This window comes from Sphaerodactylus townsendi, linkage group LG16 (assembly GCF_021028975.2).
Source record: "Sphaerodactylus townsendi isolate TG3544 linkage group LG16, MPM_Stown_v2.3, whole genome shotgun sequence".
Taxonomy (NCBI): Eukaryota; Metazoa; Chordata; class Lepidosauria; order Squamata; family Sphaerodactylidae; genus Sphaerodactylus; species Sphaerodactylus townsendi.
In genome coordinates, this window is record NC_059440.1 from 7,995,557 (window position 1) to 9,084,915 (window position 1,089,359).

Here is a 1,089,359-nt window from a genome sequence, read left to right on the forward strand (position 1 = left end):
ATCTCCATTTATAGTCAAGGGCTGAATTTCTGAGCTATTCCTTCTATAGTCCACTATAAGCTCCTTTGTCTTGTTAGTATTAAGAACCAGCCATTGTAGCCATTGCAGCTGAACTCCTCACACTTAGTTGCCTGAACGGAGAGACACTGGGAAGAAAATGGGCCAGCTAACCAAAGCTTAACCCAGGAAAGGGTAGGGTGTTGTTGACTGGAGCAGTGGCGTAGCTAGGGAAAATGGAGCCTGGGGGGCAAAATCTGAATTTTAGCTAGGAATGCATCTCAATCATCCTAGATAGCGTTCTCCTGACTCTTCGCCAGCAATTTCTAATTACTCTTTGAGATAATCTGGAAGAGGCATAGATAATCCCCTCTTTACACACACCTGTGTTTGCAGAGGTTTTAACAAAGCAACCCACCTCTTTAAACTGGCGTAAATTCCCACTCATCTTAATGGGGTGGCTTTAAGAAATGCTGGATTTTGAAGGGAAGAGCTGATTACGGAGGCCGGGGAAGGGGAGCTTTACGAAAGCTTCTCATTTCTTATTGCCAAGATGTTCCTCGGTCTCCTGATCCACCTGTGGTCTTATAAAGGGGACCTGCAGCTCTCCAAGGTTGGTTTCCAGTTTTGCCTTGGCTGGTCAAGATCTTCGGCACCCTCGAAATGCAAGCTGCAAATGCATCCCAGGCTTACCTGAAGAACAGGACCCCCAGTCCCTTTCATGGGCCGCAGTGGCCCCACCTGGCTTCACGAGGCGTCTACACCTCAGTGGCTGTGCTCATGGGGGTCGTGGTGGTCTCAGCCACTCTGGTGAACGGGCTAGTCATTGCGGTCTCCATCCGGTTCAAGAAGCTTCGCTCTCCTTTGAACTACATCCTGGTGAACTTGGCCTCGGCCGACCTTCTTGTCACCTTCTTTGGAAGTACCATCAGCTTCACCAACAACACCTTTGGCTTCTTCGTGTTTGGCAAGACGGTGTGCCAGTTTGAAGGGTTCATGGTCTCCTTAACAGGTAAAGCTGACCAGCACAACGGTCGTGTCTATACTGAGGTGTGGGGAGAGAATTGTCAGTATTACTTCCATTTTGGATTTGAGGTGGGCCTAAAATTGAGGGGGAGGGGAAAGGGTGTGACGTCATGAAATAGCAGCAGGGACAGAACCGACACGAAACCATGGGAAGCATGGTGTTTGGAATATGTGATTGGCGTTTGGAATATGCTGCCACAGGAGGTGATGATGGCCACTAACCTGGATAGCTTTAAAAAGGGCTTGGATAGATTTATGGAGGAGAAGTTGATCTATGGCTACCAATCTTGATCCTCCTTGATCTCAGATTGCAAATGCCTTAGCAGACCAGGTGCTCGGGAGCAGCAGCAGCAGAAGGCCATTGCTTTCACCTCCTGCACGTGAGCTCCCAAAGGCACCTGGTGGGCCATTGCGAGTAGCAGAATGCTGGACTAGATGGACTCTGGTCTGATCCAGCAGGCTCTTTCTTATGTTCTTAAGGCCATTGCTTTCACCTCCTGCATGTGAGCTCCCATAGGCCTTCAGGCCACTGCGAAGTAAAGCAGAGTTGACCAGATGACCTTGGTCTGATCCAGCAGGCTCTTCTATGTTCTTAAGGCCATTGTTTCACCTCCTGCATGTGAGTCTCCCATATAGGGCGCCTGGTGGGCCACTGGCGCAGTAGCAGAGTGCTGGACCAGATGACTCATCTCATTCCAGCAGGCTCTTTCTTATGTTCTTAAGGCCATTGCTTTCACCTCCTGCATGTGAGCTCCCATAGGCGTCTGGTGGGCCACTGCGAGTAGCAGAGTGCTGGACTAGATGGACTCTGGTCTGATCCAGCAGGCTCTTTCTTATGTTCTTAAGGCCATTGCTTTCACCTCCTGCATGTGAGCTCCCATAGGCGTCTGGTGGGCCACTGCGAGTAGCAGAGTGCTGGACTAGATGGACTCTGGTCTGATCCAGCAGGCTAGTTCTTATGTTCTTATGTTCTTAAGCAATGGGGCATAGAAATTAGAGTTCCAGATTTGGACTAAGGAGACCCAGGTTTTGGACTAAGGAGACCCAGCTCCATGGGGGGCGCAAACTAGGGGTTCCCAGTCTTTTTGGAGCAGTGGGAATCTTTGGCATTCTCACACAGCATACTGCGTTCAGCCACAAAATGGATGCCGCACAGATAGAGCCAGCCACGGAATGGCTGCCACAGCTTACATTCAGTCCTAAAATAAAAATGTATGTGTTGGGGTGGCAGCTGCAGCCAAAGCAATGTTTTAAAAATCTGCAGAGCCAATCAAATTTCCAGGGACCACTCAAAAGTCTTCCTGAGTAAAAGCCCCACCTTGACCCCCACCCCAACCTTCTAAAATAGTGGGCATCAGAAAAAACACCAGTGGCTACCACTTTGGGGACCCCTGTGTTAGCAGTGCTCAGGTTGTGGGGAGGTCTCAGCACCTGAGAGTCAGACCTGCTCTCACTGGCGTAATGCCCATTGGGCAAGGTGGGCAGCTGCCCAAGGCATCACCTTGTGGGGGGGGGCATCAAAATGCTGGGTTCGTTTTTGGGTATTTTAGTGGTTTTCCATTTTTGGCTGCAGGGGGGCGCAGTTTTTAGGCTAGCGGCACCACAATTTCAGTGAATCATCCAGAGACTGTCCTTATGCTACCCCCCAAGTTTGGTGAGGTTTGGTTCAGGGAGTCCAAAGTTATGGACTCCCAAAGTGGGTGCCCCTATTCCCCATTGTTTCCAATGGGAGCTAATAGGAGATGGGGCTACAGTTTTGAGGGTCCATAACTTTGGCCCCCCTGAATCAAACTGCACCAAACCTGGCGGGTATCACTAGGGCAGTCTCCTGGTGAGACCCTGAAAGTTTTGATACTGTGCCTTCAGAAATGTGCCCTCCCCCCCGCCCCCCAGCCTGCAACCCCCATTAACAGCAAAGCAGAAAACTGAATGCAGAACAAAGATTCTTGGACAAATTTCGGGATGTTCTTGCAGGGAGGGCATTTTTGGACGTATCAGCACCAAATTTTCAGGGTATCATCTGGAGACTGTCTTGATGGCACCCCCCAGGTTGGTGCAGTTTGGTTCAGGGGGTCCAAAGTTATGGACTCTCAAAAGGGTACCCCCCTGTCCTTAGCAAAGAATACACCTTAGTACACCTGCCTTAGTACACCTTAATACACCTTAGTACACGATGGCCTGGCTGAGAACTATCAGATACTGGCTACGTATCCACTATTTGCAGGATCACTCCAGTTTGTTACACCTCATGCTTTCCGACTATGCAAATTCTAGGTGGCTGAAACTAGTTGAGGGAAAAATCAACACTCTTGGCTTTTCATTAGAGTCGTTAGTCCCTCTTTCCCTATCAGAAGCATATAGCTGCTTGAAAACTAAGCTATTAGAACAAGAGTATCGGGATATGATAACAGTTGCGAGGAAAACGTGTTCCCCCCTGACCCTGCTTATTCCAATTGAACAAGGACACATGGCCAATTATTTACAGTGGATCACCAACCCTAAATTAAGAAGAGCTTTAACACTGGCCAGATTCAATCTAATGCCTTCTATGCTGCTCTATGGCAGATATCAACAAATTGATAAACAGAGGAGGCTATGTCCATGCAATATGGGTCAGGTGGAGACACGCTCTCATACCCTCTTTCATTGTGTAAGGTTTGCAAAAATCAGAATGTCACAATCTGCACTTTATCCCATTTTCTGTATAAATAAATCTAACTGTGATGCTCTTAAGATACTCTTATGCTTTTGAACAACATGGGATCCCACAGTGTGTGAGAATGTAGCAAAATTTCTGCTAACAATAATAGACGTAAGTCTAGATGAATACCAACCAATGTCTATGTATTATGACCACATATAGCCAGCAGTAATTTTGCTAGCTTCTGTCAGTATCCGATGACGTTTAAGTGAGTTAACTTAGCTGAAGGAATGTCCTATAGTTACAGAAGGACCATGTATATATTTTAGTATTTAGTATTTTAGTACCAGTGTCTATAATTGTGAGCAATAATGGGCAAATTTTGTATGCTGATTTTGTATGTTTATTTTATGCCAATAAAGGCTTGTGAATTAATACACCTTAGTACACCTGCCTTAGTACACCTTAATACACCTTAATACACCAGCCATACTACACCTTAATACACCCACCTTAGTACACCTTAGTACACCTTTATACACCTGCCTTAGTGCACCTTAGTACACCGTGATAAACCTGCCTTAGTACACCTTAGTACACCTTAATACACCTGCCTTATTACACCTTAATACACCTTAATACACCAGCCCTAGTACACCTTAGTACACCTTAGTACACCTGCATTAGTACACCTTAAAACAGCTCAATATACCTGCCTTAGTGCACCTTAATACACCTTAATACACCTGCCTTAGTACACCTTAATACACCTTAATGTACCTGCCTTAGTACACCTTAATACACCTTAATACACCTGCCTTAGTGCACCTTAATAAATCTTAATACACCTGCCTTAGTGAACCTTAATACACCTTAATAAACCAGCCTTACTACACCTTAATACACCTTAATACACCTGCCTTAGTACACCTTAATACACCTTAATACACCTGCTTTACTACACCTTAATACACGTTAATACACCTGCCTTACTACACCTTACTACACCATAATACACCTGCCTTACTACACCTTACTACACCTTAATACACCTGCCTTAGTACACCTTAATACACCTTAATACACCTGCCTTAGTACACCTTAATACACCATAATACACCTTAATACACCTGCCTTACTACACCTTACTACACCTTAATACACCTGCCTTAGTACACCTTATGCATTTCATGTTCCTACTACACCTACCTTAGCACACCCAGTAATACACCTTAATACACCTGCCTTATAACGCCTTAATACACCTTAATACACCTGCCTTAGTACACCTTAATACACCTCTGCCTCCAGTACAATCTTTAATAACACCTTTTAATGCACCTGCCTTAGTACACAATCTTAATACACTTTTTAATGCACCTGCCTTAGTACAATCTTTTAATACACCTTAATACACCTGACTTAGTACACCTTTTAATACACCTTAATCACACCTGCTCCTAGTATGTCTTTTAATACACCTGCCTTGTGTAATAACCTTTTAATACTACACCTTTTGCATACACCTTCCTCTTACTACACCTTACTTCACATACACCTTAATATACCTGCCTTAGTACACCTTTGCATTTCACACCTTAATACATACACCTGCCTTACTTTCATGCCCTTAATACACCTTTAATGAGCCTTTTAATTCACCTTGCCTTAGTACACCTTAATCACAACTTAATACACCTTAATGCACACCTGCCTCTAGAACACCTTTTTTAATACACCTTTTAATACACAAGCCTTAGTTCACCTTGTAATACACCTTTAATACACCTTAATACACCTTTTTGCCTTAATTCACACCTTTAACACACCCTAATACACCTGCCTTTGTACAACTTTTACTACACCTTTTAATACACCTGCCTACTACTACACCTTAACTACTACACCTTTTACTACACCTGCCTTTAGTACACCTTAAAACACCTTAATACACCTGCCTTAATACACCTTTATCACATCTTTTAATTCACCTGCCTTAGTACACCTTTTAATACACCTTTTTAATACAACTGCCTTAGTAACAATCTTTAATACACCTTTAATTACCTGCCTTTAGTACACCTTACTACACCTTAATACACCTTGCCTTAGTAGTACACCTTGCATACACCTTGCCTTACTACACCTTAATACACCTTTAATGCACCTGCCTTAGTACACCATAATACACCTTTAATACTGCCTAAGTACAACACCTTTTTAATACAATCCTAATACACTTGCCTTACTACACCTTAAATACAATCTTAATACACCTGCTGCCTTACATACACCTTACTACACCTTAACACACCTGCCTTAGTACACCTTAATACACCTGCCTTAGTCTTCACCTTTTTAATACACCTTAATACACCTTGCCTTACTACACCTTTACTACACCTTACTACACCCTGCCTTAGTACACCTTTACTACACCTGTCACACCTGCCTTAGTACACCTTTTAATACAATCTTTTAATGCCACACTTGCCTTAGTGTAATAATCTTTTAATACACCTTAATACACCTGCCTTAGTACACCTTAATACACCTTACTACACCTTAATACACCTGCCTTAGTACACCTTAATACACCTTAATGCACCCTCCTTAGTACACCTTAACACACCTGCCTTACTACACCTTAATGCACCTTAACACACCTGCCTTACTACACCTTAATACACCTGCCTTACTACACCTTAATACACCTTAAGTGCCAATCTTAATACACCTGCCTTAGTACACCTTAATACACCTTTTACTACAGCCTGCCTTTACTACACCTTAATACACCTTGCCTTAGTACACCTTGGCAATACACCTTAATACACCTGTCTTACTACAATCTTTTAAATACACATTCCTGCCTTTAGTGCACCTTAATACACCTTTTAATACACCTTTTAATTCACCTGCCCTTTAGTACATCTAATACAACTTAATACACCTTAATACACCTGCATTAGTACACCTTTAATACACTCTTACCTTACTACACCCAATACACACATAATACACCTGCCTTTTAGTTCACCTTTAATCACATCTTTTAATACACCTCAATACACCTGCCTTTAATACACCTTTTACTAAGCACCTTTTTCATTGCCTTTTACTACACCTTACTACACCTGCCTTACTACACCTTACTACACCTTAATATACCTGCCTTACTACACCTTACTGCACCTTAATACACCTGCCTTAGTACACCTTAATGCACCTTAATACACCTGCCTTACTACACCTTACTACACCTTAATACACCTGCCTTAGTACACCTTAATACACCTTAATACACCTGCCTTAGTACACCTTAATACACCTTAATACATTTGCCACAGTACACCTTAGTACACCTTACTACAGCTGCCTTAATACACCTTATATCATTAATCTTTAAAAACACCCAATTTTAGTACACCTTATCATTAACCTTAATACAATCCTTAATTAACCTTTCCTTAGTACAATCTTTTAATACACCTTAATACACCTGCCTTAGTACACATTAATACACTTTAATGCACCTGCCTTACTACACCTTAATGCACCTGCCTTAGTACACCTTACTACACCTTAATACACCTGCCTTACTACACCTTAATATACCTGCCTTAGTACACCTTAATACACCTTAATACATTTGCCATAGTAAACCTTAGTACACCTTACTACACCTACCTTAGTACACCTTAATACACCTTAATACACCTTCCTTACTACACCTTACTACACCTTAATACACCTGCCTTAGTACACCTTAATACACCTTAATACACCTGTCTTACTACACCTTAATACACTTGCCTTACTACACCTTAATACACAATAATACACCTGCCTTAGTTCACCTTAATACATCTTAATATACCTGCCTTAATACACCTTAATACACCTGCTGTAAAGGATTCAATGGTGTTGATGGTGAAGTAACCTTGAGTGCATTCCACAGCCCATGACAATAAGCTCGGGCGGAGACCTTATCTCAAAGCTGGAGATGAGGACCCGCTCCCATGGGAAGCAAGGGAAGGGGGATGGGTGAATGGTGTTATAACCTGTGCTTCTGGCGGGAAGTGTCATTCCTGCCACTGCGTGTACTTGAGCTTTCTAAGATGTCTTAATAAATGGACTTTACCTCCCAAAAGCCTTTTATTTCTGCTTCTATGGAATTCTTATTGTGGCAGGAATCCTAATACATCTATATTCCAGTGCAGTGGACCTCTGGTGTCTTGACATGGAGAGGTTGAATGTTTCTGGCGGAATTGCGCGGTATTCCCCAAAGAGGGTTCCTAAATCTTCCTTTCTGGATCTGGAGAGTGTTCGCAGGAGAACGGGCCTGGCCAGGTTTCTTCGCCCTCAGATCAGCACGAAGTCTTCCTTTACTCCGCTGAACCAGGGACGGACGCACGCACCATGGGACTTCCCATGAGCCGCTTTGGGCGCTTGAAGTCTATGGATCGAAGCCTGTGGATCGGATCTCTACCGCCTCGTGTGGATTACAAACCTCAGATGCAACCTGTCATGGAAGAGACAGGCCTGACCACCTCATGCGGCAACCCAGGAATCCATTGAACGGTTCCTGGACTGTGATGGCGGGATGTTCTAAGGAACCACCGCGGCATTACACTGGGGTCTGGCCCAAAGGACACCGACTAAACCTGAATTGAGGGTATCCGCACTGCTTCCCAATCGGGACTTCTGATCCTGCCAGCGACCGCACCTTGAGGTGCTCGGGAGCCACCGGCTACCGGGCGCTACGGTGTTCCTGGCGTCTCGCCTAGATGAAGAAGAGTCCTAAGAAAGCCTGCACTCCCAGCCGGATCTGTTCCTCTCCCTTCAAGGAGACCTGGATGAGGAAGTAGGGCGACTCGCGAGATGCCCAAGAAGCATGGGACCCGTGAACGCCAGCTATGGGAGGAGGAACGGGTACGTTGCAGCAAGAGCGCCAAACCTGCAGAGGGACCGAACGCAACGCAAAGAAGTTCAACCGAGTTGGACCGTACAAGATGCTTCCAACGACAATATGCCTCCAGAATCTGTCAGTCCATGATAAAGTCCTGGAACACTCCAGACTGGATTTACAACGGCAACGCCAAAGCGTTTCAGGCCTGGCGCATCGCAGTGAGCTCACTGTGCTCCTTCCAACGGGACGAATCCGGCTAAATTGGAACGAAAGAGAAAGCTGCTGCGCGCGCATCAGATGTACTTCGACCCGCAAGGAGAGGGAGCTGGCTGCGTTGGAGAGGGAGTTAAGGAGGCAGCAGACCAGGAACCCCAAGTTGGAGTCGGCGTTGTTACTGACACGCTGGTGTTGTGGGGTTGACGTGATCTGGGTCCTGCCACCCAAACGCCAGCCGCACCGCCAGCACTCCCCGCATTCCGCCCCCCCCGCACAACAGCCGCTCGCCCAACCCGCCCAACCCGCTAAACCACCACCCCAGCAGGCACCAAGAAAGCCGCTGAACGGGGCTACTATCGCCCCTCGGATACCAGCCCGCTTTGATGGGACCGCCTAAACTTCCCTACTTCATTTTGCAACTCAATGCCCACTTGGAAGCATCTGCGATGATTTATAACCGGGTCTGAGCGCCAAAAATACGGGACATCGGGTTCGGGCCCTGGATGGGGCAGCAGCCTAATTGGTTCGTGACTCTTCTAGATTTGCAGGATGAAGTATTCCTCGCGACGGGTGCCCCATTCTCCGTCTTAAGAGCTGGCTTTCCAAGATCCTGCATGTAGAATGAAGCTATCCGCACTCCATCAAACTATCCAGCAAGGCAACCGCCCGCTTTGCAGAATTTGCCCGCGGAATTTCGCGGCGCTGCTGCTCGACTCTCCTGAGTGGCCTGGAACGCATGAAATGCTTAATACTGGATGCTGTGGACGGCAAGCTGAAACGGTGTTTTTAATTCGGTCCCTCGCATTATTGCAGATTGGATCCAGTTGGGATCCCAGGTGGCATCTCGCCTGGAATACCGCCGTACCGGTGGCCTCTACACGCCTAAAACCCACTACTGTGTCCACTCAAGTCAGCTTCCAGCTGCCCCCCTAACGAACCACACCTCGGAACGCCACGCCGACCATTGTGTCTTTATTTCGCGGAGGGCCAGAAATACCAGCCGCCAACCGTCCCAAGAAACAAAAAAAACCAACCGCCCAGTTCAAGCATCTCCATCTGCTGCTTTTCACCACGCAGGTTTCAGTCACGCCGACGGTTCAGTTTTAAAGCGTCATCGAGGGCTTACCCAGAGGAGGGAAGCAGCTGTTTGCCTCTTCTTCCGCTTCCCATGGACATGGGCTCGACTCCCCGACGCGGTGAAGTGAAGGCAGCTTCCCATTACTGTCCAAGCATTTCTGGCCAACCCCGCTTAAACACACTGCGACGCAGCCTCGCCCTTGTGGGATTCTGGCTGCTCCCATCGCTTAACATGCCCCAGGTGGCAGAGGAGCTTAGGTCTGGACCAAATTCCCTGGCTGCTTCCATACCATTTTCCACTCCAAATGGACGGCAGCTCTTGGGAACGGTAATAAGGACCGCCCAGTACAAAGCCACAGCCGTAGTTCTCCTCCGTAATTAATTGGGAGAAAATTAGCGTTTTATCTTGGCACCAGTGGCCAAACACTCCATAGTTTGTAATGCCTTGCTTACTGCTTGGCATGAACCAAAAATTCATTTGGAAAGAACGGATCTTAGAATTTACTCGACCCTCCCCGCGTGAACACATGAACTGGGGAAAACCCAACTTCTCCTGACACACCCTCCCTCTGGCTTCTTCAGCTTATTGCTCCCCGATCTTATTGGTATCCCACCTGCATATCATGATCTAGCCAGAGTTTTCAGGAGCAAGAATGCTATCATTGCCACCCCACAGAGACACAGACTGCAAACAGTTATACAACCAGGGGCTAATACCCAAAGGTAGAATCTATCGCATGAGTCCCAATGAGGAGAAGGAACTCCGTACTTGGACAAGAACTCGTTTCGGTTCATAATGGCGGGCTACCAAACACACACACACGCCAGTTCCCGTTTTGTTTGTAAAAGAAAGATGGGTCCCACGGCTTTGCACAGATTATCGAGGTCTCAACGCTGCCCTGTCCAATAAATATCCTTTGCCTTTGATCGACCTTTAGATGCACTCGGCAAAGGGCTTATTTTACTAAATTGGACTCTGAGAGAAGCTTACTACAGAGTCAGAATTGAAGGCTATGAACACTTGACCGCTTTAACACAAAGTTTGGACAGTTTGAATACTTAATAATGCCATTCGTTGGGTGGGGCCCTCGGGCTTTATGGCCCTTATCAACGAAGTTCTATGATTTATTGTACAAGGAGCTTGTGGTATATACTTAGGATGACGCTTTTAATTTACTCTAAACCATGGAAGAGCAGCATGAGACATTGGTTCGGGAGGTATTGAAACGCTTTGCTCCTAATAACTCTCTCTTTGCCAAACTCTCCAAATGCAGTTTCACCAGACCTCCATTCATTTGTTGGTCGATTCTTCCAGGGCTTGAAAAATGGATCCCGTTAAAATTGACGCAGTCCCCTCCAATGGCTCGCTCCCCACCAACCGCAAAGAACTCCACCTTTCTTTGGTTTTGCTAATTTCTATCGCGGACTTTATACCCCACTCCGCTGAACTGACTTCTCCCTCACAGACCTCTACGCACTAAGGGTAAAGATCCACTGTCCTGCCAAGCCTCGGGCCCCCCCTTCTGGTCTGAGAGTGTCAAGCAGCCTTCAGCCTCTTAAAGTCTCGTTTTACCACCCAACCTATCCTAAAGCACCCTGACCCAGATCTCCCGCTTGTGGTTCACGGGATGCCTCGGACAAAGCACTGGGGCAGCCCCATTGCAGAAAATAAAGATGGTAGGCTGGTTCCGTGCTTATTTGTCTAAGAAATTCTGGTGCTGAACTCAACTGGACTGTGGGAGATAAAGAGACTGCGCCATCAAAGTGGCACTTCCACTTCATGCCACTGGCTGGAGGGAGCCAAACACCCCTTTCAGGTTTGGTCGGATCATAAAACTTGGCAGCTCTTCCACTCTCAAGATGTCTGCAAAACAACTGCAATGCATTTCTTTTCTCGCTTTCTTTACAGTCCATTTTTTCCCTGAAAAAACCAATAACTGGCTGGACGCGCTCTTCTACCCGGGAGGGGGGTGGAGCTGCCCACGAGACATTCACAAGACTGTTCTTTCCTCCCAGTTAGTTGGCTGTCACCCGATTCAACGTCAGCCCTTCCCTCCTCCACCCCATTCCTAGTCTTCAGCCCTTTCCCAAGGGAACTCGGCAGGCGGGCTGCACGAGCCTCTCAGCGGAAGAAAGTGACTCCCCACCGCGCTTGAGACAGAGTTTGGCGGAGGGGGGACTGTTGGCACGCGCCTCCCTCCCAGCAGGTTCTGAAGCTGCCACCATGCCCGCTCGCTGGACATTTTGGCTTTAAAACTCTGCATTTAGCCCGCCGCAGTTCTGGTGGCGCTGCGAATGCGCAAAGACATTGAGGCATACATTATACGTTTCGCTTGTGCAGAAGCCAAACCATCTCTGAAAGCTCCCATGGCTGCTGTAAATCCTCTCCCCGGGTGGCCTCCCGCCCTTGGGAAGTCATCTCCATGGATTTTATTACAGATTTGCCCGAAAGTCATGCAACACGGTTTTATGGGTGGTAGACTTATTTTCTAAACAAGCCCATTTTTATTCCATAAGGCCCATCCCTCCGCCCTAAGTTAACGGTTGTTCATTCCAACATCATATTTACCGCTTCCACTTCCCATTAAGGTGGTCTCCACCGCCGCCCCCAATTCATCTCAAAGTTCTGAAAGCGCTTTTAGTTGTTAGTCAGCCTGCCGTCACCTACCATCAGCTCTTCCTTCAAAGTGACGTACAGACGGAGAGAACTAACAGAACCCTGAGCAGTATTTACGTTGTTACACCAACCACCAAGACAATTGGTGCGTAGCTTATTCCGCTTGCAGAGTACTTACAACAATGCAGTTCATAGTAGTACAAAGAAAACCCCTTTGAAATTGTATCTGGTCGCCTTTCCACCTGCTACACCACCGCAGCAGCTTTGGACCCCCCAGAGTTTCAACAGTGGGATTTCATCCCAGTCGAGGGATGGAAAACGGTCCAGACCGCTACAAATAAGCAAAGGACTCCCAAAAACTGTAAGCGGATAAACACCGCCGGATTTTCCTCTCCGCGCAGGGGCTCCTGGGTGTATTTATTCACAAAAATCTCTGTGAGACGCGTATAAATACTCCAAACTTGGCAAAGATTTGTGGACCTTCAGATTACTAAAGTGATTAATGATGTCACTGCTCGCTTTAGATTTGCCCAACTCTCTTGGTAGTGTAACATTCATCCTGTCTTCCATTCCAGCTTGCTCAAGGAGGCTCCTCACCGATGCTCGGCACGACTACCGGGAGAGAGGCCCCCACCGACTACTGGCTGATGGTCACAAGCACTACTTAAATTGACTTATTCTGGACTCTCGCTTTAATCTCCAAAACGCTTGCAATATTTAGCTCTGGTGGGATATTCCTCTGGGTATAATCAATGGTTTATTCCGAAAATATTGAAGCCCCCACCCTTATTTCTGCTTTCCACCGGCTTTCCTCGCATAAACCTGGGAGGGGTCTTTAAGGGGAGGCAGGAGTGTAAGATTCATGGCAAGGATGGTGAAGTAACCTTGGAGTGCATTCCACAGCCCGGGCGACAATAGCTTCTTCGGGCGAGACCTTATCTCTCATGCTGGGAGATGAGGACTCCGTTCCCATGGGAAGCAGGAAGGGGGGATGGGGTGAATGGTGTTATAACCTGTGCTTCTGGCGGGAAGTGTCATTCCTGCCACTGCGTGTACTTGAGCTTTCTAAGATGTCTTAATAAATGGACTTTTACTCCCAAAAAGCCTTTTATTTCTGCTTCTATGGAATTCCTTACACCTGCCTTACTACACCTTACTACACCTGCCTTACTACACCTTACTACACCTTAATACACCTGCCTTACTACACCTTACTACACCTTAATACACCTGCCTTACTACACCTTACTACACCTTACTACACCTGCCTTACTACACCTTAATACACCTGCCTTAGTACACCTTACTGCACCTTAATACACCTGCCTTACTACACCTTAATACACCTTAATACACCTGCCTTTGTACACCTTACTACACCTTAACACACCTGCCTTAGTACACCTTAATACACCTTACTACACCTTAATACACCTGCCTTAGTACACCTTAATACACCTTAATTCACCTGCCTTAGTACACCTTAATACACCTTAATTCACCTGCCTTAGTACACCTCAATACACCTTAATACAACTGCCTTAGTACACCTTAATACACCTTAATTCACCTGCCTTACTACACCTTACTACACCTTACTACACCTGCCTTAGTACACCTTAATACACCTGCCTTACTACACCTTAATACACCTTAATGCACCTGCCTTAGTACACCATAATACACCCTATCACTTTGCCTTAGTACAATCTTTAATGTACACCTTAATACACTTGCCTTACTACACCTTAAATACAACTCATAACACACCTGCCTGCCTTACTACACATTAATACACATTAATACACCTGCCTTAGTACACCTTAATACACCTGCCTTACTACACCTTTTAATACACCTTATGAGCCTTTTAATACACCTCCAAGCCCTACTACAATCTTAATACACCTTTTACTACACCTTTAATACACCTGCCTCTACTACACCTTACTACACCTTTTAATACACCTTGCCTCAGTACACCTTTTTAATACACCTTGTAATACACCTTTAATACACCTGCCTTACTAAGCACCTTGTAATACACCTTAATTCACCTGCTCTTAGTACACCTTTAATACACCTTAATTCACTCCGTCTTAGTACACCTTAGCCTACAATCCTTTAATACAACTGCCTTAGTACACCTTAATACACCTTAATTCACCTGCCTTACTACACCTTACTACACCTTACTACACCTGCCTTAGTACACCTTAGTACACCTTAATACACCTGCCTTACTACACCTTAATACACCTTAATGCACCTGCCTTAGTACACCATAATACACCTTAATACGCCTGCCTTAGTACACCTTAATACACCTTAATACACTTGCCTTACTACACCTTAAATACACATTAATACACCTGCCTTACTACACCTTAATACACCTTAATACACCTGCCTTAGTACACCTTAATACACCTTAATACACCTGCCTTACTACACCTTACTACACCTTAATACACCTGCCTTACTACACCTTAATACACCTTACTACACCTTAATACACCTGCCTTACTACACCTTACTACACCTTAATACACCTGCCTTAGTACACCTTAATACACCTTAATACACCTGCCTTAGTACACCTTACTACACCTTACTACACCTGCCTTAGTACACCTTACTACACCTTAATACACCTGCCTTAGTACACCTTAATACACCTTACTACACCTGCCTTACTACACCTTACTACACCTGCCTTAGTACACCTTACTACACCTTAATACACCTGCCTTACTACACCTTACTACACCTTACTACACCTGCCTTACTACACCTTACTACACCTTAACACACCTGCCTTAGTACACCTTACTACACCTGCCTTACTACACCTTACTACACCTTAATACACCTGCCTTAGTACACCTTACTACACCTTACTACACCTTAATACACCTTACTACACCTTACTACACCTTACTACACCTGCCTTAGTACACCTTACTACACCTTAACACACCTGCCTTAGTACACCTTAATACACCTTAATACACCTGCCTTAGTATGCCTTAATACACCTGCCTTAGTACACCTTAGTACACCTTAATACACCTTAATGCACCCTCCTTAGTACACCTTAACACACCTACCTTAATACACCTGCCTTACTACACCTAAATGCACCTGCCTTACTACACCTTAATACACCTTAATACACCTGCCTTAGTTCACCTTAATACATCTTAATACACCTCAATACACCTGCCTTAATACACCTTACTACACCTGCCTTACTACACCTTACTACACCTGCCTTACTACACCTTACTACACCTTAATATACCTGCCTTACTACACCTTACTGCACCTTAATACACCTGCCTTAGTACACCTTAATGCACCTTAATACACCTGCCTTACTACACCTTAATACACCTTAATACACCTTACATTTAAAAAAAATAATCTTTAATACAATCTTAATACACCTGCCTTAGTACAATCTTTTAATACACCTTTTAGCCACCTGCCTTAGTACACCTTAGTATTAATCTTTTACTACAGCTGCCTTAATACACCTTAATACACCTTAAAACACCTGACTTAGTACACCTTAATACACCTTAATACACCTTAATACACCTTCCTTAGTACACCTTAATACACCTTTAACACACCTGCCTTAGTACATTAATACACCTTTAATGCACCTGCCTTACTTCACACCCAATGTAACCTGCCTTACTACACCTTTAATACACCTTTGCATTACACCTGCCTTACTACACCTTTTAATACACCTGCCTTAAAACACCTGCCTTAATAGACCTGCCTTAATACACCTTAATACACCCGCCTTTACTACACCGCCTTTTACTACACCTTATCACACCTTAATACACCTGTACCTTAGTACACCTTAACTAAGACCCAATCTTTAATACACCTGCCTCCTACTACACCCAGCATTACACCTTAATACACCTGTCTTACTACACCTTAATACACCTGCCTTACTACACCTTTTAATACACACAATACAATCGCCTTAAGTACACCTTAATACACCTTTTAATACACCTGCCTCAGTACACCTTTGTAATACACCTTTAATACACCTGCCTTAGTACACCTTACTACACCTTAATACACCTGCCTTAGTACACCTTACTACACCTTACTACACCTGCCTTAGTACACCTTAATACACCTTAATACACCTGCCTTACTACACCTTACTACACCTTAACACACCTGCCTTAGTACACCTTACTACACCTTACTACACCTTCCTTACTACACCTTACTACACCTTGAAAGACCTGCCTTAGTACACCTTAACACACCTGCCTTACTACACCTTACTACACCTTACTACACCTTACCACACCCGCCTTAGTACACCTTAATACACATTAATACACCTGCCTTACTACAATCTTTTAATACACCTTTTAATACACCTGCCTTTACTACACCTTAATACACCTTAATACACCTGCCCAGTACACCTTGCATTGCCACCTAATGTACCCTCCTTAGTACACCTTAACACACCTGCCTTACTCCACCTTAATACACCTTAATCCACCTTGCCTTTACTACACCTAAATGCACCTGCCTTTCTACTACACCTTTACTACACCTTAAATACACCTGCCTTAGTATACACCTTAATACACCTGCCTTAATACACCTGTCTTACTACACCCGGAATACACCTGCCTTTAGTACACCATAGTACACCCCACCACCTGCCTTAGTACAATCAATGCTAATACAACTTAATACACCTTAATACACCTGCCTTAGTACACCTTAATACACTTGCCTTACTACACCTTAATACACAATAATACACCTGCCTTAGTTCACCTTAATACATCTTAATACACCTCAATACACCTGCCTTAATACACCTTAATACACCTGCCTTACTACACCTTACTACACCTGCCTTACTACACCTTACTACACCTTAATACACCTGCCTTACTACACCTTACTACACCTTAATACACCTGCCTTACTACACCTTACTACACCTTAATACACCTGCCTTACTACACCTTACTACACCTTAATACACCTGCCTTACTACACCTTAATACACCTTAATACACCTGCCTTACTACACCTTAATACACCTGCCTTAATACACCTTAACTACGCCTTTAGTACACCTGCCAACTACACCTTTTAATACACACCTGCCTTAGTACACCCAATACACCTACTACACCTTAATACACCTGCCTTTAGTACACCTATCTACACCTTTTGTAATGCACCTGCCTCTTAGTACACCTGTACACCTTAATACACCTGCCTTACTACACCTTAATGCACCTTAACACACCTGCCTTACTACACCTTAATACACCTTAATACACCTGCCTTACTACACCTTAATACACCTGCCTTAGTACACCTTAATACACCTTAATACAACTGCCTTAGTACACCTGCCTTACTACACCTAAATACACCTGCCTTACTACACCTAAATGCACCTGCCTTACTACACCTTACTACACCTTAATACACCTTAATACACCTGCCTTAGTACACCTTAATACACCTTAATACACCTGCCTTACTACACCTTACTACACCTTAATACACCTGCCTTAGTACACCTTAATACACCTTAATACACCTGCCTTAGTACACCTTAATACACCTTACTACACCTTAATACACCTGCCTTAGTACACCTTAATACACCTTAATACACCTGCCTTAGTACACCTTAATACACCTGCCTTACTACACCTTAATACACCTGCCTTAGTACACCTTAATACACCTTAAAACACCTGACTTAGTACACCTTAATACACCTTAATACACCTGCCTTACTACACCTAAATGCACCTGCCTTACTACACCTTAATACACCTTAATACACCTGCCTTAGTACACCTTAATACACCTTAATACACCTGCCTTACTACACCTTACTACACCTTAATACACCTGCCTTACTACACCTTAATACACCTGCCTTAGTACACCTTAATACACCTTAATACACCTGCCTTAGTACACCTTAATACACCTGCCTTAGTACACCTTAATACACCTTACTACACCTGCCTTACTACACCTTACTACACCTTAATACACCTGCCTTACTACACCTTACTACACCTTAATACACCTGCCTTACTACACCTTACTACACCTTAACACACCTGCCTTAGTACACCTTAATACACCTGCCTTACTACACCTTACTACACCTTACTACACCTGCCTTACTACACCTTACTACTCCTTACTACACCTGCCTTACTACACCTTACTACACCTTAACACACCTGCCTTAGTACACCTTAATACACCTTAATACACCTGCCTTAGTACACCTTAATACACCTTAATACACCTGCCTTACTACACCTTAATACACCTTAATACACCTGCCTTAGTACACCTTAATACACCTTAATGCACCCTCCTTAGTACACCTTAACACACCTGCCTTACTACACCTTAATACACCTTAATACACCTGCCTTACTACACCTAAATGCACCTGCCTTACTACACCTTACTACACCTTAATACACCTGCCTTAGTACACCTTAATACACCTTAATACACCTGTCTTACTACACCTGAATACACCTGCCTTAGTACACCTTAGTACACCTTAATTCACCTGCCTTAGTACACGTTAATACAACTTAATACACCTTAATACACCTGCCTTAGTACACCTTAATACACTTGCCTTACTACACCTTAATACACAATAATACACCTGCCTTAGTTCACCTTAATACATCTTAATACACCTCAATACACCTGCCTTAATACACCTTAATACACCTGCCTTACTACACCTTACTACACCTGCCTTACTACACCTTACTACACCTTAATACACCTGCCTTAATACACCTTACTACACCTTACTACACCTTACTACACCTTAATACACCTGCCTTACTACACCTTACTACACCTTACTACACCTGCCTTACTACACCTTAATACACCTTAATACACCTGCCTTAGTACACCTTAATACACCTTAATACATTTGCCACAGTACACCTTAGTACACCTTACTACAGCTGCCTTAATACACCTTAATACACCTTAAAACACCTGACTTAGTACACCTTAATACACCTTAATACACCTTAATACACCTTCCTTAGTACACCTTAATACACCTTAATACAACTGCCTTAGTACACATTAATACACTTTAATGCACCTGCCTTACTACACCTTAATACACCTTAATACACCTGCCTTAGCACACCTTAGTACAGCTGCCTTAGTACACCTCTGTACACCTGCCTTAGCACACCTTAGTACACCTTAGTACAGCTGCCTTAGCACACCTTAGTACACATTAGTACACCTTAGTACTAAATACTTAGTACAGCTGCCTTAGTACACCTCTGTACACCTGCCTTAGCACACCTTAGTACACCTCAGTACAGCTGCCTTAGCATACCTGCCTTAGCCCCCATCTCCCATTCTTTCCAATGGGAGCTAAGGAGATGGGGGCTACCCTTTTGAGGGTCCATAACTTTGTCCGCCCTGAACCAAACTGCACCAAACTTGTGGGTAGCATAAGGACCGTCTCCTGATGATACGCTGAGGTTTTGGTGCCAATATGTCTAAAAATGTATCCCCTGCAGGCACCAATGTCCTGGTGCAAAAAAATAGTTTTGGTTGTGGTGGGGTGGCCGCCCATTTGGGGGGGGGGGGGCATCCAACAGGTTTTGCCCAGGGCTCCAGTTTGCCTCGTTACACCCCTGCCTGCTCTGGCTGCTCCATGAACCTAATTCCTTGTTAGGGCCCACCCTGGTCTGAATGGGAACCCCTGGGAGGAAAACCGAGATAGAGAAGAGGGGACAGTGTTGGTTCCAGGTTCTCAGGCGCTACCTGTAGATGCAGAGACTGAGCAGCCAGAAGTTCCTGCAGGACCAGGTCCCCAGGCTCAGGTAGAGCATTCAGGCTGGGATCCACAGCCAGGTCCAAGCTCTGAGATTCCCCGGCAAGAGCTCAGCTCTGAGACTCTTCAGCCCCTTGATACAGAGCCAGAGGGGACCCTGACAGCTCCCTCACCCCCCTGTCTCCAAAGCCCCAGGAGCAACACAGCAGGGGACTGATGTGCTAGCTTACAGCAAAGGAGACGCAGCAGCAGGTTAGCAGCTATAGGGCAAGCTAGAGTAGATGCAGAGTCTTTTCAGCGGGCAGCCTAGAAGCATCAGATAATTATTTCGTCCCCTTTCTTAAATGAAAATGTCAACACAGATCTCTGCAAACAAATCTCTGGTAGATATCACAAACTCAACAATGGTTAATAAAGGTTTGTGTCTTGTCAATAAACAAAGGCTTCTAATCAGGGAAGGCTCTCTGCCCAGTCCTATATTACCTGCTCTACAAAAGTCCTATATTACCTGCTCTACACCCCCCCCCCCAAAAAAAAAGATAGTTTAGGACAGTGGTGGCAAACCTATGGCACGGGTGCCAGAGGTGGCACTCAGAGCCCGCTCTGTGGGCACACGCAAACAGAGTAGCCCCCCCCCCCCATCTAGGCTGGCCTGGGCCGCTGGGCTCAATTATTAGCGTTAAACCTAAGACCTAATTTTGGGGAAGCAGTGTAGGTAACCCTGTTAAGCGCTGTTAAACCCCACTGATTTTCAGGCGAAGAACTAAAGCGCGATCCTTTACCTGGGAGTAAGCTCAGTTGCTGGCAATGGGGCTTGCTTCTGAGTAAACCCTCCTAGGGTCGTGATTCACCCGTTGGAAGAGCTGCACGGTTGCTTCAAAGCAAAGCCACCAATTCCACCAATCTTACTGCCGAGTAATGCACGTCTCAGAGCCAACTGTTTTTTCTAAGCTAAAACCTCAGTTTTCAGGTTAAATTGCCGTGTTGGCACTTTGCGATAAATAAGTGGGTTTTGGGTTGCAATTTGGGCACTCGGTCTCGAAAAGGTTCGCCTTCGCCATCGCTGGTTTAGGAGAAGTATCAGATAATTCCCTTCTCACTGGACACAGTGTGTAACAGACTTCCCTCTGTGATACACCTCTGAAGATGCCAGCCACAAATGCAGGCGAAACATTAGGAACAAGATCCACCAGATCCACCAGACCACGGCCACACAGCCCGGGAAACCCACCACAACCAGTGTCAGATAATTATTTTATACTATTAAAATAAAAACACACAAGCTGAAACCAGCAACTACTTTTGGGAGGTAATTGCTCAGCTAAAGGGAACTTTTCAGCCTGTCTTTCAACCATGGTAAAAAAAGAGATCCAACCACTCAGAATATGTTCTCTCCCTCCAACCCTCTTGAAAAGAAGGCAGAACGATCATCAAGGACGAGGCAGCAGCTCAAGCAAATGAGCACCGCCCGCCGGCTTCACGCTCAGGAGAGAACATTCCGCCTCCTCCTCGTGGTTGGCGAGACCGATCACTTTCAAATGCACTTCTCTAGTTGGAAACTATAGAAATGATCCCTGAAAGTATAGTCTTAACTGAACCTCGCCATGGCTCCGCCACCAGGCTCCCCGCCACGGCTCTTCAGCTCACAGCAGCCCAAGTTCAACTCTCCTCCCCGGCCCCGGCTCCGTCGGAGGGGTCGGGCTAGGTCACATCCCGAATCACCGGGGCTAAAAACACCTGTCAGGGGAGTTCAACCCACCCGCCTTTTAAAAATATCATCCCCAAAAAGACGTCCCTCCGTTTCTAATTTACATACACTTGGTGACACCATTTGCCCCGGTTTCCGTGAGTATTTACAGGTACGTGTGTAGTTTCCTCTAGTGAGGCAAATAATGCCCCAAGGAATTGGTTCAGATTGGAGATACTGGCACATGGAGCGGCTGAAGCTCTGTGATTCTACAGCAGGGGTCTGCAACCTGCGGCTCTCCAGATGTTCACGGACTACAATTCCCATCAGCTGGCAGGGGCTGATGGGAATTGTAGTCCGTGAACATCTGGAGAGCCGCAGGTTGCAGACCCCTGTTCTACAGTGAATTGGGCCCTTGTATACCTGGAAACTAAGGCTCGTTCCGCACACGCAGAATAATGCACTTTCAAACTGCTTTCAGTGCTCTCTGAAGCTGTGTGGAATAGCAAAATCCACTTGCAAACAGTTGTGAAAGTGATTTGAAAACGCATTATTTTGCATGTGCAGAAGGGGCCTAAGTTTGAAGCAGGGAATATGAATGTGTGCCTGATATTTAGGATAGAGGGCAGACTCAGGCACAACCTGGGTAAGACCCTCAGCCTTGAACCTTGCGGACCTTCTCCCATGCTACCCTACCCCACAGGATTGCTGTGGGTGCACCAAATTGGCGGGTGGGGGGGGGTGGGGGTGGCATCATGTACGCTATCCCAGGAGGAAGAGGCAGGCTCCTGGGCAGGGAGGTGAGGTTCCTAGTTTGCTCCCATAGATGTGTATATTTTATATTTCTTAATACCACCCGCTCAGTAAAAATCCTCAAGGCAGCTGTTCAAAAATGAAAAAAAACCGCACAGTAAAATGACATTTTGGCACACCTGATTGACTAAGGGAGGAATTTCTTCTCTGAATGCTGTTTATGAAAACACCCTAACAATATTTTCACACTTCCTTGGAGAACTTTATGGGTATGGTTAACTCGGCATGCTCTAACACTGGACTGAGTTCTTCTTACATCTGACAGATGAATCCTAGAAACAGGCCTGTAGGTTAAACTTGCAAGCCGATGTGGGGGTCCCCAACAGGAGACTGGGGGCTTTAAATCTGCTTCTGTGTGGGCTGGGAGAGTTCTGAGAGAACTGTGACTGGCCCAAGGTCACCCAGCAAGCATCATGTGGAGGACTGAGGAATCAAAACCAGTTCTCCCGAGTAGAGTCCGCTGCTCTTAACCACAACACTACACAGGCTCTACAAACTTTACTATGAGGGCTTGAAGCAAGAGAAGGCTCCCTGTCTACGGTAGCAGCCCAAGTAAGGAGGCAGAGAAGTGGGTTTCTGTGCCTCAAGCACTGCAAATAAGGATATTTCTCCAGCCACATTCCCTGTGCCCAGATGCTCACTGCAGTGCAAGATGCCCAGCTGTAGCCCAGCTGTGCCTCCCGTTTCTAATCCAGCAAAGGGAACTTGCAAGTCTTTTTTGGTGCTCCAGGGAAAAGTCACCAAATCAGAGCTAGATTTGAGTCCAGGAGCACTATTAGAAAGCAATAAGATTTTGGGGGTAGAAGTTTGGGGTAGAAGCTTGCTTTGACTCTCAAAAACTTCTAGCCCAAAAATCTTATTGCTTTCTAAAGTACTCCTGGACTCAAATTTAACTCTTCTTTTACAGAAGAGTTGGATTTGTATCCCCCCTTTCTCTCCTGTAAGGAGACTCAAAGGGGCTTACAAACTCCTTTTCCTCCCCCCCCCTCACAACAAACACCCTGTGAGGTAGGTGGGGCTGAGAGAGCTCTGAAGAACTGTGACTAGCCCAAGGTCACCCAGCTGGCATGTGCTGCAGTGCACAAGCTAATCTGGTTCCCCAGATAAGCCTCCACAGCTCAAGTGGCAGAGCGGAGAATCAAACATGGTTCTCCAGACTAGAGTGCACCTGCTCTTAACCACTAGACCACACTGGCTCTCTCAGACCAACAGGCCAACATGGCTAACTTCTGAAACTAGAATTGTAGCTAGCATGGGTCCAGTGGGTGCCCACCCACTTGGCTTGCCAATTAACTCCCCCAAAGAATGTTTGAAATGCTTTTAATTTGCGAGATGACATTTTCTATTCTAAGAGTGGAACTTTTTCATAAACACAGTTCTGGTTTTTAAAAACAGATTCCCTCTCCTGAAAGACCATGCACTTGGCAGGATTCTTCAAGGGTGGTAAGGGATGATCAACATCTTCCACTTCGGGTCTGAATCCTCCCAAGCAGAGATGCCTTGTGGCTGAATTGCCCTCCAGCCATGTTTCCACCCCACTTCCTCTCCACAAAGTAAGATCTGGAAATAGGCAACCCCGCCAATTGAGGACAATCAACTGAGCCCATTGTCTTTGTGGGCGTAGTGGCTAAGAACAGTGGCGTAGTGGAGCAACAGTGGCATAGTGGCTAAGAGCAGAGGAGCAGCAGTGGCATAGTGGCTAAGAGCAGTGGCTAAGAGCAGGTGCACTCTGATCTGGAGGAACCGGGTTTGATTCCCAGCTTTGCCACTTGAGTTGTGGAGGCTTCTCTGGGGAATTCAGATTAGCCCGTACACTCCCACACACGCCAGCTGGGTGACCTTGGGCTACTCACAGCTTTTCGGAGCTCTCTCAGCCCCACCCACCTCACAGGGTGTTTGTTGTGAGGGGGGAAAGGCAAGGCGTTTGTAAGCCCCTTTGAATCTCCTACAGGAGAGAAAGGGGGGATATAAATCCAAACTCTTCTTCTTCTTCTTTAAAATAATTTAAAAGAAGAATTTGGATTTATATCCCCCCTTTCTCTCCTGCAGGAGACTCAAAGGGGCTTACAATCTCCTTTCCCTCCTCCCCACCCCACAACAAACACCCAGTGAGGTGGGTGGGGCTGAGAGAACTCCGAAGAATTGTGACTAGCCCAAGGTCACCCAGCTGGCATGTGTTGGAATGCGCAAGCTAATCTGGTTCACCAGATAAGCCTCCACAGTTCAAATGGCAGAGTGGGGAATCAAACCCAGTTCTGCAGATTAGAGTGCATCTGCTCTTAACCACTGCACCACGCTGACTCCCAAAGAGGAATATGGTTAACACTAGCGTAGTTTTATCACGTCCAAGTGTTCTTAGAATATTATTTGTGCCAAATGTTTATTTTTCAAAGGGTAGGCAGTGACGTTATTTTAAGGAGGCACCCAGATAATCAAGAAATGTGGGGCTGGGTTATGGACGAAAGAGCCGCTGCCTCCATTTTCCAGAAGAAGAATTCAAAGAGAACTTGCTTGATTGGGAACTTGGACTAGCTTGTATTTTTTCTCCCTCTTTCAGGAATTGTGGGTCTTTGGTCCTTAGCAATCCTGGCCTTTGAGAGATACCTCGTGATCTGCAAACCTGTGGGAGATTTCCGGTTCCAGCAAAGACATGCAATGGTTGGCTGCCTTTATACGTGGGTATGGTCATTAGTTTGGACAGTCCCCCCGCTGCTTGGTTGGAGCAGCTACGTCCCAGAAGGTAAGCCTGCTGTGTACACTTTCATGAAATCTGTACTCTCGTTAATTACCCAGATACCCTGCCTTTGCTAGTGTGAGACCTGGAAGGTTTAAAAGGGATAAGACTCATGGGTCAATTCCGCACAACAAATGTACAACAGGTTGTGGTCACCGTTCTCCTTTTTCCCATTCACAGGCATGCCGTGCAGCTAGCAATTGGAGTCCACGGAAACCATCCAGGTTGCTTTCACGCCTTTGCACAGGGGTCGTTTCCCCACTTACCATCTGCTGTGCACTACTCTCGCCAAGTAGCGCGGGGTCCCGCAGCACTCCCCACTACAGGGGCGGCGACAACGCAGCCGCCCCGACGCTGCCGCTCTCGCGCCCCCTCAGTGCGCATCATTCCTGGCGCTCCTCAAAACGGTTCATAACTTCTGGCTATAATTTCACAAGTCAATCTCTAAGAACAGGAATTCCTCCATCCCAGATGTTTTCTCTTGTTTGTTTCTTCACAGCACAACATAGGTGGTGTCTGCACAGTTCACTAATATCGTGTGTAACACGTTGTTAATGAACCCGGGTTGCCCTGTTTGCCTTCGCACTGGAGATTTCACCCCCCCTCCAGGAAGTGATTGCAAAAAGTCCGGGTTGCTGTGGCTCCTTTGATTTCTCCAGAAAGATTGCAAGTTTAGCGATATTTGTAAAACTCGGGTTGAGGGAAATGTAAAGGGCAGAACCCTTCTTGGGGAAGAGCTCTGTGCATTTGCCATTGCTTTCCCCGGCTATTCTTTACTCCCTAGCTATGAGCTAGGTACTCATTTACCGACCAAGAAATGGATGGATGGCTGAGTTGACCATGAGCCAGCTGCCAGGATATCTGACCCACAGGGGGCTCGAACTCCTGACCGTGTGAGTGGCAGTGCAAGCACTTAACCACTATGCAACGCGGCTCCTTCTCTTCCCCATAACAGGATAGCTTTCTCAGCCCATTATATTTGGGATGTGCAGAAACCACCATAGATTCCCAGTCTGAAGGCCCTTGTTTTTCTGATGACTGTGAATTGATTTTCCATTTGATTCCAGGCTTAGGAACATCCTGTGGACCAAACTGGTACATGGGTGGTACCAATAATAACAGCTACATCATGGCCTTGTTTGTGATGTGCTTTGCTTTACCTCTGAGCATGATCCTCTTCTCCTACACCAACTTGCTGCTGACATTGCGAGCGGTGAGTCCCACTGTTACTGTGTGTGTGTGTGTGTGAAGGGATTGTATTGTGTTGTCGAAGGATTTCACGGCTGGATTCAACTGGTTGTGGTGGGTTTTCCGGGCTGTGTGGCCGTGGTCTGGTAGATCTTGTCCATGTCCCAGGGTGGGGACAATATATACCCCACTAAATATTCTCTTCTCACTAGATAGACAGTGTGAAACAGGCTTCTCTCTGTGATACACCTCTGAAGATGCCAGCCACAGATGCAGGCAAAAAGTTAGGAACAAGATCTACCAGACCACGGCCACACAGCCCAGAAAGCCTACAACAACCAGTTGAATCCGGTCGTGAAAGCCTTCGACAATACCAGGATTGATACACAAAGGAAGGCAATGGGAAGGTACCTCTGTTAATCTCTCACCTTGAAAATCCTACTGGGTCTCCATAAATCAGCTGCGACTTGACAGCACTTTACATACATACATACATACATACATACATACATACATACATACATACATACATACATACATACATACATACATTCATTCATTCATTCATTCTCAGCAGCAGCAGCAGGAGAGTCACCCAAAACATATCCCTGCGTGAAAAACATGGCTAATGCAGCTGAATTACAAAATCAGATAACAATTTTTTTAAAACCCAGCATCAGGCAGTGTTATTTGGAGAGAGGGCCATAGCTCCATGGAGTGGCGGCCCCTGATTTGCAGGCAGGATATCTCAATTAAGGAATATGAGGACCCATGGGGAAAAAACTTTTCCTGCTTCCAGTAGTTAGTTAGCTAGATGGCCCAAGGGTCTGATTCATTATAAGGGGCAGACAGCCAACGGCTCAGCATCTGCTATGCAGCCGGGAGGATTCAGTTTTTGACCTTGGCATCTTCAGTTAACGGCTCTTGTGGAAAAGAGTTGGAGAAAGTCTACCTAACGCCAGAGAGTCCCCAACAGTCAGCTGACTATACAAAGTCATCTGGACTCAGGTTTGACTCCAGAGCAGCTTCATATTCATCTTTGCATATGTTACAAGCATGAGTGTGTATATGTGTGTGGACATACATGTTTACAACCCCCCTCAGTGCACAGGTCAATCTTACTGTCCCTCTTTAGAAAAGGCTTGGTTTCAGATAAGTGGGTACTGAATTCCAAAGTAAATACCGGTATTCCCAACTGAACAGTACTAATCAAAGTAAATATTCCATAGTACAGTGATAGCGTACCTTTTCGAGACCGAGTGCCCAAATTGCAACCCTGTAAAATAAGAGCCAGCATAGTGTAGTGGTTAAGAGCAAGTTCACTCTAATCTGGAGAACCAGGTTTGATTCCCCGCTCTGCCACTTTAGCTGTGGAGGATTTATCTGGTGAACTAGATTAGCTTGTGCACTCCAACACATACCAGCCCCACCCACCTCACAGGGTGTCTGTTGTGGGGGGGGGGGAGAAGGGAAAGGAGTTTGTAAGCCCCTTTTAGTCTCCTTACAGGAGAGAAAGGGGGGATATAAATCCAAACTCTTCTTCGTCTAAGATAACTCTCCCTTCCCCTTTCACTCTAACCCTGGGGGGCGAGTTCCCCCATTTCTACTGGAGTGGGAAAGCGGGAAAGCAGATGTAAGTGTGTGTATGTTTTAAGCTGGGTTCTTGGCAAAAGGGTCTTCAAATGTCTTAAAATTTTCTTTTAAAAAGAGATGCGCCAACAAGCAGAGGAAACAAGAGCATAGTTGAAACAAAGAGACAGTTTATCATGAAGAAATTTTGTAGTCCGTTTTTCAGGGGCAACTCATGTTGTCAGTCTAGGACAGTGATGGCGAACCTTTTCGAGATAGAGTGCCCAAATTGCAACCCCAAACCCACTTATTTATCGCAAAGTGCCAACACAGCAATTTAACCTGAATACTGATGTTTTAGTTTAGAAAAGGACAGTTGGCTCAGAGGCGCACGTTACTCAGGAGTAAGCTTGGTGGTAGTCGGTGGTTTTGCTTTGAAGCAACTGCAACTCTTCCAACGGGTGAATCATGATCCTAGGAGGATTTACTCAGAAGCAAGCCCCATTGCCAGCAACCGAGCTTACTCCCAGGTAAAGGATCGTGCTTTAGTTCGTCGCATGAAAATCAGTGGGGTTTAACAGTGCTTAACAGGGTTACCTACACTGCTTCCCCAAAACTAGGTCTCAGATTTAATGCTAATAATCGAGCCCAACATCCCAGGCCAGCCTAGATGTGTGGGGGGGGCACTCTGTTTGCGCTTGCCCACGGAAAGGGCTCTGAGTGTCACCTCTGGCACCCGTGCCATAGGTTCGCCACCACTGCCATAGTAATTCCAAAGTAAATATTCCCAACTGAAAAGTACTAATCAAAGGAACAGCCAGTATTTGTTAGTCATGCATCAAATATCCGTTGTTGGAAATATGTTCTCTAAAAGCCCCAGTGTTTTCTTCCAGGAGAGAATCTCTGAAGAATGTAATGCAATTGAGTATCGTTAGTAATGGATTTGGGTTAGGGTGTTCCATGTGATTGCCAGAACATTGGTACACAAAAGCCATGCAAATCTCCAAATCCTTCTAATTTCAGTAGAAGTAATAGCGACGTCTTCATGAATGTGCCTGGCTGATTCTGGCTATGCCTCCCCACCCCCTCACCCCCCACTGGCCCCAGAAACCAAAAAAGAGAAAAGGTAAAGGTGCGATCTATGTGAATCCTGTCCACCTAAACAAAAATCAACACACACACACACCCGAATCTGTTGTCGGTTTTTAATCGGTCAGTCGACTTACGGCATCATTTGTGTACATTCTTTCTGTCTCTTCTGTATCACTGATCTGCACAGGTTTTACAGACAAATACATTTTATTGTTTTTACTTTGTGAGCTGTCCTTGAGTAGGTCTCTTGAGAGGTGACCTAGAACATTTATAAATAAGTAAGATTTTTAATCAAAAATATTAGACATAGACAAGCCTTTATTGGCATTCCAAAATACAATAAAACAATTGTCCATAAAAGACAGATAGATACAGCAGCCATTCAGAGTCTTATCAATAGTTTAGTCCAAATGGACTCATCAAAAGTGCCATTCCTATACACCTCTTCACAGACCTGATTGAAAACCCACCAACAGAGCCCAGGCATCACAACAGCAGACAGTATCAACACTCCACTATAAAACACAGAGTTTGTTAGAGTGGCACCTAACACCGAACAAGGGATAGGGGGCGAGGAAATGGGCAAACAATTGATTTGACTCCCATAGGTTGTCAATCAAAAATATTAAGATTTTCTGATTTGAGTTCAAGGCACTTGTCCAGTGAGAGAAAAGGGAGATGTGTCATTATAAGCAAGAGTGCAAAAACACATCTGGATGTTTTCATCTGGATGTACCATCCAAGGTTTGTGAAAATGTAATCATTGCATAAGAAGGATTGTTCATTCCAAAGGCCCTCTTCCTTGTTAAACTGTTCTAACAGTTTCCAAGAGGCCTGTAGCTTTCACAAAAATATTTTTATATTTTTATAGGAGCTAAAGAATCGTGAGTACAAATATTATTGGCTATAACATATGAGTAAACATTTGAACAGGTCTTGTTTAAAACAATTTATAACAGTTGAACACATTTGAATTCAGTTTTTGCTGCCAAAAACAACACAAGGATTCCATGCTAACAAAAAGGAGACTTCAACTGCCTTCCATATTTTGGCAGGATCAGAAGGAAATAAAAACTAAACTGAACCCCCTGAGATCCTGCGAGAGTCAAGGCTACAAAACGGAAAGCAAAATAACAATTGTATTGGGGTGGCAGGATAGGGGGACAGAAGGCTTCTTCCAGTGGCCAATCAAATGCAAAAGCCCTGCAACAATCAAAGTACAGGAAGGATTCACAATAGCAGTAATTGTTGATGACAATATCCCTAGTTTTGCTAGGTTGCCTGAGACAGCAGTTCTACTTATCAGGGAGTAAGTCTTATAGAACGCAGTGATACACTACACATCTTTATGCTTGCACTGTCACAGGTATTTGGTGAAGCCTTAGGAAATGCAATCAGATAACGAATTCTAATGCAGCGGTGTCACATTGCTGTCTTCCTGAGAAAGACTTTTGTTGGCGAGTGGTGATTTCTAGGTCTCCAACAGAGTGTATTGAGTGTGGCTGAAATGCTGGCCCCCGAATAGAGGCATTTTCAAAGGTCAGGCTCCTGTGCAAGATTGCAATTGTAAAGGAGCAGCAGTGGCGTAGGAGGTTAAGAGCTCGTGTATCTAATCTGGAGGAACCGGGTTTGATTCCCAGCTCTGCCGACTAAGCTGTGGAGGCTTATCTGGGGAATTCAGATTAGCCTGTACACTCCCACACACACCAGCTGGGTGACCTTGGGCTAGTCACAGCTCTATGGAGCTCTCTCAGCCCCACCTACCTCGCAGGGTGTTTGTTGTGAGGGGGGAAGGGCAAGGAGATTGTAAGCCCCTTTGAGTCTCCTGCAGGAGAGAAAGGGGGATATAAATCCAAACTCTTCTTCTTCTAAAGTCTTACACGTTTTTTAAATTTTATTTATTAATAACGTTTATTACAATAATATTGTTGAAATATTTAGAATCATTACAATAATATATTGGTGGTGAGAGAGAGAGAGAGAGAGAGAAAGAAAGAAAGAAAGAAAGAAAGAAAGAAAGAAAGAAAGAAAGAAAGAAAGAAAGAAAGAAAGAAAGAAAGAAAGAAAGAAAGAAAGAAAGAAAGAAAGAAAGAAAGAAAGAAAGTGTAATGTTATTAGTAGCAAAATTAGGTAAAAAGCTACATAACATTATAGCTTGACAGAAATATAAGATAATATTATAACAACTTCCCCTTTAAACAACTATTTAGACTGGGAGTGTCCAACTCTGGTGCCCCAGATGTTCATGGACTACGATTCCCAACAGCCGTTGGCCATGCTGGCAGGGACTGTTAGGAATCGTAGTCCATGAACATCTGGGGCACCAAAGTTGGACACCCCTGGTTTAGACTAATCAGGTGTATGTAGGCAAATGGTGATCATATGCTCAAAACAAGGGTCAATATAAGCAGAAAAGAGAAGAAAGGAAACAAAATAAATTGTTTCTAGTTACTCATTGTTAGATAATTTTGTATATTATATCCTTGGGCTATATAAGATAGCCAGGGTTTCCAAGTTACACTGTAGGTTTTAGATGAATCATTTTTTAGCCACTGTGACAGTCTGTCCGCCATAAATGAACTTTATGTATCCAATCTTCTTACATGCTTACATTACTTTGGTGGAAATCTTTACAACTGCCCTGTGAGGCTGGCCAGCAGTTTGACTGCCCTGTTCCACAGGGGGAGAGTGGTTTACTTAGTGGGACTATATCCTATCTATCATTACTCAGGGGTAAGCCTGGCTATATTCAGTAGGATTCCCCAGGAAATGTGCTGAAGATTTCAGCTTTTTCGAGAGGAGGAAACAGTTGAGCGGCGGCTTCCTGGCCCACGGAGCATTTTCATGCAATATGACTCATTGGCAAATAGCTGCATACAAATTTCCCAGCATTGAACTAGTTAAGTTCTACGCAGCCGACCTCTTTTAGGAGGGACATTGGAAAGCACGTGGCTTTTGGAGGGCCAATGAGCAAGCACCAAGGTAGCGAGTTGCGTGGGGAGGGGGAGGAAAGAACTGAAGGAACGTGATTGGCTGTTCGGGTCTCCGTATGTAAATTTGAAGCGGAGAGACACGTTTTCGGGAACGATGTTTTTAAAAGACCGGTGGATTAAAATCCTCGGACGGGTGTTTTTAGCCCCGGTGGTTTGGGATGTGACCCAGCCCGACCCCTCCGACGGAACCGGGGCCGGGGAGGAGAGTTGGGCTTGGGCCGCCGTGAGCTGAAGAGCCGTGGCGGGGAGCTTCATGGCAGAGCCGTGGCGAGGAGGAGTTAAGACTATACTTTCAGGGATCATTTCTATAGTTTCCAACTAGAGAAGTGCATTCGAAAGTGATCGGTCTCGCCAACCACGAGGAGGAGGCGGAATGTTCTCTCCTGAGCGTGAAGCCGGCGGGCGGTGCTCATTTGCTTGAGCTGCTGCCTCGTCCTTGATGATCGTTCTGCCCTCTTTTCAAGAGGGTCGGAGGGAGAGAACATATTCTGAGTGGTTGGATCTCTTTTTTTGCCATGGTTGAAAGACAGTCTGAAAAGTTCCCTTTAGTTTAGGAGTGACCTTCTGGAAACTGTGCTTGTGCGGGTGGGCAAATTTGTGTTCACATTTTTATTTACAGGGATGAAATAATTATCTGAGGTTTCTAAACTATCTTTTTTTGCATGTGCTTTTGTAGAGCAGGTAGGGTAAGACTGGGCAGAGGGCCTTCCCTGATTAGAAGCCTTTGTTTATTGACAAGACACAAACCTTTATTAGGCATTATTACATTTGTGATATCTGCCAGAGATTTGTTTGCAGAGATTTGTGTTTACGTTTTTATTTAAGAAAAGGGATGAAATAATTATCGGATGCTTCTAAACTGTCTACATGGGCCTTTGTTGAGCAGGTAGGAAAGCACTTGACAGAGGTCTTTCCCTGATTGGAAACCTTTGTTTATTGCGTTTGTGATATCTACCAATTTTTCACTCTCTTTTGTGCTAACACAAGAGCAAATACAAAAATTAAAATGTAAATCTTAACAGCAAGTTTAAAACAAAAAGCTGTAGTCCACGTACAGGTCTCTATTTTTCAATTGTTGAAATAAAACTTTAAAAGTACTTTTTTTGTGTAATATTTTTTTAAAAATAAAGCGGTGGTGGTTTTCAGCTTCAGTGTTTATACATATCTGGCAGCTACTTACCTTTTAACTTTAAATCTGATCAGGGTTAATTTGTTTCTATGGAGACTACAAGCTACTTCCTGCCTGTCTCACTTTCATTTACCTCCTAGGGCAGGTAAACCATGCCGATCTCATCTAAGACATTGTTCAGAGCAACAGCTATGGGAGACTGTTATTTTAAATAGGAGGGTTTTGTTTTTCTTTTCTTTTTTTTTGCCCTGACCTGAATCTAGGAAGCTAAGCAGGATTTGCCCCGGTTAATCTTTTGCTGGGAGACCATCAAGTACCGTGTTTCCCCGAATATAAGACAATGTCTTATATTAATTTTTGCTCCCAAAGATGCACTATGTCTTATTTTCAGGAGATGTCTTATTTTTCTGTGTTCTGTTCGTCGGGCATGCTTCCAAACAAAAACTTTGCTATGTCTTACTTTCGGGGGATGCCTTATATTTCGCATTTCAGCAAAACCTCTACTGTGTCTTATTTTTCGGGGATGTCTTATATTAGGGGAAACAGGGTAATACTGGGGTTGCTATGGTAAACCACCTCTGAACGCCTTGAAAATCCTATGGCACCATATGCTGAGTGTGACTTGACGGCAAAAGAGAGTGTACTTTTACAAATTATATAGAACATTCTTTTTAACATACAATACTTGCATAACTATTCAGCTTTTTCTTTCCCTTCAGTGTTTCCCCACATGAATAATTTCCAACCAGGAAAGGATTTGTAGAATAAATTCCTTATAAGCCGCGAGGCATAGGAGAATGTTTTGTTTCAGTTGTAAAACACGTAGGTTTCTTGCTCTGGGAATTCTGACACCTCGTGGCGGAGGCAGGCAGGCACAAAATGCAAGAGGTGGAGCAGGGATTGAGGTTAGCATAACTCTTAATAGCAGATCTTCCGCATTTCAGGGAGAAACTGTTTAGTAGGCTGCTTTTCAGAGGTGTGGCTGGGCCATACTGCGCTCAGTGTGCACTCTGTGTTTTCCGCCCGCCCCCCCCTGCGGTGCCCTGCCCTGCCCCCCCTTACCTTAGTGAAATAGTGCAGGCTGGAAAAGCAGCCTGTTCCCTTCAGGCTGAAAACAACCTGGTGGGAACTACACTTCCCAGGAGACCTTGGGGCTCGCAAGGTCTCCTGGGAAGTGTAGTTCCCACCAGGCTGTTTTCAGCCTGAAGGGAACAGGCCGCTTCTCCAGCCTGCACCGTTTCACTAAGGTAAGTATGGGGGGGCGCCAGGGGGGATTTTCCGGGGGGAGCCAGGTGTGCGCCTGGTGCAATGCGCCCCTCTCCCACCCCCTGGTAGCTCCACCTTTGCTGCTTTTTGCTGCTGTCGAAGTGACTTAAAAAAATCTGCATAGCCAATCAGATCTGTATCACACTTGTGTGGGATCTCCACTAAGCCTGTACAAGTCATATCCTGGGCTACAACAGTTGCGATCTTAACTTAAATAAATGCAACAGAAAGGATGGCTTGACTACACAAATTCAAGCTACAACTGTAGGCAGGAGCAGAAGGCTGCCAACCTTGGGAAATTCCAAGGGATTTGGGGGCAGAGCCTGGAGAAGGCAGAATTTGGGACAGGAAGGGAGTTTGGTAGGGTTAAATGCCATGGACTCCACCTTTTAAAGCTGCCGTTTTCTCCAGAAGAACAGATCGCGGTGGTGTGGAGATCACTCTGGGAGAATTCCCGGCTCCACCTAGAGGTTGTCTGTCCTAATCAAAGTCCAAAAACAGGATTGCCAAATAGTCTGTGGGGATCAAAAATACAGCTCCTGTGACCAGCCATTAAAGCCTGTGTAACCTCAGACTGTGGGTTCTGTGGGGCAGTACTTGGAATGAGTTGCAACAACAATTTTTAAACAACAAAATGGTTTACTTCTCTTTACAAATAACATTAAACATCAACATTTAACATTACAATTCAAGGCCCTGTTCAGGTTGCATTTCAAGTCCTTCTGGTTACAGTCTACTGATACTGCCAAGTCCAATTCTTCTTTGCAAGTGGGTTGGCTCCTGAAGACTCCAAGGGCTTGATGAACAGGATGCAACATGATGAAGGTTTCCAGGAGAACTCTCACCCATTACAACCACAAAAGAAAACCCTGAAACAATAAACTCCAACATTTACAACATAGCAAAAACAACTACCTTCCCAGTAGTTCCCAATAATATTGCAATTACCTTAACAAGGTGTTAAGGGCTTATAGAAATCAAGGTCCGAGTCTGGTACCCTTGTCTTCTCCAAAGAGCTCTCTCCTGCAGCCTCTTGCTGCTCTGAGTCTCCACCCCTTACTGGGTCAACCCATTCTGGGCCAACCCATTCTGGGCATGGGGGTTACACCTGCAGCACACTTCGTTGCAGAAGTCATCAGCCGTTTTTGTGTCCAGTATTTACCCCACGACTGTTTGCTTCACAGTGAGGTTTTACCACGTTCTTTGTTTATACAGGGATTCTCCTCCTGCTAAAGTGCCCCTAGCCAAGTGGATCCACCATTTCACCTGCCTGCTGCTGCTTCCTTGTTGTTTCCATGCAATGTCCATTTGGGGAAGTTGCCTGTTGCTTAGTGTGTGTGTGGCCTTCTTTGGTCTAGCATTACTTTGCTAGACTATGTCAATTTCATGTCAATTTCACAGAGTCTATGGCTCCAGCAATAGACTTTTCGCATTAAAAAAGCAAAGAAAGCCTTTCTGATTGCTCTGAAATGGTGGCCCAAAGAGTGAGTGGAATTGTGGTGGTTTTAGGAGCAAGAAAACCTGAAGAAAGCTTAACACATGCAGATCTTCTTTGCTTTCACTGTGAAGGAAGAGCACTTTCAGAACTTTGGGGAATCATGGGGATTCTCTGATCTGAAGGCGTGATTGCCAAAGAGTCAAACCCAAAGAGTCAAATCCAAAGGGGATTTACACTCAATGAAAAGAGACCACGGGTATGTAAAAGCCATTGTTTAAAATCTACCAGCAGTACAATGGGAGCAAGCTGAAGCAAGTCAGAATTAAGTCCCATGGGCTTCCTTCCAGGTGAGGATCCTTAGGATGGTGCCTCTTTCAAGATGTTAGACTGAGTTTTGCAGTAAAGCACAGCGCACATGGATGAGAAAAGAAGAGTGTATGTGTGGGAGTGTACAGGCTAATCTGAATTCCCCAGATAATCCTCCACAGCTCAGGCGGCAGAGCTGGGAATCAAACCTGGTTCCTGCAGATTAGATACATGAGCTCTTAACCTCCTACGCCACTGCTGCTCCTAAGACTGCTGTGAACATATCCACTCAGCTCCTCCCCCTACAAAACCCCTTCGCCAGGCACTTGTTTGGCCTCTGTGGAGCAGAAGTTCAAAAAGTATCTCCTCGCTAGGAGCTAGAGCAGGGGTAGGGAACCTGCGGCTCTCCAGATGTTCAGGAACTACAATTCCCATCAGCCCCTACCAGCATGGCCAATTGGTAACCTCAGACTGTGGCCATGCTGGTAGGGGCTGATGGGAATTGTAGTTCCTGAACATCTGGAGAGCCGCAGGTTCCCTACCCCTGAGCTAGAGACAACAGTTGGCCACCAAGCTCAGACAAGTTGTGTAGACATCTAACAAACAGGATCCTAGAGCTGCAGTAGCCTGAAATGGGGCCTTAAAATTCCTACTTTTTAGCAGAACATTCTACTTCCAGAGATGATATCCTCACCCTCCAACTTAGGAACCCCAATCTTTTAAAACTTGTGGACGCCTTTGAAATTCTTGACACAGCCACCAAACGGCTGCTCGGGAGCAGGCACAGCCGCAAAATTAAGTCCCATGTTATTCTCTTTGGGGGTGGGGCGGTATATCAAATGTGATATATAAATAAAGATAAACAAACTGACTGCTGCAGCTTCCCTCAGTTACACAGTGAAGGTTCTTGCGGTGACATCTACCACCAAAGCAGCATTTTTAAAAATAGAATAGAATAGAATAGAATCTTTATTGGCCAAGTGTGATTGGACACACAAGGAATTTGTCTCCGGTGCATATGCTCTCAGTGTACATAAAAGAAAATACATTTGTCAAGAATCATAAGGTACAGCACTTAATGATTGTCATATAGGTCTAGTAAGCAATCAGGAAACAATCAATAGTAATAAAAACATAAAATGTAAAATCATAAAATAAAATGAAATGTCAGCACAGGCTATAGTCATACAGTCATAATTGGGAGGAGATGGGTAATAGGAATGATGAAAAAAAGTAGTGCAGTAATTATATAATAAATATATAATAAATAGTTTGACATTATCGAGGGAATTATTTGTTTAACAGAGTGATGGCATTCGGGAAAAAACTGTTCTTATGTCTAGTTGTCTTGGTGTGCAGTGCTCTGTAGCGACGTTTAGAGGGTAAGAGTTGAAACAGTTTATGTCCAGGATGCGAGGGGTCAGTAAATATTTTCACAGCCCTTTTTTTGACCCGTGCAGTATACAGGTCCTCAGCAAAATTCTGCACAATCACTCAAAAAGCTTTGCGAAAACCTCATTTGGCACCAGCCGCGTTCTAAAACTCTTGGCAGGTGCCAAAAAATGATACGAAAAAGAGACATCATATTTAATGGGAACATAAAATTTTGTTAGCGTGATCGAGGGAGAAAAAAGGATGACGGCCGTTCTGACCTGAGGGAGAAGAAGCCACGTGAGGGAAAAAAAGGGCTTTTAATAATCAAGATGGTGTGTTCAAGAAACCTGGTAACATTCCCCCTTGCTTGTCTTGCAAAAGATAATTTGCAGAGCAGGTAACAATACAGAAGTAGATTAAGAGAGTCAGAGGACGGATGTTTAAGGGTCTGGGGATTTTCATTTTAGAAAAAAAATATGGATGGTATAATGATGGAACTCACTGCTGGCGGATGTAGATGTCTTTAAATGGGAATTAGACAGATCTATGGAGGTCCAGCCATGGCGACTAAAGGGAATCTCTACATTCAGAAGAAGAGTTAGATTTATATCCCCCTTTCTCTCCTGTAGGAGACTCAAAGGGGCTTACAAACGCCTTTCCCTTCCCCCCTCACAACAAACACCCTGTGAGGTGGGTGGGGCTGAGAGAGCTCTGAAGAACTGTGACTAGCCCAAGGTCACCCAGCTGGCATGTGTTGGAGTGCACAGGCTAATTTGAATTCCCCAGATAAAGGCTCCACAGCTCAAGCGGCAGAGCGGGGAATCAAACCCGGTTCCTCCAGATTAGAGTACACCTGCTCTTAACCACTACGCCACTGCAGTAAACCTCTGAGTACCAATGCTAAAAGGCAACATCAAGGCCTTGGCCTCTATGCCTTGTTTGTTGGCTCTGCAGGGTTGGGCCCTGTGTGATACAGGATGCTGCAGTGGACGGGCTGCTGGTCTGATCCAGCAGGGCTCTTATGTTTTTAGCAAATGAACATGAAAGTGCTACCTATGGTAATTAATTGGCAATGAGCAATACACACATGCAGATCATCACTTCAGTGAGTGATGAAATGATTTGGGAACTGGACACAAGTTCTGCAAGAAGGAGCATGTGAAATTAAGATGTCGCAAGTGTCAGCAGCAGTGGTATAGTGGTTAAGAGCAGGTGCGCTCTAATCTGGAGGAACCGAGTTTGATTCCCCGCTCTGCCGCTTGAGCTATGGAGGCTGATCTAGGGAACTAGATTAGCCTGTGCACTCCCACACACACCAGCTGGGTGACCTTGGGCTAGTCACAGCTTTTCTGAGCTCTCTCAGCCCCACCCACCTCGCAGGGTGTTTTGTTGTAGGGAGCGGGAAGGGAAAGGAGTTTGTAAGCCCCTTTGAGTCTCCTTACAGGCGAGAAAGGGGAGATATAAGTCCAAACTCTTAGTTGGTCCAGCTATCCTCTGCTGGAAACAGGGAACTAGGCTGCTGTATCAGGGAATGGCTTTATTATGTTCCTGTATAGGCCTGACTTTAAATGCCTCTCACGTTCCAACACAGCACTGAGATTTTAATTTGATTCTTTAGATATCCCCCATGACCTTATCTGTCTTCCCAGAGGCTCATCCCATGGGAATGCTACTTCTTTAGCCAAGCATCCCCTCGATCTGTGCCATTATACAGACCAGTGAGGAGTTCTCTCATGGCTGTACTCATCCATCTTCAGGTAGCGGCTCAGCAGAGAGAACAAGAGACAACGCAACGTGCTGAGAGGCAGGTGACCCAGATGGTCATCGCTATGGTGATGGCCTTTCTCATCTGCTGGCTGCCCTATGCCACTTTTGCCATGGTGGTTGCCACGACCAAGGACCTCTCCATCCAGCCGGCACTGGCCTCACTGCCGTCCTATTTCTCCAAGACGGCCACAGTGTACAACCCCATCATTTATGTCTTCATGAACAAACAGGTAAGCGCCTTGGGAAGAAGCAATGAGCAAGGGGGAAAGACTCATGTGGGTTTGTTTGTAAGCTGTGGCATACAGAAAAACGCTCTCGCCCACATTCCCTAACAGTGGGAGGGACAGAAAAGCTCTCCTCTGTGTACACCAGGGGTCTGCAACCTGTGGCTCTCCAGATGTTCATGGACTACAAATCCCATCAGCCCCTGCCAGCATGACCAATTGGCCGTGCTGGCAGGGGCTGATGGGAATTGTAGTCCATGAGCATCTGGAGAGCCACAGGTTGCAGACCCCTGGTGTACATGAACTGGAGTGCCGGGAGGTAGCAGGGCCAAGATGCAATCCTTTGCTCCCACCCCCTTCTACATGTTGGAAGAGAAGCATTTTACACTGTTTCCTGCCTCAACCACAGAGGGGGTTTTACTAGTAAGCCAGATGCTAGATAGGGACCTAGGGATTGTCACCCTTACTCTATCATGCTGCCACTATCCCTTTGATGTTTGACTGATATTCTCAGGAACTTCCTTCCTTCTGGCTCTCTCTCCTACCTTTCTTCTTGATCTCAAACCTTCTACAGCCCCATGTGCGTAGAGAGAATGGATGCCAAATGCATCCATTCCCATCCAGCTACATTAGATTACCACAGGCCCCTTCCGCACCCGCAAAATAATGCATTTTCAAACCACTTTCACAACTGTTTGCAAGTGGATTTTGCTATTCCGCACAGCTTCAAAGAGCACTGAAAGCAGTTTGAAAGTGCATTGTTCTGCATGTGCGGAATGAGCCTTGGCCTCGTCCGATTTCATTGTCTGTCTTTCCACCACGTACAGTTCCGCAGCTGCCTCCTGAACACCATGAGCTGTGGGCACATCCCGCTGGCAAAGCCGGAAACGACACCAGCCGCGATTGCCGCCCGTGGGGGCTTTGCCGTGACCTCAGAAAGGAATGGGAATAAAGTGGCCCCTACATAACCGCAGGGCTTGACAGCCGAGCGTGGCTCTGATTCCCAAGACTTACAATTTCTGTTGGGAGCATCACCATTTGGAGTCTGATGTGCTAGTTTTTTTTACTTCTGGTCAAGGTACAAGCTATATTTACCATGAGAATTCAAATATATGGCTTTCACTTCATCACTACTGCACAGAGGATTATCGGCTGCCCTCTCCCCTCCTTGGAAGAACTCTATAATTCCCGAAGCCTAAAGAAAGCCCAAAATATTCTGAGAGACCCGTCTCATCCAGCACACTCTCTTTTTGAACTGTTACCATCCGGCAGACGATACAGGTCTATCAAAACTAGGACAAAGAGGCTTAGAGACAGCTTCTACTCTAGAGCTGTGGCGATGCTGAACTCCGCGGCTTCGTGTTGATGTGTTTGGGGCTTTGTAGGGATGGGTGGAGGAAGGGGAAAGTGAGTATGGGGTATGAGTCTGGAGTTGTGTGCATCGAGGAATGCTGCTGTAAATTTCGTTGTGCGTGCACAATGACAATAAATGTTTATGCTTATCTACATGAACCAATGGACTAAACAAGCAGCCCTTAGGGCTGTTACTTATTTACTGCAAATTTATTTCCAGTCCACCACCAAAGTGCCTGGGTGGGGTACAATCGTAAAAGCACCATAAAAATACAAACTTATAAAAACCATCCAAAAATCAGCTTCCCCATCCCCCACTGTAGCCTCCCTCCTAAAAATACACAAGCCCCGCAACCCATATACAGCCCACTCCAACAAATTTCAGCGTTTGGGCTGGGGCTAAAACCTGGAGAAAGCTGGTACAGGTACCAAAAACAAAAGGGACTATAAAAGGGGGGGGGCACCTCCCCGAGGGGGTCACCCATACGCCTGGGTACAGAGGGTGTTTTTAGCCAGGTGGACTGTCCTTTAACAAATATTTTACAATATATGCTTTGGCATGTTTATCAGCCCTTCGTTTCACTGCTCAGTTCTTTCTTGCAATAATTTTATAACAGGAAGGACCAGGTAGTTTCAGCAGCTTCCGAGTTGTCAAGGCACCCACCACAGATGGCATTTCCTAGATTCAGACTGAGCCACACTGAAAACCTGCTGAACCATTTTGTTTCCTGAGATAATGATCAGGTTTGAAAGGTTGCCGAAGTGCTTTTGAGCCATTTCTGCCCCTTTCAAAAGGTTTCACCTGTAATTTCCTGCATTCATACCTGCCAGTACTGCTCTGATAATAAGTCTCCTTTTTCGCTCTGCCTCTCAAGTTACGTGTAACACAGGTTAGGAAACGGGTACCCCAATCAGCTCTCAATCAAATGTTCGTGCAAGGGTGGGTGGGTGGGTGGGTGTGGGTGTGGGTGTGGGTGTGGGTGTGTGTGTGTGAGCTGCTTTGTGACTCCTTATGGTTTAGAAAAGTGGGGTGCTGCTGTTATTACTCTTAGTAGATGGTTAGGTTTGTAGTGTTAAATCGCTTTATTTTTAGTCTTATGTATTTACTAGTCATAATAACATGATTTGTTTACTTATGTTGTTAGCTGCCCTGAGCCCTTTGGGGATAGGGCGGGGTACAAATTAAAATAATGATGATGATGATGATGATGATGATGATGATGATGATGATGATGATGATGATGATGATGATGATGATGATGATGATGAATGTAAAGTGCCATCAAGCCAGTGCTGTTTCTCCTGGCGAAAATGGTGCAGGAGAAAAAAGCTTGCTCCTTGCTCCATTTGGAATCACGCGGAGTGACGAAGAGGTTTTTTATAGGTTAGTCCCCAAATCTACAAAACAGTTGTTCGCCCAGAACCACTGTACAGAGCCGAACGCTGGCCAGCGACAAGAAAACATAAACAAGCCCTTCATGTTATGGAAATGGGGATGCTTCGATGGACGCTAAACCTGACGCTGTTCGACCATGTGCCGAATGATGACATACAGCAAAGACTTAAAATAACACAATTGACCAGTACATGAGGCAGGCACGGCTAAGGTGGTATGGCCACGTCATGCACCGTGAGGAAACATCCATAGCAAAGACAGCCCTGCGCCTTGAACCTGGTGGATGCCGCCCATGTGGCAGACCCAAAAAATGGTGGATGGACACAATCAATGAAGACCTGCAGGCAAAGAACCTTACCCCAGTAGACACTCAAAATCGTGACCTTTGGAAGAGACAGTTACAGAACCGACCCTGCACGTGCAGGAAACCAGTCCGGAAAGAAAAAGAAGTCCCAACTGAATGTGTGACTGAAAGTCACGACAGGCACCTGTGACCCAAGTTGAGTTGCGCATAATTTATATTTTGGCCCAAACTTCCTGCATTTCCCCTCTCATTCCAGTGGTACTCGAGACACATCTATATTATAAAACTTAAACCTTGACATTCTGTCACACTCTAGACCAAGAAGCAGAGCCCAGCTTCAGAGCGTGTTTCGTCTTGCATTGCTGGGGAACATATTCCAACCTTAACTCTTGCAGGGGGAAATGCAGCCCACAGTGGGGGATAAACCTGTCCCTCAGACACCGGAAGGCACATGGGCAGGGATTTTGGCAGAGGCGGAGCACTCACAGGGACATCTGACTCCACATGTCCCCAGGTGCATGCCCGAAGGAGCAGTCTGGTGGGGCCAGGCTGAGGGGCGGCCCACAGCAGACTCCTGCTGGCTAAAGTAAGCAGGGGGGGGGGGGGCACCCAGAGCAGGTGTTGCCCCGGGCGTCATTTCACACACACACCCATGCCTCTGGATTTTGGGGTAGGCCCAGATGCCAGATCAGTGGCGTAGCGCCAATGGGGCCAGGTGGGGCGCGATGTCTCAGGCAGAGCAGCAGAGGGGGCGTGGCTGGGCCACATAGGGACCATGGCGTTCTGGGTCAGGGGACAGTGCTGCAGCAGGGGTGCAGGGTGAGCACGAAGTTCCCCACTTGCTCCGCCTTTGTGCCAGATGTCTTTATGTTCAAAAGAAGAAACACATTGCCCTTGAAACACAAACCCTCTACTTTCATACGCACTCTGTGCATCTTGTTGCTGAACATTCTGCTAGTTTGCTCTTCAGTTCTAATTCACATCAGCCAAGACCCACCTGAATGTGAATGTCAGTCTTCCCCGGCCTGCCTTCATCTAGGAGAAATCTGATCATTTGAGTCCACTGTGTCTCCAAGGAACCAGTAAGAAATTCACCTCTGACAAGAACATAGTTGATGCAACTTTCAGAGAAAACCCAACAAGATGGAGAAAATCGATAAGAGAAAGAAAGGAGGCATAAAGAGTTAGGTTTATTTATAGGCCAGTCAACAAGGAAAGGCCGGGCTCTCATTGATTTTCCAATAGAAGGAACGGCTTTAAAAAAGAGCTAGAGAGGGCCCACCAGGAGATGTAATAAAAGCCACTGGGGCTGTAAAGAGCTGAGGAGGAAACTAAACAGTGCTGAACGTTGGCAGTAGATGGCTATCCTCATTGACGAGTGAAACACAGTCTCCCATGAGTCTTGGAAGAGGGCAAAACAACCCATTTGAATAAAATACAGGGGGGAAAGTGAGAGCCCAGCTGCTAAGTGAAAATATAATCACACTTCAGCTGCTATTGAGACACAATGTGTTTTATGGCAATGCCATGATACTGGTTATCACCAGCTTGTAAAAGGCCAAACCGAACGACAGCCCTAGACTCAGTCTTGGAACTATCAGTTCAGGCAAGTTGCAATACTTCACAGGCTGTAACTCCTGCCTCCTCTTCTGCCACATTCCCTTTCGTTCCCCGCCTTCCAGCACCAGTTCTTCAGCATCAAAGCTGCCTCCTCTTCCTCGCCCAGTCCAGGGCACAAATAGGGCTGCCAACCTCTAAGTAGGATCTGGAGATCTCCCAGTATTACAATTGATCTTGGTGGTAAGAACCACAAAGGATTGCGAAGAGCTCCAAGTGGACCTTGATAAATTAGGTGAGTGGGCTAAGAAATGGCAAATGCAGTTCAATGTAGCAAAATGTAAAGTGATGTGCATAGGGGCAAAAAATCCAAACTTCACACACACGCTACAGGGATCAGTGCTATCAGTCATAGACCAGGAAAGGGATTTGAGCGCCTTAGTTGATAGTTCCATGGGAATGTCAACTCAATGCATGGCAGCTGTGAAAAAGACAAACTGTATGCTAGGGATAATTAGGAAAGGAATTGATCGTAAAACTGCAAAGATTGTCATGCCCTTATATAAAGCAGTGGTGCGACCGCACTTGGAGTACTGTGTTCAGTTCTGGTCGCCACATCCTCGTGCTGATATCAAGAGATAGAAACGTGCAGAGAAGGGCAACGAGGATGATTGAAGGATTGGAGCACCTTCCTTATGAGGAGAGGCTGCAGCGTTTGGGACTCTTTAGTTTGGAGAGGAGACGTCTGAGGGGGGATATGATTGAAGTCTATAAAATTATGCATGGGGTAGAAAATGTCGACAGAGAGAAATTGTTCTCTTTTTCTCACAATACTAGAACCAGGGGGTATTCATTGAAAATGCTGGGGGGAAGAATTAGGACTAATAAAAGGAAACACTTCTTCACGCAACGTGTGATTGGTGTTTGGAATATGCTGCCACAGGAGGTGGTGATGGCCACTAACCTGGATAGCTTTAAAAGGGGCTTGGACAGATTTATGGAGGAGAAGTCGATCTATGGCTACCAATCTTGATCCTCCTTGATCTGAGATTGCAAATGCCTTAGCAGACCAGGTGCTCGGGAGCAACAGCCGCAGAAGGCCATTGCTTTCACATCCTGCACGTGAGCTCCCAAAGGCACCTGGTGGGCCACTGCGAGTAGCAGAGAGCTGGACTAGATGGACTCTGGTCTGATCCAGCAGGCTAGTTCTTATGTTCTTATGATCGCCAAGCTACAAAGATCAGTTTCCTTGGAGAAAATGGCTGCTTTGGAGGGTAGCTTGAATAGCAGCCCTTGATGAGGTCTCTCCCCTCCCCTAACCCTAACCTCTCTCCCCAAATCTTCAGTTTTTTCCAACCTAGTTGGCAACCCTCGGCACAGACCACTCTCTGCCCTTTCCAGGCCAGGCCCTGGCTCTAGAAAGCGGCCAAGACAATAGCAGATCCTTTGCTTGCCATTGTCCAGTCAGGGCAGAAAAGAGGGAGGAGCGTGGGATTGGCTGGGAACACTTTACAGACAATAGCAGATGCTGCTGCTGCTGCTGGGTCTTGATGTGTATAAGTGCTATCTCCTTGAATGGGATGTCCCAAGGGCTCCCTCCCGGCCAACAAACCGTATTCAGCTCTCCTCAAGCGCATGTGCCAAGCGACCAACAAGAGTCTGTCGGTTCTTTGCTGTGTTGGTCCAAATTCAGCAGACCCAGTCAATGGTGCCACCTCCTAGAAGACAAGCCCAATTACTCAGCTCTCTTTGCGCCCCCTCCTGGCAACAAGCAGAACTACTCAGCTCTCCTTGCGCACATGCACCGGTGGTGACCGGAACGAGAGTGTGGGTTCACTGTGCACCAATACATTGGTTCAACTGCACGCAATTTTAAAAAACCCACACGTCATGGGGGAAGGCAGAAGTCTGGGGCATCAAAAGTTGAATCCTCTGCATAAGAGGAATTGACATCCTGCAGTAGACTTGGGGGAGAGGCGGGGAAAAGGGGAATGTAAAATTAATCCAGATGCCCTGGGGTGGTGGAAGCACTGGATCAACGGAATGCTAAACTCACAATACATTAAAACAAATCGACCATAAAAGCACAAACCTATCTACTGTGTTTCCCCGAAAATAAGACAGTGTCTTATATTAATTTTTGCTCCCAAAGATGAGCTATGTCTTATTTTCAAGGGATGTCTTATTTTTCTGTGTTCTGTTTGTCAGGCATGCTTCCAAACAAAAACTTTGCTACGTCTTACTTTCAGGGGATGCCTTATGTTCGGGGAAACAGGGTACCTATAACTGGGCTAAACAGACCTATCCCTATTGGTGAGTCTAGCCCAGTGCAGAGCCAGCGAGGTGTAGTGATTAAGAGCATGTGCACTCTAATCTGGAGAACCGAGTTTGAGTCCCTGCTCTGCCACTTCAGTTGTAGAGGCTTATCTGGTGAACTAGATTAGCTTGTGCACTCCAACACATGCCGGCTGGGTGACCTTGGGCTAGTCACAGCTCTTCAGAGCTCTCTCAGCCACACCCACCTCACAGGGTGTTTGTTGTGGGGTGGAAAAAAGGGAAAGGAGATTGTAAACCCCTTTGAGTCTCCTTACAGGAGAGAAAGCGGGGGGATATAAACCCAACTCTTCTTCTCTTCGTCCTTGTGACCCTACATGTCCCCATGAGCGCTCCGCCCGACTAAATACCTGAGGTGCATATTGCCTCCACTTCTTCTACAATGGTGTATATCTTCCTCCTCCGTCCTCACTTCCCCTTTTGGGAACATGGGAAGTTAATTGAAGGTAAACAAGGCTGTTAAAAAGGTAAATCTTCAAGTAACTGCGCACGGTCGTGCACAGCTGCCCTGAGGTTCCTACCCAGTCTGGTTTATATGCACACCTGGATCCATGCAGTTCGGTATTAAATGACAAGCAGGAGCTAATTGCAATGACAGGGCTGAGCTGTTCATAATTATTCAAAGAGAACTTTGTTGCAAATCAATTAATTAAGAGTGCACTTCTGCTTTTAATGCCACAGTGTTCTTACACCTACCCCTGCCTCGGCCACTTTGTTTCCCCCCAATTAATACAATTCATCCACTGTTGTTTACAACCATCAAGACCTAATCCAATTAATTAAATGCGAAGTGTCGCTCCGTTGACTATCACTAGAAAAGGGGGAGTTTAAAATTACAGAGACAAGGAAAAAAAGGATTTGTTGCTGATAAACGCGGCACAGGCAGTGGGGGAAAAAAGACTTGCTGATTCTCTCTGAATGGACATGATAAGGAAGAGACCAGCTTTCAAAAGCAGCGCCACACGATTTGTATCTCCCTGTTTTGCCTTCCGTTTCTTTAAACGTTTAACCTTTATTTTCAGCCGTATCAGTTGTCCTTTCCTCATAGTGCATTTTCTAGATCAAAATTAACACATTTCTCAGTGTTCGTCTTTGTGCCATTTGCATATCAATAGCATACCATAGATTAAGTATCATGAAATTGGCACCAAACACAAGAGGTACCATCACCAGCAACAAAATGTAGACAAACTGGTGGAATAACAAAATGAAAATGGCCACAGTGGAAGTAACAGCACTGGGTCTCCAGACTTTTCTGAATCTCTAGCCCTGCTGCATCTAGATGTAAAATACTTCAGAAGAAATGGACATAAACTGGTTACATTTTAAAACGTTTTATATGCAGTGGCGTAGGAGGTTAAGAGCTCGTGTATCTAATCTGGAGGAACCAGGTTTGATTCCCCGCTCTGCCGCCTGAGCTGTGGAGGCTTATCTGGGGAATTCAGATTAGCCTGTACACACCAGCTGGGTGACCTTGGGCTAGTCACAGCTTCTCTGAGCTCTCTCAGCCCCACCTACCTCACAGGGGGTTTGTTGTGAGGGGGGAAGGGCAAGGAGATTGTAAGCCCCTTAAAGTCTCCTGCAGGAGAGAAAAGGGGGATATAAATCCAAACTCTTCTTCATCATCATCTCTCTTCCCCTCTCTGAGCTGAGAACTCTATGGCCTGCAGTGCTCTTCCCATTGTGAAATAAAGAGTTTGCTTCAGAGGTTCTGTGTCACTGCAGGGTTTGGGGGGCTGAGTAGAAAGGAGCTCCTTGTACATGACTTCCTCCAGTGTTCCCAAGTTCAGGCAGGACCTCTGATGGGCTTTGTCAGATGCTCTTGACCCCGGCCCTGCGTTCACCAATAAGAAGAACGTAAGAACATAAGAGCCTGCTGGATCAGACCAGAGTCCATCTAGTCCAGCACTCTGCTACTCGCAGTGGCCCGCCAGGTCTCCTTACAGAAGAGAAAGGCAGAGTATAAATCCAAACTTTTCTTCTTCTGTTTCCTCCATATTCCTGAGTATTTTGCCCGGAACTATTTTCACATCTCAAATATTCTGTTTCAGACTATTTTATTTTCTTCGTACGTGCCTGAAAACGTCTCATGCTGCTTGTTCCTTGTTCGCCACTGGGTTAAACCTTTGCCAGGCATAGAGCCTTCATCAATCTTTCAATATAGACATGGGCGCCAATGTTGATCTGTGCCCCACCGAAGATGATAGACACATTGAACGTTGGTTGGTGCGTGCATTCATCTCCAGGGCTATGAACTGCATGTAACAAAGCACAAATGGAGATGGTTGGGGGCCTTAGGCCCTCAGCACCATACTTTTCAGGAAAGGCACGCCTGTTACATTTCTGCCAGCTGTATTTCTGTTGAAGGCATACAACAAGGGTACAAACTATAATGCAGGGAGGGATAAAGGGCTAGTTGGAAAGCTGGGGGGAGGGGGGGCTCTTCCAAAGAGATGCCATAAAGTCATACCCAATAATATGAGTACTTGGAGAACTTCTGCTCACCTGAGATACCTAAACGTTGTGATTTGGTGGCAACTATCGGGACTTAATGAGTGAGAGCTGGCTGGCCTTGTTTGGTTTTTTAATGTTGTCACTACACTGATTCAACACCATCACAAGAGAATTCTGGTTTCCCTTGACTCCTAGACCAGTGGTGGCGAATCTATGGCACGAGTGCCAGAGGTGGCACTCAGAGCCCTCTCTGTGGACACGCGCAAACTGAGTGCCCCCCCACCACACATCTAGGCTGGCCTGGGCCGCTCAATTATTAGCATTAAACCTAAGACCTAGTTTTGGGGAAGCAGTGTAGGTAACCCTGTTAAGTGCTGTTAAACCCCACTGATTTTCATGGGAAGAACAAAAATGCAATCCTTTACCTGGGAGTAAGCTCAGTTGCTGGCAATGGGGCTTGCTTCTGAGTAAACCCGCCTAGGATCATGATTCACCCCTTGGAAGAGTTGCACAGTTGCTTCAAAGCAAAGTCACCAACTACCACCAAGTTTACGCCTGAGTAACACACGCCTCGGAGCCAACCGTTTTTTCTAAACTAAAACCTCAGTATTCAGGTTAAATTGCCGTGTTGGCACTTTGCGATAAATAAGCGGGTTTTGGGTTGCAATTTGGGCGCTCGGTCTCGAAAAGGTTTGCCATCACTGTCCTAGACAGCTCTCTCTGTGGGCACGCGCAAGCACAGTCACCCCCCCCCCACACACACATCTAGGCTGGCCTGGGCCGCTGGGCTCAATTATTAGCATTAAACCCAAGACCTAGTTTTGGGGAAGCAGTGTAGGTAACCCTGTTAAGCGCTGTTAAACCCCACTGATTTTCATGCAAAGAACTAAAGCGCGATCCTTTACCTGGGAGTAAGCTTGGCTGCTAGCAAAGGGGCTTGCTTCTGAGTAAATCCTCCTAGGGTCATGATTCACCCATTGGAAGTGTTACACGGTTGCTTCAAAACAAAGCCACTGACTACCACCAAGCTTACTCCCAAGCAACGCACGCCTTGGAGCCAACCGTTATTTCTAAACTAAAACCTCAGTATTCAGGTTAAATTGCCGTGTTGGCACTCTGCGATAAATAAGTGGGTTTTGGGTTGCAATTTGGGCACTCGGTCTCGAAAAGGTTCGCCATCACTGTCCTAGACTGACAAAATGAGTTCCCCTGAAAAACGGACTACAACATTTCTTCATGATAAACTGTCTCTTTGTTCCAACTACGCTCTTGTTTCCTCTGCGTGTTGGTGCATCCTTTTTAATCTCTTTTTAAATCTCTTTTAAAAAGAAAATGTTAAGACATTTGAAGACCCTTTTGCCAAGAACCCAGATTAAAACATACACACACTTACATCTGCTTTCCCGCTTTTCCACTTCAGTAGAAATGGGGGAACTCACCCCCCGGGGTGAGAGTGAAAGGGGAAGGGAGAGTTATCTTAGATGAAGAAGAGTTTGGATTTATATCCCCACTTTCTCTCCTGTAAGGAGACTCAAAGGGGCTTACAATCTCCTTTCCCTTCCCCCCCCCCCACAACAGACACCCTGTGAGGTGGGTGGGGCTGAGAGAGCTCCAAAGAACCGCGACTGGCCCAAGGTCACCTGGCTGGTATGTGTTGGAGTGCACAAGCTAATCTAGTTCACCAGATAAATCCTCCACAGCTAAAGTGGCAGAGCGGGGAATCAAACCTGGTTCTCCAGATTAGAGTGAACCTGCTCTTAACCACTACACCATGCTGGCTCTTATTTTGCGGACCTGAAACAGTGCAACCTGAATCCCCCAAAGCAAGCAAATGAAACTTTTACTATTGGTGAGATTTTCAGCTTATGGACTGGGAGATTGCGGGGTAGGGGTTAGGGTTCAGTAATATCTGCTCGAATGACCTGCGCGTCTCCAGAATCTCAGGCTGCAAAAAATTTACAACAGCTGCTACTAGCAGTCCTTTAGGTACATACTGGGAACTGAATTTGAGGCCCTCTGCATGCAAAGTACTCTACCATTAAGCCACAGATTTTGTTCAGAACAGGTGTTCTGTAGAATGAGCATTTGAAGTTGCCATTTGTCAATCAAGCTCAGTTCTGCCTTCTTTGAACCAGAGACCTTTTACAAATACTGTGGCCACTGAGCAAAGTTTGACGAACTTCAAGCACGAGCGCCATCAAATATAGTGCTGTTTACTTTGGCTCCAGCTTTCTGGGGGGTCTCCGATCCCTTAAGTGGAAGTTTTAGAGGTTGAACGTGGCTGGAGACTCCTGTTCTGTTTTATGGGCCCTTCTCCCCCATGTACAAAGTTCACCCTTACCTAAGGATTCCATGAGTGTACAGCTTGGCTCCATAAAGAACACACAAAGGGAAACACAAATAATAAACCAGTCATAAGAACATGAGAAAGAGCCTGCTGGATCAGACCAGAGTCCATCTAGTCCAGCACTCTGCTACTCGCAGTGGCCCACCAGGTGCCTTTGGGAGCTCACAGGCAGGAGGTGAAAGCAATGGCCTTAAGAACATAAGAAAGAGCTTGCTGGATCAGACCAGAGTCCATCTAGTCCAGCACTCTGCTACTCGCAGTGGCCCACCAGGTGCCTTTGGGAGCTCACAGGCAGGAGGTGAAAGCAATGGCCTTAAGAACATAAGAGAAAGATCGTGCTGGATCAGACCAGAGTCCATCTAGTCCAGCACTCTGCTACTCGCAGTGGCCCACCAGGTGCCTTTGGGAGCTCACAGGCAGGAGGTGAAAGCAATGGCCTTAAGAACATAAGAAAGAGCTTGCTGGATCAGACCAGAGTCCATCTAGTCCAGCACTCTGCTACTCGCAGTGGCCCACCAGGTGCCTTTGGGAGCTCACAGGCAGGAGGTGAAAGCAATGGCCTTAAGAACATAAGAAAGAGCTTGCTGGATCAGACCAGAGTCCATCTAGTCCAGCACTCTGCTACTCGCAGTGGCCCACCAGGTGCCTTTGGGAGCTCACATGCAGGAGGTGAAAGCAATGGCCTTCTGCGGCTGTTGCTCCCGAGCACCTGGTCTGCTCAGGCATTTGCAATCTCAGATGAAGGAGGATCAAAACTGGTAGCCATAGGTCCAAGCCCCTTTTAAAGCTCTCCAGGTGAGTGGCCATCACCACCTCCTGTGGCAGCATATTCCATATATAGTCCCTCCGCTAAAATAAATGGAGGTCCTGTGCACATAAGCTGAGCTGTTGACACAATGCTGGATTAGGTTGGAAATTTGTAGAAGCAGAAGGCTGGAAGTTCGTGTTGCTTGGAGCCATCTCTGCTGCACGGTAGAAATGCAAAGGTGCTCATGCAGAACAGCCACAGAGAATAGGGGAGGACAACCACACACACACAAGAATGCAGCAGTGCGTCCAAGGCTAAAGGAAGAAGGCAGGGCATTACACCTAGCTAAGGTGATTGCTCTACGCCACCGGGCCTCAACCAGGAGATAAAGGTACTGGGCTGCAATTAGTCTATCCATAGGTATTCCCAGAGAGATCGGGGAACAGGTTTTATTAGCTTCCTCTAGCATCTGTTGAAACTCTCTGTCAAAAAGTCTCTTCTTGATAGCCCCATAGACCTCCTGCTCTGTTAGCATTAGCAGGTCCTCCAAGGAAATGCCCAACTCATTAAGTTTGGAATTCCACATAAAGAAAGGAAATGCCCGTGTGGCATGGGTTCTGTGGAAACAGTATCTCATATGCTGTTGGATTGTCCCTTTTATGAGATAGGTAGGAAGAAGCACATAATCCCCTTCCTGCATGGAAGTGAAGGCATTACAGATAAACAGAAGGTTATATATCTTTTAAACAGCCACAACTACGAGCTGTTGGAAGCGGTGGCTAAATTTTTTAATGGTGTTATTTTAACTCGTCAGAAATTGTAAAGTTGTAAAGGCTGTTATTATCTTGCTAAGCTAATCTTAAACAATCTATATGCCATTAAAGGTATTCGAAATCGAAATCGAATCGAATGCAGCAGTGCCCCTTTCCACCCTACGCTATATAACTCCTGCTGCTGACTGAACGCTGCTCAGGGAACAAGCTGGCATCAATACACAATATTTCTTCACACTTTCCTGTATAAAACTAACAGTGTTCATTGAGTTATCTTTCAAGCATATGGCTTGTGTTTTCACCCTCCAGGCTGTTTTCATTTTTGTCGTGAGGTTTGCAATCTACCTTTTCCTTTGGCACACGTAGCCAAGCGCAGCTCGAGAACACAGGAAAAATTAGAAGCCGTTCGTCAGACCTGAAGATGGGGGAAGTTATTTTATGGGATGGATTGCCTTGAGAGCAAGGACTCAGGCAGGAAGTTCAGGTCAAAGGAATTTCTGTGTGGGGAGAAATCACGCACTTCCCCCAGATGTGTGCATTTGTGTGTCTCTCTCTGCTCCTCACATAGCTACAGTTTTCCGTAGCAAGGGGCTATGCTTGAAGATTCCAAACTATATAAAGGTAAAGTTTCCCCTTCAGTCGTGTTCAACCCTGGGGTATCACTGGGAGCAGTGATTTTATAGGCAACCCTCTTTTGTGGGGTAGTTTGCCGTTGCTTTCCCCGGCCATTCTTTACCCCCTAGCCATGAGCTAGGTACTCATTTACCGACCAAGAAATGGATGGATGGCTGAGTTGACCATGAGCCAGCTGCCAGGATATCTATCTATCTATCTATCTATCTATCTATCTATCTATCTATCTATCTATCTATCTATCTATCTATCTATCTATCTATCTATCTATCTATCTATCTATCTATCTATCTATTCCAATGCTCCTAATTCTGTTGGTAATTGCCTTGGACCATTTGGAGATGTAATTATCTTTAAGTAGGTGTACGGTAATGTCGTCATCCTTGGATCTAAAGTGGATCTTGAGCCAGAATTTTATTATGAAAATCCAAGCTAGGGTTTCGACTGTGGATACCAGGATATCTGACCCACAGGGGGCTCGAACTCCTGACTGTCTGAATGGCAGTGCAAGCACTTAACCCACTATGCCACACAGCTCCTTCCAAACTATATAAGCTACAGAAAAATCTTGGAAATAACCACATGATTTGCACCAATATGAAAATGTGCTATGTTAATATTCTCTCCTTGTGAGGTCAACTGGTGATCACAGAGGTAGGGCATGAACACCTGACGGGCAGATAGACTTTCCTCTTCCCGCTGTACATAATCTCTACTGCACAGAATGTTACCTAAATTGGCACTAAGAGGTTTCATCAATAACTTCTCTCCCGGCACCCCATGTTTGTCATATGCAAGAAAAGAAGGGTGTGTATTATTTTTTCCAAGAATTAAAGACCTATTAGATTGGGGAGGACGGGAGTGGAGAATGAGCTCCAGTGAAAGATTGTATTTGGAAAAGAAAGCCCATTTTGCAAAATAAATGACCCGTTCGGCCTCTCCTTTCCAAGGATCTACTACATCAACTGGATGTGCCAGACACATATGAGCAGATGTGAAAAATAGTCTCTTTATAGTTGCTGTTTTCAGTTCCATTGCTGACTTAATCCCTGCAAGGCAGCCATCTGCAGGCTGTTGGAAAGCCTTCCTAACATGAAAGGTGGAGGAGACATGGCACCAACACATCAAATATTTATTTGCCATCCTCTTTGGTCCCTAAGGGTACGGTATTCCGGTCCAGGATCGTTACTCAGTGGTGGTGGTGGAAATCTTTTCCATACAGACTTTTATAACCTACTAGGATGGCAATTGACAAATTTTAAAAGAAGAACAGTTTGGATTTATATCCCCCCTTTCTCTCCTATAGGAGACTAAAAGGGGCTTACAATCTCCTTGCCCTTCCCCCCCTCACAACAAACACCCTGTGAGGTGGGCGGGGCTGAGAGAGCTCCGAGAAGCTGTGACTAGCCCAAGGTCACCCAACTGGCGTGTGTGGGAGTGCGCAGGCTAATCTGAATTCCCCAGATAAGCCTCCACAGCTCAAGCGGCAGAGCAGGGAATCATTCTCCTCAGAACAGGTGTTTTGTAGAATGAGCATCTGAAGTTGCCATTTGTCAATCAAGCTCAGTTCTGCCTTCTTTGAACCAGAGACCTTTTACAAATACTGTGGCCACTGAACAAAGTTTGACGAACTTCAAGCACGAGCGGATTCCATGAGCGTACAGCTTGGCTCCATATAGATTGCCCTAGTGCCTAGCCTTTTAAAATGGAGATCACTGAATAGAACACACAAAGGGAAATACAAATAATAAACCAGTCATTAAGAACATAAGAATGGGTTTGATTCCCCACTGCACCCAGTTCTGATAGCGGAGCCAGAAGTGATTTTATTCCACTTCTGGTCTTGTTTTGAATAAAGATGGAACAATGGTTTAATTTCTGTATACGATAGGAACAAACTGTATTAGATAGAAAGTAGGATTTATAGCTATCTTTTTGTATTTGCGTCTGCATGGAACCTCCTTGGCTCAAGGCAGGAATCCACCCCTGCTGCACCTGGGCATGCTCTTTTCATTTGTAAAACTCTGAACGGACGTTAACAAAAGGGACCCCGGAAGAAGCGCCTCAATCTACCTAATCCCACCAGCAGGCAGATAAGGATGCCATCATCGCTAAATTTCGTTTCCTGACCCCAAGCACCCAAAATACTTTTTGTGCTTTTCCCACCATACTCCAGCCGCGAAATTCAAGAAGGGGCTGCCCACTGGACTCTGATTGGTTCCCATGCCTTGTAGCTGTATGATTGGTTGTCATGTATTTTGTGAATGAATGGTTGTAGGCTGTCCTGTATTCTCCCGGACTCCCAACGGGAGAAAGGGTATTTAAGATGTTGTAAAGCTGCTAGGCAGTTGCAGTTGCCGGGGTGTGAAGGTGCTGACACGTAGGTCAGCATCTCAATAAAATCTTTTATTATTTACTTTACTCGCTGTGTCGGGTCCGGTTTCTGTTCCCCTGTGCTGCCGAAAGCTGGTTGGTCTGGGAATATTAAAAGTTACCAGACAGCGCGGTAACAGTTCCTCCAGATTAGAATTAAGATTAAGCTGGGTAAACCCTGCCATGTCAGCCAAGTGACTGGAGAAGGTCCCAGCATATGGAGAGGAAAAGCCATGTCACCTTGGAACCAAGAGCAGCTCCAACACAGAACAGCATCTGTTGTACAACACTAATTAGAAAACACCTGCACAGCTAAGCCTTTGTAACTTTCTGAATCACCTTGAATCTTTGAAGAAAACTGGGACCTGCGATGCATTTTAAAGGCAAGGTCTCACCAGAGGCTTGGTTACTGGCATACAGCTACACCTGTTCAACAAAAGCCATCAGCAGACCATGAGTGGACCCCTGGCTCGTTGTAACAGTCTCTGTGCAGTCATTAGCATATTGGCTGAGAAGCAATACTCACCTGGAAGATGGGTGAAGCTCTCATTGGAAGAGAGAACATAGCCATTTTCCCCACTGACCTCTCCCTACTTAACGTTTACATCCACAGAGTAGTGTCCGACGGTGCCCTCAGAAGACTAGGTTGCCACTCAATACATGACCTGCAAAGGAATGCCCTTCATATACATGGTCAACATGGATTGTGCTCTGGTGGAGTGAATCCGAACATTAAAAGGTCAGTTTGTTCATAAGATGGACAAATAATCCACCTGGACAAGGTTTGCGCAGATGCAGCCTTCCTGTTCAAAGGTCTGGAAAAACAAACAAACCATTGCCGTGGCTTCCTAAAACCTGTTGTTCTAACACTGCCCTTTTGACAGCGAACGTGTGTAGAGTGGTCTCTGACAGGGAGGCAGGTTTAGGGAAGAAAACCAGACGTGCTAAATCCTGTCCTAAATGGAATCTAGATGTAACTTTAGGAAGACACTCCATACTCAGTCATTAAATGGCCCTATTCTCATGGAAATTAATGAAAGGCAGTGGCGTATCTGCCTAGGGACAAGGCCACTCTTCTGGTCACGTGGGGGGCGCAAGATCGCCCCCCCCACGTGACCAGGAAGTCCTGCTGTCTCATTGTTTTCGCGTGCCTCGACCCCATCCGAGGCATGCAAAAAACGACGAGGCAGCAGGACTTCCTGCTGCCTCCAAGTGCCTCAACCCCCCCTCTCTTCAGAAGTGACTGCAGGCTGCCGGCTGGGAACCCAGCCAGCAGGGGGAGTCTGGGGGGAGGTGGTCACCCTAGACCTTGCCCATGTCCATGGTGACATGGGCAGGGTTGAGGGCAGTGGGGGTGGAGCCTGGGGGCATCAGGGGTGGAGCTAGGGTGGTGGGGGGCAGAGCCTGGGGGGCGTCCTGGAGACTATTTGTCTCCGGGCGCCATTTGCCCCTGGTACGCTTCTGATGAAAGGTTGGTCAGCATTTACGGCTGCTAACTCTCCAGACCTCATGGAGGAAGTAAGGGCCATCAGAAAGGCTACCTTCACTGTCAAAAAGGATAGTGAGCAATTTGCCAAGGGTTCCAATGGAATATTGAGAAGGCGGAAAATGTGGCTGCCAGCAATGTTTTTTGAAAGGCATCTCCCAACAACTGTGGGTTGATGCCAACTCTGGAACAGAACATGAGAGTTTTGGCATTGGCGCCGAATGGGAAAGCGATGATCCCAGGTGAATCTGCACCAAGCCTCCCAAAGATCTTGTTCTTTGGTTTAGGATCAGTGGTGCAGTGGCGTAGCATGCAGGGATAGTTGGAAACTCCTTAGGTATCGAAGGCCTGGTCTTGGTTCCGAAGGGGATCACTGATGAGCATAATTCTCACATTCTTGTGGACAATATCCCCGGGGGTTGTTGGCATGATTGTTGTTGCTGTATCTGCCGCCCCGGATCCAATGGTTCTGTTAGGCAGCATACTTTGGAGCCGATGTCACATTTGAAGAGTGAAGGTTTGGGAGACGGTGACTGCTATGATGAGATTTGAGGAGCAGGAATATCTGCTGGTCCCAAAGGAGGCCCCAGAGCTGAGTATTTCTTGGGCTCAATTGGAACAGAGCACTATTTCTCCTTATGCCGACATACGTGCTTGGCTTTCCTAACAGGAAGTCCCAAGATGCAAACACTTACCTGCAAATGTTATTCATCAAGTTGTTTTTTATGTAGGAACATACTCCCTCCCTTCTGCCCTGCTGCCAGAGCCATGGGGGGGGGCAAATGGTGCCCGGGCCCCACCCACTGCAGGCCCCAGCCCTACCCCACGTGGGGCCCCCACCCCACTTAGTTCAGCCGGCTAAAACAGCAGCCTGGCTGGGCCCGCCAGTCTGCTCCAGGCTTCTGCTGGACAGAGGTGGGGGTGGAGGGGCGGGAGAAGGGTGTGGGGGCAATTTTCCGCCCCTCATGTGACGCCAATGGGGCACACCCGGGTTGGGGGCGCCTACTGGAGCATGTGACCGTTCAGGCAGAAAACAGGCTGCATGCTCTAGAGGGCAGGGGCTCCCTGCAAGTGACTGTGTCTGCACAGAAGGAAGTTGTAGCAGGGAAGGAGAGAACAGCCCCCATGCCCACCCACCTATTGCTTCTCCTCTACACTTTGACATCCCGTGTTTACTTGCTGCAGCCATGTCAACTGGCTCACACGTGTCTAAGGAAAAGTAGCTGCGGGAGGGCTGTACAGGTGAAAAATAGTGGCCAAGAGCCTTTCCTCGCCTACCGCTTCTCTCTTCCAAATTGCGCACACCTCCCCTGTTTCTCTTCGGATATTCAGCAGAGTCCTGAATCTGCTGATGAACATCATGTTCAGCCTAAGCTGATAACGTGTGTGAGTTCTGTATGTACAGGAACTTATATTCAGTCCTGAGCATATCCATTAAAAAAGCCCAACAATTAGCAGGGCTGGAGAAGATGTTAAAAAGTCAGCGAAGACAGTCTTAAACCAGTGGTCTGACTCGAGAACATGGCAGCTCCTTAAGACCACTTTCTGCTCAAACACCCCCCTTTTGGGGGGGTGAAAAGTCATACGGGTCGCTGCATGGACAGTGCTGTAACAATTCTTCCAGGGTCCTCACTCCTTCCAATTATTTGACTTTGGCTCTCCATTCTAAACAAACGAACAGACCTCAGTCCAAAGCCACCCTTCAATTTCCTTCTGTAGCATGTTCCTTTCTCCTTTTTACTTGCAACACTTCTTTTATGGTTGAGTACTCTGATATCCTAATTACTAAATCTAATTTTTTTTTATTTAACGCCAACTGGAACAATGTATTTAAATAACTGGAGCCGTTCCTTGGCGATGCACGCTGTGGCGCTTTATTGTACTCTTTCACAGGATATTTATAGTTTAAAGGAGACACTTTCGTTTATTCAAGTTCCTTTGATCGAAAGATCTTGAGCAGTAAATAGGGAGCTTTTTATTGTTTTAAGGAAAAGGTGGCGGAGAGATACCTAGCCACTGCCGGCATGACTCTTGGATCTCTATTCAACAACAAGCAGGGGCAGAGGTGGGATCCAGGAGGTTCTCACAGGTTCCTGAGAGTAGGTTACTAATTATTTGTGTGTGCCGAGAGGGGGTTACTAATTGGGGATTTTGCCACGTGATTTTTGGCTTAGTTACGCCCCTCCCCTCAGCAGTAGCGCGCAGAACTTGAAGCAGTCTAGGAGGAGGTGCACCGGCGTGCGTGGCAGCCTGCGCCTGTGTGCATTTGTTTCCTGCCCAAGGATGGGCGCAGCGGCTGCATCCTTGCCACAGCCCCGCCCATGAATGCCCCGCCCCCAGAATGCCCGGCCACACCCCCGTTGTGCCCGACCCAGCCCCACTGGCACTACGCCACCACCATGGGAACCTGTTATTAAAATTTTTGGATCCCACCACTGAGCAGGGGACTATATTGTCTTTTATTATGATAGAAGGTAGCTCATTTAAAATAGGGGCAATCCATACATCACAATAAGGACTATAATGAGGGCATTCCAAAATTATGTGGGTTAGTCAACCTTTTTCAAATCGCATTGGAAGAGCAAAAAGGAAGCCTTGTTGGAAGTGGGAGAAGTAATGGTGTGCAAAGAAAGAGTGGGGTGGGGGTTAGGATTCAAGTATATTGGACCTGAAATGTTTTGGGATGCCTGAATATTCCTAAATCCCCATACCGGTTTGATTTCCCCCCAGGAATCTGAAAAATTCAACTCCATTACATGAGGAATCTTTTTGGGGGGGGTGGGGGTGGGGGGAGTGTTGTTTTTTTAAGGCAGAGGTGCCAAATCTTCAACGTAGCTTTGTGTAACTCTTCTTAGAACAGTGACGGCGAACCTTTTTGCGACCGAGTGCCCAAATTGCAACCCCAAACCCGCCTATTTATCGCAAAGTGCCAACACGGCAATTTCACCTGAATACTGAGGTTTTAGTCTAGAAAAAACAGTTGGCTCCGAAGCCTGCGTTACTCGGGAGTAAGCTTGGTGGTATTCAGTGGCTTGGCTTTGAAGCAACCATGCAACTCTTCCAATGGGTGAATCACAACCCTAGGAGGGTTTACTCAGAAGCAAGCCCCATTGCCAGCAACCGAGCTTACTCCCAGGTAAATGATGGTGCTTTAGTTCTTTACATGAAAATCAGTGGGGTTTAACAGCACTTAACAGGGTTACCTACACTGCTTCCCCAAAACTATGTCTTAGGTTTAATGCTAATAATCGAGCCCAGCAGCCCAGGCCAGCCTAGATGTGGGGACTCTGTTTGCGCGTGCCCACAGAGAGGGCTCTGAGTGCCACCTCTGGCACCCGTGCCATAGGTTCGCCACCACTGTCTTAGAAGAACCATTAAGTTTGGTGAATCATGAGATCCAATTTGATGGGGCCCAAAGAGGGCGTCCCCATCCGCCACTGCTTCTGGTGTGTCTTCAGTTTCCTATCAGTTGTGTATCTCAATGTTCCAGGCCAATAATGAAACAGAGAGGCAAGAGGTCAACGTAAGTGAGCTTTAAGTGGAGGGTGATGATACCTCCTTGTTTGGTTCCGCCCGGAGTGAAGCGCTGGGGATGGTGCACGCTTTCTATTTTTACAGGAAATTCCGTGGGAAACAGAACACATCAAAGCTGAAAAAATGGCTTTTTAAATTGTAGCTGGTAATCCCGATTGTGAAAAAGCTGGAAAATAAAAACAGTCTACCCAGACCCATGGAAAGTTTCCCATAGGCTATAATGGAGCAGAAGGGTGGGAGGGTTTAAACCTTGAAGAGCTATGTTCAGAACAAATGTGCTGTGTGTTTCCCCTTTTCAAAAGCGTTGCTCCCTTTTAGAACATAAGAACATAAGAACAAGCCTGCTGGATCAGACCAGAGTCCATCTAGTCCAGCTCTCTGCTACTCGCAGTGGCCCACCAGGTGCCATTGGGAGCTCACATGCAGGATGTGAAAGCAATGGCCTTCTGCGGCTGTTGCTCCCGATCACCTGGACTGTTAAGGCATTTGCAATCTCAGATCAAAGAGGATCAAGATTGGTAGCCATAAATCGACTTCTCCTCCATAAATCTGTCCAAGCCCCTTTTAAAGCTATCCAGGTTAGTGGTCATCACCACCTCCTGTGGCAGCATATTCCAAACACCAATCACACGTTGCGTGAAGAATTTTCCATTGCTGTAGCTGGTGTTCCCAAAAAGATCCACCCAAAATGCCAATATCTTACTGAATGCACATCCCTAAAGATGACCATGTTTGAGTTTTTTGTGACCCTTTGGATTTTAATTGGAAGATCTCTGAGGAGACTGAGAAGAAAACTAGTCTTGGCCCTCTCATAGAAATTAATTGAAAGATATGCATATTGACCTTGGTGGTCCTTATGAAAGCAGAAAGGTGGGATACAGATTATATACTATAAAGAAACAAATTGTCATGAAATGGCTGGTCAAAAGTAGGAATTAGACTGAATTTTGAAGGCTGTTTGCTTTGAATTGTGTGTACTTTTTCTACTTTATTTCTCCCTTATGAGAAACAAACATATTTTACATCGTTTTCTCTTTCTCCATGTTGAATATCCTGTTAAAGTCATTTGCTTAATTTATACCTTGCCTCCAAAAGAGACCCCGAGCGGCTTTCTTCTCTTCTTCATTTCATACTCACAAGAGTCCTGCGAGGTAGGTTAAGCCAAGAAGTGTGTGACTGGCCCAAGTTCATCCAGCAAGCTCGTGCAGCAGAGTAGAGATTTGAACCAGATTCTCCCAGATTCCAGCCTGACACACATTGGTCAGAGAAGTGTGTGCTTCAAGCCTGCTACTTAACTAGCACAAGTCCCCCCCGCCGCCCCCCCTGGAAAGAAAGGTGCAATTTAAAGGGAGAAACATTCGTCATTCATTCATCTTTCCTGCTGAACAGATTCAGTTTCTTTGGCCAGCTGAGCATTGCTTGGCAATTCTGCCCAAGATGGATCTGAGGCCCTTAATGAGTTTAATAACCTCCAACTAGCAGCCTTGCCAATCTGAGGATAGAGTAGTGACCTGTGGGCAGTAAGGATGCCCGTTGCTCTCCTGGCTCAGTGACCTCTAATTTCACTTCAAAGCCGCCGCTCTGTCATTGAATGACAATAGGAGAGCGACAAAGAAAATAACTTCCTTAGAATTCTCTTGAATGGCAGCTGAGATAATGCCTCAGCTCGAGGAAGAAGGAGGGGACTGGTAGAGGTTGCGCTGGAAATGGGCAGAGTGAATAGTGCAAGGGCTGTTTGACACAGCAGCACTGATAATGTCACCTCAAGCCTTACTGCAAAATGGGCAAACTAAAGGCCTTTTTTGTTGCGCTGAAGTTCTAAATGCTCCAAAATGCCTCTCTGCCGTTCTTACCCTCAGGAGACTCCTCCCTGCAAGCTGCTGCATGAGTCATGGTTATGCCTTCTACTTAGAAGGAAGCAAGACCCTGTGGAGGGGCAACAGACAACCTCCTGCAAGAGCATGTCATTCTGCTGAGGGTTAGAAGCAACGGATACGACGATTGGAAGGACGACACGTTCGGCAGCCTCATTGGCAGGCAGATAACTTTTATGGATTGATTTTCGTAGCCCTTTGGTGCTTCTGTCATGCCCCACAGATTGGGAACAGCTGCCTCAGAGGACAACCAAAGCCCCAATTTGCCCTTTCTTGTCTGTTACCTGAGTTCTGCAAGTTGCTACCATCAGTTGGAGAGCAACTAGTTCTAGGAACCTTATAAGCCAGCTGCCTGCAGGTTCTCTATGGGGATGCTGGACATGGCCTGAATAACCATAACCAAGATTAGTTAGAGCTGGTGGACGGGGGGAGAGTGGGATAGAATTATTTTCAAACTAACTCGGTATCATCAATAATGTTACAACCCTCTTCTCCTGCCCTGTACCCACAAAGTGACTTAGGAGCTTCCCAGAGCCACAATTTACACTGAAAAAAGCCACTGGGACTTTGTTTGGGATCTTGTTGCGTTCAGTCCTGGAGAAAGTGCATTTTGCAAAACTTCAGAAAAAATATTCCCCCCAAAAGGTGTATGGCTTTCCCCTCCCACAATGGTGGTTTCGTTCATTTATTTTTAAAAAAATTAAAATGATGCCTTCATTTTCCTGCTGCGTGCCTAAGGAAGGGAGCCTGGACTCTTAAAATCTTACACCCTGAAAGTCTTGCTGGTCTCTTAGGTGCAACTGGACTCAAATCTAGCTGCAGATCAACCCTCTGAAACTTATCTGCATGTAGAGACACCAGTATCTACACTCCCACCCCCACCCTGCCTTGCAGCAACTCAGCATCTCATTACATTTATTACTGGGAGGGAGGCTCACAACTGCTTTGAAGTCGACTAAGCCCAACCTGGCTTGTTTAATCTTTTATGCTCATCCTGCTAAACTCATCATGATGAAACAGTTTCTTCTCCTCTGCTCTGCCCTCATCCTCTTCTCACTTTATAAGCCCCCCATCCCTCCTGTTTGATAGCAAGCAGCTCAACAAGCTTGCTGGATCTTCCCTCTGAAGTGGCAAAGGGAGAGGTCCTTACACCTCGTCCTCTTTGAACTCTTTCAGCACCTCACCAGGTCTCCTGTCTTGTGAAGTTGACCTTGCCAGCTGGAGAGCAAATAGAAGGGGCTTGCATTAATGTGAAAAAGCTGTGAAAAAGGCAAACTCTATGCTGGGGATCATTAGGAAAGGAATTGAGAATAAAACTGCAAAGATTGTCATGCCCTTATATAAAACAGTGGTGCGACCGCACTTGGAGTACTGTGTCCAGCTCTGGTCGCCGCATCTCAAAAAGGATATCGAAGAGATAGAAAAAGTGCAGAGAAGGGCAACGAGGATGATTGAGGGACTGGAGCACCTTCCCTATGAGGAGAGGCTGCAGCGTTTAGGACTCTTTAGTTTGGAGAGGAGACGGCTGAGGGGGGATATGATTGAAGTCTATAAAATTATGCATGGGGTAGAAAATGTTGACAGAGAGAAATTTTTCTCTCTTTCTCACAATACTAGAACCAGGGGGCATCCATTGAAAATGCTGGGGGGAAGAATTAGGACTAATAAAAGGAAACACTTCTTCACGCAACGTGTGATTGGTGTTTGGAATATGCTGCCACAGGAGGTGGTGATGGCCACTCACCTGGATAGCTTTAAAAGGGGCTTGGACAGATTTATGGAGGAGAAGTCGATTCATGGCTACCAATCTTGAACTTTTTGATCTGAGATTGCAAATGCCTTAACAGACCAGGTGATCGGGAGCAACAGCAGCAGAAGGCCGTTCCTTTCACATCCTGCACGTGAGCTCCCAAAGGCACCTGGTGGGCCACTGCGAGTAGCAGAGAGCTGGACTCGATGGACTCTGGTCTGATCCAGCTGGCTTGTTCTTATGTTCTTCTGTTCTTAATGCATCCTCTTGGAAAGCTGCAATTAAAAAAAGCTTTAAAATGTAAAGTACGAAGGCGGTGGAAAAAACTTGAGAGGGTTTCTCCAATAAAGGTTAAAAATGGAGTCTTGGCTGGCTTCTGCTCCTTGTTAGTTTCTCAAACCAAGGTAACCTGGAGGAATAAAGAGCTATAGAGTCGAGCTAATGGCCCATCAACTTTAATTCTGAGCAACTTCAACCCAGCAAGTATTTATTTAAAGCATTTATTCCCACCATTTTTCAAAAACCCACAAGGGCCTTTTGGCAAAAGTAATAATCCAGCCAATTTAAAAAGGCCTGTAACATTCAAATGCTAAAGAAGAAGAAGAAAATAACTTGGATTTATACCCTGCCTTTCTCTCCTGTAAGGCATCTCAAAGTGGCTTACCAACTCCTTTCCCTTCCTCTCCCTACAACAAACACCTTGTGAGGTAGTTGGGGCTGAGAGAACCGTGACTGGCCCAATGTCACCCAGCAGGCTTCATGTGTAGGAGCAGGGAAACAAATCCATTTCACTATTTCCACTCATGTGGAGGAGAGGGAACTCAAACCCAGTTCTCCAGGTCAGAGAGCACTGCTCTTAACCACTACACCACTTTAGGGCTTTATGGAACTATGATCATGTCAAATACCATAAACATCACAAAAATGTTGCACAATCATGTCAAATACCATAAACCATGGTATCATGTCAAATACCATAAACATCACAAAATGTTTCACAAACTTCCAAAAGTTTGGGAGTACGGAAAGAGCAAGGAGAGATCAAAATGCACATGTCAGATTACTACTCTTACTAATGCAGGCTAAAACAGTGATGGCGAACCTATGGCACGGGTGCCAGAGGTGGCACTCAGAGCCCTCTCTGTGGGCACGCGCAAACAGAGTGCCCTCCCCCCCCCCACATCTAGGCTGACCTGGGCCGCTGGGGTCGATTATTAGCATTAAACCTAAGACCTAGTTTTGGGGAAGCAGTGTAGGTAACCCTGTTAAGCGCTGTTAAACCCCACTGATTTTCATGCAAAGAACTAAAGCATGATCCTTTACCTGGGAGTAAGCTCAGTTGCTGGCAATGGGGCTTGCTTCTGAGTAAACCCTCCTAGGGTCGTGGCTCACCCGTTGGAAGAGTTGCACGGTTGCTTCAAAGCAAAGCCACCGACTACCACCAAGCTTACTCCTGAGTAATGCACGTCTCGGAGCCAACCACTTTTTCTAAACTAAAACCTCAGTATTCAGGTTAAATTGCCGTGTTGGCACTTTGCGATAAATAAGTGGGTTTTGGGTTGCAATTTGGGCACGGTCTCGAAAAGGTTCGCCATCACTGGGCTAGAACATCTTGAGAACTATGAAGGAATAGTCAGGGACCTCATAAAAGTGGCCAATATTTATTTGTTGAAAGATTTAAAGCTTGCCATCTACAAGCTATGAAGCGCTAACAATAAAAATATAAAGTGAACCATGTTAAACAAATATTAAAAGCACTCTTATCACGTTTTCACGTTACTATTTTTAATTGCGAGTTGACATGAACAGGCCTCTCCGCAGGAGCGACATTTACATTCTCGAAATAAAAATAATAATAAACATCCAACCACAATACAAAAGTCCAGAACTTCAACAATAACAGAATAACTGCACTGGACCATTCAAAATCGACATCTTTAACCTTATACTAAAAAAAATACATGTGGAACTGCTAGTTCAAAGCCAAACATGAGGCATCCTCACCTTCCACCAGAAATCAGATCAGCAACTCATCAAAGTCAATTTCCAAAGTCACACAGGTGTAAAATGACATTTCCCAGCATTTGGAATCTTGTCAGTGAAGGTACCCTCTGCACCTCCTCTAGCAAAACCATAACAGGCTGTGGAGGTATGAGTTTCCCATGACTGCCAAACTGACTGACACCAGAGAGTCCTCCTACTTCAGGGAACATCACTGTGGAGATGAGTGGGACCTTTTCCAGAGCTGTTTTTATCCCCCGGTCCACCCCTGGTTGCTTGCCCCCATGGGTTTGCTATCCAGATATTAAGGCTTAGAAGACTTGGCAATATTGTTGTGGTTGCCTAGCAACCCCCAACAACTACTGTGAGCTCAGCCAGCATTCTTAAAGGAACAAGAATTGTTTCTGTTATTTTGGAGGGATTTTAATGCCCAATGTATTTTTTTTTAAATTCAGATTTTTCTGCAACACAGGAACTTTCTTCAGATTTCTAGCGACATTAGTCTGTTCCTAGCTCCATTTGGCTGCTTTGCTAGTCATATCCTCCATGGTGCAACTGAGAACAGCTATATGGATGTTTTCTAGAGTGCCTAGATTTCCAGTGAAAATGCACACATGTACACAAGCCTAACAGCAACTGATTTGAGCACTGTGATTTAGTCATATTCATGTTTGAACAGACAAGATGACAGAAGGCAGCTTTCTACCTGGTTGCAGGTGTAAATAAATCCTCTCCTGGCATATCATATTGGAGATGTGGATCCTCACTACATTTTCCTCCTGAATAAAAAAAGTAAAACGTCTTCACTTACCGAATTTTCAAAAAATGGCATAACTTATTGAACAAGAAAAAAACAGGTTGCTTACCTGTATGTGTTGTTCTTCAAGTGGTCATTTATGTGTTTGCACAGATAAGCTTTGCATTTGTGCAGAGCAATGATTTCGGAAACTTTTAGAGCTACAGCCTAGGTGTGAAAACCCCCATCATGCAGACTCAGACTGAACATACTCAAGGGGGAGGAGTTCCTTCCAACTTATGAAAATATGCCACAGTATATGGAAATTTTTGCGTCAGGGAAGGTGGATAGGTCATGTGAATGCACAGATGACCTCTCAATTAATACATTCTAAGTAAGCGTTGATTAGGATCTCTATCACTTTTTTGGAATCGCGTGATTAGCCAAATGCTTCAAGCCACCAGGTGCAGAATGTTCAGAGAGGACAACATGTCTGGCGTCTTAGGAAGCTATATACCCGTGGCGGCGAACCTTTGGCACTCCAGATGTTATGGACTACAATTCCCATCAGCCCCTGCCAGCATGGCCAATTGGCTATGCTGGAAGGGGCTGATGGGAATTGTAATCCATAACATCTGGAGTGCCAAAGTTTCGCCACCACTGCTATATACTGTTGGTATTGAACAGATGCAGAGCTGTCAAGACCCATCCTGTCTACATATGTAGGAAGGTACCTGCCATGGACCCAGTTTCAGACGGACAGCTGAGTTAGTCTGCAGTAGTAGAACAAAATTCAAGTTCAGTAGCACCTTAAACAAAATTTTCCAGAACATAAGCGTTCACAAGTCAAAGTTCATTTTGTCAGATACAAATAGAATGAATGCCCATCAGCCCTTCCATCTATGTCAGAAGGTGGGAGGGGGCATTGCAAAAAAGGGGGTTGGAATCAGGGTACAGAGGTACAAGGCAAAATGTAGCCAGCTTGATTAGAGCACAGGTCTCTCGTGGAGCCAGAATCCACACCTGCTCTGGAACAGTAGTAACTTCACTCCTTGTTGATTGATGTTGTGAATAGGTCTACGGTCAGATGAAAGGATGGATCTATGACCATTGTATGACTGACCATTCATGAGCTAGTTGTGTTTACCTCAATGGCATGTTCCCCTGTGATAAAGACAGCAACTGGGGTTATGCCATGCTCAGCACATCTCTTCCACAGAAGGCAAGGTAACTGAGGGTTAGTGCTGCTGTTCCAGGTTGCCTGTTTATATAATAAATGATGGTTCGTCATTTGAGGTCCCCTGTACCACTCTGCCTTGCAACCAGAGGCATAGCTGGGCCAAAATGCGCCCAGTGCGCAGTGTTTTTTCCGCCCCCCATGGCCCCTTGCTGCCCCCCCACAGTCCCCCCGCCCCCACTTACCTTAGTTCCTTTTCTTTTTCTAGAACTTTTTCAGGCTGAAAAAAGTGGCCTCTTCATAGTTCAGGCTAAAAACTGCCTGAGGAACTATACTTCCCAGGAGATCTTGTGAGCCCCGAGGTAGTTCCTTAGTTCCTCATGGTAGTTCCTCAGACCGTTTTTGAGCCTGAACTGTAAATAGGCTGCTTTTTTCAGCCTGAAAAAGTACTAGAAAAAGAAAAGAAACTAAGGTAAATGTGGGAAGGGGGTGGGGGGCACTGCTGGGGTGTGTGTGGGGGTGCAGGGGTCGCAAGGAAAAGGGGGAGGGGCCAGGGGGCTATTTTCCACCCCCCTAGGTGTGTGCCCGGTGCACGATGCACCCACCCCCCATCCCCTTGCTGCTCTGCCACTGCTTGCAGCCTAGGAAGAAAGACACAAAATAACTAAGAGCTAAGAGCTCTAGGTGACTTATGTAGACATCCAGCTCTTTCATGGAGCAGAGCTGGGTAATACAATCTGTGTCACAGTGGGTTTCCCAGCAGCATCCAGATGAACCTCGGAGTGGAAGCAGACAAGGGCATTCTCTGGTTTACGCAATGTGGTCAGGCCATCACTGAAGGGAAGTCAGAACTTTGTGAGGAAGCAGCAATGTTTTGTCTTGGTGGTTGACCACTGGTTGGAAATGTTGTAGGAACCAATACTGAATGGTCACATCTTCAGAAAAGAAAAAGCAAGGCTCATGGCCTCCATCAACCCTGAAAGTCTCTGTACGGAGTGAGCACAGAACAAAGGTCACAGTTGTCTGGATAAGTGTTTGCTGACTGTTCTGTGGCAGGCAAGCTTTTCTGTAAAAAAAAAAAGGGGGTACGATCAATTGAAGGCATTTTGTGGGTCTCTGGCATAGCTTCTCTCCACTGGCACGAATTTCTATTAAGGCTAGGATACATAGATCTGTTTAGATATGGTGAAGGATTGCTTGGGAAGAAAGTGCTTGATTATTTGGAAAGATCCAGGAGATCGGGCCTGGTGACAAGAGCTTCTGAATCCAGTACGACCAGGACAGGATCAGGCTTGGCAGGAGGCTGCCTGGTAACATGTAGGCCAACGGCAATTGCCTTTTTCATCACCTGTTCTGGACATGGGCAGCCATCCTCCAAAGGACAAGGGTTAGGGCAGAAGGTAGAGGCTGGCGATGCGATCAATCCGCAAAGTAGCTTGCATCGCAGTGAAGGTGATGGATGTTTCAAATGGTCATCCAAAACAAGGGCAAAGGTTAAAGGACCACCTGCCCTCTCAGTAGGCTCTGTGTAGGATGTCCCACCAGTACCATGATTCACATCTGGCAAGTTCCCTTTAGTATCACGAATCCTCTCAATGTCCTCTCAATGACTTGGAACGAGTCCTTTTGATGTGGGGGGCTCTGAAAATCAGAACGTTCCCCCTGTTTTGCATCTCAGTAGAGTGCCTTGTCATTCTGCAGAGTCCTCTTGGTACTAATGCTTTCAATAAAGTAGTTAACCATGAAGGGACTGAGTCGCCAACTCCATAATGTGGAGAGTAGCACTGCACTTGAAGCACAGGACAGTATTGTCCTTCAGAAGAGGAGTTACTTCGCAGAGAGACTTCCTGTTGTTTCAGAGGGTTCTTAGTATCTGCAGTGCAACAGTCTCCAAGGGGAGCACCAGTCTGAGTAAAATCTAAGGCAGCTCACTTGTTAAATCTAAGGCAGGAATGTGGGATGCCTCAACAGCCAAAGCTACGGATACCAGAGAGGCTGATATCTTGGCCTGGGATTTCTATTTTTTCTTCTGCTTTTCTGGCTGTAGGGATTTGGCCTTTCTCTCCTTCTGCTTTGGAAAGACTCCAAGATTTTCCTGGTGGGCTCTATCAGGATCAGTTCTTCAGTTTTGAGGGGGTTTGGTCATCCCATGAGACATCAAGAGAACCAGATCCTATCAAGGGATGTGCAAATGGGACTGGCTATTTCTTCAAGCCTGTCTAGTAAAATTTAGACAGTAATTACAGTTCTTGGTGTTATGGGCCTTGACCAAACATAGGAGACAACCATCGGGGCTGCTAGTTGAAGGTAGTTTTCCATCACATGAATGGCACTTCTTAAAAGAAGGGGTCATTGCCTTAGGTGGTTGGTGCAGAACACCCCAAAGGCCCTCTCAGTAACATCAGTGACTACTAGAAGAACATGTTAAAATGATCAAAATGATATGTAAAATCTATAAGCAAAAGAAGAGAGAGGGGAAAAAAGAGAACCAGACTGCAGCTCTCAGGCAAAACTCTCATGTTGTTTCTGGTGCAACTTCTCCCTTTGGGCATGCATCATTCAGTCCACATCTCTGAGAGGAAGAGAAGAAGAAGAGTTTTGGATTTATACCCCACCTTTCTCTCCTGTAAGGAGACTCAAGGTGGTCTACAAGCTCTTTTTCCTGCCTCTTCCCATAACAGACACCTTGTGAGGTAGGTGGGGCTGAGAGAGTTCCAAAGAACTGTGACTAGCCCAAGGTCACCCAGCAGGAAAGTAAGAGCGTGGAAACAAATCTGGTTCACCAGATAAGCCTCTGCCACTCAAGTGGAGGAGTGGGCAATCAAACCTGGTTCTCCAGATTAGAATCCACCTGCTCTTAACCACTACACCATGCTGGCTCTCAGAGGGAGCTTTGACTAAATAATAGCTATACACGTTTTTTAAATTTGTTGTTCAGTGCAGGCACAAAGCCCATCAGTGTGATGCATAGAAACCATGAAGTAGTAATTATGACTATTATTATTTTTTCAGCCTCAGAGACTCCTGCTTGCAGCTGCTTGTAAATACAAATGCATTTTAAAGAGCTCTTTCTGAAGAAATAGTTTTAAAAATAGTGCTTTCTAAAACACAACCAGACTTCCCAAGAGTTCTGAAATATTTACAGGTCCTCGGCGAATACAGTCAATGTCAGAGCAGATGTACGAGGCTCCTTTTCCCCCTCTCCAGAGGAAAAGATGGCAATCAGAGCATTACATACAAAAATCTAACTCAATTTCCCAGCCCGCTCCTTAAGTCAACGCACAGGACCGCTGAATCAGCAATGGGTTGTCATGGAGGTTGCGAGCAATAATAAGATTTGTAAACTGCAGCGCTGCGGGGATAAGGGGCAGAGCTCGCCACTATTCAGGAGAGTCTATTTCTGACCCTTCTAATTCTCAGTAGTCATTTGATCATAGTGCCGGAAAAAAAGAATTCACCCCAAAAACTGATCTACCCGGGTGGACTTTATAAATGGACTTTCTGCCCATCAGAGGCTTCTGAGAGTAGCACACCACATAAAAGGCAGAGACCCACAAAGGATGCGTCTACACTAGAAATTTGCATTGGTTTTATGTCAGATTAACTGTCAGTGTTCCTCCTTCCAAAGAATCCTGAGAACATGGGTGTTGACCCAACGAGAAGACTGATTATGGTCTTAAAAGGATCCTTGGGCCTGGCTGCCTATCCTGATCTTGGAAAGTGCTGTGGCATCTGACGGGAGTCCTTGGATAGGACTCATACCACACTTTCCATTGGAAGCCTCTGTCGTTTGATACAGTACAATCTACGAGTTGAAGACGCAGCTGCAGCTCATGCCAGTGATATGCTCTTTGGAGGTGGGCTCCCTTCCTACTCTGTCTAGCTAATGGGAGAAGGAGGGTAAGAAAAATGTCAGTTGTGGCAGAAGCCAAATAAGAAGAATGGGGACTCAAGAAGGGCCCTGCTGCTGTGGCACTAGACACAGTGGTAGCGAACCTATGGCACTCCAGATGTTCATGGACTACAATTCCCATCAGCCCCTGCCAGCATGGCTAATTGGGGCTGTCATGGAGGTTGCATTAGGAGCTGCATTAGGGCTCCTCACACCAGAAGAGACCAAGCCCTTGCATAAACAGTATAGATGCCATTAGCCGAAGTGTGAGGAGCACCCCTTACCACGATTCAACCAATGGAAAACATGCAGGAAGGATAGACATGTGTCCCCTTCGGCTGCTTCTCTCTCCCCCTGGATCCTGTAAGCAGTTTGAGAGACACACCCAAGAATAAACTTCAAGCTAGATGCAATTCTGTGTGACAAAACCAGTTGAATGTGGTAGAGAAATGGAGGGCGTCCCTCACTCAGATCTTTGCTTCCTTCTTTTTAGCCTCAGTTGCAACAGTGTGCTCTGTGCTCCCAGAGTGGGCCAGGATCAGGCGGGATGTCTAACCAGCATCCAAAAATGAGAAAGTCACTGCTTCTCTGCTATTTTAGGGGGGGTGGGGTAAGTGGAAATTCCTAGTTGCTTGATTTGAAGTTGAAGAGCAAGTGTTCAAAGATGTCCATGTTCTGTACAGCAGACGGGACCAGAACTGGGAGAGGCCACCTCCCATTGGATGGGATACTGAGGAAGCTAATGAAATAGCCCTGCCCATTGGAGCAGTCGAGAAGCATAACCCACTTACAGGAACCCATTCTCCACCAGTGAAAAACTCTGCCCTGCTACCTCTGTAGCATCATCCGATTAAGGTGTAAGGGTCTGTTACTCTGGTCATCAAACAAGACTCAAGAAGATTTCAAGAGCTTTATTGGAACCGTGTCAGCCCAAGGCTCAGATAGTTTGCCTCTGTGGCCTCGGTATATACTTGTAGTTTACAGGAAGGTTCAACCCAGAATTCCCCCACCCTCGCATTCCCATAATATCAGCATCTGAAAGGACAGTGGGAACAGAGCCATTGTTTAGGACAGACAGTTCACCCCCTCGGAGAAAGGCAGATAAGGATGACCTTAATAAGCTCACTTCACTAGTTACATGCAAGCAGGGGGAGGCCTCCTTAGCCTCCGGTGATGATAATGGCAGAGCCATCTGTGACCTTGGTGTGGAAGTGTAAGCTGACAGGCCGAGTATGGCGCAGGCCTGACAGAAGGCTGGCCCAAACTTTGGCCTGAGTGTTTCCTACAAGTAGTATGAATTATTGGCAATGGTGTTTGGTAAAAAACCACTGGTGGTACAGTTTTGTTTTCGTTTCTTTTTCAATCAAAACAGAACAACTGGACAAGATAAAGAATTACAGATGAGTAAATTTGTCTGATGGAGGAAGGAAAAGAACAGATCATTTCCCTGCACGAAGGCAGAAAATATGTACAATGGAGGAACAGCAGATGATGAAACAGACTGCTTTATATGTTCCCTCTCTCTTCAACACCTAGAGCTTTTAGGACCGTGGTGGCGAACCTCTGGCACTCCAGATGTTATGGACTACAATTCCCATCAGCCCCTGCCACCATGGCCAATTGGCTATGCTGGCAAGGTCTGATGGGAATTGTAGTCCATAACATCTGGAATGCCAAAGGTTTGCCACCACTGTTTTAGGACATGGAGGGCAATGCAACAGAACTGCAGCATAAACTAGGTTTCACCCTATCAGCTTTTCAGCTGGTGAAAGATAGGTCCCTTTTCACTCCTGAAGATGCTGCACTGGAGATTCTGGGAACTATGTGAACTCAAACCATACAGGATGGCGAGCACAGAGAAGAGGGGAATTGAGTAAGACCTGGTAAGAAGTCCACCCAAAACAGCAAGTTGCCAGAATTCCAGCCCTCACTAGAATGGCCAAGAATCAAGGATGAGACAACACCAATGAAGACGAAGAGCTGTGAAGATCAAAATGTGGTAGATTCCCAAAGGTTGGAATCAGCTGGGACAAGGAGTGTTCCAAACCTTGAGTGTGCCCTTTCGTGATGAATTGTACCACTTCCTCTTCCTCCTGGATATCAAAGTCTTCCCTCCAAAAGTCCATCACCAACGTGAACTTTTTGAGAGTTAATAAACAGTGAACAGGATGGGCTGGGATTAAAAGATTAAAAGCCTACTTACTCTGTGCTGCATCGAAGGGGAATTCTTGCTGTTTGCTGGCTTCATGTGAATCTTCTTTATCTTCGGGACTTGAGTTCTGAAGAGACAGATGTTGGACTTTTGAGAGCAAGCTGAAGTTAGAAAATCATATTACTACCTAAGAAAGAGCCATCCCTCGGAAATACTGAGGTAACCCAGATTTGAATACAGGAGGTTGCCTTATAGTCCAGGGGTCTGCAACCTGCGGCTCTCCAGAAGTTCATGGACTACAAATCCCATCAGCCCCTGCCAGCATGTTGGCCATGCTGGCAGGGGCCATGCTGGCAGGGGCTGATGGGAATTGTAGTCCATGAACATCTGGAGAGCCACAGGTTGCAGACCCCTGCCTTATACCAAGTCACATTACTCATCTGTTCCAATTGCCAGTGACTCTCCAAAGGCAGAAGAACTCCTGAGCCCTTCTAATTGAAGATGCTGGAGACTGAACCCAGAGTGTACACATATGCAATCAAGGGACATCACAAATGGCCAGATGGCTTTTTTGCTGTTCCATGCTGTTGATCCTGCTACAGACCAACATTCTACCCACTACTCCATAACTCACTACCCGCCCTCTGAAGATGCCAGCCACAGATGCAAGCGAAACTTCAGGAGAAAATGCTACTGGAACACGGCCATACAGCCCGGAAAACCCACAACACCCTACTCATTACCCATATCTGGTCACTTCAATGTCTCATAGTACACAGTGCTTTGGGAGAAGCTCCATGTTTTCTCAACTGTGCTTTCATTCCTCTTACCTCTGTTTCCGAATATTCCCGAGTGGTGAAAGAACAGCCAAAAATATCTGAATCAGGAGTTAAAAACTCTTCTGATGCATCAGGAGATGAGGTCAGTGAACAACTGAGGTTTTCTGGCTGCACCTGCAGATATGAAAACTTTATATATCTATAGCTGTACTTGTCTGTATTTTCTCAAGATTTTTGACACACATTTTCACCAACCCTGAAACCATCTTTCTGCTCCCTGCATTCAGTCGCCCAACTTCCCAGTGCCCAAGATAGCTGTGAGAATCCATTACAACATTTGTTCTCCATCAAGAAGAAGAAGAGTTAGAAGAAGAGTTAGAAGAAGAGTTAGAAGAAGAAGAAGAGTTTGGATTTATATTCCCCCCTTTCTCTCCTGTAGGAGACTCAAAGGGGCTTACAATCCCCTTGCCCTTCCCCCCTCACAACAAACACCCTGTGAGGTGGGTGGGGCTGAGAGAGCTCCGAGAAGCTGTGACTAGCCCAAGGTCACCCAGCTGGCGTGTGTGGGAGTGTACAGGCTAATCTGAATTCCTCAGATAAGCCTCCACAACTCAAGCGGCAGAGCTGGGAATCAAACCTGGTTCCTCCAGATCAGAGTGCACCTGCTCTTAGCCACTGCTCTTAGCCACTACGCCACTGCTGCTAAACCAGTATAAATACATTCAGTTCCAAGATGATCGGGCTGAGGGGACATGATAGTGTACTATTCTACATAATAAGTAGTCAGAATTCTACAGCTACACAAAGGAAAACAGAACGAGGTGTAGTTAACAGATCACATGATGTAGCGCTTTTTCCCTGACAGTTACTTTTAAAAATTCCCCTGACATCAAAAGGGTACTCAGTTCAATCCCCTTAACTATCCGAGTGTCTGCCTGAACTGTTCAGTTGTCAGTTAAAAGTTGAAAGACTAGGGGTGGGAGGCAGGAGAAAGAATAGAAAAATCTAGAGAAGTATATGTTTATTTCACCTAACCAGTTAAATGAAGGTCCACTAGTCAAATTGTAACAGAAGAAGAGGGGTTTGGATTTATACCTTGCTTTTATCTCCTGTAAGAAGTCTGAGGCCCCTTCCGCACATGCAGAATAATGCATCTTCAATCCATTTTGCAGCTGGATTTTACTGTGCGGAATAGCCAAATCCACTTGCAAACAATTGTGAAAGTGGATTGAAAGTGCATTATTCTGCATGTGCGGAAGGGGCCTCAAAGCAGCTTACAAACTCCACTCCTTTTTTCTCCTCACAACAGACACCTTGAGGTAGGTGGACTGGGAAGTTTTGAAGAACTGTGACTAGCTCAAGGTCATCCAACAGGCTTCTTGAAAAGGAGTGGGGAATCAAATCTGGCGCTCCAGATTACAGTCCACAGTTCTTAACCACTATACCACAATGGTGTTACTCTCTGCCAAGTGAAAAACAGATATGGCAGCCAACAGGGGAGCCAGACAGTACTATTCAGTTGACCTGAAGGGGCAGAAGACTAGGACCAGAGATTTCTGTGGGATCTACCCCAACAAGCTATGTGGGTTCAAAGTTTCCTACAGGGGCAAGTGGGAATGGGGGGTTATCGTGACCTTTCCCTAGATTGTGGGGTGCAAGGAACTTTCGGAGGAGGAGGAGGAGGAGGAGAAGAAGAAGAACAACAACAACAACAACAACAGGAAGAGGAGGAGGAGTAGTTTGGATTTATATCCCCCCTTTCTCTCCTGCAGGAGACTCAAAGGGGCTTACAATCTCCTTGCCCTTCCCCCCTCACAACAAACACCCTGTGAGGTGGGGCTGAGAGAGAGTCTCTAGCTGTGGCTGAGTTAGTTTAGAACCTGTGGTCAGCCTGAACTGAGCACTCCCCATCAGCTTCCTACCAGCATGGCCAATTGGCCATGCTGACAGAGGCTGATGGGAATTGTAGTTCCTGAACATCTGGAGAGCCGCAGGTTCCCTACCCCTGGCTAGCCCAAGGTCACCCAGCTGGCGTGTGTGGGAGTGCACAGGCTACTCTGAATTCCCCACATAAGCCTCCACAGCTCAGGCGGCAGAGCTGGGAATCAAACCCGGTTCTCCAGATTAGGTACACGAGCTCTTAACCTCCTACGCCACTGCTGCTCCTGTACTAAGAGAACTGTACTAAGATTTTGTTATTTTCGCTTGAAATAAAAAACCTTATGAAACTTAGCAGGTTGCAGTGCTGGATGGGAAAAGAACTCACAAGCGATTGCGAGATTGCACCCCACAATCTAGGGAAAGGTCGCGACAGGGGTGCAACCACTGGCCCCTGTAACAGACAAGTAGTACAAAGCCTCTGGATTGCCAGGTCAAGCAAGAAGCTCTTTCTGCTTGCTGCGGTTCTGCTTACAGATCTTATAGTTGGGCACCCTGAAGTAGAGAACATACTCTCCTGGTCCTAATATGTGGTATTTTATGCATTTCTGGTTTTGCTGCCCAAGGACTGAAAAAAAACTGGATGAATTGGTGGAATTGTCTACCACCTGGCATCCCGTAAATACACAGTTGGTGTACCACATCTTGTTTGTGTAGGCTTATTCTGCATTTGCTAGAAATGGCCAGCTAACTGAGAAGTGTGGGCTTATATTATACTGAACAGATGTACCCTTCATTCTAAAACTGAAGTGGAAAAGGAGTCAAAAGCAGAGTTTTGTGTTTCGGAAAATGAGTTATCAAGACTTATCAAATGACCCATAGCTGCTTCTGGCAGATAACTAGTCTGTGTTCATCCCATGGGTGGAAAACTGACCCTAGAGTTTTAATTAGAGACTATACTTGCACAGTCCTAGCGCGGAGCTATTATTTGTCTAGTAAATGCTGCAGATGTGCGGTTTAAAAAAAGCCCACGCCAGTTTCTTGAAGGTTCCGGCAAACCTCTCGTTTGTCTACAGTGTCTGGGAATTGGAAGTTCACAGGTCAGAGAGAAATACTGTATTAATCAATACTGGAGAGTTTATATTTCGAGAAATGTGCAAAGTCTCTTAACTACTACACAGTCTTGGAGGCATGATTCACTGGGAATTTCATATATGCAAGATGCCACACCAAAAATAAATATGGGATCTGTGCAAAACATTTGAAGAGAAGAAGAAGAGTTTGGATTTATATCCCCCCTTTCTCTCCTGAAGGAGACTCAAAAGGGGCTTACAATCTCCTTGCCCTTCCCCCCTCACAACAAACACCCTGTGAGGTGGGTGGGGCTGAGAGAGCTCCGAGAAGCTGTGACTAGCCCAAGGTCACCCACCTGGCATGTGTGGGAGTGCACAGGCTAATCTGAATTCCCCAGAGAGGCCTCCACAACTCAAGCGGCAGAGCTGGGAATTGAACCTGGTTCCTCCAGATCAGAGTGCACCTGCTCTTGACTTAGCCACTGCTCTTAGCCACCACGCCACTGCTGCTCCCTTTGGGTATCTGTGTGCAAGTCCTATCCTTCACAATGGGGTTTGCACAGGAGAAGGGGACTGTGCCTATTGCAACTTCAGTATTGAAAGCCTCCATAAAATGACCCACCACACATCAGCCATGACTTCTGTCATATGGAATGGGCAGAGCAACCCCCTGGGTTGCACTGGGGAAAAAATCCCCTTCTGCCAGACAAACATGAATTCTGCAGCAGAAAAATCTGAAACATTGCAAGAATACTGCTGACATGGGGTGCTGTGTGGTTTCCGGGCTGTATGGCAGTGTTCTAGCAGCATTCTCTCCTGACGTTTCGCCTGCATCTGTGGCTGGCATCTTCAGAGGATCTGATGGTAGGAAAGCAAGTGGAGTATATATATACCTGTTGGAGTGTCCAGTGTGGGGGAAAGAACCATTGTCTGTTAACAAGTAAAGGGTGCAGTTAGCAAGCTAGATTTACATGTGTTGAGTGGGATCCACCCATTAGCATGTGAGTAGCAATGAAGATAGCAAGGTCAATAGGTGAGGGCATCTGAATAGAAGTCGCCTGGCCTTTGTTCCCTTTGATTGTTTACTGTCTATAGTCACCCTGTGTTTGTGTGGAGCTGATTGGACAGGTTGGACACTCCAACAGGTATATATACTCCACTTCAGACCCTCTGAAGATGCCAGCCACAGATGCAGGCGAAACGTCAGGAGAGAATGCTGCTAGAACACGGCCATACAGCCCGGAAACCACACAGCACCCCAGTGATTCCGGCCTTGACAACCTTCGACAATACATATGCCTGGGTTCTTTCTGTATGTTGGGCTCCTTTTATGTTGTACACCGCCCAGAGCCCTTCGGGGGTGGGCAGTATATAAAATGAATAAATAATAATAATTAACAAAAGGACTTGGAAATGTTGGTCTTATTTGCCAGGTGTGTGGCCAACACACAAAGAAAACATTCTTCCTTCTTCAAGAATCCAAGTTTCAGAGGGGAGTTGTGTTGATGTGAGTACAGCAGTTCCATTCAAGTCCAGTAGAATCTTAGGCCTCCCTTCCTCGCTAATAATAATGCTTTCAAACCACTTCTCACAACTGTTTTGGTAGTAGATTTTGCCATTCACACAGCTTTCCAAAGAGCACTGAAAGCAGTTTGAAAGTGCATTATTCTGCATGTGCGGAATGAGCCTTAGAGACCAACCAGGGTTTGGTGGGGTTTTTGGGGGGTATTCACTTTTAAGAGTCAAAATTCCCAGAGCTTTGACACTGGAAAGCTTATACCCCCAAAATCCTGTAGGTCTCTGGGGTGCTGCTAGACTCAAACGTAACTGCTCTCTTTCAACAAATAAGTCTTACTGATTTCTCATATGCTGAATCTGCAGGTCAAAAAGAACTGCATCTCAGAGTAGATCAAATTTATTTCTTTCCTCTTCGGCTTGTCATCTTTAACCTGTTATCTAACTCTCTTTCTCAGAGTGGTGCAAAGGATTCCTCTCACTCCTAGCTGCTTAGTGTTCATTTAATTTCTTGTGACTTAATAATGTTTCGCATAACCCAATAGTCCTTATTTCACCAAGGAATTGCACCAGAAAATAGGGTTTGTCCCTGGTAATCAACATGTCTATTTTGTCCTGTTTTTTGCCTTCGGGGAGTTTCTTGGTATACATTTCTTAAATAGCAATTGTTAGGGCTCAGTTCTCTCTGCAGAATCTCTAGCAGTTAAATCTCTAAGAGCATAGGTGTCAAACTCGCGGGCCTCCAGATGTTATGGACTACAGCTCCCATCATCCCCTGCCAGCATGCTGGCAGGGAATGATGGGAACTGTAGTCCACTTAACTGGATAACGTGGTTACAACAATGTCTGAATGCCAGTAAAAAATGGACAAGAGTGAAACGTAATGGACCGGGATCTTCCCCAGATTTCCAAAAAAAATGCTTACAGATAATACCTTACATAAGGGGACAGCTAATTCTTACAGTGGGCGCCTGACCTGGATGGCCCAGGCTGGCCAGATCACAAGCTAAGGAGGGTCAGCCCTGGCTAATGCCTGTATGGGAGACAACCAAGGAAGTCTAGGGCTGCTATCCAGAGACAGGTAACCAATTTTGTTCATCTCTTCCCTTGAAAACCTACGAGGTCACCATAAGTCAGCTGTGACTTCACACAGTACTTTCCACCACCAATCTGGAGAATGTGGGTGTGTGAGAGTGCTTTAAATCTTCCCCACTGTGCAGTATCTTCATTTGAATCCGGCACACATGTACACACACCTGCGCCATTATATCTCAAAGGGAAAAACACGGGCAAAAGACGGTGCTTTCTTTTTTTCCTTTGTAAAGTTGATGGCAGTGCAAGTAGGATGGTTTCGATAAGCAAAGTTGTGTGAGGATGGAAGGATTGAACAGGGCTGAGTTTCATGGGGATCACTTGTGTCTGAAACTTGCACAGAAAAAAAGACGTTGGGGGATCTGTGCTTTCTGTCACATCCACTTTTGACTCCGTGTGTAAAATATTTCTTGATTTCAGCAAATATGCAAGGAAGCATATGAGCATGAACAGAAAGACATCATGCAGTGCATAGCCTGCAATTTCACACACTGGCAAAGCTCATTTTAATCAGCTGACAACAGACTGCAAGGCAAATGTGAAAGTGACAGAATCCCATCTACCCTCTACAACAGGGGTGTTGAACTCATTTGTTACTGGATATGACATCAATGTGACATGGTTGGGCCAGGGCCGGGAGGAGGGGTGATTGCATTAGCTGGTGAACCCCCAGCAGACCTATTAGCCAGCCCAATTCAGGGGTAGAGGATGGCTGACTCAGCTAACAACCTCACAGCAGATTTGCCAGCCCAGATCAGGCCCTCATGAGAGGTCCCAAGCAAAGGGGGTGGGGGTTGTCTCAGCTGGCTCACAGGCCAAACACACCCTCTCAAGGGGCCAAATCTGGCTCTCAGAGTACATGTTTAATACCCCTGCTCTGCAAGGTGGTTTCATAGGCCTGTCAGGGCAAGGTACTGAGGCATGGGTGTGCTAAACCACCATCGTGAAGGCAAAGATGCTAGAATAACACCCTAGGGACAGGTCACTCACAGCAGGCAGACTGCAGGAGTTGCCATGACGATTGGACCACAACAAGCAAATAATTGAATCTAAACAAATAAACAAACAAGTACTGAATGCCTCACTGTGAGGCATCCAGGGAGGAGCCATTGACAATACAAAGCTATGATCACATTCCAAAGGAGGGAGGGGGCCTAGGGTTCTGACACAACCCCTCTCTGTTGTCAGTAGCCAAAGGGGACTGTTGCCCACAGAAAGGGAGGAGCCTATCAGTGACCCAGGCAAGAAAGGACAGAACCAAGAGTATTTTTGGTGTAAGTTTTCGAAACAGTAGAGGATAGGCTACTGCTGAGTAAATGAATACAAAAGAGAACAGAGCAAAATTGGCATCTGCTGCCTTATTTCTTTTAACCTTGGTTACTGATAACATTTGCTGCTATGTAAAGGGTAAATGCTGCAGATCTTGGGCTACCGAAGGTCCAAAACAAAACAGTGGCTAGATTAATATCTAATCTAATTATGGATGAACAGTTCACACATCCCTAATAATAAAATCAAACCCTCTAATTGATATTTATGAATTCACTCAGTGCCGCTTCAGACAGGTATAGCATTTGGATAAGGCCAATAAACTCTGGGCATTGATCTAACAGCTGTTCCTTCTGGGCCATCAGTTTGTCATGAGATGCTGTCAGTTTCTGTGCACTGTTAACCACTGCAGGCACTGACAAAATAGGGGAAGAGGGAAATTGGGAGTGTGGGAGGGGCTTGGGCAGAGGTGTAGGGGGGGAATGGTGCCACGGGAGAAAACCTGCTCCCCCCACACCCAATTTACCTGGTTGGCAGCCATTGGTTCTCTTGGCCCCACTCCTCTGCCAGGCTGCTCCTCACTTCGGCTGGCGGAGCTGCCGAGGGAGGGGTGTGGGGAGATTCTCCTCACCACCATCGCATCCAGCTGGCATGCGCCCAGGGATATGTGGTCCCACATTGTCCCTGTGAGCATTCCACCTCTGGCCTTGGCCACTCTTTGTGCTTCAGGGAGTGACTGAGAGACTAGATAAACCAGATCACCTTATCAGCTCTGCCAGCATGGCCAATTGGCCATGCTGGCAGGGACTGATGGGAATTGTAGTCCATGAACATCTGGAGTGCCATAGGTTTGCCACCACTGCTCTAAGGCTTCTTCTTGTTGAACTTCCTCATACTTGAAGAGCTGCTAGGTGATATTCTGTATAACCAGGAAGGCAAACAGTCACAAGAATACTCAAGGGGACGGGACACAGTGCTTTCAATAAGCAAGCTCAGAAGGAGGCCAGTGCCAGCTATTGTTAAGCCCAAAGGTTGGGTCTTGAAATAAAGATGTAGAAGTCTGGGAGAAAAACAGAAACATAGGGGGGGAGGGGGGGGCGCTCTGTTTTTTTCTAGGACTTAAAAGCACTTCCAACAGGAAAAATTGGCAATTTGGGGGGGGGGTGTGAAAAAAACATGTTTTTGTTTCCTTCTGGGATGAGCAAAATGCTTCTTTAAAAAAAAAAACATCGACTGACAAAGTTGTAGCATGATTTTTTGTTGAATGTAAGACAGTGCGTCACATTAGATAATGAAAGGCAGGGAACCTTTTCTCAGGTCTGCAAAAACATTTGCCTGATCTGTCCATGGCACCAGCTTCCAGATTTAAGAATCCACAAATTATGAATTTCACAAACTATGAAATCCACAAACTATGTAGAGAGTTGCATATGTTGATGATAATACTTAGGTATACTTTAGACATATACAACATATTTTCAAGGTTCCATTGTTGAAATATAAATGATTTTGGAAGCAATTAATATGCAATAATGTGTTTAAGTGACAGTGTGGTGCAGTGATTAGAGTTTTGGGCTGAGTGACTTTAGGCCAGGCATACTCTCAGACTAACCCACTTCACAAGGTTGTTGTAAGGATAAAAATTGAGGAGAGAATGATATAAGCTACTATGGGCTCCCACTGAGGGGAAAGGTAGAGTGTAAATGAAGTTAAGTACTAAATACATTCATTGACAATACATTCTTAAAGAGTTCAGTGTTTTCAACATTATAAAGTTTAATTTTATCAAAATACACTGGATGCCTTACCTACTGCGACTTCAAGAGAGTTTTCCTGTATAGATGATTCACTTCCTCCCTGTTCACTGCAGAATTTGTTTTCAACTTCACCTCTCTGGCCCCCCACAGACACCTCTGAAGCCCTAACTAGATGTGACATGTGTCACATCAGGCTGGGAGTCAATGTACACGCAACCCCTACAGTGGGGCACCCCTCACAGCCTTCATGGCTTGTAAAAAAAACAGTACAGGAGGGAAGGCTGAATTTCCCCCCCACCCCCATGCTGGGCTTTTGGGACGCTACATCTTATCGTTTTGACATTGAATTGACTAGTTTGTGGGATATTTTTTTCCAAAGGAGATAAACAGACATTAATTTACTTTATGTACCCTGCAAAGGTCTTCAGCGCTGACAGAAATGGCTGAATTCTTGCACAAGGTTGTGTCCCACTCAGTTTGCGCCTCATTTGCTAAAAGCTGGCTGCTCTTGCCTAATAAACATGTACAACATGCTGAAATGGAAAAAAAAATTAGTATGCAAAGGAAAATGCCAGTTGACAGAGTATGAATGAGAATAAATCAGAAAATGGCGCAGGAAGCTATACAGCCTGACAGGGCCTTGTGAAAACAGTGGCAATTAAATGTCCAGTCCATAAACCTAAGGATATGAATCATTCCAGGACAAAAATCCTCAAATAAACAGTGCCACTGTAAAGGTACCTAATAATTCATTTATAAAGTCCTTTTGTCATGTACTTATACCTGAACAAGTACTGATGACATTTGCAACAACCACCACACCATCATCTCAAAGGGGTTGGCAGGACATAACCCACAAGAATGCATCTGGGCAGCTGCCTCAGTCCCTCATTTTGCAGCCTCTCTGTTGCTTTATAAATCCATTACGAAGATTTTTGCAGTAGCGGTAACCAACAGCTCCACCTTGTGGAAGTTGGAGAATTAGAACTATAAGGCGCTTTAATAAAGATTGGTGCTGTACAATTAACAAGGTGGCTCAGGCTGGACAGAAGACACGAGAAGCAGTTCTAGTGCAGAAGAAAAGCAAGTCTGGCCCGGCAAGCCGCATGGCTACAAGACCACATGGAAGCTACTCTGATCTCTTGGCAAGAACAGCAGAGTGTAGCGAAATGAATGCTGTTGTACGTGTCATAAACTAAGCACTCCTTTACCGCACCTGCCCTTGCCCGACCTTGTCCACTTTCACAGTTTTCTTTGTTACAGTGCCATGACTAGATTCACTTGGGGCTCCAAATCAGCAATGTCCTAATACAGAGCTCATCATGTCACCTATACTGAGGAAGATTCTTTGGTTTTGCTGAACCGGTGCTATTTGAAAAACAAATGCCTGTTTTGCTCCTGATAGATGTTTTGTGAGTTAGTGGGAGCTAAAATGGTATAGTGGTTAGAGTGTCAGACTGAGGAGACCTAGATTCTATTACCCATTCAACTATATAGCTGACTATCTGATCCACTGCTCCTGTGTATGTTCCAAACGATCAAGTAGATGCATACTGGAAATTTCTGGGTGAAATTGGATTCCTGGATGCACATCAGCCCAAGTGGTAATCCTTAAGACCTCCTCTCCCCACACAGTGCAGTCCCAATTTGAATCAGCCCCCGGTGCGTCTGGGCATCTAAGGCCCCTTCCACATGAGCAAAGTACAGCAGGTTGCAGAAGAAGAAGAAAAAGAGTTTGGATTTATATCCCCCCTTTCTCTCCTGTAGGAGACTCAAAGGGGCTTAAAATCTCCTTGCCCTTCCCCCCTCACAACAAACACCCTTTGAGGTAGGTGGGGCTGAGAGAGCTCCGAGAAGCTGTGACTAGCCCAAGGTCACCCAGCTGGCATGTGTGGGAGTGTACAGGCTAATCTGAATTCCCCAGATAAGCCTCCACAGCTCAGGTGGCAGAGCGGGGAATCAAACCCGGTTCATCCAGATTAGATACACGAGCTCTTAACCTCCTACGCCACTGCTGCTCCTTAACCTCCTACGCCACTGCTGAAGTCGGGGTTGCCATCGGGGCATTCAAATGTCTCCATGCAGGCAGCGAATGGAGCCCATGGAGGCAATGCGGACTGCCGTCGCACCTTTGCACGGAGGCACTGTTTTTTTCACTAACCTCTACAGCCATGCAGTCATCCCTTTGCCCCTCCGTAGCTACACAGCAGAGAGGTGGGGACTGGGAAAAAAGGGAAGCGCAACCAAGTAATGCACTTCCTGGGGCAGCCGTTCACACGGCTGCGGCTGCAATCCACAGTTAAACTAAAAATCTCTGATAGTGCGATTCTTGAAAAACCCGGGTTTTGTGGGAGGGGGTAAGAAATGAGGAGCGGACTTGCTTTAGGAGCAGGATCCGAGCAAAGTTCTCCCCCAAAATGGGTTTTATACTGTGGTTAGCCCATGTTAATTAGCCTGTGCGGACGGGGCCTTGGTTTCACCAAGGAATCCTCACATCTGCTTAACAGTTGCCAAGATGGGCCTGGCAACAATGTGTTGTGTAGTTACCATGTTTCCCCGAAAATAAGCCCTATCATGATTTTTCAGGATTTTTGGAGGAGGCTTAAAATATAAGCCCTAATCCAAAAATAAGCCCTATCAGTAGTTACAGATCAGGATGGTGTGATCCAGCAGGGTGCTCCCTGCCAATGAGGATGCGGCTTGCATCACACGTGACAGGGAAGCAACGGGGCTACCAAGAGCCCGCCTTAATGAATTGTGAAGGCACCGTATTTCCCCTAAAATAAGCCCTACCCCAAAAATAAGCCCTAGTGCATCTTTTGGTGCAAAAATTAATAAAAGACCCTGTCTTATTTTCGGGGAAGGCTTTGATCAGTAATCTGCTGCAAGTCTCTCTTCCTCAACCTACCTCAAAATATTATTGTGAAGTCAAAACGAAGGGGTTGGGATCTGTGTGCACCACTGGATAAAAAGCTGATCAATAGGGATAAATTACGAGATCATCTGGACAGCGGGGATAGTGATACCATCTAAATAGCTGTAGTTCCTTTCAACCAATGCCGTTACTTGCATAGGAAAAATGATAGCAGATTCCAAATTCTGGGCATGGCCATAGCAGGACAGGGCTACAGCATCTTCAAAAGAAAGATACGAAGAAAGAGAGAAATGTTGGTATCACAGCTGGTCCTGCAAGAGGGAGAAAAGCTATGTCTTCTGAATGTGCTGTATTGTGCTAGCAGACAAGCACGCCCTAAGAGGCTCTAGCTTCCTCTGAACAACATGGCCAGGGGGGTCTACTGAATGCAATGAGCAAGGGAAGGAGCAGACACCCATTTTGTGCCTCTCTGTGATACAATCCAGCAATGCCCTGTCAGTGGCTCTTTCTTTCAGGCACAAAAAAAATCATTTCAAAGCATCCCTCAGGTCACCCTCACCTTCAGCATTGCAGACTTGTTTCTGATCTTCTCTCTCTTTTGCAGCCCGTGGCCATTCTTCCACACTTTGCTGGCAGGCTTTGATTTGTGCCCTGTTGCTGGAACTCTTGATGTTCTCACTGTCGGCCTCAGAAGTCCATTTGCTGGGAGGGCATGGAATCAGAAGGTCCAGGTGCCCAGAAACTGCTTTGCTCGCCATCTGACTTACTTCCTCTGGGAAAAGAACAAATAAAAATCCGCCCAGGAAGAGGCCTTTGCAGTTCTTCCTATTCTTTGCAAGCGAACATCGCAAGGCAAGGAGGAACATTCACAGCTCAGAGATGGGAGGACATGCCCTGCATAAATCAGGCTCGGATCTGAACTGCCCATGATGATGGGGCAGACACAGCTCTTTAAAGTCAATATTGATCCTGCCAGGGTAGTGGCATAAGAATCAGTTGGAATTGATGGGAATTGTAGTCCATGAACATCCGGAGAGCCGCAGGTTGCAGACCCTGTCCTAGGTAAATTTGCTTCCTGCTTCTGGATAAAAACAGTGGTGGCGAACCTATGGCACGGGTGCCAGAGGTGGCACTCATAGCCCTCTCTGTGGGCACACGCAAACAGATTCCCCCCCACCCCCCACGATCTAGGCTGGCCTGGGCTGCTGGGCTCAATTATTAGCATTAAGCGCTATTAAACCCCACTGATTTTCATGCGAACTAAAGCGCGATCCTTTACCTGGCAGTAAGCTCAGTTGCTGGCAATGGGGCCTGCTTCTGAGTAAACCCTCCTAGGGTCATGAGTCACCCGTTGGAAGAGTTGCACAGGTGCTTCAAAGCAAAGCCACCAACTACCACCAATCTTACTCCCGAGTAACGCACGCCTCAGAGCCAACCGTTTTTTCTAAACTAAAACCTCAGTATTCAGGTTAAATTGCCATCTTGGCACTTTGCGATAAATAAGTGCGTTTGCAGTTGCAATCTGGGCACTCGGTCTCGAAAAGGTTCGTCATCACTGAGATAAAATATGCTTGTAGCAGCTTACGTTGGAGGCAGTGGGAAAAAATGAATAAAATACATTTCCGTTTTGTACAGCCAATTTCAGCTTTGAAGGGGCTACTTAAATCATAAAAGAGGCGGGGAGGAGAGAGGGGATACACAACGAGGTCCTGATCTTCAAGGCAGCTAACTGGGGTTGCTAATTAGCTATTTTAAAGCCCAGGGGAAACAGGAAGCGTGGATTTCTTCAGTCACATGTGGCTCCACCCCTTACAAGCCGCTTATCTGTCCAACAAGATGGTTAGCTTTTGGTAATTAAATTACAATTTCTTGAATTGCCTTAAGTATCACAAAAGAGGGTCTGTAATGTAAATGCAGTAGATTAATTGACTCATCTGTTCAAAAGGCAGAAGATTAGTCAGCTAACATATCTCTGACCTGTAGGCAGTTCTAAACAGAAAGCTCTAATGAATTAAAAACTGTATAACTTTTTTAAGCTTTATATTTTTTGGAATGTTACAAGCAATACAGAAATGAGAACACCACAAATGTTAAAAAGCAACAACTATAAAAGTTAGAAGGAAGGGGGAGGGAGAATGGAGGGATAAGCAAATATATGTGATAAGCAAAAATATCATACATCAAACACACGTGATGGAAGTTTTTCAACTGGAAAACTACACGTTTTTGGCAAAGGAGAAAAAGCTGGTATGGAGGGGCAGTTAACTTCCCCGAACACAATGAAAATCCTACCCCCTTTTAGCCTTGGCAGGGAGAAAATCAAGAGAGGTATCTGTATTGTGAATGTCTTCGTTCCCTTAAAGCAGAAGGGAGGACCATTTACTGGAGAAATGACAAAGGCGGGGGTGTGTGTGTTGTATGTACCTCCTTCCCAGTGCTGATCCATGAAAGGGACCACCACACTGCTTTTTAAAGTTTGATTATACACTTGGACTTTCAGTCACAGAAACCAGAACGTCAGACTCACTTTGCCCCTTTGATTAACAATTTATATAATGGAAACACCAGAAAGAGTAAAATAATTTCCCATCCTTTACCTTGCACTGCCATCAAGTGGCAAATTTGAGCGAATGTTTCTCAAACTTGTGTCCAGGAATCCCTGGGGGTCCATGAGTATAGTCTGTGCGTCTGAGTGCCAGGAGAGAGGGCCACTCATTTTTTCCAGAAAAAGGGGCAGAGACAAAGTCTCTCCCATACACAATAACCACCAATGGCATTTTAACATTGAAATTCGGAAGCTCAATTTGTTTGATTCTCATCTTTTTTTATTTGTGCAAGGAACTCTGAAAGTTTTCCAGGCCTTTCTACAGGGGCAAGGTTGATTAGAACTTGATTCAGGGTGTTTTCAACTGCCTCCCCCTAGAATCAGCTACTCTCTGAGACTTCACTATAAAGTCATATCTAGGCAATTCAAATGTTTTTCTTAGAAATATAACTGATGTGGTTCTCGTTGTGATGTTCTGGGGATTCAAGAGGGTCGAGGCCTCTGCAGAGGATGTGGTTTCCTTAGCACAATTATAAAAGGAACAGTCTGATGTGTGGTGGGTGCCAAAAGAAAGAATGGAAAGGCGAAGGGTCAAATCGAAACTGTGGTCTTCAGGTTGCTATGCTGGAGAGCCACTGAATTAGTCAACAGAGTACAATGTCTCTTAGCTTTCAAAATATTTCTCATGCCCCTTAGGTTGACTGCCCACTTTTTGCTGGGGCAATTCTCATCGTACCACAGGGCAGGGAGCCCATCATCCACTTCCTATGATGAAGATGAAGGAGGAGGAGGAGGAGTTTGGATTTATATCCCACCTTTCTCTCCTGTAAGGAGACTCCTTACATGTTATACTGTGCTGGGATTCCTCAGAAGCTTATCAAGGACCTTCCAATGAGAAAGTGAACCATAGTGGACAAAAAGTATCCCTTGAAGATAGAAGGGCTCTGTTCTAGGGCCATAGTGCACATGGAGGTGGAAAAGAGGTATAACAAGCCTGGCCAATTGCCTGCATGAATGGACCATGCAATGAACATGGGGGTTTGGTGACAAAGGAAAGAGTGGTACATCTCTCGATGCCTGCAGCTTGCCCCTTGCCCCGCCCAACCAGGCATCACTCAGTGGCCGAAAGGGGTGAGGACTTCCCCCTGCAATTCCATACAGACCCCCAATCTGTAATAACACAGTCATTAGTCTGTGTTATAATAACACAGTCATTAGGCTGTCATTAGGCTCCATCATCTACAATTTCAAGGCGGGAATAGGCTGGGATACAGGATAACATAGCTCAAGTGAAAAAGACCCAACATTGGATACTCACTTGCCAATTCAGACTGCGCCACACTCCTCTCCTCGAATCTCAAAGTTGCATCACACGTTTCAGACAGAGGTTTCTGACACACCCTGTAAAAGGACGGAGCGTATAAAGAGGCCAGGTGGAAAGTTGGAAGAGCATAACAATCCAGATGTCTGCCTCTCTTTATATTATAGAATTCTCATCCATTCCCTGTGAATATTAGCTAGGTTGCAAGAAAAGGCATCTCAAAGCGGAGGAGTGAGGAATCAAATCCAGTTCTCCAGATTAGAGTTTATCGCTCTTAACCACTGTACCATGCTGGCAACATACTTAATAGTACAATAATACAATCAGCGATGATAAAAATTCAAAGCAGAATTAAGATGCAAATCTATCCTTGTTGCTATACTCAACTAAATTCTCCAGAGTTAGAAGGTCATGCCTCTCCAAGGCTACCAGCAGACAAGATTTAGACAAGACAGAATAAAGCATACAAAATAAACAAGCCTACACGTATTTCTTTGACCTGCATCATTATAGGTCACAGAGTCCCATGTTTCTTTGTGTGGGATTCTCAGGTGTTCTAAAAATACAAAGTATGTACAATCATATTTAACAACAGGTCTGGGGGTTGAGTCCACTGAAGCGTCAATCAAGTTCCATTACCTTCTCCCTCTCTCAACTACTTCCTGACTCTCTCCCACTATCTCAGATGCAGCACGGCTAGGAATTAAAAGCCAATACTCACTTTATGGCCTCTTTGATTCCGTCCCCTGCAGAGCTCAAGTCGCTGCCTCGAAGTGACTGTGCACTTGCCATCCTTTCCCTCCTGGTAGACACGCTCGGGTACAAGAGCTGGAAAACAGCTACAGGTAATCATGGCTCAGCACTGGCCAACAGTCACAGGGTTTAACTATCCACTGCCTCATCCTGTAATCTATCATTTGCTTTCTATAACCTTCTCATAACTTTTTTTAAAGCTTTAAAGCTTTTTTTTTTTTGCTTTTGAATGAAATTTTCTATACCCAGGGGTCTGCAACCCGCGGCTCTTTCAACCTTATGCTGCGGCTCCAAGTGGCCTGGAGGTCGAAGGGTAGCATGGGTGTGTCCCTCCAGGAAAGGTGAGTGGAGTGGCCAAACTGGAGGCGGCTCCGTGCAGAGCCGCCTCTCTGGCTCAGTAGATCTTTGGGGCTGGGGAAAACGAGTCCAAATGGCTCTTTGGGTGGTAAAGGTTGATGACCCACCTGTCTGCCAAGAAAGCCCAGCAAATGAGCATGTGGCAGAGGTGCTGGGCCATGAAGTGGGGCACATGTTCAGTTCATGTGGAAAAATATTAAGATACCCGATTTATTGTAAAAGGGGTAGCACATGCTCTCCTTGCAACTGCCCTTAGCAAAGGTTGTCTGCCACTGCTGCTTTTCCCATCAAGAAATTCCTCACAGGTTTCCTAAGAGTACAGTTTGAAAATCATTCTCCTACAAAGAAGAAAGGGAAGCTAGCACCTGGACAATCTCTAAAGCTTCACTGCTTCACTATATGCATATTTTCTCCACTCCAGCACCACAGTCCAGGACAGCATCTGGATATCCTGTTGTATTTTTGACTGGCGTTTCATGACACTTCCTAGCATGTGGATTGATGGGGGTCATGTGAGTTTGGAACCCAAACTAGGTTGCTTGCTACCATCTTTAAGTTAAAGGCCTGCACAAACTACAGGCCTTAAAGCCCATCACTGTGGCCTAACAGCTGCTAAGGGTTCCATAAACCTTATTTGTACTGCCTGTCTAAAACTGATAAAACAAGAGCTGTGAAACTGATAAAACACCCTGTGAGGTGGGTCGGGCTGAGAGAGCTCAGAAGAACTGTGACTAGCCCAAGGTCACCCAGCTGGCGGTGTGTGGGAGCACACAGGCTAATCTGAATTCCCCAGATAAGCCTCCACAGCTCAAGCAGCAGAGCAGGGAGGTGTACCTCTTGCTGGGAGCTGAATGATCTAATGTAAGAAAGCTCACAAGACACATAGAACTTCTTACGCGCACACCTTTATCTGAATCAGGCTTGACTACAGGGATCCAGAAAATCACTCCCCAGCTCTGCGGCCAGTGTTTTGATGGCAGGGTTCAGTGGGCCCTTCATAGTATCTCTGTGCGTCATGCAATGGATCACACGTGGTTCGCTCTTTTTACCTGACAGCTTGGTTCTGCTGCTCCTGAGTCTGAGGGAATTTTGGCCAGAGCCGATCCCAAATCATTCTGAAAAGTGGCGTCTTGGCTCCTGTTCTCATCCTTGCATTCATTTTCTCTGGCTCGGAAGTGGTGAGTACCCACTGGCCTCAACATACTCGAGACACACAACGCTGGAGGGATGTAGAAGCTTGATGGAGGGCCGGCTGCCTTCCACAGCAATGCCTTGTCTCCACTGTAGGGCCCACAGATATTTCCCAAGGCTTCCTCCGTCCTCTTCAAGTAGGCCTCCTCAAGAGCACATGGGACAGCACACTGCTGCCTTTGGTCCCCTGCAAGCAGCTGCTTCTTACAGGCATCCACTGCATCTAATTCCTTCACCCTTTCAATCTCATCGGAAATTCGCTGCATTAAGTTTTGACAAGTCTTTAGGTCTAAGTCAATCTGGCCATACTGCCTATCCCAATTCAAACAGCCGGCCTCTATGTCATGGATGTACTGTGTTGCTTGGGTAAAAAGGTGGGACTCAGACCCATCAGTAAAATTATCAGCGCTGTGCTCCGCTTCAGGGTCTGAAGAGCTGTCTTCCTCACTCAAGTTGATCTGCCTGCTCTGAACTTTGGCAGGTGGTGACAGGACGTTTGTCCAGCCCTTTGGAGTGATTTGTGTCTTCCTTTGGGATTCTGAATTCGATCCAGCAGACTCCTCTTCCTCTGTGCTGCCCTCACACGACTCCGGAGAACGCGTGTAGATCTCATTGATTTCGAAGCTGCAGAGGCTGTCGTCCACGCTGCTGGCATCATTCTGGGGTTCGGGAGCCGGGTCCCAGATCGGGCTTGGTTCAGCTTCACGAATACCAGGCTCGATCTTGGAGAAAGTAGTGGCCTCCGTTACAGGTGAAGAAACGGCACATCCCGACACAGTAAAGCTTCTGACTGAGAGATCAGGCAATTAGTTAGAAGAGAAGAGTATTTACGAAGAACTTTCACTAATTAAAAATCTCTCACACGCTATTTTTACTACAAGCGAATACTGTCAGTGCATAGCTGAACATGAATGAGAAACCAGACGGCGCTCTTCTGTTCACGTTTTGCATTCATATTACAAATGCAAACAGTGTGTAGCACTGTCACTGATCAGACAAAAGCTACAATTGTAATACAAATGAGCATCTCACTTCTTCATCTGCATTACTAAACAGCACTAAGCAAAAATCACATAAAGCCACATCTTAAAGACCAGTCTCTTTGGCTGCACGAGGCAATAGCTACATTTAACAATAAAGGCCATGAACAAACAGGGCTATGAGATCCCTATGTTGCATACTCTCATTTTATTGTTCCCAATTCTCCACACAGGAGGCAAAACTTTTGCAGAAGAAGAGTTTGGATTTATATCCTCCCTTTCTCTCCTGTAAGGAGACTCAAAGGGGCTGACAATCTCCTTTCCCTTTCTCCCCATCCCCCAAAAACAAACACCCTGTGAGGTCGGTGGGGCTGAGAGAGCTCTGAAGAGCTGTGACTAGCCCAAGGTCACCAGCTGGTGTGTGTTGGAGTACACAGGCTAATCTAGTTCCCCAGATAAGCCTCCACGGCTCAAGCAGCAGAGCAGGGAATCAAACCCGGTTCTACACCACTGCTGCTCCTATTGCAGAATGCTTGCGAATATAGGAGAAATGCTAACCAAATTTACTCAGACACCCCTCACCTGCTGCTTGAATAGGACTTTTGGGTTGTAGCATTAGGGCATAACTATAAATCTCAGACACATTTATGTAACAGATCTCTAAAAGTCATCTTCTAAAGGAAATACAGCTTTGGAAAGGGAGCGATTTAGAACAGAGATGTCCTGGAAGAATGTGGATTAACCATTTCCCCTCCTCTGATGTAAATAGCAATCAAGTGGCTTGAGAGGGGGCTAAGTGGAGAAATGGGAGCAAGGCAGGGGAATTGGGTAGTGTACACACTTCTCCTTCCAAAAATGCTTTTCTTTGGTTGCAAAACTATTATTTTCTTTGGTTGCAAAACTAGTTTGAATCAGATGTTCAGTTAACCGTCTTTCCGGAAAGCAGCTATTCACATATGCTAGGACAGTTGCTCTTTAGTCAGCAGGGAACTATTTTAATCAACAAAGGTAACATTTAATTGACACGGTTTTCGCATGGGGTTTTTCAAAGACTATTTTGTCTCTGGCGTATTAGTGCAATGGGTTATGGCAATAACAGCCCAATCCGGAGCTGTCAGGCAGGCAGGGACGGCGCTGCTCTGGTGGCGCCCCAACCTCTCCAAAGAGTTTTCTCAAAGTGCAAGAAGCCCCCAAAGTTTTTTTTTAAGTCAAGGACACCCCCATAAGGGAAAGTGGAGATTTGCCATAAAAACCGAGGCATATCTCCAAGGCCAGCTCTGCCGGTGCAAGGCAGTGGATGCTGACTAGGGTTACCTCTACCCAGTGGTGGGATTCAAATAATTTAACAACTGGTTGTTTACAAGCACCATTTTAACAAACGGTTTTGCTGAAGTGGTGCGAACCTGCTGAATCCAACCACTGCCTCTACCCCCAGGAACACCCCCACCACACTGATGCAGCTTGGGGCAGAATGGGAGCGCTGATGCAGAGCTAGATACCATGGCCAGGTTTCCCAGGGTCCTGCCATGATCGGGTGCTGGCAGATTTGCCCTTCCACTGGGGTAAGTGCCCCAGGGAGGGCAAATTTGCCAGTATAAGCCTGCACCACCGACAGAGGGGGATTTGCCCCCGCCTGGATTGGGCTACCTGAGTACAAAAATGACCTTTCTATTAACAAGAATTAATTGTCATGTATTACATTTCTATGTTATTTCATTGTTTTTTTAAGCGCAGTCCTAAGCATAGTTGCACTCTTTTAAATCCATTAAAGTCAAGTAGCTTAGAAGAGTATAACTTTAGGATTGTACTGCTAATATAACACACACGGCCAAAATCTGGGTTGAACAAATGTATTCCAATTTGGTTGATTAAATTACATTGATTGACTGGCTACAAGTCAATCAACAAAGTTCTTTACGTACAACTAGCTGAAGGAGACACTGATACAAATACAAACTTTGAGGCATTTGTATTAGGCTTAAAGTACAAAAAAAATAACCAAGAACATGGCAGATTGCTTTCAAGCTTTTCTTGCTATCCATTTAAAACTCCCCTTCTAAGAGGATCCAACACATTGTATGGGGCTGGTCTTCTAAACAGGTTTGAAACAAACTTTTAAGGTGTGACTATTCTGCGTGAGGACCTGCTGACATATAGGAATATCAGCCTACATTATTTCCATTGATCGATGGATAAAGTGGATTGTTCAAAGTGTTCTTGGTCAACATGTTATAGATGCATCTCTCCACTGTTTGTGATTCCACAGACAGGTACATCGCAGCCAATTTTGCTCTTCACACAGAGGGAAGTACCAGAAAAGGAAGTAGCGAAAGGGAAAGGGAAAGGAGATTTTGTGCTCCCTAAGCTCACAAAATTCCTTAAAGTTGGTTTCAGTCTCTGCCAGAGAACTGCCCCTCCCCTTCTATGAAGCATGGCACGCCTGACAACTTGGAAACAGACCGACTCGGGTGGTCTCCTCTCCTTGTGGCTTTGGTATCTTGAGCTGGCAGTCTGAGCTGGATGGGAAGCAGATATTAATGTTGCCATGTGCTTCATTCTTGGGCGTGCCGGAACCTTTGCAGGGGTGGTCCCTCTGGGACACAATCAAATCCTGGAATGAGAAGAATGCGGTCAAAAATGTGGCCTTTGTTCTAAAATGCTTCCCCCAACAACAAAATTATGTAGTCAGAAGAACACTGGAAATTAAGTAGAACGACCACTGGTACTCACCTGTGAAGGGTTCTTCCCCTTTAAGCGGAAGAGGACATCTGGGTGTTTCTCAGCAACCAATCAGGAGGCAGGAGATGTCTTGGAGCTCAAATGGGGAAAAGCCCCTTTTCTACACTCTTACTGGAAAAGACTGGGCTTGGGATAAATGTGACATAATGTCTGACTGATCTGCTTGACTAAAGGAGGTCCCTCTGTCAGGATGGACTGGTTGTTGGGGGCAGGAAGCTCTGGACTGTGTGAATCTGCCATGTGAAAGTATTTTTCGTGTTCCTCTGTGAATGTATTGCTCTGTTGCTTCTTGCCTTCCTATCTCTCCGTTCGCCGTGAAGGCCGCATACCTTAGTCTGTAGCACAGCTGTGGAAGTGTATGGTGGGCGGGGGATGGGCTTGCTGATTGCTTTATAGTAGTAACGGCTCTGCTGGGCCCAACAGAGCCGTCTTGGCACCGTACGGGACTTATCTTACCTGCAATAAAGAAACCTTTGTTCTCTAACAAGTGTTTCAATTGACTGGTAAACGGAAGTTCTGACACCCTATCACTTCATACTTCAGCAAATGCAGCACACACCTCATTTCATCTTCCTGCTGAAATGCGTTAAGAGCCAGAATCTCAGATCCATTTTTCCTTTAACAATTGAGATTCACAGAATAGTGATCAGATTCTGCTGTAGCTATGCAATGTCTATACACATGGGCAGTGGCGTAACTAGGCAAACTGTAGCCCTGGGCAAAACCTGAGTTTGATGCCCCCCCCAGGCACGTGCCCAATGCAACACGCACCCACCCTTGTAGCTACGCCCAGTGGCGTATCTAGGCAAACTGGAGTTTGGTGCCCCCCCATGGGCAGCCACCCTCCCCCACTGTGACCAAGCAATGTTTTTTTACACCAGGTTGTTTCAAAGTCACCATCACATTATGGAACATGCCCCAACTCACAAATCTGAGCACAGCAATAAGCCATGCCACACAGCAGAAGTAATTTTTTGAAAACATTTTCAAAATGCTTTCGAAATGTTTTATTACTGCTATGAAAACATTTTATGGTGTTGTATCCATTGCCCTTCAATTGGGGAAACAGCATCACTTTCAATGTTAATTTTCAAGGAGAATCTGGGCTCCCTAGTTTAAACAAGTGATGCTGGAATCCACCCCCAAACAGCATCATTTTCAATGGTCTTTAAACTAGGGAGCCCAGATTCTCCTTTTAAATCCACCTTAAAGGGAGAATCTGGGGTTCCCAGTTTAAACAACATTGGAAGTGATGCTATTTTGGGGTTGATTCTCCCCCACCCTGAAACAGCATCACTTGCAATGTTTAAACTGGGGACCTCAGATTCTCCCTTTAAATCCATGCCAAAGGCAGGGGGATTTAAAAGGAAAATCTGTGGAAATTTGGGAGGTGCCTGCTGGCAGGGGTGCAATTGTTAAGCTAGCAGCACCAAACTTTCAGGGTATCTCTAGGAGACTCCCCTAATGATACCACCCAGGTTTGGTGAAGTTTGGTTCAGGGGGTCCAAAATTATGGACCCTCAAAGGTGTAGCCCCCATCTTCTGTTAGCTCCCATTGGAAACAATGGATGATGGGGCACCTTTGGGGGTCCATAGCTTTGGACCCCCTGGACCAAACTTCACAAAACCTGGGTGGTATCAGTAAAAGATTCTCCTGATGATACCTCCCAGGTTTGGTGAAGTTTGGTTCAGGGGGTCCAAAGTTATCGACCCTCAAAGGTGTAGCCTCATCTCCTATTAGCTCCCATTGCAAACAATGGGGGATGGGGCATCCCCTTTGGGAGTCCATAACTTTGGACTCCCTGAACCAAACCTCACCAAACCTGGGTGATAGCATCAGGAGAGTCTCCCAAAACATCCCTGCAATTTTGGTGCTGCTAGCCTAAAAACTGCGCCTTCTGCAGGCCAGAAATGGAAAAACACTGAAAATACAAAAAATCCCACAAACAAACCTGCACCCCCCACAGGGCTGCGCCCAGGGCAACTGCCCATTTTTCCCAATGGGAGGAACGCCTCTGCACACGGGGAATGCTATATGGAAGAGCAACACTTCTGACTTCTTAGCACACAGGGGTTATGTGGATTGTTTTTATGTACTTTGAGTATGCAGCAACAATAAGGGAAAGACACATCCCAGAAAGGCTTTTACTAGCCAGTCACACACATAAATGCCTGCAAACTATGTCACAACAAAGGTTTCTTTTAGCGGCACAGAAGAACAGCCAATTCCTTTTCAAGTTCACAAATGCTCCCCCAGATCTAGAAATGTAAAATTTCTGGAAATTTTAAAGCTACAGAAAAAAACCCTTTTTTTCCTTAAAAAGAAAAGAAAAGGAAAATAATGTTTTTCTGTAGCTTCAAAATTTGAAGAATTGAAATATATTTCATAATTATTAGTACTATCAAATCTAAACCTAAATTAACATTACTGCTTTAACAAAATCAAACACATAAATTACAACGTAGAGTATAAAACTGCAATAATTGACATATTTTTGGAACTTAGTTCTGTACAAGCAAAACTGCTAATATACCCAATACTACAAGTTGATAAACCCTATGCTATATTAGTACATGTACCTTAATTTTCGCTATCTGATTAAAGAGAGCGACATTCTCAATTAAACTTTCCATTTTCCTCTGAGGTTTTGGTGCAGTTTCTGCCTCACCCCCTTCTGATCGTTTTTCTCCCTCTTGCAAGGTAGGGCAATAAGCTACTTTTTGCCCAATCTGTGGGTATATCTGTCACAGTGGTTTGATGGAGAGATGTAAAGGACAACCACCAATCAGGTCAAACAGATGGTAGAAGGTAAGCAACAGCTGAAAAGCAATGACAGCCCTGTATGCTCCCCTCATGAAGATCAGGTAGCATTCTAGGTGCAGAAATGCACCTTGGATTTAACAGCTGTATATGGCCCCTTCCGCACATGCAAAATAATGCATTTTCAAACCACTTTCACAACTGTTTGCAAGTGGATTTTGCTATTCCGCACAGCTTCAAAGAGCACTGAAGCAGTTTGAAAGTGGATTATTCTGCATATGCGGAATGAGCCTATGTTTACAACATGCCGATCTTGTCTTTAAAGCATTTCACTCATTTGAAAAGAGAAAATATTTCATAGGAGGTTTTTGGGGGGCAGGGGGAAGGTAGTGTACCAAATTTCCAAAATTCCCATCAGAAAACTGAGGGGGGAGGTTTCACATCTCTACCCCTAACCCCAGTGACCCAGAGGAGATTCTTATCGCCAGTGCAGAACAGGAGAGTGCCTATTTAAAAGACTATCTAAAGGAGAATTGAAACCCTTCAGTGGTGAGTTGGTGGGTTATAAACGCTAATAAATAAATAAACATTCTGATTCACCTTTAAGTCATTTTGTAGGCTGTAACGAATATCCTCTAGACTTATAGCGCGGTCCTTCTTCCTGTACTCCAGGCCAATCTTCACAATATCATAGTACAGTTTCGGCAGCCTAGCATCAGCTTCCAAAGACTGGCCAGAAAATATGTAATCCTTAACCACTGAACCTTTGATCCCTTCCCAGGGAACAGAATCTGAAACACATTTCCAAATCATGTCACATTTTTATGTGGCCCAGGATCCAAAGAAAACGAAGGGATCAAGATGATCTCATTGGATAGATACCCTTGGACAAATGACCTTGACTAATTTTGTAGCAATGGCCCCATTTGGGGTGGAGGACCCCTTGTGCTACAAGGTCCAGCTTCATCAAGATTGCCCACAGGTCAGAATACCTTGGCAATATTTGCTATAGTTTCAAACATACTTAATGGTTAACAGGAGAGCACGTTCAGATGCTTCGACTCTGATGAGCTAAAAATGGCAGAGATGTCAAAACCACTGAATGCGTGCAAATCAAGATAATTAGACAGGCAGGTGATACTTTGCTCAGCTTTGATCACTTCTTGTCTGCTACGTTAAGCAGATTTAAAATTGCTATGAATTAGCATGGCTGTTTTCTGTGATAAGAAAAAAATACAACTACAGTGGAACCTCAGTTTTCACTGCCTTCGGTTTTCATTGGTTTCGGTTTTCATCAATTTTTAAAGTGAAAAATTTGTCTTGTTTTTCATTGATTTGCCTCGGTTTTCATCAATTTGTAGTAAGGTGCAGGGGTTGGGGAGAAAAATCACCCGGACAAAGCTGTTGCGGGCCGTGTCTGCAACTTGTTTAATGACAATGTCTTGCCCCATTTCAGACAAATCTTAAAGAGGCGTCAGAAAGAGACGTCTTTGGACAGCTTTCTGGTGCGACATTGGTCCACTGGCTCTGAAGCTGGTCCAAGTGTTATTGTTTGTTACTGTTTTCAGCATTAAGCACTATGTTTATTCACCAAAAAAATGTGTTTTTGGTATGTTTTTTGGAGTGCCTAGAACGGATTAATTGGATTTACATTGATTCCTATGGAAAAGTTTTCCTCGGTTTTGGTTTTCATCGATTCTTTTCGGACGGATTACCAACGAAAACCGAGGTTCCACAGTGAATTGGCTTCAAGATTCTTTTGTATCCAGCGCACACACACGGGTAAGCGTCACTTCTGGCCTCAGCACACTTTGCTTGTAATGCAAAGGTATCTCTTACCAACAGAATTGCCAGAAAACTCTGGAGTCTTCTTGAGCTGTGGAAGGACCCCTCCTTTCTCCAACATAGAAGCTACTTTGCAGTTGAAGAGGTTTCTTGGGATGCCTCCTTAACTATACCTGTGAGTGCCTCCTGCATCACGGCACAGAAGCTGTAGATGTCTGATTTGGCAGTAGGCGACTTTTCAAGGATCACTTCCGGTGCGCACCAGTTGAACAACTGAGAGGAGATGGGCACCCGGCTCAGGTCGCTGTGTTCTCCCCCATCCTTGCTGCCAGAAAGAGAAAGCCAGTGAGCACAATTTGTGGAGGACATCTGGCCTGTTATTCATATTTATCTCCAGGAGACCCCAACATTGGAAGGGAGGGAGGGAGGGAGGGAGGGAGGGAGGAAGACTGTATGCTACTCTTCAACCTATGGACTCCTGAGGCAACTGATGGACTAAAGAGCCATCCAGAAGGCTCTGACTAGTGACAATGTGGTACACTGGCCTACAAAACTGGGACCCTGTGTCTCCTTGCAGATGAACTAGATGACGCATGAGAAGCCCCAGAATTTCAAAGTGCATGGACATTTTCCAAACACCATTTGAAGAGAAGGGCAACTCGTCAAGGAGAAGCCACGTGCTAACAGCCTTGGAACGTCAGGGCGGAGAGGGCAGAACGCAGTGGCCAAACAGCAGCATATTGGCCTTCCCAACTCCTGGGACCAAGGCTGATGCAGCAGAAGCAGCAAAGCCTTTCCCATCCCTCACAGTATTAAAAAATACTCCCCAACATACTGGCACACATCTATGTGACCAAGAAACAGAATCCATGATGGGTTTACACAGATGAAGGAGTGGGGATGAACGTACAATTTAAATCAGGTTTGATTCTTAATGGCTGGGGATAGCAAAATTAAGTTGAGCCCAGGGGTAGGGAACCTGCGGCTCTCCAGATGTTCAGGAACTACAATTCCCATCAGCCCCTACCAGCATGGCCAATTGGCCATGCTGACAGAGGCTGATGGGAATTGTAGTTCCTGAACATCTGGAGAGCCGCAGGTTCCCTACCCCTGGTTTAGCCCCTACTCCACTGGTGCTCTAGTCCTCCCCTCCCTGAGAGTTTCCCCCATGTATGTGGAAAAAGATACAATGAGGTCCACACCTGGTTGCCAACATCACAGAATGGTCCACAGGGATGCTCTGCACCCAAGGGGTCCAAGTCTTCCTACACACACCCCACACTACCTATCATAACTTAGCGGCTCAGTAAGTTATGAGACTCAAACCTTTCAACCATGTACTCCAAGTTGGTGAGCTGTGCTTCACTCGTAGTTACAATCATCACTGCGTAGGAGCTGACTGTGCGGTGGACGAAACCTTGTGTGTGCAGGAACCGCAGGGCCTCGATCACCTGGAGCAGCAAGTGCACAATCGTTTCAACGCGCACAACCGGAAACTCCAAACGCTGCAAGCAATGGAACAGGGTGAGAGTGGCAACTAGTACCTGCAGAGGGCGCTCATTCTCTTTAGTTAAACTAATGGAGGACAGAATGAATACTGGCACAGCTAGTGCTGCCCCTGGGAACAGATGAGTGGAGCTAACTTGTACAAAAATATCCACTGAGAAAGAATGTGTTAGAAATTCCTGTGATAAAGTATATCTTCCTCAGCTGCACTACATTTTTTTTATTTATTCAAAATAAGTAGCTGGTATGGCACAATGGCCAAGAGAAGGGGTAATGCTATTGGCAGTCACGGGTTCAAATCCTTGCTCAACCAAAAACAAATCTGGCAGCGTTAGGCAAGCCACTTCCTTTCTACTTCAGTTGCCCCATCTGAAATGTGGAGAAACTAATAATAATGGCCTAACTCACAGTCTGTTGAAAAGATTGACATGATAAGAGTTAGGAAGTGCTTTAAACACTGGAAATATTATACAAACTAGCAGCAAAGCCCATTGCTGGGGAGATGTAATGGGCACTAGCAAAGGGTCGAAGAGGAAGCATCTCCCTCACAATAGGCTTTACTGGGGCTGGAGCATCCCACCACCTCAGCTGTTACTCCAAGTGAACAAGATGGACAGCAGGGCCATTGCTACAGTCAAGCGACTCAGGTAACTTGGGTGCTGTGTGGTTTCCGGGCTGTATGGCCGTGTTCTAGCAGCATTCTCTCCTGACGTTTCGCCTGCATCTGTGGCTGGCATCTTCAGAGGATCATCTTCAGATGATCCTCTGAAGATGCCAGCCACAGATGCAGGCGAAACGTCAGGAGAGAATGCTGCTAGAACACGGCCATACAGCCCGGAAACCACACAGCACCCAAGTGATTCCGGCCGTGAAAGCCTTCGACAATACATTGACTCAGGTAACTGCTGGAGACAGCACAATGAGGCAGACACCAATTCACCCTAGGTCAGCTTAATCCCAGATCAGGTGTTTCTGGACCCATGCTGCAACAGGTGGTGGAGGAGGAGGAGTTTGGATTTATACCTCGTCTTTCTCTTCTGCAAGGAGTCTCAAAGCAGTGTACAAACTCCTCCCCTTCCTTTCCCCACAACAGGCACCTTGGAGGGTTGAGAGAGTTTTGACGGAACCGTGACTTAGCCCAAGATCACCCAGCAGGCATCATGTGTAAAAGTGAGGAAACAAATCCAGTTCACCAGATAAGAGTCTGCTGCTCAGGTGAAGTGGGGAATCAAACCCAGTTCTCCAGATCAGAGTCCACCGCTCCTAACCACTACACCACACTGGCTCTTAGCTATCAGATGGATGCACTTTAGTTGGAGAGACAGAATACCTTGGAACACCCCTGATGGAGGGCTTTGGGGAATGGAGGAAGATGTTCAGTTCTTCCTCACACAAATCCTCCCAGTCTGCAGCTAGTTATATGTCTGTTTTATTACTTGCATTGTTTTTACTGCTGCAAGCTGCCTATGAAGAGTAAGAATGGAAAGGTAGTGGCGTAGTGGTTAAGAGCAGGTGCATTCTAGTCTGGAAGAACCCAGTTTGATTCCCCACTCTGCCGCTTGAGCTGTGGAGGCTTATCTGGGGAATTCAGATTAGCCTGTGCACTCCAACATACACCAGCTGGGTGACCTTGGGCTAGTCGCAGCTCTACGAAGCTCTCTCAGCCCCACCTACCTCACAGGGTGTTTGTTGGGGTGGGGGAAGGAAATTGTAAGCCCCTCTGAGTCTCCTATAGGAGAGAAAGGGGGGGATATAAATCCAAACTCTTCTTCTATTTCAACAACCAGAGTTTGAAAAAGCAAAACGAAACAACCTGGGACCCAGGGATCTGACTGAGCACAGGCAGTGCTGACAATACTCTGAAGAAAACACAACAGAGGCATTACCCTCTCGTGAAGGATGCTGTAGAGTGAGCCAAAGTTAACCCTCTCATACACTAATCGGACTCTCTCCAAGTCACTGGATAAGGACTCAGCCATCAACAGCAGCAAATGAGGGTGGCGAAGTTTACTGCAGAGGGAACAAAATGCCCCCAAACGTGAAAACAAAAACAAATTACACAGAAAAGACATTTTCGGCAAGGCAACTGCAAAACTTTGGTACCGTATCTCATTTCTCATGGCACAGAAATTATTCTGTCATGGCAACTTGTGCACGTACACACACACACACCCCACCCTGCACAATCTGGGAACCACTGTTCAAGCCACTTCACAGCACTGGCTCTTGACTATTATCCCACAGGTTGATGCATACCTACTATATTCCTTTTCTGCAAGCAGCAGGTCAGCCAGGTGCACCTTGCTGCAGTTCCGATGGGGTTTCAGATTCAGCTCCTTCACTGTGACTCGGGTCACGCCCCACATCAAACTAAGGAAAAAGAGCACAAATGAAACTAATCCAAAAGATCAGGCCTCCACTCTCAGCCCTCACTGTTTATATTCAATTCTAAAATTTAAACAGACAACCAAACAGACACTCTGAATCAATAGTATTTTTTATTTTATTTTCACTCAGAGAGTCCGCAATTGATCCCTGCTTTCCAAAGTAATATGAAGTTCAGAGGCTGCCTGTGCAGTTGTTCAACACTGAAACAGAAAACACTCAAAGTACCATGTAAAAATCCACCTCTATACAAGTTCACAAGTGAAGGAAAACAAAAATTAGAGGATACTCCGTCTAGCATTATCAATTCCACGGTTGAATCAATACAAGACCGTCAGTGCAACTCTGGGCAACTTCTTTTAAGAAGGGGTGAAAAGTAATAAAACAAGGGTACGGGCAACAGGGAAGAACACGTCATTGAGGATATACAATTACAAATCTATCTCCTGCAAAGCGTACTTGGTCATAACCATGTATGGTCCAGCTGGAAATGAGAATGTCCGTTCATCATCAGCCTGGAACAGTTCTTTATCCGTGATGAGTGGGAGCGACGATAAGTAGCTCACTTGCTTGCTGCCAGTGAGATAAAACTGAGGTGGAACAGACAGAAACACAAAATGAGCTCAAAGCAACTTCAGATGGAGAGAACGGGGGATAGACAACAATATGAGTCATAACTTCTCACATGAATGCAAGAATAAAAACAGGGGGTGTGAGTAATTGCCCAACAATCCCGAATTATGTTGCAGACTTCCACTTCACTTCCCGTTCCAGCTCATCTGTTTCTAGAAAGTTACACCATTGTTACGGATGTTCATTAATGGAAAGTTGTGGTAGTGGGAACACTCTGCTAGAGACCAGCTGGGGTCCTTAAACCAATTAGGTTCTGCTTGAGGGCCACCAGTTTACAATCCCTATACTCAGGAGATATATTATGGCACTATAACACTGATTTTGATATTAGTTAATGAATTTTTCTCCCACTTTGTTCAAGAACAGCAGGAACTTGTCTGTATTTTGCATTTTAGCAGCTTACCTTCCCAAAGCCAAAGCTGAAAGCTCGCCCAAACTGTTTGCACTTTTCAGAACTGTTCGAGCCTTTTAGAAATCTTCCCAGTGGGCTGTGGTCCCTTCTGAAGGGTAAAAACAAAAAAAGCAAAGCATGGGGGACCTCTCTCGTGACATACAATTTTGAGGAAACTTCCCACTTGGAGAGAACAGGCATGTGATTTGAGGAGCTATTGCTTTTGGAATATGTCACTCTCCCGGAACCCACCCACCCACCCCACACACACTTTCTGCTTAGGTAAAAATAAAGGGAGATGAGTGTAACCAGGAAACACACTACTTAAATTTCTATTGTAGCTAGTCTAGAGAGGAGATCATGAGAAAAACCATTTGCATGTATTGACTTAACCCAAACGTATCTCCTTGATGCAAGAGAAGTCACTGTCTGCCTGGTGCGGTTAAATGGTTACAAGTGAAAAAGCTCAAACTAAATCCTGACAAGACGCAGATAATGCTGGCTGGGAAGACAGATCTTGAAGGGATTGCACCCCCACTTTCAGCAGACCCTGGCTAACTCTGTTAAGGCCTAAGTGTTGCCAGACTGACCTGGGGTGGACCAAGGGACCCTGATTTAATTTAAAAAACACACACACAGAGAGAGCACCTCTACAACCTCAGCCAACCCTTGGATGCTTGCCAGCACAATGCCTCAAAACAGGGGAACCTATTTTGGGCATTGGTTCAATGTACCTACAAAGAAAAAGAATTTCGTCTGGACTTGTTTCCCTCCAAAGCAACTTGCATAATGTCCTCTCACACCCTTCCTGGCAGGATTAAGTCTGCACAAAAAATCTTGTGTGGAGAGAGTTCCCATCTCCAGCCCTGGACCATATGCACTAGAGAAGACAAAGGATGTATTAATGTGCTTACCTGTCCTGTATTGTACTAACTAATGTTTCTTCCTCTGAGTAGCACTTTTAACAACCATCTTACTTCACACTATCATTGGTTCACAGCTGTAATCTCTTCAGCTAACTTCCCTGGATGCATCAGACTGATGTCTAAAACCATTAGACTGATGACTCCCCATGAAAGTTGATATCTGTCTCTTGTCCTTCCCAGGAAGGGCAGGAAATTTATTTTGTCTAAGGAGATTTGGGATCACTCTGTGTAAGCCTGAGGGTCCATTTTTCCCACAAGAAGCCCACTGTCCCAATAGACAGTGTTCAGCACCTCTGGACAACTCTCAAGTCTGTAATATTGTTCCACAGAGCTAAGCATGGGTTGCTCGGTTCTGTTCCTTGGACCATGCCACTCCTAGGATCAGGTGACTAATTTTTTTTTTTGCTCCTCTCTTTATTCCTTATCTATTCAAGATATATCCCCTCACAACTGTCTATGTCCTAGTGTGTGTTCTATTGTGTTATTGTGTACCCCCATTTCATGTTGGAAGTTCTGGCATTACAAGAGTGGAAGAGAAATGTCTCTCTGCCATCATCTCCAGAAAACCGCGTACCCTTGTGTGATGCCCCCAAACTTGGAAGGATTGTAGACAAGGTCTTTTGGAGAACAAACTTTGTGTAGCAAGGTGTAATTCAGCAGAGTGGCTTGCATGTGGGCTGTGCACCGCTGGATAAACTCCAACATCTGAAATGGACAAAACAACAGAGAGGGAATGGTTCAAGTTTAAAAAGGCACCTCAAGGGCAGGAGGCATGGAATGTAGAGAATGTCTTTGGTGAGAGGTATTTCAGTAGTGAAAATAATATATTGCCTCATTCACATTAGTTGCAATTTGGGATAAATATTATAACCTATTTTTGAGCAGCACAAAGACACTGACAGGTTACTATGGTTAGTTTTAGTTGCATGTATGTACACATAGGCAACTAAAACCAAACTTTCAAGGTCACACACTGGCATTCCAGCTTCAGCCTCTTGGAGGCTCAGACCAAACCCACCTGCAGGGTTGCAGCCCACACATATTCTGCGTTTCCACTACATTCCACAAAACAAAGAAAATGGTAACGAGCAGGATCCTGAAATTGTCAACTTTTTTTTGGCAGAAAGTTGTTTTGAGTCCTTACGTCAAGCTTAGAAGAACATGAGCAAAACTAAAAACATTAAAAGCCATCAGGCAAAGAGTGGTAAAAAGAAACAGTCTTGTGCAGCTTAGGGCTACGCAGGTGGTGCTCGCTATCAGTCTGCAAAATGGAGACTTAAGATTTGCTCCATAAATTCATCCTCAAACAGGTTTAAAAGATCACATACCTGGATACTACTTTCCTTTGCAGCAGACATTGCCCAGCTCGCTGGGTTCTTTCCGTTCTCATCATGGATTCTCAAGTCTCCACCTGCCTCTAGCAACTTACTAAGAACTGACTGGTTGCCTGAGAAAGCTGCAGCGTGCACCGGAGTACTCCCATCATAACAGCGACTACAGAAACACGGACAAAGCCGGGGAAATGTGCAGTTTAGGCACTTCATGAATATCCTTCTTCCCTAGCTCAATAGGGATGATTACTGATTATACTGCTAGAGTTACTGAAACAATGACAAGTTCCAAAGTCAGTTCTTATGAGTGTGGTTTTCTCTGGATGAGGAATCCCAGAGGTTTACAATACCTTCATACTATTTACCTTATTTGCAAATAAGCACTTAAAAGGCATGAGCAATAGCCAGACAACCCAGGAAAGCAGTATCACTAAGGAAGTGTTCAGACCACTGATTCTACACTTCAGAAACTCCACAGTCAATCTGTTTGCCCCCGAAAGCAATGTCAAAGTCTTGAGTTTGTCCACCAGAGACAGCAGTAGAGTTCTCATTAGCAATACCCTCACAGAAGGGCTCCATCATTCCACCCCCTCCCTTTCCACTGCTGTTAAGGGTGTTCAGCAAAACCTAACAACAAGAATGTATTGTCGAAGGCTTTCATGGCTGGATTCAACTGGTTCTGGTGGGTTTTCCGGGCTGTGTGGCCGTGGTCTGGTGGATCTTGTTCCTAAAGTTTCGCCAGCATCTGTGGCTGGCATCTTCAGAGGTGTCCCAGAGGGAAGTCTGTTACACACTGTGTCCAGAGAGAAGGAAATGTTTGGGGTATATATTGTCCATGTCCCAGGGTGGGGAACCAATCAGTAAGTGTTTGGGTGGAACTTGTTATGCAAAGATATGGTTGATAGTATTGTATGCGGGTGGGGCTTACACCCTCTGTGATCCACCTCTGAAGATGCCAGCCACAGATGCAGGCAAAATGTTAGGAACAAGATCCACCAGACCACAGCCACACAGCCCGGAAAACCCACCAGAACCAACTAACAAGAAGAAATTGAGACTACTCCTGGTTTGCAGACCCTGTCAAACTCCAATTTCCCATGAAGCTAACAGCCAGGACCCCATTCTTTGCCACAAGCTAGACATTCTTCAGTTATATGCCATTTGACTGAAAGGGCTAGGCTTGGAGATTTGGGGTATCAGGTTAGGTGCGGAATAACCAGCTCTCAGCTTGATGCGACTAGAATAATAGAGTCTATCAGGGAACATGGATGAGCTTCTGCTCTTGGTGCCAAAGAAAAGGAACTCCTTATCTGTCAGCTGAAAAGAACGTCTTAAGACTAACACATTACACAAGATGGGGGCAAAATTGGTGTTAGTGCTTTCTATTCACGTGCTTCCTCAGGCTCTTACCTCCAACATTTGGCATTTCCTGATAGCAGCTTCCCCGATTATAAGCTCCCTACCTGGCTAAAGCAGTCTTTGGCAAGAAGGTTCAGCAATGTCTTATTGAAAACGCTGACCCTCCTGATCCCCCTCCCCTCTCTCTCTCTTTTCTTTCTCAGAGTTTAGTCACTGCTCTGCAATACCCCATGGAAGAAGAAAGAATGGAACACTGGAATCATGAGGAATTCCTACTTGTCAGCTGGCAGAAGGAATCCAAATCAAGTTATTCTTCGCACTTGTTCCACAGGCAGGACTATCCCAATGAGCCAACTCTTTAGTTTTGGATAACATCCCTCTCACAGAAAATCAAAGATAACAAAATCAGTGGAAAGGAAGGACAGAATGAGGATTCTACAGGCATATGCTGCTGTAAATGCAGCCTCTCTACCCTGCACAAACAAGTTCTAAAGAGTCATAGGTTGAACAGGTCTGAGATTTGCCAAGGAACACCATGGCAAGAAAAAGTACCAGTTTCTAAATAGAAGCCTCCCTTGATAAGGTGGTTGTTGCAACAACGTTTGCAAGGACTCTTGCATTATGGCTCCCTCTGACTGATACACTGATATCAGCAAGTGGCGGGAGATATAGGTTTTGGGCATGACCACATACGTTGTACTTCAGAGCACAGGTACTGGCAGCTGTGGCCACTTGAGATCTAGGAATAGTTTTGCAATCCGATGTAAACTTGTAGACTCTCTTGGGAGGTTTCCCACGAAGCTATGCCACCCCAAACTATTACCAGGGGGTATGGAATGAGATGGGGTGTTCTGTAGAACATGCACTTTCTTACCTATCTTCTCTCTCTGGTAATTTTTTTTCTGTCCCTGGAAATCACCTGTAAATTGAACAGACTAGAAATATCTCATAACAGCAGGGGAAAAGTAGCGTTTCTACTTACTGATTTGGGTCTGAACCAAAATCCAGAAGAACATCAACCGCTTTTCCAAGGCCAAGTAAAGCAGCTGTGAACAGGGCAGTCTGCCCCAAGGAGTTTACAGCATCAGCAAAGATCCCTGAAAAAGGATAGCACCACTTAAAAAAATATAATCGCTAGGCTCCCTTTAAATCCATGGAGCCCACCATGCCAGTTTCTGACTCTTGGTAATGCTTGGTTTAGACTGTAATTCTACATACACCATGGAATTCAGTGACTTTTAGTATACAAAGAACTAAGTTATACACAGCTATTTAAGGATACACTGCAACTGAATAACTAGTTTGACACTTTGTCAGGTCTGCGGGAACCTATTATAGGTAAACTATTCATATTACAAGCTGGACCATAAGAAAGCATAGAAATTTCCCTTCACCCCAACCTCTCCCCCTCTACGATTCTACAAGGTTTCAAATAGGTTTATTTATACTCTGTCTCTTTTTCAACTGACTCTTGACTAATCTCAGCATTCACGCCTCCTGTGACATGCTCAGTTTTCATCAGGTTGTTTTTAGCAATTATCTTCAATTCACAAGGCATCATTTTTTCTGCATACCTGGGGAGCATGTACAGTACTAGATCAAAATTCTCACCTTGTCCCTTCCTTTCCTTATCAGAGCGTCTCTTAAACAATGACTAAAAGAATTCTAAATTAGTTTCTAAATGAAAACATAATAGACAAAAACTTAGTAACCAGTAAGGTTATATTCGGATTTAAATTTTGTAATGATCTTGTGTTAGCACAAAGAGAGTGAAAATTGGTAGATATGACAAACACAAAACACAAAGTATTGTTGAAGGCTTCTAATCAGGGAAGGCTCTCTGCCCAGTCCTACCCTAGCTGCTCTACAAAAGCACATGCAAAAAAAAGGCAGTTTAGAAATTTCAGATAATTATTTCATACCCTTAAATAAATATGTGAACACAAATTTGCCCACAATAACAGTTTCCAGAAGATTACTCCTCAACTAAAGGAACCTTTCTAGACTGTCTTTCAACCATGGTAAAAAAAGAGATCCAACCACTCAGAATATGTTCTCTCCCTCCGACCCTCTTGAAAAGAGGGCAGAACGATCATCAAGGACGAGGCAGCAGCTCAAGCAAATGAGCACCGCCCGCCGGCTTCACGCTCAGGAGAGAACATTCCGCCTCCTCCTCGTGGTTGGCGAGACCGATCACTTTCGAATGCACTTCTCTAGTTGGAAACTATAGAAATGATCCCTGAAAGTATAGTCTTAACCGCACTTCGCCACGGCTCCGCCACCAGACTCCCCGCCACGGCTCTTCAGCTCACGGCGGCCCAAGCCCAACTCTCCTCCCCGGCCCCGGTTCCGTCCCAGGAGTCGGGCTGGGTCACATCCCAAACCACCGGGGCTAAAAACACCCGTCCGAGGATTTTAATCCACCGGTCTTTTAAAAACATCGTTCCCGAAAAGGTGTCTCTCAGTTTCTAATTTACATACAGAGACCCGCTCAGCCAATCACGTTCCTTCAGTTCTTTCCTCCCCCTCCCCACGCAACTCGCTACCTTGGTGCTTGCTCATTGGCCCTCCAAAAGCCACGTGCTTTCCAATGTCCGTCCTAAAAGAGATTCCCCGAACTAAAAGTTAACTATGCCAATGCCGGGAAATTTGTATGCAGCTATTTGCCAATGAGTCATATTGCATGAAAATGCTGCATGGGCCAGGAAGCCCCCGCTCAAATGTATCCTCCTCTCGAAAAAGCTGAAATCTTCAGCACATTTCCTGGGGAATCCTACTGAATATAGCCAAGCTTATCTCTGAGTAATCAGAGATAGGATATAGTCGGACTAAGTAAACCACTCTCCCCCTGTGGAACAGGGCAGTCACAGGGCCAGCCTCACAGGGCAGTTGTAAAGATTTCCACCAAAGTAATGTATGTCAAAAGCACATAAGACTTTACAGTTGCAATCCTGCACAGTAGCAATTCATGATTAGCACTGTAGCATCCTTTACACATACTCTCTTTCTTAAAATTCCAAGCTCAACAAGGCTGGGGACCCCTGAAATTCTAGGTTTAACCAGTAGGTGTTGCCTGCCAGGCCTAACTAGAGCACATGGATTTTCAGAGCAGCACTGAGCACTTGTCAAAATAGATTTTGCTTCACTGAAGCATACTGGAAAACTTTTCATTCAAACATCCATCAACCTGAAAATATTGTATCTGTACACGTTTCCCAAATATTATTTTGCAAAGTTTCTAAAAGCTATGATTCCCAATAGCAATGTTCACCACAAAACTACCTGTAAAAGACAAATGTCTTTAAACCATCTATTATTTTGTGTTGGTCTGGTCAGACAGTTTGTGCCCATTTGTCATCTTTATCTTTCAATTAATGTCTTATTTTACTATTGATTTCTATTGATTACTATTGATTATTTTACTATTGATTTACTATTGATTACTATTGATTATTTTACTATTGATTCTCAGCATAACTCAGCCCTGGGAGCGCAAGAGGGCTTTCACAGTGATCCTTATAAATCAGGCAACTCGTATCACCATATTATAAATGGAAAATGGAGGGCAAGAGAGATGTCTTGGCCAAAAACACTGAGCAAAAGTCAGATTTGAAGACAATAACTCCTTGGTAAAAATTCACACTTGTTCACCACGTTGCTACTTCAAAACAAAATCAAAGCAATTAAAAAAGCTACATATTAAAAAGAATAAAAACTCAATTTTGTATTATAATTGGTTCACATTATCTACTACTACAACAATTATTATTATTAAACTTGTGCCCTGCCCTTTCCCAGTAACGAGATTCAGGACAGTTCACAACATGTAGAAAAAATTTATAAACATTTTTAAAAATCAGATTTGATTACAGCATAATCTAATCCTGTATATTGATAGTGCTCTCATTACTCTACCACCAGAAGGAAGAATATTGCCACATGGTGGCAAGCCAATATGGTATAGGTGGCCAACCTATGGCATTCCAAATGTTCATGGACTACAATTCCCATCAGCCCCTGCCAGCATGGCCATGGGAACTGCAGTCCATTAACATCTGGAGTGCCTTAGGTTGGCCACCCCTCAAATAGGTGAACACAGTTGACTACATTTCTGTCCCACTTTCCTCCCCACAAAGATTAGGGTGGTGTGCATGATTCTCCCCTCCTCCTGTTAAACTTCACAACAACCTTGTCAGGGAGGCTGGCTTGAAAGAGCAACTGACCCAGTGAGCATCCTGGCTGAGTGGGGGATTTGAAAACAGCTCTTCCCAATCATAACAATACATAAGATAGGGTTAGTTAATGGGATATTTGATGTAGAGTGCTTGACCGTGGTTGTTGATTCTTTTGCCATGATGATATTCAGGCTGTTTTTTAGGCAAGGTACAGTTTCCTGGTAGTGAATTGTATTATTGGTTAGAATAGGTTGTATTGTTAAATCTTAGCCCGTGTTATTCTGGATTTTTGACGAGAAGCTGCTATCTGGTTTTTCTTAGGTTGTATTATGCTAACCTTGTTACAATATGATTTTTGTTGTCTTCCTGTTGGGTTTTTTACTATTCATCATTATGTTATTATATGGTGGTGCAATTATTATGAGATGTTGTAGTGATATTAGGATGTTATTATATTGGCATGTTATGTGATGATGTTATTATTGAGGATTGTGATGTTATATCATGTTGTTAGGATACTTTGATACTGTTATTTTAAGAACTGTTATGATGTTGATCATGTTTTGTTATGAGGGTTTGTTACATGTTGATTACGCTTGAGTATTGTTGATATTGAAATATTGTCCATGGTTTATTGATTTACTGTTTATTGCTGATGTTATGACTATTGTTATATATATTGTATTATTATATTGTTGTGCCCTAAGCCCTTTGAGGGTCCATTCCATACATTCTGTTTGCTCTTCACTACGTGTGCTATTACATAAAAATACCCTCACTAAATAGCTCAGAGAAATACTGAGGTCCCTCACCTTGTTTCAGAAGCCTCTTCACTTTCTTGCAGTTCCCTTCTTTTACATATTCGTGCAATTCTGCCTCCAGAGAATTTGTTTTGAACTTGCCAAGCTGGACAGGGCAAGGGATGGGAAGAGCATGGGCCATGATTCCTGGATAACAGAATGAGAGTGGGGAATATTTTTACAACCCTCTTACTGTACAAAGAAAACCAAAAGTCAATGTTGCAGTGACTCAGCATTGCACACTTTACTCTGATTCTATGGAGTTTACTCCCTGAGTAAATGCACACAAGGACTAAATTGCATGTGTCTACTCTAGACCATGGGTCCTCAACCTTTTTGAGCTCACAGGCACCTTTCAAATTCTGTCATAGGGTGGTGGTAGGTACAACTACAATGTCTGCCACAGAAGGTGGAGCCAACCACAAAAAGGATGCCACAGGAGGCAGAGCCACACATACAAAGTCCAAGTGCAGGGGAAAAGGACTAATTTTTTTAAACAGTGGATAAGTGAGAGAGAATAAACCAACACTATAGTGGGCAGCTGCTACTGGAACATTATTCTAATCTGCCCAACCAACTAGATCATCAGCAGCCAATTAGAGGCTCTTCTGGACAAGTGTCTGATCTGGCCCCACACACTTTCTAACCACAGGTGGTGGACACCATGGTGCTCATGGGCCCACCATTGGGATCCATGTCAAAAGGATTTTTAAAAAGGATTTTAAGAAAGGAATCAGCTTTGTACTTGCTGTGTATTAACTGTGCAAAGCTATTCTCCTGTACTATACAATGAATACCACATTTAAACTTTTAAAAAATCAATTTACACCCTGTCTTTCTCCTCAAGGAGGATCGACAGTGGCTTATATTGCCTTCCTCTCTTTTTTACACAGGGATCAATTTTTATACCATTTTTCCAGGCAAATCCAACTTTTGAGAATTTTAAGTACATTATTGGAGAAATAGCCCTGATGATTTTCACTGTGCCCCCTTTTCAAAGCCTCTATATGTTTAATCCTTCCTTAAACTACCTCTTCCATTCCCACACTCTTACTCTTTGCTTTTCTCTACAGCATCTCTTCATCTTCAGCTAAACGTCAAATGTCTTTATATATCCAGGGAAATGCAAAAAGTCCCCTCTAAATCACACACAATTTCTAGGTCTTTTGCTTCCCCTTACCTCCACATCACCCTTACCCCAACACACCATCCCTTTTATGTCTTATCCACAGCCATTCTACAGTACTCACTGACCACTTCCCCCAGGGTGGGCTGTTTCTCAGCTGTCATAGTGGCTGGGCACAGATTGAAACTCCCAATTGTAGACTATAACTTGCACATGTATGATGCAAATTTGTGAGTGATATCTGATGCAAATTTGTGAGTGAAGGCACTCTAGAGTAGAAACTGGGTTCAAATAAAGTTTGAAAGATCATTTTCAAAGCACTGAGAAATAAGACTGCTTCCAGTCAGAGATTTTTCCCAACATAGAAGGTAGGAAGTGACTCTTTTCACATCTGCTTTTGCACATGTGTGACACAGGAAAAGGCACAGTGGCAGCAAGAGATGTGAGAACAAGGGGACTGCTCTTATATTGTCCCATTCTGTTTATTGCTGTAGCTACCCTGGAGATAGTTTTCTGACCCCACCCCATAAAGCAGGTGAAGACTGCACAGGATGGGTTTGCAAGAATTTGGAAACTGTACTCTTCTCACATGCTATAAAATATTTGGTAGTTACAAGAGGATGCAATCTAGTACACATTTTCTCCCATCCTTGCAAGTAAGCCCGCGGCCTAATTAATTTTGAGCAAACAGTTTGACAGAAGCTTGAAACATGTACTGTGGACAGCGGCTTGCTGATTATATTCATATGTGGTAGTCCTGCCTGATTCTGCAAAAATTCTGGAATTCCCAGCTGCCAAGAAATCTTAAACCATTCCATTAGTTATCATTTCTGCATGTGAAAAAAGAGCATCTAAATATAGATTCAGAACATATCTTGGCAGCCAAAGTGTTAATACCAGAACTGGAAATTTGCAGCAAATATGAACATTAAAAACTGAAGGGGGGTGGGGGTAAAAGTAAAGGCATTTGGGCACAGCGCTTCTCTTTGTGGCAAGCCCACTCCCTTTCAGGGCAGATTTTCAATTACGCAACAGATTTGCAACATTATCCAAGTTTGATTTTCATTTACGCAACTGGCACAATGCCCTGCGCTTATACTGAACAAAAGGACGTATTTTCTCAATGCAAATTCCAACCTTTTCCCTCTAATTTACAGGGAACTTGAACCTGAATGAGTGCACCATGCCTGCCTCGGATCCCCCCCCCACCCCTTCCCACCTGTTCCCCTCCCAGGGAGCATTACATTTCTTTCTTTCTTCCACCCACTCTCCACCTGCTCTGCTGCCAGCATTTTCAATTCGTCCTCAGCATCCCCCACTTGCTGCTATGGATTGATCAGAGTTATGAGTTGTATTTCTCCCCCACTTTCCGCTCAGTTGGGGTTTCCCCTAATTCCCCCAAATCTTGATTGGGGCTGGCAGAGATGCATGTGAATTCCCATGCCTTAATTATGACTGTTTGGGGGCTTTCACGTTTGATTGGCGGCTGGATGAAACCTTCTATCCCTCTGTCCCACTAATTCTTTTGCTTTCGCCTACGCTTTACAGTTTTGACCTTCGCACGATCACAGGGTGTTCAGTTTAATTTTTATTTCCTCTTAGTTCTACTGAAACATGGAAAGCAGTTAAAGTCTACTTTTTGTCAACTTGGAATTCTTGTCTTGTTTTTGGCAGCAAAAACTGAATTCAAATATGTTCAACTGTTATAATTTGTTTTAAACAAGACCTAGTTCAAATATCTACTCATATGCATATAGAAGAGTAATTCCCACTCCCACCCCCATTTTTGCTATTGCCAATTATATTTGTACAAATGCTTCTTTTGTTCCTCTGTAACATATTTTTGTGAAAGTTATGGGCCACCTGGAAACTGTTAAACAGTTTAACAAGGAAGAGTACCTTTGGATTGAACAATCCTTGCTACCTAATGATTTTATGTTGTCAATTTCAGGTTGGTGCATCCTGATGAAAAAATCCAGGTTTTTACACTCTTGCATACACTTACACTTCTCTCCTTTCTCTCACTGGGCAAAGTGCCTTGAACCCAATCAGCAAATCATAATATTTCTTCTGATTTAAAAAATCCTACTTATTTAGAAAATTTCTAGGACAGGTTATCTCTCCAGAGACCAGCCCAAGGGCAACTCACCAAGTAGGGTGTGCCAAGCGGTCGTTCTTTGTTAAGCTCCCCCACCTTTTTAAGATAAGTTTTAAACTTCTCCCTCCCTTTGTAGTTTTTATCTTTTAGTACTTATCAATTTCTTTTAACCTAAAATCTTCCACTTTAACTCACCAAGTAAAAATAATAAAACTTTTTTGTCTGCAAAAGCTGTGCAGGTGGGTGATATGGAGGCAGAAAGAATTCATACAAATTATGCCATTAATGCACAGATTGATTAATTAATAACTAACGGATTATGAGCCAGTAAACTGGCTTTAAATTGTCGGTGGTTTATCTCACCTGTGCAGGTAAGTGATACACAGGAAGCAGAAAGAATACAAATGATATCATAAATTGACTGATCGATCAATTATTAATCAACTACTAATGGATCATAAGCCAGTAAACTGGCTTTAGATTGTCTGTGGTTTATCTCACCTGTGCAGGTAAGTGATACACAGGAAGCAGAAAGAATACGATTTGCGCGGCCTGGGACCTCCGTACCTACGGGACCGTCTTGCCCCATATGTCTCAAATCGACCTCTGCGGTCAGCAGAGGCCAATCTGCTGGTGATCCCTGGCCCCTTGATGATGCGGCTGGCCTCCACCCAGGCCATAGCTTTTACAGCTCTGGTCCCTGCCTGGTGGAACGCTCTATCTCCAGCTACGCGGGCCCTACGGGACCTTAACGAATTCCGCAGGGCCTGCAAAACCGAGCTGTTCCACCAGGCCTTTGGGGAGGCCGGCCGCTGATGCCCCCCCCCCCCCACCACCACCACCTTTCTCCTTTATAACATCTGTGGATCCTACCATCCCTTCCCTCTTTTTCTTTTTAGGGGATCTGTTAGTAGGACGCCATCTATTTATTTATCTGACTGAATGCTGCTTTTAACGGGGTAGTTTTTAACATATATAGAGCCACTATTTAATTCAACTTGATATTATTGTTTTTATTGTGTGCTCTATGAGTATGTTTTGCTCACCGCCCTGAGCCCTTCGGGGGAGGGCAGTTTATAAATATAATAAATAAAAATAAAAATAAATAAATAATAATAATAATAATAATAATAATAATAATAATAATAAATTGACTGATCGATCAATTATTAATCAACTACGAATGGATCACAAGCCAGTAAACTGGCTTTAGATTGGCCGTGGCCTATCTTTGTGTAGGTTGACAGAAACCAGGTAGATCCTACTTTACCTTTTCTCTCTCTATTTTTTTGGCCTCCGAGGCCTATTTAGGGGCGGGGAAGTAGCCAAAACCAGCCAACCTCGAGTGCTGATTTATTTACTTCATTATAACCCGACTTTCCCCTCCAACGGACCCCTAAATCAGCTTACAGCGTCGTTCTCCTTCCGCCTTTAACATGCATGTTATACCCTCCCCGACTGGATTTGGAGAGATTTGCCTGGGACCGCACCGCGGCCTCGCAGGGCCACGCAGGAGGGAAAGCAGCCGGTCCGAGGGGGCCGGCCCGGGGCGGGGTCAGATCGGGCTGTCGTGAGGCTCCTTCATGGAGCAGAGAGAATTGGGCAGCTTCCCCTTGCCTCCGAGCCTGCGGGCCAAGCTGGTCGCGGCGGGCTTCCAGACGGCTCAGGAGGTACTCGACGTCGGGCCCTGCGAGCTCAGCAAAGGTAGGCCTCAGGAGAGGAGGCCGCGCCTGAGGGAAGAAACGCGCAAAGGCCTTCCCGCCAAAATTGCCCCCCTCCGTTTCCTTCAGACGAGCAGCACCCGCCTCCCCCTTGTCGCGACTGATGGTTCGGGCCACGGTCGCAACAGCGAGGGAGGCTGTACCATTCCGTGCAGCAGATGGGGGGAGGTGGAGGATCGCTACCTTTAAAAAAAAAAAAAGGTCCCTTGCACTTAAAACTAGCCCGCCTGTTTTCCTGATGGGCTGCTTTCTATTTCATTAGGAAGGGAGTTCTCCCATGGAAGAAAACGATAAAAAAAAAAACCGTAGTCTGAGCGGATGTGTTCCTGTGCTACAGTTTTATCCGCTCAGCTGTCTGGGTTTTGCTCCTAAGTCTGTTGTTTATTTATGTGTTAATAATGATGAATGTATACAATGACATTTGGTGCATGGCATCCCTTGCTGCTCTTCTGTGCTGTCGGTTTTATGGCTGCCAAATGGAACTGGTTTATTGCTCCCTGGGCTAGCTTTCTTTCGGTTTGTTGCTTTGATTTAAATCGTCGTTTTCTCATGATGTCAGTTGCCTTGAGATGGAGAAGCAGCATTTAAATCTTCTGGATAAATTGGGAAAAAAAAACATCTGTGTTTTGTTTTACAGGCAAGGACAAGTGTGTGTGTATGCATGGCACACTTTAGATTGTAAGCTCCTTGAGGCAGAGACTCTGTTCTTGCTTGAATGGGTGATATAAATCACATATACACTGTCACATAATACCAAGCTCATTTGGCTGCCTCCAGTGAAACTTCTACAAAAATATGGTGCCCCACACCTTTTCTCTCCTACCTGGCAGGGGAGACACCATGATCACATTTATAATGATGCAGTTGCAGGAGAAAAGTGTCTGTATGAATTTGGGTACTGATTTTTAGGGAGAAAGTGGTGTTTAAATAAGTTAGGCATTTTTAAAAGACCGCGAAGACCTTTAAATAAAATAACTTTAAATAACTGTAGTCCAGAGGAAAGTGACTGAGATGGGATATAATATTTAGAAAATGCTTATGGCAACCCCTCATGGAGTTTTCAAGGCAAGAGACATTCAGAGCTGGTTTGTCACTGCTCGGTGGTCTCCCATCCAAATATTAACCAAGAGCAATCCTGCCTAGTTCCCAAGATCAGGCTATTTGTGTCCACTCACTTGAAGACTGCAGACTGCCAATTGGGGCTCCTTTATCATCTCATGAGACATATTTCTTCCTTTCTCTTCTGTGTGCGCGTGCGCACACAGGTGTGTGTAGGTATCAAACATCCAGTCTGACGTTGGGTTTTTGTACTCTTGTGGTCTACCTCACAGTGAGCTTACGTTCCCTTCGGGTTAGATTCTTAGCTTTGCATTCATTTTGACCTCTTCCAAACTCACCGTGCCTCAGGTCAGAGAAGACCCACAGTTTTCTACATCTGGTAGAGTGTGACTTTCCTCCCTCTTCATTCTCTCTAAAAAGGAAATCAGGATGCATTCTTTTGGTTTTCTCACTCCTCCTTGCTTTCACCACCCACCAAGCAGCTCTTTTGGCCACGTCCTTTTTATTTTCATGTTGCTGGTATACAAGAATTGCCGTGAGTTTACATTCGGCACCCTCCAAAAAAGGCAGGAGGCAAACTCCCCAGAGGGAGGGTGCCTGGAAAGGAAAGGAAAGGAAGCAGCTGCCATAAAACGGCAGATGTGTGGTTAGAGACACTTTGCAGCAGTCCCTTTTAGACAGAATACTGTGGAAAAAAACCCAGTGTGAAGCACACAACCGCACTGCAAGCAGTAGGTGCACAAAAGAGATCTGGTGCACTTGAATTTGCTATTTTTGTGGTATTTTTGTTAGTCCTTGTAAAACATTATATCCACAAAGGTATTTGCATTGCAGCTGTTTAGGGTTTTTAAAAATTCAGCATAGCTTTGGTCCATTCGGCACCACACATCTCATGTGAGCAGGGATACAGCTTTCATAAGGGACTGGTGAAGGATTTGCCAGCATGAAGCACTGTAGGAAAGAATTATGCAGTTGGGGGGGGGGTGGGGGATGTATATGTGGATTGGGTACACAGTGTACTCAGATTTTACAATACTTCAGGGAGCCTCGGGGGATCTTTAAGGATTCTACTGTATCTGTTGCAAACCTATAAAGAGAGATTCTTGTTTGATAGTACATTTAAGCATTCATTAAAAGAATTACGTGGTCATCAACTTTCTATCCAGGCACCCTGCTATGCCATTTTGTCCTGTCTTTACACTTCAAATGCATGGAAAAGCTTTTTGCAGACATGGTTAAAGTTCTGGACGGTTTGTTCTCAACAAAGCTGTTTCTAGGCTAAGGAAATAACAGATGTTTTCTAAAAAGAAGCAACTATTTTTCTGTTTTAACTAAATATAAAATAGACCTAGCCTAGTATGCATCATTTTGTTCATTGCTGTTCAAAACCACTAGATGACGCTGTTACACTTCAGATGTTTCTTCCTGCATGTAGATTTCATTTCCACTAATTTTAGTTAATGCTTTTAATCAGTTATACTTAAATTACAAGCAGCTTTAGTTAACAGGCTGTTGTTTAAAAATATTTTCTGTTTTGATTTTCAGAAATTGGAATTTCTAAACAGGAGGCATTAGAAATTCTTCAAGTGATCAAAGGGGACTGTCATGGCAATGGAGAGGTCTCAGGAAATACAGTCAGAAAGTACACGGCTCTTGAACTCTTGCAAGAGGAGCAAATCCAAGGTTTCATAGTAACCTTCTGCTCTGCACTGGATGATATCCTGGGAGGAGGTGTGCACCTGATGAAAGTCACAGAAATCTGCGGAGCCCCAGGTGTTGGCAAAACACAGTTATGGTAATCAAAAAATAGTCACAACTAGGGGTGAATGTATTAGGAGCAGCAGTGGCGTAGTGGTTAAGAGCAGGTATATTCTAATCTGTAGGAAACAGGTTTGATTCCCCGCTCTGCCGCCTGAGCTGTGGAGGCTTATCTGGGAAATTGGTAACAGGGCAGACATGAAGACCACAAAGGGTTGAGGCAAGGAAAATGCAGGGGAAACTTCTATATGGTTGCTTGTTTGCCACTGTGAATGCCACAGCACTTGTAGTGACAGAGGTCCGCATGTCTCCATGTGGAAGCAGCCAAACTCCACAAACATGATGAATGAATGCAGGACGACCAGAGTTGATACCTCTGCTAACCTGAACTGTGTTAAATTTTGCTTGAGAATCATGGTTAGGGTGGAGAAAAAAATCTAGTCAAACCAGAGTACTGCAGTTGTACAATAGCAAGAGTCTAATCAGCACTGTAGGAACCCAGGCAATCAATATTGCATGGGGGAAAGACAGGAGTCCCTCCTACTTCTGCAGTATTGATCCAAATTTGGTTCCAATTCCAAACTTTGTTCTCATAAAGAACTCACAACAGCCCTATGGCTGAAACTCCATGTAGCACATAGTTCATGTAGAATGCATTATGTGTAGTTTGTCCCTAAGACATCAATGCCCCAAGTTCTAAGCATGCTTCCTAAGCACCTGAGTCTACCTTGGGTCGCAGTGAGAAAGGTAGACTAAAAATAAAATAAGCAGCTTGTTTTTAGTTTTTGGTTCCATTGAAATTAATTGGAGGAACACCCCAATGTTTTCTTAGAATCCCCACTCTGTTCAGTGGCTTCTTAGTACAATACCAGATTGCCTGTTCAACACTGCAGAAATCTCTCTGTAATGTTGTTTCCTGTCTGATGTACTCTTTCCCAGAAGAAGAAACGATTTCCCTGGAGATAAGCTAGGAGTGGGTTTTTAATAACCTTTATTTATTGATCTTTAATTATCTCTGTTTGCATGTCTGTGATTTTCTTTTATGTCTCCTTGCTCAGCATGCAGCTGGTGGTGGATGTGCAGTTTCCAGAGTGCTTTGGAGGGCTGGCTGGAGAAGCTGTTTTCATAGACACCGAGGGAAGCTTTATGGTGGATAGGGTCGTGGATTTGGCATCCGCCTGTGTTCAGCATTGCCGGTTGATAGCAGAAATGCACCCTGAAGAAGGTTTGTTATCCAACTGCATTTATGCTGGAATTATCAGTACATTGTGTCTGCCTCTACCAGGATTGGCTGGAATTTTGTTAAATTTATGGTGCTTCTTTTGAATTATAGTCAGGGACAGAGTACTGAATCTTCCTCTTGCCTTTCCCAGCCACTGGAAATCTTATACAGTATCCTTTCTCAGATTTCAGCAGGCATTACTTCCTCATTCAGCATATCTTCAACATGCTAAGGGCTAGCAGTGGCTAAGAGCAGTGGTTAAGAGCAGGTTTATTCTAATCTGGAGGAACCGGGTTTGATTCCCCGCTCGGCCGCTTGAACTGTGGAGGCTTATCTGGGGAATTCAGATTAGTCTGTGCACTCCCACACACACCAGCTGGGTGACCTTGGGCTAGTCACAGCTTTTCGGAGCTCTCTCAGCCCCACCCACCTCACAGGGTGTTTGTTGCGAGGCAGGGAAGGGCAAGGAGATTGTAAACCCCTTTGAGTCTCCTACAGGAGAGAAAGGGGGGATATAAATCCAAATTCTTCTCCTTCTTCTTCTTGGAACTTGCTTTAAGTGAATCTCATGATACTGAATTCTATAGCCTGCATCACATTCTGGGCACTTCTGTATCAGGCATAGATAGTTACCATATGGGAGTGGGTTTGTGTAGTTTCCCCATAGCAGGATCCACTGCTGATAAAGTGCCATGGCAACAGAGCTTCCACATGGCAGGCTTCCCTGCAGCTTCCTGCCCCAGCTTCCCCAGCAGTAGCCAATATTTCCTCCTCCCTGGTTACCAGGGCTTTTGCAGTAAAAAAAAATCAGCACTGGAATGTCATTATATCAATACAACAAAATGTGTAGCAGATTTTCTGAATTCCCATCTTTCATTTTTTTTTAAAAAAAGGTTCTATCCCCTTCTCTTGCCAGAGATATAAGTGGGAAGGGTTAGCTCTGAAATGGAAGAGGATGGAAATGTACTTTTAAAAATGAAAGCTGGGAATTTAGGGAACCTGTTACGCATATTGTCACAACAATATAGCTACATGACAATACTCTTGGGCTGCTATTGTTTAAAAATAAAAAGCCCATGGTGGGAGAAGGAAATGGCCCGTGCGGAGACAAGGTCAGAGAAAATCCAGGCTCACCCATCCACATAGCTGTCATCTGGGTTTTACTGCAGTCTTTCCCAAAACTTTGCAGCAAAGGACGTTTGAGAAAGATTGGAGAAAGGTCAAGGAAACACCCAGAGGTTTATGACTGCAGTATGAGGCTGTGAGGAAGCAGGTACTTCCCAACAGCACTGAACGTGCGGCAGATAATTTTTGTGGACATGGCTGTGGTCCTACTTGTGGACTCTCTGTATTTCTTGTGTTGCTGTGGCGGATCCATTGAAGAAGTAAATAGGTCCTGAACACCTATGTAGCCAGAGCCTTTTCTTATGCCTAGGAATATGTTGAGTAGTTTCATCTGATGGCTAACAGGCAACTTCATACCAGAAACTCATTGCTATGAGGGTTGGATGGGACATAAATGTGACTTGGTCAGACCGAGCCATCTCGGCTAGTGAGCCCCCAACAGGCTCACCAGCCCAGATCAGCACTGGTGGGGGGCGGGGGCTGCTTAACTAGCAAATAGCAGGCTCACCAGGCCCAATCAGGGCTCCCTGAGTGGGTTTATCAGGCCTGTGAGCCAACACCCCCTTTGCTCTCAATCAACCCAGATCAGAACCCCTAGAGATAAGGCCTGCGAGCCAACTGAGGCAGCTTCCTCCTGATCTGGCCAGGCAAGCCCTCTCAAGGGGCTGAATCTGGCCTCCAGGCTGCACATTTGACACCCCTGCACTAGCTGCTCAGGAGAACAAAGCACTAATATCTTTTAGCATATGTGTGTGTTGTGTGGGAGCGGGAGGGAAGGATAGGCAGTGTTAAACTGTTTTGTCACTACGCCGATAGAACTCGTCTAGCCCTACACAGCACAGTCCTATGCATATTTTCTCAGAAGTTGGTCTCACTGTTTTTAAAAATAATACTGTGTTTATGCAGCCCTCTGACCGTGAGAATAGTTTACGCCTGCTGTTTCAGTTATTGTATATGGTAGGCAGGACTGTTGTTTATGTCATACTGCATGCGTGAGGATGGAAGCTGAGAGAGATCATGTCTTTCCTGAGGCAAGAAATCCAAAATACTGTTCCCACTATTGCTACTAGTGCTAACCAGATTTTGCTGAATATAGTTAAAATAAGGAGCTAAAAATAAATTATTAGGAAACCAAAATTATTTCTTTTGCAAACCATCAAAAGTATAGAAATTGGACAATAAACAGCCCAGGACTGGACCAGGTCAAAAATTTACTTACTTAAGAATGGTCCTACAGTCTCATGGCTCGAAACTAGCAATCATGTGGTTGATTTAGGGACCAGATCTGCTATTAACATCCTTAAGTTCTTTCACACGAACAGAGGATTTATTGTCCCTGCAGCTCTTGAGCTGTTTCATGCAAAAACGTTTGCTCGACTTTTGTACGCTTCCTTTTTAGGTCCAGCTTCTTCTTGCTTTGCTCCTCGTGAGCACACGCAAGCATAGTTTTTGAGAGCTGTATTACTGGTCCCGAAATGTATGTCAAATTCGATTGTTAGACTGAAACCTGGACAAATAACAATAGAGACAGGAGTTGCCCTTTTATCTTTTTATGTATGACGTAAACTGAATTTTACATCCTGTGGCCTCCTCCCATTAATTTTGAATTATAATCATTTATTAAGTTGGCTTAAGGCCATCAAGACAAAATTGAATGGCTTGGGGTGGACAACCTATGGCACTCCAGATGTTCATGGACTGCAATTCCCATCAGCCCCTGCCAGCACGGGAGCTGATGGGAATTGCAGTCCATGAACATCTAGAGTGCCATAGGTTGGCCATCCCAGAACAAGCCTCATTATCACCAGGGTTTGACACAGCCAAACAAGCAATAAAACAATTATTTTATAATTCTTTCTTGCAAATGTTATAATTTTGAGAGTTAAATCAATTTTATTAATTCATTTTAATCAATTTTATAATGATATATACAAGATTCTTTGTATTTTATCTTTTTATGCCAGTAGTTAATATTAATTTTTAGTATTGGTCATTGACCATAAACAATGAATCTGATCAGATCTGTTGCCATTACAGCTAAAAAATGTAAGTCTGGAAACCATTCTGAAAACTCTGTTTTGGGGTTTCAAGTCTCTCATAATGTACCAAAGCCAAGTTTCTCTCTTTTTAAAAGAGTTATACAAGCAATATTCTACCTCTGTTTTTAAAAAGCGCATAAACACAAATTATTTCCAGGCAGAAGGTTCAAGAGGAATTTTCACTTTGTCTCTGTGGAACAGGAACGTTTATTTATTTAAAATATTTATTCCACCTCTCCCCCCACACCCCCAGCAAAGGGCTCAAGAGGACTTAAGACAAAATGCTGAGACAACAGCAATAAAACAATTAAAATCAAACAATGAAGACAAGAAATGACAAAGCTGTGCCTCTCCAGAGACTAGAAATAATTAGTTTGCCCCTATGCCTGGTCAAAAACTGTACCTAAGGTTAACCTAGCAGATTCATAGCTGTTTGAACTTGGGGCATCCTACCTCCCACTGCTACCCTCACTACAGAAAGATGTATAAAAAAAACCTTTAGAGACTGAAGCAAATGAATTACTTTGAAGTATAATATTAGAAAGTTACTGCTTTGTCTGCTTCCTAGAAATCCTCTGTTGGCCAACCTGTTAATCTCTATAGCTAAGAATTAAGCGCTCCTTACTGTACATGACTGTTTTTGCAACGAGATTTAAAAAACAGATAAGGGGAGGGCTGGGGATGTTGGCAAACCTTGCGCCCCACATATATTTTAACTTTCTCTTCAGACCAACAAGCAGCACTGGAGGCTTTTACCCTGGAAAATATTCTGTCTCACATCTATTACTTCCGTTGTCATGACTATGTGGAGTTGTTGGCACAGATCTACCTTCTCCCAGATTTCCTCGCTGAACATTCAAAGGTACGGGTTCCTGGAGGTGCTGTATGTGTGTGCATGTTTCAGAGACAGAGAGAGCTTAGTATCAACAGCCTGCCTTGATACCATGAGCAACAATGAAATAGTCTGATCTCTGAGTTGCTTTGGGTTGGACTGAAGCTAAATTTTTTAAAGTTGAATCACTCCTATTTCTTTATCCCTTTACACACTCCTGATGGCTACAATTCAAAATAGTCAGGTGTTCTGAAGCATTTTAGTTTCAGAGATCAGGTGTACTTGGGCCTAGGGTAGATGACTTGCTGCCCAATTTCCTAATTCCTAATTCCTAATGCATGTGCCTCTTGGGTTTTCAGAATCCTTCCTACAGTCCATGTAGCGGGGAAGAGTGTTCTTGAACAGGGAAGGGAAGGAAGGAGGAAATATGTAGGAAAAGAGAGGCTGTGGCTTACAGACAGACATAAAACAGCCTGGAGAGTTTGTGAGTTCTCTCTGCTCCATGCTCTGGCTTGACGTACTTTTTAACATGATAAATAGGGGAAACAACGACCCCTGGTCCCATCCTGTAGTGCCCTAGTGAAGACCTTTGGATCCCCCAAAAACAGTGTAAATAAAAAACAACGATTGACATGACAAAATTAAATATATTTAATTTGTTGGCATTATTTTATGTCAGCTCTCTGTGCTGTTGATATTTTCTGTTCAGGGCAGAGTATTGGCTTACAGAGACTCAGATGGGAATTCTAAACCTACAATAACTCTCTCAGTGGCTCATTCCGCACATGCAGAATAATGCACTTTCAAACTGCTTTCAGTGCTCTTTGAAGCTATGCGGAATGGCAAAATCCACTTGCAAACAGTTGTGAAAGTGGTTTGAAAATGCATTATTTTGCGTGTGCGGAAGGGGCCAGTGTATGGTTGGACTCGTACAATCTGTGGTGAATGTGCCTCCTAGCATACTGGCCCAACCCCAGTCCAGATTCCTTTGCAAAGGCTCCGGCTGACTGTCAGACACTTTGAGTCTTTTTTTCTCTCTTTCTCACAATACTAGAACCAGGGGGCATTCATTGAAAATGCTGGGGGGAAGAATTAGGACTAATAAAAGGAAACACTTCTTCACGCAACGTGTGATTGGTGTTTGGAATATGCTGCCACAGGAGGTGGTCATGGCCACTAACCTGGATAGCTTTAAAAGGGGCTTGGACAGATTTATGGAGGAGAAGTCGATTTATGGCTACCAATCTTGATCCTCCTTGATCTGAGATTGCAAATGCCTTAACAGACCAGGTGATCGGGAGCAACAGCCGCAGAAGGCCATTGCGTTCACATCCTACATGTGAGCTCCCAAAGGTACCTGGTGGGCCACTGCGAGTAGCAGAGAGCTGGACTAGATGGACTCTGATCCAGCTGGCTTGTTCTTATGTTCTTATGTTCTTATGAGTCATTCCTCTACCAATATGTGAGCTGGAATGCCCCCCCCAAAAGGAAGAGTAGTTTTAGGGTTTGAGTAAAGCACCGTGTTCAACACAACATGAAATGTAGTCCGTATCAGATATTCTGGTTAGGAAGACAACGTTTCCCAGAGGTTTGCTTATGCTAAATGAAGAATGTTTGCATCATTAATAGATGCAGCAAGGCAATTGGAATAAATAATAATTAAACACCATGACGGGAATGAGCTCCAAGCATTCTTATTTACTTCCTTCTAATGAATGAATTATGAATGAAACGTTTATGAAAGCAAATACCTGAAGGGACCAGGAACTGAGCTCCATAGCAGAGTGTCTTCTGGCATGTACATTTTGGTGTGTTTTTAGCTTTGTTATATCTGAAGGTGGTTAGTACTGGAGGTATCCTTTTGGCTTCTGTTTTGAAAGACAGGAAGTTGTCAGATTGCATGACTGGGAAAGAAAGCTTTGAAATAGAAAAACAGGTTTATGAAACCTCAGCAGGTTCTATTATGTTGGTCTTGGCTGCTGGTGGTCTGGACCAACCTATACAGCTCCTTGTTTCCTGGTTGATCTCCTCCATCATCCAAAATAAGCTGGCTAGGTCAAATTTGGGCCTTGTGTCTCTCCTCACCCCACAGCTATCTTGTCAGAAAATTTGTTGTAAATCCTTCAAAATATGACTGTTGTAAGTAAAAGCAGTTCTGCGATTTTTATTTATTTTATTTATTTATTTCATTTTTATACCGCCCTCCCCCAAAGGGCTCAGGGCGGTTTACATCATAATATAAATACAGAATAAAATGCTAAAAATCATATCAATTAAAATGCAGCATTCCAGATTCAAACAGTTAAAAACAGATGGCGTTCAACCATTGACTCCTCGACTCCTCTAAGAGGGGGACAGCGGATCTTAGCTGTTAATGGGCACTAATGCGTTAACTTCTGAATTTGGGTTTTCTAGTAAGTTGGTGACTGTTGAACAATCAAAAGATACAATGCCTGTAGAATTTCAAATACTTGAATACAATTCTAGATAAGGTCATTTCCTTCAGTACACTGAAGCAAACTTCAGATTGCTGCAGAGATCTGGTTTGTGACTTGCCCAGTTCTCCTCTTCACTGCATGGCTTTTGTCCATGTAGGTCCTGGGATTCCCCAGTATAGTTTTTTGGGGGGTGGTCAAAGGGGGAACACCCCTCTTTTGACCAGCAGAAGAGCTAATTGGCTACCACACATTATGAGTGAGCATCGGGAATATTTAGGCTTATGTCACACACTTTTGTGCATAGCAGTTATTGAATGGCTTCTCAATTTGCAGCAAACTGCAGTTTATTAAGAATACAACAGTCCTGCTAGACCAGAGACGTGGTCCATTTAGTCCACATTGCTTCCCCAAGCAAGCCTTACGTTAGTGGCACATTCTGGGAGGTAACAACAGGGCCAAACCATACTTATTGCCTTCTCCCTTGGCAGGTTTGGCACCCTGTGCAATTCCCTGGGAGGTGAACGGACTCTATCTCCAAGCTTATTCCTGTAGTTAAGAGAAGCTGCAGACAGCCACTGCTCCCTGAAGAGCACAGCTGCATGAATTACAGTTGCTGCATTCATTCTTTTGGGCTTGCATTGAATATGTGTTAAGCATACATCTAACAATATAATGTGTGAAATGGCCTCAAAAGCAACTGTGTAGGAAAGGTTAAGGCTCCTTATTTGCTTTCCTTGTATGGCTGGAGAGCAAACGTCATTTAGTTCCTTGCACAAGGCTCTAGGAGGCCCAAGCTGGAAACCTCACACTTCCATGGAATCTCACTGGGTAACCTTGGGTCAGTCACTCTCCCTTTCCGTTTACCTACTTCACAGAGTTGTTGTGAAGACAAAATGGAGAAATTTAGGACAATGTGGTAAACCTTTTTGGGTTCCCACTGGGGAGAAAAGGCGGAATCTGTCTACTTAAATCATTTGATTTCTGCAGAATGACAGTTCTCTTCTTTTAAAAACTTCCTCCTTCAGGTCCGACTGGTTGTGATTGACAGTGTTGCCTTTCCTTTCCGCCATGACTTTGAGGACCTCTCACTGCGGACGCGCATCTTGAATGGTCTGGCCCAACAGCTGATCACCATCGCCAATGATCACACGTTGGCTGTGAGGCTTCCTGGGTAAAGGGAGGGTGCCCCAGCAGAAAGGTTAAGGCAAAGGCGCATGGCTTTGCAATACTGAAATGACCAAAATGGGGTTATGGAGCTGCCCAGTGGCATAAAAACAGCAGAAATCTGCTTTTGAAGCCATGAATGTTGAGATGCTTCAGTGGCTCTATTCTAAACACCCACGTCCACGCTTATGTGATGCACTCTTGCAAAACATGCAATATAGACTTGAAATTTGGCTTTCTAAAAATATCCTTCTGTGATTTTGAAAAGTTTCTAGCCCTGATAATTTAAAACAGTCACTGAGCTGTTTAACTAAAATTTCAGCTTTCGTTCCTTTTGTTATTTTGTGATCCAGGTTTGTTTTGAACTATACACTTTCCTCTGGACTTCCAGATGTTCCACAAGTAGTGGATATGTAGGATTTGGGTTCATTGCTGTGAGTAACCTTAGTGGAGCACAAGGAGATTATTGAGATCACTGAGCCTGGACTAAGAAGAGTTGTTTATTTACAGGTTGCTTTAAAAGAAACAAACAGCACAGGTCAGGGTCTGCAACCTGCGGCTCTCCAGATGTTCATGGACTACAATTCTCATCAGCCCCTGGAGAGCCACAGGTTGCAGACCCCACAGAAACCTGGCTAAGGCACAACATTTTAAACCAGTTATTACTTCAGAGTAGCTCTACAATGCTTTCAGACATGAACAGACATTTAGTGACGAGCTGCTAGTTTGGATCTTCTCTCACACACAGGATTCCACACACACCAGCCTGTCTTTTCCCCAGAGTCAAACTAAATGGTGCAAGGTCTGCTCATCACCAGAGACAGGCCTAATAGTCAAGCACTTTCTTCTCTCCCAAAGATGGAGCTAAACCGCTCTGCTACATGACTAGGCAGAGCCACCCTTCACTCTTCTCTTTTCCTTGAGCTGTCAATGCTGTCTCCCTGACCCAGAGCTCAATCCCCCCCACCCTTCTCCAGCATTCCCTCCAATATCTCATCCCCCTTCTCAGTGGTGTTTGGATTCTGGAGCAACACTCCTATGAGCTCATCTGTGTAGCTAATTTTCCTTTCATGGGCAGGGCAACCTCTTGTCCATCATACTGGTCTTAAAAAAATTAACTCCTGGCCTTCACAAAAAGGCCAGCTGTGCCAAGAGAAAACCCACTTTACTGGCAGAGGCATTTGTGAAAAAGTCCTCAACATGACCAGCATCCTAACCAGTGGAGGGCACTTTTGAGCCACAGTTATTTATAGGTGGGCTTTTTTCAGCCCTACTGCGTTGAACAGGAATGGAGCTTACGTAAGTTCTGGAATGGTGCTTGTCTCTCCCCTGTTTCCAGGTAACTCAGCTCCTCCTAAATTGTGATTCTATGTGCACGCTGGGATTTCTTTTTTATTGCTCTGTGGCTAAAAATAAAACCCTTCGTGTGTTTTTACTCAGCAGTGGGGAGGAAAGTGGAGGAAACTGATGTCTTGTCTTGTTGCACCATTGTGACGTTCGCAATTGACATCTTGGGCCGTTGAATGTGCTGTGCAGGGCCACAACAATTCGTCACAACAAGGCTTTGCTTTTGGGATGAGTAGGGTGGAAAACATGGAGCTATTAACAACTGATAATATTTCGCACAGACTTTCCTGCTTTGAGTCCCCTGGCCCATAAATAAGGTTTTCTAGCAAATAGAACAGTAGGGGCAGATGGGACCCCAAGGTCATTCAGTCCAGCACAGTCCTCTTGTGTGTACATATCCATAGTCAGTTCACTTTTCTTGTAAAAAGCTCATTGCTGATACTTCAGACTTATTGAATTATGTTTGTGTGTTTTCTCCCTTCTCTGGAACAGAAGTACAGGTGAACTGTTCTTCAGCATTTCATTTATCCAATCCCGTTCTGCCCCATATACCTTCCCTTTTATTTCCCCCCAGTTCTCCATTCAGGCTTCCATTCATCCAAATGTTCCTTTTCGCCCCACCCCACCCCCACCCCAAATTCCCCATTCCCCATTCAGGCTTCCACTTATCCAAACATTCTGGATGTTGTCATCTCTACACCCTACATCAGGTCGCTTGGATAATAACAAAATGATAGAGATCTGAGATTTTTGCAAACTGATGGTTCCTTCTGAGGTTTTTGCAAACTGATGGTTCCTTCTGGGTGGCAATCCATCTGTTGTACACCTGCATTCTGTGATGCAGACTGCCATTTTAAGTAAGGTAGAAGTGTGAAACCAGGTGTTCTCTCTCTCCCTGAGAGTTATGCAGAGTATCAGAGGCACATCTGGGCCAGAGTGCGCCCGGTGTGCACTCTGTGTTTTCTGCCGGCCCCCCAGCGCAGTGCCCTGCCCCTTACCTTAGTACAGACTGGAGAAGCGGCCTGTTCCCTTGAGGCTGAAAACAGCCTGGTGGGAACTACACTTCCCATGAGACCCTGGGGCTAGCAAGGTCTCCTGGGAAACGTAGTTCCCACCAGGCCGTTTTCAGCCTGAAGGGAACAGGCCGCTTCTCCAGCATGCACTGTTTCACAAAGGTAAGTGTGTGCGGGGGGCGATTTTCCGCCTGCCCCTCGGGCACGCGCTCACTGCAATGCGCACCCCCAGCCCCCTGGTAGCTCCGCCTCTGCAGAGTATTCTGTAGGAATCAGCCTTTCTGTTTGCCTCCCATGTTTTATGCTAGTTCTTCTTTTGCTTTTTCCTCCTTTCAGGTAGTTTTGACCAATCAAATGACAACAAAAATTGGACAAAAACATTCCTCTTTGATTCCTGCCTTAGGTGAGTATTCAGGCTACAAGTAGAAAGAGTTTTCTATCTGCTTAAGGTCTTTCAAACACCATCAACAGCACCATTGATCTTGCTTCCCAAATGATTCTTTCCAAAGATGCATTTGGTTGAAGGATATTCTCGATGATGCAGGCATGTCATGGTTGGAGATCTGCTTCTCTGGACCACTTCCATGGTTGCCCCGGCTGTCAAAAAGAAAGTTCAGAGTTTACAGTTTGCATGGAACATTTTCTGTGCTAGTACCTCACTGGGGATACAAAAAGAACATTTCATGAAGACAAAATCTGTCTTAAACCCGCCAAAGAACGGGCATCAGGGATACAACAGCTACAGGGTCAATGGGAACATGCACAGTTAAAGCAATTCATATTAACATGAACATCATGGCTTTCAAGAGTCTCTTAATAAACTCCTAGTAAACCGAAATATGGCATTCAAGACCTTGTCGGAGAGGGTTGTTTTAATTGGCACCATTTTTGAAGACAGTAGGGAATGTTTTCAATCAAAATGGAAATACGGTTAGCCTAGCGTGTGTGCTTTCTCTCTCTCTTTCTCCCCCCACCCCCCGCGAATCACCTAATAATTCCCTGGATTGTTGGGGGGGGGGAGGCAGTACACAAAAGAAATGGCATTCTTAATGTGTATGTTCAGCAGTTCGGCTGCTCAGTGGTGATGTAAGATAAATTGAACAAAATAAAAGGCATGTCCTTGGAGGATGCTGGATTTGAAATGTGCATGCAGATAAAGACCTCGTTTTTCAGAGGCTGACCTTTTTGTCTTCCGCACCTCCTTCCTTCTGTTGTACACATGATTTCTTTGGCAGATGTTCAGACTACAAAGCAAATTAGGTCTAATAGATTTAAGGGTCGGCAACTGGCAGTCCCTGGGCGGATTCTGGCTCCCTTACGGGTGCCATTTAATCACTGAGCTTTCCATCCCCCGTCTCTCTTCTCTGTCTCCTCCAAGCTTCTCAGAACAGCTTGAGGGAAGGGAAACAGGGACTTCAGCCAGTAAATAGAGTAGTTTCTTTTTCTACTTTATTCCTGACTTGTCTCCCTCTTCCTTTCACCCGCCCCATTTTGCAGGTTTTGAAAAAAGGTATATCCTGCTTTTCTCTCAGTGAAGTTAACTTGAAACTGCTTACCTAATTAAAACCAGCTAAAATTTCAGTTCACAGAAATACAATATTATTCAAATTTATTCATTTAGAAAGCGAACAAGCTTTTATTCATCAGACTAACTGACCTTCATTCATGAGTCACCAAGAGCACCTTGGGAACACCTCTGGGGATTGGGCGGTATATCAAATTAAATAAATAATAATAATAAAATAATTTCAGAGCCTCCAAAACCTGTGTATAACCAGGCCCTTCTGCATGTCCTTATCCATAACATGTGTCTGTTTATACACAGAAGCTATTTTCTGAGTAGCACCTGCCACTGCTGCCCAGACATTGTCAGTTGCAGCAGAGAATCCGCGCAGCATCCTCTGCTCCTGCCGCCACCATTTCTTCCCCCTCCCTTGGAGGGCTTTTAAGAAAAACATTGGGAATTGCTACATCATTGCAGAGGTATAAATGATCAATTGCTACAATTTACTAGTTTCTAGTTTTGTAGGCCTCTTTGTGTGTGAAAGGTCCAGTCTGAAAACCAGGTTTTTGTTCCAGAATGGACAGGACTTGTCATTTCTGCTGCCTCCTATTAGATTTGTTTCCTCTTTTCACTGTATTTATTGCATTAGTTTGCGGACATTTAGAAGAGGCTTCAGCAAAGTTTGTTTTTTTTTCAAAAACCCAGGAACCTTAGTTTTGTTGTAGGGCAGTGATGGCGAATCTATGGCACGGGTGCCAGAGGTGGCACTTGGAGCCCTCTCTGTGGGCATATGCACACAGAGTTCGTCATGTGGTGGGCGAAAAATCACACACACCCCACACACACACACACACACATCTAGGCTGGCCTGGGCCACTGAGCAAGACATGCGCGCACCGCAGTGAGCAGGGAAGACTCGGCTGCCTGTGCTCTGGGTGGCTGCTGCCCGAGGGTGTGTGTGCAGAGGATGCAGATATGCTAGAGAGGAACAGAGCAGTCCATGTGGGACTTGCTGGAGGCTCGAGCGGATGGGGCAGAGGAAGAGGGAGCCAACCAGTTTTTTTCTAAACTAAAAGCTCAATATTCAGGTTAAATTGCTGTGTTGGCACTTTGCAATAGATAAGTGGGATTTGGGTTGCAATTTGAGCACTCGGTCTCAAAAAGGTTCGGCATCACTGTTTTAGGGTGTGGGGGGGACGGTTAGTGGAAGGAAAGCTGTGAAGGTGCTTAGATAGTGCAAGAACCGTTGGAACTTCATTCAGACGCCTCCTTTTCATAACACTGAGCTCCGAGCTGGATAATCTGAGGCCGCTTTTCCTTGGCACATTAAGTGATCGAGCCAAATATTAATCTCCCGCCAGCTTAATTCAAAAGCACTGCCTTTTGCTGCAGTATATGAAACCGTTTTGCCCCCTGCCTGGGAAGAAATATAGTTGGGAATGGAAAGCGGCATTCATTTGTATAATTTACACTCTAATTTCAGCTTCTGAACCTTAAATCTCATGCTTGCGCAGTGAATGAGGGTTGGCAGCATGCCTCCAGGGTCTAGACACTTAATTTTGAGGATTCTTCTATTGGAGTGATACTGCTGCTTCTTTTGGATGCGCTAATGAAGATGTGAGTGGGTGGAGCTGAACGTTTGTCTGCTGAGAGAGGACAGATGTGCTGGAGTTGGAGATGCCAAAGCTGTCTGCAGACAAATTGGGAGGTGTGTGTGGGGGTGGCGGCAGCGTTTTCCTTAGATGACTGCTTTAAAATCCAATCTGTCTTCTGAGTACAGAGCCCCATCTAGACTGTACTGAAAGACCAGCTCAATCAATCTGTCTGGAAATCAAACCTCAGGAATGAGATGAAAATAAGATTACTTTCCTTCAAAAGCACCTTCAGTTTCTCGCATTCCTCTGATGATGTTCTGTTGCCATCCTTTTCCCGACCTTCTCTCTGCTTTTTGCTGGGTGCCTGGGTTTTCTCTTTTTGTGACTGTGGGCACCCTGTTTTGGCCTGCTTGTGGTTACTGTGAGTACTATTTTAATGGTACAAAACAAAGATATGAATCAAATAGATGTGCAGCTGCATCAAAAAGACTGGCCAAAGGTTGGCGGAATCTTGAATATACAGAGCTTCTATATGCTATACTGGAGCCCTGGGGCATTATCTTTGAACAGTTGAGTATCCACTGGCAGCAGCTCTCCAAGGCAAAGTTTTTTCTCTTCTTGAGATCCTTTTAACTGCAGATCCTAGGGACTGAATCTTGGACCTCCTGAGCACAAAGATATTCTGCCAGTAAGGTGAAGTCACATGTCTGTTTTTATGCTGCTTGCAAGTGAGCGGGAAGCTCTCTGCAAATCAAGAATTCCCTTGAAATAAACAGTTTTTGTGGGGGAATAATAGAACAATCAATGAATGTTTTACTAAAGATCAAGGAGTGGTATCTTGATTCAGATTTACCTCACCCTGCCCTTGCTTTCCATATTGCATACTTAATTTTTATCCTGTGCCTACCTGAGGTTCATTTTATTTGATATTTTCTAAGGGTGGCTTCTGGCATGTCAAAAAATATCATCATTAAAATCATAAAAACATTTATAGCAGTAGATTCCCTAAGGATCACGATGCATGCGGTGATTGTCTTACCTAATAGTAATATTCCTGCCATGAATGTATACAGTGTTCTTTTAAGGTACCTGAATATTGGTTTCTTCAAATAGCAGCAAGTTCCACAGATCATTTTTGAGATGTTAACGAGTTTGAGTAGAAGGAAAGATGTGTAGAAAGCTCTTCTAAAATAGATAATTGGTGCTAAGGGCAACAAATACACAACAATGTACCTGGTTTTGTGTTTCTAGGAGAAAGCTGGGGCCATGCAGCCACCATCCGCATAATCCTGCATTGGGAAAATAAGCAGAGGTAAGTAATAAATACATAAAATGAGATGCAGGTCTGAGTCAATGCTAAATTGTGAGTGATGTGGGCGATCTAAACTTTCTGCATGGAGGGATTAAACCTTTTTTTCCTCAAGAATTCAAAACATTTGTGAAGGCTTCTGAATTCTGTTAGGGTTGCAGGACGCCACTAGCACCTGCTGTGGGTTTTGAGAAGTTCATTTCTGCTCTTTAAGGTAGTGGAAACTGGTGAGTTCTGCTAGATTCTCTGCTGAGAATGGAAAGGGTTGCTGTTCATCTAAACGTTTCAGTTTGAAAGAGGGGCCATGACTCCAGGTTAATGATCCTGCTTTGCGTGCAGAAGGTTCCAACTTCAATCTCTGTTGCTTACGGTTTGGGAAGGATCTTGGGTTAGCAGGTCCTGGGAAAATCTTTTCACTGGCAGAGATTGCGGTGAGCAACTGCAAATCAGAGCAGCATAGTGGTAAGTTAGTGGTTAGTGTTGGGCTAGGATCTGGGAGACCCAGATTTGATTTCTTCTATTCTTCCTGCTGAGAAGACTGCCTCAGAAGACTGCTGAATAACTTGGGTCAGTTACACACACACGGTCTAACATATCCTCAAATGGTTGTTGTGGGTTTTCCAGGCTGTGTGGACATGGTCTGGTAGCTCTTGTTCCTAACGTTTCGCCTGTATCTGTGGCTGCTTCAGAGGTGTATCACAGAGGGAAATCTGTTACACACTGTGTCCAGCCTTCCAGACTGTGTAACAGACTTCCCTCTGTGATACACCTCTGAAGATACATGGCCCGGAAAACCCACAACCAGTTGGATCCAGCCGTGAAAGCCTTCGACAATATATTGAGTATCCTCAAATGGTTGTTGTAAGGTTAAAATGGAGAAGGGGACCCCTTTGGGTCCTCATTAGAGAGAAAAATGTGGTGTAAATGAAATGAAATAAAATAAAAATAGCTAAAAAGACCAAAAGCCTCTCAGCATTTCCCTACTGTCTTCCCAGATGGTTGGGATGATGGGATGGATTCACTGTCCCTAAAAAATCCACTGCGGTACCTCTGCCAGGGATATTTCCAAGTCTTGACTGTTGGAGAGGGTTGTTCTTCCTTCAGGATCCTTTCATTTCCCCACTACTGCCCATGCAGGGGAAAAAACAGCTTGGGAGTACAGATCTACCACACCCTGCTAGAGGTGCTCAGTAGTTCTAGCAACAATACATTTTTCATAGAAAATATTGAGAAATTAATACGAAGCCCAGGAAAGTTGGTACAGCGACGTTCAATAAATGTCCAAACAAAAGATCTGCTACCACCACCGATACCAACAAACTGTACAAACACTGTGCAGTGAACAAAACATTTTGCTGGCTTTTTACGTTCAAAAAAATGGATATGGGAGGTTACTGAGCAAAGACTAATAAAATTATTTAGAGACCTTTATACTTTGTCAATTGAGATTAAACCTTCTGTTCTAACTAAATTTACTTCGATATTTTAACTAGTGCAGCTTTACCACTGGTTATTAACTTCTACTTGCTCATGCAATGAGACCTTGTTCCCCATTGATATACAGTCTCCCCTCAGAACCTGGGCTCCTTCCAGCATACTTTTCAAATCTTACCTCTCCATGCTTTCAGCATGTTTTTATGCAAGCTGGACTTAGCATTCTTCCACTGGCTAGCTATAAGGGAAGATTTGCAAATATCCCGTAGAGTGAGCGGCTTTGCCCATGCTCACAGGGGCATATAGAGACCACTGAGCATGTATTCTTACATTGTAATTTCTATACATCCCCAAGAGACACGTTCATCAAACCCCATCTAAATGAAGCTCTACTGACCTCCGACAAAGGAAGCCTCAAATACTTACTCCATGACAAAACCCACATTCCTAACAAGGGCAATGAAGATCCGAAACGTGTCTAATCATATGGACAATCAATTAAAACTAGGTTGCATATTTTCTACTTCCCCCATCTGCTATCCTTAGTGGGTAGTTTTATGCTATGTTATGTGTTTATATGCCAATAAAAGGTATTGTTAAAAAAAACTTCTACAAGATTACTTTGGATGGCATAATAATTAAATTCAGGAGATCAGCAACAATACATTTGATGCCTTGGTTGCAGGGTGACATGCATGCTCGTACAAGCCTTTTTTTTTTTTTACATAGTTCATGCTGGTCTTTGTTCAGATACACAGTTGCGCAAATGTGGTGCGTGAATGTTGTCATGATGAACGCTGGTTGAGAATGAGGGAAGTGCACGTTTCTCCAGAGACGTTTTAAAAACAAAACAGGAGAGCAACACTCTAGGAGACAAGGAAAGAAACCGAACCTGCCCACCTATTCCTGGGGGCTGTCCAGATTCCTCATCAAACCATTGAGGTGTGCAGATGCTGTAGAAATAGAGAAATGTAGGTCAGACTTGGGAGCAGGAGCTGCTGAAGTCAAATGAGAACTAGCGTAGCCATGGAGTGAGTTGGGCTAAGTTCAGTCTTCATGCAAGGAGGGTTTTTATTTTAATTGCGGTTATTTTGTAAAATTCAGCTGACTGATGATTATTCCAGTTCTGGTACCGTTCTGCAAATGCTGGCTCGACAAGCCTCGTGGTTTTTTTCTCTACAGACAGCTGGCTGGTATTCGACCTGCATTGCAGTAAGGTCGGCACTGGGAAGGAGGCAGTATTAAGCTATATAGCAGTGATGGCGAACCTTTTTAAGACCGAGTGCCCAAATTGCAACCCAAACCCCACATTTATCACAAAGTGCCAACACGGCAATTTAACCTGAATGCTGAGGTTTTAGTTTAGAAAAAAGGGTTGGCTCCCTCTTCCTCCACCCCACCTACTCGAGCAGGGACCAGCCTGCTCTAGCCTTCAGCAAGTCCTGCATGCACCGCTCTTTGCCTCTCTAGCATCTCTGCCTCCTTTTCCCCCCCCCCCCCCCCAGGCAGCAGCCACCTGGAGCACAGGCACCAGGCCCACCAGCCGAGTCCTCCCTGCTCACCGCGGTGCGCGCATGTCATGCTTAGTTGCCCAGGCCAGCCTAGATGTGTCTGAGTGTGTGTGGGGGGGGGGGGGGGGGTGTGATTTTCCGCCTTCCACATTATGATCTCTGTGTGTACGTGCCCACAGAGAGGGCTCTGAGTGCCACCTCTGGCACCCGTGCCATGGGTTCGCCATCACTGCTATATAGTGTTCTGTGACACTGTGTTTGGCCGTTAAGTGGGATTAATAAATCAATTTTAAACCATAGTTTTATATCCTGGACCCAGAATAACTAGTTTGTTGAGTGGCCCTCATTCAGATGATCACACTAATCTTCCATTAATTAAACCATAGTTTTGTGTGATGTCTGAACTAAGCCATGTCATATATCAAACCCTTAAAAAGTTCATCTCTGGAAATTATTTCCTTCTGTTAGCCAAGGCCACTAATTTCTGGCATTTAGCTGGTGTTCAGTAATAGAAATCTGTCTAATAATTCACATTACATTGGCAGAGAGAGAGAAGTTAGGTCTTCATGCAGTATTGTTGACTGAGGCTGTGTTTGTGTCTCAGGATTTGAGAATGGAATTTAATGGAATTTGAGAATTCCATTAAAGGCTGTAAATGTAGAAGAAAGTCTATGAGCTGGTGAAGATCCTCCTGTAGCTTACAGTCCATTTGGATTCTTATCGCGTTGTTTATGCGACAGCTGGAATATACAAGCCCAGGGGTCTGCAACCTGTGGCTCTCCAGATGTTCATGGACTACAATTCCCATCAGCCCCTGCCAGCATGGCCAATTGTAGTCCATGAACATCTGGAGAGCCGCAGGTTGCAGACCCCTGTACAAGTCTATCAATTAAAACTCCTGCCCCCGCCACTAAATCCAATACCTGTCGCTGTTCTCATTTCTCCTCCAGCATTGCAAATGTTAGTACATTGGAGGGTTTTGAGGGGTGAAACTATTGTTGGGTGAACAGGGTCCCTGTTGAGTTGGAGGCCAACAGTGGAGCTCCAGCCGCGAGCTTCCAAGAATTTTGCTTAGGATGTCTCAGAATTGAGCTGTAAGTACAATTTAAATGTTCTAAGGAATTCCCTGTGTGGCTACTGCGAAGTAGTAATCTTCCTCAGGCAGTAATTATGTGCTACTAATAGAATGGCACAGAGGGGAGGGAGAAGCAGCCGAGGCCCTAAAAATAATTAGCGGGAATGCTTGGTAGGTTATCTCCGAGCAGAGCAGAATGCTTTCCTAGGGAAGGGTGAGGAGAGCAAAGCGTTGTTCTCTGCTTTCCGAGGCAGATCCCGATTTCACCCAGTGCACTAAAATGACAGAACTCGCCTCCGTTGGCATGAAATATTTTATACCTCACCCTACGAAGCACTCACAAAAACCTGCTATGTAAAAGAACAAATGAAAATCCTAGGGCAGCAAACCACAGAATACCAGCTTTGTGTGTGTGAGTGCCCCCAGGTGTGCTGGCAAATCACAGCTTACATAGAGCAACCCCACAGGGTTTTTAAGGCAAGAGGCATTCAGAGATGGTTTCCCGTTGCCTGCCTGTACCTGGGCTGAGAGAGTTCCGAGAGAATTTGGCCAGCTCAAGATCACCCAGTAGTCTTCCTATGGAGAAATGGGGAATCGAATCCGGTCCACCACTCTTAGCCACTACATTATGCTGGCTCTCAGAATACCAGCTAAACATACATAAACAAGTCCAGCAGACTTGCTTCATAAAATCATTGGTCTCCTTCCTCATTCACATATTTTTATTGCAGTCCAGTATGAAGATATATAGCCCAGCTGTTGCTGGCAATTTATTCATTTATTTATTTTATTATCTCGATTTTTATACCGCCCTACCCCCAAGGGGCTCCAGGCGGTGTACAACAAAACTAATACAAACAAGTTAGAGGGCAAACCATACAATTAAAACAACAACAACCCATAAAAGCTCCAACATTAAAACATACTAAATTTCATTAAAACAGCAGTAATGTCATAATAGAAGGCATCCGGTAAATCCTTTCCCTTAAAACCCTCCCCTGGGGAGCGGCCGGACTCCTCCATAGGAGGATAATCTAGATGTAATCGAGCAGGGGCGCCATACTCAGCGGCTGGTTGCTCCAAAGGCCCGGGGGAACAACTCGGTCTTACAGGCCCTGCGGAATTCACCAAGATCCCGCAGGGCCCAGACAGCTGGAGGAAAAGTGTTCCACCAGGCTGGGGCCATAAAGGCCCTGGCCCGCGTGGAGGCCAGCCGCATCACGGTGGGGCCGGGGACCACCAGTAAATTTGCCTCTGCTGAACGCAGAGGGCGAGTAGGGGCATGTGGGGTAATGGGGTCCTGAAGGTACGAGGGTCCCAGGCCGCGTAAGGCCTTAAAGGTCAAAACCCAATGGAATGACTGCTGTTCTCTCTGTAGCTGAATTTATTTCTGTGGCTGGTGTGTATGGTTGTTTATTTCAGTAATTTCTATTCTTTTCCATCAGAGATATTTGAGATGGCTTACAGACATTTAAAATACAATATAACAATAATCACACATTCTAATCACTATGTAAACAAAAACAATCAGCAGAGCTAAAGTATGTCTTCAGCTGCCACTAGAGACATTCAGTAATGCTTGTGAATCTGTAAGTGAGAGTGTTTCTTTGTCAGTAAAATAGCTGCTTTGCTTGACCACCCACCTTATTTCAGGTGATGGTAGCACTCCGAATAAGCCTTCGTCAAATTACGACCACAGTTATTGTGTAGATTCCTATGGAAATCTTTTAGGATCTCTTGGAATAACTCTGGTCCAAGAGCATAAAGGAATTTCATCAGCACTTTGAAATGAGCCCAGAAGAGAGTAGGCAGTGTAAGTGGTTTTGTTTAAATTGACATCTGAATGTTGCTTCATTTCCCCTGTTTTGGGCCCAGTACACAGGAATTCTCCTACACAAGTTGCTCTAAAATACACAGGAGTGTTGCAAAATTCTTTGAGCCTTGTTTGTCAAAAAGACACAGTTGAAAAGGAAAACTATCATGGCATGGCAGTTTGCTTGCACAGCCCGAGTTCCTTGCAGCGGGGCTTAGAGAAGGAAAACTTCCACGGGTAGATTTTTGCTTTCTGAATGTTAAACTTAGCAGTAAAAATCACCTCTCCTGTGCCTTTTAGCCTGCGATAGTGATATGCAAACAGTGTAAAATATTTGTAGCTGTTCCCTCTAAAGACATGAGCAACTTCTGAAAGGCAGTGGTTTTTGTCGTTTCTAGGTTGGCAACACTGTACAAGTCCCCGAGTCAAAAGGAGTCAACTGTACCATATTGTGTTACGGTAAGTTTGGGAGTTAGATTTCAAAGGCTAGGCATCAGCCTCTAGAACAGATAAGTCCATCTTGGAATAGCCACGAGCATTCAAGGTGAACCCTTGGTAGAAAGCTTCATAGTATGTCCTGTTCAGCAACCTCCTGAACTGTCCACACTTCCAGACTCTCCCACTATCTCGCCCTGGCTGTGAAATGTGCATTCCTTGTTCCTGGCAAAGCAAAGAATGTACACCAGTATGTCAGGATACAACACAAAATCCAGCTTGCACTGTATAACACTTACCCCTCTCCCCTTGGAAGCTACTGTGATGCCCTTTGGGCATTACTGTTTGTAGCACAACTGTGTGATTTGCAGTAGAGTCTCCCTGCATTTCTTTATTTACATGAGAGGAGGTGCCCAGCTTCTTTCCCTGAGCCTAGCCACCATTTTGCCTTCCCCCTGCTTCTGGGTGGGGAGATTGTTTGCCGCCTTTTTAAAAAGCTGTTTTTGCGATCTGTTGCTCCTGCAATAGATCAAAAGTATAAAAAACTCCATCGATCACATGGAAATGCTGGCAGGGGAGTGGACAGAACTGCTTTTGCATGGGCAGGGAGGGGTGGAAAACATGAAGGAAGCAAAACACATTGGTCTGTTTCACTTTTCCTGTGAAGGCAGCAGGGGGAAATCGCACATTTGCCAGCTTTCACAAAACACAGGGCTTCTCTGATCTGTGGTGCAGTGAGTTCTGAAGAGGGGGAAATACATGCATAACTGAAAATCAACCTAAAGCGGATGTATTCTCCATGTGAAGGAGACCACAAGTGCATCAGTGGCCTGAGACAGATTAGTTATGGTATAATGATGTCATGCAGCTGGACAAATGTAGATAACTTCTGGGGTTGGCCAATGGCAGGATCTTCACATTGAAAGGAAATGGCATGATCCTGTGCCGCCAGTTGAACTTGCAAGACACCATGCAAGTAGTCTGGCTGACTAGGGAACATAACATCAACACCCACTCGGAGTGACCAGGATCCATCCACAGGATCTCTCTAGATATGTTTTCTGAGCTTTGAAATGTCCTAGAACAGTTCCATGGTAAATATTGTGATAGCAACACTCTGTCATCTTTGTGGACAGCTTCTGCCAGAGAGACAGCCAAGAAAAATCAGTTTTAAACTGTTCCCTTGAAATGTCACGAGTATAGCTTGCCGTATTATAAGTGTTCGCTTGCCATGTGTGCTCTTGGTAACAACATGTTGCTATAGCATTCCGTAGAGGTTTTTTTTTTACAGTTGCCTTTTCAGAAGTGAGGTTTTTCTGTGGCCTGAATAGAAACTGAGTATTGGAGCTTTTTTATATGAGCGTAAGAGCCCTGCTGAATCTGACCAGTGGTCCCTCTGGTCCAGTATCCTGTCTCACACAATGACTTACAGACTAATGGCTGTAATGGCTAATAAGTTACTCTGGAGGGCTAACCGCAAGGGTTCAGAGGCCTTGCCCCGATTTTGCCTCCAGGCACTGGTATTCAGAAGTTTACTGTCTCTGAAGGTGGAGGTTCCTTTTAGTCACCCTGGCTAGTAGCCACAGGCAAATCCTCTATGAATTTGTATAATCCTCTTTTGAAGTTGTCTGTGCCTGTGACCATCACTACATCCTCTGGCAGCAATTTCCACATTTGAATTACTCCTTGTGTAACGAACTGGTACCTTTTGTCCATCTTGAATCTTCTGCCCACTGGCTGCCTTCTAGTCCTAGTATTCTGGCAGAGAAAGTTCTCTCCATCCACTCTCTCTACCCCATGCATAATTATATAAACCTCTGTCATTTTTCAGCTTAGCTGTCTCTTCTCTAAACTGTGTTCCACCACCCCCTACCCCATATTCATCTGTATTACCCTCTTGTACAGGGGAGCAGCAGTGGCGGAGTGGTTAAGAGCAGGTGCATTCTAATCTGGAGGAACCGGGTTTGATTCCCCGCTCTGCTGCCTGAACTGTGGAGGCTTATCTGGGGAATTCAGATTAGGCTGTACACTCCCACAGACACCAGCTGGGTGACCTTGGGCTAGTCACAGTTCTTAGGAGCTCTCTCAGCAGCACCCACCTCACAGGGTGTTTGTTGTGAGAGGGAAGGGCAAGGTGATTGTAAGCCCCTTTGAGTCTCCTTACAGGAGAGAAAGGGGGATATAAATCCAAACTCTTCTTCTTCTTCTGTAGTTTTTCGAGCTCTGCAAATGTCCTTTTCGAGATACAGTTACCAGAACTACACACAGTATTCCAAGTGAGGTCTCACCACAGATGCATTATAATAATGCTTGTTTGTACAGGTGCATTATAATATTGCTTGTTTTATTTTCAAACCCTTTCCTAATAATCTCCAGCAAAGAGTTTGCTTTTCTCCTTGCTGCAGCACACGGGGTTGACGCTTCCATTGAACTTTAATATGACCCCAATGTCTCCTTTCCCCTCAGTCTAAGCAAATTCATACCCTAATAACCTGTACTTGAAGTTGGGACTTTTTGTCCCAATGTGCATCACCTTACACTTGGCTTTATTGAACTTTATTTGCCACACTGTTGCCCAGTCACCCAATATGTAGAGATCCTCCTGGAGCTCTTCAGTCAGCCTTTGTTTTCATTATCCCGAATAATTTTGTTTCACCTGCAAACTTGGCCTCTTCACTGCTCACCCCCAGTTCCAAAATATTTGTGAACAAGTAGCACTGTTCTGAATACAGCTATCCTTCTACATTGCTGGGTTTAGGGGCACAGCCCCTCCCCCCCGGCAATCTGAAAATCTGCATACAATTTTTTGGCCCTCCATTCATACTAGAGAATAATTAATACCGGGATAATTAATACAACATTCTGAGAAAATCCAGTTTTTGTAGACTATTTGAAAGAAAGGACTTGTGGTTTTCTCAGCAGTGGTGTAGTGGTTAAGAGCATGTGCATTCTAATCTGGAGGAACTGGGTTTGATCCCCCACTCTGCCGCTTGAGCTGTGGAGGCTTATCTAAGGTATTCAGATTAGCCTGTGCACTCCCACACACGCCAGCTGGGTGACCTTGGGCTAGTCACAGTTCTTTGGAGCTCTCTCAGCCCCACCTGCCTCACAGGGTGTTTGTTGTGAGGGCTGGAAGGGCAAGGAGATTGTCAGCCCCTTTGAGTCTCCTACAGGAGAGAAAGGGGGGATATAAATCCAAACTCTTCTCTTCTCATGTCCTGCTCTTTGCAGTGTTTAACAATTGACCAGTAGAATCTCAAAGGATTTCTGGCAAATGGCTACTGAGCTACTCCTGGGAAAATGCCAGAGAAGGAGATTCCACAGCCTCCCTGGGCTGCTTACATATGGCTCTAATATTCTTAATATTTTTTGTTCTCCCCCTTTTTAGGATTATCCCTTAACCTCTTTGTTCAGTGCGGTGATTCATCTGCAGAAATCACAGTTTTCTTAATTATCCACACAGACCTAAGCGGATTCATAAAGATGTGAAACTCCTCAAACTCTTATTGGGGGCTGCTTCCCATTTCCAGCTTAACAAGAATCTTGTTCAAATCTTTAGCTGAGGGCTGCTGTTGTCATGATTGCAGAGCAAGGCGCAGAACGAGGGCTAGATGATAGCTTTTAGTCGTTGGCAGAAATGATAGCTTTCAAGTTCTTCAGAGTTCTTCTTTGTACAGATGTGATCACAGCAAACTTTCCGTCTTGCTCAGTGACTGCTTGTATTCCTCCAGAAGAAATGTAGCTCACAATAGAAAATGCCGTCTCAATCCACGTTCTTGGATCTTGAACCATACAAGTTCTTTGTGATGCAGAGATCGTAATATTTAACTTGCCTTGCCAAGCTTTTGAACAATGGAGAGCTATTAGTTCATGATGAAAGCTTAGAAACTTAAGTGCTAAATTCTGTACTTACATGCGGTTCAAACCTGTTTTTGGCACAGTTAAGTAATAAGATCACAACTTATTGCTCCTGACCAATTAATGTTTACATTTTTGACCAGAAGATTTTTTTGAGGCAATTTCCTTTCCCCAAAAGTCTAGGAAAGAAAATGCAAGCATTACATTTTAGGATAGCAGAACTTCTTTCCTCAATGTATTATCTCTGTGCACATATTAATTTCCTTCCTTTCCATGGCTTTTAGCAACCATAGTTTGCAGTATGGCTTCCATTTTTTATCTACATGCACTCTGTGTTTAGTGCAACCCATGGTTTTGCTTGGCTTAGGTTTACCTGCAAACTGGTGTGCCACATACCAAGATAGGGGAGGGAATTGGAGCTTGAGAGTAAAGAAAGGATCATAGGAGTCTAAGGTGTGTTAAGAACTACAGTTGGCATTATGTCTGAACTGAGATATAATATCTTTGCTGCAGTGCCTAGAGCAGTAGTGGCGAACCTATGGCACGGGTGCCAGAGGTGGCACTCAGAGCCCTCTCTGTGGGCACATGCAGAGTGCCCCCCCCCCCCCCCCACATCTAGGCTGGCCTGGGTCACTGGGCTCAAATATTAGCATTAAACCTAAGACCAAGTTTGGGGGAAGCAGTGCAGGTAACCCTGTTAAGCGCTGTTAAACCCCACTGATTTTCATGCAAAGAAGTAAAGTGCAATCCTTTACCTGGAAGTAAACTCGGTTGCTGGCAATGGGGCTTGCTTTTGAGTAAACCCTCCTAGGGTCGTGATTCACCTATTGGAAGAGTTGCATGGTTGCTTCAAAGCAAAGCCACCGACTACCACCAAGCTTACTCCTGAGCCACCGACTACCACCAAGCTTACTCCTGAGTAACACACGCCTCAGAGCCAACTGTTTTTTCTAAACGAAAACCTCAGTATTCCGGTTAAATTGCCGTGTTGGCACTTTGCGATAAATAAGTGGGTTTTGAGTTGCAATTTGGGCACTCGGTCTCGAAAAGGTTCGCCATCACTGGCCTAGAGTTTGTGGATCTATATTTCTGTCTTTAAAAATTTTTTCAATAACAGCTAGAATGCTTTTGTAGTACTTCTTACCTACAGGATAACTTTTTGGCAGATTTTTTTGTGTGTGCATGTAGCAAAGGGAGATTATAACAGCAGTGAAGCATCACACTTTAAGATTACCCAGTTTGCAGACTACTAGATGACCCAAAGCAGAGCAGAGGACTTGTCTAGATGTCACCCTTCTAGCCTCTCTTTCCATGCGTTCTTTTGAGAAGGGTGTAGGGAGGCCAAGCTTTGCCGTCCCAAACAAGATGGCTCTTAATGCAATCTACAAGGAGGCGCAGAGATCAGCAAAAACATGTTTCCTGTTTTTGTTTCAGATCAACTTGGTCTTGTTCGTAAGACCTGCTGGCATTTTATAAAAGTCAGACGCTTGATACTAATTCTACCTGATTTTTCACACCGCACCAGCTTGAAATGTCATCCCTTTGAAGGAACTCTGCTATATCCCTGAGCCACCTGAAACACAGCTTGCCTTTTTTAAGGGAAGGCAAGATAACAGAATGACTTCAAAGTGTGCAGTATTTCCCCACCCCCTTTTCAAATTCTAGTCATAACCACCGGAACTCCGTAATAAGAAATACGCAATTGGTTGCCCTGAAGTTTCTTTAAAGCATACTATTATTTATATTCTCCAGCCTCATGGATTCAGAGATATTCAGCATCCACCTCCAGACCTGGCAGAAAACAGGACAAACCCTCGCAAAAGGCCTCGGGTAGAAGAACAGTGAATCATTTTCTCTCTCTGAAGAAGCTTGCGTACGGCTGGACTTCATGGTTCTTGTAAGGCTATTTAACTTGGACAAGGGAACATAATTTTAATCCATAATTTTAATAGTTTGATGGTTTTATCTCTGGCTGTTTTTCCCCCCTTCTATGTTTTTTTTTTCAAATAAAGGTTGGAAATAGTATCTTCAACAAGCTTTCCCTTTTCCTTGGAATAAAGAACAGAAAACCTACTGACTCAACATGAGCCACTTACATGGGAGGTGCAGAAAGCTCAATGCTTTGGCCCTCTCTGGGGCAATCTGGCCTTCCTGTGTCAAAATTACCTGGCAGGGTCTGCTTCAGCTACAGTGATGTCTTTCTTTATGATTCTGGAGACTCAGGTTCAAATCCCACTCTGCCATAGAAGCTTGCTGGGCAGGTTTGGACCAATCACACATACAACCTAGCATACTTTACAGTAGCCATTCTCAACCAGGGTTCCGTGGTACCCTGGGGTGCCGTGAGCATGTCCCAGGGGTACCGCGGCAACACTACCCCCCCCCCCTCATTTTTGTGGTGTCTCCCACCGGTGCCAACAAGGACATGGAGCTGGCCCATGGGGCAGGGCCTGCCGCAAGGTCAGCAGCCACCCCTCCCCCCAGTGCTTCCCTTCACCCTGGGAGGGGAAGGTGGGGTGTGTGGCAAGCAGGAGCAATGGGAGGGGAAGGTGGGGGGTGGCGGCAGGGGTACCGTGAGATATGAAGAGTGAGGTCAAGGGTACCCTGAACTCAAAAAGGTTGGGAAACACTGCTTTACAGGGTTGTTGTGAGGATAAGATGGCGTCAAGGAGAACAATGTTAGCCACTTTTGGTCCCCTTTGAGAAAGTAAACATGAAGTATATTTTATATTGTTATACATGTAACTAATTATGGGTCTGAAACCACTTTCAGGAACAAACCTGCATCAGGAGATGGGTGGGAGTACAATCTTGTTGATTCTCTTGGATTTTGTGGCAGCATTTGATACTATCGACCAAGGTACACTTTTGGACGGCCTTTTGGTGTCAGAACTGGGAGTTCTGACACCAAAAGGCAGTCCCATCCATCTTCTTGTGCAGGTTTGTTCCTCAAAGTGGTTTCAGCCCCATAATTAGTCCTGAAAGCAGATTGTAAGGAATCCAAACAATCTCTTGGAGTTGTCCAGCCACCATTGGTTCCACCTAGAGGTGGGATCCAGCAGGTTCTCACCAGTTCCCGAGAGTGGGTTACTAATTATTTGTGTGTGCCGAGAGGGGGTTACTAATTGGGTCCGCTTTTCCATCTCCATGCCCTCGCCTCCCCGAGAGGCATCCTGCCTTTGAACGTGAAGGTTCCCATGCAGTAGCAATCTGCACATACTAATAATGTAACTCCCTGAACTGGGTTAATCCCTTTCAGGTACTGCAATTCATGGATTCTCAGCCTTTCGTACCTTTATCTCACCAGTCTCTATCAAAGAACCTGGGTGTTTCACCATTGCTGTGTTCAGATTTGTGAGTTGGAGCATTTTCTATAATGTGATGATGATTTAGAAATGACCTGGTGCAAAAAAAAATTGGGGGGTTGTGGTGGGGTGGCTGCCCATGGGGGGGCATCCAACTCAGGTTTTGCCCAGGGCTCAGGTTTGCCTAGGTACGCCTCTGCCCCCTTTGCTGAGGGGGGGCTGGCAAGGGAACCTGTTACTAAAATTTTTGGATCCCACCACTGGTTCCACCACTTTGCTCAAGAATGGCACATTGGAGACCAAGAGTAGATCTCTTGAGGAGAAGGAGGTACCACTGCCCTTTTCAAGATAGGACCAACCAGTCCCTCTCAAAGAGGCCTTTACTGGCTCTTGGACCGAGTGAGCCAGCAGATTTAAGCAACCAAGAGGAGCAATGATCATGAAAATAACTGGTATGTCTCAGAATCTTGATGCACTCTCAGACTGAATGAACTGAGATGGTTGTCCTCTTTCATTGCCCACATCACTTCAGGAGAGACACATGTGGAGCCGTGAGGGAGGAAGGGGACCAGCATGGTGTAGTGATTAAGAGCAGGTAGATTCTAATCTGGAGAACCGGGTTTGATTCCCTGCTCCTTCACCTGAGTGGCAGAGGCTTATCTGGTGAACCAGATGCATTTCTGTACTCCTACATTCCTGCTGGGTGGTCTTGGGCTAGTCACAGTTCTTCGGAACTCTCTCAGCCCCACCCACCTCATAGGGTGTTTGTTGTGGGGAGAGGAAGGGAAGGGAGCTTGTAAGCCACCTTGAGTCTCCTTACAGGAGAGAAAGGTGGGGTATAAATCCAAACTCTTCTTCTTCCCAACCAATCTGATTAGCCAAGTCAACCCTGGTGATCAGTGGAGTGATAGGAGTTGCAACCAGATCATCCTTATGGAGGCAAGAGGTTTAGTCCACAGTGTTGAGCAAACTGGTCACAGTGGGCCACCAAGCAGTCCGCCTCCCCCAATGGACCAGATTCCCATAGGTCCTTGACCAGCTGGAGGAATTCCACAGTCTGACACTGTGTGGACACGGGGGTGATGGGGAATCTTTTATGCCAACATCACCACCATAGAGTAAGCTTTAAATTGAGTTTTTGTCCATGACTTGCCAGATTTATCCACAAATCTTTCTCTCTGGTTGTTCTATCCTCCTTCCCTCATCTTCTCATAGTCTCCAGCCTCTTAGCAAGCCAAGGGGCTGCACAGTGTCTAGGAGCGATCAATTGTGTCAACCACGTGAGCTATTTTCTGATTACAGAGATCTGTAGCATCAACCAAGGACGTAAGTAATGAAGGGGGAGTTTCTCAGTTTCAAACCACGCCCCATTACATGTCCGAAGCTCCACCCCCCATTTGTGGTTTTTTAAAAAATTTTGGTATGTTTTTTCAGTTTGTGGCCTGCAGGGGGCGCAGTTTTTAGGCTAACAGCACCAAAATTTCAGGGATTTTTTGGGAAACTCCTGATGATACCACCCAGGTTTGGTTCAGGGGGTCCAAAGTTATGGACTCCCAAAGGGGGTGCCCCCATCCCCCATTGTTTCCAATGGGAGCTAATAGGAGATGGGGGCTACACCTTTGAGGATCCATAACTTTTGACCCCTTGAACCCAGCTCCACCAAACCTGGGTGGTATCATCAGGAGAGTCTCCTAAAGATACCCTGAATGTTTGGTGCTGCTAGCTTAACAATTGAACCCCTGACAGGAGGCACTCTAAATCCACCCCCTTCAGCATGGATTTAAAGGGAGAATCTGAGGTCCCCAGTTTAAACATTAAAAGTGATGCTGTTTCAGGGTGGGGGATAATCCATCCCCAAACAGCATCACTTTCAATGTTGTTTTAACTGGGGAGCCCAGATTCTTCCTTTAAGGTGGATTTAAAAGGAAAATCTGGGATCCCTAGTTTAAACACCATTGAAAGTGATGCTGTTTGGGGGTGGATTTCAGCATCACAGCGGTTGCCCATGGGGGGGGGGGCGCAAAACTTTTTTGCACCGGGCTCCATTTTCCCTAGCTACACCTCTGTCCAGAGGGGAGGGCAGAAGGGACTGCCGGCTGCTGTCCCTGACCTCGGAGAGCTGCTTTTATAAGTACTGAGGGCGGGGGCAGGGCTTGGGGAGGCGTGGCCACCCCCCAGGGGTGGGGGGGGCGTGGCCCCGCCCCTGAACTCCTCCACCTAAAAAATCTATACCTAGATCAACCATACATTCTCTGAGGTCATCTGAAAACCATTTGGATCCATCTCAATGTATGAAGATGTCAATACAGTTAACCAGAATCATACACAGTGTTACCTCAAGCAATGGGCAGTGTTTTGGCTTCACAGCAGGTAGGAAGGTTTCTATTTCATTACTTTTGAGCTATTCACAGAAGCTATGTAACACCACAGTATAGATCAGGGGTAGGGAACCTGCGGCTCTCCAGATGTTCAGGAACTACAATTCCCATCAGCCCCTACCAGCATGGCCAATTGGCCATGCTGACAGAGGCTGATGGGAATTGCTCAGTTCCTGAGCACATCTGAGAGTCAAGAGGTTCCTACTCCTTGGTATCAGATGCAGGAGAAAAGTCAGAAGAGGCAGCTGGGGAAGGCAAGACAGAAGAAGAAACCTATGAACATTTAGGTCCTTGTCCTGAAAGAAGATCTTAAAATGTAGCTTTCCCTTGTGTCCATTTTAGCATTGGGCACTAATTATAGGGTACTTATTTTTTGTTTGAAATGCCAGGAATTCAGTTTAGCCAGTATTTCTGGAGCACAGCAGGAGGTAACATTCAGGAGTGATCTGCATAATAAATTATTCTGGTTCCATTTTGGGAAGGAGATGTCAGATTTCAACAGTCGTGAGTCAGGAAGAGAGCTTTCCTGCCGGCATGAGACAAAAGGAAGGAAGACTACTTGGGGAAGGGAAGCGGTGGGGGGCGGGGGGGGTCTGAGCTGTGACTCAGAGAAGCTTTTTGGTGCAGGAGACACCAGCAAACAAAAGGATTCTACCGTGGGTGATGTCAACAAGGAGACGCTTCATTTAGGTATAATAGCTGCTTACGTCTTGGTGCTGCCAGCTGAGAAGCGTGTTTGACATACTTGCACACACCTGCTCAGCTACGTGGAAAAGGGGCACTGATGGGGGAGGGGGGGTTGTTGTGATGAGGGTTTTTTTTAAAAGAGCTGTTGATTACTGCTGGTTTGGGAATTGATTGGTGAGGGGAAGGTTTCTTGATTTTTTGTTTTTTTTCCCTGTGTTGAGCTTCAGAAGATTATCTTTTGATTTGCTGTGGTTATATGGGTTAAGGTTTTTTTGCTTTTCCAGGGAGAATTTAAAGACCCTGCTTGAATGTGTTGTATACCAGCACTCTGTATGCTCTCTGCCCACCCCGGACAGCACACAAGGTCATTTCCAATTACATTTTTTTAAAAGTCTGTGGCACCTTTCTAGACTAACAGATTTAATGTGGCGTAAGCTTTAGTGGATTAGTTGGTGATTAAAAGGGATGGACTCTAATCTGAAGAACCAGGTTTGATTCCCCACTCTGCCACTTGAAGCCTGATGGCCTAGTCCAGTGGTGGCGAACCTTTGGCACTCCAGATGTTATGGACTACAATTCCCATCAGATCTCCCCTGCCAAAGGGCATGACCTCAATTGGCTCTGGCCATGCCTGGCAGGGGGGCCTGGATGGGAATTGTAGTCCATAGAGGCCATCTGGAGATGCCAAAGGTTTACCACCACGGGCTATCTAGTCACATTTCTCTCATGTGAACTCCTCTCAGCCTCCCAGGCAGAGAGGAGACACTACAATGGGTGGCAAAGAAACTCTGGCGATCTCTCTTTGCCCTGAAAACTCTATGTGGTTGCCATAAGTCAGCTGTGACATGACAACACTTCACATATACACACACTGTCTTGTTCTCGGTCTTGCTTTCCCCAAACCCAACTTGCATTTAATTATCATATTATCAATACCAGTGGTGGGATCCAAAAATTTTAGTAACAGGTTCCCATGGTGGTGGGATTCAAACAGTGGCGTAATGCCAATGGGCTGGACGTGGGGCCCTTAAGACAGGGCGCGCTGGCCAGGCATTCCAGAGGCGGGGCATTGCTGGAGAGGGGCTGGGTGGCAAGGACGCTTGGCCGCTGCCATACCGATCCTTGGGCGGGAAACGAATGCACGCAGGCGACCTCCTGCTAGGACTGCTTCAAGTTCTGCATGGCGCTACTGCTGAGGAGCCATGGAGGAAAGAGGCGTATGCACTAAGGCAAAAATCACGTGGCAAAATCACCAATTAGTAACCCCCTCTCGGCACACACAAATAATTAGTAACCTACTCTCAGGAACCTGTGAGAACCTGCTGGATCCCACCTCTGAATACCCCCCACCAGTGGTGGGATTCAAATAATTTAACAACTGGTTGTTTACAAGCACAATTTTAACAATCGGTTCTGCCGAAGTGGTGCGAACCGGCTGAATCTCCCCACTCCCCGCCCCCACTCTCTTTTCAAACTCTCCCTGACAATACCAAGGCTGGAATTTTATTTTCTCCTGCTAGTCCTTTCAACCAGTTAGATTCACTGTCTCAGGGCTTCTTCTCTGGTTCTAAGCTGAAGGCCAGTTATAGTGGTTATGCCCACCTGTGCAAAGTGATGCATTTTGGAACTTTCTGATCACTGAAAACCTTAGAGAAAGAGAGAGTCCTTTGGCAACAGTAACTAAGCATCAACCTCTGCACATATGCCCAGGTGCCTGCTTCATCTGTATTTCCTTTACAGAAATAAGTTCTCATATTTACTTTCTAATGTTATATTTTCTTATTAATTATTTCCATTTTTATTCACAACTGTTATTTATCGTCTTTACATTTGTTAACATTCTAGGAAGGATTTTAGCTGTTTTTCCACACTTACATAAAAGCAGCATTATTGTTGTACGAAAAAGAAATATAAATGGATGAAAAACAGGGCAGGAAGTGTTTTGTCCAAAGTCATAAACCAACTAGCAGGAAAGCTGAGAATAACAGCTAGGTTTTCAGAATTCTGGTTTGTGCACAATCTTTATTTTGTTTGATAAGAAAAAGTTCTTGTGCTCAAACCCTCAGTGTCGTCCAGGGGTCTGCAACCTGCGGCTCTCCAGATGTTCATGGACTACAAATCCCAAATCCACTGGTGGGATTTGTAGTCCATGAACATCTGGAGAGCTGCAGGTTGCAGACCCCTGAAAGCTAACTGTAGATATTCTCTGTAGCAATAGAATCCCTCCCACATATGGGCTCTGTTATCAGGTATCCTGATTCCTTGCATACACGTGCATATATGATCAGAATGCTAGAATATACTGGCATCAGTGATTCAGTCATACAACAAGATGGCTACACAGAAATACTGCAGTGGTGTGCTTTGTTCTCCTATATCTCTTTCCTAAGTCCGAACCGCTCTCTTTTCCAGTTCCCAGTTCTTATGTGGTCCTCTCACAGCAGTGTGAATGTTTGTCCATTCAGAGCTGCCCCATCAACCCAATTTTCCTCTCACATCAGTGGACTTTAGTACACTTGTCTTTTGTCTGGTATTCTAATTCTTTATTGATTCTGACTTTGCGTGCCTTCCTACATACGGCCTTAGCTTCACCTTTAACCTTGGCCAAAGGGTCCATACAGGGCAATCATGCATCGGCATCAGCCAGAGCAGAATTCAGTTATAATCTGTTTTTCTGCAGATATAATAATCCCTCCATAACTGAGGCTGAAATGCTATATGTGGCCTTGAATGGTGCTGAAACACACAGCAACACACTTGCCTGCTGTACAAGAGATTGTTCTGTAGCGGTACCAAGTGAGATGCTTTAAATGCCCAATTTTGCCATGTTGACTCAAAAAGGAAATGTCAGTTTGTTTTGGATTGTTGCTTGAAATGCCACGTGTCTAAATTTGGGGATTTAAAAGATCCTGCTGACTTTTAGAATGATTTAATCTAATGCTTCAGCAAAATCTATTACTTAGGGTGCTGAGAATCTGTAATCATTACCACCATGAGCCTCTGGTCTGTACCACAACACTTGGCAGTACGAGTGCCCCATACTTGTGGCATATGTCGAAATCCCAAAAGCTGCCTTTAAATTATCTCCTTCAGCAAGAGAAAACAAACTACTTAATTTCTGTATTGTCGAAGGCTTTCACGGCCGGAATCACTGGGATGTTGTGTGGTTTCCAGGCTGTGTGGCTGTGTTCTAGTAGCATTTTCTCCTGATGTTTCGCCTGCATCTGTAGCTGGCATCTTCAGAGGATGGTAGTAAAGCAAGTGGAGTATATATATACCTGTGGAATCTCCAGGGTGGGAGAAATAACCATTTTCATGACTCCTTGCAGGACTTTCTGGGGATCAGGATCAAATAATCTGTAACATAATGGTGACTACTAACTGTGACTTCTAACTGTGAGTGTCTCCAGCACACACACTATCTTAGTGCGCGCCAATGCTAGCCGCTCAACCCCACACGAGACCCAATGCCTCGACCACTTCTACTTTCGCGGACCAGCAAGGCCACATCGCTGGGAGCGGGGAGGAGGTAGGGACCATTCCCGTGCATTCTCGAATCGGCTGACAAAAAAAACCCTAAACTGCTTAATTTCTCTTGGTGATAAATATTCCCTGCTTTGGAAAACAACTTTCTTCTATTTTCATTGAGAACCTCTCTGGGAACCAATTAGCTTCTAAGCAGAATAACCTTAATGAAACAAGGAAACGAAGCATTCTCTGTATAATCAGCTATACCTCTTTTGCAGTATGAGCGAAGTGCCTTCAAAATCCTGGCCAGTGAGGTGATGGAGGTCTTTATAGGGCAGGGGAGGCATCTCTCGCATTTTGGAGCAAGCAAATAGAAAACCGGAACAGCAACGAAAGAGGGAAGGGTAGACCCTTCTTGCTGTCACAGTTTTCTGTCTTCAAAAGCATATTTCATCCAAGGGAAAATTCCAAGCTGGAATCTACGTCTGCAACCTCAAGTGGAGCAGTCCTATCCTCCTTCTTATTCTCTTGCAGGTGTGAATCCAGCTTAAAGAACAGGAAGAAAACTTTCTGCTGAAGTTGTAGAAAAAAGGACTGTTGCTGGTTCAGGCAAAGAAAAGGAGCACATGTTTTTGGAAGGGGCTCTTTGGATGGTTAATAAGTAATACTTTGAAGGAAGGACCATTCTTATGGTACTATAACAAGGCTTGCCCTGACCTGAATAGCCTAGGGCTAGACTGATCTCATCAGATCTCAGAAGCCAATCAGGGTCAGTCCTGGCTAGTACTTGGATAGAAGACCAACAAGGGATGCTAATGTCGCTATGCAGAAGAGGACAATGGCAAGCCAGCCACCTCTGCTAGTCTCATGCCTTGAAAACCTTACTGAGTTGCCATAAATCAGCTGTGACTTGATGGCAGTTTACACACACAGTAACAAGGCTCAAATACACCTAAAATTATTATTTCGTTTTGTTTACTATCAAAGCTGCCAGATCTTTGTTGGCCTTTCATTACCATTTGAGCCCCACCCAGAGGCCTAGGACACGTGCATATGTGTCAAACTCGCGCCCTCCAGATGTCAGCATCATGCTGGCAGGGGACGATGGGAACTGTAGTCCATAACATCTGGATGGGCGTGAGTTTGACACCTGTGCAATGTATCGGCATCGTATTTATGTGGATCCCAGCAACGCTGCCTCTTGAATCCGACAGATGTTGACTCTGTCAGTTTGAAGGTGTCTCAAGTGCAGCCCTAGTGCTGTTTCATCATTAGGACTGTTATTGTTATTATGTTATGTCTTGTATGATTATGAGTGGCTGGATGGATTAGAGATGGGCTTTCATTTTTTAAAATTGTTTTCATTTATGAATGTGTTCCTTTGAAGGACTACGCATTAATGTCTTTTTTTAAAGGGTCTACACTAGACCTACCGTAATCCTTATTCTCAATCAATATCTGGAGCATATGCCACAAAAATGTTTTTTCTTTATAGAAAAGGAAATAAAAGGAATTCCGAGAATGGAGATTTTATATGCTGTGCATTGCAGGTTGAGGTTTCTTTTACTGTGTTTGAAACTGTAATTACATGGAAGAGCTAATTAATCAGTATTATTCTGCCCCGGTGTACACTAATTATATTTGTAATTTATTTTTATAGTGTTATGAAGGTTTGTCTGACACTGCCTTTTTCCTGAGGCAGCATGACTCCATTCAATAAAATAAATCAAGTGCCATTAGCTAGCACTGTTTAAGTGGGCAGAGGGCCAGGGCAGAGTTTATACATCAGAGAAGACCAAAGTAAGCCGAGGGCTGAGAGGGGAATTGTTCATTATGTGTTGGCTCTTTGCACAGGACGTATTAACATAGAAGAAGAGTTTGGATTTATAGGCCGTCTTTCTCTCCTATAAGGAGACTCAAGATGGCGTACAAACTCCTTTTCCCTTCCTCTCCCCACAACAGACACCTTGTGAGGTAGGTGAGGCTGAGAAAGGTCTGAGAGAACTGTGATAAGCTCGAGGTCACCCAGCAAACTTCATGTGGAGGAGTGGGGGATCAAACCCAGTTGTCCAGGTTAGAGACCCCCGCTCACTACACCATGCTGGTGGCTTGTCCTGCAATTTAAATATTGTTAGGCCAGTGTTTTTCAACCTTTTCGACGTCACGGTGCCCTTGATCTCACTCTTCATATCTCCCGTTACCCCTGCCATCCTCCCCCCACCTTCCCCTCCCAGTTCCCCTGCTTGCCACCCCCACCTTCCCCTCCCAGAGTGAAGGGAAGCATGGGGGGGCGGGGGTGAGAAGTGGCTGCTGACCTTGCCGCAAGCCCTGCCCCCTGGGCCAGCTCCATATCCTTGCTGGTGCCGGCGGGAGACACTGCAAAAGTGAGTTGGGCTGGTAGCATTGCCGCGGTACCCCTGGGACTTGCTCACAGCACCCCAGGGTACCACATAACCCTGGTTGGGAATCGCTGTGCTAGGCACTCTTCTGCAATGTTCTTATTTCCTACTCAGTAAAAGTCTGCTCTACACATACAGGAGAATTAGGCAGCAGTGGAATTAACGACACTGTTCGGGGGGGGGGGGGGGGGTAGAGTTCCATAACTCATGATGTGGAAAATGCCCCACAAATAGAAAACGAGCACAGCCAGGAGAAACCGTTTTTTTAGCCGTCTGTGCTGTTTTGCTACTATCAAGAAGTGGAAAGCATGCAAAAAAATGTGACTTCATGTCAGAAGTGGTGCAGTCCACTCCACTGCCTCAGCATGAATCCTGATGAGGTGGCACATGGGCCCAAGTTATTTGGAGCAGCAGTGGCGTAGGAGGTTAAGAGCTCGTGTATCTAATCTGGAGGAACCGGGTTTGATTCCCTGCTCTGCCGCCTGAGCTGTGGAGGCTTATCTGGGGAATTCAGATTAGCCTGTGCACTCCCACACATGCCAGCTGGGTGACCTTGGGCTAGTCACAGCTTCTCGGAGCTCTCTCAGCCCCACCTACCTCACAGGGTGTTTGTTGTGAGGGGGGAAGGGCAAGGAGATTGTAAGCCCCTTTGAGTATCCTTATAGGAGAGAAAGGGGGATATAAATCCAAACTACTACTCTTCCTCTTCTTCCTCTTCTTCTTCCTCCTCTTCCTCTTCTTCTTCCTCTTCTTCTTCTTCCTCTTCTTCTTCTTCTTCAGAAGGTTACAGGGCGCTGAGTTCTACTGCCCAAAGGCATATTGTAAAAAAATAAAAAGGAAAAAAAGGCCAATTTCTAATACACTTCATGTTAATTGTAAGCATGTTTAGTTGTCTTTGTATTCCTCGGAGAAACCTAAAATGTGGAGTTTCTAAAACATGAGCACCGGACATGGTTAACTTTGCACTACTCAGTTTTATTAGAAGATACAGTGGTTTAGTTTTTCAGCAAATTTTCAGGTTTTCTGCCTACTGAGGTGGGTCCCCCCCTCTGCCTTCATTTTCTTCTTTCCTTGGACTTTTCTGCCTCTCTGTAGAATATAAGAAGTTCTAGACCATTGCTACAGGAAATTTCAGCATTCTTATCCAATCCCTTAGAGTTTGTAACTATGCTATATGTGTGTTATATATAGAGACAGCCTGGAGAAAGGGGAACACTCACCAGTATGTTTTGATTTTTCCATTGATTTCTTGTCACACATGAGAATTTAACATAGTTCAGAAGGTTTTAGCATCTCTTGATGGATTGTAGTGCAACATATGTTTGGGTACAGAAAAGCAGGTTGCTCTGTTTTATTTTAATATGTTGAATTCAGAAGTGTCTGCCTCTTAGAACAGAGAATCTCTGTGTAAAGGAGGACAGATTTTGTTATGTAGAAGATCCTCTATACAAGAATGGTCTTGTCTTGTTTTTTTGTATGTTTGTTTTCCTGTCCTTGAAAGGATCACAATAGAATCCATGTATAAGTCTTTTGGGATCCTAGAGCAATGGGTCTACTCTCATTTCCCAGTTAGTATTTCTATACTTTTCAGGCAGTTGTTATTACATTGTTTATATACTGTTAAGGTGAACTATAGAGTAAGATTAGTGAATAGATCCTTATTAAGCAAATAAATATTAAGTAAATAAATCCCTATTCAGTTGCTGTTTCTGCACCCAATCCCACATACACCTGGACACATTCTGAGTATTTGTAGGCAAATTAGTATTCTTAGTTTGCCATAGTTTCCAATGGAACCCTGCTTGACCATTCAGTGACATTAAGCCAACCACTTCAAACACACAAAGACTTGTCTGGAAGTTCTCTCTTTCTTTGTCATTAGAAAAAAAAGGAGCAGCACATAGGGCTATTTTGTTTGTTACTGATCTTCTCCTCTGACTCTAGTATTCTCTTCAATATTCTCTTCCCCTGTCCCTTGAGAAGGAAATGCTGACTTTTGGGTGGGTTGGGAATAGCATAGGCAAAAAGCCATGCACATCAGAGTGCTGTATCTAAGAAGAGGAATGGGGCAAGCTCACCCCTCTGTCACATAGGATATAACCCTACATTTCTTATCGCTACTTGTTTTGAAAATACATTTGAGTGGTGACCAAGCAGGATACATTTGCAACACAGTATTATTTTGTTGAATGGCAGGTGTTTTTCTCTGCCCTCTCTCCCTGCATCTCTGCCTGCTCAGCTGCAGGGAGCAGCAGAGGCAGCAATTCCTACAGTCCGTTCCCTGCTCACATGCAGCACTGTCTCCTCCAGTTATCTTTGCTGGTTAATAGAACTGCATTGTTTGTGGCTGCACAAACAACACTAATCTGTTTGAGGGGAATTTTTCCCTCTTTTTCCTTTTTAGATTTGTTGGCAAACCTGGGGGCTCCCTAAGTTTGTTAAAGAATATCCTACCTGTCTACATGGTCCCAATCTGAGGATTTAAGTATCTGTTGATTTGACTGTTGATTTTGTTTACTTCCCTGTTGACTATGTTTGGAATATTAATTTCCTTCACAGAACCAGGTAAACACATAGTTATCCTCTGCAATAGCAGTTGCTATATCATAAAATCAGTGTTAGTAAGTTACACACCACATCTACGATTACAATATGCAACCTATGCCAGATTGATACCGCTTTTCACTTCTTTACCGTCCTTTGTCACACCTACAATTATAATATGCAACCTATGGCAGATTGATACCGTTCTTTCACTTCAATTGGCCATGCTGTTAAGGGATGATGGGAATTGTAGTCTATGAACATCTGGAGTGCCATAGGTTCGCCACCACTGGTCTAGCTAATGATAAACATACTGGCCTTACAACAATGTTAAAATTGCTAAAATAATTAGCTTTCTGAACAGTGGACATTTTCTATGTAAAATGTATTTCTTTTAATTCAGAAAGCTATGGAAAACCCACCCCGCTCAGGGGTCTGAAACCCGCGGCTCTCAGGATGTTAATTGACTACATTTCCCATCAGCCCCTGTCAACATGGTCAATTGTCCATGGTGGCAGGGGCTGATGGGAATTGTAGTCCATTAACATCTGGAGAGCCACAGGTTGCAGACCCTGTGGGCTAAAACAATAGCAACTGAAAAAGACAGCTTTTCTGCTCAGTATGATATCCCTCTGCACTGTGACTTTTTCCCACGTGCCTTTGTCTGGGCTATGATCAGGTCATACTATCTCTTGTGGGATGGAGACAATCATGAGCAGAAAGAAGAACATGTCTGTTGAGCAGCAACCGACTCACAGCAACCCCCTTCAATACAAGAGATGAGCAGAGGTGGTTGTGATATCGGCTTCCTCCTTGTAACTATGTCTGCCTTCCTGGCCGTTCTCACATCCACTCATTATGACTGACTCTGCTTAGCTTCCAAGCTGGGCTGTTCCATTAGAAGGAGAGAAAATGTTATGAAGGTGTGAACATGTCTATTACTTCTCAGGGGCTTCTTGAGGAAAGTCCCAAGATAGTAATTTTCTAGCAGAGCCTCCTCCACATGGTGTGCGTGTGTATGTGTGTGTAGACAGACATCTGTAGCTGCAAACAGCCTGTTCTTCCTCAGTTCTTAAAATAACCATGCTGTTTCCTAGGTTCTTACAAACGCTTTTCTAGACCTGGTGTCTTAAGGCAGCCTTTTAACTTCTGCTAATTTCAAATACAACAGATGTAATAATCAGACATTTACATGGCATGGATGCTTGCTGGCTCTAAAACTGTGCCTCCAGAAAAGGGGGAGACAAAATAAAAGGATTTATTTCCCCCCCTCCCCCGCAACAGAGTGTTTATGTCATTCCTATCAAGTCCGGATTTACTATTTGTCATGGAGATGAAGGTAAGCAGCAAGTCCGTTTGCGGGAATGCCCCATACTTTGTCTAACAGCATTAGTATAATTGCATTAGTGAAACATCCAAACCTCTACTCTGCTACATAGCTTGTTTTGATACACTGCAGGGCTGCTTAAACAGAGCAAAGAAACCTTAACAAGAAACTACAGCCAAGACATCTAAAATGCAGGAAAAAATCTGCAACAAGAATCCCAAAATTAAATAAACCAACTATATTGCCTATGTAGGTCAAAGGAATCCAGTAAATAGCTGTGATAGATTCTGAGAAGAATCGTTTGAAAAGTACTGGGAAGCTCTTTGCTGTACAGAATTATGTGTCTGAGAAACTTTTTAATATTTCATCTCTTCAGCTAAACAGTGTTTATCCGGATGAGTTCTACATTATCTTTGGGTAGTCCATTATAGCAAAACCAAAGGAGATTGGGGGAACATCACAAAAGTCAACTATTTGTTGTAGCAAGGACCTTTTGCAAGCTAGATCTCACGACTGCTAGAAGACCCTTCTACATCATACTATACAAGACATTATACATCACAATTTTATAATTTGCCCTCCCCTTGTTTAGCAAGCTCATGGCAGCCCACAACAGATACAATACAGGTAATATGTTTTTCTCTTCTTCCATATTATCCTCACATGCAACCTTGTAAGGTAATTTAGACTGAAGGTGACTAACCCAAAGTCACCCAATGGGCATTTGAATCAGAATTTCCTTGTCTAATTACTCTAATCACAATAGTTCACTGGCATCCAATTATGCAGTTAAAGGATCTGAGAATCCCACGCTTTTAAATTCTGTTTGTGGCTGAAGTTGAAAAGATATCGGTCTGGATATTATTTCTTATATCTGCTTTTTTTTGCACTTGAAGAATTTAAGTGATAAATTTCAGAACAAGTTTAAAACCAGCATCAAGTGATTTGTAACCGTTACTGTCAACCAATTAAAATAATGTATTTTTACAAAACCTTTTCCCTGGGCAGTATTAATGAAATGCTGCTATGGCTATCACAGTATTTCAGAACTTTACCATTAAACAAGCTTTTCAAACCAAAACAACCCCCTTTATGAGTTCTGAAATAAGCCATGTAATACAAACATTTGTGAAAATGAAGTTTGAAATTATCTAGTTAAAGCAGAGTTATAATAGATAGGAAACAGCTAGTGTAGGTAACAGCAAGAGTGTTGCATCTAGGGATGTGGGTTGAAGTTCCTCTCAGCCACGGGCAACTTCAGATTAGGTTTCTCAGCCTAGCCTACTTTACAGGATTGTTGTTGGGATAAAAGGTGTGTGGTTGGGGAAGATGATGTGAGGTATACAGTCTTGAACTTATTGAAGGGAAAGTAGCAAAAAAGTAAATAAAAAGATGCTATCCAGATGCTATTTTTAACATTTCAACTTGGTGTGTCTTTGTGTGAGGGGATATTTTAAAAAGTGTCAGTCAAATAATGTGGGTGAATCCCAACTGACTTCCCCCATTGCTTTTGCATATTTATTAGCTACTGCTGGGGGTATTAATCACTTTGTTGTTAAGATGTTGTTGATAGTTTAATTATGTAGTTAAATTTAATTTACTTCTCGGGGAAAGGGTGTTGAGAAACTGTACTTTTAAAAATCCCTTAAATTAAACAGATAAAATAAATGCCTTTCTATCAATAATAAACACATTCCAACTAACTTGTGATAATAACCAACACAGTTCAAAAAGCTGCTAAAGAGTCCAGTTATCATAAGTTCCATTACCTAGTGTTAATATTTGTTTTTACTAAGGGGTTTAAACTTGGCTGATTCTGGGATCATTTAACAATAGCACAGTAAACAGAGTCGCAGTTGATAGACCTCACTTTACATTGCCGTGGAAACTCAGTGACAACCTCTAGTCTTTCGTCTTAATTTTGAGGCTTGTTTTGTATTTCCCCCCCCCCCCCCTCTGGCTTTACTTGCTTTTTTTTTGTTTAATAAAGAAGAATCTTTTACTTCAAAAGCCCAAATTTAAAGCTGCCATCTTAAACCCACATATCTCTCATATCTCTTCTGAAGTCGACATGACCAAGATTATTCATACTTCTTCAATTGTATTGTTTGTACAGTGGAACCTCGGTTTTCATTGCCTTCGGTTTTCATCAGTTTCGGTTTTCATCGATTTTTTTCAGTGAAAAATTTGTCTAGTGTTATTGTTTGTTACTGTTTTCAGCATTAAACACTATGTCTATTCACCAAAAAAAATTGTTTTTGCTGTTTTTGGGAGTGCCTAGAACGGATTAATTGGATTTACGTTGATTCCTATGGAAAAGTTTGCCTCGGTTTTCATCGGTTTCGGTTTTCATCGATTCTCTTCGGACGGATTACCAACGAAAACCAAGGTTCCACTGTATTGTCTAAAAGGGTCTGCAAGCTGCGGCTCTCCAGATGTTCATGGACTACAAATCCCATCAGCCCCTGCCAATTGGCCATGCTGGATTTGTAGTCCATGGATTTGTAGTCCATGAATATCTGGAGAGCCACAGTTTGCAGACCCTGATGGGGCGGGGGGGGTGTGTCATTCAAAGAAGGTTTCAAAGTCCCAGGCAAGCGGCTCTTAAGACTTTTATTGCAATTTTAAAAGCCCTCCAGTGTTGTTTTTTTTATGGTGATTCTATAATTTGGAGTCGGTTGTGATACATCAAGTTTCTTCAGGAGCGCATTCGCTCGCCAGGGCTATCAATCGTCTTCTGATGTGACTGCCCCTGTTTCAAATAAATTGGCCTTAAGAGTTTTTGCATTGTAAAAATTTTTAAAACTGCGTTATTGTTCACGATACGCAGCTATTCCTCACATCGGGCTGGAAATGTCCTCTGTTTTAAAAGTGGGCGAGAGGGGCAGATAAAGAAGTATTTTTTGTTGAGAAATTAAATTAATTTTCATTTTTGTCCCCCCCCCCCCCCCCCCCCCCGCCGGTCCCCTCAGGCGTCCTTTGCTCCCTCAGAGGGCCGTTCCCGCTCTTTGGGCGTGCGCGCGCGCGCAGCCCCGACCGAGGGGAGGCGCCCCCTCCGCCCGACCATCTCCCCCACTGGAGGGCCGGCGGTGGGCTCGTGAGCGCGCACGTCCCGGCTAGGCGGGCGCGAGCGCGAGCGTGCCGGGCAGTGGCGGAGGGGGGGAAGGAGGGAGGCGTCGAGGCGTGAGGAGGTCGGGCGGGCGCTGAGGGGAGACGGGTGTCGCTCGCGCTCGCGCTGTCTCTCCCGCCGCCGCCGCCGGGAATGCGAAGCGATGGCCGCGGGCGGCCCCAGCGCTGAGGAGCGCGGCTACTGCCGCTTCCTGGAGCTCTTCTTGGTCGAGTTCCGAGGACCTTTCGGAGCGGAGCCGCCGCCGCCTTCCTCCTCGTCCTCCGCCGCTTCGCCCTCCTCAGCCGCCGGCGGGGCAGAAGGCGACCCCGGGCACGCCGACGAAGCCGCCGCCGGCTGCGAGGGAGAGCAGGCGGAGGAGGCGGTGAGGGAGGAAGAAGCGGAGCCGCCGCCGCCGCCGCCGGCCGAGGACGAGGAGGTGGAAGAAGGAGGAGGCGGCGGCGGCGTGGGAGGGGAAGAGGAGGAGGATGGTGCCCCTCCGGAGGAAGAGGGCGCCGGGGAAGAAGCAGCCGGCGCGGCCGCCGAGGAAGCGCCGCCGGAGCAGCAGACGCCGCCGGAGCTGCCCCCTCAGCCCTCGCCGCCGCCGCCGCCCCGGGCCGCCACCCCTCCGCCGCCGCCTCTGCCCTCGCTGCCCCGGCCGCTGTCGGAGCACATCACGGTGGAGGAGGTGGAGGGCGAGTGCCTGGACCTCTGCCTCCAGCAGCTCTACAAGTAGTGAGTAGTAGTCGCCGGCGAGGGGAGGGGGGCGGGGTGGGAGCAGGGCGGCAGCGCTGAGACCCGGAACCCCTTTGCCCCCCGCCCCCCCCCCCCGGCCCGGTCCCTGCTTCGGAAGCAGCGCCCGCTGGCTCGGTCTCAGGATGTCCAGACAAGGGATGCGCCCGGGGGGGGGGGGCACAGAACACTCCCATCTCCAGGTCCCCCTTGCAAAGGAGGAATGGGACTGCTCAGCCCCCCACCCACCCACCCACCCACCCACCCACCCGCATGCACGCTTTCTCAACTCGGTCCCCGGGTGCGCAGGTGGAAATGTGCCCCAGAGCATGGGCAGAGTGCGCACCTCCCTCCCTCCAGCTGTAGGGCTTTGTTTCCGAAGATGAAATGCGTCTGCCCCACGCCCACCCGCCCACAAGCATGGTTTCTCAGCTCAGTCTTAGAGTGTGCAGATGGAAGTGTGCCTCAGAGCATGGACAGAGTGCGCACACACCCCCCCCCCGCTGTAGGGCTTTGTTTCCAAAGATGAAATGTGTCTGCTGAGCCCTCCACGCCCACCCGCCCACAAGCATGTTTCCCCACTCTGTCTTAGAGTGTGCAGATGGAAGTGTGCCTCAGAGCATGGTCAGAAATGTGCACCCTCCTTCTCCCCCAGCTTTAGGATTTGGCTTGCAGTTGCTCAGCCCCCCACACCATGCTTTCTCAACTAAGTCCTGGAGTGCACAGATGGAAATGTGCATCGGAGCATAGACAAAGTGTGCGCCTCTCTCTGCCCATCTCTAGGGTCCTGCTTCCAAAGGAGAAAGGTGTCTCCTCAGCTCCTCCCTGCACCAACCACCTCCCCTCAGGAGAAAGAGGATGTGGGAGTGTGTAGATAGGGTATGCCTCAGTTCTGGAGTGCCTGGGTAAGAATGTGCCTCAGAGAATGGACAGAGTGTGCACCCTTCCTCTCCCCAGTTCCAGGATTCTGCTTCCGAAGGAGAAATGTGTCTCCTCAACCCACACTCTCTTACATGCATGCTTTCAGAGCTCAGTTCTGGAGAGTACAAATGGGAACATGCCTTAGCATGGACAGAGGCCCTCCCCCCAGCTCCAGGATTCTGCTTCTGAAAGGGAAATGTCTCCTCAGTTTCCTTCCCCAAAACTCCCAGCTTGGTCCTGAAAAATGTGGATGGGCATCAAAGGGAATATGCCACTGAGCATGAACAGAGTTTGCAATGTGCTCCCTTCCTCCCCCCAGCTCTAGGATTCTGCTCCCAAATGTGTCTCCTCAGTACCCCCTTCCCAACATGCATGCTTTCCCAGCAGATTGGAGTGTGCAGATTGGAGTGTGCCTCAGAACATGGACAGAGTGTGCACCCTTTCTCCAGCTTCAGAATTCTGCTTCCAAGGGAGAAAATTTTGCCTCCTTGACACCCCCCCCCCCCACATGCATGCTTTCCCAGCTCAGTCCTAGAATAAGCAGGTGAATAACTCAGTGAGGGCAGAGTGTACAACCTGCAAGCCTCCTCCAAACTCTAGGATTTTGCTACCAAAAGATAAATGTGGCTCTCTCTTTGCCCTATCTTAATTCTGGAATATATAGATCAGTGGCAAAGAAGAGCTGCTCCTAAGAGTTTACAGAAGGTTCCTGGGTTTCTCCCGAGCCCCATCCTAAGTAACTATTTTTTTCAAGAGAATAATTTTTCTGTCTTCTCTTACCTCTCCCCCCCCTTCCCAGGTTAATTGCCGATTGCAAAGAGTAAGGTGTCTATGAGTATTACAGGAGAACTACATCTTTTTAAATTCAAGGAGAGACAGGGCTGCCTCTCCCCCCTTTCTCCCCTCAGTCTTTGAATATGCAGATAACAAAAGAAAATTATCACTGACTGCATCATTCACAGAGTGTACCGCCTTCTTTTCTCCTCACCAGCTGTAGGGCTTTTTTAACAAAAAAAAAATTATGCATCCCAAAATTTTCCAGCTCTGGAATATGCAGATAAATTAATAAAATGAAGGTGTCCTTAGGCATCCAAAGAGGATTCCTCCTTCTTTCCCTGTGTTTCCATATAGCTTTGTTTTTGAAAGAGGGACACACCTCTCTAGTCTCATCCTCCCTTTGAAGCTTAAATCTTGGAAGCACAGGGTAAGGCAACTGTGAGCAGGAAGAGTCCTATCTTTCCTCCACCTTTCTTTTCAATAAAGAGAAGTGCTTCCTTCTGCTTTACCTTTATCTGGACTATACAGCTGTGTTCAACAGGGAAGTGCTTCTGAGTTCAGACGGTGTATTAGCTCCAATATGTTATATTCTAAAGACAATGTCTGTGCTTCTCCCTACCCCCAGCTCAGTCCCGGAATATACAAGTGGATAATAAAGGAGTCCTGCCCCTGCCTTTGTACAGAAGTATCATTTCCTTCAGCCTACTACCTTCCCAAAAGAGCAATTTTCTGTGTGAAATGGATGATTCCCAGGCAGAAATAGCATCAAGGAGCATGTGGAGCTTAGTTTGAGCCACAATTCTGTCCTGGAGTTGGGATTTTATAAATCTCCCTGTTCTTCTTTTAATAAATCTGGAATATGCCAGATTGATAAGAAGGGGCATGCTTGTGTGTGTGTGTACATGTGGAGTGGGCTCTTTGAGTGCTCTCTGGGATTGGAAAAATGTTAAAGACTGGTATTGGAAGGTAGGGAATGGGATATTGGTCTGGGTGACAAAGGGGATATGGGTCAGTTTCTTTCACAAAGTGTTGCTGGATCTCAAGCCTGCTTGGAAGTGTTGAAGGCTGATAAAGAAGCCCTATCAACTGATTCCTTTTCTGCTTTTAATTTGAACCATTGTTTTGTTGAATTGTTAAAGCAAGTTATTAGATATCTAAAATGGGTACTTGGAATAAGAGGGTTTTTAAAAAGGAAAAATATAGTTATTAATAAAAGATCACCACTCTGGGTGGTTCTCTTAACCCTTCTATCTGTTCCATGGATGAGGGCTGAAAAAAAGATGCCAGGATTGAGCTGTCAGGTTCTGGTCAAACATTGCTGGTGAACCATTCCTTGAGTGTTGGTGGAAGGACAAAGGTGTCTGATGGGCTACCTGAGTTGAAAAACCCAAGATGGTTTGTGAATTAGAAGGAAGTTGGTTTCCGAAACTGGGGGAGGAGATCAGTTTTTGGTGCAGTGGATCATGTGCTAGACATAGGGAATGGGGAATAGAGAGCATGGGCCTAGCTTGTGTGGGTGAAAGGTCTTTACTAGGGCGATAGAAGGAAGGTATGTGGATAAGCAAAGCAGGCAGTGAGATTATAGGCTCTGCAGTAGAATATGGAGGACAGTGTATGAAAGATCTGGCAGAAGCTGGGGAGACTGTTGAGAAGGAGCTGTGCAGTGATGGAGGCAGGGAGCCTTATTTGACCTAAAATATATTTGGGTTGGTACAGTGGTCTTAAGTATAATGCTGCTTTTCTTCTTAAAGCAAATATGGATAAATTGGGGTAAAACATTAATTTTAGGTTGTGCAACAACTTGATTGGTGTGTGTGAGGGTCAAAATGTGCTTCACAGATATGCAGCCAAAATAGGAATGAGTATTCCACGGCTGTTTATTAAGACATAATCCAAGAAAGAGTGAGAGGGAAAGAGCACTGTATTTGCTCACTTTGTCTCCTGGGGGAAAGGTTCAGAATTGTAACAATCGGAGTGTTCTGAGCTATATGGGATTGGTTTTTAGATCTACGCTTTGTGAAAGATTTGAACAAAGCGGAGAAAGATAGATTCTACTGTCAAGAGCCTGTGGATTGAAACTTTAAGAGAAGGGTGTTGAACCCATTTGTTACAAGGGCTCGATATGACATAAATGTGACTTGGTCGAGCTGGGGTGTGTGTGTGTGTCTTCCTCAGCTGGCCCCAGAATGGCACTGGGAAGGTTTCCTGGACTGGCGAGGCCACAGCAGGGCTTGAGAGGGCTTTGAGCCAGCTGAGGCAACCCTCCCTTGCTCTTGATCTGGCCTGGCAAGGCCAACCAACCCCCAGGCCACATATTTGACACCCCTACTTTAAGATGCTTTGTTCAGCTTTAGCTTGGTAGGCTGGAAGGAGCAATGGTTGTTAATGCCATTCTCTTCAAAAGGCACTGTTTAAAACTGATACTGCTGGAGGAGAGAAAGGAACCTGTGAAAATATGCACAGCAGGCCAGAGAGCTTTTTGCCACTGAGCTGGTAATTGTAGTAAAAGGTGTTACTCCATTGCCAGGGAGAGAGAGAGAGAGAGAGAGAACGAACAGATTCTACAGTGATACTATTTATGTTGTCATCTTTGCATTGATGGGCATCAGGATGGGAATTTATATTCTCATATATCCATGCTCCCACCACCCCCTCCCTAAAATACATCAGAAAAATGGCTTTTTTCTCAACACTGCAGTAATTTAATGACTAAAATACCTATTTCAAGTTAGTAAAATATATATAGAAATGGATGAATGGTTCTTTTCGGTTGTCATAAGTGTGTAACATGTTGTTCAAGATTTGGGATACTCAATACATTATTCCAGCATCCTTACAAATAGCTGTTCATTGAGGATTTCTAGGCGCATGAGGACTGATTCAGAGCATGACCTTAAAATGTTGGGGAGGAAGGGGCTTAAGCTTCCCACTGTGATGGTTTACCAATCTGTTATGGCTGTTTGCCCTGTTGAGGAAACATGTCTGTATTGAGGAGTGCTACATGCAAGTTCCCTCTGTGTGTGTGTGTCCCAGTCTCAATTGGACCTCCATGCACCTTGGAATTCCAATCATTAAATGCTGAGAATATATTTGGTTGACAAATCTGAAGTGAGGTTGAAGGAGAGGCACATGAGTACAATGTATTATGAAGTTGGCCGTAATTTTTAAAACTTTCCCTCTGTAATTTGTTGGTATCTGGAAAAACTGGATGAATAACTAACAAATGCAAAACGTTGCATACAGGGCTATCTATCTTGTGTTGGCTTTAACATGTTCAAATATCTTTGTGGGGTTTAGAACGAAATACTTCACTTTTGTAAGTATAGAGATTCATTCCAGGTCATCTACTTGTAAAAGCAAAAGCTGCATCAGTACTGCTACAGATGAGTATAACACGGCACATTAAGGCAACTAAGCTAGTTTGAAAGGATTCTCTCACACCATATGTGATGACATCAACTAGAGAACAATGAAATGACTTGTCTGAAATGTTTGAGGTAAGAGCAGCCGTGTACATTTGGGTTCGAAATCACAAAGGCATTTATGTTTCACATGGAAATTTCCTTCTTTAAGACAGGAACATTGTTCTTGTTCACAAAGTATTTTGTTCCAGTTTAAATGTTCCTTCATTCCTTTCCCAGTTATACAGGGAAAGCTACTCCCCTACTTCATCCCATATGCTGTGCGTTGAACTACTTCATTCCCAGAACGTAGTGTGTCATCCTACCTTTTACGTTATTTTCCCCAGGAGGCAAAAATTTACAAGATGAGCATTTTTATTAATTTCATATTTAGTGTGCTGCTTGGGTCCTTAAAAATAATACTACTATGAACTTTCCAAAGTTTCTATGAAAAAATAAGTATCAGCTTCTTGACAAAAGGTAAGATTGTACAAATTTTAAATTTAAAAAATGAGGGAGAAAGGCATGAACTGAGTAGGTTGCCAGCTATGTAATTGTGAGAGTGAGGCTGAGGTGCCTGGTTTTTTTGTATTTATGAATACCTGTGTCTTACAAGGCAATATGCATACACCTCAGGAGGGCAAACTGAGCATCAGGGGAGCATTTTATGACTCCTTTGCTCCCTTTTCATTTGCTGTGGGATTTTTTTCTTTTCTCCCTTTCCCACTGGCCTTTTTTCTCCTTTCTGTTCTAATCTTGGATAGATTTTTTCTGTTTCAAAATCAAGACTTTTCTGACACTATGTCTTGCTTCTTTCTTTTTTGTTTAGACTAAAGTTGTACAATGTCCAACAGTGACATAATATTACAGTGTACCATGTAAAAGGGCAGCATTAAGACACCACAAAAACCTGCAACATCAATAAAAGGCAATAAAACAAAAGTAACAAATGATTGAAAGCACCATAACATTAAGCAAAAAACCAACATTAAAACTGAACTAAAACAGTATGGAATACTAAAACAGTATGGAAGAATGTTTGAACCTTAAAAGTATATCATGGTTAGCCTTTGTTCATCTTTGGAACATTTCCCAAAATTACTTTCTAGACATGACTTAACAAAAACATCAAAGCAAGAACTGAGCTAAAGAAACATGCTGTTTTGCCCTGCTGCCAAAGATCAACCAGATACCTGACACCTGTAATGAAATTTCATCACTGAGATCCAGTCACTGAGTATAGAAGATAATGCGCTTGAAGAAAAAAAATATGCCTCATTTACAGCATGAGCATTCTTGAAGATATGACAGTTCGCCTGGTGGTTCAAACACATCTCCACTTTTTTCCACTTGTTCTTTGACCTCTTGGTCCTTTTCCTAAAATGATTCTGTGCAATAAATAGATGCAGGATCAGACATTTTATTCCTAGGCCTGGCAGTTAAATGTTACTCATTTGAGCATCAGCTCTAGTTCTGTTGCATCCTTCTCTTTGACTGCAGATCAGCTATTCTGATGAAAGCAGTCAACCTGCCTACTTTATACAATTAAGGCTGTTTTAGTAAATCATTCTGGCAAGAAGTCTAGTCACTTCATTAGAAAAAATGCACTGTGCTAAACTGTTTTAATGGGTATTTCGTAGAGAAGCAAATACTACAGTTGTATATTAAGCATATAAGGAAAGCTGCCCTTGGGGGCTTCAGTAATTAATCCTGCAGTTGGGCAAGTTAACCAGATTGTGTGTTAGCTCTATTTATATTTATACTCAATAAAAACATAGCTGCAGGGAACTAACCGCTGAACAGGGGAATATTTTCATATGATCTTTTTGCTCATCTGTTTGGGAGATGTGTACAGTTGATTTGAGGATTTATAGATTCCAGATCGCTTGCTAGGCCAGATCCAAAGGTGCCCTTCTATTTTCCTTCTATTGTCAAAAGGATTGTTTGTATGCCTCATGCTTGGGGGGATTGCTTACAAACCTGTATGAGTGCTTGCAGAAGCATGAGGACTCCTATAGAAGTTATATATAGCAATTTCTGACTAGTTTGTGGAACACTGCTTTCATTCTATGAGGTTCTTTGGATCCAATCCCTAGTGTATCTTAAATGTACTACTGGTAGAATAGCTTCCAGATCTGGCAAAGTTAATTTAAAAAAACTCGGATTTTTCTTAAAATGTTTCCCTGAAGGCTTCCTACTTAAACATTTTCCCTGAAGGCTTCCTACTTAAACATTTTGCTATTCTAGGAGTTCAAAGAAAAAGTGCTGAAATATACATTTCTGCCTTGTTTAGCAGTCTCACAAATGCTTTGCTTAATTAAAAAAAAACTTTAGTTTCTCTTCCCTTCCCTGACTTTTTGTTCTAGTTCTGGTTGTAAAAGTAGATGGCAGAGAGAGCTATTTTTTATTTAAGGGGTAACGGTATTCTTAATTTCAGTTGTTCTGCTCATACAAACTGTTATGTAACTATAGTTATAACTGTTCAGATGTCATATTTGTATGTTACAGGTTTATGTCTTTATCCATTTGAGATCAAATCGTTAAGATTGCGTTCATACCTAATTTTTCATTTTCTTTTCCAAATCCAAATCCAAAAACCTTTATTAGGCATAAAACCAGTGCCAAGAATTTCAAATACAATAAAAAGATCATTCCAAAACCGCGCCTTCATTCCAAAACCGCGCCTTCATCCCCCTTAACGTCTCCCTCGGATACGCGATCCTTTCATTTTCTTCATAAACAACTGAACTGAGCATTGGGCTTTGTCAGTGCTTTATGTTCTACATTTAGCCTATGTAACATGGTTGATTTACAGCACAACAGCTTCACCAACTATGGATAGACTGTATTTGCATACGTGGGGTGGAAAGCTTTCATAGAAAAATATAGGTTCAGAAAAGTTTTCTGGTTTGGTAATTTTTTCACCCCACATCATTAATGTTCATCTTAATTTCTAGAGTGTTTCTGTCCTAAAAATCTAGCTGAGTTGCATCAACCAGCATGCTGTAGTGGTTAAGAGTGGCAGACTCTAATCTGGAGAACCAGGTTTGAGTCCTCACTCCTCCACATGAGTGGCAGACTCTTACCTGGATGAACTGGATTTGTTTCCCTGCTCCTCCACATGCAACCTGCTTGGGCTAGTCCCAAAGCTCAGAACTGGAGTCCCAAACCCACACTCTGCCATGGAAATTTTCTGAGTGAGCTTGGGCCAGTTGCACATTCTCTTTCAGCCTAATCTGCTTTGTAGGAATGTCAGGAGGATAGAATTGAGAGGAGCCACTTCTGTGCTCCCATTGGGAGAAAATGCACAGCATAAGTGAAATAATTTGTATTGATTTTATTGTTTTTACTTTATTTCAAATTACTTAAAGACTTGTAGCAGCGTAGAAGTTTTATTGAAAAACTGTACATGTTCAAAATGGCTTCCTAATTTATTTAAATTGAGTGAGTTTATCTGTATTAGAAAATTGGCTCCCCTAAGTGAAGCTAATGTGAACCTATGGCTATACAGGAAATTTATTTATTTATCTTCAGTTAGGTTTGAAGGAAGAGGTCATATTGGACAGCTCCAAGTTCTGAAATTCTTGAATATCGTGACAGATCAGATGTGAGAACTACTTTTCAAAAACATTTTTTGATTTCCAGAATGGCGGAGTATGTTTCAAGCTGTCAAAACTTGCTCAGATGCATGGCCAGTGCTTTTGTAACATTTCTGTTATTTTAAATGCTGAACTCACAATTACCCAAGTGATTTTGCTTACTTTGAAAGGAATACAAAGAGTATAAGCCAACAGCATTCTCATTGCAATGCTCATTATTTCAATAGTAAGAATGTTTTCTCTGTTAGTTTTTTAACGAAATGCAAACAGAAGAGAACGATAGAACAGACCAGTAACACTACCTCTTATTTTTCTTTGAATCATATTTTCTGTTCTTCAGCACCCTAGGCTGGTAGTTAACATAAGCAGTAGTTAACTCCATGCACTTGAATGGAAGAAACTGCTGGAGTTAATAACTGCCTACATCTGCTAACTCCTTTATTTACTGTACTTATAGTCCACTCTTCTCACTGATATTCACAGCAGATTACATAAGCAATAACAGTCAATACAGTGAGACACCAGGGAGGGGCAGTAGCTTCATGGAAGAGCATCTGTTCCTCATGTAGAAAGTCCTAGGTTCAAGTGCTGGTATCTCCAATCAATGTGTTTAGATATGGTGTGATGTAAAAGACTTATCAGATATTCTGGAGAGCCACAGCTAGTCTGAGTTTGGTTTGGTGAGTAGAAGGTTTGGTTCAGTGAAAGAAGAAGAGTTGGATTTATATCCCCCCCTTTCTCTCCTATAGGAGACTCAAAGGGGCTTACAAACTCCTTTCCCTTGCCCCCTCACAACAAACACCCTGTGAGGTAGGTGGGGCTGAGAGAGCTCTGAAGAACTGTGAGTAGCTCAAGGTCACCCAGCTGGTGTGTGTTGAAGTGCATAGGCTAATCTGAATTCCCCAGATAAGCCTCCACAGCTCAGGCGGCAGAGCGGGGAAGCAAACCTGAACAACTCAATTTTTCATGTGTGCAGGCATGCCTACCTACTCATGTTGGATATGTGAAAGCAGGGAGAAATGTTGCTTCTGATGCTTTACCAGATACAAAACATTATTCTGTGCTGTGCATCTGTGAGGCATGAACTAGTTCTTGGTCAATGACCCATCTAGCCCAGTTGCAAGACTCTTAACTGGTGGCAGGTCCTGAAGTAAGCCTGGTTGTCAAGTGGGATTCTCCTATGTGATCCCCTTTACCCGGATTTACATATTCAGCATTTATTTGTAAGACAAATTCAGTTGATTCACTGCATACTCAAAAAATCTATGTCTTCCCATCAAATTATGGTCCTTTCAGGAGATTTAGGGATCCACTGCTTCCTCTTTTCCAGATTCAAAGCCATGAAACTCCCTTATACTGGAACATGCCTGTTGAACTGCAGCTGCTATAAAGCTTTGTTTCACTGCTTTTTCAACAATCTTTAAGATAGGCATTGTGTAGTTGTCTTTCAAATACAGTCTGCTGTCTTCCAATCCAGAAGTTGCGGGTGAGCAGCATATGGGGCTTGTCACCAGGCCATTTCAAGTATTGAGGCATGGCTCTCCTTGCTGTCATTCCCCTCACTAACCTAAATGGCCCTCTAGGGTTCTATAGAATGTAGTGAGGGTCTCTATTATGTATGACAAATGCCTGCTTGCCTTTTAAAATAGCTTGGCAAACTTACTTTTAAGAACAGTTCTGTTATGTGCGTGGAGTGCATCTGACACCGCCATGATATAAAATGAATACTTGCAGGGATTTTTCTTTGATGTATCTATAGGTGATAGATAAATCCTCTTATTTTGGGTGGAAAATCATTTTAGGTCTATCATAAAAATTCATTTAAGTAAAGACCAGATGCTAAAACTTAGGTCATCCCGACTGCCTGCTAATATTTGACCACAGCTAGAGAAGTACAAGTGGAGATGTAGATTAAATGTAACTGCCCATCAAGAAGACAGAGGAGCCTGCTGTACATCTTTTTGTGCCGTAACAGTGCAGCCTTCTACTTTTCTTTCTAACTAAATATTGAATCTCTTTTGAAAGAACTGTTTTTTCGTGAACAAAAGGACTCGTTCTCTTCTGTATCAATAACCAGCTTTAAAAGCTGGTGAAAGGAAAATTGAGAGAAAGAAGAAAGGTGGAGAATTGAAAAGCAATTGATTACAAAGTTTGCATGTGTATGGTGATTGTGTTAACAGTTTCCTTGAAGAGTGCATTCTGTATTCTAAAAAATATCCAACTGGCTGACACTACTACTAGCTTCTTCTTGCTGAAGGAATGAAGAGAATGTGGTTGTGAGCTGAGATGTAAAATTTCAGGACATTTTGAAGCCACAGGGGGAAAAAATGTTTTCTCTGCTTTTTCCCCAGAAAAAGGCAGAAGTTTGGATAAAAATTGAAAAATGCAATATTCACTGTCCAAAGAAACCTAGACTAACATTAGGGCTTTAACAACATCAAATAAATAAAGTATACATTTTCCCACATAAAGAAACCAAGTGAGGTCAGTAGTGGTGCGGTAGAAATGTGTTCTTCCTAGTAGAAAATGGTCCTGAAGGACTATGGGTGGTTGAGTGAGTGAGCGGTGAGTTGTGTGTGTGTGTGGGGGGGGGGGATGCAAGTGGACCCAGCTTGGTGACTGGGTTGGTGGGGGGGGGGATGGGGAGGCTGACTGCCCTTCTTGCTTGATCCTCCTCAGCAAGGAGCTGTACCCCCAGTGACATTTGCAAACCACAGGGCTCCTTTTGCAGCCTCCTGACTCCTCCTGTTGAGTGACTATAGCAAAGGGTGCGGCTGAGCAACGGCAGCTCCGGAGGATGACGTAGAAGCTTGGAGGAGAGCAGACTCTAGTCATGTCCAAATTTCTTTTCACCTTCCTTACCATCTCAGGATTATTTCCTATTTCTAAGATTCTGGCAGTGAGACCAGAGGGAGGTAAGACATCTTCCTTGGACTGTTTTGCTCTTGGCCTTTGTAGCCCTCCTCCTTTTATTTTGCTGTCTTTGGAGAAGCGATTCAAACTTACTTCAAACTCTTGCAGCTGCCCCAGGGGGACTGGCTCTTTCAAGGTTGGCTGGCTAGGGCTTGAATCTCAGCCTGTAGGGATCAAGAATAACACAGGTGCTTGCCCACGCTCTTCCCAAGATGCCCAATGTGGCCAGGAGCATTGATTTGCTGTGCCTTTTTTTTCTTTTGCAGATGGGAGTGTGAGATTTGACAGGGTTAGGTTGAGACTCGTGCAGGCAGCACTTCCTCTTGCTCTCTGAACCTGTGACACTTGGCTTTTCGCAGGCTCACTTAGTTTTTCTTTCCCACCCACTAACTCCTTTTGCAAGCTGAGCTCCTGCTTGCTGCTGGCGTCCAGGGACTGATTTGCTTCTTACCTAATCTGTCCTCCAGAGGAGAACTTATCCTTCCCCCTGCATGCAAAGGATGGCTGGACTGTGTTGCTCCTATATGCAGGGAAAAACAATAGGTCAAAAACGTATCTGCCTTCTGATTCTTAGCCAGAGAGATTTGCGACCTGGTAGCATCCAAAGTTGTACTTCATCAGATGACCTCTGTGACTAGGTAGGTTCATACTGGAGGCATCCTGGTCCTAAATTGTAACTGCTAGAAAACCAATTGGTAGCCAATGCAGTCTGATTAGAACTGTTTTAATATGATTTTATTTATTTACATTATTTATGTCCCACTTTTCTCACAGGGGCTAAGGTGGGATTACATGTAGTGTTAGCCCCATCCAATAAGTGTGCAGATGAATTTGGGATTAACTAAAGTTTTTGTGATTAGGTGCATTACAGTAGTGTAATCTGAAGGTTTACGTGTGTCAGTCTTCTTTAGGAAAAAACACAGCTGGTATACCAGCTTGAGTTGATATAACCTGATCTGTAGATGCTGCAGCCACCTAGCTGCAAAACTGAGTAATCAAGAGGAGTGTGAACCTGTGCAAAATTTGTTGACTCCTGGATCAGCAGAACCTTCAACCAAGAATGCTTCTATCTTCTCTGGGGTAAGCTTTAGCTTTATTATCCTCACTCACCCTATTGCTGTCCTCAGGCAATCAGACAATTCACTGTTTCCTTACATACATATGTGCCCTCTAGTCACAGCTGATTTATAGAAGAAGAAAACAAACAACAGTGAAATAAGTACATCTAAAAAAAAATAAAATGATGGGAACAATACACTGAAGATGTATATAGAAGAGATAAAAATGACAGGATCTTCAAAGAGGAAACTTCTGAAGAAAAACAGGAAGTTTTAGAAAGTAAAGTGAAACTTGCACTGTAAGGAGTTGGGAGAAACAAATCACCAGACGTTTATGGGATATAGATAGAGGTAAGGCACAGAAACCGACTCAGTCTACATTGTACTTCTCAAAAATGGAGGCATCAAAGATTGCACCAACTATCAGACCATCGCGTTAATTTCTCATGCAAGTGAAGTGATACGCAAAATCTTACAACAAAGACTGTTGGCATATATGGAATAAGAAATGTCAGATAATCCAACTGGATTCAAGAAAGGAAGATGTGAATTTACATTGGTTACTGCTGCATACAAGAGAATTTCAGAAGAAAATCAGCTTGTGTTTCATAGATTAAACCAAAGCTTTTGACTTGGCATAAGGTGACTCGTTTATTAGGAGTCTCCCCGCCTCCCAACGGGTCACCTTAGAGAGAACTGAGGCATCCCAGGTTTATTTCTCTAGCCAGTATTTTTCTTTAACATTCTGTAGTCATTAATGCTATCTATTGGGAAAAGTGTGTATGCCCGTAGCATTCCACAGGTAACCAACTGAGAGTAGCTGAATGCTTGTTGGAGCAGACTCTTCAACAGATGGGTAAGCTGGAAGGTTAAAAAAAAAACTCTCTAAAACAGTGGGTTATTGAAGCCTATGATTTAGGATGTACATTCAGGTCAATAGAAGACTTGCAGGCCTCAGCAGAAGAAAACAGTCTTGAGACTTAGAGAAAAGCAACAGCTTTGGCAGATTTCCCTGTGGCACAGATTGTGAGCAGAATGTCTCAAAGCCTTTGCCAGCAATAGAAGCAAACACAAAACCTTTAAATGATGTAAACAGGAGTGCTGCTAGCTCAAAAACAAGCTATTGTCCAAGAAGAAGTAAATCAGCTAGTGACTGAATAGTGTGCTTCTTTCTTTACCCCCACTCTTTAAAAAAAAGGGAAGAATGATGTATAAAATGGCAGCAGAGATCTGTTCAGCTCTAGATTGGAGGAAATAAAATCTTATTCATTAGTTGGAAACAAAAGGAGATGGGTCTGTACAGATTATGTATGTGGATAGTGGAGTTCTGGATTTCCTTGGACGCCAAGGGGAAGGGCCAGAGGAATGAGGAGGAATGGGGTGTGGTAAATATGTGGGAATGCCAGTACTGGAGTTGGAAATGGACAACAGATGAGCCAATCTAGGACCAAAGATGGAAAAAGGGGGAAATGGTAGAAAGAAGTGGGGCGGGGGTGGGAATATGTACCATCTCTCTATTTGTTCAGGGAGACACATTTCCATAAAGTCTTGTGTTTCAGCAGTACATTTTACATCTCTTAGTAATGTGTTGGGCAAAAGTAGGATACTTGACTTTCAGTTTGAATTAGTCCAAGCATGTTAAACAAAGCTGAATTGGAATGAACATTTTACCCTTGAAAGAGGAACAAGTTATTGTTCAGAAAGGAAGAGCCAAAAATGGCAGCAGCAAAATCAGATGACATTTTAAACAGCTGCATATAGTGAGACATTTATTCAGAAAATAGATGCTGGCATCTGTTTCTAGTGGAAAATTGCTTTTACAAGGAAATGGAAGAAACCAACAGAAGCCAAAGAGATGGCCTCAGAGTATCAGGTTAAGGATGATGAACTACCAGCAAATGAAAAATAAAGTGTGTTGACTTTACAATAATTAATATTTTGGTTTTAAGCTGAACATCTGGTAAAGCTATGAGTAGTTTTTGACTTAAGAGGTCAATGGTCAGATGTTGACGGGAGTGCAGTGGGAGTACAGTGATTACCCTGTTTCCCCTAATATAAGACATCCCCGAAAAATAAGGCATAGTAGAGGTTTTGCTCTAGTGCGAAATATAAGGCATCCCCCGAAAGTAAGACATAGCAAAGTTTTTGTTTGGAAGCATGCCCGACAAACAGAACACAGGAAAAATAAGACATCCCCTGAAAATAAGACATAGCACATCTTTGGGAGCAAAAATTAATACAAGACACTGTCTTATATTCGGGGAAACACGGTATGTTAAATGGAAGCTGTACATCTTTAGTAAGAAGGTATGTGGGGGAAAGCAGTGTGAAAATAATTGATTTCATGCAAATTATTGAATATTACAACATTCGATAGGTATTTACTACAACATATTCAGTTAAGCTTATTCTAGAATGCAAAATTTCAGCCAGTTACTACTGAAAATGTTAGGTTTGCGAATCTTATCAGATTTTATCCAGAGTAACTGGAGTTTATTAACCTGAAGATTACTTTGGTATATGAACTCTTTGGTAAGCTACTCTGCTTTCACCTGAAAGATTCTTAAATGCAGAAGTAGAAGTGAGATAAACACAGCAGCACTTATGCATGAATATAATTCTCCCCCTTTGTGGTGGATATTTATGGTTAGACTGGCTAATCTGATACAGCTAAAATGTTGCAAACAAACTTTGTTGGATTATCCTAAACGTTTTCACTGTAAAGATACCGGTAAATGAAAACATAATTATTTCCATTTGCTTTTAATCTTTATGAGGAGCATGTGCCATTGAATTCTGCAATGGACCTTTGGGGCACAAAATATTTTGGATTTTCAGAATTTGCCATAGTGTTCCTCTTTTGGCCTTTTTTATTCAATCAAACCTGCTGAGTTCTCTTGCCAGAACTGATGATAGTGACTAACGTGACCAAAAGAGCTATAATCTGGGAAAATAAGAGATCAGCTATCAGTGGAGATCAATAATCAGCAACACATAAAAGGGAAATATTTCTGTAATTAAATGAGTTTCAACATGAGCTGAAGTATCACTTTGTTCTGGAAAACGTTAATTACATTTGCTATATATAATCTACCTTTTGGGGAAAAAATCTTTAGGTAAACTCTGTTCCACATAAAAATGTTTGTAGATTGTATACTCCTCCCCCACAAAACAAACATGCCGGATCTTCTTTGTTGTAGAATGCTCCTCCTGGATCCTAGTGTCGACCTACCCCTTCTCCCCCTGCCATCTATTTGAAAGTAAAAATGCATTTCTTTCAATGAACTATAAAACCCTTGTATCAAAGTACCATGTTTAGTAATGCTCAAAATAATGGTTTTGACAAAGGCAGCGCGTAAAAATGAATAATTCTTGTATTTGTTTAGGACTATATTCTAATGCGGAAGCATACAATATTCTCCTCCACTGCACCTCAGCTGACCTTACTAACATCTTTATGTGAAATACAGTATAGCTGATGTTACTGAGAATGCTGTAATACTGGAATGGGTCATCTGAGCTCTCCATGAGTTGAGTGACAGAAAAACTACATCTAAATATCTGAGCTCTCCATGAGTTGAGTGACAGAAAAACTACATCTAAATATATATATATGCAAAAAACTACATCTAAATATATATATATTTAATTGCCTGGTCAGTAACATAGCTGTCAAATCACGTCTGTGCAATCTTTTGGTGAAGGCAAGAATTTGGGGAGAGGGGGGTTGGAAGTTTATTGTTAATCTCTCCACCTTGCGATATGCATCGAGAGCCAAGGGGCTCATTTAAGACCTACTTCAGATTGGGATAAAATGATAATGTAATCTGCAGTCAATACTTCTTAAAGATCGTGTCTCAGAGTTTATGGATTTTGTCTGTGCTTGGTAGCCAAATGTTTTTTTCTAGTTCCTGGAGAAGAGTGGCTCTTTGAACTTTTACGGGGGGCCAAGCAAATGCCTGCTGAAGGGATTTTGTAAGGGAGGAGCTGGCTGGATATCTTCATAGCAGTCTTTCGTCATCCATTCTAGGACATTTGTGCTGTGTTCGAACTCAAGACTCAGCTTAACACCTTGAAAGAGCCACTGGCTGCAGTCCTAAGGACCCTTTCCTGGAGGTCAGGCCATTGAATAACATAGGACTTAATTCTGAGTAGACTTGCTTCAGCTTGCTCCCAATGTGCTTCTGTTAGATTTTAAGCAATGATTTCTGCAATGGAGTGTGCTTTCAGGCTTTAACTGCTGATCACTGGAGCCCTATTTGTGGTCCCCAAAGACCATTTGACAATTTCATTTGGGAAGTTCTGATCCTATCTACAGTTGTAGCTTGAACTAGTTGGGATATAGTCCTTTTTGTTGCATTTATGTAAATTAAGATGGCAAGGATATGAACTGTACAGGGTTAGAAGGCCCCCCTGCATACATTCGTGAAGACTTCATTATTACTTCTGCTGAAATTGGAAGGATTTGAAGAACATTAACATGGTATTGGTGCACTGATGTTCTTGCAATCATACAGAAACTCAATGTGAACAACTTGACCCAAACCTGTTTCTAATTATACTTGATTGCATTACATTCTTCAGACATTCTCTGCAGACTCTCCAAGGAGATATTTTAACTTCATGTACCATTGGAAAAACAGATTCTTACTACACAACATAGCATAGTAGTTAAGAGTGGCGGACTCTAATCTGGAGAACCAGGATTGTTTCCCCACTCCTACATATGAGGCCTGCTTGATGACCTTGGACAAGTCACAGCTCTCTCAGAACTCCCTCAGCCCCACCTACCTCACAAGGTGTCTCATGTGAGGAGGGAAAGGAGATTTTCAAAAGGAAAGACTTTTCATGTAAATCCATTAACTGCTTTTAGTGAGAAACAGTCTTGTAGCCCTTGTCATCTCTTCATCTTTAAACAGTGGCAGCTACAATCCTGGAAGTTGTTTTAGCTGTTCATGTGTAAGCAGTCAGTTCTTGGTGCATTTGAGTAGCTTAGTAGAAAATGCGTGCTGTTAGTTTATATAACTATCTCTTGGTTTCTTTTGGCAACAAAGAGAAATGTGATGAAAAAAGAATTAAAAGAGGATAACTGAGGAGGGGCATAATAGATGTTTATAAAATTATGCGTGGAGTGGAAGGCATTAACAGAGAGAGTTCCCCCTCTCCAAACATACTAGATCTTGAAGTTGGTGGGCAGTAGATTCAGGACAGACAAAAAGAAATACTTCTTTACGCAGCAAGTGATTAAAATGTGGAATTCACTGACAAAGGATGTAGTGATGGCATTAGACAGATTTGTGGACGATAGGTCTATCAGTGGCCATGGTGACTAAAAGGAACCTCCATGTTTAGAGGCCGTCAACCTGGATCTCCAAGGCAACCTATTGGCCACTGTATGTGACATGATGCTGGATTTCATGGACTGCAGGTCTGATCCAGCAGGGCTTTTCTTATGTTCTTAAGGCCGAATCGAGTCTATCTGTATTACTAACTCTGCCAGTTGTTTGGTACTAATTTGTTGAAGCAGCTAAAACATGTAGCTAAATTATCCAAAATGACTAAATGCAATTAGTTTAAAGCAGTTAACTGAGAAAGAGTTCTGACTGACATAATTAATCAACAGATATGAAGAGACGGTTTCATATAATCCCAATCAGAATTCAAGTGGGTACCTCCCATGGACAGGGTCTTTATAGTAGTGGCACCCTTCCCACAACAATTTGCTTGGTATCGAATTCTGTTGCCAGGCATATACTTTTTACTGAAGTGATTAGGTGAATTTTTTTGTCCTTCATTTTTGACTGAATAGTATTTTATTTAATGAGCTTGATGGTTTGGATCTCTCGATCTTTTTATCATGCCACTGTGGGAATAATATGATGAGCAGGTAGTCTAAACTGATTTTACAATAAGTAAAACATTGAGAACTTATCTCCGGAGGGTTTTCAAAGGAATTAACATCAGAAACTGATTGTGATAGCAGAAGCTACTGAGTACTCTTTTTTCCTGTTGTAGTATGCTGTTTTCATTTAGCCCAGTGATCTCAACCTTCCTAATGCTGCGACCCTTTAATACAGTTCCTCATGTTGTGGTGACCTCCAACCCTAACATTTATCCATTTTACAGATGGAGAACACTGATGCAGAGAGTCTTAGGTGACCCAAAGGGGTCCCAACCCACAGGTTGAGAACCACTGATTTAGCCAGTCAATGCATTCTGGCATTTTTCATCCTTCAAAGCCTTGAATTCTTGATATGATGCCTATGTATTGTATTGTATTGGATCTGCTCCTGTTTTATGTTTATAATATGTTGTTCACCGCCCGGAGCCCTTCGGGGATCGGGCGGTATAGAAATTGAAACAATTTTAAGAAATATATATTTTGGCCCCTCTATCAGAAATAGTAGAGCTGTATAATACTAAGTTCTCAAAGTAACATTAATTTTAATGTCCTGTTCCCCAATATGAATGTTCTGTTCCCTGATAATCTTAAAGCACTAGAGAGTGGAATGTCCTGACAATGAACCCTCCACCAATGGGTTGCGAGTCCCGCTCCCCCATTGGTGGGACACATTAGATTCTCCCCTGTCCGCAGAACTGCACTGCTGGTCTCCGGGCTCCAGGAAGTCTTCCCGACCCTCCACCCCAACAGCCAGTCCTGCCCAGCTCTGCAGGCAGGGGAGGCCTTCCCACCTCCCTCTTCAACCCCCAGGATCGATGTTGGGGCCATGGAGGGCCCAGTGAGGCTTTCCTGCTTCCCTCCCGCCTCTGGGATTGATTTTGGGCCCATTGCAAAGTGGCACATTGTTGCTGTTATTACCATGCCTATACCTAAGTATTGGCTGCCTTTTATACAACCTGTATTACATAAAGGACCTGTGCAAAGCTGTTCAGATGGGGAATCTGAATGGCTAACTTTTGTGGGAATGGAAGGTAACAGAAAAAGAGGTACAAAGTTTTTACAAGGATAAAAAAAGAAAGAGATGCTTTCTGATGATCAGTAAGGGTTTCATTTGCCAATGTATTGCAGCCTGAAGGTTATTTTTTGATGTTTCAGATTAGATTTGTGAACCACAATAACAACCTCCAGAATCTAAAACCGGTGTGTTTTCTGAACCAGTCTTGTGAAGCTATAGATGTCCTTGATCTCTGAGGTTGTCTTGTACTTCTTGGTGGGGAAGGAGGCTATATGGCATTTCATGGAGTCTTTGCAAAGGAGCTAAATAGTGTGGGAGGAGCCCAGACGGGAAAAGTACTGCTCCTGAGACTGCCATTTGGTTTGTTGGCTGCTGCATTAGCTACAAGCAGTGATTGTGCCATCTGGCTACGTGTTCCTTTCAGTGCCTCCCATGTTAAATGTCTGTCAGTACTGGATTTTTCTAGGGCAGCTGGGCTGTTCGTGGATACTACATGGACGCGGACTGCGTTCAGGCAACTTCCTGGGATTTCTTTGTGCTTTTTTCAGAATCACTGGGCAGATTATGGAGAGATTTATCTGAAATTTGTGGTGATCCTTTTTTTCTTTAATTGAGATGGGGGGGCGGGGGTTGGACAAGAAAGCAGAGATTAAAGGTGGTTAAAAGGGACACAACCGACTGCCACTGACTGCAGTAAAGCCTGATCCATGAATTTGCATCCATGGCCATTTTTTTTCATCATTGCATGCTCCCAGAAGGAGTAAAACCAGTATCATACTGAAAACTGTATCAGCTTTAAAAAGACAATATGGTGCCTATCTGGGTTTCTTGGCGTTTTAAGTGCTTAAAGCACAAGGGAAAGACATGTTATATGTGCAAGTATGTTTAACTGAAACGCAAGAGTGAGGGATTAAAATACCTAATTTATCTTTATTGAGAACCAGCGTGGTGTAGTGATTAAGAGCAGGTGCACACTAATCTGGAGAACCAGGTTTGATTCCATGCTCTGTCACTTGAGCTGTGGAGGCTTATCTGGTGAACTAGATTAACTTGTGCACTCCAACACATGACAGCTGGGAGACCTTGGGCTTGTCACAGTTCTTTGGAACTCTCTCATTCCCACCTATAACACAGGGTGTTTGTTGTGAGGGGGAAAGGGAAAGGAGTTTGTAAGCCCCTTTGAGTCTCCCTACAGGAGAGAAAAGGGGGGATATAAATCCAACTCTTCTTCTTCTTCTTCTTCTTCTTCTTCTTCTTCTTCTTCTACTACTACTACTACTACTACTACTACTACTACTACTACTACTACTACTACTACTACTACTACTACTACTACCGCGTTTCAAAAATGCACATGACTTGATCGGAATATTATCAAGGAAGCAGCATCTTTTACATTGACTGCAGCAAAACAATGTTGAGCTGACCTTGTCAGAATTTCTTTGGCTGTAGGAGCTAGCTCAAAAACCTAGTAGGCAGAATCATAAGGTGTGTATTTGAATGCGTATATGTTCTACTTATGGCTAGCACAAAACCTAATCTTGACTTCTTCCGTTTCTTGTAATTTTATTAAAACTATGTTAGTGTTGTAGCACAGAAATAAATGTAGGCATAACCTACAATTGCTTTTACCACAACAAAAAGCTAATGCATTATCCTACTTTGAAATCTCTGCATTTTGTTCCATATCATGTTAATACTTTGTTTCAGATTTTTTTCACATTTCTGCTTGCATTTAGATTGCTGCAGTCCTAATCCTATTACATTACTTACTGGTTGTCCCATTTTCTTGACTGCATTGATTAACACTGTATATAGTATAGAAAGCAACTGATTAAGAAGTGAATTCATTCTTCACCACTGAACAGTCTAAAAGTTAAACAAGGAATGATAAGAATTTTATGTCCTGATGTTTGGAACCAGCTGCCGCTGCCATCCCAGATCTTCCACCCCTGGGCTTCATGTGAGACCAGGCTATGTGAGTAGGGGTAGCCATGTGAGTAGGGGTAGACCACCACCTGTGAGGGGAAGGAGAGATGACTGAACGCCCCAACCCCGGATTGGTGCAGCAGGTGCTCTACAATTGAGAATGACAGAAGATGCTGCAATAAAAACATGGTTGTAAATGCTAGGCATCTCAATTAAATTTATAGGCACTTTGTTAACCTGGTACCTGGAACTGGTTGAGTTCTGATGTAAAAGTAAATTGCTATCAAGCTGAAAATAGTGGCAACTGAAATTGTTGTAGTTAGGGAATAATTTGTATCCTGCAGAACAATGTGATGTGGTTATCGATGATTTCTGGGCTAAAAAAAACCTGAACCCCAAATTTTCCTACCTTTTTAAATCAGTGCTGAAGCCTAATGATTTCACCTAGGAGTCACCCAAATGGATAACAAATGAATCAGTATTTTCTGTCACACCTTGAAATAATACCAGATCTGCAGCTCAGTAGGGAAATAAGTCATACTCTCTTGACCATATAATGTCCTCTTCTCTGAGATCTCAGAAATCTCCCTTTTTTGCTCCTTTTCCATATGCTTAGTCAAAGGAAAATGCTTCTGTTTTTCCCCCAAAGACAGTCTACACAAGAAGGTGGCCTTATTATTGTCTGTCTCTTCCCCTTTCCCCTTTCTCTTGAGGAAAGCAGTCTCCCAAAGGTGGAAACTGTGCTAAGACAGCAATTTAAACTACTGCATAATGTGTTTTGTTCCAGAAAATGCAAGATGGAGAGGATTAAAATAGGCAACTGATGTGGTGCTTTACTATCTGCCTTTTGTTGTTCATGTCTGGGGATTTTATTAGGATAAATATTTTACAGCTATTTTCATCATAAGCCATTACAAATGTATTCTTCATAGGGAATGGTGTCTGAGTTACTGAGTTCTTTTTCATTCCAATATCTTATAAACTGTTGTGAATTAGTGAAATGTTGATGATATATGCAGCTATGTCCTATTTATTGTACTTCAAGAGAGAGTTCTTAAGCATTAGCATAATTTCCTCAGTACATAACGCTCATTTCAATAACTTCGTAGTAATTTTTAAAAATAATTGAAATGTCGTGTTTACAGAATTTTACGACCCTAAATATAGAATACTTTATTGTTTCAGGCAGAAGTTGTAACAAGCAATGCAGTGAAAAATGCCAAGATAATAATTAGTTCTGTTTAAAAATATTCCCCTTATAATCTCTCCATGCAGTCCCAATCTGAATTGGAGCAGTGTGCAGCAGTAATATGTTTAGAAACTAACATGGTTCTGAGACCACAGTAGTTTTCCTCTGAGCTTTTTTCCTGGTTTGGATACTGTTACGAAGTGGGCTTTTTCTTGCTCCCATACAGCAGTGTGATCCTTTTGAGTATCTCCCAGATTTTCCATGGCTTTGGTGCATTTTATTGACATCTGTTTGCCATTATCCTTTTGGAAAGATCACAGCCAAAATCTCATTCTGACTACTTTTCATCCTTTTCCACAGAAAGATGTAACTGCGGTGAGTAGTGGTGTGACGGAAGTAGCGGTGTGTGCTTCTACAGTAGAAAATAGTCCTGAATGACTATGAGCAGGTGGGCAAGTGAGCGGTGAGTTGAAGGGAGCATTGCTTTGGGGAGGCAGGCAGGCCTAGTTTGGTGTTTGCAGTGGTGGTATGGGGAAATGGGGAGGCTGTTGCCAGGCCCAGGGGGGTAGCAGCTGCTTGCTGCCGCTGTCTGGCTAGGGCCGCTGCTGTCCCACCAGACTTGGCTTAGTGTTTGGGCTGGGGACACTAGGCACTAGGACCCAGTGGGAGCATTCTACAAGGAAAGAGGTCCAGGAAGTGGCGACAGATGAATTCACAGTTCCACTGAGATTTTTCTGTGGAAAAGAGCATAGCCGCTTGCGTTCTGCTGTAAAAGGAGGACAGATACAGCTGTTGGTTACTGCTTCTACACTCTTTTCCACCAAAAGATCAAAGTAGAATTGTATATCCATCTGCTGCCACTTATGGACCTTCTTTGTTGTAGAATGCTCTGCTTAGGTGCAATTCCTACCTTGTTCTGTTCCCCACACTCGGTTCAAAGGATCTGCTGCTTTTCATAGAAACAGGCAATATACATAAATGCATGCATGCTAATAGATTTTAACACATTACGTTCCTGAGTGTGTGAATATATGCTGTGCAGACATGGCATATAATACACTCCAAAGCCCATTCAGTTCGGTTACATCTTGTGGTACTCATGCATGATAATATTCCGCTAATACACACAGTTTTTTAACAGACTTTAGCCACAGTGGTGAGGGAGCGCGTGCATCTGTCTTTGGCTTCCAGCCTTCCTCTCCTTCTCTCTTTCTCCTGCTGCTGTCTCTACTACTCCAGAGAAGGAAAGTATGTGAGACTGCAACTGAGTGGTGTTGTTGCGCTGGAAGTGGAGGCTCTTCTGTTCCTTTCGGAGCTGGGGAAGCAGCTGGAAAATGCCCTGATATACTTTCACAGCAGTCAAGCCCAGAGAGCCCTGACTCCCCCTCTCCCTGGCATGGCCAGGCCTGACTCTTAATCCAGTCCTGCAGGCTGTGTGTGTGTGACTCACAGTCACACCTGCCAGGTGACGCCAATGACCATGGTGGCAACTGGGGCTGCAGACCTTTCTTCCTCATCTGGGGCCAGTTGCTTATCGCTGCACCTGGTTATGTCTTTGGAGGTGGCAGAGCATGGGCTCTCTGCTTTCCTCAGTAGTGGCAGCAAGAGAAGCAGCAACACTAGCAAGTGAGTAGAGTGAAGTTACCTGCACGAGGACTGTTGCATTGGGGAGCAGGAGCCCACAATGTATTGGCCTCAGTACTTTTCCTCAGCCTGCCTGCCTAAGCCGGGCCATTGCCACTGCCACCACTTGACACAACTACCACACAACCACACCAGGAGGGGGGAAAGTAAGGGAGAGAGAGCACAAGCGGGGGAAAAAGCCAGCAAGATGAAGCCCACCAACCCAAGCTTTCAGCAGGATCTTTTCAGGCAAGAAGGTTAACACTTGCTCTGTGTTGAACCTGCAGCAGCTGCGCCTGCCTGTGTCTCGGGCCATGACCATCACTGGCTGATTTGGGTCTGAGTTGGTTGGGGCTTCTGTGCCCCAGAAAGGAAAGGTGGGGTGGGGGGGAGAGGAGAGAGAGACAGTTCCAACTGACCTCTTTGCCTGCAAACACCTGCTTGTGCTGCTGGGTCTTGGGAGTTTCTCTTGGTGGATGCATATTTTTCTGTGGCCACCACCACCACTACAAACACAGATAAACACACACAACGTTTCAGGGAGGCAGAGTTCACTTCAGAGGTAGACATGCCTGCTCCCACTCTGTCAGTCATTTTTGCAGAGGAAATGTATGATGCCATTCTACAGAGGCAAGTTTGCTGATAGTTCTTTGATGCATTTTAAATGGTCTTTTATCAAAGTGCCATGAAACATTGCACAGAATAATGGTTTTGACAAAAATGAGTTAATGATGCTCATAGTCGTTCAGGACTATGTTCTACTATTGAATCACTACTGATCGTACTTAGATCTTTCGGTGGAAAAGAGTGTAGTGATTTTTCTATGCTTTGTTTGAAAACCAGTAATATACTTAAAGATTATGTGTGCATTATGCTTGTTTTTGGTTTTATTTCCTCTCCCCCTTATTTCCTTTCCACCATTATTTATTTATTTATTTATTTCCTCTCCCCCTTATTTCCTATCCACCATTAAACAAAACTGAATTTTGTTTCATTACTCACTGTAACTTTTCTGTAACTAAAAAATGCTTTGATAAGAAAAATATTTTATATTTTAAAATGCATAATCTTAAAAGCTTCATTTTAAAAAAGTTATTCTTTTCAAAAATAAAAAAACTCAATCCAACAATTGAAATAATTTTTAAAATAAACTTATATTTGTTCCTATACATATATACTAAGTCCATATGTAGTTGTCATCTGTATATCATGATGTTCAAATATTGATAAGTTGTAAAGTTCTCAGTTCATTGATTTACAGGAAATGGGCATTGTAATATGGACATTATTCCAGTATTGTAATATGAACATTTCAGCTGAAGTAAGGGCATGGAGCATCTATTTTCATTGACTAGTAATCCTCTAATAAACAGGCAGATAGTTTAAAAGTTCTCAAAAATCAGTGCATGTTCTTTTACAAAATTGATGCAAATTTCTTTCCAGAAAAACCAAATGATTAGACATGCCCACAATATAGGCTAAGGGATTTGTCATGTAAGTTACAGTATCAGCAGTTAGAAGCTTTGTGAGTTGTCTGTCTTATTCCACAGAATCATATTTTAACACTTCCTGAATCATCATACACCTCTTTGACCAAAATTTGGACTACATGCTAATATAACTGAGATTTTCAAAGGCCGTTTCTGCATGGCCTTTTTATAGCGCCCTGGGGACGGGAAAAACGCCATCCCCAGGGAGCCATTCGCACAGGCGGCGCTGGTGCAACGCAGCAGCGCCGACCTGACTGCGCTTCCCCTCCCCCAGGGCGGCGTCAGGCCGCCCTAAAAAACAACCCTTTAAAGGGTTGTTTTTGCCGCAACAGCGTGTTCCCGGCGGCGCGGTGCGAACCGCACCGCCGGGAACACGCTGTTTCCCTTCCCCGTCCCACTCACCTTGTCCCCGTCGTCGGCCTGCTGGCCTCTGCAGCCCCTCCCTCACTGTCCTCCGACCCCTGGAGGTCGGAGGGCAGCGTGGGCGGGGCTTCAGAGGCCAGCAGGCCGACGACGGGGACAAGGTGAGTGGGACGGGGAAGGGGGCAGAGGCGGCTCCATGCGGAGCCGCCTGTCCTCCGCCTGCCTCCCCGGAGGCCGCATGCCTCCGCCCCCACACCGGCAGAATTCTTGCCGGCGTGGGGGCGCCTCGGGGGCCGTGCGGAAACGGCCAAAGTTTTGTTTTAGGACAGTGGTTCTCAACCTTCCTAATACTGTGACCCTTTAATACATTTCGTCATGTTGTAGTGACCCCCAACCCAAATATTTTTCCACTTTACAGATGGAGAACACTGATGCAGAGAGTCTTAGGCAACCCCTGTGAAAGGGTCATTCGACCCCCAAAGGGGTCCCGACCCACAGGTTGAGAACCACTGTTTTGGGAGCATCAATCTGCCTTTCTCATTTTTGACACATGTTAACACCTATACAAAAATTGTTTAAACTTTCTGTTTCTATGTTAGCATAAGATCTTATTCTTCTAAGCATCTCCTTCAAATATTTCTTATCTTTTGTCTAATATGTTTCCTATATAAACATATCTGTCTCTAAAACTTACCAGTTCTCTAAATGACTATTTAACTGCCACATGCAGTTTTCAGTGTTTGTTATATTCTTTATCTCAACAGTCCACAAGAGTAAATATTAATTTACTGTGTCATTAACTAGCTGAGGAAGATATATACTTTTATTTTTTGCTTTTAATTAAATCTTTAAATGTTTGCGATAGTGTTTTCCTTTCACTACTTCTGCCTTTCAACAGTAAAACTGTACTTTGCCTCCAAACCGTCTGGAAAGTTATTTGAAGCCACATCTTCTACTGTAGTGTCTAGCCTTTATCTGTTGCCTCTCATTCTGCTCTGACAATTATTTCTTTCTCAGAAAACCCCCCAAATATACAATATTTTAGGCATGTTCAATTTTATCTTTTTAACGAAACCCCATGGGGATCCCCTTTTCTTCATTGATGAAAAATTGCATAATATTGAAATAATCTTCTGTGATTAAATTAGTATTTATTTAGAACTGAAGTATTTACTAAATATTCCAAACTGAAACTTTGAGATTTCATTTTTTGACATTTCTTGCTTCATTTGATCATTCAAATCTTTATTTAGAGATTTCCTATGCTGCTCACCAGGGAACATGCTTGAGGCGGTTTACAATATAAATCTTAAAAAATAGATAAGACACCATAAAAGTTGTAAACCCATCACAAAAACATAGGCAGGACACAAAAACATAAAACCCCTGAACAGCTTAAAATGAGTCTTACAGTTTTCCGGTTAAAATAGACCATAAAAATTGGGTTAAAAATAACTCTCTAATTTAAAAACCTATGTAAAAAGAAACATTTTGACCTGGTATGTAAGAGAAGCATAGACACCAGGTAAGCCTCAAGGGGAACAGTGTTCCATAAGTAAAATGTTGCCACTGGAAAGCCCTGTCTGTGGTTGCTACCCACCTGACCTATGAAGGCACAGTTACAAAGAATAGGGCTTGTAATCAAGGTTTTAGTTGGCAGGTGAGACAGAATGGGAGAAGGTAGTCCTTCAGGTACCCAGGCCCCAAGCCGTATATAGCTTTAAAGGTAAGAACTAGCACATTGATTGCATTGTATTGGGAAACAAATGGACAGCCAGTGGCAGCTTTTCATTAATAGCTACAACAAGAAATCTCTTTAACAGATTTTTCTTAAATATGTTTAAATCTCTAAAACTGGCCTTATTTTTGTGTCCTGTTAGTATTACTTTCAAAATGATCACATTAAAAAACTATACAAATTCTTTTTCAGAATCGTCCTTCAAAGTTTAAATGCTGTATCTAGTGTTGAAGTTGGTGGTTCTAAAATTTAGCAGAAGTTCTCAACTTTTGATATGCTTAATTTAATTTGACTCATCCTTTTTGTTGTTGATTGTTGGTCTTTCCCTCTTCTAATTCCATTAGCTGTTTATAACAGTTCTTCTGTAGATTTTGTAATTTTTCAGCAGAATTGTCTTAGTTTATGTCTAGAACTGTTGTCCTAGGTGAACGTTTACCTTGGGTGTACTACAGGACCACACCTGGCCACACATGAGAGAAAGTTTTGCATTTACAGATTATCATACCTAATATGTTTATTTCTGGATGGTTTGTATGACCACTGGGATTCCCTGCATTGTTATGGTTGCGTGTCCCCCTTCTTGCCTGTTCATATTTAATTTATTAGAACATTTTGCATTTCCCCCAAAAAAATAAATTATAAAAATAGGTTTATGTGAAGGTTTTTTCTTTGCTATGCAGTTATTTTAACTATTAAATATAATATATAAGTGTCTCTAGGAAGAATGGAATGTCTGATTTGATTCACCCAAGTCAGCAGAATACAGTTTCACATGCGCTTTAATAGAACTGGCTGGTTACAATTCAGTTAGCTTTACAAATGCCAATAAAACAGCCCACAAGTCCTGTAATATGAATGCTTCCAACAGTATTTTGGTCATATAAGAGGGCAACATAAGACAATGTGCCTCTGGTTGCGTGTGAGTAGAAATAGTCCCCTGAATGGTAATTCCACTTTGGGCTGAACAGTTCTGACTATTCCTCCCCTTGCTTGATATCCAGGGTGATGGTCGTGGAGCCCTTTGCAGAAGCCAGCAAGTCAGCAGAAACTGGTGGCTTTTTTCATTCACTGTGATAGACCAATGAGAAAGCATCAGTTATGTCTTTTTTTCTGGAGCCTGCCAATCCTTCTCCTTTCATACGTAGAAAGTAGAAAAATTCAGTTCTATACACATTCTAATTGGTATAATTGCATTCTGGTAACTCAGAATCGGTACTGAGTGTACACTGTTCAGGAAAAATAATAATTACCATAGCAACATTACATGCTACCTCATGAAACGTGATTCACCCTTTCAAAATCACCGAAACACAGAGCCCAAGCTCTTTGCATGTTTTTGTGAACAATTAGTCTTTTCTGTCAAATAATTTAGATGCAAGCTGGAGGTAAACAGCAATCAGTTCTTGCTCATACCTATTTTTCTGTAGCTATGATCTCTCCCCTCCCACACTAGATGGAAAGACAGTTTGTAAGATTTTGGTAGGATACATATTCCACAAGGAGAGGTTTAAGCACCTTGTCCTCTGCTGCCCTAATCTAATTTATAGCCTTTAAGAACTGCTTTTCGTTTAAATAAGCAAATTTGTCCAGGAATTAAACACATCTGCAGTTCTATATTTGCTATGATTAACTGGCATGCGTTCAGTTTGTTTACCCTTGTAATGTAATACTTGACCTCATGTTTAAATGCAGATGCAAGCATTCATAGCAGGATGAGCTTCATCAGTACAGGTGTGTGTTGTGGGAGGGATATTTGTATGATTAAAAGCCTTGTGTTAGGGAGAAGGGCTTATGACTGTAATTATAGTAACTAGCAGTACTTATTATTAATTATAATCCACTATAATTTGCAAATATTACTAAAATTGTCAGTGTTAAAATACAAAAGGGAGGGTAAAGAAAACCTTACAAAGCTATCATTTTCGGCCTCCTACCATATTTGAGGCTACTTCTCTCTCACCATTGTTTGCTTACTGGTTGCAGTTGCTTTAGTGTTGGAACTATTGTAAAAAGTTCTGGCAATGAAAACTTAAGTGTGGTTACTTCCTTAGTATATGATATTCTGTTTTAAAAATGATGACTGACATAGCTGTAACAGAGGTGAAGAAGCCTTTGCCCTGCAGGAGCTAGAGTGCTGCTGAATTGGGTAAATGATGGATAACTAAACTCATAATGGTGGCATTTCTAAAATGAAATTTTGTAGGTCAGTGGTCTGTACCTTAGGGCCGGTTAGTTCTGTGAAGACATATACATTATTTGTTTAAATGCAAGGTATTGATATGTAAGCATCTGTCTTCTAAGAGGGCAAGTTTATTTTATTGTTCTGTTTGTTTTTGTTGTCTTTGTGTTATTAACTTTGAGCTATTGTGGTACAGTGTACAAATTTGGGAGATTAATGTCATTAAACCATTTTACTCTGCTTTTCTCCTGTTCTACAGGAGTCACAGTAGCTTATCTGATAAAATCTCTCAATTAAATTTAAAATAGAAACACTGAAAGAACAGCCTCACAATTAACACACAAGTAAACTATCTTTGTATCCAGTCTGGATAGGTCTCAGCCTTTTCTTTAAGCAAAAGTTTGTACTGCCTCAGGTACAGGGGTTGGTAGCACTGAGTGCTTTGTCTTGAGCAGCCCTGGCGGGAACACATTCAGTTCCCTGACAGTAGATGTTACTTCCTTTCCAACACTTTATGAACTAATAAAGCACAGTATGAGGAGGGACTATTTCTCCTTTTGTCCCAGTATCATGGCAGTATCATCCTGCTCTGAATGGTAGCAGTTTTCTGTGGTCTTAAACAGAAGTTTTTTCTGTTACTGCTACCCAAGAACTTTTAACTCAAGAGCACAGCATGGTTACTTGTGTCTCATTTAGTGTTTTCTCTGTCACTTTTCTTTTAAAAATATTTCTGGATTAAGTTTGGATGTTTGGGGTGCTTGAGTGGCTATGTGTTAGGTCTTGCAACCTGAGGCCAATAAACGGACAATGAAGTATTGCTTAGTAGCATTGATCAGTAGCATTGAATCACCATACTTGGCAAAGCAGTTCTGATGAAGCTGGCATTCACAATCCCCTTTATTCCCCATAGAGAACCCCCCTCCTGTTTTCCCAAGAGTTTGTGAAAAACACTCTTTGGAGCTAAGGCGCACCAAGGTTGGCAGCAGATAGCAAGAGAAAGCCACCTGCCCTACGAGATAATGGATGTAATATAGTCCACATGGGACAGAGGTACCAGGGAAGCCTAGTTCTCTACAAAGTGTATGAAGCCATAAAGATCAAGGAAAGAATGTACAGGTGGAAGTGGATACATATAGCAGGCTGGTTACATATATCTTTCTAGCAACAGTAATTATTTTAAGTAGTTGCCCGGTTCCCGGAATGAATCTCAATCACTTAGATAGCATCCCCCTGACACTACGGAATGGTTACTCCTAGTCTGAAGGGAGAAAAGCAACTTTGAATGAAACACTTTAACCCTACAAGTAAGCATACCTAAGTCAACCTGTAAGGTTGGGGGTTAGTTTCTGCTCCGCTTTCCTGACCTTGGCGAATTCCACGTTCTGGGCTGCGTGCCCGGGATGGTTGCTGTCTTTAACCTTGCTGCACTTATCTTATGTGTTTGAAGCCTGTTTTTCACTCTGCCGTGGGAATTGCGCTTGGGAGTTCGGGGAGGGGCTGGATTGTCCGTATAAGCGACACCTCAAGCCCGGGAAAGTCAGAATCCGCATTGCGTGTATTGTGATCGTTGAAGTTTATGAAATAAAAGAACTGAAACCAGTTGCTATATTTCGAGTCCTTTGAGGTTCCTTACACAACCCAACTGAGCATTTGAAGCCACTGGGATTTGATGCTTTTCTTCTGCATTATGTATCGTTTGCAATTCCATTCTAATATTGCAGTTCCATACTAAATATTGTAGTTTGCAAGACCTGAGCAAGGCTGTTAACAATAGGACATTTTGGAAGACATTTATTCGCCATGAGTTGCAAGTGACTTGATGCACACACACATGAATATTGCTCACATGGAATTGGATGATGGTTGGTGATTGTTCAGGATGATGGTTTTGTGTGCAAGTGAATCCTGGTTCATTGTTTGCACCTGTCGTCTGCAACGTGTGTGGCGGTTGATGGTGGATGTTGAAAATTTTACTATGCTGAACCTTGTTGGTATGTTAGTGGAGCCTCCCAGTTTTACAATTAGTGGCAGGTCAAAACGAAATGTGTTACACCATCAACAGCAAATTCTCACAATTCACATACCTTCAGCATAACTCCTTAAAAATAAGTGATGTTTCCTTTGGTTCTTTTGCACTCTTCGAACTGTCACACAGAGGACACATTAGGAGGTGTAATCACTCTTAAGGTGGTTGGGTGGCTCTTGTAAGTCTGTAGGCGTATTTTTTTCTTGCTCAGCTATCTGAGTTGAGTTGTTCATAAGGCATCTTGCCTCGATTTATCTTTGGTCTGTGAACTGCTTGATTTGCTCGTAGGCTTTTCTCCCTCTCCTTTCTTTGGAGCCTCCCATGCTGCCTCCCATGACGAAGGTGATAGAAAGCCAGTTTGGCTGTCTGTGTGACTTGGGCCTCCATCGATAGGGAGGCATCCAGGCTCTGGACCACAGGTGCAGGTGCCAATGACAACCCATCCAGTTCCAGCAGTTGGCAAATCCCCCGGTCCTCCTTGACCCAGCCACAGGACCTTCGTCTTCGATGGATTTAGTTTCAGCCTGCTCTGACACAGCCTGCTCTGACACAACACTCAGCCATATTTTTGGAGGTGGTGTCCAGCCAGTCTCCCATCAGCAGATAAGCTGTGTTCTGATGGCACCCTAGCCCAAAACTCTAGACCAGCTGGGCAAGAGGTTACATGTAGATGGTAAATACAGTGGAACCTCGGTTTTTGTTGATAATCCGTCTGAAAAGAATTGATGAAAACTGAAACCGATGAAAACCAAGGCAAACTTTTCCACAGGAATCAATGTAAATCCAATTAATCTGTTCTAGGCACTCCAAAAAACATACCAAAAACACATTTTGGTGAATAAACATAATGTTTAATGCCAGAAACAGTAACAAACAATAACACTAGGAACCGCTTCAGAACCAATGGACCAATGTCGCACCAGAAAGCTGTCCAAAGAGGTCTGTTTCTGACGCCTCTTTAAGATTCGTCTGAAGTGGGGCAAGACATTGTCATTAAACAAGTTGCAGACATGGCCTGCAACAGCTTTGTCTGGGTGATTTTTCTCCACAAACCCCTGCACCTTACTACAAATTGATGAAAACTGAGGCAAATCAATGAAAAACGAGACAAATTTTTCACTGAAAAAATTGATGAAAACGGAAACCAATGAAAACCGAAGGCAGTGAAAACCGAGGTTCCACTGTAGTTGTATTTTTTCTTATCACAGAAAACAGCCATGCTTATTCATAGCAATTTCAAAACTGCTTAACGTAGCAGACAAGAAGTGATCAAAGCTGAGCAAAGTATCACCTGCCTGTCTAATTATCTTGATTTGCACGCATTCAGTAGTTTTGACATCCGACGTTCCACTGTATTATTAGGGGAAGGTTCTCTCTGGGCGAGAACTTGGTCAGTTTAAATTTTTGTCTAAGCTAGTAACAGTGGTTCCCAACTTTTTTTCACTTTTGTACTCTTTAGCAACCCATTTCCTTAAAATTGTTCCCTCATCTTAGTAAACCCATTACGCACTTTTTTCGTGTACCCCCAAATGCTCTGGCACGTACCTTAGGGGTTACACATACCCCAGGTTGGGAACCACTGAGCTAGTATATGAATGTAATTCAGGGGTCCCTAGTGTGGCATCCACTGACACTTGTTTGGGAGCCCCCCATGTGTTTTTAGGAAGCGGATGGGGCCAATAGGCTTTTGTCCAGCAAGGCTTCTGATTGACTATTGGAGAATTGATTGACTGTGCAGATGTTTTGAAATGTTGCTTTGACAGCAGCTGTTACCATAGCACAAGAATCTATACCGTGTTATTAAAGTTAAACTGTGGCAATCATTTTGTGGCTGGCTTTACCTCTGATGGCAGTCGTTTTGTAGCTGCACTTACCGTACCATGTCAGAATTCCAAATGTGCAGGCTCAAAAAGGTTGGGTACTCCTGGCATAGTGGCTAATTTTAAGTTTTGCCTCAAGTCACTTGGCCTTTCCTCCTACATTCATCAGATCATATTCTGATCCTTACTGGGTCATTGAGCTGAACAGGAAAAACCTGCTGGTTGTGTCTTTCCACCAAAGTTTATCTATGTGGGGTTTTTGTCCTGTTGGACATTCCATTGTGTAAGAGCTACAGAAGAGCAATCAGTAGATGTTGCTTCTGATTTCTCAGTCTTTTTGTTTAATAAGTAGAAACATAAAGAAGGTACAAAAACAATTGTACGGCCGTTTGTGTTGTGAACTAGAGGGCTGAATGCCTGCAGCTGGTGAATAAACTGTAGAGGGAGCAAAATGATGTCAGTTTTGATACCAAACTTATGCAAAGTATTAACTCAGACAACTCTCAAAACTTGAGCAAGCTGAAAACCCCTGTTCTGGGGGGTTTCTTTTCACAGTCTCCCCCAGTCCACTCTTCCCTTCCCCCTCACCAGCACCTGCTGTGTAGTTTCGCGTGCTTCATGGAGGCCTCCATCATCAAAACAGTAGATTGAGAACACATCAGCAATGCCAGGGGTCTGCAACTGTGGCTCTCCAATTGGCCATGCTGGCAGGGGCTGATGGGATATGTAGTCCATGAACATCTGGAGAGCCACAAGTTGCAGGCCCCCTGAGCTATGCTTTAAATCAAATATAAGTTAAATGTTTGTGTTTTCTGTATGTTTCTGGTAAGGCTGGATTTCAAAGCTTGTGGTTTCTACAGGACCATGCCTCCAAAAGCCCTGATCCAAATTCTAAATCAATGTTATCCCTTCATTGGAAGGGACCTTGTAAGACAGCAAGAAACTTCCTGGAAATTTTTCTATTTCTGTGTCCTGTTTTGAAAAAGAACAGTGTCACACACAACCTGAATTTCTTGCATTCAACTGAGAACTGCCATTGGCAATTGTCTCTGGACACAGAGTACTATTTCTGTATGCCTAAGGTGGAAATCTTTCACTGGAGAACAGCGTGGAAACTAGTTCAGTTGTACTCCTGAAATAAGCGTACCTCCTTGGTGCTGCTCAGCCAGCTAGAATTCCTAGGACTGAGCTGTTACATCCTGGCAACCAGACAGCATCTTCTGACTAGTGCTTTGAGGTGATCTGGAAGCTAGTTGAGTCAAGTAGTTGACAGTTCTGCAGGTTCCCACTGACACTGATTAAAGCTGATTTCTTTTCCCAAGGGGGAGAGTCCTGGCCCCATTCTTAGAACTGAGATGGCTTTGTTTTCATGCTGGCCCTGGGGAGCATGGGAGGGACTTGCCCTCTTTCCTTGCAAAGGATTTGCAAACTTCCTGAATCACAAACTCCCAGGGGTATCAGGACCCCAGTTTGAGAAATTAGTATATTGTTTAAAACATCTATATGTTTATATTTAAGTGCATGTATCCCATACACACCTTTTAAGGCCCTTGCTTTAATATCACTAATCATCAATAAACCTATTTCTTTTCCCATTTATTTTACAGGTAACATTCCAGTGTGTGATGAGAGGACTTCTCAGTGTCTAAGCTAGTAACAGTGAACAGTGAAAGTATTATGCCCCCCCTCCCATTTTTATTTAGATGTTTAAAAATCTAAATTTGGTGTTTGAAAACTATGTCACAACTCAAGAACTATTCCTTCTTATTTTAAGACTCCCCCCCCCCTGCTTCTACTCCCTAATATGAACTATATATCCAGAGTCATATTAAGTAAAAGCTCTTTTTACTTTTGTAACAAGATTTCTGCTTTCTACTAGTGGAAAGATTTAATCAAAAGGGATACCTTGTATACTTTTGGCCATAGTGTAATGTTTTGTATATCATTTTTGTGTACATTTATATTTAAAAAATCAGGAAAACACCCCTGCTAATGTCTATAAACGGTTTTATAGCTTTTATTTCCATTCCTATTTAACTTCTAAGCTTTTCTCTGGGCATTTCTGTAGGTGGAAGCTGCTTATTATTTTGAACCACTGGGTTGAGTAAGTACAGTTGAAGCCTCTCAAGGGGAGGTGTGGTGTTCTTTTCCGAAACACACATTAGTATGGGTGGAGGCAAGAGCATCCTTTCACTTGCTGTTTCAACTGCTTCTTTGTTCATTTTCTTCTTTTCTCCTCCCTTTGCTTTCAGTGTTTCCATAACAACAAGAAACAACACTTAAAACTTGCCTTTAGTGTTCCCACCCCAGTGAAGTAGTCAGTTTCGCTTTCCTGTCTGTCTTCTCTGATTTTGTCTTGAAGTTGAAAGGGCTTCAGATTGGAGCTATTAAAGGGAAGCCCACTGTTTTTCCCATTGCCTGGAAAACAGGGGCTGCACTGTGCTGCCAGGCTGCAAGCTTCTACATTGCCAACTAAGGCTTGGCTGGGATTGACCTTCAGCAAGTAGTCCAGCAGTGAAAAGTGACAGATGTAGGTTCCAAGGAGTAAGATCTACACAGGATCTGAGAGAAGGCCAAAAACATTTTTGGCTTGTGGTCATCATGACTGCAGCAACAGTTAAGGTATTGGTGCCAGTGCTGGCCTGGGAAGTAGCTCACCTAAGTCCTAGCAAGGTTTTAAGAGAAGTAGCACCTTGGTTTCCATATATCACTGAGCCATTTCTGTGGGTGGTTCTTTGATTGTTGTACAGATGGTCTAAGATTACATTAATTCTTAGAAAGGGGGGTTCTGTATGAGCTAGCTGGAATCAGGGCATGAGGTATTTGCATGTTCTTTGTGAAGTCAAAAACAGGTGTGCCTACTCTGATGTTACCCAGGTCTGGGCTACTGAACCTTCAGAGAAGGCATTTTCTGCTGGTATGCATACTTTATTGGGAGGGGGAAAGCATGTTCAGTCAAACCTCTCTTAGTACCAAAGTCCAAGAATTATGATGGTATCCATCTTAGTCTGAACTGTCTATGATACCAAGATATGACTGATAGGACATTTTAGAAGATGCCCTCTTGCTATGTCTTGCTGTGGGCTTGAATGCCAAGACATGCCTGAGCCCAGCTCCATCCCATTTATATCTGTTGCAGCTGCATTGTCTGCCTAAGGCACTTCCTAGATCTTAACAGATTGGTTCTTAGCCTTTAATCCATAACCATCCACCCAAGTAAATAACATCGTTTGAGGCTCTCAATTAATTAATTAATTGAAAGATTTCTTTGCTTTCTTTCCTACTGATCACAGAGGCTCAAGGGTGTTTACCCATGCACCCTGGAAGTAACACAGCTAAAAAAGAAAACAGATAAGCAAACATGCAGCTATGCAGCTTTCCCTCAGAATAATACCCTCCTAATGACATTAAGGCCCTTTCTGCGCGGTGGCGCTTCTCCACTGGCATAATTTATGCCGGTGGAGGTGTGGGGACTGCTCGCACAAGCAGTCCCAGCTCCCTCCCTAGTCGGGTTGCCCTCCCCCACTCACCTGCCTTTCCAGCGTCGTCCACGCTGCCCTCCAACCCCTGGAGGGCAGGTCCCTGCAGTCCTCCAGAACTACGCTGGAGTGGTAAGTGAGTGGGAGCGACGGGGAAAAGGGCGGCTTCCCTGCGGTGCGGTTTGCACCGTGCCAACGGGAAGACGCCCCTTTTTAACAACCTCGCTCCTATGTGAACAGCTCCCTAGGGACGGTGTTTTTGCTGTCCCTAGGGCGCTGTTTTTGGCCCGTGCAGAAAGGGCCTAAGTGTGAAAGGCCTGTTTAAAAAGAACAACCTCAACATAACTTTCATGGAAGATAGAGGATATAGTTGATCTGTGCCTCTGTGGATAGGGCATTCTGTAACACTGGAACAGCTGCCACCGAGGAAGAATTGGCCTGGTCTGTGACTGAAAGGGCAGTTCAAAGAAAGGGCATCTTCAGAGGGAGGGAGGTTCTGGGGGGATATAAAGTACCAAACTGGCTCACAGTAGCTTTCTGTAAGTATCTTTACGTTATGTACTCATGACACAGAGATCTCGGGCATGCCTGATTTCCATCAGCCAACTTCTTAATGTTACGTTTGATTGGATTTCCGGTTCCGGCTGAGAAGGTTGCAATCCTTCAATCCTCCCTTGCTCTTCAATCTTCCCTTGCTGAGATAAGTTTTTATTAATTTTGCTAAGAGTATCTGACTGCAAAGTCCATTATTCCATGCTGCTTTGATTGGAGTGAGTCATCCTACTTGAAGTTTGGGTCCTAAGAAGAGACAGCCTGGATGGGAAGCATCAAGTTCTCCCCTATTAGCTAAGCAGCTTAAAATGGGGGATTTCTATGAAACCGGGAAGGATTTATCACTAAGGTGTGGCTTGAAAGAGTGTGCAGTAACTTTGGCAAATCAATTTGCTCCCTTGGAATGTGAGGTATGTGGAGAGGCCCCTGGAAAAACTACTAACATCCTAATGGTTGTAGAGTGTGACAGTAATAAGGAAAAAAATCTTAAAGATTTCATGCAGGGTATCTGCTCAGACACCGGACAGACTGATGAAAATAGTGTTGGAATGTCCAACCTTTGCAATCTAATAGCGAATACCTTGAAGATTATTTTTAAAGATCTGAGGGATATCACTTTCAAATGAACGAGGTTATAAAACTGATTCCGAGACTATCACTTGACCCTCCCACAAACAAAGATATATTGAGGAAGATTTACCAAGTTCACGGAACAAACAATGGCTTGTCATTGGAGGGAATAAAATCTGCCTTAATGTGTTTAATTATAGAATAGCGCCCTTTATGGACTCCTTAGACCTTGCTAAACATCATTTAGGCACCCTATTGAAAAAGAATTTAAGCTTTTTGGACTTAGTTGCAATTCATGATTTGGGGAGTATACATTCTAATTATTTTTATCAAATAATTATATTGGTGTTTAAGTTCACAAAGGTGCCCACCTGCTCTTTGAGACACTCCTCAAAACGCAGGTCCAAAGAGTAATTCCCAGTCAAGTCTTTTCTAATTTAAATATCATTCCCCTGATCAAGAGGGCACCAGCTAATCAGGATCAATGTATGGACAAATCACAGGATGCTGAATTGATGCAAAGTAATGGCACATCATTTGTGGAAACAGATGGGCAACCAGTGGGCAGGAAGCTAGCTTTTGGAGGAGAATATAAGATAATCATTTGGTTACCTGCTGGAAGCAGAAGAAATGGAAATTCTGGAAAGATTAGACTCACTCAAGAATAGACTTTTGACAAGTAAAAAGAGTGATGCTGGTGAATTTTCTTCAGGTGAGCAACTTACAAAAGGAATAATAGCACATCCCATCTAATAATGCCCATTGTAGATGAAATGCGATTTCCTGAAGAATCAATTCAGAACAGTACTCAGATGGGGGCTATTACTACTCTTGAGGAAAGACAAACCACCTCAAAGCTTTTTTCACGTGTGTGCACGACTCTTCAGGTTGAGCTCAATCCTCCTCTTTCCTCTAGGGAGTCACAGCAGCCAATTGAACAGGAAATAGAACTTGGATGTACGCTCCAACAGGGTGATAAATTATGGGGAGTTAAAAAAACCCGAAAGGCAAATCAAGGTCCCAGAAACTTGTGGAAATTAATGAAACACTTGCTTTCATCTGTCTTGGAACCCGAAATTCAGCACAGTCTTTCACCCTCACAGGCCCAAACCAAGATCCCTGGCCTTGACATGACAATTCTGGAATTGCATGAGGATGTGATAAGGTCAAGTAGCGGTTGTTTATTTTATGATTCCAACAGAGCCCTAGAACAGCTAGAAATAGTTGGATGATGCCAAGGATACAGTTCAGATCCATCTCCTCCCCTGGATCTTTAATATCATGGAACATTGCAAGATGAGAAGTAAAATTAAAAACTCGGATTTTAAATCATTTTTAAAAAATTTAAATTTATTTTATTGCAAGAAATAATTCTTTTTCAAATTCAGCCTTGGTATTTTCAAAACCATACAGTCTTTTATCTAATTTAAATCTCTCAGTTGTAAATAAGAAACCCAGTCGCAAGTAATGCCTTCTAACAATAAATGTTCCCTTGCTCTCATTTGTCCATTTTGGAGTGAAGGTGGGAGTAATTCCAAGTATGCATTCTGTTAAAAACAATGCAATGTGAATGGATAGCATTCAACTTGTCCTTTTTGGTTGTAGATACAGCACACAGAATGCTGCCTTGTGTCAACCTCTTCAGGTGAATTGATCAGAAATCTTGGATTGGAGGGAAAGAGTTGGTAAAAGAAGGAAAAATATTTGTTGTCTTGTCCTCTTTCTCGTCTTCTGATTTTTTTGGGTGGGTGGGGAGGTCTGATACTTTAATGATACTGTTCATGCAGCCACTTTGGCTTTGAACAATGTCACCCTAAGACTAAAATATGTGTGTGTGTAAACAATAAAAAGCTAATGATTTTTAATCTTAAGCAGGTTGGATGCAAAAATGGGGAAATAAAACTAATGGGCGCATTCACAGATGCTGAATAGTGTACTTTTAATCTACCTTCAGTGTACATTGCAGCTGGATTTTACTATGTGAAATGGAAAAATCCACTTGCAAGTTATTATTAAAGTGCATTGAAAGTGCAATATTCAGCATGTGTGAAAGTGCCCCATATATCCAAAGAACATTTTCCGCAAGATAACTGCACTGATTAAACAAAAAACCAAAGAAACAAAAGAGCAGGGGGGAAAATAATAGAGCAGCTTTTTTGTGAAACTAAAGTGCTTTTCATTTGTTTTTTGCTTCAGAGGAGTTGGTGTTTCTTCTGGAGGAAATAATTGCTAGTTTCATGGCAGGAGAAATAAATTTAGTTTTGTCTGTCATTCAGAGTTTAACATGATGATGCAACTTCCTGCTCTTAATTAAAGACCAAAGCATACGAAATAATAGTATTACTTTTATCTGAAACATTGCAGTTGATGTTTCTTTTTAGGAATCATTGCTAACCAAATTCAGTTGGTTTTGTCATCTTGAAGCCATCCTGAGGCTTTATATTCAAAAAGGAAGAGGGATGTAGTTTGAAAAGAGAACAGCGTAATGTCGTGATGGTAATCTCACCCCTTCCAAATAACAAAATGCAATCTTTTCCATCTTGGGAATACATTGTTGCATGGGTGGCTTTGAACTCTGCTAGACTCTAAATGATTGTGGGAATACCTTACTTGTAGAACATCTTTATCCTACTTGCCACTTTATTCAGGGTCAATGGAAAAGAAAGTATAGCATTTAAATTGCTTCTCAAGGACCTTCCTTATCTGCAACCAAAGACTTGTATCTAAAAGAATTCTGACAGGCTGTGATGTTTAAATGGGTTATCTCCTGATTTTGTAAATAAGATGAAAAAGCTTTGTGTGTGCGTGTGTGTGTAAATTATTAGGCATGCGTTAAGCCGCATTTCTATATATATGGGCAGTAGCAAGCCCGATTTCCATATTCCAACTGCCAAATCAAAGGTACATATCTGCACACAATACTGTTTCAATATGGCTAGCAGCATATTTGGATATTAAGTTAAATGTTGTAACATTGAACTCTTCAGTAGTTATGATATGTGTTATAGGATATTTTGTTTGAACAGTAAACTTAAATATGTCTGGTATACACAGGAATTATAATTGTTGGGTGTTCTACGGTGTTTGAAATCAAAATTTTCATGCTATACAATTTGAGAAAAGAAAACCTCACCTTAAAAGGCAGTTTGCTTCAAGGGAGAAACCATTTTATAGGGGTCTCCAGTTCTCGTCAACTTTATGTTAAAAGGGGAAAAAGAAGAAAAATCTCACAATCCCCCTGTTTCTCCTGGATCTTCATACCTGTGGAAGACCCAAGTTTGTCATTCAGGATCTGTTAGAGTGGAAGCTGATCAGTTATATTTTCGGAGGATCAGAGCATTATGCTATGCTGGCATCTCCGCTTCTGCATTTTTAGATCTATATCAAAAGAGGGTGCTGTGCTGAGGGATTTTGAACTACTGCACACTAGCTGTGTCCACTACATTAGGTACTGAATTATAGAATGCTTAATTTTTTAAAAATCAACATGTTTCAAAGGAATACCTCGCTAAAATACTTTGGAAAATAAGAATGATAAAATAAGGGGCGAGGGAATCTAGCAAATAGCAATTCATGACATGGACGGCTGAAAGTGTGACTTGTAACATTTATCTCTCGTGTTTATAGATCAAGAATTTCTGGCATTGTGACCAGCAAGTTGTATTCATGTGACGAATATTATATCATAATGCTTTATGCAGTCAGTCATAACCAAACTATTAAAAGAAAAAATATAATAGAGAGTGATGTCTGTGGCTTCCCCCCCTTTTGTAATCCCTTTGGCCTTTAAGCTGTGGGCAATTATGCAACTGTGAAGTGTTCTGTGTTAAAGACTGGCCAATCTGCCTGGCTCTGTGTCACACAATTGTTGAGTAGCAGGCAGTTTTTGTTAAGTTTTTCAAAAATGGCATGGGTTTGGGTTGCATTTATTGTCATGGTGTATTATCATCTGGAAAAAGAATATACAGAATCCTGTTCCTTGTCCCTTTACACTTTTCTCTTTGAAAGAATGAAGGAGAAAGTCATGACTCCTTCTGTTGTCATGTCCACTGGCGCACAGTTTCTGAAAGTGCATTTGTGTGACTGCTGGGTGACGATCAAAGAACATGAGCTACAGGTAGTCAGTCTGTCCTAATAAGTAAGACTCAAGGTGCTTTTAGCAGGGGCTTGCAAGGACTCTGCCCCTGCCCCAGGGCCTTCCGTATGGCACCGGATTGGCCAACCAGGCAGGAATAAGATTGGCAGCTGTGCTAGGAAAGTCTCCAGCCTGGAAGAAGAAGGGCCAGGCATTCAGAAACCAGCCACCATTCTCCCTGATGGCCAAACTTTGTGCGGGCCCCCAATCCTCACCAGGAAGGTGCCCTTCTCTCCTCCCAACCTGTGAGCCTTCAAAGAGGACTCAGATAAGTCTGGGGCCCTGAGCTTGTGGTGCCTAGCATTGGTACCAGAAAAGGGGAGGGTTGTACAATCTTGGTTTCAGAAACAGCCCTGTCTCCCACTATTGCAGAAATGTTGATTATTTATAAGCTTCCCCCAAGTCTTTTGGGACCAGTGCAGACATGACATTATTTAGGTCTGCCTATGAGTAGGAATGTTTATACCAAGGCCGTGTTATTAACTTTGAGTTCTGAGTTACTGTAAGTCTGCAGCTGCTGTTAAAAATACAGCCTTGCAGAATCTCCAGTGTATTATCTTTCATGTCAATTGCTTGATTTTTAATCAGAGAAGTAACATTAAATGTGGAGAGAGTATTTCCATCCTTCAGCAGGAGGAATCTCATAACTGAGTGTTCCCCCCCCCCCCTGCATTGTTGGTTTTTTTCATACTTGCAAATTTTTGAGGCAAGGATGTAATATACTACTCCTGCAGATGGCTATCACCACATCCTACATTGTGATACCTACGTAAATGCCATTTATCTTACTCCAGAAGCAGCCAGTAATATTTTGCTACAATACTGAGAGAGAGAGAAATAAAGCACTTTTGTCGTCTTAGGAGTGAAATTCAAGCACACAAATCCAGCTGTTGTATTTAAAAATAGCTCACGCTGTCCTTGGCAATAAAAGGCGTTTATATGTTGTTATAGCAACTGCAAAAAAAAAAATCAGAACTTCATGATAAGGAATGTTGCATGCATGTCTTTCATTTAGTTCTTTATTTATCCAAGACTATTTGAATGTTTACTGTGATCAGTAGTCGTACCTAGAGATACAAGAATGTTATTCATCTTGTTTTAGTATGTTTTATTAATCATGTTTTTCTGCAGAGTCTAGCTTGACGCAACACTTAAATAAGCTTTGTCTAAATACAGTGGTGGTTATTGAACTACTTTATAGATGCCCTCCACAGTATATCTGTTTTTCACTTGTGCCATCTTATGGTTTTTACCATTTTTTAAATTTAGTGCATATGTTAATTGCCTTTCACCCAAGGCTGTTTACAGCACAAGATAAAAACCAGGATAATGTGATACTTTACTATTATTATTGAGACTAGGTTGTCATCCAGGACCAACTTTACTACTATTCATAATATCTAAAAGTCTCTTCTCCTGACAGTGCCAACTTATAAAATAATTCTTAATCACAGCCAATTAGTATAAGTCAAGACCATCGAGAAAAGAAACGTTTAAGACCAGTAGGGAAATCCCATTGCTGGCCTCTCTGCCGCCATGGGGACGGGCCGATTGTTCTTCCCACTCAGCTCTGCAGCTGCCTGGGGAAGAACGAGAAGCTCTAGCCCAGGGGTAGGGAACCTGCGGCTCTCCAGATGTTCAGGAACTACAATTCAGCCAATTGGCCATGCTGAAAGGGGCTGATGGGAATTGTAGTTCCTGAACATCTGGGGAGCCGCAGGTTCCCTACCCCTGCTCTAGCCGATGCCCTGGTGTTCTCAGCAGCAGAGCATCAAAACCCTTCTCTAACAGGAGAAAATGGCGCCGTAGCCATTCTCCTGAGGTGATAGGCCTTTTGGTGGGAAAGGAGGGGGAGCATAAACACACCAAAGAATCTCCGACGAACAGGTCCCTGTGACAGGAACCACGACAAAAAACACAAACGGACAAAGAATCGCTCCACAGGAGACAAAAAGACAAATAAGGGAGTGAATACGACAGAGCTCTACAAAAACACTGCTCTCCTCGATGAGGCAGGAAAGATACTGGGTCTAAAATGGCTACATCTAGGCAACAGGAAGTGACTGAGAGATATTTCCTGCCTCTTCGACGGTGGGTGGGAAATCACCCAACAAGATGGCCTGCGACCACCCAGGAGAAGACCCCTCCACGGTAAGTATCCAATGGGTCATTCTATTGGGCCTGGAATCAATTTTGGAAGACATTTTAGAAGATAAAAGTTGATATGGTTATAGCACACATTTCAGTATGAACCCTAACTTTTCACTTTGTGCTAATTTCTGAGCTTTCTTCAAGGGCAGCCCCATATAGAATGTTCCAGTAGTCACGTCTAGATATTGCTAGGCATTGAGAAGGTGGCAAGGCTGCTGGAATGGACAGAGGTGGTAATCAAGCCTCAGCTGGTGAAAAGCATTCTGGGGAACTTTCAGCACTTGGCTGTCCAAAGATAAAGGCAAGTCCAATAGCACCATCAAGTAACCACCTGATCTTTCTGGGAATTATAGCCCCAATCAGAACCAGTCAAGCTCTACTTCCTGTATCAGCTTTTGCCTCCACCCACAACACTTCTGTCTTTTTTAGTTTAAGTTTCAGTATGTCAGCATTCAATCCTTCACTGAGTCCAGACACTTGGTTGATCACTTTTTGATGAAGAAAGCTGTGTGTCATCAGCGTATTGATGTCACCTTTGTCTAATTCTCTGGCTAATATTTTCCAACAACTGCTTGTAGTCATTAAAGAACATTGAGGGACAAGCTCATCCTCTCTGACAAACCATAAGGTTAATGGCTTCAAGGTTGAATTTGCTGATCTGTAGGAATCTGGGGTGGGGGAGGGATGGCCATCCTCACAGAAGGATGGAAATGACCGTGGACTGGGATATTTTAAACACCGTACATTTTATGGATATTTTAAGTACCATATATGCCTGCCACTAGGTTTGTATTAGAAGTCCCTTTCTGCAGGAGCCTTTTCTTTGGCAGCACCTGAGCTGTGAAATCCCCTTTCTAGTCATGTTTGCCAGGTGCCTGGGTTTATTTTTAAAGTGCAATGTGAAGTCTATTTTCCTGTGCCTTTAATCACACATATGTATTGGTGGCCCTGTCAGGTCAGTAAATTTTGTGTTTTGCTGCTGATTTTTTCAGATTTTTTTCTTAACGTAACATTGCTTTAGTTGTTGAATTATATTTGTTTTTAGTTGGATGTTTTCTTACTGTGCTTTTTGTATTTGTGTGTGCATTTTTCGAGTGCCATATTGAGTGCCTCCATGGCAGTTATATAAACAGAAGGCCTTCTAACCATATCCAGTTATGTGGTTCTGGCCTCATTCAAACATGCAGAAATTATGGGTGGCCCTTCTTTAAACAGATTCTGTCACTTCAGATTGTAGCTTCACGGAGTTGTGTGCACATGGGGGGAAGTTATTTGAATATTGGAAGCTCGGCTGAAACTGATGGGCTTTATCATAATGTACAAATTCAGTGTACATGCAACAATGACTTCTGTTACTTCAGTTATCAGATTAATTTCCATCCATGAATAATAAAAGAAAATAAATAATACATTAAAATGGCACTACCTTTAATAGAATAACCATTTAGCTAATTAGTTGCTAAGTGTATAGTTCCTGTCAAATTTAGCTTCTTGCTTAGTTACCTAATATGAGGTGTGCATGTACTGCTCTCTGCAGTGCTCTGATTAACTATTTCATGTATTGAGAACAAGGTAGTCTAACTGGCGGTATAATCCAGAATAGGATGGGTAGGTGCACTGCAGACAGGGGTGGCATGCCTTGTTTTCTCCTGAGAGGTTCCTTCTGCACCATGGCCATGAACCCGACAGCGACGCCACCCCTACTTCCATGGAAGCACCCCATGTAACACAATGGGCTGCCCCACTGTTTTTGCTGGTGTAAGTTTGCACTGGCAAAAAGGGGCATTCCTGGGCTAAAAGAGCTCAGGAAGCTGACTAATGCTGGCCCCACCCCTGGGAATACCCTCTTTGAAATTGGTACAAGCTCCTGTGCTGGAGGAGTGGTGCTGCCATGGCTGTACTGGTGTCCAGGCATCATGCTGCTGTGTGGCTCCCCAGCACCAACATAAGTGGCCCAGCGCTGGCGTAAATGCCCTTTACTCTGGCACAAGTGACATTTATATTGGCTCTGGGGTCATTCTGCCTCCTAAGCCCTTTCAATCCCCGTCCTTGTGGATTGCGCTAAAATATATACACTTTTATTTTGTGTTAGAATATTTGATTTCTTAAATTGGATCATTTGGTTAAATATTTTTTTTAAATGGTCTTGTCTGATGACAGTAACACTTGATGACTTGAAGTTCTGGTCCAGCTTCACTAACATACCATGTATAGAAGGCGTCACAAGATACTGTTCTTGGGCTTTTGGGAACTTTTTTTTGATTAAAATCCACACACACAGTTTCTCACCATGTGCTTTTCTGCCATCTTGTCTTTATGCTGTGGCTGTTGTTCAGAGTACTTCTACTTGGTATGCATTTGTAATAAAAGCTGAAATGACTAGACGTCTGGCCTTTAAAGCACTGTGGAAAGCAATCTTGCATTAAGATTCCTACCATTTTCACTAGACACATCTTGCATACATGGAGTAATTGCAGACGAGGTAGAATTTGGGATCCAAAAGAAAAATATGGGAGAATAGGGGGTAGTAGCACTGTAAGGAGGAGAAATGCAAAGGGAAGGTGAAGCCGTTGTGTGAACCTTTTCATGTGGATTAAATGTATTCTTTAGGTAATTCCTGTATCAAAGAATCACAGTAGCAAGGAGAATCATTTTGTGGAACTGAGGTGTCTTTATAAAAGAATGAGTGAATGGTGAAATATCTGAGTGCATATAAATCAATAATATTGTGAACAAAAATGATGCTTGTTATTCAATCAGCAAAATTTTGTTCACAATATTATTGATTCATATGTATATGAATTACATGACTGTATGTCTGTGATAATGATATTGCAATAAATCAATTTTGTTATTATTGTTAGCCAGCCTGTGTACAACACGTTTTTTGGGGTTTTTTGACATTATGTAGTATACATTCCTTTGCGACTTTGAAATATCTGAGTGAAAATGCAGAAATGTAGTATTGGTGCATCAAAATACCTGTGGTGAGCTCTGTCTGTGTGGGAAGTTCTGAAATAAGTGGGTTGCAGATTGCTGAAGGGTCTTCAGAAGCTTATTGAAAGAAATCTGAATTGCTTGAAAACAATTTCACTGAAGAGCTCTGAGTGAAATCTATTCTCTCAGATTTGTTCAAGGCTTTAGTTAGAAAACAAATGGATGAGGAGAACTATAGTTACCCTACTGTTTTGTAATTCTGCAGTGGAGTAAACAATTTCTTCCTAAAACATTAGTTGATAATTGGTTTCTTAGGAACTATATGGTGGAAAATCATCTGTGAAATGGTTGAAATAATTTCCTTCTTTTTTGAGAAGAACTGGCAGCCAAGGAATAGAAAACGTCCTTATTTTGTTGTGGGTACACTTCTGGGGCCAATTTTCCCAAGTGTAGGCAGGTTTTTAAAGGACCTCATGCAGGTGGTCTCCGAATCAAATAACACCCTGCCTGCTCTGTGATCTCTTCACAGCTAGTAGTAATTAGAAATGAAAAGGAAAGTTAATTATTGGACCTTTCAAGCAAGAGTTTTGTTTTATTTCCTTCTTTTTTGCAGCAAATGTGGGTGAATCACAAGATCTTTAATTATACTCAAAGTTGGTAGCTTGTATTATATAGGCATATGCTATGCAAAGCAGAATAGCCTAGCTATTTTTTTTTAAAAAAATGTTCTATTGTAAGCATGATGGATTTAGTAATAAATTTAAACAGAAAAATCTGCCCTCGTTATTCCAAGTTCAGATCAGTTCTACCACTGAATGAAGTAAGCTTATCTGTGGCCAGAAATACATATTGTTCTGTGGTGGTTTATGAAATTCTGCCCCTCAGCAAGGATCACCAAAAGATGACTGTGGAGTCTTTCATCGAGATGTACTATGGGGAAGTATACACCTTCAAAAGGAATTTTACACCATATAAATAATGATCTTTCAACACTCAGACAGCAAAGCTATTTCAACCAAAACGATGTATTTGGGAAACTTCTTTGGGAATTGGATGGGGGTGAATTTAAATAGCTCAGGGGTCTGCAACCTGCGGCTCTCCAGATGTTCATGGACTACAAACCCCTTCAGCCCCTGCCAGCATGGCCAATTGGCCATGCTGGCAGGGGCTGATGGGATTTGTAGTCCATGAACATCTGGAGAGCTGCAGGTTGCAGACCCCTGAAATAGCTTATAATGACCCATTTTGCCATCTCCGCTTTGCCCCAAGTTTAAGTGACTAGTGCGTACACATGGGTGCAACTTAGAGGGACCAATGTATGTGAACAATTATCCTAGTTGCTTGCCTCTTTCTTTACATATTTAGTGGAGGTATCAGAGACCTTATGTTCTGAACACTGGTTGCTTTGCTTTTTATAATTTCAGATGTTTATTTACCACTTTGAAGATCAGATCTAGTTTTCATAATTAAGACTTGTAAACATTTTTTTAAATTTTGTGGCCAGTTATCACACAGTCTCTAATTTGCCCTTCCTTAGGAAAGTTATTGAGAGAGCAGTAGTGGACCGGCTGCTGGTATTCTTGGATAACTAATGGGCTGTGGAGTGCTTTCCATCTGGTTTCAGACCAGACAGTGGGACAGAGATGACCCTGATGGCTTCAATTGATGATTTGTATTTGAATGTGGACAAAGCTCATGCTTGTTTGTTGCTTCAACTGAATCTGTCTGTGACCTTTGATACAGCAGATCATGCCAATCTGTTGAGGTATTTGGAAGCAGAAGTGGGCACTAGAGGGATGTGCTTTAAACTGGTTTAAACTGTTCCTCACAGACTGCAACATTCCTCATAGATCACTGGAGACCAGCTATCTGCAGTGCGGGAGCTGTCTTGTGGACTTCCATAGGCCACAATCTTATCCTGCCATGTTACTCAGCCTCTATGTAAATCCTTTAGGAGAAATCATTCATAGTCTGGGAATTGGATGTCATTAGTATATTGATGACATCCATCTGTGTACCCATCCACCTGGTGTTTTGGTAAAGGTACTGAGCTGTTGCCTGAAAGTGAACAAACTGAACCTAGAAAAGAAGGATGTGATGTCGGTTAGAAAGATGAAGATCTTGAAGGACATTGTATGTCCTACTTTTAGTTGGGTTCAGTAACAGTTGATTCTTGTTTGGCTTGGTTTGGTTAAGAATCTAGGGGTTATACTATATCAGTGGTGGCGAACTTTTGGCACTCCAGATGTTATGGACTACAATTCCCATCAGCCCCTGCCAGCATGGCCAATGAGCTTTGCTCATTGGAAAAGGGAATGGCCTGCCTGATTAGGTCAGGAAGGCTCCTATTCAGGAGGGCTTTTAATACAGGTAATTAGGGTTGTATGGTAACCAAATATTTCAGAAAAATGCTTTGATAAAATTGCAGGAACTATACTAATGAGAATACTATACTAATGAGAATAGTGCTTCTACATTTTTTGTTGTAAGCACAGTCCTACTGTGTAATGTTTGTATCATTTAACGTGACATGTTAATAAGCTTTGTTTAATCTCTGTTTTCAGATTTCTGCTTGTTTTCAGATTTTTGTAATCCAAACTTAATTGCTTTGTTTATTGGTTGTCCCAGCATAATGATCCGGTTTGACTTGTAATCTGTGAGTCTCAGTGAGAAAGGTGGACTGTAAGTGATGCAAATAAAAGTAATCCAGAATCTCACTATGTATTAATGTATATGGTATCCACTTATCCTTTTGTACAGAGTAGCTTATCAGTAAATACATGGCTCATTTAATTCAGGAGACTGTTAACCACTCTCAAAGCAGTTATATCAGTAGAGACTGTACAGTGCTTCACAATGTTTTATGGCTGTGTTTTGTCCTATGGATTTTGAATAAGGGGATGTATTTGTAGTAGCAGCCATACCAGGAAAACAGTTTTAGGCATTCTGTGCTTTGGCCCCTTCTGCACACGCAAAATAATGCGTTTTCAAACCACTTTCACAATGCAAGTGGATTTTGCTATTCCACACAGCTTCGAAGAGCACTGAAAGCAGTTTGAAAGTGCATTATTCTGCATGTGCGGAATGAGCTATTGACGTGTGTCTAGGACTAATAGGTTTACTGCATTCTAATCCTATCAGAACAATTTCTAACATGGAGCATAAAATAGGTAACTTTTCTTTCACATGTATCGTACCCTAGGAAATTTTGGTGGCAGTCGATGAATTAAAAAATCTCCTGAGATCTTTTGGTATGAGAGATATCTCACATACTTTTTATGCAAGACATGGTTCTTGGGAGGGTTTGATGCAAACTCTCCTGTCCTCCTAGTTTCCTCCTATCATGAAAGATGAATGTTTGGGTATTTCCAAAAAGCCATGCTTTCCCATAAACCTTCATTGTTTTAGGCCAGTCAAGAGGTTTATGTGGAAGCACCTCTGTGGGCATGTTGGTTATTGATATAATACCATTACCACTTGTATATTACATATTAGTCCTTGAATGGACTTTTCATGTTGCGTGGTAGCAACAGAGATTCGCTTTTCAAGTTTTTCTTTTCCGCAAAAAAATTAAGTTTGCATCTTCACGAACCGCATACAGTCAACAACGTATAGCCTCTATTCAAGTAATCCCAATATAATTAAAATACTAACAGTTGGCTATAGTGATGCAGTAGCTCAAATAAAATGTATCAGCGGTTATTTAAATTGCTATTATAAATTGCTTTCATTTCAAGGAGATTTGTGAAATAGCATTGGCTATCAGCGTAACTTGCAATGAGATGGATTTTTACCAGCTGAATGGAAGGGAATAATATGTTTGGTCATCAGTTTTGGCTTTTCTTTCTTTTAAAATAATAATTATAGATCTTAAAATGATTTGAAAATAATTCTCCTGTAGAAAATACTGGTCTAGATCCTGCCTTATATCAGCGATCCTATAATTTCAGTATGTGGATGCCTATATAGACAGAGTATATGCTAATAGGATAGATTGTTTTCTCTGTATGAGTCTAATTGCTTGTGTCAGCATGATTTTCTTACTGCAAGATTATAATGATGTAACCAAAATAGTTTCTATTTTTCTTTTTAATAAAAAATAAACATTTATTTTACTGTGGCAAATAAAATGCCTGTTAAACTATGCAGAACTAATAAAGTTGCATTAATGAAGCACCCAAAAAACTGCCAGGATTTAATGCTTTCATTTCCCTGCAGTTTATTCCGTCTTCTTTTCTGTGTTCTTTCCTTTCTCCTTTGGTCTTCCTAGCCTCCCCATGCCATTCCAGTAAATAGATACATATGTACAAATCTTCCATTCTAGCGAGTTTCCACTGGTCACTTCTTGGCTAAATGTGTAGATTGGGGAAGCAACTCTAAACCTTGTCTGATACCTTTTCTGCATGCATTGCTGGCAAATGGCCTTTTTTTTTTTTCCACATGTTTTTCCCTCTGGCTCCGGAAACGTTTGCCCTTCATTTTTGCTCCATTGTATTCATTCATTCATTTTCCTGGCACTTTTACTGCAGCTTAGTCAATTTCACACGGAACTTGTTATCATAATGTTCAGGCAGAGATACAGACTAGCACAGTCGATTGTGTCAGCTTTTGCAATTTCATATCAAACTACTGATGTAACATTAGGGCAGAGAGCAATTTTGATGCTGAGGGTGATTGAAAAGAGTACTAGAAGAGTTTGGATTTATACCCCCCTTTCTCTCCTGTAAGGAGACTCAAAGGGGCTTACAATCTCCTTTCCATTCCCCCCTCTCACAACAAGCACCCTGTGAGGTGGGTGGGGTTGAGAGAGCTCCAAAGAGCTGTGACTAGCTCAAGGACACCCAGCTGGTGTGTGTTGGAGTGCACAGGCTAATCTAGTTCCCCAGATAAGCCTCCACAGCTCAAGTGGCACAGCGGGGAATCAACCCCCATTCTCCAGATTAGAGTGCACCTGCTCTTAACCACTACACCACTGTTGGTCTCTCTCGTTGCATGTATAGGGGGACTGCTGCAGTAACGATCTTGTGTTACTGCTGATCACATTTGACCAAAAAAATTGTTTCTTTGTGGAGGCGGTAGGTTGCATGGATTCTGTTCATTCAGGTTATGGTGCCTGCTGAGTTGTTTTTACTTCCATTTTGGTTTGGTAGTTCTCAATAGAAGAAATGGAGGCTGAGATGTTTTTCAGTTGCCACTGCAAAATGTGCACCTGCACAAAAGATGTGTGGAATGATTTCACAGAAAATATTTCCAAGACACAAAGTTGACCACTGGGGAAATCTGTGGTAACCTGTGCATGTGGAAAAGACCTGAAATCTGATCAGTCAAAGCTGACATTGCTGGTTTCTCTGCCTCTGTATGAAGTAATGCCTTATTTACTAGTTAAGACACTTTCTAGAAAATAGAATTTCTCCCAGCAGGAAGTGCAGAGAAAATCCTGCAGGAATCTCTCTGTTAATAACATCACAGACTTTTGGCAGAAAGCCGCAATGTGTCAGTGCTTAGTATGTGTACAGTGTGCATTGAAAGAGAGAGAGACTTATTGGTAAAGGGAAGAGTACATGATGTGTACATAAAGTGTGCCTTTTACATGGTGAATTTTCTTCATGGATTTAATAGGGTACATGGATTTAATAGGGTACATGTATACTTTTTCTAGTCATTTCTATGGAGCAGCAGTGGCGTAGTGGTTAAGAGCAGGTGTACTCTAATCTGGAGGAACCGGGTTTGATTCTCCGCTCTGTTTCTTGAGCTGAGGAGGCTTATCTGGGGAATTCAGATTAGCCTGTGCACTCCAACACATGCCAGCTGGGTGACCTTGGGCTAGTCACAGTTCTTCTGAGCTCTTTCAGCCCTACCTACCTCACAGGATGTTTGTTGTGGGGGGGGGGGAGGGAAAGGAGATTGTCAGCCCCTTTGAGTCTCCTTACAGGAGAGAAAGGGGGGATATAAATCCAACTCTTCTTCTCCTTCTATGTATAATAGGCAAGGTATATTGGTGACCACTCAGTTTTTAAAGAGCTGTGCAAGTATGCAAGCAGAGGAGTAGGCTATGCTGATGTGAGTACACGCAAGGCATATTGGTGACAGTTCAGTTTTCTAGAGCCTGTCTTATGTTGTCACGCAATAGGATTTATTGCTAGTTCTTTCATATCTGTGCATTTATTCTGCTAAATATACCTTTAAATATAACATCTATTTTGTACCACACATGGTCGCAGATCCAGGGGCAAGGAGGGGAGAAAGCTGGAGGAGGAAAAACCACACACAATCAGTGTTGAGGACAATTATTGACTACACCAGAAAGAGCATGGGTGCAGCATGGGGGCAGATCCAGCATCAGGCACCTCTCCTGCCAGCCAATGCTACACTCTCCCCACTGTCCACCTGTGAGGGTGAAAACTGTGGAATGGCAAACACGGGATCCGCATGGGCGAGAGCCTGTACGTAGTTTACTTGCCAGCTGACCCCAGGTGAACTCTGAGGCTGGGGCTCATACAGAATTTTCCCATAGATGATGTTTATATCCCTCAAATGTATTTCATTTGTGTTCAGCATATTTGAAGCAATGTTCAGAATACAGCCATAAGTGTAAGTCCTACGCTAACATTTTGTCTGTATCTCGGACTTAGTCATCAGCTTGACATCTCTCTGGAACTTCCAAAGCCTGACGTTGCTTCACGCTTTGCAGGAAAAGTGGTGTCCAAGTACAAGTATATGATCGGATTAAAACGTGATGTTTTTGACTGTTCTTATTGCAGAACTGAATCTTTATCGTTCTCAGCTCAGAAGCAACATGATTATAGTTATGCACCAGATAGTTTTTCTATGGAGTTACTAACTTTCTGATCTCCTGTGAAAACGGTGTGCAAAGTGTAAAAAAGTACATTTTCCTTCACAGCTTGGCATTTGAAGATTGCACAGTTCATTGGATATGCTGTAATTGATCAGGGTCATGGAACGTTGGTTGGATTAGGTGGAAATAATAGAAAACTCTTCTCAAACTTTGTAATTTCTAGTTATTTGGGCAAGAAGGAGAATGTAGATGCATGGTCCCCTGGCAGGGATCTCTGTTGCAACCCAGGCAATAGAGTGAATACTTCATTGCTATCAGGCAGTAAATAATATATACAAACCCAACTTGTTCTTTTTAAATGTGTCCTTTAAAAATTCAGGATTCTTCCAATGCTGAATTTTTAACAAAAAGTTTAGGATATATAAAGTTTTGTATCTGCCCCGAAAGCTTTGGGCTGTTGTTTTCTATCAGGGAATGCTGATAAGTAATTCTTCCTACAGCACATCAGAAAATGAAGTAGTGTATCAGATTTTTTCTTACTTTCCTTTTGCTAGATGAACATCTCAGGTAACAAATTCCTATGCCTTCCTAATGGAAGCTGCTGCTCATGCCATAGATCTTACTGTTTTTCTTTTGGCTCCTACAAACCATTTCATAAACATCAGTCTGGTGCTATATTTCTCATTCTGAGCACATTCTCATCAGAGTCAATGACTTTCTGGTAAGGCTTAGCTTTATAAGGATTTCTGCAGTTTTGTATTTTACAAAATGAAAAAAATAACATCAAATGATAGAATTGTAGAATGCTTTAGGGACTTAGTCCTGCTGGAACAGAGGGCTGAAAGAAATATATAATGGGATCCTTGCAGACTCCTAAATTAAGCTTATGTATTTTCATGATGTCATGTATTTCTGGTGACTCATCATTGTGGTATGAGTGCTAATATTCTCGAAAAATATGAAGATTTGGTACTCTCTTTTCATAATACTGTGCTAAATATAATAAAATTCAGGCTTCTCTGTCACAATTTGCCCTTCAGGCAAGAAAATTAGTGGTCTGCCACAGATGTTAGCAGAGATGGCTATGGGAGAAAATATGATGTTGGGGTACTGCCATTATTCAAATAAGCTTTGTGGTGTGCCTTGGTTTGTGCTATTTCTGGTACTTCCAACGTCTGATATTTTCTTGAGCAGTTATTCCTTCAGTTACCTTCTGTACCATAATAAAACATTACCAGACCCTGAAATGGTCTTTACAGATTTGTAGAGAGAGGCAGGTTTGGGTTAAAGAGCAGGTTTTATAACCGCCTTTGGCACTAATAGATTTATAATACTAAAATGAGCCATTTTGGGAGAAATCTGCATTGGTCTGATTATGTAACCCAAACTTGATAAAGAAGGAACAGATTGAGCATCAAAAAACACAAACAGCTTTGCTTTAAAAGGGTGGCATTTTCTCACAGGCCTATTATTTGTTTCATTCGAAAACTTGTTTTAATTCTTTGTTTTAATTCCCCCTAACATCCAAGGGCAATCCAAACTGACAAAGATATAGTGCTGGAGTCTATAAAGGAAGCCAGGTCTCAGGCTTTTCCACACGAGTTGTCTACAATATATCTTGCCCGTCAGCTTCTATATTCTTTTTTCTTTTAATTCTGCACATTTTTTCAGTCGTTTGGTTCTGGAAATGTTTTCCCTTTATTTTGCTTACTATTGCTTTCCTGACCACTTCAACCACTATTTTAAAAATCAGTTTCCAAAGCATCTTTCCTTGAGCATGTTTAAATGGTCTTTATTTCTCAGCCCCATCAAACAACTGATGTAAAATCCACGCCTCCCAACCTCCCCTTCCACCATCTTCTGCTTCCCCTCATCCTCTGTTTTCAAGAGGCATTTTGAAATACTGTTTTCTCTTTGTCATATCCATTAGACTGGGGAGGGGTGAGATATAACATAAAATAAAAATAAATTTGCAATGGAGTGTTAGGGCACAAGCCAGGTCAGTTGTATCATCTTTTGTCAATTTCATCTTGCATTAACAATGTGATGTTAAGGGAAAGAAACACTGTGTCTGCTATTAGGAGCCAGTGCAATTGACAAGGGAAGTTGCTTTTGCAAGAGAAAATTGACAGTGGACCCCTGCCATGATGATTGTGTGTTGCTGAAATTCTAATTTGGCCAAAAAATGTGTTTTTTTCTGAGGGTGGGCAAGCTACATGTTTCTGTTCCTTCGGGTAATGATGCCCTCTCTCGTTGTTGCTGTTGTTAGGGTGGGGTTTTTTTTTGCTTCCATTTTGTCCAAAAACCTGGCCCTTAAAAAAAACCCCAACCTTCCCTTCAGCCATTTTTTCCTCTCCATTCTCCTTGGTTTTCAAAAGGAGTTTTTTTTTTTTTAAAAAAAAGTCTTTGTCATATTAAACTATTGATGTCATGTTAGGGCAGAGAGTGATTTTGAAGCTGAGGGCAATTGAAAAGAGTCTTAGGAATAATTGCTTGTAATTGTGCATTACTGCAGGAATAATTTGGCTGGAAAATATGTGTGCATGTGTGTGTGGCTACGGTTTTATGTTCTTTCAGGTAATGGTGCCTGTCCAGGAGTTGTTTTGACTTCTACTTTGGGTTAGTAGTTCTCAGTAGTAGAAATGCTGAATTGCTGCTTCAAAATATAACTGTGCAGTAACACTAGAGCCTCTGCACAAAAGAAAAAAATATGTGTGTTGTGGGGTGTGTGTGTGAGTTTTTTTGCATCACGAATTACATCCCACCACCATCAGGGATAATACATTTTCAGCAGTAGAATAAATGTGAAATGAAAAAGGGACAACCCCCCCCCCCCCCATGATGGCGTGGGGGAAAGGAGGTGTGCAGCATGATTTCACAGAAAACGTTTCCAAGAAACAAGTTTTGACCACTGGGAAAATCTGCAATAAGCTATGCTTGTGGGAAAGGCCTCAGTTAGCAAGACTTGAACAAGTCTGTTAATGATAGGGTGCTTTGAAGGACGTCGATTTATAGTTACTGTGAGTAACATATGTTTATTTGTATTTGAATGTTATGTTGTTCACTGCCCAGAGCCCTTCGGGGGTTGGGTGGTATATAAGTTGAAAAAAATAAATAAAATAAAAATAAATAAAATAAACAGTCTCCAGGAAATTGTGGTGCTGTCTTTCCATTTCCTCTTGTGTGAACTTGCTGCAGTTTATTAATTTACACTGCTTTTTTTTAAAAAAAGTTTGTTTTCAAAAGAGAAATAGCTATTGAATCTGTGTGTCATCATTATCGTTAATGTGATGTCCCTGTTTTTCTGACATTAGCAATGTTTCTGATGGGGAAGGGGGAGACAGTGTAGTGTAAATAAGGACAAATTTTGTAATGATACAAGACATTTAATTCCAAGTACTCTACTTCTCCTGCAGACACAAATCCATATCAGCTTTCATTTTCTGAATTATAGCTAGTCTTCTTGGCTTTCTGAGTTTCCCATCAGTTCTGCTCACCACACTCTGGTACAGTTTGTTTCTTTGTCTAGCTGACTTTCTGTTTACTTGGCCCAGCGCCCACACAGTTGAAACAACCTCTTGTCTATCCCACCTGGGGCTGTCAGATATTCTTGGTTTATAGCAGCATCTGACATTTATTGATGGTGTGAGACAGAGGGGAAATGTACAGCCCTGAGTGACAGTGCAGTTTGAGTACTGGGGATTTGAGAGAAGGTGCAAAGAGCTTGCTCAACTATAATGAAATCTGAACATTGATTTTGTTTGAAAAGTAACACCTCTCAAGAAAACAAACAGAGCTGGAATGGGAAGAAGAATTAAGCTTAAAGTAAGTATCAGAAGTAAGCTTAAATTTAAAGTGTATTTGAATGTTTGGCTATCAGAATACAACACTAGAGAACAAGTTCACAATAGTGGATAAAGGGTTAAATGAATGGGAGATACCTGTTTAAGCAATGAAGCTCATTGGGCAAACTTCGGCCAGGCACAATCTCCTAGCCCTATTTATCTCGTGGTCTTTTTGAGGATAACATGGGGCTTAATTCTTGTAGTGACATGTTAACACAGGAATACAAGTTACCTGTATTAGTTAATGTCAGCATTATTTTTCCTTGTATTTGCTGTGTTGATTAAGCAGCATTCTTTCAGATTTCCACAAAACTACTTGCTGCAGTGAAAAATTATGGTGTCATTTTTAAAGTATCTTACTGTAAAATTTGTCCAGTTCTGCCATTCCCAGTTATGCTTTCTTTGGCAATCCGAATTATATTTCAAATACATTTGAAATATGATACAGGTAGGAATAGAATAGAAATAGAATCTTTATTGGCCAAGTGTGATTGGACACACAAGGAATTTGTCTCCGGTGCATATGCTCTCAGTGTACATAAAAGAAAATACATTTGTCAAGAATCATAAGGTACAGCACTTAATGATTGTCCTATAGGTCTAGTAAGCAATCAGGAAACAATCAATAGTAATAAAAACATAAAATGTAAAATCATAAAATAAAATGAAAAACAAGCCAGTACAGGCTATGAGTCATACAGTCAAGTAATTGGGAGGAGATGGGTATTGTGAATGATGAAAAAGTAGTGCGCAGTAATTATATAATAAATATATAATAAAATAGTTTGACATTATCGAAGGGAAATTACTTGTAGGAGCCAACAGAGTGATGGCATTCGGGAAAAAACTGTTCTTATGTCTAGTTGTCTTGGTGTGCCAAATGCTGTGACCAATCCAAATGGCTCCTGGGGTGCAAGGACTCTCCACCACCCCTCTCCCAACTGCTCTTTAGAGGAGGAGTCCAGGCAGGATCTGCTGGTGCAAGTCTTTCTATTTGTCTTTCTTCCTACAGATAGCTGCTTGACTACTGTGTGAACAGAACACTGGACCAGATGGGCCTTTGTTCTGACCCTGCACAGCATTTCTTGTTTCTTATGTCTTCAGTCTTTCAGCATAGTATTGCCACAGACTTGGTATCTGTCCAAACAACACATTTGCACTCCATTAACAGTTACATGCAGACATGCCCCAGATCGAGATTCTTGAAAAACAGGGTCTAGACCAGTGCTCTCCAGATGTTCATGGACTACAAATCCCATCCGCCCCTGCCAGCATGGCCATGAACATCTGGAGAGCCGCAAGTTGCAGACCCCTGTTCTAGAATGAGTAGTACTTTGTCTGAATTTCACTGGATACATGGGATGAGAATCACAATGATCCTTGTCCACAATGCTCAAGTTTTCCAATAGTGTTATTTTTAATCATTAAAAAGAAAAAAAAAGTGAAATTGTGAGTCCCTAACTCCTATGGGTTCAGACCACCTAGTTGCCTCAAAGTAGAGATGAACTGGTATGCATTTCTAACAGTTCTGCTTTTATCCTGAGCCCTTCGGGGGTAGGGCGGTTTATCAAATAAATAAATAAATAATAATAATAATAATAATAATAATAATAATCCTATCCTTCCTTTAAAAAGTTCAAAAAGGTATACATCAGGGGTATTAAACATGCAGACCAGGGGCTGGATTCAACCCTTTGATGAGAGGGCTTATTGGGCTCACAAGCCAGCTGAGGCAAACTTCCTCTTCTGCCTAGTTAAATAACATTTGAACTGTGTAAAGGGCGCAGGCAGGTATGCAAGTGTGTACACACATGGTTCTCCTGCACCCAGCCATAGGGTTAGGTTGAGAGAGAATGGTTGGCTCAAGGTCACATGGTGAGCTTCATCAATGGCAATTTGTACTTGAGTGCCCCCAGTTTCATCCGACATTCTAAACAATACCCCACATTGATTCTCTGGTATGAGACATGAGGAGGAGTGGAGCATGGTTATGTGTGTGTGTCTGTGAACCAGTGCAGCTCATAAGGAAAAATGTAATATAAGGATTTAAGTGCTAAGTAAACATGCTCAAAGGCCTGGGACCTCCGTCAGACTCAAGTGGACTGCCCGCCCCATATGTCCTAGGAATCGCCCCTCTGCGGCCAAAAGCAGAGGCCAAGGTGCTGGTGATCCCTGGCTCCCTCAGACGATGTGGGTTGGCCTTCCACCCAGGCCAGAGCCTTCCATAGCTCTGGCCTCCCCTGCCTGGTGGAACGTGCTCTACCTCCAGCTGGCGCAGGCCCCAAGGTAGTCTTAATAAGCTCTGCAGGGCCTGCAGCACCAGCCACCTCACGGGCCTGGGACCGGCCTTATTCCGCCTTGATGCCCCTTTATAACACCTGTGGATCCTACGCCCCTCTCTTAGGGACTGTTAGTAGGATGCCATCTGTTGTAATTGGTATTAGGATCTGCATTTTAAATGGGGGTTTGGTCTTAATGTATAGAGCCATTTATTTAAATGACTTCATTCATAATTAACTCTTCTGATACTATTGATTCTATTTATGCTCTCTATTTATATGTTCTGTTGTTCATCACTCTGAGGTCTTCGAGGAGCGCAGAGACAAAATATAATAAATAAAATAAAATGTAATGTGGGTTTTTTTTTAATTTATGTTTGTAGGCCATGGAATAACACTGAACACACTTTGGCAAGAATAATGGGTCAACTTCAGAAGTTTGTGGATCAGCAATATTCCTGATATAACCAATATATTCCTGATACAGTGAGAACCAGTGTGGTGCAGCAGTTAAAAATGTCAAATTAGTATCTGGAAAACTGGGGTTTGAATCCCCACTTGTGTCATAGAAGCTCTCTAGGTAACCTTGGCTTGGTCTTACTCTCTCTGCCTAACCTACCTCGCAGGATAAAATGGAAGAAAGGAGGATAAAACGGAAGAAAGGAGAACGATGTAAACCCATTGGGTCTCTGTATTGTCGAAGGCTTTCAATAGGTTGTATTGGAGTTAGGTTGTTAGTGAGAGTTTCAGATCGCTGGTTCAGGCATCTTCAGAGGATCCTCAGATGATCCTCTGAAGATGCCAGCCACAGATGGTGAATAAACGCCAGGAGAGAGAATGCTGTTGCCAGGAACACGCCGGCAGCCCTCGGAAACCAATAATACAGCACCCATTGGGTCTCCATTGAGGAAAAAGGTGGTGTACAAATAAATCAGTAACTAAAGAGAGCAGTATAAATGAGCTAAGTTTGGGAATATAGGCTGAAATATTCTTTGGACCCCAGACTGCATTTCCCAAATGCTCCATGCCATGAAAAACTAAACAGATGCTAATGGCTGTATGCATTTCTCCAGGCACTTTAGTGTGGCATGCAGATTCAAAGCATACTCTGCACACTTCTTCCCTCTAATTCCTCTTGTCAGGACCATGCAACAGTGCCCTCTCTTTCTACAACAATACAGCATAGAATAATTAAGCCCAGGTCACCTCCAAAAGAAAACCCAGATGACGACATTTGCGGTATATTTTGTTCTCTGTGTTTTGTCTTCATACATCCACCTATGCTGAAATTTTTTTTAAACTGTAAGCAAGGTTATAAACATTAACTATTTAGGCGGAGACATGCTTGTGCACCAACTGTAGGTATTACAAATCAGAAGTCATGTAGTATTCAGATGGTGTTCTGTGAGATTTGTTTCCTGTAGCAACTGTTGCAAGGAAAGATTAATCTTGTACTTAACTGTGCAACTGTCTATCCCTTCTTATGACACTTTACAGATAGCAGCTTCATCCAGTAACATATTTTCAACTTTTCCAGAAATTGGTTTTATCAGGCTTCCTTTGCTGTCTCTACACTGTCATTTCAGATGGCTTTTCACCACCTTTTAAAAGATTAATCTGTTCTCTCCCCCACCCAGAAGTTTTCACCATGTATCAGAAAAATGCATCCTCCCATTTTGCCAGCGCTGTGAGCCTTTAAAAAATCAGAGATTTCACCTGCTGTGGAGGCACCACAAGACAACGTAGTTTAGATCTGACTCAGGCCAGTGTATATGATGCCCACTGAGAAGAGAGAGAATCTACAGCACATCCCAATGGCACTCTCTCAAGTGGCTGCTTTATGAGTGCAAATAAGCTTATCTGGGTTAAAGCCACGGGCCACAGCAAAGTGGGATGCTCTTCTGATCATCTCTGAGTCAAACAACTTTGGATAATATAACCACCTTCTAGCATTAGGGAAAGGCCAAAGGCCTTTGGTGGTCCTATGCCTCCTTAAAAACACAACTGCAGAAAATACGTAAAAATATTAGCACTGTGGATCAATTTAAGAACTTTCAGCTAACTGACCATCTATCGTTTACCCCAGTTAAATGCACCTGTATCTACTTGAAATTTTATATAAGATAAATTTTATTTAAGATGGCATGTTCAAATAAATAAAACTGCCACTGACAAATAAAGATGACTTTTTATTTTACCTAGGAACAAATCTTATTAAAAGAAATGAGTCATTTCTTTTACCAATTCTCCGGTGGAAACAGAAATATAAATTAAGTGATCAGGGATATACTTGTCCACCACCCAAATATTCCAAGAACCTGGCTGACTTCTACTCACACATGAGCAGCAAACTCATTCTGTTAACTGGATTTGTTTCCCACTCCCACACCTGTCCTGCTGGCACTCTGCCAGTCCCAGCTTTCAAACCTTCAGGCCCCAGCTACCTCACAAGGTGTTTGTTGTGAGGAGAGGAAAGGGAAGGAACTGGTAAGCTGCTTTGAGACTTCTTACAGGAAAGAAAGACAGAACATGAATCCAGACTACTACTCCTTCATCATCATCCCCAGGAAATTCTTTTTAGCAATGCTTGTTAGGAAGCAAGCATATTTGGTTCAATAGAACTCAGAATAAATTAAATATTTTATTAATACTTGGACCGTCAGCCAATCATTTGCATTTTAACAAATTAATTTTAAATACTTAGAATATTTCCCGGACTCACTATTTATGACTTCCTGAGATTTTGTGGGAAGTATACAATCCTGGGAGGGAAGGTGGCCTGATATAGCCTGATCTCATTGGACCTCAGAAGCTCAGCAGGGTTGGCACTTGGAAGGGAGACCACCAGGAAGACTCTGCAGAGGAAGGCTGTGACAAACCACCTCGACTTCTCAATTGCCATGACAGTCCTTTGCTGAGGTCACCATAAGTAAACTGCAACTTGATGCTGCTTTACACACACACACACACACACACACTGGTATACAGAGTCCTACAACTTAGTTAAACAAGCTACCATTCATAACTGACATATGTTTTAAGTTAGATACACACAGAAATCGAAATAGCCTCAAAACAAAGTATGCTCTGTGTCATTTACAAATTTAACTGATAGCAATCTTCAGGCTGACTACTATCACAGCTTGTTGGTCTTTTTTGGTGCTTTTAATGTTCACAGTCTTTTGTCTTCATGCTGCCTTCTGTTCCCTCTGTACTCTTATAGCTGGGGAGTGAAGGCTGAGAAATATTGACTTTTTCAAGGTCAGATAGGAAACCAATGAATGAGCCAAAGCTTTTGGTATTTTGTACAATAGAAGCAGAATAGTAACCTACACTGACCTTCATCCTTATCCCTTACTGTTGGGAATTCCTTCTCTAATTCCTCTACTTGGCAGAGCTTTTTTCATTCTAGTGGTATTCACTAGTACACAACCTCACCTTGGAGCCATGTCCCACCAGAGCTCTTTACATATGATGCTTGCTTTTAATACATAGGGAAAAACATGCACATCATGGGCAATACAAGTATTCATTTTGACACATTGCAAGGGAATATCACACGGGGGAAATGAAAATGTTTTTTATTACCAGTTTTATTACTATTGCAGTTTTTCTTACTGCTTTTATTACCAGTTAAACTGAAGGTAGGTCCAGGCCAATACAGAAGATGGAATGATGTGGGCTTATTGCAGTGTAACAACTGGGACCATTTCATTGTCTGGCGGATAGAATGCTGGCAAGTCTAGCTTGACAAGTGCAAAAAATAATCATTTACAACCCTTTAACAAAAGCTGCTGGAAAGACATTTTGATTCTTACTAGTTGAGAGCAACTTCCATAGCTGATCACTTCGCTGCTTGCTTTGCACGGTTCTAGAAAGCCTTCCTAAGAAGATTTACAATGTACAGATGTCAAAGGCAATTAATTCTATTGCCATCTGTTGGTATTATTAGAAGAGAATATCCTGACAGAGAAAGGGAGCCTTCCTGGGATTGTTTTCCTCTTCATCTTAACCAGCAAAGTTGACAAATAAACCTTGACTGTATGTTCAGTGCAGAGGTAAATGTGCTATGGCTTGGTAGATTGTTGGTAGATCAACATGTGGAGTGAATTTTTTGTTTAGGCTGTGATCAGGAGGAGTGGTAGTGAATTCTGACTTCTTGTGCTTACCCTGTGATTGTCACATGAAGGCTAACCTGTGTTTTTTAAAGCTTTTATTACTACCATATGATCTTTTAATTTCCTGATATTAAGACCAGTAGAAATTAATTGAAAGTAGAAATTAATTGAAAGAAACCCCCCCCCTCACTTTAATGAAAGGTTGCTATATAACTGTCCTGTTAGGAGGTTGTCTGGAGTCCAGTGTGAAACCACACACTCAAGCATGTAAACAAGTATTATACACATGAAAGAGACTTGCATGTCCTTCTATAAATCACAAAATATAATCACACATACAACAAAGGTACTTAATTTGCAGAGTCTGGTTTCAGAATTTGGCCCATCTTAGGACTAAATGTGGATTTCTTGAAGAAAAGCACATACATTATTATCTTACCATTATTTTAAAAACGTTTAAACTTCCAACAGCCTGCCTTGATAACTCTTGCTGAAGTCTAATTCTCATGAGTACATTATATAAGTAGTACAACTCTGTGCCTTTAACAGGGTTGCATGAGTTCATGATAAATGTGTAAACAAAACCTTTTGTTCATCCCAAGTGCATCCAAAATAGGTGATTTTATTTATTTATTTATTTATTAAACTTCTATGCTGCCCTCCCCCAAGGAGCTCAGCTATATATATATATAGTCCAGTGTGAAGCAAGGACATATATATATATATATATATGTCCTGTTTATATATATATAAGCTATGTTTGAAAAATTGGATTCTCTGTTTATTGGAAAATGAGAGGGCAGGTCCATGTACCAGTTTGTTAATTTTTGCTGATGGATACTGAGTCTCAGCATCTTTGTTTTAGGTTAAACAGTATCTGAGGAATCATCTTCTAGTGCTTGGAAAAGCCAGCTATGGACAATTAATATCCCTTGATGATTGTGGCTTATTACCATGCATATTAGTGAACTTTGAAGTAGCTGTGTGGGTGGATTGCATGGCTGCTGATGTTAGGAAAGGCCTTGTGTTGTTGGCATTTAAGTTAAAGGGGTAGTGTTTTTCAGCTTGACAGGATGGTATTGCTGGGAATAACTTACATGAAGATGAAATGCTGAATATTGAAACAGCTGAGAGACCTAGCATGTACATCTAAGTTAAAAATCTCTAATGGAATAGCATTCTAAGTTTATAGGTTTTTTTCGCCTAAGAGATAACCTAAGCTGTTCAGAGGAGAATGTCTGAATGCAAGGAGTGAAATTAGAAAGCTGTTGCTGCCGTCCAGTGCTTGTTCTGAGCTCTAACAGTTAGAGTGAGTGTGCTGTAAGATGTCCTTGCTTCAAAAGAATATCTGGAGGAGCACAGTTGCCTCTGAGACAATGACAGGTTATTGTTTTGGTAGCTGCAAGCCTGTCCTTCTCAGCATCAGCTGGAAGAACTGAGCAGGGCAGCAGTTGGAACAGATAACAGATGCTGGGGGATGGGAGAGAAGATAGATGCAGTTCCCATCAGCTGGCCCACTGGTCTACAAGCAGCCTGGCAAACTGGGTGTATGGGCGTGGGGGATCCTTAATCTCTGTGCTCTCTGCTTGTAGTATCATCCATTAGCTGGTGGAAACAGGCATGCTGCTGTCTCTGCTCTCAAGCTTCCTGGCTGGTGTGAGAAAGCTCTGGTGAACCAGATTTGTTTCCCCACTCCTACATATAAAGCTTGCTGGGTGACCTTGGGCTAGTCACAGTTCTGTCCAACTCTCTCAGCCCCACCTGGCTCACAAGGTGTCTGTTGCGGGGAGAGGAAGGGAAAAGGAGTTTGTAAGCCACTTTGAAACTCCATAAAATGTAAAGAAAGTGGGATATAAAAACCAACTCTTATTCTCCCTCTTCCTTGTCACATCAGCAAAGAAGTGCTAATCAGGTGAGAATCCACCACCCAGCCCATCTCAGTTATTATAGGGGGGGAAAGCCTTGTTTAAGGACTAATTAGTTGGATTGAAGGGTATGCCCAAGCTGAGAGTCATCATGTTGAAGGTAGAGTGAAGCTCTGTCTCCCTCTCGATTGGCTGTGGGTATATATAAGATTTTTTTAAAATACAATGCACAGTGACTATACCCTTTAATAAAAAGCTGCTGTTTTCAAGGTGTGGGTATGCTTATTACCTAAAATGAATTATCTTGTATCCTTTCTCTTCCAGTAATTGCCCTTCACTTTTGGCGGCTGCTTTAGCTCGTGCAACAGCAGATGAAGTACTTCAGAGTGATCTCTCCGCACACTACTTACCCAAGCATGAGGATAGCCCAGATGGGATCATACGTAAGTGCCTATACATATAATAAATTACTGTGTGTGTGTGTGTGTGTATGTGTTGTGTGTGTGTTCCATTCAACCACCTCATTGTTACCTAGTCCCAAGATCAGCATGGTACCATCACTGTCCTACAGAAGTAGGTCATATATCTTCCTATGAGGCAGTTTCTCATCCCTATCCCAAGTGGGTGATTTAAATTCTTCCCTGCATCCTATAACAGGTTATGTCTCAGGCACGCAAGGGATCAAAATATTAAATGACCAGTTTAGGATCTGTGGAGCAGTTATAATTCTCCCTCCTCCCATCTTTTTTTGTTACTTTGCTTAATTTCCCTGCATCAGTCTTGCCAGAAAACAATCTGGTAGGAAATAATGTTAAACTTCTTTAGACCTCAAATTCTAATGAATGCAAAACAAAACAAACCATAATTCTTTGCAGTTATTGGATATTTAATAGAGTTTTTGGGTAGGGATCATCAGACATAATAAGCTGTTAGAGAAGTAAGTGCAAATTTAGCATATATGTTACAGCTATGACCAAGTATCATGCCAGTTTGGTTAGAAATTAATAAGACAAATTAATTTTACATTAGAATGTTTTTTTAAATTCCACTAAACTCAGTGTGGGGGAAGACACCTTCTTACTGGTACTGCTTGAAAAGGTCATAGCTCTGCATTCTACAAGCCTCAGTAATCACTTTTTAAAAATCCTTCAAAAATTAAATGCAACATCGGTGTCACACATTGAGATATGGAGTGAAGTAATAATGTTGCCATAGAATGAGTTGCCTTCAGTAGACAAGAAACAAAAATGTGAAATATCACAGCAATATTTGGTCTAAAATGGTTGATTTTTAATATTAATATGTATAAATGTGTATTATATTAGTTTGTTTATAGTATGGGATTAACTGATCACTTTGGGCTGAGCGGAATTTTTTGTCTTGAATTTTCTCTGTGAGAGTGAAATCTTTCTCTTCTTCCAACTGTGGGCTTAGTTTTTTTCTGACTGTTTCTCCTTCTACCAGTCCTTGCCTTACTAGCTATTTTGGGGGACATTTTGTGAACAAAAAAAATGTTTTCCTCTCCACCAGTATAAGACTTACGATAAGAGGTGCTTACAGTCAGAACTGTAGCAAGGGGGAACTGCGCCCAGGGTACGTGTGTGCCCTGTGCCCCTTGCCACACCCCATCCACCCCCACACTGGTGCGCGCCTGGTGCAAAACGCCCCATGTCCCCTGGGCGCTACGCCACTGCTTACAGTGTCAGGGTGAGGTGTCCTCCACCGAATCTGCCTTGGCGAGGGGAACTGTTGTTGACTGTAGATATTGTCAAAAATTAGAGAACAAGCTTTCTTTTCAACTGTGTGCCATGCCTTTAGCAAAAACATTTAATGTGCATGACAAGAAGTCTGAATTGGTTTCTATGGTTTCAACTGGGTTAGTTTGCTGTGTACCTAAACCAACCTGAAATTGAATGTCCCTGATTGTGATCCGGCCTCTGGACCCATCAGATACCATGAGATACATAGTCAGCGAGTCTCGTTAAAACTAACCTGCAGAAACTGAGCTGCCTACCGCTTCCTCCAATTTCAAAGAAAAGGGCAACGCATCACTCAGAGGTGACCAAACAAATGGTTCCATCTCTCATTATGATGGCTTTGGCATTACCTTCTTTATGGATTTCCCATGCCTTAGACCCTGAGCTGCTGGACACTGTCTTGGACAAAATCAGAGAACTTCCTCTAGATCCATGTACTCCCTCCATTGTTAGGGAATGTCCATCAGATATCAAAGTTGTAGTTCTTTTCCTCTTATGGGTGGACTGATGACTCATCCAAGGATGTCCTTCCTATACTCAATCTCCCATGGAGGAACCACTCACTGTTCTACTAAGGCAGGCCTCATGACTAGAGTCAGGCTTCCCTTGCAGCATCAGTACTCAGAGTTCTCTTGCCTGGATTTGATATTGCTCTGTTGACTATCAATCCTTCGGATCAATACTACTTGCCATGCTATTGACCACATTATTGAGACTATGAAGGATACCATGCCAGTGGCTGGGATGTTTGTTCCACTGTATTTTGTCATTCCCAAGTCTTTCCACAACCACTTGTTTGTTGACTCCTGTTCACCTCAACAATTGAGATCTCTGCATCTTTCTCATCATCGTCCACCTGGCTCCATTTAATCTATGACTTTGAAGACAGCATCTTATCCAAGTACTCTGCCTACCACTATAGTGTCTTGATCTCCAATTCTTCTGCCTTCAGTGGTCAAGCCTATGGTATGTTCTCTGATTCCCCTGTTCAACTCAACAGTTGTAGAAGTGGCTTAAGGCATGGGCCATCATGTTCCATACTCTGTGCCTACAGATAAGGAAGGAAGGAAGCTGGGAGGAAGATTTACTCTTTTGATCTGTTGTCTCTGCAAGCTGTTAACAACACTGGCATGCTTATCCGTATTTCCTGTGGAAAAAAATTGCTGCTATCCTTGATCGCTTATTAGACAAAAAGGACTTGACTACAAGGACAAAATGTTCTGCCTTCCAATGTAATCACCACCTCCTGTTATGTAGCTGTCTGTAGCTCAGGTCGTGGCCACATCTACAGCTATTTGCTGGCATGCATAGGTGTGATACACTAATTTAATGCTTGAAAACAAGATAAGAGTAGCCTGAAATTCTTGGAAAGAATGTGGCAACTGCATTCTGCTGCAACATCAATGGGGCTCCCCTCTCTAACCTCCCAGGTCACAAGCAAACAACTCTGGTATGCAGTCTCCCACTAATCTAAATCTTTCAGGTAGTCTATAGACCAGAAGGTCCTATTTTACTGCTTCTCAGAAATGTAGCTATTCCAACAGCCTGGTTCTCCATGCTCCATTCCTTTGGAATTTAAGCGGAGCCTTGGGTTCCAATTTTTCCTTTGCCCCGGGAGGTCATCACTAGGAGCACATAAATGATTACCCTTATCAAGGTATGATACGCCAAAGAGCTCACTTCGCTACACCCTTTCCAAGAGTTTGAGCTTTCAGCTACCTTTGTCTTGCAGGGTATAGGTGGTGCCATATACTCAACCAGGAAATCTAGTGAAGTGTGTACTTTGCATTCTGACTGTATTACCTCTACACAAATTTAAACCTGACATCTCCTTGTCTTCTAGTTTTCTCTGCAAGTGGGATTTGGTTCTGCTGCTCTTTCATAAGCCATCTTACAAGGCAGAAGCATTCTTCACTCAGGGGATGCTAGAATGGTACTACTAGCATCCTATTAGGATAAGATGACTACTTCTTGAAAAACTGCTTCCCTTCTTATGTCGTTTTGGACCTAACAGGGCAAAATGGCTCTTCCCATTTGGGTATTAAATGCTATTTTATGAGCTGGCTCACAAACTGCTGTGAGAGATATTGCATGAGAGGTGTGGCAACGTCCATACCTTTCGAAGAAGGGATTTCTACTTCAGAACCCTGCAGGGTGGCCACCTACTCTTGGCTTTCTGCCTTTGTGTAAAACTTGGCCGCGAATGCCAGTGCTTTCCTCATGTGACTGCCCTGCATGAGGTCGTCCTGCTTGCTGATTTGTTCTCATTTGTGTGATGCATTGAAACCACCACAAATTAAAACAGGTTGCTTTCCTGTCATTTGTACCTTTGACTGGCCGTATATGCAGTCACACAGCCCACTTTCCTTTCCTTCAATAAGTGCCTTTTAACTTAATGTGGTACTTTTTCAAAAGAACTAAGGGAAAATCTGCAACCTTTGCCTTGGGCATGTGCAATAGTGTGCAGGCTCAGAAGGGGGTGGGGGTGGATGGGGTTTCTCGCTCTCCCTACTGCCCAATATTAAAGAGGGAAATAAACTTGATCCTTCTCACTTGTTCACCTTTATGATGCTGCAAAACTTTCCATCCACCAGCTCGCCACACCATAATTCATTCAGAGTTCTGCTGACTAAGTTGCTTTAGTTTCCTCCCTGGAACACTTGTTATTGTGAATGACAGCATCCCACAGGACAAGCTGACAAGACATTTGTTGTTCAGCTTGGAAAATGTATCATCATCCTTCCCTGCCTTACTCTTGCTTAAAATATAAAAGTGAAGTCCTCGACTGTAGCAGAATTTAGAATGGTGGGTGAGAAGCTGGATGGCACAGCTCTCCTAGTTCGTAGGCGTTGCAGTCTTTCCCATCCCATGCAGGTGAGTGAAGCAGATTTGTCATTGTTCTGGCTGAGCAGCTCTCATTAAGTTCCAAATAGAGATCTGTTAAATTCGCATAAATATTTGACGGTCTCCAAGGAAATGTTGACATTTTTCAAACTAATCACGTACATGCAATATCTTAGGAAACTGGTGTTTTAAATGGAAATTCCTGTCGCTGCTGTACTCAGAATGCCTTTTAAACTTATAATGTAGAGTACTAAGAACACGGATGTAGCAATTAACTGCATGAGAACATAAATTTGCATCCGTCACTGTATGGCAGCTGGTAGAATCTTATGCCCAGCTTAAGAACCAGTAGAAGTCAGAGGCTAGTATGTATCTGGAGTTGCTCATTTTGTGTCTCCTTCTTGGCTGTATCCTAACCAGTCCATGTTGGACAAGGCAGCCTTGGTTTAATAAGGTTCTCCACCAATCCAAGGGCAAATCTCTCTGCCTGCCCGAGGATCTGAACCTCCAGTCTCAATATCATTTCAAGGTAATGTACCCCGACACTCTGAAGTTGGTCGCTTGGGGGATTCTTTTTGAGCATTAGCCTTGGATGCCCTGAGGGAGATATTCTTGATGCAAGGAAATTTTATCCACCAGGTGGACATGTTTCACAGTGGACATGTTTCACAGTGCTTTCCTCCTGCCCTCCAGTAACATCAACAATAGCTGCTGGGGACCTTCTGCTTGTCTTTGCCATCTCATAAGCAAATTGTTTGAGCCCTTAGCCTGAGGCAGCCTATATGCAATGTAGCTACCAATCTTGATCCTCTTTGATCTGAGATTGCAAATGCCTTAACAGTCCAGGTGCTCGGGAGCAACAGCCGCAGAAGGCCATTGCTTTCACATCCTGCATGTGAGCTCCCAAAGGCACCTGGTGGGCCACTGCGAGTAGCAGAGAGCTGGACTAGATGGACTCTGGTCTGATCCAGCTGGCTTGTTCTTATGTTCTTAGCTTTTCTACGGCATTCTGCTCACCTGGGAGGGCTTGTGACTGCTGCACCGTTAGGTTCAGGCTTTCTTTACCACTAGATATCTGGGTGATAACTGAAAAGGCATGGGTGGGAAGGGGTGATCTGGGGCAACTGCACCGCACTCGCAGTCTGCATTGGGATCTCATGACAGTTTTTAAAGAACTACAGGTGCCATGGGATGTACCTGTGCCCTTGGTCACTTGTAATTTGGCTCTGGGTCTCATCTCAACCAAGATCTGGCCCTCCCCACTTACTTTCTGAATCCCACCTCACAAGCTGAAAGGACCCTGCACTAAGGAGATTCAGAAATCTAAGAACTACAAAGGGCTTTTCTTTCTGGACAGAAATACTTCTTTTAGAAAAGTTGTTTGCATGACTGAGTTCTACTCAGACTAGAAGAAGGGACTAAGAATGTCCCTTCAGGAGTTCAGCCAAGAGGTCACAGGTGCCATCAAGTTCTGCTATAAACTGGTCCACAAGCCTCTTTCTGGGACATTTGGAGCTCATTCGAACAGAAATGTTGCCACATTCTTGACCTTCATCAGGGGAATCCCTCTTCTGGAGCTCTGCAGAGCAGCTACCTGGTTCCGGTCTTCAATGATTGTGCAACCCTTCATCAGACTCCATCATGATGTGATAGTGGATGCATCCTTCAGAAGGGCAGTCTCAACATACTCTTTTTAGGTTCTTCCTCCTGGTAGGAAGAGACCAGAAAAAAGTAGGAACAAGTTGCTTTCCTTTTATCTCAAACTGCACAGGATGTTGTCCTAGAAAATGAAGAAAGCCACTTTAATTACTTTGCAATAAAGTTGCTTGAATCCACCATGACTCACATCACAGTTGGACTGGCTCGATTTCAAGATGTTATGGGAGCGCAGGCTAGTTCTGATTGTAGGGATGACTTTCAAGTTAGTGAGGTCTGATGAAGTGGACAAGGTATTTCAATGTGTGCAGCCTACCACATGTTGCTTTACTTCTTGCCCCTCAAAACTAATAGTGTAATGTCAGGCCAGATTGGTTGGCTGGGTCCAGGAGGTAATAAATGGTTTTCTGCTGGAGGGTGTCATTCCGTCACTTAGGAAGGGTTGAGACTCCCTCCTGGAGAAGGTGTCCCTCGACCCAAATGACCTAAACAACTGCTTCCTCATGGATAATATTCCATTTGAGTGGGGAACCTACTAGCCAGATTTGCAGATGGCATAAAATTAATTGGGCAGGTGAAAATAATGGATGGTTGTGAAGAGCTCCAGAAGAAATGAAGTTCAAGGCACATTGGGATAGAAGATCACAGCTTCAGAAATATAGGCTAATCGGGTCTGAACATGCTAAGACAGAGGAAAAAAGTGCTTGGAGGCATAGTATGTTCAAAGAAAATGTCAACTCAGTGTGCTGCAGTGGTGAAAAAGACAAACTGCGTTAGGGATTATTAGGAAAGGGATTGAAAATTTAAAAAGTTGATCTTATAATGTCCCTTTATAGTTCAATGGTACGGCTTCATGTGGAATACTGTGTTCAGTTTTGGTCACTGTATCTCAAAAAGGACATTGCAGAGCTAGAAGAAGTACAGACGATGATTAGGGGGTTGGAGCTATGAGTTTAGAGAAAAAAAGAAATAACTTAGGGGGGACATGATAAATGTTAATAAAATGATGCACAGGGCAGAGAGAATCAACAGAACTTTTTCTCCCTCTCCCAAAATACTAGAACTCAGAGGCTTTCAATGAAGCTGATGGGCAGTAAATTGAGGGTGGAAAAAGGAAATGCTTTTTTACGGAGCAAGTGATTGGCAGCCCAGTCCTGGGCGGGAGGGTCGGTGGGATGCACAGCAGCCAGGCACAGAGCAACCTCTCTGTGACACCGCACCCAGCAAGAAAATAGGTGACCTCTCCCAACAGCAGTGAAAAGTCCTTATGCATCCTGATGGGCTCCACTACCTTTTTTACTAGCATAAGCCCATGTCAGCAAAAGGGGCTGTTCCCAGGTGGTAAGGGCTTAGGAAGCCAACTAAGGTTATCTGTGCATGTGGGAATTGGCACTGATGAGGGTTTCTATGCCACAGGAGTGCTGGTGCTGAGACTGTCAGAACCTAGGCATCACGTAGCTGTGTGGCTCCCTGGTACTGGCATGCCACTTACACCAGTATTGAGCAGGGATTACACCGCATCCAGTGTCCTTTCCCTACTCTGCCACTCAGGACTCTGCTGTAAAATGTGGAATGTGCTGCCTGAGCATGTAGTCAGGGTCATCGGCATAGACAGCATAAACAAATTCATAAAGGATCTATCAGTAGTTACTAGTTATTGTGACTAAGGGAACCTCCATGGTCAGAGGCCACAGAATCTCCATCTTTGATGAATGAAGTTTCAGGCAGCTCTGTTTCTACCATTCCACCAGGGCCCCCAGACACTTGGCCAAATGACCTGTGATGGTGTATGGCTGGCCCTCCATCAGTAAATATAGCTAGAGTATGTTTAGCTAGAAGCCTTCAGCAAGCAACGCTTATTCAAGAATCTGTTCCGGCTGCTGATCATCTTGTATTTTGATTTGCTTGAGTCTGTGCTGAATACACATCCCCATTATAGTATGTTTCTGTGAGGATGAACCAAAAATCAGCCTCCTACATTCTGAGGAAATATTCCTCAGGGAAAACTATAAAAGATACACTTTTTGTTTAACATGTTCAGTTAAAAAGCAATGATCAATAATGTAAGCGTGGCTGTGGCAACTGCAGTTCTTGGCGAGTGCAGAGTCCATGAAACGTGCCTTTGTATAGCGCCTTCTAAGAACCGATTCCAGGCTTCATGACAAGACTGTCCGGGCAGCCACAGCAAGGGCAGATAACTGCAGACCATTAAGTTTCTTTATGTATCAAGGTGGCGCTCCCCAAGCGCATAACATGCACATCGCCATTATTTCCAATAGTAACTCCACCGAGGCTCATGCTAGCTTCAGAAAAGAAGCGCATTCCTGCAGCTTTCATTCATGGCACCTAAAGACAGTGTGCAAATCAGCTCTTAGAAATGGGGCCGCGAGTTTTTGCCTCCTTCTCTTCTCCTTGTTTGCAAGCAGTCCTCTGCTAGCAACCTCCATTGGGGGGTGAAATGGCTGGGCGGGTCTCTTGCTGCAGCCATGAAATTCATCTTCCCTTGCAGCACTGAGGGCTGTCTGGCAGCGGCGGGAAGATGAAACGGGGCATGACGTAGCCTGGATGACAGCTGACTCAGCCCCCGCTCTGCAGCACAGTATTAACGATTGATGAGTAATTTGCAGCTGTGCGGGGGAGGGGAGGCTGGGGGGGGGGTTTTCTAAAAAAAAAAATCAGAAGCTGTAATTATTGATGATGCCAGCAACGTGTGTGCCGTCCAGGAGGGGGTGTGTGCATTTAATATCAGCCCAGCAAATGGGCACCTTTCATCACTGTTGGAGAGATTTCCACAAATGTACCATGCTGAAATAAGCCACTGCTTGTCATCTGTTGGAAAGAGTGGCAAAGAAAACAAATTTCTGACTAGCAGGGACTTCCTAGTTTCAAGTGTTGCTTCACAGTTTTATGAGTGGTGATTGCGTCAGGTAGAGGTGTTAAGAGAGTCAGCATGGTGTTTCCGAAATACTTGGATGGATCCTTGTTCAGCAATGACTGTTTCTTTCCCTAACCAAACCAAGTTGTTGTGAGAATAACTTGGAAAGAGGAGGGGTTATGGTACCCTGAGTTCCTTGAAGGAGTGAAGAAGAAGAGTTTGGATTTATATCCCACCTTTCTCTCCTGTAAGAAGACTCAAAGGGGCTTACAAACTCCTTTTCTCTTCCTCTTTCCACAACAGACACGTTGTACGGCAGGTAGGCCTGAGAGAGTTTGGAGAGAACTGTGACTGGCCAAAGTCACCCAGCAGGAATGTAGGAGTGGGGAAACAAATCTGATGCACCAGAGAAGAGTCTGCGACTCAGGTGAAGGAGCAGGGAATCAAACCCGGTTCTCCAGATTAGAGTCCACCTGCTCCTAACCACTACAAGTTGCTGTCTCTCAAATGAAGATAAATGAACATATAAATAACCATCTGGTTGCTCTGATAACCTTTTGGTATCAAAATGGCCATCACTGCCTACTAAGAAGCTTTCCTGGGCCTGCAAGAGAAAGTCAGGATGTTTGGAAAGAATGAACCTGCCAACTATTGGGGACCATGTTGAGAATGTGCCAGATTAAAGAGCTTGCAGGAACTTCTATATTCTGGGTCCCATGATTAATCTCATTTTCATCAATATGGCAGATTCCAGAGTGCTGATGTTGTCTTACCAGATGAATTTTCCGGCCAGTTGCTTCTCACTGATGAGGAGACTCACTATTAATTCCAGGCTTCAAGATCATGGTGCTTTGGCTAATTTAAACAGGAGGTAGAATTCATTTAAAAAATAAGTGAATAATAGGACTCTACTTGCTTTGTAGTTATTTGTCATGTTTTCACTTCCACTGCTGAGCAAATAGAAAAAGACTGGTCATCTCTGCCTATTACTATGGGCAGATAATACCTGCTTATTGTCTGTTGCGACGATTCTTCAAACACAGGTGAAGCAACAAGCGCTAGTAATACTAGGGGCTTCTGCTAGTTGCATGAAGGGCTCTTTTCACAGCGTGAACACAGTGCAGAAGTGTTGGGGATAGAGACAGGCTCAGATTCACCGGCACTCAGTGGCAGTACACAGCATTTTATACATACCTGAAAGTTTTGATAAAATAATACAAACTGACAAAAATTCTTCAAAGTATCTGGTCAACACAGTTTGGCTCCCTCTTTCCACAGAGACCAGAAGTCTCCATTCTTAGCAAGGATTGTGTCACGTGTTGGTTTCTGTGTTTTTACAGAAGTGGAGACAGTGAAGTTGGCCCGCACAGTGTTCAGCAAGCTCCATGACGTTTGCAGCAGTTGGGTGAAGGACTTTCCCCTGCAGAGGAAACCTCATCGTTATTATGAAACGTCAATTCACGCCATTAAAAACATGCGACGCAAGATGGAGGACAAACACGTCTGCATCCCTGACTTCAACACACTTTTCAATCTTGAGGTAAAAAGCCTGCTCAGAGGAAGGGAGAACTGGGGCCAGCCTCGATAGGTCAAGTGACCTCTGAGATAGGAGTTCCCAGGGTATTCTTTGATATGTAGTACTTTCTGGATCTGCAGAACAGCCTAATAAACAGACATGGCTGGAGAATAACAGTAACGGAGCTAGATAAGTTACCTATCCAGTCATTTATTTATTAGGTTCCTATTTTTGAATCTCTAGTGTTGCAAATGTCTCTTTTGTTAATACTTTTCTGTTAGCTGGTTGGTTGTCTGTCGAGTGTAGCTTCAGGACCCAATATTAGGCACTCTTTTAAAATGTCTAAAGTTGTCTACTTGAGTCACTCGCATCATTTCAACCGTCTTCTTTTGGCAGGACCAAGAGGAGCAGTTCTACTTTGCAGTATTTGATGGCCACGGAGGTGTGGATGCTGCCATCTATGCTTCCATCCACCTGCACGTAAACCTGGTGCATCAGGAGATGTTTCAACATGACCCCGCAGAGGCGCTGTGCAAGGCTTTCCGAGTGACAGACGAGCGCTTTGTGCAGAAGGCAGCCAGAGAGGTGAATTGAGTGGACTGACGTTTAAGAATTAAAATGGGAGTCCTGTTGCAGGCAATGCTTCCAGTTCATTATGGTCTTTCCTTGTTATTCTCATTGGCTTGAACTTGAAGAATAGATCATTGAGAATTAAATGATAAGAATTAATTAATCTCACAAACAAGAACAGTTGCTTCAGCATCCTGAAAACTGTGATTACTACATGTTTGATAACTCACACCAGAAATGTCTGCTTGCTTCTTTTTGCCTGTAATAAGACTAAAGCTACGTTTTCTCCCCAGAGCTTACGATGTGGAACCACTGGTGTGGTGACGTTCATCCGTGGGAACATGTTGTATGTAGCATGGCTGGGTGACTCCCAAGTGATGCTTGTGAGAAGGGGTCAGGCTGTGGAATTGATGAAGCCACACAAGCCAGATCGAGAGGTGAGAACAGTTTGGATTGCAGAACATACAGAAAAGTACTGATATCCTCGTACCGTTTTTAACTGAGACTGTCAGTCAGGTACTAGATACAGATTGGCCGCTGCAGTGGCTAGCATAGCCATACCAATTGTTATCATTATGGGAGGTAGTCTCTTGTGGAGATAAAATTGTAGTTATAATAGATTTCTTTATACCAGAGATGAAATATTGCATTGTCAATCAGTGTGGCTGGGCAGCTGCTAAGACCCGTGGGTTGGCAGAGGATCCATAGATGGAAGATGGCCACAGAGGCCTTTAGGTTGATCTCTCACTTCTTACTGAGAGGAGTATCTGGAAAAGGAGTGGGGCAGCCTTGGTTGCCGCTGGTCCTCCCAGCACTAGCCAGCTGGTAGGGTGTGTCGACACATGTATGGTAGAAACAGATGGAGAGAAGTAGGTTTTGCTTATTATCAGGCAACTTGCGGTGATATTGCCCCAGGTTGCCCCAAATCTGGAGTCATCCCTGCGTGAGCACATCAAAATCTTTAGGAGGTGGCATCAACGGCTCTGATCACCTTCTGTGTTGCTATGTGTTTTAGGATGAGAAGAAACGCATTGAAGCCCTTGGAGGCTGCGTGGTCTGGTTCGGGGCTTGGCGAGTCAACGGGAGTCTGTCTGTCTCCAGAGCTATTGGTAGGAAATACTGACCTATTGTCCATTTTATTTTCCCTTCTCTATCCTCCGTTTTTTGTTCATTTTAATTCCACTTGGTCACACGTGGAGTCGAATTGGCTGGGACCAATCAGGCAAGACATTTTGGGCTCAAAGACGCCCTGAAAACATCCACTCTTGTGTGTTGTGGCAGTGTTGTGAAACCAATAACATGTCAATTGAATACACTTAATTATAACCGATAGGTGAGATGTTCAGTAAATGTAAGAGTTTTTTTCTTCTCATGGATCCAGGGCTTTAAGTGACAGCAGAGGTTCTTTGCCAGCCACTTCAATGGGCCAGGCCCTCTACTAAGAACATAAGAACAAGCCAGCTGGATCAGACCAAAGTCCATCTAGTCCAGCTCTCTGCTACTCGCAGTGGCCCACCAGGTGCCTTTGGGAGCTCACATGTAGGATGTGAACGCAATGGCCTTCTGCGGCTGTTGCTCCCGATCACCTGGTCTGTTAAGGCATTTGCAATCTCAGATCAAGGAGGATCAAGATTGGTAGCCATAAATCGACTTCTCCTCCACTTCAATCTGTCCAAGCCCCTTTTAAAGCTATCCAGGTTAGTGGCCATCACCACCTCCTGTGGCAGCATATTCCAAACACCAATCACACGTTGCGTGAAGAAGTGTTTCCTTTTATTAGTTCTAATTCTTCCCCCCAGCATTTTCAATGTATGCCCCCCTGGTTCTAGTATTGAGAGAAAGAGAGAAAAATTTCTCTCTCTGTCAACATTTTCTACCCCATGCATAATTTTGTAGACTTCAATCATATCCCCCCTCAGACGTCTCCTCTCCAAACTAAAGAGTCCCAAACGCTGCAGCCTCTCCTCATAGGGAAGGTGCTCCAATCCCCCAATCATCCTTGTTGCCCTTCTCTGCACTTTTTCTATCTCCTCAATATCCTTTTTGAGATGCGGCGACCAGAACTGGACACAGTACTCCAAGTGCGGTCGCACCACTGTTTTATATAAGGGCATGACAATCTTTGCAGTTTTATTATCAATTCCTCTACTATACTTTTAATAGCTGAAAGTGACCAGAGCATGATGAATGTGTTGTGAGCAGGGCAGAGTTGCCTAGCTTTCCTTCAGAACATGTCACCTGTTCTATTGAACTACAGCAGCAGCCCAGAATGTGGAAAGCTGGACCTTTGGAGGGATCTGATGCTTTGATTGCAGCTGAAGCAGTTCTCATTTGCCAGCAGAATGTGCATCCTGTAGCCACAAAGGGTGGTATTTCACGTGTTTTCTCCTGGGACAACCCCAGCATCCCCTCCTTTTATAAACAGCCTGACTTTGTAGGTTCATTCCCTGCAATGTGCATTTTTATTCCTCCGTTTCCGGCACAGTGCAAATCTAGCTGTAGGGCTGTTGAGTTCTGGAAGCATGGGGCCTGAACCTCAGAAGGTTCAGAATTGCAAGATAGTCACTAACTGTGCAATCCTAAACAGTGTTACCCCTTCTAAGTCTCGAAAGGGTGTGACTCTGCTTCGGATTTCACTGAGCAATCTTTGAGATCCCAAAGGTTTCAACTTTTATCTTAAGCAGTTTTGAAAAGGGCTCTGAAGTTTGTTTCCCTCCCACCTCAGCCAGTACATTTTCATCAGAGTTGGGGACTAGAAACAAACAAGTTGAATTGGAAGCGGAGGGTACTGAGACCTGCACGAGAGAGTTTATATTCTTATACCTCCCCTCAGACAAACTTGTCCTTGTATATAAACATGCTACATCCCAGCAGTCCCATTACCTCAAAAGTAAGGTCACTGATCTCTCATCCATGCCAGCAGCCTAAACTTTCCCCGAATGATTTGCTTTGTCCAACTGCTCCAGGTGATGCAGAACATAAGCCATATATCTGTGGGGATGCAGATTCTGCTTCCACAGTTCTGGATGGATCTGAAGACTACCTCATTTTAGCCTGCGATGGTTTCTACGACACCGTGAACCCTGACGAAGCGGTGAAGGTGGTGGCGGACCACCTGAAGGAGAACAACGGGGACAGCAGCATGGTGGCACATAAGTTGGTGGCTTCTGCTCGAGATGCTGGCTCCAGTGACAATATCACTGTCATCGTGGTCTTTCTCAGGGACATGAGTACAGCGGTCAGTGTTAGCGAGGAGTCAGAGTGGACAGAAAACTCATTCCAAGGCGGGCAGGAGGATAATGGCGACGACAAAGAAAACCACGGCGATTGCAAGAGGCAGTGGCCTCAGCACCAGGTCTCGGCCCCTGCAGACCTAGGGTATGATGGGAGAGTGGATTCTTTCACGGACAGAACTACCTTGAGTACAGGTTGCAGAATTGACTTGTTGGAAGACCCAGGGTATATAGACTTGAGGAAAACAGAAGCTAGCAAACTTCAGAGTGCCAAACGCCTGTCCTCAGATCAAGGGTTTAATGCTGGTGTACCAAAGAGAGCAACCATGGCTAATGGTTTATCAGCAGAGAACGAGACGCTGCCTGACGCTGCCCCGCCTACACGTGGACACAGCAGTCTCCAGGGGCAGATCTCTTTCCTTAGTCTTGGGTCTGCAAGCCCACACGAGTACAACATGGTGAGTGAGACTCCCATCTGTGTGAGGCTGGAGGGTGAGCAGTTCAAATCCTGGGCCCGAAGAGCCTCCATTTTCTCTCATTTCCGCCTCTGTGACACCAAGCGGTGGCCGCGGCTAGCCAGACTCAAGCCAAAGCTGCACACGCTTCTCTTTGAGCACAGGCCACTCCCCCACCAGGAGTGCTTTGCTCTGCACTCCCCTAGCAATGTGAACGTGCGCAGGAAGAAGTCACTGAGGAGCCGTTTCTGGCAGGGCTTCTCTAGCTGTTACCAGAGTCACGATGAGGGGATTCTCCTGAGCTACTGTATACCAGACCCCGGGCTTCTCTGGAGCTGTAAAAAATAATGTGCTCCACTGTGTTCCCCTGTCCTCCTTAAATAGTTAGGTTAGCCATTCACAGAATGAGAATTTAAGACAAGAGTGGGCAATTCAGAATTACTGTTTTGGAATGCTCCACTTATGTAAATAGATCTAGGATTAAAACAGTGTTTCAGTCTCAAAAATTAGTAGCTGGCGTGCCAGTCTCTCTCTCTCTCTCTCTCTCTCTAAGCAATGTCACAGACATACATGTATCTAAAGCTTCATTTGCTCATGGAACTAGGAACTGTCATTGGCTCACCTGGACTAGATAGGAAAGGGCTACTTGTAAGAGACAGCAAAAGAAAAAGAAAGGTGAAACCTGTTTGAGAAGAGTCTGTGGATCAATATTTTCAGAAAGTTCCTGTTTTAAACCTGACAGTTTTCAGGTGTGTTTGAGGAATGAGCAGGAAGACTTGGGTAAACTGGTTTGCAAAGGGCTTGGGGGTGATGGTTGAGGTTAACAGCAAAATGTATAGTTAGTGAAATGCTTTGCAGGTATGTTTTTAAAAGCCATATTGGGGGTTTAATAGGTCCTCTAGCACTACGTTTCTGCCCAGCCTCTGTTAAATATCTAATACAACTCAGATCATGGTATGAATTCAGACTCCAGTGATATTTTCCCCACCCTATAACATTAGACGTTAAGGCTTACTAAACATCGCTATAGGTTTTTAAGTAGCCATTTTCTACGGCTGGAGTCAAAATTATATTGACCTTTTAGTAGCCTGGGAGGATTTGGTGCTTAGTGACTTCTTACTTTTAAACTAGAAAAGTAATGTTAAATAATGTTCATTTAATAGAATTGTGGTCGGTATTTCCCAATATCACCTTCTCTCTAATATTTTTTTTAATCTCAGGTGTCCAACCAATCTAGAGCTAGTCCAGACACAAACATGCTGTCCACGAACTTATGGAGCCAAAAGCTCACTGGCAGTTCTGCTTTCCCAATTCACTCCAGGGCATCTAAAGGAAGGTGGCAGGAGACCACAGAAATGCTGCTGAACTCTCGGCTCAGCTGTTAGTGCATTTTCTTAGCTTTGTTTTTTAGAGGAGACTAAAGGGAAGCCTTTAGAGATGCTACCAGGCACTGGAGTAAAGAGAAGATTGCAGTAACCTGCTGTTTCAGCAGCTGAGCAATTCATTAGGAGTCTTCAGTCAGTAGTAGGGGTGGGTTACCTCCTTGGACCTTCATGCTAATAGGAAAGAACACTAAATATCAAACTTAAAATGCCCAAATAAATCCAAGACAGATAGGTACTTAGAGGGTGTTATAGAATGATCCCACTGCGAGGCATTTAATTTATACAGCACTGAATATTGCACATAAATCCCAAGGAGGGTGCTGTAGACTGAGTGTGACAGTATTGCTAACTAGTCTGTGTTGCCATTAGTGCAACTACATAATACCAATAGTTTGCCTGCAGACTGAAAATGCAGCCAGGCCAGAGGAATTTCCTAATGATAAAGTTGCAGACTTTCATTGGTCCGCTTCTTGGGAGTGACTTAATGAAACTGTCAAGGAAGGCAAGCTCAAAGTCCCTGCTGTCTTTTGTCTTGGGGGGGGGGGGGGGAAATTAAGGGCCGACTGAATGTACCGTGTGTCCTCCTCTGTGAGCCTAAGGAGCCCCGTGTTACCAGTCAAGGACTTTGGAGGAGTGGTAAAAGAGCCAACTGTGCAACACCATGCCGTCACTGCTGCTGCCTTTAAAATACTTCACATGAACAAAGCTGTGATTCAAGTCTCTTGCTCTGCTGGACACTTGCCTTCACACAAATGTACTTAGCTCTTCTCCACAAAAGATGCGCATCAAGAATTAAAAAAATGTTGCAGGTGTCAGACCTCTCCTCTCAATGCAGGCATAATTGAGGAACTGTAGCCTCAAAAGTATGCATTTGTGTTAAGCAAAAAGTTACCTCCCATCTCTGTGGATTCATACATATAGGTTATCTGCTGCTCATCCTGTTGATTCCTTCTGGAGGGAAGCTGCCGTCCATTCTTAGTGTGGCCTGTTACAAGATAGTTACAAACAGCAAGTGTTTATTCCTTCATTACATAGTGGTAGAGTACGTAGGAGCCATTTGTGGAGCGAATTCTTTAATCATGGTAGAATATGTACTTCAAATTAGTTGTCGGTCCAATATATGCTGCTCAACTCTACACACTCGGCAAAAAAAATAAAAGCCGTGCTTTGTGACAGTGTTTTTCTCTTAATGCCACTAGTGATAGGAAGTAGTTCTCTTCAGTTCCAACTCCTGTGCCCTTATTTGCTGCTTGCTGACGTAAGCAATAAGTCCCCTTCCTCTTTTTAATTAAAAATGGTATCTCACTGTTCTGTATCTTGTTCTTTGACCCTCTAGCTGGTGATAATGTACAAAAATATAGGTATCTAATTGTATTTATTGTTAACGTTACTTGTCTGAAACGTTTTGTAACTCTGTGTATTTTAGTAATGGTGACATTTGCGTAACAAGGACCTTTCCAATAAAGAGCTTAAGTATCCCTGGAGTTTACACAATCCACATTAAATTATCAAGTTGGGTAGAAAGGTGGTAGCGCAAACAAGATTAAATAGTCTATGATGGCAGGAGACTCATTGGCCGTTCAAAATCTGCTTGAGTTTATTCACTGTGAGTTTCGAGGGGATTCTCGCAATCTCCATTTATGTACAAATTCTGAGTATCTCCTATGGCAGAAAAGGGAGCCGTAGCAGAGCAGGAAGCCATTGATCTAGTCCAGTTGCACTAAAATATTTATACTTAGAAGTGCCATCAATTGTCTGTGTGAGTTTACAACCCTACGAGGCATATGATTTCCCTCTTCCCTATTCCTAATCTCTCCAGTTCAGGCATTGTTCTCTTTGTCTTTTCATGCAGGCTGGAGCACAGTTCGGCCACTCCCTTACTAAAATGATGTCCTCCTTGTAGGACAGAACAAGGGAGGTAAGCCACTGGGTACTCACAGCTCCTGGCTCAAAATGGCAAGACAGAAGAAAAATAGGACACACATAAGTGTTCTTTCCCCTCTCCTTGGGGCTTGCCTTCAGAACCTTCAATCTACCCAAGAAAGCATTAACCGCCCACCCACCCCCAACCTTGTGTTTATGTATTCGACTGCCAGATAGAGCTCAAGTCCTGGAACAGTCTGTGAAGCCAGAAAAAACTATGCAGAGGAAGTTCAGCATTACATAATGTGAGAGCTGTACTCCAAGTAGCCCTTTTGCCCTGCCAAAACGCTGTGGTAGCAGTGGAGAAGCTGAACATCTTCTCCCCAAAGAACTAGCTCACTTGTAAAGGCAGACCCCAGGGCTTTTGGCTGTGTCTGAAAGTTAAGCCTTTCTGCATGTAACAGCTCAAAAAATTCTGCACCTGTCTGTCATGTGCAACATAACATCTTCAAGGAACCCAAGTGACAAATTGATTTTTATTCTTGTGTCACACTAAAGAGTTTCTGTAACTACCAGTATTAACCCTGAAGTTTCATGCAAATACAGCCCAAGGAAGATTCAACTGAATAACACCTAACAAGTTTTGTGTAACCCCTTGGCTGCTGCATTGTCTCTTCTATAAATGAGGAACAGTAACACAAGACTAGCTAGGTGCAGCGGAAAAACAGAGATTCAGCTTATTACTAAAATGTTAAAATGCCAAGTGTATTATTGGGCTCCTGTTGAAAGATACTTATGCTATTTTTGAAATTAATGAAGTGGATCAGTTTAATACAGAAGTGACTTAATACTACTGTGGTAAGACCTCTTGGGACAGTTTTTTCCTGTAGCTCACAAGTTCAATTAGAATGATGTATTAGCCATATTTTATTTATTAAAGCTGTTTCACAAAAAGGTAAGGACTATGTTCAACTTCTAGCAGTATCTTAATAAAACAGCAATTGTTACTCTTACTGGTGTATTTACTTTTTAAAACAGACACTGAAAGCTATTTGCTCTTGTCACCGCCAGTCCAAGAATTGTGCAGGCTGGTACAAGATACATATGCAAGAGAAAGTGGTCACCTGACACACAAGAGAAAGGACAACAGCAAGGAGAGAACGGGGGATCAGCACACGGGGAAGATGGCTGTAAGATCCACCCTCTGAAACAGGCCCAGCTTTGCATAAAGTCCTTTAAGACAAAGACCTTCCCTTTGGGCCTGAAGATTGACTATTGACTTGCACAAGGAGAATCAGTTCCAGGTTCATTTTATTAATTTAAAAAAGTGCAGACAACTCATCTTAACTATATGAATTTTTACAGCACTTTAAACATCACTTAATAAACTGTTCAGTACAACGTTCAGTAGACATCAGGACACACAACATTTATACAGCAATTCATGCTTAAGGGAACAGCCAATTCAGCACAGGCTCACCGTATCTTTAGCAGCTGAAGTGCGATGCACAGTGGTGCAGAGTTTGGCAACAAGTGTTCCCAATTGGCCAAAACTGGATTGGGGGAAGGGGCAGAGTATAGAGACATCTCTTTTTAAAGTAGCTTAGGACTTGCCAGCGTAGCAGCTCAATTAGCATCAATACATGCCATGTCACAACGGAGCAGGGAGACTCCTATTTCCATCCCTCCAAACTATGTCTGTAGCTGAGGTTTCAGCACCACTAGGAGGCACACAGGACATAGGTTATTGTGGCAGCGCTGGCAACTGAGCAGGTTCAGAAAAGCAGTGCGGGAAGACGCTCAGCGCTAAGAGAGAGAGAAAAGACAAGATGTGCGCAAGATGTTACCGGAAATAACCCCTGGGCTGGGTCGTGCCACCTCCAAGGGACACAGGCTGGTGTGTGCCAGTCCAGCTTCAGGCAGGCTCTCTCTGCAGATGCTCTACCTGGCAGAGAGAGAGAGAGGATCATGGGGAGTTCTTGAGCTTCCATCAGCCTCTGTCAGCACAAAGCCACAATGCAAAATTTCAAGAATGTGTCTCTCTGCCTTGCACCCTAGGAAGCTCCTGTTTAAGAATCCCAGACCAGAAGGGTGAATGAGAAAGGAAGCAAAGAAGATTGGGGCCTAGCCGAATAAGACCTGGTAACACTTGCACAGACCTCTCAGATCTGGGGGATGATCTGTATTGTAGTCATAACACACAAGAGTCACCTGCCTTCAGCAAAATGAAGGGGCAAGAAAGACTTGCCCGTCTTCCACGATTGCAAGATGCTGGTATCAAAGGCAGTTTCCCTGAGGCAGGGCTTGGTTCACGGCTGGCTGTACTGAAAGGTGCTGCAGGGTCCTTTCATGAGCAGCTTCTGTCACTGTTCTTAACGCGACTGATAGCGATGGGACCAATTACCTTGTGCAGTCTTTTCCAGTGGCAAAGGGAAGATCATTAGAGCCCACTTCATCCCCTTCAGGAAAAACAGAACACAACTCTAAGGCTGAAATACAAGCAGATATGAGAAAGCAACACAGTGAACGAGAACTTCTTTAAAATACAGAGCAGCAGAGGCTAATTTTACAGTTTGGGAAAGTTCATTCATGCTGGCTTCCCCAAACATGATGAAGGGGAAACAAACCCACAAATTACAGCAATGCTGTGCAGTCTACTCGTTTCCCATTATCCCTGCTATTTAATCATGCTTTCCAAGTTGCATATCCACATCCGTAATAAAGCAGGAAGTTGCCATTCTCTCCCCCGCCCCCAAAATGCATTGGGCACAAGTAATATTGTGGTACATGGTTTATTCTAAGCACAAGCCTTGGTGGACTAGAACTCACATGGGTTTTAGTCCAGGCAAATAGGCAAGGACAATGTGTTCGTCTTGAAGGTGCTGTAAGACTACCTTACTCTCTCAGAATGTATAACATACATTGTGGCTATTCTAGAGGAAGAAGAGATTGATACCATATAGTCCTCTGTGATTCCCTGTGATAACAAGTCTCACTTGAGGAACCTTGGTCAAAGAAGCCCACACAATACACAGAAATCCAGAGGTGTAAGTTAAGCTCATGAGGAACTGCCCTGGAGGTGGAGAACTAAGGAGCAGAAGAAAGTACATAGATCAACCAGCTGAGATAAAGTATTTCCTGTGGTCTCCTCAAAGGAGCCTTCCTACCTTCACTGGAACACTGGGCCTGGAAAGCCTGATTGAGGACATCTGGAGAGGCCCTGGCAGGTTCCCCGCCTTCCTGCTCCTCATTCTCTGTGTCACATTCAATGTCGCTGTCACTGCTCATGCCTGGCAGGAGGTGGAGGACGTGCTTTGGGCAAAGCCCATCTATAGGCAAGAGAAGAGAGTGTGTGGGGCCCCAAGAGACAACAGGCCTCAAAGAGCACCCCCTGTGGGAATAGGGCGAGGTATAAATCAAAATACAAATATAAAAACATGGGCATGCAAGGTGTCCTGTGTAGTTTCTTTACCTGCCTGCTCCAAAGCACATGGGCAGCCAGAGCTCCACCTCCCCTTTCCCTTTTCTATCCAACGTCTGAGTCCCCCTCAGATCCTTAATTCCTTTTGCCTCTTGTGATCTGGCCTTTCTTCTTCCTGTTAAGGGCAACCATTCCCGCTCCCACAGCTTTCCTAGTATCCGAAATCTTCACACAGCTTTCAAGCCCCCTCCTCCAAGTGATCCAATAATGTGCTGGGGAAGTGTGTGTGCAAATTGTGACATCCTCGTGGTTTGTCTGCATTTGACCCAAGGATGAGAATTTGAGGGCTCTCCCATTTAGTCAGGTTCATGTTTTTTCCCCTGACCTCTTTTCATTTATTATTGGGGAAAATCCCTATTTTGTGCCTTCACAAGGGCCATCATAACAAATTAAAACATACATCATAAGAGTACATCTTAAAGCCATTTAAAACCACTAGCATCCCATGAAAAAACACACATTATTAAAACAAAAACAGTTAAAATATGTCCAAAGGCATTAAAACAACAATTAAAACATAGCCAGGGAGAAAGAACCTGAGGCAGAGGTCTGCAACCTGCGGCTCTCCAGATGTTCATGGACTACAATTCCCATCAGCCCCTGCCAGCATGGCCAATTGGCACTGGCTGATGGGAATTGTAGTCCATGAACATCTGGAGAGCCGCAGGTTGCAGACCCCTGAAACAGTCTTCACTCGCTGGTGGAAGACAGAAACAGAAGGGGGCCAACTAGTCTTCCAGAGTTTTTGTGCCATGACCAAGAAGGCCCTTTCCCTGGTCACCACCTGCCAATTTTATGCTCACTGTCGCAAAACCAAAGGGTTTACACTTATTTCCTTCTGCCTGGAATTACACTGCTGAGTTACATTTTTGGAGTTCACACAGCGGTTTTATCTGGGACATGGCCTGTCATCTATGGTACTAATAAAGCTGAAGATGGACATTTACATTGGTGGATGGGGGAAATTGCTCTTTTCTGGATGTCCTGCTTCATCTATTGAGTAGAAAATGTCCTCTTTTCCTTTCTCCTTTCCCATTCTGATTATTAAGAACATAAGAAGAACATAAGAACAAGCCAGCTGGATCAGACCAGAGTCCATCTAGTCCAGCTTTCTGCTACTCGCAGTGGCCCACCAGGTGCCTTTGGGAGCTCACATGCAGGATGTGAACGCAATGGCCTTCTGCGGCTGTTGCTCCCAAGCACCTGGACTGTTAAGGCATTTGCAATCTCAGATCAAGAGGATCAAGATTGGTAGCCATAAATCGACTTCTCCTCCATAAATCTGTCCAAGCCCCTTTTAAAGCTATCCAGGTTAGTGGCCATCACCACCTCCTGTGGCAGCATATTCCAAACACCAATCACACGTTGCGTGAAGGAGTGTTTCCTTTTATTAGTCCTAATTCTTCCCCCCAGCATTTTCAATGTATGCCCCCTGGTTCTAGTATTGTGAGAAAGAGAAAAATTTCTCTCTGTCAACATTTTCTACCCCATGCATAATTTTATAGACTTCAATCATATCCCCCCTCAGACGCCTCCTCTCCAAGCTAAAGAGTCCCAAACGCTGCAGCCTCTCCTCATAAGGAAGGTGCTCCAGTCCCTCAATCATCCTCGCTGTCCTTCTCCGCAATTCTCCTACCTCTTTAAGATGCTTTGTGAGATGTCATGACCAGAACTGAACACAGTACTCCAAGTGCGGTCGCACCACGGCTTTATATAAGGGCATGACAATCTTTGCAGTTTTATTCTCAATTCCTTTCCTAATTATCCCCAACATAGAGTTTGCCTTTTTTCACAGCTGCCATGCATTGAGTTGACATTCCCATGGAACTATCAACTAAGACGCCTAAATCCCTTTCCTGGTTCAGACTGATAGCACTGACCCCTGTAGCGCAGGTATGTGAAGTTTGGATTTTGCCCCTATGTGCATCACTTTTACATTTTGCTACATTGAACTGCATTTGCCATTTCTTAGCCCACTCACCTAATTTATCAAGGTCCTTTGAGCTCTTCGCAATCCTTTGCGGTTCTCACCACACTATATAATTTGGTATCATCTGCAAACTTGGCCACCACGCTACCCACCCCTACTTCCAGGTCATTTATGAATAGGTTAAAGAGCACTGGTCCCAAAACGGATCCTTGGGGGACACCACTCCTTACATCTCTCCATTGTGAGAATTTCCCATTTACACCCACTCTTTGCTTCCTGTTTCTCAACCAGTTTTTAATCCATAGGAGGACTTCCCCTCTTATTCCTTCATTGCTGAGTTTTCTCAATAGTCTCTGGTGAGGAACTTTGTCAAAAGCCTTTTGAAAATCCAAGTAGACAATGTCCACTGGTTCCCCCTTATCCACATGCCTGTTTACACCCTCAAAGAACTCTAGTAAGTTTGTAAGACAGGATTTGCCTCTGCAAAAGCCATGCTGACTCTTTCTCAGCAGGTCTTGCTTTTCTACATGTTTAATAATTTTATCTTTAATGATAGATTCTACTAATTTACCAGGAACAGATGTCAAACTGACTGGCCTGTAATTTCCCGGGTCCCCCCTAGATCCTTTCTTAAAGATTGGTGTGACATTGGCCATCTTCCAGTCTTCAGGGATGGAGCCTGATTTCAGGGATATTCTTCCTGATCATTTTTGAGACCTAACCATCTTGAGAGCCAGATCCTTTGTGACAATTGGAAGGTGGCTGAAGGTGGTCACAAAACCACGCAAGAGGGCAGCACGGAGCAAGTCTGTTTATTCTGGCTAATAAACCTGCAAGGGCCAGATGGTGCCATGAAGGAAATTAAGTTGAAGCCCAAGGCTCTACCTGGACTGGGCCTGAGGAAGAAAACGACCACGGGCACTGGACATTCTGCAGCACTGAAGAGTTGGCTGTACCTCACCTGCAGGACTGGCAGCAGGAGGCACCAAGCAGAGAGCTAACAACCAGAGTTAATGCAGAAGCGGCATCAGCATAATCCCGTAATGAGTTCAACTGGGTTAATTCCCCAGGCAAATGTGCAGAAGACTGCAGTGTACACTACAAGCTTGAGCATACTTATTTCGCAGCAAGCCCCGTTGAACCCAGTGTGGTTGACTTCTGGGTAAACATACTCTCCTGATCGTGATCTTCTCAGATCTCAGAAGCTGAGCAAGGTCAAGCCTGGTTAATGCTTGGATGGGAGACGAGCAAGGAAGTCCAGGCTTGCAAGGCAGAGGCCGGCAATGGCAACCCACCTCCGAGGGCCCCTTGCCTGGAAAACCCCATTGGATCATTTTGAGTCCGCTGTGACTTGACAGCAACAGAAGAAAAACCAAGCAAACTCAACAGTTGTACAGCAATCTTCACTTGGACAACCATCTCAGAATGCCTCTGTCTAAGGCACAGGTGTCAAACTCGCGGCCCTCCAGATGTTATGGACTACAGTTCCCATCATGCCCTGCCAGCATGATGCTGGCAGGGGGTGATGGGAACTATAGTCCATAACATCTGGAGGGCCGCGAGTTTGACATCAATGGTCTAAGGTGGTCTAACAGCCACATGAATTTATCAGGGGATCCAATTCTCAGGATCCCAGACAGCTCCCCAGGAAACACAGTGATTTTCAACCAGCACAAACGGCTTGTCCCTGCTTTTGTTAAAACTAAGCAGAAGACTTTTTGAAACTGAGATCGGAATCGCTGCAAGTTGCCTGCTTAAAAAAACCCAAAAACTTTCCACAGACCCAAAACAGATTCAGTGACAATAAATAAAAACAAAAGAGAATTCAGAATAAAATTCTCATATTTGTTTTTGGAGGGAAATTAATGTTCTGAATTTAAAATGCTGTTACTTTTTTCTCTGAAAAAGAAGTTTCTATCGTTCTTTACATTTTTTTCAAATCCAACCTTTTGTCCAAGGAACTTAAGATAGTATACTTTAGTTTACCTTCACAGCAGAGGCGGAGCTACCAGGGGACTGGGGGGTGCGCATTGCACTGGGCGTGCGCCTTGGGGGGGATCGCCCCCCCCCCCCACACACACACTTACCTTTGTCAGACAGTGCAGGCTGGGGAAGCAACCTGTTCCCTTCAGGCTGAAAATGGCCTGGTGGGAACTACACTTCCCAGGAGACCTTGCAAGCCCCAGGATCTCATGGGAAGTGTAGTTCCCACAAGGCCGTTTTCAGCCTGAAGGGAACAGGCTGCTTCTTCAGCCTGCACTGAGGTAAAGTAAGGGGTGGGGATGGGGGGCATTGCGGGTGCACTCTGGCCCAGCTACGCCTCTGCTTCACAGTGATGCTGAATACTGTAACTGTGTTACAGTACATTATGAGCTGTACATTAAAAAGAAAAGAAAATGTATATATTTCCCTTATTAAGGAAAAAAGTAAGGTCCAATTAGTCAAGGAACTATCTTATTGTTAAAGCTTTACAATAGGCCTTTTAGCTACTAATAGAAACCATCGGTTCTGTGCTATTCATCTCCTCAACGTCATCAATTGAAATTTCCCTGTCGGAGTATCCGTCATGGTTAGAAAGCACTTCAAGCGCTTGAAAGCTTCTAAAAGCCTTCTGGTCACATCTCTGTGGCCGGCCTGCACCTGCGCAATCCCCATGCAGGACTGCACTGAAAACATGATGATGAATTGTTTTTGTTACAGAAACTGAAAGGCATTTTGCAGGCACAGAAATGCTCAGGAAAGCTTCTGTCAAGCATCCCTTTATGGACGATTCTCCTCAATTCATAAAACCCTAAAGGTTAATGTGGGGCTTTTCTTGCACATGGCAGCATGCTGATTACCAGACTCCGAGTTCCTTTGTCCTTGCTAATTAACCAGAGGACCACCTATTCTCCGTCTCTATGGCTACAAAAAAGCAAAACTGAAATGGTTTTGTTCTTTCCAGCTTTCTTATCCGGAAGGAAATAAAACAGCAATCTTTGTTTCCCAGGGTTTTTACAACTTCTTAAAATTAAGTATATTCTCCCTTCTTCCTCCAGGAGCCAAGCTGCAAGAGCTGGTGATGCTTTAAGCATAATGACTCAGAAGGAATTTTCAGCCGACGGCAGAGATCCCTTTTGTAACGCCCACAAAGGCCTGCCTGCTGCAGATAATGATGGAGGCTGGCTTTTCAACCCCAGCTCCAAACAGCAATTCGTCACGTACTGAAATTCAAATGTGTTGCAAACCTTTCAAACCTGAAATGGTCAACTTTAAGCTCCCGGAAGGGGATCCACTCTTGTTCTGAACCCCCCCAAATGTGGGGGTTTTTTGCAAGGGAAGGCAAAGATTCCACCACCACTAAGCCAAACTAGGTTAGTTTGGGAAGAAGCCACAACCTCAGGACACAAACCTCAGGATACAAACCTCAGGACACAAACCAGCCCTTCATTCAATCTATGCTCAGCCTGTTCCTCTGTAATGTGGACCATTCTTCTTAAGTGAGAGGTGGGGAGACCCTTCCCAAATTCATGGCTAAGCCACAATTTGCTCCCAGCTCTCCAGAGATACACATATAAGACTCTATGCATGGCACTGAGTAGTGCTGCTTATATGATTAATCTCCATAACCAACCTCAGAAACATGATGCATCCTGTTTAGTGGACTTTCCCGAACAAACCTCAGGATACAAACCTCAGGACACAAACCAGCCCTTCATTCAATCTATGCTCAGCCTGTTCCTCTGTAATGTGGACCATTCTTCTTAAGTGAGAGGTGGGGAGACCCTTCCCAAATTCATGGCTAAGCCACAATTTGCTCCCAGCTCTCCAGAGATACACATATAAGACTCTATGCATGGCACTGAGTAGTGCTGCTTATATGATTAATCTCCATAACCAACCTCAGAAACATGATGCATCCTGTTTAGTGTTATGATTTCCAACTGATGGCAGGCATGGCTCTCCAAAGTCTCATGACTCTTCCCAACCCTATTCAACCCTCAGCATAACCTCAACCCTACACAACCCTCAACATAACCTCAACTGAGGTTGCTGGAGACCGAACTGGGGATCTTCCAAATGCAAAGCATAAGCTATAGGCCAAGCCATGCTAAGTACTGAACTGATTAAATCCTCATCCCCACCTTGCTTTCATGACAAGTACTGCCAAAAGGCTTTAGGCACAACCACAGACTACAGCAGAACCATTAGAACTGGAAAGATGGCAAAGGCAGAAGTCCATTTAAAAACTGCATCTGCACTGACAGCCCCCATAGTTTTGTGATCATCTCTAGTACATAAGAAGGTGCCAAACAGTCAAGGCATGGGGCCTGAACTCAGGATGCCTACAGGCGCGTTTGGTTTCGGAGCCCTTCTCTAGCAGATCAGCCTTGGACTTACCGTCCTCTGGGCCAGCCAACGCTCCATCAGAGAGCCCAGGCTGCAGCTCTCCAGCTTCTGTGTTGTTTTCCAAGTCAGCTGACTCGGTTCCGTCCAGATGGCATCTATTTGAATTGAGAAAGAGAAAAAGAGAGAGAGAGAGAGCAAATTATTCCATCCATGTGTCCAATCAGGATCCTTGGCAATCACTGCTCAACAGCCCTGAAGTCGCAAAGCCTCAAAAGTGGACTTTCCCGAACCATTTTCCTCGTTGGACTTTATTACCTCACTGCCCTGAGCCAAAATGAACAAGGTCTGCAGGCTGCAAAATAAAATGGGCAAAGCAAGAAAATCTTCAGAACACTTCTGAATTCCTGTGTGTAGAAATTTAAGCCGCCAAAAAATGCAAAAATTCCAGTTCTGCAAACAAACAAAAAATGAGTATCTTGTTCTTCCTCTTGATCTCAAGGGACTTGGGAGGATTTCTCAAAAAACCCCTGGCAGAACTGCTGGCTGCAATAATGTGTCGCAACAAAGTTCTGCAGGTAACAACTAAGAACGAAAGGCAAGAAAAGAAAATACTACTGATGATGGGCAGAGGTTGCCCTTTAAGAGAATGGAGGTAAAACTTGAATACGGTCAATGTGAACTTACCCCAACGCCATCATTTTCCTGGCTTTTTCCACAGGCGTGATGCCATTCAAGCCAGACATGCCGGCATCCAAGTCAGAGGTTTCACAATGCCTGTCTTCAGGCTTCAGCAATGCCTCTGAGGCACAGCCGCCAGTCAGACCCCTGGGGGAGCCATGCCTGCTGCTGGGCTTCATCTTCCCTAGGCATCCTACAACAACAGAGAGGCGGGTCTGTCAAGCGGTAAGGGTGGGTTTTTAACACTACGGCAAGTCATTCTGGGGCTCAAGGAACCATCTGGGACAAGGATGTTGTTCTGTGGCTCTAGGAAGGACCAACAGGCCAAAGTGACCCCACAGAACCTCCATAGTCATCACCCTCTACCCCAGTCCCAGAGGCTGGAAACAGGTTGCCATTCCTGTCAGGCCTTCACCTGATCCAACATGGCTCTTATTGGGAGTATATTGGGCAGCCTGTGGATCCGCCCTTTGTTTAGAGGGCAACCCCTTGCCTCCCCCTTTAAAGCTACATCTGCAATTGCCTTTAGTCAAGTCTCTACCACAGAGAAAAGTGAATGCAAAGGCAAGCTAGAGGAGGCTGCCTACCACCAGTGCAGCAAGGAAGCTAAAGATAGGCCCTGCCTCCTAACTAGAACTAGAATTTAGCATGAAATTTAGCATGAAATTCTAGAACTAGAATTTAGCATGAAAGCTTCTCTTTGGTGGATGGATGAATGCCAGGCATCTTTCTATATCTGCCTGCAGAGGCAACACCATGCTTAATAATAAATTGCCATTAAGTAACAACCGATCATGGCAACCCCATGAACTTGCCACTTCATGAGGTTTTCAAGGCAAGAGGTGAGCCAAAGTGGTTTGCCTTCCTCTGCATGGCAGCCCCAAACTTTCCATGGTGGTGTCCCACCTAACTACTGACCATGGCCAACTGGCTTAGTTTCCAAGTGCCAAGCTCACGATAATCCAAGATATTTAGGCTGCCTCATACTAATTAACCCTAACCCTTAACCTGTTAGAGGAAAGGAAAGAACTACCTCAGAACATAAAATAGCCACCTTAGCATGCAACTGGAGGACCACATGAGAAGGTAAGGTAGTAAACAAAAGGGACACATTATTTATGACTGTTCTCCAATTATTAGCCTGGTAGCAAAAGTAGCAGGGCTGGACTCCACTCATCTAACAAGAAGAAACCTAAGTTCCAATGTCCCATTTTCTGTCAGTGGAGCAGGGAATCTAGGCTGGGATGTGGAAGAGCAGCATTTTCTTGGGGGAAATGGCATGAAACACTCTCCTTTTGAATCCTCTTGTCAACAGAGGTGCCAAAGACCAGCTTACAGTGCTGCACCAGAGGTGCCTGGGTGCTGAATGCAACCCCAACTGTAGCTCCCCTTGGATGAAGTAAAGTCAGGATGGGACAGCAGTGAGCGCAACCTCCTGGGCCAGGGGTCTGCAACCTGCGGCTCTCCAGATGTTCATGGACTCCAACTCCCATCAGTCCCTGCCACCGTGGCCAATTGGTTGCAGACCCGTCCCTAGGCTAGTGAGATTCCTCACACCTTGAGCCAACTTGCCGGTTTTACTTCTTCTCATTTAAGTTGGAAAGCAAAAAGGAGCAGGCTATGCAGATGCAGAGACCTACAAACACTCAGCTTATGCCATTCCTTTTCCTGTGGGGAGCTGGATGGCAGTATCAGCTCTGAAAAGAGGGAGCTGACCCTTGAAATCAGGAAAAGTTTATCCTGACAACTGCCTGGACTCAGAAGAACATGCAGAGCAGCTCCTTTCCAGCTGATAGGACACCCGGTTGAGAAGCACCCCTGGTTCATGTTCTTAACAGCTCATTCTGGACCACAGTGACACCGTTGCTCCCATGTGCAAGTGTGAACTGCTGTAGCAATTTGATAAACTGAAGGAATCGCTGTGTCCAGAATGAGCACACACATGTGCCAGATATAACATTCTGAAAGTTATTTTCACTTTCGTATACATTTGGAAACGCAATCCTATGACCTTACACAGCTTACCCCAACACTATATCTTTTACCTTGTGGGCAAGCACAAGTAGACTGTGACCACTGAGGAAGACCTTCTTGGCCAAAACACATTTGGTTCACATTTGTTATTTCACTGGATTAATCTGTGGTATTTTAAAGAACTGCGAGAGGTGAATAGTGTATTGCACAGATGGCCTAGAAGTCTGTTTTGTTTCTAACGTCTTTTTAAAAGCAATGCCGGATTAAAGATATACTTTGCTTAATTCCTTTTTATAGAGCTTGGCAGACGTTACGTACAAAACACGTACCTCTTCTGCAAACCTTCTTAAAATAGACAGCTCTGGAACTTCTTGCATATTAATTCAGAGCTGCTCTCTCCCACCAGCTCCCAGGATGCAAGAAGTTCCAGAGCTTTCCATTTAAAAAAAAGTTTGCCAAAGAGATGTCTGGTCAAAAGGCATTAAAAAAATCTGCAGGGTGGCCTGCTTCCCCATCTATACCTTCAGAAGTATTCTGGCAGTCTCCTTTAGGGCGAAGATTCCCATCCCCACAGTCCATGGCTCTGCGCAGAGACAAGCTGCCGGCTGCCCCACTTCGTCCAGCTTTGGATGAATGGCTTCTCTTGGGTGCAGCTGCAACACAAACACAAAAGACACAACCCTGACTCACTTTTTCTTAAGGAAAGGGAGAGTTCTCATTTTGACTTGAAGAGCAACCAAACGACCACATTTTGCAGGAAGAACGTTCAACCTTGCAAGCAAATGGGCATTCCCTGCCTTAGGGGTGTCCTCGTTCAGTCGGCTCACTCCAAGACAGTCTGTCTTTGGACTCCTGATGCTTCTCAGGTCCAAGTCAAGCTTCTCTGACTATGCCTGCAGCACTGATTCAAGTGCTCATTATTCCAGCTCTGGCCTCATTCAAGAAACTGCTCGTCTTGTGACTCACCAAGATAAATGCAGCTTGATAAACTTAATTCCAGTCTACCCCAAATAGCAAAAACTAGAAAGAGTGTCAAGCACCAATGGGCTTCTCAGAAAAGCTCAGCTTGGTGGGCCACAAGTTGTGCAGCTTTCGTCTATGCCAGAAGTCCACAAGGAGTGAGTGGCCGCAGACTGGTACTGGACAGCATCTGTGCCCCACACTCTGGCCATTTCAGGTTGGAAGGCAGGCAGACTTGGTGGGAAAGGGAACAGGAGACATGAGAAAAGGTGAAAAGAAACGGGGCAAGTGAAAGGCAGACAAATGCAATACAATAAAAAGGCACTGATAGATCCCTCCATCAACATCTCTTTCTACGTCCCAGAGGATTCAGGTATGTGATAGAAGGAAGGGAAAACCAGTGACCCCACTCCAACACGGACCTCATCCACCCACTGGTGCTGGCAGCTCTTCTAGCTAGCCCAGGGGTCTGCAACCTGTGGCTCTCCAGATGTTCATGGACTACAATTCCCATCAGCTCCTGCCACCATGGCCAATTGGGCTGATGGGAATTGTAGTCCACGAACATCTGGAGAGCCGCAGGTTGCAGCCCTCTGAGCTTGCCCATCCAGGTATTCTCACATCATCACCCAGAGTTCTACTCTTCTGGGCCCTCTGGCAGAGCACTTGTACAGTCAGGCCGTTGCTGCTGCTGTTTAGATGGAGGAGAGGAGAACTTGGGGCCGGCTGGCAGAGGGGATATGAGAGGAGTGCCAGAGCTGTGCCATTGCTCATTCCCATCACATTTCCCTCTTCTTGCACCTGGAAGCAAAGCAAATGCTGACTCAAGCCCAGAGCTAGCAGGAGTCTTGGTTTTCTCATGGAAGGGTGGCTTGAGGCGCTGGGTGAGCGCCAGAGGCTGGCTTAACTCTAGTGGGAACCAGTGCATGGACCAGCTCCACACTCCCTTCTCCTTGGCCTGAGGTGACCAGTCCCTGCAGCCAAAAGAATGGGCAACACCCCCCTTTCCGCTGCTGGCTCAAAGAAAACTTCTGCACAAGGAACAGCTAGTACCAGTCACTCAGTCTTCCTGCTGCAGGGGTTGCTTGTATGAGGACCCAGGAGATACACTTTCAGGGGGAGGGGGAGGATCTTGGCCTGCTCTGATCCTCCCCACCTAGGAAGCCTGATACCACATCTCCTGTAAGAACCACAGAGAGCCTTGTCAGAACTCTAACTTGGCCTTGGCACCAACAGCACTTTGGTTTGGTTAAAAACCAATTAAAGTTTGTGCTACGCATACAGTATGAAATGGGATGAAATGACTTTCTGTGTTCCACAATCCGTCCTAGCAAGCAGGACTTGGAGGTCTTCTTGCATATTTTAAAAATAGCTCTTATTTGAGACGTTACTACTAACTCTGCAGAGTGAATTTTACTCAGTTCCAAAAGCAGCACACGGCTTCTTCCGTCTACCAGTTCTTTCAGCACCTCATCTATGGATAGGAGAGATGCGTTCAGGTATCGGCTATAAAAAGACTGAGTGCCTTTTCTCAGACAGCTAGACAGTTCCCCCTCCTCCTGAAGTGACAGCTAAGTCCGCCCCCACTTACCGGTATTTACGCCGTAGCCTGAGAGCAATGACTTCATCAGCACCTCCCGCGCAAGCTCTTGCAGCTTGCTGTAGCTCTCTGCCCCACATGCAGCAAAGGCTCCCTGGTCGCCAGAGAAGTAGGCGGGTGGCCCATCGGAAGACGTGGCGTTGCTGCTCCGGACCTCTGACAGCTGGTTCTTTACATCTGACATTTTACTGCGGACCTCGGCCATCTGACTTTTCAGCCTCTTCAGCATTTTCAAGTCTGGTGAGACGCGCCACATGGCCTGGTGCCTCCGCTGATCCCGGTCTTTCAGAGAATAAGACGCTGCGTGGAGAGGAAATAGGAAAGGAGTCAGTGCTCACTAACAGCATCCCTTGAGAACACACATGCCGCAGCATCTAAATGGGACTTTTCTGTCCGGCAGTTATTCACCCTTCCCAATCAAGTGCCAATGCCAGAGAACAGAATATCAGCCCTCACTACCCATTACTGGGCAGGAAACCGTGGGGTTGGTCTCTTTTTGTCCCTGTTAGTTCAGACTACACCACAAACTATGGCAACTGCAAAACTGGCATGAACCCTGAAGTCTGCAAAGGGGCTGATTTATGACCAGTTTACACGAACAGCCTCAGCTGTGCTTATCGATGAGCTCAGTCTTCTGGATGGAGCCTCAGACTCCAGTTAAGCCCCTCCAGTTCTTTGCTCTCCCATTGATATTCCCAATCAGAATATTCAGAAGTCTGCAAAATGTGAAGGAAAGCTAAGAAAGGTGTAGGTTGAAATTGTTTAGAGGAGTAAATAATCCCAGCCACTGCTGGCTAGCTTATAATAAAGTTTACTAAGAAAAAATAGATAGTAAAGGGTACATAGACAGAAAACAACAAAACATCCTTTCTAAGATGAGTTATGAATTGCTTCTACATCGTGAAAAATGTGACTGCAAGAACAAAGAAAGTTACTTTTCAACTTCCTCTGAGGATGCCGAAGTGATTTGTTACATAACCTATATAGCGATATAGTTATTCATTAACCATTGACAATCAGGAGACTAATGTAGGTAGCCCCTAACTTCCAGAAAGAATGAGGCTACTTGACTCCCCATAGTGTATATGTTTAGCTATTTGTTTATTCAAACAGCATCTTAACTCCTTCGTGACGGAACCGCTGATGCTTGCATTTACCAGCAAAAGAAGAAGACATAGAATTTGAATTATTTGAAGCAAGGCACGTTTAATTTAAACAGATATAAAGTGACTTATTAAACAGACCTCTGTATAGTCTGTTGTATAGCAAGTGGCTTAAAGATTAAGCTGATGGCTTGTGAATTATTGCTAAGATTGGCTTATGTCGTTTTTAGCCAATGTTTTGAGCAGTTTGGTGGCTAATCCTGGCATGGAAAAGTGTGCAGTATCCATTATTAAATAAAATAATGTTGCAGCTGAGTTGGAAGAGATTTTCTTCCCGAAGCTGCTCTTCAGTAAGAGGATCCCATTGTACCAATAACAGATCAAAATGGAAAGCAGCTCTCCTTCTATCAACCTGCGTTCATAAGACTACAAAGGAGTTTGGCACAACAGATACTCTATCTACACTACAACACAGAGAGCGGGCTAAACACCCTCCTCTGCCCACCCAGGGGGATGAAGACACGAGAGTTATTTCTTTAAAATGCTTTGCTAGAAGAATCTTGAATCAAACTATTTAGCCATTTTTCTTTAGCAACCGCATGAGGTAAAATCAAAAGCAAGCAGCCAAAGTCTGTTTCTGCCACTCTCCCCCTATCATTACGGGGAACAGTAGTATGGAAAGAAGATGTGCGCATGCGTGCACACCAGATGGATCAACATTTCTCTTCTGCTCTATTAAGTCAACAAAACAGTTGTTTCAAAGTGACCTGAAACAAGATATTGCTGGCTATGGGCCAATTAGCCTGGAACAAATGCGTCACTCCTGCCAAGTCTATTTACCAGATGTGATTTAGTTTCCCGATCCTTTGCTAACAAGACAAAAATCTAACCTTCACTGGCCTGTAGTAAATGAAGGACATGTACAATTGAAGTCACCTTTTCCCGCTGTATATATTCCCTTAAGGCTTGGTATAGGTTGGATTTTCACACACATACCAAGTGCAGTTAAGGTTAAGTGGTCTTTCCCCAACACAGCTGCTTTCTGAGAGCTAAAAAATGCAGTCCGATGCCTCAGGTACATCAAGGATGGCGATTGACTATAGGCACCTCAGAATCTGGAAGCATCCGAACGGGACTACTTTTCCCCCCACGGGCTGCTATTTGAGCACAAAACTGCCAAGTTCTGGAGGCATGCTGTGCAAATCAATACTAATTTGGATTCATTTAACCTACCACAGCCAAATCAGTGCATATCCCAAACAAACTAAAACGTACTCTGTGAAATGTGTCTACTGCAGGGATTCATGTTTTGGTTTTTGCATATGGTTTATGGTTATCTTCTCACCAAGAGGAATCAAACTATGACTAAACCTACTCATTCCCTCAGGGTCATTGGAGAGCACATATGTGCACAAGAGCATATATGGAGTTTGTGTGTAGGGAGCATAATAAAATTTGAGAAAAACCAAACAGGAGTCTTATTACAGCTTAAGAATAACTTTTGTATTATAGGGTAAGAATTCTGTGAACTAGAATGCCCCTTGCTCAAGGCAACAAGCCCCACTCTACAAAAATGTATGCTGTATCTTTCAGTGCCACAAGACTCCCATGATGGTCCTTCAACAGGCTAACACTCCTCCCGCATTTGACCTTCTATGCTACATAAGAACATAAGAACTAGCCTGCTGGATCAGACCAGAGTCCATCTAGTCCAGTACTCTGCTACTCGCAGTGGCCCACCAGGTGCCTTTAGGAGCTCACATGCAGGAGGTGAAAGCAATGGCCTTCTGCTGCTGCTCCTCCTGAGCACCTGGTCTGCTAAGGCATTTGCAATCTGAGATCAAGGAGGATCAAGATTGGTAGCCATAGATCGACTTCTCCTGCATAAATCTGTCCAAGCCCTTTTTAAAGCTATCCAGGTTAGTGGCCACATCTACCACCTCCCCTGTGGCGGCAGCACCATCTCCTAAACACCAATCACACGCTAAGTCCTATGGAAGAAGTGTTTCCTTTTATTAGTCCTAATTCTTCCCCCCAGCATTTTCAATGAATGCCCCCTGGTTTATTATAGCTTAAGAATAACTTTTGTATTATAGGGTAAGCATTTTGTGAACTAGAATGCCCCTTGCTCAAGGCAACAAGCCCCACTCTACAAAAATGTATGCTGTATCTTGCAGTGCCACAAGACTCCCATGATGGTCCATCAACAGGCTAACACTCCTCCCGTATTGGACCTTCTATGCTACCTTCTCTCCCCAGTGGCAGTGGGGTTTTAATTCCTTTCACACAAAACAATGCTCCTTCTGCAGCTTTCCCCTTTAAGTTGCAGCAAAACCCCCCCACAAAACACATCCTTCACTCCATCTCAAAAGGGAAAAGACAAGATTGCTACAGGCAGGTGTCCAAATGAAAGCTCAGACTGCAGTCAACCCAGGGAGGGGAAGAACTGATACCCGCCTCCATCACCTCAACCTTTTTACAGGCTTGGTTTTAACGTGATGGCCAATCTCAGTTCAGCTGTCAAGGGGAGAGTTGATGAGTTGTGGAGGGGGGCAGGTATCAATCTCCCTGCAAAGATTTTCCTCTGCAAAAGTGCTCCTGCTCAGACATAGCAAAGGGGAATGTGTGGTAACAGCAGTGAACAATGCAGGGAGAAGGAGCATGGAGGCCAGTAGAGGCGACCCCACCCCCCAGAGGCTACCCCATCATTGCTCCAGAACAAAAATGTTATTAAGCAGAAGGGACTTGAGCCTTCCAAGTACCACAGAAAGCAGAACTAGTGAGATGGCAACAAAAATGGACATTTTAATGGAATTTCTTGCCCTTGGTCTGAAACAGTCATGGAGGGGGAGACATGGTACAGATATTTACTGTCTAAATTTGTACTGAATAAATCCTTTATGTACAGCTTTAGCTAACATCAATATATGGTCCTCAAGTAATGCTGACATTAATATATAGTCCTCAAGTGCATCCTATTACTTTAAATACATTTTAGTATATCACAAATATATTGAAGAGGTGGTCTTTGCAAAACTCTTACAAAGAAGAGTAGAAGAGACTTTGGATTCATACCCCACTTTTCTCAACCTTAAAGAGTCTCAAAATGGCTTAAAAATTTCTTCCCTCTCTCTTCTCGTAACAGACACCTTGTAAGGTAGGTGGGGCTGGGAGTTGATATAACTAAGACAAGCCCAAGCTTACCCAAGAGGCTTCATGTAGAAGAGTGGGGAAACAAACCTTGCTCACCAAATCCGGTTCCTCCAGATTAGAGTCCACCGCTCTTGACCATATTAGAGTGCACTGCTATTAACTATCACGCCAATTATCATAATGTTGATTTGCCCCTTCATCACATTTTGTGGGACTAAGACTTGCTGATTCCAGTGGGATTACTTGCACATAAAAAGGTTTAGGATGGTGGTTCTTATCAAAAGCTCAGAGCCACAAAAGAAAGAATATTACCAAACTACTACCCAAATTTTTTTTATAGAAACACAATGCATGAGGAAAAACCACACATGCAAACACATAGCAATGATTTTCCAAACAGAGAAGAAGGTGAGTTCTAGAGGTGGCCACTCACCTCTGTTCTGAAGAAGTGAAGCTGGAGGGCGTGGCTGTAGACCCCATAAGTTTTCTACCCCATTTCTGTCTTTCAGGTCCAACAAGTGTATTAAAGTCAAGGGGTCTATATCAAGTAAACTGGTACTGGAAGAAGAGGCCAGCGCGCTTCCCCGCCGCCTTGATATAGGGGTGCTTGAGATAGGACAGCCATTGCTCCCGCCTAGAAAAATAATACCAAGAACTTATTTTGTACCGTTTTGTTGACAGCTAAAAGCACATGACACACATCAGTCAGTGGGTATTGTGAAGGCCATCATTTTAACTTCCCGTATCAAGAATGCGTGACTGCTGCTGAAGAGTGGTTTGTCTAAGGCAGTGTTTCCCAACCTTTTCGAGGTCAGGGTACCCTTGACCTCACTCTTCATATCTCACGGTACCCCTGCCGCCACCCTCCACCTTCCCCTCCCATTGCCCCTGCTTGCCACACCCCCCACCTTCCCCTCCCAGGGTGAAGGGAAGCACTGGGGGTGGTGGTGGCTGTTGACCTTGTGGCAGGCCCTGCCCCATGGGCCAGCTCCATGTCCTTGCTGGCGCCAGTGGGAGACACCACAAAAATGGGGGGGGGGGGGCGGTAGTGTTGCCGCAGTACCCTTGGGACATGCTCACAGCACCCCAGGGTACCACAGAACCCTGGTTGAGAATGGCTGGTCTAAGGCTTGGCTGAGAAGAGACTGGAACAGCTGAGTTACACGTTCAGGGCACAGTATTATACTAGAACAGCTCTAGTCAAAAACCAGGGAAGACTTGGTCTGATGCATTAGGTGATTTTGCAACCCCTAGCTTGCTAAAGAGTTCAAACCTTGTCTTCTTGCCTCTCCTGTACTGCGCCTTACTAAGCACTATCCTGATGGCAGAATTCTCCCACTGGCAGGCAGTACAGAAGCATTTTGCTTGTTGTGAGGTATTTAGCTAGACTCGCCATTTAAGCCCAACGAGAGAGATCCCAGCACCCACGAAAAGCTCCCCGTCAAATCAGGTCAACTGAGACACGTAATTAAAATCCGGAGAGATTCCTTTGGGTGGCCTACAGGCATCGTTGAGTAAGGACTTTACAGACAGCCACACTAAAAGTGAGGAAAACAAAACCCAGAACATTCAGTCACATTGTTCTGCACATATTACACCCCTATCTCTGCTCCAGTAAAGGGGGTGGTATTAATCAAATATGAATTAATTTCCTGGCTCAGAATGAATTCCATCAGAGGTATAATTTGCCTGTCATATGCCAGTGATTGCTCTCTCAGCCACAATAGGGTTTAGACAGTTAAGAGAACGGCAATATAAACCCATCAATGTCTCCCCCACAGAATAATTGGCAGATCTCTGCTACAACATTTCCCAATAGATCCTGCCAGCGATGGCATTTCAAGTACCAATTTAAAAACAAGTTGTCTGCGATTCTGAGGGGAAAAAAAGAAGAGTTTGGATTTATACCTCACCTTTCTCTCTTGTAAGGAGCCTCAAAGCGGCATACAAACTCCTTCCCTTCCTCCCCACAACAGACACCTTGAGAGACAGGTGGGGCTGAGAGAGTTCTGAGGGGACTGTGACTAGCCCAAGGTCACCCAGCATCTGGATTTAGTCAAACTTGAGGTGCAAAGAACTATTCATTTACTCACATGCTTCATCTCTTCCTCAGCATAATAAGCAAATTCAAACCATATTTACTGTATACAAGAAAATGTATCACATCTTATGACAGCCCAGAAATGTTACTCAAGTTGAGAATGACGCTACTAGTTCTATTTTAAACAAAGTATTTTAGAAAGAACACACCGGGAAGTGCGGGTATTCCACTGATGTACTTAAAAACAGAGCCCAGCTGCATGCAATCTACATCTTGCAGCCAATGGGAAACACTGCCCTACATTGTAATAATCACAACACAGTGATGCAGCAGTTCCAAAAATAGAAAACCCTGCAGAATACACAGCTCTGCCGTGAAACCAACGGCAGGAAAATGAGGGGGATTAGGCCCTGCAACAAGATACAGGTCTGTGGAAAATGGGCTTCCCGCATACCTGATGCACCAGCCACAGTCCCGGCTGCTTCATCCATGAGATTTCCTTCCTCCAACTCCATGTGGTTGCTGTATTCTACATCATTCTCTCCAGACCTTACAAGCAAGGTGAAAAAATGGGAGGGGGGGGGGGGGAGAGACAAGCCACCCAGTTAAGACTCCTATCTCAAAGTTATTATTCAAAAATAGCTTAATGGATTCTAAACTTCACAGACCATACAACAGTGATGGCGAACCTTTTTGAGACCGAGTGCCCAAATTGCAACCCAAACCCCACTTCTTTATTGCAAAGTGCCAACCTAGCAATTTAACCTGAATGCTGAGGTTTTAGTTTAGAAAAAAACTATTGGCTCCCTCTTCCTCCGCTCCACCTGTTCGAGCAGGGGCCAGCCTGCTCTAGACTCCAGCAAGTCCCGCATGCACCACTCTGTGCCACTCTAGCATCTCTGCCTCCTCTGCCCCCTCCCCCTTTGGGCAGCAGCCACCCAGAGCACAGGCACCAGGCCCGCCAGCCAAGTCCTCCCTGGTCACCATGGTGTGCGCACGTCATGCTCAGTGGCCCAGGCCAGCCTAGATGTGTGTGTGTGTGGTGGGGTGATTTTCTGCCCCCACATGACGAACTCTGTGTGCGCGTGTCCACAGAGAGGGCACCTGTGCCATAGGTTCGCCATCTCTGCCATACAACATTTAATGCTATTGTATGAATCTGGCTAATTTGACCATGGATGGATGCCTGCTCAACATTTCTTAAGGTAAGACTGGCCCATTTAGTTCAGCACCATGTTTCATGAAGTGGCCAGTTCTTCAGCAGAGCATAGAGACCAAGGCCTTCCTCCAAAAATCAATATTTAGAGGGTTGATGCCTCTATTTAGAGGTTAGTAGCCATTCACAATGTTTAGAGGTTAGTAGCCATTCACAGACCACCCCAAGAACCTGTGTAATCCCCTGCTAAAGCCATCTAAGGTTGTGGCCATCATGATATCCACTGGCAGCAAGTTCCACAACTTAATTACTCACTGATTAAAGTATTTTCTTTTGTCTGTCCCGAACCTAATGTAAGAGGGACATTCTATGTACATTCACCATCCAAAACATAATTTTATACACCCCGCCATGCCCCCTCCTCATTTGTCTGTTTTCTGCTCTGAAAAGTCCCTGCCCCTTCAGCCCTTCCTCGCTGGAAAGGTTCTTAGTCCTCCAGGTTATCCCCTTCTGAGCTTTTTCCAGCTTCCACTCAATAACACACATCTTAGGCTTAGTCTAGACCGGGGTCGGCAACCTTTAGCACCCAAAGAGCCATTTGGCCCCACCTCCCCAAGCCCCGCCCCCGGCCTCCCCAAGCCCTGCCTTCAGCCAAGCAGGCGGGATAGAAAGCGGCGGCAACACCAATGATGGAAAGTTGCACTTGGGATGCAGCGAGCGTGCCTCCTTCCCCACCCCCTCCTTCCTCCCTCCCTCCCTCCCGCGTCCTTTCCTCTCCTTCCCAGGCGCCAGACGAGGGAAGAAGGGGAAAGGACGCTGTAGGGAGGAAGGAAGGAAGGAAGGAAGGAAGGAAGGAAGGAAGGAAGGAAGGAAGGAAGGAAGGAAGGAAGGAAGGAAGGAAGGAAGGAAGGAAGGAAGGAAGGAAGGAAGGAAGGAAGGAAGGAAGGAAGGAAGGAAGGAAGGAAGGAAGGAAGGAGGCGCGCTTGCCGCATCCCAAGTGCAACTTGCCGTCGTTGGTGTCGCCACTGTGGAGCCGCAGTATGAGGACGAAAGAACCGCATGCGGCTCCGAAGCCGCAGGTTGCTGACCCCTGGTCTAGACAAGTGGCAGAATAAGGTGGTCAAGGGGAACTATAACAAACTCAGGCACAGGACACCGTTTCAAATAATAACCCAAAATGGAAAAAAAACAACATTCCTGCAAGTTAATATAGCACATCAGGGAGAAAGCCACCATAACTTACTTCTTGAAGTCCTAGTTTTCTACAGGCAGCGAGTTTTAAATTAGGGAAGCATTAAAAAGCATAACTCACCCACCTACAATGTGAAACAGTACATCGGAGAATTCATTCCCCTGCATGCAAAGTCTAGGTCTCAGACCATAAGAACCAATGCTATTGACAAGAATGTGGATAAGCACCTACTATATAGACTAGATGGACTACAATTCCCATCAGCCCCTGCCAACATGGCCACTTAGCCATGCTGGCAGCGGCTGATGGGAATTGTAGTCCATGAACATCTGGAGAGCCGTAGGTTGCAGACCCCTGGACTAGATAGAGACAAAAGCTTTCGAATTGCCTCAGACACAACACTCTCTGTTCAGTTGTTTTGACTACGATAACAGCTAGTCCAAAGACACCTGATGAGTTCCTCGGTTGAACCAATGAAGATCTGGCCCTATAAGCTACCTTGCAAATGCATATAATTACATTTATATGATATGAATGCAGTTCCTCATTCCATTACAATGCACACAGCTGCCTATATGCCAATAAAGGCTTGTGTTGTGCACACAGCTGCCAAGGAGATGAGCAATGGACAGGAAAGATTCTTGCAGTCACTCACATGGTCTCTTCATCGATATCATTCTCCTCTGTGTTGCTGGTGGCTGTTGAACTAGCAGAAGAACTGCTGCCGTCCAGGTACTTCATCTCATCTTCCAGATCTCCGTCTGAGAGGTCATGCTGTAGTTAAGGCAGGCAAAACGAACAACAACAAAAAAAAGCAACTGAAATAATTTCCTATGAAGGCATAGCCCAATGAAATTATATTTCATTGTAATTGTGTGTCAAGGAGCAGCAATGACGTAGTTAAGAGCAGGTCCATTCTAATTTGGAGGAACCGGGTTTGATTCCCCACTCTGCCGCTTGAGCTGTGGAGGCTAATCTGGGGAATTCAGATTAGCCTGTGCACTCCCACGCACGCCAGTTGGGTGACCTTGGGCTAGTCACAGTTCTTTGGAGCTCTCTCAGCCCCACCCACCTCACAGGGTGTTTGTTGTGAGGGGGGAAGGGAAAGGAGTTTGTAAACCCCTTTGAGTCTCCTTACAGGAGAGAAAGGGGGGATATAAATCCAAACTCTTCTTCTTCTTCTTAGTCAATTGACAAGAATATAGAAGATACTCCCTTTATTTGGTTAGCTGCACCCGGCAAATGACTTCTTCCTTGGACCCTGCCAATGCAACAAGCCTTCCACTTTTGCAAGATAATGCAGTGGAATGGAAACCAGAATCCAAAAAAAACTAGTAACTTGTGTAACAGAGGAAGAAAAAAGGAAAGATTCTGGATCCAAATTACTCCAAACTACCGTCCATGGGTATTGGAGACATTTCCCAGGACAAATTCCTTAAACTTTTGAGTCATAGTAACTTTACTAATTTACTTTGTTCGTATACCACCTTCTTCCCCTATGGGGACTCAAAGTGGTTTACACAGCTTTACACAATTAAGACAGAATATAATAAAAGACTAAAAACCATTCTATGCCTCTTCCGATCATGGGTTGAAAGAACAGTATATTTAGGTTGGCATAACATCATTTCATTGTAATAGGGTGTCAAGACTTAAGATGAACGAGAGTATCTTCCCAGAGATTATTATGTAGTGGATGTACTCAAGAATGGGTTTGAACTGCCACCATCATCAAGAAATGGCTGTCAAAGACCAAATAATACTCCTGCCACTCACTGACCTCCAAGAAGTTTCATCTGATGTGTTAGTTTCTCTCATATCCCATTTCCAAACCTAGGCTCATTCCGTACATGCAGAATAATGCACTTTCAAACTGCTTCAGTGCTCTTTGAAGCTGTGCGGATTAGCAAAATCCACTTGCAAACAGTGGTGAAAGTGGTTTGAAAATGCATTATTTTGCGTGTGCGGAAGGGGCCCTAGTCATGCTACAGGTCCAGTTTAAGTCGTTTCATAGATTTACCGTGTTGGACGTTTAACAAAGCTTTTATTGCACCTTAATGCTGAATGAACTCAGCCCTCAAAGCAGTTAATATAAAAACAAAACAATCTACTGAATAAAATAAGGTAGGACAAAACCAAAGCACAGCAAAAAAAAAAACACACCACCACCACGATCCTAAAACCATTTGTAATAGTAAAATCCAGCAAAAAAGCACTTAACATTCATTATGCCTCTTCATGGTGGTGGGGGAAGAAGAAGAAGAAGAGTTTGGATTTATATCCCCCCTTTCTCTCCTGCAGGAGACTCAAAGGGGCTTACAATCTCCTTGCCCTTCCCCCCTCACAACAAACACCCTGTGAGGTGGGTGGGGCTGAGAGAGCTCTGAGAAGCTGTGACTAGCCCAAGGTCACCCAGCTGGCGTGTGTGGGACTGCACAGGCTAATCTGAATTCCCCAGATAAGCCTCCACAGTTCAGGCGGCAGAGCTGGGAATCAAACCCAGTTCCTCCAGATTAGATACACCAGCTCTTAATCTCCTATGCCACTGCTGCTCCTTAAAATAAAATGCTGGCACATCAGGAACAAGGTTCTAGTACAGCTCCTTCCATGCTGGGCTAATTTCCCCACTTCTTAGGACTTTTTGAGGTAGTGGAACTTAAAAATAATGAACTGCTGGCTTCTGTTCTGATGTGGTCCAATCCATTCTCCCTCCACAACATTCTGCTACCGCATTCTGAGGAGTGCACAGAACAGTCTTAAGCTTGCCAGCAACCTTGGAGGCAAGATACAAGGGCTCTTACGTTAAAGTCTTCATAATGTGCTTTCTCCTCTTCGTCATCCTTGGTATCTCGGGGACCTGCGGTTGCAGCCACAGCCTCAAGACACACATCTGAGTTTGGTCCGGGCTTTCTGGGTCTTGCTTCTGGGCCATCATCACTCTGTGGGCTGAGATGAGTGTCCGGAGGAGACATGCCGTGGGCTTTCTGGGTACGGGACAGCTCAATGGCAAGCCTCTTCATGTTTTCAACAGAAAAAAGAAAACATGTTTTATGTTAGAGATGAAGCATTGCTAAAGCATTCGTAGTTTAATATAATTCGAGAACAGCCATTTCCCAACATAGAATGTTTGATGGCACACACAGAAGTATGCCATGGAAATTGGATTAAACAAAACAATTAAAGGCACATGTGAGCATGATGTAAAGAGGAGGATGACCACTGCATCTCTGCATGATTCAATGCAAAGTCCTTACTCGCAGCAGGTGCTTTTGCCAAGTCTCAGCACTGGGTGTAACCAAAAGATCTAGTGAACATGGAAAAGGAAAGCTACATATATTGTAGCCGGTTATTTATGTACTCAGGTGTAAGAGTGAAAATGTAAGTCCAATTCAGAAGACAAGGATGCCACATTCAGCAAAAGCCGAGGGAACAAAAAAAGGAGATACAAATGGGGGTAACATTTTGTTGCTCAATAACTCAATAACTTGCGTGCCACTCTGATGCTTACTTACCTCTTTGAGATTATTTATTTGTTGGACATTGCTTGCCTGAGCAGCTTCTAGCTGAGAAATGTACCAGTGCTGGTCCCGACATTTCTGGAAGAAGGTAGGGGAACGCACCTGGAACCTTTAGAGAAGAGGTCATGAAGAATGATGGAAGGTGCCAGACATCAAGAAACTCAGAGAAGCCCCATGCAACAATTACCAAATATTAGAGAAAGTGGTTTTCATGCCAATCACAGAAGCAGAAAATCAAAATACCAGTGCGGTGACATGCTCCCTCACCTTAATATGACTGTGTCATTTTGCCTGTTCAGGTAGCCTTCATTTGCAAGCAAGTCTAATCGAAAGAACCTGTTGTAACCCCAGCATTCCCCAACTTCAAAATCAGATGCAAATTCTCGAATGATGTTTTTAGCAGGATCGTTTGTCGACTGATGGACCATTTCAACACGGTATTCATACCTTGAAGGGAAAAAAAGAACACACACCATGAGCAGATGGAAGTCAGATTTGCTTATTGTCCACAACAAATATCCAGAATTGAGCTTTTTGTACAAAACAGGAAGCATTTTTAGCGAAGATGCTGAATCCAAATATTCTGTTTACCAAACTGAATTCTACAAGATGACCTAGAAGAGTTCAACTAAATGGTATTCAAACCACAAGATTCAAGCAGGACTCAAAAGGTTAAAGTTCCATTTCATAGATTAGCATGTTTCACCCTGCACATCCCCAAATTTTATTTTAGGTTAATCTGATATTAGCAATGGCTGGACCTCTGTTGTACAGTTTTTAGTATAAAGATATCTTCTTGGGCAGAGTTTTCCAATAGGGTACTTGCAAAATATTGTTAGAAACCAGGAGGGCCTTCATTTTTCTGTTAAACGGGGTTCCTGTCTAGCAGGGCTTCTGATTGATGTGCAAATTAAAATGATGTTGCTTTGGTGGCAGCTGCCACTGCAGCGTTGGTTTTATTCTCTTTCTCACTCTTTCCCGGTGTATTTTTAAAAATTATTCCTCTTGACCCCTGCACTTGGGCTTTCTCTGTGTGTGTGTGTGTGTGGCCAATTTGTGGTTGGCTCCACCTCTTATTGTGGTTGGCTCCATTTTGTATTGCATTCACTACCTTGTGTCAGAATTCAAAAGATGCCTAAAGGCGTAGGACAGGGGTGGGCAACTATGGCCCTCCAGATGTTTGTGGACTACAATTCCCATCAGCCCCTGCCAGCATGGCCAATTGGCTATTCTGGCAGGGGCTGATGGGAATTGCAGTCCATAAACATCTGGAGGGCCATAGTTGCGCAACCCTGGCGTAGGAGGTTAAGAGCTCATGTATCTAATCTGGAGAAACCGGGTTTGATTCCCAGCTCTGCCACCTGAGCTGTGGAGGCTTCTCTGGGGAATTCAGATTAGCCTGTACACTCCCACACACGCCAGCTGGGTGACCTTGGGCTAGTCACAGCTTCTCGGAGCTCTCTCAGCCCCACCTACCTCACAGGGTGTTTGTTGTGAGGGGGGAAGGGCAAAGAGATTGTAAGCCCCTTTGAGTCTCCTGCAGGAGAGAAAGGGGGATATAAATCCAAACTCCTCCTCCTCCTCCTCCTCCTCCTTCTAAAAAGGTTGGAGAGCCCTGGCCTAAGGAATATACATTTTAGGCATCTGATGAATTGACCTCTAAAGAAAAAAATCCTTTCAATTTGGTTTTAAAATGCACAATAAATTTAACTAGCCCGTCAGGTGCCACTGACTCTTGTTTATTTTTGCTGCTACGGACTAATACAACTACCCACCTAGAACCATCACGTACCCAGTGGCAATGAGTTTTGCAAGTTAATAAGTATTTCAAGTGAAGATATACTCTCCTCTGTCAGTTTGAAATCTACTGCCCATCAACTTAATTTGTTGCCATCCCTAATCTAGTTGTATTTGAGGTGAGAGAGGAAAGTTCCATCCATTTTCTCTACACCACATACTATTCTATGAGCCTCTAGCATGCTCCCACCCCGTTTGCCATCCAAAAAGGGAAAAGCTCTAAAGTCCTTTCAAGGCTTACTTGGCTAGAAAGATGATCCAGCCCCTGACAAGTCTTGTGAGCTCTGCAAGTTCCCTGCTCTGCGGCACTATTGAGATTAATACAGAGAGCACAAGAGAAACAGCTAGCCATTTTTCTTACTTGGATGTTTCTGGCAATCCAGCAGAAAGCTCAAGAAATACAGACAAATAGTAGCCTCGAACAACTCCATTTCCATCCTTTAAAGACAAAACGTTAATGCAAATAAGTCTGTTGGAAAGCGCCCAGTGGCTATGAAAAAAAGGTATGTTGTACTACAGTTTCCTCAAATTGAAAATATAGCTAAAGTAGATTTTTGCCTCATGAAGAAACCTCTGTGCTAACCAACTGTCCAGTATGCACTCTTCTAAATCTAAAGGCAACAGAGGCAGAGGAGCCCATGGTAGATCCCAGCTGCATGCTTCCCCCAAATCTCCTCACTCATGCCTGGATGCTAATATCAATGGACCGCAGAATTACCACCTTCAGGAAACCATCTCCCTACTGAGCCTCTTCAAAGCCCCTCCGCCACTTCATCCTCTCAATGCATCATGATAATCCAGCCACTCCGGTTCTCTCAACTGGTTGCAGAGGTTTCTTAAAAATGGAATTTGTAGTGCTATCTTGTAGTCCATTCAGTGGCAGGGCACCCCACCCCCCAACATACAGACTTGAAACTAGAAGACTAAGATATTATAGAACAGGTTTTCTGAGCAAAACAAAAGTGCATCTCTGTGTTGTCCCTCGTGCATACAGTGTTCTGAAAGAAATTCACACTCTCAAAGATCCTTTAAGTAGGTATTCCACAAATCTTTGGCTGACCTACGTAAATAAAAAATTGACGCTCATCACCATGGGACGTCATCCTACATTAAAAACGCAAGCATTCCTTCCATAGTATATGCCTTTTAAAAAATAATGCTCAAACACAAGACACTGCAGGTTAGAAAATATTGTTGTACACCGGGAGAGGAATTCACAGGCAAAGTTTTTTATTAGTATCACCAACGAAACTCACTGGATAAACCTTTAGCCTCCAGCAGAGCCCGGAAATTTGAAGAGGTGGACTATAGACTGGATCTGCCCGCTGGCGCAAAGTGCTGCAGGGAAAATGCAAAGAAACACTGAATGAAGCGATTAAAGTAAGGCCCTCGGCAAAAAATGGAGATGGACAACTTTATAGAATGAGTGCCTCTGAGCATATTATTTCAAACCCTGAAATTAAAGAATTATTCCCCAGAGTCATTCTTCCATCATATACCGTAAAATTACCCCCTTTCCATTATTTAAAACTACCCTTTCTTATGCTTTTATGATCCATCACATCTCATCTTCCAAGACAATCCAGACAAAACTAAGTTCTTTTCTGATAAAACTCTAGCCCTCAGATTCTTCCTGCACAGGAGTAGTTTGTTATTTGCGAGGAAGGTGTTTAAAACTCACACTCCAGCTAAGCAGCCGTTCCATGAAAACACAGTCCCAGCAAAAACAGGATAGGGAAAACCCAAGTTTTAAAGATAACGGTTTCCAGAACAGATTTTGGGACTATGGGGTTAGTTTGCTCCAGACTGAACCAATTCTTCTCTTCCACCTGTAAAAATGAGCTGATGACATGAACCTAACAGATGGGTCATGTACGACTGACTGATTCTGCTCAATTTTTCAATGTGCCCTGTTACAGAAACAATGACTCAAAGAGTGTTAACAGACAAACATCTATCGGAAGTTTCCAAATGCCTAAAAATATGCTCTGTGTGCAATTGTCTATATGCCTTATTTTCAAATGCTGGTAAAGTTGTAAACTGCTCAATCCACTGGATTACTGGAGGTGGGCATTTCCTTTCCAATACTGTAATATAAATCTTTTAGTAACAGTAACACCATGGAGTCTCCATTTCTGTTGACCATCAAGTTAGTCTCCAGGTGACAGGAAAATAGTTTAAATGTTCATAAGCATCCATAAATATCAATTAATATTCTAATACAAAATTGGTATAATTACTTCCTCCCCAAGAGACCTATTAGCTGGACAGACCAAAAGCACATGGCCCCTTTCTCTTTGCCATTATAAACCTGTTATTATCTATTGTTGTTGAGGGAAGGGAGGGGGAGAGGTGGCATGCAAGGGAAGGGGAGTGAGGGAGGGGAGTGAGTGAGAGGTGGCATGCAAGGGAGGGGAGGGAGGGGGCCCGGCATCTGCACATGGTATAGGCCCTAGGGGGAGTTTTCTTGTATAGAAGTGTATTACCCATCACAGTTCATTTGTTCTCAGAATGAAATATCAGCCCTGTCAGCATGCCTATCACTTCTAGGGCTTAGGTCCTTCTCATCTTTTGTTCCTGGATTAGATCTATACAAGTAAGAACTTCATATTCATCATCTTCCTACCTGAAATTCTCCAAGACAAAGGTAGTTGAATCATAGGACGGTACTAATTCACTGCAGGGAGAAAAGCAGATGATAATTAAGACAAGCACTAACACAGTGGGATCTCCAGGTGACACTGAAAACATGAGCAGGTATACAGCTCATGGCATTCTGGACATACATCAACAAGGAGGAGGAGGAGGAGGAGGAGGAGGAGGAGTTTGGATTTATATCCCCCCTTTCTCTCCTGCAGGAGACTCAAAGGGGCTTACAATCTCCTTGCCCTTCACAACAAACACCCTGTGAGGTAGGTGGGGCTGAGAGAGCTCCGAGAAACTGTGACTAGCCCAAGGTCACCCAGCTGGCGTGTGTGGGAGTGTACAGGCTAATCTGAATTCCCCAGATAAGCCTCCACAGCTCAGGCAGCAGAGCGGAGAATCAAACCCAGTTCCTCCAGATTAGATACACAAGCTCTTAACCTCCTACGCCACTGCTGCTCCCTAAGGGATGCTTCACATTTATCCACAATATTGATAATCAATTACATTTTCTTAGGCTGTCTATCATGTAGGGATAGCAGTATACTGCCACCCCCATGCAGATCATGCTGCAGATACCAGACAAGTCCAGTTCAGTTGTTCCCTTCTACCGGTGGGGGAGGGGGGGGGCATTTCACAGCATGAAACCACAGCTCACAATTTCTCCCAGGTTGTATTCCTATAGAGAAAAAGATCTGAGCAACAGTCCAGTCAGGCATACAAAAGACAGCCTCCCAATGTTATGTTTCAGTTTCTATCCATGTGATTTAAATGAACCTGCTGCGGAACTGAACAGGAAGCCATTTTCGCTCATCATATACAGCTGATGAGCCTTGGCTAAAGCACAAACCCTTCTACCCACTTCACACAGGACATGTGTCACCTGCCTAGGAGCTATGTGCACACACCTGGCCCACAATCCCCAGTGCAGATGAACAATAATCGCTTATACAAGTTGGACTCTTCAGTAACCGCGCTCCACACGTGGATTGTGGGGCAACACATACTGCTGCGAGGCTTGTGTAAACCAGCCTTGTAATTTCTTTTACAATATTCACCAACATAGAGCGAGCCCGTCAGAGGCAACGGAAGCTGTACCTTGTAAAATCGGGAGGGACAGGAGTCGTGACAAAAGAAGCCATGGGTTTCCTGTGCACTTGCTGGAACATCATCAAGATCTCAGAGCTTTTCAATATCAGCTCACTTTTACTGCATGAGCGTAGCTGTGATGAAGGAAATGGGAGACACCGTTAATCAGGTTAGGCAATAATTTAACAAGTTTTAAAATAGTAATGCTTTTGCTAGATTCCAGATGAAACAGCAATAGCACCTATAGGTATAGAGGGCTTGGGATGTCTAACACAGGGACACCTAAACATTAAAAACTTAGCAGGAAGGGAAGTTATTTAGGGCTTTGAAATTGTGATCTGTAAGCCTCCGTGAGCCATGACAAAAGGAGTATATATATTTTATTCAATACATAAATATGCATCAAGAAAAGGTAACTGAGCAAATAAAGTGGTACAAACTTGGCCCGGCAAGATACTTTAGTATTTCTGACTACATCTTGGTTTGGTGACGGGAAAAGGCACAAGTATTAGTCGGAAATGCCAAACTTGCATAGCAGCTTCTAATAGTTCATCAAAAACCTCTGAACATAGTACCTCATGAGGAGAACATGCTTCTCAGAATTTGCACGCAGATCTAATTTCAAACCAATCCAAGATGACATAATAGGGAGGAATTTACAGATTCAAGAAGGAAAAATTTCCTCAGCCAGCTTAAAACTTTTTGTTCCCATTACCTGGTGTTCTACTTCTTGCAACAGGGACTCCAGGAGTTCAGTTTCTTGGGTGAGGGAGGTCTTTTGCCCTTATTAGAGAACAAACAGAAAATGTAATTTTATTATAATAGTCTTCAGACATTGTTTGCAGCTTTATTCTTTACTCCAAGAATATGCAGGAAAAATGTGAAATGTAGACGTGTGTGTGGTTAGACAGGAGGACATTGATCAATTTACCCAGAAGTGCCTAAGAGGACACAGAAGAGTGCAGCAAAAATGCTGGGTTGGCTTTATTCTGCTGAGTAACTGACCATGAACATCACAAAGAACAGCACAAAGTTTTAATACTGAAGCAGATGCTTTGTTTTAGAGAAGGGATGAAAGGGTATGTTACAGAAGACATCATCTTTGAAGAGGTATTCCCTCTTGTAAGTGAAAAAAAAAAGGGAATACCTCTGAAGCCAGTGGTTGCCAGCACTCTGGTGATATTACAAGTGGTTGTACTAAAATAATTTGGCTAAAAATAATATTTTTCTTTTTTAAAATTGCCAATTAATGGGAAGCACCAAAAGTTTCTTTGATTGGTTAAACACTGCAACCCTGGTAACCATGTTTAATTGGACTGTTTTTCAATCATGCCAACCCAATTCTAGAACTGAAAGTTGCATACCGGTGTGGCATAGTGATTAAAAGCGGTAGACTCTAATCTGGAGAAGCGGGCTTGATTCCCTCCTCCACCTGAAGGGCAAACTCTAATCTGGTGAACTGGATTTGTCCCCCCCACTCTTACACATGAAGCCTGTTGGGTGCCCTTGAGTTAGTTGCATTTCTTTCAGAACTCTCTCTGCCGCACCAATCTCACAAGGTGTCCATTATGGAAAGAAGAAGGGAAGGAGTTTGTAAGCCGCTTTGAGACTCTTTACAGTTGAGAAAAGCAGGTATAAATCCAAACACCTTTTCTTCCACAGCTCAGTTTTATCCCCAAAGGAGAATTTTATTTAGATCAAGGTTCCCCAATCTAAAATCCAACTAAAAGCAAAAATAAGCCTACCCATTAGTGTTATAAGTTTGTTCTTCAGCTGAGTGTCTAACCTAGCAATCATCATCTCCACTGCATTTCTGATTTCCCGAACACGCTCATCTTTTGCACTGCGCACAGCTTCTACATTCCTTTCCTGAAAGACACATGCAGTATTAATTTAATTCTCGCCAGCAATGCCTGCATTCATTTGGACAAGAAATAACTTCAAGAGAAATTGACAAATTGCACTGTATTGTAGTAGTCATTAAAGTAAAAGGCTTCCCGTGACAATAAACTGTTAATTTATTCTTATTTGCTTACAAAAGTTCTATGCTGCCCTCCAAAGAACCGGCTTGAGGGGTTTATAAAGTAAAACAATATGAAACGCCATAAAAGCTGTTCATACTTAAAAAGCAATTGTAAATCCCAGGACTAAAAACCCAGCCATACCATAAAACACTGTGAGGTTCAAAATGAGTCTCAAAACACTTACTACTAGAAGCAGGCTATAAAAACCATTACCGAAGATCAGCTTGTTAACTAAAAGCCTGGGTAAAAGGAAACATTTCAGCTTGGCCCTTAAAAAATAAAGAGCCAGGCAAGCCTCGGAGGGGCAGCATTCCACAAGCAAAGCGCCACTGCTGAGAAGACCGCCTCCGGTTGCTACCCGCCTTACCTCTGGAGGCACAGGGAGCTGGCCTTGTGAAAGAGATCATAATCAGCAGGCTGAGTGGACAATATGAGAGGAGGCAGTGCTTTACGCACCCAGGTGCCAAGCCATTTAGGGTCTTAGAGGTAAGAACCGGCACTCTGAATTATGTCAATAAACAGAAAGGCACCAGTACTGATTTTTCAGTACAGGGATATCAACATCTCTTTATGTGTCTCCTGACAGCAGCCTGGCTGCTGAATTTTGAGCCACCTGAAGTTTCTGGATGGTTTTCAAAAGCAGTCCCCCATAGAAACACATTACAATAATCCAATGTAGATGTGAACAGAGTACAGATCACCATGCCCAGATCACAACAAAGGCCACAGAATCTTAGCAGTCAAAGCTCATAAAAGAAGCTACATGCCCGGGAGGAGAGCTGTGTCTCAATTATAGGCCAGGATCAGCAGCATCCCCAAGAGATACACCTGCCCGGGGTGTGGGGGGGGGATAACCCCCTTGAGCAGCTTTGTCACTGACCAACAGCATGTCAGTCTTCTTCGGACTGATCATCTGTTTGCTGGCCCTCATCCATCACCTGATGTTTCCCAGTCATCAGTTCAAGACTTCCAGAGATCTACCCAACTCAGCTGTTCAGGAAAAATACAGCCGGATGTCATCCCCATGACAGCGGCATTTTACTCCAAGCCCTCCAACGGTCACTCCCAGCAGCTTTTTGCAAATGGTAAACAGCATGGAAGACAACATGGACTGCATAGCTTAAATGCCACAGGGCTAATCAGCAGTTCCCCAGCACCACCTTCTGGGGTGGCCAGTCAAGCAATAGCACAAAAGCACGGTGACACCCACCCCCCCAATCTCAAACCAGTCAGTCCCACAGAACACCACTGTTGAGAAGTTTAGGACAGGGACACACTCTCGTTGTTGCCCACCTAGCAAAGATCAACAGTCTGGGTGATAAAAGGCTGTTTCTCTTCCAAACCCATGTCTGAATCCAGACTGAGAAGCGTCTAGAAGTCAGGCTATCATTTAATCTTCATAAAAACATTATACACACTGTCTAGACATAAAAATCCCAGGCAGCATACATGATCACATCCCCAAAAGCGCCCTCTGGTGACAAAAAGTGAAAGCTACTTTCAAGCAGAATGCCTTTCTATAGACTTCCTTTCAGGCCTGGCTATAAGAAGATCTACCAAACAAAGCTATCTGTAATAGACATAATCAAATCACTGTTTTTGAGAAATGCTGTAGTTCCAATATCAATGTGTTGTGCTGACATTCTTGTGTTACAGGATGAGCTGAAGGTCCCAGATGGAGAAACTCTGGGGAATTTTCCTAACTTTTCACTTTATTTACATTTCTACTTAAAACCTTAAGGAACTGAAAACATCTATTTCTCCATCTTCCTCCATCCCCACATCCACCAAACCTGGCAAATTCCAGTCCCACAACACACAAACAACATTTGTGAAACCCAAGGATGGTGATTTTGATTTTGGCCCCACCAATGGGAACTCAGCCATCAAATTAACTACCGTGTTTCACTGAAAATGCTCCAAAAGATGCATTAGGTTCTTCAACGTTTATCCAGATAAAATTCTTTTGATTCACTAATTCCCATCAGTTTCTAATCAGGCCGATGGCCAATTGTAGTCCATGGAACATCTGGCAGTCGGGCTGATGGGAATTAGCACCAGGAACATCTGGAAAGCCGCAGGTTGCAGACCCCTGCATTAGGGCTTATTTTCAGGGGAAATCTTATTTTTTCCCCATGATTTTGTGCCACCCATATGACCAGATCAGCTGTGCTGGGGAATCTGTAACTAGGGCTTATTTTTGGAGTAGAGTTTATATTTCAAGCATCCTCCAAAAATCCCCAAAAATCATGCTAGGGCATATTTTCGGGGAAACAGGGTTATTAAAAGTGAAGATACATTGGTCCAAAATAAATGGGAAAGGGCTGTCCCCTTACCACTTCCTGTTCCAAACTGATTAGCTCCATGAGTCTCCGGCGAAGCTTTGCCACTTCTTCATTCACCTTGGTGACATGCTGTTCGTAAATTTCAGCTAAGGGCTTGAATGTGTGCCCCCCGTGCTGTAATAGAGAGATACTTGTTTCAATTTTATCACACCAGTTCAGTTTTTTACACCAGGCAAAGGATGCTTTCCTTTGCCTTATTTCACAAACAGTGCTGCCTAAACGGTGTCTGACGCATTAGTATTCTTCCAGACTCTTCCAGGAGGGAAGTGATTCAGAGTACAACCCTTGACAAAAATGAGATTCACGGTGCAGTTCTTTAGCTAATGAAGAGAAATTGGCTGAACACATAGAGCCTGTAGACATTTACAACTCTTGTTCAGTAAGAGGGTCAAATTAAATACCCCAGGGCATGCTTATGAATGCAGGAAGTCTATTTCACAAGCTTAAAAGAACTTTTCTTCCTTGTCAAAGCAGAGATTGCTCCATCAAGAATTTTTCTCTTTAAAGCAACAACGTACAACAGAGCAAAAGCTACTAACTGCAACAATCACTAATATTTTAATATACTGTAATAAGCGTTTTTTTATTTTAAAAAGTTATGCTACAGTGGAAAAAGATATTTCAACCTGAACTGTTTTGAAATAGCACATTTGTCCCGTTTCATTTTCCTCTAAGAATTCTCACTGTGGCGGATTCTGCATGGGCCAAAAACAGTGGTGTAAAAACAGTGTAAAAGGGTTTTAAAGGGTTTTCACACTGCTGTTTTTGGGCCCATGCAGAATCTGCCTACAATAGTTGTTAAGGTTTGCACATTTAAAGTTTACAAGAGCTGCAGAGCATGCAAGTTCTATGCATTCCACTTTCAAGAGTCAAAGTACGCAGCACAAATTTAATACTTTCTTATTCATATATCAAACTGCCTTCATGCTTTGACACTTTGGGGGAGGGTGTTTAGAAACCAGCTCCAAAATTTAAGAGTCAGGCTCATTCCTCAGCCTGTGGGTCTTGTGTTTTCATTAGCATATTTTCTGATTATTTCTACCACAAAACATAAACTGAAACTCTTCACTGTTTCCCACTATTTTTATTATAGCTTTCACAAAAGTGTGGTAGTACCAGTAAATAAATAAATATGAGGGACCCTTAGCAGACATCACAACAAAAAGCTATCCTCTAACTTTGACATAACCTTCTCAAGTTTCTCATACTTTCATTATTACTTCCAATATTGGAGCCAGTACATACACACTCATTAACATGGTGAGGGAGGTTTGTGTGTGTCACTGAAGCTTAGAGCGATACCGTGCATGTGGGTCCAGGTGACAATCTGCTCCAAGAGGCTAAACTCTTAGAAATGCGCTTCTGCATCGGTTAATGCCAGGGGTTTGGTCTGGCGTACATGACGACTTACCAACTCCAACTCTCGACCGCTTCTCGCATCTAACGGGTCCCGGGTAATCTAATGGGAAGACAGCGCCGCTGGAGTGCCACATCGCTCCAATCGATCTACCTTCTCATGCGACCGTCCGGGTGGGCGTCAGCCGAGGCCAGGGGATTAATGCCTCTGCTCGCTTGGCGCGAACCGGGCTCCGGAGTCGCAAGGCGGGGGTGTGTGTCCCCAGGCCTCGGCAATGCACCGGACGCTCGCAGAGAAGGTAGGTTGATCGGGCAAAGGGGGGAGGGATGGCGCCTTCCAGCCGCCGTTTCCCGAAAACCTCGCTCCCTGAGCAAGGTGGGAAAATGGCGGCTTCGCACCGCTGGGGAGGCGTGAGGGCGGCGTGGCTGCAAAGCAGCTGCACCCCCCATGCGAACAGTTCCCTGGGGATGGCGTTTTTGCCGTCCCCAGGGCGCTGTATTGGGCCCGTGCGGAAAGGGCCTTAGAGTCACTCAAGGTGGAATGGTCACAGCTGAGACACCAGACTAAGATGCATCCACCCCCTTCATTAGATCAACAGTCACCTCAGCAGAACAGACAATTCCAGTGGTAATGGAGGTGGAGGAATCCTTAAAGGCCAGCAACTGGGCAGCAGCAACAGTGAAAGGTGACACTTGTGGAGGATCTTTCATGACAACAGCAGTGCCACTATAGCTAACACTGGTTAGTACTGCACAGAAAGCGGCAAGGGCAAACCACTTCTCACCAATCCTTACCTCAAAAACCCTACGATGAGACAATCCAAAATGAAAAAAAATCTAGTACTGGAAGATGGTACCCCCAGATTGGCACTCAATCAGCTACTGTGGAAGAGCAGAGGACAAGTACAAGTGAAAAGGCGAAAGGGTAAGAGAAAAGGGAAAGCATCAGGGAAAGAGAAAGGATAGAAAGGGAAGAAGGAAAAGGAAGACTGGGGAAAGGGAGGCCAGCCTTATTGAACACTGTCACTGCTCTCAACCACAGACCTGCAGAGGCGATCCAGTAGAAAACAAAACAATGGCCCTGTCAGGGTCATGCCTGGTATGCCTTGGGTCTATATGCTTTGCACTTTTGAGTATGTAACCATTGCTGCCTTGATCTGAATTTATGGCTCCTTTGCAACTTCTAGAAAACTAGGCCTCCCACAACATGCTGGTGCCATGGGAAAGAGTTATTATCTGACCCCTGGGCTAGGTGGCTTCACATTGTTATCCGCTGCTGATAATATAACCTTGCTGCTGGTTACAAGCGGATTCAACAATTAGCAGATGTTCTGCTCTGAGAATATGGGAGAGGGGATTCCAGGAGGATAAATGTGAGACCAGAAGGCTTGCTTGGCAGAACTGGCTTTGACCCGGTGTTCTTGTGCTTCCATAATAAAGACTACTGAACAATATACCAGAGTCTGATTATTGGACCAAGTTCCAGGGATCTAACAGACTGGAAATGGTCAAGTTACATTCCAATTTCAAAAAGAAAATGAGACATCAAAGATTGCAGCAACTATTGGACCATTGCATTGATTTCTCACACGAGTAAAGCAATTTTTGGCAAAGGTTACCATATAAGGAACAAGAAAAGGCTGATGTTCAAGTTGGATTCAGAAAAGGAAGAGCCACTAGAGATCATATTGCATACAAGTGAATTTAAGAAAATTGGCTTGTGTTAAGAGGTTACAGTTAGAATATGGATAAACAAATGGTTTCCAACTTACAAAGGTATTGGACAAGGATGTATTTTATCTCCCTATTTCTTCCATCTGTATGCAGACCACATCATAAGGAAAGATGGACTAGATTTTGACAAAGGTGGAGTGGAAACTAGGGGGAAATCAGCATAAGCCACTGATAAAATTAAACAACGTGAGATATGCTGATGATACTGTACTACGTTACTGGCAGAAAATAGTGAAGGCTTGAAACGACTATGGCTGAAAGGTGGACAATGAAGAAGCTGAAATTGTTCAAGACTTCCTATTCCATCATCAACCAAAAGGGAGACTACAACCAAGAAATCAGGAGATTGACACTAGGAAGGGCAGCCATGAAGGAGCTAGAAAGAATCCTTGTAAGAATGTGTCAGTGGCAGCCAAGGTGAAGTTAATTCATCCCTATTACTATGAATGAGTGTGAAAGTTAGATAAAGAAGAAAACTGACAGGAAGAAATGCCACGGACTGTCAACAAAAACAAATAAGTGGGTTCTACATCAAATCAAGACTGAACTGTCCCTGAAAGCTAAAATGACTAAACTTAGACTATACTGATACCATACTTACACACGGGCTTTCTACTCCTACTCTCATTCCCTCTCTTTCAGATGAGCACACACTTCGGTGGCAGGATGCATTTTATGGTAGGTCCAATGGTAAAACACAATTCCTCTAGTTTCTCGTGATGATTTTCACATCTTTAAAACAAGAATTTTTAAAATGTAAGTTGTTTTAATTACTTTGTAATTAAAACAAGCTTGTTTCTAGCAGATACTGACAGTCAGATTTAGATAAATTTCCGATTTGCTAAATTACAAAGAGGAGTTGCACTAGAATAGGTCCTTATTCATACAAGCATGAGGAAGATTCTTTGGATTTCAGAATCTTTCCCAAATTCTTTCTGGTATTTCTCATTTGTACACAGTCCTCCATATCTTACAGGTCATTTTGCTTTTGCTTCCCATCTGTCACCCTATCGTGCATTCCTGTTCTTCCCTAAAGCTGGATTAAATATTGCCCTAAAAAAGTTAAATGAAGAAGTTATCCTGAAAATGCCATCACTAGAGCCAGCACTGCTGTATCAAGATGGTGGATACAACAACTTCATTCTGCCCGTCATCCAGGAAACTCAACATAAAGTTATGAACCAATACCAACAGACTCATAGAATCAAAGAGTTGGGAGGGACCATACAAGCCCTCTAGTCCAACCCGCTCCTCAATGCAGGATCAGCCTAGAGCAGTGGTGGCAAACCTATGGCACTCCAGATGTTCATGGACTACAATTCCCATCAGCCCCTGCCAGCATGGCCAATTAGCCATGCTGGCAGAGGCTGATGGGAATTGTAGTTCATGAACATCTGGAGTGCCATAGGTTCGCCACCACGGGCCTAGAGCATTCCTGACATGTATTCATCCACCCACTACTTGAAAACTATCAGTGAGGGGGATTTCACCACTTCCCTGGTCAGTCAATTCTATTGCTGAACTATTCTTAGCGTAAAACGTTATTCTGGTTATGCCCCTGTTGACATACCCCAAGGCCACATTAGCCTTTTTTGCTGCTGCATCACACTGACTGCTCATATTCAGCGTGCTACTAATTTGATGTAATCTAAAAATGTAATGAGTAGTCTCTCCACATCTTCATTCAGACCATTTATAAAAATACTGAAAAGTACTGGGCCTAGAACCGAACCCTGTGGCATTCCACTGAACACCTCCCTTCAATCAGTCAGTGAGCCTCAACAGCAAAACACAGCAGCAGCAGCAAGAGCGCCAGGCTGTCATTTTTATCAGTGACAAAAGCAACAAAAAGCTCTCCAGGCTACTGACAAACTGCTTCTCTATACTCCAGGCCTAAATTCTTTGGCATTTCATTTAACATTATAATACAATTATTGATCCAGTCCCAGCATCACAGCTACTTTTGTCTAAGCCAATTATTTAAAGAACCAAAGACTGTTCTCTAATTGAAGCAGTCCTTCAGGCAAAACTTTTCAGAATCCTTTATTCCCACGTACTTGTCCTTTTCGCTTTCTTCCTGCTTGTTGAGATTGCACAGCTGAAGCGTGTCAAGCTGCTGGGTCACTTCCTCAGCCCAGCGACAGTTAACCAGCTCCCGCAGCTGGAGCGGAGCCCTGCAAGTGAGAGTAAAAGAATTCAGTTCAACAATCTGGAATCAATTCTGGCCTTCTGGAAAATATTTCAGTGACTGCCACCTGTACTCCCATGTAAGACTGACAACTTCTAAAACATCACTTACCCAATATGGCATACTAGATATTTCAGGAGGCAAGTTTAATACAGTGTTACATGGAGAGGCATGGGTGAAGCTCAAATAAAGAAAGAGTTGACTGGAATTTGCCTTTTAGCTTCTCACGCACACAGTCTGTTTTTGCCCAATAATATAGTTCACTGATGGCGAACCTTTTCGAGACTGAATGCCCAAATTGCACCCCAAAACCCACTTATTTATCGCAAAGTGCCAACACGGCAATTTAACCTTAATACAGAGGTTTTAGTTTAGAAAAACTGTTGGCTCCGAGACGTGCATTACTCGGGAGTAAGCTTGGTGGTAGTCAGTGGCTTTGCTTTGAAGCAACCGTGCAACTCTTCCAACAGGTGAATCACGACCCTAGGAGGGTTTACTCAGAAGCAAGCCCCATTGCCAGCAACCGAGCTTACTCCCAGGAAAAGGTTTGTGCTTTGGTTCTTTGGATGAAAATCAGTGGGGCTTAACAGGGTTACCTACACTGCTTCCTCAAAACTAGGTCTTAGGTTTACTGCTAATAATTGAGCCCAGGCCAGCCTAGACGTGGGGGGGGGGGGGCACTCTGTTTGCATGTGCCCACAGAGAGGGCTCTGAGTGCCACCTCTGGCACAACTGCCATAGGTTCGCCACCACTGCTATAGTTCCTGTATCGATGTATAATGCTGATATTCTCATGTTTCGAGACAAGCTGAAGGTTACAAATAATTTTGCATTTACTTTGAGAAGTTCTCACCCTGTCAGAATTTTGGGGCTTAAATTGTCAAAAGTATCTTCCAAGAAAGCCCAGCTCTTTTTTTCTGTCGTCTTCTCTCTTTTTTTGCTTCACTTTATAAAGCAGGGGTCCCCAAACACCTTGAGCTTCTGGGCACATTCAGAATTCTCACACAGCATAGTGGGTGCAGCAACAAAACAGCTGCCACACAATGGCTGCCACATGGAAGTGAAACCAGCCACAAAAAATGATTAGCACAGCTTAACTTCAGTAACACAGTGTAGATTCTTGGGCTGAGGGGGCAGCCACTGCCAAAGCAACATTTTTAAAAACTGCACAGCCAATCAAATCTCCAGTAATTAAACAGAAGACTTGTGGTACCTGCCACCACCCCAGAAAAGGTGTTGGTGGGTGCCGTGGACTTTGGAGATCCCCTGTTATAAAGAATATACATTTAGAAGTGACCAGTGCAATAAACACAAGAACAGGGAAGGGATTTCGAAGATAATCTTTATAAGCTTTGTGGGAAAAAACCTCCTACATGAATTAAGAGCAACCACACCTTAACTTTTAACCTCTCTTGACTTGACTGAAGGTTATTAGAGGGCAAAAAACATCATTTCACACATGAGATCCTGCCTTCAGGCTACCAAATAACAAATACTACTGCCTGTACACAGATTGCAAGGGAAAGTTTCCCAAGAGTGAGATAGCTTACCGACAGTGAGGGCACTGGGCTCTTTGTTCTGTCAGCCAACGCTGTCAAACAAAGATACACAGCTTGTAAGATACAGAGGAAAGGCACAGATATTAGAAGATAAAGTCACAGTCCTCTCTGTATCTAGACTCTTAAGCGTCAGATGCAAACATAGGTATTTACCTTGTTCAGAAAATAAACATGCAAGTTACTGAGGTCTTGGTAGGTAGCTTACAGTGCAATCCTAAAAAACACTGTCCTCAGAGGAAGCCCCAGTAAATTAACCTGACTTGTGAGTAGATCTCTTCAGGATTGCAGTTATGCTACAGCTAACTGTACAAGGAAACTGTATATCATTCCATTCTCCATGCACAAACCTTTTACACCACAAATGTGGAGAGTAGCAACTGTGGGCTGATAGCATGAGAACTGTACAGATAGTTAGTACAATTCCACCTGCTGATGTAGCAGTAACAACACATGACCAGAAGAGCACAATAAAAGTTGGTATGAGTGTTAAATGCCCTCAAGTCCTTTCCAACTTACAGCAACCCTATGAACTAACGAATATGGTATCTGTAAAACTCTTCTTCAATGCCACATTCCAAATTAATCAACATTCTGCCTATCAACTGTCTTCATCAGCCAGTTTGCACACCTATAAAAAATGCTATAGTATGAACTATCTTGATCTTGGTTATCAGTGACACATCCTTACACTTAAGGATCTTTTTTCTAGTTCCTTCTTGGTTGCCCTTCCCAATCTCAATCTCCTTCTAATATCCTGGGTACAATCTCCCACTTAGTTGATGACTGAGCCAAGGAATAGAAAAGCTTGAACAATTTCAATGTCTTCATCAACCTTAAAGTTGTGCAATTGCTCAGTAGTCATTATTTTAGTCTTCTGGATGCTCGGCTGTAATCCTACATTAGCCTTTTCTGCTTTAACCTTCATTCAGTGGTGGGATCCAAAAATTTTAGTAACAGGTTCCCATGGTGGTGGGATTCAAACTGTGGCGTAGTGCCAATGGGACTGGGCGGGGCACAACGGGGGTGTGGCTGGGCATTCCGGGGGCGGGTCCTTGGGTGGGAAACGTATGCACGCAGGCGCAGGCTGCCACGCACACCGGTGCACCTCCTGCTAGACTGCTTCAAGTTCTGCATGCTACTGCTGAGAGGAGGGGCGTAACTAAGGCAAAAATCACGGGGCAAAATCACCAATTAGTAACCCCCTCTCGGCACACACAAATAATTAGTAACCTACTCTTGGGAACCTGTGAGAACCTGCTGGATCCCACCTCTGCCTTCATTAGCAGTTGTTTCAAGTCTTCGCTATTTTCTGCCAGTAATATGAAATCATTTGCATATCTCAAATTGTTAAATGCTCTTTCTCCTAATTTTCACTCTATCTTCACCTAAAATCTAATGCAGCTTTCCTTATGACATGTTCTGCAAATAGATTAAAACAAAAACAGGGAGATAAAATATATCCCTGTCTGACACCTTTGCCAACTGGAAACCATTCTGTTTCCCCATATTCTGTTGGTAGCAAAAGAAAAAGATCTGCAGCACTTAAAGCAGTGGTGGATATCAGCTTCTTCATTTGATTTACTCATACACATAAGCTGGAAACATCCCAGTCCGGCTTACCCGAATGCAACTGAAACAGCACAGCTTGGAACAATGTGGACACAGGCGTGCATCACGCAATTTCTCCATACAAATGAAACATCGGAACACTTCAGCAATACTCTGCAAAAAAACCCCAAAACCAAATAAATTATATTCATGGCTAAGACAACAAAAATCAATTCAATAAGTTCCCCCCAGAACACATAAATGCACACATTAATCTGTTCTTTCTGACTTGTACAATACGGATCTCAGTGGTACATTGCCCCTATATGTGGGTGAGATCTTAAAATATGGATTTTAAAATCATTAAAGTATAATACTGACAAAGGAGATTTGTTTTTAAAAAACCTCTCCTGAGGTTTTTTACCCATCCCAGATTCATAGCTCTATGTGTGTGCTCGGTCATCAGACTACAATGATAAGCAGCAACCTTCTCTATCATCTGAATCAAAGGTAAAGCAAACAGATGTCAATATCTTCCACAGAAGTAGAGCAACACCCACAAACTGGCATCAAAAACATCTTTTGTAGCATCTTGGTCTGTGGCTGTTTGTTTACTTGCCACAATCTTAAAGGAAGACATTCCAGAAATCTTCCCTCGGCTGTAAAATATGTCCTAGTTTTGCATAAGTTCAAGCATTGAGCAAGTACTGCATTTCTTCTTATTCTTTCAGTTTTAAACTGCCATTCCTCTCAACTGGTAGCCAAGGTAGCTCACAATAAAAAAAATTTAAATAAACACAATCAAAATAGAATGAAAGTTAATATCATAAGCAAAAATTAAATGCTTTCAGAAGTCTCCTTTAATTGGCTCCTCTAATGTGCCTGCAAAGGGATTCATGTTCTCCTGTTGTACAGAAAAAAAGCCCACATCTTCATGCCAGGAGAATGCATCCATATTGTATGGGGTGTTTGAATGAAGAAGACAAGTATTGTCTCATGTGACCCTTTTCTGTTGGCTTTTTAAAAAATTAAGCAATGATTTTAAAAAATGCTACATGGTATTAGGTTTGCCCCAAAAGTGTTCAGAGGAAGTAGGAATGGCAACATGATCTTATCTGAATGGGGAGATGGCCATTCTTTACAGTGGTAAGCTTTTAGAGACAAAAGCAATCTCTAGGCCCCTTCCGCACACGCAAAATAATGCATTTTCAAACCACTTTCACAACTGTTTGCAATTGGATTTTGCCATTCCGCACAGCTTCAAAGAGCATTGAAAGCAGTTTGAAAGTGCATTATTCTGCATGTGCGGAATGAGCCCTACTCATATAAAAAGAACCTTTGGTGCCTGCAGAAATACTTTAAGTCTAATATTCCACCCTACAAAAATGTGTCCCATAACTTGTGCCTTTCAAACTATTAACTGTGTGTCATAGAACCCAAACATAGTGGGGAAAATTGCACTCACTCCAAAATTTACAATTATGGAAGCTGGAATTCAAGGCTCATGATGATACAACAACCTTCAATTTGAGGAACATCTGATCCCCCCCCCCCCCGACTCCTAACAGTAAGGTAACCCAACCTACCTCCCACAGGAGACAGAGAAGTTTCAGCCTTTTTTCAAGTGAGAAATGTACAAAAGCATACTAAACCAAAAAAGAGAACCCAAAATTCAATTGTCAGCCTTCATACAAAGAGGGATAATCCAGAAGATCAGACACCAGCTGGTGTGCATGTTGAGTGCCCAGTCCACACACATTTCAGAAGGATACCACCCAGAGCTCCTGAGGCTATCTTTATACCCAGCACTACCCTTCCTGAATGTATTCACATATGTGAGGGAGAGTACTTAGGCACCAGTAACGCAGATTGGGGAGGGGCAGTTGGCACAACTGCATTTGGGTCATAATCCGGTTTGCACAAAACACCTTTCAAGCAGTCACCTCTAAACTTCCATTCTGTTGAAGGGCTCAGAAGTCCTGGCCGCAAAGCAGCATGCAGCCACTTCCATAAGATACTGGATTGTCCGTTTCACCATGCAGGTAGCAACAGAGCAGTGTTGTTCTCTGACTAGAGCACAGGAAGCCCAACACCATAGCACTGGCCTCAACAAGCTGGCTTTTAATAGCCCCAAAATTCAAGAGCCAGATTCATTTTTCAGCCTTCAGGGTTTTGCATTTTAATAACTATACTTTCCAGTTGTTGATATCGCAAAACCCAATCCTAAATTCTTCACAGATTCTAATAATTAAATTATTCAAGATATAAAAGCACTGTACATCACTGGGATTAGGGGTGTGGCACCCCCCACGATCTGGAAAACCACTTGAAACATTTTTAGCGAGGCAGCTGCCTCCAGGTGGAAGGAAGAATTGGGGTTGCAGGTTTTTCTGTTGGCCTGTGTGCTGTGTGTGGTGGCTATTCGGTTTCTCTGGGTCTGCTCTAATAGCAGCATTGGCAGCAGTGGCCCACTGATAACGGCAGACGTGGTAACCAGGCCTGCTTTGGGAGGTGCTCGTGTTCAAGTTGAGGGTGAGGTTTGGTGCTGACCTGCGAGAAGCCAAAATGACAATGGGGGAAATTTGTTATTTGGAAGGGACAACTGTAAATATGATGCAACCCTAGGAGTCATCGCAAAAAAACTAACCTCTGACCCTAAACTAACTCCCTGATTTTTGATAATTTAATCGTTGGTTTAAAAAGCTCCTTTAGTTGAATTGTGACAACAGTATAGAACACAATCATTTAAGAAATGAATGGTGCAAAGTAAACTAATAAACAACAGCAAAAGCTCCACACATGGGCATTTTATGTCATACAACAGAACTTTCAAAATGAAACTATAAATCATAGAATCATGAAGAGACCATAATGGCCATCAAATCCACCCCTTGCCATGCAGCAATACACAATCCAAGTACCCCTGACAGATGGCCCTCCAGCCTAAATTTAAAAACCTCCAAAGAAGGAGACTCCACCACCCTCTGAGGCAGTATATTCCACTGTCAAACAGCCCTTACTGTCAGGAAGTTCTTCCTAATGTTTTGGTGGATCTCTTTTCCTGTACCTTGAATCCATTACTCTTTGTCCTAGTCTCGGGAGCAGCAACTAATTTTTGTAATTCTACTGAGAACTGCCAAGAGGCACTACAATAAACTCATTGCTGAAAACAGTAGGCGAGTGCCACAATGAAATTTCCAGGCACCATGGCCACCCAGATTTGTGGAGCTCTGCCATAGCAACTTCCAGTCCCAGCCCTTCCACTTTCTAAAGCATAGGTGTCAAACTCGCAGCCCTCCAGATACAGTTGACATAGGTGTCAAACTCGCAGCCCTCCAGATACAGCATGATGCTGGCAGGGGATGATGGGAACTGTAGTCCATAACATCTGGAGGGCCGCGAGTTTGACACCTGTGTTCTAAATGGATTATATCTCCCTGTGACATACCTGTGAAGATGCCAGCCACAGGTGCAGGCAAAACATTAGGAGCAAAAACTACCAGACCATGGCCTCACGGCCAGTGGTGGGATCCAAAAATTTTAATAACAGGTTCCGATGGTGGTGGGATTCAAATAGTGGCGCCGCAGCACACACGCACCTCCAGTTCCTATTGGGCAGGGAGGTTGCTTTAGTAACCCCTTCTCGACACTCAGAAAAAATTAGTAACCACTTCTAGAGAAGTGGTGAGAACTGGTTGGATCCCACCTCTGCTCACGGCCCAGAAAACCGAAAACAGCCAGGTTATTTTATCCTTCCATTCTTACACCAGCGCGGTATAGTGGTTCAGAGCTGGTGGACTCTAATCTGGAGAACTGGTTCCCCACTGCTTCATATGATTCCCCACTCCTCCATATGAGCAGCAGACTCTAATCTGATGGACTGGGTGGTCTTGGGCCAGTCACAGTTATCTCCAAACTCTCACAAGGTATCAGGTTGTGGGAAGAGGAAGGGCAGGAGTTTGTAAGCCGCACTGAGATTCCTTGCAGTGGAGAACTGCTTGCAGTATGCATCCAAACTCTTATTATTCTCAACCTTTATTCTCTCCATTATCCCAAGTCATCTCCATGTTGCAGTATCATGAAAGTGATATCCCACGTTATTGCAATTGAAGGGATGGTGCTACAAGGAATAGGGTCATCCCTCCCCCCACCCCACTCCGGAAACCTTAATAATAGGTATCGTCGAAGGCTTTCACAGCCGGATTCAACTGGTTCTGGTGAGTTTTCCAAGCTGTGTGGCCGTGGTCTGGTGGATTTTGTTCCTAACGTTTCGCCTGCATCTGTGGCTGGCATCAGTGATACACCTGTGATACACCTCTGAAGATGCCAGTCACAAATGCAGGCGAAACGTTAGGAACAAAATCCACCAGACCAAGGCCACACAGCCCGGAAAACCCACCACAACCAACTTAATTATAGGGTTCCTGAGCCCAAGCGCAAAGCAGGCACTGGAGCCATCAGGCATGGACTCTGCCTATGCTGCCTAGCAACCCAGGGGGGGCGGGGGGCGGGGAGAGCCACGCTGCCCCAGAAAGACAGCTGCACTTAAGCCCCACCCCTCCCCCCACTTTACACCCATGAGTGTGTGTGGGGGGGGGGGGGAAGAAGCTGAGATTAGGAGTTTTGCACCATATCTGGAACCAGCACTGCGTTTCAATCCCCCAGGAGTTCCCCAGAGGCACCCCCCCCCCAAATCAAAACTCAAAAACGACAGGAAAGGCGAGAATGGGACCCAGGAGTCCTGCACCAGCCCCAAGCACTCCGCCACTTGCGGCTATTTAGGAATTAGGGGTGGGGTGGGGGGTTGAAAATAAAATGACAGCCACCCTCCTGCCAAAGCAGGGTGGGATTAGAAGAGACCCCCCTCCCAACGCCCAATGCCATCCCCACTGCAACCCCCCACCCATCATACCTAGCCCCCCCAGGTCGGAAAGAAGCCCACTCCCCGGCAACAGGCCTGAGGGAGACCACCGCCCCCCCCTCCCCTCATTTATATGTTACCTCAACGCTCTGCTCGTCCATGGCTGCCTCGTTTCCTTCTCCGGGAGGGGTTTCAGCGCCCCCCCCCCCCTTGCCAAAGAAAATCGGAGGGGAAAACAGCTATGGGGAGCGGGGGAGAGAATGAAAGTGCAATATTTTTCTTAGGTAAAAACTGCGAGGAGGTCTCTTAACGGACTCGCCGCCCCACAGATTCGAGATCTGGGGTGGGGGGGAGAGAGTGGATTTGACCGCCCGCCTCTCGCCTAGTGCGCCTGCGCGGTCGTGACCGCCCGCGAGGGCTAACTCAAAGCGAAGGCGCATGCGCCTCTCTAGAGAACCGGCTTGGTACCTTCGGCGGCTTTCTGCAGGGAGCGCAACGCAGCGCGCATGCTCCTCGGCTGTCTCTTGCTGCATTGGGCACGGAGTCTTCGCTTTCCTGATGGAGGAAGACGCTTGGGCGTGTGGAGGGAAAGTACCGCCGTTTTTGCAGTCTCTAATCTAAAACAGAGTGTCCCTCCAGATGTTCATGGACCACGGTTCCCATCAGCCAATGGCCATGCTGGCAAGGGCTGATGGGAGTCGTAGTCAATAAACATCTGGATGCAAGAGTTGGACACCTCTGGTAAAAGGTGATTGGTTTTCTTCTGTTGCAAGGGAATAGGTGCTAGGAAAGCCACTACAAAATTGCACTAGCAAAGTTCTGGAACTGTGCAGTCTTGCTCCAAAAGTTTTGCTAAACTGGGAATAACAATTCCAAAATGCAGGAAGCCTGGTGATGGTACATCAGCCTTCTTGTGAGGCAGATTCTACTGCATTTATTTTGCACCCCGCCTTTCTCCCCATACATATGGTCTTCTCCACCTTTTCATACACACAACAATCCTGTAGGTGAGCCTGGGTGACTGGGCCAAGGACACCCAGCGAGCTTCCACCAGAAGAGTGGGAATCTGAATTGCCCTGAAACCAATCCAGCACCCTAATCACTACACCACTGGCATAAATGGGCCAAGGGTCTGATGCAGCATGACTACTCTGATGTTCTGAACTGTATACTTCTGAGTTTTGCATAGAAATATCAGACTCTTGTTTCCAGTGTTACATCAAACAAAAAAACAGTAGTGTCGTAAAGACTAACATCCTTTATTGTGGCAATTCCAAGGAAGTAAATGCAAACTCACAAAAGTTCTTATTGAAATAAATGTTAATTTTTGAAGCTCTAGTGGATTTTTGTTTTCTTTGACAAGGAAGGACCAATATGGCTACTTTGCAATGCCACTGTTGGAGATATGGGATAGAAAAGGGGGGAGGAAATGTCTGCTGGCCGGTGATAGCACTGCATGCATCTGACAAAGCAGGCTCTACTTCACAAAAGCTTCTGCCACAATAAATTTGTTCCTGAAGCTCATGATTGCTGTAACAGAGCAACTTGGCTGTGGCTGCCCCTCTCGAATCTTCCATTTATATCAGCCCACAGTGAGTCACTCGCTGAACATACAAACCTGCTAAAATGCTCCTGAGTTGCACTGATTTTGACAACAGACATCCACAATGCAGAGCTACTCCGGTTTCTGCCCACTGATTGTAACACTGCACAAGATTATATTTGCTTTGTCTCCCACTAGTTTGTCTTCCTTTTGTTTGGCATTCCCTCATTAACTTATTGGCTCTCCTCCCTGTTATTATGTTTGCATTTTAATGGCTTTTAATTTTTTTAATACATTTGTTTGGAATGTTTGCCACCTTGGGGATGCTGAACTGACTAGAAGGGCTGCATAGAAAATGTTTTAAGTACATAGTTAAGTGTTTGTTTTATATTCATGCTCCTCCGATAGCAACATGTTTAACTTTGAGCAGACTGTGGCCCTGGGCTTCAGCAGCACTGTGTACTCAATGCAGTGGTGGGATCTAAAAATGTTAGTAACCGGTTCCCTCGCCAGCCCCCCCTCAGCAAAGAGGGCAGAGGCGTACATAGGCAAACCTGAGCCCTGGGCAAAACCTGCGTTGGATGCCCCCCCATGGGCAGCCACCCCACCACAACCCCCCCAAAATTTTTTGCACCAGGTCATTTCTAAATCATCATCACATTATAGAAAATGCCCCAACTCACAAATCTGAACACAGCAATGGTGAAACACGCAGGTTCTTTGATAGAGACTGGTGAGATAAAAGGTACGAAAGGCTGAGAATCAATGAATTGCAGTACCTGAAAGGGATTAACCTAGTTCAGGGAGTGACATTATGAGTCGCAATTGCTATATGGAACCTTCACGTTCAAAGGCAGGATGCCTCTCGGGGAGGCGAGGGCGTGGAGACGGAAAAGCGGACCCAATTAGTAACCCCCTCTCGGCACACACAAATAATTAGTAACCCACTCTCGGGAACTGGTGAGAACCTGCTGGATCCCACCTCTGACTCAATGCACTAAAGAACCAGGAAGCTGTTCCCTGACAATTAAGATGCAAATGGAGTAACTCTGAATCATGAGAAGCGTCTTCCAAACATTGCTCCATAACTTGTCTAGAACTTCACTTTTAGAGAAAAAAATCTTCCAAGCTGCAGGACTAACGGCCCAATTGAGGGGGAGGGAGGAGTTGTGGGTACGGCGGGGCCGTACGCTGGCAGATTTGCCCTCTCCAGAGCACTTACCTCAACAGGTGGCTGGTGGCCACGGTAGCCCTCCACAATAGTCTGCCACAGTGCAAAATGCCTCCCATGGGCATAATGGGCGTTTCGATCTTAGTTGGCTTCCACCCCGGCTTTGCTTGCTGGGACACTGACAATGGAGGGCTTTTCAGCAGCACCAGTGTAGTGCTGCCTCAGTGCTCTGGATTGAGCTGTAAGTTTACCAACAGCAGACTCAGACATTAGGGCCCATTATGCATGGAACCCTTACACTGGAGCTCTTAGCTGCATAGTGGGGCTGTGGTGTCGTCTCCTCACATTTCTCTGTTTACATGTGTGCAACCATTCACTGTCTGTCCAGCAGCTGCTTGGAGGAGCCTCTGCTTTTCTTGGTTCTCATAACTCCGCCCACCAAGTTACCCTTAAAGGCACAGATCTCATCACCCCCAGTAGCTGCAAGATAAAGGGCTTTGTCAAAGTCCTATAAATTGCAGTTATATTGATATTGTAGCAATAACAAATCGGAAAAGGAGGAAAAAGAGAAGTGTCCATGAAAGCGGGAAGGTCGTGGGCAGAGGTAAGATGTCTGGGGTAAAGATGGGCTGACAGGCAAATCTGCCCTGCTCTGGCAGTGAACAAAATTAAAGTTGCGCTTAAAGTGGTGCCGTGTGGTGCAGGGAGAATGGAAATTGAAATCAGGGCTTGGGAAAATACTTCTGCACAAGAAATCTTGCCACAGAGCAGACACTTGGTGCATAATAGGCTAGTGTCTCACTTGTACAATCCACAAATAGATTAGGGCATATGAGAGCTGCAGCCAACTGCAGAGGTTCAGTAGTGCGCAAAAAAAAAGGCTAAAAGGGAGTCAGTCAAAATTAAAGTACATGAACGACAGAAGCACCATGTATTGGATCCAGCAACTTTTCTGCTGGCACAAAACAGAAGAGAAGACCATTTTACCCCTCAGAATGTTATGTTAGGGGCGATGGGATCTGAAGGAGCAAACAACCATGTGAGAAACATTATTAAGTAGTAAGAATCAGCCTTTTATTCTCACATACCAATGGAAAGATACCAGTTCTAACCTTCTATAATCTTTAAGAAACTTTTTAAAAAGTGTTTTGCATGTCTGCCTTAACTGGCACTATAAAAATTTGAAAGTCATAACCGTTTCATTTTTTCCTTGAGTTCACAAGCTATGACTTGGATGACACTGGTAGAAGCAGGTAAAATTCATGTTTGTTTGAATGAACCATTGTAGGGAAAAAAGAAAAGCTTTTAAAAAAATGTTTGTGTGATCTTTTACTGCTAAGGGAAGCTTTATTTTAGGGCATGTCCCATCTTGTCATTTCTGAGGATGTGTAGTGTTTAACACATGTCATTATTTTACAGCAACAAAGATGTGGGCAAGGTAGTCTATAAATATATTGGCTGATTTAAGTGCAACTCACCAAGCCCAGCTCCAAATTGCTTCTATTCATGAAACTCTAGAACGTGGGCCATATGGAATCTGTCACAAGTGGAAGCAAAACCATGAAACAGTCAAAGCTGTCAAACCACAACTTATTTCCACTGATCAAGCAGAAGATCCTACCATGGAGCTAGTAATTCAAAAAGAAGAGCCATTTTTTCTGACTTAATCCATTTTAAGGCATGAAATAAGACTTGCAAAATAAATTATGTACACATGCAACTTGGAGTTCACATCATCATGATGCAGCAGATTACCACTATTGGAAAATGTCTGTAACAGCTTCCAACATAAAAATATCACCAGTTTGAGAGTTACCCATTTTCAAAACGTTACACAATATCACGATGACAGGCACGTATTAACTTACACCGCAGCGATCTTCGCTGCCAGCAAAGAGTTTTGGAACTATGTACAGAAAAGCTGGATACCAAAGATCAACATGTGCAAATCTGAAAGCATCACAATCTTTTCTGGCTGCTTAAAATCCAGCCAGGTTCTTCCGGAATCAGTGGATTTGTTATTCTTTCAGACATTTCTAAGAGAAAAAAAAATTAAGTTGACACATATTAGAAACTCCATATATTTCTGTCTCAGAAGAAAAAAATATCCTGCACTTCAAGTAAGCTGTTGGAAAGCATCAGAAGCTTAGAATTTGATTTGTATGCCCTGTTTCTATTGGACTTGTTCAATATTTGCAAAACCATCATTTAGCTGAATATTTCAAAAACAAGCAGGGCTCATCTATGAAACATTCAGAGGGCCGTGGCAAGAGCCTCCAGCCTGCTATTTCTGCCACTGGAATTCATTAAGTCAGGGGTCCCACCTTTATGACCATGTGGACACCTTTGGAATTCTGAATCAGAGTGGTGGGAACAAACTCAAAATGACTACTGCAGGAGGCACAGTCACACACACAGAGGAGGCCCAAGTGCAGGGGAGAAGAGAGGCAAACTTTAAAATATTCTAGAAAGAAAAGCAAGGGAACAAAGACAAACACTGTAGTGGCAGGTACCACAGAAACAATATTATTTTAATCCCGACAGCCAATCAGAAGTCTAGTCGGGCAGCAGCCATACCTAGCACCTACCCACTTTCTAAAAACACTTAGTGGGCACCAGAAAAGGTCTTAGCGGACACCATGTTGGGGCCTGTCATAAGTGTTTATGGAAAGACCAACAGGGCGCACGATGACTACCTTCATGCCTACCTTCATGTTGATCAAACAAATGTTTGGTCAAAATGTGACAAAGGAGATTGCTAGACATTATGATGTGCCCTAGAACAGTGAGCCATGGTGCCAGCCGGAGAGGAAATTTACCTAGCCTGAATTGCAAGCAGAATCTGGGATCTGGTGCAGAAGGTAAAAGTGACTGACCCGCAATGGACGAGCGAATGAGATGTACAGTGCTGCATATTTGCTTAATTTCTGTAGGCTGCAAAATTAGGATATAGACTTTTCTGCACGGAATCCACCCAGTGCTGAGCACAACAAACTCAAGAAGGGACACCAAGAGACACTAGCAAACTGAGTAAACACCATAAGCAGCACATACTGGTAGCCACAACCTATTTACACATGTGCGTCATGTCTTCATAACGTTATAGGGCTCCCCAGCAAACATACGAACTGGCAGTTGCCTTTTCATCAGGTGAAAACATTTTCAGAACGTGGTCAAGATGCTATTTCTGAGGTCCAAGTTACCTGTTTTGACAGAGCGTCTGTCTTTTGAAACGCTTAGCATTTTAACTGCTGCATTGCAAGCTGCTGCTCTTCAGATAGAGGCAAGGTCTAGGGAGAAAAGAATTCAGGTTATAAGTCTTGTGGAACGTCACAACCGCCATGGAAACTCAATGCTTTGCAAAATATTTAAGGTTATATCTGAAGCACACAATGAGGTTTGTCCTGGTGCTGGCCCAGGTTGATGTGGCCCAGCATGGACTGAGCCCCATAGTGTTCCCCTGAGGTTTCAGACTGCTATGCAAGACTGGCAACAACAATCAAGCAGGCTGGTGCTCTTACAGAAAACTCCCTCATAAATCTCATGAAAGGAACACGCAAAGTCCCAGATGTATGTATTGTCGAAAGCTTTCACAGCTAGATTCAACTGGTTGTGGTGGATTTTCCGGGCTGTGTGGCCGTGATCTGGTGGATCTTGTTCCTAACGTTCCGCCTGCATCTGCGGCTGACATCTTCAGAGGTGTATCACAGAGGGAAGTCTGTTACACACTGTGTCCAATGAGAATGTTTTCATGGGGTATGAATTGTCATATCCCCGGGTGGGGAACCAATCTGTAACTGTTGGGTGGAACTCAGATGTATGTTGTCAGGACTGCCAAGTTTCACCCTTGGTAATGCAATGGAAGTTCAACAGGGGGCGGCACAACTCAGCCCCCCCATCTTCCATCATTGCTGTTGCCACTGGAAGACATTTGGCAGTTTTGTGGGGGCAAACAAGGGGAAATACAGCTCTCAAGTATTCCTTCAAAAACCATATGAAAATTCTGAAGACTTCCTATGATTTCATTATTTGCTCTGAGCTCTATTGTATTGTGATGTTTAAATTGTATGTTTAACTGCTTTGAGCAGGATTTGCTGGAGAATCAGTGCAGAGATTCCACAAATAAATTAATGGCTCAGGCCAACTGTGGGAGGCTCAGAATCATCCATCATACCCAGATCTCACTGAGAGGCCTTACTCCTGCAGCTATCACCAAGGGGCTACTATGGCTGGATCCAGTGGAGAATCCCCTTCCCCAAGGAAGATTTGTATTTATATGTGTTTCAGATGTCTGTAAGCAGCTCAGGGTAAAAAGATACAAAATGAAATATACCAAGAAGCACTACCTCAATCCCGGCATGCTGCTGTATCTTCTGAACTAGCCTCAGTGTTTTATTGAGGGTCGCACTGATGGAACGCATCGACTCCTGCTGCTCTGCGGAAATCCTGTCTAGCCACTCACACAACGTTCTGTAACGCGACTTCATTACCGACAGCTGCTGGATGAGAGCCAGAGGATTTTCCTGGTACAGAAGCAAAGAAGTATATATATTTGAGAGTCTAAAACCAATGGTCGAAAGCACTGTCAAGTTATAACTGACTTATAGCAATCATATGGGGTTTTCGAGGCACAAGATGAACAGAGGCAGTTTGCCATTGCCTGTCTCTGTGTTGCAACCCTGGAATTCCTTGGTGGTCTCCTATCCAACTACTAACCAGGACTGACCCTGCTTAGCCTCTGAGATCTGACAACATCAGGCTGGCCTGGGCCATCCAAGTCAGGGCAAAAGGCTAAACTGACATATGCTAATTTCAATTGTATTTCATTCAAGTGCTCCTTGGCACGAACCAGAGTGTCTATGGGAGCACATTCAGATTTGGAGTAGCACTGACATGGCGAATTACAGACTCTGCCAAGGACAGAACAGGTGACCCCCTTAGTTAGCTGCATTGCTCTCCCCTTCTCTATAATTCTGATCAGGTATAAAAAGAAATAAAGAATCAACATCACTGGCAAAGACAACACGGGCAGCCAACTTCACTAAATAGTTATAGGCATACCACAGTCGGCCACCAACGGACAAACAAATGCCTGTGATGCAGCTGTATCGTTTCAGGTTCCAGGTGAATGCTCCTCCTACCCTGTTTCTCCGAAAATAAGACATCCCCTGAAAATAAGACATAGTAGAGTTTTTGCCGAAGTGCTAAATATAAGGCCTCCCCCGAAAGTAAGACGTAGCAAAGTTTTTGTTTGTAAGCATGCCCGCCGAACAGAACACCAGAGCACCTGAATTCTTCTTCGTGGAAAAATAAGACATCCTCTGAAAATAAGACCTGGAGCATCTTTGGGAGCAAAAATTAATATAAGACTTATTTTCGGAGAAACACGGTACCATATTAAAACCTCCCAGCATATAGAGAAACAGATGGAAAAGGCTAGGCAGGAGCTCAGTCTCTGTATGCATGAAGGTCTACCCATTAAGTAAACAGCACAAGAGTCCCTTCTGGATTACACAAAAGGCCCATGTAGCACAACATCCTGCTTCCTGCAGTAGCCAACAGAAACCTCATAAGGTCCACAAGCAAGGGCAGAGGCCAAAGCTGCTGTTTGCTGTTGCCCCCCTCCCACCCAATAACTGGTATTCAAAGATATACTTACTCTATGGAGATTTCAGTTAGCCATCATAGCTGATAGCCACTGATCTACCTGTCCACCATGACTTCTTATAATCTTTTTCAAAAAGGCATCTGGGTGACACCAATCAATTGAACACTTTGTAAAGGAGTATTTTATCTGCTCTGTCATGTTTCTACTGCACAGCTGAATCGGGTCCCCCCACCCACCACAAATTATGTATGCTGTGTGTACCAGGGCCTCTTACGATCAGACCTACCTGCTGAAACCTGTTCTCATACAGATGGTGTTTGCTAAATGAAGGCATTCTTCTATCCAACAAGCATATTTAAGCTCCCTCCCCACAAAACCATGGGGGCTGCTGTTCTGTGCAGCAGCTAAGGCTTTTTAAGAAGCCTCACTCAACAGATCTCCGGATTCTTTTGGAGAAGAGGTAAAGGGAGAAGGTTAAACTGACAACTGGAACATGCGTACCTCTAGCTATCAGCAATATCATATTCTTTCTTGTCAAATTGCAAAAAATGAGCTCCAGTTAGCCCAGCTGCAGTATTTAAAAGCCAGTGCACATTTAGTACAGTTAAAAAGTGTTAAGTCTGAGAACAGTACCTCTTGAGACAATTCGCCAGGAATCCCTTTCATCGTTTCATATTCCAACACACTCTGAATGTTGTCCAGATCCGATTCAGCCACCTGGAACTAGAACACCCAAAACGATCGATCAGATCCCACTCTGTACATTTAAAAAGAGAGCGTGACTACCGCTCATCCTCACGCAACTCTACAGCACTGGGAAGAAGAGCAATTAACTTAAACACACACTCAATGGATATTTGACCACACAACAGCAATCAGTACAAACTTCAGATGACTCTGCAAGAAACAACCTGGTCTGTTAGGTTCCGAGAATCTACTGAAACAATTCAGAAAAATGAGATCAACGGTCTGAGAATCAAAGCCATACTTGAAAGGAGATCCTACTGCCAAAACTGGCATGAAGTAATCTACACATAAGAAGGCTTGTTAGGAGTGCTACATGCCCAGCCACCAGGTACATATGTTCTAAACACCTATTTCAGAGTTTTCCCTAAGTTTCCCTAAGCCAGCGCACACTACCTGTGCACATTACAACTGGAGGTGCCTTGCTCTTACACCCAGAAAGCCCAGAGAAACAGACTTATTCAGACCTCCAAGTGGCTCATCCAGGTAACTATGCTCTCATTCAATCAATCCAAGCTCTGTATTGGAGTAGATATCATTGGGCACAACTGTATTATTCAGAGGATCTTCATAGCCCCACAACAGAGGTACTGACCAGTTAAGTAAGTCTAAGGTTCATGAAAACCAAAAAAATGGTCTCTATCTGGGGCCGTGCCGGGTCGGCGTTTATGACGCCGACTAACGACGCCTAAGGACCGTCCCACATGGACCGGTCCACAGGAACAGCCGGGCAGCCGGCGCCATGCGGAGCGCCTTGGCACCCGGCCCGACCCGGCATGTCCCAGGCCTTTACCGGCGCGCCGCTGAGGTGCTCCGGGGACACGCCCCCTAGCCCTGCTGGCGCCTGCTCCAGCGGCGCAGGGCAGAGGGCGTGTCCCTGCAGGCCTTCGGCCGACGCGCCGGAGGCCCGGGACAAATTAAGTGCCGGATGGGAAGGGCGGGCGTGAAGTTGCTGCCGTTCGCTCGGCAGCGGCTTCACGGCGGCGTTTCCCCAAAAAGAGCGCTGGGAAGCGCTCTGGGGAAACGCTGGCTTCAGGCTGGGCGGGCGGCGCGAGGGCGGCGCGGCTGCGTTGCAGCTGCGCCCCCCGTGCGAATGGCGGCCTGGAGACGGTGTTTTTACAGTCTCCAGGCCGCCATGAATTGCCCGTGCGGAAACGGCCTGGGTGAATAAAAATCCATTAACTTTTTTAAATTAAAAATTGTTCAATTTAATCTCTTCACAGAAAAAAAATCGTTTAGGGCAGGGAATAGCTGCCTTTTAGCTACATTAATTAATAGGGTTGCCGTGATTCAGAAATGACTTGGTGGTACTTAGCACACACAGCTACCTTCTGCATTCCCAGGGACTACTAAATTCTCCAGGCGGCAATTCAAGAGGTAGAAGAGAATTTTGTTGCCAAAACTGCTACCCCACCATGCAGTCATGTTCCATCATAAAGACTACCCAGCAACAAAGAGCTTCCAAGTTACTTGCCACACAAGCTCAGGCTTAGCATTACAGACAAGTACCAAGAATAATAAAATAGTCATGTAACATTGAACTGCGGAATCTACTGCTTACAACCTCACCAACAGATATTTTTGAACAAGCAAGCAAATATTTTTGATTGATTAAAACTGAATGGGACTGGAAGTGGTTAGAGAAGACGTACACTGTCCTGACTTGGGCGCATTGAAGACTCAGTGGAGAATTAAGAAAGTGCCATGAGCCCAAAGATACTGACGATGGCCAACTTGTGGTTTGCTTAATACTCAAGGTGTACTATACCTTGAGACAAAAACAGGGTGGGCAAGGAGAATGGAGCCACTATACCTCCTGCTCCACTCCATCAGCGGTCCTCTTGTTCACTCTTTGCTCCCAATAGCTGTTACAAGCTTCTCTCCATTTTTCCTGCCAGCAGGTCAGGAGCAAAGAGAGCAAAAGAACCTGTTAAAGAAGCAGGGCAAAACATACAGAAGCTGTACCTCCCTGCTGTCAGGAGCCACTTAAGGACACACAGGCTTTGCCACCAAAACAGAGTTTGTGTGCACTGACCACCTATCAGCTGGCAGATCTGTTTGAACAACATGGCATTTAGTTCACAATAGTTATCAATTAACAGAGCAGTTCTAAAACACTTTTCCAGGAATAAGCCCTATTGAACAGACTCGAGAAGGATACTGAATAGAACTGATTAGACTTCTTCCCAACATCTTGTTGTTCTAGTAACTGACCTAGGGCAGCCTGCCCTCAGACAGATCCACTTGCGTAGGTTTTGCAGAAGCTGATAAAAGACCGAAGAGAATTGCTGCAGATTTTGCTTGCAGGTGCTTTGACAATACTATTGCACTGCTAGCTGGAAGGAACAGTAGTGCAATGAAGTCAGAGCACCCGTCAGCAAAGAGTTGCTTCTACAGAGGTCAACTCCAGTACGAACAAGAAAGAAGCTTTGGTCAGTACAGTCAATTCCCCATCCCGCCTCCCAAAAGAAAACCAGAAGTTCCAGGGGTGGGAAATCCCCATGCCTCCTGCCATCAGTCCATTTGAAACTCCTCTCGCAGCCGATTGCCAGGGTCCCCTATGTGATGCCAGTGAGCACTATGACACCTGCTAAAACATTTCCAGGAGCCCACCAAATGTTCCCAGAAAGTGGGTGGGACCAGGTGGGGCTTTTGCCAGAGGTGGGATCCAGCAGGTTCTCACCAGAGTTCCCAAGAGTGGGTTACTAATTATTTGTGTGTGCCGAGAGGGGGTTACTAATTGGGTCCGCTTTCCCATCTCCACGCCCTCGCCTCCCCGAGAGGCATCCTGCCTTTGAATGTGAAGGTTCCATATGGCAATTGCGACTAATAATGTAACTCCCTGAACTGGGTTAATCCCTTTCAGGTACTGCAATTCATGGATTCTCAGCCTTTCGTACCTTTTATCTCACCAGTCTCTATCAAAGAACCTGTATGTTTCACCATTGCTGTGTTCAAATTTGTGAGTTGGGGCATTTTCTATAATGTGATGATGATTTAGAAATGACCTGGTGCAAAAAAAAAAATTGGGGGGTCGTGGTGGGGTGGCTGCCGGGGCATCCAACTCAGGTTTTGCCCAGGGCTCAGGTTTGCCTAGGTACGCCTCTGCCCCCTTTGCCGAGGGGGGCTGGCGAGGGAACCTGTTACTAAAATTTTTGGATCTCACCACTGGCTTTTGCTCACTTAAACGTATGACTGGCTGTAAAGAATAAAACAATGTTTCAGCAGTAGTTGCCACATTACTGGTTTTATTCTCTCTCATTCCACTTCTCCAGGGCACTTCTTAAATTACTCCCTTCTCCCTTGCACATCCCATTTATAGCTCCACCTCTTATGGCAGCCTCTTTGCAGCTGTACCCCCACCCAGTGTCAGAATTCCCAAGTTATCCACATACTCAAAAAGGTTGGGGACCCATGCTGTGTTTATTTATTAATGTCATTTACAGTCTACGTTTCTCACGGACTCAAAGCACAGCAAGTCAATACAATCGACACTTGGGGTACTCAATAAACTTGAGGTACTCAATAAACAATGCAACAGGATTAGGGTTGTAGAGCCAATCAGAAATCTAAAAACGGAAGTGACGTCTTAACATGAAACATTAAATAATGCAAAATTACATAGGGGGATCCTAGTTTCAGTAAGCTAAATATGGAAATATGGACCAGAGCCCCTAATAATTTATCCAAGTAACTGTGTGAATCACTTAATAAAATGCAACTCTCTTGCCTGAGTAGAAAAGCTCTTGAATAATTCAATTTTTCAGTAAGCAAAGAGAGTGAAAGCCTTCTTGACCTTAATCTTAAACTAACCTGTCTTCAACCAAGAGGAAAGGGAAGACAGAAATGTTCAAATAAATAATAATCTTGCCTTAGCTTTGGCTTGTCCCTTAAATTCCCCTCAGCCAGAGTTGGGTGGTCTGGTTCAAGAGCTCATTTTAAAGAGAAGGCTATGCAGGAGACTTAAAGAAGCCCATTCCTAGCAACAGATTCCAAGCTAGCATAGCATGCAGACACACAATGAAAGCCCACATTTTTGCTTCCTGGGTGTGTCATGCACCCACTTGTCTGGCCTGAAAATAGCCACCCACCTGCTGTCCAGCAGCAAGCAAAAATGACCTGCAAGTGACCAGGCTGGGAAGCTTTTACTGATTGGTAGAACAGATTCTTGTTTAAGCTTCTGAAGTGCTAATGTGGCACCTTGTGGTACATGATGGCATCCAAATGAGCAACAGATTTGAAGGTTGGCAACTTGTGGGATTATTTGGGTGGCTGCTGTATGAGCATTAGGATGAAATGCACATGCAAACACACTGGAGCTTTTGGTCACGGAGATCACAGGCAACATTCCAGTTGATATATGCCCACTCTAGAGACTCTGAAAAAATGAGCACTTTCAGTTTTAACAACAGAAAATCAAGGGGATTTGGGGGAGTACAGAAACAAAATTCCTCTGAAACATTTCTTCTTTTGGAATGAGAATGTTATGCAAGGCAAACTCCATAATAAGATAATAATATCTCTTACATATGTTGCAGGCAACATACTTTCAAGGATATGTTTATTGTTTAACGTGGCCTCCAAAAAATTAATATGCCATAATTTGTCTATTGCTTTATTCAAGAACCCAAGTGCTTGCAATGCTAGCAGGTTTACTGCATAGCTAAAAATCTCAGTATTCCCGCTGTATAGGAACCTTTCTGTTCAAGCAACACTTTTGCTTACTGCAAAATATACTTTCTAATTTCAATTGTTTGGACCTCTCTGATGGCAATTTTTTTCATATAATTTTTATTTTATCAACAAAAAGTTACAGAAAAAGGAAATAAAGTTAAAAGACAAAAACAAACATGAACAAACATCACAACTATAGCAATAACAATAGTAATACATTTTAGAACTGATTATATTAAACAGATCTGCATGTATAATCTTGTCGTAGTAAGAATAATAAATTAACATTAGGTAGTATACTAGGTAGGAACAACCTTAATCAACTAACTATTATAAGTTTAATAGTCCTCTTGTGGCAAAAAATTAGATATGCCTGTTTAAGGAGCAGAGTGCAGAATTTTGCAATTTTCGCTCTCAGTATTGGGTAATAATGGCAATTTTGCTTATAAAAAGAATGCATACTTAAATTTTATGAATGGGAACTTGTGGTTTTATAATTAATAGTATATTTTATATCATTATTAAATTATTATTATTTATTAAATTTAGTATACCGCCCTATCCCCGAAGGGATAACTAACTAACTAAGTTATATAAGTTACAACTAAGTTATATTTCACACATTTCACATTGCTAAACCAGAAAAATCTTTAGGCTTCTTAAGAAGAACTGAATTGCATACATGTCACCCATCTATATAAACCATGCTCTGCCCCTCTTCTAGTCATGAACACATCACTCGCTAACAGGCACTCCAGCAAAATAGCATACTCCCTTTCTGGTTGTATTTTAGCTGATCGGGCAAGGCCATTCCGAAAAATGCAGTGAGGCGAACAACACTGCTGGCCAATGCCCTTTTAACATTGCACTGCTTTTTGTGCAGGTTTGCGAGTAGCACAACACAAAAAGGGCAGTGGACAGACACTTCTCGCCATCCAGAAAGTAGCAGAACTAAACAAGGTCAGAAGAACATTCTTGGGCTCAACACCACCAACGCTCAGAAAGAAAAAAAACCCAGATAATTCCAAAGCAAATGATTGCAAAATGTTTATATAATGAGAATAAACCCAACAAATGCAATTTGTAAAGAAGCTAATTTCAGGCCTCCAATTTAAGGGGGAATAGATAACACCAGCTCTCATTCACACAAGATTCATCTCCAAGATACATAAACTTTAAAGGCAAAAGAATAGAGGGATGTGAGACAGCAGCCCAGCTCTTCCAACAGTAACCTGAAACAAAGAACTTCTGCCTTGGATATCTACATGGACATAGAACGCCAATCCCCCTTAACTTTCTCTGTGAAGGACACTGTATAGGAACTCCAAATCTGCAATATTCAGAAGTCCATTTCATGTTTTATTATGGTTTCACAGTATGAAAATCTGGAGCAGCTCCAGATTTTGCTTGCAGCTCAGGGTAAGTTGACTAGGTAAATTGTTATGACAGACTCACTAACAACTAAATGTAGCACTCTGATAGGCCTGGTGTTCTTTTCATTCTTTATTCCAAATCAAGATTATTTAAGACACTCAGCATATTCCTAAGTGAGGGCAACGTCTTAACTAGCAGTTCTGAACTCCTGAAAACTAGCAGTTCTGAACTCCAGTCCCAAAAACACATGGCTTGCTTGCTCTCCGTATGTGCCTTAATGGAAAAATGAAAATCTGAGATGACTCCATGGAATGACAGTTCTATATCCCGCTGCAGCTTCACTGAAAGGTGTGGAATCTGGGGAGCCACCAAGCCTTTGGTTGGGATATATGGGGATCTGCTGATCCTTAAATGAAAAGTGGAACACTATATATTGCTTAGGCCTAAATTTTAAAGCATGCAGGTTGGATACGTGAGGGATGGAAGTTTTGTGTAAGCAAAGTTTATTTCAAGAAAGAATTGTTTACCCTTTTGGAACAAACCCACATACAGAAGAAAGCTATCTACTTCTTCCAGAACTAGGAAGCCTAAAAAAAGCAAATCAGGATTTCTTCAACATAAACATTTTGCAGGTGTCTAAATGAGAGGAAAACATGAAGAATTAGTATGCCAAAGGCTCCTATATGTTAATACACATTATGAACCATTAAAGCCCTTAAACAGCGACAATAAACTGAGATACCTGGTCATGTTGTCATCTTCATCAGAGCAGAGGATGCAAGTAGGACATCTTGCCAACTCAAGTGAAAATAGATGTGAATTGGTTGGTCCAGGCAATCCCCAAATGCATCCACGTATACAGAAAATAGACAGACCAGGATATCAACACTTAACTCATTCACCCTGAACGGGCCCAAACAGGTTTTCTGTATATGTCGAAGGCTTTCACGACCGGATTCATCTGTTAACAGTGTGACACAGTGTGTTAACAGACTTCCCTCTGTGATACACCTGTGAAGATGCCAGCCATAGATGCAGGCGAAACGTTAGGAACAAGATCCACCAGACCATGGCCACACAGTCCGGAAAACCCACCAGAACCAGGTTTTCTGTAGTTTTTGCCTATTTCAATACCAGCATGGTATATACCGGCTCAAACATGATCTGTTACTGCCTTTCACATGGCAAGAATGTGGACTAGACTAAAACTGGGACAAGAACAGAATACCGTAGACTGGTTCAGGCAGACATTGCACAGTATTTACCCCTATACATGAAATAATATATCTTACATAGTATTACCCTGTGTGCATTTCCAGTTTTTTATTTCCATTCACTGAAAATTGCAGGCCAATAGTCTTGCTGAGCACACAAGTGGTTCATCATTTATAAAACACAGGTCTCTGTTCTTCAGCTCCCTTCTATTAAACTGAACCAGCAATTTAGTGGTTAACAGTGTGGAATTACAATCTGAGAAACCGAGGTTCAAATCCCAACCTGCCATAGAAGTTTGCTGGGTAACCTTGGCCAGTCAAACACACATGGCCTAAACTACTTCACAAGATGGTTGTGAGGATAGCACGTGGAAGAGGAAAGCAATCTGAGCCACTCTGGGTCCCCATGGGGAAGAAAGGCAAGGTAAGTTATAAATGCAGTAAATAAATTTGCTCCAGTAGAAAAAGGGTTTTTCCTCAGAGCAAGCCTCTTTCACTTCAAAAAAGAGAGCTACAGGATTATTATTGAGAGCCAGCGTGGTGCACCAGTTAGAGTGCTGGTCTAGGAGATCCAGGTTCAAACCCCTGCTTCCTGAGCAATCTTGAGTTGGTCACATAATCTCGCCTTGCCTACTCACAGTGCTGTTGTGAAGATAAAATGGAAACAGGAGGTCAATGCAAGCCATTTTAAGTCCCCACTGGGAGAAGTGAGGGCAAAAAAAAACCCTGACTAAATATTGGTATGCCCAGTTCACTTCCAAGAAACAACTTCCAGAGGGCTCACCTTTGGCCTTTGGAGAAAAGAGCAAAGGCGACTTTAGCAGTGTTTCTTCAGAATCTAGTTACAGATGCAACTACCAAAGCCACGTACGGCAGCAGATCCTCAAAAAAGCCAGATTCTGCATACCCGACGTGCATTAGACAACTCACAGCAACAAGTGCTTCTCCTTAAAGAATGCCCTCTTCTCAAGCAGACGCACACAACTGTTTCCTCCATTCAGTTGTTCCAAGTTGTGACAGGTATTTGGAGAGAACCATTTCCCCACATTTCAGTCCCGCTGAGAAGATCCCTACACACATTAAGCAGGGGGAGGCATTTTTTGTCACGGCAGAGATTAATCAACAAGAGTCATAAAACAAGCTGATAATAACCCCTCCCCAAGCTGCTAGGGGTCTGCAACCTGTGGCTCTCCAGATAGAATAGAATAGAATAGAATCTTTATTGGCCATCCCCTACTGGCAGGGGGTGATGGGAATTGTAGTCCATGAACATCTGGAGAGCCACAGGTTGCAGACCCCCAATGGACTGGTCCAGGAAACTTCCATACCCCCTCCTTCTTGTTTTCACCAGCACATTTTAAAAGAAAGCACAGCACTCCAACAGGACTCTTGCATTGAAACCAGGAGAAGAGGGAATTAAAGACCAGTGTAACAGGCCAAGTCTTTTCAGCTTGAAGCTATTCTTTCCACAGAGAAAGGACTGGTGGGGGGGCTGCAGACCACACCCCCTCACAGGACTAGCCACGCCCCCTGGGACAGATTACACCGCCCCAAGCCATCTATTTCTCGACGTTTTCTTGGCCCTCTCCTCCTTCGAAAGAAAGTGGACTCGCCCAATGTAACAGCCCCCCTCCCGAATGCGAAGAATGGTTTAAGCCACGCAAAGAGTGGCGCTTCGCATTCTTCTCTCTCCCCCACCCTGTTTGTGCCGTTAGTCGATTCCACCTCGCCAGGACGGAGCTTTCCCCTCAGCCTCTTTCAAAAAGGCCAGCGGCCTACCCCCTGCTTCAGCGCCTCCGGCACTCACCATAGCCTCGAGACTGTTAACCGCCGCCTCCATGTTGAATCGTTGACGCTCCTGAAGCGACACGCCCCCCCTCCCATTCGCCGAAACCGACACCGCCTTTGTAAAAGACCGAGAAAGAGAAGCGACAGCCCTTCCTACTGGTCAGCTGTCATTCGGAACGCCGTCTGATTGGCTCTTCTCAAAGACATGTCGGAGGGTATTGGACAATACGAAATGTAAAGCCCGAACATGAGAGGAAAGACTCTATTGGGTGCCTTTGAGACCGAGTGCACTCTGATTGGTCCGTAACGGCAGAATTGGGACCTGTGAGTGAAACCAGAGGTTTATTCGTTTATTGGTTGCTAGGCTAGGCACTAGGATGTGTATTGGTTACGCCTTTTTGTTTAAGGCCGTTGCGGCCTTACGCTTGTTTTGTACTCGCTCCGCCCTTCCATTTTTTGATCTGATTGGCCGTTGCTTCAAGTGGGAATGCTAATTTGATGGAGAGTCAGCCAATCGGGTGTTTTATTACATAACTGAGCGTCCTCCGTTCTTTCCAAAGGGACAAAGAGAAGCGTGTTTTGATTGGTTTTCCCACACAGTGAGCTGTGATTGGATCTGCAGGAGGCAGGATGTCAGTTTGAACTGTTGGGCATGGGAAGGGGAAGATGCTGAGCTGATGCAGCCGGGGCCACAAAGGCTTCAGGGTGGTTTTTGTACTTTAAGAGGTATTTATTTATTTATTCATTCATTCATTCTTTGGACTTTTATACCGCCCTATCCCCGGAGGGCTCCGGGCGGTGAACAACATACAGTCACAATACAATCATAAAATAGCTAAAACCTTTACAAGCAGCGATAGAAAAAATGAAAGACTAAACCTAATAAATAGGATAAATATAGGTGGCGTCCAACAGCCCCATTTAAAAAAATCTCCTCACCCAAGAGGGCAGGGCAGCGAGTCCCATCAGATGACAGGATGGGGGCAAGAGGGTGGTGCATGGTCTGTGGTGGAAGACAAGCAGGATTATTGGTTGTATTTTCCCTTCTTTTCCCCTCCCTAAACCCTATCAGAGTAGCTCACCCAAATCGAAAGCCTATGTACTTGCCAGGTAGAATAGAGTGCTCACCTGGATCATCCAGGTCAGGACAAGGGGAAGAAGAGTTTGGATTCATATATCCCACCTTTCTCTCCTGCAAAGAGACTCCAAGGGGCTTACAAACTCCTTTTTCTTCCTCTCCCCGCAACAGACATCTTGCGAGGTAGGTGGGGCTGAGAAAGTTCAGAGAGAACTGTGACTGGCCCAAGGACATCCAGCAGGAATGTATGAGTGCAGAAACACATCTGGTTCATCAGATAAGCCTCTGCCACTCAGGTGGAGGAGTGGGGAATCAAACCGGGTTTTTCAGATTAGAGTCCACCTGCTCTTAACCAGAGGTGGGATCCAACCAGTTCTCACCACTTCTCTAGAAGTGGTTACTACTAATTTGTTCTGAGTGCCGAGAAGGGGTTACTAAAGCAACCTCCCTGCCCAGTAGGGACTGGAGGTGCGTGTGTCCGGCGGCGCCACTGTTTGAATCCCACCACCATCGGAACCTGTTATTAAAATTTTTGTATCCCACCACTGCTCTTAACCACTATGCCATGCTGGCTATCAAGCAGAATGACATCCTTTTAAATACAGCTGAAAGAGACTAGTGAATAGCCCTAGACCCAGCTAAGAACTCAAGTTCTCAGCTGGGTCGTGTGGGTCGTGTGTTCATTATCCCTTTCAGTGTGTGAGTGTGGATAATATGTTTTCACTCATAACTGGTTTTCACTCAATTCCCAGTCGTTTTGGAAGAAGGAAACAATATTGGGAAAATGTTTCTAGTTATTTAAATGTTTTGGCTGCTTACATTTCCTTCTTTGCAGGACCTGTGACAAAGATAAGGGCAACTGTCCTCTGTCTCCCCAAATGTTGTTATAGATAGTTTGAACTATGACTATATTGTATACACTATATTATATACATATAACATTATATTCATTGAAGTGAAATGCTGTAAGTTGTATGCATTAAAATAGGCTATTGACAAAAGGCATAACTGCTGGAAAGTATTTCTTGATATGCTTAAACTACTGGTATATACTTTGACAAAAATATATATAATTCTATGACAGGCATCCTGATGAAAGTTTGCCTGGACTTTGGGGTGAAATGGCTAAAAATAAGCACCGATGCAGAAAACAAAGAGTCCGTGTGACGTTCAGGTTTACAAAGCAGAAAAGTATCCTTCCTTCTTCATGCTCAAGTATTCTGCCTCCAAAGTGAGTGGACTTAGCCTTGTTTAATATTTATATTAATGTATTTCTCAGAGAGCAACACCAGGCAAATGATGGATTAACAGTTGGAGAGATCTGTTTTGCTTCACCTTGTGATTTGTTACTTGTGAATTGTCTCCAGCCGTAAGACTATTTGTGAAAGAAAAAAGTATCTTCTATAGCTGAGGATCTTTGATCTGGCTGGTGAAACAAAGCAGGTCTTATTGGCTGAATTCAGGCATCACAATAATCCATTATCTGTGCAACAATTGCTGGTTAGCTTGTCAGACCCAAGTGGGGCAATATGACAAACCTCCGTGTTGCAGTCGACAAAAGCAGTTTCCTGTTTTGCTCGCTTTCCATTTCCTTCCCTTACACTCAAAGCATAACTGAAACTTCTCAGTTTGTGGAGTCTTCAACAAACTCCCATTTACTGAACAAGCATCTGGGCCAATGGAATTTTTGTCTCCATGCCAAAGAGGATTCTGAATCTCAGTCCACCAGTCTTAGTTTGTGGGAAAGAAACAAGCTCTGATTTGGCCAGGTATTTGCCTATTTACTTTGTGACAGACTCCCCAAATCAGGAAGCCTTTAATTACACTCCATGTGCAGAAACTCCCTATGGTGCCATCTCTGTAACCTGAAAACTGCAAGGAGCTATGCTGTTCAACAAACCTCAGACAATGGTATGAGCTGTAGTTGTCAAACTTTAATTTGAAATCCTCTCCACAGTTCTTGGGTATTGTCCGGTCAGATTACTGTGCTAACTATTTGTACATTCTGTGCAATCCCAAACAACGCAGAGCCGCATTACACTTTGGCTCGTTTTAACGCTCTGCCTAATGCTATGACTCTTGGCAGGTATAGTAACACTCCATACGAGAACAGGTTACACCTTAATCATGACCCTTATATCTCCAGATAAGGGTTGTTGTTTCCATCAGCCCCGCCAGCATGGCCAATTGGCAGTAGGCTGATGGGAATTGTAGTCCATAACATCTGAGTGCCAAAGGTTCACCACCACTGGTTTATGTCAATGTAATATGCCCGTTGTTGAGACTGTTCAACATGTACTCTTGGAATGCCCTACATACGAATCATTACGCTCTATGTACATTTATCCATTGATAGAGAGCTCAAACGCTGTCTGGCTACCATCTGTTATGAACTTTCTACTCAACGGTTCCTGTGCTTTTGTATGTGAGAATGTCGCGAGTTTTTTGAGGCACTATCTGGTCAGGCGCAATCATTGTCTACAAAGTAGTAATGGCTAATTTATTTTTATGTGTGCGGTTTACAAGGCTTGGTTGCGAATGTTTAATGTAGATTTTAATTTATTTTAACATTTTAATGTTTTAGTCAATAGACAAATGCCCTTTTTACTAATTCTGTAATTTATAATGCCAATAAAGGCTTTGGAATTGTAAATTTGAAATCCTACTTTGGTGCCTGACTACCCAGTCAACCAAACTTTTTTGGGACGGTCTGTACTGATGTTTAAACTAACACAGATTTCTTCAAGCCAGTTTGTCTGAATGCCGTCTTTGTGAGACTCACGCACTGGTGTTCTACCAGTGTAAGACTTGGAAGGAAGTAGTTAAGAAGAGAGTAAGTAAGACTGTACCTGCACCTTTTGATTCCTACAGTAAGGATATACGTGGACTCCTCCTGGAATAGAGGACTCCTCCTGTTTCTAGTTCTAAATACGTTTTCAATTGTATTGAAAGTAAAGTTCCTGTTTCTGTTTTGCATTGTCTTTGACAGCCTTCCAGTTTCACCTTTAAATCAAAGTAGCTCTTTTAGTTCCTGGAGTTTGACTCTTCCTACCATAGCTAAAGTAGTGAGGCCTTTGGTCACAGCCATGTTCTGTTGGTACTGCTGGTGCCAGAATAGTGTTATCCAGGTAAGGCTTTATTATTTATATTTATTTATATTTTCATTTCTATCCTACTCCCTGCCCATGCTCAGGGCGCCTAACCACAACCATTGAAAACAATACAGCAGACAAAATCCCAGTCTATAATTTAAAACCAATCAGCAGACAGCAATTTCAATTTCAATTTTAACCTTTAATGGCATATAAATTATTAGTATGTTTCCATTTAAAAAGAAGAAAACATTTAAAACATTTAAATACGGGTGTTTAAAATGCTTTCCAGGAATTTAGCCACTGCCAAGGTGATTGATGGATTACAGTCACTTAGCAAAAAACGTGTGGTCTGGAACTTGGAGTACTCAAGTCTTGGAAGCAACAAAGGGTAAATTAAAATCATGCGCAGGTTACTGTGAAGGCAGCATTCCAGAAGAATAGGAGTTATGGTTTCTATAGATCCACATCTGCAACGGCATAGTCTCTGATGTTTAGGGATCTGGAGGTATCTCCCTGAGGTTTCCGCTGAGGGGAAAATATTGAGGCGTGCTAGCATGAATGCACGACAGCAGAGAAGCAAACAGATGACCCGCTAAAAATTTCACTGTTATCTCACCCTGCTCTATTAGGCCCATAACCGTCTGCTAAAAAATATGAGGCCAAACAGGGGTGAAAGCAGAGGGAGGGTTCTGTCTGGTGGCCAGTGTAGTTTGCAGAGTGCCCACAAAGCCCTCAACCATATGCCTGGTGGAACATCTCTGCCTTTTGGTTTTTAGATCCTCTTCATTTCTCCTTTGTCTCCAACTGAAGTAAGTCCCAACTGAAGTAAGCCCATGCGTGAACAGTACTATCACGCATGCGATTAAGAAGCAGTGCTTTCATTAGCCTGGAAGGGCCCTTAACTCACTGATAGAGACTTACTTATTTTAAATCCTTCTAAGGACACTTTTCTCCTATGACAGCTGAGATCTGAAGCAGGTAAGCAGTTTGGAAGATGCTGCCACAGGAGGTGGTGATGGCCACTAACCTGGATAGCTTTAAAAGGGGCTTGAACAGATTTATGGAGGAGAAGTCGATCTATGGCTACCAATCTTGATCCTCCTTGATCTGAGATTGCAAATACCTTAGCAGACCAGGTGCTCAGGAGCAGCAGCAGCAGAAGGCCATTGCTTTCACATCCTGCATGTGAGCTCCCAAAGGCACCTGGTGGGCCACTGCAAGTAGCAGAGTGCTGGACTAGATGGACTCTGGTCTGATCCAGCGGGCTAGTTCTTATGTTCTTATGTGCTTAAGAGCATGTGACACTATAGTAAAAGAACAAAACCATATAACAACAATGGACATTAAAAAGAAGTCGTACATATCGCTGGTATCTCCAGGGAAGAGCGTTCTTCAAGAATTGTTCTCTGTCTGATGCCACGGAGGAGTCTGGTTTGCCTGATGATCTGAACATGACACATTCAAATATATGTCAGGGACTGCCTGCAATGGGGTCTTTTTTTCAGAAGCCCCCTTTTCCAGTAATGAATACCCAGTGAACTTGGGCCAGTGTGGCAAAGTGGTTAAATGTGTCAGACCCTGCCTCATAGGGTTGTTGTAATGATACAGTGGAGGAGAGGAGAGTGATGTGAGCTACTTCAGGTCCCCACTGGAGAGAAAGGAAGGGTGTAAATGAATTAATGACATCTCATTAGTTCCCCTAAGAACTATCGCTCTGACTTGCTGCAGAGTTTAAAATGCAACACGGGGCAGTCCAGCCCAGAGAGAGAAGGTCTGAAGATAATTACCAGTTTCTTGTGGCAAAGAGTTGTGATACACATTGGTCCTGTGCACAAACAAACCAGCTTGCTTTCTTTCTCCTGCAGTTCTCCCAGATTTTTCAAGTCATCAGGAATACGGTATTCAGTTCACACGCGTGCCTGGAGGAACTAAACAAGCTCAGGGACCGGTTGGAAAAGCTAGAAACAGAATTTGCCAGGCTTCAATCAGCAGTTCAGGTAGATAAATGTGTTGCAGACTTCTTGGTAGTGCAATTTCTGACATTCGCACTTCAGTTTCTTTCTCATTTAAGGAAGTTATTCACTTAACTGGCAACTCAATTCTGTTAGAGTCTCCTAGAAGCAAAACGACTGATGAATAAATGCAACAACTGAGAAGTCCATTGGTTCACTAATCTTCTGGGCACTGACATAGTAGCCTGGCCTAACTGGAAGTGGAGAGAACCCTGCCATTGCTTCTGTCGCTTCCCAGAAAAGCCCGACTTTGTCTGTAGCTTAAGTTCATTTATTTGTTTATCTTCATCTATCGTATTTATTTGTTAAAACATTTATATTCTGCCTTTCCTTGTGGCAACTTGCAAATAATTGAAATCTTGCAGAATAAAGTGAAAACCCAAATAATTCCCCAACCTTCTAAAAAATACCTGAGGTCCGGACAATAAAAGACTGAATAAATTAGTCTTCTAAAATGTCTAGAGCAGTGATGGTGAACCTGTGGCACGAGTGCCAGAGGTGGCACTCAGAGCCCTCTCTGTCGGCACGCACACACAGAGTTCGTCATGTGGGGGGCGTAAAATCACTCCCCTCCCCAATGACACACACATCTAGGCTGGCCTGGGCCACTGAGCACGGCGTGTGCACACTGCGGTGAGCAGGGAGGACTCGGCTGGTGGGCCTGGTTCCTATGCTCTGAGTGGCTGCTGCCCAAGGAGGGGGGCCCCAGAGGAGGCAGAGATGCTAGAGAGGCACAGAGCAGTGCACACAGGACTTGCAGGAGGCTAGAGCAGGCTGGCCCCTGCTCGAGCGGGTGGGGTGGACGAAGAGGGAGCTAACCGTTTTTTTCTAAACTAAAACCTCAGCATTCAGGTTAAATTGCCGGGTTGGCCCTTTGCGATAAATAAGTGGGGTTTGGATTGCAATTTGGGCACTCGGTCTTAAAAAGGTTCGCCATCATGGATCTAGAGGTTGTACCCTGCTCGCTTCAGGAGCCTTTTCCACAGGGTGGAAGTGACAATTCAGAAGGCATGAGCTCTAGTTGACATCAGGCCTTAAGTGGTGAAACTGCCAGTAGGTGACAACCTGAGGATTGTGACAGGTGTATCCTAAACCATGAAGGGCTTTCAACCTTGAATTGAACTCAGAAACGAATGAGCCGCCAATGTTGCTGTTTTAGAATAGGCGTGATATGCCCCTGACAGATAGCTCCTAAAAATAATCTGGCTGCCATTTTAGTTCCTGGGTCGACTTCAAGGGTGGCCCAGTAAAGGACAGTAATCTTGGCGCTTCTTTCATCCTGGCACTCAAAGTGGTTCCCAGGAAGTCTCCCATCCAAGCACTAATGGGCCAGTTGGTCTGTAGCCAGACTTTTGTTTCATATTCAGCTATATACTGTCAGAGCCAAATGCAGGGAAGGTTTAAAAGACATACAGACTGGATTGCTCTTACTTGTTTGGATTCCTCTTACCAAGAGCTGAACTTCTCTGTCTCTCAGATTTTGAGGTCCAATTTCCAGCAGCATTGCATAGCAGAGATTCTACACTGTAAGAAAAATTCTTGCGGGTCTCACTTGATTTGATTCCATCCAGCTTTCAAACGTGTGCCAAAACTTGGGAGAATTTTCACGAGCCACTCAAAACCTCTGCTTCAGATTAACCCTTCAAAAGCTACTTACTTATGGGGGAGATGTTAATCATTCGTGGTTAACCATTCCAATGTTTTGTAAAGATGCTTTGTCCTGTGGCCTCGAGGTGACTTTTCTCTGCCACCAACAAACGGCTATTTATAAATCTTGGTTTGGTGTTGATTATTTCTTATAGAACTTTTCCAGCAAGGAATGTGTGTTCAGTCGAGCGGCATGATAAACGACTGTTAGTTAGCCCAATTGTAAGATCTTCTTACTGTGTGCTGGAAATGCTGAACTGGTTGATCACAAGAATTCTCCTCATGGTGTAAACACAACCTGATCTCTCTTTTTGTGTTTAATAGGAAGGGACTGTTGTGCCCTCAGGAAAAACATCTTGCCAGATATTGGAGGGCAGCCAATGCTGGCGTGCCCATGAAGCACATCTGGGCCTTGTGGAATTGGCATCCTCGCATCCTCAAGTTTTGCTGCCAGCTGTGCCACCCCCTCCTCCCCCTCCCCCTCCCCCACCCCCTCCCTTGCCACCTCCGCCAGTACCCCGGTGTCTCAGTAAGACTGATGGTGCTAAGAAACAGGTAGTGTATAGCGGCAGAGTTGTGAAGTTGTATGAACTGTCCGTCCAAAGGTCCATCTAGACAAGCATTTTATGTTTTGGAAACGTGGAGTGGGGTGAAGGCAGTCCGACTTTCAGAGGTACCCTGCTTCTGAAAAAGGTAAAAGTAGCTCCCTGCGTAATCACCGGGTGATTACTGACCCATGGAGTGATGTTACATCATGATGTTTATTAGGCAGATTGTGTTTATGGGATGGTTTGCTATTGCCTTTCCCAGTCGTCTATCCTTTACCCCTAGTAAGTCGGGCACTCATTTTACTGACCTCAAAAGGATGGAAGACTGAGTTAACCCTGAGCCAGCTACCTGAAACCAACGTCTGTCAGGATCAAACTCTGGCTCCTTCCGCACATGCAGAATAATGCACTTTCAAACTGCTTCCAGTGCTCTTTGAAGCTGTGCGGAATGGCAAAATCCACTTGCAAACAGTTGTGAAGGTGGTTTGAAAACGCATTGTTTTGCGTGTGCGGAAGGGGCCTCTGACTGAGCAGAAATGAAGGGCCTGTTTTTAAAGTTTCAATTACTTATATGATTGCTAGTTCACGCAGAGGCTCAGGCATAGCTTCTCTCTCTCCTGTTTTATCCTTAACAACAACTCTGTGAAGTAGGTTCAAAATAAAACATGGTGATTGATCCACGGTTTCCCATTCAGCATCATCGCAATGTATGTTTGTTCTGTCAGATCACTGCAAACTCATGGTGACCCTGTGAATCAATGGCCTCCACAGATTCCTATCATTAATGGCCTTGCTCAGGTCTTGCAGACTGAAGGCCGTGGCTTCCTTTATTGAGTCAATCCATCTTATATTGGGTCTTCCGCTTTTCCTCCTGCCTTCATGGCGGAGCCAAGAAAAAGCTCTCTTTTTTCAAAAAGGGTCATTATCGCAGCCATACCTTGTAGTATCATGCAATATGGCAATCACTACCTTTAAGAAGTTTGGATGGAATCATGTAAGTGCTGTAGGTTTGCTCGATGAGATTTGGAGTTCTAAAATGTTTTTCAGTGTTTTTAAGAGGGCAGTAGGGTGGTGTGGACAGGTAAATCAAAATGGGACCTACATCACACAGTATATTCTTCAGTATGCAAATCAAATAAAGCACAGTCCCCTGAAGTTCTCCCAATAGGGTTCAGTCCCAACTATTGAGTTCAACAAGATCTTATAGATCAGAGCTCAGCCATGCTGACGTCTTTCTTGGAGGCCTCCCCGTGTCTCCTCATCTCATCCATTTTCTGCTTTTGGTTCAGGAGGCCTTGCTAAAAACAGAAGTGCCCATGCAAGTAACCCTCAAGGATCTCCTCAATGTGAAATTAAAGAAGACACAAAGTTGTCTGAAAATAGAAAAGGTATGTTAATTCAGTTAATATTAAAATACTTTTGCCTGGGTAATTTGGAGCAACAGCCCAACAATCCTTTGAGGTCCCTCTAGAGCAGGGGTCTGCAACCTGTGGCTCTCCAGATGTTCATGGACTACAATTCCCATCAGCCCCTGGCAGCATGGCCAATTGCAGACCCTTGCTCTATAGCAGCAAAAAAGAACACAGAATCTGGAATCTGGCAGCCAGAGAGGCAAGCTGTGGTGTTGTAATAGTGAGGACAACTCCCTGGCTATGTACAGACAATCATTTCTGAGGGTCATGTGGTTTCTTATTCTTTCCACTAGTGCAGAGGTCCACAACATGGCACCTGTGGGCACCAGGGCTCCCACGGACAACTTTTCTGGCACCTGCCAAGTATTTTTAAGAAGTGGGTGGGACCAGGTTGGGCTATTGCCAGGCAAGGCCTTTGATTGGCTGTACAGATTTGATGGGATCTTTGAAAAACACATAATTTTCTTCTTTTTCAACATTCAGAAGCAATTGCCTTTGCAGAAACAGAGGGCATTAGTTACCATCTCAGATTTGCAAAGCATTAGTCTGAAGTCCAAAGCTCCAACCCCACCTAATTTTGCCACAAATAGTTCAAGGTGAGGATCTGCCACTTTCTTTGAACTCATAGATATCTGCGTTACTGGCACATGTGTCCAAACTGTCAGTTCACAGCGAACCTACTTTTCAAATCTGTCCCTAATTGTAATGTTTGCTCTCCGTTTTTCCTCCAGCACTCCCAGCAGTTGCCTGGATTTTCGAAAACACCTGAGAAGGGTCTCTGTTAAGAGGTAAATTTATCTTTCCTGATGGGGATGTGGTTCAGGGGTCTTTCAGGTAAGCAGAAAACAAAAGGGAAAACTCTCAGGTATCGGATGCTTACTCTGTCGTCTCTTGCAGGAGCCCAGGTGGAACCCCTTTACTCCACAAAAAGAACCTGGAGACGGGCACAGGATTGACGCCACTCATGACCCAGGCACTGCGGCGCAAATTTCGGGTAAGGCAACCCATGTGACCATAACTGCACCTCAAGTTGCAGTTGTTGGAGCATTTCCAGTCCCACGCAGTGCATGCACCCAGTGGTAGAATATGAACCTATGTCCAACCAGCCAGGTCTGGATGCTCAGGAAAGAACCTTGGGAGAACCCAAAAACTTGCAAGGAACCCCAAGAGCTGATCGGCTCCAGAAACAGATTCATCTGTGTCAAATACACAACACAGAAACAGATCAGACTAGGAGCCATAATACTAATATGAACCTATGAAGTTGACTTATGAGTTAGATTACTTGATCCAGCATGCCTGATGTTAGTTGCTTGGCCTGGCACAGCTCTCCAAGAGCTTGTGTGCAAAGGAAGTGCTGTGCCACTGAGCCAATGCCCTTCCTTCTATGAACTTAAGAGGCTATGCCCTTGGTGGCGAACCTTTGGCACTCCAGATGTTATGGACTACAATTCCCATCAGTCCCTGCCAGCATGGCCAATTGGAATATGCACCAATTGGCCATGCTGGCAGGGGCTGATGGGAATTGTAGTCCATAACATCTGGAGTGGTTCGCCACTCTATGCTGAGCCTGACCTCTATGCTATGCTGAGTCTGACCACTGATCAGTCTACCCAGGGCCACCTGCTTTGACTGACAGTAGCTCTCTGACGCCTCAGAACAGTGTGAGTCCTGTGGGAGGCTCCTGGGGGCCAAGCCAGCCAGATGGGCATGCCATAGGCCTCAAACTGCAGCCAAGTCTTGGCCTTGGAAAAAATTCATTCTGTATAAACCTGCAGTTTGTTTCCTTTTGTAAGTTCTGCCCCAATATCTCCACCAAAGAGGGTCAACACAGATATGGTAGAAAGCGCTGTCAAATCACGGCTGACTTATGGCCAGCCCACAGGGTTTTCAAGGCAAGAGATTAGCAGACGTGGTTTGCCAAGATATAGTTTGTGGACCCTGTTTTGGCATTGGGGAAGCCTAGCCGATCCTTCATAGAGGCTTCACCACCACCATCCAAAACCTCTTGCCATATTAACCTATCAACGAATCCATCAGAATCTGAAACCTTTTCTGTTCTTTCTTCTTCTTAAACAGCTGGCTCACCCCAAAAGCCCCTCTCCGTCTCACTTGCCCAGAGGAAGCAGCTTTGAGGAGCAAAGTTAACACCGCATCACCCAGCTGTGTGTTCAAGACCTTCTTGCTGCTAATCTGGACTCTGTTGGTTACCAGTAACTCTACTCGGACGTAAGGAACCTGTTGTTAAGAAAGTATGGGGGAAAAGGATCGGCTTGGTTGGCCTGGAGAGCAAAGCGCTCCTACTCCTAGAGAGACAGGAAGGAGGAGAGTCTGCCCGTCATCCTCCTGTTCCTCCCTGCTGTATGTGCTAGAGTGGCTTGGGGAAACCAGTGTTGTGACCAAAATGGCGCCTGGAGGCTCCTTCAACCACAAGAAGGTGGAAGTGTGTCTAAGACCAAGCTGGATACCTTTGTACTTCAACAGAATTTCCATGTACCTCTGCTTTAAAAGTAATTTTAAAAAACAACGTATTTTTCAAGACTTTGATATTTGTAAACCCAGCTGAATTGTGTGTCTTTAGAACTCAGAACTATACTAAAGGTCTGCCCAGATTTAAGCAAGCCGTGCATCTGAGCCCAGGCGGAGGTACTTTGAGTTATGACACTTCCTCTGGGTGGATATAACACAAAAATGGATGGTAAGAATAAGATATTTCATGACGAAGCTGAGTAGAAGAGAAGAAGAAGAGTTTGGATTTATATCCCTCCTTTCTCTCCTGTAGGAGACTCAAAGGGGCTTACAATCTTCCGTCCTTCTCTCACAACCGTAAACACCCTGTGGAGGTGGGTGGGCTGAGAGATTCCTGCAGCTGTGATTCGCCAAGCCCAAGGTCACCCAGCTGGCATGTGTGGGAGTGCACAGGCTAATCTGAATTCCCCAGATAAGCCTCCACAACTCAAGCGGCAGAGCTGGGAATCAAACCCGGTTCCTCCAGATCAGAGCGCACCTGCTCTTAGCCACTACGCCACTGCTGCTCCTGAGCTGACCATAGTATCACGAGGTATTGCTTTCATTGTTCATTTTTGCGCTTGAGGAAGCAATGCCTCAGACCATACCCTTATCACAGAGAGAAGTGTACACCGATAAAGGCAGCGGTTCCTGAGGTGTCACTAAAGAAGCTGGGAAACTGCTTCTCTCTCTTACTGTCTGGCACTCTGGAGCGAACGTTTTTGCCGGTATGTGCTGTCTTTGGTTTCGCAGCTCCCTCTTGTAGTCAGGACTTTTCCTGAGCAGCTTCTCCAAAACAAGCTCCAGTGGTAAAAAGGGACCCTACAGCTCAGGCTGGAGCTGGTGGGGACTGAAACTCAGCAAAATCAGATTGACAATCTTGCCTGGCAGCACTGGTTTTCCAAAAATAGAATAAAGAGAGTAGTTCTCCACTTTCTCACTAAGCCTGCTTGAGATTCGGCAGAACTTTTCTTCTACTTCCTGGACGTGGGCTGACAGCTGGAAGGCAGATACGAGAGTGTTTGTCTTGGCCCTTCTTTGGTAAAAGATCATTCTGGTAGGGGCCATTTGGTACACAACCTTTCAAAGCAGGCAAAGATTCCTTTGCACTGGGTTGACTTTCCACTGAAAGCTGAGCCGGCGATTCATGCTGTTATCATCCTCAACAAACCAGAAAGCCATACAATTAATGTATCTGTTACCTCTCCTGTGAAGCCCTTTGTCACAGTACCCTTATACTTTCAGTGACGGCCTGCGGTTTTTCAGGACATTGTCTACTACACCCTGCACCACAGGGATGGTGATTCCCAAGAGGCATTCTGGGATGTCCAACATGTGGCTGTCAATGAAATTGTTTGATAGAACTGTAAAGAGTAACAAAATAGCTTCCTAACAAAATGGCTTCCAGAACTTACTGTAAGTAAATACAGGAAGTGACCAGTTCTTTAGCAGAGGAAATGGTCAATTCTTCAGCAGAAGCATTTTATCCTCAAAGCTGTAGACAGTAGAAATCTAGGGGGAGGTGTTCAAAAGAGGTGTAGCCCTGAAAGCAACCCTGGGTTAGAAACCATGTTTTTGGGTCACCTTCATGACAGGCAGCATACGATCTGAGATATTAAACCTAAGAAACTGTTATCTGGCTGAAAACAACTTACCGTGTTTCCCCAAAAATAAGACAGTGTCTTATATTAATTTTTGCCCCCAAATGTGCGCTAGGTCTTATTTGCAGGGGATGTCTTATTTTTCCGCTCCACAGCTGCATGCTTTGGTGTTCTGTTCTCTCATGGGGAAGCAGGCTGGCTTCTTTTCAATGAAATTAAAGGCCAAAGGACTGGTTTCTTTTCAGTGAAATTAAAGGCAGAACGAAATCTTGGTCCAACATCATAGCTGATCCCTTGCATCTGTGTCAGGGCTGTTAACTGCATGCACACATGTTAATATGGTATAGAAGAGCCTGTGGATGCTGTGGGGGTGGGGGAGAAGTGCTCATTGGCTTCCATTCCCTTCCCCTGCAGTCCTGCCTGCCTCCTGTGCCAGGGCCTGCCAGCACATTTGGCTGGTGGCATTTTCTATTTCCCCCATACTTGCTTACCCCTTTAGTTTAAAGATAAATCTTACTCCAAACTGCAGTAACTCCAAGTCAGCTTGTTGTTGTTGTTGTTATATTGGTAATTTGGATAAAGAATGTACTCTGTGCTTTGACTTAGCACTTGATAACACACAGTTTGTGCACTTCTGCACAAGTTGATTCCCTGTGTTAATCTGAGTATAGATTCATGTCTTTGAGGGGTGGGGGTGGTAATAGAGACCAATTGAAAACCTTATCCATTTGATTTTTCTTCTTCACATTGGTACATCACCCTCATTTTTCCATTTCTAATTGTGACATGCCTCTACAGATGCCAGCCATAGATGCGGCTGAAACATTAGGAGCAAAAAGTTGGCGCCACAGCCTGGAAAACCCACAACAGCTAATTATCTGAAGCTTTACAGAAAAGGACAGTGCTGGAGCTAAAGCCCTGTGGAGTACTAACCACTGCTGGCAGGCCCTTAAATTATGGGGAGGGTGTAGTGGAGGGCTGGTGGAAAATACTTCTTGAGAGAAAGTTTGGAGAGGAGGCTGGTGGAAAATACTTCTTGAAAGTTTGGAGAGGAAGAAATAAAAGAATGTCCAAAAAAACTGAAGTATTTTCTTTATGCATTTTATATTTCAACTTCTGCACTGACCTGAATGGCCCAGGATAGCCTGATCTCGTCAGATCTTTAAAGTTAAGCAGGACTGGCCGTGGTTAGTATTTGAATGGGTGAATCAAGTTCAGGGGTGCTATGCAGAGGCAGATAACGGCAAACCACCTCTGTGCAACTCTCGCCTTGAAAACCCCAGGGGTGACTTGATGGCACTTTTCACTACTATTCCAATTCCTGGTATGAAAATACTTTCATTCCTTGCTGCTTCTTGGCCACGGGGCAGATTTCATCTTTGGTTGTACAAAGGTTTAAGCTTTGTACAACTACACCTCTTGCACTCCCAACACATGCCAACTGGGTGACCTTGGGCTAGTCACAGTTCGGAGCTCTCTCAGCCCCATCTGACAGGGTGTTTGTTGGGGGGGGGGGTGAAAGGAAAAGGAGCCTGTAAGCCCCTTTGAGTCTCCTTACAGGAGAGAAAAGGGGGGAGTGATATAAATCCAACTTTTCTTCTTCTTCATCCCCAACTGGCCCAGGAAAATTCTTTGTTTTTACTTATGTAATACCATGCTCTGCATTGTTAACATGTCGTGTTTAACAAGTGTTTGCTCAGATGACAGCTTCGTTTCAAATTCCTCCAGTCGTAATCCAATTACATTGCTTATTAGATGTATCATCCTACCAATGGCGTCAATTTGCATGGTGTAATCGGCCCTGAGTCTCAGTGTGAATGGTCAATAAAGTAAATAAATTAATATTCGAGAAGGGCCTTGTGTGAGACCGAGGGAGAAAGCTGGCTTGATCCAACTTCAAGAGCCGACCAACTTGGAGAGTGATGCTCCCAATATGTACCATCATCATATTGTGTATTTGAGTAGTTACCATGTTGAGTAGTTACACAGCCTCAGTATACACAGCGAAGCACCTCCAGCAGCAGATGCAGCAACAACCACCGCCAACCCTGGAGATGGGCCCCCTGGACGCTTCCGCCTTTACGGCCAATCAAGCGGCAGGAGGAGGAGGAGGAATAAGTGGGCGGCGGTTTCATCGGCGCAGCTCTGGGATTTCAGCTGCTGGCTGGACGGTGATTTGAGGGAGGGCCTCCTTCGTCATTGGCTTTAATCCCTCTCTCATCTTGGCCTGTTTGCTGCTCTGGGATTCTCTCGCGAGCCATAGGATCGGCAGAATCTTCCCCACAGTGCTCCGGAGAGCCGACCCCCATCCCTCCCCTGGACCACGCCACCCTGACTTCCGCCTTCGCACGAGACCGCACGTAGATGTTATGGGGTGATTCCGCTGTCTTCCCGAGCCTCTTTGAGCTGGCAGCCCAGGGCGGCCTTTCCCAGGCGCCGCCTTCGCACGAGGCCGCACGTCGAGGTTGTGGCGTGTCCGAGTCTCTTTGGGCAGGGGAGCCGCTGGGGACGCTGCTGCTGCCCTCCGGTGGCCAAAGTCATTCATTACAAGCGCCGACACCTCCCCCCCCCCCACCAACACACGGCATTTCTCAGATGACGAGTGTTGTAAAGTTATAAAGAACTATAATTATGATTCTCATAGTTACAACGTTCTCAGAGAGCGTTACAACGTCTTCAAAGAGCATTACAACGCTGACAGAGAGCATTACCACGCTCTTAGACAGCGGTGTAATGCTCTCTGTCAGCGTTGTAATGCTCTCTGAGAACGTGATGACGAGCGTTGTAAAGTAATAACGAACTGTGGTTATGGTTCTCATAGTTACAACGTTCTCTGAGACCGTTGTAATGCTCTCTGAGACTGTTGTAGCTATGAGAATCATAACTACAGTTTTTTATAACCTGAGAAGGGCGGGGGGGTCGGCGCTTGTAATGAATGACTTTGGCCACCGGAGGGCAGCAGCAGCGTCCTCAGCGGCTCCCATGCCCAAAGAGACTCGGACACGCCACAACCTCGACGTGCGGCCTCGTGCGAAGGCGGCGTCTGGGAAAGGCCGCCCTGGGCTCTCGGCTCCGTTGTCTAAACCGGCTGCCAGCTCAAAGAGGCTCGGGAAGACAGCGGAATCACCCCATAACATCTACGTGCGGTCTCGTGCGAAGGCGGCAGTCAGGGTGGAGTGGTCCAGGGGAGGGATGGGGGGCGGCTCTCCCGAGCACTGTGGGGCTGATTCTGCCGATCAGGACGTAGCGGGGCGGGGGTGTCCCGGGGAAGCCAGGCCAAGTTGCGGGGGGGTTTGAAGCCAATGACGGGAGCCCCTCCCTCCCCGTCGCCTCCGGCGTGACGAGTCCCGAGAGAGCGCGCCCATTGGGTTGCCGCCCTTCCTCCTCCTCTTCCTCCCGCTTGAGGACTATAGTTATAATTCTCATTATAATTCTCATAGAGAATTATAACTATAGTTCTTTGACCATAACCTGAGAAATGCCGTGTGTGCTGGGGGGCGAGGGTCGGCGCTTGTAATGAATGACTTTGGCCACCGGAGGGCAGCAAAGAGCAACCCTGTGCAGGTGCTGTGTCCTTTTGGGTAACAGAGTTTTAGGGAGGCAGTTTTCAGTGGGAAGCAAAATGTTTTGGGGTCGTTTGGGACAAGGTCTCCCCTCAGTGGATTTGGCTGGTGCCCTCCATTGTATGCATTATCTCTAATTAAGTTCCTAATTGCGTTTCTGGCACGTTTAGGTTGCAAAGAGCAGCTCTGTGCTGCTGCTGTGCCCTCTTGGGTAATAATAATAATAAGAAGAAGAGTTTGGATTTATATCCCCCCTTTCTCTCCCGCAGGAGACTCAAAGGGGCTGACAATCTCCTTGCCCTTCCCCCCTCACAACAAACACCCTGTGAGGTGGGTGGGGCTGAGAGAGCTCCGAGAAGCTGTGACTAGCCCAAGGTCACCCAGCGGGCGTGTGTGGGAGTGCACAGGCTAATCTGAATTCCCCAGAGGCCTCCACAGCTCAGGCGGCAGAGCTGGGAATCAAACCTGGTTCCTCCAGATTAGATACACGCGCTCTTAACCTCCTACGCCACTGCTGCTCTAAGAACATCTTAAGATGCCTGCAGGGTTAATGCAACGGTCCCATTTCATTCAGTATCTTGTTTGCTTCAGTGCAAGTCAGATGCTTCCAGGAAATGGATAAGTTTTGCTGTGTCCCACTTCCCTTGCTGTTATTCAAAAGTACATCACAGCCATGTCGTCTATTAACCGTTACTTCCGTCACAGTGACTTCCATAAGTGAATCGGGAGCTGGGCAGAACTGGGCACGTTGCACCCCACAGGGTGGGGTTGGAGCGCCCTGGGCTCCCCTGGCTGAGTCTGCAGTGACACCCTGTCCCCTGGGTTATCCCGAAGACCTCCTGTTCGCTCCGTGGGGAAAAGTGGGAAGTTTTCGGTTTGATGGGAAGTGACCCTGGAAGCTTCATTTGAAAGATCTCCCCTCTGTGGGTTTTGCTGGTGCCCTCGATTGTATGTATTATCTGTAGTTGTATTAGTTTAAGTTCCTAATTGCTTTTTTTGGGAGGCACATTTAGCTTGCAAAGAGCAAGTCTTGTGCTGGTGCTGGGCCTTCTTTGGTAAGAGCATCTCAAGATGCTTGCACGGTCAATCCAATGCTTCCATTAGTTCAGTAGCCTGTTTGCGCATTTTGCGGTGTCCCGCTCCCCTTGCTGTTATTCGGAAGTATGTGGCAGCTGCGTCATTTGTCAACCATTATTGCATCCTGTCACAGTGAGTTCCATAAGTTAATCATTACTTGCATGAAGATATGTTTTCTTTTTTTAGTCCTGAATCTACCCCCCCACACACACACGCACAAACATTTCATTGGGTTACTCCACAGTGGGAGGAACAGTTAACAAAGCCATATATAATATTATATAGGTGCGGCTGAAACATTAGGAGCAAAAATTACCAGATAGTTGGCACCACAGCCTGGAAAACCCCCAACAGCTAATTATCTGAAGCTTTACAGAAAAGGACGATGCTGGAGCCACAGCCCTAAGAGCCTAGGCAGTACTAACCACTGCTGGCAGGCCCTTAAATTATGGGGAGGGTGTAGTGGAGGGCTGGTGGAAAATACTTCTTGAGAGAAAGTTTGGAGAAAAGGCTGGTGGAAAATACTTATTGAAAGTTTGGAGAGGAAGAAATAAAAGAATGTCCCAAAAAATGAAGTATTTTCTTTATGCATTTTATATTTCAACTTCTGCACTGACCTGAATGGCCCAGGATAGCCTGATCTCGTCAGATCTTTGAAGTTAGGCAGGACTGGCCGTGGTTAGCATTTGAATGGGAGACCATCAAGTTCAGGGGTGCTATGCAGGGGCAGATAATGGCAAACCACCTCTGTGCGACTCTCGCCTTGAAAACCCAGGGGTGACCTGATGGCACTTTTCACTACTATTCCAATTCCTGGTATGAAAACCATGCTGCTTCTTGGCGCCAGGGCAGATTTCATCTTTGGTCGTACAAAGTTTTCAGCTTCAGATGTGAAGCACAAATTGAACTTGCCGCCAAAGCAAGAAAACGACATCTCCAGGAAACATAAAAGGCTTGCCAGGAAACATAAAAGCAGCCCCAGATTTCAGGCCAAATGTAAACTTGCCCCATAGTGAGACTACCCAGTGAAATTTCTGAAAAATGGGGGGCGGGGGTGGGGGTTTGGAACCTGGAGAGTGTAGGCATTTAAATGGGGTATAATGTCATAAAGTCTACCTTCCAAAGCAGGCATTTTCTCCGAGGGAACTGATCCCTGGAGTCAATCTGGAAATCGGTTGCAATTCCAAATCTACAGGCCCCACTTGGAGGCTGGCAGTTCGATGCCCCTTCACCCTCCTGCCTGTCCTTGCGGAAGAACCATCTCTGCCTAATGGAGGCGGCTCTCCCTGGGAGAAGGAACGATCCCTTTCAACATCCTCTGAAGCAGAAGATGAGGAAAGGAGAGAAGAATTAGCCAATTGGCCATGCTGGCAGGGGCTGATGGGAATTGGAGTCCATGAACATCTGGAGCACCATGGGTTGGCCACCCGTAGGCTATTGTCTTGCAAACTTGAGCCTTCCTTGGGTCATGGCTATGAGGAGCTCCTCGATTAGTGTTCTTCTGGAGGATTTTGGCAGTCCGGCTACCTCCCTGAATTCCCTGGGGGAGTTCCTAGTGGAAGTGGAAATATCATGATTTAGTATCAGACTGGATGGATATCATCCCAGCCCTCTACCCTCTGAAGAGATTCGGAGTGCAGAAAGACAGAGGTCACCAAGGGAGTTCTGTGAAGCACTGGGCAGGTATGATTCTTCCTCTGTGTTTAGGCAAGGATAGTACTTCTGACCCCTTAGGCACCACGACCCTTCAGACTCTGTAGAACAATACAGTGTGTCTGTGTGAAACCTCAACTTGCCTTATGGCTCTTTCATCCAAGTACATGACCTCAAGTGATGAACATACAGGGGTTAGAGAAGGAGGAGGAGGAGGAGGAGAAGAAGGAGGAGGAGAAGAAGAAGGAGAAGGAGAAGAAGGAGAAGAAGAAAAGAAGAAGAAGAAGAAAAGAAGAAGAGGAGGAGGAGTTTGGATTTATATCCCCCTTTCTCTCCTGCAGGAGACTCAAAGGGGCTTGCAATCTCCTTGCCCTTCCCCCCTCACAACAAACACCCTGTGAGGTGAGTGGGGCTGAGAGAGCTCCGAGAAGCTGTGACTAGCCCAAGGTCACCCAGCTGGCATGTGTGGGAGTGCCCAGGCTAATCTGAATTCCCCAGATAAGCCTCCACAGCTCAGACGGCAGAGTGGGGAATCAAACCCGGTCCCTCCAGATTAGATACACGAGCTCTTAACCTCCTACGCCACTGTGCTTAGGATTGGCAGAGCTGTGCTTAGGATTGGCAGACTCCAGCTGGTGAGTGGAGAGCATGTGGGATTGCACCTGATCTCCAGGTGAGAGAGGACTGTTCACCTGGAGAAAACGGCTGCTTTGGAAGGTGGACTCTGCGTCATTATGCCATTGAAGTACCTCCCCTCAAACCCCACCTTCCTGAGGCTCCTCTCCCCAAATCTCCAGTAATTTCCCAATCCGGAGCTGGCAATCCTAGGCATTATCCCCTGCCCCTCCCTTCCCCTGCCCCTGGCACCTCTGGATCCGCCACCAAAATCTCAAGGTATTTCCTAACCCAGAGCTGGCCTATGCGTATAAAAGGTGCAGCCGGCTGGGTTGAGGGTCCCTGTGGCAGAGAGCCAAGGAGTAGGGAGAGACCGCATTCGGTTTGGAGATGGATTAACCAGCTAAATACTGGACTGCTGGTCTCCGTTGGGAGGGACACTGAATTGGTTTCAAGGAAGGACTGCTCTGTGGCACACAAAGTCTCAAAGGCACAGATCCCAGCCACAAGCACAGTCACAGTGGCCACTTCCACTGTGGTTTTCCTTGACTTTTTTCCGATGGAGCTCTGCTTTGGCCAAAGGCTTTCACTGCTACGCAGCAGCCAAGTTCTCCAGACGTTTAGTGTCTTCTTTGCCTTCCTCTTGCTCATTGGCTGACGTGACAGCGTCTACTCCTCTGGTGAGGATGCCGCAGTGGGCGTAGCAGTCTTTGCCTGCGACACCCAGCTCCACAGACTCTTCTCTGGAAAGGGAGACAGGACAGGGCATGATGGCAGCCTGGGTGCAAGTCAGGCAGACGCGCGGTTTCATATTGTCTCTGAGCAGCACATTCTCAAAGGAACCAGACCAGAAGCGGACTCTGGCAGGAACAAAAGCCTTTCCTGCTAGGTATGTGCCAGTCTACCCTGCCCATTCACAAGACGTCCTTGCGACAGCTCGCTGATATAGCACCACCATTCTGGGCTGGATTTTACCCCTCTCTTCCCAGGCCACGGGACAGAGTAAAGCCTTCCTCCAGCCTACAGTTGCAAACCCACAGGTAGGCCCTGGAGACAGTGGCGTACCGCTAATGGGGACACGGGGTATCCCATGTCCCCGGGTGCATGCCGTTTCGTCACATGGGGGGTGCAACGGGCATCCCCCACATGACAAAAGGGCGTGTGCCCGAGCCACATGATACCGAGCCCCTCCCTGCCGGCCGGCTCCTGGGGAGGGCACAAGCCAGCCTGCAGGGAGGCCGGGGGGGGGGGGGTGCAGGGCTTGGTGGCAGGCAGCCCCGTGGCATCCATCCGAGCTGCCCATCCGAGCACTGCCCTCCCCCAGCCTACCTGTTGGCTGCCATAAGTGGGGTGCATGGAGCCGGGCGAGATGGGGGGGGGCGGGGAGGCAGTCATGCCCCCAAATGCCATTTAGCCCCTGTATGCCACAGCCTGGAGGTCTCCTAGAATTACAACTACCGGTAATCTCCAGACCACAAAAACCAGTTACCCTGGAGAAAATGGATCCTATGTCAGTAGGAACCTATAATTCAGATATGGATCATATATCAGTTCCCCTGCCAGCATGGCCAATTGACCATGCTGGCAGGGGCTGATGGGAATTGTAGTCCATAACATCTGGAGTGCCAAAGGTTCGCCACCACTGCCCTATGGCATCACATCCCACTGAGGTCCCTTAGTCTCCTAATCCTGATTTCCACCAGCCCCCCCGAAAGTTCCAGAAATTTCCCTACCTGGAACTGGCAACCTGAGCCTAAGTAACCTTCTCTACTTTAAATAACTCTTCCATTAGTAGAGGAAGAACCACTCAAGCTGCGGGGGAGGCTCCTTGAAAGATGGCCGGGCCACTTTGAACGTTTAAATTTACATAAATAGGAACACTTAAACTAAAAGCTGCAAGGATAAAAGTGGCAGAGGCAAAAACAGCAATTGAAAAACGTAGGAGAAAAATTTAAAAGCCAAGGCAGCAACATCAACCGCATAAACTGGAGTAAAATATATATAGCACTTAAGAAGTCAAGAGAGAGAGAGAAAGGAATCACCCCACTAATGTCTAGCTTCACATGAAATTCATTTTTGAAGGGTAGTGAAGCCGGCGGGGGGGGGGGGGGGGGGCAACCAAAAGCTGGTGTAAACCTTGGGGAAATAAATGCCCTGCAGCCATCTAGTGGTGGATATTGGCACTGCAGGCAAAGTGGGAAACGGTGCAAAAGGCCAAACTAGATGTCATTGGGTCGCTCCCCACTTACCTCTTCGTGTGCAACTCCGCAGCGTCCCCGCGCCGAAAAGCCTCCGCGGCTTATGACCACGGAGACTATTTGCTCCCCACTCATTTGCCATTAAGGAGCTAACACGGGCGGCCAAGAACGGGAGTTTCGTGGAAATAGAGGCAATGAAGCGTTTTCATTGGCTGGCACAGGTGTGCGTCATGGAGGGAGGGCGGGCCTCCATTTTCATTGGCTGGGACGAGGTCGTTTTTGATAGGCTCGGATGTCTGCACGTCATCAGAAAGGCGCTGGAAGCTTTGGAAGCATTTGTTTGAGACGTCTGCACATGCTGACGTCAGCATAAAAAGAAAGTGAAAATCAATTCTTGCCGCCGCCACCGACTACTCGTCTGGTCTGCTCTGCAGCACCTCGCTGTGTGAATTCGCAAACTAAATTCGCTGTGAATTTGCCGCATTATACCGCAAACAAAGGGAACAATATCACACGCCACGCTGTGCACACGCCTCAATGCCTGCATTGTAATATAGGGTGTCGCGATGATTCTACGTCTTCATGTGGCTTCATTCCACGCACTGACGGGGACGCCCTCCCCAAACAAAATGGAGGATTCTTTCCCCTGATTGGCCGGAAAGCTCTGCGCCCCAGCGAATCAACCGCGCGTCATCTTCCGGGTTCCCCACCACCCCACCACCCCACGCCAAGCGTGGGGTTTGGGAAAATGTTGCTGTTTTTTGAAGAGCAGATTTGACACGCGCCAGGGAGGAGGAAGAGTGGCAATTTCTGCGCAGCCGCGCAGTGGACGCTGGGGATGTGGGGAACGTCCTGGCTCCCCGCGTCTGATCAAGAGAAAACCCCACAGCTAATGGTGAGTGGGGAGCGACCCATGGTGTTCTTGCTACATTAACAAGGATCCACCACTGAGTTCCCTACAGATCTTCTCTAGTAAGAATGTAAAAAAAAAAACCTCTGATCACTGTGCAGTGAAAGGGTGGAACCACGGTTCACCTGCGGCTTCCTTGTTGCCAATCACTTGTTCCGTATTAGATCTTTCATTATTTCGACAGATCTAATACAGTCCATGTGTTTAAAGTTTAAGCAAAGTTTTAATAAGTTTTATAAGGTGGAATTAGAGAGGGGTGGATCCAAAAAAGCCCGAAGAAAAGAGTAACACAGGACCATCTGTTTCATTTTCCCCACTCTTTGCCCCCTCTCACAAACAGCGGAGGTTATCGGATCTCCTGCGCAGCGTGAGAAGGTGGGAAAAGCATCCATAACAGAAATTCTTCCCCAAAGAGTCTACCTTCATCACAGAGAAAAACACCAGTATATAATAAGCCTCATAGGCTGCAAAGTTACACAATCTATCATTATTTCTCCCATTTTTTAAAAAAAGGATATGACCCTGGACTTTAAAGACCAGCATAGTTTTTCCTCTTTCCCCCTGAGTTATTTTCTGGCCCAACTTTGCACACTTGGATTGCTTAGGGTGGGTGGGTGGGGGGGGGGCGGGGAGAATAGTTCCTCAAAAATAAACTGGGGAAAATAACCGTGGAAAGACACAAAATATGTTCATTCTGAGCAAGCCACGCGGCCTGGGTCCAAAATGAATTTTGGGGTGGCCGACTGCAAGATCTTACCTTGAAGCTCCACTCCAGAGTCTCCAGAGCTCCCAGGATCCTCATTGAGGACTCCCACGTCTTTCTCCCAGTTAGCCCAATTGATCTCTTCCACTCTAGAACACACACAGAGAGAACACACACTCTAGAACACACGTATGACAATGCACTGGCTTGAGAACTGGCACTAATATTCATGCTAGTGACGAACCTTTGGCACTCCAGATGTTATGGACTACAATTCCCATCAGCCCCTGCCAGCATGGCCAATTGGCCATGTTGGAAGGGGCTGATGGGAATTGTAGTCCATAACATCTGGAGTGCCAAAGGTTCGCCACCACGGTGCTAGTCTCACACCTGGACAAGCAGCTGGGGTAGGGCTGCCAGCTCCAGGTGGGGAAATACCTGGAGATTTTGGGGGGGTGTCTGAGGAGGGTGGGGTTTGGGGAGGGGAGGGGATTCATTGGCATTCCATGCCATAGAGTCCATCTGCCGAAGTGGCCATTTTTCTCCAGGGGACCTGATTTCTGTCCGCTGGAGATCAGTTGTAATAGCGGGAGATCTCTAGCTATCACCTGCAGGTTGGGACAACTGAGGCAAAGCCGGACTCAGCAAAAAAAACTTACCGGAAGACCCATCTTTTGTCTTTTTCTCCTGAGCCGACCGGCAGCAAGCAGCCAGATCTCTGCGGCTTCTTCCAAAACAAAAGCCAGTTCTTCTCGATCTCCAGGATGGTAACAGCTCTCTGAGAATACAGGATGTGGAGACAGGATTTTTACACCGCATCACTGCCCCCTTGGGTTCCTCAGACCCGGCAGGGGGTGGAGAATGGCATGTGTTTTGCTTCTGTATCCCTTCCCCTGTGGAAGGAGCCTCTGGCCTGGGATATTCTCTGCTACGGTGTCACCAACACATCTGGCTAGGAGGCACTGTAACTTGGGGAGACCTCAATTTTACTATTTATTTCTCTGTTTATTTGAATTATAGCTCCATGTTCTCCTCAATAGGGACCCAAAACAGTTCATATTGTTCCCCTCACCTCAATTTTATCCTCACAGTGACCCTGAATAAGAAGACTTTATTTACAGTCAATGACCAAATATATTACAAATCTCCAAAATATCTACAACAAAACAAGAATGCAGATCTCTCTCCCGTATTCCAGCACTATCCATCTATATATCATTATACTTTGTAAACACACTAAACAGCATAAAAATATTAGACAAAACAAAAGTATCTAAGGGGGATGCCATATTCAGATCATTTTTTTCTTTTTCATAATGAATAGACAGAATTTTGCTACCCATTTAGTAATATTCTCCTTCTTATCTTGTAATAGTTTTTCACAACAAACTTTTATCAGAACAATAGGTCATCTCGTGTAGTAGATGTGACAGGCATTTTTTCCTTGCCTCCTCATAAAGGGGACACTTTAATAACATATGCTCTATAGTTTCTACAGAATTCAGAGAGCAAGAACATAACCTTGCAGCATCACAGGGACCCTGTGAAGTAAGGTAGACTGTGTGACTAGGCCAAAGTCACCCAGCAAATATCCAAGGCAGGGGCGTATCTGCCCGAGGGACATGTGGGCATATGTCCCCAGGCGCCACCCATTTGATCACATGGGGTGCACAAAATCACGCCCCCCCCATGTGATGAAGCTGTGGTCAAGGGCCAGGAGCCTGCCCATGTCCCTCTGGCAGGTACAGACACGGCAAGCCCCTCGAGTGAGAGGCAGGCATGGCCTCCAATGTAGGTGGGGAGCCATCTGCGGGCCTGCTGGGTGCCCCTCGACTCGAGGCAGGCGTGGCCTCTGATAGAGATGGGGGACCCCCAGCTTCTGGGAGGCCATAAATGGGGGCAGGCAGGGGGAGGGCTTCCCCTTCAGACACAGATGGGCACAGAGAATGGCATGACCTTTCAGCTCAGCTGGGTTTCTGATTGGTAGAGCACATGGCTTACTGCTTGATCTGATGCTAGCTCGAATTAAGTTGGGTACAATCATCTTCCAGTGAGTGATCTACCTAGATTACTCTGGTCATCAAAGTTGGCATCGGCTACCGAATTAAGTTGGGCCCAGCATGAAGGGCTTACCTGGAGCTTCCAAACACTTTGGCTGTATCCAGAGATCTTGTTGACCGTCTCGCTCATCAGGGCGATCAGCATGTTCAAAAGGAGGATGTACGTCAGAATCACAAAGAGGAGGAGGAGGAAGATGACAAAGTAGTTGAACTTCATGTGCTCGTGGAATTCCAATTCCCCCATCCCAATAGTGAACTTGAAGAGTTCCAAAGAAGTCGTAAACAGGCCGGTGTACATGGTTTTACTCTCTTCTGCGACAGAGGCAGAATTGTTCTGGGCTGGCTGCAATCCCTCACTGGTAAGGATGAAGAGGGCTGGAACAAGAAATGGAGAAGTCAGACGCTTCCTTTGCAGACCTTTTTATAATTTTAAAACTTTGTCTGCACCAGCTGTTTTTCTTTAGATATGTCCCAGGCTAAGGTGACCAGATTTTGTTCTTTAGATATGTCCCAGGCTAAGGTGACCAGCTCACCTTTTTAAACCGGGACCGGGGGGGGGCGCAGCCGCAGGAGCGCACTGCCTTTTGGGGCGCTCCCCGGTTTCCCGCTCTGTGACAAGGCGGGAAACTGGGGAGCGCCCCAAAGGCAGTGCGCTCCTGTGGCCGCGTGCACGGGAGGCTGTGACAGGGTGGGAAAAGGGGAGCGCCCCAGAAGGCAAAATCGGGACAGTTAAAAAACCCCGCGGGACAGATTGGTTTAAGGCGGGACTGTCCCGCCAAAAGCAGGACATCTGGTCACCTTACCCCAGACATACTGGATGTAGACAGTGTACTCTGCAACTTGGAAGAATGCAAGCACTCTGTTGTGTGCAGGATAATTCATCAAACCCTGTCTGAAAGTGCAGCAAACCCTGCATTATCTGCGTTTTAAAAGAAAAGAGAGGTGGCCTTTAAAAATTCACCTTTTTTCCTTTGCAATGTTCTTTAAAGCAGAGGGAGACTGATTTCATTCAGAGAAACTGAGTGGGGTTTGAAAAGTTAAATATCAGACTTCTCCATTCTATAGAACCCTGATTCGTATTAGGGGTACATGTGCAAGCTACCGTACCTTTAAAAAAGACTGATGGAGCTCTAGAATGTGCATCATGTTGGTAAGTTCTGACCCCAAGTCTTTTGCTTATCCAGGAAGAGAGTACAATTTCCCCACGCTCTTCCTGTCCATCATCCCTTGAACAAATGAATCTCCTAATACAGAGTTGGACCATCAGTCTTGGGTCAGTATTCTCTACTCCAGTGATGGCGAACCTATGGCACGGGTGCCAGAGGTGGCACTTGGAGCCCTCTCTGTGGGCACGCGCACAGAGTTCGTCATGTGGGGGGCAGAAAATCACCCACACACACACACACATTTAGGCTGGCTTGGGCCACTGAGCGCGACATACGTGCGCTGCGGTGAGCAGGGAGGACTCGGCTGGCAGACCTGGTGCCTGTGCTCCAGGTGGCTGCTGCCCAAGGGGCGGACGCAGAGGAGGCAGAGATGCTAGAGAGGCACAGAACAGTGCGTGCGGGACTTGCTGGAGGCTAGAGCAGGCTGGCCCCTGCTTGAGCGGGTGGGGCGGAGGAAGAGGGAGCCAACCGTTTTTTTCTAAACTAAAACCTCAGCATTCAGGTTAAATTGCCGGGTTGGCACTTTGCGATAAATAAGTGGGGTTTGGGTTGCAATTTGGGCACTCGGCCTCAAAAAGGTTCGCCATCACTGCTCTACTCCAACCGTTGGCTCTCCAGGGTCTTAGATCAAAGTGTTTCACATCACCTCCTACCTGAAGCAATTCTTTTAGCTGGAGATACTAAGGACTGAATCAAGGATTATCTACCTGCAATGTTCTGCCATTGAGCCAAACTCCCCATCCTGGACTCAACGAACTCACCCACTGCAAAGCCAAAAAGGAAGATCAGGTAGACTGAAAGGAAACGCCGAAGGTCCCTCAGGATTGTCTGGAATGAAGGGCAGGAAGCAAATTATACATAAACGCCACCAGCTGACTATGGATCAGTGTAAGGTTGGGCTGGCTGCAATCCTCACAATGACCCTGTGGTGGCGCCACTGTGAGAATTTTTTGACCAGCATAGTTTGGCCACCCATGACAGCAATTGGTGAAAATTACTACTACAAGCAGGATGCTGTCTTTTCTTCCTGACTGAAGTTCTCCATGCAATTTCCATAGCAAGTGGACATTCAACAAGTACCATCTGGCATGGAAATGCCATGAAAGGCCTGTGGAAGGAGCTGCCCTTGTTGAATTCCTCTCCCTTATCCACTCTCTCTGGAAGATGTGTTTGTTGAGACCAAGCCGTAACACTGAGAAAAGGGACAGACCATCCACAAAGGAACGCTTGGCGAAGATGCTTCTCCAGAAATACACACTCCTATGAGAACAAGGAGCAAACATCTGATATTCTCACCTATATGATCCTCCTGTTGCTACTGGTTGGCCACTGCGTGAGACAAAATGCCGGGCCAGATGGACCATTGGTTTGATCCAAGAGGGGATCTTCTTTTCTTACATAAGAATTACAAATCATGATCATCATGCGGTGGCATCTTTCCCAAAACTAGGGCCCCTTCCGCACACGCAAAATAATGCGTTTTCAAACCACTTTCACAACTGTTTGCAAGTGGGTCTTGCCATTCCGCACAGCTTCAAAGAGCATTGAAAGCATTGGGGTGCTGTGTGGTTTCTGGGCTGTATGGCCGTGTTCTAGCAGCATTCTCTCCCGACGTTTCGCCTGCATCTGTGGCTGGCATCTTCAGAGGATCTGAAACCACACAGCACCCCAGTGATTCCGGCCGTGAAAGCCTTCGACATAGCATTGAAAGCAGTTTGAAAGTGCATTATTCTGCATGTGCGGAATGAGCCTTAGACTGAATAAGCTTGTTACTAGAAAGGAAGTCACCTCAGCCTCTCCGAGAAAATCAAAATGCCTTAAATTGAGCTGCACTGCGATGCAGACTTCAGGGAGCCACACCTCGGTGCGGTTCCCTCCACCTCTACAGACGTGATCATGAATAAACTGCTTACTGCTGACTGCTGCGTTTGTGAGTATTGATTTGATTGGGGATATTTGAAAATGCTCCATAACAATTTGAAGAGAAGAAACAGTTGAGATGCAGACGATGCATCCGTGTGTAAAATAGAGATGGCAACTTCCTGGTGGGCCTGGAGTTCTCCCAAAATTACAACTGATTTACAAAACCAGTTCACAAAACTAAATGTTATGCCCTTCGGGGGTTGGGCGGTCTATTAAGCCGAATAAAATAATAAAATAATAATAATAAATGGCAAAACTGCAAAATGACCTCTATGGTATCTAATCCACTGAGTTTACATCCCACCCGAGCGCTGCCTCTCATCAGGCGTCATTCCCAAATCTCCAGGTACATCCCAATCCAGAGTTAGTAACCCTATTATAAAAGGCTTGTTGGCTTATGAGACCCCGGTTTGCACAGGTAGGGAGGGACTTCACCTTTCAATCTCCACATGTGTTTACAGAAACTGGGCTAACTTCGCCTCGTTATTAGCATTTTAAAGTGGAAAAGAGGTGTTTTTAAAGATACTCCTTTTCTCTTTCAAATTCTAATAGCAAAATAGGGGAGCTTACTTTGATTAGGGAAACTAAGGAGAAGTGGAAGGGTTAAATTCCCTCTCTGTTCTCCGCCTGATTCCAGCGAACACTGAGGCTGCACGAGCCTGAAGTTTGAATTTTATAGACAAAGGGAAGTTTTCCCCTCATGGAAAACAGGAAGTACCCAGTTTAAAGGGAGCAGTGCTTTCACACCCACCTTCTGTATCATGACACTGTAGATTCCTGTCAGCTGGAATCCTCTGGTGTAATACAACAAGTTCATCCAGCCCAGCAGCAGGGAGAAAACCATCAAAGGCACATATTCTTTCATCCCCATGAAGTACAATGGCACTGAGATCAACAGCATGAGTGATTGCACCAACCTGCAAAAGACCAGGGGGAAGCAAGCATCACTTACCATCCAGGATGCAACAGAGTTTCACAAGAGAGCTAGAGAGCCACAGGCCTACAGGAAGCCTAGCCAACTTGCTATAAAGGCCTATGATCCATTTTTCTGTTCCATCTCACTCCACATTAAAACAACAGTGTGCAATAAAAATCATATTGCTATCCTGTTCATTGATGCTAAAACTATTACAGGGGCTAAATCTAAAGTAATTTCTTTTTACATTTTGCTCAGTTTTGAGACACCGGCACAGGAAAGTCACTATTGAGCGTTTTAAGAAAGTCACCAATGCCCTACTTACACCTGCCTCACACCCCCAATGATTCTGTGGGCACTATGAAAATTCTTCTGTTTCCCTTATCTTGATCCCTAACCTGGCATGGTGGCCTCTTCAACCAAAAAGGTAATAGAGAACCCCCTAGGATAGCCTGTTCCTCCCCGTGCTCAAATCCCCAGTCCCGACGTACAACAAAACCTGTATACAGTCATCTGAAAGCAGACTTTTCAAGGACAGGCGCCGCCTCCACAAGAAAAGAGTCTAAACAAATGGACAGGGGCAGTAGATTAGAACAAGAGAAGGGTGAATGGCTGGTTCACAGCAATAGAGTCAGTTGCGTCGGCAGGAGGTAGAGGAGGGCAGCCTTACCTGAGCGATGAGAAGATAAACGGTACCCACTAAGACAATCACCAGGCCAATCAGCTGAAACATATCTCCTGCTGTGTACTCCCGTGGATGCGCAGACTGTGGAAGGAAAGCCAACACAGGTGAAAAAGGGGCTCTCTCTGTCCTCTTCTCTTGGATGCATCCACAAGAACAGAAGGTTCTTCAGAATATATTTTGTTTTACAAAGGTGCACCAAATCTTGGGTTATCATTAAAGGGCAGCACTTTAGGTATCTCTTTTCTTTCTTTCTTTCTTTCTTTCTTTCTTTCTTTCTTTCTTTCTTTCTTTCTTTCTTTCTTTCTTTCTTTCTTTCTTTCTTTCTTTCTTTCTTTCTTTTTTCTTTCTTTCTTTCTTTCTTTCTTTCTTTCTTTCTTTCTTTCTTTCTGGATTTGTATCCCACCTTATCCCCACAGGGCTCACTGCACATTTGCCTAGTAGCATTTCTTTACAAAAGCAAGCTGCACATGTCTCAGGAGGCTGGTTTGTCTTCTCTTCCCAGGAAAGATGCTGAGGCCTTTTGTAAACCAAGAATGGTGTAAGGTTTATTTTACGGAGAAGAGCATAAAACTTCTTCCTAATTAAGTGTAATGATACACACACTGATCTGTGCTCTAACTATCCTATGCACTGGGTTGTCCAAATGAAGCAAGGATTATGGACAACTTCTGTCTCAGACCTCTGACAATGTGAGATTAAAACATATGCTCCTACACTTTCTCAGGGGAAAAAAATTACCCATTCTTATGTATGCGGACGATATTGCTGCCCTTTTACTAATCAAAGTAGGGATCAAGAGAGCCCTAAATGCAATAACCCAAAAATGTGCTGAGGAACATCTAATAATGAATTATTCTAAAACCAAAACAGTACATTTTAATGCCAGGTTCAAGAAGGAAAGATGGACGATCAAAGGGCACCCAATTGATCAGGTCAAATGCCTCAGATACTTGAGGGTAATCTTCCAATATAACGGTAAACCTACATCTCATATCCAATCCCTTATCCAATCCGCTCAAAAGAGCGCCCAGCTGCTGTTAAATTGTTCACAGCAAAATCCATTTCACAATTAACATACGGAGCCCAATTAGTTATATCTCCAACTTTACACCTCTGGAAAAAGTCATAACAACATTCCTTGGATCTCTATTTAACACTCCAAAATGTATGCCCAACACTGTATTGAGACATGAGGCAGGAATAGCTAAAGTGGAAACTACAGTTTGGAAGAGAACCATTAAATACTGGATCAAAGTCCATCTACACCCCCAGGGCCTATTATCATCATTTTTGTCAACATCCCATATCCAACCTGGTCGGAGAAGATTATGCTGAAGCTTAAACAGATTGGGCTAGACCCTATGTTGGGGCTTGAATGGGACTTGTCCTCAGCCATTAAGATGGTCTATCAACGATTGGATGACGTTGATTACCAGAATGATAAATGCCTCATTTCCTGCTCTATATAGACTGCTGAAATCTTGGATTGGCATGGTAATGGCCCCTAGCATTACCATAGCTAAATACCAATAGGCCTTTTCTAGAGCATAGTTTGATGCATTTCTGTCATCCATACTTATGGGCAAATTTAGGAAAACCCCATGACGTTTGAGGAAATGTGTTTGTAACTCTGCGGAGGTGGATTCTATGACACATATTTTGCTGCACTCCATGCTGCTGCACTCCATGCTGCATAAGACAGAAAGACAGCTCTTCATCTTACCTCTACTTGTTCAGCACGGCTTGATAATTGCAAAGGATCCTGATCAAGAGATCAGAAAAATGTTGTTAGACAAGGATGTAACCGTCTCTCAGCAGGTAGCAAAGTGTTGCGCATTAGCATATAAAGAACGCAAGGTCCTACTTAGCCAGGGAATGAGTTGAAAGTCAAATATTTATTTAACTAGTTAGTTGTTTAATAATTGTAATCTGCTGTTATGGATGTGTTTTGTGGTTGTATTGTTTTTGTTTTTACTGGCCTTTGGCCATATTAAACTATTTCACATTTTTTTCATGTGCCATATAGTCTTATAAGCAGTAAATTACTGGTCATCTCAGCAACTTAAAGTAAAAAGGGTGTATATGAGCAAGTTCCCATCAAGTGTTCCCTTTTTATCTTTGATAATTAACACTTTTCATTACTGCCTCATAGTAAATAATTGAAGCTATCATGTAGGATATGATTCCAAAAGAGACAATAGACATTTACCATAATAAACTAGCCTGTCTAAATAATAAACCAGGAACAAAGATGGCACAAAATACCTCAACAGCCTGGCCCAAACTCCATATATTAACATTGTTAACTGAATTTATGATGCTGCTTTACCAAAACAGAGTGCATCAGTCAGTCTTTATTACAAGCAATAAAGAAGCGAAACAAATAATACCAATTAATTATCTAAAATCATGTCTCTCTGCATATATCTTCATCCTAGGACATCAGGCAATGAAAATCATACACAAGACATTTTCTCAGCTTGTATTTACACAGAAGAACAGGACAAAAACTTCGCTGCTCAGTACACTGGTTCTTTGCTCAGCCCGAGCCAATGCATTTTTAAGAATGTTCTGCTCAGAAAAAAAGTTTTTTTTATCAACCAAAGAAGGTTCCAGTAACCCCAGGTGTGCTTAATTCTAAAATCTGCAGTGAAACAATACATTAGAAAATCTACAACTAGCTGCGATATTTTGATATGGAATGCTTTCACAGTGAACAATTCTGAGTCCATTGATGTTTATTTCTGTGTCAACCAGGACACAGTGAGCCTACTGCCACTTAGTTCAGTAGAATCTTGTCTGTTGCGCTTGCTCTTTCTTAGTATTACATTAAAGCACCGTGTACGCATTTGTGGAGCTTATATTTAGCAGCCTGAGTACAGTTTACTTAATATTGTGGTGTTCCCTCCATTGTACTCCCTTTCTTCCCCCCCCTCCCCTCCCCTTCTTCCCATCTGAGTTTTTTGAAAGCAAATGCCATCACAGTACAAGGATCTACTCGGTGTTACTGATGTTAAGTTGTGGCAATCATTTTGTGACTTCCTCTACCTCCCGAGGCAGCCATTTTGTTGCTGGCCCATCGTGCCCTGTCAGAATTCCAAATGTCTCCATGGGCTTAAAAAGGCTAGAGACACTTATTCTAGAACAGTGGTTCTCAACCTTCCTAATGCCACGACTCTTTAATACAGTTCCTCGTGTTGTGGTGACCCCCAACCCTAACATTTATCCATTTTACAGGTGGAGAACACTGATGCAGGGAGTCTTAGGCGACCCCTGTGAAAGGGGCATTCGACCCCCAAAGGGGTCGCGACCCACAGGTTGAGAACCACTGTTCTAGGGTCTGAGACAACTGTGTTAGAATCCTGACTTTATCATGGAAGTTTGCTGGGTGACCTTGGGCACGTCACAATCTCTTACTCAGCCAGAACTACATCAGAGGGGTATTGTTGTAAGGATATAGTAGAGCAGGGGAAAATGCTGTGATAAGCTACTATGGGTCCCCAGTAGGGAGAAAAACAAACAAATGAATGAAATAAGTGATACCCTTCTATCCATAGCATGCCAACAAGCAACGCCTGTGAAGACCACCATGAACATCAAGTAGGTCAACAAGCTTAGGTTAAATCTCCTGGAAGCAAAGGAATCCCATTTGCACTGGAGCAGTTTGTTCAACGGTTCCAAAACCACCATTTTGTATCGATTCTGTATTCATGAGAAAGAAAGAAAAAGCACAGTGGTAAAAATATACACCATGAAGCTTCCCTTCTTACAGCCTACATATATGACAATATGCATCTAAATTGGTGTCATGGTTTTCTGTAGTGAACCCTGGAAACTAGCGCTACATTCATGTATTCAGATAGTTTCGGAGGGTAGCTGTGTGTATTTGATGAAGGGAGTTTGGAGTCTCGAAGCCTTATACTCTGGAAATTTTGTTGGTCTCTAAGGTGCAAATGGACCTAAATCTAGCTATTCATGTATCCAGAATTCTTTACCAGAGGTCTTCCACAGAACAATTTTAGCTCTTCTCACTCACTCTTCATACCTTTTTTTAAAAAAAAGACATCCTTAACATTTTTTTTCTTGCCTTCCTCTCCTCCCACTGTGCAGGGCTAATAGCAGAGGTGGGATCTAGCAGGTTCTCACCAGTTCCCGAGAGTGGGTTACTAATTATTTGTGTGTGCCGAGAGGGGGTTACTAATTGGGTCTGCTTTTCCATTAGAAATTCCATTAGGTCCAAAAATCATAAAGTCCTGTTGTTTCCTATGTGGCTGGTTAGCGAAGGTAGAAAACGGGATAATTCTCCCTGTTGGGCTGTTTTCAAAACATGTTTTAGTAATATGGTAAAGTTCCATGTTTAAGGAAAATATCCTTCTTTTGATTTCTAGAAACAAAATTAAGTATTTGAAAGTATTAAGTATTTGACAGGCAGTCAATTAGAGGAGAAGTCGTCGTTTCTGTTGGCAGCAGACGATAGGACTTGCTATAATTAGTTTAAATTATGGACAGAAAGATAGCAGCTGGAAATTAGGAACTTTTCTTTTACAGTAAGAGTTTTTTACAGTAACAGAGAAATTATTAATGCCCCGCCCCCGGAATGTCTGGCCTCGCCCCCGTCGTGCCCCGCCCAGCCCCATTGGCGCCACGCCACTGTTTGAATTCCACCACCATAGGAACCTGTTACTAAAATTTTTGGATCCCACCACTGGCTAATAGCAACAGGGAGAGGATCTCTCGCAGGGAAATAGAATGGCTTCTTCTAAATGAAATTCAAGGCAGAAAGAAATCTTGGGTCCAACATCATAGCCGATTTCTTGCATCTGTCTCTGTCAGGGCTATTAACTGCATGCACATGCATTAAAATGGCATAGAAGAGCTTATGCATGCTGGGGGGGTGGGGGAGAAGTGGTAATTGACTTCCATTCACGCCCCCTGCAGTCCTCCCTGCCTCCAGTACCAGCGCCTGCCAGCATATTTCTGCCTGTCTGGCTGGTGGCATATGCTGCATCTAGCTATGAAGTAGTGGTAGAGAAAACTTGTGGCATTTGCCTCTACCCGCTCTGCTGCCTGAGCTGTGGAGGCTTATCTGGGGAATTCAGAGTAGCCTCTGCACTCCCACACATGCCAGCTGGGTGACCTTGGGCTAGTCACAGCTTCTCGGAGCTCTCTCAGCCCCACCTACCTCGCAGGGTGTTTGTTGTGAGGGGGGAAGGGCAAGGAGATTGTCAGCCCCTTTGAGTCTCCTGCAGGAGAGAGAGGGGGGATATGAATCCAAACTCTTCTCTCTTCTTCTACCCTCACGGTTTGTGGGGCTGCTTTCCTCTCTACAAGAAAAACATTTACCTCTGTGTCTAGCTGAACAGCAAGCAAAAAGGAACAATTGCGTTGTTTACATAGACTCCAATCTAAGCCTGCCCTCTTAAAGTCAGTGATGAATGTCAATTTATCAGCACAGCCCTCTCTGGTGACAAGATCGGCATGTTAACACTGTTAAGTTGGAAAATATCCCTACAAGTTAAATATCTCTCAAGTCATGATCTTATTCTCCCTGCTCTTACCCTCAAACTGCAGGACCTTGAATTCTAGACAACTGCACATTAGAACTGCAGCCAAACATTTCTTAATATTACAGCTGTCATCAATATTCCAATATGCCAATTTGAATTTGCTGCAATAATGATGTCAAAGAACAGTGTGCACTCAGTTTTGACTAGTTACCATCCAATTGCATATGACTCATCATGGCTATCTTGTGCAGGGACCATTTTCAATCTGGATTAATTTTTCCATTTTCGTGTAACATTGCCACCAAATTTGCTACTATTTGGACTCCAAAGTCCTCATCTTCATTTTGCTTGCTGGTTGCATGAAATGAACCCGTGAGTATTTTCCCCATTAAACATTCCACTATATTTGTATCGATCATGTACAAAGGGTTTTTAAAATGCCAGGAAAAAGACAAATGAATTGGTAGCACCAGCAACAAAGATGAACAAAATTAAAAGGCGACAAAACAAAAATAGAAAGAAATGAAAACGGGCACATTTGTACACCCCTGTTTCCTACTCACCGGAGTGTCACTGCTGTAGGCCAGGATTTCTAGAACAGAGTTTTTCTCGTAACTATCGATAGAGGATAAGTCATACAGAGAAACGTGAACTGGTCCATAGGTCCACTCGGTGAACTTGCGTGACAGATGCTTGAACTTCGGATCTTTGATCTCTCGTTGAAGAAGGTGCTTGAAAATCTATGAAAGACAGAAACGATCTCTTTGGGCCTTGTCTTCCAACACAGTGTAGCTTGAGACTCATCTACAATGCTGGAAACTTCCAGTTTGTATTCTGCCTCTGTATGAGTTACTACATGGCTGCAGCCAATCATTCTTTGCCCCAGCTCCCACCCCCAATTTTTTTTGTCTGATGCCGCCTTTTTTCAATTGAGAAAGGCTGTATGCTTATTATTTAATTAGTTGGATTGAAAGAGCTACAAGATCAGCAATTATATAAAAGGCAACAACCTACTGCACAATTTGGAAAGAAAAATACTTTAAAACTAACTCAAGTTAGAATCAACCTGTCGGAATGAAGCCACACGCAGGAGGTTATGTTGGAACATGTGAAAGGGATCTGGGAGTCTTAGTAGACCACAAACTGAACATGAGTCAGCAGTGTGATGCAGCAACCAAGAAACCCAATGCTATTCTGGGCTGCATCAAAAGGAGCATAGTGTCTAGATCGGGGGATGCAATAGAACCACTCTATTCTGCATTGGTCAGAGCTCACCTGGAATACTGTGTCTAGTTCTGTGCACCACAACTCAAGAAGGATATTGACAAGCTGAAACAGATCCAGAGGAGAGTGACCAAAAATGGCAAAAGGCCTGTATTCCATGCCATATGAAGAGAGGCTTAGGGAGCTGGGTATGTTTAATCTGGATAAGAGAAAGTTAAGGAGTGACATGGTAGCTATGTTTAAATAATTGAAGGGATGCCATGGTGAAAATGGAGCAAGCTTGTTTTCTGCTGCAAGACTAGGACAAGGAGTCATGGATTCAAGGTGCAGGAAGAGAGATTCCACCTAAACATTAGGAAGAACTTCCTGACAATAAGGGCTGTTTGATAGTGGAATACACTGCCTCGGAGTGTGGTTGAGACTCCTTTGGAGGTTTCTAAACAGAGGTTGGATGGCTATCTGTCAGGGGTGCTTTCTGTATTCCTGCATGGCAGGGGGTTGGACTTGATAGCCCTTGCAGTCGCTTCCATTTCTATGATTCAAGGCTCATATGGTGTACCTCCACTTTGCCAGTTTTGGCAGCCAGTTTCAAGGGAGTTAACCCTTGGTTGTTCTCTATTTCCTCCAGTTTCAATTGTGGATCCAGCTTGCAACCTTCCAAGAGGATGTCATCATACATCCTGACAACGACCTCTGTGTTCTTCTCCGTGTCATTGGCCACCATCACTAGGGCATGGAGGACTGTGTTGCCCAAAGTGTCTGTTGCTGTCAGGTTGGCCTTCTGATGTGGGTTGTCCAGAAGGTACTGCACTACTTCCAACTGATTCGTACAAGCTGCCAAGGACAGGGGGAGCTCACCTGAAGGCAGAAAGAGACCTTAAAGTCAGCCTAGAATCTGTGGTGGCGAACCTATGGCACTCCAGATGTTCATGGACTGCAATTCCCATCATCCCCTGCCAGCATGGCTAATCAGGAACCTATGTCACTCCAGAAGTTCATGGACTACAATTCCCATAATCCCAGCCAGCATGGCCAATCAGGAACCTATTCACTCCAGATGTTCATGGACTACAATTCCCATCATCCCTGCCAGCATGGCCAATCAGGAACCTATGTCACTCCAGATGTTCATGGACTACAAATCCCATCATCCCCTGCCAGCATGGCCAATCAGGAACCTATGTTACTCCAGATGTTCATGGACTACAATCCCCATCATTGGCCATGCTGGCAGGGGCTGATGGGAATTGTAGTCCATGAACATCTGGAGTGACATAGGTTTACCACCACTGGTAGGTAATGAGAAATCAGGGGCATATTGACCTAAAATGGCACTCAGGCTTGCCAGACAGGGTGCAGTTGAAGGCTGGCGAGCAAGGCTGGCTAGCCCAATCTCATCAGAACGTGGGAGCTAAGTAGGATTGGCTCTGGTTAGTATTTGGATGGGATGCCACCAAGGAAGTCCAGAGTAGGTATGCAAAAGGCAGGCAGTGGCAAACCACTTCTGAATGTCTGTTGCCTTGAGAAGCCACCCACAGGTGTCAAACTCGTGGCCCTCCAGATGTTATGGACTACAGTTCCCATCATCCCCTGCCAGCAGGACTAATTGCTCGTTCTGGCAGGGGATGATGGGAACTGTAGTCCATAACATCTGGAGGGCCATGAGTTTGACACCTGTGGGTGGGTCACCATAAGTTGTGAATGCCTGCTTTGATGGCAACTGCATAAAAAACTCCACAAGTGAAAGGAACAAACGAGGAATACCAGGAATAAAAATGGGCAATATTTTAAAAAAACAACTTTTAAAACATCTGAGCATAAACAAACATGAGAAGAACTCCTATTCAGGGTTCTTCGCTAAACAAAGAAATCCTTCATCTATTAAGGATCCCTGAAAACAGCCGTGGGGTTACATCGCCAACATACCAAAATAGAAGCACACTCCTCTCTTCTTCATGTGGAAGAACTCTCCAGAGGCTCTGGCATGGACGTTGGCACCGTTCTCTACCAGGAGCTTCACTAAATCTAAACTCCTCTTTTCAATGGCAATGTGCAGTGCTGTGTTGCCTGGGGAAACAAATGTTCACACAAGAAATGCATTGGCTGCATCCAGTGTGGGACTAACACCAACCGCTCCACTACCTCTCCTCGGCTGCAAAACTCAAGTGACCGAGGAGGATGCAAAAAAAAGCATGTGACTAGTTACAGAAGTTCAAGCAAACAATGTTCCATTTGATAACCAGGGACTTGCTTTTAACACACACTATTTTCCTTGATGTGCATGTAACGTGATACACAAGCCCTGCGGCACAGAGTGGTTCTGCAGTCAAAACTCTCATCATGACCTGAAACCAACAGAAGTCGGTTTCAGGTAACTGAAATCTACCACCTACAACTGGCTTCTAATTTGCTTTCAAGTTCAATTTGAAGTGTGAGTATTGACCTTTAAAGCCCCGTATGGCCTAGGACCGTGGTGGCGAACCTTTGGCACTCCAGATGTTATGGACTACAATTCCCATCAGCCCTTGACAGCATGGTCAATTGGCCATGCTGGCAGGGGCTGTTGGGAATTGTAGTCTATAACATCTGGAGTGCCAAAGGTTCGCCACCACTGGCCTAGGACCTACATAGCTACATGACTACTGTCTCCCATACAAACCTACCCCCTGGTCATCCTGGGAGGCCTACTTCAGCTGCCCCCACCATCTGAGGCTAGATGGGTACTGATCCAAACAAGGGCCTTCTTTGTCATGGCACCAAAACTTTGAAACTCCCTCCCCAGGGAGATTCTTGTGTCTCCCTCCATCAGTGCCTTTCACCAGCAGGTGAAGACCCTTTTGTTTTGTTCGGCATACCCCTAATAACAGTACTGATTCTCCTTCTAGTGTTGTGTGTTTATGTTTTCAGAAGAATTTTAAATTTTTAACTGTATTTTATTGTTAAGTGTTTTGATTTTTTTAATGTTTGCGGCCTTGTGGCCCGTGTGACAGAAATATTGAAACTTGCTAAGGCTGAAGAGTGCCACCTTGACTGTCTGGGATTTTGAACCCCTAGAGCAAGGGTCTCCAAACGTATGGCATCTAGATGTCCAAGGACTACAATTCCATTCAGCTCTGCCAATTGGTCCTGCTGGCAGGGGCTGATGGGAATCATAGTCCATGAACATCTGGAGGGCCACAATTTGGAGAGCCCTGTCCTAGAGAACGAGATATTCCATTCTATATTGGACCATCCTGGCAGAGACATCATTCCAGGAACACTTACCTTGGTAGTAGCTGTCAGTGCAAGCGGCATTGACTAGCGGGGTTGGATTCCCACTCTCGTGGTCTATCTTCAATAGCAATGCAACCGTGGGGTTCGTCACATCTTTCAAATTCAGCAGGGCCTTCATTAAGCAAGTCTTCCCAGTTTTTCCATCTGGAAGAGAGGAAATTGTCCTCAACGCATCATCTCCTGTAGGTTCCCCTCCTGTGGCGATATCTACCTAACTCTATTAACATGCAGAATTTTGTATCTAGGAAGAATATGATAGCTTCTTCTCTCCCCACCCCCGACTCATTTAAAAAAATGTAATTCGGAAAGGACAGCTATTGCTAAAAGGTGTACAAACAAATCAGGAATGCTTTCAGTCCTCTGGGACAAAATGAAAATGCTCATAACAACATACAAAAACAGAGAGAGAAAGGAGAGAACAGGTTTGTACATCTTAAAAGCTATGAACGTACAGGTTCTCTCCATGTGGGGTGCTGTGTGGTTTCCGGGCTGTATGCAGAGGTGGGATCCAGCAGGTTCTCACGGGTTCCCGAGAGTAGGGTACTAATTATTTGTGTGTGCCGAGAGGGGGTTACTAATGGGTGATTTTGCCACATGATTTTTGCCTTAGTTACACCCTCCTCTCAGCAGTAGCGCGCAGAACTTGAAGCTGTCTAGCAGGAGGTGCACCGGCGTGTGTGGCAGCCTGCACCTGCGTACATTCGTTTCCCGCTCAAGGACCGGCGCAGCGGCTGCGTCCTTGCCACAGCCCCGCCCAGGAATGCTCCGCCCCCAGAATGCCCGGCCACGCCCCCGTCGTGCCCTGCCCAGCCCCATTGGCGCTACGCCACAGTTTGAATCCCACCACCATGGGAACCTGTTACTTAAATTTTTGGATCCCACCATTGCACATACGCACATATAAGACCGCACCAATTTTATGTTCTGCTTTCGGGCAGGGAAGTGCAGATAGCTACCTCTGTATTCAGAGTTGGAGAGAAATTTACGGTTTCGTTGGAGGTACTCAGCCAAGCCTTCAAGCTCCTCAGATTTGCCGCTTGCAACAGCAGCAAAGATACGATCTCTGTTAAAGGGGTTTGGATCCTTTGGACTGTGGAAGAAAAGCAATGTTACTTACTCTAGTAATTACAGGAGTCTGGGGATCTGGGGTACCGGGAACTTGGGCCTGGAGGCTGGAGAACCCTTTTATCCAGGTAGGGTTGTCAGGTTCAGATTGCAAAATACTTGGAGATTGGGAGGTAGAGTCTGAAGAGGGCAGGGTTTGGGATGGGGAAGGGACTCCAATGAGGTATGATGTCATAAAGCCCACCTTCCGTTTTCTACCGATTAACTGATCCCTGTCACCTGGGGATCAGTTGTAATCCTAGGAGATCTCCAGCCTGCACCAGGAGGTTGGCAGGCCTATATCCATGTCCTTCACTAAGCAGTGCATAACCTAGGTCGTTTTCCCACTTACCATCTGCTGCGCGCTACTGTCGCCAAGTAGCGAAGGTTCCCCCGGCACTCCCCACTACAGGGGCAGCGACAACACAGCCGCCCCGACAGTGCCGCTCTCACGCCCCTTCAGCGCGCGTCATTCCTGGCGCTCCTCAAAACAGCGCCTTTTGATGACCCCGCGCAGCACGGGGTCGTGGGGAAGCCCGGGAGCGCGCCAGAAATGACGCGCACTGAGAGTAGCGTGCGGCAAAGGGAGGTCATGGTAAGTGGGGAAACGACCCTTGTTATCCTTGGACAGGTGAAGCATTTGTCATGCTACAGAGACATAAACAGAACTTCATGTCCTCAGGGAAAGCTGCCCATTGAATCTCTGTGCGAGTCACTGCTCTGAGCCAGGTTGTTGCCTGTCAAGGGCGGCATACCCAAGACAGTGCTTTACACGGAAACGAAAGGACATGGGCATTTCCAAGGAAGATAATTCTCCACAGCAACTTGTAGGACGGAAGTTTGCCTCCTGTTTTAATCCCCTAAAGAAGTGTCCGTTGAAGTGTTGTGAGGTTTCCGGGCTGTATGGCTGTGTTCCACTAGCATTTTCTCCTGACGTTTTGCCTGCATCTGTGGCTGGCGAAACGTCAGGAGAAAATGCTCCTGAAACACGGCCATGCAGCCTGGAGACCCCACAACACCCCAGAGATTCCGGCCATGAAAGCCTTCGACAATACAGCGCGTCAGTTATCAGAAGTTTGGAGAGGAGATTCATCAGGCGAATCCTTACCTCACATTTTTACCCCAATCTTTTCTTATCATGATCCTTGGAGCAGGCTTGCTCTCCTCCTGGAAAGGGGTGTCCAAAGGTCGTAACTCATCTCCCTGATCATCTTCCCAGTTCCTGGCTGCCTCCGATTCCTCGGTGATACTGTCGGCAACCTCCAACAACGGCAACATTGTCGAAGCAGAGGGGCTACAAGGAGGATGAAGAGAAAGTGGCATGAGAAGAATGTGTTAGTTCCAGCAAGTAGATTGAATGCGAACTCAGAACACACAGAATGGAATGTGAATCTTGGGTTTTGGCTGACAATGCAAACCAGTAACTACGCTTCTGGCTCTTGTGATTGGGGAGAAAGATTTGGAAAAGTTTTTGGCACATCCACTGACCAAAAGGGTGAACATTTTATGTAGTCTATTTTGGAAGTGCATTTGCCGTGTAGTTTGCTGTCCTGATTTGCATAGCCCAAGCTAGACTGATCTTGTCAGGGTCAGCACAAGGTGTCTGTTGTGGGGAGAGGAAGAAGCAGAAGAGTTTGGATTTATATCCAGTGGTGGGATCCAAAAACTTTAATAACAGGTTCTGATGGTGGTGGGATTCAAACAGTGGCGGCGCCGCACACACGCACCTCCAGTCCCTATTGGGCAGGGAGGTTGCTTTAGTAACCCCTTCTCGGCACTCAGAAAAAATTAGTAACCACTTCTAGAGAAGTGGTGAGAACTGGTTGGATCCCACCTCTGTTTATATCCCCCCCTTTCTTTCCTTTAAGGAGACTCAAAGGGGTTTTCAATCCCTTACCCCCTCACAACACACACCCTGTGAGGTAGGTGGAGCTGAGAGAGCTCCAAAGAACTATGACTTGCCCAAGGTCACCCTGCTGTGTTGGAGTGCACAAGCTAATCTAGTTCACCAGATAAGCCTCCACAGCTCAAGCGGCAGAGCAGGGAATCAAACCTGGTTCCCCAGATTAGAGTGCACGTGCTCTTAACCACTACATCACACTGGAAGGAAATGAGTTTGTAAACTGATTTGAGTCTCCTTACAGTTAAGAAAAGTGGCGATAAATCCTCTTCTTGCTAGTATTTGGATGGGAGACTTCCAGGGAATCATGACGTGGAGATAAGGAACTTATCTTGCCTTGAAAAGGTCTCCATGAGTCAACTGAGACTTGATGGCACTTCCCACCACAATATTCTGCCTAGATATCACTTCATCAGGGACCGGTCCTGCCAATTTGTAGCAGGGGGCTGTTACCCAAATTAGTGGTCTGCAACGAAGTAAATTTTTGTGGGGAATTTTAATTTATGCAAGAGGTGGGTAACTGCAGAATATCTCCACTAATGTACACCAGGATCCTTCTAAAGGAATTAGTCCTTTGAATAATGAGAGCTTTATTGTCAACAGAGAGAGGATTTACTGAGTCTCAGAAAAATAATAAAAGTTACTACAGTCACGTTAGAGCAGAGGTGGGATCCAGCAGGTTCTCACAGGTTCCCGAGAGTAGGTTACTAATTATTTGTGTGTGCCGAGAGGGGGTTACTAATGGGTGATTTTGCCACGTGATTTTGGCCTTAGTTACGCCCCTCCTCTCAGCAGTAGCGCGCAGAACTTGAAGCAGTCTAGCAGGAGGTGCACCGGCGTGTGTGGCAGCCCGCGCCTGCATGCATTTGTTTCCCACCCAAGGACCGGCGCAGTGGCTGCGTCCTTGCCACAGCCCCGCCCAGGAATGCCTCGCCCCCGAAATGCCCGGCCATGCCCCCGTCGTGCCCCGCCCAGCCCCATGGGCACTACGCCACAGTTTGAATCCCACCACCATGGGAACCTGTTACTAAACTTTTTGGATCCCACCACTGTGTTAGAGTGAGTCATTCATACAGAGTATAAGAATAACAGTACTGAATGGGGTTTGGAAAAGATACAGAGCAGGGTTATACCTTACCAGTCCAGGTCAGGAAGCAAAAGAGCATAGGTCCAGGTCAGGAAGCAGCGTGCATAGAAGAGGAGAAGCAACGTCGGGGTGAGAGCAGGCACAGGCTCCTATCCATCTATCATACAGGTGGAAGTTCCCTACTTTATTGAAAATGTATCTAAGCGATGCTGAACGAGGCTCATTTTTTAATGAGAACAATAGCTGAGCGTCCTTCGTGAAAACAAGATGTTCCCTCAATTGTTCTTTGTTATTAGGAGATGGTGGCCAGTGTCTTTAGCCTTGATAAAAGACACACCAGGCAGCTGAGTGAAACTTCCCCCAGGAAAACTTCTGATGAACTTCTGTGTTAAAGGACAGGTATTTATCAGGGGGTGCTAGTAATTCTGTTTATGAGAAAATATGTCATAGGGAAGACCTGTCATCAATATTGATGAGACTGTTATAGTGTAATAGGAGACTCGTGAGATCTATAGCAATGCATACCATACAAATTGTGGATGGGAGTGTTGGGGTTAGTGTCTGCCCTCCTAAGCCATTAGGTGTCTGTTCAACCTCCATTTCTCTCTGATGTTGCCATGTGGGACCACGCCTGTCCTTGTAAAGGGGCATTATTATAGTATAGCCCTTATAACTGCCCCTAAGGATTATGGGAGAAGTCTGACCACTAACAGTGACTGATGGTATCCATAACCCCAGGGTACTTTGGCAGCTCTTTTAAAATGATATTTTCCTTTTTAAAAAACAACAACAAAATGATGAACAGTTACCGGCTGCACTTAAAAAAACCCTGAAAGAGGCAAAAATCCAACCTGAAGACCGTCACGAAAGCCAGACAATTTACTGAGATCATCATTTCAATTGCTGATTTAATCTGCTTAATGTATTCAGGAGGTGGGGGAAGGGGGGAAGTCATTCCATGGGAGACCATTTCTGCTTAGAAGGGCGCTTTGGGCGCATCAAATAATGACGAATGAGAATGGTTTAGGTGTGGGTGTGTATGCTTGTGGGGGAAAGGTATCAGAGACTCAAAGCATTTTTTAAATGATATGATAAGGCATTTGTAGAAGTAATAAAAAGAGGTGAAAAGACCTGGGAACTTGGGCTGACTACGAACTGGCTACGGAAACAGGAAGTGTCACTATTCAAATATGACATCTGTCTATGCCTCTTGCTTCCTCTTCACCCACCACCATTCTACTATGATCTGGTTCCCTCCTAAGTTCTCCTTAAGAATCACCAAGGACCTGCAAGAGATTGTGCCACACTTAAGAATTTGTATCTGAACTGAATTCATAGGCCCCTTCCACACACGCAAAATAATGCGTTTTCAAACAGCTCTCACAACTGTTTGCAAGTGGATTTTGCTATTCCGCACAGGTTCAAAGAGCACTGAAAGCAGTTTGAAAGTGCATTATTCTGCATGTGCGGAATGAGTCATAGTCTCCGACTTTTTCCCTCTTGATGGTTGGGCTTCCACCCAGAGGCATGTCTAGGGGAAATGTAGCCCTATGCAAAATCTGAGTTTTCTGCCTCCCCATCCCCACCCCGTATGGGTGGCCACCCTCCCCCACCATGACCAAACAACGTGGAAGGAGGAGGGGTATGGGGGCTATTTTCCTCCCCCCACGTGACTAAATGGCCACAGCCCAGGGACATTTGACCCCATATGTCCCCCTGAGTGGTACGCCCCTGCCCCCACCTGAATAAAATTTTAGACTGCATGCTTCTTGGAGCAGAGCCCTTCCTATGCTACTGTTAAAACATCCTGTCAATTGATGGCAGAAAGAACCTGCATTTAATTCTCAATCCTTCAACGATCTTTGAAAATGCAGCACAGAGATACTAACAGGGTGCCTTTGAGCATGTACAGAGTGTTGCCTCCTCATTACAGAGTAATCACAACCAAGCTGCACATCTGAAATGAGCAGGAAGAGGTTTTCAGGTCAGGAAAGGAGAGATTCTTTAGGAAGATTTGAACCCTACCACCAATCATTTTACAAAGTGAGTGCTACTTGTGAAAATGCCTTCTATCAAGTCAACCCTTCTGAAATCACCTACTCCATGATCCCAGGTACTGAAAGGCCTTGCCTAACACAGACCTAAGATGCTATAACTTCTGACACCGAGGCTTCAACGTGGAACTTCCTTCAAGCAAGGCAGGCACCCCGCCCAACAGCCAGAGCCTCTCCAAAGGGAGCCAAAACAGCAGCCAAGCTTGTACAAATGGGGGCGGAAAAGGCGACAGGTCTGTAGGGAATGAAGGAGAGTTTCGGCCTGCATAACTGTGGGTAAGAGAAAGGTGAGAAGGCTGTGTGCGTATAATTACATGAGTGACTTCCAGAGAGAAAACGACAACCCTCCTTCCAGACAGAGGCACTGTACCTTCGATGAGCAGAAACACATCTAGCCCCCAATACAGAATTTCAGTAGTTGTTTTATCTGAGACTTTTAAGGAAACAACAACTGAATGGAAAACTCCTGGTGTCCTTTTACCGCTGTGCTATAGAGAGTGTCTTAACCTACTGCATCTGTGTATGGTTCTCCAGTTGCACAGTGGCAGATAGGAAGGCGCCCCAAAGGGTGATCACTACTGCACAGAGGATTATCGGCTGCCCTCTCCCCTCCTTGGAAGAACTCTATAATTCCCGAAGCCTAAAAAAAAGCCCAAAATATTCTGAGAGACCCGTCTCATCCAGCACACTCTCTTTTTGAACTGTTACCATCCAGCAGACGATACAGGTCCATCAAAACTAGGACAAAGAGGCTTAGAGACAGCTTCTACTCTAGAGCTGTGGCTATGCTAAACTCCGCGGCTTCGTGTTGATGTGTTTGGGGCTGTGTAGGGATGGGTGGAGGAAGGGGAAAGTGAGGATGGGGTATGAGTCTGAAATTGTGTGCATCGAGGAATGCTGCTGTAAATGTCGTTGTGCATGCACAATGACAATAAAATGCTTTATCTCTTTTTTTAAAGGAAGGAGGTTATGCTGGCCTCACCCTCTGACTTAAGGCTCTACTTCCAAATTCCAGATGTGCAGGGTTATTTCCAGATCAGGGGCACTCACTGGCATAGGGAATGGATTCTGTTCATGCCTCAAAGTACCCTTGCCTTGCCATTGTTTTTAAGACTGATTCTGTGGCTGAGGACATACATTTATCGATCTCAGCATGCAAGAGCCTTAACTAGTCTGAGGCGGTGGGGAAAATAAATTAATGATATACTTACTTTGTGATGGGGTTTCGTTCACCTTGTCTCTAATATCTCATTGAAGCGAGCAAGTCAAGGAGGCGAACGTCAGGTTTCACAAACGCTCTTCTTGCAAACTGAGAGTGCGGCTTTTCCTATAAATGCAAACGTGCTGGTTGTTTTTAAGATTTTTGCACAGAGCGGCGTTCAGCCCAGTCGGAAGTAGGTTGATGGATTTCTCAACATCCAGTTGCAGAAGGGTTGATATTACAGCCTCAAGAAAAATCCCCGAAAGGATGAAAATCATCCTGTAGAGCCGATGGCTGTAACATCACTTGGAACAGACAGCACATGATCAATATCTTAACCTCTGCCTTACCAAGATGGAGAATGCAACGCCCATAAGACAGACACGGTAAGGTTCCTTCTCCTTTTCTAATTCTTCTGTCTGCCTGCAGATCTGTCTCTCGTGTTCGTCACAAGGCTTCTTAAAAAAAACCCACAACCACCCTAGATGGAACCCGTCCCGTCATGGGATCAATTTCTTGATGTAGATTGGTTTTCCTCCCTCTGACAGTTTCATTTGTGGTGCGATGCTGAGAAAGAGGAAGCAAACGAAACCACCATGCTTGCAGATAGCGCACGCGGCATCAGCTGAACAGCATAGCAGATGGCACGAGAAAGCCTCGTTGCTTTCTTGGGGCCTTTCTTGCTAGGTGCTTCTCACGCATATTACTGAAGCTGACATTCTGGTCCTCGTGGGCATGAAGGATGGTTATAGTTATCCGTTTCAGTAGTGATGGCCGGAAAAGTAAGTCCTTTCAGCGGCTGGGATGAAGAGAATGAAGCGTCTCCTGGGATAGCGATGTGCAAACACATCCTTTTTTGGCTCCTATTGTTTTTCACACCCAGTCATTGTGAACCATTTTCATTCCAGTCGATTTGATCATTTATTTTTATGCTGTTTAGATGTTAAATTTTATGTACTTGCAAAGGTGTTAAAATATGTAAATTTAATAGGAATAATTTGAAATAGGGAAACAAAAAATACTCTAAAGCAGGGTGTCCAACTCTGGTGCCCCAGATGTTCATGGACTGCGGTTTCCATCAGCCCCTGCCAGCATGACCAATCGATCTCTGTAATCTGGAGATCAGTTGTAATTCCAGGAGATCTCCAGTCTCCACCCGGAGAAATGGCAACCTTTCGATCAAGTGTATGTAAAAGAAACAAATGAATCAAGAACGCCAGCTATGAAAATTAGCAAAAGAAAAAGGCTCGCATTGGTTTATAAAAAGAAATTTAAAAGGACATTTTCATACCTCCCCTAGTCGCCTACCCATATCCGCAAACAATCAGCCCCAGAATCTCAGTTCTTCTGGAATTATTTTGCCAAGTGGAAGAACACATTCTACAAACCCTTCTCGCAAACCTGGGCGGATTCCGCATGGGCCAAAAACAGCGGTGTGAAAACGATGTAAAATGGTTTAAAAGGGTGTAAAAGGGTTTACACCGTTTTCACACCGCTGTTTTTGGCCCATGCGGTGACCAGATGGTCACCTTTGTGATCTGGGACAAGGGGAGGCGGCTGGGCGCATGCGCGCACAGCTGCAGGAGCACACAGCCTTCTGGGGCTTGCTGTTTGCCGCCCTGTCACAGGGCGGGAAACGGCAAGCCCCAGAAGTCCGTGCGCGCCTGCGGCCGCGCGCGCAGAAGGCTGCCGCACTGCCTTGCACCCCAGAAGGCAGTGTGGCAGCCTCCCAAAAATCGGGACAATTTGAAGAACCCGCGGGACACGTGACAAATTGTTTAAAGGCGAGACTGTCCCGCCAAAAGCGGGACATCTGGTCAGCCTACCTATGTGGAATCCGTCCTGGCTTCTTTAAAAGATTCCCTGCCACTCTACATTCACAAACACACACACACACACCTTTTTCATTTTCTAAATAACGTTAAATATTAATGACTCTCCTCAGAGGTCTTCCCAGCCAAGCTATGCATTAGCGGGTTCCTGGAAGACAGCCAAAATTAATGGCTTTTTTACCTCACAGGCTCTGCATCAGTAACATTACAGGAATGCTAAAGCAGAAGCACATCCTCTGACTGACCACTTCTGCACGGGAGTGGGGGAAACACAACAGCGATTGCTAGCAAGTCCCAGATAAGAGAAACAGTAGATGTCACATTTGATATTAGATTTATATTCAAACCATTTTTTGCCATCAAGTCACAGCTGACTAATGGCAACCCTGTAGGGTTTTCAAAGCAAGGGACGATGGGAGGTGGGTTGCCATTGCCTGCCTCCGCATCACAATCCCGGCATTCCTTGGAAGTCTCCCATTCAAACTCTTCCCAGGGTTGATCCTGTTTAGCTTCTGAGATCTGATGAGATCATAGCCCAGGGGTCTGCAACCTGCGGCTCTCCAGATGTTCATGGACTACAATCGGCCATGCTGGAAGGGGCTGATGGGATTTGTAGTCCATGAACATCTGGAGAGCCACAGGTTGCAGACCCCTGGGCTAGCCTGAACTGTCCATCTCAGTGCATTTAAAACATAACTTGTACTATACTAATATAAATGTTGAGAGCTACTTCAAAATATTTGAGGCAGGAAATGAAATGACACACACACCTCTCCCGCAGGAAGGAGGAGGAGGAGGAGGAGTTTGGATTTATATCCCCCCTTTCTTTCCTGTAAGGAGAATCCAAGGGGCTTACAATCTCCTTTCCCTTCCCCCACAACAAACACCTTGTAAGGTGGGTGGGGCTGAGAGAGCTCCGAAGAACTGTGACTAGCCCAAGGTCACCCAGCTGGCAGGTGTTGGAGCGCGCAGGCTAATCTGGTTCACCAGATAAGCCTCCTCAGCTCAAGCGGCAGAGCAGGGAATCAAACCCGGTTCTGGTGTTCTCCTGCAATCACAACTGACCTCCAAACCACAGCTCCCCTGGGGGAAATGGCATCACATCCCTACTAAGCCCCTTTCGCAAATTCCATCAGGCATTGCCTTCAAATCTCCTGGAGTGTGCGCGCGTTAAGTGCTGTCAAGTTGCTTCCAACTTAGGGTCACCCAATGAATTAATGACCCCCAAAACATCTATTAGCAGCAACCAGAGCTGTAGCGAGGGAAAACTGCACCCGGAACAACAGTGTACCCTGCACCCCCGCCATGCCCCCAGAACACCACGCCCCCGCACCGGCACACACCCAGTGTGTCACGCCCCACCCTGTCCCCTTGGCGCTACACCACTGGTAGCAACCCTGCGCAGGTCTCGGAAACTGAAGGCTATGGCTTCCTTGATTGACTCACTCCATCTCCTTTGGGGTCTTCCTCTTTTACAGAGTGAGAAATCCTATCAGAAACTCTGTCCTGGTTAATTATCTCATGTGAGTTTATGAATGAGAGCTAGTGTGGTGTCCGGGTTAAGAGCTGTAGACTCTAGTCTGGAGAACCATGTTTATTCCCCACTTCTCCACATGAAGCCTGCTGGGTAACCGTGAGCCAATCACAGTTCTCTGAAAACTCTTTCAGCTCAGGTGGAGACATACAATGGCAAATTACCTGTGCCTTGAAAACCCTACAGCCGTGGTGGCAAACCTATGACACTCCAGATGTTCATGGACTACAATTCCCATCAGCCCCTGCCAGCATGGCCTACAGGGCCCAGAAGCACATCCATTTACTGTCCATTACTGTCCATTTCTGGGGTGAGGAACCAGCAGTTAATAATTCAGCTGTGACTTGATGGCATTTTCCACCACAGCTATGGTACTTGGTTTGTAGAGTAAAGCTCTGCATATTCATAAAATCACTGTGATATTCCTTTACATGTCCTGGCGTAAAGCCCTGTTGAGCCCTGGTTTAAATTAAGCATTAAACACCATGAAATTAAATGTATATGAAACTAGTGGGCCCGGCCACACGTTGCTGTGGCTCAGTCTGGTGAAGTGGAAAAGAAAGAAAAGGGGAAGTGAACGGTTCGAACATGTGTCATTGCACAATGCTTGCAAGGGAGGGGAGGGGCAAGGGGCCCCTCACTCCCCTCCCTCTCTCCCGTTCCCTTGCATGGCAACCCGGCCAGTCCCTCCCTAACATTCCCCTTCCTCTGCTAGGGTGGGTGGACCATGTCCAGGTGGCAGACCCTGTCTCTTTCACTCCCTTCCCTTGCAGACGAATTACCTAGCTTAAAACACACTGGGAGGCATGAGCTACGTTGTGTTCAAATTTCAGAGCATTTGGTCCAGTAGTTTGGGAGATTACCTGTCAGCAGAAAAACGCACTGATAGATTTTATATATATATATATATATAGATGTATATGAAATGTATATGAATCCTTGGGAGGATCAACAGATTTCACTCAGCAGTTGCCTCTTGCAAGCACAGGAGAGCAGGCTTCAACAAGTCTGTTGTAGCAACAGTGACCACAAAGAACCACTTCTTTGTTGGTGGGAAAGGCCGCAGAGAGCCATGGCTGATACCTCAGGAGCTTCGATTTGGCTGCAGAGGGTCAGGAACAGCATTGAGAATTCACAGGTTAATCAGGGGAGCTCACAGAACGCACTGCCAATCAAGTGGCTTTCAAATGGGATTAGAAGGCTGAATGGACCCTTCCGCACATGCAGAATAATGCACTTTCGATCCACTTTCAAAGCACTTTGCAGCTGGATTTTACTCGGCAGAACAGCAAAATCCACTTGCAAACAATTGTGAAAGTGGATTGAAAGTGCATTATTCTGCATGTGCGGAAGGGGCCAGAGTGTGACGTTTCACCAGGTGAATGCTTTGTGTGTTTTTATTTCTATGATTTGATGTGGGGTTTTATGTGTATGTCGATGTAGATTTAAAATGCAGGGCTGTGGAGTAACAAAAGTGTGGGTTGGAGGAGTGATTGAAGTATATTATGACTGAATGGTAGTTGGGCCCAAGAGGGTGGGACTGACTAGGTTTGTGGAGGGAGTTTGTGAGAGAATTCAGAATTGTGTAGGTAGAGAGTAAAGCGCTGTGAGAGAAATCTGTGTCATTAAGTTATTCGCCTCTAAGTGGATAGTTAGGAAATTAAGTTTCAGGGAAATTATTCGCCTGCCTGACAAGTGATAAAATAAACCTTTGCAGCCAGGTCTATTTAAGGATCTTTATAGGAAGAAAAACTGTATCTATCCAAAAGCATTGCACTTATGAACTTTTCTGCAATGGTTACACTGTTGTACTTTTAAATAAACTCTATGTTGAAGAGAAAGCAACTGTTTTATTTAAAGAATCTTTTATTTCTGTTGACCAGTCTGTCATTCTACCAAATATAACTAAGCCATCTTGTTCTTTGGGTTCAACTAAAAAGTCTAAGGTGAGAGTTTTTGGTGGCACTGTTACCGACAGGAAAATAAACAAAATATTTTCCTGAAGTCAGGTTGCCTAGCTACACTGGCTCTATGCCTGGACACGGAGACTTGTGTGGTTCAGAAGACTCCATAAGGTTCACAGAGAACACATATGTATGTTTGTGCCAATGCTATATGGTTTCCCTCTTGTTTATGCCTTTCTAGGATGTATTAAAAGCCCCTTTTAAATTGAATTTGTGATGTGCCTGCAGTTTAGGATGTTAGTTTAGTTAGGTTCTTCAGTTAGTTTAAGGTTTTGTTATTGTTAGATTTAAGAAAGCCATGCCAATAAGTATCTGTAAAGTCTTGCCCATAAGTATAAGTACATGTGTTTATCCTTTAAGGTTTCCCTAATGTTTAAGTTTAAGTTAGAAATATTATTTTTGAAATTTGTGTCTGAGAATAGAAGCAATAGCCAGTTAAAGTCTGATATTAAGTAACAAGGAAGTTGACTCTGGAATGCTGCTTTGACCAACGCCCAGCCGACCCTTTGACAAGAACAACGACCCTCTTTGGACTTGCTAATCGAATCTGTTGCCAGCATCCAAGGGTCACCCAGCCTTGGAAGATGTCACCCTGTTTTGCTATTGGACTGTTTGAAGTTTTACTTTCAGGATCCAAGAATTCATTGGATCATTTAAACTGGTCTTTGTCTAACACTCCCAAGGAACCACCTCAGGCAAGAAGGTGCAAGCTTTTCTTCTGGGATTTGATCTCATCAGCATGTACAAAGGGACTGTTTTCTCCCTTTGGCATTCTTGGATATTTTCTCTGTATTAGATGGAAGGAGACCGCCCCCTTCCTGGTTTTTGCACTATGGGGGTGGGACTGCCCTACACCCCCTTTCTGGGTTACTGGGAAATGTATAAAGGGCTGAGGCACAGCCATGTGGGGGTCCTTTTGCTGAGCTGTGCCAAGAAATCACTTGCAATAAAATCCTTCCTGCTTTGAAGAAACGCCTGCTCCCTGCGCCTCATTAAGTTGCTGAGCTGAAATCACTTATTGTTACTGGATATTCGCTGTAACAGCAACAAAATTAAATAGAAAACGCTCAGGAAGGCATGGAGGCAGCATAACTCACTTCACCTCAGAACACTACCAAGAGGTGCCTTTAAAGGTGTTACAAGTTGAAGGGGTCTCAGAAGAGAAGAAAAACTTTACCCAGAGAAATGTAGCCAACTAGTCATGGGGCAGCCTATTTGTATTAGGTACTGGGGGAACGGGTCAGGCCTGCTCGTGGGCTCCTTTGGCCACTGGGGGAGGCAAGGTAAAAGGTCGTTTGATGCTTATTCACACCTTTGTCCTCCTGCAGGAATGGCAGAATTTCACAAAGGGGCTTTTCGATGCCATCCAGCAGCAGATGAGGGACAGCCACGTTAATGCCTTCTTGGACCTCTCTGAGGCAGAAAAGGCTTTTGTCCTACAGAAAGCCACAAAAGCCATCCAAGGAGGTAAACGACCATCGGGCACATGGGCAAGGATAGAGACAGGCACATCTGTCACTTGGAAGAATCCTAAACTGAATCTGGAGAGGTGATACAGACCAAACTGGCAGAAGAGCAATGTTAGCTTATGTCACAATACTTTTGTTAGTATTTCCTGGTGCCATGAGTGGCGTAGTGGTTAAGAGCAGCAGTGGCGTAGTGGTTAAGAGCAGGTGCATTCTAATCTGGAGGAATTTGCAGCGGGTTTGATTCCCCGCTCTGCCGCCTGAGGTGTGGAGGCTTATCTGGGGAGTTCGGATTAGCCTGTGCACTCCCACACACGCCAGCTGGGTGACCTTGGGCTAGTCACAGTTCTTCGGAGCCAAGGAGATTGTAAGCCCCTTTGAGTCTCCTACAGGAGAGAAAGGGGGGATATAAATCCAGACTCCTCCTCCTCTTCTTCTTCCTCTTCTTCCTCTTCTTCTTGGTTTGGGCCCAAAGCATAATTTTTCAGTGCTGTGTGTAAAATCCTGGCCAGCATGAGGGGGCTCTGTGGGTGGTGGTGGGTAACTCTTAGCCGGACTTGAGGGGGAAATATTTGCGGTCAAGGAAGAGATCTTGGTTTTGGGAAATGAGACCATGGCTGTGGAAACAGGGAAAAAGGCATACATTGGAGGATGGGAAACAGCTTCCCATGATACTGTATAGAATAGCGTTGTAAACTCCAGATTGTGAAAGTCCTGAAAACTTGGGGAAGAAGTCTAGAAAGGTCAGGGATCTCTGCAGGGTATAATGTCATAGTCTCTAACCTCCAAAGCAGACATTTTATTCAAGAGAAATTGATCTGTGTAGTCTGGAGATCAGTTGCAACAACAGGAGCTATCCAAGTGTTACCTAGACCCCTTCCGCACATGCAAAATAATGCATTTTCAAACCACTTTCACAAATGTTTGCAAGTGGATTTTGCTATTCTGCACAGCTTCAAAGAGCACTGAAAGCAGTTTGAAAGTGCATTATTCTGCATGTGCAAAATGAGCCCTAGAGATTGAGAACCTTCATCTGGGATCATTTACACGATCATGGCTAATGGAAGGCACAACTTTAGGGGGAAATCCCCCAAGGTGGGGAGATCCTTGCAATGGCCCAAGTGCCAGCTAATTTTCTGGATTCTTCCAGGTGACCCATATCAGGCTCTGATGTCACAGGTTAGCACTTGCTTAGAGAAGGAGATTTATCGCCAGATTGCTCAGGAGGTGCAAAGCGGAGGTTGGATGACAAATAGACTGACCTCGCTCCTGACTCACATCGAGGACGGCGTGGTACGTAATCTTGGGCTTGGCTTGCATCCTGGAGGGCAGCAGAACAGGCAGTCTTGTGTATGACCTTGAAAAGTCAAAGGGAGATTAATGCTACAAAAAATAGGGATAGTGTTGAATTTTTCACCCCAGCAAGGTCAGTTGGAAAACCCTGCTCCGGTTATCTTTCTGTCTCATGCAATTCAACCCCCCCTTTTCAATTTTCTGTTTCCCTTTGGCAACTTTTTTGTTGCATTTTTTACCTTTTCAACATTATTTTGGCTTATCAAACATCAAAGAAAAACAAATGGAAAATAAGGGCAGCAAAATTAAAACGCTCATGCCAAAAGAACAAAAGAAAGTGATGAGTTTTTGAGTTTCACTGGGCTGTTTACTGGTGAATGCAAAATTCTGCAGCATAAAGACCGTTAACTACTTGCAAGTCTCCTGAACTGGTCCAAAGGTGTCTTTGCAGACAGGCAAATGTGTGTCTCTTTAATTCCACAAGCATGAGTCCTTCTTTTGCCCCCTTGATCATATCAATTTTTCCTAGGAAACTATCTAAAAATTGTCATGGGGAAAAAAGTATAAATCCATTCAGCCATTGTTAATTTTCTACCCATTCCTTTTCAGATGACCTTGCTAGAGGAACGCCCAGATCTGAAGGGGAGACTCCGTTCACTTTTTAATCAGACTTTACCTGCCAAATTGCGTGGGCTCACATGGAGGCTGTACCTGTCTGACAGGAAGGGTATTACCGTGTTTCCCCGAATATAAGACAGTGTCTTATATTAATTTTTGCTCCCAAAGATGTGCTATGTCTTATTTTCAGGGGATGTCTTATTTTTCTGTGTTCTGTTTGTCGGGCATGCTTCCAAACAAAAACTTTGCTATGTCTTACTTTCGGAGGATGCCTTATATTTTGCACTTCAGCAAAACCACTACTACGTCTTATTTTCAGGGGATGTCTTATATTCGGGGAAACAGGGTAGTTACTTTTGAGAAACAATTCCAGGGGGCTTGAGTGAGTTCCAGTGTTTACCTGTTGCAGGAAAGCTTATGGCACCTTAAAGCATAAGAGGTTTTTTATTCAAGCAGAAGCTTTCATGGGACAGAGCCCATTACAAAAGATTTATGAAGTACAGTTTGCAGATATACATTTTGCACATATCTGGGTGCAGGAGGGGGGTGGACATTTCAACACCAGCATTAAAAGGCCATAAAATTGACAAGGTTTTTTTTTTTCCTTTGTGTTTGATGTTTCTATGGAAAACTGGGGGATATTTAAGATAATCTTAGCAAAAATTCACAATAGCTGCAACTGGGATCACCAATTAGAGCAGTTTTAAACTCCAGGCCAAATTATGCTTCACTAAATCTTTCATAGGACATTTTTTTTTTACCTTTGAGAATGTGCAGGAACAATCCAGGACTTCAGGATTTAACCTTATTTTATTTTTATTTTATTCAATGTATCGGCCACCTTTCCCCATGTCAGCTCAGGGCAGCATATGACCAGAGGTGGGATTCAGGGGGTTCTGAAGGTTCTGTAGAACCTATTGTTAAAATTTAAAATATCACTTTTTTAATACTTAAAATATTTTTATTAAGTATTAATATTTTTAATACTTAAAATAAAAAGTGATATTAAAAATTTGGGTTCTGTGTGGTTTCCGGGCTGTATGGCCATGTTCTAGCAGCATTCTCTCCTGACGTTTCGCCTGCATCTGTGGCTGGCATCTTCAGAGATCTGATGCCAGCCTGAATCAAATCCTCTGAGATGCCAGCCGATGCAAATGAAACGTCGGGAAGCCTCTGCTAAACTAACTCCGCCCACAACCTGGAAGCTACAACCTAAATGATTCAGCCATTAAGCCTTTGACGATATTAAAAATATTTTTAAATACTTTTTAACAGTCATTATTTGAATCCCACCACCATTGGAACCTGTTGTTAAAATGTTTGAATCCCACCACCGCATATGACATTAAAATATAACAGTAAAATCAATAAAACATAGAGCGGCATAGGAAGATTTCTCCATTACTGTGCTGTCTTGCATGAAATTCTTATTAGAGAATAAGAGCCCTTGTATTACCTTGCCCATGGCAAAATTCTTAGCAGAGGCATTTAGGAGTAAGGATCATAACGTAAACACAACACTTCTGCATGACCCCCCTGGTGTGAGATAAGCACGGTCTTTGCATTCTCCAGTGGTCAGGGTTGTTGCGTTTATCCCTCTCCTCACAACTCTGGCAATTTCAAAAGAAGTCTTTTAATTTAAATATGATGGGTAATAAATTCAGGACAGAAAAATGAAATAGTCCTTCACTCAATTAGAACTGGTAATTAAATTGTGGAATTCATTGCCTGCAGTGATGATGGCTGTGAGCATCCATGGGTTGAAAAGGATATTAAACACATTAATTGAGGAGAGGTCCATCAGTGGCCAAAAGAAAACCTCCATATTTAGAAGCAGTGAGTCTCTGAATCCCTCAGCTGGGATGCTACACTAGAGAAGGAAGGCTTTAGCTTCTATCCAGGGGTCTGCAACCTGCGGCTCTCCAGATTTTCATGGACTACAAATTGGCCAGGCTGGCAGGGGCTGATGGGAATTGTAGTCCATGAACGCTGAGTCCTGTGTGTTGACCCTCCACAGCAACTGCTCTGGCCACTGTGAAACAGGATGCTGAACTACATAGGTCACTGTTCCCAACAAGCATGTTTCTCCTTATATTATAATGGGAAATGGAATGTAACAATCTGGGAATTTATCTACTTTATGTTTTGGAACCGGAAACCAGTAACACGCATGGTAGAAGATTATGACAAGGGTCATTTTCCAATGTCACACAGTGAGGGAGAAATCACTTCCTTTGGACTGTGTTGATAATTCCATGACGTACCAAGTTGGTTCCTCCTTTGGGGGCTACCCCACATGGGACATGTTCCAGTAATTCAGAAGTCTAATAAATAAAATAATAATAAACTGCGAGAGGAAGTTTCATTCATGCATGGTTCACTTCTAGACTTAACTGGTTCTTCCCATTCCAAAGCATGTAGCAGGTCGTGGCTTTAACATAATTATCTACATAACTGTGGCCTAGAGGTTGTTATTGTTGTTTTTAAGTATTTCCAAAATGCTTTGTTCTGCCTGTCTTTCTCAGCAAGATTAAAGTACCTTTCACAGATGGTGGCACATAAGGCTGCATCCTGGAAGGACGGAGAGATCTCTTTGAGGTGCCAGGCCCTTCTGGATTCTGAGCCAGCATTCCAGGTCCTGAAAGATAGCAAAGGTGAGTGAGGGCCAACTGCAGGATCATGTGGAAATCCTCATGAAGCCTGGAGTCAGGGTATAGTGTTTCAGAGGCTCATTCCGCACATGCAGAATAATGCACTTTCAAACTGCTTTCAGTGCTCTTTGAAGCTGTGCGGAATAGCAAAATCCACTTGCAAACAGTTGTGAAAGTGGTTTGAAAACGCATTATTTTGCGTGTGCGGAAGGGGCCTGTTGACAGAGGCATGAAACAGAAGTTGTTGGCTGTGATGTGTGTCCATTCATTCCCAGATTGCTTCTAATACTTTTTTTTTTAATGCGGGCAAATGCGGTTGGAATCTGCACTTTGAAAACTTGGGAAACCTGTTTGACAAGAGATGATGGGGCAAAAGAAATGTGTGTCTCTAGGGCCTCTTCCGCACACGCAAAATAATGCGTTTTCAAACCACTTTCACAACTGTTTGCAAGTGGATTTTGCTATTCTGCACAGCTTCAAAGAGCACTGAAAGCAGTTTGAAAGTGCATTATTCTGCATGTGCGGAATGAGCCTAGGAGAAGCAAAGCATCTATTATGCAGGGGCTCTAGAAAATAAGCTATCTTTCTCTTATCAGTTGCAGCCAGATGCCTGAGGAACGTACTCTCATATTACCACAAACTCCAGGGCGCATCTGCCCCACTGCATGAGCAAGATTATTTCCTGCCGGTGCCTCTGCTGCGAGCCATCTTGCATACAGCTTCCCCCGCCGTCTCAGAGTCTGTGGATTCAGTTTCAGTCCTCCTGGTTGAAGAATTTCTGACTTTCATGAAGCTCCAACCATGGCTTCCAAAGTTATCCACCTCCCAGGTAATGGACAGCACCCCCTTTTTAAGAAAAAGAAAAAGAGTTTGAATTTATATCCCCCTTTCTCTCCTGTAGGAGACTCAAAGGGGTTTACAATCTGCTTGCCCTTCCCCCCTCACAATAAACACCCTGTGAGGTAGGTGGGGCTGAGAGAGCTCCGAAAAGCTGTGACTAGCCCAAGGTCACCCAGCTGGCGTGTGTTGGAGTGCACAGGCTAATCTGATTCACCAGATAAGACTCCATAGCTCAAGCAGCAGAGCTGGGAATCAAACCCGGTTCCTCCAGATTAGAGTGCACCTGCTCTTAACCACTACGCCACATCTTTCCATGGATAATCCAAAGAAGGCATCATGGCTAAGAAATTGCTACGGCATATCTACTTTACCAAACTCCATGTTTTCCAGACAGCAGCCATGAGCAGAAAGGGACTATAACAAAAAAAATTATGCCAAAAAAGCTTCCGTCTTCCCCCAAAAGAGGAGGGGAAGGAGCAGCAGTGGCGTAGGAGGTTAAGAGCTCGTGTATCTAATCTGGAGGAACTGGGTTTGATTCCCAGCTCTGCCGCCTGAGTGTGGAGGCTTATCTGGGGAATTCAGATTAGCCTGTACACTCCCACACACGCCAGCTGGGTGACCTTGGGCTAGTCACAGCTTCTTGGAGCTCTCTCAGCCTCACCTACCTCACAGGGTGTTTGTTGTGAGGGGGGAAGGGCAAGGAGATTGTCAGCCCCTTTGAGTCTCCTGCAGGAGAGAAAGGGGGAATATAAATCCAAATCCTCAAATCCTCAAAAAGACTCTACTTATGTACTGTGCCAGTCTCCTGTAATAAATCACATGGCTGCTATCCTGTTTCTTGTTCTCATCCAGCCACCCTGCCCCTCCACCCTCAAAACGTCTTTGATAAGCGTATGCAGAGATCTGTCAGAAATCCTTAGTCTGTCTCCACAGCCCTGCACAGAAATTCCAGGGGTCTCCAAGGAAAGACTGCAGTTTAATTTATGGTCCTTACATGCCTTTAGAATCTCAATCATCACTGTCTTCTTTATTTCCCCTTGGCTCCCAACATAGGCTGCAGATCAATCTATTTTATAAGTTATGCGTGGGGATAAATTGTGATAACCCTATTTATGCTGCCCGGAACTGCTATAAAGTAAGGCAGAGTGTAAACATAATAAATATCTATTGGACTCCTAGTTGACATAAGTATATTTAGATACCCTGTGGCCATATTTGTGTTTTGACTTTTCATATGAATTGTGGTTGTAGGAACAGGATTCTGTAAGTAGGATCGCCAACTCAAGGGGAAGGAGAGGTTTGGGGAAGGGAGGAATTTCAGCAAAGTAGAATGCCATAAAATCGACCTTTCAAAGCAGCCATTTTATCCAGGGGAACTAAATCTGTCAGCTGGAGATCAGCTGTAATCTCAGGAGATCTACAGCCACAAAACCATAGTGAGCAATCTTTTACACTGGTTAGCTAGTAGCAGTGGTGGTGAACCTATGGCACCGGTGCCAGAGGTGGCACTCAGAGCCCTCTCTGTGGGCACGCGCAAACAGAGTGCCCCTACATACACATCTAGGCTGGCCTGGGCTGCTGGGCTCGATTATTAGCATTAAACCTAAGACCTAGTTTTGGGGAAGCTGTGTAGGCAACCTTGTTAAGCCACTGATTTTCATGCAAAGAACTAAAGCGCAATCCATTACCTGGGAGCAAGCTCGGTTGCTGGCAATGGGGCTTGCTTCTGAATAAACCCTCCCAGGGTCATGATTCATCCGTTGCTTCAAAGCAAAACCACCGACTACCACCAAGCTTACTCCTGAGTAACGCACGCCTCGGAGCCAACCGTTTTTTCTAAACTACAACCTCAGTATTCGGGTTAAACTGCCGTGTTGGCACTTTGCGATAAATAAGTGGGTTTTGGGTTGCAGTTTGGGCACTCGGTCTCGAAAAGGTTCGCTATCACTGAGCTAGTGAATTTATCAGATTTGACTGACTGTTCTGTTGTGGCTGTTTCTGTTCAGAATCCCAAAAGTGTCAGCATTCTGGAAGAAGTAGCCTCATTGCTAGAAGAAATGGACAGAGATCTGGCAAGGCTCCTGCAGAACATATACATGCAGCCAGGTAGTTGTCCTCTCCTTTGCATGGGCTTGAAGGTCATTACGGGTAAGAATATAAATAATTAGCAAATATCACCCTAGCAAAACAAACATAAAACTACCAATAGTGGACTTGGAAGAGGGCTTGGAGCAAGCCACATTGGCGTCAAAGGGCTGACGGGATCACAGCGATATTAGCGCTGATGTTAGTGCAACCTCTTTCTGTGGGTTCTGTGGGGCAGTACTTGGAAGGAGTTGCAAAGAACTAAATTTTAACAAAACAGTTTACTTCTCTTAACAAATAACAATTTTAAAACATTTAACATTTGACATTTACACTTTACAGTCCTGTTAAGTTTGCATTTTCAAGTCCTTATATTTACAGTCTACTGATATTGCCAAGTCCAATTCTTATTTGCTGGTGGTTGGTATTTGAAGACTTCAGAGGCTTGGTGAACGGGATTCAAGATGATGAAGGTTCCCAGAAAACTCTCACCATTTACATACACAAAAACCCTGAAACAATAAATTCTAACATTTAAAATATAGCAAAAAAAATTAAACTCCCTTCCCACTAGTTCCCCACAACATTGCAGTTACCTTAAACAAGGTGTTAAGGGCTTAATAAAATCAATCAAGGTCCCAGCCTGGTAGCCTTGCTTCCTCCAACCTCATGAGTTCTGCAGCATTCTGCTTCTTTTCAGACTCCAACCCTTTCTGGGTCATCCCATTCTGACACAGGGGTTACATTAGCTCATCCATTGCTTCCCCATGCAAGTTGGCAGAAGTAGGAAAAGACAATTGGGGAACTGTCGCTGCTAGTACCCATTGCTGACTGAAAGTCTGAACCAAAAACGGGGTGAGGCAGGGAGGGAAGGTATTTTCAGTCTGCCTCTCTTAGTGCATGGAAGTAAGTTGGCTTTTGGTGACCTGAAACCATCCAGTCTGTGTCCAGTTAGGTCTTGGAAGGTCCAGCAATGCTTTACCCAAAGGTTAGATGCTGCATTAAGGCTTCAGATATTCAAAAGGAAGTCTGAAGTTATGGCTCTGTCTCTAAAGGGAATCTACTCCTACAGGAGTTACCTTTTATTGTTCAAAACATTGATGATGCGGGGTGGGGTGTGGGGTGGAGGAGAAGGCATGGATAAAGGGGGCGGCTTTGTCCATTTCCCCCAAAGAGATGTTTTATTATAATGCCTTCTGGAAGGAGCAGCAGTGGCGTAGGAGGTTAAGAGCTCGTGTATCTAATCTGGAGGAACCAGGTTTGATTCCCAGCTCTGCCGCCTGAGCTGTGGAGGCTTATCTGGGGAATTCAGATTAGCCTGTGCACTCTCACACACGCCAGCTGGGTGACCTTGGGCTAGTCACAGCATCTCTGAGCTCTCCCAGCCCCACCTACCTCACAGGGTGTTTGTTGTGAGGGGGGAAGGGCAAGGAGATTGTAAGCCCCTTTGAGTCTCCTAAAGGAGAGAAAGGGGTATATAAATCCAAACTCTTCTTCTTCTTCTTTTATCAACATAGTAAGAAATTTCTGGTGCATTAATTCTGACGAGGCCAAGAGAACACTTGGTAATGTTTGTCCCCTGAATGAAATATTTTGTATTGTCTGTTTGTAAAACCTATTAAAACCAAACGGCCCCTACGGTTCTAGCAGAGTTGCTACAGCTTCATTTTGTTTTGTTTTTCTGGCCACCAGCAAAACTCTAGAGGAGCAGCCCACCAGGAAATTTTCCTGTAAATTAAATGGTCAGTCTTCCCTTGAATCTTACTCTTATATATAATCTGGCCACAGCTACTTAGGTTAGGAAGGGTTGGAGTCTGCAGACACAGGTTTGTGGATCAGCAGCAGGCAAAGATTTAATTCCTTGGTTTTTAAATATTTGTTAAAATTGATTTTCTCAAAATAATTATACTGAAGAAGATCAAACAAAAAACAAGAAAAATAACACAAGAATAACAAACAGAAAAATACCTAACCATGAAAGTAAAACCGAACGGAACTCAATATTCTAACAAATTAACATATAAACATACCACTTTGAAAGAGAGTCTTCTATCCTCTTTTATCCCACTGAGCATTCTATTCTTAAATGATTTCATTGACACCTATTGATATATATCAAGTTAACAAATACTTATGACTTTAACTGTCAACATATTTACATTTATTGATTCAGCCTCATGCTGAAAAAATGCTTCCCACTTCTCATCAAACTCAGATTTTGGCTTTCTGTTTACAAAGGTTTGCCATTATAACACATTCTCTTACTTTATCCTCCCAAATTTCTAAATTTGGGCAACTCTCTGAATTTCTTGTCATTTTCCAGAGGAAGACCCCAAGTTAGCCCTACAGAGAGGAGTGAGACAAATGCTCCAACCAGTCCTCAGCACTCTGTTTGTGGGTAAGAAACCCTTCAATATCCAATAAGAAGGCCCCTTTTTTGTCCTGTTGATTCTGCAATTCCTTCCAACCACAGTAAACTCTGATATTCACCCAATAGTCTCTATTGTACATTTAGGGTTGCCAGCCTCCAGGTAGTGCCGGGAGATCTCTTAGGATGACAGCTGATCTCCAGGCAACAGAGAGCAGTTCACCTGCAGAGAAAGGCCACTTTGGTAGGTGGACCTATGGTAGGGGTGACCAACCTATGGTGCTCCAGATGTTCATGGACTACAATTCCCATCAACCCCTGCCAGCATGGCCAATGAGGAAAGGAGAAAAGAATTAGCCATTTGGCCATGCTGGCAGGGGCTGGTGGAAATTGTAGTCCATGAACATCAGGAGCACCATAGGTTGGCCACCCCTGACATGTGGTATTACACCAGTGGTGTGATCCAAAAATTTTAGTAACAGGTTCCCATGGTGGTGGGATTCAAACAGTGATGTAGCACCAATGGGGCTGGGCAGGGCATGACGGGGCGTGGCCAGGCATTCCAGGGGCGGGGCATTAATAATTTCTCTGTTACTGTAAAAAACTCTTACTGTAAAAGAAAAGTTCCTAATTTCCAGCTGGTATCTTTCTGTCCATAATTTAAACTCGTTATAGCAAGTCCTATCGTCTACTGCCAACAGAAACTACTACTTCTCCTCTCATTGACTGCCTGTCAAATACTTAATACTTTCAAATACTTAATTTTGTTTCTAGAAATCAAAAGAAGGATACTTTCCTTAAACAAGGAACTTTACCATATTTCTAAAACATGTTTCTAAAACAGCCCAACAGGGAGAATTATCCTGTTTTCTACCTTCGCTAACCAGCCACACAGGAAACAACAGGACTTTATGATTTTGGGACCTAATGGAATTTCTAACGGAAAAGCAGACCCAATTAGTAACCCCCTCTCGGCACACACAAATAATTAGTAACCCACTCTCGGGAACTGGTGAGAACCTGCTGGATCCCACCTCTGTATTACACCCCACTGAAATCCCTCCCTCTCTCAAATCCTGCCTTCCTCAGGCTCCCCCCCCCCCTAAAATCTACCAGTGTTTCCCAACCTAGACTTGGCAAAACTAGGTGCACTATACTCTACTGAAGAAAGAGACACACTGCATATTTGTTACAGGGTACCTGAGCATGGACACAGTGCTGTACATCTGGGATCAGATCATCCTGGGCCTTGAGTTGCATTCATTTGACTGCCTCCCTGCATTCACTACAGTTTTCGTTCTCCTGCTCCGGGACCAGCTTCTCAAGTGTCAGTCTGTACGTAAATGCCATCCTCCCAGAGTCTAATGAAAACAGTGCCTTGTGCTTTACAAACTGTCACAACAAGAGAAACAAGAATGAAACCTAATAGGCATAAAAAACTGTGTCTTGAATACATAGTTCACTTTGGGTTTCCAACCTCCAGACAGAACCTAGACATCTCCCAGAATTACAACTGATCGTCAGACGAAAGTGATTAGTCCCCCTGAAGAAAATGGCTGGTTTGGAGGACAAACCGAATGGCATTGTACCAGTGGCGGGATCCAAAAATTTTAATAACAGGTTCCGATGGTGGTGGGATTCAAACAGTGGCGCCACCGCACACACGCACCTCCAGTCCCTATTGGGTAGGGAGATTGCTTTAGTAACCCCTTCTTGGCACTCAGAAAAAATTAGTAACCACTTCTAGAGAAGTGGTGAGAACTGGTTGGATCCCACCTCTGCATTGTACCCTGTTGAGCACCCTCCCTTCTCGAAGCCCCATGGCCAAATCTCCAGGAATCTCCCAACCTGGAGATGGCAACCATACAGGGAGCACAGAAGTGAACTCCTTTTCCACAGACTGAGATAATTTGCCTGCTTGTTTTGTGTGTGAAACCTTTTTTTTTTAAAAGGTCAATAAAAAGAATAACAATTGTAGACTCATATTTATATTTTCCAATAAGGAAACGGAATAACACAAAAGAGCAGCAAATTGAATAATATGTGAGAGATTTTAGGTTTCCAGATCTATAAGTCAATATCACTGAAATAAGGCTGTTTATCCTGTATGTGTAACCTCTACAAAAAAGGTTAACAAATTATCTGATAGTCTTGGAAAAACAGCCTCTAACTTAAGTATGTCACTGAGTTAAGAGAACTACAAATACATTGTTCAAAGTTCATTGAGATTGCCAGGGTATAAAAAAAGAAAAGCATCAACATAACACCAGTTTACTACCTAATCTTACCTAACTATCGAATCTTGTCTAACAAACTGCTTGTCTTTTTGCTGTAGACAGCTGAACTGGAACTGACACTAAAAACTCAGGGACAGACCTTATCCATTCAAGGCTTCCAAGATATGATAGGAAAATACTTCTTTCATGAACTTTACAAACAGTTGCAAAGAGACAGTCACGAACCTTTCCCAATCTATGATCCCACTCAAGGTGAGTTGATCAGTGACCCTCTTCAGGTTATTTCCATCCTTGTTCTTGATATCCCAAAAATAGCACTTCAGAGGAACTGCTCTTAAAGAACATGTCAAATAAACATTCTGTTAGCTTTCAACCCTATTAAAATTGTTGGATTCGTTGTGGAACAGCAGTTACATGAGATGTCTGAACTTCACCATTGTGCTTTCTGACAAATACCGAGCTGTGGTTCATGCCCCACCAATAAAGGGCTGGAGTATATGAACAGGGCCAGAATACAACATTTGTCCATGACCCCTTTTTCTCCTGACCTCTTCTGGCAAGAGAAAAATAGCGAACATGGTGATATCTGGAATTATCCAGATGTGGTAGGCCAGCTGTATCTCACAGTACAGTACATTTTGAAAATGGGGGGGGGGGTGCAACTTCTCACTCATATTTTTTAATTTTTGCTTTTCCACTCAAGCTTATCCTCCGTGGAGCTACCAAGGCTCCCAAACAGCAGCACCTCCACGGACAAGGCCAGAAGACAGAAGGAGGATGAGGTACCAATAAAGACTCTTCTTGTTAGAAACAGTGTGGTGAAAAGAAAAAGGCTTTCCTGCTTGACTCCTGTAGCGTCATAAAAAGAAACGGAGACCCAATATGGAATGCACGAAAGTCAATCCTTCGCAGTTTCCGGTTTAGTTTTTCAGTCAGGGGTCCTGTGGAGACCACCAAATGTTTTTTTTAAAAGTGGGGCCAGGTGGGGCTTCTGCCCAATAAGGGTTCTGATTTGCCACTGGAGATTTGCTTGGCTGGATTCTAACTGAAGGTAAACACTGGCAGCCATTTTGTGGCAGGCCCTGTCTCCTATGGCAGCCATTTTGTGGTTGCACCTCCACACTGTGTCAGAATTCGAAAGGCACCTGCGTGCTCAAAAAGGTGGAGGACCCCTGGCTTAAGTAACAGTCCAACTAGCTTAGTGGTGTTTATTGTACCTGACAAGGACTCTGCATGCTGTAAACTGTCCCCTGCCTCCTGCTGCACCTGGGTGGAAGAAAACACAGCCACACTGGAGGGGATACACTGCTCCTCCCCATTCTTTTTGTTACCCCACTAGAGGGAACAGGATAAGTTACCCAATTCAGATTAGAGAAAAAGAGACAGACAAAGAAAATGATTTCAAGAAGTTAGTAAGTTTATTAGAGAGGAACAGGTTGCAATAGCAGCCTGGGAGGAAAGACTCAACTTCGGCTTTGGGGACTGTCCCTTTTATAGGCAAAACTTCACATGATAAGTCATTAAATTCCTATACATCACAGAGTTCTTGACAGGATAACATACCAGTGCCCCGGCCTTCACCCGCTTAGATGGATGGTAAAACACAGAGTCTGACAGGAGGAATGTAGAGGCAAGTGCAACTCTAACTCAACTCTCTGTCTCCGACCTTGGTTCAGGCAGGGGGATTCACTGCTGAACGCTTTGGCTGGTGTACCCTTAAAGGCCTCCTTTTGTTAAGTGTTAGGGGCTTCTTTTTTGTGGCCATGTTTTACCCATGCCTTTGTGAGTCTGCTGAATCAAAGCAGAAAGCGTAGACATCCATGTTGTCATCCAGCTCAAGCTGAGAGCCGAAGGCCTTCCCACAAATGAGCAACTCCGCCAAAATAAGCAAGTAAGCAATACGGGAATAAGCATATCGTGATTATTGAATATAAGTGACCAATAAATGCAATTAAATGTGATTAAATGTGATTATACTTTCAGTGCTAACATTTTCACTACCTGCCATGTACCTTCTGTATGCAAAACAGGCATTTTACTTCACTGCTTTCCTTCACTCTTCTCAAGATAGTTCAGTTCCACCACAGAAAATATGAGTAATCACTCTCCATATAGCTGAGGAGAAATCTCGGATATCGTCCCCTGATTTAAATTAATATGATCTTCCTGGGACGGAAACAGAGGTGGGATCCAGCAGGTTCTCACAGGTTCCCGAGAGTAGGTTACTAATTATTTGTGTGTGCCGAGAGGGGGTTACTAATTGGTGATTTTGCCACGTGATTTTTGCCTTAGTTACGCCCCTCCTCTGCCAGTAGCTGCCAAAGCAGAATCTTGAAGCAGCTAGTTCAGGAGGTGCACCGCTGCGGCGCGGGTGTGGCAGCCTGCTCCTGGCGCAGCATTCGCTTTCTCCGCCAAGGGACCGCACAGCAGTTAGCGCCCTGCCACAGCCCCGCCCAGGAATGCCCCGCCCCATTGGCGCTACGCCACAGTTTGAATCCCACCACCATGGGAACCTGTTACTAAAATTTTTGGATCCCACCACTGGACGGAAAGTACTTGGGACTGTAACTGCCCAATTCAAAGGGTGGGTGGGGGGCCTGAAACAGGTTCTGGGTATGGCATGGCAACCCTATCTCCTTCCAACAACAGTTTGAGGTAGTGAACGCCCTTCCTCCCCAGAAAGGGTCTTATGTGCTTTCTGTTAGAGTTTTGTCTTCTTGTCAGCGAATGGTGCATGTTCTCCCTCTATTTTCACCAGGCCCAGTCTTGAAGTTTGGAGCGTGCCTGGGAAATATAGGCCTGTGGGAAAATTCGTAGCCAAGCTTGAGCATGAGGGAAAGGCTGCCTTGAGGTCTACAGGCTGCTCCACTTTCTAGCCTTGAGCCAGGATTATGACACTGCTATGCCACACTGGCTCTTGTCAATGGATGTGAAGAGACCGAGGCAGGGAAAACCACTCAGAGGCCCCTTCCGCACACGCAAAATAATGTGTTTTCAAACCACTTTCAAAACTGTTTGCAAGTGGATTTTGCTATTCCGCACAGCTTTAAAGAGCACTGAAAGCAGTTTGAAAGTGCATTATTCTGCATGTGCGGAATGAGCCAGAGGAGAAGCAAATGGATGTGTTTTTGTTTTCAGAGAGGAACGTGTTTTGCTGAAGAAGCAATACGAGGAAAGGATGAAAGAGCAGGAGAGGCTTCAAAGGGTCAGGGAAGAAGAACTCAACAGGTACAATGCCAAATGTCACCAAATGCTAGCCTCACCTGACCCCATCTCGGAGGCTCTGCCCTCAGCTGAAGCATTATGCTATTTATTATGCACAGTAGGAGCCCAGCCACATGGGGCCCCATGCATGATGTTATTAGCTAGATGTTTTCCTGAGTAGAGTTCTGCAAACTGTTTTCGTGGGATTGCAGGCAACAGGAGAGCCTACTGCAGAATTTTGAAGCCGCCGCGAGGAAATTTGAAATGCAGAAAACCCACCTGGAAGAACAGCTTTCACAGGTATCCCCCCCTTGATAGGAAATGAAGCTAAACAGGCTGCATAAAAGTTTGTGTAACTTCAACTCACTGTTTGCTTTGTGTGTCAACAGTGTTTGCTTTGTGTGTCAACTGAGGCTATCGTACTTTGGTCACATTATGAGGAAAAAAAGAATCACTGTAAAAGCCCAGTCCAGAGGAGGAAGCAGTGGACTCACCTCTGGAGTTGGTGCAGCCTTGCAGAGGGACGAAATACACGGGCAACCAGGAGCTGCACTGCTATGCAGTGCCCAACCTCAGAAGTGGCCGCTGTTTCCCAGGCCTGCTAGTGCGGGACACTGCACCAGTGTGGCTGGGTGCATTCTGGAGGTGCGGCCAGGGCGGAGCCAACCTTAATTGGTTTCCACCTTGGATTTGCCTCTTGGGACGCTAGTGCCTGGGGCATGGACTTAGGCCACCATTTTGGGTGATGTAAGCCCATTGAGCCCAATGGAGAGCTTTTCAGGAGCGTGGAGGGTTTTGTTGTATTTTGCTTCTGTTCCACCAAAAAGCCCTCTAGGGCAGTGATGGCGAACCTTTTCGAGACTGAGTGCCCAAATTGCAAACCAAAACCCACTTATTTATCGCAGAGTGCCAATATGGCAATTTAACCTGAATACTGAGGTTTTAGTATAGAAAAAACGGTTGGCTCCAAGGCGCACATTACTCGGGAGTAAGCTTGGTGGTAGTCGGCGGCTTTACTTTGAAGCAACCGTGCAACTCTTCCAATGGGTGAATCACCACCCTAGGAGGGTTTACTCAGAAGCAAGCCCCATTGCCAGCAACTGAGCTGGTAATCCCAGGTAAAGGATTGCTTTAGTTCTTTGCATGAAAATCAGTGGGGTTTAACAACGCTTAACAGGGTTACCTACACTGCTTCCCCAAAACTAGGTCTTAGGTTTAACACTAATAATTGAGCCCAGCAGCCCAGGCCAGCCTAGAAATGCGGGGGGCACTTCCGCGTAGAGCCTCCACAGAAAGGGTTTTCTTGAGGCTACCTCTGGCACCTGCGTACTACAGGTCTTCGCCGCCACCACTGCTCTAGGGGCTATGGAGCCGTGCTGCAGCAGTGCCCCCCCCCCCCGGCTCTGGATTAGGCTGCCCAAGCAATAATGCTAGGAAAAGTTGAAGACAGCAGGAAAAGAGTAAGAATAATATTTGATTGAATGACTCAGTAAAGGAAACCACGGCCCTCTTTTTGCAAGACCTAAATTGTTAGCGACAGGACGTTTTTGATGACATTGATTCATAGGGTCTCCATGAACCAGAAGCGAATTGATGGCACATATAAGATGATGAAAATGGAACTTGAGAATCTTTACGGCCAAACTTTTGACTCTCGGATGCTATCTTCCAGGAAAGGCAGTTTCGTTACGAAATAGAAACGAAAGCAGAGGAGCAGATTCGTGGTTTGCAGGCTGAAATCAACCGACTGAGAGAGCGGAAGATGGTAATCCCCCACCAAAAATAGGCATCATAATGAATTAATGTACTGCTATTTACTAAAGCCCAGTGTATTTCCAGACACAGGCTTCTTGCTTTTAATTTCATAGTGACCCTTATGAGGTCAATATTGTATTATTCTACTGTTGTGACTTGTCTCCCAAAAATCGTTCAAATATGGAGGTGCTGAAAATTCTCTGCCAGGAAGATCTAACCCCTCAGTTATAGTTTCCAAATTCTGTTAGGGAGAGGAAAATACAGTTAAATCAACTTAACTCTCTAACATAATAATATTGTAGTAAACTTTGAAGTCTGCTGGATATTTGTGAATGGTTTTGCTCTACATATATGACCCTCCATCACTAAGGGATAGTATCACACATTATAATTGCCCTGCCTCTGCGGAAGATATCTCCCCAGCTGTCCTTAATTGTGAGGAACTAATACTACGTAACAAAATCCTTGCGTCACAACCACAGCCACCACAAAAAGTTTAGATCATATTTGTTGAAAGTTCTCTCCTAGGAACAGAATTATCTGGGGTAGGAAGAATGCCTGAGTCTCAGATTGTAGTACATGAGGAGAGTGCTAGGTTAGGGGTCTGCAACCTGTGGCTCCTCAGATGTTCATGGACTACAAATCCCATCAGCCCCTGCAGACCCCTGGTCTAGGGGGATTGTCTTGCTTCTTCATGTGAAACCTGTATGTACATGTGAAACCCCCAATAGAATAAAAAGTGCACCCAGGGCTGGAGGAGGGCATAAGTACCCTGTATTTGCATGCCTTGATCCCAATCCAAATTTGGCACAACGCACTCTGAGGAATTGAGTTCTTAGTAGAGAACTTTCCGCCCCTGTATGGTTGAAAATCCTCATGGCATCCTTGGACCAACCTGAAGACTTTGCGAAGTCTAGTTAATTAGCAGATTGCAAAATGTTAGCGGAGGTGACCACTCTCCCCGCCTGCAGCTCAGGCTTATTCCTGTATGAGTGTAATGAAAGCAAGGATAGTGTTCAAAGATTCAAGAGAGTATCTGACAAGCTCTGGGGCAGATTTGTGAAGAGCCAGCCACAGGTGGGCCCCCCACCTGTGATCTTACATATAGATGTGTAAATGTAGCAATAAACTATGAAGACACTGCAAAGATACCTCTGCTGTTCTCTTCCTTCCAAGGAAACCGGCTCAGGCCAACACGAGGTGCCACAACTCTTCACTGCTCAGGAAAGCAAGGTTAGTAACTGACTCTGTGCTAACTTTTGGGCCTTTCTTATCTAGGAGTTACAGGCTGAACCTGGGCAACCATACACCTACAAGCCTAAAGAAACTAAATTCAGTGTGCTGAATAAAATTTTAAGACAGAAGGTTGTTGTGAGGTAGGGAAGTTTAACTTCTGCTAAAAACAAACACACAAAATCCCTGAGAGGTGGCCATGTTTGTTACCAAACAACGATAAGTCCTTTCAGTCTTTAAGGAGTGGCAAATTTGCTGTGAAAAAAAAAAAAAGCTCTGGTCAAGGAGACCTCCTCCGCAGTGGCGTAGGAGGTTAAGAGCTCGTGTATCTAATCTGGAGGAACCGGGTTTGATTCTCCGCTCTGCCGCCTGAGCTGCGGAGGCTTATCTGGGGAATTCAGATCAGCCTGTACACTCCCACACACGCCACCTGGGTGACCTTGGGCTAGTCACAGCTTCTCGGAGCTCTCCCAGCCCCACCTACCTCACAGGGTGTTTGTTGTGAGGGGGGAAGGGCAAGGAGATTGTCAGCCCCTTTGAGTCTCCTGCAGGAGAGAAAGGGGGGATATAAATCCAAACTCTTCTTCTTCTTTCTCTTTAGGATTTTTCAGAGACCTACTCCACTGAAAGGTAAGAAGCTGTTCTGTAAGTGTTGGTTTGCTCCATATTTGTAAAATCCATCATCCCAGGTTGTGTTCAAAAGAAGGAAGCTATCCTGCAGCCCTTTTCCATTGTAGGTCTTCTCCCTCCATCCCTGGGTTGCAGGAGCCTTTACAGCACAACCAAGGGATTTACAAATACAAATACAAAACCTTTAATGGCATATAAAGAGTGGTAAAATACAGATTATGTTAAAACCAATTGACTAAAATTTACACAAAGGTTTCACTCTTGATCCAAGTGCCTTTGTTAAAAACCTGGCAACTGATTCAGTAGTGTGGGGATGATGGTCACTAAGCAGGTGTGAAACTATTTCCTTGTCTGATCTCACTGAAAATTTCTTCAAGATGGCCTCGAGAAAAAGCAACCGATAGACTGCCAAATCTTTGCAATGAAGGAGCATCGTGAAACACAGCTGTAGTCTCACACAGGAACAAGTCCTGTTCTCCTGTGGGATGCCATGATATCTGCCTCTTGTTTGGGCAGTCGGTAACACATTTAGCCGAGCAAGCATAAAATATCTGCGGAGATGTGGATTGATTAAATTACTCATATATTTAGCCATAAAACCCGGCAATGGTGGTGAAATGCCATAAAATGTGGGAGAACAAGTTCTGCAAACCAAGGGATTTATAACAGGAGCAAGAGAAAGAAATCCCTTGGGATATGTTAAAAAACAAACACCACTTTCTCTGTTGCAGTCTGCCAGCCCCTCCACCTTCCCCACGATCTCAAGGGCCAACTCCAGCTTCACAGCATCCTTCTTCCTCGCCAGAAACAGGTGAGCGAACATTCCGCAGCTTTTCCTCAGACAGCAGTGTTGCCAGTTGCCGGGTCACAAATAGCAAAGGGCATCTGACACCTCGTAGTCAGTTTGGCCAACTTGGAAATACTAGACAAGGGGCCTTTCCCCACTATTCCCTCGGCTGCCGTCACTGTGTGCAATTCCCAGCGCGCGGCATCCCTGGTGCGTGCCCGGGAATCCCCACGACACGGTAGTAGTAGTAGAAAAGTAGATGACCTCTGTGCGGGGTCATCTACTCGGCTCTGGGTCATCAAAAGGCACCCTTTGCAAGGGGGCGCGACAGCGGCAGCGCTGTTGCCGCCCCTCTCGTGGGGAGTGCAGGGGGACCCCGCGCTACTCTCCTCAAGTAGTGCGGGGCTTAAGGTAAGTGAGGAAAGGCCCATGCAGGTCATGCATGGTCATATCTGGGGGTATTCAAATGGATTGTTTTGTTGTTGTTTGTTTCTTGGTGTTTTCTTATAGTTGTGTTGAAAGTCTTTTCATTTTGCTCATGTTTGTTTCCAAGGTCCCCTGTTCATTTGGCCATATAACCTTTATGTGCAATTGATAGAGAAATAATGCTAAGAATCCATAAAGTTTTACCAAGAACACAATAATGGCCCAGAAAATAAAAGCTCACAGGGTTTGTTTCGCACACAAAAAAGCCACATCAAAATGGGGATTTCTGGAATGGGCATGACATCTGGGGTAAGAAAGTCAAAATCATCTCCAGTTGTAGGTTCTCCTTGTCTTCTTTCTGCTACAAAGGCCAGGAATTCGAGGCCCAAACAGTTATTTCTTATTTTGACTGAGAAAGAATATGAAACCTGTTTCTATAATAGAATAGAAATGAACCAATTTTTTTTCATACCCTGTCCTCCCTGGTATGCCAGGTTCAAGGTGGCTTACAACATATAAGTACCTTATACAGGTTTAAAATCGCATGTGTATATTTAAAAACAACAAATGAATTATTTACTACAATTGGCACCAAATACTATAACACCTCAGAAGAAACATTCCATTCATTACTCCAGCTAACATACTAGTTACTGATGATAAGCAGAAATCAGTTCCAGCCCTCCAGGCCTGGAATCTCTTACAAATTCTAAGAGGGTTGGTTCTTTTATTCTAGGCCCGTGGTGGCGAACCTTTGGCACTCCAGATGTTATGGACTACAATTCCCATCAGCCCTGCCACTTGGCCATGCTGGCAGGGACTGATGGGAATTGTAATCCATAACATCTGGAGTGCCAAAGGTTCGCCACCACTGTCTAGCTGTTTTATTATAATATCCCACAATTCAACTGTGTTTAAGAACATAAGAACATAAGAACTAGCCTGCTGGATCAGACCAGAGTCCATCTAGTCCAGCATTCTGCTACTCGCAGTGGCCCACCAGGTGCCTATGGGAGCTCACATGCAGGATGTGAAAGCAATGGCCTTCTGCTGCTGCTCCTGCTCCTGGTCTGCTAAGGCATTTGCAATCTGAGATCAAGGAGGATCAAGATTGGTAGCCATAGATTGACTTCTCCTCCATAAATCTGTCCAAGCCCTTTTTAAAGCTATCCAGGTTAGTGGCCATCACCACCTCCTGTGGCAGCATATTCCAAACACCTTCCTCAACTCACACGTGCTGCTGAAGAAGTGTTTCCTTTTATTAGTCCTAATTCTTTTCCCCCCCAGCATTTTCAATGAATGCCCCTGGTTCTAGTAGTATTGTGGAGAAAGAGAGAAAAATTTCTCTCGTCAACATTTTCACTCCCATGCATAATTTTATAGACTTCCAAATCATATCCCTCAGACGCTTCCTCTCCAAACTAAAGAGTCCCAAAACGCCTGCAAGCCTCCTCCTCATAAGGAAGGTGCTCCAATCCTTCAATCATCCTCGCTGCCCTTCTCTGTTGCAGAATTTTTCTATCTTCGGATATCCTTTTGAGATGTGGCAAACCAGAACTGAACACAGTACTCTTTCATGCGGTTGCAACCACGGCTTTATATAAGGGCATGACAATCCTTGCAGTTTTATTATCAACTCCTTTCCTAATTATCCCCAGCATAGAGTTTGCCTTTTTCACAGCTGCCATGCATTGAGTTGACATTCCCATGGAACTATCAACTAAGATGCCCAAATCCCTTTCCTGGTCTGTGACTGATAGCACTGACCCCTGTAGCGTGTATGTGAAGTTTGGATTTTTTGCCCCTATGTGCATCACTTTACATTTAGCTACGTTGAACTGCATTTGCCATTTCTTAGCCCACTCACCTAATTTATCAAGGTCCGCTTGGAGCTCTTCGCAATCCTTTGTGGTTCTTACCACCCTACATAATTTGGTATCATCTGCAAACTTGGCCACCACACTACCCACCCCTACTGGTTTAATTTTGACTGATCAATCAAATTAGTGTTGATTTGGCAAATTAGGTTTTCCACAATGTAACAGTCACCTCACTCAAAATAAGACTCCACTTCCATGAAATATATAAATTAGAGGAAAATTATGTGCAAAGACTGTATAAAAGTTTACTGCTCATGCTTTGGCTAAATAGCACCTTTGAAGAACATGAATACATTTGGGGGACTATTTATATCATGTTCACAAGGACCACTGCAAAAGCTATATACATTTTCAATACACTGTGGAAGAAAAAATGCTGTTGTGCATGCTGGTCTACAGTTCTGTCCCAAAAAGATTATGTATTTTAGTCTTCAATCATATAAGTTGCACACTTCACAAACATGTTAAATTCCAATACCTGAATATCCGATAATATTGCTGAGCCAAGTTAGAAGCTTCAAACCAAAGCTTTGATGGGCAACAATAGATGAATGCATGACTTGAACCTTCAGTGGCTTAGTCTGGCGACTGGTATTTCTCTTAAGGAAAGAAGGGGTGGGGAACACCAAATCAGACAGCACTTTTCAGATCAATTTTGTATAACACATGTATTAAAAACATCCACAGCAATCTGATTTTCTGGATTTTTAAACAGTAAATTTGCCCAATGAAAAAGTATGACATGCCTTCAGCTTTTTCACACAATGTATAAAACTGGAATTCTGTTGGACATAACCTGAGTTTCTTTCTTTCACGTTAGCCACAGGAAACAATCCAACAAAATCACCAAAATCAAGCGATGGGCAAAATAAAGCTCAGACCCTCATGCTGGAACTGCTGAAGCAGATGATGGAGACCGCTAGCACAAGTAGGAAATCTTCTGTTTGTAGTCTGTGGAACTGATTGCCACTTGATGTTGTGAAAACTATTAAATACAGTGGGACCAGCCTAAGGTTTTTGCAAAATTAACACCCATTGCTTGACAGAGGAAACTACTCTAATTCAAAATAAGGCAAGAATCAAGGAGCATTTTCCCTGTGAGAGAAGGCTAACATTTGAGAGGCTGCTAGTAAGAACTTTGCTCAATGAAACTGTAATGAAAGTTTCTAGTTTCTGTGCCTGCCAAAGCAGGTAGTGAACAATTATGGCCACTTGGAAGATGTGAAACTCCTGTCTTCCACCGAGGAAGGCTACTGAAACTCAGTTTCTCATTTGACTGAGAGTTCTTAAGGGTCTCAGGCGGAAAATACCTAAATAGATTTAGTTGGTATGCATAGGTAGTTGCAATCTTCTACATGGTGTCTATTTTCTTACCATTAGTTTTTAATGGATCGAACGCAGACGCAAGGGAACAACTGGACACAGCCACAAGGAAGCATCTGCAGAACTACCAGCAGGATCAAACAAATGCAAAGGTGTTTTTTAAAACCTTAAATCTGCTCTCCTCACAGAGGCCGTTTGTATGCAAATATAATAATTATTATAATTATTGGCAGGAAAGGTTGCTAAACAGGATGCAGATGAAATCACTCAATAGCGATCAGGAATTTTCAAGGTTTAAGGGGGGGCGGGGAAGGACGAAAACGTCTTTTGTATACATAGCAAGTTAAAAATTGGCACCCAGGTGTGTTTGAAGCCCTTCTCCACACCAGCAGAAACTCGCTTTTCAGAAATGAATGCATGCTTACTAATATTCTGTAGTATTACAGCACTAATTTAATTGGGAAACTATCCCTGTCCTCACTGCAATTTTCCTTTTACCTCCAGATTGAAGTTTTTGGTTATGAAATTAGTGAAGGAGAAATTGAGGACATTCCAGAACCCAGAAGAAAACATGTGAGAAACAAACTGGAAACTATAATCAGAAGAGGGACAGAAGCTCGTTACAAAGTCCAGCTCGCAGCCAGAAGAAATGCCCCAGAAACAGTGACTTGCGTGTGAAACCGGCAGGTGCCAAAGTAGCTTTCTTGCAAGGGAGGCCAGTGTATCCCATCAGCAGGGCTCCCCAGTACCCTCATTTACTTGCACCAGAGGAATGTGGGAAGTTCCCTTAGCTGGGGTCCAGCAACATTGGCCCTGTGTGCTAGCACACAAACTGTGTGGGACTTGATGTATATTACTCCCTATCTTTTTCATTTTGTAGATGACTGAACACGTAAATTTAAAAAGCGTACACCATGAGCAGGCTGAAGCACTTTGTGAATTACATACCTTGCCTTGCATCCCTGCCCATCAGAGAGGCAAGTAGCCTCAAGTAACAGAATTGTGGCTGTGACTCTATTAGATTCCCTTTCTTTGGGCCCTAATATATTTATCAGGAGCCAGGCCAAAAGATTTTGAAGTCTTTCAATTGGCCAGGGTTTTATCTGGCTGGCCTGAGTTGTTTTACCCTTCCAGTGCTTGCTTTGGCATAATCTGTGTGTTCATCATAGATTGTGGAGATGTTTCCCTGCTCCTATGCATGAAGCCTGCTGAAAGACCTTGGCCTAGTCACAAGAAAGGGGAGTAGTTTGTCAGCTACTTTGAGACGCTTTACAGGAAAGGCAGGATATAAGTCTAAACTCCTCCTTTTCTGCTACTACCAGAAGTATGTTGGGTCTGTATATTTTCAAGTATCCACCACCAACAGTTAAGGAAGGTTACTCAGTTCAGTATTAGGGAACAATAATCTCTAATGGACATAACACAGAAAACAGCTGGTTTATACAGGTGCTGTGCAAACCCACACGAACAAGCTACACCACTGATGAAAAATATGCAGGAGCAAAGACAGAGGTTGCCAGCCTGTTCTTAATTCATCTTGCTTTGACAAAACCAGAAAGGGCAGTGTGGAGGGAAGAAATACATCTAGGTTTGTTTTAATAGAGACATAATCAAGTACCACAACTGGATCCTTGAGAACCAACAGCATGGTGGACAAAAATCCCTTCCCCCACACGGGAGACTTGATACTATTCTTCTATTACAAACAGAAGACTGAATATAAATCAAGTGGTAAAGGGACCCTCTGCTTATGAAGTCTCTGCTATAGGGGGCAATGCTTGCTGTCATTTCAAAATGAGGTCTCTACTGTGCACAGTACAGGTATGCCTGTTCACTTGAGGCTATTTTGCCATTTTTTCTATGATTCAATCACCATCAAATAAATTGTTGAGACAAGACTTTTTAACTTCAAGTACTCTTGTGTATTTCATTTCTCCCAAGCAGGTATGGAATTACTTTAGTATAACTATCTTGGAAGTTTTAGTACCATATGCCATTGAATTATTTATGAATTGCACATATAAATGTATTGACGAAGGCTTTCAAGGCTGGATTCAACTGGTTGTGGTGGCTTTTCCAGGCTGTGTGGCCATGGTCTGGTGGATCTTGTTCCTAACGTTTCGCCTGCATCTGTGGCTGGCATCATCAGAGATGTATTGCAGAGAGAAGTGTGTTATAAGAGAAGTCTAGACACAGTGTGTAACAGACTTCCCTCTGTGATACACCTCTGAAGATGCCAGCCGCAGAGGAAATGTTAGAACAAGATCCACCAGACCACGGCCACACAGTCCAGAAAACCCACCAGAACCAGATGCACACATAGTTTACAGCAATTTCAAAGTTTTGTGGCCATACAGCCTTAGCAAAGACACTCTTTAGCAGCCCCTTCCTCCACTAGCAACAGCTCTGACAGCTAACCAACAATTCAAGCAACTCCCAAGATTAAAACCTCACAGACCCTTCCCAGGATCTTAACAAAAAGGCACACCACCATTATAAAAAACTAAGGAGACACCCCCCCTTCAGCTTGGGCCAAAACCAGACTATAGAAATTGTGCCATGAGCTTAAGGAAAGATGGGGCTCCTCTAGCAACGAAGACACAAGAGAAGCAGGTGCCACTTCTACTCAAATTAAAATGCTTGACAAACTGCTTCTCCCACAAACGTATCTACATAAAACTGTTTCTGGGTTTTACCTTCTTACTCAAAGTTTGGGGCGTTCAGCAATATTACTGTGGGGATGCTAGTGAAACCACTGTGCCTTAAATCACAATACTGCATGATTTTATTACATTCCAAATCTTGCTTGGGAGAATTGTTTTAAGGCGTTTTCTTACCCAGTTCTTGCACCTCTAGCTAAACATGATGTAATACTGGAACTGTTTAGAGGCCCATGTGTTTTTCCTCCCTCCAAATTGCAGGGATGAAAACATCACACTTATCTCAATCCAACTTTAGTTCTTGGCAAGTCTAAGACTGGAGGGTAACAAGGCCTCCAACACAAAACTGAATTAAAACAGCTGCCACTGTCAAGAGTACAGGTTACAGAATTCTTTATTCATCAAGACAATCAAGCAATGTGCAACACAAAACTTTATTAGCTTTTACACAAACAGTCCAGCAGTCACTAAACTTGCAAATACCTTACAATATTAAGACAAACTGCTACAGTGCAAACAAATTTTATTGGCAACTTTCAGACTAGGGTACAAACACAATTAACAGCCTCCCCTAAGGCGCAGCACAAGATGGAGGGTGGATTCTTTCTGAATGTTGTAGTCAGAGAGGGTGCGGCCATCTTCCAGCTGCTTGCCAGCAAAGATCAGCCTCTGCTGGTCAGGGGGAATGCCCTCTTTGTCCTGGATCTTGGCCTTCACATTCTCAATGGTGTCACTGGGCTCCACCTCCAGGGTAATGGTCTTGCCAGTCAGGGTCTTCACAAAGATCTGCATGCCTCCCTAAGAAGCTGCCAGCACAGATGGAGGTGGGATTCTTTCTGGGATGTTGTAGTCCAGAGAGGGTCGCGCGGCCATCTTCGAGCTGCTTGCCGGCAAAGAGATCAGCCTCTGCTGGTCCCGGGGGGAATGCCCTCTTTGTCCTGGGATCTTGGCAGCCTTCACGTTCTCAATGCGTTTGTCACTGGGGCTCCCACCGCACCTCCCAGTGGTAATACGGATGCTTGCCAGTCAGGGTCTTCACAAAGATCTGCATGCCTCCCCTCAGACGCAGCACAAGATGGAGGGTGGATTCTTTCTGGATGTTGTAGTCAGAGAGGGTGCGGCCATCTTCCAGCTGCTTGCCGGCGAAGATCAGCCTCTGCTGGTCAGGGGGAATGCCCTCTTTGTCCTGGATCTTGGCCTTCACATTCTCAATGGTGTCACTGGGCTCCACCTCCCAGGGTGTGAATGGTTCTTGCCAGTCCAGGTTATTTTTCTACAAAGATCTGCATGCACCTCCCCCCTCAGACGCCAGCAACAAAGATGGAGGTGGATCTCTTTTCCTGGATGTTGTAGTCAGAGAGGGTGCGGCCATCTTCCAGCTGCTTGCCGGCGAAGATCAGCCTCTGCTGGTCAGGGGGAATGCCCTCTTTGTCCTGGATCTTGGCCTTCACATTCTCAATGGTGTCACTGGGCTCCACCTCCAGGGTAATGGTCTTGCCAGTCAGGGTTTTCACAAAGATCTGCATGCCTCCCCTCAGACGCAGCACAAGATGGAGGGTTGACTCTTTCTGGATGTTGTAGTCAGAAAGGGTGCGGCCATCTTCCAGCTGCTTGCCTGCAAAGATCAGCCTCTGCTGATCAGGGGGAATGCCCTCTTTGTCCTGGATCTTGGCCTTCACATTCTCAATGGTGTCACTGGGCTCCACCTCCAGGGTAATGGTCTTGCCAGTCAGGGTCTTCACAAAGATCTGCATGCCTCCCCTCAGACGCAGCACAAGATGGAGGGTGGATTCTTTCTGGATGTTGTAGTCAGAGAGGGTGCGGCCATCTTCCAGCTGCTTGCCGGCGAAGATCAGCCTCTGCTGGTCAGGGGGAATGCCCTCTTTGTCCTGGATCTTGGCCTTCACGTTCTCAATGGTGTCACTGGGCTCCACCTCCAGGGTAATGGTCTTGCCAGTCAGGGTCTTCACAAAGATCTGCATGCCTCCCCTCAGACGCAGCACAAGATGGAGGGTGGATTCTTTCTGGATGTTGTAGTCAGAGAGGGTGCGGCCATCTTCCAGCTGCTTGCCAGCAAAAAAGATCAATACCTCTTCCGCCGCTGATCAGGGGAATGCCCTCTTTGTCCCTGGATCTTGGCCTTCCACATTCTCAATGAAGTGTCACTGGGCTCCACCTCCAGGGTAATGGTCTGCTTTGCCCAGTCAGGGTTCTTCACAAAGATCTGCATGCACTCCCCTCAAAGACTGCCCAGCTATGGCAAGATGCGAGGGTGGATTGCTTTCACCGGATGTTGTGGAAGAGTCGCCAGAGAGGTGGGTGCGGACCATCTTCCAGCTAGCTTGCCGGCGAAGATCAGCCTCCTGCTGTGGTCAGGGGAATACCCTCTTTGTCCTGGATCTTGGCCTTCACATTCTCAATGGTGTCACTGGGCTCGCACCTCCAGGGTGTGTAGATGGTCTTAGCCAGTCCAGGGATCTATTATCAGCGCACAAGATGCACCGGAATGCGTATTGCCTCCCCTCAGACGCAGCACAAGATGGAGGGTGGATTCTTTCTGGATGTTGTAGTCAGAGAGGGTGCGGCCATCTTCCAGCTGCTTGCCGGCGAAGATCAGCCTCTGCTGGTCAGGGGGAATGCCCTCTTTGTCCTGGATCTTGGCCTTCACGTTCTCAATGGTGTCACTGGGCTCCACCTCCAGGGTAATGGTCTTGCCAGTCAGGGTCTTCACAAAGATCTGCATTTTGAACTGCAATGACACAGGAACATCAGTACTTACACCTTAAATGGTCCACCCTCCTATTTCAACAATCCAGACAATAATCCATTCTGACACCCAGAAAGGAATGTGCAATCGGGCCACACGCATTAAACACTCACAATGCACTCTCATCTAAAGATACCACTTCCTCCTCCACAGATTATTTAATTAGAAACCTGAACCTGGATTGGCATGTGACAAAACAGCCACCCCTTCACCGGCAGTATGGGTTTTTTTTTGGCTAAGTAGTAACCTCCATGAGAAAAAAACCAGACAGTAAAACCAGGCACTTTTCCCCACCCCCACCCCATATTGTCCCTATAAAGACCGATTTCATATCTTGCCCCACGAAACCCATAAAAGATAGTTAATCTCAGCCCCCCCATACCTACGGAACAATTTTGGAAGACCCAAAAGAGTCTCAACAGCCCAATTCCTGAACCCTTTAAGGACCCCCCAAAGGACAGACGATGACGTCACAAAACGGGGAGGAGCTGAAAACAGAACCAACAACGTTCCTGGGGAAAGGATAATAATTCCCTCGGGCTTCCCATAAGGAAAGCCTACGACCTTCCCTGCTGCCTCAAGGTTGGTCCAGTCGCCATGACAGTTTTTACCTCGGCTGCGGCAAAAGCGCCCAGGCCCCTTAACCGCACCCTCCCTGAAAACGCCCCATCGTCTGTGCGGGTCGCGGCTTCCCCATCACCCCCCTCCCCCCGTTTACATTCAGGTCCGCGCCATAAAGGCCGCCGAGTGACGCCCCGCCATGGCAACCGTCAAAAAGAGCCGTTGCCCCGAACTACACCAGCCGACGAGGCCTGCGGTACCTTAAACCCGACGCCCTCCGTCTTCCGTTCCACGTCCTTACCTTTTTTTTCTTACGACCGCCGCGATTCAATCGGTCTCAGCGTAAAAACAACAGCCCTCCGACCACCTTCTCCGCAGGCGCTTCAACTATGCCTGAACGGTTTCCCGTCAGCGGTATTTATAGTGGCATGTCACTCAACGCTCCTCCCTTTGAAGTGTCCTTCCGCGTAGAAGAAAGATCCGAAAACAAACAACAAAAAAGCTTTTTCCGCTATCGAAAATGAATTATTCTTTTTTACACGAGGAACCAACAAAGAAGTTTTTTTTTTAATCGTGTTATTAACCACAAATAATAGGAAAAGGTTGGTGGCGGGCTTGGGAGCGGAAGGATATCTAGCAGGGGGTGAAACCCTTTCGCTAACTATGCACATTTTTCAAAAGGCGGTCTGAGGGTGGGATTAAAAGACGATCTCGTTATAGTGATTGGTAGAGCGAGAGAAAGTGTGGTTTCTGATTGGCTGTTGGTAAGGAAAGCTCTGGAAGAATCCAGAGGGAAGGAAAGACGGGGGTGGGGTAATGGCGATGAAATGCTCGTCGTTGATTGGTGCAGAGTGAGGTCACCCTTGTTGCTAAGGTTCGCCGAGGCAAAAAAGCAGATTTGGGAGGGGAGAAACGTTTTGCGCATGCGAGGGATTACTAGAGCGAACAGGCCCAACTAATAGAGGACGGGGAAGGCCAACATGGAGACAGAAAGTCCTCTTTAACTGGGTCTAGAATTTTCCTTCCTGGTTCTCTCCCACACTATTCCGCGAACTACGTAGGAGAAATTAGTTCCCGTCACAAATCTACGCTTACATAGTGTAGGGTCTAGGGTTTTCGCCTCGAAGTGACCCTCACAACAACCCTGCGAGGTAGACTAGGTTGGGAGAGTGACTGAAGAAGCTTCATGGCTGAGAGAGAATTTTGGAACTTGGATCTCTTCTCACCCAGACTGACAATCTGACCACCACCACGCCAAAGGGAATCTCTCCCCAGAGCCTTTTATCTTCTGAATTAATAAACATTCATTTCAAATGCTAAAGTGTTCACTCAGTTTGTGTCGTTCAAAAACCAAACGTTGCTGGGAGAGTGGGGAAATGCTCGTCTGTACAATAATATGCAGGAGAGTGGAAGGGGGAAGGATCATTTTCATTAACAGCCCACCTTTTTCATTGAGATTCAAGGCAGATCACAAAATCTGAAAAACAAATCCATCAGGCTGCAAATACCTCCAAAAAGCAATGCAGTACTACCACATTTAGGAATTTTTATCTGCAGGAAGGGCCAGCATTTAATTTGGTTGCTGGCTGTTTTATACTGATGCATTGCAGATTCCCTCCTCTCTGTAAACCTGTTTTGGAAGGGTATACATGGAGAGGAATCTTTTGATTGGTCTTGAATACAAAAGGGACGAGAAAGACAGTTTAAAAAGAAAACTAACCCACATTAAGGTTCTTGGGTAGATTTAATTATTTAATTGACGGTGTTTTTCAATCGCATAAAAACTTGTTCCTGGAAGCGTTTTTTCCCCTTCAACCATTTAAAATTTGCCTTCCTTTTTTAAAAAAAAACACCTTTCTTGCAAAAGCATGTTGCAAAACTTACAAAGTGCACTGATGAAATGGTCGCACTGCATGGAAGTCACCTGATCCTCTTCTGCACTCATCTAAAACTAATCTACTTTTCATAACATAGAGAGCCTTGCTACTTTTGAAGCTGAGACACATCCACTTGTTCTTTAAGATCAAGACAGGAGACCACCACACCCAGACATCTTGCTACATGATAGCATGCTATGTCATAGTAGCATTTATAAACATGGGACTTTGGGGAGAAATGAATAATATGGATACTTCTTTTACACACAAAGGAAGAGGAATGGGCGCAACTTTGCATCAAAATTCTTTTAAAACTTTGCTCACTGTCAGTTACTGTTCTTTTTAACATCTCTCTCACATTTTGATCCCACCCTTCCTCTAAGGACCTCAGGAGGCCGTCCCCATTCCTGCTTTCATCCATGTAATCTTGCAACAGCCCTGCGAGGTAGATTAGGCTGAGAGAAATCACCTGTAATCTCAACAGTCTCTGTGTCTTAGAGGCAGTGTGTTTGCCACTAATCCCCACATTATTTTTTCAGTAGGAATTTTTTAAAAGTAGTGGACATATAACTCCTACTTTGGCTGAGGAAAGGTACCCTGAGTTAGTAAGTGAGTTGTAATAGACAGTAAGGGCTTGTTGATGTGGTATTTACATTATTTTGACAACCACTATGGGCAAGGATCCAGGGTACAAGTAGAAGCCTTCACAGATCTCAGGATCTTGTCAACATCCATTACAAACACTGGGTCAAAACAGTCTATAAATAGACCATGTGGAATATTAGGTAAACCAGTGCTACATCCAGATCAGAGTGTATGCTTGGTATTTTTAAAGTATTATGGATAATTGTGTGTTTCTGAGACAATAAAGGATCAGATTTATGTATCGATAGATGCCCAGCTACCTTGGCAGTTGGGCCGGTTGTGAAGAGTTGTTGTTGTTTTATACTATGTTTTTCTCTACCTTAAGGAGTCTCAAAGCAGCTTACAATTGCCTTCCCTTCCTTTCCCTACTACAAACACCTTGTGAGGTAGGTGCGGCTGAGAGAACCATGACTGGCCCAAGGTCACCCAGCCAGCAGGCTTTATCCGGAGGAGCGGGGCATCCAACACGGTTCTCTAGTTTAGAGTCCACTGCTCTTAACCACTTTACAACAGATAACAACAGTAGCAAAGAAGTAACTTTTATTTCCACCATCACCACTGCTTCATACATCTTCCACCACCACCTGTTCAAAACAAGTTCTCCCCAAAGGCACTCTATATGTCTCCCACCCCTCTTCAGGTTTGCCCCAATCTCCATTTAAGAACAACCTTATAGATTGGGCTTCATATTCTATATTCCCACCACAGCCTCAACAAAGCACATATTTGAAGTCCTTAAAAACCCCCCAATGCATGTAGGAATCTTGGAGGAACCATTAGCCTCCATTTTATTTGGGCAACTTTCACCTTTGCCTCAAGTAGATAGTGTTCAGACAACGAATCTCTAACCCTCAAACCAAACCTTATTACTGACTATTCCTTCTACCTGTAAAAGATGCCATTTGTGTTTCTTGGGAGCAGGACCTACTTTTGAGTGCTTCTTTTTGAAACTAGAATTGGCAACAATTTCCTATTGTGCTTGTTTTCTTTGCTGACTAGAATTGTCAAAGAACAATTAATTTCTATTCTTTGAAAGCTGAAACAATGTGCAGAGAGCAACGAGGTTCAGCCATAAAACCACATCATTGCTCAAAACCCGTTCTACCCTCCTTCTGTGAAGCACTTTTTAAATGTCTAACTAGAGAACTGAAAGATTGCGTATTATTTTGCCGGTGTTGGCAGGTTCTAATGAAAGCACCGCTGCGCTGATCCTGTGAACGTTGACCTATTTATGTTGCATCACATGCTGAGATTGTAGATTGTACTGCTTTGTGGAGATTGGGAAGCTCTGGAATGTAGGCATATGACTCTGGAAGGCTTTAAAATATATCTAATCCTCGTCCTCTCGGTTTGTGCTGAGAGTCATGGATGACTAAATGCTCTGGAGCAGCAGCTGACTGTAACACATGGCTAATTGCAAAGTTGGGGTGGGGGGGGGACAGATCTTGTGACCAGGGAGATCACATCGGTGCTCTAGAATTTCTCAGAAGTTGCAAGAGTTCTGAGCATGTCGACCTGAGCTTTTAAACAAAGGACTATACTCCAGAAGAGTCTGTTCTGTGGGAAAAGGGCTCGGTGTTTTCACAGTAAACATCCAGCACACGTGTTTGTACACTTTTAAATGTCCTGTTACACAAGGGCAATATACGACAAATGAGGACATGTCTCCCGTTTTAAAAACAGAGTGGCAAGTAGGGTCGTTTGGTTTGTTTTCGTCGGAGGCACTTCAGCGCGACTCACAAGACAACATGCTTGTTTTCCAGGAAGCCAAAGGCAGAGAGTTCAGATGCCCGAACAACCTCGAAAAGGGGAGGCTGAAGCAGTGAGCTAAACAAGTTTAAACATGTCTGGGCCTGTCTTTCTAGGCCAGATCTTGGTATAGAATGTTTCTAAACCAGCACTCCAATAACAGGCAGGATAAGCCAGTGAACAGTATGCAAGAGGTGGATTTTATTATTGATGTAAATATTTTATCCCATTTTTCTCTCCACTGTCCACAACAGCTTACAAAAATACAATTCAGCAGCCAAAGATAAAACAGGGAAACATGACACGCATTCTGAGGTAGTTCTGGATCATTTTGCCCGGCTCACTCAAGACCCAGAAAGGGTTTCCAATCTCCATGCGAGGCTTTAAGATCTCCTGTTGTTATAGTTGATCTCCAAGCAACAGAGATCAGCTCACCTGAAGAAAATGACTGCATTGGAGGGGTGGCTTCTATGACATTGTAATTGGCTGACGTCCCTCCCATTCCCAAACCCTGCCCTACACAGGCTCCACCCCCAAATATCCAGATATTTCCAGATCTGGCAAACCTAGCTCCAGGTAACAGGCCACAGGGCCCTTTTGAGAGCCCTTTGGCCAAGTCTAGTTTTGGATCAATATATTAGGGCAAGAATACACTAGTTTCCCAAAGTTTATTGCACAGCCTGCTGAAAGGTTCAGTGTGGTATAGTGGTTAAGAGCAGATGGATTACAATCTGGAATTTGATTCCCCACTCCTCCACCTGAGTGGCAGAGGCTTATCTGGTGAATCAGATGTGTTTCCACACTCCTATATTCCTGCTGGGTGACCTTGGGCAAGTCACAGCTCCCTTTGAACTCTCTCAACCCCACCTACCTCACAAGGTGTCTGTTGTGGGGAGAGGAAGGGGAAGGAGCTTGTAAGCCACCTTGAGTCTCCTTACAGGAGAGACAGGTACGATTTAAATCCAAATTCTTCTTCTTAAATCTAGAAACTTGCAGAGGCAATCTCAGCCCACTTTGATCCAATAAAATAACCTTTAAAAATCCGTTGTCAGATTGTAGTACTCATCTTTCTTTTCCACTACATTGTGATACACAAAACAATGAAGGCGACTGTGGCTCAGGGATTGCCATCTGTCCTGGAAGCTGCATTGTATGACTCACACAAAAACATTTCTCTCTCTCCCACATTCAACTAGACCCCTTTGGGATCATACTAGGTAGTATAATATTCAAGTCATGGAGCAATCCTAAACAGGCAGAGTCTTACTGGAATCTACTCAGTGGGGCTTACTTCCAGGAAAGTGTTGAAGAGGAAGAGTAGTAGTAGTCTGGGTTTATACCCTGCCTTTCTTTCCTGTATGGAGTCTCAAACTGACTTACAAACTCCTTCCCTCACCACAACAGACACCTTGTGAGGTAGGTGAGGCTGAGAGAGCTCTGAGGGAACCATGACTGTCCCAAGGTCACCCAGAGCAGGCTTCATGTGTAGGAGCAGGGAAACAAATCCAGGTAAGAGTCCACCACTCATATGGAGGAGTGGGGAATCAAACCCAGTTATCCAGATTACAGTCCACTGCTCTTAACCACTACAGCCAGGGGTATCAAACTTGTGAGCTTCCAGATGTTCATGAACTACAATTCCCATCAGTCCCTCCCAACATGAGCATTGGCTATACTGGCAAGGGCTGAAGGGAATTGTAGTTCATGAACATCTGGAGGGCCCCGAGTTTGACACCTGTGCATGTTAAGATCCCACTGTAAAACTCTATAAAGTGGAGTGCCTAGTTATCTTCCAACTAGCTTCCTCTATACAGAGCGCGCTCAAAGAAACTGATGTCCTACGCCAAAGAGCAGGGACAGAGGTCAGTACACGATGCGGACCTGCCGACAGGCAGAGCATGCATATTCTTTTTAGCACAGCTGTTACAGACTAAGGGCTAACCTGGTATTGGATGAGGGATCTCCAACATGGTACCTGCTGACACCTTTTCTGGTGCCAGCCAAGTGTTTTTAGGAAGAAGAAGAGTTGGATTTATATCCCCACTTTCTCTCCTGCAAGGAGACTCAAAGGGGCTTACAAACTCCTTTCCCTTCCCCCCTCACGACAAACACCCTGTGTGGTAGGTGGGGCTGAGAGAGCTCCGAAGAACTGTGACTAGCCCAAGATCGCCCAGCTGGCGTGTGTTGGAGTGCACAGGCTAATCTGAATTCCCCAGATAAGGCTCCACAGCTCAGGTGGCAGAGCGGGGAATCAAACCTGGTTCCTCCAGATTAGAGTGCACCGGCTCTTAACCACTACGCCACTGCTGTCCTTCCTTCTCTGTTTCCTTCAGCAGCCAGAATTCAATAGGTTTTGGGGCACAGTCCCTTTCTGGGAGCAACATCTGCGCATACACTCTGAAATGGACAGGGGCGCTGCAAGATCATTGGGCCTTCTTGGAGAGTTTCCAATCTTTTCAAAAAGCCTCAAGCAGGAGACGTTCTGAATAGTTTGTTCCTTTTGGCATAAAGTCTCAGTCAATCACAAAGTGAGCAACTCTCCCCAGGAACTCTGCTCTGCTGAGTCACTATGCAGAAGCGTTGGGGTGGGGGAAGGGAGGATGGAAAATGCCCTGATTCCTTAAGCAGTGGACTTTAATACGACACGTTGACTGGAAAGATTTTCACTGTCTCTGGGTGTTTCTTTCCTTGTTTCCTCCCCTTCCACCACAAATCAAAAAAAGTATCCATCAAATTGCAAGCTAGAATTTTACAGAGCAGTCAGGATTCTCAGTTTGCAGGGCAGCTGAGACCCGAACAGTTCATGGGAAGGTTGCCTTGGCCAGTGCGAGACCCTTCTTAGCTCAAGGGAAACAGTCCTTAGCTTAGCCAGGGGTCTTCAAACTACGGCCCCCCAGATGTTAATGAACTACAATTCCCATCAGCCCTGCCACTTAGCCATGCTGGCAGGGGCTGATAAGAATTGTAGTCCATGAACATCTGGAGGGCCATAGTTTGAAGACCCCTGGCTTAGACTAATAAGACTTGTTAAGGTCAACAAATAGGGATGACCATCAATGTGCCCGAGTTTCCTTGAGGTCACCTGACTGGCATTGATGGCACAGATGTTGGACAAGAGAGACCTGTTGTCATACAGCCAGGTGATTTTTTGCGGTATCAGAAGTTACATGTTCCTGCTCACAGGACATGCTCTTTACGATAGGGGGAAAAACAGATGTGGAAGAAAGGGAGAACATATCAGAGATTTCCCGCTGACTCATCACAATGAGAAAGTCAAGAGACGCTGGAGTGGTAAATAAGGTCCAGGGCAATTTAGGAAAAGAGTGTTTAGTTTATTTTTTTGAAGGAGGAGTAGAAGAAAGATTTATACTGTACCTGTCTCTCCTGTAAGGAGACTCAAGGTGGCTTACAAGCTCCTTTCCCTTCCTCTCCCCACAACAGATACCTGTTGGGGTAGGTGGGGCTGAGAGAGCTCTGAAGAACTGTGACTAGCCCAAGGTCACCCAGCAGGAATGTCGGAGTGCGAAAACACATCTGGTCAGGGGCGAATCTAAGCAAACTGGAGCCCGGGGACAAAATCTGAGTTTGGTGCCCCCCCACCCCCACCCCAGGTATGGACGACCACCCTCCCCCACAACGACCAAACAATGATTTTTTGCACCAGCTCACAAAACACCTCCCACCACCAGCAAAACATACATGGCTTTCTCCCCACCAACTCTCTTTCCTAATTGTGTCCTCACACCAACCCTATGAGGTAGGTTGTTAGCCTCAGAAAGAGCTCCAAGCCAGTGCAAGTGGGAATTAACTTTTAAGCATGTAAATTTCTCACAAGTCACCCCCAAGGTTTACCAAGCAAACATCAGCATCATCTCTCACAAATCACCTCCTACCCCCAGCAAAACATACATGGCTCCCTCCACCCACCACTTTTCTAATTGTGTCCTCACACCAACCCTGTGAGGTAGGCTGCTAGCCTGAGAAACAGCTCCAAGCCAGTGCAAGTGGGAATTAACTTTTAAGCAAGTAAATCTCTCACAAGTCACCCAAATCAGAAGGTTTACCAAGCAAACGTCAGCATCATCTTCAGTTCTGCTGCTGCTTCTGGGCTCCCTGCTCAGCTTCCCTTTTCCTGTGCCTGCCGGCGCCCGGCTGCCGGGGAGAAGGCTTCTGAGTCATGCCACACTTCATTTAAGGCGAATAAGGCATGCTGGGTCAGAGGGAGGGGAGGCGGAGCTCCCCAGTCCTGCTCCTGGGAGCCCAGTGGGACTTCTCCCCCGCCCCCTGGACACTCCAGGCCACCGTACAGAGTGGGCGGGGCTACAACAGGCACTGGGAGCAGTGGCTGCTTCAGTGCCTGCTTGCTAGGGCTTGCTCAATCACGCGCTGCATAGGAGGATGTTTTGGCGCCCCCCACGTGACCTCAATGGATGCGCCCGGGGACAAGGGGTACCCCATGTCCCTAGGCAGGAACGCCAGTGCATCTGGTTCACCAGATAAGCCTCTGCCACTCAGATGGGGGAATCAAATCCAGTTCTCCAGATTAGAATCCACCTGCTCTTAATCACTGTACTATATTGGAGCCAACGCAAGTTGGTTGCATGTGGATCCTTGTGCCATGAATTAACTGGATGGAGAGCAGACACCCCCTGCTCTCCTTCTACAAAATGGGAAGAACCATATCCTGACTCTTGGGACTGTCAGGAGGGCAAAGCACTATGAAGAGGGATCAAGTCTCATAAAGAGAAACAATTGTCTGTATTTATCTGTCTATTTATTTGTGCATTTATTTCCCACCCTTCACTGAAGTCCACAGGCTTCTGCTTCTTCCATCACAGACCAACCCAAACCCAGACTTGCTTGGCTTCATCAGGGGCCCTCCGATTACACCCTTTCAGCAGAGATGATGAGAGCAGTTTCTGGCTGCCCTCAGGTCTCCTCTGACTTCATTTCCTTAAACTGCATCTTGTTTGCCTGTGCCCTTGGCTGTTCTGCGTGCTTGCCCTCTGTCCACTGTGACGTAGTCTGTTATGCGTGCCACGAGGCCTGAGAATACCTTCTGGCACTTCTTAATGACTGGGATATTACCCTTCATTGTGAGAACTCCAGGTGGGTGGCCCTGTTAGTCCACAAACAGCAAAAGGAAATCTCTGAAGCACCTTAAAGATACCCGGAGCTCCTTTGAGTCAGAGCTCACTTCCTCAGATGCACTGAAACACCCACTCATTAGGCAGATTATATTCTTAATGTAGCATCTGATGAAGCAAGGTCTGACTCAGGGAAGTTTCTGCTGGAATACGTCGAGTCATTTCTTAAGAAGAAGAAGAAGAAGAGTTTGGATTTATATCCCCCCTTTCTCTCCTGCAGGAGACTCAAAGGAGCTGACAATCTCTTTGCTCTTCCCCCCTCACAACAAACACCCTGTGAGGTAGGTGGGGCTGAGAGAGCTCTGAGAAGCTGTGACTAGCCCAAGGTCACCCAGCTGACGAGTGTGGGAGTGTACAGGCTAATCTGAATTCCCCAGATAAGCCTCCACAGCTCAGGCGGCAGAGCTGGGAATCAAACCTGGTTCCTCCAGATTAGACACACGAGCTCTTAACCTCCTACGCCACTGCTGCTCCTAAGGGACCACCGGACTCCTGATTTATTTTGCTACCCCATCACTGTGTGCCATGATGGCTTCAATCAAGCGTCCATCAGGACTGGATGGGATGACCCCCTCCATAGCCAAGGCAGATATGAGCAGGGGTGGGTGAACAAGGCAGAGCTCTCTGGTTGGAAAGCAAAGCAGAAACGGAGGCCTACTGTTATATGGACTGGAGCACCCAGAAGGCAGAGAGTCATTCTGTCTCTGAGGGTCTGATCTGGGGTTGAGGAACTTTTGCCCCAGAGTGTTGGGAATAAGAGCTCCTGGTAGTTGGAGGTTACTCCTATTCGTAGTTAGCAGAGTGCACGGGTGACTAGAGCACAGCAGAAGCCTTACCTCGTGTGCATTCGTGCGATGGATCCCAGTGTGTGGCAAGCTTACACAAAAGAAAGTCGGAGTCAGTTGTAGTTTCTAATCTAATAAAAAGAGTATTTATTAGCGAACTCCATTCTGGATAGAAAGGTAGGTAGATAGGTTCACTATGCTATTTTAATCTAGCTTGATGGGGATGGATGCACGGAGCACCTAGGCATGGTTGAAAGAAAAAGGTGGAGAAGGGTCGAGGAAGGAGCCGGAAGGAAGGAAGTCCCTGAGAGTATCAGTCTAACATCAAAGGATAGAACCAGCATGATAGAGTAAAGGTGTCAATTCCTAAGTCCCTATCTAGCCACTGGCTATCTATAGTAAAAAACCCTCTGTAGGATGAGGCAGGAAACAGCATAACAGCATAAAGTCCTTCTCTTCCATCTGTGTTCTACCTGTACATGTGTAAATAAAGCAAAAGCTATAAAATGCCACTAAATCTCTAGTTCTCTCTCCTTCCAAGGGCCAGTTTTACCCCCTGGGATTTCCTGTTGCTTGGAGACATGGGGGAGGAATAACAACACAAAGAATATGAAAGGAGGAATGGATGGGGGTGGGGGTGGAGGGAAGGGAAGCAACACAAGAAACAGCAGCCGACCCCAAGCTTCCTATGATTCTTCTTTCGAGTATCTGGGTCAAACGCATCACCAGCCGTGTGACAAAACGCACAGTCCAAGGTGTTTGGTTTCTGCCAAGCAACTCCGGGAGTGGCAGGCTTTGCTGGTTTACAGAAATTTAACAGTGACTCACTCCTGCATTAACCATTGGCATGTCTTTGAAACTGGAATAACAGGAAGTGACAGTTTCCGCTTCCTTTTCTAGATGCCAGAAAATTAAGAGGTGCTATTTGGGTGCATGTTTTCAAAAGCTCACTCTGTGTTTACAATCTTTGAAGCATCTCTCCAAAGGTCCGTTTACTGGCGAGTGAGATCCACAGGATTTTATACGGTCTCTTTCAGCCCCTACGGTTGGTTCCCTTTTCTCCAAAAGGAGCTCCCAGACCACCACAAGGATGTTTTTACATGTTACCCGCTAAATTACTTTTGGCCCCTTCTGGCTCACACGTGCAGGAGAGTGAGGTGGCAACGCCTGAGGGGGCAGGTTGGAAGGCCAGCCTACACAACTGTATGTGCAGCAAGAGGAACTCTTTCCCTTGTTCCTTTCACCCACCCTCCTCTAAGGGGCTGTGAACTTTTCCTAATCTTTCCTGGTAACTTCAGGCCAGACAATTCAACAAACTCACAATTCCATGGCCTGACAGTTATGTTCTGTGAGGATACGGTTCTACCGTGTTTCCCCGAATACAAGACAGTGTCTTATAATAATTTTTGCTCCCAAAGATGTGCTATGTCTTATTTTCAGGGGATGTCTTATATTTCTGTATTCTGTTCGTCAGGCATGCTTCCAAACAAAAACTTTGCTACGTCTTACTTTTGGGGGATGCCTTATATTTCGCACTTCAGCAAAACCTCTACTACGTCTTATTTTCCGGGGATGTCTTATATTCAGGGAAACAGGGTAGGAAGCTCTCGCTTCTGCCAAACACTGACTGACACCCCCCGCCCCATTCCACCCTAGCCTGAATAGTGTTTTCCTGGACACCAGCATGGTGTAGTGGTCAAGAGCAGGTGGATTCTAATCTGGTGAACCAGATTTGATTCCCCACTCCTCCACATTAAGCCTGCTTGGGTGACTTGGGCCAGTCACATGTCTCTCAGAAATCTCTCAGTCCACATGGAGGCAGGCAAAGACAAACCACCTCGGAAGAGCAGCATGGATTTAAACCCCGTTTTTCTCGAGAGCCAGCATGGTGTAGTGGTTAAGAGCAGGTGTGGATTCTAAACTGGAGAACCTGGTTTGATTCCCCACTCCTCCACCTGAGTGGCAGAGACTTATCTGGTGAACCAGATGTGTTTCTGCACTCCTACAGCTCTTTGGAACTCTCTCAGCCCCACCAACCTCACAAGGTGTCTGTTGTGGGGAGAAGAAGGGAAAGGAGCCTCCTTGAATCTCCTTACAGGAGAACAAGGCAAGGAATAAATCCAAACTGTTCTTCTTTGACATCTAAAGCCAGATGTAATGATTTGCCTTTGGCCAATTGACATCCAAACGTCAAGGCTTAGGAGACACTGTGTCAGGAGAACTCTTGTCTTTACCTTGCCGAATCCTCATCTTTAAAAAATACACTCTGGGACTCCCTGTCCTCCTAACCAGGCCTGTCTCTGGATTGTAACCAGAAACCATGCTTGGAGTATTGAAGTGAAAGGGGAGAGATTTACTCTCTGGTGTTTGGGAATTCATGGCGTTCAGTTCCCATTATCAGGAATGACTTTACTCCATTAGGTAAGGCCATGGGCAGCGCACCCAGTCATTCTGGATCGTAAAAGGTGCTGGCATGCGTCGCCCATGTTTTCAGCTGAGTCACCCTTGCTGTTTATAGGATGCTTTGGCAGGAGGCACCAGTGAGCTGTACAGAGAAGATTATCCAATGGATTCCCTTTTTAGGATATGACAGGTGAGACAGGGGGAGGGATCATGGGCCAAGATCAGCCAGCCAAGCCAAGCCAATGCTGCAGATGCCTTAATAACAAAGAAGAGGGCCCGCACAAAGTGCCTTTCCCCTAACACCATGCCACAGCCGGCCACAGATCTGGAAGTATGTGTCTGTCTGTCGTGGTTCTCTTGCTACTGGTTCTAACAGGTACTCTAACATGGGGACATCCAAGCATTTCACCCTTGCATTTGGCCAGAAAACTATGACAGCTGCAGAAGAGGTTGACAGAGAGGGAATTCATTGCTCATGTGGAGGTGTGGGGAATCAAACCTGGTTCTGCAGATTAGAGTCCACCTACTCTTAACCACTACACCACACTGGCTTCCTCGCCTTCCCCCAGGCTCCACCCCCAATATCTCCAGGTTTGGAGTTGGCAACTCTAGGGACTCCCCTTCTGGCTATTCTGTTGCTGTAAAATAGGAACCTTTTCTTGTTCTCCCCACAAATACTGCAAGGGGTCTTATCTGGTCTGCAGCCACATTTCCTCATTTGCAGCTCTCTTGAGTACAATTCGGTGCCTGCTATTCAGATTGTTTGCAGCTAAAGATGGGATTTTCTGCCCTAGGTTTTTTGCACAGGTAGGCATGTGTTGGTGGTATTCTGTAAACAAGGGAGAGTGCTTGACAGCATTCAGACATTTGTCATGTCCCAGTCTGCCGTAAGCTATGATAGCTAAGTGGAACATCCATGTTCAGAAGCAGTCTACCTGTGAATAACAGAATTTGGGGGCCAGCCCCAAGCAAGGGCTGTTCCCTTCTTTGTCCTGCTTCTGTGGGAAACCAGGATGCACTTGGGAATGATTAGTTTACCAGGCACAAATGGATTGACAACTAGTCAGGTGACAACTGTTGTTTATATCTTTATGTTTTTCATGTTTATACTTTTGTAATGTTTTCATATCACTGTATTTTTTGATACATATATAAGCCGCCTCGAGTCCCTGGAGAGATTGGCGGGGTACAAGTGCAAAAATAGAAAGAAAGAAATAAACCTGGATGGCGAGACAGGATTTGAGAAACAGACAAGGTCTTCCAGGGTTGCCAACCTCCCGGTCGGGCCTGGAGATCCCCTAGAATTGTCACTGCTGGAGAAAACGGCTGCTTTGGATTCTATGGCCTTACACCCTGCTGAGCACCCTCCTCTTCCCAATACCTGCCCGCCCAAATCTCCGGCCCCTAATTTCCCAGGATTTTCCAACCCAGAGTTGGCAACACTACTTAGATCCTTCTCTTCATTCGAGACCACATTTTGTGGGCCTCAAGGGGTGAGGCTGGGGGGCGCCCTCTGCACATGCTGTCCGGTACCGCCTTGGTGCTGAAGCCACCGGGCGTATTTCAGCCTGAACCGTGGGTGCTGGAAGACCTCCTCCTCCTCCTCCTCCTCTGCTTCCGCCACGTGGCCGCCCATCGCAGCAGCTGCGCGGCTCGGGAGCGCCCTCCAGCGGCCACGCCCGGAGGCGCAGGGCAGCGGCGGCGGCGTGGCCACCATGGGGAAGGCGAGGAGGACCCCCGCAGCCGCGGCGACGCGGAAAGGCCCCCACCCCGGGGCGAAGAAGCCGCCGGAGCCGCCCGGGGGTGCTCGGGGGGACCGCGCTTCCAAGGGCAAGGCCCCGCCGCGCCAGAAAGCCCGCGAGGCGGAGTCGCCGGGCCCGGAGGAGGAAGAGCAGCAGCAGCAGCAGCAGGGGGGCGCCCTGGCCCTGGGCGCGCAGCAGGACCGCTGGCTCCAGTTCCTGAAGCGCCAGCGGGTGAGCGGCGAGGAGGCGGCCAAGCTCTTGCTGGACACCTTGTGAGTCAAAGGGGGGGGGGGGGGCGATCCCCGACGCGGGGGGGGGGGGGGTGGAGGCTCGAGCTCGAGGCGCGCAGCCCGGGGACTTGTTGCGTGCAGAAGCCTCCCTGCGGAGCGCCTGGGCACCTGCCGCTGCTGCACCTGCCGGGCCTCCTGCGCGCAATCCCGCGCTCGCCGCCGCGCAGCTGGAGCCCGGCGTTGGCTGGGTGCGCAGGATTGCGCGGAGGCTCCTGGGCGCGGCGGAGGCCTCTCGTGCAGGGTGGGGGGGCCTGGCCGAGAGAGCCCATTGATTGCTGCATGTGCGGGGAGGAAGGGAGCGCCACCGGTTGCGCGCTTTGGGCCTCCGTCGTGGCAAGGTCCAGGTCCAGGTGGGCGGAGCTGCAGCAGTCCCTGAAGGGTGATCTCGGTGCATCCAAAGTCCAAGTCTTTTGGGGCATTGAAGAAACCTGTCACGGCCAGAACCAACGGGCTGTTGTGGGTTTTCTGGGCTCCCTGGCCCCGATCTGGTAGCTTTGCTCCTCACGTTTCCCCACATCTGTGGCTGGCATCTTCAGAGGCATGTCAAGGTGAGATGTTTCCAGCCCTTTGCTTTGGGTCACCTGGGCTGTGCAGCTGTTGGCAAAATCTAGACTGGAGTCTTGGTGGCTGAGTTTTTCTCTGCCCTCCCTTTTGGCCACATAATTCTTCCTCCTCTTCCTCTTCGGCTTGGACAGTCCAAGGAACATTGCAAACATCTTGGGGGCAGCAAGCTTAGACCAGCCCAGCGATTTGTTAGAATAGTCCCTTTCTTCATAAATTGGCTATGGGTGTCGAAGGGTCCTTCTCCCAAAATACTATAACCTGGAACCGAATGAACTTGGTGGGTGTTAGATGGTGACCTTTTTACTCAAGGAATAATGAAATTGTGGAATTCACTGCCGCTCAACATAGTGATGGTTCTGAGCGCAGATGGTTTGAAAAGGGGAATAGACATTGAGGAGATAGAAAAAGTGCAGAGAAGGGCAATGAGGATGATTGAGGGACTGGAGCACCTTTCCTATGAGGAAAGGCTGCAGCGTTTGGGACTCTTTAGTTTGGAGAGGAGGCGGCTGAGGGGGGATATGATTGAAGTCTATAAAATTATGCATGGGGTAGAAAATGTTGACAGTGAGAAATTTTTCTCTCTTTCTCACAATACTAGAACCAGGGGGCATTCATTGAAAATGCTGGGGGGAAGAATTAGGACTAATAAAAGGAAACACTTCTTCACGCAACGTGTGATTGGTGTTTGGAATATGCTGCCACAGGAGGCGGTGATGGCCACTCACCTGGATAGCTTTAAAAGGGGCTTGGACAGATTTATGGAGGAGAAGTCGATCTATGGCTACCAATCTTGATCCTCTTGATCTGAGATTGCAAATGCCTTAACAGACCAGGTGCTCTGGAGCAACAGCCGCAGAAGGCCATTGCTTTCACATCCTGCATGTGAGCTCCCAAAGGCACCTGGTGGGCCACTGCGAGTAGCAGAGAGCTGGACTAGATGGACTCTGGTCTGATCCAGCTGGCTTGTTCTTATGTTCTTATGTTCTTATGACAGATTCATGAAGGAGAAGCTGACCTGCGGCTACTAGCCACAGTGATTAAAGAAGAAGAGTTTGGATTTATATCCCCCTTCCTCTCCTGCAAGGAGACTCAAAGGGGCTGACAAACTCCTTTCCCTCCCCCCCCCACAGCAAACACCCTGTGAGGTGGGTGGGGCTGAGAGAGCTCTGAGGAACTGTGACTAGCCCAAGATCACCCAGCTGGCGTGTGTGTTGGAGTGCACAAGCGAAATATGGTTCCCCAGATAAGCCTCCACAGCTCAAGTGGCAGAGTGGGGAATCAAACCCAGTTCTCCAGATTAGAGTGCACCTGCTCTTAACCACTACGCCATCTTCAGAGATAGCAAATCTGTGAATACCAGTGTCAGGAAGCGGCGTCAGGGGAAGGCCTCAGCCTCGTTGCCCTGTTTATTTGGCACTCTGGGGCTATTGACTGGCCATTGTCTGAAACAGGATGCTGGACTAGATAGAAGGAGAGTCTGGATTTATGCCCCACTTGTATGAACCATAAGGAGTCTCAAAGCAGCTTACAAACTCCTTTCCTTCCTTTCCCCACAACAGACATCTTGTGAGGTAGGTGGGACTGAGAGTTCTGAGAGAACTGTGACTGGCCCAAGGTCATCCGGTAGGTTTCATGCAAAGGAGCAGAGAAACAAACCCAGTTCACCAGATTAGAGTCTGCCACTCGTGTGGAAAAATCAAACCCGCGGGAAATCAAACCCGGTTCTCCAGAATAGTTCCACCACTCTTAACTGCTACACCCCACTCTTAACCACTACACCACGCTGTCTGATCCAGATGGGCTTGGGACTAGCCACAGGAGAGCTGCCTTTGAATCTTTGCTCAGAAGAGATGCATGCGTTGGTTTGGGCCCTGGTGGGTCTTGTTGGGTTCTCTTTGAGAGGGCCAGAAAGCCCTCTTGCTCTTTTTTTTACAAAAATGTCCCTTGACCCTTTTGACTTCCGGCAGTTCTGAACAGATCCTGACCCCTCTTCATTCTCCTTCTTCCCCTCCCCAGTGAGTACCAGGGGCTGGTGAAGCACACGGGAGGATGTCACTGCGGATCTGTCCGCTTCGAGGTCTGGGCCTCGGCCGACCTGCACGTCTTTGACTGCAAGTGAGTAATGCCTTCCCTCTTCTTTGACCCTTCTCTGGGGACTCTTGTCGTGAGGGATTTCCAGCGCACCAGCTGCTTTGTACCAAGAACCGAGGCTTCTGGCGCAATTCAGATCTCGGCCTAGAGCAGCGCTCTTGCTTCCCAAGTGTTTGGCACAGAGGTGTAGGGCAGGGGTCTTCAACCTGCGGCTCTCCAGATGTCCATGGACTACAAATCCCATCAGCCCCTGCCGGCATGGCCAATTGGCAGGGGCTGATGGGAATTGTAGTCCTTGAACATCTGGAGAGCCGCAGGTTGCAGACCCCTGGTGTAGGGCATCCGGGGGCAACACTTGCTCTAAGCGCCCTGCCACCCCCCTGCTGCAGGTTGCAGACCCCTGGTGTAGGGCATCTGGGGGCAACACTTGCTCTGAGCGCCCTGCCACCCCCCTGCACTTACCTTAGCCGGCGGGAGTGGGCCGCCGCTCAGCCTGCCCCTGCCAAGCTGCTCCTTCAGCCAGCGAAGCCTCCACCGAAGGAGCAGCTTGGAGGGGCAGGGCTGAGTGACACCCAGCGGAGGCCCAGTCAGGCTGCTCCTTCGGCTGGCAGGGGGTCCACTGGCTGAAGAAGCAGCCTGGTGGGGCGGGGCCAAGGGGAAGGGGCCAAGGTGGGGCAGGGCCAAGGTGATTCTCCGCCTCCACGTGACCAACTGGCATACGCCCGGAGACATTTGCCCCCACATGTCCCCATGAGCGCTCCTCCCTGGTTCAGCCCCTGAAACAGACACTTGTGTGGATATGGTGTCTTTGTATGGACAGACTTCCCAGAAATGTCCCTCTCTTTCTAGTTGCAGCATCTGTGCTAAGAAGCAAAACCGGCATTTCATTGTACCTGCCTCACGTTTCAAGCTGCTAAAGGTGAGTTGAGGGTTTTTTTTTTAGGGGGTGGGCTTGCATCGGGGTGAGCTGGGAGAGTTTCTACAGGAACATTTTGGGTGGTGGAGCGGCTGCTGCAGAAAATCAGTGTCCAGTTCGCAAATTAATCGCAGGGGTGGTTGTTTTTATTTCAAATATTATTTTATAAGAAAGTGCTCTATTTATGTGCAGTAAAGTGCCTAAAACATACAAACATGCATACTAATTCCTATATTGCAGTGGTGGCGAAGCTTTGGCACTCCAGATGTTATGGACTACAATTCCCATCAGCCCCTGCCAGCATGGCCAATTGGCAGGGGCTGATGGGCATTGTAGTCCATAACATCTGGAGTGCCAAAGCTTCGCCACCATGGCTATATTGTATTAGTTATTACATATCCACATTTTAAAAAAAGAACATTGAAGTCCTTTAAAATTCTGGTCTAGAACATGTTTAATTTTGGCCTGGAACATGTATAAATTCTCTACAAGTTGTGGACATTCAAGATAAGGGTGAAAAGCCATTCGTTTTAGGACTCTGGTGATCTAAAAGGACTTCAATGTTCTTTTTAAAAAATGGGTATGAAGTTTGCATCTCTATTAAGAAATAAGTCGTACAATATAGGAATTAGTATATAGGTTGGTATGTTTTAGAAGGAGGAGGTTTGGATTTATATCCCCCTTTTCTCCTGTGGGAGACTCAAAGGGGCTGACAATCTCCTTGCCCTCCCCCCCCCCCACAACAAACACCCTGTGAGGTGGGTGGGGCTGAGAGAGCTCCGAAAAGCTGTGACTAGCCCAAGGTCACCCAGCTGGCGTGTGCGGGAGTGCACAGGCTAATCTGAATTCCCCAGATAAGCCTCCACAACTCAAGCAGCAGAGCGGGGAATCAAACCCGGTTCCTCCAGATTAGAACGCACCTGCTCTTAACCACTACGCCACTGCTGCTCCTTTAGACACTTTATTGCACATAGATAGAGCACTTTCCTTCTCTGTGTATATGTTTCTGTTTTAAGCCATTGGGCATAGTGTAAATGTCAGAATCCAGAGTCAACAAGTCAGAGGGAGCGTTGCAGCAGTCACATGTTTTGTTGTGTCCAGCCCTGTGCGCTTGGCGAACCTGCTTAATATAAGGTCTTCCAGCCCGTTAGCCTTCACCCTGTGAAGACTCTGCTGCCCCCCACTGCAGAAGGTGCTTTCTTTGAGCTAGCAGACACGCATTTCTCTGTTGAACTTGCAAAAGCTCCCTGCGTCGCTGCCTGTGTTGACGTGTAGGTTCAGGTGAACTAGGTACATGAATCTCTCCAGCTACATTAGGGCTGGATGCACACCTGCTTCTGCGGGCACTTCTGGGTCCTGAGTCCTGACCTGCCTGCTGTTCATCCTATAGAACAGTGGTGGCGAACCTATGGCACTCCAGATGTTCAAGGACTACAATTCCCATCAGGCCCTGCCAGCATGACCAATTGGCCATGCTGGCAGGGGCTGATGGGAATTGTAGTCCTTGAACATCTGGAGTGCCATAGGTTCGCCAGCACGGCTATAGAACCTGCAGGGGCCCTGGCTGCTCCAAGCCCAGTCCTTGTTGGTTCCCAACCTGATCTGGGCTTACTGGACTCATTGCTGTCCAGGGGATGGCCCACGACGCTCCGCTGGGTTCCTCTTGTGTGCCTGGCTCTGCCAGAATGAGTCGGTCTGTTGTAAGGGGGGGGGTGTGTGTCACATGACTAGAAGGTAAGACCACGCCTCAGCCAAGAACACTGTCCTTTGGCTGTCAGAACGCTGTCCCCTGGCTGTTCTGCACACGAGGAGTGCTAAGTGCCAGTGGGCATATTCAGTCGGCAAATAAGTCGGCAAATAAGTGCCAGCGGCATATTCAGTCGGCAAATAAGTAATGCGGCGGTGCTGTTATTTCTGTCAAGGGTGCTGACGACCTGGCTACCTACACCTTCAACACCCACTGTGCGAAGCACACCTTCTGCAAGACCTGTGGGATCCAGAGCTTCTACACTCCTCGCTCCAATCCAGATGGCTATGGTAGGAACTGCCTGTTGCCGCTCACCTCTCCTAAGCTGTAGGAGCTGTAGGAGGCATAACGGGGGTTGCAGTGGACTGCATGTCCAGCTGGCCCTGGGTTGCTTCCGCCCGGAGATTTTGCTCTAGTTTTGGCATCCACGCTCCTGCGAGGTTGGTTGGTTTGTTTCAGCGTTCCCCATCATCCACTTTCCTGGTTTTGCCCTGCTTTGCTCTGATCTTCCCCAGCCTCTGTGATTTAATCTTTTTTGAAAGATTGAAGTCAAAACGTGCTTGAATGCTGTGTGGCATGAATACTGTATCTTTCTGAAGGTGTTGCCCATATTGGCACATTTTGCCTGCATGAAGTCTTGACCCTAGCCACTAATCCCTATCCCCCCGCCCCCCCCCCCGACACACATACCACAAACTGTTGAATAGCTGTAATGTTACTATGCTGTACACATTTGGATCCCCAGGTTTACTTTTTAAACAAAGTAAGCCTCTATTGTCGAAAGCTTTCACGGCCAGAATCGCTGGGGTGTTGTGGGGTTTCCGGGCTGCATACCCGTGTTCCAGTAGCATTTTCTCCTGACTTTTTGTCTGCATCTGTGGCTGGCATCTTCAGAGGATCCTCTGAAAATGCCAGCCACAGATGCAGGCGAAAAGTTAGGCGAAAATGCTACTGGAACATGGGCATGCAGCCCGGAGACCCCACAACACCTAAGCCTCTAGTCCTTTTCATTGTAGAGATGTAGGGGTGTAACTTTCCTCTTATATCCCCACAAGAAAAAAGGCTACAGTTGTGCTTTTTTTAAAAAATGGAGGTTGGGAATTCAGAGGGACTATTAGTAGAGGGCGTTCTACACCCTCTATTCTTGGCTGGTGGCTCCTTAGCAGAACAGCATACCTTAAAACATTCTCCTCCCTTGCGATCTGCTTTACCTGGAATTCTTTCTCCATGCACAATTTTACTTCTCTATTTATGCTCCCAGACCAATTGTTCATAAACAAGTATAGGAGAAAACAAGATATATAATTATAAATGGGATAGTTACATTATGAGACATTATCATTATTACCTTCGGGGCCGTCTTACCCCATATGTCCCTCTGTGGCCTCTGCGTTCGGCAGAGGCCAACTTGCTGGTTGTCCCTAGCCCCTCGATGATGCGGTTGGCCTTTACCCGGGCCAGGGCCTTTACAGCCCTGGCCTCTGCCTGGTGGAACACTTTACCACCAGCTATCCGGGCCCTGCGGGATCTTGGAGAGTTCCGCAGGGCCTGTAAGACCGAATTATTCCACCGGGCATTTGGAGGGGCCGACCGCTGATGTGCGCCCTCCTCCTCCCCCCTTTTATGCTCTGGGCCCGTAATTTCTATGGGGCCCTCAGCTCTTCAGGTCTGTATTTTTCCAGGGTGGGTTTATTACATTTTATGAAGTTTCTGCTGGATGCCGCTGTAATTTTGTTCAATCCGCTGTTTTAAATGGGGTTTTAATGTTATTGTTTGTTATTATCATGTTGTTCACCTCCCAGAGCCCTTCGGGGGAGGGGCGGTATATAAAATTGATTATAAATAAATGAATGAATGAATGAATGAATGACAGAGAGAGAGAGGAACTTTGCCATTGCAAGAGTCACATGAGGACTGACATCAGCTAGCAATTTAGCTATGACCTCCACCTCTGGAGTTGGGATTCATTTTGCAATGTACTTTGTGATCTACAAGCATGCCAGGTCCCCATCTGCTTCTATCCCGCACACTTACATTTCTCAAGAAACCTTTGGCACCACACTTTACTACTCATCTGGTGTGAAAATGAAATTGAACTTTGTGCAACAGCATTTATACAGACTTTTCCCATTGTCCAAATGTTCAATTTTCTCTCTTCTCTTCTGTCTGGATCAGATGGCACGCCCCCTTCAGTAAAGACCACATTTTTTGTGCATTGCTCAATAAAACTGGTGGAGGTCCCTGGCCCGAGAGACATGCGGCTGGCCTCAACAAGGGCCAGGGCTTTCACAACCCTGGCCTGTACCTGGTGGAACAGGCTCCCCTGTGGGACCTACGAGGTTTCCGCAGGGCCTGTAAAACAGACCTGTTCCGCCAGGTGTTTGGCCAGCCGGGTTGATCCCCGTGACATGTAGGCCTCCCATGGGCACGATATGGGGTGGTGGAAAAATTGTTGCCATCTGACATAGTTGTTTTTATCGGATGTATCTGTTTTTATTGTTTTGTGACTTTATTGTATATGATTGTTGGTTGTTCACCGCCCTGAGCCCTCTGGGGGAGGGCGCTCTAAAAGTTTAATTAGAAAGAAAGAAAGAAAGAAAGAAAGAAAGAAAGAAAGAAAGAAAGAAAAAGAAAGAAAGAAAGAAAGAAAGCATTCACTGAGCACCTTAGTACATTTAAGGAACCGCAACAGTGGTACCCAGAGTTTCTCCATCACAGATGCCTTCTTTCTTTTTTAGGAATAGCACCGCACTGCTTGGATGAAGGCACAGTGCGCAGCGTCACCATAGAGGCCATCAATGGCAAGGAGTGGGAAAAGGCCATCAAGGCGCATCCCACAATCAAGACCTTGTCAAAACCATAACTGTGCCGACTCCAAGAAGCATGGACGCCCAGGACTGCTCAGCAAGAGATCCCTGTTTCCACCGTTTAGAAAATAAAACTTGTATTTTTGTAAAATAACCCTCGTGCCGCTTCCTCTTTTTCTACTAAGCTGGGGTGAATGGAAACAGAAACTTGGAGGAAGCTCAACTTTCATGTACCAAAAAAGTCAGCAGTCCTCATTGTTATGATCAAAAATCAGCTAGCATGCTCAGGAGCCAGAGAAGGCTCAGTATATGGACTTTGTCCAGAATTAAATCTTCTCAACAGGAGGAACATGAGCTCTGCTGGATCCAACCAGTGGTCCATCTAATCCAGCATAGTCCTGGAAACAGTGGCTCTGACATAGGTATGTGCCCCACATTTTTTTGCAGCGGAAGCAGATACCCAAAAATCAGTTTGTGTGTGCCATTTCTCCCTCTTTCTTAAGTCACCCTTCCAAAGTTTTTTTGTTATCCAAAGACCAAACCCCTTCCTTTAGCCCATTTCCTGTTCCTGATATATTTGAAGAAACCTTGACTGTTTGCCTTAATGTTGTTAGTGATCTGCTTCTCAAATTCCCTTTTTGCTTCTCTTAGGCCCCTTCTGCACGGGCCAATAAACCCGGGCTGGGGACGGGGAAAAACCGTTTCAGAGGGGAACTTCGCACGGCTCCCGTCCCTAAAGCGAGACTGCCCCACGTTCCCCCCTCCCAACATGGGCTACTGGAGAATCGGGTTATCCGCGATTCTCTTGTTTAAATGCATTTTGCACAAGCGAACGGCTGCTCTGGGAAGTACTTTACTTGGCCCCGCTTCCCAGGCTTTAATAGTTCCTGCCCACAGTCTTCCAGCAGAGGGAGGTGTTTTTTTTTAAAAAGCCACGCCTCCCTGCAAAGGGGTTATGGCAGCCTGCTTTGCATCTGCGGGCTCCATTCGCTGCCTGCGCGGAGGCATGCGAACACGAAAACGGGAGTGGGTTACTTTATCCCGCCTGCAACCCGCTCTCCCTGAGCTGTGCGGAAGGGCCCTTTCTGTCAACTTACATTTGCTTTGTCAGAGCCTGTGCACCTTTCCATTTACCTTGACTGGAGAAAGCTTCCATTTTGAAAGCCTTTTTGCCTTCTGTGGCTTCTTTGACTTAAATCCCTGGTACCATTCCTGATTGGAAGTGGGCATTCAGTCTGGGACTCAATATAGCGTTGAACAGTTCCCAGGAATCCAGGAGGGATTACTCTGCTAATTCTGCTTTTTAAACTTCTTTCTGACTTGGCCCCTCATATTTGTAAGGTTTCCTCTTTTGAAATCAAACGCGATTGAATTGGGCTTTGGGGGATTTTTTCCATTGGCACGAACACTGAATTTAATGGCACTGTGTGCGCTGTCCCCCAGTCACTGCAACAACATCTATATCAGCAGACTTTAAAGCGGAGTCACTCTAGTAAGATGAGAAGGTTTAATAGTCTTCTTGCACTCACTGCAACCTCCTATCACACTTGGAAAAGAACACTCTCCACGCAAGTTGTTCTTTCCATAGGAAGGTTTTACTTTAGCAGTTGCAAGGTTACACAAGTCTATTCTATACAAGACTATTAAGCTATACAGAACTCTTCAGCAAGAACAAAGTTCAACACATATTGAACGTAACTCAGTCTCTATCGCTGAACTTAGCATATACAATACATTGCTTATACATCCCACTGGATACTTTTCCCTGCCCAGGCAACAGCCTCTCATTGGTCTAGAACAGTGATGGCGAACCTTTTCGAGACCGAGTGCCCAAATTGCAACCCAAAACCCACTTATTTATCGCAAAGTGCCAACACGGCAATTTAACCTGAATATTGAGGTTTTTGTTTAGAAAAAATGGTTGGCTCCGAGGCGTGTGTTACTCAGGAGTAAGCTTCGTGGTAGTCGGTGGCTTTGCTTTGAAGCAACTGTGCAACTCTTCCAATGGGAGAATCACGACCCTAGGAGGGTTTACTCAGAAGCAAGTCCCATTTCCAGCAACCCAGCTTACTCCCAGGTAAAGTATTGCACTTTAGTTCTTCGCATGAAAATCATTGGGGTTTAACAGCGCTTAACAGGGTTACCTACACTGCTTCCCCAAAACTAGGTCTTATGTTTAATGCTAATAATCGAGCCCAGCGGCCCGGGCCAGCCTAGATGTGTGTGGGGGGCACTCTGCGCGTGCCCACAGAGAGGGCTCTGAGTGCCACCTCTGGCACCCGTGCCATAGGTTCGCCATCACTGGTCTAGAATCACAGTTGAATTCACCAATCATGTTAAAGGTCAACTGTAGATACTTCTTGCCCCTAGACTGACTGTCTCTGGCCTCTGGGTTGGCAAACTTCTGCTAACTTTGAAGATGACCTTTTTGTGAACCTTTCTCTCTTTATTTATATATCATGACAATCTAGATCTACTATAGAGCTCAAGCCCTACTTGGAACTGAGGCCAGAGTCTCTTCTGTGCCTTTGGTTGGGTCCATCACTAAGTCCTCAAACTCACAGTCAGATACGAAGTCTAGAAACGTCATTTCTACAGCATGACTTCAACACATTTTCCTACTTAACGTGAGGGTAGCTGAAGTCTCGCGGTGTTACCATATTTTCCTCTTTAGTCGCCACCCTTATCTCCCTTTTCATGTTGAGGTGTGCCTGATGTTTCGACCAGGGGGGGTAACACTACACTCCATGCTCCCCAGTCCCTGAAACTTCTGTCTTGGAATGTGGCTGGTTGGAACAGCAAGGCAAATAACCAAGACTTTTGTGAATACCTTGCTAAATTTGACATCACACTGCTACAGGAGACCTGGTCTCTGTTGCCCCACCCCCCACTCCGTGGTTATAACACTCACCACCTTCCTGCTTATAGGATGAGTACTAAAGGTCGCCACAGAGCTGGCCTTGCTGCACTAATTTCGCTCCAATCTGGGACCTACAGTTAAAACTCTCCCATCTTGTGATAAACCAGCACAAGCGCTACACTCCTCATTTGGGGTTGTGATGGTGGCAGAAAGTGCTGTCAAGTCGCGGCTGACTTATGGCAACCCTGCAGGGTTTTCAGGCCAAGAGACATTCAGAAGTACTTTGCCACTGCATGCCCCTGCCACAAACAGCAACAATTATGGTGTAACAAGTCTTGTTTTATTTCAAGTTACCATTGTATTATTGTAAAAAAAGAAAAGAAAATTTTAACAAAATATCCAGGTACCATCATTTAAGGATACATCCCCCTCCCCGCCACCTGTTGCAAAAGTCCCACTTTAACCAGATTCCATAGAACAGGGGTCTGCAACCTGCGGCTCTCCAAATGTTCATGGACTACAAATCCCATCAGCCCTTGCCAGCATGGCCAATTGGTCCAAGAACATCTGGAGAGCCGTAGCTTGCAGACCCCTGCCATAGAACCAGCTGTTCCATTCCTTGTTTATTGTGCTTCTGGCTCTCTTAAGTCACCGGAGTGGCATAACTGGTAGAATGCAGACACTGGCCACAGGTAAGAACTCACGCAGCAGGTATCAGCCTTCCCACGCTTGACATTTCTTAGCTCGGCAAGAGTTTCACAGCGTTCCTGGCTTCTGTCATCCCGACGCAGCTTGAAGCTCCCCAAGTCTTGGATGGAGTTCTGTTCCCATTAGAGGAAGCGAAGTGAGTTGATCACCATATAGCGTGAGAAGACTATATAGAGGCGGCGGAACCAGAGGAGTTGGCTGTGATGGCACCGCATGGCTCTCTAGGAGGGGAAGAACACAAGACCCCTTTGCAATTGGATGTAGATCAGGATGGTGTGTGCGGGGCCCTGACTCCTGCCAAGCCTCAAGCAACTCCTCTTGCCCCCAAATTCAGTTTCAGGACGATCCCTCCCAGAACACACAAAGCTGCCTTATGCTGAATCAGACATTTGGCCCGTCCAAGTCAGTATTGTCTACACTCCATAGGTGTCAAACTCATGGCCCTCCAGATGTTATGGACTACAGTTCCCATCATCCCCTGCTAGTATCATGCTGGCAGGGGATGATGGGAACTGTAGTCCATAACATCTGGAGAGCCGCGAGTTTGACACCTGTGGACTCTACTCAGACCGGCAGCAGCTCTCCAGGGTCTAAGGCAGAGGCCTCTTACGTCATCCACAGCCGGGTCCTTTAACTGGAGATGCCGGGGATTGAACCTTGGGCTTTCTAATCTACATGCAAAGCAAAGGCTCTTCTGCTGAGCCATGGGTCGTCCCAACACACTACTGGGGTGAAGGGAAACTGAGCAGAATAATTGCGGAAGCAGTTGATGCAAGTCACCCTATTCCAGTGGTGGCGAACCTATGGCACTCCAGATGTTCATGGACTACAATTTCCCATCAGCCCCTGCCAGCATGGCCCATTGGCTGATGGGAATTGTAGTCCATGAACATTTGGAAAGCTGCAGGTTGCAGACCCCTGGTCTAGCCCCACGGTGGCGAACCTGTGGCACTGTCGGACAGTGACTGGCCAACCTAGTTCACCCAAACCACCTAGAACATGGCCCTTGCTTCCCCCCTGCAGCAAAAGCTCAATCTGACCCCAGTGGTCTATTCATTCATTCATTCATTCATTCATTCATTCATTCATTCATTCATTCATTCATTCATTCATTCATTCATGGGATTTTTATACCGCCCAACCCCCGGAGGGCTCTGGGCAGTGCACAACACAGATTCTACATATAGTATATACAGACAAAACCCCATTAAATTAAAATAATTTAAATTTAAAACACAGCGGTAGATTCAATAAAAATGGCGTCAGCAATAACCCCATGCCAGAGATCCCCAAACAATGGGCAGCTCTTACCTTGGCCAGTTCTGCCTCCTCTTTTGTCAGGACAAAGAGAACATCTTGGCTGCGAAGGCAGCTGATGGGGAGGTCGAGGACAGAGAGGTACTTCCGGAAGAGGCTGACCGTCTCTAGGGTAAGGACTCGACAGCCTAGGCAGAGGGACAGAGTGTAAAATGTAAATCCTTAAAAGGTTTAAGAAATATATTATTATTATTATTATTATTATTATTATTATTATTATTATTATTAATTAGATTTTTATACCGCCCTATCCCCGAGGGTCTCCGGGCGGTGTACAACAATAAACATAATATAACATAAAATGGCTAAATCTTTAAAAGCAGTGATCTTTAAATCTTTAAAACAGTAAAAGCTAAATCTTATAAATACAATACAATAAAAATACAATAAAAATACAATAATAAATATAAATGGCGTCCAGCAGCTCCATATTCAAAATCCTCTCCCCAAGAGGGAGGAATGGCAGGTCCCAGATGTAGAGGGCCATGAGGTAGAGGGCCATGAAAGGTGGGGAGGGGGCACCATCAGCGGCCGGTTCCTCCAAAGGCCCGGCGGAACAGCTCAATCTTACAGGCCCTGCGGAACTCACCAAGGTCCCGCAGGACCCGGACAGTTGGAGGAAGAACTGCTGCAGCCCTGCTTGGGACAGATCCTCCTGTTGGTTTGCCTGCCTACATTTAGCATAGGAAACTACATTTAGCATAGGAAAGAGGGGAGCGATAGCGTGCTGCTACCTTGCTAGCTACAGAGAGAGTGGGAACTTGTTTCTGAGAATTTTGACTTTTGACAAAGTTCCTCACCAGAGACTATTGAGAAAACTCAGCAATGAAGGAATAAGAGGGGAAGTCCTCCTATGGATTAAAAACTGGTTGAGAAACAGGGAGCAAAGGGTGGATGTAAATGGGAAGTTCTCACAATGGAGAGATGTAGGGAGTGGTGACCCCCAAGGATCTGTTTTGGGACCGGTGCTCTTTAACCTATTCATAAATGATCTGGAAGTAGGGGTGGGTAGCGTGGTGGCCAAGTTTGCAGATGATACCAAATTATGTAGGGTGGTGAGAACCGCAAAAGATTGCGAAGAGATCTAAGCGGACCTTGATAAATTAGGTGAGTGGGCTAAGAAATGGCAAATGCAGTTCAATGTAGCAAAATGTAAACTGATGCACATAGGGGCAAAAAATCCAAACTTCACATACACGCTACAGGGGTCAGTGCTATCAGTCACAGACCAGGAAAGGGATTTGGGCGTCTTAGTTGATAGTTCCATGGGAATGTCAACTCAATGCATGGCAGCTGTGAAAAAGGCAAACTCTATGCAGGGGATAATTAGGAAAGGAATTGAGAATAAAACTGCAAGGATTGTCATGACCTTATATAAAGCCGTGGTGCGACCGCACTTGGAGTACTGTGTTCAGTTCTGGTCGCCATATCTCAAAAAGGATATACTTCTTCACGCAACGTGTGATTGGTGTTTGGAATATGCTGCCACAGGAGGTGGTGATGGCCACTAACCTGGATAGCTTTAAAAGGGGCTTGGACAGATTTATGGAGGAGAAGTCGATCTATGGCTACCAATCTTGATCCTCCTTGATCTGAGATTGCAAATGCCTTAACAGACCAGGTGATCGGGAGCAACAGCCGCAGAAGGCCATTGCTTTCACATCCTGCCTGTGAGCTCCCAAAGGCATCTGGTGGGCCACTGTGAGTAGCAGAGTGCTGGACTAGATGGACTCTGGTCTGATCCAGCAGGCTCGTTCTTATGTTCTTAGAAGAAACAGGATATTAGACCTAAGAGTATTAACCAAAGAACAGACAAGAGGTGACATGAAAGGACAGAGGGGTCACTACCCTTACAGTCCTATAGCTGACCCCTTGCTCACCTCCTGCTGGGTCTTCTTCTCAGTTCCTTTGTACACTAGGCATTGCTACTTCCAACCAAGCACAGGCTGATTGAGACAGCATTGAGACAAAACCCTCCAGCCCAACTGTGCTCTCAAGCAGGAAAATATGTAGTGGACTGTGGGGAGATGTTCTGGCAAAAAATATTGCATTGATCTCACATTTGGGGAGGGGAACAGGCACATTTGTGTCATAACCAAACAATTCCAGCAGGGGGTGCTGTCCAACACTAAACAGGGACTGTGGAACTCCACACCAGCTTGAGGTCCTCCATTGGTGGAGGGTCGCCCTCTACAGCACAGCTGTGGAACTGCCTTCAGAAGGTGGAGGGGGACGACGACTGTGGAGCCCTCCTCCCCACATACCAGCCTGAGGTTGCTGAGCGTTCCAGTACTGAGGTGGTGGCCATGTTTCACCTCCACCACAACATCGGACTGTAACTTTTACCTTTCTCTCCTCACTCCCCAATGAGATCTTGCAGGGAAAAAGCAACCCCTGAGTTCTGGCCCTTGATCATACCTTCAGTGCAAAAGGATACTGGTGAACAGCTTTCAGATGCACAAACATTAATAATGGACAGCAACAAGATCCCCAAACATGATAAGGGGTCTGCAACCTGCGGCTCTCCAGATGTTCATGGATTACAATTCCCATCAGACCCTGCCAATTGGCCATGCTGGGAGAGGCTGATGGGAATTGCAGTCCACGAACATCTGGAGAGCCGCAGGTTGCAGACCCCTACATGACTGATCAATCTTTTTCGGAACTGAAGGGTAGGATATACAATGGTGGGCAATGGTGGAACACTCTCTCTCCAGCTGTCCGGGCCCTGCGGGATCTCGGTGAGTTCCGCAGGGCCTGTAAGACCGAGTTGTTCCGCCGGGCCTTTGGAGCAACCAGCCGCTGAGTATGGCGCCGCTGTTCGATTCCATCAAGATTATCCTCCTATGGAGGAGTCCGACTGCTCCCTAGGGGAGGGTTTTAAAGGAAAGGATTCTCCGGGTGCCTTTATTATGAAATTACCGCTGTTTTAATGAAATTCAGTATGTTTTAATGTCGGAGTTTTATGGGCTGCTGTTGTTTTATTTGTATGGTTTGGCCCTAACTTATTTGTATTAATTGTTGTACACCGCCCGGAGACCCTCGGGGATAGGGCGGTATAAAAATCGAAATAATAAATAAATAAATAAAATTCTTTGCAAGGAAAAGCATCACAGCTGATGTTTGGTCAGGTGTGACGTCTGTTCAAACATCCAGTTCCCCCATCCCATCCCAAGCCTGCATCCCCCAGGCATTCCACGATCTGTCTCTCCCTGCCCTTTAGAGTCAGATAAAGAGCAGGAGCTACCCTCAAAGAAATGCCCCAGGGGTGGCGGGGCAGGATTGCAGAGGCAGGCCTGGGATGTTCCGGAGGTAGACCCTTAGGTCTGAAGGCAATGCTTAAGCTCTCACCAGGTGTCTAAGACGCCCCCCACCCCCACATTCCCTGTCTCCCTTCCTAGTTGGGTTGCAGAGTGAATGTGCAGAACCGCAGCCAGTCCAGAAGGGCTGCCAAGAGTCACCGTCGCCCCACAGGGGGCTTCTCAGACATTTTGATTTTAAACTTGTATTAACCGCTGTTTTAATGGGGATTTAGTAATTTATTTATATTGGAATCTGTTTAGTTTGGATTGTATTTAGCTGAATTATGATCTAACTTTGTTGTACACCGCCCAGAGCCCTTCGGGGATAGGGCGGTATATAAAACTAAACAATAAATAAATAATAAATAAATTTATTTCATTCAGTTTATAGACTGCCCTTCCCCATGCCGACTCAGTGCAGCTTCCCAAAATAAAAATCCAACAAAATCCATACACATCCTTGAAACAGGGCACCATTGATTCCAGTGGGCGAACAGTATCTAAGTTATACTTCATAAAAACGCCATACATCACTGAGAAAAGGAAAGGGAACATATGGAGGAAAAAAAGAGTGGGGGGAGAGAGGCCAGCTAGATGGACCCCGTTGCTACCAGATGCCCCCCCCCACGTGACAAAACAGCATGCACCCAAGCAACCCGCTGTGCTGCTCCACCCTCCCAGGCTCCGTGCAGGCAGGCTTTGCCCTCCCCAGACTCTAGGGAGAGTAGGAGTCAGCCAGAAGGGATGGGGGGGGGGTCCTCTGCGGCGGATGGTGGCGCTCCCCCCTCCTGGGCTCCCTGTGGGCAGGCTCCTGCCCAGAGGTGGGATCCAGCAGGTTCTCACCAGTTCCCGAGAGTGGGTTACTAATTATTTGTGAGTGCCGAGAGGGGGTTACTAATTGGGTCCGCTTGTCCATCTCCACACCCTCGCCTCCCCCTCTCTTCTTCTTTCTCGTAGCCTGGAGCTTGCCGGCTAATAAGAGGAGGGACCCTTTAACTACTGTCGGGTCCAGGGGACTCTTTAGTTGTGTCTGTTGGCAGTAGACGATAGGACTTGCTATAATGAGTTTAAATTATGGACAGAAAGATACCAGCTGGAAATTAGGAACTTTTTCTTTACAGTAAGAGTTTTTTACAGTAACAGAGAAATTATTAATGCCCCGCCCCGGAATGCCCGGCCACGCCCCCGTCGTGCCCCACCCAGCCCCATTGGCGCTACGCCACTGTTTGAATCCCACCACCATGGGAACCTGTTACTAAAATTTTTGGATCCCACCACTGCTCCTGCCCTCGCCAGGCCCATGGAAGAGCAGGAACTGGCAGCAGGTACGCAGGGGGGGGGGGGGGGGGGGACAGGGCTTCATGACCACAGGGGGGCTCCCGGAGGAGGTTTTGTCCTCGGGCGCCATCCCCCCCCGCCCCAATACACCTCTGAGCAAGGGAGTATGGTTGACAAAGAAGGGAGTCCCTCTTCTCCCAGTTTTAGATGGTCAGAACTAAGGAGCAACGAGCCTTGTGAAGACCTTATGTTAATCTTGGCGACATCCTTGCAGAGAAGCCTGAGCGACGTTGCCATTTGCAGAGCAGTGGTGTCCCATCAGATCTGCTGCTTTTACAGGCTCCGGTCCCTGCTTAAGATACATTCAAGCAGGTGGCTTCGGTGGACAGACGTGCTTTCTCGGCTGCCCTAAAGCCAGCCAGGGCAGGCCCTGACGTCACCGCCATCCTCCCTCGCCCCGCTTAAGCCCTTCTAATGTACGGCTCCTGATGCCTGCCAGATCGAATTAAGACATACTAGGAATTGCGGCTATATTTGGAACGGCTTAGCGTAAGCAGCAGGACGGGAGCTCCCTGGGCCTTGGGCGATTGTGGGTCAGGGAAAGCGTGACGCAATCGGAGCAGTTGCTGGGATTTGCAGCTGGGTGAAGGGGCTCCTCAGGTGCAAGGCTGCTTGACTCTAGCCACTTGAGAAGGGCAACCTTCTGGAAGCAGAAACGTTTGTTGGATCTCTCAGGAAGACTCCAGTTCGTATTTCCTGTTTGCTATCACTACAGTAGCACTTTGCTGGTGGTGTTTTGCCATTCCAAGGAGTTCTGCCTGCTCACCGAGCTGATAGAAAATAGCAACTGCGTCCCTAGGTCAGGCCAGATTCTTCCTAGTCCAGAGTTCCATACCCAAGAGGGGATTGGCAGATACTGCTGAGCACTCATAACTCTGGCATGAATGGAACTGCCATCCCTGATGAGCTGTTCTTCAACAGCTGGTATTCAAAGGTAGACTGCTTCTGTTTGTGGAGGATTGTATTAGCTGTCATGACTAACAACCTTTTCGATAGATCTATCTTCCACAAGACAGCCATTCCTTTTCAAAAAGCTCCCTTATTTTAGTGGCGGTCTCTGTGTCATGGTGGGAAGAGGGTTAGGGTTAGGGTTAGGGAAGAAACCACCAACTCCCACGCTCTACTTGGATCTTTCCTGGAAAAAAACAGAGGGGGACACTTCCAGGAGATAAAAAAGTTGACACGTAAACTCTTTTGTCAGGCAATTCTTTCTGAGACAGCATCTACATCTTTAGAAGAACTGTTCCTAGATGTTTACAATACTGGGAACAGATTCCTCTGTTTTTTTAATTGATTGCAAGCGGTTTGTGTTTACGTTTGCTTCCTTCAGAAATAGAAATGATCGAAATCCACTAAAATCAAGCAATACGGAAAATTGTGTGATGTTGCATACCTTCTGGAAGCCTATTCTCTGAGTGCAGGTACCTGTGAATTCCAAAAAATACAATAATGAGTAAATACTACACAAGGAATAAGTTTCACATTTTCTTTTAAAGAACTGACTGGCAAAGAGCTCTGTTTAGTCCAGGGGTCTGCAACCTGTGGCTCTTCAGATGTTCATGGGCTACAATTCCCATCAGCCCCTGCCAGCATGCCATGCTGGCAGGGGCTGATGGGAATTGTAGTCCATGAACATCTGGAGAGCCACAGGTTGCAGACCCCTGGTTTAGTCCCTCTCGAGGTCAGATTCAAGCTGCTGCAAGCTTCACATCAGTTTTATCAGGGGATCGATCAATTCAAGGCTTGCTTGATTAATCTTGGGGTAATCTATCAATCCTGAAGACCTGAACAAGGCTCTTGACAGCTGGTGTGGTATAGTGGTTAAGAGCAGGTGGACTGTAATCTGGAGAACCAGGTTTGATGCACCACTCCTCCACACGAGTGACAGACACTTATCTGGTGAGACAGATGTTTTTCCCGACTCCTACATTCCTGCTGGGTGACCCGGGGCTAGTCACAGTTCTTTGGAACTCTCTCAGTCCCAACTACCTCACAAGAGGTCTGTTGGGGGGAGAGGAAAGGAAAAGAGCTGGTAAGCTGCCTTGAGTCTCCTTATAGGAGAAAAAAGTGGGGTATAAATCCAAACTCCTCCTCTTCTTCATGATAGGACATTTTTGGGGGTCACAAAGTCAGCAGGAAAAGAAGGAGACTCAACAAGACATGGACTGACTCAACCAAGAAAGCCATAGTCCTCAGTTTGCAAGACCTGAGCAACAGGACATTTTGAAGGTCATTAATTTGTAAGGTTGCCATCAGAAGTGGAGCGCTCACAGGGACATGTGGGGTTATATGTCCCCAAGTGCATGCCAGCTGGTCACGCGGGGGGTAGGTAGGTGGAGAATCGCCCAACCACCCCTCCTCTTGGCCCTGCCCTGCCAGGCTGCTCCTTGACCACTACCTAACTCTTTCTCCAAGAGCTCAGGTATGGCATATGTTGCTCTTCCCTTCTCTGTTTCATCTTCACAACAACTCTGTGGGCAAGCTGAGAGGAAAGGAATGGTCCAGAGTCCCCAAGGAAACTTGAAAGCCAGGTGTGCCTTTGAACCTAGCTCTCTCAGTCCTAATGCCAACTATTTCAGGGTATGGTGGCGAACCTATGGCACTCCAGATGTTCATGGACTACAATTTCCCATCAGCCCCTGCCAGCATGGCCATAAACATCTGGTGTGCCGTAGGTTCGCCACCACTATAAGCTTCCGAAGGTTAAATCTCTCAAAGTCAAAGTAGAAAGTTTATACACTGAAAGTGGTTTCTAAGGTGCCACTGGACTTAAATCTGACTATTCTACTGCCAATCAACATGTCTACCCGCTGAAACTTTGCTCTGGTGTGTCATTGCAATGGGAAGGAGGAAGAATTAATTAAAAGAAAGCCTTTTCCCCTGACGAGGAGCAGAAACTGTTGCCATTTCTTTGGGAGCTCAAAAGGGCATCCGTAAGAGCTGTGGGTCATTTATTTATTTACTTTGTTTATATCTGGTCTTTCTCCCAAGTGGGGTCCCTGAGCGCCTCGCATCATTCTCATCTTCTCCGCTTGCAGGTTTAAGTGTCATCAATTAATTCATTAGTTTAGAGGCAGGCAATTAATCTGCCCAAAAGCCTTGACAGTCCAAAGCATCATCCAACCCTCGCCCAAAGGGGATCAGTCCCTCATTCCACCCCTGGTTTCCAGCCTACTGCTGGAGCCTGCTCAATTCCCTAAGAGTCCACGAGGGCTGGACTATCTCAAACGATTCCCACCTTTCTGTCTCTAGAGCAGTGGTTCTCAACCTTCCTAATGCCACAACCCTTTAATACAGTTCGTCGTGTTGTGGTGACCCCCAACCCTAACATTTATCCATTTTTCAGATGGAGAACACCAATGCAGAGAGTCTTAGGCGACCCCTGTGAAAGGGTCATTCGACCCCCAAAGGGGTCGCAACCCACAGGTTGAGAACCACTGCTCTAGAGGAACCTTACGGTGCATGCCCAGTCTGTCAAGGAAAAGATATGAAACAAAACTCCCTGGTGAAATAAGCAACAGTAACAGACTTTCCATAGTACAGATTTAAATGTACACATTATGATTTTCAATGTATCAAACATCCTTCCTTTCTGTGATTGACTGTGAAACTAAGAAACACATATAGTACCACGTGATGATCCACAAATGGGATGTGTACATTCATGATTAACTTGTTGCTGGGAGGCAATTTCTCATGCGGATGGCAGGTGAGGTTAAAGTTGTACTGTTTGGATGCTGAGAAGTTAGCTACACTTAAGAAAAACACTTTTAACACTTTAGAGTAGGTTCCCCATCAGGAATAAGCTTTAAGGCAGTGGTTCTCAACCTGTGTGTCCACTTAGACCCTTTGGGGGGTCGAATTGACGACTCCTTTCACAGAAGTGCGCATGCCTAAGACCATCGGAAAACGCATCTTTCCGATGGTCTTAGGAACTGAGACACAAATAATTTTATGGTTGGGGGTCACCACAACATGAGGAACTGTATTAAAGGGTGGCGGCATTAGGAAGGTTGAGAACCGCTGCTTTAGGGGTATGTGCAAAAATTGTGCAGTCAGTTTCTAATTTTTTTTTTTTTACAGTTTTAGGGGAATGGGCTGTCAAGGGGTAGGCAAGTGAAAAAAAGGTCGGGAACCACCACTTTAGAGAGTTTGTTCATCGAAGTTTTCCTGTACACCACAAATTGTTTCTGTGTGCCGTCAAATCACAGCTGACTTATGGCGACCCTGCAGGGTTTTCAAGATGGGATGTTCAGAGGTGGTTTGCCACGGACTACTTCCACATGGGCTGAGGGCTTTATTGTGCAGAAGTGGGGAAACAAATCCAGTTCACCAGATAAGAGTCCACCACTCATGTGGAATCAAACCTGGTTTTCCAAATTAGAATTCACCATTCTTAACCATGCTGGCACTACAAATTATTAACCCCATTGGTATTTTAAAAACTATACAACAAATCCGCAGACACCTAAGACCAGCATCATTTGGGGAGTTGCTTTGCCTCCTGATATGTGCATTGAAACTGTTTGCATTACTTCAGTGCCCATTTATTTTGTCATCCCTGTTTCCCACAGTTGAATTCTGGAATTTGCACAGATATGTTTGTCAGCATGATGGAGTGAACACAGAAAAAGTAGCTCCGGCTAATGCTTGGGAAGTTGGGAGAGCAATTTTCAGTACTGCAAAAAAAGAAAAGAAAAAGAAACCTCTGCTTCGTTGTAGAGGATTGGGGGGGGGGGGGGGCAGCCAACCAATTCCTCAGGTTCTGGCCAGATCTGCCCTTCTAAGAATGCCCTAGAATGCAGGGGAAGATCACTGGTGCTGAGCAAACTGTCTTCCAGGAAAGCGTTTCCCCCATTATGAATCTTTTCCTCAAGGGTTCCTAACAAACAGAGGAATTTCCGCTGAGTTCCAAGAACTCTCCTTAGTTCTTAGAACTCCGTTCTAATTCCTCCGGCCTTTGTAGTTTGCTCTAGGCCTGTCAGCCCTTTCACTCTATGATGCACAATTACTCTCAGCATCCCATTGGGATGTGATCCAATTTTGGCCCCACTGGGTTGACTTGAAAATTCCCTTTAGTTTTTGCTTTTTTCCTTCTGCAAATTGAACCCACGAGAATTTTTTTGGACCGTTTTCTGCTTCCTCAAGCCAATTTCCTCCCATTAAATGTATGTGCTTTTAAACAATATAATTGCATTAGTCACACATAAATAGTGAAACGATGGCCCAAATAAATTGTCTGCAGCTCTGCCCCTTTGCCTCAAAAATAAATAAAACCTGCCCCTTTGCCTCAAAAATAAAGAAAAGAGAAGATTCAAAATGAAAACACTCAAGATGGTAACATAATAAATAATTATTGTTTATGGGTATACTGGAAAATAGCAGAATAGGAAAAAAAGGAAAAGATTACTGTACAAACTAATGATAAGAGCTGCTCATGCAGTTATTGCGTTGGGATGGAAAGATAAGAAGATATGGACAATACAGAAATGGTTACAATATGTCTGGGAACAAGTACAGTTAGAAATCTTTGAAATAATGTCTCGTAATCAACTGTAGCCAGATAGACAAATTGAAATGATGATGATATGGACTGAATTTGCAGATTGGATGAGAGAATTTGCAGATTGGATGATCCTCTTTGATCTGAGAGTGCAAATGCCTTAGCAGACCAGGTGCTTGGGAGCAACAGCCGCAGGAGGCCCTTGCTTTCACCTCCTGCCTGTGAGCTCCCAAAGGCACCTGGTGGGCCACTGTGAGTAGCAGAGAGCTGGACTAGATGGACTCTGGTCTGATCCAGCAGGCTCTTTCTTATGTTCTTAAGGCCATTGCTTTCACCTCCTGCCTGGGAGCTCCCAAAGGCACCTGGTGGGCCACTGCGAGTAGCTGAGTGCTGGACTAGATGGACTCTGGTCTGATCCAGCAGGCTCTTATGTTCTTAAGGCCATTGCTTTCACCTCCTGCCTGTGAGCTCCCAAAGGCACCTGGTGGGCCACTGCGAGTAGCAGAGTGCTGGACTAGATGGACTCTGGTCTGATCCAGCAGGCTCATTCTTATGTTCTTAAGGCCACTGCTTTCACATCCTGCCTGTGAGCTCCCAAAGGCACCTGGTGGGCCACTGCGAGCAACAGAGTGCTGGACTAGATGGACTCTGGTCTGATCCAGCAGGCTCTTATGTTCTTAAGGCCATTGCTTTCACCTCCTGCCTGTGAGCTCCCAAAGGCACCTGGTGGGCCACTGCGAGCAGCAGAGTGCTGGACTAGATGGACTCTGGTCTGATCCAGCAGGCTTGTTCTTATGTTCTTAGAAGTTGGAGTCAAAGAAGAAAGATGGGAGAAGAGGCTAGAAAGGATGAACCTACTGCTGCTTACCTAAAAAATGAAGAAAGAAACTCCTGGAGAGGGAGGGGGGAAAGGGGGGGAAATGTATATTTTGGATGAAATATAACGTTTGTAATATGTTTGTAAGAAACTGGTCCAAATATACTAATAATTTTTTTTAAAAAAATCAAGATGGTAACATACTAATGTAAAGAACATATCAGATATAAAACTGATAAGAACAGATACTACGTTGATCTTAGCCAATAGGCAAGAAAAGGCTAAAAGATTGTGCCTATGTAACGATGGCTCAGTTGAATCTCTGGCCCACCAATTACTACACTGTCTCAGATTCAAGGAAATCAGATCCAAGTATGTGAATCTTACTCCTTTACATTTACCCGATCTCCCGATTTAATTAGATTACACTACTTGTTGGACAATCCTGATCCTTCTCTCTGTATGATAGTGGCAGACTTTCTCCTGGAAATTACAAAACGCCAGTAGATTTCCTTTGACCTAACATTTATTTCCTGTGTGGTATATGCTTTTTAATCCGTTTTTTAATTATTGTTGTACTGTTGCCTATGCCAATAAAGGCTTGCTAAAATTTACTAATGTAAAAAGAAATGTAAAAAGGGGCTGAGGGGCGCATCCTCGCTCCGAATCTCTCCCTCGCGTTGCCACAAGAAACCAGCAGAGGGAAGCATCAGCCCTCAATCTCCTTGTGCTAATTTAAAGAATTACACAATGTCCCATGCTCCTAAAATGAGGCAATGAGATTCTTATCATCTCGCAACGGCCTGTCAAACTAAGACGACGTGGTGGCCGATGTGCCGGTGGAGCACGATAAAGCCCGGGCAGATGTGAACAGCGGACGTGTCTCTACGGCTCTTTCCGAGCAGGTTGTCCGCTCTCAGGTTGGCGCCGAGGAAAAGGATTAGCCACAGAGAGTGAGGAAGAGGAGGCCCATGAATACCCAAAACCCTGCAAACCCTGTTCAGAGACAGAGGCAAGCCAGGCTAGGACTGAAGGACGTGGGAGAAAACAAGCATGGTTCTGTTCCAAGCATACAGGCTCACCGCTTAGGGGTCAGGCCAGGGGCAGAGATAGCCTGGTCTCTCTCTTGAATAAGTTGTAATGGAGGTTTTCAGATAGCCTGATGGACTACAATTTCATCAGCCCCTGCCAGCATGGCCAATTGGCCATGCTGGCAGGGGCTGATGGGAATTGTAGTCCATGAACATCTGGAGAGCCGCAGGTTGTGGACTCCTGCTGTACGGCTACGTTGCCGTTTGTCAGATGGGTGAAACTCTGGATGTTGCAGAAGTCCGCAGCCCTGCCCTGCCACTTCGGCTCAAAATCCCCTGCGTCCATTTCGCTGCTGTCCTGTGCAAACCCAACCCCCAGCCTGTATTTCCATGCCACTGTCTGCTCCCTGTCTGCCAATTTCCCCCATTCTTTGTGTGTTAATTTTAATGTTATTTTTGTCTCAGTGGCCTACAAATGTAAGATAACAGACAGATTGGGGACGGCAGGAGCAAAGCCGGGAGAAATTAAAAACAGTCGTGTCAATGGTGACAGCCACCGAAGGCAAAGAGGCCTAACTTAAAAGCAGGAATAATAATTCTTGATACAACATCATGATGCAGGAGAGGATACTGTAAGTAATAAATGGCTGGTCCCGGGGGTGGGGGGAGGGCATCAAACAAAATAGGAGGGATCAGAAGGCATGAAAGGTGTTGGAAATCTGCAGGTGTCCTGGGAAAGAATTCATGATGCGCGGGGTCAGTGAGGGGAAACTGGTTAAGTGAAAATAAGACCCTTGGCTAGCTGCAGTAGAGCTAGGGGAAGGAAAGGTCACGGGGCAGGGACATCTAGGGTTAAAGACTTGACCCAGCAATCTGTCTTTGCTTTCCGGCAGCTGACTTGGAAGAAGGGTGGGTATGTTTTCCTCAAGTTTTCTTCAAGGAGCAGCAGGGGCGTAGGAGGTTAAGAGCTCGTGTATCTAATCTGGAGGAACCGGGTTTGATTCCCTGCTCTGCAGGGTGTTTGTTGTGAGGGGGGAAGGGCAAGGAGATTGTAAGCCCCTTTGAGTGTCCTGCAGGAGAGAAAGGGGGGATATAAATCCAAACTCCTCCTCCTCCTCCTCCTCCTCCTTCTTGTGAAGCCAGAGGGCTGATCCCAGTCTGGGAAGGATCCTCTTTAGATGTGGGGGACCCCAACGGGTCCATTCACTTCCCAGAGGACTGGTAGACAGGGAAAGCTCAGATCTAGTCACAGCCAGAGAGAGAGAGAGAGAGAGAGAGAGAGAGAGAGAGACTCTGAGCTCTGTTGCTCTTCCCTGACGTTCTCGGAGTCCGGAGTCCATGAATGGCAGAGCTGCTGTGCCTGGATCCTTTCCAAAGAGGGGAAAGGTTGACGCTCTGCTCCCTGTTGCTGTTTGGGAGTGTTGTTTCAAAGCACAGACTCCTTGCGGTTTTGAATTAAAAAAAAAACGCAAGGCTTTGGCAGGGAATTGCAATGGGAAAGATATCCTCTCCCACATCCCACTGACATTTTTTTTAAAATAAGGCAGGCAAGCTTTTGCTCAGCTCAGACCAAATATTTGTCCCCGTGGTGGTTTCTCTCCTGGCTATATGAGACCCTTTAATGGGAGATGCCAGAGACTGATGTTCTCCGTGTCCCGAAGCTGCAGCTGCTCTCCGCCCTGACGACACATTTTATACTCAGGGCTATACTTGCTCGACAGTTCCACCGCAAACACCAAATTACTCAATGCAGAATTCTACCCCTTCAAAAGCCAAACTTCCATTAAAAGTACCACCAAACTTTTAGTGCATATGCCTCAGGGGAGAAGCTGAATGGGATTATGCCGTGATCGTGAGCCAATGCTCCTGGCCCCCTCATCTGTAAACCGAGAGCACATTGTGCAAATGATTTTAAACACCCTGCATAGCTCCTTTATGGAGTCCCCTTGTGGATACCATCTTGGAACAGGGATGCAGAGCAGATCCAGCCCATCTTCTTATGTAAGACTATGGTAGGCTGACCAGACGTCCTGCTTTTGGCGGGACAGTCCCGCCTTAAAACAATTTGTCCCGCGTCCCACGGGTTTTTACAAGTGTCCCGATTTTTGGAAGGCTGCCGCACTGCCTTCTGGGGTGCAAGGCAGTGCGGCAGCCTCCTGTCACAGGGCGGGAAACGGGAGCGCCCCAGAAGGCAGTGCGCTCCTGCGGCTGCGCACGCGCACAGCTGCCCACCTACCTGCCCGGCCCGGTTTACAAAGGTGACCATCTGGTCACCTTAGACTATGGGTCTGCCTCACTCAGCGCCTTATGCCGCACTTTGCCTGGAAGCAGGTCAACACTTACTTAAGACAACAGCATGGTGTATAAATGTTTTAATACTGGGTACACCTCTGCTTTAGGCACGGAGATCAGAGTCTTTCTTCTTTGGCCCCAACCTACAGATTGGTGGGCCCTTATCGAAGCAAAGCTCTGTGCTCGTGACCTATTGCTTGACTCGCTGGCCAAATGGTCACCAAATGAAATTCTTTAAAACATCAGGGTCAGACTATACGAGTCCAAATGCCAATCCTTGCTTGTCCAGGCCCGTAAATTCTGTTCCCCCCTTTTCCTTGGGATCCCTTATGGCCCCGGCGCAGCTGAATATTTATTTCTCCTCTCTGAGCCTAAACCAGGCTGACCAGACGTCCCGCTTTTGGCAGGACAGTCCCGCCTTCAAACCATTTGTCCCGCATCCCGCGGGTTATTTAAATTGTCCCGATTTTTGGGAGGCTGCCGCACTGCCTTCTGGGGCACAAGGCAGTGCGGCAGCCTCCCCCGCGCGCGGCCGCAGGAGCACGGCCTTCTGGGGCTTGCCGTTTCCCGCCCTGTGACAGGGCGGGAAACATCAAGCCCCAGAAGGCCGTGCGCTCCTGCGGCTGCACGCGCATGTGTGCGCGTGGCCACCTACCCCCGTCCCGGTTCACAAAGGGGACCATCTGGTCACCTTAGCCTAAACACCTCCGGGCCCTCTCTTTAGCCAGATGCAATATCTTGCCCTCTTCTTTGAGACAGGGAAGGGTTAAAAAAGTACCACATCAACACCCTGTACAACAAACTATGCAAAGTGCAGATGTTATACAAATGTCTAGAATACCATTAAGCAAATAGAAGGATTCAGCTTTTTCTGGCAAAAACGTTTCAAATGCACCTAAAGTGTCTTTTTTACACAGCTGACTTAGTGACCCCAAAGGATTTTCAAGGCAAGAGGGAGCCAGTGTGGTGTAGTGGTTAAAGTGTCGGATTAGGATCTGGGAATCCCAAATTCCAATCCCCATTCTGCCATGAAAATTAGGTGACCTTAGGCCTATCACATGCTCTCAGCCTTGGCCCTGGCAAGCATTTGGATGGGAGACTTCCAATGCCAAGGTTGCTATGCAGAGTAAAGCAATGGCAACCCACCCCTGACCAAACCATAATAAGTCCACTGCAACTTGACAGCAAAAAAGTGATCTTCCACAATACCATCTAGTGTGGAGAAAATGCACCAGCTTTGGTTGCCAAAAGGGATGGAGACCGTACCTGATGGCAGTATAAAGGGATTTATGGTTGGTGTGGCCACTCACTCCTCCTGCGTCAAAGGTCACCACCTGCGGGGAAGGAAAACCGAAAAAGCAATGGTGATTTTTTTGGCAAGAGAAGTTCAGATTGCTGAGCAGCAGTGGTGGGCAGCTGGTTCAGACTGTGGGGATTGGGGGTGCCACTGGAAGGGTTTGGCCTCAGAGGTCTGAGATAGAGCTCTAATGTGAAGCAGCAGTGGCGTAGGAGGTTAAGAGCTCGTGTATCTAATCTGGAGGAACCGGGTTTGATTCCCTGCTCTGCCGCCTGAGCTGTGGAGGCTTACCTGGGGAATTCAGATTAGCCTGTGCACTCCCAAACACGCCAGCTGGGTGACCTTGGGCTAGTCACAGCTTCTCGGAGCTCTCTCAGCCCCACCTACCTCACAGGGTGTTTGTTGTGAGGGGGGAAGGGAAAGGATATTGTAAGCCCCTTTGAGTCTCCTGCAGGAGAGAAAGGGGGGATATAAATCCAAACTCTTCTTCTTCTTCTCTTGCAGGTTGGCTTATTAATTTTGACAGAAGCCAAGCAAAAGCATCAGATTCACTCCCTAAGAACATAAGAACATAAGAACTAGCCTGCTGGATCAGACCAGAGTCCATCTAGTCCAGCACTCTGCTACTTGCAGTGGCCCACCAGGTGCCTTTGGGAGCTCACGTGCAGGATGTGAAAGCAAGGGCCTTCTGCTGCTGCTGCTCCTGAGCACCTGGTCTGCTAAGGCATTTGCAATCTGAGATCAAGGAGGATCAAGATTGGTAGCCATAGATCGACTTCTCCTCCATAAATCTGTCCAAGCCCTTTTTAAAGCTATCCAGGTTAGTGGCCATCACCACCTCCTGTGGCAGCATATTCCAAACACCAATCAAACGTTGTGTGAAGAAGTGTTTCCTTTTATTAGTCCTAATTCTTCCCCCCAGCATTTTCAATGGATGCCCCCTGGTTCTAGTATTGTGAGAAAGAGAGAAAAATTTCTCTCTGTCAACATTTTCTACCCCATGCATAATTTTATAGACTTCAATCATATCCCCCCTCAGACGCCTCCTCTCCAAACTAAAGAGTCCCAAACGCTGCAGCCTCTCCTCATAAGGAAGGTGCTCCAATCCTTCAATCATCCTCGTTGCTCTTCTCTGCACTTTTTCTATCTCTTCAATATCCTTTTTGAGATGTGGCAACCAGAACTGAACTCCAAGTACTCCCTCCAGACAGTCTGAGCAAAGCAAAGTGATGCAGTTAAGCCAGGGGTCTGCAACCTGTGGCTCTCCAGATGTTCATGGACTACAATTCCCATCAGCTCCTGCCAGCATGCCATGCTGATGGGAATTGTAGCCCATGAACATCTGGAGAGCCACAGGTTGTAGACCCCTGATTTAAGCAAAAGAGGATCAAAGGGGGGGGGGGTAGGGATGCCAGCCTTCAGGTGGGATCGGGGGATCCTCTGGAATTACAGTTCATCTCCAGACTACACAGAGCAGTTTCCCTGAAGAAAATGGACGCTCTGGAGGGCGGACTCTATGGCATTGTGGAGCCACACAGGGGAAACAGACCATATCATGGCCTGGAGGGCTTGGTTCTTTACAGTTGTGGCTTTGCGGGCAGGCAGGGAAGAAAAAAAGGAAGGCAGGGAAAAGAAGAAAACGACGCGCCTTTGTGTGAAGGTGCGCATTCTGGCCAACGCACTGGCTGTCAACGGGACAGCCAGCCGTGCAAAGGGCCTGGGCGGGTTCGTGTAACAACCCACCTTTCCCCCACTTTTATTGGCCCGTGCAGAAAGGGCCCAAGAGAGCCGTGTGGCACGGAACGGCAAACGACAGCACCGCAGTCAAAGCTTTGCTCATGATCTGGATTTGATCACAGCAGAAGTTGGGTTCAGGTAGCTTGCTCCAGGTTGACTCAGCCTTTACTGAGGTCAGTAAAATGAGTTCCCAGCTTGCTGGGGGTAAAGTATAGATGACGGAGGAATGCAATGGCAAAGCATCCCACAAACAGTCTGAGTAGTAAGCGTGAGGGGAACGTCACCCCATGCATCAGTAACAACCCGATGCTTACACAGGGGCAGAGGTGGGATCCAGCAGGTTCTCGAGAGTAGGTTACTAATTATTTGTGTGTGCCGAGAGGGGGTTACTAATTGGTGATTTTGCCACGTGATTTTTGCCTTAGTGACGCCCCTCCTCTCAGCAGTAGCGCGCAGAACTTGAAGCAGTCTAGCAGGAGGTGCACCGGCGTGAGTGGCAGCCTGCGCCTGCATGCATTCGTTTCCCGCCCAAGGACCGGCACAGCGGCTGCGTCCTTGCCACAGCCCCACCCCCGGAATGCCCGGCCACGCCCCCGTCGTGCCCCGCCCAGCCCCATTGGTGCTACACCACAGTTTGAATCCCACCACCATGGGAACCTGTTACTAAAATTTTTGGATCCCACCACTGCACAGGGGGACTACCTTTAACTTAACAATCTTCATTGGGAACAAAAAAAAACTGAGGTGGAACAAAACTGAGGTCAATGGTGATATGTGAAATCCAAAGGAGAGGAAGATGGCGCCTCCCTCCGCTCCAATCTCCACCTTCCACCCACCTTCCAGGGGGTGGCAGCTTGGGCCCAACTTTGCTTTAGCCTGGGAGGAAGCAAGAGTTAACAAAACTTTCCTCACTCCTTGCCCGTCCGGTTCTGCTCCTTGGATGCTGGGAACCCGCTGTGCCCTTGCTTACACACTGCCTTTCCCAGCTCCAGCCGATTGCACAAGGCAGGCAGGGCCTGGAGGCAGTGGAGGAAAGGTCGGCGAGGGAGGATGAAAGGGCCCTTCAGCCCACTTGGCAAAGCTTTGCCAAGAGGAAGAGCGTAAAACGCGCACAAGCACACACCAGGTGATGCTTGAGAAGGGGCGGGAGCAGCCTGAGACACCTGAGAAAACACTGGGGATGCCTCCGGACTGGGGGACTTCCCGCTCTATCTGGCAACGGGGCAGACCTCAGCAGAGTCTTGGCAACCTACAACACCGAACCTACCTGCTGAGTAACATTCGCTAGTTTTGAATGGGATTACTAACTGAGCCCAAGGAGCAGGGGAAGGTGGATCCAACCCAGAAATAACCCAGGGATGTTTAGATTGGCCCTGTTTTGTTTCTCTTTGTTGGCACAGGTTGTTGCCTTGGGCTTGTTTCCCTTCCACCCATCTTCAACGCTGGCGCGATCCAATCTGTTTCTCTCTTTCATGGCAACTTAGAACCTTGTTAAAGCCGTTTTAACACAACGCAGAAGAAGGCATCACATTTTAATTCTACTGGATGTTGTTGGCAGGGTTGGAATGAGGGGTGGGGAGGAGACAACAGTAGTATTGGAGAGACAACAGTAGTATTGGAGAGGAGCAGCAGTGGCATAGGAGGTTAAGAGCTCGTGTATCTAATCTGGAGGAACCGGGTTTGATTCCCCACTCTGCCACCTGAGCTGTGGAGGCTTATCTGGGGAATTCAGATTAGCCTGTGCACTCCCACACATGCCAGCTGGGTGACCTTGGGCTAGTCACAGCTCTCTCAGCCCCACCCACCTCACAGGGTGTTTGTTGTGAGGGGGGAAGGGCAAGGAGATTGTAAGCCCCTTTGAGTCTCCTGCAGGAGAGAAAGGGGGGATATCAATCCAAACTCTTCTTCTTCTCTTCTTCCTGATCAGAGAGGGGTTCGTCAGAGTTTGGGATTTTCACATGACCATAAAACTTAGCAGCACGCCTTGTGCTAATATGCTTTAAACACAGGGAAGCCTTATCTACAGAAGATGTTGCTGGGCCCCCACCCACATGAGAAGATCCTGTACTCCAAAAGATTTAGGGGTAAGGTGCCAGTTCTTGTCCCTAAGGTGGCCAGTCTTGCAGCTGCTAGAAGCCTGGAAAATCCAATAAGTGATTATATCAAGATTTGTCCCCAGCTGGACTCAACAGTGGGCAAATCCAGATGCGAACCAGATATTCAAATATGAGGAAGCTAGTGTGATATAGTGGCTTGATTACATTAAGATTTGTCCCCAGTTGGACTCAACAGTGGGCGAATCCAGATGTGGACCAGATATTCAAATATGAGGAAGCTAGTGTGATATAGTGGTTTGATTATATCAAGATTAGTCCCCGGCTGGACTCGACAGTGGGTGAATCCAGATGTGGACCAGATATTCAAATATGAGGAAGCTAGTGTGAAATCTATTAAAAGCAGCGGTCAATACAAAGATATCAGGCGCCCCAAAAACCCTATTTAATTAAAGGCCTCCCTAAAGAAAGGGAACGGCCAGACTCCCCTCCAGGAGGGTAGCATATGGTGGTAATCAGATATATAGAGAGAGGGGGCGCACATTTCAGCGACTGGACAATCCAAAGGCCCAGTGGAACAACTCAGTCCTACAGGCCCTGCGGAACTCACCAAGGTCCTGCAGGGCCCGGACAGCTGGAGGAAGAGTGTTCTACCACCAGGCCGGGGTCAGGGCTGTGAAGGTGGTTTGATTATATTAAGATTTGTCCCCAGCTGGACTCAACAGTGGGTGAATCCAGATGTGGACCAGATATTCAAATATGAGGAAGCTAGTGTGATATAGTAATTACTGTGAAACTATGTCTGGGAGACGCAGGTCCAGATCCCCACCTCTGCTGGGTGACCTTGAGTTGGTCACTCTTTCTCAGCCTAACCTATCTCAATAGTTTGTTGTAGGAATAAAAATTATGTATGCCACTTTGTGTCTCCACTGCAGGGAAAGGAAGGTTATAAATGTAGTAAATAAATAGGTTCCTGGTGTGTGACTTGGGCTGACCTTGGATCTGGGCAAGAGCACATGATAAGCAGCTGACTAGGCTGGTTCCCAGCTGCAGTCCACACAGTTCTTGATTCAGGTACTTGAATGTTTCTGAAATTCAGAAAGAGATGTCTGCGGCGTAGTGGTTAAGAGCAGGTGCTCTCTAAGCTGGAGAACCGGGTTTGATTCCCCGCTCTGCCACTTGAGCTGTGGAGGCTTATCTGGGGAACTAGATTAGCCTGTGCACCAACACACACCAGCTGGGTGACCTTGGGCTAATCACAGTTCTTCGGAGCTCTCTCAGCCCCACCTACCTCACAGGGTGTTTGTTGTGAGAGGGGAAGGGCAAGGAGCTTGTAAGCCCCCTACAGGCGAGAAAGGGGGGGACATAAATCGAACTCCTCCTCCTCCTCCTCCTCCTCCTCCTCCTCCTCCTCCTCCTCCTCCTCCTCCTCCTCCTCCTCCTCCTCCTCTTCTTCTTCTTCTTCTTCTTCTTCTTCTTCTTCTTCTTCTTCTTCTTCTTCTTCTTCTTCTTCTTCTTCTTCTGTGTTCTCAGTTGCAGGCTGCAGGGGATCTCACCAGTCATCAAGCGAGAGCTGACAGCAAACAAGAGAAATCAACAGGGGACACCCCCCTGAAGATCACTGTGCTCAGTGAATGAAAATCTACTGGTCACCCCGGCCCAAAATATATCCTGTTGATCTTAACCAGGGCCAGGACATTTTTGGCCCTTGCTCCAACCTGGTGGAACGCTCTGTCTAGTGAGAGCCCAGCCCTGTGGGACCAGATACAGTTCTTCAGGGCCTGTAAGACAGAGCTGTTCTATGGACAGATTGTCACATCAGATGAGACACTTAACGTCAGATATTTATACCTCAAAATGGCAACCCTGGTTCACATGCAAGTCACAATGTACTGAATTAAATATGCAACCAGTAGAATATTAAGGCAACATAGACAGTTGATAAATTGTATTATTGTTGAAGTTAACTCTGACCGGGAGTAAATCTACTCCCTTATCACATTTTTAGAAAAGCTTTGTTAAACACTATTCACAATGAAAATAACTGTAGATTTTGTAGGGGAAGTCTAATAAAGAGCTTAGACCTAGAGAAGAAAGCAGGGGGATCCCCTCCCTTTTATTGTGTTGTTTTTAAACCAATAGTAATCCTTACTTTTCTTATATTGCAAATATTGTCAGTTGACTTAACAGTTTAATATGATTTTTCTTTTTTTAATTTTTTCAGTTCTTTCATTGTTCTTGCCTAGGCTGACCAGACGTCCCGCTTTTGGCAGGACAGTCCCGCCTTCAAACAATTTGTCCCGCGTCCCACGGGTTATTTCAATTGTCCCGATTTTTAGAAGGCTGCTGCACTGCCTTCTGGGGCGCAAGGCAGTGTGGCAGCCTCCCGCGTGCGCAGCCGCAGGAGCACGGCCTTCTGGGGCGCTGCCGTTTCCCGCCCTGTGACAGGGCGGGAAACGGGAGCGCCCCAGAAGGCAGTGCGCTCCTGCGCGTTGCGCTACAAGATAAGCCAGCGTCACTCACTTACCGCCTACTATCCCGGTTCACAAAGGTGACCATCTGGTCACCTTATTCTTGCCATAACTATTAAAGTAAGATAAATAAATGATAGTAAACATTAGGGATAGGAAAATGACACAATAATTAATTGTATTCTTTTTTTGCTTTTTGTGTTTCAGTTAAACGATTATTATCAAGAAGTCTTAAGATAAGAGTATTGCTTCATATGTGTAATTGCATTGTATGTAATTATTAAAAGTTACGTTTTTAAATAATAAAAATATTAAAAATCAAGACAGAGTTGTTCTACCAGGCATATGGTTGAGGCAGCTACGGTTTACCGTCAGCCTGGCCTCTTTCCCAACCTCCTTTTCCCTCCCTGTCTTGAGTATTTATTGATGAATGTTGTCACCATCAGCTTTTAGAATGGATTTTAAATGTATTTAAACTGTGGTTTTATGTATTTATTATAATCTGCTGGACGCCGCCCTGAGCCCGACAGGGGAAGGGCAGCATATAAAACTAATAAAAAATAAATAAAACTAAATAAATATTTGAACTAGGGCGTGTGGTACATGACAGAAAAGCTAGCCGTGTGTAAAAGCGTGTGTATCTGGCTGTGCCAAAAAAACCTGGGCTGCTTTCAAAAGCCTGCCCTTCTTCTCACGGGAAGAACTGGCATTACCACAGGAAGAGGAAGTGTTTAAGCGTTGCATGACTGCCTCAAACAGCAGCGTTCACAAAGTGTTCCAGACGGTGGCAAATCAGAAACATTCATTGCAGAACAAAGGACTGACAAGGAGTGGCTGGTAGCCACCACAGGGCTCAAACCTGCACAGTAGGTATATTAGCGCCTCTGAACTACCAGTATCATTGCTCAGAACAGTGAACCGCGAGGAATTTCTGCAGGGATACTTGTGCAAACAGCTCAGGATCCTCCTGCCTCGGAGAGAGTTCAGGTGACACTAGATGACCGCCTCAGTGCTGCTGGCTGCAGAGTCTCAGCAATGTTGCTGAGTGTGACGATCTCCTTTCCTTTCTCCCCCCAAAAAACACCTTGTGAGATGGGTAGAGCTGAGAGAGCTCTGAAGAACTGTGACTAGCCCAAGGTCACCCAACTGGCGTGTGTTGGGAGTGCACCAACTAATCTGGTTCCCCAGATAAGCCTCAAGTGGCAGAGCGGGGAATCAAACCTGGTTCTCCAGGCTAGAGTGCACCTGCTCTTAACCACTACGCCACGCTGGCTCTGAGGTTATGAAGGCAGACGAACAGTTGACCTGACCTGCACACAGCCCCTGCTTTCCCCTCCCTGTCTCTGCCATACCAAGTTTCACAAACATGCTTGGCAGGTTCTAGAGCAAAAGGCCAAGATGGGAGAGGCTCTCTCGATGAGAAGGTTAGTCGTTGGTCGGATGGAAGTTGTGGCATTCTCCTCTCCTGGAACAAGCCCTGCCCATTTCCTTCTTCTGAACGACCTTGGGAGGTCAGAAGAGGCAAGGCTTTTGCTGATGGGGACAGGCAAGGCAGCTGAGCTAAGTCCTTCGGGGGTAGAATGGTATATCAAATTAATAATAATAATAATAATAATAATAATAATAATAATAATAATAATAATAATAATAATAATATAGAAGACCACAGAAAATGAAGAAGCAAAAATACTCTGGGACTTTAGAATACAGACAGACAGACACCTGGCACATAACACCCCAGACATAACAGTGGTAGAGAAAAAACATGTTTGGGTCATAGATGTTGCTGTGCCAGTTGACAGCAGGGTAGAGGACAAAGGGCTGGAAAAGATCACAAAATACAAGGACCTACAAATTGAAGTTGAACGATTGTGGTAAAAAAGAACAACAGTAATCCCACTAGTAGTCGGTGCTCTAGGAGGAATCCCAAGAAATCTTGAAAAACATCTGGAAAGCCTAAACTTGGACAGAACATCAGTCCACATGCTGCAGAAAGCAGCACTTCTAGGAACTTGAGCTGTAAAGGCTTATCTGGGGAACCAGATTAGCTTGTGCACTCCAACACATACCAGGTGGGGGACTTTGGGCTAGTCTTCATAGCTCCTTCAGCTCCACCCACCTCACAGGGTGTTTGTTGGGGGGAGGAAAGGGAAAGGAGATTGTAAGCCCCTTTGAGTTTCCTTAGAGCAGAGAAAGAGGTGTGTGTGTATAAATCCAAACTCTTCTTCTTCTTGTTGTTCTCTTTTCCAATAATGCTAGTCAGATGTCCTCACAAAAAGGACACAAAGGTGATGAATAGCCTCCCTGCTCCAATTCCTTACCACCAACACCTGCGGCCCAGATGTGTACATCGAGGCCCCTTAGATTTATCATGAGCAATGGCCATTAAACCTCTTATAAAGTCATCTCTGCCATTGGCTGCTCCTGCATTTTGTTTCAGATGGAAAAAGAGACCCCGAGGGGGGAAAAGAAGGATTAATTACCAGGTCGATCTGGTTGGATTCAATATGCTTTAGTATCAGAGCAGACAGCAAACTCGTATCCCATTCGACAGACGGATGGTCAGGAAGATCCCTGGGAACAAGGAAAAAACACAGAGTTGCACAGACCAGCTTCACAGGAGGAATCCTTCACACAGGGGAAGGCAGATGAGAGGTCAGCTCATTTGGCTCAGTGCCAGAGGTCTTTGGGAAATGCTGCTGGTCAGAGCAGCTAGATCAGCCATTTTCTGAGGGCAACCTGGCATGGGGTGTTGTGTGGGTTCCGGGCTGTATGGCCATGTTCTAGCAGCATTCTCTCTTGACGTTTCGCCTGCATCTGTGGCTGAAGATGCCAGAGGATCCTCTGAAGATGCCAGCCACAGATGCAGGCGAAACGTCAGGAGAGAATGCTGCTAGAACACGGCCACACAGCCCGGAAACCACACAGCACCCCAGTGATTCCGGCCGTGAAAGCCTTCGACAATACATCAACCTGGCATGGCCCAACCTCCCTGTTTTGATTTTATTTAAGGGTTTGCCTCTTGCTTGCATTCAAGGCAGCTTGCATGATAGTCAATTTAACAACTCAGAGGCAAGCAGCAAAGTCTACTGAAACAGCATTTCCAAAAGCAAAAGCACAGTTCAGAAACACATGCCACAAACAGAACTAATTTTCCCCACATGTTTTAAGGAAGTCTTTCTCCCAAGGATGTCAGGGTTGTGAATGGCTCTTTTGCCTCTCGTTTTAACTGTACAACAACCCTATGAGGTAGGTTAGGGTGTATTAGGAATCAAACCCAGGTCTCCCCAGCCTTAACCTGACATTCTAGTCACACCACCACACTGGATCCTACATGTTGCTCCCTTCACATATGTTTTAAAAAAGTAAGATCTTATGACAATTATAAAGTCCCGTTTCTCGTACTTCAGATGTAGGAGGGGGGGCATCAACAGAGGCTATGAAGAAGAAGAAGAAGAAGAAGAAGAAGAAGAAGAAGAAGAAGAAGAAGAAGAAGAGTTCGATTTATGTCCCCCCTTTCTCGCCTATAGGAGACTCAAAGGGGCTTACAAACCTCACAACAAATACCCTGTGAGGTGGGTGGGGCTGAGAGAGCTCCGTAGAGCTGTGACTAGCCTAAGGTCACCCAGCTGGTGTGTGTTGGAGTGTACAGGCTAATCTAGTTCCCCAGATAAGCCTCCACAGCTCAAGTGGCAGAGTGGGGATTCAAACCTGGTTCCTCCAGATTAGAGTACACCTGCTCTTAACCACTACGCCACTGCTGAACTTATATGGAGAGTTGTACAGGCTCATATATACAGAGGGATTTGGAAGGGACCATATATATTATATACATAAATTGCTAATATGCGTTACCAGTCATCTGTCAGGTCTTGAAACCAGCAACAAGGCCTTGAATAAGGCCAGAAGGCAGACATCCCCCCCCCCATTAAGGACCCCCCCTCTCCCCCACACACAAGCTTGAACTGGGAATCAGAACTGTAAAGCACATTAGAAATGCATTTGACATGCCAGGTTGCCCTCAGATAATGTTGCTGGGCAGCCAGGCAGATTTTAACAAGTTTCGACAGATGAAGGTCACCTTAGTTCAATGGAAACCAACAGCTGGAAGCTGCAAATCAAAATCCCTGGGAGCACACTGATGTGACGGCAAGCCAAAATTAACTCTGAAGCCTTATAAGGAGAGCACAATGCCCTCGGTGGGCCCCCCCTGCCCCCGTGTTGCAAAGGGGTTGATTGATCTCAGTAGTTAGCTAATAGTGCAAATACATCAGATAAATGCTGCTTATTATTCCCAGAGTCCTGTAGGTGAAAGGAGCTAGTACGGTCCTTTATGAGTCGCAGCGTTCGAAAGTCAGTGTGGTGAAGTAGACGGAGTGCTGAAAACCTGAGTTCCGATCCCAGTCTGCCACAGTGCTCATTGGGTAGTGTTAGCCAAGTCACTGTATCTTAGGCCCCTTCCGCACACGCAAAATAATGCATTTTCAAACCACTTTCACAACTGTTTGCAAGTGGTTTTTGCTATTCCGCACAGCTTCAAAGAGCACTGAAAGCAGTTTGAAAGTGCATTATTATGCATGTGCGGAATGACCCATAGAGTCATCAAGTTGGAAGGTGCCTTGTGGGCCATCTAGCCCAATCCCTTGCTCCGTGCAGGTACAACATTTCCAACAGACGGCTGTCTGTCCTCGGCTTGAAGACCTCCTCCCTCCACCCCACCAACTGGATCCATTATTGAATCATTGCCAGTGCTAAGAAGTTTCTCCTAATGCTCAACCAAAACCTTCTTGCCTGGAATTGAAGCCCTGAGATTGAGTCTTGCCCTCTGGAGGTGCAGAGAACAAGAATCTGGGCTTTCCCACGTGTTGTTTGTTGTTGTTTGTTGTTTTTGTTGTTGTTGTTTCTTCTTGTTGTTGTTAATTCTGGCTTCTTACTGTTTTGATTTATCTCCACTCCTGCAAGCATTTTTGTGCTTTTAATTTTCACTACATGTTTTGTTTTGTATTTTTTCCCTGTTTTCCCCTGGTTCTTTTGAGAGCACTTTTATCTCTATATTCTGCTGGAAGGTGATTTTGACTTGGCTTTTTCCTCACGTGCAATGCTTCCGTTGGGGTCTGTGATGGTCAAACTACTCCCCCTCCCACCCTAAAGACGAGTAGTTTAGTTTTTGGTTTTTCTAAAACACGTTAAAATATTGATATATCATTGTCATGATAGGCTTAGCAGGTTCTCTGAGTTCCCAGTTTTCATTTTTAAAAAGTCTCCAGCCCTGTCCCTCACACATATAATGAAAAAGGCATATCACTGGAAACGAAAGGGCCAGAGACTTACTTTTTAAAAAAATGAAAGCTGGGAATTCAGAGAACCTGTTAAGCCTATTATTACTATCATGTTAATGCAGTTTTTTTAAAAAATACAGTCATGATATCAACAGTTTGCCGTAAGTGTACACAGGGAAAAAGAAGCCGGGGGTGCTTTGACGCCATCCCCTATGTTAACAGCATCCTCCCTTGAAAATTATTTAAGGTGCATGCCAGAGGTGGGATCCAGCAGGTTCTCACAGGTTCCCAAGAGTAGGTTACTAATTTGTGTGTGCCAAGAGGGGGTTACTAATTGGTGATTTTGCCACATGATTTTTGCCTTAGTTACGCCCCTCCTCTCTGCAGTAGCGTGCAGAACTTGAAGCAGTCTAGCAGGAGGTGCACCGGCGTGCGTGGCAGTCTGCGCCTGCGTGCATTCGTTTCCCGCCCAAGGACCGGCGCAGCGGCTGTGTCCTTGCCACAGCCCCGCCCAGGAATGCCCCGCCCCCGGAATGCCCGACCACGCCCCCATCGTGCCCTGCCCAGCCCCACGCCACAGTTTGAATTCCACCACCACGGGAACCAGTTACTAAAATTTTTGGATCCCACCTCTGGGTGCATGAATAAGAAAATAAACTGTGAAAATGCAGACTGAGGGCAGAACTGTGGCAGAACTGTGCCCAAATCAACTCCAGTGCCTGCAGATCAACTGCCAAGAAAATCTGGAGCAAAGTGAGCAGGAGGAATCTGTCAGGAATTTGAAGAACAGCGTCATGTCCCTCCTGCCCCAGTTTCCTCTTGTCTAGATTAGACATACCTACTTCCTTCAACCTCGTTTTTCCAGATCCTCACCTTCTTTGTTGCTCCTACTGAACCTGTTTCAATATCAGACTAACCCGTGACGTCACTGACTGTACCCACAGCCCCTTGGAGAAAGGATGAGACGCATACAAATACACACAACCAGAGAAACCGCACAATCCAGACAGTGTTCCATCAGAAAAGACTCTGTTCAAAAAAGCTCTTTGGCAAGTTCCAGGTGCCAAGGCCGTTTGGGTGGTCCTTAAACAAACAGTGTGGCAGTCAAGAGCTGCTTCTGACACTGTGAAATGGCTGCTACTTCTGCCATCCCAGTGTCTGTTGTCATGGCCACCTGCGTATTACAGCAGAACCACAAACATGTGTCCAAACCACAAACTCCTGTTTCACTCTTGGAACACCCAAATCTTCTCTTCAGCGCTGGGCTACGCTGTAGAGGAGAAGCAGATTGATTGTCCAAACCTAAACAGAGGAAGGGGAGGGAATCAGAGGTGGGATCCAGCAAGTTCTCACCAGTTCCCGAGAGTGGGTTACTAATTATTTGTGTGTGCCGAGAGGGGGTTACTAATTGGGTCCGCTTTCCCGTCTCCACGCCCTCGCCTCCCCAAGAGGCATCCTGCCTTTGAACGTGAAGGTTCCATATAGCAATTGCGACTAATAATGCAACTCCCTGAACTGGGTTAATCCCTTTCAGGTACTGCAATTCATGGATTCTCAGCCTTTCGTACCTTTTCTCTCACCAGTCTCTATCAAAGAACCTGTGTGTTTCACCATTGCTGTGCTCAGATTTGTGAGTTGGGGCATTTTCTATAATGTGATGATGATTTAGAAATGACCTGGTGCCAAAAAAATTTTTGGGGTCGTGGTGGGGTGGCTGCCCATGGGGGGGCGGCATCCAACTCAGGTTTTGCCCAGGGCTCAGGTTTGCCTAGGTACACCTCTGCCCCCTTTGCTGAGGGGGGGCTGGCGAGGGAACCTGTTACTAAAATTTTTGGATCCCACCACTGGAGGGAATCCTTTTCCAAGGTCAGTATGTCAAAGAACGCCACTGTTTTCGAAAGGTATGTGAACAACATCAGCAGAACTGCTTGTGCAAAAAGAAAACAAAACAAAACAGCAAACCGAGACCAAGCCTGTCCTGCAGCAGAAATTATCTTTTCAGCAGCAACAAAACCAAGTCAAATCAGATTAACCACAAAGGCTGGGCTCAAAAAGTATCCAGCATTTATTGGGTTAACGCAGCACCTGGTGGCACTCAAGGTTGTCCTCTGTAAGACAAAGGAGGGAGCAGGATGTGAACTTCAGCACATTACCTGGAGCCCTGTCCTCCCCAACTTCCTGCTTCTTGTCCTCCAGTTCATCTGCTTTGCTGGGCTGGCCGTCAAGAGATGATTCACAGAGCAAAACCCAAAAGACCATACAAAGATAGTCTACATCCATGAAAAAAGGGCCCAACAGACAGTAGTAGGGCAACAGCAGAGTATTCACCAGCAGGTTAAAGTTCAAGGTGGAGGGCATCCCTCTGTATCCAAAACCAACTACTCACCAACTCTACCCTGGAGTCCCGTCAACTTATGTGACGGGGATGTGGTTGATTTTGGCCTCTTGAGTTCTTGTTGAAACAATCTTAAGCTTGTCAATGAAAGAGTCATTAGCATTGACAAACCTTTGATGGTCCAGTCCCGCTGCAGATTTGGTTGGTTCGCATTAGACCAGTTCACACTGCAAGGATCACGAAACATCCCAGCGCTTCAGCTCTGTAGAAGGCACAGCCTGCTCCCATCCCAGTTTGTTGGCCCCACTGGAGCAGCAGTGGTGTAGTGGTTAAGAGCAGGTGTACTCTGATCTGGAGGAACCGGGTTTGATTCCCTGCTCTGCCACCTGAGCTGTGGAGGCTGATCTGGGGAATTCAGATTAGCCTGTGCACTCCAACACATGCCAGCTGGGTGACCTTGGGTCTCCAGGCTGATGCATTAGGAAATGTACCAGTAAGGGAATCCCATCAATGGCTCCTTCCTCTCACACAACATTCTACAATTCTCTGCCTCCTGCCATTGGCAGTTAAGGATGCTAGGGAAACATCTGCACCATGATTTCCCAACATGAGATACAATACACAGTTGCCATCTTTGACAGCTGTTTCACCAATCACTTTCTTATCTCACTCTTTCTTCAAGAGGCTAAGGGCAGTGCGATACGATCTACTTCCCCTATTTCATCCTCACAACAACCCAGTGAGGTGGGCTAGGCTGAGAGAGTGATGGTCATCTGGAAAGCTTCACAACAGAGTGGGGGTCTGAACTCAGGCTTCCCTGGCACCCCCCACCCCTGGCTTGCTAATGCTCTTAACTACACCAGCTCTCAAGTACCATCCTGCAAGAAACCTTCCTTAAGCAATCTTGCATTCAAACAAGAACTGTGCAGATTAAGGGATTTGCTTTTTCACAGTTTGATTGTTATTAGCATTACCATTTTTGGCTTGTTCACTGTTGGTGTTCCTAACCCAGGTTTATTGCAGGCATTCCCAAATCATTTAACTCTTTTAAGGCTTTTTAATACCATTTTTACACTTGGAGTATGTTATATGCTGGTTCTGGTGGGTTTTCTGGGCTGTGTGGCCGTGGTCTGGTGGATCTCGTTCCTAACGTTTCGCCTGCATCTGTGGCTGGCATCTTCAGAGGTGTATCACAGAGGGAAGTCTGTTACACACTGTGTCCAGTGAGAAGGGAATACTTCTCTGTGTATCTCTGTGATACACCTGTGAAGATGCCAGCCACAGATGCAGGCGAAACGTTAGGAACAAGATCCACCAGACCACGGCCACACAGCCCGGAAAACCCACTAGAACCAGTTGAATCCGGCTGCCTTTGACAATATAATAATAATAAGCCTTTATTTGGCATAACAATAATCATAACACAATAAAAAACCTGAGATAAAAGGTACACAAATGCAAAGGTTTAAGATAGAATATAAATTATTGATTGTGCATCCCTTCGACAATATGTTATATGCTGTTCATGTGCCATTTTAACACAATTTTTAAACACAACAGATGCAAAATCAGGAGCCACTTTTCAGTTATATTTCCATAGAATTTCATTAGTATGATCAGGGCAGGGGGGAGACACCCAGAGCCGGGGAGAACCCACGTCAGAAACTCAAATATTCAAACCAAAACAGTGTGTTCAGAAAATTTGGCACTGCCCCCCCCTCCCCTTCAGAATTTACGATTGTTCCGCCTGGTGAAAAGCATTCCAAACATTTCCCTTTGAATGACATGTTTCATTCAAATAGATCGTAATGCATTATGGATGAGTCCTCTGCAGGAGTTGAGTAGCCGTCTGCAGAGATGAGACAAGTGCTTATCATAATGTGAAATCTGATCTCTGTCTGACGTGGGTGCCCCAGAGGCCCAGCAACAAATCGGGAGGACGGACGGCTGCAGGGACAAGTTCCATATTCATCCTGTCAAAGGGGAACAAATGGCAGAGGACACCCGAAGGAGCAAAAGCCGACCTGGAAAAAAACAGGGCTCTGGCCAAGGAAGCTCAGAGGGTCGTGCGGGCAAGGCATAATCAGGAGAACAGCCTTTGTTCGTGAATGCTGTGGGGCAGACCCACACCGGCTCCCAAGGGAGGTGAGGAAGAATATTTGCCGGGCCTTCCAGACTGCCCTCTGCTGCTCCGCCCACTTTGTGCAGAGCATCCAGGAAGGTCGAACATCAAGTGAGAGACTTTGTGGTTTGCCCGGCCTGCTTCTTTGGGGTTCAGGCAGACCAGGGGCAGGTACCTTGTCCCAGGGCCGCAGCCAGCCTTCCTCACTAGGTCAGGCTGAACATTTATCTGGTTACACCAGACCCACCTCATTGGCAGGCAGGAATTGCCAGAGGACAATCCCCGAATAGCTTTAAGCCCGTGGTGGCGAACCTTTGGCACTCCAGATGTTATGGACTACAGTTCCCATCAGCCCCTGCCAGCATGGCCAGGGGCTGATGGGAATTGTAGTCCATAACAACTGGAGTGCCAAAGGTTCGCCACCACTGCTTTAAGCTATCCCTCATGCCCATTAAATACAGTGGAACCTCAATTTTCGCCGGTAATCCGTCCGGCGACGCTTGGCGAAAACCGAAACCGGCGAAAACCGAAGCGACGCCGTTTTGTGCATGCGCTACGCAAACGGTGTAGCAAATTTATGCAAAAAGCGTAAATTTACGCAAATGGTGTAGCTGAAAACGGAGGCGCCCAACGAAAACCGAGGCAAAAAAACGGCCAGGGGTGACCAGTGAAAACCGAAACCGGCGAAAACCGAAGGCGACGATTACCGAGGTTCCACTGTACCTTGCCATGATACTGGGTTTTTTTTTAAATCCAGAAAATAACTAAAACCAAGTTCGTATTCTTTAAATGTTGCTACAAACCATAGACCTTTTACGCAGTTGTGGTCTGCTTTGCATTAAGTGCAAATTCCTGTTGGGTTGGATTCTTGATTATGCACAAATTCTGGTCTCTTTGGAAGTCACTGCGCTCTCACATCAAAGAAGCTCCACAGTTTCCAAAACTGGGCAAAGTACAACTTTCCCTTCGCTTTGCAGGGAAGGCGAAGGGAACTAGGATGCATTTCCTGCTCCTTCCCACATCCACCCGCACAAGTAGCAGCTCTTCTGGTCATGATCGAAAGGATTGTTTTAAATGTTTTTTGCATGTTAGGTCTATTGATAATGTTATAGACCCATGAAATTGACATGGTCTACTGAAGGAAATTGACATGGTCTACTGAAGGAAGCAAGGAAGTAAGGAAGGAAGCAAGGAAGGAAGGAAGGAAGCAAGGAAGGAAGCAAGGAAGGAAGCAAGGAAGCAAGGAAGGAAGCAAGGAAGCAAGGAAGGAAGCAAGGAAGCAAGCAAGGAAGCAAGGAAGGAAGGAAGGAAGGAAGCAAGGAAGGAAGGAAGGAAGGAAGGAAGGAAGGAAGGAAGGAAGGAAGCAAGGAAGGAAGCAAGGAAGGAAGCAAGGAAGGAAGCAAGGAAGGAAGGAAGGAAGCAAGGAAGGAAGGAAGGAAGGAAGGAAGGAAGGAGGGAGGGAGGGAGGGAGGGAGGGAGGGAGGGAAGGAAGGAAGGAAGGAAGGAAGGAAGGAAGGAAGGAAGGAAGGAAGGAAGGAAGGAAGGAAGGAAGGAAGGAAGGAAGGAAGGAAGGAAGGAAGGAAGGAAGGAAGGAAGGAAGGAAGGAAGGAAGGAAAGGAAGGAAGGAAGGAAGGAAGGAAGGAAGGAAGGAAGGGCAATCTCCCCAAAGGGAGGATGCACAAAACAGAAAAGGAAGCAGCAAGTGGGCAAAATGGCAGATTAAACTGGCATGGCTAGGTACACTTCACAGCAGGAGACTTCCCCTGCAAACAAAAAAACAGCGGAAAGCCACTCTGCAAAGCAAACAGTTGTGCTGTAGCAGTTAAATGCACAAATGCCCATAGATTTAAAGTATGCTTTAAAAAAGAAAAGAAAAAAGAAAGAACTTAAGTGAAGCAAAATGGTTCTGGCTATCATGTAAGACAAATAAAAGCTTGTCTAGAAACAGTTGGTCTCGAGGAGCAGTTTTTTATTGCAATAAGAAGCGGAGACACCAGGGCCACGCTCAAAACATGTGTCTTGAGAAAGAACAAAGACATTCCTTCTTATACATTTTCCTACAACCTAGAAGTTCGAGGCTCTTACTAATTGGTTACTCAATATAAGGTGATATTTCTAACAAGACAGATAATTGGTGTAAATAGACAAAGAACACAGACCCTATTCAAAGACAGAACTTATCTATTCCGCCGTGATAAACACTAGATGTCTGATGCATATACTCTGCAACAGCAGCATTCAGCGGCCAACCCTGGCCTTTGACTCTGGCTTTTCTGCCTTACAATCTAAAACAGACATTGTATTTCTTTGCCCAAAACAGGCAGTACAATTTGTCCCACAGCTATAGTTCTACTTTGTCCAAACTTCTGGAGCCAACCCATTCTGATCGCTGTGGATGGGAAGGCAGGACCAGTCTAAGGCGGCCAGGTCTGGTTGGGAAATTTCTGGAGATTTTTTTTGGCGGGGTGGGGAGATGGAACTGGGGGGAGGGGGTTTGGGGAGGGGAGAAACCTCAGTGGAGTTCGATGGCATAGACTCCATCTTCCACCTGGATCAGACCCACATGCCAGCTGGGTGACCTTGGGTTAGTCACAGTTCTTCGGAGCTCTCTCAGCCCCACCTACCTCACAGGGTGTTTGTTGTGGGGGGTGGGGGGTGGGGGGTGGGGGAAAGGAGATTGTCAGCCCCTTTGAGTCTCCTTACAGGAGAGAAAGGGGGAATATAAATCCAACTCTTCTCCTTCTTCTCCCCCCCCCCTCCATTTTCTGCACCGAAACAGCACTTTGTTGCTGCTTCACAGGGAGTATTCTCTGAACATAGAGCAGAAGAAAAAGGGAAATAATTCGCCTCCAGTGCCGTTTTGGTGCAGAAAATGGCTGAGGGGGGAGGCAGAGGCCGCTACTCCCCCCACGGTGTTGTTCTGAGCCCAAATGGGCTATGCTGATTTTTAATAGCCGTTTCCTGCAGTTGTGATGTGGCTGAGGGGAACCCAGATCTAGTTCTTAAAAAAAAAAAGCAAACATCTAGTTTGGCTTTGAGTCCCGTTTGCAGTGAGAGAAAGCCAGGTTGGTAAATCCAGGAGCTGTCGCTGAAGCCTTCCAAATCTCGTGGTGCCAGGAAGGAAATCCACCCTCCTGGCAGAGCAGAGCTTGGCGGCTGGTCAGAAGGAACAGCAGCCCAGTGTCTTCTTTTCCAAGTTGCTTTTTTCCCTTTCTTTTTTTAAACCACCAGTTGGATGGTACACCACGTTCCCTGCCTAAGAACACCGCACAGGCAGCACACTACAAAATATCCACAGTTCCACCGGATGAAAGAGACAACTGAGGAAGGGAGGGGGCAACACAGAAAAATCTCTCCAGGGAGGGCAACCCCAACCTTAAGACACAGAAAATTATGTACAGCCAATGGATATGTGCGTGTGCACACGCAAAAGGACTTTAGGGAGTATACTGGCGCATTTGCGCCCCCCAGGCACTTACCCCAACGAAGGTGGCAGATGCACTGGTGCCAGAGGTGGGATCCAGCAGGTTCTCACAGGTTCCCGAGAGTAGGTTAGTAATTATTTGTGTGTGCCGAGAGGGGGTTACTAATTGGTGATTTTGCCACATGATTTTTGCCTTAGTTACGCCCCTCCTCTCAGCAGTAGTGCGCAGAACTTGAAGCAGTCTAGCAGGAGGTGCACCGGCGTGAGTGGCAGCCTGCGCCTGCGTGCATTCGTTTCCCGCCCAGGGACCAGCGCAGCGGCTGCGTCCTTGCCACAGCCCCGCCCAGGAATGCCCCGCCCCTGGAATGCTCGACCACGCCCCCATCGTGCCCTGCCCTGCCCAGCCCCATTGGCGCTACGCCACAGTTTGAATCCCACCACCATGGGAACCTGTTACTAAAATTTTTGGATCCCACCACTGACTGGTGCCCACCTGTCCTTCAGCCCCACACTGCAACATCCAGAAGTCCAAGCTGTGGTGGGGTTGCGGCAGCGACCTGATCAAATGCAGGGCTGGGTGTTCCTGGGGTCTGAGATGACATGAGCTGGCTCCCTCCAGGGAGTACTGCTCCCCGGCCCTCAGACTTATGCCTTCCTTTTGGTGGCGTAAGTCCTGTAAGTCTTAAGGGGCTTTCCAGTGGTGGAAGGGTTTCAGAGATTTTTCTTGCTCCCCACGCCACCTGAACGCCCCCTTGGAGGTGGTGGGGCAGGGCCATATTGGCGCCATCTCCCAACCGTCTGTGTCTTTGGTTGGGGATGACTGTAGGATGTTTCCCTGACAGCATATGGAATTTCAAAGCCTTTGCAAGAACAGCCATGCCAGCATGAACCAATCTAGTCCAGCATTTTGCTTCCTCCAGTGAACCACCAAGATGCCACAGAGAGTCCACAAGCAGGGGAATAAAAGCCAAAGTCTCCCCCACTGCTGCTTTCCAGTAACTTGGGCCCCTTCCGCACACGCAAAATAATGCGTTTTCAAACCACTTTCACAACTGTTTGCAAGTGGATTTTGCTATTCCGCACAGCTTCAAAGAGCACTGAAAGCAGTTTGAAAGTGCATTATTCTGCATGTGCGGAATGAGCCTTGCATTCAAAGGCAGATTGTTTCCAAACATGGGGGACCCATTCAGCCAGCATGACTAACAGCCATTAATAAACCTCTTCCCTCCGTAAATTTGCCTGTTCCTCCTCTGAAGTAATCCAAGCAACCCACAATCCAGTGGCATTGAGTTCCACAAATTAACTATCTGTATACTTTCTTTTGTCAGTCCCTCTGCTTGCCCTCCAAGCTTATTTCTGCTTTCTCCTTTCTTTCCTTGACATGCATTTTACTGAAAACGTTTATATCCTGTCCTTTCAGAACTAGCACAGATTTCTAAGATGGGTTGCAATAGATTTTCAAAACAATATAAATACACAAATATACCACACATAAGCAGCATACAATGCATAGAGATGGGCTATTGAACTTGGGGGTGGGGTGGGGTGGAGGGGGGGAGATCCACTTTTCTATGTATGTTTCTGAATGAAATGTGACCAAAAGTCCAGCATTCTGTTTCCACCAGTGGCCACAAGCACGGAATGGCCACATCTACATTCGGAATTCTGCATATGGAGGCTTAATTTCATTTATTTCAGGAAATAGCTATGGACAGGCCAATCTTCCATAAATGTATCTAAATTACTGGGGAGAAGAAGAAGAGGAGTTGGATTTATATCCCCCCCCTTTCTTTCCTGCAAGGAGACTCAAAGGGGCTTACAATCTCCTTTATTTCATTCATTCATTCATTCATTCATTCATTCATTCATTCATTCATTCATTCATTCATTCATTCATTCAATTTATATACCGCCCTCCCCCTAGGGGCTCAGGGCGGTTTACATCAATAAATACATTAAAACATTAACCAGCTACCAACCCACTAAAACATTTCACCCTCACAAAGTTAAAACCTATTTTGTTGATGGTGTCAGAATTTTTCATTTCCCCTTCTCTCTCTTCCCTGCGCCCTCCCCGTCGCCCACAACAAACACCCTGCGAGGTGGGTGGGGCTGAGAGCTGTGACTAGCCCAAGGCCACCCAGCTGGCGTGTGTTGGAGTGTACAGGCTAATCTGAATTCCCCAGAGAAGCCTCCACAGCTCAAGCGGCAGAGCGGGAATCAAACCCGGTTCCTCCAGATTAGAGTACACCTGCTCTTAACCACTACGCCACTGCTGCTCCTTGAGGGGGGAGGAGGGTTGAGCAGGTAGAGAATCGATGGCACTTAACACACACATAAGCCACTATTGCTAAATACAATATCCCTCTCAGGGATACTTTCTTTCTTTCTTTCTTTCTTTCTTTCTTTCTTTCTTTCTTTCTTTCTTTCTTTCTTTCTTTCTTTCTTTCTTTCTTTCTTTCTTTCTTTCTTTCTATCTATCTATCTATCTATCTATCTATCTATCTATCTATCTATCTATCTATCTATCTATCTATCTATCTATCTATCTATCTATCTATCTAATTTCTAAACCGCCCACCCCCGAAGAGCTCTGGGTGGCGTACACTAGGCCAGAAACAGTATTACATACAATAGGCCAAAACAACAGGCTGTGTACCTTAAATACCCTTTTCTGGGGGGGAACAATACCCTGTTCACATGACACAGAGAACACATATACCCTCTGCAAAGAAGTGAATATTTCTGCTTGCAAGGAAGATGTGCATTTCACTTGGGGACCAGGACAAAAATGTTAATTGCAACCAAACATTCAGCTGTACGTGTGTTCAATGTAAAAGGAGGATTACACATTTTAAAGACAACTCAAATGTATGCTATACAGATTGTGCATGTATTGACTGTTAACTTGTGAACAAGGCTAGAGTGTCCTACTTATGTACTCTATGGAGGCAGCTGGCTGGAAACAGTTGGGAAAAGGATGCTGGAGAAAGCCTTGCTTTGGTCCAACTGGGCTCTTCTTAAGCTCTGGAGATTGGAACCCAAGCCTCACCGATCCAAACCCACTGTGTTACTGGCCCCTCTGCACTGTCCCTCGTTTGCTCTCTGTGAAACGCAGCCCACCCCGCAGAAAGCGCAGCTACTGAACTGCGCTTGCTCTCCTGCCTCTCTTGCCTTCTTTTAAAAATGCAAACATGATGCAACCTCAAGGACTTTGCTGGGGAAAATGCCCCCCCCCCCCCACACTCCCAAGGCACCCTGGGGACAGCTCCAGCATCTCAGCGTGTTCACTGTTGCCTGTGAGGCCACTCCTCAACTTTGGCCCACTAGAAAGCCTCCAGTTCTGACGGGTGGCTTTTGCAAGAGTTGTTTACACTAGTGAGGGAGAAAAGAGGGAGGGAGGGAGAGAGAGGCTCCTGGCTGCAGTTCAAAAACCAGGCAAGGAAGGGTTGGAACCGAGTCATATTTCCCAGCCAAAGCTGCTTAACTTTGCACTGCCCGCTGTCAACAAACTACTCTGCAAGGGGGTCGCTGCTATCCCCTTGTGGCAGCGAACCCTGGGAATCATAGGAGCATCTTGCCCTCTCCAAAGAGCCAAACTACAGTTCTTAGGAATATTGGGGGGAAGAGATGATGACACCACCGGTGGCATATAAAGAGCCCGTGTCCTGAGGGTGGAGACCCTTGCTAAGCGAGAATTGGCCAAGAAGGGCAAATGGGGTCTACCCAGGCTACCATGACCTACTTCACGGGGCTCTTATGCAGACTGAAGGGAGGGAGGCCATGTATAGGAGCAGCAGTGGTTAAGAGCAGGCGCACTCTAATCTGGAGGGACCGGGTTTGATTCCCCACTTTGCCACCTGAACTGTGGAGGCTTATCTGGGAAATTCAGATTAGCCTGTGCACTCCAACACATGCCAGCTGGGTGACCTTGGGCTAGTCATAGTTGGTCTGAGCTCTCTCAGCCCCACCTACCTCACAGAGTGTTTGTTGTGAGGGGGAAAGGGAAAGGAGTTTGTAAGCCCCTTTGAGTCTCCTTGCAGGAGAGAAAGGGAGGGATATAAATCCAACCCTTCCTCTTCTTCTTCTATATCATCCTGAGCTCTTGGGAGGGAAGGCAGGCTTTCAAAAACAAGAAAGCAAGCAAACAGAAGGCTAATGCAGGGCTCCCAGATCCATCTGTCTGTCAAAAATCTGCTCTGGGCACATCAGGCTGGCATGAATAGAAGAAACAGTAACCCTCGAATCTCTCCACGCCCACAGTCTCTCTGCCCACTGGCACTTTGGCAGAGGAAAACCACCCCACCCTCATCTGTTTTGACACTGCTGTAAGAAAAAGGAGGCAAGAGGCTGGGGATATGTTCTGCACTAGAACAAAACAGTGTCTTTATTATGAGAAGCTAAACTCTGCAATCGCAAAGATCCGTTCATTAAAATTGTGGTAGGGAAAAGTGGCACCAACTTACAGCTGATTTATGAGGACCCCTTAGGGCAAGTGGAGAGGGTCCAAGATAGTGCTAAGGAAGACCTGAATCAAAAGCACCTTTTTGATTCTTGATAGCATGACTATTTGTGTTTTTTTTTTTGGGGGGGGGGGTGTACAATATAAAACTTATTAAACATACATCAAAGGAACAGAATATTAATATATTGACACATTGATATATTAATAGAAGAAGAGGAGAAGGAGGAGGAGGATTTATATCCCATCTTTCTCTCCTGTAAGGAGATTCAGGGTGGCTTACAAGCTCCTTTCCCCTCCTCTCCCCACAACAGACACCTTGTGAGGTAGGTGGGGCTTGAGAGAGTTCCGAAGAACTGTGACTAGCTAGCCCAGGTGTAGGGAACCTTTAACCCTCAAAGAGCCATTTGGACCCGTTTTCCATGGGAAAAGAAAACACTTGGAGCCGCAAATAATTTTTGACATTTAAAATAAAGATAACACTATATATATATTGGGTTTTTTTAACCTTTTACTCCGCTCATTCTGAGAAGCGCATGGATGCGCCCGCCCTGCTGCCTGCAGAGCGGGCAAGGAGCCAGCCGCTGGGAAAGCGCCCGTCCCGCTCCAATGGGGTGGGCGAGAGGGGAAGCCCGTGGTGCAGCCCAGCCGACCGCAGGCAGTTGGTGTGCCCGCCCTGCTGCCTGCAGGGCAGGCAGGGATGGAGCCGGCGGCGCGGCTTGTAGAGCCACAGTGCAAGGGCAGAAGAGCTGCATGTGGCTCTTGAGCCGCAGGTTCCCTACCCCTGAGCTAGCCCAAGGTCAGCCAGCAGGAATATAGGAGTGGGGAAACACATCTGGTTCACCAGATAAGCCTCTGCCACTCAGGTGGCGGAGTGGGGAATCAAACCCGGTTCTCCAGTGGGAAACCATGGATATGGTATGGATGAATAAGGCAGCTGGGAAACTGAATTGATCACAAACAAGCAACGATTTGAGCTGTTCCACCAGCAGAACTTGGTGGTGCCCAACAAACCTGCCAGGGATGGCAAAAACTCCCAATCTAAGTAAGTTTCACAAAATAAGTCTTCATATAGTGATTCACTCGTCGTTGCTAGTTGAGCAAAGGGTTTCAAGTTGGGATTGGTGAGATTCCCACTCCCACCTCCAAGTTAGCACAGCTAATGCAGGCAGGCAGGCAACAAATTCCCTTGGGCTGACAGAAGCCAGAATGGATCCCAGACAAATGGAGGTCTTACAGTTGCAGTTCACAGATATTCGGCACAATTTCCATGTTATTGATTCACTGATGTATTAGAAAATAAATAAAATCCATTAGAAGCCACTCATCCAGAGACCAGAACAAAAATGGAGATTGGAGGGGACGAGAAGAGGGCCGGTCAGAAAAGTGGGAGGGGAGTGTAAGTGTAGGAGAAAACTGCTGTGGATGGGGAAAGGGAGGAGAGGGGAAGGGAGGAAACCCCTCCCCCCCGAAGGAAGCATTCTGCATACGTTTACTTCACCTTCCCTGCGAAAGGGGGGAAAAAGTCAGGTCTTCCCCCTGCCTGGAAAACACAGGGCTTCCCCTTTAAAAAAGCGTGGTCATTTTAGAGCAGTTGAGTAAGGGAAAATTTAACCCAAATCATACAACACAGCTACTGCATAATTAAAAATCTGATCTGAAGGAAATGGCTGCTTGAAGTGGGGAACACACAGGCCATTTGTTGTGCACTCTGGACACTACAGATGAGCGACTGTCCCACCCTTATTTTCACCGTTTCTGTGGCCTTCAGAAGGCTCTTGGAAGATGCCCTGCTGAATTTCTGGGAAGACCTGTGGGGGGCTTCCTCTGCTGTCCAAAGCAGAGACAAAAGGTTACCCCCAGTGGTGGGATCCAAAAATTTTAGTAACAGGTTCCCATGGAGGTGGGATTCAAACTGTGGCGTAGCGCCAATGGGGCTGGCTAAGGGTAACGACCGGGGCGTACCGGGCATTCTCGGGGGCTGGGCAATTGCTGGGCGGGAGGCTAAGGCAAGGACGCAGCCACTCATGCTCGGTCCTTGGGTGGAAATCTAATGTGGCTGCAGGCGCATGCAGCCACGCACGCCGGTGCACCTCCTGCTAGACTGCTTCAAGTTCTGTGCGCTACTGCTGAGAGGAGGGGTGTAACTAAGGCCAAAATCACGTGGCAAAATCACCAATTAGTAACCCCTTCTTGGCACACATAAATAATTAGTAACCTACTCTCTGGAACCTGTGAGAATCTGCTGGATCCCACCTCTGGTTACCCCAGTTCAGGGCTAAAAGCACGAAACTGCACACTGATATGAACTGACAGTGCAGGTCCCGCAGGGAGATCATCAACTCAGTTGCACTGGGGACTATGATGACCCCCCATGCTAACCCCCATTACCAGGTGCTTGTGCTAGCTAGTAGACAAGGGAGCCTACACAGATATGTCTTTCTGAAGATTAAACCTACCAAAACCCCCCACTGTGGAGGCTCAGGTTAAAGCCATTCATACCAAGCCTGTTGGAAACAGCACAGCCATTGCCCCGTGACTTCTGTTTCAGTTTACGGGAGCCCCCAAAGGCCTCTGCAGGCAGCTGCTGCTAATTTGGGAAGGGCATCCCACCAGAGGTGGGATCCAACCAGTTCTCACCACTTCTCTAGAAGTGGTTACTAATTTTTCCTGAGTGCTGAGAAGGGGTTACTAAAGCAACCTCCCTGCCCAATAGGGACTGTGCGGTGTCGCCACTGTTTGAATCCCACCACCATCGGAACCTGTTATTAAAATTTTTGGATCCCACCACTGCATCCCACAGCCCCAACGGCAGGCACTGTCTACTCAATGCACCACCAAGACCTTTCAGGGCATATTGTTGCCCCGCATTATTCCACCCCTCCTTTGAAGGGCTTTCTCCCATTTCCTTGCTAGCTGCTCTGTAACACTACAGCAATCAGGAAAGGAGAAGTGAGGGAAAAGGCGGGGTTAATTCTAGCCTATGGGGCGGCAGCGGCGGCGGCGGGGGGCACCAGTGCAGTTGCCCTTGAATCTGTGCTTTCCCAAAGGTGTGGTAGAACCCAAGAGGGTGGAGCAGGGAGAAACAGCAGCGAACGATACATGGATGGGGGGGCATGTTGACACCCTTCCTGCCCATTCACACACCACTTGCTGCTGGAAAAGGTACACTGTCATACCCCTTTCTGGATGCACCCATAGTGAACTCAAGGTGTCTGCAGCGCCCTCTGGGGGCAGAGAAACACCATACCTGGAGCCCACAGGGTCTTGAAATCACCAGCCCAGACACTGTTTCTCCAAGCCAGGTTCTTTATTCAACTATCCAGACCCCTGAAGGTGTGGTTCATTTAACCCACTTCAGGGTCATTCTGCTACATAGCACAACAGCCACAATGCTGCCATCCACTTCCTTGGTCTGCCTTCTTCTTCTCCTGCAGGAAGCCTCTTTCCATTTCACTTCCAGCATGGTGTAGTGGTTAACAGCAGGTGGATTCTAATCTGGGTTTGATTCCACTCTCCTTCCCCCAAGTGGCAGAGGCTTATCTACTGAACCAATGTGTTTCTGCACTCCTACATTCCTCCTGGGTGACCTTGGGCTAGTCACAGTTCTCCTGAATTCACTCAGGCCTACCTACCTCACCAGGTGTCTGTTGTGGGGAGAGGAAGGGAAAGGAGCTCGTCGGCCACCTTGAGTCTCCTTACAGGAGAGAAAGGTGAGATATAAATCCAAACTCCTCTTCTTCTTCCCTTCCTTTTTATACCCCCAGCTTCACATCTTAAGCCCCATTTTCTTCCCCTCTGCTCCTTGCCCTGCCTCAAAACACCTTCTTTCAGGTTCACTTTCTGCTGCCACACCCTGGGCTAGGATGCAAACACTGCCCTTGATCCCAACCTGCTCCTCCTAAGCGAGTCTTGCTATTGAGCCCGAGGGTTTGTTTTGCTCTGCCAGGCAGTTTGTTTCTGAGTAAAATGGTACAGTGTCCGAACCCAGTCCTAAGAATTATCATTGCTAAAGCAGCCGGATTCCGGGAATGGCTCAACTTTCAGGTTGACAATGAAGAAACTGAAATTGTTCAAGACTTTTATTCCGTGGCTCCATCCTCAACCCAAAAGAGAAACAGCAACCAAGAAACCAGAAGGACACTGGGACTGGGAAGGGTAGCCACGAAGGAACCAGAAAAGATCTTTCAGTGTCAGGAGATGTCACTGGTGACCAAGGTCAATTTAATTCATGCCACAGCATTCTCCATTATTTATGTATGGGGGGGGGGGATGCTGGACAGTGAAGAAAGGGGACAGGAAGAAGAAGAAGAAGAAGAAGAAGAAGAAGAAGAGGAGGAGGAGGAGGAGGAGGAGGAGTAGTAGTTTGGATTTATATCCCCCCTTTCTCTCCTGCAGGAGACTCAAAGGGGCTGACAATCTCCTTTCCCCCACCCCCCACAACAAACACCCTGTGAGGTAGGTGGGGCTGAGAGAGCTCTGAGAAGCTGTGACTAGCCCAAGGTCACCCAGCTGGCGTGTGTGGGAGAGCAGAGGCTAATCTGAATTCCCCAGATAAGCCTCCACAGCTCAAGTGGCAGAGCTGGGAATCAAACCTGGTTCCTCCAGATTAGAGACACGAGCTCTTAACCTCCTACGCCACTGCGTAGAAGGTTGATTCCTCTGAAACGTGGTGTTGGAGGAGAGTATTATGGATACCGAGGACCACCAAAAAAGACAAATAAGTGGATTCTAGATCAAACCAAGTCTGAACTGTCCCTAAAAGCTAAAATTATTGAGGCCACATTGTGAGAAGACAAGAGTAACTAGAAAAGACAATAATGCTAGGGAAAAAAATGAAGGCAGAGGGAAAAGAAGAAGAATCAACATGAGAGATGGATTGACTCTACAAAGGGAGCTGCAGCCCTCAGTTTGCAAGATTTGAGTTTACGACAGGACATTTTGGAGGTGTATGGTGTAGTGGTGAACAGCAGGTGGTCTCAAATCTGGAGAACCAGGTTTCCCTGCTCTTCCACCTGAGCAGCAGACTCTTATCTGGTGAACTGGATTTGTTTTCCCACTCCTACATTGCTGTTGGGTGACCTTGGGGTAGTCACAGTTCTCTCAGAGCTCTCTCTCACAAGATTTCTGTTGTGGGGAGAGGACGGGAAAGTAGTTTGTAAGCCCCTTTGAGTCTCCTTACAGGAGAGAAAGGCTGGGTTATCAATCCAAACTCTTCCTCTTCTTCTAATCAATTGGGTTGCCCTGAGTACGAAGCAACTTGACGACACTTAACACACACAGCGCCTTAGAGACCAACAAGATTTCTTGGGTACATGTTTTCTGGAGTCTACGTTCCCTTTTTCAGGTCCTCTAAGGGGTTACTGGACCCCAAGCCTAGCTAGTCCAGGGGTCTGCAATCTATGGCTCTCCAGATGTTCATGAACTACAATTTTCATCAGCCCCTGCCAGCATGGCCAATTGGCCATGCTGACAGGGGCTGATGGGAATTGTAGTTCATGAACATCTGGAGAGCCACAGATTGCAGACTCCTGAGCTAGTCTATTGCAAACCAACACAGTTCCCCTCTCAAACATTATTAAAACAGTAAGAGTTAGCAGTCAATTATTCACTGCTACCCTGTTTCTCCGAAAATAAGACATCCCCTGAGAATAAGAAGTAGTAGAGGTTTTGCTGAAGTGTTACCCACAGCCAGGGGTAACTAGAAAGTGATTTCAGAGTGATTTCAGCTTTGTCAGCAATGAGCAATAGTGATTTCAGAGTGATTTCAGCTTTGGCAGCAGTGAGTGGATGCAGAGGCAGGCTGCCTTCAGAGCAGAGGTTCTTTATTGTGATTTCAAGCTCTTTCCAGGCCAGACTGCCCAGTACAGAACGAAACACAGCCCTTTTTATACAGTTTTTCACCTTGATCAGAGGAGGAAGGGGGCAGTCCCCTGCCACATAATACAGACAATTTAAAACAAAGAGGAGGAAGACAGTCTTTTGTTTTTGCTGATGGGATTAAGTCCCAAAAGAAAAGGCTGCCAATGAATCTTGAGATCCTAGAAGTGGAAACTTCAATAGTCCAATACCGGGTCTTGAGATCCTAGAATTGGAAACTTCAATAGTCCAAATGAGCTTCTGATCCTGAGAGTAAAACTTCAAAACAGTCCAATAGCAAAACAGGGTGACATCCTTTGTTAGTCAAAAAAAGGTCCTTTTGTTCGTGAAGATGCGACTACCTGGGTGTTGGTCCAACCTGAATTCCGGGACGAGTTTCCCTTGTCCCTTTAATATCAACCTTTCTGGGCCACTGCTTCTGGCCATCAGATCACAAATTTCAAAAAAAATAACATTTCTAAACTTCTTTAAACGTTAGGGGAAACCCTTTAAAGGATAAAACACATGTACTTATACTTATGGGCAAGACTTTACAAATACTTATTGGCATGGCTTTCTTAAATCTAACAATAACAAAACCTTAAACTAACTGAAGAACCTAACTAAACTAACATCCTAAACTGCAGGCACATCACAAATTCAACTTAAAAGGGGCTTTTAATACATCCTAGAAAGGCATAAACAAGAGGGAAACCATATAGCATTGGCACAAACATACATATGCGTTCTCTGTGAACCTTATGGAGGCTTCTGAACCACACAAGTCTCCGTGTCCAGGCATGGAGCCAGTGTAGCTAGGCAACCTGACTTCAGGAAAATATTTTGTTTATTTTCCTGTCGGTAACAGTAGTGCTAACTATAAAGCATCCCCCAAAAGTTAGACGTAGCAAAGTTTTTGTTTGGAAGCATGCCAGTCGAACAGAACACCAGAGCATGCAGCTGTGGAGCGGAAAAATAAGACATCCCCTGAAAATAAGACATAGCCCATCTTTGGGAGCAAAAATTAATATAAAGACACTGTCTTATCTTTGGAGAAACACGATAACTGTATCAATTATTCAGTTATTCACTGCTAGCTGTATCATGAGCTTCCATTGTGGAAGTTTCACTGCCATTATTTTCCTTAGGTCAAACCAGTAGTTTTCCATCTGTGTTCCGTTCCTAGGGTGCCCCAGAGAAAAGGTCAGAAATACCCGGGAGGCTTTCTCAAGAGACATTTTGTCCACCACAGTTACTCTTCTGTTGCCATGTGAAGCCCTGCGGGGAATGGAGCCTGGGCACCAATTAGGTGCCCTTCCTGTAACATAATTCTAGCACCCTTTGCAATGCCCGGGGGTTCCTCAGAAGGCCAATCTCTGTGGGGAAAGGTTCTCTCAAGGTAGAAAGCTGGCCAGGCTAAATCACGCAAAGCATTCTTTTTTCTCTCCTAAAACATCCCCATATGTGGGGAACAGTTCTGAAATGCCGCTCTTTCCAGGAATTGCTGGCAAGCGAGTCCTCCCCGCTTGTCTGTTGTCTGTACTGCTTCGAATTTGCCTTGTTCAGCTCCGCAAACCAAAATATGTTTGCATATTATATTAAAAAAAGGACTCGGGGTTTTCCTTGCCAAGACCGGGTGCGGGTGGAAGGGGATTGGCTAAGCACACTGTTGAAATGTTTTTACTAGGCTGAAAGAGCCATTAAATCACATTCAAGTCTGTAAAAACACAAGAGTCTGTGCATTGGGAAATAAAACGCTCAGCCTTAATGCCATAATGCTGTAGGCATTCCTGAACTTCACAATCCTTCAGCCTTTCTCAGGGAAAAATAGAGACACGTAAACACCCTTTTCCTCACCCCCACCTGAGCTGCCTCCCAGAAGGGTGATCAGTTGTCTGGGTGTGTGGGAGGGAAAGAACCTCTTGATGTTTTGAATGTAGTCAAAACGGATGTCTGAAAAGGGCTCTTTTTTTGTTTCTTTTTGATCACTGTGAGCCTCTTCATTTTCCCTGTTTTTTGTTGTTGCTGGTGTTCCTTATTCATTTGTTTATTTGATGTCACAAACGAACATGCCGTGCTATTTCCACGCAACCGATGCAAAACAGGGAACAGATTCTGCGCTACAAGATTTCACTAGTATGGTCAGTAGAAAAGGTAGATTATAGTTTCATCCAAAGCTTGTAGAAGTCCTGCCAGGAAGTGGAAAATGTAAATCTAAATAGTGCATTTCTGAAAGCTGGCAAGGTTTTAGCAGATAACCCAAAAAGACGGGTGGTCTTGGGCCAGTCACATTCTCAGCCTCATCTACTTCACAGGGTTGTTGTAAGGGTAAAACAGAAGAGGAGAGACACAAAGATGGACACCATTCCTGCCCATTTTCACACCCCCTGCTCCTGCTGCTTCCAGGTAATGGCAGCTCCTTTTACATTTTTTATTTATTTTATTATTAAATTTATATATTGCCCTTCCCCCAAAGGGGGAATTATTTGGAGGAAGGGAAGGCTAAAGAAAAGAAGGTCATGAACAGGTGAGAGGAAATTCATACCTCTCCATTCATCTGTAAACAAAGTATGGGTGTAACCCTGATTTGGTTCTGGGCTTTGTAGGAAAGGGAGAGGTAATACAACCTCCAGTGCCATCTGTTTTTGCTAACAGCCCCAAGTATGTAAAGCTGTTATCCAGATGCAAAGCGAGACTTCAATTCACTTAGAGCAGACCTGGGCATTATACGGCCCCGGGGGCCACATCCGGCCCGCCGGATGACCCTGACTGGTCCTTATGACAGACTTGGCCCTGGCCTAAGAGGACCTGTTTAGAACCGCGCTGCTCATGTTAACCCTCCCCCTTTCCCCCTCACGCAGTGGCTTCTGGGGCGATCCCCTCCTTTGAAAGCCCCGCAGAAGCCGGTTGCCTTGGCTGCCTGCTTCTGCGGGGCTTTCAAAAGCGCCAGTCGATGAAAAAAGTAGGTCAAGGGACTTAAGTTTCTAATTTTGCTTGATTGTCACAGTGGACAACTATGCAGGTAGGTTAAGCCTGTGATTCTTTGTGCCAAATAGTGTTGTATGCAGAACTGTTGCCACTGATTCCAAGTTGATCTGTGCACCTGTCTATCACTTATCAGCCCCTATTATGCAGAATTGAGTTCAGCCTTTTGGCCCGGCCCTCCACAATATTTTCTGTTTCTTATGCGGCCCCATGGAAAAAATAATTGCCCACCCCTGACTTAGAGGCTCAGTGAGGGCAGAAGACCAGGCAGAAGGACTGAGTTTCTCACTTGTTTGTGAGTTGCTGGAAATTGCTGGAAGATGAAAATGGGAGATCTGAAACCAGGCCAGCAAGTTTCTTGCACAGCAGCTTCTGAGCAGGAGTGGTCTATCTGAGCTGCGAGAATGTGACTGTCAGGCTCTGAAGTCGGTTCCCAGAAAAGGGGATGAAATCGGGGCTTGGGGGGAATCACTGCTTGGCCCTCTTTGAAACCTTAGCTCTGACCTATGTTTTGTTTGTTTGCATGACCGTGTCAGGCAGAAGCCGAAGCCAACTGGGCCCCCACCCACTTCTGTTAAATATTTGCCCGCCTTCGGGCCACTCAGTCCGTGCACCCGGTTACTGCTGAGGCCTGGATTCTCAGAAAAGGAAATTGACCATCTGCCGAGTCAGCCAAGTTCACTCCTAAACGAAAACCACATTTGGTCTGCGGAGCACAATAACGAAAAACCCGCTGACCTACTTTCCTGCAGAATCACATCCTTTGGCTGCCCTGCTCCCATTTCTAACTCAAATTGTGTTTGGAGGGGCCTTAACCCTTTACACAACCAGCAGAGAAGGGAGGGGGGAATCAAGATGTTTACTACTGAAGCTGCAATTGATGCTGACACCAAATGATACAAGGAGTCCCTTCCTGGTTAGTTTTTATTGGGGCTCTCAAAGGCTGATCTGCATGGAACTCGGAGAGAATAAGCGTTACTTTCCATGTGGCCAAGCAGAGAACCTTTACAAATCTGAGTTTTTTACTTTTTTTCTGTGGACTCACAGGATTGAGGGATGCTCCATACATGCTGGAGAAAGAGGAGGCAGACTGCAGGCCTTTGCAAAGCGGACGGGTGGCAAACTATGTGCCTAGGTGGTATAAAATCATCACAGCAAATAACAATCTGGGGCCCCTTCCTCACACGCAAAATAATGCATTTTCAAACCACTTTCACAACTGTTTGCAAGTGGATTTTGCTATTCTGCACAGCTTCAAAGAGCACTGAAAGCAGTTTGAAAGTGCATTATTCTGCATGTGTGGAATGAGCCTGGGTTTGTGATGGAAGTGGTTCTGTTACTGTATCACAATCACACCTACCTGTGAAAAGGGTCTTTGATCTCTGGATGGAGAAACCGGAAAGGCTATGGAAATTTTACCCAACACAAGCTAGGAGCCACACCAGCACATCAAAGGCTTGGAGGGCCGCATGGCAAGGAGGGAAGTTTTCTTGAGAAGTGAGGACAGAGGGCTTGATAGATTCTACCTCGGGACTTGGCCAGAGAAGCATCTCTGGGCCATAGGCTCCCGGAATGAGGACAAAAGAATCCAAAAGAAACATGTTCAGCTGAGAAATCTCTGTAACTAACGTTTATTTATTTCTTTGATTTGAATTTTACAATAAAAAATCCTTGGCTCATTCCGCACATGCAGAATAATGCACTCTCAAACTGCTTTCAATGCTCTTTGAAGCTGTGTGGAATGGCAAAATCCACTTGCAAACAGTTGTGAAAGTGGTTTGAAAATGCATTATTTTGCGTGGGCGGAAGGGGCCCTTGAGAACGCAACTGGTGTGGAGTTTTGGAGCAAAGAACCCAGGTACTACAAAGACCAGTTTGGCCCACCCAGGAATGGTTGCATGACAGGGTTAGATCCTTTTCTGCCTGGAATCCTTTTTGCAAATTATTTTGGGGATGAAGGGACATTCAAATTTGTTGCCCTCCCACCTCAAAGCCTGAAGTGGTAAAATTCATTCGGCCTCCACATTTGGTTACATGTGTAGATCAGGAAGACGGAGGTAAACACGGCCAGGATCGTTTTTGCAAACTTACAGATGAGGCTGCTTTAAATCATTTGATCACTTGCTTTATAACCAACTCAGCCTGCTCGCACACAAGGACCGTTCCCGGCTGCAACGATGCCGAGGCATCCACAGAGGCCCTGAGGAGTCCCAGAGAGGTGATTTACCACAGCAAGCTTTTGGGTACAGGTCTTTTGCTACAATGGCATAATGCCATAGCCACAGACATACTGCTGATTTTCAAAAAAATGCTGTCTAAGGTCTGCTAGTGGTTGATGATGGTGTGGTAGGTGCCAGGAGGTACACAGAAAATGTGGGCCCTTGTTGACACTGCAGATAGGAGAATGAGTTTGATAGCGGAGTCAGAAGTGATTTTATTCCATTTCTGATCTTGTTTTTGAATAAAGATGGAACTATGTTTTATTTCTATATAAGTTAGGTAGGAACAAACTGTATTAGGTAGAAAGTAGGAATTATAGCTATCTTTTGTATTTGCATCTGCATGGAACCTCCTTGGCTCAAGGCAGGAATCCACCACTGCTCCACCTGGGCATGTCCCTTTCATTTGCTAAAACCATGGATGGACGTTTGACAAAAGGGACCCCGGAAGAAGCGCCTCCACCCGCCTTAATCCCACCAGCAGGCAGATAAGGGTGCCATCGTCGTTAAGTTTTGTTTCCTAGCCCAAGCACCCAAAGGACTCTTTTGTGTTTTTCCCGCCGGTGTTTGCGTCATCGCCTCGCCCTGCCTCTGCCGTGAAATTCAAGAAGGGGCTGCCCACTGGACTCTTAATTGGTTCCCATGTATTGCAGATGTATGATTGGTTACTATGTATTTTGTGAATGAATGGTTGTAGGCTGTCCTGTACTCCCCCAGACTCCTGGGTGGGAGAAAGTGCATATAAGCTGTTGTAAAGCTGCTAGGCAGCGCAGTTGCCGTGGTGTGGAGGTGCTGACTCGTAGGTCAGCATCGCAATAAACTCATTTCTATTTTAATATACTCGTTGTGTTGGGTCCTGTTTCTGTTCCTCTGCGCTGCTGCGAGCTGGTTGATCTGGGAGAGTAAAAGTTACCCAGGCAGCGTGGTAACAAGTTCAGCACAGCCATTCCTTAGGTAGAGTGAATGGGGGACTGCATGGGGTTGCACACTTTATAGAGTCCCATGCTTGCTCAAAGAATCTGTCACCACCAGGACAGCGAGGTTTGTGAAGATGCCAGCCACAGATGCAGGCGAAACGTCAGGAAAAAATGCTACTGGGAGATGGCCATACAACCCAGAAAAACCCACAACACACACACACATCTGAATACTTGGACAGCAAGTCTAAGGTGTGTTTTGAGCCTCTGGATCCTTACTAGTGGATCTTCTCGTGATACCGGATATCTGGCGTTGTGGGAAAAAGAATGCTGGGACCCTGAATCTGATCCAGCAAAGCCCATCTGAAATCAAGCAGCCTATAAACATGCGTAGCAGATTTAGGTCAACGGGTGCACAAAAGGGAGGGAAAAGGGGTGGGAACTGCTGCATGAGTCCTGCCCCCACCTCCAAAAGCCCCTTTTGTCTTCTGCCTGCTCTCCTGTGATCTCCTTTGCTCCCAGCCCCACACACTGAACCCTGCTGTGCCCCGACAGACACAGGAGCTGCCAGGCCCCTTTTACATCTGAGTCTGGCTTGTCACAAGACTTTGAAAGCTGCTCCCCATGAAAAGGCCCTTGGGGAAGGGAAGGATCTGCAGGGGCGCATCTCTTCTAAAACCCTGAAAAGGTGCCTATCGCCTCCCCCCTCTTCCTTTGTTTTTTCTTTTGCTGCAAACATACATTCAAGGAAATTAATGATGTTATCGAGGAGAGAGAAACAGAGAGATCCTTTCAAGAGGCCTCGCAAAGATAAAAGCGTCTCGTTTAGCAATGCTGCTGGCCAACGGAACATCAAATATGGGGGGGAGGCGCTCACCAAATTCATTGGGGCCAGTCACTGTTTGCCCCGCAAGTTCTTTTTTTATGGTCCAGAGAAAAGGACGAGCTGGTTGCTGGTCCTCAAAATGAAAGGATAAAACCAGGTGTTTTTTTTAACCCAATATCCCGAGTGAAGGAGAGCCCAAAAGCTAGTGTGTTCATTATCACTATCTGCTTTTATTATTTCTGACCACATCTTATCTCTCAGAGTCCGAGCCTTTGGGTTGTGACACTCTGCCTTATTTCCTGTTATTAGGTTTTTGTCCCACTCTTCTTCTGAGGAGCTCAGGTAAGGTTAAAAGAAGAAGGGGAAGAGTTGGATTTATACCCACCCACCCTTTCTCTCCTGTAAGGAGACTCAAAAGGGCTGACAAACTCCTTTCCCTTCCTCCACAACAAACACCCTGTGAGGTAGGTGGGATGGAGAGAGCTCAGAAGAACTGTGACTAGCCCAAGGTCACCCAGCTGGCGAGTGTGGGAGTGCACAGGCTAATCTGAATTCCCCAGATAAGCCACCACAGCTCAGGCGGCAGAGCAAGGAATCAAACCCGGTTCCTCCAGATTAGAGTGCACCTGTTCTTAACCACTACACCACTGCTGCTCCTGATTGTTAGTACAAGAAGAAGAAGAAGAAGAGTTTGGATTTATATCCCCCCCTTTCTCTCCTGCAGGAGACTCAAAGGGGCTTACAATCTCCTTGCCCTTCCCCTCTCACAACAAACACCCTGTGAGGTGGGTGGGGCTGAGAGAGCTCCGAGAAGCTGTGACTAGCCCAAGGTCACCCAGCTGGCGTGTGTGGGAGTGCACAGGCTAATCTGAATTCCCCAGATAAGCCTCCACAGCTCAGGTGGCAGAGCTGGGAATCAAACCCGGTTCCTCCAGATTAGATACACGAGCTCTTAACCTCCTACGCCACTGCTGCACAAGCAGCTGCACAAGCAGCACTCCCTTTTTTATCCTTACAACAACCTTGTGGAGGAGATGTAGCTGAGACTGGCCCCCATGAACTTAATGGCATGGTGGTGAATTCGAACCCAGGTCTCTCCTGTCCAACTCCTCTACCACTCTCAGAGGTCACCCCCCCCCCTTTATGATGGAAGTTTCTCTGGTACTGAATCTGTTATGTGTTCGGTGACAAACAAAACCACTTCTGTTCCCTCTGGCAGGCCTGTTTGGTTCTGATGTTTTTGATCAGTGTTGTTTTATTGCTTTGTTTCTCTACTCTGATATTTGCGGTTTAGGGCACAGCCTTTGAGAAATGACAGTTTTATGCAATGCTTTTTATACAGGGATTTTGTCATTGACTTCATGCGGTTGTCTGGTTGCCATTTTCCCCCTTTTATTATTATCATCATATCTTTTAATTTCCGCAAGCTGTCTGAGAACATTTAGCTGAGCCCGAGTGAAAAAGCATTTTAGGCGAATTAATAAAAATAAGTTTGCTGCGAGAAGTAGGATTAATATAATAATAATAATAAGCCTTTATTTGGCATAACAATAATCATAACACAATAAATAACCTGAGATAAAAGGTATACAAATACAAAGGTTTAAGATAGAATATAAATTATTGATTGTGCATCACCTCCAGTAAAAATTGTGCTACCAATTCACAAGTTTCATTGTCAGAATTGTCCAGAAGGAAAGGAAGTCTATCTGATTCTCCCATTTCACTAGGTATCCTAGAAAGAATATTGGAATATTTTGATCTGATATTAGCAGATTTAGGATTAATATATTTTATCCAGGGAAATTTAAATTCTGTGCCTGGACAATACGAATTCTGTAGCGAGAAAATCTGAGTTCTGCTGCTTATATAAATGATGCAAACCAGCTAGATTGTGCAGTTTTATTTTATATAATTCATTCTAGTTTTGCTAGGGAACGGGTGCAGACATCGACGTCCCCCCTGCACTCACTGGAAATTTCATTTGTTTCGTCCCTGTGGTTTCTGATTTTTGAGCAGGCAGAGCCAAGTATGGTTTCAAGCCCAACTTCATAGCCATAAGGGCTAGAAATGTGCTTTTTCAATGTTGGCAGAAAGCATCAATATTGCAGTTTTGAGTTACACCGGGCCTCTGTTGAAATCCCCATATACAACAAACAACCATGAACCCCAAGGAAATGTAAACCAACAATCAATTTTACTCTAATGTAAAACATACTGAAAATATGAGTGCAACAATATGTAATATACATAGTAACAGACTCACAAGTTAGAATTGAAAAATACATCGTTCTTAGGTATGCAGTATAAAGCCCTTTAAAGGGATATCGTCCTTTTGGGTAAAAGAAGCAGTGGCAAAGCCGCTAACAATAGGGTAAGATATAAGAGAGAGGTGGTGTTGAACTCATATTCCTCTAGATTAAAACATAATCCACAATTCCCATCAGTCCCTCTCAACATGAGCATTGGCTAAACTGGAAAAGGCTGATGGGAATTGTAGTTCATGAACATCTGGAGGGCAGCAAGTTTGACACCTGTGCTATATCCAGTCCATTCAGTATTGGGTATAACAGCATCTGGCTTGTAGAACAGGGAGAATGCTGGTATTGTGTGACAATAAGCGTTTTGTGTGACAATAAGCCCACTTCGTCAGCTTCTCCTGAACTTTAGACATTGCCTATGACAGATGTTCATGGACTACAATTCCCATCAGTCTCTGCCATGGCTGATGGGAAACATAGTCCACAAACATCTGGGGTGCCAGAGTTGGACTCTCCTGACCTACACCGTCTCTGGAATTGAGTAGCAAGCAACAATATACAGTGGGTCTTACAACATTAAATATTGGCTATTTCCATATTGATCAACAATGTAAAATACATAATTTATAAATACCTCTGTTGGCTAATATTATTTAAATTTTGTTAACACTATTTACAGAATTGATTTATATTTGAATGGGATTTCCCCCCCCTGGAAAGTCCACATCATTGGCAAGTGGGAACAGTATGTGTGTGGGGTAGGGTTGCCAACTCTGGGATGAGAAACTCCTGAAGATCTAGGGGTGTATTCTGGGGAGGGTGAGGAGAGAGATCTCGGTGGGCTATAACGGCATAGATCCCACCCTTAGAAGTTGATATTTTCTTTCAGGGAAGTGATCCCTGTAGTCCGGAGATGAGTTGTGATTCTGGAAGATCTCCAGGTCTTACGTGGAGGTTTAAAAGTCTAGTGGGGAAAGGGTTGTGGCTCAAGGAAGTGGAAAAACCAGGGCTCTGTTGCTTGGCTTGCCACTATAAACATTCAAGCACTGCAGAGCCGAGAACAGCTTAGTCCAGCTTGGAGGATCGCCAGCTTTCATTAGCTTTCAGCACAGTGCCTGGATAATTAGGACCAAGCAATATAAAAAAAAAAACCCTGAAGTAGTGGACCTGCTTCCATGAAACGGAGAAAAACTGACCGGCTTCCTCGTTTTTGGATTTTTGGGTTCTGACCTGTTGCTTTGATTTTGGATTTTGACCTGCTGAACTTCAATATGTACCCTGTTTGGACTTCTACTCATGGTTCCATGTTATTTATTTATTTATTTATTTATATTTATTTATTTATTAGATTTTTATACCGCCCTATCCCCGAGGGGCTCCGGGCGGTGTACAACAATAAACATAAAATAACATAAAATGGCTAACTCTTTAAAAGCAGCAATAAAACAGTAAAAGCTAAATCTTATAAATACAATAGTTCGGCAACACCTAACACTTGCCTTTGGCTTCGTCTTTCTGACTAGATTCTTGATGGGTACATTGCTCTTTAGACATGTTGTGGTCATACTGTGTTTCCCCGAAAATAAGACAGTGTCTTATATTATTTTTTGCTCCCAAAGATGCGCTACGTCTTATTTTCAGGGGATGTCTTATTTTTCTGTGTTCTGTTCGTCGGGCATGCTTCCAAACAAAAACTTTGCTACGTCTTACTTTCGGGGGATGCCTTATATTTCGCACTTCAGCAAAACCTCTGCTACGTCTTATTTTCAGGGGATGTCTTATATTCAGGGAAACAGGGTAGAACTCCTCCAGCAGAGCTGTTTGTTTCCTAAGATTAACCTTATATAGCATTCGTATTTGTTGCTTCTCGTCCTAATTTTGGCCTAGTGCTTGGCTGTTTTGTTATACTTCCCTTGTCTGCACTGCGCCATAGTTAGTCACTTTATTTGACAGCAAACATCCAACCAACATCCCCACGGCCACACCAAGCCAGAGGTGGGCACCCTGGTGGGCACAATCAAGCCATGCTAATAGGGTTGCCAACTCTGGTTTAGGAAACACCTGGAGATTTTGGGCATGAAGCTTGAGCATGGCAGGGTTTAGAGAGGGGAGGGGCTTCAATAGGGCATCATGCCTTCCAAATTGGTCACCTTCCAAACTGGCCATTTTCTCAGGGTCTGCAACCTGCGGCTCTCCAGATGTCCATGGACTACAAATCTCAATTGGTCATGTTGGCAGGGGCTGATGGGAATTGTAGTCCATGAACATCTGGAGAGCCACAGGTTGCAGACCCCTGCTCCAGGCAAACTGATCTCTTGTCATCTGGAGATCAGCGATCAACCTAGGACCATGGTGGCGAACCTTTGGCACTCCAGATGTTATGGACTACAATTCCCATCAGCCCCTGCCAGCATGGCCAATTGACCATGCTGGCAGGGGCTGATGGGAATTGTAGTCCATAACATCTGGAGTGCCAAAGGTTCGCCACCACTGACCTAGGAGAACAGCAAAACTTAAAAGGAACCACCCAAACCTCTACACACTGGCTACAACCAACTGAAAAGCATGTGTATGCTAACACACAAACGGTAAACATACATGCAAACATACCACGTCTAAGTCCTGGAGGTCTAACCAGGATACAATTATATCCACGGTCCAAACATTAAAGTTCAAAATCCAATGTACACACTTACACGGTCAAATGTGAAAGTACACTGGGCTTTGAACTTGTGCATTTGATTCCACAACTGTGTGCATTTGATTTTGTTTCCTGAGGCCATTTCCTGTCTTTAATGCAGACACATGGTTTTCAGTTGGTTGTAGCCATCGTATACAGGTTTGGGTTGTTCTTTTTAAATTTCTTTCTGATACACAGTCCTGGGAGATGGCCAGCTACCGCTTGGAGGTTGGCTACCCTACATGCAAGGAAGTCACTGCCCTGAAGCATCTACATGGGAATTCAGATTCCTGTTTGGACTGAGAGGATTTATTCAAAGGTCATGGAAACTTGGAAGAAGCTGGGATGTTATTTGCAGCCCAGGCGGTTGCGCCTGGCTAGGCATGCTAGCACAAATCCTGACTATTATTTTGCCTGGCAGCGGATCACGCCAGGCCCGATCTGCCCTCATCCTACGGAAGCCACTGTGTGGATCTCTCTCTTGCTCTTCGTTGCTGCAAACCGTGGTCCTTAGCCAAATTCAGTTGCCAGGAGCCAAAGAAGCGGACTGGGAAAGGGGGAAGGCAGAGGAGATCGAGGGAGACTTTCCTTTGAGCTAATAATTATTTTGAGGAAGAGTCGGGTGGGCAGGAAGAAGCCTTGGAAATGGCCAGTGTTTAATCTGACAAGGCAGATTGGCTGTCGGCCAGAGCCTTGGTTGACTTGTCCAGCTTTTTAGGGCTTATTTTTAACACATTAATTCCCAGTCAGCAAATGGTCCCCTTGCAATGCAAGGGGGTACCCAGGAGAATGCAAGCATGCTGCTGGATCAGGCTGAGAGCTCCTGAGCAGTGGCATCCTGCCAAATGCCTTTAGGAAGGCCACAGATAAGCCAAAAGGGTCACAGGCCTCCCGGTCCCTCCCGCCACATCCATGTGTGATGGCGAACCTATGGCATGGGTGCCAGAGGTGGCACTCGGAGCCCTCTCTGTGGGCACGCACATATAGAGTTCGTCATGTGGGAGGTGGAAACCCCCCCCCCCCACACACATCTAGGCTGGCCTGGGCCACTGAGCATGACATGCGCGCACTGTGGTGACCAGGGAGGACTCGGCTGGTGGGCCTGGTGCCTGTGCTCCGGGTGGCTTCTGCCCAAGGGGAAGGGTGCAGAGGAGGCAGAGATGCTAGAGAGGCACAGAGCGGTGCACACAGGACTTGCTGGAGACTAGAGCAGGCTGGCCCCTGCTTGAGCGGGTGGGGCAGAGGAAGAGGGAGCCAACCGTTTTTTTCTAACCTAAAACCTCAGTATTCAGGTTAAATTGCCGGGTTGGCACTTTGCGATAAATAACTGGAGTTTGGGTTGCAATTTGGGCACTTGGTCTTAAAAAGGTTCGCCTGTCTAATGTGAGGTCAGACTCATGCGTTTCTCCAGATAAACTACCATGGATCTCACAATTCCCATCAGCTGGCAGGGGCTGTTGGGAGTTGTAGTCCATGAACATCTGGAGAGCCACAGGTTGCAGACCCCTGGTCTAGCGTTTAGTAGTTATATTTTCCCTCTGTTTTGCTGGAAAATTTAATCCCAATTCGTCCAGCCTCCCTTTAAGGCTGTTTGGAGCAGACAACAACAAGGGATTGCCTCTGTCAGAAAAAGAAAGTTGGCCAGGGATGTCACCTTTGCCAGTCTCCTGCAGGGATTTCTGGGAAGGCTCAGAGCAGATGCTGAACAGCTGCCTATTTGTGGCATCCCGTTAAGCGCTTGTCCTCAGGACCGACTCGCAGGAAAGTAGATTAGAAGATCACGCCGGTTCAAGCTGCCACGGCAACATCCCTGTGTGGAGCTCAGGAGGCTGAGACTGGAGCACCAGAGGTGCTGAGTGGCCAAGAAATGCCTTTCGCAGCATCACCTGCATTTCCTGCTGATTTGCCAGGGGAAAATCCCCCCCCCACACACAAGTCCTTTGAAATAAACCTTTCCTTAAATATTTGATAGTACAGGATGCTGAGCTCTCCAAGTTGAGGGTGCGATTTCCAACAGCCCACGAACTTTTCAGGTAAGAAGGTAAATAAGGGCTGCCATGAAACCATAGCTGCCTGTTTGGATGACCTGCAGCACAGAAACCTCTGTAAGAAGTTAAGATAGATGCTGGACCTCCCAGAAAGACCTCTTTTTTGGGCAGCCATATAGAAGCTCAGGTCAGCCTAGTACAATGGTGGCGAACCTATGGCACCAGAGGGTGCCAGAGGTGGCACTCAGAGCCCTCTCTGCGGGCACACGTGCACAGAGTTTGTCATGTGGTAATAGTGTAATTATTTCAGGGAGATTATTAGCATTAAATCTAATATCTAGTTTTGGGGACGCAGTGTAGGTAACCCTGTTAAGCGCTGTTAAACCCTACTGATTTTCATGGGAAGAACGAAAGCATGATCCTTTACCTGGGAGTAAGCTCGGTTGCTGGCAATGGGGTTTGCTTCTGAGTAAACCCTCCTAGGGTCGTGATTCACCCGTTCGAAGTGTTGCACTGTTGCTTCAAAGCAAAGCCACCGACTACCACCAAGCTTACTCCCGAGTAACGCGCGTTGGAGCCAACTGTTTTTTCTATACTAAAACCTCAGTGTTCAGGTTAAATTGCCATGTTGGCACTTTGTGATAAAAAAGTGGGTTTAGGGTTGCAGTTTGGGCACTCGGTCTCAAAAAGGTTTGCCATCACTGGCCTAGTACCTGAGAAACGTGGCAGACTGCAGGAGTGACCGAGGACTCGCACTGAGCCTAGCGAACGTATGAGGCTGCCATTTCAGTCTAGTGGTCCATCTAGCTCAATACAATCCACTCAGACTGAGAGGAACCCCCCCTCCCCCCCGGCACAACATCTGCTGCCCTACTTTAACTGGAGCTGGCAAGGACTGAACCTGGGACCTTCTGCTATCCATCCATCTAATCTTTATCCTGCCTTTCCTCCATGAATCTCTGCATAAAGTCCATGGCTCTTCTTTTCTCCATTTGATCCTCCACAACAATCTGGTGAAATAAGCTGGGTTGGGGGAGGAGGAGGAGGAGAAAGAGAAGAAGGAGAAGGAGAAGGAGAAGGAGAAGGAGATGGAGAAGGAGAAGGAGAAGGAGAAGAAGAAGAAGAAGAAGAAGAAGAAGAAGAAGAAGAAGAAGAAGAAGAAGAAGAAGAAGAAGAAGAAGAAGAAGAAGAAGAAGAAGAAGAAGAAGAAGAAGAAGAAGAGGAGGAGGAGGAGGAGGAGGAGGAGGAGGAGGAACAGGAAGAATTGTAGTAGTTTGGATTTATATCCCACCTTTCTCTCGTGCAATGAGACTCAAGGTGGCTTACAAGTTCCTTTCCCTTCCTCTCCGCACAACAGACACCTTGTGAGGTAAGGAGACTCAAAGGGGCTTAAAATCTCCTTTCCTTTCCCCTACCCCCAACAAACACCCTGTGAGGTGGGTGGGGCCGAGACAGCTCGGAAAAGCTGTGACTAGCCCAAGGTCACCCAGCTGGCGTGCGTTGGGAGTGCACAGGCTAACCTGTTCCACTAGATAAGCCTCCACAGCTCAAATGCCACAGTGGGGAATCAACCCCGGTTTCTCTAGATTAGAGAGCACCTGCTCTTAGCCACTACACCACAGTGGCTCTGGAACTAAGGGAGGAGGACAAGAAACTGAAAACAGGATGCCCAGGGAACATTTTAAGCCCCTTTGAGCCCTGGGCAAAACCTGCGTTGGATGCCCCCCTCCCCCATGGGCAGCCACCCCACCACGACCTCCCCCCCAATTTTTTTTTGCACCAGGTCATTTCTAAATCATCATCACATTATAGAAAATGCCCCAACTCACAAATCTGAACACAGCAATGGTGAAACACGCAGGTTCTTTGATAGAGACTGGTGAGATAAAAGGTACGAAAGGCTGAGAATCAATGAATTGCAGTACCTGTAAGGGATTAACCCAGTTCAGGGAGTTGCATTATTAGTCGCAATTGCTATGTGGAACCTTCACGTTCAAAGGCAGGATGCCTCTTGGGGAGGCGAGGGCGTGGAGATGGAAAAGCGGACCCAATTAGTAACCCCCTCTCGGCACACACAAATAATTAGTAACCCACTCTCAGGAACTGGTGAAAACCTGCTGAATCCCACCTCTGGGATTCCACATCCTTGGAAATAAAGCCACTAACACTGCCAGCCCAGGAACTTATTTCACTAGCCTGGCTGCCCATCAATACCTCTAGTAATAATCTGTGGCTCATCAACAGCTTCTACCTTTTACCATTACTCTGCTCTAGACTCATCAGTATAGCAAGTTAAACACTGGCCATGGCTGCTAATTCTGTTTTTTTTTTTGTTTTCTGGAGGTCAGTCGGCCAAACATCCATCAGGAGTTTCCTCTTTTGAAAGCTCTCTGCTATGCTCTCTGCCTTCCCCTCTTGGGAAACCCTTCAGAAATTTCACTGTTTTACTCAATACCATGGGGAGGGCAGGAAGAGTAGGGGAATCCCTCCCCCAGCCCGCCACGCTACCAAGGATAAAAGTGACCTCACACTGGAGTAAAGGTCTCTCAAAACATCTGAAAAGGAAATGTGAAAAGGAGAAGTGGTTGGATGATTGTGTTTGTCTGATGATCTCCAGAACTGAACAGGAAATGACTTGAAATATAATGTGTACTAGGTGGATATATTGGGTAAATCAAGACCAGCAGGCACAATGTTTGGTGGTTAGAGGGTCAAAGGGGGCACTCAGGTGGTGGGAAAATTAAAGTAGAACAGCTAAGGCAGACAGCGTGTCAGCCCTGGTTAGTATTTGGATGGGAGCCCACCAAGGAGATCATGGGTCACTATGCAGAGGTAGGCAATGGCAAACAATCTTCTTAACCTCTTGCTTTGAAAACCGTATGGGGTTGCCATAAGTCAATTGTGACTAGACAGCAGTTTACACACACATGTACACTGTAGTGGCAAAATTAACATCCTCTGTACATCACAGATCACCTTTCCAATTTCAAGAAAAAAATGGAACACTTGTTTAAAGTTAAGTAAAGTTAATCCAAAATAGAAGAAGAAAGATTTAGTCAAATATGTTTTGCTAGCAGTAAAGTCCGTTGTATGAACAAATGCAATGGGCTCTAGAAAACTGTTGGTGGGTTAACGATGCCTACCAAGGGGGCCAACCTCCTTCCTCACAAGAGAACCAAGAGCTGAAGCCGCCCACACTGGGGGCCGGTGAAGGAGGGTCTCTGATGACAGGGGGCACCAGTCTGGATTTTTAGAATGGGGTTGTACTGTGCTTTTAGAATGAGGTTTTTAGAATGGGGTTTTATTTTGGTTTTTTTATTGGGTTTTATTGGGTTTTTACGGTCATGATTTTAATGTTGCATGCTTTAACCTGCCCTGAGACTGTGGTACAGGGCGGGTAATAAATGTAAATAGAAAAGGATGTCGATGGTTACTTTGCGTATTGAAATGAAATTTGTGTTCAAACGCGCGCACACAGTACATGAAATCTGGAGCTCCTAGCTGCAAAATGCAACCCTGTTCAATACCCGCTTCCTGTACAAAGCTGTTGCTCTATCCTTCCATCCCCCTCCCCCAATGGCTGCTAAGAACAGGATCGGCATCTTCTTGCACCCGTGCCGCATCACCCTGGCCCCTCCTATCCCTGCCTTCCCTGGCTGGGGGCCAAATCAAGCCAAGGGATTGATGAGGTTTGGATCCTTTCCAGATGTTGCAATGCAGAGCCCAAATCACTGCTGCTTCCTCTTGCCTTGCGCAACTGTCTGTAGTAATAATATCTGAGGAGCAAGGAAGATTAGGAAACATGTGTGTGTGTATGGGAAGGTTCTTTCACAGCTACTTCTGTAAAAACAAAACACAGCAGGGTCCCTTTATTTCTATCCATATTGTTATGAGACAAGAAAAAGAGCTGACCCAAAAAAAGATTGCATCTTAACCCACAGTTATGGCTCTGGACCGCAGCAGAGTGTGGACTCATTGAGCCCTTTCTGTGTTCTGCTGGAGAAAGACGCAATATATACAAGGGGGTGGTACAGCAAAATCCAAATATACATGAAACTGTACCAAAATCCAATACCAATCAGTTTATTTACATTAACTTCTATTGTAATTAAGAATAATAAACAAACTGCAAATAAACAAACTGTAAATGTTCTCGTGTCCAATTTCTTAAACATAAATCCCAAAGTTATCATACATTTGCACCATTGAAAATGAAAGTCCAATATAGCTGTAAATAAATGCCAAAACTGTCACACAGTGTCACTTTGGTTTGTCAAAACAAGCTGTATAGGAGCTTTTCCTAATCCTGCTGCAGGAAAGAAAATGGCAGGTGCAACTTTACAAAAAGGGAAGTCTCGATAACAGGCGTCTGGAGCAATATACATGCTATTTTATCAAAGTGTTACGATTACCGGTACAGATAATAATAGTTTTGATGGAAATGGTGCTTAAATACAGTTTAAAACACTCCCAGAGGATTTGGGTGTGTGTGTGTGTGTGTGTGTGTGTGTGTGTGTGTGTGTGTGTGTGTGTGTGTGTGAGAGTGTGTGTGTGTGTGAGTGTGAGTGTGTGTAGGCAGGCACTAGGACCCAGCGGAGCAATCAACATAAAGAAGATCCCAGGAAGATGTGGCAAATTAATTCACATATCTCCTGAGTTCTTTTTGTTGAAAGGGGTAAGCTCAGAGGGAGGAGGGCTGATTTCTTTCAGGAAAATACACAAGGAGGGGGGTTAATCCCTGAAATTTCCAGTGCAAATTATTAGTTTCTTTTGAAGTAAAATAAAAGACATCCAGTCAGAGATCCCAAGTATTTACTTATGTATAGTATTTTTGGCCATAGGGTCTATTAAATAACAACTTTGTGGGCGGTTAAGGCAGTTTCCACTCAGACAATTCTCTGGGTAGCTCTTGGGAAGGAATTCCTAGATCAATGTAACAATCTATTCAGAGGTGGGATCCAGCAGGTTCTCACAGGTTCCAAATAGGTTACTAATTATTTGTGTGTGCCGAGAGGGGGTTACTAATTGGTGATTTTGCCATGTGATTTTTGCCTTAGTTACGCCCCTCCTCTCAGCAGTAGTGCGCAGAACTTGAAGCAGTCTAGCAGGAGGTGCACCGTGTGCGTGGCAGCCTGCACCTGCGTGCATTCGTTTCCCGCCCAAGGACCATCGCCGCGGCTGCGTCCTTGCCACAGCCCCGCCCAGGAATGCCCCACCCCCAGAATGCCCAGCCACACCCCCATTGTGCCCTGCCCAGCCCTATTGGCGCTACGCCACAGTTTGAATCCCACCACCATGGGAACCTGTTACTAAAATTTTTGGATCCCATCACTGAATCTATTCCAATCATTTGCTAGTTTTCTACTTTCATTAAAATCTAACAGTTCATGTACAATCACTGCCAGGGATTAAACAAAACGATGTACATGCACATGTGAACCAAGCCGTTAACTGCTACCGATGGCCAGTAACTTTACATCCTGGAGAAATGCCAAACTGAGGAACAAGAAACAACTCTATGGATAGCCATGGCTTACACGGTTCACTAGAAAAACATGCCAACCACATACAGAAAACGATGCAACATCCCATTGTCAGATAATGTCAATACTTTTAAGATGGAGAGATACCTGTGGTCAACGACAATCACGTTGGAAGGAGGGATTCCAAGAACTGCACAGCTCTTCAGGAGCTCCTCCTTACGAATGGCTCCTTGATTGTAGTAATTACCTACAAACCACAAAGACAATATCAAACCACTCTGTTTGGAACAGGTCAAGACTCTTCCCACTGGGAAAAACTGCAGGCCTTTGACAGCCAGGGCTAAAATAATGGAGTGGAGATTGGAATTACAACGGAGGTCCCTGAATTTCAATAGATCCTGGTCATTTATTGTGGCAAACTGCCAAAGAATCCAGCGACACTTTAAAAGTTGAGAAGCTATCAGGTTGGTTGAGAAGGAAATAGGTTGTCAAATCCTATAACCCTCCAAGGACCAAGTAAAAATGTATAAGTGATAGTTGCAGGTGCCATGCAAACTTGCCTCTCGGTTCTCTGTTGCTTTGCCAAGCTGGAGACTGGTAAAGAATCCTAGGTGGGGATGGAGGATTTAGAAATCACACAAATTCCCCCCCTATAGTTATTTCTATCAATTCTATGGGCCCTGAGCAGGAATACCATTTCTCTTCCTGTTACAGACTCTCAGCTATTCCCAACATTCTGTGCCTCTTGGGGAATACTCAATTTTCACCATGCTGTTTTTATGGCTTTATTATTGTGCTTTGGGCTAATTTGCAAACTGACATTTTTCTCTGCGTCTGGGGAGTTCCCTGAACGTGTAGAGATCACCACTGTGTTGGTCGGTGGCTCGGGTTTGCTTCTTTAACGATTGGCATAACCCACAGCAGAGTTGAGGCATAGGGTTAACAGGATGTTTCCTTGCAAATTCCTCATCGTTTAAAATATGTGTCACTTTCCCAGCTCAGATGTTAGAACGCTCATTTAGCTTATCAAGAAATTACCAAAACATTATCTATAAACACTACAAAAGACCCCCCAAATTTTAAAAGAATACTGTAATTGAAGAGTCAGCTGCGGTTTGCAAAATCCTTGAAAAGAAAACATATCTTTAGCTGCCATTCCAGGGGGGCCCAGTCAAAGTTTCAGTAGGATAGTGCCATCACTCAAAAAGTCCTATTGCATTACTGCTCTTATTTTTATCTCACATTTTCTTCAAAGGAACAGAGGATGGTCAATGTGGCTATTCTCTTTTAATTTATCCTCACAATCCTGTCAAGCTAGCTAGAGTGGTCGGCCCGAGGTCACCCACAGAGCTGCCTAACAGAGTGAGGGGTTCAACCCCGATCTTCTGAGTTCTAATCCAACACCCTAACCACTGCACCACTACATAACTAAATAATTTCTCCTTTGTGTCCTTAAATGTCATTGAAAACATACTAAAGAACGATGTATATCAAAGCATAAAAAGCAGGGCTGCCAGCTCTGTCTTGTGAAATTGGGGGTGGAGCCTGAGGAAGGTGTGGCTTGGGGAGAGAAAGGACTTCAGTGGGGTATAAGCAAAGGCATGGGGGGGAATGGTGCCCGGGGCAGTGGTGCTCTGGGTCCCACCCCCCTTACCTTGCTGGTGGGAGCAGCCTGGCTGGGCTGCCACCGGGCACCCCTCAGCCCGCAGTAGACTCCCGCCGGCAAGGTAAGTGGGGCACAGGGGGCTATTCTCCGCCCTTCATGTGAGCAGCTGATGTGCACCCAGGACATGTGACCCCACGTTCCCGTGAGTACTCCGCCTCTGGGTATAAGATGCAGAGTCCATTTTCCAAAGAAGCCATTTTCTTCAGATGAACGGATCTCTGCAAATCAGTTGTAATCCCAGTAGTTTTCCAGCCACAACCTGAAGGTTGGCAACTCTAAATAAAAAGGATCCTTGGAAAACAAATTGCCAAAGGTAGAGGGTACCCATAGAAGTCAGAAGCATGGAGGTGGTACTAAAGGAGATCAGTGGATGGGCACATGTGATGTATGTGAATGTATGTGACTCACAAAAGCTCATGCTGAAAAAATGTTCTTAGTCCCTATGGTGCTCCAGGACTTCTGCATTACGTTATTACACTGACTGATTTGGCTCTGGAAAGCTCATGCCCTGAAGACCTTGTTGGTCTCTAAAATGCTACTAAACCCTAATCTAGCCCTTCTGCTGCAGAGCAGCATAGCTATGCTGTATTATTACAGGGTCCCTGAACACGGAGGTTTCATTTAACCATCATAATTAATATTTATAGATGAATATTCCCTTTTCCAGGAGCTCTCCAAATGCTGTTTTAAGGCCTCCCTAACTACTGGCCATCCTGTTGCACAAAGTTCCACAAATTAAATCTGTAAGGTGCGATGCCTGCACACATCATGACTGACAGATACATCGCCTTCAGGGTGCTATTTTCTTTGTACAAAAGGCAAACTGAGGCACAAGATCAATCTGGGCTCCTATTACATTCTAAAGATGCTGCAAATGACGTCATAACGAACGCGTTTGACGCCCTTTGAGGAGACGTCAAAGCACGTCCGGGACTTTGAACGCAGAAACATTCGAAGAAGCGCCGCAGCCACGACGTCACGCACGGATCGTCCGAGGCGTTGCTGAGCAATTGTGACGCCACAGGCGTCCGGGCGGTGTACGTGACATTGCGGTTGCCAAGCAACGCCGCGTCGCTCTCCCCCTCACCTGTGGACCCGCACAGCAGCCACAGCCTGGCGCGAGCCAGTTTAAGAATGCTAGGCGCGAAGAACATCGTTTCGTCATCAGGGTGCGCCGTAACGAACAGTGCTCTCACTGCGTCATTGCTATCGCGCCGCGCCGGTCCGGTAACTAACAGGGTCCCGCGGTCCCACCATCTTGTCCCATGGCCTCGCCTCAGCCACCAGCTGGCGACCAACCATAGTGCCAGCGGCGACAACAGTAAGGCGAATGATTCTATTGTCGCCGCCATCGTATGTCCCCACAATGGGGGAAAAAATTCCCGGAAGGGGAAAAAAAGGTTCGCGCGGAAACAGGTACTACGGGTAGTGGAAAGAGTGGTTCCGGCTGTTCAAGGGACCCGATACGTAAGACAGAAAGGAGGCGGAAATCGCTGCCCGGTTATGCAGCAGGAGCTTCTACGAAAGGAGAAAGAACAAGCCTGTAAAAATGCGCCTGGCAGAATCGCGGGATGCAGTGATGGTGAATGAGTTAGGGAAATTTAACAAGGAAGTAGAGAAATTCACAAAGGTGATGGGAAAACGAAATCTCCAGAACCAAGGGGCAAAATACCTCTGAATGGCCCTTGGTAGACTTGTCGGGAAAGGGCGGGGTATAAATCGAAGCAGCAGGAGAAAACTGGGGTCTGTGGGTTTTCCAAGAGATCCTGCTGACCAGCACTGTGATTTCCCTAGACAAAAATCAGTGTACCCCTCACACTGATTTCCAGGCGATAGAGATCAATTCCCCTGGAGGGAATGGCTGCTTGGAAGGTAGACTGGCATTATACCCCATTGAAGTCCCTCCGCAAACTCTGCCCTCTCCAGGCTTCTCCACCCCTAAAATCTGCAGGTATTTCCCAATCCGGAGCTGGCAACTCTTGTTGGTGATAATTGCAAGGTTCTTTGTCCATTGGCTTTTCAGGATTATTTGGTAGGCCACTGCATGAATTAGAATGGTGGACTGGGTGATTGATTTTAAAGGCCCAAATATTACCCTTATTGCAAAAAAATAAAAATCCCCAAATCCTTTTTTTTACATCAATGAAGCTCCACATGTTAAGAGTACCTGGTGGTCCATTTGTGTCCACCAGGTCAGTAAAATCCAAAAGATCAGGTGAAGCAACAGCACCATCATCATCTCTGGATCACATAACACTGTATGGGAGTAAAAGGCATGGTTCTGAATCCATGTGCATCATTAAGTTTGCCTAATTTTAAAAGTCCAAACCTGTCAGGTTGGCAAAAACAACCAGGAGAAGTGTTATCCCTAACTAACCATCAAAAACAAAAGCTGTATTTGTCATTGCACTATTATTTCATTCTTTCTGACAATTTTGAAACCCTGGATTGTTGCCTTTTTTCTGTCCCTCTAGAGCAGCGGTCCCCACCACCTGGTGCCTGAGGATGTCATAGTGTGTGCTGGTGTGTGTTAGAATGTGGCTGGGACTTTTGCACAGCAATGGTTCTCGTTGCTATTAAAATTTTGACTGGCTGTTTGGGTTTTTTTTTCCAATGGTGCCACCTTAGAACAAGGATCTTCACTATGCAACTGAAAGTAAGCTGTGGCTGGCTCTGCTTCCTATGGCACCCATTTTGTGGCTGTCCTCGCACACTATATCAGAATTCCAAATGTGCCTGCGGGCTCAAAAAGGTTGGAGACCCATTCTCTAGACTCGCCTGCATGCTCTAGGATTGAAGCTGCTGTACAGAAAATAGATTAATTGTTCATGGTGCTATGTTCCTTCCTTCTACTTATGATTTAAGGCTGCAGACCTATGCATGCCATTGCTGTTGAAATCTGTGCTATTGAAATCAGTAGGATTTCTTCTTGTTTAATATATGTAGGATCTTGCTGTGTCTGTCTGTTTATCCAGCCCAACCCTATGACTTTACTAAGACATAAGTTGCAATAGTTATAATGGGATTCATTCTCAAGTGAATAAAGATTGCAGCCTCACAGCCATTAACTGGAATTACTTGGCATTTGCAGCCCGAAAGGTGTTTGAGATTGAGGTTTAAGCTGTGACCAAGTTCAAGAACCATACTATTCACAATCAGTCTGGCAAATAGCACAGAAATAGTATTAACAACCCCAGGTCACATAGATATGAATCTCTGAAGGGCAATGATCCCAAGTTCCTGAAGAACATGTACTTTGTAATTGGCAGGAAGTGACTCTTGTTAATGTAGTGCCATATAGTTGCAACAAAAAGGATTGAAGGTACTTGAACCAACATCTCTAGTTGTTCTATCACTGATTTTCATTTTATAGCCGAGTAAACAAAAAGGAGTTTTCCCATGCATTGAAAGCCAGATTTAAAGCTGTGTCTTCCAGAGCCAAAATCAGTTCTCTATATGACATGTCTTACTCTACCTAGTAAACCTCAAGGATAATATAAGATGGGAGGATATCGGGTTTTTATGCAGTGCTAGGGAAGAAGTTATTCATTTGTGACTCACTTGCAGTGCCACCCTAAGCAGATTTACACACTTCTAAAAACAAGTGATTTCAACTGAGTTGGAAGGGTGTAAATCTGTTTAGGATTGCACTGTTAGAAAATACCTACCCATACCTCGTATTGGACTATTTTGCTTTTTCTGTTTCAATTAGGTATTTAACTATCATGCATTATATGTACATACAGGCCCTGACTCCTTCAAATATCCTTAGTATGAATGCCAGGCAGAGGCATGCACAGAAATGGACAAAGCCAAAGTGAACCATTTTTTTGCATCAGGAAAAAAATATTAGTACTCTTGGTTGCCTTTGCTGTTGTATTATCCATTTTGCCATTTATGCAGAGTTTGGTAGTTCTGTGTGCATGTTTTTTACTTGTCAGAATGTTGGCTGAAGCAGTGATGTTATATATAAATAGAGGCCCCTTCCGCACACGCAAAATAATGCATTTTCAAACCACTTTCACAACTGTTTGCAAGTGGATTTTGCCATACCGCACAGCTTCAAAGAGCATTGAAAGCAGTTTGAAAGTGCATTATTCTGCATGTGCGGAATGAGCCAGAGTCACCTTTTACAGGTACAGATTTATGTGTTTTCAAAAGCTGTGTAACAGGCTGAAAGCAAAGGTAAAATTGTTACCATCGCTGTCCTCTTGATGCCCAGAAAAAATGTCACCTGTGGATTTCTACTTCTTATGGAACTGTTAAAATGATGGAGAGGTTACTCATTAAAAAAAGCATTTCTGATAATAAAAAATATTGATTGGACCTTGTTTGAGATAGAGGATTTAGGGGGATGGGAAGGCTCAGCCTTTCTGATTGTGAGTTGAATGCGATTTACATCAACGTACAATACAGATTGGAGAAGATTGTAACCTTTTCCATGAAAGGCTATTCACCAAATCATGGGGAAAAGGAACTACTGAAAGCAGACACATGTTGTTCAGCCCCACTATGCACCTTATTGTATTTCTGGAGACCAACACAGGAACTCTTTCCTGCTAAAAAATCTTCTTGGAAGCCCTATATTCTCTGATCCTAATCATATGGGCTTAGATGTAAACCACATTTCCACAGATTAAATTCCAAACTTGTGCACAGACTTTATGGAGGTTTGGGGAACATTAGAGGGAAACAACCGAAAAATGTAGCAAGTGTATAGTAGTGCTGTTGACAGTACTGAGACACAGTGTGATGTACGGGTTTGGGAGATTGGGCTAAAACAGGAAAGACCCAAGTGCATAACTCACTGGATGACTTTCGGCCAATCACTTTCAGCCTAACCTACCTTGGAAGGGTGTTGTGAGTAAAAGAAGTATCAATCTGTCAGCAGCTTCTGGCATGATTGACCATGATTTGTTGACCCATTGCCTTGCCATGTGAGACAGTCCGTCAGTGGCTGGTCTCATTTCTCCAGGGCTGGGGACAGAGGGTGGCATTTGGAGAGAGGATTTCAGCAATTACCGTTTAGTATGCAGAGTTCTACAAGGGGCAGTTCTCTCCCCAGTAATCTTTAACAGAAGTTCCCTCTTGCCAAGCAAGTAAGGAATTTGGGGCGGGGTTGCCATCAGTGGGCTGGTGACACCCAACTATATTTGACAATAAACTGGGTATTATCCTGGAAAATCTGGCTAGGTGCTTGGTGGTCGTAATGAAGTACTTAAACCAGAGTTGCCTGAAATTGAATCCATCAAAGACGGAGGTCTTGTGGTGGGGCCAGGGTGTTCAATTTCCCACTCTTGATGGGGTTCAGCTGATGCTGGCTCCCTCCATCAGGAGTTTGGGAACGACCCTGGTTGCCTGCCTTTTCTTGGAGGCCCAGGTCACAAACCTCACCAGTATTGCTTTTTTTTCATCTCAAGCCTGCTAACTGACACCATACCTATCTCACAGTGATCTAGCCACAGTGATCCATGCAACCTCTAGATTAGACTAGTGTAATTCTCCCTATGCAGGACTTCCCTTGAAGTTGTTCCAGAAATTCCAACTGGTCCAGAATGCAGCAGCACGAGCCCTTACAGGGACCCCATGTAGAGACAGTATTCAGCTAGAGCTATGCCAGTTGCACTGGGTCCAGGCTGAGTAGCAGATTAGGTTCACGGTTTTGGTGTTGACTTTTAAAGCCCTAAGCCCTCATACCTATGAGACAGTCTGTCTTAATACATGCTTCAGAATGTGCTATGTTCCTCAGGTGACAATCCTTGGCCCTAACATTGTCCAGCTGTCCTTAACTAGGGCCAGGGTTTTCTCAACCCCAGCCTGGTGGAACTCTCTGTCTAGTAGTGAAACCCTTGCACTTCAGAATTTAGCCCAGTTCTGCAGGACCTGAGAGACAGAGATATTCCACCAGGTCTGTAGTTGAAGGAAGCAACAGTGTTGTACTAGCTCTAGCTGGACTCCCTTTCTCCTTCCCTCTCTTTCCCCGCTTCTTTTCTGTTCTTCCATTTTCCCTTCCCCCTCTCTCTTGGATCTGTCTCAGTCCTATTGAAGTAGTGAGACCCCTGCTGTCTGGTGTCCCCTGTTATCATCTTGGCCTGCCACCATGAGGGAATATTTTTTCTTTCAGGTGGTAGGGTAAGCGGAGCACATTTCAGGTCGCCATTGGTTCCCAACCTTTTTTCACTTGCAACTCATTTTCCTAAAGCTGTACCCCCATATTAACAAATCTGTTATGTAATTTTTTTTCATACACCCCCAACACTTTGGTGCATACTCCAGGTTGGGTACCACTGTTATACAGGATAGGATATATATTAGGAACTTAGCTTAACTTTTATTATTGTAGTTGTATTTTATATTTGGTGTATTTATATGTTAGCCATGCTGAGCCCTGTTTGCCAGGACAGGGTGGTGTAAAGAGAGGATTGGAATGCTATCGGTTATTGCTAGCACCTGTTTTTCTGTTGCACTTTGTGTTATCTCTGCTTGGTGCTTTTCCCAGACTGGCCTGGCGTGGGAATCGGTCTGAGTGGGCTGGGCCAGAGTTCTCTTCAAGTCTGTCTGTGCTTTGATAATCAGTTCTCTCAAGGACTTTGAATGAATCTAGCCATTTCAATAAAGATCTTTCTGTTTTCCAAGAAGATTCTATTGTATGGACTCAGTTTGTTACAGGTGGGGTGCAAATCAAATAAATAAGCCACAAGTTCTTACCATTTGAGTGTTGCCTGGCATTCAGACCCAGTAAATAATGGTGCAGTGGCAGCAGCTGGAGTGGAGACAGTGGGACAAAGCAAGGGGGTTAAAGAGATGGCAACAGGAGATCAAGAGAAGGTGTTGGTAGAATAGAAGAGGAGGAAGGTGGTAATCAGGAAGAGGGGGAGAGAGAGGAAGGGTGGTGGTGGCAGCAGGAGGGTTGGCAAATGAGAGGTGGAAAAAGGAAAAGTGGCAGTAGGGAAAGAAGGGAAGATTCAGGAGCCAGAAAGGAGAGGAATTTATTTGATGACTTATTTGAGGGTATGTACAGCTGCTTATCTGGTTTTATGAAAGGGTTTTGTGTGTGTGTGTGTGTATGCTGTTCTTAACGTTAGAACGGTATGTTTATCAATGAAATAAAGACACATTGAGAAAAAATAATTTGCTTTTGTTTGTTTTGAAAACAATTGGTTTCAGTTGCAATCTCAGGTTGAGGAAAAGCTAGCAATTATTTAATTAATTGGGAAGGGAAACTCTAGAGAACTGAGCAGTCACTGCCTAATATTCTAGTTCTCCCATGTCTACACACCCCTCCCCACCTTTGTTTCTCGTTCATTAACCCCTCGACAGATGAAATGCTCCTATTTGCAAAATGCGTATGTTTCGTGCTTTCCGATTGGACAGCGCCTTATTCCCCCCTCAAAAATAGCCAGGTCTACCCTAACACCCTTTGCTCCTCTTATCCCATTCGCTGGCAGCAGCTCGGCTCGCCCTATCCCATTGGCCAAACGCTCAGGGCGCCGCCTCTTCTCCCCTTGCTCTCCTATTGGCCAGCACTGTCGTCCCAGTCCCAGCCCCTCCCACCTCCAAGACAGGGAGAGGTGTTGCTTTTTTCACTACCGCACCGGCCGGATGGTCCTGTAAGAGCTGTATTTAAAACCCGGCCTAACTACTCTTTCAGTCTCTCAAAACGGCCTGTGAGGAGGAAGCCTCGAGCCTTTTGCGAACAGAATTTCTCAGGCCTCGCTTAGGCTGGAAGATCTCATTTTTTAAAATAAACGATTAACACAGACAACGCTTTTATTATGTGTCTGCCAGGACTTTGGGTGCCGAGTCGGAGGAGGGGCCTCCGGAGCCAGGGAGGAGGGGGGGGGAAGGAGGGGGAGCCAAAATGGCGGCCGCAGAGGAGGAGGTACTGAGGCGGAGGTGAGGTTCCGGCGGCGTCGAGCAACCGCCCCGCTATCGGTAGGTGCAAGAACGGCGGGAGAGGGGCGCCCAGCGAGGAATAGAGGGGAGGGCCCCCATAGATTGAGAGGCAGCAGGTTCGGGGGTGGGGGGTGCGCAGCACCCCGTTAAGGGGAGAGAGGCCTCCAGGCCCCGTGGGGGTGAAAGGGCGACACATTAAGGGAGCTGTGAAAAAGAGTGGTGGGGAGTGGGGTTGAAGTCCTGGAGGGAAGGCATCCTGGAATCGGGTGGGTGGGAGTGAAGGAGGTGGAGTCACCCAGGAAGGGTGTGAAGGACTGGGGGTGTCAATATATAGTAGGTGTCAAACTCGCAGCCCTCCAGATGTTATGGACTACAGCTCCCATCATCCCCTGCCAGAATCATGCTGGCAGGGGATGATGGGAACTGTAGTCCATAACGTCTGGAGGGCCACGAGTTTGACACCTAGTGGTTCAGGTGTTTCGGCCCTTGGGGTGGGTGGGGGGAAGGATGGTGTAATGAGGGTTGAGAAGGAGTGGAGAAAGGAGGCGGTAGAATGTCACACTGGATGGGAGGAGTTTCATCGTGTTTTGTGGGGGGCATCGTAGCCCGGGGGGCGGGGGGGGGTATCAGGGAACCAGGATGGTGGTTTGAATAGCGCTTACTTAAGTTACAGTAAAGGAGCTGTATAGAATGGGAGAAAAGGAGGGTAGTGGGATACGAATTGTGGGCTCAGGACATTAGACTGGGAAGGAGGAAGGGGTTATAAGGTGGGGGGGGCAAAGAAAGGGAGGGGGTGTCTTAGGAATCATGACATAGTAGGGGAAGAAATTGGAGCAGCGATACCGGCTCGGAGTAGGCTTGATCTGGAAGCACAGCGGAAAGAGTTGGTTGAACAAGGTCTGTAGGGGGGAGGGGAAAGAGTCTTAAATTAATTGGAAAGGATAAGGAATGTGTAAGAATGGGGGAGATAGGTTTTGGGGGTTTGGCCTATCAGGTGTTAGGAGCCAGGGCCTGGGTATGTTTCATGTGGCACCTTGGGTGCCGGGTCTGCAGTCATCCAGGGGTGTATCTAGAGATGTTGGAGAAGTAAGTGGAGCAGGAGAGACAAACAGCAAGCTCAGGGCTTGTGTTTTGACTGCCATGTGAGGACAGGCCTTGGGAAAAGGAACCAGGGTCTTGTGCCCTGTGGTGTAACATTATTTGCTCCCAGCCCTTGAATAGGGTGAGCTAAAACATGGGTGCAGAGAGGAGTTTCTCTCTAACATGGAGTTTGTCACATGGGGTATAATAGTTTGCATGGAGAGCAGGGGAGACTCAGTATGGCTGGGGAAGTCCCAAGCATCAGTAGTCATCTCTATAGATGCATAACCTTTGTGTCTGTCTAGACACTGGGGGTGGTTAAAAGAGGTGGTATTGCCTTTCCTTCCTTGAAAAGGAGACTGCTTGTGGACACTTCCCCTTCTGCACTGACTTGGTTGCTATCTGAGATAAAGCATCTTGTTGCTGTTGCTTCTGAGATGTTTGTTCGGGATTTGTGTAGCCCTTGGAATGACTGAATCCCTGTTGCAGGCTACTAACAAGGGATTCTTGGATGACATTTCAAAGCTCCACTTCCCACCTCCCTCCTGGGTCTTCCACATTTACTTGAAGATGCTCTTGGTTTATCTGGCATACGTTAATTTCTTGTTAATTGCAGCTGGTGATTATTATAATTTAGAAGAAGAGGAGTTTGGGTTTGTCCCCTGCCTTTCTCTCTAGCAAGGAGACTCAAGGCAGTTTACAAACTCTTTTCCCTTCCTCTCCCCGCAACAGACACCTTGTGAGGCAGGCGGGGCTGAGAAAGTTCCAGAGAACTGTGACTAAGCCAAGGTCACTCAGCAGGAATGTAGGAGTGAGGAAACCAATGCAGTTCACCAGATCAGAGTCCACCATTCATGGGGAGGAGTGGGGAATCAAACCCAATTCTCCAGATTAGAGTCCACCTGCTCTTAACCACTAAACAATACTAGCTCTCCACACCACACTGGCTCTCCTGTTACATCACTCACATCTATTTGGTTCCCCTCCTTTCATTTTTGCACATTATTTGGTTGTGACTTGGCTTTCAGTGGAGGTTTGACCAGTGTGGAAATATTTTAAATATGTAAATGTATGATTTGCTAATGATTACCATATCAATTTGAGACTACTCCAGCATAGTGTTATGTATCTATTTATAAATATAAATGAAATAAATAGTGTTAAGAGATTCTGCTATAAACCAGGAAGTGCAGTTTTACCTCTGCAAGATGCTTACTAGGTGACCTTAGGCAATCCACTGACTGAGTTTGCACATTGTGACGAACCTGAGTTTTTCCATAATGGGCATGACTGTTCCTTGTACCTGTGTTCCTTTTTCTTCTTTCCCCTCACAAATGGAGTGCAGTTGAAGATTCCTGGTTTCGAAAGCTTTAAACTCTGGCTTGCAATGACTTTGAATAAAGTTGCTTCTGACCTAAGATGACTCTAGTGTCCTCCAAAATTTCCTTTCATTATCAGACTTGCTCAGGTCTTGCAAGCAGAGGGCTGTGCTTTTCCAGTGACTCTTGTCTTCTCGGGCGACAAAAGTGTGACAGCCTCAGTTTAATCATTTTAGAATGTAGACACCTGGGCAAACCTGGGGTTGTTTCTTGCCTACAAACCTAGAAAGTACCGTATATACTCTAAAGGAAAATGATCCCCTAAGAAGCGGAAGTCTCTTTGCCTCAATTATCCATTTTCCACGCGCAATGACAACACCAATCCACTTTTCAGGGTGTCTATACAATGTTTTGCTGAGCCTTTTGAATATTCAAAAGAATGATCAATAATTTAGATTTCTTCCTACCCCACCCTGTGGGCTCAGGCAAGTCTCTCTGTCCCTCTTATTTTATATTTCTCACAATACTAGAACCAGGGGGCATACATTGAAAACGCTGGGGGGAAGAATTAGGACTAATAAAAGGAAACATTTTTTCACACAACGTGTGATTGGTGTTTGGAATATGCTGCCACAGGAGATGGTGATGGTCACTAACCTGGATAGCTTGAAAAGGGGCTTGGACAGATTTATGGAGAAGTCGATCTATGGCTACCAATCTTGATCCTCCTTGATCTGAGATTGCAAATGCCTTAGCAGACCAGGTGCTCGGGAGCAGCAGCAGCAGCAGAAGGCCATTTGCTTTCACATACTTCATGTGAGCTCCCAAAGGCACCTGGTGGGCCACTGCGACTAGCAGAGAGCTGGACTAGATGGACTCTGGTCTGATCCAGCGGGCTCTTTCTTATGTTCTTGTTCATGAAGAACTCTGTGAGGTAGCGTAGGTTGAGAGGGAGTGTTACTTGAGGCCCTCACCTGCAGGAAAAGACACTGTGACAGCAGTTGGCTTTTATGCATTCACCATGAGCATGAGGGAAGACCGAGACTGGTGACCAGAGGGGAACATGCATGAAATTAGGCAGGTACAGCAGACTGGAGAAGCCAAAAGTGTCATGTTTGGGATAAGGAATAGAAGTTATCCTAAGCTGGTTAACAGCTATCTGCTATCTATCACCCTTTTACAACTGGCACCCTTTTATTTCAGCCTACTTCTAGTGAGCTGAGAGTACAAGTCATGGTCCCCGATTTTGATCTCCTGACCATTTTGTGAGGTAGATCCGGGGGGGAGGGGCTGTTTGCTTTGGGTATTTAAACAGGTGACCTTTTTGTAGAAGAGTTTTGTGAGTTTGCCTTATTTTGTGTTGGGCAGTTGATAGGATATGGAGACGTCTTGCATGCGTCTAGCTCTGTTATTATGAGACTTACTGTGAGTTGATCTGTGTACAGAGAAGGTTTCCTGATATAGGGTTCCTGGTGGGTTTATGGTGGCATCTCCAAAACTGACCAAACAGGAGGCTGATGATAAGCGCTAGCGGAGGCAGCTAGTGGAGACACCATGCACTAGTGGAAACAGTTTAGGGTGTCTTTTCAAACGATGAAGTAGGATGCCTGTTGTAGAGATACTTGCACTGACCTATTGAGACCTATAGGACCTATTGACCTATAGGACCTATTGAGAAATAGATAATTGCCAAATAACAGATAGAAGAAGTTGGATTTATACCCCACCTTTCTCTCCTGTAAGGAGACTCAAGGTGGCTTATAAGCTCCTTTTCCTTCCTCTCCCCACAACAGACACCTTGTGAGGTAGGTGGGGCTGAGAATGTTCCGAAGAACTATGAGTAGCCAAAGGTCACCCAGCAGGAATGTAGGAGTACAGAAACATTCCTCTTCCTGTGGCTAATTTTAATTGGTGTTTTTGTTTTCTTTGGGAGGGGAGTGTGGGAGAGAGCAGGGTATTAAATCAAATAAATAATAATGATATTGAGCTGGAGAGAATCCTCTCTTTAAAACCTTCCCTCCTTTGGTTGTTGTGGGCTTTCCGGACTGTGTGGCCGTGGTCTGGTGGATCTTGTTCCTAAAGTTTTGCCTGCATCTGTGGCTGGCATCTTCAGAAGTGTTTCACAGAGGGAAGTCTGTTATACAACATGTCCACTGTTTCCCTCCTTTGTCTCTCCTCCGCACAGGACCATTCAGTGACAGCATGATATTAATTAATTGATCCTGGTGAATAACCATGTATCTCTGAACACTAACGGTGTAGCAAAAAAGGGCATATTCTGTGGCAACATTAAAAAAAAGAAGCCTCAAAGTAATGAAGCTGTTATAGTTTAAAAAAATAGTAATGAAAGAGCAGGCACTTGTTGCTGACCATTAATGGTGATACGATACTACGGCAGAGTGCAGTAGTTATTTTGACTGACAACCACGTAATGCTGCAGACAGCAGTGGACAGGTGAGTTGGGCAAAGTTGCCTTTTCACAACAACAAAACGTTTTGCTTTTGTTGGGCTTTCAGAAGATGACACCTGTTCCCAAGGAAAAAAGGGCTGATTTTTTTGATCAGTGACAAATCAGTTTTTTTATGTCTATGTTTGTTTAGTTAATAATTTATCTCCCACTTTTTACACCATTCCTAAAAAGTAAGTTCAGCATGGCTTTCACAGACACAGAGAGATAACTATAGGAAATAAACAGAGAGATAACTATAGGAAATAAAATGACCAATGGATAAGGAGCCGTGATCAGACATCACAGTAAAAAATCTAGCTACCCATTTTTAGCCAGGGACCCTCTTCAATCAAACCTCCTTACAAGACTTCCTAAATCAGTGGTGGCGAACCTATGGCACGGGTGCCAGAGGTGGCACTCAGAACCCTCTCTGTGGGCACAAGCAAACAGAGTGCCCCCCCCCATCTAGGCTGGCCTGGGCCGCTGGGCTTGATTATTAGCATTAAACCTAAGACCTAGTTTTGGGGAAGCAGTATAGGTAACCCTGCTAAGTGCTGTTAAACCCCACTGATTTTCATGCGAAGAACTAAAGTGCAATCCTTTACCTAGGAGTAAGCTCGTTTGTTGGCAATGGGGCTTGCTTCTGCGTAAACCCTCATAGGGTTGTGATTCACCCGTTGGAAGAGCTGCACGGTTGCTTCAAAGCAAAGCCACTGACTACCACCAAGCTTCCTCCTGAGTAGCGCATGCCTCGGAGCCAACTGTTTTTTTCTAAACGAAAACCTCAGTATTCAGGTTAAATTGCAGTGTTGGCACTTTGCAATAAATAAGCGGATTTGGGGTTGCAATTTGGGCACTCGGTCTCAAAAAGGTTCGCCATCACTGTCCTAAATGCTAGCAAAGAGGATGAACCTTTGACCTTCCATGGGAGGCTGTTTCAAACAGCTGAGGTATACCTGAAGGAGTCCATGAACAGACTGAAGCGGTTTGAACTGTTTTTAAAGGAGGATCAAGGTGATGATTCTCTGGACAGTGTTGTAACTGGCATGTCACTTTGTATAGGGGAAGAGTCCTTTTCCAGCATTCTAATTAATGTGTTTTCTAAACAAACATTCCTGCGGATTGTTTCCTGTAACAATTACGGCTAGCAACTATGTTGAGCCTTCATGCTATCCAGGACTGTCATTCAGATTACACGCTACTCCAAAATTTGTATCTGCTGAGGGGAGCAGCAGTGATATTTAACATTACATGGTGCTCCTTCTCTGCGCCCAAGGACACTGAGTGCAATCATTTATTTGAAAACCGAGTGCGTGGAATGTTGCTGGGACAAGAGCTGGTAGAGAAACCAAATGTCCATCCTGTGTTGACTGATGGTCTTATGAATTCATAATTTGGACATTGTTAAATCTGACAATATGTCATTTTTATTAAAAAAAAAACAACCAAACTTGACTGTCAAAGTTGCACTTTTGTTCCTGGTTCATTCTTTTAACGCAGTACAGTAAACCAGTAGATTTTAGCCTGTCTAAAAGAGAGTAATCCATTTCTAAGAGATTATAGGTTTGGTTTTGCCAGTTTTTTCTGTTGATGCAAAGAAGCTTTTTCTTTTGTCCAACAAGCGTGCGATGCTGGGAGTCAGAAAAAAAATCTCTTCCCCCCCCTCCTTCCCCCGAACCAGCATAGAATTTGGTAGAAGCACATATTCTGTGGTTTGAAAATGTTGATTTATACGGTGTGCAGCTACCACGTTAAACCAGACTCTTTTGAAAGGATTTCAAATGCAACGAGGTTCAAAAAAACCCCAGCAGTTCCATTTTGGAGGACAAAGCTGACTTGCGAGCCCCTGCATGTGTTTTTGAGGCAAGAGGTGTCCAGAGGTGGGTTGCCATTGCCTGCCTCCACATCATAACCCTGGTATTGCTTGAAGGTCTCTCATCCAAGTCCTTGCCAGGGTTAGCTCTGCTTAGCGTCAGATCTGACAAGATCGGTCTAACCTGAGCTATCCAGGCCAGGGCAACTCAGTTTGAGTGGTATTTTAAATGATTTTTTTTCTCCAAGCATTTGCTGCCCAAATTGAATTAGTTAGCCTTAAGTCAAGAATGAGGGTCTGTTTCCTGGTAGTATACCTTTTGAGAAGACTCTGTCAGTTTACAACTTTTCGATGGATGGGTGTGCAGTGAAGAAACAGGGCTTTTTTTTTGGTCAGGGCGGGATTTAACGTGTGTCCTATGGAGGTTTGTATGTAAACACTCCCACCCTGTCTCCCTTTGGAGCAGCAGATAAACTAAGAATGCTGCAATATGCTTAGATTGGTCAGCTGTGTTGTGCTGTCATCTCTTTTGGGCAAATAGCCCACTTCCACCATGCAAAAGCAGTGGTGCAGTGGTTAAGACCAGGTGTACTCTAATCTAGAGGAAGTGGGTTTGATTCCCCGCTCTGCCGCCTGTGGAGGCTTATCTGGGGAATTCAGATTAGCCTGTACACTCCAGTACATACCAGCTGGGTGACCTTGGGCTAGTCACAGTTCTTCTGAGCTCTCTCAGCTCCCCCCCCCCCCACCTCACAGGGTGTTGTGAGGGAGGAAGGGAAAGGAGTTTGTAAGCCCCTTTGAGTCTCCTATGGGAGAGAAAAGGGGGATATAAATCCAGCTCTTTTTCTTCATAAGGTGGACGGAGAAACCTGTGGGTTCATGTAAGCTCAGTGGAGGCCATTAACAAGGGAAGGGACTAAAGATGCCCAGAGATGCCTTGGTAGCTAATGCTTTTAGCACTGCTGTTGTGGCACTACCTAATATAATACTTCTTCAGTGTTCAGATACATGTGTAGGACATGTATGTAGGGCAGATAAAGTGGGCGTTATCCCAGTGGTGCGAACGGCGGAAGGTCCCCAAGGAAATGTGTTTCTGTTAAAATGAAAGTGACTTGTCTGAGGCCACATTGCTCGGAGATAAAATTTCAGCCAGGTGCTTCCTTGTCCATGGTTCACCGCACCTGCTCTTTCTTTCTGGCTCTGATCCCGCCTTTTGCCCCAACTCTGGAAAAATTACTTATTCTCATTCAGGGTCTGGCTTTTGCCAGAATCCCTCCTCCTATTTCAGTCTGTCCCCTGTGTCTTTTGGGGATGCATCTCGGGAAATGTGCTTGTGTAATTCTGTGCGCAAGGTGTCCTGTAGTGACACACGTGGGTATGTGTGTCCCTCGCCCAGGAGGGAGTGAAAGGTCATCCCAGTCATGTTTAGTTCCTGGAGCCAATGTCATAAATCTAGTTGTTGAGTTTTTAGTAGAAGCAGCTAGTCTGACGTGCACAGGCATCTAGTTTTCAATTCAATTCAATAAGCCTTTATTGGCATATACATGATAGTATAAAAATACAGTTCCAGTTAAAAAGTGAATAGTAAAAAACTTCGCGTTTGTCATACATTCAGTTTACAAACTTCTGACAAAAACTTTGCCACTATAAGGCAACAATGAAAATCCTGACAATTTAAAAGCATAACTACTTTATCTGATTCAGTAAAATCAATCAAAGGGTCTATAGCTTGGGATAACAGGCTGGATCGGAGTTCTTGGTATAGTAAGCAGTTCAGGAGAATGTGTGGGATGGAATCCAGCTGTCCTATGCTACAGGTACAGAACCTCTTATTGCTTGGAAGACCGTTAAGTCTTCCTCTATGTAGCGGAGATGGCATGATGTTAAATCTAGCCAACATATAGGCTCTCCTGTGTATGGGATTTGTGAGTGCTGTAATATAATAGGCTGGGTAATTGACATATTCGTTGGCGGACAAGATTTATTTGCCAAGCTCTGCAGTTGTTGATAGTCCATTGCATCTAGTTTTTCTGACTCTTTTTGATGGGTTAGGCCACCCGCTCCCTGGGAGCATCTCCCTGTAGCTCCAGGTCCGTTTCTGTAATGTATCTCACCTTCGTCTTTGCTTGACAGTCAAAGCTCAAGCTCTTTATTTTTATTATTTGCTTGCTTTGTTTATGCCCTTCCTTTCTCACTGATGGGACCCAAAGTGGCGTCCATAGTTCTGTCTCTCCATTTTATCCTCAGAACAACCCTTTGAAGTAGGTTAAGGTGAGAGTCTTAGATTAGACCTTTCCCCTGAGCAAAGCACAGTGGAGGCTTGGGCAGGCTTTTCCTTGTAATGCACCCTGGCAGCTGAGAAAAGCGGTGCATAAAAGTCAACTCCTCTTCTTCTTTGGCCAACAGTAGTTTGCCTGACAGCATGGAGGTCTCTTCCTTGCAAGTCTCGAGAGGCTGGCTATGTATGACGGCCACTAGCAGCTGTGAATGAATTGTAGCAGAGGTTGTGTGTGTGTGGCGGGGGTCTCTTTCCGCTTCAGTGTGGATCTCTGAAGCATAAGTGGTGCTATTTTTGAAATGCATGGGATTATCGGGTCAACTGGTTCTGCTCTGTGACGGATTCTTTGCAGTATTGAATGAAAGGCAGTCACAGTCCCGTGCAGGCCAGCGAGGGGGGGCGGGGAGAGAAGAGAAGAAACTGCTAAACCTCAGGAGCAAGAGTTGCAGAGCCCTAGCTTCCTCCCCAGAACGCAAGAGGGCTATGGTATGGCTCTGTATCTAGGGCATAGATCATCTCTCATTACTATCATGGAGGTTTGTCCCTATCATCCAAAGAGCAGGGGGGCTCTGCACATGCACACAGGACCTTGGGCGTAAAGTGTTTTTGATGCCATTTGAAACATTTCAACTGGAAGCAACCAGACACTTGGGCTTTGCGCAGCCCTGGCTTGCAGATCGTAGCTGTCCTTTGTCTTGGAGAACCAGGTTCGAATCCCTGTTCTGTCGTGGAAGCTTGCTAAGTGGCCCTGGGCCCAGTCCCACATCCTCAGCCTTACCTACCTCGCAGGTTTGTTGTGAGGTTAAAATGGAGGTGAGGAAAACTTGGGGGAGAAAGGTGCGGTAAATGATGTATGTAAATAAATTAGAAACTATTGGTTGTCATCATTTCTGGATAAGCGTTACCCTTACGTGTCTCATTAGTGTTAATTGGAGCTTTGCACAGCAATCCTCAGAAATACAAGGGACCCTCCTCCTCTCCAAACTGGATTATCTCCTGAATAACCAGGATCCGTTGTTGTTGTTGTTATTTATTATTTATTACATTTGATAACCTGCTCACCCCCAAAGGTCTCTTATTGGAAATGATGGCCAATTTCTTGATTTACTCTGAAATAATCCTCTGGGCTTCCCTCTCTGTTTATATTAGGTTTGTACAAGGTCTCTTACCTTGTCTATTTTTTATTCGATGTTTCTCTTTTTGATGTCTAATAAAGGTTACTATACTCAAAATACAAGAGGCCAGATGGTTTTCTGGGGTGATGGCTGCTAAGAAAGCAAGACACTTGACTGCTACAGATGATAAAATAATGCAGTGCCATTCTTAAATATGGAGACAGAACAGCTGGTTACTAACCACTGTCACAAGAAGCATGAAATACTATGCAGGGTAATGATGGTTCAGTTGTCAGCCACTGAAAATCTTGCCCAGTTACTCCTTGAAATCCTGACAGCTCACCAGGCATTGTCTATTCACGCTCAAGCACATCTTTTTCAGCAGTGAGATTCAAGAGCGGTTGTTCTTTAACGTGGAAGCTAAGGCCTCTAGAAGTGAATTCTGTGTCCATGACTCTGCACAGCATCACAGTTTGGGCCCAGAATATCTTGGACTGCAGCTAAGTTCTGGATCGTTACAACTTCACTTCTGTGTTGAGGGCCTGACTCCAAAACATCTCGTCACCCGGCTCTGTTGGTTTTCGCTTGGGTCGTAGGTTGTACGTCTGTACTTTATTTATAGAACTTTCGCGTTACTGCCTTACCAGCCCACTCTCGGCAATACTGAGCAAGCTTAAAATCAATAGTGGTTCAAATTGCATATTTAAAAACAAGCCATGGGCAAAAAGGCGAAGAAAAGGACTAGGTCGCAGCTCAGTGTAGCAGGGCGGCCAAGCTTTTAGCAGAGGGTTAGATTAGCTGCATGGCTTTGGGAGGCAGGGTAGCTTGCCGTGTTGGGTCTGTGGTTGCGTGTTGTTTAAGAAGTGGTTTTCCGTTCTGCTGTTCATGGGCAGGGCAATGTTCAAGACGGAGCTGCTCTTCAATAAAAGAAAATCTAAATGGTCCTGCAGGCACAAATCTGTCAGTGCTGCTCTCTCATGTGACGGGGCAGCGGTAGGAAGAGGGCAGGGTTGCTACATAGGTGCCCTCCAGATGTTATGGACTACAGTTCCCATCATCCCCTCCCAGCATGATGCTGGAGGGCATCTGGAGGGCTGCGAGTTTGACACCTGTGCTACAGACTGTTGAAGTGTTTGGCGCAGAATTAAACTGGCTGGGGTTGTTCTGGAAGTGCTTTCCCTGTTGCCCTGTGAGACGGCTAGGAGGTGGTAGTATGGTTCATCAGTTGGATACTACATTCCAATACCAGGAACTTGCGTAGGAATGCCTCTGTGGTCACAAAACTCATTCTGCGGTGGCAGGAAATAGCTCGCCCTTCCAGTCTGCTCTCGCTCAGGAAGTTGGTCAAATGCGGTGGGTTGCTGGACTTAAGTCGTGAGTTTGGAAATCAGGGAATTATCTATATAATGATAATTGAGCCTCAGGGACAGATATTCGAACAGTTTCTGAAATTGGCCTGTGTAGCATCTGCTACTTATTCTGAAAAGGAAGCGGCATCTTCCTTTTGGAATGGCAAGGTACGTAGCAAAACAAACTGCAAAGATTGTCATGCCCTTACATAAAGCAGTGGCGCGACTGCACTTGGAGTACTGTGTTCAGTTCTGTTCGCCGCATCTCAAAACCGCTACATCACGCTGGCTCTCACTGAGGAGTGTCAAACCAAGACAAAAAAGACTTCAGCTGTGATAGAAGACAACTGATGCATATCCCTGGGTCAAGGGAGAACCGTGGTCTTGGGGCCACAACTGAGAAGGCCCTCCTTTTGTTCGCTACACATCTAACCCCAGAATGTGAGAACTCCAGAAGGAGGGTCTTCAAAAATGACTTTAGTGGTTGAGTGGGCTTGGATGGGTGTAGGGGCCCTTAATGTATACTGACCCCAAACCATATGGGGCTTTAAAGACCAGCACCTTGAACTCAAGACTTGAGTGATATCCTCCCTATATCCTACTCCAGTGAGCATCTTGGAGGCAGCGTTCTATACCAGCTGAACCCTTTTCAAGGGCAGCTCTGCATAGAGCACATCTAATCTAGACGTTACCAGGACATGTAGCACAGTGACCGGATCTCTCTGCCCAGGGAAGACTGCAACTGGTTAATCAGTCAGAACTGGTAAAAGGCATTCCTGACGTCAGCTGCCACCTACTTACTCAATAGTAGGCCTGGCTCTAGGAGCACCCTCAAGCTACACTGGTACCTTTTGCCTTGCCTTAACTTCCCACAGCCACAGTTCACCCTGCTGCCAAGGGGCTTTTAAAAAGAATCCGCGGTTGCAAAATAACAGAACCCGTTGTTGTGAATTTTCAGCTTTCACCTTAAATCCCCCCCCCCCCTCGAAGTTGGAAATACAGAGCAACTAGCTCAACAATAAATTGTTAAAACGCTTCTGCCATACCTCAATAGCAATTCTCTCTTCTTTTTTTTTTTAAAGAAAAGCCTTCCAGGGATAGTGTGGAATGGTGGCTGTTGGTTGCTGAGGCAAGGAGAGTGCATGGAAATCTGTTGCTGTTGTGCGCTTTTAACAGCAACAAGAGCTACATGGCATTTCTGTATGCAGAAGCAGAATAGGTGATTGTACTTGCAGCAGCTGTTGGTGGCCACCATGGTGTAGTGGTTAAGAGCAGGTGGATCCTAATCTGGAGAACCGGGTTTGATTCCCCACTCCTTCACCTGAGTGGCAGAGGCTTATCTGGTGAACCAGATGTGTTTCAGCACTCCTACATTCCTGCTGGGTGACCTTGGGCTAGTCACAGTTCTCTCAGAACTCTCTCAGCCCCACCTACCTCACAAGGTGTGTGTTGGGGAGAGAGGAAGGGAAAGGAGCTTGTAAGCCACCTTGAGTCTCCTTACAGGAGAGAAAGGTGGGGTATAAATCCAAACTCCTCTTCCTCCTCCCCCCTCTCTCCTGGGTGCCACAGGTGACTTACTTACCTGGCATTTGTGGCACACTTGAGGTTGAGCGGGTGTGGCTCAGAAGTCTGATTCCCCCACCTCAACTTCAGCGATCCCTCACCATCAATATTGCCGAAGATTCTTTCACTTGTTCTAGGATGCACAGCTATGTCCGTTCAGGGTGCTGAGCAGCCCTGCTGGAGCTCCTTGTTGTCTACACAAAGCAAGAGCATTCATTAAAACAGTGGCTGTCAACTTTTTGGTGCAGTGACCCACAAGTCCAAATGTACTTGGCGCAGTGACCCACTTAAACAACAGAGCAGTCAACAAAACTGCAAAAACTTGGCACCCGCTTTCACGAGCTTTGCAATCCACAGGTTGGGAAATGCTGCTTTAAAAGACACCTGTTGTTCCCTGCGGGTCGAGGCCAGTCATAAGGGACAAACGTACTGTTTGGCGAAGCTTGTCTTTTCCTGATCTTCTCACGAAGGAGCTCTGCTTTCCCAGGAGCATAGTTGGCTGACAGACGGCTGGCACAGAGTCAGGCTGGCATTCCCGCCTGACTTTGACAGCGCTGTATCGCTGCCCTGTTGGTGTACCAGAAGCGAAGCTGCACCGGGGCGTGACTGTTCGTGCACACTCTAATGCTTGACCCCTAATGACCCCGTGTCTCCTCTGCAATAAATTCCTTTCTGCTTTTACTGATTTGTGATCTGCACTGTATTGGTTGACCTGTGTGTATTTCATTAATTCAGTTAATTTTTATGCCGTCTTCCTTTCTGAGTTTCAAGGTGGATTACAACAGGAACAGTGATAGATGTACAAGAATTGGAGAACCTTCTTTTTTATTGAAAAAATTAGAAGAAAACTTGGTTACATAGAAGAATGACATGTGGAGCTTACTTAAATATATGAGCATATTAAACTTTCATCGTTTAGTTTCTTGTTGTTTCAGACCTCGATCTACGCAATCCCAAGAGAGATTCCATTTCTTCCTATATTCTGTAGTTAATTTACAGTGCCTCAGAGATTTCAACTTTGCCGTTGTTGCACATTCTGTTAGTCTATTCAGGAGTCTGCAACCTGCGGCTCTCCAGATGTTCATGGACTACAACTCCCAACAGCCCCTGCCAGCATGGCCAATTGGCCATGCTGGCAGGGGCTGATGGGAGTTGTAGTCCATGAACATCTAGAGAGCCACAGGTTGCAGACCCTATCCATTCTGTAGGATCCAGAGGTTGTTCTGATTTCCATCTTGCTGTAAGTGCAACTCTGCCATTACCATATACTTAAACAACTCATTGTAAACTTTTAGTACAGTAATTGGCAGAATATTCAACGTATTTTCTGGATCTAATTCAAACTTAACTTTTGTGATTTTTTGCATTTTATCATGAAGCTTAACCTGATATTTTCTTGCTTTTTTTACATATCCACCTCATATGGGAAAAGTTGCTCTTCTGTTTTGGCATTTTCAACATTTACCAATATGAGCCTTATTAATTTTAGCAATATTTTTTTCTGTAATGTACCATTTAAACCATTTTATACCAAAAATTAGAGCATGTTCTTAAAAACACAGTATACTTACAGGAAATAAAAAATGATTACAAGAACAAAGCTGTGAAACCCTCTTCGCATACAGTAAATAAGGTTTTGTCTTGATGGTTTTGGAAAAATCATTCTGTTGCAAATGGATATGATGCTTTTGTGCCTTTTAAAATCACAAGCTTGCATGGGAAATACTTGTTATGTATTGTTGAAGGCTTTCACGGCTGGATTTAACTGGTTGTGGTGGGTTTTCCGGGCTGTGTGGCCGTGGTCTGATAGATCTTGTTCCTAACATTTCGCCTGCATCTGTGGCTGGCATCTTCAGTGGTGTATCACAGAGAGAAGTGTGTTGTTCCTAACATTTCGCCTGCATCTGTGGCTGGCATCTTCAGAGGTGTATCACAGAGAGAAGTGTGTTGCCGGCCACAGATGCAGGCGAAATGTTAGGAACAAGATCTGTCAGACCACGAGCACGCAGCCCGGAAAGCCCACAACAACCAATCCTGGTTCTACTTAGGTGAACTGTGGCTGGAACGTGTTTAGGGCTGCAGCTCTGTCTTGAGTGGCTTCTTATCTGTCATCTCTTTGTTCTTCCTCTAGGCGGGTTCCTGGAAACATGATTGCTCATCAGTCTTGATCTTGCAGCTCAGCAACGACTCCTCCTCCAACCATGTCAAGCTCAGGCTACCCTCCTAACCAAGGAGCGTTTAGCACAGAACAGAACCGTTACCCAACACATTCGGTCCAGTATACGTTCCCTGGCAGCCGACACCAACAGGCAAGTGGCAGGTGATCTGGGGGAGCCTTGATGGATCTGCGTGGATCACACTCTTCTCTGCAGAAAAGCCAGTTTTGTCTCTTTGTCAACCAATCAAGCGTGATCAAGAAATTTAATCTTGGGTGGGGCTGGTGTGGACAGAAGCGGAAGTGATTCTTGGCGGTTCCCATTGCAGGATACAGTTATCTTCATCTGTTAGCATGATGGTGAAAAAAATGCTCCTGAAAACAAGGAAAAAACCAACCACACAAAGGCTGCTGCGACAAATACCTATAATAAAGAATAAGAGTCAAGAGGAAAGAACACAAGTCAGTGAGCACACAATAACTAGACATCACGCATCAAGCAGAAAAAACATAAGACAGGATTTTATTAAAGGCAGCCCGTTCTTGGATAAATAATTGCACTGCCGATAAAGCAGTCTTGGAACTGCAAAAAGGGGAAGACAACCCGGATCATCCCGTCGTACGTTTTTGTCTGCTTGATGCGTGCTATCTTGTCATTGTGTGCTCATTGACAAATGTTTTCTGTTGACTCTTATTCTTTATTCTAAGTATTTGATGCAGTAGCCTTTGTGTGGTTGTTTTTTTTCTGTGGTTTTGGGGGGGGGGGGGAAATGCTCCCCACATCTTGACAGGCATGTTTAGGGTCCACTGTCCTGCAGGCTGTCTGGGGGAAAGGAGTCTATATCTCCCATTCATTCCAATGGACTACTTGCGGTGCAGTTGGCAGTGCAGGCAAATCTCTCTTCTTCTCTACCATCTGCCATAACGGTTGATATTTTGCTGATTTTATACATGTGACTGCTTCTTCCTTGCAACTATCTTCCAGATCAGCTGGAAGTGGAAACTTTGAACGGCTGCAAATTTGTCTGCAGCCAACAGTGAAAAAGATCTGCATGGGGCAGTCAATTTAAAATTGTTGCCTGGTGGGTTTTGACCAATCAAAGACTGGTATATGTAGTAATTTGGGAGATACTGGGTTTTGTATGTGTACACATAAGGGTTTTTTTTTTAAGTTCAGGGAAATGCATACAGTTAGTATCAACAACTTGGGGGGGTTGCAAGTAATTTTTACTAGATATCAAGACATCCCCCCCACTTCCAAGCATCGCACAATCTTTCTTCCAAAGAAGATAAAGAACGTACCTAATTTAAGAATAAGTTCTTACAGGTTGGGACCTGCAATAAAACCTTTTGATTAAAAAGAAAATGTTTAGCTCACTCCTCATGTCCTACTTGAATTCAGTTGTAAAGTGACAATGGATGATGAAGTGTGGGTTACAGGGTTAGGGCGAGCAAGTTTAAAATAATCTGTCATCTTTTGTGATGGATCCCTGCTTAACAGTGAGGTTTTAAAGTTGCCCCACAATTTTTGGAGCAGGGAATTGCAAGGTGGCTCTTTAAACCCTGAAATGCTAAAATCCAGCTCTGCAGTGACACTGACCTGTGCAGGTTGGTGGTTAGTGAGGAGCAAAGACCTCTTTTGCCCCCAAACTCTACACCCATAGGGCAGCTTCTCTATTGGACTGAATTCCAGTGCTCTGGAATTTAAAGAACTAAGTTTCTGTTCCTGGCTTCAGAAGTAGAAACTTAGTTTTATTTTGGGGGGGTGGGGGTGAAGAAGGGGGCAGTTTGTATTGCATCTGCCCCCCCATACCCTCAAATGGGCAACTTTTCTCAATCTTCCACTCAGTCAGGCACTATATAGAAGCCCACACACACACACACCCCCTGCAACGGGCAACTTTTCTCAGCCTTCCACTCAGCCTGGCTCCATATAGAAGGACTCCTTGATGTTCAGTGTTCATGGGTTTCTGTTGCCTTGGGGTAGTGAATTTGGGGAACTCCTGAGTCTGCAAAATCATGCATGGTCCTTGTTTCTGCCCCATATTGCAGATTTAGCTGTCCACATGGGACCCTACATGGGCTGCTCGCTGTAGTGGTGATGTGGCTTTTTCTCTGTGGCTTGAGCCCAGAGGAAGGAGTTGTTCTCAGGAGCTCTTTGGTGAAGGAGAAGCCCTTCTTTGGGATCCTCAATTGAAAGATAACTTCCAGTTTAGTTTTTTTTTGTCTTTACATCTCAAACATTCTGTCTCTGCTGTTTCCAGGAGTTTGCTGTGCCTGATTTTCGCACTTCTCACTTGGAAGTCAGTCAAGCCACCCAGTTTCTACAGCAGCAGCAGCAACTCCGGCGGAGGCCTTCCTTGCTTTCCGAATTTCACCCTGGATCAGATAGGTGGGTGTTTGTTTTTATTAAAGTACTAGCAGGGCACCTGTGCTTCGCTATGCATACTTCATCACAGCTTTTCTATGAATTTTGGGGTGACATTCAGCATATTTTGGGGTGACATGCAGCATATTTCCTCACATGCAGCATATTCAAAATACTCAGTTTTACTCGAGTTATTACACATTTACTGTTGAACTCTGGCCATCTGCGTGAACATTCTAAAGGTGACAGTTAAAAACCTGCTTGCCAAGCTTTGGGGTGACGTGCAGCATATTTCCTCACAGCCTGTCTGTGGACTGACGGGTTGGTTTTCGCATCTTTTTCAGCAGCTTCCTGTAGTCTTTTTCTAACCGAATCTGTAAATCGCTTTCTGTGTTTAATCCCTCTCCTCCCTTTAGCTGTTTCAACAGAAGGAGCAGGTTTGTATGCGGTGAGGAGGTCGGTGATAGAATCCAGTTGGGCCACCATTGACTCAATTGTGCTTGTTGTTTGGTGGGCATTATCAGAACTTGTTGATTCGACACATGGAAGTAGAGCGTCAAAGTGCCCTTCATTAAAATCTCCTGTGAAATGAATCATTTTTATTCCCCGTACTGCATCCTTTAGCTTGGCAAGCAGGTTTTAACTGTCACCTTTAGAATGTTCGCGCAGATGGCCAGAGTTCAACAGTAATGCAGATGGCCAGAGTTCAACAGTAAATGTGTAATAACTCGAGTAAAACTGAATATTTTGAAAAAATCCTTTCTTAGTGAGCACCTAAACCACATAATGAACCGGTGTGCCAAATTTCAGCTTTGTGGGTTCGGTGGTTTTTGAGTTCTTTTGATGAGTCAGTCAGTGAGTCAGTCAGTGGTATTTTGCGTTTATAGATATTGATGTAACAATTCAAGTGATTTTTGTGCAGGACTGGGTGTACTTAGTGAATGTGCTACACAGGTGCATAAACTAGCATTTGGCCTCTGTGAGGATCTCAACTTCACTATTCTTTTTACAAGCGAGTTTCTAGTGAAGATGCCTTTATAAGTGCCTATGAAATCTCAGGGGCATGGCTTGGTAAGATTTCCAGAAGGCATCAATGTTCAACAAGGGGTAGTGGCATAAATCATGCAATGTTTTCCAGAGTTCATTGGTTTTTCGCCTCTCCCTGTGACTTAGTTCTCATTGAAGTGTTTGAACTGTGTTTGGGCTTATGTGAGCCAGTGTGGTGTAGTGTTGCTGTGTTGGGCTAAGCCTCGGAAGACCCACGTTCAAGCCCCCACTCCACATGAAACGTCCATCTTGGCCTGCAGCTCGTCAGTTTCCCTCTCACTGATCTACACCACAGGATTGTTGTGAGGTTAAAATGGAGGTGGAAGAATCTTGTATGCCAGCCGGAGCTTCTGGGAGGAAGTGCAAAATGAATTGAAAGGGGAGGAAATGAAATCAATAATGTGACATCACGATCCGAGATGGAAGAAGTTAAAGCCTAGGATGGGGTGGCCAACTTATGGTGCTCCAGATGTTCATGGACTACAATTCCCATCTGACAGGGGCTGATGGGAATTGTAGTCTATGAACATCTGGAGCACCATAGGTTGGCCACCCCTGGCCTAGGAGCTGCATGTTAATTTGACAGTCTGGACCCAATCTAAACTGTTCTGAATCTATGTTAATCTCCATTAGCATCAGTGATTTACAGTCAATAATGGTGTGTGCCTCAGTTGTTTGGCAAGATGAGCTGCTGATGGCCGTGTAAGCTTAATGTGATTAATTAACGGCTAGGAAAATGTGAGGTTTTTTCCTTATGAGTTATTGTTGGAAGGATTAGCATTGAAAGGTCAAATGGCTGAAATTTTCTGCCTTTTGGTTAGTTTGCAGAAGGTATAAAAAAGTACGTGGGAAAATATATCAGACAACACATTCAACAACAGGAATGAGACTTGATCTGGGAAAATGTCTCCAGGAATGTCATAAATAAATCTACAAAGAAAAGTTTCTTTAAGTGCAGATGAAATGGAATTTAGCCCCCTTGAGGTTGAAATGTATTCATGGTTTAAATCTTCTTAATGGAGACTTAATGCATCTGTTCTGGAAATACTCATTATACCACTAGGGAGATTTAAATGGATAAGACTTTACAGCATATAAAATGCCATTGGATCCTAAGGTCCGCTTGATAAGTTTTTTAAAAAAACTTTAAATTGATGTAGAATTCCATGTCATTAACTGCAAGAAGGAGGAATGAAACAAATTGTTGGAGGTCAAAGGATCTGCCCTAGATGATGGAGTGGTACAGGAGAACTTGGAACGTGTTATTCTTGACAACAGTTCCTTATTATAAAACAGTCAGAAACGGATCTTGATCTGATAGGCTTACTAGAAATTAGACTTTGTCATTAGAACACTGGAGTGATAATTTTTGTGTTTTACACAAAACACAAGTGGTGGTGGAAAGTGCCATGAAGTGACAACCGACTTTTGGTGACTGTAGAATTTTCAGGGCAGCAGACATTCAGAACTGAGTTGCCTGCTTCTGGGTAGCAACCCTGTACTTACTTGGTGGTATTCCTTCCAAATACAAAGGGTAAATAAAACAGAAAAATTGGTATAGTACTGTCAAATCAGACCCTAAAAAGCAACGCAAACTATACCATAGGCTCCAAATAGTTTTAGGTAACAGTGCAAAGATGTAGTGCCACGTTATGTACGTGCCACGTGAGTGCATCTTGCATGTTTGTTTAAAAGTGTTTGACAAAATAAGCCCATAAGATCAGACCAACATGAACAGCAGCTGCCATGGTGACTTTGAAAGCAAAACTGGAAACAATTTTCACTGAAACAACAACTGAGGTCATTAAAAAGTGTTTCCAGTGTCCTGGTCCTGTCACAGTCACTGGAAAGGGTGAGGAGCCTTCTGCTCTTATTGCTCACATTTCTTGTGTGTGAGTCTGTGTGTGTGAAGCGCTGGCAAGTCGCTTCCAAGTTACGGTGACCCTATGAATGTATGTTTGTATTTGTATTTTGATTTATACCCTGCCCTATACCTGTAGGGCTCAGGGCTGCTAACAACATAGCAAAACAATATGCATTAAAACAGAATAAATACTAATAGAATACATAAGGAAACAAATTACAGATGTCGGCTTAAACACATCAAGCCTAACAGTTTACCGGTAACAATAACAGCAGCACTACATCAATGCCTATCAATACTAAATCCATGTTATCAATACATTAACAAGATATCATTAACAGTGTATCAGTGTTCTCCAAAATATCCTGTTAACAACCTTGCTCAGGTCTTGCAAACTGAAAAGCCTTGAATGAGTCTCCTGTTGAGTTTCCTCTTTTCCTTCTGCCTTTAACTTTTCCTAGGATTATTTTTTTTCAGCGTCTCTTTGTCTTCTAGTAATGTGTCCAAAGTACAGCTGCCTAAGTTTAATTGTTTTAGCTTCTAGGGAGAATTCAGACTTGATTTGACCTAGAACCCATTGATTTGTGTTTTTGATGGTCTACGGCTCTACGGCATTCAACTCCCAACACCATATTTCAAAGGAATCTATTTTCTCCCTGTCATCTTTCTTCACTGTCCAACTTTCATTGTCACATTTCTTAGGCCCCAGGAAAGGAGGTCGGGCTATGAGCCACAGTTTCATCCTGGCCCGTCACAAGGTGATCATGACTCTCTGGAGTCAAAAAGGCCGCGTCTGGACCAAGTTTCTGATACCCCCTTCCAGCGGGTCGGTGCTTCTTCAGTCCTGCCCTTGGTCCACCCATTGCAAGAGGGGTTACGTTCAGCAGACCTAAAGAAGGTAAAGTGATCTTTTTTTAAAAAAAAACAAAACTAAGCCAATGGTGGCTTGCTATTTGAAGGTTGACTCTGCACCTAGATTGGGGGTCTGCAACCTGCGGCTCTCCAGATGTTCATGGACTACAATTCCCATCAGCCTCTGCCAGCATGGCCAATTGGTTGATGGGATTTGTAGTCCATGAACATCTGGAGAGCCGCAGGTTGCAGACCCCTGACCTAGATGGTTTATTGAGGGCAGAATGGGGCCAGGGAATCAAACTTCAGTGTGTCCACTTGTGGGTGGGATTTGTGACCTTGGAACGTCCACATCATTGGGGTGTGTTGGAGCATCTATCAGAATACGCCCAAATATAGCTTAGAGGGGGGAATCACTGATGAAGTATATGTTTTGCATAGGATTAAGTCTCAATCATCAGGCAAGTAACAAGGTAAAAACAAGGTTTATTTATGCAGCTTCCACAGTAATACAGGAACTGAGCAGGCAGGAACTGTGCATGCACTCTCTTAAATATAACATTCTCAGCTGATGTCACCCTCACAACTACCGACACCTCAGTAGCTTAGTACACAACACATAGGTTCAACTCTTCTGTCTTCCAATGGTTGATAAGATTTCAAGTCCGCTGAAACCCCTGGTCAATGGCTTTCTAACAAAGCTCACATTTTGAACTGAGTAATGACTGAAAGGCTGGCAAAATTGGCTGAATCCATTGACTTGCTGTCTAATGTGTAATGATGTAGGTAAAGGCCCTTTGCTTCTGGAGCAAACAGCAACTGTCTATATTCCCTGTCCTATTCGTGTCCCTCCAGCTAATGGGAATGAGGTACGCAGCTGAAATGCTCCGGCCATTCCTGGTGTGGGCAGAGTCCTTTGCATTTGTGACCCCATGCTGGTGATTCAGGGTCAGATATGAGGTTCCTGGGAATGAAAGTGAGGCTCCTGGGCCTCCCACCCCCAAAATCACAGGGCATTGCCCAACCTGGAATTGGCAGCCCTACCTGACAAGCCTCTTCCTGATCTTGGACACAAAGAGAAAGCTAGTGTGAGAGGCCCAGACTGAAAGGGTATGAGAGGTGTCTGGTCCTGTTTCTAGGTAGGAAGGAAAGAAGAAAAATGTTATGAGCGGCCCAATGGTGTGTCTGTAAAGTGCAGTAAAGCGGCAGCTAATTCACGGTGACCCTGTCAGCGGGTTTTCAAGGCAAGTGAGTACCCGAGGTGGTTTGCCATTGCCTTCCATGTCAGAGCTATCCTTGGTGGCCTCCCTTCCAAGTATTGCTGTTGATCAGCAAATAACAATTTATTGTCGAAGGCTTTCACGGCTGGAATCACTAGGGTGTTGTGGGTTTTCCATGTTCCAGTAGCATTTTCTCCTGATGTTTCGCCTGCATCTGTGGCTGGCATCTTCAGGGGATCCTCTGAAGATGCCAGCCACAGATGCAGGCAAAATGTCAGGAGAAAATGCTCTTGGAACACGGCCATACAACCCGGAAAACCCACAACACCCTAAATAACAATCTGCTGGTGGTCTCTGGCCTGAAAAACATCTGGCTGGCCACAACCAGAACCAAAGCATTTTTGGGGCCTGGTGGACCAATTTGTCAGGTGAGACCCGGGCCCTGCAGGACCTGATGCCGTTCCAGAAGGCCTGTAAGATGGAGCTGCTCCACCAGGCTTACGTTTGAGGCAGCAACGATGTTCCCTCAAATGGCCTCCCTTTCTTCTTCTTTTTTGGTCCATCTCTCCCCCTCCTGCCGTGTTGTTCTGGGGATAGGATTCTAATGCTAAATATTTATTGCCATCTGGATTTTAGTATTAATTTATTGAAATTTGTGATAGTTTGAACCTTCTGTTTAATTATATTTTTGTTGAAATTATATTATCGATTGTTGGGAACCACACTGAGCCTACAAGGGGAGGGGCTTTCTGTCAATATAATAAATAAATCCCTAAGATCTCAAGGGCTAATGATTGTGCCTGAAGGTAGAGTGGTAGGAAGATCTGGATGCTCAGTTTATTGGCCTCAATTCTCCACTGGTAAGGGCAGAAGTTCAACAGCCCTCTTAATCACATCATGACTAGATCAGAAAGAGCCTGAAGACATATTGCCGGTTAAGCACGAGAGAATGATGAGCAACAGGTTGCTCCATGGAGCCTTACTAGCATTAGCAGTGAGTTGCTTAACGTTCAGCCGGGTGCTTGGTGTGTTTAGTTGGCAATTTCTCACCCACTCTTTGTAATACCAGGATTCAGCTTTTGGAGGCAAGCATGACGGGCCGCCATCACCCATGTCAGGTCAGCCGTGTGGAGACGACCAGAACGCTTCTCCTTCCAAGCTGTCGAAGGAAGAGCTGATCCAGAGCATGGATCGGGTGGACAGGGAGATCGCCAAAGTAGAACAGCAGATCCTCAAGCTGAAGAAGAAGCAAGTAAGTTGGTGTGGACTAGGGATGTCTGGGTGTGCCTTTCAGCTAAGCACAGGTGTCAGACTCGCGGCCCTCCAGATGTTATGGATTACAGTTCCCATTATCCCCTGCCAGCATCATGCTGGCAGGGGATGATGGGAACTGTAGTCCACCACATCTGGAGGGCCGTGAGTTTGACACCTATCAGTTAGGGTCTGTTGTGGGGAAGGGAGAAAGACTGAACTGTCCAGGGATTGTGTCAGAATTTGAAGAGCAAGTCCTCTGTGAAGGTCTGCTCTCAGCAGGTGGCCTGAGGCAAAAGAGATGGGCAGAAATCGGAAAGGGCTTCTTGTGACCGAAAGAGTCTGGTTGAACAAGAAAAAGAGTTTGGATTTATATCTCCCCTTTCTCTCCTGTAAGGAGACTCAAAGGGGCTTACAATCGCCTTGCCCTTCCACCCCTACCCCCCCTAGCCAACACCCTGTGAGTTAGATGGGGCTGAGAGAGCTCCGAAGAACTGTGACTAGGCCAAGGTTACCCAGCTAGCATGTGTTGGAGTGCACAAACTAATCTGGTTCACCAGATAAGCCTCCACAGCTCAAGTGGCAGAGCGGGGAATCAAACCCGGTTCCCCAGATTAGAGTGCACCTGCTCTTAACCACTACATCATGCTAGCTGGATAGACTGGGGATCTGGCTCAGACTTTTGTGCAGAAGTTGATGGCAGGCAGAGTGGGTGTGCAGATACGCAGCCTTGTGGCTCCTCTCCCGTCATCCATTCTGCTGTTTTGCCACTGCCTGCTGCGTAGCTCCAAGGCCTGCTGCAAATCTGTCATCCTGCAGACCGCAGACATTTTCATACAGTGCATATGTTTTCTGTTTGCAACATATATGGTGTAGGCATTGCAATAGAATGTGAGCTGAGTAGCAGCATGAGATTGGCTATCCTGGATCAATGGACTCCTGGGAGGATTCTTCTCTATGGGTCTAGACCAGGGGTGTCGAACTCTGACGCCCCAGATGTTCATGGACTATGATTCCCATCAGTCCCTGCCAGCATGGCCAATGCTGGCAGGGGCTGATGGGAATCGTAGTCTATGAACATCTGGGGAGCCAGAGTTGGACACCCCTGGTCTATATGCAGTCTTGAAGTACCTTGTGGTTCTTTCCTTCAGTTGATATGTCTTGGATATACAGAAAGCATCTAAGCCTTGCAGTGTTTGCTAGGGAGTCTGCTGCCCACAATTGTATTCTGCAGATGTGCAGTATATTTCAGATGAGGATCCAAGAGGCTCATGGTGGGGTGGGGTGGGGGGAATGCCATACACCCCTCCCCTTGCTTTGTTGGCTGCCTGCCTGCCGAGCCACTACCAGTGACTGCTTGGTTCATGGAGTGAGGGCTTTCCCCTCTGCCTGCCTGCAGATCTTGCTCTATCCATCCCACAGCCAGTCCCAACGAGGATGCTGCATTACGTTGTTTGCACAACAACAATGTTCCAGGCTTAGTGCCGGATTTAACCGCTTCTTCTTTTAGACGGGAGGGGCGGGCTTTTCATGTTTCAGTTAGCCTGGGGATCCCCCAGGTCTGCAGAAGATTACCTCCTCTCTAAACCTGCCTCAGATATTTGAATACATTGATCTGCACGTGGTCTGAGCTCAGCACTTATCAGACGGTCCCTATTCCATTGTGCCCTGTTTTGTGCTAACTCTTCTTCCAAAGTTGTTGGAGGGCGAGATGGCCGAGCTCTGATGTGATAGAATGGACTGTACCACTTCAGATTGTGGGTGGGAGAGTGCCTTCTGGAATGCTTTGGAATGCCAATAGATAACTGGCACATCAAGGGGAGAAATATTTCTCCCTGCCATGCTGGCTTCTGTTAGCAAGGAGTATTAGATGCGAAACTGAAATCTTCCACTTGTAGCTTTGACTGGTGCGGTTCCTTCTTCCTCCTCAGAGCTCTGCCACTTTCTTCTCCTACATGTCTGAAACAGGCTTTAGATTGGGAAAAGTCAGGTAACCTCAGAAGGGAAGGGGAGAGTATATTATTTATAATGGTCAAGGGGTAGGTCTCTATAGCAGTCCTGGCTCTTACTTTGTAGCTACCAGAAGCTGAATAGGTTATGCAAAACAAGCAGTTTAGCATACAGGATGCTTAACACCAGTCACAGGATCCAGCTTATGGAGTGGAAGTTCCCTTCTTAATGCAGTTCCCTCCTTAATGCAGAATTATTGTATATATTTTAGGCTTCCCAGAAATGTGTTCCTGTTTGTGAATGGCACAGCGGGTCACTCTTAAATCTTGCTTGGTCATGCTTTGCAAATTGCTTGTCGTAGCAAACTGTTGCTCCAGATACTGGCTTTATCTCTGGTGATTCGTTACCTGCAAGAGTAACACGGTATGGATGGCTGATTTTTCCTCCTCTCCTTTTCTCCCCACCCCCTTGTCTCCCTAGCAACAACTCGAAGAAGAAGCTGCTAAACCCCCAGAGCCAGAGAGGCCTGTCTCCCCTCCTCCTGTGGAACAGAAACATCGCAGTATTGTCCAGATTATTTATGATGAGAATCGGGTAAAGCTTGATTTTTAAAGTCTTGCTATTTTAATGCTGTGTGTACATTGGCCCTTTGCTCTCCTCTGTGTCTACAACAGAATGTGTGTCATCTTAGGGCTTTGACGCTTGCCACAAGCCGGGTAGACCGAGAGCCAGGTGTGTTCCTTCACCTGCCTGCCCAACAGAAGGGAGTATTGATTGGTTAGAGACCTTAGGGGGTGTGCCTCATTTGGCCCCCCCTTGCCGTTTTCAGTGTCAGTTGGTCGTGGTTTTTTGCTTTGTAGCATTTTCCCTCAACCAACTTGCTCTTGGCTTTCAACAGACAGTGCCCTGACTCTGGGTGGCACCTAGTTGGGAGTGGCTGAGGCCTCAACCCCCACCCTGAACAAATCCAGTTTCCAGATAAATGGAATCAGCCTGCCTTGTCAGGTTAGACTGCACCTTAATAGTGTTGTATGTTGTGGGGTGGCTTGTATTAGCTGGTCTCTTCTTGCTCTACTGAGAACCAGGGGGCATTCATTGAAAATGCTCGGGGGAAGAATTAGGACTAATAAAAGGAAACACTTCTTCACACAACGTGTGATTGGTGTTTGGAATATGCTGCCACAGGAGGTGGTGATGGCCACTCACCTGGATAGCTTTAAAAAGGGCTTGGACAGATTTATGGAGAAGTCGATCTATGGCTACCAATCTTGATCCTCCTTGATCTCAGATTGCAAATGCCTTAGCAGACCAGGTGCTCAGGAGCAGCAGGAGCAGCAGCAGGCCCTTGCTTTCACATCCTGCACGTGAGCTCCCAAAGGCACCTGGTGGGCCACTGCGAGTAGCAGAGTGCTGGACTAGATGGATTCTGGTCTGATCCAGCAGGCTAGTTCTTATGTTCTTATGAGATGCCTGCATCCTGCAGCAGTTGGCATTGGCTCAGAGGCTCAGTAGCTCCAAGGGAGCGGGGGGCGTGGCGGGGGGCGTTCCGGGCAGGATATCACCAGTGCACCAGGCGCTTTCCCCCCTTGCTACGCCTCTGCATTGGCTGCTGATTTCAGTTCCTTCAGATCTAGGCTTTTGTTTAGATACAGGATAGTTTCACCTCCTTGTGGCCTTGAAGGAAGTTGTTGAGAACACATGGCCAGCAACTGGTGAAATCTTGGAAGCTGTCAGGCCCTTAAGCAGCACTCCTTGCGGTCAGGGACATATTACTTTGTCCCTTGTCTGCGAGATGAGCTTATCTGTTGGGGTTCATAGAATTTATACAGGGTGCCAAACTTTGAATTACTATTTTTCTGTCAAGTCTCCTGCTTTCAACTTGCTTGGGTTGCGTAAGAGTCCGTCCCCCTGTTTCCCTCCCCCCGGGGTGGGGGGGGAACCTAGCTGGCAAATTTGAGAAGCGTTGTGCTTCTGTTCTTGGCATCTGACTGTTTATGTGTTTCAAACTATTGCCATGTGGTGTCCGCAGGCCAGGCAAGCAAAAAAGAAATATTGTGATTCTCTTACAAGACTGGCCTGGAATAGGAACTGGTTTGAGGCCCCATTCCGTGCATCCGATTTATTGCCCATGTGCATCTTCTATTTTAAGCAAGGCTGTTTAAAAGACTTTATTTGTTTGTTTTGAACATACAGTGTAAGAACTGATGAGTGGTGAAGTCTTTTCAACTGGAGGAGGGGGAGACAGACCTGTCTGGCTGTGTGGGGCTTAGTGGCTACTTCTTCGAGGCATTAAGAGAAACTCCCCTTCCTATATTTTTTTTTTGGGGGGGGGGGGGAGTTGCAGGGATCCTCTTTGCCAGTCTTGCTAACCTCCTGCATTCCCTTGTCTGAAGCCCAGCTGCTTCGCTGCACTCAGGAATCCTGTACCTGGCTGAGGAATCTGAGATTAGGTCCAGTGGGTTTAAACTGGGGAAGGGCAGTTCTGGGTGAATGGCTCAGAGCAGCTAGAGGCGAGGCTGTCGAAGGGCACAGAAGCCCAGACACCGCGGAGCTGAGTGGGGTACATTTTCCTAGGCTGTCTTCATTCTAATTTCTGATTGCAAGGAAGAGGAAGAGTTTTCACTGTTTCAAACCATGTGTCTGAGTGAGGCCCTGCTGTCCACATCTTGTTTCCAAGTAGCTGCCTGGATATTTGCTGGTTGCTTACAAGCAGAGTGTTGTTGGTCCTCCAGCATTGAAGTGTAGTGCTTTGGAACATGCAGCATCCATTTAGTTCTCATGGGCGATGACTGTCTATCGAACTGGCCTACTCTCTCTACAAGTGATGTAAGCCAGTGACTGTCACTACATCCATGGGCTGCAAGTGCTGTATACTGAGTATTTGTCTTTGCAGAATGCATTTTCTTTAGTCTGCCCCCAAAACACTGACCGATTCCATTGGTCAGCCCTGGGTTTTAGTGAGAGAGAGAGAAAACTTATCTCTGTATCTCATGCCTAATTTTATAAGCTTACCATGTGTTTCCTTCCTCCCCTTCCAGTTTTCTTTCATTTTTCATCTGAGAAACCACAATCCCTTTCTTTACTTCCAATTCAGAACCGCCTGGCAGATAGAATTTAGAGATTTCGCCCCAGTGGGCATCACTGTACATAAATGCTGAATGTCGTTGGCTGGTGTTGCCTGCACCCAAATTTGGAGATGCCTCTGTGAGGTGTTAATGGTTTGCTAAAGCTTTCACTATCCTGAGTAGTTTTCTTTTGTTGACAAACTTGGCTGCTTCGTCATCAAGGCCTTGCATGATAAGCTGCACAGAATAGAGACCCATTTCTCCTTAGTATCACATCATATGGCATTATAAATTAATTTATATTGCCCTAACAATTATTATAATGGTTATTATTATAGCTGTTATAATAATTTATCATCATCTATGTTTGATATCACAACTGCCAGTTTTTTAGCTGGTTGTTGGCCTTTCATTGCAATTTGACCCTCACCCAGAGGCCTAGGAAGTTATAATGGATCGGCAAAGTATTCATGCGGATCCCTTCTGAATCTGACCGATGTTAATTTTGTCAATTTGAAGATGTTTCAAGTGCTGCCCTAGTGTTTTTGGGATGGTGCCCAGCGTGCCGATTACCACTGGGACGGCCTCAGCTGCTTTGTGCCATAGACGCTGAAGCTCGATTTTCAAATCATGGTATTTAGTGACCTTCTCATGTTCTTTTTCAATGACCCTACTGTCACTGTGACGATGATGGTCACTTTCTTGTCCTCGATCACTGTGATCTCTGGTATATTATGTGTCAACAGTTTGTTCGTTTGGATTCATTTGAATTTTTGAAGTCCTACAGGATCTTGACCTTCTCATTTTCCAAGACTTTCTCTGGACAATATTCCCACCAGTTTTAGCTGTTCTTATGTTGCAATTGTTATAATAATTATTATAATAACTATTATTATAATGAGATGCAAAGGATGGGGCTGGGTAACTGTTGCAGTGGAGAGGTATGTGAGTGAGAGACCCCAAAGTAGACACTTGGCAGGCTGCGGAGGTGGGGGGCGGGTGGGCGGGGGGCGGTTAGGAATATTACTGAGTTTTGCAGCCCTGCTATTTAATCTCAAACATTCCCTTTTCATGTATTGTCAAAGGCTTACACGACCGGAATCACTGGGGTGCTGTGTGTTTTCCGGGCTGTATGGCCGTGTTTTAGTAGCATTTTCTCCTGATGCTTCGCCTGCATCTGTGGCTGAAATCTTCAGAGGATCTCTGAAGATGCCAACTACAGGCGCAGACGAAACGTCAGGAAGAAATGCTACTAAAACACGGCCATACAGCCTGGAAACCCCACAACACTCCATTCCCTTTTCATGTCTCCATTCTACGTGTCTAATCCCTGAGCCTTTATTTTCATATCAGTTCCTGCTTCCTTGTGCCAGTTGTTGGCCTGCAAAATAAAATTCTATCTATTCTCACCCTGCCTACGTAGCTCCACTCCCCCTTGTGCATTATTTATTTTAATAATAATAATAATAATAATAATAATAATAATAATAATAATAATAATAATAATAATAATAATAATAATAATAATAATAATAATAATAATAATAATAATTCAATTTAATAGACCCCCTACCCCTGAAGGGCTCAGGGCGGGTCACAAAACAATCAAACACTTAAATACATCAAATAGTTTCAATTAAAACAATAAATAAATTAAACATTAAAATACTAGCAGCAGTAATCTTCCACAATTAAAACAAGTAGATGATGTCCGGCATTAACCCCCCGGGAGGGGACTGGCCGATATTCAATCAGCAGATGTCATATGGAGCTGTAAAGAGCAACAAAGAAGGGCGGAATCAGCGGCCAGCCTCACCAAAGGCCCGGTGGAACAGCTCGGTTTTACAGGCCCTGCGGAACTCCCCAAAGTCCCGCAGGGCCCTAACAGATGGAGGAAGAGCGTTCCACCAGGCAGGGGCCAGGGCCATAAAAGCCCTGGCCCGGGTAGAGGCCAGCTGCATCATGGAGGGACAAGGGACCACCAGTAAATTCGCCTCTGCCGAATGGAGAGGTCGACTCAGGACATATGGGGTAAGGCGGTCCCGCAGGTATGAGGGCCCCAGGCCGTAAAGGGCCTTAAAGGTCAATACCAACACCTTGAAGACAATCTGGAACTCCACTGGGAGTTGATGCTTAAGTGTTGAAAGGAACCTGTGAATCAAGAATGATGCTTAAGTGTTGAAAGGAACCTGTGGATCAAGAATGCCAGCCATTCAAACTAGCAAAACAAAATGCCCTGCAAAAGAAAACAGAAAAGACAGATGTAGTCTGTGAGTCCCTGTGGATGGAGAGGTTCAGGGCAGACACTGGGGCTGCAGCTCTTCTGACCTGCAGAAACATAGCACTGAAAGAGATCTTAGGGCACTTGGATCTTTTTAGCCTAACTATGGAGGTCATAGGCTTGAAATGTTCAAGCTGATAAGGTGACTCAAGCTTCTGGCTTGTTGTATGTCTCTGTTGGAAGCAGGTTCAGAAAAAATGTCTGACTTTGCTAAAGATCTGCTCTGCCCGGTTCGGGCAGTTAGGTGCATTTTCTGCCAAGTACCATGGCTGAAGTTCTAGCTCAGGGGTCTGCAACCTGCGGCTCTCCAGATGTTCATTTATAAGTTTGGACCGCTGCATTTTAACTTGTATAAATTTTAGTATTTTATTCTATTATCCACTTGTATGTATTATGTTGTTAACCACCCTGAGCCCTTTGGGGGAGGGCGGTATAAAAGTGGAATGAATAAATAAATAAATAAATAAACTACATTTCCCATCAGCCCTGCCATCATGGCCAATTGACCATGCTGGCAGGGGCTGATGGGAATTGTAGTCTGGAGAGCCGCAGGTTGCAGACCCCTGTTCTAGCTTAATGCAGCTTTTGCCAGTCTTGGGAAGCAGAGGGGAGGGACCCAAAAAACACTTGCTTTGTAGTCCTGAACAGGAAACATAACTGTAGGATACTCAGACATTCATAGAAGGGAAATGCAAATAAATGCACCTGTCTGTGTGCTTGGGACGTGACAGGGACAGCACATTCGTTCCCATTCCTGCACTGTGTGTGTCAGCCAAGCACATCAATACACTATGTGCTTGTGTGTGCGTGTGCATGTGTGTTTCAGACATATTTTCACACTCATGTGAAAATTTTCTGCATTCAGTTTCAGACATATTTTCACACCCGTGTGAACTAGAAGCTTTCTCCCTCTGTTAGGCTTGTTGTTGTAAACAAACAAAAATGGTGTGATCCCATCTGCAAGCCCTTTGCTTGTGACACGTGTGTGCATTTGCACTTTGACACTTGTGTAAGAGAGCGATTGCCTTGCCGCTTGGTCAAAGGAGGCGGTGAGGTCAGTTTGGATAACTTTGGAATTGAAAGGTCAGCTGTTTTTGGAGGAGAGTTTTTGGCCAGAAGAAGAGAGCTTAAAGTTCAGTCTCCGGGGCTGTTTAGAAACCAAACAAATTGCGCGGTCTAGATCCGTGTTCTCAAATAATCACCCGAATGTGCAAAAGAAGCAGCATTTTTAAAAAGTTCATTTTTCCCCTTCTCTTTTAATAGTCTTTACAGAGATGTTAAAATTTGGGAATATGGAAATATTTGGTTGGGGGAATAGAAGAATTACAAAGATTCCGCAGGGCCTGCAAAACGAACCTGTTAGTTAATAGATCCTAACCAGCTGTGTCATGATCAGGAAAAACTGCCAAACAATAAAGGTATCATGTTGTCAAAGGCTTTTACAGCCAGAATCAACTGGCTGTAGTGGGTTTTCAGAACTAAGTGGCCATGGTCTCGTAGTTTTTGATCCTAACGTTTTCGCCCGCATCTGTGGCTGACATCTGTGGCCACAGAGAGAAATGCATCTCCCCATGACATGCCTCTGAAGATGCCAGCCATAGATGTGGGTGAAACATTAGAAGCAAAAACTACCAGACCACGGCCACACAGTCCGGAAAACTCACAACAGCCAGAACTGATACCTGGATGCAAAGAACGATTCCAGATTTAGCACTTGCAAAACCATTTAAAAAGGCAACAACAGTAAAAACTAATCTTAAGTGTGCCATAAAAACTAGCGGTGAAAAATGAGTCATAACATACTAAAATGAGTGCATAAAACTTCACGTTAAGATTGGCACTTGAAAGATACCATTGTAGGTGCCTTGTGAGCCTCTGGGGGAAGGTTATTAGCTGTTGGCCCTGATGGCTAAATGGGACTCCCATTTTCAGAGGCAGGATATCTCTGCATCCTAGTCGCTGTAAGGCTTTGGTCTCTGTGACCCTGCTCGTGGGCTTTCCGAGTGGCAGTCTGGTTGGCTTGCTCTGTGAATCAAATTTGTATTTAATTGTATTTATTGTTTTATGTGAATGTACACCGCCCTGAGCCCTCCGGGGGTAGTGCGGTCTAGAAGTGGAATAAAATAAATAGATAGACAGACAGACAGACAAAGCAGGCCTTTGGTCTGATCTAGGTGAAGTCTCTTGATGGTCTCTTCACCACTTTGCTCCTCAAGATCTGATCTGTGTAAGATTTTCCCGAGAATTTCACAGGTAAACGTCGTTAGTACCAAGGGAGAGTATCCTGAGACGTAAGCTTGGCTGGAACCTGGGGGACTCTATGACTTAAAATACCCCCTTGGAAATGTGATCCTTAAAAAAAGGAGGAAGGGTGCAGACCCTGACGATTTCGTTTATTCTCTGGCTACCTTGTCCTTTTGCAGAAAAAAGCTGAGGAAGCTCATCGGATCTTTGAAGGCCTCGGTCCCAAAGTTGAACTGGTAAGCAGCCCTGTGACAGTCTTCTTGGTGTTTTTCCCTCTTAGCTGGCTGTAGATCTTCCTTTTAAGGGGCAACGCAGAATCTGTGTATTTCCTCCCCCCCCCCTCCCCGGGTCAGTGTGTCTTGGTTCTGCTGACTTCATATAAGTCACCTCTGGCCATTGCTTTTTAAGAGAAAAGCTGCCGTGCTTGCAGGTAGACCGGACTATTTCTATGTGGGGCTGCCTTTGAATGTTTGGAAGCTTTGGCAGGCACATGATAGACCACTAAGCCTACTGACTTGAGTAGGGGGATCTTAGGTCTACTTCAGCAGTTCCGTACGGAGCAGCAGTGGCATACAGCAGGTGTACTCTAATCTGGAAGAACGGGGTTTGATTCCCCGCTCTGCCGCTTGAGCTGTAGAGGCTTATCTGGGGAATTCAGATTAGCCTGTGCACTCCAAAACACGCCAGCTGGGTGACCTTGGGCTAGTCACAGTTCTTCAGAGCTCTCTCAGCCCCACCTACCTCACAGAGTGTTTGTTGTGGGGGGGGGGAAGGGAAATGAGTTTGTAAGCCCCTTTGAATCTCCTTACAGGAAAGGGGGGATATAAATCCAGCTGTTCTTCTTCCTTGACTTTCATGCTTTTTTGATGGTTTGGTTTGTGATAATTGTGTTGGTTATTTGCTAACCATGTGGTTATTTGCTTGGAAGAAAAGACAGAACATGTGTATTTCTTAATAAATACAAATATTTCTTAATAACCTGAAATCTGAGGGACTAGCCTGTTCCCACAAGTGCCACTGTTATCAGAAGCCCTAAATATGAAGCTCTTCCTTGAAGTTAGATCTTGTCATGCTGAAATCTGGGTTCCTCAGCAGGATCCGCTGCTGTTGTAGACTAGCTCCCCAAGGAGGCTCACTCGATCCCAAACACAGACACTGGTTGTAACGTTTCATTTCCCTTGGCTGTTTAACAGTTTGGATTTGGGCACTGAGCATTAACGTTCCTACCGTGTTTTTTATAATGATTGTTTTGTTTGGATTCTCTTTTTAGCAAATTTATTTTAACCTTTAATTTTGTACACAGTGTGCAGGTTTTTTGGAAATGTGGCGCAAGTGCTGTGGTAGAATTGTCTCCTTTGTAGGCCAAAGGTCCCCGTCTCACTCCCGAGCATTGCCAACAAATAGACGGGCTGGGAAAGATCCAACAGAGCCCTGCCAGTCATCTTGATGGAACTGAGCTAGATGAACCAATACTCGGACATGGGAATAGCTAGTGTCCTATAGGAAAGGTCCATGGCTCAGTGTGTTTAGAATGGAGAAAGTCCCAGAGATATTTTCCTCCATGGTATCATTTTTTTTGGAAAGTTTAAAGCCATGAGGGAAAATATTTTGGGGGGGGCGGGGGGGGAAGGGAGGAAAAAATGAAATGCGGAAGGAATATACACAATACTTACTTTGTATTGTTGAAGACTTTCATGGCTGGAATCACTAGGATTAAAGGGAGCAGCAGTGGTGTAGTGGCTAAGAGCAGGTGCATTCTGATCTGAAGGAACCGGGTTTGATTCCCAGCTCTGCCGCTTGAGTTGTGGAGGCTTACCTGGGGAATTCAGATTAGCCTGTGCACTCCAACACACGCCAGCTGGGTGACCTTGGGGTAGTCACAGCTGTTCGGAGCTCTCTCAGCCCCACCCACCTCACAGGGTGTTTGTTGTGAGGGGGGAAAGGAAAGGAGATTGTTAGCCCCTTTGAGTCTCCCTTCAGGAGAGAAAGAGGGGATATAAATCCAAACTCTTTTTCTTGTTCAACCAGACTCTTTCAGTCACAAGAAGCCCTTTCCGACTTCTGCCCATCTCTTTTGCCTCAGGCCACCTGCTGAGAGCAGACCTTCACAGAGGACTTGCTCTTCAAATTCTGACACAATCCCTGAACAGTTCAGTCTTTCTCCCATCCCCACAACAGACCCTAACTACTACTACTACCACTACCACCACCACCACTACCACCACCACCACTACCTTCTTCTTCTTCTTCTTCTTCTTCTTCTTCTTCTTCTTCTTCTTCTTCTTCTTCTTCTTCTTCTTCTTCTTCTTCTTCTTCTTCTTCTTCTTCTTCTTCTTCCTCCTCCTCCTCCTCCTCCTCCTCCTCCTCCTCCTCCTCCTCCTCCTCCTCCTCCTCTTCTTCTTCTTCTTCTTCTTCTTCTTCTTCTTCTTCTTCTTCTTCTTCTTCTTCTTCTTCTTCTTCTTCTTCTTCTTCTTCTTCTTTTTTCTTCTTCTTCTTCCTCCTCCTCCTCCTCCTCTTCTTCTTCTTCTTCCTCCTCCTCTTCTTCTTCCTCCTCCTCCTCCTCCTCCTCTTCTCCTTCTTCCTCTTCTTCTTCCTCCTCTTCTTCCTCCTCCTCTTTTTCTTCTTCCTCCTCTTCTTCCTCCTCTTCTTCCTCTTCCTCTTCTTGTTGTGTGTTTTTTGGACTGTATGGTCGTGTTCCAGTAGTACTTTCTCTTTCTGCCTGCAGGCATCAAAACATCAGGAGAAAATACTACTGGAACACGACCATACAGCCCGAAAAGCACACGACATCCTAATACTTACTTTCTTACTAAATGTGTTTATTTTATAGCTTTTAACAACATGGCAGCATATAAACTGTTGTGTGGCCTTTAAAATTATAAACGCTTTATAGTCTTCTACAAGTAAAAGTTGCAAACACACGGAACAGGAGAGAGAACGGAAAACTGTTGCTCCCTGTCCTATCTTAGTGTGATCATCTTAATTTTTTGCTAGCAGGAATGTAAGAAAAAACCAGAAATGACAACTGAAAGACAAATGTTATAGCAAAGAGAAGGATGTGTTTGGTCAGAAATGGTCTCAGTCACAGTATATGAGGCTGTTGGCTTATAGGTGTATAGGTTAAATTTTCTAACGCTGAAACACTGAACTCGTAATATCTTATCAAAACTTGTGGCATATTAATAATTGCCAGCATTATTCACATTTGAACTTGTTGTTGAAATGTGTATGCTTACAGTATGTATAGAAATTCTTATGATCTGCTGCTGTAGATAGATTACACAGTTTTAGGTGCAGGTGCACGCTTCGGGTGAGTAAGAGCTTAAGGGATTTCACTCTTTCCAGAAGGAGGGAAGTTTCATAAGTTTTTTTCAGTATTCCTCCAAATTTCCTTTGGAAAAATTTCCTCCCGAGCCTTCATAAGTCCTAGGAACAATCCTCGCCACTTCCCATTCAAGGATTTTGGGTAGGAAGTGCCACAGCTAGCTGGAAAAGACAAAACTGAGCTGGATTAAGCAGCCTAATTGCATAGTAGTGTCAGGCCAACGTGAATGCAGTAAATACAAATAAAACATCTTTCTATTCCACAGCCACTTTATAATCAGCCATCAGATACGAAGGTGTACCATGAAAACATCAAAACGTAAGTTCTGCGCTTTGTGTCATTTTACCTTTTTGAGAAACCTGTTTTCCTGTTTTGAGATTGCTTGAGATTCAAAGTGCTCTCTGCAGGTAAACGGTTTCAGTTTCGGAAGGTGTGTGTACACAGACAGCTTTTGGCATTTCCTTTCCATCCCCTCCCCCTTAAATCCTCAAGTGATTTTGTAAATTCTGAAGGCTTTTAAAAAGCTGCTCAGGGATTGGTTGTAACAGTTAGAGGGAAGTTGCTTGGGTTTTGTGGGAGCTGACGAATCAGTTGTGTTACAGAGCTTATTAGAACAGTTTGGGGGACCTTACTAAGATAGGCTGACCAGACGTCCCGCTTTTTGCGGGACAGTCCCGCCTTCACACAATTTGTTCCGCGCCCCGCGGGTTATTTCCATTGTCCCGTATTTCCATTGTCCCGATTTTTGGGAGGCTTCCGCACTGCCTTCTGGGGCGCAAGGCAGTGACGACGACAGCCTCCCGATGCCACTAATGCGCCGCATGCTTACGCGACCTTCTGAAGAGCACTGCCGTGCCGCCCTGTCATCAGGAGGCAGGAAAGCGAAAGCAGTGCCCCAGAAGGCCATGCGCTCCCTCGCGACTCTTTCTTGTGGCGTAAAACGTAACCCATACCCGATCCCGGTTCACAAAGGTGACCATCTGGTCACCTTATACTAAGAATAAAACTATTTTTAAAAAATGAACAAAATGGATTTTGTGCTACACATGTTTAAAGGACTTATTCTGCATGCTGTTTAAGAACCGAGGTTGCCAGTAGCTATAGTGGTCCGTAGAAAAATTCCCAGAAGGATCGCATAATAACTTTTTACTAGGACCAGCCAAAATATCACAAAATAAAAAGCTTTTGAATTCCACAAACTTCTTCTTTAGGCTTGATGCTGAGTATGAAAAAGGGGGTGGCTGTGTAAGAGGCCAGGGAGAAATGTCAGGACATGGTGAAAGAATAGGTTGCGACCTGCCTTGAGCCTCTATTGTTGGGAAAGTTGGCACATACATATTTTAATAAACGAAGATATCACAAAAGCCTTAAAATGGGATGCAGGATGCGTGGCAGACTTAAAGGGATCACATGGCGTTGAGTGCAAAACCGGTTTCAGAATGCACCAAAAGCTGCTGGGACAGAGCGGGGGAAAAGCCACTCCCCTTTTGAGAATATAAAAATCAGCAGTTAATGAGTTGTGCTGCAGTTGCACAGAGTTGCACTGGTGGTAGGTGCATTTCAGCATATGTCTTAAGTGTTTAGGATATTGCTAAATGTTAGCCAGGATTGAAAGAACTACTTGACAGTTTGCATACAAACCCCAAATAGGTTTCTCAAAGTGCAGTGACCCCTACCTCCTTGGACTGTGCAGCAAACAGCTTTTTGAAGTGTGGGCCGGGAGCAGAGGTGGGATCCAGCAGGTTCTCACAGGTTCTCGAGAGTAGGTTACTAATTGTTTGTGTGTGCCGAGAGGGGGTTACTAATTGGTGATTTTGCCACGTGATTTTTGCCTTAGTTACGCCCCTCCTCTCAGCAGAACTTGAAGCAGTCTAGCAGGTGGTGTACTGGCGTGCGTGGCAGCCTGCACCTGCATGCATTCGTTTCCCGCCCAAGGACCAGCGCAGCAGCTGCGTCCTTGCCACAGCCCCGCCCCCGGAATGCCCGGCCATGCCCTCTTTGTGCCCCGCCCAGCCCCATTGGTGCTACGCCACAGTTTGAATCCCACCACCATGGGAACCTGTTACTAAAATGTTTGGATCCCACCACTGGCCGGGAGTCTGCTGATCAAAGTTGTGGGAAGTTTCATAGAGCTTGTACTCATGGTGGCATAAAATTATATTGCAGATGGAGGATTTCCTTTTATCTGGTAGACAGAAGCCAGAGCTTTAGGCTTCAGGGAAGAGTGGAATGAATAATAGTTCAGACATTATCAATAATATTGATTAGCAGTTCAATTCCGGGCACTGTTTCTTTGTGTAGCATCAGTTGGCTTTGACAGGTTCATGGTTACAGGAGGCACTGGTAGCATTTAGAAGAGTTGATTTTTATACCCCGATTTTCCCTACCTTTAAGGAGTCTCAAAGCAGCTTACCATCACCTTCCCTTGTGAGGTAGGTGGGGGCTGAGAGAGTTCTGCGAGAACTGTGACTAGCCCAAGATTACCCAGCAGGCTTCATATGCAGAAATGGGGAGCAAATCCCAGTTCTCTAGATAAGAGTCCACTTCTCTTAACCACTACACTACTGTTCATAGAGGAGAAGTCTGTACAACAGTAGGATATAGATGCATAGAGATATATAGAGGTAGCATATCCCAGGTGCTGGAGGAAAGTAGGGGAAAGCCATCTGTGCCTTATTTGTGCATTTCCCAGTAGCCTTGAGCGGGCCATGATTGGAAACAGAATCCTGGGCTAGATGAATCTCTGGTCTGATCTTACACAGCGATTATTGAATTCTTGTGGAATGAGTCTTCTTCCTTGGAGGCCTTGGAGGCAAGGTTGGGAAAGGGTGGCCTGGGTGAAGGATATCCTGTGTTTGTGTATTGTATTCCCCATCTGCTCCAGACCATGAACTTTCTGTCATGCCTAAAATGATGTGACCACTCCTAACTTCTGAGTCAACAGGATTTAATTAAGTAGCCTTTCCAGCAGTGTGAGATAATTCTGGGGGTGTTCCAGTGCCAGAAATTGATGGTTAAATATTAACAGGTGATTGGAACGTTGGATTTCAATGCCATTCAGGTGTTCTCTAACACCTCAGTTCCCCGTCGTTGCGGCAAATGCTAGACCAATGTGCCGGTTTGCCTTGGGGGCAACCCCCCTCTCACTGGGCTGTGTCTCTTTTCCAGAAACCAAGTCATGAGAAAGAAGCTGATTTTGTTTTTTAAGAGAAGAAATCATGCCAGGAAACAAAGGGTAAGGGTTCTTTTTTATGTTTGTGTAACTTCTCGGACTGTGTGAGTGCAAACTGTGTCTTGTGTGCCAGCATTTGCAAGTTATGAGGATTTTAATTTCGACATGATTGTTGTGGTGTGGAGAGTGGTCCCGTTTGCTGCTTATTTCCACCCACCCCATTTTCCAGAATGGGGGAGCCCTTCGAGTGGATCGATCAACTGTTGGAGAGCTCTCTTTGGGTAGAAGGCCCACGAACCGATCTCACCCATCTCACTGCTGAAACTGAACATGAGTCAGCAGTGTGATAACGGCAGCCAAGAAAGCCAATGCAATTTTGAGATTCATCAGTAAGAGTATAGTGTCTAGATTGAGGGAAGTAATTGTACCACTCTACTCTGTATTGGTCAGACCTCACCTAGAATACTGTGTTCAGTTCTGGGCACTGCAATTTCAGAAGGATATTGACAAGCTAAAATGTGTCCAGAAGAGGGCATCTAAAATGGTAAAAGGTCTGGAATCCATGGCCTACGAAGAGAGACTTGGGGAGCTGGGAATGTTTAGTCTGGAGAAGCAAAGGTTAAGTGTGGCCATGATAGCTATGTTTAAATATTTGAAGGGATGCTATGTCGAAGAGGGAGCAAGTTTGTTTTCTGCTGCCTCAGAGATTAGGACACGGAGTAATGGATTCAAGGTATAAGAAAAGAGAGTCCACCTAAACAAGAATTTTCTGACTGTCAGGGCTGTTCGACAGTGGAATTCACTGCCTTGGAGAGTGGTGGAGTCTCCTTCTTTGGAGGTTTTTAAACAGAGGCTGGATGAACATATGTCAGGAGTGCTTTGATGGTGTGTTCCTGCATGGCAGGGGGTTGGACTTGACGGCCCTTGGGGTCTCTTCCAACTCCATGATTGTATGACAGGGGTAGGGAACCTGCGGCTCTCCAGATGTTCAGGAACTACAATTCCCATCAGCCCCTACCAGCATGGCCAATTGGCCATGCTGACAGAGGCTGATGGGAATTGTAGTTCCTGAACATCTGGAGAGCCGCAGGTTCCCTACCCCTGCTCTATGATCATCCAGCTTCTTCACTGGGACTTCAATGTGGTCCTTTTTACGGGATTGTGTGTGTGCAGGCTAGTGCTGCAGAACATTCCGGAGCTCTATCAGAAGCATGCGGTGGATGGCTGATCCCTTCTTGCTCTTGGGCTGAAAGGCAGGCAAAGCCTCATTGTAAGCCGTACCATCAGAGAAAGGTGTCACATGCCACACGGTACCTCTCGCTGCTGCTAGTCAGTGAAAATCTGCACACAGCAACAGGAAACTTGTGGGTTTTGTCTAAGTCTGTCTCTGCATCTGTTACCGTTTTGCTCGTGTGATGCAATGACACTCCACCGCAATTGAACTTCTTGATCTCGTAATTTTTTTTGCTTTTGCCGGGTGTTGCGGAATTCAACAGGAGCAGAAGATCTGCCAGCGTTACGATCAGCTGATGGAAGCATGGGAGAAAAAAGTTGACAGGATAGAAAACAACCCTCGCAGGAAGGCTAAGGAAAGCAAGACACGTGAATATTACGAGAAACAGTTTCCCGAAATTCGGAAGCAACGAGAGCAGCAGGAGCGGTTTCAAAGGTAGTTGTCGTACCATCAAAGCCGCGGGAAGTGACTGTCATGTGATTTTTAAAAATGGCCATTAGAAAGAAGCTTTTCAAGCAGGGCACCACTCTTTAAGATTCTCCAGAGACTGGTGCCATGTGACACTTGATTTATCCTCTGCAACTAGCAGAATCAAACAGTTAATGCCGAGTATCAACATGGTGTTAATAATTATGAAGCATATAGTTCTGTTTGTCCGTATGCTGTATGGCACAAAGCACATGAGCAGCACCCAGATTTCAGGCGCACCGATGCGCTTCAAAGTATCTTGCCATACGTTATTGCCTTGTACAACTACCCTGCAGGGTAAGCCAAGCTTTATAAGGTAGATGTGAAGTTGAGGCCATGAGAAATCGCAGTATTTGGTAGCTGCCTAGTGTCTTTGCGACAGAGGCAGAGTTTGAACTGAGGGCTTCCGGTCCCGCTCCCTGCATGCTTAGGCTCTGTACTGGACCAGCTTGAACATTACAAATCAGAATGCTGGCTTCCATACGCTGTGAAGGTTGCAACTTGGTGGTATGCTGCCTTTAAATAAGTTGCAACTTGGTGGTATGCTGCCTTTAAATAAGTTGCTACTTGGTGGTATACTGCCTTTAAATAAGTTCCACTTAACAATCACAGCTCAACACTGTTAGATTTTATAGTCTTTTCCTTGAAAAACAGTTTAAACTAGGACCATCAGCAGATCTTGCAGCATTGAATTCCATAAGTTAACTCTGTGCTGCGTAGAGAAGCACCCTGAACCTGTTCCCTATTAATGCTTTAGGGAGCTTTGAGTTGTAGTACTGTATAAAATTTTGTGATGTTTGTCTTCGTCAATGAGTATGTGTTCTGCTTTTGGAGGGTTCCCCTCTGCCTTGTGAGAGGTCCGCATTGATTCTGAAATGTTTCCTTTTTTCAGCCGGGACTTCTTTTCTTGTTACATTCCTAGGGTTGGTCAAAGAGGGGCTGGCCTTTCGGCAACCATTGCTCGAAGTGAGCACGAAATCTCTGAAATAATTGATGGACTTTCAGAGCAGGAGGTGAGGAAGGGGAAAGGAAAGTGTTACTGTTCCAGGCTCTGTCGAGAAATTTGAGGGGGTGGGGTGGGGATGCTCTGTGTGGTCCAAATCCATATAAGTATGCATCAGTTAGGTCGCTTTGGTTGTTCTCTGTTTATGTTGTGCTGTTGCTCTGTGATCAAACAAATGAGGTAGAGAGAGCAGAGGATTTCTGCTTCCAGAAGCAGGTGTATGAGTCCCTAAATTTGACAGAGGTGAGTAGTAGTTTACTTATGCTTAACAACTCGTAAAACAACAATTCATAAAAAGCCGAGGTGAAGTTGTCTGGGTGGGTGGGAAGAGAGCAAGGCGGCGGCCGCCTTCGAGTCTGGGGAGAAAGCCAAAGCTTCATGGAAGAGAAGCATATATAGGGGTTCTTGCTGAGGCAGAGAGAGGGCAGGTATAGAATTGGGAGCCCAAGACGCTCACAGGTAGCAAAGTAAAGGGCTAAAAGGGCCATTCTTTTTGTAGAATCGTGGAATCATAGAGTTGGAAAGGGCCGTATGGGCCATCTCATCCAACCCCCTGCTCAGTGCAGGATCAGCCTAAAGCAGAGGTCTGCAACCTGTGGCTCTCCAGATGTTCATGAACTACAATTCCCATCAGCCCCTGCCAGCATGGCCAATTGGTCATGCTGACCTTGGGGAGACCAGAGTATGTAGTTCATCGAACATCCTAGAGAAACCCACTGAACAGCAACTTCCTAAAGCAAAAAATCCCTGACAGTCATTCGTCCAACCACAAGTCTGCCAGAGATGGGGAGCTCACCACCTCCCTAGGCAGCCGGTTCCACTGCTGAACTGCTCTTCCTGCAAATCTTTCTCCTAATGTCCAGCTAGTGCCTTCCATAATGTAAACCCATTATCGTTCGTCCCGTCCTCCACTGCCAACAGGATCAGCTCCCTGCCCTCCACTGAGTGACAGCCCTTCGGGTTCTTAAGGAGAGCAGTCCTATCCCCTCTCAACCTTCTCTTCTCTAGACTGAACTTTCCCAAGTCCCTCGACCTTTCCTGGTAGGGCTTGGTCTCCCCTATGAAGTAGACTTCAGTTACTTCTGCTGGCAAAATTGAGGGAGAGGTTAATTTTTTAAAGATGGAGACCAATTTGTGTCTGGAATCCGCAATCTCCCATTTGAAAGGAATTAATCACAGAGGAGCGGTCATTCTGTGCATGCTCTGGAGAAATACAAATTTTTATTTATGTATGTTCCGCGGTGAGCAGATTTTGAACCTTGTGTCAGTTGATTTAGGGGGATGCGACCTTCCCTTCCAGTTACTTTAATACATCCCTTGGGCATCTCTCCCTTCTGTCCAAGGAGTCTGGCGTGCCATGTATGGGGTAGGTGGACAGTGTTACATCCTCACAGTGATCCTAGAGGTAAGGCAAACCTAGAAATTCTCAGCTTCTACCTGGCCAGAATCGCTTCTCGCAACAAGCCCTCCACTCTCACCACTATCATGCACTTGTTGGAGTCTCAAACAGAAAAAAAACAACAACCCAGAAATTGCTTTTGTATAGAATGGTCTTACAGGGCTTCTAGTGTTACATTTTGGCAAAACGTTCAAAGTCTTCGCAGTGGAGCGTTTCTCTTTGAGAGAGCTTCATGGCACCAGGGCCAGAGATGCTCTTGCCAAAAGGAGGGATCCTTTTTTTAGTCTTTTTAATTAATATCGGACAGTCACTGTGAGAGTCGAGCTCTTAAAAAGTGTTATTGACTCTGCGATGACTTGACTTGAGGTCGCCTTAAGCAAAGACAGAAGCTGCGTATGATTAAAAATGCATGGTGGGGCGTGTCCTTCCTTTTGTAGAATAACGAGAAACAAATGCGCCAGCTCTCCGTCATTCCTCCCATGATGTTTGATGCAGAACAGAGGCGCGTGAAGTTTATTAACATGAACGGGCTGATGGAAGACCCCATGAAGGTGTACAAGGACCGGCAATTTATGAACGTCTGGACCGACCACGAAAAGGAGATCTTCAAAGAAAAGTAACCAGAGGGGGTGGGAGGGGTGGGGAGAGAAAGGTGTGCATGAAAGGTCCATTTTTCAGAATAGTGACACTATCAGCTATGCTGCTCTTGTTGAGAGAGGCGACTGGCCTCCACTCGGGCCAGGGCCTTTACGGCTCTGGCCCCGACCTGGTGGAACACTCTTCCTCCAGCTGTCTGGGCCCTGTGGGACCTTGGTGACTTCCGCAGGGCCTGTAAGACTGAGTTGTTCCACCGGGCCTTTGGAGAGACCAGTTGCTGAGATGTGCTCTCCTGTTCTGAGGGTCCCTTAACATCATCGGGACCCACCGTTCCCCACTCCTTCTTGTTAGGAGGGTTTGTAAGTAAGGGTTCTCGTGGGACGCCGATTTAATGTAGTAATCGCTGTTTTAAATTAGTATTTTATAGTTTATGGGGCTTGAGTTTTTAACTTAGGTACTATTTATTGATTAGTTATTTACTCGCTCCTCCTGTTATTGTATTTTATGGGGATACTGTTGTACACCGCCCAGAGCCCTTCGGGGAGGGGGCGGTACATCAAATTAAATAATTAAGAAAGCAAGCAAGCAAGCAGAGGTAGTTCACTAGAGCTTCTACATTCAGATTTACAGTACAATCCTAAGAATAGTTACTCCAGTCTAAGCCATTTCAATGGGCTTAGACTAAGCAGTGGTGGCGAATCTTTGGCACTCCAGATGTTATGGACTACAATTCCCATCAGCCCCTGCCAGCACGACCAATTGACCATGCTGGCAGGGGCTGATGGGAATTGTAACATCTGGAGTGCCAAAGGTTCGCCACCACGGGACTAGAGAGTGACTAGGATTGCACTGATAGCATTCTTCTGAGTACCAGAGGAGAACAGGAGAAAGCAGTTGTCTGGAAACCTCGTTAGAAGCACTCTAGGTGGCCAGTGTTGGGAAACTGAGGACAGAGTTTCTCGTAGAACCTCATAGAAACCTTGTAGAAGCACTCTAGGTGGCCAGTGTTGGGAAACTGAGGACTAGACAGTCCAACCGAGTTGGGCTCCACGAATGAAAGCAGGAGTTTCTGTCATGAAGTCTGCCACAAATAGCTAGGAAGAAAAGTGAGATATAAGTGCAATCGGTTTATCTGCAGCATTTTTGATTAACCATATTTCTGATCCAGCTGTTCGAGTGATTCAGCGGCCGTACGTATTCCGTTCTGGTATTGAATTGGGTTCTGAATTCAGTGTCAAACTCTTCGCATTTTTTGTTTTCATTAAAAAAAAAACCCACCAATATCACATTTCTAGCCCTTACAACTGCAAAGACAAGATAGTCTCGCTGGATGATTGTGCTGAAATGTCAGTGAGGGCCAAGGGGATTTCCACTTGGCATGTAATGGTGTTCGGTTGTGCTTGAGTAGTTTGCCTGCCTCTCAGCAAATTCGAACCTGTTTGGTAATCCCCGGTAATCCCTGGCCATAACCAGGGACAGGACTTTTTCAGCCATGGCTCCAGCCTGATGAAATGCTCCGTAGGAAGAAACCACGGCCCTGCAGAATTTTATGCAGTTCCACAGGGCCTGCAAGATGGAGTTGTTCCACCAGGTTTATGGTTGAGGCAGCTATGGATTAACAACTGGAGGCCTCCCTCCCGTCAATCCATCCCTGGCAACGAAGTTGTCAGTGTTTATTTAACTCAATTCCCTGTTACGTTGATATGTTAGAAGAGTCTCCTCTTGTTATTATATTGGACTTGATACTGTCATGATGTTAATCGTTTTAAATGTTTTTATGGTTTTGAAATTTGTCATACGCCACCCTGAGCTTGAAAGGGGAGGGTGAGATATTAAGTTGAACAAATAATAAATCTGTTGTATCCTGTACAAGTTGCAGAACGAAGCAACTCTTGATGCATAATTTTACTGTACTTGAAATGCAGAGCATGCGCATCACTGGTAATTTAGGAGAAAGTTTTAGGGTACAGACCTAAAGATGTTTCCTGGGAGCAAGCTCCACTGAATGACATTAGACTGCTCTTGAGTTGACCTGCTTAGGGCTGTTCCCTTTGTCTTGGAAATCCAAAGGTGCGCGAACAGAAAGTGCTGTCAGTTAAAATTTGGCCCTTTCCTTTGTACTTTTCTTCAGGTTTGTCCAACACCCTAAGAACTTTGGCCTAATTGCTTCCTACTTAGAACGAAAGGTAAGGGTGTGTGCATGCCTGCTTCTCAGAGCGTACGGCTTTCCCTTCCCCTTTATTTTGTACACACGTATTCGCCCCTTGCTAGGCATAGGCATGTTGCCATGTGTTTGTGGTAGCCGTTTACCAATAGACAAGTAGGAGAGAAACATCTCTAAACTCCACAAGGTGTATTTTAATAAAAAATAATTTGATATTGCTGTCTGCGGCCTGTGGTGCCTGGTTCGTAACCCAAAATAGGGAGATAGTAGCAGGGACAGAGGTGAAGAACAACATTGTCTTCTCAGCACCCAAATTTTGGCCATTGTAGCCTAAAAGGTCCAAGCTAGGAAGAGGCAAGCATGACACTCTCCTTGCCCCGCTGAGGCCCAGACATCTACTGGAGAGTTGCTTTGAATTACATCCTTACTGGGTAACCACGTCATTCTGTTGCAACAAAAATAAACTGAAGCGTTGTGGCACCTCAGAGACTTATATGGTTTTTGTTCTTGCATGGACTTTTTGGGGACCAGGGCCTAATTTAGAAGAAGAAGAATTTGGATTTATATCCCACCTTTTTCTCAGGAGACTCAAGGTGGCTTGCAAACTCCTTTCCCTTCCTCTCCCAACAACAGACACCTTGTGAGTTGGTGGGGCTGAGAGTTCCAAAGAGCTGTGACAAGCCCAAGGTCACCCAACAGGAATGTAGGAGTGCGGAAACACATCTGGTTCACCAGATAAGCCACTCAGGTGGAGGAGTGAGGAATGAAACCCAGTTCTCCAGACTAGAATCCACCTGTTCTCAACCACTACAACATGCTGGCTTTCCAGATGCATGTAATATAATATGCAATAGGCGATATCACGATATAATAGAATACGTAATATGCATAGAAGGTTTTGAAGGAAAAATTGTGAACAGCATGATCAAGAGGGTATGACATTCAGACTGGGACACAAATGATATGAGGTTCAGATGTAATCATTGAAAGTACAGAAACCTTTAATAAGAGTCACACTTGGTGATTAGGTGGTTTCTCTAATTCTGCAAAGGTAGTTACCACCTTCCATAAAGACAAATTCCATGCAGGGTACCCAAGAGCACAACATTGAAGAGCCTTGGAGAATGTTGAAGATGAACCGTATTAGCCTGATCGTATCAGATCTCAGAAGCTAAGCAGGGTCAGCCCTAGTTTGTACCGTATATACTCGAGTATAAGTCGACCCGAATATAAGTCGAGGCACCTAATTTTACCACAAAAAAATTGGGGAACTTATTGACTCGAGTATAAGTCTTGGGTGGGAAGTGCAGCAGCTGCTGGTAAATTTCAAAAATAAAATAGATACCAATAAAATTCATGAAGAGTACATCTCACTGTGGTTGCACCAAGAAGAAGATTGACTACAAAAGCAGTCTTCGTTGATCAAGAGGGACAAAACAGGATAGAGAGAGCAGAAGAAGGAAGACTGCCTGGCTGCTTCATGCCAAAGACTGTGAGTACCCACAAGGCCTCCCTCAAAAATGGCTCTCTAGAATTTTAAAAATGTCATTAAGCAAGGCAGTTTTTAAAGGAAGCAGATACTGTTTGCTAGAACGCCTAGCAATTAGAGCAACTCTAATTGCAAAGAGTGTGGCTTTATCAAAGCTGGAGGATTTACAAGCCTAGCTTTACATAAAAACACAAAAGGGAATGGTGAATTTAATACTCAAAGTTGGATGCAGGCAAAATGCTTCTGCCACAGCTGGTGTGATCTCTTTTCTTGGTGTGCCACAGCTCTGGCGACCATCTTGGAATTACCGTATATATTTGAGTATAAGCCATGGGGGGGGGGGGGGGCTTTTTCAGCATTAAAAATGTGCTGAAAAAGTCAACATATACTCGAGTATATACGGTGTTTGTACAAGAGACAACCAAGGAAGTGCAGGGTTGCTATACGGAGGCAGGCAATAGCAAACAAACTTCTGAAAGTCTCTTGCCTTGAAAAACCAATTTGGATTTGGCTGCGACTAAATGGGGGAAAAATGTATCTCTGTTTTTCTTTTCTTTTTAGAATGTTCCAGACTGTGTTTTATATTACTACTTGACCAAGAAAAATGAAAACTACAAAGCTTTGGTGCGAAGGAACTATGGCAAACGGCGAGGGAGAAACCAGGTGTGTTGCTGGATGCTTCCCATACCAATTTCTACTTGTATCATTGTTTCTAATCTAATTTCAAACTTTTGATATTATCTCTCAGCATTTTTTCCTCACTCTTACATGAATGGGTTGATATCCTCTGTGGTAACAGTTAATGTTGCTTCCTGTCTCACTTTTTCCCCATCAAAGTTCAGGAATGGGACTGTTCTTCCAAGACAACTGAGATATTTCTGGAATTTCCCTGACCCCATTGTCTGTAGCCCAGGCTTCACTGGATAATCCTACTTCATATTTCATCCCTTATTGCAGGGGTGGCCAACCTATGGCGCTCCAGATGTTCATGGACTACAATTCCCATCAGCCCCTGCCAGCATGGCCAATTGGCTGATGGGAATTGTAGTCCTTGGCTATCTGGGCACTCCACTGCAACCATCCTGCTAACAATTCAATCACTAAATTTATATTGGCAGAGGGGCAAATCAGTCATTTCATGTGGTAGCTTAATTCTCTGAATTCTCTTGTTGAACTCTGATCTGTTTTGGCATACAGTTGGTGAATGGTTGGGTTTTAACCCTCAGTGTGCTGTAGATTAGTTGCTTATTAGTTTGAAGCCGTTTGAAGAAGGAAATGAGAGAGAAAGTGAGGAACATTGGAGCTCTGGGAGGGGATTCCAGGCACCAATTATGGTACCGGTTTTGTGTCTTCATGCTTTTGTCAGTCTGGTTGCTGAGTCCATTTAGTATTGTGGCTTGTTTGCCTGAGTTTGGCTTGCTTGCTTGAGCCAGCTGGACTTGTTGCTCAGTCAGCTGCTTACTACTTGTGGCATGCCCTGGTCTATGTTAGGGGAGCTGGTCTGTCAAGGTGATGGCTGATAGATGACCCTGCCTCTTAGGAAGTGAGCTAGTTCTCTTTCAGCTTGGCTGCCTATAAGGTTGGAGCAGGTGGGTCAGAAGATTGTAAAGACAACCAAAAAGATGAGTTTGCAGCATAGCACTGCTGCTGTGTTGCTCTTGTTGCCTGGCTTGTCTAGCTGTATGTAACTGTTTGAGTCTGCAACCAAAAGGACAAACTTTTCTTCTGCTCCCCCACCCCACTTCAGTTTGCAAATGTTTCCCAGTAGAATCGTAAATTCATCTGCCATATGCTGGACCATCTTTGCTTTAAAATGCTCCTCTTGGGTTCTAGTCCCTACCTAGTTCTGCTTCCGCCCCTCCACGCAGTATTTCAGTATTTTTCAATTCAATAATTCAACTGCTAATCAATATGATAATTTCTGAACCACTATTCATTCCCCTCTTCCCTGTAGCCTAAAGTTCTGGCTTCTTATCCTGTCTACAAAACAAAAGGAAATTCTCCATCTGCAGTATAATTTTATACCACCTTCAGATGTTTATGTAACAAATAGCAGAAACACCGCAAAACTGAATATTCTGCCCTTCTCCTTGCTTATACTGTTCCACATAAAGATCAAAGTAGAATTGTAATTTTCATCCGTCATGTGTCTTGATGAGAAGGGAAATAGAACAATATCATAACCATACAGAGGGATCTCTGCCCAGTCTGGGAACTATCACAAATCTGTGCCTTCTGCAGTGTTTTGTAAATACTATTAGATTGTTTTGCGTAGTTCACATTGTATTATTGAATTGCTTGTACTGGGAGGCCATCCCTGCCCGGGAATGCATCACTTTTCAATATGACTTTGACTTCATCTTGTACATTTTTTGGTCTACCAAATCTTCGTGCTCTTGCAGTACTGATACTATGGCAGAGGCGTAGCTCCAAGGGGGAAGGGGAGTCTAGCTGACCCACACTAGGCAGATGCCCCCTGTGGGGCCAGGGGTGGTAGGAGGAGGAGCCCCAGCACTGCTTTTCACCGGGCGCTTTCCCCCCCCTTGCTATGCCTCTGTACTATGAACTTCCTTTGCTGGCATTGCTCAATTTCATCTTTGCAATATTTATGAGAGTGTGATTTATAGAACATTTGAAATGCTGCTTCACATTCTTCAGGTTTGGTAAACTAAGTATTGTTTAGCATTTATAACAAGCTCAAATACTATATTTTATGACTTATGTAGAGGAATACCTTCAGGGCTTCAATTTGTCCAATTTTTTCCTCTTTTATTTCCAAATGTTTATCATTTTGTTGCATGTTAATTGGTCTTTTACAAGTTGTATGATCTTCCTCAAGATTTTTTCCCTCTCTCAAATAAGCTTAGTGAGATGTCTGAGTGCCCATTTAATTCTGTTAAGGCACCCTATTAGAGTACAGGGCACCAATTGACTTTACAATATACTTTGATGATCCTCTTGCTATGTGTTCTGTTACTGTTATTTAAGGAGAAGGATGTTTGTTATTATTATTAGTTGTAGTATTAGTATTATTAGTATTTGTTTGATTTTTATTTGCTCCCCACCCCCTCCACCGGCCTCAGTTGTCTCAGAATGGCTCTCAACAGTATAGAAACAATAAAATTATAATACAATAATCAATAATATGCTAAAACATATAAAGATGGTGTTTGGTCCAACCAAGGGTGGAATGGCTCAGAAAGTTGCCAACCCTGTATTCTAAAACAAATTCAGTATAACCAAAAAGGGAAAGGGAAAGAAAAAGAAGCTAGCTGATATGGAAACATACCTGTTTCTGCTCTCAACTATGTAGGTCTGGCAGAACAACTCTGTCTTGCAAGCCCTGCAGAACTGAGATAAGTCATGCCGGATCCTGGTCTCATTTGCAGAGCATTCTGAAGCAAGCCTTTATTGGCATAGACAGCAGTACAATAATAATAAAAACAGATTAAAAAGCATATACAATACAGGATATACATGTTAGGACAAAGGAAATCTACTGGCATTTAGTAATTTCCAGGAGAAAGTCTGCCACTATCATACAGAGAGAAGGATCAGGGTTGTCCAACAACCGCTGCCCAGCAGACCCTCCCTCAGCAACAGCGGCGAGTTCTACGACGTCGCCTTCAAGGTTATGCTGGTTGGTGATTCCGGCATTGGCAAGACGTGCCTCCTGGTGCGGTTCAAGGATTTGCAGAGCATTCCACCAGGCTGTGGGCAGGGTCAAGAAAGCCCTTACTCTAGTTGAGGACAGTTGAACACTCTTTGGTCCAGATGCCACCAGCAAGTTGTTGCTAGCAGTGTGTTAACGCTCCTGGGAGTCGTAGACCTTTGTTGACTGACTTTTTTAGTAGCAAAGCTCCATTGTATCCCTGCCCGGTCTAGCCAACTAGTTATTGGCTGGCACACGTTGCAGGTTGCTGAATCTTGGGTTTGGCCAGAGGTATGACTCAAAGGGCAAGAATCAAAGAGCTCTTAGCCTATGGCCCTGCATGGACTTACCAGTCAAAACAAGCACTAGCCAAGGATGTCCTTGGGGCTCATCACCTTCTACAAGATTAGATTGTGACCTGTTAGGTTACATATTTTTAATCTGTTTTTTTTTAAGTATGTGTGTTTTGTAAGCTGGTTTGAGTCGCCAGCAAGGGAGAAAAGCAGTGTAGAATAGTTAAAGCAAAGTTCCAAGTAGAAATGAGACTGAAGTCTCCGAATCCTAAATTGATGGGAATAGGTACTGTGTGCATGAGAATAATCTCTCTGCAAGGAGGAAACTGCCTCTAATATCTCTCAGATCAAACATCTGCATAAGTGTCTTGAGGCTGCTTGTTACTAAAGAGAGATTCCTTGCTTAGAGTACTTTGCAAGGATAGATGGATTTAGTTTGTCAGGTGAGACATAATCAAAGTCTCCTCCTAGGAGGAGTTTTCATCCTGGAATTGTTCCAGGTGTTTGGAGAGGTTTATGAAAAATTACACGTGGTTAAGATTAGGAACACAAAATAGTCCTGAGATGGTCTTTCAGATAGAAGGTCCTTCCAGGAACAAATATCTATCCAGTAAGGAGGTGTCTATATCAGTGGGCAGTGGGTGAAAAATTACAGTGGTTACTCTCCTTGCCTTAGAACAGTGATGGCGAACCTATGGCACGGGTGCCAGAGGTGGCACGCGGAGCCCTCTCTGTGGGCACGCGCACACAGAATTCGTTATGTGGGGATGGAAAATCACCCCCCCCCCCCACGCACACATATGTATAGGCTGACCTGGGGCACTGAGCACGATGTGCACGCACTGCGGTGAGCAGGGAGGACTTGGCTGGCAGGCCTGGTGCCTGTGCCTGTGGTTGTTGCCCGAGGGGGGCGGGTGGTGCAGAGGAGGCAGAGATGCTTGAGTGGCACAGAGAGGTGCGCGCAGGACTTGCTGAAGGCTAGAGCAGGCTGGCCCCTGCTCAAGAAGGTGGGGTGGAGGAAGAGGGAGCCAACCAGTTTTTTCTAAACTAAAACCTCAGCATTCAGGTTAAATTTTTCTTTTTCCAAAGCCTTTATTGGCATTATCAGGTTAAATTGCCGTGTTGGCACTTTGCGATAAATAAGTGAGGTTTGGGTTGCAATTTGGGCACTCGGTCTCAAAAAGGTTCGCCATCACTGCCTTAGAAGGATTATGAAAAACAGTTGAACTTGGGGAACTGAATTCCCTTTTTAATTTTAATTACTTGATTTAAATCCCTGACCTTAGCAGATATTTTAAAGGTCCTCTTGCCACTGTGCTGGGGTTCTTGTTCCCTTTTTCTGTTTTTCCTGTGCCCCTTGAAAGATTTCTTGGATTTAGCATAAACACATTTAACTTTTCTCTCCCTGCTAAAGTCCTAACTGATGTTTCTGCCTTCTTTCCTTCCTTTCCTCGCCCCCAACTTCAGTACGAGCTAAGAATAGACCGTTAGCATGGTTTAGTGAATAGCACACTAGCACGGTTTAGTGAAACAAGTTTCTTGGGCTTCATGTCCAAACTCCCTACATGTCACATAAATAGAATCACGCCCAGAGGACACATCCTTCCCATTTGAAGGGTGAAGTCTGGGGAGTTCGACCTTTGACTTGAGTGACTGTAATATGTCATTTTTGTCATCTCCCTCAACTGCTGTCTCAAAATGCAGGAGTTGTATTTGGATTATTGTTAGTGAGACCTAAGATCTTTTGGATTTGATAGACAGTGTGAACTTGACCTGAGTGTTTGTTCCAGAGGCGTAGCTGGGTCAGAGTGTGCCTGGTGCGTACTCTGTGTTTTCCGCCCCCCCTCTGTGGCACCCCGCCTCCCCCCCGCCCCCCACTTACCTTACTTCAGCCTGGAAAAGCGGCCTGTTCCCTTCAGGCTGAAAACAGCCTGGTGGGAACTACACTTCCCATGAGACCTTGGGGGCTCGCAACGTCTTCTGGGAAATGTAGTTCCTGCCAGGCTGTTTTCAGCCTGAAGGGAACACGCCACTCCTCCAGCCTGCACTGTTTCAATAAGGTAAGTGGGGGGGGGGGGCGCCGCGGGGGGTGGAAATGTAGAGTGCTGCGGGGGGATTTCCCCCCCAGGCATGCTCCTGGTGCAATGCACAACCCTCCCCCCCCCCGGCCCCCTGGTAGCTCCACCTCTGGTTTGTTCTGCAAGGGTCCTTGTCCTAGGACCAGTTGCTCTTTTTTGGTCTGTTTCCCATTTGTTGGATGAAGGTATATTCTTAGTTTTGCGTGGCTATGATTCCAATGAAAATGGCACAGATAGTGCAAGTTAATACGCTTCCTTCTAAATCTATTGTTGTCCATCGTTTTATAACTAATTGAGAGTTCATTATGGGAGCTACACCCAACCTGGGTGGCCCAAGCTACCCTGATCTCAGAAGCTGAACAGGATTGGCCCTATTCAGGAGACCACCAAGGAAGTCCAGGGCCATTACATAGAGGCAGGCAATGGCAAACTACTTTGGAACGTCTCTTGCCTTGAAAACTCTACTACAGTTCATCATAAATTGGCTATGACTTGGGGGGTCTTTCCACCACCGCCGTGGGGTTGGAGTTGTGCCCTTTTTGAAACCCACTCCAGAATTCTGAAGAGTTTCAGTGGTTTGTTTCATTTGTTGACTGTGATTTTAGTTATGGTCTTTGGAGGCACATCTTGGAAGGTACAGATAGGGCATTTTCATGTTTGAGAGGGACGGCAGCATCCGTCACCAAGCCAGGAGAGACACTGCCAGCTCACTCACACTGTGTCTTCACAACCCCGGGAGCGACGGTGGAGGAAGCTGCATGCCAGTTTACAGGGGAGAGGACGCAGTAGCAGACTACCAGCTCTGGGGTGAGCTGGCCTCAAAGAGAAGTCTTTGCAGGAGCCAGACAGAGCAACTTAGCTGCATGGGGTTTTGCACTAATGGGGTGGGGTATTCAGCATATAAGGGGCTGGAAACCAGATGTGCTGTGGCAAGTATGTTCTGTTCTGACTTGGAAACCACTGGCTGTGTTCTTGTTGCTTGATTCCTGTTTTGACCTTGGTTTTGGACTTTGGACTTGGCTTTACTGTACCCCTCTGTACTTGGTGCCGTGATCTTAAGTGTGCATTGAACTGCCGGATCCTCTGCGAAGTGCCTTGATTGGCGAGTGCCAGTCTACCACACTTCTCTTGTTTTGCTGTGGTAGTTCCATTATAACTGGTTGATTCAAATGGTTATTCTGATCTTCTTGAGTTTCACTTTAGGGCCGTGGTGGCGAACCTTTGGCACTCCAGATGTTATGGACTACAATTCCCATCAGCCCCTGCCAGCATGGTCAATTGGCCATGCTGGCAGGGCTGATGGGAATTGTAGTTCATAACATCTGGAGTGCCAAAGGTTCACCACCACTGCTTTAGGGCCTTCCCTAGCTTTCATTGACTTCAGAGACAGGGATCCACAAAGGGCAGGGACATTTCGGTTGTGATGCTATGTCTGTGGAGTCAAGTTTGTCTGTGTTCTGGTGCTGGCTGTCTTTAAACTTTATTTCTAAGTATCCCTGATGTCACATTTTAGCTAAAAATAGCTTGATATAAGTGATGGCTGTAGGAACCGTGCTTTTTACTTTGCAAGCAGCTCTGTCTCCCCACTTTGAGAGACAAGGTGGTTAAAATAAAGAAATGGGCATGATGCTTATACCTTGTAGCAGTGGGTCAACTTCAACAACCTTTATTGGCACAATAATACAATTCTATCAACAGAGAATTCAGTCACCAAACAGGTAATGAAAACAAAATTATGAATAAATATCAGTACATGAATTGAAAGCTAAAACAAGGGGGAGAAAGGAATTAGGCAAGTTAACCCTTGGGTCTCTGGATTATATATAGGTCAAGAAACTTGGTAGTAATGGGTCTAGATCAGGGGTCATGCTGGCAGGGGCTGATGGGAATTGTAGTCCATGAACATCTGGAGAGCCACAGGTTGCAGACCCCTGGTCTAGATCTGGGGATTGGACTTGATGGCCCTTGGGGTCTCTTCCAACTTTATGATTCTGTGATCCAAAGTTTTGTTTCTGTGAACAGAAGTCAGTTTTATGAGTGAAATGGAACTGCTCCTCCCCAAGACCAGCAGTTCAGGTTCCTGGTGGACTGTAGTGGTGGGGAGCGGCGGCAGAAAAGCTTCATTCTACTGATGCAAGTGCCTTTTGTTAATGGAAAAGTTAGTCTGGATTCAACCCAATATATTTGTACTGCTGGCTCATAACTTGCTGTCATGTTGGCTTCTAGGCTGTGTGCTGTTTTAATTTGAATTTCATGAGGCTCAAATGTTCTTTTGGTGTTCTTATTTCATTAGATGTTGTTTTTATGACCTGTTACAGTCTGGGAAACATCTCTAGTGACTCCCCCACACACCAATCAGAGCGTGCAGTGTTGGTCAACATTTTTGAATCTTAATTTTTATTTGTACACTGTCTCTGAGTTTGCTAAACAGGGGAAAACAGGAAGTGTATGAGAATTAAAAGCAGGGACGATGGAAGAAAATTGTCCTGTGTCTCTGTGTGTGTGTACGCATGCTCACAGAGGAGAAAGCTTGGTGAATAACCCTGTTAAGAGGGAGGGGGTCTTCTGAGATTGGATGAAAAGTGCCATTTTATAGCTAGCTTATTGTAAGTGAATTAAAATCTTAGCCCCCAGACACCAAAAGTCGAGCTCTGATGAGGGCTGTTCTCTGTAGCCCTGGCTGCTCTGTCAGCACAAGCTGCCACCTCTGGTGGATCAGTCCACATGTCTCTTGTGGCAGGTGGTATGGTCTAGCAATCTGACTAGACAGAAAAGCACCAGGCTTCTGTGACAGCCAATCAAAGCCCTGCTCGGCAGGAGATTACCTCGAGTGACCCCGGCCAGATTACGAGGCTGCATGTGAGACGGGCAGCTTAAGTGGCCGTGATGACACTGTTTTTTCCTGGAATAAAAGGTTGGCTGGGTCGGGCAGCCCTCTCCGAAGGGGCCGGGGGATTTTCCCCCCTCCCCTGGTCCTTTTAAGCCTTAAACTTGCCTTATTAAACAGCCCTCCCCCTTCCTCCACACCCGTCCCCGGCTGTGGATAGTAAAAGAGTTTTTAAGCGACAGAGGAGCATGCAGGTACGTCGGCCACTGAAGCCTCAGCTGATTGAAGGTTTGTGTTTCAAACTGCCTTTCGGATTCTCCTATATCGGCTTGCGGTTGAGGTTGCCGGGCAAAGCAGCTGTGACGTTGATTATTGATTGGTTGTTTCTGTATACTGGAATGTTTAGGAAGTAGCTGACAGATTTCGCCTGCTGGATCTAGTGTGTGGGGCGGGGGGCGGGGGGGCTTTCTTCTAGACTTCGCCAAGTGAACCTTCGTGTACCTCAGGTTTGACTTGCTAGTGAAGGCAGCGACAAGCCTTTTCACCTTCACACTTCCAATAGCTTGTTAAAGACATACTTGGGTTGCCCGACTGATCTCACCTTTACCTTTTAACGCTTTGGAGTGAGCCAGGTGTTTATTATTCCCATTCCTCCAAGGTGTCTCTTTTTAGATTTGAAGCATGAAGGGTAATCCTTTTTTTCTGTTTATAAAATAAGTAACGCAGTGTGCTTTTCACTCAACGTAGCTGTGGAAGTAAAGTGACTTACCAAGCAAAAGAGTTTTTTGGCCAAGAAGCTGTCTAATTGCACATTTTCCTTATCCGTATTTATTCAATGCTTGTAGACCAGCCAGTCAGGAGCAAAAGGAAAAGGGTATGTGTATACGTAACACAATACATAAAATTCATATATAAGAAGTTCAGTAACATTTTACATTTAGTTTTATAAAACTTATGCAAAATTGTAAATATATGGGATCGGATTGCACGTTTTACGAAGTGTAAGCCTCTTTCTAAAACGACAGAGCAAAACAAAACTGCCAATTCTACACCGGTTAATAAGGATGGCACCAAATGTTATAGTCAACATTACCACAAATAGCAAGTTCCAGTTTTGAACTTAGGTGCTGTCTACTCAGTAAGAAATTCTGGTTGTGTGGAGCAGCAGTGGCGTAGGAGGTTAAGAGCTCATGTATCTAATCTGGAGGAACCAGGTTTGATTCCCTGCTCTGCTGCCTGAGCTGTGGAGGCTTATCTGGGGAATTCAGATTAGCCTGTGCACTCCCACACACGCCAGCTGGGTGACCTTGGGCTAGTCACAGCTTCTCGGAGCTCTCTCAGCCCCACCTACCTCACAGGAGATTGTAAGCCCCTTTGAGTCTCCTGCAGGAGAGAAAGGGGGGATATAAATCCAAACTCTTCTCTTCTTCTCTTCTCTCCCTCCGCTAATGAAAAGGTTAGAATTATTGCCGCTGAAATGAACATCTGTCTTTGCACCAGGTGTCTGGGGGGAAAAAGGTGAAAGGGAACAAACAAATTGGGAAAACTGGAAATCGATGTGGACAAAAAACTCAGAACGAACACACGTGAAAACTCTTTAAAAGCATATTTGTACGTCCCTAACTGTAGTCACTGTGTAGCTGTTTTCTTGCCCATTGATCAGGGCTGACGCAAGGAGGCAGGAAATCCGCATGGCATTGCCTCTGTGCACATTGTGGGAAATGAGGCACCATCCATCCTGCTGTTGGGAAGGAGAGACTTCCTGGTGGACGGTGCCACGTAGGTCAGGCAAGCCTTTTTTAGGTGCTGCTTTCTTCTCTGAGTGCCAGAGGCTCAGCAAACCTTGACACTTGTTTTGCTGCAGGAACATCACACTGCCTGGTTTTGCAAGATGAGAGAGTTGGCTGGAGTTCACTTCTCTTCGTTTAGTAACCCTGCGTTGCCTAAACCAAATGGATGTATATTGCATATTCCCTAGCTCGTCTGGGAGCAAAGCATGGCTATATTAGTGTTGGCATTCTTTAGATTATTCTAAATAAATTTGGCGGGGGGAGCACTTTGCAGGGTCTTTATGTGGCTGATATAGCCACCACCCCCACCCCTTGACTCTGCTTCCATGCCCTGCCTGCCTTTCTAAATATCTCTTGGGTATTTTAGAATTGGACAGCTGACTTCAAGTAACTGAGGTTGTCATCAGGAGCTAAGAACTATGGTCAGCCTGGAAAGACTGTTTTATTTAGGACTGTATGTAACATTAATAAAGCTCTCCTAAATTGTGATTTTAAAATTTAGATGTTACATATTTATGTGTGCTGTATTTTAAATATGTAATTTATACTGTAAGCCACCTCGAACTCCACAGGAGGAGAGGCAACTAGATATTTTCAATAAACAAGGGCATTATTGGATACATTGTCGTTTTAAAAAATAAATAAAATAAATTCTGGCTTTGTCAAACAGTTCATCTTTTCTATCCCAGTCTTCCTGCGATGAGCTTAGGACAATGTAGTTAGATTATGTTACTCCTAAAGATGTAAAATTTATAGAAATGTTGATACCTTAGGAAAATGTGCTTATTTGGGGGAGGATTTTTGGAAGGGAAATTGAAATACGTGGAACATTTACTTTCCTACCAAACCTAATTTTATTGTTTTAACAAAAATATATCATTAAGCCAGAAGGGAAGGGCAATGTAAAAATATAAAAATTGAATAAGTAAACAATAACTTAGCACGCAGAATAGAATTATTAGGCACATTCACCGAACATGCATGTTAAAGCCTTAGCTATCAACAAGTCAAACTTGAGAGAGCTGGGAATAGCTGTGTCTTTTGCTACCTTATCACATGTACACTGCTGTCACCTGAGAGGCAGGGAAAAATAAAAGTTGAAATTATAAAATAAGATTTGTAGCAAAAAAAAGCCCAAAGTATATTTGGATAAACACTCACCCGGCCACAGTACTATATTTTAGATAAGTACACTGAAAATATTGAACTCTCAAATAGTTCAGGGGTGGGCGGTATATTGAATAAGTAAGTAAATAAATAATGCATACAACTTCAGATCAGATGTTGCCCAGACCTGTCAAATTCAAGTGTTTTTGAAAATATGTGGTAGATGTCTACAGTATATATAAATATACCATTTAGTACTGTAAATTATTACTTACGTTTTTAATGCTCATTTGAGTGACTCTACTGCAAAAGAGAAAATGCTTTACAAGAAGGCTTTGTATGCTGTCCCATAATTTCTTTACAGCATTAAGATCAGGGGGAAATTCTCAGGACAAAAACAGAAATGGTTTTCTCCAGAACTTCTCTATTTGGTCCCTCCCCAGCCATTCACATTTTGAATCACCCTCCTATACCGCCCCCACCCCCAACACACACAGTGGTTTAACAAGATAGGTTAGGTCAAGAGAAAGCAACTGGATGGAGATCTACTATACAACACAAATTTGAACCTTAGCCATGTCAATCAGTTTTCTTTTGTGGTGTTATCTTTTAAAGAAGCAATTGTGTGTTAACAGAGCTTTCCAACATGGCAGCCTCAACATTGCTGTGTTTTAGTCTGAGCTGACCAAAATTTCAGATCAGGGGTTTGGGCAGGCTCTGTTATCTGCAGCAAAGTTTGTTTTGAAAAACAGCAGCCAGTCACAGCCCACACAGTGACGTTGAGAAGATGTTTAAAAGCAGTGTGTGATATTTGGTGTATGTTTGTTTCTTTTGTGCGTAGGGGGAGTGGAAGTCCTCCTTGGGACCATCTTCAGTAACGGGTAGAGGGTCACCAAAGATTGTTGACTGGGGCTACTTTTTGACACTGAGAACATCTTCTGGAAAGTGACGTAACACTTCTGTGCACGCACACTTCCCACAGCGGTGTACCTCATCTGTTTTGTGTAACTTGCTCAGCTGTACCTGTTTTATAACAGAAACTTCTGTCATTTGTTCCTCCCCATAAGAATCCTGGGAATTGTAGTTTGGTGAGGTTACTGAGAATTCCTTGTTGGACAGTCTAGCTAGCCTTCTTCATGCAAGTATAGTTCCTTGGGCTGCTTAAATGCTGATGCTGATTAAAACCTGTTTGAAGTCTGTGTTTTCTTAGCATTGAGGAGGAATTAAAGCCATGGATTAAGGCTTTTTGCTGTCCTTTTCTCATGAAATCAAGAGTGGAGCGGTTCAAACGTTACAGTGGTGGCGAACCTATGGCACTCCAGGTGTTCATGAACTACAACTCCCATCTCCTATGAACTACAATTCCCATCAGTTCATGAACTACAATTCCTGATTGGCCATGCTGGCAGGGGCTGATAGGAATTGTCGTCCATGAACATTTGGAGTGCCATAGGTTCACCACCATGGGACTAGGATCTAGGAAACCTCTAATCCCCACTTCGTCAAGGAAGCTTGCTGAGTGACCTTGGACCCACGTCACACTTTCAACTAACCTACCTCACAGGTTTGTTGTAAGGTTAACATGGAGAAGAGAACAATGAAAGTCACCCAGAGGGTCTCTACTGAGAAGGGCAGTGTAAAAGTCAAGTAAATGAAATAAGTAAATAAATTATCTAGTTCATCTACCCTCAGAGTTGCAAGTAGCTACTTGCCTGGTAACTTGCGGTAAGTTGCTTTATACATCAAGGCTTGTTGAAACTATTTTGTTGAGAGGTGAAGGCAGCTACTGCCCATAACTTCCTGTAGTGACTTCTACTTTATAGAACAGCTTTCCTTAATTTATCAAGAAGACCCTCATTTGATTAATCTCTTTGAGATTTTGCAAGGCCAAAAAGGTGCTTGAATGGATTGGTAATAAATTCAGTTTCAAGACTGTTCTTTCTGTCTGTCTTTGAAGCCAAGGTGTGCCATTACGATGTTTTTAATTAACCTTATAACCATCTTGAGTCTCTTACTGGAAGAAAGACCAGTTAAACAGTGATAATCTGTAAACAGAGAATAAAAGCTGCCCCCACACTGTTTATCACGGTTTTGAAATGGCAGATGACAACAGAATAATAAATCACGGTTTATCCATCAAAAGAAAACAAACACCATCTATTATTGCATTGTCAAAGGCTTTCACGGTCGGATTCAACTGGTGGTTGTGGGTTTTCTGGGCTGTTTGGCCGTGGTCTGGTAGATCTTGTTCCTAACATTTCGCCTGCAGCTGTGGGTGGCATCTTCAGAGGTGTATCGCACAGGGAAGTGTAACAGACTTCCCTCTGTGATACGCCTCTGAAGATGCCAGCCACAGATGCAGGCGAAACTTGAGGAACAAGATCTACCATACAGCCTGGCCATACAGCCTGGAAAACCCACAACAACCATTTATTAACTCTATGATCCCAGTAATAATTTGACCAGGATGACACTAATAATAATGACTTTTTTACACAGAGGAAAATAAACTTCACTTTGCAAATAACAATAATATTAAATTGTTAGTGTTTAGTCAACAGAAAACAAATAAGACTTTGCTGGCTTTGCCGTATAAGAGACTCATTCCGCACATGCAGAATAATGCACTTTCAAACTGCTTTCAGTGCTCTTTGAAGCTGTGCGGAATGGCAAAGTCCACTTGCAAACAGTTGTGAAAGTGGTTTGAAAACGCATTATTTTGCGTGTGCGGAAGGGGCCAGAGTGTACTTTATCTGCATAATCAGAAAAGAATTCCCATGAAAATGTTCCCTACTTAACCTGGGAGGGGGAGGGGGGGGTAGAGCATTGCATGCTTCCTGTTAACCAACACATGCTTTGCTGCAGTGGTATTGGATGGTGTGTAGCCCCAGTTTGTGTTGGGAAGACTATGACAGTGTTAGTTCTTCTGTACATTGTTGGTGGTATTGCCCCAAGATATACCATTCTGGGAAAAGTAATAATTCAGATACTAAACATTACAGGTCATAAGATCCCATGAAAAATGTTGAGAGTCTTTCTAAAAATGTGTGATCATAAAACAATATCTAAAATAACACTGGAGATTCTTGCAATGTTTTTGGTACTGGCAATTGCAAAATTTCTGATCAGAGCATTTTGGAAAAAGTAAAAAATACTTTCAGTTTTAAGAAATGGTATCTTAAAGCCTGGGATCTTGGACTAAATCTCCTCCTAGCTCAAAGTTATCTGCAATAGATTTTGTACATTTTATTTCACAGATAGATGGCTACCCTTTCCCTTCACTGGAAAATCTAAGTGGCAAATCTACAAAAAACAGCCTTTGAAAAACAACTCTATCCTGGTTTATTAAATAGTCAAATCTAGAGTATTTTAAAAGTTTCATCAAGCACTAAAATTCTATATGATGTGAATACATAAGTGCCCATGATATAAATATGCCTATTAATGGTTTTATTCATGTTTTTAATAATGTGTTATTAGTGTGGTTGTTTATATTTATCTATTTATATATATATATAAAAGGCAAGTCGTATTGGCGACGACTCGCTTTTTAAAGAGCTACACAGGCACGCAAGTGGCCCCAGTGTGTGCAAGGCGTATTGGCGATGACTCAGTTTTCTAGCGCCTGTTGTGTTTTGTCACACAACGTGCTTTATTGCTTGTTGCTAATAAATAGCATTTGAAGTTTTTAAAAAATCCCACATAAATAATAAAATCCATTACACCCAGTGGTGGGATCCAAAAATTTTAGTAACAGGTTCCCTCTCCAGCCCCCCTTCAGCAAAGGGGGCAGAGGCGTACCTCGGCAAACCTGAGCCCTGGGCAGAACCTGAATTGGATGCCCCCCCATGGGCAGCCACCCCACCACGACCCCCCCAAATTTTTTTGCACCAGGTCATTTCTAAATCATCATCACATTATAGAAAATGCCCCAAGTCACAAATCTGAACACAGCAATGGTGAAACACACAGGTTCTTTGATAGAGACTGGTGAGATAAAAGGTACAAAAGGCTGAGAATCCATGAATTGCAGTACCTGAAAGGGATTAACCCTGTTCAGGGAGTTACATTATTAGTCACAATTGCTATATGGAACTTTAACATTCAAAGGCAGTATGCCTCTTGGGGAGGCGAGGGCATGGAGATGGAAGAGCGGACCCAATTAGTAACCCCCTCTCGGCACACACAAATAATTAGTAACCCACTCTCGGGAACTGGTGAGAACCTGCTGGCTCCCACCTCTGGTTACACCCCGGCAGGCAAACAACCATTTTCAGAATTGTTTAGCTAAACTCTCACTGGTCTTCCGTGATATGATAATCCTCAGTTTCAGTGGCTCTTTTTGGAACTAGATGCCAGAAGCCTTGTTGGTACAAGGCAACTTTTGTAACCCAGAAGCATTGGTTTTGTTAGTTCTTCCAGAATGTCTGTTTTGCCACAAATGGACTTGTGGCTATTTTGTGACAACATTTGCTTGTCGCCCCACGTGGATCAACAAGAACACATGGATTTCATGGGGCAGTCTGTCTCCTTACCACACGCCGACATTTTTTTGTTATGCTTTCTTGCCGATTTTTGGGAGGAAGCGCAGAAAAGGTCCCGCCTGGATTCTTCCCTGAAACCTTGTGATTTTTCCCCTGGTCGCTATCCCTATTGTGTAATTTGTAATGATTTCGTTTCAGCAACAGATTACCCGTCCTTCCCAAGAGGAAAAAGTTGAAGAAAAAATAGAGGAGGAGAAGGCTGAAAAAGCTGAGAAAAAGGAGGAGGAAAAGAGAGATGAAGACGAAAAAGATGAAAAAGAAGAATCCAGGTGGGTGTTCTGGTCATTTTCTTCAGCCGTGTTTGTAGTTCCTCTCATGTTTGCTTCCAATAAACCAGAGTAGAGACTGGTATTTTACAGATAACAGTCTGTCCTCTGGTTTTGTTTTACAGTTGTAACAAATTTGTAATTTACGATTTTTCTCCAGAAAAAAAAAAAAACTGCATGTAGACTCTTCGCTCATTGGAGATTTCTTAGTAACGAGCCATTCCTAGTCACATGTACATAAGGGGAAATCCCTTTACAGCATCATGAATCTTCAGTGGCCTACGTCCAGGGATGTGTTGTGCCAGGTGCAAGGAATACATCCAGAAATAACTTTGAACAGGAAGCCAGGCTGTGCCTGTCCAAGACAGATTCACTGGCTGTCCTCCTCTTCAGGGCTGCAAGTGCAAGTGATTTCTTACAAGGAGCGCAGATTGCCGGCAAAGAGAAGAGTCAGGCTAGTAGGCTTGATTGAGAGATCGAAATCACACAGCAAACTTTGTGGCAAAGTTAGAATTTGAACCTGGGTCTTCCTGTTCCAAGTTAAGAACATAAGAAGACCCGTGGCCCATCTAGCCCAGCATCCTGTCTCACAGAGTGGCCAATCAGTTCTTCTGGTTGGCGAGGCAGGACTTCTCTTTGTAGGAGCAATGTCGATTTTTCACCAGCAAAAATCAACTTTGTTCCTCTGTGTTTATACTAATTCTGTCTTTGATTACAGTTTCTACCAGTTTGCCTGGAACGGGCATTAAACTGACAGGCCTGAAATTTCTCTGTACCCCTTCTTAAACATCAATGTAACATTTGGGCTAGTACAGTGATGGCGAACCTATGGCACGGGTGCCAGAGGTGGCACTTGGAGCCCTCTCTGTGGGCACGCATACACAGAGTTTGTCATGTGGGGGGCGGAAAATCACTCCCCCCCCCCACACACATCTAGGCTGGCCTGGGCCACTGAGCACAACGTGCGCACACCGCGGTGAGCAGGGAGGACTCGGCTGGCGGGCCTGGTGCCTGTGCTCCGGGTGGCTGCTGCCCGAGAGGGGGGTGCAGAGGAGGCAGAGATGCTAGAGAGGCACAGAGCAGTGCGTGCGGGACCTGCTGGAGGCTAGAGCAGGCTGGCCCCTTCTCGAGTGGGTGGGGCGGAGGAAGAGGGAGCCAAACGGTTTTTCTAAAACCTCAGCATTCAGGTTAAATTACAGGGTTGGCACTTCGCGATAAATAAGTGGGGTTTGGGTTGCAGTTTGGGCACTCAATCTCAAAAAGGTTTGTCATCACTGGGCTAGTAGATCAGCTATGTCACATATAAGTCCCTAAGAACTCACAGGTATATGCCATCAGAACATGGAAACTTATTGGCTTTTAATTTCTGCAGTAAGTCTAGAGCTACATCTCTCATCACCTCAGTTTTAATCAGTTCTTCAGACTCCCTTCCTGAAAATAGTGGCAGTGGCATGGGTGCATCCCCCATACTGTCCTTTGTGAACACAGAAACAAAAAAATAATTGAGCTTCTCTGCCATCTCCCCATTTCCTCTAACAATCCCTTTACTTCTTGGCCACCCAAAGGCCAAGCTGCCTGGCTGACTAGTTTCCAGCTCCAGATATATTTATAGAAATGTTTTACTGTTTGTGTAGATCCTTTTAGCAACTTGCTCCTCAGATTCTCCTTTTACATGTCTATTTATTGACTGAACCCAATGCCAGGAGCTCTGAGGTACAGGGTAACTGCACTAGTGCAATCAAAGCTCTGCTCACAGCCTGAGTCCAATCCCGATGGAAGTCAGGTTCTAGTAGCCGGCTCAAGGTTGACTCAGCCTTCCATCCTTCTGATATCAATAAAATGAGTACACAGCTTGCTGGTGCTAAAGGGAAGACAACAGGGGAAGACAGTGGCAAACATCCCATCAGCATAATCTGCCTAGTAAATGTTTTGATGTGACATCACCTCATGGGTCAATAAAGACCCTGTGTTTGCGCAGGGGGACTACCTTTACCTTTTGACCGAGCCTGTGGTCCTCACCTGTTGAATTCTTGGGGGCAGGTCTTTCACTTTTTTTTAAAGCCTCTTTACTTTTTATAGCTTCCTTGACTTGTGTTGTTAACTAGGTAGGCGTTCTGGTTTAGACTTGGCAGTGCCTTTCCTAACCTGTGGAAGGCATTCATTTGGACTTCAGCCAGAGTGGTTTTAAATAGCTTCCCAGCACCCTCTGGGGTTTGACTCTTGTGTTTCCCTTTCAGCCTCCTTTTAACTATTCCCTTCATTTTTATAAAGTCCCCTGTTTTGAAAGCAACTGTTACAGTTTTGGACTTTAGGGGTAACGTTCCATTGATATGAATGCTGAATTTAATAGCATTGCGTTCACTGTTTACAGTTGGTACAGCAGCCTCTGCATCTCTCACAAGATCTTGGCACTGCTCAGAACCAAGACCAAGGTCACTACTGCTCAGGTTGGCTCTATGACCCAGTGCACAGTCATTGATGTTGTCTAGGAATCTCATTTCTACAACGTGACTTGAGCACATGTTTACCCAGTCAATGTGAGGGTAGTTGTAGTCACCTAGTATCATTACATTATCTGTGTTAGCCACCTCCCTTATCTCCTTCATCTCAAGATCTGCCTCAAGGGTTTAATCGCAAACACTTTTAAGTAACACAAACACTTCTAAGTAACAGTATTTCATTCTATATTGCTTCTGTTGCTGTTAATTCCCGTGATGTTTTTGAACTTATTTGATTCTGTTCTTTCTTTGATGTTCAGTGGAACACCTCCCCCATCCTTTTCTGTCTTGCCTTGAACAGAGATGGCTTTATAAGTGGGTGAAGCAGCTTTGTGGAGGGAGAGGTCTATCATTGACTACTAGCCATGGTAACTGAAGGGAGCCTCCATCTATAGAGGCAGCAGACATCTGTATACCAGTGCTGAGACTGGGAAGTAGGAGCGGGGAAAGTACTTGATTTCCGGGCTCTGTTAGTTCAGCTTTCCAGGGCAACTGGTTGATTGTAGCACAGAACAGTGCCGATCTTATCCAGCAGACCTCTTCTGGTGTACTTAATAATCCAATTTTGGCTGATTTCAAGAGTTTGCATATAATCTTCATTCGTCATTAATATCACTGTCAATACAGACTGCTGTGAATCCTAAACTTCCTACACCCACATTTGTTTTTTAATGGTTTCCCTGACTCGGTTTTTTTCTTATTTTAAGAAGGGGTACTCAATACTGTTCTCCTTGAGTTTAGGTTAGGGGCGTGGCTGAATATTATTCAATTCCTCAGCATTTTTTCTCCCTGTGTTCTTCTTCCTAGGGAGAACATTAAAGAAAAGGACAAGATCGAAGCTGCCCCTGAGGAACCTGAGGAAAGGGAGCAGACTGCTCCGAGAGGACGGAAGACTGCCAATAGCCAAGGCCGCCGGAAAGGCCGGATCACCAGATCAATGACAAATGAAGCTGCTGCAGCAAATGCCGCAGCCGCTGCTACCGAAGAACCACCACCTTCGCTGCCGCCCCCTCCAGAACCTTGTGAGTAAGACTTCATGCCAGTCCCCAGCAGAGGAGCCTGTTATCCAGTGATGGCTACTTCCACATGCCGCAAAGCTGATTGTCTTCTAATCATTGGCCCCTTCCGCACATGCAGAATAATGCACTTTCAGTCCACTTTCACAATTGTTTGCAGGTGGATTTTGCTATTTGGCACAGTGAAATCCAGCTGCAAAGTGCATTGAAATTGGATTGAAAGTGCATTATTCTGCATGTGCAGAAAGGCCTTTGTGTGTGTGACCAGTTGCTTGCCTCTGGTTGAAAAATGTTGTTGGGTTTTTACAGGATTGTTTGTTTGTTTATTATATCGCCTACCCCTGAAGGGCTCTGGGCGGTGGATCAACTGGAAACTAAGGAGGCCTCTTTCTGCCAGGGGCAGGGCTTCGGGAAAGGGCTTTTATCTTGATGTCTGCCCCTTTTGTGAATAACTGTGGTTAAAAAGCAACCACAATGCTGCAGTTATGCATAGATATGTAGTAGATGTAGAATTACCCACTATCAATGGAAGCTGATTGAAGGGGCTCAAAACCAAAGCAGTGTCTTCTGTAGAGACACATTAGCCAACCTCCTCATGTCTTTTTATTTGTTTATTGTGGCATACTGGAATGTCCTGACTCAGCAAAGGGATTTCTGAAGGGGGGTGGGGGCAAACTTTGTGGCTGCAGTGTGCTAATTTGGAAACCCAACTACTTTTAAAAAGTTGGTAGAAATAATTGCAATTAAATGTGATACTACTGTTTGTGCTGCTTGTGTAGAAAGGAGATTAAAATGCCACAAAATGAGCTGGGAGAACCAGCAATGAAAAGGGGCCAAACAACAGTGCATGAAAGCAAAAGGGGGCAGATTTATTAATTGGAGGAGGAGGAGTTTGGATTTATACCCCACCTTTCTCTCCTGTAAGGAGACTCAAGGTGACTTACAAGCTCCTTTCCCTTCCTCTCCCCACAGCAGACACCTTGCAAGGTAGGTGGGGCTGATAGAGTTCCAAGAGAACTGTGATTAGCCCAAGGTCACCCAGCAGGGATGTAGGAGTGTGGAAACACATCTGGTTCACCAGATAAGCCTCTGCCACTCAGGTGGAGGAGTGGGGAATCAAACCTGGCTCTCCAGATTAGAATCCACCACACTGGCTCGGTTATTTTTACCCCACTCTCCCTGCCGTAGCAGGCTCAGAGCAGCTTCACAACATATCAAAAATTAAAATTACAGTATACAGTGAAATTGATGCTACCCACCAGAGGTGTTCAACACTGGCACTCTGGGTGTTTATGGACTAAGATTCCCATCTGCCATGTTGGCAGGTGCTGATGGGAATTGTAGTCATGAACATCTGAAGGGCTGGAGTTGGACACCCCTGCTAAACACTCCAATACCTAAACATAAACAGATTGAGGCATCCCTGCTGAGGGAACAGAGGGAGGGGATAACATTATTATTATTATTATTATTATTATTATTATTATTATTATTTTATTGGACTTATATACCGCCCCATCCCCGAAGGGCTCTGGGCGGTGCACAACATATAAAATACAGTATAAAATAAGTAGTAATTTAAGGCAGCGATAAAAAGTTTTCATTCCTATTTCAATTATAAAACTCAACAAATTAAATTAAAGTGGCGTCCAGCATTCCAGTAATAAAATCCCTCCCCCCCCCCAGAGAGGGAGGCATTACAGTCTTGTTGATGACAGGTGGCCCAGTTGTCATGTGGGCCGAAGAAAGGGGCACTATTAGCTGCTGGTTCCTCCAGCGTCCGGCGAACAGTTTCGGCCTACAGGCCCCATGGAACCTCTGTCCCGCCAAGAGGGTTCCTCGACAGCTGGTGGAAGAGCTGCCTAATTGCGGTCGGGCCAGGGGGTCAGAATCCTGGCCACACCGCGGGAGGCTAATGCTAATTCACCGAAGGCCAGGGACACTAAAAATTGGCCTCCGCTGATCGGAGAGGCCGGTAGGGGACATATGGGGTGATGCGGTTCTAAGATATTTACGGTCCCAGGTCAGTGGAATGGCCTTGAAGGTCAACACCCAGTACCTTTGAAGATGATCCGAATCCTACTGGAAGCCAATGCAGTTGGCGCAGCACAGGCTGGATAAACCCCAGGCGTTGCTCTGTCAGCAAGCGCTGCATGCTGAACCAGTTTTAACTGATCAAACGCTAGCGGGAAGGCCCGCCGCGATAGAGCGAAGTTACAATAGTCTAATTCGAGATGACCGCTGTAATGGATCACAGAGGCCAGATCCGCTTGGGAGAGTGAAGGGGCCGGCCTGACGAGCAGTCTGTTGTATGGGCCACCCGTCTCCATAGAGAGAGACAAATCCAGGTGGACCCCTTTATAAGTGGACGGAGGGTCGGCGCCAATGTGGGTTCTCCCAAACCGGCGGCTGGAAGAACTCGCCTTCAGCGTCGGTGCCAGAGGACTTCCGGCCTTTCATGGGATTCAGTTTTTAACTCGCTCTGTCGCGAACCAACCAGCAACCTCCAGATACAGAGCCGCGAAGGGCGCGGCTGCTCCTCCATCAACAGAATGAGCTGCTGTCATCAGCGCATTGATGGCAATCAGCCTGCCAAACCCGCACCAGCCGAGCAAGGGTCACCCATGTAGATATAGCCAGCAGCGGGACAGTAACGCCCCTGGGTACACCGCATTGAAGCGGCACTTCCGGAGGCCTGGTCCTCGCATTCACTTGTTGAGTCCGCCCCGAGGAACGAGGCTATCCATTGAGGACAGTGCCCCCGCATCTGGAGGCGCTGGTATGGCCGTAAGGTCGGTCACCAAACGCCGCGGTGACCTTAACAACACCAGCAGCGCCGCATCCGCCTCGTCAAGCTGAATATCGAGTGTATCTGTGACGGCGACGAACAGTCTCTCACCCCATGCCCAACGGAAGCCGGACTGGCGTCAAAAGCCGAAGCGCCATCCAGAAAACCTTTGAAGCTGCTCCAGATCATTCTACCACTTCCCCAGAAACGAAGCGATCGGAGACGGGCGTAATTGGCCAGGATCTCCATCTAACGATGGTCTTTTAAGAGTGGGTGGACCACTGCCTTCAACCCATCCGAAGGCGCCCCTTGCTCAAGGGAACCATTGATTATGCTCAACAGATGGGGTCGAAGTTCCTCGGCCCGCAGGCTTTCACAAGCCAGGACGGCACGATCCAGAGGACAGGTAGTAGTATCTAACAGCAGCTAAGGTTTGTCAACTGCGCTTCAGAGAAAGAGCAGGGAAAACTGGGCTCGCATTGCTAACCAAGATGCGCGAGTCTCCATTCTACCGTAGTAAGCGCGGACGAAGCGTCATATGAGCGACGCGGATCTTATTCGCAAAAGCTCATAAATGCCTCACAGCTAATGCTCACTGAGAGTTTGAGGATCTCTCCGCTTAGGGAGGTCAACGAATCGACTATGCTAAACAGTTATGTTGGCGAGCAGGCTTTCATACGCCTCATAAGATGTTCAAGAAGCCACACGCAGATCTCCTCCACACTGCCGAATGCCTAAGCCCCTCGTTCATGGCGAGTTCTGTATACCATGGAGCCGCCGAGCAGGGCTTAAGAGTACCGGCAATAACATCGATGGCATCAGAGAGACGGGAATTCCAATCCTCCACCTGCTCATCGAAGCCGCAGCCGGGCGGTTCAGGGTCCTGCATATTCGTGAAACCAAGTGGATCCATATCTCCGTGGCGGCATAAATCGTGCCCGTCAGCCAGACAGGTGGTGGCAGTCCACCCGACCTTCAGGGCATAATGGTCGACCATGGCACTCTATCAGAGGATTTTACCAGGTTAATTCCCACCGGCGACCAGATCCAGCGCGCAGTCTAGCCTCATGGTAGCCAGAATTTATCAAGGAGAGGCCTAGCGTCAGCCATGGATGACACTAACCGCGTTGTCAGACATTAGGCAGCAAAGGCCGACCTGACGCTGGAAGTCCCCAAGACAATAAGCCTGGGGAACCGCATTTACCAGTCCGCCACCACCTCCAGCAGCCGCAGGTTGCCCTCGCGCGCCAGGGCGCAATCGGGTACACCAGGAGAACAGCCACCTCCGGTGCCAACCACTCCAGGCCAACACACTCTATGCCGGGTGACCGGACGGAGCGTCTCTAAAGGATAGATTCACGGATGAACAATGCCCCCCACTCGCCCTGAGTTCGCGATCGTGAAGGCACGCTGAAACTCCAGCGCCGACGCCTGCTGCACGGTCTCACCTCCTCACATCCAGGTTTTCGCGACATGCTGGTCCAATTCAAGTTGGGCTCCAAGAAAACCCGGCACCATGGTCTTATTATTGATGGGCCTGGCATGAATTAACACCAAAGACTAAGAAATATCCTCCTGATCCCAACCACCATCGCTTTCTCGATAGGTCGGAGGTCAGAAGGCACGAGCATGATTATTTCTCGCGGTGTCTTCTATCATATGTACACCGCCACCGCTAATATCTACCCCGGCCCCATCAACACCGGGATCCCTAGCCTCAGGGTTTGTGCTCCCCATGACTCCACCACCAGCCTGCCTAAAAAAGCCTGGCTAATATCTCCAACCTCAACCAGCTACTAGTCTTAATTCCATTCAACCTAAGTTAAATTAGCTATAATACTAACACTAATGCTAATACAATACTAATAAGCTACCCACAATATATGAAGTTCTTCTTTCCACAGTAACTGTGTCTCCCTGTATCTTGTGGTTTGGCTTCTGTCAGGCTGTGGTGTGGTGGAGTCTCCTCCTTTGGAGGTTTTTAAAGAGAGACTGGGTAGCCATCTGTCAAGGGCGCTTTGATTGTGTGTTCCTGCATGGCAGGGAGTTGGCCTTGTTGGCCTTTGGGGTCTCTCCCAACTCTATGATTCTAGGATCTCCCTCTACATACTTAGGCCATTCACTCCCAAACTGGCATTATGTATCATTTGTAAGGTTAACTTAGACCTTTAAATGAATTGGGGGTGGGGTGGTGGGGGGTGGTGGAGAGAGTCGCACTGTTCCTAAAACTGGGTTGTTTGAGCAGCCTGTGAGACAAGCAGTGTCCTACCTTACAGGGCAGTTCTAAGGATTAGTGAGAATAGAAGTAATGTGTTTCTGTCAGTTAGGAATTCCCTGCTGGGAATCAATTTATTTTAATTGGTTCTGGTGGGTTTTCCGGGCTGTGTGGCCGTGGTGTGGTGGATCTTGTTCCTAACGTTTCGCCTGCATCTGTGGCTGGCATCTTCAGAGGTGTATCGCAGAGGGAAGCCTGTTACACACTTCGACAATATAAATTTATTTTAAGGATGATCAGGTTGTATACAGCCCTGAGCGCAGTATTTAAGAGCTATAGAACCAAGGACAGAAATGCAGAAATCAGAGAGACAGTTGCAGCCCCAGGTTTGGAAATGGTTTCCATGCCATTACGCAGGAACAGTTACTTTTATGTCCAAGGCCTGTCCTACTTTTTTTTTTTTTTAAGCAAAACAAAAATGAGGCTGTGCTTTCTGTTGAGAGATCACATGCGCGGCTTTGATGTTTCAGAAACACGTTTGCCTCTTCACAATAGCCTCAGGTCTGTCAACTCTCATTTGTAACCTGCGTGGTAAATAAGTATGTGTGCAGTCTTTCAAAAGGACAGGAGGTAGAAAAGATGGTTCAGCGCAATTCTGAACTCAGAAGTTAACCCAAAGCCGAAGGGAAAATGTTGGGGTAGGGGAATGTGGACATACATGCTCTCTCTCTTCTCAAAAGAGGCTTTGTTTAACATCAGCAATCAGAAAACCCTTCGGTTGCTGGAACAAATCCTGTAGGCGACATGACCTTGCCGTACAAGGGTAGATTGATTGACTTACTTACTTACTGCCTGCCCTTCCTTAGAAGGCCCAGGGCAGTTTACAGTCACCAATAAATCAATAGGTAAAACAACAATACTTTAAGAGCTCATATGCAAAATATCATTTAAAAGCAAAAAATAATCAGCAAGAACTCTCACAGGTTTTCGTTCTACTTTAATACGTGGGTCCCATCTGCTATTACTATCCCATTATTCAATTCGATATAAATGGGACCCCAGCAGAGAGGGGAAATGGTGTGTGTGTGCTATTTTGATGTATTTTGGTGTAAGTCCGTGTGTTGTAAGGATCCCGCATTTGTGAGGATCAAATGGAAATGAGAAGGTGTCAGGTCTATGATTCATTCAATGACAGGCTCTGGATTTTCTCACACAGAAGTCTTTATTGGGATGAACATTGAGCCCCTGGCTTTTGCAAAGCCAGTTCTGATCCGATGCCCAAGTTTCCCAAGCTTTGTTTCCTCTCCCCTCCAGCCCCCTAGCCATGCAATGTAAGAGCGGGAAAAGCATGGGAAAGCAAAAGTTCTTTCCTTGGATCTTGAGAAAGAGATAGAGCCATCTGACCACCCTTCCTTTCACAGAGGGGCCCAGAGATGCCACTGTTATCTAAAGTTGCAAGCGGAGGAGGAGAGGGAAAGAAAGCTAGCATTCAGCAACTCAAAGAGGCCCCACAAATTAAGTACCCTCTGACAGAAGGATGTAAGTGGTTTTAAGTCCCTGTTGGGGAGAGTGGTACCTAAAGATCTACTGCCTGTGTATTGACACAAATCAAGGCACAGACTCCCCAGGCCCTATAACCTGGAACCTGGAGCATGGCATTCTCCAAAGCAGAAGGCAGCCAGGTGGCTGGAAGGTGGCTGTGAGTAAACCATTCCAGATGAGTCGAGCAAGCAAGCCAAACCACATGTTCTGGGAGAAGAAATTACCCCCTCTGATGGCTAGCCATTCTGACAGCGATGCATGTGCCAATAAAAAGAATAGGAAATGATAATGTACCGGTAGGTAGGTATGACAGGCCTTTTCTTGAGACCAAGGGACCCGCAATGCCTCTCTGATTAATCTTTTAATGTTTATATTTATTGTATTATATTGTTTTTATATGCTTTTATTGTAAGCCACCCGGAGTCCTCTAGGAGATTTGGCGGGGTGAAAATGCAATCAATCAATCAATCAATCAATCAATCAATCAATCAATCAATCAAATAGATGTATGTAAATAAATAAATAAATAAATAAATAAATAAATAAATAAATAAATAAATAAATAAATAAATAAATTTAGTGCCATGGTGCTATATCAGAGTTCCCCACTGAAGGTCAGGTTTCCCCAGAGGAATCTCTAAATATTTGGAGAGGAAGACAGATGGAGGCAGAGCCAAGGGTAGCAAGGGCAGGATGTGGGGAAATCGACAAACTTGGGCTTCAGTCCATTTAGGAATGAGGATTAGGTCTGTATGAGAAAAAAAGAAGGTGGAGATGGGGGGGGGGGAAGTGGTACCACATGTGCAGAATTCCAGACACCCATTTCTTGCCAACCTCTTGAATCAAACCCCCTGGGCCGGGGACACTCCGTGACCAACATTCTATTGACATATGAGTCCATTCTCCTTGATGGCTTTCTTAATCTTCTGTGCTACAACATAAGAGACACAGAGTGTGTACAAGAGCCAGAGACCCTGCTGACAAGATGGCTTTTCCGGAGCTGTGTTCCTGGCCCTTCCAAAACGACAGCAAAACCTCTTCTAGCTCTGCCCATAACTCTTTTCTAGCTTTGGAGAAGCTATGGGAGGATCTCTTAGCACTGGGAAAGTGTTGCTTGGCCAGCGCTGGCACACAGGGGCCCCTCCTTCCTGGGTTGGGGTGTGTGCATTGCAGCTGCTAGGATTTTTTCTTTTACTGAAAGCCTTGGTTCTTCGGATGCTGAGCTCTGCTCCCGTTGCTGGATTTGGCACTCGTGTGTCCAAATTGCAGGGAGTTATAAAACTTCACACAATCCCGTGGTTGCATGGCAGCTTTGGTCACTTTTGTGCTCCGGAAGCCCGAAAGCTGGCTGACGGCTCTTAAATCACAGCTCAAATCCTGATGAGCAGTTAATCACCGCCCGAGTCCCTCACTGACCCTGCTGTTTGCAGGAGGCGGAGCGGGGAAGGGGAAAGGCCCAGGTCCGCTTTCTCCCATCTCTGTTAAACGATCCTGGGGAGTAGGAAAGACTGAAATCCAGAGAGCCACTGCCACCCAGAGTAGTGACGTGCTTGTTGCATAATGGAGTGAGGCCGCTTCATGTCTGTGGCTCTCTCTGTGTGGTTCCGAGGGGGGGGGGGGGCAGTTGCTTTGCATGCAGAGGGTCCTGGGATCTCTAGTTGTGGCCAATGGCAATTAGCTGTCCTTTTGGAGCAGGAGTTTTCAGTCCTCAAAATGTGTCAGGCAGGCGTGTCCGAGCTGCTGGAATGACAAGTGGGTAACTATTAATTTAGGGTGTTGTGGGTTTTCCGGGTTGTACAGCCGTGTTCCAGCAGCATTTTCTCCTGACGTTTCACCTGCGTCTGTGGCTGGCCTCTTCAGAGGATCTGATGGTAGTAAAGCAAGTGGAGTCTATATATACCTGTGGCATGTCCAGGGTGGGAGAAAGAACCATTTGCATTGGTTCAAAGTGTTACGGGTGCAGTTTGCAAGTGCAATTTGCATGTGTTAAGTGAAAGCCTTCGGACAATACAACTATTAATTTCCTCACCTACAGAAAGAATCTTTCTTTTCCTCCTCTCTCCAGCTCTTGGTTGGGATCCTAATAAGAATTGACTGTCTCCCTCCGTCACCCAGCATCATTCTCTGAGCAGTCCTTAATGTAAACAGATTAATAGATTAAGCTGAAAGCGCCAGTCCGATTCCCGGCTGCTTTGCCATCTGACAGGATTTGTTTTCTGCTCTTTCAGCTTTGGCAGAGCCGGTGGAAACCTCCCGCTGGACGGAAGAAGAGATGGAAATTGCGAAAAAAGGTAAAAACCTCCCTTGTATTGTGTGTGTGTGTGTGTGTGTGTGTGTGTGTGTGTGTGTGTGTGTGTGTGTGTGTGTGAGTGAATGCATGCAACAACAAAACAGCAAGACCTTCTTCCATCCCCAGTCAGAGCATATACGACGGCGGTTGCAAACACATTTTAATTCGTTTTTACGAAAGCTGTAGTCCGAGGACAAGTTGCAAACAATTAACACTGCGAGGCTGTCTGGTAGCGTTAAAAAAAAAAAAAGCGCGACAAAAGGATTGTGTTGAGCAGTTGTGTGAGGGAAGAAAAGCGACTTGACAGGATTGGAGGCACCTTCTTTTAGCTGAGCCTGTGTTGGCAGTTGTGGGAGAACTTGGCAGCTTCTGATTTGTCGAGAGCTTTTCACACACCCTTTTGAGACTTTTTAAGCTGACAGAGTTTAGCCGAAGCGGCAAACATTTTGCAATGGGTGTCATGGGTGGGTTGTTGCATGACAGTTTCTAAATGGATGGACTAGTGCACCCTCAATGGGGGGGGGGGGGATCCTTATAGAGGGAACGTTTCAGACAACTAATGGTTGCACATGGAAAAAGGGATGATTGAAATTGCTTCACATAGCATCATTTACTGAGTAGAGTGGAGCATCTGCTTTGCATCCCAAAGGTTCCAGAGAGAACTGATCTATGTGGACCCAGGGACTGCCTTGGTATAAGGCGACTTCAGGTGAGTGGGAAAGGTCACTGCTCGGTGGCAGAACCCACTCCTTGCATGCAGAATGTCCTATTCTCCCCTGAGCAGGAGGACATCTTGATTTCTGGGTGATTCCCACTGCATTCCTAGAGAGGCAGGATCTGATCTTCAACTTCCTGTTCCTGTGGGAGCCGCCCCTCCTCCTTTTCAGTTTTTTCTCCTGCCTCAGAGAAAGAAGCAGTAGCCTGTTGCCTGTCTGCTATACTCCGTTTTCCCCCCTTTGTTCTCAATTCCTTTCTTCTTCCATTTCCTTTCCTTTCTTTTTTCTCTCCCTGCTTCTGGGCGCACCTGGCTTTACTCAAGCTCTCGGAGGCACCGGCATAGTTCTATCTTGGCCCCTCCGCCAAGGAGCACTCTAGTGAGAAATCTTTCTCGTCCCATCATGGGCTAAACATCGAGTTATTCTCAAATGGTCCCCAAGGAGCGCTTTGCTTCGGGGGAGGCGAGCACAGCCATTTCTAGAGCCACTGGAGAACACGCAGCCAGCGAGAAGCAGGCTCCTTCCTGTTATGCTAAAATGCCCACCAAAAAGGCATGGTTTGACAAAATGGCAGCCACCAATATCAGCGTTCCTGCCTCTGAGTGCTTCTCCCCTCAGGCGCTCAGGTACAGTGTGGTTCCCAACCACCAGGGGAGACCCAGAGCCTTTCTATATCACAGAAGCTAACATGGCTATGTTTGAAGCCCTTAGGGCCAATTGGCCATGCTGGCAGGGGCTGATGGGAATTGTAGTCTATAACATCTGGAGTGCCAAAGGTTCACCACCACTGCCTTCGGGCATAGGTGTCAAACTCACGCCCCTCCAGATGTTATGGACTACAGTTCCCATCACCCCCTGCCAATATCATGCTGGCAGAGGATGATAGGAACTGTAGTGCATAACATCTTGAGGAGCGCGAGTTTGACACCTGTGCCTTAGGGCTTCCATGTGGGAAGATACCCTTTCCCTATTGGAAGAGATCAGTCTCTTCAAAGAGACCAACCTTCATAAGAGTGCCAGACCAGCCAGCCAGCCGGAAAAGCAGGGAGGAAACTCCCTGACCTACTAAGGCTGCCAAGAAAAGACACCACGTCAAAGCAACCTTGGCAATTCTCCATCCTCTTCCAATTGTGAAGTTACTTCCTCGGGGGAGGAGGGTTTCCTTTCCCAAGACGAGGTAGAAGAGGAAATGCAGGTGACTGACAAATCGCCCAGGTTCTTCAAACAGGAAGATTTGGGGTATCTGCTGAGCAAGTCCCTCATAGCCCTGAAAATCAAAAGCGTCCCAGGGGAATCAGCAGACCCTGACCTCAGCTCCGCCCACATTGGAGATGCAGAATTTTTCCCTCAGGTCTCCCCCACAGAAACTCAGGTGAAGGCAGATTGGGCCAAACCCACGGCTAACAGACAGGTCCCAAGGTTCCTAAAAATATATGTATTCTGCACCCTCGTATACCAACCACCTCATGCAGGTCCTGCTCAAAAATGCCCCCAATAGCGGCCCTACAATCCACAGGCCTCGTCTCTGAGGATGGTGAGGGCTCTATGAAGGATCACTTAGACCGCAGGGTGAATCAGTTGCTCAGAAAGGATCACAAGGCCATGGCCATCAAAGCATCCTCTACAGCACAGGTGTCAAACTTGCGGCCCTCCAGACGTTCATGAACTACAATTCCCATTTATTTTTTAAAAATCAAAAATGATTTACTACCATTGATGAAACAGAGCTGAAAGGCACAAGCAATTAAAAAACCCCCAACGAAATAGCCCAGTTAGAGGAACTGAAAGCAACAAAGTGTTTCTAGAATAATCTAAACACCTGGAGCAATTTGCATAAAGTTGCAGGACCATGACAAGCAAACAACAAAGTATAACTAACAGTCTTTAAATGGTCTTCCTCCCTTTGATTACCCTGGAAAGTTCACGTTTAGATCTGCACGTGGGGTGAGTGTGATTGATTATGTAATAATATCGCCTGAACTAACAAACCACATTGATCACTTTGCAATTATGGCTCGAACGGAAAGTGAGCACTCTCCCCTTCTTCTTAGACTAATAAACAAATCCCTTCAAAGCAAATCAGCTCAGGAAGAAGGGTCTTCCTGTCATGTCCGGCTTCGCTGGACGCAAGAAACTGAACTAAACGTCGCTCATTCTATTTCTGATGATCGGATGGCTAACTTTCTTCAACAGTTAACTGCTGCAAGGACAGCAGAGGAGGTTTGTCAAATCTATAATGAACTGGTTTCCTATCTAACCATTCAGGGTTCCAGTAATCAATCACATCATAAATTTTCACATTCAGTGAATCCCTCCACCTGGTTTGACGGAGAATGTATGAGCAGCAAGTCCCAACTCCGGAAGTTATTTCATCATTGTGAACTTAGAGGAAAAGTGTCGCTATCAAAAGAGTACCTCGCAGCTAGAAAGTCCTATCATGATCTTTTAAAGACCAAAAAGAAATTACATCTTACAAAGATTTGGAACAATCTCCATTAAGCCTTTAACTCCAGAGACAGCAAAAGCTTTTGGCGCATAATTAATTCAAGTGCCGGCGAGCCCTATACAGCCATCAGTTCTCAGATTTCAGTGGAAGCATGGAGGACACATTTTACAGCCATTTTCTGCAATCCAGAACTTTTGGATACTCCATGTGCAACTGGAGCAGCAAAGCATTTACCTGAATGGCCTCCTGTCAGCTGCGACGAGGTGATCACCCTTATATCTGACCTAAAACAAGGGAAAGCGCCAGGCCCTGATGGCCTGCCACCTGAACTCTTTAGAAGATTCCCGGAGTTCTGGGCCCCTATTTTGGCTACCCTGTTTACCAAAATTAACAACAGTGGCTGTATCCCTAAGCATTGGACTGAAGCTATCATTGTACCTCTACATAAAAAAGGCGATCCATCAAATCCATCTAACTATCGCCCCATAAGCTTGCTTTCAGTGGCTAGTAAGCTTTACGCATAGGAGTACCTTATGATACGTCTCACTGCCTGGTCCTCTTCAGTGCTAGGCCCGGAACGAATAGGATATGCCACAAGGTAAGTCCACCCTTGACCATTGTCTGGTTTTAAACCATTTGGCGGAGAAATATTGCCACCCAAAGGGTGGGAAACTCCCTTCTTGACTTTCCTAGATTTGAGAGAATGCGCGTTCGACTCTATCCCCAGGAATCAGCAATGGGAAAAAATTGACTGTGTTGGGAATAGACCAGAGATTACTGTTTTCTTATTAAGCCAGTTGTATTCCTCAACTACCTGTCAGGATTCGTTGTGATAAAGATGGGCCGCCTTCTTCACCTATAGTTTCTAACAGAAGGGGAGTCAAGCAGGGGTTGTATTCTTGCTCCTCTCCTGTTCAATCTTTTATTTAAAAGCATTGCTTGCTCCTCATTTTATCTCAGACTGAAAGTCAACGCACCCATTTTGGGACAAAGACCCACATGTGCACTTCTCTATGCAGATGACACTGTGTTACTGTCACCACGGTCCAAAGGTGGGCCTTAAAGAACTACTTCAAGCCTTTGCGACGTACTGTACAAACAGTGCCCTGTCGATTAATTATAACAAATCCAAAGTGCTGATCTTTTTGAATTCAAAAAAACTCAGCCGCGTGGAAAATAATGATACATTGATTGAACAGGTCCATTCATACAGATATTTAGGAATCACCTTCCATCATTCCTTAACCTGGACCTCTCATATCCACCAGACTCTCAATGCAAGTAAAATCAAAGTGCTGGCAATATCCAGATTTTTTCACACCAGAGGCGGACAATTTTTTCCTACGCCGCAATGGAAGTTTTTTCAGTTAAAACTACCTTACAATTGCTTTACGGAGCTCCAATCTGGGGAGCAAAAACCGCTGAGAAATTAGAGAGTGTTCAATCTTTGTTTCTTAAAATTAGTTTATTGGGTCTTCCAAACTCAGTCGCGTATCAAGTTCTTTGTTTAGAAGCCGGAGCCAAGACAATTTTTTTCACGGGTTTGGCTCTCTTTGTTTTAAATACTGTAACCGCCTTCATTATAGAGCCACTCCCGGGCAGTCTCACATATTTTCTGTTAAGCGACCGCTTCCACTCCACCTGGCACGCCAAAATTATCAAGCAAATAAACAACATAGGTGTATCTTTTGACCAACTCCTACTGATGAATGAAAGACAGGCTTTCGGAGTTTTGAAACAAGCGATACTCTTGACATTGAAGGGCAGCTTCTCTCCTAGCTGGAGCCTGCAGAACTTGTTCTCCCACATTTTATGGCATTTCACCACCATTGCCGGGTTTTATGGCTAAATATATGAGTAATTTAATCAATCCACATCTCCGCAGATATTTTATGCTTGCTCGGCTAAATGTGTTCCCGACTGCCCAAACAAGAGGCAGATATCATGGCATCCCACAGGAGAACAGGACTTGTTCCTGTGCATCGGGCCTACCCGAAACAACTGAACACGTGCTCCTTCATTGCAAAGATTTGGCAGTCTATCGGTTGCTTTTTCTCGAGGCCATCTTGAAGAAATTTTCAGTGAGATCAGACAAGGAAATAGTTTCACACACCTGTAGTAGTGACTAAAAGTAATCCCCACACACTACTGAATCAGTTGCCAGGTTTTTAACAAAGGCACTTGGATCAAGAGTGAAACCTTTGTGTAAATTTTAGTCAATTGGTTTTAACATAATCTGTATTTTACCACTCTTTATATGCCATTAAAGGTTTTGTATTTGTATTTGTAAACTAACAGTCATTAACTGGCAGGAACAAAAAGTCTGAGCAATTTGCCAGACGTAAGGTGGCACCAACTAGATGCCAGTGGGAGGGATTTTCACAGACGTGTCACTGCGACCAAGAAGGTCCAGTCCTTGCAACCCAATCCAGATGGGGGCAGTGGAGCTGGGGTTCTCTGGTGGCTCCGGTAGGAAAACTGCAAAATCTTCCTGCTTCTGGGATACCCTATAGGGGAAAGGAACTTACACCATGAAAATCATGGTGCAATTTCAGGGTTGGCTGTAGTGGTGGAGTGGGCACCCTCATTGGCGTGAGCCCTGCGCTATATCCAGCGGGAGATCCCCCCCCCCCCCCCGCCGTCACGATCCCTTTCGCTTCCTGACATGCTGGCATCCCTTGCAGCAGGGACATCTGGGACATGATTTGGGTAGAGTCAAGCTTGCTCTAGTTTACATAGTGCTTTTCTGGGTGCCATTTCTTGTTCACAGCACAGCTTGACAGGATACTGGGAATGCCAGGTTTTTATACAGAAGGCAAAATAATGCAAAAGATTGGCAGGGCCCAGTCATCATGGGAACCAACGAAGATGAAAAGAAGGAAGTAAAATGTCTTTTGAGAACTTGTAATCTGCTGTCCAGCCCAGTTGAGGCATCTCCCTGTTGGGATTGAGAAGGGTATGCTGCCCTTTTCAACTGCTGCCTTCGCCTTATCGCTGCTAGAAAAGACACAGTACGGAAGAGAAATTTCCAGTGGTTGCTTCCCATGTTAGATGCCACAAACCTGGATTTGCTACTTGCCGGGCTGTAAGAGCTGCAATTCTCCCCCTTTGACAAGTGTGTTTGCGTTATTTACACATTTTTAAAAAATGCATGTTAGATTCTTCCCTTAATGCTTCAGCTGCGGGCTTTTGAGATGACCTGCATGCTTCAAATATATATTGTGTGATGAGGTTCTCGAAGCCCCGTGCTGTAACTAAGAGACTTTTTTGGAGTTTATGTCAGGTAGAGCTAGGAGGCCGTCCGATCCAGCTGATGCTGTGTAGATCACCAGTTGAGTGGCTCTGCCGATCCCTGCTGCTTGCACCCTACAGGTTTCCGCTTCGTGCCGCAAAGGCAGACTTTGCCCCACCTCTTGTCCCTACAGTGCACTGTGTTCAGCGCCGGCTGTGGGGTTTAAGCTGCTTTCCTGCACCAGGAGAATTAGGTTACGTCAACTGGGGAGACGGTATGATCTAGTAGATAAGCTCTCGGCACTGTGAGGTCAGGAGAGCTGGGTTTTATTCTCGGCGCTGACTCGCATGACCTTAGGAGAGCCGAGCTCCTTTCTCTCTTCCCTCTGCTGCCTCCTCTCCCGGGAGCGCTTCAGTTTCACTATTTGGGAAAATGAGGCTAATGCTCCTCTTAAGAGGACAGAATTATAGGCTTTTAGGTGGCTCAACCTTCTGCGTGGCTTGCTATCCTCCACACGGCCTCTGTCAGGTCTGGTGCATTCAGCTAGGAGACAGAAGCGAGAGGACTCTTATTGCCCTCTCAAAATGTTGGTCCTCCCCTTCGTCCCTGAAGTTCAGAGTGGCCGACATGGTTCGTCCTTTCTCGTTTTATCCTCAAAACAATGCTGCAAAGTAGATTAGTCTGAGAGGGCGACTAACACAGTGAGCCTCATTCCCATGTGGAGATTTGAATCCAGGTCTCCTGGTCCAACGCCAGCATTCTAATTGCTGTTCTGTACTGTACTGGGCCTGAGGTGGCAGAGCAGCCTCTTGGTGGAGGACCACTTTCAGGGATGCTCTTCTTTTTTAAAAGTTCCCTGGAAATAGAAAACCAGGATGCCAGGTGAAAGGCGGAGTAGGGAGGAAGGCAGGACACTCCTGTGCTAGTTTTCTAGGTGCAGGATGTTTTCTGTGCCAAGGAATGTGGAGAACTGGAATCGCTCATCTACTGCCTATAACACAGGTGTCAAACTCGCGGCCCTCCAGATGTTATGGACTACAGCTCCCATCATCCACTGCCAGCATGATGCTGGCAGAGGAAGGTGGGAACTGTAGTCCATAACATCTGGAGCAGGCCGGCACCTAACCACCTGTGATATAGGCTTCGGCGTCTCTAGCTACATTGCGGGCCTCTCCCACCTGTGTGAAGAAGACTCCCATCAGTCATTCTTCCACTGCAGTTAGCCACAGCCTCGTTCCTTGTCAGGCAGCCTGTGCGCGACGCAAAGATGCTCCAAAAAGCACAAAGGACTTCTCTTCTTCGCTTTCACTTCTAGAGTTCCTGGATTGGTTGTCCCCCCTTCTCCAACCCTCCTTGTTGCTAAAAGTGGCCACCGACCCGCCGCTCCCATTCAGTTCTGTCAAATTTTGCATAACGCTCTGGTTCTTGTACGCATGCCCTGCTGGAAGTATAGCAATTGTAGCTGTGTCGCCAGCAGCTGTGAGAGCAGACAGGGAAAGAAGGAAGGTGGGAGTCCAAGGTTTCATGTGTCTGTCATAGGAAACGTGCTGGCCGAAGGTCTCCTCCTTGGCTGGCCCCTGAGCTAACCTGACCTGGAAACAGTTTATAGGCTTAGGCAGAATCACATGGCCTGCTGCTGTACTAAAGAGGATTTTTTTCCCTCTTTTGCTGGTTCCCCTGATGCAGAGCTGGGCGGGGGGTGGCACATCGCTTGGGCTGCAAACGCAATTCGCATGGTGGCCCCAAATCATGAAAAAAAAATTCCACAAACAGCAGATCTCTGAAACAATTGCCATTCCCTGGGGCAGGTCACATACCCTGTGAAGGATGGGGTAAAACCCCGGGTAGCAGAGTTGCACAACTCACTGAAACTCAGTAGGAACTCAAACGCACACAGCAGCTCAGCTCCACAGAAGCGGTCCCACTTTAATTGTTCACAAAGTTGTTTGCACAGACAAAGTGCTCCGCCAGGCAGTGCGAAGACAAGTGTCTCTCAGAGCTAGGTACAGTTCAGCCTTATATACATTATACTGTCCAATCATAATGCAGCACCAATTAAGCTCAGAATGAGGCTAGGTCATGTGATAACTGTCCACTAGATTTTGCTGATCAGGCACCTGTCCACACATTTGCACTGCCCTGCAGTATCCAGTGTGTTCTCTTCAGAGCTGGCATGGTGTAGTAGTTGTTAAGAGCAATGGTCTGTAATCTGGAGAACCGAGTTCGATTCCCCTGCCTTGAAAACCCTACAGGGTTGCCATAAGTCAGCTGCGACTTGACGGCACTCGCACAATTTGATATGGAAGCTCGCCAAGCTTACATTCGATGAGGATAATTAGTAAGTAAAGCCTTTATTGGCATATGCAAGATGACGCAACAATAATTACAAAATGCACAGTGAGCTGAAACATGTTACTTCAGCTTAAAAAGCTGAATTGGCAAACATAAAAGATCAATGACTATTGTATAATATTGCTAGCAATATTAATATAATGTTGCTAACCATTTAAAAGTTAGCATCCATCTAGGCTTATATCTATAACTTTTGACAGAAATTTCATTGCATTCTTGCAAACAATGGGATCAAGGTTGTCCAAGATTAGAGGAATCTTAAAATGAGGATAATTATAATGAAGAGCATCTTGGCACAGATTCTTATGAGATTTTAAAAAGTTTTTTTTCTTTTCATTTCCTTACAAAAATACAGAAAAACAAAGAAAAAAAGACGTTTGGGAAACATTTATAGAAACCTATGTCTAGTTCTGCCACCCCCGTTAACTATATTTTTGTCTGTATGGATATTCTTCTTATGGGATTTTTTAATGGCTCTGCTGTATGAGTGGACTTGATTTCCATTCCGTATTCCCTCACTCTCATACAAACTCAAATTATTCTTCCATTTTGAGGAGTGATTATTGCATCAGCATCCGTTAAGGATCCCTTGTGTGTTGCAGAGGATTCTGGGGAAAGTTCTGATGCCATTAGTAATCGCCTCATTGGGGAATTCTGGTACCATTTGAAATCCATTGAGAACGAAATGTCTGGTTGACTGCCTTAATAAGATGTGTGTGGAGCTTTATTCTAACTTGGTTTTTTAAACGCTTTAATGCTGCCTTTGTTTTAAGCAAGGTGGGACATGCGCACTTCAGTAAACTTTTGAAAATGTTGTTTCAATAGGGTTAGTGGAACACGGGCGAAACTGGGCAGCAATAGCCAAAATGGTGGCAACCAAGAGTGAGGCCCAGTGCAAGAACTTCTATTTCAACTATAAGAGGCGGCACAACCTCGACAGCCTTCTCCAGCAGTACAAACAGAAAGTGAGTTGAGCCCTCCTTTTGACCCGTGCTCAGGTTGGGGATTTGCATGTGCGTGCTTCCCAGTGGAGAACAGGTGAGACCAGGTGTTGCGACAAAGAAGGTGAGGTGTGAATTGCAGGGCAAGAGGCAAGCACGTCAAGGTCAGAACCTGATGAAAGGATCAGGTGGATTTAAAGGGAAACAAGCTGTAGGGGGCCAGAAACCTGCAGAGCAGCTCATAAGCTGAAGAAGGACAGAAACAGGTGAGGGCAGGAAGGGAAGGGAAAGCTGGGTCTCTTTGTGGCTATGAATAAGGAATTCACAGGACAGAGACGCTGCTACAGGAGCAGGAAGTGGCAGTGACCAGTCATAGTCATGGGATGGGGCAAAGAAGAGTCAATCCAAGCCCTCCTGCCTCAAGAACAAGCTGCTGGAGCTCTGCAGAAGCTCTGTCCTGTCCCCAGAAGTGCAGGACCTCTTTGAGCTGTCAGTCATTAGTTCAAGAGCTTCCAGGCATTATTCTTAATGGAGAACCTGCAGCTTGTATTGTGGCAGGATTTTGGCTTGGTTGCCTCTGCCCGGTATTGGAAACCTTCAACTTTGTCACCTAGGGGCTTTCCCCACTGACAGAGTTGAACTGGTTTCTACCTAGGTTCGCTTCAGTGAATCCCCACTGCCACCGAGCTCAACATTGTTTTGTCTCAGTTCCCCCCCCCCAAGAACTGCGACATCCTTGTCGCAGTTATGAACTACACTTTTCTGCCGGAACAAGGATTCGATACCGCCCGAAGCTTGAGAGAGTGGGGAAGCATTGAAAGCGGCGCTCATCCGTTCAACCAATCCGCGAGAGCTGCTTTTGTGGCATGCGCCCAGAAGCAGGAGGAGAAGTAACGTGGCAGGCAGAAAGTGCATGTAACTGTAAACTGTAAAAACTGTTTTTAAAAAAAGGAACGCTCCCGTTTCCCACCATAACACAAGCACCAATCACGATCGAGGAGCAAAACAGGCACCAAGATGATCCCGCCCACTTAGCTCGGTTCCAGGGGGCCAACTCAGTTGCTGTGGGGACAGCCTGGAATCGCCATTCACTGAAGGGAACCGAGTTGACCTTAGCTCCCTTCTGTAGTGGGGAAAGCCCCTTAAAGGTGGGCAGGGAGCTGTTCCTGTTGGCAGCAGAGGATAGAACTTGCAATAATGGGTATAGGTTACAGGTAGAAAGGTACCAGCTGGACATGAAAAAAAATTACAGTGAGAGTAGTTCAGCGGTGGAATTAGCTGCATAAGGAGGTGGTGAGCTCCCCCTCCCTGGCAGCCTTCAAGTAGCGGCTGGGTGAACACCTGTTAGGGATGTTAGGCTGATCCTAGGTTGAGCAGGCAGTTGGATTACAGAGCCTGTATTGGTCCCTTCCATGATTCTATGACTCATAATGCCCCACCTATCACAAGTTAGCAGGAGATGGGGCAAGTGGGCTGACATTCTATTGTCTGGACTCAGAGATCAAGAAGGGCACACAATGTCTTCCAGCAACTGCCTTTATTCTGCTGATGTTAGAAAACACACATGTAGAAGAGGGAGATTTCTGACAGTGAGTTCTACATGTTACATGCTACAAACTTAGAGGTGTAAACTTTCCAGATTTTTAAAGCCACAAGGTGGGGGGATAAACAGAAATTCTGGAGGAAATTGAAATACTGAAAAGCACGTCCTTTGCTTTTCTTAGAAAATGTAATAATATTTTATTGCTGTAACATAAAATGCCTGATTTATAACTGAACTGGCATATAAAATTGTACTATTTTACCTATTTACGAAATTTAACTCCATAAATGCTGCATCGCACAGTCTAGATCGCTACGGCTGGTGAAGGCAGTGCTGTGCCTACTCCAGCCGGCATTCCAGAGGCATGGGGAGAGAGAAAAAAACAAAATCCCTCCCCTCTGCTGGAAATCCCTCCATGGAGGGTAGGGGCCACAGTGCAGCTATCTACAAACCTGGGGTGGAAGCCAACTAATGATGGCTGCACCCTCAAGAATGCCCTGGGCTTCCCACCCCCTACACCATAGGTGTCAAACTTGCAGCCCTCCAGATGTTATGGACTACTGTTCCCATCATCCCCTGCCAGCATGATGGGAACTGTAGTCCATAATATCTGGAGGACCGCAAGTTTGACACCTGTGCCCTACACTGGCATCCATTCTAGATGCCAGTGCAGTTCCATGGTGGTCCAAACTTCTGAGTTTGCCTGGCATGGAGCTGAGGATTGGCCGGCCATTGGCCCATTTAATCTGTGTGCTGCCAGGGCTGCCCTTTATGTGGCTACGCTGCTCACCTGTGCGCACTCAACCCTCCCCACAATCTGAATGGGGCTATTAGCCTTCTAGCAAAATTGAAAATATACCCAGTATTTGGGAGTGCTGCATATTGCTAGTGTGCTACCTTAGCGCTTGTATTTTAATTTTTTTCCATCACAGATGGAAAAAGACATGTTGAAAGTAGAAAACAGATTTCATAATAAACAAGAGTGTGAATTATTTAGGCAGAAGCTGTTTTTGTGATAGGGCTGCTAGCGTATCTGGATTTCAAGTGCAGCTTTAACACTCAAAACGCCAAGCTATTTCATAATGTATTGTCAGACATATTGTAGCATGCTGTTTCCAAAACTATTCACATTTCCGTGCAAACCTGAAATGACGGCCTGCTATTCTGTGTTCCCAGTGAACGGAAAATGTGCCTGTTGGCATAACTGTTACCATTTTTCACTTGCTCGGAGCCAAGAATGAACTTTTGTACTCTCGGAGTTAGTAAAAAAGCAGGCAGCCTGAGAAGTGGTTCCAGCTGACCGAGCAAAACTGCTTATCAGAACAATTTGGTGGTGCGCTTTAGAGTTATTAGCCATATACCCCAAAAGACGATGTGTGGCCAGACTCCTGATACTTCAAGTGCTTCAGTTGGGAGACAGTTCATGGTTGATATTGGGTGAAGTTAGGAGACTGTTTATTACAACTGATGCCGTACGCCAAGAGCCAGAATGGAGACTGCGGCCAGAACGTGCGTGTAAAGAGAGTTTAAGCAAGGCCCTTTCTCTTCTTTTTCTGCCTTTTAGTCTTCTCGAAGGCCTCGCGAGGAGCGGGAAGTGTCGCAGTGTGAAAGTGTGGCTTCAACGGTCTCTGCTCAAGAGGATGAGGATATTGAGGCATCCAATGAAGAAGAGAACCCGGAAGACAGCGAAGGTGATTTAACATGCTGAAGGGTTACGGACAGGGGTGGGCAGGTTTGTTCCTCCCCCCCCTCCAAAAAAAAAAGGGTGCTGGGAATGGTACCAGCTAACCACCAACACACAGCCCTCCAAAGTGGGCACTTCAGAAATGTATACAAATCAATCTGAGAATCTTTCTTATGTGGCAAGTTACAGGGTAGGTGGAGTTAAGGTTAATTCAGGCATGAGTCATTCAAGTGTAGAGTCACTATGTAGGGGGGGGGGGAAAGAGGGTAGAAGAGTGAAAACCTTTCATGAAACTTCAAAGTGTGATCTCCCTATGAGAAAGATCAAACAGATAGGCATGGTGATAAGTTTAAGTGGAAATTAATACTGATAAAGTTAAGAGTGTGGTAAAACACATTAAGAGTGGCCAAGCTTTTTGTAAAGTGGGTCCTGTAAAGTTGTTAGAGATTGTAGCATGTAGCTGTTTGAGCCAGAATGACCTGCAGCGTTTAATCAATTTACTGCATTTATACCCCACACTTTCCCCCATTGGGGTCTCAAAGCGGCTTACATCATTGTCTTTTCCTCCATTTTATTCTCTCAACAAGCCCATTAGATAGGTTAGGCCAGTGGTGGCGGACCTATGGCACTCCAGATGTTCATGGACTACATGATGGCGGACCTATGGCACTCCAGATGTTCATGGACTACATGGTGATGGACCTATGGCACTCCAGATGTTCATGGACTACATGGTGATGGATCTATGGCACTCCAGATGTTCGTGGACATCTGGAGTGCCATAGGTTCGCCACCATGGGCTTAGAGCAGAGGTGTCCAACTCTGCTCCCCCAGATGTTCATGGATGACAGTTCCCATCAGCACCTGCCAGCACTGGCAGGGGCTGGTAAAAATCATAGTCCATGAACATCTGGGGGAGCAGAGTTGGACACTCCTGGCTTTGAGTATGTAAGTGGTCCAAAGACATCCAGCCAGGTGCCCTCTGGCAGAGTGGAGGTTCAAACCTGTGTGTCCCAGATCCTGATCTGACACCACACCTGCACCCTTGATGTGTTCTTGTTGAGTTCTAATTCGGCACTTTTTCACTGTGTATCTTGTTGGTGTGCGAGTACTGCAAGAATGACCGGGTCAAGCCGGTGAAGGGCTTTGTGGGCCAGGACACAAGGGATGGGGAGCTGGTGAAGGGATTGGAGGAGGCTAGTTGCCTGGTCTGAATGACAAAATAAGCGAATGGTCTTCAAGGCAGATTTCTAGCTAGAGCTGCGGAGGTCAGAGAGAAATTTGTGGTAGTCAAGGCAGGATACGGCCACGGCCCAGGTCAGTTTTATCGCTAAGGAGCTGGAAGGAAGGACAGATTTTCCAAAGAGCCATGCGACTTGGCTTGTATGGTCCGGTCGCAGAAGTGCAGAATTCATCTCGATCCCTGCACAGAAGTATTAAGTGCTAAGCAGGGAACAATTTGGTATCCAATTAATGCTGCTTAATTACTTTTAGAATGCTTACTCTTGACTTAATGCCTTTTCCAGGTGCTGAAAATAGCTCGGATACCGAAAGTGCTCCCTCTCCTTCCCCGGCGGAAGCTGCCAAGTCCTTGGAAGATGCCCCGGCTGAGAGCAGCTCTTCCAGGATAACCGCAGAGGCAGCCGTTGAGCAGGAGTCGACCATTAAAGCTTCCCCAGCAGCGTCCCCTCCCTTGCCAGCTCAGAGCACAAAGCTGGCTGAAAACGAGAGCGCAGAGTTCCAGGTGAAAGAGGAGGCCACAACCGAGGGGGAGGACTCCATGGACGTGGAGAATCGGAGCCAGATGATCGATGCCAAGCCCGTGCTGAACCTGGCCGTGCATCCCAAAGTGGAGCCTGTCGAGGCCGAAGCCAGGCTCCCGGAAGACGTCCAAGTGAAAATGGAGGCCGATGCCAAAGAGAGGGACGGGTGCAAACCCAGGGAGAAACTCGAGCAGGAGGACATGGACTTCGGGCCTGCCCCACAGGCCAGTGCCCAGAGGCTGGAAGCGAATTCAGACAACGATTCGAGCGCCACCTGCAGTGCCGACGAGGAAGTGGATGGAGAACCTGACAGGCAGAGGTGAGGTGGTGCGTCCCAGCGGCCTTACCGTGTGGTCTGTCCAAGAAAGACAGTTTAGTGATTCTCATACTTTCCTGAGTTGCTGGGCTGTTGTGGCTCCTGCCTCTCAAGCATTGCTGAAAAAGCAGAGTTACTATAAGAATCCCTGTGTTAATTTTGGCCCCCAGTCCATTGCGATCAAAATCCAGTTGCCAACAATGGCAGGCCACTTTGTTACTCTCATTCACCGTGCACTGTGCGTGCATAGCTCTTTTCCATTACCTAGAACAGTGGTGGCGAACCTGTGGCACGGGTGCCAGAGGTGGCACTCATAGCCCTCTCTGGGCATGCACAGACAGAGTCGCCCCCCCCCCCCTCCCACACACACATCTAGGCTGGCCTGGGCCACTGGGTTCGATTATTAGCATTAAACCGAAGACCTAATTTTGGGGAAGAACTGAAGTTTGATCCTTTACCTGGGGCTTGCTTCTCAGTAAACCCTCCTAGGGTCATGATTCAGCAGTTGGAAGCAATGGGGCTTGCTTCTCAGTAAACCCTCCTAGGGTCATGATTCACCAGTTGGAAGCAATGGGTCTTGCTTCTCAGTAAACCCTCCTAGGGTCATGATTCACCAGTTGGAAGAGTTGCACAGTTGCTTCAAAGCAGAGCCACCGACTACCACCAAGCTTATTCTCAAGTAATGCGCGCCTTGGAGCCAACCGGTTTTTCTAAACTAAAACCTCAGTATTCAAGTTAAATTGCCGTGTTGGCACTTTGCGATAAATAAATTAGTTTTGTGTGGCAATTTGGGCACTTGGTCTCGAAAAGGTTCGCCATCACTGACCTAGAAGCTATCTTCCTTGGTCAACATTCCCCAGTGCCATCAGAGAGATACACAAGCCTTTCAGGGTACTGGGAAAAACCCCATCTTCCTTGCCATGGCCAAACAGGTACAGCGCACTGGAGCAGTCTTCGTCGGGGTCAGGCATCCTTCTCCCTCTTTTCTTTGGCTCCCTGTCTGCCTTATCCCTCTTTAGAGTCAGTCAGCTCCACCAATAGCTGCCTGAGGCTTTTCTGTGACATATAGTCAGGTGAGCCAATCGCTGACAGAAGCTTCATCCCTTCAGCCACCCCGAAAGTACTTTACTCTCCAGATGAATTGTATTCATAAAGTCAGTTTTACTCCACAGCTCTTGGCCAGGTTCTTCAGTTTACCTTTTTCAATGTTAATTTTTCTTCCAGACTCTACACAATGGACTCAAAGCCTTCCTTACTGAACCCCACGGGGCCACTGCTAGTATCATCCACCATTAAGCAAGGGCACATGGACCTACAGCAGCTCCAGCATCGAGCCGCCATAATCCCACCCATGGTATGTTCTTAGCAGGAGGAGGCACCCCACTGGTCTCTAATGCTGCATCGGCCTCAGAGGGGATGTGCAACACTCAAGGATTCAAAACAACTTCCGTAAATACTGTACTAGCCAAAGCCCTTTGCAGGAGGGCTGCTTTATGAAAGGAAGGGGGGTGAAGGGCTAAGGTCCCTTGCTGCAAAAAATAAGTGCTTTGAAAAGTTGTCCATCCAAATCCTCCTTTTCCCCGTTGGCAATTAAGAGGCAAGGTGGCACCACTTTTGGGCTCAAGGGCCCCCGGTACCAACCTGCTTAGCCCAAAGCTTTTCTTTGGAAGTTGGAACCCCAACTTCAACTCTCCACTCAGCTGTAAAAACAGCTCATTCCCTTTGAGCAAGTCATTCTTACTGTCCCTCCTGCGGTCTGTGGTGCGCTACAGCAGCCGAGACATGGTGTAGTGGTTAAGAGCAGGTGGATTCTAATCTGGAGAACCGGGTTTGATTCCCCACTCCTCCACCTGAGTGGCAGAGGCTTATCTGGTGAACCGGATTTGTTTCTGCACCATTCCTGCTGGGTGACCTTGGGCCAGTCACAGTTCTCTCTGAACTCTCTCAGCCCCACCTACCTCACAGGGTAGTGAGGGGGGGAAGGGAAAGGAGTTTGTAAGCCCCTTTAAGTCTCCTGCAGGAGAGAAAGGGGGGATATAAATCCAACTCTTCTTCTTACTGAGAACCAGGTGCGAGATCCAAGGGGTGTCTTGAAAGCCCACGCTTGCTGTTAAAAGGTCACGGTGAGATCTGAATTAGTGGTGTGGTGTGGCTGTTCTTCAGTCCTGGGGTGTTCCTCTCTTGCAGGTCTCTTCTACGTTGCAAGGGCTGCCCCAGGGGATCCCGATGAGCGGCTACACGCTCTTGCAGCAGCACATTAAAGCCATGCACAAGTCCACCATGCTAGAGGATCAGCAGCGCCAGAGGCAAGAGCAAATGGAGGTGGACTGCCGGAGGTCTGCCAGTCCCTGTGGCACATCCAAGAGTCCAAGCCTTGAGTGGGATGGTAGGTGAACTGTCCTCCTTTTGCATTCAGGAATATTCTGGGTTGCTCGTTTTTTGCACTTACGGAGGAAACAAGAGGCAACCACACACACACACACATACCAAAGGAAATCGCTCTGGTGCGAATGTGCAGATAACTCCCTCCATTGATAGGATGAAGAATCACTATGTCTACTTGTAAAGTGGGTGGCTTCAGTCAGCTACAAAATTGCAAAACTAAGAGATAGACGGCGAAATCAGGGGTTTTAACTTACCAGCCAGATTCCCGAGGCGTACAGGAGAAAAGAATCTTCTCCCCAGAAGAGGCAGGATAAGACCTGAGGCACAAGAATGTTGAGAACGGCTGAGAGCCAGTTCAAGGGGAGAGGAGAGACAAAGAAACAATACAACAGTACCACAAGGTATCTGAAACGGAGACCCTAATAACAGTGATAAAAATCCTGTGTAGTACAAAGCAAAGGCTCTGTAATACAGTGATAGTTCACTAAGCTAACTGGAACCTGCATGTGTACCTGTCTCCAACCAAACTTTTGTACATTTTGGAAGCACAGACATATGGGATTTATGTTCCACTAACCTTGAAGCCTTTTTGAGAGTGGTACACATCTTGGTTCTGGTTAGCTTAGTGGACTTTCATTGTATTATCCAGAACCTTTGCAAAGCTCTGCAGGGCTTGAGAAAGCTGGTTGGGTTCTCTCCCCCTTCCGTTTGGCCGCTTTCAGCATTCTGCAGCGGTTTCAGTTCTCATCTGGCCTGTTTTTCTTTTGGTTAATTTGATAAGTTATTTTTTTTCCTATGTACTGAGGAATTCCCCAAATGCGTCGAGACTCTGGCCTCATCTGTGGATGGAAGCACGCCAGTTTATTGTTAGACATAGTTATGCACATTAAAATAATCGTTTAAGATCATAAGGATGAGCCTAGTGGATCAGATCAAAGATATTCTTGCCCTGCATTCTTTCAAATAACAGAGTGCCCCAGGGAAGCTGGCAACTTGATATGGTAGTGGTAATGATCCTATACTCAGCAGTGTACTTCCTCTGAATACGGAGGCTCACCTTAGCCATTGTGGCTTTTAGCTGTGGTTAGACTTATCCTCCTGCCTGTATCTGACTTGTTCAGTCATCTGAACTAGTGACGGTGATCACAATATCTGGTGGCAATGAGTTCCATCATCTGATAACACATTTGTGTGGAACTTTTTTTTCCAATTTGCTGGATTTTCCTGCCACTTGGCTTTAAGAGACAACCTCCAAGTTGCAAGTAGCTTGATTTTCTTTTTGAGCACAAGAGAACAATTTCACTATGTTCCCTTTGTTTATGTACTATGTCCATGGCTGCCTCTCATTCTAGCACCTTCCGCTTCCACAGGGAAACCAGTTGCCTACATGCCTTACGCTGAAGTGAAGCGTGCCATGGAACAAGAAGCACAGATGCAGAATACGGTGGTGAGATCCGCCTCACCCTATCGCCTGTCTCCGCAAGGGGTCAGCAAGGCCTCTCCACAGCCAGACATGAATGCAGCTCGCTACAGCGTTCCGCCAGGTATCTTGTTTCCCACAGAATATAGTTGCTTCAATTGCTGTTCAGTTTAGAGATTTGTTTTCTCAAGCTTTAGTCGTGCATGTGGTGTGGCAATTTTTTTTCTAAATTGGAACTCACAAAATGTACACTTTTGGTTGAAATGAAGGCTACCATCATAGGCTACAATACTGCTCACTTTTACTGGGAAGTGAGTCTCAGTAAATTGGTTGAGATTTAATTTTCAGTAAATGTTCCTCAGATGGGGTTGCAAGTATACTTGCATATATTTTTGGCATAATTCCCCGCCCAATTGTTTTGAGTGATTTCAGGCAGTTTGTATATATGTTGGGGTCTGTTACTCCAGTCATCAGTCGAGACTCAAGAAGGTTTCAAGAGCTTTAATGGAACTGTATCAGCCCAAAGGCTCAGATAGTCGAAGCTAAAGTTTGGCTCTCTGACCTCTGGTATATACCTGTGAGTTACAGAAAAGGTTCAACCCAAATTCCCCCCACCCTCGCAGTCCCATAATATCAGCATGTAGAACGATGGTGAGAATAGAAGCATTGTTTGGGACAGACAGTTCACTCCTTCAGGAAGGCAGATAAGGATGAATGGCCAAAGTCTATTGACTAGTTATATGCAAGCGGGGGGTGGGGGGGAAGGGTACCCTTGAGCAACGATAATGACTAGGGCCGCTAGGCCATTTACAGCTGATTGTGAACGTGTGAAATGCCAGGCCCACGATGGTGTGGACATGACAATGTAAGCTTTTCGGAAGTGGGGAGTTCAAGGGATTTGCTTTTGCCCATGAGGGGTAGAAACTTGAAAAATTTAAAGCAGGGGCTCTCCCAAGATTCCATAAAAACGAGCAGATCCCAGTTTAGTGGAAAATCCTCTGTGTGCAGATTTAGCAGAGCCCTGTAGTGAGCCAGCGTGGTGTAATGGCCAATAGTGGCAGACTCTAATCTGGAGAACCGGGTTTGATTCCCCACTCCTCCACATGAGCAGTGGACGCTAATCTGGTGCACCAGGTTTGTTTCCCCACTGTAACACATGAAGCCTGCTGGATGACCTTGGGTTAGTCACAGTTCTCTCATAACTCTCTCAGCCCCACCTGCCTCTCAAGGTGTCTGTTGTGGGGAGGGGAAGGCAATTGCAAGCCGCTTGTAATTGTAAGGTAGAGAAAAAGTGAGGTATAAATATTACCTCTTCTGTTTATTTTTTGATGCTGAAGTCTGTTGAAATTCTCTTTGCTGTGTGAACATATGTTTTCATTATCATTGCTGCTTGTAATTGTCAACTTTTAAATATTTACTGTATTTTAAAAATCAGATAGAGTATAAATATTCTGTATGTAGCCTGAAACATCTTATTTTCTTTCCCTCACTCCTTAGTTCTCCAGCCAGCTCCTCATCAAGTAATAACCAGCCTACCTGAAGGGGTCCGGCCTCCAACAACGCGGCCCACCAGACCGCCACCCCCACTGATTCCATCTTCCAAAACAGTGATGCCATCAGAGAAACCGTCTTTCATTATGGGAGGTTCTATTTCACAGGTAAGGGGGAAATGGCTGCACAATAGCTTTAAAGTTTTTGTAGTTCAGACTATAAGACTGGGAGACGACTATGATGTATGATTAGTAAGTTTGGGTACTGCTTCTTGGATTCTTTGAGGCTCCCCGAACTGGTAAATCCAAACCATAAAATAAAATATCATAGGGCTGGATCCTACCATTTTATTGCATCGCGGTGGTGTTGTGCAAGGTGTTTTCCTTTGGCACAAGGTGTTTTGTGTCAGTGAAAGGTGGTTTGCACAAGTGGATTGTGAAGGCACTGGCAAAATGCAATGATCAAATCCAGTCCATACATTTGTGTACCAAATCACCATAAGGACAGAGTTGTTTATCCACCAATTGAATTATCAAATGGCCTTCTGAAATAGGGCCATCTGTAGGATGGTGTGACCTGTCTGAAGAGATGACATTGATCTTTTCTCCAGGGGAAGGGAGTTCCCGATACACTGGGACAACAGCTGAGAAGGCCCCTCTGAGAGTCCCTCAGAACTGAAACCTGGGTCCTGACATCTCTATGTTGGATGGGTAGACAGGGCTGGTCCTTTGACTTCAACTTTTTCTTTCCCTTTTAACATCTTGGGAGCTGTAATTAGATCTACCGTTAGTTTGTTAGTTTTAAATCCTGGACGCCAAGTGGAATGCTGTAGTTTCATGTTTTAAATATGTATATTTATATTGATTATTTATTGTTATTATTGTTTCTGGAATATTATTTTGTTGTTCACCGCCCAGAGCCCTCAGGGGATGGGGCGATATACAAATGTAATTATAAATAAATAAATAAAATAAATAAAACTTAGGTCCTGTCAGCCAAAACTTGGAACCAGAGGGGGGCTTGCTGATATGAAGATTCCCCAGGGTGCACAGTAGACTCGGGGTGGGTGGCGGTGGCACTGGAATGCTGAATCTGAATACTAGCACTGTGATCCAATTTTATGTGGTAGTGCACGTAAGCTGTGGCACTAATATTACACTTTTTTTTTCTTCTAGGGGACACCTGGAACTTACTTAACGTCCCACAGTCAGTCGTCTTATAGCCAAGACCCACCAAAGCCTTCTGTGGGTTCCATATCTCTAGGCCTGCCGCGACAACAGGAGTCTGCCAAATCAGGTAAGAACCTCCTAGAGAGCAGCATGTGCAAACAGCCGAGATCCTGTGCTCACACTACTTTTGTCCCCATATTCTGACAGTAATGGTCAGAAAGGCAGACGGAGACCCTTTGAATCCCCACTCTGCCACAGAGTGGCCTTGGACCAGTCACTTTCTTGTAGCCTAACCTCACAGGGTTGTTGCGATGACAAAATGGAAGCAAGGAGAACTATTTTGTAAGAACACTTTGTGTTCTCGTTGGACGTAGAAGCCGAGTACAGATTTCTGAACAAATAAATAACTTTCCACGGAGGAAGATGACAGAGATGCGCCGTCTTCGTAACATTTTTGGGGAAGAGAACCTGAAGGAGTTTTAAAAAAAAAACCCTTTGCATATGTTTTGATAAATGCATTGACCCAAATCTCTTCTGTCTTTTTGATAAAAGTTTTCAGCAGGGTTACGTTCGAATGCAGGGGTCTGCAACCTGCGGCTCTCCAGATGTTCTCCAATTGGCCATGGTGGCAGGGGCTGATGGGATTTGTAGTCCATGAACATCTGGAGAGCCGCAGGTTGCAGACCCCTGTTCTAATGCATAGGTGTCAGACTCGCGCCCCTCCAGATGTTATGGACTACAGTTCCCATCATCCCCCACCAGCATCATTCTGGCAGCGGATGATGGGAGCTGTAGTCCATAACATCTGGAGGGGCGTGAGTTTGACACCTGTGTCTAATGCTAGTAAAACATATTTATTGATGAAGATGCATTTAGCTCCTCTAGCCAACGGTTTTTCAGATTCTCTCAGAATCTCCTCCTTTCTTACTCTGAGAACAAAAAGAACTCTCTTGGTAGGCACTGAAAGACAGATAATTGTGGGGGGTGTAGATAGGGTTACCAACTCCAGGTTGGAAAATTTCCCAGAGGTTTGGGGGTGGAACTTGGGGAGGGGAAGGACTTCCATGGGTCATGATGCCATAGAGTCCCCCTTCCAGAGCCACCGTTTTCTGAAAAGGAGCTGATCTCTGAAGTCTGGAGATCAGTTGTAATTCTGGTCTCCATTTCCTGTCTAGAGATCTCCATTTCCTGTCTAGAGATCGGCAGCCCTCAGTAAGAAAGAGTCAAAGCGGGAGGGGGTTGCATGAATGCAGATGTGTATACTTCAAGCTTTAGTGTGAGCTCTATCATTGTTAGTTATCTGAGGACCACATTGGGGTTTTGGGGCACTTCTGAGGGCCCGACCCCTTCAGTTTGCTGCCACTAACGCCTGAGCCCCAACGCTTTCTTCCCTTGTTAAAAACCAGCTCTGCGTGGCTGCCAGTGTGTGGACTTCAGTTGTGGGCACCCATGCAAGGCGTAGATGGTATCTGGGATGGTCTCCCCTCCCAACTTGTTTCCTTTTCTTCCTTAAAGCATCCATGCCGTACATCAAGCAGGAAGAATTCTCTCCCAGGAGCCAGAACTCTCAACCTGAGGGCCTGTTGGTCAGAGCCCAGCATGAAGGTGTGGTTCGAGGTCAGTAGCCCAAAATCAGTTTGTTCAGCAAAAAGTTTTGTCAGGGAGCTGAATGGCATTCTCTTTGCTCTAGAAGGCTGGAAGGGGCTCTACTCAAGATGGTGGGAGGTGCTATGTGTGTGTTTGTGAACTCTCAGACCGCCAAAAATCTTCTCATCAGAAATATTGTCTTTGGCAAAAGCACCCAGAAACATACAAGTGCCTCTTCATTATTTTTAAGACAGTGAATAGATTACTTCCATTTGGTTTCACAATTCGAAACCAGGTCCCCTGGTCTGCTGTTAGCATATTAAAGGAGAAAACAGAGAGAGGGTTTTTTTTAAATGGCTTTTTGGAGGAAGGGAAAGGCAAGGGGAGATCGGTTTGTTATTTTTATCTTGTTGATGTTCTACTGTTTTTGCATGTTTGCAGTTTGCTGTTGTTTCGTTAGTTACCTTGAGACCAGACAAAAATGTTTTAAGTCAATAAACACACTTCTGTAAACACAGTTTTTAATGATAGTCAGTTGAGGCATCTGCTACATGGGGGAGAGGGGGGTGTAGACACCTATCATGTGCTTACTAGGGCACTTGGAAAGATGAGCTGGGCAGACCTGTGAAGTTTTTCTCGGCTTGCCCAAATGGCTGACCCCTCTAGAGAATGAGACCAGGTTGAGATTGGGTGGCCAGCCCTGCAGCTGAAATGTACAGTAGCCTTTCAGGGCAGAGTCTGGGGAATATGGGAGGGTCACAGACACCCTGACATCACTTCCTTTTTGTCATGCGGGAGTGACCTTACAGAGTTTGCAATGCTCTAGGAATCCTCCTAATTTCTGCAGTAATGATCGTCACAGAAAAATTCCTAGAGCAATGAGGATGCTGAACGGGAGTGGGGTCAAAGTATTTGACTCTCCCCTGCATTTTTCTCCCTCTGCTCAAAGGATTGAACACAGCTGATGGGGGTGGGAGGGAGAGGTGGTCTTCTGTAGGCAGGCCAGCTGGCAAGCCTAGTTGAGATGTATAACAGGGTTTGGGCTCAGTGTATTGTTGCTGAGCTATTCATGGGGCACTCTGGACCCCTCCTCATTGCTGTCATTGGAATTGCCAGTATTATCTATATATGCATTCTACACACAGCAGAAAGCCAGCATGGTGTAATGGTCTGAGTCTTGGTGTTGCAGACCTGGGTTCAAATTCCTCCTCCACCAGGAAGCTTATTGGGTGATCCCAGTTCTATTCTCTCAACTTAACCTGTCTCACAGGGTTGGTGAGAGGATGGAACGGGGGCAAGGGAGAACCATGTGCAGTGTGTGAGCTGCTTGATAAAATAGTCATCCTCATCTTGAAAACGTAATTGTTGTTAAAGGGATGGGAGGTGGGGGGGGGGCGCGGATGAATACATTCCTACCAAGGATGATAACTTTATCACGTAACAGGAACAATTGGCATGAGTGGTTGTGGTGGGTTTTCCGGGCTGTGTGGCCGTGGTCTGGTGGATCTGGTTCCTAACATGTGGCTGGCATCTTCAGAGGTGTATCACAGAGGGAAGTCTGTTACATACTGTGAACAGTGTGTAACAGTGTGTAACAGTTGGGTGCTGTGTGGTTTCCAGGCTGTATCGCCGTGTTCTAGCAGCATTCTCTCCTGACGTTTCGCCTGCATCTGTGGCTTCAGAGGATCCTCTGAAGATGCCAGCCACAGATGGTGCAGTAAGCGATCAGGGAGAGAATCTTTCTTTAAGCCGACTTCCCTTACAGCCCGGAAACCACACAACACCAAATCGATTCCGGAAACCCAGATGGCGCTTGACAATTCAGTGTGTAACAAACTTCCCTCTGTGATATACCTCTGAAGATGCCAGCCACAGATGCAGGCGAAACGTTAGGAACAAGATCCATTAGAACTCTGAAATGGCCACAACAGCCCGGAAAGCCCTTCCACAACTCCAATTGAATCAACCGACCATGAAAGCCTTCAACACATCAATTTGAGGGTCCAGTTTATTTGCAAGTCAGCATACTTGAGGGAAGGGGTGTCACTGCATTTTAACTGGCCCGGTCCATTTTATACCTTCAATCCAAAGATGCGGTAACACGAAAGCAACATCCAAGAAAGGAAAACATAATAACCCGAGGGACTCCATCCAGCAAAGTTTCTGTTGAAACGATGGCTTCCCTGCGAGGCTCCATCACTCAGGTATTGCATCCTGTGTTGTGACGCTGATACTTCAAAAGAACACAACCTCCCTTCAGGTTCTCATAAGAACATAAGAACAAGCCAGCTGGATCAGACCAGAGTCACATCTAGTCCAGCTCTCTGCTACTCGCATGAGTAATACCAGAGTGCCTTTGAAGAGACTCCACATAGCCCAGGATGTGAAAGCGATGGCCTTTCTCCTTTTCTGTACAGCCATCGAAAGGCTGTTTCTCCTTTCCCCGTCGTGGTTGCCTCTTGTCGTCAGCTCGCTGTTGCTGTCCACATCTTTTTCAGCTTCAGCTCCATAGCGCCTTGATTAGATAGAAAGGCATAAGATAAATCTTGGAACTAAAGGCACAGTAATGGCAAATAATGTGTTTGAATCCATCGCTGGACTCCACTTTACTTTTAGTGGTTCCCCATACGATTGCATGCATATAAAAACCGAGCTTATCAGAGAAAAAAAGAATCTGGCATAACCTTTTCTTTGGCCTTGCTAGTTTCCTGCATGCCAGAAATTCCTTGTATTGCGGGAGTGTTCAGATGTGCCGTTCCCCTACCTCCATTCTGAAATGGTACAGCCCAGGCAAAGTCCATCATAAAATCACACAGCTTTGCTCACAATAGCCGTACAATGCCTTTTATGTGCTCTCTCTGTACTCGAGAGCATCGACATTCACTCGTATTTCCAACTTCCTGTATCTCAGTTGCTCTGAATACCTAAATGCATTCTACCTCCAAAGCTGTATCTCCTCTTTTAGAATCTTCTCTAGTGATGCACTCCAAGATGGTAATGTCCCTTCTTAGATCCATGCTGGTTTAGTCCCGAGGTACATCTAGTCCCCACAGTTAGCTAACCAGATTCTTCCAGGTAGTATACAAGCAGGAGCAAAGGGTTCTGTGTTGTCTCTTCTGTGTTGTCCCCAACATTTAATAATGTTGTATTTTAATGGGGTAGGGCAGTGGTGGCGAACCTTTGGCACTCCAGATGTTATGGACTACAATTCCCATCAGCCCTGCCGAATGATGGTAGGGCCATGCTGGCAGGGGAACTGATAAGGTAATTACTGCTTTATCTAGAGTCTCAAAGGTCCTCCCTACTAGTAAACCAGGGATTTATTTTTTTATTAGAGCACATTACTAATTCTATATTTACTGGATTTTAACCTGTTATTGTTCTCTATTATATGTTGTCCACCACCCTGAGACCCTTAGGGAGGAAGGTCCTATAAACCAATGTATGTGTATGTATGTATGTGTAGCCTTATGTAGTAGCCTTGTAGCAGCAGCAGCCTTAATGGCAACGCTGCACAACACCTTAATATATAATAATAATCCATCTCCAAATTATTATTATTATTATTATTATTACATATTATGTCAATATATATTAATAATGTAATAATATTACATAATAATAATACACAAAACAGTTATACACAGCAAACAAGATCAATATGCTGGATTTTGTATTACATCACACGTCGGACACTTCCCAAGCATCTAGGATAAATTTGGAGATGGACTGCAGCTGGACTTGGAAGTTCCATTTGTTGTCCCTGTTCCATCTATGCTAGACTTCTACGTTGTGTTGTTTTCATTGCAGGGGACACCGGCTCTGTCTCAGTCAGGGATTGCGGCTGATGTATTGCTGAAAGGAACCATTACCAGGCTTGCCACGGAGGACAGCAGCCCCGAGAAGTGCAGAGATGAGTCAGCGGCGGCCAAAGGCCATGTCATTTATGAAGGCAAGAGCGGGCACATCATAACCTATGATGGTGAGTGTAGCACTTGGCACTGCAGGTGCATGGCACAGAAATATGGATTGACAACCAGCAAATTTGGGCGTTTGAGAATACAACTGACATCCGGGCTGTGATCAATTCTGGCTAGCAGGATTTCCTTGGGAACTTCGGGACCTTATTATGTTTTTAATTAACATGTTTGTATAATTCCAACAGCCATTAAGAACGTCCGAGAGGGCACCCGTAGCCCAAGGACCGCTCACGAAATGAGCCTGAAGAGATCCTACGATTCCATAGAAGGAAACATCAAGCAAGGGATGTCGATGAGAGAATCTCCAGTCTCTGCACCACTAGAAGGTAAACTGGCTAACTTGTATCTCTGAGCATCCCCCTATATTTGGGGCCAGGAAGGAATCCGAACTGGGCTGTGACTTTGGAGGCTTCCCATGATCCCTGTTGAGTGTGCTGACAGGCTCTTGAGTTATGCACTCCTCCTCCACCGTTTGTTACATCTGTAATCAGTGTGGAGTAATGACTGGAACACCTGAAAAGGTGCTTGTGAGGATTAAATGAGGAGGAGAACCACCAATTATGGAGGCAGGATGGGGTGAAAGGGTTACGTCAAGTGAATAAGTTTTGGATCAATCAAGCAGAATGGTCTCTCTTTTTCTCCTTCTGCATGTGTCTTCTGTTCCAAAGTTAGAAAACCTGCAGGTTGAGAACACTGATTAAAATAGCTTTGTGTTAACCACAAAGGGCACAGGAGATTGGTTTACGAGCTGTTTTAAGGTCTGGTGGCCCAGGCATGCGTTGGAATCTGGGGCTGCTGTAGGCCCTCCTCCCCCCAGAAAAATTCCCTCGGGTTTCACCACACATTCAGAAGAGACTGCACAAAAGATGCTAGATGGTAGACATGCTGCTGCTATAACTGTCTGGCACCTTACCCCCTCCCTGTCTCCTCTCTCTGCTGCTTTGTCCGAGGCATGTCTCATGGAGTATTGTGAGGCTGGTTGCTGCCTTCACTGGAAAGCAGTCCCTCGTAACCATTCATTCATTCATTCATTCATTCATTCATTCATTCATTCATTCATTCATTCATTCATTCATTCATTCATTCATTCATTCATTCATTCATTCATTCATTCATTCATTCATTCATTCATTCATTCATTCATTCATTCATTCATTCATTCATTCATTTGAGCTTTATTGGCATAAGAGAGATTATCACAAAATATATGCATAGGAAGTCATTTAAAATCTCTAAAACGTAGATATTTAAAACAGTTTCCAAATACTTGGCCACTGCCAAAGTAGTTAGTGAGCTACTGTCACTTAACAAAAAGTGAGTAGCCTGAAAACTAGAGTGGGTGATCTTTGAGTTCAGCAGATGATGAATCAGAGACACACGCAGATTGCTATGAAGATGGCACTCCAAAAGGACATGGGATAAGGTGTCAGGTAATCCGCATCCACATAGTCTATGTTTGGGAATTTGAAGGTATCTCCCAGAGATGGCAGCTGATGGAAAGCTGTTGAAGGGTGCTAGCATGAATGCTCTGCGTTGTTTGGTAGATACATGGATGTACGGTATTTAGCTCTGGATCTGTAAATTGGCTGTATTCCAAGGAAGCGAGGGGAGCATATGGCTGCCTTTGTTGGATAGAAGAAATGATGCTCATGGTCCCTCAGTCTGTCCCGGATTAGATTGAAGATATACAATTCACTGTTAGTTCCTATGCTGTCCAAATCGATCCCTATGGATCTAATTTTGTCCCCGAGGACTTTGAACCAACAGAATTGGGACTGATCTTTGAAAAGATTTATATTTAGGTCACCATCAGGGGTTCTGAATTGTAGCTTGAGCCAATATTTTATGGGTGGCAATCCAGGCTTCAACCTCGAGCCCCATAACCAAAATTATGGCAGCCAAAGAAAAAGAAAAGCCTGGCAAAATAGCCCACTTTTCTATGAGGCACTTCATGTTAAGAATGTGATTATAACCTTTGAAGCAGATGTTGAGGACTGGGGGCCACGCACTTCTGATAGTGTTGTACGGAACTTTGGGGATGCTTAGAAGCTCTTTGTGGGTTTATCACAAGGTGAGATGATCAATAATAGGGGATAAATGTCTCTGCAAAACAGCTGGCTCACGAGTCTTCCCCGGAAATGAATCACCCTTGGTGGTGTGGATGGTGGTTGGCATGTTCTAGGGGTGCTCTGAATTCCCACAGGGCAAAAACAGATCCAGTTGGAGCCCTGTGCAAAAGAAGTGTGTGCCTTAAAATGTGCTCCAGGGTTCTCTTCAGCTGGCTATATCTTGAGAGCGGTTGTGGGGAGAGGTCTTGCCCGTAGAAAAGGTTCAGCAAAGAAAGGAGGAATCCTTGCCGTAAGCTGATAACTGATTGAATGGCCTGATACTGAGTTTCTGTTACAGAGGGCCAGATCTGTGGCTCTTTATTTTCATTCATCATTGTAGTGAGCCTTCCTATTTTTGTTGTTGACGTTCATTTTTCTTTCACGTTGTGTCCCCAAATTTTAAAAATTATATGGATGTAACCAGAAAAATTGGTGCAAAAGTAGGTTTGCTGACTCAGAATTGCAAAGATAAAATAAAATGGAGAAGCATCGAAATTAAGAATTATCCCTAATCTCAGTAACCTCCAGTGCGTCTCAAAATCTGTTTTAGACTGAGCACCATCACCATCCAATCCAGCCAAGTCAGTTGTATATTCTGTTGTGTCTTAAGGGACTACAGTCTATAAACCAGGGGCTTCTCTGCCATACCCTGAAACATGATTTTCTCACTTATGTCTCTGAGTTTGTAGAGAATATCCTGGTGAAGTTTTCTGGGTACCTAGAAAGTTTGCTGTCTATTTCGTGACATTTTAGTAGGCTGTCGGTTTAAATAAAAATACTGTGCTGCTCAGCCAAAGGCACAAGTTGTTCCCTTGCCGTAAACAAACTTTTAATCTGTTTATGATTTCCTTCTGTGCACTTTGCTAACTATTTATAATATGCCATTAAAAGTTTTTGATTTGACTTACTGTGCTGCTCTTGTATTTGGGATATTTCCATCCACCAATGTGGCTGTCTACCATCTGGAGAGCCTTTCATGTCATTTTCTAACTCCTAAAATCTTTTTAGGATTAATCTGCCGCGCTCTTCCTCGGGGAAGCCCTCACTCAGAACTGAAAGAGAGGACTGTGCTGTCTGGCTCCATCATGCAAGGTAGAGAGAAGGGTGCTTTTCTCCAAATCCAGGTGTATACTACTAATTGCATACTACTAAGTGTATACTACTAATTGCTTAGTTCTGAACGTAAGATGGAAGCGACTGCACCAGTGGAGTTCAGAAAATATGTATTTAATGTGTCATTTCAGCATGTGTAAACAAAACAGGTTGTCAAAAGAAAATCCCTACAGCCCCCCCCCGGTATCATAAATTTCTGGATTATTGGGGGTCTGCAACCAAGAAATCAGAAGGAGATTGCAACTAAGAAGGGCAGCCATGAAGGAGCTAGGAGAGAGTCTTAAATGTCAGGATGGGTCCCTGGCAACCAAGATCAAGTTAATTCATGTCATAATATTTCTTGTTATGAAAGGAGGACAATGAAGAAAGCTGACAGGAAGAAAGTAGATTTATTTGAAATACGGTATTGGAAGACAGTTTTACAGATATTGTGGACCACCAGAAGAATACATAAATGAATTCTAGGTCAAAGAAAGCTTGAACTGTCCCTAGAAACTAAAATGACTTAAACTGAAGCGATCATACTTTCACCACATTATGGCCCCTTCTACACATGCAGAATAATGTGCTTTCAATCCACTTTCAATGCACTTTGCAGCTGTGCGGAATAGCAAAATCCACTTGCAAACAGTTGTGAAAGTGGATTGATAGTTTCAAAAATACACTCCCATGTGGCACTACTGAGTACAGACTTCTTGAGTTTTCATTTAAGTCAGCTTTTCTTGCCTGACCTTCCCACCTGTTCTCCCAAGAATTAGGTCTTTCTTGTTTTCCATCTGGTTTTGGAAAGGAACTCTGAAGAATTTTGGGTGGTTTTTTTTTTTGCATTGGGTTAGATCCTTTGAATTAGCTCTGCTATTGTGGATCTCTCTTCTGTTGCTTGTGGATGAGATGTCTTCTGCCCTTGCCCCAGAAGAAAACTTTTCCTTTATCAGAATAATGAATGGGTCCAACTTGCCTGTGTGTGTGTGACAGACAGACAGAGACAGACAGACAGACAGACAGACAGACAGACAGACAGACAGACATCGTCACAACTGTGTTATGGTGACCCCAGTGGAGTTTTCAAGGCAAGGGATATTCAGAGATGGTTTGCCATTGCCGGCCTCTGCATTGGCCCCTGGTGTGCTTGGCTGACCCTGGTTAGCTTCTGAGACCTGACAAGATACGGCTAGCCTGGGCTCATGAAATTAAGCATAATTAAATATGTAGAGGCTGGGACAAAGCACACATTTATTTTTTTAAAAGGTTTAGGATTCTTGCAGTATTGCCTTGCAGAGACCTTATTTTCATACGTCATTAGTGTATTTTTAAAAAAAAACAATCAAGAATTTCTTGTTGCCTGTTCAGTTGTGTGACTTGGAATTTTGGTTGACAAATGGGCAGGTTGAACAATTGAAATTCAGTTCGTATCCTTCTGTGGTCTGTTTTCTGTGCCTGTTTTGATACGCAACATTTGCATTGTTTGTTTAAAAGCGGGACCTGCTAAATGTATATGTGTTCAGATCCACCCATTAACCCGCCAGATTAGCTTGCCAGAGCTAAGAAGGTCTAACTGAAGGGTTACACCAGGGGTCAGCAACCCGTGGCTCCAGAGCCACCTGTGGCTCTTTTGTCCTCATACTGCAGCTCCGCAAACGCAATGCCAACAATGGCAAGTTGCATTTGGGACGCGGTGAGCACACCTCCTTCCTTCCTTCCTTCCTTCCTTCCTTCCTTCCTTCCTTCCTTCCTGGGAAGGAGAGGAAAGGACGGCGGAGGAAGGAAGGAAGGAAGGAGGGGGTGGGGAAGGAGGTGCACTCACCGCGTCCCAAGTGCAACTTCCCTTTGTTGGCATAGCTGCCGCTGTCTATCCCACCCGCTTGGCTGAAGGCAGGGCTTGGGGAGTCTGGGGGCGGAGGTGGGGCCAAATGGCTCTTTGGGTGCTAAAGGTTGTCGACTCCTCGGTTATATGGTTTCTTTTCTCACGGAAAGGTACGCCAAGAGCTACATCTGAGAACTACGAAGAAGGCCTCAAGTACCCCAAGATGATTAAGAAGGAGTCTCCGCCAACGAGGAGCTTTGAAGGTGCCATTACCAAGGGAAAGCCGTATGACGGGGTCACCACCATTAAAGAAATGGGGCGCTCCATCCATGAAATCCCAAGGCAGGACCTTCTAAGCCAGGAAAGCCGCAAGACCCCGGAGATAGTCCAGAGTGCTCGGCCTATCATCGAGGGTTCCATTTCTCAGGTACGTGGCCATCAAAGTGATTTTGAAGCTGCTGGCTGTGGGGTCCCAAAATCAGAGCAGTCTCACCTTAGTCCAGATGGGTGGCTACCTGAACAGGCTCTTCTCTGCGACTCAGTGCCCTCCTTACCGGACTCCTTGCCTGATGAACCCACCCATTTTTCATGCATTGCAAGCCAACAGAGATTTTATTTATCACCCACTGCTCTCAAGAGTAGAGATTCCTTCAGGTCAGCCATTCTCAACCAGGGTTCCCTGGTACCCTGGGGTGCCGTGAGCATGTCCCAGGGGTACCGCGGCAACACTACCGCCCGCCCCCCTCATTTTTGTGGTGTCTCCCACCGGCGCCAGCAAGGACGTGGAACTGACCCATGGGGCAGGGCCTGCCACAAGGTCAGCAGCCACCCCCACCCCCACCCCGTGCTTCCCTTCACCCTGGGAGGGGAAGGTGGGGTGTGTGGCAAGCAGGGGCAGTGGGAGGGGAAGGTGGAGGGTGGCGGCAGGGGTACTGTGAGATATGAAGAGTGAGGTCAAGGGTACCCTGACCTCGAAAAAGGTTGGGAAACACTGCTTCAGGTACTCCTTGACCAAGGCCATTTAGGGGAGCGCCCTTTCTATATGTGTGTTACGTGCTATCAAGATGCTATCTTGCTTCCGATTAATGGCAACTTTGTGGCTTAACCACCTTCAAAAGGTCCTGACATTTACAGGTCTTGCCGCCTTTCGTGCATCAATCCATCTCATGATTGTGCAACAATCCATCTCCTTTTCCTGCTGCCTTCATTGTTTTCCCAGCATTATTGTCTTTTCCAGCGAGTCTTGTCTTCTCATGATGCGTCCCAAGTGTGATTATCTCAGGCATTTCGTTTCTTAACCTTTCAAAATAAATCTGGGATGTGCACGTCACTTTTGCCCTGAGAAAAAAAATGTACTTTTGGAAGTTGCCAAGGGCCAGATTAGATAAAAGACCAGAGGATCCACAGATGCGTTTCTTGTTCTTGTTCTTTTTTGAAATAATGTTTTGTTTTTGCCAACAAAGATTACAGGGAAGAAAGATTTAAAGGCTAAAAAAATAAGTAAACATAAACAATAATAACAATACAGTGTTAAAAATAATTATATAAAAACATAAAAGAACTGGGAAAATAGGAAGGATGAAGGGGGGGAGGATGGGGGAGGCTACTTCTGGAAGCTCTCAGAGACTTACCGATCTTCGGTTTTCTCAGAACTAGTGGGTCTGTATCAAATCCTTTCTTGTTGACCTGTTGAATTTAAGAAGAAGAAGAGTTTGGATTTATATCCCCCCTTTCTCTCCTGCAGGAGACTCAAAGGGGCTTACAGTCTCCTTGCCCTTCCCTCCCTCACAACAAACACCCTGTGAGGTGGGTGGGGCCGAGAGAGCTCCGAGAAGCTGTGACTAGCCCAAGGTCACCCAGCTGGCGTGTGTGGAAGTGCAGAGGCTAATCTAAATTCCCCAGATAAGCCTCCACAACTCAAGCAGCAGAGCTGGGAATCAAACCTGGTTCCTCCAGATCAGAGCGCACCTGCTCTTAGCCACTGCACCACTGCTGCTCCCTGGTATCTGAAGAGGCGAGAGCGGAGAGAAACTGGCTCCATTTAGCACAGTGGTTCTCAACCTGTGGATCGTGACCCCTTTGGGGGTCGAAGGACCCTTTCACAGGGGTTGCCTAAGACTCTCTGCATCAGTGTTCTCCATCTGTAAAATGGATAAATGTTAGGGTTGGGGGTCACCACAACATGAGGAACTGTATTAAAGGGATGCGGCATTAAGAAGGTTGAAAACCACTGATGCAGTGCCCCTTGGGGATTGAGCGGTCTATTAGCAGGAGCCCCTTGGGGATTGGGCGGTCTATTAAATATAATAAATAAGAATAATAAGAATGGTTAGGTGTATTCTGAGGCTCAAATGGGATGAAGCGCCATTTTCCCTGGAGGTCCCTCCCAGCACACTATCGTGCCTTTGCACATCAGCAAGGAATAACCGATAAACAGGCTTTTTGAAAAGTTGCGCGGAAAAATTGTATGCGAAAACAAACACTGTTTGTTAGCTTGGATTTCTCAGGCTGATTCCAGTTAGCCATCTGGGTGCTGCGTTCCTGTGTCTTGTTTGTTGTATTATTGGGTTAAGTTGCTCCCAAGGGTTTTTGTTTTGTTTTTCATTCTTCAGGGGAGGTAAAAAAAATTTTTTTTACATAAAATGTTTCCAAACAACCTTTTCTTGTCAAAATGCACATGTGCTGTGGTGGAGGGAGTTCCTGCAGGGTCCTTTCCTGTCCCAGATGCAAAGGGGGCCTGAGCTGATGATGGCGTTTCTCCTCCAGCATGAGAGCCAGCATAATCTAGTGCAGTGATTCCCAACCAGGGCTCCGTGGTACCCTTGGGTACCATGAGCACGTCCCAGGGGTACCATGACAATGCTACCGCCTCCCCCCCACCACATTGGAATCAAACTGATTTTGAAGGGGGGGGGGGTTGGAAGCCTCATGGGCTCCCTTTAAACAACATTGAAAAACAGCATTGTTTTATTTGCCTAAATTCGGTGTGGATTGGGGTGGGGTAGATTTAAAGGGAGCTCTCCCTTTAAATCCCCCCAATCCATGCCAAATTTAGGCAAACAACGCAGCTGTCAAAGCTGCCTTCCCTCCCCTCCCCCTGCTTGCCACCCCCCCCCTTACAGGCCAAAAATGGGAAAAAACCCCTAAAAATGCAAAAAAAAAATCAAATGAACCTCAAGGGTGCCCTGAGATATGAAGAGCGAGGTCAAGGGTAGCGCGACGTCAAAAAGGTTGGAAAACACTGATCTAGTGGTTAAGAGTGGTAGACTCTGGAGAACTGGGTTTTGATTCCCCACTCCTCCATATGAAGCCTGCTGGGTGACCTTGGGCCAGTCACAGTTCTGTCAGAACTCTCAGCCCCATCTACCTCACAATGTGGCTGTGGTGGAGGGGAGGAAGGGAAGGCTATTATGTGCCGCTTTGAGACTCTTTACAGTAAGAAGAAGAAGAGTTGGATTTATATCCCCCTTTCTCTTCTGTAAAGAGACTCAAAGGGGCTTACAATATCCTTTCCCTCCCCCCGCGCACAACGAACACCCTGTGAGGTGGGTGGGGCTGAGAGAGCTCCGAAGAACAGGGACTAGCCCAAGGTCACCCAGCTGGCGTGTCTTGGGAGTGCACAAGCTAACCTGGTTCCCCAGATAAGCCTCCACAGCTCATGCGGCAGAGCAGAGAATCAAACCCAGTTCTCCAGATTAGAGTGCATCTGCTCTTAACCACTACACCACACTGGCTCCCCAGTAGAGAAAAGTGCAGTATAAAAACCAATGCCGCTGCGTCTTCTCCCACTCGTAGGGCACACCCATAAAATATGAAAGCAGCTCAGGCCAGCCCACCATCAAACACAACGTCAAGTCTTTGATCACCGGGCCCAGCAAGCTCCCCCGAGGCATGCCGCAGCTGGAGATGGTGTCTGAAAACATGAAGGTCGTGGAACGAGGGAAGTATGAAGACGCCAAGGCTGGGGAGGTCCGTTCCCGCCATACCTCTGTGGTCAGCTCCGGGCCCTCGGTCCTCCGGTCGACTCTTCACGAAGCTCCCAAGTCGCAAGTGAGCCCTGGGATCTACGAAGACGCCAACGCAAGGAGGACCCCCGTGAACTACCCCAGCATGTCCAGGAGTTCTCCGATGATGAACAGAGTCCCAGAAGGTGCGCTGTCGGTTTCCTGTGACCACCGTTTTGCTTGTCTCGTTGGTTTCGTTTATTGTATTTAAGGCATTTCTCTGCCACCTCACCACCCTGTTCAGATCCCCAAGGTGGAGGACGTTGAAATGTTTTAAAGTTTTGTTTTAGATTGTAATAATATATGTGAACCCAATCTTCCCAGTCCCACTTGGACCCTCTGTCCCCTACTGTATTAAATTGGTTCTTTGTAAAAGACAAGTGCATTGTGGAGAGCCAAGAAAATTCTTTGTGGAAGGGAAGGACCCTTAGGGGCACATTTGGAGGAGGTGGATTGGCAGCTGATGTGTATGGAGAAGAGACTTTGGCCCCTTCTGCACACGCAAAATAATGCGTTTTCAAACCACTTTCACAACTGTTTGCAAGTGGATTTTGCTATTCCGCACAGCTTCAAAGAGCACTGAAAGCAGTTTGAAAGTGCATTATTCTGCATGTGCAGAATGAGCCTTTGAGACATGGGGGCAGGAGCAGGGAGCGTTTGCAGCTTCGGGGTATTTTTAAAAACTCAGACTCAGAGTAAATATAAGCTGCTGTTGCTGACAAACTTTAACTAGGCCCAGCCAGCTGGCTGCAGCGGGAGGAGCTGCGAGTCTCCAGTTTCACTTTGGGGTTGCATCAGAACATGGGCTATTTGCGGGAGAAAGGAATGGATGAGCAAAGGTCATTAATCATCAGCTAGTCAAAGTCAGGAGGATCTGGTTTGCAACACTAACATGTCCCCCCACCACCACCACTTCTAGCAGTGTCAGGTGGGTCTCCCTCCCTCCCTTTTTGCCATCAAGTCACATCTGATTTGCTGGTGAAGTTTGCAAATCCTGGTGAAGTTTGCAAGTCAGGAGTAGTTCAGTGTGTTGTTTTTTTCCTCCATTGCCTGTCTCTACATCATGACCCAGGTATTCTTTGGAGTTCTCCCATCCAAATACTTGCCAGGATCGACCCTTCTTAGCTTCTGAGATCTGATGAGATCAGGCTAGCCTAGGTCCTGTTTCTTTAGGACTAAATCGTCAACATCAAAATACTCCCGTGAGGCCTTAACGTTGATGACGTTTCTTTTCCAGCCAGCATATCCTCCGGGAAGACTGCAAACCACGAGAGGAAATCCACTCTTACGCCGACGCAGAGGGAGAGCGTGCCATCAAAATCTCCTGTGCCAGGGGTGGATCCTGTGGTCAGTCACAGCCCCTTTGATCCCCACCATAGAGGCGCTACTCCCGAGGTGTACAGGAGCCATCTCCCTTCACACCTGGACCCTGCAATGCAGTTCCATCGAGCTCTGGATCCTGGTATATACTGGCCTTCCTTCTTCATGTGAATTGATTCCTGGTCTACGCATGGGGTTGGATTAGCCAGCACTCGTGGGTGCAGCGAGAGTTGGAGAACATTCAGTCCCGAGCATTCTGCTCATTACAGGGGAAGGCCAACAACGGAGTGCACTCCTTCCAATAAAATTTCACCCAATGAGTTTCAGAGGAACCCCAAGAATTTCTTTGAGCGCTGTCTTAAAAATCAGAGTTTTAAATTTCAAGCTTCTTGACACAAGGAACAAATTAAGCCAGTGGGCACCTTCGAGCTACTTTTGCAGAATGCATTTGGCTTCTGCCGGCTGTGAGGAGGTTTGAACAGTGCTGAAATCCACTGCTTGCCTCCGAGCACCAGAAATTCTGCTTTGCCTCTCACTGGCACGAGATCCTGGATCTGAATGTCCCTTCGTTTACATAACGTATTCACATTGTAAAATGCGTCTTTTGTTGCAGACTGTTGATTGTTTGTTTACACAGTTGTGTGTGTCTGTTTCTGCAAAGACATCAAGAGTTCAAGGTCTGCAGAGATAACCAAAGTTCTAAAAAGTGGTGGGGTGCGTTTGCTGCATGGGTGTTTGAATGCTGGGAAAATGCTTGTGATCCCGAAAGGATAAACTGGTACGCTGCAAGAGATCCAAGAGAAGGGGAGGTCAGGTAGCAGTATATTTCTGCTCCATTGTGCACCCTGTGGGAATCTCCTCAGTGAATGTGAGATCATTCAGCATTGGGGGCACAAAGGCAAGCCTCCCACCCAAAAAATAGACCAGTTGTTTGCTTGTCTGCATAGCAAGCCATGGCAGCCTTTAAGCAGAGGGCACAAAAAGTAAAGGGCGCCATCAAAACACCCCTGGTGGGGAAGGCTGAACTCCCATCTTGATGCTTCCAGCCATTGAGAATCCTTAATCGTCTCTTTGTGTGTGTACAGCTGGACCCTGCAAGGATGAATTGTTTTTAAAGTTTGTTTAGTCGGTGCACAAATGTCAAAGGTTTCCACGGCCGGAATCACTAGGGTGTTGTGGGTTTTCCGGGCTGTACGGCCGTGTTCCAGTAGCATTTCCTCCTGACGTTTCTCCTGCATCTGTGGCTTCAGAGGATCCTCTGAAGATGCCAGCCACAGATGCAGGCGAAACGTCAGGAGAAAATGCTACGGGAACATGGTCGTACAGCCTGGAGAACCCACAACACCCTAATACTGAAAATGATAGACTTTTTCTGAAGATAGAGACATTAGTGCAAAAATGAGATGCTCAGATTCACTTTTCCCAAAGACGGGATCGAACAGTAGCAACCAGGTTTCAACACTCAGTCTCCTCACTAGCTGGCTGCTCACCTTTGCTGAGAAGAACCTCCAAGCTGCCAGACAGGGAAGGTGGACAATAGCACAGTGTTACCCAAACTGCAGTCCTTGAGAATACTTCAGAAGGTCTGTGTGTCCATAAGGCAGAGGATGAGTCGTTTTCATGCCCATCTGGAGGAGATGCAAACAGAACCTTCTGATATTTCTAGGAAAGGGATAAATATACCCTGTGTTAGAGGAAGAAGAAGACAAAGAAGAGTTGGATTTATATCCCCCCCTTTCTCTCCTGCAAGGAGACTCAAAAGGGCTTACAAACTCCTTTCCCTTCCCCCCTCGCAACAAACACCCTGTGAGGTAGGTGGGGCTGAGAGAGCTCTGTAGAGCTGTGACTAGCCCAAGGTCACCCAGCTGGCGTGTTGGAGCGTACAGGCTAATCTGAATTCCACAGATAAGCCTCCACAGCTTGGGGCAGAGCTGGGAATCAAACCTGGTTCCCCCAGATAAGAGTATACCTGCTCTTAAGAGGGATGAAGTCAGCTTTTGCCCTTTCAAAGGACAGGAGCTCACTGTCACCCACGGTCACTGAGTTTTCCTATCACCTCTGATCACTATTTGGGAAAAACACAGATTGGTTGTCTGAATCCAGTATCTCAGCCTTAGAAGCTCTGATCGGCTGAGCGACGCCAAGGAGTTGCAGTCCTAAGACAGGCTTCATTGTTACCCAGAGAGTCTTTAGTATTGCAGGCTCCAAGTGGTTTGGCTCCACAGCTAACCCTTGCTGTTCTCTCCCTCCCATCCCAGCTACTGCCTACATGTTCCAGCGTCAGCTCTCTCCCACGCCTGGATACCCTAGCCAGTATCAGCTCTATGCGATGGAGAACACCCGGCAGACCATCTTAAACGATTACATCACTTCTCAGCAGATGCAGGTCAACTTGCGCCCTGACCTTGCCCGGGGACTCTCCCCCCGGGAGCAAACGCTGGCGATTCCCTATGCAGGAGCCAGAGGTGAGTCTCTCTTCGCCTAGCATGGGCTTTTTAGAATGGAGGCTGAATATTGCTTGACACCACCACTTCATTTTTTTTCCTTTTCGATCAGGCATCATTGATCTGAACAGCATGGCTCCCACTATCTTAGTCCCTCACCCTGGTGGAACCAGCACTCCTCCGATGGAGAGAATCACATACATCCCTGGAACGCAGCTTGCATTCCCAACCCGGCCCTACAACCCTCCCTCCATGTCCCCAGGTAAGTATCCAGTAAGAGCTGCAGGGACATCCCCTCCAAATGACATCTCCCAAAATGGTAACTGCACTTGGTTGGACATCAGAGGTCTTCTTGACACAGGCGGCAAAGGCAGACCCACCGCTGCTAGAGCAGCTGCCATCATCTCTGCAGCACAAGTGGACACAGTTGAATCAACGGGTTCTATTTGTCACAATATTTATTTGTTTGTTTAATTCGATTTGTGCGCCGCCCTCCCTACAGGCTTACTCAGAGCGGCTTACTCAGAGCGCCTTAAATAACAAATACCTTTGATTAAATAAACACTTATACTCCACTTGCTTTACTGCCATCAGATCCTCTGAAGATGCCAGCCACAGATGCAGGTGAAACGTCAGGAGAAAATGCTACTAGGACACAGCCATACAGCCCAGAAACCACACGACACCCCAAACACCTAAAGCAATTAAAACAGTTTAAAATAATTATAGTAGTTAAAATCCAATCTAATTTAGTTGAAACAATTTACATCAGTTATAATCGTTAAAATCTAATCTAATCTAGTTTAAATATAAATTAAAATCAACTAAAAGCTTAATTTCAAACCAAAATTTAAAAAGGCCATTGCATTGTGTCCTGGGCCACCATAGGATGCAGCAGTGTGTTAACCTTGTTTTGCAAAGTTCTTGCTGTGTTGAATCGTGGTCCATATGTTTCATAAAGCCATTTGCAGTGATTCTTGAGTGGGTAAGAGTACAGCTGGCTAGTAAGTACGATGAGAAACATTCTGGGATTTCTTGCCTGTATAGCTACAAAAAGAACAAGCTATCTAATCCCAATCTGCGTAAATGGCACAAAAAAAGAAAGACGTAACTTCTTAGAAATTTTGAATAAACATATATTAAGCAGTGAAACAAATGTAACAACAAACCCCAACAACACAAATATGTGATCCAATACATTAATAAGGTGAATATTGGTATTAAATCCCCGGATAATCTATATATATAAAAAGCAAACAGTGACTTTGTTAGTCACTCCCTAATGCCGAAACGGCTGGACGGATCGCCCCCAAATTTTCACATGATGTCCCTCCCTGTTGCGGGCAGGTAATCGGACCTTCAAATCGCCAAAAGTCCATACCTGAGCCAGGTAAAACGTCTTTTTCCTGGCGCACCAGGCCATGAAGCTGTTTGTGTTTAACTGTCACCCTTAGAATCTCCATGCAGCCTGTCTGTCTGTGGCCTGAGGGCTTAGGATGTTCGTGCAGATGGGCAGAGATGAGCAGTTAAAACAGTACATAGGTAACACTGTTAGGTAATACGACTGGAAGTGAAACACATACACACTTTGCCGTGTGAGACGTCAGGTGGGGTTTCCCCCCCCTCACATGCAGGTAACTTTCACTCTCTGTTCCTCATCCACTGCTACCACATAACACACATACTTTCATACACATCCAGCTCATCCTCACACACCTCACTCTGCCCTCCCTCACATCCAACCACCACTTACCCACTTCCTCACCCATATTCGCCACAGCTCTCTTTTACTAAAAGTGAGCTGGAGTTTGCCTTTTTCTTCTAAGAAAATCCACGGGGTGGGGGGTGAACCAACACTACTGGCTCCGCTTCTTTTGCACGTGGCCCTTTAAGAACCCAGGGAGCTGGCCTCGATCTGAGCGCCTCACCACCCTGCCTCTGCTGCCTGGCTGGGATAGCCTCCTTGCCCCAGTTCTGCCTTCCCCAAGCCAGGACTGTGCGTGTCAACCAGCCTCATGGACAGCGGGATTCGCACTCTGGACAGTCCCGTTGTGGAATGGAAAAGGTTACCTTATACTAAAAAAACAAGACACCACCATATAACAGTGTGAATGGAAAAGGGAAAGAGGGATTCCATTTGACCACCCCAAAAGGCTACGCTGCAGATCATTGGACCTGCATGGACATCTGTGTGGGTTGCGGACTGTGATGAGAAGGACAATTGCCACAGCAACGCGTGGCCGGGCCCCCGCTAGTAAATAATAATAATAAATACATTAAAAAAAACCCAACAACACAACTGTATGCCTGATGGTAACATCGTCCAAATTGTGGGACCTCTCTGCTCTGCATTTAGTAGACATCCTTCTCTTCCCTGGGAACTGTAGGGAAGTGAGGGATTTCCACCATTTACCTTCACCAAACTGGGGAGGCTGCGATGGTGAAACTGGCATATAAAACATGTACGGATTAGTAGTGGAGGATCTACCTTTTGTCGCCAGTCCCGGTGTGCCACTGTCTCTGAAAGCATTTCTCCTGTTTGTCTGGCAGGGCACCCCTCACATCTGGCAGCATCTGCAGTTGCAAATGCTGAGAGAGAACGAGAGCGGGAGAGAGAGAAGGAACGAGAGCGGGAGCGAGAGCGGGAGCGGGAGCGGGAGCGAGAGAGAGAACGGGAGCGCGAGAGGGAGAGGATAGCAGCGGTTCCCTCGGAGCTTTATCTTCGTCCAGGTGAGTGTCTGTTGCCAGATCTTTGAACTGGAGCCCAAGTGCAGCAAATACAAAAAGGAATTGGGTAAGCCCGAGAGGGCCAAACGCCATTCCTTACTTCCTCCCCACTTCTGAAGTTGAAGAACAGAAGGGAAGAGTTTCCTATGCTTTTAATAGCTCAGACACACTTATTTTGAATTAAGGTTGGATGTCAGCATGTGCTTCTGCATGTAAGAGTTCTTTCTGTGAGTCTGGGCATGTCTTTCAACCAGAAGCAAAACAGCGCAGAGCTGTGACTCATGCAGAGACACAATAAAGAGCCTCTGTGAAAGCCATGTGTTTTCTCAGCTCCAGATCTTCCCTGTCATACTTTCCAGTAGCAGTGACTGAGTTGTTTTTTTTTATGGCGTGGGTTGGAAGTGGTAAAGAAGGCAATTTAGTAACGGCTGGATTTCATGCTGCTGTTATAGAGGGAGCCTGAGGAGGTACAATAGATAGCTGAGATAATTATTCTACTTCCCCCGCTCCTTTTCCTGCAGTGATTCACACCAACACATTTCTTTTACAACGCAAGAAATAACTTTATTGTTTGATCTTTAGAAGGGCTCGATGCTTAATGGTTTGGTGGATAAATAAATGAACATAACAAAGTACTGTTTTCAGCCAAGGACAGTAGAACTGTGCGTTAAAACTGTTACAATTTCTCTCTCTCACACACACCTGTCCCAGACAGCATGTTTTTATCACAGAGAACCCTCCTCCTTAAACCCAAGAATTTCAACCTATTAAAATAGGGTGAGCTTGTCTCTTGGGATATTTCCCTCAGTCCTTTGCAAGTCCCGAACATACTATTTCTCTTCAGGTAACACAAGGGCAACGAGGATGATTGAAGGATTGGAGCATCTTCCTTATGAGGAAAGGCTGCAGCGTTTGGGACTCTTTAGTTTGGAGAGGAGACACCTGAGGGGGGATATGATTGAAGTCTATAAAATTATGCATGGGGTAGAAAATGTTGACAGAGAGAATTTTTTCTCTCTTTCTCACAATACTAGAACCAGGGGGCATACATTGAAGATGCTGGGGGGAAGAATTAGGACTAATAAAAGGAAACACTTCTTCACACAACGTGTGATTGGTGTTTGGAATATGCTGCCACAGGAGGTGGTGATGGCCACTAACCTGGATAGCTTTAAAAAGGGCTTGGACAGATTTATGGAGGAGAAGTCGATCTCTGGCTACCAATCTTGATCCTCCTTGATCTCAGATTGCAAATGCCTTAGCAGACCAGGTGCTCAGGAGCAGCAGCAGCAGAAGGCCATTGCTTTCACCTCCTGTATGTGAGCTCCCAAAGGCACCTGGTGGGCCACTGCGAGTAGCAGAAAGCTGGACTAGATGGACTCTGGTCTGATCCAGCAGGCTAGTTCTTATGTTCTTATGTTCTTAAGATATCTGCTTTGTTTCCTGACTCTATCAGCCCGTGAGCCCTGTGTATTTTTGCTATAGATATCTGAGTTATTTTCCTTCATTGGGCAAAGTTTAACTGCCTAATCCCTCTGGATTTGCTGGGATGCCAGGAAGGTGAAACTCGAGGTTGCCCATTTAACTTGAGGCTTTCACAGAGGCTCTTTATTGTGTCTCTGCATGAGTCACAGCTCTAGGCTGTTTTACTTCTGGTTGAAAGACACATCCAGACTCACAGAAAGTTTAACAAAGTTTAACTGTAAAGATATCAGAGTTCTTTTTCTTCACTGGGCAAAGCTTAACTACCTAACTATTCTCCCAGGAGAATTCTCCCAACCTCTTTCTCTATTGCTTCCCCAAACCCAATTTTATTCTCTTTCCCCTCTCCCCGGGGTTTTGCAGCCTTTCATTGGCTGACGCTGATTAGTACCTGCCCAATCCCTCTGTAGGTGGGGATTATCTGGGATGCTAGGAGGGTGAAACTCGAGGTTGTCCATCACAGCCTTCACCGAGACTATGTCATTTGGGTTGCTCTCTGTTCCTGGAGCAATTCATCCAGCTGCATCCGAGGTGGAGATGGGGCTGAATTAACCAACCCTGGCAGGGCTAGTTGGATCAAAGGGATACATCTTGCAGGGATGCTTGCCTGGATCAAAGGGATACATCTTGCAGGGATGCTTCCCTCTTCCTCTGTTGATGGATGTTGTATGCTCATAAAAGGGTTTTAGATATTTGATTCAGTCTTTCTTCACACCCATCAGGTGCTGAGCAGCCAGGGAGACCTGGAAGCCATGGCTACGTCCGCTCACCCTCCCCTTCAGTCAGGAGCCAAGAGAATATCTTACAGCAGAGGCCCAGCATTTTCCAGGGATCCAATGGAACAAGCGTGATCACCCCTCTGGATCCCACCGCCCAATTACGCATCATGTACGGTTGGAGAGTTTGTGTCAAAAATCTGCCACAGTTTGTTTCAAAAATCTGTTTGCTGATGAATCTGTTTGCTGACCAACAGCCAGAAATTCCTGGGGTGGGCAGAGCACATGGTTTGCTTTCAGAAAGTCCCTGGTCCCATCCCAGGCTTTTCTAGTAAAGGCGGCTCTCAGGACATGAGGCAAAGACAATTGCTGAGACTTTGGGAAACTGTAATGTAGATCTTGTAGACAGTTGGGGGCTAAAGGGGACCAGTGGTAAAAAGTGTCATCCAGTCGCAGCCCCCGTTAACTGTGACCCCTCGTGAGGTTTTTAAAGCAAGAGATGTTCAGAGGTGGTTTGCCATTGCCTACTTCCATGTTGCAACCCTGGTCGGCCATGGTGGTCTTCCATTCAAATACTAACCATGGCCGAACTTACTTTGCTTCTAAGATTTAACGAGATTGGGCTAGTCTGGGACATGCAGGTCATGGGCCTGTGGTAGCATTGGTTTAAGGCAGCCGCTTTTCAGGTAAGGTGCTTGAGTTCTCTTTCATGGGATGGCAACTACACTGCTTAGAGTATTTCCACTTAGAAGAATGACAAAGTGGGTTACACAAGGGTGGAGTGAGGGGGAACTGCGCCCAGGGCACGCGTGTGCTCTGCGCCCCATCACACCCAGGGACGCCCTCGCCATGTCCCCGCAGGGGCGCGCACCCGATACATCACACACACCCCTTGGCGCTACACCACTGGGGTTACATTTGTAGTCCCAAGACACTTGAATTGAAATTGGCGATATTTCGAACACAGCCAAGGGCATGCATCATGTAGGGCCGTTGCATGATTGTTATAGGTAGATTGCCAGGGTTTAAATCAGTTGATGGTAGCTGCGTCAATCTACAGAGTGTCCATAAATGCCCCCTGGCTTCCCCCTGGCTTGCAAGAGAAGGCTCATGCATCTGGGATGGCTACAGCTGGTCTTGCACCTTTGCTGAAGAGGCTGTTCATCCTAGGCTAGCTGTGGACTCCAGAGGACAGGAGAAACATCAGAGAAATAAACGGGGACAAAGAGGCTTTAGTATACCATGCTGTCAGCAGCTTTCTGTCAGCCACTGTTACCACTAAGGCCCTTTCCGCACATGCAGAATAATGCGCTTACAATCCACTTTCAATTCACTTTGTAGCTCGATTTTACTGTGCGAAATAGCAAAATCCACTTGCAGTCAGTTGTGAAAGTGGATCGAAAGTGCATTATTCTGCATGTGCGGAAGGGACCTCAAAGTTGCTCCAAGAGCATAATGCATCTAAAACGGTGCTTCTTACATTTGTTTAATCTGATAATTAGAACCTGATTTTCAGAGATAAAAAAAGACGGTGGTGAAGCACTTTCAGGTAAATACGTATGTAGAAGATGCCTGCACTTGTCCCTGCAGGCATCAGCTTGGAAGAGGGGATTCCTTGTTCTAACAAAAAAGTTGGGAATGCCTGTCCCAAGATGTTGGTACTTATTATTTTATTTAGTTATTAGGCTTCTAGGCTGCCTCTCCCTGTTAAACGGGCTCAGGGTGGCTTACATAAATTAAACCAACATCTTAAAACACAGTTGCCATACAAAGTCCCAGCGCCTTAATTTCTGCTGTGATTCAGCCAGAGGGGGAATGAAGTAGTGATAACATATAGGACCACTAAACTAAGCACAAAGGAAAACAAAGTCAGGAAGCTGGAAGAGGACAGGAAGGGGAGGCCAACCGGTTGGAATACGGTTGCAGTAGTGGCAACAGGCTCATGTCTGTGAAGCTCTAGGACTGGTGAAAGTGCCCCCAAAATCCTATCCTGGTCAAATACCCTGAGCTATTTCGTTTTTGCCAACAGGCAGCTCCCTCCTGGTGCTCCCTCCATAACGCAGGGGTTGCCCGCTTCACGCTACAACACGGCTGCCGACGCCTTGGCCGCTCTGGTGGACGCAGCTGCCTCTGCCCCTCAGATGGACGTGGCCAAGTCCAAAGAGAGCAAGCATGATGGCGGCCGGATCGAAGAAAACATGGGCCGCCGGTCGGGAGTGATTAGCGAACAGCAGCAGATGGAACAGAAGGCGCTGGAGGCGGAGAAGAGGGGGCCTTCCGGCCCATATACGTCTTCGTCGTCCAGCTTTTCCAGCAGCAAGCCTCAGAGCCAGTCGTCTTCGGCCATCTTCTCGGAAGCTGGGAAGGACAAAGGCCCCCCCTCCATATCCAAGTACGAGGAGGAGTTGCGGACCCGCGGGAAGACCACCATCACGGCCGCCAACTTCATCGATGTGATCATCACGCGGCAGATCGCCTCCGACAAGGATGCCCGGGACCGCGGCTCCCAGAGCTCAGATTCTTCCAGCAGTCGTATGTTTACTTTCCCTGGCTTTTCTGCTTCTCCAGCTAGGCTTGGCTTGGCAGCAGTGTTAAGGGGAAGCTGAATGAGAGTGTCTTTTGGCATTGCTATTCCTCCTTTAGTTTGGATATGAGCGCAGGGCTGCTGAGAGTCACCACTGCCTCTTCTCTCCCCAGGACAAAGATGTCCTCCTGCAACACACTTTCCCCTACACCCCTGATGTTCAGAATAACATACACAGCCTCTTGGGATAGAACAGGTGCATGGCTGCTGTTCTCCAGCAGCATTTAGCCTGGGCCTCCAGGATTTTATTCCTCTCCTGTTCCTCCCCTTTTCCATTGCTGCTTACTCCAGCCCTGTACCAGCTCTATGTAGCTTCCCGTTGTGGCTGGTAGAAGCTGAGCACATGAGGCTCAGTAAGGACAATTTTGCAGATTTACTAAATGTTGTATTTTGTTTACAGAATTCTGATCTCTTTTTCCTATACGTGATCTCTTTTTTCTATTTCTGTGACCAAGGCTGAATGTGTTTTGCCCTGGATCTTTTAAAAATGTTCTGTCCTGGCATTCCACATTCCAGAATCTGTAACCTGAATAAATTGCGCAGATTGAGCAATCGTGCATAATTCTGCAGATTTTTTTCACAATTTCTGTCATTAAAAAAAAATCTTCTGCTTTTATGAGATGGGGATGATAAGTCTTGGCAGAAACTGTATCCTCCCCCCCTCGTCCCCCCACATATGCCCTTTTAGCAGGTATTACTCAAGACCTTCAAGACTATATTTTAAACTACTTGTTTAAAATGACAGCTTCTTTCTGCACCCTTGACAACTTTTTCTGTGTTTCTGCATCAGCATGGTGTTCGCACAGGCCTGTCACACAAAATGGCGCAAACGAAGTTTTTTACTTGGGGGTGAAAAATAAAAATCTTGGCAAATTAAGAGAATGATCTAGAACTTGGAAAGTCTGCCTTTCAGGTTCCAAAAATTCTTTATCAAAGACAAGTTTAAGTTATTTTTTTACTACCTCAGATACAGGTAGCTGCAGTTGAACTCTGCTCTAAAGCAGAAAAGGAAATGTCTGTTGGAGGTCTAGTCTGAAATAAGCCCCACTCCGTTCAGTATTCTCAGCAGGTAAATAAAGGAAATTTTCTCTTTTTCTGTGTCCCCACAGTCTCCTCTTCCCACCGATACGAACCACCCAGAGATGCTATTGAGGTGATCAGCCCTGCAAACTCACCAATCCCTCCCCAGGAAAAGATGCCACCTTATCAGCAAGAGGCCCCCAAAATGACTCAGGCAGAAAGTAAGTTTGGGTGCTCGACGCTGTGTCCCTGTGTCCCCGTCACCATATTGTAAATTCCAATCCAATCCAAAAACCTTTATTAGGCATAAACCAGAAGTACCATACATTCCAAATACAAAACAGGATCATTGTTATATTTCATGTAGAACATGGATTAAAAATGTAGCAACTGCTTCAGAAATTTCTACATGAGGGCTGTTCAGTAGCTTAGATATTTTTAGTTTGTCTGAGAGAAACATACATTCTAGAGGTAGTAAAGCTCCCAGATCGGTTCTAATATCATTATACCTCGAACAGTAAAGCAGGATATGAGGGATTGAGTCCATAGCGTTGGGACAGTACCGACAACAACGCTCACTTCGTGGGATGTTAAGGAGACGACCTTGAAGGTAGACAGAGGGGAATGAGTTGCACCTTGCTCTTGTTATGACCCATCTGCAGTTATAATTAACAAGCTGTTCTAAATATACAGCAGGGCTAGATTTCGGGGGTGTGATCCCAAAGTAGAGAGGGGAACAGGATCTTTGTGCAGCCCTCAGGAGGGATTGGTATTCCTGGTCGTACAGTCTGATCTCTAGATGATGGTAAATTTCCGTGGCGGAAAGCATATGAAGGGACTCCCGTGAGAAACCCAAGGAGAAGATTTTTTTTCCAATATGGAGCCACCACTTCGAAAGCAGAAGCTCCCTCATTTTTAGCAAAGATAAACTTTTTGGATCTGTGCAGAAGCGTAGACGCAGCCAAAACTTAAATGTTACAGCCCATGCCCTAGTATTTTGATTTCTCCTTGATGTTTGTAAAGCCAGTCTAAGACTTTTTTTAAGCCAGCGCAAGCACTGGGCTATTACTGACCCATGGAGTGACATCACACCTCGACGTTTACTAGGCAGACTGTGTTTACAGAGTGGTTTGCCACTGCCTTCCCCAGTCACTTTACCACCAGCAAGCTGGGTACTCATTTTACTGACTTCGGAAAGATGGAAGGCTGAGTGAACCGTGAGCCGGCTACCTGAAGCTGACTTCTAGCGGGATCGAACTCAAATTGTGAGCAGAGGTTTGACTGCAGTACTGCGTCTTGCCACTCTGGGCCATGGGGCTCTTGCAGAATGTTAAAGGGCATCCAGTAAACGACACTGTGCATCACTAGTAAACTTACCCCTGCTGGGTAGGTGAAGTTTGCTTGTTCAGAGCAGTATCAGGAGTGTCTCTGGGCACCTTTGCACCTGCAGAATAATTCAAATTGAGTCCACTTTCAATGCACTTTCACAATTGTTTGCAAGTGGATTGCGCTATTTCGCACAGTAAAATCCAGCTGCAAAGTGCATTGAAAGTGGATTGAAAGTGAATTATTCTGTATATGCAAAAGTGCCTTAGTTGCAGATGCTAAGGAAAGTTGGCAGGACCTTCCACTGGATATAAGGTTGGCTCATCAAATGCTGCCCTTGAACGTTCGTTCTCAGTAACAAAACTGCAGGTTCTGTTTGTCCACTGTTGGGAAAAGGAAGCCGCCTTTGCCTGATTCAGCAAAGCAGTTCTGCGAAACAGTCGTTTCTTTCCTTTCCCCATCTGTTCTCCAGGAGACTGCAACCGTCAGTACGAGGGGCCAGTTCACCCTTACAGGCCGCAGCAAGATTCACCATCGCCACAGACACCCCCTTCCTCCCAGGCCGAAGGAATGGGACCTGTGCCACGAACCCACCGCCTGATCACTCTGGCCGATCATATCTGTGTAAGTGCTGGCCCCCAGCTGCAGAGAAGGTCCTTCGGGGATAGGCGGCCTATAAGTTTAATAAAATAAATAAATAAATAAATAGCCTTGGTCTTTCTCTGAAGGCACTTAAGCAAAGGGATAAGAAAAACCTGTCTCATAGATTAATGGGAAGCAATTTAAATTACAAACTGCCCAGATACAAGCTTTGATTGCTGCCCAGAAACTGAATTCTGCTCAACAGAGAACTCGAAATCTCGGCTCAATGTTTTGCCTTTTGATTTGGGCACTTTTGCATTTGTCATGCTAAAGAGTGTATGTGGGGCGGAGGAGGAATTTACAGAGCAAACCTGTGCTGAATTACTGCACTCTAAGCCTTTTGAAATTAATAGGGTTAGATTGGAGCCATTCTCCTTAGAACTGCACTATTAATGTAGTGGAGAAGTCAAGCGTGGCCACTGAATACTTTGGGCACTGAAAACCCTCATCCATTTCTCTGTTGGGTACCAGTTTGGGTCTTTGATTCTTAGCTGGATTTTGAGTGATGGAGGATGAATATCTCACAGGGCTGTGTTACCGTTGTTTCTGTTCTCTCTCCAGCAAATCATTACGCAGGATTTTGCTCGAAGCCAAGCTTCTACTCAGCCGTCTCTCCAGCCTCCCACTAGCACATTCCAAACCTCTGCTCCCACCAGTGTCACCACATCAAGCCGGGTGAAGACTTCTAACCGCTACAGCCCTGAAGTGCAGATGCAGCCTGGCCCCCACCAACGGTCTGGGGCCCGAGTGTCTCCAGAAAACCTCTCTGACAAAAGCAGGGGAAGGTGGAGTGGATTTATGCCCTTTTTCCTCCTCTTGTGTGTGTGCCATCAGACATGGCAAGGCTAGAGACTTTTGGCGGTAGTTTGCCGCCATCTGCCTCCATGTGAGCTAAGAGAGTTTGGAGAGAACTGTGACTGCCCAAGGTTACGCAGCAGGATTCAAGTGGAGGCCTGGGGGATTGAACCTGGTTCTCCAGATTAGAGTTCTGTGCTAGTAACCACTACGCCACACTGGTTCTCTCTTTCCCTCTCTCACTGGTGACATATGAATGAGCCTGGGGAATCCTTAGGCTATATGCATTCCGCCCTCCCCCAATAATGAACAGTGTTCTGTTTTGTAGCGAACCAAAGTCTGTCTTCACATTCAAAGTGCAGGCTCTAGTTTGCTGCTGGTGCTCCCCCCTGATCGCACCCCTACCCCCAATATCAGGATTCCAGAGTCTTGCTGAATCCTGGTTGGGGGACAAATATTTGTGATTTGCGCATTGACAGCAACCTGTAGTGTGAAGCTGAAGTGGAATTACTGAGCCCTGGGCGGGGGAGTGTGTGAGTCCAAGGAGCCCCCCCTCCCCTGGCCCGGTTCAGTCATGTAATGACAAACCATCACCAGTCATCATGCCTGGAGCCTGCCCTTGCTCGCTTGGGTCAGAGATTGTTTTCTGTCTTCCCTTGTGTTGTGTATACTCCATTCCTTTGAGTACACTTAAGGCATCTCATAACAGCATATTTAGTCACGGTACAGTAACTTGGGAACTTAGTTACAGTGGCACTAACAGAAACCATTTCAGAGTATGCAGATTATTAACTTCAGCTGTCTTGGATGCTTCTTTCCGAAAGGCCTGAAGAGACCACCCTTGTGATGCTTGCTCTGGTAGCCATTACAATCATACCAAAGAGCTTTTCTTAAGTCTAGCTAGGACAGTGGTGGCGAACCTATGGCACGGGTGCCAGAGGTGGCACTCAGAGCCCTCTCTGTGGGCACACGCAAACAGAGTTCGTCGTGTGTGTGTGTGTGGGGAAATCGCCCCTCACACACACACACATCTAGGTTGGCCTGGGCTGCTAGGCTTGATTATTAGCATTAAACCTAAGACCTAGTTTTGCGGGAGCAGTGTAGGTAACCCTGTTAAGCGCTGTTAAACTCCACTGATTTTCATGCGAAGAACTAAAGCTCGATCCTTTACCTTGGAGTAAGCTCGGTTGCTGGCAATGGGGCTTGCTTCTGAGTAAACCCTCCTAGGGTCGTGATTTACCTGTTCAAAGAGTTGCACGGTTGCTTCAAATCAAAGCCAAGTACCACCAAACTTACTCCCGAGTAACACACAGCCTCGGAGCCAACCGTCTTTTCTAAACTAAAACCTCAGTATTCAGGTTAAATTGCCCTGTTGGCACTTTGAGATAAATAAGTGGGTTTTGGGTTGCAATTTGGGCACTCGGTCTCGAAAAGGTTCGCCATCACTGAGCTAGGAATATGTGGAGAGTGTGGAACAGTATACTTCTTCCCTCTCTGCCGTTTTTCTGTGCACGTTTTCTGCGCAGCTGAGTCAGCTTGCACGCTAACCAGTGTTCCGTCTAACCACTGTCCCCTAACGTGGCAGGCATATCGTTAAAAGCAGAGAGCGTTTGTCCCAGAGAGATGGGCAAGATCCCAGTCGCTCAACCTTGGCTAAGGGATCTTACTCTGCCCCTAAGAGACTGTTCTCTGAACTCACGCCTGTAGCTGAAAAGTCCTTGTGCCTGCTTTCCCCAGATGGAAAGCCGGGTAGATCCTTAAAGCTTAAAATGTTGCAGTTTGCAAACAGCTCACATTACCTGGCTGAACACATGGTCCAGAAAATGGCTGCTGCCTTCCACAGCTCGGGCATGAGGTCTGTGCTCCAGCAGAAGGAAAGAGAAAAGAGACCTCCGCCCTCTCTTCCCAGCCATTTATCAGATCCCAGACCCCACCCTCCTTTGACCAGGTCAGGCTGGGTCAAGATATCATTTCCTCCTAGGTCAGGCAGCATTTCCTGATGTTTCTCTGGAATTTCCAAGTCCCCCAAGTCTATGATACCTGATGGGAGGAGGGGAGAAAAGAAAAAGGGAGGGGGGGGGAGCCATTTCTCCACAGATCATACCAACCCTCCTGTCTTGTGTTGCATTCTTTCAGGCTTGGAAAGTCCCCCGAGAGAAGCCACCTTTCCTCAGAGCCTTACGAGCCGATCTCACCGCCCCAAGCCTCAGCTGTGCACGAGAAGCAAGACACCTTGTTGTTGCTCTCCCAAAGATCTGAGCCTTTGGAACAGAGGTACCACACCGCAGCTTTGCTCACTTTCTTATTTGCATGACGTTATCCAGGCTGTCCAGGCTGTTTGTGTGTGACCCAGTTACCAAATTTGCAACAAATTCTTCCCAAGCTATCAGACAGGTAGAAAAATCTCTGGAAGTGGCAAATACCTGGATGCCTTGTAAGGGGATTCAGAGCTTTAAAAGGAGTGTTGCAGGACTTCAAAGAAAAATGGATGTATCAAAGCAGAAGAAGCCCACAGAAATGTCTGCTTTGATCGATTCATCTTCAAAGCATCACAAAACTTGTGTTTGGTGCAACAAGGTGGCCCAGAATTGGGAGTGGGGTAGCGGGGAGATAACATCTGACTTCCAAATGGCTGACGTACATCTGTATGATACTTCAAGCTGCAACAGCCAATACATCTTGTTTTACTAAAGAAATGGGAGGTGCAAAGGTGGCCCCAACTACCAATGAGAGACAGAATTTGCTTCAATGGACGCAATTTTTTGTACGGAAGCCTACTTGAAGGCATTTGTTCCCTTCTCCTGCAAATTGGGAAGCTTGAAGAGCATTTCCATGTTCTTGAGGTGCTTCAGACCATCCTAAAAGCTCTTGCTGAAGTAGTCCAAAATCCCCTGACCACAAGAAGTGCCGAAATGTTGGCCATAAAGCTTGCCTCGTAATCAGAGACCAACATTTTAGTGGAGGTGATGCCGAAGCTATGTATGACAGTGAGGGCGAACCTTTTTGAGACCTAGTGCCCAAATTGCAACCCAAACCCCGCTTATTTATCGCAAAGTGCCAACCCAGCAATATAACCTGAATGCTGAGGTTTTAGTTTAGAAAAAACCAGTTGGCTCCCTCTTCCTCCGCCCCACCGGCTTGAGCAGGGGTCAGCCTGCTCTAGCCTCCAGCAGAGATCCCAACGCACCACTCTGTGCCTCTCTAGCATCCCTGCCTCCTCTGCGCCCCCCCCACCCTGGCACCCACAGGCAGCAGCCACCACAGAAGCCACAGCAGGCACCAGAGCCCGCCAGCCGAAGTCCCTCCCTGCTCACCGCCCAGTGCACCACGCATAGCCTGCGAGTGGCTCAGTGGCCCAGGCCAGCCTAGGTGTGTGTGTGGGGGTGTGTGATTTTCCGCCCCCCACATGATGAACTCTGTGTGCGCGTGTCCACAGAGAGGGCTCCGAGTGCCACCTCTGGCACCCGTGCCATAGGTTCACCATCACTGATGTATGAGATGAAATGTTAACTCTCTTCAACCAAGTGGGGGGGGGGAGTGTACATTTTGGAGGGCGGAGGAGCAAAGCAGGCAAGGCAGTTGGTCCTAGTGAATCTTTTTGTAGGATGTCTTAAGGTTGGTCCCTCAAGAAGTCCCTCCCCTTAGAGACCAAGCCTCTAAACTTCATATTTTGCTGACAGGCAGATGCTCTCCCTTCCCCCTTACAATTGTTTCGTAACTTTGAAGTTGTTGATTTCGGGATCTGTGTCTGTCTCGTGGGCTGCTTCAAATCGTGTCGTTGAAGTAGCTTGTGCGTTGAAGTATTTTTGAGCATAACGTTGAGTACCTATTTTGTGAAGTAGGCACCAAAGTTGTAAGACACTTTAAAAAATAATGAAATTAGTGTTGGGGGGGGGGGGGGGGTGCTGCCGCCCTTGCTTTTGTTGTTAATGTCTTCCTCGGGTGCCTCCTTGGGCCTCTGCAGGACGGACTCTCGTTCTCCAGGGAGCATGAGCTACCTGCCTTCGTTTTTCACTAAGCTCGAGAGCACCTCGCCGATGGTGAAGTCCAAGAAACAGGAGATATTTCGTAAGTTGAACTCCAGTGGTGGAGGCGACTCTGAGATGGGTAAGAGGGGTTTTGCCTTTTTCCTTTTTTTTTGTTCTTTTTTTGTAGACTTCGCAAAACTAATTCCCAGTCTGTGTGCTGGAGCCCAATAGTTTGACATAAGAGAAGTACTTGTGTGGTAGAGTCAAGGTAAAGCAAAGATCCCCTCTGTCTCTGCATGAGTCACTGCTCTGATTTGCCTGTCAGCCTCCACCGGGGATGAGGCTGTATCTCAGAGGCAGAGTGGTGGAGTGCACATCCAAGTACATTGTGAAGAAAATAGTTGTGAGTAACAGATTTGTGAGCAACAGATAATAGATACAAACAATTACAAGACAACATACAAAGCAAAATTATGATTGTATTGTTGAAGGCTTTCACGGCCAGAATCACTGGGGTGCTGTGTGATTTCCGGGCTGTGTGGCCGTGTTCTAGCAGCATTCTCTCCTGGCGTTTCACCTGCATCTGTGGCTGGCATCTTCAGAGGATCCAGCCACAGATGCCAGCCACAGATGTAGGCAAAACATCAGGAGAGAATCCTGCTAGAACACGGCCATACAGTCCGGAAACCACACAGCACCCCATTCAGAAAACTCCTGCAGAGTGGGGCGATCAGTGCAACAGCCATGGTGAGGGGTATCCAGGAAGAAACTTGTCCACACAGACACTTGTGGATGTGCCAGGAAGTTAGGACTTGCCTGGCAAGTGGGTCGCATCAGTGCCAAGAACCTTGGCAGTGGGGAGCTGATCGGGGCCGCGCCTGAAATAAAGGGTGGGTTATGCAAGCATCTCGCAGGGGGCCATTGTCAGTCATGCCATGAGGACTAGGAACTTCAAAGTTTAAACTGTTGGCCAGTTACTTGACTCCAGGTGAATCATGTGATTCCCAGGGCAGTCATTTTTAATAATATTTTAATCTTATCTGTATATATACAAACCGGAATAGAAAACCATGTAAAAGAAAAATAACAGACCATGTAACAAACCACTCAACCACAGGATGGATCTTAATATTCTATAAAATATAAACATGATACAATTTTGAGAGCCTTTTATCCTACTTATTCCAGTGCAATCGTTATTAAGATGAGTATGTTCTAGGATGGTCTGTGCTAAAAACAGGCTGAATGAATACTAAAGTTGTCTTGTTAGAGTGTACTGTGATGTAATAGTTATAATCTTTTCTTCGCCAATTTTATTGTTCCCATGTGCCTTATTTCCTTGTAACATTTAAGCTCTTATCCCATCCTCTTTATGTTCCCGTACCTTTGTGTTCCCAATTTTCTTTTGCCCATAGATTCTTTTAATATACACACACGCACACACATATATATAGTTTTAATATATTTATCCTTTCAATTCTGAGTATCTTATCTATCTTATGCTGGTCTATGCTGGCCTGTGACCATAATTGATTTATTAATTGTTAAGATGAGCTGACATGAGTGTACACAGTCAGCCTTTCCCCCCACTTTTCAATGAAGTTTAATTCCCCTGTTCTCCCATAGACCCCCCCCCAGCAATAGCTGAGAGAGAGTTGTTTAAATTCAAATGGCTGTGCTCTGTCACTGAGAGGGTCCTATGATCTGGTTAACTAAATGAAGTGTTTGTATATCTTTCCACTTTTGTGAACAGCTGCTGCTCAGCCGGGGACAGAAATCTTTAACTTGCCAGCAGTCACTACCTCAGGTAAGCATTCAGGTAACCATCCCCAGGTGAGGTTTTTTATTGTTCCTGGAGGTCATTTTGAGCAGCACGCTCCCCCTAGAAGTTGATTATAAATCTGTTTTCAAATTTAGAAAGGCTTCGGAGGGGAAGGGTGTTCACAGGTGGAACGCTCAAAGGACATGTTTTCCTTGGGAAGTGATGAGGAGTAGGAAACTAACTTACGTCATTTAAGATTGGGATTTTTCTCGTTAGGCCTGTCAGAAGAGCTGTGGGGGTGAAGAAAAGCTATCCTTTGCCCCCACAAAGCTCCAAATGTAGGCATCACTATGTCATCAGTGTTGAGGTGACTGATTCAGCATTAGAGCCTCGTGGTAAACACGTTGGCTTGTATCTTACTTCACTTCACTTTATATTTATACCCCGCCCTATCCCCGAAGGGCTCAGGGCGGCTAACAACATAAGAAACAGATACATTATACTAATATAACACTGATAAATTACATAGAACTAAAATAGAACCCGATTACAGATGGCAACTTAACCTTTCCAACTAAACAATTTCAGAGAACAATAACAGCAGGTTTGCAGCACATTCTTGTATACCACCAAATTCATAATATCCAAGACTTTAATCATAAGTCAGTACATTGCTGTAATAATACACTTAACAATATAGCTTAATAAATCCAATAAACATCAGGGAGATAACAGCCTATGTAAGGTTAAATCAAAATAAATGTTTCATCTGGATGAAACGGTGTGGGTTTCAGAAATTCCACCCCACATTCACTTGCATGCTTCCGGCTCCCACTGCGCCTCCCCTCCCCAATGTGCCTGTTCTTGGGTGCTCTGATCCCAGAAACAGGCTGTAATGGGAGAGGGGAATCCATAAAGATTGTCTCCCCCCCATCCCTGTACATGGAAGGTTCAGACCCAGGCTTTTCTGCCTTGCATTTGACAGTCAGTGCTAGGTTTTTTGTCCTTCTCTGAGAGCTAGTGGTTAAGAGGGGTAGACTCTAATCTGGAGAACCAGGTTTGGTTCCATACTCCTCTGCAGGAGTGGCAGACTCTCATCTAGTGAATCAAGCTTGTTTCCCCACTCCTGCACTTTTAACCTGCTTGATGACCTTTGACTAGTACTTCCAAGAAGACTTTGTCTTAGGTGCAGATATTTACAGTGTAGACACAAATCAGCAAACGACTGGACAGCATGCTCCGCAGCAACTCCAAAATTCCCTAGACACAGCATACATGTACAGGCTCTGCTTTTATACATCAGTTAGCCTATCACAGTGAAGGTTAGTGATCTGGTTTGAACTGGTCCTGTACAGTTACATCAGGTGCTTCTTCAAACATTAGCTGTCATTTAGATCATTTTGATCTGTCTGCTCACAAGATGTATACCAATTAACTATATTCCCTGGCAGAGAAGGAGTTTATAAGTTATTTTGAGATTCCTTAGGGCTGAGAAAAACGGGGTATAATTCAACCCCAAAACTATGAAATATTTGGCCCAAGGTTTACATAAAGGTTTACATAAAGATTGAAGAATATAAAGGATAGGACTGTGTCCTGTGAGACCCCAGAGGATAGGTCGTACACTGATGATAAATGGTCTCCAATGCCAAACTCCTCTTCTTCCTCTCTCAACTGGGGACAATTTCATCTCTCCCAGATGTGGAGCTGGGTGCTGTTTCCCAGAGCTGATTGATAGGTGCTGTTTGCTGGTTTTTGGGATGGGTTGTGACTCACTGGGAGAGAACGTGGGGTGCCAATCCCTAGAACAGGGGTCCGCAACCTGCGGCTCTCCAGATGTTCATGGACTTCAATTCCCAACTGGCCATGCTGGCAGGGGCTGATGGGAATTGTAGTCCATGAACATCTGGAGAGCCGCAGGTTGCAGACCCCTGTTCTAGAATCACCCATGAAAGATGTTTGCATGCCTGAAGAGCGGCTGCCATTCAGAGGAGACAGTTCAATGCTAGAAGAGACCAGGGCCTGTATTTCCTGCTATATGAGGCTGCTTCATATGTTCCAGACCCAGAATCTTTTTATGGGGAGGGGCTGTGGCTGGGGAGCAGAGCCCCTGCTTTGCATGAAGAAGGTGGCCCCAGATTCAGTCCTATTTCTTTCCAGTGAAAAGGGGCAGCAGGAAGCAGGGCTGGGAAGGGGGGAATTGCTGACAGCTGGACCTTTTTGAGCTCAGATGCATGTTCTAATTTTGGCATAGCCCTTCTCTGTGATCGGGAGAGAGTCTGGGCCAAACTAAGCACTGCAATTTCACCCCGCCTGCTAACCTCACATAGGGCTACTCACGCAAGCTGGCTCCACAGTTTCTCAAAGGCCGAAGATGGTTTCAGAAGTGACAGTAACATGTTGGAGGGACGGTGTGTGTGTGTGTGTGTGTGTGTGTGTGTGTGTGTGAGAGAGAGAGAGAGAGAGAGAGAGAGAGAGAGAGAGAGAGAGAGAGAGAGAGAGAGAGGTGAGACTGACAAAGTTGTCAACACAGAATTTTCACCAGTCTCCTCTCCCTGCCTTTGGAGGTGCAAAATCTCCCAATTAGGGGGATAGTGGAGTATCTTCTCCCTGAGGGAATCGCTCCCAAGTGATCCGACTTGCTTTTTACTTGAACGGAAGGAGAACCAAACTCGGGTCACTGGAAGGCTCGGGTCACTGGAACCTTCTTCCAGCAGTGACGGACCCAGGCCAACTTGCAGCACTGTAGCAGAGACTAGGGTATGTTTCAGGGCACAATTCTTTGTTTACCCAGGAATCCCTGGAAGCCTGGCCACGGCTCTGCTCACACAGTCAGGTGTGCCCTGGAATGCATCCCAGAATCCTCTGCAGCAAGCCAAGCCTCCTTGGCAAATTGATTGATTGATTGATTGATTGATTGATTGATTGATTGATTGATTGATTGATTGATTGATTGATTGATTGATTGATTGATTGTTCCACTTTTATACCGCCCTCCCCCAGAGGGCTCAGGGCGGTTTACAACAATAACAGAACAAGTAGATACATAAAACATATATAAAATTAAAAGCAGTGTTCAATTACTATAAACCAATTAAAATACAGATGGCATCCAACTATTAAAAACTCCTCCAGGAGGGAACAGCGGGCCTTAGTTGTTTCCGGGCACCTTATCAGCAGCTGGACTCTCCAAAGGCCCAGCGGAATAACTCAAGTCTTGCAGGCCCTGCGGAACTTGATAGGATCCCGCAGGGCCCGGACAGCTGGAGGGAGAGCATTCCACCAGGCAGGGGCCAGGGCCATGAAGGCTAGTGGAGGCCAGCCGCATCATAGAGGGGGCGGGGATCACCAGCAAATTGGCCTCTGCTGAGCGCAGAGACCGACGTGGGACATATGGGGCCAGAGTTTCTCAGCGGAGGTGGCCCTTAAAACCAAACGCTTGTCTGTAATGCCGGCAGTGCCAAGAGGGCTCTCTGAATTTCAGTGGCTTTGAACTGCGGGCATTTCAGGAGCTGTGCCTGTCCCAGCTGCGTGTGTGCACGTGTTAACTTTCTTTGCTCCCTCGTGTATTTTTTTAAAACCGAGAAATGGTATCCCTCCGCCATGCATGTTACAAGCCTGACCCCTACAGCACAGTGAGCCCCACTCTAATGTTCAGTTACTCGCATGTGAGACTGACTTTTCAGAGTTTGTTTGGCTAAAGCTTAGAGCTCCGCATCAACTGTACTCACCTTTTGGCACTCTCTTCCTCCCTCCCTCCCCTGCCTCTTTCCTTTCTTTCCTGTCCTGGTCCCTGTTTCAAACCACTTCCTCCTCCCGGCCCTGGGGCAAATGTTGTCTCCCGCTCCCCACCTGTCTCCTTCCTCCTCCCAGGTCCAGTCAGTGCTAGAGGTCATTCCTTTGCAGATCCCGCCAGCAACCTGGGCTTGGAGGATATCATCCGCAAGGCGCTGATGGGCAACTTTGAGGACAAAGGGGAGGACCACAACATCGTCCTCCCTCAGCCCATGGCCTTGGCCTCTGGCGGCTCTAGTTCAGCACTGCCCACGAACAGCGAAACCCGGCGGGAAGATATTAACCCATCCCCCAATCCAGGTAAGAAGGTGTGGCGTGGCTTTTCCAGGATGTGGGTTCGTTTTGCTTAGGTAAAGGTGGGCGCAACGCTTAAACGTTGATCCCAGCATGTTCTGACTCGGAGACATTCTATTTATCTTTATAATCTGCCTTTGACACTGAACCTCGAGGTAGACGATAGGGCAGTGGTGGCGAACCTATGGCGTTCCAGATGTTCGTGGACTACAATTCCCAATTGGCCCTGCTGGCAGGGGCTCCAATTGGCCCTGCTGGCAGGGGCTGATGGGAATTGAAGTCCATGAACATCTGGAGAGCCGCAGGTTGCAGACCCTTGTAATACGTAATGTATGCAGTAGTGTAGTCCGCAGCCTTGTTGCTTGAATTAAAGGCTCTCCTGAATTAATCCGTTAATGTATAGGGGGAGAGGCAGTCCTGGAAACACATGGCTCCAAGGCTGTGAAGGATGCTGTAGGGTTATAGCCAGCCCCTTGAATTAAATCAGGGCTGTGGAGCGACTGCAGAATGTGTGTAATGGTTGTGCTCCATTTAAAAAGGATCTTCGCCTGTCTGAGGCCTTTGAGCAGCAGTGGTGTAGTGGTTAAGAGCAGTTGCACTCTTAATCTGGAGGAACCGGGTTTGATTCCCCGCTCTGCCACTTGAGCTGTGGAGGCTTATCTGGGGAACTAGAGTAGCCTGTGCACTCCAACGCATGCCAGCTGGGTGACCTTGGGCTAGTCATAGTTCTTTGGAGCTCTCTCAGCCCCACCTACCTCGCAGGGTGTTTGTTGTGAGGGAGGAAGGGAAAGGAGATTGTAAGCCCCTTTGAGTCTCCTATAGGAGAGAAAGGGGGGATATAAATCCAAACTCTTCTTCTTCTTGAGAATTGCTGACATGGGGTGATGTCACATCACAATGTTTACTAGGCAGACTGTGTTTACGGGTCGGTTTGCTGGCCTTCCCCAGTTGTCTACGCTTTACCCGTAGTAAGCTGGGCACTCATTTTACCGACCTTGGAAGGTTGGAAGTCTGAATCGACCTGGAGCCACCTTGATCAAACTGAGCAGAGCTTTATACTCTAGCTAATCTTGATGATAACCAAGCTACAGTATTCTGTGCGGAACCAAGTTTCTGAGTTAAATTCAACAGCTGCCAACCCACGTATAGTGCATTACAGCAGTTGATTGCCGATCTATGTAGAGCGCATTGCATTAGTCTAATCATGGTATTACTGTGGCATGCATCCAGAAGGTCAGATCAGCCAAACCAACATAGAAGGCAATCTTCTGGGCTAAACTACATTCGAAAAACATATTTTTTGCAGTTGGTTGTTGTGGATTTTCCGGGCTGTGTGGCTGTGGTCTGGTAGATCTTGTTCCCTCTGTGATACACCTCTGAAGATGCCAGCCACAGATGCAGGCAAAACATTAGGAACAAGATCTACCAGACCACGGCCACACAGCCCGGAAAACCCACCACAACCAGTTGAATCCGGCCATAAAAGTCTTCGACAATTTTTCTGCAGCTTTGTTAACTTTCTTTTGTAGCAGTAAAGCTGGATCCAGTATAACCTCTAGGCTCTTCGCCAAAGTCTTCCAGGGTCCACTGAAGCCCACCAAAAGTAGGAAGTCCAGTGTCCTTCAAGGACGCAGTCTTCATGACTAGCATTACTTCTATAATGTTTGAATTCAGTTTGTTTGTCCTTAGCCATTTAACCACAGCAGTCAGACTTATTGTCAGAAGACTTGGCTAGAGCAATACGGAGCTGAATGTCAACATACGAGCTGGCAACGTCCGCACAGAGTTGAATGTTGGCATCTCCAAATCCAGCACTACAAATTATTTCAACTGAGAGCTTTAATCGAGGTTGAACTGCAGGGGAATAGGACTACGTCTTGTGGAACCCCATGGGGCAGATCCCACCTTAATGACTACTGGTCTCGGGTTTGAGTCAGCCTGAAAACAGACTGAAAGGGGTCCACAGCAAACAACGACTTTGTATTGGTCTGCTGGTTCTCTCTCAGTCACTATAAGGCAGTGGTGGCGAACCTTTGGCACTCCAGATGTTATGGACTACAATTCCCATCAGCCCCTTCCAGCATGGCCAATTTGGAGTGCCAAAGGTTCGCCACCACGGCTATAAGGGCAGGGGGGAGGAACATTTCCATTCTAAGTGGAAAGGGCAATGCCAATCTACCCCTCCCAAGCGCTGAAAATGCTCCGTCTTCACCTTCCAACAGGGACTCTTGGTACTTTCCTCTTTCCTATTGGTGTAAGTTAACCTGTACTGTTGCAAAAGTGGGGCGGGATAGTATCTCTTCGTTCTGAACACTCCTGGGTTTGACCTGCGCAAACTGCGACCTTTCTTGTGGTTCTAGAGCTGGTGCAGTGTGGAGAGAGTGCCAAGAAGCCCATAGTTCAGGGGTCTGCAACCTGCGGCTCTCCAGATGTTCATGGACTACAATTCCCATCAGCCCCAGGGGCCGCAGGTTGCAGACCCCTGCCCTAGTTGAAATCACACCTCTGCCATGAACTTACTTGGTGACCAAGCCCCACCCCTTCAGTCCCCCCACTCTCTTCCCAGTAGCAGCGGGAGATGAACCTCAACAGCTGCCTTTCGCTGAGCCTTTGGGTTGTCTCACTCAGCACTCTGCCCTCTGTCTGAGGTCTCCAGAACAGACAGATCAAGCCCAACACCTTGAACAGGAAATGCTGGGGGTTTGAAACTGGGGCTTCTGTGCTTGACCTCTGGCTTAATGATGCCCTTCTCCTTGTAAGGTAGATTTTAAAATCATTGATATGCTCATTGGGACATTCCCAAGTACTTATTTATTTGAAAAGAACACACCTTGACCCCCTCTGACTGTTGCTCCCTCGTCTAAAAGAAAACGTTCTCCTCCGTTTCCACTGCAGAGATTTCTTCCAGCCTCTGCCTCCACAGCATTCCTCAGAGGGCTCTGATTTCTGTGTAGCTTTTTGTGAGGGGCTGTGGCTCAGTGGTAAAGCATCTGCTTCAAAGGCAGCAGGTTCCCAATATCTCCAGTAAGGTTCAGGTCACAGGTGATGGGAAAGACCTCCCCCAATTTCATTTGACTTTTAGGCTCAGAGTAGCTTACCATGAAACAGTATTACAACAATAGTACCATGCATTATAGTCTCTGGTGCCATATATTTGTAGTCCATAAAACAGTATTACAACAATAGTACCATGCATTATAGTCTCTGGTGCCATATATTTGTAGTCCATAAAACAGTATTACAACAATAGTACCATGCATTATAGTCTCTGGTGCCATATATTTGTAGTCCATAAAACAGTATTACAACAATAGTACCATGCATTATAGTCTCTGGTGCCATATATTCCCTCTGGGGCAGGGGTCTGCGACCTGTGGCTCCCCAGATGTTCGTGGACTACAATTCCCACCAGCCCCTGCCAGCACGACCAATTGGCCGTGCTGGCAGGGACCGATGGGGTTTGTAGTCCACGAACATCTGGAGAGCCGCAGGTTGCAGACCCCTGCGAGTCTGGGGGATATAAATATTCCTAGTAAAATACCATTCCCACACCTAAGTCTATCACTCGTACTTTCAGAATAGGAAGGAAAGAGAAGGGGGAAAGGACAACGAGAACATGGAGGCAAAAAAGAAGGGGAATGAGAAGCCAGATGACTTTAAGACACAGTATTGCCCTCAACCATACGCCTGGTGGAACAGCTGTCTTACAGGCCCTGTAAGATTCTGCAGGGCCCAGGTCATACTTGACAAAACGTTCCACCGAGCCGGAGAGCCACTGCCAGTCTGAGTAGAGAATACTGACCCTTATGGGCCAAAGGTTTGGATCTTTATAAGGCAGCTTCGTGAGGTCGTTTAGGGGAGGGTCTGTGGCTCCGTGGAAGATCCTCTGCTTCGTATGCAGAAGATCCCCTGATTCAACCCCCGGCTCCTCCAAGTAAAAAAGCACCAGGCAGTAGTAGATGTGAAATATCTCTGCCTTAGACGCTGCCGGTCAGAGCAGGCAATGCTGACCTTGATGGACCGGTGGTCTGATGAGGCAGCTTCATGCGTGTTCAGAAGCACATATATCCCTACTCCCTCTTGCTCGCTATCCCCTCCCCAGAAAACCCCTGAACAGCCAACAAGGCCTGGCACTATACTCTGTTCAAAAAAAAAGAACCAAGTGCCGTCAGTTGTGCTTCAGCGGATGTAGTGTGCTTCCGCAGATTAAAATAGTCCCAAATGTCTATTACCTGCCCCCTTCGCCTGCAGTCACCGCTGCTCGTCTGCCCGCCACTGTTCGCCTGCCTGCCCCGCTTATTCACCCACTGCTGCTGCTCAGTTCCTTTTCCTCATAAGAACATAAGCAAGAGCCTGCTGGGTCAGACCAGAGTCCCATCTAGTCCAGCACTCTGCTACTCGCAGTGGCCCACCAGGTGCCTTTGGGAGCTCACGTGCAGGATGTGAACGCAATGGCCTGCTGCTGCTGCTGCTGCTCCCGAGCACCTGGTCTGCTAAGGCATTTGCAATCTCCGATCAAGGAGGATCAAGATTGGTAGCCATAGATCGACTTCTCGTCCATCAATCTGGCCAAGCCCCATAAATCTGGCCTATCCAGGTTAGTGGCCATCACCCAACAGCCGCAGAGATGGCCATTTCTCCTCACCCAGCAGCTGCAGAGATGCAAACCTCCTGTGCTTGGTGTTCTACCAGTCAGGGGCGTAACAAGGCAAACTGTAGCCCTGGGCAAAACCTGAGTTGGATTCCACCCCCCCCCCCCCAAAATGGGCGGCCACTCCACCACAACCAATTTTTTTTTGCACCATTTTTTTATACTCTAAAATTTTGGTGCCTCTAGCCTAAAAACTGCGCCCCCTGCAGGCCAAAAATGGAAAACCACTAAAAATACCCAAAAACGAACCCTGCATTTTGATGCCCCCTATAAGGTGGTGCCCTGGGCAGCTGCCCACCTTGCCCAATGGGCATTACACCCCTGCCACTAGTACATCAAGCTCCTACTGTAGGAGAGAGAGGCTTCCCCGGCAGGCTCATCCAGGACCCCCCTTGCTCGCTTCCCTGGCTCTCCTGCAAGCCCAGCCCACCACCGATGCCCAAAAGGGCAAGCCAAGCCCTTGTGAGGGAGCCGATTTCAGGAGCACTCTGCTCCAGCCTTGAGATGTCCAGTGAAACATTCCTAAGTACTTATTTGTTTATCTCTCCGTCGAAACAAACCATGCGCCACGTATGTAGCAGGAGTTCCGAGCACGCCCTCGGCTGCGCATGGGGCTCTGCAGAGCGGGGTCTGCAGACTGAGCTGCCCAACTCTGACTCAGTTACCCTTTCCAGGAGGAGGAGGAGTCAGCAAGCAGAAGCTGATGGGCAAATCCGGGAGCCGGAAGTCTAAGTCGCCAGTCCCCGGTCAGGGCTATTTGGGAGCTGAGAGGCCTTCATCTGTCTCGTCGGTGCATTCAGAGGGAGACTATCACAGGCAGACCCCCGTGTGGTCGTGGGAAGACAGGCCCTCCTCGACAGGTGAGCAGTGTCAAGGGGTGGGGGTGCAATATGGAACTGGAGGCCCAAGTTGCAGAGCATCCCCCTCCCCAAGTTGGGTATTGAACAGCTGGCTCAGGGGTGTCCAACTGTGGCACTGCAGATGTTCATGGACTACAACTCCCATCAGCCCCTGCTGGCATGCCCAATGCCAGCAGGGGCTGATGGGAATTGTAGCCCATGAACATCTGAAGCGCCACAATTGGACACCTCTGAGCTAGCTAATGTTCCTCCAGTGCAGATGCCGGTGTCAGTGATCAAAGGTGAGCCATATAACCTCCCAAGCACACAAACCAAGTGGCACGTGCATTAACACATGCCCCGTCCTGTCGCTATCAAGTGACATGGGGCACAATCCTCAGAAAAATTCATTTGTCTAGCCCCCCCGCCCCCCAAGAAGCTGAGAGGTGTGGTTCTCTCAGCTTCTTCCTCACAACACCCCTAAGAGATACGTTAGGCTGAGTGTGAGTGGCTGGCTTGATGTCACCCAGTGGGCTTCATGGCGGAGCGAGAGTTGAACCTGGCTTTATCCATTCCAGCACTCTACCCACTCCTGTGTGCTGATTTTTCAGGAAACCTGTTGGGAATGAAGGGCTGAACTAGTAATGCCAGTCATGTGGGACTGTAGCTGTATTTTCCATTTTTACATCAGTTATTTTTTCTCCAGGGTGTATTTAGAGATCCCTCCCTCCCTCCCTCCCTCCCTTCCTTCCTTCCTTCCTTCCTTCCGGCCTCCCTGCCTCCCTCCCTTCCGTTGTTTTTAGCTTTGGGGATGGAGGTGAGAGGCTCAAGTTGTTAGAAAGGGAGCATGTTTTTTAATTGAGGGGGGAACTTTAATTTCAATTTTTTAATTGAGGGGGGAACTTGTTGGTTGTAAATTTCTGCCATACAAAAGTTAAAAACTGATGATACACTCTGTTCAACATAAAGATGTTAGTGGACTGCATATCCCTCAACCGCAGAACAAAACATGCCGGACCTTCTTTGTTGTAAAATGCTCCACCTGGGTCCCAGTGCCTACCTACCTTGGCTCCCCCCGTCTGTTTGAAAGTAAAAATGCATTTCGTTCAATGAACTGTAAATGCTCTTGTATCACAGTACCATGCTCAAAACAATGGTTTTGACAAACAGCACATTAAAAAATGAATGATAATTCTCACATTCGTTCTGGACTATATTCTAATGCAGAAGCATACAATTTTTTTTCAACCGTTGCTCTTCAGCTGATCGTACTAACACCTTTATGTGGGACAGAGTATTGCAGAGCATAAATGGTTTTCTGACTTCCCTGGGTATGTTTCAAGCTCTACCTAGTATCCCAGAAAGTCTCAAAGGAAAGGAGCCGTTACCTGTGCAGCTCAGTACCACCGGTGCGTAAAGTGGGTATCCTGCAACGGCTGGGCAATTCTAACCAAAAGAAAACCCTTCTCTTATTCTTTAGGATCCACCCAGTTCCCGTACAACCCCCTGACCATGCGCATGCTGAGCAACACCCCTCCGAATTCAATGGCCTGTGCCCCACCATCCGTCAGCCAGGCCGCATCTCACCAACCGAACCGGATATGGGAACGAGAGCCAGCACCCCTCTTGTCGGCGCAATATGAGACTCTTTCGGACAGCGACGACTGACCTTGGGGAAAGGGGGGACCTTTGGAAAAAGCTTGAGTCCTTTGCAGGGTCGAAAGGCTGGTGATTATTATTTTTTTTAAAAAATGAGACGTGCCCAAAGACTTTGAAAGCGAGCGGGAAGGATATGCAAGATGAAGAGGCGGCAGGAAACCTGTTCTGGAGCAGCCCCGTCGGGAGATCTCTTCCTGCCCCTGGAACAGTCAGCATCCTGAAGATTAAATATGTAAAGAGGTTTTTTTTAAAAAAGAGAGGACTTATTCCTGAGCGACATCTTATTTGTAAAGAGAACCATAACATAATGTCTTTAAAAAATCATTCTTCTGTAAATAGAGTAATTTTCTGCAGTGGTTCCCCCCCCCCCCCCTTCCCTGGCTAGAGTATCTGGTGTACTTATGTTTCAAATCATTGCATAAACCTTTGGGGGTCATTTTATATTTTTTTTTAAGCATTTTCTCAAGTGTAGGTTGTTCATAATCTTTTTAAGGCGCCAGCCACCTAGAACATCAGCCTTTCGCTGTTGTCACTGAAGCGAAGGGAAGAATGTGCGTAATGCTCCGATGTTCCAGGTGGGATGTCTGTCCTTGGCCACACCGGGCAGCAGGCGTCTTTGGCTCATCTCCCGGATACTGCTGTTTGCAGGCAGTGCTGATATATATTTTTCCATCCAATTCCGCACATGCTTTTCCCCCCCCTTCTGTGGTTGTTCAAGATCTTGTGGAAAATAACTTTTTAAAAAAGCTGACCCCTCCCAATTTTAACTAGTCTCTGGAGTAAAAAAAAAAAAAAAAGCTTTTTAATGACGTTGCCACGCTGTAAATTTTTTCCATCCGGTAATTTTTGTTCAGCAACACTGTGAAAATAATATTGCATGGGTACATAATGGTGAAATTTCCCTCTCTCTCACTCTCACACACCTGTAAGAAAAGCCAGCATTCCTTGCTTGAACACACTAAACTGCTGAAAATGTGCTGCCCGTCCCAAATTCTTGCCCCCTCCCCACCCCAGTGTTTGTTTTTACATTGTCTGTTGTTTTGAAACCAAATTTTGCTCTTCCATACACAGCCGTTAGAAAATAGACCCCTTGAGCTGCAAGGCTGAGTATTTCAACTTCTTCTGATAAGAAAAACTATAGCTCTAGTTCTTTTAGGGTATTCTATACCCCTCTACCTTTCCAGTGTGTTGTTTTATGGGAAACACTGCTTTTTAATATAGTTTATTCCCTTTTCTCGTTGCTATCTTAAGCCAACATACAGATCAGTTCCGGTACGACTCTTGACACAGACATCCTTCTTGATTATCAAATGTTCCTCCTCAATGCCTATCCCAGGAGGCTTTTTTGGGCGGGGGTGGGGAGGGCTGGATTTCACTGGTGCACAGGAGTGGGCTTTGGGGATCTAAACTGAGAACCTGTAGGATCACTCTTAAGGGTGAGGGGGAAAGAATTAGTGGTCAACTTTTAAAGATGCCATGCTAGGGGTGAGGGGGTAGCAGAAATGAGAGAGAAGCATTGCCTGTTTTTAGTGAGAAAGGTGGTGTGTGACTTCTTTCATCTCTGGAAAAGTCCACAGTTTTGTCCTCTGGTATCAGTAACTTCTAGATGCTTGGGGGCAGTAGGCCGTTCAAGGGGCTTCGCAGTGCTAAGAAAAGCACAGAACCTTCCAGGGCTCCAACCCTCATTGGCCCAAATCTGTCACGTCATCTAAAGCCAGCTGCGTTAGTTGCATGTTTTCATTGATATGTGACGCAATGGCTGCTACTGGTGGAGTCTTGCCGATAATTAAAATGAACCAGCCATGCTTCTAAACCTCCACTTGGATGTGGTCACTTAACATCAGTTTTGGTAGCAGATTTTTAGGGGGTGGGTTATTATAGAACCTCTTAACTTCCTTGGGAAACAGGCAAGTGTGTTCTTTTTTCTCCCCCGAAGGAACTGCTTTTTGGGGTTGGTTGTAGCAAAACATCCATTAAATGCACCCACGAGCTGTGTTCACAAGAAGCCACCGTCTATTTGCAAGCTGCCCTTTTTTACCTATTCTCCTCCAGCCCAATTTTCTTCCTCCTTTTGTCGTTAAACAGTAGCGTTTTAAATTATTAGAGGCTCAACTCGGAGCCAACTTGAGAGATTCCAAAAGGTTTTTTTTTTGGGGGGGGGGGGGGGGCGACATGTTTTCATGCAGCGAAGCCTCTTGTGAATTGTGATACCCAAAAATAACTGTGTGCGGTTTTGTGTGTTGTTCAAAAGAAGAACTAATTTCCAACCTGTGCTTTTCTTCTGGGTATGTTCAGCGATCCTTATGCACAGAGCTGTTGATAATTTGGTGTGGGGGGTGGATGGCGGGGGAAGCGACCTGAACCCATGCATCTTGAAACCTTCTCATTTTGTTCACACTCTTGTTTTCAGTACAAACTTCTTGCAATTCAGACCAATCCAAATAAAAGGGGATCAGTACTCCACCAATTATTTTTGCTTTTTGTCTTGTTTCCCAAGTGCGTGTGTTGGGGAGGGGGAGACTTCCTGGACTGGGGTCCCCAGTCTGGTGCCCAGGAGTGCCACAATGCCTGGCAAATGTTTTTAGAAAGTGGGTGGGGCCAGGTGAAGGACTCCTGACTGCCCACTGGAGATCTGGTTGGCCATGCAGATTAAAATGTACCCTTCAGCAACGGTTGCCACTGTAGTGTTTATTTTATTCTCTCTCCGATTTCTTTTCCGCTGTATTTTTAAAGCTCTTCTGGTTGGCTCCATCTGCTGCAGTAGCCATTTCGTGGTGACGCACACTACCCAGTGTCAGAATTCCAAACGGGCGCACAGACTTTAAACAGTTGGGGACCCATTCTAGACACTAATCCTGTGTGGCATGGTGCCCTGAATTCTCATATTCCCTAATGCAGATTCTCCACTCTACTGTCTCTGCCAATAGCCTTAGCTAAACACTCAGACCACTGGAAGAAGCCCTAAGGGCCAGATCAGAAACTCAAGCAGTGGTTCCCAAACTTATTTGACCTACCGCCCCCTTTCCAGAAAAAATATTACTTAGCGCCCCCTGGAAATTAATTTTTTTAAAATTTTAATAGCAATTAAACAGAAAGATATATGTATTAATGTTTCTACCTGTGGCCATCACTGCCCCCCTGGATCGCTGCAGCACCCACCAGGGGGCGGTGGCGCCCACTTTGGGAATCGCTGCTAGACCACCCTACACAGATAATTGCCCAGCCTCTGCTTGAAACCCCCCCCCAGCAAAGATCAGCCTACTTCGAGGCACGATATCCATGTCAAACAGCTCTTATACTATAGTCTGTCTCCGAAAAATATGTTAATAGGGTTGTATATTCCTCCGCCAAAGAACTCAACATGCTGGACTTCCTTTGTTGTAGAATGCTCTGCCTGGGTCTTAGTGCCTACCAAGTTTGCAAAAGGCAAGTATTGTTAGTAGTTCAATGAACTATAAATGCTCTTGTATCAAAGTACCATGTGCAGTAATGCATAAAATAACGGTTTTGGCAAAGGCAGCACGTAAAAATGATAATTTCCATATTTGTTTGGGACTATATTCTAATGCGGAAGCATATAGTTTTCTCAACAGCTGCACCTCAACTGACCACACTAACATCTTTTTCGGAGACAGAGTATACTCAATGCCAAAAGGCAAGTCCATCAGAAAATGACATAACTTAAGTCAGTGATGGCGAACACTTGACATGTCAAAGGTGACACACCAGTGTTCAACACCTGTCAACACCTGAGTTTTACTCATATTTCATTTTTGTAATTATTTGATGTTCCTTTATATAGTAAATAGTGCTCCACATGATTGACTGTATTTTTGAAAAATAAATGAATATGTAAAGAATTGTTTCTCTCTTGTTCAGGGGGGAAGGGACACGCCAGCACAATCAAGTTAGGCATTTTTTCAATGTTTGACAAGCCGAGCACAAAAGGCTTGCCGTTACTGAATTGGGTAAACCTCCCCGACTGAAAACTGAAGTCCTTCTAGCTGCAAGCCAGTGTGGTGGTTCAGAGCAGGTGCACTCTAATCTGGAGTACCGGGTTTGATTCCCCACTCTGCCACTTGAGCTGTGGAAGCTTATCTGGGGAACTAGATTAGCTTGTGCATTCCAACACATGCCACCTTGGGCTGGTCACAGTTCTACGGCGCTCTCTCAGCCCCACCCACCTCATGAAAATATTCTTGGATTTATAGCTGCAGACAATAAAGGTTAGGAAGATTCCTGATTTGGTTGTTTCTAAATTCATGATGCCATCCAGGTACTAGTTTTTGCATATCATAAATGAGAAATGATGAACATTGCCTTGGTTCAGGAATAATGTCAGATAAGGGGTCATGTGAATGAATCCTGAATTTCTCAGAACAGAAGAGAATTGCTACTGTTCTTCAACTGAGGTGAAGATTCAAATACTTGTCATGAGGGGGGGAAGGGAAAGGAGATTGTAAGTCCCTTTGAGTTCCCTTATAGGAGAGAAAGGGGGGATATAAATCCAATTCTTCTTCAAGTTCAAACTTTATTTGGTACTAGATCTGAACTATTGCCTCTTGCCTCGTTTTCAAGTACAAGCTTTTCGAAGAGCCTCCTGGGGCACAGCACAAACGTCGTCCGGCTTTCCATGGTTCCACCTACCGAAAATCTCCTTCAGCTGGGAAGGCACTGGAGCCTTAACAGTTTTGCTCTGCCGCCTGTGCCGACGGAGCTCTTGCCGTGCCAAAAACAACAACCCAGCAGTTGCCCGATGCACAGATGCTGCACGGGGCAAAGCAAATCTCAGTCTTTTCCTCCTTCATCGCCTTTCTTTATTGAATTTTCTGCTGATCTTGCCAGCTTCTGCCTCCTGGCGAGTTCAGTTAATTCTTTCCGGATGTGTTGAACAACAGCGCCCTCTCCGGCTTCCTCTGCCCTCTTCAGAGCTTCTTTGTAGACTTGTCTGGCCTGGGAAAAGTCCTCTGTATTCAGAATGAGAAAGATTTGTGTTAGTCCTGGACCAAACGGCCCCTGGCAGAGGAGGAGAAGAAGAGGCTTCAGTGAAGGGGGAGGGCTTCTGTCATTCTCACTTCTCTGTTATGAGACCTACTAAGGGTTTTTTTCTTGCCATTTCTCAGCCGTGTTGGTTCAGCTGCAACAAGTGACCCAGACAGAGGGCGGGGAATCCCTCTTCTTCCTTGGCACAGCCTGCCTCCAGAGGGAGAAGCAGCCATGCTCACCAGCGCCCTTGCTGTCCCCAACTGCTCTGACTCACTCAGCCTGGAGACTATAACACAAACCTCTCTTGCAAACCTGGCCTTGCCCAAAGTTCATCTCTTTTGGTCTGTCACTCCTTGCCCTTCCCCGATAGTGGGCGCCCCACCCCACCCTGTTCCACCTTGCATCTTGACCTTTGTGCATTAGGATCCCGGCCAGGTTATTCAGTATGACGTAGGTTTCCGGGTGTTCAGTCTGTTGAGCCAGATCCGACGCTCTCTTCACACGAGCGTAGGCATCATCGTACCGCCCTTGAGCATCTATAGCAGTCGCCAAGTCATTCATCAAGACAATTGTCTGTGCCAGGAAAGAAGAAGAAGAGTTGGATTTATATCCCCCCTTTCTCTCCTGCAAGGAGACTCAAAGGGGCTGACAAACTCCCTTCCCTTCCCCCCTCACAACAAACACCCTGTGAGGCAGGTGAGGCTGAGAGAGCTCCGAAGAACTGTGACTAGCCCAAGGTCACCCAGCTGGTGTGTGTGGGAGTGCACAGGCTACTCTAGTTCCCCAGATAAGCCTCCACAGCTCAAGTGGCAAAGCGGGGAATCAAACCCGGTTCCTCCGGATTAGAGTACACCTGCTCTTAACCACTACGCCACTGCTGCTCCCAGAGTTTGGAACAGAAGTGTTAGACCACGAACTCCCAGGCAGAGAACATACATGACGGCACTGTTAGGTTTTTTTTACATTAAAAGATTAATAGTGACATCTCCAGGCAATGAATTCCCTGACCCCCCACCCCTTCCCACCTCCACCCTGCTAATGTTTCATTTCTTACAAGGAAATCAAGACAACACACCATCAAAGTCAGCCATTTGGGATCAGCCTGCACCCTCCCCGATCCGAGAACCATCTGAAGGTGGGCAGCCAGGAGCCATTCCAACAGTTGATCTACCTGCAAATGAGCAGGCTACCTGGCCCAGAATCTCAGGACTGTGTGGTGGTTGTGGGAATCCTGCCAGAGGGCTTGCTTGAAATGTTCCTGTAGGGACACAGGTGTCCCTGAATTTCAGAGAACGCTGCAACCTGTCCCCAGAACCTCTTCCTTCACACAGTCAAGTTTCCCATAAACTCAAAGCAAGCCCTGTGCAAAGATTCACCAAGAGCACGAAAAGCGCAAAGCTACCAGCCCAGTAAAGAGATCCAGAGTCTCCCAGAGGTGGGCTGTTCCTGGCCAAATGCTCCCCTCTGCTGGCAAAAGTAGTGCCCCAACAACAGAGTCAGGGGCCCTAGTGAAATGCAGACATCCAGTGGTTTTGTTTTCAAAACCAAGCCAAGTGTCTAGTCCTCAGAAATGTCAACAAGACCAACTTTTCACAGCTCCTTGTCCTTACCCATAACTAGCAGAAAAGGGAAAAAAAACCGCAGGTTATCTGCATGTGAACAGAAACGTGGAAATATCTTTTCTGTTGCCCTCTAACCCTCACCTGAGGATGCGTCTCCCCTTGAACCTCCGTGGAGATCTGCAACGCCCGCTCGTACAGTCTCTCGGCCGCAGCTGCCTGTTTGTGCGCCAGCAGATAACGGGCGTAGGAGTCTAAGCTCAGGCCGAGGAGGAGATGTGTGTCGATTTGCTCTTCCTCTGCTGGTGACAAGAGGGTTGTGTGTGCGCGAAGAATCATCCCTTCCCTTCTAAAATCACTCTCCTGGACTTAAACTTTGTGACTTTTTAAATGGACCAGGATCCTGAAGGAAAAACTCATGCCACAAATGTGCCTAGCTTTCACAGAAACATGGAAGACTCTCCCAGCCCAGAAGGCCACGGTGTGCCAGCCAGCCAAGCTTGCCCCCCCCCCCCACACACACACACACTCCCCTGTACCTGGTAAAGCATCAGTGGCCAAGCCCTTCTGCTTAGCAATTTTCTCTTCCAGGGTCAGGATACAGAACTGATAGCCAGCCAGTGCCAACTGTACTCTATACAAGAAAGGGACACTCCATCAGAAGATGCCATGGAAGCTCACTGCATTTGCCAACAATGTGTTACTTTCGCAAAGGTGCTATTGATCCTGTGTTGTGTTCCAATTTGAATGTGACAGTGCAAGGGAGGGAGCAAGGAAATTTTGGAAATGCCTCCAGGGCCAAGATCGCTTGCCTGAAGCGGCACAAGACACTGGAAGCCTCAGCTTTGATTCCCCTCCCCCACCCCATCCTCCCTTTTAAACAAGTGCTTATGCCTCTTCAAACATGCTAGCAAGTACCTGCCGAAATTGCAGAAGACAGATGGAAAGGTTATTCATCCCCAAAGGGTGAAGGGAAATGCCCTTTCATGGTCCCAAGCCACTCCCGACATCCAGCAGAAGTTAATGAAATTATACAAACTCAGAGATGTTTGCTTAAATCACACAATTGGTACAGGAAGTAGGGCTAATTTTTTTAAACAACTTCTGTTTTATAAAAACCTCGGTTGTCTTAAATTATAGCCTTTTGCTGTTTGTAATCGCTGCATAGGTTTTAATGGGTTCAGTGTTTTACGCTGTTGATTTTATGCGGTTGATTGCTGTTCGGTAGAACATCCCCGAAGGGCTCGAGGCGGCCTATAAGTCCAATTAATTAATTAATTAATTAATTAGGAAGTCAGCTTGCCGAGGCACAGTATTTTAATTCCTCGTGGCCCAGAGAAGTACCGTAAATAACAGATCTTGATTATTTGACTCTTGAACTCTTTCTTTAGCTCTCAGCATGGCAAAGTGGGACGCCATGCAGTTCTTGGACCCCACTCCCGGAACACCACCACCACCACCACCCCCAAACAGTGGAAACAGGAACCCCTGGGCTCCTGGTCCAGCTTAGGAGTTTGCTTAACCTGGGCTCCTCCCAGAATTCTGCATCAGCACCTGTGTCAGCATTTCAACAGAGGCAGGATAATGGATGCACACAAACAGACCGCCAAGAAGATGCATGCAGAGAGAGAGAGAGAAAGAGCTTACTGATCCTGAGCAGCGTAGATGCTGGCCAGCTTGAGGGACATCTCAATGATGGCGTTGTCGTCCTGCAGAGCAAGTAAGGAGAGCGGGGCTGCATGAAAGGAGGCCGCTAAAACAGCCTTCACGCTTTCCCTCCCAGAACAGCAGATGTTCTCATAACAGCAGCTCTTCCCAAGGAAGCAAATGGCCGTGGGCTGCATCATAAGGAAGGCGAGGCCGGAGGAGTTAGCAGCTGTCTTGAGCAGCAAAAATTATTCCGGGATGCAGCTCAGCCCAAAAACTTAGTAGATGTAAACCAGTGGTTCTCAACCTTCCTAATGCCGCGACCCTTTAATACAGTTCCTCATGCTGTGGTGAGCCCCAACCCTAACATTTATCCATTTTACAGATGGAGAACACCGATGCAGAGAGTCTTAGGTGACCCCTGTGAAAGGGTCGTTCGACCCACAAAGAGGTCCCAACCCCCAAGTTGAGAACCACTGGTGTAGAGGAATGAGGAACAGCACTCTGTGAATACTTGCAAAGTTTTTTAAGTCAATATTCTGTAAGTAGAAAAATTGTAATCTGTATAAAATATGACAAAAAATAGCACGTTTCCATATCTGGCAGAATTTATTCACGTGGACAAAGGAAACTCTGATCAGTCTCTGCTTTATTACAAATATCATTAAGTACAGTCCTTAAAGCTTACACCAGTGGTGGCGAACCTTTGGCACTCCAGATGTTATGGACTACAACTCCCATCAGCCCCTACAATTGGCCATGATTGCAGGGGCTGATGGGAATTGCAGTCCATAACATCCGGAGTGCCAAAGGTTCGCCACCACGGGCTTACACTCATGAAGACTAGACTGAACATATTACTTTTTAACATGAAAGCTGGATTAAATGAAATAGCAAATATTGCCTATAAGTTTGCCCCTTTCTTCCTGCTGCCATGATCAAGCATGCCAGAGTGGGTGGTGTGTTTGTGCGTGTGACTGTGGTTCAGGACAGAGGACCTGGTTCACATTTCCCCAGAACCTCTTCTTCAAAATTCTCAGGAGACTGGAGCTGAGGAAGGCTTCTCTCTGCTTGACGCCCTGGAGAGCTGCTGCCATTCAGAGCAGGCAATACTGGGAGCAGATGGACTCAAGGTCTGACTCAGCTTAAGGCAGCCCACAAGTTCACTTTCAAAGCTGACATAGACAGTTCTCTCCCCCACCCACCCACCCACCCCTGCCCTGCCCCCAGAGATAGCCATGCAGTTTGGCACTACTTCCAACATCTGCAGATTTTTGGATTCCAGAAATCTAAGGACCGGTTTTGCTGATATTAGGAGGCAGTGCTAGAAGGGGAGGGGGACCCTTACTTGCTTCATGTTTCCAGCCAGCAAGAGGCTCATGGCTGCCTTGAAGAGTTTTTCTGCCTGAAATCAAAACAGGGGAAACTGAGTGGAGAGGTCACAGCAGAGGAGAGAATCAGACATGGGCTGTGACTTAGTGCAAATAATAGAAGCAAGCCTTTATTGGCATAGACAGCAGTACAACAATAATAAAAACAGATTAAAAAGCATATACAATACAGGACGAACATGTTAGGACGAAGGAAATCTACCGGCATTTAGTAATTTCCAGGAGAAAGTCTGCCACTATCATACAGAGAGAAGGATCAGGGTTGTCCAACAAGTAGTGTAATCTAAATAAATCGGGGAGATTGGGTAAATGTAAAGGAGTGAGATTCACATACTTGGATCTGATTTCCTTGAATCTGAGACAGTGAAGTAATTGGTGGGCCAGAGATTCATCGTTACATGGGCACAATCTTTTAGCCTTTTCTTGCTTATTAAATCTGCCATGTAACAAGGCAGAAGGCATAACATTAAACCTGGCGAGCATTATGGCTCTCCTTTGAACAGGGTTTATTAAGCAATGAACAGGGTTTATTAAGCAACTGTGACTTAGTGGTAGACAGAGGCGTATCAGGGGGAAATGGCACCTGGGGACAAAACCTGCTCCTGGCGCCCCACCCCCACCCTGCTGCTGCAGTGGCCATCCAAGCCCCGCCTCCCTGCAGGCTGCCTCCTGCCCTCCCCGGTGCCCCCCCCCACGTGACCAAAAGGTCGGCGCCCGGGGACATGGGTTACCCCATGTCCCTTTAAGCGGTTCACCACTGGCACACAGAAGGCTCCAGGTTCGATCCCCAGCATTTCCAGTTAAAAGAACCGGGCAAAGGGTGATGTGAAAAACCTACTTGAGATCCTGAAGAATAGCTGCCAGTCTGAGTAGACTGACTTTGATGAACCAAAGCTTTGATTCCATATAAGGCAACTTCATGTGTTGACTCTGGACTCCCAAAAGGGCTCTCCCAGCCCATCCCCTTTAACGTGCAGTGGGAGTTTTCTTCTGGCGTTCACTTACGTGATCCAGCTGCCCCCGCAGAAAAGCCAGGTTTGCCATCTGCAGCATAGCAAAAGAAGAGTCTTTTTAGAGTAGATTTATACAACCATAACCATTTGGGATATCGGTTCATGCGCTCTTGAGAACAGGTTAAAAATCCAATTCCAGCCTTGATGCCCACTAAGCAGAGGTGTACTGGTGGGAAATAGCGCCCAGGGCAACATCTGCTCCGGGCACACACACACCCCCATGGCTGCGCCCATACACACACCCCATTTATCTTTGGAAACCACAGGAGCCGGCCTGCAGGGAGGCAGGGGTTGGGGGGGCACTCGGCAGCAGGTGCCACAGCAGCGGGTGGGCTCCTGCCCTCCCCAGCTCCCAGGGGGCCGGAATCCGGGCTGAAGCCAGGGCATACAGCTCACACCCCAGCACGGGCAGAGCCACTGTGCCCCAACCGGATCGCTGCGCTGCAGGGACGTGGCCGGTATCCCCCATGGCATGCACTCCATTAGCAGTATGCCACTGCTGCTAAGTCACCCTTCCACTAGTCACCCTTCCTCAGCCTGACCTATTTCCCAGGGCTGCCCTGAGGACAAAACGTAGACAAAGAGACAAAATTTTCAGGAGGCTCTTTAGAGGACTAATTCTTCCACTTGTGTATAAAAAGTAGGCAGGAAAGCTTCCTGGGGGAAGGGACAGATAAAAATAATGAAGATTACTGATTTTCCTTTTACTTTTTCCCATCCAGAGTGCACCAAATCTTACCACTGGTATCTTTTAAAACAGAGATGCCAAGTCTTTCTGAAAGACTGGAAATCCTTTGCGGACTACTTATTGAAAACTTATACAAACAGAGAAACAACGGCAGGATCCGGGACATAAATGAAAACAGTGTATTCGCACAGCTGTCAAACTCACAGTCCTCCAGATGTTATGGACTACAGTCTGGAGGGCCGCGAGTATGACACCTATGAATTAAGACAACTTTATAAGGACTAAAAGTGAAAAAAATTGAGATATTAATTATAAGCACGGAGTTAGATTTATGTTTGGATCCTTAGTGACGTAGCTGGAAGTCACCATATATGTGTGTAGGCATTTGTGTATTTTTTTCCTTTTCTTTTCATTTAGTATTATTATTATGGGGGAGGGGGACTAGATTGGGATTTTTTTCTTTATCTTCCTATGTATGTGCTATTTAGATGTGTAAAATTAAAAACACACACCACCCTCCTCTCTTAATCTATGGAGATGCTGACTATCCATTCTTAATAACAACTATTCCTTTCGTTTTACTGGCCTTTTTGAGTTCCTGAATTGCTTCCCTCATACCAATCTCCCTGTTGCAAAACACCGAGCTGTTCCCAGACAAACCGTGTCATACGTGTAGATGATGCCGTTCTTGTTGTCAGACTGGTGAGAGAGTCGAGCCGCTTCGTGCAGGAGCCTCTCAGCTTCTTCCAACTCTCCTTTCATGATGCAGAGCTGGAGGGGAAGGGAGAGAAAACCATCCCAAATCAACAAGCACAAAGCCCCAAATCTGTGAGGAAAGCTGGGAAGAAGGCACAACAAAATATGCACCAAACAGAGTGTTGTGGGTTTTCTGGGTTGTAGGGGCATGCTCCAGTAGCATTTTCTCCTGACGTTTCACCTGCATCTGTGGCTGGCATCTTCAGAGGATCTGATGGTAGTAAAGCAAGTGGAGTATACACACCTGTGGAATGGTATATATACTCCACTTGCTTTACTACCATCAAATGGTATATATACTCCACTTGCTTTACTACCATCAGATCCTCTGAAGATGCCAGCCAGATGCAGGCGAAACGTCAGGAGAAAACACTACTGGAACACGGCCATACAACCCAGAAAACCTACAACACTCCAGTGATTCCGGCCATGAAAGCCTTCGACAATACAAAAGATGCACCATCGATAGGTGCATGAAGGTGTCATAGGAAGAGGCACTGGAGGCAGCAGGGATAAAATGTATCATCAGAGGGGCTTGTGGGAGGGGGGGCAAAGTGACAAACTGCCAAGCCCCAAATCCAGGGCTGTTTTCCTTCTAAGACTCTTCCTGATTCCTCTTCCCGCAGCCTCACCTTTGCTTTTTTCAGCAAAAAAATTATTTCGTCTTCTGCACTGTCTTCTTTGACATCTTTCTCGGGTTTCTGTTCAGCTTCTTCCGAAAACAGAGAAAAAGCTGGGGAGAGAAGATCATCGCTTGATCATTCAGTGGGTGCTCTTGGGGGTGCATGTAGGGCAGAGGTGTCCTATTCTGGCGCTTCAGATTATTATTGTTGTTATTATTGTTGTTATTGTTGTTATTATTATTTATTAGTTTTATATACAATTTGTATACAAGTTTTGTATACAATTTTGACTACAATTCCCATCAATTAACAAATGCAAAATAGAATTACTTAGTACAAAAACAAGTATTTTGTACAAAAACTGCATAAAATTATTGTTTGTTTCTTTGCCCTACCACAGTCTTCACACGTTACTAGTGTCCAAAGTGTGATGCTCCGCCCCTTGGCCAAACCTGCGGCTCTCCAGATGTTCAGGAACTACAATTCCCATCAGCCCCTACCAGCATGGCCAATTGGCCATGCTGACAGAGGCTGATGGGAATTATAGTTCCTGAACATCTGGAGAGCCGCAGGTTCCCTATCCCTGGGCTACACTCAGCACGCGGCCTTCTCGAAACTCCGCCCACTTGCCTGATAGGGCGAGGCTGACAACCAGGGGCGTGGCTCCGCCGTCGGGCGTTTGCGTGTTCCGCCCGCCGTCGGGTCGAGGCCTCGCCTTTGCTTGGAGATGGCGCCGGCCCAGGTCTCGCTGGGCGGCCGTTAGAAGCGGCGGGACCCTCCACCTTCCGCGCGGCAGGAATCGAAACAGCGCCAACAGCGACATGACCCCTTTAAGAAAAGGAGGGTGACCTTGTTACGGTTTCCCCCGCCATGTGACGCGAGAGGAAGCGGAACACAAAAGTATCCGGAAATAATGTAATGCGTCATTTCCGCCTTCCCTTCCCTTTCAGAAATAGCTGAAAACTGGCGGGCAAAATGAAATAAAAAGGTTATGGTCACATGGCGTTCCCTTTTTTAAAAAAATTAAGTTGTGTTAAGAGCGCCTCGTCATCACGTGATCAAGGTTAGTCTCTCCGAGGGCTCCAGTGAGCGCTGGTTGCTAAGGGCTGTTGCTAGGCAACGGAGATGGGGATGCTGCGATCTGATGCAGATGCAGTTAGGCACGAAGGGTATCCTTACTGCTGATGAGGACAGCCTTCAAATGGGGATGGAGATTTCACCTGATCTCTAGACGACGCAGAGATCAGCCCCCTTTGAGAAAATGTCGGCTTTGCAGGGTGGGATAAAAAATATTATACTCTGCTGAGGTCCTTCCCTTACCTACACCCCCTTCCTAGCCAAGTCCCACTCCCAGATCTCCCCAACTTTTAAATTATGATTTATTTTCTGGAACAGACAGCGTAGAGAAACCAGAGGCAATCCAATCATGCTCCTCTCAGATACTGATCGAAACATGCATCTCCAGAATTAAAATACAATAAAATAAATGTTACAGAGAGATGTGAACAATTGTCCCTTTAATTCATTGCCCCGTCCTGTTGATTGTATTGATTCTCTGGGTTGTAATCCTTCAGTCCTAGGAAGAAAGGCAGATTATAAAAAATGTAAATAATAAATAAAATGGGGTATTGTAACTGTTTTACCCAGTTTGCAAAGTCTTACAAAAATAACATTGGGCACACAAATATGTATTTTATTTTAATCAGGTGTGTGTTAGGTTTTTTGTTAAATAGCAATGTGCCTGTTCTTGATAACAAAAACATATTTGTTTGACTACATTATAGTCACTACAATAAAGCAAAGAAAACAGCTTTCGGCTCTGTTTTTTGTAGCAAATAAAGGAAGGCAGCAACTTGATCAGACTAAATCTGGTGTATTTCATAGCATTGAGCCCATTTTTTTACAACAAATTTTCTTTGCTGATGAAGGAAGGAAGGAAGATGAAACATGTAGACAAACTCACTTTTGTAATCCACTTATATATGTGAATTAGAACTTAGTATATTACAGTTTTTCCAGGATCTTGTTTGCATCACTGCTGCATTGCTTTTCAAATCTCGGTTTATGTCTTGTATGGAATCTGTATGTCATTTGTATTACTTATTAAGTTATTCATTAGTTTCTCTTGGGGACCAATATATATTTATTAATCTGTACACTTGTTTCCCGCCCATCACTGAACTCCCTGGGCATTTGACTGAAATTCAGGACAAAAGTAGAATGAACTCATATTTACTGAGGATCCCATCACACATTGGGTGAAATAAACTGCTCTTCATCAAGCTACAATAAAGCTGATATTTTTCTAGCATAAATTTTTGTGGACTAGAGGCCACTTCATTAAATATATTTATTCATTAACATTATTGCCTTTCTCACTTTCTCAAGGCAGGTTACACAGAGTAAAGTGTGCCGAGTGCAATACAATGGAATTGGTACAATGATTATACCAAATCAATCAATCAATCAATAATAAGTTAAATACAATCTGCAGGATTGGGTTTTGGCAGCAACACAATAGGATTTGGATTGTAGAAATCTGAAACAGCCCTAAACAGTCTGGGGTCTTCATATCTGCAGGACTGCCTCTCCCAATAAAGCCCGCAAAGAATGCTGTGATCAGCAAATAGCAACTTATTGCTGATCCTCAGCTTGAAAAATGTCCAACTGTCTTCAAACGCAGTCTTTTCAGCTCTGGCTCCAGCCTGGTGGAATTATTTTACAACTGAGACCCAGGCCTTGTGAGCCTACATCCGTTCCATAGGGCCTGTAAAACTGAGTTGTCCACCAGGCAGTTGGAGGGCAGTGACACTATCCATCTTGACTGGCCTCCCATTCTCCCTTCCCCGCTCTGTTGGGGTTTTACTATTGTCAGTTATGGTGCCAAAACCGGACATTTTTTTAGTTGTATTTATAGTTGTAGTTTATTGTAGTTGTATTTATTGTTTTATTGCTGCAATATTGTGTTTTGAATGTTATAAGCCACTCTGAGTCTCTCTCGAGAGGAACAAAGTGAGCTAAAAATCTGATAAAATAAGGAAACCTGAAACAAAACATAATTATTTAATCATGACACGTTAAAAGATGCAGAAATTATATAGTTGGAGCGTACCAGCAGCAGCAGTCAATACACAGTGTAGTCCACAGCCCCTGTCCTTTTACCAAAGCATCTTTCTGAACCATTTCATATAAAAATGTCCTTATGAATAATTCTGCTTTGCATAGTTTCTGGAAAGCCAGGAGAGGGAGCTTTCCAAATCTTGTCAAGCAGGCTATTCCTTGAGGAGGGGGCCACAATGTATGCATATAAACAGCTGCTGCGTGAGATGGATTTGCAGTTGGCAGACACATAGATATACATGGTTAAGGAAAAAGCAGTTTTAAACAACCATTATGTGTGTGTGTGTGTGTGTGAGAGAGAGAGAGAGAGAGAGAAAAGCATACACGGGTGCCAACTGAGGATCTCCCTTGTGATTTGACTGAATTGGTTCCAATCCACAAAATCTTCAGCTGAGAGAGAGGCTGCACAGAGGAGCAAACGGAAGTTCCTATGCCCCCACCCCACCAACGACCAAAACATTTTTTTCTGCACCAGGTCATTGGTACCTTTAGCCCCCCCCCCCGCCTGGCCCCCCTGGGACCCCCCTCCCCGCCCCGCCCTGATCGGGTGCCGCAGCTGAGGAGAATCTGTCCCTCGGGAGAGCCCGCCCCCCCCCCCACTCCCCTGGACCACGCCACGCTGACCGCCACCTTCGCACGAGACCGCACGTCGAGGTTGTGGCGTGTCCGAGCCTCTTTGGGCAGGGGAGCCGCTGGGGACGCTGCTGCCCTCCAGTGGCCAAAGGTGTGAATTACAAGCGCAACCCCCCTCCCCCCACAACGCGGCATTTCTCAGGTTATAGTTGCTATAATGTGACGTGTTGGGGCCTCTTTGGGAAGGGGAGCCGCTGCGGAGGGCTCCCCGAGCGCTGCCACGCTCTCCCGAGATCGTGGTAACACTCTCCGAGATCGTTGTAACGCTGCCCGAGAACGCGCTAAGGCTGCCTGAGATCGTTGCGACGCTGTCCGAGAACGTGCTGAGCCTGCCGGATATCGTTGTAAGGCTGCCAGGAGAGCGTTGTAACACTGTCCGAGATCGTGCTAACGGTGCGGGAGAGTCGCTCCCCCTTCCTAGTTCAGCTCCGCCCAGCTCCACCTCCTCCTCCCAAATCGCCCACCCGGTCCCTCCTTCCCCGGCGGGTCCCCCTTCCTTGCAAGCCGCTCCCGCCACGACCCCCTGCGATTTGGCAAGAAAAGGAGGAGGGCGTCCGTTTGGAGCAGCCTCAAGATCCTCTGGTCAGTTTCCTGGTCCGTTTCCTGGCTCCTTTTTGGGATCCCCAGTTTCTTCCCCCCGACAAGTTTGGGGAAAGGGAGGCGGGGCGCCGGCGGGAAAGAGCTCCCAGGTGCCTTAAAAAAAATTTCCCCCCTATTTGACGTCGGCAGCAGCCCCCCCCCCCCCCGTGGCGTTATAACGACAGGAAGGGTCGATAAAGCCCCCTTCTCCCCAGCCCCCTCGGTGGCGTTATAACGACGCTCGGTGTTGCTGTAACGACAGTGAGAGTCGATATAACGACGCCGGCAGCCCCTTTCCCCGCCCCCTCGGGGTCGTTATATGGATCCTCCCTGTCGTTATAACTACCCCGAGGGAGTGGGGAAAGGGTGCTGCTGCCGGCGGTGCCGTTTGGGAAAGGGCGGAGGGGGGGCGGCATCCCACGGGGGCGGGGCTTGCCCTCCTCCCCGTGAAGCCAATGACGGAAGCCCCTCCCCGTCGCCTCCTGGCCAATGGCCGCGCCTTTGGCCCGAGACAGCGCGCCATCTCCCATGGTCTGGAGTCCACTCTGTTCCTGAGAGCTCTGCCACCCACTTCTCCGGCTTGTCTCTGAGGCCAGAGTCACTGGTCCAGGTGAATCTGTTGGTAGAGACTGACAGGGTGAAAATGGACCACATTGCTCTAGACTGCAGGTGGTGGGTCACATTTTTGACCCCATGAAAATTCCCCAGCAAGCAGAAAGCTAGCTCACCAAACAAAGGCAGGCACTCCTGACTTGCTAGTTTTCTCTTTGCGAGGAGAGTTACAAAAAACACAAAAGAAAATTCAAAAGTAGACTCTTCTACCCTGTTTCCCCTAATATAAGACATCCCCGAAAAATAAGACATAGTAGAGGTTTTGCTGAAGTGCGAAATATCAGGCATCCCCCGAAAGTAAGAGGTAGCAAAGTTTTTGTTTGGAAGCATGCCCGACGAACAGAACACAGGAAAAATAAGACATCCCCTGAAAATAAAACATAGCACATCTTTGGGAGCAAAAATTAATATAAGACGCTGTCTTATATTCGGGGAAACACGGTACCTCCTAGCAGCTAAAACGTAGCCCATTTTCCTACCATGTCCTCTTCTATCTGTGAATCAAGTCGCAGAGTCATCTGGAGGGGTGATATTCATCTCGACCCTACTCTGTCTCTTAGAAATCCCTCCCTTAAGTCAAATGCAACGTACGATTCCTGCCAAAGCCTTTCTGCAGTCAATCACTCGCAACTTTGGTTTGCAGGCACTGCTGTTGCTGATTCTGTGTTCATGACGAGTAGAAACTTCATATTTTTTAAAGAAAGGGTAATGAAAGCAGAAGGGTTTTTTTGTTTTGCAGGTGGCGGTGTTTAAATACCTGAGCTGGTGGCCATTGATCCAGACACAGTCTTCTTTTATTTTTGGTGGGTGTGGTGATAGAGACTAGGCCACAGTTGTCTTCTGTGAATAAGGGATTTTTTTAAAAAAAAATCAGTTTATTTCAGCTTTATGGTATAATGTGAATCACACCTTTTCTGGTGCTAAGTCCGAAGTAACATAAGAACATAAGAACTAGCCTGCTGGATCAGACCAGAGTCCATCTCGTCCAGCTCTCTGCTCCTCGCAGTGGCCCACCAGGTGCCTTTGGGAGCTCACGTGCAGGATGTGAAAGCAATGGCCTTCTGCTGCTGCTGCTGCTCCTGAGCACCTGGTCTGCTAAGGCATTTGCCATCTGAGATCAAGGAGTATCAAGATTGGTAGCCAGAGATCGACTTCTCCTCCATAAATCTGTCCAAGCCCTTTTTAAAGCTATCCAGGTTAGTGGCCATCACCACCTCCTGTGGCAGCATATTCCAAACACCAATCACACGTTGTGTGAAGAAGTGTTTCCTTTTATTAGTCCTAATTCTTCCCCCCAGCATTTTCAAGGAATGCCCCCTGGTTCTAGTATTGTGAGAATCAAGTATATTAAAATTAAATCTACCCAAAGTAAAACTGCCAGAAGCACACAGCCAGTTCGGTCTGAAATTGTAGGTTGCTGCTTCTTTTAATTATAAATTGGTGACCTGTGAATTACAAAGAGGCTCTAATATATAGGCATCTGCTCATGGAGTATAAGAACTAACATTTGTTGCTGCTGTTTAAGCCAGGGCTTGCCTGCAGTCACTCCTGCCTCCCCTATTGGCAGATTCTAGATCATCCGTTCCAAGCTTTTGGACGTGATGATTATTTTCAGGGATCTACCTCTGTCTCCACATTGGGGTTTCGCTGTCTGTGGCTGACAGAGGAGGACAAAACAAACCCATGAACCAGACCTCAGTGTTCATCCTAAATATTAATAACCCAGAGGTCAGACTCCCAGGATCTTTTCCTTCAGCCAGAATGGCTTGTCTTTATTTGCCAAACATGCAACATAGTTCTAAGAAAAGTCTGTGTAGGGGACTGATAATTCTTTGCTTGTTTTGAGGAGCAGCCAGGCAAACTGCATTAACTTTATCTCTCCTTCAACCTTCCAGTATATTAATTTCTCTTCCTATCTAGTTTCTTTTCCTCTGCTCATTTCTTTGTTTCGGAGGGCTTTCCTTCATAAAGTAGTCTGATAGGCAACAGATTGCAGAGTTGGTTTCAAATAAGTAAGAGGGTCAAACTTGCGGCCCTCCAGATGTTATGGTATAATGCATGATGCTGGCAGGGGGTGATGGGAACTGTAGTCCATAACATCTGGAGGGGCGCGAGTTTGACACCTGTGGATTAGACAAAGAAACAAACAAGATAAATCTGACTTCAGAGGAGTCAAACATTGGTGGAGGGGTATATGGGGTCAGCAAGTGTATGGGGTCAGCAAGTGTCTGCCTTCTCTTCCAAAAGAGCCTAGGATAAAAATTAACTCTTGTTTAAGTTTCAATTTTTTCCCCTACTAATCCTGCTTCTATTCTGGTTGTGGCGGGTTTTCCGGGCTGTGTGGCCATGATCTGGGAGATCTTGTTCCTAACATTTCGCCTTCATGTTAGACACACAGTTTTATAATGACTTAAAGTTGTGTAAATGTAACGTTTCGATGGGATATATAGGAACAAGATCTACCAGACCACGGCCACACAGCCCGGAAAACCCGCCACAACCAGTTGAATCCGGCCGTTAAAGCCTTGGACAATATCCTGCTGCTATGCCTTTGCCATTCAGATTTCCACGCAGAAGTTTAATAGGTAAGAATTTCATGGCATTGGAGAAAAGCTTCCTCATCTTATGTTCTGACTGCCGGACTTTGTAAAGACACAGACGCCAGCTCAGTAAAACAATAACAAAATATTACCAACTTTACCTGTATAAGCATTGAGATATGTACCTTTTCATTTTGGGAGACGTATTTTTTTGCACCTTTTTCAATGTTGGTGTACTGAGTTTGGTGATGTGGAAGTCCTCTGCCAGCGTGGTGTAGCAGTTAAGAGCAGGTGGATTCTAACCTGGAGAACCGGGTTTGATTCCCCACTCCTCCACCTGAGTGGCAGAGACTTATCTGGTGAACCAGATGTGTTTCCCCCTCCAACATTCCTGCTGGGTGACCTTGGGCTAGTCACAGTTCTTCTGAACTCTCTCAGCCCCATTTACCTCACAAGGTGTCTGTTGTGGGGAGAGGCAGGGAAAGGAGCTTGTAAGCTACCTTGAGTCTCCTTACAGGAGAGAAAGGTGGGGTATAAATCCAAACTCTTATTCTTCTAAAACCCTGGAGAGCAGCTGCCAGCCTCAGTAGCAGTATAGACTTTGATGAACCAAGGGTCTGACTCCATAGAAGACAGCTTCATGCCATGTCTTCATGTCGCTTTGATGCCATTTTTAAGTCATTTGCATGTTAGACACCCAGTTTTATAATGATTTAAAGTTGTGTAAAGTTAACATATACATACATATTACATTATAAAGATTTGAAAACCATCCTTGTTTTAGGACAAGCGAATTAGCCTTTTGAGTGCAAAAGTGGATTGATTGTACCATCTTTTGAGTGTGCCCGCTCTGTGGGTTCCTAAGCTTAAATTATATTTTTCCCAATTTATTAATTTATTTATAACACCAAGTACGTGTTTGTTCGCGTATCAAACATTATTAAAAATTCCAATATTATGTCTACATATATACAACATGTATCTTAAATCAACATGTTAAAATACTTCCTTCCCTTTAACATCATACACCATTCATAGAATAAATCAAATATTATACAAAACAAAAATGTCCATCTTTCTTCCTGTTGATTTCTTACCTTATTCTGACAATGCTTTAATAAGTTAACTTCCTGCTAGCACTAACTCTAAAACAAAATATATCTGGCCAGAAATAAACCACTATTTCTAGCTGCTTCTTACCTTCTTTTATTATCATTTGAATTTTCCCTTATATAATTCCACACAAAAAAAACAAATGTGTGTAATGTAATATATTAGAATCAAAGAAGCACTAAACCAATATATGTATATATATATAACTTATTTTTTGACAAATTCTAACACATCAATTCATATGGAACATATATTTTTATCCAAATTTATAAGCATTCAGTAATAAGTAGAACCAGTTTATTGAACCAGATCCTTATATAATTCCAACCATGATATTTATAACTTAAATTATACTATACGGGTAAAGAGCATTTTACAACTTTCTCTAAATTAAATCTGCATCACCTATTACAATAATTCACCATATCTTTACAGCCCTTCCTATTGTCCATATATTTTAGAAATGGCGACCAATTTTCAATAAAGTCCTTAATATTCTTGTTCTTGACCAATAATGATTGTTTGTCACTTGCAGCATGTTTCAATAGTTCATTCAGCCAGTCTTCACTTGTTGGGGTTCTCTCCGATTTCCACTTTTTGGCTAATTTACTTGAATCTGGTTGCTAAGGGGTGCAATATTTTATTGGTGGATCAATATTTTATTGGTGGATCAAATTGCTTTGTGATGACATGTTTATTTGAAGGTGCCTTGATGTGTGCTTTCTAACTGGACAAGCTAGCATATATATAGACGGGACTGGGAAGGCACATCTGTTCTCTCTTTCTGTCCGTTTTCATCCTTCTGGCCTTTGACGCTGTCAAGCAAAGGCTTCACGGTGGACATGTGCTGGGCTTGAAATGTCCAGAGCGTACTCAGCAGTATGAAGATATCTGAGAACTTCTTTCCGCTCAATTAAAAACAAATGAAACCAAGCTTTGTCAAGGTTAAATAAATGGCGCCCTCGCCTTGCCCTTTCCTGGCGAACCGCTCGATTGTCCTCCGAAAGGGGAGAGGCGGCGTAGAAATTTAATAAAATAAAAATAATAACGTAAATCCCTTCATAACAATCCTGCGTGTGTTTGTTTCTTCTGCAGAGAAGGGGATCCGTGAGTCGGCCTCGCGATGGACGCCACTCTGCCAGCCGTGGCCGAGGAATTGTTGAGAGAGATCGAAAAAGCTTTCCAAGAGACTTCGCACGGTATGTGAGGAGATACAGAACCTCCTTCAAGGCAGCATCGTAATCCCAGTAATCTATTCCACTGTGTCCCACCCTTCCTTCTGTGAACTCGGGGTGGCATACTGTAGGTCCCTCATATTCATTTTATCCTCACGGTATCCCAGTGAGGTAGGTCAAATTGTGGGCTAGGCCCAAGTTCGGAGGGGGAGGAAGAGGAATTTGGATTTGTACCTCACCTTTCTTTCCTGTAAGGAGACTCAAGGTGGCTTACAAACTCCTTTCCCTTCCTCTCCCTACCACAGACATGCTGTGAGGTAGGTGGGGCTGAGAGAGTTGTGACTAGCCCAAGGTCACCCAGCAGGAATGTAGGAGTGCGGAAACACATCTAGTTCACCAGGTAGGCCTCTGCCACTCAGGTGGAGGAGTGGGGAATCAAACCCAATTCTCCAGATTAGAATCCACCTGCTCTCTACACCACGCTGACTCTGTATGAGCTTCCCGCCCTCCCCAGTCACTGTATGCCTCATTGACTCTCTCAGATCCAAGGTGTCTTTGCATAATCTAGCAATGGGTTTTAGAAAATCCTGATGTGCAGGAAAACCTGGGAATCCTGGCAGCTCCTGCCGCCCCATACATTGGAGGTGGGGCAGGGGGTCAGTTTGAAAACAGCTGATTTACTCAGCACAGTATGTTGAACTTCATCTTTGGAGAAATACCAGATGGGAGGATAACATTCAGGCCTCCAGCTGCTTTCAACCCTTCTCCTCCCCAGTTCTGGGTATGAGTTTCTGCAGGCCAGTTTTGAACAGTGGTGAGAGATGAGCGTTCTCCACAGCTGCAGAACTCTCTTGTGGCCGAGGCTCACCGTGGTGACTTCCCCAAGGAATGCTGGGAATTATAGGTTGGTGAGATTCTCACTTCAATGCCATTGGCTCCTCCTTGCAAAACTACAGTTCCCAGGTTTACTTGGAGGGGAGGGATAGAATGATTAGCAACCAATGTAACTAAATAATGTAAGTATGCTTCAGACTAGATGTGCACCCAAGTTTGTTTCTTGATCTTTCAAGTGGAAACCAGAAAGGCAGCTGCCCCATACAATTATAGCTACCTGGAGAGCCAGCGTGGTGGTTAAGAGCAGGTGGATTCTAAATTGGAGAACCGGGTTTGATTCCCCACTCCTCCACCTGGGTGGCAGAGGCTTATCTGGTGAACCAGATGTGTTTCCGCACTCCTACATTCCTGCCGGGTGACCTTGGGCTGGTCACAGTTCGCTCAGAACTCTCTCAGCCCCAGGTACCTCACAAGGTGTCTGTTGTGGAGAGAGGAAGGGAAAGGAGCTTGTAAACCACCTTGAGTCTCCTTACAGGAGAGAAAGGTGGGGTATAATCCAAACTCTTCCTCCTCCTCCTCCTCCTCCTCCTCCTCCTCCTCCTTCTTCTGTTGTGGGGGGTTTGCCAAGAACCTGTTATTGCCCATTTTTGGAATGTCCATGTGTGCTTGGACCTGAGCCCTCATCTTCAGCCTTCATCCCTCCTAAAGCAGTGGGGGCACTGTTTTACAACTATTCATTTTAATGTCTTCTGGGGTGTTGTGTGGTTTCCGGGCTGTATGGCCGTGTTCTAGCAGCATCTCTCCTGACGTTTCGCCTGCATCTATGGCTGGCATCTTCAGAGGATCAGCTGGGCAGCTGCCAGCTACAGATCCAGGCAAAACATCAGGAGAGAATGCTACCAGAACACGGCCGTGCAGCCCGGAAACCACACAACACCCCAGTGATTCCGGCCATGAAAGTTTTTGACAATACATCACAATGCCCTCTTTTTGGCCACTTCACCTCGCAGAATTCAGTGCTGGAGTAGTTGCCAGCGATAGCCACACTGAGACTCACGTTCCTTGTTCAGGCCTGCTCAAATGCTTTTTTCTTTGGAGACTCTTGCCAGTGGTGTCTGTCTTCCATTAGTCTTTTGAAGCTGGCAGTGAGATGTAGCCAGTGGAGAGAAATCTTTAAGGACCACCAACATGATTTCATGAAATAAAGTGACTAAAGTGCGAACTTTCACGAGTCCCAGCCTACTTCTCCTTTCGTCATCTTCCCTTCTCTTCATTTTCCATCTTCATCTTCTCACAATACTAGAACCAGGGGGCATCCATTGAAAATGCTGGGGGGAAGAATTTGGACTCATAAAAGGAAACACTTCTTCACGCAATGTGTGATTGGTGTTTGGAATATGCTGCCACAGGAGGTGGTGATGGCCACTAACCGGGATAGCTTGAAAAGGGGCTTGGACAGATTTATGGAGGAGAAGTCGATCTATGGCTACCAATCTTGATCCTCCTTGATCTCAGATTGCAAATGCCTTAGCAGACCAGGTGCTCGGGAGGAGCAGCAGGAGGAGGCCCTTGCTTTCACATCCTGCACGTGAGCTCCCAAAGGCACCTGGTGGGCCACTGTGAGAAGCAGAATGCTGGACTCGATGGACTCTGGTCTGATCCAGGAGGCTAGTTCTTATGTTCTTATGTTCTCATGTCTGAAGAAGTGAGGGCGACTCATTCATCTTTACGGTGTCGCTGGACTTCTGTTCTATTTTGCTACGGCAGATTGTCGTGGCTGCAGTCACGCAGAGGGAAAGGAAAGAATTCTGCTGCTGACCAGCAGAGAGCGCCATAGAGCTTGCTGGAAATTCTTAGCACAAGTGACCTTATAGACCTTTGAGGGCTCCTTGCCACTGACATGGAAAAACAATTGTCCTCTGCACCCTGGATTAGGGAGTTATTTAGCTAAGCCAGACAAAATGAATCCCATCGTACATATTTACGCTGTGTCTAATCCGCCCTAGTGTCAGCGGAACCAGAGTGTCCTATTAATAAAAGATGTTTTTGCTTAGACTGGACTGGTCCGGTGGAGCTGGGTCTTATTTCTGAGGCTGGCATTCTCTGGAGTCTTGGTGCCTTCAGTGACGCTGCTGATATGAAGGAATGTGTGAGCAGGCCTAGTGGCTGAACGAGCTGGGGTGTCTGTGGTCACCAGTTCAAATCTCACTGCAGCCACCAGTATATTAGGTGACCTAGGTATGTCTCTCTGCCTCACCCCTTCCCCTGCAACAGGAATAAAAAATACTGGCTTACCTTTCAGAGCTGTTGTACAGGCTGCCTCTTCCCTCCTGTCAATGAAAATCCAGTGAACAAGGCAGAGGTGGGATCCAGCAGGTTCTCACAGGTTCCCGAGAGTAGGTTACTAATTATTTGTGTGTGCCGAGAGGGGGTTACTAATTGGTGATTTTGCCACGTGGTTTTTGCCTTAGTTACGCCCCTCCACTCAGCAGTAGCCCACAGAACTTGAAGCAGTCTAGCAGGAGGTGCACCGGCGTGCATGGCAGCCTGCGCCTGCATACATTCGTTTCCCGCCCAAGGACCAGCGCAGCGGCTGCGTCCTTGCCACAGCCCCGCCCAGGAATGCCCCACCCCATCATGCCCCGCCCAGCCCCATTGGCGATATGCCACAGGTTGAATCCCACCACCATGGGAACCTGTTACTAGAATTTTTGGATCCCACCACTGGAACAAGGGTTTCACCTTAGCCTTCTGGCAGACCCACTAAAGTATTTTCATTCTCGGGGCTCCAACTTTCCGGATCACTTACCAGAGGAAGTTCTCTTGCAGATGTTTTGCATAGGCCGAAAAATCTTTGTATTCCTTTTTTTACTCTGTGACCCTGGGTGTGTTTGCCATTTGGATTTTAGTTCTGCTCATTCTTACCATTATCAATTGTTTTAATCTCTGCCTTGATCTGAGAGGCAATATATAGATGCTTGAAGTAATGAATAAAATACCTGGGAACTTCACATAAAGCATTTAGAGTACTTGATAATTTTCTCTCAAGTTATTTGCCCTAGAAAAAGTGGTGGCGAACCTATGGCACGCGTGCCAGAGGTGGCACTCAGAGTCTTCTTTGTGGGCACGTGTGCCGTCGCCCCAGTTTGGGCACTCGGCAGTGGCATAGCGCCAAGGGGGAAAAAGGTGCGCAACGCACTGGACGCGCACCCCTGCGGGGACATGGTGAGGGCATTCTGGGGACACGGTGGGGGTGTTTCGGGTTGTTCCGGGGGTGTTCCAGGGCAGGGCGGGAGCATGGCAGGGGTGCAGGGCACACGTGTGCTCTGTGCGCAGTTTCACCTCTCTCCAGCCCTAGCACACGGTCTCTAAGGGGTTCGCCATCACTGCCCTAGACTCTGAGGTGGGATCCAGCAGGTCCTCACAGGTTCCAGAGAGTAGGTTACTAATGATTTGTGTGTGCTGAGAGGTGGTTACTAATTGGTGATTTTGCCACGTGATTTTTGCCTTAGTTACGCCCCTCCTCTCGGCAGTAGCGCGCAGAACTTGAAGCAGTCTAGCAGGAGGTGCACTGGCGTGCGTGGCAGCCTGCGCCTGTGTGCATTCATTTCCCACCCAAGGACCGGTACTTGGCTGGCTGCGTCGCTGCCACCAGCCAGCCCAGGGAGATGCACCGCCCCCGGAATGCCCAGCCATGCCCCCGTCGTGCCCTGCCCGGCCCCATTGGCGTTACGCCACAGTTTAAATCCCACCACCATGGGAACCTGTTACTAAAAATTTTGGATCCCATCACTGCCTAGACTGCCATACTGTTGAAAGCCTGGATTGGTGGGAAAAATCAGATCTTTCCACCCACATGACTGCCGTTTTCTGTAACCCTGCTCCACTGCAGCCATTTCCTTCCCCATTCACCAGAGTTTTTTAAAAAGCACTGGAATATTGTTTCAACAATATACCATTGCAACAAGGGGCGTAACAGGTTCTGTGAGTTTCCAGCATTCACTTTAAGAAAAAAGTAAATCTGTAGTCCTTTCCTTTGCAGAGATATAAAGGGAAAGGCATATCTGAAAATTCACAGACCCTGATACACCTATTGTTAAATGGGCATATCAATATGATAATATTCTAAGACCAATTATTTTTGCTTGCAAGGGCCCCCCTGGCCCAGGGCAGGGGGGATAGCCACTATTGGGGTACCGGGGCAGGGAACGTAGAGGGAAACCTGCTAAGGGGAAGCCCAATTGTCACTGCCTTTTATCTGCAAGCGCACCTTTCTGCAGGAAACCCCTTCCTATGTGGAAACCACCTCAAAGAACTAAGGCAAAGAACTGCAGGCACACCTTTCTTTGGGAAACCCCTTTTTATGTGGAAACCACCTCAAAAAACTAAGGCTCAGAGAGCAAACTATTATAGCAGGAATATTTTTAATGCGCAATAAACTGCTGTGAATGCTGTTCTGGGACACAGTAGACTAACTGAATCCTTTTGGTCTTATTGCTGCCTTCCATGATCCAAGTCCCTGTAGGTGGGAACGCTCAGAGTTACAAACCGTAAGCATCTGCGGCTGTCAGTCAGTGTACTGACCACCTGTTTTGTACTAGCTTGAGGGAGAAATCCTAACCAGTCAGAATCTGTCTTAAGTCTATGCAATAGGGCTTCATCCCAGGAAAGATTTCTTCGCATGGCCCTGAAAATGTAGTAAAACCAGTGGTGGGATGTAGTAGTGCACTGCTGACCCAGCAGCACCGTGGTAGAACGTTGGGGGCCATAGCTTGGACCCTCACGACCTTCTGAGTGCATACCAGCACCCCCACTCCTCATCCCCCTATGAGTCACGGGTCATGAACTATCTGGCTCAGTCACCGGGCGCAGGGACAATGGTCTTGCCCCCCAGGTGAGGATTAGGCTCAGACGCTTACGCTCCTCTCCGCACGTAGCCAGGTGAGATCATGCATCACATGATGATCTCCCGACCTCCGCCCTCCCGCTCTCCCGGAACTCCCCGGTCCTCCCCTCCCTACTGCGCCCCGATAGAATGAAAAACAATAAAGGGGCTGCCAGGAACCAGCCTTGGCGGGAGACTTCGCTAGGAACCACTTGTTGGACCTCCGGAGGGCTCCCGCTGCTGGCGATCTCCGCCAGAATGTTTATCTCCCAGCGTCGTTCATTTCGTTCTTACGCTGACCACGTGCCAAGATTGCGACTACAAACTGGTGCAGAAACCGGGGAATCCTCGAACCTCACCCTGCTCACGTGTCGCCTGGGAAAGGGCTGCGATACCGAAGTCCATGCTGGATCGGCGCATCCAGGGACCACCCGTTTCGGTATACGCCCTGTCCCTCTGAATCAGGCGGCATCAGAGACCGCAGCGTCCTAGGACACTCGTCTCGTCGGCCGGAACACCCGGTGAGTATGGGAGCTTGCAAAAGCAGGGCTTATGACAAACGTTGACGAAAGCTGAAAGCGTTAGCGAAATGCGGCAGGGAGTCCCCTACGTAAAGAGAGGGAGCTGCGCCAAATTGGTTGAGGAGATTGAAGCTCAGTGTCCATGAGGTACCCAGAGGGGGGGACGTGAATCTGGGACTGGAAAACATCGAGGGCCTCTTACGCTGGGAGCCTCAGCGGCGCCCGATGTCACACTGCTACTGGCCCGATGGGGAGACAATGTTATATAGCATCATCCAGCCTGCGGACCCTGTGAAACCACTTGCTGTAGGCAGCCCCCCTCGCCTTTCGATCTTTCACCTTCAAGTTTCCAACCCGGGAATTTTCTCCTATCCACTAAGGGTGGACGCCTGTCCCTCCTTCTGCCCTTGCTCCTCTGCCCATTTCCAAACTCTCCAGCGGCTCCAGCCGCCCCCTCCCCAACTGCTCAGCCTTCGATTTTCCGAAGCCACCGCACCTCCGTCCAGCGCATACGTAATGGCGCGGGTTTCAAAACTCTTTCATAGAGCGTATTAGCCCACGATCTGCAGAAGAAAGAAACCCTGGCCGGAGAGAGCGATGCCGATATTCTTGCATTTATTGCCCGTCCATTTCCACAGATACCGGGGGGGGGAGGGTGAAGCGTCATTCGACAGTTATGTGCCGAGGTACCAGCTTCCCCTCTAAGCTACAAACATCACTCCACTGAGCTCCATAAGCGATGCGAGACGTAGGAATCACTAGCCCCTACATTGGAGAGGGCATGCTGGAGGCAATCGCGAGGAATCACCTAATGGTTCGGGACTGACTGGAAAACCACCTTTCAGCATGCTCCTGAGCCCTGCACAATTTGTGATCCTGGGAAAGCGAGTTCGCCAGCAATGCATCAGCAGGGGAGCCGCCTCCGGCGGCGCCTACACAGCCGCTCAGCTTTCACGGTTTTCGATGCTTTCGCCAGCCCCAACGATCAGATGGGTGTCCCTGCCTAAGGGCACCGCTACCACGGTGCAGCCTCTGAGTGCGCCTATAAGGCATTTATCAAAGTCCCCAATGCCGGCCAGCCAACCCAGAGTTTTTCCACCATCCGGCAAAAACCCCACAGGAGCCCTATGCCGAGGTTTGTGAACAGGCTCCAGGAAGCTCAAAGAGGCAGGTATGAATAAGCGAAGAAGAGCCCAAAGCGAGCTCCTCATAAGCCCACCATAAAGAGAACGCCTCCACGAGGTGCCGCAGAGCAATCACGGGCCTGGGCAAAGATCCCTGAACTGGCCGACATGCTTAAGGACTTGCCAGGACAGCCGGATCCTCAAGCCCACCAAGCCCCAGCCTCCCTACGCGCCGCCCAGCACTCTCTCCACCGGCGGGGCTGGACCTCAGGATGACTGCTTTAACTGCACGGCAGACCAGGACACTTCCGAGAAGGGGAGTGTAGGCAGCCCGGTGGGGGGGGCCTACAACCCCGATGGAGGAGGGTCCTCCCCCAGGAGGAGAAGGCCACCCAAAACCCGGTGCCCACACGATGCCAGAAAGGCTTCCCACTGGAGAAATGACTGCCCGTCCGGGAAACTCCCAGCAGGCGTCTCCCCAACCCAGGACCAAGGAGGAGAATACTAGAACAGACCCAAACGCACCAAGAGCCCCTGCCAAAGCCACCCCCCTCTCATGGCATCTCGCTGCGCATGCACCCAGCCCATCTCCTTTACCAAAGTTCCCCCACGAGGTTCTTGTCGCCCCAACCCAGTATGGCGAGCCCATCCCTACCCGGGACTATTGGGCTAGATGCTGCCAAAGGCCTCTGCCGGCTGAACAAGGACTGTTCATTCGTCCCCGGAGTGATCGACTCCACGCACCAAGGACCCGGCATCCACCTCAAGTCTGGACAAACATCCCTGGAGTTGCCTGCCGGAGCCAGCTCGCGCTCAGTTGATTCTCTTGCCCCATGCGTTGCCCGCTGCCGACCCAATAAAGGGCTACAAACCCCAGCAGCCAACATGGCTGCCAGACCTACACCACCGTCGCAGCGGTGGAGACGCTTCTCGGGAGCTCCCGCCCATACCTGGAGCTTCGCCATAGAAGGATGTATGTTCAAGGGCCTGGTGGACACCCGCGCTGATGTTACGATCATCAGAGCAGCCGAGTGAAAGCCCGACCAGTGGCCGACCGAGGCTTACCCGCACATCACAGGGGTGGGGGGGAGACAAACCCTTGAGGCGAAGCGTCCGCCCGCTCACGGTCAACAGCCCAGGACTTCACGAGCGGCGAAGCTCTGGTCCGCCCCATCGTTTTAGACATCCATGTCAACCTCTGGGGAAGGGACCTCATGAGTCAGGTCAAAATGACCTTGGTCTGGGATGGATAAAGCCGCCACAGATCATTGATCCCAATCGTGCCTTCTGAAAATTACTTTCCTAATTTCCGTAAGGAAACTGTTTCCCCTCTCCCCTCCTCTTCTCCTTCTGTTTTTTTCGACCAGTAGAGGCGGGAGAACCAATTAACTGACTGGCCCTCCCTGGATTAAAATCTGGGCCGATCCCACAATCCACCGCCAGCACTGCCAGGACAGGCCCCAGGTTAAAAAGGGGCTGCCACCATTATGCCCCTAATACTGTCCAAATCTATTTGGGTTATGAAGCTTGCCTGGCGCCCTGGCAGCTTTATCAATTACGCGTTAAAAGGCCAGACACTTAGCCGAAACCGCAACCTTATGGGAAGGCGGTCACCGGTGACGGCAATTCCCCAAGATAATTCGATCCGCAAATTTTAGCACCATCCAGCTTCCTGCGTTACCCGCCAAGGTCCGCGGTAAGTTACAACCCAAAAGAAGCCTACGCCTTTTTTTTTTGTTTGCGTGCGAGGAATCTGCCTCTAATTGTATGATTGCGTCAGTCTCCGGTTGCACCCATCCCCCGAAACTTGAGGCGCAACGTTCCAAAAGCGCCTTTTGCGTTGCTGATTAAGCATGCATACCCACAATCCCCCCAGGACCCGCCTGTACACTCACCAGAGGCTCGGACCCACCAGCCCTTGGCGCGCCCTGATGACGCTCTGAAGCCAATTCCCACCGGGGTCAGCCTGCCTCCTGCCACCCTGTCAAACGGGTGAAGAAAGAGGAGTAGGCATTTAGTGGGATTGCATTAAAAGCAACCTTCACGGGCTGCAAAACAAAGCCTTCTTATTTTAAACTCTAAACCCCAACTCGAAACAAAAACCCGATCCTGATCTCCCGCCATCCGCTCTAGAACTGGGCCTGGCGGGACCCGGCCCCCTCCGCAGCCTGGGGAAAGGGGGTGTGTTTCAGTCCTTCTTCCTACGGGTCCCTGTGGACTCCGATTACGCCATGACAGGCCAACCCATGGAATGGCGCCAGGAAGAAACCAACCCCATCCCGGAGGTTGAACCACATCTCTCTAAAGGGATCCCGCCCAGCCGGTCTCAACAGGAATTTGCCGTCGCCATAGCCCATAGAACCCGAACCTGACCTGGGGAGGCGTCAAGGCGACCACCAGCCAAACCCTAGAGCTGCTGCGTAAATACAGACCACCGCGAGACACCCGAGAACCTCTGTGCCGCTCTCTTTGCGATCATCACCCGCCAACTCGGCGGCCACCATCCTTTGCCTGCTCTGCTGCCTCCTCCCGATGGCGATCGGCCAACCCCTGACGAGCTTTCACCAGACCAACATCTGGGAGCAGTTTGCTGCCGCTGCCAACGTCTCATCTTTCTGCCTGGGCCAGTACCTAGGAGTCGGGAGCCTGCTAAGCTCCTGCCTGCTCCACGTCTGCAATGCGCCCGGAGACTTCCTAGCGAGGTCTGGGCTATGCCCCGTCAGGGATGCCTCATCCATAAGGTACTATATGAGCTTGGGCTGGGGACCCGTCGTCCAAACCCTCCCGGCTGGCGCTCTCTCCCTTGTCACCAAGACTGCAGCCATTTAACCACGCAGATCCAACACCTGCGCCCGCGTCACGGTATGAGCCAAGCGAAGGAACCGACCCGGGCCCATTCATCGGCTTCGGCCAGTTGGAACTGCACACACATGGAGGGACATTTCCCCCATGTTCGGAAACATCCTGCTCCCCAGGGGCTGGTTCTGGACCTCTCACGGGGAGAGAACGTTGAATTACATTCCCGCCCGACTCTCTGCCGGAATAACTTTGTTGCCTCAGTGCGGCCTCACCATCGTCCACCACCCCAGGCTCCACCCGGGGGAGCCTGGGCCGCCCGCCCGCCGCCCGGCTCAGCTCTGCCTTTCGACCCCTCCTGGTCGGAGCGGCGCAGTCGCCACCTCTCTGAAGCGGAGTTGATCTCCCTCGCATAGCTTCCCTAGTGGGAGTCCCCGGACCAGCTTCTTACAATCACTAAGACTATTGGCCGGCTGGCCTGTACCCTTCTGAGATCCATCAACTCTACCTCCATTGCTCTGGATGCTCTGGCCTCCGAGCAGCAGGAACTGCGATCCAGCGACCCTAGACAATCGTGCAGCTATTGATTACTTATTGCTATTACATCACCAAGGTTGTGAGAATGTACATAATATGTGTTGTTTTAATCTTTCTGATAATTCCCAATTGATTCACATGAAAGATGCATTGAGTTGCAAGAAGTTGTATCTAATCTGAAATATGATGTTTTGCCCCATTGGTGGTCAGCCCTCTGGAGCTGGCTGCCGGGAGGATAGTTGAGTGCTGTTGTGCAGCTCTGCATTGGTTTAGTTGTGTGCCTCGTTATCGGATCTTGTTTTAGATTTCAATGTGTGTCTAATATTGCCCGCCATAGCGTGTGTAAGAAGCCCCTCGAATTTCCCTTACCCATGAACCAAGTTCTAATGTTACTGGCTTAGCTTGGTCAACCCGGCCAGGCAGCGGACGGAGGAGACAAGCGTCCCTTTAAATCACCCCTTAGCATTTCGATTCCCACTTCTAAAATGTAAAAAAGGAGGAGATCTTAGTAGTGCACTGCTGACCCAGCAACACCGTGGTAGAACGTTGGGGCGTAGCGGACCCTCACGGTGACCTTCTGGTGCGCACCACACACCCCACTCCTCATCCCCCTATGAGTCACGGATTCATGAACTATCATGGCTCAGTCACGGAGAGCGCCAGGGGACCAATGGTCTTGCTAGCAGGTGAGGTGGAAGCTCAGGCAGCTTACGCTCCTCTCCGCCGCGTATGGTGAGATCATGCATCACATGATGATCTCCCGACCTCCCGCCTCCCGCTCTCCCGGAACTCCCCCCGGTCCTCCCTCCTACACGCCCCCGATAGAATAACAATAAAAGGTGCCAGGAACCAGCACGCGGGAGACTCGCTAGGAACACGGACCTCCGGGCTCCCGCTGCTGGCGATCTCCACCAGATGTTATCTCCGCGTCTCGTCTCGTTCTTACGCTGACCACGTGGGTCGACTACAGTGGGATCCAAAAATTTTAGTAACAGGATCCCAAGGTGGTGGGTTTCAAACTGTGGCGTTGCACCAATGGGGATGGGCGGGGCAGAAAGAGGGCGTGTCCGGGCATTCCCAGGGCGGGGCTGTGGCAAGGATGCAGCCGCTGCGCCGGTCCTTGGGCGGGAAACGAATGCACGCAGGCGCAGGCTGCCACGCACGCCGGTGCACCTCCTGCTAGACTGCTTCAAGTTCTGCGCGCTACTGCTGAGAGGAGGGGCGTAACTAAGGCAAAAATCATGTGGCAAAATATCCCACCTCTGACTAAAACCTCCACTTTATAGCTTCCCGGAGACATCACAAGAGTATGTGGAGATGAAAGAAACTGTTCGTAAAATCTGAGACTCGTTGTTGCATCCCTTGTTACTGCAAAACATTAGAGATTCCAGAACAGGCCCCAAATGAACACTTTCCTGTGATTACCCTCACTCATTAATTAGAGGTTTGTCTGGGGACCCATTCTGAAGTTTGTGGACTTCCACAAAGGCCAGCTTTCTTCCCAGAGGGGAAAAGACAAGTTTCTAGACCTTGCTGCTTCATTTCTTTACAGCAGCCATTAACACATAGGTGTCAAACTCGCGGCCCTCCAGATGTTACGGACTACAGTTCCCATCATCCCCTGCCAATGAGTTTGACACCTGTGCATAATGGCCAGCATTCAGTGGGCACAGCCCTGGGAACTCCTGCATCATTCAGACTGCAGTACTAAAACCTTTCCTGACAGTAGGCCCCAGTGAATAACCTGGGACGTTTCTGAATAGACAAGTGATTCTGAGCAGTTCCGCTGAGGATTGCTAAGCAGCCAGTGCAAGAATCCAGTACTGATCTTAAAGCATGGGGACTTGTTGTTGTGTGTTTTCCAGGCTGTGTGGCCGTGGTCTGGTAGATCTCGTTCCTAACATTTCGCCCGCATCTGTGGCTGGCATCTTCAGATACACCTCTGAAGATTCCGGCCACAGTTGGATCTGGCCCTGAAAGCCTTCAACATGGTGACTTGGATCAGTACAGACTTGAAGAGCATTGTGGGTAAGGCAGAAAACACCATGCCAGCTCTCTCCCTCCAGATTATTGCTGCCCTCACTAAGCACTGTATCTGCTCCAGCTTTTCAAAGTCCTCCCATTTCTTCTGCATTGCCCCTCTTGGGGGTCCTGGGTGTGATGCACGTAGGCCTTAAACCTGAGCCCAAAGAGTAACGTTTTTCCTTTTTCCTTTGCAGTCCCTGACGATCTCCTCTCCGCGTGAGTACCTGCTTTGTCACTCTTTGCCACTGAACGTTTGTGGAGAGCTTGTTCTGAGCATTTTGTTTGCATTTCTCTCAGCCATCCTTGTAACCAATTGAATTTGTGGCAGCAGAAGCATTTTTGTCCAACTGAACTGGAGGAGACACCTCATTCTTCTGTCCCTAAAAGTTTGCCAATGGAATTTGTAATGATAGAAATGCCCTCCCAGAGGAGCCCTGCTGTGTCTCTCCATGAGTCTGTATTTTGAGTGTGTTTCCTGATTGGCCATGAGGGCTTGCCTTGAATTGGTTGCTACTCAAGGCACTTTCTTCTTCACCTTTGCCATCTTCTTCACCTTTTCCTCCTCCTCCTCCTTTGCCTTCTTTGCCTTCTTGGCTGCTACGCTCTCAGCTAGACCCTAAGTTCCATTTTCCAACTGACATGACTGCCACTTAGTCAGTCATCTGTCAGTTCTTTTGGGCCTCCGCAGCTTGAAATCTTGTTCTTTTCGGCAGCAGTGGCTGCAGCAGAGATACCCGATTGAGCAGAGCCTGGGGTCTGACATTTGTGGGGCAGAAGACGCTTGCACCTAGTGGCACTGCTCCCTTCTGCCTCCACAGCAAACTGAAGCCAAAGATTGCAGACGACACTTGATCTTAGCCAAAAGGCTGAGAAGCTTGCCCCTAGCCATTGGGCTGTTCTGCATACCTCTGTTGGTAAGCAGTACCCCGAGGTTTTGTTGCAGGGGCAAGATCCTTTACACCGTGCTGCTCCTTTTTTATTAATGGTTTGGCCGGGCTGCATCAGTATCTTTCTCTTTTTAAAAAAACCAAACCCCCAAACAAGCTTATTACTAATCCTCGTGGATTTTTCTAAAGCATCTCCTGGGAATAGATGGGTGGATTTTTCTTAAAAGTCTCAGAAAGGAGAGCCGAGTCCAGGAGAAGTGAAGCTAAGGTTGGCTGGAGGGGATTTACCCAGGGCTTGGATTCTCCATGAGAAAACGCACAGAAAGGCACGTGTGGGCCCTCTGCATGCTTTTTTCCCCTCTGGTTCGTCATTGCCTTTGGATAACAAGGAGGCAGTTGACTCAGAGTATGGACTCCGGCACGTCCTCGGCTTGCCGTTCCTTCCGATTCCTTTCCCACGTCTCTCCTCTGGATTTTCCTCCCGGCAGCTGGTCCCTTTTGACTTGGCATTGGACTTCCTGTCTTGGTGCAGAGACAAAAAAGCCCTTTAAAAGTGAAATGAAAGAGCGGGGAAAATCCTGTCCCAAATGTGGAAACCAAGTTGACTTGGGGGCCTTCTGACCTCCTTGAGCACATCTCTGTCCGAGTCTGGATCCGACGGCGAAGGAGCTCTTTCCAGGTGGCTGTCCTTTGGGAGCTGCACAAAAGTTTCTTTTGCTTTTCTGCCTCTCCGATTCTCAGCTGTTCGAGATAAGCACATCTGCCGGGGCCGTCAGTGGCGATGACACAAAGATTAGGGTCAGCGTCACTGTATAAGAATGAAAATCCCTGGAGTTCTGGATTCTTGGGTAGAATTAGAGCTCCTCTTCCCAGAATAGAAATATATCCTTCTGGTGCTGTTTTTAAAGCAGCCCTTTCGCCTTTTGGGGTTTAGCATTTGTCATTGCCTACCAACATGGCTTACTGCGCGCTGCTCACCAAACAGGTCTCTCGGTCTCAAAATCCTCACTGAACCACTTGGATGTATTAGTATAAAATAGCTGCCAAGTTTATGATTCTATCAGGTTATCCTCTGCTAATTGTACAAAGGACACAGAGGCGGTAACCATGTCCTCTGCAGGCAGCAACTTAGCAGATCACTCGCCCTGTTGACAGAGAGGCTGTTCTCCTGTGAAATCATGAAGCATTTTTCACACAAGTTCGCAGCTAAGAAAAGCTGTTCCTAGTCTTCCAACCTGTGCACAGCTAGCATGGTAAAAAGAGAAAAAATGATCAACTTTCCCAATGTGTCTCTGCTTGGCTGTCTGGAAGAGATCTTAACACTGCCTTGGCTCTGATTCTCTCACATCGAAAATGCTGCTATTTTGACTGCCATTCCTGGTTTTGTTAACTTTGCCCATCAACTTACTCTTAAAGGCACACAGTCGCAAGATTGCTGGCTTTGTCAAAGCCCTTTATATTGCTGTTATATAGATATTGTAGCCTCTTTCCAATAATTCCCCCCCCCTGCAAAAAAATGAAAGAGGCAAAGCTGTTCCCTGGACTATATGCTGCTGAAGAAAGGGACCATGTCCCAGAATTGTTATTCTCTCTCTCCTCAGCTCCCACACCCACATCCACACACTCTTCCACTGCTGCTGCTGCTGCAGCAGGAGGGAAGAGAGGCTTGTTATTTTGATATCCCTTGTTATTTTGATTTTTCTGTATTAGATCAATCATTATTTCAATATGGTACAAATGCTTGAAGTTGAAATAAAGTTTTTAAAAGCCCTCCTGAGTGCATGGGCACATTGGATATGTATGGGCACATTGGGCGTATGGCAGGATCAAGCACTCTCGGTTATTATTGTATTGCAGTAGTGATATGAAAATGTAAAGGGTGTGCTTTGGCTAAGCCCATGTGGTTAAGCTTCTTCCTTTTTAAAATTTCCCCTTGGTGGCTACAGAAAAATGCTTCCTCTTGTGGCGGAGATATGGCTGTCCACTGGCTACCACAAGAGGGGGTCGGGGGCAGTAAACAGGCAGCAGAAAAGCGATCTGGCAGGATAAAGAGGAAGCAGGAAGGAGCTGGCAATATGGAAGTGTGGATGAGGGGGAAGGCATGGACAGCGTGCAAGGCAGTGGGAGGGGAGAAGCTAGGTAGACTAGTAGTGGACTATAGATGGAGGGAAACAGTGGTGGGACTCAAATAATTTAACAGCCGGTTCCGGTGGTGGGATTCAAATAATTTAACAACTGGTTGTTTACAAGCACCATTTAAACAACCGGTTCTGCCGAAGTGGTGCGAACCAGCTGAATCCCACCACTGGAGAGAAGATGACCGGGCAAAGCTGTGTTCCCTGGCAAATCTGCCCCACTCTGGCAGCAAAGGAAACTAAAGTCACACTAGAAGTGGTGTCCCTTGCCACGGAGAGAATGGAAAATGAAAGCGATGCTTGGGGAAACATGTTCGTATAATAAAGTCTTGCCTAGACGAACGTTCTCCCCTAAATCGTGGTAGACACCTTGTGCATAATCAGCCTCAAACAGCATTTTGCACACCTAACCCGGCGACTTCGTTCTTTCTAGGCTTAAATTCATTTTTGGGGCTTCTGCCATCCCTGCTTTGGACTTGGTCGATCGCCAGTCAGTCACACGGATTGTGTCTCCTAGCGGAAGGACTGTGTATCAGGTACAATCCTGTATTATTTGCAGGGCTGCCATGTGCCTCCCCAGGCCCACAAGCAAGAGTTTTTTTCCTGCCTCACATATTACTGCATTCCTGCCTTGCTGTTTTATTTTACTGTTGTTTTTAAAACTGCTGCGCTACTGGTATGAACTAGCTTGAAAGTTTTTCTTAAAGGAGAGCTGTAGATAAAATATGGCCTTTTCGTTATCTTTTTAGATAAGCATTTTCTGCGATGATTGAGCTGAACAGAACTTGGCCATTTGAGATTCTTTTGGGTTGGTACTTGTTGTCTTGCGTTTCTGATAGTTGAGTGCTTTCCTGTGTATGTTAGCCACGGGGAAATAAGTAGAAATGGAATTGGCTCAGAACGTTCCGTCGCAAATGGCCATGCTTTTGCACTCTTCTCAAAGGGTCAGCAGCAGCAGCGAGACAAACTTTTCATGACCCTCCCCTGTGCTCAGGCTGGCAGAGATGGCTGCCTCGCCATGGAGCGTCACTCATCCCAGCCGGATTTAAATGTCTCCATGTCGACTGAGACACAATCTCAGAGGGATGTTGTAATGAGAACAGTGATAAGCAGAGCGGAAGGGGGGGGGGATCTATAAAATCTGCCAACGATTAGATGAAGAGTCTGCCCAGAAAGCAGGCTGTGTCCAGAAAGAGTGGATTTCTCCAGCAAGTTAAAACGACACAGCACATAATGCCTGGTTTGGGGTGGCTGTGGAAAGAGGAGATGGTTGAAAGCTTCTGCATGCCTTCTGAGGGCCAAGGACATTCTTGTTCTTAAGCCCCCGATGTTAGTGGCACTTGAGTTGAAACAGAAGAAGCGTTGGATTTATATCCCCCCTTTCTTTCCTATAGGAGATTCAAAGGGGCTTACAATCTCCTTGCCCTTCCCCTCTCACAACAAACACCCTGTGAGGTAGGTGGGGCTGAGAGAGCTCAGAAGAACTGTGACTAGCCCAAGGTCACCCAGCTGGCATGTGTTGGAGTTCACAGGCTAATCTCAATTACTCCACAGGATAAGCCTCCACAGCTCAGTGGCAGAGCGGGGAATCAAACCCGGTTCCTCCAGATTAGAAGACACCTGCTCTTAACCACTATGCCACTGCTGAAGGTGGGCCAGTCCACCCACAGATCTCTTATCTGGGCGCCACTGTAGGTCCTGTGTACCTACTGCTCCTGGTGGCTTCTTAGGAATTCACACACATGTGTCAGTGTTGTAAGAGAATATGGGCAGCAAAAATTGGCTCCCTAACCAATGCGAGGCATGTGGGTAGCTGTTCCAGGCAGTGGAGAAAGGTGTGGAAGCCATGCGGGTGGAGGGAGTAGCTTGGAAAGGCTGGTTGAAGAGACTTAGCAGCCCTGGTCCGCCTGTCAAGAAACAAGGAACTCCACTGCTCCCCTTCACAAGAACTCGGTGCCTGGCTTAATATAAAACCTCAGGATTGCTTTGCTGTATCAGATCCAAGGCCTGTCAAATCCAGCATGTAATTTTCAGCCGTGGCCAACCAGATGCCTCTGGAGACCTTTCCCTTCGTATTTGTCCCCAAGGAGCTGGTCTTAAGGGGAATGCAGTCTTTGTACATGGTGCTTCCAATAACTAATCTGGACAAATAGCCCTCAAGAGAGCCAGCATGGTGTACTGGTTAAGAGCAGGTCGATTCCAATCTGGAGAACCGGTTTTGATTCCCCGCTCTGCCGCCTGAGCTGTGGAGGCTTATCTGGTGAACCAGATGTGTTTCCGCACTCCTGCATTCCTGCTGGGTGACCTTGGGCTAGTCACAGTTCTCTCTGAACTCTCTCAGCCCCACCTGTCTCACAAGGTGTGGGGAGAGGGGGGGAAAGGAGCTTGTAAGTCACCTTGAGTCTCCTTACAGGAGAGAAAGGTGGGGTATAAATCGAAACTGTTCTTTTTCTTCTTCTTCAATAGACTCCTCTTTCACAAATGTCAGCACTAATTTTTCTAAGTTACTGACAGCAATATCCTGTGGCGGTGAGTTCCGTGAATTAATTACATCTTTCCTTTGGGAAGTCCTGGTCCTAGGTATTATGAGGGACAGAGAGATTTGGCCCTGTCTTTTGATGTCTCTTTCCTACAGCCTGGGTTCACACTTTGAAGCTGATCAGTAGTTGAAGGCCATCTGGTCCTAGCAGCCGGAAAAGCGGGGAGGGGGCATTTCCGTGGCGGACAATCTTATAGCAGGAAGAGAAAGCAGAGTTGGGCCATAAAACCATGCGGGCTCTAATGTTCAAACTGAACGAGACTTGCATCCCATTGAATTGCATGGCATATTGGCAGAGGTGGGATCCAGCAGGTTCTCACCAGTTCCCGAGAGTAGGTTACTAACTATTTGTGTGTGCCGAGAGGGGATTACTGATTGGGTCTGCTTTTCCGTTAGAAATCCCATTAGGTCCAAAAATCATAAAGTCCTGTTGTTTCCTATGTGGCTGGTTAGCGAAGGTAGAAAACGGGATTATTCTCCCTGTTGGGCTGTTTTAAAAACATGTTTAGGAAATATGGTAAAGTTCCTTGTTTAAGGAAAGTGTCCTTCTTTTGATTTCTAGAAACAAAATGAAGTATTTGAAAGTATTAAGTATTTGACAGGCAGTCAATTAGAGGAGAAGTAGTTGTTTCTGTTGGCAGTAGACGATAGGACTTGCTATAATGAGTTTAAATTATGGACAGAAAGATACCAGCTGGAAATTAGGAACTATTTTTTTACAGTAAGAGTTTTTTACTGTAACAGAGAAATTATTAACGCCCCGCCCCCAGAATGCCCGGCCACGCCGCCGCCGTGCCACGCCCAGCCCCATTGGCGCTACGCCACTGTTTGAATCCCACCACCATGGGAACCTGTTACTAAAATTTTTGGATCCCACCACTGCATATTGGTCAGTGAATGTCCCTGCGGGTATCTCTCCTTTCTGGCAACGACACAGTTTGCCTCATTGGCCTGTGTGTTTCTCCCCGCCAGGCTTCAGCCGGGCCTTCAGTGGGTATTGGGGAGAAATGGACAGCCCCAAGGCAAAACTGGCCCAGGGTTCCAGTGGTGGACGCTCCTGGAGTTTTCTAGCAAGAGGCTTCGGCCCACCGGCCAGCCCGTCTCCCGCTGCGCTCCCTCCCACATTCCCTTCTCTGTCTCTGCTTTGTTTGTTTACTTCAGTTCCGTTCACATCCTGTGTTTTTTTGGTCGTTTTTTTAACGGCCTTCATTTTAATTACTTATTGTCTTATGGCAGACCGCCCAGAGGGCAGGAGTATTAAACCTGCCAGGCTGAAATATTGTCTGTGGCTTCTGGTTTCAGGCGGACAAGTTGTGTGCGTTGGGCTCTTTCCAGCTTTTCCCCCACGGGGAGGCAGAGGTGGCCGGTGCCCTGCTCTTCTGCTGTCACGCAGCATCCAAATAAACATCTTTCAAGATGTAGTGTGGTAGTACAAGAATCTGAGCAAATGTGGACTCTTCACCACATCTTGAGTCTGAAATCACTCCTCCCACCCGATGTGTAGGTGTCTGGCATCTCTGAGACCCAGAGAGAGCCCAACATCTCTTACTTTGACTCATGGACGTAGGTAAGGGGGGGGGGTTTCCTCGGGTTTGAAACCCCCCCCCCATTCATGTCCGAAGCTCCGCCCCTCCGTTTGTGGGTTTTAAAAACATTTTAGTGCTTTTTCGTTTTTTGGCCTGCAGGGGGCGCATTGTTTGGGCTAGCAGCGTCAAACTTTCAGAGATTGTTTGGGGGACTCTCCTGATGGTGCTACCCGGGTTTGGTGAGGTTTGGTTCAGGGGGTCCAAAGTTATGGACTCCCAAAGGGGGTGCCCCCATCCTCCATTGTTTCCAATGGGAGCTAATAGAAGATGGGGGCTACACCTTTGAGGGTCCATAACTTTGGACCCCCTGAACCAAACTTCACCAAACCTGGGATGTATTATCAAGAGAGTCTCATATTGATACCACCCAGGTTTTGTGAAGTTTGGTCCAGGGGGTCCAAAGCTATGGACTCCCAAAGGGGGTGCCCCCATCCTCCATTGTTTCCAATGGGAGCTAATAGAAGATGAAGGCTACACCTTTGAGGGTCCATAACTTTGGACATCCTAAACCAAGCTTCACCAAACCTGGGATGTACTATCAGGAGAGTCTCTTATTGATACCACCCAGGTTTTGTGAAGTTTGGTCTGGGGAGTCCAAAGCTATGGACTCCCAAAGGGGGTGCCCCATCTCCCATTGTTTACAATGGGAGCTAATAGGAGATGGGGGCTACACCTTTGAGTCTGCCATCCCCAACCTCGGAGAGCTGTTTTTATAAGCGCATCCCGTCTTTCCCAAGAGCATGTAGCTGGGCTTCATTGCATGAGAAAGCTGGAGCTTAATTTAGAAGCATCCTGGCTGAGATCCAAAGACTCACACAGCTTAACCCCGCGGGCTCCAGAACTTTCTCAGGCTATGTTTACTCACAGTTTATGGCAACAGTTTGTGATACGGCGCTGAAGGGAGAGATCTGTCATGGGGGGAGTTTGGATTTATACCCCACCTTTCCCTCCTGTAAGGAGACTCAAGGTGGCTTACAAGCTCCTTTTCCTTCCTCTCCTCACAACCGGCACCTTGTGAGGCAGGTGGGGCTGAGAGAGTTCTGAGAGAACTGTGACTAGCCCAAGATCACCCAGCAGGAATGTAGGAATGCGGAAATACATCTGGTTCACCAGATAAGCCTCTGCCACTCGGGTGGAGGAGTGGGGAATCAAACCTGGTTCTCCAGATTGGAATCCACCTGCTCTTAACCGCTACCCCACGCTGGCTCGCTCCTCGTGAAAGCGCTCAAATGTGCTTACAATGTCAGCCCATAGGCAGCATCCATTCTCCTGCTTACGGCACACCCTGTGCATGACTTGAGGTCTTGAAGGCAAGGAGCTGGACAGACCAGCCAAGAAAACCCTGGGGAAAGATACCAGCCACTTTCCAGCCCTTTGCAAATCAACCCATGCCCAGCGGGTGATGTAACTAGGGAAGGGGCACTACCTAAGGGCTGGCAGCTCAAGGGCAACGAACAAGGCCAGCGTTCCTTATGGACAGGATGCAAGGTGCCTATGGAATATGATGACATTGTTCCATTTGTAATAAATTTGCCTATTTGTGTTGATGGTTTAGTCCTGGTTTCACTAGCCATGGGAGGGGGAAAGACACAGAAGTCTGGTTGTGGTGGGTTTTCCGGGCTGTGCGGCCGTGGTCTGGTGGATCTTGTTCCTAACGTTTCACCTGCATCTTGTGGCTGGCATCTTCAGAGGTGTATCACAGCGAGAAGTGTGTTGTTCCTAACGTTTCGCCTGCATCTGTGGCTGGCATCTTCAGAGGTGTATCACAGAGAGAAGTCTGCTACACACTGTGTCTATACCACAGATGCAGGCGAAACGTTAGGAACAAGATCTACCAGACCACGGCCGCACGGCCTGGAAAACCCCCCACAACCAGTTGAATCTGGCCGTGAAAGCCTTCGACAATACGCAGAAGACTTTTTCTCCCCCACCCCCAGAGAAAATCCCCGTCTCTTCTGAGATTTTCAGGGACGCATCGGGGGCTACAAAAGCCGAGCTGCTGTGCCTCACCACTGCCCATCCCTGCTCACCTGGGCTTTGATCTCTTGCTGTGTCCTTCCCATTTTGCACAGGTGCGTGGCAGCTCCGGCAAGCTCTACACTTGCTACGCCTCCTGCCACTTCTGCTCTTGTCCAGCCTTTGCCTTCTCGGTCCTGCGCAAGAGCGACAGTCTACTGGTGAGTCATTCAGGTGGGAAATGTGTATTGGGGGGGGGGGGGAGAGATATTTTTATCAGTGGGGGTTGTGGGCTCTCCGTCTCTGATGGTGCTTTTCCCTTGCCTGGCTGTTGCAAGACAGGATACCACGCTGTCGAAATGACTCTGTGAGTAGTCAGAGAGAGAAGGCTGTTGTAGTGCGCATGTATAATTGAAGGGCTGGAAGCAGTCCCTTTGCGGGATCAGGCCCGTTCCGCTCGCTATCCTGCCTTCGTCACTGGGGACCCGACAGCCTCTGGAAGTTCCAAAGAAGAAGAAGAAGAAGAGTTTGGATTTATATCCCCCCTTTCTCTCCAGTAAGGAGACTCAAAGAGGCTTACAATCTCCTTGCCCTTCCCCCTCACAACAAACACCCTGTGAGGTGAATGGGGCTGAGAGAGCTCCGAGAAGCTGTGACTAGCCCAAGGTCACTCAGCTGGCATGTGTGGGAGTGCACAGGCTAATCTGAATTCCCCAGATAAGCCTCCACAGCTCAAGTGGCAGAGCAGGGATTCAAACCCGGTTCCTCCAGATCAGAGTTCACCTGCTCTTAACCACTACGCCACTGCTGCTCCCTGTGACTAGGGACTAGCCCAAGGTCACTGTGACTAGCCCAAGGTCACCCAGCAGGAATGTAGGAGTGCGGAAACACATCTGGTTCACCAGATAAGCCTCTGCCACTCAGGTGGAGGAGTGGGGAATCCAACCCGGTTCTCTAGATTAGAACCCACCTGCTCTTAACCACTACACCACGCTGGGTATAAAGCAGGGTATACATCCAAACGCTTCTTCTTTATTCCCATTGGTAAGCAAACGAAGCACTGGGCAGCACTGGGAAGGATGGGAAAACATTTGGAAAGGTGGGAAGCAGGTAGGTGTGGCCGCCTCCTAATAGGGCCAGCCAATGGGCCTCACTGCTAACACGGCTCCTTCTCTCTCCCTCTCTCTGGCAGTGCAAGCACCTTCTTGCCATCTACCTAAGCCGGGCCCTGGGGACTTGCCAGGAGCTCACCGTTTCCGACAAGCAAATGACCAGCCTCTTACTGATGGAGGAGATCTTCAGCATCAGTGAGAGGTGAGGGTCAGGCTTCCCAGTCGGGGGTCTGGATGCAGGAGAGTGGAATCCGAACCGGGAAAGACTGGAGTCCTTGGACCACTTTTGCTTTCTTGTTGTCACTCCAGTGGCCTCCGCAAATCGCTGGTGCATTTGTGCCAAATGCACTGTTTTAAGATTTCTATTGAGAAAAAACCCAACAACACTCAATTAAAGTGTGCTCACCTCCATTGCGCTCTGAGTCGTGATGCTATTCACGGAGAGTTCCCACACCTCCCGTTTCCAGATATTTCCAAACACTGCACAAAGTTGTCATAGACAACACAGAAGGAGGAGGTGGGTACAGATTTTGGCATTCTGAGAATCTCTGTCTGTAAAAAAAATAAACAAGCTGCAAGCTTCTAGCCCTGACAGGACCCTGAAGCCAGGAGGGCTACGTAGGTTCTTGTCTTCTTTTTGTCTTGATAAGTGCGGAGGCAATATCAGCAGCGCAGGGCCTGCCCATTTCCCCTGGGTAGAAGCCGCGGAGAATACCGCCCTGCTGCTTTGAGAACTAGAGCTTGTAGAGACCTGGAAGCAGGCAGGTGTGTCCTAGCTCCTCACTTCGGGCAGTAAAAGGAGCTGGCACCTTTCTCTCTCTCTCTTGAGGGCAGCATCCTTTTCCTAATTCTAATCTGGAGAACCGGGTTTGATTCCCCATTCCTCCACCTGAGTGGCAGAGGCTTATCTGGTGAACCAGATGTGTTTCCGCACTCCTACATTCCTGCTGGGTGACCTCGGGCTAGTCACAGTTCTCTCGGAACTCTCTCAGCCCCACCTGCCTCACAAGGTGTCTGTGGTGGGGAGAGGAAGGGAAAGGAGCTTGTAAGCCACCTTGAGTCTCCTTACAGGAGAGAAAGGCGGGGTATAAATCCAAACTGTTCTACTCTTCTTCTTCCTCGTACCAGCATTCCCTGGACACAAACAGGGAGAGCGTCCCCTGTTAGACAGAGGGGCAGTTCTCTCCAAAAATCCCTAAGCCCTCTGGTGCCAGTTGGGTTTTACAGAAATTCTGTTCTTCACTGTCCCTTTGGGGGGGTGGGACTGGTAGAAAGGGCAAGGAATCTTCTAGTTCCATTCTGGCCTCTTTTCCACCCTTACCTTCCCGCCCCACCCTCTGAGGGGGCCTCAGGCTGCCTCAGGTTATGACACTTAAGCCTTTTGGCTGTTTTTAGTGTTATTCCTCTGTTTTATCCAGCAGGGGGAGCTATTGAGGGTAAGACAGGGTGAGTTATTTCATCAACATTATTATTATTATTATTATTATTATTATTATTATTATTATTATTATACTACACATTACAGCACAGCACCAGTGTCTGGAATTCATCTCTGAATATCGAGTCCTTCCCAAGGACCTAGGATATTAGAGGTATTTGCGTAGAATATGTGCAGTTCCTAGAAGTGCTGCTTTCTGCAGCATGTAGACTGATGTTCTGTCTAAGTTTAGGCTTTCCGGATGTTTTTCAAGATTTCTTGGGATTCCTCCTAGAGCACCGACTACTAGTGGGATTACTGTTGTTCTTTTTTGCCACAGTCGTTCGACTTCAATTTGTAGGTCCTTGTATTTTGTGATCTTTTCCAGCTCTTTGTCCTCCACCCTGCAAAAACGTCAGCTGGCACAGCTTAACATCCTATGATCCAAACATGTTTTTTCTCTACCACTGTTATGTGCGGGTGTTGTGTGCCAGGTGTCACCGTCTAATCTGTATTCATAAAGTCCCAGAGTATTTTTTGCTTCTTCATTTTCATGATCTTCTCTGGCTTGTGCTTTCGTACCAGGTCTTGCTACAGGGCAGGCCGTACTTTTTGCAAAGGTTCCAGTGCACCATTGCTGCTAGCCTATTGTGACGTTCGAGAGATAGTCAGTTTAGATATTTTTCTTACAACAGCAGATGATGTGCTCCAGGGAAGTTTAAATGCCTCTTTGATTATTATTGTATTGTTATTATTATTATTATTATTATTATTATTATTATTATTATTATTATTGTAAGATTTCACAGCTGCCAGATCTTTGGATTTGGTCTTCATTACAATTCGAGCCTCACCCAGAGGCCTAGGAAGTTATAATCTTATCGGTAAATGTATTCGTCGCGGATCTTATGGGGCTGCCTTCTGAATTTGACCAATGTTAATTTTGTAATCTGGGTAGCGTTGTTTCCACAATTCGTACATTCGCTTCAAGTATCCTCTTTTTTCTGGCTCTGAGTTGTAGTAACAAGCCATGATGGCCGCGATGTTCTTCGCATACTATACTTCTCTTTTGGATGGATTTGGTCCCTTGTAGCCCACTTGTCGGCATGCTTCCAGGGACCCCAACTATTACTGTATGACCTGTTAACCGGCATAGCGACCCGATGCAGTATGGAATAATAATAATAATAATAATAATAATAATAATAATTATTATTATTATTATTATTATTATTATTATTATTATTATTATTAATTAAATTTTTATTGAACTTTTACACTTTTTTTTAAAGTGTGGAGGCAATATCAGCCAGAGAGATGGCTGAGTATGATTTCCAGGGGTTTGGGCTTCGCTGTTCTCGCCTTCTAGGAAACTGAGACCGAATTACGCAAATGAGAGAGTTCAGAGGGAAAGAGCAGATTTCCACATTGAGATTTGCCCGGCCAGATATTTCTGCTGTTCTGAGATTGGCTTATAAAAATGACGTGCACCTATTCAGTCCTGGAACTCAGAACCAATGCTTTGATGAGAGATAAACTGAGCCGCCCCACACTCCCCCCCACACCACAAGAAGTGAATTACCACACAGTTCCTTATTTTTTAAAAAAAATTACTTCAAACAGGGTTCTCCTTTGAACCAATTATAACCTCTCCAAATTTCCCCACATGCATACATACTTTCTTCCACAGTTTTAAAAAAAGAAAAATTGATTCATACCACCACTGGCCTACATTGGGCTGTTTCCTATTTGAGAATAAAAGGAGCATCAAACAGCTGATGACAAATAAAGAAAAATCAAAAGGCAACGAAGGAAACAGGCCTTTATTTTTGTGGGGGGGGAAGCCTCTTTTACGAGGGCAGATACAAACCACACTGTTCCTCACTCTTCCCTTCCTCTGTAAATTCACTCTGAGCAATTTTTTAAAAAAAGTCTACCCCCATCCCCACCCCCTGCAGCAGCATAGTTGGAAAACCTGTCCCCATCACAGAAGCAGGAATTCAAATTTTCCTGTATTGAGGAAGAAAACAAATAGTGTCCCTCCCCCACAACAAAGTTCAATCCATAGGGCAGTGGTTCTCAACCTTCCTAATGCCGCGGCCCTTTAATACAGTTCCTCATGTTGTGGTGACCCCCAACCCTAACATTTATCCATTTTACAGATGGAGAACACTGATACAGAGAGTCTTAGGCGACCCCTGTGAAAGGGCCGTTCGACCCCCAAAGGGGTCACGACCCACAGGTTGAGAACCACTGCATTAAGGGCTCAGACAGCACGTAAGTTAGGATTCCTCTGAGAGGCATGGACATTTTTTAAAAAATTAAAACCAACTAGAAAAATTATAGTCCAAAACTGGGTCAGTTGTAACAGCCCACCCCAGAGGAGCCAAAGCAGGCCTCAGAGGCAGACGCGGGCGGCGCTGAGGTTGCTGACGGTGACTTCACGGGTGCTGTTGCCATTGTTGGGGTATTTGGGGAAGTCCTCGGCCTTGCAGAAGATGTGATGTGAGAGGATCTTGCGGAAGGTGGACCGGAAGTCCCGGATCCTGTACGCGTAGATGATGGGATTGATGACCGAGTTGGCGTGCGAGAGAATGATGGTCAAGTTCATCGCCCACAGGGGGTTTTTAGTTTTGCCAAACAGGGTGACGCAGTTGAGGGTGTGGAGGGGCAGCCAGCACAAGGCGAAGAAGCCCACGATGATGGCGAGCGACTTGGCGGCGTTGACCTCCTTCTGGAGGGTGGTCCGGCATTTGCTCATGAGCTCCATTTGGCGCAGCTGCTTGCAGGCCACCATGAAGATCTTGATGTAGATGCCCACCATGATCAGGAGAGGCAGGAGGACGCAGCCGAAGAAGTTGAAGTAGACCATGTAGCTCATGGTGACCACGTTCTCGAAGAGGCACTCGACCAGGCAGTCGGCCCTCTCGGTCTCGTTGGCGGGGCTCGTGCAGTTCCGGGTGGCCTTCTCCCAGTCGTTCCAGCCCATCAGCGGCGTCAGGCCGATGCTGAAGGAGAGGACCCAGAGGATGCCGATGAGGGCCCGAGCTCGCTTCCCCGTCACCAGACTCTTGTATCTGCAACGGACCAAACAATTCACTCAGTACAGCGTTGCTCAAATTGGCAGCTTCTACATTGTACACATTTAAAGCTGAACTCCTTAGGACAGGGGTGGCCAAGCTACGGTGCTCCAGATGTTCATGGACTACAATTAGGAATGGAAGGAACCGGGTCAGCCAAAACCCCACAATTACTTGCCAAAACAAGAGGAAGCGTTACAATATTTGTATTGTGTTAACTGCTCATATACTTCGTCAGCAATCAATGAACAGAAATTCATATCAAATATACAAGAAATCTTTCTAACACACAGTCCATTTCTACTCATTCATAGTCCATTGAGAAAATGTCAAAGCGCGATGGGACCATAGTCCACTCACTGCGTTACCAAAGTACGTAAAAGCCGGATAAAACCAGCTGGGCAGATTGAAGACGCGGAGCAGCGAAGATGGTCTTCTCACGCAGCATGTAATTTCACAAGCAGCAAGTAGCAAAACGCCTATGCGCTAAAGTGCATTTTCGCAGGTCTTCAGTGCAAAACTGTTGTAATAATTCAGTCATACATAATTGCTACTATTTACCTATAATATAAATATATTGTTATAATAGTGCTGACATATGTTAATAAATGAATGTTTGTTCTTTTTTTATATATAAAATAGATAGATAAAATAGACATGGACTACAATTCCCATCAGCCCAATTGGCCATGCTGGCAGGAGCTAATGGGAATTGTAGTTCATAAACATTTGAAGCACCATAGGTTGGCCACCCCATCTTAGGATGTTCGATAGTGTCCCCAGATGCTTTCCACTCCTCCGTCTCTTTGGGAAAAACCCAGAAACCCTTTAGGGAGCAAGAAGTGTTTTTCCATCAGCAGCAGTACAGCATGACTATCGCTGCTTTCTCTTGCTTTTAAGAATTTTCCAGACTCTTTGTAATGGCCGCAGCCGTGCCTCATCTGCAGCTCATACCTATTTGCATGCCTAGAAACCGAGAATACAATAGACCGCTGTGACTGAACAGACCAGGAAGAGGTGAGAAGGAAGGAAGCCGCCGCTAGGACAAGCACATCACAAACAGTTGGAAGACATGGCGGGTATTTTGCGACTACTAGTCATTCTGGAAGTTCTCATAACTGCAAGTCCACAAAAAAAGCAACTCATCAGAAAATTCAGAACAGAGTCCTGCAGTCTATATAGGGCAGCACAAAAGAGTGTAAAGCTCTGTGCAAGCCTGTAAGTTCTCCAGAATGCTTCAGTGCAAAAAATAAAAACAGGAGAAAGGAAAGAGACACAACACATAATTTGTGGGACTCGCCTCCAGAGGATGGAGGGCTGGCGGCTAGTTTTCATGGGGCTAGGCCAGGGGTGTCCAACTCTGGCACTTCAGATGTTCATGGATTACAATTCCCAGCAGGAGCTGATGGGAATTGTAGTCCGTGAACATCTGAAGCGCCAGAGTTGGACACCACCGGGCTAGGCAAATCCATAGAGGAGAAATCTACCATTACCTCAAGAGTAAGTGGAACCTCCATGTTCAGAGATTGAATAATAGTGGACTTCTGAATCCCTTGCTTTAGAGTCCATAGGTGTCAAACTCGCGGCCCTCCAGATGTTATGGACTACAGTTCCCATCATCCCCATGCCAGCATGATGCTGGCAGGGGATGATGGGAACTGTAGTCCATAACATCTGGAGGGGCGTGAGTTTGCCACCTGTGCTTTAGACCTTCTGGGGCAGCCAAATGATTGGCCACTGCACGGAGCAAAATGTTCTGAGGTTTGTATGGGCATGAAAATCCGGTTCATGCCTGTTGTTCAATTCCTCTTTTTGGTAACCAACCCAACTGAACCCTCTCCAACTCCTCCCCACAATTCGAGCCCCCCCAGCTGTGGTGTCTTAGCACACATCCATTGCAGGGTGAAGGAGAACCATCAAACCAAAGCGAAGTTCAGTCACAGGCCTCTCCTCTCCACGCCCCACAGAAAGAGCACTGTAGGAAAATGCATCAGGGCACGCTGGTGAACAAGAACAGAGGGAGAGTTGGGGTCACAGGTGGCAAAGTCAAGGAAGCATAAGTGGTTTGTGAGAAGCCATTCCCCCTTGCAAGCTCCCCTAGGCCAGGGGTAGGGAACCTGCGGCTCGAGAGCCGCACGCGGCTCTTCTGCCCTTGCACTGTGGCTCCACGAGCCGAGCCGCCGGCCCCATCCTTGCCCGCCCTGCAGGCAGCAGGGTGGGCGCACCAACTGCCCACGGTCGGCTGGGCCGCGCCGCGGGCTTCCCCTCTCACCTGCCCCATTGGAGCGGGGCGGGCGCTTTCCTGGCGGCCGGCAAGGCCGAGCCGCTGGCTTCATCCTTGCCCACCCTGCAGGCAGCAGGGCGGGCGCATCCATGCGCTTCTCAGAATGAGCGGAGTAAAAGGTAAAAAAAAAACCCTATATATATAGTGTTACCTTTATTTTAAATGTCAAAAATTATTTGCGGCTCCAAGTGTTTTCTTTTCCCATGGAAAATGGGTCCAAATGGCTCTTTGAGTGTTAAAGGTTCCCTACCCCTGCCCTAGGCCATTGGACTGAGTGAGTCCAGAACTGGAGGTTCAGCCAAGATCCAGGGTGCTGAAGCACGGGTAGCAGAAACCACACACGAGAGAAGGAGAGTTAGATTTATATCCCCCCTTTCTCTCCTGTAGGAGACTCAAAGGGGCTTACAAACTGCTTTCCCTTCCCCCCTCACGACAAACACCCTGCGAGGTAGGTGGGGCTGAGAGAGCTCAGAAGAACTGTGACCACTAGCCTAAGGCCTCCCAGCTGGCATGTGTGGGAGTGCACAGGCTAATCTGAATTCCCCAGATAAGCCTCCACAGTTCAGGCGGCAGAGCGGGGAATCAAACCCTGTCCCTCCAGATTGGAGTACACCTGCTCTTAACCACTACACCACTGCTGCTCTTCCACTGCAATCCATATTGGGCGAGCAGCTGTGAAATTGGATCGCCGCCACTGTATCTATCCCCAAAAGGCTCCTACCTCTACAGATAACCCTCCACGCACGCACGCACGCACGCACGCACGCGCACGCACGCACACACCCCGGGAAATGTTGCTTTCGGCTGGGTGCCAAGAACTCTTTGCCGGTACCAGCAGCCCCTTTCCCGGTCTGTTGCATGGTGGTTGGAGAGATTCGGAAGAGCTCCCACTGGCTGGCATGCCAGCCCTCTAGAAGTGAGGGCGAGAACAACTCTGGATCAGCAACCAGAGGAAAGTCTTAGAAGAATACAGGTTGAGGCTGTTTTCCAACCTCCAACCCCACACAAAGGAAAGCCCCTCCCCAAAAACCTCACTGTTATTTGTGTTTCTACTTTGCATTCAGCTCTAGTTACGCTCTAGTTATGTTTTTTTTTAATTATTCAAGGGTATGACTATGCCCTGGCATGCCTTTGGTCTGTCCCCAGACCTTCCATGGAGACAAGCTGCCTCTACTCAATTGGACTTTTATGCTGGAGAATAAGGGGTGTCCGTCCAACTGTGTTGTTCTTCTTGTCCCTCCTAGATCCCTGAAGTCAGGTATTTATTAGCTTGCCGATCAACAGATCTGCTGTCAGCGCACGTTTTTGTGCGTTAGAAAGCCTTGCAGAACCTCAGCTGGCGGGTCTTTGCAAGAACCGTGCGGCTTTGCTAAATGTAAAACAAGCCCCTCCAAGTCTGAGCGGAGCAAAGATTATTCAAGCGAATGGAGCTTGACCCTCAAAATATGGAAACTGGGATTTACCAACTGAATCCTTTTAGTAGTAGTAGGAGGAGGAGGAGGAGGAGTTTGGATTTATATCCCCCTTTCTCTCCTGCAGGAGACTCAAAGGGGCTTACAATCTCCTTGCCCTTCCCCCCTCACAACAAACACCCTGTGAGGTGGGTGGGGCTGAGAGAGCTCCGAGAAGCTGTGACTAGCCCAAGGTCACCCAGCTGGCGTGTGTGGGAGTGTACAGGCTAATCTGAATTCCCCAGATAAGCCTCCACAACTCAAGCGGCAGAGCTGGGAATCAAACCTGGTTCCTCCAGATTAGATACACGAGCTCTTAACCTCCTACGCTACTGCTACTCCTTTAGTGTACTTTATGGCCTGTGGGGTAGAGTTGCTAGTGTGTGTCTGTCAAGAGCTGGTTCAACTCCCCATTCTGACGTGAAGTCTATTCAGTATCTTTTGGCCGATCGCACTCAGCTCAGCCTACCTCACAGGACTATTGTGAGGACACAATGAAGGAGCAAGAGAAGTATATACCATCCTGAGCTCCTGAGGAAAGGAGCTCCCAAGAAGCGCAAATCTTAAAATCCAGTTTTCTCAGGTTGACTTCCATCATAGATCAAGCAAAGATCCAAATCCCGTCAGAAACTAAACTCCTTAGGACAGAGACCAGTTTCTTTTGTCTGAAAAGACTCTGTACACGAACAGTGCTGGATAAATAATGACGCCCACCCCTTGTTTTTAAAATCTGGCTGGAAAATTGCAGTCACAAATATTGGGATTCCCAAGGGACTGCTCTTCCCACCAAAACACTTCTCTGGAGAACGGCTCCTTTCTACGGTTTGAATGATCACAAAATGGTATTTGTGTCCTGTAGTCCAACAAGCTAGGAAAACAGTCATTTCTAAGGGTTTTCTAAGCAAGGGTTCTCTTCTAAGCAAATGGTTTGTGAGGCTAGCCAGTCTCTTCTCCTGTTTCTGCATCTGTTGTAAACAGAAGTGAAAGGAGCTATCACATCTGATAGCGTATTCCTAAACCTGGAAAAGGCCTCCTTGCATTCTCATGGAATAAAAACATACACATACATACAAAAGGTGAGCTTCCAAGCAAGCAGGACCCATGTTTGTGAACCAGAGCATACCACACTGCTGTGAGAAACCACTAAAAGAACAAAAGGCACTATTAAATAAGAAGCATACTTCCAGAGAGAACACTTTCCACAAGGTCTCTGCATGAGTCCCTGCTGACTTTGCCTCCAGCCAATCACCCTCTTCTAGGGGCAGGTGTACTTTGCTCATTGGGATGGCTGGATCGTGGCTTTTCCGAAGCACCGGAATCATGAAACCACAGAGAAAGCTGCTGGTGGCATCCCTACATCAGTCAGTGGGATAATTCCAAAGCAAACCCATGTCAGCGCCATGGACAGAAACTCAAGAGAGGGGTGTTCTACTCTACCCACCCACCCACCCATCCACCGATCTATCTATCCATCCATCCACCTTCCACCGATCCATCCACCGATCCATCCACCGATCCATCCACCGATCCATCCATCCATCCATCCATCCATCCATCCATCCATCCATCCATCCATCCATCCATCCATCCATCCATCCATCCATCCATCCATCCATCCACCTATCCATCCACCTATCCATCCATCCATCCATCCACCTATCTATCCATCCATCCACCTATCTATCCATCCACCTATCTATCCACCTATCTATCTATCCATCCATCCACCTATCTATCCATCCACCTATCTATCTATCCATCCACCTATCTATCTATCCATCCATCCACCTATCCATCCATCCACCCACCTATCTATCCACCCACCCACCCACCCATCCATCCATCCATCCATCCATCCATCCATCCATCCATCCATCCATCCATCTCACCCAATCCCCAAAGGGCTCTGGGCAGGTTACAACAATCTTTGAACATTAAAATATGGCACTCAGCCCAAACTGGCTGAACACACATTAACAACCAGCGACCCATGCTGGAAAAATGATGCTCTTCTCACAGTGAATGGGAGGCAAACCTTTTCTTGCCCCAAGACAGTCTCCAAACAGGGCCTGCAACAAACCAAGAGCTGTCCTCATATCCACTCATTCACTTGTTCATTTGCCAATGTTATACATGCCCTCAAATGTCAGCAGTGCCCTTCCCCTCGAACACTGCACATATAGCTCAGTCCCTCTTTGAAGATTCTTTTTTTTAAGGGAAACTTATTGGGCTTAAGAAACATGGCCCCAGGCTACAGCTATACACTGTCTCAGAAAAGATTTTAGTAGGGTTGTATATTCCTCCGCCACAGAACTCAGCATGCCAGACCTTCTTTATTGCAGAATGCTCTGTTTGGGTCCTAGTGCCTACCAGTTTGCAAAAGGCAGGTATTGGTGGTAGTCATTCAATGAGCTATAAATGCTCTTGTAACAAAGTACCATATTCAATAACGCATAAAATAATGGTTTTGACCAAGGCAGCACATAAAAATGAACAATAATTCTCATATTCATTCGGGATTATATTCTAATGTGGAAGAACACAATTTTCTCAACAGACTGTACTAGCATCTTTATCTGAGACAGAGTATAGCAGGTGCTTCATTGCCCTGAAAGACATGTAGGTTGTCAAATTCTCCCAAGTTCACACAGGTGAAGCAGAGCCAGTGTTTGCCTTTAGCAAAGGCCCTGGAGAGTTTTTCTAATTTTGTCTTATTAAATTAGGGGCTGACTATACAAAAATTGGGGGACATGGATTGGAGTCACATCACAAAACATAAGGGAAGTCTGTGATACACCTCTGAAGATGCCAGCCACAGATGCAGGTGAAACGTTAGGAACAAGATCCACCAGATCACGGCCACACAGCCCAGAAAACCCACCACAACCAGTTGAATCCGGCCCTGAAAGCCTTCAACAATGCATAAGGGAAGTCTGTTGTTACAGATGGCTCAAGTGAGCAAGCCAAGCTGCACAGTGAAGAGGAGAAGAGGGAACAGAGAAAACCCCCAGAGCCACTAGCCCAGCTAACTTTGCCGCCTCAAATTTGAATCACTGCTTTTTCCTTCTAGCCCTGTTGACCAAAAACAAAACCTGTCCTGCAAATATTGCCCAGGAAATGCTCAGATGAAACCTTGACATAGTATGAGAAAAAAGATCCCACCCCGCTCCTTAGGCACCAAACAGTAGTTAAGGGCACAATGGCAATGAGGCAGAAAAGCAAAATGGCCGTTCTGAGCCTGTGAGAGAAGAATTAGATTCCCTCTTTTCAGCCAGGGGCACATTTGCACACCTCAAAACAAGTCAGTCTGCTTACATCACTTCCAGATGTAAAACCAGAACCATTACAGAGCCTGACATTCAGACCTTTTTAAAAAGCACTTGGGCACAAAAGTGGTAATTCTCTCTAGTTTTCTTCCATTGGTTAAATTGACAATTACAGATTCAGCCTTTGATGCTCAGAAGCGTCTTTTCAGCGGCGTCGCTCTGCTTGTAACAACATCGGTTCAATAATTCATGCCCCAAATGGGGTGGTTTGTTTTGATTTTTTAGAATAAACTTTAATTCCCATCTTCATAATGCGCCCGTGAGGCTTGTGGTCTCGTTATGCCCATTTCACAGGAAGGAAAATCCCTCTTGAGGGCTGAGGCAGAGACTCGGCTAATTGTTACTATTAGCCTATTTAAAAGGGGGCAGCTATGGGGAGATTGTAATTCATGCTTCCAGCTTGTGCATTTTCTAAACACCTTCAACTAATATTTAGCATTGATACATGCAAAAAGATCCCAGAAAAGTTACCAGTTGAAAAACACTTTTACCCGCTGTAAAACCTCCCTGTTTGGTTGCTAAGAGGCTTGCCACAGGCAAATAGGCAGCTATCACACACACAAAGCCTTTATTGGCATCATACAGTAAAACAATTTGTAACCAGAAACGTTTTACAACCAGAATAACATAGTTACAACTCAAATAACCATCATTTAATATAAAAATCTCCCTTAGCAGATGTGCCAATTATATCCAACAGAAACCTGGCAACTAATTCAGAAAAATCCTGATTTGATCCATCCAGGAAATACTTTATCCTTTGATCATCTGTCATATCTACATTAAAAGATGTAAACAATGGTCGATACTTATACCTTAAGCACGTTCCCTATTTGGACAGTGAAACATGATATGCCTCTAGTGTTTCTACTTGGCGTAATAGCTGCTGCAAGTGGGGCATAATCTTTCGGTCTTTGGTTATTTTTTGGAATCGACCCCTCGAGTAGAGCAGATGGCAAAATATTGAATCTTTGCTAAAGAGAATGCATCGATCCTCAATCTAAAAAAAATTAATCATATATAAAGTAAATAATGAGACATACAACCCTTTGCTTCCAACTAGTGATTGATTTAGAGGTGTAAGCAAGTTGAATTTGCTGCTATTAAAGATCTTTGATAATCCCATTCAAAGATTTTTTCTTTTAACAATTTTTTGCCTCTAAATAAGATAACATTGATATTTCATCCATAGATATGCCAATTTCTGTAATCTTATCAACTATTTTTTATCATGCCAGTTTGAAGTGTTAAGTTCAGAGAGCAATAAGCATGTGAAACTGCACCTGGCTTGGAAATGATGGTGGATTTTTTTAACCAGTATATAGTTAGCTCTAATCCAAGCCAAGGTAGTTAAGGGAACATAGGCCTGAAAGTTCATCAATGCGTGGAAGGCCGTGCATAAGACACTTCAGAATTGGGGAAACCCATAGATCCTATGCAGAAATTCTAGAGTGTAGAAGTGTTTAGACTGGTGTTTTGGGGCTAAGAAAAAGGGACTACTGGAAAGCCATAGAGTAGCTAAGTGAACTACTTCTTTGCATTGAATGCCTTGATTACTGCTGGAATGTATTGGTGTCCTTTGGTGTAAAAAAGAAATTCACTAAAAGCTGCTTACAGTTGGAGTAGCTTTTACTGATGCCGCTTTGACATGGGCTGTCCAGAGAAAAGATTATAAAGTGAACAAAAAATACCTAAGCATTTGTATTTCTTTTGACTTGTTCAATTTCTTTTGTCGCTACTTTCCAGGGTTGTTTTTTCCATGATCTAGCAAACACCATAACTTTTGATTTATCAAAGTTAAGTTCCAGCTTGTTTAATTTACAGTAACTGTAGCATCTGTTCATTGAACGTAACTGGCCTACCCTAGTGTATGACATTATAATAGTATCATCTGCATAAAGAAGCGCCGGTAAATGTGTATTTCCCAGTTTGGGGCTGTGTCCATCAATATCCCCAAGTTCCAGTGGTAAGTCCCTTAAGTATATGTTAAACAAGGTCGGAGCAATTATACACCCCTGTTTCACCCCTTTGTTGCTTAAGATATTATTGGTCAATGCCCCCTCCTGAGTGCATTTTACCCGGCAAGAGGTGTTAGTGTGTAATTGCCTGATTAAAAAAAGCAGTCTGGGGTCGATGTTCAAATCCTCCATTTTCTTCCATAACAAGTCTCTAGATAGTGAATCAAAGGCTTTTTTAAAGTCTAAAAAAGCAACATAGAGCTTGCCTGATCGTTGTTTTAACTGTTTTTGGGCAAGGTGGGCCAGGACTATTGCGTGGTCATAAGTAGATTTTCCTTTGGAAAAACCAAATAGGCAGCTATCTATTTACAAGCCTGATCCTGTATTCAATGCTTGTCCAAACATAAGCAAATACTCTCTCGATAAACGTGACAACAGGCCTGTGAAGCAGGCCGGTACCCTCCTCCGCATCTTGCAGATAAGAGAGTAGCCCTGGAGCATCCCGTGAGTTCCTGGCCAAAGGGAGGGGAGTCGTTGGGTCTCTGCTGACCCTCCAAGCCACTTCATTCCCTTGCTGCCTCAAGATTCAGCAGTTTTCCAAAAATCTGAGACAAGAACTGCACCGTCCCCTCCTGGCCTTTCCTTCTCCAGCTAGTTGGACTGGTTCTTTGGCTCACAGATGCATTTCAGTGACCCAGCAAGACCTTTAGGCAAAGTTCATGAAAAATGTGCACTTTGGCTTTGCACAAGAGGCCCTGCCGGCTCTGGACGGGGCAGGTGCTGGACGGGGCGGCTCTCATGGGCAGCATCCAAATGCCAGAGAATCACAGAGTCCGTGGTTTTACTTTTTGAGATATTCTAGCTGCCGGGTGAGCCTCTTTAAATCTGAAGCACATCCTCCTCGGCCATCTCAACCTCTCCTCCGAGGAACCCAATCTGAATCCTAAAGACAACACTTTCAAACTCCAGTGGCTCCCTTCTCAAAGGCCAGGGCTGGAGGAGGGAACATTACCAACATTGGCACTTGGGTGTTGGAAGTTTTCCGGGTTGTATGGCCGTGTTCCAATAGTATTTTCTCCTGACGTTTCGCCTGCATCTGTGGCTGGCATCTTCAGAGGATCCTCTGAAGATGCCAGCCACAGATGCAGGTGAAACAACAGGAGAAAATACTACTGGAACACGGCCATACAACCCGAAAACTCCCCAAACACCCTAGTGATTCTGGATGTGAAAGCCTTTGACAATACATTGGAACTTGGGGTTTTCTCCACCCCACCCCCCCAACCCCATCAACCAATACAAAAAAAGGAGTTTGTGAGAAAGCTTCTGGGTTTTCCCAGGGGAAATACACCTGGCAAAAACCCAGGTATTAAAAATAAACTCACCGAAAAAGGGAAGCATGGTGAATGGAGGCTGCTGGCATCCTGGGGTAATAACCCAGGTGGACTTGTGCCAGGTACAACAATAAAATTAAGCCCAACAGAGACCAGACAGAGAGTTGTAAATACTTAGGGGCACCTCTAAGCAGGCAGGAAAATACAACTTTCTTTGAAAAAAATGTTTAACCTGCAAACCAACCTGATAAGGACAGACCATGCTGCCGGAGGCATAGAACAGGGAACAGCTACGAGTTAAAGGGATCATGGGAAACCCCCAAGCTCAGGAATTTATGGGATCCTGGGAGGGGGTGCTTTCCAAATTATCAACCTCCTCCCATTCCTCCCAGGCCTCTAGAGCAGGGGTCTTCAAACTATGGCCCTCCAGATGTTCAGGAACTACAATTCCCATCAGCCCTGCTACTTGGCCATGCTGGCAGAGGCTGATGGGAATTGTAGTTCCTGAACATCTGGAGGGACATAGTTTGAAGACCTCTGCTCTAGAGTCTCACCTCTGCTATCAGTAGGGGCAGGAGGAGAGTTACACAATACATTTTTTCCCCAGGTACATCCTGAGATCAAGCCGACACACGTGAGCTGGGAGTTCCACGGTGCCCATGCACGTGCAAGTCCAAGCTGGATCAGGACCACAGCATTTGAGGGGAGGGTGCTTAAGCTCCCCCCCCCGCCCCCCACCATGTCATTTTCTCCAGCCTGACCTGGGACTTGGGAGGACCATAATTTCCTCCCTTGGGGAAACTTAACATGTACTGTTGATATGACTGTTGTTTTAATTATATGTATGTTTTTAGCTGATGTTTTATCTGTACACCGCCCTGAGCCCTTCGGGGATAGGGCGGTATACTAAATTTAATAAATAATAATAAAATAATAATAATAAATAATACCAATAGCAATGGAACTACCGGTAAGTTTCCTCAACACAACCACTCAACAGGTTGAGAAAACAGCATTGGGGGGGAGGGGGGAGGTGTCAGCCAGAAGCCTTTATTGGCATTATAAATTACAATATTACAATATTAAAAACAAACCAGGTATGTTTATCTGTTTGCTGAACCCATGAAAATACCTTAAAATATGCATTAAATGTCTACATACGGACCCTGTACACAGAACACAAAGAGAGCTAAATTATCCATGACTGTTTTGTGGAGAATAATTACGCTTAGCCAGGTAATGCTTCAGAAAACTCGCAACGTTTTCGCAGATAAGATCACAAGAAACAATGAGTAGGAAGTTCATGACAGATGATAACATGTCGATATTTAACCTCTCTATCAAGGGATGAATTTCATATCTGAGGGTATTTAGACACCCCTATGCTGTTTTCTACCAACCAGAGCCCGGCAAACGGTTGCGACCCTGCCCTGCCTCATTCTAGGTAACTCCAAACTACGCAAGCTTGCAGCCTCCGCTGTTGTGGCACCAGCAAGCAGGAAACGGTGGCACGTCACCCTCCGCTGCTCTTATCTGGTGACTAATTGCTTGTCAAGGGCAGCGTTGACAGGCTACTGGGCATTCCTCCCCGCCCCCCACCAGCCCAACCACTTACCAGAAATCCCCACAGACGCTAGTGAAAGCCAAAGCCAAATGAATCAAAAATGTCCCTGTTGACACAGTGAGGGGAATAAATCCTTGGCGAGCTGATCGCAATCTGACTCTTGTTAGTGCCCCGGGCTCATGGCCAGAAGGACCCCCAAAGGAATCCCATGTCGTTCCCTGGAATGACATATTCCGAAGGCCTGCCAGCACCTGGCTTGGCTCACTTGCTTGAGTCACTTGGGTTCAGCACTGCCCAGGAGTCAACATACGCAGGCCAGTTTGGACCCAGCCAAAAAGGGACAGGGAAACCCACAGAACACAGCTGAGCTGCATGTAGCCCACTGTGCCCTCTCCACAGTAGGTTAAAGTTTTTAGTCCCTGGCGAGCTACCGCACCTGGCTTGCCTAAGGCCCCTTCCGCACATGCAGAATAACGCACTTTAAATCCATTTTCACAATTGCTTGCAAGTGGACTTTGCTATTCCGCACAGTAAAATCCAGCTGCAAAGTGGATTGAAAGTGCATTATTCTGCTTGTGCGGAAAGGGCCTTCGAAATGCATATCCCTCCGTTTGCTGGCAAACCTGGCCAATTGCAATTGCCTCCGATGCAGTCATGCACAATGCGTTTATGCAAAATGCTCAGCTGCGCCCCAGGCCGGCTTCCTGTGCAGTCCGTTTGTTTGAAGTCGTCTGGCAACTTCTGCTTCGTCTGCTGCGGCCCTGTCATAATTTAAAGCAACCCAACCAGTGGTTTTGCAGTTAGTTTATCGTCTTTCATCTTGAGCGAAGAACGGGGATGGAATGTTTCCAAGGCGGTGTTGTGGTTGCGGCAGACTTTTGGGGGGATTTTGGTGTGGTTTTTTTTTCTCAAAATCGAGGCCTGACGTGTATCATCAGAGACTTCTCTTTTCAAGCGCCTGACGTCATCTGGGAAAGTCTGCTCTTGTGCATTACATGCCATTTTACACTCAGGACCAGTCACTCGGTTTTCGCCGCAGACGTTCACACAACGTTGCTTAACTTATGGAAGTTGCTACCGCAAGATGCAGCCACGATCGGATCACTTTCTTAGAAGTCTTTAGAAACATTTTTAGAGAAATCGTTGGGAAGCTTATATCAATGACTGCCAGCTATTTCAGCTAAATAAAGCCTCCATGGTCAGTGCGGACTACATTTGAATGCCAGGCTGGGGGACAAACAACATGCCCAGTTCTGTAAGTTTTGGATTTGGCTAATCAGTGGGGGACTTTCAGCCTGATCCAGCAAGGTAGTTTATTTACAGTCTCTCTCTGTAAAGCAGTGTAAAGGAGCAGCAGTGGCGTAGGAGGTTAAGAGCTTGTGTCTCTAATCTGGAGGAACCGGGTTTGATTCCCAGCTCTGCCGCTTGAGTTGTGGAGGCTTATCTGGGGAATTCAGATTAGCCTGTACACTCCCATACACGCCAGCTGGGTGACCTTGGGCTAGTCACAGCTTCTCGGAGCTCTCTCAGCCCCACCCACCTCACAGGGTGTTTGTTGTGAGGGGGGAAGGGCAAGGAGATTGTCAGCCCCTTTGAGTCTCCTGCAGGAGAGAAAGGGGGGATATAAATCCAAACTCCTCCTCCTCCTCCTCCTCCTTCTTCTTCTCCTTCTTCTCCTTCTCCTCCCCCCCCCCCCCCCCCCCCCCCCCCCCCCCCCCCCGGTGCAGGGATTGTCACTATCACCGTGGCCCGTATTCCAGTTGTTGTGATTGTGGAAATGTCTACAGCCCACTGTGGGGGACATCCAGATTCAGAGTAGATAGTTTGAGAATAAAGACAATCAGTTGCCACGTCTGAACCTGCCCTCTATTCGGCAGCTTTCGCCACATTTTCTCCCAATGCATAATCTCTTCTCCAAAGGAAATGTATCATCTGTCTTCGACTATTTTTAGAATGTCACTGTTTATAAGTTCCTATTTTTACTTTTTTTTATATAGTTGATGCTTTTATGTTGAAAAGCGAAGGAATGCAGGCTAACACCCATAGGAAAACCATCTGCTGCTCTGCACAGTTTTTGAAAGAAGAAGAGTTTGGATTTATATCCCCCCCTTTCTCTCCTGTAGGAGACTCAAAGGGGCTGACAATCTCCTTGCCCTTCCCCCCTCGCAACAAACACCCTGCGAGGTGGGTGGGGCTGAGAGAGCTCCGGAAAGCTGTGACTAGCCCAAGGTCACCCAGTTAGCATGTGTTGGAGTGCACAAGCTAATCTGATTCCCCAGATAAGCCTCCACAGCTCTAGTGGCAGAGCGGGGAATCAAACCCGGTTCCTCTAGATTAGAATGCGCCTGCTCTTAACCACTACGCCACTGCTGCTCCTGGGATAAAAAGTGGCTTAAAACACAGGAAGAAAACAATGTGTTAGGAAGGTTGGCATGAGATTATTCGTTACTGGAAAACGACACTCCTAATCCCACTTTGCTCTCTGAGCCAGGCAGAGTTGAATCACTACTAGTAACCGGTTAATAACTTCTGCTTTCTACAGCTGCTCCTTCCTGCTCCATCGCTCACCTGTTCCAGGTTGCTGGATTCACCTGTTGAACATCTGCCTGTTCTAGGCACAGGAACCAGACCAGAAAAGGAGATTGTCCACCCTATCCATCTCTCACCTGATACAGACTGCGTGGCTCTTCCTCATGTTACAAGAAGACAGCCTCTGAGGGCTAACATTCATGTTGGGTCACCGCTAGGATTTCAAAGGAAGGGCAGGCTGAAGTGATCCATGCAGCGGTCACCAGTAGGCTAGACTACTGTAACTCGCTCTTCACGGGGCTGCCCTTGAGACTGATCTGGAAACTCTTAACTGGTTCATAATGTAACCAAATGGCTCCTTACTGAAATGCCATGGCAGGAGAAAAGAAGAAGAGTTTGGATTTATACCGCACCTTTCTCTCCTGGAAAGAGACTCAAGGCGGCCTACAAACTCCTTTCCCTTCTTCTCCCCACAACAGGCACCTTGTGATGTAGGCGAGGCTGAGAGTTTGGAGAGAACTGTGACTAGCCCAAAGCCACCCAGCAGGAATGTGGGGTGGAGGGGGGTACAAACTGGTTCACCGGATAAGAGTCTGCCATTCACATGGAGGAGTGGGGAATCAAACCTGGTTCTCCAGATTGGAATCCACCTGCTCTTAACCACTACACAGTTCATTCACCAGCTGGGTTGGCTGAGTCAGGTTCAAGATTCTGATGATAACCTTCAATGCCTTGAGTAGTCTGGGACCTTCATATCTGCAAACACCCCCCCCCCCCAAATACTTCAATCTATGGATAGCAACTTGGTGGTTCCTGGCCTGCAAAACATCTGGCTGTCTCTGACCAGAGACAGGGCCTTTTTGGCTTTGGCTCCAGCCTGGTTGAACGCTCTGTCCAATGAGAACTGGGCCCTGCGGGACCTATCACATTTCCCCAGGGCTCGTAAGACGGAGCTGTTCTGCCAGGCCTCCCTCCCTCCCTCCCTCCTTCCTTCCCTCCTTCCTTCCCTTTTACTAAAACACCTTTAGCTTTAAAAGGGGCTTAGCTTTAAAAGGGGCTTGGACAGATTTATGGAGGAGAAGTCGATTTATGGCTACCAATCTTGATCCTCTTTGATCTGAGATTGCAAATGCCTTAACAGTCCAGGTGCTTGGGAGCAACAGCCGCAGAAGGCCATTGCTTTCGCATCCTGCACGTGAGCTCCCAAAGGCACCTGGTGGGCCACTGCGAGTAGCAGAGAGCTGGACTAGATGGACTCTGGTCTGATCCAGCTGGCTTGTTCTTATGTTCTTATGTTCTTAAAACACCGCTGCTTCCAGAGCAGGCTTCTTCTTATGTTCTTTTCCTCTCCCTTTTTCTCCTTCCCTTTTTGGCCCCCTTCCCTTTTTCCTCTCCTTTCTTTCATTCATTTCCCTTCGTTCAGCGAGAGATTAACTTTATGGCACCTTGTAACGTATCGTAAATTTCAATCCGGTAATCTGTAAGACTCCCTGAGCCCGTTCAGGGGAAGGAGGGCCAAGAAATCAAATTATAAATAAATTAAATAAAGTCTTAAATGGCGTTGACAGTTTTAGCATTCGACACTGTTGCTTCCTGCTGTGGCTGATCACAGAGCAGACAGCGCAGTGATTAATTTAAAAAACAAATCACTTGGAAGTGGTTGTGTTTATTTCCATACCGGTGGGGCAAGAGGAAGAAGAATGCTACCTGGTAACCGCTATAACTGAAGCTGCCATGTAAAGGCCAGGCAGAAATGGACAAACCAAACTTTGGGATGCCAAGCAGCCCAAGCAGCTGCTGAGGTTTAAAGGCTAGCTCCTTCAGGGCACACGGCTGGGTTGTTCCCTTCCTCCAGCGTGGTCTAGTGGTTAAGAGCAGGTGGATTCTAATCTGGAGAACCAGGCTTGATTCCCCACTCATCCACCTGACTGGCAGAGGCCAGGTGTGTTTCCACACTCCTACATTCCTGCTGGGTGACCTTGGGCTAGTCAGTTTTCTCAAGACCCTCTAAGCCCCACCCACCTTCCAAGGTGTCTGTTGTGGGGAGAGAAAGGGAAAGAAGCTTGTAAGCCACCTTGAGTCTCCTTACAGGAGAGAACGGTGAGGTATAAATCCAAACTACTACTACTCCTTACACAGACACACACTGACCCCCTTATCCACACCTGACAAAGAGGGCACGCCTATGTGAAGGCTGCCAGCAATTATGGTTTGGCACACAAGAGGAGAGCCCTGATGGGTCAGATCAAAGGTCCATCTATTCCAGCATCCTGTTTCGTGCCACCCAACCTGTTGCCCTAGAGCAGTGGTGGCGAACCTATGGCATGGGTGCCAGAGGTGGCACTCAGAGCCCTCTCTGTGGGCACGTGCAAACAGAGTGCCCCCCCCCCCCAACACACATCTAGGGTGGCCTGGGCTGCTGGGCTCGATTATTAGCATTAAACCTAAGACGTAGTTTTGGGAAAGCAGTGTAGGTAACCCTGTTAAGCGCTGCTAAACCCCACTGATTTTCATGGGAAGAACTGAAGCGCAATCCTTTACCTGGGAGTAAGCTCAGTGGGACTTGCTTCTGAGCAAACCCTCCTAGGGTTGTGATTCACCCATTGGAAGAGTTGCACGGTTGCTTCAAAGCAGAGCCACCAACTACCACCAAACTAACTCCTGAGTAACGCGTGCCTCGAAGTATTCAGGTTAAATTGCCATGTTGGCACTTTGCGATAAATTAGTGTGTTTGGGGTTGCAATTTGGGCACTCGGTCTCGAAAAGGCTCGCCATCACTGCCCTAGAGGGCTAATGAGCAGGACATAGAAACCAAGGCCTTTCCTCGATGCTGCATCACAACACTGATATTTTAGGGTTCACTTCTCTTAAACATGGAGGTTTCCCTTTAGTCAACACGACCGTTGACAGATCTCTCCACCATGGAATCCATCTACTAATTTCTTTTTAAAGCCATCTGTGCTCACAATGACCACTATGTCCACGGACGCAATTATTCAATTAAAAATTGTCTCCTTTTGTTCGTCCTGAATCTATTTTGATCAACTTCCTTGGGTGATCCCAAATGTGAATATTACCCAAGAGGGAGGAAAAAGTACTCTCTATCCACTCTCTCTGCCCACACATAATTTTATACACTTCTGTCATTTTTTCAACAGATGCTGCGGCATCACACACCCCACAAAACAGGATCTATCCTTCTCGCCACAAAACACATTACTTTTATAACCACAAACCAATAAAGATAAATAACTGATCTCTCAGCGAATGGGCAAGAGACTCTTGAATGCAGCTAAGACTGGATTTTAAAAGGTCCAACTTATCAGAGATATCACTGAGAGGTTGGAAAATTGTGGCGATCGTTTCTCCTGTCAACAGACGTTGGTCACTCAGATCAAGCCTCTTTGGCCATTCCAGGTTTAAGAATCTCCTTATCAGAAAGCAGGTTATCCATTTTTGGCAAAACAAAGGCCGCAATTGGCAGCGCAAGAGAGGTTTAGCCCAAGCAGCCAAGATTATCATTACTCTTGAGTAAATAATTAGAAGCCGCCTTGCAGTGATTGTAGCAATTTGGAGCTTTCTTGTTAATTATTAATCCTTTCCTGATTGTTAGAAGATACAATCAAAAGAGTGAGGGTTAAGTTCAGACAATACAACTGTTGGCTCCTTTAAAAGTTCCCTATTTCAGAGGTATTGGGAATTACCAAGCAATGCTTCCGTAACAAATAATCATAATTTCTGTCATGCCCCCTTTAGCCATTTTTTTTGGTTAACTCCTCTGACCTTCAGTCTTTCGTCAAAGGAATAGCGCTCTAACCCCCAAATCATGTCTTCAACACTTTTCCCAGTTTTGCAAAGTCTTTTCAAGATAAAGTGACCAGAACCGAACAGATTATCAGTGTTCCAAATGAGGCTGCAACATGGATCTGTACAGGAACATTACAATACTGGTTGATTTATTCTCAGTCCCTTCCCTCCTAATGCCCAGTGTGAATCTTTCTTTTTTACACAAATACACAACAGACAAGAGCATGAAGTACTCCAGGGAGACCACTGTGAATGTTCTACACCTTCGACTTCGGTGGCCTTCTGACATCTGGTCTTGGAGGTCCACTGTGTGTCGCAGAGGTCTCTGGAAACTTAAAGTACATCGAAAGAGACCCACTGGATCATTCTCAGATCCAGCCTCCTGTTTCTTAATGTGGCCAACCAGAAAACCAGCCTTCAAGCAAAGGACAGTAGCCAAAGCCTGCTCTTTTCTTCCCTCCCTTCCAGCAACTTGCAGGGGTAGACTATAACTAAACACGGAGGTTCTCATTTCGCCATCACGGCTAATAGATGGTCCAGTCCTCTTTGAATGTGATCAATTCCCTTTGAAAGTAGTTTAAGCCAGTGGCCAGCACTACACCTGTCTACCCAGCAGTGCGCATGGTTTTCGGCACCTCCGTTTTCTCCTCACAACAAGGGAGAGAGAAAGAGCAGCACGGAGTCACTCACCAGCTTCATGGCTGAATGGGGTTTTGAACCCGGGTCTCTCCAATCATACTCAGACATCCTAACCCAGTGATGGCGAACCTTTTCGAGACCGAGTGCCCAAATTGCAACCCAAAACCCACTTATTTATTGCAAAGTGCCAACACGGCAATTTAACCTGAATACTGAGGTTTTAGTTTAGAAAAAATGGTTGGCTCCGAGGCGTGCGTTTCTCAGGAGTAAGCTTGGTGGTAGTCGGTGGCTATGCTTTGAAGGAACCGGGCAACTCTTCCAATGGGTGAATCACGACCCTAGGAGGGTTTACCCAGAAGCAAGCCCCATTGCCAGCAATCGAGCTTACTCCCAGGGAAAGGATCACGCTTTAGTTCTTTGTATAAAAATCAGTGGGGTGCAACATCGCTTAACAGGGTTACCCAAAACCAGGTTTAATGCTAATAATCAAGCTCAGCAGCCCAGGCCAGCCTAGATGTGTGTGGGGGGGGGGGGGGCACTCTGCGTGTGCCCATAGAGAGGGCTCTGAGTGCCACCTCTGGCACCCGTGCCATAGGTTCGCCACCACTGTCCTAACCCCTGTGCCCCATTGACTGACAGTTTATTAGTTCTGCAAGTTACTCCTTCACTTGATGCATAACTATTTCCTTTTGGCCATTACCCCACCTACTGCCCAGCAAGTTCACGAGTGTCCCTGGCAGTGAGCATTTTGAGTGGAAGATAATGACAGCCAGTTGGCGCGCAGAGGTTACAGAGTTGGCTCAGGATCTAAGGGACGCGGGTTTGAATCCCCACTCTGCCATGGGAGCCTGCTGGGTGACCTGGGCCAGTCAAACGCTCTTGGCCTAGCCTGCCATTTGGAGGATAAAATAGAAGAGAGCAATGTTAGCCACTCAGGGCCCCCACTTGGAGAGAAAGATGGGATTATAAATCCTTCACCACATCAATCATGAACCGCATTACAGATGGAATTCACCACGGCCCCCCTGAATGGAGAGTACACCCCTAGAAACCCGTCCCGTCCTGACCCCCAAGTCATCCCACACTGGTAGGACACAGCAGGGGAAAACCAACCAGACAACCGTTGGCCTTCTCTGACGTTCTCAGCAAGCCTATCAGGAACACCAGTTCAAAAATTTCTACAAAGGCCCCAGAGATGCTGATCACCATCTGGAAAGCCCCCATCGACTGTGGAGTGGATCCCCTTTCTTTATCAGGTGCAGAAGTCCATGCAAGCTCAGTAGCCCATGTCAGAGGTTCATATAATATCTAGGTTGTTTATTAAGTACATTTTTATCATGCCCTTCAGCCAAGGAATTCAGTATATCTTTCTCCCTGCCTCCATCTTATTCTCACAACAACCTCTGCGAGGTTGGCTCAGCTCGGGAAGAAACACTGGCCAAAGGTCGCCCAGTGAACTTCATGGCCAAGGGGAGACTGGGAACCTGGGTATCTGAGTTCCCACATTCTAGTTGGCACGTCAAGAATTCTTGCAATCTCGGTAGTCATTACAAATAGCCCTACAAGATAGGTTACTGCAGGGATGTCCAACTCTGGAGTTTCAGATGTTCACGGACTACAATTCGATGTTCATCACTGCAGATGGAAATTGTAGTCCATGAACATCTGAAGTGCCAGAGTTGGACACCCCTGGGTTAGTGGTATTATCTATATATTGAAGACTAACCCAAGAGAGGCTTGCCTAGGGCCCTAGTGAGTTGAGACAACTGTCCAAGGTAGACTGCTTCTGAATATGGAAGTTGCAGAGGGAATGCTAGAGGCTATTTTCCCCCCATACAGTAGTAACAATTTTTAAATGTACTTTCATGCCACAATCCGAAACATACATGTAAACAAAAAATGATCCAATTATAAAGTATTGATTTCATAGAGACTTCCACTTTCCTCTGCATCAAATGTTAATCCTTACATCCTAAACTTTCAGCACTTGGTCATTAAAGATCAAAACAGAATTAAATCTTTAGCAACATTACTAATAAAAGTCTCCCTTTTCTCTATTGGATCTTATTTTAACAGTCAACCTTCAAAACCACTAGTCTTCACACTATTTTTTTTCTGTTTTGTCAAGATATTCCATCAAGGGTTTCTGATGGTCCATGAATTGTCTATTGGATTTTACTTAACCTTAACAGTCCTTAACCTTAAAAACCATTAGTTATTGCATTATTTTTTCAGTTTAATCTAGATATTCTATCAAGGGTTTCCAACTCTTTATGAATTTAATTAAGTCCTTTTTTTTAAGTGCCAGAGTTAACTTGGCCAGTCCATTCAATTGAAGGCATAACTGGAGTTTTCCATTTCTGCGCATACAGCATTTGTGTTGCTGCTGTCTTATATAAAAACAAAGTCTTATACAAAGTCTTATATAAAAACATGTTTGTTTTTGACAAGTCCCAACAAATAAGCCCCTCTTTTCCGTAAGTCCCAACAAATAATCCTTGGGTTTCATTTGCTTGCTCATCTTTAAAATCTTTTGGATTATTGCAGAGGTGGGATCCAACCAGTTCTCACCACTTCTCTAGAAGTGGTTACTAATTTTTTCTGAGTGCCGAGAAGGGGTTACTAAAGCAACCTCCCTGCCCAATAGGGACTGGAGGTGCGTGTGTGCGCCACCGCCACTGTTTGAATCCCACCACCATTGGAACCTGTTATTAAAATTTTTGGATCCTACCACTGGATTATTGTATGTATTGACCTCCACAATTCTTTAGGTTCTGCCCAAGTCCAACATAAGCGATAAAAAGCCCCTATTGATGTGCACATTTCCAGCTCTTATCTGAAATATTTTTATACATCTTTGCCAGTTTTTCTGGTGTCGTATAGCAACGATACATCTTTTTGTAAAAGTTCTCTTTCAAATTAGAACTTTGTAATGGCTACCGGCACTTGACCATCCTATCACCCGGGGCAGTCCATGGATATTAGTCAAAACTGTTGGGTTTAACAACTTGGGGGGGGGGGGGGGCTGTTGAACTCTTCCCTGGCTTCCTGTTCCTACATTTTGTACTGAGACACAACAATGACCAAGACAGACAACTGGAAAAACCTATTTCAGACATCCAGTGGACGTCCCACTCCTTTCATTCCCAGATATTGAAAAGGATTCTAGAGCTACTTTGTATTTTATTTGCTTTCATATTACAAAATGCAAACTCTGACTCCTGGCCCAAAGCAGGCACACAATGCCAACTGACTGTATTGGCCTTTCTCACAACCCTGCAAGGTAGGCCAGTGCAATGCCCATTAAACACCTGGGGAAAACCAAGGCCATCTTGACCAAGGCAGTTCCACCCAGCTACACACCCAGGGAGGAAGGCAACCTTGGCTGCTAACGGCAGGCTTAACCACACAATGGGAGATTGCAGGCTGTAAAATTTGAAGCGGCTCACCGTGATCAGAATTTGCCCCTTGGAAGTGGCAAGAGAGGCGGGAAAGCAAGATGCGTTTCCTGAATCCAAGGCCAGGCCTCTTGCTGCCGCTTGAGACCACTAACCCCAGCATTCAGGGGATTAAAAACATTTCAAGGGAGGAAATCAGAGGCCAACAATCCTGACTTCCAAGCATCCAATGAAGCGAGCCGTCACCCCGTTCTAGTGTCGCCACTATAAATTGCAGAGCTTTGTCTGGAGGCCCATGTGAGTTTAGGCCAGCCGTGTGCAGACAGCTCAGGTAAACGAGCCAGGCTGCATTCATCAGCTAAACCCAAATGCGGAGGCCCCCCCTAGGTCCTGCTTGGGGACATTTCCCCCTGGTCCGCTCTTACCTCAGAGGGATCCTGATGGCCAAGTAACGATCGACAGCCACGGCCAACAGGCTGAAGATGGAGCTCTGGGTGAGCACCAGGACGAAGCAAGCCAGGAAGAGGCAGCAGTGGAAGTTGGTATACAGGCCGATGCTGATGGTGATCGCAAAGGGAATGGCCAGAAGCCCCACGGCGATGTCGGCCACCGCCAGCGAGACCAGAAAGTAGTTGGTGGCGTTCTTCAGGGTGCTGTTGATGGCCACGGCCCAGCAGACCAAGACGTTGCCCATGATGGACAGCACAGCAATGCCCAACTCCAGTGCAATGTACGCCTTATCCATGCTACAGCGGGCAACTGGGGCCAAGCTGGCAGTCATGTCAGAGACAGTGCCCTGTCGATACCCCAGCGGGCCACAGAGAGGATCCAGTCAGCAGGCAAGAAGACAGCGCCCATCATAAACCAACCTTAATGGTGGGCACGGGGAGACAGACCTGCCAAATAAGCCAGACCAACCTTGCCTTCTTGGCACGGCACCCGCTGGGACACATCTGCAGCCATTGCAAAAAGAACAGCCCTCGCAGCAGCCACTGCTGTCTTACCCCACCCCTGGGCAAGTACAGAGCCAGTGGTCAGCTGGGCCCAGCGGGCAAAGGGACTCACTGAGCCAGGCTGGGAAATGGGCACAGCTCCACTCAGCCGGGCAAGGATGGCACCAGCAGAAGGACAGGAACGCAGCTCCAGGAACGGCCCCGGGCAGCTCGAGATCGCCTTCCTTCCACACGCGGGTCCCCCCAAGAAGCTCCAAACGGGCCCCCGAAACCTCCAGCACGTCCTGCTACTCAACTCGCCACTCGCTTCTACGGTACAGCAGCCGCTTGCGCGGCTATTTCTGCACATGGGCAGGGAGAGGCGGGGCCTCCGGGAACTCAAGCTCTGGATTGGCTGAGACGCACCCCCAGCCCCGCCCCGCCCCGTCTTTTACCGTAATGTTAGGACGAGACGCGCCGCTAAAAACCCGAACTAAGTTACTGGAAGGGAAGGAGAGTTGTGGGCGCTTCGACTGAATCAGTCTTCATCCTACTGGGCGGGAAGCTGAACGGCCCAGCCGCTTCGGTTCGGCGCACTTTGCACTTGCGCAGAGACCCAGAGTCGCACGACGTTTGGAAGCTGCCATCAGGAGCCTGAAGTTGCCAACCTCCAGGTGAGGACTGGAGATTTCCCTAAATTGTGATTGGTTTCCTGACTGTACATATCAGTTCTCCTGGATGAAATGTCCGCTTCGGAGGATGGACTCTACGGCATTGTCCCTTGATGAGGTCTCTTTCCTCCCCCGACTCAGCTGCAACCTGCGACTCTCCAGATGTTCATGAACTACAATTCCCATCAGCCCCTGCCAATTGGCCATGCTGGCAGGGGCTGATGGAAATTGTAGTTCATGAACATCTGGAGAGCGGCAGGTTGCAGACCCCTCCAGGTATTTCCCAATCCAGATCTGGCCGCAACTGTAAGCCTCTTTCTTTCCCTTTGGTCCTAATTTCTGTTAAGTGAAATGTTCCAAGGCTAAAATATCAAGTGATTTTATTGAATGGCCAACCACTCCCTTCTTTAAACTTGAGCTTTTTAAACCACTGGCCTGTTGTCCTGGCCTTTTTCTCCCCACTTCTGTCTCCTTGAGAAAACTGCAGCATTTCATGATGCTGGAATAGAGAGATCTTTCTGACTCTCCCCGCCCCACATTTTATATCGAGATTTTATTTATCTTCGTGAAATGGTTTCCTGCATTCATGGTTTTCTGCATTAGCTAGTTAAAGAACGGCATACTGCTGCTCTTGACCGATCCCTTCTTTAATTTTTTTTTTCATTTGTTCTACCATCCTCAAATGATTTGATCAGTTAAAACGCTTGAATTTCGCTATTGATTTTATGCTGGAAGCCGTGCAGCTACGGAGAAAGGAGCACTCGAATAACAAAGAGCAAATATCTTACACTTGTACGCTGAGGAAGGGTTTTGTGAAACCTGAAAACTTGCATCCTTGTTAAATTAAGCACCCCCCTGCCCTGGATTTGGTATTAAACTTTGTCAAGTTTGTTCTTCAGAAACATTCAAATATTTTTTTGCAGCCAAACAGAGTCACTTCTATGGCCCAGGGTCTCTCTCTCCCAGCTTGAAATGAAGTACAAATAGATGCCCTTGAAATGGCATGCCGGGACGTGTTAAGGCTGTTTGTTTTGGGAATGACTTGAACGTTACTCATCCTGCAAGGATCTTTTTTTTCTTTTTAAGGTAATCAAACATCCCCCGTGGGCTTCTATACCGAGAGTGTCAGGCTAGGGGGTCACCTTGAAAATCACTCTAGACAGAGCAGGGGGTTTTAACCCCCTTTTTCGTGCCATTGACTCTTTTGGCAGTTCCATGAAGCCGATGAACCTCTTCTTAGAATACTCTTTTTAAATGCAGAAAATAAAACACACAGGACTACAAAAGAAAACCAATTATATTGAAATGCCATGATCAAAATACTTATTGTAATTGGGATATAGTAAGATATTCTGCTAAGTACCACTAATATTACTGTGGTTTGTTGCCTACATAATTGAAGGAAATGCTAAATTGCAGACAATGAAAATAAAGATATAACACCCCCCCCCCCCAATCTATGGACCCCAGTTTAACAATCCCACTCTAGATAATCTTTCACTGTAATGAAGCAACAGCAAAGCTATATTTGTAGGCACCCGTGAGATAGCTTAGCTCCTCAAAGCAGCCTTTGGGGTATGTCAGGACGGATACTGCCCAAGCTCAGATTTTCTCCATGCAACCCCCCTTGTGGTGAAATAGTTGGAAATAAACAACACATACTTATCTGTGGACTGAAAAAAAGAGATTTGGTGGTAAAGGGGAAGAAGTGTTAGAAGGAGTAGAATAAATGGGAGTGGGAATCGAAGTGACTGACTGACCCATCCTAAAAGAGTTACACCCTTCTTAGTTCCTTGAGTTCAGTGGACTTAGAAGGGTGTAACTCTGCTCTAGATGGCACTGGGTGTGGGAATTGCATGAAGCAGGAGGATGATATGTCAACACGGTTTTTCAGAAAGAAAGAACAGCTTTCTATCTCTCCCTCTCCGAAAGCTTTTATCTGAAAGAGTGGAAAAGTTGCTGCTATCGGTTTCATGCTGGTATGTGTTTTATGATACCCATATGAGATTCCTGTGCAGAGTTTATAGGCTGTGCTGGTTTTAGATAGTGGATTGCACTGTAAACAGAAGGAAGGAAGGAAGGAAGGAAGGAAGGAAGGAAGGAAGGAAGGAAGGAAGGAAGGAAGGAAGGAAGGAAGGAAGGAAGGAAGGAAGGAAGGAAGGAAGGAAGGAAGGAAGGAAGGAAGGAAGGAAGGAAGGAAGGAAGGAAGGAAGGAAGGAAGGAAGGAAGGAAGGAAGGAAGGAAGGAAGGAAGGAAGGAAGGAAGGAAGGAAGGTTTTTTAAAGGATAAATAACTTCAGCATGGAGATCTTTCAAGACATTATTAACCATAAATTGGCTAAATAAAACCTCCATGTTCAGCAACAATCTACCCAAGTGCCAATTGTCTTTATTCTGTTCCTAGATGCATATCTGTTTTTTTGCCATCAAGTCACATCTGACATTGCAGTCTGTGGTGGGGTTTTCAAGGCAAGAGATATTCAGGGGGGCAGTTTGCCATTACCTGTCCCCATCACGCTCGTTGGAGACAACCTATCCGAATAGGCGGAGAACGTGTGACTGGCAAGCAAGCAAGTTTCCATGGCAGAGTAGGGATTTGAACCTAGGTTTCCCAGTTCCTAGTAATCATAGGTGTCAAACTCGCAGCCCTCCAAATGTTATGGACTACAGTTCCCATCATCCCCTGCCAGCATGATGCTGGCAGGGGATGATGGGAACTGTAGTCCATAACATCTGGAGGGCCGCGAGTTTGACACCTGTGCAATAGCTTAACCACTACACTACACTGGCTGTCAAAGGCATCTCTGCCTGGCCTCTACTGGATGCAGAATGCTAACACCCAAGAAGGCAGATCTTCTGTAAGTTTAATTTTTATACTTGGTGACTCGTTCCCAAAATTGCAGATGATCAAAATTCTGAATTTGAACCCCCTCCCTGAAACAAATAGTCTAATCTCAGTGTTGTTTTATACCTGAAGGTTGTTAAAATAGTAACAAAAAACGCTTTCAGGAAAAGTGGGAGGGGGTGGAACTATTAGGATGATTAATGAACTGGATTAGAATGTCGACAAATTGCCTTTAATAATTAGTAAGGGGATATAAACATGTAATGTTTTTCATCTGTCATGGCTACAGCCAAAGACTGGGCTTTGTGTACAGTTCATAGTACACATCTGTCAAAAGGCTTGATCTAAGAAAGTTCCTCAATATCTTTAAAAAATATTTTTAATATAAACATGCAACAGCTATGAGACAATAAAGATGAAATAAATATAAATCCACATTGCCTTTTCACAAGACGTAAGGAAACAATTCCAGTAAACAGGGAGTTCATGTTTGCAGTCACTCAAGATGTTTTCATCATGTGCAGTAGTTTCGGTTAAGGAAACCACGTTGCAGACAGAGTTCCCCAACAGGCTTGTAAAATTCTGTTTTCTCTTCATCCTGACCCTCTCCCAATCCAGAACTCCCTGGACTTCCAGCAATAGACTCAAAAGTGCAGGTCAAAGGGAGACTCCGGTGAGAATCTTCCGAGCTGCAATTTAGAGCAAGTTTGACGAGGCCAAGCGTTGGCTGCTTCTACAGAGAGATAATTCTCTGCAATTTGTTGCCGCCATCAACGCAGGGGCATGCAGGAACACCGGAGTGTACACGCTTAAGTTTCCCCATTCCTATTGGAGCCTCAGTCACCATTCCTTCCCACCACCACTGGAGAGCTTTGTGAGATCGCCAGAACATCATGACGCTGTTTTAAAAAGTCTCTAGCCCAGTGGTGGCGAACCTATGGCACGGGTGCAGAGGAGCAGAATACATCCCCTTTGTCCTGTTCTTGGTGAGTTGCTGTCTTAGCTCTCCTGACCCTAGCTGCTGACCCATGGTGCCATGCAGCAAGAAATAAATATTATGACTAGCACCCCCCATCCCCCCACCCCCCATCGTAGTTGCTCCAAATGAGTTACTATTTCAGTCCAACCAATTATGGCTGTTGCAGGCAATCTGCAACTTGAAAAGAGTTCCAAGTTGAAATTGGCCAAAAAAATATGTCACATTTTATTGGGCTTTGTGTTTCTAACTCGAGTCAGGTGAGGACCCGGCGAGGTGAGCCACAGGTTGCAAATTTAAGGCGCATTGCAAGTATTTTAAATATTCTCAAAAACAGCCCTGCAGAACAGCCAGTCAGGCAGCTCCCCAAGAAAGAAAACCCGTCAACATTTAGCTACCCAGGTGCGCTGTTGCAATCCACGGCCAGTCCCAAGAGAGAATAAAGTGTTTCTTACCTGCAGAAGACTTCCTTCTGCTGGGGTTACACATACTGAGCGAGGAATGCGTCCTCGCTCAGACAGCCGGTTCTAACAGCAGGCCAAAGGGTTGAAGATTAAAGCCCTCTTTGCAAAGGCAGTTAAGGGGGCCGATGAGAAGCAGAGCAGTCCCCTTCACAGTTTATCTGTGCCACCTGCAAACCTCAAACTCAGAAGCAGCAGATTAGGTCCGTTTACTGGGAGGGCGGGGGCTGAGACCAGGCAGCCAATGTAAGTACAGACTTGCAGTTTGCTTGAATGAGGGGTTTGAATGGTTCAGTCCGTGGGGGGATGTTTTGGCGCCTCCTCCCCACGTGACTGAAATGGCTGCGCCTGGGGACAAGGGGAACCCCATGTCCCCCAGGCAAATATGCCACTGGTTGTAACTCAGCAAGAGCTACAGATCTGCTGTAAGAAGGGGGGGAGGCTGGTATTCCCAAAGCCTTAACAACCCTCCGGTGCACAGGTGTCAAACTCGCGGCCCTCCCGATGTTATGGACTACAGTTCCCATAATCCCCTGCCAGCGTGATGCTGGCAGGGGATGATGGGAACTGTAGTCCATAACATCGGGAGGGCCGCAAGTTTGACATGTATGCTCCAGTGTGTTAGTATATGTGTGGGGTGGGCCAACAGCTTTAGGTTCTATGGGGAGGAAAACAGGATGTGAAGGAGGCCTGTAAAAATGTTCCTGAGCAGGGCCTCAAAGGAGTGGCTCCCCACTCCCACCAACCCTGAGCAGCTGTAGAGGTAATATCCCTACCCCTTCCTGGAGGTGTGCGATTCCTCTCGTACTCCTTCAGCCACAAAGAGCTAGCATAGGCATGGAGAGACCAGGGCTTGGCTTCTCAAGAGACACAAGTTGGCACATCTCTTTGCCCTCAAAGTCCTCATCCTAGGAGTTTGATTGAGGTTCTTTACTTAGTCACAGGTGAAGGCTCTCTACGTGCTCAGAGATCTGCTGGAAGAGCGTGGAGAAGAGCCAGGTTGCAGTTTTGCTGTGCAAAGGCTTGGCCTCTGTGCCTCAGCTGGCTTTCCCCAAACCTTGTGAAAGGAAGCTGGGGACTAACCAGCGTGGTGTAGTGGTTAGAGCAGAGGTGTCAAGCTAATTTGTGAACGAGGGCTAGTTATGACATCAATGTGACTTGGTTGGGCTGGGCCCTGGGGGGGGACGTGTCTGCCTCAGCTAGTGAGCCCACAGTGGGCTCACCAGCCCAGATTGGCACGGAGGGGGTGGGTGTTGGTGAGCTTGGATGGCAAGCTCAGTAGGACAGATCATGGACCTGATAAAGCCTCTGAAAGAGCTGGATCTGCCCCCCCCCCCCCCGGCCACATGTTTGTCACTTCCTGGACCTGCCCTGATGTGTTTCTCTCGATGTGGGTCTGTCATCCCCTAGATACGTGGTGGCGAACCTTTGGCACTCCAGATGTTATGGACTACAATTCCCATCAGCCCCTGCCAGCTAGGCCAATTGGCCATGCTGGGAGGGGCTGATGGGAATTGTAGTCCATAACATCTGGAGTGCCAAAGGTTCGCCACCGCTGCCCTAGATCTTTTGAAGCTTTCTTGGTGGTTTGTAATCCTACACACATTTTGGAGCAAGTCTACAGAAACCAGCAAGGAAGGGGAGGCTTTCTTCTGAAGACAAAGGGTTACAGCAATCTTTGCAGCTAATGGGGTGCTTTGTATTTATCATACATTTATCCTACCCTTAGGGAGCCGTGTGGTGTAGTGGTTAAGTGCTTGCACTGCCACTCACACGGTCAGGAGTTCGAGCCCCCTGTGGGTCGGATATCCTGGCTGCTGGCTCATGGTCAACTCAGCCATCCATCCATTTTGAAGAAGCAAGCCTTTATTGGCATAGACAACAGTACAACAATAATAAAAAACGGATTAAAAAGTATATACAACACAGGAAATAAATGTTAGGTCGAAGGAAATCTACTGGCGTTTAGTAATTTCCAGGAGAAAGTCTGCCACTATCATACAGAGAGAAGGATCAGGATTGTCCAACAAGTAGTGTAATCTAATAAAATCGGGGAGATGGGGTAAATGTAAAGGAGTAAGATTCACATGCTTGGATCTGATTTCCTTGAATCTGAGATAGTGTATTAACTGGTGGGCCAGAGATTCAACTGAGCCATCATTACATGGGCACAATCTTTTAGCCTTTTCTTGCTTATTAAATCTGCCATTTCTTGGTCGGTAAATCCATCCATTTCTTGGTCGGTAAATGAGTACCTAGCTCCTAGCTAGGGGGTAAAGAATAGCTGGGGAAAGCAATGGCAAACTACCCCACAAAAGAGGCTCGCTTATGAAATCACTGCTTGCGGTGGTACCCCAGGGTCGAACACGACTGAAGGGGAAACTTTACCTTTACTTTATCCTACCCTTCCTCCAAGGAGCTCAGGATGGCAGACACGATTCATTCTCTGTTCTGTCCTTAACAACAACCTGGTATTGTAGGGTAGGTGAGCTTATACCTGTCAGTGCTTCTGGGCTAGGCTTGGCGTACTCCTGGGATGCTTCCAGGACCCCCTGTGTCCCTGCAGAGGTAATGCACCTTGCCTTGTAAAAGGGCCTTTGACTATTCCATCCAAAATTGGAACCACTGGCCACTGGACTCTTTGCTCTGAAATGCAAATTTAGGCAGATTAAGTTGAGATGACTTGCAGTTTGTATCAGGCAGCAACCCAGGATGGTTACCCATCGAAGGAGAGGGGGTTTTCTTCTCTCCCACGGGTGTTTCTGGGTCACAGTTGCTGCTTCAGCATCCTGCCTTGCCCTGAAACAAACCTATTCTCACCAGTGTGGTTTTCCTGTATTTACAGAACATGCACAGCAACATTTAGTGTATAGTTTGCTCCTGAGGTCAAAACTTGTTCTTTTTCAAATTGAAGAAGAAAAGAAGAGGGGTTGGATTTATATCCCCCCCTTTCTCTCAACAATGATGTCAACAATGATGCGCTAATGTTAACAATGGTTGGGTGGCAGCGGTGAGAGATTTTTCCCTTCTTGGACAGGAGAACAAATGGCCCCCAAAAACCTAAATGGGCCCTTCTGAGTCTCACGCAAGAAGAAGAATAAGAATTGGATTTATATCCCCCCTTTCTCTCCTGTAAGAGACTCAAAAGGGCTTGCAAACTCCTTTCCCTTCACCCCTCACAACAAACACCCTGTGAGGTAGGTGGGGCTGAGAGAGCTCCTGTGACTGTGACTAGCCCAAGGGCACCCAGCTGGCATGTGTGGGAGTGCACAGGCTGATCTGAATTCCCCAGATAAAGCCTCCACAGCTCAAGCGGCAGAGCGGGGAATCAAACCCGCATCCTCCAGATTAGAGTGCACCGGCTCTTAACCACTACGCCACCGCTACTCCCAAAACTATGGGTGGTGGAGTATACCTTTGAACTCTATGCAGTAAAAGAGACATTTGTTGGCGACCAATCCTGGCAATCCTAGCTGGTGGAGGGCTGGGCATGTTCCAAAAGGCGACAGAGCTGGTGAGAGTGGGAGAGAGAGAAAAATAAAACCAGAGCCTTCCCATGCAAATACAGTATATCTCCAAGTTTGGCAACGGAGGAAGCAAAGAACAGGATTGTGTGTGCAGCGGAAGGGGTACCAGTGGTGGAATATCTGCTTTTCATGCCCCAAGGCCTATGTTCCGTTTCCCAGCAGCGTCTCCTATTAAAAGGTTCAAATAACAGACAACATAGAAGGCCTCCATCTAAGAATGGAGAAGAGAACTCTGCCTTTGACAAACCAGGAGGCTGATATTTATGCGGCCACTGTTAGGATGCTGGAAGAAGAAGGAGGAGGAGGAGGATTTTGGATTCATGCTCCACCTTTCTCTCCTGTAAGTAGACTCAGGGTACAAGTACCTTTCCCTTCCTCTTCCCACAATAGACACCTTGTGCTGAGAGAGTTCTCAGAGAACTGTGACTAGCCCAAGGTCAGCCAGCAAGAATGTAGGCGTGTGGAGACACATCTGGTTCACCAGATAAGCCTCTGCCACTCAGGTGGAGGAGTGGGGAATCAAACCTGGTTCTCCAGATTAGAAAATCTTGGTCTGATCCTGCAAACCCATCCTTGTGTCTGCTAAGTGCCGTTGGCCATGAAAGGTTTGAATTGAACCGCTGTGTCCAGAGGCAGTCTACCTCTGTTGCAGAGGCAGGTGACAGAGAGTGATTGTACCTTCAGCTGCGCTCTCTTTGTGTTTCTCTCCTCAAGAATTCTGCTCAAGAGCCCTTTTCTCCCAATGATTTCGGCTGCAATACGCCCACTTAATTTGGACAGACCTCTGTTCTGTCTCCCACACTGGCCCATCCTTTACAGCACAGGTGTCAAACTTGCGGCCCTCCAGATGTTATGGACTACAGTTCCCATCATCCCCTGCCAGCATGCTGGCAGGGGATGATGAGAACTGTAGTCCATAACATCTGGAGGGCCGCAAGTTTGACACCTGTGCTTTACAGGCATGGGAAGAGCTGTGCTTTCAAAGTCAATTGCATTCCAGCCTGTCAGACAAGGCCGGGGGGGGGGGGGGGGGGAGCTCCTCCAACAGCCAGCCTTGGATGGCCAGCAGTGTCCTCGGGGTCAAGCAGATGCCAGAAGGTTACACCACTTTAGGTGCTGCCATCTATTTTTAGGACTCTAAAAAAAACCACATACACACCACCCAAACAGGGCCTGCAAGTTCTTCTGTACCTCTTCCATTTGCGCATCATCGGTGTGGTGCAGTGGTTAAGAGCAGGTGCGTTCTAACCTGCTCTGCCACTTGAGCTGTGGCGGCTTATCTGGTGAACTAGATTAGCTTGCACACTCCAACACATGCCAGCTGGGTGACCTTGGGCTGGGCTAGTCACAGATCTTTGGCGTTCTCTCAGCCCCACCCACCTCACAGGGTGTTTGTTGTGGGGGTGGGGGGAAAGGAAAGGAGATTGTAAGCCACTTTGAGCCTCCTTAAGAAGAAGAAGAAGAAGAAGAAGAAGAAGAAGAAGAAGAAGAAGAAGAAGAAGAAGAAGAGGAGGAGGAGGAGGAGGAGGAGGAGGAGGAGGAGTTTGGATTTATATCCCCCCTTTCTCTCCTGCAGGAGACTCAAAGGGGCTTACAATCTCCTTGCCCTTCCCCCCTCACAACAAACACCCTGTGAGGTAGGTGGGGAGAAAGGGGAGATATAAATCCAAACTCTTCTTCTCTTCTTCGTCTGAAAAACAAACCCACAACAGACTATGAAGGCAGACTGGCTGACTCAAGAAGATGCCCCACCTGGCAGGAGCAAAAAGTGGAGGTATTTCACATCGATCAGCCAAGGTGGCGTATTAACAGATTCACCACCAAGCACCAAACAGACATGTAAACAGGCCATCGGCCTAGGAACGACAAGGCTGGGTGTGAGTTTTGGTGGTCGTGGTGAGCTGCGCTTGCAAACAGTTTGGTTGTCTCAAAGCACATGATGCTGTGGAGATTTTGAGAACCCCTCCCTCACACACAGACACATAGCTATCGGACAGGGGTGCAACAGGCAGCCTCCACTGATTACAGGTAAGCTTGGGGCCGTGGGGGAGGCAGATACTGTTCTTACAGCCATTACAGAAATTAAGCAAAATTACACCTCTACTCCTAGTAGAGTCTGACTGGAAGGAATCAGGACCAGTGATCCGTGCAGGGAAGCAACAGACAATTTCTCTTCGCCTCTGTGCCAAGAACAATGGCATGCCAATTACATCCAATGCCACAGAACTGCATATCCCATTGGAAGGCGACTGCGAAGATGTGCAAAGTTATGTAGAGTTGCAACAGATACCCTCATGTCTAGTACACACTTTGGGCTCACAAGAACCTCCCCTTCTGGTGACATGTGAACAGCCCTATCTGCTTTATGGTAAAGGCCAGGGAGCGTGCTTCAACTGTTGAAGGTCAGAGGTCAGAACAGAAGCCAAACCTGCAGCAGCAGCGGGGTTACCATCAGGTGCAAAGATCTGAGAGTTCTTCTCCACGAGGCAGAAAAATACCTTCCCGGGACCACACCCTATAGGCCACGATGCGTTTTTCCAGCACCCAGAAGAATGCCATTGAATTGTGACCGCTCCCCGCTTTGCGTGCAGGTCTGGCCAGAACAGGCAAACCAGCAATTTAGGTAAACGACAACTCCTGCCAAGACATTCTGGCTTCCGAGCCATCTAGCACATCGTGGATTGGAACCCAACCTGTCCGAACAGGTGAAAAATGCTGAGTCACTTAATCATTCCTCAGATTTCTCTATCTATCTCCCCACCCCCCACCCCACCCCGGGTCTTTCTACACCATAGGTGTCAAACTCGTGGCCCTCCAGATGTTATGGACTACAGTTCCCATCATCCCCTGTAGTCCATAACATCCGGAGGGCCGCGAGTTTGACACCCTTCTGAGTCTCACGCAAGAAGAAGAAGAATTGGATTTATATCCCCCCTTTCTCTCCTGTAAGGAGACTCAAAGGGGCTTACAAACTCCTTTCCCCTCCCCCCTCCCAACAAACACCCTGTGAGGTAGGTGGGGCTGAGAAAGCTCCAAAGAACTGTGACTAGCCCAAGGTTGCCCAGCTGGCGTGTGTTGAAGTGCACAGGCTAATCTGAATTCCCCGGATAAAGTCTCCACAGCTCAAACGGCAGAGCGGGGAATCAAACCCGGATCCTCCAGATTAGAGTGCACCGGCTCTTAACCACTACGCCACCGCTGCCCCCAAAACTATGGGTGGAAGAGTACATCTTTGAACTCTATACAGTAAAAGAGACATTTGTTGGCGACCAATCCTGCAATCCTAGCTGGTGGAGGGCTGGGCATGTTCCAAAAGGCGACAGAGCTGGTGAGAGGGGGAGAGAGAGAAAAATAAAACCAGAGCCTTCCCATGCAAGTACAGCATATCTCAGAGTTTGGCAACGGAGGAAGCAAAGAACAGGATTGTGTGTGCAGTGGAAGGGGTTGGGGGTACCAGTGGTAAAATATCTGCTTTTCATCTGGCCGCAAGTTTGACACCTGTGTTCTACACCCTGAAGCAACTGATGGGTTACCTCTGCCTAGACAGCATCACTGCTTCCTTGAATTGAATATTTCTACCCCGAGCTCTCTTCTCCGTCTCCAACCTTCCCGGGCACTGTCTCCAAATCTCAGGAAATTTCCAAGCTGGTGTTGGCAACCCGACCTCCCCTCTTCCTCCCTCCCGTCCGGTCGGGATGTAAAAAAACTGCATCATTTTTTGTTTTAATACATTGTCTTCATAAGCTAATTTTATTTCACTCATTTTCATGGCTGGCATTTCCTCTTTTTTTTACCGTTTTTCAGTGCCAATTTTGCAGTACTTTGATGCAACCGGTGCACAAATTAAAACTTTGTACATTTAACTGGGAAAAATTGGACCAGCGGGTATCCCGGCTTATGTGGATATCCCGGCTTGTGGATATCCCGGCTTATCAGGGTTTGGAAGCCAAGCAGGGTTGGCCTTGGTCGGCACTTGGACGGGGAAGTACCAAGGAAGACAGTCGCTACGTGGAGAACGCCAGATTCTGCTCGCCTCTTGCCAGAACGGCCTGCAGATGGAGTCACGAAGAGTCCGTTGAATTTTGACAGCACATTCTTCTCCAAGAATGACCTGTCTGGCTACTAAATAATGATGCTGTGTACCCAATGGCGAATTTGCAGACACTGGGGTTGGCAGGGAGGCGGGAGGGAGAGAAATGTTCTCGTGAGCGATGCCTTCAACACTGCAACGTTTCCCATCTCATCTCTGAAACAGGGCTGGATTGTAGCTACCATGCATAAAGAAGCACTAGGTCAGGGGTCTGCAACCTGTGGCTCTCCAGATGTTCATGGACTACAATTCCCATCAGCCCCTGCCAGCGTGGCCAATTGGGGCTGATGGGAATTGTAGTCCATGAACATCTGGAGAGCCACAGGTTGCAGACCCCTGCACTAGGTGAATGCCCAGATATACTTTGGTTATGAATGCATATTCCAGGGCTGACTACCACATTGAAATCAAATGTAGAGGAAATGTTGCCACTGAGCGCACACACGCACACACCCACCCACCCATATTGGTCTGCTTGGGAAAACATTTTTGGGGAACAATAACACCTCTTTCTGCGAAGATCGTTTTAGAAGGTAGCTATGCTTGCTTCCAGTAAAACTGTTAGGTTTGAGTCCACCAGAAGACCAAACATTTTGATGCATAAGCTCTTGAGAGTCTTCCAGTAAGGTGGATTATTAATAATGCAGATAAATAAACAACCCTGTGAGGTAGACCAGGACAGGGCAAGAGAAAGTGACTGGTTCGCTCACCTACTGAGCAAAGGGAGTTCTGACTCTTGAAAGCGGACTCCCCGAAAACTAGTCGGTCTCTAAGGCGCTAGACTCACATCAAACAGATCTGTTCCTGCAAAAATCAGGTAGCCTCCGTCCCTCACATCTTGTTGATTGTACTGACTATGTAATCCGCCTTCCCTGCAAGAAAAGGTGAACTATGAATAATACAGATAAATAAACAAACGACAACCCTGAGAGGTAGGTCAAGGCAAGAGAGAGTGACCGGTGCAGGCTCACTTACTGAGCACTGTGGCAGAAAAGGGATTGAACCCTTCCCAGCGCGATTTTGGCACCAACCATGATCTCCAACTGGCAAAGCTTGCTTCTCCCTCTGGGTATTCCCAGGCAGGAAGACTCTCACTTGCTTTGAGCAAAGCTCAGTCTGAGCAATTTCCCGGTTATGTTGCTAGAAGATTGTAACAACAAGCTTAGCCAGTTCTCTAAATTCCCAGCTTTCATTAAAAAAAGAACAACAAAGCAAGTCTCTATCCCCTTTCCTCATGGAGGTATAAAGAAATAGACGCATCTCTGTGCAGGAAACTAGAGGCTTGCTTTTAAAAAATGACGGCTGGGAATTTAGAGAACAAGTCTATTGTTACAACATTCGAGTAACATATTGATATTTTAGTGTCTTTTTTTTAAAAAAAATATGTGTATGTGTTGTTCTGCTACCAATGACCTCTCACCCTCCCTTGAGAATTTTCAATATCGAAGCCACATGCGGAAAGAAAAATAATTTCGACTCCACAACTGTGAAACTGCAGAGGGAAACCAGTTGTGTGGACGAGCTGCGCCCAAACCAATTCCAGAGCTTGTGGACCGACGGCCAAAAAATGAAGAGTGTCCACAGCATGAGGAAAAAATCACCAGCGTGGGCGAATCGGCTCAGAGAGAGAAAAACGAAGGGGAGAAAGACAAGCAGGAAAGGCTAAGACAGGGGTAGGGAACCTGCAGCTCTCCAGATGTTCAGGAACTACTATTCCCATCAGCCTCTATCAGCATGGCCAATTGGCCATGCTGGTAGGGGCTGATGGGAATTGTAGTTCCTGAACATCTGGAGAGCCGCAGGTTCCCTACCCCTGGGCTAAGAGGAGAGACAAAGGAGGAAAATGGAGGGAGAATAGTAAAATATTGTGGAGCGGGTCCAATGCTGGAAGTTCAGGTTAGCAATGGGTTCTGAGCCAAAAAGCCAAGAATAGAGACTTGTGGGGTCTTTGACCCTTCCCTTTTATGCCTTGTGAGTGACAGGATGGAAGCAGGCTTGCCTGCTCTGAATTGGGAAATATGTGGAGGTTTTGTGGGTGAAGACTGAGGGAGGCTGTTGGGAAGGAGGGTGATATTTCAATGGTGTATATTATCACAGAGTCCACTTTCCAAAGCAGCCATTTTCTCCCAGTGATCAGTTGTAATACTAGGACAGAAGTGTCCAACTTTGGCGCTTCAGGTGTTCATGGACTACAATTCCCATCAGCCCACTGCTGGCATGGACTACAATTCCCATCAGCCCCTGTACCAGGAGATGTGCAGTCACCACCTTCAGATAGGCAATCCTAGATCAGGGGTCTGCAGCTTGTGGCTCTCCAGATGTTCATGGACTACAATTTCCATCAGCCCCTGCTGACATGGACTACAATTCCCATCAGCCCATGTACCAGGAGATGTGCAGCCACCACTTTCAGATGGGCAATCCTAGATCAGGGGTCTGCAACCTGTAACACTCCAGATGTTCATGGACTACAATCCCCACCAGCCCCTGCTGGCATGGACTACAATTCCTATCAGCCCCTGTACCAGGAGATGTGCAGCCACCACCTTCAGATGGGCAATCCTAGATCAGGGGTCTGCGACCTGAGGCTCTCCAGACGTTCATGGACTACAAATCCCATCAGCCTGATGGGAATTGTAGTCCATGAACATCTGGAGAGCCACAGGTTGCAGACCCCTGTCCTAGATGAAGATGAAGAGTACAGACCACAATCAGGCAGCCTCAGAAATAAAAGGCATTTATTAGAAATATTATGCAGACTTGCATCGAATGCTTCAATAACATTAATCTTTTTTAAAATAAAACTTTGTGGTCATGACATGTCCAAAGTCTACAAACGCCCGAGCGGAGTGTGCGCGTCCTAATGTGCTCTTGGTATAAATAACATGAGATTCACTGACCGGAGGCTGCGAGGCCTTGACAGTTTCTAGAGGCAAACTCTAGCAGCCCGTGTCGTCGTGACGTCCAGTTAAAAGCAAACCAAAACTCGAATCGTTATGCCTGGCAGATGTTGGCACCTATGCAACTTTTAAAAAAACACGAGGAAAATTAAGAAAATATAACCCCCCCCCCCCCAAAGTCAGCAAGGAGGAGAACTTCGCCTTTACTTGCTACCAGGGTGGAGGAAGTCAGAAGAGAAATGCAGCCAGCGGCACCTTGGAAAGGTCTTATAGCACCTGGAGACACCCACCGGCCCAGGAGAGGACATGTTCCAGTTGTGAGGACCAGATCTTCTCCTCTATGTACACATTTCTGGATGCAGGTCATTGGAGAGATCTGGGACACGCAGGTCATTCAAACCACTATGTGAGTGGCTTAGGAATGAGAATTCACCACCCCTGTCCCGTGGCAGAGCTTTTCTGTTCCAAAGGCAATCTCGTGCAGTCAATTTTGTGAGTGTGGCTATTCTTTCCAGGCTTCTCTCCTTGACAATCCAGTGGAAATTCGGGAGAGGTCTCCTGGGGGACCAGAGACACCACAAGGTGATATTTGGCCAACGTCACACCTGGCTTTGGGTCCATGCAGCAGCCCATGGAAAGTCTTTCTCTGACCCAGCAGAGACAGGTGTGGGAGGGAGCAGGATGGGCTGGAGACACTTGTGGGAGTTGAGCCCATAGTTTGGACCAGAAGGCAGAGAAAAGAAGAATTGACGTTCAAACTCTGGTCCACAAGATGAACAGGGGGAGGCCTTCCACCACCACCACAACCAATGTGTAGTATTGAAATCTGGGGGGATTTCTATGTGCAACAAGTGAGGAGGAAATTCACCTATCCAGGAGAAAAACTGTTCTGGGGTGTTGTGGTTTTTCCGGGCTGTACGGCCGTGTTCCAGTAGCACTTCCTCCTGACGTTTCGCCTGCATCTGTGGCTGGCACAGATGCAGGCAAAACGTCAGGAGGAAATGCTACTGGAACACGGCCGTACAGCCCAGGAAAACCACAACACCTCGGTGATTCTGGCCATGAAAGCCTTCGACAATACATAAAACTGTTCTGCTTTCCCACTTTCTTCAGAGCTTGGTGAGACAGCGACAAACAAACGCCTATGGAATGAACACTTGGAAGAAAAAAAGGACACAGAGTCTAAAAATGGGAAGATGTCCAGGAGGTTAATTGGAGAAACTGACCAGAAGGGGTCCCCAGAACAGGGGTCTGCAACCTGTGGCTCTCCAGTGGGCCATGCTGTCGGTGGCTGATGGGAATTGTAGTCCATGAACCTCTGGAGAGCCACAGGTTGCAGACCCCTGTCCTAGAAGATGGACACAACCACAGGAAAGTGAGGTTTAGATTGTGAATCTACCCACATCAAGATCCATAAGAAGTGGGGCAGGGGCTTTTCTGAGAATGCCCCCACCTCCTCTACACCCCAACTTCATTTATGAATGAAGCGGAACCTGCATGATATTACTCCTTCACAGCTTCTCCTCCCTAAGAGCAACGTAGGAATGGAATCTGCCCTCACGCCGTGGTACGGTCAAGCCCATTTCCTGGCACACCTCCTGATTCTTCCTGCCAAAGTCCCTTCCAGGTCCCTTTTCCTGATTTCCCCCCTCTCTCCCCTCCCTTCCCAAAACCATACAAACTGGGCCTTCCTGTTGGATGTAGCAATGTCTAATGTGCAAGGGAACTGAGTGGAAGGCAGGCAAGCAGTCAGCTAGAGAGGACTGTAAAGTTAGTGACCCCTCCGTCCTCTTGTGTCCTCTCTTGTCTGTCCTTAGACCAGTGATGGCAAATCTTTTAGAGACTGAGTGCCAGGGGTGGAGCAAGGGGAAACTACACCTGGGGCACGCGTGCGCCCCGCACCCCTGCCCTGCCCCTATCCACCCCTGCCCTGAAACACCGTTGCCACGCCCCAGGAATGCCTTTGCCATGCCCCCACAGGGGCGCATGCCCTGTGCATTGCGCAACCCTCGCCCCCTTGGCGCTATGCTACTGTTGAGTGCCCAAACTGGGGCAACGGCACGCGTGCCCACAAAGAGGGCTCTGAGTGCCACCTCTGGCACGCATGCCATAGGTTCGCCACCACTGCCTTAGACTGATATCTCAAGTCTAATATCCTGCTTCTTCTAGGAAGTTAACAAAGAGACTCTTCTACCTAGCAAGACACAGCATGCTATTCTTCCCTCTTTCCTACCTTAACTGTGCTTCCTAACAAAACATTTATCTTTGCCCTTTTCATCCGTGTGTGAGCCGCTTCTCTGCGCGGCAAACTCCCAACACTTCCGACAACAGACCACCAACTCGGACCTTCTCGACTTCAGTCTCCCCCACATCTTCTCCACTTGGCTTCATGCAGAGCGTCAACAACACAGCCGAGCTACTGTTCTGAGGCTGCCGGGATCAGCACGGACCGCCGAACAGCTGAGAAAAGCTACGCCTGTCAGCAAAACCCGTCCCTGCACGTGCTCAAAACCCTGAGAACAGTTTCAAGCCAGCTCAGAAAGATCTGACAGACCACAGACCTCACGCTGTCTGAGCTGCAGGAACTCTGGTGAAGCGTGGCTGCTGGAGCCAGGAGTGCCCTTTCACCTATTGCCACACTGGCTGGGGAGCGGCTGCCGCTTCCTGAGCCACACTTCTCATGTCAAGACACATCAACCCCACCATGCAGAAGTGGTTCAAGTTCCTGGCCCTCCCCAAAACAGACCTGCCCAGCAAGAATATAACAGGCCTCTGAAGGCTCCTTTGCTCAGTCTGCTAGGAAGTTTTTCCTCCTCGGAGAAGAAGCAATTCCACAAAGCCAGAAGCTTTTGGGCCGTCCACACTGTCCCATCAGAACAAAGCATCAACACTTGCCTTCGATCCCTTCCATCCAAAACGCCCCACAGAAGACCAGCTACCCAGCAGCTGCTGTGAAAACCTCTCCCCATCAAATCCCAGCGGCTGAAAGGGGACAAAGGGTTTGGGATGGAAAGGAAGATACAGCCAACTTGAAAACAATCCTGGCAGAGGCTTCCGGAGCGGAGCGTCCCATGGTGAAGACCTTTACTTGAGATGTTCAAAGGAGAGCCATAATGCTCGCCAGGTTTAATGTTATGCCTTCTGCCTTGTTACATGGCAGATTTAATAAGCAAGGAAAGGCTAAAAGATTGTGCCCATGTAACGATGGCTCAGTTGAATCTCTGGCCCACCAATTACTTCACTGTCTCAGATTCAAGGAAATCAGATCCAAGTATGTGAATCTCACTCCTTTACATCTCCCCGATTTATTTAGATTACACTACTTGTTGGACAACCCTGATCCTTCTCTCTGTATGATAGTGGCAGACTTTCTCCTGGAAATTACTAAATGCCAGTAGATTTCCTTCGTCCTAACATGTATATCCTGTATTGTATATGCTTTTTAATCTGTTTTATTATTGTTGAACTGCTGTCTATGCCAATAAAGGCTTGCTTCTCTACTTGAGATGTCCAACCTGCCCGCCCTGGCATGTTCCACCTTCTGCAGATGATACCGTGTTTCCCCGAATATAAGACAGTGTCTTATATTAATTTTTGCTCCCAAAGATGCGCTATGTCTTATTTTCAGGGGATGTCTTATTTTTCTGTGTTCTGTTCGTCGGGCATGCTTCCAAACAAAAACTTTGCTACGTCTAACTTTCGGGGGATGCCTTATATTTCGCACTTCAGCAAAACCTCTGCTATGTCTTATTTTTAGGGGATGTCTTATATTCGGGGAAACAGGGTACTACTCAGGCATGACAGTAGTACAAATACATGACAAGGTCTTGGATCTGTAAACACAAGTATGAATTCCCATCCTCCGAGGAACGAAGAGACGGCACGGGGTTATTCCTCGGCAGACTCCCATCTGGATTTTCCTCCCACGTTTTGGAGACCGTCGAGGGATTCATTCAGAAGACGCAAAGAAGAGCCACATGAAGTGGGTCTCGTTTAATGGGAACAAGTACCGCTTTTCTGGGAACTCGCAGGTGCGAACTGCTGCCCAGGAGGTTTTGCAACGGCTTCTTGTGACACTGGTGTGTGTCAAAGTGAGCCATTCAGAAAACGGGCGTGTTCCCCCGCAGAGGGCTCAGCATCCACCGAGAGGCCCTAGCTGGTAATGCTGCAAATCACACTGAACCGCTAACGAAGACTGCCTAGTTGGGACACCGCTCAGAAGTGCTTCCGAATGACGCAGCTTCACATGGCGACAGAACAGAGACCGAGGAACAAAACAGCGCGTCACACACTGAAGACGGAGAATCAATATATTCAATGAATGTATTTATGTATATTTTATGATTGTCCAGTTACTGAATCCAATAATTGTACATCCAGTACATCCTGGGATCTTACCTAAGCTTTTGTAGAGTGTACGCAGCCATTTGGGTTTGTGTGTCAGCTCTGTTGAGAGACAAAAAGACCTGTGCATGGCAAATTTTCACGATTGGATGCCAATATAACATTATTGATTGCTGTTTTAATGGGGTTTTATTGTAACTATTGTTTTATTGTGTTGTTCACCGCCCAGAGCCCTTCGGGGGAGGGGCGGTATATAAAACCAATTATAAATAAATAAATAAAATGAATGAATGAATGAATGAATAATTTTCCTGAAAGAATTGCTTCTCCTGAGGAAGACTACAGTGAAAACGTACTTATAAACGCGCGAGTCGTTTGGGAAGTACTTTCTATATGGAATATAATTATCCTAAAGATACTGAAAAAATGAACTATTTTTGTTCAGGATATATTGAAGATATGGATTATATATCTCAAAAAATGAACTTTTATTGTTGAAAAAACTGGATGTACAATTATTGGATTCAGTAACTGGACAATTATAAAATATACATAAATACATTCATTGAATATATTGATTCTCTGTCTTCAGTGTGTGACGCGCTGTTTTGTTCCTCTGTCATTTACGTTACACACAATTTGGCTTGTTTTCATGTTTTCACAGAACAGAGACCGCCAGTGCTGAGCGATGTCCTTCTTAAGTCAGACTTCAACCAACCAGACGCCAGGGCCCGCTCGAGTCTCCGTCATCCTCACCGACCTATTAACCTCCATTCACACGGGGGCCTGCAACCTGCGGCTCTCCAGATGTTCATGGACTACAATTCCCATCCCCCCCGGCAGGATTGTAGTCCATGAACACCTGGAGAGCCGCAGGTTGCAGACCCCTGACACAGACCGAACGACGAGGTTGGATGGGATTGTTAGTTCTTTTCCAGGCCGGGCTCATGCGCTTTGAAAATAGATGAACAGTCACAGAGTAATGTTTTTCCTTGTATCTTGCTTGATACAACAAAGCCCTGGAGCCCTGGCAGGACAAAAGCTAGCATCCCCGCAAGACAATTCCCCAGCAGGGTTGCTAGCAGAGCAATTATCTCAAGGAAACTTTGCAGAAAAGAACACTGGTCCAATTTTGCTCCCGCCGCCTTTCCCTTGCGCACGTGACCCTCTGTGTCATCCCCCACGATGTACGCAGGCTCTGCTTCTCAGTGCCCAGTCTGAGACTCGGCTGGCATGTTTTTGGCGCGTACACAGAGTCACGAGCAAGGAAGTAGAACATCCGCCACTGTCTGCAGGCTCATCCAGACGGGAATCACAGGGTAAGCTGGCTTGGCCCGCAATGAACGTGGAGCACCGCAGCCAGCAATTGCTGGCTTCATCGAAGGATAAAACTGTATCTCTGCTCTACTAGATGTCTGAAACGCTGTGAAGGAAGTAGAACTTTAGCAGCCTCCATGGTTATATAGAGGCTGGGAAGCAAACACATACTAACATTCTCCTTTCTATGCAACCGCTACCTACAGAAGGACTCCCAACCTCTTGCCTACCCACTGGCTTCTAATCAATCCACGAGGAAGATCCTTGCAGATCCTAGTGAGGAAGATCCTACGTATCCCCTTCCCTTCGGGCTGGTGGGGACCCGGTGGAAATGTTCCCTCTTCTTCCCGCGCAAACACAGGACGCATCGGAAACACACGCGCATCTTAGCCTCGCAAAGGCCCACAGAGATAATCAGCCGCCCCCAACCCGAACCTGCAAAGGACCAGTTGCAAAGTCAAGACCCACAAGAATTGTTCTCCAAGTTGGCAGGGGACCAACCCACATATAGCCTGGAATGCACCCCCAGTGTTTGGAGCTTGCCACAGGTGGATCTTGGAAGAATGGGTCTTGTGGCACGCCTGCAGGGGCAGAGCACTATTGACCACCAGAGGATGTAGTGATGGCCACAGGCGTGGATGGAACCTTTGTTCCCTCAGGATTCTGCTGGCCTTTTGTGGAAGGCTATGAAGGCTATGAGTCTGATGCTTGCAAAGTAGCTGTGGAGCCACAGAAAGGCTGCTGGCAAGAAGAGGGAGTCTTCCAGCCTTCTATCTATTTAGATCCACTGGGCAGGGAGAGCGCTGACAAGACAGGCCCTCCTCCGGCATCTTTATAGCGCAGCGGAAGTGGAGAACCGGCCTGGGCTTTTTGCCGAACCACAAGAAAAGTCCGATAGGCTTTGCGGAGTGGGGGCGGGGCGCCTGGGGTGGGGCAGTGGGCGTCTTTTAAAGTGATCAAGTGCTTCTCCGTGGCATTCTTCAGGGGCCTCTCCGTCTTCCCGCTGCAGCTTGGCTCTTCCCTCTAGGCGGCTCCGGGGCCTCAGGTCTCGAAGTACTTGTAGATCTGGGCCACATACTGCATGACGCTCTGCCAGTCAGGGCGGTCCGTGTACATTATCTCGCTGAGTTCCTGTGGCGGGGACAAGACAGGATTAGAACTCGGGGCAGGGGAGCCAGAAGCCAATAATGCAGTTCAGCTGCAACAAGAAACGTCCCGGCCCTGACTGAGGAAATGAAAGGTCATCCAGCCCAGTATCTTTTACTAAAGGTGGACAGGGCAGCCCTTGTGGCACGCCTGCAGGGATAGCGCACAATTCACCACGAGAGGACGTAGTGATGGCCACGGGCGTGGATGGCTTTAAAAGAGATTAGGCCAGTGATGGCGAACCTATAGCACGGGTGCCAGAGGTGGAGCCCTCTCTGTGGGCACGCGTACACAGAGTTTGTCATGTGGGGGGCGGAAAATCACCCCCCACACACGCACACATCTAGGCTGGCCTGGGCCACTGAGCATGATGTGCGCGCACCGTGGTGAGCAGGGAGGACTTGGCTGGCAGGCCTGGTGCCTGTGCTCCGGGTGGCTGCTGCCCGAGGGGGGGGGGGTGCAGAGGAGGCAGAAATGCTAGAGAGGCACAGAGCAGTGCGCGCGGGACCTGCTGGAGGCTAGAGCAGGCTGGCCCCTGCTTGAGCGGGTGGGCGGAGGGAGAGGAGCCAAACGGTTTTTCTAAAACCTCAGCATTCAGGTTAAATTACAGGGTTGGCACTTTGCGATAAATAAGTGGGGTTTGGGTTGCAATTTGGGCACTCAGTCTCAAAAAGGTTTGCCATCACTGGATTAGGCCATAGGTGTCAAACTCGCAACCCTCCAGATGTTATGGACTACAGTTCCCAGCATGATGCTGGCAGGAGATGATGGGAACTGTAATCCACAACATCTGGAGGGCATGAGTTTGATACCTGTGGGTTAGGCAGACTTGTAAAGGATAAATCTGTCAGTGGCGACGAGTCGTGATGATTGAAGGAAGCCTTCCGAACTGGATGGATCTCTGGCCTGATCCAGCAGGGCTCTTAGGTTGTGACGTGGCTACAGCCGCTACATTTCCCCTCCTCATCAGGCCTCTGAACTTGGAAGCCCCATTGAAGGTCACATCCCAGACTACCCAGAAAGTCCGTGCAGTCTCTCAAAGCAGGGAAAGGCGTGACAAGTGCGGTGAAGGAAGAGTGGGTGGAAATGGCACGGAGGGAGCCAGGGTGGTTCAGAGAAGACACCTGGGAGTCGAATTGGATTGGGAGAAGGAAGTGGTGGGATCCAAAAATTTTAGTAACAGGTTCCCATGGTGGTGGGATTCAAACAGTGGCGTAGCGCCAATGGGGCTGGGCGGGGCACGACAGGGGCGTGGCCGGGCATGACGGGGGCGGGGCATTAATAATTTCTCTGTTACTGTAAAAAACTCTTACTGTAAAAAAAAAGTTCCTAATTTCCAGCTGGTATCTTTCTGTCCATAATTTAAACTCATTATAGCAAGTCCTATCATCTACTGCCAACAGAAACAACTCCTCCTCCTCTAATTGACTGCCTGTCAAATACTTAATACTTTCAAATACTTAATTTTGTTTCTAGAAATCAAAAGAAGGATGCTTTCCTTAAACAAGGAACTTTACCATATTTCTAAAACATGTTTTTAAAACAGCCCAACAGGGAGAATTCTCCCGTTTTCTACCTTCGCTAACCAGCCACATAGGAAACAACAGGACTTTATGATTTTTGGACCTAATAGAATTTCTAACGGAAAAGCAGACCCAATTAGTAACCCCCTCTCGGCACACACAAATAATTAGTAACCCACTCTCGGGAACTGGTGAGAACCTGCTGGATCCCACCTCTGGGAGAAGGCATGGAGAAGGGAATGGCTGTGGTTCTTCTTTGTGGTCAGCACTGTTATCTGCGTACTACAGATGGAGGGGAGAGGGGTCCAAGATGAGAGACACTGTCCAGTGAGTTTATGATGCTTGAAGTGGGGTCTTTCCAGTGGTGGGATTCAAATAATTTAACAACTGGTTCCGGTGGTGGGATTCAAATAATTTAACAAGTGGTTGTTTACAAGCACCGTTTTAACAACCGGTTGTGCCGAAGCGGTGCAAACCGGCTGAATCCCACCACTGGGTCTTTCCCTCTCCTCCTACCACGTCTCAAAGGCAATCAGCATCTTCAAGAAGATGGGAAGCCAGGCCAGCTGGGCGGGGTCTGGCAGCTTTATCTGTGCCCAGCCAAAGCGGCTGACTTGGGCTGCGCTCTGTCCGGCGAGGGCCTCCTTGCCCCCGGCTGCCTGTTGCCTCCTGCTTTGGGGAGCTCCCCGGCATTCCCGTGAAGCCCTGGAGAGGCAAAGCGGCTCTCTGATGTTCGATGCTCGCTGGGAGTCCACGAAGGAGCCTTCACGTTCCAGCTCCAGGGAACGTGATGGCTCTCATCTTCCCTGCCGCAGTGACCGGGAGCTGCTGCCAGCAACAACAGGCGCTCTGCCGGAAGGTTGTTTACGTGCTGGCCGGGATTCCAGGGAGCAGGCAGCAGCCAAAGCTCATTAAATCTCAGCTTCAACCCTTTTCGAGAGATGAGATTTTATTTTTAAATCGTGGGGGGTAGTGGTGAAACGGGGTAGGACAAATAAGTTCAAGGGAAACCCAGTGGAAACTTAAGACATTCCTGCACCTTCATGCATTCTGGAAGGACCACGAACTGTTCCAATAGACGTGACTGTGGGCTGATTCACCCATGCAGAGATCAGGGTTACTCCCTTCCAATCAGCCGGCTGATGGCTTTTTTGCCAGGGGGCAGGAGAATTTTTTGCCAGCAAGGAAGCAGGAAGGCAGGCAGGGTGGGAAACAAGATGTTGGAAACCCCAAGAATGGATCTTGAGTGGAACATAGCGGGCAGTTGGGGACCTTTTCAAGGAAAAGACAGGTAAAAGGTTCTGGCTATAAGATGACCCCAGTCCAGTCTGACCCACTGGGCAGAGGAGTCCCTCTGGAACCTGGCAGCACACAGATGACCTGGAACCTTCGGGTGCAAAGTCACCTGTGATCTGCCACCTGTGGTCCAGAGATTCCAAGCTTGGACTGCAGCCAGAGGCGTGCGGGGGGGTGGTGGTGGTGGTGGTGGTGCCCGGGGCAAAATCTGCTCCAGATGCCCCCACGCCCCACTTACCTGGCTGGGCTGCCACTGGGGGGCCCTCAGCCCCACCCTGCCAGGCTGCTCCTTTGGCTGGCAGAGGCTCCACCGGCTGAAGGAGCAGCCTAGCAGGGTGGGCCGAGGGGAGGGTGATTCTCTACCCCCATGTGACCAGCCGGTGTGCCCCCACGAGCACTCTGCCTCTGACTGCAGCTGCCTCTTCAGAGGCTGAAAAATAGCCAGACTATCTATCTATCTATCTATCTATCTATCTATCTATCTATCTATCTATCTATCTATCTATCTATCTATCTATCTATCTATCTATCTATCTATCTATCTATCTATCTATCTATCTATCTATCTATCTATCTATCTATCTATCTATCTATCTATCTATCTATCTATCTATCTATCCTACCCACCTAATCTACCCATCTAATCTACCTACCTAATCTACCCATCTAATCTACCTACCTAATCTACCCACCCACCCACCCACCTACCTACCTACCTACCTACCTATCATCTATCAATCTATCTATACAAACACACACACACCGGCCTTGTTAATGAAATTTAGTATCATTATTACCATTGAAAACACCTGTTCTTTGCATAAAATAAATAAAACAAATGTATCAGGAATACTTGGAGGAAAAACAGGTGAAATGAAAAAGCTCAGAACATCATCTGAAAACAAAAGCAAGCTGAAGCTTTTTTTAAAAAGGCAGATTCATACTCCTGAGCTTGGACCAAAAAGAATTGCTTGGTCAAAAATGCTGCACTCAAAAGCTGAAGCTAGACCAGGTGAAGCTAGATCAGGTGAGCATGGGAAGCTAGACCAGGTGAACATATTTGCACCTGTGCCACACACCACCTGGGCAAGCAGGACCTGAGACAGGCTGCAGACCACAGAATCTCAGCTTTCACTTTTTCAAAAGAAAGAAGCCGTCTTTTTTCCCAGTCTTGATGGGAGCAACAATGCAAAATAAATGCTGCGAGATAACAGCAATCTTGCGACATGACATAATCTGCAAAATAATATCCAGCGTGGAGAATTCGGCTCACACTTGCACAGAAACCTTCAGACTGCAACCTGGAAATGACTGATGCACATACGTGAGAACTGGGCTGTGTGCAGGGAAAATGACACACAGCACGGAAAATTCCCACCTACACTCTGCACTGGAGGTTTGCAAGCTCAGAAATGTAGCAAGGTTTTGTTTTTTTTTTAATTCTTATAAAAGGTACAGCAGGGGGTAACGGTGAAGCAAGCCCACTGCTTTCCAGGTGGCCACAGCGTTTAACAGAAGTTGAGCTCAACGATGAGTCAGTTTCCTCAAGTGTGATTGTCAGTTAAAAGCAAACTTTCAGCAAAGAGTGTTGGGCTTTCTTACAGAAAAGTTGGAAGACGGCCCACCTCCCCAAGATCCTGGCGTGCCATCTTGTCTTTGCAGGCCCTGGCCTCTTTAGTCTGCCCCCCCCCCCCCCCCCGGTCCTCCCCCCTTTCCTCCAGTCCAGAACAAAAGGCACTTACCAAGCTGGGTTTGATGCCTACGCTTTCAGCTGCTTGGAATGCCAAAAGGAGATTTCTTTTCTGTGGAAATAAGATCAGGATGAGGGTAGGTCAAGAGTGGGAGAGCACTTGAGTGGGGGGGGGGGAAGCCCCCAAATTGAATTGAGTAGTTGGGATGCACAGGACAAAAAATAAAGAACTCTACCGTGTTCCCCCGAATATAAGACAGTGTCTTATATTAATTTTTGCTCCCAAAGATGCGCTATGTTTTATTTTCAGGGGATGTCTTATTTTTCTGTGTTCTGTTTGTCGGGCATGCTTCCAAACAAAAACTTTGCTATGTCTTACTTTCGGGGGATGCCTTATATTTTGCACTTCAGCAAAACCTCTACTATGTCTTATTTTTAGGGGATGTCTTATATTCGGGTAAAGAGGGTAGTTGGGTAAAAAGTGAAACCAATTTAAGATAGTTTCAGCGGGTAGCCGGGTTGGTCTGCAAAATAAGAGTTAGATTTGAATCTAGAGACACCTTAAAAACCAAGAAAAGTTTTGGGGTCTGAGCTTCTGGGAGCTCAAGGTCTGTATTCTGATGAAGGGAGCTTCAACTCTCGAATTGTTATAACCAGAAAATCTTGCTGATCTCGAAGGTGCTCCTGAATTTAGACCTAGTTCAAGTTAAGGTATCACTTCTCAGCCTCTGAATTCTGTGTTTCTTAGAATCATAGAGTTGGAAGAGACCCCAAGGGCCATCCAGTCCAACCCCCTGCAATGCAGGAACACACAATCAAAGCACTCCTGACAGATGGCCATCCAGCCTATCTTTCAAAACCTTCAAAGAAGGAGACTCCACCACACTTCGAGGTAGTGCATTTTCTGGAAAAACCACAGCCCCGCTATTCCAAACCCAGAATTCTCGAGAAGGCAAATGTCATCGACAAAAAATGTCAAAGAGTCCAAGGAGGAATGCTGAATAAAATATGAACGTACATGGAATTAGATAAACTAAAATGTTGAAAGAAAGCCCATTAGAAAAAAATGTGAGAATATGGTTAGAATTTATGAAAGAACAATGTGGCTTGTATTTATTCTCAGCTGGGCTCAAGCTTTAGGTGTGGATATTGAAAGTTCCTTCTCTTTTTATATGATACTGCATTCGTTTGTTTTTGCTTTTTAAAAAATCTTGTCTGTTACACAAATTAGATATGCAGATGATATATATGAGCTAGAGAGACAGACTATAAGATAGTCAGGTCTTGGATGTGAAAATGGAGAGCAAATTATCTGTATAATGCCAATAGTGTGACTTTGTCCTGAATAAATTCCTTTTGAATAATTTAATAAAGACTTTATATATAGATATATTAAAAGCAAATGTCCATTGTAAACACTTTCTGCTATCGGTAATAAATATGACCATTGTCGAAGGCTTTCACGCTTCTGAATCACTGATAGAATAGAGACAGAAGCCCAGTAGTGGGTTTTCCGATGCCATTGTATAGTGGAAACAGAATAGGTAGCATTTTCTCCTGATGTTACGCCAGATTTGTGGCTGGCATCTTCAGATGATCTCTTCTGAAGATGCCAGCCACAGATGCAGGCGAAACGTCAGGAGAAAATGCTACTGGAACACGGCCATACAGCCCGGAAAACCCACAATGCTCCAATATGACTATTGTTTCAATAACGATTTATGTTAGTAGCTATTAATATTACAATATGATCTCGGTCACTCTACTCTCAGGAGGTAACTGAGTCCTGTGAGAGCAGTTCTTAATTTTACTGACGCGGGAGAAGATTTTTTTGTTTCTCATTCTATTAAGTCTACGGTATTGGAAAAGACTGCCTTTGCTTCATTAGTTATTGGATAATAAGAACATGCTGATCTTGATATTCTATATTAAACTAATTTAAATTGCTTGTTTTTATAAAGAAAACAAAACTGTAATGTCACAGAACAGTTCAGGAGGGAGGTTTTATGAGCAGAGCTGGAATGTGGTATAGGATTATTAAGTGTATTTATTATCTTGCTTTTTACTGCCTTGTTTTCTATGGTTGTACCGTTTTCCAGATAGTTTATGCGATGCTAAAGCCACAGTGATGCTTAATGTTAACTAATGGTTGGGTAGGTGGCGTGAGAGATTTTTCCCTTTCTTGGTGGGAGAACAGATGGCCTCCCCAAGAACCTTAAAATGGGCCCTTCTGGAGTCTCCAACTTCAAAGAAAGAAGGCAGCGCAAGAATTGGATTTATCTCCCCTTCTCTCCTATAAGAGACTCAAAGGGGCTGATAAAATCCTTTCCTTTCCCCCCTCACAACAAACACCCTGTGAGGTAGGTGGGGTTGAGAGAGCTCCAAAGAACTGTGACAAGCCCAAGGTCACCCAGCTGGCTTGTGTTGGAGTGTACAGGCTAGTCTGAATTCCCCAGATAAGCCTCCTCAGCTCAGGCGGCAGAGCGGGGAATCAAACCCGGTTCCTCCAGATTAGAGTACACCTGCTCTTAACTACTTATAGTCTTAGAAGAAGACTATAAGGACCCCAGAAAGAAGCCCTAACCCACCGAGCCAAAAAGTCAGCTGCCGGCCCTGACTGTTACGGCCCTCTGAATTTCTGCCGGGGAAAAAAATGAGATGTAAGTTCCAGCCTGAAATTCACCTTTCCTCCCCACCCTGGCACCTTCAGACCAGGAAACCCAGACCACAATTTCTAAAACTGCCACCCTATTCAAAACGACAAGGGAAACAAATTAATCAAGCAGGCAAATGAAAAAAAATGCGATTGTGTGCATGCACCCATATGTCTGGGTGGGGCTGGGGGGAGAAATGCATGCAAAACACAGGTTGATTGGCGGGCACAGGGTGGGGGTTTTGCAGAGCAAGGAGAACAGCAAAGTGAGCAACAGCAGGCCAAGAGTAACACCATACTTGAGTGCTTATTGCCCACCTGGAAAAAAAATTAAAAAGGTTAATTCCTAAAAATAAGTTTTCCGTCTCTTAGGCTCATTCCGCACATGCAGAATAATGCACTTTCAAACTGCTTTCAGTGCTCTTTGAAGCTGTGCGGAATAGCAAAATCCACTTGCAAACAGTTGTGAAAGTGGTTTGAAAACACATTATTTTGCGTGTGCGGAAGGGATCTTACATCCAGCAAGCTTCAAGTTCTTGCGGCTGCAGCATAGCAGTGGTGGCGAACCTTTGGCACTCCAGAGGTTATGGACTACAATTCCCATCAGCCCCTGCCAGCATGGCCAATCAGCAGGGGCTGATGGGAATTGTAGTCCATAACCTCTGGAGTGCCAAAGGTTCGCCACCACGGGCATAGGGTGACCTTTGCTGGTTGAGAGCAAGAAAGCCGGCTAGAGCAAAGAGGACTGCCCAGTCTTTCCAAAAAGACCCACCGAAGTTGAGAGTCCACAAGTATTACTTCATGAGCTTGCAGACATATGCATAGATCTACCTGTTCGGTATGGTTGCCACCTCCAGATTGGGGAATTCCTGCAGATTTGGGAGTGGAGCTTTTGGGGTGGGGTTTGAGGAAGCGGGGGACCTCAGCAGGATGTAATGAAGAAGAAGAGTTTGGATTTATATCCTCCCTTTCTCTCCTGTAGGAGACTCAAAGGGGCTGACAAACTCCTTTCCCTTCCCCCCCTCACAACAAACACCCTGTCAGGTGGGTGGGGCTGAGAGAGCTCAGAAGAACTGTGACTAACCCAAGGTCACCCAGCTGGCGTGTGTTGGAGTGCACAGGCTAATCTGAATTCCCCAGATAAGCCTCCACAGCTCAAGCAGCAGAGCGGGGAATCAAACCCGGTTCCTCCAGATTAGAATGCACCTGCTCTTAACCACTACTTCTCCATGCAGTCTGCCCTCCAAAGCAGACATTTTCTCCAGGGAAACGGATCCCTGTCACTTGCAGATCAGTTGTGATTTGGGGAGATCTCTGAGCCTCCTCTGTACGCTGGCCCCAGGCACCTGAATAAACATGCCGCAGAAACTAAAAGCAACATGATCATCACTAGGGCTGTTGGCGAATCCAAGAAAGATTAACCAACTAATCCTATGGGTTTGTTAATTAATTAATATGCCAAGGCCCCCATAATGGAACAGTGAGGAAAAAGGAATTCTTGCTTTGTTGCGTAGGTGACCTTAAGGGAAAGCTGCCGCAAGATGCATCGGTGAAGAGGTACTGCCTTACGGAAGGAAATGCTTCTTCTAAGTCGCAGCTTGAATGTTTTATAAGAACTCATTTTAAAAATCATTAAACTTTAAAAAAAAGAAGCACTCTGCCGCTCAGTCAACCCAGCGCTTCTTTTTAGCAGATCGAAATGTTCAAGGGAGGCGTCGTAATTCAGTGCTGGAGCACTTCCTTCGCATACAAGAAGGCGCCACGTTCACTTGCCGGCATCTCCAGTGAAGGGATCTCTGTCAGAAAGTGTTGGGAATTCGCCTGAGATTCTGGACAATGATGGGCAGTTTCAGCAGCCAAGACTTAACTTTCTATGTTCACGAGCAACAATTCCCAGCCCTGCTGTTCTGCATTCAGCCAGAGGGGCCAAAGAAAAAGAAGAAGAGTTTGGATTTATACCCCACCTTTCCCTCCTGTAAGGAGACTCAAGGTGGCTTGCAAGCTCCTTTCCCTTCCTTTCCCCACAACAGACACCTTGTAGGTGGGGCTGAGGGAGCTCCAAAGAACTGCGACTAGCCCAAGGTCACCCTACAGCAGTGGTGGCGAACCTATGGCACGGGTGCCAGAGGTGGGCACCTGTAGAGCCTTCTCTGTAAGCAATGACACACAGAGTTTGTCACGCGGGTGGGGGCTTTGCTTCTGAGTAAAACCTCCTAGGGTCTGGATTCACCCATTCGAAGCGCATTGCACGGGTTACCAAAGCAAAGCCAATTTAATACTCAGCCAAGCTTACTCCTGAGTAACGCGGCTCTGTGATCCAACCGTTTCCTAAACTAAAACCTCAGTATTCAGGTTAAATTGCCGTGTTGGCACTTTGCGATAAATAAGTGGGTTTTGGGTTGCAGTTTGGGCACTCGGTCTCGAAAAGGTTCGCCATCACTGCCCTACAGGAATGCAGGAGTGCGGAAACACATCTGGCTCACCAGATAAGGAGTGTAGGAATGTAGGAGTGCAGAAACACATCTGGTTCACCAGATAAGCCTCTGCCACTTTCAGGGTGGGAGGAGTGGGGGAATCAAACCTGGTTCTCCAGGGATTAGAATCCACCTTGTTCTTAACTTCATCACACCACGCAGGGGACTGCAGACGCAAATGATTCTGCAGGCTCCACCCGGTGGAATTCCAGTTGAAGAATCTCAGGCCACCGGGAATGCTAGGAAGCAGCTGCCAACCAGAGCAGGCAATACCAAGTGGACCGATAATCTGACTTGGTACAAGGTGTCTCCTTACGTTGGTGATGAATTCACTGGTGACTCACTCACCTTGTCTTGGCTGCTGAGCTCCTGGAAGGGGATGCGCAGGGCAGGTAAGGTGTGAGGAGAGCTTAGCCAGGCTAAACTGCCGCCTCCAGCCCAGCTGCTGAAGTTGGTGATGTCGATATTCTGGGGTGGGAGGGAAGCAAGGAGAAGACAAACAGTATACAGTCAGTGGGGTTGGCAAAGATAGTTGAGCAATCTGTAAGTGCTCAGTTACTCAAGAAAATCTGGACCCAAATCGAGAGTGTCAGCCTACACAGCTGGAGAGGTTTCTCACATGGTCACAGCTGCCCAGCAATTGGTATTCCAAGACATCCATCCTCTGTCTTTAAACGGGGCATGTTTCTAGTCCTCATGTCACTCTTTGAAAGAGGAAGATTCCACCTGCTAGAGGCTCTGACATTTGATGGCTTCCTAAACTGGCGGTTCCTGACCCCTCGATGATGCGGCTGGCCAGGGCTTTTATGACCTTGGTCCCACCTGGTGGCACACTCTTCTTTCGGTCATCAGGGCCCTACAGGGCCTTGGTCGGTTCCACAGGGCTTGTAAAACGGAGTTGTTCCACCGGGCTTTTGGGGAGGCTAGCCGCTGATTTGCTGTCCCCTGCATTCCATCTTCACTGGTTGCCTTTAATGGTATGCCAGTCCTCTCCCAGGAGGGTGGGAGGTCCTTTCCTCTGAGTTGCCATCTGTGGTTTGGTTTTTATTGTTAGGATGTTATGTTAATTATTCTGATTTTAATTACTGTAATAACGTTTTAATGGTTTTTATCTTTGTGTACCGCCCAGAACCCTTTGAGGGTGGGCGGTATATTAAATGCAACAAACAAACAAACAAACATTTTTTAAAGTTTTGAAGTTCAGTAGCTTACTTTTCCATAGAAATATCACAGATTGTACCTTCTGGACGTTTTTTAAAATAGTCTTTTGGGTAAACTCCTCTGACTGGTCATCCCTCCAAATATCGCAGTCCCGAGGTTTCTTACTCATGCATCAGACAAAGTGGACTCCAGCCCAAGGGTGGTGGTGATGAAAATGGACCTGTGTGTGTGTGATGAAAATGGACCTGTGTGTGTGTGTGTGTGTGTGTGTGTGTCTTTACTCAGTGAGTAAATAACCTGTGGAAATCACTGCCTGGGAAAGAGGTGATGGCCACAAGAATGTTTTAAAAGGGGGTTAGACAGATTCACGGAGGAGAGGACCGTCAGCAGCTGCCAGCCATGGTTAAGGAAGCCCCATCTACAGAGGTGGCAAACATCTGGATCCAAGTGCTAGGAGGCGGCGGCAGCAGAACTTCTCAAACTCTATGCCCTCTTTGTTTGGTCCTCCAGAGTAAACTGTTGGCTGTTTTGTGAAAAACAGTGCTAGACTAGATGGACCTGATCCAGCAGGCTCATCTTACATTCTTGAAGCTTATGGCACAATATATTTGCTACTATAGTCTCAGAAAAAGATGTTAATAGGGGTGTATATTCCTCCACCACAGAACTCAACATGACAGACCTTCTTTGTTGTATGAATGTTCATTTGGGTCCTAGTGCCCACCTGGCCCTGCTCCCCACCCCTTGATGATAGTCATTCAATGAACGATAAACGCTCTTGCATCAAAGTACCATGTTCAATCATGCACAAAAGAATGGTTTTGACTAAGGCAGCACATAAAAATGAATGATAATTCTCATAATTTTGGGACTATATTCTAATGTGGAGGCATACAATTTTCTTGACCGCTACATATCAGCTGACTGGTACTAACATCTTTTTCTACATTGACAGAGTATAGAGCAGTGATGGCTAACCTTTTCGGTGACTGAGTGCTCCAAATCCGCAACCCGCAAAACCCACTTATTTATCGCAGTGCCAACACGGGTAAATTTAACCTGAATACTGAGGTTTTAGTTTAGAAATGGTTGGCTCCTGAGGCGCGGCGCGTTAGGGAGGTAAGTTTGCGGTAGAAGGTGGCTTTGCTTGAAGCAAACTATGCAAATCCTTCAAACGGCGAATCACAACACCAGAGGGTTTAATTGTGAAGCAAGCCCCATTGCCAGCAACCTGGTAGGAAGCTACCCCAGGCAGCGATCATTTGTTGCGTTGTAGCTTCGTTGTACGGCAGTATTTTCTCCTGACGCTTCACCTGCATTCGTGGCTGGCATCTTCGTGATGGCAATAAACGCCAGGAGAGAATGCCAGAACACGCTATACAGCCCGGAAACCACATACAGACCCAAGTGACCGCGGAAAGCCTCGACAATACATTGATCACGCCTTTAGTTCTTTTGCATGAAAAACGCAGGTTTAACAGCGACAATGTGGGTTACCTATACCGCTTCCCAAAATCCAATTCCTTTGGTTTAAGGTTAATAATCGCTTCCAGCGCCCAGGCCAGCCTAGATGTAGATGGGGGGGAGGGGATCCTCCCCACATGATGAATCCCAGTGCCCACAGAGAGGGCCCTGAGTGCCACCTCTGGCACCCGTGCCATAGGCTCGCCATCACTGGTATAGAGCCTTCTTTTAGTTTATTTTTTTCTGCAAAAAACTAATACAGCTACCCCAGTGGAAACAGAAAATTCATAAGCCTACCCAGAGACATGAACCTAACAGCTATAAGAAACCCCCATGTTTGTGAACAGTCTACCTCAGAGTAAGAGGCAGTGCTAAGAAAACCCTTGAGGTCCCACCAGAGGGCTTCCAGAAGCACCCAGAGCCAAGAGGTTGACCTAAACAGAGCTTTATGTGCTCCAGCAAAGCCAGTCTTGAGGTTTTTTGCTCCCCAACTGGCATATTGGCGTGCTCCCTTTGTGGCACGGAACAATTCCAGAAGGGAAACGGTTTCACGTCCCACTGGGAAATACCGTGGACGTGATACAATAAAAGGCTTTTGGAGTCAGTGTTCTCATTTTGATTCAAATCACTGCCTGCAACGCGGAGCACAAATTATCTTCGTGGAAACGGCTTCATTTCCAAATCTTAATTACCAGCAACTTTAATTGCATTAAAGAGCTCACGAGATTGACATAAGACTTTGACAAAAGGCACCTATATTGCCATTTGCTACCGCAGCTTCGTATGAAAGAGTTGTGGCTCCAGGACACACACGCACACCCCTGCGACGTCACACTCAAAAAGGTGCACAGCAGTCCGGACAACAGGAATAAGAGGTTGGCTGGGACTCAAATGGGGTACCTCCAGCAATTCCACTTTTGCATCTCTGCAGAAGGAGGGGGGCACAGCGGCTCCTCCATGAACAACAAACCCAACTTCAGTTTATTTCAAGCAACAAAGCGGCAAAATGAGTGTATGGGAGGAGGAGGAGGAGGAGGAGGAGGAGGAGGAGGAAAGTGCCGCCAAGTTGTGGCCAACTTACAGTAACCCTATCGGTTTTTCAAGGCAAGAGATGGACAGAGGTGGCTTGCTATTGCCTGACTCTGAGTCGGGACCCCAGACCTCCTCAGTGGTCTCCTATCCAAACAGTTACCAGGGCCAACCTTGCTTATCTTCCAAAATCTGATGAGATGGGGCTAGTCTAGACCATCCAAGTCAGAGCCGGTGTGTAAGTTTGCAAACGTGCGTTTCCAATCGCGGATCACAGCCACCGATTAAAAGGTAAATGTTCATTAGGAAGTCAGGAGTGCTTTGATTGTGTGTTCCTGCATTGCAGGAGGTTGGACTTCATGGGTCTCTTTGGGGGGGTCTCTTTCCAACTCTATGGCCAAAGCTCAAGATTGAAGACGATATGTAGGGTTGGGTCGCGCGACACGATGCCATCAACCCCCGGACCGCATACTTAATCTACCAGAAACAACCGGAAGACGGTGTTTGATGCCGCCGCCTCGGCCTAATTCCACAGTTCTGGCGCCGCCAGAGATAAGGAGCGTCCTGTTCGCGACTGGATATATTGTAGGGTCGACCGCCTGTGGGAGAATGGAGCCTTTGAGCCGCTCGCGAGGTTGAAATCCGCCGCTTCGGGTGAGCAGTTTATGTCTCTAGAATAGCTCCTGGGATACGCTGCCAACTTGTATGCTGGTGCCATAAAGGCCCGGTGACGAAAGGGCCTATGATTCTAAGTACATTTGAGGCAGGTTATGGCGATAGCGCTGCTATTTTGGTTAGGGGCTAGGAAGAGTCTCTGTTCAATGACTGAGAAGCTGGCGCAGGTTGTTGACCTGGAGAGTACCGGCTCCATGACAGATTAGACGCCGCACCTAAATACTTATGACCTTAAAATTGGGGTGGGGACAGTGCCCGGCCCCCCTTCAAAAAAGTAGACAGGATTCTGGAATTTATTGTTTGACTCTCTTGTGAACCAAGCGGGCACAACCTTCCCTATTCCGTTTCAGCAGTTTCATCAGAGGTGTATCTAGGCAAACTGGAGCCCATGGGCAACCTGGTTTGCGCCCTGGCTGGCTGCCACCCACGATGAAGTAAGCCAGAAGACGGCACCCCGAAAATGCCGTATCGTAACGTCGCTGCCTCATCCATGCAGGCGGCATGTCTTCCGAGTTTCGTTACCTAGTTGGAAATTAATAATGAAAATCAGGTGGGCTGCAACAGCTGGATATGAGATTTTGCATGAAGCCTTCCAGTTTTCCGTTCCCCATAGCCTGAAACATAAGATTTCGGTTGACCTCTGTCGAATAACTCGGCAAGCGGAGGAAAGGCATTTGCGATAGAAAATATGGGCCAGTGGGCAAACTAAATGCGCCAGGAATAATGGAAACCAAAAGAAATGGCGTATGGTTTTATTCATCCTTATTCAAATCCCCGTCGTTTGCGGTTCCACTCGATTTCAGCAATTGCTGTGCGCTTTCACGTGACGGAATCTACGACGGCGGGTTTTCCGTAGGCCATGTCCAGTAGGTCGGTCGCGATATAAAATCGTCACAAAAGGTTCCCATCTCTAGCCGCAAAGCAGAAGCTTCGTCGCAACATTAAGAGGCTGGCCAGAGACAGTCAACGGAGGCTGGTGCGACAAGGCGCTTAACCTTTTTTTACCGATACCGATAGAAGTTCGAATTTACTGAGCAGGAACTGTCAGCTCAGGGAATATCAGTTTTCGCCGCATGTAATGTACTTCCGCCATGCCGATAAAGCCTGATGTGAATTCCAGAAGTTCTCGAACATCTGGAGAGCCACAGGTTCCCTACCCCTGCTCTAGACCAATGAGAGGCTGTTGCTGGAGGGGGGGAAGTATCCTTGTTGAATGTATAAGAACCAAAACACTGTATATGCAAAGTTCTGAGTCTGAGTTGAGTGTCAAGTTCAGTGTGTGTGTTCAACTTTGTTCTTGATGAAGAGTTCTGAATAGCTTTATAGTCTTGTACAGCATAGACTTGTGTAACCTTGCAACTGCTAAAGTAAAACCTTCCTACCGGTATGGAAGAACATCTTGTATGGAGAGTATTCTTTTCCAAGAGTGCTAGAAAGTTGCAGTGAGTGCAAGAAGACTAGTATAGACCTCCTCATCTTACCAGAGTGACTCCGCTTTAAACTCTGCTAATAGTATTTTCTCCTGACGTTTCGCCTGCATCAAGATGCCAGCCACAAATACAGGTGAAACGTCAGGAGAAAATACTACTGGAACACCGCCATACAACCCAGAAAACCCACCACATCTCATAAGAACATAAGAACAAGCCAGCTGGATCAGACCAGAGTCCATCTAGTCCAGCACTCTGCTACTCGCAGTGGCCCACCAGGTGCCTTTGGAGCTCACATGCAGGATGTGAAAGCAATGGCCTTCTGCTGCTGCTGCTCTTGAGCACCTGGTCTGCTAAGGCATTTGCAATCTCAGATCAAAGAGGATCAAGATTGGTAGCCATAGATCAACTTCTCCTCCATCAATCTGTCCAAGCCCCTTTTAAAGCTATCTCACCGGATTGTCTTAGTAAAAGCTGCTCTCTTCCCCTGCATAAGGGCTGGCTCTCTAGCAGAGAAATCTGAAGGCCTCAGCACACGGAATCCAGCTTTTTGGAGGAGAGTGCAGTACAAAGGTGGAACAAATAAATAGAATCTGATCTAGCCCTTCCGGAATGCGATGCTTAGAATGCAGGCGTGTGGAGGTGTATCCTGTCCAGCTACTGTGATGTTCCCAACGTTAAAAGGAACAGCAGGAGCAGTGGGAGGCAGAAGGAAGCCAGAAGGGAACAGCCACGCCAGCCCTGCGGGGAAGGAGCATCACCTCCTCCACCCCTGCACAATCGAATCTGAGAACTTGACCCCACATCTTGCCCTGCTTTCTTCCAACAGCCGTGCGAACATGGGGAAGGTGAACAAAATAGGCACGGGGTGGGAAGATCCTGTACACGTCAGTCTCGACCTTGACTAGAAGACCAGAAGGAGGTTCAGGGGACTGACAGGACACCCGGAAATCCAGCAAGATAAGAAAGGGCAGGAGAGCAACGTGCTCTACACTTTGTGCGTTTGAGACGGGATGTTTGAGCGGTCAGAGTTCAAACTCCAGTGTGGGATGCTAGGGACTGAAGCCCCTGTATCAACTCCCGACTCATTGGCTGGGCCACGGTCAGGCCCCGAGTCTCAGGCCCCTTCTGCACGTGCAGAATAATGTACTTTCCAATCCACTTTCACAACTGTTTGCAAGTGGATTTTGCCATTCCGCACAGCTGCAAAGTGGATTGGAAGTGGATAGAAAGCGCATTATTTTGCATGGGCGGAAGGGAAGGGCGGAAGGGGCCTCAGCAGAGGTGGGATCCAGCAGGTCTCACAGGTTCCCGAGAGTAGGTTACTAATTATTGGTGTGTGCCGAGAGGGGGTTACTAATGGGTGATTTTGCCACGTGATTTTTGCCTTAGTGACGCTCCTCCAGCAGCAGTAGCGCCGCAGAACTTTGAGCAGTGCCCAGCAGGGGGTGCACCGGGCGTGCGCGGGTTAAAGTCTTCCGCACCCAAGGCGCTTATCTTCGCTTCCTCGCCCATGGATCCGGTGCAGCGGCTGCGTCCTTGCCACAGCCCCGCCCAGGAATGCCCAGCCACGCCCCCGTCATGCCCACCCAGCCCCATTGGTGCTACGCCACAGTTTGAATCCCGCCACCATGGGAACCTGTTACTAAAATTTTTGGATCCCACCACTGGGCCTCAGGCTCGGCTTCCCCTGTCTGGAACAGCCTGGCAGCGGAACCCTCTGAATGCTGAAATCAATTATATAGTTAGAAAGAGTGAGATAATTTTTTGGGGAAAAAATAGGCAGCATTTGAGACTTCTGGAGCCTTTGAAATCTGTACACAAATAACAAGAAGAGTGGAGAGAAAGTGCATTTCTAAATACAGGCTACAAATCTGCTTATCCTCCATCAAATTCCCCATGGAGCCCTCCCTCAGGACTCATCCTAGCTGTGCCCAGACAAGCTCCCTCCAGTTGCAAAAAAATCCTCACAATCTGGCAACAATCTTCATTTCCCCTCTCACCAGCTCACAGGGATCACATTCCAAAGGCTGAACAGAAATATTTACTACCATCCAGGAAAATTAATATATTGCATGGCGACTGGCTTGTCCGAGGTAATCAAGCTAGCCAAATGCGTGACAAAATGTATTCCCTTCCAAGCATTCTAATCTAGAGAACCGGGTTTGATTCCCCACTCCTCCACCTGAGTGGCAGAGGTTTATCTGGTGAACCAGATGTGTTTCTGCACTCCTACATTCCTGCTGGGTGACCTTGGGCTAGTCACAGTTCTTCGGGATTCTTTCAGCCCCACCTACCTCACAAGGTGTCTGTTGTGGGGAGAGGAAGGGAAAGGAGCTTGTAAGCCACCTTGAGTCTCCTTACAGGAGTAAGATTTATTTTTTTATTGTTTGGATTTGTAGACCGCCCCATCCCCAAAGGGCTCTGGGCAGTGCACAACAATATCCACATGTGTACAATATATCATAACAATCAGTACATTTACTAAAACCAATAAAATCCATTAAAACCAGCGGTCAGTGCAAAAATATCAGGCGTCCCAAAACCCAATTTATTTAAAGGCCTCCCTAAAAAGAGGGAACGGCCGGACTCCCCTCTAAGAGAGTAGCATAAGATGGTAAAATAACTGTAAGGTGACCTTGGGTGCGATATAAATCCAAACTACTACTACTACAACACCTACTCCTCCTCTTCTTCACTAGGTGCTGTGCAGGTGTTTAAAAACAAAAAAGGCCCAGGCAGCAGGCTGATAATTTAAACAAGCCAACAACTAAGAAAAGTTGGCAACTTTCACTGTCACTCAACTTAAGATCGTCAAAGGTGTAGTGCTGGACCAGACAACTGGTCCAGATCTAGTCCAGATCCTATGACCCACAGATGCCCCAGAGGGCCTAAAAAGCAGAGTGGAGTAGCCAAAATTGTTGTTGCCTTCCCAGAAAGTGCAATTTAAAGATACACTGCCTCTTAACATGGAGGTTCCAGTCACCCACCATAGCTAACCACATCAATGGACTATATGTCATAAAGCTGGGTTTGTATAGATGTTCAGACTTAGTGGATGTCACCGCATCGCTTGGCAGCAAATTCCTCGAATTATTCACCGTGTGAAAAAGTTTATGCATTTGTCTGTGCTAAATAAGAAGTAAATGTGTTTAAGAGGCCTCAGAAAAACCGAATGGAATCGAACAGAGTGGTTTTCACCTGGCAATGTGATCCAAGTACATCCAGTGGTGGGATCCAAAAATTTTAGTAACAGGTTCCCATGGTGGTGGGATTCAAACTGCGGGTTAGGCTATTAGTGCCAATGGGGCTGGGCGGGGCATGACGGGGGCGTGGCCGGGTATTCCAGAGGTGGGGGCATTTCCTGGGCGGGGCTGTGGCAAAGTGCGGGAAGCAGACGCACGCACTTGTGAGCGCCAGGCTGCCACTTATGCCGGTGCACCTCCTGCTAGAGCTACCGTTTCAAGTTCTAAGGCTACTGCTGAGAGTGAGGGTCACTAAGGAAGCTAAAGGAAATCACGTGGCAAAAAATCACCCAATTAGTAACCCCTCTCGGCTTTTTTTTTACCAATAATTAGTAACCTACTCTCGGGAACCTGTGAGAACCTGCTGGATCCCACCTCTGGAGGGATCCCTGAGTGATTTATAAAATGCACATTTTGCATCCTGCTCCCTTTGCCCTCTTTCTGCCTGTGCTTCTGGCATCCGTGCGCCCTGCGCATCTTGGCAAAGCTGCCGGTGTTGGGCTGGCAGTGCCTGAATGCTGTTGTCAGCAGGAAGAGGCCCGAGTCGTGCCAAAATGCATTTCCGCCGAATTAAGGCAGCCCTCGGGGAAGAAACTTCTGAGCCGATGAGGCAAAAACGTCTGGCGATTATCTCACTCTGAACCCAACCGGCCTTGGCACTGTGATGCTGTAAATCACAAACAGGCAGGAGGCCTGGCTGGCAGGCATCAGCGGGAACGTCTCCAGCATGAAATACGTGCCCAAGCAACCTCTGTCCAGAGAGACTTCTAAATCATTGCTCGGAAAGAGCACCAAACCAGGGAATGAAGGGATCTTACTGCCCCTCCTGTGATTCGTTTGGGTAAAAGGTCCCCCAAACCATCCCAGAAGAGTTGCAAAGGATCGTGGGAGGATCACAACGTAGACCCCCAAACCCACTTGTGCAACAATTTCTACCGAACCAGGGACATTCCGCCAGCAGTGCTGATCTGTGTATCAGGTTTACTTCCTGTTAAGAAATCAGTTCTCCATGAATATTTGATCCACCTAAGCCCCTTGGATTAGTAACGGGAAGAACATTTCCCACTGTGGGGAGATTAAACCCTCAACCAGGGCTGGAACTGAAACTCACCAGTCAACTCTTCATCTTGTAATCTGGCGGCTCCTAAACTTCCTACTTCAAGGGACCACTTTCCCATCGCCTCATTTGCAGCATGTTGCAGAGAATTCTGGGAGTGCGCAGTCACTGTTGCAGTGGCGTATCTGCTAGAGGGACATGGGGGGTGTAAATTGACCCCGGACGTCCCCCATTAGATCACATGTGGGGCGCCTGATGGGCCCATGGCAGGTTCCAGGCCCAGCTGCTCCTGAAGGTGGACCCGCCAGAGGCCCCCCCATGTGATCCCAGGCTGCCCAGGACCGCTACCACCAGCTAAAGTAAGTGGGGTGCAGGGGAGGGGGGTGTTTGGAGCAGGTGTTGTCCCGGGTCCCATTCCCCCCCGGTATGCCTCTGGTTTCAACCAAGGTTCTGCTTAGCTCTGCCTCCATGCACACTCCACACGTGGCACACGTGGCTCCCCAGGTTGCAGGAAAGTACAAGCCATGTTGCTGGGTAAAATGTTTTCCAGGAAAGCATTTTGGGGAGTGGATCCTCCTCTCAGCTAAATCCCGTTAAGGTTCAGAGGGACCTCAGAGATCCCCCAAGGAACTCAACAGGAAGAGTAATAGATGTGGCCTGCTGCCAACACACAGGGTGACGGCAAAGGGCAGCCCCCTCCCCTCTTTGGATACCACAAAGTGAACGATTGGCTGAGCGGAGTGTAATTCAGCTGCTCGGCTCATCAGGCAGTTGGCAGTCCAACTTCAGGGAGGAAAGGGAGATCTGTCAGTCTGACTGGGAGTAAAACTGCATACAGTGCCAGGTCGAAGACCACCATGATGGAAACCTATGGGGGTCAGAGACCCCAGGGGCAAGGATGTTGAAGGAGGAATGCAGAGGTGGGGAAAACCTGATAGAAGGAAGCTTGAAGGGGGGAAGGGAGAGAATCTGATGCTACCTCAGCTGCTACCATTGGGGTTAATACTCTGTTATGTGCCTGCAGGGGTCCATAATTTCCAGCTACTTTTATAGACTGTTTTCTAGTCTGAGGGCTTTTTTATGGACATCGTTTTAGCTGGCTTAATTTTGCTTTTGATGCCTTGCTTTAAGGTTAATTATTATCATGCCACGCAGCAGTGGTTAAGAGCTCGTGTATCTAATCTGGAGGAACCGGGTTTGATTCCCAGCTCTGCCGCCTGAGCTGTGGAGGCTTATCTGGGGAATTCAGATTAGCCTGTGCACTCCCACACACGCCAGCTGGGTGACCTTGGGCTAGTCACAGCTCTTCTGAGCTCTCTCAGCCCCACCCACCTCACAGGGTGTTTGTTGTGAGGGGGGAAGGGCAAGGAGATTGTAAGCCCCTTTGAGTCTCCTGCAGGAGAGAAAGGGGGGATATAAATCCAAACTCTTCTTCTTCTTATGGTTTCATTGGATTTGTTTATCTTTGTGATCCACGTGGGGCTAGTCTCTGAAGAGGGGACCCTATAAATGTGCTAAATAATTAAATAACAAGGGATGAATCAGAGAAGAGACCAAAAAAACTTCACAATGCTGTGCTGGGGGGGGGGGGGCAGTGTGTGCACGCTCTCATGGGTGGGAAACCAAGGCTTCTGTAACCTTGTTATTTAGTCCACAGACTGATCTGAATGAACCAACCAGTTCGCTCATTGGTGACCAGGTTGTACACTCAACTCAAATTTGCTGTTATGCAGCACCACAGTGTAGAAGCGACAATTAAATTTGTCATGGAATGACGCTATAGCTACAGTAAAGGAAAGTCACATATGACTGTGAAAAGCATCTTTGCCTTTTGATCTCCTGGAGGGAGGACAGGAAACTATGCAGAGGTGGCTAGGATGAAACTTCAAAGGCCTAAGTTACCTCGTGGCCTGAACAGAGTTTTCCTGAGAAGGGGAAAACAAAGGGTTTTGAATTCCATCTTGAGACATGGTCAGAGAAGCATCTCTGGGCCATGGGTTCCTGGAATGGGGACAAAGAACCAAAAGGAATGTAACCACCTAATGAGCAACCTCCGTGCATTTAAGTTTTATTTCTTTTATTTCTGTTTTTCAATAAAAATCGTTGAGACCTCAGCTGGTTGGAGTTATTGGAGAAAAGAACCCAGGTTTTACTGAAACAAGCGTTAGCTCTCCCAGGCTTGCTTTTCGCGATATGGCAGGGCAGCAGAAGACCGGCGCTGACAAGGCCCACAAGAACAAATGAAGAGAGTGGCTCGTAAAATGCCAATGTTTAGAAGTTGCTGTGTGAGGGGAACGCTGAATTAATGCTGTTTAATTCAGGACACAACTGGAATTTTGCAGCCCCTCTGCTCCAGGTCAGACGTCCACGCTTTGTTTTCGCTGCTCCCTCGTGCAAACCGAACCTCTGACTCTTTATTGTCATGCCATTTTTGGTGTTTTCACACCATTTTCTGTTTCCTCATACCAAACGGCCAACAAACATAAATACGAGGTAAAATGCATCGAAACAGCAAACAACTCGGGAAGGCCAGTAACCCAAAATGGGCAAAAGCTGCAAACACGGCTTCGAAACCAAACCAAACACAAAAAGGAGCCGAGCGGTCCCTTCCCTTTCGATCCTCGGCTGCCGAAGCGGCCCATCCTTCCTAGCAAGCGCCCAGCAAAGATTGACAGTCCGGGGCTGTCTTCTGGCTTTCTGGCAGTCTGACGCTGCAGCGCTAAAAGGTTTAATCCGGGGAGCGTTGGCCCACTGACAAAAAAAACGATCGCTCTCTGCAGAATATACAGAACCAGAGCACTTAAATCCGGTCCCAGGTGCTAATGGTACGATTAAGGAAGATGACACTAATGAGCCAAAAAGAAAATCAAAGGAAAGACCCAACGGAGTGAGGCTTAGTTATCCCGTTAAGTGCTCAAAAGACTTCAGAAGATGATGCAGGGCCAAAAGGTAATGGAGCCCAGAAGTCTACCAGGAAAAAGCCAGCGTTGCTAGGATTCAGAGTGAATTTTGCTGAGAAGTTGCTCAGGGCCTCTAGGAGCAACAGGGACCCGATTCTTGAGAGGTGCAATGTCAGGATGTGCCCTCTCCTACCAACAAAGAATGGGCTTATTGATTGATTGATTGATTGATTGATTGATTGATTGATTGATTGATTGATTGATTGATTGATTGATTGTTTGGACTTTTATACCACCCCATCCCCAAGGGCGGTGTACAACATAAAATATGAATTATAAATAAATTACTAAAAACTTTAAAACAGCGATAACAATAATAGAGGCGTCCGCCAACCCCACTTTTAAAATTCTCCCCGGGAGGGTGGGAGGGAGGGAGGGAGGGAGGGAGGGCGGCGAGTCCCATTAGATGATAGGCGCAGATGAAAGAGCCAACTGGAAGGGGGGGGGGGGCACCATTTCAGCAGCTGGTCCCTCCGAAGGCCCGGCGGAACAACTCCGTTTTACAGGCCCTGCGGAACTCATTAAGGTCCCGCAGGGCCCCGAACAGCCGGAGGAAGGGTGTTCCACCAGGCCGGGGCCAGAGCCATAAAAGCCCTGGCCCGCGTGGAGGCCAGCACGCAAGGACTCACACCTGGTTTTAGGAAGCAGGGGCGGAGCGAGGGGGGACTGCGCTTGGGGCAAGCGTGCGCCCTGCCACACTACGGAACAACCTTGTACTGGCACACGCCTGGTACATTGCGCACCCCCACGCCCCCTTGGTGCTACGCCACTGGTGGGGAGGGGGCAGCTGTCTTCACCTTCTGATACGTTAGTGGACCTTTTCCTTTCCTTTGATGCTGGTAACTGTAGCTAACTAGCCACAATCCTGGCGCCTTCCCAGCAGGAGGGGGGGGCAGGCTGAGGACTATCACTATGCTAGCCTTAAGATGCACAACTCCCAGACATCTTTCTTTCCACTGTGTTATTCTTGCATTCCCTGGGAAACAGGGAGGGGGGTTTATGGTGGGAACTCTGGAGGGATAAAGGCAACTGTATTTTGGTGATCTGGTAGGACTGGCTTTCTGAAAGCCAGGTACTGGCTGTTATCTATAAAGACTTCTGATCAAGCATCCAGAGTCCGCTTATTGACTTCAGTCTCAAGACCTGACACACAAAGAGGAATCACCTCATCGGCTTAGCAAGGCCGGGAGCAGGGTTTTCCAGTCTGCACCATAACCAAAAGGTATCAGGTGTGTTAAGTGGGGGCCAGGTGGGGTTACCAGTTCTGGATTGGGAAATATCTGGAGAACCTGGGCACGCAGAGGTTTGGGAGTGGGATGGATCTCAGCAGGGTATAATTCCACAGAGTCTACCTTCCAAAGCAGTTTTTTTCTCAAGGGGCACTGATTTGGGTTGTCTGGAGATCAGCTGTTATAGTGGAAGATCTCGAGGTGCTACCTGGAGTTTGGTATTCTTACTAATGCCAGGGTTCATATGGACTTCAGGGAAAACAGAGAATTCCTTACTAAAGACTACCCAAAAGTTCATCTCATTCCTTCCCATGATTCATGTATTGCTTTAGAACATAAGAACATAAGAACTAGCCTGCTGGATCAGACCAGAGTCCATCTAGTCCAGCACTCTGCTACTCACAGTGGCCCACCAGGTGCCTTTGGGAGCTCACATGCAGGATGTGAAAGCAATGGCCTTCTGCTGCTGCTGCTCCTGAGCACCTGGTCTGCTAAGGCATTTGCAATCTCAGATCAAGGAGGATCAAGATTGGTAGCCATAGATCGACTTCATAAATCTGTCCAAGCCCTTTTTAAAGCTATCCAGGTTAGTGGCCATCACCACCTCCTGTGGCAGCATATTCCAAACACCAATCACACGTTGTGTGAAGAAGTGTTTCCTTTTATTAGTGCTAATTCTTCCCCCCAGCATTTTCAATGAATGCCCCCTGGTTCTAGTATTTTCTACCCCATGCATAATTTTATAGACTTCAATCATATCCCCCCTCAGACGTCTCCTCTCCAAACTAAAGAGTCCCAAATGCTGCAGCCTCTCCTCATAAGGAAGGTGCTCCAACTTTAAACAAACTTTAAACAAACAAATGAACTGAACTTTTAAAGTTGACTGGTTAAAGCTTTGCTAATCCATGAACTGCCTGCCTTCTGAATGAATCAATCTGTCACATTTCAGTCACTGTCTGTGTAGAGAAAAAATGTGATCAATGAACAGGATGGTAATAAAAGTAAAAAGCAGGAAATGGTGAAGAGATGCGAACGATTATAAGGCAACCAAAGAGATCAGAGAACTTGGGTGTTGCGGGGCTTCCAGGCTGTACGGTCGTGTTCCAGTGGCATTTTCTCCTGACGTTTCACCTGCATCTGTGGCTGGCAGTCTGGCACTCCTGAAATGTCAGGAGAAAATGCCACTGGAACACGACCATACAGCCCTGAAAACCCACAACACCCCAGTGATTCTGGCCGCGAAAGCCTTCGACAATACAGATCAGAGAACTTTCCCAGCCAAAAGAGGAAGGATGATTGTTTTTTGCTTTTGCATCAAAGGGACAGAGCAAGCAGGCCAATCACAGGCCAAGAGACAAAACTTGATGCTGGCTCTACGGTCCCGGCACATGCAAAACAAAGGGGCCACAAATGCCTCCATTAGTGGAAGGCCACAGGTCCCAACTGCAAGTCCTCCTTGTGAAGGGATGAATCAGACAACACATGGTGAGTTTTTATGCCTACATAGAGCTCTGGATGCTCACAATCCACAGTGTCCCGCCCAGCTGAGCTTCTGGCCACAGGCCTCTCCGCTGAAGCACTCTCGTCTCTGGAGAGTGATTTTCCTGGTTCCTAAAAGATACGGCTGATTCCTCTCGAGTGTGAAATAATTTGCCACTTCCAACCTACCCAATAGTTCTGGAGTCAGCCCCAGAAGAGAAGCAAATCTTAATTCTCTTGCTCATCCAAATTTGGCACAGAAAAGACCAAACCAGAATCACCTGCGCAGCAGCTGGGACTCGAGCTCCAGGAGCTTTGAGGTTTGTGTTCAGGTCTCATGGGGTGACTTCCTTATATCTGCCTTCTGTGGAGCCCACTCTTTCCATTTTGTATGTATTTATTGGTTGCTTCCACCTTCGTTTCATCCTCACAACCACCCTATGAGGTAGGTTTGGCTGAGAGTGTGCAACTACTAGGCCAAGGTCACTTAGCAAGTTTCCATGGAAGAGCGATTCGAACCCAGGCCTCTCAGATTCTACAGCAAACCGCCTCCATATAATATTGGTCCACCTTACAAGGGCATGTTAAGGATTATTCAAATCATGAAAACGAATAGAATGGAGCACTTAAAATGCTAGTATTATTGTTTATTATGAAAGCTTTCACTTCACTTTCTCTCACTGGTGCTATAAAACTACATCAAGCAGCTGCCTCAGGCGGCCATTTTGGGCCGTCATTAAGAGCATGGTCGGCTCCCACTGAGGCACACGCCAGCAGCTCCAGATAGCTTTGCTTAAGAAGGAGAAGAAGGAGAAGAAGAAGAAGAAGAAGAGTTTGGATTTATATCCCCCCTTTCTCTCCTGCAGGAGACTCAAAGGGGCTTACAATCTCCTTGCCCCTCCCCCCTCACAATAAACACCCTGTGAGGTAGGTGGGGCTGAGAGAGCTCCCAGAAGCTGTGACTAGCCCAAGGTCACCCAGCTGGCGTGTGTGGGAATGCACAGGCGAATCTGAATTCCCCAGATAAGCCTCCACAGCTCAGGCGGCAGAGCAGGGAATAAAACCCGGTTCCTCCAGATTAGATACACGAGCTCTTAACCTCCTACGCCACTGGTGCCAAGTCAGACAGCAGGTCTGTTTGCCTTAGGATTGTGTCCTCTGAAGCAAAGAGGCAGGCCCATCTACTCCAGCATCCCATTTCCCACAACAGCCAGAGGGCTGCTGTCCTCCAGGCATTCAGAGGCAGACTGCTTCAGGACATGGAGGCTTGATTTCATCCTCTTAATAGTTATGGGTGGATCTCCTCTTCATGAATTTGTCTAATCCCACTTTTGAAGTCATTCCACTCCGTGGCGGGGAGTTCCAAGCGCTGTGCAAATAAGACCGTCCTTTGGTCTGTCCTGAAATGACTGCCCGTCAACGTCACTGGGGGAGCCTGCAATTCTCAGTATTTTTTTAGAGGATAAAAGAAGTTTGTTCTCTCTGTCTCTTTCTCTCCCAGCATTGAGCATAATTTTATAAACTGCCACCACGGCCCTGACAGCAGCTCTCAAGGGACTGCCAGTAAGGCGGGCCAGGATGCTGGGGACTGAAGCTAGAAACTTTTCTGCAAACCAAGCGCATGTTCATTCTCTGAGTTACAGTCAAGGGGTGACTCCTCTCTGCCATGTGGGTGGGGGGGAAAGGAAGGAGCCTGCTAGCCTGTTTGGGGGGAGGCATGACTGTATGAACCCCGCACAACGTGGTTCCTTCCTCTCCCTGCGAGTCTCTCCCAGCATTTCCCAAGAGTCTTTGCGGCCAGTCCAGCGCCCAGCCAGGCAAAGCGGGCTCTTTGATCTGCACGGAGAGAGGCACCCAGAGAACAGGAGCCCCGAGTCCCGGGCCAAAAATCACAGCTGCCTTTTTTGTCAAGTCCGAGGGGGCAGAAGGTTCATTCCGACAGGCCGGAATAAAAATAAACTCAATGAATGTCATTGTCCTTTGAATCAAGGAGCCTTTTTGCTTTTTTGGCTAACGAACCATTTTAATTCCAAGCAAGCACAACAAACAAGGGCCCCGGTGGTTTCCCTTGCTAGCTTCAATTGCGCGGGGGGGGGGGGGGGGGCAGTTGGAAGCACTAGAATGAATTCCGTTGCCATTCAGGGGTCACGGTAGGGAGCCCCCCAAGTTCATCAGGGGAATGCGCAGCTTGTTTGCTTCTTGCAAGGAAGGGCCCTGTGAGGTGGCAGGTTGGAGCATTCACACAGGATGAATGCTCCCAGGAGAAGCAGGTGGCAGAATTGGGAGCGTCGCCTCAGAGGCCAGAGGGAACCGGGTTCAGCTCTGAACATTCCTGCCCCTGAAAGACTCCTCGCTCTGGCAAATATAAAACCAGCAGAGCCGGCAACCAGAGAGCTGCAAAACCTACTCTCAGGTATGTTTAAACAAAAGGTTCTATTACGTGATCCCCCCTACCTACAGTCTGATGCAGCCCTCCACCCCTGGTGAAAGGATCCATTCTTCCACCCCTGGTGGAAGGATCCATGCAAGAACTTCTTATGTTAGAGGAAGGTGCCGCATGGCAGGTACCACTGGTTGAACTGTTTTGCAGGATCCAGCCCAATATTTACTGTGGAGATATCTCATAGCGCAGTGTTGGCGAACCTTTGGCACTCCAGATGTTATGGACTGCAATTCCCATCAGTCCCTGCCAATTGGCCATGCTGGCAGGGGCTGATGGGAATTGTAGTCCATAACATCTGGAGTGCCAAAGGTTCCCCCCATGGTCATAGCAGCCAAAAAAAAATCACTCCAAGCCCAGTATGTGATCACATCTGAATGCACCCAGCCGGGATGCAGAGTGGGGAAAGAAAAGGGGAATACAGGAAGGCAGAACTAACAGTGCTGGGTATGACGGGGCTGATGCCAAAGCGGCCACCGCAACAAGCAACCCAGAAAGCCACCCAGGAAGCGGCACCCGCTTACGTACCGGGTATCCCTCGGTCTTCTTCTGACACCACTTCAGCAAAGCGTTCCTCTTGGAGCCTCCGTATTCCCTCGCTAGAGCCACCAGAGGATCCTTCCTCTCCACGCTGAAGCCGGAACAAGAAGAGAACAGACTTTTAACTCAATGATTGTTACACTGATCCAATGTGTGGCAGAAGTTGGGAGGTGTTTCGTGACCATCTGGGGGATCCAGCTGTGAATTCTCACTTGGCAATGGAAGCCTGCTGGGTTACCTGTACTGTAACCTACCTTGCAGGGTTCTTGTGAGGATACAACAGAAAAGAGGAGAATGATGTAAGTTCCTTCAGGTCCCCACTGGGGGATAATGGTTGGGTTTAAAACAATAAAGTAAAATGTAAATACCTTGGCTTTAGGTTGGCACTTAGCTCTGAACAACATGAATCAGCTGTGTGTGTGTGCAGGGTGGTGGTGGTGGTGGTTTACAATCTTCTGCTTAGCTTCAGCATCTGCAGCTCCTTGGACCCCTGTCCTTTTTGCCCACTCCCTCCCTCTGCTCTCTTCCTACTGTTGAACGGAGGTTGCTTTGGGCAGCAGCTTGCCTTTTGTTGGTTGCTATGGTTTTCCGGGCTGTGTGGCTGTGGTCTGGTAGTTTTTGCTCCTAACATTTCGCCTGCATCTGTGGCTGGCATCTCTGGAGAGAAACACATCTTACTGCAACACGCCTCTGACGTTGCCAGCCATAGATGCAGGCAAAACATTAGGAGCAAAAACTACCAGACCACGGCCACATAGCCTGGAAGACGCACAACAGACAGTTGATTACGGCCGCAAAAGCCTTTGACAACACACAGGTTGCCTTTTGTTCCAGGGATGCTGAGTGGGAATTGGGCTTCAGTGGATTCAGGACACGAAGGCTGTGCTGTGAGGCTGCTTTCTAATATGTCAGACCATCTTTCGGTTCAACTCATCCAATATTGCCTGCTCTGGCCAGAAGCGCTTCTCCGGTTTCTTGGGCAGAGATGTGTCTTGCTGAACACTGGCGATCTGGAATCTTTTAGACAGGACCCTTTCCAGGGCGTCCTGAAGATTACAGTGACCTTCCCACAGATTAATCTAAATTCTTCGCTTGACAAAACCATGAGCAATTGTGTGTGCTGGCAGAGATCTGCGCATGAGGATTCCCTTGCAACGCACATGGTTCTTCTACCTGGCTGCAACCACTTCTTTGCTCTAGCCCTTTCTACAATGCACGTTTGCTCTCTACCTGTGACAGAGGCGTACTGGCAATAAATGGTACCTGGGGCAAACCACACGCACCCTTTGCCGCCACCCCCCCCCCCCATCAGTGGCTGTTGCCGCTGCTGGCAGGGGCATTGGTATCTGCCAGTGGGACATGCAGGCTCCCGGCCCTTGACCACAGCTTGGCCATGTGGGGGGCATGATTTTGCCCCCCCATGTGATCAAATGGGTGTCGCCCGGGGACATGGGACCCCCATGTCCCTCTGGTACACATGCCCCTGAGCTGTGGACAGGTAGATGAGGACTCACCAGTGGCCGACTGGCTGTTCTCAAGAGGGCCCGGGATGAGGGTGCTTGAATTTGCATCTCAAGAAAAAGGATCAAAGCCGTGCCAGGTGGGGGCAGCTGATGCAGCAGGCCCAGGTGGGGGCAGGTGGGGGCAGCTGATGCAGCAGGCACGGGCCGAGGGTGCCGAGAGAGAGAGAGGCCCAGAAGGTGCCAGGGCTGAAAGGTCCCTACCTGAGTCGGCTCGGAGGCTTCAGGCTGCCGTGCGTGGAGTTCAGCATCCTGCCGCCGAAGGTCATCGTGGGGGGCTTGCTGAGGGATTCCAGGGAGGGGCTCTTGCGGAGGAAGTGGTCAGGCTTCAGGTCCTCGCTCCTCCCTTTCAGCAGGTCTGGAGGGGAAGGGGGAGAAAGAGTACCTGTTAAGGCTTTAATTGCCTAATTCTGTGACACCAGACAAAACTTGACACAAAGTGAGTGGGCGCCCTACACGAGTCCAGCCTCCAGGTTGTGGCTGGAGATGGACCACTGTTATATCTGATCTCCAGATGATAGAGGTCAGGTTCACCTAGAGAAAATGGCTGGTTTGGAAGGTGGACTCTATGCCCGCTGTTTTCTCCCAGGCACATTCTGCTGCCTCTGGTCATTTCCCCACTTACCATCGACCACCCTTGCTGCACGCTACTCTCAGCGCGTGTCATTTGTGGCGCGCTCCCGGGCTTCCCCACGACCCCGCATCAAAAGGCGCCGTTTTGAGGAGCGCCAGGAATGACACGCGCTGAGGGAGCGCGAGAGTGGCAGCGTCGGGGCGGCTGCGTTGTCGCCGCCCCTGTAGTGGGGAGTGCCGCAGGACCCCGCGCTACTTGGCGAGAGTAGCGCGCAGCAGATGGTAAGTGGGGAAACGACCTCTGTTCAGGTCCAGGTGAGTCACTTGAGTTTTGCACTTCACAGGGGTACCATGGATGGGTGATGGCTCCCCTCCCCCATCTGTGCCGCTACCCTGGGCCTCACTCACTGGGGCAGATGGGAGAAAGACACTTGGGGCACTTGAAGACTCAAGGTGAGCGCCACCACTGCCCCCCACTCCCAAGTGACCACTGCCCCCCACTCCCAAGGGTCAGCCTGAAGGGTCTCAGTGCCCTGCCCAAAACTTTGATAAAGATGCAGAATAAGAGAACGGCATATGATCGTACTTTACCTGCCAAGGGAAGGTCCGGAAGGTCAGCGTGTTTGGAGAAAGCTTTCCCAGGTGGCTTTGGGCAACTGAAGGTGGAATGTCTCTGAAAGCCCCCCGAAACAAAAAGAAACAGAATTCAGGAATCTACGTGGCAACAGGCTGTAATTTTCTGGCCTCAATTCCCACTGAAATGTCAGAGGAGGGCGAGTTAGCGCAGAACGCTCGGTCAGGCACAGATTTCGAGAGAGTTGTGCAAATGACACTGTGACACTTGAAGAAACGAAACAGCCTGGAAAATGGCTTAAGAACATAAGAACTAGCCTGCTGGATCAGACCACAGTCCATCCAGTCCAGCACTCTGCTACTCGCAGTGGCCCACCAGGTGCCTTTGGGAGTTCACATGCAGGAGGTGAAAGCAATGGCCTGCTGCTGCTGCTGCTCCTGAGCACCTGGTCTGCTAAGGCATTTGCAATCTGAGATCAAGAAGGATCAAGATTGGTAGCCATAGATCGACTTCTCCATAAATCTGTCCAAGCCCCTTTTAAAGCTATCCAGGTTAGTGGCCATCACCACCTCCTGTGGCACCATATTCCAAACAACAATCACACGTTGTGTGAAGAAGTGTTTCCTTTTATTAGTCCTAATTCTTCCCCCCAGCATTTTCAATGAATGCCCCCTGGTTCTAGTATTGTGAGAAAGAGAGAAAAATTTCTCTCTGTCAAGCATTTTCTACCCCACAGCGCATAATTTTTTATAGACTTCAATCCCTTATCCCCCTCTCAGACGCCTCCCTCTCCAAACTAAACAGTACCAAACGCCGCAGCCTCTCCTCATAAGGAAGGTGCTACAATCCTTCAATCATCCTCGTTGCCCCTTCTCTGCACTTTTTTCTATCTCTTCCATATCCTTTTTTTGAGATGCGGCGACCAGAACTGAACACAGTACTCCAAGTGCGGTCGCACCACGGCTTTATATAAGGGCATGACAATCCTTGCAGTTTTATTCTCAACTCCTTTCCTAATGATCCCCAGCATAGAGTTTGCCTTTTTCACAGCTGCCATGCATTGAGTTGACATTCCCATGGAACTATCAACTAAGACGCCCAAATCCATTTCCTGGTCTGTGACTGATAGCAGTGATCCAACTGATCTGGCTGCTACGTAAGGGGGAGTCTTGCTGTATCCCATTCCTAATTCCACTGCTGTTCCGGTTGATAAACTGTGATTGCCAATAAACGCCGCCCTGCTAAAAATCCAGGAAATTGTCCTAAATGTGTTACACAAGCCCTGTGGGGGATGAAAAGATGACAGAAAAGAAACCTCCCTTTCCTGAACTGCGGGGGGGCGGGGGGGGGGGCGGCGGGGTTTTGCAGCAGCAACCCTTCTTGATTATCAATTAGCCCAAGACAAAAAAACAACCGCCACTCCCAAGTGGCATAGCTTTTTCTCACTATTCTTTCTCTTTGCGGATTCATTTGCAGGAAGCCAACCAAGATCCAGCCTGGCTGTTATCCAGTGGCTGGCACCGGGAAAGACAGACGACCCGCACGCACTGGAGACTTTTAGCGAGGGGGCCCAAACACGGTGCCCGGGGCATCTATGGTGCTTGCTGACAACTTTTTCGGCATCTGCCAGCTGTCTTTGGAAAGTAAGTGAGGTCAGGGGGAGTTTTGCTATCGGAGATTTGATGAGCTGGGCAGATTTTTAGAAGTGTGGCTTTGGCAGCAACTGCCGCAACAGCACAAGGAACTTTCCTGTGTGCCTGAAGGTAAGCTGTAGCAGCCATTTTGTGGCTGTCTCTATCTCCGATGGTGTGTTGTGGCTGTGCCCGCCGTGCTGTGTCAGAATTCAAAAGATGTCTACAGGTTCAAAAAGTGGGAGATTCCTGCTCTTGGCTGTTCATGGACGCTCCAACACACCCAAACCGGGTTTGATTCCCCACTCCGCCATACGATGCTGCTGAGTCCCTTTGGTAGGCAGGTCCACCATATTTATGGATGGGACTTATTTAGGTATTGATTAAAACATTTGCACCCAGCCTTTCCTCAGGGCTTGACGCAACTTAAAAATATAAAACATCACTATTTAAAATGAACAAGAGCCAGCGTGGTGTAGCGATTAGGAGTAGATAGACTCTAATCTGGAGAACCAGGTTTGATTTCTCACTCCTCCACATGAGCAGTGGACTCTTATCTAGAGAATTGGATTTGTTTACCCTCTCCTGGACATGAAGTCTGCTGGGGGACCTTGGGCTAGTCATAGTTCTTCAGAACTCTCTCAGCCCCACTGACTTCACAAGGTATTTGTTGTGAGGAGAGGAAGGGAAAAGGAGTCTGTAAGCCACCTTGGACTCTTATCTAGAGAACTGGATTTGTTTACCCTCTCCTGGACATGAAGCCTGCTGGGTGACCTTGGCTTCAACCTCCTGCCTTTCACTTCCTGTAGCTTTAGGAAGCCAGGTGAACATCTTGTTTTTCTAAACAACTCATTTTACTGAACTGAAAAGCCCTGAATTTCTTCTTCTCCTATCCTCGCAGGGCAGGCGCTCTGGCCCATTTGCTGTCGGTTCAAGACAGAGCACGTTCAGGATTGAGAAGCTTACTCAAGGAGCTTTGGCCGGAAGAGGGTTCTGAGGGTTTGTCCCTCCTGTAACTTAATAAACTTAAGAGAGAGCCAGCAAACAGGGAGGGGAGAATTAATACCAGCTGCAGAATTTACACGTTTGCAGAATCTGGAGCACATCAACAGAATTTTCATTCACATTGTTGTTATGCGGGCAGAGCGGAGAATATATACAGTCTTATGTGCGGCACACTCACATGTTTGAAGCTGTAACTCTAAGTCAGTGCTGCGCTTTTGACCCAAGAGGCAGGCAAGACAAGACAAGCCCCATGGCTATTGTGGGAAGGTGGGGGTAGTGCTTGCCTATCACGGTATGATACAACAGATGATACAACAGTGATTGGTCTCATTCGAGACAACGATGAAACCGCATACAGACGGGAGGTTGAACAACTAGCCTCGTGGTGCCACTGGAACAATCTAGAACTGAACACACTTAAAACCGTAGAAATGGTGGTAGATTTCAGGAGAAACCCTCCCATCCTACCTCCTCACAATAATACTTTGTATAACACAGTATCAACCGTAGAGACCTTTAAATTCCTACGCTCCATCATATCTCATGCCCTGAAATGTTCACCTAATATCAAAAATGTCATTAAAAAAGCACAACAAAGTAATGTTCTTTTTTCTGCGCACTTCAACTCAGGAAGCTCAAACTGCCTAAGGAGCTGCTGATACAGTTCTACAGAGGAATCATTGAGTCTGTCATCTTGCACCTCTATAGTCTGTGTGGTTTGGTTCTGCAACCCAACAAGATCGACACAGACTTCAGAGAATAATCAGAACTGCAGAAAAAAACAATTAAGCTGTTAACCTGCCTTCCATTGAGGACCTGTATACCGTAATCGGCCTCCCAAAAAGGGCTGTGAAAATATTTACTGACCCCTCGTGATCCTGGACATAAACTGTTTCAACTCCCACTTCTAAACGCCGCTACAGAGCACTGCACACCAAGACAACTAGACATAAGAACAGTTTTTTCCCGAATGCCATCACTCTGTTAAACAAATAATTCCCTCGATAATGTCAAACTATTTATTATATATTTATTATATAATTACTGCACTACTTTTTTCATCATTCCTATTACCCATCTCCTCCCAATTATGACTGTATGACTATAGCCTGTGCTGACATTTCATTTTATTTTATGATTTTACATTTTATGTTTTTATTACTATTGATTGTTTCCTGATTGCTTACAAGACCTATATGACAATCATTAAGTGCTGTACCTTATGATTCTTGACAAATGTATTTTCTTTTATGTACACTGAGAGCATATGCACCGGAGACAAATTCCTTGTGTGTCCAATCACACTTGGCCAATAAAGATTCTATTCTATTCTATTCTATTCTATTCTATTCTATTCTATTCTATTCTATTCACGCTTTCCTGCTTCTTGTGGCAAAATGTGCCATTATCCAAGGCTGCCCCGTTTCTGTGGGGCAGGGCCCAAATAAAACACACCAGCCAGGCACGATGTTGCTGATCCGCTTTGCTAGGTAGGCTCTCCATATTTTTGGATTGGGCTTATTTATGTATTAATCAAAGCAAAGCATTTGCTCCCAGCTTTTCCTCAGGGCTTGATGCAACTTCAAAATATTTAAAATCGCTATTTTAAAATGCACAAGAGCCAGAGTGGTGTAGCGGTTAGGAGTAGGTGGACTCTAATCTAGAGAACCGGGTTTGATTCCCCATTCCTCCACATGAGCAGCGGACTCTTATGTCGCGAATTTGATTCGTTTACCCTCTCCTGGACATGAAGCCTGCTGGGGGACCTTGGGCTAGTCACAGTTCTTCAGAACTCTCTCAGCCCCACTGACTTCACAAGGTATCTGTTGTGAGGAGAAGAAGGGAAAAGGAGTTGGTAAGCCACCTTGAGATTCCTTACAGGAGAGAAAGGTGGGGCATAAATCCAAACTCTTCTTCTTCTTCTGCAAATTAAAGCCTCCAAACAACTCTTCAATCTTCACTCGGTAAAAGGTCCAGCAAACAAAACGGCCTAGCAAATACCTCCCGAACGTTCCTAATGACGGCGACATGGAATGGTAACCAAGATCTTAAATCTGGCTTTTTTCCACAACTTATTCAGGATGGGTTATGAACAGGCCAAAGAAGCAATTGAACCGCGCAGCATGTGGCAGATGCAGCGCACCAACTGGATTTAGCCAAGTCTCCAACCTTAATTGCCAGTGAATCTAATAGGTATTTGATCTCCCCCATGGCCAGGGGCACTTTGAGGAGGAAAGCAGTGGCAAACCACCTGTGCTCATCTTGGCTTGCAAACCACCCAAGGTGAACCATCATGGGGTCATCAGCTGCAACTTGACTGGACACTTCACCTTCACCAGAGCTCTTGGGGGAAAAGGTCAAATCCCAGATTCTCTTTTTTCCAGCTCAAACCAATAACACACCTTCCACTGGATGAATCTTCCGCTGGATTCCGGCAAGGTCAAGGGTGCTCCATTGTCCCTCCCAGGAATGGCGGGGGAGGGGGGGCTTGCTTTGATCTACTGGTATTTGATGTCTCTCTTAAATAAAAACCCAAACAAACAGATCCGCTTCCCCTTTGCTGCGGGGACGTGCTGAACCTTTTCCTGCTGCAAAACACCGCTTCTGCGCCAAAAGGAAAGGGCTCGCACGGATACCTGGATGGGCGAGACGGCAGCTGCCGGGGCCGTCCTGGTCGGGATTCCACTGAGGGGGCTCCGGGAGACCTTGTGGACTGGAATACTTTGCCCAGGACCACCTGCCAGGAGAGAGAAGGGACAGGGTTAGAGGGCAAGCAGCGCAAACTAAGAACGACTGCTTCGCTTCCAAGCACAACACAGTATTCGGAGAGGAACAAACACACTGGTTTTGATGTACTGTCGAAGGCTTTCGCAGCCAGATTCAACCGGTTGTGGTGGGTTTTCCGGGCTGTGTGGCCGTGGTCTGGTGGTTCTTGTTCCTCACGTTTTGCCTGCATCTGTGGCTGGCATCTTCACTTTTCTCTGTGATACATCTCTGAAGATGCCAGCCACAGATGCAGGTGAAATGTGAGGAACAAGATCCACCAGACCACGGCCACACAGCCCGGAAAACCCATCACACTGGTTTCGGTTCATACAATCAGGGGATCATGCAAGCCAGGCACGAGATCTGCGTGCAGAAGGTCCTGGATTCAATCACCAACACGTCCAGCCACTAGGAAAGACTGCGCTCTTGGGGGGGGGGTGGGGGGGGGGGGGGGTGGGGGGGGGGGGGGGTGGGGGGGGGGGGGGGTGGGGGGGGGGGGGGGTGGGGGGGGGGGGGGGTGGGGGGGGGGGGGGGTGGGGGGGGGGGGGGGTGGGGGGGGGGGGGGGTGGGGGGGGGGGGGGGTGGGGGGGGGGGGGGGTGGGGGGGGGGGGGGGTGGGGGGGGGGGGGGGTGGGGGGGGGGGGGGGTGGGGGGGGGGGGGGGTGGGGGGGGGGGGGGGTGGGGGGGGGGGGGGGTGGGGGGGGGGGGGGGTGGGGGGGGGGGGGGGTGGGGGGGGGGGGGGGTGGGGGGGGGGGGGGGTGGGGGGGGGGGGGGGTGGGGGGGGGGGGGGGTGGGGGGGGGGGGGGGTGGGGGGGGGGGGGGGTGGGGGGGGGGGGGGGTGGGGGGGGGGGGGGGTGGGGGGGGGGGGGGGTGGGGGGGGGGGGGGGTGGGGGGGGGGGGGGGTGGGGGGGGGGGGGGGTGGGGGGGGGGGGGGGTGGGGGGGGGGGGGGGTGGGGGGGGGGGGGGGTGGGGGGGGGGGGGGGTGGGGGGGGGGGGGGGTGGGGGGGGGGGGGGGTGGGGGGGGGGGGGGGTGGGGGGGGGGGGGGGTGGGGGGGGGGGGGGGTGGGGGGGGGGGGGGGTGGGGGGGGGGGGGGGTGGGGGGGGGGGGGGGTGGGGGGGGGGGGGGGTGGGGGGGGGGGGGGGTGGGGGGGGGGGGGGGTGGGGGGGGGGGGGGGTGGGGGGGGGGGGGGGTGGGGGGGGGGGGGGGTGGGGGGGGGGGGGGGTGGGGGGGGGGGGGGGTGGGGGGGGGGGGGGGTGGGGGGGGGGGGGGGTGGGGGGGGGGGGGGGTGGGGGGGGGGGGGGGTGGGGGGGGGGGGGGGTGGGGGGGGGGGGGGGTGGGGGGGGGGGGGGGTGGGGGGGGGGGGGGGTGGGGGGGGGGGGGGGTGGGGGGGGGGGGGGGTGGGGGGGGGGGGGGGTGGGGGGGGGGGGGGGTGGGGGGGGGGGGGGGTGGGGGGGGGGGGGGGTGGGGGGGGGGGGGGGTGGGGGGGGGGGGGGGTGGGGGGGGGGGGGGGTGGGGGGGGGGGGGGGTGGGGGGGGGGGGGGGTGGGGGGGGGGGGGGGTGGGGGGGGGGGGGGGTGGGGGGGGGGGGGGGTGGGGGGGGGGGGGGGTGGGGGGGGGGGGGGGTGGGGGGGGGGGGGGGTGGGGGGGGGGGGGGGTGGGGGGGGGGGGGGGTGGGGGGGGGGGGGGGTGGGGGGGGGGGGGGGTGGGGGGGGGGGGGGGTGGGGGGGGGGGGGGGTGGGGGGGGGGGGGGGTGGGGGGGGGGGGGGGTGGGGGGGGGGGGGGGTGGGGGGGGGGGGGGGTGGGGGGGGGGGGGGGTGGGGGGGGGGGGGGGTGGGGGGGGGGGGGGGTGGGGGGGGGGGGGGGTGGGGGGGGGGGGGGGTGGGGGGGGGGGGGGGTGGGGGGGGGGGGGGGTGGGGGGGGGGGGGGGTGGGGGGGGGGGGGGGTGGGGGGGGGGGGGGGTGGGGGGGGGGGGGGGTGGGGGGGGGGGGGGGTGGGGGGGGGGGGGGGTGGGGGGGGGGGGGGGTGGGGGGGGGGGGGGGTGGGGGGGGGGGGGGGTGGGGGGGGGGGGGGGTGGGGGGGGGGGGGGGTGGGGGGGGGGGGGGGTGGGGGGGGGGGGGGGTGGGGGGGGGGGGGGGTGGGGGGGGGGGGGGGTGGGGGGGGGGGGGGGTGGGGGGGGGGGGGGGTGGGGGGGGGGGGGGGTGGGGGGGGGGGGGGGTGGGGGGGGGGGGGGGTGGGGGGGGGGGGGGGTGGGGGGGGGGGGGGGTGGGGGGGGGGGGGGGTGGGGGGGGGGGGGGGTGGGGGGGGGGGGGGGTGGGGGGGGGGGGGGGTGGGGGGGGGGGGGGGTGGGGGGGGGGGGGGGTGGGGGGGGGGGGGGGTGGGGGGGGGGGGGGGTGGGGGGGGGGGGGGGTGGGGGGGGGGGGGGGTGGGGGGGGGGGGGGGTGGGGGGGGGGGGGGGTGGGGGGGGGGGGGGGTGGGGGGGGGGGGGGGTGGGGGGGGGGGGGGGTGGGGGGGGGGGGGGGTGGGGGGGGGGGGGGGTGGGGGGGGGGGGGGGTGGGGGGGGGGGGGGGTGGGGGGGGGGGGGGGTGGGGGGGGGGGGGGGTGGGGGGGGGGGGGGGTGGGGGGGGGGGGGGGTGGGGGGGGGGGGGGGTGGGGGGGGGGGGGGGTGGGGGGGGGGGGGGGTGGGGGGGGGGGGGGGTGGGGGGGGGGGGGGGTGGGGGGGGGGGGGGGTGGGGGGGGGGGGGGGTGGGGGGGGGGGGGGGTGGGGGGGGGGGGGGGTGGGGGGGGGGGGGGGTGGGGGGGGGGGGGGGTGGGGGGGGGGGGGGGTGGGGGGGGGGGGGGGTGGGGGGGGGGGGGGGTGGGGGGGGGGGGGGGTGGGGGGGGGGGGGGGTGGGGGGGGGGGGGGGTGGGGGGGGGGGGGGGTGGGGGGGGGGGGGGGTGGGGGGGGGGGGGGGTGGGGGGGGGGGGGGGTGGGGGGGGGGGGGGGTGGGGGGGGGGGGGGGTGGGGGGGGGGGGGGGTGGGGGGGGGGGGGGGTGGGGGGGGGGGGGGGTGGGGGGGGGGGGGGGTGGGGGGGGGGGGGGGTGGGGGGGGGGGGGGGTGGGGGGGGGGGGGGGTGGGGGGGGGGGGGGGTGGGGGGGGGGGGGGGTGGGGGGGGGGGGGGGTGGGGGGGGGGGGGGGTGGGGGGGGGGGGGGGTGGGGGGGGGGGGGGGTGGGGGGGGGGGGGGGTGGGGGGGGGGGGGGGTGGGGGGGGGGGGGGGTGGGGGGGGGGGGGGGTGGGGGGGGGGGGGGGTGGGGGGGGGGGGGGGTGGGGGGGGGGGGGGGTGGGGGGGGGGGGGGGTGGGGGGGGGGGGGGGTGGGGGGGGGGGGGGGTGGGGGGGGGGGGGGGTGGGGGGGGGGGGGGGTGGGGGGGGGGGGGGGTGGGGGGGGGGGGGGGTGGGGGGGGGGGGGGGTGGGGGGGGGGGGGGGTGGGGGGGGGGGGGGGTGGGGGGGGGGGGGGGTGGGGGGGGGGGGGGGTGGGGGGGGGGGGGGGTGGGGGGGGGGGGGGGTGGGGGGGGGGGGGGGTGGGGGGGGGGGGGGGTGGGGGGGGGGGGGGGTGGGGGGGGGGGGGGGTGGGGGGGGGGGGGGGTGGGGGGGGGGGGGGGTGGGGGGGGGGGGGGGTGGGGGGGGGGGGGGGTGGGGGGGGGGGGGGGTGGGGGGGGGGGGGGGTGGGGGGGGGGGGGGGTGGGGGGGGGGGGGGGTGGGGGGGGGGGGGGGTGGGGGGGGGGGGGGGTGGGGGGGGGGGGGGGTGGGGGGGGGGGGGGGTGGGGGGGGGGGGGGGTGGGGGGGGGGGGGGGTGGGGGGGGGGGGGGGTGGGGGGGGGGGGGGGTGGGGGGGGGGGGGGGTGGGGGGGGGGGGGGGTGGGGGGGGGGGGGGGTGGGGGGGGGGGGGGGTGGGGGGGGGGGGGGGTGGGGGGGGGGGGGGGTGGGGGGGGGGGGGGGTGGGGGGGGGGGGGGGTGGGGGGGGGGGGGGGTGGGGGGGGGGGGGGGTGGGGGGGGGGGGGGGTGGGGGGGGGGGGGGGTGGGGGGGGGGGGGGGTGGGGGGGGGGGGGGGTGGGGGGGGGGGGGGGTGGGGGGGGGGGGGGGTGGGGGGGGGGGGGGGTGGGGGGGGGGGGGGGTGGGGGGGGGGGGGGGTGGGGGGGGGGGGGGGTGGGGGGGGGGGGGGGTGGGGGGGGGGGGGGGTGGGGGGGGGGGGGGGTGGGGGGGGGGGGGGGTGGGGGGGGGGGGGGGTGGGGGGGGGGGGGGGTGGGGGGGGGGGGGGGTGGGGGGGGGGGGGGGTGGGGGGGGGGGGGGGTGGGGGGGGGGGGGGGTGGGGGGGGGGGGGGGTGGGGGGGGGGGGGGGTGGGGGGGGGGGGGGGTGGGGGGGGGGGGGGGTGGGGGGGGGGGGGGGTGGGGGGGGGGGGGGGTGGGGGGGGGGGGGGGTGGGGGGGGGGGGGGGTGGGGGGGGGGGGGGGTGGGGGGGGGGGGGGGTGGGGGGGGGGGGGGGTGGGGGGGGGGGGGGGTGGGGGGGGGGGGGGGTGGGGGGGGGGGGGGGTGGGGGGGGGGGGGGGTGGGGGGGGGGGGGGGTGGGGGGGGGGGGGGGTGGGGGGGGGGGGGGGTGGGGGGGGGGGGGGGTGGGGGGGGGGGGGGGTGGGGGGGGGGGGGGGTGGGGGGGGGGGGGGGTGGGGGGGGGGGGGGGTGGGGGGGGGGGGGGGTGGGGGGGGGGGGGGGTGGGGGGGGGGGGGGGTGGGGGGGGGGGGGGGTGGGGGGGGGGGGGGGTGGGGGGGGGGGGGGGTGGGGGGGGGGGGGGGTGGGGGGGGGGGGGGGTGGGGGGGGGGGGGGGTGGGGGGGGGGGGGGGTGGGGGGGGGGGGGGGTGGGGGGGGGGGGGGGTGGGGGGGGGGGGGGGTGGGGGGGGGGGGGGGTGGGGGGGGGGGGGGGTGGGGGGGGGGGGGGGTGGGGGGGGGGGGGGGTGGGGGGGGGGGGGGGTGGGGGGGGGGGGGGGTGGGGGGGGGGGGGGGTGGGGGGGGGGGGGGGTGGGGGGGGGGGGGGGTGGGGGGGGGGGGGGGTGGGGGGGGGGGGGGGTGGGGGGGGGGGGGGGTGGGGGGGGGGGGGGGTGGGGGGGGGGGGGGGTGGGGGGGGGGGGGGGTGGGGGGGGGGGGGGGTGGGGGGGGGGGGGGGTGGGGGGGGGGGGGGGTGGGGGGGGGGGGGGGTGGGGGGGGGGGGGGGTGGGGGGGGGGGGGGGTGGGGGGGGGGGGGGGTGGGGGGGGGGGGGGGTGGGGGGGGGGGGGGGTGGGGGGGGGGGGGGGTGGGGGGGGGGGGGGGTGGGGGGGGGGGGGGGTGGGGGGGGGGGGGGGTGGGGGGGGGGGGGGGTGGGGGGGGGGGGGGGTGGGGGGGGGGGGGGGTGGGGGGGGGGGGGGGTGGGGGGGGGGGGGGGTGGGGGGGGGGGGGGGTGGGGGGGGGGGGGGGTGGGGGGGGGGGGGGGTGGGGGGGGGGGGGGGTGGGGGGGGGGGGGGGTGGGGGGGGGGGGGGGTGGGGGGGGGGGGGGGTGGGGGGGGGGGGGGGTGGGGGGGGGGGGGGGTGGGGGGGGGGGGGGGTGGGGGGGGGGGGGGGTGGGGGGGGGGGGGGGTGGGGGGGGGGGGGGGTGGGGGGGGGGGGGGGTGGGGGGGGGGGGGGGTGGGGGGGGGGGGGGGTGGGGGGGGGGGGGGGTGGGGGGGGGGGGGGGTGGGGGGGGGGGGGGGTGGGGGGGGGGGGGGGTGGGGGGGGGGGGGGGTGGGGGGGGGGGGGGGTGGGGGGGGGGGGGGGTGGGGGGGGGGGGGGGTGGGGGGGGGGGGGGGTGGGGGGGGGGGGGGGTGGGGGGGGGGGGGGGTGGGGGGGGGGGGGGGTGGGGGGGGGGGGGGGTGGGGGGGGGGGGGGGTGGGGGGGGGGGGGGGTGGGGGGGGGGGGGGGTGGGGGGGGGGGGGGGTGGGGGGGGGGGGGGGTGGGGGGGGGGGGGGGTGGGGGGGGGGGGGGGTGGGGGGGGGGGGGGGTGGGGGGGGGGGGGGGTGGGGGGGGGGGGGGGTGGGGGGGGGGGGGGGTGGGGGGGGGGGGGGGTGGGGGGGGGGGGGGGTGGGGGGGGGGGGGGGTGGGGGGGGGGGGGGGTGGGGGGGGGGGGGGGTGGGGGGGGGGGGGGGTGGGGGGGGGGGGGGGTGGGGGGGGGGGGGGGTGGGGGGGGGGGGGGGTGGGGGGGGGGGGGGGTGGGGGGGGGGGGGGGTGGGGGGGGGGGGGGGTGGGGGGGGGGGGGGGTGGGGGGGGGGGGGGGTGGGGGGGGGGGGGGGTGGGGGGGGGGGGGGGTGGGGGGGGGGGGGGGTGGGGGGGGGGGGGGGTGGGGGGGGGGGGGGGTGGGGGGGGGGGGGGGTGGGGGGGGGGGGGGGTGGGGGGGGGGGGGGGTGGGGGGGGGGGGGGGTGGGGGGGGGGGGGGGTGGGGGGGGGGGGGGGTGGGGGGGGGGGGGGGTGGGGGGGGGGGGGGGTGGGGGGGGGGGGGGGTGGGGGGGGGGGGGGGTGGGGGGGGGGGGGGGTGGGGGGGGGGGGGGGTGGGGGGGGGGGGGGGTGGGGGGGGGGGGGGGTGGGGGGGGGGGGGGGTGGGGGGGGGGGGGGGTGGGGGGGGGGGGGGGTGGGGGGGGGGGGGGGTGGGGGGGGGGGGGGGTGGGGGGGGGGGGGGGTGGGGGGGGGGGGGGGTGGGGGGGGGGGGGGGTGGGGGGGGGGGGGGGTGGGGGGGGGGGGGGGTGGGGGGGGGGGGGGGTGGGGGGGGGGGGGGGTGGGGGGGGGGGGGGGTGGGGGGGGGGGGGGGTGGGGGGGGGGGGGGGTGGGGGGGGGGGGGGGTGGGGGGGGGGGGGGGTGGGGGGGGGGGGGGGTGGGGGGGGGGGGGGGTGGGGGGGGGGGGGGGTGGGGGGGGGGGGGGGTGGGGGGGGGGGGGGGTGGGGGGGGGGGGGGGTGGGGGGGGGGGGGGGTGGGGGGGGGGGGGGGTGGGGGGGGGGGGGGGTGGGGGGGGGGGGGGGTGGGGGGGGGGGGGGGTGGGGGGGGGGGGGGGTGGGGGGGGGGGGGGGTGGGGGGGGGGGGGGGTGGGGGGGGGGGGGGGTGGGGGGGGGGGGGGGTGGGGGGGGGGGGGGGTGGGGGGGGGGGGGGGTGGGGGGGGGGGGGGGTGGGGGGGGGGGGGGGTGGGGGGGGGGGGGGGTGGGGGGGGGGGGGGGTGGGGGGGGGGGGGGGTGGGGGGGGGGGGGGGTGGGGGGGGGGGGGGGTGGGGGGGGGGGGGGGTGGGGGGGGGGGGGGGTGGGGGGGGGGGGGGGTGGGGGGGGGGGGGGGTGGGGGGGGGGGGGGGTGGGGGGGGGGGGGGGTGGGGGGGGGGGGGGGTGGGGGGGGGGGGGGGTGGGGGGGGGGGGGGGTGGGGGGGGGGGGGGGTGGGGGGGGGGGGGGGTGGGGGGGGGGGGGGGTGGGGGGGGGGGGGGGTGGGGGGGGGGGGGGGTGGGGGGGGGGGGGGGTGGGGGGGGGGGGGGGTGGGGGGGGGGGGGGGTGGGGGGGGGGGGGGGTGGGGGGGGGGGGGGGTGGGGGGGGGGGGGGGTGGGGGGGGGGGGGGGTGGGGGGGGGGGGGGGTGGGGGGGGGGGGGGGTGGGGGGGGGGGGGGGTGGGGGGGGGGGGGGGTGGGGGGGGGGGGGGGTGGGGGGGGGGGGGGGTGGGGGGGGGGGGGGGTGGGGGGGGGGGGGGGTGGGGGGGGGGGGGGGTGGGGGGGGGGGGGGGTGGGGGGGGGGGGGGGTGGGGGGGGGGGGGGGTGGGGGGGGGGGGGGGTGGGGGGGGGGGGGGGTGGGGGGGGGGGGGGGTGGGGGGGGGGGGGGGTGGGGGGGGGGGGGGGTGGGGGGGGGGGGGGGTGGGGGGGGGGGGGGGTGGGGGGGGGGGGGGGTGGGGGGGGGGGGGGGTGGGGGGGGGGGGGGGTGGGGGGGGGGGGGGGTGGGGGGGGGGGGGGGTGGGGGGGGGGGGGGGTGGGGGGGGGGGGGGGTGGGGGGGGGGGGGGGTGGGGGGGGGGGGGGGTGGGGGGGGGGGGGGGTGGGGGGGGGGGGGGGTGGGGGGGGGGGGGGGTGGGGGGGGGGGGGGGTGGGGGGGGGGGGGGGTGGGGGGGGGGGGGGGTGGGGGGGGGGGGGGGTGGGGGGGGGGGGGGGTGGGGGGGGGGGGGGGTGGGGGGGGGGGGGGGTGGGGGGGGGGGGGGGTGGGGGGGGGGGGGGGTGGGGGGGGGGGGGGGTGGGGGGGGGGGGGGGTGGGGGGGGGGGGGGGTGGGGGGGGGGGGGGGTGGGGGGGGGGGGGGGTGGGGGGGGGGGGGGGTGGGGGGGGGGGGGGGTGGGGGGGGGGGGGGGTGGGGGGGGGGGGGGGTGGGGGGGGGGGGGGGTGGGGGGGGGGGGGGGTGGGGGGGGGGGGGGGTGGGGGGGGGGGGGGGTGGGGGGGGGGGGGGGTGGGGGGGGGGGGGGGTGGGGGGGGGGGGGGGTGGGGGGGGGGGGGGGTGGGGGGGGGGGGGGGTGGGGGGGGGGGGGGGTGGGGGGGGGGGGGGGTGGGGGGGGGGGGGGGTGGGGGGGGGGGGGGGTGGGGGGGGGGGGGGGTGGGGGGGGGGGGGGGTGGGGGGGGGGGGGGGTGGGGGGGGGGGGGGGTGGGGGGGGGGGGGGGTGGGGGGGGGGGGGGGTGGGGGGGGGGGGGGGTGGGGGGGGGGGGGGGTGGGGGGGGGGGGGGGTGGGGGGGGGGGGGGGTGGGGGGGGGGGGGGGTGGGGGGGGGGGGGGGTGGGGGGGGGGGGGGGTGGGGGGGGGGGGGGGTGGGGGGGGGGGGGGGTGGGGGGGGGGGGGGGTGGGGGGGGGGGGGGGTGGGGGGGGGGGGGGGTGGGGGGGGGGGGGGGTGGGGGGGGGGGGGGGTGGGGGGGGGGGGGGGTGGGGGGGGGGGGGGGTGGGGGGGGGGGGGGGTGGGGGGGGGGGGGGGTGGGGGGGGGGGGGGGTGGGGGGGGGGGGGGGTGGGGGGGGGGGGGGGTGGGGGGGGGGGGGGGTGGGGGGGGGGGGGGGTGGGGGGGGGGGGGGGTGGGGGGGGGGGGGGGTGGGGGGGGGGGGGGGTGGGGGGGGGGGGGGGTGGGGGGGGGGGGGGGTGGGGGGGGGGGGGGGTGGGGGGGGGGGGGGGTGGGGGGGGGGGGGGGTGGGGGGGGGGGGGGGTGGGGGGGGGGGGGGGTGGGGGGGGGGGGGGGTGGGGGGGGGGGGGGGTGGGGGGGGGGGGGGGTGGGGGGGGGGGGGGGTGGGGGGGGGGGGGGGTGGGGGGGGGGGGGGGTGGGGGGGGGGGGGGGTGGGGGGGGGGGGGGGTGGGGGGGGGGGGGGGTGGGGGGGGGGGGGGGTGGGGGGGGGGGGGGGTGGGGGGGGGGGGGGGTGGGGGGGGGGGGGGGTGGGGGGGGGGGGGGGTGGGGGGGGGGGGGGGTGGGGGGGGGGGGGGGTGGGGGGGGGGGGGGGTGGGGGGGGGGGGGGGTGGGGGGGGGGGGGGGTGGGGGGGGGGGGGGGTGGGGGGGGGGGGGGGTGGGGGGGGGGGGGGGTGGGGGGGGGGGGGGGTGGGGGGGGGGGGGGGTGGGGGGGGGGGGGGGTGGGGGGGGGGGGGGGTGGGGGGGGGGGGGGGTGGGGGGGGGGGGGGGTGGGGGGGGGGGGGGGTGGGGGGGGGGGGGGGTGGGGGGGGGGGGGGGTGGGGGGGGGGGGGGGTGGGGGGGGGGGGGGGTGGGGGGGGGGGGGGGTGGGGGGGGGGGGGGGTGGGGGGGGGGGGGGGTGGGGGGGGGGGGGGGTGGGGGGGGGGGGGGGTGGGGGGGGGGGGGGGTGGGGGGGGGGGGGGGTGGGGGGGGGGGGGGGTGGGGGGGGGGGGGGGTGGGGGGGGGGGGGGGTGGGGGGGGGGGGGGGTGGGGGGGGGGGGGGGTGGGGGGGGGGGGGGGTGGGGGGGGGGGGGGGTGGGGGGGGGGGGGGGTGGGGGGGGGGGGGGGTGGGGGGGGGGGGGGGTGGGGGGGGGGGGGGGTGGGGGGGGGGGGGGGTGGGGGGGGGGGGGGGTGGGGGGGGGGGGGGGTGGGGGGGGGGGGGGGTGGGGGGGGGGGGGGGTGGGGGGGGGGGGGGGTGGGGGGGGGGGGGGGTGGGGGGGGGGGGGGGTGGGGGGGGGGGGGGGTGGGGGGGGGGGGGGGTGGGGGGGGGGGGGGGTGGGGGGGGGGGGGGGTGGGGGGGGGGGGGGGTGGGGGGGGGGGGGGGTGGGGGGGGGGGGGGGTGGGGGGGGGGGGGGGTGGGGGGGGGGGGGGGTGGGGGGGGGGGGGGGTGGGGGGGGGGGGGGGTGGGGGGGGGGGGGGGTGGGGGGGGGGGGGGGTGGGGGGGGGGGGGGGTGGGGGGGGGGGGGGGTGGGGGGGGGGGGGGGTGGGGGGGGGGGGGGGTGGGGGGGGGGGGGGGTGGGGGGGGGGGGGGGTGGGGGGGGGGGGGGGTGGGGGGGGGGGGGGGTGGGGGGGGGGGGGGGTGGGGGGGGGGGGGGGTGGGGGGGGGGGGGGGTGGGGGGGGGGGGGGGTGGGGGGGGGGGGGGGTGGGGGGGGGGGGGGGTGGGGGGGGGGGGGGGTGGGGGGGGGGGGGGGTGGGGGGGGGGGGGGGTGGGGGGGGGGGGGGGTGGGGGGGGGGGGGGGTGGGGGGGGGGGGGGGTGGGGGGGGGGGGGGGTGGGGGGGGGGGGGGGTGGGGGGGGGGGGGGGTGGGGGGGGGGGGGGGTGGGGGGGGGGGGGGGTGGGGGGGGGGGGGGGTGGGGGGGGGGGGGGGTGGGGGGGGGGGGGGGTGGGGGGGGGGGGGGGTGGGGGGGGGGGGGGGTGGGGGGGGGGGGGGGTGGGGGGGGGGGGGGGTGGGGGGGGGGGGGGGTGGGGGGGGGGGGGGGTGGGGGGGGGGGGGGGTGGGGGGGGGGGGGGGTGGGGGGGGGGGGGGGTGGGGGGGGGGGGGGGTGGGGGGGGGGGGGGGTGGGGGGGGGGGGGGGTGGGGGGGGGGGGGGGTGGGGGGGGGGGGGGGTGGGGGGGGGGGGGGGTGGGGGGGGGGGGGGGTGGGGGGGGGGGGGGGTGGGGGGGGGGGGGGGTGGGGGGGGGGGGGGGTGGGGGGGGGGGGGGGTGGGGGGGGGGGGGGGTGGGGGGGGGGGGGGGTGGGGGGGGGGGGGGGTGGGGGGGGGGGGGGGTGGGGGGGGGGGGGGGTGGGGGGGGGGGGGGGTGGGGGGGGGGGGGGGTGGGGGGGGGGGGGGGTGGGGGGGGGGGGGGGTGGGGGGGGGGGGGGGTGGGGGGGGGGGGGGGTGGGGGGGGGGGGGGGTGGGGGGGGGGGGGGGTGGGGGGGGGGGGGGGTGGGGGGGGGGGGGGGTGGGGGGGGGGGGGGGTGGGGGGGGGGGGGGGTGGGGGGGGGGGGGGGTGGGGGGGGGGGGGGGTGGGGGGGGGGGGGGGTGGGGGGGGGGGGGGGTGGGGGGGGGGGGGGGTGGGGGGGGGGGGGGGTGGGGGGGGGGGGGGGTGGGGGGGGGGGGGGGTGGGGGGGGGGGGGGGTGGGGGGGGGGGGGGGTGGGGGGGGGGGGGGGTGGGGGGGGGGGGGGGTGGGGGGGGGGGGGGGTGGGGGGGGGGGGGGGTGGGGGGGGGGGGGGGTGGGGGGGGGGGGGGGTGGGGGGGGGGGGGGGTGGGGGGGGGGGGGGGTGGGGGGGGGGGGGGGTGGGGGGGGGGGGGGGTGGGGGGGGGGGGGGGTGGGGGGGGGGGGGGGTGGGGGGGGGGGGGGGTGGGGGGGGGGGGGGGTGGGGGGGGGGGGGGGTGGGGGGGGGGGGGGGTGGGGGGGGGGGGGGGTGGGGGGGGGGGGGGGTGGGGGGGGGGGGGGGTGGGGGGGGGGGGGGGTGGGGGGGGGGGGGGGTGGGGGGGGGGGGGGGTGGGGGGGGGGGGGGGTGGGGGGGGGGGGGGGTGGGGGGGGGGGGGGGTGGGGGGGGGGGGGGGTGGGGGGGGGGGGGGGTGGGGGGGGGGGGGGGTGGGGGGGGGGGGGGGTGGGGGGGGGGGGGGGTGGGGGGGGGGGGGGGTGGGGGGGGGGGGGGGTGGGGGGGGGGGGGGGTGGGGGGGGGGGGGGGTGGGGGGGGGGGGGGGTGGGGGGGGGGGGGGGTGGGGGGGGGGGGGGGTGGGGGGGGGGGGGGGTGGGGGGGGGGGGGGGTGGGGGGGGGGGGGGGTGGGGGGGGGGGGGGGTGGGGGGGGGGGGGGGTGGGGGGGGGGGGGGGTGGGGGGGGGGGGGGGTGGGGGGGGGGGGGGGTGGGGGGGGGGGGGGGTGGGGGGGGGGGGGGGTGGGGGGGGGGGGGGGTGGGGGGGGGGGGGGGTGGGGGGGGGGGGGGGTGGGGGGGGGGGGGGGTGGGGGGGGGGGGGGGTGGGGGGGGGGGGGGGTGGGGGGGGGGGGGGGTGGGGGGGGGGGGGGGTGGGGGGGGGGGGGGGTGGGGGGGGGGGGGGGTGGGGGGGGGGGGGGGTGGGGGGGGGGGGGGGTGGGGGGGGGGGGGGGTGGGGGGGGGGGGGGGTGGGGGGGGGGGGGGGTGGGGGGGGGGGGGGGTGGGGGGGGGGGGGGGTGGGGGGGGGGGGGGGTGGGGGGGGGGGGGGGTGGGGGGGGGGGGGGGTGGGGGGGGGGGGGGGTGGGGGGGGGGGGGGGTGGGGGGGGGGGGGGGTGGGGGGGGGGGGGGGTGGGGGGGGGGGGGGGTGGGGGGGGGGGGGGGTGGGGGGGGGGGGGGGTGGGGGGGGGGGGGGGTGGGGGGGGGGGGGGGTGGGGGGGGGGGGGGGTGGGGGGGGGGGGGGGTGGGGGGGGGGGGGGGTGGGGGGGGGGGGGGGTGGGGGGGGGGGGGGGTGGGGGGGGGGGGGGGTGGGGGGGGGGGGGGGTGGGGGGGGGGGGGGGTGGGGGGGGGGGGGGGTGGGGGGGGGGGGGGGTGGGGGGGGGGGGGGGTGGGGGGGGGGGGGGGTGGGGGGGGGGGGGGGTGGGGGGGGGGGGGGGTGGGGGGGGGGGGGGGTGGGGGGGGGGGGGGGTGGGGGGGGGGGGGGGTGGGGGGGGGGGGGGGTGGGGGGGGGGGGGGGTGGGGGGGGGGGGGGGTGGGGGGGGGGGGGGGTGGGGGGGGGGGGGGGTGGGGGGGGGGGGGGGTGGGGGGGGGGGGGGGTGGGGGGGGGGGGGGGTGGGGGGGGGGGGGGGTGGGGGGGGGGGGGGGTGGGGGGGGGGGGGGGTGGGGGGGGGGGGGGGTGGGGGGGGGGGGGGGTGGGGGGGGGGGGGGGTGGGGGGGGGGGGGGGTGGGGGGGGGGGGGGGTGGGGGGGGGGGGGGGTGGGGGGGGGGGGGGGTGGGGGGGGGGGGGGGTGGGGGGGGGGGGGGGTGGGGGGGGGGGGGGGTGGGGGGGGGGGGGGGTGGGGGGGGGGGGGGGTGGGGGGGGGGGGGGGTGGGGGGGGGGGGGGGTGGGGGGGGGGGGGGGTGGGGGGGGGGGGGGGTGGGGGGGGGGGGGGGTGGGGGGGGGGGGGGGTGGGGGGGGGGGGGGGTGGGGGGGGGGGGGGGTGGGGGGGGGGGGGGGTGGGGGGGGGGGGGGGTGGGGGGGGGGGGGGGTGGGGGGGGGGGGGGGTGGGGGGGGGGGGGGGTGGGGGGGGGGGGGGGTGGGGGGGGGGGGGGGTGGGGGGGGGGGGGGGTGGGGGGGGGGGGGGGTGGGGGGGGGGGGGGGTGGGGGGGGGGGGGGGTGGGGGGGGGGGGGGGTGGGGGGGGGGGGGGGTGGGGGGGGGGGGGGGTGGGGGGGGGGGGGGGTGGGGGGGGGGGGGGGTGGGGGGGGGGGGGGGTGGGGGGGGGGGGGGGTGGGGGGGGGGGGGGGTGGGGGGGGGGGGGGGTGGGGGGGGGGGGGGGTGGGGGGGGGGGGGGGTGGGGGGGGGGGGGGGTGGGGGGGGGGGGGGGTGGGGGGGGGGGGGGGTGGGGGGGGGGGGGGGTGGGGGGGGGGGGGGGTGGGGGGGGGGGGGGGTGGGGGGGGGGGGGGGTGGGGGGGGGGGGGGGTGGGGGGGGGGGGGGGTGGGGGGGGGGGGGGGTGGGGGGGGGGGGGGGTGGGGGGGGGGGGGGGTGGGGGGGGGGGGGGGTGGGGGGGGGGGGGGGTGGGGGGGGGGGGGGGTGGGGGGGGGGGGGGGTGGGGGGGGGGGGGGGTGGGGGGGGGGGGGGGTGGGGGGGGGGGGGGGTGGGGGGGGGGGGGGGTGGGGGGGGGGGGGGGTGGGGGGGGGGGGGGGTGGGGGGGGGGGGGGGTGGGGGGGGGGGGGGGTGGGGGGGGGGGGGGGTGGGGGGGGGGGGGGGTGGGGGGGGGGGGGGGTGGGGGGGGGGGGGGGTGGGGGGGGGGGGGGGTGGGGGGGGGGGGGGGTGGGGGGGGGGGGGGGTGGGGGGGGGGGGGGGTGGGGGGGGGGGGGGGTGGGGGGGGGGGGGGGTGGGGGGGGGGGGGGGTGGGGGGGGGGGGGGGTGGGGGGGGGGGGGGGTGGGGGGGGGGGGGGGTGGGGGGGGGGGGGGGTGGGGGGGGGGGGGGGTGGGGGGGGGGGGGGGTGGGGGGGGGGGGGGGTGGGGGGGGGGGGGGGTGGGGGGGGGGGGGGGTGGGGGGGGGGGGGGGTGGGGGGGGGGGGGGGTGGGGGGGGGGGGGGGTGGGGGGGGGGGGGGGTGGGGGGGGGGGGGGGTGGGGGGGGGGGGGGGTGGGGGGGGGGGGGGGTGGGGGGGGGGGGGGGTGGGGGGGGGGGGGGGTGGGGGGGGGGGGGGGTGGGGGGGGGGGGGGGTGGGGGGGGGGGGGGGTGGGGGGGGGGGGGGGTGGGGGGGGGGGGGGGTGGGGGGGGGGGGGGGTGGGGGGGGGGGGGGGTGGGGGGGGGGGGGGGTGGGGGGGGGGGGGGGTGGGGGGGGGGGGGGGTGGGGGGGGGGGGGGGTGGGGGGGGGGGGGGGTGGGGGGGGGGGGGGGTGGGGGGGGGGGGGGGTGGGGGGGGGGGGGGGTGGGGGGGGGGGGGGGTGGGGGGGGGGGGGGGTGGGGGGGGGGGGGGGTGGGGGGGGGGGGGGGTGGGGGGGGGGGGGGGTGGGGGGGGGGGGGGGTGGGGGGGGGGGGGGGTGGGGGGGGGGGGGGGTGGGGGGGGGGGGGGGTGGGGGGGGGGGGGGGTGGGGGGGGGGGGGGGTGGGGGGGGGGGGGGGTGGGGGGGGGGGGGGGTGGGGGGGGGGGGGGGTGGGGGGGGGGGGGGGTGGGGGGGGGGGGGGGTGGGGGGGGGGGGGGGTGGGGGGGGGGGGGGGTGGGGGGGGGGGGGGGTGGGGGGGGGGGGGGGTGGGGGGGGGGGGGGGTGGGGGGGGGGGGGGGTGGGGGGGGGGGGGGGTGGGGGGGGGGGGGGGTGGGGGGGGGGGGGGGTGGGGGGGGGGGGGGGTGGGGGGGGGGGGGGGTGGGGGGGGGGGGGGGTGGGGGGGGGGGGGGGTGGGGGGGGGGGGGGGTGGGGGGGGGGGGGGGTGGGGGGGGGGGGGGGTGGGGGGGGGGGGGGGTGGGGGGGGGGGGGGGTGGGGGGGGGGGGGGGTGGGGGGGGGGGGGGGTGGGGGGGGGGGGGGGTGGGGGGGGGGGGGGGTGGGGGGGGGGGGGGGTGGGGGGGGGGGGGGGTGGGGGGGGGGGGGGGTGGGGGGGGGGGGGGGTGGGGGGGGGGGGGGGTGGGGGGGGGGGGGGGTGGGGGGGGGGGGGGGTGGGGGGGGGGGGGGGTGGGGGGGGGGGGGGGTGGGGGGGGGGGGGGGTGGGGGGGGGGGGGGGTGGGGGGGGGGGGGGGTGGGGGGGGGGGGGGGTGGGGGGGGGGGGGGGTGGGGGGGGGGGGGGGTGGGGGGGGGGGGGGGTGGGGGGGGGGGGGGGTGGGGGGGGGGGGGGGTGGGGGGGGGGGGGGGTGGGGGGGGGGGGGGGTGGGGGGGGGGGGGGGTGGGGGGGGGGGGGGGTGGGGGGGGGGGGGGGTGGGGGGGGGGGGGGGTGGGGGGGGGGGGGGGTGGGGGGGGGGGGGGGTGGGGGGGGGGGGGGGTGGGGGGGGGGGGGGGTGGGGGGGGGGGGGGGTGGGGGGGGGGGGGGGTGGGGGGGGGGGGGGGTGGGGGGGGGGGGGGGTGGGGGGGGGGGGGGGTGGGGGGGGGGGGGGGTGGGGGGGGGGGGGGGTGGGGGGGGGGGGGGGTGGGGGGGGGGGGGGGTGGGGGGGGGGGGGGGTGGGGGGGGGGGGGGGTGGGGGGGGGGGGGGGTGGGGGGGGGGGGGGGTGGGGGGGGGGGGGGGTGGGGGGGGGGGGGGGTGGGGGGGGGGGGGGGTGGGGGGGGGGGGGGGTGGGGGGGGGGGGGGGTGGGGGGGGGGGGGGGTGGGGGGGGGGGGGGGTGGGGGGGGGGGGGGGTGGGGGGGGGGGGGGGTGGGGGGGGGGGGGGGTGGGGGGGGGGGGGGGTGGGGGGGGGGGGGGGTGGGGGGGGGGGGGGGTGGGGGGGGGGGGGGGTGGGGGGGGGGGGGGGTGGGGGGGGGGGGGGGTGGGGGGGGGGGGGGGTGGGGGGGGGGGGGGGTGGGGGGGGGGGGGGGTGGGGGGGGGGGGGGGTGGGGGGGGGGGGGGGTGGGGGGGGGGGGGGGTGGGGGGGGGGGGGGGTGGGGGGGGGGGGGGGTGGGGGGGGGGGGGGGTGGGGGGGGGGGGGGGTGGGGGGGGGGGGGGGTGGGGGGGGGGGGGGGTGGGGGGGGGGGGGGGTGGGGGGGGGGGGGGGTGGGGGGGGGGGGGGGTGGGGGGGGGGGGGGGTGGGGGGGGGGGGGGGTGGGGGGGGGGGGGGGTGGGGGGGGGGGGGGGTGGGGGGGGGGGGGGGTGGGGGGGGGGGGGGGTGGGGGGGGGGGGGGGTGGGGGGGGGGGGGGGTGGGGGGGGGGGGGGGTGGGGGGGGGGGGGGGTGGGGGGGGGGGGGGGTGGGGGGGGGGGGGGGTGGGGGGGGGGGGGGGTGGGGGGGGGGGGGGGTGGGGGGGGGGGGGGGTGGGGGGGGGGGGGGGTGGGGGGGGGGGGGGGTGGGGGGGGGGGGGGGTGGGGGGGGGGGGGGGTGGGGGGGGGGGGGGGTGGGGGGGGGGGGGGGTGGGGGGGGGGGGGGGTGGGGGGGGGGGGGGGTGGGGGGGGGGGGGGGTGGGGGGGGGGGGGGGTGGGGGGGGGGGGGGGTGGGGGGGGGGGGGGGTGGGGGGGGGGGGGGGTGGGGGGGGGGGGGGGTGGGGGGGGGGGGGGGTGGGGGGGGGGGGGGGTGGGGGGGGGGGGGGGTGGGGGGGGGGGGGGGTGGGGGGGGGGGGGGGTGGGGGGGGGGGGGGGTGGGGGGGGGGGGGGGTGGGGGGGGGGGGGGGTGGGGGGGGGGGGGGGTGGGGGGGGGGGGGGGTGGGGGGGGGGGGGGGTGGGGGGGGGGGGGGGTGGGGGGGGGGGGGGGTGGGGGGGGGGGGGGGTGGGGGGGGGGGGGGGTGGGGGGGGGGGGGGGTGGGGGGGGGGGGGGGTGGGGGGGGGGGGGGGTGGGGGGGGGGGGGGGTGGGGGGGGGGGGGGGTGGGGGGGGGGGGGGGTGGGGGGGGGGGGGGGTGGGGGGGGGGGGGGGTGGGGGGGGGGGGGGGTGGGGGGGGGGGGGGGTGGGGGGGGGGGGGGGTGGGGGGGGGGGGGGGTGGGGGGGGGGGGGGGTGGGGGGGGGGGGGGGTGGGGGGGGGGGGGGGTGGGGGGGGGGGGGGGTGGGGGGGGGGGGGGGTGGGGGGGGGGGGGGGTGGGGGGGGGGGGGGGTGGGGGGGGGGGGGGGTGGGGGGGGGGGGGGGTGGGGGGGGGGGGGGGTGGGGGGGGGGGGGGGTGGGGGGGGGGGGGGGTGGGGGGGGGGGGGGGTGGGGGGGGGGGGGGGTGGGGGGGGGGGGGGGTGGGGGGGGGGGGGGGTGGGGGGGGGGGGGGGTGGGGGGGGGGGGGGGTGGGGGGGGGGGGGGGTGGGGGGGGGGGGGGGTGGGGGGGGGGGGGGGTGGGGGGGGGGGGGGGTGGGGGGGGGGGGGGGTGGGGGGGGGGGGGGGTGGGGGGGGGGGGGGGTGGGGGGGGGGGGGGGTGGGGGGGGGGGGGGGTGGGGGGGGGGGGGGGTGGGGGGGGGGGGGGGTGGGGGGGGGGGGGGGTGGGGGGGGGGGGGGGTGGGGGGGGGGGGGGGTGGGGGGGGGGGGGGGTGGGGGGGGGGGGGGGTGGGGGGGGGGGGGGGTGGGGGGGGGGGGGGGTGGGGGGGGGGGGGGGTGGGGGGGGGGGGGGGTGGGGGGGGGGGGGGGTGGGGGGGGGGGGGGGTGGGGGGGGGGGGGGGTGGGGGGGGGGGGGGGTGGGGGGGGGGGGGGGTGGGGGGGGGGGGGGGTGGGGGGGGGGGGGGGTGGGGGGGGGGGGGGGTGGGGGGGGGGGGGGGTGGGGGGGGGGGGGGGTGGGGGGGGGGGGGGGTGGGGGGGGGGGGGGGTGGGGGGGGGGGGGGGTGGGGGGGGGGGGGGGTGGGGGGGGGGGGGGGTGGGGGGGGGGGGGGGTGGGGGGGGGGGGGGGTGGGGGGGGGGGGGGGTGGGGGGGGGGGGGGGTGGGGGGGGGGGGGGGTGGGGGGGGGGGGGGGTGGGGGGGGGGGGGGGTGGGGGGGGGGGGGGGTGGGGGGGGGGGGGGGTGGGGGGGGGGGGGGGTGGGGGGGGGGGGGGGTGGGGGGGGGGGGGGGTGGGGGGGGGGGGGGGTGGGGGGGGGGGGGGGTGGGGGGGGGGGGGGGTGGGGGGGGGGGGGGGTGGGGGGGGGGGGGGGTGGGGGGGGGGGGGGGTGGGGGGGGGGGGGGGTGGGGGGGGGGGGGGGTGGGGGGGGGGGGGGGTGGGGGGGGGGGGGGGTGGGGGGGGGGGGGGGTGGGGGGGGGGGGGGGTGGGGGGGGGGGGGGGTGGGGGGGGGGGGGGGTGGGGGGGGGGGGGGGTGGGGGGGGGGGGGGGTGGGGGGGGGGGGGGGTGGGGGGGGGGGGGGGTGGGGGGGGGGGGGGGTGGGGGGGGGGGGGGGTGGGGGGGGGGGGGGGTGGGGGGGGGGGGGGGTGGGGGGGGGGGGGGGTGGGGGGGGGGGGGGGTGGGGGGGGGGGGGGGTGGGGGGGGGGGGGGGTGGGGGGGGGGGGGGGTGGGGGGGGGGGGGGGTGGGGGGGGGGGGGGGTGGGGGGGGGGGGGGGTGGGGGGGGGGGGGGGTGGGGGGGGGGGGGGGTGGGGGGGGGGGGGGGTGGGGGGGGGGGGGGGTGGGGGGGGGGGGGGGTGGGGGGGGGGGGGGGTGGGGGGGGGGGGGGGTGGGGGGGGGGGGGGGTGGGGGGGGGGGGGGGTGGGGGGGGGGGGGGGTGGGGGGGGGGGGGGGTGGGGGGGGGGGGGGGTGGGGGGGGGGGGGGGTGGGGGGGGGGGGGGGTGGGGGGGGGGGGGGGTGGGGGGGGGGGGGGGTGGGGGGGGGGGGGGGTGGGGGGGGGGGGGGGTGGGGGGGGGGGGGGGTGGGGGGGGGGGGGGGTGGGGGGGGGGGGGGGTGGGGGGGGGGGGGGGTGGGGGGGGGGGGGGGTGGGGGGGGGGGGGGGTGGGGGGGGGGGGGGGTGGGGGGGGGGGGGGGTGGGGGGGGGGGGGGGTGGGGGGGGGGGGGGGTGGGGGGGGGGGGGGGTGGGGGGGGGGGGGGGTGGGGGGGGGGGGGGGTGGGGGGGGGGGGGGGTGGGGGGGGGGGGGGGTGGGGGGGGGGGGGGGTGGGGGGGGGGGGGGGTGGGGGGGGGGGGGGGTGGGGGGGGGGGGGGGTGGGGGGGGGGGGGGGTGGGGGGGGGGGGGGGTGGGGGGGGGGGGGGGTGGGGGGGGGGGGGGGTGGGGGGGGGGGGGGGTGGGGGGGGGGGGGGGTGGGGGGGGGGGGGGGTGGGGGGGGGGGGGGGTGGGGGGGGGGGGGGGTGGGGGGGGGGGGGGGTGGGGGGGGGGGGGGGTGGGGGGGGGGGGGGGTGGGGGGGGGGGGGGGTGGGGGGGGGGGGGGGTGGGGGGGGGGGGGGGTGGGGGGGGGGGGGGGTGGGGGGGGGGGGGGGTGGGGGGGGGGGGGGGTGGGGGGGGGGGGGGGTGGGGGGGGGGGGGGGTGGGGGGGGGGGGGGGTGGGGGGGGGGGGGGGTGGGGGGGGGGGGGGGTGGGGGGGGGGGGGGGTGGGGGGGGGGGGGGGTGGGGGGGGGGGGGGGTGGGGGGGGGGGGGGGTGGGGGGGGGGGGGGGTGGGGGGGGGGGGGGGTGGGGGGGGGGGGGGGTGGGGGGGGGGGGGGGTGGGGGGGGGGGGGGGTGGGGGGGGGGGGGGGTGGGGGGGGGGGGGGGTGGGGGGGGGGGGGGGTGGGGGGGGGGGGGGGTGGGGGGGGGGGGGGGTGGGGGGGGGGGGGGGTGGGGGGGGGGGGGGGTGGGGGGGGGGGGGGGTGGGGGGGGGGGGGGGTGGGGGGGGGGGGGGGTGGGGGGGGGGGGGGGTGGGGGGGGGGGGGGGTGGGGGGGGGGGGGGGTGGGGGGGGGGGGGGGTGGGGGGGGGGGGGGGTGGGGGGGGGGGGGGGTGGGGGGGGGGGGGGGTGGGGGGGGGGGGGGGTGGGGGGGGGGGGGGGTGGGGGGGGGGGGGGGTGGGGGGGGGGGGGGGTGGGGGGGGGGGGGGGTGGGGGGGGGGGGGGGTGGGGGGGGGGGGGGGTGGGGGGGGGGGGGGGTGGGGGGGGGGGGGGGTGGGGGGGGGGGGGGGTGGGGGGGGGGGGGGGTGGGGGGGGGGGGGGGTGGGGGGGGGGGGGGGTGGGGGGGGGGGGGGGTGGGGGGGGGGGGGGGTGGGGGGGGGGGGGGGTGGGGGGGGGGGGGGGTGGGGGGGGGGGGGGGTGGGGGGGGGGGGGGGTGGGGGGGGGGGGGGGTGGGGGGGGGGGGGGGTGGGGGGGGGGGGGGGTGGGGGGGGGGGGGGGTGGGGGGGGGGGGGGGTGGGGGGGGGGGGGGGTGGGGGGGGGGGGGGGTGGGGGGGGGGGGGGGTGGGGGGGGGGGGGGGTGGGGGGGGGGGGGGGTGGGGGGGGGGGGGGGTGGGGGGGGGGGGGGGTGGGGGGGGGGGGGGGTGGGGGGGGGGGGGGGTGGGGGGGGGGGGGGGTGGGGGGGGGGGGGGGTGGGGGGGGGGGGGGGTGGGGGGGGGGGGGGGTGGGGGGGGGGGGGGGTGGGGGGGGGGGGGGGTGGGGGGGGGGGGGGGTGGGGGGGGGGGGGGGTGGGGGGGGGGGGGGGTGGGGGGGGGGGGGGGTGGGGGGGGGGGGGGGTGGGGGGGGGGGGGGGTGGGGGGGGGGGGGGGTGGGGGGGGGGGGGGGTGGGGGGGGGGGGGGGTGGGGGGGGGGGGGGGTGGGGGGGGGGGGGGGTGGGGGGGGGGGGGGGTGGGGGGGGGGGGGGGTGGGGGGGGGGGGGGGTGGGGGGGGGGGGGGGTGGGGGGGGGGGGGGGTGGGGGGGGGGGGGGGTGGGGGGGGGGGGGGGTGGGGGGGGGGGGGGGTGGGGGGGGGGGGGGGTGGGGGGGGGGGGGGGTGGGGGGGGGGGGGGGTGGGGGGGGGGGGGGGTGGGGGGGGGGGGGGGTGGGGGGGGGGGGGGGTGGGGGGGGGGGGGGGTGGGGGGGGGGGGGGGTGGGGGGGGGGGGGGGTGGGGGGGGGGGGGGGTGGGGGGGGGGGGGGGTGGGGGGGGGGGGGGGTGGGGGGGGGGGGGGGTGGGGGGGGGGGGGGGTGGGGGGGGGGGGGGGTGGGGGGGGGGGGGGGTGGGGGGGGGGGGGGGTGGGGGGGGGGGGGGGTGGGGGGGGGGGGGGGTGGGGGGGGGGGGGGGTGGGGGGGGGGGGGGGTGGGGGGGGGGGGGGGTGGGGGGGGGGGGGGGTGGGGGGGGGGGGGGGTGGGGGGGGGGGGGGGTGGGGGGGGGGGGGGGTGGGGGGGGGGGGGGGTGGGGGGGGGGGGGGGTGGGGGGGGGGGGGGGTGGGGGGGGGGGGGGGTGGGGGGGGGGGGGGGTGGGGGGGGGGGGGGGTGGGGGGGGGGGGGGGTGGGGGGGGGGGGGGGTGGGGGGGGGGGGGGGTGGGGGGGGGGGGGGGTGGGGGGGGGGGGGGGTGGGGGGGGGGGGGGGTGGGGGGGGGGGGGGGTGGGGGGGGGGGGGGGTGGGGGGGGGGGGGGGTGGGGGGGGGGGGGGGTGGGGGGGGGGGGGGGTGGGGGGGGGGGGGGGTGGGGGGGGGGGGGGGTGGGGGGGGGGGGGGGTGGGGGGGGGGGGGGGTGGGGGGGGGGGGGGGTGGGGGGGGGGGGGGGTGGGGGGGGGGGGGGGTGGGGGGGGGGGGGGGTGGGGGGGGGGGGGGGTGGGGGGGGGGGGGGGTGGGGGGGGGGGGGGGTGGGGGGGGGGGGGGGTGGGGGGGGGGGGGGGTGGGGGGGGGGGGGGGTGGGGGGGGGGGGGGGTGGGGGGGGGGGGGGGTGGGGGGGGGGGGGGGTGGGGGGGGGGGGGGGTGGGGGGGGGGGGGGGTGGGGGGGGGGGGGGGTGGGGGGGGGGGGGGGTGGGGGGGGGGGGGGGTGGGGGGGGGGGGGGGTGGGGGGGGGGGGGGGTGGGGGGGGGGGGGGGTGGGGGGGGGGGGGGGTGGGGGGGGGGGGGGGTGGGGGGGGGGGGGGGTGGGGGGGGGGGGGGGTGGGGGGGGGGGGGGGTGGGGGGGGGGGGGGGTGGGGGGGGGGGGGGGTGGGGGGGGGGGGGGGTGGGGGGGGGGGGGGGTGGGGGGGGGGGGGGGTGGGGGGGGGGGGGGGTGGGGGGGGGGGGGGGTGGGGGGGGGGGGGGGTGGGGGGGGGGGGGGGTGGGGGGGGGGGGGGGTGGGGGGGGGGGGGGGTGGGGGGGGGGGGGGGTGGGGGGGGGGGGGGGTGGGGGGGGGGGGGGGTGGGGGGGGGGGGGGGTGGGGGGGGGGGGGGGTGGGGGGGGGGGGGGGTGGGGGGGGGGGGGGGTGGGGGGGGGGGGGGGTGGGGGGGGGGGGGGGTGGGGGGGGGGGGGGGTGGGGGGGGGGGGGGGTGGGGGGGGGGGGGGGTGGGGGGGGGGGGGGGTGGGGGGGGGGGGGGGTGGGGGGGGGGGGGGGTGGGGGGGGGGGGGGGTGGGGGGGGGGGGGGGTGGGGGGGGGGGGGGGTGGGGGGGGGGGGGGGTGGGGGGGGGGGGGGGTGGGGGGGGGGGGGGGTGGGGGGGGGGGGGGGTGGGGGGGGGGGGGGGTGGGGGGGGGGGGGGGTGGGGGGGGGGGGGGGTGGGGGGGGGGGGGGGTGGGGGGGGGGGGGGGTGGGGGGGGGGGGGGGTGGGGGGGGGGGGGGGTGGGGGGGGGGGGGGGTGGGGGGGGGGGGGGGTGGGGGGGGGGGGGGGTGGGGGGGGGGGGGGGTGGGGGGGGGGGGGGGTGGGGGGGGGGGGGGGTGGGGGGGGGGGGGGGTGGGGGGGGGGGGGGGTGGGGGGGGGGGGGGGTGGGGGGGGGGGGGGGTGGGGGGGGGGGGGGGTGGGGGGGGGGGGGGGTGGGGGGGGGGGGGGGTGGGGGGGGGGGGGGGTGGGGGGGGGGGGGGGTGGGGGGGGGGGGGGGTGGGGGGGGGGGGGGGTGGGGGGGGGGGGGGGTGGGGGGGGGGGGGGGTGGGGGGGGGGGGGGGTGGGGGGGGGGGGGGGTGGGGGGGGGGGGGGGTGGGGGGGGGGGGGGGTGGGGGGGGGGGGGGGTGGGGGGGGGGGGGGGTGGGGGGGGGGGGGGGTGGGGGGGGGGGGGGGTGGGGGGGGGGGGGGGTGGGGGGGGGGGGGGGTGGGGGGGGGGGGGGGTGGGGGGGGGGGGGGGTGGGGGGGGGGGGGGGTGGGGGGGGGGGGGGGTGGGGGGGGGGGGGGGTGGGGGGGGGGGGGGGTGGGGGGGGGGGGGGGTGGGGGGGGGGGGGGGTGGGGGGGGGGGGGGGTGGGGGGGGGGGGGGGTGGGGGGGGGGGGGGGTGGGGGGGGGGGGGGGTGGGGGGGGGGGGGGGTGGGGGGGGGGGGGGGTGGGGGGGGGGGGGGGTGGGGGGGGGGGGGGGTGGGGGGGGGGGGGGGTGGGGGGGGGGGGGGGTGGGGGGGGGGGGGGGTGGGGGGGGGGGGGGGTGGGGGGGGGGGGGGGTGGGGGGGGGGGGGGGTGGGGGGGGGGGGGGGTGGGGGGGGGGGGGGGTGGGGGGGGGGGGGGGTGGGGGGGGGGGGGGGTGGGGGGGGGGGGGGGTGGGGGGGGGGGGGGGTGGGGGGGGGGGGGGGTGGGGGGGGGGGGGGGTGGGGGGGGGGGGGGGTGGGGGGGGGGGGGGGTGGGGGGGGGGGGGGGTGGGGGGGGGGGGGGGTGGGGGGGGGGGGGGGTGGGGGGGGGGGGGGGTGGGGGGGGGGGGGGGTGGGGGGGGGGGGGGGTGGGGGGGGGGGGGGGTGGGGGGGGGGGGGGGTGGGGGGGGGGGGGGGTGGGGGGGGGGGGGGGTGGGGGGGGGGGGGGGTGGGGGGGGGGGGGGGTGGGGGGGGGGGGGGGTGGGGGGGGGGGGGGGTGGGGGGGGGGGGGGGTGGGGGGGGGGGGGGGTGGGGGGGGGGGGGGGTGGGGGGGGGGGGGGGTGGGGGGGGGGGGGGGTGGGGGGGGGGGGGGGTGGGGGGGGGGGGGGGTGGGGGGGGGGGGGGGTGGGGGGGGGGGGGGGTGGGGGGGGGGGGGGGTGGGGGGGGGGGGGGGTGGGGGGGGGGGGGGGTGGGGGGGGGGGGGGGTGGGGGGGGGGGGGGGTGGGGGGGGGGGGGGGTGGGGGGGGGGGGGGGTGGGGGGGGGGGGGGGTGGGGGGGGGGGGGGGTGGGGGGGGGGGGGGGTGGGGGGGGGGGGGGGTGGGGGGGGGGGGGGGTGGGGGGGGGGGGGGGTGGGGGGGGGGGGGGGTGGGGGGGGGGGGGGGTGGGGGGGGGGGGGGGTGGGGGGGGGGGGGGGTGGGGGGGGGGGGGGGTGGGGGGGGGGGGGGGTGGGGGGGGGGGGGGGTGGGGGGGGGGGGGGGTGGGGGGGGGGGGGGGTGGGGGGGGGGGGGGGTGGGGGGGGGGGGGGGTGGGGGGGGGGGGGGGTGGGGGGGGGGGGGGGTGGGGGGGGGGGGGGGTGGGGGGGGGGGGGGGTGGGGGGGGGGGGGGGTGGGGGGGGGGGGGGGTGGGGGGGGGGGGGGGTGGGGGGGGGGGGGGGTGGGGGGGGGGGGGGGTGGGGGGGGGGGGGGGTGGGGGGGGGGGGGGGTGGGGGGGGGGGGGGGTGGGGGGGGGGGGGGGTGGGGGGGGGGGGGGGTGGGGGGGGGGGGGGGTGGGGGGGGGGGGGGGTGGGGGGGGGGGGGGGTGGGGGGGGGGGGGGGTGGGGGGGGGGGGGGGTGGGGGGGGGGGGGGGTGGGGGGGGGGGGGGGTGGGGGGGGGGGGGGGTGGGGGGGGGGGGGGGTGGGGGGGGGGGGGGGTGGGGGGGGGGGGATCTCTGAACTCTCTCAGCCCCACCTACCTCACCAGGTGTCTGTTGTGGAGAGAGGAAGGGAAAGGAGCTTGTAAGCCACCTTGAGTTTGGTGAACTTTGGTGCAGTTTGGTTCAGGGGGGCCAAAGTTATGGACCTTCAAAAGGGTAGCCCCCATCTCCTTAGCAAAGAATGGGGGGTGGGGCACCCCCTTTGAGGGTCCATAACTTTGGCCCCCCTGAACCAAACTGCACCAAACTTGGGGGGTGCCATCAGGACAGTCTCCAGATTATACTCTGAAATTTTGGTGCCTATATGTCCAAAAATGCACCCCCTGCAGGAACATCCCAGAAATTTGCCCAAGAATCTTTGTTCTGATTTGAGTTTTCGGCATTGCTGTCAATGGGGGTTGCAGGCTGGGGGGGGCACATTTCTGAAGACAAAGTGTCAAAACTTTCAGGGTCTCATCAGGAGACTGCCCTGATGATACCCCCCAAATTTGGTGCAATTTGGTTCAGGGGGGCCAAAGTTATGGACCCTCAAAAGGGGTGCCCCATTCCCCATTCTTTCCAATGGGAGCTAAGGAGATGAGGGCTACCCTTTTGAGGATGAATAACTTTGTCCCCCCAGAACTAAAATGCACCAAACTTGGGGGGTATCATCAGGGCAGTCTCCTGATGATACGCTGAAATTTTGGTGCTGATATGTCTAAAAATGCATCCCCTGCAGGCACCAATGACCTGGTACAAAAAAACATTTTTGGTTGTGGTAGGGCGGCTGGGGGGGAGAATCCAACTCAGGTTTTGCCCAGGGCTCCAGTTTGCCCCGTTACGCCCCTGCCTGCAGGGTCATCATAAGTCAGCGGTGACTTGACAATGCTTTGCACACATAGAAGAATACGTGGCAGAAAAACAAAAGAACTTGGCTACGATTGTGTGGCAGAACGCACGCACGCACACGCACGCACGGTCAGTTGGTCCTCGGGTATTCGGCCTCCTGAAGCATCTCTCTGCTCAGAAAAAAAATTGGCCTTTGTGAAAAAGGCACCGGGCCAGACAATTCATCTCCCAATGCAGCAGCCCCTTCGACAGCCAAGCCCCGGAGTCGCATCTCATTAGCCAGCTGACGGCAAACAACGGGGCCTTTGATTCTTTTAATCACATTACGTGCACTTAATTGCAAATCCTGACTATCAATTCCTTCCTGGGAACCGGGCCCCCCGCTTCTCCTTCTCAACCCACACGCTGCCAAAAAGTAACTCATTTGCATTTAAATGAATGGCAGAGGAGGATCTTTAGAAGGTCTTCCTCCAGAGGAGGGGATACTATAAAAAAAGGGGGGGGAGAGAGATCTGGGCCCTAAATTTCAGCCATCAATGCTTCTCTGTACTGAGGGTTATAGCTGGAAATTGTGGGTGTTAGGACTGAACTCTGACAAGAAACTTCTTAAGGGAGAGCAGCCCGGGATCCACAACCCTTTTGTGCACCAAGTTGCAGGTCAAGTCGGGCCACTCGCAGTCCCAATGAGTTTTAATTCCGATGCAGTAAGATATTTGCCTGCAGTAGAAAACAGGCTTCACAAGCTGCAAGCGGAACAGCAGGCTTCAACGTCCCATGGCTGGTGGAGTTAAATTTACAACACAGCATAGTCCACGGCTGTCAATACTGCAGGACGGTCAGCAATTAGGAGATGAAGAATTGGGATTTATACCCTGCTTTTCTCGACTGTAAGGGCCCTCGAAGCGGCTGACCAACTCCTTCCTTTCCTCTCCCTACAACACACACCTTGTGAGAAAGGCGAGGCTGACAGGGTTTTGAGAGAACTGTGATCGGTCCAAGGTCTCCCAGCAGGCTTCATGTGCAGAACCAGAGAAACAAATCTGGTTCACCAGATTACAATTCATAATTCTTAACCACTACACCATACTGCCTCTCATGCTCCAGGCACAGGGACATGTGAAGCTGCCTAGCTGTGCTAGTCTATTGTAGCAAAGCAGAAGACTAGTAGCATCTTGGTGGTTGTGGTGGAAAGTGTCATGTGACAGCTGATGTATCGTGACCCTGTAGGGCAGGGGTCTGCAACCTTTGGCTCTTCAGATGTTCATAGACTACAATTCCCATCAGCCCCTGCCAGCATGGCCGATTGGGGCTGATGGGAATTGTAGTCCATGGACAGCTACAGCACCATAGGTTGGCCACCCCTACTCTAGACAGAGAAAGAACATCTCTGAGCCCCTGATACTTTTAACTGAGCATGCCAACTGGAGGATAATTCAAGGCAAAGAAGTCTGATAAAACACTGAGGGGTTCCCTCTCTCTCTCAGGAGGCCCCAAACAATGTGCCAAGGTGAGAATGGCCTGGCCTGGCATTGCCGGGCTGGCACCAAGGTCACACCTGCACTTGCTGTGATCTGTCTGTTTATAGGCCATTGTGTTTCAATCGCTGTGCTTGTAACTAGGGAAGTATGCATCCTTCGTTCCTCCCCCTCTCGGAGGCCAGAATGAGTTCTATCACTGACCTTGAGTTTGGAACACAGAACAATACTGGTTTAAACACTGTCTTTTCTTATTCTGTTGATGGTGGGAACAGGGGGGAGGGGGGAGACCGAGAAGCGGGAAGAGTTTGCAGATATATGCTAGTTTGGCACTCCAGATGTTATGGACTACAATTCCCATCAGCCCCTTCCAGCATGGCCAATTGGCCATGCTGGAAGCGGCTGATGGGAATTGCAGTCCATAACATCTGGAGTGCCAAAGGTTTGCCACCACAGTGCTAGTTGGAAAGTCTGAGCCCCCAGCTCTGGCTTTCCCGAGCCTCAATTATTGACTGGAGCCTCAATTATTGACATGTGGGCAACATGTCAGCTCTGGCTTTCCCGAGCCTCAATTATTCCCGAGCCTCAATTATTGACATGTGGGCAACATGTCGTCAAGGTATAGCCAACTTGTGGCAACCCAGTAGGATTTTCAGGGCAAGCGGCCAACGGAGGTGGTTTGCCATTGCCTACTCTGAAATTCTATGGGGGTCTCCCATCCAACCAGGGCTGGCTCCGCTTAGCTTCTGAGATTTGACTTCAGCCATTCAGATCAGGAGGAATAGCCTACGGATGGTTTAAAGAGCACAGTATACAGTCACCTCGCTGATGCTAAGCTGGTCTCGATCTGGTCCAGACTTAGATGAGAGACTTCCTGTGAACCCCGCAAAACCTCTAAGTTCCATGACGGATGAAAAGAGGGATATAAACAGAGGTGGGATCCAGCAGGTTCTCACAGGTTCCCGAGAGTAGGTTACTAATTATTTGTGTGTGCCAAGAGGGGGTTACTAATTGGTGATTTTGCCACGTGATTTTTGCCTTAGTTACGCCCCTCCTCCGCTCCTCAGCAGTAGCGCGCAGAACTTGAAGCAGTCTAGCAGGAGGTGCACCGCCGTGCATGGCAGCCTGCGCCTGCGTGCATTCGTTTCCCGCCCAAGGACCAGCGCAGCGGCTGTGTCCTTGCCACAGCCCCACCCAGGAATGCCCCACCCCCGGAATGTCCGGCCACACCCCCGTTGTGCCCCGCCCAGCCCCACTGGCGCTATGCCACAGTTTGAATCCCACCACCATGGGAACCTGTTACTAAAATTTTTGGGTCCCACCACTGGATATAAATATTAATTAGTTAATCAATCAATCCAGGGAGAAATAAACTATTAAGAGCTGGTACTTGAATAGGAGATGGACCGGGAAGACTTTGCAGAGGAAGGGAATGGCAAACCACCTCCGCTTCCCACTTGCCTTGTCAGCCCCCGGCTGTGGTCACTATAAGTCAGCTGTGAGTTGAAGAACTTTTGTGGTCCAGAAACTTTCGTGGTCAAGGAGGCAACGTGTGGGCTACGTTTTCATAGAATCACAGAGTTGGAAGAGACCCCAAGGGCCATCCAGTCCAACCCCCTGCAAGGCAGGAAAACACAATCAAAGTACTCCTGACAGACGGCCATCAAGCCTCTCTTAAAAAGCCTCCAAAGAAAGAGACTCCGCCACAGTCTGAGGTAGTGCCCTTACAGCCCATACTGTCAGGAAGTTTTTCCCTGATGTTTAGGTGGAATCTCTTTTCCTTCACCTCGCGCCCATCACTCCTGGTCCTTGTCTCCGGAGCCACAGAAAACAAGCTTGCTCCCTCACCAAGATGACATCGTTTCAAATATCTAAACGTGGCTATCATGTCACCTCTTTTAACCCTCTCTTCACCAAAATAAACATACCCAGCTCCCTAGGTCCCTCATTATGCACATGTGTCAAACTCGCAGCCCTCCAGCTGTTATGGACTACAGTTCCCATCATCCCCTGCCAGCATTACGCTGGCAGGGGATGATGGGAACTGTAGTCCGTAACATCTGGAGGGGCGTGAGTTTGACACCTAAGTATGCATTACCCATTGGACAACTCCCACTTGCCAACCTGGGCAGGGTCTAGTTTGCATGGCAAATGCCCCTTTGGGTCCCTGCAGCTGGTGGCCAAACCACAGCCCCAGAGAACCCAGCAGTGGCCAACTCCGGTGCTGAAACAGTCCACAGAAAAGGGAATATTCTCCTCTCGGCAGGAAAAAGTTTTGCAACCAGCACAGTCAACAGTGCGGGGGAGTGAGGGCTGGAAGGCATCGCGTGGGCCGATGGAAAGATACCCCCCCTCCCCGCAAAAAGTATACACACAACATTGGGGGCGGGCGGGAGAAGCGCACTTTGCACAGTACAGCTCCGTGTTGTGTTACAGGCATAATAAAAGGCCGAAGACAAAGGCTGCAGTGTTCAGGGAAAGGGGAAAAAAGGAGAGATAGCAGGCATTTTCTGGCCGGGACACAAGCAGCCCACCCACACCCCGGCTGCATTTCAACAGCTGCAGCTGGGGAAACTGGAAAGCAGCAGCCGCGCCCCGTGAAGCTTTTTCCACTCCTGACGGTGGCTGGTGGGACGTGGAGCTCCCAGGCTCTCTCTTACACCATGGAATCATCAGATAAAGGAGGAGATTATCCCACCAGACCCTTTGATTGACGGCCTGGATTTCTTTAACAACATCCAAGTTAAATCCACTTGCCTGGACCAGGAGGAAATTCCTGTCCTGCTCCAGGTTGTCAAATTTTTGCAGGCTCTTGATGAAGCACCGTGACCCCCCTGGGGATCCAAAAGCTTTGGCATTTTTTTTGTACCAGTTTCCACTGTCACACAGGAGTGCCCCGATCTGCCGGTTTCCATTCCTTTCTTGCTTTCATCTGTCATCATCGTGAACTTTCTCTTTTGCCCAATTTGGTGGCAGCTGTTCCCAATTTGTTTCTTTCGTGACATTTTTTTGGGGCGACTGATGCAAAAAAAGGGCATTTTTAAAAAATGTAAATTTAAAAGGACAAATTCACCGTCAGGCTACAGAAGGTGATGCAAACCCCTTCCCCTCCCCCCCCTTGTGAGTTTGATTTGCACAATGAAGAAGAATTCAGGGCTGTGTAATTTAGGAGCATCCCAAGTCACATGACTCTCCGCCAAAGATCCCTGCGATTGGCTGTTGGGTAACGGTACTGAGAATGCCCACAAGAAGAAGAAGAAGAAGAAGAAGAAGAAGAAGAAGAAGAAGAAGAAGAAGAAGAAGAAGAAGAAGAAGAAGAAGAAGAAGAAGAAGAAGAAGAAGAAGAAGAAGAAGAAGAAGAAGAAGAAGAAGAAGAAGAAGAAGAAGAAGAAGAAGAAGAAGAAGAAGAAGAAGAAGAAGAAGAAGAAGAAGAAGAAGAAGAGTTGGATTTATATCCCCCCCTTTCTCTCCTGCAAGGAGACTCAAAGGGGCTTACAATCTCCTTTCCCTTCCCCCCTCACGACAAACACCCTGTGAGGTAGGTGGGGCTGAGGGAGCTCCAAGAAGCTGTGACTAGCCCAAGGTCACCCAGCTGGCATGTGTGGGAGTGTACAGGCTAATCTGAATTCCCCAGATAAGCCTCCACGGCTCAGGCAGCAGAGCTGGGAATCAAACCCGGTTCCTCCAGATTAGATACACGAGCTCTTAACCTCCTACGCCACTGCCGCTCCTAGCACCACTGCTGCTACAGCCTCTGACAGGGCCCAGATAGAGCTGCAGAGGACCATATTAGGATTGAAAACTGCAAGATTTACAGAAGCTGAGAAAATGGCTGCTTCCCCACTTGTTTCCATCTTTGCAAACCTTGCTTGTGGTACAGTCACCTCCTACAGCTCCAGCCTGGCAAATCCAGCAGCCTCAGTTTATTTTATTTAATTGGCCATCAAGTCACAGCTGACATACGGTGACCTCGCAGGATTTTCAAGAGATGTTACAAGGTGGTTTGCCATTGCCTGCCTTCCCCTCAGCCCCTGGTATTCCTTGGAGGTCTCCCATCCAACAACTTGCCAGGGTCAAGGCTGAGATTAGAGTATGTGACTGGCCCGAGGTCACGCAGCAAGTTTCCATGGCAGAGTGGGGATTCAAACCTGGGTTTCCCAGATCCTAGTCTGACACCTTAACCATTACACCATGCTGGCCCTCAGAGGCCGAATGCTACCAAGTCAATTGTAGGGGACCAATATGGCACTCCCTCTATTCCAGTGGTGGCGAACCTATGGTACTCCAGATGTTCATGGACTACAATTCCCATCAGCCCCTGCCAGCACGGCCAATTGGCTATGCTGGTAGGGGCTGCTGGGATTTGTAGTCCTTGAACATCTGGAGAGCCGCAGGTTGCAGACCTTTGTGCTAGGTGATCTTAGACTAGCCAAAGTTCTCTCTGAACCCCACCTACCTCACCAGGTGTCTGTTGTGAAGAGAGGAAGGGACAGGAGCTTGTAAGCCACCTTGAGTCTCCTTACAGGAGAGAAAGGTGGGGTATAAATCCAAACTCCTCCTTTTCTTCTTCATCAAGACTGCCCATGCCCAGAGTTCTGCTGAAGTTACAGACTACATAAGTCTGTTCCCCAATTGGCCATGCTGGCAGGGGCTGATGGGATTTGTAGTTATGAACATCTGGAGATCTGCAGGTTGCAGACCCCTGCTGTAGGGCTTGCAGGTAGGGGCGTAATGCCCATTGGTCAAGGTGGGCAGCTGCCCAGGGCGCCACCTTGTGGGGGGCACCAAAATGCAGGGTTTGTTTTGGGGTATTTTTTAGTGATTTTCCGTTTTTGGACTGCAGGGGGCGCAGTTTTTAGGCTATAGGTTCGCCACCACTGCTCTATTCCATTCTGCGCCAGAAGGAATGAGACCCATGAGACCCGGCAGTTCATGATAGCTCATCAGGTCAAGAAAGGTCAGGTCCTGAAATTCACGCCCCAGAGAGAGTCCCTGATAACCACAGGTACCTCCTCCTACACATCCACACCTGCAATTTCTGGTTTTCATAGGAAGAGAAGGTTTGCCATTTGAACAAACTGAAGCCCTTAGTACTCACAAGCCTCACAAGGAATCTGGTAAATGACGCTTCTCTCAGCAGCCACATAGTATTAGACACACCTTTGCCTGTCTCACTTCTGCGTGGGCCAGGCTGCTGTTAAAGGCACAGGATCAGGGCCAGTCGCTCTCCATCCTATAATTTTCAAGGAAGATAAGGAACTCATCCAGCAGCCACCCCTGTGATCATGAAGAAGAGCTTGGATTTATACCCCACCTTTCTCTCCTGTGAGGGAACTCAAGGTGGCTTACAAGCTCCTTTCCCTTCCTCTCCCCACACCTTGTGAGGCAGGTGGGGCTGAGAGAGTTCAAAGAAGAAGAAGAAGAAGAAGAAGAAGAAGAAGAAGAAGAAGAAGAAGAAGAAGAAGAAGAAGAAGAAGAAGAAGAGGGAGGAGGAGGAGGAGTTTGGATTTATATCCCCCCTTTCTCTCCTGTAGGAGACTCAAAGGGGCTTACAATCTCCTTGCCCTTCCCCCCACACAACAAACACCCTGTGAGGTAGGTGGGGCTGAGAGAGCTCAGAAGAGCCCAAGGTCACCCAGCTGGTGTGTGTGGGAGTGTACAGGCGAATCTGAATTCCCCAGATAAGCCTCCACAGCTCAGGCGGCAGAGCTGGGAATCAAACCCGGTTCCTCCAGATTAGATACATGAGCTCTTAACCTCCTACACCACTGCTGAGTTCGGAGAGAACTGTGACTAGCCCACGGTCACCCAGCAGGAATGTAGGAGTGTGGAATCACATCTGGTTCACCAGATAAGCCTACACCACTTAGGTAGAGGAGTGGGAAATCAAACCCAGTTCTCCAGATTAGAATCCACCTGCTCTCAACCACTACACCAAACTGGTCCACCTGAGGGGTGGGCAAAGCCAAATGTCTTCATCCAGGAAGCCGTGACCTGACGCCGCCCTCCCCCCAAATCCCTTGGCCGAGGCCATTTTCGTTCTTTGGTGCATGGCGCATCCTCAGCTGCTGACGCACGGCCCCAGGCATCCTTTGCAGAATGCATGCCCAGGCCGTGACCCTATTACTAAAAGCTCTGCCAGCGCTGCTTTGAATGGAGGTCGTTCCAAAGGGCCCGATATGTTCCATATTAACCATGGAAAAAACAGCACGACACTCAGAAGTGAGTGTGTGCCTTTGGGGTTGGGGGTGGGGGGGACTTCCTTCTCGCTCAGATGACTGTGACCTCTTTTGTTAAAGCCTCCGTTTTTCTTCCTCTTGCGAACGTCCCACTCGAAGAACTTGCTCCTTTTCCCTCCTGCAAACGGTAGCACGGCACAGGGCTACACTCCCTGCGATGCCCGCTCTGTGCCCCTTTCACTTCCAGGTGGCAATGAATTCCTTCCTTGGTGGAGCAGCTGGGAGCGAAGCCCCAAACAGCAGCTGGAGTTTCCCTCTAGCCAGCCCAGTGATCTCACCCAGAAAACTTCCTGCCCAACTTCTCGGGCCAAAGGCCAGTCCGAGGCTCATTTTGGCCAGTGTAGGTCTGGTTTTGGTTCCCTTTTGCTGGCCCGGCTTCCTGCCACCGTGTTGGCAAAAGCTGTCTTTGTGCAAATCTCCACGGGCCACTGTTCGCTGGTGTGAAGCATCAGCTGGGTCCGTGGCTGCTACGACAGTCCAACCCAGTTGCCAAACTTCAAGTAGGAAATGGAGGGAGGGAAGACTGTTTCCAAGAGCCAAACTGGCAGAAACTGGGCAACGAGCCGCTGCTTTCCAGAGTGGGAACGCCATTCCTCCCTTTAGCTGGTGAATTATCAGAAGCAAGAGGGCCTTGTGTTGCTGACTCCCTGGCAGCCCCCTGCCAGGAAGAACGGCCTGATGTAATCTGTGTTTTCTCTGGCCTTGTGTCCATTTAACAGAGGAAAGGGCGTGAGGCGCAGCTGCTCCTAAAAATACGATGTGCTTCAACCTCAATCTGCGAATGTGGCCCTTTTGCTAAAGCTCTGAGCTGAAGGTGAGACTTCAAAAGAAACCAGCTGGAGCCGGGAGATCTCCCAGAATTATGGAGCCTCTCCAGATGTTCATGGACTACAAATCCCATCAGCCCCAGCCAGCATGGCCAATTGGTGCTGCAGATGTATGGGGTTGAGAGCCAGAAGGATCCATTGGATACTCACCGTGAAGGTCTTTCTACTGTAGGCTAGTGGGGCATCTTGGATGGGTGTATCGGGTTGAGATGTATGGGGTTGAGAGCCAGAATGGTGTAGTGGTTGACAGTGTGTGATTAGTTCAATTTCTGTGTTTGCTACCAGGTTAATTAATTTCTGAGGCTTGTCTCGTCTGTAATGGTTCATGGTTTCATGGATTATGGATTGATGCGTATTGTAGACTTTAGAATGTTGTGATACTTGATGTTATGCTATTATTATGTTATGCAATGTTTTATGTTGTCATGCTGTCACAAAATGTTATTATGCTGTTATGCTGATTATGTGACAAGTTTGTTAACCTGAGATGGAAATACTGAGTATTTATGAAGCTTATGTTGGATTACTGTTATGGTTTATTGCAAATGATGTTGTTGTTATGTCTAGTCCTATTGTATTATGCTTAGTCCTATTGTATGACATGCTGTTGTTTATTTGCTACCATATGTTGTGCACCACCCACCTCCAGGGGAGGGTGGCATATAAATTAAAATTAAAATCAAATCAAAGGTCACCAAGCTTCCGAGTTTCCATGGCAGAGCGGGGATTCAAACCTGGGTTTCCCAGATTCGCCCGACACCTTAACCACTACACCATGCTGGCTCTCAGTACTGTTACGGTCTTAACAGGGGTAAGGATTTTATTAAAGGGATTCTCCACCAGCTGCTAAAAAGTGTAACAGCACACATATAGTTTTTAAAAGTAGATCAATGGGGAATGAACACTCACGTTGGCAGCGAGAGGGGCCGAGAGGAGATCTTTTAGACTGTGTCTACGGGGAAGGAATTCTAGCAATGGATATTCCACAGAGAAGCAAGAGTCCAAATTGAATTTAAATGCTTTATATAAATTTGTTTAAAAATACACACACCCAGTAAGACACAAGGGCACATACATTCAAGTTCCTAGGGTCGTTACAGTACAGACGACAGGCTGTGGTTTTGTTTTCAAGGGCTGCTTGCGAACCGGCCCTATCAGAAATGGAGTGCCAGCCACACGTCAGTTTCTGTGCCAGGCTGAGCAAGGCTGTTGTGCCATTCTTATCGGTGTGGGAGAGCCTCCCGGAGAGTAACAGACAGAAGAGAACCCAGCGGCCTGTCATGACTGCCGGCGTGCCTTAACACCCACGCCCCCCCACCCCAACGGGACTCCCGACCTCCTTGTGGTGATTCCTGCCCGTCTCTCTGGAGCTGAGCTACATTCCTAATTCATCAAGGACTGCCAGAACAAAAGACAGTCGTGGTGACATCCTGTCAATCCCACGGAGCGCAGGCTTCAAATAATAGACGGGGGCACATTCCCCCGCTGCTAGGAGATGGGATCCAGAGAGCAGCGGGGGGGGGGGGGGGAGGGAGAGGCAAAGAAATGAAGCGCTCTAACAAAGGGAAGACAGAAGAGGCAGAATTTGGCGGCTGGCAGGGGGAAGCCAGCAAAGTTATCAAGAGGCAGAAGCCAACTTCCGAGCAGCCCACACTCTGGAAGAGAGAGATAGAAAAGCATTTTCCGATTCATGCTCAGCACCCAGCAGGCTACAGGCGACAGACGGGGTTCGGGGCGGAAGCTGGACAGCTTGCAGGAGAGATAACCTGCGGATAGACAGGATGGATTCTTCCCCAGTCTGGCAGGGATCCTGGCTTCCCATACTGGGCAAGGCTCTTCATTGGACTCTGCAGTCCAAAAGACAGCAAGTCCAAGAAGAAGAAGCAGCAGCAGAAGAAGCAGCAGCAGCAGCAGCAGAAGAGGAGGAGGAGGAGGAGTTTGGATTTATATCCCCCCCTTTCTTTCCTGTAGGCTGACAAACTCCTTTCCCTTCTCCCCTCACAACAAACACCCTGCGAGGTAGGTTGGACTGAGAGAGCACCAAAGAACTGTGACTAGCCCAAGATCACCCAGCTGGCGTGTGTTGGAGTGCACAGGCTAATCTGAATTCCCCATATAAGCCACCACAGCTTAGGTGGCAGAGCTGGGAATCAAACCCAGTTCCTCCAGATTAGAGTACACCTGCTCTTAACCACTACACCACTGCTGCTCTGGCCCAGGAGGTATCCACAGGCTGGGTGTGGGGCAGGGAGATTCCAACTCCTGTAACAGGCTATGGGGCACAAGAAGGAACTTTCCTGCCTGCTCCAACCCCATCTCCGTGTTCTGCCTTGCTGGCTTTCTATTTCACGTTTGTTTACTTCATTTCTATCCCGTCTTTCTCCGCAACTGGGACTCAAGAGTGGTTCACATAGTTCTCTTCTCCTCCATTTTGTCCTCACAACAACCCTACGAGGTAGGTTACGTCGATCCGTGTATGGTTGGCTCAAAGCCATCTCGCGAGCTTCCACGACACAACTGGGGATTCGAACTGGGGTCTCCCAGATCCTAGTTTGACGCATTAACCACTGCATTACACTGGCTCTCTGTATTTTTACTCTGTGTGGGTAAGTTAAGAGTGGGCACAGAGAGGACCTGGAACTCAGAATGCCCTTCAGTGAGACGTGAGTTTGGACCACCCTTTCTGTCCCGCTTGAAACTGGTTTTGGGGGGTGGGGGGAGGTGGGATGAACTGCATGCTGGAATGCATAAAACCACCCCCCTTGGGGAGAAGAGGCTTCTAACACTGCCTTCTCCTGGACATGACACTTTTTTATACGCAAAGAGTTTCCAGCATGGGGTGTTGTGGGTCTTCCGGGTTGTACGGCCGTGTTCCAGTAGCCTTTTCTCCTTGACATTTCGCCTGCACCTGTGGCTGGCATCTTCAGAGGATTTGTTGGTAGTAAAGGAAGTGGCGTATATATACCTGTGGAATGTCCAGGTATGCGAATGGTTCCTCCTCCCACCCTGGACATTCCACAGGTATATATACTACCATCAAATCCTCTGAGGGTGCCAGCCACAGATGCAGGCGAAACGTCAGGAGAAAATGCTACTGGAACACGGCCATTTAACCCGGAAAACCAACAACATCCCAGTGACTCTGGCCGTGAACGCCTTCAACAATAAATCTTCCAGCATGGCTTTTCCAATATGTGACTCCCCCACCTGATCAGCCCTACTGGACCAGAACCAGGGTCCACCCGCTCTAGGATCCTGTTTCCTAGCAACTAGTGAACCAGGTGATTTGGAAGGCACCTAGTGAACCAGGTGATTTGGAAGAGGTCAAGGCGACCTCTTGTAGCTTCCCCTTTTTGTCACCTGACAGCAATGGGTATTCCAAGGCACACTGCCCCTAAACATGGAGGTTCAACTTAGCCATCAACACAGAGGGAACTCTCCTCCTGGTATAATCTACTTTTAAAGCCAGCAAAGGCCTTTTTTTGAACTCTTGTGACCCAAGATCCTTTTTTTCCCTAGCAGATGACACTGGGAATTGAATCCAAGACCTTCTGCATTCAAAGTTCACACTCTGTAACTGAGCCACAACTTCTTCTGGTCTACGGTGGTATAGTCCTACTCCAGAGCTATGAGTGCATGGGTAAAGGACTGTCAAGGCACAGCTGATTTACGATGACCCCAGCAGTGGTTTTTCGTGGCAGATGAGAAGCAGAGGTGGTTTGCCATTGCCTTCCTCGGCAGACTTCCTCGAGGGTCTCCCACTCAAGTACTGACCCTGCTCAGCTCTGGAGATCTGACAAGATCAGGCTATACCATTTAGCCTCCCCTCCCCTCCAGGGCTATACCGTATGATACTTCCAGTTGTGTTGCTGGGACTCCATAACTTTCGAACCTCTGGACCATGCCAGCTCTCACCGAAAGACACCACCAGGTGTCCCTGCATCTTCGTGTGAGAGAGACGCGCACCATGTGGAAACCACCACCGTAGCCCAGAGCGAGTCTATTTACAGAGGAATTAGTCACACAGCCAACACCCGGCTGAAACTACTAATCCTTCCACTGCAAGTCTGAAGTCACCCCAGGCAGGTATCAGAAAGCGCCTGGACAAAACAGACAGGACTTTGCTGACTATGGTATAAAGTCTGGAGGGGGGGGGGGCAATGTCTACAGCTCCTGGGCACCTTTTGTGTGCACTTGGGATTGCCCCCGAATCTCACTCTTCAGAAAAGACCCCTGACCCAGGCCGCAGGCAAGGTAGTCCGATTATTCATCTGACTAGATTAAGATGCAAAAGCCATCAATCGCATGGCCTTTTGGGTTCCCATACCTGCCATACTCTAGCATCCAATTCTGCCACTTTTTGGAGATCATGCAATAGGGCAGCCGTTGAGGCACCACCCAGGAAAGGGATCCAGAACAGACCTGAAGACACCCATGCACAATGAAACTATGCGATGCTTCCTTTCCTGAACACAACAACAATCACACGCTGCTCAAGCAATATACAAATCCAGCACAAGCAAAAGGAAAATCCTGCAACCTATATAAATTATGCAAACAGCACGATTTCCTTTTACATAATTTATTCAGCCAGCCTCACGGTTTTGCATAATTAGACTTCCTGCTGCCGCGATCAGGTCCCTGCCCTTTAACCTCAGAAAGGTTATCCAGTCTATGCATTTTCAAGAGGCCCTCGAGGGTTAGAAGCTTGCTTTAAAAAAAAACAACAACCATGCCAAGGTTTTCGGGAAGTTGCAGCACTGTGCTCTTGCGGCGCATGCTCATGACAGACCTCCTCTTGAACAACTGCATGGCCAGCGTGGTGTAGTGGTTAAGAGCAGGTGCACTCTAATCTGGGGAACTGGGTTTGATTCCCCGCTCTGCCACTTGAGCTGTGGAAGACTTATCTGGGGAACCAGATTAGCTGGTGTACTTCAACACACGCCAGCTGGATGACCTTGGACTAGTCACTTTCTCAGCCCCACATACCTCACAGGGTGTTTGTTGTGAGGGGGGAAGGGAAAGGAGATTGTAAGCCCCTTTGAGTCTCCTACAGGAGAAAAAGGGGGGCTATAAATCCAAATCCATGGCCAATTGGCCAAGGTGGCAGGGGCTGATGGGAATTGTAGTCCATGGACATCTGGAAAGTCGCAGGTTGCAGACCCTTGGTCTACACAAAGGGAGAGGAAGAAATGCAGGTAAGAGAGGATCTGGAGAGGCCTGCTGGGTCAGGCCATCCAGTCAAGCAATCAGTTTCTGTCAGTGCCTTTCATGGAGGTACACTACCACTGAACATGGAGGTTCCCGTTTAGTCTTAAACCTGCTGAGGTTTTGGACATGGCCAAGGCCAGGACCCTGGGGCCTTCTTCAGGCCAAGTGGCAGGAAAGAGATTCTTCTGCAGGGAGGCCCACAATCTCAGAGGACTCTCCCCTGGAAGGAATGCAGCCTGCAGGGTGGCAGGGGCAGCTGAGTGAGAGGTTTTTTCCCAGCCGGGGTGAAGCTCTGTCAGAGATGATGCAATCTCTACCAGATAAGCATCTCCACAGGTTGTCAACCTTTATCTAAAAAGAAGGAGGAGGAGGAGGAGGAGGAGGAGGAAGAGGAGTTTGGATTTATATCCCCCCTTTCTCTCCTGTAAGGAGACTCAAAGGGGCTGACAATCTCCTTTCCCTTCTCCCCCCCCCCCAACAAAACCCTGTGAAGTGGGTGGGGCTGAGAGAGCTCCGAAGAACTGTGATTAGACCAAGGTCACCCAGCTGGCGTGTGTTGGACTGCACAGGCTGATCTAGTTCCCCAGATAAGCCTCCACAGCTCAAGTGGCAGAGCAGGGAATCAAACCTAGTTCTCCAGATTAGAGTGCACCTGCTCTTAACCACTACACCACTGCTGCTCAGGTACTAAGAGCCAAGGAACTTCAGAGATAACCTAACCAATCAGCTGGGGACTCTTCTCTGGAAACCAGCTCTGAAAATCATATTGGATTCTCATGTGCCAGGATTATTTCTGTGAATATTTATACAATTGTTTAGAATGGGTGACGCATCTTCCAGGCATTATTTTGAATGCCGTTTCCTCCAGAAACCCTGTGAGGTAGGTCAGGGTTATTAAGCCCATGTTACACCAGATGAAGGAGGGGTTGCTTCGGAGGGTTACCACAGAGTTCAGGGCAGAGGGGACTTTCCTGCCCTTCACTCTCCAGCTCCACTGCTCACTCCTTCCTGGTTTGCCCCGTTAGGCCGGGACTTCTCACCCAGCACACCTGCCTGACGCCAGCGTGGCGTAGTGGTTAAGGGCAGGGGCACTCTAATCTGGAGAACCGGGTTTGACTCCCCACTCTGCCACTTGAGCTGAGGAGGCTTATCTGGGGGAACCAGATTAGCTTGTGCACTCCAACGCATGCCAGCTGCATGACCTTGGGCGAGTCACAGTTCTTCGGAGCTCTCTCTCAGCCCCACCCACCTCACAGGGTGTTTGTTGTGGGGGGGGGGAAGGAGATTGTAAGCCCCTTTGAGTCTCCTTACAGGAGAGACGTTTGTTGTAGGGGGGGAAGGAGATTGTAAGCCCCTTTGAGTCTCCTTACAGGTGTATGAAGGGGGAGTGAGGGCGGAGTCCTCATGTTGGAAAATGGACAGCGTCCTGCAAATAAAAAGATATCCTGCAGAAGTTTGGTTCATACATGCAGAAGAATGAGTCGGCACAATGAGCTGCGGGGGGTGGATTCCGGCTTCATATGTTCTTTACCAAGAACACCCTTTCTGCAAACAGAAAACTAGCGTTCTCTCTCTCTCTGTGTGGTCGCTGAGCTGGTTTTCTCTTTGCAAGCTGTGCTATTGATTTTAACGCAAGGATCGTTCCAAAAGGCGATCCTCACCCCTGCCGTCCGAAGTGGTACGCTCTAATTGATCTCATCAATCACCCTTTGCCTGCGAACCGAGCCAAAGTCCAAACACTTCTAGCTGAAATGATTGTTAAATGCAAGATCCGTGGGGCAGGGACCTGACCTTTTACGGTTATCTCTGGGACACCCTCCCCAAGCACCACAATTCCCTCCCTCCATCAATTCACAGCTGATTCGCAGTGGAGGTAGTTTGCCATTGCCTGCCTCCATGTCATGCCTCTAGTATTCCTCCTATATGAGCAAATGTTTATTTACCGCCTTGCTCTACCTTAACAATATATTGGTCTTATGTAACAGATTTTATGGAGAACCTAGAGCTGAAATTGCCCTCTTCTGAAACAAGTTTTGGCTGCAGATTTTAGCGCTAGGGTGAGTAGCAACGAACAAGAACTTGCTGGAGAATTAAAACTTGACCTTGATTACCCAGTCCCTTCTCTTTCCCTTACGAGGTGCTCCAAGGACATGCTGGCGAACTCAGCAGGAACTGCCCTTGATAAATTTTGTATACGATTCAACATAATCTTTTCAAATGGCACAAATAACTACAATTACTCCGGGGAGTTGTTTCACCACGAGGCAGCAGTGTGACTGACTACATCGTAATTTCCCCTTCTTTTAAAGATCGAGTGTTGGATTTTCACACAGGAGATCTTGTTAGATCATGTTTGGATTTATATCCCCCTTTCTCTCCTGTAGAGACTCAAAGGGGCTTACAATCTCCTTTCCCCCCCTCACAACAAACACCCTGTGAGGTGGGTGGGGCTGAGAGAGCTCTGAAGAACTGTGACTAGCCCAAGGTCACCCAGCTGGCATGTGTGGGAGGGCACAGGCTAATCTGAATTCCCCAGATAAGCCTCCACCGCTCAGGCGGCAGAGCGGGGAATCAAACCCGGTTCCTCCAGATTAGAATGCACCTGCTCTTGACCACTGCGCCACTGCTGCTCCAAGAGTTTTTTGGTCCCCCAGCTCTGCTCTCAAGGTCCAATAATTATTTAAATTTGAAGCCTTCATGGAGATCAGATCCTATAGAAATAGCTGCCAGCATGGAAAGCTGAGAGTGTGCGATTGCCCCAGAGTCACCCAGCAAGATTTCATGGAGTGAGTAGGGATTTGAACCTGGTTTCCCAGGTCCGAGTCTGACACCTTAACCACTACACTTAACCACTAACCACTACACTACACTACTCTCAGCACCACAACAGCACAACGTAAATAATTAGCAAGAATAGTAACAAATAATCCACAGCATTGCATTGTTGAAGGCTTTCACGGCTGGAATCACTGGGGTGCTGTGTGGTTCCCAGGCTGTATGGCCGTGTTCTAGTAGCATTTTCTCCTGATGTTTCGCCTGCATCTGTGGCTGGCATCTTCTGAAGAGCATAACTTTTTATTGTTGTTATTGTTAGTCTGATTGTTGTTTTATCCTATGCCTAATAAAGGGAATGAATGAATGAATGAATGAATGAATGAATGAATGAATGAATGAATGAATGAATGAATGAATGAATGAAGATCCTCTGAAGATGCCAGCCACAGATGCAGGTGAAACGTTAGGAGAAAATGCTACTAGAACACGGCCATACAGCCCAGGAACCACACAACACCCCAATCCATAGCATGTCACATATATCCACTTTAGTAACCATTACAACAGCTCTGCAAAGTAGGCCATTATTATTATGCCCATGTTACAGACAAGGGAGTGGCTGAGGAAACAACTAAAGGCCAGCCAATGAATTCACTGGGCTCAAAGTTCTCCCCCACCCTACCCACTGCATCATTCCACCTCTTCTGATGTTGCCTTCCCCAGGGACAAGTAAAAACTCCTTGCAAAGAAGGAACAGCAGCCAATTCTAACCAAACAAAGCTTTTTATGTCTGAGCACAAATGAAAAAGAACCCACGAAAATCACTGGGCTTAAAGCGTAGCTCGTCCCTCCCCGCGCACATTTCAGGATTTGCAGCCCTTTCGAACTGTGGTCAGGACGGTTTCCAAATTTCTCATCCCCGGCAATTCAAAACTCCATCTCCATTTCATCTCTCTCTCGTGCAAACTGAACCCACCCGCCTTTACTTCTGGGTCAGTTTCTCTGTCCTTACACACGACTGCACCCGTTCAGCTTACCCTTTTGAAAATGCTCCTTTGGAGTTATTTTTGCTTTGTAACATAGAAGGAGGAGGAGGAGGAGGAGGAGGAGGAGAGTTGGATTTATATCCCCCCTTTCTCTCCTGTAGGAGACTCAGGGGCTTACAAACTTCTTTCCCTTCCCCCCTTACAACAAACACCCTATGAGGTACCCTGTTTCCCCGAATATAAGACATCCCCTGAAAATAAGACACACTAGAGGTTTTGCTGAAGTGCGAAATATAAGGCATCCCCCAAAAGTAAGACGTAGCAAAGTTTTTGTTTGGAAGCATGCCTGATGAACAGAACACAGAAAAATAAGACATCCCCTGAAAATAAGACATAGCGCATCTTTGAGAGCAAAAATTAATATAAGACACTGTCTTATATTCGGGGAAACACGGTTGGTGGGGCTGAGAGAGATGTGACTAGCCCAAGGTCACCCACTGGCGTGTGTGGGAGTGCACAGGCTAATTTGAATTCGCCAGATAAGCCTCCACAGCTCAGGCAGCAGAGTGGGGAATCAAACCTGGTTCCTCCAGATTAGAATGCACCTGCTCCTAACCACTACGCCACTGCTGCTCCTATATAAATGCTGTGGGTGAAGGAAACTGATTGGGGACATCTTGAACAGCAAAAAGCAACAACAAAAAGAGTCATGGAAACGTGTGAAAGTGACACAGATCAGAAAAGAGCACACAGTTGTAACCCCAGTGGAAAAATACACACACAAGAGGAGTGACACAGAACTTCTGGAAAATTATATAAAAAAAGAAGCGACAGGAAATGCCTTGGGAAGAACAACCCATCTCATGGAAACAGCTCTGCTGCAGAAACCGCCAGAGCAACTCACACACAGAGAGTGTTTCTGACCCCCAGTTCTGACAACAACCCTCCGCTAGAAAGTTTGAAGGGCACCAGGTTTTAACAATTGCTGGCCAGACAGCTGCCTGCCAGAGCTAAGCACAGCCGAGCTCTGCAAGTCAGCAAACACAGCCTGATCAGAAAAGGAGTTTCCAAGGAGCCGAGTAAATAAAAAGCAAGGAAACCTGAGCTTGCTGGGATCCCTGCGAAATCCACTGGGCTGTCAACACAGTGGAAGATGGATGGGTGCGTGGACCTCACGGGCAACCAAACCTCCGTGGACCCGCTCAGACACTGTGGCGTTTGTCTTATTTGGGCTTGCAAACAGCCTCTTGCTTCTGGAAAATAAGAGCTGCCGCGAAGCAGAAGGACTTTTGTACATCGGGGGATTGTGTGTGGGGGGGGGGGGGGAGTTGGTTTAATGTTTCAGGGCATTCAGGTGCCTCTCAGAGCAACACCTGGCCTAGCCAAGACTGGCAAAGCAAGATTTGGGGTGAAAAATCTTCTGCCCCTGGCTTCCTCGATTTAATGCTTCAGTGTCAACATTAGGTGGCTTGCAGAGCAGAGAAGGCCCTGGTCCAAGTTTGCAGGGGTGCTTGGCCCGGTCACAGACCCTGGCAGCGTTTAGGTGTTGTTCCTCACCTGAGAAAATCCCTGGCAGGGTTGAGCTGGTGGTGAAGGCTCTCTCCCCCCCTCCCCCTTGCTGTGCCCATCAACAGCCCAGCCTCCATGGAGCCCTGAGATTAATAATTACCCACGCTCCTTGCTGGGGCAGGCCCCACAGAAGCAATGACATCAGGCTCCTGGCCCTCCAAGCGGAAAAGAGAATGCGAGGTTGGACGCACGCTCCTTGCATTGCTGGGATACAGTCCTAGGATACAGCCCTCCTTGAACTGAGATTGCAAATGCCTGAGCAGACCATTGCTTTCACATCCACAGAAGGCCATTGCTTTCATATCCTGCATGTGAGCTCCCAAAGGCCACTGCGAGTAGCAGAGAGCTGGACTAGATGGACTCTGGTCTGATCCAGCTGGCTTGTTCTTAGACCAGGTGCTCAGCAGCGGCAGAAGGCCATTACTTTCACATCCTGCTCGTGAGCTCCCAAAGGCACCTGGTGGGCCACTGCGAGTGGCAGAGTGCTGCACTAGATGGACTCTGGTCTGATCCAGCAGGCTCTTTCTCATGTTCTTATGAAAAGATCTGCCTCCCCAAGAAAAGGTTGTGACTCCCAGGACTCCAGGAAACATCCTGCATCAGTTCTGCAGGGCCAAGCAACAGCCCTGAGATGGGGCTATGCACAGAGACTCGGGACTCTGGGTCTCCCCATGACTTCGAAGGGGCAGAGGAACATAGCAGAACATTACAGGTGCCAGGATGTATCAGATACCGGCAGTCCATCTAGTCCAGCATCTTGTCTCACAACAAAGTCCACCAACTGCCCTGAAGAGCAGGGAATAAAGTCTGAGGCCATCCCATTATGCTGCTTTCCAGAACTGGTATTCGGAGGTCTGCTCTGCCCGAGTTATCGGCCTCAATGACTGAGCAGGGACGAGGGAACCGGTTGGAAGGGGCTGGCGCTTTCCACCTCTCCAACCAAATTCAATGGGCTACTATATTCTGTTAAAGATATTAGCTCGGTCAGTTGAGGTGCAGTGGTTGAGAAAGTTGTATGCTTCTGCATTAGAATATAGTCCCAAACAAATATGAGAATTATAATTCATTTTGGCGCACTACTGTTGTCAAAACCATTATTTTATGCATTATTGAACATGGTATTTTGATACAAGAGCATTTATGCCAAAATGTATTTTTACTTTCAAACGGATGGGGAGAGCGGGGCTAGGTAGGCATTAAGACCCAGGTGGAACATTCTACAACAAAGAAGGTCTGGCACGCTTTGTTCTGTGGCGGAGGAATATACAATCTAATAACATCTTTATGTGAACCAGGACATGGTTAATTAGCAATCATCATCATTAGCTATAACTATTAGTATCATTTCAGCACAATGCAACACGGGTTGTGGAATAAAACAAACAAAATGGGGGAAGGGGGCCTGTTCATACAAAGACCACAGAGGCAGAATTAGTGACCACTGGCATGTGACCACTGGTCACAAAGACCATGGAGGCAGAATTAGTGACCACTGGCATGTGACTGCTGGTCACAAAGACCACAGAGGCAGAATTAGTGACCACTGGCATGTGACCAAAGTGGCCATTTTTCTTGGATAGGCTACAATAGTCAAGTTAACTAATCTTTATATATATATTATATAGATAGATAGACAGACAGACAGACAGACAGACAGACAGACAGACAGACAGATAGATAGATAGATATATAAATTCATCATTTTAAAAAAGACATGTAAAGGCATAGAAGATATAATAACCACAAATCACCCAAACACAACAGACGTTCCCTCACCTAAGTGGATCTAACTATACAAATACACGACTATCTATACACAAATCTACACACAAACACACAACAACAAAAATACATAGGAAAATATAATAAACATAAACCAGACAACACAACAGACATTCTATTACCTAAGTGGATCTAGCTATACAAATACACAACTATTTATATCCTATCTATATCCTATCCATTGAAACTACACCTATCTATGCCAACCTACCCATTTCCTATAACTTCCATTCTAACTACTTATCTCTAAACAATCTTACACTATTTGTATCTCTCTGTAACAAACATATCTACCTAATCACACATACATACATTTATAAACGAACCTTAACATATATTATCATTGACATCAAGCTTAACATTAATTTCTATCTATGCTAAACAGCTATCTAAACAGTTAGTTATTGGTTTCAGGTAATCTATTAACACCTTTTGATTTTGTATCCAGAATTAAGTATAACTAAACTAACCACATTTGTTAATGGCTATTAGATTTCCTCTATCCTATATTAATGCCAAATTCATCAAGGTAACTAAATTAATGGTTATGTACACATTTGAATGAACATAATCGTTTCAGTTTTCAAATACATGTGCTTTGATTATCTGATTAACTAATCTTGTAAATAAAAGGCCGAAACAGGAGTTTGAGGAGAAATGGAAATTAGATTTTATTCATGGTGCTGAAATGGTAAAAAAAAAATGTTTTACTATGATTATCGTATATTTTGTAGATTAAAAAATTAATGGCTAGACTTCCCCCCCAAATAAATATGCATTGTGGTTGTAGTCAATATATTTTACTATTAGTACAGCAGTGGTAATTAAATAAGGAAAAGGGTGCCACGGAATTAAAATCTTGAGAAACAGTATTTTATATTCATCGTAAGATTCTTTTTTGCTTGTTTTCATTTTTTGGTATCCTGTTTTTTATGTTTTCTGTCTTTTGCCTGATTGATATTTTATATAAATGAGAAAATAACAAAACATAGTTAAAAAACCAAAAATGGCCATTTTCACCGGGTGAACTGATTCCGTCACCTGGGCCGCTTCCGCACATGCAAAATAATGCGTTTTCAAACCACTTCCACAACTGTTTGCAAGTGGATTTTGCCATTCTGCACAGCTTCAAAGAGCACTGAAAGCAGTTTGAAAGTGCATTATTCTGCATGTGCGGAATGAGCCCTGGAGACCAGCTGCCTTAGTGAGGAATCTCCAGTCACCTCTTGGAGGGTGGCAACCCTACTTACACAACACTTTTCATTTCTGAAGCAACACACACACACACAAAAAATGTAAAATAAAAATGGCCCGCTCTCTCTGAGGTGTCTTCTCTATTATCCCAGGTTTCCAGATGGGAAAACTCAAGCCTCAAGAGAGACTTGTAAACAGATGGAACCAGGTATATGTTACAGACTAAAATTTAATCATCCCCACTATATTGTCGAAGGCTTTCACAGCTGGACTCAACTGGTTGTTGTGGGCTTTCCGGGCTGTGTGGCCGTGGTCTGGTAGATCTTGTTCCTAATGTTTCGTCTGCATCTGTGGCTGGAATCTTCAGTGTTAATACATTTCTCTCTCTGATACACCTCTGAAGTGACTTCTCTCTCTGATACACCTCTGAAGATGCCAGCCACAGATTCAGGCGAAACGTTAGGAGCAAGATCTACCAGATCACGGCCACACAGCCCAGAAAGCCCACAGCAACCAGTTAATCGTTCCCTATCCCTGGGGGGAAAAAGGTCCAAACTTCTAACTTGAAGGCTCCTAGTCAGCTGGAAGAAGGAAGTATGTTCTACAGTTTGTTTTAAATCCTGCTACACCCCCCCCCCGTCTCTTTTTAGAATTTATAACCCCTAATAAAATGGCTGTTAAGTTTCCGACATGCATCAGAACCCAAGCGCAGGATCAATCCCACCCCGCCCCCTTTTCCCAGCGCGGTCCCGCCAGGTCTGCTCTCCCACTGTTCAGCTCAATGCCATGTCGTTAATGGATGCTGACTGCAGAAGTAGAAGTCCAGTTTGTCTCACTCTGGCGCCTCAGGGGAGCAGTACATTTTGGTTGACACAAAACAGGCGCACGCAGGCAAAGGGCCCGGCCTGGAGGCATGCAAATCCTGGACTCTGAAGGTCACCTCGATTGCATAGTTTGCCCTTCCCGAACGTCCCTCCCGCAACGGGAGGCCTCCAGACCCAGAAAAGGAACAATTTCCCTCCCCCACCCAATAGTTTCAAGATGGGTAGCTGGTCTGGTCTGCCGTAGAAGAGCAAGATTGGAGCACCTTCCTTATGAGGAGAGGCTGCAGCATTTGGGACTCTTTAGTTTGGAGAGGAGACGTCTGAGGGGGGATATGATTGAAGTCTATAAAATTATGCATGGGGTAAAAAATGTTGACAGAGAGACATTTTTCTCTCTTTCTCACAGTACTAGAACCAGGGGGCATTCATTGAAAATGCTGGGGGGAAGAATTAGGACTAATAAAAGGAAACACTTCTTCACGCAACGTGTGATTGGTGTTTGGAATGTGCTGCCACAGGAGGTGGTGATGGCCACTAACCTGGATAGCTTTAAAGGGGGCTTGGACAGATTTATGGAGGAGAAGTCGATCTATGGCTACCAATCTTGATCCTCCTTGATCTCAGATTGCAAATGCCTTAGCAGACCTGGTGCTCAGGAGCAGCAGCAGCAGAAGGCCATTGCTTTCACCTCCTGCATGTGAGCTCCCAAAGGCACCTGGTGGGCCACTGCGAGTAGCAGAGTGCTGGACTAGATGGACTCTGGTCTGATCCAGCAGGCTAGTTCTTATGTTCTTAAGATTAAAGTCCAGACAAATGTTTTCAGGTGCTACTAGACTCAAATCTCCCTCCCCCGCCAAGTTTCTTCAGTAGTTCTGGGCATGTCTTCTAATTGAGAAGGAAACCCAGAACAGTGACTTATGCAGAGCTGCAACAGGCACCCTCACCCAAAGGAGGGGTGTATGAGTGTTAATCTTGCTACATCTCTATTCTGGGAATGACTGAATGACCTAATCCCACCCTGATGCAGAGAAAAAGACACATTCTCCACACCACCCCAAGCAAAAACAGACTGGAACGGCAAGTAGATCGCACAGGGATGCAGCAGGCAGCCTCCACGGCCAAAGTGGTCTGAAGTTCCCAGAGGCTTTAATAAAAGTTTTTCCCTGGCACGCAGTTTGGGAAGCGGAGAGGAAAATAACCAATGCCTGTTCCAGGGAGGGCAGCCTTGAAGAGCTGGCATCAGCTGGTGGGTAAAGAGCAACATTTTGTGGAACAGAAAAGTAGAATGTGGGAGAGCTGGTGAGGTTCCCAGACCCCTGGCCGTGGGCTCTCGAGAAAGCACCAGGCAAGTCCACTACTTGAGAACAGTTTGGAATGAAAGGGTCAGAGGCCTTTCTCAGCAACACCACAGGGGTGGCGGGGAGACAGAACTTTTCTGAAAGTGGCCAACCAGGGAAGCTCATGGCCATACCATTTTTGTCCCCCGGAACTAATGGCCATTTTAGACCTGTACAGAAAGCCAATGTAGTGTAGTGTATGTGTAGTGGGTCAGAGTATCAGATGGAGGCTACGGAAAATATTAGTAGTCCGCTGTGCAAGCCCTGGGTCATTACTGACCCATGGAATGATGCCACATCTCCACGTTTACAAGGCAGACTTTATTTACAGGGTGGATTGCGATTGCCTTCTCTAGTCATCTACACCAGAGTGTCCAACTCTGGAGCTTCAGATGTTCATGGACTATAATTCCCATCAGCCCCTGCTTGCATGGTCAGTTGGATGGCCAATACACCAATTGGCCATGCAAGCAGGGGCTGATGGGAATTGTAGTCCATGAACCTCTGAAGCCCCAGAGTTGGACACCCCTAGTCTACACTTTACCCTCAGTCAGCTGGGTGCTCATTTTATTGACCTCAGAAGGATGGAGGGCTAAGTCAACCCTGAGCCAGGTACTCGAAAGTGACTTCCGTCGGGATCGAACTCAGTTTGGGAGGAGAGCTTGGCCTGTAGTACCGCAACTTATCATTCTGCACCATGAGGCTCTTTGAGGCTAAGGAAACCTGGGCGCAAATTCTCACTTGGGCCATGGAGCTCGATCTGTGGCTAGTTGCTTTCTTTCTTTTTCTAGCCTACCTCACAAGGTTGCAGGGAGGATAGAATGGCAAACGATGTATGCCACCCCTCTGCTCCTGGGAAGGACAGGATAAAAACTGAACAGGGAGACTGAATTTGCCTAATCCTTTTTTTACAGCCGTGAACACGTCTGACAGGTCAGACTGAAGCAGACTGACACCAAGGGATTGAGAAGGGTGTAACTCTACTTAGGATGGCCCTGTCAATTTACACCCTTGGGCAACCAACTTAAATTTTCATGAGAGGGCACAGAGTTTAACAAGGACCCAGGATTCTCAAAGCTAAATCATGGGGTGGTGGTGGGGTGGGGGAATGATGCATCTCAGTGTTTCCAAATGCAACGTCTCCATGTTTTGGCCGTTCCAGTGACCAGGCAGCACTGTCTAGAGCAGTGATGGCGAACCTATGGCACGGGTGCCAGAGGTGGCACTCAGAGCCCTCTCTGTGGGCACGCACAAACAGAGTTCATCATGTGGGGGGGAATTGCCCCCCCCCCCACATCTAGGCTGGCCTGGGCCACTGGGCTCGATTATTAGCATTCTAAGACCAACTTTGGGGGAAGCAGTGTAGGTAACCCTGTTAAGCGCTGTTAAACCCCACTGATTTTCATGCAAAGAACTAAAGCGTGATCCTTTACCTGGGAGTAAGCTTGGTTGCTGGCAATGGGGCTTGCTTTTGAGTAAACCCTCCTAGGGTCGTGAGTCACCCGTTCGAAGAGTTGCATGGTTGCTTCAAACCAAAGCCACCTTCTACCAACAACCTTACTCCCGAGTAACGCACGGCTCCGAGCCAACCATTTTTTCTAACTGAAAACCTCAGTATTCAGGTTAAATTGCCGTGTTGGCACTTTGCGATATATAAGTGGGTTTGGGGTTGCAGTTTGGGCACTCGGACTCGAAAAGGTTCGCCATCACTGGTCTAGAGCAAACCAAAACAAACCCCGTTCACCTAGGAACCATCTTGGAATGGGGTAAAAGTTCTCCTCTAGTTTGCCGGATTCCTCCTCCCCATAACCTTGCCAATATTCCTCGCTGTCCTCCTCAGCAATCTTCTAGATTAGGGCGAAACAACAGAGCGTTTGGGAGGGAAAGGTCTGATCACCAGATGTTCAAGGTCACTCTATCATTCTCCTCCACCCCCAGAACTGTTTGACCTTCTCCCCCCACCCCACCCCGCCCCCATAGCTCTGCCCTGCAGCTCATGTGGTCCGGATATTAATAGGAAACTAATTAGTAGGGTGAGGCAAACTTTGCTTCAAGGGGCGGTTGTGGGCCGTCCATGCTGTACCACGGGAGAGAAATACATTTTACTGTGACATGCCTCCAAAAATGTAGGTCATAGGTACGGGAGAAATGTTAGGAGCTAAAGCTACCAGACTGTGGCCACCTGTTTTGGCTCAGCCTGGTCTAGCTGGGGACCCCTGGGAGGAAGACTCAGATGGAAAGGAGGGGGACAGCTTTGGTTCCAGATTCTCAGATTCTCTGCCTGTAAATGCAGAACCTGAGAGGTCAGTAGTTTCTGCCCCAGGAGCAACACAGGAGGAGACTGTGTACTAGTTTACAGCAAAGGAGATGCAGCAGCAGGTTAGCAGCCATGGGGCAAGTTGACTCGGATGCAAAGTCTTTGCAGGAGCCAGACTAAAGTAACCCAGCCGAAAGAGGTTATTGCACTAGTGCAGTGGTTCTCAACCTTCCTAATGCCGCGACCCTTTAATACAGTTCCTCATGTTGTGGCGACCCCCAACCATAAAATTATTTGTGTCTCGGTTCCAAAGACCAACAGAAATATGTGTTTTCCGATGGTCTTAGGCGACCCCTGTGAAAGAGTCGTTCGACCCCCAAAGGGTTCGCGACCCACAGGTTGAGAACCGCTGCACTAGTGAATGGTAGGCTGACTCTAAAAGAGAGGTTGAAGCTGAGCTAGCTTGTGGCAGCAACGTTGCGGTTCAGTTTGCAGGTTTGTAACCACGTCTTGGTTCCAGGCTCTGGGTACTCATTAGACTGAACCCGCTAAGAACTGTGTACAGCCCATCTTTGGTTCCTGAGGGCCTGTCTATGACACCACCCAGCCTAGAAAAACCCACAACAGCATTTACAACACTCTGTTGCAAGTCTTACTACAATGCCAATCTGGGGCTACTGCCCACGCCTTCCGAAGAAACAAGATACGCAACGGCCTTCCTGCCTTCCCTTTCATCAAGCCAAATTTTTCTTGGATTAGCAAAAAAATCAGCAGCTGCCGGAGGACCTATAAAAATGCCCTCTGGGCTGGAAATGGGGCCAGATCCCACCCACTGATGGCAAGATTAGTCAGAGCCTTTGGGAAAGGAAGACTCATCAACCCCGCTTCCTGCAGCACTTTGCATGTCTCCTCAGGTGTAGCTACGTGACGAATGAGGAAACATCGGGTTCAAATCACACCTTCACTGTGATGATCCCTTTAGGCTGCCTTAGTAAGCCCGTCTCTCTCTACCCCAACTCAGCAATGTCGGGATACTAATTATATTTTGATTCTGCCTTACAGGGATTATGTAAAGGCTACATGACAACAAATCTATATATCTATCTATACTGTGTACTGTGTTCAGTTCTGGGTGCTGCAATTCAAGAAGGATATTGACAAGCTGGAACGGGTCCAGAGGAGGGCAACCAAAATGGTAAAAGGTTTGGAATCCATGCCCTACGAGGAGAGACTTAGGGAGCGGGGGATGTTTAGTCTGAAGAAGGGAAAGTTGAAGGGGGACATGATAGCTATGTTTAAATATCTGAAGGGATGTCGAAGAGGGAGCAAGCTTGTTTTCTGATGCTTCAAATATCAGAACATGGAGTAATGGATTCAAGGTGCAGGAAAAGAGATTCCACCTAAACATTAGGAAGAACTTTCTGACCGTCAGGGCTGTTCGACAGTGGAATTCACAGCCATCAGGGCTGTTCGACAAACCCCTTCTTTGGGGGTTTTTAAACAAAGGCTGGACGGCCATCTGTCGGGAGTGCTTTGATTGTGTGTTCCTGCATGGCAGGGGGTTGGACTTGATGGCCCTTGGGGTCTCTCCCAACTCTATGATCCTGTGATTTGTACCACATCTATAGAGATATCTGTATATCACATGCATACTTTTCATCATCAGGAGCTATTCCAGGATAGATAAACTGACCCAAAAGGGCCCTCTTAACCCCCTTCATAGGGGGTACGGTTCAGAGTTAACACTGGGAAAGCCATTCTCAGCCTTACACCCACAATATATAATCGTGATCTTTTGTGAAGGGTAATGTATGCAAATTGGTTTGTGCTCTCAAGAGTGTCTCACAAATGCTTTGATTTTTTTTTTGACTTTTGAGTGAAGGGAAGGGAAAGCACTCCAAACTCTTGAGAGCCAGCATGGTGTAATGGTTAAGTATGACATACTCTAACCTGGGGAACCAGGTTGATTCTCCACTCCGCCTCCTGAGTGGCAGAGGCTTATCTGGTGAACCAGATCAGTTGTCCCACTCCTCCACATGCAGCCCGCTGGGTGACCTTGAGACAGTCACCGTTCTCTCAGAACTCTCTCAGCCCTACCTACCTTACAAGGAGCCTATTATATATGTGTGTGTGTGTGTGTGAATGTAAACTGCGCTGAAATACCTTTCGGTAGAGGAAAAAGAGGGTATGAAAACCAAGTCTTCTCCTGCACACGTCTGGAAAGTAATGTTCAAAGCACTCCTTAACTCAGTGAACAATTAATTTGTGACTCTCACTGCCACAAGATGTAGAAGGGATGGCCATTTGCTCAGATAGCATTAAAGGGGAGGGCGTAAACAAATTCATGAAGGAGGACATGATAGATATTTGAAGGGAGGTCATGTTGGTGAGGGAGCAAGCTTGTTTTCTGCTGCTCCAGAGACTGGGACAAGGAGCAATGGGTTCAAGGTGAAGGAAAAGAGATTCCACCTAAACATCAGGGGAAACTTCCTGACAGTAAGGGCTGTTTGACAGTGGAGCAGCAGTGGCGTAGGAGGTTAAGAGCTCGTGTATCTAATCTGGAGGAACCGGGTTTGATTCCCAGCTCTGCCGCCTGAGCTGTGGAGGCTTATCTGGGGAATTCAGATTAGCCTGTGCACTCCCACACACGCCAGCTGGGTGACCTTGGGCTAGTCACAGCTTCTCGGAGCTCTCTCAGCCCCACCTACCTCACAGGGTGTTTGTTGTGAGGGGGGGAGGGAAAGGAGATTGTAAGCCCCTTTGAGTCTCCTGCAGGAGAGGAAGGGGGGATAAAAATCCAAACTCTTCTTCTTTTTCTAGCTTGGAGTGTGGTGGAGTCTCCTTCTTTGGAGGTTTCGAAAGAGAGTCTGGATGGCCATCTGTCAGGAGTGCTTTGATTGTGTGTTCCTGCATGGCAGGGGGTTGGACTTGACGGCCCCTTGGGGTTTCTTCCAACTCTATGATTCTATGAGAACACCACCAGGGCAGATAAGCCTTGATATATAAATGGAGCCCCTGAATGCCAGCAGTCGGGGGCCACAACAGGAGAATGCTTACACCTCTGGGCCTGGACTAGTTTCCTGGGTGCTGGAAGAGAGGAAGAAGAAGAGTTTGGATTTATACCCCCCTTTCTCTCCTGTAGAAAGGGACTCAAAGGGGGCTTACAATCTCCTTGCCCTTGCTCCCTCACAACAAACACCCTGTGAGGTAGGTGGGGCTGAGAGAGCTCCAAGAAGCTGTGACTAGCCCAAGGTCACCCAGCTGGTGTGTGTGGGAGTGCACAGGCTAATCTGAATTCCCCAGATAAGCCTCCACAACTCAAGCAGCAGAGCTGGGAATCAAACCCGGTTCCTCCAGATTCGATATACGAGTTCTTAACCTCCTACGCCACTGCTGCACCTCGATTGGACACAGCATCACTGCTCTTATGTTCTTGATGCATGTTCTGTGGATTGGAAGCGATCACATGAGCGCACTGCCTTTCCCCCTTATTTCCTACACCAGAGCGGGCGGTTTACAGACTCTCACAGCCAAGAGTCACAAGAATTCATCCCTCCCACCGGCCAAAGCCGCTCGTAAACTTTTGCTGATGTCTGTCTGTCAGGCAGGGCAGGAATATCGCCTCCAGCATACACAAGGGGAGCTTCCGAAGACAGGTTGCTTCATCGTGGAAAAAGGACACTGCTGCCCAAGAAAAGCAACAGGGAACCCAAATAATCTGGGGGCAGAAGCATCTTCCCTACGAGCCAAAAGCATCAGGGCTTTTCTGCTCAGACAAAAAGACAACCAAAGATGTTGATGAAATTGCACCGTGTTCTTCTCCCTCGTGAACAGTGATGGCAAACCTTTTTGAGACCGAGTGCCCAAATTGCAACCCAAAACCCACTTATTTATCGCCTGCCCTAAATCTGCTAATATCAGATCAAAATATTCCAATATTCTTTCTAGGATACCTAGTGAAATGGGAGAATCAGGTAGACTCCCTTTCCTTCTGGACAATTCTGACAATGAAACTTGTGAATTGGTAGCACAATTTTTACTGGAGGTGATGCACAATCAATAATTTATATTCTATCTTAAACCTTTGTATTTGTATACCTTTTATCTCAGGTTTTTTATTGTGTTATGATTATTGTTATGCCAAATAAAGGCTTATTATTATTATTATTTATTGCAAAGTGCCAACATGGCAATTTAACCTGAATGCTGAGGTTTTAGTTGAGAAAAAACCGTTGGCTCCGAGGCGCACGTTACTCGGGAGTAAGCTTGGTGAAGTAACCGTGCAACGCTTCAAACGGGTGAATCACGACCCTAGGAGAGTTTACTCAGAAGCAAGCCCCATTGCCAGCAACGAACTTACTCCCAGGTAAGGGATCGTGCCCAGGCTAGCCTAGATGTGAGTATGGGGGGTGATTTTCTGCCCCACCCCCCACGATGAACTCTGTGCACGTGTGCCCACAGAAAGGGCTCTGAGTGCCACCTCTGGCACCCGTGCCATAGGTTCGCCATCACTGCTCTAGAATTTGAGGGTTGCACAAGGATAATGAGGGGCGGTGGAGCCAGGGCAGCCCAAAGAAAGCCGTTTGCCCCACCGTTGCAAGATGAGCCGAGGGCCGCCAGCTCTGAACCGAACCAGAAAGAATGAGGCAGTGGAAAAGACCGCCTGCGCTTTGCCTCCCTGCCAGGAACAAGGAAGGCCGCTGAACTGCAGAGGCGGCTGGTGTCCGTCGCTGCTGGAGACAGAACGCTGGCTAGGACGGACCCTCGGCCTGCCTCGGCAAGGGCACAGATGCGTTCTGGGAAAGCAGCCTGGGAACCAGAAAGAGAAGATGCCACCCTGAGCCACGCCCTCCAGGAGACAGACACCGAGACACCCCGTTTCTCCGAGACAAGCAGAACCCGCACTTGGTGTTTGTGCAGGGGACAGGGCGTGGGACAGCGACTGGAATTCGTGTTTCAAAGAGCCTTGGGACATTTCCCCTCCGGGTGCAATTGCTCTCTGCAGCTGCACTGGCATTCTCGTTCTCCGACGTGACAAACGTCTCCAAAAATGCCCTCCGGGGACTGGCACACCTAACTTTTCAACCCATCCCAGCTTGGGCGCAGGTTTGCAGAGAGGAAGAGCAGCTGACACGGCTTCAAGACAGAGGCACGGCACTGCCAAGTGTCTGGGTCGAGGGAGACGGAAGAACCACCCCCACCCCACCACCCCCCGACTGCAGAAAACAGAAACGCGCATAGCCCATGGGATGATCACTGAAGCCGGATCCACTAGGAAGGACGGGCACCCAGCCCAAACTGTTTATGTGCAATTGCCACAGGAGACCTTCAGAAACACAGAGGGCACATGCCATCAGCCTCCCGTGATAGCTGAAAGAAACTTCAATGTCAGGAGATGCCAACCTTTTCTTTTAATACCAGCTACTTCTCAGCAACCTGACCTGAATGGCACATGCCAGGTTGACCTTTGAAGCTGAGCAGGTTAGAAGAAGGAGAAGAAGAGTTTGGATTTATGTCCCCCCTTTCTCTCCTGCAAGGAGACTCAAAGGGGCTGACAAACTCCTTTCCCTCGCCCCCTCACAACAAACACCCTGCGAGATGTGTGGGGCTGAGAGAACTCCGAAGAACTGTGACTAGCCCAAGGTCACCCAGCCGGCGTGTGTTGGGAGTGCACAAGCTAATCTGGTTCACCAAATAAGCGTTCCACAGCTCAAGTGGCAGAGCGGGGAATCAAACCCGGTTCTGCAGATTAGAGTGCACCTGCTCTTCACCACTACACCACACTGGCTCTTGAATGGGAGACTTCCAAGGAAATCGAGGGTATCACACCTAGGCAGGCTGTGGCAAACTATCTCTGCTCCAGCCTTATTATTTAATTTCAAATTATTTATTTATAGTCCGCTTTTCTCCCTTGGACTCAAGGCAGACTACATAGAGTTGAGTCAATATAACTGACAGGGTGGGACAGTCAATGAACAGTGGAATAGGAACTAGGGTTGTAAAACCAACCAGAAGTCTGAAAACTGAACTGAAGGACTGGTTGTTGTGGGCTTTCTGGGCTGTGTGGCCGTGGTCTGGTAGATCTTGTTCCCAACGTTTCACCTGCATCTGTGGCTGGCAACTTCAGTGGTGTATCAAAGACAGAAGTATGCATTTCTCTCTGTGATATACCTCTGAAGATACCAGCCACAGATGCAGGCGAAACGTTAGGAACAAGATCTACCAGACCACGGCCACACAGCCCGGAAAGCCCACAACAACCAGTTGAGTCTGGCCGTGAAAGCCTTCAACAATACATAGAACTGAAGGAACACGTAAGTAATGACACATTAAACGATGCAAAACGTACACAGTAGCATCCAAGTTTTAGCAAGCTACACACAGTAGTACATACCACAGTCCCTAACAATTCATCCAAGTGAAACACTTAGCACAGTAGCACCATTAAGACCAACGAACTTTTTTTCTTGGCACAGGCTTTTGCGTGCACGCACCCTTCTTCGGATGCCACGCACACAAAAGCTTATACCAAGAATAAAACTTGGTTGGTCTTAAAGGTGCCACTGCACTCAAGTTTTTTCCCTGCTGCTTCAGATCAACACGGATACCCACTGAATTAAGTCCAGTGCCCCCCACGCCTCGAGAACCACAGCTCTACATACAGATGCAGTCAGCCTCCAAATAGACACTGGGGAATAAACCGCAAGATGGACCAGATGGCCCTTTGGCCAAATCCAGGAAGCCTATTTTTTCATTAGCTGGACCCAAAAGTAAAAACATGGGGCAGAATGTGTCTGTTAGCAAAGCAGTGTAACAACTACCCTGTAGGTAGGCCGACAGCCTTGTTGTCTTTAAGCCGCTGAGACTTGGAGTCATAATGCACGGTCAGGACTCCATGACCATTGCGATGGTCAGCTTTCATTGGAATCCTGACCTTGCATTATGACTTGCCTACCTTAGAGGCCTAAAGCACCAGAGTGCTATTGGTCTACCTTACAGGGTGGTTGTTACAAGGGTCACAAACCTACAATATGTGAATTTCGTAGGAAACACTCTATATAAATATTAAATGATGTTATGATTTGGGAAGAATGTTTTCGCCGGGGCGCCGGAACTGCCTGCTCGGGACCAGCTCCCGAGGGCGGACAGGTGGGAATGGGATGCCTGCCGCCCCCCCCAAACCTGTCTGTCTTGTGGCCCATCTCCACTAATTCATGTTTTGCTCAGAGCCTGCAAAACAGACCAGAGGAAGAGTGTGAAAAGCTCTGGATCCACACACGGTCCAGGGCGAAGAAAGGCTAGTGGCCTGAAACTCTAGGAGCCAACCAAGGCTGTTTTGGGGGCCCTGGGACCCAAAAAAAGAGGGGGCTGCAACAGCCACGCCCCCCCCCCCCGCACCTGGGCTGCTGTGGTCAGGCATGAGTTGAGCCCTTCAGTGCCGCAACAGGCTTTGCTTGCACCTGGCCAGCAGCGCCTGGAGATGATGGGACGCCATACCTGGAGCAACAAACACCTTGAACGGGCCAGCTGGGGACGGAGGGGGTGATGCAGCCTCTTTCCCCAAGAAGTGGAAACGTGGGGGGTGGGGCGGCCCAGGGGTGACAAACGAGCCTCTCTGATGCTCTTTAAGGAGCATCCCATGCACCCCAACTCGAAACCTTTTCAAAGAGACTCAACCCCCCCCCCTAAAAAAAACAGGGGTCGCTCCTAACTTAAAGAATCGGGACAGGAGGATCCCCCCCTCCCAGCAGCAAAGATCTTACGCTTCCCTCCATGATGCTGCCTCCCCCCTTCTTCCGTTCGCCTCCATGGTGCACCCCCTAATATGGGGCCAGCCCCCCCCCCTAAAATCTTTGTGTCCGGGCCAGCACGTGCTCGTCGTGCCGGCCAAGAAGGGTCCGGCTCATCGGGTCCCCCGCCCCCTTCTCCTCTCCCCCCCCCTCGCCCCCAGCCTCTTTGGCATGCAGCAGGGGGCTCCCAGGAGGACAATGGGGCGGAAGGGGGGGGGGAGGCAGAGGCATCCTCACAAAAGGCAACGGGCCCGGACCCCCCCTCCCCGTGCGAGGTAAGAAGCGCGCACACCCCCCCCCCAAGCACACACTCCAATGGGCCATGCTGGCAGGGGCTGATGGGAATTGTAGTTCATGGACATCTGGAGAGCCGCAGGTTGGGCTCGGCTTGGCCACCTGTCCTGCCCGGTCCCTGCTAGCTAGCTGAGCGCCCGGAGAGCTCCTCCCGGGCCGCCCTCCCTCCCTCCCCGATCCCCGCCTGGCTTCTTGCCGGCCGCTGCGGCGTGGCCCGGGCTGGGGTGGGCTTCGCACCGGCGCGCCCTGGGCGCACGCACGGGGAGCCGCGGAGCCGCCCCCCCAGCCCGGCCCGCCTTGCCCGGCCCCCTGCCCCCGCCGCGGTCCACTGACCTGGCTCCGGCTCCTCGGGTCGCCCGGGCTGGTTGCCCATGGTCGCTCGCCCCTCTAGGGCCGCCGCCGCCGCCGCCGCCGCATCCTCGCCTGGCCGGCCACAAGGAGCGCCCGGCACGCCCGCCTCCCTCCCTCTCCGCCCGGCCCGCCTCCCGCGTGCGCCCGTCAGGCCAGGCCGGCCCGGCCAGCGCCGCGCTCAGCCCCCGGGAGACCGAGCGCCGGCAGGGAGCGCCACCGGCTGGCCACCAGCGCCCCCCGCAGGCGGCGGCGGGGAGTGCAGGCCCAGGCCGGCAGCAAGGACCCGAGCAGGGAAGTGGCGGTGATTTATACCAGGGGTCTCCAGATGTTACTGGACTACAAATCCCATCAGTCCCTGCCAGCATGGCCACTTGGCAGGCGCTGTTGGGAAATGTAGTCCATGAACATCTGGAGCGCCACGGGTTGCGGACCCCTGATTTATACCTTCGTCTTCCTCTCCTGCCAGGAGTCTCAAAGCAGCTTACAAAGTCCTTTCCATACAACAGACACCGTTGGGGGTTGAGAGAACTGTGACCAGCCTAAGGTCCCTCGGCAGGCTTCATGTGCAGGAGCGGGGAAACCAATCCAGTTCGCCAGATCAGACTCCGCCACTCATGTGGAGGAGCGGGGAATTGAACCCAACTCTCCAGATTGGAGTCTGATTCACGGAGCTGACTTACGGAGACCTTGTGGGGTTTTCCAGGCAACAGACTTTCGGAGGTGGTTTGCCATTGCCTGCCTTTATCACGACTATGGAAAGAGTCAGCCTGGTGTAGTGGTTAAGAGCAGGTGCGCTCTAATCTGGAGAACTGGGCTTGTTCCCCCACTCCCTCACCTGAGTGGCGGAGGCTTAACTGAAGAACCAGATTAGTTTGTGCACTCCAACATTCCTGCTGGGTGACCTTGGTCTAGTCACAGCCCTCTCTGAACTCTCTCAGCCCCACCTACCTCCCAAGGTGTCTGTTGTGGGGAGAGGAAGGGAAGGGAGCTTGTAAGTCACCTTGAGTCTGCTTATAAGAGAGAAAGGGGGGATATAAATCCAAACCCCTCCTCTTCCTCCTCCCTCCCTCCTCCTCCTCAGAGATGGCCTATCCAACTCCTAACTAAGGCTATCGTGGGGCTACCCAGGATAAGCCAGGGTAGGGCTGGGGGCTGGGGGCTGGGGGGTCCCAATCTCCTTTGGCACCTTTACAGCTTGGTTCTCTCTTTTTTTCTGCCAGTCAGCTGGAGCCATTTAGTTTTCAACATCTGAAGCCCACCAAGGCAGGAGGGCTGCAAAGGCATTTGAGCTTACCCTTCACAAATACTCTCAAAAGTCCGAATCCTCAGAATTGGTTGTAATGGCTTGCAACCTGCACGTGGATCGTGTCTTTAGCAGGGGGCCAAAGAGATTATTGAGTCTCCAGAAAGAATATTTAAAAAACCAGCCACTGCAACCAAACAGAACGCACTCACGGCATTTACACGCTTGGCAGGTTTGAAGGAGAAAGCACCCTGCTCTTACAAGGATTCATCATGGGACTCCCAAAAGAGCCCGTCAAATGAGCTGGGAAGACTCCCTGGGGTCGGTCAACCAGCCAATTCATCAACTTGAATTGCTATCATTGATTAGGGGATTCCAGTCTAAAGAGTTAGTGCGCCGGAGGGAAAACAGAGCGCTTGTATTTTCTCCAACGGCAGCGCATCTCTTCAGCATCTTGTTATGGTAAGAACTGACTTTTGCTCATCTACTCCCAGTTGTGGGCGACTCCTCCTCACAAGTTTAGGTGCTGTGATGTCAGGAGAATGTCGGCAACAGATATTCAAAGAAGGAGAAGAAGAAAAGAAGTTTGGATTTATATCCCCTGTTTCTCTCCTGTAAGGAGACTCAAAGGGGCTGACAATTTCCTTTCCCTCCCCCCCCCAACAACAACCACCCTGTGAGGTGGGTGGGGCTGAGAGAGCTCCAAAAAGCTGTGACTAGCCCAAGGTCACCCAGCTGGCATGTGTTGGAGTGCACAGGCTAATCCAATTCCCCAGATAAGTCTCCACAGCAAAAGTGGCAGAGCTGGGAATCAAACCCAGTTCTCCAGATTAGACTGTACCCGCGCTTAACCACTACGCCCCTGCTGCTCTCTTGGAGGCAAAGAGAACAGAATTTCTAAGGAGACCGCAGAAGTCAAGAATAGCTTAAGATGCATATTCCAGTCCAAACTAAACCGATCTTGACCACCAGAGCCCCCAAAGCACCTTCAGAGCCTGCAAGATTCTCCAGAATCCAGCTGGGACAGATGGACAGAGATCTGTCCTTTAGGACACGTTCTGATCTCCCAGCCAAAGAAGAAAGATCTCCTATAATATACAGCACACCTAAAAGTTAGGCAAGCTGGGAGATTCGGACTATTTAAAATATGGTGGTAGCCTACAGATACATTTTATTGGGCAACCCAAGTTTAAATTCCTATTTGGCTAAACAGCCCATAGAGCAGGGGTAGGGAACCTGCGGCTCTCCAGATGTTCAGGAACTACAATTGGGGGGGTGGGGGGGGGGGGGGGTGGGGGGGGGGGGGGGTGGGGGGGGGGGGGGGTGGGGGGGGGGGGGGGTGGGGGGGGGGGGGGGTGGGGGGGGGGGGGGGTGGGGGGGGGGGGGGGTGGGGGGGGGGGGGGGTGGGGGGGGGGGGGGGTGGGGGGGGGGGGGGGTGGGGGGGGGGGGGGGTGGGGGGGGGGGGGGGTGGGGGGGGGGGGGGGTGGGGGGGGGGGGGGGTGGGGGGGGGGGGGGGTGGGGGGGGGGGGGGGTGGGGGGGGGGGGGGGTGGGGGGGGGGGGGGGTGGGGGGGGGGGGGGGTGGGGGGGGGGGGGGGTGGGGGGGGGGGGGGGTGGGGGGGGGGGGGGGTGGGGGGGGGGGGGGGTGGGGGGGGGGGGGGGTGGGGGGGGGGGGGGGTGGGGGGGGGGGGGGGTGGGGGGGGGGGGGGGTGGGGGGGGGGGGGGGTGGGGGGGGGGGGGGGTGGGGGGGGGGGGGGGTGGGGGGGGGGGGGGGTGGGGGGGGGGGGGGGTGGGGGGGGGGGGGGGTGGGGGGGGGGGGGGGTGGGGGGGGGGGGGGGTGGGGGGGGGGGGGGGTGGGGGGGGGGGGGGGTGGGGGGGGGGGGGGGTGGGGGGGGGGGGGGGTGGGGGGGGGGGGGGGTGGGGGGGGGGGGGGGTGGGGGGGGGGGGGGGTGGGGGGGGGGGGGGGTGGGGGGGGGGGGGGGTGGGGGGGGGGGGGGGTGGGGGGGGGGGGGGGTGGGGGGGGGGGGGGGTGGGGGGGGGGGGGGGTGGGGGGGGGGGGGGGTGGGGGGGGGGGGGGGTGGGGGGGGGGGGGGGTGGGGGGGGGGGGGGGTGGGGGGGGGGGGGGGTGGGGGGGGGGGGGGGTGGGGGGGGGGGGGGGTGGGGGGGGGGGGGGGTGGGGGGGGGGGGGGGTGGGGGGGGGGGGGGGTGGGGGGGGGGGGGGGTGGGGGGGGGGGGGGGTGGGGGGGGGGGGGGGTGGGGGGGGGGGGGGGTGGGGGGGGGGGGGGGTGGGGGGGGGGGGGGGTGGGGGGGGGGGGGGGTGGGGGGGGGGGGGGGTGGGGGGGGGGGGGGGTGGGGGGGGGGGGGGGTGGGGGGGGGGGGGGGTGGGGGGGGGGGGGGGTGGGGGGGGGGGGGGGTGGGGGGGGGGGGGGGTGGGGGGGGGGGGGGGTGGGGGGGGGGGGGGGTGGGGGGGGGGGGGGGTGGGGGGGGGGGGGGGTGGGGGGGGGGGGGGGTGGGGGGGGGGGGGGGTGGGGGGGGGGGGGGGTGGGGGGGGGGGGGGGTGGGGGGGGGGGGGGGTGGGGGGGGGGGGGGGTGGGGGGGGGGGGGGGTGGGGGGGGGGGGGGGTGGGGGGGGGGGGGGGTGGGGGGGGGGGGGGGTGGGGGGGGGGGGGGGTGGGGGGGGGGGGGGGTGGGGGGGGGGGGGGGTGGGGGGGGGGGGGGGTGGGGGGGGGGGGGGGTGGGGGGGGGGGGGGGTGGGGGGGGGGGGGGGTGGGGGGGGGGGGGGGTGGGGGGGGGGGGGGGTGGGGGGGGGGGGGGGTGGGGGGGGGGGGGGGTGGGGGGGGGGGGGGGTGGGGGGGGGGGGGGGTGGGGGGGGGGGGGGGTGGGGGGGGGGGGGGGTGGGGGGGGGGGGGGGTGGGGGGGGGGGGGGGTGGGGGGGGGGGGGGGTGGGGGGGGGGGGGGGTGGGGGGGGGGGGGGGTGGGGGGGGGGGGGGGTGGGGGGGGGGGGGGGTGGGGGGGGGGGGGGGTGGGGGGGGGGGGGGGTGGGGGGGGGGGGGGGTGGGGGGGGGGGGGGGTGGGGGGGGGGGGGGGTGGGGGGGGGGGGGGGTGGGGGGGGGGGGGGGTGGGGGGGGGGGGGGGTGGGGGGGGGGGGGGGTGGGGGGGGGGGGGGGTGGGGGGGGGGGGGGGTGGGGGGGGGGGGGGGTGGGGGGGGGGGGGGGTGGGGGGGGGGGGGGGTGGGGGGGGGGGGGGGTGGGGGGGGGGGGGGGTGGGGGGGGGGGGGGGTGGGGGGGGGGGGGGGTGGGGGGGGGGGGGGGTGGGGGGGGGGGGGGGTGGGGGGGGGGGGGGGTGGGGGGGGGGGGGGGTGGGGGGGGGGGGGGGTGGGGGGGGGGGGGGGTGGGGGGGGGGGGGGGTGGGGGGGGGGGGGGGTGGGGGGGGGGGGGGGTGGGGGGGGGGGGGGGTGGGGGGGGGGGGGGGTGGGGGGGGGGGGGGGTGGGGGGGGGGGGGGGTGGGGGGGGGGGGGGGTGGGGGGGGGGGGGGGTGGGGGGGGGGGGGGGTGGGGGGGGGGGGGGGTGGGGGGGGGGGGGGGTGGGGGGGGGGGGGGGTGGGGGGGGGGGGGGGTGGGGGGGGGGGGGGGTGGGGGGGGGGGGGGGTGGGGGGGGGGGGGGGTGGGGGGGGGGGGGGGTGGGGGGGGGGGGGGGTGGGGGGGGGGGGGGGTGGGGGGGGGGGGGGGTGGGGGGGGGGGGGGGTGGGGGGGGGGGGGGGTGGGGGGGGGGGGGGGTGGGGGGGGGGGGGGGTGGGGGGGGGGGGGGGTGGGGGGGGGGGGGGGTGGGGGGGGGGGGGGGTGGGGGGGGGGGGGGGTGGGGGGGGGGGGGGGTGGGGGGGGGGGGGGGTGGGGGGGGGGGGGGGTGGGGGGGGGGGGGGGTGGGGGGGGGGGGGGGTGGGGGGGGGGGGGGGTGGGGGGGGGGGGGGGTGGGGGGGGGGGGGGGTGGGGGGGGGGGGGGGTGGGGGGGGGGGGGGGTGGGGGGGGGGGGGGGTGGGGGGGGGGGGGGGTGGGGGGGGGGGGGGGTGGGGGGGGGGGGGGGTGGGGGGGGGGGGGGGTGGGGGGGGGGGGGGGTGGGGGGGGGGGGGGGTGGGGGGGGGGGGGGGTGGGGGGGGGGGGGGGTGGGGGGGGGGGGGGGTGGGGGGGGGGGGGGGTGGGGGGGGGGGGGGGTGGGGGGGGGGGGGGGTGGGGGGGGGGGGGGGTGGGGGGGGGGGGGGGTGGGGGGGGGGGGGGGTGGGGGGGGGGGGGGGTGGGGGGGGGGGGGGGTGGGGGGGGGGGGGGGTGGGGGGGGGGGGGGGTGGGGGGGGGGGGGGGTGGGGGGGGGGGGGGGTGGGGGGGGGGGGGGGTGGGGGGGGGGGGGGGTGGGGGGGGGGGGGGGTGGGGGGGGGGGGGGGTGGGGGGGGGGGGGGGTGGGGGGGGGGGGGGGTGGGGGGGGGGGGGGGTGGGGGGGGGGGGGGGTGGGGGGGGGGGGGGGTGGGGGGGGGGGGGGGTGGGGGGGGGGGGGGGTGGGGGGGGGGGGGGGTGGGGGGGGGGGGGGGTGGGGGGGGGGGGGGGTGGGGGGGGGGGGGGGTGGGGGGGGGGGGGGGTGGGGGGGGGGGGGGGTGGGGGGGGGGGGGGGTGGGGGGGGGGGGGGGTGGGGGGGGGGGGGGGTGGGGGGGGGGGGGGGTGGGGGGGGGGGGGGGTGGGGGGGGGGGGGGGTGGGGGGGGGGGGGGGTGGGGGGGGGGGGGGGTGGGGGGGGGGGGGGGTGGGGGGGGGGGGGGGTGGGGGGGGGGGGGGGTGGGGGGGGGGGGGGGTGGGGGGGGGGGGGGGTGGGGGGGGGGGGGGGTGGGGGGGGGGGGGGGTGGGGGGGGGGGGGGGTGGGGGGGGGGGGGGGTGGGGGGGGGGGGGGGTGGGGGGGGGGGGGGGTGGGGGGGGGGGGGGGTGGGGGGGGGGGGGGGTGGGGGGGGGGGGGGGTGGGGGGGGGGGGGGGTGGGGGGGGGGGGGGGTGGGGGGGGGGGGGGGTGGGGGGGGGGGGGGGTGGGGGGGGGGGGGGGTGGGGGGGGGGGGGGGTGGGGGGGGGGGGGGGTGGGGGGGGGGGGGGGTGGGGGGGGGGGGGGGTGGGGGGGGGGGGGGGTGGGGGGGGGGGGGGGTGGGGGGGGGGGGGGGTGGGGGGGGGGGGGGGTGGGGGGGGGGGGGGGTGGGGGGGGGGGGGGGTGGGGGGGGGGGGGGGTGGGGGGGGGGGGGGGTGGGGGGGGGGGGGGGTGGGGGGGGGGGGGGGTGGGGGGGGGGGGGGGTGGGGGGGGGGGGGGGTGGGGGGGGGGGGGGGTGGGGGGGGGGGGGGGTGGGGGGGGGGGGGGGTGGGGGGGGGGGGGGGTGGGGGGGGGGGGGGGTGGGGGGGGGGGGGGGTGGGGGGGGGGGGGGGTGGGGGGGGGGGGGGGTGGGGGGGGGGGGGGGTGGGGGGGGGGGGGGGTGGGGGGGGGGGGGGGTGGGGGGGGGGGGGGGTGGGGGGGGGGGGGGGTGGGGGGGGGGGGGGGTGGGGGGGGGGGGGGGTGGGGGGGGGGGGGGGTGGGGGGGGGGGGGGGTGGGGGGGGGGGGGGGTGGGGGGGGGGGGGGGTGGGGGGGGGGGGGGGTGGGGGGGGGGGGGGGTGGGGGGGGGGGGGGGTGGGGGGGGGGGGGGGTGGGGGGGGGGGGGGGTGGGGGGGGGGGGGGGTGGGGGGGGGGGGGGGTGGGGGGGGGGGGGGGTGGGGGGGGGGGGGGGTGGGGGGGGGGGGGGGTGGGGGGGGGGGGGGGTGGGGGGGGGGGGGGGTGGGGGGGGGGGGGGGTGGGGGGGGGGGGGGGTGGGGGGGGGGGGGGGTGGGGGGGGGGGGGGGTGGGGGGGGGGGGGGGTGGGGGGGGGGGGGGGTGGGGGGGGGGGGGGGTGGGGGGGGGGGGGGGTGGGGGGGGGGGGGGGTGGGGGGGGGGGGGGGTGGGGGGGGGGGGGGGTGGGGGGGGGGGGGGGTGGGGGGGGGGGGGGGTGGGGGGGGGGGGGGGTGGGGGGGGGGGGGGGTGGGGGGGGGGGGGGGTGGGGGGGGGGGGGGGTGGGGGGGGGGGGGGGTGGGGGGGGGGGGGGGTGGGGGGGGGGGGGGGTGGGGGGGGGGGGGGGTGGGGGGGGGGGGGGGTGGGGGGGGGGGGGGGTGGGGGGGGGGGGGGGTGGGGGGGGGGGGGGGTGGGGGGGGGGGGGGGTGGGGGGGGGGGGGGGTGGGGGGGGGGGGGGGTGGGGGGGGGGGGGGGTGGGGGGGGGGGGGGGTGGGGGGGGGGGGGGGTGGGGGGGGGGGGGGGTGGGGGGGGGGGGGGGTGGGGGGGGGGGGGGGTGGGGGGGGGGGGGGGTGGGGGGGGGGGGGGGTGGGGGGGGGGGGGGGTGGGGGGGGGGGGGGGTGGGGGGGGGGGGGGGTGGGGGGGGGGGGGGGTGGGGGGGGGGGGGGGTGGGGGGGGGGGGGGGTGGGGGGGGGGGGGGGTGGGGGGGGGGGGGGGTGGGGGGGGGGGGGGGTGGGGGGGGGGGGGGGTGGGGGGGGGGGGGGGTGGGGGGGGGGGGGGGTGGGGGGGGGGGGGGGTGGGGGGGGGGGGGGGTGGGGGGGGGGGGGGGTGGGGGGGGGGGGGGGTGGGGGGGGGGGGGGGTGGGGGGGGGGGGGGGTGGGGGGGGGGGGGGGTGGGGGGGGGGGGGGGTGGGGGGGGGGGGGGGTGGGGGGGGGGGGGGGTGGGGGGGGGGGGGGGTGGGGGGGGGGGGGGGTGGGGGGGGGGGGGGGTGGGGGGGGGGGGGGGTGGGGGGGGGGGGGGGTGGGGGGGGGGGGGGGTGGGGGGGGGGGGGGGTGGGGGGGGGGGGGGGTGGGGGGGGGGGGGGGTGGGGGGGGGGGGGGGTGGGGGGGGGGGGGGGTGGGGGGGGGGGGGGGTGGGGGGGGGGGGGGGTGGGGGGGGGGGGGGGTGGGGGGGGGGGGGGGTGGGGGGGGGGGGGGGTGGGGGGGGGGGGGGGTGGGGGGGGGGGGGGGTGGGGGGGGGGGGGGGTGGGGGGGGGGGGGGGTGGGGGGGGGGGGGGGTGGGGGGGGGGGGGGGTGGGGGGGGGGGGGGGTGGGGGGGGGGGGGGGTGGGGGGGGGGGGGGGTGGGGGGGGGGGGGGGTGGGGGGGGGGGGGGGTGGGGGGGGGGGGGGGTGGGGGGGGGGGGGGGTGGGGGGGGGGGGGGGTGGGGGGGGGGGGGGGTGGGGGGGGGGGGGGGTGGGGGGGGGGGGGGGTGGGGGGGGGGGGGGGTGGGGGGGGGGGGGGGTGGGGGGGGGGGGGGGTGGGGGGGGGGGGGGGTGGGGGGGGGGGGGGGTGGGGGGGGGGGGGGGTGGGGGGGGGGGGGGGTGGGGGGGGGGGGGGGTGGGGGGGGGGGGGGGTGGGGGGGGGGGGGGGTGGGGGGGGGGGGGGGTGGGGGGGGGGGGGGGTGGGGGGGGGGGGGGGTGGGGGGGGGGGGGGGTGGGGGGGGGGGGGGGTGGGGGGGGGGGGGGGTGGGGGGGGGGGGGGGTGGGGGGGGGGGGGGGTGGGGGGGGGGGGGGGTGGGGGGGGGGGGGGGTGGGGGGGGGGGGGGGTGGGGGGGGGGGGGGGTGGGGGGGGGGGGGGGTGGGGGGGGGGGGGGGTGGGGGGGGGGGGGGGTGGGGGGGGGGGGGGGTGGGGGGGGGGGGGGGTGGGGGGGGGGGGGGGTGGGGGGGGGGGGGGGTGGGGGGGGGGGGGGGTGGGGGGGGGGGGGGGTGGGGGGGGGGGGGGGTGGGGGGGGGGGGGGGTGGGGGGGGGGGGGGGTGGGGGGGGGGGGGGGTGGGGGGGGGGGGGGGTGGGGGGGGGGGGGGGTGGGGGGGGGGGGGGGTGGGGGGGGGGGGGGGTGGGGGGGGGGGGGGGTGGGGGGGGGGGGGGGTGGGGGGGGGGGGGGGTGGGGGGGGGGGGGGGTGGGGGGGGGGGGGGGTGGGGGGGGGGGGGGGTGGGGGGGGGGGGGGGTGGGGGGGGGGGGGGGTGGGGGGGGGGGGGGGTGGGGGGGGGGGGGGGTGGGGGGGGGGGGGGGTGGGGGGGGGGGGGGGTGGGGGGGGGGGGGGGTGGGGGGGGGGGGGGGTGGGGGGGGGGGGGGGTGGGGGGGGGGGGGGGTGGGGGGGGGGGGGGGTGGGGGGGGGGGGGGGTGGGGGGGGGGGGGGGTGGGGGGGGGGGGGGGTGGGGGGGGGGGGGGGTGGGGGGGGGGGGGGGTGGGGGGGGGGGGGGGTGGGGGGGGGGGGGGGTGGGGGGGGGGGGGGGTGGGGGGGGGGGGGGGTGGGGGGGGGGGGGGGTGGGGGGGGGGGGGGGTGGGGGGGGGGGGGGGTGGGGGGGGGGGGGGGTGGGGGGGGGGGGGGGTGGGGGGGGGGGGGGGTGGGGGGGGGGGGGGGTGGGGGGGGGGGGGGGTGGGGGGGGGGGGGGGTGGGGGGGGGGGGGGGTGGGGGGGGGGGGGGGTGGGGGGGGGGGGGGGTGGGGGGGGGGGGGGGTGGGGGGGGGGGGGGGTGGGGGGGGGGGGGGGTGGGGGGGGGGGGGGGTGGGGGGGGGGGGGGGTGGGGGGGGGGGGGGGTGGGGGGGGGGGGGGGTGGGGGGGGGGGGGGGTGGGGGGGGGGGGGGGTGGGGGGGGGGGGGGGTGGGGGGGGGGGGGGGTGGGGGGGGGGGGGGGTGGGGGGGGGGGGGGGTGGGGGGGGGGGGGGGTGGGGGGGGGGGGGGGTGGGGGGGGGGGGGGGTGGGGGGGGGGGGGGGTGGGGGGGGGGGGGGGTGGGGGGGGGGGGGGGTGGGGGGGGGGGGGGGTGGGGGGGGGGGGGGGTGGGGGGGGGGGGGGGTGGGGGGGGGGGGGGGTGGGGGGGGGGGGGGGTGGGGGGGGGGGGGGGTGGGGGGGGGGGGGGGTGGGGGGGGGGGGGGGTGGGGGGGGGGGGGGGTGGGGGGGGGGGGGGGTGGGGGGGGGGGGGGGTGGGGGGGGGGGGGGGTGGGGGGGGGGGGGGGTGGGGGGGGGGGGGGGTGGGGGGGGGGGGGGGTGGGGGGGGGGGGGGGTGGGGGGGGGGGGGGGTGGGGGGGGGGGGGGGTGGGGGGGGGGGGGGGTGGGGGGGGGGGGGGGTGGGGGGGGGGGGGGGTGGGGGGGGGGGGGGGTGGGGGGGGGGGGGGGTGGGGGGGGGGGGGGGTGGGGGGGGGGGGGGGTGGGGGGGGGGGGGGGTGGGGGGGGGGGGGGGTGGGGGGGGGGGGGGGTGGGGGGGGGGGGGGGTGGGGGGGGGGGGGGGTGGGGGGGGGGGGGGGTGGGGGGGGGGGGGGGTGGGGGGGGGGGGGGGTGGGGGGGGGGGGGGGTGGGGGGGGGGGGGGGTGGGGGGGGGGGGGGGTGGGGGGGGGGGGGGGTGGGGGGGGGGGGGGGTGGGGGGGGGGGGGGGTGGGGGGGGGGGGGGGTGGGGGGGGGGGGGGGTGGGGGGGGGGGGGGGTGGGGGGGGGGGGGGGTGGGGGGGGGGGGGGGTGGGGGGGGGGGGGGGTGGGGGGGGGGGGGGGTGGGGGGGGGGGGGGGTGGGGGGGGGGGGGGGTGGGGGGGGGGGGGGGTGGGGGGGGGGGGGGGTGGGGGGGGGGGGGGGTGGGGGGGGGGGGGGGTGGGGGGGGGGGGGGGTGGGGGGGGGGGGGGGTGGGGGGGGGGGGGGGTGGGGGGGGGGGGGGGTGGGGGGGGGGGGGGGTGGGGGGGGGGGGGGGTGGGGGGGGGGGGGGGTGGGGGGGGGGGGGGGTGGGGGGGGGGGGGGGTGGGGGGGGGGGGGGGTGGGGGGGGGGGGGGGTGGGGGGGGGGGGGGGTGGGGGGGGGGGGGGGTGGGGGGGGGGGGGGGTGGGGGGGGGGGGGGGTGGGGGGGGGGGGGGGTGGGGGGGGGGGGGGGTGGGGGGGGGGGGGGGTGGGGGGGGGGGGGGGTGGGGGGGGGGGGGGGTGGGGGGGGGGGGGGGTGGGGGGGGGGGGGGGTGGGGGGGGGGGGGGGTGGGGGGGGGGGGGGGTGGGGGGGGGGGGGGGTGGGGGGGGGGGGGGGTGGGGGGGGGGGGGGGTGGGGGGGGGGGGGGGTGGGGGGGGGGGGGGGTGGGGGGGGGGGGGGGTGGGGGGGGGGGGGGGTGGGGGGGGGGGGGGGTGGGGGGGGGGGGGGGTGGGGGGGGGGGGGGGTGGGGGGGGGGGGGGGTGGGGGGGGGGGGGGGTGGGGGGGGGGGGGGGTGGGGGGGGGGGGGGGTGGGGGGGGGGGGGGGTGGGGGGGGGGGGGGGTGGGGGGGGGGGGGGGTGGGGGGGGGGGGGGGTGGGGGGGGGGGGGGGTGGGGGGGGGGGGGGGTGGGGGGGGGGGGGGGTGGGGGGGGGGGGGGGTGGGGGGGGGGGGGGGTGGGGGGGGGGGGGGGTGGGGGGGGGGGGGGGTGGGGGGGGGGGGGGGTGGGGGGGGGGGGGGGTGGGGGGGGGGGGGGGTGGGGGGGGGGGGGGGTGGGGGGGGGGGGGGGTGGGGGGGGGGGGGGGTGGGGGGGGGGGGGGGTGGGGGGGGGGGGGGGTGGGGGGGGGGGGGGGTGGGGGGGGGGGGGGGTGGGGGGGGGGGGGGGTGGGGGGGGGGGGGGGTGGGGGGGGGGGGGGGTGGGGGGGGGGGGGGGTGGGGGGGGGGGGGGGTGGGGGGGGGGGGGGGTGGGGGGGGGGGGGGGTGGGGGGGGGGGGGGGTGGGGGGGGGGGGGGGTGGGGGGGGGGGGGGGTGGGGGGGGGGGGGGGTGGGGGGGGGGGGGGGTGGGGGGGGGGGGGGGTGGGGGGGGGGGGGGGTGGGGGGGGGGGGGGGTGGGGGGGGGGGGGGGTGGGGGGGGGGGGGGGTGGGGGGGGGGGGGGGTGGGGGGGGGGGGGGGTGGGGGGGGGGGGGGGTGGGGGGGGGGGGGGGTGGGGGGGGGGGGGGGTGGGGGGGGGGGGGGGTGGGGGGGGGGGGGGGTGGGGGGGGGGGGGGGTGGGGGGGGGGGGGGGTGGGGGGGGGGGGGGGTGGGGGGGGGGGGGGGTGGGGGGGGGGGGGGGTGGGGGGGGGGGGGGGAGGGGGGGGGGGGGGGGGGGGGGGGGGGGGGGTGGGGGGGGGGGGAGGGAGAAGGGGAGGGGGGGGGAGGGGGGAGGGGGGAGGGGGGGGCGGAGGGAGGGGGGGGGGAGGGGGGAGGGGGAGGGGGGGGAGGGGGGGGGGGGGGGGGGGGGGGGGGGGGAGGGGGGGGGGGGGGGGGGGGGGGGGGGGGTGGGGGGGGGCGGATCTCCAGATGTTCATGGACTACAATTCCCATCAGCCCCTGCCACCATGACCATGGTGGCAGGGGCTGATGGGAATTGTAGTCCATGAACATCTGGAGAGCCGCAGGTTGCAGACCCCTGGTATTCTAGAACCCACATATTTGGTTTCTCAGCAGTCCACGGCATCTGTAACTATCTCTTCCGGCACCGCGTTAAGCCTCCGCCTCCCCAGGGAACATCACGACTTTTCCGCAGCCATCCCTGCTTTCCTGATGTGTCCTTGCACTGGGTGCCAAGAGCACAGAAGCAGGGGAGTGGGTGGAAATGAATCAAGAGACGGCATCGACTGTTCCCTCCTGCGTCTGAGCGGCAGCGCCACAGACACGCCGACACCTGCTGCCCAGATTGCACAAGAGACACGTTGTCAGAAAAAGCAGGCCTTGGAGGAGGCTGCGGGACAGGACCGAAGGAAATGGGGAAATGGTTGTCTGATCAGCCCTCTTTGCCATTGCGGTCAAATTGTCATCTGCTTTGCAACATGCTGGAAATTTTTGGCAAAGAAAAGCTCCGAAAGAATTTGGGCGTTACATTTTTTTTTCATACCACGTCAGATTACAAGCAGCCTTGCGGAGCTGGCAAATGTACAAGAGAAGGAACCAAAAAGGACTGAGGGATCAGGAGCCACATTCCTGAGAAGAAAACCAAAAGCACGGGTGTTGTTGTTTTTTAAGTTTAGAAAGGTAATTCTTAAACTGTGCATCGCGAGACAATGAAAGGCTCTGGCGAGCTCACCCTTACAGAGGTTGCCTGTCTTGTCCCAGGGGTTTGCAACCTGCGGCTCTCCAGATGTCCATGGACTACAAATCCCATCAGCTCCTGCCAGCATGGCCAAGGGGCTGATGGGAATTGTAGTCCATGAACATCTGGAGAGCCGCAGGTTGCAGACCCCTGCCTGGCCCTTGAAATTCTTGAAAAACCGGGGAGGGAAAGATGTAGAACAGATCTGCGTTAGGATCAGGATGCGTGCGAAGTTCCCTCCCAACCCGATTTTTTTACTGGTGTTATCCTGGTTTAACTGGCTTGTGCGGAAAGGGCTAAAATAAAACAAGCATCCAGGGGAATCTTTTTAAATTCCAGCAGAAGCTTATTGTGAGACAGAGCGGTGATTCTCATGCGTCTGACCCACAAAAGCATCTGCTGGGAGAAATCGTGTACGTTCTTAAGTTGTTAGTGGGACCCTACGTTATCTTGCTGCTACAGGCTAAGATTGCTGCTCAGCCAGAATCTGCTCTGGCTTTGAGTCTGCTCTGTCCCTCCTGAGGACTGGCAATTCTGTGGTGTCTCTACATTGGGTATGGTCAGATGACTGCCAGTTCACAAGCTCCAAGGGGCTGCCCGGTGTGACTCTTCCTGAATCACTGTTCTAGGCTCACCCTTTTCTTCCATGCCCAGAACAGCAACCCACACAGAAGACCGAGGGTGCATTCCTCTGAGGAGTAAGAACATAAGAACGAGCCTGCTGGATCAGACCAGAGTCCATCTAGTCCAGCACTCTGCTACTCGCAGTGGCCTTTGGGAGCTCACATGCAGGATGTGAAAGCAATGGCCTTCTGCTGCTGCTGCTCCTGAGCACCTGGTCTGCTCAGGCATTTGCAACCTCAGATCAAAGAGGATCAAGATTGGTAGCCATACATCGACTTCTCCTCCATAAATCTGTCCAAGCCCCTTTTAAAGCTATCCAGGTTAGTGGCCATCACCACCTCCTGTGGCAGCACATTCCAAACCCCAATCACACGTTGAGTGAAGAAATGTTTCCTTTTATCAGTCCTAATTCTTCCCCCCAGCATTTTCAATGAATGCCCCCTGGTTCTAGTATTGTGAGAAAGAGAGAAAAATTATCTGTCAACGTTTTCTACCCCATGCATAATTTTATAGACTTCAATCATATCCCTCCTCAGACGTCTCCTCTCCAAACTAAAGAGTCCCAAACGCTGCAGCCTCTCCTCATTCTTGGATCACCTTCCTTATGAGGAGAGGCTGCAGAGACACTCTTTCATGTTCTAAATTCCTTTGAATGTTAGGTTGGAACATTCAGATAAAGAACAAAGTTCAAAAGTCAGAAGTAATTCAGGAAAAATATGGATGTCTCAGTTATCTATGTTTTAGGGCAGGGGTCTGCAACCTGTGGCTCTCCAGATGTTCATGGACTACAATTCCCATCAGCCCCTGCCAGTATGGTCAATTGGCCATGCTGGTAGGGGCTGATGGGATATGTAGTCCATGAACGTCTGGAGAGCCACAGGTTGCAGACCCCTGCTTTAGGGGAATGGGGTCCCAAGGAATTGACCAATCCTACCCTGGTGCTCCTTGCTGTCCCAGCACAGCTTAAGCAACTGAAATCCGCTGTTCTTAGATCACAATGAGGGGAGCTTCCCGACCAGTTGGTTGGTGTCGGAAGTAAAAGACAGCAGCACAAGGCGAGATACGCAAGACTGCGAGAAATTCCGGCAGTCTCTTGCAAAACCACAGCCTTAATGGTTTCCTTCCCTATGACTCATCTCAACCTCTTGCTAGTCCAATAAGACTGGAGGCCCACTACAATTTCCACAGCAAAGACTGCCAGCAAAGATGGAGGATGGAGTCCAAAGCGACTTATGGACATCACTGACTCATATCTCCTGGGTATCATGCTGTCCACACACGTATGCTGTTGGACAAGCAGGAACGTGAACTGAGAGCCAGCGTGGTGTAGTGGTTAAGAGCAGGTGGATTCTAATCTGGAGAATCTGGTTTGAGTCCCCACTCCTCTACCTAAGTGGCAGAGGCTTATCTGGTGAACCAGATATGTTTCCGCACTCCTGCAATCTTGCTGGGTGACCTTGGGCTAGTCACAGTTCTCAGCCCCACCTACCTCACAAGATGTCTGTTGTGGGAAGAGGAAGGGAAAGGAGTTTGTAAGCCACCTTGAGTCCCCTTATAGGAGAGAAAGGTGGAGTATACATCCAAACTCTTCTTCTTCAAAGTCAACCCTGTAACCACAAGTTAGCAAGGAGGTGTGGGTTGATGGTACAGGATTGTTAGACCTGGTTCTCCGCACTCTGCAGAGGAGGTTGCCCAACAGAAAACATATTGGCTGTGGCTACTCATTCAAGTACTTTTAGCTGGCTCTAAAGCTTATGGACTTTTCTTTCAACCTCTAAGCTATCCCCAGTCAGCCGCTTAGCTAATTTGTACATTTTTAAAAAGGGAAAGCCAAATCAAGCTGACCTGACCCGGATGGCCAAAGCTAGCCTGATCTCATTAGATCTTGGAAGCTAAGCAGGGTCGGCCCTGGTTAGTAGGGGGATGGGACACCACAGATGATGATGAAGAAGAAGAAGAGTTTGGATTTATATTCCCCCCTTTCTCTCCTATAGGAGACTCAAAGGGGTTTACAATCTCCTTGCCCTTCCCTCCTCACAACAAACCCCCTGTGAGGTGGGTGGGGCTGAGAGAGCTCCGAAGAGCTGTGACTAGCCTAAGGTCACCCAGCTGGCATGTGTGGGAGTGTACTGGCTAATCTGAATTCCCCAGATAAGCCTCCGCACCTCAGGCGGCAGAGCGGGGAATCAAACCCGGTTCCTCCAGATTAGAGTGCACCTGCTCTTAACCACTGCACCACTGATGCAGAAGCAGGCAACGGCAAACATACCTCTGTTGGTCTCTTGCCTTGAAAACCCTACTGGATCGCCACAAGGTGGTGACTTGACAGCACTTTTTCCCACTAAACTGAGGAATATCACAATGCTGCCTCCAAGTGCAGACAAATTGGCATACTTGCCTAGGGACATGGGATACCCCTTGTCCCGGGGCGCATCGATTGAGGTCACGTGGGGGGCACCCAAACATCCTCCTACACAGCCAGTGATTGAGCAAGCCCTAGCAAGCAGGCACTGAAGCAGCCTACTGCTCCCAGTGCCTGTCGTAGCCCCGCCCACACTGTACGGTGGCCTGGAGCGTCCAGAGGGCGGGGGAGAAATCCCACTGTGCTCCCAGGAGCAGGACTGGGGAGCTCCGCCTCCCCTCCCTCTGACCCAGCTGTGCCTTATTCACCTTAAATTAAGTGTGGCAGTATTCAGAAGCCTTCTCCCAGCCAGGCGCAGGAAAAGGCAAGCTGAGCAGGGAGCCCAGCAGCAGCAGCAGCACTGAAGATGATGCTGGCGTTTGTTTGGTAAACCTTCTGATGGGGGATGACTTGTGAGAGATTTACATGCTTAAAAGTTAAGTCCCCTTGCACTGGTTTGGAGCTGTTTCTCAGGCTAGCAGCCTACCTCACAGGGCTGGTGTGAGGACACAATTAGGAAAGTGGTGGGGAGGGAGCCATGCCTGTTTTGCTGGGGGTAGGAAGTGATTTGTGAGAGATGATGCTGACGTTTGTTTGGTAAACCTCCTGATGGAGGGTGACTTGTGAGAGATTTGCATGCTTAAAAGTTCATTCCCCTTGCACTGGTTTGGAGCTGTTTCTCAGGCTAGCAGCCTACCTCACAGGGCTGGTGTGAGGACACAATTAGGAAAGTGGTGGGGAGGGAGCCATGCCTGTTTTGCTGGGGGTAGGAAGTGATTTGTGAGAGATGATGCTGACGTTTGTTTGGTAAACCTCCTGATGGAGGGTGACTTGTGAGAGATTTGCATGCTTAAAAGTTCATTCCCCTTGCACTGGTTTGGAGCTGTTTCTCAGGCTAGCAGCCTACCTCACAGGGTTGGTGTGAGGACACAATTAGGAAAGTGGTGGGGGGAGAGCCATGTATGTTTTGTTGGGGGTGGGGGGTGTTTTGTGAGCTGATGCAAAAAATCATTGTTTGGTCGTTGTGAAGGTGGATGGACACCTATGCTGGGCCAGGGCTCAGGTTTTGTCCCCTGCTCCAGTTTGCCTAGATACCCCCGCACTTTTCAGAGCACTGAATTTCAGTTGCTAACTAAGGGGTGTACGTATAGACAAATGCAGAGTAGAAAATGGCAAGATTGTTAATTTTGTGAATGATTAAGATATAAGTAACTAATTATTAGATGCTTGCTGTTTTGGAACTAAAGATAAGAAGGCAACAGGTTTTAAAATTATAGAATGTTCTCTCTAAATGATATGAGTGTTTTAGTTTTAAGATCCAAAGTATAGGAATGGATATAACTTATGGCTAGATATTTTTCTCCTCTTTCTCCTCTTCTATATCGCCTCTTCATGTTTGGGAATTATATTTGGGAAAATTAATAAAATACAGTATTATATTTAAAAAAAGAAAATGGCAAAACCTGAAGCGGCGGGCTCTGGATGTTTGGGAAACATACCAAAGCGAAGGCACAAGGCAGCAAGCACCAATAACAGAAATATATATCAAGCGTGAGGAGTTTTACTTTAGCACATTCTTTAGACTAAGGCTGAGATGCTGGAGCTGTTTCCTCTCCTGCTCAGTCTGTCCAAGTGGGGGGCAAGATATCAGTTGGACATGGTTGTTGTGTAGATCTGTCTACATCAGGGAATGCAACTCTGGCCCTCGAGATATCCCTGGACCAGAGGTGGGATCCAGCAGATTCTCACAGGTTCCCGAGAGTAGGTTACTAATTATTTGTGTGTGCCGAGGGGGGGTTACTAATTGGTGATTTTGCCACGTGATTTTTGCCTTAGTTACTCCCCTCCTCTCAGCAGTAGCACGCAGAACTTGAAGCATAGCAGGAGGTGCGTGGCAGCCTGCGCCTGCGTACATTCGTTTCCCGCCCAAGGACCGGCGCAGTGGCTGCGTCCTTGCCACAGCCCCACCCAGGAATGCCCCGCACCCGGAATGCCCGGCCATGCCCCCGTCTTGCCCCGCCCAGCCCCATTGGCGCTACGCCACAGTTTGAATCCCACCACCATGGGAACCTGTTACTAAAATTTTTGGATCCCACCACTGCCCTGGACTACGATTCCCATCAGCCTCTGGTCTACATGCAACTTTCAGCCAAGATGCAGAGCAAATGTGTAGTGAATCTTGGCTGTGATATTTACATCACCCTTTTTATTAAATGGAGAGTTTGTGCAAATAAAGAGACAGTTGCTTATTAAAAATAAAGTTCACTAACTGTAAAAGAAGGGAAGGGTAAACTTGGATGTAAAAATAAGAAAATACCTTTCTAACTGGCTAGCTCCATTAGCTAGCTTCTGCTAGGCTATTACATGGCTAATAATCAACTAGAGAGCATGTGCAGAGAGAGAACAAAGAATATATACCTATATCCTATGTGCGGTCCCGCGTGTATCTCATGCCGGGTCTTGTTGACCAATAGGGGTCAATTACCTGGTCAATGACTTCTGACCTCACTAACAGAGCAAATGCACTGCAGTGGATTGGGGAGACCCGCGTTCAAATCTCCACTCAGCTGTGAAGTTCACTGGGGGATTTTGGGACCCTCTCGACCTCATGTGGATGCTGAAAAGTGCGATCAAGTCACAGCTGACTTGTGGTGACCCTGTGGGGTTTTCAGGCCAAGGGACATTCGGCCTCCATGTTGGCTGAGAGAGTTCTGAAGAACTGTGACTGGCCCAAGGTCACCCAGCAGGCTTCATGTGGAGGAGTGAGGAATTAAATCCAGTTCTCCAGATTAGAGTCTGCCAGTCTTAACTACTACACCACACTGGTTATTATCTGTGCCCATAAACTACTGAGCGCACACACTAGACATGAGTGGGTTTTCCCCAGTCCGTTTCATTATTTTCAAGAGGACATTTTCACAAAGGGAACAGGGATGTGGTAAAACAGCATGCAGGGAAAATGGATTGCGATTTTAATCGCCTGTGACATTTTTAGGCAATTTCCCCCCTTCCCTTTAATGAAAGCACGCTGGATATATTACAGTGTTTTCATTTCAATGTTCTCTAACTGTGTAAACCAGTTTCATCGGGTTGTTTATTGTATGTATTTACCGGCCTTTATTACAGCCTTTCATACATTCTGCAATCTGCCTTGAGTAAGGGAAGTGGGTGATAAATGAAGTACGATAAATTGACTCTGTCTTTTGCCCCACGTTCCCGTTTAACTAACAGAATTACTAAAATTAATCCACGCAAGTCCTGTTTACCACGTTCCTCACTCTTGATGAAACGAAGGCCCCACACGAGCAAATCTTGATATGCAAATACCTCAAGATTATTTTTGTCTGGCATTTCAGCGACGTGTTAATGTGTTCCCGCTCAGGATTGGGGGAAATGCCACCTCTCAAAATGGCCATATGGTACAAAATGGTACAATCACACTGATATCAATAAAGCTAGCAAAAAAGGAAAGTACATATTTGCATGTGAGAATCGAACACTGTACAAGAAGGGGTCTTGAGACAGTAATCCACGCCGGCGCACCAAGATTTGGCTTGGCCACATTTTTTTTGCTAATAAGTGCATTAATAGCCTGAAGGAGAGAAGGCCTGATTGAACTGAGAGGAACTGAAAGTTGCAACTTTATGAGCCCAGAGATATAGACAAGGGAGAAAGAAGAAAAAATGGACAGGGAAGGATTCCTAACATATCAGCTCCACTCCGGAACTCCAAAATCCAGAGAGAGATCTGGATTAGGACAAGCTTCAGGGAACCCTCAGTTTGCGTGATACCGCGTTTCCCCGAAAATAAGACAGGACCTTATATTAATTTTTGCTCCAAAAGATGTGTTAGGGCTTATTTTCAGGGAATGTCTTATTTTTTCCGCCCCCCATGTGACCAGATCAGCTGCGCCAGGGAACCTGCAACTAGGGCTTATTTTTGGAGTAGGGTTTATATTTCAAGCGTCCTCCGAAAATCATGCTAGGGCTTATTTTCGGGGTAGGTCATTTTCAGGGAATCAGGGTACCTCCCCTTACTTTGTGTCATTGGAGAGGTTTTCACATGGCACAAAGCCACAGAATTAGGTTTCCAGTTCAACATAGTTCTTGGGCCAACTAAGTGTTTGCAAGGGTGAAAGACTGCCACCAAGAGGTGTATTTTCCCTAGACTCCCAATAAAAACAATGGGTTGGATCCTCCCAGACCTTCTGCTTGTAAAAGAGGGCGCCTGGGCCCCTTTTGACCACTAAGAGTCCACGCTGTGGGCTGTGGCATCCACATGGAGAAAAGCCATTCCAGATGCAGGCCGCTGCAGTCATGAGATAAACCAGGCAAGGTAGAGCAAAGAAGACAATAAAGAACCAACCCTTTGGAGGGATGTCATTCTGCTCAGTGTTTTCCCCCTTCATTGGCTGCTGATTCTGGAGGTGGGTGGGAAACTCAGGAACTCGGCTGCATCATATCACATATTATTTTTCAGTAGCCATTACTGCATGAGAATTGCAGGGGAAAGATGCGGCAGTATCTAGGTAGACACGCCCAGCAATGTGTAACTTGGCTCTACAGCAGCAGAGCTGGGAAAGACCCTCGAACCCTTCCAGAACTTTTTTTCAATTGATTATTATTATTTTGCAATGAAAAATAAAATAAAATAATTAATAAGCAAACAAAGTGCAATCCCAGAATTACGAAAACACATGGGAGCAGCAGTGGCGTGGTGGTTAAGAGCAGGTGCACTCTAATCTGGAGGAACATAATTTGATTCCCCGCTCTGCCACTTGAGCTGTGGAGGCTTATCTGGGGAACCAGTTTAGCCTGTGCACTCCAACGCCTGCCAGCTGGGTGACCTTGGGCTAGTCACAGTTCTTCTGAGCTCTCTCAGCCCCACCCACCTCACAGGGTGTTTGTTCGGGGGGTGGAGGGAAAGGAGTTTGTAAGCTCCTTTGAGTCTCCTTACAGCAGAGAAAGGGGGGATATAAATCCAACTCTTCTTCTTCTTCTTCTTCTTCTTCTTCTTCTTCTTCTTCTTCTTCTTCTTCAATGCAACATAAATTGTACTCCAAATGTAAGTCCTACTAGTTATTTTTAAGCCATGAAACAATTCCAAGAATACCAAAAAGCCATATAAGCAGCTGTCCGGTCACTTGTGGCAAACTCTTCTTCAAACAAACAGAGATAATACTTTTAGTAAGCTACCCAAATCACTTGCACTAGAACATGCAGTCAAGAAGGCCAGGAACCTTGGAGGATTTAAACTGCAAGGTTGAAGCAGGCAGAGACATCCGGACCCAGGAACCACAGAAGATTCTGCAGATACCCCTAAAGGCTGTTATGTCAGGATCAAAATAGACTGGATGAAAATTAGTTGTTTTGGTCTTGAAGAAGACTGCCACAATGGGAATTTCCCACCTGGAGGTCTGCTAATAGCTCCTAGCCATGATAGCAAAATGGAACCTCCACATTCAGAGGCAGTGTAGCTCTGAATGCCTGTTGCTGGCGCCGAGGCTCCACCACCTGGCTGGGATGTGGTAAAGCTGAACCGATGTTCCTCTCTGGGATTAAATAATGAACTTGTGGCCAGGGGCCAGCTGAAAACAGAGGAAATAAAGAAATGGAGTAATAAGATCAGGACAATCCCCAGAAGAGTTGGAGCACTGAAAGGGCCACAGGAAGAGGACCAGCAAATGCGGGAAGCCTGTGGAAAGCCACCAAAGGGAGCCCAAACCCAGCTGGAAGGCAGCCAAAGAGGAGCAGCAGATCAGAGCAGGGGGGTGAGCAGAACCCAGCTGGGCAGCAATAGATTTTGGCAGTCACCTGCCAGGGATGCCCCATTCCTAAAGACACCCAAGTCTGAGTACCTGCCCTGAAGGTGAGCGAGGGAAAGTGGTGCGCCTAATTGGCCAGCCTGGTTAAATACATCACTGCCATTCATCTGGCCTCCCGTGGGCATAAAGGTGGGGAGGGGGGAGGGATGAAACGCCATCTGACGATATATGGTTCCTGTTTTTTATTATGGCTAATGAGTTGTTTTATGTTATGTTTTAAGCTGTTTTACACTTGTTACTGTTCATTACTGTTGCCCACCGACCTGAGCCCCTAGGGGGAGGGTGGTTTAGAAATCCAATTAATAATAATAATAATAATAATAATAATAATAATAATAATAATAATAATAATAATAATAATAATAATAATAATGCGGAGGAGGAGGAAAACCCTGGTGCCAGCTTTTGAACCCAAGGCTGAATTTTCTTTGTGGGGGATTGGGGTTGCCATCACCAGGGTGGGAAATTCCTGGAGATTGGGGGGGGGCTTGGAAGGGCAGGGTTTGGGGAGCACAGGGTGATCGGTGGCATACTGTGCCGCCTTCCAAAGGAAGCATTTCCCCCAGGGAAACTGACCGGTGAAGTCTGGCCATCGGCTGTCATTCTGGGAGAACTCCAGGTCCCCCCGTTGTGGTTGGCAACCTGAGCTCCCGCCCCACCCCCAGGATCCACCTGCAGTAACCACTGCCTTATGGTAGGGGTGGCCAAGCTATGGTGCTCCAGATGTTAAGAACATAAGAACAAGCCAGCTGGATCAGACCATAGTCCATCTAGTCCAGCTCTCTGCTACTCGCAGTGGCCCACCAGGTGCCTTTGGGAGGTCACATGCAGGAGGTGAAAGCAATGGCCTTCTGCGGCTGTTGCTCCTGAGCACCTGGACTGCTAAGGCATTTGCAATGTCAGATCAAAGAGGATCAAGATTGGTAGCCATAAATCGACTTCTCCTCCATAAATCTGTCCAAGCCCCTTTTAAAGCTATCCAGGTTAGTGGCCATCACCACCTCCTGTGGCAGCATATTCCAATTGGCCATGTTGGCAGGAGCTGATGGGAATTGTAGTCCATGAACATCTGGAGTACCATAGGCTGGCCACTCCTACCGTATGGCATCCTCTCACCCAAGGGACAGCTGGCACAAACTCCTGAGGCCAAGAGCATCCACGTGCAGAATGCAAAGAGGAGCACAAAAGAACAGCCGGCAATTTGTGCTGAGCGCCGTGCAGATTCAGCCGAGGGAAAGCCAGGCAGTGCGGCTCCTCGGGGCCTCCGCCCAGAGCTCAGCAATGCCTCGTGCCCTGTTTTTAAATGTTAAAGCAGGCCCAGTGGACGGACACAGGCGATGAAGCAGAATCAATCGGCAATCAGCACAGTCAACAGCCCGCTGAAAAATGGTTTCCTGCGCGGGAGAGGAAGAGGGGCCAGAAGCTACAAGCTTTGCTGTGATGATTCTTGAGGGAGTCAAAGTTCTGTGCCGCACCAGCTCCTGGCGAGAAAGCCTCAGGGCTGCGGGGAAAGCCAAGGAAAACTGCCTGGGCACCCGATCAATGCCAACGTACACAAAAGCCATGCATAAATCCCCAGGAATGGGAGGCCGTTCCCGCTCATCCGCTCCAGCCAAAAAGAAAGAAAATGAAGAAGAGTTTGGATTTATACCCCACCTTTCTCTCCTGTAAGGAGATTCAAGGTGGCTTACAAGCTCCTTTCCCTTCCTCTCCCCACAACAGACACCCTGTGAAGTCAGGAATCAGGGTGGGAGCTGAGAGAGAGCTCTGAAGGAACTGATGACTGGAGTCCCAAGATGCGCCCAGCCTGGGAGATGTAGGAGTGCTTGAGGAAACAGGCATCCTAGGTTCACCAGATAAGCCTCTGCCACTCAGGTGGAGGAGTGGGGAATCAAACCCGGTTCTCCATATTAGAATCCACTATACCTCGGAGAGTGGTGGAGTCTCCTTCTTTGGAGGTTTTTAAACAGAGGCTGGATGGCCATCTGACAGGAGTACTCTGATTGTGTGTTCCTGCATGGCAGGGGGTTGGACTGGATGGCCCTTGTGGTCTCTTTCTACTCTACGATTCTATGGCATTTGATGAAGCAACAAATTAAATCCTACAGTGTAGAGCGGCGGTGGGGTGGCCACAATAGTCGTGCTCAGAGAGACTTGCCTGCATAAAGCGGCAGCTACTGAATCCAGGAGCAAAGAATGCACTTTGCACGGACAAAATCCCAGTTCCAAACCTGCCTTCTCCATTTAAAGGACTCCAGGAAGCTGGCTGAGACATTCGTTGGAGAACACCTTGGATCTGGCATTAGCCACCATGTCCCACCAGTGGAGAACACCTGAGGAACATTTGTTGGAGAACACCTGAGGAACTTTCAGAGTCTTCTGCTCCACTCCAAGAAAAGGAGAGTCAGAAATAAAGCTAAGAGCGTAAGAGTTCTGCCAAGTTGCCTTGGAGAACAGTTTTCGTCTAGCTAGCCTCTCAGTCTTCAACGATAAAGTGCCTCAGGGAAGCTCCCAAGCAGAGCACCCATTTTACACCCAGGGAAGGAAGAAAGGGGTCAGGTGCCCTGTTTGGAGCCAAGCCGTCCCCCATACTCCATTTACCACTGTATTGTCGAAGGCTTTCATGGCCGGAACCACTGGGGTGTTGTGGGGTTTCCGGGCTGTATTGCCGAGTTCCAGTAGCATTTTCTCCTCACGTTTTGCCTGCATCTGAAGATGCCAGCCACAGATGCAGGCGAAACATCAGGAGAAAATGCTAACTGGAACACGGCCATACAGCCCGGAAACCTCACAACACCCCAGAAGGACCACTCTTTCAAGCTGCTATTATTTCTAGGAGAGAATAAGGAAGACGGGTGGACTAGGGTTGTCACTGGTGGGACATGGGGGGGTAGGGTGCCAGATCCAAGTTGGGAAACTTCTGGAGATTTTGGGATACAGCCTAGGGAAGACAAGGACTTCCATAGGATACAGTGCCATATAATCCACCTTGTAAACCCCTTTGAGTCTCCTTGCAGGAGAGAAAGGGGGATATAAATCCAAACTCTTATTCTTCTTTTCAAACAGTTCTGATGAACTGTTGCAAGCAGCAAGGTCTACTTAAGTTATGCAAATTGGGAGTCACTCAGGGGTTACTGCCAGGCCTAGTGTTGCCAATTTCCAGGTGGGACCTGGAGATCTTCTAGCATGGATGACAGAGATCTGTCCCCCCTGGAGAAAATGACTGCTTTGGAGGGTGGAATTATGCCAGGCAAAGACCCCTCCCTTCCTCAACCCCCCCAGACTCCGCCCCAAAATCTCCAGCAATTTCCCCACCTGGAGTTGGCAGGGAGTCCTATCATGAGTCCTATCTCAAAGAACAACCTATCATGAGTCCTATCTCAAAGAACCACCTGGAAAGCTGTGCTTGCCTACGGACAGCCACTGAGGGATTCTGAGGGCGCCAAGGGTTTCTGTTTCTTAAAGTTACAGGCACTCCTTTTTATCATTTGGTTTTTTTAAAAAAAATCCCCAATGTACTTTGTAAGATTTTAGATTTTTCTGCAAACCTGGGGTCCTTTTCAGGTTTGAAGAATGTTCTTTTTCGCTTGCCACTCACACTCCAGTCACAGGGTTTAAGTATCCTCAGATTTGGCCGACTTTGCGGTTAGTATATAGCAGTGGTGGCGAACCTAAGGCACGGGTGCCAGAGGTGGCACTCAGAGCCCTCTCTGTGGGCACGTGCAAACAGAGTCGCCCCCACCCCCCCACTGTCTAGGCTGACCTGGGCTGCTGGGTTCGATTATTAGCATTAAACCTAAGACCTAATTTTGGGGAAGCAGTGTAGGTAACCCTGTTAAACCCCACTGATTTTCATGCGAAGAACTAAAGCATGATCCTTTACCTGGGAGTAAGCTCAGTTGCTGGCAATGGGGCTTGTTCTGAGTAAACCCTCCTAGGGTCGTGATTCGCCCATTGGAAGAGTTGCAAGGTTGCTTCAAAGCAAAGCCACCGACTACTACCAAGCTGACTCCCGAGTAACACATGCCTTGGAGCCAACCATTTTTTCTAAACTAAAACCTCAGTATTCAGGTTAAATTGCCATGTTGGCACTTTGCGATAAATAAGTGGGTTTTGGGTTGCAATTTGGGCACGGTCTCGAAAAGGCTCACCATCACTGGTATATAGATACCTGGTGTCCTGTCTAGAGAGGGGTTCTTGAGTTTTTAAGAGGAGTGAAGGAATAACTTTGCTCCTCATTCCTGCAAACTGTGGCTTAGCTATCTTAAGGAGTCAGAGTCAGAATGTAGGAAGGCTGAACCCCTGAACTTCATTTGAACGCAACGATTTCCTTTCGGTCCAGCTTTAGATTTCTCCCTATTGCCCCCCACTTCTGAAAAATCTCTACTACATGTCATGCTCCCTGTCAAGGGATCCATTTCCTACCCTACCGCCTTTTGAAAACGCTCTTTCTGCAGTCCCAACACATCCTAAGGCACCGTTCATTCCATAGGGAGAAACAATATGGAGACTCCAGGCTAGAAGCGTTTAAAAAGAAAAACCGAACACTTAGATTGGCAGAGAGGGCGCGAAAGAAAGAGGAGAAAGAACTTCTCTCTCAGTTACATAAGAACGCAAAGAACGTCATCCTGGATCACATCAAGACTCTTAAGAAGTATTTCGATTCCTTCGGCAGCAGGCAACGGTCTTCCCCCATTTGACCCCAGAGGTGGCTGTGCCATTGTTCAGAAGCAGTATATTTTGCAGTTACTAACTGTCAATAAGTTCCATTTGGTTGGCAAAGTGCTGTGAAGATGGCACGCGCGCGCGCACCCACCCACGTTAAACTGTTGCGTTTGGGGATTCCTGCAGAGGCCGAAGTTGCCTTTTGCAAGAGACCTGTCCATTTTTCTTTACGCAGAAACAGTTTTCTCGGCACAGCAGCCCCTCCCCATTTGTGTCACCCAATGACAGAGCAGCACTGGGGGCGGGGGGGGGGGGAACCTACCCCAGCAACAGGAAGTGCAAAGTCACCATGCATGCATCAAGTAGAACCTCCACATTCAGAAGCAGTATACCTCTGAGAGCCAGATGCTAAAGGACAAAGAGAAGGAAAAGACGCATCCTCCTCGCCCTTTCCTGAGAGCTTTACAGGGCAGTGGACTAGGGCAGGAGGGTCCAACTCCGGTGCCCCAGATGTTCATGGACTACCATTTCCATCCACCCCTGCCAGCAGAGCCAATTGTAGTCCCTGAACATCTGGGGCGCCAGAGTTGGGCACCCCTGGACTAGGAGGACCTCTATTCGGCTCCAAGGAGACATTCAACCCTCCTCTGTCGCTAAGGAAACACTGCAGAGGAGGGGGGGGGGGACACAACACAGCCACTTCACCTGGCAAACCGCGTGTCCTTTTCTGCAGCTGACACCTCTCCACGCTGCTGGACGCAAGAGGAGGGGGGGTGGGGTGCCATGCTGCGCGGGGGGGGGGGGGCAATTTTGGCAAGGCAGAGGAGCCCAGCGGACAGGTCTTGGCAGCCCAGTGGAAGGATGCGCGACAGTGACAAGGTGGGAGGGCGAGGGACCCAAAGCAGGCGGCGACCTACCTGTGCACCTGAATCCCCAACACGCACCTGGGGGCGAAGAGCCCCAGAGCCGGCGGCGAGCGTGCCCCCCAGCCCCAACGCGCGCCCCTCTCTTTCCATCAACCCCCCCCCCCCCGCATCCCACTCACTTGCCCGGCTCTGCCTCCGTCGGCCTCAACTGGAGCGGCGTCTCCCGCCAGCTGCACCCACTGGGCGTCTCTGCCAGCCGTGGCGGGAGCGCCCAGCGCCGGAATTGCCCGCACGGCGGAGCCACATCGCTGCTGCTGCTGCTGCTGGCGCGGGGGAAAGGATGCACAGGCAGGAGCGGGAGCGCGCGCGGGGGAGAAAAAAAAAAGGGGGGGGGGTCGGCATGCAGCAGCCCCGTGCGCGCACACGCCGGGCTCGGGGCCGCGCCAAAGCGGAAGGGGCGCCGCTGCCGGGAGGAGGGCTGCGGGGCTGGGCCCGGGCAGGCAGCCTCCTGCAAGATGCCTGCTGAAGCCAGGGGGGCGCAAGCCGGACCCCCCACCCCGGAATAGCTTTGGGGCGCCTGGGGGCTTCTGTTGGACCACTGGAGGCCTCTCACGATCTCCTCCCCCCCCCCCTTGGCTTCGCCATGCAGCTTGCAGGACGCTGCCTGCCTGGGCCCAGCCCTGCCGCCCTTCTCCCAGGAGCTCAGCTTGCAACAGGTTGGGAAACAGCAAAACCAGTGCTAACCAGCACGAGGGGTTACCTTGGCCGGCCCTTGGCCCAGGAACACCCCTGGAGGGGCCTCAGTGGCCTTTCGCCCCATCGGGTCCCTCTCTTCCTAGCTGGTTCTGGGAACATCGCTCCCAGAAAGGGTACCTTTGGCTATTTGGCCTTTCTGCTGACCAATGGGAAAGTCCTGCCTTCAAGAGGAAGAATTGGTTTTTATACCCTGCTTTACGCTTTATCTTTAAGGAGTCTCAACGAAAGAAGCTTACGAATTCCCTTCTCCTCCCTACAACAGACACCTTGTGGGGCTGAGAGAGTTCCGAGAGAACTGTGACTAACCCAAGGTTATCCAGCAGGCTTCGTGCGGAGGAGTGGGGAAACGAACTTGCTTTTCCAGATTAGAGTCTGCCCCTCTTAGCCACAACACCCCGCTGGCTCTCTCACCAGAGAGGGTGAAAATTCTCTCCATGGCCCATTCTCCACCCCACATCCAGCTGCACACACAGTCTTTTCATGGCCTTTTTCTTAATTAGGAAGCACCCCCCCCCTTTGCCCCACGTCCTCCTCTCCCCACACACCAGCTCCCCCATATCTTCACTTGCCCTGCTTCTCTCTGTCCCTCCCGTTCCAACTTTGTCTCAGCCCTGCTAAAAAGACCGCAAGGGGAGGCTTTATCTTTAGACAGCTGTGCATAATTATGCGGGGCAGCTGTGGACCAAAAAAAGCACCGGAGCCCTTCCGGCCCTTCCCTAGCCAAGCGGTCTCAAAACTGCAAAAGAAACCACCCTATGCCTGTTGCCAAGATGGAAGGCAGAGATGGGAGCGGGCAACTCTTAACCGAGAGCCAATATACCCATTAGAAGCCTCAAAGAACTGATGGAAGTTGTTTGAACATACCGGCATACTGAGGAAGACGCACGAAAAACGTTCTATACGCGTGAGACGTTTCTATGTAGAACCTACAGAATTGATACATGGACTATATGGAACTGAAGTTTTGTTTCTGAATAGAGAATTGAATGGACTAAGTGATTATTTATGTTTAGTTATAAGAGTTGGAAGACTTATGCTGTATTTTTTAGAACCTTGTCAGAGAAATAAGGAAATGTAAATACAAATAGAAGTGTTGAGTTGTTCAATTATATATAAGATTAATATAGAAGATTAGACACAGCCAGAGTGCAACGTGTGTATTTTTGAGTTTATTTGGGCTAATGTTGACATTGCACTCTTAAAGATAGTTGGTGATTGCCAAGATGGTGCTGCCACACACAACTGTTGACGGATTACTGCACAGAGACCGAAAGGATTCAAAGGTAAACATTTACGAGGGAACTACATTTCAGAAAGGAAAAAGGAAGCTGCTACCTTGCTAGCTAGGGCCCCTTCCGCACATGCAGAATAATGCACTTTCAATCCACTTTGCAGCTGGATTTTACTGTGCAAAACAGCAAAACCCACTTGCAAACAATTGTGAAAGTGAACTGAAAGTGCATTTTTCCTCATGTGGTGAAGGGGTCTAGGGAATGTGAGACACTTCGCTTCCAAGATAGGGGAGATTAGGCCTGAGAGAATTGGTCTAAGCCAGACAGACAAGAGATTACTCAAAAAGAGGGAGGGGGTCACTAAACTCACAGCCCTATTTAGCTGCCCACTTGCCCACCCCCTGCTGAGTCTTCTCAGTTCTTTTGCACGCTAGACATTGCTATTTCCAACAACAACAACCTGCCCAGCCCTGAGGGCCATCTAGTTCAGCATCCTGTTACCTGCACCAGTCAACTAGATACCTCTGGTTCAGGGGTAGGGAACCTGCGGCTCGAGAGCCGCATGCGGCTCTTCTGCCCTTGCACTGCGGCTCCACGAGCCGAGCCACTGGTCCCATCCTTGCCCACCCTGCAAGCAGCAGGCGGTGCATAAGCTACCCACGACTGGTGGAATTGGCGCCCGTGACTTCCCCTCACCTGCCCGTTGGGCCAGGGGCGAAGCGCTTTCAGCTGACGGCAGGAGCCGAGCCGCTGGCCCCATCTTTGCCTGCCCTGCAGGCATCAGGTAGACGCATCCATGCGCTTCTCAGAATGGCGGGTAAAAGGTAAAACCCCAATATGGCAGTGTTATCTTGGCCCAAATGTAAAATTGGCTTGCGGCTCCAAGTGTTTTCTTTTCCCATGAAAACGGGTCCAAATGGCTCTTTGAGTGTTAAAGGTTCCCTACCCCTGCTCTGGTTCATACTCACTTGAATTATGAAATTGACATATTTTTCACCCTTGATTTCCACAGCAAAGGGTTTCCTCACAAAGATCAAGAGATGCCACTCAGCACCCACAGAAAATAGCAGCCAGCTATGGAAAATTAGTTTTTTGTGGTGCTGGCCTTTTTCCATTTCTATGATCTTCCTGGCCCCCCTCCCCCCCCCACTCCGCAAGGCTCAACTGAGAAGTTCTCTACCTGTCACCATCTCCAGCACAAAAGCCCGTTCAATCACAAGGTGAGATTGATTAGAACTTAAGTCAGGGCCTTCTTTGTGGTGGCCCTAGAGAATCAGCTACGCTCCAAAACCTGACCGCGTAGCTCGTGTAAAAACAATATCTTTTTCTTCAACTTGCTTTCGAAGATAAGTCACTAATTTGGATCTCCCTGAGTTGTTTTGAGGACTGAGAAAATGGAACCTTCCCGGGCACACACGGGTGTCCACGCACACTTTCAAAAGAGACTGTCCAGTGTGTGGTATATGCTAGCAAACAAGGACAAAAAGGCTGAAGATTTTTTTAAAAAGAAAAAATAGGGGCTCAGATTTGAGAACTGTTATGCAGAGAAGTCTTTTCTGTCTCAAACTCACTGGATGTCTCCAGAGTCTAGAATTTGTGGAGAAAAGGTTTTCACTTCCTCTATGCATAATTTTATAAACCCACCATTCCGTGCCTCCACCCCAGTCATATTTATCGTCCAGTTTTTACTGTAGAAAATACACTTGCCTTTTAGCGGCCACAGAGGTCCAGATCCGCATTTGCAAGCAATCCCCAGCTTTCAAAACCCTGAGTCCAGATATCAGACGTCTGTTCAGTAAGTCACAGCTATTCAGCAACTCACAGACTATGGCATGGACGAAATTGTACAGCCAGAGAGAGTCAACATACACCATCCAAAAAGCCTGGATATTGAAGAGGGTCCCAGGAAGCAGAATTAAAGTCCCTGAGAATTTCAGCCTACAGCTGGGCCAAAAAAAGGAAACAAGTTTCTAGTTTCTTCATTTGCCTGATATGGGCTTCTGGTGAAATTTAACAAGAGCAAAGAGATTTCCAGTGACTGAGGGTGGGGCTTTAGTGTTTCACAGAGCTCCTGGCTCCTCCCCCCGTTATAAGGAATCAAATAATTTTGCATCTTCCTTAAAAACTCCCTTGCTGCAGAATGTGATCTATTTAGGGCAGTGATGGCGAACCTATGGCACGGGTGCTGGAGGTGGCACTCAGAGCCCTTTCTGTGGGCACACGTGCACAGAGTTCATCATGTGTGGGGGGCGGAAAATCACCCCCACACACACACACATATCTAGGCTAGCCTGGGCACGATCCTTTACCTGGGAGTAAGCTCAGTTGCTGGCAATGGGCCTTGCTTCTGAGTAAACCCTCCTAGGGTTGTGATTCACCCATTTGAAGCGTTGCACGGTTGCTTCATCAAGCTTACTCCCAAGTAACGTGCGTCTCGGAGCCAACCATATTTTCTAAACTAAAACCTCAGTATTCAGGTTAAATTGCCGTGTTGGCACTTTGCGATAAATAAGTGGGTTTTGGGTTGCAATTTGGGTCTCGAAAAGGTTAGCCATCACTGATTTAGGGGGTGCCTTTTCTCTTCTCCTTAAAGTCTCCAGTGAATCAAGGCAACCTCTTTCAGCGCAGCTGCAAATTTGAGAAAAAAGAAAAAGCTATACCTTTAATTTTAAAAAATGTCAATAAGCCCGGGGTGGGGGGGGGGGGGGGGGGGTTATAGAGACACGAAAACTACTTTTGCCGCTCCTAGCAGAGAGAGCTAACAAAAATCAATTGTCAAGCTCCAGCTAAGAAGCTAACAGCAGCGCCGTTTGGCTTTCAGCTTCTATTTCCAAACAGGCCACAATATGTTGTATTTTTGGAAGCAGAATCATTTTCCACATTGGAATTTTAAGCTCTCCAAAGAGGAAGAGAGCCCTTGGCAAGGGGTGAGAGAAAGAAAATCAGAAAGAAGTTACTGAGAAACAAATGGTATGCAAAAAAAGAGAACCACATGGGCTTCCTCACTTTTTCCACACACGTCATTATCTGGTTTGACCCCAGGAAATTTAAAAATATTTAGATATGTATATCTATGTTTTTCTCCTCGATAAGGACCCGAGTAAGCTTGCAACAACATCTTTCTCCTCTGTTTGATCCTCACAACACCCCTGTGAAGTAAGTTAGGCTAACATAGAGTGACTGTACCAGCGAACATCCATGGAAGAGTAGGAAGTTGAAATTGGGTCTCCCAGATCCTAACCTGAAATAATAACCAGTTCACCACTCCAACTGTTCTACAAACTGCAAAAATCCCTTGCAGCTCCATCCCTGTTGGTTTAACCGAGATTCTTCTCATCTGTGGCTATGCTTCTACTTTAAAAAAACAGGCACAATCAATAAAGGTGGTTCTGATCACGCACAGAGTACCTTTCCCTCATCTACTGAGTAGCTGTGGCGTCTGGCTGCAGCTGCTCAGCGGACGAGATCATGTATTCTGTGCATGCTTAGAAGCATGTTTATTGATATCAGGATATTGGTCCGCTCCAGATGACAGGTTCAACATAAGCCTGAGCCTTTCGCATCTTTAAAACCCTTCCCCCCTTTCATGTTATCCGAAGAAATCTATTTTAAAGCGCATTTCCTCAATATTTTTTGCCACTTCTGCTTTGCATTACAGACAAACGTGCTGGAAAAGATTCCTGTGTGCCTATGTGTGTGCGTTCGCATGCTACATTTTTCCCACGGCAACTCCCCAGAGTTTGCAAGCAACACTTCTGCCGGTCTTTTATCGTTTAACTATTAAAATGCACACGGCACCCTCTTTCCCACTATCTTTCTCCTTCCCCCAGGTGTCATTGTTCAACTGGCCAGGGTTGGCACCACCCTTCTCAGGCAGGTAGGCCAGCCACGATTCCAGGTGGGCCTCCAAAATAAATGAATGGGGAAAGAATCCTCGGCAATTTGCCCATAAATCAACAGAAACCTCTATAACCTCCTTGCCAAGTGAAGCATGTGCATATACTTCACTGTCTGTGAAGATTTAACATCAAAAACTGATATGCGGAAGAAGAATGGTTCTCGGTTCTCATCCACTCCTTATAACCACTCTGCTCTATTCAGGCAGACTACAATAGGCCTGGTACTTTTGCATCCTTTTACAAGCATTCTTTACGATGAGCCTCCCACATCCTGACCAGGATAAACTTTAAAAAGGACTCTGAGATCTCCATTTCTACTCTGCTAGTCTCTGACAAGGGGAATTCAGACTATATGAGTGGTGGTGGATCCTCAAGAGCTTGGTTCAAGTCCTGCCTCACCTGATAACTATAGAGCAACTGTCTCCACAGAGATACTAGCATGGAAGTCGCAATTCTGGAGTTAGAAGAAGAAGAAGAAGAAGAAGAAGAAGGAGGAGCAGGAGGAGCAGGAGGAGCAGGAGCAGGAGCAGGAGCAGGAGCAGGAGCAGGAGTTTGGATTCATATCCCCCTTCTCTCCTGTAAGGAGACTCAAAGGGGTTTTCAATCTTCTTTCCCTTCCCCCCTCATGACAAACACCCTGTGAGGTAGGTGGGGCTGAGAGAGCTCCGAAGAACTGTGACTAGCCCAAGGTCACCCAGCTGGCATGTGCGGGAGTGCACAAGCTAATCTGGTTCATCAGATAAGCCTCCACAGCTCAAGCGGCAGAGCGGGGAATCAAACCCAGTTCTCCAGATTAGAGTGCACCTGCTCTTAACCACTACACCACGCTGGCTCTTTGCAGCGCAAGGAATGAGATGCTGCCGCATTTGAACCTGGAACCTCAGAGGCTAAGGCCTAATGCGGCGAGTTGCTTGGCTCTGTGTCTGCTCAGGCCATGCATGAAAGAGCAATAGCCGTGTGTGTGTAGCTTTAAAAGGGGCTTGGACAGATTTACGGAGGAGAAGTCGATTTATGGCTACCAATCTTGATCCTCTTTGATCTGAGATTGCAAATGGCTTAACAGTCCAGGTGCTCGGGAGCAACAGCCGCAGAAGGCCCTTGCTTTCACATCCGGCACGTGAGCTCCCAAAGGCACCTGGTGGGCCACTGTGAGTAGCAAAGAGCTGGACTAGATGGACTCTGGTCTGATCCAGCTGGCTTGTTCTTATGTTCTTATGTGTGACTCGTGCAATTGGTAGGCAGCATGCAGACTTTTGATTGGTCCTGCCAACTATAAAGACTTGGGAGTTTTGGCTTCTGTCCTTTGCTGCTCAACAGAGCGGCGTGTTCTGCCTGCTCCGCTGGAGGCTCTGGAAATTATACGCTTTCCAGAATCGTACTCAATGGGTGTCCATGGAAATATCTCGTTCAGGCACAAAGCAGATCCAGACCTGCTTAGCTTCCGAAAGGGCAGGGGGGGTGTATGTGTGTGTGTGTGTTTTGTCCTTCAACCACCCCCTGGTTCTAAGGAGCTGAATTCTGCATTCAGAACCTCAATCTAGCTTTCCACTGGGCAATCTCCACATGCTTTCAAGCACACCTTCATATCAGGAGGACTAGAAACTTGCTTTTTTCCCTGTAAATGCTTTTTTTGCAGCATACTGTGCTTTTCCAACTACAGAAGTAGATTTTTGAGAACTTGGGTTAATTGTACTGCCGTGCAATTGGGCACAGAAGGGAAGACACAACTTTTCACTCTGGGATTTTATATCACCATTCTGGGTCTCCTAGGGTCCTCTAGATAAAGCAGGGAGGATTAGAAGATAGCACAGCTACACCCCCCCCCCCAAGTGTGTAATGAAGTCCCAGGAACAGAAACTGGACTCCAGCCAAAGCATCCGCCAGACGGCCAAGAGGTCAGTACCGTTCATGTCTGGCCAGTTCCTCAATACCACAATGGGTGGTACCTCTGGAACAGAAACCACAAGGGCGCGTTTAGCCAGAGAAAGAATAGCAATTACACTCAGGCCTAGACAACAAATATAACCCATTTCAACGGCAGATAAACACAGCAAAGTTCCCTTGCTGCTGCTGGTGAATTGGGAAGAAAGCAGGAAAATAATCCAACTCATCCCTGTGGCCTGACGGAAGATCGGGCACCAAAGCCATCCCGTTTGAGAAGAAGATGCCCCAGCCTCACGTCCAAGGGAGCTTCTCACTGCTCCGTGTCACAGGGACAGTTCTGCAAATATGGCCACAGCACCACTAGCCCATTCATATTTCTACTGGCCTCCCTTCCCATACAGACCTGTGGCCTAAAAGAGGAGAAGGAAACCAACCGCTGAAGATGCCCTCTGCTGAAATGCTCTGAAAAGCCGGTCGGCAGATTCTGCATCGTGCCCGACTCGGATCAAAAGTGGGCGAGGGAAGAGACAGGCGTGGGCGGAAAGAGACGGGAGGGGAGTTGGCAGCTTTGGCTGCAAAATACTGGAGATTTGCAGGGCAGGAGCTTGGGGATAGACAGCGGGGTATAATGCTAGAAAGTCCACCTTCCAAAACAGCCCTATTTCTCAAGGAGGACTGACCTCTATCATCTGGAGATCAATTGTACTTCTGGCCGATCTCCAGCCGATCCCTGGAGGTTGGCAACCCCAGAAAGGAGCAATGCAGCTTCTCCCTCCCCGCCCAGGCAAGACTGCCATTGCCTTTGGGGAACTACTGGTATGGCCACAGCAAAAGTGGCTCCATTTGTATCTGTCGGGGCCAGGCCCTCAAACCAGGATTGGTGCAGCAGGACCAACTCCACATTACCTTGTCCGGCCTGTGGTCATCCAAGAGGTCTCCTAGAGCTCCAGCCGGGCACCTGGCAGCCATGGTCCAGCGCAGATGTCCAGGAACGAGTCAGATCGAAGCTGGACGCTCCCAACGGTGGCAGCCGACCGGGTGGATTCCCTGCCCCAAACACAAGGCGGGCTGGAGTCCCGGCATCACGTTGGCTGAGCCGCTGCCATGTGCTGCTAACCGCTTGCGGCTCAAAGGGAAAACAGAGGAAGCGCCGGCAAGAAAGGGCGAAAAGAGGAAACTTCTGTTGCGTTCAGGCCGGCCGTTGCTGCTGTGGGTGGAGCCTGACGGTGCATCTCAGTCCACATCTGGCTGAAACATCTGAGTCGTCAGCTATTTTCCTTAGTCTCGCTAGCTGAGCTGCTGCCGATGCCCCCTAGATTAGAAACGCCAGCCGCAGAGGGCACGCTGTTTGGGTTGGGGAGGTGGCAGCTGGGAAAGAGGAGAAATTAACAAGGGAGTGGAAAAAAGACTGGTCCATATGAATGCAGAATTCAACCGGCCAAGGTGGGTGGGGCAGGATTTCTTGGGCAGAGGTCTGGAGAAAGTCATGCCAGGGGCAAGGGCAGGGTTTCAGGGAAACACAGGAACAGCGTACTTGCTAGGAGCAAACAAATGGAGGAAACTATGGCGGGAAGAGATCGTTATTTATCAGGATGCCCCATTCCACCACCCTGGCAAGATGAATGTTTTCACTCACGCACAGACACTCTAATCAAAACTGTGAATCGCAGCACACTAACGTATCAATACTATAGTAAGTCAAACAATGGGGAACGCCCGAGAACCCAAAGCTCTAATCCTGAGAGGAGGCTGCTCAATGCATCTCTGCATTTGTATACATTCAGCACTCGGTGACTTAAGTATTTGTTCACTTCCAATACGGGTACACAACTGAAACACACACACACTGCCCTTTGCAGAGGATTCTACTCATCCTATCCCTGCCTGGAGCTGTGAGCCGGATTCAACTCCTAAAAAACCAAAACAATATTAGGGTGTTGTGGGTTTTCCGGGTTATATGGCCGTGTTCCAGTTGCATTTTCTCCTGACGTTTCACCTGCATCTGTGGCTGGCATCCTCAGAAGATCTGAAGGTGCCAGCCACAGATCTATTGAAATATCAGGAGAAAACCTGCTGGAGCTCACTGACCATATAACTCTGAGCTCAGAACATAATCTGGTGGTGGCGAACCTATGGCACGGGTGCCAGAGGTGGCACTCAGAGCCCTCTCTGTGGGCATGCACAAACAGTCACCTCCCCCCCACAGACACATCTAGACTGGCCTAGGCGGTTGGGCTCGATTATTAGCATTAAACCTAATACCAAGTTTTGGGGAAGAAGTGTAGGTAACCCTGATAAGCGCTGTTAAACCCCACTGATTTTCATGGGAAGAACTAAAGCATGATCCTTTACCTGGGAGTAAGCTCGGTTGCTGGCAATGGGGCTTGCTTCTGAGTAAACCCTCCTAGGGTCGTGATTCACCCATTGGAAGAGTTGCACAGTTGCTTCAAAGCAGAGCCACCGACTACCACCAAGCTTACTCACGAGTAACGTACGCCTCGGAGCCAACCATTTTTTCTAAACGAAAACCTCAGTATTCAGGTTAAATTGCCATGATGGCACTTTGCGATAAATAAGTGGGTTTGGGGTTGCAATTTGGGCACTCGGTCTCGAAAAGGTTCGCCATCACTGCCCTAGTGATTCCGGCTGTGAAAGCCTTCGACAATACACAAAACAATATTATATGCCGAAGATCAGAAGGCAGGCAATTGTTACTCTTCATGCTCCAGAAAAATATTTTTTCAGATAAACTAGGGGAGGAAAAGGGGTAGGAATCAGCCTCCAGTTTTAATTCAGACAAATTCTGCTTTAGTGATCTAAAATGTTGGGGCCCTCAGAGTCTCTAGCTAGTTTCAACAGATGGCACCAGCTGCCCAAATAGTGGGACTTTGGCTCCGCGTTTAGGCTATATCATTTTGGCATTTCAGCACAAAATGCGCCTCACCCCCACACGTACTGTGAAGCGGATAAAGCATACGCCTCACCACACAATCATTTTACACTGTGCCACAGAGAGAAACACATCTTACTGTGATCTGCCTCTGAGGATGGCAGCTGTAGGGGCAGGCAGAATATTAGGAGCAAAAACGATCAGACCACAGCCACACTGTCCGGGAAACCCACAACAGTCAGCTTATTCCAGCCAGGAAAGCTTTCAACAACATACTTCAGCTAAGCTGGTTTGGGCCTATGGACCAAAGGGACGAGGAGGAGGAGGAGGAGGAGGAGGAGAGTTGGATTTATATTCCCCCTTTATCTCCTGTAAGGAGACTCAAAGGGGCTGACAATCTCCTTTCCCTTCCCCCCTCACAACAAACACCCTGTGAGGTAGGTGGGGCTGAGAGAGCTCCGAAGAACTGTGACTAGACCAAGGTCACCCAGCTGGCATGTGTTGGAGTGCACAAGCTAATAAACAGCTCCCCAGATAAGCCTCCACAGCTCAAGTGGCAGAGCGGGGAATCAAACTTGGTTCTCCAGATAAGAGGAGAGGTGGGATCCAGCAGGTTCTCACAGGTTCCCGAGAGTAGGTTGCTAATTATTTGTGTGTGCCGAGAGGGGGTTACTAATTGGTGATTTTGCCACATGATTTTTGCCTTAGTGACGCCCCTCCTCTCAGCAGTAGTGCACAGAACTTGAAGCAGTCTAGCAGGAGGTGCACCGGCATGCGTGGTAGCCTGCTGCCCTCGTGTACATTGGTTCCAGCCCATGGGACCCGGCGCAAAGCTGACCAAGTGCGTCCTTGCCACAGCCCTGCCCAGGAATGCCCCGCCTCCTGAATCCCCGGCCACGCCCCCATCGTGCCCCGCCCAGCCCCATTGGTGCTACACCACAGTTTGAATCCCACCACCATGGGAACCTGTTACTAAAATTTTTGGATCCCACCACTGGATAAGAGTGCACCTGCTCTTAACCACCACACCACGCTGGCTACATTCTGCACTCACTGAAGCTTAGAGTAACCTTGGAAAGCAGTGCTAGGAGAGGCTGACTGAAATGGTTTCCTCCAGAGCACCCTGGCCCAAGGTCATGTGGAAGAGACTAAGTCAGCCTGTTTAGTCTGAAAGCTCCAAGGCCTCTCGGGCAGAGGGAGATGCTTCTCCATTCTCCAACCCAAGATCCTTTAGCCAGGGTTTACTGAGGACTGAACATGGGACTTTGAGCATGCAGCGCAAGTGCTCTCCACATGGGCTGCTCAGCAACACCCCCGAGCCACAGAAAACGCACTCCGCTTCTGTCCCGCTCTGACACTCTTCCGTTTTTCTCTTGCCAGGCCCTTAATCGTGTCTCTCTGACAGAATCGCACACGCTTTAATGAGAATTAAAAGCAAATCACCTCCGCCACCGCACACGCACTGTAATTCACTCAGCGAAGGTCGATATTTAATCTACCAGCGAGGGATCCGTTGCCACCGTTGCCATGGCAATTGATGTCTAAAGGGGGAGAAGGTTCTCTGGCGCAGAAGCGATAGGTGGGCAGGATCGTGTCAGCCTCCCTGCAGGCTAGAACGCAAGTTTGCTTTCGGTGCGAGCAGGGGCGTGAATGGCACGCTGTTACTCAACTCCTTGCAAAACCTTCCTCCCCAGTCCCGGTTTGGAAGCCGAGAGAAGTCCCTTTTGCAGAACTGAATGACGGGCATTTAGTCACGCCTGGCAGCTTCGTATGGTTTGCAACCTGTGTAACTGTCAGGAGGATGCTTATCTAAGTGAATGGAGCACATTCTTGAATTCTTGTAACCCGTCAATGCCTCTTTTGATATATGTAACCAGCCTATTATACGTTACCACTGACATCTGTGCATTCTTTCCTTGACCTGTGCTTTATGGCTTTGCATGCTTTGTAGTAAACTAAGTTCCCCCTATCTCACCTGTCCCGTGAGAAAAGAGTTACAACCAGAGGTGGGATCCAGCAGGTTCTCACAGGTTCCCGAGAGTAGGTTACTAATTATTTGTGTGTGTCGAGAGGAGGTTACTAATTGGTGATTTTGCCACGTGATTTTTGCCTTAGTTACGCCCCTCATCTCAGCAGTAGCACACAGAACTTGAAGCAGTCTAGTAGGAGGTGCACCGGTGTGCGTGGCAGCCTACGCCTGCGTGCATTCGTTTCCCGCCCAAGGACTGGCACAGCAGCTGCGTCCATGCCACAGGCCCGCCCTGGAATGCCCCGCCCCTGGAATGCCCGGCCACGCCCCCGACATGTCCCGCCCAGCCCCATTGGCGCTTCGCCACCGTTTGAATCCCACCACCATGGGAACCTGTTACTAAAATTTTTGGATCCCACCACTGGTTACAACTGTTATCTTGTTGTGGGCAGGAGACCAGGTGGCTCCTTTGCTATCTGTTGCTGACCTTGGGGCAGTCTCAGTTCTAGAGGCTACCTCTGGGAAGTTGGGAGGGGAGGTTCTTGGAGGGATATATGGGACCGTAGAGGCCAGCTTTGTTAGAACTGGATTTGCCAAGTATGGGGCTTGAATACCTCATCAATAAACACTGCTGATTGTTACTTCAGAGTCCATTTATTGGCTGAAGGCTCCGAGACCTAATAGCAATGCCACCAGGTAAACAGGCAAGTCGGGCACTTGGCTTTTGAAACCCAGAAGGTATGCTGAAAACAGCATCTATTTTTGACACAATGCTTTCCTCTAGGAGTCAAAATACTTTACATACATGTTCTGAGCAATGCATACAACAATGTATTACTATTATTGCAATGGAAGGGATCAAAGGGTGAGAGATTGCACTTTGTCAAATCTCCCAAGTGAGTTTGTGGCTTAGGAGAAACCGAATCCTGCGACTCCACCAGTAGCAGCTCATTCTTATACAAGAAGAAGAAGAGTTTGGATTTATATCCCACTTTTCTCTCTTGTAAGCAGGACTTACAAACTCCTTTCCCTTCCTCTCCCCACAACAGAACCTTGTGAGGTAGGTAGAGCTGAGAGAGTTCTGAGAGAATTGTGACTAGCCCCAGGTCACCCAGCTGGAATGTAGGAGTGCGGAAACACCTCTGGTTCACCAGGCAAGCCTCTGCCACTCAGGTGGAGGAGTGGGGAATCAAACCCGGTTCTCCAGATTAGAATCCGCCTGCTCTTAACCACTACGCCACACTGGCCAAAGTGCATGGCACGCTCACCTTATCATGACAACTGGGGAGAAGAGGAAGACTCCCTGTTGATTCCGCTGAAACAATTGTGAGCCTCGACGAACCGTCACAATTTTGCAGAATCGGAGCAATAAACCAAGACAAGGCAATTCAGTACAATTCTCTACAGCCCACAAGCCCACTATTCCACATTGCCACACCACTCGCAAGCTAAACACCCCACAGTCACAGTGCAAAACCAGAGGGCAGCAACACACCAAACCTCACCTCCCCTTCCCTTCCCTCCCTTGCATGCCACCCTTCACTCACTCCTTTCCCTTGCATGCCAACCGTCCCTCCCCTTCCCTCCCTCCGCTAGAGTGGGCGGGCCAGGTCCAGATGCCAGCCCCCTCCCCTTCCCTCCCTTGCATGCCACCCCTCCCTCCCCTCCCCCTCCCTCTGCTAGGGTGGGTGATGTTGAATATCCACTAGGGTAGGTGAAATTTAGAAATCAAACAGCTCTGATGCAGTTTGGCCTGAGGATAATTCTTTGCAACCTCCATAGGCATGGCCATTGCTCTCACTTTTCCCACCCTTGCTCCAAAGAGCTCAGAAGGGCTTACATCAGTGGTGTCCAACTCTGGCCTTCCAGATGTTCATGGACTACAATTCCCATCAGCTCCTGCCAGCATGGCGCTGGCAAGGGCTGATGGGGATCGTAGTCCATGAACATCTGGAGGTCCCGAATTGGACACCCCTGACTTACATGATTCTGCCTCCGCATGGCTGAAATGAATCCTCAAGGTTGCTTACCCTATCCAAACAAACATCCAAAAGTCTAAAACCATATCAAGGTCATTGGTCTGCCTCTGAAACTAGAGCAGGATTGCCAACTCACCAGGTGAGAACAGCCAGGCCTGGTTGTGGTTCCTTAAGAGCAGCACAACGTACAGGTATCAGCTGGTGAAGTTTTGCGAAGCACAGAGATAAACACTGGGGTGTTGTGGGGTTTCCAGCAGAGGTGGGATCCAGCAGGTTCTCACCAGTTCCTGAGAGTGGATTACTAATTATTTGTGTGTGCCGAGAGGGGGTTACTAATTGGGTCCGCTTTCCCATCTCCACGCCCTCGCCTCCCCGAGAGGCATCCTGCCTTTGAACGTGAAGGTTCCATATAGCAATTGCGACTAATAATGTAACTCCCTGAACTGGGTTAATCCCTTTCAGGTACTGCAATTCATGGATTCTCAGCCTTTCGTACCTTTTATCTCACCAGTCTCTATCAAAGAACCTGTGTGTTTCACCATTGCTGTGTTCAGATTTGTGAGTTGGGGCATTTTCTATAATGTGATGATGATTTAGAAATGACCTGGTGCAAAAAAATTTTTGGGGGTCATGGTGGGGGGGACATCCAACTCAGGTTTTGCCCAGGGCTCAGGTTTGCCTAGGTACGCCTCTGCCCCCTTTGCTGAGGAGGGGCTGGCAAGGGAACCTGTTACTAAAATTTTTGGATCCCAACACTGGTTTCCAGACTGTATGGCCGTGTCCCAGTAGCATTTTCTCCTGACGTTTTGCCTGCATCTGTGGCTGGCATCTTCAGAGGATCAGAGATAAACACTGTTGCCTGCCCTGTAATCAGGTGTAAGAGGCACAGCTATGCAAGGGAAAGCTTCAAATGCCACAGCAACCCCACATTAGTGGCAGGTGCAAGAGGAAAAGCAGGGATTCCTGTACCTTTCATAATTGTGCAGGAAAGGAAATTTCAGCAGCTGCAACTTATTGGACCAAAAAGGGGAAGAAAGATGCCTCTCTCTCTCTCCCTTTCTACAGTTATTAGATTCTTGAGGAAGTAACAGCGCTCATGTGCTGTTGGAAGAATGTTCACGTGATGGAGAGAGAGAACCCCATGATAACATACAACAGAACGGCACATTGTGCCATGACAACTTGGTTCATTCAGGGCGAGACTCAGGGCTTTTAAAATTGTTTTTTGCAGCAATAGACTAGCATGACAAATCCCTTCCGGCAGAATTTATTATTTTTTACAATAAGCTGCAGAAGTCCTGTCTTTCCTCCTTTGCCTCAAAATATACCCAGTCTTTTGCCATGTTGCAATGAAAGCCAGTATTGCTCTTTATCAGATGTTCCTTAACAAACAGCTGGATGGGGAAGCATTGGCAAGTTTGTGGGTTTCTGCATATCAAGTTGCCTCTTTAAAAGCACAAGAGCAGCCCAAGGCTTCACTTTTCTGGTCAGTTGGCAATCCTTCCTACAGCGGTGAGATCCTTTCCATCAGAGTGATCCTTTTGACTTTGTCCAAAGCCAAAATCCTGGCAGAGGCATCTCTGTCCCTGCCTTCCCTTTTCCTAGCCTCACCTGCAGCCTCCTTACCTGTATCTTCCAAGGATGCTCCCAGCTGATCCTTCGCTAATCTCGCGCCTGCAACGGCTCCTAAAGGATCCAGCAGGGGGCCTCCTTGCGCAGGTCAAGGACTTCACCTTCACCCCCCTAAAAATACAAAGCCCATAATTCCAAGCGTGAGGAACTCCGCCTCTCTGCTTCAGAGGCATGCTGGGAGTTAAAGTTCTGGTGCCCTTTCCGAGGAAGGATTGGCTAAAGTAGGTGCTTGCGCAGTGCAGCCTCCAGCAGGGTTGTAATGCCCATTGGGCAAGGTGGGCAGCTGCTGACCTTGTGGTGGGCATCAAAAATGCAGGGTTCGTTTTTGGGTATTTTTAGTGGTTTTCCGTTTTTGGCCTGCAGGGGGTGCAGTTTTTGGGCTAGCGGCACCAAAATTTCAGAGTATCTTCGTGAGACCCTACTGATGATACCAGCCAGGTTTGGTGAAGTTTGGTTCAGGGAGTCCAAAGTTATGGACTCCCAAAAGGGGTGCCCCATTCCCCCATTGTTTCCAATGGGAGCTAATAGGAGATGGGGGCTACAGTTTTGAGTGTCCATAACTTTGGCCCCCCTGAACCAAACTGCACCAAACTTGGGGGATATCATTAGGGAAGTCTCCTGATGAGACCCCGAAAGTTTTGAGACTGTGCCTTCAGAAATGTGCCCCCCCCCCTCCAGCCTGCAACCCCCATTGACAGGAATGCAGAAAACTCAATGCAGGACAAAGTTCTTGGGCAAATTTCTGGGATGTTTCTGCAGGGGGTGCATTTTTGGATGTATTGGCACCAAAATTTCAGGGTATCATCTGGAGACTGTCCTGATGGCACCCCCAAGCTTGGTGCAGTTTGGTTCAGGGGGGCCAAAGTTATGGACCCTCAAAAGGGTAGCCCCCATCTCCTTAGCAAAGAATGGGGGGTGGGGTGTTTGTTGTGGGGGGTGGGAAGGGAAGGGGGATTGTAATTCCCTTTGAGTCTCCTTACAGGAGAGAAAGGGGGGATATAAATTCAACTCTTCTTCTTTGAATACAAGTCTATTGAAGAAGGAGAGAGAGAGAAGAAAAGAGAACAGAAAGAAAAGAGGAATAGAAATAAATAAAAATATAGAAAAAGTTAGATGGGTAAATAAAGAAGAATTTAATTCTAAATTCTTGTTTTCTTCCATCAGGAAGATAAAAAGGGAAAGGTCACTGATTATTTAATCATCAATGGAATCATACATTAAACAATTGCTTCCTAAAACCACTTATGGATTACAGGGATATATTGCACTCAGACCCGGATTGCGCGGCCATGTTTACTCTTTGCACATGACAAAGAGCTGCAGTTCCCTGGCACGGGGACACATGCTCAAACGGTTTATGACATGTTCAGCAACACAGATTTCTTTCTATGCTATTAATCTCTAACATATAGAAAGGTTCTGACTTTGGGGGAAGAGGGCAGGGAACAGGGAAATCAGGATCCATCAAAGTCTGTATTGTGTACTCCGACTGACTGTATGGTGGAGGTCTTTCGCATCAAATGTCCTTGTTTTCTTAAAAAGAGAGGTATGGAGGAGAGCCAACATCGTGCACTGGAGAAGAGCAGTGGACTATAATCTGGAGCAGTTGATGTTTGATTTCCGCACTCCTCCCCATAAGCTGCAGACTCTAAACCGGTCAACTGGGTTTGTTTTCCCCACTTCTCCACATGAAGTCGGCTGGTGGGTCACAGTTATCTCAGAACTCTCTCACCCCCACTGACTTCACAAGGTATCTGTTATGGGGAGAAGAAGGGAAAGAGTTTGTAAGCCAGGTTGAGAAACTCAGGGTGTAAATCCAAACTCTTCTTCGAGCAAGACTAAGAGCCGTGCTTATCTATTCTAGAAGTTCTTCTTAATCCCCAAATACTGTGACGACTGTAAAGGAGAAAAAGCACTCTGTCCATGCTCAGATGCACCTCTGTTATCGCCTCAGAGATTCCAGGACTCCACCCTAGAAATGAATTTAGATGCCAGGGTTCGGACAAATTAAGCCATTAAATGGTAGGTTTTAACAAGCTTTGTTTCTTTCTGTCACATTTTGGAGATATCACGGAACTAAAAAGAACTAGGGGGAAAACCATGGAGCTACAAGTCACTCCCTACCAGCTGTGTAGGAGAATTGCCCCTGTGCAAGAGGGCGCATTTCCCATACCGAAACTTCGCTGTTAACTATCCTGTTTGGTTTTTGGTTTCCTCCATTGCAGGATGGCTCTTTACTGCAAAATTGAGCAACGGCTGTCCATAGTCTTGGCGCAGTTGTGAAAGCCATTTTCTCTCTTTCTGGTGTTTTTGAGACATATCTTCTGCTTGAAGCTGCAGTCTTAACCAGTAAACGTTGAAGATGCCAGCTGAGCATTTTAAAACAGCAGAATTGAGAACATGTTGTGTATGGGTGAAACCTCTCGCTTAATTCTCTGCATATTACTTTTGCAGGGCTGACGCTTAGCAGCAATGGCAGCCAAAAGTAAGCAAGCTATGCTGAATGGAAGCCACCAGGTAGGTTTGCGGCCATGTGGTGTGAATTACTTTCCTAAAAGAGGTATGCAAACTATCCTGTTGAGAGATGTGATTATTGATTCTATAATTCCTGCAGATCTCTCATCACGGTGGGAAAGGTACTATCAGCAGATAATTGCCCTTCTGCACCTTTCGTTGAAGGTCCAGTTCCTCCAAGAGAACTTTAATTAAAGGGCAGATCAAGAAACCAACCACTTTTCCTGGAAAGATTAGGAAAGTCCCAGAAGACAGGCAGTTGTTCTTAGACATTTCAATCACAGTTTGCTCAAGGGAAGAAGTGTCTGTCCCTCTTTAAAATTCAGGCCAATCAGATGTTAGCATTGCTTGTTGGTTTGGAAATCTGGGTTGTTACCTGGGGAAAGGGTCAGCGATCCTTGGGAGAAATGGCCCTTGAATTAATCCAGCATGGTGTAGTGGTTCAGAGCAGGTGCACTCTAATCTGGAGAACTGGGTTTGATTCCCCGCTCTGCCACTTGAGCCACGCAGGATTATCTGGTGAACTAGGTTAGCTTCTGCACTCCAACACATGCCAACTGGGTGACCTTGGGCTAGTCACAGTTCTTCGGCGCACTCTCAGCCCCACCCACCTCACAGGGTGTTTGTTGGGGGGCGGACAGGGAAAGGAGATTGTAAACCCCGGACAAGACCACAATCCAGACAGATTACGTAGGCATTGGATTTTTCCAACAAATCGTCAGCCATTCAACAACTAGTTAAAAAATACTGGTATCTGATTGCTGATATACCAGGATGCTCACGTCCACCCAAGGTAGGGTTTAGACGATCTAACAATCTTAGACAACTACTTATCAGAGCAGATATTCAACAGAGAACACTTACAAAACCTATTTTAGTAAGACACTATAATTGCGGCAGATGCCTACAGTGTCAGCACTCTATGAACACTAAGTGCATAGAGAATCCAAGATCAGGCTTTAGGTGGACTCTAAATAACTTCACCAACTGCAACTCAGTTGGTGAAAATTGTGTTTATGTTATATATTGTCCCTGTAATAAAAGTTACACTGGAAAAACATCTGGACCCATAAAAATAAGAATTTCAGAACATAAATCAAACATTCGAAATAAAAGAGAGGAGGCACCTTTAGTTTCACATTTCTTACAGGCAAGACATACAGAATTAGATATCAAATTTGCTGTTCTACAAAAATACCACCAAACAAATGCAATGGATTTGCAAAGATTTATTTTACAGGAAGAGAAGAGATTTATTTTTAGATTCCAAAGCCACATCTTGGGTCTTAACAAAGAGTTGGATTTTAGCAGTCATCTGTAAAGACATTATTACACTTTCCTCATCACACCTGCAAGGAATTAGAGCAAACATATAAATTAGAAGTAGGTAGACCACAGCTGGGAAGCTTTCACCATGGCCATTGAAGCGAAAAGAAAATTCAGATGGATTTGTAAGTATGTCATTTAGTTATATAATATTTCTTATAGAAATGTTGTGGAAGCACTTAAGCATAAATATGATGAAAAGATATTTAAGTTGAATGTATATGGTAAAGAAATGTAAAAATGTAAGGTGTCAAATGGCAATAATGTTTAAAAAGTTAAAAATGTTAAAAAATATTATTAACAGCAAAAGTGATTTTAGGCTGTTAAATAATTTCCATTGTATTCTTAGATGACTTCAACATGGCAATTTACAAAATAGAAAAAAATCTGACTGTGCTTTGAAGAAGAGAAAGTCCGAAAACCCATATACGCGAACGCGTGTGCATGATTTCATTCATAAACTGTGAGCATGATTTCATTCATAAACTGCTATGTCCTTGCACAACGGCTTTACCATTTCAAAATCGTGAGCCTTTAATAAGACGTTTATTTGCTTCATACAAATTTGGAAGAGGCCACTTCAACAATATATTTGAGATACGTTTTGGATTACAAATTGACTTTTGACAGCATATATCCCGACTTATCCTTCGAGTTCTACTGAATGTTTGGGAGGTGCTAACGCCTCTATAGATCCTGGCTGGGGCATTTAAGAATCATTTATAAGAGAACATTATGTATATATTTGATGAATTGTAGTAACTAGTGACATTGGGAGATATCAAATTTATATATGCACCTGGTATTGGGCAATTTATTACGTTTCATTTATTTGAATTTACAGTATAATTATAAGAAGAAAGAGTATATGAATAAACCAATTTGTATGTATGTGTGAACAGAAGTATAGAGGTATTGGAGTTCAATTACAATTAATATTCAAGAAGTTGCCTGTCAGTGTACTACGCGTTTTTGGTTGTATACAATTTAGTACGTAGTACACACACCTGTTGGATTGCTCTGTCATTTCTATGCCCGCATTAAAGTATACACGGGTACAGAAAAAGGGGGACAAGAGATGACAAAATTGGGGGTCATCAGGATACCACTGAGTGTGTCCAGGGTTGCTATACAGGCAACAGCAAACCACCTCTCAGCATCTCTTGCCTGGAAAACCCCACAGGACAACCCTGTCATCTGAGAGCCAGTGTGGCATAGTAGTTAAGAGCAGGTGGATTCTAATCTGGAGAACAGGGTTTGATTCCCCACTCTTCCACCTGAGTGGCTGAGGCTTATCTGGTGAACCAGATGTGTTTCCGCACTCCTACATTCCTGTTGGGTGACCTTGGGCTAGTCACCTCTCCCAACTCTCTGTCCCACTGACCTCACAAGATGTCTGTTGTGGGGAGAGGAAGGGAAAGGAGCTCACGGGCCACCTTGAGTCTCCTTACAGGAGAGAAAGGGGGGCTATAAATCCAAACTCTTCTTCTTCTTCTCCATCACCTAAGTCATGATCAAAAAACAAAAAAAGTATTTTCCCCCCACAAGGCAGTTGTGTTGTAAACAGACTACAATCTTCCAATGAGGAATGCCCACGGGAGGGTGTGGAACATTCCTGGTTCAGTCTTCCTGGGCAGCCAAGGCTGGCCGCAGGGCACGGGGTCAAGCAGCCCTCGGCTGGCATCAAGATTTCCCCTGGGCCTCTCCTCCCTCAGCGAGACTCAAACCAAACACTGTCAGAACCTGTGTAAATGTTTAGATGAGCAAAATCTAAATGACAGCTGGACTCTCCTCCTAACAGGTGCCGTGTGCAGATTGGTACCGAGTGCCCAGCTTGTACCGTGTGCAAACCTGATAAGGTGAGGGCACCTGATTGGTACCACTTTTGTATATAGTTAGCACAGACAGCAGTGTGATGTGTGCCTGAAAACACCTGTGGTCTGGCGAAGCACTTTGTCACTGGATAACAATAAATAGAACTGCACTGGTGACTGTGTGTCTGTCGGTTCTTGTCTACATTGCGTCCTGCAAGGTGGTCTACTCCGAGTAAATCCGCTGCTTCAACTAACACAACATGAAAAGAACTCTTCTGAGTCATCCAGCGTCTGAGGCTTCCTAAATCCCCACCCCCCTGCTCGGCAGCCAGCCCCGCCGGCACTCTTGGCTTGGTGACATTCGACACGGGAATAATTGCTGGCCACCGCCGGGCTGGTCCACGGGCAGGTCAGAGGGCAATATTGGAACAGCCAGTTGACCGGTGCATCGACACGGGTGCCGTCTTTTCCAGGGGGGGTCGCGCCCTCCGAAGAGTCTCGCGACTGCCGGTGGCGCATTCGGCATGCACCAGCCTCCAAAAGACAACTGACAGCCCCTCCCCGTCCATCAGGGCCAGCGAGGGAGGGGGGGCGGTCAGAGTCCCCCCACCGACCACCACGACGACCCTGCAGAAGGGCCCCCTCCTCCTTCTCCCCGCCGTCCGCTGCGCTCACGGGACCCCCTGGACGCTTCCGCCTTTACGGCCCCGCCGGCCAATCAAGCGGCAGGAGGAGGAGGAGGAGGAAGGGCGGCGGCCCAATCGGCGCGCTCTCTCGGCTCTCGTCACCCCGGAGGCGACGGGGAGGAAGGGAGGGGCTCCCGTCATTGGCTTCAAATGCCCCCCCACCACCACTTGGCCAGGCTCCCCCGGGACCCCCCTCTCCCCCGCCCGTCCTGATCGGGTGCCGCAGATAAGCAAAATCTGCCCCACAGTGCTCGGGAGAGCCCCCTCCCCTGGACCACGCCACGCTGACCGCCGCCTTCGCACGAGACCGCACGTGGAGGCTACGGGGTGATTCCGCTGTCTTCCCCAGCCTCTTTGACCTGGCAGCCCTTTTGGGCAACGGAGCCGAGAGCCCAGGGCGGCCTTTCCCAGGCGCCGCCTTCGCATGAGGCCGCACGTGGAGGTTGTGGCGTGTCCGAGTCTCTTTGGGCATGGGAGCCGCTGGGGACGCTGCTGCCCTCCAGTGGCCAAAGTCATTAATTACAAGCGCCGACCCTCCCCCCCCATCCCCACGGGGCATTTCTCAGGTTATAGTTGCTGTAATGTGGCGTGTTGGGGCCTCTTTGGGAAGGGGAATCACTGCGGAGGGCTCCCCGAGCGCGCGCTAACGCTTCGGCAGCCTTAGCATGATCTTGGATAGCGTGACAACGCTCTCCGGCAGCCTCAGCACGCTCTCAGCAAGTGTTACAACGCTCTCCGGTAACCTCAGCACGTTCTCGGACGGCGTTACCACGCTCTCCGGCGCCTTACTACGCTCTCGGACAGCGTTACAACACTCTCCGCGGCCTTAGCACGTTCTCGGAGCGCGTTACTACGCTCTCTGGCGGCCCCTAGCACGATCGCTGGTAGCCTTAGCACGTTCTCGGAGCGCGTTACCACGCTCTCCCGCCGTTAGCATGCTCTCGGGGAGCCCTCCACAGCTGCTCCCCTTCCCAAAAAGGCACATTATAGTAACTATAACCTGAGAAATGCCGCGTTGTGAGGGGGGGAGTTGCGCTTGTAATTAATGACTTTGGCCACTGGAGGGCAGCAGCGTCCCCAGCGGCTCCCCTGCCCAAAGAGGCTCGGACACGCCACAACCTCGACGTGGGGCCTCGTGCGAAGGTGGCGCCCTAGGAGGGGCTCTCGGCTACATTGTCCTAAGGGGCTGCCAAGCTCAAAGAGGCCTGGGAAGATAGCGGAATCCCCCCCCCCCTAACCTCCACGTGCGGTCTCGTGCGAAGGCGGCGATCAGCGTGGCGTGGTCCAGGGGAGGGAGGGGGGCTCTCCCGAGCACTGTGGGGCAGATTTTGCTCATCTGCGGCACCCGATCAGGACGGGCGGGAGGGGGTGGAGGGGGGTCCCGGGAGAGCCTGGCCAAGTGGGGGGGGGGCGTTTGAAGCCAATGACGGGAGCCCCTCCCTTCCTCCCCGTCGCCTCCGGGGTGACGAGTCCAGAGAGAGCGCGCCGATTGGACCACCGCCCTTCCGCCTCCTCCTGCCGCGTGGTGCCGATATGTCATTTTGGTGCAGATATGTCTACAAATGCCCCCTTTGCAGGCACCAATGACCTGATGCAATAAAAAAAAACATTTTTGGGGGGTCGTGGTGGGGTGACCGCCCATGGGGGGCGGGGGGGGGAGAATCCAACTGAGGTTTTGCCCAGGGCTCCAGTTTGCCTTGTTACGCCCCTGGCCTCCAGAAAGGTTTAAATTTTAAAAAAATGATTTAAAACAAGACATCAAATAAATGTAAAATACAAATAAAACACCTAATAAATGAAAAGGAATTAAAAATAGTGAAATATTTGAAGAGGCTTTGAAAAGTGGAAAAAGAGGAGCCGCGCCAGAGCTGGACTACATCATCCATGAGCCATTGCGGGACACGGCCCTTGGGAAAGGCGACGCTGCCGCGAAAGGCATGACGGGCCTTGCAGTCCCTGCGTGGTGAGCGGACGCGGGGCGCCCCGGCGATGGCGGCGGAGGCCTCCAACCCGGACCCGGCCAGGCCCGACGCCGCCCGCGATGCCGCCGAGACAGGCCCGACGTTGCAGTACAGCCTCCTCCTGGAGCACCTGGTGGGCGACAAGCGGGGGCCGAGGCAAGCGCGTGCCTTTGACCCGGCCGCCCTGGGCGGCTTCCCGGCGCCGGCCAAGAGCGACGAGCAGAAGATGATCGAGCGGGCCATGGAGAGCTGCGGCTTCAAGGCGACCCTGGCCTGCGTCGGGGGTGGGTGGAAGAGGGGCTGCTGGTGGTGCGCGTGGCTAGGTCGCAAAGTGGAGGCCCATCAGAAAGCCAAAGGGGGGACTCTTTTGGGGTGGAGGAAGAAAAGGCGCTTCCTTTCTTGGAGGGCTTGGAAGACCCCTCGCTAAACGAGGTGCCACCCTCAGGGGTCTGCAACCTGCGTCTCTCCAGATGTTCATGGACTACAAATCCCATCAGCCCCTGCCAGCATGGCCAATTGGCTGATGGGAATTGTAGTCCATGAACATCTGGAGAGACGCAGGTTGCAGGCCCCTGCTCCAGACGGTACCTGGAGGTCTCCTGGGGTCACAACAGAGAGCAACTGTTTTGGAAGAAATGGCAGCTCCGGGGCGGGGGGACTCTATGGCAGTGGTGGCGAACCTTTGGCACTCCAGATGTTATGGACTACAATTCTCATCAGCCCCTGCCAGCATGGCCAATTGGGAATTGTAGTCTGTAACATCTGGAGTGCCAAAAGATTCGCCAGCACGGCTCTATGGCATCACGTGCCTTTTGACCTCCATCCAAACATTTAGAGCAGGGGTAGGGAACCTGCGGCTCTCCAGATGTTCAGGAACTACAATTCCCATCAGCCCCTACCAGCATGGCCAATTGGCCATGCTGACAGAGGCTGATGGGAATTGTAGTTCCTGAACATCTGGAGAGCCGCAGGTTCCCTACCCCTGATTTAGAGGAATTTCCCAACCTGCAGTTGGCAACTACATTGACTAACCACCTTGTGGGCATAAGGATTGATGTTAAGGGTATGTACATCGGGGGAGCATATTGCGCTCTTGGCACTGCCTTGTCCTCTCCAATTCCTTCCCTCAAGCAACTGGAAGGCTTTTCGCTGAAGGGGGAAAAAATCACATCAATAATAGATATATTGGTATCAACTGGGGTGGGCACATAGGGCGTGCCGGACGATACGGAGGAGAAGCGGTTCCCAGGTGGGTCGATTGAGAAATGCACATCTTCCCCTCCACATGGTGGATAAGCTTGATTTGACTCCACACTTTCGAGAAACATCAGGACAATCCAGGGGAGGCAATGGGAAAGCAATTGGAGGTTAATCATTGGGTGTATGCACCCTCCCCCCCCCCACACACACACTCACTCACACACACACAATCCAGTTGAAGAGTCAGAGCAGGGCCAAACAGCTTGTGAAAACTGCCCGGCTTTTATTCCAGCTTTCATCAGATGTGCACACATGCTGTGAAGTCCATGGATGCTTATGCTGGAATAAAACGTTGGCTGCGTAGGTGCCATTGCAGTGTGTTCTAATACCCCAACGTTCCGTTTTTATGTGCCCTTGTATTATTTCACAGAGTCTTTTTTGAAGTCCAAAACTCATAATGGTATAACACAAATATTGCAAATAGCAGATAATGTAAAAACAAACATTATAAAATCGTACAGAATCTAATTAGGCCATAATATTTATTTATTTGTTTGTTTGTTGGATTTATAGGCCAGCCTCACCCCTCGGAAGCGGGCTGGGGCTCTCGGTAGGCGGCTCCCACAATCTATGGCTGTTCTCCAAGACAGCAAATCAATACATAAATATAACTTAAACCCATTAAAACTTAAGCAGCAATTACCAGGAATAAATACAAATTAAAACAACAGAAGTTGTTAAAACAGGAAGCCTCGGATCTAAAGGCCAAAGAAGGAGAGGGCAGGTAGGCAGGGCCCAAGATGGGAATCATGGGGGCCCAACCAAGATGGAAAACAAGGCAGCCTCAAGGGTGTGGTAGGAACCGCTGCCAGTCCGCAAGAAAGGCCTGGGTGTAAGGAACATAGCTCCGTCCTTGCGGAGGTGGCCCCTACTGTGGAATCCTCACCAAGGTCCCGCAGGGCCCGGACAGCTGGAGGTAGAGCATTCCACCAGGCAGGGGCCAGAGCCGTATTAGTAAGGTGGGTAGCCCTTCACTATGGATGACTGACTTCCCAACACCTCCAATCTACATTCCAGGATTGTGAAAAGAAGTATCCAGTAGGAACTGCCTCCGATTGGATAGCTGGAGAAGAAACAACATTGGGATGGGGATGTGGTTTGAAGCTGGCTGGAACTAACAGGCTGCTTTTGCTTTTCTTGGCAGGATTCGTGCTTGGGGGCGCCTTCGGTATTTTCACAGCTGGCATTGACACCAACGTGGGGTTTGACCCCAAGGATCCATACCGCACACCAACCGCAAGAGAAGTCTTGAAAGACATGGGCCAGAGAGGAATGTCGTATGCCAAGAACTTTGCCATTGTGGGCGCCATGTTTTCCTGTACTGAATGCTTAGTGGAATCTGTGAGTAGCAAATGTATTTCAATGAGTTTAACATTCATTTGACATACTTAGATCCTGTTTTTCCTCCAGAGGGCCTGACACAGCTTATACAAAATGCCTACTGGCAGCAATCAGACTTAGCAGCACTGTTGATTCGCCTGTTTGAAATCACAGCTTCAGTTGTCTCTAAAAACCTATGAAGGAATGATTAATGAGCAATGAATATTCTGGGTAGAAATCCCCAGTTTTTAGAATTGGGGTCTCCAACCTATGGCCCTCCAGATGTGCACGGACGACGATTCCCATCAGTCCCTGCTTGCATGGCCAGTTGGCAGAGCTGATGGACTTCATAGTCCATGAACATTTGGAGGACCATAGCTTGGAGACTGTGTTTTAGAAAGAGTCTCCTTCAGAATAATTTTTTTCTGTGCCGTCAAATCCCACCTGACCTATGGTGACTATGCAGGGTTTTCAAGGCAAGAGATGTTTAGAGCTGGGTTACTATTGCCTGCCTCTGTGTCACACCCTGATATTTCTTTGAGGTTGCCCATCTAAATACCAGTTCTGGGCACCGCAAGTCAAGAAAGACATTGACAAGCTCCAACGAGTTCATTTTGGGTGACCAAAATGAAGAAGAAGAAGAGTTTGGATTTATATCCCCCCTTTCTCTCCTGCAAGAGACTCAAAGGGGCTTACAATCTCCTTGCCCTTCCCCCCTCACAACAAACACCCTGTGAGGTAGGTGGGGCTGAGAGAGCTCCAAGAAGCTGTGACTAGCCCAAGGTCACCCAGCTGGCGTGTGTGGGAGTGATCAGGCTAATCTGAATTCCCCAGATAAGCCTCCACAGCTCAGGCGGCAGAGCGGAGAATCAAACCCAGTTCCTCCAGATTAGATACACGAGCTCTTAACCTCCTACGCCACTGCTGCTGGTCGAAGGTTTGGATTCCATGCCTTATGAGGGGTGGCTTAAGGAACTAGGTATGTTTAGTCTGGAGAAGAAAAGGTTAAGGGGTGACATTATCACCATGTTAAAATATTTGAAGGGATCTCATGTTGAACATGGAGCAAGCTTGTTTTCTGCAGCTCCAGACACTAGTGTGATGGATTTGAAGTACAGGAAAAGAGATCCCACCTAAACATTAGGAAGAACTTCTCGACAGTAAGGGCTGTTCGACAGTGTAATACGCTGCCTTGGAGTGTGTTAAAGACTCCTTCTTTGGAGGTTTTTCAACAGGGGCTGGATGGTCATGTGTCAGGAGTGTTTTAATTATGTGTTCCTGCTTGGTAGGCAGTTGGACTAGATGGCCTCTTCCAACTCTATGATTCTGCTAACCAGCGCTGACCTTTCTTAGCTCCTGAGATCTGATGAGATCAGGCTAGCCTGGAGCTATCCAGCTCCTTTAGTACAGCCATGTCTATAAGTCAGCAATGGCACCAGCTGTCCTACTGTTTACACTTGGTGGGAAGAAAGTGGATTGGGATGTATTTTTTGCTCTTTCCTATAAGACTGGAATTTAGGGACACCCGGGTGAAATAGTTCGGGGTGGGTGGGGGTTAGGACAGGCAAACAGATGTATTTCTTCAATTGACACACAATTAATTTGTAGTGTTCAGTGCCACAAGAAGAGGACGGCTTCCAGCTCTGATAGCATGGGAAAGCCATTCATGGAAAGGAAGTCTGTCGTCAGCTGTTGGCCTCATGTGCTAAAGGGAGGCCCCAGAACTGATTAGCTTGCCTCTTGCTGGGGGAAGGCTGCCGCCACTTTCTGGGAGGCATCCTGTTGGTTACTGGTGGCAACCAGATGCCATTCTAAAAAGTCCAGTTCCATATGGTTGGTCTTGACATTGCGCTTTCTCACTTCCACAGTACCGAGGTAAATCTGACTGGAAGAACAGTGTTATGAGTGGCTGCATTACAGGAGGTGCTATTGGCTTCAGGGGTAAGTAATAACCCCTGAGCGGTTGCTGTGCTACATTGGCTATGACCGTGGTGGCGAACCTTTGGCACTCCAGATGTTATGGACTACAGATGCTATGGACTCCCACTCTGCAACATGTCATCATAGCCAGAGGTGGTGAACCTTTGGCACTCCAGATGTTATGGACTACAATTCCCATCAGCCCCTTCCAGCATGGCCAATTGGCCATGCTGGAAGGGGCTGATGGGAATTGTAGTCCATAACATCTGGAGTGCCAAAGGTTCACCACCCTCTGGCTATGATGACATGTTGCAGAGTGGGAGGAGCTATGGCTCAGGGGTAAGAAGAAGAAGACTTTATTTACAGTCAATGACCAAATATATTACAAAGCTCCAAAATATCTACAACAAAACAAGAATGCAGATCTCTCTCCCGTATTCCAGCACTATCCATCTATATATCATTATACTTTGTAGACACGCCAAACAGCATAACATTACTAGACAAAACAAAAATATCTAAGGGGGATGCCATATTCCGATCATTTTTTCTTTTTCACAATGAATAGACAGAATTTTGCTACCCATTTAGTAATATTCTCCTTCTTATCTTGCAATCGTTTTTCACGACAAACTTGATCAGAACAATATGTCATCTTGTGTAGTAGACATGACAGGCATTTTTTCCTTGCCTTCTCATAAAGGGGACACTTTAATAACATATGCTCTATAGTATTCTACAGAATTCAGAGAGAAAGAACATAACCTTGCAGCATAAGGTATCTTTTGATATTTCCCTTCTAAGACAGCAGAAGGTAAATGTGACTCAGTGGTAAAGATCTGCTAGGTGCCGGGTTCAATCCCCGGCAGCTGCATTTTAAGGATTGTTGGTGTGGCCCAACAGTAACTGCCCCCATTGCACTTTAGCGGCTCTTACATGAGAAAAAAAACCTCATTGATGGCTTTAGACCATTTTCTGCCTTCAGAGAACCTTTTCTGCACTGACTTGTCTACCAAGGGAACCCTTGCCTCTGGACCACAGAACCCTCGTGCTCTTCAGAGGATTCAAGGGTACATTCTAGGATGCTGTTGAGCCTTGTCATTGCCCCTGCCTGCCCTCCCCTCCCCTGCAGAGTACACTATAAAATCACTTTGAGAGTAGCTGATAGGGAACATCAGGAAGGGGGTGGACGCAGTTGTCGAAATACCTGGGCACAGTGGTGGGATCCAAAAATTTTAGTAACAGGTTCCCAGGGTGGTGGGATTCAAACAGTGGCGTAGCGCCAATGGGGCTGGGCAGGGCACGACGGGGGCGTGGCCAAGCATTCCGGGGGCGGGGCATTAATAATTTCTCTGTTACTCTAAAAAACTCTTACTGTAAAAAAAAATTCCTAATTTCCAGCTGGTATCTTTCTGTCCATAATTTAAACTCTTTATAGCAAGTCCTATCGTCTACTGCCAACAGAAACAACTACTTCTCCTCTAATTGACTGCCTGTCAAATACTTCATACTTTCAAATACTTAATTTTGTTTCTAGAAATCAAAAGAGGGATACTTTCCTTAAACAAGGAACTTTACCATATTCCTAAAACATGTTTTTAAAACAGCCCAACAGGGAGAATTATCCCGTTTTCTACCTTCGCTAACCAGCCACATAGGAAACAACAGGACTTTATGATTTTTGGACCTAATGGGATTTCTAACGGAAAAGCAGACCCAATTTGTAACCCTCTCTTGGCACACACAAATAATTAGTAACCCACTCTCGGGAACTGGTGAGAACCTGCTGGATCCCACCTCTGCCTGGGCACCGAGACATCCTCTGCAGTTATCACTGTGGAGAGAGAGAAGGCAAAGTGAAGGACTCCATGGATTGACCGTCGCTGCACCTTACATGGGGCAGGTTTGGCAAAACAAGCAAGCTGTCTACCGTTAGAGCTTCCCTCAGAGTTGCCATGCCTTGAAAAACCCCTGTCTCAATCAGTAGAATACAGCTGGTACGGCACTGTGTGGTTTGCCTGTTTGGCCTGAGACAGGCTTTTTTGAAAAGTATGATTTCATTTGCCCCACCCCCCCTTCTAATCTTCCTTATAAGTAAGAGCATTAAATGGCCCTTTGAACACTCTCTGTCTAAGCTTGTTACACTGGCCTTGCTTGGTTTTAACTTCTTTGGAAATCAAGAGCCGTCTCTTGTCTCGTGTTTCCGGCAGGACTTCCGTTTTCCCCTCCTTTTTGACAGCAAAGAGCTCATTCTAGTGCAGGCTTTCAGGACCTCCGTAGGATTAAAATAAGAGCAACCAGGGGCTATAATCTGGTGGCATCTACGCCCTAGGCTTAGCTAAGAGCCGGACAGAGATGTTCATGAGGCGGACGGGCTGGGCTGACGGCTTTCCTCTCGAAAATTTCTAACCCTACTGTTGCCATACATTTTCTTCTTGGAGATTACAATGCTCATACAACACGTATGGTAGCTCTATACTTGACAACCATTTTAAAGTGCTAATTTATTCCCATTTTATTACTTTTAACTGTATTTTTTAAAATATATATATATTATACCAGTACACTAAACCAAATTGGTTTTTTATTATTTGGCACAGAATCAAATTTTTAAATATAAAATATGATACATAAAACAAATGTAGAACTTCTTATAAAAGATAGGTATCTTCTTCAATCTGTCTAATATTCTGCATGGTAGGATACCTACTGCTGTATTATTTTGCTTTTAACTTGCTAAACAGATCTATTTTTATTGCAATTTTATATTAGATTGTATTTTTATATTGATGTGTAGGGGTATTTACTGTCATTTGCTCTGGCTATTTCTTTTAAAAAAAAATCTGAAGTGATTTGAACCCCTCGAAGTCAACCGTCAAGTTATGTGGTCTATTTCCTTGCTACTGAACTATACTTGAGACTGAAGAATGTGTCTGTGTAAATCTTGATCTGTTTATGCCTATTAAAGGTTAATAAAGATAAAGATAAAGCTTTCCTCTCTTGCCTTGCAGCTGGCTTAAAAGCTGGGGTCCTTGGCTGTGGGGGATTTGCCGCATTCTCTGCCGTGATTGACTATTACCTACGATAGCAGCCGAAGCCAGCAAGGAAAGACTTTCCAGGATAAGGCGTGCAGAACGGTTGGCACAACCCTCCTCCCAGGAAGAAGGGATCCTTTTGTGCTTGGTTTCGTTGAAGATGGACACATCTCTCCCCCACCTCAGCCTGGAGCCTGCGGGCAGAGTCCGGTCCAGCCAAGCAACGATCAGTTATTGATGGAGAGAGAGAACGATCGGGAACACCAAGGATCGCAACACACGCGCTTCGCTTGATTGCCTCTGTGCGTGCGTTTGGTGCCTGCTACGGAAGCGGACTCGCAGAATCATTGCTGCGTTAAGACACAAGAGAAATGTAAAGATCTGTCTTATTCCAGGCAATTTGAGTTGTTGTGCAGCAACCAAATAAAGTGAGAACAAATTGTTCAAATGCATTGCAGAGATCTTGCAGCAACTGGTAAGAAATGTTCAAAAGTATCTTGGGTGGCGGTACAGGAAGATCGACCAGATTATTGGAGCTGAGGTATGCTACCCCTACCGATTAAGCTATGAGGGCGAAATAGAAACCCTTGTTCACTTGGTGGGGCAGCACTGGATGCCAAATGTTGTGGGGAGGGGCCTGGTCTTCAAGCTCTCTGCATGTTCTTTCTGAAGGCATCCAACTAGCCCAGGTTGCTGGCTTAGAAGGACTCTGCATCTGCTTTAGCCGACTTCCTGCTAAGTTCTCAAAATGGGCTGAACTGGCCAATGTTCTTAGCCTAAATGTCCCCCCTCTTGGATGCAAGAAGGCTTCATGTAGTTAGCTATAAAGGGGACTGAACACAGTGAAGTGACACCCATTGACAATATTGCACTACCTAACCCTATGTATTCTGGCACAAAACTCTCAGGAGAGAAATAGAATAGTTAGAAAAATGGATATGGAGAACGGGGTGGGATGAATGCTTCTCTCAGACCAGGTGCTCAGGAGCAGCAGCAGCAGAAGGCCCTTGCTTTCACATCCTGCATGTGAGCTCCCAAAGGCACCTGGTGGGTCACTGCAAGTAGCAGAGTGCTGGACTAGATGGACTCTGGTCTGATCCAGCAGGCTAGTTCTTATGTTCTCACCCTGTCAGATAGTACAAGAAACCAGAATTTCTGCCTGATACCAGGAAGAGGCGGTGTTCCTCCCCGCACCCTATCCTGATCTCTTCTGCTTTCTGCCCCCAGACAAGGAAGTTTCCCTCTTCAGGTGGTCTCATAGAGATTTTCAGTCATCCTCCAAACTGTGCTGCCTGTGTATTGTCGAAGGCTTTCACAGCTGGATTCAACTGGTTGTTGTGGGCTTTCCAGGCTGCGTGGCTGTGGTCTGGTAGATCTTGTTCCTAACGTTTCGCCGGCATCTGTGGCTGGCATCTTCAGAGGTGTATCACAGAGGGAAGATCTGTGGCTGGCATCGTCAGAGGTGTATTACAGAGAGAAGTCACAGACTTCTCTCTGTGATACCTCTCTTGAAGATGCCAGCCACAGATGCAGGCGAAACGTTAGGAACAAGATCCACCAGACCACGGCCACGCAGCCTGGAAAGCCCACAGCAACCTGTCCTGCCTGTGTTCTCAAAGTTATCAGTCTCTTCCTAATATACCCCGACATATGCAGCCACTCCTCCATCAGGGAACTTGCAATGAGCAGCTTCTGCGTGCTCCGCTAGGCATCTGGAATTAATGCACTGTGGTACATCCCTTGACGCCAAGTTCTCCCTTCCTGATTAATTTCAGAGCTTTACGAGCATCCAGTTTGTACCACTTCAAAAAAAGAGGCTGGGCTCTCGGGGAGCTTGTCTAACAAAATTGTTACCATCCTGACCCTTTCCCCCGCTGTTCACGCAACCTGACCATGGCTGTAACCAACCCGGAATGCTTTCCCAAATGCAGGACTGCCCTCCCCTCATCTGGAGAGCATGGGCAGACAGCTGTTTGAAGTGACTCGAAAGTTCCGTGAGCTGATTCAAACAGGGTTTAGAACAACCCAACTGTGCGAATGCGAACATTTCAGTGAGGTGCATCTGTTCCGCACAAGTAAGAACCTCCCCCATGACGGTGAGAATACACAGTTCTCACACTGGAGGGAAATGAGCTGTCTTGTCCTCAGGGATAAGAAGAAGAAGAGTTTGGATTTATATCCCCCCTTTCTCTCCTGCAGGAGACTCAAAGGGGCTGACAATCTCCTTGCCCTTCCCCCCTCACAACAAACACCCTGTGAGGTAGGTGGGGCTGAGAGAGCTCTGAGAAGCTGTGACTAGCCCAAGGTCACCCAGCTGGCGTGTGTGGGAGTGCCCAGGCTAATCTGAATTCCCCAGAGAAGCCTCCACAGCTCAGGCGGCAGAGCGGGGAATCAAACCCGGTTCCTCCAGATTAGATACATGAGCTCTTAACCTCCTACGCCACTGTATTAGGAGCAGTACTAAAGTATTAGGAGCAGTACTAAATGATCTGAAATTAGGAGGGGGGAGCAGGGGGGCAGGCGCAACAGTAGAGCAGCCGAGATTGCAGAGGACAAATTATTGAAGATCGTGGAATAAAGCAGATTGCAAATAGTTGCAGGAGGTTTTCTCTGAATTGGGAGCGTGGGCAACACGTGGCAGGTGAAGCTGAACAGTGGCAAGTGTCCCTGTTCCCTGGCAGATTGGATCAGAAATTTCTGGCTAGGTATAGGTTCTTGAGTTCTGACTTAGCTGACACAGAGACCAAGAGAGACCTTGTGGGTGTAATGGAGAGCATGATGAGGATCCTCCGTCGTGTCGTTCGTGCAAGATTTCAAACACACTTTTAGAAAAGTAGCTGACACGGTTCCCACTGCTGTACATTTCTGTGAGCCCCTTAAACGAGGATGCCAGGAGCATGTTTTCCATAAGTAGGCCCCGTCAGCAGAAGAAAACTCCAGGCCAGCGATTCCCAACCAGGGTTCCATGGTACCCTGGAGTGCTGAGAGCATGTCCCAGGGGTACTACTGCAATGCTTCCAGCCCCCCTCCCTTTTGTAGTGTCTCCCGCCAGCACCAGCAAGGATATGGAGCTGGCCCAGGGGGCAGGGCCTGCCGCAAGGTCAGAAGCAACTTCCCACCCCCAACCCCCATGCTTCCCTTCACCCTGGGAGGGGAAGGTGGGGGGTGGCAAGCAGGGGAACTGGGAGGGGAAGGTGGGGGGAGGATGGCAGGGGTACCGTGAGGTATGAAGAGTGAGGTCAAGGGTACCATGATGTCGAAAAGGTTTGAAAACACTGCCTTTGGGCCAGTGATGGTGAACCTTTGGCGCTCCAGATGTTATGGACTACAATTCCCATCAGCCCCTGCCAGCACGGCTAATTGGCCATGCTGGCAGGTGCTAATGGGAATTGTAGTCCATAACATCTGGAGTGCCAAAGGTTTGCCACCACGGCTCTAGGCTAATTGTGGCCCTGCTAAATCAGGCCAGTGGTTCATCAACTCCAGTATCCTGTTTCACCCAGTGGTCAACCAGTTGCCCTAAAAAAGGAAACAAACAGGGCAGAGATGCTGCCCTCCCAGCACCGGCATACAGAGGTTTACCACTATGGCTAGTAGTCATTGATGGATCTCTCCTCCATGAATCAATGTAATGCCCTTTTCAAGCCATCTATGCCCACATGGCCGTCTCTCTGTCCGCTAACAGGGAATTCCACACAACATGTAGTGAGTGTAGTAGTACTTCTTTCGGTCCAGTTTGACTCTACCGCTCATCAACTTAATTGGATGTCCCTGAGTTCTAACAGGACAGGAGAAAAAGTTCTATCTACTTTTTGTACCCCCTTACAGTTTGCCTTTTTCTACCCCTCGCCGCACCACGCTAATTTGACACTTTGGGCTTGCTGTATGAAAGTGAACATGCTGCAGTTTCAAAGGAAAACCTTCTGTCCGTTGTAACCTGTGGGACTCTGTGCCACTGGAATCAATATATAAAGTACAAAATTAATGGAATGCACCTGGGTACTGGTTCATATCCTTCTGGTGTCACCCATATTCCGTAAATGAGCAGAGGCTGAAACAGTGGCACACTTTGGTAGGAGAAGCTCCTGCCACGTGTGGTTGTAGCCATGGCCGGACACCCAGCTTCAATTCCACATTCTGCCAGGATGCTTAATAAGTCACCTTGGGGGCTTCTTTGGAGACAGAACCAGATGCAAATGGAATGAACATATAACGATGATGATGGTTTCTTACTCTTCGTGGCACCAGTCACCACTGGTCCAGCCGAAGCAAGGAAGACAAATGGAAGCATACCCAGAGGCCAGCCAGAGAAGGAATCCTGTGAGCATCCCCAATTGCTCCTGAGAAGCAGAGGTGCTTCCTGCAGCAACCATCCAAGCTATTATTTTATTTATTTATTGGTCTCATACTGCCCTCCCCCTGAGGGCTCAGGGCGGTGGACAACCATATATAACCAGAGGTGGGATCCAGCAGGTTCTCACAGGTTCCCGAGAGTAGGTTCCTAATTCTTTGTGTGTGCCGAGAGGGGGTTACTAATGGGTGATTTTGCCATGTGATTTTTGCCTTAGTTACGCCCCTCCTCTCAGCAGTAGCGCGCAGAACTTGAAGCAGTCTAGCAGGAGGTGCACCGGCGTGTGAGGCAGCCTGCGCCTGCGTGCATGCGTTTCTTGCCCAAGGACTGGCGCAGCGGCTGCGTCCTTGCCACAGCCCCGCCCTGGAATGCCAGGCCCCGCCCCCGTCGTGCCCCGCCCAGCCCCATTGGCGCTACGCCACAGTTTGAATCCCACCACCATGGGAACCTGTTACTAAAATTTTTGGATCCCACCACTGTTTATAACCAACAACCATCAAATAAAAACAGCACAGAATAAAATAAACAGGAACTATATAAAAAGAGATGGCATCATCCCACCCTCTCCCCACCCTTGCGCCCACAGGAGGCCGGATGTAACAGCGGCGATGATCCTAACCAGGCTGGCCAAATGCCTGGCGGAACAGGTCCGTCTTACAGGTCCTGTGGAAACTCTGCAAGTCTCGCAGGGCCCTGATCTCCCTTGGGAGTCTGTTCCACCAGGTGGGGTCCAGGGCTTTCCTTTGTAGAGGCCAGCCAGGGATCACCAACAGGTCCTCCTCCGAAGAACGGAAGGGCCTGATGGGGCGATATGGGGAGAGGTGGTCCCTCAGGTATGCAGGTCCAAAGCTGTGAATGGCTTTAAAGGTTAAGACCAGTACTTTAAACAAGACCCGGTACTCGATCGGCAGCCAGTGCAGACGGTATAGGGCCGGTGTGATCCGGTCCCTGCTCGATGTTCGTGTAAGAAGCCCGGCTGCCGCATTCTGCACAAGTTTAAATTTCCGGACCATGGCTAAAGGTAAGCCCGTGTAGAGCAAGTTACGGCAGTCTAACCTGGAGGTGACCGTTGCATGAATTACACTGGCCAGATCAGGACGGGAGAGATACGGGGCCGGTTGCCGTGCCTGCCGCAGATGGTAAAACGCCGCCTGGGCTGTTCGGGTGACCTGAGCTTCCAGCGATAAGTTTTGTTTGCATCAAACCCTCCGTCAGTTTACAGATTGGAAAACCAGAGTTGGAGCAAGTCAGCCAACAGAGAAGAAGGGAGGAATCAGGCCGTGACCTGACAGACAGCTGTCGCCAAGCCGAATAACTTGAATTCTGCCCCCTCCTGGTCGGTTGCCTTTTGCGCCCCCCCCCCCCCTCCAGTTGCTCTCAACACTCAGTTCTGCATTGTTTATTGCACAATATCCCAATTTTCACAGCGCGGTCATACCAGAGTGTAAACAAGGGCCGTTCTGAGCCAAAAGCCGTGTCCTCATTTTGGATGCCTCACCGGCCTGGCCTCAACCCACAACACAAGTCTTGGAATGAGAAGGTCAACAAGTAGGTCTTGGCTCATCCCTGCAACCTGCTCTTGCAGGCAAGGCAACGGGGAACGAGGCGTTCGACAGGACTCCCTACAGTGCGGCCGAGGATCCGCACGCGGGTCTTTCCGAGGACACGGAATCATTGGCGGCGGCGGCGGATCTGGAGACAACTGACATCAACAGTCCCTTCAGGTGTCATTTGTGCAAATATCTGGGCTTTGCGTTTTATTAACATTTTTTTTAATCTCCTCAACATAGTTTACAGCCATTTAAAGTCTTTCATCTACAGGGGCGGGGAAAAAAAACCTGAAACAGAACACAGCCAAAAATATATATATTTATATATATATTTATGTAATATATCCTTAAACAAGTCAAATATTAACAGTTTCTAGTTTAGTTGCAGCTCCGGGACCTTCGTCTCGTCCGCCTCCCCCCTGCCCCAAATCAGAAAGAAATGAGATTAAAAAGTACGACTGCAGACGTCGTTGCGGTGGGGGGTGGGTCCTCTGCTGGTATCAGGTTCAGCCACTCGGGACAGGGGGAGAGGCTTCTGACTTTGATAGTCCGTCTGCTACAAACATGTACAGGGGCATGCAGACCAAGAATGCTCTCTTGTGCAGAAGGGGTTAAAACCTTGCCCAGGCGGCACAAGGCCTGGCGCCCAGGCAAGTTACATCTCTGGTCCCTGAAGCCCGCCACGCCTCCAGCTCCGCCGGGAGAAACACGACCAAAGCAGCTGAGGATTCTGGGCTGGAAGGAGACGTCCTTCTTTTGTTTATTCCTGCCTAGGAGGAGGCGATAAACCTTCCAGAGGGCTTTCTTGCTAGGCACGGAGCCAGATCTGGGCCTTGTCCGAGAGCATAGGATGAAGCCTGGCTCTTTATGGGGAAAGGATCCAAAGTAGCCCCTTCCCTGGAAACTGCTACACCCTAAGCCACAGGTGTCAAACTCGCGGCCTTCCAGATGTTGTGGACTACAGTTTCCATCATCCCCTGCCAGCATGCTGGCAGGGGATGATGGGAACTGTAGTCCATAACATCTGGAGGGTCACGAGTTTGACACCTATGCCCACTTCCAACCAGCAAGAAGAAGTTAATCCTGGGGAAATGGAGCACAAGTTCCATTCTGCTGTTATCAGTCACAAGAATGCCTTCCGACGCACCGAGCTGTCCAAAGAAAACTGCTTTCCGGCCTGTCCCGTGGCCAGAATGGAAGCTATTTGAGAACAAGGCAGAATAAACTGTCTCCCTGACTAGGCAAGCATCGTACCTGTTTGGCAGCCCCCAACAGTCCTTCCTGTGAGCCTCTCCTTTTTTTACTCATCACAGAGAGAAAGCTGAAACGTTGAAGGCCTAAAACCTTCGTGCCTTGAGTGTCACTTAAACTGCCCGCACGAATCTTGAAGTGGGGCTGGCCCAAGACAGAGAGATGTCGTGTTCACACACACACCCAATGCGTCTTCATCCCGTCAACATTCTTTGGGAAACGCTCAAGTTGCTGCTGGAAGATGGGCCCTCTTTTGCCAAAGATTAAGACAGAATTCGTCCCAACAGAAGTCGTCATAAATAAACGGGAGGCGAAACCAAGCCAATGAATAGCACACATATACACACATTCAGAGCATCCAGCCACGTCTTAACTAGCAAGCAAAACCACTTCCCGTCCATCCAGCAGGGTACCATTAAAATCTCTTTACAAAAGGAAATGAAGGAATGAATGCACCTCTCCCAAAAGACACAGCTACACGCCCCCCCCCCAAAAAAAAGAAAAGGAAAAAACCCTCAACAGGCAGGAAATAACAGGAGACGTCTCCTTGGCACTGAAAAAGCAACCTGGAGTAGACCGGATGTTGAGAAAAACCACCTTTGGCCCACCATGCTGAGCCCTCGCAGTTCAAGGCTGGCTGGCGAGGAAGGAGAGGACACAGATTTCAAGCCACTAGAGCCACCACCTGCCCAGCCAGGCAAGGCGGAGGCCGGAAGAAAGGAAAAGGGGGAGGGGGGTCTAGAAGGGAGAGCCCTTGGTTTCTTTGGAGCCTCTGAAATGAGAAAATCTACGCGAGGCGCCACCCATGCAGGCCGCGAGGGAGAAGGGCGAAAACGACAAGTACCGTTGCAGGCTTTGAGCTGGGGCACGACAAAGCAGGGTGGGGCGGGAAGAAGACGGGGTGACAGGAAAGTTCTGGTGGAAGATGACATCATACAAAGACACGGATGGGCCACAGAGCCCACGCACACCCTTGCCCTTGGTCAGTCGGTTGCCGGCGCCTATTTACAACTGCCGAGTATCAATAAAAATGCACAAAAGATGTGGAATCCTGTGCAGGAACGAAAGAGTGCCGGGCTGGCTAGTTGGCTGTAAAAAACTAAGAGGCACGGACAGCGACTATCAAAGGTCAGCACAATGTCCTCAGCACTGTCCGGGGCAGGGGAGGGGGACAGAGTCCGAGTCTGCGCTGTGCGTCCCTTCGTTCAGAACGCGGGCCGCCGTTAGACCACACAGCCCGCGGCTACACATCCGTGGAGAAGAAGAGAGTGTTTCGTTTGAGCTCGGCAAAGGTGATGGGCGAATGTTGCAAGTAGTACAGGAGCACTTGGACCTGGAAAAAGAGCCACAGGAAAAGCAAGTGAATGGTGGGATTTCCAGGCCAGCACACACAAATCTGAAGGTGCCAGCCACAGATGCGGGTGAAACATCAGGAGAAAAGGCTACTGGAACATGGCCGTACAACCCAGAAAACCCACAACGCCTAGTGATCCCGGCCGTGAAAGCCTTCGACAATGCACACAAAGCTGTTGCCTAGTTGTTTGGCAGAACGTTTATCTCAGCTTCTGATGAAATCTCGACACATTGCAGGTCTGTGGTCCCGTGAACTGACTTCCCTATGCTACAGCCAAGAGAAAATGCCCTCCCCAAAGATAAAACGGTACCCAAACGGTACTCAAGGAGCCCTGCAAGTCAGCCTCTTGGCCCGCAACTGGCACCTCAAACAATTCCTCTTGCTTGACAGTACATAGAGAAGTTGAGCAAAGACAGATTTTTATAGAACTGCGGGGCTGGCGTGTGTGTGGCCTCATTCAGTTCAGTTCTAAGGTCAAGTTATAAAAAAAAATCACTTCCGAGAGTCTACAAAAGAAAACGACCGAGCTGTCTCCAAGACTCCTCCCTCCTCACACTCTGGAGCATTCTGAATATGTTTCCCCAACAGATCAAAGAGTTAATGTATAAAAGGCCTAAGCTTGCCTTTAAAAAAAAATTAAAAGGAAACGAACTGCACATGAGTGATAGAGGAGCCAGTGTTAACAATTTGTTAAAAGAGAGAGACGCAACAACAAATAAAATACAGATGAAAACTAGGCTTGTACTGCAACCATATGTTTCCTTTACTGTTTGGTGTAGACTTTTAAGTCGCACCCGTTTGTTTGGTGTGTGCGTGTGGGGAACTACCCAGAAATTGAGAAAACTCGGAATACTGATTTCCCCTCTTATAAAGTCTAAACATACTTTTTTTTAATGCCATCAAGTCACAGCTGACTTATGACGACCCCGTAGGGTTTTCGAGGCAAGAGATGTTCAGAGGTGGTTTGCCATCGCCTGCCTCTGCATAGCAACCCTGGACTTCTCTAGTAGTCTCCCATCCAAATGCTAACCACAGCTGTCCCTGCTTAGCTTCTGAGATCTGACAAGATGGCTACATTGAGAACATGGGCTTTATTCTGTAAACGACTTAGTAGGTCCTTTCGGGATACTGGTGGCTTTTAGGCTGAACCTGTGTTGAGTAGGGGGTTGAACTAGATGGCCTGTATGGTCCTGCCCAGCTCTATGATTCTATGGACAGGGATGCTCTAGGCTGATGCTGCTTTGAGTAGGGAATTGAACTAGATGGCCTATATGGCCCCTTCCAACTCTATGATTCTATGGACAGGGATGCTCTTGGCTGAACCTGTGCTGATTAGGGGGTTGAACTAGATGGCCTGTATGGCCCCTGGGGGGGGGGGGTGGGGGGGGGGGGGGGGGGTGTGGGGGGGGGGGGGGGGGGGGGGGGGTGGGGTGGGGGGGGGGTGGGGGGGGGGGGGGGTGTGGGGGGGGGGTGGGGGGGGGGGGGGGGGGGGGGGGGGGGGGGGGGGGGGGGTGGGGGGGGGGGGGTGGGGGGGGGGGGGTGGTGGGGGGGGGGGCGGGGGGGGGGGTTGGGGGGGGGGGGGGGTGGGGGGGGGGGGGTGGGGGGGGGGGGGGGGGGGGGGGGGGGGGGTGGGGGGGGGGGGGGGTGGGGGGGGGGGGGGGTGGGGGGGGGGGGGGGTGGGGGGGGGGGGGGGTGGGGGGGGGGGGGGGTGGGGGGGGGGGGGGGTGGGGGGGGGGGGGGGTGGGGGGGGGGGGGGGTGGGGGGGGGGGGGGGTGGGGGGGGGGGGGGGTGGGGGGGGGGGGGGGTGGGGGGGGGGGGGGGTGGGGGGGGGGGGGGGTGGGGGGGGGGGGGGGTGGGGGGGGGGGGGGGTGGGGGGGGGGGGGGGTGGGGGGGGGGGGGGGTGGGGGGGGGGGGGGGTGGGGGGGGGGGGGGGTGGGGGGGGGGGGGGGTGGGGGGGGGGGGGGGTGGGGGGGGGGGGGGGTGGGGGGGGGGGGGGGTGGGGGGGGGGGGGGGTGGGGGGGGGGGGGGGTGGGGGGGGGGGGGGGTGGGGGGGGGGGGGGGTGGGGGGGGGGGGGGGTGGGGGGGGGGGGGGGTGGGGGGGGGGGGGGGTGGGGGGGGGGGGGGGTGGGGGGGGGGGGGGGTGGGGGGGGGGGGGGGTGGGGGGGGGGGGGGGTGGGGGGGGGGGGGGGTGGGGGGGGGGGGGGGTGGGGGGGGGGGGGGGTGGGGGGGGGGGGGGGTGGGGGGGGGGGGGGGTGGGGGGGGGGGGGGGTGGGGGGGGGGGGGGGTGGGGGGGGGGGGGGGTGGGGGGGGGGGGGGGTGGGGGGGGGGGGGGGTGGGGGGGGGGGGGGGTGGGGGGGGGGGGGGGTGGGGGGGGGGGGGGGTGGGGGGGGGGGGGGGTGGGGGGGGGGGGGGGTGGGGGGGGGGGGGGGTGGGGGGGGGGGGGGGTGGGGGGGGGGGGGGGTGGGGGGGGGGGGGGGTGGGGGGGGGGGGGGGTGGGGGGGGGGGGGGGTGGGGGGGGGGGGGGGTGGGGGGGGGGGGGGGTGGGGGGGGGGGGGGGTGGGGGGGGGGGGGGGTGGGGGGGGGGGGGGGTGGGGGGGGGGGGGGGTGGGGGGGGGGGGGGGTGGGGGGGGGGGGGGGTGGGGGGGGGGGGGGGTGGGGGGGGGGGGGGGTGGGGGGGGGGGGGGGTGGGGGGGGGGGGGGGTGGGGGGGGGGGGGGGTGGGGGGGGGGGGGGGTGGGGGGGGGGGGGGGTGGGGGGGGGGGGGGGTGGGGGGGGGGGGGGGTGGGGGGGGGGGGGGGTGGGGGGGGGGGGGGGTGGGGGGGGGGGGGGGTGGGGGGGGGGGGGGGTGGGGGGGGGGGGGGGTGGGGGGGGGGGGGGGTGGGGGGGGGGGGGGGTGGGGGGGGGGGGGGGTGGGGGGGGGGGGGGGTGGGGGGGGGGGGGGGTGGGGGGGGGGGGGGGTGGGGGGGGGGGGGGGTGGGGGGGGGGGGGGGTGGGGGGGGGGGGGGGTGGGGGGGGGGGGGGGTGGGGGGGGGGGGGGGTGGGGGGGGGGGGGGGTGGGGGGGGGGGGGGGTGGGGGGGGGGGGGGGTGGGGGGGGGGGGGGGTGGGGGGGGGGGGGGGTGGGGGGGGGGGGGGGTGGGGGGGGGGGGGGGTGGGGGGGGGGGGGGGTGGGGGGGGGGGGGGGTGGGGGGGGGGGGGGGTGGGGGGGGGGGGGGGTGGGGGGGGGGGGGGGTGGGGGGGGGGGGGGGTGGGGGGGGGGGGGGGTGGGGGGGGGGGGGGGTGGGGGGGGGGGGGGGTGGGGGGGGGGGGGGGTGGGGGGGGGGGGGGGTGGGGGGGGGGGGGGGTGGGGGGGGGGGGGGGTGGGGGGGGGGGGGGGTGGGGGGGGGGGGGGGTGGGGGGGGGGGGGGGTGGGGGGGGGGGGGGGTGGGGGGGGGGGGGGGTGGGGGGGGGGGGGGGTGGGGGGGGGGGGGGGTGGGGGGGGGGGGGGGTGGGGGGGGGGGGGGGTGGGGGGGGGGGGGGGTGGGGGGGGGGGGGGGTGGGGGGGGGGGGGGGTGGGGGGGGGGGGGGGTGGGGGGGGGGGGGGGTGGGGGGGGGGGGGGGTGGGGGGGGGGGGGGGTGGGGGGGGGGGGGGGTGGGGGGGGGGGGGGGTGGGGGGGGGGGGGGGTGGGGGGGGGGGGGGGTGGGGGGGGGGGGGGGTGGGGGGGGGGGGGGGTGGGGGGGGGGGGGGGTGGGGGGGGGGGGGGGTGGGGGGGGGGGGGGGTGGGGGGGGGGGGGGGTGGGGGGGGGGGGGGGTGGGGGGGGGGGGGGGTGGGGGGGGGGGGGGGTGGGGGGGGGGGGGGGTGGGGGGGGGGGGGGGTGGGGGGGGGGGGGGGTGGGGGGGGGGGGGGGTGGGGGGGGGGGGGGGTGGGGGGGGGGGGGGGTGGGGGGGGGGGGGGGTGGGGGGGGGGGGGGGTGGGGGGGGGGGGGGGTGGGGGGGGGGGGGGGTGGGGGGGGGGGGGGGTGGGGGGGGGGGGGGGTGGGGGGGGGGGGGGGTGGGGGGGGGGGGGGGTGGGGGGGGGGGGGGGTGGGGGGGGGGGGGGGTGGGGGGGGGGGGGGGTGGGGGGGGGGGGGGGTGGGGGGGGGGGGGGGTGGGGGGGGGGGGGGGTGGGGGGGGGGGGGGGTGGGGGGGGGGGGGGGTGGGGGGGGGGGGGGGTGGGGGGGGGGGGGGGTGGGGGGGGGGGGGGGTGGGGGGGGGGGGGGGTGGGGGGGGGGGGGGGTGGGGGGGGGGGGGGGTGGGGGGGGGGGGGGGTGGGGGGGGGGGGGGGTGGGGGGGGGGGGGGGTGGGGGGGGGGGGGGGTGGGGGGGGGGGGGGGTGGGGGGGGGGGGGGGTGGGGGGGGGGGGGGGTGGGGGGGGGGGGGGGTGGGGGGGGGGGGGGGTGGGGGGGGGGGGGGGTGGGGGGGGGGGGGGGTGGGGGGGGGGGGGGGTGGGGGGGGGGGGGGGTGGGGGGGGGGGGGGGTGGGGGGGGGGGGGGGTGGGGGGGGGGGGGGGTGGGGGGGGGGGGGGGTGGGGGGGGGGGGGGGTGGGGGGGGGGGGGGGTGGGGGGGGGGGGGGGTGGGGGGGGGGGGGGGTGGGGGGGGGGGGGGGTGGGGGGGGGGGGGGGTGGGGGGGGGGGGGGGTGGGGGGGGGGGGGGGTGGGGGGGGGGGGGGGTGGGGGGGGGGGGGGGTGGGGGGGGGGGGGGGTGGGGGGGGGGGGGGGTGGGGGGGGGGGGGGGTGGGGGGGGGGGGGGGTGGGGGGGGGGGGGGGTGGGGGGGGGGGGGGGTGGGGGGGGGGGGGGGTGGGGGGGGGGGGGGGTGGGGGGGGGGGGGGGTGGGGGGGGGGGGGGGTGGGGGGGGGGGGGGGTGGGGGGGGGGGGGGGTGGGGGGGGGGGGGGGTGGGGGGGGGGGGGGGTGGGGGGGGGGGGGGGTGGGGGGGGGGGGGGGTGGGGGGGGGGGGGGGTGGGGGGGGGGGGGGGTGGGGGGGGGGGGGGGTGGGGGGGGGGGGGGGTGGGGGGGGGGGGGGGTGGGGGGGGGGGGGGGTGGGGGGGGGGGGGGGTGGGGGGGGGGGGGGGTGGGGGGGGGGGGGGGTGGGGGGGGGGGGGGGTGGGGGGGGGGGGGGGTGGGGGGGGGGGGGGGTGGGGGGGGGGGGGGGTGGGGGGGGGGGGGGGTGGGGGGGGGGGGGGGTGGGGGGGGGGGGGGGTGGGGGGGGGGGGGGGTGGGGGGGGGGGGGGGTGGGGGGGGGGGGGGGTGGGGGGGGGGGGGGGTGGGGGGGGGGGGGGGTGGGGGGGGGGGGGGGTGGGGGGGGGGGGGGGTGGGGGGGGGGGGGGGTGGGGGGGGGGGGGGGTGGGGGGGGGGGGGGGTGGGGGGGGGGGGGGGTGGGGGGGGGGGGGGGTGGGGGGGGGGGGGGGTGGGGGGGGGGGGGGGTGGGGGGGGGGGGGGGTGGGGGGGGGGGGGGGTGGGGGGGGGGGGGGGTGGGGGGGGGGGGGGGTGGGGGGGGGGGGGGGTGGGGGGGGGGGGGGGTGGGGGGGGGGGGGGGTGGGGGGGGGGGGGGGTGGGGGGGGGGGGGGGTGGGGGGGGGGGGGGGTGGGGGGGGGGGGGGGTGGGGGGGGGGGGGGGTGGGGGGGGGGGGGGGTGGGGGGGGGGGGGGGTGGGGGGGGGGGGGGGTGGGGGGGGGGGGGGGTGGGGGGGGGGGGGGGTGGGGGGGGGGGGGGGTGGGGGGGGGGGGGGGTGGGGGGGGGGGGGGGTGGGGGGGGGGGGGGGTGGGGGGGGGGGGGGGTGGGGGGGGGGGGGGGTGGGGGGGGGGGGGGGTGGGGGGGGGGGGGGGTGGGGGGGGGGGGGGGTGGGGGGGGGGGGGGGTGGGGGGGGGGGGGGGTGGGGGGGGGGGGGGGTGGGGGGGGGGGGGGGTGGGGGGGGGGGGGGGTGGGGGGGGGGGGGGGTGGGGGGGGGGGGGGGTGGGGGGGGGGGGGGGTGGGGGGGGGGGGGGGTGGGGGGGGGGGGGGGTGGGGGGGGGGGGGGGTGGGGGGGGGGGGGGGTGGGGGGGGGGGGGGGTGGGGGGGGGGGGGGGTGGGGGGGGGGGGGGGTGGGGGGGGGGGGGGGTGGGGGGGGGGGGGGGTGGGGGGGGGGGGGGGTGGGGGGGGGGGGGGGTGGGGGGGGGGGGGGGTGGGGGGGGGGGGGGGTGGGGGGGGGGGGGGGTGGGGGGGGGGGGGGGTGGGGGGGGGGGGGGGTGGGGGGGGGGGGGGGTGGGGGGGGGGGGGGGTGGGGGGGGGGGGGGGTGGGGGGGGGGGGGGGTGGGGGGGGGGGGGGGTGGGGGGGGGGGGGGGTGGGGGGGGGGGGGGGTGGGGGGGGGGGGGGGTGGGGGGGGGGGGGGGTGGGGGGGGGGGGGGGTGGGGGGGGGGGGGGGTGGGGGGGGGGGGGGGTGGGGGGGGGGGGGGGTGGGGGGGGGGGGGGGTGGGGGGGGGGGGGGGTGGGGGGGGGGGGGGGTGGGGGGGGGGGGGGGTGGGGGGGGGGGGGGGTGGGGGGGGGGGGGGGTGGGGGGGGGGGGGGGTGGGGGGGGGGGGGGGTGGGGGGGGGGGGGGGTGGGGGGGGGGGGGGGTGGGGGGGGGGGGGGGTGGGGGGGGGGGGGGGTGGGGGGGGGGGGGGGTGGGGGGGGGGGGGGGTGGGGGGGGGGGGGGGTGGGGGGGGGGGGGGGTGGGGGGGGGGGGGGGTGGGGGGGGGGGGGGGTGGGGGGGGGGGGGGGTGGGGGGGGGGGGGGGTGGGGGGGGGGGGGGGTGGGGGGGGGGGGGGGTGGGGGGGGGGGGGGGTGGGGGGGGGGGGGGGTGGGGGGGGGGGGGGGTGGGGGGGGGGGGGGGTGGGGGGGGGGGGGGGTGGGGGGGGGGGGGGGTGGGGGGGGGGGGGGGTGGGGGGGGGGGGGGGTGGGGGGGGGGGGGGGTGGGGGGGGGGGGGGGTGGGGGGGGGGGGGGGTGGGGGGGGGGGGGGGTGGGGGGGGGGGGGGGTGGGGGGGGGGGGGGGTGGGGGGGGGGGGGGGTGGGGGGGGGGGGGGGTGGGGGGGGGGGGGGGTGGGGGGGGGGGGGGGTGGGGGGGGGGGGGGGTGGGGGGGGGGGGGGGTGGGGGGGGGGGGGGGTGGGGGGGGGGGGGGGTGGGGGGGGGGGGGGGTGGGGGGGGGGGGGGGTGGGGGGGGGGGGGGGTGGGGGGGGGGGGGGGTGGGGGGGGGGGGGGGTGGGGGGGGGGGGGGGTGGGGGGGGGGGGGGGTGGGGGGGGGGGGGGGTGGGGGGGGGGGGGGGTGGGGGGGGGGGGGGGTGGGGGGGGGGGGGGGTGGGGGGGGGGGGGGGTGGGGGGGGGGGGGGGTGGGGGGGGGGGGGGGTGGGGGGGGGGGGGGGTGGGGGGGGGGGGGGGTGGGGGGGGGGGGGGGTGGGGGGGGGGGGGGGTGGGGGGGGGGGGGGGTGGGGGGGGGGGGGGGTGGGGGGGGGGGGGGGTGGGGGGGGGGGGGGGTGGGGGGGGGGGGGGGTGGGGGGGGGGGGGGGTGGGGGGGGGGGGGGGTGGGGGGGGGGGGGGGTGGGGGGGGGGGGGGGTGGGGGGGGGGGGGGGTGGGGGGGGGGGGGGGTGGGGGGGGGGGGGGGTGGGGGGGGGGGGGGGTGGGGGGGGGGGGGGGTGGGGGGGGGGGGGGGTGGGGGGGGGGGGGGGTGGGGGGGGGGGGGGGTGGGGGGGGGGGGGGGTGGGGGGGGGGGGGGGTGGGGGGGGGGGGGGGTGGGGGGGGGGGGGGGTGGGGGGGGGGGGGGGTGGGGGGGGGGGGGGGTGGGGGGGGGGGGGGGTGGGGGGGGGGGGGGGTGGGGGGGGGGGGGGGTGGGGGGGGGGGGGGGTGGGGGGGGGGGGGGGTGGGGGGGGGGGGGGGTGGGGGGGGGGGGGGGTGGGGGGGGGGGGGGGTGGGGGGGGGGGGGGGTGGGGGGGGGGGGGGGTGGGGGGGGGGGGGGGTGGGGGGGGGGGGGGGTGGGGGGGGGGGGGGGTGGGGGGGGGGGGGGGTGGGGGGGGGGGGGGGTGGGGGGGGGGGGGGGTGGGGGGGGGGGGGGGTGGGGGGGGGGGGGGGTGGGGGGGGGGGGGGGTGGGGGGGGGGGGGGGTGGGGGGGGGGGGGGGTGGGGGGGGGGGGGGGTGGGGGGGGGGGGGGGTGGGGGGGGGGGGGGGTGGGGGGGGGGGGGGGTGGGGGGGGGGGGGGGTGGGGGGGGGGGGGGGTGGGGGGGGGGGGGGGTGGGGGGGGGGGGGGGTGGGGGGGGGGGGGGGTGGGGGGGGGGGGGGGTGGGGGGGGGGGGGGGTGGGGGGGGGGGGGGGTGGGGGGGGGGGGGGGTGGGGGGGGGGGGGGGTGGGGGGGGGGGGGGGTGGGGGGGGGGGGGGGTGGGGGGGGGGGGGGGTGGGGGGGGGGGGGGGTGGGGGGGGGGGGGGGTGGGGGGGGGGGGGGGTGGGGGGGGGGGGGGGTGGGGGGGGGGGGGGGTGGGGGGGGGGGGGGGTGGGGGGGGGGGGGGGTGGGGGGGGGGGGGGGTGGGGGGGGGGGGGGGTGGGGGGGGGGGGGGGTGGGGGGGGGGGGGGGTGGGGGGGGGGGGGGGTGGGGGGGGGGGGGGGTGGGGGGGGGGGGGGGTGGGGGGGGGGGGGGGTGGGGGGGGGGGGGGGTGGGGGGGGGGGGGGGTGGGGGGGGGGGGGGGTGGGGGGGGGGGGGGGTGGGGGGGGGGGGGGGTGGGGGGGGGGGGGGGTGGGGGGGGGGGGGGGTGGGGGGGGGGGGGGGTGGGGGGGGGGGGGGGTGGGGGGGGGGGGGGGTGGGGGGGGGGGGGGGTGGGGGGGGGGGGGGGTGGGGGGGGGGGGGGGTGGGGGGGGGGGGGGGTGGGGGGGGGGGGGGGTGGGGGGGGGGGGGGGTGGGGGGGGGGGGGGGTGGGGGGGGGGGGGGGTGGGGGGGGGGGGGGGTGGGGGGGGGGGGGGGTGGGGGGGGGGGGGGGTGGGGGGGGGGGGGGGTGGGGGGGGGGGGGGGTGGGGGGGGGGGGGGGTGGGGGGGGGGGGGGGTGGGGGGGGGGGGGGGTGGGGGGGGGGGGGGGTGGGGGGGGGGGGGGGTGGGGGGGGGGGGGGGTGGGGGGGGGGGGGGGTGGGGGGGGGGGGGGGTGGGGGGGGGGGGGGGTGGGGGGGGGGGGGGGTGGGGGGGGGGGGGGGTGGGGGGGGGGGGGGGTGGGGGGGGGGGGGGGTGGGGGGGGGGGGGGGTGGGGGGGGGGGGGGGTGGGGGGGGGGGGGGGTGGGGGGGGGGGGGGGTGGGGGGGGGGGGGGGTGGGGGGGGGGGGGGGTGGGGGGGGGGGGGGGTGGGGGGGGGGGGGGGTGGGGGGGGGGGGGGGTGGGGGGGGGGGGGGGTGGGGGGGGGGGGGGGTGGGGGGGGGGGGGGGTGGGGGGGGGGGGGGGTGGGGGGGGGGGGGGGTGGGGGGGGGGGGGGGTGGGGGGGGGGGGGGGTGGGGGGGGGGGGGGGTGGGGGGGGGGGGGGGTGGGGGGGGGGGGGGGTGGGGGGGGGGGGGGGTGGGGGGGGGGGGGGGTGGGGGGGGGGGGGGGTGGGGGGGGGGGGGGGTGGGGGGGGGGGGGGGTGGGGGGGGGGGGGGGTGGGGGGGGGGGGGGGTGGGGGGGGGGGGGGGTGGGGGGGGGGGGGGGTGGGGGGGGGGGGGGGTGGGGGGGGGGGGGGGTGGGGGGGGGGGGGGGTGGGGGGGGGGGGGGGTGGGGGGGGGGGGGGGTGGGGGGGGGGGGGGGTGGGGGGGGGGGGGGGTGGGGGGGGGGGGGGGTGGGGGGGGGGGGGGGTGGGGGGGGGGGGGGGTGGGGGGGGGGGGGGGTGGGGGGGGGGGGGGGTGGGGGGGGGGGGGGGTGGGGGGGGGGGGGGGTGGGGGGGGGGGGGGGTGGGGGGGGGGGGGGGTGGGGGGGGGGGGGGGTGGGGGGGGGGGGGGGTGGGGGGGGGGGGGGGTGGGGGGGGGGGGGGGTGGGGGGGGGGGGGGGTGGGGGGGGGGGGGGGTGGGGGGGGGGGGGGGTGGGGGGGGGGGGGGGTGGGGGGGGGGGGGGGTGGGGGGGGGGGGGGGTGGGGGGGGGGGGGGGTGGGGGGGGGGGGGGGTGGGGGGGGGGGGGGGTGGGGGGGGGGGGGGGTGGGGGGGGGGGGGGGTGGGGGGGGGGGGGGGTGGGGGGGGGGGGGGGTGGGGGGGGGGGGGGGTGGGGGGGGGGGGGGGTGGGGGGGGGGGGGGGTGGGGGGGGGGGGGGGTGGGGGGGGGGGGGGGTGGGGGGGGGGGGGGGTGGGGGGGGGGGGGGGTGGGGGGGGGGGGGGGTGGGGGGGGGGGGGGGTGGGGGGGGGGGGGGGTGGGGGGGGGGGGGGGTGGGGGGGGGGGGGGGTGGGGGGGGGGGGGGGTGGGGGGGGGGGGGGGTGGGGGGGGGGGGGGGTGGGGGGGGGGGGGGGTGGGGGGGGGGGGGGGTGGGGGGGGGGGGGGGTGGGGGGGGGGGGGGGTGGGGGGGGGGGGGGGTGGGGGGGGGGGGGGGTGGGGGGGGGGGGGGGTGGGGGGGGGGGGGGGTGGGGGGGGGGGGGGGTGGGGGGGGGGGGGGGTGGGGGGGGGGGGGGGTGGGGGGGGGGGGGGGTGGGGGGGGGGGGGGGTGGGGGGGGGGGGGGGTGGGGGGGGGGGGGGGTGGGGGGGGGGGGGGGTGGGGGGGGGGGGGGGTGGGGGGGGGGGGGGGTGGGGGGGGGGGGGGGTGGGGGGGGGGGGGGGTGGGGGGGGGGGGGGGTGGGGGGGGGGGGGGGTGGGGGGGGGGGGGGGTGGGGGGGGGGGGGGGTGGGGGGGGGGGGGGGTGGGGGGGGGGGGGGGTGGGGGGGGGGGGGGGTGGGGGGGGGGGGGGGTGGGGGGGGGGGGGGGTGGGGGGGGGGGGGGGTGGGGGGGGGGGGGGGTGGGGGGGGGGGGGGGTGGGGGGGGGGGGGGGTGGGGGGGGGGGGGGGTGGGGGGGGGGGGGGGTGGGGGGGGGGGGGGGTGGGGGGGGGGGGGGGTGGGGGGGGGGGGGGGTGGGGGGGGGGGGGGGTGGGGGGGGGGGGGGGTGGGGGGGGGGGGGGGTGGGGGGGGGGGGGGGTGGGGGGGGGGGGGGGTGGGGGGGGGGGGGGGTGGGGGGGGGGGGGGGTGGGGGGGGGGGGGGGTGGGGGGGGGGGGGGGTGGGGGGGGGGGGGGGTGGGGGGGGGGGGGGGTGGGGGGGGGGGGGGGTGGGGGGGGGGGGGGGTGGGGGGGGGGGGGGGTGGGGGGGGGGGGGGGTGGGGGGGGGGGGGGGTGGGGGGGGGGGGGGGTGGGGGGGGGGGGGGGTGGGGGGGGGGGGGGGTGGGGGGGGGGGGGGGTGGGGGGGGGGGGGGGTGGGGGGGGGGGGGGGTGGGGGGGGGGGGGGGTGGGGGGGGGGGGGGGTGGGGGGGGGGGGGGGTGGGGGGGGGGGGGGGTGGGGGGGGGGGGGGGTGGGGGGGGGGGGGGGTGGGGGGGGGGGGGGGTGGGGGGGGGGGGGGGTGGGGGGGGGGGGGGGTGGGGGGGGGGGGGGGTGGGGGGGGGGGGGGGTGGGGGGGGGGGGGGGTGGGGGGGGGGGGGGGTGGGGGGGGGGGGGGGTGGGGGGGGGGGGGGGTGGGGGGGGGGGGGGGTGGGGGGGGGGGGGGGTGGGGGGGGGGGGGGGTGGGGGGGGGGGGGGGTGGGGGGGGGGGGGGGTGGGGGGGGGGGGGGGTGGGGGGGGGGGGGGGTGGGGGGGGGGGGGGGTGGGGGGGGGGGGGGGTGGGGGGGGGGGGGGGTGGGGGGGGGGGGGGGTGGGGGGGGGGGGGGGTGGGGGGGGGGGGGGGTGGGGGGGGGGGGGGGTGGGGGGGGGGGGGGGTGGGGGGGGGGGGGGGTGGGGGGGGGGGGGGGTGGGGGGGGGGGGGGGTGGGGGGGGGGGGGGGTGGGGGGGGGGGGGGGTGGGGGGGGGGGGGGGTGGGGGGGGGGGGGGGTGGGGGGGGGGGGGGGTGGGGGGGGGGGGGGGTGGGGGGGGGGGGGGGTGGGGGGGGGGGGGGGTGGGGGGGGGGGGGGGTGGGGGGGGGGGGGGGTGGGGGGGGGGGGGGGTGGGGGGGGGGGGGGGTGGGGGGGGGGGGGGGTGGGGGGGGGGGGGGGTGGGGGGGGGGGGGGGTGGGGGGGGGGGGGGGTGGGGGGGGGGGGGGGTGGGGGGGGGGGGGGGTGGGGGGGGGGGGGGGTGGGGGGGGGGGGGGGTGGGGGGGGGGGGGGGTGGGGGGGGGGGGGGGTGGGGGGGGGGGGGGGTGGGGGGGGGGGGGGGTGGGGGGGGGGGGGGGTGGGGGGGGGGGGGGGTGGGGGGGGGGGGGGGTGGGGGGGGGGGGGGGTGGGGGGGGGGGGGGGTGGGGGGGGGGGGGGGTGGGGGGGGGGGGGGGTGGGGGGGGGGGGGGGTGGGGGGGGGGGGGGGTGGGGGGGGGGGGGGGTGGGGGGGGGGGGGGGTGGGGGGGGGGGGGGGTGGGGGGGGGGGGGGGTGGGGGGGGGGGGGGGTGGGGGGGGGGGGGGGTGGGGGGGGGGGGGGGTGGGGGGGGGGGGGGGTGGGGGGGGGGGGGGGTGGGGGGGGGGGGGGGTGGGGGGGGGGGGGGGTGGGGGGGGGGGGGGGTGGGGGGGGGGGGGGGTGGGGGGGGGGGGGGGTGGGGGGGGGGGGGGGTGGGGGGGGGGGGGGGTGGGGGGGGGGGGGGGTGGGGGGGGGGGGGGGTGGGGGGGGGGGGGGGTGGGGGGGGGGGGGGGTGGGGGGGGGGGGGGGTGGGGGGGGGGGGGGGTGGGGGGGGGGGGGGGTGGGGGGGGGGGGGGGTGGGGGGGGGGGGGGGTGGGGGGGGGGGGGGGTGGGGGGGGGGGGGGGTGGGGGGGGGGGGGGGTGGGGGGGGGGGGGGGTGGGGGGGGGGGGGGGTGGGGGGGGGGGGGGGTGGGGGGGGGGGGGGGTGGGGGGGGGGGGGGGTGGGGGGGGGGGGGGGTGGGGGGGGGGGGGGGTGGGGGGGGGGGGGGGTGGGGGGGGGGGGGGGTGGGGGGGGGGGGGGGTGGGGGGGGGGGGGGGTGGGGGGGGGGGGGGGTGGGGGGGGGGGGGGGTGGGGGGGGGGGGGGGTGGGGGGGGGGGGGGGTGGGGGGGGGGGGGGGTGGGGGGGGGGGGGGGTGGGGGGGGGGGGGGGTGGGGGGGGGGGGGGGTGGGGGGGGGGGGGGGTGGGGGGGGGGGGGGGTGGGGGGGGGGGGGGGTGGGGGGGGGGGGGGGTGGGGGGGGGGGGGGGTGGGGGGGGGGGGGGGTGGGGGGGGGGGGGGGTGGGGGGGGGGGGGGGTGGGGGGGGGGGGGGGTGGGGGGGGGGGGGGGTGGGGGGGGGGGGGGGTGGGGGGGGGGGGGGGTGGGGGGGGGGGGGGGTGGGGGGGGGGGGGGGTGGGGGGGGGGGGGGGTGGGGGGGGGGGGGGGTGGGGGGGGGGGGGGGTGGGGGGGGGGGGGGGTGGGGGGGGGGGGGGGTGGGGGGGGGGGGGGGTGGGGGGGGGGGGGGGTGGGGGGGGGGGGGGGTGGGGGGGGGGGGGGGTGGGGGGGGGGGGGGGTGGGGGGGGGGGGGGGTGGGGGGGGGGGGGGGTGGGGGGGGGGGGGGGTGGGGGGGGGGGGGGGTGGGGGGGGGGGGGGGTGGGGGGGGGGGGGGGTGGGGGGGGGGGGGGGTGGGGGGGGGGGGGGGTGGGGGGGGGGGGGGGTGGGGGGGGGGGGGGGTGGGGGGGGGGGGGGGTGGGGGGGGGGGGGGGTGGGGGGGGGGGGGGGTGGGGGGGGGGGGGGGTGGGGGGGGGGGGGGGTGGGGGGGGGGGGGGGTGGGGGGGGGGGGGGGTGGGGGGGGGGGGGGGTGGGGGGGGGGGGGGGTGGGGGGGGGGGGGGGTGGGGGGGGGGGGGGGTGGGGGGGGGGGGGGGTGGGGGGGGGGGGGGGTGGGGGGGGGGGGGGGTGGGGGGGGGGGGGGGTGGGGGGGGGGGGGGGTGGGGGGGGGGGGGGGTGGGGGGGGGGGGGGGTGGGGGGGGGGGGGGGTGGGGGGGGGGGGGGGTGGGGGGGGGGGGGGGTGGGGGGGGGGGGGGGTGGGGGGGGGGGGGGGTGGGGGGGGGGGGGGGTGGGGGGGGGGGGGGGTGGGGGGGGGGGGGGGTGGGGGGGGGGGGGGGTGGGGGGGGGGGGGGGTGGGGGGGGGGGGGGGTGGGGGGGGGGGGGGGTGGGGGGGGGGGGGGGTGGGGGGGGGGGGGGGTGGGGGGGGGGGGGGGTGGGGGGGGGGGGGGGTGGGGGGGGGGGGGGGTGGGGGGGGGGGGGGGTGGGGGGGGGGGGGGGTGGGGGGGGGGGGGGGTGGGGGGGGGGGGGGGTGGGGGGGGGGGGGGGTGGGGGGGGGGGGGGGTGGGGGGGGGGGGGGGTGGGGGGGGGGGGGGGTGGGGGGGGGGGGGGGTGGGGGGGGGGGGGGGTGGGGGGGGGGGGGGGTGGGGGGGGGGGGGGGTGGGGGGGGGGGGGGGTGGGGGGGGGGGGGGGTGGGGGGGGGGGGGGGTGGGGGGGGGGGGGGGTGGGGGGGGGGGGGGGTGGGGGGGGGGGGGGGTGGGGGGGGGGGGGGGTGGGGGGGGGGGGGGGTGGGGGGGGGGGGGGGTGGGGGGGGGGGGGGGTGGGGGGGGGGGGGGGTGGGGGGGGGGGGGGGTGGGGGGGGGGGGGGGTGGGGGGGGGGGGGGGTGGGGGGGGGGGGGGGTGGGGGGGGGGGGGGGTGGGGGGGGGGGGGGGTGGGGGGGGGGGGGGGTGGGGGGGGGGGGGGGTGGGGGGGGGGGGGGGTGGGGGGGGGGGGGGGTGGGGGGGGGGGGGGGTGGGGGGGGGGGGGGGTGGGGGGGGGGGGGGGTGGGGGGGGGGGGGGGTGGGGGGGGGGGGGGGTGGGGGGGGGGGGGGGTGGGGGGGGGGGGGGGTGGGGGGGGGGGGGGGTGGGGGGGGGGGGGGGTGGGGGGGGGGGGGGGTGGGGGGGGGGGGGGGTGGGGGGGGGGGGGGGTGGGGGGGGGGGGGGGTGGGGGGGGGGGGGGGTGGGGGGGGGGGGGGGTGGGGGGGGGGGGGGGTGGGGGGGGGGGGGGGTGGGGGGGGGGGGGGGTGGGGGGGGGGGGGGGTGGGGGGGGGGGGGGGTGGGGGGGGGGGGGGGTGGGGGGGGGGGGGGGTGGGGGGGGGGGGGGGTGGGGGGGGGGGGGGGTGGGGGGGGGGGGGGGTGGGGGGGGGGGGGGGTGGGGGGGGGGGGGGGTGGGGGGGGGGGGGGGTGGGGGGGGGGGGGGGTGGGGGGGGGGGGGGGTGGGGGGGGGGGGGGGTGGGGGGGGGGGGGGGTGGGGGGGGGGGGGGGTGGGGGGGGGGGGGGGTGGGGGGGGGGGGGGGTGGGGGGGGGGGGGGGTGGGGGGGGGGGGGGGTGGGGGGGGGGGGGGGTGGGGGGGGGGGGGGGTGGGGGGGGGGGGGGGTGGGGGGGGGGGGGGGTGGGGGGGGGGGGGGGTGGGGGGGGGGGGGGGTGGGGGGGGGGGGGGGTGGGGGGGGGGGGGGGTGGGGGGGGGGGGGGGTGGGGGGGGGGGGGGGTGGGGGGGGGGGGGGGTGGGGGGGGGGGGGGGTGGGGGGGGGGGGGGGTGGGGGGGGGGGGGGGTGGGGGGGGGGGGGGGTGGGGGGGGGGGGGGGTGGGGGGGGGGGGGGGTGGGGGGGGGGGGGGGTGGGGGGGGGGGGGGGTGGGGGGGGGGGGGGGTGGGGGGGGGGGGGGGTGGGGGGGGGGGGGGGTGGGGGGGGGGGGGGGTGGGGGGGGGGGGGGGTGGGGGGGGGGGGGGGTGGGGGGGGGGGGGGGTGGGGGGGGGGGGGGGTGGGGGGGGGGGGGGGTGGGGGGGGGGGGGGGTGGGGGGGGGGGGGGGTGGGGGGGGGGGGGGGTGGGGGGGGGGGGGGGTGGGGGGGGGGGGGGGTGGGGGGGGGGGGGGGTGGGGGGGGGGGGGGGTGGGGGGGGGGGGGGGTGGGGGGGGGGGGGGGTGGGGGGGGGGGGGGGTGGGGGGGGGGGGGGGTGGGGGGGGGGGGGGGTGGGGGGGGGGGGGGGTGGGGGGGGGGGGGGGTGGGGGGGGGGGGGGGTGGGGGGGGGGGGGGGTGGGGGGGGGGGGGGGTGGGGGGGGGGGGGGGTGGGGGGGGGGGGGGGTGGGGGGGGGGGGGGGTGGGGGGGGGGGGGGGTGGGGGGGGGGGGGGGTGGGGGGGGGGGGGGGTGGGGGGGGGGGGGGGTGGGGGGGGGGGGGGGTGGGGGGGGGGGGGGGTGGGGGGGGGGGGGGGTGGGGGGGGGGGGGGGTGGGGGGGGGGGGGGGTGGGGGGGGGGGGGGGTGGGGGGGGGGGGGGGTGGGGGGGGGGGGGGGTGGGGGGGGGGGGGGGTGGGGGGGGGGGGGGGTGGGGGGGGGGGGGGGTGGGGGGGGGGGGGGGTGGGGGGGGGGGGGGGTGGGGGGGGGGGGGGGTGGGGGGGGGGGGGGGTGGGGGGGGGGGGGGGTGGGGGGGGGGGGGGGTGGGGGGGGGGGGGGGTGGGGGGGGGGGGGGGTGGGGGGGGGGGGGGGTGGGGGGGGGGGGGGGTGGGGGGGGGGGGGGGTGGGGGGGGGGGGGGGTGGGGGGGGGGGGGGGTGGGGGGGGGGGGGGGTGGGGGGGGGGGGGGGTGGGGGGGGGGGGGGGTGGGGGGGGGGGGGGGTGGGGGGGGGGGGGGGTGGGGGGGGGGGGGGGTGGGGGGGGGGGGGGGTGGGGGGGGGGGGGGGTGGGGGGGGGGGGGGGTGGGGGGGGGGGGGGGTGGGGGGGGGGGGGGGTGGGGGGGGGGGGGGGTGGGGGGGGGGGGGGGTGGGGGGGGGGGGGGGTGGGGGGGGGGGGGGGTGGGGGGGGGGGGGGGTGGGGGGGGGGGGGGGTGGGGGGGGGGGGGGGTGGGGGGGGGGGGGGGTGGGGGGGGGGGGGGGTGGGGGGGGGGGGGGGTGGGGGGGGGGGGGGGTGGGGGGGGGGGGGGGTGGGGGGGGGGGGGGGTGGGGGGGGGGGGGGGTGGGGGGGGGGGGGGGTGGGGGGGGGGGGGGGTGGGGGGGGGGGGGGGTGGGGGGGGGGGGGGGTGGGGGGGGGGGGGGGTGGGGGGGGGGGGGGGTGGGGGGGGGGGGGGGTGGGGGGGGGGGGGGGTGGGGGGGGGGGGGGGTGGGGGGGGGGGGGGGTGGGGGGGGGGGGGGGTGGGGGGGGGGGGGGGTGGGGGGGGGGGGGGGTGGGGGGGGGGGGGGGTGGGGGGGGGGGGGGGTGGGGGGGGGGGGGGGTGGGGGGGGGGGGGGGTGGGGGGGGGGGGGGGTGGGGGGGGGGGGGGGTGGGGGGGGGGGGGGGTGGGGGGGGGGGGGGGTGGGGGGGGGGGGGGGTGGGGGGGGGGGGGGGTGGGGGGGGGGGGGGGTGGGGGGGGGGGGGGGTGGGGGGGGGGGGGGGTGGGGGGGGGGGGGGGTGGGGGGGGGGGGGGGTGGGGGGGGGGGGGGGTGGGGGGGGGGGGGGGTGGGGGGGGGGGGGGGTGGGGGGGGGGGGGGGTGGGGGGGGGGGGGGGTGGGGGGGGGGGGGGGTGGGGGGGGGGGGGGGTGGGGGGGGGGGGGGGTGGGGGGGGGGGGGGGTGGGGGGGGGGGGGGGTGGGGGGGGGGGGGGGTGGGGGGGGGGGGGGGTGGGGGGGGGGGGGGGTGGGGGGGGGGGGGGGTGGGGGGGGGGGGGGGTGGGGGGGGGGGGGGGTGGGGGGGGGGGGGGGTGGGGGGGGGGGGGGGTGGGGGGGGGGGGGGGTGGGGGGGGGGGGGGGTGGGGGGGGGGGGGGGTGGGGGGGGGGGGGGGTGGGGGGGGGGGGGGGTGGGGGGGGGGGGGGGTGGGGGGGGGGGGGGGTGGGGGGGGGGGGGGGTGGGGGGGGGGGGGGGTGGGGGGGGGGGGGGGTGGGGGGGGGGGGGGGTGGGGGGGGGGGGGGGTGGGGGGGGGGGGGGGTGGGGGGGGGGGGGGGTGGGGGGGGGGGGGGGTGGGGGGGGGGGGGGGTGGGGGGGGGGGGGGGTGGGGGGGGGGGGGGGTGGGGGGGGGGGGGGGTGGGGGGGGGGGGGGGTGGGGGGGGGGGGGGGTGGGGGGGGGGGGGGGTGGGGGGGGGGGGGGGTGGGGGGGGGGGGGGGTGGGGGGGGGGGGGGGTGGGGGGGGGGGGGGGTGGGGGGGGGGGGGGGTGGGGGGGGGGGGGGGTGGGGGGGGGGGGGGGTGGGGGGGGGGGGGGGTGGGGGGGGGGGGGGGTGGGGGGGGGGGGGGGTGGGGGGGGGGGGGGGTGGGGGGGGGGGGGGGTGGGGGGGGGGGGGGGTGGGGGGGGGGGGGGGTGGGGGGGGGGGGGGGTGGGGGGGGGGGGGGGTGGGGGGGGGGGGGGGTGGGGGGGGGGGGGGGTGGGGGGGGGGGGGGGTGGGGGGGGGGGGGGGTGGGGGGGGGGGGGGGTGGGGGGGGGGGGGGGTGGGGGGGGGGGGGGGTGGGGGGGGGGGGGGGTGGGGGGGGGGGGGGGTGGGGGGGGGGGGGGGTGGGGGGGGGGGGGGGTGGGGGGGGGGGGGGGTGGGGGGGGGGGGGGGTGGGGGGGGGGGGGGGTGGGGGGGGGGGGGGGTGGGGGGGGGGGGGGGTGGGGGGGGGGGGGGGTGGGGGGGGGGGGGGGTGGGGGGGGGGGGGGGTGGGGGGGGGGGGGGGTGGGGGGGGGGGGGGGTGGGGGGGGGGGGGGGTGGGGGGGGGGGGGGGTGGGGGGGGGGGGGGGTGGGGGGGGGGGGGGGTGGGGGGGGGGGGGGGTGGGGGGGGGGGGGGGTGGGGGGGGGGGGGGGTGGGGGGGGGGGGGGGTGGGGGGGGGGGGGGGTGGGGGGGGGGGGGGGTGGGGGGGGGGGGGGGTGGGGGGGGGGGGGGGTGGGGGGGGGGGGGGGTGGGGGGGGGGGGGGGTGGGGGGGGGGGGGGGTGGGGGGGGGGGGGGGTGGGGGGGGGGGGGGGTGGGGGGGGGGGGGGGTGGGGGGGGGGGGGGGTGGGGGGGGGGGGGGGTGGGGGGGGGGGGGGGTGGGGGGGGGGGGGGGTGGGGGGGGGGGGGGGTGGGGGGGGGGGGGGGTGGGGGGGGGGGGGGGTGGGGGGGGGGGGGGGTGGGGGGGGGGGGGGGTGGGGGGGGGGGGGGGTGGGGGGGGGGGGGGGTGGGGGGGGGGGGGGGTGGGGGGGGGGGGGGGTGGGGGGGGGGGGGGGTGGGGGGGGGGGGGGGTGGGGGGGGGGGGGGGTGGGGGGGGGGGGGGGTGGGGGGGGGGGGGGGTGGGGGGGGGGGGGGGTGGGGGGGGGGGGGGGTGGGGGGGGGGGGGGGTGGGGGGGGGGGGGGGTGGGGGGGGGGGGGGGTGGGGGGGGGGGGGGGTGGGGGGGGGGGGGGGTGGGGGGGGGGGGGGGTGGGGGGGGGGGGGGGTGGGGGGGGGGGGGGGTGGGGGGGGGGGGGGGTGGGGGGGGGGGGGGGTGGGGGGGGGGGGGGGTGGGGGGGGGGGGGGGTGGGGGGGGGGGGGGGTGGGGGGGGGGGGGGGTGGGGGGGGGGGGGGGTGGGGGGGGGGGGGGGTGGGGGGGGGGGGGGGTGGGGGGGGGGGGGGGTGGGGGGGGGGGGGGGTGGGGGGGGGGGGGGGTGGGGGGGGGGGGGGGTGGGGGGGGGGGGGGGTGGGGGGGGGGGGGGGTGGGGGGGGGGGGGGGTGGGGGGGGGGGGGGGTGGGGGGGGGGGGGGGTGGGGGGGGGGGGGGGTGGGGGGGGGGGGGGGTGGGGGGGGGGGGGGGTGGGGGGGGGGGGGGGTGGGGGGGGGGGGGGGTGGGGGGGGGGGGGGGTGGGGGGGGGGGGGGGTGGGGGGGGGGGGGGGTGGGGGGGGGGGGGGGTGGGGGGGGGGGGGGGTGGGGGGGGGGGGGGGTGGGGGGGGGGGGGGGTGGGGGGGGGGGGGGGTGGGGGGGGGGGGGGGTGGGGGGGGGGGGGGGTGGGGGGGGGGGGGGGTGGGGGGGGGGGGGGGTGGGGGGGGGGGGGGGTGGGGGGGGGGGGGGGTGGGGGGGGGGGGGGGTGGGGGGGGGGGGGGGTGGGGGGGGGGGGGGGTGGGGGGGGGGGGGGGTGGGGGGGGGGGGGGGTGGGGGGGGGGGGGGGTGGGGGGGGGGGGGGGTGGGGGGGGGGGGGGGTGGGGGGGGGGGGGGGTGGGGGGGGGGGGGGGTGGGGGGGGGGGGGGGTGGGGGGGGGGGGGGGTGGGGGGGGGGGGGGGTGGGGGGGGGGGGGGGTGGGGGGGGGGGGGGGTGGGGGGGGGGGGGGGTGGGGGGGGGGGGGGGTGGGGGGGGGGGGGGGTGGGGGGGGGGGGGGGTGGGGGGGGGGGGGGGTGGGGGGGGGGGGGGGTGGGGGGGGGGGGGGGTGGGGGGGGGGGGGGGTGGGGGGGGGGGGGGGTGGGGGGGGGGGGGGGTGGGGGGGGGGGGGGGTGGGGGGGGGGGGGGGTGGGGGGGGGGGGGGGTGGGGGGGGGGGGGGGTGGGGGGGGGGGGGGGTGGGGGGGGGGGGGGGTGGGGGGGGGGGGGGGTGGGGGGGGGGGGGGGTGGGGGGGGGGGGGGGTGGGGGGGGGGGGGGGTGGGGGGGGGGGGGGGTGGGGGGGGGGGGGGGTGGGGGGGGGGGGGGGTGGGGGGGGGGGGGGGTGGGGGGGGGGGGGGGTGGGGGGGGGGGGGGGTGGGGGGGGGGGGGGGTGGGGGGGGGGGGGGGTGGGGGGGGGGGGGGGTGGGGGGGGGGGGGGGTGGGGGGGGGGGGGGGTGGGGGGGGGGGGGGGTGGGGGGGGGGGGGGGTGGGGGGGGGGGGGGGTGGGGGGGGGGGGGGGTGGGGGGGGGGGGGGGTGGGGGGGGGGGGGGGTGGGGGGGGGGGGGGGTGGGGGGGGGGGGGGGTGGGGGGGGGGGGGGGTGGGGGGGGGGGGGGGTGGGGGGGGGGGGGGGTGGGGGGGGGGGGGGGTGGGGGGGGGGGGGGGTGGGGGGGGGGGGGGGTGGGGGGGGGGGGGGGTGGGGGGGGGGGGGGGTGGGGGGGGGGGGGGGTGGGGGGGGGGGGGGGTGGGGGGGGGGGGGGGTGGGGGGGGGGGGGGGTGGGGGGGGGGGGGGGTGGGGGGGGGGGGGGGTGGGGGGGGGGGGGGGTGGGGGGGGGGGGGGGTGGGGGGGGGGGGGGGTGGGGGGGGGGGGGGGTGGGGGGGGGGGGGGGTGGGGGGGGGGGGGGGTGGGGGGGGGGGGGGGTGGGGGGGGGGGGGGGTGGGGGGGGGGGGGGGTGGGGGGGGGGGGGGGTGGGGGGGGGGGGGGGTGGGGGGGGGGGGGGGTGGGGGGGGGGGGGGGTGGGGGGGGGGGGGGGTGGGGGGGGGGGGGGGTGGGGGGGGGGGGGGGTGGGGGGGGGGGGGGGTGGGGGGGGGGGGGGGTGGGGGGGGGGGGGGGTGGGGGGGGGGGGGGGTGGGGGGGGGGGGGGGTGGGGGGGGGGGGGGGTGGGGGGGGGGGGGGGTGGGGGGGGGGGGGGGTGGGGGGGGGGGGGGGTGGGGGGGGGGGGGGGTGGGGGGGGGGGGGGGTGGGGGGGGGGGGGGGTGGGGGGGGGGGGGGGTGGGGGGGGGGGGGGGTGGGGGGGGGGGGGGGTGGGGGGGGGGGGGGGTGGGGGGGGGGGGGGGTGGGGGGGGGGGGGGGTGGGGGGGGGGGGGGGTGGGGGGGGGGGGGGGTGGGGGGGGGGGGGGGTGGGGGGGGGGGGGGGTGGGGGGGGGGGGGGGTGGGGGGGGGGGGGGGTGGGGGGGGGGGGGGGTGGGGGGGGGGGGGGGTGGGGGGGGGGGGGGGTGGGGGGGGGGGGGGGTGGGGGGGGGGGGGGGTGGGGGGGGGGGGGGGTGGGGGGGGGGGGGGGTGGGGGGGGGGGGGGGTGGGGGGGGGGGGGGGTGGGGGGGGGGGGGGGTGGGGGGGGGGGGGGGTGGGGGGGGGGGGGGGTGGGGGGGGGGGGGGGTGGGGGGGGGGGGGGGTGGGGGGGGGGGGGGGTGGGGGGGGGGGGGGGTGGGGGGGGGGGGGGGTGGGGGGGGGGGGGGGTGGGGGGGGGGGGGGGTGGGGGGGGGGGGGGGTGGGGGGGGGGGGGGGTGGGGGGGGGGGGGGGTGGGGGGGGGGGGGGGTGGGGGGGGGGGGGGGTGGGGGGGGGGGGGGGTGGGGGGGGGGGGGGGTGGGGGGGGGGGGGGGTGGGGGGGGGGGGGGGTGGGGGGGGGGGGGGGTGGGGGGGGGGGGGGGTGGGGGGGGGGGGGGGTGGGGGGGGGGGGGGGTGGGGGGGGGGGGGGGTGGGGGGGGGGGGGGGTGGGGGGGGGGGGGGGTGGGGGGGGGGGGGGGTGGGGGGGGGGGGGGGTGGGGGGGGGGGGGGGTGGGGGGGGGGGGGGGTGGGGGGGGGGGGGGGTGGGGGGGGGGGGGGGTGGGGGGGGGGGGGGGTGGGGGGGGGGGGGGGTGGGGGGGGGGGGGGGTGGGGGGGGGGGGGGGTGGGGGGGGGGGGGGGTGGGGGGGGGGGGGGGTGGGGGGGGGGGGGGGTGGGGGGGGGGGGGGGTGGGGGGGGGGGGGGGTGGGGGGGGGGGGGGGTGGGGGGGGGGGGGGGTGGGGGGGGGGGGGGGTGGGGGGGGGGGGGGGTGGGGGGGGGGGGGGGTGGGGGGGGGGGGGGGTGGGGGGGGGGGGGGGTGGGGGGGGGGGGGGGTGGGGGGGGGGGGGGGTGGGGGGGGGGGGGGGTGGGGGGGGGGGGGGGTGGGGGGGGGGGGGGGTGGGGGGGGGGGGGGGTGGGGGGGGGGGGGGGTGGGGGGGGGGGGGGGTGGGGGGGGGGGGGGGTGGGGGGGGGGGGGGGTGGGGGGGGGGGGGGGTGGGGGGGGGGGGGGGTGGGGGGGGGGGGGGGTGGGGGGGGGGGGGGGTGGGGGGGGGGGGGGGTGGGGGGGGGGGGGGGTGGGGGGGGGGGGGGGTGGGGGGGGGGGGGGGTGGGGGGGGGGGGGGGTGGGGGGGGGGGGGGGTGGGGGGGGGGGGGGGTGGGGGGGGGGGGGGGTGGGGGGGGGGGGGGGTGGGGGGGGGGGGGGGTGGGGGGGGGGGGGGGTGGGGGGGGGGGGGGGTGGGGGGGGGGGGGGGTGGGGGGGGGGGGGGGTGGGGGGGGGGGGGGGTGGGGGGGGGGGGGGGTGGGGGGGGGGGGGGGTGGGGGGGGGGGGGGGTGGGGGGGGGGGGGGGTGGGGGGGGGGGGGGGTGGGGGGGGGGGGGGGTGGGGGGGGGGGGGGGTGGGGGGGGGGGGGGGTGGGGGGGGGGGGGGGTGGGGGGGGGGGGGGGTGGGGGGGGGGGGGGGTGGGGGGGGGGGGGGGTGGGGGGGGGGGGGGGTGGGGGGGGGGGGGGGTGGGGGGGGGGGGGGGTGGGGGGGGGGGGGGGTGGGGGGGGGGGGGGGTGGGGGGGGGGGGGGGTGGGGGGGGGGGGGGGTGGGGGGGGGGGGGGGTGGGGGGGGGGGGGGGTGGGGGGGGGGGGGGGTGGGGGGGGGGGGGGGTGGGGGGGGGGGGGGGTGGGGGGGGGGGGGGGTGGGGGGGGGGGGGGGTGGGGGGGGGGGGGGGTGGGGGGGGGGGGGGGTGGGGGGGGGGGGGGGTGGGGGGGGGGGGGGGTGGGGGGGGGGGGGGGTGGGGGGGGGGGGGGGTGGGGGGGGGGGGGGGTGGGGGGGGGGGGGGGTGGGGGGGGGGGGGGGTGGGGGGGGGGGGGGGTGGGGGGGGGGGGGGGTGGGGGGGGGGGGGGGTGGGGGGGGGGGGGGGTGGGGGGGGGGGGGGGTGGGGGGGGGGGGGGGTGGGGGGGGGGGGGGGTGGGGGGGGGGGGGGGTGGGGGGGGGGGGGGGTGGGGGGGGGGGGGGGTGGGGGGGGGGGGGGGTGGGGGGGGGGGGGGGTGGGGGGGGGGGGGGGTGGGGGGGGGGGGGGGTGGGGGGGGGGGGGGGTGGGGGGGGGGGGGGGTGGGGGGGGGGGGGGGTGGGGGGGGGGGGGGGTGGGGGGGGGGGGGGGTGGGGGGGGGGGGGGGTGGGGGGGGGGGGGGGTGGGGGGGGGGGGGGGTGGGGGGGGGGGGGGGTGGGGGGGGGGGGGGGTGGGGGGGGGGGGGGGTGGGGGGGGGGGGGGGTGGGGGGGGGGGGGGGTGGGGGGGGGGGGGGGTGGGGGGGGGGGGGGGTGGGGGGGGGGGGGGGTGGGGGGGGGGGGGGGTGGGGGGGGGGGGGGGTGGGGGGGGGGGGGGGTGGGGGGGGGGGGGGGTGGGGGGGGGGGGGGGTGGGGGGGGGGGGGGGTGGGGGGGGGGGGGGGTGGGGGGGGGGGGGGGTGGGGGGGGGGGGGGGTGGGGGGGGGGGGGGGTGGGGGGGGGGGGGGGTGGGGGGGGGGGGGGGTGGGGGGGGGGGGGGGTGGGGGGGGGGGGGGGTGGGGGGGGGGGGGGGTGGGGGGGGGGGGGGGTGGGGGGGGGGGGGGGTGGGGGGGGGGGGGGGTGGGGGGGGGGGGGGGTGGGGGGGGGGGGGGGTGGGGGGGGGGGGGGGTGGGGGGGGGGGGGGGTGGGGGGGGGGGGGGGTGGGGGGGGGGGGGGGTGGGGGGGGGGGGGGGTGGGGGGGGGGGGGGGTGGGGGGGGGGGGGGGTGGGGGGGGGGGGGGGTGGGGGGGGGGGGGGGTGGGGGGGGGGGGGGGTGGGGGGGGGGGGGGGTGGGGGGGGGGGGGGGTGGGGGGGGGGGGGGGTGGGGGGGGGGGGGGGTGGGGGGGGGGGGGGGTGGGGGGGGGGGGGGGTGGGGGGGGGGGGGGGTGGGGGGGGGGGGGGGTGGGGGGGGGGGGGGGTGGGGGGGGGGGGGGGTGGGGGGGGGGGGGGGTGGGGGGGGGGGGGGGTGGGGGGGGGGGGGGGTGGGGGGGGGGGGGGGTGGGGGGGGGGGGGGGTGGGGGGGGGGGGGGGTGGGGGGGGGGGGGGGTGGGGGGGGGGGGGGGTGGGGGGGGGGGGGGGTGGGGGGGGGGGGGGGTGGGGGGGGGGGGGGGTGGGGGGGGGGGGGGGTGGGGGGGGGGGGGGGTGGGGGGGGGGGGGGGTGGGGGGGGGGGGGGGTGGGGGGGGGGGGGGGTGGGGGGGGGGGGGGGTGGGGGGGGGGGGGGGTGGGGGGGGGGGGGGGTGGGGGGGGGGGGGGGTGGGGGGGGGGGGGGGTGGGGGGGGGGGGGGGTGGGGGGGGGGGGGGGTGGGGGGGGGGGGGGGTGGGGGGGGGGGGGGGTGGGGGGGGGGGGGGGTGGGGGGGGGGGGGGGTGGGGGGGGGGGGGGGTGGGGGGGGGGGGGGGTGGGGGGGGGGGGGGGTGGGGGGGGGGGGGGGTGGGGGGGGGGGGGGGTGGGGGGGGGGGGGGGTGGGGGGGGGGGGGGGTGGGGGGGGGGGGGGGTGGGGGGGGGGGGGGGTGGGGGGGGGGGGGGGTGGGGGGGGGGGGGGGTGGGGGGGGGGGGGGGTGGGGGGGGGGGGGGGTGGGGGGGGGGGGGGGTGGGGGGGGGGGGGGGTGGGGGGGGGGGGGGGTGGGGGGGGGGGGGGGTGGGGGGGGGGGGGGGTGGGGGGGGGGGGGGGTGGGGGGGGGGGGGGGTGGGGGGGGGGGGGGGTGGGGGGGGGGGGGGGTGGGGGGGGGGGGGGGTGGGGGGGGGGGGGGGTGGGGGGGGGGGGGGGTGGGGGGGGGGGGGGGTGGGGGGGGGGGGGGGTGGGGGGGGGGGGGGGTGGGGGGGGGGGGGGGTGGGGGGGGGGGGGGGTGGGGGGGGGGGGGGGTGGGGGGGGGGGGGGGTGGGGGGGGGGGGGGGTGGGGGGGGGGGGGGGTGGGGGGGGGGGGGGGTGGGGGGGGGGGGGGGTGGGGGGGGGGGGGGGTGGGGGGGGGGGGGGGTGGGGGGGGGGGGGGGTGGGGGGGGGGGGGGGTGGGGGGGGGGGGGGGTGGGGGGGGGGGGGGGTGGGGGGGGGGGGGGGTGGGGGGGGGGGGGGGTGGGGGGGGGGGGGGGTGGGGGGGGGGGGGGGTGGGGGGGGGGGGGGGTGGGGGGGGGGGGGGGTGGGGGGGGGGGGGGGTGGGGGGGGGGGGGGGTGGGGGGGGGGGGGGGTGGGGGGGGGGGGGGGTGGGGGGGGGGGGGGGTGGGGGGGGGGGGGGGTGGGGGGGGGGGGGGGTGGGGGGGGGGGGGGGTGGGGGGGGGGGGGGGTGGGGGGGGGGGGGGGTGGGGGGGGGGGGGGGTGGGGGGGGGGGGGGGTGGGGGGGGGGGGGGGTGGGGGGGGGGGGGGGTGGGGGGGGGGGGGGGTGGGGGGGGGGGGGGGTGGGGGGGGGGGGGGGTGGGGGGGGGGGGGGGTGGGGGGGGGGGGGGGTGGGGGGGGGGGGGGGTGGGGGGGGGGGGGGGTGGGGGGGGGGGGGGGTGGGGGGGGGGGGGGGTGGGGGGGGGGGGGGGTGGGGGGGGGGGGGGGTGGGGGGGGGGGGGGGTGGGGGGGGGGGGGGGTGGGGGGGGGGGGGGGTGGGGGGGGGGGGGGGTGGGGGGGGGGGGGGGTGGGGGGGGGGGGGGGTGGGGGGGGGGGGGGGTGGGGGGGGGGGGGGGTGGGGGGGGGGGGGGGTGGGGGGGGGGGGGGGTGGGGGGGGGGGGGGGTGGGGGGGGGGGGGGGTGGGGGGGGGGGGGGGTGGGGGGGGGGGGGGGTGGGGGGGGGGGGGGGTGGGGGGGGGGGGGGGTGGGGGGGGGGGGGGGTGGGGGGGGGGGGGGGTGGGGGGGGGGGGGGGTGGGGGGGGGGGGGGGTGGGGGGGGGGGGGGGTGGGGGGGGGGGGGGGTGGGGGGGGGGGGGGGTGGGGGGGGGGGGGGGTGGGGGGGGGGGGGGGTGGGGGGGGGGGGGGGTGGGGGGGGGGGGGGGTGGGGGGGGGGGGGGGTGGGGGGGGGGGGGGGTGGGGGGGGGGGGGGGTGGGGGGGGGGGGGGGTGGGGGGGGGGGGGGGTGGGGGGGGGGGGGGGTGGGGGGGGGGGGGGGTGGGGGGGGGGGGGGGTGGGGGGGGGGGGGGGTGGGGGGGGGGGGGGGTGGGGGGGGGGGGGGGTGGGGGGGGGGGGGGGTGGGGGGGGGGGGGGGTGGGGGGGGGGGGGGGTGGGGGGGGGGGGGGGTGGGGGGGGGGGGGGGTGGGGGGGGGGGGGGGTGGGGGGGGGGGGGGGTGGGGGGGGGGGGGGGTGGGGGGGGGGGGGGGTGGGGGGGGGGGGGGGTGGGGGGGGGGGGGGGTGGGGGGGGGGGGGGGTGGGGGGGGGGGGGGGTGGGGGGGGGGGGGGGTGGGGGGGGGGGGGGGTGGGGGGGGGGGGGGGTGGGGGGGGGGGGGGGTGGGGGGGGGGGGGGGTGGGGGGGGGGGGGGGTGGGGGGGGGGGGGGGTGGGGGGGGGGGGGGGTGGGGGGGGGGGGGGGTGGGGGGGGGGGGGGGTGGGGGGGGGGGGGGGTGGGGGGGGGGGGGGGTGGGGGGGGGGGGGGGTGGGGGGGGGGGGGGGTGGGGGGGGGGGGGGGTGGGGGGGGGGGGGGGTGGGGGGGGGGGGGGGTGGGGGGGGGGGGGGGTGGGGGGGGGGGGGGGTGGGGGGGGGGGGGGGTGGGGGGGGGGGGGGGTGGGGGGGGGGGGGGGTGGGGGGGGGGGGGGGTGGGGGGGGGGGGGGGTGGGGGGGGGGGGGGGTGGGGGGGGGGGGGGGTGGGGGGGGGGGGGGGTGGGGGGGGGGGGGGGTGGGGGGGGGGGGGGGTGGGGGGGGGGGGGGGTGGGGGGGGGGGGGGGTGGGGGGGGGGGGGGGTGGGGGGGGGGGGGGGTGGGGGGGGGGGGGGGTGGGGGGGGGGGGGGGTGGGGGGGGGGGGGGGTGGGGGGGGGGGGGGGTGGGGGGGGGGGGGGGTGGGGGGGGGGGGGGGTGGGGGGGGGGGGGGGTGGGGGGGGGGGGGGGTGGGGGGGGGGGGGGGTGGGGGGGGGGGGGGGTGGGGGGGGGGGGGGGTGGGGGGGGGGGGGGGTGGGGGGGGGGGGGGGTGGGGGGGGGGGGGGGTGGGGGGGGGGGGGGGTGGGGGGGGGGGGGGGTGGGGGGGGGGGGGGGTGGGGGGGGGGGGGGGTGGGGGGGGGGGGGGGTGGGGGGGGGGGGGGGTGGGGGGGGGGGGGGGTGGGGGGGGGGGGGGGTGGGGGGGGGGGGGGGTGGGGGGGGGGGGGGGTGGGGGGGGGGGGGGGTGGGGGGGGGGGGGGGTGGGGGGGGGGGGGGGTGGGGGGGGGGGGGGGTGGGGGGGGGGGGGGGTGGGGGGGGGGGGGGGTGGGGGGGGGGGGGGGTGGGGGGGGGGGGGGGTGGGGGGGGGGGGGGGTGGGGGGGGGGGGGGGTGGGGGGGGGGGGGGGTGGGGGGGGGGGGGGGTGGGGGGGGGGGGGGGTGGGGGGGGGGGGGGGTGGGGGGGGGGGGGGGTGGGGGGGGGGGGGGGTGGGGGGGGGGGGGGGTGGGGGGGGGGGGGGGTGGGGGGGGGGGGGGGTGGGGGGGGGGGGGGGTGGGGGGGGGGGGGGGTGGGGGGGGGGGGGGGTGGGGGGGGGGGGGGGTGGGGGGGGGGGGGGGTGGGGGGGGGGGGGGGTGGGGGGGGGGGGGGGTGGGGGGGGGGGGGGGTGGGGGGGGGGGGGGGTGGGGGGGGGGGGGGGTGGGGGGGGGGGGGGGTGGGGGGGGGGGGGGGTGGGGGGGGGGGGGGGTGGGGGGGGGGGGGGGTGGGGGGGGGGGGGGGTGGGGGGGGGGGGGGGTGGGGGGGGGGGGGGGTGGGGGGGGGGGGGGGTGGGGGGGGGGGGGGGTGGGGGGGGGGGGGGGTGGGGGGGGGGGGGGGTGGGGGGGGGGGGGGGTGGGGGGGGGGGGGGGTGGGGGGGGGGGGGGGTGGGGGGGGGGGGGGGTGGGGGGGGGGGGGGGTGGGGGGGGGGGGGGGTGGGGGGGGGGGGGGGTGGGGGGGGGGGGGGGTGGGGGGGGGGGGGGGTGGGGGGGGGGGGGGGTGGGGGGGGGGGGGGGTGGGGGGGGGGGGGGGTGGGGGGGGGGGGGGGTGGGGGGGGGGGGGGGTGGGGGGGGGGGGGGGTGGGGGGGGGGGGGGGTGGGGGGGGGGGGGGGTGGGGGGGGGGGGGGGTGGGGGGGGGGGGGGGTGGGGGGGGGGGGGGGTGGGGGGGGGGGGGGGTGGGGGGGGGGGGGGGTGGGGGGGGGGGGGGGTGGGGGGGGGGGGGGGTGGGGGGGGGGGGGGGTGGGGGGGGGGGGGGGTGGGGGGGGGGGGGGGTGGGGGGGGGGGGGGGTGGGGGGGGGGGGGGGTGGGGGGGGGGGGGGGTGGGGGGGGGGGGGGGTGGGGGGGGGGGGGGGTGGGGGGGGGGGGGGGTGGGGGGGGGGGGGGGTGGGGGGGGGGGGGGGTGGGGGGGGGGGGGGGTGGGGGGGGGGGGGGGTGGGGGGGGGGGGGGGTGGGGGGGGGGGGGGGTGGGGGGGGGGGGGGGTGGGGGGGGGGGGGGGTGGGGGGGGGGGGGGGTGGGGGGGGGGGGGGGTGGGGGGGGGGGGGGGTGGGGGGGGGGGGGGGTGGGGGGGGGGGGGGGTGGGGGGGGGGGGGGGTGGGGGGGGGGGGGGGTGGGGGGGGGGGGGGGTGGGGGGGGGGGGGGGTGGGGGGGGGGGGGGGTGGGGGGGGGGGGGGGTGGGGGGGGGGGGGGGTGGGGGGGGGGGGGGGTGGGGGGGGGGGGGGGTGGGGGGGGGGGGGGGTGGGGGGGGGGGGGGGTGGGGGGGGGGGGGGGTGGGGGGGGGGGGGGGTGGGGGGGGGGGGGGGTGGGGGGGGGGGGGGGTGGGGGGGGGGGGGGGTGGGGGGGGGGGGGGGTGGGGGGGGGGGGGGGTGGGGGGGGGGGGGGGTGGGGGGGGGGGGGGGTGGGGGGGGGGGGGGGTGGGGGGGGGGGGGGGTGGGGGGGGGGGGGGGTGGGGGGGGGGGGGGGTGGGGGGGGGGGGGGGTGGGGGGGGGGGGGGGTGGGGGGGGGGGGGGGTGGGGGGGGGGGGGGGTGGGGGGGGGGGGGGGTGGGGGGGGGGGGGGGTGGGGGGGGGGGGGGGTGGGGGGGGGGGGGGGTGGGGGGGGGGGGGGGTGGGGGGGGGGGGGGGTGGGGGGGGGGGGGGGTGGGGGGGGGGGGGGGTGGGGGGGGGGGGGGGTGGGGGGGGGGGGGGGTGGGGGGGGGGGGGGGTGGGGGGGGGGGGGGGTGGGGGGGGGGGGGGGTGGGGGGGGGGGGGGGTGGGGGGGGGGGGGGGTGGGGGGGGGGGGGGGTGGGGGGGGGGGGGGGTGGGGGGGGGGGGGGGTGGGGGGGGGGGGGGGTGGGGGGGGGGGGGGGTGGGGGGGGGGGGGGGTGGGGGGGGGGGGGGGTGGGGGGGGGGGGGGGTGGGGGGGGGGGGGGGTGGGGGGGGGGGGGGGTGGGGGGGGGGGGGGGTGGGGGGGGGGGGGGGTGGGGGGGGGGGGGGGTGGGGGGGGGGGGGGGTGGGGGGGGGGGGGGGTGGGGGGGGGGGGGGGTGGGGGGGGGGGGGGGTGGGGGGGGGGGGGGGTGGGGGGGGGGGGGGGTGGGGGGGGGGGGGGGTGGGGGGGGGGGGGGGTGGGGGGGGGGGGGGGTGGGGGGGGGGGGGGGTGGGGGGGGGGGGGGGTGGGGGGGGGGGGGGGTGGGGGGGGGGGGGGGTGGGGGGGGGGGGGGGTGGGGGGGGGGGGGGGTGGGGGGGGGGGGGGGTGGGGGGGGGGGGGGGTGGGGGGGGGGGGGGGTGGGGGGGGGGGGGGGTGGGGGGGGGGGGGGGTGGGGGGGGGGGGGGGTGGGGGGGGGGGGGGGTGGGGGGGGGGGGGGGTGGGGGGGGGGGGGGGTGGGGGGGGGGGGGGGTGGGGGGGGGGGGGGGTGGGGGGGGGGGGGGGTGGGGGGGGGGGGGGGTGGGGGGGGGGGGGGGTGGGGGGGGGGGGGGGTGGGGGGGGGGGGGGGTGGGGGGGGGGGGGGGTGGGGGGGGGGGGGGGTGGGGGGGGGGGGGGGTGGGGGGGGGGGGGGGTGGGGGGGGGGGGGGGTGGGGGGGGGGGGGGGTGGGGGGGGGGGGGGGTGGGGGGGGGGGGGGGTGGGGGGGGGGGGGGGTGGGGGGGGGGGGGGGTGGGGGGGGGGGGGGGTGGGGGGGGGGGGGGGTGGGGGGGGGGGGGGGTGGGGGGGGGGGGGGGTGGGGGGGGGGGGGGGTGGGGGGGGGGGGGGGTGGGGGGGGGGGGGGGTGGGGGGGGGGGGGGGTGGGGGGGGGGGGGGGTGGGGGGGGGGGGGGGTGGGGGGGGGGGGGGGTGGGGGGGGGGGGGGGTGGGGGGGGGGGGGGGTGGGGGGGGGGGGGGGTGGGGGGGGGGGGGGGTGGACCCCCCCCCCCCCCCTCACAAGCCACCTCTCTATGGTTCCCTATGTCCATAATTGCTAGCTTTGCCTGGCTAGTTGGTCTCCAAGAGGCACACCAAACGGGTAAGCGGCAGAGTCCCCAAACTTGCATGGGTATCCCCAACCCCCACTTCATTCAACCTACCACATAGTTAGCAGAACAAGAAGACCACAAAAAGTTTTCCCCTTACAGCTACTGGAGGAATAAGCAGGGATGATCATGTAGGAAAGGATACCAAAACAACCCCCCCCCCCCCCCCCCCGGCCAAAAAGCGGACATATAAATTCAGGTGGTTTCCACTGTGCCACCCTGAACCACTTTGTCCCGCCCAGAAATCACAAGAGGCTCATCAAATAGAGGCAGCATCCCATGGAGAACAACAAAGAAGAACAGAGAACTCGAGCAAGTAAGCCAAGCCGCACAAGAGGCAAGCCCGACGCCAACAGAAACCGGCGCAGGCACTGAGCTGGAGGCAACTAAAGGCCTGTTCCCAAACATGAGACATGTGTCAATTCGTCCCAAGTGAAATTCAGACAAGCTCTGCTCACATGTTCAGTACACCACACAACATTTCATAAGCAGAAAAAGACAGAAACACCCCCACTTTGAATAACCTCTCATAGCTTTATATACCTCCCTTCCCCCCATGAACTTAGACCTGCATACACGACTCCTTCCTCCTTCAAATAGTTTCACAACAATCCTTTGAGGTAGGTTAGACACAGACAGCCATCGGCCCAAGCTCACCTATTTAGAATTTGAACCCAGGTCTCTGCACTCCTGAGGCAACATTCTACCCGCTCCATCCCACTGTGGGGGAGACAGCTGAGGAATAGGCTGTGGCAGCTGTTGACAGGAAACAACACCATTCTCTGTAAAGCTATGTGAAGCACGGCACGGCTCGGCTTGGAAACAGCTGGCTGGCAGACTGCCCAGGCCTCTAAGATGCCCCCTACAGTGTCTGGATCGCTGGCACCAGTTAAGTTAGCCCCCCCTCTTGCTCCAGCCAGTGCAACCAAATGTCATGGGATCTGATATGAGTGGAAGGCTGGGCAGGTGGGGCTGAGAGAGCTCTGAAGAACTGTGACTAGCCCAAGGTCACCCAGCAGGAATGCAGGGGTGCAGAAACACATCTGGTTCACCAGATAAGCCTCCGCCACTCAGGTGGAGGAGTGGGGAATCAAATCCAGTTTTCCAGATCACATTAGAGCCCACCTGCCGTTAACCACTACACCACGCTGACTCTCAAAGCTAAATCCTACACACAACAGCCAGTGTGATGTAGTGGTTCAGAGCAGAGGACTCTAACCTGGTGATCCAGATTTGATTGTCTGCTCCTACACATGATTCCCCTCCACAGGAGCAGCGGACTCTAATCCAGAGAACCAGGTTCGATTCCCCACTTCCCACTCTTCACATGAAGCCTGATGGGTGACGTTGGGCTAGTCACAGTTCTCTCTGAACTCTCTCAGCCCCGCCTACCTCACAAGGTGCCTGTTGTGGGGAGAGGAAGGGAAGGTGGCTGAGAGCCTTTTTGAGACTCCTCATAGCAGAGAAAAGTGGGGTATAAAATCAACACTTCTTCATGAACAACCCCCTCCGACAAGGCTAATTTCTTAAAAGACCATTTCTGACCACTTTTGTTTGTCTAACACTATCCCTGCTTACTGGCCTGGAGCAATACCCTGACTAGGGAAGTACACTCTGCCCAAGAACAGAGGCACTCCATTTTTAAATATCCCTGGAGCCAGAGGTGGGATCCAGTAGGTTCTCACAGGTTCCCGAGAGTAGGTTACTAATTATTTGTGTGTGCCGAGAGGGGGTTACTAATTGGTGATTTTGCCACGTGATTTTGGCCTTAGGTACGCCCCTCCTCTCAGCAGTAGCGCGCAGAACTTGAAGCCGTCTAGCAGGAGGTGCACCGGCGTGCGTGGCAGCCTACGCCTGCGTGCATTCATTTCCCACCCAAGGACCGGCGCAGCGGCTGCGTCCTTGCCACAGCCCCGCCCCCATCGTGCCCCGCCCAGCCCCATTGGCGCTACCCCACTGTTTGAATCCCACCACCATGGGAACCTGTTACTAAAATTTTTGGATCCCACCACTGCCTGGAGCTGTTAACTTGAAGGCATTGCAGATATTACCCGTGCTCAAAAGCTGAGGTTCAAAAACACCTGCCGACACCTTTGATTTCAGGGTTTACAGAGTCAGCATCATTTCCAATTCCTGAAAAATTCACAGAGGAGGAACATCATCAACAAAGGCTTCTACGGGGACAGCTGCATTCAAAAGGTGTCTGGTGGGGTCCATGTGACCTGCAGGGAATACCCTTTGGCCAGAAAGCACCATCTACGCAGTGTAGTGGGGAACGGGGGAAATTCTTTCCGTCAAAGTCCTTCATCCTTTGCTCACTCTGTTTGCTGGGGGCACCCTCTACGCTACAGAGTTTGTACAGTTTATGGGAAAGAAGGAAAAGCTAAACTCACAGCAAAGACTGAACAATAAATACTGATCCAGAAGAAACTCTCTCCACTTTTAAAAAATTCACACACTCACTCCAGGTCCTGAAAATCAATTCCAGCACCACATCCAATGCAGCCCTGGCTGGCATGGAGCCCAACCGTGCAATTCTCTCTTGGCAAAAGCACCCCAAAGGCTAGGACCAGCACGCTCGCCCCGCCTCTTCTGGGAAGGGAGGCCATTCGCCGGGCACTCTCTTAGTTCCCTGGCAGGCCCGGTGAGCGACCTCCTCTCCATCCGCCCCCCATAGACATCTGCTTCCCATTGCCGACTTTCTGGCTCAGGCATCTGGAGGGGCCAGGTCAGTCCAAAGACACCTGGGAGAGGCCAGACAAGAGGAAAGAACTAAAACGAAGAGGAAGAAAGCCGCTTGGAGCTCAGAGCTCAAATAACACACACTATGTGGTGGTAGAATAATAGAATCATAGAGTTGGAAGGGATCCCAAGGGTCATCCAGTCCAACCCCCTGCAATGCAGGAATGCACAATCAAAGCACTCCTGACAGATGGCCATCCAGCCTCTCTTTACAAACCTCCAAAGAAGGAGACTCCGTCACACTCCGAGGTGGTGCATTTCACGCCCTTGCTGTCAGGAAAATTTCCCTGATGTTTAGGTGGAATCTCTTTTCCTTCACTTTGAACCCATTGCTCCTAGCCCTGGTCTCTGGAGCAGAAGAATACATACCGCAAAACCCACCCCCTCCCAGCAGCCTCCTTGCCAACTGAGCAAAGAACAGGGCTCTCTGTTGGCTGCACTCTCCTGCATAAATTATGCAAACAGGCATATATTTATTGACTGATATCATATATTTATTCTGTCGTTGGGTGGGGGAGAGCTCAGAAGAGCAATGCGGCTCCCACACCTCTGGCTTCTCTGATTTAGCCAGGCCTCAGCTTCCAGCACACAAGGGGATCTTCCCATAATAAGGGGTAGAAGCGTCCTCTCCCTCTCCCCCAAAAAGATCCTCAGGGAGCCAAATTCCACAGCTGAGAATTCTGCAACAATGCTGTGCTTATACGGATGCATACTTCTTTAGAAGAAGAAAAAAATTGGATTCATGTCCTCCCTTTCTCTCCTGTAAGTAGGTGACCTTGGGCTAGTCACAGTTCTTAGGAGCTCTCTCAGCCCCACCCACCTCACAGGGTTTTTGTTGTGGGGGGTGGGTGGGAGGGAAAGGAGATTGTAAGTCCCTTTGAGTCTCCTAACGGAAGAGAAAGAGTGACACACACCCTGCTCCACGTGTAAGCTTCAGGGGAATAGCTCACAGTACGTTACCTCTAAAAGCTCTACGCGGCCTGGTCAGAATTCCCCTTCAACAAGTGACAGACTGTTGGGTGTCCTCAGAGCAAGGAGGCAGCGCCGCTGCTCGAGCCTCCGGCCATATCCTAAAGCCACGGCCAAGAAGTGTCATTTCCCCGCTCTCCTGAACAGAAGACCACCCACCCACCTCCCCAGGGCCACGGTGGGAACTGCTCCCGGCCGCAACTGGAGTGCCGCTACCTGCTGCTGACCCCGGAGCTCTCTCTCAGGCCCCTGTCCTAATTGGAACCAGAAGTAGCTCCCTCTGCCTGACAAAGGGGCCTTGTCTGGAGGGCTCCCGGGCCAGACAGGCGCTGGGGGGTGGGGGGTTCGCACATGTGCACAAGAACGATTGAGGCTGGAAGCAAAATGCTGGGAGGCGGGGAGGGGGCAAAGAGAGGATGCTGCTCGAGGCCGCTCGGAAACAGCCGAGGCTCCCTGGGCACGCTCCAAATTCCATGCCACCCGGGTGTGCTTGGCACTGTGCAGGGTGTGAAGCGGCTCTTGCCAGAAAATGAGACCTGAAATAACACCGCGCCGGATCGGAAGGGAGCAAAAAGCCCCCGGGTGTCTCTCTGCAATCTGGCTGCTCCTCCCGCCCCCATCCGGACATGGACCTCTCATTCCAGGCCTCAAAGCTGACTCACTTGCAGCTACCCAAAGCAACTTGAGCAAGATGAAGACTTGTATCTTCAAGGGGTCTGAAGGAACCTGGAGTGTTCCCGTCAAGGACAGAGGCCCAGAAACCCAGCCCAACAGGGCCAAGAGCCGGTCAGTCCCTTCGGTCACTCCCAGTGGGGCCACAGTCATCCCTGCAATTCACAAATAGTGGAGGGGGGGAAGGAGGAAAGAGAAGCTGCCCCACGAGAAGGAAGCAGGTGAGTGGGGCTGGTTGGATACTACTAGCCATGGCGGCGGCGGCGGCAATGGCGGCGGCGGCGACAATGGCGGCGGCGGCGGCGGCAGCAGCAGCAGAAGAAGAAGAAGAAGAAGAGGAAGAGGAAGAGAAGAAGAAGAAGAAGAGGAAGAGGAGGAGAAGAAGAGTAGTAGTAGTAGTAGTTTGGATTTATAACCTCCCTGTCTCTCTTGTAAGGAGACTCAAAGGGTCTGACACATCTCCCCCCCCCCCCCCGGCCCCACAACAAACACTCTGTGAGGTGGGTGGCGCTGAGAGAGCTCCAAAGAACTGTGACTAGCCCAAGGTCACCCAGCTGGCATGCGTTGGAGCGCACAAACTAATCTGGTTCCCCAGATAAGCCTCCACAGCTCAAGTGGCAGAGTGGGGACTCAAACCTGTTTCCCCAGACTAGAGTGAACCTGCTCTTAACCACTATGCCACTGCTCAGGGAGAGGACTGGAGAGCAGGCCGAAAAGCCTCCTGCGCTGCCGGAGGTTGATTCATAACTTCTGCTTCCCCCTCCCAGCTGCCGCCTCCAGAGAGGTTTCTGGCCTGCAGTTCCCAGCTCCCAAGATTTCCTTCCCGGCTTCTGAGGTTCACACGGCCGGCCCGGTCAGAATTCCCCTTCAACCTCCCGCCTTGACTCACACTTCATGATGCAGCCTTCCTTTCTGGCTACGTGGCTGCTGGAATGTTTCCACTGCCCTCTCTGACCACAGAGGCTACAAGCGACCAAAGATCAGTTCGAAATCCTCGGTTCAGCTAAAAATTCCAAAGGTTTATTTAGATCCCCGACAACCAGATACACTAGGAAGAGGGGAATTTTCTCTTCAGAGAACCAGAGTGGAGTGGTTAAGAGGGGTGGAGTCTAATCGAAAGGACAGGGTTCGATTCTCCACTCCTCCACATCATAAGTGGACTCTAATCTGGTGAGCCAGGTTTGTTTCCCCGCTCCTCAACATGAAGCCTGCTGGTTGACCTTGGGCTAGTCACAGTTCTCTCCAAACTGTTCTAACCCCTGATTTAAGTCCAGTTGCACCTTAGGGTTGCACCTTAGCCAACAAGATTTTGGGGGCAAAAGCTTTTGAGAGTCAAAACTCCCTTTGTCAGTGACGAGTTAAAAGGAATGAAGATAGCTTTTGACTCTCAGTAGCTCATGTTCGGAAATTTTTGTTGGTCCCTAAGGTCCTACTGGACTCAAATCTAGCTGTTCTGCGGCAGAACAATACAGCTACCTCTGAAACTACCGATCCCTGGTGTCATATTATACCAAGACCTCCTAAATAAACCTTAAAACGCTCTACACTTGGAACCCCATCCGATGATTACAGGTAGCACACCTCTGCCACGCTTATTATCCCTCTCCACCAATCAGAAAAGAACTCATCAGTTGTCTTAGCAACTACCGTTGCCCTTAGTAACGCAGGATAGAGTCAGTTTGGGGAAAGGGATGGGGACATTCGAACAGTACAGCTTAAAAACCACCGTAAGGGCTTCTTCGTTTCATGTGTCCCAATAGTTACAGTAGAGGGAGAATTCACCAAGAGCCGCTTCTCCGCTCACAGGAGCGCCGCAGAATGAAAAGATTATCTTGCCAGACTTCCTCTGTTTTACACAAGCATTGCTGGGGAGGAACGGAAACGGGAGACCAGTCACCCTTATTATTAAATCCTGTCTTTCTCCCCTTGCCATTAACTTCTTAGAGATTGCCATTCACCCTTACAGAGGCAAACACAGCTATAGGGTCTGGGGTCTTTGTTTTCGTTTTTTTAAACCCCTCTTCTTTCCTTTGGTGGATCACACCATTTGCACGATGAACACATGCCTGCCAACACACCCACCCCACAGCACATACTCCTTGAACAATTCTTGCCTATGAAAGAATCTCACAATGTTCTATGCTCCCCAATGCTGGGGTCTGAATTTCTCTCAAACTGCAGTCTCAGCCCTCTGCTCCCCTGTAAGGAGACTCAAAGGGGCTTACAAGCTCCTGTCCCTTCCCCCCTCACAACAAACACCCTGTGAGGTAGGTGGGGCTGAGAGAGCTCCAAAGAACTGTGACTAGCCCAAGGTCACCCAGCTGGCATGTGTTGGAGTGGACAAGCTAATCTGGTTCATCAGATAACCCTCCACAGCTCAAGAGGCAGGGCGGGGAATCAAACCCAGTTCTCCAGATGAGTGCACCTGCTCTTGGCCATGCTGGCAGGAGCTGATGGGAATTGTAGTCCATGAACATCTGGAGTGCCATAGGTTCGCCGCCACCCCTGCCCTATTGGGTTGCCATAAGGGCACTTTACACACATAGGAACTAGATACACACAGGAGCAGCAGTGGCGTTGTGGTTACGACCAAGTGCATTCTAATCTGGAGAAACTGGGTTTGATTCCCCGCTCTGCTGCCTGAGCTGTGGAGGCTTATCTGGGGAATTAGATTAGCCTGTACACTCCAATACACGCCAGCTGGGTAACCTTGGGCTAGTCATAGCTCTTTGGAGCTCTCTCAGCCCCACCTACCTCACAGGGTGTTTGTTGTGAGGGGGGAAGGGCAAGGAGATTGTCAGCTCCTTTGAGTCTCCTTGCAGGAGAGAAAGGGGGGATATAAATCCAAACTCCTCCTCCTCTTCTTCTCCTCTCCTGGGTAGTCACGTTCCATGGAGCGTGCTTACAGACACACTGGAAGCGCAATAACTTAACGCACCCAGACAAAACCACCAAGCGCTAGATGGGAAAGAAAGCCCACCCACGGAGCGTCTACTGGACTAGCACAGAGGAAGTGGCAGTGCCAGTAGCTTGGCACCCTAGAAACAGGGCTGAATGCACAGCTTGGGCGCCCTGGCAAGAGGAAGAGTGGAGACTTTGTTCCAAATCCTGGCAACGCCACATCCCAGATGGACGGGGCAGATCCTAGAAAGTGTGTCTCTCTCGCTAGACATTCTACACCCGAATCGCCGACTTTAGTCACTTCATCAGCTGCTCCATTCCCCCAAAGAGAAGGCCTCTACTTCCTCGAATCACTCGAAATGCTGAGAGCCAGCGTGGCGCAGTGGTTAAGAGCAGGTGCACTCTAATCTGGGGAACCGGATTTGCTTCTCCGCTCTGCCACTTGAGCTGTGGAGGCTTATCTGGGGAACCAGATTAGCCTGTGCACTCCAACACACGCCAGCTGGGCGACCTTGGGCTAGTCACAGTTCTTTGGAGCTCTCTCAGCCCACCCACCTCACAGAGTGTTTGTTCTGAGGGGGGAAGGGACAGGAGATTGTAAGCCCCTTTGAGTCTCCTTAAAAGAGAGAAAAGGGGGGTATAAATCCAAACTCCTCTTCTTCTTCCTACCAAAAACCAAGTTCTAGCTCTCACTATTGTGGGACTGATCGGGCTATTTGTGGCCAAATTTGTCCTTGTTCACACATACAAGAGAATGAGACAGCCAAGAATAGTCTGCGCTGCTTCAGATTACAGCTGTAATGTTACATTTGTGAAATGTTACATTTCCCCATGTTAAAAACCCTGCAAATAAGAAAAACAGAACAGGGAGAAAAGACGGCAAGGAGAAAAGAAAACACACACACACTCACACACACACTCACACACTCACACACACACACACCCCTTGCTCATCTAGTTTTCTAGCTGCCGTGCCTTTTCCAGCGGGGCCAACGAGGACTCGCAAAAACGAGATATTCTAAACTGGGAAAGCTACTCTCCAATTAGGAAAAAAGATGGGCATCCCAGGAAGAAGTCCTTCCAGGAGTCGTACTGTTCCAGAACATTACGATGCCTCCCTGCATTATGCTTATTTTCATTTTTTAATAAGCTGTTGTCCATTACACAATAAGTTGCATTGTGATATAACCTCACCCCAAAACCTCTCTCTCCAAACAGATTAACAAAAACAGATTTTTTCCTTGACATGACCAGACAAGGTAGGGACCATGAGAAACTGAACTGCAAAGGAAAGATGAATTTGTAACTGCCCTCCCTCCAGGATTTTCTAAGTTCTTAGCGGGTTGAGCAGAACGATTTCTCCCCAGCCGTTCAGCCGCTTGCAGCTATCTGTGCCTCCTACAAGATGCTCAGTCCACGATTTCAGCTCCCTCCCTCCGGCCAATTTACGGATTTATTTTTCAGCAAAGGCACGCACAGACGCAGCCCACATGTCGCCTACATTTCAGTACCGGATCCAGTAAGAAGCCATTTCGTTCTCATGTTTTGCTGATTTACAAGGGCCCTTACACAAGGTTTGGTACCTTTAAAAGTCATTCTACCATTGAGGGAGAAGGCAGATTCCTCCTGGCCAAACGCTCAGGTAGATTTTGACTGCTGTCAACAAATTCCGCAGAAGCAATACAGACTTCAACCAAACACACCACAGCAAAATTATTTCCAGCAAAGAAGGCATAAATCTCAAAAAGCAGCTGTATCCTTGTGCTAGTTTTCTGCATGCAAGGAGTCTCAACATGCTATACATGCCAGCGCGCAGTCCTCCCATGGAATTTCAAGCAGGGATCAGACCGACGGCTGCTCAGTTCTTATAGCCTCCTCCCCCTCCTTTTTATTTTCTCACCCCCTTCCGCCATACCTGGATTTGCCCCTTGCCCACAATCTTGTCCACAATTTCGTTGTCGTCCTTGTTCAGCTTGGTCTTGTCGTAACATTTCTCGTAGCACAGAATCCTGAGTGACTGGGACCCCTCCAGCTCGATCTCAAACTCCTGCAGAGAAGGGAAGAGAGGAGTAAGTAGAGGCAGAGGGGGCCCTCAGAGGCTGTGCACGAAAACAGGGGAGGGGTACACACAGGAAGGGAAAACGGCATGTTTTGCTTCCGGGTTGTTGGCTAGGGACAGTGAAATGAACGGGAGTAAGAGAGCATCAGATAGCATCAGATATATAAAGCTGTGGTGCGACCGCACTTGGAGTACTGTGTCCAGTTCTGGTCGCCACATCTCAAAAAGGATATTGAAGAGATAGAAGAAGTGCAGAGGAGGGCAACAAGGATGATGGAGGGATTGGAGCACCTTCCTTATGAGGAGAGGCTGCAGTGTTTGGGACTCTTTAGTTTGGAGAGGAGACGTCTGAGGGGGGATATGATTGAAGTCTATAAAATTATGCACGGGGTAGAAAAGGTTGACAGAGAGAAATTTTTCTCTCTTTCTCACAATACTAAAACCAGGGGGCATCCATTGAAAATGCTGGGGGGAAGAATTAGGACTAATAAAAGGAAACACTTCTTCACGCAATGTGTGATTGGTGTTTGGAATATGCTGCCACAGGAGGTGGTGATGGCCACTAACCTGGATAGCTTTAAAAGGGGCTTGGACAGATTTATGGAGGAGAAGTTGATCTATGGCTACCAATCTTGATCCTCTTTGATATGAGATTGCAAATGCCTGAGCAGACCAGGTGCTCGGGAGCAACAGCCACAGAAGGCCATTGCTTTCACATCCTGCCTGTGAGCTCCCAAAGGCACCTGGTGGGCCACTGCGAGTAGCAGAGAGCTGGACTAGATGGACTCTGGTCTGATCCAGCTGGCTTGTTCTTATGTTCTTAAGGGAGGGGTACACACAGGAAGGGAAAACGGCATGTTTTGCTTCCGGGTCGTTGGCTAGGGACAGTGAAATGAACAGGAGTAAGAGAGCATCAGATAGCTCAGGCTAGCCCCATTTCAGATGCCAGGCAGGGTCAGCCCTGGTTGGCCTTTGGATAGGAGATCAACAAGGAAGACATGTAACCACACAGGGAAATTATTATTATTTATTTAGTTTATTATAATTCCCTGCTCTTCCTGGCCAAAGCCGGGCTCAGGGCGGCTTAGGCACATCGTTTAAAACGACAGTCTTGAAATCAGTTTCCATATAAATCCAGATAAGAAACTTTAAAATACAACAGTATATTTACAGTACATATATTGTATTGATTGATTGTTTTATTGTAAGCTGCCCTGAGTCGTAGAGATACGGCGGGGTATAAATGTAAAAAATAAATGTAAAAAATAAATAAATGTTAAAGGTGGCGAAAAAGGGGTGTCCAAGAGGACCTCTACATAGCCTACAGTGGCGAACCTATGGCACTCCAGATGTTTATGGACTACAATTCCCATCAGCCCCTGCCAGCATGGCCAATTGCCACCACGGGCCAAGAAAAATCAGCTCTGTCCAACTGTTAACTATCAGGACGGGGACTAGAATAGGGAGAGCAGCAGGATGGGACAGACCCCTGGTTGCCTCGACCAAAGGCCTGGCGGAACAGCTCCACCTTGGAAGTCTGACTAAGGTCCCGCAGGGCCCTGATGTCAGCTGGGAGGAAATTCCACCAGATTGCAGTCAGGATAAGGTTGAGGCTCTGGTCTTTGGGGACCACCAGAAGGTTGCCACCAGAGGATCGGAAAATGACAGCAGATGACCTTCTTTGGAGTCACCTTGCTGCTCTTCGCTGCACCATCCGTCCCCGAGCCTCACTCACCTCGTTCCACTGGGGCTCAGTTGTGTCGCGGAACACCCGGGTCTTGGCTTTGCTGACAAAGTACCCGAAGGAGTCCACTTCCAGCGTGCAGTAGAGGTCTGCGGGAGAGGAGAAGAGGACTGAGAGGCGGGACCATCCCTGGTAATCTCCGGGCAGGACTAGATTGGACCAAGATCACTCCTCCCCCCTGCCCAACCCAAAGCTGCACTTGAAGCCAGCCTGGAGGGACGATAATCAGGCTAGCTAGGATGGGGGCTGCAGAGCACAGCAACTTATTGCCACCACCCTCTGGCCTCCCGAACGAGTAGGGTTGCCAACTCTGAGTTGGGAAATTCCTGGAGGTTTGGTGGTAGAGAATAGGGAGGAAAGAGGGCTCAGTGGGATATAGCGCCATAAGCTCATTATTCATGGAATGCTTTCTTCGGGGCTTTCCCCTGCGCAGTGGGCTTGTAGCGAGTCTTCTTGCGTTTACATGTGGGGAGGCACTCACTCCAGCAATGCAGTTTTTCTGCTGAGAACCCTCCCATGCCTGGTTTTCCTGGTTCTCTTAACTCCACCCATCAAATTAGGTTTAAAGGCATAGATTTCTCCCTCCCCCTCCCTACACACACACTCATTCACTCACTCAACAGAGACTCCCTGGAGGTGGCACTTACTGGCAGATTCTTTGAAGCCCTTGGCAGAGTGGACAATGACGTGCAAGAAGCCATACATCCCTGCAGGCTCATCATCTGTGGAGTGGAAAAGAAGAACTTAGTTAGAAGAACTTCTGGAGGGAGGGGCCCCCAGGCACAGGAAAGGACAACGTCAGACCACAGTACCAGTAGCACGGCCATATTCTTTGGCGCTTACAGTCTGCTGGACTAGAGCCAGATCCGACCAAAGTTTCTCCACTGCCTGCTTTTCTTTGTGCCTTTGTGAAACTAAAAAACATTCAGGCATGAACACATTCAGGCTTGGACAGATTTGTGGAGGAGACGTCAATCTATGGCTACCAATCTTGATCCTCCTTGATCTGAGATTGCAAATGTCTTAGCAGATCAGGTGCTCGGGGGGAGCAGCAGCAGCAGCAGGCCTTTACTTTCACATCCTGCAGGTGAGCTCCCAAAGGCACCTGGTGGGCCACTGCAAGTAGCAGAGTGCTGGACTAGATGGACTCTGGTCTGATCCAGCAGGCTTGTTCTGATGTTCTTATTGTAGGGGTGAGCCCGCGAACCCAGCAGAACCATAGAAAGAGCGCCTGGAATGCCGGTGCCGGCTACGGCCTTCTGGGCGCACACGCTCCCCCAACCCCCGCGAGTCACGGGTCATGAACTACCTGACTCGCGGTCACCAGGTGTCCCATATAAAGGGACAGAAGGGCTCTTGCCCTCAGGTGAGGATTAGACCCAGACGTGGATGCTTCCTCCTGCACGTAGCAGCCCGATGAGATCATGCATCACATGATGATCTCCCGTTCTCCCGCTCTCCCGCCTATCCGACCCCTTTACACGCCCCTAATGAAACCCTAATAAAAGGTGCAAGAGACTGGCACAAGAGAGAGTTGCTAGGATCACGGATCCCGCTTCCTGTTGCTGGCGCTCTCCACCAGATGATATCTCCGCGTCTCGCCTCTTCCTTGCGACCCCGCGGGCACGACTTCACTTATGAAGATAGGGAGGGCAGTCATGTCAAAAATTGGGTGCCACAAGAAATACTCTGATAAAATTAAGGAGCCCACGAGCAAATAACTTCCGCCACAGAGGAGGCTACCTGCTGCATCTCTGAATGCTCTGGAGCTGGCTCTCTCCAGACAGGCTCTGCTGGGAGTGGCACAGGGAATAAGTTGGCAGCATCTCTGCTTTCGGTGAGCCTGGCTACATTTAAACACTCTCAATGCAGAGATGCAGGCAAAGTACTCAGCAGCCTGCTGCCCACTGAATCTCTGCAATAGTCACTATTCTAGACTCACCCGCTTTCAGCTAATGTGCATGCTCAGAACAGGGTCTCAGACAAAAGTATATGGAGTGTGCTACGTGAAAAACAAGACACTTCTGGGTCTAAAAGTGCACTTCTGGTTTCAGTTCAGAAAAAAATGGATACCTTGGTTATCAGACGTTTGGGGAACAACGGAATTGGAGGGGGAGCCACGTGCTTTCGTTTGTGGGAAAGAGTTAGATTTTAAAAGCTTAATCCCCACAAACCTCCACACAGCAGTCACTCCAAAACAGGGTGAAGAGATGTAGTTCTGAGGCCAACTAGATATTATATAGGGGAATCTTTTATTGGAAACCCCCGATATTTCTTTTCATGGTAAGAAGCAGAGGGGTGGGGAGTTAGATCAGAGTAACAGAACTTGAGAAGGAAGTATTTAGCCCTTTCATCCATGCTCTTCTCACCCCATAGTGTAAATTACTGTCCCAAGGTACTATTACTACCAAGCTCACAGTACCCAATCTTTACTGAGGAAACAGCTCACAATGGGAGAAAGGAAAAACATCTTATTCTAGTACTATGGCCCTTTTCCTAACTCCTCCCCCCAGCCCCACTCACTTTTGCAATTAACATAAACGTTAGGGTATCTGACCATGGATCCCCAATGAACTGTAGATCAGTCAATGGGTCACACTGTCAGGGAAGAGACAGGCTATAGGACCAAATTCCTGTTTGTGTTGCACCACCTAGTGGTAGGAGATCCGCTTGCAGGAGAAAGCAACACTCGAGGGTGTCTCCGAAACGAGACAGAACTTCCAATCCTTAGGCACATAGACTCCAAAAGGAGCAGCATCTGGGATTATTGGCCTGCCACCTATGGACCACATACAGCTCTATACATTATGACTACCCCAAGCATTCAGTGGAGTTTTCTGACTCAGAAAGCAAACCTTGGAATTGGTGCTACAAAGGATCATGGACTCTGTGAAATCTACGCTGCTGGAGACGGGACCTTGGAAGTGATGAAATTGGTGCGTTTTTCCACGCACTTTGTGACCCACACAACACACATAAAAAGAGAAGCGGCCTTATCCCGTGAGTCCGATCATGGGTCCATCTAGCCCAGGCGGGTCTATGGTGGCAGGAAATAGCTCTCTGGGGTCTTCGGAAAAGGGAGTCTTTTCTGATCATTGTGAGAAACTCATAATCAAAATGCTGGCGGCTCAGTGTGAAAATTTCTGCATGCCAAGTTTGCAATTCCCCAGTTGTAATGACAACAACACATATAATGATGTACTTTTTTGGCATTTACAGGGCGGTTTGGGAGAAGACATGCAGAACTCTCACAAACAGCCCTGTTAGGTAGGCTAGTTATTATGTGCAGAAGCTAATGGCCGCAACAGCTCACCTAAGATGACTGAGTCACTACCTGGCAGAAGTGAAATCTGAACAGGCCTTCCCAGAAACTTCTACGTCAGAGATAGACCTTAATTACACAAAGCATGGTCCCCAACCACTGAGCCTCACTTTACATGAAGAAGAAGAAGAGTTTGGATTTATATCACCTCTTTCTCTCCTGTAAGGAGACTCAAAGGGGTTTACAAACTCCTTTCCCTTCTCCCCTCACAACAAACACCCTGTGAGGTGGGTGGGGTTCAGAGAGCTCCGAAAAGCTGTGACTAGCCCAAGGTCACCCAGCTGGCGTGTGTTGGAGTGCACAAGCTAATCTGGTTGACCAGATAAGCCTCCACAGCTCAAGTGGCAGAGCAAGGAATCAAGCCCGGTTCTCCAGATTAGAGCGCGCCTACTCTTAACCATTACACCATATGAAGACGGCACAGCTGTACAGGATCTTGTTTGCAGAGAGCTTGCTCTAACATTCCCATTTCCTTTCTTCCAATGAACACCAGTTACAAATCACCTGACCTGGGTTTCACTTGGGACCAGCTTCTTATGCTTCCCCCCAGTGATCTGCGCCACCGTATTAGGGAAAGGCTATTCGACCAGGAACATCAACTCCTAGTTAGCAAAGCAAGGAGCCTGTCCCCCCCCCCCCCCCCTTCACTTTGAAATCATGCCCGGGACCTGCAGGACAGCTGCTTACCTAAACATCTTGCTCGACCCTAAGTCTAGGTGGTTATTCACCAGAGCAAGAACACACACATTCCCTCTTACCTTCTCCCCGGAGAGATTCATGGCATACTCACAGAAAAAGCGTACATGTCCATATTGCTCAACCTCTGAGGAATCTTTGGAGCATATTTTATTAGTCTGCCCAACATTCATAGATCCCAGACCTAGTTTGTTTTTTTCAACACCGACTTACTTGTGCCCTCCATATTCCAAATTGAACCGCCTCTTGAACAATGAGGATCCCAGGCAGTTGAAAATGGTGGCCAAGTTCCTGCTTGATATTGTGAAATAAGTTTCTGGCTCTCCTTTTAATTTACTTATTTTCTTGAAGTTTGTACTGTATGAACTATGAGCAGTTGTTTTACCCCGTCAAACTCTGGATCATACTACTGCACAGTTTTATCTGTATTTTCTCTTGATGCCTAATAAAGGTCTTTGAAGTTTAAATCACCTGACCTATGGACTGGAGGACATTGCAGTGGGTTCTCAGGAGGAGGTGGGCCAGAATCACATACCGTCCTTATTGCTGGTGACTGGAAGATTGTGCACAGTGCGTAATTTGAAGCAGGAGCCTGTGAGCACTTGCAGCTCCACAGAGCTGAGCACGAAGGTTTGGAGGTCTGTGCGGGGGAGATAAGAGAAGGTGATTTAGCAGAAGGAAACAGACAAGTGGGTAGCTCCCCCCTCCCCCCTCTGTTTCTACAAGGATGTTCAAAAGCTGGTAATACAGAAGCTCAATAGGGGGCAGCAGAGAGTTAAGATTAAGGAGCAGAACTGGGGGAGTGATGAACTGCCCTCCCTCACCCACCCCTCAGCACTCTGAGGGTTGTTAATCTGTGCTTTGGCTTTTACTGTTTGCATATTTGATTTTTTTAAAAAAAAATCCGGAGGAACAAAGTCCCCTGCCCCATTCTGCACACCAGGCAACTCACACAAGCCAAGCTATTAACATAGCACAAAAATATAAACAGCAACAATAGAACCATACAGTTGGAAGAGACCCCAAGGGCCATCCAGTCCAACCCCCTGCAATGCAAGAACACACAATCAAAGAATTCCTGACACATGGCCACCGAGCCTCTCTTTAAAAACCTCCAAAGAAGGAGACTCCACCACTTTCCAAGGTGGTGCATTCCACAGTCGAACAGCCCTTACTATCAGGAGGTTTTTCCTGATGTTCAGGTGGAATCTCTTTTCCTTCACTTTGAACCCATCACTCCTGGTCCTGGTCTCTGGAGCAGCAGAAAACAAGCTTGCTCCCTCACCAACATGACAATAAATCACAGATGGAACCGCCCTGAAATTTCCTAATTAACATATCCACGGCCTCCTTAAAAAAAGTCTACAATGATACAATCAGTCTATGCAGCATTTTTGCCTCTATAGACCATACAGGAAGATGCTGCGGTGGAACTCCTTCCGCAGTCTCTTCCATAAAAATGGTACCCTGACTGAAAAGGCTCTGGAGGCATGAAACAGTCAGGTAGAAGAAGAAGAAGAAGAAGAAGAAGAAGAAGAAGAAGAAGAAGAAGAAGAAGAAGAAGAAGAAGGAGAAGAAGGAGGAGGAGGAGGAGGAGGAGGAGGAGGAGGAGGAGGCGTAGTAGTAGTTTGGATTTATATCCCCCCTTTCTCTCCTGCAAGAGACTCAAAGGGGCTTACAATCTCCTTGCCCTTCCCCCCTCACAACAAACACCCTGTGAGGTAGGCGGGGCTGAGAGAGCTCCGAAAAGCTGTGACTAGCCCAAGGACACCCAGCTGGCGTGTGTGGGAGTGCACAGGCTAATCTGAATTCCCCAGATAAGCCTCCACAGCTCAGGCAGCAGAGCTGGGAATCAAACCCGGTTCCTCCAGATTAGATACTAGAGCTCTTAACCTCCTACGCCACTGCTCTTCCTTTTAGAAGAGAGGGGTATAAAAATGTATCCTTTTTTGTTTCGCGTTGATATTTTGAGCTTTTTGTGAGTGCACCTGTTCTCTTCCCAGTTCTAACTTCATGCCATTTTTACTCAACTCATGCCCAGTTGGCACAAAAATGTTGAAAATGCATTTGTTTTATAGCAAGAGAAAAAAGCACGGCACACGGAACCATAAAATGGCACAGAAATAAGGCCTGGGGTTTGATGTATGTAAAGAAGAAATGGGGATTTCAAACTAAAGAGGGGAGAACTGTGAAAATCAGTAGGATTCTTGCAACGAACAGATTCTATGCTGGTTCAAGAGATCGCACAGAGCAGCAACAAACCAAACCAGGCCTATATCACCAAGGCCTCCCCAATGAAGAAAATGCTGCCATCCATCTTACCTTTCTTCTGCAATTTCTGGATAGCCTCTCTCCATTCCGCCCGCTCGTAGTCAGAGGAAAGAAGAAACAAGTAACTCTGGAAAGGAAATAGGGTGGCATCAAGGGGGTGGGGCACACAGCCCCCTCTTTCCCCTTCCCGAGAGTACGGTCTCTGTAACCAGCAAATCTAACGAGTTGTTCTTTTGTGAATTTACATCAAACTAGCACAAAGTATGGTTAACAAACCAGCCCCAAAGGCTAGTATAAAGTACAGGATGTATTCTAACCAGCAAACCGCGGTTGGTCCGCATTTAGATGTCACGGCCAAGCAAGGTTTAATCAAACCATAGTTTATGATGATGTCATGCCCACAAGGAGGTGCTCCTCTCCTTCCCCGTCTTTGATCTCTGACCTTGCCTAAAAGCCTTCCTCTAGCACAGACTTGGGCATTATACGGCCCGCGGGCCACATCCGGCCCGCCAGATGACCCTGACTGGCCCCCCTGCCGTGCTGGGGAGCGAGGCGTCTTTGAAAGCCCCGCAGAAGCTGGTTGCCTTGGCTGCCGGCTTCTGCGGGGCTTTCAAAAGCGCCTTGCCCCACTGCCTTTTGGCCCGGCCCTCCACAATATTTTCTGTTTCTTAGGCGGCCCCATGGAAAAAATAATTGCCCACCCCTGCTCTAGCAGCTCCCTTTCCTCTCCCCCCGCCCAACCCACCCACGAGGAGGACCCGTCCGTACTTTCCCATTGCGGTGATGGATGCGGAAGGGGATGGAAGGAGAGTTGAGCAGAAGCCAGAATTCGTTGTCGAACATCTTCTTCTTCAAGCGCTCCATGGCTCGGCTTTGCCCCTTGTTGGCCTTCTGCGGAGGAGAAGAAGCCGAGTTCAGAACAGGTTTGGCCGAAGATCTGAACACTAATTAGGGGGACCCTAATTTCTTGGAAATAGGGTGATAGCAGAAGTGGGCAGTTCTTTCCAGGAACACCTCAAGTCTTCAGCTTACCCACCATGTCCTGAGAAGTTGTCCCCTGCACACTCCTTCTCAGTTCAGTTCAGTTCAGTGGCGTATCTACCAGAGGAACATGGGGAGTCAATTAACTCCAGGCGCCCCCATTGGGTCATGTGGGGGGAGCCTGCCGTAGGCCACCTCTTGGCCCGACCCTGCCAGGATGCTGCGCCACTGGGCACCTTTCATCAGTGGTGGGATCCAAAAATTTTAGTAACAGGTTCCCACGGTGGTGGGATTCAAACTGCGGCGTAGCACCAATGGGGCTGGGCGGGGCATTCCGGGGGCGTGGCCGGCCATCCCGGGGGCGTGGCATTCCTGGGCAGGGCTGTGGCAAGGACGCAACTGCTGCGCTGGTCCTTGGGCGGGAAACGAATGAACGCAGGCGCAGGCTGCCACGCACACCGGTGCACCTCCTGCTAGACTGCTTCAAGTTCTGCGCGCTACTGCTGAGAGGAGGGCAAAAATCACGTGGCAAAATCACCAATTAGTAACCCCCTCTCAGCACACACAAATAATTAATAACCTACTCTCGGGAACCTGTGAGAACCTGCTGGATCCCACCTCTGCCTTTCATTCCAACCCCACCAGGCTGCTCCTTCAGCCAGCGGAGGCTCCTGGTGGGGCCGGGCCAAGGGGTGGCTTGCAGCAGGCTCCCAGCCCACCTGCTCCAGCCTGCCAGGCACCCCTCAGCCTGGCCCCACCAGGCCCACTAAGGTAAGTGGGGTGGGGGCACCCAGAGCAGGTGTTGCCCCGGGCACCATTTCCCCCCCAACAAGCCTCTGGCTCAGTTAGATTTGAATCCAGTACCATCTTAAAGCCCAGCAAGATTTGGGGTGGATAAGCTTTCCCTTGGTCAGTTTCATCGCAGCTCACAAAGGGAGTTTTGCCTCTCGGAATCTTTGCTTGTGTGTCTGTGCAGTCAAGTCGTGTTGACCCTTGGTGGGGCTTTCAAGGCAAGAGAAGGGCAGAGGTGGTTTGCCAACGCCTGCCTCTGCATGGGCTGAGAGAGTTCTGAGAGAACTGCGACTCGCCCACAGGCTACATGTGGATGAGTGGGGAATCTAACCCGGGTCTCCAGATTAGAGTCTGCCACTCATGTGAAAGAGCTGGGAATCAACTTGGGGATCCCCTGCTGGAAAATGGCTGTTGATCCCGAGGGACCTCTTGAGCTGATGATCCTACAAAGCTATCCTGATTGTATGGCCCGTGCCCTGAGAATATAACACTTAGGAGGAGCCCCCTCCCGGTCCCCTCCCAGTGTACAAACCTCCTTCTGCACCTCGCTTTTCATAGAGGAAATCTTTATCTTCACATCCTCCAGGTCATGGTCGGGCATGGCGTGGACGTGTGGGCAGGGGTCCAGCCCTTCCAGAGAGGGGAACACCAGCTCCGCCAAGGGCACATACCATTTGCATTCGTACTGCTGATGTTTCCTGCAGTGGAAGAGGGACGGTTGTAATCATCTCAACCCAATGAATCATATATGCCTTGGTTTCTTTCCAGCCATTAGCTTTGGATTGTGGGTAGCCAGATTCTATGCGGCAGCTAGACTCTATCACAGTTCTCTATCAGTCTAATGCAGTGGTGGCGAACCTATGCCACGGGTGCCAGAGGCGGCACGCACAGAGTGCCACCCCCCACACATCTAGGCTGGCCTGGGCCGCTGGGCTCAATTATTAGCATTAAACCTAAGACCTAGTTTTGGGGAAGCAGTGTTGATAACCCTGTTAAGCGCTGTTAAACCCCACTGATTTTCATGCAAATAACTAAAGGGTGATCCTTTACCTAGGATCGGTTGCTGGCAATGGGGATTGCTTCTGAGTAAACCCTCCTAGGGTCGTGATTAACTGGTTGGAAGAGTTGCACGGTTGACTACCACCAAGCTTACTCCCGAGTAAAGCACGCCTCAGAGCCAACTGTTTTTTTCTAAACTAAATCCTCAGCATTCAGGTTAAATTGCCGTTTTGGCACTTTGCGAGAAAATAAATGGGTTTTGTGTTGCAATTTGGGCACTTGGTCTCAAAAAGGTTCGCCATCACTGGTCTAATGGATTACACTTACACATTTCAATGCAATTTATGTAACCTTTTAATGCATGATTACGGCAACTGTTTTTACTTCTGAGTTAGTATTTCACCGTAATAAATAACTCATTCCCCTCATCTCACCCCAATGGAACCTCTCTGTACAGAGGCACTATATCTTTGAAGGCCAAGGGCTGCAGACAAGCAAACCTCCAACATGTGGGCTTCCCAGAGGTACCTGGCCAGCTACTGCTAGAAAGAGGACGCTGGACCAGTTGGGCCTTGGGTCTGATCTGGCAATGCAGCCATGCTCTTAAACAAGTGAGTTATGAACTTCAAAGGATGCTAACACAGGATGACAAGATGGTTCTCACAGAGGCAGACGAACCTCCCCCTCCCGGCTTCTGCCCAGCCATCAAGAGAAGAAGAAGAGTTTGGATTTATACCCCACCTTTCTCTCTGGTAAGGAGACTCAAGGTGGCTTACAAGCCTCCAAGCAGCAGTGGCGTAGGAGGTTAAGAGCTCGTGTATCTAATCTGGAGGAACCGGGTTTGATTCCCAGCTCTGCCGCCTGAGCTGTGGAGGCTTATCGGGGGAATTCAGATTAGCCTGTACACTTCCACACATGCCAGCTGGGTGACCTTGGGCTAGTCACAGCTTCTTGGAGCTCTCTCAGCCCCGCCCACCTCACAGGGTGTTTGTTGTGAGGGGGAAAGGGCAAGGAGATTGTAAGCCCCTTTGAGTCTCCTACAGGAGAGAAAGGGGGGATATAAATCCAAACTCTTCTTCTTCTTCTCTTCTTTCCCTTCCTCTCTGACACCTGGTGAGGTAGGTGGGGCTGAGAGAGTTCTGAAGAACTGGGACTAGCCCAAGGTCACCCAGCAGGAATGTAGGAGTGCAGACACACATCTGGTTCACCAGAATGGGGAATCAAACCCGGTTCTCCAGATTAGAATCCACCTGCTCTTAACCGCTACACCACGCATTTACTGTTCTCATGAAAATTCAAGAGCCTTGCACATTTAGGCTTTGCACAGATTCTCTCTCTCTTATACGTCACAGCCTTTGGACGCTCCACATTCCTCCCCCAATTCATCTTTCCTTTCTGCATGTGTATGCAACATAGGGACACAGGACTGTGCGTGCCACATGCATGCAACGACGCAAGAAATCACTCCATGCATTCGAGGAAGTGGGATCTATGCCTCGTTCGCACATGCAGAGAGCCAGTCAGTGGTGGGATCCAAACATTTTAGTAACAGGTTCCCATGGTGGTGGGATTCAAACTGTGGTGTAGCGCCAATGGGGCTGGGCAGGGCACGACGGGGGCGTGGCCGGGGATTCCAGGGGCAGGGCAGTGGCAAGGACGCAGCCGCTGCGCCGGTCCTTGGGCGGGAAACGAATGCACGCAGGCGCAGGCTGCCACGCACGCAGGTGCACCCCCTGCTAGACTGCTTCAAGTTCTGCGCGCTACTGCTGAGAGGAGGGGCGTAACTAAGGCCAAAATCACGTGGCAAAATCACCAATTAGTAACCCCCTCTCGGCACACACAAAGAATTAGTAACCTACTCTCGGGAACCTGTGAGAACCTGCTGGATCTCACCTCTGGAGACAGTTTGGTGTAGTGGATAGAACGTCCTACTAAGATTTGGCAGACTTGGGTAAGAACCCCCACTCTCCTAGGGAAATGCTGTCTCACACTCTCTTTCAGTCTAATCCTCCTCACAATGCTGCCGGGATGATAAAACGGAGGAGAGGAGAATGATGCAAGATGTTTTGGGTTCCCACTGGGGAGAAGGGCATGGTATAAATCAGGGGTCTGCAACCGGTGGCTCTCCAGATGTTCATCGACTACAATTCCCATCAACCCCTGCCAGCATGGCCAATTGGGGCTGATGGGAATTGTAGTCCATGAACATCTGGAGAGCCACAGGTTGCAGACCCCTGGTATAAATGAAGTAAATACATGCAAGAGAACAAGGAATGAGGTGGCAGAATGACCTACAGACGGTTCCTTATAATGCTCTACCTTACAACCTGAATGGCGGGGTGGGGGAGTTAGAAGCATTCTCCCTGCTGGTTGTGGTGGGTTTTCTGGGCTGTGTGGCCGTGGTCTGGTGGATCTTGTTCCTAACATTTCACCTGCATCTGTGGCTGGCATCTTCAGAGGTGTATCACAGAGAGAAGTCTGTTACAGACTTCCCTGACACACTTACAGACTTCCCTCTGTGATACACCTCTGAAGATGCCAGCCACAGATGCAGGCGAAACGTTAGGAACAAGATCCACCAGACCACAGCCACACAGCCCGGAAAACCCACCACAACCAGTTGAATCTGGCCGTGAAAGCCTTCGACAGTACATCATCCCTGCTGTTTCCAATGTGCATGGAGAATTTTTTTTAATGCAAAAAGACATGCATTCTCAAGCGGGGTCACCCATTCTGCCTCTTCATTCCCTCCTCATTCTCCTGCAGGCACAAACCAAATGCTCGTCCACAAACCAAGTAAATCTGCCATCCCTCCAACGGCCCCCAGATCCTTGCTGGTGCCGCAGCAGGTGGAGATGGAGGGACACTGGGTGGGACTAGACATGCTGCTAAGGGCCCATCATTCCATTTCCACTATCAATTCTCAGAAGAGAGGGGGAGCAGAGGATGCCAGATTCTCCCCCCCCATGCCCCATTACTACCCCTCACCCCCCCCCCCACCTCACCCCACTGCTGTTTTCTTCAGTTTGGCACAGAGAAGCATATCCGTGAAGAGGAAGACGTGGCGTAGTTTGCGGGTGCCTTCGGCCATCTCCACCAAGAAGCCATCTTTGACCAGCTGCCGGGTCTGCAGTGAGAGAAGGAGATGTGAGTGTGGGGGAGGGGGGGCTGCCACTATCTCCCCCTCCCCCACAAAGAAGCAGTGCAGAGAGAGACCCATCCCAGATCCCTGGTCAGGTACAGAACTCAAAGGGTGAAATTCTGAAGTCTTTACAAGAAGGGTGGGATAAAAATGGAAAGCGACCAAGAATCATTATGCCTAAGATCCTTAAGAAAAAGTTTGGGGATTTCCCCCTGTGGAGAAATGGCTCCTCCCCCCCTTTTTCTTTGTCTTTCCTCCCCTCCTCCCATCAGGTATCATAGATTTGAAGGACTCTAGAGATTCCAGGAAGTGACCTAGGAGGAAAAAAATATCTTAATCCAGCCTGACCAGGTGAAAGGAGGGTGGGGTCTGGAATCTGATAAATTGCTGGGAGTGAAGGGGCGAGGTCTCGTCTTTCTTCCCTTCCCACCCAGCTGGCATGAGTTGGAGTGCACAAGCTAATCTAGTTCACCAGATAAACCTCCACAGCTCAAGTGGCAGAGCGGGGAATCAAACCCGGTTCTCCAGATTAGAGTGCACCTGCTCTTAACCACGCTGGCTCTCAAAGGGCACCTTCCCTCTGCTCCCTACTCCGCCTCACCTCGCCCTTGGGTGTGGTGACTGCCGTCCTGCGGGGGTCAATGTCCTCATTGATGCTGGAAAGGAAGTTTTGGGAGATCCGGAGGGCATCCTGCAGCAATGGGTAGTCCGGGTGGTCGGACGGCGTGTGCTTGAGTAGGTCCTGGGACAACAGCAGAGAAGGGAGGCAATTTGCTGGCTGTGACATCACTCCACGGACCAGTGAAGACCTGGTGTCTGCACAGGGGATTACCTTTACATATAAGGGAGTGAGTACAGCATCCGTACCAGCCCGGACAACCCTGATCACACCAGGGCTTGGAAGCTAAGCAAGGTTTGCCATAGACAATAGGGGGATGAGAGACAACCAAGGAAGACCTGAGTTGCTTCTCAGAGGAAGGCAATGGCCTCTGCTCATCTCTCGCCTTGATAACCCCATAAGAGGGAATTTCTCTTGCCTTGAAAAACCCATAAGATAGAAGCTGCTATACCCTTTCCACCAAAAGAACTAAGTAGAATTGTAACTCCGTATTTCTAAAACAAAAGATATTTCCTCACTGAGAAATTAAATCCAGATACAACCAGGCTTCAAAAGAAACAGCACCTTTTCATCACGGTTCCACCCTCCCCACTGCAGCATGTGTGTGATGAGGACATGTCTATCACGCTTTCAAACAGTGCAGCACTCCCCACAATCGCGCGATCTGCTCAGTGTCTCTTTCTTTCTCGTCCTGATTGGCTGTTGCACTGTGTTGGGGCAGGATTTTTTAAAAACCTTTTTTTTTTTGGCGCAGCTATGTCACCACGCACATGTGTAGACAAGTTTTTCGCGCTAAGCTACGTTTATACGCGGCTTCGGAACTCTTTGCCCACGCAGCTGCGCTGGCACAAAAGTCTAATTTTAGTTTACAGTTGGCACAGAAATCACGTTCCACACAGCCACATTTCAACGTAGCCTCCGCCGGCATGAAACCCAAAGAAAGGCTGTGTGCGCTTTGCGCACAGCCCACTGTGCTCTGATTGGCTGGAAGGCTCCGCGTTACTATGGCGGGAAATTAAATCTAGATTCAACCCCCGAACCTCCCCAATGGTCTGGGTTCGGCGCGTGTTTTTTAAAAAGGTGCACTTCCACGCAGGTTCTTAAAAAACACATGATAAGGAGGAGCAGAAGCACCAGAGCCAGAATGAATCCATGTTCGGTGGTTGAGCGGTGGGGAGTTCTTGCTGAAACGTGGATATTTTTGACCGTGGGGATTCGACCAAAGACGGAGCATTCTAAAACAAAGATGATCCAGCATGTGCCAGATGAAGTTACAATTCGACTTCTTTTGGTGGAAAAGGGTATGCTCAAGGGCACATTTCAGAGCCCTGGGAAACCAAAGTATTTCCCGTTAAGAATGTGTGAACGTGTTCCAACTTCCTTCTCGAAAGGGGAGGGTTTCCAGTCAAGAAGGGTGTACATGACCGACACATGACCTCAAGCGTCCCCCCCTCCCCCCAACATACACTTTCTCAAGTATCTCCAATGGAGAGTAGCCATTAAGACTGAGCTTCGGAAAGTCCCAAATTAAAATCCTGCCTCCACCATAGACTTTAGGCAACACATTTCTTCCCTCAAATCTCCCGTCCATCGCCTAACACAGGGATAATAATACTGATCTGAATTACAGGGCTTTGTTTGCGAGGATTACCCATGTAGCATATGTGAAGTGCTTTGAGACAGAAGCCCTGCTTAAATGGATAATCTCCTTTGTGGGTCTTTTTTTTATTATACAAAGTGGGGGAAATGAATTCCTTACGTTGGGAGAAAACCAGAAAAGGAATTCCTGCCTCTCTTTCCCCCCTTCCTATGTCAGTTTGCAGGGATTTTGTTCGAAGGAAGCAGTAAAGAAATAGAAGGGTGCTGCCCCCCCCCCCCACCCGTATACTCACATGCAATACAAGCGTGCTCCGAGTCACACGGTCTATGGGCTTATACAGAAGTGCTATATGTTGAGAAAAAGGAGAAAAATGTATAATCCCGGTGAGAGGTACTCCAGTGCAACCATCCCCTTTCTTGATCACACTCCATACATTCAACGGTCTCTCCCCACAGTGGCCCGTCAAGATGGCCTCTATTTCAATCACCCGGTATAGCAACGTTGGAGAGAAAGGGCTGGGAGGCCGTACCCAGAGGTGGGATCCAGCAGGTTCTCACCAGTTCCCGAGAGTGGGTTACTAATTATTTGTGTGTGCCGAGTGGGGGTTATTAAATGGGGCTGCTTTTCTGTTAGAAATTCCATTAGGTCCCAAAATCATAAAGTCCTGTTGTTTCCTATGTGGCTGGTTAGCGAAGGGAGAAAACGGGATCATTCTCCCTGTTGGGCTGTTTTAAAAACATGTTTTAGAAATAGGGTAAAGTTCCTTGTTGAAGGAAAGTATCCTTCTTTTGCTTTCTAGAAACAAAATTAAGTATTTGAAAGTATTAAGTATTTGACAGGCAGTCAATTAGAGGAGAAGTAGTTGTTTCTGTTGGCAGTATAGGACTTGCTATAATGAGTTTAAATTATGGACAGAAAGATACCAGCTGGAAATTAGGAACTTTTTTTTTACAGTAAGAGTTTTTAACAGTAACAGAGAAATTATTAATGCCCTGCCCCCGGAATGCCTGGCCACGCCCCCATCGTGCCCCCAATAGGCTACAGTTTTGAAGAGAGCTGGTACAATGAAGGCATCGTCATTATTTATAGATCAACGAATGTGGGCTTTCTTTTGTGCCCACCTGGCAATTGTCACCTGTGGTCCAGTCGGTTTTTGAAACTCTTCAAAACACAGCGGAACTTGATAGGGAGACAGACACACAGGTATGGGCCAATAGGCAGGGTTCACAGTCATGGTTTTTTATATATCTGCCCGTTCTCAATTAAACCACATGGTATGGGAGGGAGGTGAGTATTTTTTACACAAAATATTACATGCAGGTGGGGGCTGCTGGCTCCCTCCCCTTCCATACCTTGCCCCCTCCCCCATGGTCACCTGAGATACTTTTCTCAATGTCTCAGATAGTGGAAGGGAATTGGGATGGAGAAGAGAGAATTTGAAACACCCAAGCATGGAAAATTAAGGTAGAGGATAGGGGAGGCCTCAGCTCCTCTGCCCCTGTTTGTTGGCATGATGAGGGGCCAAATACCAGAAGAACAAACACAGCTGGCCTGCCATTCCATCTGACAGTAAACCAATGGGCCAAATCAGCTGTGTAACGGAGCCACCCACAAACACCCCGAATACAGCCATTCTCTCCCTTCCAAATCAGCTTCAGTGCCTAAGACCTTTATCCGTGGCCCCGCTCTGCACACCTCCACTAACAAGGTTAGGGGTCTTGACCTACTTTGGAAACTATCCAGGTATGCAGAAAAACATGACCACAACTTAACAAATGACAACCAAATGGGATAAGCGGGCGCAATGAGGACTGAGCATGCTTCAGGGGGGCCAAAAACAGTGAAGAAGCTGAGAATCAGTAAATGGGGGGAAAGGGGGTGGGGAAATCAATCTCATCCAACCCCTTACAGACTCCTGGGAGGGTCTACATTTCTCATCCTTTCTCACTATTCCTTATAGGACCCCAGCTTGTCATGTCTACGGCGATATATTCCACACTCTAGCCAACTCTCAATGGCTACTGGCCCATCTGTGACTCCAGTGCCTTGAGCAATGATTCATTCCACCACTACCCTCATCCATGCCCTCAGAGAGGGTCTCTGCCCCCTTACCAAACTCACATTATGAGGGTCATGGAAGAAAAAGCTTGGATGCAGGAACGTGTGTGTGTGTGTGTGTGTGTGTGTGTGTGTGTGTGTGTGTGTGTGTGTGTGTGTGTGTGTGTGTGTGTGTGTGTGTGTGTGTGTGTGTGTGTGTGTGTGTGTGTGTGTGTGTGTGTGAGAGAGAGAGAGAGAGAGAGAGAGAGAGAGAGAGAGAGATGTCAACAGTTTTGCAGGTGTTTCCTACTACCCAGGTCCACCGGCAAGAAATGAAGAAGAAGAGTTGGATTTACATCCCCCCTTTCTCTCCTGTAAGGAGACTCAAAGGGGCTTACAAACTCCTTTCCTCCCACCCCCCCCCCCAACAAACACCCTGTGAGGTAGGTGGGGCTGAGAGAGCTTTGAAGAACTGTGACTAGCCCAAGGTCACCCATCTGGCATGTGTTGGAGTGCACAAGTTAATCTGGTTCACCACAGCTCAAGTGGCGGAGCAGGGGATCAAGCCCTGTTCTCCACATTAGAGTGCACCTGCTCTTCACAACCACACCTTGAGGGCTCTCAAATGTTGGAGATTCTCATTTTGAGGGGGTGGGAATTGGGTGTGGAGAAATCCTCCCACTTCACACTGAAGTCACATTCTGAATTTGCTGCCCCAGTGTGCTAGCTAACCTTCTTCCTTAATTTCCAGGGGGGGCACGGGGAAAAATTTCCTCAATAGCAGAACCAGCCACTCCTTGAGTGGAGTTACAAGCACCTGCGGATTAGTTACTACCTGGGAAATTGTTGTTTCAATGGTTTCCAAAAAGGTTGCCCTTTCCCAGAGTACCCTTTCCCAGAAATGACTCAATGCACTTTGAAGACAGAATCTGGAAACTGAAACAGCATCCCCAGGGGGTTAAAAATAGTGAGCTAAATAAATGGCTTTTGCTTTCAGAAGAACATAAGAACGAGCCTGCTGGATCAGACCAGAGTCCATCTAGTCCAGCACTCTGCCACTCGCAGTGGTCCACCAGGTGCCTTTGGGAGCTCACCTGCAGGAGGTGAAAGCAATGGCCTTCTGCTGCTGCTCCCAAGCACCTGGTCTGCTCAGGCATTTGCAATCTCAGATCAAGGAGGACCAAGATTGGTAGCCATAGATCCTCTTACAATATTCAGCACAGCAATTTAAGAGACGAGTGAGACCAACTTTAGTGTGGGAAAGAAGAACGGTGTCGTCAGCATACAGTAACGCGGGCACGTGTTTAGTGCTTAGTTTGGGAACATGCCCATTGGCCTTCTGGAGGGTTGGCACTAGATCACTAAGGAATATATTGAACAAAGTGGGGGCCAATGTACAGCCTTGTTTGACCCCTCTGGTTGTGATGATATTTTCTGTGAGCCATAGATCGACTTCTCCTCCATCAATCTGTCCAAGCCCCTTTTAAAGCTATCCGGGTTAGTGGCCATCACCACCTCCTGTGGCAGCATATTCCAAACATTTAACTACTTCCATTTAACTACTTCCAAACCTTCTACCTGGGGTGGGCTGCCCCTCCTCGCTGAACCCTGCACACCGAGCTGCTTGTGAAACATGTGCGTGTGTCTGTGATCCCTGACGCTCATCCAGACCCAAACTGGTTTTCCCCTTCCCACGCTTCCCCAAAGCAAAACAGGAAGAAGCCCGGCCTCACTCTGGCCACGGCAAAAAATAGGGAAATTCGCCTCGCCCGCCTTTCGTGTCAAACGCAACTGCTGACCTGTCCAGCACAGGAAACCACGTCTCCTCCTGAGCCCCACAACTCTTTCCCCACCCACCAACCCGCAGTGAATTACGAGCGAGGCTCAGATGGCCCGAAAACCCCATGAACAAACGTCTGCTGGGCATGCCCCCAACAGAGCGGCTTACTGAAACGGGGCTCACGTGGGAAAGGTTTGGGAAAGACCCGGCCCAGCCATCCTTCCGTCCTTTGGCCCCAAGATATCTTTCTGCAGGATCTAAACAGTACCCCCAAGGTGGTAGCAATACCTATAAAAAGGCAGCTAAGTCACTGGCAATTTGATACCCTTTAATTTGACACTGACAGCGGTCCCCCTTACTTAACCTCAAGGGGTGACAGTCAAGAAAACAGAGATCACAAAGCAACACTAAAACACCCTTGTGTTTAAAAAAAAAAAAACGAACAAAACCCGCCCAAGAGATGCTCGCAAAGGTTACCCCGCTAGCCAAGAGCAGTCAACGCCGGTCCACTGACGTCATGGCCTCGCCTCTTATGCCTGGTCCGGCAGCTACCAGGCTGCCCTCCCCGGTTCCCACCGTTGTCATGGTTACTGGACCCAGGGACATCTTTCACAACCAGACACATGGAGTGACAAGACTAAGGTGAGATGCCACACTCCTGCCCCTCCCAACCCCCAACCCCACTCCCGAAAGAAACTAGATGATGCTTTTTGGGGGGGGGGGGGGAACCATGGCAGTCAACGCCCCCATCTCTCACAAACTGTGGAAACAGGTATTGGAGAAATACCTCGCTCACCTCGCTCACCTCGCTCCCGGAGCACGCTTCCAAAAAGCCCGTAAAAGACGCTGGCGCACAAGACAGCGAGCCAAGAAGTTCCACTTAGGAAAGCAGAATGGGGTGATCAAAAGGCAATGGTGACACCACCACCCCCTTAAATCTCCTTGCTGCTGACAGATTCCAAACCATCTTTCAGCGGCCCCAGGGCCCCCAACAGTACCATTCCTTTGAGCCCCCCTCTTCCGCTTGTTCAAAACGACGCCCAGAAGAAACCCACGCAAGAAAGCCCAGCCCTGGGATGGACAAGAACAAAGAAATTTCCAAGTTCAGTCTCCAGAGCTGAGCACCTTTCAAACCTGCTCTTCAGAACCTTTGCTCTTAAGGATGAGGGTTTGCTCGCTAGCTTTTGAGGGGGGGGGGGGGAAGGGAGGCGCTTGATAGGTCACCAGGGGGCAGCCCGAATCCTCACACCACCACCCCAACGACGTTTCAGAAAAGATAGCCCGGACACCCCGGCTTGCAAGCGACAGGACTCCCACAAAGAAACGCCCCGCTGACTAATAAAAAAGGGGAGCTGCAAGACCCCCCCACGATCACCCCACCGTAAGTGCAGTTACAGCAAAAACGGATGATGAGCAGAATTTCCATGGTGGTCCCTTCTCCGCATGGCCCCCACTCCTAGCTCCATCGGCGGTCAAAGGAAGAGAGGTGGTGGCTGGTGGTGAGATCGACAAAGGCAGCTAGTGGTGGGGGGGAGGAGGAGGAGGAGGAGGAGGAGGGAGGGGGAGGGAAGGGAGTGTGAGAGCTGTCAGACGCTGCTAGCATGCTAAAGCGTGCACCCCCTCCTCACTTCCCTCCCTCCCCTCCCGGAACCACACAAAGGGCTGCATCTCCAAGGGAGGATCCGATCTATCATTTAGGGGTTAAGGTCATATGGATGGGGTGGAGGGGGATACAGACAAAGGCTTCCCACACACACCATTGACAAACTCACGAGCACAGCCTCACGGAGAAGAATCAATACCTTCCATGGTGACGGAGGTGTGGTTCTCTTTGGAATCTCGGGGGCCCTTCACCTTCAACTCCTGCCAATGGGAAAGGTGTGTTTGTTAGAGGCGGTTTCACGGAGCGTGGAAAAGGGCTTGCCTTTCTGGGAGTGGGAGGTTTGGGTGCTCGCTGGTTTCTTCTTTTGAGGAATTCCCGGGGATCCAAACACTGGAGCAGGGGTCTGCAAACGGTGGCTCTCCAGATGTTCATGGGCTACAATTCCCATCAGCCCCTGCCAGCATGGCCAAGTGGCAGGGCTGATGGGAATTGTAGTCCATGAACATCTGGAGAGTCACAGTTTGCAGACCCCTCCCTGGAGGATACAAAGACTTCCCCCACCCCAACCCCTGAGGATGTGTGGAGTAGACCTTCTGGGTCTCGCCCACTTCTTGCATATCTACAACCAAAATGTGCACAATATGGGATTTAAACAGGGACGAATGTTCAATCAAAGAGCTGGAGCCTTCTGGACAGGGCTGGAGTCCCAACCCTGCTTGACTCGGGGGTGCAGGAGGAGAGAACAGAATGTGTTTCTGATGAGGACATCTTGCCCATCTGCTTGAATGGGAACTTGATGGCATTTCCCCTCTCGCCCCGAGAGCACCAGAACTGCCTTACAGGGTCAGACTCACCTCATCAGACATTTCCTTTTCCATCCTGATGCCTTTTTGCTGGTTCCCAGGGTTTGGCAGTCAAGGAAGACTGCCTCTAAGCACGGAAGCTCCGGTTTAGCTATCACAGGTAGCAGGTACGGTAAGCCCATGATTCTGTCTACTTTGAAAAATTTAAAAAGCAATCTACTCCCCGCTCCACTCTTCTATCTACTGTCTTTTCACTGCCCACCTTGTGAACAAATCACAAGTTCTTAATATAGTGGAAGCAGAAAAAATGAGACCAAAAATTGCCAATAGGTGGGTAGGAATTGCAGAAGAGTAGGAATTGGAGCAGGGACGTAAGTATAGATTTTTTAGGGGGGGGGTTCCGGGGGGGCCACACCCCCACCCGCCCCTAGGGCATGGCCACGCCTCCCCAAGCCACACCCCTGGCCTAGCGCTTATAAAAGCAGCTCTCCAAGGCCGGGGATGGTAGACTCCCCCGCCCTGCCCTCCCTGCCCCCCCACCAGCTGGGCTCCCAACCGGCAGTTCCTTCTGCCCTCCCCTCTGGGCAGAGGCATAGAGGGAAAATGGAGCCCAGTGCAAAATCTGAGTCCCCAATCCCACCTCCGGGGCAGCCGCTGTGATGCTGGAATCCACCCCCAAACAGCATCACTTTCAATGGTGTATAAACTAGAGAGCCAAAATTCTCCTTTTAAATCCACCTTAAAGGGAGAATCTGGGGTCCCCAGTTAAACAACATTGAAAGTGATGCTGTTTTGGGGTGGATTATCACCCACCGTGAAACAGCATCACTTTCAACGTGGTGTAGTGGTTAAGAGCAGGTGCATTCTAATCTGGAGGAACCGGGTTTGATTCTCTGCTCTGCCGCTTGAGCTTGGAGCAGGACTTCCGTTGGAATGGGATAGGAACGAGGAGCCAATCCCCACCCCTTCAGGGCTGTAGTACCCGGATGGGAAACTACCCAGGAAATCCAGGGTAGCTACACAGAGGCAGGCAACGGCAGAACCACCTCTGTCCCTCTCTTGCCTTGAAAACTCTATGGGGTCACCACAAGCTGGCATTCACTTGACGCCGCTCGCTACCATCACCCCCACAGAAAAGAGAAACAAAACCAGGAAGAAAAAAATATATGCAAGTTAAGTCATACATACACCATCGTTTACTTCCACCACCAAAGCAGAAGAGGTGGTATAACGGGGCCTTCAGACAACACACAAGAGTTATGTGTGTCCCATTGTTATACGTCATAGCACACTGAGGTCATGCATGGCAGTCTTGTCTGATCTAAGCAAAGCAGGGGTCCGGAACCCGTAGGTCTTGAGCCAAATCTGTCATCCCTTCAACCATGGAGGGGGGGGGGCTTGGTCCTTGTCAACCCCCAATGTAAAAAGGGGGTGCAGAATCATGGGGGACGACATGATTTGACAGGAGGTCCCATTTCCAGGGGAGGCTCTTTAGGGGTGGGAGTCAGTCCCGTGAGCTCTCCCTACCCTGCGAAGTATCACTTACGTCAGTGATGGCGAACCTATGGCACGGGTACCAGAAGTGGCACTCAGAGCCCTCTCTGTGGGCACGCACAGAATTCATCATGTGGAGGGGAAATTCCCACCCCCCCGCACACACACATCTAGGCTGGCCTGGGCCGCTGGGCTTGATTATTAGCATTAAACCTAAGACCTAGTTTTGGGGAAGCAGTGTAGGTAACCCTGTTAAGCACTGTTAAACCCCACTGATTTTCATGCAAAGAACTAAAGCACGATCCGTTATCTGGGAATAAGCATGGTTGCTGGCAATGGGGCTTGCTTCTGAGTAAACTCTCCTAGGGTCTGATTTACCCGTTCGAAGAGTTGCATGGATGCTTCAAAACAAAGCCAACAACTACCACCAAGCTTATTCCCCAGTAATGCATGCCTCAGAGCCAACCATTTTTTCTAAAATCTCAGTATTCAGGTTAAATTGCCGTGTTGGCACTTTGCGATAAATAAGTCGGTTTTGGGTTGCAGTTTGGGCACTCGGTCTCAAAAAGGTTCGCCATCACTGACTTACGTGAACAAGAGCCTACTTTGTTTGTCCGAAATTTATGGAAGTTAGACCCGATTTTTATTCTTAAGGTCCCAAGTTTGGCAGGCCCTTGCCCTCCTAACTCCAAACTGAATTATCTCCTGAAAAATCAGGATCCTACGTTATTGGAAATGGTGGCCAATTTCCTGATTAATACTCTGAAATAACCCTTTGGGCTTTCCTCTCTGTTGATATTATATTTGTATACCTTTGACATTCCTCCCATTTTCTCATACCTCATCTATTTTTATTTGGTGTTTCTCTTTTTGATGCCTTATAAAAGTTACTGAACTGAACAACAACGATAATAAATCCTCACTCCGTCATGAATGTCACCTGGGGACCTTCGGAAAGTAACTACCTTTCAACTTGTAGCTTGCCTGACAGGGTTGTTGTAAGGCAGTGATGGCAAACCTTTTCGAGGCCGAGTGCCCAAACTGCAACCCAAAACCCACTTATTTATCGCAAAATGCCAACACGGCAATTTAACCTGAATACTGAGGTTTAAGTTTAGAAAAAATGGTTGGCTCCGAGGCACGCGTTACTTGGGAGTAAGCTTGGTGGTATTCTGTGGCTTTGCTTTGAAGCAACCATGCAACTCTTCCAACGGATGAATCACGACCCTAGGAGGATGAATCACGACCCTTGCTCAGAAGCAAGCCCCATTGGCAGCAACTGAGTTTACTCCCAGGTAAAGGATTGCGCTTTAGTTCTTCACATGAAAATCAGTGGGGTTTAACAGTACTTAACAGGGTTACCTACACTGCTTCCCCAAAACTAGGTCTTAGGTTTAATGCTAATAATGCTAATAATCAATTAGCTAATGCTAATAATAATGCTAATCATCAAGCCCAGTGGCCCAGGCCAGCCTAGATGTGTGTGGGGGCATTCTGTTTGCACGTGCCCACAGAGAGGGCTCTGAGTGCCACCACTGGCACCTGTGCCATAGGTTCGCCACCACTGTTGTAAGGCATGGGAAAATCCCACCACTTGGGATCCCTTCCCACCTGCCTCTTCATCTGTTCCCTTCTTCTCCTCCTTTTAAAAATATCCCTTTCCCTTTCTCTCCCCTCCCTTGAATAGGCCCAAACTAATTAGTGGTTATACTACATTGATGTCGCATGATCGTGGAATAAACCCCCAATGGAAAAATAATAGAAAATAAGGAAAGAAATGTTACAGAGCCAAATTTCTGACAATTTACATGATGCATTTATGTTGATGGGAATACGTATTTAAATTATTGTATTGTCGAAGGCTTTCGTGGCCGGAATCACTGGGGTGTTGTGGGGTTTACTGGCTGTAGGGTCAAGTTCCAGTAGCATTTTCTCCTGACGTTTTGCCTGCCTCTGTGGCTGGCACCTTCAGCCACAGATGCAGGTGAAACGTCAGGAGAAAATGCTACTGGAACACGGCCATACAGCCCGGAAACCCCACAGCACCCCATTTAAATTATTTATTGTGTTATATTAATCTGTATCGTACATTTGTTATTGCTTGGGGAATTATGTCGGGAGACGCCCTGGGTTCGGCCCTTGGCTGGGCAGGATAAAAATCACAATGAGATAAAAGTAAAGGGAGAAGGCGGGGACAATCAACACGATGGTGATAAGGATTAATAACGCTGAACAGTGGAAGTGAAGGTAACAAACAGCAATAATATCGCACCTCTGAGATGTCCTTGAACTGATGATTACTTTGGCTGCATTTCTCTGCGGTCTCGAGTGCGATTTTGTAGTTGTCCACAAAGGCCTTGTAAACCCCCAACTGACTAGCCTGTTGAGAGGAAAGGGGTGGGGAGGGAGAACCATTTTAAAAAGCGGCAACTGAGTTTATTTGCCTCCCTTATGAGTCAGAACAAAAATGCCATTTTTAAATTTTACAAATAGAGTTATAAGCACACACGATATCCAGGTCAAAATATTCCTGTCGTACCCCAGTCTAAAAGCAATATGAGACCACTGAAACGGCCCTGCTGGACCTGACCAAGGTGTGTCTGTCTCATTCAGCATCTTGTTTCCAGCAGTGACTGGTCATATGCCCAAGAAGATGGCCAACCCTGTTGTCGTCTCCAGCAGCCGACACTTTAGAAGAAGAAGAGTTTGGATTTATATCCCCCCTTTCTCTCCTGCAGGAGACTCAAAGGGGCTGACAATCTCCTTGCTCTTCCCCCCTCACAACAAACACCCTGTGAGGTAGGTGGGGCTGAGAGAGCTCCGACAAGCTGTGACTAGCCCAAGGTCACCCAGCTGGCATGTGTGGGAGTGCACAGGCTAGTCTGAATTCCCCAGATAAGCCTCCACAGCTCAGGCGGCAGAGCGGGGAATCAAACCCGGTTCCTCCAGATGAGATACACGAGCTCTTAACCTCCTACGCCACTGCTGCTCCTGCCTCTGAACATGTTCCAATTTGACCATGTTGACTATCTCTCCTCCATGGAATTTGTGCAATTCCCCCTTTCAAACCGTTCATACTGGAGGTCATTGTTACATAGAATCATAGAGTTGGAAGAAACCCTAAGGGGCCATCCAGTCCAACCCCCTGCCGTGCAGGAACACACAATCAAAGCACTCCTGACAGATGGCCATCCAGCCTCTCTTTCAAAACCTCCAAAGAAGGAGATTCCACCATACTCCGAGGTAGTGCATTCCACTGTTGAACAGCCCTTACTGGCAGGAAGTGGAATCTCTTTTCCTGCACCTTGAACCCATCACTCCTGGTCCTAGTCTCTGGAGCCGCAGAAAACAAGCTTGCTCCCTCACCAACATGACACCCCTTCAGTTATCTGAACATGGCTATCATATGACCTCTTAACCTTCTCTTCACCAAGCTAAACATCCCCAGCTCCCTACGTCTCTCCAGGTAGGGCATGGATTCCAGACCTTTTGCCATTTTGGTTGCCCTCCTCTGGGCCCATTCCAGTGTGGAATTGAGATGTTCCAGGGTGGAATTGACATGCAGCAATCAATTCCACACTGTGATTATCTGCTGGGTTAAAGTAGCAGCATTTTTGGTTTGTCCTGAATTTATAGGCCCGCCGATTTCATCAAATGCTCCAAGTTCCAAAATTGTAGGAGAGAAGGGAAAAAAATCCACCTCCGCTTCATAATTGTTCAAACCTCTGTCATATTCCAGCTTCATCATATTCTACAATTAACCCTTTCCTCAACCAGTGTGGTGTTGTGGTTCAAGTGCCAAACTACAATCTGGGAGACCCATGTTCGAATCACCCACACACCCTGCCACAGAAGCTCACCAGGTGACTTGGGGCCAGTCATACTCTCTAAGCACAGGTGTCAAACTCGCGGCCCTCCAGATGTTATGGACTACAGTTCCCATCATCCCCTGCCAGCATCATGCTGGCAGGGGATGATGGGAACTGTAGTCCATAACATCTGGAGGGCCGCGAGTTTGACACCTGTGCATCTAACGTACCACACAGGTTTGTTGTAAGGAAATGGGAAGAGAAGATACTGATGACAGCCACTTTAGATCCCCACTGGAGAGAAAGGTGGGGCATAAATGAACTGCATAAAATAACCTCTTTAACCTTACCCTACAAGAGAAATGATAAAAACCTGTTCAACATTTGGGTTAATCCGAAAACACTATTATTCTGAAGATTTTGTGGAGCGTCTCTGCATTCAGCGTTTTTTTATTCCAGGAATGAAACATACAGGAAGGAGCAGAATTCTAAATTCAGAATGAAGAGACTTGGTGTGTGTGTGTCATTTTAAATTACAGCTCTATGACCCCCAGATCACCCCATATAGCTACTCCATCTAATAAATGGGAGAGAGCAGTCTTAAGTGTGAGACCAGGGAAAATCTGTCAGCCCTCCACCTCCCAAGAACTGGCAGAGAGTTCTGGGTGAAACTTTCCACTCTGGCTCTTTGTTTCCCCTTGTTTCATTCAAATAAGGAAACTTTCCATCCAAGAGACAAGTCACCTTTGTGTAGCTTTTCCCACCTGATCACAACATTTGCCTGTATAAACAGAGAACTGCAGAAAAGAACCGGGGCTATCTACCTGCCCAAACAAAGCACGCAACGCTGGAAACTACTGAAGACACTGGAGCAAGCTGTCTGGTCAACCAGGGAACACAGTGCGAACACTGACCCAAGCAAACAGGAGGCTGAACTGTGGTTGCTATCCTTTACTGGTGTTAAGCCTTATGACTGAGGTTGGGTTTGCCAATTGTGGCAAGAACCAGGGTGATGTAGTGATCAAGAGCAGGAGGACTCTAATCTGCTGATCTGGATATGATCCCCCGCTCCTACCCATGGTTCCCCTCCACATGAGCACAGAAACAGGTTTGACTCCCCGTTCCTCCGCATGAGTGGCGGACTCTAACCTGATGAGCCAGGTTTGTTTTCCCGCTCCTCCGCATGAAGCCTGCTGGGTGACCTTAGTCCCAGTTCTTCGGAACTCTCTCAGCCCCAATTACCTCACAAGGGGTCTGCTATGGGAAGGGAAGGAGTTTGTAAGCCGCTTTGAGATACTTTGTGCTTGAGAAAAGTGGGGTGCAGTCCAAAATCACCATCTTCTGTTCTTGTGCGACCCCCGTTTGAGTGTACGCGATGGAAAAAACTAAGGAGAAGACAATTCTCCTGCCCCTCCAGACACTTTGTTTACAAGGTGACTAGCCATTGCCATTGATATCTCCCTATATTTGCCCTACAGCAGGCAGGGTTTAACCTGACAAGCCAAATTGTGCTTTAGATCATTACCTAGGGGTCAGTAGGAGGACCTTGTTCAGATACAGGGATTATCAGCCCCTGCCAGCATAGCCAATTGGCCATGCTAGCAGGGGCTGATGGGAATTGTAGTCCATAACATCTGGAGTGCCAAAGGTTTGCCACCACTGACCTAGGGCTAGCACCCAGGAACAGAGAATAGGGAATCAAGCACCAGACACATGAAGTCGTCTCATGCTGAATCAAGCCACTGATTCATCATGTTAGTATTGCCTACTCTTACTGGCAGCAGCCTGCCAGAGTCTCAGGTCCTCAATATCACTTCCAACCTGAGGTCCTCAATATCACTTCCAACCTGAGGTCCTCAATATCACTTCCAACCTGAGGTCCTCAATATCACTTCCAACCTGGTCCTCAATATCACTTTCAACCTGGTCCTCAATATCACTTCCAACCTGAGGTCCTCAATATCACTTCCAACCTGGTCCTCAATTACACTTCCAACCTGAGGTCCTCAATTACACTTCCAACCTGAGGTCCTCAATATCACTTCCAACCTGGTCCTCAATATCACTTCCAACCTGAGGTCCTCAATATCACTTTCAACCTGGTCTTCAATATCACTTCCAACCTGGTCCTCAATATCACTTCCAACCTGAGGTCCTCAATATCACTTCCAACCTGGTCCTCAATATCACTTCCAACCTGATGTTTTTCAGCTGGCGATGCCCAGGAATGGAACCCGGGACCTTCTGCAAGCCAAGAAGATGCTCTACGACTGAGCCCCCGCTCCTCCCCACACAAAACACACTCCACACTTACCAGTTTTTGGAAGAGGTGACCCAGGATAACACTGCTGTCCCAGTTCTGGACTTTGGGGTAAAGGCTGTCGTAGAACTCCTTGTGGATTTCGTAGAGATCCTGGATCTTATAGAAGATGGTCTCGATCTGCTGGACGGTGAGGACTGGCTGGGAGGTGGTCGCTGTCGCCTTCAGGGGCTTCATGGGCTGCGGAAGGCAAGAGCATCGTCAGGGCCCCGCCACATCCTTGCAAAGCTAGCCTGTGGGAGTGAGCAGCCCCATATCCCACCTGCACAGATGTAGAACTCAGGGGCGCATCTAGGGAAAATGTAGCCAGGTACAAAACCTGAGTTTTCCGCCCCGCACCCCCGTATGGGCGGCTGCCCTCCCACACCATGACCAAACAACTTTTTTTGCACCAGGTCTTGCACCAGTGTATGGACCCAGGTGGAAGGAGGAAGGGCGTGGGGGGCGATTTTCTGCCGCCCACGTGACTAAATGGCCGCAGCCCGGGGACATTTGACCCAGTGGTGGGATCCAAAAATTTTAGTAACAGGTTCCCATGGTGGTGGGATTCAAACAGTGGCGTAGCGCCAATGGGGCTGGGCAGGGCACGACGGGGGCGTGGCCGGGCATTCCGGGGGCGGGGCATTAATAATTTCTCTGTTACTGTAAAAAACTCTTACTGTAAAAAAAAGTTCCTAATTTCCAGCTGGTATCTTTCTGTCCATAATTTAAATTCATTATAGCAAGTCCTATCATCTACTGCCAACAGAAACAACTACTTCTCCTCTAATTGACTGCCTGTCAAATACTTAATACTTTCAAATACTTAATTTTGTTTCTAGAAATCAAAAGAAGGATACTTTCCTTAAACAAGGAACTTTACCATATTTCTAAAACACGTTTTTAAAACAGCCCAAAAGGGAGAATTATCCCGTTTTCTACCTTCGCTAGCCAACCACATAGGAAACAACAGAACTTTATGATTTTTGGACCTAATGGAATTTCTAATGGAAAAGCAGACCCAATTAGTAACCCCCTCTCAGCACACACAAATAATTAGTAACCCACTCTCGGGAACTGGTGAGAACCTGCTGGATCCCACCTGTGATTTGACCCCACATGTCCCCCTGGGTGGTATGCCCCTGGTAGAGCCGCAAGTCATCTGTGGCACAGCCATGAATTGAAAACAGGAAGCAAGAAACGCTTCTCCAATTGGCAGAGATGTAAACGTGCCTGGAAGTAAACCCCTGTTGTGGCACAGGAGAGTAGCCCGCCAGCCCTTTCTGCAGACTTCACTCCAACTTTGGCGCATGGCCATGCCCTGCTGCCTCCTTAGCTCACCCTGGTCTCAGAGGGGGCTCCAGGTCTGTACAGTACTCAAGCCGAAGCAGAAGGGCGTGCAACTTCTCATCTCAAGAGACCAAGGGACCAACTCTGCACCGGACACTTTCATGAGGGCCCTTGGGGCAGGCCGCAGTTGACGCTGCGTCCCAGCATGGTGTCGTGGTTAAGAGGAGTGGACTCTACCCTCGAGAACCGGTTTGGTTCCCCACTCCTCCACATGAGCAGCAGACTCTGTTCTGATGAACCGGGTTTGCTTCCCCACTCCTACACATGAAGCCTGCTGGGTGACCTTGGGCTAGTCACGGTTCTCTCAGAACTCTCTCAGCCCCACTTACCTCACAGGGTATGTGTTGTGGGCGAAGAAAGGAGTTTGTAAGCCATTTATGGTTGAGAAAAGTGAGACATGAATCCAAAATCGACTTCTCTTTCCCAAGCTCAAGCCTCTCCCATCTCACTGAGATGAGATGAAAAGGCCTTTTTGGATCGGCACCTGAGCTCAAGTCACCCTCTTATCTGCTTTGTCATACATTCACACACAGTTGCCAGTGCTACAATATCAAGGCACACCTCCCATGGGCAAAGAGGTCGTCACGGATCCCACCGCTAAAACCTATACAGGAGGCCAGAGGGATCCAGTTTTTAGCCAGCCACTGAGGGTTAATCACTTCAGAACAGAAACAATCAGTTAATTGATCTATGGCTGACAGAACTTTGCCTCTCTAAGAAGAGTTGAAGGGAAACCATTCACACCACCGAATGAAGAGGTGAATCATCCCTGAGGCACCCAAGAGAGTACCGCAATGAATGCCACCCTGTATTGTTGAAGGCTTTCATGGCCGGAATCACTAGGGCAGTGATGGCAAACGTTTTCGAGACCGAGTGCCCAAATTGCAACCCAAAACCTACTTTTTTATCACAAAGGCAATGTAGCCTCCAGCAAGTCCCACATGTGCTGCTCTGCGCCTCTTTAGCATCTTTGCTGCCTCTGCCCCCCCCGCCCCTCCCCCCGGGCAGCAGCCACCTGGAGCACAGGCACCTGGCCCGCCAGCCTCCCTCTCGCTGTGGTGCACGCACATCAAGTCCAGCGGCCCAGGCCAGCCTAGATGTGGGGGGGGGGCAATTCCCTCCCCCACATGACAAACTCTGTGCACGCGTGCCCACAGAGAGGGCTCTGAGTGCCACCCCTGGCACCCGTGCCATAGGTTCACCACTGCTGCACTAGGGTGTTGTGGTTTTTCCGGGCTGTATGGCTGTGTTCCAGAAGCATTTTCTCCTTACATTTCGCCTGCGTCTGTGCCTGGCATCTTCAGAAAATCTTCTGAAGATGCCAGCCAAAGGTGCAGATGAAACGTAAGGAGAGAATGCTACTGGAACACGACCACCGAAGCTGGGAAACCCACAACACTCTCATGCCACCCTAGCCTGTCTCTAGCCTCCAGGTCGAGAGTTTGAATTATGAAACAAGTCCCCAGTTCAAATCTTGCCTCTGCTACTGATTCACTTGATGGCCTCCCGCCAGCCAATCGCTCTGAGCCTCAGTAGCCCACTTGCAGGGCTGTTGTAAGTGTTCTGAATCCTTGAAATTACAATACAGATGCACCTCCCCACCCCAAAATGTAAGTGCTTGCAAGGTTCTGAACTGCGTCACAAAAGAGAAGGAATCACTTGCGAGTGTTATGCAAGCCATGCTAGCGGGAAAGTCTTGGGTGCCAGGGTAGAAAAGAGGAAGCTAAAGCTATAAATACACGGCAAAAGTGGACATTTTCAACATGAGACCAGTCAGATTTATCCGCTGCCTGTTCAAGGATGGGACTCGCTGCCACGGGTTGTGGTGCAATTTGCTGGTATAAAGAGGGTTTTAAAAAATGGGAAAAATTAGTGGAGTTACAGGGTGGCTAAACAGAACCTCCACATCAACAGGCAGTATACCTCGGAAGCCCAGAACTTGGAGAAAACATCAGAGACTGGCCTTGGACTCCCTAACTTGTTTGTTGGCTTCCCAGGATAATGAGTGAAAAAATATGCTGATCTAAATGGACCACTGGTCTGGTGTAGATTGGCCCCTTTTCTCTTACGTTGTTTAAACACAAGATGATCATGAGAAAGTAGCGTGTAAATTTCCCAGGGCACTTGGGTGGTCACTGTTGAGGACAGAATGCTAAATCAGACAACCTCTTTAAACCTTATACAGAGAGACAATTCATAATGTTAGGTCTACTGAGGGCAATCAGCCAAGATTGCTAAAAATTGAACCTCCATGGTCAGAGGTAATTATCTTAGGATGCCAGGAGCAGGGAAGAAGGAACAGGGGACAACCCTTCCTCTCTGTGCAGGATCTTTTCCCAAAATGCACATCATTGCCACTAGACAGAGCTTTCATCCAATCCAGGAATACCACTCTCCGATCAGCCTCTCCAACTTTCTTGCTTTGCTGTAGACTTTTATATATGGTTGCTTCCTTGGGGAAGTTTTGTTCTATGTTTCCCTGTCCTTGCTCCAAATGATAGTGAGCTTTGGGGGTGGGGGGCTTCCACGCTTCGTTGTGCCTCTGCTCACTTTCTTGGCCTGCTTCACTTTGGTTCCCCCCCCCCCCCCTAATTTTGGGACAAGCCTGTCTAAATGTTCGTACTTAAAATGTGTTGAGGAACGGAGGGATCGGAAAGTATGAATTTCCGCACGTCTCTAATGGCCCCTGGTACCATCTTCTGTATTTGTTCTCCATTTATCCCTCTGTTGCAGGTCATTTTTTAATCAGCAGGAAATATACTGCTATAAGTCACACAACACTAGAGATATTCTTATTATCATTAAAAAATAAGCAGGGAGAGAAAGAGTAACAAGGGAAATGGAGGCAGGAACAGAGAATCGCCCTGCGCGGAGGTATTTCTATCTTGTCTTTTCATCCACACAACAACCTGACAGGTAGGCTGTCACCCAAACAGGCCACGGCAGAGAAAGGGTTTGAGATTGGACTGTTCTAGTCCCACATTTACCTGCTATGCCAGACTGGTGTTCTTCTGTCCTTCCTTCTGCTCCCGGATTCTAACCCAATAATCAAATTACAACCACATTCCCCTCCCCAAGCACATATCCCCAGTACCATTAACAGAAACGCTGGGCTCTACTTACGAGCAACAGTGCCTCCAACTGGTTTATATAGATCTCCTCGCTGGCCAGGAAATCCGAAAGCACCAATTTGCGCATCTCCAGACTTTTCCCAGAATCCCGTTCGCCCTGTAAGGAAGCAGAAACCAACAATCAGATGAGGCTGTCTCACAACAGGGCAAAACGGAGGCTCAGCTCTCCAGCAAAGACAAGCCAAGTGGGGAAGTTTTCGTCGTTGATTCTGCAGGCTGGCGCTCTCTCTGCCTTTGGGACTCCTCGTGCCAGTTCTACACAATAATTGGGAGAGGGGGGAAACCCTGACAGAATATGCATTCTTTTTAATGGGAAAAAGTTTAAGCAGAGAAAAAAGGAAATTGTGCACAAAAAAAATAAAAGACTCACAGGTCTCAATCTCGGCGGAGAGAAGCAGAATCGAAAATGGGGATCTTCAAATCAAGCCGAACAGCTTTCAAAATCTCGGACTCATCCCTACCCTAAAGGAAGTTACAGACGGAGGTATTCTAGAGGCAGGATGCGAATGCTGATCTGGGTCTTATTTCTTAAGATGATACAGGTTGAAGAAGCGGATCAACAGAGCTACAAGAACTGACGTTTTTATTCTGCTGGTGGGTTTTCATGAGTTTCAGTTTGCGATATTCAAATCCGCCACGTTCCACTCTACGCCATCTCTTCTTGCCTTTGAAGATATTTGTTGCGGGCCTAAACATTTTGCTTCGGTTTAATCGCCATAACCCGGTTTCACGGCCAAGAGTTTTTTTTAAAAAATTCTATTCAATTGTCACGAAATCGCATTAAAAATTATGCAAATTTGACAAGGAAAATCCGGCACGGAGAAGCGGAAAACTGGGTCCGATTTGCGCAAAGCGCAAACACACAGGAAATGGAGCATCCCTGAGTCAAATCAACAGGGGTGTGAGATTCAGTTCCATCCCGCATTCCAAATCTACAACTTCCCTTGCTTGGACAGACAGCATCCTAAAAATTCCCAGCTTCACTGAAGACATCACTCACCTGGCGTGACAAGCCAAGGGCTGTGGCTCAGTAGAAGGCCCTCTCACTGCCTTGAACACAGTCCATCCCAAGTTCAACCCCCTAGCATCTCCAGTTAAAAGGACCAGGAAGCAGTGGCGTATCTGCCAGAGGGACATGAGGGGGTCAACTGACCCTGGGTGCCACCCACTAGATCATGTGTGTGTGGGGGGGTACCTGGCGAGACCGCAGCAGGCTTCCGGCCTGGCTGCTCCTGAAGGAGAAGGGACCGCCGGGCGCCACTCGGCACAGCCCCGCCAGGCTGCCCAGGACCGCCACCGCCCTCCTCCGCTGGCTAAAGTAAGTGGGGCACGGGGGGCGGGCACAGGGGTGGTGCCCTGAGCAGGTGTTGCCCCAGGTGCCATTTCCCCCCAGTACACCTCTGCCAAGAAGGAGGGCCCATGAAAGACTTCTACCCTGGGCTTGGAGAGCAACTGCCAGCCTGAGTATGCAGTGTTGACCATGATGGATTGATCGATGGTCTGACTCAGTATCCAGCAGCTTCAAGCCAAGAAGGACTCTCCAGTCTTCCTAAAAGCCGCTCTACATTATTGGCCATTTCTTTTATCCAATAGAATTTTTTTATCATTCATAGAGGGGCTTGTAATGTTTTTAATTGTTGTGTGTGTGTGTATAAATTGAGAGGTTAGTTGTAGAAGGAAGAGGGGTGAAAGGGGGATGAGAGCATGGTGTTCAGGTGATAGTGGTGAGCGATTGAGCAGGGAGTGCACTGAACTGAGAGTCAGAGAGAGAGAGAGTGTGTGTGTATAACGGGGGGGGGGGGGAGACTGCTATCTGTGAAAGAGAGTGACGGAGTTAGTTTGAGCTAAACTGACTCTTAGGCCCCTTCCGCACATGCAGAATAAAGCACTTTCAATCCACTTCCAATGCACTTTGCAGCTGGATTTTACCGTATGGAATAGCAAAATCCTCTTGCAAACAATTGTGAAAGTGGATTGAAAGTGCATTATTCTGCATGTGCAGAAGGGGCCAGAGTGTGTACAGAACTTGAGAGATAATATTTTGTGCTGAACTGAGAGAGAGAGACAGTATTCTGTACTGAAGACTGAGAGAGTCCATCTGTGCTGTACTGAGAGATTAGAAAAGGGGTCAAATTCTGATCTCATATGTAAAGAAGGAGAGAAGGAATTGATGTAAAGTGTAAGCCACCTTTTGCTTCAGTTTGTGTAATTTTATTTCTTGAAATGTTTAAGTCAAAGAACATACTCAAATCAGGTTTTATTTTGTTAAATATAACCTGGAATCCTATACTAGTAATTTCCTCAGGACCACGCAAGCCCTTTGAATCTGCTTCAAAGTTCAGACACGCTATTTCAGGGGAAAGTACAAAAGGATCGGAATTAAATTCCTGGTGGCAACGAAATATATAGAGAGAACGAAAGGAATTATTTTACACCTGTATTTATTTATTTGTAAAGAAATAAGAGAAGGCATCACAGAGCTTTTGAGGCAGCAGAAGCAAAAATATACAGAGAAAAGGACTGAATGAGGTAGCCATTGCTGGCATAACGTTTGGGGAAAGGAATTTCTCTCCCTGCCATTGGCCCCTTCCGCACATGCAGAATAATGCACTTTCAATCCACTTCCAATGCACTTTGCAGATCTGGTACATGCCCGCAAGCCCAGTATGAACAGCAACAGCAAGAAGTGTATCTACTGACACATGGAAATCACCGGCATACAACACAGTCATGGCTATTGGCATGGCGAGCAGATGAGACGCACTCAGAGCAGACAAGACACCTGTCAGTGAGTCTTGCCTTCCCACTCTGACAAAACTTAAACTGCAGGTTCCTGGATAGCTTTAAAAGGGGCTTGGACAGATTGATGGAGGAGAAGTCGATCTATGGCTACCCATTTTGATCCTCCTTGATCTGAGATTGCAAATGCCTGAGCAGACCAGGTGCTCGGCGGCAGCAGCAGCAGCAGCAGCAGCAGCAGCAGCAGCAGCAGCAGCAGGCCATTGCTTTTACATCCTGCACATGAGCTCCCAAAGGCACCTGGTGGGCCACTGCGAGGAGCAGAGTGCTGGACTAGATGGACTCTAGTCTGATCCAACAGGCTAGTTCTTATGTTCTTGGGGCAGGGGCCTTTCCCTCCGGCAAGGCACCCATGTTTGCAAATGCCTTAGCAGACCAGATTGCACATCAGATTGCAAATGCCTTAGCAGACCAGATGCACAGGAGCAGCAGCAGCAGAAGGCCATTGCTTTCACCTCCTGCAGGTGAGCTCCCAAAGGCACCTGGTGGGCCACTGCGAGTAGCAGAGTGCTGGACTAGATGGACTCTGGTCTGATCCAACAGGCTAGTTCTTACGTTCTTATGTTCATGTCCTCAAGAGCTCCTCCAACTGACCTGCAGAGGGCCTGACTCACCTTCCCTCCCATAAGGATCCGAGATCCCTGCCAAACTTCCCAGCGCCTCTCACACAGCGCTTCGGGCACCCCCACGGAGCCAACTCCCTTTTCCCAGGAACCAACAGGCCCACACACCGGCTGCCAGTCCAGGCCTGGCACACCCATCCACAGAGCAGTTTTTTCCACAGGGGGAAAACAACAAGGCAAAGCAGGTCACCAGCTGCCTGCAGATGGAGCCCGGTTCTCCTGACAGCGAGGAAAGAAGAATGGCCGAGACTTCACCGGCACGCGAGGAATCAAAGGTTGCACAGAAGCCCAGCCCCGAACATGCAGGGCAGAGAAGGCTGGCATTATGCAACGACGGCTGAAAATCTGGGCACCAGGCGCTTCGCTATTAAACGTGCTGCTCAGGGCTCTCCTTTCATGTGTTTAAGGTCAGAACTTTGGCACCAAAAATAGATTGGAGGGGAGGAGCCATGAGTTCTAATTAAAAACCCCAAATCGTTGTGTTCTCTGCCCCATAATCTTCGGGGTAGGGCTTGAGAAGAAGAGAAGCAGGCCATCTAACCATCTAGAGAACTTTAACCCCATCTTTTGTCCACAGAATACCAAGCGGCATAGATAATTCTTTCCGCCTCATTTTAAAACACACAACAACCCTGTGGTGTAGTCAGGGTGAGAAAGATCAACTGGGCCATGGCAGAGGGGATATTTGAGCCTGGATTTCCCAGACTCTAGTCCAGCGCCTTAAGGGTACACAACAGTGGCTCGCTGAGACAATTTCGGTACTTTCTTTTCTAGCTACTAGTGATCCAAGGCGGAGTCTCCTCCCCAGCAAAAACAAATGCCCCAAGGCTACCTCCACGGCTTCTTCCTTCACCCAAATTCACTCTTCACTCCAGCCAGCAAGGCAAGAAGCAGTGCCAAACAAATGCGCCCCCCCCCCCCATGCCATCTGAGAACCAACAGGGCAAGGGACGGGGCCCTCTTCTCAAGCTTCCAACTTCCGCCCCCCTCCAAGAAGCAACAGAGGAATATGGTGGCATTAACTCAAGATAGGAATCAGTTAGAGACAGCAAAAGCATCAAGCCACTAGGCACAAGAGTGCTCCTAAGCATGCACAGAGCGCCTTTCCGCCACCATTGATGAACTTCATGCACATCTAGGGGTTGAAGGGAAGACGTTTTAGGGCAGGAAGGCAAAACTTGCAAGCGTGGGTCACCCCACATATTTGGCCAAAGAGCCCCCCCCCAATTCCAGAGAACACAACAAGGAGGAGGAGGAGGAGGAAGAGGAAGAGGAAGAGGAAGAGGAAGAGGAGGAGGAAGAGGAGGAGGAAGAGGAGGAGGAAGAGGAAGAGGAAGAGGAAGAGGAAGAGGAAGAGGAAGAGGAAGAAGAAGAAGAAGAAGAAGAAGAAGAAGAAGAAGAAGAGGAGGAGGAGGAGGAGGAGGAGTTTGAATTTATATCCCCCCTTTCTCTCCTGTAGGAGACTCAACGGGGCTTACAATCTCCTTGCCCTTCCCCCCTCACAACAAACACCCTGTGAGGTAGGTGGGGCTGAGAGAGCTCCAAAGAACTGTGACTAGCCCAAGGTCACCCAGATGGTGTGTGTGGGAGTGCACAGCCTAATCTGAATTCCCCAGATAAGCCTCCACAGCTCAGGCGGCAGAGTGGGGAATCAAACCTGGTTCCTCCAGATTAGACACACGAGCTCTTAACCTCCTACGCCACTGCGTTGAGCCCCTTACCCAGTGGTGGGATTCAGCAGTTTCGCACCACTTCGGCAGAACCGGTTGTTAAAATGGTGCTTATACATACAACCCGTTGTTAAATTATTGGAATCCCACCACTGCCCTTACCCCAGCCTCATGCCACGGACAGCGTTCCCCTAGCAGGTCCACCTTTTGGCCCCTACAACTCTGCCAAGGCCCCCACGTTGCCCGGTCTCCCCAGGAAGGCAGGGTCAGGCCTGTACCCCACAGTCTTCCTAGCAGGCGCCCTCTTGCAAGAGAGGCCGGGTGCCCTGGCACTTCTCTGCTGCAGGGACAGCCCGTCACCCACTCCTCAAAGCCAGCCGGCACCCCAGCCGGGCATCGCCATCTCGCTCGCTCCCACCTTCTCTGTGGCCAGAAAGCCGGACCCCAGGCCCGGGGTGGTGGGTGTGCGGGGCTCCTCGCTGTCCTCATCTTCCAGGACCCGATCCAGACAGCGAATAGCTTCTTCCTCTTCTCGCATGGCCTGCCAGAGGCCCCGGCCAGGCGTGCCGTGGGGGGAGAAGGCCCCTAGAGCGACGGGGCAGCCGAGCCTGGTACTGCTTCGGGAGCCTGGCACTGCCTTCCGAGAGGCGCAGCCATCGCGGGGCACCCTGAGCCGAGACAGGAAAGGTGGTTTCCCAACGCGCTGCCCGCCCCACCACCACCACCGGCAAGGGCCAACGCCAGTGCCACCAGTGGGAGAGAGAAAGAGACAGCCCAAGGCAGCGGCAGCCGGCAGACTTGGCTTAACCCCTTCCTTTGGGGCGCCTGGTTCTCTTCGACTAGATGGAAGAGCGGACCGGCCTCAGCTGTGCCTAGACGGGAAGCGCCGGCCTTGCCTCTGTAGGTGAAGCAGCCCCGGCGGGTGATCTAGCCAGGAGAGCTCAGAGCGCACCCCTTTGAGGAAGCTGCTGCTGCTGCGTGTGGTAAGGAAGGGCGGAGAGGGGGAGGAGGAGGAAGTGGCCGCCAGATGCAAAATGCAGGCAGTCTCCTCGGGACGGCTGCGCGGGAGGGAGGCCGGCAGGCGGAGCTGGGTCCCAAAGTTGTGGCTGTAACAGGGACGCGACTGAATTTCACAGACCCACCGGCCGGGCTCGGAAACTTGGGAGCATCTATTTTTGCACCGTTTCCTGATTCTTTTTTTTCCACTCCCCCTACATTTAAACCATTTTCAGCACTATTTTCATGCTATTTGCACATAACAACAAACATTCCATAGAGGGACACCGACTGGAACTGATTGCAAGAAAAACAGGCTAACAACATACTAAGGTAGACCAACTGTCAGGGTAAAGTGATGCACATTGAAGGGGGAGAAACCAATTTACTGAGGTATAGTCTAGTAGTGGTGGCTAATCTTTGGCACTCCAGATGTTATGGATTACAATTCCCATCAGCCCCTGCCAGCATGGCCAATTGGCCATGCTGGCAGGGGCTGGTGGGAATTGTAGTCCATAACATCTGGAGTGCCAAAGGTTCGCCACCACTGTGGTTGGAATGCCAGACCAAGATCTGGGAGGACTCAGTTTCAAATCCGCCTCTACATGGAAGCTCCCTCAACAACCTTTAGGTCAGTCTCGCACACCTACCTCACAGGGTTGTTGGGAGTAAAGGAGAACACCCTAAGTCACTTTCCGTCCCCACTGGAGAGAAAAGTGGCGCATACAAGAAGTAAATCAATAAAATCAATAAATGGAAAAAGCCACATTCCACACGCAAAGTTTGCTTTTGGCACAAGCACACAATGCAGGTTTAATACAGCTGGCCTACCTTGCAAGGCTGTTGCAAAGACTACAGAGTAATCACACATGGAATATTTTGCACACCTAAAAGGTCTGCTCATTCTGGGGTGTTGTGTGGTTTCCAGGCTGTATTGCCGTGTTCTAGTAGCATTTTCTTCTGACGTTTCGCCTGCATCTGTGCAGATGCAAAATGCAGATGCAAGATGCAGGCAAAACGTCAGGAGAAAATGCTACTGGAACACGGCCATACAGCCCGGAAAACCCACAACACCCCACTAAGGTGAAAAGTTGGTGTCTCAAAATACAACCTCCCCAGAGCCCTACAAAGATTCCCAAAAGGTAAAAGAAATCTGAAAGATTTCTTAAAAATCCAAAAAAACAGCTTTTTCAGATTTGACTTTTCAGCTCCATTGAAATGGTCTCTCTCTCTCTTTTTTTTGCCCCCCCAAAAGTTTCCAAAACGCCATTTCAGCTTTTTCAACTCAAAAATGCCCACCCCTAGAAGCAAGTCCCCCATTCCAGTCGTGGCACGTGTGAAGCTCCTTGAAATTTTAGGGAAAGATTCTATCAATATTGTCACAGTTTAATACTATCAAAGAAAATGGCTCTCTCTGAATGCAACAGCTTCTGTTGGCCTCAGGCCTGGCGGCGAAAGAAAAAAAGATTCGTTGTCCCTGGCCGCAAAAGAATCTGGCACCTGGGAATCTGGAATAGGTTTTCAGAAGCCGCATTTGTGACTGGCACCTATGCATTGTATGCCAACTAGACAGAGTAAAACTTTCCCCCAGTTCTGCAAGCTTTCAATCTACCCAGCAGAGATCTGTGTAACACAAAAACTAATAAATGCTTTCAACATCAACCCAAAGAAGTTTAAAAAAATGGAAAAGGTGTACTGCAGGGGTGGGCAATTATTTTTTCCATGGAGCAGCATAAGAAACAGAAAATATTGTGGAGGGCCGGGCCAAAAGGCAGGGGGGCGAGGCGCTTTTGAAAGCCCCACAGAAGCCGGCAGCCAAGGCAACCGGCTTCTGCGGGGCTTTCAAAGACGCCTCGCTCCCCAGCACGGCAGGGGGGCCAGTCAGGGTCATATGGCGTGCCGGATGTGGCCCGCGGGCCGTATAATGCCCAGGTCTGGTGTACTGCATACTTCTCTATGACGGCACAGAGCAACAACTGTGTTTAATGCCCTAGGGCCGGGGTGTCCCTCTGGCCCTCCAGATGTTCACGGACTACAATTCCCATCAGCCCCTGGCAGCATAATGGGGTTTGTAGTCCATGAACATCTGCAGTCAGAGTTGGTCAGCCCTGCTCCAGGGAATTACAAGGGGAAATGGGCCAGTCTCAGAATGAATTCCAGAAAAAGAAAATCTACATTTACTAACTTGCCCCAATGGCCCCCACAAAGGGCCCCAAAGAAACAGCTACCTACGAAAGCTGTGTCTGTTCCCGCGTACACACACAAAACTCCTTTTCATCTAGAGCAAAAAAAAGGGAAGCCGCAAAAACCACAATGTTTGCATGCGCCTCTTCCCGCCCCAATCCCGAGGAAACGGCCAAGGCAAGGGGAGGGGAACTACTCCGAAATCAACTTTGGTGGAAGGGGGAAGGACTCACACAGAGCTATTCCTGTGCAACTCCCTGCCATGCTAAGAATAACAGCAGCCCATGCTGATGAGCCAAACACAGGCTTAAAAAGGGCTGTGCGTCAAAACATTTTTTAAAAAATTCTGCATCCAGGCAATTCAAATCTTGGGCTATGAAAAGCCGATACTGCAACCTGCACAAACAGCAAAGAAATTACACTTGCTCTTTCTTATTTTGCATGATTTATGGTGGAACCTTATGCTATTTGCATATCATTTATTCAGAAGACCCCAGGTTGGGGCCAAGAGAAACAAAAAATATTCGCCCCCATTCATGGTCACGGTCTCTGAAAATGTTAACCAGACACCTTCTGAAATTTGCTGGGCAGAAGCCTCATCCGGCCCCGCTCACTTTCTACAAAGGCTTGTTTGGGCACCCGGAGAAGTAGTGACACCACCGAGCTCTGGTGTCCTTGGGGATCATGTTAGGAAACCCTGCCTTAGGGAGAAAACCTGAAAGCAGAGGCAAGCTGGGTTTGGCCTGGTTCACATCTGCAGGAACAACGAGCAGCCCCTGGCAGCAGAACAGACTGCGAGTGGAAGATCACCTCTGAGGACACTCACCCAGTGGTGGGATCCAAAAATGTTAGTAACAGGTTTCCATGGTGGTGGGATTCAAACTGTGGCGTAGCGCCAATGGGGCTGGGCGGGGCACGACGGGGGCGTGGCCAGGCATTCCGGGGGCGGGGCATTCCTGGGCGGGGCTGTGGCAAGGACGCAGCTGCTGCACCGGTCCTTGGGCGGGAAACGAATGCATGCAGGCGCAGTCTGCCACGCACGCCGGTGCACCTCCTGCTAGACTGCTTCAAGTTCTGCATGCTACTGCTGAGAGGAGGGGCGTAACTAAGGCAAAAATCACATGGCAAAATCACCAATTAGTAACCCCCTCTCAGCACACACAAATAATTAGTAACCTACTCTCGGGAACCTGTGAGAACCTGCTGGATCCTCTGCACTCACCCCAGTTAAGAATTCCCTGCAGAAAGAAAACTAGCACAGCAAGGTAGAACCTCTCTCCTCACTCAGCTAGTTTTCTACTGGCAGGGGATTTTTCAATGCACAGTAGCATTCCAAGATGGATGCCTTTGCCTGCCATGTGATCAGTGCCATCCATTCTTCCGGGCTCCGCCATCTTATTCCTTGGCATGTGTGAAAAGTCAGGCCAGGGTGACAGAAAGAAGGTTTTATTTAACAGAAGGAAAGTGAGGCAGCTAGAAGGCTAGAGGAATACACTGAAGATCTACAGATCAAGTCATGTAAACAAACAAAAACAAAACAAATGCACGCCCTCACAGACCTCTCATCAGGTTGGGTATTCCCAAATTGCAGGCGGTGGGATACAAAACGAAAGGAGCATCAGGTGAGCAAGGAAGTAGGGTAAACTCAGACTGAGAATGGCCCTGTTTTCTTTCCCCAAAACCATTGCAATCCTCAAGATCCCAAAGGAATGACTTGTTTAAAAGGTGAGAAAAGGGGCAAGGGAGGGGGGATAGATGGTGAAAAAGGAAGGTAGACAGGAAAGAGACTGGTGCGGGGGCAAGAGAAAGGAGACCCCATCAGGACAGAGCACAACAAAGCAGCAGCGGTCGCCAGAACCGTGAGGACTAGGATCTTGACAGGAATACAAAGGGAGTCGACAAGAGTTTGGGAAGAATGACCTAACAAGAGAGGAAGAGGCGCTCAGCAGCGGCAAAGGGCCAACACCTCAGCGGCTGCTGTTTCCGCACAGGAAGAACAGCAGATAAAGCGTTAACACAAACGAACGCGCACACGGGGGCTGGATGCCGGATTAGTCCAAAGAGCAACTGAGAAGGATTGAGGGTTTTAAGGCTCGCAAATCCCTGGAGGTATGTGGCGTGCCCTAACACAAAGGTAGGTTTCTTGCCCCCTCCCAAATCCTGAGCCGTTTGCTTCCTGCTCCCAAAAAGTCCATCTTCCGCTCTTAGCAATGGGGTTGGGGGGCGAGGAGAAAACTGCATCTCAGCTGGCTGAAAGAACCAGAAACCCAGAGATGGCTTCCCAAAGCCAGCCGAGGGGTGGGAGAGAGATGAAGATTTTTACAGAGCTGGGTTTCCTTCTCTTCTCCAGGAAGAACAAAACAAACCATTCAACACTGACACTCTGGACCAGACAAATCGGAAGTCTGCAACTACAGACTTCAGAGCCAGCGTGGTATAGTGGTTAAGAGCAGGTGCACTCTAATCTGGGGAACCGGGTTTGATTCCCCGCTCTGCCCCTTGAGCTGTGGAGGCTTATCTGGTGAAGTAGATTAGCCTGTGTACTCCAACACATTCCAGCTGGGTGACCTTGGACTAGTCCAGGGGTGGGCAATTATTTTTTCCATGGGGCTGCATAAGAAAAAGAAAATATTGTGGAGGACCAGGCCAAAAGGCAGGGGGGTGAGGCGCTTTTGAAAGCCCCGCAGAAGCCTGGCAGCCAAGGCAATCGGCTTCTGCGGGGCTTTCAAAGACGCCTCGCTCCCCAGCACGGCAGGGGGGCCAGTCAGGGTCATCTGGCAGGCCGGATATGGCCCGGAGGCCGTATAATGCCTAGGTCTGGACTAGTCACAGTTCTTCTGAGCTCTCTCAGCCCCACCTACCTCACAGGGTGTTTGTTGTAGGGAGAGGAAGGGAAAGGAGATTGTCAGCCCCTTTGAGTCTCCTTACTGGAGAAAAAGGGAGGATAATAAATCCAAACTCCTCTTCTTTTCTTCTTAATGTTCAATGCCAGAAAATAATGCATATTATGTATACACCTTGTGCAAATCACATCTGCATAGCTAGGTTTTTTCATAAACCATTCTCCTCATTCTGGAGGGGGGGTAAGAACTATGCAGAAGCTCTGGTGCCCCCTCCCTAAGGCTTGTCCGAAAGCTTCTTCAACGACCTGCCCATCTTCTCTGGCTTCAGGTACTTTCAAGCTCAACTTCAAGTTCATGGGGGCTAGAAACTTGCTTTAAAAAAACTTATTCTAAGATGGAATTCTGAGTTCTCTTGGCCCTTCCCAAATCCTGAGCCGTTTGCTTCCTGCTCTCAAAAAGTCCATCTTCCGCTCTCAACAATTTAGATCTGCAGAGTGTGGGGCTGGGAGCCCAAACGGTACTTTGTGATGCTCACACTTTGTATCAACGAAGAACCCACCGTTTTCTCCCTCACCCCCAAGGGAAGTCAGTCTAGGCTGGGAATGGCAACTTTAAAAAAAAAATGACCAGTCAAATATGGTCAAATATTGGCCCAATATTTTGAGAAGTTGATACCATTCAGAGGCAAATAGGTCTGGGCGCGCAGTATATGTTAAACTGCGCACATCAGAGTTAAAACATAATTTGATACTCACCTAGGCCCAATATTTTTTAAAGCATTCACCAACTGATGTGAGAGTTTTTCTGCTGATTGCAGAAACCAAAGTTAAGTGACCTGGTTTTGGGAAACAATGAAAATAGCTCTTTTGTGTTTGTTTATTTCCACAAACTACAGCTTTTAACTGTGTTAGGCAAGGAGTCCTATATAGGGGGGAAAGTAACTGAATGTCTTCTTTGCCTCCACCCCCAGAACACCAGCAATCTGTCTACAGTTGAAAAATTTAACAGCAAATTGTTTTAAAAAAAACAACGCTGAAAACAAAACAAAGCAACTTTTGAAGTTTGAAGTTGGTGTTTATCTGCCGTTGTGCCATGCTGGCAGCCATTCGCTCCATCCTCTTCAGGGGCACTGCTGGGACCGGAAGAGGCTACCTGGGGCAAGGTGAGTCCCCAACAACTGCAGGGCTAGGGAGCTGGGGAGAGTTCCACAAACAACAAACGCGCTGCATCAACCGCTATTTTATCAATTGCGCTAAGCCCACATATAAAGTGCAATACATAAAGTGCAACCAAAGTGCAAACAACATCAGAGCCTAGACTCTGATAGGGAAACTGAATGGATGTGAGGAAGTCACCTTGAGTAATTATCCCGATTAAGATTGAAGAATTAATTGTAATCTGAAGAAGAATCTATTGAAAACGGTTACAGTAGCGCAACCCGTTTATTATTGGATGTTCAATCGATGGACTTGGCCCAGACCAGTCCACATTGCCATATAGACTTACTTCTACTGACTGGAATGCAGTATATGCAGCTATTGATAAGTGATTGATTATCTCCAAAGAAGAGGTCCCGTCCAAGTACCTATACGGACGAAGACATAGGACCGAGCGAAGAAGACATCGTTTAGTCACCTTGACTATGTTATAGGGTGATGTGATATGTGTAGTATTGTAAGAGTCTCGGCTCTGATGTTGTTTGCACTTTTAACTGGTTGCACTTTATGTATTGCACTTTATATGTGGGCTTAGCGCAATTGATAAAATAGCAGTTGATGCAGGGTGTTTGTTGTTTGTGGAGTTGTTAACGTTGCATCCATTGAGAAGCTGGGGAGAGTTCCCATTCCGGCCCCTTCTGACAAAGAACACCCAAATGGAAGCAAACAAGACAAGTAGCCACCTACAGGAAATCATCATGAGTTAACCGTCAGAAATACATGAAAAGTTTGTTGGGCTTCCCCACCTACTGGTCACGGAGGGGAACAGAACTAGTTTTTTAAGGCAGCGTTTGAAGACACGTTACCACACTAATGCCACCTGGTGGGCAACAGGGAGAAGATGCCAAGAATCTCTAGATGAGACCTGCATCACCCTGAAGCTTGCGCATGTTTACTCGAAGAGAATCAACCCAGAAGGAGAACATTTGGGCAGCGTTTCTCAAAAAGTGCTTGGGGCCAGGGGCACAGCAGACAGAGCCTTGGCGAGAAGAGATCAAGAAGATTTGCAGGGGATGAGTTGCAACACACAGTGAAATGCACAAAACTGAAACCCTTGAATGAAGAACCAGAGAAAGAGCAAGATTGTTGTGGTAGAAGCAGGCTTTGTCCTGTTGCAACAGCTTTGCTGGACAGGCCAGGGAAGTAAGACAGCTCCTGCAATTCCCAGCCAGGGAAGAGAGGGCTGCTACCATCTCAGGGCTCTGTAGACTAGAAGGGAGTTCCCTCCCACAGTGATTCCTCTGAGCCCGTCACAACTGAATTTTATTTATTTGGAAGTAGCAAGACCACGGCATGCATCATCTCAGCATTTTCAGAGCCGCCCTGCGGGATCAGCCTGTTTCCCACACTTCCAGCCAGACACACCAGGAGGCAACATGCACAAAGCTTTGCAGGTCACTCCCTAGCAACAGGTGTCCACAGGTATATTGCCTCTGAACATGGAGGTTCCTCTCAGCCCTCATAGATACTAGACATGTAGGGGAGCAAAAAGCTAAAGCTAAAAAAAATTCAGAACAGGCAAGAAGAAGAACTAGGCAGGTTTGTTGCACGTTTGGAGGACATGATTGGTATAGAAGGTGTTTGTCTTCCTTACAGACAAATGACATCTGTATTGCCTCAAGCTGGCCTATCTACACAGGTAATGAAGCATTTGAAAGGTGTTAAAAAAGGTAAAGTTTCCCCTTCAGTCGTGTTCGACCCTGCAAGCAGTGATTTCATAGGCAAGCCGTTTTTGTGGGGTAGTTTGCCATTGCTTTCACCGACTATTCTTTATCCCCTAGCTATGAGCTAGGTATTTACCGACCAAGGAATGGATGGATGGCTGAGTTGACCATGAGCCAGCTGCCAGGATATCTGACCCACAGGGGGATCGAACACCCGACCGTGTGAGTGGCAGTGCAAGCACTTAACCACTACGCCACATAGCTCCTCTAAAAGGTGTTACCTGTCCTAAATCAGACAGCTAAAAGGGAGAATGTCTCCCCCTGCCACAAACAATTGCAGTCATGAATCGTGGCCACAAGATGGCATCAGCAGCCTGTTTGGAGGAGAAGCATTATTCCTGTTTGCAGTCTACTCTTTAACAGGCCCCCCCCCCCCAAACACACACACGCACGCGCACACGAGGCAGCGCAAACAATGCTTCTGTGGCTTGCTTTTTACTACACTCTCCAATTCTTCAGGCTCAAATTTGAAATTAAAAATGCTTTCTGGCTCCTCCATTTCCATTCCCCCCACCCCCCAAAATCACGCCGTTCCATTCAAAAATTATCTGCTGCATTAAAGCAGAATTGATCAAAAGTAGTGAAGATTCTTGGGGGGGGGGGGGGGAATTGGTAAATTTTATGATTTTTTTAAAATGTCTTGTATGTATTTTCCTTAATTTGATAATGACTTGGGTATGATTATTTGTAGTTCATTAATTTTAGGCTAATTGTCACGATTGTTATTTGTTATAGTTGGTCACTGATTGTTATTTGTTATAGTTGGTCACATTGGGAAATGGACTGGTGCAGGAAAGATAGATGCATAGGCATAATTTTGATTTCAGTATATATGTAAGTACTGTGTAACTTTAATTTCAGATATACCCATTAGAAGCCTCAAAGAACTGTTGGAGGTTGATTGAACATACTGGCATACTGAGGAAGACGCACGAAAAACGTTCTATACACGCAAGACGTTTTTATGTAGACCCTACAGAATTGGAATATGGACTATATGGAACTACAGCTTTGTTTCTGAACAAAGAATTGAATAGACTAAGTGATTATTTATGTTTAGTTATAAGAGTTGGAAGACTTATGCTGTATCTTTAAGAACTTTGTCAGAGAAATAAGGAAATGTAAATACAAATAGAAGTGTTAAGTTGTTTAATTATATGTAAGATCAATATATAAGATTGGACACAGCCAGAGTGCAACGTGTGCATTTTTGAGTTTATTTGGGCTAACGTTGACATTGCACTCTTAAAGATAGTGGTGATAGTTGGTCATTGACCATAAATAAAGTCTCTGTCTGCTGTACTAAAGCTACATAGGTAACAACCCAGGCCAACCTTGCAGGGAGATTGCAACACTACCAAAAATGCCCAGTAACCACTTCGATGCACTTTAGAAATGTTAAACCAGTGGTTCTCAATCTTCCTAAACCCTTTAATACAGTTCCTCATGTTGTGGTGACCCCCAACCCTAACATTTATCCATTTTACAGATGGAGAACACTGATGCAGAGAGTCTTAGGCGACCCCTGTGAAAGGGTCGTTCGACCCCCAAAGGGGTCCTGACCCCCAGGTTGAGAACCACTGCATTAAACGTTCTCTGTAGATGTCCAAGACTCCACAGGTGTTGTTCGGCCACCACTTACCACTATGTCCGGCTCATCAGGAGCCGTGGGCGTGACACCTTCGTTCCCGTCCCCGTTACCCTCCTGGGCACGAGTGCTGAGCTGGGGCGACATGGTGGGTGATTCGTCAATGTACGGCATGGTCTCTGGGCCACTGGGAAGTACTTTGGGCTCCTCGTTGCCCTCTGCGTCATAGTCCTCTGAGCCGTAGTTAAAATCTGTCAAGAGGAACCAGAGACAACCGATCAGAGTTGGAAAGCATCCAGGCACATATCACCATAGGAGAAATGCTTCCTGCCCCTATATGACTGCATGCCTCACTCAGCCCAACTGCCTTCCGGCCAGTGATCTACCAGGGCTTTTATAAACTGCTGTGGGCGGGGCCTTGATGTCACTTCCTAAACCCCTCCCCTTTCCTTTCTCAGTGTTATGGCTCAGCCTGGTCTAGTTGGGGACCCCTGGGAGGTAGACTCAGATGGAGAGGAGGGGACAGTTTGGGTGCCTGATCCCCAGGCCCCGCCTGTAAATGCAGAGCCTGACCAGTCATTAGTCCCTACAGGACCAGGTCCAGAGGCTGAGGCAGAGCAGGCAGGCAGGGATCCATAGCCTGGTCCAAGCTCTGAGATCTCCCAGCCAGGGTCGAGCTCTGGGACACTTCAGCCTCTTCACAGTGAGCCAGAAGGGACCCTGCAAGCCAGGGGCATAACGAGGCAAACTGTAGCCCTGGGCAAAACCTGAGTTGGATGCCCACCCCCGCATGGGCGGTCACTCCACTACAACCAAAACATTTTTTTGCACCAGGACATTGGTGCATGCAGGCCAAAAATGAAAAAACCACTAAAAATACCCAAAAACGAACCCTGCATTTTGATGCCCCCCACAAGGTGATGCCCTGGGCAGCTGCCCACCTTGCCCAATGGGCATTACACCCCTGCTGCCAGCCCCGTCACCCACCCACCCCAGTCTCCAGAGCCCCCAGGAGAAACGCAGGAGGACACTGCGTGCTAGGTTACAGCAGAGGAGACGCAGTAGCAGGTTAGCAGCCATGGTGCGAGCTGACTTGGATGCTAAGTCCTTACAGGAGCCAGACTAAAGAAACCCAGCTGCAAGAGGTTGTTGCACCAGGGAATGGGAGGCTGGCTATAAAAGAAAGGTTGCAGCTGCACAATCTTGTGGCAGCAACGTTGTGTTTCAGTTTGCAGGCCACTGTCTCTGTTCCTAACCTTTGTGTATCCCAAAAACAACTGCACCTGTGGAATAACTGTGTCTGGACTGTCTGTTGGTTCTTTGGGGCCTGTCTACAACGCTCAGCTGGAAACTTTTATACCTTTTACATGAAAGGGCTAACAGGCAAAAGGGGTTCACTCCTGCTTCAAGCTAGGGAGGGAGCAGCTGAATTCTCACACACATCCCTTGCATGTAAAATAGTAATACATTGCAGGGGTCTGCAACCTGTGGCTCTCCAGATGTTCGTGGACTACAATTCCCATCAGGCCCTGCCAGCAGGGCCAATTGGCTGATGGGAATTGGCTGATGGGAATTGTAGTCCATGAACATCTGGAGCGCCACAGGTTGCAGACCCCTGCATTAGGGAAAAGGCTGGGACGTTCAAATACACACTTCCATATTCGCTTGGGGAGCTGTTCTTCTTGAGGAACAAAGACTGGCATTATTATTATTTTTCTGGTTTGTTCTCCTGTAATCATTGTGAACAGTCTCCACCCACCAATTTTCACTGGCCACGTACGTGATTTGTTTATATCGTTTACACAATTCATCTGAACAGCATGTGTTTTATACACATGTATGATATACGTATAATGCTGACAGTGACAAATCAACAACATTGTAGGTGTACATGTTTTACAGAAAAGATTCAACAGCCTGGAACTGAAAACAATGCAAAAAGAAAGTCTTTGGGGCTCACTCTGCTCAAGAGAACCCCCAGCTGAAATGGAGATTCTTTGAGTCAAATCTGCAGGAATTGAACATTGAATTCTGCTGCTCCTTTGCCTTTCAAAACCTACCAGGAAGTAGCATTAAAACCCCAATTGGCTTCAGTGACCAAACACAGAGCCAAAAAGAGGTAGGCAATTATTGCAGATTATTCAGCCACCTCGAGACCGACCATTTAAAATGGTAAATCTCAAGCCCCAAGACCAACTTTTTAAAGAGGCATTTCTCAGCTGGCAAAAGAGTGTTTTAAAACAGGAGGAGGTCTGAGATGGGTCTGGGAAGGTGAAGGTTTTGCAAGAGGGATGACAAATAATTACGCCCCTCCAAAAACACAAAAGGGGCAGGAAGAGACCTTAAGCGTACGCACTACTGGAAAATAAATTAGCCTTCTTGAATTTGCATGCACTCTCGCACGACACCGATGTGGTTTAGAATCACACCATGAGGTGTGCCAACAGACAGGTACACAGGTACCGGGCTGCAAAGCCATGGCAGGTACCCAGGTACTGGGCTGCAAAGATGTGGTGGGCACACGCCAACCTACACCCGTCTCTTCTCAGCATTCTTTCCCAAAGCCTCCCACCCGTGTACCCTGTCAAGTGTGTTTCATCCCTCTCCCTCCCACCCCGGCCCCCGCGCTTGGCCTGACACACTTCCCCACATTCGCCCAATTAAGCATGCATCCTTGAGCTCGGCTGAATCCTCAATTGTGTGAGCTAACTGCCGATGCCACAAACTGGAGCCAGAGAATGCAGGAACATCCAGAAGAAGCGTCTTTATATGGGGAAAATTGGGGGGAGGGGGCTGCCTCCTCCCCATGCTGGAAGCAGGGCAGGGATATGACCAGGACTGTGGGTGTGGGAAAACTAGGCATCGAAGCATCATTAACCCAATGTGGCAGCTTATGGGAATGTAGCACATTTACATCATGTGTCAAAAAGCCAGATGTACCCCATGTAGAATAGACAGCCCCGCCTGATACAAGGAACACTCCCCTCACATCTGTAGAAAAATGTTGGGGGGGGGGAACCCCATCAACTCAGGCATTCCAATTCAAACAAATAACAGCACTTGGATGCAAAACGGCCAGTGGATAAAAAGCAGCCAGGAAGAGTGAACATAAGAACATAAGAACGAGCCTGCTGGATCAGACCAGAGTCCAACTAGTCCAGCACTCTGCTACTTGCAGTGGCCCACCAGGTGCCTTTGGGAGCTCACCTGCAGAATGTGAAAGCACCTGCAGGAAATTCCTACAAAGGTCAGGTGGTGGCAGCAGTTACCGGAAAAAGAGAGAGAGAGACAGACAGAGAGAGAGGCCCCTCCAGGAGAAATTGGGAACTCCTGAGAAAGGGCTGGTTGGAATAGAGCTTGCAGGTCAAACTTGGTCTCATAATTTGGTGGCAGCAGTGGGATCTCTCTGGCCCAGCTGTGGTGACTGGCTTCTGCTTCTATGAAAGGGGCATAGTATTACTCTGTTCCTGGTGATGGAACAGCACGAAGGCAAACCTACACACCAACTCCGGAGAACCCATCGCATCTGAAATCTAGGCGGGGCTGCAGGAAATGGCTGTCATGGGAGTTTTACCTGCCCTCCTTCCATTCACACATGCAAGTTCTCACACAAGCTCTGAAAGATCCCCAGAAGGAATTGGCCAGAAGGAGGTATCCGAGCTGGTTTGCTTTGCCCAAATGAAGCTCTCAGATCCGGGGTTTGACAATTTGAGGAAGTTCTTGCTGTTTTGCAAGCAACAAAAACCACATTCTCCAGTTTGTAAGGAAATAAGGACCGACTGTTTGCCTTTGGTGGATAAAGCAAGGTGACCAGATGCAAATGTCATAGGATTCCAGGGTCTTTCATCATTGTTCGGGGAAAGGCGGCAGAGCAGATGAAGAGCAAGAGGGCGGCTCCTGAACCCAGCCTTTCTGTCTCAGGAGCAGTTGGAATTGTTCCATCAGAGGTCTCCGATCCTCCAGCTCTATCCTTTCCTGGGCTCAGCTGACCTGGCCATGCTAGTTCATGCTTTTGGAACCTTGCAAATAGACTACTGTAATACGTCGTACGTTGGGCTGCCCTTGAAGACAACACAGAAACTACAACAGGTTCAACCCTAATTGCTATTTTCAAACAGCCACACAGCTTGCTGAGTTTATTTCTGAGTTCAATTCATGGTTGTTTAAATCAAGCTGCCAGCTCTGTGTTGGGAAATACCTTGAGAATTGGGGGAGAGTGGGGTTTGGGAAGAACTCAGCAGGGTATAATTCCATAGAGAGCAGCCATCTTCTCCAAAAACTGATCTCTGGGGACTGGAGACGAGTTCTAATTCTGGGAGATCTTCTGCCCCAGAAGGTTGGCAACCTTAACTTTTCATGGCCTAGGGAACTCCCCCCCCCAATATCTGAAAAACAGGGTGCTAACTACATTCCACACTCTAAAGATAGCCTGTTTGGCATCCAGCAGCACCCAGTCTTCTGTAGCAGTGGCTTCAACCTTGGAGGATGGGGCTTCCTGCAGAAACAAAGGGGCGCTAACATTAAAAGATGGCTCACGAAGGCCTGAGGCAGCAGTGGCGAAGGAGCAGCAGTGGCGTAGGAGGTTAAGAGCTGGTGTATCTAATCTGGAGGAACCGGGTTTGATTCCCAGCTCTGCCGCCTGAGCTGTGGAGGCTTATCTGGGGAATTCAGATTAGCCTGTGCACTCCCACACACGCCAGCTGGGTGACCTTGAGCTAGTCACAGTTTCTCGGAGCTCTCTCAGCCCCACCTACCTCACAAGGTGTTTGTTGTGAAGGGGGAAGGGCAAGGAGATTGTAAGCCCCTTTGAGTCTCCTGCAGGAGAGAAAGGGGGGATATAAATCCAAACTCTTCTTCTTCTTCTTTAATGAGGTTTGAGTTGCATATACTTCTTTCCTGAAGTTTTCCTGCATTGCGTATCCCTTTAGTTTTGACTGGTATGCTGCCCTGAATCACAAGGAAAAGACGGGGTATAACTATTTTAAACTGATAGCATGGGTTTTGCCACAGGGCTTCAGGGGTGTAACAATTTGCACCTGCCCAACATTTCCACGCCGTCCCTAAAGGTCCAGGATCCTCCCACAATGGCACAGGTGTCAAACTCGCAGCCCTCCAGATGTTATGGACTACAGTTCCCATCGTCTCCTGCCAGCATGATGCCAGCAGGGGGTGATGGGAACTGTAGTCCATAACATCTGGAGGGCCACGAGTTTGACACCTATGCACAACGGCATCTGCTCTTCTTCATGCCTCCAATGTGCTGAAAACATGAAATTCTTGGCCCTCAGTAGAAAATGTGATGTCAAAAATATTGTGGTGATGCAAAAAGAAAGTTCACGCACTCCATTCCAAATTTAACAAAAGTTTCAGCACATAATATATACTATACATGTAAAAGACATTTCATGAGGCGCCAGTGGTTAAGAGAGGTGGACTCCAATCTTGTGAGCTGGCTTTATTTCTCCAGCAGTGGCGCAGTGGTTAAGAGCAGGTGCATTCTAATCTGGAGGAACCAGGTTTGATTCCCCACTCTGCCAAATGAGCTGTGGAGGCTTATTTGGGGAATTCAGATTAGCCTGTGCACTCCCACAAATGCCAGCTGGGTGACCTTGGGCGAGTCACAGTTCTTCGGAGCTCTCTCAGTCCCACCTACCTGACAGGGTGTTTGTTGGGAGGGGGGAAGGGCAAGGAGATTGTAAGCCCCTTTGAGTCTCCTACAAGAGAGAAAGGGGGGATATAAATCCAAACTACTACTACTCCCCTCCTCCCCTCCTTCCCCTCTTCTCCTCCTCCTCCTCCTCCTCCTCCTCCACCACTACCACCTCCACCACCACCACCCCTCTATTTGAAGCCACTGGGTGATGTTGGGTCAGTGGCGCGGGGTGGCATGACAAAGAAAAACACTCCGTCGTGATGCCAGACAGCGGCCTGGTGTCTCAGACTCACCTCAGAGGTTTACGCATGTGGCTACACTCTGCAACCATGCGCCAACTCTTTCAGGGCGTTGATTTCAAGCCACGTCCATAAGCCGATCAGCAGTAATATTTTTTTAATTCTTGTGAAGCTACTAATTGAGAACACGTCATAAAATTGTGTCTCCTTCAATGCTGCCTTTACTTTCAAGAATTCTGTAAGTTGTTTCATAACGTTACAACTAAGGGAGTGGATATCCTGTGTTCTCTTTTGCCAACAAGCAGACTTGGGGCACAATTCTCTAGGAAGTTCCACCCGCCACTTATACAGTGAATCGGGACTTGCAGAGAGCTTGCTGGCATATTATTGTGCTCTTTTAGTTCTTGTGCAACACCCAATAATTTCAGTGGGATGTGCAGGAAACAGGAGACGTTCCTGGTAAATTGTGTCCACAACTTGACTGGCTGAGCAAACTTTTCAGAAGATTCCTATATCTGATTTGGGTCAGTCACAGTTCTCTCAGAACTCTCTCAGCCCCACCTACCTCACAAGGTGTCTGTTGTGGGGAGAGGAAGGGAAAGGCGTTTGTGAGCCACTTTGAGACTTCTTGCGGTTAAGAAAAGTGGTGTATAAATCCACACTTTCTTACTTTACTCTTTTACTGTCCAAGGCTTGGGGGTATGGCCTGTGCATCAACAAACATGGGCCTAGCTAGCCCCACTTCACATCTCCAAACATGGCTGCCCCTAGAGATCTTTTTTCACAGCCTCATCCAGGGCCCGGGGCCAGCATCCTCCCTTGATCTCCGTCATGACAGGCACATCCTCTCCCCTCCTGCCCTTCTGCTGTGGTGCCAGCCCCCCATCGCGATCCCACGCATCGCTCCTGTTGCTATTGGCTTGAGGCCTGTGCTGTTGCCCTGGCAACCGTCTCCCGCTGCATCCCACGATGCAATTTCTGCAGCTGGAAACTACAAGGGTACCCACTGGCAGGGGTAGGATAAGGCATAACTCCCCACCTTTTAACTGCCTTCTCCGTGTGGGCTGGTGGGGGGGAGGGAGGTTGTAGGGTGCTACGTATCCCCCACCGCAGATACTGGACGGGAGGAGGTACATTCTTCTGATCTCCTATGAACCTAGCTTAGAGGGGGCTGACTGAGGTTCGCTGCAGCTCAGATTGAATCAGCTACAGTCTACTAGTTATCTGCCCATATGACTCAAAGCAATGGGGCAAAAGCAGGAGAGGGGGCCAGGAGAGGGGGGCAGGAGAGCCACCCAAAACTACCGTGTTTCCCCGAATATAAGACAGTGTCTTATATTAATTTTTGCTCCCAAAGATGCGCTATGTCTTATTTTCAGGGGATGTCTTATTTTTCCACTCCACAGCTGCATGCTCTGGTGTTCTGTTCGACGGGCAATGCTTCCAAACAAAAACTTTGCTACGTCTTACTTTCGGGGGATGCTTTATATTTAGCACTTCAGCAAAACCTCTACTACATCTTATTTTCAGGGGATGTCTTATTTTCGGGGAAACAGGGTAAGTAGCCTGTTCTTGCAGAAAACGTAGAAGAAGAAGAGTTTGGATTTATATCCCCCCTTTCTCTCCTGCAGGAGACTCAAAGGGGCTTACAATCTCCTTGCCCTTCCCCCCTCACAACAAACACCCTGTCAGGTAGGTGGGGCTGAGAGAGCTCCGAGAAGCTGTGACTAGCCCAAGGTCACCCAGCTGGCGTGTGTGGGAGTGTACAGGCTAATCTGAATTCCCCAGATAAGCCTCCACAGCTCAGGCGGCAGAGCTGGGAATCAAACCCGGTTCCTCCAGATTAGATACACGAGCTCTTAACCTCCCACGCCACTGCTGGGTGTTGGAGCACCACGAAAGCACAATTACACAGCAGTAGTCTACAGATCCAACCGGGCACAAGCGATTGGCAATCCTCTCACTCGGCTCAGGCCTTGACATCCACCAGCAACTATTTTGGTCTGCTTTCAAGAACTGGAGAAGTCCAGAAAGACCAACAGCGACGCTGCCAAAACCATCTGCTCGAAGGCAGGTTGATGCATTGTTAAAGAGCAGGCTCCCATCCGAATGCCAGCCAGGACCGACTCTGCTTAGCTTCCAAGGTCTGACAAGACTGAGCCAGTCTGTGCTGTCCAGGTCAGAGCAACACAAGGTTGCCGTGTCTGGGATAGGGAATTCTTGGAGATGTTGGAGGCGGAGTCTGTGGAAGGTGGGGTTTCGGGAGGAATCTCAGTGGAGTATAATGGCACAGAGCAGGGGTGGCCAACCTATGGTGCTCCAGATGTTCATGGAGTACAAATCCCATCAGCCCCTGCCAGCATTGGCCATGCTGGCAGGGACTGATGGGAATTGTACTCCATGAACATCTGGAACACCATAGGTTGGCCACCCCTAGCGCAGAGATGCCACTTTCTCCAGGGAGGACTGATCTCTATAAACTGGAGACCAGTTTGGCAACCCCAGGGCAAGGGCATTCTATCCATTACATTTTAATATTAGCTAAAAGACAGAGAGGAGTACACAGCTCTGTCCTCCCCATTTGATTCTCACAACTACCCGGTGATGCAGTTTAGACAAAGAGGGTCAGCAGAATACGTGTCTGAGCCCACGTTTCTCTATGAACACTCTACCGTGGCAACTCTGCAATACCTCTGCAGTGCCATTCGTGGACATGGATGTGTCATACAGGAAAGAAGCAGAAAAGGCAAGTATCTCACAGAAACCTAACTGTGGACAGATCTGCCATCGTCACCCAGCGCAGCCCCCTCAGCCCCCTGAGACAAAAGGCAGGGCAGATCTTCCAGATGTTTTATTCGCCTCCAGTTTCTCCAGCCTCACAATTTGATCCACAAAAGTGACTCGCCAGTTTGAAACAACCACAACAGCCTGGTTGGACATGCAGGTGTTTGGAGCATCAGTTTTTAAAAGAAAGTTTTGTGTATCTTCTCCCTTTGTTGGACCTAGAAGTGGGCCCAGGGATGGCTCTAATTACTACTTGGATGGGAGACCACCAAGGGAGTCCAGGGTGGTAGTAGTAGTAGTAGTAGTAGTAGTAGTAGTAGTAGTAGTAGTAGGAGGAGGAGGAGGAGGAGGAGGAGGAGTTTGGATTTATATCCCCCCCTTTCTCTCCTGTAAGAAGACTCAAAGTGGCTCACAAACTCCTTCCCCCCCCAAAAAAAACACACACCCTGTGAGGTAGGTGGGGCTGAGAGAGCTCCAAAGAACTGCGACTAGCCCAAGGTCACCCAGCTGGCATGTGTTGGAGTGCACAAGCTAATCTGGCTCACCAGATAAGCCTCCACAGCTCAAGTGGCAGAGCGGGGGATCAAACCCGGTTCTCCAGATTAGAGTGCATCTGCTGTTAACCACTACGCCACGCTGGCTCTCTGGTTGCTACACAGAGGCAGGCAACGGCAACCCACCTCTGAACATCTCTTGCCTTGGAAACCCTATGGCAGTGGTGGCGAATCTATGGCACTCCAGATGTTCATGGACTACAATTCCCATCAACCCCTGCTGGCAGGGGCTGATGGGAACTGTAGTCCATGAACATCTGGAGTGCCACAGGTTCGCCACCACAGCCCTATGGTGTTGCCATAGTTTGGCTGTGATTTGAGAGCGCTTTCCACCAACAGAACTGGGTCCCAGCCGTCATAGTTACCTCAAGTCTAGAGGCATGGCTAGTGTATCCAACCCAATTCAATCAGGAAGCAAACTCTGGGCTTGGCAGGGCCGGTTAAGCCAGGGTATAAATTTATAGAGAGCCATGCAAATTATGAAACCGAGGCGTTTGTTTTAAAGACTCACAAAGCGTATCCTAATTACGAATCTGGGCTAATTCTGAAACGGAGGGGGCTAGCAGACGCCTCTCCCCTTAACACTCCGCAGGAGCCGGAGAAACTGCAAGGATATGAATTCCAAAATGCAAACTGGCAGCAAAACATTTCAAAAGCAAGAATGCACCACCCGACTTTTAACCCATTTCTCCAGCCTTTATTTCCTGGGCTGACTTTCGTTCCCTGCCAGCCTTCCTCCTTAGCTTTCTGGCCTATTTATTCCTTCCATTTCAGCCCACCTGCCTGAATTCCCAACCTCAAGCAGACTAAACAAACCTCTTCTAATCATTAGCATGCAGCTCAGGAAGCGAGTTCGAAAGCAAGGGAGGGGGAATGCCTCCATGCGTATTACAGCTCCCATTGCTCAGCTGAAGTTCAAATGACTCCAAACAGCAGGGGCAGGAGAACAGAGAAAGAAGGAGGTTCTTGCATTAATTCGCCGCTTGTGTACCAGGATCTAGAAGATTCGTTTGCAAACCGAAGCAGGGCACCAGGGAGACAGAAACCAAGGAACGGAGGAGAACGCTCCCTTCAGAGAAAGAGGGCAAATGGGGTAAAGGCAGGGCTGGAGGAGAGCCCTCTTTCTGGACAAGATGCCTCCTGCGGAAAGTCAGCTGCGTTCCAGGAGAGAAATCAGGTTTGAAGTAATCTTGGGAGCAAGAGCCGACACTTTTCTTGGCTTTGCAGGGCTGCTGTGCCTTGCAACAAACAGTCTGTCCGGCATTCAACAGCTAACGTTTAAAATAAATCTAGCATTTCAGTGTAATAATAGGGAAAGCAACGGCTGTTGAATCCTTGCCAGCGAGAAAGCTAAGAAAAGAGCCAGGAACCAGGAAGGAGGGAATGAAGAAGAAAGAGAAGTCAGGAAGGTGGCTTAAAAAAGACAACATTCAATGGGACAAGCTGAACAACAGCCATAAGCCATGGCAATTATCCAAATCCTCCATATGCATAGGCACTCTACCTTCAAGTACCATTGACTGGGAGCAAACAACAGAGGAGGGTTTGTGACCATCCCAGAAGTATTGTCGAAGGCTTTCACGGTTGTAATCACTAGAGTGTAGTGGGTTTTCTGGGTTGTATAGCCGTGTTCTAGTAGCCTTTTCCAGAAGATGTCAGCCACAGATGCAGGTGAAACGTCAGGAGAAAATGCTACTGGAACACGGCCATCCAACTTGGAAAACCCACAACATCCCAGAAGTATTTGACTTGCCACTGTCACCGCCAACCAGAGTGCTACTCTCTGAAATGTATTATGGTACATTTATTCACATGGCTGGGGAAAGCAATGGCAAACTACCCCACAAAAACGGCTTGCCTTTGAAATCACTGCTTGCAGGGTCGGGCACGACTGTAGGGGAAACTTTACCTTTATTCACATGGCACTATCATACTGTATGGGAGCAGCTTTACAGAGTGTTCAAATAAATAAAGTCTTCATTCTCAAGAATTTCACAGTCTAAAGAAAATCTCCCCCTAATTACGTAAAATGGGAATAGATTAGGCAACCCCTCCTCTTTCCCACCCCAAGATACATGATGCCACCCCACCCCAAAAGTTGCTGTTTATTATTATGCAACAGCTTCTGAAGCTATCCAGCAATAACAACTTCTCCTGACGTTTCGATTGCATCTATGGCTGGCATCTTCAGAGAATCCTCTGAAGATGCCAGTCACAGATGCAGGCAAAACATCAGGAGAGAATGCTACTGGAACACGGCTATACAACCCGGAAAACCCACAACACCCTAGTGATTCCGGCCGTAAAAAGCCTTCGACAATACAATAACAACCTCCTTTTTACTAACTCTATAAATGAATCTGGACGCTTTCTAAAAAAGAACTGCTGTTTAAACGCATTCAGCAACATTAATTACCTAGGTAGTGAATTATTTGAAGATGGGATTGAACGGAAGCCAAAGTATGTGTGTTGATGCTAAAATTAAGACAGACCCAAAACAGGGACAGTGAATTTCCAGAAAACAGAGAACGGTAGGACAAGTACATGCAAATTAAGCACATTTTTCTCTAACATATTTACTTTTGCTAATGTCTCCGCTTGTCTGGAAAACCCTACTGGGACGCCATAACTTCCCTGAAGGAACTACCCGTTTATCAAAGCAAGCTATTCACTGACCATCAAGGATTGCTATGGGGACATCGGAAACTGGAAAAGCCACTCCATCTGAGATAACTATCCTGTGTGGATTCCCAATCCCATCCTTTATAGCCTAGGCTGGCTCTTTGCCCAAGATAAATGACTTCATGAACAACCCTTCTGTGCCACAACAAACTCGGCTAAGAAATGATTTGGGGAAGTTGTGGGCATCTATTTCTGTTCCATAACCAGGAGAGTTCCAAAATCCATAGACAGGTCCTGCAAACCTATCCATAAGAATATTTATGACTGTTTTGTCAAAGGCTTTCATGGCCGGAATCCACTGGCTGTTGTGGATTGCCCGTGATGCGTGGCCGTGGTCTGGTAGTTTTTGCTCCTGACAATTCACCCGCATCTATGGCTGGCAATTTTTAGAGGTACGTCACGGTAAGATGTGTTTCTATCATGATATGCCTCTGAAAATGCCAGCCACACAGCCTGGAAAACCCACAACAGCCAATATTTATGATGTAGACATTTGTAATTAGATGACTAACTAGAGCCAGTTTTCCAAAAGTAGTCCCCATGACTGGTTGCCCACACTCTTGACTGCCCTGAAGGCAATCTGAAAGCAAGAGACTGTCATGATATATATAAAAAAGGAAAGGTTCACAAAAGGTTCATCTTCTAGTCAGCAGAAGTTTGCCCAACAAAGAGGCCGGAGACAGTCAGCCTAGGACGAAGTATCTACAGTTAACCTTTAACATGATTGGTGAGTCCAACTGTGACTCTAGAGCAGGGGTCTGCAACCTGCAGCGCTCCAGATGTTCATGAACTACAATTCCCATCAGCCCCTGCCAACATGGCCAATTGGCATCTGAAGAGCCGCAGGTTGCAGACCCCTGCTCTAGACCAATGACAGGCTGTTGCCGGGGTGGGGGAAAATATCCTTGTTGAATGTATAAGAACAATGCATTGTATATGCTAAGTTCAGCGTAAGTTGAGAGTCTGAGTTGAGTGTTAAGTTCAGTGTGTGTGTTCACTGTGTTCTTGCTGAGGAGTTCTGTATAGCTTTATAGTCTTGTATAGCATAGACTTGTGTAACCTTGCAACTGCTAAAGTAAAACCTTCCTATGGAAAGAACATCTTGTGTGGAGAGTATTCTTTTCCAAGTGTGGTAGGAGGCTGCAGTGAATGCAAGAAGACTATCAGACCTTCTCATCTTACCAGAGTGACTCCGCTTTAAACTCTGCTGATAGAGACTACTGACAAACGCTAATGTATGTTCAACAAAAGGCAACCACACTTTTCCCAGTGCTCTACCTGTCCCCACCCGCAGCACAACTATCTCTCACTTGCTGCTATCAGTCGAGCTTGTAAAGCTTCGGACATCCAGGATGCTTAAGGCACCACCTCTACCTGGCACCCTCTACACTTCAGAGTGACAAGAACTTTGACAAAAGTGTCTTGATTTTCACAGCCAAAGAGCTGAAGGGTGTAGAATTTAGCGCAACAGCTCCCAGCACTAGGAAAAGAAAATAATGAAAAGATATATGGGAGACTAGAGTGTCTACCTAGAAGGGAAGATGCCCGTTGTGTCCCTGCATCAGTTGCTGCTGTAGGCTGGCAATGGCATCCTTTCAATCAGTCTCTACTTGAGGCGGGGGGGCGGGGGGGCAGGAAATGATGCATCAGGCACGATCTCTGCATCAGGTATGAATGAATCACTCAATTGTTCCCAATGCTGACATGTAGCAGAATAACACACTTTTGGAGGAGGCCATTTGGTGCATCTCTGCATGAGTCACTACTCTGGGTAGGCTTCTGCTGGGGGTGGAAACTAATGCCATATTTCTGTACCAGGTGCAGCTTCCTCCACAGTCTCTTCTTCTGTATCATTCCATTATTCCACATGTTAAGATAATGCAGAATGACTAGACCTCGGGAGTTGTTGCCTGTTACAACTCTGTAAGAGACACCAGACCTGCTTCCAACTATAAACCCACCCACCCCAGCCAGTCAGCCGGCCGGCCGGCCATACAGTCCCAAGATGACCAAACCAAGAACAATCACAGCTCAAACTGGCCTGCTAAGACATAAGTCCCCAAACATTGACAGCTGACACTAAAGTCTAGATCAGTGGTTCTCAACTTGGGGGTCGGGACCCCTTTGGGAGTCCAATGACTCTTTCACAGGGGTCGCCTAAGACTCTCTGCATCAGTGTTCTCCATCTGTAAAATGGATAAATGATTGGGTTGGGGGTCACCACAACATGAGGAGCTGTATTAAAGGGTCGCGGCATTAGGAAGGTTGAGAACCACTAGTCTAGATCAATGGATTCCCGCAAATAAGCATGGCAAAAAATAGCCACATGATGCTAACAGCAGGCTTTTGAATGCACACATTAATCCAATTAATGCAAACGCAACATTCTCTAGTTGCAAATGGCATGAATTATGAAAAAAAGATGGAGTTGGGAGGATGTGTGGATAAATAGGATTTGCAGGGCGGGGGAGAGGCAATCCCTTTTGAAGGACTGCAAACTGTTGGGCCAGGCCCAGGAGAGAGAAACGGTTAGAAAGAGTCATATGGGAATGCCACAGTCACTGGTGGTTGGCTGGATCCCAAAAGAGCTGAGTTCCCAAGAGAAAAGAAAACGTGAAGGGCAGTCAAGAGGATTGCAATACGGAAAGACTAAAGCATTTGAGTTCTGTGGGAGGAGGGAAATAGAACTGGAAGGCGCTGAGTCTACTTTTTGTGAAAAATTAAGATTGATGGGAAGGTGTTTTTTTTCTCATATAGCACTGTCAACCCTATGAAATGCTGGCAGTAGGAAAGCATTCCAGCACACCTAATCAGAATTAGCTTATGGGACTCACTGCCACAAGGTGCAATTATGACCCCATGATAAAAACCTCAAAGGAACCAAACAGAACTTCCATTTTCAGAAGCAGAGTACATAACAGGGGACAGACCAGTGGCATTCTGGGAGGGCGTCAGCCTGCCCGATGTGGTGAGGAGGAGGAGGAGGAGGAGGAGGAGGAGGAGGAAGAAGAAGAAGAAGAAGAAGAAGAAGAAGAAGAAGAAGAAGAAGAAGAAGAAGAAGAAGAAGAAGAAGAAGAAGAAGAAGAAGAAGAAGAAGAAGAAGAAGAAGAAGAAGAGGAGGAGGAGGAGGAGGAGGAGGAGGAGGAGGAGGAGGAGGAGGAGGAGTTTGGATTTATATCCCCCCTTTCTTTCCTGTAAGAGACTCAAAGGGGCTTACAATCTCCTGGCCCTTCCCCCCTCACAACAAACACCCTGTGTGGTAGATGGGGCTGAGAGAGCTCAGAAGAACTGTGACTAGCCCAGGGATCTGCAACCTGCGGCTCTCCAGATGTTCACGGACTACCAATCCCATCAGGCAATTGGCCATGCTGGCAGGGGCTGATGGGAATTGTAGTCCATAAACACCTGGAGAGCCGCAGGTTGCGGACCCCTGGACTAGCCCAAAGTCACCCAGCTGGCGTGTGTGGGAGTGCACAGGCTAATCTGAATACCCCAGATAAGCCTCCACAGCTCAGGTGGCAGAGCGGGGAATCAAACCCGGTTCCTCCAGACTAGAATGCACCTGCTCTTAACCATTAAGCCACTGCTGCTTGACTGTACAACCCCTTCTTCTTGACCCAGCAACACCTCGCTGGGCTCAGAACTTCCCAGCATTCCCCACAGATGTGCCTGGATATTCACACTCACCCAGCCCCTGCACCAGATATCTCAAGGCAAGGGGAATCATATTAATTTAATAAATGAATTAAGAGTACATTTGATGCAAGAAAGGTGGGCAGGGGGATCTATCAAATCTTCCAATGAGTAATTTAGCTGGAAAAATCACCCTATGATACAGAGTGAGCTAAAGTATTGGGGAGTGCTTGAGAGGAGAGCTATGGCTCAGAAGCAGACCGTGATCTTCTGAAGATGCCAGCCACAGATGCAGGCGAAACGTCAGGAGAAAATGCTACTGGAACATGGCCATACAGCCCGGAAATCCCACAACACTCCAGTGATTCCGGCCGTGAAAGCCTTCGACAACACAGTGGACTATCTGTTTGGCATACAGAAGGTCCTCAACTCCCCCGGTTCAATTCCTGCTGTCTCCGGTTGCACTGCATTTATTTATTTCTATACCACTCCCAGTTGGGACTCAAAGACTATCATTCTTCCTCCTCCCATTTTCTCACAATCGCAACTCTGTGAGGTTGACCAGGTTGAGTTTTTGACAGACCCAAGGTCACCCAGCAAGTTCCATGGCAGAAGCGGGGACTTGAATCCGGGTCTCCGAGCATCCGACTCCGCCACTTTATCCACTCCGCCACGCCATCTCTCAGCTAAAAGGATCTGGTAGCAAGTCAAGTGAAAGACCTCTTTACAGAAGTCCCCGGAGAACCGGCTGCCAGTCAGATTATACCACAGCGATATTGATGGTCTGATTATACATAAAGACATATTTGCGTGTGGAAAGCGGGGATAGGACTCTTCTCAGCCCCCATCCTTCTAAATGAAAATGTCCTCAGTCAGGGAGAGCGGGGAAGAGAAGCACAGTATACCTATTTCTTTCCCTGCTGGGACTTAAAGCAGACGGAGGGGGCTGCCATGGGACTTAAAACGGACCAGGGAGCAGTGGTGGGATTCAGCAGGTTTGCACCACTTCGGCAGAACCGGTTGTTAAAACAGTGCTTGTAAACAACCAGTTGTTAAATTATTTGAATCCCACCACTGCCGGGGAGTCCTGAAAATTAAAATGATGAAGTGGGGAGTGGGGCGGGGGGGGGTGGGGGGGGGGGGGGGTGGGGGGGGGGGGGGGTGGGGGGGGGGGGGGGTGGGGGGGGGGGGGGGTGGGGGGGGGGGGGGGTGGGGGGGGGGGGGGGTGGGGGGGGGGGGGGGTGTGGGGGGGGCGGAGTGGGGAGAGAGGGGGGGGGGGGGGGGGGGGGGGGGGGAGGGGGGGGTGGGAGTGGGGGGGGGTGGGGGGGGGGTGGCCGGGGGGGGGGGGGGGGGGGGGGGTTGGGGGGTGGGGGGGGGGGGGGGTGGGGGGGGGGGGGGGTGGGGGGGGGGGGGGGTGGGGGGGGAGGGGGGTGGGGGGGGGAGGGGCAAGGGGGGGGGGAGGGTGGGGGGGGGGGGGGGTGGGGGGGGGGGGGGGTGGGGGGGGGGGGGGGTGGGGGGGGGGGGGGGTGGGGGGGGGGGGGGGTGGGGGGGGGGGGGGGTGGGGGGGGGGGGGGGTGGGGGGGGGGGGGGGTGGGGGGGGGGGGGGGTGGGGGGGGGGGGGGGTGGGGGGGGGGGGGGGTGGGGGGGGGGGGGGGTGGGGGGGGGGGGGGGTGGGGGGGGGGGGGGGTGGGGGGGGGGGGGGGTGGGGGGGGGGGGGGGTGGGGGGGGGGGGGGGTGGGGGGGGGGGGGGGTGGGGGGGGGGGGGGGTGGGGGGGGGGGGGGGTGGGGGGGGGGGGGGGTGGGGGGGGGGGGGGGTGGGGGGGGGGGGGGGTGGGGGGGGGGGGGGGTGGGGGGGGGGGGGGGTGGGGGGGGGGGGGGGTGGGGGGGGGGGGGGGTGGGGGGGGGGGGGGGTGGGGGGGGGGGGGGGTGGGGGGGGGGGGGGGTGGGGGGGGGGGGGGGTGGGGGGGGGGGGGGGTGGGGGGGGGGGGGGGTGGGGGGGGGGGGGGGTGGGGGGGGGGGGGGGTGGGGGGGGGGGGGGGTGGGGGGGGGGGGGGGTGGGGGGGGGGGGGGGTGGGGGGGGGGGGGGGTGGGGGGGGGGGGGGGTGGGGGGGGGGGGGGGTGGGGGGGGGGGGGGGTGGGGGGGGGGGGGGGTGGGGGGGGGGGGGGGTGGGGGGGGGGGGGGGTGGGGGGGGGGGGGGGTGGGGGGGGGGGGGGGTGGGGGGGGGGGGGGGTGGGGGGGGGGGGGGGTGGGGGGGGGGGGGGGTGGGGGGGGGGGGGGGTGGGGGGGGGGGGGGGTGGGGGGGGGGGGGGGTGGGGGGGGGGGGGGGTGGGGGGGGGGGGGGGTGGGGGGGGGGGGGGGTGGGGGGGGGGGGGGGTGGGGGGGGGGGGGGGTGGGGGGGGGGGGGGGTGGGGGGGGGGGGGGGTGGGGGGGGGGGGGGGTGGGGGGGGGGGGGGGTGGGGGGGGGGGGGGGTGGGGGGGGGGGGGGGTGGGGGGGGGGGGGGGTGGGGGGGGGGGGGGGTGGGGGGGGGGGGGGGTGGGGGGGGGGGGGGGTGGGGGGGGGGGGGGGTGGGGGGGGGGGGGGGTGGGGGGGGGGGGGGGTGGGGGGGGGGGGGGGTGGGGGGGGGGGGGGGTGGGGGGGGGGGGGGGTGGGGGGGGGGGGGGGTGGGGGGGGGGGGGGGTGGGGGGGGGGGGGGGTGGGGGGGGGGGGGGGTGGGGGGGGGGGGGGGTGGGGGGGGGGGGGGGTGGGGGGGGGGGGGGGTGGGGGGGGGGGGGGGTGGGGGGGGGGGGGGGTGGGGGGGGGGGGGGGTGGGGGGGGGGGGGGGTGGGGGGGGGGGGGGGTGGGGGGGGGGGGGGGTGGGGGGGGGGGGGGGTGGGGGGGGGGGGGGGTGGGGGGGGGGGGGGGTGGGGGGGGGGGGGGGTGGGGGGGGGGGGGGGTGGGGGGGGGGGGGGGTGGGGGGGGGGGGGGGTGGGGGGGGGGGGGGGTGGGGGGGGGGGGGGGTGGGGGGGGGGGGGGGTGGGGGGGGGGGGGGGTGGGGGGGGGGGGGGGTGGGGGGGGGGGGGGGTGGGGGGGGGGGGGGGTGGGGGGGGGGGGGGGTGGGGGGGGGGGGGGGTGGGGGGGGGGGGGGGTGGGGGGGGGGGGGGGTGGGGGGGGGGGGGGGTGGGGGGGGGGGGGGGTGGGGGGGGGGGGGGGTGGGGGGGGGGGGGGGTGGGGGGGGGGGGGGGTGGGGGGGGGGGGGGGTGGGGGGGGGGGGGGGTGGGGGGGGGGGGGGGTGGGGGGGGGGGGGGGTGGGGGGGGGGGGGGGTGGGGGGGGGGGGGGGTGGGGGGGGGGGGGGGTGGGGGGGGGGGGGGGTGGGGGGGGGGGGGGGTGGGGGGGGGGGGGGGTGGGGGGGGGGGGGGGTGGGGGGGGGGGGGGGTGGGGGGGGGGGGGGGTGGGGGGGGGGGGGGGTGGGGGGGGGGGGGGGTGGGGGGGGGGGGGGGTGGGGGGGGGGGGGGGTGGGGGGGGGGGGGGGTGGGGGGGGGGGGGGGTGGGGGGGGGGGGGGGTGGGGGGGGGGGGGGGTGGGGGGGGGGGGGGGTGGGGGGGGGGGGGGGTGGGGGGGGGGGGGGGTGGGGGGGGGGGGGGGTGGGGGGGGGGGGGGGTGGGGGGGGGGGGGGGTGGGGGGGGGGGGGGGTGGGGGGGGGGGGGGGTGGGGGGGGGGGGGGGTGGGGGGGGGGGGGGGTGGGGGGGGGGGGGGGTGGGGGGGGGGGGGGGTGGGGGGGGGGGGGGGTGGGGGGGGGGGGGGGTGGGGGGGGGGGGGGGTGGGGGGGGGGGGGGGTGGGGGGGGGGGGGGGTGGGGGGGGGGGGGGGTGGGGGGGGGGGGGGGTGGGGGGGGGGGGGGGTGGGGGGGGGGGGGGGTGGGGGGGGGGGGGGGTGGGGGGGAAGGGGGGGGTGGGGGGGGGGGGGGGCGGGGGGGGGAGGGGGGGGGGGGAGGGGGGGGGGGCGGGGGGGGGGGAGGGGGGAGGGGGCGGGGGGGGGGGGGGGGGGGGGGGGGGGGGCGGGGGGGGGGGGGGGGGGGGGGGGGGGGGGGGGGGGGGGGGGGGGGGGGGGGGGGGGGGGGGGTGGGGGGGGCAGATATCGGGATTCTCAAACATGTCAAGCAAACGCTTGACCTGTGAACCACGGCTCCTGCCTTGGAATCCTGTGTTTACCATTCTGGCCACCAACGTAGGATTCTGCTTTCCTGTAACTGCAACACACTCCAGGGGATCTATACCTGCTTTCCTTTCCTTGTTTTAAGAGCCATGCCTCCAGCCCTCATGATTACAGTAAAATGTTTAAAGAGCAGAAAGCTACTGCTACTAAAGAGCCTAGTCTGCTATTTTAGTTTGCTACTAAAGAGCTTATTAACAATAAAATCTAGTTTCAATTCGCAACAACCCTGCAAGGTTCCAATTACCCCCGAATTACAGATGAGGGAGTGAGCCTGGAAAAGGATGGCCCGAGCTAGCCTGAACTTGTCAGATCCTGGAAGCTAAGCAGAGTCAGTCCTGGTTAGTATTTGGATGGGAGACAACCAAGGAAGTCCTGGCTTGCTACTCGGAGGCAGGCAATGGCAAAACCACCCCATAACATCTCTTGCCTTGAAAACCCAACCAGGTCGCCATAGGTTGGCTGTAACTGGGCAGCACGTTCTACCACCAGGACTCCATAGCCACAACGTGGTAGAGGTGAAATTTCACACAGATCTTGATAGTTCAATCTCACTGGCCCAGCTTTTGAGCCTGAAGACGGGTTTAGAGGGGGAGGCTATTATTACCTGTGGGCGGGGGGTGGGGGAAGAGGAGGAGAAGGAGTTTCGATTTATATCCCCAAAGGGGCTTACAAGCTCCTTGCCCTTCCCCCCTCACAACAAACACGCTGTGAGGTAGGTGGGGCTGAGAGAGCTCTGAAGAACTGTGACGAGCCCAAGGTCACCCAGCTGGCGTCTGCTGGAGTGCACAGGCTAATCTGAATTCCCCAGATAAGCCTCCACAGCGCAGGCGGCAGAGCGGGGAATCAAACCCAGTTCCTCCAGATTAGAATGCACCTGCTCTTGACCACTACGCCACTGCTGCTCCTAGGAGGCTAGTGAACTCTTGCTGTTTTTCTGGACCTCATTGCAATTCCTGGCACTCAGACACCTCCCTTCCAACTCCCTTCTCTGATACCATCTTTATTTTCCCATCCTGCAACAAGGAGGACAGTGGGTAGAGGTTGACACAAATACGCAAGGACCTGTTTGTCACAACTACTGTTCTGATTTAAATCTTGCTTCCACCTCAGGGCAGCATTACCCTCAACATGATGGCAATAGTGATAGTGGCCTACCTCACAGGGTTTTCCACTGACTCAGAGAAGCTGTTTGTTACGCAGACACTACTATACGGCAATACTGCCAAATTACAGTCATTTATGGTTGCTACTTTTGCATGCCACATGTAGGAGTTTAGTGAGTTTGGTTCCTATAGCTGTGGGGAAAAAACGATTCAAGAGGGAGGCTTTTCACACTTAGTAGTAGACCCCCCAGGCATACACCTACGCAGCATGTTGGAATACTTAAACCACAGTACAATGTTATACATCCTCTCAGTGATCCTTGGAATTATGAAACTGCCCAATGTCAAATTTGCTCACTGGACTGTCCAGTTTGCCCAGTGTTCTCTCTCCTGGCTGGCCACGGCCGCCGACTGCCCCAGGAACAGAAAGACCAATGGCAGGTTGCAGCCAGGTGAGACTTAGACTTGGCTGAGCAAGGTGTGACCTAAAAACTGCGTGGCTCATCCTCCGGGCAACAAACCGCCCCCAGTTCTCCATTCAACTTTTCCTCACTGCCCAAGGAATCAGGTTGGAAGGAAACAAACACTGGAGGCTGGCCGGAGAAAGAGGCCCGGAGTTGCTGTACCCTGCAGGCCACAAGGTACACCAAACCACTCACCTTCTATGGGAGCAGAAAGATCTCGATATTGTAGCAGGTTCTCAAAGATCTGTCAAGTTTCCCTGCCTAGTTGATGGTCAGCCATCTTTACAAGGGCAGAATTGGGATTATCAAGTGGCAGACAGTAGGTCTGCCCCACAACCCCAGCCCAGACAATTTTGGGTTTGGTTTTTGAAATTCTGCAGGGGAATTAACAACCCTAACTATAATTCATACAGTGGACAACAGAACCCCCAAGCGCACCTGCTAGTTAAAAGTCTCTCTTCTTGAATACACCCAAGAGAGGAAACAAACCTCCAGCAATTTATAAAAGCAAACTGGTAATGCTGCTATTCAGCTATGACAAGATCTCTTGTATTTTCAGAAGAAGAGTCTTAGAATATTACATTCCTCAAGTAAAAGGTGCTGAGGTGTAAGGCTGCCTGCTAGAACGACATCTGCTCCACCCTGGAAATCACAGAATCAAACAAATACATTTTAGGGGTTCCACAAATACATTTTCGGGGTTCCACCTATGGTGCTCTGGTCCAGGTGCAACTGAAGTGGTCCAACTCGATAAAGGTTTGCTAAGCATTCAACTGGGAGGGAAGGCAGCCTGGTGTAGCTTGATACCATCAGAGTTCAGGGGTAAGCAGGATCAATCCTTGGGAAGGGAGACCACCAAGGAAGGCTCTGCAGAGGAAGGAAATGGCAAACCATCTCTCTGCTTCTCACTTGCCTTGAAAGCCCCTTGCTGGAATGGCCACAAGTCGGCTGCAACTTAATGGCATTACACACACATACACACGCACACACAAACACACACATGAGTTTAACTGGATGGTCAGGCTAAGCCAATCTCCTCTCAAAAGCTAAACAGGGTCAGCCCTGGTTAGCACTTGGATGCAAGATGTCCAAGGAAGTTCAGAGTCACTACACAAAGGCAAGCAATGGCAAACCACCTCAACTTTTGCCTTGAAGACCCTACGGGGTCACCACATGCTGGCTGCAACTTGATGACTCTTTCCAGCACCACCAACAGCTCAACCACCATTGAGCACAGCTTCAACTCCGGAGCAAAGGAAAGGGTCTACACCAGGGGTGGCAGACCTATGGTGCTCCAGATGTTCATGAACTACAACTCCCATCAGCCCCTGCCAGCATGGCCAATTGGAGCACCATAGGTTGGCCACCCCTGCTCTACGCTCATTTGCTAAAATGTCCTGCCATCACCCATGAATCCCTGCCAAGCACGTACAAAATAAAAAGGACTTCATGGCCCGTAACAATGTGCACTTAACCGTGTGTTGTTTTAAGATTTCCGCCGTTCATTTAAGGCCGATTGCACCTAGACCCCTGAAGAGCCACAACCCTGCGTCATATCACCTGCTTCTTGTCTCCGTATGAGGACTAAATCCCCAAATTCCCACATATGGGAAAATACACACACACACACACACACACACTTCATTTTGCGAGCTCGTGAATCATACGATGGAAGCCCAGAAGTGGACTGCCATTTCAGATTCTTTTAAGCCAAACCTTTAATCTGAATTGTGTGTGTGGGGGGGAAGCTGTTTCCAGCCCAGATCAACAGAAACCGAGATTAGATTTTCCTGCTGAAAATCGCTCTAGCTGCTTTCTCCCAAACACTTGTGGCTACACGGTGGGCATTTCCGCACCAGCTCCCCTAGTTATAAGAATTTAATGTTACCAACTGGAGCTAGCACAGTGAGGAGAAACCCTGTTGCAATCATGCTACTGCCATCCGACAAGACCCTCTCTCTTCCCTCTGCAATTTTGGGGACGAGAGCACCCATCCACCCCATAGCGGCTGCCAAAGCATCCTTGAAGAGCATCTCTGAAGCTCAGTCCAGAAGCAAGTCCCAAGATTTGTAGGCTACACTGAAATTCGGGGGGGGGGGTGATCCTGAAGCTGCCCCCCTCCAGCCAACCCAACCCTCTGCCACAAGGGCTGCTTTGCCCCCACGTTCCACGCCAAAGGAAACACAAATTCTTTGCAGGGGGGACCTTACAAGGAAGATGGAAATCTCAGAAGATGCTAGCAACCAGAGCTGGGGGGAGGGGGGGCACAGTCTGTTGTGCACAGCCCCACACTTGCCGCTAGAACAGTTCACCAACTTTTGCTTTGCCAGAGGTCTGCTAGGCCAACCCATGGGGGGCGGGGGGGGGGGGAGCTGAACGATGTATAGCCCTAGAGCAAAATTAACCCCTTTCCATGCCGGAGCAAAGTACGGGGAAAAGGGGGGGCAGAGCAGCATTTTAGATGGGAGGAATGCCCAATTTAGGGAGATGCTCTCCCTATGTGGACAATCTCCACACACACACACACACACACACACACACACCACAACTGCCACCACACATTCCCCCTGACACTGTCCGTTGTCTTGGCGACACAGAGGAAGGCGCCTTTGCAGAGAGCCCGGCTAGGTTTATATAACCTGCTCCAGACTTTGCAAGCAGAGATCTGTTGAGGTTACGCCGCCGCCCCTCCCGCTCTCTGTGGAGGGCTTGTGCGAGCAAAAATAAAAAAGGGGGGAGGGCAATACTTTTGCACCCCGACACCAAGGAGAGATCAGCCAGAAAGCCTGAGTCTCGGTGCCGACCACTTCCCCAGCCAGACAGATGAACGCTGCGTCCAACCAGGCAGGTACCTCTGCTCCTCCTCCGTCTCCCCCACCCCACCCCCCAAAAAAAGATCCCGGAAAGCACGTACTGCTGTAGAGGGTGTCAATCCAGGAGAGTCGAGGCAAGCCATGCTGGCTCAGAGGCTCCATCCTTCCAGGGGCAGCCGTCAAACCTTCCGAGAGGAGATCATCTCAAAACAAAGGCGGTGAGAGAGGGTGGGGAGAAGGGGGGAGAGCGGTGGGGAAGGAGGCAATTTGGAACCAGGGAAACAGCAGCTGGAAAGTACAGGTGGGGGGAGAGGGCTTGGGGAGGGGGGGAGCAGGAGGAGAGACGTGGGAGATCCAGAGGGAGGCGGGAGGAGCCGCTGTATCTCCGAGATGTTCGCAGCATCCAAGGCGTCGGCGGCGTCAGGGTTGGCGCTGGAACCGTGCGCCAGCCTGCCAGTGGCAAAGAGGGTACTTACTTCCAAAGGGAGCGCCTGCTGGGAAGGGCGCCGTCACTGCCCACCAATGGAGTGTGCACAGCCTCGCCAACACCCCCGCCCATGCGTGGGGGGGGACAGCCTCAGCCCCCCTGCGGCAGATGTCTGGAGAAGGGGCAGGCAGAAGCCCCAGACGCTCAGGGGCACGAGAGGAAGGCGGTGACTGGGCACACCTGCCCTCCCCCAGACAGCTGTGCCTTGACCAGTAAGGAAGGGGAGGGGAGTCGGCAGCTGCCACCTTTACCCAACACGTGGTTCAAAGTAATAGAGAGGATGTCTTCACTGACTGCAGGCAGCGATGCGTAAAACTTGAACTCCCAACCCCTCTTTGGTCCGAATACTAGAAGGGCTGGAAACTGGGTACCTGTGAGCCACTGGGAAGAGATGGGAACATCACAACAAGGTGGACGTGGCCTTTGCCAGGACACGGGAAACACCCCTTGCTGCTGGGCAGTTCCAAGTATCCAATGCACTCAGCTCGTGTACCCCTTTCCAAGAAGCCTCTCACAAAAACTCCGGCTGGACAAGACGAAAGGTCCCCCTAGTGCAGTATTCCATTTCCACCCAGACGTCGCCAAGAAATCCTAAAACCTGAATGTAATAGCCTTTGCTTGTTCCCAACAGATGGGGTATCCTGCCTCCACACATGGAGGCTCGGCAGGGGGTAACAGAACCCAAATGGATCCCAACACATCTCAAGATGCTCTAAGGTTTGTTATATGGTTCTTACACCTCCAGATAATTAGTGACCACAATTCCCAATTGGCCATGCTGGCAGGGGCTGATGGGAATTGTAGTCCATAACATCTGGAGTGCCAAAGGTTCACCACCACTGCTCTAAGGGAACACTGCCTGCCTTTTGGGAGTGGGGGGAGAGATGATTCATGCTGCTGAACTTGCTCCAAGGTGAGGACGGGCTACAGCAGGGGTCTGCAACCTACAGCAGGGGTCTGCAACCTGCGGCTCTCCAGAAGTTCATGGACTACAAATCCCATCAGCCCCTGCCAGCACGGCCAATTGGGAATTGTAGTCCATGAACATCTGGAGAGCCGCAGGTTGCAGACCTCTGGGCGACAGGATCCTGTCTTCCTTCCTGTGCTATCCCATGAGGCTATAAGATGGGATCTGGAGTGAAATGCCCCCAGCGCACTGATGATGCTCAGCTTGCTCTCAGCACTAGTTCCACAAACTAGATCCAACCAAGCAGGTAAGTCCCCAGGTGTCTACTCTAGCTCCACTGTGGCCCTACCTGAAGAAGCACAATGGCTCCTGTCTTTAATAACACCTCCCTGATTCCAGTGGACTGATTCCAAAGATTGCCCAGAAAACCAAGGAATCCTGCTGGCTCAGACCACTGGCAATTGAAGAGGGACCTTTGGTGTCCTGTCTTCAGAGGCAGTCGGGGGCCAGCACTGAGGAGGCCGTACCCTTGGTAGCGACCAAGGGTACAGCCTTCTCAGAGTTGACCTCTTCGTTGTGGAGCGCACGCCCCATACACTTCCAAGCGGCCTGCATCGATTATTTTGCTCCATTTCAGTATCTCGTTGCTTTTATTTGGTGATGCGCTGGTTCAAATGGCACAACCCTTCGGCTGAAATACAGGACAGAATATTTTTAAATCGCCCTGGCCAAATACTGGGTGCCTCCTGCTTTTGTGACCATAAGCTTCCGGATGAGCCATGCTCTTTTATCCTGGGTATGCACCCTGCTCATGTGCTTCTCAAAAGCACATGTGTGCATAGGGGAAATTCAGAAGACAACAGACTCCCATCACACGAAGCACGGGGGAACAGATTTAAGGTGACCCTCTTCGCCATCTCTCCCAGAATACCTGACTTGCTCTATTAATTAATTTGCATCATTTATACCCCTCTTTTCTCTCCAAAGGGACCCAGTGGTTTACTACGTCCTTCCTTCCCTGTTACCCTCACAACAACCCTGTGTTGCGGGTTAGGCTGAAAACTGTGCGGCTGTCCCAAGGTGACCCAGCCAGCTTCCACGGCAGAGCGGAAGATTCAGACCACGTCCTCCTCCGACACCCTAACAAGTACATCCCACTGGCGTGACCGACGCTGAAGTCAGAAACGGTTCTTTTCACGCTCACCATGTGGCTGGCGTGCACAACTCCCACTCGCAGCCTGACGGAAAGCACACCAGGCAGCCAGGGAAGGAAGGAGTTAAGTGTCCACATTTCTCTCCCACCCCCCATCCTCTTTCCCCTCATCTACATTTAGCCAAAGGAAACTCGAACTCCAGGAGCCATCAACCCCAATATGTCAGCACGCCAGCCAAGCGTTGCGGCGCAAAGGATGCCCTTGCTGGGTACTCTTGGCCTGCTAGTCCCTGAGGCAGCCCACTACCATAACCCACCCCCCTTGCCCTACCACCTTCCGTTCAAGCAGAAGGTTCAGGAACACGAGCAGATTTCGAAGCACGACGACACGCAAGGATGCTGAGCCAGTGAAGAGAGAGCCAGCATAGTGTAGTGGTTAAGAGCTGGAGAACCTGGTTTGATTCCCCACCCCTCCACATGAGAGGCTGGAGAACCTGGTTTGATTCCCCACCCCTCCACATGAGAGGCTGACTCTTATCTGGGGAGCCGGGTTTGTTTCTCCACTCCTCCACATGAGAGGCTGGAGAACCTGGTTTGATTCCCCACCCCTCCACATGAGAAGCTGACTCTTATCTGGGGAACCTGGTTTGATTCCCCACCCCTCCACATGAGAGGCTGGAGAACCTGGTTTGAGTCCCCACCCCTCCACATGAGAGACTGGAGAACCTGGTTTGATTCCCCACCCCTCCACATGAGAAGCTGACTCTTATCTGGGGTACCTGGTTTGATTCCCCACCCCTCCACATGAGAAGCTGGAGAACCTGGTTTGATTCCCCACCCCTCCACATGAGAAGCTGGAGAACCTGGTTTGATTCCCCACCCCTCCACATGAGAGACTGACTCTTATCTGGGGAGCCGGGTTTGTTTCTCCACTCCTCCACATGAGAGGCTGGAGAACCTGGTTTGATTCCCCACCCCTCCACATGAGAGACTGACTCTTATCTGGGGAACTGGGTTTGTTTCTCCACTCCTCCACATGAGTGGAGGACTCTCATCTGGTGAACTGGATTCCCCGCCCCCCGTTCCTCCACATGAAGCCCGCTGGGTGATCTTGGGCCAGTCACAGTTCTCTCAGAACTCTCTCAGCCCCACGCGCCTCGCAAGGTGCCTGTTTGTGGGGAGAAAAAGGGAAGGAAATTGTAAACCGCTTTGAGACTCCTTGAGGTTGAGAAGAGTGGGGTGTAAATCCAAACTCTTCTTCCTCTTCTTAACAAAAATATCACTCCACGAGGTACAATAACTCTACACAAGTTATATCCACTTTGGAAGTGACCTGTTTGCAGTTACCTTTGTCCCCTACCTTGAGTCCTTGAGTTCAACAGCTGCTGACTATCCCACCACTTAGGAGAGCCAGTCTGGCATCAACCAAAACGGACTTTTCGGTTGTGGCTCCAGCTCCGTGAATTGGGTTCCCTGGAGAGGAGAGAAGGGCCTCCCTCCTTGGAAATCTTCAGGAGGCACTGCAAGGGCTTAGGCCGCAGTGGTGGCGAACCTTTGGCACTCCAGATGTTATGGACTACAATTCCCATCAGCCCCTGCCAGCATGGCCTGATGGGGATTGTAGTCCATAACATCTGGAGTGCCAAAGGTTCGCCACCACGGGCTTAGGGTCAGATGTGAATGGTTGGTATTTTTTTCGCTGTGGGTGGGTGGGGGTGGGTAGCTGGAATGGGGAACAGAACTTGAGGTTTGCTCTTTGGTTGTGGGGTTTTAGCTGGGGTTGTTTCGAATGTTGAACGGAGAGGAAACCTTGAGTGACGAGGAAAGGCAGGATCGAAATGTTTCAATAAATAAATAACCAAACCAGTCAATTTGGGGAACAATATTCTGCAATGGTCGCTGCGCCCCTCCACTCGGGTCAGGGACAATCAAACCACCTTTTTCACCATCAGGCCGTTAAAAAGTCACCAAGCACCAACACGGAGCTTTTAACCCAGAGGTGGGATCCAGCAGGTTCTCACAGGTTCCCGAGAGTAGGTTACTAATTATTTGTGTGTGCCGAGAGGGGGTTACTAATGGGTGATTTTGCCACGGGATTTTTGCCTTAGTTACGCCCCTCCTCTCAGCAGTAGCGCGCAGAACTGGAAGCAGTCTAGCAGGAGGTGCACCGGCGTGCGTGGCAGCCTGCGCCTGCGTGCATTCGTTTCCCACCCAAGGACCGGCGCAGTGGCTGCGTCCTTGCCACAGCCCCGCCCAGCCCCGCCCCAGCCCCGGAATGTCCAGCCATGCCCCCATCGTGCCCCGCCCAGCCCCACTGGTGCTACGCCACAGTTTGAATCCCACCACCATGGAAACCTACTAAAATGTTTGGATCCCACCACTGTTTTAACCACACTTCAGAGTTAACAACTCCGCTCTCTCACAAGATGGGAGAACACTAGTATCTGCGCATCACCTTTTCCAAATGCAAAGGTATACTGCAAAGAGCCCTCACAGTGGCCTAGTATTATACCACACACACACACACACACACACACACACACACGAGATAGGAAACTGAGAGTATAGTGGCTTGCCAAAAACCATCTAACAAGTTCACAGGCAGGGCAAGTTTCAAAACAAAGATTTCCTGGCATTCGCAGCTTTAACCACTGTACCACTTCAGCTCCAGTTGTGCTCATTTAATTATTCAGAAGTTTCTACGCTGGCCTTCCAAACCGGCTCAAGGCAGCTCACAAATAAAACAGAAAACAAACAATAAATAACAAATCAGTACAACAATAGAAACAAAAAACAACCAGTAAATCAAGCTACAGAATACAAGCAGCTTGAAATTATGTTGATGCAACCATACAAGCTTCAAGAGGGAGGACATTCCAAAGGTGAGGTACCACCACCCAAAAGGCCCTTTCCTTCATTGTCATCTGCCTCACTTCTGCACACAGAGAGTGGCTTGCACAGAAGAAGAAGAAGAAGAAGAAGAAGAAGAAGAAGAAGAAGAAGAAGAAGAAGAAGAAGAAGAAGAAGAAGAAGAAGAAGAAGAAGAAGAAGAAGAAGAAGAAGAAGAAGAAGAAGAAGAAGAGAAGAAGAAGAAGAAGAAGAAGAAGAAGAGGAGGAGGAGGAGGAGGAGGAGGAGGGAGGAGGAGGAGGAGGAGGAGGAGTTTGATTCATATCCCCCCTCTCCTGTAGGAGACTCAAAGGCTGACAATCTCTGCCCTTCCCTCACAACAAACACCTTGTAGGTAGGTGGGGCTGAGAGCTCCGAAGCTGTGACTAGCCCTGGTCACCCAGCTGCATGGGAGTGTACAGGCTAATCTGAATTCCCCAGATAAGCCTCCACAGCTCAGGCGGCAGAGCTGGGAATCAAACCCGGTTCCTCCAGATTAGATACACGAGCTCTTAACCTCCTACGCCACTGCTGCTCAGAAGATCTCATCTGGTGGGTTGGATGGGAGCATGTGGCCTTTAAGGCATCCTGACGTCAAGGCCTTATGAAGGAACAGTACAATAAGCCCCCCCCCCCCATCCCTTCGGGTCAGCCCCAAAGATGCTGAGAACCCTGCAGCCATCCCATGTCTACACTCAGCAACAACACCCATTTCCTTCACTGCCTGCGGAATGCCCAAAACCAACCAGGTAACTCCTACTGCCACCAGCAACTCTGAGAGTACCTCCTGCTAATTGGAGTCACGTGTCTCGCAATCAATACCCACGTTGTTGAGTATAGGAAGAAAGTCTGGAAGAGCATGATTTCCGAGGCCAGGCTTAGAATATTCAAAGCAGGAGGAGGAAGAGGAAAAGTTTAGATCTATACCCTGCCTTCCTCTCCTGTAATAAGTCTCAAAACGGCCTACAAGCTCCTTTCCCTTCCTCTCCTCACAACCGACACCTTGTGAGGAAGATGGGGCTGAGAGAGTTCTGAGAGAACTGTGACTGGCCCAAGGTCCCCCAGCAGGAATCATGGGGAGGAGTGAGGAAAGAAACCCAGTTCACCAGATAAGAGTCCGCCACTCATATAGAGAAGTGGGGAATCAAACCCGGTTCTTCAGATTAGAGCCCACTGCTCTTAACCATCACACCATGCTATGGACAAAATGAGCAAAACGAATACACATGTTCTGTTCAAGCATCCAGGCTGATAAAAAGTCAACACACTCAGTCCTTTTTTTGCGACACTTGGTACTTGTCCTAAATAATGTTTAGATAGGACAGGCTATCAGGGGTCCGCAACCTGCGGCTCTCCAGATGTTCATGGACTGCAAATCCCATCAGCCCCTGCCAGCATGGCCAATTGGGGCTGATGGTACCTCGGAGTGTGGTGGAGTCTCCTTCTTTGGAGGTTTTTAACAGAGATTGGATGGCCATCTGTCAGGAGTGCTTTGTGTTCCTGCATTGCAAGGGGTTGGACTTGATGGCCCCTTGGGGTCTCTTCCAACTCTATGATTCTATGACTCTAAGATGCGCTCAGACATGGCCTTCCTCTTATTGCAGTCAAATCACATTTTCAAGGGAGAGCCATAGCCGAAGTTAACAAAAGGTGCTCCATGGAACAGAGCCAAGTCTCTAACCACAGGCCAGGGTGTCGCAGCACCCTCAAGCTCTGAACCCCCCAAACTTCAAAGGGAGCGCAACACTCTCCAAGAAAGGCTTGACTCCTCAGCCCCTTAGTTTTGTCATCGACAAGTTTTGTCAACCTTTCCTGGAGTCAACTTCCATTCATTGGCTCTCGTCTGGCCCACTATTTTTTCCAGGCTCCAATCAGGATTTCCACAGACTCACCAGACTCATCTACGAAAGAAAAAGAAAGCTTGGGATTTCACCCCAAACCTCCACAGGAACCGCGGGATCCAGCAGGTTCTCACAGGTTCGAGAGTAGGTTAATACTATTTGTGTGTGCCGAGAGGGGGTTACTAATTGGCAGGATTTTTGCCACATGATTTTTGCCTTCGCTCTCCTCTCAGCAGTAGCAATGAACTTGAAGCAGTCTAGCAGGAGGTGCACCGGCCTCAGCAGCTTCGGCCTCAAGGACGGGCGGCTGTATCCTTGGGCCACAGCCCAGCCCAGGAATGCCCCGCCCCCGAAATGCCCGGCCATGCCCCCTTTATGCCACGCCCAGCCTCATTGGCGCTACGCCACAGTTTGAATCCCACCACCAGGGGAACCTGTTACTAAAAATTTTGGATCCCAACACTGGACAGATGCCTTTGAGATCCCTGTGGGACCAAACAACAGTTCCCTATTCTCATCTCCTGGAACTGGTCAACCTACTGAGAGCCAGAGGCATATGGTATAGGGACATGGGGTCACCCGTGTCCCCAGGCACATGCCCTTCTGTCACATTGGGGGGGCACCAGGCGCCCCCTACATGACAAAAGGCCAACGCCCCAGCTACATGCCACTGAGCCCCGCCCCCCCAGCCTCAGTGCAGGCCGGCTTTTGCCCTCCCCAGGCCCTGAGGACAACAGGAGCCGGCCTGCCGAGAGGCAGGGGTGGGATCCGCCCCCAAGCCCGAGGGGTGCAGGGACGCCCGGAGGAGGTGTTGCCCCGGGCGCCATTTCCCCTTGATACGCTTCTGCTAAGAGCGGAACCTTCAAAGCCCCGAGCCCCCGACTCCCAACTCAGCCATCTCTCCAGAAGAACACCGTGTTTTGAGGGCTCCAGTCCGAGGAGACTAGTCCTCTGCTTCAAGACCTTGGATTTTATTCCCTTTGTGGCGAACGTGGCAATGCTGTGGTTTGGTCAGCTGCTGCTTGGAATCCTGGCTTTCCCCTCCTCCTGCAGATTGCTGTCTGGACCACAAAACGACAACCGGCTGACCCTCACCGGTGACTCGGCTTTTAGAGTGACTTCACCATCTAGGCTTCTGTGCTCCAGAAGAAGGAAACGCGTGACTCAGCAGTGGGAAAATTAGGGGAAAGGATCTTAGTCAATTAGGACCGGTGGACTTGGTGGTCACCATTCAGGCAGCCAATTGTGATGAGGGGATGCCTCCGGTCACAATGGTAAAGCGGTCCTGTCATTCTCCTGCCAAAGATCAGGTAGGGGAATGAGACTGTTTCTATCCCAAACCCAGGCCTGAATCTGGATTGAAAGGGGTCCAGATGATCCATCTCCTCCAAGACAGCCAGAAGATGAGCAGCCAAAACCTGCTGGAACCCAAGAATAGAATGTGGGACACGCGGCGGTAGCTAGTTCAGCCATTTGGCTCTAGGGCTGTCCTCTCCAAGACAGGTTTCCCAGCAGCCTCTTCCAAAGCAGCTGCAACCACACCTTGGCATGGAGAGGCATTTATTACCTCCTGGGCCCACTGAACTGATCCAGCCCAGCCTGAGACTATCAGCCTTAAGGGGCAAGGAGGGCGGAGGCTAGATGCTGTGGGATGCCGAGCAGCTGGCCCACCTCCTCTGACTTTACCTGTCACTGTGCAGCAGAGCCCACTGGGGGGCTCTCCAGATGTTTATGGGATTCAATTCCCCATCAGCCACCTGGGCCATGGTGGCAGGGGCTGATGAGAATTGTAGTCCATGAACATCTGGAGAGCCCCAGGTTGCAGACCGCTGCACTAGGACCAGCCAGGATGAGAGAGAGGTGAGGCTAGAACAGTGATGGCGAACCTTTTCGAGACCGAGTGCCCAAATTGCAACCCAAAACCCACTTATTTATCGCCGTGCCAACACGGAGATTTAACCTGAATACTGAGATTTTAGTTTAGAAAAAACAGTTGGTTCGAAGCATCGCTACCGGGAGTAAGCTTGGTGAAGCAACCGCAACACTTTGAATGGGTGGAATTCACCCGGAGGGCTTAATACTCAGAAGCAAGCCCCATTGCCAGCAACTGAGTTTACTCCCAGGTAAAGGATCGTGCCCAGGCCAGCCTAGATTGTGTGTGTGTGAGGGGGTGATTTTCTCCCCCCCCCCACAACGAATGCTGTACACGTGTGCCCACAGAAAGGGCTCTGAGTGCCACCTGTGGCACCCGTGCCATAGGTTCGCCACTGCTGGGCTAGAAGGTCCCATTCCCGACTGCTAACAGCTGCTAACGCTTGACCTCATCTTCCGCGAGACAAGCTGGTGAGCAGCAAGATAAGTCAAGAGGGTGAGCTGCACCCAGGCAGGGTGAGGCAAAAGAGGACCAAAACTTCAGGTCTGCAAAGGCAGCTGGTATCCAAAGAAGGCGAAAGCCCAAGAGCCAGCCAACTGCCCTCTGGCTGACTCAGCACCCCCAGGGACTTCCCCCTTCCCCACAGCACGGCAGCATCTTCTGATCAGCCCTCTCCTCCCCAGCCTGCCTCGTTCTCCAAAGGAAGATATGAATCCAGAGTGAGTCACCAGGGAGGGGTGACGGTGAGTCACAAGTGTCAAGTGGGAAAGCGGGCAGGGTGCTCCCGAATTAGCAGCGAGAGCACAGGAAAAGGCACAAGCAGCGTGCCCCCACCTGTTCCCGTGGTACCACAAGTCCCCCTGAGGGCTCCAGGATTCTGAGAGGCTGGCTCTCCTAAAGCAGGGGTCTGCAACCTGTGGCTCTCCAGATGTTCATGGACTACAAATCCCATCAGCCCCTGCCAGCATGGCCACTCAAATTGTAGCCCTCATGAACATCTGGAGAGCTACAGGTTGCAGACCCTGCCCCAGCACACGCCAAATGCCAAAGCCAACGTCTGCACTGTTTAACGGCGAACAGGAGAACGTCCAGAAGAGCTTCAAGGATCAGTCCCACAGCATCCTTGTTCCACGCATCTGGTCAGGGTGCCCTGAAAACTCAGAAGCAAGAAATGGAAGCCAAGGCCTCTACATAAAACAATCCTCGGAAAATCTCCAAAGATATACTGCTCTGAACGGGAGGTTCCAGCATGTGTCCAACTATTCATAAACTTTACAGAGCGGCACTTTTCTGTTTCCCCCTGCCGGGAGCCTTCACCCTGGCATTTTGCTCCTCGGGAACAGGAGACCCCCAGAAACAGCACAGCGGGAAGATTAAGGGGCAAGCTGGTAGAAACTACCATCTCTCATCCTGGCTGGTAGAAACTACCATCTCTCATCCTGGCTGGTAGAAACTACCACCCCTTTTTCTGAAGACTTAGGTGTCATTAAGCTTTTGGAACAAGGTGGTTGGATCCATGTCCCCACTGAACCATCATGCCTAACAGCCTTTGTGGAACATGACTTCAATTAATCCTCCTCTTCATCACTGCTTCCTGGAGAAGTTTGTCTATTGCTAATCCCAGGGCCGAACAAGAAGTACCTTCCTTTTTTGGCACAGATCTACTGCCCATCCCCTTCATTCGGTTGACCTCCGGAGAAAAAAGTTCTCTCTCTGCATCCCGTGCATAATTTTAGATGCCTCTCCCACGCTCTCCCTGACTTGACATCTCTGTTCTCAACTTTGGTCCTGTTGTTTAGTTTTAACTCGGCAGAAAATGTGCTCCGACACCTAGATCATCCGAATGGCTCTTTTCCGGATCCACAGGATCGTTTCTGAGACAGGCTACCCAGAAGCAAACATGTTAATTCTTCTTGACCAAAAACTGGGCAAGGGTCAGAGATGACAGCACAACAGGTAAGTGATATCCCATGGGTTCCATACTGTATCTAGTTCAAAATCAAGCCAGTACTGGTGAGTCCTTTCTGTCCTGGAGACCAGGACAACCGCTGCCAGCTACAGAAGACCTGACTCAGCTTGATGGATTTGAGTCTGCCACGATGGTCCAGTGTGAAAGGGAAGCGAACAGCTCACTCAAATAAAATCTAGGGATCCAGATGCTCTTGAGCCTTAGCAGGTGTCAGGATTTGTCACAATCCAACTCAGGAGAAGAGCAACGAAATATGCACCAAAGTGGAATATTCACACAGGCAAGAGGATCATCTATTGCTGCTACACGCCCCAAGCAGTAAAGATCCATGAAGAGACGCATGCAGCCCAAGAGAAGACCATCAGTACCAGTGCCCCCAACTGTCCCTCCAGGTCAGAGGTCTGCAACCTGCAGCTCCCCAGATGTTCATGGACTACAATTCCCATCAGCCCCTGCCAGCATGGCCAATTGGTGGCAGACCACTGCTCCAGTTCAAACCTCTTAGTGTCAGCACCTCTTTTCCATGCAGCAGAAAGGAAGAGGAGGAGGAGTTTGGATTTATACCCTACCTCTCCTGTAAGAAGACTGAAGGTGGCCTACAAGCTCCTTTCCCTTCCTCTCCCCACAACAGACACCTTGTGAGGTAGGTGGGGCTGAGAGAGTTCCAAAGAACTGTGACTACTCCAAGGTCCCCAGGAGGAATGTAGAGTGCAGTTCACGCCTATTCACTAGATGTTTCACATGCAGGTGGAGGAGGGACCAAACCAAGCTTCTCCAGATTAGAATCCACCTTCTCCTAACCACTACACCAGGGGTCTGCAACCTGCAACTCTCCAGATGTTCATGGACTACAATTCCCATCAGCAACCTGTGGCTCTCCAGATGTTCATGGACTACAATTCCCAATTGGCCATGGTGGCAGGGGCTGATGGGATTTGTAATCTATGAACATCTGGAGAGCTGTAGGTTACAGACCCCTGCACTACACCATGCTGGCTCTCTGATGCTCAGCACCTGGCACAGGGCACACCAGAATTAGTCCAGCAGACAGGAGCATTCCTCCTTTTAGGCTGGCTGTCAATCATGCCATTCTTCTCCGAACAAGGAGCTAGGGGCAACAGGAGCTGGGCAATGCAGCTCTGATGGAGGAGCATGGGCAGCGTTGAGGTACAGGGATCAAGATCCCGTTCTGCAGCAACAAATCCCAGACTCGGTTCTCAGCTTCTCCTCCGTGTCAAGTATCTCTGGGGGTGGGAGAACTCTCCTCTGTCCCAGCCACTGGAGAGCTGTCGTCAGTCACAGCCGGTGAGACGGAGCCAGAGGAGGACCAAGATGTTCTGGCTCAGTGCACCTGTCTCTGCACACAGATCCGGAGTGATTTTCAGCACTCTGGAGGACTATAGCTCGGCGGCAGAGCACCAGTTGTTGTTTGCAGAAAGTCCGAGGATCAATCTTTAGAAAAATTCCCAGGCAGCCGAGGGAACAGAGGAAGCCTCTGCCAGGCCGGCGGTATGCCCAGACCAAGGGTCTCGCTCACTCACCATAAACCAATTTCAAAACACTTTGACAGCAAAGAAATGGTGAAGGTTTGGATTTATACCCCACCTTTCTCTCCTGTAAAGAGACTCCAGGTGGCTTATAAGTTCCTTTCCCTTCCCCTATCCACAACAGACACCTTGGCCCCTTCCGCACCCGCAAAATAATGCGTTTTCAAACCACTTTCGCAACTGTTTGCAAGTGGATTTTGCTATTCCGCACAGCTTCAAAGAGCACTGAAAGCAGTTTGAAAGTGCATTATTCTGCATGTGCGGAATGAGCCCTTATGAGCTAGGTGGGGCTGAGAGAGTTCTGAGAATCAGGATTACCTGTTTCCAGCTCCAAAGTTCCAGATGTTCATGGACTTCAGTTCCCAATTGGCCATGGTGGCAGGGGCTGATGGGAATTGTAGTCCATGAACATCTGGAGAGCCGCAGGTTGCAGACCCCTGGACTAGCCCAAGGTCACCTAGCAGGAACGTAGGGGTGCGGAAACACATCTGGTTCACCAGATAAGCCACCGCCACTCAGGTGGAGGGGTGGGGAGTCAAACCCAGTTTTCCAGATTAGACTCCACCTGCTCTTAACCACTACACCACGCTGGCTCTCAGTGGGCTCTAATCAAGAGAACTGCATTTGATTCCCCACGCCTCCGAATGTGCAGCAGACTCTAATCTGAAGAACGAGGTTGGATGCCCCACTCCTACGCATGAGCAGCAGATTTTTATCTGGGGAACTGGGTGTGTTTTCCCCGCTCAGCCACATGAAGCCACAAGGTGTCTGTTGTCGGAAAAGGAAGAGAAGGAGTTTGAAAGCCACGTTGAGACTTCTTAGGGTTCAGAAAAGTGGGGTATAAATCCAAAGTCGGCGTCTTCTTCAGTTCATTGCGAGCCTGTCTGGAAGACATATTAGACGGAGAAAAGGCCTTCTGTGTATGTTCAGTGGGCACCCCAATCTTTACTCCACCCATACTGGAGGTTTGTTCTGGAGCAGCAGTATGCAGGGAAGGTTAAGAGAGCCGAACACCTGAGGAACCGGGTTTGATTCCCAGCTCTGCCGCCTGAGCTGTGGAGGCTTATCTAACTAGATTTCTGCACTCCCGCCACACGCCAGCTGGGTGACCTTTTGCCAGTCAAGAAGCCGGAGCTCTCTCAGCTCCATTCACCATACAGGGTGTTTGTTGTGAGGGGGAAGGGCAAGGAGATTGTAAGCCCTTTGAGTCTCCCTGCAGGAGAGAAAGGGGATATAAATCCAAACTCTTCTTCTTCTTCTATTCACACCAGCTCCAGGGATGACCTTAAGCACTGAGCAGGGGGTTGGACTAGATGACCTTTATGGACCCTTCCAGGTCTGATTCTATAAGCCCTTCTTCTCTCCCCCTGGACTGCTGCAGCGAAAGCAGCAATGGAAGATCCGAACTGGATGTTTCGCACCACAGTAAGACAGCTAATCAATGGGGGAAATGAAACCTCTCAATACTAACATACAGGATGCACACACGCAGCACCTTTTCAATTGTACCAAATGTTCTCAAAGCCCCAAGGGCAAGTTCAAGGGAAGACTGATGCTGTTGCTACTTTTAGGATTTCTTCTCCTCCCTCCCTCCCCCCCCTCCTCCTGTTATACATATCCTGAACTCCTTGGCACTACCCAGCGGGCTCATGATCCTTGGGTAATGTGCTAATAGGTACAATTCTCCTTGGTGTAGGAAAATGCAACTGGATAGAAAATATTTCACCTGGCTGGATTTCTGCCTGTTCTGTTAAACAGGGTAGGGAACTCTGCGCGTGAGAGCCGCATGCTCTTCTGCTCTTGCAGCAGCGGCTCCATCGAGCCGAGTCAGCCGTTTCCATCTCTTGCTCCTCTGCAGGCAGGAGGGCGCTTAATTCAATTGTCCACATTAATAGTTAACTGGGCCAAGCCTCAACACCGGCTGCTGGGAGCTGGGCGGCTTTCTCGCAGCGCGAGGGCCAAGCTGTTACCCTTATCCTTGCCTGCGGCAGAAGGGCTGACGCACCACGCGCCTTCGAATGGTTGAGAAAAGGTTAAAAAACCCAATATATACAGTGTTATCTTTATTTTGAAATGTCAAAAAAAATTATTTTGGCGGCTCCAAGTGTTTCTTCCTAAGGGAAAACTGGTCCAAATGGCTCTTTGAGCGTTAAAGCAGCCCTCACCCTGTGTTAAAAGGTCGGCTTTTCAAGTGGCTATTGTGGTCTTAAACTCACATACATACATACATACATACATACATACATACATACATACATACAATATACATACATACATCCTTTATTAGGCATAACAATGTAATATAACAACCAGCATTATCCAGACAAATGTTCCATACATAAAACCATCACAGGTATATTCCAAAGTTCCCAAAAGGAACCTAGCTACAGAATTCTAGTAAAAATCACAGAAGAAGAGTTGTTTAGTAGGAATGCCACCTTCCCAGCAACAGAGTATTCCTAAAACTTAGCAGGAAGAAAGTCAAAAGCCTGGTCCTAGCTTCCCTCGCATTTGGGGGGCAGTTAAGCATTATATGTTCCATGGATTGCACCCACTATAGTACAGTGGGGCATTTCCTCTCAGCCTTGCAGTCAATTCTTAAGAAACCTCCCTTTGAGCACAGAACAAGGGAAGGAATTACAACGAGCCCTTGTGTATATCCATCTAAGCCTCGGCTCTTGGAGTATACTCAGATAGTCTGCCATCAGATTGGTTTGAATTTGATGTTGAAAAAGAAGGGGAAACAGTTACTGCTGCTTGGTCTTTGTCGAATCCTAGGTTCTGGTCAAGGAGTCGCCTTTTAGTATTTGCTTATTCGGAAGAAGGTAGCATTTGTATGAGAATCCCAGGAGAATCCTAGGGAAAGTATTTTAATTTCAACTGCCCGCACCAATGATCCATGGTTGGGAGGATATGATTGATAAGGCTACCAGTGTCCGGTCTAAAGCACAAGTTAACCCAGAACTTATAAGTCTGAGTTGTGAGTTTTCCAGGTTAGGTTGTAGAATCTACCTTTGAACGCTTCACTTCTGCAATTCTGTGGCTGGCATCTTCAGAGGTGTATCACAGAGGGAAGTTCTGTGACACACCTCTGAAGATGCCAGCCACAGATGCAGGCGAAAAGTTAGGAACAAGATCTACCAGACCATGGCCGCACTGCCCGGAAAACTAACCACCACCACAGGAATGAATTTAAAACAACATCCCATATCACGGTTCAAATCAGACACTTGAGGAAGACCCACTGTGAGGCTGGGATTCCACATCTCCAACTAACAGGGGAGCGAAAGGAACTCTTGCAATATCGGGGCGGGGGAGGGGGACACACATAAGAAGTTAGTCTGCCCACTCCTCCAAAAAACCTGGCTTCCTCATCTCTTTTCATTATGGTTAAAAATGAAGAATTGTTTAAAAATACGGGGAAATCATACAAATGTGCTCACTTTGCACAGGTTATACTGATCAGAGAATCTAGCTTCTTTGAACAGATTCTTAAAAGCGGGCCTCCTATCAAGGCAGTTATACCAGGAAGAGGGTCCTTCCGTCACGAGTGTGTGTCACTAGAGAGAGGCGAGGATCGCGTTCTTGTGTCACTTATCTTCGCGTGGCTTTTGAAGACCATGCAGTCAACCACAGAGGCTTCTATTCACCTGCTTTTTGGTGGTGGTGATGCACACCTACTTCCTTGCTCCCAGATATAGGTACGGCATCCCCACTTTCGTGCTGCACGTGAAACGTTAAAGGAACCACACATACACACAATATTGCCTCTTTCCAGAATCGGACACAAAGCAAAAAGCCGGCCTGGCTGGACATGAACGGAGTCAGGCAGGATCAAACCTTCTCTAACAGTGTGCAACTAGTGTGCAACAGTCTAGTGTGCAACAGTTCTCTAACTAGTGTGCAACAGTCTCCACTAGTGCGCAACAAGTAATTAATGTCAAAATTCCTGTGCACTCAAAGCATCATTCTGTAGCGGAGGCTGGCCACTGCACCTCTGCATGATCCCCTGCTCAGTCTGCACCTCCTTCCAACTGTTCACATCCATGCATCAGCTGCAGCTTGATTATTCCATTTCACCTGCAAGCACATGCAGAATAATTCTCTCAGACAGCTGCAGTTGGAAGTTTTTCAATCAAGAGGCACACCCGGCGGGGAGGTTTTATCGCCATCTTTTATAGTTAAAGTTCCGTTAATATTTATTACTGCGGTTTTACATAGTTTTCCATTGAAATAATTTGAATGTTTTAAAGTTTTTAGGTTGTACGCCGCCCTGTGCCATTTGGGGGAGAGCAGCTTAAAAATCAAACACACACACAGGGGAGGTTACCGATCTGGAAGTGTTTATTCCTTCAAGTAAATCTTTTTGAGTCTTAGGAGGGAAGGAGCAACTTGAACTCAGCAAGGAAAAAGTACCCTTGCTATCTGACGTTTGGGAAGCTAGAGACCCTCTGTCCCGAGCCCACCTCAGAGGAGCAAACGCAGGCACCAAGGAAAGGGAAAAGCCCCGTTTAAGATGTCACAACAAATTGGAGCTGGATCCTCAACTAGGGAGTCGTCAACTGCAGCTCCGCATGAGCTGTGGTCTGAACGCAGTCGTGCGTTTCCTTTTCCTTCACGAGGACACAAAATTGACGGTTCTTTGAACAAGCAACAGTTGAGCATTCAGTTTCTGCAGTTCAGGGGCTAGGAGGAAAATTCCCTTGTTGCTTTGCCAAGATTTGCAGGGCTAGAGCCTGGCTCAGGCTGGGGCCTCCGCGAGCCGAGCCAAGCCAAGCCAGGCGGTTTGTGCCAGAGCGCTGCCCACGATCTCCTCTGGGGCCCTGTTCTCCGTGGATCCTGGCAACGAAGCCCTGGGGATGGGCTCACCTCACCTTATCAGCAAAGGCAAACAAGCAGTTGTATCTTGGGCGTGTCGTGCTGTTTACTCAGCCAGTGTTTGAGCTGGCTGTGGCCAATCTGGGCCAAACTCCAGGGACAAGGAGCTGTGCTTTCTGGGTGTTAGAAGTAGTAATGTCTAGCTGCTCTAGCATGTAAAAGAACTGAGCGGAAGACTCAGCAGAGGGCTAGCAAGTAGTCACCTCAGGGGTGTACCGCCTATAAGCAGTGGTGGCGAACCTTTGGCACTCCAGATGTTATGGACTGCAATTCCCATCAGCCCCTGCCAGCACGGCCAATTGACCATGATGGAAGGGGCTGATGGGAATTGTAGTCCATAACATCTGGAGCGCCAAAGGTTCGCCACCACGGGCCTATAGGGACATGGGGTAACCCATGTCCCTAGGCAGATGCTTTCAGTCATGTGGGGGGGGGTGCTACATGCTGATGGGAATTGTAGTCCATGAACTACACCACCACGCCAGGAATCCCTTGGTCCGACCTGGCCCTGCCTGACCCTGCCAGGCTGCTTGGGACCGCTGCCACCGGATCAGCCACCAGCTAAGGTAAGTGGGGCATGGGGGGGCGCCCAGTGGACGGATCCAAAAATTTTAGTAACAGGTTCCCATGGTTCAAACAGGTTCAAACAGAGGCGTAGCGCCAATGGGGCTGGGCAGGGCACGACAGGGGCGTGGCCGGGCATTCCGGGGGCGGGGCATTATTAATTTCTCTGTTACTGTAAAAAACTCTTACTGTAAAAAAAGTTCCTAATTTCCAGCTGGTATCTGTCTGTCCATAATTTAAACTCATTATAGCAAGTCCTATCGTCTACTGCCAACAGAAACAACCTCTAATTGGCTGCCTGTCAAATACTTAATACTTTCAAATACTTAATTTTGTTTCTAGAAATCAAAAGAAGGATACTTTCCTAAACCAGGAACTTTATCATATTTCTAAAACATGTTTTTAAAACAGCCCAACAGGGGGAATTATCCCATTTTCTACCTTCGCTAACCAGCCACATAGGAAACAACAGGACTTTATGATTTTGGGACCTAATGGAATTTCTAACGGAAAAGCAGACCCAATTAGTAACCCCCTCTCGGCACACTCAAATAATTAGTAACCCACTCTCAGGAACTGGTGAGAACCTGCTGGATCCCACCTCTGGGGGTGCCCGTACCAGGTGCTGACCCCAGGCGCCATTCTCTATAGCTAGCAGGAAGGAAAAAGAGGGAGCTTGGATTTATCTCCCATCTTCCTCTCCTGTAAGGATTCTCAGAGCGGCTTACAAACTCCTGCCTGCCTTTCCTCTCCCCACAACGGACGCCTTCAGATAGGTGGGGCTGAGAGAGTTCTGAGAGAACCGTGACGGGCCCAAGGCCACCCAGCAGGCTTCAAGTAGAAGCTGGGAAACAAATCCCGTTCACCGGATTAGAATCTGCCGCTCATGTGGAGGAACGGGAAATCAAACCCAGTCGTTCAGATCAGAGTCTGCTGCTCTGAACCATTATAATATGGTGGCGGCAGCATGCTGTCTGATAGCACCACACCGCCTTTCCCTCTTTCCTATCCTAAATGTAGTCCTCTAATAAACATATATCTTTTACCCTTTTCATTCGTGTGTTCGTGTCAGGCCAGGCCAGGGGGAAGGGCGGCCTGCTGCCTTTGCCCCTGTGCTGGCGGGTTGCTTCTGGGTGAGGGGTGGGGGAGAGGGTGGGGGGGAAGCAGGAATGCTTTTTCCGGGTCAGCAGGGAGACCGCCTGCTGCCGTTTTGTCCTGCCACAGGCGAAACACTCCTGGGTCAGGTGTTGGGAGGCTGGGGAAAAGCAGGAGAGCTTTTGTGCAGCCAGCGCAGAGGGGGATTTGCCATGGTGGTGGGGAGAGCGTGTGGGGGAAGCCGGAGGGCTTTTGGCAGACCAGGGACAGGGCATGCGGGAAGCGAGAGGGCAGAGTGAATGGGGAGGGGGAGGCCATTAGCAGGCCTGGTTGGACTTTCCAGGTCGAGCAGGCGGCCTCTCCGTTTTGAGTGTGAGGACAAACCCTCAGCCAACGGGTGCGCAGGACAGTCTCCTGTGCGCCCATTGGTTGAAAGTTTGTCGTCGAGTCAATTTGAATGTTAGTGAATTATATAGGGTAAGATATACGGCAGTGGTGGCGAACCTATGGCACGGGTGCCAGAGGTGGCACTCAGAGCCCTCTCTGTGGGCACGGACAGAGTTGCCCCCCCCACACACACACACATCTAGGCTGGTCTGGGTCGCTGGGCTCGATTATTAGAATTAAACCTAGTTTTGGGGAAGCAGTGTAGGTAACACTGTTAAGTGCTGTTAAACCCAACTGATTTTCATGCGAAGAAGTAAAGCATGATCCTTTAGCTGGGAGTAAGCTCAGTTGCTGGCAATGGGGCTTGCTTCTGAGTAAACCCTCCTAGGGTCGTGATTCACCCGTTGGAAGAGTTGCATGGTTGCTTCAAAGCAAAGCCACCAACTACTACCAAGCTTACTCCCGAGTAACGCACGCCTCGAAGCCAACCATTTTTTCTAAACTAAAACTTCAGATTAACCTCGGGTTAAATTGTCATGTTGGCACTTTGCGATAAATAAATGGGTTTTGGGTTGCAATTTGGGCACTCGGTCTTGAAAAGGTTCACCATCACTGATATAGAGCATATGTAAAAACAAGTAGGTGGTGATGGCCACTAACCTGGATAGCTTTGAAAAGGGCTTGGACAGATTTATGGAGGAGAAGTCGATCTATGGCTACCAATCTTGATCCTCCTTGATCTGAGGTTGCAGATGCCTGAGCAGACCAGGTGCTCGGGAGCAGCAGCAGCAGCAGAAGGCCCTTACTTTCACATCCTGCATGTGAGCTCCCAAAGGCACCTGGTGGGCCACTGCGAGTAGCAGAGTGCTGGACTAGATGGATTCTGGTCTGATCCAGCAGGCTAGTTCTTATGTTCTTAAGTATGCATTATTCTTCAATACATACATAATAAATGACCACATATATGCCAGATTAAATATTTACATTATATAATACTTACAGCAGAGTTCCCAGGCATAATAATACAATTCTATCGTTAGTCAATTTAGTCATATTGAAGTACTCTCTCATTTTGTCTTTCCAATTTTCTTGATTGGGAAATTTCTCCATTTTCCAGCTGCCGTTGTTGCTGCGGTTAATAAATGCGGGAATAGTTATTGTTGTTTTGTTGGTAGGTTTTTTGGAAGAATGCCCAACAATGTAGTTTTTGGGTTCTTTTGAAATTTACTTACATTTTTTTTTTGGCATTTCTATATGAATAGTTATCCAGATTTATTTTGCATTTTACAGGTCCGCCACATATGGAAGAACGCTACAACTTTTTACTGACATTTCCAACATGTTCCCTTATATTTTTTGTCCATTTTCCTAATATCTTCCGGGGTTATGTACCATCTGTAAAACATTTCGTACCAATTTTCTTTCAATAAACGGCATGTAGTAAATGATTCGCCTTGTGAAAAAGTCAATTATGATTCCCATTGTTGAAAAGCAATCTCCTCTTGAAATTTTTGCACCCACTTTAACATGCCATTTTTGACTTGTTTTGTTTCAGAGGCACATTTGAGTAGTAACTTATAAATTCTTCCCATTAAATGTTGTTTCTGCTGATGAATTTTTTTTTCAAATTCTGACATTTCTCTTAAAACACCTCCAGCTATCTTTAAACTTCTTAATCTTGATGCTACTTGAAAGTATGCCATCTGTTGGCTATTTTTCCCTTCTTCAATTTCTTGCCAAGGTTTGATTTTTCCTTGATTATTCATCGTGTCATATTTTATAGTATCATTATTCTTTTGGGCAGTCACATCGTAGAAGGCGTAAACGCTACAGCAGTGGTGGGATCCAAAAATTTTAGTAACAGGTTCCCATGGTGGTGGGATTCAAACTGTGGCGTAATGCCAATGGGGCTGGGCGGGGCATGACGGGGGCGTGGCCGGGCATTCCGGGAGCGGGGCATTCCTGGGCGGGGCTGTGGCAAGGACGCAGCCGCTGCACCGGTCCTTGGGTGGGAAACGAATGCACGCAGGCGCAGGCTGCCACGCACGCCGGTGCACTTCCTGCTAGACTGCTTCAAGTTCTGCGCGCTACTGCTGAGAGGAGGGGCGTAACTAAGGCAAAGATCACGTGGCAAAATCACCAATTAGTAACCCCCTCTCGGCACACACAAATAATTAGTAACCTACTCTCGGGAACCTGTGAGAACCTGCTGGATCCCACCTCTGCACTACAGCACAGTGGCTCTCTTTCAAAACATTATTAAAACATAATTGCATTAATTAAAATCACACTGGACATAAGACTACCGACAACTCTGTAGGCCTCAGGGTTATAAAACACCTGCCTTGCTTTTCCTGGGATTGGGGGGAAATTGTACACAGGGCTCTCCTGCCCATTCTCTCAGCTTCAAACGTTCTAACAAAGAAGCCAGATCAGCATGAAGGTGTTTGCGGGGAAAGGGGGTGAAGTAATCGCTCCCAGGGTTCATGCAATCAGCAAAGCAGGTGCTCGAAGCAGACCTTTGGCTTCCCTGTTTTGCTTTGTGCAACTTTTCCCCCACTCACACAATCTCCCTGAGGCAAGAACACCTCACCTGGCACCACCATGTGGTGAAAGACCGATACAAACACAGACTGAATGAAACAGCCAGACATCAATGGGAAGCCCATAGGCCCGTGGTGGCGAACCTTTGGCACTCCAGATGTTATGGACTACAATTCCCATCAGCCCCAGCCAGCATGGCCAATTGGCAGGGGCTGATGGTAATTGCAGTCCATAACATCTGGAGTGCCGAAGGTTCGCCACCACTGCACATAGGCTGAGTAAGGAGGTCAGCCCCCCCCCCCCCCCAATTTCTCACTAGTTTCCTATTCAGGCCAGCCTGCCTCTTTCAGCGTTCAGTTTTGCATATTCAACCATAAGCGTGTCAAACTTTTTTTTTGGGGGGGGGGTACACAAGACTCGACTCTGCAAACAGCCACTGTGGCTTTTGAGGCAACCCCAAATCTCAAATGCTATCGTAAGAACATAAGAAAGAGCCTGCTGGATCAGACCAGAGTCCATCTAGTCCAGAACTCTACTACTCGCAGTGGCCCACCAGGTGCAGTGGTGGGATCCAAAAATTTTAGAAACAGGTTCCCATGGTGGTGGGATTCAAACTGTGGCGTAGCGCCAATGGGACTGGGCGGGGCACGATGGGGGTGTGGCCAGGCATTCTGGGGGTGGGGCATTCCAGGGGCGGGGCTGTGGCAAGGACGCAGCCGCTGCGCCGGTCCTTGGGCGGGAAACAAATGCACGCAGGCACAGGCTGCCACGCACGCCGGTGCACCTCCTGCTAGACCACTTCAAGTTCTGTGCGCTACTGCTGAGAGGAGGGCGTAACTAAGACAAGAATCACGTGGCAAAATCACCAGTTAGTAACCCCCTCTCGGCACACACAAATAATTAGTAACCTTCTCTCGGGAACCTGTGAGGACCTGCTGGATCCCACCTCTGACCAGGTGCCTTTGGGAGCTCACGTGCAGGATGTGAAAGCAATGGCCTTCTACTACTGCTGCTGCTTCTCCTGGTCTGCTGCTAAGGCATTTGCAATCTCAAGATTGGGAGCCATAGATCGACTTCTCCTCCGTAAATCTGTTCAAGCCACCTCCTGTGGCAGCATATTCCAAACGCCAATCATACGTTGCGTGAAGAAATCAAAATGCCTTTTATCTGTTTGCCTTCTGCAGTCAAAGCGATAAGAAAGCTGCCCGGGCCCACCCTTTCAGCTTCACCACCGGTCGAAATCCCTCTGTCTCCCCTTGCATTCAACTTAACAAATACTGACTAATTAGATTGTCGTTTCCCAACTACACACCTGCCGACCCCAGCTCAGCCCCAAAGATCGATCAAGCCCATTCGACCTACCAAATTCACAGACCACAGAGAGAACAGAGGCCTCTGGGCATGGGCAGAGGGCTCTTGCTCGTGATGAAAAGGAGTGAGCAAACCAGGCTTAACCGTACAGAATCCTTAGAGATGCAGGATGCGCACAGTGGGAGCACATACATACCAGTGGGGTGGGGATCCCGGGAAACAAAATAATTGTCCAAGCCGACAGTAATGTCTGGATTTTGTAACTTTTGTCAGAGCACAGGACCGACTAAATCAGTTCTATTCGTTGGGGAGGTTCCTGCGCACAGGAGGATGGGCCCTGAATTTTGGCAAAACTTGGGGTGTAGAATTTGGACTGACGTTTGCGCCTCCAATCTATTAAGGTGCATCTGCAATCTTTTGGCTGCCACTGCTGCTTCTGGAAAAGAACAGAAGACCCCCCACCCCCATCCCTGGAAATCTGGCCTCACCTGCTCTTTTTTGTTGTCTCTGGTCCAGTTTACAAGTAGAGTTTCACAATCTGCACTCAACACAAAGCTACGCCCTATCTAAGCCAACAAACCTGATTAAGGGCATTGGCGATTATCTCACTTTGTCCTAAACTCAATCACTCCCTTCACACTTATTGCCACACTTCACATGGATGAGAGAAATCCATAGGTTGCCTTATAAATTAGAAGAAGAAGAAGAAGAAGAAGGAGGAGGAGGAGGAGGAGGAGGAGGAGGAGGAGTAGTTTGGAATTATATCCCCCCTTTCTCTCCTGCAGGAGACTCAAAGGGGCTTACAATCTCCTTGCCCTTCCCCCCTCACAACAAACACCTCACAACAAACACACACTCTCAGGTGGCCCTGAGAGATCTCCGAGAAGCTGTGACTAGCCCAAGGTCACCCAGCTGGCGTTTGTGGGAGTGTACAGGCTAATCTGAATTCCCCAGATAAGCCTCCACAGCTCAGGCGGCAGAGCAGAGAATCAAACCCGGTTCCTCCAGATTAGATACACGAGCTCTTAACCTCCTACGCCACTGCTGCTCTTAGCATCCCTTTCACACATTATGGGAGCAAAGAGAGTAACAGCGCCACAGTATTTGTATCCCATTCACGATTGCCATCCAAGAGCTCTCTCCTCTTGAGATGGATTGCTGTTATTCAGAATTTTTGCAATGCAGGGCGTGATCATCAAGCGTGCGAGGAATTTCACCACACTGCTGCCAGCAATTCCTGAACTTTGTTTATGAGCACGGTGCTCATTTTAATGTTATATACCCTGCCTGTAATCATGCGGCACACAAGACAGGCAGAAGAGTTACCATTATCAGCCTTACAGACTGCTAGCCGTTAAAAATGAACTCACTACAAACAGTGGACTCCCCAGAGAAAGGGGGAAATCACAATTTTAAAAAATCTAACTAACCAAGGATTTTAACCAAGCAAAAGCAGATGACCTAGGTACATAAAGAATATCCAGGGGCAAGGAGTTCCACAGGCAACCAGTTGCTGCAAAGAAAGCCTAGCCGCTGCTCACCTTGTCTCTGAGGGAATGTAATTTATTTCACTGAAGGTTACATATACAACACTTTATTCAACAAGACACAAGGTGATTCAAACTGAAACACAATTAAAATCAACAAGCTACTGTCCCAAACAAAACTGCCCAGAGAATTAATGTCAGTCCCAGGTTTGTCTAAAAACCTCATCACTGGGATTTTAATACAGAAGAGGACATCCCACAATGTTGACGCTACTAAGGAGAAGGCCCAAGCCTGGGCTGCAGTTGCTTTCAGACCTCCATGGGATAGCCTTCTGCAAGAGCTGCAGTTCAATAAAGGAAGAGAGAGTTCTCTCAGCTTGTGGGCAGAAGGCCTTCGAAACCTTTAAAGGTCAGCACTAATGCTTTACAATGAACATAGGAACAAATCAGCCAGCGGAGGAGGGCAGTGGTAGTCCCAGGCGGCGAAGGGGGGAACGCAGGTGGGGGTGCCTCTCCGTGCAATTTTGCGGGGGGGGGGGGCATGTTGGTGCCTGGGGTCAGTTCAACCCACCCCCCCTCATACCTCTGGCAGATACGCCACTGATCAGAACAGCCTGCTGGATCCAACCCTGGAGCATCTAGTCTTGTTTTGCTCAGTAGGCAACTGGATGTCCCAGCAGAGATACAGAATTAAACCCTCCTGCTGCTGTTTTCACCCAGCAACTGCCATTCAGAGGTGCGCTGTCTCTGACCTTGGAGGTTCCATTTAGCTACGCTGCTAACAGCTCTTGGCAGACCAAACCTCCAAACCCTTATGAAGCCACCAAGGTTACTCTGACATCCTGTGGCAGTAAGTTCCACACGTGAATTATATGAAATAGTCATCTACTTTGACTGTTCTGTCCAGCAGCCTCATTGGATGCTCCCAACTTCTGGCACTGGAGCAGGAGTGGAGGAAAAATCAAGGTCTCAATGGGTAATCTCATTTCAGGAGCAGGTTCAGACAGTAGAAAGTGGGCCTGGAGATAACTCCGTGTCCCAGACAGCTTTAAAGATCGCAACTAGCACTTTGAACGGTACTCAAAAGTACATGGGCATGTAACCCAGAGTCCACTATGGGAGCTAAAGAGTTGGGATATTCCCATATAAAGAAGAAAAGATGCAATTCTCCAAGATTTGTTGGAGAGCCACAAGCTGCAGGTAGTTCACCTCTGAAGGACTCCCAACATTGTTATGTACTATATATTTATATTCCAGGCATGAGAATATTTGTATTTGTTTGGTGAAAAGGAGGGTTGTGTTTATATTGGTGCCTAACAGTTTGCATTTTGATTTTCTGTTATGAATGTTGCAAATGGATGTTATATGAATTCTCCCAGATTTGTTGGAGAGCCTGAAGCTGTAGGTAGTCTACCTCCGAAGAACTCTCAAGTTTGGTATGAACTATATTTTGATATTCTAGGACTATGTTGGAGCCCTTGACGAGAAGAACAGGCAGCTCAGCAAAGGCAAAACAAAGCCGGAAAGTCCATCCATCTCTATGGGACCCAGCTTGACAAAAGTTAGAAAGGGTTTGAGACTCTCCTATCTGTTTGAGAACGACAGGCCAGAACCATTATATGTTAATTATTGTTTTCTATATTTGATTGACTGTTCTGTAAGTTATTTCTTATGAAAGAAAAAAAGAACAAGTTGGAAAATCGTTCGCTGTAATTTTTTGTAAGTGTTGAGAGTCACAAGGTGGGATCACGCTGTCAAAAAGGGAACTCTTTTCACTTCAGTTGAGAATAATATCTCTCTTGGAATTAATCTGGGCTACAGGTAGCCCTATCCAATCATCTTGTTATGGGATTTTGTACTAACTGACACATCAGAACAAGAATCTTCAAGACAGCACAAGATGGGAAACATTAAAAAAAATTATATCTAGCCGTGACCAAAGCTTGGACAATTTGGCAAATTCCAGGAAGGGTCACAGCTACTGGGCTGACCAAAGTTGGACTAAGACTAAGACAGTGGTGGCGAACCTATGGCACGGGTGCCAGAGGTGGCACTCAGAGCCCTCTTTGTGGGCACGTGCAAACAGAGTGCCCCCTCCACACATCTAGGCTGGCCTGGGCCGCTGGGCTCGATGATTAGCATTAAACTTAAGACCAAGTTTTGGGGAAGCAGTGTAGGTAACCCTGTTAAGCGCTGTTAAACCCCACTGACTTTCATGCGAAGAACTAAAGTGTGATCCTTTACCTGGGAGTAAGCTCGGTTGCTGGCAATGGGGCTTGCTTCTGAGTAAACCCTCCTAAGGTCGTGATTCACCCGTTGGAAGAGATGCACGGTTGCTTCAAAGCAAAGCCACCGACTACCACAAGCTTACTCCCGAGTAACGCATGCCTCGGAGCCAACCGTTTTTTCTAAACTAAAACCTCAGTGTTCAGGTTAAATTGCCGTGTTGGCACTTTGCGATAAATACGCAGGTTTGGGGTTGCAATTTGGGCACTCGGTCTCAAAAAGGTTCGGCATCACTGGACTAAGATATACAAGCCACAGAAGAGACTGGAATTTCTTTCCATGAGTTCAGCTACAAATGCAAAGGAGCTGAAAACATTTCCAGCAGAGGTTGACCCTTCCTTCCTGGGCTGACCTCCACATCATTCATGCATCGGGATTATCTGGGGCAAACTTCACTTTACCCAAACGAATCAGTGTGCAACGACAAAGTGCAGGAAGGGATGACCACGTTGCACACCAGAACAATGATATAATATAAATCACATTTCTATAAACTTCTTCTGTATTTTTCTAAGTGAACTACCACCAATGTTCCTATAAACCATTAAACATATCATGTCACAATATTATCTTCATTCATACATATGAGGGATATTACTTCGTGTTGATGTGTTTGGGGCTGTGCAGGGATGGGTGGAGGAAGGGGAAAGTGAGGATGGGGTATGAGTCTGAAATTGTGTGCATCGAGGAATGCTGCTGTAAATTTCGTTGTGCGTGCACAATGACAATAAAATGCTTATGCTTACCACTCTACATTTTTCTTCACAGAAAAGAATCAGTCCTTGTGGTACACGCATCCGCGCTGATCAGGCTTACAGGAATATTGTTTGTAGGAATATTGGTGGTAGTTCACTTTGAAAAATACAGAAGAAGTTGATAGAAATGTGATTTATATTATATCATTGTTTGTTCTGGTGTGCAACGTGGTCATCCTTTTCTGCAAACTTCACTTTACCAGCTGCCACTGAGCCCACTGCTACCGTCAAAGTCTGCTTTATAATTAACTTCTAATTGGACTCTGCTGAAAAGGGAAAAAGGAGGGTTGAGTGTCTCGTCAGCTGATGGCAACTCATTCCACATTTCCAGCAATACTGTATTCTTTCAGAAGCACATGATGAACAATTGGTCATTATTCCAAAACAAAGAACTTTTAAAATTATTCTGCTTCAGACGCTTAAAGGATGCTCCGGACAACTAGATGCTTGCTCGATTCCCAGAAAACTACAGCCGAGATTCTCCAAAGGCTGATTCCTGCCCCCAGTTTCAAGACCTACATTTGCAATTGCAGAGGAACAGTTAGTCATCTTTGTGTCTCAAAGATCTGCACGAAGATTGAAAACAGAAATAAGAGGCAGCACAAGCGATCGCCACAGAGGTCTTTTTATCAAACTTCAACCACAGAAAATGACATCTGCAGCAAAGGAGGCTCACAGCATTTCCCGAACAGCACAGACACCAAGTTTGAGAGGGGAAAATCTTCTCTGTGGCATATATGTTTATAGAGGTGTGTGTGTGTGTGTTGACGAGAAATCAAAATGTGCCACACAGCTCCAGTCTATCACCCAGTTCTCAAACCTCCAATATATAACTCTTCCAAACCTGCACGACCCTCCCAAATTGTACAAGCTAAAAACTGCAGAGGAATTAATTGGCACTGCATTGTCCTGACAATCAGAGCTACATGCCCCCCAAAGCAACTCTACATGTCAGACGTTAGTCAGAAAGGGGGGGAGGAACAGTGCTGAAGTGTCTAGGGAAAGTGTCAAAAACATTTGTTGGGGCCAATCATGCAATATTGTCAGACAGTACCTCCATTGCCTGTCCCCAAAGCAAGAGAGAGGTGTCTCTGAGCAGTTTCTGTGGCAAAAGGCCATTTTGCCGGGGGGGGGGGGGGCTTCCTCTCATCACCAACACCCACCCTGCCATTAGGAAAAGCAGTTTCCTGCCAAACTAGCTGCTGCCCAGATTTTTCAGGATACGTGGAAGAAATTCAAACCTACTCTTCTTGACCTGAACTGGAGCAGTGCTGCCAAGATGTCTTTTAGCTAATTGGAACAAGTCACGTGGACACGGCCAGCAGGTCACAGGTTTCAAAGAGGCCTCTCTCTCTCTCTCTCTCTCTCTCTCTCTCTCTCTCTCTCTCACTCACTCTCACTCACTCTCTCTCTCTCTCTCTCTCTCACACACACACACACAAGTCCAGAGTATACTACAGTGATGGTGAACCTTTTCGAGACCGAGTGCCCAAATTGCAACCCAAAACCCACTTATTTATCGCAAAGTGCCAACACAGCAATTTAATCTCAATACTGAGGTTTCAGTTAAGAAAAAATGGTTGGCTCCGAGGCGTGCGTTAATCGGGAGTAAGCTTGGTGGTAGTCGGTGGCTTTGCTTTGAAGCAACCGTGCAACTCTTCCAACGGGTGAATCACGACCCTAGGAGTGTTTACTCAGAAGCAAGCCCCATTGCCAACAACCGAGCTTACTCCCAGGTAAAGGATCGTGCTTTAGTTCTTTGCATGAAAATCAGTGGGGTTTAACAGCGCTTAACAGGGTTACCTACACAGCTTCCCCAAAACTAGGTCTTAGGTTTAATGCTAATAATCGAGCCCAGCGGCCCAGGCCAGCCTAGATGTGGGGGGGGGGGGGAGGTGATTTCCTACCCACATGACGAATTCTATTTGCACGTGCCCACAGAGAGGGCTCTGAGTGCCACCTCTGGCACCCATGCCATAGGCTCGCCACCACTGGTATACTATCAGCATTGCAATAAAGCAAGTGATCTTCCATCAGAGGGTGGAAGGATGGACACAGCAGCTTGACCTCGACCAATTCAGAATTCGAACCGAGAAGCTTCCAGATTGCAAAAGGAACACGCAACGTTTGCCGATTACTCCGTGGACACCCCAAAACCGGGAGCCGGAATTCAGCATCCTCAAAATCTTAACCTTGCTTTTTTAACGAAAGAGGTACGTAGATCCTGTGGTTTTTGGAGACAGTCTTAGAAGCACGTGACCCATATGTGAGTGTCACCCAGCACAATCTAAGAAGCTGGAACAAGGAGTCCCTTATTTTCTCTAGAAGCAGCCCCACATGAAATTATGTGCCAAATAAAGCAAGAACACATGCATATACACACACCACTACCTAAAACATGCCACAAGCTTTTTATGACACCGATCACAGAGCATACCTAACCGCAGGATTTTCTCTCCACTCACTGGGCACCCCTTTCATGGGGAAGTGATGGCTCCGTAACAGATAATCTTGGATTGCCGAAGATCGCAGGTTTAGTGCCCAGCTGAAAGAGGGATGAGGCAGTAGGTGACCAGAAAGATCTCCTGGAATCTTGGAGAGCCCCTGCCAGTCAGAGGATACAACACTGATCTTGACAGAATCTGACTCAGCGTGAGGTAGCTGAATGTAATGATGCATTCAATTCGACTGTGTACCCATTGAGCTTCCCCAAACCAGTGTGTCAAAGGGAGTCATGTACCAAGCTGAGTGATACGAAGAATGACAGATTAATTTTAAGAGGCTCCAGGACTCTTGCTTATGTGCCAGTCATATTCCTGTAGCCAAAAAAACACGGCACTCCCTAGGGTAGGGAGTGTTTTAACATTCCTAGTCAATCTACCAAATCTGTTTGGAACCTGAGGTGTTGTGGGGTTTCCGGGCTGTATGGCCGTGATCCAGTAGCATTTTCTCCTGACTTTTCACCTGCACCTGGGGCTGGCATCTTCAGAAGATCCTCTGAAGATGCCAGCCACAGATGCAGGTGAAAGGTCAGGAGAAAATGCTACTGGAACACGGCCATACAGCCCGGAAATCCCACAACACCCCAGTGATTCCAGCCGTGAAAGCCTTCGACAATACATTGTTTGGAACTTGCTTCCACATTTCAGACACTAGCTTGCAAAGAGTTCCACACACGATTGGTTTCCCCTTCCTTCCACCACAGCTGCTGTATTCTTTAACAGCATGGCAGAAATTCAACAGATCTAGTCTCCACCATTCCTCCATTTTGCAAGCAAAACCTGCATTTGTTAATTTTTTTTCCGGCTTCAAGAAAAAGAGTAAAACATAGCAATTGGAAATGCTTAAACTTTAGTATCCCGTCTCCAGCATTCAAGGAGACCGTCATTTCATCTTGCCTGGTAGTGGTCATTTGGGCTACTTATCACCTAGATCTGCCTACCCCCCTACCCCCCAAATCTGGGCAAAGGGTCCCGTCAAATGTTAACCAATTGGTGATGAGATTACACCCAGTTTCACCCATTAGGCCAATAAAGTTATTCCAAAGTGGTTTGTGAAAGATATTTCACGCTTTGGTGTCATGACGTCAAGAGTAGCAAGAAAGTACTTGTCAGGGAAACAAAACAGTGGAATCTTGAAGACTAACAACACTTAACAAAGGCCTAGGGAATGGTACAAGCCCGTGGTGGTGAACCTATGGCACTCCAGGTGTTCATGGACTACAATTCCCATCAGCCCCTGCCAGCATGTAGGGTACAAGCAATAACAGGCCAAGGAATATGACAGGATCCGGAAGACAGCAGCCATGTCCTAGATCAGGGGTCTTCAAACTATGGGCCCCCAGATGTTCATGAACTACAATTCCCATCAGCCCTGCCACTTGGCCATGCTGGCAGGGGCTGATGGGAATTGTAGTCCATGAACATCTGGAGGGCCATAGTTTGAAGACCCCTGTCCTAGATGGTCCAGGAGGGCCAATCTTGCCAGATCTTGGGAGCTAAACAGGGTCAGCCCTGGCTGCTGCTCACATAGGAGACCACCAAGGAAGTCCAGGCTTGCTGCCCAGAGGGAGGCAACATCAAACCACCTCTGTTCCTTTCTTGCCTTGACAACTCTATGGCAGCGCAATAAGTTGGCTGCAACTTGATGGCCCTTCCCAGCGCCAGAGGACACCCCCCCACCACAAACCGCTTGTCTGATCAAATTTTCTGCCCCCTGAACCCATTGACGCACCACTACCCAAACTGCACCAGACAACATAAACCTTCTGACTGCAGGTTGGGTTTTTTTGTTTGGCTTTGTGTGTGTGTGTGTGTCAACAAACCAAGAAAAATCTGGGTTAAAGTTTCTTCCCACCTTGTGTTAGACAGATGCCTTCCCCATTATTGGCAATGTCTTGGGTGTGTAGTACAGCCAGCATGGTGCAATAGGTAAGGGCAGTGTACTCTAATTTGGAGAACCAGGTTTGATTCCCCACTCCTCCACACGAGCGGCAGATTCTTATCTCGTGAACTGGATTTGTTTCCCCGTTCGCGCATATGAATCTCGCTGGGTGACCTTGGGCTAGTCACAGTTCTCTCTGAACTCTCTCAGCCCCACCTACCTCACAAGGCATCTGTTGAGGGGAGAGGAACAGAAAGGAGCTTGTAAGCCAACTCAAGTCTCCTTATAGGAGAGAAAAGCGGGGTATAAATATTTAACTCCTCTTCTTTTAAGCAGGGTTGCGGCAGATACAACACAACAGATTTTTCACATCACTCAAATGTAACACAGGTGGCCTGTTCAGCCTCCAGTTCTCAAGAGCAACAAACTGTCTTGTGGCAGGGGCTGATGGGAATTGTAGTCCATGAACATCTGGAGAGCCACAGGTTACAAACCCACAGTCTATGTGAACCTGCCCTCAGGAACTGAAAGTCAAGCGCATGCACTCGTTCCATGGAAGAAGTCCGCAGGAGCATTGAGGACAGGTAACGTCCAACATCCATTTGTGGCGGTCATTCAAACATGTACTGCAGGGGTGTCCAACTCTGGCGCCCCAGATGTTCATGAACTACGATTCCCATCAGTCCCTGCCAGCATGGTCAATTGATGGGCTGATGGGAATTGTAGTCCATGAACATCTGGGGCACCAGAGTTGGACACCCCTGCAGTATGGTAAAGCCATGCTGACAGGGGGCTGATGGGAATCGTAGTCCATGAACATCTGGGGCACCAGAGTTGGACACCCCTGCAGTAATGGTAAAGCCATGCTGGCAGGGGGCTGCTGGGAATCGTAGTCCATGAACATCTGGGGCACCAGAGTTGGACACCCCTGCAGTAATGGTAAAGCCATGCTGGCAGGGGGCTGATGGGAATCGTAGTCCATGAACATCTGGGGCACCAGAGTTGGACTCCCCTGCAGTATGGTAAAGCCACACTGGCAGGGGGCTGATGGGAATCGTAGTCCGTGAACATCTGGGGCGCCAGAGTTGGACACCCCTGCAGTATGGTAAAGCCATGCTGACAGGGGGCTGATGGGAATCGTAGTCCATGAACATCTGGGGCACCAGAGTTGGACACCCCTGCAGTAATGGTAAAGCCATGCTGACAGGGGGCTGATGGGAATCGTAGTCCATGAACATCTGGGGCACCAGAGTTGGACTCCCCTGAAGTATGGTAAAGCCACACTGGCAGGGGGCTGATGGGAATCGTAGTCCATGAACATCTGGGGCACCAGAGTTGGACTCCCCTGCAGTATGGTAAAGCCACACTGGCAGGGGGCTGATGGGAATCGTAGTCCATGAACATCTGGGGCACCAGAGTTGGACTCCCCTGCAGTATGGTAAAGCCACACTGGCAGGGGGCTGATGGGAATCGTAGTCCATGAACATCTGGGGCGCCAGAGTTGGACACCCCAGATGTACAGCATTGCCCAGTGATGAACTCACACATCTCAACAAAACAAAATAAATCCAACCAACAAAATCAATCCGCTGCTATCCCAGGAAAATCACAGACTTTGATGCAGCAGATCTAGGAAAGAATCGTTCGGAAGGCGTGGGAGAACGGCGGCCCTCAAAACCCCCGGAAAGCGCACCCTCTCCCATGCCATGTGGCCCGTGCCAAGCCCCGACATTCGTAACTGGAACACAGCCCATCGCGCAAATGAAGTCTTGGGGTTTGCCAGCCTCAAAGCCTCCCCCGAGGGAAGAAGCTCAAACGGAGAGATATTTATGCAGCTGAACACGCCAAAGGAATTTAATAGACCCAAAGTCTTCAAAGCCGGAATATACAGCGCAGCGCTGGGGTTTTGTTCAGTCGCTGGGGGAGTCCTTTTCTAAGCAAGTGCCCAGTCGACCACCTCATGCTGGCACGGCGCAAAATCCTTCGGCAACAACTAGTTTGGCACTCTGGCCAGGTTACACCGCCTGGCTATGAATCCAGGCCAAAGGGCTGGATGACCTCTTCCCAACAATTTCCCACACATCTGGAATTAGGAATTGGGGGTCCAGAAACAAAGGTACAGTTTCTAAGCAGGCACTGTTTGGTTGTTGAGCTTTGAAGGTTAACAAACCAGGATTCAGTGGGGGGGAGGGGGCGGAATGGCACCTGGGGTGTGGAAAGGTATATTCAGCAACCAGGTACTGTTGTCACTCCCCTCTTATAAAAGCAGCCCCCACAAAGCTTTTCCACCTCGGGAATTCATCTGTGGAACTCTCTGCCACCAGATGTCAAGTTAGTCCTCTGGCTTTCGCCAATGGTTAGACCGATTCAGGTGCGATGGGGCCAGCTGAGCTCTGCCAGAGAAGCAAAACCTCCCTATCCAGAGGCAGTATACCTTCCAGCGCCAGTGCTGGATACTGTTGTCCCTCCTTCCTTATAAAAGGGGGATCCCACAAAGTCTTTCCACCTGGGGAACTCATTTACGGAACTCTGTGCCACCAGATGTCAAATTAGTTTTAGCCAGGTGTCAAGATAACTTTAGACCAATTCAGGCGCGAGGGAGCCGGCTGATCTCTGGTGGCGACGCCAAACCTCCCTATCCCGGGGTGCTGGCGCTCGGAGGTATACTGCCGCGGGCTAGGGAGGTTTTGCTTCGCCCCCAGAGCTCAGCCGGCTCTCTCAGAGTCCAGACCTACCTGCCGAGCAGGCATCCTCGCCGTCGGAGCTGCCGCCGCCGCTGCTGCTGGTCCCGCCACTCGGCTCCGGGTCGCTGCTGTCTCCGGGACCGCCGGGCTCTGCGGAGGGGACCTGCGGCTGCCTCCGGGCTGGCGGCGACGGGGGTGGCCGGTCCGGCGGCCTCTGGGCTCGGGGCGGGGGGACGGGGGGCCGCCGCGCCGGCCGGCACCGGGGGCCGCCTCTCGCTCGCTGGCCGGGCGGTGGGGGCGGGGGCGGGGGCGACCCTCGGGGGCGCGCGGCGGCGGCGGGGGCGGGCGCCGTGCCCAGCGCCGCCTCCAGGTAGCGCGCCTTGAGCCTCTCCTCGGCCAGGGCGCGCTGGAGCTCCTGCAGCCGCCGCCGGCACCGGCCCAGCTCCTCCTGCAGGGCGGCCGCCGAGCCCAGCCGCAGCGCCGCAGGAGCCGCCTCCCCCGGGAACTCGGCGCGCCAGTCCCGCTCGAACGCCGCCGCCGCCGCCGCCGCCTCCTCGTCCTCGTCGCCCATGACGGGCCCGCGCGCAAACTTCGCCGCCGCCGCCGCCGCCGCGCCCTGGGCGCCTTCCGCCCTCCTCCGCGCTCCTGCCGGCCGGGGCGGGCCCTCCTCCTCCTCTCCTCCTCCTCCTCGCCCAGGGCAGGGATCCGCCTCTCCGGCGGGGCAGGCGGGGCTGAGCGCGCACGGGACGCCCCGGACGGGCCGCGTGGCCGGCGCCGCCGCTCTCTCTCCGGCGCGCCACTTGGCGGGGCGCTCGGACGGGATCCGGAGCGCGGGGCCGCTCCCGGGGGGCCCCCTGCTTGCCGGGAGCTGCCCGAGCAGAAGGAGGGTCCGAAAGGGCGGGGCGGGGCTTTCTGGAGCCACGTCTGAATGGCCAGATCCGGGTTGGGAAAGTCCTGCAAACTTGAGGACTTGAAGAAGTAAGAAGAAGAGGAGGAGGAGGAGTTTGGATTTATCCCCCCCGCCCCCCCCCGTCTTTTCTCTCCTGTAAGGAGACTCAAGGTGGCCTTCAAGCTCCTTTCCCTTCCTCTCCCCATAACAGACACCTTGTGAAGCAGGTGGGTCTGAGAGAGCTCCGAAGAACTGTGACTAGCCCAAGGTCACCCAGCAGGAATGTAGGAGTGCGGAAACACATCTGGTTCACCAGATAACCCCTCAAGGGGAGGAGTTGGGAATCAACCCGGTTCTCCAGATGATATTTGGTCATTGACTATAAATAAAGTCGTCTTCTTCTTCTTCTTCTGAGAATCCACCCGCTCTTAACCAGTGCAAGGGTGCCATCCCAGAGAGGGCACCCTCCAGAACATCCCTTTCCCCCAGGAGAACTGGTCTGTGTAGTCTGGAGATCAGATGTAATTTCCGGGTTCAGGTGCAAAGGAGACAGCTGATCTCTGACAGAGAAGACAGAGATCTCTGGCTGATCTCAGGCAGTCCCAGGTCCCCCCTGCAGGCTGGCCATGGATCCATAAAGAACTGGTTTGCGTTATAAAAACATGAGGGCGGAGGAGCCGAAAGTGTTGGCAAAGTGAGAGTAAGACAGTGCACAGCTGCACAGTCTGATTCAGGTGCAGCGATATGTTTGCTAGGAGCCTGGTGGCACAGAGTGGTCAGCGGCAGTACTGCAGTCAAACCGCTGCTCGGGACCCGGGTTCGTTCCCAGCAGAAGGTTTCAGGTAGCCAGACCACCCCGTAAACCTAGCCTGCCTAGTAAACATTGTGATGTGACGTGACGGCCCCCCCAGGGGTCGGTAATAACCTGGTCCTTGCACAGGGGATGGCTTATTGCCGAACTATGTATGAGTGAGCAAAGAGTGGAGGCAGAGACTGCCTCCTACCATGTTTCCCTGAAAATAAGAGAGGGCCTTATATTAATTTTTGATCCAAAAGCTGCGTTAGGGCTTATTTTCAGGGGATGTCTTATTTTTTACACTCCTCCACATGAGCAGATCACGTGAATCTGTAACTTGGGCTTATTTTTGGGCTACTTACAGATTCACGTGATCTGCTCACGTGTGTGTGTGTGTTTGTAAAAAATAAGACAACCCCTGAAAATAAGCCCTAATGCAGCTTTTGGAGAGATCGGAGAGGTAGGGTACTGCCCTAAGAATGTCAGTCTGGAGATAGACAAGGTGAAACCTAATTGGAAGGAGTCTGGTGTCCTCACTATCCTAACTGCCTGCTTGCTGCTGCCTGTAGCTATGGTGCACCTGCAGAAAATAGCACCCAGAGCATGTACTGACATTGTGCCCACCCCTCCAAAATTGCAATTCCTGGGGAATGGTGGAAGGAAAAGGTGCCCTCAACCTCTTGCTTACCCCTCTGGCAGGCAGACGCCCCCTACGTGACACTCGCAAACGGCGCCTGCTGCATCAGCCCCTTCTGTCCCCCCACTACATACGCCACTGCCCATACGATCTTCTTCTGATCTTTGCACACTAGGTGAGATATTGCCTATTCCACCCAAGAGTGGGTCCTTCTAGTCCCACATCCTAGTTTCACAACAGTGGTCAGTCAGATGCCTCCGGCAGTTCACTGACAAGGCAGCAGCACTCTCCTCCGCCCAATAACTAGTCTTCATTGCCTCTGGACAGGAAGGTTCTGTTGGGCTAGCATGACAGCCAGCTGGGCAAGCAGCTCAGGGGAACCAGTTCTGCATTCAGGCCTTTTTACTGAGAAGCCTCTGTGCCCAATGATGTCACCTATATGAGCCAATCAACCCTCCCTGTTCAGAAGAAGAAGAGTTTGGATTTGAGTCTATAAGGAGACTCAAGGTGGCTTACCAGCTCCTTTCTCTTCCTCTCCCCACAACAAGCACCTTGTGAGGTTGGTGGGGCTGTTCTGAAGAACTGTGACTAGCCGAAGGTCACCCAGCAGGAATGTAAGGTGCGGAAACACACCTGGTTCACCAGATAAGCCTCTGCCACTCAGGTGGAGGAGTGGGGAATCAAACCCGGTTCTCCAGATCGGGATCCGCCTGCTTCCGAGCTTTTGTAAGAAACAAGAGGAGCGTTACTAGAAAGAAGAAAAGAAAGCTGCTTCAAATCGCTGAAAAAGTTATGATTTGTTTTAAAAAGCATTTGTGTCTGAGTTTGTATCAAGAGGGCAATATAATACGTAATGAGGCACGGCCTCAGGTTCCGAAACGTCACGCACTGGGCCCATTCACCTCTTCCCGACTCCTCCAAGTCTTGCCAGTCAGTTCTTTTGCTTGAATGGACATTTTTGTGGAAACAAATCAGCTAATTAAAACCAGCAAAGAAATTGATTGATGGCTTTCCGGGGGGGGCGGGGGGGGTGGACACTGTCTGGCACTATCAGCCCCTTGGAATGGGGGTGGGGCAGCGCTGATTTAGCATTGGCTCTGTTGCATGTGTACACACACACACACACATGGAGTGAAAGCAAAGGTCTCTCTTTGGACCTGGAGACAATCAGTTATTGTGGCTAGGGAGTGGGGATAAACAGCTAAGTGCTTTCCTGGATTCCCTCCCGATGCTGATGAAGCGAGATTCCACTCAGTCCGGTGCATTACGGGGGATGGCTCTCTCGGGACACCCTGCTCCCCCGACCCTCCTCCAATACTACAGTCACCAGCCCCTGGAAAGGTCAAGCAGAGAGTAGCCAGCGGGCTTGATAAAATAATAATGAGTCACGCAAAGTGACGGAGGAGGGGTCCCTCGCTCATCTCCCCGCCTGGTAAACAAACATTTGGAAAGCGCCGGAGACACTTTGGGGATATCTCGATATGCATTTTGCACACAAGCCATCTGTCGCTGCTCCCCTTGCAAGCCTGCTCCTCCTGTGAGGTTGACAACAGTGCATTGTGCGGAAGGAGGGACGTCTGAGTGGGAGAGCGAGGGTTGGCATGCGATGCTGGATGAAAGGCTGCTCAGAATGTGGCCAAAACGCCATCCCTCTATAGGAAGAGGCTGCTCAGGGAGGGAATCCGCCCAGCTCTTGCAGAAGTGGGCTCAGGCGGCATGGTAGCCCACCCTCCCTGACGCAGCCGGCGGCAGCTGCTTTGAAATCTGCCCCTGTGCCATGCCGGGCATTCTTGTGGAGACCTCTCGCCCCCACTCCTGCCATTCCCAAATGCGCAACAAAGGCCAGGAATTGTTGTGTGGGCACAGATATGGCCACTGAGTGGAGCTTATGTCAACTACAGACACTCAAAAGGGCACCCTTGTGCCAGACTGGCAGCCGAAGATTGCTCCATGAAGCTATGGCCTACAACAGTGGTGGCAAACCTATGGCACGGGTGCCAGAGGTGGCACTCCAGAGCTCCCCCCCAGGGAACGGGTAACAGAGTCCCCACCCACCCCCACATCTAGGCTGGCCTGGGCCGCTGGGCTCGATTATTAGCATTAAACCTAAGATCTAGTTTTGGGGAAGCAGTGTAGGTAACCCTGTTAAGCGCTGTTAAACCCCACTGATTTTCATGCGAAGAACTAAAGTGCAATCCTTTACCTGGGAGTAAGCTTGGTTGCTGGCAATGGGGCTTGCTTCTGAGTAAATCCTCCTAGGGTCGTGATTCACCCGTTGGAAGAGTTGCACGGACTACCACCAAGCTTACTCCCAAGCAACGCACGCCTCGGAGCCAACTGTTTTTTCTTAACTGAAACCTCAGTATTCAGATTAAATTGCCGTGTTGGCACTTTGTGATAAAGAAGTGGGTTTTGGGTTGCAATTTGTGCACTCGGTTTCAAAAAGGTTCACCATCACTGGCCTACAACATCACAGAAGAGGCTGGGCTCCTGGCAGAGTGGCATTTGCTGAGCTTCTTTCCTTGAAAAATAAAGCTAGCTTCCTTCCTTCCTTCCTTCCTTCCTTCCTTCCTTCCTTCCTTCCTTCCTTCCTTCCTTCCTTCCTTCCTTCCTTCCTTCCCCCTGCTTCTCAGCCAAGAGTTTCAGCTTGGTGCGTGTGTGTTTCTCATGTGTTGTGATGCTTTTTCTCTGTCTCCCTTGCTTATTTCTTTCATGCACTTCTAATTAAAGTCAGTTGTTGAATCTTTGTAAAAGGCACACAATCCACATTACATTTTCCCCCCCTGCGCAATGAAAGAAACTCCACGGGCAGCAGCTTGGTTATTTAACTTACAAGGAAATTCCTGATGTAGCCCTATAGAACCCTATAGAACGAGGATGTAATGATATCAAAGGGAAGACCTTCACAGTCACTGTGGACATCCCATAGTTCCATAAGCACAGGCAGTGGGGCCATGATACCCCCCTCCAAAGACCTTGACTGAGGTCTCACCTTTAAAAAAAAAACCTTTTTCTTACATCTCTTCCGCCATCTGAAATATGGGGACATTTGTCTGCTTCACAAGACAGTTAAAAAGATGCCCAAAGTAATGCATGTAAAACTTTACATACCTGACAAGCAATAGCAGCCTGGCCCAGGCAAGGAAAACCGCAAAAACACAAGGCAAAGAGCAACCAGCACACAATTTCAACACAGTGTATTATACTAATGATCAGTGACTCCGCACTGTAACTTCATCAAAAGACATATCAAAAACAATCATCAATAGTTCATTCATAAATATATTGAACAGTTCGTAGGATGCAATGATTGTCAAAATCTCTGTAAGAATGAATTACTCAAGAGTCTCTCTAATTCATCTCCATAGCACTGAACAAATGGAGAATGAATCCAGGTGTAATCAATTGAATTCGAATGCACTGAAGGAGAAACGGGTGTCGAAGATGCCTTTCAGGGCGCAAGCGTTTTGCTGCTGTCGAACTGTGCTCTTCCATCCAGTCACGTGCTGCGGACTTCTTCGTTGATTACACCTGGATTAATCTTACAGAGATTTTGACAATCATTGCATCCTACGAACTGTTCAATATATTTATGAATGAACTATTGACGATTAATGTTTTTGATGTGTCTTTTGATGAAGTTACAGTGCGGAGTCACAGATAATTAGTATAATACATTGGGTTGAAATTTATTTTATTTATGTATTTATTTATGTATTGGGCTTGATAGACCGCCAAACCCCCGAAGGGCTCTGGGTGGTGTACAATGAGACATAAAACAAATAAAATCTCAAAATACAATATAGCAATAAAACATTAAAATACATTATAGCAGCAATTTCAGAAATTACAGATAAAAATACATGCCCAGATGCATGCACAGATGGTGTCCAACCCAAAGGCCAGGAGGGCCAGAATTGCCCAAAAATAGGTGGAATCAGTAATCAGGCAATGCTGAAGATGGCAAAGCTGTCGTGGGGGCTCCAGGGGGGGCAGGCAGTCCCCAAAGGCATCCCCAAAGGCCCAGTGGAATAACTCGGTCTTACAGGCCCTGCGGAACTCGCCAAGGTCCCACAGGGCCCGGACAGCAGACGATAAAGCATTCCACCAGGACGGGGCCAGGGCTGTAAAGGCCCTGGCCCGGGTAGAGGCCAGCCGTATTGACGAGGGGCAGGGGACTACTAGCAAATTGGCCTCTGCCGAACGCAGAGGCCTATTCGGGACATATGGGGTTAGACGGTCTCGCAGGTATGAAGGCCCCAAGCACTAAGGGCCTTAAAGGTTAACACCAACACCTTGAAGACGATCCAGAATTCCACTGGGAGCCAGTGTGCTGGTTGCTCTTTGCCTTGTGTTTTTGCGGTTTTCCTTGCCTGGGCCAGGCTGCTATTGCTTGTCAGCATCACCGCAACACTGCTCTTTTTCCAAACTTCACATACCTGCCAAGTATTACAACTTCATACAGAATTGGGCAGCATCCACTTTCATTTGCTTTTAAAGTAACCAAGGTTTTGGTCCTAAGGACTACTGAAATGAGAGTGCCTTGCCCCAGAACACCCCACCTCCACCCCAGTGTTAAAACTGGCCGTGGATGAAATCTCAAGTCACTGCAGCCAGTTAACCTATCTCGGTTTTACAGCTGTTACCCCTCTTAGTTACAGATGTTGTAGAATGGATGTTGGATTGTTTTGCTACTGAATGAAGGCCCTGACCAAAATAGCCCAGGACAGCCTGATCTTATCAGACATCAGAAGCTAAGAAGGGCCTGCTCTGGTTTGTGGGTGGATGAGAGGCCTCCAAGTAAGTCTATGGTCACTATACAGATCCAGGGAATAGCAAACCACCTCAGAACGTCTCTGAGAGCCAGTGCGGTGTAGTGGTTAAGAGCAGGTGGATTCTAACCTGGAGAACCGGGATCCAAAAAATTTAGTAACAGGTTCCCATGGTGGGGAGATTCAAACAGTGGCGTAGCGCCAATGGGGCTGGGCAGGGCATGACGGGGGCGTGGCCAGGCATTCCGGCGGTGGGGCATTCTGGGAGCGGGGCTGTGGCAAGGACGCAGCCACTGCGCCGGTCCTTGGGCGGGAAACGAATGCACGCAGGTGCAGGCTGCCATGCTCGCCAGTGCACCTCCTGCTAGACTGCTTCAAGTTCTGCGCGCTACTGCTGAGGGGAGGGGTGTAACTAAGGCAAAAATCACGTGGCAAAATCACCCATTAGTAACCCCCTCTCGGCACACACAAATAATTAGTAACCTACTCTCGGGAACTTGTGAGAACCTGCTGGATCCCACCTCTGCCTCCACATGAGTGGCAGAGGCTTAGCTGGTGAACCAGATGTATTTCTGCACTCCTACATTCCTGCTGGGTGACCTTGGGCTAATCACAGTTCCCTCAGGACTCTCTCAGCCCCACCTACCTCACCAGGTGTCTGTTGTGGGGAGAGGAAGAGAAAGGAGCTTGTAAGCCACCTTGAGTCTCCTTATAGCAGAGGCAGGAGGAGGAGGAGAAGGGGTTTGGATTTATATCCCCCCTTTCTCTCCTGTAGGAAACTCGAAGGGGTTTACAATCTCCTTGCCGTTCCCCCCCACTCACAACAAACACCCTGTGAGGTGGGTGGGGCTGAGAGAGCCCCGAAAAGCTGTGACTAGCCCAAGGTCACTCAGCTGGCATATGTTGGAGTGCACAGGCTAATCTGATTTCCCCAAATAAGCCTCCACAGCTCAGGCGGCAGAGCGGGGAATCAAACCCGGTTCCTCCAGATTAGAATGCACCTGCTCTTAACCACCACACCACTGCCAAACAACAACTCCTCTTCCTCTTCCTCTTCCTCCTCCTCCTCCTCCTCCTCCTCTTCTTCTGAAAACCTCACTGGGTTGCTATTAAGTTAGCTGTGACTTAAAGGCAAAAACAAATGAATAAAGGATGAAGCTGAGTCACTGGTAAGACACACATGAGGGGAGACTGTTCCGTTCAAAACATGCTCTCTATCTTGTCCTGGCCAGTATTAAGCAGCCACACTTTGGTCTTTGGCCAGTAGAGGAGGCCAGAGGCCAGCATAATCTCCTTCTCCTATCAGAATATCAGTGTGGATCATACCAAACCCATCTTCTGTTTCCCAGAGTAATGCAAAAGGTGGCCTGGAAGGCCCACCAAAGCCTTTTTCCTTTGCTGCCCTTCCTTCCCACCCACCCCCCCATCCCGGTCAGGGAGGCAAAGATACTCGCTGTGACTGAGCAGGGAGGTTTCCTTTAGCCATTGCTGGCTGATAGCTTTTGGGTCATCTTGTGTGTGTGTGTGTGTCATCAAGTCACAACTGACTTATGGCAACCCTGTAAGGGCAGTGGTGGTGAACCTATGGCACTCCAGATGTTCATGGACTACAATTCCCATCAGCCAATTGGTCATGCTGGCAGGGGCTGATGGGAATTGTACTCCATGAACATCTGGAGTGCTATAGGTTCGGTACAACTGCCGTAGAGTTTTCAAGGCAAGGAACATTCGGAAGTGGTTTGCCACTGCTGGCTTCCGTGTCACAACCCTTGGATCATCTTACACTCTACACATTTTCTATTCACCTTTTAAAGCCATCTTGTACTAGAGCCAATGTCGTGCAGTGGTTAAGAGCAGCAGACTCTAATCTGGAGAGCTGGGTTTGATTCCCCACTCCTCCACCTGAGCAGCGGACTCTGATCCAGTGAACTGGAATTGTTTCCCCGCTCTTCCACATGAAGCCTGCTGGATATCCATAGGCCAGTCACAGTTCTCTCAGAACTCTCTCAGCTCCACCAACCTCACAAGGCATCTGTTGTGGGGAGAGGAAGGGAGTTTGTTGTTGGAAGTGAAGGACTTTACACTGTTACGCTGTTTCCTGCCTCAACCTACAGAGGGAGTTTCACTAGAGAGCTAGTGGCTAGACAGGGACCTAGGGATTTGACGCCTTTACTCTATCATGCTGGTTCTATCCCTTTGATGTTAGACTCATATTCTCAGGGACTTCCTTCCTTCCGGCTTCTTCCTCGACCTCTTCTCCATTCTTGTTCCTACCATGCCTAGAGAGAGGATGGATGCTCCGCGCATCCATCCCCATCCAGCTAGATCAGGATAGCATAGTGAATCTATCTACCTACTTTTCTATCCAGAATGGAGTTCACCAATAAATACTCTTTTCATTAGATTAGAAACTTCAACTGACTCCGACTTTCTTTTGTGTAAGCTTGCCGCACATTGGGATCCATCACGCACACGCACGCACGCGAGGTAAGGCTTCTGCTGTGTTCTAGCCACCCGTGCCGCTCTGCTAACTACGAATAGGGATCATCTCCAACTACCAAGAGCACTTATCCCAACATTTGTAAGCTGCTTTGAGACTCCTTACAGGACAGAAAGGTGGCGTAGAAATCCAAGCTCTTCTTTTCTCCTTCTTCTCTTCTAGCCATCATTCCAACCAATCAGTCCAGACACTGCTCAAGCAGTGCACAGAAAACTGCTTTCTGGTTTCTCTTCCAGGCACTGTCTCAGAGTTTCCAAGCAGCATCTCAAAATCTCAGAAGCTGAAAATGCTGCCTTGCAGGGCAAGTCCCCGTCGGGGCTGCCCATTGTAGGAAAAAGGGATATCTATCCTTGACATGCTCCATGGACTGGTATGGAAAGGAACTACAGCTCACCAGATCCCAGAAGCTGATCATGGAGAGATAGTTTGGCTAACTAAACGGGCGTGGTGTCGTGGTTAACAGCAGGTGGATTCTAATCTGGAGAACTGGGTTTGATTCCCCACTCCTCCACCTGAGTGGCAGAGGCTTATCTGGTGAGCCAGATGTGTTTCCGCACTCCTACGTTCCTGCTGGGTGACCTTGGGCTAGTCACAGTTCTTCAGAACTCTCTCAGCCACACCTAACTCACAAGGTGTCTGTCGTGGGAAGGAGAAGGGGAAGGAGTTTGCAAGCCACCTTGAGTCTCCTTACAGGAGAGAAAGGGGGGTACAAATCCAAACTCTTCCTCCTCTTCCTCCTCCTCCTCCTCCTCCTCCTCCTCCTCCTCCTCCTCCTCCTCCTCCTCCTCCTCCTCCTCCTCTTCTTCTTCTTCTTCTTCTTCTTCTTCTTCTTCTTCTTCTTCTTCTTCTTCTTCTTCTTCTTCTTCTTCAATAATTAGGCTCCTCATCCCAATCAGCCCTCAGTCCTGCCACCCCTCACTCCAGGCCTCCAGCACTTGTGGCAAGAATCAGCATATCCTTCCGGCAAGACCCAGTTATGGGGGCACCCCCTGCCCGCTCACTTGCTGGCATCCATCCCCATCCACTGAGGAAAGAATGGTAGGTATTAGTGGACGTGGGCAGGTGAAAGGCCTTGGGAGCAGAGTGTGAGCAGCGTGAGAGCCATACAGCAGCGCGACACAATTTGATTAAGCTGCAGATAAATATTGATGAAGGAGCTGCATAATAGATAGTCAAGAGGAGAGACGGAAATAGTTTCCTAACTGCCTAATTTACTGAGAGAGCGGAGATAGACTTCTGAGAAGACGGAATATCAGACAGATAAGAAGTGACTCTGAAAAGAATGGAAAGTCCCTAACCGCACGGTCCTACCTCACTGCCCATTTGTCACCCTCTGTGCACTTAGACATTGCCCTATTTCAATTCAGAGAAGGGATGTAGGAGAAAAGCTTGGATCTATACTCGACTTTTCTCAGTCACAAGGAGCCTTGAAGCAGTTTACAAACTCCTTCCCTTCCTCTCTCCACAAGAAGAAGAGTTTGGATTTATATCCCCCTTTTGTCTCCTGTAAGGGGACTCAAAGGGGCTGACAATCTCCTTGCCCTTCCCTCCTCACAACAAACACCCTGTGAGGTAGGTGGGGCTGAGAGAGCTCCAAAAAGCTGTGACTAGCCCAAGGTCACCCAGCTGGTATGTGTGGGAGTGCACAGGCTAATCTGAATTGCCCAGATAAGCCTCCACAGCTCAGGCGGCAGAGCGGGGAATCAAACCCGGTTCCTTCAGATTAGAATGCACCTGCTCTTAACCTGCTACGCCACTGCTGCTCCATGTACATCTGGAGAGCTGCAGGTTGCAGACCCCTGCTCTAGGGAAACTGATTTCTGTATTCTAAAGATCAGTTGTTATTTGGAGGGGGGGAGGGATATCCAGGCTCTGCTTGGAAGTTGGCAATCCTATATTCAAATACCGACCCTGATTAGCCCCCAAGGTCTGTCGAGATCACACTTTACCATACTGCAGGGGTGTCCAACTCTGGCGCCCCAGATGTTCATGGACTATGATTCCCATCAGCCCCACCAGCATGGACAATTGGGAATCGTAGGGACTGATGGGAATCGTAGTCCATGAACATCTGGGGTGCCAGAGCTGGACACCCCTGCCCTTCTGCCTCCCCTCCCCTCCAGTTTGTCAAATTCTTTCTATATACCCAATCAGTGCCTAACTTTGGCTGGGTCACAGCCAGAATGTTTTACTGGAATTGCCCACATTGTGTCCCTGGAGTTGTTAAAGTCAGTGAAATTTGGGGTGGGAGGGAATGCTAGGACACCAAACTTGTCTGTTCCTGCCCACCATCCACCTGTGCCAAGGAGAAGAGATCCAGATGTATCTTGGGGGTTCACTCATGCACCCCCATGCCCTCTTACTTCCTACACTTCCTATCCAATTCAAGAAGGATATTGACAAGCTGGAACGGGTCCAGAGGAAAGCAACCAAAATGGTAAAAGGTCTGGAGTCCATGCCCTATGAAGAGAGGCTTAGGGAGCTGGGGATGTTTGATAGTTCCATGGGAATGTCAACTCAATGCATGGCAGCTGTAAAAAAGGCAAACTCTATGCTGGGGATAATTAGGAAAGGAATTGAGAATAAAACTGCAAAGATTGTCATGCCCTTATATAAAGCCGTGGTGTGACCGCACTTGGAGTACTGTGTCCAGTTCTGGTCGCCGCATCTCGAAAAGGATATTGAGGAGATAGAAAAAGTGCAGAGAAGGGCAACAAGGATGATTGAAGGATTGGAGCACCTTCCTTATGAGGAGAGGCTGCAGCGTTTGGGACTCTTTAGTTTGGAGAGGAGGCGGCTGAGGGGGGATATGATTGAAGTCTACAAAATTATGCATGGGGTAGAAAATGTTGACAGAGAGAAATTTTTCTCTTTCTCACAATACTAGAACCAGGGGGCATACATTGAAAATGCTGGGGGGAAGAATTAGAACTAATAAAAGGAAACACTTCTTCACGCAACGTGTGGTTGGTGTTTGGAATATGCTGCCACAGGAGGTGGTGATGGCCACTAACCTGGATAGCTTTAAAAGGGGCTTGGACAGATTTATGGAGGAGAAGTCGATTTATGGCTCCCAATCTTGATCCTCCTTGATCTGAGATTGCAAATGCCTTAACAGACCAGGTGATCGGGAGCAACAGCCGCAGAAGGCCATTGCGTTCACATCCTACATGTGAGCGCCCAAAGGCACCTGGTGGGCCACTGCGAGTAGCAGAGAGCTGGACTAGATTGACTTTGGTCTGATCCAGCTGGCTTGTTCTTATGTTCTTATGTTCTTATGTTTAGTCCGGAGCAGTGAAGGTTAAGGGGAGACATGATAGCCATGTTTAAATATTTGAAGGGATGCCATGTTGAAGAGGGAGCAAGCTCGTTTTCTGCTGCCTCAGAGACTAGGACCCGGAGGGAATGGATTCAAGGTGCAGGAAAAGAGATTCCACCTAAACATTAGGAAGAACTTTCTGACTGCCAGGGCTGTTCGACAGTGGAATTCACTGCCTCGGAGAGTGGTAGAGTCTCCTTTGGAGATTTTTAAACAGAGGCTGGATGAACATGTGTCGGGAGTGCTTTGATTATGTGTTCATGCCTTGCAGGGCATTGGACTTGATGGCCCTTGGGGTCTCTTCCAACTCTATGATTCTATGATTCATGCAGTAGGAGGAGGAGCAGGGAACGGAAGGGCCAGGCCTAACTTGGAAAGCTGTCATTTGAGTGAGAAGATTTACAGCGTGGTGAGAAATAATTGCTCTTCTTTCATCACTCCTCTGGGCTGCTGGACCTATCACACGTTTCTGGCTCACTGGAACCATAAATTTTCCTGCTAGGAAAGCAATAAATCAGGAAGGGATTTGAGCTTTGAGGAGGCATTTCCCATCTTGACCCCACCCTACAATTCTGAAAGGAAACCTATGAGGGAAACGGTCCAGTGGCGTAACTAGGCAAACTGGAGCCCTGGGTAAAACCTGAGTTTGATGCCCCCCTCCCCATGGGCAGCCACTGTTGGGCTCACCTCCCATTGCTTTCACCTTCTGTTGGTGTGACTATAAGGCTTGGAGCTCCCCCGTCCTCCAGCTCTGGACCTCTGGTGGCTTGTGTGCCACCATCCAGAGTGGGCAGGGCTTAGAAATCAGGCGCCCCCACGTGACTAAACATTTCTGCGCCTGAGGCAACTGCCCACTTTGCCCAATGAGCGGTACGCCACTGGGGAAACCTCTAAAAAGGGCAGGAGACAGGTGGTCTCCAAAGAAGCGGATGGTCTTGGATTTATCTGCCGGCCTTGCCACTTCTTCTGAAAACCGAAGACTAGATTCACACATTCAAGAAAATGCGCTAAGGAAGTGGAACAGTCCTGAGACAGAAGAATAACGGGATTTGTGACATTGCAAGTGATGGATTCCAGCTTCAAATACGTATTTGCATTAAAAGCTCCTTGCAGGCAGAAAACTAGCAGGAGACACATTCTATCTCTTTTCTTTGCTTGCTAGTCTGTTTTTCCATTTGCTGGGATTTTGAGACCATTCCAAAGTACAATCTACTTACAGTCAGAATTGACATCGCTCTTCCTACCCTCTCAGCATCTTAACACTTTGTTCTGATGTACCTTTCTCCCTTTTCTGCTAGATTTTTATTTGGAGAGAACTGTGACTTGCCCAAGGTCGCCCAGCAGGAATGTAGGAGTGCGGAAACACATCTGGTTCACCAGATAAGCCTCTGCCACTCAGGTGGAGGAGTGGGGAATCAAACCTGGTTCTCCAGATTGGAATCCACTTGTTCTTAACCACTACACCATGCTGGCTCTCAGGTTGTCCTCTGGTGGAATAGGGACACTGGACTAGATGGTCTTATCCAGCAAGACTCGTTTTGAGTGTTTAGGATCAGGATGGAATTTTGTCCTACCTGCAAATCCTCCTCGGGGGCAATAAACACTTAAGTGGCTCCTCCAGAGGCCAAAAAAAAGTATTTAACTCAACATCCCTTTCCTCTCAGTGATGTCTGGGGAGCTATTAATTTAAATTCTCCCCCTCAAAAAAAAGTTGTCTGCTTTTGTCAAAAGAGAGATTCCAGGTCCCAGGAAGGGCCGTGCAGGTGAGCACCAAAAATATGCGCTGGGGCCTTTGAAGCCCTCCCCCCTTTTCCAGCCTCCCCTCCGCCTCCGGCTTCTGTGGCTGATTTATGAGATGCAGGCATTGAAATTAGCCAACTCTTGAAAACATCCAAGGGAGGGCAAGGAAACCGACAGCCAGCCGGCTACTAATTGCCACGATCGATTGACCACAAATCAGAGACCGAGCCCAGGAAGCCATTCCTGGGGCTTGGCTGCGGCCCTGGCAATTTGTCAGGCAGAGCATCCATCTTCCACGACTGCCTTGCACGCAGGCACAGGCCTTTCGCGCAAATATCCACTGCTGTGATCGACGACACGTTCAAAATATTATGATGGGGTGGGTGCACTGTATAGGTACAGTCAATCCACTTTTACACCCAAAAGGCTAATTCTTCTCTTGAAGACAATGCACAAGACATGGGAGAAAGCTGTAGTCAGCTGTAGTCTCAGAAGAGCAAAAGTCAGAAACTGTTAGTACAAATGTATTGTCGAAGGCTGTCTGTCACAGCCGGACTCAACTGGTTGTTGTGGGCTTTCCGGGCTGTGTGTCCGTGGTCTGGTAGATCTTGTTCCTAATGTTTCGCCTGCATCTGTGGTTGGCATTTTCAGAGGTGTATCACAGAGAGAAGTGTGTTGTGTAACATACTTCTGGCATCTTCAGAGGTGTATCACAGAGAGAAGTGTGTTGTGTAACACACTTCTGGCATCTTCAGAGGTGTATCACAGAGAGAAGTGTGTTGTGTAACACACTTCTGGCATCTTCAGAGGTGTATACACTCTCCGTGATACACTTCTGAAGATGCCAGCCACAGATGCAGGCGAAACGTTAGGAACAAGATCTACCAGACCACGGCCACACAGCCCGGAAAACCCACCACAACTTGTTAGTACAAACTTCTTTGAGAGCGTTATAAATTGAGCTACAAGTATTGGGCCTAATTGAAGGATTTCTGAGACCAAACCTACTGGAGTTTGGTTAGCCTAAGCCAAAATATGCCTAAGCTAAAATATGATTTAATGATTTGATGACTGACAAATGTCCATGTTGTTCAGTTTTATTGTTTAAATAATCAAAGAAAGACTGCCCAAGCCAAGATATGGTTGATGATGGATGATTGACAAAAGTGTCATTGTTAAGATTTCTTTGCATTATAAATATTGTAGTTCACTTGTAAGTTTGAACGATTTATTTTGTTGAATGATTAGAGAAGTATTTTTGTATCTATATTACATTATCGAGACTTGAAAATCATCACTGTCTTGGGACAAGTGAATTAGTCTTTTGGGTGATAGACAACGCAAGCAAAGGATTTACCTTCGCTACAGAGGAACCCGCGCCTAGGAAAGCACAGAGTGGATTGGCCTTGTTGAGAAGCCGAGTGAAAATTCCATAGCATGCTTCAAATATGATCATGTTTACTAGCTGGAAAGCACCAGTATTTTGGTGAAATGTGAATGTTGTAGATCATCACCCATGGTACACAAGCACATTCATCATGGCAGCGAGTGTAGTGGTTAAGAGCGGTGAATCTAGATCTGGAGATCTAGGTTTGATTGCCCACTCCTACACATGAAGCCTGCTGGTTGACATTAGGCTAGGCACAGTTCTCTCAAAACTCTCTCAACCCTACTTTCCTCATAAGTCTGTTGTGAGAAGAAGAACAGAAGGAGTTTGTAAGCCTCTTTGAGATTCCTTATGGATGAGAAAAGCAGGCTATAAATCCCAACTCTTCTTCTTTTCTTTAAGAACGCAATCCCACCATCCTGTTTCAAAAAGCAGCTGAGCAAACGCTTCTGGGATTTGCATCTGATGTTCTGAAGTACAAAGATTTTAAACATGGAAGTAGCTCTCTTTCTCTCTTCCCTCCATCCCTCCATTCCCCTGTCTGCCTGCACAGATATAGGTTGGGTGACACGTGGCTTGACAACAGGACATTTGAAAAGGATCTAGGAGTCTTAGTGGACCAAAAGCTGAACATGAGTCAGCAGTGTGATGTGGCAGCCAAGAAAGCCAATGCCATCCTGGGCTGCATCAGTAGGAGTATAGTGTCAAGAACGAGGGACATAATAGTACCTCTCTATTTTGCATTGGTCATATCTCACCTGGAATACTGTGTCCAGTTCTGGGCACCGCAATTCAAGGAGGATATTGACAAACTAGAACAGGTCCAGTGATCAAAATGGTAAAAGGTCTAGATTCCATGCCCGATGTCTGTCTGTCTATGGTGTACAGAGCCAGGAATGGCTAGAAACTTCATGATCTAACAACATCCCTCAAGCTTAGCAGATCTCTGTGTAGTCCAGAACTGGAAGGGAGACCTAACAGTAAACTTTCCTGGGTTCCTTGATGGAAGAAAAGCAGGCTTTTTGTATTTATTTGTACGTATTAAGTTTTATCTCACTTTTTTCCCCAATGACTCCAAGTGGGCAGAAAAATTATACTATCGTTCTATCCTTCCCAGTCTTATTAGAGACTTTTTTGCTACCCAAACCGTGCATGCCTCCAGGGGCAAGGAAGAATCCGCACTGGATGTGTCTAATATTGCTACGCTGTTCCAAAGGGTGTTCTTTATACCACTGCTAAGACAGCTCCAATCAGATGGCTGAAAGACAGGGGTATTAGCCAGCCCAGGCGGCTCTTTGCCCTCGGGTCCCTTATCCCACCGCCCCATCTAAAGGCCTTTGCTGGAAGGAAGGCACTTCTAGTCTCTTTATCACCTGCCCAGATCGGTCCTGCAACTTCCTTCCTTCCTGCTCCTTGGGCAGAGGGCGTAACTGGGACCCCCCCTCCCCCCCGCAGCACATTCTTCCACTTTGCAGCTTAGCAGCAGGTGGGGGGAGAAGTTTCCAATCTCTTCCCTTTGCAGAAGATGAACTAATGGGGGGGAGGGGGAGCAGGCAAGGGGGAGAACACGACTGCCCCAATTTATCCTGCCAGTTGCTGCCTTGCTGATCAGCGTCTCAGATTCAGCTGCTGCAAATTTGTGCACCAGACCCTGAGAAATGAGCGCTAAAAGCCCAGCAGGAAGGAGCTGGCCTGTATCTCAGAACGTCTCTGATTTGAGACACCCAGCCTTAAAAGTCACAAGGAATCCCACGATAGACAATGAAAATGATTGCCCTGATCGAGTAAGACGTTTAGAAAGAGACAAGCCTTGTCGCAGCTTCCTCCTCAGCCCTGCAAAGTCAGGCAGGTGGGAAAAACCAGGTGCAAAGAAGGTGCGGAATCGTCTCTGCAAGGAGAGACATCGAGGGCTTTTCAAGAGAGGCTAAGCTGGGAACTGGGTGGACGGGGCAGAAGTGAATGAATCCTTGGGTGCTGTGTGGTTTCCAGGCTGGTTTCAGATCCTCTGAAGATGCCAGCCACAGATGCAGGCGAAACGTCAGGAGAGAATGCTGCTAGAACACGGTCATACAGCCCGGAAACCACACAGCACCCAAGTGATTCCAGCCGTGAAAGCCTTCGACAATAGAATGAATCCTTCTTTGCGTGCCGCAGCTGTGAGATTCACACTTCCACAACACGTGGCTTTAAAAAAAGTAATTGGTAAAGCATACCGGTCAGTTCCCACTCCGTTCAAGAAAACCAACCTCGTTCTTCTGGGTGACAAATGTCAGAAGGCAGTGTGAAGCGGATTCCGTATGGGCCAAAAGCAGTGGTGCGAAAACCATGTAAAAATGGTTTAAAACGGTGTCAAAGGGTTCACACCGTTTTCACACCGTTGTTTTTGGCTCATGCGGAATCCGCCTGAGTCTGCCAAAGCCAAGCAACAAAAGAATTCCTAGAAGTGTGAAGAATATGAGTTTTAGAAAGGGGGGATCTATTTGAATAATTAAAACAAGTTAAAAGGTGAAAAAGATACGCATCTTGTAAGAATTATGAATTCTTGTAAGAATTAAGAATTATACGCATCAGAGATACGCATCTTGTAGAATTATGCTCAGAAATTGATGATTATAATCATATAACAATGCTCCTTTTGTATTATTATATTTGATTATTAGAAATAATTTGTGATTTTATAGAATAGAATTTTATAGAATCATAGATTTGATAGAATATATATGTGTTAGCTCTCTAGAGTTTAGAATTGTGTTAGACAAGATCCATTCTTTCTTTATTGTTCTATTTCATGTTTTATTGTTTATTGTTTAAATTTTTCTGTTATTATGGGGGAAAAAATTAAATTGAAAAAAAAGAGAGAGAGTTTTGCGGCACCTTCCAGATCAGACAGATCTATGGCGGCAAACGCTTTATGCGCTGTCACGTTGACACACGCTATGGCCTCTTGTTATGCATCATGTAATCTGCACCAAGATGTTGCATGATCCTTCTAGTTTCTCCATTTGAGCAGACCCCCCCCCCCCGTCTTATGGCCCCTTCCTCCTCACTTTCCAGCCAAGACTTAGAGTGGAAGGCACAACTCAAGACACGCAGTTGCCCTCTGAGCAGAAGTAAGAAAGGCTAGGCCTGCTGGGGAAAGGCTAGGCCTGCTGGCCACGCCTGCTGCTTCCTGTGAGCCAGGGATACCTAGAGGCAGGTCATAAAAGAGACCTGCAACAAGACTCCACAGGGAGCAATTACGCGTCAGCCTTGCAGAGCTCCGAGGCAGAGGTAGCCTCCTGGAATTGCTGCGCAAAACTCTGTGCAGGATTGACAGCGTCTCAGGGAAGCGCTTGACTGCGCCATGCCCAGCTCGGCCCCAGAGAGAGGTGCAACCCAGCCCCAGGAGTGCCATGCCTGCGAAAGAGAGCTGCGCAGCACACCGGCGTGGAAGACCCCTTTCCTGCAGCCCAGCAAGGTCACCCCAAGCAGCAGCACGGAGGAAGCCAAGCACAAGCGCAAGGCCAGGCCAATGCGCTCCAAGGCCCGGCGCATGGCCGCCAATGTCCGCGAGCGGAAGAGGATCCTGGATTACAACCAAGCCTTCAATGCCCTCCGACTGGCCCTCAAGCACGACCTCGGGGGCAAGCGGCTCTCCAAGATCGCCACCTTGCGCCGGGCCATCAACCGCATCGCCTCCCTCTCCACATCTCTGCGGTCCGTGTCTCGGTGGCCCTGTGCTCACGCAGAGTGCCACGGCAGGCCCTTGGCTCAGGGAAGCCTCAAAGACACCCTCCTCCCTTCCAGCTTCTTTCAGCTGCCTCAGGGGGCCAGCCACGATGACCTGCCACCCTTGCAGCCACACACTGTGTCCCTGGCACGTGTCAAGTGCCTTCCTGACTCGTCTCTCCAGCCCTCTCACGAAGGTCCAAAGGAGGGCAACCATGCTCCCAGCCCAGCTTATTGTGCTAGTGACCACTGCTTCTTCACGAGCCGTGCCGTCTGCCAGCCAAGACATGGGGACCATGGTCAAAGTTGTCCTTCAGGGCCTTTTCCTTGGGAATATGCATTTTTCTCCTCTCCAGCCAATGCCTGATGGATCCGAGGTAAAGCACACTTGATCTGGGATCTGACCAGGATGGACCAGGAATGTTTCCTTGCTTAGCCCCTGAAGAAGTTAAATTCTTTGGCCCCTAGGCTGATTTGTAAAGATAAGGTCTGCAACCTGCGGCTCTCCAGATGTTCATGGACTACAAATCCCATCAGCCCCTGCCAGCATGGCCAATTGGGAGCTGATGGGATTTGTAGTCCATGTACATCTGGAGAGCCGCAGGTGTCTGAAAAATATTATTTGCATCTTCCAGATGCTAGATATGAACAAAAAGAATGCTTGCTATTATTCCTTCTCTGGAATTTGTTGGCTCAAGCTCTGTCTCAACAGTCGTGGGGGGGGGGAGGGGGAGGGAATCCCGTGGTGCAATTTTGGGAACTGCTAATCAGGGCTGTAAAATGCAAAGTGCTTTGGGCCAGCCCTGCTTAAATCCGGTCTGCCAGAAGTTAAGCCCCGCAGTCAGATCCTTCTTTCCCTTGTCTGCCATTGAAATCCCAGACGAGGTGACAGGGGAGCGAGTACCATTCCACGGAAAGTGGGAGAGATTTACTTCCAAGTAAATATGGTCAAACCGCACAAGTGTTTTCACAACAGCAACTTTTGGGCCTCAGCTTGCGAAGGTGGTCCCTGCATTATAAAAAATGCCCGAAAGGGAACAATGTTCTTTGTTTCGCTGTGTGTGTTCTGATCGGCATAGAACTTCTGTTTGATTTAGCAGCGCAAGGTTTATACCTGGGATCTTCTCATATGTGAAGATTTAACCGGGGGGAACAAGGGTGCCAAGATAAGAGACAAGATAACCCTCCAAAAATAAACCTGCGATTAGATGCAACAGCACAGGAGAGAGAAAAAATCAGTTTACCAACCAGTGATGAAAAATAATTAAAAGTCTATTGAAGAGAGAAATATATGCAGCGGGATACAAGCGTATCCAGCAACTCTTCCTTGCAAGAAGATACGAATGAGGAAAATCATTAGTGAACACTTTTTGAAGTGTTCAGTCCCTACGGCTCATTTGCAACAGGTTGCAATAAATGCTATTCATCAGACTTCTAAGTTTTTTTTAATTGGCTGCTGACTTTCAGTGATGTCATTTAATTCTTTTGTATTTTTCTCATTCGTATCTCCTTTTGAGTTGGAGTCACTTGTATCTTGATTTATATATATATATATATCACTCTTGCATCATGGCATATGTTTTCTAAACAGACTTTTATTTTTCATTCTTTGGGAGTACGTGCAGTGGTGAGATTCAACAGGTTTGCACCACTTCGGCAGAACCGGTTGTTAAAATGGTGCTTGGAAACAACCAGTTGTTAAATTATTTGAATCCCACCACCGGAACCGGTTGTTGAACTACTTGAATCCCACCACTGAATACGTGGCTGTTTCCCTCTTCTGTGTTGTTGTACTCTTTTATAAGAATGCAAATAAGATCACAAGATCCACAGTTTCGGGGGTTTTTTTGCGACGGCTGTTCATTTCAGACCCTAGCTGCCTTGGAATCTCTTCTCTTTCAACCTAAGTAACCACATTTGTTTGTGTGTGTGTGTGTGTTATGTGTGTGTTAAATGCTGTCAAGTCACATCCTACTCATGGTGACCCGAGGAATCAGTGTCATCCAAAACATCCTATTGTTAACAGTCTTGCTCAGGTCTTGATAACCAAGAGCTGTGGTGTAGTGGTTAAGAGCAGGTAGAGTCTAATCTGGAGAACCAGGTTCGATTCCCCACTCCTCCACCTGAGTGGCAGAGGCTTATCTGGTGAACCAGATATGGTTCCACACTCCTACACTCCAAGGCCACCCAGCAGGAACGTAGAAGTGGAGAAACAAATCTGGTTCACCAGATAAGCCTCTGCCACTCAGGTGGAAGAGTGCGGAATCAAATCCGGTTCTCCAGATTAGAACCCACCTGCTCTTAACCACCATACCATGCTGGCTTTCATGGGTTGCCTGCCATAAGTTGGCTGAGACTTGACGGTTCTTTTCTCTCTCACACACACAAAAGGGATTCTGCTGCTGTTCTTTTATGGTCCACGAGATGGCACACCCCACCTCTTAAATGTTCACGAATGGCCATCCTGCAAATTGCTGGGTGGAAAGCTGAAATTTAGTAGATGGGACTGAAAAGGGGTCATCTTTGCTCCAGTCCCTTGAGACTGTGGGCATTAATTCCGTGGTTTAACAGCGACCAGCCTCAACCCTCACAACTTCAAGCAGCAAACTTCAGGGTAGCGCACCCTGCAACTGTCTTCAAATTAAACAAGCAGCAAATAAACAAAGTGGCATTTGTTGAAGCGTTGGATTTCGAGGTGCTTCAGGTGCACGAAGTGAATTCTCAGCTATATATGTACGCACAACAACACTGTCAGGTAGGTCAGACTGAGAGTATGGGACTGGCCCAAGATCGCCTAGCAAACTTCCTTGGTGGAGTGGAGATTCGAATTTGGGTCTCCCAGATCTTAATCAGACACTCGAATGGTGCCACAGCACAACACTGGCTCTTGCGTTTGATGGAATTTAAAGTTATGTTTATTGTTGCACTATCACGTATCCCAACTGCCTACTGTATGTCTTGTTTCAATGTAATACCTTCAGGGTTGTTTTTAAAAAAATCCTCCCTGCAAAAAGAAAGCAGCACTGCAAGCAAAGAGAGAGGGAAGAACTTTTTCCTCCAAGTTTTCTGCTTGTGGGGCATTTTGGGGGAGAAGGAACATTATAAGCTGGAATCTAACACCTACGGTTGTGAGCGGTGTGGTCCGTCCTACTGTTCGGAGGCTCTGCCATCTCCTCCTGCAGTTGGGAATTAGTGTCTGACATTTTAATGTAGTGCATGATGTGTGTGTGTGTGTATGTGCGTGCGCACCAGGACTTCCTATTCGTTAAAGATCTAATTTCCAAATAGCAAATAGATGGATTCCAGTGTGCATTCATTCTGCGTTAATCACATCCATGCAGTTGCAGGAGAGCCGGCGTGGTGCAGTGGCTAAGAGTCGTGGACTCTAAGCTGGAGAACTGGGTTTGATTCCCCTCTTCATATGAGGCCTGCAAGGTGGCCTTCAGGCAGTCATGGTTCTCTCACAGCCCATGTGGAGGCAGGCCGTGGCAAACCCCCTCCGAACTTCTCCTGCCCAGAAAACCCTCCAGGGTCGCCATAAGTCAGTTCTTTGCACCTCCTCCTTACTGAGAGCCAGCGTGGTGTCGTGGTTAAGAGCAGGTGGGTTCTAATCTGGAGAACCGGGTTTGATTCCCCACTCCTCCACCTGAGTGGCAGAGGCTGACCTGGCGAACCAGATGTGTTTCCGCACTCCTACATTCCTGCTGGGCGACCTTGGGCTAGTCACAGTTCTTCGGAACTCTCTCAGCCCCACCTCCCTCACAAGGTGTCTGTTGTGGGGAGGGGAAGGGAAAGGAGCCTCCTTGAATCTCCCTACAGGAGAGAAAGGTGGGGTATAAATCCAAACTCTTCTACTATTGGGCTGAGGTCTGAAGTTGCAGCAAAGGTAAAGTTTCCCCTTCAGTCGTATCCGACCCTGGGGTGCAGTGATTTTATAGGCAAGTGAGCAGTGAGCAGTGATTTTATAGGCAAGCCGTTTTTGTGGGGTAGTTTGTCATTGCTTTCCCTGGCTATTCTTTACCCCCCTAGCAATGAGCTAGGTACTCATTTACCGACCAAGGAATGGATGGATGGCTGAGTTGACCATGAGCCAGCTGCCAGGATATCTGACCCACAGGGGGCTCGAACTCCTGACTGTGTGAGTGGCAGTGCAAGCACTTAACCCAATAATGGCAAACCTACGGCACGGGTGCCAGAGGTGGCACTCGGAGCCCTCTCTGTGGGCATGTGCACACAGAGTTCATCATGTGGGGGGCGGAAAATCACCCCCCCACACACACACACCTAGACTGACCTGGGCCACTGAGCACAATGTGCGCGCACCACGGTGAGCAGGGAGGACTCGGCTGGCGAGCCTGGTGCCTGTGCTCCAGCTGGCCCCTGCTCGAGCAGGTAGGGCAGAGGAAGAAGGAGCCAACCGTTTTCTCTATACTAAAACCTCAGCATTCAGGTTAAATTGCCGGGTTGGCACTTTGCGATAAATAAGTGGGGGTTGGGTGGCAATTTGGGCACTCGGTCTCAAAAAGGTTCGCCATCACTGACTTATCCACGACACCACAAGGCTCCTGAAACTGCAGTACCGCCTCCCAACCATCTGTGATGATGGCGCTGCTGAGCAGCTCCGGTGGGGGTCAGCAGTGCCTACCTCCGGGCAAGCAAGCAAGGAGATCCCGGCCCTGCTGAACCCCCGGACAGCTCCTGAACTCTTGACAGGCGCCGCGCAGGCGCCGCGGAGCGCCCGAGGCTTGCTGCGGGGAGCTGTTGGAGCCGCCCCGCCCCCTCTTCTCAACCCGGGAAACTCCGCGCGGCGCTCCAAGCTCTTTGCAAGCAGCGCTCGTGCCCGGAGGCGCTCCTTGCAACCCTCTGCAGGCAAACGCAGGAAGGAGAGTCCAGGGGAGCCAGCCAGAAAGGG

General features: G+C 49.6%; 20 protein-coding genes, 1 long non-coding RNA gene, 3 other non-coding genes and 1 pseudogene across 41 annotated transcripts; 12 read left to right on the forward strand and 13 right to left on the reverse strand.

Annotated features, from left to right (window-relative positions):
* Positions 1 to 660: 660 nt before the first annotated feature.
* On the forward strand, positions 661 to 41,173 carry LOC125445643 (pinopsin-like). Its single transcript, XM_048518824.1, has 5 exons — positions 661 to 1,009; positions 25,426 to 25,608; positions 26,670 to 26,815; positions 39,715 to 39,954; positions 40,776 to 41,173. Exons 1-5 carry the CDS (start codon positions 661 to 663, stop codon positions 40,914 to 40,916), a joined length of 1,059 nt encoding a protein of 352 aa, XP_048374781.1. The 3' UTR covers positions 40,917 to 41,173.
* Positions 21,742 to 21,958, reverse strand: LOC125446100. The gene has a single exon (XR_007246361.1). It is a non-coding gene; the product is annotated as a small nucleolar RNA U3 (small nucleolar RNA).
* LOC125446098 lies at positions 32,725 to 32,941 on the forward strand. The gene has a single exon (XR_007246359.1). It is a non-coding gene; the product is annotated as a small nucleolar RNA U3 (small nucleolar RNA).
* A 25,336-nt stretch (positions 41,174 to 66,509) lies between the features above and the next one.
* TEX14 (testis expressed 14, intercellular bridge forming factor) lies at positions 66,510 to 112,474 on the reverse strand. Of its 2 annotated transcripts, none has more exons than XM_048518822.1 (20): positions 111,946 to 112,474; positions 111,006 to 111,120; positions 108,662 to 108,827; positions 107,908 to 108,038; positions 106,420 to 106,516; positions 105,843 to 105,973; positions 105,255 to 105,368; positions 104,885 to 105,008; positions 102,819 to 102,997; positions 101,666 to 101,817; positions 100,308 to 100,498; positions 96,668 to 96,818; positions 93,086 to 94,017; positions 91,648 to 91,754; positions 90,924 to 91,006; positions 87,620 to 87,832; positions 84,597 to 84,718; positions 75,653 to 75,775; positions 74,874 to 74,949; positions 66,510 to 67,644 (listed from the first exon to the last, which is right to left on the reverse strand). In XM_048518822.1, exons 3-20 carry the CDS (start codon positions 108,689 to 108,691, stop codon positions 67,568 to 67,570), a joined length of 3,033 nt encoding a protein of 1,010 aa, XP_048374779.1. In that variant the 5' UTR covers positions 108,692 to 108,827; positions 111,006 to 111,120; positions 111,946 to 112,474; the 3' UTR covers positions 66,510 to 67,567. The 2 variants fall into 2 exon arrangements, with proteins under 2 accessions (XP_048374779.1, XP_048374780.1); XM_048518823.1 differs by lacking the exon at positions 66,510 to 67,644 and adding an exon at positions 69,536 to 69,844.
* LOC125446099 lies at positions 112,062 to 112,278 on the reverse strand. The gene has a single exon (XR_007246360.1). It is a non-coding gene; the product is annotated as a small nucleolar RNA U3 (small nucleolar RNA).
* A 7,199-nt stretch (positions 112,475 to 119,673) lies between the features above and the next one.
* RAD51C (RAD51 paralog C) lies at positions 119,674 to 150,506 on the forward strand. Of its 2 annotated transcripts, XM_048519348.1 has the most exons (9): positions 119,677 to 119,926; positions 122,548 to 122,797; positions 123,819 to 123,985; positions 127,875 to 128,008; positions 131,442 to 131,573; positions 134,277 to 134,343; positions 138,291 to 138,351; positions 144,580 to 144,640; positions 150,227 to 150,506. In XM_048519348.1, exons 1-9 carry the CDS (start codon positions 119,806 to 119,808, stop codon positions 150,317 to 150,319), a joined length of 1,086 nt encoding a protein of 361 aa, XP_048375305.1. In that variant the 5' UTR covers positions 119,677 to 119,805; the 3' UTR covers positions 150,320 to 150,506. The 2 variants fall into 2 exon arrangements, with proteins under 2 accessions (XP_048375306.1, XP_048375305.1); XM_048519349.1 differs by lacking the exon at positions 131,442 to 131,573 and having other exon boundaries at positions 119,674 to 119,926.
* Positions 150,507 to 167,732: 17,226 nt separating this feature from the next.
* Positions 167,733 to 254,257, forward strand: PPM1E (protein phosphatase, Mg2+/Mn2+ dependent 1E). The gene is made up of 7 exons (XM_048519204.1): positions 167,733 to 168,423; positions 235,415 to 235,533; positions 245,563 to 245,762; positions 246,135 to 246,323; positions 246,602 to 246,745; positions 247,324 to 247,417; positions 249,275 to 254,257. Exons 1-7 carry the CDS (start codon positions 167,855 to 167,857, stop codon positions 250,342 to 250,344), a joined length of 2,385 nt encoding a protein of 794 aa, XP_048375161.1. The 5' UTR covers positions 167,733 to 167,854; the 3' UTR covers positions 250,345 to 254,257.
* Positions 254,258 to 254,538: 281 nt separating this feature from the next.
* On the reverse strand, positions 254,539 to 303,880 carry TRIM37 (tripartite motif containing 37). Of its 5 annotated transcripts, XM_048519203.1 has the most exons (25): positions 303,644 to 303,880; positions 298,715 to 298,816; positions 297,086 to 297,126; positions 295,405 to 295,521; positions 293,998 to 294,079; positions 292,806 to 292,823; positions 290,249 to 290,371; positions 287,634 to 287,757; positions 286,604 to 286,671; positions 285,898 to 286,022; positions 284,783 to 284,833; positions 283,413 to 283,494; positions 282,518 to 282,594; positions 280,627 to 280,806; positions 280,354 to 280,468; positions 279,643 to 279,855; positions 277,497 to 277,615; positions 274,948 to 275,042; positions 272,886 to 273,086; positions 268,188 to 268,496; positions 266,158 to 266,289; positions 263,669 to 263,855; positions 263,036 to 263,139; positions 256,412 to 256,573; positions 254,539 to 255,733 (listed from the first exon to the last, which is right to left on the reverse strand). In XM_048519203.1, the coding sequence occupies exons 1-25, from the start codon at positions 303,662 to 303,664 to the stop codon at positions 255,645 to 255,647; spliced, it is 2,937 nt and encodes a 978-aa protein (XP_048375160.1). In that variant the 5' UTR covers positions 303,665 to 303,880; the 3' UTR covers positions 254,539 to 255,644. The 5 variants fall into 5 exon arrangements, with proteins under 5 accessions (XP_048375160.1, XP_048375159.1, XP_048375157.1 ...); XM_048519202.1 differs by lacking the exons at positions 292,806 to 292,823; positions 293,998 to 294,079; positions 295,405 to 295,521; ... (1 more) ...; positions 298,715 to 298,816; positions 303,644 to 303,880 and having other exon boundaries at positions 254,539 to 255,050; positions 255,649 to 255,733; positions 290,249 to 290,391; XM_048519200.1 differs by lacking the exons at positions 292,806 to 292,823; positions 293,998 to 294,079; positions 295,405 to 295,521; ... (1 more) ...; positions 298,715 to 298,816; positions 303,644 to 303,880 and having other exon boundaries at positions 254,539 to 255,050; positions 255,649 to 255,703; positions 290,249 to 290,380.
* A 3,389-nt stretch (positions 303,881 to 307,269) lies between these two features.
* SKA2 (spindle and kinetochore associated complex subunit 2) lies at positions 307,270 to 321,814 on the reverse strand. Of its 2 annotated transcripts, none has more exons than XM_048519318.1 (5): positions 321,639 to 321,814; positions 312,459 to 312,548; positions 310,564 to 310,746; positions 309,421 to 309,507; positions 307,270 to 308,253 (listed from the first exon to the last, which is right to left on the reverse strand). In XM_048519318.1, the coding sequence occupies exons 1-4, from the start codon at positions 321,669 to 321,671 to the stop codon at positions 309,454 to 309,456; spliced, it is 360 nt and encodes a 119-aa protein (XP_048375275.1). In that variant the 5' UTR covers positions 321,672 to 321,814; the 3' UTR covers positions 307,270 to 308,253; positions 309,421 to 309,453. The 2 variants fall into 2 exon arrangements, with proteins under 2 accessions (XP_048375275.1, XP_048375276.1); XM_048519319.1 differs by having other exon boundaries at positions 310,564 to 310,740; positions 321,639 to 321,797.
* A 381-nt stretch (positions 321,815 to 322,195) lies between these two features.
* Positions 322,196 to 333,938, forward strand: PRR11 (proline rich 11). Its single transcript, XM_048519317.1, has 10 exons — positions 322,196 to 322,345; positions 323,782 to 323,928; positions 325,687 to 325,825; positions 327,658 to 327,789; positions 329,776 to 330,006; positions 331,289 to 331,387; positions 331,895 to 332,007; positions 332,143 to 332,199; positions 332,309 to 332,405; positions 333,491 to 333,938. The coding sequence occupies exons 2-10, from the start codon at positions 323,819 to 323,821 to the stop codon at positions 333,557 to 333,559; spliced, it is 1,047 nt and encodes a 348-aa protein (XP_048375274.1). The 5' UTR covers positions 322,196 to 322,345; positions 323,782 to 323,818; the 3' UTR covers positions 333,560 to 333,938.
* An 8,339-nt stretch (positions 333,939 to 342,277) lies between these two features.
* TRPV2 (transient receptor potential cation channel subfamily V member 2) lies at positions 342,278 to 370,786 on the reverse strand. Of its 3 annotated transcripts, XM_048519142.1 has the most exons (18): positions 370,690 to 370,786; positions 370,350 to 370,465; positions 365,206 to 365,391; positions 363,950 to 364,083; positions 362,985 to 363,137; positions 361,647 to 361,787; positions 360,280 to 360,578; positions 359,060 to 359,236; positions 356,533 to 356,691; positions 354,713 to 354,751; positions 352,975 to 353,070; positions 352,796 to 352,866; positions 352,140 to 352,305; positions 350,227 to 350,293; positions 348,373 to 348,674; positions 346,899 to 347,017; positions 346,294 to 346,388; positions 342,278 to 343,171 (listed from the first exon to the last, which is right to left on the reverse strand). In XM_048519142.1, exons 3-18 carry the CDS (start codon positions 365,373 to 365,375, stop codon positions 343,098 to 343,100), a joined length of 2,262 nt encoding a protein of 753 aa, XP_048375099.1. In that variant the 5' UTR covers positions 365,376 to 365,391; positions 370,350 to 370,465; positions 370,690 to 370,786; the 3' UTR covers positions 342,278 to 343,097. The 3 variants fall into 3 exon arrangements, with proteins under 3 accessions (XP_048375099.1, XP_048375098.1, XP_048375100.1); XM_048519141.1 differs by having other exon boundaries at positions 370,350 to 370,780; XM_048519143.1 differs by lacking the exons at positions 370,350 to 370,465; positions 370,690 to 370,786 and adding an exon at positions 369,226 to 369,272.
* A 3,978-nt stretch (positions 370,787 to 374,764) lies between these two features.
* Positions 374,765 to 402,377, forward strand: LOC125446089. 3 transcript variants are annotated; one of them, XM_048519610.1, is made up of 20 exons: positions 374,765 to 374,843; positions 376,998 to 377,136; positions 378,286 to 378,428; positions 379,038 to 379,155; positions 381,572 to 381,700; positions 382,294 to 382,526; positions 384,544 to 384,643; positions 386,946 to 387,020; positions 388,186 to 388,325; positions 389,326 to 389,479; positions 389,931 to 390,009; positions 392,366 to 392,455; positions 392,644 to 392,731; positions 394,104 to 394,196; positions 395,363 to 395,419; positions 396,021 to 396,049; positions 396,781 to 396,860; positions 399,963 to 400,070; positions 400,523 to 400,617; positions 400,970 to 402,377. In XM_048519610.1, the coding sequence occupies exons 1-20, from the start codon at positions 374,778 to 374,780 to the stop codon at positions 401,141 to 401,143; spliced, it is 2,190 nt and encodes a 729-aa protein (XP_048375567.1). In that variant the 5' UTR covers positions 374,765 to 374,777; the 3' UTR covers positions 401,144 to 402,377. The 3 variants fall into 3 exon arrangements, with proteins under 3 accessions (XP_048375567.1, XP_048375569.1, XP_048375568.1); XM_048519611.1 differs by lacking the exon at positions 376,998 to 377,136 and having other exon boundaries at positions 374,780 to 374,843; XM_048519612.1 differs by lacking the exons at positions 384,544 to 384,643; positions 386,946 to 387,020; positions 388,186 to 388,325.
* Positions 402,378 to 403,501: 1,124 nt separating this feature from the next.
* UBB (ubiquitin B) lies at positions 403,502 to 406,897 on the reverse strand. The gene is given in 7 exon segments (XM_048518987.1): positions 403,502 to 404,104; positions 404,139 to 404,359; positions 404,361 to 405,209; positions 405,212 to 405,502; positions 405,505 to 405,603; positions 405,662 to 405,874; positions 406,755 to 406,897. Coding segments are annotated over 6 exon segments (2,088 nt in total). The 5' UTR covers positions 405,869 to 405,874; positions 406,755 to 406,897; the 3' UTR covers positions 403,502 to 403,683.
* Positions 406,490 to 429,370, forward strand: CENPV (centromere protein V). Its single transcript, XM_048519388.1, has 6 exons — positions 406,490 to 406,860; positions 420,609 to 421,073; positions 423,672 to 423,770; positions 424,596 to 424,665; positions 426,585 to 426,699; positions 429,148 to 429,370. The coding sequence occupies exons 1-6, from the start codon at positions 406,490 to 406,492 to the stop codon at positions 429,270 to 429,272; spliced, it is 1,245 nt and encodes a 414-aa protein (XP_048375345.1). The 3' UTR covers positions 429,273 to 429,370.
* A 3,024-nt stretch (positions 429,371 to 432,394) lies between these two features.
* PIGL (phosphatidylinositol glycan anchor biosynthesis class L) lies at positions 432,395 to 501,859 on the reverse strand. Its single transcript, XM_048518665.1, has 7 exons — positions 501,537 to 501,859; positions 498,931 to 499,030; positions 458,427 to 458,517; positions 449,651 to 449,718; positions 440,135 to 440,166; positions 434,096 to 434,229; positions 432,395 to 433,005 (listed from the first exon to the last, which is right to left on the reverse strand). The coding sequence occupies exons 1-7, from the start codon at positions 501,799 to 501,801 to the stop codon at positions 432,907 to 432,909; spliced, it is 789 nt and encodes a 262-aa protein (XP_048374622.1). The 5' UTR covers positions 501,802 to 501,859; the 3' UTR covers positions 432,395 to 432,906.
* On the reverse strand, positions 445,252 to 445,343 carry LOC125446095 (annotated as a pseudogene).
* NCOR1 (nuclear receptor corepressor 1) lies at positions 501,690 to 655,913 on the forward strand. The gene is given in 47 exon segments (XM_048518672.1): positions 501,690 to 501,770; positions 523,443 to 523,620; positions 525,731 to 525,858; positions 529,448 to 529,643; positions 531,887 to 532,069; positions 534,499 to 534,612; positions 541,788 to 541,844; positions 545,199 to 545,251; positions 548,102 to 548,168; positions 549,602 to 549,774; positions 550,730 to 550,820; positions 552,647 to 552,825; positions 554,938 to 554,992; positions 557,021 to 557,122; positions 572,889 to 573,019; positions 576,322 to 576,536; positions 585,304 to 585,366; positions 594,937 to 595,076; positions 598,160 to 598,286; positions 599,806 to 600,361; positions 601,583 to 601,712; positions 602,546 to 602,744; positions 604,114 to 604,287; positions 605,661 to 605,821; positions 606,830 to 606,950; positions 608,339 to 608,462; positions 610,530 to 610,614; positions 612,221 to 612,392; positions 612,576 to 612,716; positions 615,507 to 615,590; positions 617,586 to 617,842; positions 621,211 to 621,565; positions 622,657 to 622,881; positions 624,998 to 625,204; positions 625,296 to 625,445; positions 627,734 to 627,913; positions 630,115 to 630,280; positions 632,138 to 632,640; positions 633,802 to 633,933; positions 635,511 to 635,662; positions 636,242 to 636,465; positions 638,612 to 638,749; positions 640,440 to 640,582; positions 642,197 to 642,250; positions 646,079 to 646,300; positions 651,620 to 651,805; positions 653,265 to 655,913. Coding segments are annotated over 46 exon segments (7,611 nt in total). The 5' UTR covers positions 501,690 to 501,770; positions 523,443 to 523,512; the 3' UTR covers positions 653,453 to 655,913.
* A 2,032-nt stretch (positions 655,914 to 657,945) lies between these two features.
* TTC19 (tetratricopeptide repeat domain 19) lies at positions 657,946 to 667,039 on the reverse strand. Of its 3 annotated transcripts, none has more exons than XM_048518662.1 (10): positions 666,737 to 667,039; positions 666,116 to 666,216; positions 665,388 to 665,498; positions 664,032 to 664,070; positions 662,984 to 663,040; positions 661,636 to 661,697; positions 660,528 to 660,622; positions 660,133 to 660,287; positions 658,840 to 659,002; positions 657,946 to 658,410 (listed from the first exon to the last, which is right to left on the reverse strand). In XM_048518662.1, the coding sequence occupies exons 1-10, from the start codon at positions 666,927 to 666,929 to the stop codon at positions 658,232 to 658,234; spliced, it is 1,155 nt and encodes a 384-aa protein (XP_048374619.1). In that variant the 5' UTR covers positions 666,930 to 667,039; the 3' UTR covers positions 657,946 to 658,231. The 3 variants fall into 3 exon arrangements, with proteins under 3 accessions (XP_048374619.1, XP_048374617.1, XP_048374620.1); XM_048518660.1 differs by having other exon boundaries at positions 660,133 to 660,290; XM_048518663.1 differs by lacking the exon at positions 666,737 to 667,039 and adding an exon at positions 666,502 to 666,544 and having other exon boundaries at positions 660,133 to 660,290.
* Positions 667,040 to 667,049: 10 nt separating this feature from the next.
* ZSWIM7 (zinc finger SWIM-type containing 7) lies at positions 667,050 to 699,226 on the forward strand. Of its 5 annotated transcripts, XM_048518668.1 has the most exons (7): positions 670,330 to 670,441; positions 673,501 to 673,635; positions 675,799 to 675,902; positions 688,795 to 688,816; positions 692,056 to 692,158; positions 697,820 to 697,924; positions 698,896 to 699,226. In XM_048518668.1, exons 3-7 carry the CDS (start codon positions 675,827 to 675,829, stop codon positions 699,019 to 699,021), a joined length of 432 nt encoding a protein of 143 aa, XP_048374625.1. In that variant the 5' UTR covers positions 670,330 to 670,441; positions 673,501 to 673,635; positions 675,799 to 675,826; the 3' UTR covers positions 699,022 to 699,226. The 5 variants fall into 5 exon arrangements, with proteins under 5 accessions (XP_048374624.1, XP_048374626.1, XP_048374627.1 ...); XM_048518667.1 differs by lacking the exons at positions 670,330 to 670,441; positions 673,501 to 673,635 and adding an exon at positions 667,050 to 667,169; XM_048518669.1 differs by lacking the exons at positions 670,330 to 670,441; positions 673,501 to 673,635 and adding an exon at positions 670,018 to 670,252.
* A 3,157-nt stretch (positions 699,227 to 702,383) lies between these two features.
* ADORA2B (adenosine A2b receptor) lies at positions 702,384 to 726,848 on the reverse strand. The gene is made up of 2 exons (XM_048518664.1): positions 726,028 to 726,848; positions 702,384 to 703,309 (listed from the first exon to the last, which is right to left on the reverse strand). Exons 1-2 carry the CDS (start codon positions 726,381 to 726,383, stop codon positions 702,631 to 702,633), a joined length of 1,035 nt encoding a protein of 344 aa, XP_048374621.1. The 5' UTR covers positions 726,384 to 726,848; the 3' UTR covers positions 702,384 to 702,630.
* Positions 726,849 to 741,824: 14,976 nt separating this feature from the next.
* On the reverse strand, positions 741,825 to 818,995 carry SPECC1 (sperm antigen with calponin homology and coiled-coil domains 1). The gene is made up of 9 exons (XM_048519389.1): positions 818,938 to 818,995; positions 785,095 to 785,195; positions 779,840 to 779,921; positions 778,880 to 779,033; positions 777,144 to 777,246; positions 758,795 to 758,914; positions 753,372 to 753,431; positions 747,141 to 748,795; positions 741,825 to 743,261 (listed from the first exon to the last, which is right to left on the reverse strand). Exons 1-8 carry the CDS (start codon positions 818,993 to 818,995, stop codon positions 748,706 to 748,708), a joined length of 768 nt encoding a protein of 255 aa, XP_048375346.1. The 3' UTR covers positions 741,825 to 743,261; positions 747,141 to 748,705.
* Positions 818,996 to 890,465: 71,470 nt separating this feature from the next.
* LOC125445486 lies at positions 890,466 to 895,328 on the forward strand. Its single transcript, XR_007246308.1, has 3 exons — positions 890,466 to 890,512; positions 892,746 to 892,808; positions 894,481 to 895,328. It is a non-coding gene; the product is annotated as an uncharacterized LOC125445486 (long non-coding RNA).
* Positions 895,329 to 898,569: 3,241 nt separating this feature from the next.
* TIMM22 (translocase of inner mitochondrial membrane 22) lies at positions 898,570 to 906,575 on the forward strand. The gene is made up of 4 exons (XM_048518421.1): positions 898,570 to 898,876; positions 900,997 to 901,193; positions 903,041 to 903,113; positions 906,104 to 906,575. The coding sequence occupies exons 1-4, from the start codon at positions 898,621 to 898,623 to the stop codon at positions 906,178 to 906,180; spliced, it is 603 nt and encodes a 200-aa protein (XP_048374378.1). The 5' UTR covers positions 898,570 to 898,620; the 3' UTR covers positions 906,181 to 906,575.
* Positions 906,576 to 948,277: 41,702 nt separating this feature from the next.
* On the reverse strand, positions 948,278 to 1,064,977 carry ABR (ABR activator of RhoGEF and GTPase). The gene is made up of 21 exons (XM_048519394.1): positions 1,064,751 to 1,064,977; positions 1,005,599 to 1,005,795; positions 989,893 to 989,997; positions 985,435 to 985,620; positions 981,584 to 981,691; positions 977,214 to 977,274; positions 971,887 to 971,939; positions 969,977 to 970,117; positions 969,239 to 969,360; positions 965,767 to 965,932; positions 964,230 to 964,352; positions 963,513 to 963,588; positions 961,726 to 961,830; positions 957,820 to 957,894; positions 957,164 to 957,261; positions 955,285 to 955,416; positions 952,786 to 952,789; positions 952,454 to 952,462; positions 951,753 to 951,762; positions 949,617 to 949,623; positions 948,278 to 948,307 (listed from the first exon to the last, which is right to left on the reverse strand). The coding sequence occupies exons 2-21, from the start codon at positions 1,005,716 to 1,005,718 to the stop codon at positions 948,278 to 948,280; spliced, it is 1,731 nt and encodes a 576-aa protein (XP_048375351.1). The 5' UTR covers positions 1,005,719 to 1,005,795; positions 1,064,751 to 1,064,977.
* A 19,003-nt stretch (positions 1,064,978 to 1,083,980) lies between these two features.
* BHLHA9 (basic helix-loop-helix family member a9) lies at positions 1,083,981 to 1,084,928 on the forward strand. Its single transcript, XM_048518427.1, has one exon. It carries the CDS (start codon positions 1,084,083 to 1,084,085, stop codon positions 1,084,812 to 1,084,814), a length of 732 nt encoding a protein of 243 aa, XP_048374384.1. The 5' UTR covers positions 1,083,981 to 1,084,082; the 3' UTR covers positions 1,084,815 to 1,084,928.
* The last annotated feature ends 4,431 nt before the right edge of the window (positions 1,084,929 to 1,089,359 follow it).

Bases quoted from the DNA above. Each gene is read 5' to 3' on its own strand.
- LOC125445643 (XM_048518824.1), top strand. From the start codon at position 661: ATGCAAGCTGCAAATGCATCCCAGGCTTACCTGAAGAACAGGACCCCC. The intron at 1,010-25,425 runs GTAAAGCTGACC...TCCCTCTTTCAG, and splicing joins GTTCATGGTCTCCTTAACAG to GAATTGTGGGTCTTTGGTCC. The intron at 39,955-40,775 runs GTAAGCGCCTTG...CACCACGTACAG, and splicing joins ATGTCTTCATGAACAAACAG to TTCCGCAGCTGCCTCCTGAA.
- TEX14 (XM_048518822.1), bottom strand. From the start codon at position 108,691: ATGTCTGCTGCAAAGGAAAGTAGTATCCAG. The intron at 101,818-102,818 runs GTTTGAGTCTCA...TCTTTCTGGCAG, and splicing joins TTGGAGTACATGGTTGAAAG to CAAGGATGGGGGAGAACACA. The intron at 91,755-93,085 runs GTAAAAAGAGCG...GCTGTTTTCCAG, and splicing joins CAGCAGAACCAAGCTGTCAG to CTCTTGTACCCGAGCGTGTC.
- RAD51C (XM_048519348.1), top strand. From the start codon at position 119,806: ATGGAGCAGAGAGAATTGGGCAGCTTCCCCTTGCCTCCGAGCCTGCGG. The intron at 131,574-134,276 runs GTGAGGCTTCCT...TCCTCCTTTCAG, and splicing joins CCAATGATCACACGTTGGCT to GTAGTTTTGACCAATCAAAT. The intron at 134,344-138,290 runs GTGAGTATTCAG...TTGTGTTTCTAG, and splicing joins CTCTTTGATTCCTGCCTTAG to GAGAAAGCTGGGGCCATGCA.
- PPM1E (XM_048519204.1), top strand. From the start codon at position 167,855: ATGGCCGCGGGCGGCCCCAGCGCTGAGGAGCGCGGCTACTGCCGCTTC. The intron at 235,534-245,562 runs GTAAGTGCCTAT...GTGTTTTTACAG, and splicing joins TAGCCCAGATGGGATCATAC to AAGTGGAGACAGTGAAGTTG. The intron at 246,746-247,323 runs GTGAGAACAGTT...TATGTGTTTTAG, and splicing joins CACACAAGCCAGATCGAGAG to GATGAGAAGAAACGCATTGA.
- TRIM37 (XM_048519203.1), bottom strand. From the start codon at position 303,664: ATGGACGAGCAGAGCGTTGAG. The intron at 294,080-295,404 runs GTACGTGGGAAT...CTTGTTTTAAAG, and splicing joins GAAGAAAGCGAAAAGGACAA to ATGTGAAAATCATCACGAGA. The intron at 286,672-287,633 runs GTAGGCTTATTT...TTCTCTAATAAG, and splicing joins CAAACTTATAACACTAATGG to GGCAAAAGACCTCCCTCACC.
- SKA2 (XM_048519318.1), bottom strand. From the start codon at position 321,671: ATGGAGGCGGCGGTTAACAGTCTCGAGGCTATG. The intron at 312,549-321,638 runs GTGAGTGCCGGA...TGGGTGTTCTAG, and splicing joins TTAACAGTCTCGAGGCTATG to TTCCAGGTGGCTGAATCGGA. The intron at 310,747-312,458 runs GTACTGTTCTCA...TCTTTGCTTCTG, and splicing joins CTGGCGAATTGTCTCAAGAG to TACCAGGAAAATCCTCTGGC.
- PRR11 (XM_048519317.1), top strand. From the start codon at position 323,819: ATGGCTAAAAATAAGCACCGATGCAGAAAACAAAGAGTCCGTGTGACG. The intron at 330,007-331,288 runs GTAGTGTATAGC...CTTTTGGTTCAG, and splicing joins CTGATGGTGCTAAGAAACAG to GAGGCCTTGCTAAAAACAGA. The intron at 332,406-333,490 runs GTAAGGCAACCC...CTTCTTAAACAG, and splicing joins CACTGCGGCGCAAATTTCGG to CTGGCTCACCCCAAAAGCCC.
- TRPV2 (XM_048519142.1), bottom strand. From the start codon at position 365,375: ATGTTGCCGTTGTTGGAGGTTGCCGACAGTATCACCGAGGAATCGGAG. The intron at 360,579-361,646 runs GTATGTTGGCGA...TTCTGCCTTCAG, and splicing joins AGGAGTGTGCTTCTATTTTG to GTGAGCTCCCCCTGTCCTTG. The intron at 353,071-354,712 runs GTAAGATGAAGA...TTCCTTCCACAG, and splicing joins GCCGTGCTGAACAAGTAGAG to TCTGCGCATCCACGGGAGTA.
- LOC125446089 (XM_048519610.1), top strand. From the start codon at position 374,778: ATGGCTGATACCTCAGGAGCTTCGATTTGGCTGCAGAGGGTCAGGAAC. The intron at 384,644-386,945 runs GTAGTTGTCCTC...GTCATTTTCCAG, and splicing joins GAACATATACATGCAGCCAG to AGGAAGACCCCAAGTTAGCC. The intron at 396,050-396,780 runs GTAAGAAGCTGT...TCTCTGTTGCAG, and splicing joins GAGACCTACTCCACTGAAAG to TCTGCCAGCCCCTCCACCTT.
- CENPV (XM_048519388.1), top strand. From the start codon at position 406,490: ATGACAGTTTTTACCTCGGCTGCGGCAAAAGCGCCCAGGCCCCTTAAC. The intron at 421,074-423,671 runs GTGAGTCAAAGG...TCCCCTCCCCAG, and splicing joins AAGCTCTTGCTGGACACCTT to TGAGTACCAGGGGCTGGTGA. The intron at 423,771-424,595 runs GTGAGTAATGCC...CTCTCTTTCTAG, and splicing joins CTGCACGTCTTTGACTGCAA to TTGCAGCATCTGTGCTAAGA.
- PIGL (XM_048518665.1), bottom strand. From the start codon at position 501,801: ATGGCGGCGACAATAGAATCATTCGCCTTACTGTTGTCGCCGCTGGCA. The intron at 458,518-498,930 runs GTATCTCTCCAT...CCTTGTTCCCAG, and splicing joins GTGATTGTCGTTGACCACAG to GGATCTTCCTGACCATCCGT. The intron at 449,719-458,426 runs GTAATTAATCCT...CCTTCCCCGCAG, and splicing joins AATCCAACCAGATCGACCTG to GTGGTGACCTTTGACGCAGG.
- TTC19 (XM_048518660.1), bottom strand. From the start codon at position 666,929: ATGTCGCTGTTGGCGCTGTTTCGATTCCTGCCGCGCGGAAGGTGGAGG. The intron at 665,499-666,115 runs GTGAGGCTGCGG...CTTCCCCTCCAG, and splicing joins TTTTGCTGAAAAAAGCAAAG to CTCTGCATCATGAAAGGAGA. The intron at 660,291-660,527 runs GTACAGGGGAGT...TCTTGTCACCAG, and splicing joins GGCCACTGATGCTTTACCAG to CAGAGGAAGAGCAAATCGAC.
- ZSWIM7 (XM_048518667.1), top strand. From the start codon at position 675,827: ATGGACGCCACTCTGCCAGCCGTGGCCGAGGAATTGTTGAGAGAGATC. The intron at 692,159-697,819 runs GTACAATCCTGT...CATTTTGCACAG, and splicing joins GCGGAAGGACTGTGTATCAG to GTGCGTGGCAGCTCCGGCAA. The intron at 697,925-698,895 runs GTGAGTCATTCA...TCTCTCTGGCAG, and splicing joins GCAAGAGCGACAGTCTACTG to TGCAAGCACCTTCTTGCCAT.
- ADORA2B (XM_048518664.1), bottom strand. From the start codon at position 726,383: ATGACTGCCAGCTTGGCCCCAGTTGCCCGCTGTAGCATGGATAAGGCG. The intron at 703,310-726,027 runs GTAAGAGCGGAC...GGTCCGTTGCAG, and splicing joins GCCATCAGGATCCCTCTGAG to ATACAAGAGTCTGGTGACGG.
- SPECC1 (XM_048519389.1), bottom strand. From the start codon at position 818,995: ATGCACCAAAGAACGAAAATGGCCTCGGCCAAGGGATTTGGGGGGAGG. The intron at 779,034-779,839 runs GTAAAGTACGAT...CTTCCCCTCCAG, and splicing joins TCCGGACCTTCCCTTGGCAG to ACCTGCTGAAAGGGAGGAGC. The intron at 748,796-753,371 runs GTAAGTGCCTTT...TCCCCGCCACAG, and splicing joins TAGGCATCAAACCCAGCTTG to GAACTCAGCGAGATAATGTA.
- TIMM22 (XM_048518421.1), top strand. From the start codon at position 898,621: ATGGCGGCGGAGGCCTCCAACCCGGACCCGGCCAGGCCCGACGCCGCC. The intron at 898,877-900,996 runs GTGGGTGGAAGA...TTTTCTTGGCAG, and splicing joins GACCCTGGCCTGCGTCGGGG to GATTCGTGCTTGGGGGCGCC. The intron at 903,114-906,103 runs GTAAGTAATAAC...CTTGCCTTGCAG, and splicing joins AGGTGCTATTGGCTTCAGGG to CTGGCTTAAAAGCTGGGGTC.
- ABR (XM_048519394.1), bottom strand. From the start codon at position 1,005,718: ATGCCGTACATTGACGAATCACCCACCATGTCGCCCCAGCTCAGCACT. The intron at 969,361-969,976 runs GTGAGGCGGAGT...CTCTCACTGCAG, and splicing joins TCACCACACCCAAGGGCGAG to ACCCGGCAGCTGGTCAAAGA. The intron at 965,933-969,238 runs GTGAGGTGGGGG...CTTCCACTGCAG, and splicing joins CTGAAGAAAACAGCAGTGGG to GAAACATCAGCAGTACGAAT.
- BHLHA9 (XM_048518427.1), top strand. From the start codon at position 1,084,083: ATGCCCAGCTCGGCCCCAGAGAGAGGTGCAACCCAGCCCCAGGAGTGC.